This window comes from Ambystoma mexicanum, chromosome 11 (assembly GCF_040938575.1).
Source record: "Ambystoma mexicanum isolate Mex_15411 chromosome 11, UKY_AmexF1_1, whole genome shotgun sequence".
NCBI lineage: Eukaryota > Metazoa > Chordata > Amphibia > Caudata > Ambystomatidae > Ambystoma > Ambystoma mexicanum.
In genome coordinates, this window is record NC_090934.1 from 964406908 (window position 1) to 965560340 (window position 1153433).

At 46.9% G+C, this 1153433-nt stretch overlaps 1 protein-coding gene across 1 annotated transcript; it reads right to left on the reverse strand.

Annotated features, from left to right (window-relative positions):
• Window positions 1-16371: 16371 nt before the first annotated feature.
• On the reverse strand, window positions 16372-624032 carry LOC138505089 (sperm-specific sodium:proton exchanger-like). The gene is made up of 5 exons (XM_069625405.1): window positions 623858-624032; window positions 464872-465012; window positions 222180-222277; window positions 34362-34481; window positions 16372-16594 (listed from the first exon to the last, which is right to left on the reverse strand). The coding sequence occupies exons 1-5, from the start codon at window positions 624008-624010 to the stop codon at window positions 16372-16374; spliced, it is 735 nt and encodes a 244-aa protein (XP_069481506.1). The 5' UTR covers window positions 624011-624032.
• Window positions 624033-1153433: the final 529401 nt, after the last annotated feature.

Below are 1153433 nucleotides of genomic sequence, written 5' to 3' on the forward strand. Positions count from 1 at the left end.
CTTTCTTTAACTTTTCTACTTAGTTTCTCTAGTTCGTGTTCGCATTCTCTTTCATCACTGATGATTCTTTTTAGTCGCAGCATTTGTCCATAGGGTAAATTTTTCAAGGTGTTCTGTGGATGGAAACTCATGCGATGTAATAAATTATTTCTGTCGGTGGGTTTAGTAAACAAAGAAGTAGTAATCTGTTGGTTGTGTACATTGATTTTAATATCCAGATAATGTATACCTGGGTTACCAATTTCTGAGGTGAATTGAATTTGCGGATCAATACTGTTAATGTAAATCATGAAATCGTCAAGTGACTCTCTTGTTTCTTGCCAGATGCCAAATATGTCGTCTATGTAAAGTACTCATTTTTTCAATTTGTTTTGCTATTCAGGTTTTTGCAAGATATGGGTCATCTTAAATTGATACATAAACGCATTCGCGTAAGGTGGTGCCATTGTGGCTCCCATGGCCGTTCCGGAGGTTTAGATGTAGAATTCTTTGTTATATTCAAAGTAAGAGTTCATTGAAATATAGGAGAGCAGTGACAAAATAAATTCCTTCACTGCTCCTATCTCTTCTTCCTGTAGTAGGAGCCACTCTATGGCCTCCTGCCCCAGATCATGTGGGATACTTGTGTAAAGGTTTACCACATCTATAGTGAACAGAATGTCATTTTCTGTCAGTTGCACTTCTTCAATGATATTCAGGAAGTGTGTGCTGTCTTTCACATACGTTGATGTTTTCTATATTAAAGGTTTGAGAAAAAAGTCAATATAGGTGCCTAATGGTTGCAGAATCCCGCCTGTGGCAGCTACTATTGGTCTTCCAAGTGGGTTAATGAGGCTCTTATGAATTTTAGGCAACAAGTAGAAGTGAGGTATGTTGGGTTTCAAGTTGAGTAGAAATGCCTTCGTTTTGCTTGTTATCATATCTCTTTCTTCTGCTTTGACAAGGAGTTCCTCTAAATCTTTTAGTATCTCCATGGTCGGGTCATGATCTATTTTTGAGTAAACGTTGTGGTTATGCAATTGTCTCTCACATTCATTTTCGTAATCTAAGGTGTTTAGTAACACTAATGCGCCCCCTTTGTCGGCTGGTCTTATAGTGATCTTTTCATCAGAGTATACATTTTGGACAATTGACATCTCTCCTCGGCTGAGGTTTCTGTTTTTCGTTGCTCCATATTTGATCTTTTTGAGATCTGCTGTAACCATATTTTCAAAAATGTCTATTGCTGGAACACTAATTGGTGGAGAAAAAGTACTCTTAGGTTTAAATTCAACCAAATCTGATGGTTCTGTTGTATGGTCAGTATTTTCCATTTCTGCAAAGAAAACTTTAAGTTTTAGTTTTCTGGTCAATTTGTGTAACTCTACTTTCGTGTTGAATAGGTTAGTATTATAAGTTGGTACAAATTTGAGACCTTTCTGTAGAACTTCTTCTTGTTTGGTGAGTGTTCTGTTCGAAATGTTCACTACTAGGTTGTTCGTGCTTGAAATCTCATTTGCACTCCGGTGCCCCTTCCTCTCGCCCCTCCTCGTTCGTTTCTTCCTTGTTGGTTGTCTAAAAAACACGTTTGTCGTGATGGTGCACTGGTGCTGGGGGTCGCTGGGGATCGCCCTAACCGTATTGCCATTTAGCCTAGCTGCAGTACCACAGGGTCCCTCCTGTAGCTAGTAAATAAACATTTCATCGACACTGAACTACAATGTCGACCCCGTAGCACTCACGGCTCCTGCTCACTTCACAGGAGAAACCTCTGGGTGGGTGCATGCACACTACCAGCACCGCACCAAATCTACATTCTGCCCGGTTGTCTCGTCTCATGGGACCCTGCGTAGGCCTTCACTACGGCTGCCTGCAAAGCAGTTTTGGTGGGTCGGCATTGCATATTGATTGGATTCCGTGTAGCTGACAGCAGTAAGTGACACGGTAGCAATGGGAAATGAAAATGTGGGAATAGATGAGTGGCCTATGTTGTGGGGGGAGCTGGTCATTGTAGAGATATCGCAAGATTACGTAGTCTCGCGAGATCTCGCCAAACAAGGATGTGGAAGCTCCCGGGAGCGTGAAGCACGAGAAGCCGGAGCAGAGGACACGGAGCAGGTTCAGCTCCTGGTGCTCCTCTTCAGAAATGACATCAAGACATTTATGGACTTTATTTCCCATGTTGTTTCAAGCAGTTTTGAGGGCCTGTTGCCCCACAGTTCATGGACAGTTGTGCTAGCTGTATCACTAAAGCTGATCAGGAGCCACAGTGAAGGATTCCATCAAATCACTCCAAAGCTTCCAGTGTATCAATATACTACATAATTGGCGACGAGGATCAGGACTTGAACCCACGCAGCGCCATGCAAGGAGCAACCCCACCGCCGCCGTTCCTTCAAACGCCAGGTAGGCCTGCCATCCCATGGTCACAATGGCAACCCCTATTCACTACGTACATGGAAGCTTTAGGCGGCGCAGGATACACGACAGCGAGGCACACAGCCATGCTATTGAATACACTCGGCGTTGAGGGCCAACAGGTGTTTGCAGGCCTCACGCCCAAAATAGTGGCCGGTGACGATGACGATTTGTTTAAAGAGGCGGTTAGGAGAATTGTCAAATGATTTGCCAGCAAGGAGAATACCGTCCTGCACAGAGAACAAGTTACTTACGAATTGTAACGTTCTTTCGATTGGATGTTCCTGCAACATATTCCTCATCTTAGATATATATATGTATCCTTACCTTCAGCTTTGCTGCTTCGTAAACCTTTTTCTCTCTCTCCACCAGGGCGCGCCACTCGAGGCCGCTGCGTCGATGTCCCTCAGTGGCATCTGTCGAACACCGACGTCATCCGCTGTATAAATGCCTTCGAGCACACCCGTTGGCCTCAGTTCTGTTTTTTCGTGTCTTATAGCCCATAGATTATAGTTAAAGTACGTGTCTCTTTTGACCCAAGCCTTAAAAGAATTTAGAGTGTAAATCACATAAACTGTACTGTGGGGTTGGCTGGGAGGGTTGATGAGGAATACGTGGGAGGAATATCTAATCGAAAGAACGTTACAGTTGGTAAGTAACTTGTTCTTCGAATGGATTGTGTCCTCCCACGTATTCCTCATCTTAGATATACTCCCAAAGCTGTTTTGTATTGGAGGTGGGAGTACAGAAATGTTCTAGTCCTGTACAGAATGAAGTACAGATTTAGCAAAGAGGCCTCCTTGAGAAGAGGTCGAATCTAGAGAATAATGTTTTATAAACTTATGCATGGATGACCATGTGGCTGCTGCACAAATATCTTGCACAGGGACACCTCTTTTTAGTGTTGACGAAGTTGCCATGCCCCTGATTGAATGAGCCATCAGCCCATCTGGTGGTTCTTTCCCAGCGAATCTATAACATTCTGTTATAGCCAAAATGATCCATCTAGATAATGTTTGTTTAGTTACAGCAAGTCCTAATTTTTGGCCAGTGTATCCCACAAAAAGTTGATCACACTGACGTATTTTTGCCAATCTTGAAATATAGAAGCTAAGAGCTCTTCTGCGATCTAGTCTATGTAGCCGTTCCTCTTCCTTACTTGCATGAGGAGGTGGTAGAAAGTAGGCAGTGTTATTTTTTGTGACAGGTGAAAATCTGAAACAATTTTTGGCAAAAAAGATGGTTTTACTCTAAGGACTACCTTGTCATTATAAAAGATGGTGTGAGGAGGCCCGCTATAAAGCGCCTGTAACTCACTTACCCTGCGGACTGATGTCAATGCTACAAGAAGTATTGTTTTTAAAGTAAGAAGCCTTAGTGGACAAGAATGTAAAGGCTCAAATGGAATGCATGTGAGGAATTTCAGAACTAAGTTTAAATCCCACGCAGGAACTTGAAAAGGTATTGGAGGAAACACATTATTTAGACCTTTTAAGAATTTAATTATTAAAGGTATCTTAAAATAAGATTCTTCCTCTGAAGAGCGGTTAAAAATGGAAAGCGCTGCTAAGTATCTTTTTATCATAGCAACCTGGAGCCCCAGATTAGCCAAGTGAAATAGAAAAGATAATATTGTGGGAATATTACATTGAAACGGGTCCACATTCTTTTCTCGACACTGATGCAGAGATTTGGTTTCTGGCCTTCTGGCCGAAAGCAAAATCTCCATCACGTCATCTGAAAGGTCCCAATCCTCATATCTCAACCTCTCAGAAGCCATGCGTGAAGGTTCAGTGTGTTGACCTCTGGATGGAGAACATGACCTTCCTCTCGCGAGAGAAGATCCTCTATTTTTGGAAGACGTTTTGGAGGGCAGATGGACATGTCCAGAAGGTCCGGGTACCATGTTCTCCTGGCCCAATCCGGGGCAATTAGGATCATGGTTTTCCTGAACTTTCTCAACCTCCTGATTACTTGAGGGATCACAGGGACTGGAGGGAATGCGTACAGAAGTGGAAACTCCCAATACACCACAAACGCATCCCCTGGAGCTTCTCTCGGGGGAAATTCCCTTCAGCAGTACAGTTCGCACTTCCGGTTGGCACCAGTCGTGAACAGATCCACTTGGGGGTTCCCCAAAGGGCGACGATCTCTTGTACGACTTCCTGAGCTAGCTCCCACTCGTGGAAGACTTTGTTATGCCTGCTCAGAGTGTCCGCCGCTGTGTTTTGCTCTCCGGCTAGATGAACTGCTGATAGAGAGATCCATTTTTGTATTGCCCAGAACCAGAGCTGCATTGCCTCTCTGCACAGTGGTAGTGACCCTACTCCTCCTCTCTTGTTGAGGTAGTACATGGCCACTGTGTTGTCCGTCATTATCAGGACATTATTTCCCCGTACCGAGTGCAGGAAGGCCCTCAGCGCTAGTCTGATCGCCCTTAGCTCCAAGAGGTTGATGTGTAGTTTGGACGACGATGGAGACCAACGACCGCTGATTGTCAACTCATTGGTATGAGCTCCCCACCCTGTGAGTGAGGTGTCCCTTACTACTGTTATCTCCGGCCATGGTTGCAAAAAGATTCTCCTCTGAGGATATGTTGTCTGCAAGCCCACCATTGTAGATCCTGTGCTACTTTGGCTGGAACCTGCAATAGATCTGACATTTCCCCTGGGAATTGAGACCATTGAGTCCTGAGAGTCCATTGAAGGGATCTCATTCTCAATCTGGCGTCTGGCACCAGAAAAATTCAGGATGCCATAAGGCCGAGCAACCTGAGAAAATCGAAGGCCGGTAGATACTGGGCATTCAGGAATTTTATTACCATCTGCAGAATGTGGTGAGCTCTCCCTTCAGGAGGCGAGGCTTTGCCCGAGCAAGTATCCAGGACTGCTCTGATAAACTGGAGTTTCTGTGATGGTATCATGTTCAAATTTTGTTAATTCAGAGAAAACCCTAGTTTGTGAAGGAAGTGACAAGTCTTGGACAGATGATCCTGGGCTTGTTCTGGAGAACGTGCCCTGATCATCCAATCGTCCAGATAGGGGTAGACATGAATCCCCCCTCTCCTGAGACTCCCACCACCGCCATCAACTTGGTGAAAACTCTTGGGGCGGAGGTCAGCCTGAAGGATCTGAGAAAGTGTGATCATCTTGAACTTGTCCTTCCTTAGGAACTTGTTTCTCAAGTCCAAGATGGGTCTCAGTCCTCCGTCCTTCTTCGAAATGTGGAAATATGGGGAATACCAACCCTTGTTCCTCTCTGGTACATGTATATGTTCTATTGCACCTTTCTGTAGCAGGGTTAAGACTTCCTTCAACAGGAGCAGATCTGGATGTTTGACAGAGTTGTATCCCGGTGGGTGATTCTGAGGTTTCTTTTGAAAAGAAAGGCAGTAACCTTGGGATACTGTTTCCAGTTCCCAAGCATCTGAAGTAATGCTCTGCCATTCTTCCAGATTCTGTGAGATCCTGCCTCCCAATGGGGTCTTGTGGATCAAAACCTCAGAGTGGTTTTGCGGCAGCTGCAGCAGCGGCTGAAGGGACAGATGCCGCTGTTGGGGCAGGTCTAGCACCCTTTCCTCACCCCAAGGAAATTTTCTTTTACCTTTCTGACTGGCCTGTCCTCTTCCTTTTCTAAATGAGGAATAAAATCGAAAGGGATGACCCCTCCAGGAAGATGAGCCTGTGTAGGGGCGTTGTTGAGGTTGTCTAATTGCGACACTGAGTGATTTTGCCACCGCTTTGGAGGTCTGCAGCTTCTCTAAACTTTCATCCGCCTTGCTGCCAAACAACCTCGAGCCATCAAATGGCATATTAAGAAGCCTGGATTGCACATCCGGTGCAAAACCTGACTTTCTTAGCCAAGCAAATCTACGTAGCACCGTGCTAGATGCCATGGACCTACTGATGCTGTCAGCTGTGTCCAAACCTGATTGAAGGCATTCTCCCGAAGTCTCCTTTCCATCCCTTATTATGGATAGGAACCCATCACGTTCCTCACTTTCTGGGATGTGTTCAGCTGCCGCTGACATGCAGTCCCACAGGGTATATGTAAATCTTGCAAGGGTGCAAATTACATCAGTGGATTTTAAAGCCATGCTCCCTGACGTAAAAATCTTCCTGGCTATGCATCAACCTTTTTATCATCCCTATCCGGGGGAATTGTGGGGTATGCAGCATTTCTAGTAGAGGTAGCTGTTTGAACTACCAGTCTTTCTGGAGATGGGTATTTACTTAAGTATTCTGGATCACAATTACTGGGTCTATATTTTGACACAAACTTTTTATTAACTGCTGGAATGGCTTCAGGATGTTCCCATGCAGTATTAACCCTCCTTTGTAAGGCTACATGAAAGGGAAGTATGGGGACTTGCTGAGGTCCTCCTGAAGGGGTATCAGTCATGTCATCATCTTGATAGACAGGTGAATGTCTACCCCATCCCATTAATTCAGTATCTCTACTCATTAATTTTCTATAGCCCGCATCACCATGTTCTGCTGGGTCAGGTTTTTGAAATTCGTATTCTGGAGAGGTATCCAGACCACTTGCTGATTGCAAGCATTCATGTAGGTCTTGCATTTTAGATTGAGGGTCAACTAACTCCTCAGAGACTGGTCGTATGCCAAATTTAACACCAGCAGGAGGAACCTCTTCATCTGCTGATGACTCTCCTTCATATATGGATGACATGGTCCTAAAGAAATCATGTCTACCCTCAGGATGAAAAACCTTTTCAGATGGTATAGGTTTTAACATTGGTATAGGCATGGGCGCTGATAAAAACGTTGATGGCGTCAAAGTTGTAGCAACAACCTCTGATATTGTCAAGGTAGCTTTCGATGCCCTCAAAGGAATCGTCGAAGGAATTGTCAAGACCATCGACACTGTCGAAGGAGCCTTCGATATTGTCGATTGTATACTCGACGGGCCTTTTAGGTTGAGTCGTTAACGTCTTGTGCTTGACTGTCTTCGATGGCTTTGAGGGCGTTTTCGATACAGACCTTGATGACGCATGAGAGTCTGACACCATTTTCTTTCCTTCTACCTCCGGTTTATGCACCAGTAGGCTTTTTCCATGAGGTGTCTGGGAAGAGTCCCTGGATGACACACTCAACACTTTTTTGTCAGATTTTCTTGTTTTAGATCTTCCCCTGTCACCTTTCTTGTGAGCATGGGCATGGTCTTCGTTAAGACTTTTTTTGAGGGGGTCTGGGCCGCGTTCTCAAAAATATTTCACATAGAAGCTCTAAATGCTTCCCATTTTCTCTGGGAGTCATGTCTTGAAGGAAATATTATAACTTCCTCAGATGACGTCGGGGAAGAAGAAGAAGAAGAGGGAGACCGGTGTCATCTTTTTTTTGCCTTTTTGGAGGACGAAGAAGAGGATTTCCCGGATCTGCTCCTCGACCTATATTCTTTATGGTGTTTTACCGAAGACTCAGCCGAGTCTTTTCTCCCCTTCGAAGAACACTTCGATGAACCCTCCCCCATCGCCAGTTTACCTCTTCGTTCTTTTATGGCCTTATGGGTCATCGACTGACAAGAACCGCAGTCATCAATACGGTGGTCGGAACCGAGGCACCAGAGGCAATTTTTTTCTATTTTTTTTAAAACATTTTAATTTTTGATTTAATTGTATGACAATTTTTACAAAGAGCATATTTAAAGTCTATGCTCAAGACAAAATATCCCTCCATTTCATCAGGTATAGCCCGTTGAATCGAATTAAGAATTGTCCATCACTCTTGATGTATCTTCATTGTTCAAGTCTAAATGTCTGAAAAACTGAGTGACCCCAATCACACAGCTGGCGTTCTCCCCACTTGAAAGCAATGCCCAAAGTTTGTTATCATCTAAGGTAGAATAGTTTGTTAGAGCTCTTGCAAGATGTTTTGACCTGACCTCTTTTAGAGAGCTACATTCCAATAGGAGATGGCGGCTGGTTTCCACAGTGTCTTTTTTTAAGCAGAATCTGCAGGTTGCAGAATCAGATTGATTTCTCAAAGCCTGTATTTCCTTTGTTCTCACCTGGTTGAGTCGGAATCTTAGGAACTGTCTGCTTACTTGTTTATCTGGACATTTCTTTAAGTAGCCTTTTACCTCTTGAATTTTCATTTCTGGAGTCGCAATGGCAGAGGTCAGGCGGTATCTGCTAGCCGTTTCCAACGTGGAAATCCAGTCGTTATCATAGAGCTTCTTTGTGACTTTGTTAGGATTGTGTACCAAGAGGTCTTCCGAACAGTCCAGGTCTTGGAGAAGTCAAAGGTTTTCCTCCTTCCATTTATTTAGCATTTTATAGGAATCTGAATCGAGGTCCTTCTTTATCAGCTCCAGAGCTTTAGGCTTCGAAGTACACAGCAGTTTTCTGAAAAGGAGTAGCGAAGATCTTGCTTTTGTACTTGCAAGCGATGGTAGACAAAGTTCACGCCTGATTAAAGCCATTGGTGTTGACTTTGACAGGCCTAGAATTGATCTCCAGAAATGGCTCTCCAACGACAACCAGATACCGTCCGGCAAACACGGCATTGCCTCTACGCCATAGATTAGGGATGGCACCACCTTCACCTAGTAAAAATTCAAAACTGGAACGTGCGAAAAACGTCCATACTTGCGGTCCATTGATGTTGCTTGTGCTGTTAGGGACCTCAGCTTTTCCCAGAGGAATTGTTGCATCGCTGCTTCTCTTTGATGGTTAGACAGCATTATACCCAGATATTTAAATGCTGTAACCTCCTCCAACACTTGGTCGTCTAGCTTCCAGATTAATTTTTTTGTGTTTTTCCTGACTTTCCCCATCACCATGATTTTAGTCTTTGCTTTGTTTAGTCGCAGATTATTGTTCTCAAGGTAGGCGACCAGGTGCTCCAGTTGGCGTTGCAGCCCTATTGGTGTAAGGTCTAGGAGTATAATATCATCCGCATATAAGAGTCTCGAGGTTTTTCCCCGCCCAATGTTGGTGCGAAACATCTGACTTCTCCTTCAGATTCCTCATAGTCAGCTATGTAAGCGTTGTAGAGGGAGGGGGCCAGCTGTATGTCCTTATTTCATCAGATAACACACCATCACAGCTTAGATGGAGGTCTCTTCATGCAATGCTTGAATTGATTCCAAGACAGATGCAGGACAATGTCTGGTCTGAAGTTTATTCCATAGACGTTCCCTATCGACCTGGTCAAAAGCTTGGACCAGGTCGATGAAGGCCATGTAGACAGTTGTGCCGCTTTGGAACGCCTTTGACTTAAGAGTGTTAATTGTCAGGATGTTCACTGCTGTTCCTGCGTTCTTGGTGAAACCTGTTTGGAATTTGTCTATGTACTTCACTTTTCCTAGCCACTCTCGGAAGCTCTCTAGCACTAGAGAAGCGAAGACCTTGCCGATTACATCGAGGAGAGCGATGGGCCGATAATGATTGGGATCGTCCGGTGCCCCCCGCTTAAAGATCGGCACTACTATGGCTTAGTCCATGAATGCGGTATCGCGCGATTGATGTTGCAGTTTTCAAAGTTCTTTTTTATCATCTTGGCCCATAGTTCAGGGTGTTTTTTTAGCTCTAAATTGTTCAGCCCATCCGGTCCGGGTGCCCGTGAGTTGTTGAGCTTCTTGATCATGTTCAGGATGGTTGCTTCGTCGGAGCAGATGTTCCAGTCGCTCGTATCTTTGTTCATTATTGGTGATTGAATGGGCAATAAGTCTCTTCCTGATGTTGGACGGGAGTATAGGTTGGAAAAGTGCATAGACCATTGATTTTACGCTATGTGATTTTGAATTTTGTTGTCTGAGCTCTTTACAGTTCCTTTGATTAGGTTCCAGAAGTCTTTAGATTTTTTTCCTTGTAGAACGCCTAGCATTTTTTCTGCGTCCTTTTGATACAGGGTGTTGGAGCAGCCAATTTCTGTACTCTTTGTTTGCATATTTTCATTTCTTTACGTTTTCTTCCGAAGGTGCTTTTTTGGAAACTCTTTTCAGTTGTCGGATTATAATACGCCTTTTTACCACTTCTTGATCATGTTGGTGAATAGGATTGAAAGGTTGGCGTCTGACCTTCTTATTAGGTTTTAAGTATCTTGTGAGGAGGGGAGCATAGACCAGCCTTTCCATGGTATGATTCCTGGAGCTTCTCACCTCGGTGCTCCTGTATTTCGTTACTTTTTCCCGGATCGCGCCCTCCGAGAGTTTTAGTCGTGACCCACCGCAACCTACTTCCAGTTCCAAAGGTGCGAATAGTTTCGGGTCCTGCGGCGCCCGCCAGGTGGCAGACAGCATATTATGGTCACTGTGCTCTGTTATCGTTACTACCGAGGTTTTCATGAGCATCAGGAGATCTTTCGATACATAGATATGATCTATGGTCTTCTGCTGTCTGTCTCTTTGCCATGTGGGAACTTCTATGTTGTTTTTCCCTCTCAGCCAGTGAAAATTGTGCATATCTCTGTCTGCCATAAAGGATTCTAGTAGATTACCTCTAGTTATGCTGGGGCCGTCCGCCTGTCCTATGTTGCTACAGATTCCCACTCCTGCGCAGATAGCATTAAAATCACCATTAAGGATGGCATGTTTCCACTGGTGGACTGACGCCGATGTATCCCATATTTCCGCAAATTCATTCAGGAAGTCTTCATTTGTAACCAGGGCTTGATTCCAATATGCGTTGATTACGAGGAGTTTCTCAATGGCGTTCCTCCCCGGATTTCCTTGGAGGCGGGACCAGTTCAAGATGACTGCTTGTTTCAAATGCGATGAATGTATAACCTTGTGGACCTCAAGGCTGTTTCCTGAACGTATAGCCATTAGAAGGCCCGCTGAAGGCCGACCCCTTAGGCCTTTTTTTGCTTCAGTAAAAACCACTTCGTATCCGTCTAGTTCCAGTTTCTCGGTCATCCAGGTTTCCTGCAAGGATAGGAGGTCGAATGATCCCAGGTTCACATCGCTTTGCGCTAGAAGATGGTGGAACCCTCTAGTATTCCAACATCCCATTTTGAGAACTGTTCTGCGTCTTGCGTGCGTAGACGAGAGACCCCGTACTTCATGCTGGTCCAATTTGTCTGTTCTCTCAAATAATGGCTAGTTTCTACAATCTGGGGAACCTTTTTTTGCCCAAGTCCAATTTTTTGGGGATCTTGTAGACCTCGTTTCCGGGTCCCTGGTGTGTCTGGGAACTGTTGGGAGTTTTCTTTCGTTCTCTGGGCGAGGTCCTTTAGGTCTCCGAGTTTCATCTTTTTTTGTATCTTGAAATGAAGTGACGGACTCATGATCTGCCCGTCGTGTGTTCATCTTGTCATGTCGACAGTTGATAAATGTTTTTCCTCCTGGTAGCCTAGGTGTTTTTGATTCACTGTCGCTCGAATCTCTGATCTCATAGAGGCAATTTTTATGGGGATCAGTCAACGACATCTTCTGCCCACATTTCTGGCATTTCTTGAATCCCATCTTCAGTGTGGAAGGGTTCGATGAAGACGACATTATTTTCTCACGAATCTGAAGCGCCGTTTGTAACGATCTGAAGCAAAGCTAATGGAAAAACGGAACTGAGGCCAACGGGCGCGTTCAAGGCATTTATACAGCGGATGACGTCAGTGTTCGATGGATGCCGCCGAGGGACATTGACTCTGCGGCCTCGAGTGGAGCGCCCTCTGGTGGAGAGAGAGAAAAAAGTTCCCGAAGCAGCAAAGCTGAAGGTAAGGATGTATATATATATATCTAAGATGAGGAATACGCAGGAGGACACAATCCATTCGAATAAGATTCTACAGCCGCAAACAGGAAGCGTCTGAACCAGAGGACGACTACGTGACCAAACTTCGTGAATTAGCTGCACTGTGCAATTTTGGTGACAACGCTGAAGGACTGATATGTGATATGCTAGTAGCACATACAAACAGCAGGAAAGTGCAGGACAAATTTATTTCGGAAAAAGAATTGCTGCTGGAAAAGGCTGTCGAGATCGCGAGGGTGGTAGAAGAGACCGCAGGTAGAAGGAAAGAATACGCAGGCGGACCCAGCCCTGCAGAAATACAAGCTGTAGCCTTTCAGCCCAAGAAGGAGAAACCAGTCGCTGACACAAGAGACAGGAAGTGGGGCAGGAAAAAAAACAATGAAATGCCACAGATGCACCACCACCAAACACTTAGACTACGACAAGGAGTGTCCTGCGAGAAACAATGAATGCTCAGTGTGCAAGAGGATCGGACATTTCTCAATTGTGTGCAGATGGCAGAGGAAAAAAGTCAGCAACGTTAATGCCGAATACAACGCAGAAAGGGAATCCTCCTCTGACGAAGAAGGGTTGCCCACTGTACTAATGGTAAACAGCCCGAGAGCCAGGAGAGAAAAGCCCCACTGTGCCATCAAAATAAACGGTTTGGAAACGAGAGTCATGGCGGACTCAGGCTCAGACTTAACCATCCAGCCCCTTCGAACATACAAGCAAAGAGATGATGGGCACAGAAACTGTCCAAGTCCTCAGAACCTGTCACAAGCCCACAGTGTTTGGAGATGCATACATTGACCTACTAGGTTACATCAAAAGGAAAGTAGAGTTTAAACAGAGAGAAACCACTACAAGAATATACTTCAGTCAAGAAGGCCCTGCAGTCTTAGGTTGGGAAGATCAGGCAAAACTCAAAATCAAGCTCGACCCCAGCACAGAGGACCAAGTGTTGACAGTCAGCACAAGAGGAGCACCGGTTGTCAAGGAAGACCATCCAAAGCTGTTCTCGGAAGGTCCTGGACAAATTAAAGGTTTTGTCCATAAAATACAACTTAAGGTAAATGCGGTCCTTATCAAGCACAAAGTAAGGCCAGTACCAGCAACCGCCAGAGACACGCTCAGAAACCAACTCGACAGAATGGTGAAGGAAAGCAACATTGAAGAAATCGAGGCATCAGAGTGGTTGAGCCCTGTCGTCCTCATTAAAAAACAAAATTCACAAGATTTGAGGGTATGCATTGATCTCTGCAGTCTGAAACTGGAATTAATCTCAGACAGCTACCCCCGCCAAGCATTAATGAACTAATTCTCATGATGAAGGAGGCCAGAGTGTTCTCCAAGGTGGACATGAAGGATGCTTACCACCAAATCCAGTTGCACAAAGACTCCAAGCCATTGACCGCATTCATCACCCCGTTTGGCACCTAGCAGTTCACAAAGATGCCCTTCGGCATATCATCTGCATCCTCAACGTTTCAACGCATGATGGACGTACTACTGCGTGATGTAAAGAATGTGTCTTATTTCCAGGATGATATCCTGGTGTACGCCACAGATGAGAAAACACATGATTCCACCCTGAAGAAGCTTCTCACCATGCTGCAAATAGCTGGATTAAAGCTAAGGTATGAGAAATGCGCATTGAAAGCATGTGAAGTTGAATATTTGGGGTACAACATTTAATCACATGGCTTAAGCCCCAAGCAAAACCTGCTGCGAGCGATCATCAAAGCTCCCGAGCCACCAAATAAGGATGAAGTGAGGTCATTCCTACGACTAGCAGAATATTATGCTAAATTCATCCCCATGTTTTCGCAAACTTCGGCGCCGCTGTGAGACTTCTTACTTAAAAAGGGGAATGAATTCATATGGCAAGAAGCCCAGAAGAAAGCGGTTGAAAGTATCAAAAGACACATAGTGGAAGCACTGTGCCTGCAACTGTTCAATCCAGAATGGTGTACAGTCATCACCACTGATGCCAGCGCGTGTTGATTAGGAGCTGTCCTCACCCATGGAAATGTAGACGCTGAACACGTAGTGGCATTCGCCTCTAAAGCCCTATCCACGGCTGAAGAAAATTACTCCACAGTGGAGAAAGAAATGTTGGCGTGTGCATGGGCGGTTGAACATTTCAGAATGTACGTATGGGGCCCAAAATTTAAATTAGTCACCGATCACAAGCCCCTCATTCACATGCTCAGTCCAGGAGGTACAAAAGTGTGGACACCCAGGTTGGCTAAGCTGCAAGAATACACCTTCGAGATACATCACATAGCAGGATGGAAAAATTCTCAGGCAGACTCAGGCCTCCAGATAAGGTGCGTACTAGGCGTTTTTACACATGAAAATCTTGTAAATACGACAGCTTTATTATTTTCCTGTGTACATTTACACACAAGTTGTGAGCAGAAGGCAGTGCAAAGGTCAGGTTACTTGACAGAAGCCAGAACGCTTTCAACACTTAAATATATGCAGGAGAGATCAAATGGCCAAACATTAGAGAAATAAGGAAAGGTGTATTCTGTCACAATGCAGAAGGCTGCCATAGCAATGATTTCCATACGTCGGCTGGATGTCACAAACATTTTACTCTCTTGCAAAGGAAAAAAGTCATTATTACTCTCTTGAAATCACATTTACGCTCAAAGTTTAAAAATAGGGAGTAAAATACTCCCACCTCAAAATCTTATCTGGAGCACTGGGCAGACTGCATGTAAAGATTTGTCAAGACAAAGCTACCACTTTCCTGCAAGAGGAATGCATAGTAGCATCCATCCTAGACCTCAAGGCCCCAGACTACCTGGAGCTGAGTGAAAGACATTGCAAGGAAGAAGATGGGAAGGACCCCATCATGGTGAGGATCAGAGAATGGATCAGAAATGGATGGTCAGAGGAAAGGTTAGTGCCAGAAGGTATGAGGCCGTACTGGAAAGTGGCAGAAGAAGTTTCAGAGGAGGATGGACTGATCATGAAAAACAACCTAGTAATACCACCTAAGGGGATGAGAAAAAACATTCTGTGCAGAGCCCACGCAGGGCATCTAGGGAACACCATGACGTGACGAAGAGCGAGAGAAAGCATACGGGTGGCCCTCCACGGATCAGGAGATTTGCACGATGATTGAGAGATGCCACGAGTGTCTCAACCGTGATAAGCGCTTGAAAATCAGGCAGGCGCCCATGATTCCCACCAAGATCCCCGAAACGGTATGGTCGAAAGTGGGACTGGACTTAATAAGACCACTGGAAGCAATGACGCCTGAGCATTGGTACGGGATAGTATTGGTGGTCTACCTGTCGAAGTGGGTGGAAGCTGAGTTTGTCCCCAATATCACGACTGCCACCATGATAGAAGTCCTCACATCTATCTTTCAGAGGGAGGGCCTCACCAGCAAGTTAGTAACAGACAATGGAGTACAATTAGTATCAAGGGACATGGAGTTGTTCCTATAGAAACACAACATTCGTCAGAGGAAGGCAGCGCTGTACCATCCCCACGCAAATGGCCTTGTGGAGAGAGCCAATAGGGTCATCAAAGGAGCCATCCAACTGGCGACTGCTTCCTGGATGGATCCTCTCAAAACAGTCAAAGAGGCCATTGCGGCTCACAGGCTAATGCCCAACGGGATCACTCAAGTCTCCCCATTTCGCATGCTGAGAGGGAGGAGTGCAGCGTCTACACTAGTGCCAACATGGCTGGCCAGAGTAAGAGAAGACGAGGAAGTGAACATGTCAGAAGTAGTATGGAGATTAGAGAACAGCAAGGCACGCATGAAAAGGTGGAGCGACAGAAGAAGGACAATCCAAGGTTGTGAAGTAAAAGAAGCTGATTGGATAAAAATACGTCTACCAACCAAGGACCAAATGACTGGTTCGAAGTTCAGTCAGCCCATAAGAGTGATTCATAGAGGAACCAACCATGTCCGCACTGAGGATGGCCGCACATGGAACATGGAGAGAGTAGCCATGTTTGAGCAGAATCGTGAAGGAGAAAAGCCACAAGAGGAAACCAATCCCATGAAGGACCCGACAGAGAGACTTTGCGAGAAAAAGGAGTGGAAGCAGGAGGGAAAGAGTTTGCGGAGGAAGAAGCTGAAGTAGAGGCGCCAGATGCCGTCCAGGAAACTGGTCAAGCACTGGACACCAGCGGCGGGAAAGAAGATCGGCCGAGAAGGGAACACAGAAAACCGGTGAGATACAATGACTATGTTATGCAATAAACTGTTCTGCATTATCAAGGGGAGGTGTGTAGAGATACCGCAAGACTACTTAGTTTTGCGAGATCTCGCCAAACAAGGAAATGGAAGCTTGTAAGAGCGCGAAGCGTGAGAAGCCGGAGCAGAGGGCACGGAGCAGGTTCAGCTCCCTGGTGCTCCTCTTCAGAACTGACATCAAGACATTTATGGACTTTATTTCCCATGTTGTCTCAAGCAGTTTTGAGGGCCTGTTGCCCCAGAGTTCATGGACAGTTGTGCTAGCTGTATCAATAAAGCTGATCAGGAGCCACAATAAAAGAGTCCATCAAATCACTCCACAGCTTCCACTGTATCATTATACTACAGTCATGGACATCGCACCGCTCCCCTGTGTGATACTATGGGACACCAGTATCAGGAGGCTCAGTGCCTCGGGGGATTGAGGGGTCGGGGATGGTCATGGACATCGTACCAGCCCCCCCCCCCGAGGGTCTATGGGACACCAGCACCTGTGAGGCACTGTGCCTCTAGGGGTGTCAGGTCTGGACCTGCCAGCTCTTGCGGACCCTGGCTGTCTTCCTGGCAGGTGGGCCTCATGGCAACATGGACTGCAGGCCCTGATTGTCCAGGGTGGGCCTGCAGGCCATAATGAGAGACGGACTCAGTTCATTCCTGTTACAGATTCTGCAGCCGTTCTCTCGCACATGCCTGCAGGGCTCCCTTTTCTTAACTTGGGCCATGATGTAGTCATGGCCCATCTTAAAAGGCCAATGCCTATGGGAGGGACACATCCCCTTAAAGGGGAAACACACATGGGATGGTCCACTACACAACATCCCTCCTTTTTCATAAGGAACAAAACAACTGATAATACAACGTAACTGATTTCCCCCCCTCCCTTTACAGAACAACATTAATTCAGAGTCGTGGGACCAACTTCAAACAGAATTTGACATTCACACACTTATGGTCTCACATTATTATATACATATCACCTACCGACCCCTCACCCTCAGGTGACGGTCACATGGGCACACCCCCGGTGGATGGTTGGCAGTGGGACCGCAAGTTACAAACCCTTTATTAACCTGGGGTATGGAATTGCCACCATTGCATGACGCTCATGGGTAGCCACTGGTACCATATAAAGCACTCCTACCAACTGCGGGAGCCCAGCTTCCCATCACTGTCCTTTAATGAGACCACTTTAAGCATGTAAATATTATGCAGGTTCACAGCATCAAAACACATGTTTACTGAGTACTCTTAAAGCACTAGCAGGACTGCAGGAGACCAGTTTATCCTCCATCAGCGTCTGTTCATGAGTCACTCCCACGTGTCCAGGTCCCTTAATGATACAGTTCACAATCCGGCAGAGACGCGCCTGGCGGGTGCCAGGGGTCAGTTCGGCCTAGTCCCTTGATGTTGAGGGAAGTCTGTGCAGGAGTAACCTCCCAGGATCCAGGTCCATTGATGGTACCGTTCCAAACCGGCAAAGCCACACCTGGGACCCGCCAGGGGCCACATCAGCATAGTCCCTTGACTTTCAGCGCAGTGCTGCGAGACGCAGTTCGCTGGGCGTCCAGACTGCTCCACGGACTGCTTACTGGGTACGGGGTGACGAGGCCTCACTCACCCACTTTTCGGCAATGTTCCTCCAGTCCACAAAGTGCTCCTCTCTAGTGGCACATGAGGGTGCACAAGCACTTCTGAGGAGCTGCAACCCTTACCTTGCCCAGTGTACCGCTTCCTCACGGGGGTGTCAAGGCCACCCTTGTTCGTTGGTCCAACCTCAGGTGGTGGTTGAAATCAGGGGGCCGGTAGGTATCTCTCCCAAAGCCCACGCTGGCCTGGTCCTTCGACCGGATGACCCGCCAGGTGACGTTAGTGGTAGGCAGCCAGGGTGTAATCAGTGGCAGGCTCTAGCTCCCTGGTCCTCAGACAGTACAGTAAGGGACATTAGTGGCAGAGTATCAAGGCCACTTGTAGGGCAGGTAAGGTACCCTCAATGTCAGGGTGTCCTGTTTTCTGATGGCACTGCTCCGGAGTGAAGGGGACAATAGTGGCAGGGTGTCGAGGCCACTTGTAGGGCAGGCACGGTGCCCTCGATGTCAGGGTGTCCTGTTTCCTGATGACACTGCTCTGGGGTGATTTCCTTCATCCTTGTTGTGCCATGCCTTTGTACAGGCCCTAATCCGGCTGGCAGTGGGGGACTGGACTGGCATCCTAGGTCTGTGGTGTGAACCGATCTCTCGGATCACCTGACAGCGTATAGCACCTCTTCCCGGGTGCTGGACAGTATTCACTTTGTCAAGCCCTGCGCAGGCAGCCTCCCCTGCTCTATATTACTAGTGAGAAGTGAGGTGCACAGAGCGCAGGATGCCCCGGTGCTCATGGCTGTGAGCCCTGAGGGGCATGAGGGTGGAAGTCCCACGTCGGCCACAGTGTGGCCACTGTTGGAGCTGGGTCTGTGCCATACTCCATTAGCCCAGGGCTGCCTTTGGTGCACAGAGTCCTCCTTCCTTTCCCTCCATGGCACAGAGACAAGGTGCCCCTCCGTCCCTGTGCCTGCCATTGGGGTCCGGAGTCTGACAGCATCCCTCCGATCCTATGAGCACATGACATGTCTGTGCTCAATGCCATTTGCACATTATAGCCTGTGCTGATTTGCAGTCACATGGAGTCCTTTTCCACTCACTGCCAGGCCAGGGATCACTGTTGGGGCAGTCTTGTGTGTTCTCTTTGCATCCGAGTACTTCAACTGATCACCGCCCGCGGCCTGGGCCTTCCAGAGCGTTTATCACGACTTCAGCTCCAGCAGGGAGCATATCTTTCTCCTTTGGCTTCAACCGGAGAACAGTGGTAGTCACTGCTGATGCATAGGATCTTTCTGGGGTTCACACAGTGCCCAGGATCTTTCTGGGCTCACACGGGTGCTGCTTCAGGCTGGAGCACCCCTTTCTCTTCACTGCCGGGCCCGAGATCATGCTGGGGGCTCGGGCGGGTGTTTGTTCTGCTCCTAACGGAGCACTGTGGCAATGCTCCAGAGCACTTTCTCCATGTCACCACTGCAGGGCCCGGAGTCAGTCTGAGGCTCTCCTCGATGCCGCTCTGGATTGGAGCACTATGTTTTCAGTTCACTGCCTGTTGGCCTGGGATCGTGCCGGGACCTGTACTGTTGCTGCTCCAGGCAGGCTGGAGCTCTTCCATACCGTTGCCACCGGGCCCAGGATCATGCTAAGGGCTCCAGCGGGTACTTCTTCTGCTCCTACAAGAGCACTGTGGCAGTGCTCCAGACCGGAGCACCTCCTCCATTAGACCGCCGGGCCCAGGGTCACAGTGGGGACCCGGTGGTTCTTCATCAGGTGTGGCGGATGCCGCGGAGGGTGTATGCTGGATCCTCCTCTAGCCGCACGAGCATCCTCCTCACAGAGGGCCGTGGCTGGGGAGGACCCAGGGCAAAGGGTGCCTCCTCTCCCTGCCTATTGCCTGGTCGCAGGTTGGCGCCGCTCCCCGCCACCAGCGGGAAGTTCTTTTTACTGCTGCAGCTGCGGCCGCACCATACTGCCCCTTCCTCCAGTGGGAGGCGCTGCCGTGGTGCTGCAGGCTGGCTCCCGCAACTGCAGCATAGTGGGGGCCGCCACCTCACCTCTTCTGCCCTCAGCGGGATGGACAGCAGCGTGGCTCCCACCCCTGGCAGGAGACGATGCTTTTCCTGCGGCCACGGCCGCTTCATAACTTCTTCCCTGTGCGTAGGGAAGCACTGCTCTCTCTCAGCGGGAGACATCCTTTCCTCGCGGCATCGGCCAATCTGTTCCTTTTCCCATTGGGACGGCCACATAGGGGCACATAGTCATTTTATTACGACGGACTGCCGCGGGCGCATCCAATTGCAGGGTGGCCCTGGCCTGCACCGCGGCTAAGGCAGTGAGGCGCAGGTCAATCCTGGTTTGCGGTGGGGTCGGGCGCTCGTCTTCTCGCTCACCCTCCTTTATCTCACAAACACAAGTGAGGGGTGGGGGCTCGTTGTCTTCTTCTCCCTTTTTTTCAGAGATTCCGACTCGTTGCCAATGTTGCGGGGGTGTCAGTCTAGAAAAGCTAATTACCCCTCGAGTGGAGGGCAATGCATGATAATTGGTTAGCCGAAGACCAACCGCCTCATTTAAAAAGGCAAGAATATATGTTCATGAGTCATTAAATAGCTATTAGCTCAACTAGAGTACGGCCATTTTAAGATGACCAGAATCGCCATTTTGTTTTCTCTCTGCTCTCTCTAACGTTGCCACTTTGCCTCATGTAAAACTGCTTTGCTGTAGATATTGTTTCGCTTCACTGGTCCAAGGCTACTAAAAGACATGTTGAAACATTACACTGGAAAGCCAGACAGAAATGCCCGGTTCCCTCCCTCACATATCCTTGAAGGCAGAGAGCGAGGCATTTTAATCAGTACACGAATGCCAGCGAGTCTCCTAAAAGAATAGCAATGTACGAAACTAACATTTAAAGAGTTGAATTATGTTCTTCTTTACGGCCCCCCTTTCTGAGCACAGTGAGGCCCCAGAGAGTAAGCTGACCTCTAGAGCATGAATCGAAGCTAAGGGATAGCAAGATCTGGTATGTGCCAGTCTCCTACGCGCAGCTTGCCCATGAAAACAGAAGCGCTGTGTTCCTGAAAATAAAGAATGGTGTCTGTAAATTCGAGATTGCAAACTGTTACTAGATATGGTGGTCCAAGGTGTCATATTCGTCACGATGGTCAATCATCCCCTCCAAATCAAAAGGAATGAATTAGGGGCGGCATCAAATGTGTCATTACTGATTGCAAGATGCTCATTTTGTATATATATAACTGATGTACGTTTTTCTCTTTCTTGCGTGCCCCAAGGTCTGTTAGACACACGTCGCGGGGCATGGGACCATTTGGCCAACTGGGGCTATTTTTGTTGCAATAAACCCTAGATTTTGGGAATACAACCTCGTGTCTGGCGTATCCATTCGTGTATGGTGATTGTGCCTTGTTTCCATATCCGAGGGTCCCTCAGGGGCCCCTTCAAGATGGTGCCCGAATAGGGACCTTCCCCCACTTGTTCCATCATGTACGTTGCAAAATAAGGAAGGCGTTAAGAACGGCGAGGACAGGAACGTTCGAGGCGGGATCAAGAGGTGTTCAGGGCGCCCTGCGTAAGTGATGAGATTCCTTGCTGCAGATCTGCACACAGCTGATCCCTGATCGGCGTCCCCGGCCAGCGATCAAGGAGGCGAGGGTCCTGAAACGTGGCCGAGCCAAGATACGCAGACACAACGTCATTGGTTGCGTCAGTATACGGACTAATTGTTTCTTGAAAACACAAAGTGACTAATCAGGTGAGTCGTGCCCGATTTGTAAGTAATCCTGATATTGGTTGAGAGTTGATTTTGCAAAATCAAACACCCAGAGTAAGTTTGATTAGCCAAGGGTAAGGTTAAAACATGCCTTGGGTATTGTCCACCTTAGCGGGGTTTTTCCTCTGCGGCGGACAATCTTTGGAAACTGGCCAGGTTGCGCCTGCGGGGGGAACGCCGGCTTATGATATGTATGTAAAATATGGTGTGGGAGAAATAATGTTTTGCGACATTTGGCATAAACAAACCAGAAAGCAGGAAGATCTTCAGTGGCCGAGTAATGGGAGTTTTGGGATTGACCGGATAGATAACCTGGAAAAGGTTTTGATAGGTAAGAAAGCACGCCCTGCGGCACTTGATATCCTTAGGGACTGGAGGAGGGAAGCAATGCTCTGATTTAGAAGCAGAGCGAAACATGCGCGCAGGCATAAGTCAAAAGCGGAGAAAGCTGAGGAAAGGGAGGAGGAGTGGAATAATAGTTTGAGGAAGGCAAATAGACGCGATCAATTGAATATAGAAAAAATATATCCACAAAGAGAGCTACACTCTTCAGACGAATTAATGAATAAAATATTAACTGAAACAAGACAAGGCCAGAGGAGTGAGACTAAAAAGGCTGCGTCAGTAGCTGTCGCTCAACCCCTCCCGTTGCTCAGCCCCTCCCAACCCCAGCACAGCCACAGGCTGCATTAGTAACTGCACTGCCCACTAGTTAGCCAGCCCCGAGTGTTTCACAATCACCACAGCCCCTGCAGACATCTCCCTTTCTCACTACCCCCTCCGCACGTCCTGGTCAAGAGGGTGCCTCTGTCCCGACTGCCCCCTCTATGAGCGAATTTGAACAAAATGAATGTATGAGAGTGACTCGCAGCGCGATCAGCAAGGAGAGAAAGCGTGAGCTGCAAGAACAGACGGAAATGTATATAGACGAGAATGATGGGGCATCTACGCTAGCGTCACTGTATGACTTCAGAAGGAACAATGAAAGACAGGTATTGTTGGAATGCATGGGGGAATATTTGTCGGAACAATGGAAAAAGTTAATTGGGAAGTTACCACCGCAACGATTGTTAGATTTGAATGCATTAGCCCGTTGTAGAGGGAGAGATGAGGAAATAAAAGAATATGTGAGCAGACTGTTTGAATTTAAGAATGAACTTGATGAGGAATATTCCGAGGTACTTACCACACCGGGATACGGAGGGAAGGATATTGAAAGAGGTAGGAAGAAAGCGGCGGGACTTTATATGCAGAAATCCTTGCCGCTACCGGGGCAGATAGGTGATAGTCGAAGACTGCAAGTGTGTATGCGGGAAACAATGAGGTGGATGTCAAGCCCTAGGATTTCTGTGGGGGAAATAAATGAGATATGTAATGAGTACCCTTTGCAAATAAGAATAGAAGCCCTGCGAACGATAGTAGGGGTGTTACTCCAGCAAGTATCGGGACACAACAGGGGAAGGGGAAATGCACAGGGCAGGAATAATTTGAATATGCATGGAGGAGGGCCTTTGGGATTAAATCAATGTGCGTATTGCAGAGAGGAAGGACATTGGCGAGCGCAATGTCCACATCTGCAAAGTAGAGGCGGGTATGGTCAGAGAAGGCAGCACAGAGGGCACCCAGGAACAAATGGCCACAACAGAAACCATATGCAACAACACCAAAATAATCAAGGAAATGGTGCACAGAATCAAGGACAGGCTCCGAATCAAACTACCTTTACCCAGAGTCAAAATCAGCTGGGTGCACAAAATGGAAATAGAGGAAGAGGCGGCAACATTTTTGATACTCAATCGGGTGCATATTACAATAATAGCAGTGACTACACTTCAGATGATGTGTTGTTACCACAATAGGACAGCCCACGGCAGGGGTTGGAACCAGTGTCAATTCCCATGAATCAGAAAGGACCCTACTTAGAGATGAAAGTCGGGAATGAAGAGCATAGATTCCTCGTAGACACGGGGGCACAGAAGTGCTCGATAGATCATCACTTGGTTCCAGATATACCTCTGTCAGGGCGAAAAAATATCTCAGTATGGTTCGCAGGTACCCCAGTAATAAATCCTGAGTCCAAATCAGTAGCAGTGACAATAGGGCCTTTTATTGAACATTGTCCATTTCTTTTAACAGAGCATTGTAGGGAAAATCTTCTAGGATTAAATTTATTGAAAAAATTAAGTGCAGTTATCCACTGTATGCCACATGGGGTATTTTTAACTATTTCTCCTCAGACTATGCCAACATCTGAATTTGTGACTAAATCTTTAACAGGGGAATTGAGTAAAGTGCCAACTTGTATTTGGGCAGTGAATGACAATGATGGGGGATGCTTGAAGATAGAACCAGTGAAAATTGTTTTAAAAGAAGGAGTAACGTTACCACATATTCCGCAGTATAAAATTTCAACAGAAGGAGAGAATGGATTGAAAAGTATTGTTTCTGATTTGGTGAAATTGGGAGTGATTGAAGAGATTACAGGCAGCACATGTAACAGCCCCATTCTTCCAGTGTATAAGAAAGGGGGTAATGAGGTACCGTACCATTTCACAATTGATCTGCGTGCATTAAACAAAGTAGTAGATCCCCAATTCCCGTTAGTTTCAGATGTTACCACAATTTTGACAATGATTCTTGCTTCAGCAGAATACTTTAGTGTTATTGATTTGAAGAATGCTTTCTTCAGCATTCCAGTACACAAGGAAAGCAGATATTTGTTCGCCTTTACGTTAGGAGGACGATCATTCACATTCACACGCATTCCACAAGGCTACACTGAAAGTCTGAGTATATACAGTAGAGCATTGAAAGAACAGCTAGACATGTTAGAACTTCCGGCAGGTTGTGTATTGCTCCAGTATATTGACGATCTATTAATTGCTGTTGACACGGAATAGATTTGTAAAAAAAAGCACGGTCTTGTTATTGACTCATCTAGCTGCGCATGGCCACAAAGCGAGCTTAAAGAAATTCCAGTATTGTCAGAAGGAGGTAGCATATTTGGGTTACCTACTTTCAAAAGAAGGGAGAAGACTAACACCAGAGAGAATAGAGAGCATTTCTGGTATGCCTATTCCAAAAACGAAGAGAGGAGTTAGAGCCATAATTGGCATGGTTTCTTATTGCCGCCAGTGGATTATGAATTTTGCATTAATTGTGAAGCCAATGGTGGAGTTGACAAAAAAGGATGTAGTGATGCCTTTACAGTGGAATGAAGAATGTCAGAAAGCATTTGATTTGCTTAAAACTGGACTGTGCTCTGCTAAAGTTCTGGGCACGCCAAATTATAAAAAGGTTTTTAGGTTGTTTGTGCATGAGAATGAAGGCTGCGCGTTGTCTGTTTTAACGCAGGAACAAGGTGGAAGAAATAGGCTGTGCGGTCGCGCTGGACCCTGCAGCACGCGCACTACCACAATGTTTGCGAGCTATTGCAGCGGCTTCTGCGTCAGTGAAACAAACGGAAGGGATGGTATTGGGGCACACCTTAATTTGGATGGTGCCACATGCCATAGACGTTCTATTAAATAGAACGCAGACGCAACACCTCACCTCTGCTAGATTAACTAGATATGAAATAGTGCTATTCGCACCCCACATTCAAATTATGAGGTGTAGCGCTTTTAATCCAGCAGAATTGATGCCAATGCCAGGGGAAGACATTGGTGGAAATGAATCACCTCCCCATGATTGTTTAATGGTTACTGAGGAAGAGACAAAAGGGAGAATTGATTTAAGTCATACGCCACTAAAAGAACCAGATGGAGAACTGTTTTGTGACAGTTCCTGTTTTAAATTAGCTGCTGGCACATCAATTACTGCATATGCCATCACGACATAAAAAAACATTGTAGAGAGTAAAGGAATTCCTTACAACTCCGCTCAAGCCGCGGAAATACTTGCCTTAACGAGAGCTTGTGAAATTTCTGAAAATGTAAGCGTGAACATTTATACTGATAGCCAGTACGCCTTTGGCGTGGTTCATAATTTTGGCGGACTGTGGGCCGAGAGAGGTTTTCTAACATCACATCGGGCTAGAATTCAACATGGCCCTTTGATTGTACGATTGCTGTCTGCACTTAAGACCAAGATATAGAGAAAACCAACAGATGTCAACAGTTGCCTTCATCGTAGCAGCTTTCACCCAAAACATTTAAAAGAAAACTTGCCTTATAGTCAATTACTAAGACTCAAGAGGATAACATCAGACCAAGGCACACTCCAAAATGAATATGACATCATAAAACAGAGATTCCTAAAAAGAGGGTACCCATCAGAAACATTGGATAAGGCAACTGTAAGAACTAATTTGCAAGAAAGAGAAGAGCTCCTCCAAGGGAACACGAGGAAAGAAACCAAGAGTTTAATACACACGCTAAAATACTCGAGTCAGAGTTTCCAAGTGAAACGAATCATTCACACCTACCTAGAGGATGTGATGTACCAAGACCTTTAGCTCAAAGAGGACTCTACTGGATACAAAAACTAGATGCAATGTTCCCTCTGGGGATGAATGAGGAGTACTACTTGGGTCCATTTCTGTAGACACACCTCAGATCGTGGTCCAGGGATCTCTTGTTTTTATAACGACAATTTAAGTTTTGACAAAAATTAGATTTTCCACTATATCATTTATATACCTAATTACATTTTCCTCTAAATTGATAAAACTGAACTTTACGAGGGTAAATTAAAATTGAACGTAAACATGACAAGGTGATAAGAATGTACACCCCTTGGTGGGTCAGCTGAAAGGTTTTTTGTACATTTGATACACACACAATATTGTTGATTTGTTTTAATGTACTGGTGCCTTATGGTTTAATGACAAACAGCTTTTTATAAGTTTTACCTTTACTTCCTACATTTATTTTATCCATTATACTCGTTCATCTGATTATGTATTTATCTCTTCCACCGTTTGGATACCTTTCTATTTTTATCTACCTCTTTACCTATTTTCCCCTTCCAAGTCCTCTAATTAGTCATCTGTTAGACTCTAAAATAATCCCCGTCGGTCGCGCTAATGCGTGAAAGATAACCAACAAAATGGTCACGAAGTGACGCCATAACACACATCTGCAGATGACGTCACCCGCGAACATTTGTCTCGCCTAGAAACATCCACATAGGCTGTATATATATTTACTTCTCTTCAGTCATCTGATAGACTCTGACGTAACCCCCGTCGTTCTCACGCATGCGCGAAATGACTATAAACATACAAAATGGCCGCGACGTGACGTCACCACGCGCATGCATGGATGACGTCATCCGCGAGCATAAATACTCGATCCGAGTAATTCCCCACTTAAAATGGAAGCGAATGGAGTTGTTCCTATTACAGACACATTCAACATCTTCTGGATAATCCAACTCTCTTTTGTAAGTAGACCTGGCAAGCCGTTTATCCTCTACTTAGCCACATTGAGCCCTCCAGCTCATTTGGCTTCATCTCATCTTTCCCATGGTAATTATTATTTTGTTTTTTCAGCCTCTAGAGAGGGACTACCTAACATCCCCAGTATCTTCACACAGAGATGCAGTAGATGCCTGTCTGTGGAACCATTTATTACGGTTACAAGTAAGTGTATGACCACTAAGCTGTCCATGCTGGCCAAGCTATTTCACAATTTAACTCTATTATCCATTATAGGTTAGGAAGCACTAGGATTCTCCACCTCACTAACAATCAGTTTGAAGTGTAATTGCCACCACTGGGAAACCACTTTTCGTTTTTTAAGTAAGTACCCTAGTATCTACCTTAGAGAAACTGTTAACTATTATTTGATTTCTTTCCTTTACATTTACTTTACATTTACTTATCCTTTACATGTTATATCCATGAAAAGTTAAGTTTGTCATTCACCTATGTAGGCACCTAGCATTAGCCATGAACTGTAATGATGTTTTCCCTTTGCTAAATATTGGCTACTGATATTGAGCTAAACAAATGCAGCAATGACAAATATAGCAAGAACACATGATGTGCTTTTTCTTAGTTAAAAAAGTTTTTGTTTTGCCTTATATGCACTAATGAATTTTAAGTATTGGAATTAACTATTAACACTGTATCATCAATCTATCTTCTCTCTAGAGAATAACTATTGTATAAAGAAAACAGAACATTTTTGCCCCTGATGAAGAGTGAAAGTAATACTCGAAACGCGTTGGGCCAGATCAAATATTTAATGTTCCTTTGTTATAATTGCAATAAATAACTGTTTTTTTGATAAACAGATGAATTGTCAAAGATTAATTTGGGCATCTCAAAAGAAAAAAATCTCCTGCTAATGCAAGGAGAATGTAATCACTACAATTACCTCTTCTATAAATCAAACAAGGGAAATGTGAGTACCTTAAAATTACACACAGGCCTAGGCCCATGTTGATAGTGTGCAGGGGACGTGGGTTTCCTTAATTAGGAAACCATCTGTTCTGCACTTACGTGTCCAAAGCACTTGGCGATAGTAAAGTGTGAAGCACATAAAAAGGTGACATGCAAGGTGGGAGAGGGAAACGCATTTGCAGACAGAATTGCGAAACAAACTGCCACTGATTTAAACACGAGAATGTGAACAGTACAATCGGAGGAAGTACCCTGTATGATAGAAAATGGAATTGCCACTGTCAAAGAGATGCAGGCGGAAGCCACTGTCGATGAAATACAAGGGTGGGCTGAGGGCTCTGCAGAATTGGATTTGGAGGGTTGTTGGGTGGATAAGGAGGGCAGGAATTGGATGTTGCCAAATGCCTATGTGAATGCAATGGTTACAATGGCTCACAGTCCCACCCATATTTGTGCAAAGAAGATGCAACATTTAGCCACAGTTTGGAAAAATCCACTCATAAAAAAGAATGTTGAGAGGTTAGTACAAAATTACATCACATGCCTACAACACAATGTGGGGAAGGGAACGGTGACTCCAACAGGAGGTTTTGGCCCTCCCTCTATGCCATTTGAGGTGATCCATTTTGATTTCATAGAAATGGAGAGATGGCAAAACTTGAAGTACGTTCTGGTGGTCATATGTGTGTTCAGCAAGTGGGTGGAAGCGTATCCATTGAAAGACTGCACTGCCATGAGCACAGCGAAAGTAATGCTGAAGGAGTATTTCTCTCGCTTTGGTCTGTCCCGTGTTATATGGTCGGACAATGGACCGCATTTTGTAGGCGCAGTAATACTGCAAATCTGCGCAGGCCTACAGATTGATAAGCGATTCCATAGTTCGAGACATCCGACGTCGGCCGGTCTTATTGAACGCCACAACTGAATCTTGAAAGCTAAAATTAGCAAGATCTGTGCAGGTAGTAAGCTAAGTTGGGTAGATGCATTGCCCCTAGCGTTACTGTGCATGCGAACATCGGTACAGGCGAGAACTGGGCTCTCCCCATATGAAATAATCATGGGGAGACCGGCGAATTTATGGAATGCGCCTCAGCCGAAGAGGCTGAGAGATGTAGAACACCCTGTACTCAGCATTTATTGTAATCTGTTAATGAAAAAACTGCGTTTGATTCATCAGCAGGTGCAGGAGGCGCTGCCAATAAGATATACTGGCCCAGGACATGCATTGGAGCCAGGAAACTGGGTGCTGCTGAACATTTTTGAAAGAAAAACATTGTTAGCACCCAGGTGGTGTGGGCCCTATCAGATTCTCCTGCCTACGCAGACAGAAATGCGAGTGGATGGACGAAAAGCGTGGATCCATGCCACGCACGCCAAGAAAGTTCCACCACCAATTGACACTTTGATTGATGGGGAAAACGACCAAAAAGAGACAGCAGTACCAGAAACGAAAACTACAACTGCCAGTTCTTTGCCACAGAAACTGCCTGATCCTGAAACAAAGCCTGATGAGATTGCCATAAAAGAGGAAGGGCAAAGAGTGCCCCAACGTTGTCCAGCAGATTCTGCATCATTGCTGGCCGACATCAAGCGCATACCTCTGTGGCGCCCACCATCTTCTGTTGCGCCACAGCCTGTATCGTCGCCTGGGCACCCATCATCATCTGCCATTGTTCCCCAGGCTGACTCCAAGCTTGAGACCGGAGGTGCACCTGCACTATTTGTTGATCACATGATACCAGGAGCAAATCGGTATAACCTGCGGAGCAGAAAAAAGGCGTGATCACATCTTCATCTTTTCTTTGTGATTGTATTGCCTCTGTTTCCTATTCTCGGATGAAGAAGGAACCGGAGGCCTAGAGGAGAGTGGCCAGAGAGTTGTGCAAGCCAGACAGCTCAGCAAACGCAACTCCTCTGTGCTAAATCCATGTGTCCGGAACCTGAGCGAACAAGCGGGGTGCACATGGAACAAAGGCAGCTGCTCTGAAACTCTAGAGCAATGTGCAAATGCACGGAGACCTTGCCAAACAAATAAGCAATCCAGGCTGATAACAAACTCGCATGGAAAGACTGTAGACATTTATCGAACTCTCTAACATCCCAAGAAGCGCATTGACAGGAGATATTCACGACAAGCACGGCACAAGAAGAAGGACGAGAGAAGATGCAGGAACCAGTAAACGTCTCCTCCTGCACCAATGCTGATAATGAGTTAAACACAGTACATAGAAAGGTGAAAAAAGGACATAGTCGGAAGAATTGTATGCTGGGTTTAACAATAATAATGTGTATAATGAGTAGACTGGCCCCAATATTAACAGTATCAGTATTATGGTACCTGGAGGAAATACACCCTCTAAAGATACTTTTGCCTGTTGTAAACATTTCCACGATGGAAAGCCCAGCTCATGTGATTTCCTATACCTTATCCCCGATGGAAGAAAGACATAGGGAAGGGTATGGGAACAACTCATTGCTATTAATTATGAATATGACACACTCAATACTAAGGAAAAACAATTGTTGGGTTTGTGCCCATTTGCCCCAGCATGGTGGTAAGGGAATAGGATGGTATGTACAGCCCCTGCCATTGACTTCTGCATGCTATGCCTCTCCGAGTGCCTTATATTATGGGAAATGGAACGAAAGTAAAACTGGTCAATTAGACAAAACAAATATGAATGAATTTGAAGAAATCATTATGAAACCGGTGGGTTGCTCCATATTCCAAAAAGGACAATTAATTACACCAGCAATAATGCCACAGGATAGATTGCCTGTGCCCTACAAATCATCTGTGATCACGTTTCAAATGAACCCAAAAGGAAACAAAGATGCAGAGCCACCTTCCTATATAGTGAATTATAATCCACGTTCTGTCCCCTTTTGTTTACAGAAAAAGGGCTCTTTTCGGGTGGGGACATTCACTAGATGCAAAAATATAGCATTCCTTGATAAAGAAGTGGAACCAATATATGTGGGAGATCCTGTGTACTTTATATGTGGGGAAAAAGCATATCCTTGGTTACCTAGAAACTGGGGAGGTACTTGTTATTTAGGTTTTCTGTTCCCTGGAGTGTTCCTTTCAAAAACAGCAGATATAGCCAAATTGACCAAGTCATGACCTCGCCGAAATATTGCAGAGGGGTTGATTATAGGAGATATAGCAAAATCATGTATACCATTTTGGGGCCGAGCAATAAACTCTTATAATATAAGACTGTCCAGAATATTAAAAGAAACAATAAATGGAACAGCCGACATATTGTATAACATGACCCTTGAAGAAAGAGGAATTAGATTAATGTCACTACAAAATAGAATGGCCCTTGATATAATCTTAGTTGGTCACGGCGGTGTTTGCAAAATCGTGGGATCAGCGTGCTGCGTATTTGTAAGTGACTCCTCCCCCACGATCTTTGAAGCGATAAGAAAACTGCATGTATTAAGCTCTGATCTCCACCCCCCTGAAGGAAGCTGGGAATTGAACATAAGCTCCTGGTTCTGGGAAGTGTTGTGGTCCTGGGGATGGAAGCTATTTGCAATCTTAGTAGCAATTTTAGGAATATTCATGACATGTTGTTGTTGCATACATTGTCTCCCCATAATATGCACTGAAATTAGCGAAGAATGTGTACAAATGATAGAAAGAAAAAATACTACTAAATCAAACACTCACAATAGTAATGAATCCAAAACCATTAAAGAATTCATGGCAATCGACATTGATAATAATAAAGAGGAGACAACGAGTGTATATTAGTCAGAATTTGAATCAGATTCCGAATCTGATCTAAACACTTGGTCGGAGGAGGATACAATGTATGGATGAGGTGTTTGGCATACGGCCAAGAGGAGGGTTTGTCAGTCCAGAAAAGCTAATCACCCCTCGAGTGGAGGGCAATGCATGATAATTGGTTGGCCGAAGACCAACTGCCTCATTTAAAGTGTCAAGAATATATGCTCTTGAGTCATTAAGTAGCTATTAGCTCAACTAGAGTACGGCCATTTTAAGATGACCAGAATCGCCCTTTTGTTTTCTCTCTGCTCTCTGTAACGTTGCCACTTTGCCTCATGTAAAACTGCTTTGCTGTAGATATTATTTCGCTTCAATGGTCCAAGGCTACTAAAAGACATGTTGAAACATTACACTGGAAAGCCAGACAGAAATGCCCGGTTCCCTCCCTCACACATCCTTGAAGGCAGGGAGCAAGGCATTTTAATCAGTACACGAATGCCAGCAAGTCTCCTAAAAGAATAGCAATGTGCGAAACTAACATTTAAACAGTTGAATTATGTTCTTCTTTACAGCACCCCTTTCTGAGCACAGTGAGGCCCCATAGAGCAAGCTGACCTCTAGAGCATGAATCGAAGCTAAGAGATAGCGAGACCTGGTATGTGCCAGTCTCCTACGCGCAGCTTGCCCATGAAAACAGAAGCGCTGTGTTCCCGCAAATAAAGAATGGTGTCTGTAAATTCGAGATTGCAAACTGTTACTAAATATGGTGGTCCAAGGTGTCATATTCGTCACAATGGTCAATCATCCCCTCCAAATCAAAAGCAATGAATTAGGGGCGGCATCGAATGTGTCATTACTGATTGTAAGATGCTCATTTTGTATATATGCAACTGATGTACGATTTTCTCTCTCTTGCGTCCCCCGAGGTCTGTTAGACACACGTCGCGGGGCGTGGGACCATTTGGCCAACAGGGACTATTTTTGTTGCAATAAACCCTAGATTTTGGGAATACAACCGTGTGTCTGGCGTATCCATTCATGTGTGGTGATTGTGCCTTGTTTCCACATCCGAGGGTCCCTCAGTGGCCCCTTCAGGGGGAGGTGGTCATGGACATTGCACCTGCTCCCCCGTGTGATACTAGGGGACACTAGTATCAGGAGGCTCAGTGCCTCAGAGGAATGAGGGGTGGAGGCTGGTCATGGACATCGCACCAGCCGCCCCCCCCTGAGGTGCTATGGGACACCATCACCTGTGAGGCTCTGTGCCTCTAGGGGTGGCTGGTCTGGACCTGCCGGCTCATGTGGACCCTGGCTGTCTTCCTGGCTGGTGGGCCCCATGGCAACATGGCCTGCAGACCCTGATTGTCCAGGGTGGGCCTGCAGGCCATAATGAGAGACGGACTCACTTCATTCCTGTTACGGAGTCTGCAGCCATTCTCTCGCACGTGCCTGAAGGGCTCCCTTTTAATAACTCATCATGGCCCATCTTAAAAGGGCAATGCCTATGGGAGGGACACATCCCCTTAAAGGGGAAACACACATGGGATGGTCCACTACACAACAGCCTACTAGCAGTACTTTAAGTTGGAGACAGAGTGGACAGGGTGCTCTAGTAAGTGGTCATGGTCTGAGTACGGATGGGTGGGACATCCGGATACCTCACCCATCCGTACTTAGGCCACAGACCCCTAACTACAGCCCCGCCACGCCTATGGGGTAGGGGGCCTGGCAAATGCTTGGCTCCCAGGCAGCGGGAGCCAAGCAAGAGAGGTGGGGTGCACTAGTAATATACCTTTGGTGCACCCAGCTACTCCTTTTTGTTCCTAAATCATAGGCTCTGAGCCCTGCTGCCTTGTGGGGGGCCGGAGTCTGTGATTAAAAAACAAGAGGGGTGTCTGGGTGCACCGAAGGTCTGATACCAGTGCACCCCAGCTCTCCTTTTGTTTCTTAATGAGAGGAACTAACCACAAGCAGGCAGTCCTTTTATCCAACAAGCTTCATGGTTAAAGGGCTGCCTGTGGGGGTTGCCGGCCCCCACAGGCAGTCTTAAACCGTGCTGCTTCTTGAGTGAAAGGGGTGCCTGCTGGGGGTTAGCGTTTCTCACTAAGAAACAGAATGCGATCTGGGATGGCCGGCCTCTTCTACTGTGACTGAGTGAGGCACCAACTCCCAGAATAGAGCCCGTTTAGCCAAAGAGCCGCAGGGTTAGAGGGCTGCCTGCAGGTGTCAGCAGTCCTGATAAAAAAAAAGACACAGGCACGCAGCCTTTTAACCATGCCTCACTTTGGCTAAACAGGATGGGGTGGGGGGGAGTTGGCGTATCTGGGGCTAGCTGAGGGAGCTCTGCAGAGGTCTGGCTCGGGAGCCCCCTCTGGAGACTGACAGAGCTCTGGGCCGGCAGGTTCTGGCCCACTGAAACCCCTGCCTAATAGAGCCAATAGATAAAGCTAGTTGACAGCTTGTGCATAGTAATCCAGTCACTGGGAAGTCAGAAGACACAAGGCACAACATTCATCTGCATGTTTCACAAAGAATCTACATTTTGGTGGGTGCACCATACACCTAATGTATGTCATATTGTAAAGTGACTTACGGTGATGGTCGTACAGCTTCTTCCTTTACCCGGTATACCAAGGCTTCCACTCGCTTTCGAATGAATACAAATAATCCTTTTGTTTCCCAGCACTTTTTTACTTCATGAATATTCATAAACCTGAAATGGAAACAGTTTTTTAATATCAAGACGGGTATTATTTGAGGAATGCTCATATGAAACTGTTATTGTAATAGCTTTGCTAGTGCGACTATGTTAGAACGTGCGCTAGATACAGGACTGTACATAGAAAGTTCATATATATAGCAGATGTATTTTGTAATAAAAAATCAAATCGCACAATTGTACAGCAGTATGTGCAAAATAATGTATTAAACGCCATGAATTAAATGTTTTTGTTTAACTGTACTGGAAACATTTCTCTGTTCCCTTTCATAGTTTAATTTGAAAAACTGGTGAGAGCATGCTGTGCTGGAAATCAATTTGTTGGAATGCTGCAACCTGAAGACATGCCCCTGCACGCTCACACCAGAAAAAACACAGCCCGCTAGGGAAAAAGGCCCAAGAAACACTTGCAATGATAACAAGTATTTATTTCTACAAAATAGAAGTGCATCAGCAAAGTACTCTGCTGCCATCGAACGTTCTGATCTCCATAGGCATGGGAGGCACATTATAAGCACAAGCGACTTCACTGATGACTTTCTTACATATAGTACAATTCTGCAATATGAATTGGAGAAACCCTGTACATGTAAGGCCTGCTCCATATGGGATGCCAAAGCATTGGTCTGTCTTCATCTGTCTGTCTTCGTCCACGTGGGCGTCACTGGGCTCATCATCCACAGTGAAGCTGACCTAACAACTAATTAGCTACTCTGAGAAAACAATGTTATTCTATCATTGTAACAATGAACCTGGCAGATACAGGGATGGGCTAAGGGTGAGAGCCGATTGTTAGGGAGAATTTTCATTTTTGTGATAATTCCCTTCAACCTTAGAGACCCCCAGCTCTTTTGCTGGACTTGGGGCTTGTGACTTTTTCCACCTGAGTGAGTGGGATCTTTTTCTCACTCAGGCGTTTTTCCTGACTAGGATTTTGTTTTTTACTCTTTCATGGAGTCTGACAAACTCCATAGGCATCTACGTTTTGTATAATGACACAAAGCACCTTAGGTGCAGTGCCGCTGGAAAGTCCCTTGGACTTTTCTGAATGTTTAAATACATTTTCTTGGTGAACTACCGTTCCCAAGAAAAGTAAGATGATCCCTGTCTTACCTTTCTCTCTGTGGGACCAGCACACACCACCCTATGTGGAGTGCTGGGGGGTTATTTAGTGATTCCTATCCCACTTCTCATGCAACATTTGTTTGTTACACTAACCTGTTATAAATGGCTGGTGGCAGTGGTTTAATTTTACTACCAGTGTGCATCTTTACCACAGGCTGAACCCTCAGCTGCAGTACAGCACCCATGGGTGTCCATTTTCCCAAAATGGCCACTGTCTTCTTTTTTCACCATTTTCTGTTTATTAGTATCTTCTGGGCTTTTACTGGTTGATGCAGGTTGGAGTTCTTTGGGTGTTTTTCCTTTGGCAGAGTTCAGCCCTGGAGCCTGCCCAGGCTCCAGTGTGTCTGGAAAGGCAGGAAGTGAGGGAGGGTCCCAAAACATCCCTGTCCTTTGTCTCTAGGTATGCCTGAGTGAAACCAGTTTTGAATGGCCAGCTGCCTGTCCTGAAAGGACAGCCACCCTGATGTGTGATTGACAGCATAGGCTGTGAATGAATGGTAAATAGCATAAAAAGCTAGGTTTTTTGGGACTAGAGGCAGAGTCGGTCACTGGCAAGGAACATCTGAAGAAGACTGTGATGAGACTGGTGATGCCCTGCCGCTGTGCTGACCCCCTTTTCGTATCGACTGGGAAGACCCATACGAGACGGCGTCCTCCCATGCGCTGGTGGAACCAACTAGCCTCAAGACAAGCTTCCAATTGGCACAACCCCAAACTTGCTGTGCCTCACAAGAGCTGCAGAAGCCCAATGCCAGGTGTCCTGTGACCATTGCCGAGTGCATTATCTTGCGAAGTCCAAATCCGGCCAAATCTTCGTGTGCTTCCCGAGGACCCTGCAAAGGCAGGACATTTTGATCCAGAGTCCCCTCACCAGAGTCCAGGGCCGAGGAAGCAAGTTTCTTCCAACCAGAGATGATCATTCTTCAATGACGCAGAGGAAAAGGTGCCAGAAACACTGAAGTGCCACTGAAACAAAGGAAATCCATAGCTGAGGAGTCCCTCTGCCGAGAGCTGCTGCAGGAGCCCGCCAGACGTCCTTCCTTTTGTCACCACCACAAGGTCCAGGAGCAAGGGCCTGCCAAACTGCCGCACGGAGCAATCCAGCTAGAACATTTTTCTACCAATCACAGGTACTGTGGGGCTTGGGTGTTCACCTTTTAGCCATGAGTTCTGCTTTCTATCCTGTGAAGTGCTTTTGTTCCACTTTAGAGTTGACACCAACACTCCTGCACTGGCCTGAACAGCTTGTGCTTTCTACAAAGTAGCTCAGTTGAGTTACTGTGATGCTGAACTTACTAACTTTGTCAAGACTGTATCTAAGAACAAGTGCATCAGAACTATTTACTTTTTCCATTAACTTTGGCTGTCCTGGCTCCCTAAAGGCACCCTTCTAACCCTACTGGCTTTGGCAGTACTTGTTCGATCATGGGTTATACTTGTGGACACTATTACTGCTGGGATAAAAGTAATCTTCCTCCCTTTGGGAGGTTGTAATTGTTTTACATTGTGGAAAGTATGATCTAAATCTGATTCTTACCTTTCCTTCCTTTACAAACTCAATGACAGAACTGGTAACTCAAAATAAGTGCAATACTGACTTTAACTGAAGTCACATCCGTGTGCTGGAATAAGTTTTAGCACAAAGTATTAACCAATTGTTATTGCCCTTTACAAACTGAATCCAAACTTTGATTGAATGTTACTAGTGGAAAAAACCTTTGAAAGAATGCTTATTTAAACCTTGTGTATATTATAAATAAATATTTATATATAACTTTAAGTGTGTAAGTGTTACTTGTACTTACTGATTTCAATTGTACAGCTCTACAGCTCACATTACCCCTCTTAAGATAAGCCCGGCTGCTCAGTCACAGTACCAACTTGTGCAGTACAGGCCTATATTAAAAGGTGGGTTACCTAATACCAAGCAGATACATCGTGTGTAGTCCTCACCAGTTGGACTGCACCAATTCTTACCTAAAAATGGTGGCAGGCAGTGGTATTGGTGTAGAGTTGTTACATTGACTATTGGTTCTAATTGTACCCAGATAAACTAACCACAAGGCTAGCTCCACCAAAAAGAAATGCAACTTGTAAAAATGACTAGCATGGATAAGGTTAATGAAACAGCCTTTACTGCACTTACAATTGATCAACTGAAAGATTTGTGTAGAAACAGGGGGCTGAGTTTAAAAGGTAGAAAGAGTGAATTGATTACCACATTGTTAAATCACCAACAATTGGGAAGTAGGCCTGTATCACCTACTCCCCAGGATTATATGGAAGAAAATGATTGGGATGTTAGCTTAGAGCTTAACTCCAATCTACCTGAGTCAGAAACTGAGTAGGATCCTCAAAGGATGAACAAACCTCCTCCCTAAGTGCCTGCTGTACCTCATCCACTTCCTACTGTGATCCCACAAGGTCACAATCTAAGTCCTGAATATGTGTCTCTTGAAAGAACGAGGCTGGAACTAGAATTCAAAAAACTTGCAGTGGTATCTGAAGACAAAGACAATGAGATGAGACTACGAGAAAACGAAATGCAGCATGAATATGAGATGAAAAAGATGTCCCTTGATTCTGCTTCCTTTTCAGGGTCTTCTCAGTCTGCTAGTCCCAAGAGACCTCACTTACCAAAAAAAGGCTGTAAGTATGTATGATCCTAAACTGGATGTGTTGGATTGGTTGAGTAAATCTGAGTTCACATATGGTTTGCAAGAGATAAGAGGGAATGATATAGTTGCATGGCTGATGTCTAGGCTCCCCCAGAATGGAGGTGATGCTATAATGGTGTTAAAAGCCAGAGACAGGAAAGACTATGAGCTAGTCAAGCGGGCAAAAATAGCTAGATTGAAAAGACTAATGGTACCCCTTAGGCTACCTGTGTGTGTGTGCCCGTCCCTCTCCCTTGCCCTTCCTCAAGGATACACTATCCTGAGACACGACCACAAGACATCCAAAGGTGGAGGTGCAGCCCTCATCTTCAAAGATACATGCTCCATTAGCCTCTGCAACCAAAGTTGGAAAACAACCCTGACCTCCTCACTGCCAAACTCTCTCTCTCCCCAACTGCAGCATAAACATCCTAATCACTTACAGGCCACCTGGCTCACCACCACACTACCAAAAGCACCTCCCCCAAATTATAGGGAATAGCCTAAAAAGCTTGACCAAAACCATCCTACTCAGTGACCTCAACCTAGGCCTGCATGACCCCAAGGACAACCGTAATGCAAATATATACTGCCTCTCTAGCCAAAGAACTCAACTACATTGGGTTTGAATATAAAATCAATGCACCAACCCATTGCAAAGGCCGATTCATTGACTGGATCGCAAACCACAACTGCGCCTCATCTATCACTAACATCTCAGCCCTCCCATGGACAGACCACCACCTCATCCAATGTGCTATTCCCACCATTCCAAATCGCAAAATACTCTTGTATGCCCCACCCGCCAAAGTCAGAAGCTCAAAAAAACTAACCAAAATCAACCTTGCACCGCTTCTCGACTTCCCTGAACTTAAACCTCCATTTAACAACGACCCCATCTTTCTGGCCAACACCTATGCAAACGTGCTCACCCAAGCTATTGAATCCATAGCTCCCCTAGAAGACAAAAAAGAGAAAAAATCAATGCAGTCTAATTTATGGTTTACGGAAGAACTATTTGCACTACGCACCAATAAGCATCGAGATCTAGCCAACTGGCAATCCTCGCCCAACCAATCCTCTCTAAATGAATTTAAAGAGATCTCATCCACGTATAAAAAAAGCCATATTTCTAGGCAAATCAAAATCATTCAACCAAAGAATCTCCAAAGCTAACTCAAAATCTAGGGAAATTCTCACTATCTTCAAAGATCTCACCTCCCCTGCCACTTCCCCGGATGAAATCGCCAAAGACAAAGCCTGGTGCTCCAGCATTCAGGACGCTCTCATCAACAAAATGCTCCAAGAAAAAATAATAGCTCAGTGCAAAGCCCTTCCCAGTCAGGAAATTCTACATCCACCCCCCCCCCACCTAAACCTCTCTCTCAAATACCCCTCATCGTCTTCAGAGACGTCACCGAGAAGGAAGTTACCAATCTTCTCAAACTTATCAAACCCTCCACTTGCAAAGAGGACACCTGTCCCCCTACATCATCAAAGAATGAGCAGACTCACTCACCACCATCATCACAGCATTCATTAATGCATCCTTCTCCTCTAGAATCGTACCACAAAGCCTGAAAGAATCCTGGCTTCGCCCTCTCAAAAAAAAACACCCTGGACCCCGCTTGCCCCAACAACTACTGCCCCATCACTACTGTTCCCTTCCTCCTCGAAATCCCGGATAAAGCCGCCCACATCCAAATCCAACAATATCTGGAATCCAATGCCATCCTAGGCAGAAGACAATCAGGCTTCCGCAAAGGCCATAGCACAGGAACAACCCTCCTAGATCTTAAGAACCAAATCACCAAAATAATGGATACTGGCAAACCTGCCCTCCTGCTCCTCCTCGATCTCTCCGCCGCATTTGATCTTGTTGACAATGATATCTTCACCTCCCACCTGTCCAACGCCACCCACTTCTCTGACAAAGCCACCTCCTGAATAACCTCCTTCCTAGAAGGAAGGGCTATGAAGGTCTACTCTGACCAAGCCAACACAGCCCCCACCACAATCAACTGTGGAGTCCCCCAAGGCTCATGTACTGCTCCTACCTTCTACAACCTATTCAACAAATCACTCTTTGACATGTTGGATGTGCTCGGCATAGCATACACAAACTATGCCGAAGACACCCAAGTCTTCCTCCCCCTTACTGGAGCATACGACCATGATGCAGAAGCTCTCCTCCAGATATATGCCACCATCCAAACTTGGATGGCAATCAATGGTCTCTGCTTAAACAGGGATAAAACTGAGATCATCAACCTGGGCCCCAAGGAAATTCTCTCCAAACTCAACACTAAATACACTCACTTCTCCATCGACCACACTAATATACCAATCTCTACATCTGTAAAGACCCTTGGAGTCTACTTAAACTCTACACTCTCGATGACAAGACAGGTCAGCGCCATCTCTTCTGCCTCTTCCCACACCACTAAACTTATAACTGCCATAAAACCCTTTCTAACCGCTCAAAATTGCCTATCCATAGCCAGAGCCAAAATAGGAGCCAGACTCGATTATTGCTATGCCCTTCTGGCAGGCACCTCCGCATAAAACATCAACAGGCTCCAAATAACACAAAACAACGCACTCTGCGCAGCCCTACACATGCCAAAAAGTGACCATATATCCCAGGCTAGACGCAAAGCCTACTGGCTCCCAGTCAAGGAAAGGATCAACTTCAAAATTCTCACACTTATGCACAAATGCATCAATCTCTCCGCCCCATCCAACCTATTAGAAACTATATCCAAAAACATCTCTGCCCGCCCCACAAGAAGCCACCTTGCTAACCAACTCTGTGTACTCTCCATAAAAAGAGCCAACGCCGGCGGCATTGGCTTCCCCCATGTAGCACCAAAACTCTGGAATGCCCTCCCCAACCCGCTCAGAGCAGAACCTTCCTTACTCGCCTTTCGCAAATCCCTCAAAACCACACTATTCAAATAACCTTCACTACACCCTGGCGCACAAGCTCTCCTCGCCCAGCGAACCAACAAGCTGCACTATATATGCTATCTTCCATGTACTTGGTAATCCCAAGATGAACCGTAATGCAAATATATAGTACCTCTATGTACTATGTAACTCTAGATGAACCATAAATGCAAATACCAATGTAAATACTAAGCCTTCCCTTGTAACCAGCAATATATATATAAGTAACAGCGCCACAATGCTCTTGGGCTGATGTGCGTTTAAAAAATACAAATAAATAAATGTTTGAGAAACTTAGATGGCTGGGCTAAGGGTCACAGAGTGAACACCTTTGAAGGAATGAGAAACCTGGTTTTACTTGAGAACATGTTTGATGCCTGCTCTCCTGAGCTGAGACAGCACTTGGCTGACTCTAAGGAACTTGATACTAAGAAACTAGCACAAGCATAAACAAATGGTTCCTATTTTGCCAGCCCTCATCCAGTGCAACAATATGACTGTTAGAATCCCTGTCAGTGTGCAAACTGAAGTGTTAGGTAATAACTGATGCAGTCACACTGTGTGAGACCACACAACACTTATCTGCTTGGTATTAGGTAACCCACCTTTTGGTATAGGTCTGTACTACACAAGTTGGTAGTGTGACTGAGCAGCCAGGCCTAGGTCAAGAGGGGTGAATGTGAGCTGTAGAGCTGTACAAATGAAATCCATAAATACAAGTAGCCAAGGAACTCATACACTCAACGTTTCAGTTATACATAGTTATTTATTGAATTAACATCAATTTTTAAATAAGCATTCTTTAAAAAGGGAATTCATGTAACAATGTTAATATACTTTAAAATTACTTTTCAGAATCAAAACAAGTTAGTGGATAATCTTTGGATATGCTTCTTACACAATTCCTACACCTGAGGTGATTTCAATCACAAGGACAGTAAAGGCATTTATATATCACACTAGTTATGCTTTGCAGATTCTGAGGTTGCAGAAAGGAAAGGTTAGGGAAGGAAAAGGTTAGACAGTGTCTCAGTATATATGAGGAAAACTAAATCTTACAATGAAATCTTGATAAGCCTTTCCCAGCAGTAACAGTTTACAACAAGCTACCACCTATGAGGGACAAACAGTATCAAAGTCAATGGACTAGAAGAGAATTCAGGGAGTCAGGACAGCCAAAGTAATTTGGGACACAGTCGATGGATCTGAGGCACTTCTTAAATCAAAGTCTTGCACAAAGTTAGAGAGTTTGTAGAAAAATCCCTTGTAGGGTCATAGGGCCTCATTACGACTTTGGAAGTAGCCATGGCGCTATTGGCGCCATGGCTGCCTCCAAAATCGGGTCCGGGTTCCCTGAATGGGGAATTACTGGGCCATTCCAAATTCGGAGCGCCCAGTCTTTCCTCCTACAGGGAACCCGGGCCCGGACCTGCCCCATTCGCATTTGAGCCCCTGTAGGGTTCAAATGGGAATGGGTGTGGGAGCTAACAACGGGGCGATTACGACCGGACCGTTGTAAGCTCCCTGGTCCACTCGCGGGACCCGCTCTGGGGACTCGTAATATTGGGGAATGGGTTTAACGACGCTGCCACCATTAGCGGCGTCCGTTAAACCATTCCGCAATAGTCGTAATGAGGCCCATAAGCTGTTAAACCATGATGAGGGGAGTTGGAATCAACTATAAAAGGTGAGCCAATGCAATTCCCAACTGAGAAGAGCATGGTTACAAGGCAACAAGGTAAGTACCCCAAGCCTAAACAATACCTCTGGTTTGAAGAAGAGTGATCCAGCTGGATTCTGCTCTTGCTACAGCGGTGCAGACCCTTGTTCCTGAGCCTCAGTTGTCGTGGGGACAAGAGGGAGGATGTCTGGAGGGCTCCTGTGGAGGTACTTGGGAAATCTTCAGCAGCTACAGGCTCTTTTTAGTTCAGCAGCACGTTGCGGTTTCAGCGCTTAGCAAACAGCACCGTTGCGGATCTTGGATACCGGTTGGACTCTCTTTGCTCCCTTGGTCCTGCACGCTGGTGAGGGGAATCTGGATTGGGAGGTCCTGCTTCTGGATATGTTCTTTGGAGTCTCCTGGAGCTTCTATCCAGATTCGTTCCACAGCAGATATTGCACTCGACTACAGACACTCAACCCCTGAGATTGGGCTTCCAAAGCAACAGAGAGGCATAGCAAGTCGGCGATGGTGGTCCAGTGGAATTCGTCTCTGGGTTAGTTAATCCCACTTACCCAAGGGGAGAAGCAGTTCCTTCTGGAGCTTCTCTGTCAAGGTGAAAAAGGAGTTCAGCAGGGCAGCAGGGCTTCATCGGGCAATTCAAAGGTCCAAGAGGATGCAGCAAGCTTCGTTCATGGTTTCTTCGTCGGGTGTTTCTCCCAGTGGTCGACTCTGCCTGTAGTACCAAAACCCTCACCTTTTAAGCAGGTTTCCTCATTTCATGCACAGCCTAGGATGTCAATCACACAGCAGGATGGCTGTCCTAAAAGGTCAGCCAGCCAGCCAATCAGAACTAGTTGCCTTCAGGCATTCCTAGAGACAATGGACAGGGGAGTTTCGGGACCCTCCCTCACATTCTGTCCTTCCAGACACACTGGAGCCAAAGGCAGGCTTCAGGGCTGAAGCCTGCCAAAGGCAAGACAAACAAACAAAGTGCTCAAATCTGTCAACACACAGAGTAAAACCCAAGAAAGATCTCACAAACAGAAAACAACGAAAAAAAGAAGACAGGGGCCATTTTGATTAAATGGTCGCCCATGGGTGCTGTACTGCAGCTGAAGGTTCAGCCTGTGGTACAAAAGCACAATGGTAGGAACAAATAAACTACTGCCACCAGCTACTTAAAGTAGTGAGGATAACATAAAAATGTTACATGAAAATGTAGTATAAAGGGCTAGTAGGTAACCCCCCAGCACTCCACATAAGATGGTGTATGCTGGACCTACAAAGAGAAAAGGTAAGTAAAGCCAATTTCACTTTACTATTCTTTGGAACTGCGGAACTTTTCACTCAAGAAAAGGTATTTAAACTGTTTGAGAAATCTAAAAGGATTTCTCTGTGACCCTGCACCGAAGGTGCTGTGTGTCACCATACAAAAAGCAGATGCCTATGGATTTTGTCAGACTCCTGAAACAATGAAAACACAAAATCCAAATCACGTAAAAACACATGAGGGAGTGAGAAAAAGGTCTCACCCACTCCGGGGTTAAAATTAAAAAGTCCTAAGTCCAGCAACAGAGCTGGGGGTCTCTAAGGTTGAAGGGAATTAGCACAGAAGAACAAGTTACTTACCAACTGTAACGTTCTTTCGACTGGATGTTCCCCCCACGTATTCCTCATCTTAGGTATATTCACCAGCTTGCTGCTTCTCTTCGGAAAATAGCATGGTCTACCACAACCAATATAAATTTGACACCCTCGAGCAGATCTGCCATACGTGGTTGAAACAGATGCTTCAAACGTAGAAATGGAAGAGGTATTGTCCCAACAGGACCCGGAAACAGGACAGTTACATCCCGTTGCATTCTGGTCCCGCAAGTTCACTGCCCCCGAATTGAACTACACAATCACGGATAAGGATATACTGGCGATTAAAGCAGCAGTCAAGGCATGGAGACATTATCTTCTTGGGGCAAGACACACGGTCACCATCATCACGGACCACTGTAACTTACAATACTTGAAGACCGCCAAAGCACAATCCTCGCGTCAACTTTGTTGGGCTCTCTTTTTCGCCAAATACGACTTTATTATCACCTATATACCTGGAGAACAGAATGGAAAGGCAGATGCACTATCACGCATGAGTGAAGAAAAAGGGGCTTTTACAACATCAGATCCTGTGGCCATCATTCCCGAAGAACGAATCCAAACCAAGATCGCTGCCACCATGTGTGCAGATGACTTAAAAACCAGATTGCAATCCCAGATGAATCAGTCAACACAGCAGGAATCACTTTTAAAGGGAGACATCGAAAACAATCTAACATATTTTTAAGGAGGCTTATATATCCAGGACAAGAAATTGCAAAATCAAATCATCACAAACCATCATGATTCATTAGTGGAAGGACATCCAGGAATAGCCAAAACTGAGGCTAAAATAAAGCAAAACTACTGGTGGCCAACTTGGAGAAAAGACATTGCCCAGTTCATTGCAACCTGTGGTGTCTGCGCACAACACAAGTCTCAGAAACAAAACCCTGCTGGCTTACTACGTCCCTTGATGGTACAACCAGCACCTTGGCATACTCTGTCAATGGACTTCATCACGGATCTTCCTCCCTGCAATGGTTATAACACCAACTTAGTCATTGTGGATTTATCCTCCAAAATGGCCCATTTCATCCCTCTGAAGGGACTCTCAACTTCATCAACTCTCGCTACTGTGTTTTTAGAACAAATTGTCTGATTGCATGGATTTCTGTCAATATTAATATCGGATCGTAGAACTCAATGGCCCTCATTACGACCCTGGTGGAGGTCCATGGTGCAATTTGCACCATGGACCATGGCGCAGAGCTGCCAACACCGCCATGGGGGTTGGCGGACTTACCGCCCCATTCCGAGGTTGGCGGGGCGGTAAGTCCCCAATCCCCATTTACCCTTCCCCATTCCCATTTTTGCCCCATAGGGTATAATGGGAGTGGGGAAGGCGTTAATTACGCCACCGTAAATTACGGTGGCGTAATTAACAACAAGTCCCGTAGCGCCATGGATTTTTCCGCCTGCAAAAAGCAGGCATAAAAATCTCCATGGCGCTACGGAATGTCGTAGTCTGGCGGAGAGGTACGCCATGCATTACGCTGGCGTAAACCCCTCTCCGCCAGGGTCGTAATGAGGGCCAATGTGTTTCCGCCTTTTGGAGAAGGTGTTGTAAAATGGCCAAAATTGACCTCTGGTTGTCCACAAGCCATCACCCCCGCCGTATGGTCAAACGAAATGAACTAATCAGACGTTACAGCAGTATTTAAGGTGTATGTTACAGCACTCCGAGGCCTCCTGGAAAAACATACTCTGGGTAGCCGAGTATGCATACAACAACTCTGTTCACACGAGTACTGGGCAAACTCCATTCTATACTGTGCACGGAAGACATCCACGGGCATCAGTATTTGATCCACTCAATACTTTGGAAATGACAGCAATAGAAACCTTGCATAAAACCATCACTCAGGTTCTTGAGGAAGCAACAGAACATTTGACTAAGGCCAAAGAAAGACAAAAACTGTTTGCTGATCGGCACGGAAAAGAAGCTCCTGATTACCAGATTGGGGATAAAGTCTGGTTAGCATCCAGATACATTCCGTTGAAAGGACCAAGGGCCTTCCGCCCCAGATATTTGGGTCCCTATACTAAACAAGCAATAATCAACCCTGCTGCCATGAAATTAGAGTTACCATCGCACATGAAGATTCACCCAGTATTTCATGTCTCTCTCCTCAAACCAATGAAACCGAATACACGGATTAGCCCTCCACCAGAGCCCGAATTACTCGATGGGGAACCGGAGTATGAAGTTAAATCCATCGTGGACTCCAAGGTGGCTCGGTCCAAATTGTATTACCTTATGGACTGGAAAGGTTACGGACCTCAAGACCGAACATAGGAACCCAGTGAACACGTCTATGCTCCATGTTTAATCAGGCAGTTCCATCACAATAATCCCACCAAACCAGGAGGAGGACCACCCTTGAGAGGGGCATTGAGGGGGAGTGCTGGCATGGTCATCGGGACAAGAACGCAGACATTAAAGGGCCACAGACACAGCGGCCCCGGATGGACACAGTCCTGACGCCTTTGACGCCAGGCTCATGAATAACAATTAGCAAGAACATTTATTTGGGACAAGAATACTTTTATTTTCGACATAACACCGCATTTTGGGTGCAAGGTGCATTTAACATGGGAACTTCCATCAGTAAAGCAGCCCCACGTGTACTCTTGGGTGTGGCTGCTGCTGCTATCGAGCTACCTTTCATGTGCTGACTCTCTAGGGGTGGCAGGGTGTGCCAGGCAAGCCAGGCCTAGTGGGCGTGCCCACGATCGCAGCTATATAAACTGCTCCAATCCCTGAGGCAGACGCTTCGCGTTATTCTGCACTTCCATGCAGCCTAACGCTGACCGCTTCCTGGGATTAAACTTACCTTTAGAAATCCTGTTTCCTACTTTCATACTTACCAACTGGGGAACCTGCTCTCACCTGTGTGCGTCTTCGTTGATCCTGACATTCTTCTCCAAATCTTCCGGAACGCTGACATCTTCTTCTTGATACCACAGTTCATCGTCAAGCCTTCCGGAACGCTGACATCTTCATCCTGGAAACGCAGCTCATCTCCGAATCTTCTGGGACGCTGGAATCTTCATCTTGGCACTGCAAACTGCAACACAACGCGATTCGTCAGCGACAGCAGCACCTGCAAGTAAAAACGAAAGCCAAGGTTAGACACTTAAAAGACATTAAAAAACATTCAGTTTAAGGTCGCGCTACCACCGAACCTCGCGCTTTGCCTTAAACCATCACTCACCTGTTGTCGGACATTGCGGTTTCAACCATCTTCTTCCCGAACGCGTTCCATACCCCCACAGCTGCTTTTGAACAGCATTTCCATCTATTGGGAAGAAAACAGAAGAGAAAACGTTATTCAGGAATTAACAGCAATATTGAGAGCAATAATACCAAGAAAGAAAATGAGAAGAGGCAAGGAGAACATGGAAAGGGAAAGAGACAAGAGGAGAAGCATAGTCGCCGCTGGAATGGACTGTTACTTACCAGGGATCAGTGAAGGAACTAGATCCCGTCGACAAGCGCCCCTGCCACAAGTAGCAGGACGGAGAGCTTACCATCAATAATTAACAGGTGAGCCCTATGGGCCGGTACATGCCCACAGAAATCGCACCTTGGGTAGAAGGGTTTGAGAGGCACAATAGTCACTGATCAGGCCATTCACGTTTTCTCATATCCACGCAGGAGCAGTGTCACCAATTGCCGCCGCTCACAGCTTATCTGCAGGGGGAAAGACCGGACAGGGGATATCAAACTCCTGGGAGGGCTGCAACCGTGCCCCAATGCTTCCGCAGAGACCAGGTGAGCGTAACAGAAGGTTGTCCCCTGAGGAGATCAGGGAGAGACTCACTCTCCTCCTCTTGATCAGAGACTAAAAGCAATGCTCTTAGTTCTGGTCTGGAAACATAAGCCTTCAAATGATTAGTGTTGCCCAAGTCCACTAAATAATGTACCTCTTCAAGTTTGCCTACAACCTTGAAGGGTCCCATCCATTTGTCCTGTAAGGCCCTCTGCCTTATAGGAACCATAACCAATGCTAACTGGTCTGGAGTAAACTCCACCATGTTGGTCTTCTGGCCGGGCCAATGCTTGACCACAGCCTGACCAGCTTTCAGGTTTTCTGTTGCTTTAGTCATCATTAAAGCCATCCTCCTCCTGAGGCCTAGCACATAGTCAGTGACACAGACTGGCTGTAGGGAAAGAGCACTCTCCAACCCTTCTTTGAACAGGGCCAAGGGTCCTCTGACTGGATGACTGTAGAGGAGATCAAATGGGCAGAAACCCACTCCTGCTTGAGGCACCTCTCTATAAGCAAATAAAAGGCATGGCAGTAGAAGGTCTCACTTTCTCCTAAGGAGTTCTTCTAAGAAACCTATCATTTTCTCCGACTCAGCCTGTGCCACCGCCAGTCACATTAAATGTGGAGTCCCTCAGGGGTCCTGCACTGAACCCACTCTCTACAACCTGTTCACCAAGTCCCTGTTCAACATTCCGGACTCCCTGGGCATCTCATATACGAATTATGGAGATGACACACAGGTGCTCATCCCCCTCTCAGGTGACTATGAGTCCGATAGTAACACCCTCAATTCAATTTATTCCAAGATCCAATCCTGGATGGCAGAGAATTGGTTATGCCTCAACAGCGACAAAACTGAACTCCTGCTGATTGGGTCGCCCTCCATCCTGGGCAAATTGGATAATAAATACTGCTTCTTCACCATAGTCATCATCCCCATCGCAGTGTCCCAAACCATCAAAACATTGGGTGTTTATCTCGACTCCAATCTGTTAGGCAGAAACCTGTGCAGTTCCCTCTGGGACCACTGCAAAAGATTTAAGACTACAGGTGGTTGGCAGTAAACCCAATTGGTAGCAGTCTGTACCACCCAGATTTATCTGGCAGCTGTGGCTGAGCAGTCAGACTTCTCTCAAGAAGAGTTAGGCAGTATACAGAGTATTCACAATAGGTCAAAAGAACACAGTAGAACAAGCAAACACTGACCAGAGCTTGGTGTAAAAGAGATATACTTATTTATTTCAAAACACATCTAGTAAAACACACTGGCACTAATATCAAGCAGTTCAAAAACACGGTCACTAAAAGATGTACACTCCCTTCAGCAATTAGTTAGACAAGTCTTAAGTAAAGCAACACTTATTTTCAGACAGCGGTGAGCGCTTAACGAAGATGGCACTCTAATCAATCGGTTTAAAAGAGAGAGAAAGGCAGAGCAAAGATAGAAACAGATCCCAACACTTTCAGAAGAACACAGTAGGAGAAGAAGGCAGGTTAAAACCGTAAAGTCAAAGTTAACAAGGCCGGACCCACTTTAAGAGGCTCCGGTTGAAATGTGTCCAAGGTCACACAGTTCAAAGTGCCCAAAAGTCTCGCAATAGGTTCAGAAGGAGTTGGACCAAAAAGAAAGTGACCAGTTAGATGGTCAAGGCGGCCAGCCCAGTCCAGGAGGTTAAGGGGTTATTGTTACCTTGTAGCAATCTTTAGAAAGGGAGGCCTGGCGGACGCGGTACCTTAAAATGATGAGAACGCTGGAGCGGGGGCAGTTGTTCCTGGCAGCGGGTGCAAGACGGTGCTTCGTCAGGAGGAAGAGAGGATCTCGTCGGGGAGGAAAGCAGGAGTCTGTTGCACTGCCAGGGAAGAAACCAGCCACGGAGTTCTCAATTAAAAGGAGCGGTCCTTTTATTTGGGGTCCAGTGGTAAGTGGCTATCCGGTTCCCGGGGTGTTTGGCATGGGCAATTCGACCACAAGCCGTCCTGGGATGTGAGAAAGAAAGGTAAACTGGTTGTGCCCACCAGTCAGGGGAAGAAGACTCTCCAGCCGGGAGATTGCCTCTGTCGTTGGGAAGTGGTGAGTCGGTTCAGCAGGGCTCCACCAGTGGTGTCGTCGTAGCAGGCCAGCTCAGCTTCTCCCTCGTTGGATTTTCAGGTCCTGTGGCGACTTCTGAAGTTCCAGTCCCAAAAGCCCTGCTTTTATGCAGCACACCCCCATTCACTCAGCCTAGCTGTCAATCAAACATGCTAAGTGGTGAGCCGGCTCACCACTTGGGCCAATCATACAAGAGTGCGACTTGAGTTACCAAGGTAACTCAGTCCAGGGTGCCTAAACCCCCTCCCACACCCCCTGTGGTACCCAGACAGAGTGGCACCACTTTTGGAGGCTTCTGTGGAGAAGCCCGCCAAAAAGTGGAACAAAGGGCTCGACCTTTGGTTTGGAGTTACAGAGGCGAACACAAACACCATTTTAAAACCGAGTTCTGGCAGAAAATACCAACCGGTGAATTAATATTAAATAAATAAACCGGCAGTATGTTAGAGGCTATGTTAAAAAGTATTAGCCTCTAACAATGGGAAAATCCCATAGAGATATATTCGCAGTTGAATATAAAAAGTAGTATCCACTGCCACCAGCCAAAACCCGATGAGGGGGGATGGGACAGTGCCCCCTCGAATAACAGACCCAGGGGTTCTGGTTCTGTTAGTAATGTGGGACTAGTAAAGCCAATGGTGACTTTACATGCCCTGGGAGACAGTAGTCAGTCCCAGGGTATGGAGTCTATGGTGGTCACTATGACACCCTGGTGTTACTGCACGGAGAAAAAAACATATGAGACCCTATGGAGTAAAAGACCCCATAGCCCATGAAACACATTAACATTCAAAGGAACACCACAATCATGTCCAAGAGTGGGAGAAAAAGAGTCTCACTCTTGGCAGGAGAAAAAAACAAACTCCAGAAATCCAGCAAAGCTGCTGGGGGACTCACTAGGTTAGGAAATTCAGCCTAAACAGAGAATTTTCCCTAACACTCGCCCCCCCCCAGACTAAGGGACAGGAGGATTTAATCCACTCCTGGATGAATCTCATACCTCTAGTCGATGACATTCATCCTAGAGAGACCATCAGCATTTTGGTGGTGACACCCTGATCTGTGCTCAATGGTGAAATCAAACCCTTGCAGGCAGATTGACCCTCTCAGTAGTTTTGGGTTTTCCCCTTTCATTTGCATTAACCATCTCAAGGTTTGGTGGTCAGTCTGAATGACAAAAGTAGAACCATACAAGTATGGCCTAAACTTCTTCAGAGCCCACACAATAGCAAAACACTCTCGTTCAATGGTTGCCCACCTTGTTTCAGGATCCTTCAGTTTTCTACTGATGAAGCAAATGGGGTGCTCCCTACCTTTGCCCTCCAGTTGACTGAGGACTGCACCTATTCCTACATTTGAAGAATCTGTCTGCACAATGAAAGTTTGGTGGTAGTCAGGAGCTCTGAGTACTGGGGCTTGGCAAAGAGCCCTTTTCAGGGTTTCAAAGGCCTGATTGCATTCCTCATTCCACCTAACCTTTTTCGAGAATTTAGGAGAGGAGATGACATTCAGTGGAGAAGCTATGGACCCATAGTTCCCTATGAAATTCCTGTAGTACCCAGTGAGGCCTAAGAAGGCTCTCACCTGGGTCTGAGTAGTAGGTGTTGTCTAATTTTGCACAGCTTCAATCTTACTGGGCAAAGGCCTTATTTCTCCACCTCCTACCTCATGTCCAAGGTAGACCACTTTACTCTGTCCAATCTGGCATTTACTCGCCTTTATGGCCAGATTGGCCTTTCCAAGAGCCTGCAAAACATATCTCAAGTGGTCCACATGTTCTTCCCAGGAATTGCTGAACACTGCTATGTCATCCAAGTATGCCATGCAGAAGTCCTCCATCCCATTCAGAACCTGGTTTACAATCCTTTGAAATGTAGCAGGTGCATTTTTCAATCCAAAAGGCATAACCTTAAACTGGTATAAGCCAACTGGGGTAGAAGAACAAGTTACTTCTTACCTTGTAACGTTCTTTCGAAGGGATGTTCCTCCGACGTATTCCTCATCTTAGATATCTCCTTCCAGCTCTGCTGGCCTCGGAAAATGTTTTCTCTCTAGAGGCGCTGCGCGTCGACGTCCTCCGAGTCGATGTCCCTCAACAGCCGCCGTATCGACGTCAACGTCATCCTGCCTATAAAGGCCGCGCGCAGCGTCCGTTGCTCAGTTCCGTTTTGTAGCCCACAATAATACTTTCTGGACTAGACTAATCACCCTGAAGGAGCGTAAGCTGCAACAACACGGGAAGTAGAACTGCGGGGATGGATGGGAGGGCCGATGAGGAATACGTCGGAGGAACATCCCGTCGAAAGAACGTTACAAGGTAAGAAGTAACTTGTTCTTCGAAGGGATTGTGTCCTCCGACGTATTCCTCATCTTAGATAGGCTCCCATAGCAGTATTCTATTATTGGAGGAGGGAGTACTGACTTCACGCTGTCTTCTATTGATGAATAGAATGCAGCACAGCCCTTCCAAACCTAGTCTCTTGACTGGAGGAGGAATCCAAATTGTAAAAACGTGTAAAGGTATGGACAGACGACCATGTAGCGGCCGTACAGATGTCTTTAACCGGCACTCCTCTTTTGAGGGCCGATGAAGCTGCAATACCTCTGGTCGAATGAGCCCTAAGCTTTTGAGGGGGCTCTTTCCCTGCCAGTTTATAACATTCCAGAATGGCTAGAATGATCCATCTGGAAATGGTCTGCTTAGTTATAGGTAACCCCAGCTTGTGACCTGCGTAACCTACAAACAGCTGGTCTGCCTGTCTTATCCTGGCTAGTCTACTGATGTAAAAACTTAAAGCCCTTCTAGGGTCTAGCCTGTGTAACCTCTCTTCCTCTTTCCCCGGGTGAGGAGGAGGATAGAAAGATGGTAGGGTAATCTTCTGAGTGATATGGAATTCAGAAACCACCTTTGGGAGGAAATTAGGCTTCACTTGCAGGACAACTTTGTCTTTGTGAAATATTGTGTGAGGGGGTTTACAAGAAAGAGCTTGCAATTCGCTCACCCTTCTAGCAGATGTAAGTGCTATTAATAAAACAGTTTTAAGGGTAAGGAATCTTAACGAACAAGAATGGAGTGGTTCGAAAGGTGTGCCCATCACGAAAGTTAGTACTAAGTTTAAATCCCATAGGGGAACTTGGAATGGTCTTGGGGGATAAACATTGGTTAACCCCTTTAGAAACTGTATTACCAAGGGTAATTTGAAATAGGATGGTTCTTCCGCAGTGCGCTTAAAGATGGATAGCGCTGCGAGATAGCCCTTAATGGTGCCAACTTGAAGGCCTGAATTCGCCAAATATAGAAGGAAGCACAAAACCATTGGTGTACCACATGAAAAAGGGTCGATATTCTGTTCTCTATACCAGCTGCAAAATCTGTTCCAACGGCAGCGGTATAAAGACTTTGTTGCTGGCCTCCTTGCCGAAAGCAACACGTCCTAACATCATCAGGGAGGTCCCAATCCTTGTACCTCAACCTTTCAGAAGCCAAGCGTGAAGGTTGAGGGTTTTGATGTCTGGATGGAGAACCTGACCTCCCTTCTGTGAGAGTAGGTTCTCTCTGAGTGGAAGTCGAATTGGAGGGCAGATGGACAAGTCTAGAAGGTCCGGGTACCATGTTCTCCTGGCCCAATCCGGGGCAATTAGGATCATGGTTCTCCAGAATCTTCTCAACCTCCTGATCATTTGAGGAATGACAGGGACGGGTGGGAACGCGTACAGAAGCGGAAACTCCCAGTCCACTATGAACGCGTCTCCCAGAGCTCCTCTCGGGGGAAATTCCCTTGAGCAGAACAGATCACATTTCCTGTTGACGCTGGTGGCGAACAGATCCACCTGAGGGGTTCCCCAAAGGGCGAAGATCTCTTGAAGGACTTCCTGAGCTAGTTCCCACTCGTGGGAGACTGTGCTCTGCCTGCTCAGAGCGTCCGCTGTCAAGTTCTTCTCTCCGGCTAGGTGAACTGCCGATAGAGAGATTCCTTCTTGGATTGCCCAAAACCAGAGCTGCATCGCCTCTCTGCACAGGGGTAGTGATCCTACGCCTCCTCTTTTGTTGAGGTAATGCATGGCCACTGTGTTGTCCGTCATTATCAGGACGTTTTTCCCTTGTACAGCTGGCAGGAACGCCTTCAGCGCAAGTCTGATGGCTCTCAGCTCTAACAGGTTGATATGTAGTCTGGACTCCGATGGAGACCAACGACCGCTGATGGTCAAGTCGTTGGCGTGGGCTCCCCACCCCGTGAGTGAGGCATCCGTGACTACTGTTATCTCCGGCCAGGGTTGCCAAAAATGTTCTCCTTTCAGAATGTTCTCCTGACAGGCCCACCACTGAAGGTCTCGAGTTACTCTGTCGGGAACTTGAAGAAGATCTGTCATTCTCCCTGAGAATTGTGACCACTGAGTCCTCAGTGCCCACTGGAGGGATCTCATTCTCAGGCGAGCCTCTGGCACTAGGAAAATGCAGGATGCCATGAGGCCTAGCAACCTCAAAAAGTCGAAGGCTGGGAGACGTTGGGCATGTTGAAACTTGGTAACCATCTGTAGAATATCTTGAGCCCTCACCTCTGGTGGCGAGGCTTTTCCCAGGGAAGTGTCCAGGATCGCTCCTATGAACTGGAGTCTCTGCGATGGTATCATTTGTGACTTCTTTAAATTGAGGGAGAAGCCCAGTCTGTGAAGGGAGTGGCACACGTGATTTAGTTGGATCTGAGCTTGTTCCGAAGAAACAGCCCTGATCAACCAATCGTCCAGGTAGGGGTAGACGTGAATCCCTTCCCTCCTTAGACTTGCTGCCACTACCGACATTAACTTGGTGAAGACCCTCGAGGCGGAGGTCAGCCCAAATGGCAGCACTCGAAATTGATAGTGAGAGTTGCCAATTGCGAACCTCAGGTATTTCCTGTGTTTGAGATGGATAGGCACATGGAAATAAGCGTCCTGAAGGTCCAGAGATACCAACCAGTCCTGGAACTGAAGGGCCTGGAGGATCTGAGAAAGAGTGACCATCTTGAATTTGTCTTTTCTGAGGAATTTGTTCCATTCTCGCAAGTCCAAGATGGGTCTCAGTCCTCCGTCTTTCTTTGGAATGAGAAAGTAAGGGGAGTACCAGCCCTTGTTCCTCTCAACTACAGGTACCGGTTCTATGGCACCTTTCTCTAGCAGGTCCAAAATTTCCTGCAAGAGGAGCGGATCTGGAGCTTTCTGAGAGCTGATCCCCGGTGGATGACTCTGAGGTATACATAGGAAAGGCAGGCAGTAACCTTGGGCAACTGTTTCCAATGCCCAAGCATCTGACGTGATAGCCTGCCATACCGCCAGATGTTGAGTCAACCTGCCTCCTACAGGTGTCCTGTGAGGGAAGTCCTCAGAGTGATGCAGATGCCGATGGTAAAGAGGCACCTGCTGTTGCTGCGGCTTTTGAATATCTACCCCGTCCACCTCGGGTAGTTCTTCTTTGTCCCCTTTGAGCTGGTCGTCCTCTACCTCTTCCGAATGCGGAGTAGAAGCGAAAGGACTTGCCCCTCGCAGAGGTTCCTGTGGCACGAAAAGGAGTCTGACGGATTGCAGCTCCTAGGGATTTTGCTGCTGCTTTTGAAGTTTGCAGTTTCTCTAAACTGTCATCCGCCTTTTTCCCGAACAAAGAAGAGCCATCGAATGGCATGTTCAAGAGCCTGGCTTGCACATCTGGGGCAAAACCAGACTTTCTCAACCAAGCGAATCTCCTGGTTGATGTACTTGCCGCCATTGCTCTGCTGATTCTGTCAGCCGAATCAATGCCCGTCTGGAGGGATTCGCACATAGCGTCTTTACCGTCCTGTATAATATTCAGGAACGCATCCCTTTCTTCTCCCTCCGGGATGCAGTCAGCCGCTGTAGAAGCACACTCCCAAAGTGTATGGCTGAACCTAGCAAGGGTGCAAGTAGCATTAACAGATTTTAACGCCATGCTACATGCTGAAAAGACTTTCTTTGCCATAGCATCATATTTTTTATCGTCCCTGTCCTGTGGGACGGTAGGATAAGCCGTCTTGACATCGGTAGAGGATGCTGCCTGTACCACCAGACTTTCTGGGGATGGGTGTTTAGACAAAAACTCCGGGTCTGTAGAGGATACCCTGTACTTAGTAGACAGTTTTTTATTTACTGCGGGTACGACATCTGGGGTTTCCCAGTTTGTCATAACCTTCCTCTGAAGAGCTTTATGAAAAGGCACCACAGGATCCTCCTGTGGGCCTTTGTCAAGAATATCCGTGAGGTCATCTTGTTGGAAAGATTGTGAAGGTGCAGACCACCCCATGAACTCTGTGATCCTGGCCATTAAGGCTCTATAGGGGGTTTCAGCATGCTCCCCCGGGTCTGGCCTAGCAAACTCCACCTCAGGGGAAGTGTCTAACCCACTTGCCTCATGTAAGGAATCATGAAGATCCTTTAACCTGTGTTCTTCAGAGGAAAATTCCTCTCTAATTGGGGTTACAGGTCCCTGCAACTCAAATGTGTCTTCCTGTTCAGACAATTCACCCTCTTCCAAAATTGAGGACATAGTTCTCAATTGTTCTGAACTCATAAAGGGAGTAAATCCCATTTCCAAGGCAGAGGGTGCCGAGCTTGTCATTATCGGCCTCGAAAACGTCGATGTCGTCGACGCCGACGTCGAAGGCTTCGAGCGTGGCGTCGAAAACAAAGGCGGAGGCCTCGATGACCTCGACAGAATTGGGATTCTACTCGACAATCTCGAAGCCATCGCCATCGAGGACCTGGGGATAGTCACTGGGTGTGTCGTGACCGTGAATTTTCTTGACGTCGACGCCGGTGCCGAAGCTGGCGTCGAGTCGACAGACCCGTGTGTCCTAGGTTCCTTCGACAACGGCGTCGAAGACACAGACCTCGGCGTCGACGGAACCCTCGTCGACGGCGTCGACGGAACCTTCGAGGAAGGTTTGGAGGTCATAGTCCTACTCGAGGGTTCGAGACGCGCTCGAGAGGTTTCCTTCGCCGGGTACTGCGACTCGCGGCGTTTTTTAACTTCGGGTCTTTCGACCAGACCATCGCTCTCGGCAGTCTTCGAGGGGGTCGAGGCCGATTTCTCGAAGACACTCATCATATTTTTGCGGAATTCCTCCCATTCAGCCCGGGAACTATGCTTCGTGGGGCAAGGGATTCTTTTTGGCGAAACAGAGGAAGAGGAAGACGGAGAAGGGGATCTTCGACGTCTCCTCTTCGAGTGCTTCGATCTCGAGGAGTGATGGGACCCACTCCGAGACCTGGAGCGCGAATGGTGACGAGGAGACGAGTGTCTCGACTTCGTCGACGAAGAAGAAGCTTTAAAAGTCTTACCTTTCTCCAGCTTCCCCCTACGCTCCTTCAGGGCTTTAGCTGTCATGGACATACAGTCCTCGCACTCCGAACAATGATGTTCAGCTCCCAAACACCACAGACAAACTCTGTGAGGGTCAGTCAGCGACATCTTTTTCCCACAATCTTGGCATTTTTTGAAGCCGGATCGAGGAGTTGTCGGTTCCGACGAGGAAGCCATCGAGTACGGATCGAATAACTTGAGGTAAATAGGATTAATCTGACAAGAACTGAGCAACGGTATTCCGAGGCACTGAGTAAGCGCGGAAAAACGGAACTGAGCAACGGACGCTGCGCGCGGTCTTTATAGGCAGGATGACGTCGACGTCGACACGGCGACTGTCGAGGGACATCGACTCGGAGGACGTCGACGCGCAGCGCCCTCTAGAGAGAAACATTTTTCCGAGGCCAGCAGAGCTGGAAGGAGATATCTAAGATGAGGAATACTTCGGAGGACACAATCCCTTCGAAAATGCAGTTTTCTCCTTGGCGTGGTCTGTCAGGGCTATTTGCCAATAGCCTGATGTCAAGTCAAATGTGCTGAGGAACTTGGCTGCAACAAGTCTATCTACCAACTCATCTGTCCTTGGCAAAGGGTGGGCATCAGTCTTAGTGACTGCATTAAGAGCTCTGTAATCCACACAAAATCTAAGTTCTTTAGATCCTGCCTTTGGTACTAACACAACTGGGCTAGACCATGGACTAGTAGAGGGCTCTATTACCCCGAGATCAAGCATCTTGTTGACCTCACCTTTGATTTGGGTTCTTATATTCTCTGACATTCGATATCCTCTGCTTTTGACTGGCAGACAGTCACCAGTGAGTATGTCATGCTGTCCCCAAGGGGCCAAGCCTGGTGAAAGTGAGAACAGAGAGGCAAACTGATTTAACGTAGATTTGCACTCTTCCTGTTGCTCAGGTGTCAGATTTGAAGAGAGATTTACTCCTTCAATCTTTTCATCTAAAGGTAAGCCTCTGAGGAGATCAGGAAGAGCTTCACTCTCTTCTTCTTCCTCTGATGATGCTAGAAGCAAAGCTCCTACATCAGGTCTGGAGACATACACTTTTAGTCTGTTGGTGTGGAAGACTGTTGGAGCCTCCTTGGGATTGCCCAAGTCCACCAGATAGTTGACCTCTCCAATTTTACCCACAACCTTGAAGGGTCCCATCCATTTGTCTTGCAAGGCCCTCTGCCTTGTTGGAATCATAACGAGAACTAGCTGGTCTTGAGTAAACTCAACCATGTTAGCCTTTTGATCATGCCAATGCTTGACCAATCCTTGTCCAGCTTTCAAGTTGTCACTTGCTTCTGCCATCATGTGCGACATTCTCCTTCGGCGACCTATCACATAGTCAGTTACTCTGACTGGCTTGGGGGAAGGAGCACTCTCCAACCCCTCCTTGATCAGGGCCAATGGACCTCTGACCGGATGACCATAGAGAAGTTCAAAGGGAGAATAACCTACTCCCTCCTGAGGGACTTCTCTATAAGCAAAGAGAAGGCATGGCAGTAGAAGGTCCCACTTTCTTTTAAGGGGGTCCTCTAAAGCACCTATCATGCTCTTCATGGTTCTGTTGAACCTTTCAACCAACCCATTTGTCTGAGGGTGGTATGCTGTTGAGAACTTGTAAGTAACTCCGCAGGTTTTCCACATGGTTTTCATGTAGTGGGACATAAAATTCAACCCCCTGTCAGAGATTACTTCCTTAGGAAACCCAACCCTGGTAAAAATACCAAGGAGGGCCTTAACCACAGCCGGAGCTGTAACAGTCCTCATAGGAATTGCCTCAGGGTACCTAGTAGCATGGTCTACTACAACAAGTATAAACCTGTTGTCTGAGGAGGTTTGAGGATCAAGGGGACCAGAAATGTCAATCCCTGCTCTCTCAAATGGGACTCCCACTACAGGGAGAGGCACTAAAGGTGCCACATTCTTGGAGCCAACCTTACCAGATGTCTGGCAGGTGTGGCAGGTCCTGCAGTACTTATCTACTTCAGCCCCCATCTTTGGCCAATAAAAGTAGAGTGACAGCCTTTCCTTAGTCTTCTTGAAACTCAAGTGACCAGCCAAAGGAATCTCATGGGCTAACTGCAAGAACTGTGGTCTGTTCTCTTGGGGTACTACAAGTCGTTTGTTGTCCCCAGGTGCAGACTCCGTTGGTTCACTGTAGAAGAGGCCATCTTCCCAGTGTAACCTATATTTCCCAGGCTCTTGCCCTTCAGCCTGAGCATCTGCCTGGTGGTGAAGACCTTCCAGAGATGGACATTCTCTCTGTCCCTTACTGAAGTCTGCCCTGTTGGGTCCACCTTCTGCCAGTAAAGACTGCAGCTCAGGATGGTCAACAGGATCCAGATCTCCAATGAGTTCCTGGCCTTCCACTAGCTCTTCCTCAGAGTCTAGTTCAACCACACAGGGTTGTACCTCTCTCTCAGCCTCAGCTGGAGGGGGAGTTACTGGTGTAACTTTGGACAACCTAGGGGAAGTCCTTGTTGGCTGCACTGCTGGCTGTGGGGTTCTTTTTAGAAGTTTTAGGTTTCCCTTTTTCTTCTAGTTTCTTAGATACAGCAGCTGACATCTCCAGTGGAGCAGGAGTGATCTCTTTATTCATCATCTCCTTGGGAGCACCTCTCATGGTTCTCTCCCTTGCAGGTCTGGTGAGCTCCTGTAACCTTCTACTAGGAGGTCTGGAGGTATGTGACACTACTCTAAGAGTTTTGAAGTCATTACCCAACAGAACCCTTCCTGGCACCTCACTTTGTATGCTGACAGGTATTTTCACAGTCATGTCATTACACTGGATGAGAACTGGTAGTTGGGGAAGCATCTGCACAGGCCCTCCAGCTAACTTGGTGAGGCGTTTGGGTGCCTTAGCAACATCCTCAGCCTGAAAAAACGATTTGTCCACCACAGTTATGCTGGCCCCAGTGTCCCTAATGGCAGGAGTCTCCTGACCATTCCCCTGGACACTGTCCTTATAATACTCTTTAGTATTATCTGGGATAGAATGATAGGCATCTAAGTTCTGTTGTTCCCACAAACCCAGAGACACTAAAGAAACACTGGCTGAGACTCCAATGGGTTCATCAGCCAGTAATAGAAAGTTTCCACTTGCCATTTGTACTTCCTCCTCTGGAGCGAAGGCTAAGGAGACAAGCTGGACCCCTGAAGGTTTACCCTTACATCTGGGATCTCCTTTCACATGGTCAGTAGAGCCACAAACAAAGCATTTACCAAATGCTTTCTGGAATGGTGGCTTGTTCTGACCTCCTTCTGGTTTGGCACCAGAAGGTACACTAGCCTGATTTGGTTTCCCTGGTGGCTTACCCTTTTGGTTTTGTTTGGGGCCCTCTTTGGAATTGAAATTATTAGAATTCTCTTTGGAGTCCTTTTTTGGCTGTTTTCCCTCATCCTTTTTCTGAGTAGCCCCAGAATCCTTGTGAGTGGCCCTGTTGGCAACCCACAAGTCAGCAGCCTTAGCTAACTTCCTGGAATCCAATTCCTTTGAATCAGCCACGTGCTGTCTGAGCTCAGGAGAGCAGGCATCATAAATTGACTCCAACATTACAAGATTCTTCATTCCTTCATTAGTGTTAACCCAGTAACCCTTAATCCATCCCTCTAAGTTTTTCAAACTTTCACTCACCCAGGTAGCCCAAGGGGTACCATCATGCTTTTTGAGGGTCCTAAAGCTCTTAAGGTACTGGGAAGGGGTCTTCCCAAATCTAGCTATTAAAGCTAGTTTCACACATTCATAATCCTTCTTATCCACCTCCCCCAACTCCATTACCACATCAGTTGCAACAGGGGTAAGCCTAGAGAACAACCAGGGAAGTAACTCATTCCCTGTGATGTCCTGGAGCCCATGATTATACTCAAACATTTTTAACCAATCCAACACATCCAACTTAGGTTCATACATACCCACTAATTCCTTAGGCATCCGGGTTCTTTTGGGACTGGAACTCCTAGAGGAACCAGAGGAGAGAGAAGCATTTTCCACAGACAACTTTTTAATTTCTAGTTCATGATTAAGCTCTATTTCTCTGAGTCTCAACTCAGCTTGCTTCTGCTCAGCCTGGGCATTCATTTTTCTGAACTCTAGCTCTTGGTTTCGTTCAGATTGAGGAATAAAATGTTTGTACTCTAATTCAAGCTTCATTTTTTCAAGTTCAGTATAAGCAGGCTTACATGTAGGACCTGGTATAGGCGTAGTAGGTACAGTAGGTAAGGCAGACAGAGGCACAGGGTGGCTAACTTCGTTAGGTTCACTTTCCTCTTCTGACTCATTATCAAGACTTTGATTCAGATCAATACTATCACTGTTTTCTACATTTGCTGGGGGGGGTAGATTCCTCTGTACAACCCAGACTTTGGTTTTCTAACAATCTTTCTACAAGTTCCATTTTCTTGCCCTTCTCAGAGAGATTCTTATGTCTACACAATACTTTTAAGCAATCAGCAGTTTTGGCAGACAATGATTCTAGGGTATAACTCTCCATAGCAGACATAGTTAGAAAATCAGCTTAGTTGTCCTAAAGTATTCAAAAAGCACACCAAAGTGTATACTCAATACAAATCCCACCACTGTATACCAGTGTTAGGCAGAAACCTGTGCAGTTCCCTCTGGGACCACTGCAAAAGATTTAAGACTACAGGTGGTTGGCAGTAAACCCAATTGGTAGCAGTCTGTACCACCCAGATTTACCTGGTAGCTGTGGCTGAGCAGTCAGACTTCTCTCAAGAAGAGTTATGCAGTATACAGAGTATTCACAATAGGTCAAAAGAACACAGTAGAACAAGCAAACACTGACCAGAGCTTGGTGTAAAAGAGATATAATTATTTATTTCAAAACACATCTAGTAAAACACACTGGCACTAATATCAAGCAGTTCAAAAACACGGTCACTAAAAGATATACACTCCCTTCAGCGATTAGTTAGACAAGTCTTAAGTAAAGCAACACTTATTTTTCAGACAGCGGTGAGCGCTTAACGAAGATGGCACTCTAATCAATCGGTTTAAAAGGGAGAGAAAGGCAGAGCAAAGACAGAAACAGACCCCAACACTTTCGGAAGAACACAGTAGGAGAAGAAGGCAGGTTAAAACCGTAAAGTCAAAGTTAACAAGGCCCCACTTTAAGAGGCTCCGGTCGAAATGTGCCAAGGTCACACGGTTCAAAGTGCCCAAAAGTCTTGCAATAGGTTCAGAAGGAGTTGGACCAAAAAGAAAGGGACCAGTTAGATGGTCAAGGCGGCCAGCCCAGTCCAGAAGGTTAAGGGGTTATTGTTACCTTGTAGCAATCTTTAGAAAGGGAGGCCTGGCGGACACAGTACCTTAAAATGGTGAGAACGTTCCAGCGGGGGCAGTTGTTCCTGGCAGCGGGTGCAAGTCGGTGCTTCGTTCGGAGGAAGAGAGGATCTCGGCGGGGAGGAAAGCAGGAGTCAGTTGCACTACCAGAGAAGAAACCAACCGCGGAATTCTCAATTAAAAGGAGCGGTCCTTTTATTTGCGGTCCAGTGGTAAGTGGCTATCTGGTTGCCGGGGTGCTCGGCACGGGCAATTCAACCACAAGCCGTCCTGGGATGCGAGAAAGAAAGGTAAACTGGTTGTGCCCACCAGTCAGGGGAAGAAGACTCTCCAGCCGGGAGATCTCCTCTGTCGTTGGGAAGTGGTGAGTCGGTTCAGCAGGGCTCCACCAGTGGTGTCATCATAGCAGGCCGGCTCAGCTTCTCCCTCATCGGATTTTCAGGTCCTGTGGTGACTTCTGAAGTTCCAGTCCCAAAAGCCCTGCTTTAATGCAGCACACCCCCATTCACTCAGCCTAGCTGTCAATCAAACATGCTAAGTGGTGAGCCGGCCGGCTCACTACTTGGGCCAATCAGACAAGAGTGCGACTTGAGTTACCAAGGTAACTCAGTCCAGGGTGCCTAAACCCCCTCCCACACCCCCTGTGGTACCCAGACAGAGTGGCACCACTTTTGGAGGCTTCTGTGGAGAAGCCCGCCAAAAAGTGGAACAAAGGGCTCGACCTTTGGTTTGGAGTTACAGAGGCGAACACAAACGCCATTTTAAAACCGAGTTCTGGCAGAAAATACCAACCGGTGAATTAATATTAAATAAATAAACCGGCGGTTGTTAGAGGCTATGTTAAAAAGTATTAGCCTCGAACAATGGGAAAATCCCATATAGATATATTCGCGGTTGAATATAAAAAGTAGTATCCACTCCCACCAGCCAAAACTCGACGAGGGGGGACGGGACAGTGCCCCCTCGAATAACAGACCCAGGGGCAATCCAATTGCCCCTACCAGTACGTCCACAATATGATGGTTTGTACTGGTTCTGTTAGTAATTTGGGACTAGTAAAGCCAATGGTGACTTTACATGCCCTGGGAGACAGTAGTCAGTCCCAGGGTATGGAGTCTATGGTGGGGGGTCACTATGACACTCCGGTGTTACTGCACGGAGGGTGCGGTGTAACACACATAGAAAAAAACATATGAGACCCTATGGAGTAAAAGACCCCATAGCCCATGAAACACATTAGCATTCAAAGGAACACCAGAAATCATGTCCAAGAGTGGGAGAAAAAGAGTCTCACTCTTGGCAGGAGAAAAAAACAAACTCCAGAAATCCAGCAAAGCTGCTGGGGGGCTCACTAGGTTAGGAAATTCAGCCTAAACAGAGAATTCTCCCTAACGCAATCTGACTATGAACAGACAAGTCAGTGCCATTGTCACCTCATCTGCCTACTTCTCTAAGTTACTTAATGCAGCAAGACCCTTCCTCTCCCCACCCAACTGCCTCACCATTGCCAGGGCAATCAACGGATCAAGACCCGATTACTGCAATGCACTCCTTGTAGGGATCTCCGTAAAAAACATTGCCAAACTACAGGTGGTCCAGAACAATGCCCTCAGGGCTGCAACTGGGATCTCCAGGAAGGACCACATCTCCAAAATAAGGAGACAGGTGCACTGGCTCCCGGGCAAAGAGAGGATTGTCTTTAAAACCTTCTCATTGGCACAGAAATGCCCCCATGACCTAGCACCTCCTTGCCCCACACCTCGAATTGAGAAGCTTTCTTCCTCTAGGCCCACTGAGAAGGGCTACACCAACCTGATCGCCACTCCCCAAACTAGGAGAGTGAGGGCAGGCGGCGCTAGCTTCCCTACCATGGCTGCTGCATTCTGGAATGCCCTTCCAGCGCACCTCAGGATGATTGACTCCCACATGGCCTTTGGCAAAGCCATCAAAACAAGGCTATTTGTTTGACTCATCAACATGTATTTCATGCAGTCTCTTTTCCGTTTTGCTTGTTTTAAGTCTGACTTTGTCTCTTGCATAATTGCTATACCTGCTGTGTAACCAAGAATGTATTCTCCGTTCCATCAATTAAGCCTTCTTACACCTACTTGTAAAGCGTTGTTTGACCCCCTGTCAGCAATAACCTCCTTAGGAAACCCCACCCTGGTAAAAAATACCAAGGAGGGTCTTAGCTACTGCTTAGGCAGTAACCAAGGGTTTGATTTTACTATAGAACGCAGGTCACGGTGTAAACCCCAAAATGCTCATGGTCTCTCCAGAAAGTATGACCGACTGGAATAGGAGAGATCCAGTGGATTAAATCCTCCTGTGCCTTCGTCTGGGTGGGTAGTGTTAGGGAGAATTCTCATTTCGAATGGATTGTGTCCTCCCAGTAACAGTTCTCATAGGTATTGCCTCAGGGTACCTGGTAGCATGGTCTACCACAACCAATATAAATCAGTTATCTGAGGTGGTTGGAGGGTCTAGGGGACCAATAATGTTGATTCCCATCCTCAGGAAAGGGTCTTCCACCACTGGGAGGGAACTAAAGGTACCACATTCTTGGAACCACTCTTGCCTGAAGTCTGACAATTGTGGCAGCTCCTACAGAATGTATCTACATCAGCCCCCATCTTGGGCCAGGAGAAGTACAGAGGTAGCCTCTCTTTAGTCCTCTTGAAACTCAATTGACCAGCCAAAGGAATCACATGGGCTGACTGTAGGCACTTGTGTCTTACCTCCTGGGGTACTACCAGTCTCCTTAAGTCCCCTGGGGTAGATTCAGTGGGTTCACTTTAGAGGAGGCCATCCTCCCAGTAAAGCCTATGCTTCCCTGGCTCTTGCCTTTCCAGCTGGGAAGCTGTCTGCTGACGCAGACCATCTAGAGAGGACTGCTCTCTTTGTCCTCTGCTGAAGTTTGCCCTAGAGAGTCCACCTTCTGCAAGTAAAGTCTGCAGCTCGGGATTGCACACCTGAAGGACCGTAAGACAAGGTGGGCAACCACAGAACGTGAATGTTTTGCCATTCTGTGGTCTCTGAAGAAGTTTAGGCCATACTTGTATGGTTTTACTTTAATTATTCAGACAGACCACCAACCCTTGAGATGGTTAATGCAGATGAAAGGGAGAACCCAAAATTGTTGAGCGTTGTTTGAACCCCCTGTCTGCAATAACCTCCTTAGGAAACCCCACCCTGGTAAAAAATACCAAGGAGGGCCTTAGCTACTGCTTAGGCAGTAACCAAGGGTTTGATTTTACCATAGAACGCACGTCACGGTGTAATCCCCAAAATGCTGATGGTCTCTCCAGAAAGTATGACCGACTGGAATAGGAGAGATCCAGTGGATTAAATCCTCCTGTGCCTTCGTTTGGGTGGGTAGTGTTAGGGAGAATTCTCATTTCGAATGGATTGTGTCCTCCCACGCATTCCTCATCTTAGATATATTCGCCAGCTTGCTGCTTCTCTTCGGAAAAATGTTTCGCCAGAGGGCGCTGTGCTCGACGGCACATAGCTTGGTCCCTCCAAGGCTGCCTTTGAGTGTCGACGTCATCCGTCGTATAAAGGGCTCGAGCCGCGCCTGTGGATTCAGTTCTGTTAATGGTCGCATCAGTTGTATTAGGTATCGACAGATCTCAGGCTCTTAAGGAAGTACAAGTGCAAAAAGCGTAAAAACTGTACGGAGGGGTAGGTTGGGAGGGTCGATGACGAATACGTGGGAGGAACGTCCAGTCGAAAGAACGTTACAGTTGGTAAGTAACTTGTTCTTCGAATGGATTGTATCCTCCCACGTATTCCTCATCTTAGATAGACTCCAACTGTGAAAAGAGAAAAATAATATGAGGCCGGGAAACCCAAAGGAAACACACCAAACACCGGTTACAAAGGAACATACAAAGTACTTTATTTTAAGGTCAAGCAATGACAAAGTCAATGACAAATCGGATAGCTATCGGCCCTCAGTATTACACAATGAACTTCAACGGGGTTCGATGTATTTAGTGAGAGACTGTACATTGGGACATTCAGGCTTTTATACATTTCTCCAGCCTGTTGTCCAACCCCTTCGCGGGTTAACCATTCCATGAATGTATTACTGGTCTAGGGTCTCTGTCAGGTCAATCTTCTAATATATACATCAGTATGCGCATAGATCAGTTCCGTTGATACAGGTAATCCATTTACACGCAGGTCAACAGAAGGACAAGGTCTCAGTTCACGACCCTAACAAGTGGCCTGTAGGCAAGTTATACATTAGCTGTACGGAGGTCAAGACGACCTAGATTCTATTCGAAATGGCATCGTCCACCATTTTGATGTACAGGGTGACTTTTACACAGCAAGAGAACCTAAAATGGCGGTTTGATTCAAGATGGCGGCCTACATCAATTTCTAAGGTCAAGCCCTTGTCGTAGAGAGTTATTCGCGTACAGTTTTAAGCAACTTGGCGTAGGCCAATATACATACAATCGTTTACAGTAGGAGGCATAATTTAATATCCAGTTTGACAAACCCTCCTTTTGGCCTATGCCAAGTGCTAACACTACTTCTGATCTCCTTGCAAGTAACTCCATACGTCATCGTCCATACACCCTGAATCGTTGTCAGAGATATCTATGGCCATCAGGTCGTTCACTAAGATCTCTTTTAACACATACTCCTTGGAAGTTTTATCCGGGGCATATACTTTATGTCCTATCGTACCTATTGCCTGAGCACAACATCCCCCTAGCATCGAACATATACTAGGCAGACACTGGATACAACAACAAAGGAATAGCAGAACTCCCAAAATGATCAACAAAACTGAAAGTACCTTCCAACCCCAAGATCGCAAGAAATCCCAAAAACAAGCACTAAGATTCCAGTTCCCCTCGGGAACATGCACTTCTGAGCTAAGGACGTGCAGATTCTGAATTGCTTTGAAAATGGTTGGGGAGGAGTCTGGTGCGAAAACACAGCAAGCGGACCCCACTAATTTACATACTCCACCACCTTCAGCCAGAATGACATCTAATGCCATCCGGTTCTGGAGTGCTACTAATCTTATCGCTTTCTGCTCTAATGTCATGTTATAGAGTATATTTGTGGTCCGGTTGATGGTTATCTCCAGTACTCTCGCTAGTCTCCTGATGTCTTCGGAATTTGCTATCTGCCCCCAAAATGGCACAACTGATTTTGGTATATCTCCCATCACTTGTGCGGGGGTATCACCATTCTCGTCCCGCCGTGGACGAGCCTTTGAAACTTCCAAAGTGCTTGCTATGAATACCTCAGGTAACAGGATCCCTAAATAACAGGTTCCCTGCCAATCCCTGGGCAACCATGGAAATGCTACATTACCGCAAACAAAATAGACAGGTTCGCCTACATACAAAGGTCTGTTTTCGGGGCCCAGGCACATTGTTCATTGTCCAAGTTGGTCACCCCCTTATTTACAAGTCCAATACGGGCAGTAGCGGTGGCAGCCATTGTAGTCTTCGGATGGAAACCCCAATGTTCGTTGCTGGCGACCCCCCGGTCGCGCGGCTTCTTAGTCCTTCCCCAACCCTAGCCAACAGAACCCTCTTTCTCAAATTTGGGCAAAAGCAAGCCCTTGACTATCCTTTCCTTCTTTTGAATGCAAAGTCGAACCGTGCCGTAAGTCTATTTTCTCCGCCGAAGATTATATCTGGTGGTTCCCGGTACTGTTTGATCCGGAAATAAGGTAAAGTCACTCCCTGAGGGAAGCAACGTATCAGAGGCAACGGAAGTTGCAGAATTCGGAGCAATGGTTTCCGGAAATGACTTTTCCAAAGAGTGTGGAGACAAAATGGACGGTTCCCCAAGCCCCACGGGCTCAGAGAGATTCCCCGACTCACTCACAGTGCTATTTGCTGCTTCAGGATCATCGATTGCAGCGTTAGAGAGGGGTTCTGGTTCTTTTGTAACGTGCAGCATTGGGTGAGGAAGTTTCTTGACATGCATCGCATGTATCCAGTTCTTCTTTCCAGCCACCCGCACTGCCGTTTGGGTGACCAACAGGACCTGGAATGGTCCCCGCCAGCGAGGCGCGAGGCAAGAGGACCGCTCGTATGCTCTCACCAGGACCCAGCTTCCAGGCCGGATGTTGTGACCTGGACCCTCGTAGCGTACAGGTAAAGCTGATCGTACCTGATGATAAATGAAATACAGATTTTTAGTCAACTGGTTACAGTAGTTTGAAAGCAATACATTCTCAAAACTTCTCAGTGCTTTAGGTTTCGGAAGACCCCAAATATTGGCAGGCCTCCCCATCACCACCTCAAATGGAGAGAGCCCAGTCTTAGTTTGAGGGGTAGTGCGCATGGCTAGTAACACGATCGGTAAGGCGTTGCCCATTTTAGTTTGGTAGCGGCACACGTCTTAGGGAGTTTGTTCTTTAGGATACCGTTATGTCTCTCTACCAACCCGGCACTTTGAGGATGTCTGGCCGAATGAAATCGTTTATCAATATGTAGTGCCGTACATATCTGTAAAATTACAGCAGCAACAAAATGTGGACCATTGTCCGACCAAATGACTCTTGGCAACCCAAACCGCGGGAAGTACTCTTTTATCATAATTTTCGCAGTGGTCATGGCTGTAGCATCTTTGACAGGGAAAGCCTCAACCCATTTACTAAAGGCACAAATGACCACAAGGACATATTTTAAGCTATTGCACCGCTCCATCTCAATAAAATCAAAATGAATCACTTCAAACGGGACAGAAGGAGGCCCAAAGCTACCCCTTGGAGTTACCGTCCCCTTCCCCACATTGTGCTGTAGGCAAATCATGCAATTTTGGACATAATGCTGAGCAATTTTCGAAATCTTATCATTTACCCAGACTTTCTCTAACATTTTTGTAATCTGTTGAGCACACACATGTGTGGGACCGTGTGCCATAGTAACCATCATGACTATGTAGGCATCAGGAAGTAACCATTTCCCTTCAACTGTGTCCACCCAACACCCATCATCATCTAATTTCCCCAAGCCTTCAGCCCATTTCTTAGATTCTTCCATTGTGGCATCAGCTTGGATATCCCGCACAGACCCAATATCCTCGTCCATTACATAGACATCCCTATTTTCTCTTAGAGCATACATTTCTGTGCGAAGATCTGTGGCAGTTTGTCTGGCTATCTGATCAGCGAAAGCATTCCCTTTTCCTACATCGTCTGTGATCTTGCGATGCGCTGCGCATTTCATGATCGCTAACTGACTAGGGAGCGCGAGCGCCGAGAGCAATTGTACTATCAGGGGGCCATGCTGAATCTTGGTCCCATGTGAAGTTAGAAACCCTCTCTCTGACCAAAGTCTCCCAAAGTTGTGAGCTACCCCAAAAGCATACTGACTGTCAGTATTTATATTCACCGTTAGCCCTTCGGAAAGCTCACAAGCTCGGGTTAATGCTATAATCTCTGCGGCCTGCGCGGAGTTATGCGTAATTCTCTTGGTCTCTACAACCGTACTTAATGTAGTGACTGCATAAGCAGCTGTGGATGTACCATCCGGAAGTTTGAAACAGGAGCCATCACAAAATAGCTCGCCTTGCGCATTATCCAAAGGAGTGTCCTTAAGATCAATTCTGCCCTTCGTTTCTTGTTCAGTATACAGGCAGTCATGTGACTCATCATCACCGCAAACAGTATTTCGCGGGAAAGGTAGGAGTTCAGCCGGATTAAGAACACAACACCTCCTAATTTTTATCTGGGGAGCAAACAAAACCAATTCATATCTCGTCAATCGTGCGGAAGTGAGGTGTTGCGTTTGGGTTTTGTTCAATAGAACATCTACAGAGTGAGGCACTTCAGGGTTAGATCATGGCCTAGGACCATTCCCTCACTCTGTTTTACAGACGCGGCAGCAGCAGCGACAGCTCGCAAACATCTTGGCAAAGCGCATGCGACAGGATCAAGGGCGGAAGAGTAGTAACCGCACTGCCTATTCTTCCCTCCATGTTCCTGCGTTAATACAGCCAAAGCACATCCATCACATTCGTGCACAAAAAACATAAAGGCCTTCTTGTAATTTGGTGTACCCAAAACCGGTGCAGAGCATAATGCAATTTTGAGAAGCTCAAATGATTGTTGATGTTCCGATTTCCATGGCAATGGCGAAGAAATGCCCTTCTTTGTCAAAGCCAACATCGGTTTTATCACTAGTGAAAAGTTCGGGATCCATAACCTACAGTAAGAAGCCATACCTATTAAGGCTCTGACTTCCTTCTGTGTACTTGGGACAGACATGCCAGAAATGTGTTTTATTCTTTCAGGTGTCAATCTTATTCCCTCCTTTGACAGGAGGTAGCCTAAATAGGCGACCTCTTGGCAACAATATTGAAGCTTTTTAAGTGAAGCTTTGTGACCATGCTTTGCTAGATGGATGAGCAACAATACAGTGCCTTCTTTACAAGAGCTCTCAGAATCTGCTGCTAAAAGCAAGTCGTCAACGTACTGAAGCAGCTTACAAGTAGGGGGTAATTCAAGAGTATCAAGCTGTTCTTTCAAGGCCCTACTATAAATGCTAGGACTCTCGGTGTAACCTTGAGGTGCACGAGTAAATGTGAACGAGCATCCCCCTAAGGTGAATGCGAACAAATATCTACTGTCCTTGTGTATAGGAATACTGTAGAAAGCATTCTTCAGGTCCACAACACTGAAGTAAGTAGCCGTAGCTGGAATCATAGTTAATATCGTCGTCACATCAGGCACAATTGGAAATTGTGGAGCGACAACTCTATTGATGGCACGCCAATCAATTATAAAACGAAACGGAATAGCATTATCGCCTTTTTTGTACACGGGTAGGATCGGACTATTGCACAAACTTCCTATAATCTCCTCAATCACCCCACGATGCACAAAATCGGAAACAATGCTCTTCAAAGTTCGCTCACATTCAACCGAGATCTTATACTGCGGGATACGTGGCAGCTTAATACCATGTTTCAAGACTATTCTAACAGGCTCAATCTGTAGAACACCAACATCATTGTCGTCAGCCGCCCACAAACACTCCGGGACATTACCGAATTCTGGTGGCAAAGGTCTAGTCAAAAATTGTGAAACAGAAAACTGCTGTGGTGAAATCGTCAAACGCACTCCATCAGGTGAACAATGAATTACCGCATTTAATTCCTTCAACAGATTCAAACCCAACAAATTCTCTCCATAATTCGAAGTCAAAAGAAATGGACAGTGGTCCATAAAGGGACCCAAAGAAATAGGTACCGGCGAAGAAACCGGACAAATGACTGGTGTGCCAGAAAACCCTATGGAGACATTGGTTTGCCCTGACAGTGGAATGTTTGGAACCCGAGAATGATCAATGGAGCACTTCTGTGCTCCAGTGTCTATCAAGAACGGATGTTTCCTATTTCCCACTACCATTTCAACGTAGGGACCTTTCTGACTAACGGGAATAGGTGTAGGTTCCAAACCCTGCTTCGGGCAATCCTAACGAAACAGAATATCATCAGAAGGAAGCTCCTCAGAGAGGTAAGCAGCAGAAGGGTGATCGAATATGTTTCTAGTATCCACACTCGAAGTCTGATTGTCCTGTGAAAAAGGTTGCTGAGGATCCTGTGAAAACTGACCTCTACCAGGGCCCCCCACCCCGGGGCGACCTCTGGGTCATCTACCCATACTCCCAAATGTGTTATTCGACCTCTGTCGAAGGACGGGCCATTGTGCACGCCAATGACCCTCCTGACGACAATAGGCACACTGGTTAATGGTCACAGGACCCAAGGGCACGTTCCCTTGTGGAACATACTGGCCTCTAATCTGCGATCTACCCCCTCTGGGGCCTCTAACAATTTTTTGTAACAATACTTTAGTCTTTAAGTCTCCTTTTCTCTTTTCGACTCTATCTTTTTCATTATTGACACGGTTCTCGTAGTACTGAGCCATGTGCAGTACCTCTGATTGGGATTTTGTCTGCCAAGCGCTCTCGGAAGACATAATCTGTGACTGGATGTCAGGCAGCAATCCACGCACGAATTTGTCCACAAATAACCTTTTCCCAGACTCTGTGCCTAAATCCTGTCCACTGAAGTCCGAGAATACTTGTACGAACCGATTAAAGAACTCGGTGGCACCCTCAGATTTTCCTTGGACACAGGCCGTAAGCTTGTCCCAAATAATTCTTTTTTCGGGAATTATAGTTTTTAATTTCGCGATGATTCTGTCAGGCAAAGTGAGTATCACCTGAGGCGGTCTCTCACCAGCTTGCCTTTCCCCGTCAAGCCTAGTTATATTAGCCCATGTATCTCCTAACCCAGGTGCATCATCTATTGTTCTAACCTGTTTCCACAAATCTACGGGCAGGAGTACAGGGAATAACAAGTCAATATCGCCTAGGGTGAACACTGAGGACTGCAAGACGGACTCTATCTCTTTATAGAATCCTGTCATATTTTTCCTAATGTCGGGAATAGATTGCCTAATAGTGTTCACTTCCTGTCGTGAAAACGGGACGTGAACAAACTGCGATACATAATGTGCAGGAATGTCCACAGCAGCTATACCTGCTGCAGCATTAGCAGCAATCTCAACTTTTGGGACAAATGTCGGAGGTACCTCTCTCATAGGCAACTGAGATATAGGCAACTCCAAATGCTTACTAAGCAACAGAGCTAAGTCGAGCGCTAAAGCAGTCGAAGAAGTGTCAAGTGAAAAAGCTCTCTTATAAATACCCAGTAACTCTGTGGGACAACTAACCTTCTTCCTCACACATTCATCCTGCAGGTACTCCACCATTACCTGAATCACCTTCCTCTGCATTTCTAGCGTATATTGACTGTATGTGTCATATACCTCAAATGGAGTTATCGATAAATTCGGAATCCATCTAATCGCATCTCTTGTACAAATTTGTGCTTCCTTGGATGCCCATTTACGACACGGAAGAAATCGTTTCTGTACATACATACTCTCTTCTTCGTCATCCTCATTCCGTAACTTCTCCAAATCTCTCCTATACTCAAACAACCTCTCGACATGCTCATGTACTTTCTCCACAGTATCTCTTGATAGTGCTAAAGTATTCAGATCCCTCAGCCCTTGTGGGAGATCCACATTATTTAATTTACCCCACATTACGCATAAATTAATCCCTAAACCTTCAATAAAAACATTTTTCTCAGGAAAATAATCAATTTTAGACAGTGTGGCAAAAACATTAGCTCGATCATCTCTCTCCATACAATGCTTAGCCCATGCAAACAAATCCCGCTTTTTATCTGTAGGGACAGTATTATGAGTAACAACCTTTGACCCCGCACCACGATCAACTATAGTCGGTACAGAACCACTCGGGAGTGGAGGTGCAGGCAGATTCAATTGAGGTGTTATTACTGGTGCAATGGGAAGAGGTAGTAGAGCAGACGGAGGAACAACAGCCGGAAGAATAGGAACAACAGGTTGAGCAGGGAGAGCAGGAATAACAGCAGGAAGAGGCAAAGCAACAGGAAGAGGATCATACGGAGGTGGTGCAGAGGCACCAAGCCTGCGCTCGTTTAACAATTTGTCGAGAAACTCGTCAGAAACATGAAGGTCTTTAGAAGGATAGATTTTCTGAATACCGAGTGAGAAAGCCCTATCCATATTCCTAACTGACTCAGACTGTTTGTCCTGATCATATAACAACTCCTTTTCAGCGTTCGTTTTATGACGGCGAGCATGTTTTTCCCTACTCTTAAGCTGCTGCAACGCTTCTTTTTTCCAATTCTGTAGAACATCTAATGCTGTGGGTCGGGCCTTTTTCTTTAACAAGACCGACTCTAAGTATTCAATACGAGGGATCTCAAAACTACCATTGATTGGCCACTGAAGTTTGGAGGCATGTCTGGTTTTTCTGTGCCAAATATCATTAAATACTACACTTCCAATGCCATGTTTACAATACATAGTAAATGCCGGCGACCCCTCCTGTGGTGCCGGGCGGCTAAATTCCAAAGATTGTCGATCGCTGCGGAATAATGCTCTAAAGCAGCTAGACAATTTCCCAGGCATTTCTCAAAAACTTGGTGTTACCTGGTCAATAATTGTGTCTGCAGATACAATGCGCCAAATTCAAATTGTCAGGTTTAAATTAAGAGTCGGGTCACGACTCACCTGACCAAACCTAAGGAGGACCCTATGGTTTATCAAAGAACTTATCTAACAAATTTTACCTTGTGTTTGGTGATTTCGGCAAATCTGCCCGCCTCAAAAGTGGACCCTCGTCAAGATGCCGTCTCAGACCGCACGGCTATCGTCCAAGGATCGGATCATGCAGCGCTGTAGAGGTGTCGCGTCTCGTTCAGTCGGGCCCGTAGTATCACACCGTCCGATCCCGGTCCGATAGCATGCGTCAACCTTCAATGGTCCGGCATCAATCTTGAGGGTCCCTATTCGGGCGCCAACTGTGAAAAGAGAAAAATAATATGAGGCCGGGAAACCCAAAGGAAACACACCAAACACTGGTTACAAAGGAACATACAAAGTACTTTATTTTAAGGTCAAGCAATGACAAAGTCAATGACAAATCGGATAGCTATCGGCCCTCAGTATTACACAACGAACTTCAACGCGGTTCGATGTATTCAGTGAGAGACTGTACATTGGGACATTCAGGCTTTTATACATTTCTCCAGCATGTTGTCCAACCCCTTCGCGGGTTAACCATTCCATGAATGTATTACTGGTCTAGGGTCTCTGCCAGGTCAATCTTCTAATATATACATCAGTATGCGCATAGGTCAGTTCCGTTGATACAGGTAAACCATTTACACGCAGGTCAACAGAAGGACAAGGTCTCAGTTCACGACCCTAACAAGTGGCCTGTAGGCAAGTTATACATTAGCTGTACGGAGGTCAAGACGACCTAGATTCTATTCGGAATGGCATCGTCCACCATTTTGATGTACAGGGTGACTTTTACAGAGCAAGAGAACCTAAAATGGCGGTTTGATTCAAGATGGCGGCCTACATCAATTTCTAAGGTCAAGACCTTGTCGTAGAGAGTTATTCGCGTACAGTTTTAAGCAACTTGGCGTACGCCAATATACATACAATCGTTTACAATAGGAGGCATAATTTAATATCCAGTTTGACACAACAGCAGTAGTAATTTGGAGGAGGGAGTACCAGAGTTTTTAATTATGCACTGAATGAAGGACGGCTTTTGCAAAAAGCCCCCCTTGGTAAGAAGTGGAGTCTAAACAATAATGTTTTACAAAGGTGTGCAAAGCACAAATGTCCTGCACTAGGACACCCCTCTGAAGAGCCGTGGAAGTTGCTATGCCCTTGGTTGAATGAGCCCTTAAACCATCTAGAAGCTCTTTCCCAGCCAATTTGTAACATTCAGATATTGCTAGAATTATCCATCTGGATAAGGTTTGTTTGAACACACCAAGGCTCAATTTGTGTCCAGTGTAACTGACAAATAACTGATCAGCTTGTCTAAATCTTTCCAGTCTAGAGATGCAGAAGCTGAGAGCCCTTTTAGGGTCTAGTTTATGGAATCTTTCCTCCTCTTTACTAGCGTGCGGAGGAGGATAAAAGGAAGGTAAAGTGATCTTCTGTGACAGATGGAAATCTGAAACTATTTTAGGTAGGAAAAAAGGCTTGACTTTTAAAATAACTTTATCCTTGTGGAAAATTGTGTGAGGAGGCTACAAAAGAGCGCCTGCAACTCACTCACCCTGCGGGCTGAAGTTAAAGCCACTTGTAAAACTGTTTTTAAAGTTAGGAGCCTTAAAGGACAAGAATGTAAAGGCTCAAAAGGGGCACACATAAGAAACTTTAAAACTAAATTTAAATCCCAAATGGGAACTTGGACAGGTGTAGGAGGGAACACATTTGTTAACCCTTTAAGAAACTGGATAACTGAAGGCATTTTAAAAAATGAACCTTCTTCTGAGGAGCGCTTGAAGATAGATAGCGCTGCCAAATATCCTTTAATAGTTCCAACTTGGAGCCCCGAGTTGGCTAAATGTAATAGAAAGGAAAGCACCATTGGAGTGGTACATTGAAAAGGATCCACATTCTTATCCCTGTACCAGTTACTCAATTTCTTCCAACAACACTGGTATAAGGATTTTGTTGCTAGTCTTCTGGCCGAAAGCAAAATCTCCATAACGTCATCTGGGAGGTCCCAATCCTTATATCTCAACCTCTCAGAAGCCAAGCGTGCAGGTTGAGTGTATTGACCTCTGGATGGAGAACCAGACCTTCCTCTTGTGAGAGAAGATCCTCTCTTTGTGGAAGACGTATTGGAGGGCAGATAGATATGTCCAGAAGTTCTGCTGAACTTTCTCAACCTCCTGATTGCATGAGGAATCGCGGGGACTGGAGGAAACACGTAAAGGAGTGGAAATACCCAGTCCACTACGAACGCGTCCCCTAGAGCTCCTCTCGGGGGAAATTCCCTTGAGCAATACAGTTCGCACTTCTGGTTTGGCCCGGTCGTGAACAGATCTACTTTAGGGGTTCCCCAAAGGGTGAAGATCTCTTGAAGGACTTCCTGAGCTAGCTCCCACTCGTGGGAAATTGTGCTCTGCCTGCTCAGAGTGTCCCCCACCGTGTTCATCTCTCCAGCAAGATGAACTGCTGAAAGAGAGATTCCTTCCTGCATTGCCCAGAACCAGAGCTGCATTGCCTCTCTGCACAGTGGAAGTGATCCTACGCCTCCTCTTTTGTTGGGGTAGTACATGGCCACCATGTTGTCCGTCATTATCAGGACATTCTTTCCCTGTACAGGGGGGATAAAATGCCTTCAGCGCTAGTCTGATTGCCCTCAGCTCCAAAAGGTTGATGTGTAGTTTGGACTCGGATGGAGACCAATGACCGCTGATTGTCAGATCGTTGGTATGGGCTCCCCACCCAGTGAGTGAGGCGTCCGTCACTACAGTTATCTCCAGCCATGGTTGCCAAAAAGGTTCTCCCTTGAGGATATTCTCCTTGCGAGCCCACCATAGGAGATCTTGAGCCACCTTGGATGGGACTTGTAGAAGATCTGACATCACTCCCGAAAACTGGGTCCATTGAGTCCTGAGGGCCCATTGCAGGGATCTCATCCTCAGTCGAGCCTCTGGCACCAGAAAAATGCAGGATGCCATGAGGCCTAGCAAACTTAGGAAGCCAAACGCTGGTAGATGTTGGGCATTCTGAAACTTTGCTACCATCTGCAGAATGTGGTGAGCTCTCTCCTCGGGAGGCGAGGCTTTCCCTGAGGTGGTGTCCAGGACAGCTCCGATGAATTGGAGTGTTTGGCTTGGAATCATTTGTGACTTCTTGTAATTGAGGGAGAAGCCCAGCTTGTGTAGAAAGTGACAGGTCATTGCTAGATGTTCCTGTGCTTGTTCAGGGGAAGCTGCCCTGATTAGCCAGTCTTCCAGGTAAGGGTATATGTGAATCCCCTCCTTCCTGAGACTCGCTGCCACCCCCAGCATTAGTTTAGAAAGGCCCTCGGGCGGAGGACAGCCCAAATGGCAGAATTCGAAACTGATAGTGAGATCCGCCAATTGCAAACCTCAGGTACTGTCTGTGTTTGAGATGGATTGGCACATGAAAGTAAGCATCCTGAAGGTCTAATGAAACCAGCCAGTCCTGAAGCTGAAGAGCCTGAAGGATCTGAGAAAGGGTCACCATCTTGAACTTGTCCTTCCTGAGGAATTTGTTCAAATTTCTCAGGTCCAAGATGGGTCTCAATCCTCTGTCCTTTTTGGGGATGAGAAAATAGGGGGAGTACCAGCCCTTGTTTCTCTGCGCTACAGGTACATGTTCTATTGCACCTTTCTCTAGCAGGGTCAAAAATCTCCTGCAAAAGGAGCGGGTCTGTAATTTTTACAGAGTTGGCTCCCGGTGGATGATCTTGAGGCCTTTGATGAAAAGGAAGACAGTAACCATGGGTCACTATCTCTAGTGCCCAGGCATCTGACGTAATGCCCCGCCATTCGTCCAGATACTGAGTGATTCTGCCTCCCACTGGGGTTTTGTGGGCTAAGACCTCAAAGTGGCTTTGTAGTGGCTGCTGCAGTGGCTGAACAGGTAGTAGCCGCTATTGTGGCTGATCTAGTGCATCTCCCTTTTCCACCACGAAAGGGTTTTCTCTGTTGACCTCTCTGACTGACCTGCCCTCTCCCTTTTCCAAAAGAGGGATAGAAGCAAAACGGGTGACTCTTCCAGGAAGATGAGCCTGCGTAAGAGTGTTGCTGAGGTTGCATTATAGCGGCGCTGAGTGGTTTTGTTGCCGCTTTTGAGGTATGCAGCTTCTCCAAGCTCTCGTCCACCTTGCTGTCAAACAACCTCAAGCCATCAAAGGACATATTACGTAATCTGGACTGTACACCAGATGCAAAGCTAGATTTTCTTAGCCATGCAAATCTACGCAAGACCGCGATAGATGTCATGGACCTGCTTATACTCTCTGCAGTATCCAGTCCTGACATGAGGCACTCCTGCATAGCCTCCTATCCATCCCTTACTATCGCCAGGAAACCATCCTGGGATGTGATCAGCCGCTGCATTCAAGCAGCTCCACAGGGTCTAAGTAAATCAAGCTAATGTACAAGTCACAGTAGTAGATTTAAGGGCAATACTACCCGAAGTGAAAACTTTCCTCGCCCAGGCGTCAATCTTTTTGTCGTCCCTGTCAGGGGGCATGGAGGGATAAGCTGATTCCCTATTTGCAGTTGCAGCTTAAATCACCAAGCTTTCAGGTGAAGGGTTTTTAGATAGATACTCTGGATCCGAGGGAGAAGGTCTGTACTTTCCCACAAATTTCTTATTTACAGCTGGTAAAGACTCAGGGGTCTCCCAAATTGTCATAACTCTCTTTTGAAGAGCTTTGTGTAAAGGAAGGATTGGGTCTTTTGGAGGTCCTTCATCAATAATATCAGTCATGTCGTCCTGGTCATACCTTGGAGACACCATTACGACCTAGGCGCTAATGGGTTAACGGCGCCGTAAAAGGCTGCGGCGCCGTTAACCTATTAGCGCCTAATTACGAGGTCCCTTTGTGGGACCCGACCTTAACGGCTGGTTTTACCAGCTGGTTTTACCAGCCGTTAAAGTAGGGACCCGCAAAGGGACCTTGGTGCTAAGTACGGTGCCGCAATTTGCGGCACCGTACTTAGTGCCTTCCCCATTCCCATTGAGCCCTATGGGGCAAAAATGGGAATGGGGAAGGGCCATGGCGGCATGGGGAATTACCGCCCCGCCAACCTCGGAATGGGGTGGTAATTCCCCATTCCGCCATGGCGGACACCGGCATGGACCATGGTGCTAATAGCACCATGGTCCTCCGCCTGGGTCGTAATGAGGCCCACTGACTTTCACCCCATAAAATCTATCACTCTTCCCATGAGGTTCCTATACCCCGGTTCAGCGTGGTCAATGGGGTCAGGCCTTTCAAATTCTACCTCAGGTGAGGTATCTAGGTCACTGGCCAATAGTAGGCAGTCATAAAGGTCTGCCATTTTTGAACTAGGATCTACTAGTTCCTCAGGGACTTCTCTTGTCCCAAATATAACACCAGCTGATGTAATTTCCTCAACAGAGTTTTGTTCTTCAAAAATAGCAGACATGGATTTACCCATAATTGTCGTCTTGGGAACTGGTATAAAAGATTTCCCCGACAAAGGCATCGAAGGAGTCGATGGAATCGACAATGGCTTCGATATGTTCAAAGGAATCCCTGAGGTCACTTAGGAAGGCTTCGATGTCATCTAGAAAGGCTTTGACGTTGAGGCCGAAGGTATCAACGCCATCTTTGGCTTTGACGAAGTCATCGAAGGACGTCTCGAGTCGATACCTGACTTTGACGATGAGGATGCCATTTTGTCCTCTGTCAACCTCGATTTGTGCACCGAAGGTTTCTGTATTGTTTCATGAGGCGCTGGAGAATCATCCCCCGAGGACACCCTTGATTTTTTTTCAAATTTAGCATGTGTCATTTTAGATTTCCCTCTGTCACATTTAGAGTGGACAGGGGCATGTTCTTCGCGCAACTTTTTTGAGGGGGTCGGGTTTGCCGTCTCAACATTTTTTAGCATTGAAGCCCTAAGGGCCTGCCATTTTCTTGGGGAATCATACTTAGAAGGACAAGAAATTAACCTTCTGTTGGGCAAGGAGGAAGAAGAGGACGAAGATCTGTGACGTCACTTTTTTGATTTTTTAGATGAAGAGGAAGACTTCCTCGAGCGACTTTTCGACCTCGACCGCCTCGACTCGTGACGAGATTTTCTTCTCGACTCTCCCGAGTCTTTTAGTCTTTTTTGCAGACTTGAAAGACTCATCTCCCACCGCTAGCTAACCTTGGCGTTCCTTAAGAGCCTTGTTCGACATCGTCTGACACGACCCGCACTCGTCGACCCGATGGTCAGGACTAGGGCACCAAAGGCAGTTGCGGTGAGGATCCGTAATGGACATGTTTCTTCCACATTCAAGAAACTTTTTAAAACCCGTCTTGGGTTTTGTCGGAGTTGAGGAAGAAGAAATTTTTAATGAGAAAACTGACGCGCCGTTTCGAAACACGAAAGCAGTTCGTAATTTGTAAATGTCTCTACTGCTTTCTTTAATGTTGCCTCTATCTTCCTCTTTCAGGTCGTTCTGTTGGGGAGGTGTGCAGATTGGAGGAAGCTGTTCTCAGTAGCTGCAAGTGTTTAAAGATAAGGGCCCTCCTTACAACCTTGGCAGTAAGTTTTTAACTTTACCGCCAAGGCGTAATTTACGTTAACGCCATGGTGGATGGCGGATTTACCGCCCCATTCCAAGGTTGGCAGGGCGGTAAATCCCCATTCACCATGGCCCCTTCCCCATTCCCATTTTTGCCCCATAGGGCATAATGGGAGTGGGGAAGGTGCTAATTACGGCACCGTAAATTATGGTGCCGTAATTAGCACCAAGGCGGCTTAGCGCCTTGCATTTTAACGCCTGCTAAAAGCAGGCGTTAAAATGGGAATCAGGCGTTAAGGGTTAACGTCGCCGACGCCGCCGTTAAACCCTTAACGCCTGGGTTGTAATGAGGGCCAAAGACTGCAGGTAAGATGCTGCTGCTAATGATATTCCTTTTGTCTCCTTGCAGGTTCTGCTTCTCCGAGGTTCGAGGGAATAGCTGGACAGGGTGAACGTCACGTTGCAAGCTGCAAAGTAACGCGAAGCATGTTGTCTTGCTCGGTGTGGTTTAAATAGCCCCAACAAAATAGTCCAGGTAAAGTAGTCCCTAGGCTACAACACCCAAAACACTAGACCGCATAGCTTGGTTCTTAGGAACCAAGCTATGTGGATGCCTCCAAGTTGGCTGACAATGCAATAAAGTCATTCCCAAGCACATTGTTTTTCATGGTGTATGACTGGCCCCATGAGGGCTTTTGAAGAGGATGCCAGGCTCTAGAGGCCCGAGTCCTGACTCCACCTGGCCAATGGGTTTGCCAGAGGGGGTTTTGGGTGAGGGTCATGACAACAATCCATTTGAAATGAGAATTTTCCCTAAAACTCACCCCCCCCAGACGAAGGCACAGGAGGATTTAATCCACTGGATCTCTCCTATTCCAGTCGGTCATACTTTCTGGAGAGACCATCAGCATTTTGGGGATTACAGCGTGGCCTGTGTTTTATGGTGAAATCAAACCCTTGGAGGCTGATTGACCATCTCAACAATTTTGGGTTCTCCCCTTCATCTGCATTAACCATCTCAAGGGTTGGTGGTCTGTCTGAATAATTAAAGTAAAACCATACAAGTATGGCCTAAACTTCTTCAGAGACCACAGAATGGCAAAACATTCCCGTTCTGTGGTTGTCTTCAGGTGTGAAATACTGAGCTGTAGACTTTACTTGCAGAAGGTGGACCCTCTAGGGCAGACTTCAGCAGAGGACAAAGAGAGCATTCCTCTCTAGAAGGTCTGCGTCAGCAGACAGCTTCCCAGCTGGAAAGGCAAGAGCCAGGGAAGCATAGGCTTTACTGGGAGGATGCCCCCTCTACAGTGAACCCACTGAATCTACCCCAGGGGACTAAAGGAGACTGGTATTACCCCAGGACACAGGTTCCTACAGTTAGCCCATGAGATCCCTCTGGCTGGTCAATTGAGTTTCAAGAGGACTAAAGAGAGGCTATCTCTGTACTTCTACTGGCCCAAGATGGGGGCTGATGTAGATACATTCTGTAGGAGCTGCCCACTTGTCAGACTTCAGGCAAGAGTGGTTCCAAGAATGTGGCACCTTTAGTGCCCCTCCCAGTGGTGGGAGACCCTTTCCAGAGGATGGGAATCAACATTGTTGGTCCCCTAGACCCTCCAACCACCTCAAACAACCAATTTATATTGGTTGTGGTAGACCATGCTACCAGGTACCCTGAGGCAATACCTATGAGAACTGTTACTGTCCAAGCAGTAGCTAAGGCCCTCCTTGGTATTTTTTTTTACCAGGGTGGGGTTTCCTAAGGAGGTTATTGCTGACGGGGGGGGTCAAATTATATGTCCCACTACATGCAGACCATGTGGAAACATGGTGGAGTGACCTACAAGTTTTCAACAGCCTACCATCCCCAAACCAATAGATTGGTGGAGAGGTTTAACAGAACCATAAAGAGCATTTAAAAGAACAAATGTATTTATTTAAATTTATAACGCGCACTGCACCCCATAAGCATCGAGGTGCTTTACAAGTAGGTGTAAGAAGGCTTCATTGATGGAACGGAGAATGCAATCTTGGTTACACAGCAGGTATAGCAATTATGCAAGGGACAAAGTCAGACTTAAAACAAGCATAACGGAACAGAGACTGCATGAAATACATGTTGATGAGTCAAACAAATAGCCTCATTTTGATGGCTTTGTGGAAGGTTATGTGGGAGTCAATCATCCTGAGGTGAGCTGGAAGGGCATTCCAGAATGCAGCAGCCATGGTAGGGAAGCTAGTGCCGCCTGCCCTCACTCTCCTAGTTTTGGGAGTGGCGATCAGGTTGGTGTAGGCCTTCCCAGTGGGCCTATAGGAAGAAAGCTTCTCAATTTGAGGTGTGAGGTAAGGAGGTGCTAGGTCATGGAGGCATATAAGCGCCAATGAGAAGAATTTAAAGACAATCCTCTCTTTGACCGGGAGCCAGTGCACCTGCCTCCTTATTTTGGAGATGTGGTCCTTCCTGGAGATCCCAGTTGCAGCCCTGAGGGCATTGTTCTGGACCACTTGAAGTTTGGCAATGTTTTTTATGGAGGTCCCTACAAGGAGTGCGTTGCAGTAATCCAGTCTTGATCCGATGATTGCCCTGGCAATGGTGAGGCAGTTGGGTGGGGAGAGGAAGGGTCTCACTGCATTAGGTAAGTAAGTAGGAGAAGTAGGCCGATGAGGAGACAATGGCACTGACTTGTCTGTTCATAGTCAGATCAGAGTCGAGATAAACGCCCAATGTTTTGATGGTTTGGTACACTGTGATGGGGATGTTATCTATGGTGAAGGTGCAGTATTTATTATCCAATTTGCCCAGGATGGAGGGAGACCCAATCAGCAAGAGTTCAGTTTTGTCGCTGTTGAGGCATAACTAATTCCCTGCCATCCAGGATTGGATCTTGGAATAAATTGAGTTGAGGGTGTTACTATCGGCCTCATAGTCACCTGAGAGGGGGATGAGCACCTATGTGTCATCTGCATAATTCGTGTATGAGATGCCCAGGGAGTCCAGAATGTTGAACAGGGGCCTGGTGAACAGGTTGTAGAGAGTGGGTGCAATGCAGGACCCCTGAGGGACTCCACATTTAATGTGACTGGGGGTGGCACAGGCTGAGTCAGAGAAAATGATAGGTTCCTTAGAAGAACCCCTTAGAAAAAAGTGGGACCTTCTACTGCCATGCCTTTTATTTGCTTATAGAGAGGTACCTCAAGCAGGAGTGGGTTTCTGCCCATTTGATCTCCTCTACTGTCATGTAGTCAGAGGCCCCTTGGCCCTGTTCAAAGAAGGGTTGGAGAGTGCTCCTTCCATACAGCCAGTCCGTGTCACTGACTATGTGCTAGACCAAAGGAGAAGGATGGCCTTAATGATGACTAAAGCAACAGAAAACATGAAAGCTGGTCAGGCTCTCGTCAAGCCTTGGCCCAACCAGAAGAACAACATGGTGGAGTTTACTCCAGACCAGTTAGCATTGGTTATGGTTCCTACAAGGCAGAGGGCCTTAAGGGACAAATGGATTTGACCCTTCAAGGTTGTAGGCAAACTTGAAGAGGTACATTATTTAGTGGACTTGGGCAACACTAATCATTTGAAGGCTTATGTTTCCAGACCAGAACAAGGAGAGTTGCTTTTAGACTCTGATCAAGAGGAGGAGGAGAGTGAGTCTCTCCCTGATCTCCTCAGGGGACAACCTTCTGTTACGCTCACCTGGTCTCTGCGGAGGCGTTGGGGCACGGTTGCAGCCCTCCCAGGAGTTAGATCACCCCTGTCCGGTCTTTCCCTCTGCGGATAAGCAGTGAGCGGCGGTAATTGGTGCACTGCTCCTGCGTGGATATGAGAAAACGTGAGTGCCCCGATCAGTGACTATTGTGCCTTTCAAACCCTTCTACCCAATGTGCGATTTCTGTGGGCATGTACCGGCCCATAGGGCTCACCTGTTAATTATTGATGGTAAGCTCTCCGTCCTGCTACTTGTGGCAGGGGTGCTTGTCGATGGGATCTAGTTCCTTCACTGATCCCTGGTAAGTAATAGTCCAGTCCAGCTGCGACTATGCTTCTCCTCTTGTCTCTTTCCCTTTCCGTTTTCTCCTTGCCTCTTCTCGTTTTCTGTCTTGGTATTATTGCTCTGAATATTGCTGTTAATTCCTGAATAACTTTTTCTCTTCTGTTTTCGTCCCAATAGATGGAAATGCGGCTCAAAAGCAGCTGTGGGGGCACGGAACGCGACCGGGAAGAAGATGGTTGAAACCGCAATGTCTGACAACAGGTGAGTGATGATTTAAGGCAAAGCGCGAGGTTCGGTGGTAGCGCACCCTTAAACTGAATGTCTTTTAATGTATTTTAAGTGTCTAACCTTGCCTTTAATTTTTACTTGCAGGTGTTGCTGTTGCTGACAAAGCGTGTCGTGTTGCAGTGCCAAGATGAAGATTTCAGCGTCCCAGAAGATTCGATGATGAGCTGCGGTGCCAGGATGAAGATGTCAGTGTTCCGGAAGATTTGGAGAAGAATGTCAGGATCAACAAAGACGCACACAGGTGAGAGCAGGTTCTCCAGTTGGTAAGTATGAAAGCAGGAAGCAGGATTTCCAAAAGTAAGTTTAATCCCAGGCAGTGGTGAGCGTTAAGCTGCATGGAAGTGCAGAATAATGCAAAGTGTCTGCCTCAGGGATCGGAGCAGCTTATATAGCTGCGATTGTGGGCACGCCCACTAGACCTGGCTTGCCTCCCACAACCTGCCACTCCTAGAGAGTCAGCAGATGCAAGGCAACCCAATAGCAGCAGCAGCCAAACCCAAGAGTACACTTGGGGCTGCTTTACTGATGGAAGTTCCCATGTTAAATGCACCTTGCACCCAAAATGAGGTGTTATGTCCAAAATAAAAGTATTCTTGTCCCAAATAAATGTTCTTGCTTATTGTTATTCATGAGCCTGGCGCCAAAGGTGACAGGACTGTGTCAATTCCGGGCCCCTGTGTATGTGGCCCTTTAATGTCTGCGTTCTTGGCCCGATGACCATGACAGCACTCCCCTTCAAGGCCCCTCTCAAGGGTGGTCCTTCTCCCGGTCCTGGTTTGGTGGGATTATTGCGATGGAACTGCCTGATTAAACGTGGAGCATGGACGTGTTCACTGGGTTCCCATGTTCGGCCTTGAGGCCCGTAACCTTTCCAGTCTATAAGGTAATACAATTTGGACCGAGCCACCTTGGAGTCCAGGATGGATTTAACTTCATACTCCGGTTCCCCATCAAGTAATTCAGGCTCTGGTGGAGGGCTAATCTGTGTTTTTGGTTTCATTGGTTTGAGGAGAGAGACATGAAATACTGGGTGAATCTACATGTGCGATGGTAAATCTAATTTCATGGCGGCAGGGTTGATTATTGCTTGCATAGTATAGGGGCCCAAATATCTGGGGCGGAATGCCCTTGGTCCTTTCAACGGTATGTATCTGGATGTTAACCAGACTTTATCCCCAATCTGGTAATCAGGAGCTTCTTTTCGGCGTCGATCAGCAAACAGTTTTTGTCTTTCTTTGGCCTTAGTCAAATGCTCTGTCGCTTCCTCAAGAACCTGAGTGATGGTTTTATGCAAGGTTTTTATTGCTGGCATTTCCAAAGTATTGAGTGGATCAAATACTGATGTCCGTGGATGTCTTCCGTGCACAGTATAGAATGGAGTTTGCCCAATACTCGTGTGAACAGAGTTGATGTATGCATCCTCGGCTACCCAGAGTATGTTTTTCCAGGAGTCCTCGGAGTATTGTAACATACATCTTAAATACTGCTCTAACGTCTGATTAGTTTGTTCGGTTTGCCCATCCGTTTGGGGGTGATGGCTTGTGGACAACCGGAGGTCAATTTTGGCCATTGTACAACACCTTCTCCAAAAGGCGGAAACACATTTAGTTCCACGATCCGATATTAATATTGACAGAAATCCATGCAATCAGACAATTTGTTCTAAAAACACAGTAGCGAGAGACAATGCAGTTAGGAGTCTCTTCAGAGGGATGAAATTGGCCATTCTGGAGAATAAATCCACAATGACTAAGATGGTGTTGTAACCATTACAGGGAGGAAGATCCGTGATAGCGTCCATTGACAGAGCATGCCAAGGTGCTGGTGGTACCATCAAGGGACGTAGTAAACCAGCAGGGTTTTGTTTCTGAGACTTGTGTTGTGCGCAGACACCACAGGTTGCAATGAACTGGGCAATGTCTTTTCTCCAAGTTGGCCACCAGTAGTTTTGCTTTATCTTAGCCTCAGTTTTGGCTATTCCTGGATGTCCTTCCACTAACGAATCATGATGGTTTCTGATGATTTGATTTTGCAATTTCTTGTCCTGGATATATAAGCGTCCTTGAAAATATGGTAGATTGTTTTCGATGGTGTACTGGTCTCCCTTTAAAAGTGATTCCTGCTGTGTTGACTGATTCATCTGGGATTGCAAACTGGTTTTTAAGTCCTCTACACACGTGGTGGTGGCGATCTTGGTTTGCATTCGTTCTTCAGGACTGATGGCCACAGGATCTGATGTTGTAAAAGCTCCTTTTTCTTCGCTCATGCGTGATAGTGTGTCTGTCTTTCCATTCTGTACTCCAGGTCTATAGGTGATAATAAAGTCGTATTTGGCGAAAAAGAGAGCCCAACGAAGTTGACGCGAGGATTGTGCTTTGGCGGTCTTCAATTATTGTAAGTTACAGTGGTCTGTGATGATGGTGACCGTGTGTCTTGCCCCAAGAAGATAATGGGCCTCATTATGAGTCCCACGGTAACCGTGCCTGAAATTCCGGCAGGTTACCGCCGGACTCGTATTACCATTCCGCCTCCATGATTCCCGGAATTACCGGGGCATTACGACCCCAGTGATCCGGGAATTCTGGAGGCGGAATTCGGTAAATCCCCATTCCCATTGAGTCCAATAGGACTCCAATAGGACTCAATGGGAATGGGGAAGATGGTGCCGGTGTTTCCACGTCCGCCTGCAGGTGGGTGGTGTTAAACCCGCCAGGTCAGACCTGGTGGGAATGATACCTCCCACCTGCAGAACTTGAGATCACCCTGTCTGGAAACAACGGTGGCAGCGGATTTACCGCTACTGTTATTTCCGGACCGGATGACTCGTAATGAGGCCCAATGTCTCCATGCCTTGACTGCTGCTTTAATCGCCAGTAATTCCTTATCCGTGATTGTGTAGTTTAATTCGGGGGTAGAGAACTTGCGGCACTAGAATGCAACGTGATGTAACTGTCCTGTTTCCGGGTCCTGTTGGGAAAATACCGCTCCCATTGCTATGTTTGAAGCATCTGTTTCAACCACGTCTGGCAGACCTGTTCGAGGGTGTCGAAGTAGGTGCTGTGGTAAATGCTAGTTTCAGCTTCCGTAAGGCTTTTTCAGCTTCTGTGGACCAATGGAATTTCTTGTTCTTTCTCAGCAGGGAAGTAATTGGGTGTACGATTTGTGAGAACCCAGGTATAAATCGACGATAGAAATTAGCGAATCTGAGCACACTTTGAACTCCTTTCGTGGATGTTGGTGAAGGCCATTCGAGGATTGTGTCTACCTTTTGCGTGTCCATATGTACGTCCTGTGGTGTGAGCATGAAACTGAGAAATTCGGCCTCGGTCACATGGAAGAAGCATTTTTCCAGCTTGGCATACAACTGGTGTTGTCGAAGCTTCTCTAGAACTGCCCGGACATGACCAACATGTTCTTCCTTGGAATTTGAGTAGATGAGACTGTCATCTATGTAGACAAGTGCGCAAACGTCCAATAGTTCACGGAGCATCTCATTCATAAAGAATTGGAACACCGCGGGGGCGTTACATAACCTAAAGGGCAGGGGAGTTGCTAGGTCTAGAAAAGACCCGGGGCTAAGCTGATGTCGGAAATGTTGGGACTGGGGGCTAGCTAGTCTTTTGGCTGTAGCTCCTGAGATTCTATCCGGGGCTACAGCCAAAAGACCAGGGGCTATAGCCCCCTTAGCCCCCCCTAGCAACGCCCCTGCTAAAGGGCATGACCTGGTATTCGAAGAGGCCATATTTCGTGTGAAAGGCCATCTTCCACTCGTCTCCTTTTTTGACTCTCACAAGATGGTAGGCCCCTCGTAAATCTAGCTTTGTGTAAATCTGAGCGTGTTTCACCTGATCCAGGAGTTCTGGTATAAGTGGTAAGGGGTATCATTTTTTTACTGTGATCTGATTGATGGCTCTGTAGTCAATACAGGTTCTTAAGTTCCCCTCCTTTTTAGGCACAAAGGAGAGGGGTGATGAAGCAGGGGACTTGGATGGACGGATAAAACCGTTTGCCAGGTACTGATCCAAGTAAGTTCTAAGATGTTGGTTTTCCTGCTCTGTTAGAACATAAATCCGACTGCAGGGAATCTGGGTACGATGTCTATTTAGCAATCATAGGGTCTGTGCAAGGGCAAAACGTTGGCTTGCTCTTTTTGGAAGACATCCTGGTAATCCAGGTATTCAAGTGGTAAAGAGCCAGTGAGGCCCAGCACGATTCCTTTCTTTGGTTTCAGGTTGATGACGTCTTTGTGGTAACAGGTGTCAGCACAATCGTGAGGAAAGGTCAGAACTCGTTTTCGCCAGTCGATCCTAGAATTATGGGTCTCCAGCCAGGGCAATCCCAATATCATCTGGAACTGAGGAGCACCAATGAGATCGAAGGTAATGTCCTCTTGATGCCCATCCTGCAACAGAAGCTTGACTTTCTCAGTGTATTGTGTCACCAGGCCGGTTGATAGCTGAGAACCATCCACTGCAGTGATGTTTTCCAATTTCTGCTTTTGTTGCAGAGGAAGGCTTTTTCGGATAGCCAGATCTTGGTCAATGTAGTTACCCACAGCTCCACTGTCAATGTATGCCTCCAAGGTATGTATCTTTGATGATTGCTTGTGATTCACCAAAAGTACCAGAAAGACTAGATGTGAGGTCTGTACGGATTCCTTTTTCTCGCTCGACAAGTGGACCCCTACGCTTGCCGGGCATTGGAGTTTCCTGAGGCCTGTAATTCTTCTTCATCGTTTTTGTCCGTTGGTCCAACTATTTTTTGGCGGTTTTACCTGGCATTCACATAGGAAGTGACCTGCTTTACCACAATATAAGCAGAGCTGTTGCTGTCTTCTTTTCTCTCTTTCCGCCTTGGTCAGAGGACTTCGTACACCACCGATTTGCATTGATTCCGACTGTTTGTGTGGTTTGGTCTGGTTCTCACGGGGTCGCACATAAACTGACCTCCCTCTGTTGTGGCTCAAACCATTTTCCTATTCTGCAACCTATGATCGAGTTGCACTGTCAGGTCTATGTAGTCCGCACACCCCTCAGGTGGGTTCACAACTTGAGCCATCACATCCTTAAGTTCTCCACGTAACCCACGATAAAAGAGCGTAGTTCTCTTTTCTTCTGACCTGTTGGTCTGGACTATGAGACGATTGAAGGTTGCAATGTAAGTTAATAGATCTTAATTCCCCTGTCTGAGTGACAACAATTAGTTGTCCAGAGCTTGTCCCGGAGTATGTTGGGCAAACAATTTCTCCATCTCATGCTGAAAATCCCAAAGTTCTGAAGCAAACGATCATCTCGAGTAACCAATGGTATTGACCAGTCCGCCGCGTTGCCTCCTAGATATGAGAGTACGAATGCAACTTTGGCTTGATCATTAGGAAAGGCTCCTGGTCTGCATAAGAAATGAAGGCGACATTGGTTCATGAATATGGCAAACTTGTTTGGATCGCCAATGAAGCGTTTGGGCGGGGCTAAAGGCACTGCTCCTGGAAGGACCACCTGAACTGGTGTTGATTGCTGTGGCGTGGAAGAATTGGCTATCCCTGGCAACGGAACCTGCCCTGCTTGTGCCTGTAGCATCTGTCTTGCCAAGTCGTCGGTTCTTTCTCGAGTTACAATAAGATCCCTCCTTAATGCACTGGTTTCCTGCCTTGAAGCATGTACTTCAGCCCGTAATTCCCCTAGTAATTGGGCCGATTGGTCTGTCTCTGAAGTTTCCATAATGCCCAGGCAGAGAGTCGTAGAGGCTTTGCGTTCTGTTACGCTCACCTGGTCTCTGCGGAGACATTGGGGCATGGTTGCAGCCCTCCCAGGAGTTAGATCACCACCGTCCGGTCTATCCGTCTGCGGATAAGCTGTGAGCGGCAGCGATTGGTGACACTGCTCCTGCGTGGATATGAGAAAACGTGAGTGCCCTGATCGGTGACTAGTGTGCCTCTCAAACCCTTCTACCCAAGCTGCGATTTCTGTGGGCATCTGCCGGGCCATAGGGCTCACCTGTTAATTATTGATGGTAAGCTCTCCGTCCTGCTACTTCAGGCAGGGGCGCTTGTCGATGGGATCTAGTTCCTTCATTGATCCCTGGTAAATAATAGTCCATTCCAGCTGCAACTCTGCTTCTCCTCTTGTCTCTTTCCCTTTCCGTTTTCTCCTTGCCTCTTCTCGTTTTCTGTCTTGGTATTATTGCTCTCAATAGTGCTGTTAATTCCTGAGTAACGTTTTCTCTTCTGTTTTCTTCCCAATAGATGAAAATGCGCTCAAAAGCAGCTGTGGGGGTGCGGAACGAGGCCAGGAAGAAGATGGCTGAAACCGCAATGTCCGACAACAGGTGAGTGATGGTTCAGTGGTAGCGCAACCTTAAACTGAATGGGCCTCATTACACGGATGGCGGTAAAGGATTACCGGCACTGGTAAGGCACTGGTGCCGGTAATCCCTTACCGCCCTATTACGAGGTCCCTTTGCTGGTCCCTACCTTAACAGCTGGTTTTACCCGCAAAGGGACCTTGGAGGCAATTACGGTACCGCAATTTGCGGTACCGTAATTGCTGCCTTCCCCATTCCAATTGAGCCCTATGGGGGCTCAAATGGGAATGGGGAAGGGCCAATGGTGAATGGGGAATTACTGCCCCGCCAACCTTGGAATGGGGCGGTAATTCCACCATTCACCATGGCGGGATCGGTAAATTACCGGCGGCAACCATGGCGCTAATAGCGCCATGGTTACCGCCTTCCGTGTAATGAGGCCCAATGTCTTTTACTGTCTTTTAAGTTTCTAACCTTGCCTTTCGTTTTTACTTGCAGGTGCTGCTGTCACTGACAAAGCGCGTCCTGTTGCAGTGCCAAGATGAAGATTTCAGCGTCGTAGAAGATTCAAAGATGAGCTGCGGTATCAAGAGGAAGATGTCAGCGTTCTGGAAGATTTGGAGAAGAATGTCAGGATCAACGAAGACTCACACAGGTGAGAGCAGGTTCCCCAGTTGGTAAGTATGAAAGCAGGAAGCAGGATTTCCAAAGGTACGTTTAATCCCAGGCTGCGGTGAGCGTTACGCTGCATGGAAGTGCAGAATAACGCAAAGCGTCTGCCTCAGAGATTGGAGCAACTTATATAGCTGCGATCGTGGGCACGCCCACTAGGCCTGGCTGGCCTGCCACACCCTGCCACTCCTAGAGAGTCAGCACGTGCAAGGCAACCCAATAGCAGCAGCAGCCACACCCATGAGTACACGTGGGGCTGCTTTAGTGATCGAAGTTCCCATGTTAAATGCACCTTGCACCCAAAATGAGGTGTTATGTCCAAAATAAAAGCATTCTTGTCCCAAATAAATGTTCTTGCTTATTGTTATTCATGAGCCTGGATGTGTCCATCTGGGGCCCCTGTGTATGTGGCCCTTTGATGTCTGCGTTATTGGCCCAGTGACCATGACACCTTCAGATGAAACAATGGAGGCAGTTAAACTCTCCTCAGGACTGGGCCACCCCACTACGCAAACCCAGGCAAGAGCCTTTCTAGGAATCACTGGGTACTACAGGAACTTCATAGAGAACTATTGGACCATAAAATATCATCTCCTCCAAATGTCATCTCCTCTCCAAAATTCCACAAAAAGGTCAAATGGAATGAGGAGTGTCCCAAGGCATTTGAAGGGCTGAAACAATCCCTCTGCAAAGCTCCAGTTTTGAGAGCTCCTGATTATAGCCAATCCTTCATTGTACAGACATATGCTTCCAATACAGGGATAGGTGCAGTCTTGAGTCAACTGGGTGAGCTAGGAAGAGAACACCCCATTTGCTTCATCAGCAGAAAGATGAAGGATGGAGAGACAAGGTGTGCAACCATAGAACGTGGGTGTTTTGCCATTCTGTGGTCATTGAAAATGTTTAGGCCATACTTCCATACTTGTATGGTTTTACGTTCCTAATTCAAACTGACCACCAACCCTTGAGATGGTTAATGCAAATGAAGGGGGAAAATGGGAAATTGTTAAGATGGTTTATCAGCCTCAAGGGTATGATTTCACCATAGAGCATAGGTCAGGATGCAATCACCAAAATGCTGATGGTCTCTCCAGAAATTATGACCGATTGGACCAAGAGATTAATCCAGGAGTGAATTAAATCCTCCTGTGCCTTAGTCTGGGGGTACGAGTGGTATGGAGAATTTTAATTCTCTTCAAACGTAGAGCCCTCCAGGTCTTTTGCTGGACTTAGAGCTTTTGACTTTTTTCACCTGAGTGAGTGGGAATTTTTCTCACTCTCTCATGTGTTTCTCCTGGATAGGATTTTGGTGTTTTACTGTGTTATGGAGTCTGACGAACTCCATAGGCATCTGCTTTTTGTTTAGTGACACAAAACACCTTGGGTGCAGTGCCACTGGAAAGTCCCTTGGACTTTTCTGAATGTTTAAATACATTTTCCTGGATGTACTACTGTTCCCAAGAATAGTATGATGATCCCGGTCTTACTTTTCTCTTTGTGGGACAAACACACACCACCCTATGTGGAGTGCTGGGGGGATACTTAGTGATTCCTATCCCACCTCTCATGTAACATTTTTTGCCACACTAACTTACTTTAAATGGTAAGTGGCAGTGGTTTAATTTTACTACCAGTATGCATTTAGTACCAGAGGCTGAACCCTCAGCTGCAGTACAGCACCCATTGTGTATTTTCCCAAAATGGCCCCTGTCTTCTTTTTTCTGCATTTTCTGTTTGTTAGTATCTTCTGGGCTTTTACCCTGTTAGGTAGTGCAGGTTTAAGTCCTTTGTGTGTTTTGCCTTTGGCAGGTTTCAGCCCTGAAGCCCATCCAGGCTCCAGTGTGTTTGGAAAGGCAGGAAGTGAGGGAGGGTCCCAAAACTTCCCTGTCCTTTGCCTCTAGGTGTGCCTGAGTGAAACCAGTCCCAATTGGCCAGCTGGAACAGCCACCCTGCTGTGTTATTGACAGCATAGGCTGTTAATGAATGGGAAATCGCATAAAAAGAAAGGTTTTTGGGACTAGAGGCGACCACTGGAGAGGAACATTCGAAGAAGAAGATGTGATGAGATGCCAGCAGCATCCCCCTGGGCTCTGAAGTGCCTGGTGAAGCCCTGCAGCTGTGCTGACCCTGTTTTCGTATTGACTGGGAAGACTTGTACAGGACAACATCCTCCCTTGGGCTGGTGGGACCAGCTAGCCTCAAGAGAAGCTTCCATTTGGCGCATGTGCCTCACCAGAGCTGCAGAAGCCCAATTCCAGGGGTCCTGTGACCATTGCCGAGTGCATCGTCTTGCGAAGTCGAAATCTGGTTTTTGGGACTAGAGGCGACCACTGGAGAGGAACATTCGAAGAAGAAGATGTGATGAGATGCCAGCAGCATCCCCCTGGGCTCTGAAGTGCCTGGTGAAGCCCTGCAGCTGTGCTGACCCTGTTTTCGTATTGACTGGGAAGACTTGTACAGGACAACATCCTCCCTTGGGCTGGTGGGACCAGCTAGCCTCAAGAGAAGCTTCCATTTGGCTCATGTGCCTCACCAGAGCTGCAGAAGCCCAATTCCAGGGGTCCTGTGACCATTGCCGAGTGCATCGTCTTGCGAAGTCGAAATCTGGCCAAATCTTCGTGGGCTTCCCGAGGACCCTACAAAGACAGAAAATCTTGACCCAGAGTCCTCTTACCAGAGTCCAGGACCGAGGAAGTAAGTTTCTTCCAACCAGATATATTTGGTCTTCATTGACACTGAGGAAAAGGCGCCAAAACACTGAAGTGCCACTGAAACAAAGGAAATCCGAAGCTGAGTAGTCCCTCTCCCTAGTACTATTGCAGGAGCCCACCAGATGTACTTCCTTTTGTCATCACAACCAAGGTCCAGGAACAAGGGTCTGCCAAGCTGTAGCAAGGAGGAATCCAGCTGGAACATTTTTCTTTGAATCAGAGGTACTGTGAGGTGTTCACCTTTTAGCCATAAATTGTGTTTCCTATACTGCAAAGTGCTTTTGTTCCACTTTAGAGTTGACACCAACTCTCTTGCACTGGCCTGAACAGATTGTGCTCTCTACAAAGTAGTTCACTTGAGTAACTGTGATTTCTGCTGAACTTAATAACTTTGTCAAGACTGTATCTAAGAAGAAGTGCATCAGAACTACTGACTTTGTCCATTAACTTTGGCTGTCATGGCTCCCTAAAGGCACCCTTCTAACCCTACCGGCTTTGACAGCACTTGTTCCCTCATAGGGTATAATTGTGTACACTATTATTTCTGCGATAAAAGTTATCTACCTCCCTTTGGGAGATTGTAATTGTTTTACATTGTGGAAAGTATCATCTAAATCTGATTCTAACCTTTCCTTCGTTTACAAACTCAATGACTGAATTGGTAACTGAAAATAAGTTTAATACTGACCTTAACTCAAGTCAAATGCGTGTCCTGGAATATCTGTTAGCATAAAGTATTTACTAACTGTTATTGTCCTTTACAAACAGAATCCAAACTTTTATTGAATGTTACTACTGGATAAAATATTTTAAAGAATGCTTATTTAAACCTTGTGTATGTTATAAATAAATATTTATGTATAACTTTAAGTGTGTACGTGGTACCTGGTTACTTGTACTTACTGATTTCAATTGTACAGCTCTACAGCTCACATTACCCTTCTTAAGATAAGCCTGGCTGCTCAGTCACACTACCAACTTGTGTAGTACAGTCCTATATTAAAAGGTGAAAAAAGAAGGGGCGAGGCGCGCACTCCAGTTCCTGGCCAATATATTACCCGAAAAAAAGTTACTGGGTTAAATCCCAAAGTGTCCAATTCATTCACAGGGATAAATCCCAATTGTTGCCCAATTGTTCACAGCGTTGATTCCCTTCTTGCAGCGCTGTCCCTGCCCCCCCGCTCGCTGTCCTTGTACTTCGAAACCCCCACCTCTATGCCCTTGGAACCCACCTCATCCTCTTCATTGCCCTCCTTGCCATCTGGGTCCTGCGGATTGTTCATTTCCTCCCCACTGTCCTTGCTCATTGTCTGCCCACACCGCTGCCATCTTTGCCTGTGTGGTTCTCGCGTCTGTTCTGAGGGTGGCGCTACTGACACCGCAGCTAGTCTCACTCATTTATTTGGAACTTGTTTCGCTTCTTCTGCCTGTCGTCTTTGAATCGTTTCTTTTTCACGTTCTTTGACCCTGCTACAATAGTGTACTATGATGCTCTGAATCTCAGGCCAGCCCTTTGCTTCCACCCTCGCTATCTTATCCAGGGCCGTCTGCAGTTCCTTCGGGATCCCCTGCTTTACAATGAAGTAAAACAAGGACGTTGATTGGTCCCAAGTGCTACCGTCTCCGCCCTCCACATCTCCTAAACCCAAAGAATGTACTGCACAGCATCTTCCTCATCCTCCATTGTGCATTGCATTAATGACTGTAAATCAGGAGTCTCTGGGAAGGTCCTCCGCCGTTCATCACAGACCTGTGCTCTGATATTTTTGAATGATGCCCCATCATGAGAATCATTACTCAGTGTTACCCCCGGATACCCCGCCTTCACCCGAACAGATTCTGCCTGGTCTCCCACTGCTGAAACCAACAAACCTTTGATATCCACTATTGCGAGGGGCACCCCAGCTGCGGGCCATGCTAGTGATACACGCAGTGGCCAATTAGATGGTAGTGAGAGGGATACCTGTGAACCCACATATGTTCATTTATGGCATTAGAGTGCTTGCCAGAGCAGTGCCCCAGATTACCAGAAAAGAGTGGAGAGTACCTGCTGATTTTGTTTTCCGACCTGTAGCACTCCCTGAGGTGGTTGCTGGTACTATATTGTCCTTAGATTTGGAGGGGTAACAGGTGTCTGCAAAAAGAATTGCAGTACTGGGAACAGATATCCATGGGTGCCAATGGTGCACAGTGTTATGTATTGACCCCAACATACTGTTGAGAGAACTCACAGATGAGGATCTCTTTGAGGACAGAAACAATGATGGAGAAATAATATTGGAGTTTTGTACACTGTGTGAAATTATGGTGCAATATCGGAAGGTACAGAGCTCCCTCATGGCAATTGTTAGTGGTCCTCCCTCTTTCTGTGAAGTTGATCTACAACCAGTTCCCCCACACGTGTGGACCAAGAACCCACATGATGTAGGGATGCTAAAAGAAGTGACCCCAGTAAGAATAACACTCAAACCAGACACAGTGTTGCCAAGGGTAAAACAGTATCCACTGTCCAGAGAAGCAGAAGATAGGATTCAGGGAATGTTACAGGCCCTGCTACAGAAAGGGATTATAGGGCCCTCCATTTCACCATGCAATACTGCGATCTATCTGAACAGGAAAGCCACAGGGGGTAGTTGGAGGATGATCCAGGACCTGCACCCTCATAATGATATTGTACAGAAGGAGTTTCCTCTCGTTCCTAACCCAGCCTCTATCCTGTGTAGCATCCCGAAACAGGCCACCCACCCTACAGTAGTGGACCTGAAAAATGCATTTTTCTCAGTGCCCCTCTCCCCAGAGTCACAGTATCTTACAGCATTTACCCTGTGTGGGAAGCGATACGAACACCGGGGTTTGTCCCAGGGGTACTGTGAAAGCCTCAGCATCTTTAACAGAATTTTACACAAAGACAGTGGCAACATTCAGGTGCCCAGCACAATCATTCAATATGTAGACAAACTACTAGTGTGCAGCGACAGAGAGCATAGTTGTCGCAGGGATTCCATTGCCCTACTCTAGTTGCTAGCCCAGAAAGGATACAAGGTAGATAAAAAGAAACACCAGTACTGTTTATGAAAGGTGCTCTACTTAGGTTAGCTCATCTCAAAAGATGGAAAGAGAATAATACCTGATGGGGCAGCCACAGTTTGTGCAACTCCCAAACCAACAACGGTAAAAATAAAAATGCAAACATTCTTAGGCCTCTGCAATTATTGCCGAGCATGGATTTTATATTATGCAGCATACACAAGGCCACCCCTGCAAGGCCTCAAGGAGGCACAAAAAGAGGGAATGATATGATATGATATGATATTTTATTTGTATCGCGCTCGTACAAATGTGTTTCAGAGCGTGAGAAGGCAAGGGAGGGGAACAGGGGAGAACAAAACAATGATCTTACTAGGCCAAGTGACATTGAGATCGTGCAAGTGCATGGGAAAGGAAAAGGGGAAAAGTGCATGGAAAGGGGAAAGTGGAAAGTGCAGAGCAGAGGATAAACAGATAAATAATAATAAATACAAATAAAATAGATAATGGAGCAATAAACAGGGAGAGTGCAGCCAGCAAGTGGCAAGTGCTGTGTTTACGGCAGCAGAACTGGGTAAGTCTGATAAGTGCAAAAAAGGAAGAAAGTGGGGGGATGTGGGACTGTATGGGTACAGATACAGTCCCCAGTGCAAGGGGTGGCCGGAAGACAGTGCAGAAAGGTGGCAGGGTGAGCAGGTAAATGGGCCAAGGAGACGGAAGGTGGCCAGATGCACAGTGCCAAGAGAGAGCAGATCAGCAAGGGAGAGGTGGCCAGCTTTTCCCAGAGTTTGCCCAGAAAGGGAGTAATGGAGATTGGGCGATAGTTAGCCGGCCAGGAAGCTTTGGGTTTCTTGAGAAGAGGATGCACTAGGGAGTGTTTCAGAGGGGAGGGGAAGGATCCTGAAGCAAAGGAATGGTTGCAAAAATCAGCAAGAACCGGAGCGAGGGTATCAATGTGGTCCTTGATGGTTTTAGAGGAACAGGTATGAACTTGTTTTGACGAGGCTTTCATAGATCGGACTTGTCTAGCGACCTCATCAGGGGAGAAGAGAGGAAATGAAGAGAAGGAGGGGGGTTGTTAAAGGGGGTTTTCAAGCGCAGACTGGGGGGAATTGGAGGGGGAGGGGAGGAGAGGGTGGACAAGATGTCCTGGGTTTTTGAGATAAAGTGAGCGGCAAGGTCACTGCAGAGAGCTTAGGAGGTAAGAGGATCATCCAATGGACAGCAGAAATGGTGACTGCTTTTAGTGACCTAAAAGAGGTATTTTCCAGAGCTCCATTTTTAGCAACCCCAGACTATACACAAGAGTTCTATTTGTTTTCGCACTCCAATGGCACTCTCATGCCCGCAGTATTGACACAAAACAGCTCCATAGGGCACAAACCTTTGGCCAACAGCGGCACACTTGATTCTGTCATGCAGGGGCAGTTTGCTTGCGAACAAGCACTTGCTGCTGCTGCTGCCTTCGCCATTGAAAAAAGTTCCACTATCGTGATGGGATGCTCAATAACATTGTATATTGAGCACTCACTGTTTGCGATACTAGAACGCTCCAAATCCACTTTGACCACACAGAGAGCGTGTGCCTATGAAATAATTTTGTCAATCCCAAACGCAGAACAGTAAACCCAGCCACATTCCTGACAGAACCTTGCACCACTGAAGACATAAGAGATAAGGGGGGGCAAAAAGGGGGGCCCTCTTTTTTGTTTACGGGGGGCCTGACTCGAGAGGGTGTGTCATATAAGAGAGCAAAAGAAAGGAGTCAGAAGATACTCCTGTTTAAAGACAAAGGTCAGGGATTCAGCAAAGAACTAGGTTTAACAAATACTAGTCATAAGCCATGGTCAGAAAAAAGTATATATAATATTTATTTTTAGAACACACATCTAAAAGTTGGTAGGCCACTAAATCACATTGGGCCTTAAAAAAGACATACATGAGCCCATGAGGGCCAAGATATACAATGATATGCAAAACTATGTATTGCAGTGAGGGTTAGTGACCATACTTATTGTGCAAAATTCTGTACTATTTAAAGATAATAGTATGGCATTACTGTCGACACATTATGTAGTAGGTGTTTTCTGGTTCGGTAAAACATGAACCTCAGCAAATGTTGTGTCTTGTCAGTTTGTCTGGAGGGACCGAACTGTCATCAGGATGAGGATGTTTGAGAACTGGGTACCAGACAGTACTTGAATTTGTCTTTTAAACTCAAATAAATGGATGACTGCCGTGCTTGGTACTGGCAAGGGTTTGTTCTTTGTTATCTGGCAGAATGGGTGGAACCAGGCGACACAAAGAGTAGTTTGGCGATGCCGCGACGCACGCTGTACAAGTGATCAGGATCTCCTTGTCTGGTACCCAGTTCTCAAACCTCCTCGTCCTGATGACAGTTCGGTCCCTCCAGACAAACTGACAAGACATAACATTTGCTGAGGTTTATGTTTTACCGAACCAGAAAACACCTACTACATAATGGGCCTCATTACGAGGCGGGCGGTAAGGGATTACCGGCACCGGTAAGGGCACCAGTGCCAGTAATCCCTTACCGCCCTACTACGAGTTCCCTTTGCGGGTCCTCCCTTAACGCCTGGTTTTTCCTCATAGGCTCATGTATGTCTTTTTTAAGGCCCAGTGTGATTTAGTCGCCTACCAACTTTTAGATGTGTGTTCTAAAAATAAATATTATATATACTTTTTTCTGACCATGGATTATGACTAGTATTTGTTAATCCTAGTTCTTTGCTGCAACCCTGACCTTTGTCTTTAAACAAAACTGACATGGGTCACAGCAATTGAGAAACCAGTGAAGGTGCACCAAGAAGAAAGCTATGAACTTTGTTTTTACAGCAAAGGAACTGTCTCAATGGGATAGAACAGACGATGCAATTGAACATTGCTCATTCCAGATCTCGGAAAGGCACTGCCGCACTGATTGACAACTACTGGGTATGTGGCTAGAAAGCGTACTTGTACCTCCCATCATCATGGAGGAGCTATTGTTCGCTTGCAACCCTGCATTCGACCCTGATTGTAGTACCCGAAGGACACCTGAAGGGGGGACCCTTTCCAGCCGAAGATCAAGTGGTGCCTGAAACCACAGTAATAGCACCCACCATGTCGCCCCAGACTTCTGCGTCCTCCCAGAAAAGGAACGCCACGACTGACTGCGAAGAAAGAAGCAATCCTCTAACTACTAGTCTCAAGAATCATCAGACCTACTTGCACAAATACCCAAGGAATATAGACTGTACAATTGCGCAGAGACATTTTTTGCATCCCTTATGCCCACTCGAGCCAACGCTAAATGGCTCCAAATCGTTCGATGGGAGTTGATCCAGTTAGCAAATGATACATAAGAGGGGTTCAATGTCCTAAAAGTGGAACTGAGACCTCTCAGACTAATGACAATGTAGAAACGCTACGTCCTCGACCTCCTGACAGCCATGGAGGGTGGGGTTTGCAATAAGATCGGGAGTTCATGTTGTACGTTTATACCTTCTGCTGACACCGAAAATGGGAAACTTTCGCATGTTATCGCAGCTGTACATGAACTCTGGGTAAAAATTAAGAAGGAAGCAGGGATCCAGGAAGACGACTAGGTGAACATGGCATTTGGCTGGGTATCATCATGGCTTGGAACAACAGTAAAGATGTTGGTCCCTACCCCCGTGTTTATTTTGGTGATTTTCTGCACGTGCCAATTGGGTCTCCGTTGCCAAAGCAGTACCTGCAATGGTGATGGTGACAATTGGAAAAATCGTAATTACACCGCACGTGATACATAGGAAGTAGAAATCCAAACAGAAGAAAACAATGACCCTAAATACCGTATGGTTGCCGCCTATCAAGGGCATGGGGAGGAGGTGGGCACTTTATACCACACAACCATTGCACCTCCACCAGACCCTGAAAATTACAAGGACGTTTGGGTGGATTTAGCAGGGGATGGAGGATGTATCTATATGACCTGCACGCCTGAACAATATGCGCAGAATGGAGAGAGCCTAAGATATGTTTGTAGAGCATGGATGCCCATAAAAGGGACAGCTGCATGGGACAAAGCAGAAAGGCAGGCAAATGAACGGAAATATGGCGGAAGTGAATTTGTAGCTATACAAGTAACAAAAGGGGGGAATGTTGGGATGGAAATGAGCCTATCCCACACCCCTAGACACTTCAACATAAGGTGAAACCCATATGAGGCATCTAACTTACAACGGGGGAACAGTCTACGCCCCCGGGAACCCTATAGACACTGTGGATCATTCCTTGCTTTTAGAATCGCTCTCTTCCTTTGGTTTTAGAGGTTCTGTACTCTCCTGGTTCTCCTCCTATCTTTCTAACAGAACTTTCTCAGTCTCCTGGGCTGGCCAGATCTCCTCACTTTTCCCCCTTGAGCACAGAGTTCCCCAAGGATCAGTCTTGGGTCCTTATCTCTTCTCTCTCTATACTTCTCAACACTCAGCCATAATCTCTTCCTTTGGTCTCTCTCATCACTTCTACACCGATGATACACAACTTTTTCTATCCTTCTCGTCCTTCACTTCTGAAATCCACACACTCTTTCAACCTGTCTTTCTGCTATCAAATCTTGGATGGCCTCCCACTTCGTCACTCTAAAAGCAGGGAAGACTGAGGTGTTATTCTTCCCTGCTAACACTCTTCCCCCTCATCCACCACCTACTTTACTAGCCTTTCCTCCTGATAGTCTTACTATTTCTCCCAGAGTTCGTAATCTTGGCCTCCACTTTGATTCTAATCTTTCTTTTGGTCACCATATCTCTCTTATCTCTCGTTCCTGCCGTTTTCATATTCGTAAAGTTCATCCTTTCCTCACTTTTCAAGCTACTAAACTTCTTATTACTTCCTTAATATTTTCACAACTCTTCTTCTGCTCTAACACTCTTTTTGGTCTCCTGTGTTCTCATCTTGCTCCTTTGAAATCAATCTATAATTCCTCTGTTCGTCTACTCTGTCACTCACCGAGATTCTATCTCCTTATTACTTGCCTCACTTGACTGGTTACCTTTTCACTCTCAACTCAAATTTCACTTTCTTTGTTTAGTCTTCAACTCCCTCTACCAGCTTGCTCCTGACAATCTTGCTTCACTTTTATCTTTCTACACTCTGTCTCGCTCTGTCCGTTCTTCCTGTCTCTTTAGACTGAATGTTCCCTGTCCTCCATGTGCCCAGTCCCGATCCTTTCAGATTCATGCTCCTTTACATTGGAATTCTCCTCCACTCTCCATTCACTCTATCAATGTTTATTCTCTTTCTGTCTCTCTTTGAAAACTCATCTTCTTCATAGCGCATGATTGCCTGCTACCAGCATTTATGTTTTGATGTTTACCTACCATTATTTTTGTACCATACTTTGTTTTTAAATTGTACAGCACTTTGGTTTAAGGCACTATATAAAGCACAATAAAATACAAATACAAAAATATAGAGACCTTGTAGTGCATAAAAGTGAATGCTTAGCACTAGAAATGCCCACACTCTGCAACGCCATTTTTTTGTAACAGGCCCCAAAAGAGACAATCCGCAAACTCATGCTGTTAGCGTTGCCCGTCTACAGAGGCCAATTTCTACATAGTTTACTGGCTCCGTTTGAGCCTTGTTCACACGGAAGTCAATTTCCCGCTTGTCTCTGCAGTGTTGCGAATACATTGTATTCGCTTTAGGAATGTGGCCAACACAGAGCATGAGACAGTACCAGGCCCCAAGATGTCTCTATTCATTGCCACTAAACTGTCATCGAGCTACTGACCCCCACCCAGACAGTCCGGTGATGGTCGCAAATCACTAACTCGACCCCCACTCCCCTGGCTCTCTGATAGCATTTTTACTGCGCCACCCAGGGGCCTGCCATAATGAATGAATAGTCTGTCTTAGTTGTTTAGCTTAGCTAGGAAACATTGTGGTTTATGTCTGCCCTGACCTTCGCCGCAAGGATGAGCCCAGCTGACCCACGTGGAGCCAGATCGACAGAGAAGAACCAGCCAATTACTGCCTGGCATCCCCTATGGAGCAGACCCATGTGTAGGGTGTCTCCAATCAGGAGCACCAAAATGTTCCTTATGCAGATGACGCTTTTTGTGTTTATAACCCCATGTTTGCAAATGTAAGACCAGATTGCTCTCAGACAGCAGAGTCCTTTGCTGGCATTTGTATTTTGTACAAGTAAACCTTGTTATCCTTGCAAAACTATCTCTTGGCCACTTTCCCTAGTGGGTTGTATTTACTCTGCAGTGTGCGTATTGAGGGACTTGCCTTAATTATGCAGAACGTAGCGATTCTGCATCATCATCAGCCTCAAGGTGCAGAGCTCCACTTTTATGACGTTGAACCATTGCTTGGTGTTGTTAGCCAGCTATATCAGTTCCCAGCAGACAATTTGCAGCCATTTAGCGTTGGCCACAGCTTGCTCACCGGGTAGTAAGATGGAGGCGAAGAAGTCTCTGTTTTGCTGAAGAGTCTGTATTAGTCTGGCCCCAACTTTCAGTGCTATAGAGGCGACACTCAACTCATTTTCATGCTCACTTCTGCACCTCATCTCCTTCTCTCATCTCTGATTGGCTGTCCACTATCCAGGAGTGGAGTACCACCAATGATCTCTGCCTTGATGCCAGTAAGACTGAAATTCTTCTCATCGGCACACCTGCTCCCTCCTTGCCTATCGCTCTCCGGCCGGCCTCTCTTGGCCCTCTTCCCTCTCCCACCTGTGAGGCTAAAAACCTTGAGGTTATCTTTGACTCCACACTCTGCTTCTCTCGTCACATCTCGGATGTCTCTAAGATGTCACACTACCAGCAGCACCTCCTCAGGGGTATTCTTACTTTCCTCTCCTTTCCCCAGAAGCTCACTGTCTCCAGAGCTCTGGTTCTCTCTAGGATGGACTACTGCAACACTCTCTTTCTAAATCTGTCTGCTTCTACTCTCCATCCTCTGCAACTCATCCAGAACAGGACTGCAAGGCTTGTCCTTGGCCTCTAGCCCAAGGATCGCATCTCTCCAGGATTGAAATCTCTGCATTGGCTCCCAGTGGCTCTGAGGATTAAGTTCAAAACCCTCTGCATTGTCCACAAGGCCTTCTTGGGCCTGGGGCCTCAATAGCTTCAGCTTTCTCTTCCTAAATATCTTCCGTCTCGAGCTCTTCACTCATCCGCCTCCAACTCCCTCAGGGTTAGTCGCTTCTCCAAGCAACGAGTTGTTGGTAGATCTCTTTCTTCGGCTGGGGTCTCCCTCTGGAACAGCCTACCTGCCTCTCTGAAACTTGAGGAGAACCATCTCTGGTTCTAGAAGCACCTCAAGACCTTCCTCTTTGCTTCTGCTTTCTCTCCTCCTCTCCCCTGCTGAACTCCTGACTGAAACTTCACTGGTCACCTGGCTACCCTCTGATCTCGGGCCCAGACCCCCTCCCCTGCAAGCTGCACACCTGCACTGCCTCCTGGCAACCCCTGCACTTGAGGGCTGTTTCTGTATCCTTACAGACCCCACCAGCTCTTGACACCTAATGTCTGGACTTACCCCTGCACTTGCCACAAGCTGCCTGCACTTTTACCTTTTGTTTTATTTATTCTATGTATCTATTACTGTTGATCCTATGTACAGAACTCCTCCTCTACCCCTCCACCCCACACTTTCCCTTTCTCCCCTTTCCTGCACTTGCGCGATCTCAATGTCACCTGGCCTAGTAAGATTATTGTCTCTGTCTTCCCTCTGTTCCCCTTCCCTTGCCTCGTTGCGCCTTGAAACACTTTTGTATAGGCGCATTATAAATGCCACATCATATCATCATATCATATTTCATTCAGCAGGTTTGACAAGTCTTTGGAGGGGTAGTTAGATATTTTTTTCCTTTGCAGGGTTTCACCTTTCTCTTTCCCAGGGACGGTGTGGAACTCTGGTGCTGGCAACAGGTTCCTTGTTGCTTCTTCAGAGGTTGGAAAGGTGGTAGGGGCAAAAGTTTTGGATGGCCACCCTTGCAAAAGTACTTCTGGGATCGCAAGCAGGTTTGAGTACAGCGTTGATAGATAACAATAACCCCTCCATGATGGTGGGAGGTGCAAGTACGCTTGTTGGCCGCACACCCAATAGTAATCCATCACTGTCACTGTGCCTTTCTTGAGATCAGGAATAAGCAGAGTCTTATTGCAATGTTGGTTGGCCCATACAGATATCGTTCCGGCACTATAAAAACAAAGTTCATATGTTTCTTCTCTGTGCACCGGCTTCTCTATTGATTTCAATCCATGTTAGTTTTGCGATGTATTTAGTCCGGAACGGTACACATGCTGTTTTCACCCAGGACCCCTTCTTCGTATTCCCAGTAGACCCTCTGCCATGCAGGTAACTGTTGTTTCTTGCCATTTGTTGTTTGTGTATTTCAGTCCTTGTATCACTAGGTAGGATCTTTTCAGACATATGCTGCCTTTTGGATTGTTGTTGCATTGCAGGCAATCTGGATCAACAAGTGCGAATTGTGTGCCTGGAAAGTGCCCGTATGCCTGCATAGCGCAAGATGTGCTAGGCATTGAGCCTCTAGAATTGGTACGTCTTGTGGCACTAGGACCTTGGGTGTCCCTGTTGCATGCGGTATCAACAAACACACATAACAACTGTCGTTCAGTTTGGTCCTCCCCACCGAGCTCATGTCCATTAACCAACTATTAGACAGTTATGGATGACGCACATCTTCTATGGCGGTGAGTTCATGCCCATGGTAGGTTCTGTATTTTGCCTTTTGTGTTTGTCTCTTTGTACGTTTGGGTGCACCTATATATGATATGGCATTTACAACACGCCTATACACAAGTGTTTCAAGGAGCAACAAGGCAAGGAAGGGGGAACAAAGGGAAGACAGACAGCGATCCTACTAGGCCAGGTGTCATTCAGATCGCGCAAGTGCATGGGAAGGGGGAAGGAAACATGCAGGGGGGAGGGGGAAGGGACAGTGCAGTACAAGGGAATAAGTAATCACAAGTAAGTAACAGGCAGCAGGTGTTAAGTGCAAAGGTAAGTGCAGAAATCAGGTCTCGAGTGCTGGTGGTGGGACTGTAGGGATATAGGAACAGTCGCAAGTGTGGGGGTTGCCAGGCAGGCAGTGCAGGTGGGTGTGACTGGTGGGGAAGGGACCTGGGCCCAAGATCAGAGGGTGGCCAGGCAACCAGTGCGGTTTCAGTCAGGAGGTCAGCAGGGGAGAGAAGGAGAAAAAGCAGAAGCAAAGACAAAGGTTTTGAGCTGTTTCCTGAACTGGAGATGGTTCTCCTCAAGTTTCAGGGAGACAGGGAGGCTGTTCCAGAGGGAGGCCCCAGCCGAGGAAAGAGATCTACCACCAACTTGTTGCTTGGAGAAGCGACTGACCCTGAGGGAGTTGGAGGCGGATGAGCGCAGGGCTCGAGAAGGAAGATATTTAGCAAGAGAGAATTTAAGGTATTGAGGCCCCAGAAGGCCTTGTGGACAATGCAGAGGGTTTTGAACTTAATACTCGCAGCCACTGGGAGCCAGTGTAAAGATTTCAGTCTTGGAGAGATACGATCCCTGGGCTTGAGGCCAAGGACAAGTCTTGAGGTCCTGCTCTGGATGAGTTGCAAAGGGCGGAGAGTAGAGGCAGGCAGATTGAGAAAGAGGCTGTTGCAGTAATACAATCTAGAGAGAACCAGAGCTCTAGCGACAGTGAGCTTCTGGGGAAAGGAGAGGAAGAATACCTCTGAGGAGGTGCAGCTGGTAGTGTGACTTCTTAAAGACGTCAGAGATGTGAGGAGAGAAGGAGAGTGTGGAGTAGTAGATGACCCTGAGGTTTTTAGCCTCGCAGGTGGGAGCAGGAAGAGGGCCAAGAGAGGCCGGCCAGAGAGAGACATGAAAGGAGGGAGTGGGTGTGCTGATAAGGAGAATCTCAGTCTTACTGGCATTAAGGCAGAGGTCATTGTCTGCACACCACTCCTGGATAGCAGACAGACAGTCAGTAATGAGAGACGGAGGGGAGGTGGCCGAGGGTGGCCTGAAAATGAGCTGAGTATCATCTGCATAGCAGTGAAAGTTGGGGCAGAGAGCAGCAATGCGGTGGCTAAGAAGTGCCAGGTATTGGTTAAACAGACAGGGAGAGAGCTTAGACCCCTGGGGGACAAGACAGGTAGAGAAAACATAGCGGAGAGGAAGGACCCAAGTTGGACCTGGGAGGGTCGGTCAGAGAGGAAATAAGTCAGCCATGCCAGGCCTGGCCAGTGATAACCAGGTTATCATGGAGACATTTGAGCAGGATGTCATGGTTGACAGTCTCAAAGGCGGACGAGAGATCAAGCAGGATGAGGACACGGGGTGTTAGAATCAAGGTTAGAGAGCAGGTCTTCACAGATGTTCAGGAGAGCAGTTTCTGTACTTCTGGCAGCTCTGAAGCCAGACTGATGTTCATGAAGGCAACCAACAGATTCAGTGTGGAGATTAAGCTGGGAGATGGCCAGCTTTTTTTAGCAGTTTGCCCATGAAGGGAGTGATGGAGATTGGCCGATAGTTAGCCGGGCAGGAGAGGTCGGAAGAGGGTTTTTTAAGAAGAGGGTGCACAAGGGAGTGCTTCAGGGGGATGGGAAGACTCCAGTGGCGAAGGAGTGGTTGCAGAAGTCGGCCAGGGCTGGAGCCAGGGAGTCAATGTGGTCCTTGATGGTTTTGGAAGAACAGGGGTGAACCTGTTTGGACGAGACTTTCATAGATCGGACTTGTCTAGAAACCTTGTCAGCGGATAACAGGGGAAAGGAGGGAGGAGAGGTGGCTGCAGAAGGGCCAGAGGAAAAGCAGGGAGTAGAGGGAGGGAGGGGAGAGGTGGAGAGTGAGGACAGGATGTCCTGAGTTTTAGAGATGAAGTGAGAAGCCAGTGATGTGCAGAGGGCCTGGGAAGGGACAGGAGAGGTAGAGACTGCGGCATGATTGGCCAGTTCCTTGCAGATTTTAAACAGTTCAGCCGAGTTGTTAGATGCTGCAGAGACGCAGGCTTGGATATGAGCTCTCTTCTTGGTGCCGGCAGAGAGCCGGTATTGCCTTTGGAGCAGGCAGCAGGCCAGTTTGTCAGAGGGTGTACATGAAGCGCGCCATTTCATCTCAGCCACCCTGCACTTGCGTTTAAGGGTGACGAAGTTTGAGTCGTACCAGGAGTTGCACTTGGCTTTGGGCTTCATGCAGATTCTCATGACAGGGGTAGGAATATCAAGGGTATCAGATATAGCAGGGTGAGAGTCAGCCAAAGGGGGAGGGGAGGGTGAGAAAGTAGCGGCGAAAGCCTCGACTGCAACGCGCTTCATGGGTCAGATCACCGAGAAGGTGGGTGGCAGTGATGGAGGTGGCTTGGCCTGGGGGTAGAGAGTGAGATGGGAGGAAAGGGGAAAGTGATCACTCCAGGAAATAGGAGTGGTGAGAGGGACAGAAAGGGGAAGGTCTGGGGAGATCCAAACATCCAGAGTGTGCCCTGCAGAGTGAGTCGGACCAGAGGGGAGAATAGAGAGGGAGAGAGAGTCGCAGTCTCCAAGGAGGAGGAGTTGTGTGGTCGAGACCAGGAGTGAAGATGAGAGGTCAGCTCACTCAGAGAGGAAGGAGGAGATCTGACCAGGTGGCCGATAGATAGTAGCCACAATAAGGGAATGGCTAGGGGAGAGAGAGAGCCTGCAGACGAGGCATTCGAAAGAGGAGTAGGCCTGCGTAGGAATGACAGAGGCAGGAATCCACTCAGGGAAGATCAGGGCTACACCCCCTCCGGAGCGGTTGCACCTGGATGCAGAGAGGATCTTGTAGCCGTCAGGGAGGAGTGTGTCAAAGCTTGTGACAGAGCTGGCCGTGAACCATGTCTTGGTGAGACCGAGGACATCGAGGTCAAGTTCCTCCAGGAGGCGGCAGATGTCGGAGGAGTGTTTGACAGCTGAGCGAGAGTTAAGAGTGGTAATATGGAGAAGGTTGCCATCCTTGAAGGACTTCTGGGGATGGGTACAAATCAGAGGTACGCCCTGCGGAGGTGTAGAAGGACCCAGGGGGGGGGGGGCAGAGAGGGAAGGATTGGGCAAGGTAGCCAAGGAGGAGGCAGCAGGCGGAGGCGATGAAGCTGTGGGGGGAAGAGAGGGGACAGCAGGAGAAGAAATGAAATTGATGAGGCGCGGGAAGCGTCTATCGAAGAGGAGAAGGTTGGCCTGAGAGCCTTGGACCAGGACAGTGCCATTCACATAAACATTAATGATGACCTTAGGGGACTGGAAGAAGGCCAGGAGGGCATCCCACCGGGTGCCACCATTATTGGGAGAAGAAGAGAAAGGAGAGAGCACTGAGACCATATGTAGGGTCCATAGGTCTGGCGAGGGAACGACAAAGAGGATGTCGGTGAAAGTTTTCCAGGAGGAGGCGCTGGTATAGGTGTCAGCGATAGGGAGGCCTGGGTTGAAGATCAGGATGTCGTTTTTAAACTTCTTCCTTCCAGATTTAGTGAGTAGGGCCAGATAGTCGATAGAGAAGCAGTTGGAAAAATAGGAGAGACAGAGAGCACCATAGAGAAGAAGGACAGAGGAGAGAGGGGCAATTGAGAGGAAAGGGGAGAGCACTAGGGAAGGACACGGAGCAGGGTGCAAGCAGACAGGACGCGACAGCGAGAAGCGAAAATGTTGACCAGTTGGACAAGACAGTGACACTCCTAATTTAAGAACTATCACAATGCAATTTTAGGTAATGAACAATGCACATTTTTAAAAACATGAGCACAAAACACATCTAAGTTTGAGAATCCTGAATAGTGGGAGAAAGTCCTAGGTTTCACATTGCAATTTTAGGTAACGAACAATGCATATTTTTAAAAACATGAGCACAAAACACTCCTAAGTTTGAGAATCCTGAATAGTGGGAGAAATGCCTAGGTTTCACAATGCAATTTTAGGTAATGAACAATGCAAATTTTAAAAACGGGAGGACAAAACACACTTAACTTTGAGAATCCTGAATAGTGGGAGAAAGGCCTAGGTTTCACAATGCAATTTTAGGTAATGAACAATGCACATTTTTAAAAACATGAGCACAAAACACACCTAAGTTTGAGAATCACAAATAGTGGGAGTAACGGCTAGGTTTCACAATGGAATTTTAGGTAATGAACAATGCAAATTTTAAAAACAGGAAGGAAAACACCAAGGTTAGAAGTCTGCTAGGTGGACAGGGGTAAGCAGTGAAGCCTGCGGGAACTAACCAGGATGTTGACTGTCAACTGGCGTCCCCTGCAGACACCTGCAGACACAACCAGGAGCCACCTAAAGGGAGCCGCCCTTTGCCTAGGGGCACTTAGCCGTGGGGCTGCCGGGCAGGGTCTACCCAGGGAAGTCTGGGATAAAAGAAGGGAAACAAAGGGAAAGCCAATCGGGGGGGGGGGTGGGAGGGCGGGGAGGCAGGCGGTAAAGTGGGGGAAGAAGCGGAAGGGGAGCAGGGAACAGGGAACAGGGGACACGGGCAAAAGAGAACACATGCAGCAGTTATTAATGTAAAATGCCCAGAGGGCACTCACCAACAAGGTTTCCAGCACTGCAGTCACCTGCTCAGCCTACATTAATAACACTACTAATACTATTTACATCAGTAAAAATTGTGCTATGAAAAGCATTAGAAACCCTTGGAAGCAGTAGGGACCTAGCAATCTATTCTAGCAATGCAGTGTGAGGGGATGTGTCCTTATTATGTAGAGAATTGTTGACGTGTTGATGCGTAAAGTTGGGCCTTGGGGGGAAAAATGTTCTGTTTCATTTGAGTGAGTGTTTGACCTATTATTTACAGTGACATTATAATTGCTTCATTTACCCTACTCTCTCAAGCCCTCCCCCACTTTTATATCTCCCCATATAAAGGTTACACCCAAATAAATGCCTAGTATAAACATTGAAACTGCAAACAAACCTGCAATATAACATAGGGCACAGAAGTATGACTACGAAAATCTGGATACTACACTAAAATTAACATTCTTTCTTTTGTATAAGGAATTGTTTGAGAGTGCTGGTTTCATTTTCTTCTTCTTCTGAAAAGCAAAAATTGATGCACACAAAAGGCGAGGGGGGAGAGAGAGAGAGAGAGAGAGAGAGAGAGAGAGAAGAGTGGGAAGGCACAAGAGAGCACCTCCTGATCAACTGTAAAGTTTATAGCAGCTGTGCATGTGTACAGGTTGCGGACAATCCACATTTGTATACTGGTAGTGAAAAGGGAAATCAGGTAGATGTGCACTACCAGTTTTTCAGTGTGTTGGGGCAATGTCTGGACGTGCCTTCGGAATGTCAGATAGGTGAATCAAATAACGGAGTCCTTTCACTTTAACCACAAGAGGAGGAGAAAACACTATCTCAAATGGTCCATTGAATCTGGGGATGTTCCACTTGTGGACAAAGGACCGTTGCAGAGTGTTCACAGAAGTGTGAACCATTGAGTGACCAGCTGATCGGAGCCGAACGGCGTCCAAACAACATGGAGCTGGAACAGGACCAAAGAGGACTTCAACGAACACGGAGGCAGGTACGCTTAAAATCCAAGACTCTAATTTCAGAGCCTCCCCTTGCTTGAATGAACACCTCACAACCAGTTGCACACAGTTCTACTATCCATAAAAAGGATCCTCCCAAACCTCATATAGACGCTATTGGCTGTGAAGCTAAAAAGAAAACTTGGGGTCATCTTCGACTCGACACTCTCCTTTTCTCCTCACATCTCTGACATCTCTACGAAGTCAAACTACCAACTGCACCTCCTCAGAGGTATTCTTCCATTCCTCTCCTTCCCCCAGAAGCTCACTGTCTCTAGAGCTCTGGTTCTCTCTAGGCTGGACTACCGCAACAGCCTCCTTCTAAATCTACCTTCTTCTACTCTCCGCCCTCTGCAACTCATCCAGAGCAGCACTGCGAGACTTGTCCTTGGCCTCAAGTCCAGGGAGCCTATCTCTCCAGCACAGAAATCTCTGAATTGGCTCCCATTGGCTGCAAGGATTAAGTTCAAGACCCTCTGCATTGTCCACAAGGCCTTCTGGGGGCTGGGTCCTCAATACCTCTAACTCTCTCTTCGTAAATGCCTTCCTACTCAAGCTCTTCGCTCCTCCACCTCCAACTCCCTCAGGGTCAGTCGTTTCTCCAAGCAACGAGTTGGCGGTAGATCTATTTCTTCGGCTGGGGCCTCCCTCTGGTGCAGCCTCCCTGCCTCTCTGAAACCTGAGGAGAACAATCTCTGGTTCCGGAAGCACCTCAAGATTCCTCTTTGCTTATGTTGTCTCTCTTCCTCTCCCCTGCTGACTTCCTGCCTGATGCTGCACTGGTCACCTGGCTACCCTCTGATCTCGGGCCCAGGTCCGTATCCGCCCAGTCGCACACCCGCCCTGCCTCCCGGCAACCCTTGCACTTGGGTCTGTAGCTGTAACCGTACATTCCCCGTACCTGCACTTCTGGACACCTGCTGTCTGCACTTACCCTTGTACCTGCCACCTGCTGGCCGCACTTCTTGTTATTGTTTTGATCCCATGTACAGCACTGACCCACTCCCCTTTCCCCTGGCACTTTTCCCCTCCCCCACCCGTGCACTTGCCATCTCAATGTTACTTGACCTAGTAAGATTGTTGTCTGTGTCTTCCCACTGTTCCCCCTTGCCTCGTTGCGCCTTGAAACACTTGTGTAAAAACGCGTTACAAATGCCATATCATATCATATCGTGTGTGAGCATGTCAGCAGATTTTCATGGAAATACCAGCGCTAACAAAACAACATTAGAAACACTGCTAGGTAAAAACACAGGATAGAACGGTCGCTCCAAATACACCAGGAGCTGCATTTTCTGGTAAAGGAGACTGGCAGCCCATTATGCAAGGGCACTTTAAGTGTATCCCCTGGAGCTGCTGGTACAAAATAAATAACATCACAAACCCTGCCAGGCTTCCGGAAGCACAGATGGTTGGAGGAAAAACATAAAAAAACATTTTAAACTATTATGACGATGCAGGGGAGAAATATCGGTTCAAGGATTGGACTAAGCGCCAACTCTTAAAAGAAAATTGTAACTCTGCCAAAGATCTGTCTGCCCTAAGCTTAATTTCCAATAAGGGAATTAAAGTGGCCCTGCTATTTAAAAGAAGATGTTACTCAGTCTCTGATCTGGGGAATCTAAAATGGCCCTTCAAACAGCCCGCTCAGCAAGACGCTGTTCTCCCTTTACTAAACACACAAGGAACGGAAAACTTTGAGAGTTCTGGCCCACCTATGGGATTGTTGCCAGATTTGAAAGGACCAATGGACCATGGTCTAAACTAGGATGAACCTTTGGACGAGGCGCTGCTAAATAACAGAATAGTTGCAAATCCATTCAAAATGGTGCCAACTTCCTTAATGGAGATCGAAACGGAAGAGCACCTTGAAAACGCTAAAACAGAACAGAAAGGGGTATCTGCACAAACTTGTGATTCAGAAAGTCCAAGCTATAATCACCCAGAGCAACTAAAGGACCCTATGCTGGATATTGTACCATTGACTAAGGAGCCCTCAACTTAAGAGGAAAAAGTGCTACCCCAGGATAAAATTTGCTAATATTTTACAAAGACACTATCTGAAGCCTATGGGTCTTTGGAACAGCTGCACCCGACGAGACTGATATTGAGTGAAGTAGCCTTTCAACAGGATTGTGAGAATGTGAACTTGGCCTGGGATAACCAAAACGGGCCCCTGGGAGATCTAGGAACGGGAAGAGACCCTTACAAAGAAATAGGGGAAAATATGTCCCAAGCTGCCAATTTACAAAAGATATTGCCCAGGTGGCCCTGCATTTATGCAAAGATTTAAGTCCAAAAAGAGTGAAGCGCCCTATTAGAGATAGTATGAAAGATCCTGAAAGGGTGGACCATATTCAAGCAAAGAAATTAAGAATTCTGGAGAACAGGGCTGTTACGGGAGAAATTGGGTCCCTGCAAAATAACTTGCATCAAAGAGAGACCATGTCAGAAGGTTCTAGTATTGACCACTCTACGGAAACAGAATCTTTCAACGACTCAGAGCCAGAGTTTGGAAGACAAAACAAAAAGAAAGAATTGAGAAAAAAGTAAAAAGACCAGAAACGATTAATAGAGAATCAAGGCACAGAGCCCCATGGGCCATTAATCTGCAGGCTTCTATACTCTCAGCAGTAACTATAACCCTGGCCCCTTATCTAAAACTATATGAACATCTTAACAAAAATTACAAGGATCAAACAACGCTGTTTGCCCTGATGAATTCGAAGTTAATGTACGTCGAATCCTTCATAGAATCCATAGAGGAAAAAAAAGAAGAGAAAAAGAGATGGAGGGGGTCATATTACATTCAATGATCAACCTATTACAAGATGCCAGGACTGACAAGCATATCTTCCTAGAGGGAGTTGGAGAAATCGCCTCCTGGTTTAAAACCCAGAAACACCCACAAGAGGATCCTAATATCCTTGCTGAGGAACCAACAAATGAGGGGGACAAAGGTGATGTGGAAGCGTGCATATGTAAATTCTGATGAATCGTTGGGGGAAGGAACTTTAAATGGCTGTAACGGAAATGAGCATAAATCTGGTCCCGAACCGCCTCCCCCAGCAAATACACAATCAAACATATTGATGACCTTGATAACAGAAAGAACAAAGGATGGATTACAAAATGATGGACGAAAGACTGGTAGGAGGGCTGGATTGAACCCTACTAAACAACCTGAGGTCTGTGACTTGACAATCATGTTAGAAATCCCTTCTCTATCTTTGAGGCAGTCAAACCCAACAGAGCTGAGTCAATCACAAGCAAACCAGAGCGTGAAACTAAAAAATAAAAAAAATGTGAATGAAGAAATCAATGTACCTGAAACCTAGTGGCTCACAAAGCTTCTTGAGAAACCAGAAACCTCTAACAATAACCACCTAAACCAGACTCAAGATGAGAAAAAGCGGGCCATTGAGGCAGAAGGAGGCAAGCCTGCAGCTCCAGGTTACTTCCATATGTCCATGCCCTTTACTTTTCCACATGAGTCTGAAGAATGTAAGGAAGATCTAATGGACCTGTCCGTCTATGAAGATGATAAAGAACCAGAAATGGAGGATAACGTGACGGAAGCTCAGGCCTCAGTATGCCAAAGGACCACGGTGCGGAGCCCAACACTTGAAAAAGATCAAAGTTATCTATCCTCCTTCGTAACGATGGAAGAAAAAAGAAAGAAACTAAGGTCCCGTAAAGACCAAGAAATATGCTCCTCAAACTTGGAACCAATAATGAGCAAACTATTTTCCAAGTCAAATTTGGACAGGCTGTCAGTTCTCCAAAAGAAGATCTGGCAAGAAAGTGCTGGAAAAGGACAAGGGGTTCCCATGAGAGGAAACCCAAGTAAAGTGAATAACTCTGATATTGAGTGGGACCCTAGAAAAACGATTACCCTTGAAAGGATATTAAGAGCCCCTGATGGCCTGATCCTAAACCTATCTAATATTATGACCTTATTACACCTTATTACACCACATTCCTAAGTTAAGAGTTGTAAATACAGAAAACATCAAAATAGTCAACTTTCCAAATTAAAGAGTAAACCTGCTCATGGGCTCATGGGTTCATTGTCTCTGACTTGCAGATGCAAGCAATGAACTTCGAACATTGAGTTTTCATCTGAGAAGAAGCGAAATAAAAGCGGTGACTCACAAGAGGGTATTTGAGAAGAGCTTTGTAAAATCAGAGACAAAGAAAGGAGGGCCTATTGTAGGGTCAGGCAAACTCAGAAACGGACAACCAGCACACTGTATCTGAAAGTAAAGAAAAGGTTTTCCCAAACCAGTTTAAGATCACCAAATGGGGCAAGGATGTTGATGACAAACCAAGACGGACCATCCCTTCACCGAAACACGATTTGCAGTCATGGAATTGGCTTGCAGGGACCTTAGCCAAGAAACATTATGATTAGAGCCAGAAGCCAACAGGCTAGAGAAACCTGGAAATCGGGTCCTGGAACACTCAACACACTCACCTCTTCAATTAAATGGAGCCGGTGATTGCCAAGCTGGCGATAATTTGTGTCCAGGAATCGTGGCTGACTGAAGCTCTGTGTCTTGATGGATATTCAGTACATCTAAACCAGGCCAAAAGGGGATCGATAGGTAGACTGTCACCAGAGCTCTTGGTGTTGATCAAAAATGGTCTCAATATGAGGGTTTTACAGTCCCTAAAAACGAATCCCTATAAACAGATGTTACTCATGGGTTTAGAAGAAAATGAGGGGAAAATAATAAGGTTACTCACCGTAGTGGCCAACTTACTCCTAGTCCATAGTCCCCTTTCCTCCATACTTATGGGACATTCCTCCGTCCTGTGGGACGGGACCGGAGCACTTTGTAAAAAGCATCACATTTTTCAAAAATGTGTCCTTCCTCTCTTTTTATGCGGGGTACCACACGCGGCCGTAACCCCGCCCTCCTTAGCTCTGCCCAGCGCATCGCCCATCAGTCCTTTTCTATCGCCAGATCAGAGACCTTTAAGCAATAATAGAGGAACCTTATTAGAGGGGACGGCGGGCGGGAGTATGGAGGAAAGGGGACTATGGACTAGGAGTAAGGTGGTCACTACGGTGAGTAACCTTATTATACTCCTACGTCCCGTCCCCTTTCCTCCATACTTATGGGAGATTCCCAAGCACTCCTCACAGGAACTATGGGTGGATGGAAACCCCCTACTGAAAAAGGTTTTTTAGCACGGCCTGGCCAAACTGAGCATCAGATCTGGAGCTCAGGTCCAAACAGTAGTGTTTACAAAAAGCTGATGGAAAGGCTCATGTAGCCGCTTTCGCGATGGTCTCCTAGGGGACATACTTTTGAAAGGCAACAGCAGCTGCCTTGCCACGTACCAGGTGTAAGTGAATCCCTTTAGGATGTTGGAGGCCCTGAACAGTGTAAAACTCCATAATACAGGCAGCATCCCATCTCGAGATAGTCGCTTTAGAGGCCTGTTTACCCTGCAGATTACCAAATGTCACCAATAGTTGAGAAGAACTCCTAAATTCAGATGTTCTGTCCAGACAGAATTTAAGAGCTCTTGTAACATCCAGGCAATGCAAAACCCTTTCAGCTTCCGAAGCCAGGTTTGGGAAGAAGACAGGCAAGGAGATTGACTTATTTAGATGAAAATCAGAGACCACTTTTGGCTGGAAAGAAGGTTTCGTCCTCAGGACAACCTTATCCTTGTGGAAGACCAAGAAGGGATGCTCCACCGACAAAGCCTGGAGCTCACTCACACGTCTTGCCGAAGTCACGGCGACCAAGAAGGACACTTTCCATGAAAGGTGCTTAAGATCTACCGTAGCCATTGGTTCGAAGGGCTTATGGCACAATGCCGTAAGGACCACGTTCAGATCCCACGTCGGATGTGGTTTGCGAACAGGAGGGTAAAGACGCATTAGACCGGAAAAATGCCTTTTAACCACTGGATTTGATAGTGAAAAAGAGCACTGGTCCGTGGATAAGTAGGCGGCAACAGCAGAAAGATAAGTCCTGCATGAGAGGACATGAATGCCCGACTCTGCTAGGTGAGAGGCGAAGGACAGCACCTTGTCGATCGCAGCCACCCTGGGATACAATTGTTTGGCTAAGCACCAGTGACAGAACCGAAGCCCTTGGCTCCTATATTGAAATCTCATCGCAGGCTTACTGGCTGCCTGAATAATGCACATGCTATCAGCAGACAGGTTGAGATGTTCTAAAGATCTGAACTCAGGCACCATGCCGCCAAGGTGAACGATTGTGGGGAGGGGTGCCACAGCTGCCGATCTCTCTGGTGAAGCAGGTCGGGAACCAACGGAAGCCTGATCGGTGCACACACCAACAGATGTTGAAGCTCTGAAAACCAGAACCTGGCCGGCCACCACAGAGCTATGAGCAGAAGAGAACAGTTCACTGTGTTCCTCAGTTTGAAAATTGTCCAATGAATCAGAGGCAGAGGCGGAAAAGCATAGGCCCTCATATTGTGCCAGGGAATCTCGAGAGCATCCCCCAGAGAGGAGGCTCCCAGTCCATTTCTGGAGGCATACCGAGGAAGTTTCCTGTTGACCGATGTTGCAAAGAGGTCCACTTCTGGAGTGCCCTAACACTGGAAGATTTGTAAGAGGACCTCCACTTTCAACTCCCACTCGTAGCTGACCATCGTTCGTCGGCTGTGGGCATCTGCAGTAACATTCAGCTGGCCTGGAATGTGTACAGCCACCAGCCAGATGCCATGCAGCACCGCCCATTCCCAAATGTGAATGGCAAGATCCACAAGAGGAGAGGACTTGGTACCCCCCTGCTTGTTGATGTAAAACATGGACACCACATTGTCCTTGCGGACACGGACCACTTGGTTGACAATGACCGGCCTCAACGCCTTAAGCGCAAGAAGGATCGCCAGAAGCTCCAGGTGATTTATATGAAGGAGCTTGTCTTGGGGTGACCAGAGATCGGAAACTTGAAGAAGATCCAACATCACACCCCACCCCAGAAAGGAACAGTCTATCGTGACTGTCACCAGCGGAGCGGGGTCCTGAAAAGCTGCACCCACCGATAGATTGCCGAGAAACGTCCAAAAGGTCCGCTCTCATGAAAGCTGGAATCGATATAATTTTGGAGTCTGGATCCACAGCTTGACACCAAGAACTCTGAGGAGCCATCTGAGTCCACCTCATCTTGAGCCGAGTAAGAGGAAGAGCCAATACACACAAGGCCATGAGGCCCAGAAGCCTCTGGAACCACCAGGTCGACATGCTCCCCGACTCTGCAAAGACCTGACACGTGGCCACCAGATCCGCCATTCTGTCCTTGGTCAGGTATACTCTGCAGTCGATCGTGTTCCAACGAAAACCCAGAAAAATCAGGTCCTGAGAGACTGTCATGGAGGATTTCCGCCAGTTCTCTGACAGCCCAGGGCGGAACAGTAGCTGGAGGAGAGACTGAAGGTTGCTCGAGGCTTTCAAAGGACAAGCACTGCACAGCAGCCAATCGTCCAAATACGGATACACGTGTATACACTGAAGCTGAAGATAACCTGCGATAACCAACATCATCTTTGTAAAGACACGCAGTGCCGAGCTGAGGCCAAAAGGAGGCACTCGGAATTGGAAGTGCTCCTCCCCCACAGAAAACCGTAGGTATCTCCGATGTGGATTCCAGATCAGGATATGCATATACGCATCCTGGAGGTCCAGCACGTTGAGCAGATTGCCCTTCGGCACAGAGGACTTTATCTGACAGGGCATGATCATCTTGAATTTCTCTTGGGGTAGAGAGAGATTGAACTGGGAAAGGTCTAGGATGATGCGCAGACCAGCCTGGTTGGGTTTGGGCACCGTAAACAGCCAGTAATAGAAGCCCTCCCCTCACTCCCCTAGGGGAACGGGTTCCACCGTCCTGAGATCCAGCAACATCTGAATCTCGGCTCTGAGGGAGGGCGACTCCTGCTGGAAGGGAGGATTGATGGGTGGGTAGGGGGAAGGGGGAAGCGGAGGCTCGCCCGAGCGACTGACAAGACCCACCGGTCCTTGGTGATGGTCTGCCACACCTACCAATGAGACGCAATGCGTCCTCCCACCGGGGTCTCTTGCGAGTGAAGAGAAACTTCATTTAGCTGTTTTTTGGTGGCGGCGCCACCTGAACCTGAAGAGGAGGCTGAAGAACGGGAGAAAAACGGACTCTGTTGCTGCCTTCGGCGTGAATTTCCTGATGGGGTATCAACCCTGTGGGACTTTCGGCACAGAAAACCCCTGAAACCAGAGTAAGGCTGAGGCTGCAAGGACGTTCTCTGTGCCCTGAAAGGTGGTTTCACCAGGACCGACAAAGACTTGGCTGTCTGAGTGCAATCCTTAGTTTTGGTCAGTTCAACATCCGTTGTGGAATAAAAAAGCTCCTTGCCATCAAAGGGCAGATCCAAAACTTTATCCTGCACCCCCTTAGAGAACTTGGTGGCGTGCAGCCAAGCCTGACGAGAGGTGTCCACGCCAAGCATGAGGCCCCGGGCTGAGGTGTCGACATGATGCGCAGCGGCCTCCAGCATGTCCTGCGCCAAGACCCTTGCATCTGACAAACCCGCTCTGAAATCCTCTAGCTTTTCGGCGGGAATAAATTCCTTAAATTCCGACAGACCTTTCCACATTTTCATATTCGCCCCTGCTAACACCAGTTCTGCATTTGCTTGACGTAACTGCAGAGCTGAATTAGCGAAAATCCTCCTTCCCAAACACTCAAGAAGCTTGTCTTCTTTAGCCAGAACCTGTGTAGCCGTTGCAGAAGACGATGCAGCAGGTCTGGATTGTAAAGTGGCAGCAGCCACTACTGTGGAGGAGGGGGTGGACACGACGCTAAAGCCACCTCTTCTGAAGAATGGAGCCTATAACGCGCTTCAATCTTCTTGTTGACAAACAGTCCAGAGTGTGGTTTTTCCCAAACTTTACGGACCTCGGCCAAAACGTCCTTCTGCAAGAACAAGCCGGTACGCTCTGAAGGAGACAAGGTGAATGCCCCCAAAAGCACGCCCCCCTGGGGAGCGGGTGTCTCGGGTACTGGAACATCCAACAGACACATCATGTCCAGCACCCGGTCGTGAAAAGCTCTGACAGAGCGGGGCAGGTCATCGCTGTCCTGATCCTCCTGTGCGTCCTCCAACAGATCCCGCTCAGGCTGAGTTGCATTAGGCACCACTATAGACTTGTCCATTGGGGACAACAAAGGCAAGGGAGGAAGAGTTGGGGGAGGTCCAGCCAGTAAAGGTGGTGCTGGCGGAACCACAGGTGCTGCAGCTGGAACCGTCGGCGCAGGCGAGCACATCTCCCTAAACAAGCCTCGAAAATACTCCTTCATGGAGTCGGAATGCATAAGTCTTTGAAATTTGCCGAAAAAGACGTCATCCGCCGATTATTTAGGCGCAACTGGAGGAGGCCTCTCATGAGCGGAGTAATTCCAGGGATGCAAGGGAGAGGGTTGCCAAGAGGGCCCTTCTCCACTGGAGTCCACATAAATCAAGGGCGCCGAAGCCGCAGGAAGCGAGACACTGTGCGCTAGGGGCATCCGAGCGTTCCAGTCATAAACTGGACGAAAAGGATGTGCACAAGGAAATCGATGTTTACCTGAAAACCCACTCCCCACACCTAAGGCCAATGGCGTAGTTGTAAAGGAGGTATCCAAAATCGCCACTGTAGTCTTGGCGTACGCGGCCACCATTTTGTCAGCACCTGAGGAGAACTGCGACACATGTTGAAGTGAGACAGGGGTCTTCACAGGTGGGTCAGGGGTCTTCATCTTAGCCTTGATACAAGGAACCTCGGCCGAACCGGTACTGCAAGGCCTAGAATGTTTTTGAGACATGCTATCAGCCAGAGAAGCCTTCAACGGAAGGACCTTGGCACCGCCGGTAACGGAGGAATTACGGTCCAAGACCTCACTCCGTGCCCCCTCAACATGTCTGGTGTCACCGCTTGAACAGGAGCGATGAGGAACACACCTCACCGGCAAGACTTTAACAGGACTCTCAGAACTGTTGGTGACCCTAGCCACCAAACGAGGGGCCTCGAAACCGAGCCCAGTATCTAAAGCCCCCCCCCACGGGACTCAAACATTTGTTCGGTACTAACAGCCTCAACTGAGGCCTCAGGGCGTACCCCAGTGTTTTTACAGGAAGCTCCAGCCAAGAAGACCTCGAAGCAAGCTCCGGTACCCGCCGCCACAGTAGAGCTGGGCTCACAAATAGCCCCCACAGGAGAGGCCTCGGATAGTAATCCGGTGTCAACGGGCCCCTTAGGGAGGCCCTCAGAGAAAACTCTGGTACACTTTTTAGGCCTAGAAGGCACTTTAGGGCAAGCCCCGGTAATAGAGCTTTTGCTGTTCCTCCCGGACCGGGAAGACCCCGGGAAGGAGTCCCCTGGCCGGGCTGCTCTAAAAAGTAAAGAACTCACTGGGCGTTTCTTGTTTTCTTCGATGAAAGTAAGAAAATGCAATGGGGGAGCGCGCTGGAACACCTCCTCCCACTGCTCCAAACGACGTTGTAAAAGCACAAGTCCCAACGGTGGTCCGGACCCAAGCACTCTAGACAAAGAGGATGGTGATCCGCCCTAGCGAAGCGTCGCTGACAAGAAGAACAAGTAGGAAAATCTAACTGAAACAGCATAGACGGACTTGCAACCGCTTAGCCAGAGCAGGAGAGGACACTGGAAGGAAAAAATCTTCCGAAGATGCAAGTGCGTCCAGTCCTGATCGAGCGGAAAAAAAGGACTGATGGGCGATGCGCTGGGCAGAGATAAGGAGGGCAGGGTTACGGCCACATGCGGTACCTGTCACGACCCTCGCCCAAAACCCCCTCTTGGAAACCCATTGGCCAGGTGGATTCAGGACTCGTGCCTCTAGAGCCTGGCATCCTCTTCAAAAGCCCTCCTGGGGCCAGTCCTGGCGCCTATGGCGCCAGGCTCATACACCATGAAAAACAATGTGCTTGGGAACTGCTTTATTGTATTGTCAGCCAACATGGAGGCATCCACATAGCTTGGTTCGTAAGAACCAAGCTATGCGGTCTAGTGTTTTGGGTGTGGTAGCCTAGGGACTACTTTACATGGACTATTTTGTTGGGGCTATTTAAACCACAACCCAGCAAGACAACATGCTTCGTGTTATTTTGCAGCTTGCAACGTGACGCTCACTGTGTCCAGCTATTCCCCCCAAACCTCGGAGAAGCAGAACCTGCAAGGAGACAAAAAGAACATCATTAGCAGCAGCATCTTACCTGCAGTCTTCATCTTTAGCCACTCGCAGCTCATGAGAACATCTTCCTCGAATCTGCACGCCTCCCGGACAGAACGACCTGAAAGAGAAAGATAGAGGCAACATTACAGAAAGCAGTAGAAACATTTGCAAATTACGAACTGCTCAAAAGGCTCACCTGGCTGGTCGCCTCTCGGCTGGCACCACTCCGGACATTCCACTCGTGCTGAAGAACACTGCGACCTACAAGGAAGGAAAACACAGGTTAGCAAAGGCAAGACTTTGCAGCGCTGCGCATAGCGCTTACTTACCGCATCATAGCGCTCTAAATGCGCCATCATTTACCAGCGGGGCTCAACCAAGCCAGTTCGCCACGCTGAAGCTCTGCATACCTAAGGGAGAAAAAGAGACATTTTAAACAAAGAAAGGCATGCAGGATAGCAACAATACTAAAGAACAGCAATAAGACCTACCTGAACAATATCAAACGGGCCGGCGTCAGTGAAGTAACTGGACCGCATCTGCCCACGAAAGACAACGCGCCCCTGCAAAGAAGGCAGGACGGAGAGCACGCCTAACTCTACCACAAGGCAGAACCTTCCCCGCAGATCACATCTGGGCAAAGCTGAGAAGTATACCAGCGAGTAACCTGGCTGGGTGGCGTCCCTGTGGATACCAGGTGAGCATAACAGAACGCAAAGACTACCATAACAAATCCACCTGGGCGCCATGGAGACATCAGAAATTGACCAATTGGCCCATTTTCTAGACGTGCTTCGTGATGAGGTTCATTCTGCCCGACAAGAGACTAATGCCCTCCGGAGAGACCTAATAGTGACCAAAGAACGCAATGAAGAGATTAGCAGGCAATACTTGCAATCACAGTCAGGACAGACGCCTCTACCTGGAAGCAATCCAACGATGCAAAACCCCACCATGCCATCCACTATCTGGTTCTCGGGCGACCCGCGGAAGTATGCGGCATTCATCAATCAGTGTCGCCTTCATTTTCTTTGTAGGCCTGGAGCATTTCCAAACGACCAAGCTCGGGTAGCTTTTGTCTTATCATACCTGAGTGGTAGTGCAGCAGATTGGTCGGTGCCGTTGGTGACCCATGACGATCCTCTATTACAGGACTTTGGGGGATTCCAGAGAGAAATGGAAAAACTTTTTGCTCGCCATACCCAGGAACAAGTAGTAGACAATGAACTCTTATCCCTCCGACAGGGGAATCAGGACTTGTTAACATACATTGCTACCTTCAACAGACTGGTTGCCGAAGCTAGGTGGCCAGAAAACAAAAGAACCAAGTTTTTCCATCGAGGCTTACGAGGCAAATTAAAGGACGTCTTAGCCGTGGTGGCTGATCTGCCCAGAGACTGTGCCGAATTCATAAATCTAGTTGTGCAGCTAGACCACCGGTTGCAGGACTGAAAAGCAGACCGGTCTAAGACGGACCCTCGGACCGTGTATGTTCGACCAAGGCAAAACACATCCCGTGAACCTGAGAATGCTGTAGAACCCATGCAGATTGGAGGGATACGGCCTCCATTAACAAAACAAGAGCGGGACAAAAGAAGACAACAACAACTTTGTTTGTATTGTGGGAAACCAGGACATTTCCTGAAAGACTGTCCAGTAAAACCCCCAAGAAGAACAGTCGAGGCCACAGAGAAGGATGAAGCTAAGGAATCGGAAAACTACCAAGCTCGACAAACGTAGAGGTCAGTTTGTCGAGTGAGAAGAAAGAGTTGCTGACCTCTCACTTTGCAATACCAGTGATCTTAATCAACCACCAACGGTCATGAAGAATGCATGGCATTGAAGCATACATTGACAGCGGAGCAGTTGGAAATTATATTGATCAAGATCTGGCAGCAGAGATGGGGCTTCCTTTGTGTTCTAAGCCAACTATGGACAAGGTAACCACAGTGGATGGGACAGAAATCGCTTCCGGACCAGTAACCCAGTGCACAGCCAGGGTAACCTTGCTGTGCCAGGACGGACATCGGGAGTCTATTTTCGTTTGATCTCATCAGGGCACCTCAGTTCAGGCTAATACTAGGGATGCCATGGTTGGTTGCTCACAACCCTTTGATAGACTGGCGGGCACGGAAATTAACCTTCCCCCATGACTGCTCCCCTGCCTGCTATTGTAAAGAGGAGAAACCCGACGTCTGTATCCCCATGACTCCCGGAGCGACAGTATCAACCCTGGGAGTAACTAATACCTTGCCAAGTGAATACCATGATTTCCAGGATGTATTCCGAAATAACCAAGCCAATACATTGCCGCCGCACAGGCCCTATGATTGTCAGATCGACCTTTTTCCTGGTGCACAAATCCCTTGCGGCAGGATCTGCGCTCTCACAGACCCAGAAAACCTTCATTTGAAATCCTATTTAGACCAGTATCTTGCAAACGGAATAATCCGTCCTTCGAAGTCCCCCGCAGCCAGTCCTTTGTTCTTCGTACCGAAAAAGGAAGGGGACTTGAGAACCTGTATTGACTACCGCGCATTGAACCAGATCACTGTGAAGAACCGCTACCCCTTGCCACTTATCCCTGAGATGCTAGACCAAGTTAAAGATGCCCAGATTTATACTAAATTGGACCTTCGATGAGCGTACCACCTGGTCCGAGTCAGAAACGGAGATGAATGGAAAACCGCCTTCCGTACTAAGTACGGCTTGTTTGAATATCAAGTCATGCCCTTCGGGTTATGCAACGCTCCTGCGGCATTCCAATATTTCATGAATGACGTCTTAAGGGAGTTAATTGATGTGTGCGCCTTAGTGTACATAGACGACATCTTAGTATACTCAGCCTCGAAACAAGATCATGTCAGGCATGTTCGTTTAGTCCTCACTGTTAGACAGAAACCTGTGCAGTTCCCTCTGGGACCACTGCAAAAAATTTAAGACTACAGGTGTTTGGCAGTAAACCCATTGGCAGCAGTCTGCACCACCCAGATTTACCTGGTAGCTGTGGCTGAGCAGTCAGACTTCTCTCAAGAAGAGTTAGGCAGTATACAGAGCATACACAATAGGTCAAGAGAGCACAGTAGAACAAGCAAACACTGACCAGAGCTTGGTGTAAAAGAGATATAATAATTTATTTAAAAACACATCTAATAAACACACTGGCACTAATATCAAGCAGTTCAAAAACACGGTCACTAAAAGATATACACTCCCTTAAACGGTTATTAGACAAGTCTTAAGTAAAGCAACACTTATTTTCAGACAGCGGTGAGCGCTTAACGAAGATGGCACTCTAATAACTTGGTTAAAAAGGGGGAGAAAGGCAAAGCATAGAAAGCAGAACACAGTAAGAGAAGTAGGCAGGTTAAAACTGTGAAGTTAAAGTTCAGAAAGCCGGACCCACTTTAAGAGGATCCGCGAAAAATGTGTCCACGGTCACACGGTTGAAAGTGCACCGAAGTCTCGACAAAGGTTCAGAAAAGTGTTGGACAACAGAAAGGGACCAGTTAGATGGTCAGGCGGCCAGCCCAGTCCAGAAGGTTAAGGAGTAACTGTCACCTTGTCGCAATCTATAGAAAGGGAGGCCTGGCGGACACGGTACCTTAAAATGGTGAGAACACTCCAGCGGGGGCAGTTGTTCCTGGCAGCGGGTGCACGTCGGTGCTTCGTCCAGGGAAAGAGAGGATCTCGTCGGGGAGGAAAGCAGAAGGTCGTTGCACTGCCAGGGAAGAAACCAGCCGCGGAGTTCTCAATTAAAAGGAGCGGTCCTTTTATTTGCGGTGCAAGGGTAAGTGGCTATCCGGTTGCCGGGGTGCTTGGCACGGGCAATTCGACCACTTGGACGTCTTGGAAGCGAAAAAAGAAGGTAAACTGGTTGTTCCCACCAGTCAAGGGAAGAAGACTCTCCAGCAGGGAGATCTCCTCTGTCGTTGGGAAGTGGTGAGTCGGTTCAGCAGCGCTCCACTGGTGGTGTCGTCGTAGCAGGTCGGCTCAGTTTCTCCCTCGTCGGATTCTTAGGTCCTGTGGTGACTTCTGAAGTTCCAGTCCCAAAAGCCCTGCTTTTATGCAAGAAACCCCCATTCATTCAGCCTCGCTGTCAATCAAACATGCTAAGTGGTGAGCGGGTCGGCTCACCACTTGGGCCAATCACGCAAGAGTGCGACTTGGGTTGGAAAGGCAACTTAGTCCAAGGTGCCTAAACCCCCTCCCACACCCCCTGTGGTACCCAGACAGAGTGGCACCACTTTGGAGGGCTTCTGTGTAGAAGCCCGCCAACAGTGGAACAAAGGGCTTGACCTTTGGTTTGGAGTTACAGAGGCGAACACAAACGCCATTTTAAAACCGAGTTCTGGCACAAAGATCCTACCGGTGAATTAATATTAAATAAATAAACCGGCGGTATCTTTAACATTGACCAAAAAGTGGTGCGAGTAAAATACATGGGAAAATCCCATAGAGAATATTCTTAAGGAATATAACAAGTAGCATCCACTGCCACCAGCCAAAACTCGACGAGGGGGGACGGGACAGTGCCCCCTCGAACAACAGACCCAGGGGCAATCGAATTGCCCCTACCAGTATGTCCACAATATGATGGTTTGTACCGGTTCTGTTAGTAATTTGGGACTAGTAAAGCCGATGGTGACTTTACATGCCCTGGGAGACAGTAGTCAGTCCCAGGGTATGGAGTCTATGGTGGGGGTCACCTAGGACACCCCTGTGTTACTGCACCGAGGGTGCTGTGTAACACACATAGAAAAAACACATGAGACCCTATGGAGTAAACGACCCCATAGCCCATAAAACACATAGATCAACAAAGGAATACCCCAAATCATGTCCAAGAGTGCGAGGAAAAGAGTCTCACTCTTGGCAGGAGAAAAAAACAAACTCCAGAAATCCAGCAAAGCTGCTGGGGGACTCACTAGGTTAGGAAATTCACCCTAAACAGAGAATTCTCCCTAACACTCACCAAGCTCCGTCAACATCGCTTGTTTGCAAAGCTTGAAAAATGCTTTTTTCACATTACCGAAGTAGAGTTTCTTGGTTTTATCCTTACTCCAGGAGGCATCAGAAAGGATCACAACGTAGATGTCATTCTCAACCTTCAACACGTCTCTGAAAGGGGTACAAAGCATGCTGGGCTTTGCGAACTTCTAGCGCCGGTTCATCCCAGATTTCTCTCAGGTTGTGCGCCCAATCACAGTACTGTTACGAAAAAACAATAAAAAGTTTGCTTGGACCGAAGAAGCAGAAGAAGCCTTTCAGGAACTTAAACAAAGGTTTACCTCCATTCCAATCCTGCGACACCCTTGTCCAGACCTCCCTTATGTCATTGAAACTGATGCGTCCAGTCTCGCAATGGGGGCTATCCTTTCACAGAGAGACCGGGAAACCGGCCAACTACATCCTGTGGCCTTCTGGTCAAAAACGTTCTCACCTCCAGAGATTAGTTATGCCATCACGGACAAGGAACTCCTGGCTATTAAATCCGCCTTTAAAGCCTGGAGGCACTACCTTCTGGGGGCCAGGCACACCATTACAGTCATCACAGACCACTGAAACCTGCAATATCTCAAAACAGCCAAAGCCCAGTCCTCACGCCAATTACAGTGGGCCCTTTTCTTCGCTGAATATGATTACGTGATCACGTTTCGACCAGGAGTCAGAAACGGAAAGGCGGATGCCTTATCTCGCATGGGCATAGATGAAATGGTATATACAACTCAAGATCCAGTACCTATAATACCTGAAGACAAACTCTTGGGTATCACGACAGTCTTATGACACAAGCAGAACTACGAAAAGAAATTCAACGGACAATGAATCCTGATGTTTTCCTTGCATGGCAAACTCAAGGAGAACAATATACCATCAAGGACCATCTACCCTTTTTTAGGGATCGCCTATATGTACCCAAGAAGGAATTACAACAGCATATTATTTCAAATGTTCACGATTCACTGATTGAAGGGCATCCTGGAATCGGCAAAACCCTAGCTAAGGTGAAAGAGAACTTTTGGTGGCCTACCTGGCGTAAGGACATCATTCAGTATATTCAGTCCTGTGGTGTCTGCGCACAAAATAAATCAAAGAAACAAAAACCATCTGGTCTCCTACAACCATTGGACATTCCTCCAGGTACATGGCACACTCTTTCCCTTGACTTCATCACTGATCTACCTCCCAGCCAAAAGTTCAACACCATCCTTGTAGTTGTGGACTTATTCTCGAAAAAATGGCACATTCTATTCCTCTCCAAGGCCTCCCAGACATAGCCACTTTAGCAAAAGTATTCCTAGAGGGCGTTGTTAAGCTACATTGCTTCCCTTCGGTTCTGGTCTCTGATCGAGGCAGCCAGTTTGTTTCTAACTTCTGGAAGAAATGTTGTGCTATGGCGCAGATCGACGTTCGGCTATCTACCAGTCACCATCCCCAAACAGACGGCCAAACCGAGAGAACCAATCAGACGCTCGAGCAATATTTACGGTGCATGCTGCACCACGAACAAAGGAATTGGAAAGACTTACTATGGATAGCCGAATATGCATATAACAATTCCTTGCATTCAAGTACGGGACAAACGCCCTTCTATACCCTTTATGGCAGACATCCACGTATCTCTGAATTAGACCTTCCAGCAAGCTTGGAAATGCCAGCGGTAAAGCCTCTACACACAACCATTACTCAGGCTTTCAAGAAGGCCAAGGAACATCTTATTCATGCCAAAGAAAAACTAAAGAGATTCTCCGACCAACACCGGAAAAAGGCCCCTGATTATCAAGTAGGAGACAAAGTTTGGTTAGCCGCTAAATTCGTACCCATCAAGGGAAACCGGACCTTTCATCCCAGATACTTAGGACCCTATACCATTAAGGCAATTATCAACCCAGTAGCCGTGAAACTGGATTTACCACCTAATCTACAAATCTACCCAATATTTCATGTGTTCCTCTTGAAACCAATGCAAGCTGGCACACGGATTGGGACACCACCTAAGCCCATACTTGTTGACGGAGAACCAGAATTCGAAGTCAAAGATATAGTGGACTCTAAATACTCTAGGTCCAAGCTATATTATCTTGTCGATTGTAAAGGATATTGACCACAAGATAGATCCTGGGAGCCCAGCGAGAACATCCACGCACCGCGTCTAATCAGGAAATTCCATCAGAACTTCCCAACTAAACGTGGGCCAGACAGAAGGAAAACCGTGAGAGGGGCCTGTCACGACCCTCGGCCAAAACCCCCTCTGGCAAACCCATTGGCCAGGTGGAGTCAGGACCCGGGCCTCTAGAGCCTGGCATTCTCTTCAAAAGCCCTCATGAGGCCAGTCCTGGCACCTATGGCTATGCGGTCTAGTGTTTTGGGTGTGGTACCCTAGGGACTATTTTGCCTGGACTATTTTGTTGGGGCTATTTAAACCACACCCGAGCAAGACAACATGCTTTGCGTTAATTTGCAGCTTGCAACGTGACGCTCACCGAATCCAGCTATTCCCTCCAAACCTCGGAAAAGCAGAACCTGCAAGGAGACTAAAGGAGCATCATTAGCAGCAGCATCTTACCGGCAGTCTTCATCTTTAGCCACTCGCAGCTCCTGAGAACAGCTTCCTCGAATCTGCACGCCTCCCAGACAGAACGACCTGAAAGAGGAAGATAGAGGCAACATTACAGAAAGCAGTAGAGACATTTGCAAATTTCAAACTGCTCAAAAGCTCACCTGGCTGGTCGCCTCTCGGCTGGCACCACTCCGGACATTCCACTCGCGCTGAAGAACACCGCGACCTACAAGGAAGGAAAACACAGGTTAGAAAAGGCAAGACTTTGCAGCGCTGCGCATGGCGCTTACTTACCGCATCATAGCGCTCTTAATGCGCCATCATTTACCAGCGGGGCTGAACCAAGGGAGAAAAAGAGACATTTTGAACAAAGAAAGGCATGCAGGATAGCAACAATACTAAAGAACAGCAATAAGAGCTACCTGAACAATATCAAACGGGCCGGCGTCAGTGAAGTAACTGGACCGCATCCGCCCAAGAAAGACAGCGCCCCCCTGCAAAGAAGGCAGGACAGAGAGCACGCCTAACTCTACCACAAGGCAGAACCTTCCCCGCAGACCACATCTGGGCAAAGCTGAGAAGTATACCAGCGAGTAACCCGGCTGGGTGGCGTTCCTGTGGATACCAGGTGAGCGTAACAGTACCCCACGTAAAAAGAGAGGAAGGACACATTTTTGAACAATGTGATGCTTTTTTACAAAGTACTCCGGTTCCGTCCCACAGGACGGAGGAATGTCCCATAAGTATGGAGGAAAGGGGACGAGACGTAGGATTAAAACAAGATCTCCTGCTACTTATCAATCTATATTGGAACCCTGATTGCAAGGAGGGTGTGACGTTTGTAGACCTAGTGACTGATTGGATTGATGAGATATATTCAATCCACAATAATATTCGGTTGGTTCTATGTGGCAACCTTAATATAGACTGCCTCCCAAGAGGACCAAAGATGTGTGGAAGGCCTGATGGTGAAAACGGCTCAAAGAGATGGCAAGGACTGGAATGGTTAGAAGCAATGGAACTGAGAGGGCTACATTTGTTAAACGGAAACATCAAAGGAGACATACCAGCAGCAGACACTTGGACGAATGGAACCAGGAAAGCAATTTTGGACTATTTCTTTGTATCTGAAAATATCCTTCCAGACATAAGCTCACTAGTCGTACATGCAGTACAACATAGCGATCATGACCCCAAAATAATGACATGCACAAGAATTGTTCGGGAAAACAAATATATATGGAAGGAAAAGGTGGAATTGGAAGGAGGAAGAAATAGACTCTGCTTATCGCTGAAAGACATACCTGTTATAACACAGTACTTACTCACCTGGCAAAATCAGGAAAAATATGTTGAGTATGAGAATGTCCTGATAGCCTTAAGAGAATATAGACATAGTGACCGAAAGCCATTCTATAAGCCAACCCACGTCTATTATAAGGAGGTAGTGGCCAGCAGAGAGTAGCCGCTAGAGAACAACAGTCTACGGATCTACCCCCTTTACCCCTGGTGTCAGGGAAGTTTGATGGCTCCGAAAGGAAGGTAAAGGAATTTCTAGAAGCCTGCAATATACATTTCACATTCAGACAAAATGCCTTTTCCACAGACCATGCTAAGGTGGGTTTTATGATAACGCATTTAACCAGGAACGCCTTGGCATGGGCAACCCCTTTGGTTTCCCAGTCCGATCCAGTCCTACAAGATTACACTGCTTTTAAAGACCTCCTGAAACAGACCTTTCTTCGGACGGAATGTGCCCACATCACCAGTGAGGACTTACTGGATGTTCGCCAAGGGAACTCCGACCTACTCTCCTACATATCCACCTTCAAGAAATTGGCTACTGAGGCTGGTTGGCAAGAACAAGCCCTATACACGATTTTCTGCAGGGGATTGTGGGAAGAGCTTAAAGACGAACTTGCCAGGATTCCTCGTCCTGACTCCTTCTCGGATCTACTAACGGCGGTTCTACGGATTGATTTCCGTTTAACCGAACGGAAGAACGAAAGGAAGAAGAGTCGTAGCTCTACCTCATTTCCGGACACTTACACTCCTGCTCCTCACCTGCTACCCGGAATGCCCGAGATGAACCCATGCAAATCGGTACCACCAGACCTCCTTTGACCGCAGAAGAGAAGAAAAGGAGACAAGATGAGAATCTCTGTTTGTATCGCGGTTCGGCAAATCATCTATTGAGGGATTGCCCAGATGTGCCTCCCAGAAGGTCGGGAAACAAACGCCCTCGGTAGTTGGTGGGACAGACTACCGAGGGACTCTGGCTTGTTCCTACACCACACTCTCGGTAACCTCTGCAAAAACATCCGAAGACCTGCGACTGATGGTAATAGGAATCAATCTTTGTTTCAGAGATAAGGAGGTCGACACTCAGGCGTTATTGGATTGCGGAGCCGCAGGTAACTTTCTGGACACCCTGTGGGCAGATAAGGTGGGTCTACTCAGAATTGCCAAGAAAGAAGATCTGAAGGTTGAAGGGGTGGACGGTACTCCCTTAAGTTCTGAACTCATAACCCACACCACCGAGATGGTACAAGTCTCTATACAGCAACACAAGGAGCAGATACTGTTTGACATAATCCGTGCTGCTCATTTCCCCATCATCTTGGGAATCGGTTGGCTTCGGAAGCACAACCCCATGGTGGATTGGACTAACAACCTAATGAGCTTTCACTCCAAGTACTGTCAAAGGGAGTGTTTACCGGAACCATTACATGAAACCGTTAAGACGGTAAGCGCTACGGAGAAGAGTTCCATTCATTGTATTCCAGGTTGTTTTTCTGAATACAAGGAAGTATTTCAAGAACAGGTACCCATTGCACTTCCTCCGCACAGACCTGTGGCCTGTAGTATTGACCTGGTTCCTCAGGCCTTGGTTCCTTTCGGACGGATGTATCCGCCATCTAGCTAATGGACTGATCCGCTCTTCTAAATCGCCTGCAGGAGCCTCGTTGTTTTTTTATCCCCAAGCGAGACAGCAAGGAGTTGAGGCCGTGCATCGACTACAGGGGACTTAACAAAGTGACCATCAAGGACCGCTACCCGATGCCCATCATCTCCGAAATTTTGGAAGCTGTCCAAGGATCAGTAGTCTTCACCAAGCTCGATCTACGGAATGCCTACCATCTACTTCGGATCAGAGCGGGGGACGAATGGAAGACAGCTTTTCGCACGCCCTACGGCCTATATGAATATCAGGTGATGCCGTTTGGCCTGGTTAATGCACCCTCAATCTTCCAAAGGTTCATGTACCGTTTGTTTTCGGATCTATTGGGACAAAACACAGTGGTCTACTTGGATGATATCCTAGTGTATTCCCGCAATCAGGAAGACCATATCCCCCAAGTTAAAGAGGTTTTACACAGATTACAACAACACCACCTTTTGGTAAAGCCGGAGAAATGGACCTTTGCCCAGTCCTCCTTGTCCTATATGGGATTTATTCTATCTGAGCAAGGAATCACCATGGATCCCAAAAAGGTCGAAGCCATACGAGACTGGCCGTCATCCACCTCCATCAAAGGAATCCAACGTTTCTTGGGACTTGCAAATTTCTATAGGAAGTTTATTCCAGAATTCTCACAACTTACTCTTCCCATTACTTCCTTGTTAAAGAAATTTTCCAGACCCTTTATTTGGTCAGTAGAAGCTGAGAACAGCTTTCTCAGCTTGAAACAGAGTTTCTGTTCAGCACCCATTCTTAAGCAGCCAAATCAACTAAGATCCTTTATCTTGGAGACCGATGCTTCAGCAGCTGCCGTAGGTACCGTTCTCCTTCAATCTGATCAAGGCCGGGAACATCCAGTGGCTTACTATTCAAAGACTTTGACCCCAAGTCAGCAGAACTATTCTGTCATTGAACGGGAACTCCTTGCCATGAAACTGGCTTGCCTTGAGTGGAGACATCTACTCCAAGGGAGTCTTCATCCCTTCCAAAGACGTACAGACCATAAGAATCTACAAATCCTCAAACAACAAGAATGTTACAACACCAGACAATCCAGATGGGCTCACTTCTTTGCTCAATTCGATTTTTCCATAACCTACATACCTGGTACCCAGAACCAGATTGCGGATGCATTGTCCCGCCGAGGCGACACTAACTCGACCTACAGGAAGGAGAAGATGTTCCCACATACCCGAATTATCACCTTGGTGTCCTCCTTTATGCAGGAAGTGAGAGAAGCCTCTCTGAATGGGTCAACACTAGATACTAGTAGACTGCCAGTCAGCTGTAAAGATGGTCTATGTTTTGCCCAAGGAAGATTCTTCTTGTCCACACAAAGACTCCACCAACAGGTTCTTCGATGGTGTCATGACTCTAAAACCGCCGGACATCGAGGGATACGAGGAACGCTGGAATTGCTTAAACGTTCTTTCCATTGGCCAAACATGAAGACTGATACACAGACCTACGTACAATCGTGTTTAGTGTGTCAGCAGAACAAGCATTCCACCCAAAGACCATTGGGATTATTACACAAAGATCTGATCCCTTTGGGTCCCTGGAAGTCCATCTCTACCGACTTCATCGTTGAACTGCCAGGGTTGTACATGCATTATGGTCACTGTGGACTCTTACTCTAAACTAGCTCATTTCTCTCTGCTGTCCAAGTTACCGGCAGCCTCCGTCATGGCGGAAGTCTTTCTCAAAGATATTTTTCGGCTACACGGCTTGCTCCAGAAGATCGTGTCGGATCGAGGTACCCAATACACCTCCCGATTCTGGGAGGCCTTGTGTAAACTTTTGGGCATGGAGAGAGCCCTTTCATCAGGATTTCATCAGGATTTCATCCCCAAACAAACGGCCAGACCGAAAGGCTCAACGGAACATTGGAACAGTATCTGAGATGCTTTGTCAATTAACAACAAGACAACTGGGTAGCACTACTTCCTACCGCTGAGTTTGCATACAATAATGCGGTACATTCCGCTACGGGTCTCAGCCCCTTTTATTGTACGTATGGTTTCCATCCTCGATCCATCATACCTACCATCTGGAAAGAGACCAACATCCCGTCTTTGGAGACTACACTCACTCAAACAGCTTAAGGAAGCTCATGACACGGCTAAACAAAGCCTACAGGAGGCCAGCAAATGGTATAAGAAGCAATCAGATAAACATCGGAGTCAAGTGCCTACTTGGGGTACAGGCACAAAGGTTATGCTGTCCTCAATGTTCTTGCCCCATTGGGTTCGCCGCTCCAAACTATCTCCCAGGTACATCGGGCCATTTGAAATAGAGTCCAGAGTCAATCCAGTTGCCTACCGATTAAAGTTGCCAAATACCCTCAGACGGATCCATACGGTATTTCCTTCCTCTCTCTTACGCTTTTTGTACCTGATACTAGGAAGCAAATTTCGCCCAAGTTAATGATCCAGCCCACTTCTGCCTTGGATGAATACGAAGTCTCACAAATCCGTGACTCTCGATACCATCGAGGGCGCCTTGAGTATCTCATACACTGGAAATGCTATCCCTCCTCAGAGGATACTTGGGAACCAGAGACTCAGGTCCATGCCTCCTGACTTCTACTCCAGTTTCACAGACTTCATCCAGGTAAGCCGGGAGGAAGGGGTCTTCGAAGGGGGCATACTGTCACGACTGCTGGCAGCTGGTGAGTCTGGTGGAGGTGGAAACTCTGACACCATTAGACTGTACCGCCACGTTTCCTGGAAACGCTATCCCGCGGTCTAGTCTTTTTCCAACATGGCCGCCAGTCGAGTATTTCTCCATTCGTTACTCGGCGGCTCAGCGCGTTGCAACTGTGCTTTCTCGTGTTGCATGCGCTCCTTTCTGTGAATCCTTCTGTGGTCTTAGTCCGCCTTCATTTTCCCTTTCCGCCGCTTCCTAATTTCCTTCCTTGCTACCAGTCTACCCGTTTTACCTTTCCTCTTTCTTCCTGGATCCCCGCCTCTCCACCTTCTTCTACGTTCTGCTCGTTCGTGGCAGTTGTGTGTTGCATCCTTACACCCGTCTTTGGAGTGCTCCTCCGGAGATTTCTGCTTCAGTAACGGCAAGTTACCTCTCATCGGATCAGCCTATCGACAGTCCTCTTCGGTGCATCCTGTTTTTTTTTATGCCCTAGTGGCTTTTTCCCCTGAAACATATCTGGCTGTCGCGGAGAGGAGTCATTGTGAATTTCTCTATATAGAGTCACAGTGGCTTCCTTTCGAGACAGACCGTATCTGCTCACAAAGAAGAAGTCTCCAGCGCGACACCCCCGAAGAAAGAAGCTGAACTATTCTACCTCATCAGGTGAGGAGGAGGATGGGACTCTGGGGGTGCGCAGTAATTCTAGCAGTGAGGAGGACATAACAGATTCCGTGGTCAATCCAGTAAAAAAGTCTGATAGTCTTGACACTTTAGTAGGATAATTGAAAAAGGCAAAATCCCGAACTCTTGGAAAGCACCAATAACAGTCCCCATATTCAAAAAGGGAGATCAAACGCTACCAATGAATTACAGGCCAATTGCCCTCCTAGATGTTGTGGGAAAGATCTTTGCAACAATACTTCTAAGGTGATTAAATGTGTGGGTACTGGCATCAAAGAATTTTGACATCAGACAAGCTGGTTTTATTAAGGAAGTAGGATATAGCCTAAAAATACTGCTAATAACTTCCTTAAACTAAAGAACTAAGGAAAAATCTCTCTGGCCTGTACAGATATAAAACAAGCATTCAATAGTATAAATAGAGAGTTACAATGGCAGAAGTTAAAATCTAAGGGAAGCCCGAATGGCTTGTTACTAACCATCAAATATCTATATTCAGGGACCAATATGCAGATCAAATTGGACCAACAGGGAAATCTGTCCAGAAAAATTGATACCTCGAAAGGTCTAAAGCAAGGACGACCCCTCCACCTATTCTATTTAACTACTTCTTTGAAGAATTGAAAATAGATTTGGCGGATAAAAAAACCTTCCCGCCGAAGATCGAGGGAATAGCATTGGGATGGCTACTGTGCGCAGATGACCTGGTGCTTGTAGACCAGACACAAAATGGTCTACAAAGAAAATTGGACATCCTACAGAATTACGTAAACAAAACCAGTTTGAAGATTAATGCGTCCAAATCTGAAAGAATGGTATTTCCAAAAGGTAGAAAAAAGAAAGGTGAAAGCTGGATACTAAATGTAAAACATCTGACCCCATCAGTTGAGATAAAATATCTTTGGGTAACTCTAAGTTCTGTACTGCTGAGTTAAAAGCCTGGAGTGATTGTTTGAAGAGGAAAGTAAAATATCTAACCTCCCAGGGCCAGACGATAAACCGCAGATTTGGAACATTTTACCTTCAACCAGTGATGACCTTTTATAACCAAAAGGTGGCACCAGTTCTTACCTATGGGGCAGAGGCCTGCCTCGGACTTCACTGGGAAACGTGTGACCAGCTGGAAGACTCCTTCTAGAAATATATATTACATCCCCCAAAGGCCACCCCTGTGGCAATCATCTGGCACAAGCTAGGTCTTTCATCACTACAAGTGAAAGTAACATGGAAGATGCTGCAGCTATTTAGGAAGACAAATATGGCAAAGAGTCCCCCACAGTTTTGCATAATTAAGACCAGGAAATCAAACATGACGGCTGATGTCCTAATTGAGTGGAGGAATCATTGTGTAAATACCTTGCAAATCTTAGGGTCCTCAGCTGAAACCCTATGCAAAAATCCAATGCATGTAAGAAGTATCTTGTGGGCAGATGATTGGCAGGAGATGGAAGAAAAAAGAGCAAAGTCCGCCATACACACCCTCTCTAAAAACAACCATAGACAACTAAATGTCATACCAGGATACTTAAAAAAGATCCCTAATAACAAGCAGCGAGACCTCTTCCTGTGATTCCGGCTCAATGTGCTCCACACCAAAACCACTCATAAGAGATATGGGAGCAAACAAGAAAAGGAAAAGTGCCGTCTCTGTGGTCCACAGAGTGAATCCCTGAAACACTTAATATTGTTCTGCCCCATCCTGAAAGACCTAAGATTGATACATCCATACAATCAATTGTTTGGAAAGGTTGGGTAAGATGCAGAACTATGGTGGGAGACTCTGAACGGGGGCCAAAATTCGAAAATAAAATGTGCCCTGATAAAATGTCTTGAGGCTATGTTTGAAAAACTGAAAGAGGCGGAAAAATACTGAATTCTACTCAATGGGGTTATCCACACCGAATGGAAACTCAAGGAACGAAAGAAAACTCTTTTACGCTTTTTCATTTTTTGTTTTTTCTTCCTTTCTGTCATTGAGAGAGCTCGTTTTTATTAATTGGAATTGGATCAATGTAAAAATTGTGAAAAGTTTGTAATAAACTAAACACTGAGTAATAAAAAAAAAGACTGCACGTTGACCAGTTCTCCTGGCAGCAGCGGTTGAGTGGGTGGGCAATCAGTTGTGTAGTCAGCTGTGGTGCCTGGCATGTCTTCTGATCGGGGTGGTGCATCTGTCGGGAAATACATTAGAGTGCTCTTGATAGAGTTCTTAAATGTTCATTGAACTCGTCACCTAAAACAGCTGCTGCCCTATGTGTGTCTGATGCTCTCCTAAGTGAAGAGATGGGAGTATGTACGCAGTGGCCAGTTACCACCTCGTGGGGTGATAAATGGTGGTCCTTGCTGGGCTGTGTGTGCAAACTAAACAGTGCCAGGGGGAAGTGCACAACGTTTTTCTTCAACGTGGTGCAAAGCTTGGACAGCATACTTTTGCGGAGTCGGTTGTTCCTCTTCACAACTCTGTTGGCCTGGGGGTGATAAATTGTACACATCTGGTCTTTAGTGCCAAGTAGTGCAGTAATCTCCTTAAACAACTCACTGAAAAAGTGTGTGCAATTATCTGACTTTAATACATCACACACACCCATCGGAGGAACATTTAGTGTGTCAGTCTAGAAAAACAGATACCTCTCACGATCAACGCAATGTATCATGTTGGCCGAAAAGCAACCGTCTCATGTACTAAACGTCAGAAATACAGACTCATAAGCTTAACCAGTGTGCAGCCATTTTAATGTAGCGAGAATCGCCATTTTGTTTTCTAACATTTGCACATTGCTTTTTGTTCTAAACTGCTTAGCCGAAAGCTTATTCTGCTTATTCTGCTTCACTGTTACATTGTTGTTCAAACGTGAAAGAGCAAGGCCGCGAGACCGGAAGTTATTCGTTGAAACATAACGTAGGCAGCCACAGAGAGGAATGCCCAATCCCCTCCCACATTTAGCCTTGGAGGAGAGCAACACGGCATTTAATCATTTCACTGATGCCAGCCAGTCTCGTTAATATGGTAGAAATGCTAGAAAGGAACAGTTAAAGGCTTGAATTATGCTTTTCTTACGGCCCCCCTTTCCTAAGCCCAGTAGAGCGTGCTGACTCCCAGGACACGAATAGCAAATAGGAGATTGCAAGGCCTGGAATGCGACTCTTCCCCTGTATGCAGCTTGCTCGCAAGAACAGAAGCACTGTGTTCTGTTCAACAAAGAAATATGTCTCTAGACTCGCAATGTTGCATATTGTTGCTAAAATAGATGTTCGAAGGTGTCATATTCATCGAAATTGTCAATCATCAAACCCAGTTCAAAGAAACTATACAATGGGCGGTGTTAAACATGTCATGACTGATTGTAAGATGTCCATTTTGTATATATGTAACTGATGTACGCTATTTGCTCTCTTGCGTCCCTCGAGGTCTGGAGACACGTCACGGAGCGTGAGACCGAGTTGGCCAACTGAGACTATTTGCTTTGCAATAAACCCTAGCTTTTAGGAATACAACCTTGTGTCTGGCGTATCAGTTCATGTGTGGTGATTTGCCTTGTTTCCACAACGTAAGGGCCCCCTAGGGGCCCCTTCAAGTAGACCAGAAATGTTGCTGCAAATTTGACATCTGGATATGCACACGGACCTGCCTCCAACCACCGTGAGAAGGGGCAGACGACAACAATCAGATACCGGAATCCACTGCATCTCTCCCCATGTCCGCACAGTCAATATGCAACTCACAGGGCCTCATTACACGGAAGGCGGTGAGCCATGGCGCTATTAGCGCCATGGCTCATGCCGGTAAAATACCGGCACCGCCTTGGCGGAAAGGGGATTTACCGCCCCATTCCAAGGTTGGTGGGGCGGTAAATCCCCCTTCCGCCATTGCCCTTCCCCATTCCCATTTCTGCCCCATAGGGCTCTATGGGAATGGGGAAGGCGTAATTACGGCACCGCAATTTTGCGGTGCCGTAATTAGCTCCGAGGTCCCTTAGCGGGTTGGTTTTTAACGCCTGCAAAAAGCAGGCGTTAAAGCACCAACCCGCTAAGGGACCTCGTAGTAAGGCGGTAATGGTTAACGGTCACCGTTACCATTAACGGTGGCCGTTAACCATTACCGCCTTCCGTGTAATGAGGCCCACAGAATGGACCAGTGGGGCGGGCAGAGTGCCTCTCAGTGTTTGTAATGTCATGCCTGTGCTGGAACTTTGACACATGGTACATCTGATAACCATATTTGTCAAGGGTTCCTGGATGTTTGGAATAAACCATTCCTATTGTATATAAGCAGCAATGTGATGTTTGGAGCTGTGGAAAGGGTGATGGAGTTGAGCAAATGCTATTGTCAACAGTTTGTGTGGCATTACTGCTTATCCTATACATTCCTGCCTCCGCAATAAATCAGTTGGGGATTGTTTGCACCCCCTTTTTACCCACAACTGTTTCTCCTCTTTCGGGGCCGTTCCTTGTAATTCAATAATTTGCGCTATGGGCAGGGCAGATATGAGACATGTGGCAGGTCAGTGGTGGGGGGTCGTGATAATATACTCCACTATAGTTGGTACTGGGAGATATGCCTCTATTTTGGCCGATATGTGTCTGCACCAGCATTTATGAATGACACTTCATCAGTGTTGTTAGTGTGGGTGGCGCATTTAACGAGCACCACTACAGAAGGCTGTGAGAGTGTGAAAATTAGCTTGTCTAACAATGCTGCATGCAGTACTGGGGACCCATCCGCCCTCCTAAAGCCCCTCATTTTCCTTAGCAAAAGATCAGCGAGCACTGTTGTGGTGATGTATGCCAAATCAGAATAAATGGTCACATGACATCTTTGTGATGATTGCAGTGCTTCAATGAGTGCAAAGAACTCTGCTGCCTGTGATGAATAATTAATTGGTAATCTTTTTAGAATCAATGTCTCGTATTCACCATCCACTAGGCGCACCACCGCTGCACCTGTTTGTCTGAGACCTGTGTCATGGTCAATTGTTGCTGACCTCTCAATGAAGAGGACCCCCCCTCCCCCTCGAGTGGCCTGTCTTTTGCCTTCGGAATGTCATCCTCCTCCCCCTCGTATGTTGCACAGTCTGGCCAAATCCTCATCAGTGCACATTTCTGTTATGAATGTCACTGGGTTGACTGTTTCACACCGTACAATGTGGATATTTGTGCTGGAGAGAACGGTTTCATATGCAGATGCTCTTTGGGTAGTCAGAGTGGATTTCGATTTTTCTAAAATGGTGGAGACGGCATATTCCACGTAGTGTGCAATAGAACATCCCATCACAATTGTGGAAATGTTCTCAATTGCAAATGCCGGTGCCACAAGTGCCTGCTCGCAAGCGAACTGCCGTTGCATTACTGAGTCCAGCGTGCCACTGTAATAGGCCAATGGCTTATGACCCATTGTGCTTTTCTGTGTCAACACGGCAGTCATGACCTGGCCGTCCGATTGTCAGAATAAGTAGAATTCCTGTGTTTAATATGGGGTCGCTAACACAGGGGCAGTGGAAATCACCTTTTTTAGCTCATTAAAATTCTGTACCATTTCCTCAGTCCATGTTATTTTGTTGCCAGTCTTTTGCACCTTTTTGACGCCCTGTAAAAGCGGCCTTGTGCATGCTGCATAGTCTAGGATCCATGCCCTGCAATAATTGCACATTCCTAGGAACTTGTGCATTTCTTTTACTGTCGTCGGCTGTTGGGTGGCGCGCACAGAGGCAGCGCGGTTGGGTATTATTCTTTTGCCATGTGCTGATATCAACTGCCCCAGATATAAAACCTCTTGTAGAAATATTTGTAGCTTTGCCTTGTCAACCTTGTACCCGTTGCAAGCCAGGAACTGTAAGCGTGTAATCGAGTCTCGTCTGCAGTTTTGCTCAGTGTCGCTGCATACCAGCAGGTCGTCCACGTTCTGGTTGATTGTGCTGGACACTTGGATGTTGCCTAAACCTGCATGGAATATTCTGTTGAAAATGCTGGGGCTCTCACAGTAGCATTGAGGTAATCCTCTGTGTTCTAACCCCCTCCCCCCATGTGTAAAGGCGGTGAGGTACTGTGAGTCTGGGTGCAATGGTATGGAGAAAAATGAATTCTTGATGTTTAGCTACTGTTCTGTAACACCTCCCTGCATCTATTTCCGCAGGGATAATAATAATAATAATTTAGCATTTATATAGCGCTAAAAACCCTGAGGCATCTGAGCACTGCTTATATACCCACAGTGTGTGGAGCTCATTTATCGGAAGGATGAAAGGCTGAGTTTGGCCCTGCTGGGATTCAAACCTGCGTCAGCAGGCTCTGCACAGATGTCAAAGCGAGCACTCTACTCACTGTGCTATCGGACCGGATAGTACTGTAGGTCTGTATTTCTGAATGTAACTGTATTTGGAATCTAGCTACTGTCTTGTGCCACTTCCCTGCATCTTTCCCCACATGGATAGTACTGTAAGTCTGTATTTTTAATTCAGTTGTATTTTGATTCTAGCTACTGTTCTGTGCCACCTCACTGTATCTTTTCTCACAGGGATGGTGCAGTAGGCTTGCTTTTTTCACGACAGGTATTAGGTGATGCTTCTATCAACTCGCATTCCTGCCCTTCTCCTCCTCCACCCCAAGCCAGCCTACACAGTACACCACATAATAGATCCTCCTGCATTCTCACACTGCTAGAGCAAACATCGCACTAGACTAAGGCTGCTTGTGGCTCTTTTACAACCCCTGCCCTCAGGGCTGAGGTTGGCTCATCATCCACCATGCCAAGCAGCTCCAAAGTTAGAGGGGCACACTGGCACACCAGAAACCTGCCCATCCCAGCTGACCTGCACCTACCCGGCCCCCTTCCAAATGCCTCCTCCTCCAGACTTCCTTCTTGCTCAATTTCCCGCTTCTCATCCACTCAGCCATGTCCCACCCTTTGCATCCCTAAATGCTGTTGTGGCTACCCTAGCAATTACCCCTCAGTCTGCCACCATGCTGACTCTCACACACACACCACTGGTACCCCAGAATCCCTGGAAAACATACACTGCACTATCTGGGGCCTTTCATCACTGCACACCTCTCCCATCTCTCCTCCAGACCTGTGACATCGCCCCTCACTTACACCCTTACTGCCGCTCCCAAATCACTCAACCCAGTGAAATCGATCTTCAGCCTATCTTACAACTACCCGGTCACTGACACCAGACACTCCCCGGCCTGCTGTCCTAGACGTCAGCACCCTGATTCCATATCCGACCATAAAAGACATCCACATGACCTCTCGCTTACAACATTACTCCCACATGGCCTCCCCTTCCCAGCCTGCAACCCCCTTTCCACACTTCAGAACAGGGATTCCATCCTGCTACCCTCTCACACACCCCCTCTACCATCTACCTCCACACCCACTGACTCTTTAAGGCTCCTCACATCACAAGCTCTCTTCTCACACACTTAACAAGAATACACCCAGCATCCTTCACCACTCCCCAGTACCGAGCATTAGATCCTCCCATAGTAACCCCTCACCTCCCAACCACTACACTTCGCAACGCCTTCACCCACATGGCCCCCTGTTGGGATCTCAGCTCTAGCCCTCACCCACCCCCTCACACAGAGCACGCAGACGCTGCGCCTGGAGGAGAAGGCAGGAGCCTTCAGTCCTCCCCAACAACCCGACGGAGAATCGATGTCCCGCCCGTGCTCCCGCAACTCTAGGAAGTAAGCTGGGGGCGATATTCCGCCATGCAGTAATCTGCCTCTACAATTACTGCTTATGCACAAGAAATCCACTAAAACCGTGGATGTGCACTACCCGCTCCACAAATCTGCTTGTGCACCCTTTACCCATGCAGACCCCATTATAACCAACGTGGTTAATGGCCCCCTGCCTGACGACGTCGGAACATCCACTTTTCTGCTTGCTGCCTTCCGCAGCCTCTGATCGACTGGCTCTTGCCTCACCCATCCCTCGGCATCATCGTGAGGTGACAGCCGAAGGGCGAGCCTAAGGGCCTGTCTATGCCGGTCTAGAGCCGTTCAGAGCCCAGGGCCCAATACTATGCTCGTATTGCCTCAGGACAAGAAACATCCAGCTGCCCAGGAGTAGTAACTGCCCGTACCGATGCCCATATGATGTGCACATAGGTATGTTATTGCAACCTCCATATATTATGCCTGACCCACCCCAATAACACGCAGAAACACCGGCCCATAAGCCCAGTTTGTTCACACCTGTGTGACCCACTTGAAACCACACCATCTGGACGCCAGTAACAATTCCAATAATTCTGCACTGCACTTCCGTACTGCGGCTATGTATCAAGATCTGATTGTTTGTTGTGCACGCGTATTGACTATACCGTGATACTTTGACAACTGGCTCTAACCGTACTGCATGACATGTGTCCTAGCCCATTGAGTTCTTAATCATACTAAGCCTAGTGTATCCTGCACTACTCGGACGACAGAGCTGCTCCTTCTGAGTCTACTGCTCACTTGCGCCGCCCCACAGCATTTCACTCACCTGTTACCATTTAAAACCAGGTGTTAATTGTTGCATCTCAGTCATTGCTCCTATGTGCTACCCAATGTATTTTAGCATCCTATGCTTTTGAATTAGCGTCATTCTGGCTCCCATTGCTAAATTTGAATCTAGCTGTGCCTTGTTTATGCTTTTGAATTAGCGCCATTCTGGCTCCCATTGCTAAATTTGAATCTAAGTGTGCCTTGTTTATGTTTTTGAATTAGCGCCATTCTGGCTCCCATTGCTAAACTTGAATCTAGGTGTGCCCTGTTTATACTTTTGAATTAGCGCCATTCTGGATCCCATTGCTAAATTTGAATCTAGCTGTGCCTTGTTTATGCTTTTGAATTAGCGCCATTCTGGCTCCCATTGCTAAATTTGAATCTAAGTGTGCCTTGTTTATGTTTTTGAATTAGCGCCATTCTGGCTCCCATTGCTAAACTTGAATCTAGGTGTGCCCTGTTTATACTTTTGAATTAGCGCCATTCTGGATCCCATTGCTAAATTTGAATCTAGCTGTGCCTTGTTTATGCTTTTGAATTAGCGCCATTCTGGCTCCTATTGCTAAATTTGAATCTAGGTGTGCCCTGTTCATGCTTTTGAATTAGCCCAAACTAATGCTCAACAAGCCTCAGCTGATTTTGCACCTACTCCGTGCATTTTAGCCTAGTCTAACCCAGCGGTAGACTTGTGCTTAGCGCCTTACTGCTATCAATGGTAACAGCCGACTGTATGTTGATTATGCCCTATCTGCCAAATTTTGAATCTAGGTTGCAGTATACTTGTGCCCTGCAAATTACCCAGTATCAGTAAGCTCACGCTCAAATTGCCCATTATCATAACAGAATGCAGGCACTGCTAACTTTAACTATGTTCCCATTCTGCATTATACCATTTGCTACCCCCTGCACTAGAGGTCATTACATTAAGTTTGATGAAGGGTTAGGTAGATTGAGATGTCCTCGTCACCACCACATCCCCCTGCCCTACACCATTCCTTCCCACACTACCCCCTTTTCCCACACCAATCACAACCAAAATACATCCAGCCTCCACTATGTGCACGACACATGATAAATTGCCCCTTGTGCCTATAGCCTCAACCGCCTCCCCTCCTGACATCTCTAAGCGTAACGAGAGACTAACCAGCAGACTACCGTCCAGCAGGCACTCAGCAGTAGCATATACCCATAAGCTCATATGCTCAGATCGCCCTGGATGCACTGGTAATAATCGCAGGCGCAATAAGAAAAGGGGTACAGCCCCACTGAACAACCTAGGGGACATTAGCCCAGTCTACCAACGAAGGACCCACAAACACAGCCCACTAAGGCAGCATTACTGAATATCAGGTCATTGGTAGCACACGCAACTGAGATTGCTGACATTATTGTAAACAATAACCTTGACTTCCTTGTAATGACAGAAACTTGGCTGCATGAGGCAGCAGGCCCTATTATTGCCCTAGCCGTCCCAGATAATTACTCCATTCTCCGTGTAGACAGACACACGGATCGCGGAGGAGGAATAGCCGTTATCTTTAAAGCCTCTCTCAATATAAGACTAGCCACCCCTACGTCGCTGACATCATGTGAACTCCTCTCAGTTAAGTTCCAAACCTCACCTAACAGCACTATCACACTACACTTCATTTACAGGCCTCCAGGACCCCCTGGGTCCTTTGAAGAAGATATTACAGCCCTAGCAGCAGCAACCACCAAACCCACGGCGCAAAATATCATCTTAGGAGATTTCAACCTCGGTTATAAGGACACCAGCGACCCACACACCATCGCTCTAGCCTCTGCCAGTGGCGTCGCTAGGGGAATGCCTGGGGGGGGGCAGGGCCCCCCCTGTGAAACCCTGTGCCCCCCCATGTACTCCCCCTACCCAAGACCAGCAGTGACCATGTTCTCCCCTTACTTTTGTCTGTGCCCCCCTACTTTTGTCTTTGGCCCCCTCTGTGCCCCTCCTAAATTAGATTCCTGGTAACGCCACTGGCCTCTGCACTACTAGAACAAGGCTATACTCAAATTAGCACCAAACCCACCCACGAAAAAGGAAGGATACTTGACTGGGTTGTGGTTCTCAATTGTACCATCACCCTACTAGATCCGACTCCACTAGTATGGTCAGACCACCACCTTATCACCTTTGAACTGCATATCAACAACTTGGAAAAGAAAAAGCCCATTATTGCTCCCCCCTGCCTCACAAGGAATAAACGTAACATCACAGCAGATGCTCTGGTTCCTTTGGTAGCCCCCCTACTCAACGCCCTACCGGACACCAATGATCCTAACACACTAATCAACATCTACAATGAAACCATGACTAAAGCCATTGATGCTATTGCACCGCTAAAACTACGAAAAAGCAAACCCAAAGCCCATCTTAACTCGTGGTTCACTCCAGAGCTAAAAACACTCCGTACTAAAAAAAGAAAATGGGAATCACGCTGGAAATCATCCCCTACACCTGAAAACAAAACTAACCTTGCCATTATCACTGCCACCTACAAAAATATGATAATCCAGGCTAAAAAAGAAACTTCTAATGACAGAATAGCCCAAGCCAGCTCCAGCACTAAAGAATTATTCAACATTCTAAGAGAACTAGAGAACCCCAACCCACCGCCTGATACATGCACTAAGGATAAAGGCTGGTGCACCAGCATTCAAAATGCCCTTGCCAATAAAATGAAAGGACTGCATACCAAAATAGCTGACAAAAGATCCCAACTAACAGTCATTACACCAGCACCTATCCCTACCCCTCACATTAACTCAGGTTGCACATTAAAAAAAGTCACCATTCTTGAAGTCCATAAAATCATTGCATCTCTTAAACCATCTAACTGTAAGGGTGATAGCTGCCCAGCCCAGATTATAAAAGATGCAGCTAGAGACCTTGCCCCATTCATTACTAAACTTGTAAACTCCTCCTTCTCCAACAATTCCGTCCCTACTAACCTCAAACAGTCTTGGGTTCTACCACTATTAAAAAAACAGACCCTTGACCCGGCTATACCCACTAACTACAGACCAATTACGACAGTCCCCTTTCTACTGAAAATTTTGAACAGAATAGCCTACTTGCAAAAACAAGATTATCTTGAAGCTCACAAATTACTCGGTACCCGTCAATCTGGCTTCAGACCCCAGCATGGAACAGAAACCGCACTTGTCGACCTCAAAAGCCAGATCGATGAATTGAAAGACAAAGGAAAGATGGCCATCCTACTTCTACTCGACCTCTCGGCGGCTTTTGATCTGGTGGATCACTCCATACTTTGTAACCACCTATCCTTAGCGGCCCATTTCTCCAGTTCTACAGTTGCCTGGATCCAATCTTTCCTCGCTAACAGAACTATGCGCATGTTCTCACCTTCAGCAGCTGCTGACCCCATCCCCATCACCTGCGGAGTCCGTCAAGGATCCTGCGTCTTGCCCACTTTGTACTACATTTTTACAAAGCCACTATTTGAGAAATTGGACCGTCTGGGTGTCACCTACACAAATTATGCGGATGACACCCAGATACTCCTACCCCTTTCAGGAACCTATGATATAGACGTTGCGCGGATTAACAAAGTCTACATCATCATTCAGGCATGGATGGCCACACATGGCCTCTGCCTGAATGATGATAAGACAGAATTACTCCTAGTTGGATCATCTAACAACCTTCTCAAACTAAGTCCTCACTACACAAATATCCTCATCGATGGGAACAGTATACCCATTGCCAAACATGTAAAAACATTAGGTTTCTACCTCGATGCCCAGTCTAACCTAATTAAGCAGATTAACATGACCTCATCGGCCACAGCCTACACAGGCAAGTTGATCAGAGCCTGTAGACCTTTACTATCCCCTACCAGCTGCCTTACACTTGCGAGAGCGCTCATACAATCTAAATTGGATTATTGCAACAGCCTTTATCTTGGAGTGAACAAAACCATCTTAAATAAACTACAGATCATGCAAAACAACGCGCTCAGAGCAGCATTGAATATTCCCAAAAGAAAGCATATATCAGAAACCAGAAAGCACTACATGTGGCTCTCTATACATGACAAAATTGTCCTAAAAACTATCTGCCTCACTCACAAAGCGCTTAACTACCAAGCCCCCCCCCTATCTCACAGACAAGTTCACATGGAAGGTATCCAACAGAATCACTAGATCATCCAACATACCATGTCTGGCAGTGCCGAGATATAATCTAAAAAGAGCCGGAGGTTCTATCTTCCCGGTATTAGCTGCCCACCTATGGAACACTCTCCCTCAGAATATTCAAAATATTCAAACCTTCAACAAATTCAGAAGCCATGTTATCACATGGATACTTAACAAAACATTAAATAACAGCTCTTGATACCACTAACTGCTAGGTAGTCTGCACAACTTGTATATGTGTCATCCATCCTGTACTACTGCTATGACCCAATGTATAATATGTATATTCAATATGTATATATGTACCATTGACATTTTGCCTTGAATGCTCAAACTGTATTATGTACATAACTGTCTATACTATGCCATATAACCATGACTATCCTCTAGCACCCAATTACCTCCGGGTCAGGTGCGCGATACAAATAAAACAAACAAACAAACAAACAAACCCCACCTCTGCACCTCCTACTGGTGGGAAGCCACTACCATCCCCCTAGATACCCCCCTCAACCCTCCTTCTCTCACAACAACATCCATTTTAGCACCTGGCTATCATGCATCCTAATTATTGCCTGATCTGTCACTAAAAACCTCCACAACATATACGACTTAATATCCTCTGAAGGCCCTGACATCCTTTTCATCACAGATACCTGGTTCTCCCAGGACTTCCGACCCACAGCGCACAAGGCCTTTCCCCCAGGCTGCACTTTTATCATGCACAACAGAACCAGCAGGGCAGGCGGAATTGCCATCCTCTAAAATCTCTTCTAGTGAAATTTCTCATCACCTTCACATTTACTCACTGCTTCTTACTCATATACAGAGCCCCCAGGCTAAAACAGAAATGTTGGTGACAACCTCAGCGACTCCTTAGTGGTCAACATGGGTGCTCTACCCTCCCTCACCATTCTAGGGGATTTCAATATTTGGTTCGATGTCAGGCTCTTTTTCATTTCAGTGGCCCTTTGCCTAGAGCCAGGATGCCCTGTTGTGCTTTACAAGTGCCCTTAACATAACATACTATAACAGCATAACCCCATGACATGACCAATCCTGGACAAAATGGAAGATCTACACCTGATAATAATAATATATAATTATAATATATATAATAATAATATAATATAATAATTATAATAATAATTATTATAATAATTATAATAATAACTGGCATCAGGCCCCACTTACTCTGCAGGCCACACCCTAGACACAATCTTCAGCTCTTCCGAACTGATCTCTACGCTCCCTCCCCGACCACTAATCTGGATGAACCACACCACCATCTTCTTCATGCTCTCGACAGCAGACCCTCCAACCCCCTAGATTAACCACGACCATCCACCCGCTTCCCACTATGGAACAATGTCAAGGTAACTCCTAACTTGGCTGATTTCCTGCTTACCTCCCTACCCTCCCTCCCACTCCAGGTGGGCCAGTTCCCCATCAGCCATTTTGACCAATGGCTCTCTAAAGATCTTAGCTCTCTCACCCCATCAGATAATCCGCCAACAGACAAGGCCCTTCCCCCAGATGGTTCACCCCAACCCTCAAATCCCTCAAAACCACATCCTGGAAAGCAGATGGCAGGCTGACCCCTCACCTCAGAATAGAACTTTGTATGCCCAACAGATCAAAGCAGGCTACAGGGCAGAAATTTGGAAGGCCAAACAATCCTTCTACTGGAACAGAATCTCCAATTCCCCTGACACCAGCAGGGAACTCCACAAGATCATCTCAGAATTAAAGGCCCCTCTTTGCACAACCTCCCCCCTTCCCCACACCCAAGCACTCTGTGACGCTATCTCTGACTACTTGCAGAACATAGCAACAGAAAGAAACCACACAATCGGCTCTAAATTACCATTCCTTCTGCCCTGCTGGCTTAAACCAACGTCCGGACCCACAGACTCACCCACCACCTTCCTGATCATCTCTACTTACTCTCCCATGTACCATCCTGAATTCCTTAAGCTATTAGCCAGCAACTGTCCTTCAAGAGCTCCTGGAGATCCCTGCCCTCCAACTCTCCTAAAAGATATCCTTTTTTTATTTATGTATTTAATTTACTTATTTAATTTATTTATTTATATATTTGTAAATCACGTTAAGCCTTAAGGTCAACAGGCACGAGTAGCAAATACAGACAACAGGGCGTACACAGGGAAACCAACATCAGTAAAAACCAATAAACACGTAAAACTAGATGAAAAAAGGGAGGGAGGGCACAGAAATAAAGTCACATAAAATACAGACAAAATAAAAAGAGAACAGTAAAACCACAGAAGTACGGGAAATGGCAGCAGAAGCACCGATCACTGAGACTATGTTAAAAAAAAATGTGCACTGCTTTCTTAAAACCGCCAAGGGTTGTCCCAAGCCTCAGTCCTATATGAAACAGCCATTTCATAGCCAAACAAATTGACCGAACAGCTTAAGTAGGGCTCCAAAGAAATGATAAAACTCTCCACTGATACCATGCTTCCAGTACATAAGGCCCAATTCAAACAGCTAAGTGACCATCAGAACCCATGTCAGTGGACTCAAATTCTTATACCAAATTAATCATTCAATGGCATTCCAATTTATGTCTCGAGAGAAATAGGAAACTTCCTGCCCATAGAGCAAGGACGCCACACTTTTAGTTTATATTAATCTAGCAACGGCCTAATGGTGACTCTGCAGTACCTTGCCTGTAACTATTTTAGCCGCGAAGCACCCGTTATTGCTTTGGCTTTAAGGTGTTCTGCTGCATCAAACTTCTTCAGGTTAGCACTGAAGTTCATGCCTAGATGTCTTAGTTACTTATCTGTAACTGTATTTCTACAGCATAATCTTTCATAGATTCACATGCTTGAATATTCACCGTCGTCAGACTGGGAATCCTGAGTAATTATTAGAATAAATAATAATAATAATTATAATATAAAGACTTTAACCTTTAGGAAAATAGCTACACCCATGGAGCCCTATAGGGTCTGTGTAGCCCTTCACTTGTGGAGTCCCTCCCTCTCCTTTGGTCCTTTTAGGCCCCAACCAATGAGGAGGCAGGGCTTAGGGTCCAACCCAGTCAGCCATCTTCAGATGTTGAACCGTGAAGGCCAGTAACTGATTACTGACTGGAGAAGGAGCAGCCTCTCCCCAGAGGAGGGTGGGCGCATGCGAATCTATGAAAGATACCAATGCTGAAGAAATACATTTACAGGTAAGTAACTAAGACTTCCCCAGCATTGCATCTTTCATAGATTCACATGCTTGAATAGCATACCAAGCAGTTAACTACAATCCAACATGTCTGATAGCCGGAAGCTTGCAGCTGCATGTGCATGCGCTATATATAGCTTGTGTAACATACATATAGCAGAGGTTACCAGAAAAATACATGCAAGAGAACAAACAAGAGTCAAAGTTAAGGAACAAAAGGCTGCTCCTACCTTAAGTGAATATGTGCTGAAGCACTACTTGTCCTACCGCTGGTTCCCTTCTACTGTCTTATTCTCTTATTCCAAGCAGTAATGTTGGGCAAATGTGTGAAGAATGCTCCTGGTGGCTTCACTGGCCGATGTCCTTTAGATACACTGCTGCTTGAAATGCTGTTGAGGCCAATCTCGCTCTGGTGGAGTGCGATGTGGGTGTGGCGTGCAAAGGGTTATTACTGATTTCGTGACATTGAGTAACGCAACTGGTGACCCAATGTTCCAGAATTTGTTTTGATATGCATTAACCCTTGGTTTGTCCTGCAAAGGCTACAAAAAGCCTTATAGAGGTCCTGTAATCCTTTGTTCTTTCTATGTAGAACTTAAGTGTTCTCGCCACATCTAGTGAATGTAGCGTCCGTTCTGCTGCGGTTGTGTGGGTGACAAAGAAAGTGGGCAAAACGATTCTTTCCTCAAAAAATGGATTCAGGCGGGACCTTTGGAATGAATTTAGGGTGACGTTGAAGAGCGAACCTGTCCCTGTGATATTTGGTGAACAGTGGCTCAGTGGACACTGCTTGTAGCTAACTGATGTTCCTGGCTGAGGTGATGGCCACCCAGAAGGCTGTTTTCCACAGTAAAAACGTTGTGGCGCATCTGTGAATAGGTTCATAGGGTGCTCTCATTGCATGCCTGAAAATGTGTTAAGACTCCAGGCAGGTGCAATTTTCCTTTGCCTGGGAAAAGAGTGCATATGCCCTTTAAAGAAGGCTTTGAGTGCTGGATGTGCCACTAGGGAGTGTTGATGAGGCCTGGTGGTATACGTGAGGATGGCCAAAAGATGGACCTTGATGGAAGAAATTGCCAAACTTCCCCTTGCTAGATGTAGAAGGTAAGGTAAGATTTGTTCTGCAGATGCCAAGAGGGGATCTGTACCCACCTCCAAACACCAAAATGTGAACCGTTTCCATTTCTTAGTTTATGTTCTTCTGGTGGATCTAGCAGTGGCAGCTCACAGTATATATCCCAGCATTCAGGATCTAGAACAAGGTTGTGGAATTTTCGCTGCTGAGGAGCCAGTCCCTGAGGGATAAGCTGGCCGAGTTGTGATGAAGCAGTTCACCCCTGCACTGTGACAAAAGGTGCAGGTCAGGTTGGAGATGAATTGGCTTCTCCAGCGCTAGTTCAAGGAGTGTAGGGTACCAAATCTGGCATGCCCAAATCGGGGTTATCAGTATCATGGTGCAAGGTCGCTTGCTCATCCTGCGCAGTACCCGTAGAATCAATGACATGAGCCCGTAAAATAATTTTCCCCCTCCATTGCAAGGAGAATGCGCCTCCCACAGAGTGTTTCTCCAGATACCTGGAAGTGAACTGATCGCATTTCTTGGTTATGTGGGTTGCATAAAGGTGTATGGTGGGTTTTCGCCACCTGAGAAATAGTTTGTCCAGGTCGCGGTTGTTGATCTCCTACTAATGGGATTGGAGGAATTGTCAGCTGAGTTTGTCTCCCAACACGTTGTCCTTGCCGGGAAGATGTTCTGCCCTCATGTGTATTCTGTGGTGTAGTGCCCAGAGTTTTTGAGCCTCCAATGAGAGGATGTTGGACTTGGTGCCACTCTGTTTGTTTGTGTAGTCCATTGACGTCGTGTTGTCCACCTGCACTGTCACCATTTGCCCGGAAAGCACTGGTAGGAAGGATTTTAACGCCCACCGAATGGTCCTGAGTTCCAACACATTTATGTGCAGACAGGATTCTGCCGGGGATTCTGCTGGTGACCATACCCTGCTGCCTTGTAGATTACCCAGATGGGCCCCACAGTCTGAGAGTGAGGCGTCCGTTCTCAAGAGTAGAGTGGACGTGGGTAGCTGGAAAGGTATACCCTGTAGAAGATTGGAGTGCCTGGCCCACCATTTGAGGGCCTTTGTGGAAATTTGGCGTACAATGTCCTCCCACAATCTGCTGTGTTGAGACCATTGGCTGTCCAGCTCCTCCGAAATTGGCTCATCTTCAGTCTGCAATTTGGTACGAGGAAAATCCAGGAGGACATCATGCCCAGGAAGGACTTGTATTGTCTGACAGCGGAGCTTGTTCTCTTTATGAACCATGCAATGAGGTTTTGCATTTTCGGCACTTTGTCTGGGGAGGGTCAAACCCTGGGAACTAGAGTGTCGAGATCTGCTCCTAGAAAGATTGCTGTCTGTGAGGATAGGGGTGAAGACTTTTCCTTGTTGATCGAGAACCCTGGGTCTTGTAGCAGGGTTGTTGTTCTTCCCGCTGCTTCTGATGCTGTTCCCAGGGAGCTTCCTTTCACTAGCCAGTCATCTAGGTATGGAAAAATCTGTAGTGCGGAATGCCCAAGGTAAGCAGCCATTGGGACCAGGCATTTCGTAAACACTCCTGGTGTGGACTTCTGCCAGAAAAGAGGTACCTTGAACTGGAAGTGTTGATCGCCGATAGTTAACCAAAGGTAGTGTCTGTGAAATGGATGGATGGGGAAATGGAAGTAGGCATCCTCCAAGTCTAGTGTAGCAAGGAAATCGCCCTTTTTGAGCCATGGAAGGACAAATTGAAGGGAGGTCATCTTGAATTTTAGACAACAAAAAAACTTGTTGTGGGCCCATAGATCTATTATCAGGTGCCACTGGCTGTTTCTCTTCCTTACTAGAAAAATGTTGGAGTAGAAGCCTTTTCCCTGTTGTACAGGTAGTACACGCTCTATGGCAGCATTTAGTAATAGCTTGACGGCTTCTGCCCTTAGTTGTTGCAACAGGAGAATGTTTTTTCTTGGCAGTGGGCGAGGTGGTTGTCGCTGAAGAAAGTCTATTGTATGTCCCTTTTTTATTACCTGAAGCACATATTTGTCCGATGCTATGGTGTACCAATGATTCAGGTGCAGTGAAACACGTCCTACCGCTGGGGTGGGATGTGGAAGGCGTGCTCAGTATGAGTCTGTTCTTCTTGGCCTGGCTCCTGCCTTGGCTTGAGCCCTTCTTAACACGTTGGTTCTGGAACCTGGTGGAACTTTGCAGATATCTTGCTCCGATTGGAAGGAGGTTGAAGAGGACGCTTGATCTTGGAAAGGCCTGCCGAATGAGCTGTATTTGGAACTGTTCCCTCAAAAGGGGCGAAAAAGATGGCTTGATCTTGGAAAGGTCTGCCGAATGAGCTGTATTTGGAACTGTTCCCTCAAAAGGGGCGAAAAAGATGGCGGTCCTTGTCCTTTAAAGAGCTAATCACCCTAGAGGTGTCAGTGCTGGCTTTGATGCTCTTCAAGTTGTCATCTATTTTCTTCCCAAATAGGTCTTGTCCATCGAAGGGCATGTCTAGGATCTGTGCGTTGTACCTCCGGACTGAAACCTGTGGCCTTCATCCAGACTTGGCGTCTCAAGACTGTGCCGTGTGCCATCTGCCTGAAACTGCAGTGAGCGGTGTCCACAGAGGTGTCGATCATGTGGTCTGAGACCACTTCGCCGTCTGCGATAATGTCTTTAGCGTCCTCTTGAAACTCCTCTCAGAAGTGTTATGTGAGACGGGAAATACAGAGCCAAAATTCTCTATCCAGACTTGCCATCATGGTCCGTACCGTCAACGATGCTGCCATTGAGACCTTACGCACCATCGCCTCTAGTTTACATCCCTCCTTATCGGGTGGAGCTGTGAGGGGAGAGGCCCGGTTTGCAGCATTTTCCTCACTGCCACCGTGATAATGTAGTCGGGTTTAGGATGGCCTCTGAGACACAACGGAGCTAAGTTCCGGGCTTTATACTTTTTCTCCGGTCTAGCCACCAGTGCCGGAGTGGAAAGAGGAGTGGCAAGGATTTTCCCTCCCGCGTCCCAAATTGTCTCTAGTATTGGTATTGTGGTGATAGTGCGCAACCTCTTGTCTTTGTGCTCACAGAGGACTGATGCCAATTCCTCTGTGGTGACTTGTATTTTGAAGATTTCTGCAGACTTCTTCCATGATAGAGTGAACAGAGACGATATCGTCCGGAGGTGAGGATCCCCCCAACCCCGGTGAATCATGTTTCTTCTGATTCTCGATGACAAAAGAATCCCAATCGTCCGGGTCTGTGCCTGGAGCATCCCTAGGCAGTTCAAATTCAGGAGACCTCGTAGAATACCCAGCACATCTAACTTGTGCCACAATACTTTCCGATCAACTGAATCAAGCGCCTTTTCTAAGTCTAAAAAAGCTGCATATAAATGTCCCTCTCTAACTTTAAATTACTTCTCCCTTAAAGTGTGAAGAGCAAAACAATGGCCGATCATACTAAAACCAATTCTAAACCCTGCTTGATTGTCAGTGAACAACTGTTTTTCCCGTACCCAATTCTGTATTCTTGTCTACAATAGTTTTGCAAATAATGTGTAAGAGGCCTTCTATAGTGATATAGGTTTGTAGCATTGGGGATCTCTATTGATACCCTTTTTTTAAATTGGTATTATCACGCTATGTCGCCATGATTTGGGACAGCTGCCTGATATGCAAATAGCTGTAAAACGTCTTTACAGATCGGTACGCACCAGTCAGTCAGATAAATAAACAACTCTGGATGGAGTCCGTCTGGGCCTATGCTTTCCCCAATTTAAAACTCTTAATTACTCCCTTGATTTCCCCGTCTGTATTGACTATCTCACTTCCCTGATAAGAGATCTCACTGCTGGTCAAAGCTGCACAATCCCCCTTAAACAGATGCTTATAATGATCTACCCATTTGTTAAGACCTATCAAATTTTGGTGATTGTCCCCCAGGTTCCTATAACCCATTGCCAATAATGCCCAAAAAAACGTAGAGTTTTTAGTGGTCACTGCTTTGTGCAAGACATCCCTTTGCTTTTCAGTATACTCTGTTTTTTCTGTCTGAGCAGTTTTTTGCACTTAACTTTGGTCTGGTGTTTCAGGCAAACTGTCCTCTGGACAATCATAAGACAAGAGCTCCATGGTTCAATAAGCAATGCAGAAGAAGCAAGACTGATCTAAACTTGCTAGTCAAAAATAGCATGATAAATGCAGGACATGAAACACCTGGTAGTGGGAACGCCCTCAGTGGACTGAAGTCCAGAGTGTTGGTGGCCATGAAGTAAGATTAGGATGCGTGTGTGCAGAGAGCAACCCATGCGGTAAGGCATGTGGATGGGTGCTGAGAGGTGTCTTGAGATAGCGTGAGTGCGAGTGACTCTCTATGTGTTCTGCGTGCCCAAATTTGTCATAGGTCTTTGCTGCATTCTGATGTTAGAGGTGTTGAGGCGTAGTCTGGTGTATGTATGTGGAGAATTATTTGAAAAGCACGGCCGAATTTTGTCATAGTCCTTGCTGTATTCTGATGTATGCAGGTAGCCATGCCTGCAGCCAGTATCCACAGCAAAGGTGCGTTAAACGTCCCTAGCAGAATTTGGTGTTGATTTGGTATCTGTGTGCCCGCTCATGTAATTGGCTTTGTCTGTCAATTCTTACAGCTACTATAAAACAGTTAGCGACAGCGACCATCTATACTCCAATTACTTGCAACAAGAGGAGCACAGGTTGTACTTCCAGGTTCTTATAGGCAGATAGGATAGTGAGTCTACCCAGATATCATGCGCTTACTGAACCTTTTCAGTTGTTACCTTTACCATGGGCGGCCCATCCTATAGTTAATAGATGCGCAATACCTGCCCATCCCTCATGTCTCTGTACATTTTGTATACATGCAGTTGATTCATTGTGAGTATGCATAATGTATATACTCTACATGTCCGTGCACATTTTAGATACAATTTGTACATTTATTCAAACTTTGATGTGCATTTTTAAAACATACAAGAGGCGGATATAACTTTTACATTTCGTACTTGAATGAGAGTGTGTGTCGTAGGAGCATGTGTTGTAGGAATGTGTGGTAAGAGGATGTGTTGCAGGAACGTGCATTGTAGGCTTACATGTCGCAGGAGCCCTTGTAAGAGGAGCATTTGTCATAGGTGGACATTTCGTAGGTGCACATGTCCTGGGTGCATTTGTCATAGTAGCACGGATTGTAAGAGCTTGTGTCCATGTTTTGGCCCTTTGGCTTGTAATGGCTGGTGTGAAAAGGATATTGCTGTATTGAGAGTGTGCATCGCTACATCTGGAGGGCGTGGTGAAGACAAAATGGTTTGCTTAGAACAGGAGATCTAACCAGCCTGTGGGAAACTTGTGGAGCAGGTCTTTAAAAGAGCTGGTAGGGCCTGGTAGACCTGGCCACCTGAGACTCTCAGGGCCTAGCACTCTTGGCCCTCGATGCCACCAAGGCATTTGATAAGGTGGATTGAACCTTTATGAACCTCACCCTAGAAGCTTTTGGGTTTGGGCCAGAATTCTGAGCCACGGTCCTAGCGAACTACAAGTCACCAAAAACTCTTCTGAGGATCAACGGCACCCTCTCCACCCCGATCCCTTTGACCAGCGGGACCAGACAGGGATGCCCGCTATCCCCGCTCCTGTTTGCCCTGATCATGGAAACGTTTCGCCCAAAGGATCAGACTAAACAAGCTCATCAAGGGGCTCCATGTTGGCTCCTCACAACACAAACTTGCCCTATACGCAGACAATGTCTTGCTTACCATTTCAGAGCCCTGTACCTCACTGAAACACGCCCTTGCTGAGATAGATAATTATGGAAGAGTCACTGGCTTCACCATTAATTTCGACAAGTCCACGGCTCTAGGGATAGGCCTGACTCCGACTGAAAGGGAAGGTTTGATCCCACTGTGCCCTATTCAGTGGAAGGCTAAGGCAATCCCATACCTGCGGGTCCAAATCCCAGCAAACCCAAAAGATATATATTGTGTAAACTTTCCCCCTCTTTTCAAAGAACTGGAAGAAGACCTGAAGCGCTGGAAATCCAAGGAAATCTCATTAATGGGCCGCATCCCAGCCTGCAAGATGAATCTTCTCCCCAGGTTTCTATATGCCTGCTCATCACTTCCAGTCTCCACTCCAGCACCGCCCCTTCGGGACCCCCAGAGGAACATGCTGCGGTTTATATGGAGGGGGAAAAAACCCAGGATCCTCCAAACACAATGCTAGGTAATGCAAGATTAGGCAGTCTGGGTTACCCGACTTGCAGGGATACCAGATGGCAGCACAATTAGCATGCACTCAAGCGTGGCAGGTGTCCTCTGGCCGCCCTAGATGGGTGGAGCTTGAACAGACCCGCCTATCCCCCCTCTACGCTTTCTCCCGCACATCCCACCCCCAATGCGGCAGATGAGGGAGAGACTACAACTAGCTACCAGGCATACCATAGACATTTGGGACAGAGCCCTAAAGAAAAAGGGGATTCCCAGAGGACTGAGCCCCTCGTCGTCGATCTTTCTTAATCCAACCTTCTCACCTGGAATGAACCCCCAGAACTTTAAAAATTGGATAGCAGGGGGCCTGGAGTCTCTCAGACAACTGTTTGTGGGGTGGGGGGTTACCTCGCACCTTCGAACAATGCAAGGAACCCTTCCAGCTGCAGGAGAATGACAGGTTCTCTTACATCCAGCTTTGCCATTGGTGCTCCCACCCGCAAACCCGCCAGGCTGCAACCCGCCCCCCCCCCTCCCACAGCACTGGAGCTAACCCTTGTGGATCTCCCGACCCCCAGTAAGATCTCCACTTTATACAGACGCTTCCAGGAAAATTTTCTCACCTCCAAAACATGATGTATGGCACAATGGGAGGCAGATCTAGGCCACCCTCTAGAGGATCAGACCTGGGTGGACATATGGACTCGGGCCCACTCATCATCGGCCTGCGCCACTAAAAGGGGATGCGCCTACAAAATCCTGCTGCATTGGTACTACCCCCTCTTGAGGCTCCACCACATGAACCACACGCTTCACCCGGCATGCTGGAGACAATGCGGACATCCGGGGTCCTTCCTCCATATGTGGTGGACATGCCCAAAAGCCCAACAATTCTGGATGCAATGTCTAGTGGTTACTGCAGAAATCACTCAAACGGCGCTTCCACTAGAGCCTGAACCTATCTTGCTAGGCACCCCGGTTCCCGGAATCTACTCAAGGTCGGGAGCATAAGCTAAGCTGCTGTCCCAATGCCTCCTAGCAGGAAGAATAGCGATTGCCCGCTCCTGGAAATCGAAGGAAGGCCCACCCTTGCCCCTCTGGTGAGTCAAATTATGGGACATTCTTATCGCAGAGAAGGTAACAGCGGCTAAGGCAGGGCTTCTTCACCGCTTCCAGAACATTTGGGGCCCAGTTCTTGACTATGATCTAAAATTCCAGGCCCTCACCTACAAACCCCAGCAGGCCAGGAGGATCCTGAACAATGGGAATACACCTGAGGAGGGGTGAAAGGATAAAGTAGGAGGGAAAACCCCTAAATCCTGAGACCCCACTCCGGACCGGCATTCACATTGGGGAGGAGAGGGTGGGGAGCTCTTGATTGAAATGCTGGACTGATATATAATAGTATTTGTTTTCCTGCCTTGGTTTAAAATGAACAGATTAAAAAAAAAAAAAAAAGAGCTGGTGGGGCTTGGGCAGAAGTGAGACGAGCGATATAACATTGCAGAAGCAGATGGGACTAGGGCTGGGGAAGTGCCAGTCAATTTTCACTATAGAGCCATAGAAAATGTTATAGGATAAAATAGTTCTATCTGTTTTGACCTCTGGTTCTCTATGTATGCAAAGAATGGGAATTTATTATTCGGAATAGTGACTCATGAGGCCGCATTGTCTATTTAAACCATAGCATTGAAAATCTGCATGCATTTGTATTAAGATTTTTTTGCGCATTTTCTGTCCTAAAGTAAGTTTTCAGCACTGCAATTTTAAAGTCATCAAGGGTGTGATTTGGTTGGTAAAAAGTGTCGACTACTGGCTGTGTCCTTACTTCATCGCTTAAAGTTTTGTCTTTGTAAATTCATCCCCTTATGTAGTTGCTGGCTAATTTCCCCAACATAATAGCCTCCCAAGGGACATTTCATACACATAATCAGATACACATTTCTGTTTTATTTTTAATTTTTATTATAAATTATCCAAACAAGTCAGCCTTACATAAAAAAATCAACATAGTTCATTGCATAATTTATTTAATACATAAAAATATTAATAACCAATAATACAACAATGTAAAAATCAAACGCTATAAATTCGAACTCCTAACCAAATAAACCAAATTAAATCAAACTGTAAACCAGATGGATCTGATTAATTTAAACTCCTCAAACCATCTCCAAAACCAAAAAAAAAAAACCTTTCAGATAAACTCCAGATCAAAACGTTGTTAGGACGCCTTACGGTTTTAGCTTTAGAGTTGAATTATATATATCTAAACTAATAAAGACATTTAAAACCAAATAAAGACATACACAACATCACCCAAATTTGTTAAAATATACATAAACACATTAAATAAGGACATTAAATAAGTACATTCCCATGTACCCAATAATACTCACAAATAGTTCCAATTCTAATTTGAAACAGTGCATGCCCCTTAAATAATATATTGAACATTCTCTATAGTTCTTTAATTGGAGCAAGTCCCACTGCACTGAGGAATTACAGCACAGCAATAGTTAGGCCCACCTCTTGGCCACCAACCACTCTATGTATAAATGCCTCTGTTTGAGTCCAACATTTGTCATTGACAAATTTACCATATTGCCTCAAAACTCCTGCAAGGCTTTACATCCTGTAATCTGGTGTTGTCTAGTCTGCTTGCTGCCCAGAACCTGACAGAAGTCGCAGACATCAGAAGTCTTAGTTACTTACCTGTGTATTTCTCCAGCATTGGTGTCGTTCATGAATGCAGATGCTTGAATATTCCCCGTTGTCAGACTGGGAATCCTCAGTGATAAAAATAATTATTACATTTTTTTTTTATATACACACATTGTTACATAGCAATGCATGTACACAGCCCATTATGGCCTATGAGCCATTCTATTGTGTAGTCCCTCCACCTCACTCTGGTCCTTTATGGCCCCAACCAATGAGGTGGCAGGGCTTAAACTCCGCCCCTGGCAGCCATCTTCAGATTTTGAACCGTAGAGACTACAGTATGATGGATGCTGGGCGTAGGAGCCGCCTCTCAGGGGAGGCAGGTGGGCGCATGTGAATCTATGAAAGATACCAATGCTGGAGAAATACAGTTACAGGTAAGTAACTAAGACTTCTCCTGCATTGGATCTTTCATAGGTTCAGATGCTTGAATAGAATGCCAAGCAGTTAAAACATGCCACCATCATATACATATATGCATAAATACAGAAAAAACATATTTCTGATCAAACCTTTACCATGCAGCAACACAACGGTTACATACTCCGGAAACGATGGGAAAAGGAGGCTGTTCCTACCTTATGCAAAGAGATGGCTGAACACTGCCTGTCCAACTGCAGTTTCTTTGTTGTTGTCTTCAGCCAGGCAGTAGTGTTTAGGGAACGCGTGCAGAGTGCTCCACCTTGAGAGACAGGCTCGCTGGATTGTGGTGGAGGACTTTGTGGTCTGCTGCGTCAAAAGATACTGATGCGCCTTGAGGTGAATCGGGGGCCATCGGGACAGTTGCCGTAGGGTCGAGTACCAGATCTGCCGTGCCCAGTCCGGTGCAATTAGGTTCATAGAACATTTCTGCTCTCTCAGTCTACGTAGTATCCTGGAGATGAGGGGAAAGAGGGGAAAGGCATATAGGAATTTCCCCCAGTCCAATCCACTGAGAACACGTCTCCTACTGACTAACTCTCTGGGTACCTGGAGGCGAACCTTTTGCATTTCTTGTTGGCTTTGTTAGCAAAAAGATCGAGATGTGGATGGCGCCATAAGGCGAAGATCCATTGGGCTTCCTTCTCGTCCAGCTCCCATTCGTGAGAAGGTGTGTAGTCCCTGCTCAGCTTGTCCGCTAGGACATTGTCCACTCCCGGAAGATGTTCTGCCTTGATTTGGACTCTGTGGTGCAGGGCCCATGCCCATAGTAGTTGAGCTTCTTGAGACAAGATCTCTGACTTTGTGCCTTCTTGCTTGTTTGTGTAGTGCATGGAGGTTGTGTTGTCTGACTGTACAGTGAGTACCTGCCCCGCTACTACCGGAAGGAAAGCTTTCAGTGCCCACCGAATGGCCCTGAGTTCCAGCACGTTGATGTGGAGTTGTGACTCTTGGGGTGACCAGGAGCCCTTGGTTTGTAGGTCTGCAAGATGAGCGCCCGAACCCAAAAGAGATGCGTCCGTACTCAAGAAAAGGGTCGACGTTGGTGCCTGTAACGGCATTCCCTGGAAAAGGTTCTGCGGAGTGTTACACTATCGAAGAGCCCTATGCAGGGACCTAGGAATCTGGACGATGTCCTGCCATGAATCAAGAGCTTGTTTCCATTGGTGGTCCAGTGCCTCCTGAACGGGCCTCATGTGAAGCCTGCAATTTGGTATGAGGAATATACATGAGGACATCATGTCCAGGAGGGACTTGTAAGAGCGCACCAATGTCGTTTCTCTCTTTAAGAAACAAGAACTCAAGTGGAGAATTGCTGATTCTCTTTCTGCCGACGGTCTCACTCTGGGAATTTTGGTGTCGAAATCGGCTCCCAGGAAAGAAACTGTCTTGCTGGGAACTGGACAGGACTTTGCTTCGTTTATGGCGAAACCTAACTCTCTTAGGAGATTTGTTGTCCTTGAAACCGCCAACCAGTCGTCCAGATATGGAAAGACTTCTGTTCCTGTCCTCCTCGGTTTTGCAGCCACTGGTGCTAGGCATTTTGTAAACACCCTACGTGCTGATCTCAGACCGAACGGGAGCACTCGGAACTGAAATTGAAGATCGCCCACAGTGAACCTGAGGAATTTTCTGTGTGCTGGATGGATCGGTACGTGGAAGTATGCGTCCTCCAAGTCTAGAGTGGCCAAGAAATTGTGCATGTTTAGCCAAGGGAGCACTCCTTGCAGAGTTGTCATCTTGAATTTGATGCGTTTGATATATTTGTTTAGCGCTCGCAGGTCCAAGATGAGTTGCCATTGACTATTCTTCTTTTTGACGAGGAAGAAACCCGAGTAGAAACCCTTCCCCTTTAGAAAGTATTACTGGCTCTATCGCTGCTTTGTGCAGCAGTTTCTGGATTTCGGACATGACTTGCTTTAACATATGTACCCTGCTCGGAGCCGGGGGTAAGGAAAGGGGCTGGTCTAGAAATTCCAAGGCGTGTTCCTCGTGCACCACCTGTAACACCCATTTGTCTGATGTTATTGACTGTCAGCGTTGGTAGAACTGGCTCACCCTTCCCCCCACTGGGGTGTGACATTGAGGGGGAGGAGCTAGATTGTCAGTTTTGCTTCCTCTGCGACTTCCCTTGTGCGGCGCCCCACCTTCCTCAATGGGCATACTTATTGGAAGATTGGCATTTGGAGTCCTGGTATGAACTACCTTGCAACTTCTGGCTGTAGGAAGGGCGGTTGAAACCTCTGTACTTCGAGGATGAACCTCGAAAGGGACAAAATGACCGGTGATCCTTGTCTTTCTCTTTCAAGGAGCTGATGGCACGTGCCTGACAATCAAAGGGCATATCCAAAGTCTGCGCTTGGACCTCAGGTCTGAAATTGGTAGCTTTCATCCTGGCCTGTCTTTTCAGCAGTGTACCCTGTGCCATCTGCCGGAAACCTGACTCTGCCACATCAACTGCAGCGTCAATCATGTGATCTGAAGCTGCTTCCCCATCCGCAATAATCAACCTTGCTTCCTCCTGGAGTTCTACAGGTAGCTGTTTGGCCAGCTTGGACATACAGAACCAAAGCTAGCGGTCAAATCTCGCCGTCATGGCCAGCGTATAGCCCGCCCTGATGGTAAGCGATGCTGATGGGGACACTTTCCTGCCCATAGCCTCTAGTTTGCGACCGTCCTTGTCCGGTGGGGCTAATAGAGGTGATGCTGGATTGACCAACTTTTTCCTAGCTGCTACTGTGATGACTGAATCCGGTTTTGTATGACCTCGAAGCCAAAGAGGAGCACACTCCGGAGCCTTGTACTTTTTCTCTGGCCTGGAAACTAGAGCCGGATGTTACGCTCACCTGGCTCCCACAGGGGCGTCGGTCAGACCCGGACAGCTGCAGTCTCCACCCACATGATGCGTAGTGCAGCAATGACTGACTGGATCTGCCCTCCTAATCTTGTCTGCTTAACCCTTAGAAATATTCTCCTGCAAGTGGAGAGATGGATTTAGCCACTTGTGGATTCAAGTGATGGCACCCCCACAGTCCTCCCCAACTAATCACCTCCGAAATGCCCTCACAGCCATCTCACCTTATATTCTTGAAAGATGAGCTCTCCATCCTGCGTGGATTTGCAGGGCCGCGTCGATTCCAGTTACTTCACTGGTTTGAAGGCTCGGGAGAGTTCCGGAGAGTACTGACTCTGAGGTTCCTGGTGAGGACCAGTAAGTATTAAGTTCATAGAGTTCAATATGTCCGATGTTCACTCTTGTTCACCCCTTCCTTTCCTGTCTTGCAGCTGGCTTGTCAAAAGATGCTCTTGTGGCAGCTGGTGATGCTCAGGTAAGAGTCTGTATTACCCGGCGCTGTCCGGTAATTGTTGCACGAGGAAAACGTGTTGTTTTGTCTCTCTTTACAGATGCGGCATGTGAAAATATGGAGAGTCACAAAAGGATGCCTCCGGTGGTAAATCAGGTAAGTCTATGGTGGTAAGAATTATATTTGTTGGTTCCCTCGGCTCACCTTGTGGTTTTCTTTTGTCTCCTAGGTGCCGAAGTTCGGCGAAGAAATGATGGAGGCAGCGCCGACCCGAAGGATTCTGTGAAGACTGGTGAGTATGGCGCGGCGCTGCAGCTGGAGGTGCGGCGCGTGCAGAAATGATGTTCTTTACAGGTCCGGAGACAAGATGGATCCAGAATCAGGTGTGGAATAGAAATAATTTTGTTTTCTAACCTTGTCCCTTGCTTTCCTCTTTGTTTTAGGAGCTCCAGAATCGAGGCGGGCGTGGCAGAAGACTGGATGCAGGCTGCAAGCACGGTGAGTGTTACACTGCTGGATGCAGAATGACGCGAACTGTGTGTTGCTGGTCAGGCGTGGTTTAAATAGCCTCAAAAGTAGTCCCAGGTATTGTAGTCATTTTCTGCATGGTCTGCCTGAGGTAAGTAATGACTAGGAACCTGGCGCCTTAGGCGCCAGGACTGATTCCTACTATGAGGCTGGCGCCTAAGGCGCCAGGACTGAACCCAGATAGCCCCTAGCCAGGGCTGCTGAGGTTTTACTAAATGTCTAGATGCCTGCTCCCGGGGCGGATGGGCTTGGTCCGGATGCCTGGGGGTAGGTATCATGACACCGGAGTGGATAAGGGTGTGGCCAATATCTTGGAACTGGACTCCCAAATGGTGTCTAGGAGAGGAATGGTAGTAACAGCTCTCCTATGCTTGTCCCTGTGTTCATAGAGCACTGACTTCTTCTGCTCCGATGAGACCTGTAATTGGAACAATTCTGCGGCTTTGCCGATGATAATGTGAAAAGAGACTAGATCATCCAGTGGTGAAGAACCACCCAGATAATCTTTCTTTCTGGGTTTTTCGACAATGTAATCGTCTCATTCACTAGTGTCTGGTTCTTGCGTGATCTTGCCTTCTTCTCTCTCTGAAAGGATCTTCTTGCCAGTCTGAGACCGAGACAGAGGATGGTACAACCGTTGGCTCTCTAGCTGGAGACCTTGTCCTGTGCGACGATGCCGGAGAAGGGACCCTCGTCGGTGAAGCACTGAGTGTTGTTAGGGCGAATTCTCATTTTATGGCTAATTTCCCTTACCTAGTGAGTCCCCCAGCAGCTTTGCTGGATTTCTGGAGTTATTCTTTCCACTTGGTAAGAGTGTGAGCTTTTCCCCCACTCTTACCCATGTTTTGCCATGTGTATTTCATCTGTTTTTGTGATTGGGGACTCTGGAGTACACCACTTCAGTAGCCACCTTCTTTTGTGTGTTACACAGCACCTTCAGTGCAGTGACACAGGGTTGTCTTTTAGACTTCCCACCGACTCCATTTCTGGGGCTGACTACTGTCCCCCAGAAAAGGGTAAAGTTGCCATTAACTTTAACTAGTCATTTAACTACAGATCCAGTACACCCCATCTTACATGGAGTACTTTTATCTGTACCTCCTAGAGCCTTGTTTTGCACTTTTAACATTTAGGGCCTCATTACACGGTAGGCGGTGGACCAAGGTGCTATTAGCACCTTGGTCCATGCCGGTAAAATACCGGCACCGCCTTGGCGGAAAGGGGATTTACCGCCCCATTCCAAGGTTGGAGGGGCGGTAAATCCCCTTTCCGCCATTGCCCTTCCCCATTCCCATTTCTGCCCCATTGGGCTCTATGGGAATGGGGAAGGCGCTAATTACGGCACCGCAATTTTGCGGTGCCGTAATTAGCTCCGAGGTCCCTTAGCGGGTTGGTTTTTAACGCCTGCAAAAAGCAGGCGTTAAAGCACCAACCCGCTAAGGGACCTCGTAGTACGGCGGTAAGGGTTAACGGTCACCGTTGCCATTAACGGTGGCCGTTAACCCTTACCGCCTCCGTGTAATGAGGCCCTTAGACTTGGCTGGTGGCAGTGGTATCTACCCTAACATTTCTACCGCGATTATACTATTTAAACGTGGTATTGTTTTAGGCTATTATATTAGCCTCGAACATAAACCCGCTTGACCAAATACTCTTTCTTTTTGCTCCGGTTGGGTTTACTCGCCATTTCTTTTTGTTAATGTCCTTCTTGTGTTTTACTTTGCGCGGAAAACCAGGTTTGCCTTCTTTGTTCACCGTCTTTTGGCAGGCTTCTGCCAAGAAGCCCTCCTTTGGGCACCTGGGTGTCTAGGTGGGCTGAATGTGAGGGAGGGGTGTAGTCACCCCCTGCACAGGGTATCCTAGGAAACCCAAGTCGCACTTTGCCATGATTGGCTGAGGTGATTGTCCGGTCTGGACAGCCCCCTGCTGCGTGATTGACAGCCAGGCTGTGTGAATGGGGGATTTTCGCATAAAATCAGGACTCTTGGGCTGGAAGTCAGAGTCGCCACTGGAATTACAAGGAACCGAAGAGAAGCAGAGAAGAAGTCGGCTGCTGCAACTACCCCGCCCCGGTGAAGCCCTGCTGCAGCCCTGAGCTATCTACCCTTCGACGACCAGAGAAGATCCAGTCCGTAGTCTTCTTCCCTTGAGCCTGGTGGGGTCAACCAGCTCATCTTCCACAGCCAGAGGATCCTCTTCGTGGTCGAAATCACTGCACACTGCTGTAGTGGTCCGGATAGCCATCTGAAGAGCCTCTCCTGTTTTAAAGGAGCACACCTTTTATTCACTGTCGCTGCTGCTGGCTTCATCCCTGTGTGGTGCAGACCCCTCCAGACGTCCTCCTTCTTGCCGAAGCTCCAGGAACCGTGGGTCTGCAGGAAACTACCAGGAACAACTGCCGTGGCACCAGCTTCTTCATCAAATAAGGTACTGTGTTCTGCTTGAGGAACTAGGGTGAATCCCTTTTCTCCTTCTTCAAGGCTTGCCCTTGTCTTCCCTCCTTCCTATAACTTTTGCTTCCTCTGTTGACAATATGTAAGTACTCCTGGCAATGTTGATTCTTGAACTATCTTACTGTGTGATCCTCGACAACAGGAACACGGTTCCACTTGACACTGGCTCCGGCCTATTGACTTTTGTATTTCTGTCAGCGAGTGTTCTCTGATTCTGTCTGCCTTGACAAAAGTATTGCATATGATTTTTGCCCCCAACTCTCTCTGGTTAGCCCAGGTGCTAAGGGTGTTTTGCCCCGGTAACGTTTCTCACTGCGGATACGCGTTTCTTTAATACGACAGAGCTGTCAAAAAGTGATTGCATGTGTATCACTGGTAACATCCTTTGTTTCACAACACCCGTGGCCAAAACATAAGGTACTTAACTTGAGTTATTCTGTGCCAAGAGAATTGGTTGCTTGTAGTATATTTTTCATGCGATTTTGAATATAAGTGTTGTGTTTTACAGATGGTTTTAAAATAAATGTGCTTACATTTTTTACAGGAAACCTTGAGTCAGTGTTTGCTTGAGTCACAGTTTTTGTGGTCCCTTTGTGTAATCTCTGCTACTGCTCATATACTCTTGAAATAAGCCTGGCTGCTCCGCTACTGCTACCACTTTAACACAGTAGTACAGGTTTGTACCAAAGGTGAACTTGTATTACCACTTATAGTCTTAATTGTGTGTAGTGGTCCCTAAGGGCACTGCACAGGATTCTGCCTAACAAGTGTCCTGCTCCTAGACCTGCGCGGTGGCTCGGGTGAACGCAACCTTTTCTGTGGCCTACTCCTGGAAGGCGAATGTCTTGGCGTGCTTTGTCGAGGTGAAAACTCCCTCTGCAGAAGGTTAGATTGTCTTGGTACAGTTGTCTTGCTTTTTTCATTTTGTCATCTGTTGAACTCTTCAATGATCCAATGATTCTTGACCTTGTCCTGTGTGACGATGCCGGAGAAGGGACCCTTGTCGGTGAAGCTCTGGGTGTCCTGCTCCTAGACCTGCATGGTGGATCGGGTGAACGCACCCTTTTCTGTGGCCTACTCCTGGAAGGCGAATGTCTTGGCGTGCTTTGTTGGGGTGAAAACTCCCTCTGCGGAAGGTTAGACTCTCTCTGTACAGTTGTCTTGCTTTTTTCATTTGGTCATCTGTTGAACTCTTCAATGATCCTTTGCATTGATAACATTAGCACAGGATCATAAGGGTCAGCAGGCATCTCTGTAGTAGGTTGCCAAGGAGGACTGTGCTCCACAGGTGTAAGACAGTGTTGTTCTTCAACAAACTCAGTGTCTGAAAATTCCAGAGCATCCACAAACTGAGGCAGCGCTTCTAAAGACTCAGGGAGACTGTCTTCATTGGTTGGCGTAACAGTGGTGTCAGCGAGGGGCGTTTTGGGCCCTAATTCCTCCGTCGGTAACGGAACTCGCGGTGCCGTCGATGGAGCCATGGTCGAAGTTTTCATCGATGACGGCCTTGTCGACGGCGTTTCCGTGGACGAGGATCTCGTGGACGGTGGCTTGCCCTTATCCGTCGACGAGTGCAAGGAAGAAGATTTCGTGGATGGTAACTTCTCCGTCGACGAGTGCTTCGTGGACGAATGCTTCATGGGAGAGTGATGAGCCTCCTTCGTCGACGATTGTTTAGTGGACGATAAACTCGCTGACGAAGACTTAGTCGTGGACGATGTGGTTTGCGTGGTGGTCGTCGATGAGGATGCCGTAGACGGCTTGGTGGACGACGGGCCTCTACCTTTACTGCCACTCATAGACGGCCTCTCCGTGGACGACTGCCCCCTCCAGTTTTTTGCAAACTCATCCTTACCTTTGGAAGTAGATTTTGCCATAGAATGCTTCATTTTATGGCTTGTACAGTCCAGGGGAGGAAGGAAAGTTATCATTTCCAGCTTCCTCTTGCTCTTGGGAGTGGGAGAGGAGCTCCTTTCCACCAAAGAAGCCCTTCTTTTAGAAGTTTGCTTCTCAGCCAACTTCAACTTGCTGGAATGAACAGGGGGTGTCTTTGCAGATTCCTCATCAGAAGAAAGTTCCTTAGCTTCCAAATGAAGGAGAAGTCTTCTATGCTTGTCTTGTAGGATTTTAGTTGAAAAAGACTTGCAAATGTGACATTTGTGGATGTCATGAGGATAAAGACAGTATATACAATATTTCAAACATATGATCATGGAGATCTATCATGTAAACCACCTTTCTCTTGCGCCTAGTGCAATCCCTGAAGAGGGAAGGCTTCTTGGTAGTCTGATGGCCAGCCATCTGAGGAGAAAGTTCACTAAACGAATTCTGGGTCAAAACAAAGTTTTTTAACACCCCAGAAAGCAGAGGTGATAGCCCCTAGCCAGGGGAATGTGTTAGAATATATAAAAATATACACTACTGTGAAATTTGAAGTAAATTTGAAAAAGCTCAGAGAGCTTGAGGATTCCCTGTGTCAATTAAACTGCTGGGAAAGATCTGAAGATGGCTGCCGGGGGTGGAGCTTAAGCACTTCCACCTCATTGGTTGGGGCCATAAAGGACCAAAGTGAGGTGGAGGGACTACACAATAGAATGGCTCATAGGCCATAATGGGCTATGTACATGCATAGCTATGCAGCAATTTGTGTATATTAAAAAAATGTTTAATAATTATTTTTATCACCAAGGATTCCCAGTCTGACGACGGGGAATATTCAAGCATCTGAATCTATGAAAGATCCAATGCTGGAGAAGTTGAAGCCACTCCCGACCGGATTGCCACTATTTCTCCGGTCAGGAGCATATTCAACCAGAATCACAAAAATGTCGCCAAAAGGGATTGGGAAATTGAGCTACATATTTTGGGAGCATGTTCACTTGCTTATCAATCCAGGTTAAACTCTTATAGAGGGTGTATGTTCTAATTTTTTGGCTCATGTCTATCCAATGCCCTCTATAGTGTAACTTCTTAACCAGGAGTGGAGTGGTGATGAGCAAGTCAACGCTCATTTTAATTTTTTGCAAGATGCTAAATGCATAACAGCATAATCGCCCAAATGGAGGCAACAAATTAATTTCACAAACTTCCCTCAGAAAATCTGCGAATGGTGAGCCCCTACAAGGCTTAAGTAGGGCCCCAAAGCAACGATAAAACTCTCCACTGATACCATTATTCCACGACATAAGGCCCAATTCAAACAGCTAAGCGACCATCAGAACGCATGTCGAAAGACTCAAATTCTTATACCAAATGAATCATTCATTTGCGTTGCAATTTATGTGTTATAAAAAGAAAACTTCCTGCCCATACAGCAAGGAGAGCACACTTTTAGTTTATAATAATCTAACAACGTCCTAATGGTGACTCTGCAGTACCTTGCATGTAACCATTTTAGCCGCGAAGCACCCGTTATTCCCTTGGCTTTAAAGTGTTCTGCGGCATCAAACTTCTTCAGGTTAGAACAGAGGCCATGCCTAGATGTCTTAGTTACTTACCTGTAACTGTATTTTTCCAGCATTATCTTTCATAGATTCACATGCTTGAATATTCCCAGTCGGCAGACTGGGAATCCTTAGTAATTATAATAATAATAATAATAATAATAATAAAAATAATAATAATAATAAAAAGACTTTATCCTTTAGGAAAAGAGCTACACCCATAGAGCCCTATAGGGTCTGTGTAGCCCTTCACTTGTGGATTCCCTCCACCTCCATTGGTCCTTTTAGGCCCCAACCAATGAGGTGGAAGGGCTTAGGCTCCACCGCAGTCAGCCATCTTCAGATTTTGAACCGTGAAGGACAGTAACTGATGACTGACTGGAGAAGGAGCAGCCTCTTCCCAGGGGAGGAGGGCGGGCGCGGTGTGCAGTCATAATGTCGACATCAATAATGTCGACAGTCAAAATGTCGACAAATTAATGTCGAAAAACAATAATGTCGACAAACAAAAATGTCGACATTTTTCGATATTTTTTCGAAATTTAATTTAGTGTATGCATAAATAAATAAATAAATATATATATGATGTGTTGAGTATGAGGGGTGGTTGGGGGGGTGTGGGGGGGTGGCAGGGGGGTGTTGGGTGAGGGGGGGTTGGGGGGGGACCCCCCCATAGTAAATACAATTTTTATTTATTTAATTATTGAATAAATAAATAAATAAATAAATAATTGGTATGTGTTGAGTATGAGGGGTGAAAGGGTGGTTGGGGGAGTGTGGGGGGGTGGCAGGGGGGTGTTGGGTGAGGGGGGGTTGGGGGGGGACCCCCCCCATAGTAAATGATCCTTTTTTAGGTTATTTATTTATTGAATACATAAATAAATAAATAAATAAATAATTGGTATGTGGTGAGTATGAGGGGTGAAAGGGTGGTTGGGGGGTGTGGGGGGGTGGCAGGGGGGTGTTGGGTGAGGTGTTGATAGTTTTAAGGGTTTATAGTCATAATGTCAAAAAAAAAAATGTCGACATTTTTTTTTCGAAAAAATGACTTTTTACATTATAAGTATAGGATGTCGACATTATTATTTTCGACATTTTTTTTTCGACATTTTTGTCTGTCGACATTTTTTTTTCGACATTATGACTATAAACCGGCGGGCGCATGTGAGTCTATGAAAGATACCAATGCTGGAGAAATACATTTACAGGTAAGTAACTAAGACTTCCCCAGCATTGCATCTTTCATAGATTCACATGCTTGAATTGAATACCAAGCAGTTAACTACAATCCAACAAGTCTGATAGTCGGAAGGTTGCACCTGCATGTGCATGCGCTTGTGCATAGCTTGTGTAACATACGTATAGCATACAAAGTAAGGCTATCAGATAAATACATACAATGGGACGGTGGGAACAAACAAGGGTCAAAGTTAAGGAACAAAAGGATGCTCCTACCTTAAGTGCATATGTGCTGAAGTACTGCTTGTCCTACCGCTGGTTCCCTTCTGCTGTCTTATTCCAAGCAGTAATGTTGGGTAAATGTGTGGGGAGTGCTCCAGGTGGCTGCCCTGCAGATGGCCTTTAGAGATACTCCTGCTTGAAACGCTGTTGAGACCAATCTCGCTCTGGTGGAGTGCGCTGTTGGCATGGCACGCAAAGGGTTATTTCTGATTTCGTGACATTGAGTAATGCAACTGGAGACCCAATGTGCCAGACTTTGTTTTGATAATCATTGACCCTTGGTTTGTCCTGCAAAGGCGACATAAATCCTTAGAGGTCCTGAAATCGTTTATATGAAGAACTTGAGTGTTCTTTCCACATCTAGTGAATGGAACAAGTTACTTACCTGTAACTGTTGTTCTCCAGCATGGGTCTGGCATGGATTCACATCCTCATGAATATTCCCCGTCGTCAGGCTGGGAATCCTCGGTAAAGAAAAATCAGTATCAGTTTCGTTTCTGATCTGTCTTTCGTAGTAGTAACCAATCACTGATCTCTGCGTCATACTGACCACAGCCAATGACTGCCCTCTACCTAAGCCCCGCCTCTGGCAGCCATCTTCAGATTTGGTAGCACGTGAAGTGGCAGTATGACCAAGTGAAAAGCCGCAGAGGGGTAGGCGGGAGGGTTCGCATGTGAATCCATGCCAGACCCATGCTGGAGAACAACAGTTACAGGTAAGTAACTTGTTCCTTCTCCAGCATGGGGTCTGGCATGGATTCACATGCTCATGAATATAAGAATAAATAGCAGTACACACATGCACAACCACGGGGGGTGGCAAAAGGCTCAACATTAAGCAATACAAAAAACTCAACATTAAGCATCTCTTACCTCCTCACCAGGCTCACCTTAAGCGAACAGGTTGCGCAGCACTGCTTGGCCGACCCTGGACTCCTCACTGGAATCCTGATCGACGCAGTAGAATCTCGTGAAGGTGTGCGTCGACCTCCACGTAGCAGCCCTGCAGATGTCCAGCAGGGGACACCAGATAAGAACGCCGTAGTAGCAGCGATCGCTCTGGTCGAATGGGCTCTCGGACGGCCTGGCAGTGGTCGGTTAGCCAACCGGTGGCAGTGCATGATGCAGCTGGAGAGCCATCTGGAAAAAGAAGACTTCGAGAGAGCCTTCCCTTGATTCACAGGTCCAAAGTTCACGAACAACTGTGATGTCCTCCGGAAACTCTTTGTGCAGTCCACGTAGAACTTCAGCGCTCTAGCCACATCCAGCGAGTGCAAAGTCCTCTCGGCCGGCGACGAAGGAGACGGGAAGAAAACAGGTAACACCAGGGGCTCGTTAAGATGGAAGTCCGACGGCACCTTGGGCATAAAGGAGGGGTGCGTCCTAAGCACCACCCTCGAGGCATGGAAAGTCAAGTACGGTGCTTTGCAGGATAGGGCCTGGATCTCTCCCACTCGTCGTGCGAAGGTAATGGCCACCAGGAATGCAGTCTTCCACGACACAAACTTCATCGGTGTGGAGTGCATCGGCTCGAATTGGGGCCCCATGAGCCTGGTCAGCACCACGTTAAGTTCCCACGCCGGGGCCGGGGCCTTCACCGGCGGGAACGACCGGAACAGTCCTTTCATAAACTCTTTTACCAGTCGATGGGACCACAGGGACGTCCGTCCTGTGGTTCTGGTATATCTGGAGATCGCCACCAGATGAATATTAATGGAGGCATGGGCTAGCCCAGCCTTTGCCAGCGATAGCAGGTACGGCAGCACTTGAGGGGCCGTAATCCGTAGGGGGTTGATCTTCTGTGCTCGGCACCAGATAGAGAACCTCTTCCACTTATGACCGTAGCATTTGAGAGTCGAGGACGCCCTGGCCTTTGCAAGAATCTCTCTGCAATCGGCCGGTATATCGTAGCCTCCAAACTCTAGTGCTGCAGGACCCAAGCCTGCAGGTTCAGCGACGCCGGGTCGTGGTGGAAGATGGCGCCTCCTTCTCTGGAGAGAAGGTCCGCGTCCGCCGACAGCTTGATGGGAGGGGACGTCGACAAGTCCAGAAGGTCCGGGAACCAGATATGCCTCGGCCACGCCGGTGCGACGAGGATCATCCTGCACCGGGACCTCTTGAGCTGGTTGATGAGTCGAAGCAGCAACGGCAACGGAAGACACGCATACAGGTATAGGCCGTCCCAGGGGAACGAGAACGCATCGCCCATGCTTCTCGGCTGGGGAAACCTGCTGGCGAACCTCTTGCACTTCGAGTTCATCGCTGTTGCGAACAGGTCGATTTGGGGTTTGCCCCATCGTCGGAAGAATTGATCCACCTGATCCTGGCGCAGTTCCCACTCGTGACACGCGCGCAGCTCCCTGCTGAGCGAGTCGGCGATGGTGTTTTTTTCTCCTGCCAGGTGGAAGGGAACCAGGAACATCCCCTGGGCGACCGCCCAGTGCCACAGATCCTGTGCCTCCTTGTATAGGGCTTGGGATCTGGTGCCTCCCTGCTTCCGTATGTAAAACATTGTCGTGGTGTTGTCCGTGAAGATCCGCACCACCTTGCCCTTGAGCGACGGGAGGAACGATTTGAGAGCCCAGAACATGGCTCGGAGTTCCAGGACGTTGATGTGCAGGAGCCTCTCCTCCGGGAGCCAGAGGCCTCTTGCGTGGAGATCTCCGGTGTGGGCGCCCCAACCTTCCAGGGAGGCGTCCGTCGTCACCGTCTCCTGGTATGCCGGCATCTGAAAGTCCTTGCCCGCCATGAGGTGCGCTCGAACGCCCCACCACTGAATCACCCACCAGAACACCTCATTGAAGGGGACCCTGTCTTCGAAGGTGCCCGTCGCCTGCATCCAACGGGCGTCGAGAAATTCTTGAAGAGGGCGCATCCGTAGTCTGCAGAGGCGCACCAGGTAGATGCAAGAGGACATCATCCCCAGGAGGGACTTGATGGACCTCACCCTGGCCACGTCCGTGGCTAGCAGGCGCTGCACTTTGCCTAGAATGGTCTTCGTCCGTTCTTCCGACGGGGCCGCCAGGCGCCTCACTGTATCGAGCTTCGCTCCCAGAAACAGGGCCACCTGCGACGGCACCAGGTGGGACTTTGGGTAGTTTATGGCGAATCCCAGGTCTGTGAGTAGCTGGACGGTCCTCGCAGTGTGTTCGACGGCGAGTTCCCTCGTCCTTGAGCGGATGAGCCAGTCGTTCAGGTATGGGTAGACGTGAATCCCCTGCAGGCGCAGGCGCAGCCGCGCCGCTACAGGTGCTAGGCACTTGGTAAAGACCCTGGGGTCAATCCGAACGGCAGTGCTCTGAATTGGTAGTGGCGTCCCTGGACGACGAACCTGAGGAACTTTCGGTGACTTTTGAGGATGGGAACGTGGAAGTATGCATCCTCCAGGTCCAACGACGATAGAAAGTCGCCTTCCTCCAGCTGTCCCAGTACGTGCTGGAGGGTGACCATCCTGAACTTTTGTGACCTGATGTATTTGTTCAAACGACGAAGGTCCAGGATGGGGCGCCAGCCGCCCGTCTTCTTCCTGACGAGGAAGTACCTTGAGTACACACCGGAGCCCCGGAGCCTCTTCGGGACAAGCTCGATGGCGCCTTTCCTGAGCATCGCCCGTACTTCCAACAGCAGTTGCGGGACGTGATTTTCCTTCCTGGCCACAGGTGGAACGTGAGGGCACTTCTTCAGGAATTTGATAGAGTGTCCTCTTGCCAGGGTATCCAGCACCCAATGGTCGGTGGAGATGGACTTCCACACGCCGATGAAATTCGTCAGCCGGCCTCCCACCAGGGTGCTTCGGTGGGGCCCGAGACCACGGCCGGTTCAGTCCTGCTTGGAGGTGGTGGCCTTGCCGCCCTGGCCACCTTGCCGACGGCGGCGAGGCGCTCCCTGCTTGCCGCGACCCCTGTAGGCCTCCTGAGACGAGGAGCGTGCCGCCTGGCGGTAGGACGACGAGCCACCGCTGGATCCCTTGGAGGCACCCTGTCTGCCTCCGGAGCTCCGAAAGGGCCGTCGTTGCTGAAGGGCTCCTACGGCGCGGGCCGTCTCCGTGTCCGTCTTTATGGCTTGGAGGGATTCGTCCACCGCCTTCCCGAACAAGTTGCTGCCGTCGAACGGCATGTCCAACACCCTGGTCTGGACGTCCTGACGGAAGTCGGTCGCCTGGAGCCAACCCCGTCGTCGTAGGCAAACACGTTATGGCGTGGTCCGACGCCACCTCGCCTTCTTGAAGTATTTCCCGGGCCTCGGACCTCTTGTCGTCCGGTAGGAAGTCCAATATGGGGGCCAGCTTAAACCAGAGCTCCCTGTCGTAACGGGCCACGATCGCCAGGGCGTTGGCCGCTTTGATCGTCATCGCCGCCGACGAAATGACCGCCGCCCCATGGCGTCCAACTTCTTTCCCTCGCCGTCCGGCGGGGAATTCGACGTCGAGGCTCCTGACCCCGCCGCTTTCTTCTTCCCAGCCGCCAAGACGACCGAGTCTGGCGTTGGCTGGGACCTGAGGCACAGGGGAGCAGTTTCGGGGACCCGGTACTTCTTCTCGTACCGGCCCCGTTTGGCTGGTGCCGTGGAGGGGTTCTTGAGAACCGACAGGCCCTCCTCCCAGATGTCATCGATTAGAGGCACCGCAATGACAGTCTTCCTCTTGGCCTCCCGGCGCTGATAGAGGAAACCTTCCTTTTTCTGCTCCTCCGGGCAGAGCTGGAACGATTCGGACGCCCTGGCGATCATGGCGTGGAATGAGCCAATCTCGTCGGGCGGTGAGGCCCGTGCGACGGGAGACGGGAGACCCGTTCCGTCGTCGTTGCCGTCGCCCTCAGAACCCGTCGTCGAGCCCATCGCACCGTCATCTCCCGACTCGTGGGAGGATGAGGAGGGAACTGTAGGCCTTACGGGGGCGAGTGGAGGAGAGGGTTGGGTCCTCCGTCGTTTGTTCTGAGGACTTCCCGATGGGCCAGGTTGCGGGTCCTCCGGCCTGGGCCGTGGGAATCTCGTCCTTATCTCAGAGCATAAGGTCTGGATCGCAGACAAAATGGCCGCCGAGCCATCCTGAGGCCTAGGTTCCGGCTGCGCCGGAAGGGAAGACTGCTCATCCTCGCCATCGTCGTCTTCCTCGGTTATCTCCCCAGGATCTTCCTTACGGGATCGAACCTTCTCGAATTGGACTTCGAGGTTCCTCACGGCCTCGGTCAGTTCCTCCTCCGAGGCTGACTCCGAGCTCGAGGAGGCTACCGTGCCCCCCCTCGCTTCTTCCATCATGGTGGCCATGACGATGGGCTGAAAAGAGGATTCCCTCCTTGGCGGCAGGGAAACTCTAGTCCCGGAGGCAGTCTCCGCTGGCGGAGTCTCTGCCGGCTTGGCCAGAGTCCCCGCGATCGCCTCGATAGAGGCCTTTGCCTGCTGGGTAGGGGCCTTCACCACCTTAGGTGCGTCCCTGGCCTTCTCCTTAGGGGGAGGGGCGACGCCTCGCTCCCCCTCTTCCGAGATCGGACGGGGCTTCTCCCGAAGCTTACCCGGGGTCTCGGACTTCCTCTTCCCTGAACCGGAGCGCTGGCTCGTGGTTGACGGTGCCGGGGAAGGCGCGCCCTGCCAGGCGACCGAAGAGCCCGACCTTTCAGCGCTCCCGGAGCCAGCGGACTCACGGCGCTTGGCCTGGTGTTGGGCCCCCGTCGCCGGGGCGCTCGCACAGGACTTAGAAGCCCGCTCGGACCCTTTCTTCTTCTTCTCACCCGTTGAGCCCTTCTCCAACCAGCTGGTGAGACGGGATCGACGGTCCCTCATGGTCCGCTCCGACAAGTTCTTGCAGAACTGGCAGTCCTTCTCTACATGAGTCTTGTTCCCATGAAGACAGTAGAGGCATCGCGAATGTTCGTCTTCCTTAAACACATTCTGCAGCCCGCATCCAGGGCAGCTGCGAAACAGCTTGGGTCCGGGTGACAAACTCGCGTCCTGGGCCATCTCGAAGTAGGCCGCGAATCTTCTGGAATCCTCCAAGAAGTTGATTCGACGAAATCTTCACCCTTGAGGGGCGTAGGAAAATCCCGTAACGGGTAGCCGTTAACGGGAGTAGAAACGGTGGAGCTTGAGGCTCGATTAACCGAAAAAATGTGAAAATTCACCTGAAAAAGCGCGAAACACGCAGTAAAAGCTCGAGAGCTAAGCACGAGGACTCCCAACACTTGAACGTGCGGTAAAAATCTGAAGATGGCTGCCAGAGGCAGGGCTTAGGTAGAGGGCAGTCATTGGCTGTGGTCAGTATGACGCAGAGATCAGTGATTGGTTACTACTACGAAAGACAGATCAGAAACGAAACTGATACTGATTTTTCTTTACCGAGGATTCCCAGCCTGACGACGGGGAATATTCATGAGCATGTGAATCCATGCCAGACCCCATGCTGGAGAAGTAGTGTCCGTTCCGCTACGGTTGTGTGGGTGTCAAAGAAAGTGGGCAAAATGATTCTTTCCGCTAAAATGGATTCAGACAGGACCTTTGGAATTAATTTAGGGTGAGGTCGAAGAGCGAACCTGTCTTTGTGAAATTTGGTGAACGGTGGCTCAGTGGAAAGTGCGTGTAGCTCCCTGATGCTCCTGGTTAAGGTGATGGCCACCCAGAAGGCTGTTTTCCACTGTAAAAACATTGTGGCGCACGTGTGAATCGGTTCATAGCACGCTCTCATTAGCATGGCTACAACTGTGTTAAGACTCCAGGCAGAAGCAATTTTCCTTTGCCTGGGAAAAGAGTGCATAGGCCCTTTAAAGAAGGCTTTGACCGCTGGATGTGTCACTAGGGAGCGCTGATGAGGCCTGGTGGTATAAGTGGAGATGGCCGAAAGATGGACCTTGATCGAAGAAATTGCCAAACTTCCCCTTGCTAGATGCAGAAGGTAAGGTAAGATTTGTCACGCAGATGCCGAGAGGGGATCTGTACCCACCTCCAAACACCAACATTTGAACCGTTTCCATTTCTTAATTTATGTCCTTCTGGTAGATCTAGCCCTGGCAGCTCGCAATATAACGCAGCATTCGGGATCTAGAACAAGGTTGTGGAATTTTCACTGCTGAGGAGCCAGCCCCTGAGGGATAAGCTGGCCGGTTTGTGATGAAGCAGTTCACCCCTGCGCTGTGACAAACAGGTGCGGGTCAGGCTGGAGAAGAATTGGCTTCTCCAGTCCTAGTTGAAGGATTGCAGGTTACCAAATCTGGCGTGCCCACATCGGGGCTATCATTATCATGGTGCATGGTTGCTCGTTCATCCTACGCAGCACCCGCGGAATCAATGACATCGGAGGGAGCTCATAAAAGAGTTTTCCCCTTCCAATGTATGGAGAATGTGTCTCCGACAGAGTTTTTCTCTAGGTACCTGGAAGTGAACTGATCGCATTTCTTGGTTATGTGGGTTGCAAACAGGTCTGTGGTGGTTTTTCCCCACATGAGAAATAGTTTGTCCAGGTCGTGGTTGTTGATCTCCTACTAATGGGATTGGACGAATTGTCAAGCTGAGTTTGTCTGCCAACACGTTGTCCTTGCCAGGGAGATGTTCTGCCCTCATGTGTATTCTGTGGTGTAGTGCCCAGTTCTAGAGTTTTTGAGCCTCCAAGTAGAGAATGTTGGACTTGGTGCCACCCTGTTTGTTTGTGTAGTGCATTGACGTGGTGTTGTCTGCCTGCACTGTCACCATTTGCCCGGAAAGCACTGATAGGAAGGACTTTGACCCCCACCGAATGGCCCTGAGTTCCAGCACAGTTATGTGCAGACGGGATTCTGCCGGTGACCACACCCTGCTGGCTTGTAAATTACCCAGATGGTCCCGACAACCTGAGAGTGGGGTTTCCGTTCTCAAGAGTAGAGTGGACGTGGGTAGCTGGAAAGCTAAACCCTGTAGAAGATTGGAGTGCCTGGCCCACCATTTGAGGCCCTTGTGGAAATTTGCCGTGAGGCACACAATGTCCTCCTACAATCTGCTGTGTTGAGACCATTGTCTGCCCAGCTCCTCCTGAAGCGGGCTCATCTTCAGTCTGCAATTTCGTACGAGGAAAATACAGGAGAACATCATGTCCAGGAAGGACTTGTATTGAATGACAGTGGAGCTTGTTCTCTTTATGAGCCATGCAATGAGGTTTTGCGTTGTCGCCACTAGGTCCTGGGAGTGTCAAACCCTGGGAACTAGAGTGCCGAGATCTGCTCCTAGAAAGATTGCTGTCTGTGCGGGTAGGGGTGAAGACTTGTCCTTGTTGATCGAGAACCCTAGGTCTTGTAGCAGGGTTGTTGTTCTTCCCGCTGCTTCTGATGCTGTTCCCAGGGAACTTTCTTTCACTAGCCATTCATCTAGGTATGGAAAAACCTGTACCCCAGAATTCCCAGGGTAAGCAGCCACTGGCACCAAGTATTTCATAAACACTCCTGTTGCGGACTTCAGCCCTAAAGGAAGTACCTTGAAGTGGAAGTGTTGATCACCGACAGTTAACCAAAGGTAGTGTCCGTGGAATGGATGGATGGGGACATGGAAGAAGGTGTCCTCCAAGTCTAGTGTAACAAGGAAATTGCCCTTTTTGAGCCATGGAAGGACAAATTGAAGGGACGTCCTCTTGAATTTTAGACGACAAACAAACTTGTTGAGGGCCCATAGATCTAGTATCCAGGGCTACTGGACTTTTTTTCTTCCTTAATAGGAAAATGTGGGAGTAGAAGCCTTTTCCCCATTGCACAGGTAGCACCCACTCTATAGCAGCATTTAGTAATAGTTTGACGGCTTCTGCCCTTAGTTGTTGCAGCAGGAGAATGTTTTTTCTTGGCAGTGGGTGAGGTGGTGGTCGCTGAAGAAAGTCTATGGTATGTCCCTCTTTTATTACCTGAATTACACATTTGTCTGATGCTATGGTATACCAATGATTCAGGTGCAGGGAAACACATCCTCCCGCTGGGGTGGGATGTGGAAGGCGTGCTGAGTACGAGTCCGTTCTTCTTGGCCTGGCTCCTGCCTTGATTTGAGCCCTTCTTGCCACGTTGGTTCTGGAACCTGGTGGAACTTTGCAGATATCTACCTCCTGATTGGGGGAGGTTGAAGAGGACGCTTGATCCTGGTAAGACCTGCCGTATGAGCTGTATTTGGAACTGGCCCCTCAAAAGGGGTGAAAAGGATGGTGGTCCTTGTCCTTTAAAGAGCTAATCACCCTAGCGGTGTCAGTGCTGGCTTTGATGCACTTCAAGTGGTTATCTATTTTCTTCCCAAATAGGTCTTGCCCATCAAAGGGCATGTCTAGGATCTGTGCGCTGTACTTCCGGTCTGAAAGTTGTGGCCTTCATCCAGACTTGGCCTCTCAAGACTGTGCCGTGTGCCATCTGCCTGAAACTGCAGTGAGCGGTGTCCACAGAGGTGTCGATCATGTGGTCTGAGACAGCTACGCCGTCTGTGATAATGCCTTTAGCCTCCTCTTGAAACTCCTCTGTTAGGTGTTTTGTGAGACGGGACATACAGAGCCATAATTTTCTATCCAGACTTGCCATCATGGTCTGTACCGTCAACGATGCTGCCATTGAGACCTTATGCACCATCGCCTCTACCTTACATCCCTCCTTATCGGGTGAAGCTGTGAGAGAAGAGGCCCGTTTTGCAGTCTTTTCCTCACTGCCACTGTGATAACATAGTCGGGTTTAGGATGGCCTCTGAGACACAATGGAGGAAAGTCCGGGGCTTTATACTTTTTCTCTGGTCTAGCCACCAGTGCCGGAGTGGAAAGAGGAGTGACAAGAATGTTCTCTCCTGCGTCCCAAATACTCTCTAGTATTGGTATTATGGTGATAGTGCGCAATCTCTTGTCTCTGTGCTCATAGAGGACTGATGCTTTCTCCTCTGTGGTGACTTGTATTTTGATGATTTCTGCCGACTTCTGCCATGATAGAGTGAAAAGAGACAATATCGTCCGGAGGTGAGGACCCCTTCGATGAGTCATGTTTCTTCTGATTCTCGATGACAATAGAATCCCAATAGTCCGGGTGTGTGCCTGGGGCATCCTGAGGCAGTTCACATTCTTCAGAATCGTTGTTGTGTGTGTCGGGGTCAGAAAACTCCCAGAAAGGGTCATCAGGTATCCCGGCATCATCAGCGAGGTCGGCAGACCATTCAGAAGCTGTGGTAATTGAGGGCTATTGTACGCTCTAGTTCTTTGAGGTGAAGACCTTGGAGGAGATGGAGAGTGCCTCCTTTTTGTAGGTCTGTGACCTGCTGTAGAGTGAATGTTGTCCTCGGCCGCTGCTCACCGATCAGGACCGCTTAGGTGGTGGTGAGTGGCATGGGGTATGATCCCAGGGAGACCTGCTTCCAGTGCGGAGCACCAGTGAAGTGCTTCGCCAGGCCTGGTTACTCAGACTGTCTGGGGGCAAGTAGCCTTGCACGTTGGCTCCTCTGGAACGCGTACATAATTCTGCACATCAAATGCATTAGAGTAGGGTCAAAAGGGTTTGCTATGCCTTCCATTATTGGTTGCCAGTGTGGACTGTTCTCTTTAGGTTGTACTGGTAGTTGCGCCTCCCCTTCTGAAAACTCCTCTGATGTCAGGTAGTTCATTCAGTTCAGTTATAGGGGAAAGAGGGGCTGTTGTGTATGTATGCTTAAAGATTCCTCTGGCTGTGCAAAAGGCTTATCAATGATGTCTGATTGTGTTAAGTCAATTGACAGTGACATTTTGCTCTGTTTTGGGAGCTCGTTGACGGTTTCTCCATCGACGAGGACGGGTCTTTCGTCGACGACTGTTTAGATCACGACAAGTGCTTCGTCGACAAGGAGGTCTTCGTCGGCAAGGTCTTCGTCGATGCGTGCTTTTCGCTAGCATCCTTCGTAGATGAGTCCTTCATCAACGATTCCTTTGTCGACAGTGATGTCTTCGTCAACGAGTTGGTTGGTTTGGTGGTGACGACGGTTCATCCGTCGACGATGGGAAAGGTTTAGTGGATGGCAAGACTAGTTTAGGCATGGACAGTGTCCGTCCCTGTGGATGGCCATTTTGCCGACGAAGGAGAAGAAATGGATAATCCTTTACCTTTGTGTAGTTCTCCTTCCCTTCCTACTGGCTCAGTTGAGGATTTCGCACTCCTCTACTTGCTCTTGGGTGGCGGAGAGTCTGCTCTGTCCACTGAAGAAGCTCTTCCTTTTCCAGTTTGCCTCTCAGGGTGCCTGAAGGAAGTTGAGGGCACAGTTATGCAGAATTCCTCATCAGATGACATCTGTCTGCTCTACAGGTGAAGTAATAGCCTCCTATGTCTGTCTCTAGAGTCTTCTTGGAAAATGTCTGACATATTTTGCATGACTGGATGTCATGTATGTAAAGGCAATCAATGCACAGTTTGTGGGGATCTCTGATGAAGATGACCTTTTTGCCACACTTGGAGCAAGCAGTCCCTGAAAAGGGAGGTCTTCTCCTTGACAGCCTGTAATTGAATCTCAGCCATGATGTGAAAGTAGGCAGCCTAAAAACACAATGTTTTTAGGTGGGAAAAGTGGAAACCTGAACCCAAAATATTCAACCAGGAAGCCCCAGTGGTAAGGAAGCTAAGAAAGCTTAAAGTATGAAAAAATGTTAGGATTTAGAAAGAAGAAATCAGAGTAGCTCAGAGAGCTGAAGAAGATTTCCCTGTTGAGTAAGACACAGTGAAAAACCTGAAGATGGCTGACTGGGGTGGAGCCTAAACCCTGCCACCTAATTGGTTGGGGACTAAAAGGATCAAAGGAGGAGGAGGGACTACACAAGTGAAGGGCTACACAGGCCCTATAAGGCTCTATTGATGTAGCCCCTTTCCTAAAGGAAAAGTTTTTTTATATTATTATTATTATTCATATTTAAATTTCCGAGGATTTCCAGTCTGACAACAGGGAATATTCAAGCATGTGAATCTATGTAAGATCCAATGCAGGAGAAATTTAAGTTCCACAGAAGGGGGTATGGCAATCCCATCTAACATCCACATGAATTTGAAAGGCTTCTTTGGTCTTGTTACTGATCACAAGATAGTTCTCTTGAGCGTACAACACCATAACGCTAATCAACCTTTGCAGATCCACTTGTGTGCGGTCTGCAAGGATGATGTTTTCTGCATAGGACAGCCAGCACACCTTCAACTCTCCCACCTTTGGCAGAATGAAAGCCACAGCTTCCAGGTAAGTTGGAATGTCAGCCAGGTAAAGGTTGAATATGCAAGGGACCAAATCACAACCTTGGCGGAGACCTACGGAATCTTAAAGTCATCGTCAATTTCCCCAGCCTGTTCAGCCTGACCTGGACTGAAGAATTCTTGTGGATGGTCATCAAGATGGCCAGTAGGTCTTCCAGGATATACCACGCAAGCGGTTTGGTCGACAGGCAATCACGATTGATGGTGTCAAATGCTTGAGATAGATCACTGTGCGCCATGAGTGTTAGCCATTTCCTGCAATGAACTATGAAGCCATTTATATATGTGCCCATCCCTCTGCGAAAACTATTTGCATATTACTTAAGATCCCAGCTGAGTACCCCCATTCCTCGAGCTCGACCAGAAAAAGGGATGCAAAGATCTTACTCTCTGGGTTAAGCAGAGTGTTCGAACGATAGTTTGCAGGGACAGATCTGTCCCCTCGTTTGTAAATTCAGATGATTTTTGAATTCTGACAGGGCATTGGTATTAATTGTTCCTGCCTGAAGTGGCAAAGTGGAGGCAAGTGGAGTTAGCAGGAGGATTGACTGCGCTCCAATCTCCGTCTCTGTGTGCATTTGGAACGTTTATTGGCGGTATTCTGCGGTATCCAACGTGATTGTAACGGTATTGGTGATCCGACGCTTTAAGAAAGCTAAGAGCTCTGGGAGCCAGGACAGCCCCTCCCCCACTGCCAGGAAGCTGCTACTCCAATACAATCTCCCTTCCTCCGCAAAGCAGAGTGAAGTGGAGTTAGCAGGAGTTTGCGGGAGGCAGCAGAGTCGCGGCATGAAGGCGGCCATTATCGGAAGTTTGGAGTGGATGGAGAAATCTAGATCCTCTTCGCTGCATTGTGCAAGAACGCGGTAGCAGGTAAGGAGAGGCATGGTGGGGAGGGAGATATTCCCTGATGACTGTGCCCTCCAGTCGGGTATTCCATCGCCCAATCCTTTGGCACAAGGACTGGCCCAGGTGGAATCAGATACTCTGGCCTCCTGCGAAAGATGGGGGTGAGGTGCATTTGGCGGCTAAGGTAACAGGGGCTGGGCTTTCAGGGCTGTCATCCAAATTTAATTTGTCTAAAAGGCCCAGAGGTCAGGAAGACTCATCATCCTTCAATGAAGAATCTGAGGAAAGCAGAGGACCATCGACGGGGGCTGAGACTGCCAACAAATCTGAAACTCTAGCCATTGGCCCTAAGGCTTGCCTTCAACTGGCTATCCTGACTAATAATAAACCGGATTCCAGAGGGGCTAATGAGGAGCTAGCCAGTAAGCTAGCGAATGACCAGTCGGACCTTACACTCAAAATAGCTAAACAGAAACGATTGAGTCTGTCTGGTGTGAATGAATGCCTAAGACGTTTGGATAAATCCCTCCTGAAAGCTGATGAATTGGTGCAGAGAGTGGCAGATGTCACTCTAAAGTTGAAAGGAGTGGGGGAACGGTGGGGTTAATCTTACAATCTAGAGAAGGACGAGGTGAGGCATGAGGAGCCAGACAGGGATGAATTGGTTAAAATTGCACTGGTGGGTGGTGCGGGATCGCCCGCTAATGGAATTGAAACACCTTAAGTTCTAACCAGTCCGTTTTTACAGAAGAAAATTCGGCTTGAGGACTCTGGGAGTGGGGAGGTATTTGATTCTTCATCGTCCGGGAGCTTGTCGCCCCATTATTCCCGGAGGTTGCAAGAACAGAGGGGAAGAAAAAAAAGAAGGTGTGTGGATGGTGGACAGGGGGTGAATTTAATGCATTTGCAGCAACTAGTGATGGCCTGTTTGTCCATATGCCTAGGGCCATCCACAAAACTGTATGAGAGCTTGAGTGAATTCCTCCAAACCCAATCGGTACTGATTGGTGGGCTTTTGGAAAAAAATCAAGGTTTGGAGGCTCTTGCTACAAGAGTTGATAAAAGATTAGACATAGAGGCAGAAATCTTGTCTATGTGGCAAAACAGACTATGTGATTTGGCAAGACGGGAATCAGTAGGTAAGACTCTCGTGATGGAGGCTCTTTTGCAAGATTGTGAGTGGATGAGGGCAAATATAAAAGGTGAGATTAGGATTACTTCTCCTTTGAACAAAACTTTGTGTAAGCCTCCCAAAGCCCCTCTTACTGTGCCGGACTGTCCGTGGTCGATGGTAGACTTGACATTGGAACAAGACGAATCTGTCACTAAGAATGTTTTTTCCTTATTCAACCTTAAGAAAGACTCAAAATCTGTGCCCCTGATTGAAGAAGGAACCAGGAAAGACTGCTTGGAAGGTGTTTGAGCAGTATCACTTGAGAAGTGTAAAGCTAAACCGGCATAAAAATAAAAAAATATGCCAGCAAATACAAGGAGGAAGGTGAAGGAAGGGCTCCCGGGCGTTCTTGAGGAATATGAGATCTCCACCTGTGCCGTTAAACCTCCCGGCATCAAAGAAACCTAGGAGAGACTTACCTCCACTGCAAGATGTGGTGGTTGACCACCTGGATGGTCTGACACCTCTAAAGGGGACCGAGTCTGCTGGTGGAAGAACTCGAGAGAGCGCATGAGGACACCCAATGGAAAGATGTAAGTAACTCAGAGTGGGAAAAGATGGAAGGTCTAATGGAAGTGGTGGAAAGGCGAGCCTCATTGGCAGACTCCTCTAAAAAAGGAAAGCTTCCTAAGGCCCCCGCTCCTGAAAAGAGCTTGGCTCAGATTCAAGGAAAGGGAATGAAAAGAAAGACAGTTGATGCAACAACTTCCCTAAAGAAGGGAGACCACAAATTGGAAAAAAAATTGTTGACTTTCAAAACGCTGGAACAAAGAAGGACCAATGCGCCGAGTGCTCTAATTAAAGAACTAGAGAAATTGGATGAAAACAACGAAAGAAAGAATAAGGAAATCAGGCTAGGTCTAAGGTCCTTGGAGGAAATGCGAAGAGAAGGCTTTGTGACTGGGAATGGGAACAAGGATGAATGTTTTGGCAAAAATCAAGGGCTAGTTAAGGAAAGTAGTTCTGAAACCACCAGGAGGGCGGGGAGGGCTAAGTATCCTTGGCTGAAAAAATTGAAAGAGCTTAGTTCAAAGGTATGTCTGGAAAGGATTGAGAGTGACTCCAAGATGCCGCTGTTGAATAGAGAAAACGTTATGCGATTGTTGAATAGCATAATCCCGGATCACAAATTTGAGACCCAGGATATTAAAATCGTGGAGTTTGTGGAAGAAAAAAAACCTGATTGGGTCATATTGCATCTCTCTTCCCAAGGAAAAAAGGATTCACTTCTGGCTCTCAAAGGGAAATTTCTGTCCTTTGGGTATGAATTGTCAGACTACCATACTTAATTGAAAGTAAACTGGAAAAAGGTGACTTCATCAAAGGCGAACAGCCCAGAAAAATCATCTTTGAAAGCAGAAAAGAGGAAGGAAAGTGGAAGTGAAGGAACGAAGATGCGGACTAAGGTGGTGGAAATGGCCATACATACGAAAGATCTTCACTCCCAGAAGTTTACTGCTGCGAATTATAGAAGGCCGAATGATACAAGCCCCCATGGCGATAATGTATCTTCCTGGGCATGGTTAGCGGGGACACTGAGTCATCCCTCTGGATGCTAGATTCCAAGGAGTAATAACCAGAACCTCCTTGGGTTAGGCTGTTGGAACACTAGAGGTTTTCGAAACCTGTTTTCAGGAGGAGTGATGGCCTTGCATGATTTTGATATTGTCCTGTTTCAGGAGACCTGGCTAAGGAAACCCCCCTAGTGTGATAGGTATGTGGTGTTCTTAAATCTGGCTCCTAAGGGGCTGATGGGTCGTCCTTTTTCTGGCCTGCTGATGATGATGATGAATGATCTGGGATGGTCGGTGGCTGACTCTAAATGTCCAAATCCATATGCTCAGGCCTTATACTTTAAGCACGAGCTGGACTCTGTTGATTTCTCCCTGTGTCACAACCCTCAGCCCTGATCCCCACTGGAAAGCCCATTGGCCAGGTGGGATCAGAACTCGGATCGCTTATAAGGCCTGGCATCCACTTGTCAGGCCCTCTTGGGGCCAGTCCTGGCGCCTTTGGCGCAGGCTCATAAACAAAGATAGACAGACATCTGCTTGTGGAACTACTTTTTAGGCTTTGAGCCAACATGGGGACATCCACATAGCTTGATTCCTAGAACCAAGCTATGCGGTATAGTGTTTTGGGTGTGGTGGTCTAGGGACTACTTTGCCTGGACTACTTTGCAGTGGCTATTTAAACCACACCCGAACAAGACAACACGCTTCGCGTTACTTTGCTACTAGCAACGTGACGCTCACTGTGTCCATCTTTCTCACGAGCCTGTTGAATTCCGGACCTGCAGAAAAAACAAAGAACATCGTTAGCAGCAGAATCTTACCTTTAATCTCCATCCTTCACTGCTCGCAGCTCCTGGGCAGCACCGTTTGAAGAGTTCGCCGCCCGGATCGAAGGACCTGAAAAAGGGAGAAAGACATTATTAAAGGAGGAAGAAGAGACTTTATAACCATGAAGCGCCTAGAGACTTACCTGGCTGGTTGATTTTCGACCGGCATAGCTCCGGAACTCCATCCGCGCTGGGAGCACACCGCGACCTACGAAAAAGAGAAAAGCACAGGTCAGTGAAGACAAGACATTGCTGTGCTGCGCAGAGCACCTCCTTACTGCATCATAGCGCTTTTGTGTGCCATCGTTTACCGGCAAGAACCAGCCTACCCAGTTCTCCAAGCGGACACTCCGCGCACCTAAGGGGGATAAAAAGAAACATTTTAGAACAGTGAAAAGGCATGCAAGAATAACAACTTCATAAACTTGCAATAAGACCTACCTGAAAGACATTACTAGGGCCGCAGTCAGTCAAGTAACTGGACAGCACACGCCCACCATAGACAACGCGCCCCTGCCCAGAGAGCAGGGCGGAGAGCTCACCAATTCCGACAACCAGGTGAGAAGAGAACCCGGAGGGGCTGAAATCACAAGGGAGGTGGGAAAGACTTACTTTGGTCATCCAGTCCTAACGTAGTCTTCATTTCCAGGCGGAATCCCATCGACACCAAGAACCACACCTGGGACTCATTGAGAAGGGCACCGGCGATCAACTGGCTGGGTGGCATCCCCGTGGATACCAGGTGAGCGTAACAACCTGGTCCTGATTAATGTTTACTGGCGAGTCAATATGGGGAAAGATTTTGATTTTATGATGTCCATAACCATAACAAGCTTGCTTGATGAGGCTATCTGTGAGGTGGAAGGGGTTAAGACCGTGCTTTGTGGTGATCTTAACATTAAGCTTTTGGATAAAATAGGGAGAGTGTGTGAAAAGAGTGAATGGAATGAAAGAGAGAAGGAATGGATGTTGAATATGGAAATGAGAGAAATGCACATGGAGCAGTGGAAACCTGAAGTCTTGTATTGATTATTGCTTCATCTCCGAAAATCTTAAAGAGAGGATAGAGAGCTTTGAGGTTAGACTCCAAACTCTTAGTGATCACGACCTGTTGACCATAAGCTTTAGAGAGTGGGGAGTCAATGGCCAGAGGGAAAAAATGGAGGAGGTAAAGTTGGGAAGTTGTGGAATTCGTCTATGACTGAAAGAACAAGAGGTTAGGAAAATAAATGTGGAATATTTGAAGCAGTTGGAGACGGATCCTACGAATATTGAATATAGGGGCCTATTAAAAGAGTATGCTAAGTTGGGAGCCCACAGAAATGACCTGCCGTGGTCTCATAATCATGTATATTACTGTGAACTAGTCAAAAGGTGAAAATAAATTGAGAAAAGCAGTTAAACAGATAAGGGGGGATCATGAACATAGGAAAAAGGAAAGGATAAGGCAAACCCGCCAAACCTATAGGAACTGGTGTAGAAACACACAGTTTATGCGCACACAACAAGATGCTGAGTGTATGCTGCAAGCAGTGTGCAAGAAAGATTCTAAATCCACCTGGGAACTAATCAATAATGTGGTGTCTTTTGCCAGGAGAATACCTTGGCGATGGTGTGAGAAAGGGACTGGATCAGGCACTACCAATCCTTGTTCTCTGACCCAGGTGGTGTGCCTGCTGTTACTAAGGAGCAGTGTAAGGTGGGATGGAACTTTGCTTTTGTTGAACCTGATGCCAGTTTAATGATTGGAAAGTTGAACGCCTCTCGCGCGGCTGGTCCCGATGGGATTTCAAATCAAGAACTAAAAAAGAATGAAGACCATTGGGTAAGTGTCGTGGTAACCATATTTAGGCAAATTATGGTTAATAAAGCAATCCCTTCGTTTTGGAGGGAGGCCCTGATCGTACCTATTTTTAAAAATGGCGATAGGGCGGAACCTAAAAACTACCATCCTATCGCCCTTTTGGATGCGATTGGGAAACTTTTTGCAACTGTCCTCCTACGGGATTTGAGAAAGTGGGCTGAGGTGAGTGGGAAACTGACCCAAGACAAACTGGGTTCGTGAGGGGAGTGGGAATGACCCTAAATCTCTTTCTATTGAACCTCCTAAAGGAAAAGAGTTTGGAGGAGGGATCAACACTGTTCTTGGCCTTTATGGACCTTGAACAGGCGTTCAATAGTGTTACTAGGGTACTTCTGTGGGCAAAACTGCGGAGGAGGGGCTGCCCGGGTGATCTGATAGAGACTATTGAAGCCTTGTATACCGATACTTCAGTTCGAATTAGGTTATCTTCTAGGGGAACCCTATCTTGTAAGATCTTCACTTATCGGGGCCTTAAGTAGGGTTGTGCCCTTGCACCCCTCCTTTTTTGCCTTTATATAGTTGACTTGGGATCCTCTCAGGCCTAGATTTGAGCCTTTACGCGGCAATCAACGGAGTTAAGGTGCTGTGGATTCTTTTCGCGGATGACCTGGTCTTCTTGGATTACACTCCAATTGGGCTCCAACTTCGCCTTCGGACCTTTGAACTTTACTTAAAAACAAATGGAATGGCATGAAAATCAATGCAATAAAATCAAAGGTTCTCCCGATGAAGAATGCGAGAAAGGTCAAAAAGGAGAAATTTACTTGGAGGGTATCCCTCTGGAACCCGTGGAATCAATAGTTTATCTGGGGGTGACAGTCAATAAAAATGCCAATGAGGCTGCTCATCTTGCATATCTGTGGTTGAGAATGATTCCTTTGGTCAATCAGGGTAGGGTGCTCCATCGTAAATTTAGTGCTAAGTTTACCCTAGCTCCCATTGTAACCTTTTACAAGCAAAAGGTGGCGCAGATACTCCCATATGGCGCGGAGGCCGTTCTTCGCCTCTCATGCGACTTTTGGGAGAAATTGGAGGGCCATTTTTGGCGCAAGTTATTAAAACTGCCAAATGACCTTCCAATGTGTGCAATCAGGTTCGAAATAAGGCTCCAGTCTTTGGAGTTGATGGTGGCTTGGAAGACAGGTTCATTATATAGGAAATGTGCCTTGGTGAGTGTGGAGAAGCCTTTGAAGATCTTGGCATTGGCTAGTAGAGTGGTAAAAGGACCGTTGGAGCAGTGGAGGAGGAAGGTAGAAGCTTTCTTATGGGATAAGGAGGTTCATGTAAAAACTTTATTGCTTAACCCAATGAATGCAAGAAAGAAGCTGTTGCTCCGGGATTGGATCTCCACTGTTGATCAATGTGGTGGTCTAAAATCTAGAGAAACATTGGCCATTGAGAGTGGGAGGGTTAATGTGTTGCCTAATTTTATGATCAAGTTACCTTCGCCGAAGTATCAGGATTTACTCCTTAGGTGTCGTTTAAACATCTTGCATACAAGAGAGGCTCAATTTAGGAGAAACATGGCGGGAGTTGACAATGCTATCTGTCGATATTGCATGAACAAGTAGCCTGTGGAAATGTCAGAGCATTTAGTAATGAATTGTGAAGCATTAACAGAGATACAATCTTTCTTTTTGGATGATTTTAAATCAATGGGGGTTACCCTTATAAGGCTGGAATGGTGGAAATGGGTGCTAATTAGAGATCAGACGAGATTGGTTATTGCTGTGATGAAAATGCTAGAGGCTGTTTTGCCAGTTCGGAAAGGAACATCTAAGATGGAGGGCAGGAATTAATTGAACTCTGGACTGTTGATTTTGGTTTTTTTGATATGTGTGAATTCTGGAACTAGGGGGGTGGATTTAATTGAATGTATGAAGGATGTTATTTTAGAAACTTAATGTTAAAGGTTTATTTTAAGTTGATTATTTGTTTTTTTACATCTTTGACTTGTAACCAATAAAACATTTTTTTAATGTTTTTTATTTATTTGTATTTAATCTGTTTAGATTTTTACAAAGACGTTTTGGTCTTGAAGAGGAGTATTTAGTGTTTTTACTATGCGTTCTCAACGTTCTCGACGTAGACCCTGAAAGACAGGATTTTGCAAAAGAAAAGACTTCAGGCAGAGGGATAGTCCTGGTATCGTCATCATCTTTTGGCTGAAATGGGTAATTCTGTAAGCTACTCCTGTTGAATTTGGGAGGCCTTCTCCAAGGCGAGGTTAGAAGTTTGGTCGCTGCTATTCGCCATCTAGTTTGGGCTCCTGTAACAAGGCGATTCCACCAAATGTTTTCGTCAACGACGTAAGAGGTTATAAACAGGGGGCCGAGGAAAGCTTTTCTTTCTTGGTCTACTGTCGGACAGACCATCAAGAGGTGCCTGATTGATTCTGTAGATTGTGGATCTTTACAAAGTCTACATGATTTTTCTTCGGACGCTGTACGAATTGCTAAGATTTCTTGAGTCGGTAGGAGGTTTAAGCGGGTTTTCAATAGGGTTTTCATTAGCCGTTTAAAGGGGTATTTTGTGCAGTATCCCCTTGGTTCTTTAAGTTTGTTGAAGACCGGTGGCAGGTGGGCTAGAAGTTTATTCGAAACTGCTTTCTCGTTGGTTTTTATCCAATCAAGCCATTCAATTTTCGCTTTTATTTTTAATGGATTTTGGATTAGTTCTTCTTCAGAACACAATATCTCTTGCAGTGTGAGCTTTTGTGTATTGACCCAGTCATTTAGAAATGTGTTGGTCCCTTTAGCAATTTCCACCGCAATCATGTGGTATATTTCTAGGCTCTCTGGATTCTGGATTTTTCTGAAGAGTTGGATGGTAGTCTGGGCCACCACTGCCTCTAGGGAGAGTAGACCTAGTTCACGTCTTATTGCTGCAACGGCTGTGGGTTTAGGTAAGCCTAATACTGCTCTCCAAATGAAGCCTTCCAATTTAGACCATAAAGTGGATGGGATTGCAGGGGTTGCGCCCATGCCATACGTTATTGATGGAATTACTTTTGACTTGTAGAACTGAATGGCCGGCAGTAGGCTATATTTGCCGTATTTTCTATCGACTGCACGTAGTTGAGGAGTTAGGTTTTTGGTCTTTGTCCAAAGGGTTTCCTGCATGCTCAAACCTCTCTTCGAGCTGTCAATTTCAACTCCCAAGTATTTGAACGTTGACACGATTTCGATTTTGGACTGGTCAAGGTACCACTTTAGGGTCTCTTTCTTTTTGTTCCCCTGCTTCTGGAGAATCAGTATTTTTGTTTTCGATTTATTAATCTCAAGATTATTCTCCTTGGTGTAGTGGGCTAGGTTGTCGAGTTGGCGTTGAAGGCCCACCTGTGTGTGATCCAAGATGATTAGGTCGTCGGCGTATAAAAGTCTGATGATCCTTGTATTTCCGATTTCCGGTGGAAATGATCTGATCGAGTTTTGCGAGTCTTTGAAATCACCAAGGAAAGAGATGAAGAGTGCTGGAGCCAATGGACACCCTTGTTTAACTCCGCGATGAGATGGTATATGGTTAGAGAGTAACCCTTGGTGGTTCAATCTAACTGAGACACTGGTGCTGGAGTGAAGGGCAATAATCGGATCGAGAATTTCATTGGGACAGTTCCACTTCTTCAGTTTGTTCCACAATTTTGGCCTATCAACTCTGTCAAAGGATTGGGATAGATCCACAAAGGCGAGGAAGATTTGTGGAGCGCCTAGCAAAACGTTTTCTTTAAGAATGTTTAGGATCATTATGTTGGGACCAGTGCTTGCATTCTTCTGGAATCCCGTTTGAAGTGGGTCCATGGCCGGCGAAGATCGTGCCCAGTTCTGGAAGTGGGTCAAAAGGATTGTTGCAAAAACTTTGCAGATGACGTCCAGCAGTGCTATTGGTCGGTAGTTGGAGGGATCTTCTACGATGCCTTTTTTGAAGATTGGGACAATGACTGCTTGAGTCCAAGAGCTGGGGATTATCTTGCGATCTTTGCAGTCTTTGAATATCATGCTCAGGACAGTTGACTAGGCGTCAGGATGTTGCTTTAGGTCAGAATTTGCTAGACCGTCAGGACCAGGTGCTCGTGACAATTTCAATTTTGAGATGACTTTTTTTATATCTTCTTTGTCTGAGAGGTCAACCCAATTTGCATTGGTAAATCATTTTGTTCTCTCAGAGGGGGGCGCAGGGGACTCAAACAGTTGCGAGAAGTGGGTGGTCCAGCTATCTTCAGAGACCGAGTTTATCATTTGGGAATTGGGGTGATGGTTTGTGTTGTTAACAAGTGTCCAAAATTCTCGAGTTTTTTTGTTTGTTAGGACCTTGATCATGTTTTCTGCGTCTGATTGGTACAGGGCAGCTCTGGTGTTTCTCAGCCACTGCTTATAGAGTCTCAGCTCAGTGCGATAGGTTTCCCATAACGTAGTAGTGTTCCAGGTCGCTGCTTCTTTTTTTAGTTTTCTTAAGTAGCGTCGTCTGATCACCAGATTCTGGTTTTATGTGTGATTATGGTTAAGTGCAGGCTTGTGAAGGCCTTTCCGAGGTTTTTTGTAGGCAAGTAGCAGGGGAATGTAGCTGGCCCTGAAGGTTGAATCATTTGCTTCGGTGTCAGAGGTTTTGATGTCATTTGTGGTCATGCGCAAGCAAGTTAGCTGAGAGTTTATCTCGATCGAAGCTTTGTAAAATTGCTGGTCTCGACCTCGGATGTTACAAGTAAGGTTTAGTAACTTGTGATCGCTTTCTTCAGTTCTAATTACTTCGAACGAGTTTATGCTCGAGTAGATTTTTTCAGATACAAAGATGTAATCGAGAGTCGCGGAAGACTGGTTGCGCTCCCATGTGGGTATCGTGATTTGCTTACTACATGTGTTTGCTGCGTTTCAGAGATTTTTGGAGTTCATTAGCGTTACCCACGATTTTCCTCTTTCCTCCGTCAGAGTATGCGCAGACGAGTTCGAGCAGTTTGCGTTTAGGTCTCCACAAATTCGGATGTTCGAGGTCTGATATTTGATCATTATCTCGTCAATGATTTTTGCAGCTTCATCGCAGAAATTTGCTGAGGATGTTTTTTGGGGATTCCAGTAGACATTGATTATGGCAAAGGCTTCCTTGGGAAATGAGGTTTCTGTAGGGATTTCGTCGTTCCTTGTCATAAGCACTGCCAGAAAAGCGTAAGTAGCTGCTATTATCTTGGTAGTGGTTATATTTGATCCTGTCCGAATCGCTGTCAGTAGACCAGAGGAAGGTCTGCCAAGCGGACCTTTGGAGGCCAGTGAAATCTCTAAAGTATTCCCATTCAGAGCGGGTTTATCCATCAGCCAAGTTTCTTGTAGGCAGAGAATGTCGTGAACCCCCAAGTTGTAGCTGCCGGTTTTTGTTAAGTGCATGTGCCTCTGGTGTTCCATGATGCTATGGACAGAGTTGGATTATGAAGGTCTTCGTGGATCGATTGGGGTGACCGTGATGAGTCGTTGACACCCCGCGTTTGCTGCTATTTTTTTAGGCCTGGTGTCAAGGCATCCCGTAACCAAGTCCAAGTGCCCTTTTTTGGCATGGCATCTGGACAGACGGCAGTCGAGTCTGCTATTTGTTTTGTCCTTTCAGAGCGATCATTGTGGCGAGGTCTTGAGGTGTGAGCGGTCGTGTAAGGTCTTCCATACTCTTTGTAGTTTCTGAATTCTCTTTTTGTTTCAGTTCTGCCGTTATTAGATGTTTCGATTGGTCAGATCTGTTCGCTAATTTCCAAGTTGGTCTGGTGAGGTTGGGGTCGTGTTTTCCCAAAGGAGACGGTGTACTTCTCCTTCTTCTCGATCTATACAAATTCTCTGTTTGTGATTTGTATCTATAGTTTTTGACCAATGGTTTCTTGTAATTTTCAGCCTGTTTCTTGGTGGTGTTTGCCACCTGGATCTCCGTCAAGATGAAGCCCACATGTGCTAGTTTTGCATAGACGTCTTGAGGAATCTCACAAAGTGCCAGGTTTTTAATGTGTAGGTAGGCCTTTGCCTGCTTGTTCCTATGGTAGGGCTCTATTAGAATGAAGTCATCTGACTTTAAGGTTTTAAGCGTGTCGACCTGTTTAAGTATCTTGAGGACCGTTCTTCTGTTCAGGATCATGTAGTGGTCGCCAGTCGATTTTTGTTCGATTTTGAACAGACGATCGGGGTTTGTAGGTTGTCCTTTCGCTCTGGGGGCGTCCTCTTGTCGGTGATCTTCTGAAGGTTTTTGTTCTTTGGTGGGAGAGTATCTGGCCGAGGAGTTCGATTGGGCTGTCTTTAGTTTTTGGTACAGTTGTTCGATACTCGTGTCTTTCGTCTGTATTCTGTTGTTTGGCTCTGAGCAAGGGTTTGAAAGTAAAGGTTTATTGTTGATCTTTTTGGGGCTGATCGGTTGGATTACTAATTGTGGTTTGGAGCTGTCTACAGTTTCCATGTCCAACTCCAAAGTTTCTATTGAGTCCTCATGTTGGGTTAGGTCGATCAAGGAGCTTTGGCTCATGAATTCTTCCGTAGTCCTTGGGGAAGGAGTAGAATGGGTCTTGGTGTTGATAATGTTTTCAGAGTCTCTTACGTCGTCCGTGGTCTCTCTTAAGGGTTTTTTTGATTTCTTGTTTGAGATGGGCATTGGTTCAAGTGTGATCGCTTCTCCCATATTGGTAGAATCTTGTTGAGAACAGGTGGTTAGCTTCAATAGAGGTTGTTTTTTCGTTGCGGCTGTACATTTTTGAGAGGCGTCACTTGGTGGCGCTGATTTGGGCGCCTCCGTTGATTGAGGAGGAATTTTGTCTTTTGGTTTTACAAACAGGGGGGCCATTTTCGTGGGTTGGGATTGGAACAGTGTCTGGGTTTCCTTGTCATCAGAACTAGTTTTTTTGTGACTCGTGGTTTGAAGGAGCTTTAGTTTCTCTTCCAATAGGGACAGCTTCAGATCCCAGGATTCTCTGTGCTTCTTATTGTTTTGGTCCAGGGCGGTGATGAATCCTTCCACAAAGATCAGTTTAGTATGCATCATTGCTGTCACTGTGATGCTGTCTTTTAGCGAGTCATTGATGTTTTCGTATAATTTCCCAAACGGGGCTAGGGCTATTGTTATAGCCGACATTATGGTTGCCAGATCAATTTTTTTTGTCGGTGAGTCGTTGGGGTTTGAGGGGGCTATTTCACTTAACTCCTGTTTCGTGGGGGAGAACGTAGTCTGGGTGTGAGTGGCGATAATGGGTCTGTTGTGAGTAAGCTGTCCTCTGTCTGAGTAGGACGATCCACATTTTTTGATTTCGAGGGAAGGTGGCCAAGAGCAAGTTGATTCGTCGGTTGAGTCCTGAGTGAAAATTGCTGTCTCAGGGTTGGGGATAGTAGTGGTTTAGTTCCAGTAAATACATTTCCTTTTAGTGAGATCTCTTTGTTTGATGCATATGGTGTTTCAATTTGACCTTCTTCATGTGGAGGCATAAGTGTATTGGTGTTGTTTGTCAGTCCTGGCTTTCCAAAGGAATTAGGGATTGCTTTGGGTGGCCGAGCAGGCACTGAATTGGGTGCATGATGGATAGATATGTCCGCGTTTGGGATGGTTGCGGTGGTCTCGTTTTGTTTCACCGTTGTAGGCATTTCTCCTTGAGTAGCGTTGCTTATTTCAGGTTCGGGTACTTCAACGCTTGGCAACGTTGGTTGTTTTTTTGCATTTGCCGTTGTTTTTCTTGTTTTAGTAGCTGGAGGGAGATCTTGAATTGCCTCCAGGATTTCTGCATCCGAAAGCTCATTTGCTTCATCCAGCTTTCTTTTGCACTGTTTTTGAAAGAAGTCTTTGAGGGCTGAGGATAGCAGCGGGCGAGGCAGGGTTTTCTTCCCTGTGTCTTTTTTCCTATATTTCCTTTTTAAGTTTGGTGCCTTTTTGGGTTGAATGTCTTGTTTAGTGCCTTTTGCCAAGGCTTGGTGTTCGATAGGTTCCTGGTCGAGTACCTCGAGGTCTATGTCAGTGTCTCGCTGGCGAGGCTTGGTTGAGTTAACATTACTTGTTATGGAAAAGGGGGGGTCTTTGAGGGTTGAGCGAACTACAGTGCTTGTTTCCTCATTTCTTAGCCGGCTCTGCTCAGGCGTTGGTGGATCTTTCTTAGATGGACTGTTAATTGTTGTTTTCTTTTGAAGCAGTTTGTGTCTCAGGTCGATATCGGTTTGCTGCTGTGGTGACGTTGCTGGATCCGTTGAGTCCAAAACGGGCGATGGAGTCGGGACCGTTGGGTGTCGAGAGCCCCCTTGCGGACTCACCAGAGAGCCGGCTGTCTAACTTGCAGGTGGCAGTTGTTGGTCTATGGGAGCTTGCGTGCCCGTGCTGTGGAGGGAGGAGTCGTCATCTCCGGGTGAAGTCTGAGTAGGCAGCTCCACCGTCGACTCTCGTTGCAGTCTCCTGTCCCGTTCCCTTCCTTCAGCGACCAGATGTCTTTGCGCTGCCCAGAGGGGACTCTCCTCCTCGGCCCGTACTTCAAGCACAGGGGCAGACGCTGACCGTCCTCCGATAGTCGAAGGCTCCGCACCTCTCGCCACCGAAAGGGCCTGGCGGGAAGGCTGAGCAGATTGGGCACTGGATGGAGGGGAGCAGAGGAACCCCGGCATGGCCGCTGGGTGCAGCGAAGGTAGGACTAAGGGATTCCGGAGATCCACTGAGTCTTCTGCGTCGATAATCAGCAGTACAGGTGAGATGGAAAATGTAGGGGGCACAGTCCGAACATTAGTTGAGCCATTTGTAGAGGTTAATGATGCCGCAGAGGGGGAGGTTTAAGGGATTGAAGGGGTGTAAAGGGGTGATGCACGGGCACTGAAGCCGTGCGGAGTAAGCTGAATTGTGGCGTTTGTAGCGTTTGTAGCATTTGTAGCTTTGGTGAGAGTCTCCGTAAGTGAATTCGAACGAGAGAGAAACGGCGAACGCCGATTTCCATCAAATGGGTTTTTGAAGTCGAACAGTGTTGTGGATGTTTGGACTGCTTCGGTAGGAACCAAAATTGCAGAGGGGATTGAGGGAATTGATGTAGCAGTCCTTACCACCTTCACTTTTTTGGGTTGTGATTTCAGTGCAACAGGGTCCGAAGTCTTGTAATTGCTCCTTAGTAATCGCCCCTCAGCTGATCGCTCGGGTTGGGGTTGGCGTTCCGGGGGACCAGACACGTCGGTTGCATTTTCAAAAGGCTCCATTCCGTCGGACCGAGAGTCCGGGACTGGCCGCGGACTGCCAGAGACTGTCTCAACCTCGTCTCAAGCTCCGCTCACTGCTCCGCGGTGTTTGCTGTGTATAAGTGGGTCCTCCCACAATAGACACGGTAGAGAGACTTCTGCCGGAGACTGTCTCAATCTCGTCTCAAGCTCCGCTCACCGCTCCGCGGTGTTTGCTGTGTATAAGTGGGTCCTCCCACAATAGACACGGTAGAGAGACTGCTGCCGGAGACTCTCTCAACCTCGTCTCAAGCTCCGCTCACCGCTCCGCGGTGTTTGCTGTGTATAAGTCGGTCCTTCCACAATAGACACGGTAGAGAGACTGCTGCCAGAGACTCTCTCAACCTCATCTCAAGCTCCGCTCACCGCTCCGCAGTGTTTGCTGTGTATAAGTCGGTCCTTCCACAATAGACACGGTAGAGAGACTGCTGCCAGAGACTGTCTCAACCTCGTCTCAAGCTCTGCTCACCGCTCCGCAGTGTTTGCTGTGTATAAGTGGGTCCTCCCACAAAAGACACGGTAGAGAGACTGCTGCCGGAGACTGTCTCAACCTCGTCTCAAGCTACAGTTTTTCCTTCTTGTGTTTTGCAGCTGAACTACAATTTCTCAAGGCTCTCAATGGTTCCCCAAAAGGTTTGGTCTATTTCACAGACGAAAAGATGAGCACCGATGCTGCAGGAAATTGAAAAAGTGAAATAAAAAATTAAAATTGTTCCTGCCTGATGTTTTTAACTCGGGCAGAGTTCAGTCTGCGGCAGTCGCTGGCGCGGTTGGTTGATGTGAGGAGCTGCAGCTACACTCTTTTATCTGGAGGTCCTGTGTTTTGAGCCACTATTCCTTTAAGGAAAAGAAGCCCCACTGACTTTAAAAACTCACTCGAAGCGCGGAGCGCGCGCGGAGTTCGGGCAGAGTTCAGTCTGCGGCAGTCCGCGGCTGAACGCTGCTGAGGCTGAAAATTGAGGCTGATCAACGAGTGATTAATGACTTGCCGGAGAGAAGGTAAGAAAGCTGACATTATGTCAGAACCAGGGCCCTTGACCCGTGCCATGTCCAGGCAAACATTACAAGCCAACGGAAAGTTGGACTTATCGAGAGTGGAATGTTCCCAGTCCTTATGTCTGGACGAGCCTGAGCCAATGGAAGCGGTTGTCTCTTTAGATTCCAATTCATCGACCGATACTTCCTCTCTGAGAGACTGCATGTTTAAAGAAGGGTTATCAGATAGATTCCCTGAGAGTCATAAAAGGAACCAGCAGAGGCTGTGTGAGCCATACACTGAGGGAAAAACACCTCCTAACTCAAGTCCGAGATTCACCTTCTCCACACACCCATCATGCCCATACTTGCCATCTAAACCACCGCTGCCTGGCAGTATTGACAGTGCTTTTTGTAATCCTTGCACCTCGACACGACGGGGTTTGCCTTCAGCTCCCGAACTAACATCTGAGCTAGTGAGCAACCCCACAGAAATATCATTAGACTTGGAAGCAGGTGATATTTCTCCGTCGAATGTACTTCTTACTCAATCGACGATAGAGTTGCCCCTGGCAGTCCTGATTGATCCCGTGACCGGCCAGGAGGACATCTTGCCTGTTGAAGCTAGTGCAACCACTAGTGCAAGCGCCATAATTAGTGAGCACATTGAATTGAAGAGAAACATCTCTGCCCCCCTCATAAATGTCTCTCACCATACAATTGAAGAAAAAAGGGTAAGGCCGATGTACGAGTGCGTCGTGACAGACCTAGAACTCATCGAGCACGAGAGAGAAATGGCGCTGGTCTCCGTTGAGACTTCAATGTGTGAAACTAAGAAACCTGCGAATAATCGCGATATCCAGCAACTTGAGACAGAAACGAGAAGCGAATACATTAACCCTGAGAGAGAGAGATCTGGGCGATCTCCGACCAAAGATATCTCGGCCAACCCGAAAATCAAGTCAAGATCAAGTGCAGAAATTGCGAAAAATCTAAACAAAGCCAAAGCGATCCGGAAAGAGAAATGCGCTATTGCCGAGTTGCAAAACTCCTACATAAACTCCCCTGCACACAACACATTCTCGACTCAGGTATTAGACCTAGCAGGACGTGAAGCTAGACTCGCAGAACGACTGAAAGTCGACTTTGAAACAATGAAAGAACGGTTGTCCATAGGCTCCTTAAGAAATGGAATGGAGCCCTCTGACAATCATAACATGAAGGCCCGCTCCGTCGGCCCTTACAACGCCACAATGGTTTCTTCGCCACAATCGTTTCATCAAGCGCCAGGAGAGGTGCAGAGAAACGAGAATGAAGTTTCAAGCTATCATAAAAACAGTCTTTCACGGCTCGAGACCCAAGGGGCGGACAGTGCCTACAGTAATTTCCAAAACTCGCAGACAAGGTCTGTATCTACCGGTTCGACCCCGAGAACCCCGACAAATCTCAATCCAATGATTAATAAAAAGGTGGGATCTGGAGAATCGATGACAGGGAAGAAAAAGGATTTGCCAATACCAGTTGATGGAAACTCAGATGGCGATGTAGCAGCAGCCTTTAAATCAGCTGCCCTTCAAATACATAATAATGTGCTAGCCGCCTCGTCGGTTGCCTTACTACCGTTCACCAAACTATACGAAAATTTACATGAGGCGCTTCAATCAAATGGAGGGCTGCTTTCCCACATTTCGAACAAATTAACTAAATTAACTAAACAAGAACATCTCATCATACAGCTGCAAAATAATCTTGAAACCGAAAAAACGGCGCTGTTACAGATGCAAAAGCAAGTAAACGAAGGTATGGCAAAGGAAAATCAGGAAAAGAAAGACTTGATAACATCCATTGCTGCCTGCCTAAAGCACTCAACCACGCTAATGAGAATGATGCGCCCACCAGAGACAGATGATCTCGAAATCATTACTGCGGTGTCATCAGAGAAAAAAAAAACAAATAGTTTATGTGCGGATTCATTGACTAATGAATGCACCAAAATAATGCAGGTAATTGCTCCCTTAACACCACTTCCAAAAGAAAAAGACACTATTGGAACAGCTGACTCTGATAGAACTGAATTGAGGTCGAAAGAGTCAGTCGTGTCCAATAACGAGGCAGAAATAATAGGGGCTGCTGAGCCAGCTTCTATGTCATCTAAACTTAAGCCAGGAGTGTTCGAGCCCGAATCTAAGTCTCAAGACACCAAGAAATGTGCTAACCAATCACGACCAAGTGCTTCTTTCGGGATCTTCAATGGAGCTGCAAAAACCTTCAATGGTTTGGGAAAAAACCCAACTACAGGGAAAGAAAATATCGAAAAACCCAAAAAGATGCAAGTCTCAAATAGTAACACTCCGAAGAAACGAAAAGAAAAGAAAAATCACTGTGATCCTCGACAACAAACCAACAAAACAAGAAAATTTATACGTAACCTGACGTCTCCTGCCAAACCGAATCTTTTCACAAGAATCCAAAAAAACAATGCACCAATACCTTCTAAAGGGAGCGAAAGAACAAATAAAGATGTCGTAGAAGTAGCAGATGAAAAGGGAAATCCAAAAAACGTCAGAGGTTAGAATCAGAAGCAGCAGAAAGCCTAAATAGAAACTCATCAATTGATCTTTGTAATTTATCAACGTATTCAATAGAGGATGATTGCGTGACAATTAATCCAAATACTTTGAATAGCTCAACAAGTAGTCTAGAATCAAATGAGTCCATTAATCTTGATCGAAATGAATCCTTGACGTCGAAGGAAAAAAGGGCGAGAAACCCTTGGATTCTAAAAACCAAATCTCGCTCTATGGACTCTGCTTACCGGGCCCAGTCGGTTTGTGGAACCAAACAAATATCCAGGGGAGACATGCATGACACACGGACAAAAGTTAAACTGCCAAATGAAGACCCATCGACTTGTGGCAAATATAGTGGCAGTACTAATACCAGAAACCTGAACCCCAAATGTACAGCCCGACAAAGACTAAATGAGGTGGAGAAGAGTAAATCAAGGGACCACGAGTCACCAACCGATAGAAATCCACGAATCGCAATTACGAACATTCATAAAGATGATCCTGACGTGAATTTGAACAGAAAGAATGTAATGCGCCTCTTACATTTGGTGCCGGCATTGAGAATTGTGACGTCCAATGATATAGCCATCATTGAATACATGTCCGAGAAATACGCAGACAAAGTTTATCTGCATATACCTTCCAAAGCAGTACGCAATGTAATCCTGGCAGCAAAGGACGAAATACTGCAGTTTGGCTTTGAGATAAGGGAAGTTCTGTCCGACTCGGCCAGTCAAAGATCATTGGATAGCAAGAATCCGTCAAACAGGTTTGGACACAAGGAGTCTCCTCAAGAACAACGAAGGAATGAATTAAGAAAACATATGAGAATTGAATTGCCCTTGCATCGCTCTGGAAAAATCAACAAACATGATGAAGGTTCCAAGTAACTAGTCTCTGAAAACGAACAGAACTTGATTTCCCTTGTCTCTTGGAATACGAGAGGCTTTCGACATCTTTATGAAAGCTTTCCGATTGAGTTGAATGATAATCTCATAATTTGCTTACAAGAAACATGGCTAAGATGTCCGCCAGTGAAAGACGGCTATGTTACAATGCTGAATCCTGCAGGGAAAAATCCATACAGACGCCCTTTCGCCGGCTTGATAACCATGTTGAAAATCGGATGTGATTGGAAGGTGCTCAACAGCGAAAATCCAAATTTGTTTGTGCAATGTACGCTGCTACAACAAAAAGATCATGATGGGAAACAGCCTCAACAACTACTAATACTGAATATATATTGGAATCCAGCGATGATCACCACTAAGAAACTAACAGTTACGGTAATAAACCTGTTAGAAAAGTACATGTATAAGAAGTCTAACATCATACTTATAATATGTGGTGATATGAACCTGACCTGGTTCAATGAAAAGGGCGTGCCGTTAACCAAATGCTGTTCCAACAGTCTCTTAAATCAGAAGAGAAGGATCATCTGGGAGAATATCATGGAGGCCTATGATTGTGACATGGTGAATGGTCAAACGGATGGAGATAGGCCACCTAAATATACGTGGCACAACATGGGTACTGCAAAGGTACTAGACTATATATGGGTCTCAAAACACGCATGGAACCTAATTTATGAACTGAACATAATCCCCACTAAAAACAGTGACCATGATCCGTTGGTATTACATCTGAGGATTACATCAGGAACTAAAAAGTCAGCAATGACTCAAGCCTTGGAACTAAATAATGGAAAAAAACAGGTTACGACTATCTACCGCTCAGATATCCTGTATCACGGCGAAACTAGAGGCAGTAGACCCAATGTCCCTTTGCAACGTGGATTATGTGTCACTGTTACCTTTGAAAAGTTCATCGAACTTGTGGAAAAAAAACTCTGCGAAAAAACATACCCATGAATGGAGCACAAGAGTATACGATGAAAAAAAGCGTCTAAAACGTGACATATGTATGCTGAAAGCACAAGGCGGTAGTAATAGTGCCAACCTGATAAAAAAGAGGACTCAAACATATCGCAACTGGGCTAAAGCATTTAAGTTCCAACGATACCAAGAAAGAGGCGAAGTCATGTTGACCATGATGAAATCACACAAATGCAGAGATATTTGGCAAATTCTAAATAATTGCACAACCAACAATGTGATCAAAATGGCAAATGCGGTCACTGAGGCAGAGTGGAATAAACATTTCACTAAGGTCTTTGCAGGGGATGTGGAAACTGACATCAAACAGCGTGATCTAAGGTCTGTAAACTGGGACTGCACTGAAGCCAGGGACGATATCTTATCGGCCATTGGAAAACTGAATAATTCCCGAGCCGCTGGCCCTGAGGGCATTTCTAACGTAACGCTTAAACAAAACAAACTGGAATGGGCGAAACTGATTGAGATCTTATTTGCCAACATTAAAAAGCATAGAGAGATTCCGGCCTCGTGGACCTCGGCAATTATAGTGCCCATATTTAAGAAGGGCGATCGAGCTAATCCGGCAAACTATCGGCCGATCGCCCTACTAGACACCATTGGCAAAGTGTTTGCGAACTTTTTGCAAAAAAAACGAACTAAGTGGGCCGATAAAAGAGGAATCACAGATCCTAGACAAACTGGTTTCACAAAAGGCGTTGGAACGGAAAACAACTTGACCCTGTTAAACTTACTCAAGCTGAATGCTATAGAAAAAAAAACTCATCTGTTTATAGCATTCATTGATCTCCATCAAGCATTCGACTGCATCGATCGGGAAACCCTATGGACAAAATTAAACAATTGGAAGTGCCCAGATGAGATTCTGTTTCCGATCATTGCATTGCATACAGACACGTCCATCCAGATAAGATTGAATGAAGCCGGAACTCTGTCGGAGAAAATGAGGACCAAAAGAGGCGTAAAACAAGGCTGTCCCATAGCAGCATGCCTGTTTAAGCTATTCATCGCCGATATCCCATCAGCACTGAAAGATGTGCGTTGTTTTCCGCCGAAAAGAAATGGATCTCACATAAACTGCTTAGTTTACGCGGACGACATAATCTTAGCAGATACCACGCAGATTGGCTTACAACGTTTATTACATAAATTATATCAGTATATGAATGCAAATCACTTGAGTATAAATGCGACGAAAACAAAAATTATGAAAATTGGAACGCATAAAGGAATAAAGAAAAACTGCTTCAAGTGGCAAATTGGAAACTCGAAACTCGAGGAAGTACTGGAAATCAGATATCTAGGCATAATGATATCCGCGTCTATTTGCGAGATGAGTTGGTCAAAACATGTAGGCTGCCGTATGAATATCTTGGCTATCCAAGGAACCCGAATCCACAACCTGTTTGGTAAATTTTCCCTAACCCCGATTCGGCAATTCTATTTGCAAAAAGTAATCCCATGTGTTACTTATGGAACAGAAGCAGGTTGGAATCTTGACTACAAACTGTGGGCAAAACTGGAAGGCCACTTCTGGCGACGTGTGCTGAAGTTACCAAATTGCTTCCCAATCTCAGTAATAAGGCATGAACTTGCGCTAGATGATCTATATACAACAGTAATTTGGTAGTCACTAGCATTACTGAGAAAGATGACACTCCCGAAGAAAGAACCTGCCTATGAGATCTTGGCGATGGATGATGTGCGACCGTCTGAGCAGATTCTATCCTCCTGGTCCACAAAAATTCACGACATCATGCGAGCTGCCAGTATAAGCAAAGAAACATTGATAAAATGGCCTCAACTCGCAAAGAAAAAACTAAAAGAATGGGCCTGGGTATGTAACATGGAGCGTTTGGAAATCATGGTGTCGGCGCCTAAATTGGGGCCAACTTCTAACAAATTAAATACGATGCCAAGATATCTTGTTCAGTTCCCCTCAAGACATCACCGTGACCGTTTTCTTCGCCTAAGAATGAATGCGTTACGAACAAAAGAAGTCTTACTAAGACGATAACTGGTCTTAGTAAGACTGTGATAACTGGTGCAGATTCTGTTTTAAAGAAATCGAGACCATAAAACATTTGGTAATCGGCTGTCTCAAACTGAACTCGAAAAGATCGATACATCTGAGCAAGTATGCACCGATAAATGGAAATATGGAGGAATGGTGGTTCAGAATCTTGAGTGGGAGTTCCGTCAGTCTAACTTGCTCGGTGATAAACTTTATTGACATGCTTGATATCTAAGTCTGTGGGCCAGGACATTAGAACGGTTGTGTTATTCTTTCTTGTGAATGAGGAAATTGATTAGAGAATTGTGTATTTCAAAAAGTTTATTAATAAACTAAAAGAAAAAAAAAAAAAAAAAACAATAAGTGCAAAATCAAGCAGTGGATTTATCTTCATTATTGAGTTACTAATACCAGTGGGACTGCAAGCACTGGAATTGGCGACAGCCCTAATGCAAGATTCGAAATCCTCAACATGAAGGAGAGAGGCCAAGTGCAATTCAAATCAGCTAGAGGAATAGAGGCAATGAAGGGCCTATATAATTGGGCATTGTTAGATGCCCAATCCTTTTCACTCACTGCATTTGTTTGTAAATCTTCCTGGGAATTCATATTTCACGTCACTACTGCCCAGAAATTCTTTACATTTTTTGAAGTAACAATCTGCAGCATTCTTACACGTTCTTTATTTTTCCTGTCACATTTCAGGGAACAAAGCCACTTTTTGTAATTATATTGGCACTTCTTCACTGCCACGGAAGATTCTGATTTATTTAAAGAAGAGGTGCCCTTTAGCTGTCTTCGTTCGATCCTTAATACTCTTTTTATCCTGAATGAGAGGGTCGTAACAAGATTTCCTCCAAACCCCAAAATGTACACGCCTAGATTGATTTTTACTACAATTCATGAGAAATGCAGGAATTAAAGGTGGGGTTAATATCACCATGTTCTCCTCCATATTCACCTGTCCCAAGAAAAATACAACCTCTTTGGTAAATTTTAATTTGCTACCCACAATTGTTACCAATTTGTGGCCCTTATTATGGACGACCAAGCCAATTTTGTGACCCACAGCTTTTGTTTTTAATGGAATGTGAAATGAAGCTTTAAAGGGGAAACTGCCACTCTGAGCTCTCTCCATCACTATTAGGAATTCACAACATGTAAAGAGTGACTGACTGAGAATAAAATAGTGAAGGTGCACGTTAACATTATTTCTGAACCAAATGGGCTTGGGCAGAACATCCGCTTCAATGCTACCATTTGGCATTCTAAGAGCCCATTTGTGAAACGAATTGCACCATGTTTCCATGTTTTTCCTACTAATTTCATATCTGGCCGTTATACGGTTATTTTGTGAAGCATCCACGCCACAGAGAGAGTTTAACTCTCTGGCCATAATCAGGTGCACCTGAGGTTGAGTGACCCTGATCAGATCACATATCAGAAATGTGCACGACAAAAATGTCCAGGTCCAAACACGAAGGATTCCAATAAAGATTTAGCAAATATGATGGGGTTTTCCCTAAATCTGACCTATGGATGACTTTCACCCCTAGAATACCATAAATTGAATTTGACACCACCTTAACATCTTTGTAGATACTGTTGTTAAGTAGAATGGCCAGGCTGCCTGATCGGCGCCCACCTTTACTAGTTGTTGCCAACTGCTCTATCATAATATGTCCATCAATATGGATAGGCTTAGTCACCCACGTTTCCTGTAAGAAAGTTTAATGGTTGTCACAAGTGGTGTTTGTCATCCCCCCATTTATAAAACTGTTGTAACCCCTGATGTTCCAGACCATGGCCCTTACTCTCTCAATTACCAGATTCATATAATGCAATATTGTATTTTATTTTACTCATTTATATGATTGTGTAAAGACCGAATTTCCGTCTATATCACAATAAAATTATTATTATTATTATTATTATTATTATTATTATTATTATTATTATTATTATTACTATTATTATTATTATTATTTTTATTATTATATTACAGGATTCTGACTAAAGGCCAGTTCCTCTGCCACCAAGTTTTTTAAAGTTTGAGGCGAGAATGGTGGGCCAAGGCCAATTGATCTCACGCACAGGCGCTCTTAGTATGGAAGGGGGCATGAGGCGACCTATGCAATTACACATAGGTTGATTGCTACAAGTAATTTTCAACGGTTTCCGTTTCAAAGGGTCAAAGCAATCAACATTGGCAGCTAGAGTTTGATCATTAAAATGTCCAAGACAAGGTACCAAATCATAACCTACGTGTGTTAATAAATCTGATTCAGCCAATAGCATTTTTTGCAACAATTTTTATGATATTGTCAGCTGTACCAAATCTGTAAGATCTTCATTGAAGAATTACACTCTTTCTATGAGCCTCATCACAAGTCTGGGGCTAATCCGGCGCAATTACCGCTGAGCAGAAATAGCGTTACCGCTGGGTCATGCGTCGGAATTAGCGCTGCATCACAACCTGGCATGAATGCCCCCCCAGACTCTGGCAGTAACTGTGCCGAAATAGGGGCTACCACAGAGAAATCAGTGCTAATAGAACACCTGACGGCAATCCCGGCGCTAATAACGCTGGCGGAAATTGTGTCACTGCCGGGAGAGGAAGCATCGCAGCAGCCATTTTGAAAAACACAGTCCATTAAATATCTCCACTTCCTGCAGCCAGTTAGTCCTGGTAAGTAGCAAAAATGACCCACGAGAGGATACGAGCCAAGGTGGCCAAGCATTGCCTGTGCAACCCCAAATTTAATGAGGGGGAGCCTGTGGTCCTCACAGATGAGGTGATCGCGCACAGTAAGGAACTTTACAGCAGTCACCAATGGAAGACCAGTGGGCAGCACAGGCCAGCCATCTGCAATTCCATCTGCCAGAAGGTTACAGCAGTTTCCAGTGTACCCAGTGATGGAGAGGACTGCTGCAAGCGGAGGAACGACCTGAGGGTCAGGGTGAGGGGACTGCTGTCCCAACACTGCCAGGAGTCCCTGGCGACTGGAGGAGGTACTGTTGAGCCACTGGTCCTCACCGCCTGGGATTAGAAATGCAGAACTGTGCCGCAACTCAAAGGCATAGAGGGAGTCAGCAGTGCAGATGTGGGTGCCAGCAGCCAGGAAGTAACAGGTGAGTGAAATCCACCCCCTTAGCATAAATACATGCACAAATGACAGCCCAGCATAAGATGCCCTAGTGGACAGTGATACAAGTCAGCAGACCCTGAAGCAGGGCATGCCAACAGGGCAGGGTGACAGGGTGGCACATCAGCCACCCTCCACAGCAGCCATGGGGCAGGTCACCAAGGGCACCCCTGAGCATCACAGTAGCGGGAAGGGCATGCAAGTGCACCAAGCATATGCCATGCGCACCACACCCCTACTAGCGCACCCGGTGTCAGCGGGATTGAGGTGCGTGAGCAACCACAACACCGTGCAGCAGTCACACCAGCATGTTGCATGCCCAGTAGGCCTGCCCTATGTCGGCATGGCAGATGAGCCACAGGGAAGTACACGTCCCACACACTGTCATGTGCCCAGCCCACTAATCACTGTGCACCACAGTGCAGCCTGCTGGCTGCACAGCAGTGCCCCATAGAGCAATGACAATGGCATGTACTAAGCCACCCCAAACCCATGTGAGTGCCACCTGGGTAGGGCATGTGGGGCCATGAAGGACCAAAAGCATGCATGTCAGATGTAAGCTGCTCCAGCATGGACACACTGCCCTAATCACACACAGGCCAAAGACCAAGTGGCTATGTGTTCCACACACTTTGCTACAAGCAATCCCATGATGCTGGGCCCACATGCATTCCTCCCATGCCCAACGATGCTCATTTGCCCATATGTGTGGGGTCACACCATACACCATAGCAATTGTGGCTTGCATGCCAACACACGTGGGGGAACCATACCTGACAGCTTTTCTTGTGTCCCCTACAGGCACACACACATCGGCAGAGGCATTAGAGGAGGACGAGCAGGTTGCAGGCCCATCAGTTAGCGGCTCTTGCAGGCCTTCAAGGTCTGCCACCACCCCACAAAGGCCACACAAAGCCCCACACAGGACACACCAAGGCGGATGTCCTGGCATGTTACTCCGGAGCAGAGCAGGGCCAAGACAACACCCACACCACAGGCCACTAGGAGCAGTGCAGGTTAAACTGCACCCACACCTGCAGCCGGAGACACAATGAGGACACACCTGCTGGCGGGGCAACTGAGGAGCCACAGGGGGTCACCAGTCTGTTGTTGGTACCTGCCGAAGGGCCACACTCCCCGGAGAGCCCTCCACACCACCAGCACCAACGCTCCCCGGAGAGCCCCCTTTGCCACCACCAGCACCAAGGCTCCCCCTGAGAGCCCTCCACGCTGCCAGCGCACACTGACACCGGAGCTGAATGTTGATACTCCCTCATATGGCTCCCCTGAATCCATCCCTCGGCCAGTGCATAGCCCCTCGCCCACACAGCACACTCCAACACGCAGCATGCTGTTGCAGAGGCTCGAGGACATGGAGCGAAGACAGCAGGAGATGGAGGAGATTTGCCACATGCACCCCAAACACTTCCAGGCCATTAAGGACAGCATCCATGGCGTGGCATGGAAAAAAGGGTTGAAACAACAGCCAACACATCCGCCCAGACACTGTACGCCCAACGGGTCAAGGAAATGATAGAAGGCGCCTCTGCACTGGCAGAGGCCATCCGGCAGAGCACAGATGTGCAACGCCAGCAAAACATGGGGATAGGCTCCATCCCATCCACCTCGACCACACCCACAGATGGGTCACAGCACGGCACACCACAGCGACAGTCACAGCGCCTACAGCACCCAAGATCACCACGGGCTGGTGGGGAGGGGGAGAGGCCACGATTGTGAAGGACTCTGGGACATGGATTGCCATGAGTGACCATGCTGGGAAGTAGGTGGTGCCAGGGCGAAAGGGATGATGTGATGGTGAGTTGGTGGTGGGAGGGGGGATTGTGTGATGGGGAGTTGGTGGTGGGAGGGGGCAAGGGGTTGCGTGATGGAGAGTTGATGATGGGAGGGGGATTATTTGATGGGGAGTTGGTGGTGGGAGAGAGTGAGGGGGGATTGTGTGATGGGGAGTTGCTGGAGCGAGGAGGGATTGTGTGATGGGGAGTTGGTTGTTTTGGGGATTGTGTGATGGGGAGTTGGAGGGAGGAGGAGGTATATTTGGGGTACTTCATTACATAACAATTCACTCCATCAATGCAAGGACATTCCTCATTGTGTCATTGTCCTCTTTATCGTTTGGTGGGTGTCACACAGTCGTGCATGGCTTGTGCAATGTGAAGATGTCAAAAGAATGTATCCATTAGTCTCTGGCATGCCAATCTCCCATCCCTCACGTCATCTCTGGCAATGCGTGCATTTGCCTCAGCTCTGGGCACTGCTTCCTCATCCTCATCCTCTGGGGGTTGCATGTCCACGTCAGGGGGTGGTGGGTCATTTCTACTCAGGCAGATGTTGTGCAGCATGTCACACATAAGCACAATTTGCCCCACTTTCTCTTGAGCGCTCATCAGGGCTCTACCAGTCTGCTGAGGCAGCGAAAATGTGCCTTTAGGGGGCCAGGGTTACGCGGGATACACACACAGGACCTGCTGGGAGCGTGGTTGTAAGAAATATCCTGCACTGTTTGTGTATCACACACAGGGGTAATTAACCAGGGTAGTTGTGGGGATTTCAGAGTCACCTGCATGGGGGGAAGCACAGGCATTAGGGGTAGGGTATGGGGGGACACACACTGTATCAGCCCTATGTTTTACTTGTGCATTCACGTGGACCTTCAGTTCACGGCATAAGTCTATTTCATGTCTGTGCACGCAGTGTCACTCATGTCATGCATTGTTGGTGCTACACATGTACCCGGTTCCCTTGCAGTAGATGTCACATAAGGTGTCTGTCAGTGACATGTGCAGCGGAAATGCTAGATGTCATGTTGCAGTGTATTTCCACTGTTCATAGCTCATGCTGGGTACTCCATGGGACCTCCTTGGGCATGTGGTGCCAACGGGTGGGCATTGTACGCTGGCCGCACATGAGTATGTGGCTTCGGTACTGGCAGGGTTTTCATTTTTGTGGGGCAATGTGGCCATTTGTCAGCATTGATCTGGTTGGCGCATGTTGCCTTGTGGTACCTGTGGCCATGTTGGTGTATATGGTCGCTACTGTATGTGTACTACTGCTTCTCCATGCAGGTAACTCAGACATGTGCTGTCTCCCTGGCTTGTTCTGTGATGATAGTGCAGTAGGGCGTGAGGTACAGATTTTCCATTCACTTGTCATGCCATCCTTTGTGTAGTCATTTGCATCCCCACCCCCATTTGGCCATGTGCTTCACGACGCATGTGTGCTGATTTTCTACTTGATTTTCTACTCACCCTGTCCGTTGTCCTCTGTGCCTCTCCATGTACCCTGGCAGTGTGCTGTTCCATATGACCATGGCATCGTGGGTGGAACCAGGGTAGCAGGCACAGCAGTGGGTGATGTACAGGTTGGGGTCGCAGGTCGACTGCACATTTAGTGAGTGGTTGTGCTTGCGGTTTTGTTACACTGCTTTGTGGGCTTGGGGACCAACCAGCGCAACATCGGTACAATCCAGGGCAGCAATCACATTTTGCATTTGGGCAAAGGCATGGTACTGTGCCTTCATGGCATTGGCCTGCCTTGGTATGGTAGGCAATGGGATGTGGCATTGCACTTGCCGTAGGGCTTCAAGCACATGGCCCAGCACTGCATAGGATGTGGGCTGTGCCAATGACGTGCATCATGGCCACAGAGTGCTGGGAGGTGCCAGTCCCATGGAATTGTAGGGCGGACAATAGCTTAAGCAGTGGGGCACAGCTGTCCGTATGTTGATCTGCACTGTGGTAGGCATCTCTGTTCTGGTCTCCCGGCTGAGGCGGAAAGGGTGACCAACTGGCTGTCGTGAGGGTCCAGGGTGAGGGGCTATCCCTGGGGATCAGTGCACAACTTGATTGGGCTCTCCTCCTCCTCCTCCTTCCCACACCTGTGTACTCCTTAGCCATGGCCTGGTTGTCCTGCCTCTCTACTTACAGGTGCAACATGAGCGGCTGCCTGTCCCAGCTCACAGTGGCTAGTGTCAGCATGGTGTTGGAAACAGTGTTTGTGGTAGGGGTGTGCCTTATGTAGCCCTCTGGGCTGGATTGGGATCCCCTGTGGCTTCATTTCAGGCACCTGTGTTCATTTAACTCCAGTTAGAAGCGGGAGGTAACCGTGCAGTGTTTTTGGCAGTATTAGCGCTGTTTTTGGGTGCTAATATGCCAAACATTGACTTGTGATGCGGCTGTGTTTGCATCTTGTGGCCGGATGTACTAGCGCTGGCTGTAATAGCGCCGGCTGATTTTACAGTGAGCAGTATTAGCGCCAGCTCATGATTCGGCAGACTGGTATTGGCAGCGCTAATTCCCTTACCACCACTTTAAGGGTTAACGCCAGGATTGTGATGAGGCCCTTTTATCTTTTGAACTTATCAAACAGAGAAAAGAAATCTTGTGCAATAACTGAAGAACTACACAACATTGCTGGATGCACATGTGAAACTTCCCGTAATTTTGTAATCCTGCCCCGTGTGCGGAATCTTAATTGTTTCTAAATTGTGGATATGTGGACAGATCAGGCCTCTTTTGTCATTGCATGTTTTTATTCCATTTTGTGTGGAATGTGGATGTAGCTTGCCTCTCATAATTTCTTTCAGATTGGCTGGCTGTCTTAAAGCAAGGAGCGGCATTTCATGGAAAACCTCACACAGCCGTTTATCTTTTTCCAGGATGGTTTGCAGTTCTTGGGCAATCTTGCGGAGGCATTCCATGCCTAGATGGTATGTGACAACCAATGGCGCTCGTTTTTTTTTGCCTCTTTCGCTCTGTATTCCAGGAGGTTGCTGCGGGGGATCCTTGCTGCCCAGTGGATCTGTCTGTCTACAATCTTGCAGTTGTTTCCATGGTGTAGGAAGTCAGATCTCAGAGCTTGTATGTTTTTATCCCAGACACTTGTGTCTGAGCATATTCGTTTATTTATTGTTTAAAGCACAGACCCAGCTCAAGAGCAGCAGAGCGCTGTACATAGTGTAGGTAGCCAGCATTTGGGCTGGCATAGGGTCAGGAGTACAACATGAAATGAAAAATGCACCAAAATATGAAAAATATACTGCACAATTTACAAAACAATTGGCTGCACACACCATCCAGTAAGGCCAGATGTGCAATACACTTAAAATAGTAGGTAGCTTTGAATTTGTAGTGCCATGGACTATGTATGTATGGTCTATGTATTTGTAATAGCAAACTACTTTCTTTGTACTGAGATTTGTAGATTAACAGTGGCATTCCTAGCATTTGTAGACGTTACCTTTTATAGGGTGTAACTATTTTTACAAATTATATATTTATGTATGTACAGGGTCACCAATAGCGACCCTGTAGTTATGATTAATTTGCAATCTCCATACCTGGCCAACCCCTTCAAAAGATACCATCAAGAACTTTAAGATCATTGACTGCCAGAAAGCTGTCCCCAATTTCCTTCAGAGAAAATCACCTGCAGGAAAGCTCAGTCAGAGCTGGAGGTGCCTGCACTTGGAACTCTCTCCCAGCTGACTTACAGCACACACACAAATTCTTGACTTAAAGAAAAAATTCAAGACATCTTTTTAAAGAAGCTTTCCTACCATACAGACTTTTTTCCCCTCTGGGCTGCAGGATCTCCTCTTTCGCAGCGTTGGATACACATGGCTTCTTGAATGATTGATTTGCCATATTTGTGGTTTTTTGCAGTTTTCTGGCTTCTTATCTCACCACAGCCTATACATTAACTGTGGACATGTGTTACTGCTCTCATCTTGTTAAGCCCTTTCTACTTGAACGCTCTACATCACTTGTATGCACTTGCACTTCCCCCTACTCCGCTTATTATGCACTTACTCTGATCTGAATACCAAGATCTGTGAAAGTTCAGATCAATGCTGTCCCCTCCTTATCATGTTTCACCTTCACCCATCCTCCCTTACCCCCCTCTTCCTTGTGTAACTTGCTTTGCAGTAGCCTTATGAATAAGTAAATTAAATTAATTTCAAAGATCAGGTTATTGGTCACATTTACAGTTATTTCTTCTAAAAGGCCCATCAGGCTGGAACAGAGCAAGGCACATGACATTCCGATCCGAGATCAGTGGTGGCACAGTCATTTTGTGTTCTAGAATGCCGGCAGGCCGGGAGGAGAAACAATCAGTTATGTGGAATGCCTTTGACTTGTGAAGGCTGGTGTGACAAGGCTGGGATCAAATAGCATATCAATCTTATGTTTCTCTATGCCCTTAGAGGAAAGGGAGGATTCTGACATGGAACAGGGGCACTCACAGGCATCTGAGAATTTTACAGGAGAGTGCTTTTAAAGAGCTCATAGGGCTTAGAGGAAAGGGAGGATTCTGACATGGAACAGGGGCACTCACAGGCATCTGAGAATTTTACAGGAGAGTGCTTTTAAAGAGCTCATAGGGCTTGTTTGGAGAGACTCTGGAACAAACCATTGCCACAGGGAGGCTTGTGGGGCTGGTCTGTGTCAATCAGGTGCCAGTGAAAAATCTTTGGGAAATTAGTAAAACATATCACCCCTACCAATTTTTCTAAGGCTCTCAACTTGCAACTGCACACAGCACACGTCCAACCAGCCTCTCTGAGGCAATGATTTGTTGGCAATCCGTGTGACGTTTTCAAATGTTGTTTGCATTATGTAAATGCCTCATTTAGAAAGAGTGCGTGTTCCTTAACAATAGAATACCCAATGTGTGTAAACTTCACCTTTTTGTAAGTAGCAACCTAACTCGTTTTAAAAACGTGCTTTTTTCGGATTGTTATAGATATTTTTGTGATTTTTTTAATTTTTCGGTCTACTAATGATGTGTTCTGAGACGCCACTCACAGGGCTGATAATTAAGGTTTATGAATAAATAATAATGAAGATCTCATGGTGGAGAATGTTGCTATACCATGCAGTTTCATTGTGGTTCCATAAACATAGGTCAGGGAGTACACGGTTGGGCCTTCTCTTAATCCCTGAATGGTATGGCCGGTGAAGTTCAGAGTGATCATTGGCTTTTGAGAGTGTAGTCCTTTTCCGTTTCTACACAGCACACATACGGTTGTAGACTTAAACGTGCTTCAATATAAAAATGATATGATAAACACAAACAGCAAAACAGAAAGCTAAGTGGTCATCTAATGTAATGGCCTTTCATTACAGCAACATGTTATTAGTAAGAAATACAGTATAAATAAAGCTTGTCTGTCTAAATGCATTTAACAAGTAGCACCCCAAATGCAAATGACAGTGGTATGGCCAAAACACACTATTGCTCCTGCACAGAGAAATCAATAGGCTATGTTTTCAGTTACCACCATTTTCTTTGTACTGTAAAAATGTTTCTCCTTATGCATGCTTTGTTTTTCATTTAGCACATATCTTGAATGGGGGTGCTGGGGGTAAACTGTTGAATACCTGAAGACTTCAGAAAGGGCAGTAAAGTTAAGCATCTACAGAAGAGCAACACACATTTGAGTTAGTACTTCTCATTGATGCCAATGACCCAGCAAAAAAAAAAATAATAATACTTGCCATACTTCTGCAGCGCATTAAAGTAGTTTACCAGAATTCAACGTGACAAATGAAGGAACGGGGATAAGTGAATTTAAAACTGAGTCACTACTTCGGCTTATTGCTTGTACTTCCAAAATCTGAATAGCTGCATCAAAGCCTCATTGGAAAATGTTAACAGTCCTGGTGTGATATTAACAACCAGTGCCTGCACGGCATGAGTTAGACGAGGGTGGGAACGTGGTCGCAGCACTGGTCAGTATGAGTCCATCGGAAAAAGCCATCCACCTCACGTCACACTCTTAGCATTTGTTTCTGGTGATAATAGGTGGTTCTAATGTAACACCTAGGAGCCAAAATCTAAGAAGTTGTGATTTCTTATGAAGAAGGTAAAACTGTATTTGAAAAAAACAATGCCTTTCCAAAACGTTATACATAATCATGCTGAGTGTTAAAAAACAAGCAACATTGTAAATAACTATACCATAGATTTAGGGGTGGAATACTGAATCTCCTTTTACACTACAGGTTGCCCCATCAGCACTAAGTCTCCTTATGTATTCACAGGCCTGATTTCTCTACAGGAGTTGTAGTTTCTCTTCTTAGATTTGGACCTGAATTCGTGATTTGAAGTTTCTAAGTGACCTTTTCCAGGCATCAAATGTATGTAAAATGATTTACTGAGACATCACAAACACACTAGCCTGAATGAAAACGGTTTCAAATTGAAAAGGGAAAAATAAGCACTTACTTTCCTTTGCGATCAACATAGGATTCGGATACATTAACCAATATCCTGGTTGTTTCTCGATTTAACATTCCAGAATTGTATTGTCTCCAGAAACTAATCTTTAAAAAATGAATCATAAAATCTTAAATAAACATTTTGCATGTTTAGCTATGAAAAATTAACAATGAAAATGTTTGTGAGAACTACATTTTGCTTCTAGATTTTAAGAAAATAAATTAATTACAGCTGTTGTCTCTTTTCAGAGCCCAAGTTGGCCTTTCTGTAGTCAAGCGCTGTTAAAAAGATGCTCGCTGCGCGCATGCGCACTCACACTTTTTCCAGTATTCACAAGGATCTGCACTGGAGGAAATGGTCAGATGCCCTTTGTCTTTTCAAGATACCTAAAGAAAATCCCAGAGGGCTTAATTTGTGCATGAGTTTTATGTCAGGCACTACAGTCATATCTAAATGTTATAAAATGCCCATCTCTCTGAATATGGTAAAAAGTGCTTAGTGTAAATTTGAGGTGCACCCATCATCTTCTAAATGACTTCAGCGCAAATGTTTGTAAATCTGGCCACTTGTGTCTCACTTTAATTTATATTCCATGGATCACTCTTACACCAGGCCAATAGAAATATTGCATTGTATGCTCATGAAGTCTTTGTTACTTACCTGTAACTGTATTTCTCCAACATTGGTATCTTTAATAGATTCACATGCATGAATATTCCCTGTCATCACGCTGGGAATCCTCAGTAATTTAAACAAGTGATATATCTACAAAAACATTATTTCATAGAAAATGCATTGCCTATGGTTTATAATGCCAGAGACATTCACTTCTGTAGTCCCTCCACCACATTTTGGAACCTAACCAATGAGATGGCAAGGATTAAGCCCCAACCCAGGCAACCATCTTCAGATTTTGAACCATTAAGAGACCAACCAGTTACTGCCTGGCCTTAAAGCATACTCCCAGGAGTGTTGGGAGGGTGTATGCGGTTCTATGAAAGATACCAATGCTGGAGAAGGGAGAGGGACAGTAGAACATAGGGTGCTTACGACAACAGGTGGCAGAGGACTGCCTGTCCAACCATCTGACATCCTCTGCTAAGCAGTAATGCTTGGCAAACATATGGGGTGTGCTTCAGGTGGGCGCTCTACAATTTTCTTTTATCTCCACTCCCACTTAAAATGCTACCGTCGCTGCCCTCCCTCTGGTGGAGTGTGCAGTAGGTGGGCCAGGGAGGGGACTGCCTCTGGATTAGTGGCAGTGCCTGCTGCACTTTGCTACCCAACGTGAAAGACCTTGCTTTGATATGCACTGCATTAGGGAGAATTCTCATTTCATGGCTAATTTCCCTTACCTATAGAGTCCCCCAGCAGCTTTGCTGCATTGAAGGGCTTGTTTCTTTTTACCTGCTAAGAGTGAGACTCTTTTTCCCACTCAATAGGCATTTTTGCTACGTGTGTTCTAGGCTATTTTTGTGTTTAATGCCTATGGGATCTTTTCTCTCACCCATAGGAACCATCTTTATGCATATGTGTCACACAGCACCCTCCGTGCAGTGGCACAGGGGTGTCGTAGCGACCCCCAAACATAGACTCCATACCCTGGTACTCACTACTGTCTCCCAGGGCATGTAAAGTCCCCATTGACTTTACCAGTTGATTAATATGAACTTAACCAGTACACCCCATCTTAATATGGAAGTACTGGAAAGGGTTAATAGTTTTTCCCCTATGTTCATTTTCGAGAGGGTACCTGAAAGTCCCCCTCTACAAAGTTTCTGGCTGGTGGCAGTGGCTACTACCTTTTATATTCGACTGCAATTTCTCTATGGGATTTTCCCATTGTTCGAGGCTACCACTTTTACTGAGAGCCTCTAACATACCGCCGGTTTATTTTATTATTAACTTTACTCCTATAGGCTTTATTTGCCAGAACTTTGATAAAACCTCTTTCTCGAGTCTTACTCCATTTTCCTAACCCAGGTCGGGGATCCTTTGTTCGTCCTTTTGGCAGGCTTCTGCTAAGAAGCCCTCCTTTCGGCGGCACTGAGTCTGGGGTGGGTCTGTTGTTTGGGAGGGTGAGTAGAACCCCCGGACAGAGTTGCCACAGCAACTCAGGTCGCACTCTAACCTGATAGGCTGGAGGGTCTCCCGCCAAGAAGACCACTCCACTGTGTGAGTGACAGCTATGCTGTATGAATGGGTCTCTTTCTGCATAAAAGCAGGGTCCTGAGGACTGGAAGAGCAAGACGTTGCCACTGGAACTAAGGAACCGAAGGGAAGAGAAGCCAGCGACATCTTCAGCATCTACACCACTGGTGAAGCCCTGCCGGATCGTCTCACCACTTTTCTTCCACACGACAAGAGGAGATCTTCAGCGGAGGAGCCTCCTTCCCTTGAGCTGGTGAGGTCAACCAGTTCACCCATTGCATCCTCGGACCTGCCTTGGTCGACTCGACAGTGCCCCGCACTTGAAGACCGGATAGCCAGGCAGCTATCGACTCGGACCGCGATTAAAAGGAGCGTACCTTTTAAACTTCATTTGGCAGCACCGCAGCTGGTTTCATCCCTGGGTAGAAATACAAACAATAGGTGTGCCCCAGTGTGCAAGCGTGGGCAGGGGCAGTATAAACATTCAAAACAAAGAAAATAAGAAAGGAACCCACGCCGATGACAGTCCTAAATTCTGTCAATAATTTCGGTTAAATCTCCATATTATTATAAGGTGTGTGCTTTCAAAGAAAGGCACAGGAACAACAAAACCAAAGGAAAATCCTAGGAGTACATGAAAATAAATTTATTATACAAAAAACATATTTTTTAAGAATTTCTGAATACTTTTTACACAGGTTTAAAAGACATAGCAAAAAAAATGAAACAGAAACATAAAGCATAACATTCATCATGTGTACATTATAATTTCATCAGAGAAATGAAATAGGATATTATGCAGAAAAACAATTAATGAAAGAACAGAAGCCCAACAGGAAAGAAATCGTACCTGTGGGCTGAATATCACCAGGGTGTGTAAATAATGACCCTGGTTTAGACAGAGTGAAATTATTCACAATCAACTTATGTCATATGGTTATTTTGCCAAATAATTAACTGCCAATGTGTATGAAATATCAAAGATTTGTTCCCAAAGTGCTTCCAGTAGGGAGGGGAACAAAGCGCAAGGAGAAACACGTTTCGGCGGGCCTATACAGGCTAGTGTGGTCGAAGCCTTCCTCAGGGCAGAATAGATGTAATATGGTGATTAATCCCTAAAGGGGGCAGAAAAAAATTGAACATGATTGGTACAACTAGTACTCTATAGGGAAAATTACAAAGGAGTGTCGAGGTTTTTTGATACTGTTGACAAACAAACGCGGAACACTCACCCTATGAATATATGGAGGGCAGGGGAATGCCGCGTGGTTGCTATCCCGGTGTGCCAGGAATCTTATACTGCTCGTGAAAATGGCCAGCTCAGCAGGGCCAGGGCTGAGACTTCTGCTTGCTGTGCTGGAAATCCAACAACTATAGAGGCAAGCACATGAAGAAAAGTAGATCTCAGAAAAGAGAGAAGAGGTCATTATGTTTAGTATTGTGCAAAAATGCATGCAGGCATCAAAGGATGGTGTGATGGATTATACTACTGTACATGCACCATGTGGCAGAGACTGCCTGAAGAGAGGATACGGGCACGGAGGTGACCATATGCTACTTAAGAAGAAGAAGGAAATAGATGTGTCAGAGAGACTAGAGAACGGCAGACACACTAATAGGTTCCATGTGCAGGGTGGCAGAAGAGGGAAAGGGGCGCGACCCGTGAAAAAATGGTGGCCGGTGTGAGACACACTAACAAAGTATACAGGGGTACGGACAAGATCATGAGAAGATTACCTTGGAGCATGGTATCAATCAGTGCTGGGTGGAGAGAAGCTGTGAACGCCGCAGGTCAGTCCAGGAGAAACTGATGCGGCGCGGTCGACATGCTACAGTACAGAGATTACTGTGAAAAAGAAGAGAACAAAAAACACCTGGGTCGAGCAATTACAAACGGGACATTAGATGCACGTTTGTATGGGTGGCAAAGCCACTGGAACAGACAATATAGTTGCAGCGCCTATAAAATGGAGGGTTGGATCGCCTGTAAGAGTAGAATTGAAGGCGGCTTCATGTTTGCATAACAAGAAGAACTGGTTTGTGGGGAACGCGATGTCTTCCACGGAGCACACAGTAAATGTCCCTCTACAAAAAAACTTGCTTGGTATGCTTACCGTTCGTGCTTAGAGCAGGAGTGTAGAAGACTAAGGCACACGGCGAAAGGCGGAAATGCCGTCTCATGCAGGAAAGTCACAACGAGGGAGCCTGCACCTGGCGAGCAGCTGCAGCCGAGTAACACTGACTAGCATACTCGCGTGGTGGTTGTCATGACAACCTGCCTGCAAGTAGCTTGGAAGGGGATGTGACTGGCGCCAAACCGTGCCTACGTCTCCTGGTAGGAGCATATCTAGTTGCATCGCGGCCAATGGCGCGGGGGGTGGGGCACGTATTGTGTCACAGTGCCTCAAGACCAATGGTGCAAGGGGCGGGGCAGCTGCCTCGTCGAGAGTGAGCACGGAGAAATCGTGGATACGTAGTTTAGTAAGGTAAAAGGGCTACGTAGGCATTTGTATGAAAACGGCAAGCAGAACCCATATGTGAAATGGTGTGTAAACAATGGGAGGAAAGATGGAGCCTGGTAGAATGTTAGGCTCAAGTTGCACACGGACCCCGCACAGGAGGGGAACAGCCGTAGTCACATCCAGGGTTGTTGGAGCACCCTGAGAAGGGGGATCCCTGTCCCTGGTGGCAAGGGCTGTTACCGACGACAGGATCGTCTACCAGGGTTGTACGTGAGGTCAATCACGGAGGCGGGGGCTGCACAGTTGGAGAAACCAGACATGGGTAGAAAACAAATCCCCAGAGTCAGTGGAAAAACCGGGGTAACCGGCAGATCAAAGGGCAGGAAAAGGATGTCCCAAAAGTAAGGAGGGCCATGAAAGGCCAACTTACATGGGGGAGGGTATATGCATAAATGTCGGCCAGCTGGTAGGCCGGTCAAGAGGATCATATTGGAGGTATGAATTCCTCATTGAGTCCATTGTGAAAAGAGTCCAAGCAATGGATCCAGCAGGCTTCTTTAGATAGAAGACTTGCAAGGGCATTGGTTGAGTTGACAACTATGTCAATAATCCACCACGCAATGTCATCAACAGAGTGATGTGATTCTTTAAAGTGGCATACTAATGGGGCACTCATGATCTTGCATCGGATTCTGGAACGATGTTCACAAATCCTGATATGGGCTTGGTGCATTGTCTGGCCCACATATCTGAGGCCGCAGGGACACTCAATCACATACACCACTTGTTTGCTTTTGCAATTTGTGAGGTTATGGAGGGTCCAGGGTCTGCCGTTGACCAAAAAGTCTTTGGTTTTCCTAGTGAATTTATAGGCTGTACAATTGCCACATGGAAAGTGTCCCGCAGCACTCCTTAAATTCCATAGACCCACCGTCGGTGCTGGTTTTATGAACCTCGAATGAATGAGGTGATCCCGTAGGTTCTTGGCATGTTTAAACGTAAATCTAGGGATTGGCTCATCCTGTAGACAAAGTTGAGTCAGTGGCCAGTATTTGGAAATTAGTTTGCGTATTTTCTGTGAGTGGGTTCCATGTGTAATCACACAGGTCGTCCTAGTGTTGAGGTCCGGGGTTTGAGTATCAGGTGTCAGTAGCGCCTCCCTATTATAGAATCTGGCACGCTTTTTAGATTTAGAGATTATATGCCGTGGGTATCCTCGCTGTGTCAGTCTGTTGTCGAGGTCCTGCGCATGGTGGTAAAAATCTTCAATCTCAGAACAATTGTGTCTAATTCTAAGAAACTGGCCAAATGGAAGATTCTCTCTGAGGTGTCTCGGATGGTCACTAGAAAAGTGAAGTAGGGTGTTTCTGTCACTTGGTTTTCGGAAAACATTACATTTTATAAGCCCTTCCTTGTGTTGTATTTCTAGATCCAAGAAATTCACCATGTTGTTGCTGGATTCCATAGTGAATTGGATATCAGTGTTTACGTTGTTGAGCCACACTAAGAAATTATCAAGGGTGTCTTTTGAGCCCTCCCAGATGAAGAGAATGTCATCTATATATCTCTTCCAGTGATGGATCTGTCTTTTGAATGGGTTGTTGTCAGCAAGAACGTTGTTCTCCTCAAATTCTGACATAAAGATAACAGCTAGGCTTGGTGCAAAGGTTGCGCCCATTGCTGTCCCTTTTATCTGAAGACAGAATTGGCCATCAAAGTTGAAGTAGTTCTTACTCAGGGCCAATGTTAGTAGCTCAGTGATTAATGGGACCGGGACTCTATTCTGAAGATCGTATTTAATGAGTTGTCTCCTCATGCATTCAATAGCCTCTCCCAGTGGTATGCTCGTATATAGAGATTTAATGTCCATAGTTACTAGCAAGTGCGATGTTGGATCAAAGGGTAGGTCTTCAAAGGTTTGAATGGCATGGGTCGTGGTACCTATGTATGTGGGGGTCAAAATGCTGATGGGTTTTAGAAAGAAGTCAATAAATTTGCACACTGGTTCGAGGATCGAACCACACCCAGATACGATCGGCCTGCCTGGTGGATGGGCACTATTTTTGTGAATCTTGGGGAGGGCATAGATGGTAGGTACCCTCCCTTAGTTATTGGTCAGGAATTCAAACTCTTTTTTGCTGATCCAGTCTCTTTCCCATGCGTATTTAGAGATTTCAGTAATCTCTTTAAAAATACTTTTCGTTGGATCTTGTCTAATTTTAATGCAGCTAAGGTTGTCAGCTAAAAGATCATTAACCATAAGTAGATATTGGGAGGATGTAATCAGGACGATGCCACCGCCTTTATCTGCTGGTTTTATGACCAGTGATCTATTCTTAGATAGTTCAACAATTGCCAAGTTTTCTTCTTTAGATAAATTATGGTGGTAATTACCTTTTTCTCTTTTGAGGGAATTTAGGTCCTTTAAAACACATTTCTCAAAGGTGATAATTTCAGGTGGTACCTGATGGTCCTAAGGGTAGAAAGTGGAGGGTACATGTAACCTGGAATTGGAGTCCATGTCTTCCTGATCCACAAAAAAGGCTTTTAGTCGTACCGTGCGAAAGAATTTCCGCACCTCCATTTCAGTGTTAAACCAATCGGTTTGATGTGTAGGGACATAAGAGAGTCCTTTTGAAATGGCTGATATTTGTATTCTCGAGAGGGCAAAGTTGGCAAGATTAAAGATCGGTATAGGTTGTTCTTCTACCTGGTGCGTCTCCTGCGACCTGGAGGATTGCGCATCATTGGTGGGAATTGATTGTACCACGGGTCTCTTTCTGCATAAAAGCAGGGTCCTGAGGACTGGAAGAGCAAGACGTTGCCACTGGAACTAAGGAACCGAAGGGAAGAGAACCAGAGACATCTTCAGCATCTACACCACCGGTGAAGCCCTGCCGAATCGTCTCACCACTTTTCTTCCACACGATGAGAGGAGATCTTCAGCGGAGGAGCCTCCTTCCCTTGAGCTGGTGGGGTCAACCAGTTCATACATCGCATCCTCGGACCTGCCTTGGTCAACTCGACAGTGCCCCGCACTTGAAGACCGGATAGCCAGGCAGCTATCGATCCGGACCGCGATTAAAAGGAGAGTACCTTTTAAACTTCGTTTGGCAGCACCGCTGCTGGTTTCATCCTTGGGTAGTGCAGTGACTCGAACCTTCCTCCATGACGAGAGCCGCCAGGCCGCCCTTTCTCCGTGGTAGCCCTAAAGGTAGCCCTAAAGGTGTTTTAAATCCTTTAACTACTTGTGGGGTCGGCTGCCCTCTCTCTTAACATTGTCTTTCGCCTTGCATCTACTTCTTCAAACGTTTTCTACTAAAGACTTGACTGCAGCTACAAGAACATTTTTGCTCCTAATCTCTTGGTCCTGTACCACTGACTCTGGCCCAGGTCTATTGACTCTGGCTGATTTGTTAGATCGGCTCTCACTAGATTAGTTTTCAATGAGAAATGTGTTGATGCGCCTAAATCTTCTAAACCCCTCTTCCTTCCTACTGTTTTAACTTGTGGAGTGCCATTTTGCTCAGTTTTCATTCACTTGTCTTTTGGTTAAAGTGTTACTGTGCATTACTTGTTCACAAAACTTCAGGAAAGTGTGTCTAGGGGGTGCATGAGGATATTTCGGTTTAACTTGTACTTTCCCTCCCTTTCGTTGAATTGTTAGAGTGCCATTTGTAGTTGGTTTTCACTGTGCAGTTTTGCTCAGCTTTCACTCTACCGCAAACTTGTCTACAATTGAATAGGGAGTTGTATATGCTTTTGTTTTGACTATACTTAACTTACTTTATTAACTGTGATCTATGTGTTGACTTAGAAGTGTATAAATATATATTCGTTTTTTAATACAAAACTTTGGTCAGTGTTTCCTTGCTCCATAGTACTGTACTCCCTAATGTGTCAACCCTGAATACTGCTCATCTCCCTCTTGAGATAAGTCTGACTGCTCAGCCACATCCACCAACTAAATCTTTGTGGTACACACTGATACCAAAGGGGATTTATTGCTCTCACCTGTAGTCCTAATCTGGTGTAGTGCTCCCTAAGGTAACTGCACTGGATTCTGCCTAACACTGGTGTACAGCAGTGAGGATTAAAGTATTGGATTGACATTTTAGTGTGTTACTAGTGCCTTGGTGCAACTAACCACAAGGTTAACAATCACAAAAAGATATTTTAACAAAAGTCAAAATTATGGAAAGTTATAGCCAGGAGACCCCCCTTACTAATACTGCTGATTATTTAAGGGGTCTGTGTAGACAGAAAGGTCTTCCTGTCAAAGGCAAGAAACAAGAAATGATTGATAGACTGTTAGAGAAACAAAGTCTGGATAGTGGTGCTGTAGTGCCCACTACTCCAACAAATGTGGCAAGCAGTAATGAGGATAATATTGAAGATGTTATTGTTGAGACAGATGAGGAAGAGGAGGATAACTATGTCACCCCCTCTGGTCCTCTGCCTGCTCAAGGGCCTCAGCCTGTAGCTACTGGACCCTTACCAGGTCCCACATTAAGTCCTGAATTTATCTCCCTAGAAAAAATGAGACTTGAACTTGAATTCAAAAGAATTAGTGCCCAAACTGAAAAGAGACACCAAGAATTAAGACTCAAAGAAATGGAGCTCAACCATGAGCTTGAGATGAAGAAATTGTCTTTGGAAAATGCTTCTCTCCCCGAAATCCTCTAGATCTTCCAGTCCAAAAAGACCCCGGATGCCTAAAGAGATTGTGGGTATGTATGAACCTAAATTGGACGTATTAGATTGGCTTGCTATTTTTGAATATACATTCAGTACAAAACAGAAGGTGGGTGAGGCGCGCACTCCCGGTCCTGGTCAATTAAACCTGTTGCAAAAAATAGGTAGCTGGGTCACATCCCAAAATGGACAAATATTCACAGGGTTAGATCCCTTCTGCTGAAAATCAGGTACTCAGTATTAACAGGGTTAGATCCCTTGCTGCAAATCCGGTAGTCAGTATTAACAGGGTTAGATCCCTTGCTGCAAATCAGGTAGTCAGTAATAACAGGGTTAGATCCCTCAGCTGCAGTTCTGTGGTCTGTGGTTGTTCTCCTCCTAGCGCTTTCTTATCTCAAATAATCATCAGGGAGGCTGTTAAGCAGGTGTGTCTAATTAGACTCAAAGGATTCTGGTAGCTATAGTGAAAAAAGTTTTTTTCTGTTCAGGTTGCCAGCAACCGACACCCCTCCAAAGCACAAGTCCTTCCCAAATTTGGGGGAGGGGAGAGAACTAGCTAGTGAGGGTCACAGGAAAGAGGAAATTGTTTATGAAAATTTATTCATGGAAATTGACACATATGTGTAAAAGCTGGTTTACAAAGAAACAAGGAAAAAGTAATTTAAAACTGTCGCATAGAAGCCATGGTTGGCTTATAATGGTGAAACAGGTAAAAAGCTTCTGTTAACATCACAGTTAGATTTGGTGAAGGTTAGTAGCATACGTGTATTGTGTTTGTTCCGAATACCACTATGGAATTTAGTAGTATGATATTACAGTCATGTGACCCTCACTAGCTAGTCTTCAACTACTAGCTCGCTGTTGTTCTGGACCCACCTACCTTACCACGGTTGGCCTGGGGTAGCTATTGACTCTTACTCTCTTTCCGTAGTGTCAAGTACTCCCAGACCTCCTAGTAAGAGATTACAGGAGCTTACCAGACCTGCAAGGGAGAGGACTTTGAGGGGCTCTCCTGAGGAGATGATAGAAAAAGAAATCACTCCTACTCCACTGGAGTTACTTACTGCTATCTCTAAGCAACCAGAAGCAAAGGGGAAACCCAAGACTTCCAAAAAGAAACCAGCAGAAAGCACTCCAGTGCTGCCAACCAGGAAATCTCCTAGGTTAGCAAAAATCACACCTGTGATTCCTCCTCCAGCTGAGGCTGAGGTACAACCCTGTGTGGTTGAACTAGAGCCTAAGGACTCAGATCTAGTAGGAGGCCAGGAACTCATTGGAGATCTTGACCCTGTGGACCATCCTGAGCTGCAGTCGTTACTGGCAGAAGGTGGACCCCAAAGGGCAGACTTCAGTAAGGGACAAAGAGAATGTCCAACTCTGGAAGGTCTTCGCCACCAGGCAGCTTCTCAGCTTGAAGGGCAAGAGCCTGGGAAGTATAGGTTACACTGGGAACATGGCCTCTTCTATAGTGAACCAACAGAGTCAACTCCTGGGGACTACAAAAGACTGTAGTGCCCCAAGCCAACAGACACCAATTCTTGCAACTAGCCCATGAGATACCTTTGGCTGGTCACTTGAGCTTTAAGAAGACCCAAAATTCTGGTAAAAGTGGATCCAAGAACGTGGCACCTCTAGTGCCTCTCTGTCGCGCTCCGTATGTTCCACGATCTGTCTGGGGGATCACTTGGGCTAGATGCCGCTAAAGTAATTCAGACTTCCTTCCTGAGAGCACAGCGTGCAGGGAAAAGAACACCTGTCAGGCCAAGGGCTCAGGCAAAAAGGCGGAACGCACAGCGGAGCTAGAGGGAAGAAAACAAACAAAGTAAATATTACATACCGTTTGTTGACAATTCCAGTCCCTCTACCCCCTCCGAGACCCACAAGCTTACCTGTGTATTCCTTTTTTCCAGCGGAATACCTACTTGTGATAAGACACAAGACTGGGAGTGAGTGAAGGTCAGAGGAAGTGTTCTTTCTTGAAAGAAGGGGGATCAAAGACTTTCCCCCAATAATGGATAAGTAACGTCAACAGCAAAGCGTCCACAATCCAATGAGTGAAAGCAAAATCCAATGTTCCGAAATCAAATGAGCGGGAAAAAACAGCAGAGCGTCCCACAATCCAAGGAGTGAAGCCAGGAGCCAAGTGTCCCAAGGTCCAAAGAGACAGAGCGATGCAGCGAAGCGTCCCAAAAATACCAACAAATGATGAGCACAGCAAAGCGTCCAACAAAAAAAACCAACAAACAAAAAAGGTCAAGCAAAAATTCACTGGTGTAAATAAACAGCACCGTTCTTGCTAGCGCGGTAAACAACACTTCAGGGAGAAATTAGAAGTGGTGTAAAATTTCTCGAACGCCTGGATGTAGGGTGTTTCTTTCTTCGCTCGGGGAGCGGATGGCCAAGAGCGATTGAGGAATACGGGGTTGGAGGGAGCCGGGAGCCAGACATGAGGAGCAGAACCCAACGCAAGTCCGGTGTGTATTCCGTGGTCGAGCAGGGGAGGAGATCAAACGGAGGTCTAAGACAGAATCAGGAAAACGGATAACAAGGTCCAAGGCAAAGGTAGGATTCGGCAACCAGGTAAGCAAGGAATAGGGAAAAGAACAACTTATCCCAGGAGCGTAGCTCGCGTAACGCAACGGTTTAGGAGCACCGGCTTACTGGGGGCGTGGCCAGATATAGGAAGTGAATACAAAGGAGGCGTGAAACGCACGCAAAAGAAAGTGAAAACGTTCCAAAGGATCCTTGCAGGCACGGTCCTCTTGGGAGATGTAGTTGTTTACCGGCGGTGGCGTCGGCGTTGCTGTAAACGCCAGGCCAAATGCCACGGGCTTCTCCCCTGGACATAAGAATGCCCTAGGAAACCGGGGGGCGTGACAGTACCCCTCCTCAAAGATGGGCGTCCCCCGGGTCTCGAACCACGAGACCGGAGAAACGCCTGCAAAAGATGCGGAGCGTGGAGATTCGAGGCGGGCTCCCAGGTACGATCTTCTGGGCCATAGCCTTTCCAATCCACTAGATAATGCCGGGTACCCCGGACCACTCGGTTATCCAATATAGCCTGTACCTCATATTCCTCTTCCCCCTGAATCGTAATGGGAGCGGGACGACTGCACAAGCGCGTACCGGCAACATAAGGCCGCAATAGGGAGACATGGAACACGGGGTGGATCTTCCAAGGTGAAGGTATGTCCAAGCGATAGGCTACTGCGTTAATGCATCGCGTGATGGTATAGGGACCTACGTAGCGAGGGTTCAGCTTACGTTTGCCCGGTATGCGAAGTTGCACAGTGGATAGCCAGACCTTATCCCCCAGGTGATACTGCGGGGCTGACCTGCGATGCCTATCAGCATTTCGTTTTGTGCGATCCTGTGCTTGGTGTAGATGCTGAAGCACATTGGCACGGATAGACCGTAACGACTGGGCTGTTGCCGGAGCTGCGGGTACTCGTGCCACTGAAGGAAGGATGTACGGTAGAACTCGAGGATGTAAACCGTACATGTCATAGAAGGGTGAACAACCAGCCGATGCATGGCAGGCATTGTTGTAAGCGAATTCCGCAGCCCCCAATACGGACAGCCAGTCCGATTGATATTGCAGACATAAACATCGAAGATACTGCTCCATGGTGGCATTAAGACGTTCTGTCTGCCCGTCCGTCTGAGGATGGTATGCTGAGGACAGGCGAACGTCAATGCCAAGAAACCGGGTGAGAGCCAACCAAAAACGCAAGGTGAATTGGGATCCACGGTCTGAGATAAGGACCAGAGGAAGGCCGAATAGGCGGACCACCTCTTCGAAAAACAACTTGGCCAATGCAGGAGCAGAAGGGACACCTTTGCAGGGGATAAACCGGGCCATCTTGGTGAAGGTATCTACTACCACCAGGATAGTGGTTAACCCTTGGACCGGTGGTAGCTCCACCACGAAATCAAGTGACACAGTGTGCCATGGACGTGACGGGATGGGCATTTTCTGGAGAAGCCCCACCGGTTTTCCAGGTACCGTTTTACATTGTGTACATACGGCACATTTGGATACATACTCTGCCACATCCCGTTTCATATTGGGCCACCAACACCACCGGAGGAGTAGGTCAGTTGTCTTAGTTTGTCCTGGATGGGCCGCTAGGCGAGTATCATGGGACCAGCTTAGGGCCTGTAACCAAGTCCGGGCATCAGGGATATATAGGCGTTCCTGTACATAAGGTAATCCCGATATCAGCCGTGCTTTTAGCCCTTGAAGAACCTCCCCATGGTCTGCAGCCCAATGGCGGATCCGTTCTAGTAACGAACCGGTTGCAGCACAGACACACATAACAGTGTTGTTTGGCAAAACAGGAAGGACTGCCTCTTCGGAGGGTGTATCAACTCCGATGCGAGAGAGTGTATCGGCCTTGCCATGCAAGGGGCCCGGTCGATAAGAAACCGTGAAATTGAATTGTGCAAAAAACAAATGCCACCTGATTTGTCTAGAGTTGGTACATTTCACCGTAGATAGAGCTTGTAGGTTACGGTGGTCCGTATAAACCGTGACAGGGTGTCGTCCCCCCAGTAGATGGTGTCTCCACTCCTTAAAAGCAGCTCGAATAGCCAGTAGCTCTCGTTCCATTATGGTATAATGTCTTTCCGGGGGAGTCAATTTCCTGGAAAAAAAAGCTACAGGGTGTAGCTGCCGAGTCGTGGGGCATTTTTGAGACAAGATAGCCCCAAGGGCAAGGGCAGAGGCACCAGCTTCGATGATAAAAGGCAGTAGGGGGTCTGGATGTAGCAAGACCGGAGCCGTAGTAAACGCCTCTTTCAAGGTCTGAAAGGCGGCCTGAGCCTGAGTGTCCCAACAAAAGGGAACTGAAGGACTGGTAAGGCGTGTCAATGGGGCTACGATGGCTGAAAAGGATGCAATGAAACGTCTATAAAAATTAGCAAATCCTAGGAAAGATTGCAAACTCTTAAGCGAAGTGGGAGCAGGCCACTCAAGGACTGCTCGTATCTTTGCATCGTGCATATGAACACCCTGAGAGGATATCACGAACCCTAGAAACTCCACAGAGGAAACGTGAAAGGCACATTTTTCAGCTTTTGCATATAACCCATGTTCCCGAAGACGGAGCAACACCGTCCGAACATGTTCCTCATGTTGTGATAACGTTTCAGAGAATATTAATATATCATCCAGATATATTACAACAAAAACATCCAACAGATCTCGGTAGATGTCATTAACAAAGTGTTGGAACGTTGCGGGGGCGTTACATAGGCCAAACGGCATTACTAGATATTCAAAAAGGCCGTATTTGCACTTAATGGCAGTCTTCCATTCGTCGCCCGCACGCACTCTCAGCAGATTGTAGGCCCCTCTTAAATCTAGTTTTGTAAAGAGTTTGGCGGTGGAGAGGCGATCCAACAATTCCGAAATGAGGGGTAATGGATACTGATTTTTTATTGTCACAGCGTTAAGTGCACGATAATCTACACAAGGCCGGAGATCCCCCTCCTATTTAGGGACAAAAAAAATCGGGGAAGCAGCTGGAGAACGGGAAGGTCTTATATGGCCCAGTCTCAGAGACTTCTCAATGTACTCCTTTAGGTACTCTTCCTCGGGCCGTGCCAAGGAATATATCCGTCCATGGGGGAGAATGGCATTGGGTACCAAATCAATCGGGCAGTCGTATTCCTGATGCGGCGGCAGTTGTTCAGACAAACCCTTGTCAAACACCTCAATCAGGTCCTGATATGCCGAAGGTATGTCCATCGTTGCCCTAGTAGTAGCGTTACAAGTGAGTGTACTCGAAACCAGAGCCCTGCATGGAGAGGGGAGAGATGTCCCCTGAACTGGAAAGCAATCCTCCAAACACAAGGTAGAAGAAAAAAGCACTGTTTGTTCCACCCAATCAATGATAGGGTTATGTTTACGCAACCACGGGAGGCCCAAAATGACCCCAAATTGCGGTGCAGAAATGAGATCGAAAGACAGGTATTCTGTATGCCCTTCCGTTGTGCTCATTCGCAAGGGTTGTGTTTGTTTTACGACATGACCCGAAACCAAACAGGAGCCATCTACTGCATAGACAAGTTCTGGTGACTCCTTAGGATCTACCGGGATACCATAGGTTGCTGCCAGATGTTCATCCATATAATTACCTGTTGCCCCGGAATCTATCATGACTGGACTAGAAAAAACTTGAGAGTTGGGCAACACAAAAGACATATCTAAGTATATGTGCGCGGCAGCTGCATGGAGGAATGAGCCATTGGAAGGCTGACCCGTCACATCGGCTCGATTTAGGGACGGGCTGTGGCGTTTCCCGCCCGTTTAGCAGGGCGTTTAGGGCAGACACGAATGAAGTGTCCCGTCTGTCCACAATACAGACATAGATTGTTTTGCATTCTTCTCTCCCTCTCTGCCTTTGAGAGGGGACCTTTTACTGCCCCAATTTGCATGGGTTCTACATCCCCGGAGGCTGGAGAGGATCCCAATTCGGGTTTGCCAGGACGTAGATCAGGGTAACGGCGTTCTCCACGCCTTTGTTGCAGCCGAGCATCGACCTGCAACACCAAATCAAGCAATTCAGGAAATACTGAAGGGACAGAAGGGACGACAGATAACGCGTCCTTAAGTTCGTCTGATAATCCCCTATAAAAGACTGCCGCCTTTTTTGATTCAGGCCAAGAGGTTTCTGCGGCCAGCTGATTGAATCGGGCTAAATACGCCAAAAGGGGTTGTTTACCCTGGGATATTGCCAGAAACTCTAGGTCCGAAGCCTGAGCCTTATATCTGGTATCAAAGACCAGATTCATGGCGACTAGTAGGGCATCGAAATCGTACAAAACCGGGTCATCGGACTCCAGCAACGGATTCACCCAGGCCGCAGCCATACCCCCTAGATGAGAGAGCACAAAAGCTGCTTTTGTTTCAGAATTAGGGAATGCCAAAGGACGGCTTAGAAAATGTAAACGACATTGATTGACAAATGTCCTATACATTTTGGGATCTCCCGTGAAGCGTTCCGGTGGTGCCAATGGAAAAGAACCCGGCAACACCACAGGGGCTAGGGGTGTCGGAGGAACCGGTGGCGGTACAGGAGCGGGAACATCCCCAAACTCCTCATCCACCGGCAAGGGTTGCACAAAGCTTTGCATGACATCCATGCGTTGGTGCAAAGCGGCATGTGCTGCTGCCATGTCTGTGCGTAACGTGGTAAAGGCTTGCATCATAGCAGCCATAGGATCTGCATTAGGATCCATCTCGGACAGACAGGCACCAGTATTAAGCTACTAAATCTGTCGCGCTCCGTATGTTCCACGATCTGTCTGGGGGATCACTTGGGCTAGATGCCGCTAAAGTAATTCAGACTTCCTTCCTGAGAGCACAGCGTGCAGGGAAAAGAACACCTGTCAGGCCAAGGGCTCAGGCAAAAAGGCGGAACGCACAGCGGAGCTAGAGGGAAGAAAACAAACAAAGCAAATATTACATACCGTTTGTTGACAATTCCAGTCCCTCTACCCCTCCGAGACCCACAAGCTTACCTGTGTATTCCTTTTTTCCAGCAGAATACCTACTTGTGATAAGACACAAGACTGGGAGTGAGTGAAGGTCAGAGGAAGTGTTCTTTCTTGAAAGAAGGGGGATCAAAGACTTTCCCCCAATAATGGATAAGTAACGTCAACAGCAAAGCGTCCACAATCCAATGAGTGAAAGCAAAATCCAATGTTCCGAAATCAAATGAGCGGGAAAAAACAGCAGAGCGTCCCACAATCCAAGGAGTGAAGCCAGGAGCCAAGTGTCCCAAGGTCCAAAGAGACAGAGCGATGCAGCGAAGCATCCCAAAAACACCAACAAATGATGAGCACAGCAAAGCGTCCAACAAAAAAAAACAACAAACAAAAAAGGTCAAGCAAAAATTCACCGGGTGTAAATAAACAGCGCCGTTCTTGCTAGCGCGGTAAACAACACTTCAGGGAGAAATTAGAAGTGGTGTAAAATTTCTCGAACGCCTGGATGTAGGGTGTTTCTTTCTTTGCTCGGGGAGCGGATGGCCGGGAGCGATTGAGGAATACGGGGTTGGAGGGAGCCGGGAGCCAGACATGAGGAGCAGAACCCAAAGCAAGTCCGGTGTGTATTCCGTGGTCGAGCAGGGGAGGAGATCAAACGGAGGTCTAAGACAGAATCAGGAAAACGGATAACAAGGTCCAAGGCAAAGGTAGGATTCGGCAAGGAATAGGGAAAAGAACAACTTATCCCAGGAGCGTAGCTCGCCTAACGCAACGGTTTAGGAGCACCGGCTTACTGGGGGCGTGGCCAGATATAGGAAGTGAATACAAAGGAGGCGTGAAACGCACGCAAAAGAAAGTGAAACGTTCCAAAGGATCCTTGCAGGCACGGTCCTCTTGGGAGATGTAGTTGTTTACCGGCGGTGGCGTCGGCGTTGCTGTAAACGCCAAGCCAAACGCCACGGGCTTCTCCCCTGGACATAAGAATGCCCTAGGAAACCGGGGGCGTGACACTCTCCCTGTGGTGGGAGTACCATTTGAGAGGGTAGGAATCAACATTGTTGGTCCCCTTGATCCTCCAACTTCTTCAGGCAACAGGTTTATACTTGTTGTAGTAGACCATGCTACTAGGTTCCCTGAAGCAATTCCTATGAGGACTGTTACAGCTCCGTCTGTAGCTAAGGCCCTCCTTGGTATTTTTACCAGGGTTGGGTTTCCTAAGGAGGTAGTATCCGACAGGGGGTCAAATTGTATGTCCCACTACATGAAGGCCATGTGGAAAACCTGTGGAGTTACCTACAAGTTCTCAACCGCATACCACCCCCAGACAAATGGGTTGGTAGAAAGGTTTAATAGAACCATGAAGAGCATGATAGGAGCTTTAGAAGACCCCCTTAAGAAAAAGTGGGATCTTCTACTGCCATGCCTTCTCTTTGCATATTTTTTAAATTTGTTTATTTGTTTTGGTTTTTAATAAACCTTTACAAAAAGATACAAGAAAAATCAACGACAAATGTACAGGGATATACAGAATGAAAAGCACGAAGCAACATAAAACAAGGAAAAAAACAATAAACTCAAGTAGATTAAAAACACAATTGAATCGATTTCGGAATAAAAAAATGTACAAAGTAAAAATCAAATAGTGAAACAGATTCATTGTTTTGCGTAAAATACATATTCATAATGAACTTAATAGGTAAGGAATCAATAAAATGGCTAACTGGACAAGAAAATAACAAATAAGGTATTGGTACACTTCATACAAAAGATCACAGTAGCTTTTAGACCCTAACATGAAACCACTTTCCTTAGCTTAGAAACGGCCCTAGAAAAGTTTCAAACCAATATCGTAAAATAGGAGCACTCTTTCACCACACTAACATAAATCGCAAACATTTCTTAGAAAAGAAGTGACCCGAATGGTCAATATTGCTGAATTCTCATGTAACAGTCTGTGCCATATACATTCTCTGTTTACCTCATAGGTACAAGGAACAAATTGGGCAAAATAGCTTATCCTGTAAGGTAAAAGCCCGGGGCACACCAGCAAAATATGTTGTAGAGTTTCTACGACTCCTTCCTTTTTACAGAAACCATTTCCAATCCCCTAAAATGCAGTTTCTTATGCATTTAATTTGATTGGTTTGAATTACATTGAATCGAAAACGCATGTAATCGTTCCGCATTTGTTTACTAGGGTATTTCTTAAGGTAGCTTTCCATAGCCGGAAGCCATTTCCAAACGGAACTTGCATGTTTATATAGTTTCGTTTCAGAGATTTTTCTTTCAGTTCTTGCCAGTCAAAGCCCAGGAGGCTGGTTTTGACTTTCTTGGGTTTATTGCAAAGTGAAACTACAGACATACCAATCCTAACTAGACATTGCATCGTCTCTTCATGTAACAAATTGAAGAAAGGGTTGACAAGATCCCTAGCCACACATACATACAAAGAGTCCTCAGCCGCCTTGTGGCATTTGCGCCACAAGTACATACGTTTCCATGTAACAGTAGTGGCAAGAGAAGTTAGTCCAAATTCTTATTTAATTAGTTCTAATGGCAAACATTTAGGTAGGAAAAAGAGTAAGGGCCTCCAAATGTTACCTTCTATGTGAGTCAAGTATGCATGGAGATCATCAGAAAACAATTCCAGGCCATAGGTAAGATGGGGTATGGCTTTACTGATAAAAAACTCTTTTAGCAGAGTCGCAGAGAACTTCCCAAATTTTGTTTCAATCGCATGCATTTGCCTAGTCACAATCTCAGCTTTTAGTTTCAGCTGGTTTTTAATTAGAGTATTGGACCCTGTCCCAGAGAAGTGGAAGCCCACATACTTGAAAGCGGATTGGGCTTTGATGGTTTTATTACCACAAAGCCATGTGAAAGCGTTTTCCTTCTTATTAGGTCTACCAAAGCGTACAATGACCGTCTTGGAAGGATTGATTTTTAATCGTAGGTCAAGAATGAACCTCTCAAAGGCCTTGAGCAGTCGCTGAAGGCCGACCTTAGTATTGTCCATAAGAAGGAAGTCATCGGCATATGCCATCCAGGATAAACAAATACCATACAATTTGGGACTGATCAAACCCTTATTATTCAAAGCATCATTGGCACCACTCACATAAAGATTAAAAAAAGTGGGGGCTAACATGTAGCCTTGTCTAAGGCCATTAGGAATAACAAGTTCTTTAGAGAGGAGACCTTCTATATTTAATCGCACTCTTATCCTAGTATCTGAATAAAGAGCCATAATAATTTGGAGCAAGAGAATAGGGATATCAAGATCTTTAAGTAGTAGCCATAGAATTTTCCTGTCAACAAGATCAAAGGCAGAGCTAAGATCCATTGGTGCCACAAAAGTGGATGGGTTTCCCCCCTTTATAGATCTGGAAGTTAGAGATTTTAATATTAGGCCTCCGCAGTTGGTACCAACCTTTTTTTTAAGCCTATCTGTTTAAGGTCAAGAATATGCTTGTCAGTAACCCATTTTTCCAAATCACGTAAAACCAGAGAGACAAAGAGTTTGGATTCTGGATCTGCAATTTCGATCGGTCTGTAACTTGACAGATCCAACCGAGAACCCTTTTTAAATGCAGGAATTACAATAGAAATCCTCCATGATAAAGGAATGTATTTACATGAAAGAACATTTTCAAACAGCAAGAACAAAATGTGGGCCCAATTGACTGGATCAAGCTTAAGCAGTTTGTTGGAAAGGTTGTTGGGATCAGGAGCACCCGAGTTTTTGGATTTAACAATAAGGTTCACAATGTCCTCTTTAGAGTATTTTAGGTCCCAATTCGGGCTCCGTTCTACCTTGAAAGGAGCAGTACTATTGTTGAGAGTGAACAAATTAGCAAAATGGCCTAGCCATATTTCTTCATCAATAGTATTCATGTTGGACCACTTTTGAGGTCTCTCCACTTCATTAATTAAAGACCAGAAGTTGGAGCAGTTGGAACCTTTCAAAGCACATAGCATCTCTTCACCGTCCATTTGTGAGCGTTGACCTTTGTGGTGGATCAGCCAGTTTTTGTAGCTTTGTTTGATTTTCTTTTTCTTTAACGTGATATCTAGTTGGGAAAGACTTGATTTATAAAGATGTCTTAATTCTTTCCTATCGGCACATCTACGTTCATGGACTATACTATCAGTACTATGATTCTGACGTTTTTTTAATTCAAGTTTTTTAACTATTTGTTTCTCTATTTTGTTAGTAGTGAAATGAATGTATGCAGTAAATTTCATAGCAGAATAACAGTTTGCCCATTGACAGGGAATAATGGTATCATAGTCAGTCACCATAGTAGAGGTGAACTTGACATTCTTACCATGAGTCCATTTTATTCTATTTCCTTGTACACTGGAATTCAGATCATATTTGTACATATATACCTTTGTACTTTGTACATTAACATTTGTTTCGAACATCAAAAAGCAGTGGTCGCTACAGCTAGTTTCTTTGATCTCAAATTTTCTCATACAGGTAGACAAGTCAAAGGACAGAAAAATATAAACGATAGAGGAAGTGAGACCTCGGGCTTTCCATGTAAAATGGTCACTATGCAATAAATCAAGAGCCCACAGTTCCACAAAATGAGTCCACATTCTACCCCTCGTCTTGGGGTTGCCCCCTGTTTTACCCAAATCGCTAGAATTGGCTAAGATGATATCACCAATCAAAAGTTCACTATAGCAGTCAGCGTTGAGGTCTCCCGCAATCACAATCTGGCCACCTTTGTTGTTATCCAACCACAATTCGATGATAGATCCCAACTTAATTAACCCATTAGCAAGTTCCAGATCCGAGAGTTCGTTTGTGTTCCAATACACATTGACAATAAGAATGGCTATACAATCTTGATGAACCCCAAGCTGGAAGGAAACCACGAGAAAATGATGTAAACATTGCCATTCCCCTGTTTTTACCAAATCATTTGTTATTTTGGTGCCTATAATAAGGCCCCCTTTGGGGCGACCCTTATTGCCACCATATGCACAGTTAGAGATCGTCATATAGCCATCCCAACACAGATCGGTTCTACACCATGTTTCTTGTAGTAAAATAAAATCAAACTGTACCAGAAAACACATAAGATCTTCATTATGTAGGAGGTTAAAACTACCCCTCGAGTTCCAACGTACAAAATTTAGAACACGCTCAGAGCTAGAGTGGTTTGCCCAGCTGTTTGAGCGAGTCAATCGACTCGCGCAAAGACAGGGCTAGCCACCTCCACTCTTGCTTATCAAGTTCAGAGTTGGCTTTAGAGTTGACCCTTTCTACGTTGTGCATTGAGTAGCCTGTATCACCTTTCGCTTGCCTAGAAGGCATGTATGGGACCTGAGGTAAATAGGCCTTGTGTCCTCGAGATTGGAGTTGCTCGGCTTCTTTCAAGAGTAGCGTTCTCACCAATGGAGAGGGAATGATCAATCTAACATAATCATACCTGAATTTATGTAGGAAATCAACCAAAAAGATGTCACTAGATGTAATGAGACTAAGTTCAGGGATAGCCGCAAACAGAGATAAAATGTATGGTCTGTTTAGAACGGGATTGCCATTATCGTTAAATAGCGTTGTGAGAATTAGTCCAGGTAGATCTGTCCTTGCTGGTTGTCTGAGATCAATGTCAGGTTGAGCAATAGTTGGTATTCTCTGTTCGTAACATTCGTTAGATTCGTTAGGGCATAGTTGCTCACCAGAGCCCTTAGTCACTCGGGGATCAATTCCTTTCTTACTGTCATATTCAGTTGTATTGTTTTTGGCTAGTGAAGCGGGCAGGTTACTCTCAGGTTGTAGTAACATATTATCTTTAAGCACTTTCCGAATAAGTTGGTGCATTTCTTCCTCCCTGTTATCACAAACCAACCCCCCCGGCCCTTTACCCACAGTACTAGGTAACTTTAGTAAACTCATGGATGTTAGTTGCCATATTGACAGGATTACCTTGACTGGTTACTGTTGTCTGAGTAAGGGTTTTAGGTACGTTTGAACAGGTGGTAATCAAGCTCGTACTAACAGTGGTGCCACAGTTCATTCCAAAATTGACCACGGGTCCGGTTTTAGGGACCTGTTGGTCAAATTTCTTCTCAGTCATGCCATTGTTTACAGTCATATCAGCTTGGACCTTCCTCCCCCAGACCTGATTAGAATTTAGCGGCACTATATAGTTTTCTAGCGAAGGAGTTGCTGTAAAGATCTCATACATGGCTCCCCTTTTCTTTTTCAGAACATCACATAAAGCCTGTTCCGCCTCAGAGAAAAAGCCTTGTGTATCAGGAACATTCACTACATCTAAGTCAGCAGGGTTGCATTGTATGTTCATGTTTTTTTTGTGATTTACGACTTTGTCTTCCGGGACAAAAATTGCGTCCACATCTTCCAGCATTGCGTGTTTGATTTCAGGTGCCCTCATGAATTACGAGATGATTTTTTAAGAGCATCATTACTATTTTTTTCCTAATTTTGGCCAGTTTTTTGCTCTGTCTTTTTGATACTTTTACTTCAAAGTCATCATTAGAATTAGAGAGCTCTTTCTCAACTATGGACAATTTAGCTTGCACCCCTTCACCATGGGGCTGAACGCCACAAACATCCTCCTGGGTAGGAGGTAGAATTGATATTTCATCAAAAGGTGGTGGGTTAGTTGTCACATTCAGATCTTTAGCACCCTTTTTATCCCTCAATTCTTTCACCAGAATAGAGGGGAATACCATAGCGATTGTCTCACACATCTTCTCAGGTAAGTTCCCTATTACAGAAGCCAGATTGGTTAACGCATCTGTCTGTTTTCTTAATTCTGATAGCATTAGCCGATTAAAAATCCCCATCATTGCCATCAGGTCAGTATTATCAGCAGAACGTCTGTGGTCAGCCAACTTCCCTGTACCAAAAACAGCTGATTGCCCCGTGCCCTGGGCAGCTAAATTAACTTCATCTAATCGAAAAGAGGATGGAAGCTCATCAAAGTTTTCATAGTCAAAACCACTAGATATGCATGGTTCTTGGGTAGTGGTATCGCAAGCTTTAGATACAGATGTTTTGGATTGGCTATCCTCAGGGAACTTAAGCTCTAAAAAGAGTGGTTGTGATGGGTCTATTTGGTCATCAATGGTTTTACCAGCAGTAGAAAAATCTTGTGCACATTGCAATAGTGCTTCTTCATCGTCATTGATGTCAGGTAAGGGGAGGGCAGCAGCACGGGCTAGGCTAGCACGTCTAGTGCTAACGGCTGTAAAATAATCAGCTCTGACATCATTTTTCATACCTAGCATTTTGTTTTTCCTCATGTTGAAATTAAAAACAAAGTGGGGTGGCAAAATAAAAAAGAAAGACTAAATGCAGATATAGCCACTGATTGTAATAGCAGTTTCAATAAACAGTAATTTACCCAAAACTTCAACCCCCAACCGCCGCCAGCCGAACAGCCCAACAGCCACACTTACGGAGCACTTCGGACGCGCGCGCGGAATGCGCGTGCACCGGTGCTGATAAGGAAGAGGCTGTGGGAGGAGAGCGGGCTGGAGGCAGTAGGCGGAGCCAGATAAGCGGAGCTGCCAGAATAGAGATAGAGAGTAAGTTACACTCTCAAGCCGGTAACAAGACTCGCGGCAAAACCCGCGGCAAAACCCACGGGATAACGTAAACAGAAACAAGCAATCACTTAGGTGACGAGTCCAAATGAGTCAGGAAGTTTTAGTCCTTGGCAGCGCGTTACGCGCAAAGCAACATATCAAACTTCTTCTTGCCGACGGCGGCGAGTGGAAGAATAATCCTGTAGAGGAGGCAGAGAGTTCAGTGCTACCAGCCCAACAGCCACACTTCCGGACTACTTCGGACGCGCGCCTCTTTGCATATAGAGAAGTCCCTCAGGAGGCAGTGGGCTACAGTCCCTTTGAACTTCTCTATGGCCATCGGGTTAGAGACCATTGGCCCTGATCAAGGAGGGGTTGGAGAGTGCTCCTTCCCCCACACCAGTCAGAGTCACTGACTATGTGATAGGACTCGGGAGGAGAATGTCACACATGATGGCTGAAACAAGTGATAGCTTGAAAGCAGGTCAGGCTCTGGTCAAGCATTGGCATGACCAGAAGGCCAACATGGTTGAGTTCGCTCAAGACCAGCTAGTTCTTGTTATGGTACCAACAAGGCAGAGGGCCTTGCAGGAAAAATGGATGGGACCCTTCAAGGTTGTGGGAAAACTTGGAGAGGTAAACTATCTGGTGGACTTAGGCAATCCTAAGGAGGCTCCTAGAGTCTTTCACATCAACTGTCTAAAAGCTTATGTCTCGAGACCAGAACTGGGAGCTCTGCTTCTAGCTTCAGCTCAAGAGGAGGAGGAGAGTGAACCTCTGCCTGTCCTCCTCAGAGGCAAACCTTTAGATGAGAAAATAAGAGTCAATGGGCCTCATTACGAGTCCGGCGTTAACCGAGGCGGTAAAACCGCCTGGTTAACGCCGGACTCGTATTACCATTCCGCCTCCGTGACTCCCGGAATTACCGGGGCATCACAACCCCGGTTTTCCGGGAATCACGGAGGCGGAATGGTGTAAATCCCCATTCCCATTGAGTCCTATGGGACTCAATGGGAATCGGGATCATGGAAACACCGGCAGCATCTTGTAATGCTGCCGGTGTTTCCTCGTCCGCCTGCAGGCGGGCGGTGTTAAACCCGCCAGGTCAGACCTGGCGGGAACATCACCTCCCGCCTGCAGGGGTCGGGATCAGGCGGTCCGGAAACAACGGTGGCGGCGGGTTTACCGCCACCGTTATTTCCGGACCGCCACGATCGTAATGAGGCCCAATATCTCTTCTAATCTGACACCCGAGTAACAGGAGGAGTGCAAACTTTTGTTAAATCAATTTGCCCCGCTGTTCTCACTGCAACTTGGGGCCAACATGATATCCAAACTGGTGACTGTCTACCTGTCAAAAGCAGGGGCTACAGGATGTCAGAAAATGTAAGAACCCACATCAAAGGAGAGGTCAACAAGATGCTTGATCGCGGGGTAATAGAGCCCTCTACTAGTCCATGGCCTAGCCCAGTTGTGTTAGTACCAAAAGCAGGATCCAAGGAGTTGAGATTCTGTGTGGACTATAGAGCTCTAAATGCAGTCACTAAGACTGATGCCCATCCTTTGCCAAGGACAGATGAGCTGGTGGGTGGACTTGGTTCAGCCAAGTTCCTCAGCACATTTGATCTCACGTCAGGCTATTGGCAAATAGCCCTGACTGACCAGCCAAGGAGAAAACTGCATTCTCCACCCCAGTTGGCTTATACCAGTTTAAGGTTATGCCTTTTGGATTAAGGAATGCACCTGCTACATTCCAAAGGATGGTTAATCAGGTTCTGAATGGGATGGAGGACTTCTGCATGGCATACTTGGATGACATTGCAGTGTTCAGCCCTACTTGGAAAGAACATGTTGACCACCTAGGATATGTTTTGCATGCTCTGCAACAGGCCCATCTGACCATAAAGGCAAGCAAATGTCAAATTGGTCAGAGTAAAGTGGTATACCTTGGGCATGAGGTACGAGGTGGTGAAATAAGGCTTTTGCTTAGCAAGATTGAAGCTGTGCAAAATTGGACAACCCCTTCTACTCAAACCCAGATGACAGCCTTCCTAGGCCTCACTGGGTATTACAGGAATTTAATTGAGAACTATGGATCCATAGCTTCTCCACTGAATGTAATCTCTTCTCCTAGGTTTCCTAAAAAGGTCAAATGGAATGAGGAGTGCAATCAGGCTCTTGAAAGCCTAAAGAAAGCCCTTTGTCAAGCTCCAGTTCTCAGAGCTCCTGACTACCACAAACCCTTCATTGTACAGACAGATGCTTCCAATATAGGTATAGGTGCAGTACTCAGTCAACTGGATGAGAAAGGTAGGGAACACCGCATTTGCTTCATCAGTAGGAAACTGAAGGGACCTGAAACAAGGTGGGCAACTATTGAGAGAGAATGTTTTGCCATTGTGTGGGCTTTGAAGAAGTTTAGACCATACATCTATGGATCTACTTTCACCATTCAAACAGACCACCAACCCTTGAGAGCGTTGATGCAAATGAAAGGGGAAATCCCAAAACTGCTAAAATGGTCAATCTGCCTTCAAGGGTTTGATTTTACCATTGAGCACAGGTCAGGATGTCACCACCAAAATGCTGATGGTCTCTCTAGGATGTTTTTAACCGACTAGAGGTATGAGACTCATCCAGGAGTGGATTAGATCCTCCTGTCCCTTAGTCTGGGGGGGGGGCAAGTGTTAGGGAGAATTCTCATTTTATAGCTAATTTCCCTTACCTATAGAGTTTGCTGGATTTTAAGGGTTTGTTTCTTTTTACCTGCTAACAGTGAGACTCTTTTTCCCCACTCTTAGGCATTTTTGCTATGTGTGTTCTAGGCTATTTTTGTGTTTAGTGCCTATGGGATCTTTTCTCTCACCCAGAGGAACCATCTTTATGCACATGTGTCACACAGCACCCTCTGTGCAGTAACACAGGAGTGTCATAGCGACCCCCAAACATAGACTCCATACCCTGGGACTGACTACTGTCTCCCAGGGCATGTAAAGTCCCCATTGACTTTATTAGTCGATTAATATGAACTTAACCAGTACACCCCATCTTAATATGGAAGTACTGGAAGGGGTTAATAGTTTTTCCCCTATGTTCATTTTCGAGAGGGTACCTTAAAGTCCCCTCTACAAAGTTTCTGGCTGGTGGCAGGGGTTACTACCTTTTATATTCGACCGTGAATATTTCTCTGTGGGATTTTCCCATTGTTTGCGGCTACCACTTTTACTGACAGCCTCTAACATACCGCTGGTTTATTTTATTATTAACTTTACTCCAGTAGGCTTTATTTGCCAGAACTTTGATAAAATGTCTTTCTCGAGTCTTACTCCATTTTCCTAACCCAGGTCGGGGATCCTTTGTTCGTCCTTTTGGCGGGCTTCTGCCAAGAAGCCCTCCTTTCGGCGCCACTGAGTCTGGGGTGGGTCTGGTGTTTGGGAGGGGGAGTAGAACCAGTTCACCCATCGCATCCTCGAACCTGCCTTGGTCAACTCGACAGTGCCCCGCACTTGAAGACCAGATAGCCAGGCAGCTATCGACCCAGACCGCGATTAAAAGGAGCATACATTTTAAACTTCGTTTGGCAGCACCGCGGCTGGTTTCATCCCTGGGTAGTGCAGTGAATCGAACCTTCCTCCACGACGAGAGCCTCTCTTCCTCTGTTGGACCCCTCGACCTGCAGGAACTACCAGGAACAACCGCCACCGCAGGAGCCACTTCTCCACGTTTAAGGTACATTGTTCCACCAGGCCGCCCTTTCTCTGTGGTAGCCCTAAAGGTGTTTTAAATCCTTTAACTACTTGTGGGTTCGGCCACCCTCTCTCTTAACATTGTCTTTCGCCTTGCATCTACCTCTTCAAAAGATTTCTACTAAAGACTTGACTGCAGCTACAAGAACATTTTTGCTCCTAAACTCTTGGTCCTGTGCCACTGACTCTGGCTCAGGCCTATTGACTATGGCTGATTTGTTAGATCTGCTCTCACTAGATTAGTTTTCAATGAGAAATGTGTTGATGTGCCTAAATCTTCTAAACCCCTCTTCCTTCCTACTGTTTTACCTTGTGGAGTGCGATTTTGCTCAGTTTTCATTCACTTGTCTTTTGGTTAAAGTGTTAATGTGCATTACTTGTTCACAAAACTTCAGGGAAGTGTTGCTAGGGGGTGTCTGAAGATATTTCGGTTTAACTTGTTCTTTGCCTCCCTTTCGTTGAATTGTTAGAGTGCCGTTTGTAGTTGGTTTTCACTGTGCCGTTTTGCTCAGTTTTCACTTTACCGCAAACTTGTCTACAATTGAATAGGGAGTTGTATATGCTTTTCTTTTGACTAAACTTAACTTACTTCATTAACTGTGATCTATGTGTTGACTTAGAAGTGTATAAAATAAATGTATATTCCTTATTTAATACAAAACTTTGGTCAGTGTTTCCTTGCTCCATAGTACTGTACTGCCTAGGTATCAACCCTGAATACTGCTCATCTCGCTCTTGAGATAAGTCTGACTGCTCAGCCACAGCTACCAACTAAATCTATGTGGTACAGACTGATACCAAAGGGGATTTTTTGCTCTCACCTGTAGTCCTAATCTGGTGTAGGGAACTGCACTGGATTCTGCCTAACACACTGGGCCTCATTACGACCCAGGTGCTAATGGGTTAACGGCGCAGTAAAAGGCTGCGGCGCCGTTAACCTATTAGCACCTAATTACGAGGTCCCTTTGCAGCCGTTAAAGTAGGGTGCCGCAAAGGGACCTTGGCGATAATTACAGTACCGCTAATAGCGGTACCGTAATTATCGCCTTCCCCATTCTCATTGAGCCCTATGGGGCAAAAATGGGAATGGGGAAGGGCCATGGCGGAATGGGGAATTACCGCTCCGCCAACCTCGGAATGGGGTGGTAATTCCCCATTCCGCCATGGCGGACACCGGCATGGACCATGGTGCTAATAGCACCATGGTCCTCCGCCTGGGTCGTAATGAGGCCCACTGTCCTTTATAGTGACCTGAGAAAGCCACAAAAAGTCTGGAAGAAGTACGAAAATCATTTGTTTGTTGAATGTAGAACTTCAGCACCCGTGAGAGATCCAAGGAGCGAAGGGGGCACTCTGCTGCTGATGAGTGGTTGTTGAAAAACATAGGGTGTACTATTCCCTCTGACAAAGTCATCTCAGAGACCACTTTTGGGGTACATTTGGGATGCAGTCTGAGAATCACGCTGTCCTTTTGAAAAATTGTGAAGGGTGGCTCTGTTGAGAGTACCTGAAGCTCATTAATTCGTCTCACTGGCCTAATGGATATTAAAAAAGTGACTTTCCAGGATAAGAATCTTAAGTCTTATCTATGGATGAGTTCATAAGGTGCCCCCATAAGTGATGACAAGACGGTATTCAAACTCCAAGAGGGCACCGGGTTGGGTGATGGAGAAAAAGTGCATATGAATCCTTTGAGAAAAACCTTGACCGCTGGGTCAGTAATTAGTGAAGCCTGATGCAGGCCTGGGGTATAGGCTGTGATGGCTGAGAGATGCATTATGATGGATGACTGAGATAATTCGCTCCTAGCCAGATGTAATAGGTAGGGCAAAACATTGGCCCTCATTATGAGTGTGCCGGTCCAGAAAAAATACTGAAAAAATGCTGGTAACACTGAATTTTGCATTTTTCCGAGACTGGCACAATACGACTTTGCCATTAGGGACAGTGAACTACTGGCAGGCCCCATCCAAGTCAGGGAGAAAAGCGTCCCTCAGGGTATGTTTTTCCAGATACCTGGAGGCGAAGCGAGGACACTTCATGTTGCTGTTTGTTGCAAATAAATTGATCTGTGGTTGCCCCATCTGCGGAAGATTTTATTAAATTCTGTTGTCCAACTCCCATTTGTGGGACGATGAGTAATCTCTGCTTAGCTTGTCCGCTAAGAAAGTGGGCCTCATTACACGGATGGCGGTGGACCAAGGTGCTATTAGCACCTTGGTCCATGCCGGTAAAATACCAGCACCGCCTTGGTGGAAAGGGGAATTACCGCCCTATTCCAAGGTTGGTGGGGCGGTAATTCCCCCTTCACCCATTGCCCTTCCCCATTCCCATTTTTGCCCCATAGGGCTCTATGGGAATGGGGAAGGCGCTAATTACGGTATCGCAAATTGCGGTACCGTAATTAGCTCCCTGGTCCCTTTGCGGGTTGGTTTTTAACGCCTGCAAAAAGCAGGCGTTAAATTCCCCAACCCGCAAAGGGACCTCGTAGTAAGGCGGTAAGGGTTTACTGGTACCGGTAAAATACTGGTACCGGTAAACCCTTACCTCCTACCGTGTAATGAGGCCCATTGTCCTTTCCTGTCAGATGTTCTGCCCTTACTTGAACCTTGTGTTTGATGGCCCAACTCCATCACTTCTGCGCTTTTGCAGAGAGAATTGCTGACTTCTTCCCTCCCTGCTTGTTGGTGTAATTCTCATGCACCAGAGCCTGCTAAAGTACCCGCTGTGTATCACAGGTGTCTGGAGATTGTATCCCTGCTGGCGCTGGCACAGAGGCAGTGATCCCAAAAAGGGTAGCTGCTCTCACCTGTGGGGGACTGGCCCTGCTCCCTCCTCAAAGGCGTAGCCGGGTACCACCAACTCCATGATTGCGGGACAGACTTCCTGTGTCGCTGGCTCTCTATGTGGCAGGGCACCACCATCTTTTTCACCATCCTCCTCTAAGGGCGTTACGCTGCTGCAAAAAGCCCTAGACACTGGATTGAATCACTAGGGCTACGTTGCATAACAATGACCACAACAATGCTTGTGGTGCCTAAGTTCAGTGTTTCTCACCGCCCTTGTACCACGTTAATCGGGGGTACCTTCTCATGCTACAGGGAGAACTGCCCTGTATACTTTCCCTGAAGGATTACATTTTTGGGGAACAAAGGTAGGGTGGTTTTCTTGTGTCGCACTTACATCATATCAAGTGATGAGAGGACTTCAGGACTACACCGTGGCATTCCCTACCAAGCAGCTTCCAACATCAGGTATGCGACCATCATGATACTCTGTTCTTGACAGTAATGCATGGAGATTTTATGTCTGTTTGGACTGTGACTATCTGTCCCGCCAATACCGTCTGGAATGATTTCAGCACACAACGGTGAGTTATAAAACATTGATGTAGAGACGAGAGTCCTGTAGCGACCATGTGCCCTTTACCTGAAGCTCCCCCAAATGTGCTCCCCAGTCTGAGAGGGATGCATCCGTTTTGAGGAGCAGTGTCGAGGTGGGTGCCTGAAACAGTATGCCCCAATTTAGATGTTGCTCCTTGTTCCACCATTGCAGCGCCCTGTGGAAGGACGGTGTAAATAGAACAACATATTCCCACAAGCCGTAGGCTTGTGTCCATTGGTGATCCAGCGTCTCCTGAATCTGCCTCATTTGTAACCTGCAGTTGGGAATCGGGTATATACCTGATTCCCAACTGCAGGTTACAAATGAGGTAGGAGGACATCATGCCGAGGAGGGATTTGAACTGAAGTACTGTGGTTGTGGCATTGCCGAGAAACCATGAGACCAGCCAAAGCATCATCATTATCCGTTCAGCTGGGATGTACGCTATAAGAGCGATGTTGATAATACACACAATAACAAGGGAGGTGGTGGTCAACGGGACTCCCCTGGATCCTGATATGTTAATTTATGGTATTACTGCGCTCGTGGAGGCGGTGCCTCAGATTGCCAAACGTGTTCCTAATCCTGTAACAATTTTATGTAGCATTCCAAAAGAAGCCACATATTTCACTGTAGTGGACTTGAAAAATGCATTCTTCTCGATTTCCACTACATCCTGAGTCGAGGTACCTCACGGCATTTACACAGGGCCAGATGTGCTTCGAACATACTAGGTTACCTCAGGGGTACTGCGAGAGCCTGAGTATAGTCAAAAGAATACTGCATGCTGGTTTAGGGAATATTCAGGTGCCTAGCACGATTATCCAGTACATGGACGACCTACTAGTGTGTAGTGACTGTGAACAGCACTGCCGAAGGGATGCCATTGCACTCCTGCAATATTGTCAACAGGAGGTGCTTTATCATATCAGTGAATGGTAAACTAATACTACCAGATAGGGCAGCGTCAGTACGCGCCACCCCCAGACCCACCTAAGTTAAGGAAATGCAGATATTTCTGGGCCCGTGCAACTTCTATAGGGCATGGATCTTAGATTACGCGACATAAACAAGGCCACTTTTGCAGGTCCTTAGGGAAGCACAAAAACAAACGACCATAAATTACAGTGGACGGCAGACATGATGAAACAGTTTGACGATTTAAAAGAAGTCATTAGGTTGGCACCTGTATTGACCACCCCAGGTTACATGCAGGAATTTTACTCCTCTATATTTGTTTATTGGTTTATATAAACCTTTACAAACTCATAAGATTCATAAAACAATAATACATGAAGGAAAAAAACACATTCCGATACACGTCGCAGTTACAATTTTCCAAGAAAAAAGTAAAGAAGTTTTTCTTTCTCCAAGAGCCGTTAAAACAGAACACAAAACAGTCATACATAAATTGTTTGAAAAAATAAAAAGTCAACAAAGACACTTGTAACAATATTTCGACGAAAATACTTAACATAAGAAAGCATAACGAATTCCTAAATACAAAACAGACAGTCAATAAAATAGCCACAGAGGGTAGGTCACTCCATTCCTGACCACCATGTTAAAATACAATCTTCTTCCTTTCGAAACGGCCAACCGCCCATGTCGGCAGCCCCCTACATCACGTTACATACATCCTTCAAAAAAGCGTTCACCCTGATATTTAAGAACATTGATAGGCCATGTAGGATTTCGTACCAAATCATGTCCCTTTGAACATTGGATGTGTCGCGCACAAATATCGAAAAGTCCTTTATCCTTTCCTTACTCAATTTGGGACAAATTAATAGCAGGTGCATCAAAGTTTCAGTTCCCTCGATGGCTGAGCAAAATCTGCACACTTTTAATTCCTCAGGGAGTAAGTTATGCATAAAACAAATTTCATTAGTATGCACAACATTACATCTAAAGCGCATTGTGTTAGCCCTCATATGACGCGAATGGTATTTAACAAGATATTTCTCTGGCTCTGGGTACGATTTACAGGCTGATACAATTTGGAAGTATAACTTGGAATTCAGTATAGCAGCGTTGTTGCCAACCCAATCAAATACTTTAATTTAACCAGGTTACTCACTGTGATGACCACCTTACTCCAAGTCCATAGTCCCCTTTCCTCCATACTTATGGGACATTCCTCTGTCCTGTGGGACGGGACCGGAGCACTTTGTAAAAGCATCAAAATTTTGCAAACATTTTAGTCCTTCCTCTCTTTCTACACGGGGTACTGCACGCGGCCGTAACCCCGCCCATTTTAGCTCCGCCCCGCGCATCGCCCATCAGTCCTTTTCTATCGCCAGGTCAGAGAACTTTAAGCAATAACAGAGGAACCTTATTAGAGGGGACGGCGGGCAGGCGTATGGAGGAAAGGGGACTATGGACTAGGAGCAAGGTGGTCACTACGGTGAGTAACCTGGTTATACTCCTACGTCCCGTCCCCTTTCATCCATACTTATGGGAGATTCCCAAGCACTCCTTACAGGAATTACGGGTGGATGAAAAAATCCCTTACTGAAACAGGTTCTTCAGAACAGCCTGGCCAAACTGACCATCAGATCTTGAGCTCAGGTCAAGGCAATAATGTTTACAAAAAGCCGATGGGGTGGCCCATGTAGCCGCTTTTGCGATGGTCTCCCAGGGGAGATACTTCTGAAAGGCAACAGCAGCTGCCTTGCCCCGCACTAGGTGTGCATGAATACCTTTAGGAGGCTGCAACCCTTGGACAGTGTAAGACTCCGTAATGCAAGCAGCGATCCATCTGGAGATAGTCGCTTTAGAGGCCTGTCTACCTTGTGGATTACCAAACGTCACCAATATTTGAGAAGAGCTCCTAATTCTCGATGTTCTGTCTAGATAGAACTTAAGGACCCTTCTAACATCCAAACAATGCAGGACCCTTTCCGCTTCTGAAGCAGGGTTTGGGAAGAAGGCCGGCAGGGAGATTGACAGATTCAGATGGAAATCAGAGACCACGTTTGGCAGGAAAGAAGGATTAGTCTGTAGGACCACCTTATCCTTGTGGAAAACCAAGAAGGGATGCTCCACCGACAAAGCTTGGGGCTCACTCACACGCCCTGCTGAAGTAACGGCAACCAAAAAAGACACCTTCCATGAAAGGTGCTTAAGGTCCACCATGGCCATTGGTTCGAACGGTTTATGGCACAACACCATAAGGACCACATTCAGATCCCACGTCGGGTGCGGTTTGCGAACCAGGGGATAAAGGCGCGTCAAACCCGCGAAATGTCTCCTAATCACTGGATTAGACAGAGAATAAGAGCATTGGTCCGTGGATAGGTAGGCGGCTACCGCCGAAAGATAAGTTCTGCATGACAGAACGTGAATTCTCGACTCTGCTAGGTGGGATACGAAAGACAGCACAGTGTCAATCGTAGCCTCCCTTGGGTCCAGCTGCTTGTCTAAGCACCAAGGACAGAACCTAAGCCACTTGCTTCTATACTGAGACCTTGTCGAGGGCTTCCTGGCTGCCTGGATAATGTGCATGTTATCAGCAGACAGGTTAAGATGTTCTAAGGACTTGAACTCAGGCACCATGCCGCCAAGCTGAACGATTGTGGGGAGGGGTGCCACAGCTGTTGATCCCCCTGGTGAAGCAGATTGGGACTCACGGGTAGCCTGATCGGTTCACACACCGACAGGTGTTGAAGTTCTGAGAATCAGAACCTGGCCGGCCATCACAGGGCTATGAGCAGAAGCGAACAGTTCACCGTCTTCTTCAGCTTACAAATCGTCCGATGAATCAGAAGCAGAGGCGGGAACGCATAGGCCATCATGTTGTGCCAAGGAATCTCAAAAGCATCCCCCAGAGAAGAGGCTCCCAGACCATTTCTGGAGGCATACAGAGGAAGTTTCATGTTTGCCGACGTTGCAAAGAGGTCCACCTCTGGAGTGCCCCAACGCAGGAAAATCCATGAGAGGATCTCCGCCTTCAGTTCCCATTCATAGCTGACCATTGTCCGCCGACTGAGGGCATCTGCCGTAACGTTCAGCTGGCCCGGGATGTGTACTGCTACCAGCCAGACACCATGACGAACTGCCCACTCCCAAATCTGGATGGACAGGTCCACAAGAGGGGGCGACTTGGTGCCCCCATGCTTGTTATTGTAATACATTGACACCACATTGTCCGTGCAGATACGGACCACTTTGTTGGCAATGACCGGTCTGAACGCCTCGAACGCTAGGAAAATCGCCAGATGCTCCAGATGATTTAGGTGAAGGAACTTGTCCTTAGGTGACCAAAGGTCAGAGACTTGAAGAAGATCCAACGTCGCACCCCACCCCAGAAGGGAGGAGTCTGCTGTGACCGTTACCATCGGGGCTGGGTCCTGAAAACCCACACCCACCGACAGGTTGCTGAGAGATGACCACCACTCCAGGTCCGCTCTCATGGAAGCTGGAATCAATATCAACTTGGAGTCCGGATCCACAGCCTGGTGCCAAGAACTCCGAAGAGCAATCTGAGTCCGCCTCATCTTGAGACGAGCGAGAGGTAGAGCCAAAACACACAAGGCCATGAGGCCCAGAAGCCTCTGAAACCACAAGGCCGACATGCTCTCCGACTGCACAAACATCTGACACGTGGCCAACAGATCCGCCATTCTGTCCCCAGTCAGGAAAACTCTGCAGTCGACCGTGTTCCAGAAAAAACCCAGGAAAATCAAGTCCTGAGAGACCGTCATGGAAGATTTCCACCAGTTCACCGACAGCCCGAGATGGAACAGGAGCTGGAGGAGAGACTGGAGATTGCACGCGGCTTTCAGCGGGCAAGGGCTGCGTAAGAGCCAATCGTCTAAATACAGATACACATGGATACCCTGCAGACGAAGATAAGCTGCAACCACCGACATCATCTTCGTAAAGACCTGTGGTGTCGAGATGAGGCCAAAAGGAAGCACTCAGAACTGGAAATGCTCCTCTCCCACAGAGAAACAGAGGTATCTCCTGTGTGGATTCCAAATCAGTATATGCATGTACGCATCCTGAAGGTCCACCACGCTGAGCCAATCGCCAATCTGCAAAGAGGACTTTATCTGGCCAGGCGTGATCATCTTGAATTTCTCTTGAGGTAGGAAAAGATTGAACTAGGAAAGGTCTAGGATGATGCGCAGGCCAGCCTGGTTGGGTTTGGGCACCGTAAACAGCCGGGAGTAGAAGCCCTCCCCTCGCTCCCCAAGGGGAACAGGTTCCACTGCTCTGAGGTCCAGCAACCTCTGGATCTCGGCTCTGGGGGAGGGCGACGCCGAATGCTGGAAAGGAGGGTAGATGGGTGGGGTATGGGGTAAGAGTAAGCGGAAGCCCGCCCAAGCGACTGACAAGACGCACCGGTCACGCCTCCCAATGAGACGCAATGCGTCCTCCCACAAGGGTCTCGTGCGAGCGCAGAGAATCCTCGTTTGGCAGGTTTTTCGGTGGTGTTACCACCTGAAACTGAGGAGGAGGCTGAGGAGCGGGAGAGAAACCGAGTCCGTTGCTGCCACTGGATGAATTTCCCAAAGGGGTGTCCACTCTGCGGGATTTTCGATCTAGAAACCCCCTGAAACCAGAGGAGGGCCAGGCTTGTGACAACGGTCTCTGCGTCCTAAAAGGTGGTTTCACCAGAACGAACAAGGACTTGGCAGTCTGGGTGCTATCCTTAGTTTTGGTCAGCTCCACATCTGTTGAGGAATGAAAAAGCTCCTTGCCGTCAAACGGCAGGTCCAAAATCTTGTCCTGCATCTCCTTGGAGAACTTGGTGGCGTGTAGCCAAGCCTGTCGAGAGGTATCAACTCCAAGCATAAGACCCCGGGCCAAAGTGTCAACGTGATGAGCCGCGGCCTCCAGCAGATCCTGGGCCAGGACCCTAGCATCCGACAGTCCCGCCTTAAAGTCTTCCAGTTTCTCGACAGGAATGAACTCCTCAAACTCTGACAGACCTTTCCACATCTTCATATTCACCCGCTAACACCAGTTCTGAGTTAGCCTGCCGTAGCTGCAGGACCGAGTTAGCAAAAATCTTTCTCCCAAGGGAGTCGTGGAGCTTGTCCTCTTTCCCCAAGACCCGAGTAGCCATCGTAGAAGAGGATACTGCAGGCCTGGACTGCAAGGTGACCGCAGCCACCACCGTGGAAGAGGGGGCGGACAAAATGCTAAGGCCACTGTTAGGCAGAATCCTGTGCAGTGCCCTTAGGGACCACAACAAAGAATTAAGACTACAGGTGGCAATACAAGTTTTACCTTTGGTACAAGCCTGTACTACTAGGTTAAAGTGGTAGCAGTAGCGGAGCAGCCAGGCTTATCGCAAGAGCATATGAGCAGTAGCAGAGATTACACAAAGGGACCACAAGTACTGTGCCTCAAGCAAACACTGACTCAAGGTTTCAGGTAAATAAATATAAGTACATTTATTTTTAAGCCATTCGTTATAAGTACAACACTTCTATTAATTCAAAATCACACGAAAAATACATTACAACCAACCAATTTACTTTGGTACACACTAACTCAAGGTAAGTACCCTATGTTTTAACGGACCGGTGTTGGGAAACAAAAGACGTTACCGGGAATACACTTGCGATCACTTTTTGACAGTAATGACAGTTCGGTCTTACTAAAGAAATGCGTATCCGCGGCATGAATTGTTACCGGGGCAAAAACACACTTAGCACCTGAGTTAACCAGAGAGAGTTGGGGGCAAAAATCATAGGCAATACTTTTGTCAAGGCAGACAGAATCAGAGAACACTCATAGACGGAAATTCAAGAGTCAATAGGTACCATTGTCAAGTGGAACCGGGTTCCTGTTTTCGAGGATCACACAGTCGGACAGTTCAAGATACAACGTTGACAGGACTACTTAGATATTGTCAACAGAGGAAGCAAAAGTTATAAGAAGGAGGGAAAACAAGGGCAAGCCTTGGAGGCGAAGAAAAGGGATTCACCCTAATTCCTCAAGCAGAACACAGTACCTCATTCAATGTAGAAGCTGGTGCCACAGCAGTTGTTCCTGTGGGCTTCCTGCAGGCCCACAGTTCCTAGAGGTTCGGTGCAAAGGAGGACGTTTAGAGGGGTATGCACCACACAGGGTTGAAGCTGGCAGCAGCGATTGCGAATAAAAGGTGCGCTCCTTAAAAACAGGAGAGGCTCTTCAGATGGCTATCCGCACCACTACAGCAGTGTGCAGCGATTTTCAACCAAGAAGAGGATCCTATGGCTGTGGAAGATGAGCTGGTTGACCCCACCAGGCTCAAGGGAAGAAGACTCCAGACCGGATCTTCTCTGGTCGTCGAAGGGTAGATAACTCAGGACTGCAGCAGGGCTTTACCGGGACGGGGTAGTTGCAGCAGTCGTCTTCTTCTCCGCTTCTCTTCGGTTCCTTGTAGTTCCAGTGGCGACTCTCTGACTTCTAGCCCAAGAGACCTGGCTTTTATACAAAAATCCCCCATTCACACAGCATGGCTGTCAATCACGCAGCAGGGGGGTTGTCCAGCCTGGACAACCACCTCAGCCAATCATGGCAAAGTGCGACTTGGGTTTCCTAGGATACCCTGTGCAGGGGGTGACTACACCCCTCCCCCACATTCAGCCCACCTAAACACCCAGGCGCCTAGAGGAGGGCTTCTTGGCAGAAGCCCGCCAAAAGACAGTGAACAAAGGAGGCAAACCTGGTTTGCTGCGCAATGTAAAATACAAGAAGGACTTTAACAAAAAGAAATGGCGATTAAACCTGACCAGAGCCAAAAGAAAAGGTATTTGGTCAACGGGTCTAAGTTCGAGGCTAATATAATAGCCTACACAATAACACGTTTATGTAGTATAATCGCGGTAGAAAAGTTAGGGTAGATACCACTACCACCAGCCAAGTCTAAATATTAAAAGAGAGAAACAATGCTCTAGGAGGTACAGATAAAAAGGAATACGGAGTAACCCTTTCCAGTACTCCATGTAAAATGGGGTGTACTGGATCTGTGGTTAAATGACAAATTAAAGTTAATGGCAACTTTACCCTTTTCTAGGGGACTGTAGTCAGCCTCAGAAATGGAGACAGTGGAAAGTCTAAAAGACAGCCCTGTGTCACTGCTGTGCTGTGTAACACACAAAAGAAGGGGGCTATTGAAGTGGTGTACTCCAGAGTCCACTATCACAAAAACAGATGAAATACACATGGCAAAACATGGGTAAGAGTGGGGGAAAAGCTCACACTCTTACCAAGTGAAAAAAATGAACTCCAGAAGTCCAGCAAAGCCGCCTGGGGACTCACTAGGTGAGGGAAATTAGCCATAAATTGAGAATTTTCCCTAACAGCCACCTCTTCCGAGGAATGCAGCCTGTAATGCGCATCAATTTTCTTATTAACGAACAGTCCAGAGTGCGACTTTTCCCAGACTCTACGGACCTCGGCCTAAACGTCCATCTGCAAGAACAGACCGGTACACTCTAAAGGAGACAAGGTGAATGCCACCGAAAGCACACCCTCCTGCGGAGCGGGTGCCTCGGGTACTGGGACATCCGACAGACACATCATGTCCAGTACCCGGTCATGAAAGGCTATAATAGAGCGGGGCTGGTCTTCGCTGTCCTGATCGCCCTGCACGTCATCCGACAGGTCAGGGTCTTGCTGACTCACATCGGGCACAACAACCTTGTCCACTGGGAACAACAGCGCCAAGGGGGGAAGGGTAGGGGGAGGCCCCACAGGCAAAGGGGACGCTGGTGGAACCACTGGAGGCGCAGGTGGAACAGCCGGCGTAGGTGGGCATATCTCCCTAAACAGACCCTTGAAATACTCTCTCATGGGGTCGGAACGCATAAGTACTTGAAACTTGCCGAAAAATGCATCCTCTGGCGACGGCTTTGGAGCGACCGGAGGAGGCCTCTCATGAGGAGGATAATTCCAGAGACGCAGGGGAGAGGGTTGCCAAGAAGGCCCATCCCCAGAAGTGTCCACAAAAATCAAGGGTACCGAACCCGCAGGCAGCGAGACATTGGGCCTCATTAGGACCCTGGCGCTAAGTGTTTAACGGGCCGTAAAAGGCTGCGGCGCTGTTAAACACTTAGCGCCTTACTGCGAGGTCCCTTTTGCGGGACCCGACATGAACAGCTGGTCTAGACCAGCTGTTAAAGTAGGGACCCGCAAAGGGACCTTGGTGCTAAGTACGGTACCGCAATTTGCTGACCCAGACCAAGTCCAGCAACCCCGGAAGCAGGCATCAAGTTACCCAGAGCAAGCCCAATAACCCCCGCTATGGGGCTATTTGAGTGCAGTCCTGGCGCCTATGGCGCCAGGCTCATATGGAGAGTCAGTCCTGGCTTCATAGGCGCCAGGCTCATAGATTAAAACTTACCTGATGCAGACCATGCTGCAAACTTAACTGATGCAGACCATGCTGCAAGAGCTCCAAGCCAAACGAGGCTTGGAAGGGACTATTTTACCTAGGGACTATATTTTTACTCGGGTGGGGCTGAGGAGGAATACTTACCTGGGACTATTTTGGTGGCTATTTAAACCACGCCCGAAGAGCAGCACACGCTTTGCGTTATTCTGCATCCAGCAGCGTAACGCTCATCGTGCCTGCAAGTCTGCATCCAGTCTTCTGCCACGCCCGCCTCGTGTTTGGAGCTCCTAGAAAAAGTAGAAAGAAGGAGAAAAGGTTAGAACAAGAGCAATACCTTTGATCCTTACCTGAATTCCCGATCCATCGTGCCTTCGAGCTGGAAGAAAGAAGTTATTTTATGCGCGTCGCCTCGCCTGCTGCAGCGCCGCGCTGAACTCACCGGCCTTCGCAGCATCTTCACATTTCACTGCATCCTCCTGCATGTTACCGCTGCACTCCAGCACCTAAGGAGAAGACAAGAACAGCAAGGTGAGCCAAGGGAATACACAGAGGAATACCCCCCATAGACTTACCTGATTTTACTACCGGGGGTACTATTCTTCTTCACGGGTCGGTGCAGCTCCCACTGCATCCTAGCCGAACCCCGGCCCCTAAGGGGAAACAAAAGGACAGCAAGGTGAAACAAGGGACTAACAAGGGGAACCCTCCTCACCACAAAAGTCTTACCTGATTTTACCGCCAGAGGCATTATTCCCCGAGACTTCATCCTTTCTCTCAGTGCCTGAATAAGGGAGAAAGCAACAGGTTACATATGGACATTATTTTATCGAACTGTGTTGGATAATACAAATCCTTACCAGAACATTACAGTAGGGTCAAGCTGCAACCTGCAAGGAATCGGACAAGAGTGAAAGGCAGGCATTTGAACTCTTACAAACTACATACTTACGGTGTCTTGCCGGGAATATCGGAGTCAATATTGTCCTGGAACTCACCAATTCCTTCGAGCCAGTGAAGCAACTGGTTATCTACGCGCCCCTGCGCTTGATGCAGGATGGAGAGCTCATCTTTTCAAATCATCAGGTGAGACTATAAGAAGGAACATCCAAGGTGATCAGTGGGGAGAACAGCGGGGTGGGGGGATTTACGCTCAACTCCACGGGTGGTTAATTCCCTTTCTCCACTTGCAGAAGAATATTCCTATGGGCCAAGCAAACGAAGCTAGGTGGGCCAGTCCAGTCCGTCATCTCGGCCCTATGCGTCACATAGGTGGAGACCGCAGCAGTCCAGTCCAGATCGACGCCTCTGTGGGAGCCAGGTGAGCGTAACACCTCAGCATTGCCGGTAAAGCAGGAATTACGGTTCAAAACCTCACTCTTTGCCTCCTCAACATTTCTGGAGTCACCGCAAGAGCGGGAATGGTGAGGAACTCCTTTCACCGACAAGGCCTTAACAGGCCTCTCAGAACTGTTGGTCACATTAGCCTCTAAACCTCGGCCTGTGGACCTCGGACCGAAGCCCGGTTGAAGCATCTTCACGGTGGGCCTCGAACTTCCGTTCGGTATCAACCAACCCAGCCGAGGCCTCGGGGAGCGCCCCGGTACTTTTGAGGGAAGCTCCAATTAAGGAGGCCTCGGAGCAAGCTCCGGTAACCCACGACTCGGTAGAACTAGGTCTACAAGCAGCCCCCACAGGAGGGGCCTCGGATTGTGATCCCGTGTCCCCAGGCCCCTTACGGAGACCCTCAGAGAAAACTCTGGTACACTTTTTAGGCCCAGAGGGCACCTCAGGGCAAGCCCGGTAATAGAGCTGTCGACGCTCCTCCCAGACCGGGAAGACCCCGGGAAGGAGTCCCCTGGCCGGGGTGCCCTAAAAAGTAAGGAATTGACCATGCGTTTCTTCTTTTCGTCGATGAAGGATTAAAAATGCGTAGGTGGAGTGCGCTGAAACACCTCCTCCCACCGCTCTAACTGACGTTGAAGTGCCCGGACTGAAAGGGAATCGCAATAAAAACACAAGTCCCAACGGTGATCGGGACCCAGACACTCTAAACACAGAGGATGGGGTTCCGCCCTAGTGAAGAGTCGCTGACAGGAAGAACAATTCAGGAAGTCTAGCTGAAAAGGCATAGACGGACTATCACGCAAACGCTAGCGAGAGCCAGAGAGGAGGAAAAAAAGGGAAGAAAACTTCCGCAGATGCTAAGTGCGTCCAGTCTCGAACAAGCGGAGAAAAGGACTGATGGGCTATGCGCGGGGTGGAGCTAAAATGGGCGGGGTTACGGCCACGTGCAGTACCCCATGTAGAAAGAGAGGAAGGACTAACATTTTTGCAAAATGTTGATGCTTTTACAAAGTGCTCCGGTCCCGTCCCACAGGATGGAGGAATGTCCCATAAGTATGGAGGAAAGGGGACGGGACGTAGGAGTAAGCATTTTTACCTTTGTGGGTTTCTCAATTAAGCATTTCATTGTGACACCAACATTTAACAGTATAGTTTCCACATCCATTTTAAGGTTCTGCAAGAATTCCTCTGTCACATTTTCACTAAATACCTTGTACATTGAATTACTTTTGCTAAGTACACATTTTCTATATAAGGCAGCCTTTTTACATTCCATAAGACTTTTCAAGGAGCCCAGTCCAAACTCATAACGAATTACTTCTATTGGTACACATTTTGGCAAAAAAAACAGGACCTTTCTCCACATTAAAGATTGAATAGTTCTTAAGTATGGTGTCAGGTTGTCTGGGAAAAATTCAAGCCCATATGAAAGCCTTGGCACTACCTTCGTAATGTATAAATTCCTACATGCGGACATAGTACATTTTCCATATCTCCTTTCCATTACCCTCATTTACCTCCCAGCCTCAATTGCCTTCATCTTTAAACAGTTGTTAAGAAAACATTTAGTCATGGAACTGGAGAATTAAAAAACCACAGGTAACGAAAAACCTTCTGTAGATGAATCTTTGCCCCCTCAACGAACCATATTGACTTCACACATTTCTTGTTTGTGTGTCCCAGGTTGATAATTATAGTATTTTGCAGATTTAATTTCAGCTTCAAATCTCTTACAAACTTCACGAAATAATTTTAGGCGATTTTAGTTCTATCAAAAAGCAAAAAGTCATCTGCATATGCAACCCATTTTATTACTGTTACTCCCAACTTAGATGCCACTAGTCCACTTTCCTCAAAAACTTCTCTCGCACCAGATACATATAGATTGAATAAAATGGTTGCCATGGCACACCCCTGCTTAAGCCCATTCATTGACTTAATTTCTTTCGACATCAGACCATCCTTACCAAGTCTCACTTTCATCACTTTCTTGGAATATAGATATATCAGTATATCCAATAAACCTCTGTCAATTATCAATGCAATAAGCCTCTGCCAAAGTGTGGGTCTATCTACCATATCAAATGCTGCAGATAGGTCCATCGATGCTGCATACAGAGGAAGTAGCCCTGAGTTTTGTGCTTTATATTGCAGAGTGGAAACAAGGAGACCCCCAATATCAGTCCCTATCCCCTTCCTAAACCCGAAATGTCTTATGTCCAAGACTCTTTGTTCGTCTATCCAACTTATTAACTGTTCCAGTACCAGGGAAGCAAAACTCTTTGCCTCCACATTCATCAGTGATATAGGCCGGTAATCTGCAGGGCTTGGACGATTGCTTTTTTTAAAGATCAAAAGGACGTTAAGACATTTTCCAAGATTCTGGCATTGACTTTGTTTCAATCACATTTCTGAATAATAAACTGAGGATCTGTGCCCATAAGAACACATTCTGTTTGAAAGTTACGTAGGATAGATTATTCAGGCCAGGAGTGAAAGATGATTTTACTTTCCTAATACACCTACTTTTTTTTTAAACATCTTTTTATTGACCTTTTAAGCCAAAATAACAGAAGAATGCAAAGGTACACACAGTTGTGTACAGAATTATAGAATCAAAATCATAATGACGTTCGTAGGCTGGGCATGGAAGTGTCCATCGTACGTTGCATATAGTCCTCTTCTGATCCCCGCCAGCTAACTGTCCGCACACTCCCTACATAGGGTCAATCGTGGACCTTTTCATTTCGCCTTATAAAGTGTTAATACCCCAACCACTTATCCCCCCTCTCCCCTAACTGAGTTGAATAACATGCACTATAACTTTGTCAGCCATTATTCATGTAGACAATTCCTCAGCATCGAGTAGGACAGCAAACTTGTACACAGCATTCAAATTTACATTAAGGGTTATTCATTCAGGCGCAACAGTCAGGCTATTGGAGTATTCAGGAGTTGGTCTCATCCTCACTGTCTCGAGTGGTTGATAGATATGCACGCAACGGGGCCCATATGTCCTTAGGTCTGCACACCGCTGACACGGATCGAACATATTGTTCTTCATTCTCTTGGATGTACAATAAGTTCTTCAGCCAGGTATTATGATTTTGGGCTGTTTTAGCTTTCCAGGCCTGCAGAATGTTCCTCTTAGCGACCGCACCTGCAATAGCTACAAATCGACGGATCTTGACTGGTGCCTTGCCAATGTCTCCCAGCAGGTACTTCAGCAGTGTTGCTGGGACAGAAAGCCCAACGATGGCGCTGACCGTCTCAGCAACTTCTTCCCAGAATGCCCTGACCGGGGGGCAGTTCCAATACATATGAATAGAGTTCGCCATGCTGGAGTTACATTTGGGGCAGTATGTTTCCAGTGCTAGGTTAAATTTGGAAGCTTTGTGTGGTGTAATGTGTAGATGATTCAGGATCTTAAATTGTATTAATCGAAAGTTGGCATTGAGCGAGGTGGATTTAGTGTTTTGGAAATATTTGGGCCATTTAGTGTCATCTATGGCGACTCCCAGGTCTCTCTCCCATTTTAGTTTCATACGGTTTTTGGAAGGGGTATGTGCCTGTGCTGCCCTGTAAAGGCTAGATATTGTACCTGTAAACCCGTCTTGCGTCATGGTAGCCGTAATGAATTGGTGAGGTTCTGGAGCGTCTGGAAATGTGGGCTATTTTGTCTTGCATGCCGCTTTGAGCCGGTAATATTGTAGGGTAATGACAAGTCCGGCGCCCAGCTTTTCGTGCACTAACTGTAGTGTGGCAAACTTGCCCCCGGGGTACAGATCTCCTAGTCTCATCTCCTTATTGGGGTCCCATCTTTTTTGAAGTGCGGTGTCGAACGTGGGTTCTAAACCTGGTACGTGCCACAAGGAGAGAAACCGCTAATATGGGGTTTTGCATCCCACTCTAGTGAATAGGGCCGACCAGGCTTGCACCGTAGTGGCCACAAGATCTGTGATGTTTCCCTTGATAGTAGTGAACGGCATCGCCTGAATATTGGAGGGGGCTGCTGCAAACCTTTCGGCTTGTACATGGGCATGTGGTTCGGCTGTGGTAGCCCAGTATCGAGCATAATGGGCCTGTGCTGCGTGATAATATAGTAAATAATCAGGGGCTGTCAAACCGCCAGTTTCGTATCTCATCCTTGGCCAATTAAGCCTGACGGCTCTCCCTCCCCAAACAAAAGCGGTGGAAAGTTTTTGCAATTTTTGGAAGAATTCCCTTCCCGGCCAGACAGGGACACCACAAAACAAGTAGAGGAGTTTAGGGACCACAACCATTTTAAGTAGGGCGACTCGGCCGTATATAGTTATCGCTAAAACCCTCCAGATTTTGAGTTCTTGTTCTAGGGTATGTAAATATGCTTCATGATTATTTGTGAGTAGTGTTTGTCTATCTGTAGACATTATTATCCCCAGGTAGCGCGCGGTAGTGGGGGACCATTTAAACCCAGTTAAAGCAGAGACTGTGCAGTGGCTGGAGTCAGCGTGATAAACTCGGACTTTGCTTGGTTAATTCTATAGCCCGAGTAGGCAGATAAAGTGGAAATCTCATTTATGATAGGGGGTAGGTGTGTCTCAGGGTACCTAACATGTATCATAGTATTGTCGGCGTATAATGAAAGGAGCTGCGGGGAACCTCTAATACGGATGCCCCTCCATGTGTGTTTGTCTCTGATCTTGGCCGCCATATCTTCAATTGTGAGGGCAAATATAAAAGGGGAGAGTGGGCAGCCTTGACGGGTGCCTCTCTCTAGTGTGAAAGGGGATGATATAGTATTGTTCGTTCTTACCCTTGCAGTCAGCTGCTTATATAGCACTCGGATATACCCTATAAATGCTGGACCAAACCCCAATTTTTCAAGGATCAAAAATGTATAGTTCCATAAGACAGAGTCAAACGCTTTTTCGGCGTCGAGGGTGATTGCAGCAGCTTTGGCTTTGGGGTCAAGTTGTGATGCGATAGCAAAGAACCTCTGCAGATTCAATGCGGTTGAGCGTGTTGGGATAAAACCTGATTGGTCTGTGTGAATCAATTTGTTCATGTATGGGGTCAGGCGATTGGCTATAGCTTTGGCGTAGATTTTGGTGTCCGTATTAATGAGGGATAAAGGGCGATAGCATGAGGGGTCCTGGAGTGATTTATGAGGCTTAAGCAGAACTGAAATTACTGCTTCCTTCATGGTGGTTGGCAGCATATCTCTCTCAAGAGTATCTTCCCAAACCGCGAGCAGCCTAGGGGCCATTTCACCTTTATATGTTTTGTAAATGTCGACTGGAATCCCGTCCAATCCCAGAGCCCTCCCAGCTTGTAAATCGGCGATGGCCTGTTCGATTTCTTCAATTGTCAGTGGAAGGTCTAGAGTTAGCCTTTCATCTTCGTCCAGACCAGGCAACGGGATAGAATCAATATAGCTCTTGAGATTTTCTAGATCTACTGCATTGGCGTATAGTGAGGTATAAAACTGTTTGAACTGTTTGAACACTTAGTTGATTGCTTACGGGGATGTTTGAACTGATCCAGTCCAGTGGAGTCGAAGATGCTAGTGCTTTGTCTGGCTCCCATCTCGGTTTTAATTAGAGTCGCCATGGATTTGCTGGCCTTGTTTCCTTCCACATATCTTCGTGCCGGTATGGGTTGTGAGAATCCCTATCGGCTAGGGCTTTATATAGGCCCATTTGAACTTGAATTTTCAGTAGGAGTTCCCTCCCCTCATTGGCGGGCTGCTGGACCTCGAGATTGCAGAGCTCTCTCTCAGCTTGGGTAAGTTCCTTTCTAATGCCCCTTAAGATGCCATAGGATGTTCCCATCAGCTGTCCTCTCAGCCACACCTTGAACACCTCCCAAATCGATTGCAAGGTTTGTACTGATCCATCGTTACGCAGAAAGAATTCTTCTATTTCAATTCGGAGGGGTTCTACAACTGATTAATCTCTCAGCATATTAGGGGGCATGCGCCAGGTTCTGGTGGTATGAGTCACATTCCTTGATGTCAGCCATAGGAGGACCGGGGAATGGTCCGACAATGTCCTCGGAAGGATTTTACAGTGCTCCACTGCAGCGATCAACCCCGGTGAGCATAACCCGTAGTCAATTCTTGAACTAGAGCCATGAGCTCGGGAATAAAATGTATACTCTCTCTATAGTGGATGCACTTCACGCCAAGTATCTACCAGCGGTAGAGTGGCCATCGCCTGCTTCAGAGTTGCTTACAGTGTCCCGTGCAGCCTGTACACTGTTGGAAAAGTCAGGATATATGTGTATCTTATTGGAATCGTACAGCACCATGCCCCTCTCCCTGAAGAGGCGGAGGATCATGTCCCTGTCCCTGTTACGCTCACCTGGTTCCCACAGGGGCGTTGATCGGACCCGGACAGCTGCGGTCTCCACCAACGTGATGTGTAGTGCCGAGATGACTGTCTGGTCTGGCCCGCCTAATCTCGTCTGCTTGATCCGTAGAAGTATTCTCCTGCAAGTGGAGAAAGGGATTTAGCCACCCGTGGATTTGAGTGATAGCCCCCTCCCACTGTTCTCGTTCTCCCTTCTTGTCACCTCCAATATCCCCTTTTAGGAACCTCACCTTATGTTTTTAAATGATGAGCTCTCCATCCTACATGGATTGCAGCGGCGCGTTGATGCCAGTTACTTCACTGGTTTGAAGGCGTGGGAGAGTTCCAGGGAGTATTGACTCTGAGGTTCATGGCAAGGTCCAGTAAGTATCAAGTTCATAGAGTTCAATATGTCCGATGATTCACTCTTGTCCCCCCTTCCTTCCTTGTCTTGCAGCTAAGATCATGAGAAGATACCCTCGTGGCAGCTGGTGGGGCTCAGGTAAGAGCCTTTATTACCCGACGCTGACCGGTAAATGTTTCATGTGTTTAATGTGTTGTTTTCTCTCCCTTTGCAGGTGCGGCATATGAAGATCTGGAGAGTTATAGAATAATGCCTCCGGTGGTAATCAGGTAAGTCTATGGTAATAAGTGTTGTATTTGTTGGTTTTCTCGGCTCACCTTGTTGTTTTCTTTTGTCCCTCAGTTGCCGGAGTTCGGCGAAGAATCGAAAGATGCTTCGAGGACTGGTGAGTATGGCGCGGCGCTGCAGCTGGAGATGCGACGCGTACAGAAATTATATTCTTTCCAGGTCCGGAGGCGAGATGGATCCGGAATCAGGTGAGGAATTCGAAATAGTTTGTTTTCTAATCTTGTCCTTTTCTTTCCTCTTTGTTTTAGGAGCTCCAGATTCGAGACGGGCGTGGTAGAAGAATTGATGCAGACTTCAGGCACGGTGAGCGTTACGCTGCTGGATGCAGAATAACACGAAGCGTGTGCTGTTGTTCGGGCGTGGTTTAAATAGCCTCCAAAGTAGTTCCAGGTAAGAAGTTCCCTAGAACCACGCCCGAGTAAAAAATAGTCCCTGTAGCAAAATAGTCCCATCCAGGCCTCACGTTGGCTTGGACTCACTAGCAGCATGGTCTGCATCAGGTAAGTAAAGTCTATGAGCCTGGCGGCTATGGCGCCAGGACTGATTTCCATGATGAGCCTGGTGCCTAAGGCGCCAGGACTGAACCCAAACAGCCCACAGCCGGGGCTGTTGGGGTTTTAATAAGTATCTGGATGCCTGCTCCCGGAGCTGATGGGCTTGGTCCTGATGCCCGGGGGTAGGCATCATGACAGTCGCAGTAATTAAGGAACCGGCCTATGAGTGTACGCGACGGGGCCCCAGTTTTAGGAGGAGCAATCAGAGATCGACGGGCCCTTTCTATTAAGAATTGCTGCGAAAAGTGGCCATCTGGGAATATAATGCGAATCACCTCCTCGAGGTACACTTCCATTGGGGAGTTGATTTGTTTTTTAGCCAGCCTGACTATTTTTATATTATTGCGGCGTGACCTCGATTCAAGGTCATCGCATTTCATTTGTACTTGGGAAAGGCTCTTTTTGATGGAATTGATATCTTTGCCATGGGTTGTAGTCACATCCTTTAATGTACCAATTCGAGTTTCTGCTTCAGCCATGCGCGAGCTCACTTTGTGTAAGTCTGTCTTGATTGATGCCATCGTGGACCCCATTTCGTCTAACTTGGAATTTACTGTCGCAAAACCAGCCTGGAGGGCTGCCATATATGGGTCAGGTGTGCCTTCAGCCGGACCCTGGGGCACCGGTTGACTGTCATGTAGGATTTCATCACTCCTGCCCTCCTGTGTTGTATTCATAAATGCATCCATTGGGCCTTTTCTGTTGGTTTATTGCCTCTGGTCATGCCTTCTGCAGAGATGTTGCGCTGGTCAGATTGCAGGAATCAGGAAACGCCTCGGTGAAGGGAGTATCAGGTTGTCAGCGACCCACAGTCGAGCCCGTGGCAATTTAGATATAAGAAAGCCCTCCTGATGTTGTCAGGCAATAATTACAAGATGTAGACCTTAGCAGAGTTTCCCGACAACCTCGACTCACCTCAATGAGCACCGCCCTCCTCAGAGGTGAATGGTGGTGGGCGAACACCCCACCCGACTGGTGACCAGTGCAATTTACGACGTGCGCAGGTGGAACTCGCTTCCAGCACTTTACATATGGAATTCCACCTACCGGGCCATTCGCTTGTGGAAGGTGTCGGGGGAGGGCGCACCCTGGACCCAGCAGGCCTGCCACTCGCACACAGCGCACACGGCGGCCGCTGGGGAGGGGATATCCAATTCAACCGCAATCACATGGTAAGCGGGGGGTTTATCCCTCAGGCACTAGCCACTCAACCCTCAGCACAAATGGCAGCCCTAAGGGATGGGTGGGTGTCTTTGCTGGCAGCGTGTCCTCGTATGCCCGGTCTCCTTAATGCAACCTGGTGAGCCTGGGTTGCTGGGGATTTCGGATTTATGCGTGCAGTTATCGTGGGTCTCAGGGGTGGAGCTGGCAGCCAGGAGAGGATCTCCTCGCACAACAGCAGGTCTGCGCCGAGGGCCGAGGGCCCGCTCCGAGGACCCGGAACCCCCGCGTCTGCCCCGGGCCCAGGAGAGGGGGGCGGCTCAATACGGCGCCGGCCCGCCGGACGGAAGCCGCCGGCACTCCAGGATACGGCTCCCGCAGTATTTCCAGATGGCACCGGGAGGACTCCACAGCCCGGTGCAGGCAACCACTATGGAGCCCCGGCTCCGATTCACTCCAGGGTGCTCAGGTGTTGGGAAGGCGGATGATAGTCCCTCGCTCCCGCCAGACAGCCACTCACTCAGGGATGGGAGGCTCAGCACGTCCCCAAGCGCTCCTGGGGGAATCAAGCTCCCCGCCGCTCTTGCCAATTCCGGTTCCCCAACGACCGCCCCGGCTACAGCAGTCGATGTCGGAGACCGCCAGTGGGCATCCAGCAAGGCGGTCTCCCGCTCCCTAGCAGACATGCAGTCAGGCCTCGGAGGAGGAGGGGCGGGAAGCTCAGCGCGGCTGTGGCTCTAACACAGGGACCCCGCGGATTCCTTCCGCTGTTATATCTCCGCAGATACCCAGGCCTGGGCCGCTCAAGATGGATCTAAAGGTGCACCAGGAGGTAGGTCACACAGCCCAACCTGAATGCAATGTTCGGTCAGCCAGAATTTGCAGGATTTCAGTACGGATTTTCTGCTTATGGCGCAGCTACTCACTCAGGCGGCCATTTCCGTCGGCGTCCAACAGCACCCCCCAATACTCCTACTTATGTTTTCTACAGACACATCCAAAACCCAATTTAATTTTTCAGTGAATGGAACCTTCCAAGATGTGAAAGAAGGACCGTACAGATTCTCAAAATAGTCACACCATACCACTTCACTTATAGGATTTAAAATCAGTTGGGCTTGTGACACCTCAGTGCAGTTGTTCAAGGCCCAATAATTCCTTGAGTTCGATTCTTTCATAGCTGTTAACATAGCCTCACCATCATTCTGGTGCTTGGCAGTATGATTTTGAATCATCCAGTTCTTGTACCGCTGCCGACACAATCTAATGTGTTCCTTAGCGTTTAGTGGAGACAGATTTAATTCCTCCATATCTCGTAATTCTTTATTCAGCTGTGATCTATGCTGTTTTATGGCCAAATCAAAAGCGTGACTATGGCTTTATCTTTGTGTTGTTCCTAGTATTGCTGATTCATGGAACTTAGATATTGTACACTCCAATAGTACACCAAATGATTCAAATGAATATGTTTCTAATTTGGATTCCAATGTTCTTTGTGTGAAATCATGCATCAACAATTATTCAGTTTGGAAGTCTTTATCAGATTCCATTTTACTCTGTTGCCCCTTACGTTAACAATGATAACCACACAATATAAATGTCCATCACCAGACAGACAATTTCTCCAACTTTAAGTCAATTGACAGCATAGCGTGATCACTATGCGGGTTAGGTTGTACTTTCATATTTTCAGTCGTTACATTAATTTGTTCACTTACAAACATAAAATCAATGATAGACGACTCCCCTTGTGCATTCCATGTTGGTTTATCATTAAACTGCTTTACCAAACCGCATGATCTAGCAAATAGTAACCATAGGGCTCTTATATATGTTTTGTTACCAGTTTTGGCTCCATGGTCACCAGGTGAGGTTATTGTCCATTCCGTCTCACAATTTGTTTGATTACAATCAGCATTTAAATCTCCAGATAAGATAATCAAACCACCCGGCATTTGGTCCAGCCAGTCCTCAATCATAATATTGAGTTCTCCGATCAATTTTTCCAGCATATTCAGCACTGTTCCAATAAATGTTTACCGTCATTAAGGCTACTATGCCTTTGCTAGTTTTGATGTGGAAGGTGGCTATTAAAGCGGAAGTCTTCAATTGATTTTCAGTTAACATTACAATATCTTGATTATTTCGGAATGCTAAGGCAATTCTTCCCTTATAGGCCGACCTCTACATCCACTACCAGCAGGTATACATAATATAACATACCCATCCCACATCAACTGTCGAGAAGCCCAGGATTCCTGAATAAGAACAAAATCAAAGTTCTCCAGTCTATTGCAAACTTTGTTATTCAGTACTAAGTGTGAGTGCCCTCTGGAGTTCCATGACACTAATTTAAAGTTCCCAATATCGCTAAAGGGATTTACCCATATTTTTTAGTTGTGAAATTGATTCTCATAATGACACTGCAAGAGAACGCCATTCTTGCAACTCTTTCAAGATGGTTCCATCATATTGTACCTGAGTTTTCCCCATCACTCTTAATGATTTAGTTTCATTATTCTTTAAGGAATCTGTGTACAGTGGCACTTCCGTCTTACTTGAGTCCTGATAACTACATATCTCAAATCCTCACTTCTGTAAGGATCCAGCTTCTTTTAGGATCAATACACGCACTAGCAGTGAAGGAATCACCAGTCTTACATAATCAAACCTATAGGGATGTATGTAGTCCACTAAATCAATATCTGATGATGTTATCAGTGTCAGATCTGGCATGTCACCAAATAAGCTTAATATGTAGGGTCTATTCAACGCATGTGGTCCATCTGTGTCGAAAACATAATACATCATCAAGGCTGGATCATTGGGAAACACAGGCGGATATAAGTTCTCATTAATGCTACCTTTGAAGTATGTATTAGTCACCTTCCCATTAGTCAAATTAGCATTACTATATTCATCTCTTGAGATGGGTTGCGGAATGTGCCTTCTTTTCTCATTTTCATCAAAATAGTTTGCTCTCACTCCACCACCCACATTCTCATTTCTCGTACCGTCCCCTGTTGCTGTTTCAGGGGCTTGGTTTGTTGCAACCAATTTATTTGTGTGCACACTCAGAGCAGACGTCTTATCGACAGCTTTCTGATTCAAAATGTCCTTTATCATAGTTCGACAAAGTCCTCTGAGAGGAATTGGTTCTCAACCGTCATGTCGGAACCTTTTTTTCCATCATCACTACATCCATTGCCAGCACCTCCAATAGAGGTAGCATTCAGACTCGCTGATATTGAAGGCTGATCATCTGCAATTCTCCCAGTACCTGTGTTTAACTGGGCATTACCAGAACTTGCTATATCTGGGTTTATTAGACTCTCCTCGGATTTTCCCTGGTCGTCCTTTTTAGGATTACCTCGAATTACATCAACATGGTGGGCTGCTCCACAAAACGTAGGTGTTATGGGAGGGCAAGGAGCCTCAGATGTCGTAGTATATGTGTGGGAGGGGGCTGCAGGATACTTAAAGATATCAAAAATATCCCCTAAAGCCCATTTCTATGGATTTCAGGTCCATATCTATTCTATAAGTCACTATTTTGTACTTTAGCACATCTGATAGATTCTTTTCCCCCTCAGAATATCCATTATTAACAAGTACTCACACTATTCGCTAATATTATCTTTCTAGGCCCCTGGTAACAAATCCTGCTTTCTCTCAGGAGAATCCGGAACCATTATGGCATCGTCAACAATTAGATTTCGCTGTAGTTCCGGGCGCCAACTACTATCCCTCAAAAACTTTAGAGAGGATAAGTTCAATGCCCTTTGCACCTGTGCTTGTTTACGTTTATTTTTCTTTATTGTTTTGGGGGTTAATTTTGTATTATACTGGGGAACCAAGTCATTTGCAATCGTGGGAATCCTTAGATCAAGTGAACTGGACACAGAATCTCCAAGATCAATAATTTCAGGCTTTTTTGGCCCCTTTTCAGTTTCCCCAGTTTTTACAGACTTTGATGGGGTATCAGAATCAAATGAGGTACCAGGTTCAGGTCCATTCCCTGTGGGCATATCACCATATCACCTCCTGATGCCACAGGGTACATTTTTGCCATGTTTTAAAACACACCTCAGGCATAGCTGTTAATACCATCATTATTTCATTCAGAATACGTGTCTGTTTTTTTCAATTCCATCAGAATCATTGCTTACCCAGCTCTATCATATGCTGGCTTGCTATTAGTATTAACTGTTGTTACAGTATTAAGCGTCTGTGAAACTGGGTAATTGGAGAGCTGAGTTGAAGCATCTAGATGTTGGGTTAAGCTAAGCATATTTATTTCTCCAGGTTCAAAAATAGGTTACGTGTCCATAAAGGAAAAGGAAGATTCGTCACCCTCACTTGATCTAAACTGACCGTACCAGCTGTTAAACCATTCAAAGGTTCAATCTTGTCTTCGCTACATAGTGATTGTGAATCCTCCAAAACAGCAGGAAATTCAAACACAGAAATTACCCTAATCAAGCACTGTTGCGCGCACTCGATGAGGCCCTCATCAGCGTCAGAGGATCCTAGAAGTGTCAGTGCAGCAGCATGAGATAAACACATACGGTGCGGCTTAACTGAAGCCGACATCATTGCTGTATCGTGCTTTGCTTGTGTAAACCTTTGTTTCATTTTTCAGTCCTAGCACGTGGAACTACCACTCTTATTACTGCACCTGGGCAGGATTTTGACAATGTTCAAACAGCAAAAGTTCGCAATATAACCTCTCACACTATTCTTTTCTTTCACAGTAACAAAACGTGTAACTCCTCATTCGCAACAAAGCCCCAAAAGGCCCTCAGATCGATCGCTCGCTTCCAGAACTGTTCTACTCACACATTTCTGCGACACCCAGTGCAGGTAGGTCAATAGCGGGGCATGCTTTTTAATTGGTTAACACGGATCCACCCAGCCGCATACTCAGTGTTTTGTAATGCAAAACTATAGACGCATAAATCGGGTTTGCAGCTGCTCCAGCTGCGCTGCGAGCAGCGGACAGCAGACAGCCCACTTCCAGCCCACTTCCTCGGAGTGCGAGCTCTGGGCTTTTTAACAGATTTTTCACAAAGGGGGCGTGGCCTAATAAAAAATACAGAAATGTACAATTTTAGGAGCCTATAATTCATGAAATGCCACGTAAAATATATTCGACACGACTTAGAGTCTGTATAAAAGTTTGTGCTGCAGATAGATATCAAGTGAAGATCCAATGCTAAACGCAGTGATGATCAGTCAGAGTCCCTAGACAGCAGACAGCCCACTCCCAGCCCACTTCCTCGGAGTGTGCACAGGAATTTTACTTGTTTTTACATTCAGATGGCCATTTTATGACAGCTGTACTGACTCAGAAGAGCACTATGGGCCATAAGCCATTGGCCCATTATAGCGGCATTTTGGATGCAGTGATGCAAGGGCAGTTCGCGTGTTAACAAGCTTTAGCAGCTGCTAGTTTTGCAATAGAGAAAAGTTCTACAATTGTAATGGGGTGCTCAGTTACGTTGTATGCGGAACATCCAACTGTACAGCTAAGCGAAATGACGAATGACGAGTTGTTTCAGAATAACGACAAAGATGGGGAGATAATATTAGAGATTTGTATCCCCTGTGACAAAATGATTCAGTACCGAAGAGTGCAGTGCCCCCTGATGGCAGTATTAACTCCTGTTTTTTGATGAAGACTTACAACACATGCTTTTACAGCTGTGGACTACAAATCCACATGATGTAGGATTACTGAAAGATGTGACCCCTTTGCGTATAACACTGAAGTCAGGTGCGGTGCTGGTCAGGGTAAGACAATATCCATTATCGAGGGAGGCAGAGGAGGGTATTAGAAAGACAATACAGGCCCTAGTGGACCAGGGGATCATTGTGCCATCAACGTCTCTGTGTAACACTGTGATATACATGTCAAAAAATCCACACGGGGCAATTGGAGAAATATCCAGGATTTGCACCCCCTCAATGATGTGGTGCAGAAAGAATTTCCAGTCATTCCTAATCCTGCAACAATTTATGCAGCATTCCAAAAGAAGCCACATTTTTCACTGTATGTCACATTTTCACTAAAGAAATTCTGTCTAAACTCGACCAACAATACTGCAACTTCACTGTTGACAAGTCTATCATCCCTGTCTCCTCCTTTGTGAAGACTCCTGGGGGGTTCTTAGATTCCACCCTGTCCATGACACAACAGGTTAATGCCATTGCCTCCGCCGCTGCTCACTCCACAAAGCTAATACACATGGTAAAAACTTACCTCTGCAAAGAGAACTGCCTCGCCATTGCCAGAGCCACCATAAGGGCAAAGAACAAGTTACTTCTTACCTTGTAACGTTCTTTCGACGGGATGTTCCTCCGACGTATTCCTCATCTTAGATATATCCTTCCAGCTCTGCTGGCCTCGGAAAAATTTTTCTCTAGAGGGCGCTGCGCGTCGACGTCCCTCGAGTTGATGTCCCTCGAAAGCCGCCGTATCGACGCTCGACGTCATCCTGCCTATAAAGGCCGCACGCAGCGTCCGTTGCTCAGTTCCGTTTTGTAGCCCACAGTATTACTGTCTGGACTAGACTAATCACCCTGAAGGAGCGTAAGCTGCAACAACAAGGGAAGTAGAACTGCGGGGATGGATGGGAGGGTCGATGAGGAATACGTCGGAGGAACATCCCGTCGAAAGAACGTTACAAGGTAAGAAGTAACTTGTTCTTCGAAGGGATTGTGTCCTCTGACGTATTCCTCATCTTAGATAGGCTCCCATAGCAGTATTCTATATTCGGAGGAGGGAGTACTGACTTCACGCTGTCTTCTATTGATGAATAGAATGCAGTACAGCCCTTCCAAACCTAGTCTCTTGACTGGAGGAGGAATCCAGATTGTAAAAACGTGTAAAGGTATGGACAGACGACCATGCAGCGGCCGCACATATGTCTTTAACCGGCACGCTTCTTTTGAGGGCCGATGAAGCTGCAATACCTCTGGTCGAATGAGCCCTAAGGTTTTGAGGGGGCTCTTTCCCTGCCAGTTTATAACATTCCAGAATGGCTAGAATGATCCATCTGGAAATGGTCTGCTTAGTTATAGGTAACCCCAGCTTGTGACCTGCGTAACCTACAAACAGCTGGTCTGCCTGTCTTATCCTGGCTAGTCTACTAATGTAAAAACTTAAAGCCCTCCTAGGGTCTAGTCTGTGTAACCTCTCTTCCTCTTTCCCTGGGTGAGGAGGAGGATAGAAAGATGGTAGGGTAATCTTCTGAGTGATATGGAATTCAGAAACCACCTTTGGGAGGAAATTAGGCTTCACCTGCAGGACAACTTTGTCTTTGTGAAAGATTGTATGAGGGGGTTTACAAGAAAGAGCTTGTAATTCGCTCACCCTTCTAGCAGATGTAAGTGCTATTAATAAAACAGTTTTAAGGGTAAGGAATCTTAACGAACAAGAATGGAGAGGTTCGAAAGGTGTACCCATCAGGAAAGTTAGTACTAAGTTTAAATCCCATAGGGGAACTTGGAATGGTCTTGGGGGATAAACATTGGTTAATCCCTTTAGAAACTATATTACCAAGGGTAATTTGAAATAGGATGGTTCTTCCGCAGTACGCTTAAAGATGGATAGCGCTGCGAGATAGCCCTTAATGGTGCCAACTTGAAGGCTTGAATTTGCTAAATATAGAAGGAAGGACAAAACCATTGGTGTACCACATGAAAATGGGTCGATATTCTGTTCTCTACACCAGCTGCAAAATCTGTTCCAACGGCAGCGGTATAAAGACTTTGTTGCTGGTCTCCTTGCCGAAAGCAACACCTCCATAACATCATCAGGGAGGTCCCAATCCTTGTACCTCAGCCGTTCAGAAGCCAAGCGTGAAGGTTGAGGATTTTGATGTCTGAATGGAGAACCTGACCTCCCTTCTGTGAGAGTAGGTTCTCTCTGAGAGGAAGTCGAATTGGAGGGCAGATGGACAAGTCTAGAAGGTCCGGGTACCACGTTCTCCTGGCCCAATCCGGGGCAATTAGGATCATGGTTCACCGGAATCTTCTCAACCTCCTGATCATTTGAGGAATGACAGGGACCGGTGGGAACGCGTACAGAAGCGGAAACTCCCAGTCCACTATGAACGCGTCTCCCAGAGCTCCTCTCGGGGGAAATTCCCTTGAGCAGAACAGGTCGCATTTCCTGTTTAGGCTGGTGGCGAACAGATCTACCTGAGGGGTTCCCCAAAGGGCGAAGATCTCTTGAAGGACTTCCTGAGCTAGCTCCCACTCGTGGGAGACTGTGTTCTGCCTGCTCAGAGCGTCCGCTGTCAAGTTCTTCTCTCCGGCTAGGTGAACTGCCGATAGAGAGATTCCTTCTTGGATTGCCCAAAACCAGAGCTGCATCGCCTCTCTGCACAGGGGTAGTGATCCTACGCCTCCTCTTTTGTTGAGGTAATGCATGGCCACCGTGTTGTCCGTCATTATCAGGACGTTCTTCCCTTGTACAGCTGGCAGGAAAGCCTTCAACGCGTCTGATGGCTCTCAGCTCTAACAGGTTGATGTGTAGTCTGGACTCCGATGGAGACCAACGACCGCTGATGGTCAAGTCGTTGGCGTGGGCTCCCCACCCCGTGAGTGAGGCATCCGTGACTACTGTTATCTCCAGCCAGGGTTGCCAAAACTGTTCTCCTTTCAGAATATTCTCCTGACAGGCCCACCACTGAAGGTCTCGAGCCACCCTGCCGGGAACCTGAAGAAGATCTGTCATTCTCCCTGAGAATTGTGACCACTGAGTACTCAGTGCCCACTGGAGGGATCTCATTCTCAGGCGAGCCTCTGGCACAAGGAAAATGCAGGATGCCATGAGGCCTAGCAACCTCAAAAAGTCGAAGGCTGGGAGACGTTGGGCATGCTGGAACTTGGTAACCATCTGTAGAATATCTTGAGCCCTCACCTCTGGTGGCGAGGCTTTTCCCAGGGAAGTATCCAGGATCGCTCCTATGAACTGGAGTCTCTGCGATGGTATAATTTGTGACTTCTTTAAATTGAGGGAGAAGCCCAGTCTGTGAAGGAAATGGCACACGTGATTTAGCTGGATCTGAGCTTGCTCCGGAGAAACAGCCCTGATCAGCCAATCGTCCAGGTAGGGGTAGACATGAATCCCTTCCCTCCTTAGACTTGCAGCCACTACCGACATTAACTTGGTGAAGACCCTCGGGGCGGAGGTCAGCCCAAATGGCAGTACTCGAAATTGATAGTGAGAGTTGCCAATTGCGAACCTCAGGTATTTCCTGTGTTTGAGATGGATAGGCACATGGAAATAAGCGTCCTGAAGGTCCAGAGATACCAACCAGTCCTGAAACTGAAGGGCCTGGAGGATCTGAGAAAGAGTGACCATCTTGAATTTGTCTTTTCTGAGGAATTTGTTCAATTCTCGCAAGTCCAAGATGGGTCTCAGTCCTCCGTCTTTCTTCGGAATGAGAAAGTAAGGGGAGTACCAGCCCTTGTCCCTCTCCGCTACAGGTACCGGTTCTATGGCACCTTTCTCTAGCAGGTCCAAAATTTCCTGCAAGAGGAGCGGATCTGGAGCTTTCTGAGAGCTGATCCCTGGTGGATGACTCTGAGGTATACGTAGGAAAGGCAGGCAGTAACCTTGGGCGACTGTTTCCAATGCCCAAGCATCTGACGTGATAGCCTGCCATACCGTCAGATGTTGAGTCAACCTGCCTCCTACAGGTGTCCTGTGAGGGGAGTCCTCAGAGTGGTTTTGGGGCGGCTGATGCAGATGCCGATGGTAAAGAGGCACCTGCTGTTGCTGCGACTTTAGAATATCTACCCCGTCCACCTCGGGTAGTTCTTCTTTGACCCCTTTGAGCCGGTCGTCCTCTACCTCTTCCGAATGCGGAGTAGAAGCGAAAGGACTTGCCCCTCGCAGAGGTTCCTGTGGGACGAAAAGGAGTCTGACGGATTGCAGCTCCTAGGGATTTTGCTGCAGCTTTTGAAGTTTGCAGTTTCTCTAAACTGTCATCCGCTTTTTTCCCGAACAAAGAAGAGCCATCGAATGGCATGTTCAAGAGCCTGGCTTGCACATCTGGGGCAAAACCCGACTTTCTCAACCAAGCGAATCTCCTGGTTGATGTACTTGCCGCCATTGCTCTGCTGAGACTGTCAGCCGAATCAATGCCCGTCTGGAGGGATTCGCACATAGCGTCTTTACCGTCCTGTATAATATTCAGGAACGCATCCCTTTCTTCTCCCTCCGGGATGCAGTCAGCCGCTGTAGAAGCACACTCCCAAAGTGTATGGCTGAACCTAGCAAGGGTGCAAGTAGCATTAACAGACTTTAACGCCATGCTACATGCTGAAAAGACTTTCTTTGCCATAGCATCATATTTTTTATCGTCCCTGTCCTGTGGGACTGTAGGATAAGCCGTCTTGACATCGGTAGAGGATGCTGCTTGTACCACCACACTTTCTAGGGATGGGTGTTTAGACAAAAACTCTGGGTCTGTGGAAGATACCCTGTACTTTGCAGACAGTTTTTTATTTACTGCTGGTATTACATCTGGGGTTTCCCAGTTTGTCATGATCTTTCTCTGAAGAGCTTTATGAAAGGGCACCACAGGATCCTCTTGTGGGCCTTTGTCAAGAATATCCGTGAGGTCATCTTGCTGGAAAGATTGTGAAGGTGCAGACCACCCCATGAACTCTGTAATCCTGGCCATTAAGGCTCTGTAGGGGGTTTCAGCGTGCTCCCCCGGGTCTGGCTTAGCAAAATCCACCTCAGGGGAAGTGTCTAACCCACTTGCCTCATGTAAAGAATCATGAAGATCCTTTAATCTGCGCTCTTCAGAGGAAAATTCCTCTCTAACTGGGGTTACAGGTCCCTGTAACTCAAATGTGTCTTGTTCAGACAAATCACCCTCTTCTAAAATTGAGGATATAGTTCTCAATTGTTCTGAACTCATAAAGGGAGTAAATCCCATTTCCAAGGCAGAGGGTGCCGAACTTGTCATTATTGGCCTCGAAAACAGAGGTGGAGGCCTCGAGGACCTCGACAGAATTGGAATTCTACTCGACAATATCGACGCCATCGACGTCGAGGGCCTGGGGATAGTCACTGGATGTGTGGTCACCGTGACTTTTCTTGGCGTCGACGCCGGTGTCGAGGCCGGCGTCGAGTCGACAGACCCGTGTGTCGAAGGTCCCCTCGACAACGGCGTCGAAGACATCGACCTCGACGTCGACGGGACCTGCGTCGACGGAACCTTCGAGGAAGGTTTGGAGGTCATAGTCCTGCTCGAGGGTTCGAAACGCGCTCGAGAGGTTTCTTTTGCCGGGTACTGCGACTCGCGGCGTTTTTGACCTTCGGGTCTTTCGACCAGAGCATCGCTCTCGGCAGTCTTCGAGGGGGTCGAGGCCGCTTTCTCGAAGACGCTCATCATATTCTTTCGGAATTCCTCCCATTCAGCCCGAGAACTATGTTTCGTGGGGCAAGGGATTCTTTTTGGCGAAACAGAGGAAGAGGAAGACGGAGAAGGGGATCTTCGATGCCTCCTCTTCGAGTGCTTCGATCTCGAGGAGTGATGAGACCCACTCCGAGACCTGGAGCGCGAATGGTGACGAGGAGACGAATGTCTCGACTTCGTCGACGAAGAAGAAGCTTTAAAAGTCTTACCTTTCTCCAGCTTCCCCCTACGCTCCTTCAGGGCCTTAGCTGTCATGGACATACAGTCCTCGCATTCCGAACAATGGTGTTCAGCTCCCAAGCACCACAGACAATTTCTGTGAGGATCGGTCAACGACATCTTTTTCCCACAATCTCGACATTTTTTGAAGCCGGATCGAGGAGTTGTCGGTTCCGACGAGGAAGCCATCGAGTATGGATCGAATAACTCGAGGTAAATAGGATTAATCTGACTAAGAACTGAGCAACGGTATTCCGAGGCACTGAGTAAGCGCGGAAAAACGGAACTGAGCAACGGACGCTGCGCGCGTCCTTTATAGGCAGGATGACGTGGAGCGTCGATACGGCGGCTGTCGAGGGACATCGACTCGAGGGACGTCGACGCGCAGCGCCCTCTAGAGAAAACATTTTCCGAGGCCAGCAGAGCTGGAAGGATATATCTAAGATGAGGAATACGTCGGAGGACACAATCCCTTCGAAATTAGATTTTGGCATCCCTTGTTACCAAGTATGTTATTTGATCTGTCACTTACTCAAGTCTTCTATTATGTATTGCTCATGTAACCAAGTATGCTTTATGCATTAATAACATTGTCTGTAACAAGCGCCACGATGCCCAAGGGCTGTTGTGTGCACTATAAATGTTAATAAATAAATAAATAAATACATTCTTTATTTGCCATTCTAGAAAGGTCAAAATCTACTCTGACTACACAAAGATCTTCAGCGCATGAGATTATTATTTATAAACCCCATATTCATGTGGTTAGATGCAAAACTGTGAACCCTGCCACCTTTTTAACATGCGTGTCTACTACATAGGATGTAACGATGCATGACTGTGCCACATACGATGGGGAGGAGGACAACATTCCCAAAGCAAGGGACTGTGCATTGTCAGAGGGTGAAATACTTTTTTTTACGGGTCTTCCACAATTGATCAGGAGGGTGGGCAAAGACAGACTGGGGCAGCAGTGGTAGGATTTGAGGAAGGAGAGTACAAGACGGTGATCATGAAAAGGTTGTCCATGCATAATTCTGCAAAGGCAGTGAAACGCATAGCACTCATCAAAGCATTGAGATCATGTACATGTAAATGCTATGCCACAATATATTCACATTCGGTGTACGTCACAACAATGGTGCACACTGGTCTGTCCCACTGGATGAGGAGGGGGATTCAGAAGGCTAGAAATACTGATAGAAGCATTATCCCAGCCACCTGTTGTGGCAGTCGTCAAGTGTGCCGCCCACACTAACGTGACAGACAAAATATTAATGGGGAACGCAGCCGCCATTGCAGCAGCCAAAATGGTGGTGTATCTGCCAAATGAAATACCTCCCGAATGCGTTGCGACTGCCCCACCAGCAAGCGAACATCCAGCACCTTTCACAGCATTACACATCTCCCAGATGATTGAGCTATAAGGAAGTGCATCTGAAAGGGAGAACGAGTTGTGGTTATGGAGAGGCTGCAAGCAATCCCCCGACTGATCTGTTATGGAGGCAAGAGAACTCTGGGAAGACAGTAATGCCCCAGGAGCTGCTAGCAGTAGCCTTTGAACAGTTACATTACCCATCCCACAGTTAGAAACAGCACACAGGAGCAGACATACAGGAAGATTGGCTTATACCAAGAATTCAGGAGAGTATCATAGAAATTGTCATACATTGCACCACATTTCAAAGTTTCTGTACAGGGATGACACTACGGACATTACGGGGCACCTTGCCCCACCCTACTGTGCCGTTCTGTGAATTGCACATAGATTACGCTGATATGAGTGAGCGTTGTAATGAATCTAGGTATTTCATTGTAATTCATTGTAATAGTTTACCCATTTTCAAGGTGGTGGAAGAAGGACCACGTGCACACCTGGATGCCAAGTATGCTGCTAGATTTTTAGTACGTGAGGTTTTCCCTCAATGTGCAAGGTTTCAAGGTCAAATAATGGTGGGGGAGGTTTTCATGATTCCTGCCCCTCATGTCCCCAGCCCTCCAAGATGTCAGGCTGGAGACAGGCCACGATCACCTACATGGCCCTCAAGGGCCTCTCCATCCCTCCAAAGACCCACTTGGAGTCAGACTTGGCGCTTGTGGCACCTACTCACTCACTCCCATAGGATAACATTGGGGTTTGGACTTGTAGTGCATTGATGGGGACAAGATGGATGCCCCCACATATTTCGGTTCGCAGAACTGCATGTGCAGTCTAGTCTTTTGGGTGTGGTTCAGCCCAGAGACACCTGGGATACTCCGAGACTATTTAAGCCATGCCCAGGCTCAGAAACATGCTTTGTGTTTTCTGCACCTGCAGCGTGACACTCACCATGTTCGGATCGGTCTCCAGTAGGCCTGCATCTTTCTTCTGCGCTCAGCTCCTGCAAGAACAAGAACACTGTTAGGAACAGCCTTGCCTTGCAGCGCTTCTGCCCCTCATTCATCGCTTCTTCTGTTCTGCAGGCATCTTCGGCGGTGCCATTCCCATCCCGGCACGCCGCTTCCTAAGGAAAAGGGAAAAGAACAGAAAAAAGGCATTAGTAAGCATTCAGCTTATTTTTAAAGACTGTACGAGCTTCAAATGCTTGCCTGAATCCCAGCCGCTCTGGGGAACTCTGTCTCCGGAACTTCTCATCCATCTGCAAGAGGGAAAAGACACTCCAGGTTAGCGTGGAAACATCTAGTGGCGCCGTATAACGCGCTTACTCACCGCATTTCTTCTTCATAACTGGCATCCACGCTGAAAATGTCGCGGCACCTAAAAGACACAGAAAAAGAACTCAGTTCAATACAAATACGCTCTCACTCACCTTCAGCGCTACTCATCTCAGCAGCACGTCGCCATCCCCGGACGCGGCCATCATCTAAGGAAGGAAAGGAACGAAGTTAGAGAACTGTTCAAAAGACTCATTATACTTACCTGTCGGACTCTTGCCAGTGAAGTAACTAGACAGCAATGAGCCCGCATCAATCAACGCGCCCCTGCGCTGCAAGCAGGACGGAGAGCACACTTTCCAAGAAAACAAGGTGAGCTGTAGATCAAAGGGAAGGGTTGGACCCCGGGGAAGAAGGGGTTCAAGCACACAGAGACAATATGGAGTTAAACTCTACCAATCCTGTGTTTCAGGCCCAGTGTCCAGTCGAGTAGACTCCAGGGAAGGGTTTGAGGTCGTAAGAGGTCAGAACAGGCTGAGTGACATCCCCGTGCATACCAGGTGAGCGTTACAGAACACAAAGCCTCACATCAAAATCCACCTGGGCGTCATGGAAACGTCGGAAACTGACTAGTTAGCCCACATGTTGGGGCAGCTACGTTCCGAAGTACATGCAGCCAGGCAGGAGACCAACGCCCTGAGAAGAGAGCTGATAGTAGCCAAAGAACGCACTGATGATTTAAGCCGGCAACTTCTCCAGTCACAAGCAGGGCATGCACCATTGCCGGGAAGCGTGCCTTCGATGCCAGCACCATCAGAAAATCTCGTTCAGATAACCCTTCCTGGGGCAGTTCCCTTGCCCCCGCCCGAACGATTTACGGGGGATCCCAAGAGGTTTGCAACGTTCATGAACCAGTGCCGCCTGCACTTCCTTTGTAGACCAGGGGCCTTTCCGAATGACCAATCACGGATCGCTTTTGTGCTATCCTACCTGAGTGGTAGCGCCGCAGACTGGTCTGTCCCCTTTGTGGCCCAAGACGATCCTTTGCTGCATGACTTCAGGGGCTTTCAGTAGGAGATGGAAAAGCTGTTCGCCCGTCGGACTCATGGGCAGGCATTAGACAACAAACTTCTGTCCCTAGGCCAAGGGAATCAAGACCTACATAGCCACGTTCAATAGACTCGTAGTTGAAGCAGAATGGCCAGTGGAGAAGAGAACCACGTTATTTCATCAGGGGTTGCGGGGGGAGCTCAAGGATGTTCTCGCACAAGTAGTGAATCCCCCGAAAGACTGCTCAGAATTCTTTGACCTTGTTGTTCAACTGGATCATAGGTTGCAGGACCGAAGAGCGGATCGAATCAGACCAGACCCTCGCCCTTTGTATGTGCGTTCAAAAGATAATATTGCCCGCACAACGGAAGGTTCAGGAGAACCAATGCAAATCGGGACGGTCAGATCCCCCTTGACTAAAGCGGAAAGGGATAAAAGGAGACAGCAGCAGTTATGTCTGTACTGTGGAAGGTCAGGTCATTTCCTTAAAGAGTGCCCTGTGAAGCCACCGAGGAGGACGGTAGGGGCCACGGACAAGGAAGATACCATCAAGGAATCAGAAAACTCCCCAGCCCGGCAATTGTAGGGGTCCACTTGTCGAGCGAAGAAAGTGAACTACAGACCTCCCTTTTTGCACTATCTGTGGTCTTGATCAATCACCAACAACCATCTCGGATGCATGCAGTAAGAGCGTATATTGACAGTGGAGCCGTTGGGAATTACATCGACCAGGATCTTGTGGCAAAGATAGGGCTTCCGTTACGCCCTAAATCAACCACCGACACTGTTACGACTGTCGACGGCACTGAAATAGCTTCTGGTCCAGTATCCCAATGCACTGCAGCTTTAACCCTTCTGTGACAGGATGGACACCAAGAATCTATTGTTTTCGACCTCATTAAGGCACCACAGTTCCGGTTGATTTTGGGAATGCCTTGGTTGGTAGCTCACAATCCTCGAATCGATAGGCGAGCAAAAGAATTGGCCTTTCCCGAGACTTGCGCCCACACATGTTATCGCCAAGTGAAACAACCAATATACACCACAACCTCCACGCTTGCGACTGTGGCAATCGGCACCCTACCAAGTGAATACCAGGACTTTCAAGATGTCTTTCAGAAAGAACAGGCTAATACCCTGCTACCGCATAGACCATACGATTGCCAAATCGACCTGATACCCGGGGTACAAATCCCTTGTGGTCGAATTTACGCACTCACAGAACCAGAAAACCAGCACCTGAAGGCCTATCTTGACCAATACTTGGCCAACGGGTTCATCCGTCCCTCGAAGTCTCCAGCAGCCAGGCCTCTATTCTTCGTACCGGAAAAGGAGGGGGACTTGAGAACGTGCATCGACTATCGCGCACTGAACCACATTACCGTAAAAAACCGCTACCCCCTGCCACTGATACCTGAATTGCTTGATCAAGTCAAAGATGCCCAAATCTACACAAAACTAGACCTGAGGGGGGCATATCACCTTGTTCGCGTAAAACAGGGGGACAAATGGAAAACCGCTTTTCGCACCAAATACGGCTTGTACGAATATCAAGTAATGCCCTTTGGCCTTTGCAACGCGCCTGCAGCATTTCAATACCTCATGAACGATGTCCTACGGGAATTGATTGATGTCTGTGCTCTAGTGTACATTGATGATATTCTAGTATATTCTGCATCAAAGCAGGACCATGTTAAACACGTTCGATCTGTATTGGAAAAACTCCGTCAACACCAGCTCTACGCCAAGCTCGAAAAGTGCTCATTCCACGTCACCGAGGTGGAATTCCTGGGCTTTATTCTCAGCCCGAATGGAATCCGAATGGATGTACACAAGGTAGATGCTATCCTGAACTGGCCATCCCCAAATTCATTCAAGGGGGTTCAAAGTATGCTGGGTTTTGCAAACTTCGACCGCCGGTTCATCCCAGGATTTTCGCAAGTCGTGCATCCCATCACGTTATTGCTAAGGAAAAGCAACAAAAAGTTCCAGTGGACAACAGAAGCCGAGGAATCTTTCCAGGAACTCAAAGCAAGATTCACATCTGCCCCAATCTTACGCCACCCTCGCCCTGATCTCCCATACCTGGTGGAAACGGACGCCTCAAGCATGGCTATGGGAGCCGTCCTCTCACAAAAGGACCCAGAAACGGGCCAGTTACACCCTGTTGCCTTCTGGTCATGTAAATTCACACCCCCTGAACTCAATTACGCTATCACAGACAAAGAACTCCTGGCCATTAAGTCAGCCTTTAAGGCATGGCGGCACTACCTCTTGGGCGCCAGACCCACAATCACTGTAATAACTGACCACCGAACCTCCAGTACCTAAAAATAGCAAAGGCCCAATCCTCACGACAACTACGTTGGGCTCTTTTTTTTGCTGAATATGACTACGTGATTACATTTCGACCAGGGGTGAAAAACAGGAAGGCTGATGCCCTTTCCCGTATAGGGGGTGGAAGAGCAAGGGTATCAGACTCCTGACCCAATAGCAATCATCCCGAGTGACAAGCTCCTAGGAATCACAGCAACCATAACTCAGAAAGAATTACATGAAGAAATCCAAAACCTGATGAGTCCGGAGCAATTACAAGCGTGGAGTGCACAAGGAGAACATTACATGATAAAAGATCAGTTGCCCTACTTCAGGAATCGTTTATTCTTACCAAACCAAGAACTACGAGAACAAGTCATGTCCGGTTATCATGATTCCTTGATCGAGGGCCACCCCGGAATCGCTAAAACCCTAGCCAAGGTAAAACAAAATTATTGGTGGCCCATGTGGCATAAAGACATTATCCAATTCATCCTATCTTGTGGAGTGTGTGCTCAAAACAAGTCATCCAAGCAGAAACCGGCTGGGCTATTACAACCATTGGAAATCCCACCAGCACCCTGGCACACGTTGTCCCTCGATTTTATTACTGATTTACCACCCAGTCAAGGGTTTAACACTATTCTTGTGGTCGTGGACCTATTTTCAGAAATGGCACATTTCATTCCTCTTAAGGGGCTCCCAAATGCTTCCACTCTGGCAAAGGTATTTCTTGATGGCATAGTACGGCTCCATGGGTTTCCTTCAGTTTTAGTCTCAGACCGAGGTACTCAATAAGTATCTAACTTCTGGAGAAAATGCTGCTCTATGGCCCAGATCGACATCCACATATCCACCAGTCACCATCTCCAAACGGATGGTTAAACTGAGAGGACAAATCAGACTCTCAAGCAGTATCTGCGTTGCATGTTACACCAAGCTGAAGGATGCTGGTTCGACCTATTATGGATATCTGAATATGCTTATAATAATTCCCTACACACCAGCACTGGGCAGACACCCTTTTATACCATGTATGGCAGGCACCCACGTACTTCTGAGTTGGACGTTCCTACAACCCTGGAAATGCCAGCAGTCAAAACCTTGCACATGACCATTTCTCAAACCTTTCAAAGGGCAGCTGAACACCTACTTCAAGCTAAGAATCGCCAAAAGAAGTTTGCTGATCAACACTGAGCAAAGGCCCCCAACAACCAAGTGGGAGACAAAGTCTGGCTGGCGTCTAAACACGTGTCCATTAAAGGAACCCAAACTTTCCGTCCAAAATACCTGGGTCCATTCACCGTCACCTCTGTGATAAATCCTGTGGCAGTCAGACTAGCTTTGCCGTCAAACATGCAGATTCATCCTGTGTTCCACGTGTCTCTCCTTAAACCTGTTCAACCTGGGACCTGGGTCTCAACGCCACCGCAGCCAGTAGTAGTCGCCAGGGAGCCAGAATTCGAAGTCAAGGACATCCTGGATTCAAAGTACGTCAGATCCAAATTATACTACTTAGTAGACTGGAAGGGGTATGGTCCACAAGACAGGACATGGGAGCCTTGTGAGTACATCCATGCACCTTGCTTGCTTAGACGATTTCATCAAAACCATCCAAACAAACCAGGACCAAACAGAAGAACCACCTTGAGAGGTGCCTTGGGGGGGAGTGCTGTCATGATTCCTGCCCCTCATGTCCCCAGCCCTCCAAGATGTCAGGCTGGAGCCAGGCCACGATCACCTACATGGCCCTCAAGGGCCTCTCCATCCCTCCAAAGACCCACTTGGAGTCAGACTTGGCGCTTGTGGCACCAGACTCACTCACTCCCATAGGATAATATTGGGGATAGGACTTGTAGTGCATTGATGGGGACAAGATGGATGCCACCACATATTTCGGTTCCCAGAACTGCATGTGCAGTCTAGTCTTTTGGGTGTGGTTCAGCCCAGAGACACTTGGGATACCCAGAGGCTGTTTTAGCCATGCCCAGGCTGAGAAACATGCTTTGTGTTTGCTGCACCTGCAGGGTGACACTCACCGTGTTCACATCGGTCTCCAGTAGGCCTGCATCTTTCTTCTGCGCTCAGCTCCTGCAAGAACAAGAACACCGTTAGGAACATCCTTACCTTGCAGCACTTCTGCCCATCATTCATCGCTTCTTCTGTTCTGCAGGCATCTTCGGCGGTGCCATTCCCATCCCGGCACGCCGCTTCCTAAGGAAAATGGAAAAGAACAGAAAAAAGGCATTAGTAAGCATTCAGCTTATTTTTAAAGACTGTACGAGCTTCAAACGCTTTCCTGAATCCCAGCCGCTCTCGGGAACTCTGTCTCTGGAACTTCTCATCCATCTGCAAGAGGGAAAAGACACTCCAGGTTAGCGTGGAAACATCTAGAGGCGCCGCATAACTCGCTTACTCACTGCATTTCTTCTTAATAACCGGCATCCACGCTGAAAACGTCGCGGCACCTAAAAGACACAGAAAAAGAACTCAGTTCAATACAAATACGAAAAGTTCGCATCGCGCATCGCGCTCTCACTCACCTTCAGCGCTACTCATCTCAGCAGCACGTTGCGATCCCCGGACGCCGGCCATCATCTAAGGAAGGAAAGGAACAAAGTTAGAGAACTGTTCAAAAGACTCATTATACTTAACTGTCAGACTCTTGCCAGTGAAGTAACTAGGCAGCAACGAGCCTGCATCAATCAACGCGCCCCTGCGCTGAAAGCAGGACAGAGAGCACACTTTCCAAGAAAACAAGGTGAGCTGTGGATCAAAGGGAAGGGTTGGACCCCGGGGAAGAAGGGGTTCAAGCACACAGAGACAATAGGGAGTTAAACTCTACCAATCCTGTGTTTCAGGCCCAGTCTCCAGTCAAGTAGACTCCAGGGAAGGGTTTGAGGTCGTAAGAGGTCAGAACAGGCTGAGTGACGTCCCCGTGGATACCAGGTGAGCGTTACAGAGGTCCTAAAAAGGGGGGGAATGGGATTGTATATTTTTCCAAACGGGACAATGCATATAAATGTTCATAATATTAGCAGAGTTACATATATTAGTAATAATGTGAACACTAATAATAATATTGGAATATTATATATTAATGAATATGAATTCTATGACAGTGGGGGAAACAGTGAATAGGTTGTTTTCAGCAATAGGAAATTGTCTACCAATACGAAACCATATAATATTATTTCCGATAGCACTATAAAAGCTGCTATCCCTGAAAGTAAGTACAGGCTAATGAAAAGAGAAGTACGAAGAAAGTATGACACGTATCAAGGGCTATCAAGGGCTGGGTTTGGATGTGATTGAGGATATTCCCGAGTTTACCAACTCATGGCATTCCGACATGAGTGGTGTGGGAAGAAACACTGTGAATGGAAGCTGTTATGTGTGTTCACTCATTCCGCATGCATCAGAGGCTCCCAAGGTGTTAGTACCGCAAGCAGTCCCAATTATAGAGGCACAATTCCTAGTTCATCTTGCGCTATGCAGAATAAAAGGAACGTTACAGGCACATAGTGTACAACTGCAAATGGTTGGTCCAGATCTTGTACAGTGCAGCACTGATTCAAAAGACATCAAGTGGGTGGAGCTGATGTTGAAAGGGTATAAACACCACACTACCTTTCTTGCCAGAATGACTGGTAACATAAAGCAAGGAAAGGACAATTTTTGTGCACAAATCTGGACAGAGTTTATCACAAAGCTGACATGGATTGCAACAATGGAAAAGCTGGTGCGAGTACACAGGGAAGAAGAATATAGACCCTGTTTCCACAGCAAGGGTATAGTCTTTGTCGGCACAAACGAACGTTGCAATAAGACTCTCCTGATCACAGACATGAAGAAAGGAACAGCAGCAATGATGGATTACTACTGGTTCTGTGGCCAACAAGCTTACTTGCACCTCGCACCATCATGGAGGGGCTGTGGTTCGCTGGCCAGATTGCACTCAGTGCTATTAGTAATCCCAGAAGAACACCTGAAGGGGGAGCACTGCCTGCCAAGGGGGCCAACTAGTCCCCCCACATTCGAAAATGAAGATAAGGGCCCATTGCCTACACAAGAGCTACACGTCCTGCCAGGAAAAGGACAGTTCCACAACCAAAGAGGACAAAAATATTGAATTACATATCCAAAGACTCTTCTACATTGCTTGCTGAAATACCAGAAGAATAGTGGCTCTTCAGCTCAGCAGAATCCTATTTTGCATCTTTATTTTTGCTGGTAGTGGAGGCCGCAGAAAATGACAAATAGTTGCAGATCGTGAGATGGGAGCTGGTCCAGTTCGCAAACGATACAGAGAATGGGTTCATTGTAATCAAGGTTGAGTTGCGTGCATTAAAGGGATGGTCTAGTAAAATATTTTATTTAAAAAATAGATAGGCCACATAAAAAAAAATACTAACATCCTCCGTTTTAAAACTTCCTATGTAAAATTTTGAGCTATTCAAGCTCAAAATTCGAAAAAGCAAGCACAGGGGCGCAGCCATTTTGTGAAATGGAGGCCCTCCTGTGCTGGCTTTTGCTTTTGCGGCACTAATGAAGGAAAAGCCAGCCAGCTGTAGTAAACAAAGGCTACCGCTGGGTGGCTTTCCCTTCATTAGTGCTGTAGGCGGAGGACGGGGACCGGAGACCAGAGCAGGAAAGCTGCAGCTGAATCTCGGTAAGTGCTATTTATTTTTTTTACAAAAAATAAGCACTAGCTGCGGTTTTTTTCTAAGTTTTCCGGGCTGGAGGAGCCTGGAAAACTTAGAAATAATATTTTATTATGGCCTAAAATGACCTTCCTAGTTTTTATGGAGGATGGGCATACGGAGGAAAGGGGACATTAGACTAGGAGTAAAGTAGTCACTACAGTAACTTTTCCTTACTCCTACTTCCCATCCCCTTTCCTCCATACCTATGAGAGAATATAAAGCACTACTCTAACCTAAGCAGGGTGGCATTTACACTGCTGCAAAGATATCCCTTAGGACTGCTACTCCGAATTGGGCCTCAGCCTTGGAATCTGGAATCCAGGAGCCCCATATCACTGCTTTGCTGCATGTTTAGTTTTGTTGACCGCCTGCGCAGCTGTTTTCCCTTGCCCGCTCCTTTCCGGCCTGCTTCCATTCCTCCTCCCAGCCTGCAGCATCCCCTCCCATTCACTGGCTTCTGGTTGGCCCATGAAGCCTTGCTAAACACAAGCGAGGTCCAAGGCCTGCTGGATCAGACCCTCAGTCAGTTGTCGCCTTGCGATTTGGGGTTAGTTATTTCCCCAGGCCCAGCGACCTCATTTTCATTTTATTTGCTGCATTTTTCATTTTTTTCACCACCTGTGCAGCTGTTTTCCCTTGCCCATCTCCCTCCCGGCCTGCTTCCATTCCTCTTCCCAGCCTTCCGCCTCCCCTCCTGCCCACCGACCTATGATTGGCCTGTGAGGTCTTCCTCTGTGACCCGGAGCAGTTTGTCTGTAACACCCTGAGGGCAGTCTTGACCTGGGCATTCAGCAGAGGGCCTAAAGCAGAGGGCAGATCCCTGAGGCAGGCCCCAATCCCTGTATGCCCGGGATGTCAGACGCAGACATCCTACAGTGACAGACAAGGTAAGGGTGATGTGGGCAGGGAGTACAGCAATTACCATACTCTAGTAAAGCCCCTTCATTCTTATTACAAGATAGCATACATTTAGTCACATTTAGCTCGATTGTGTAAATTAGCCTAATATTGCTTTTAGAAGATTGTGTTAGCTAGCCTAAAATTGCTTTTAGCCTTATTGTGTAAGTTAGCCTAATATTGCTTTTAGCCAGATTGTTTAAACTAGCCTTTTATTGCTTTGAGCCTGATTGTGTAAATTAGCCTAATACTGCTTTTAGCCAAATTGTGTGAGTTATACTAACATTGCTTTTAGCCAGATTGTGTAAATTAGCCTAATATTCCCTTTAGCCTGAATCTAGGCGCACTTCACCCACAGCATCTGTTCAAATCTAGATGCTTTCAACCGCAATCTCAAATGGAATCTCTGTGTTTTCGCCCACAGTATGTGGTCTAAATCTAGGTGCAGTTCGCCCGAATTATTTTGTTTCCATTTTGGTCCATTCTACCAGCAGAACTTCTTTGTAACTAGATGCTTTTCGCTCACCGTATATGGTTTGATTCGAGGTACATTTTCAAACACTGCAAATCTAGGTGCTTCACCATGCCCCACCCTGCCCAGATCGGAGTGGCGCCTTGGCACTCCAAAAACCTAGCCAATGATAATCCCCTTCACTTAACCTCCCTCTCCACAATCCAATGCCCATACTCACCCTCTCCTTCTCCCACAGCCCCTTCTTTTTCTTCACTTACCAGCTATCCGGGCCTCCTCTCCTGTCTTACGTTCCCCACCCGTCCCCAACCCGTCCACCTCACATCCTCTAAAACCCTCTCCACCGGACGCTGATCTGTCTCTTTTACCCACTCCCACCACCCATACCAACCGCTGCCCCTCCTAAAACCTTTGCCTGTGCACTGATTAACGCATGCTCCAGCTTTGCTCACGCTCCCAACATCCACAACCTCTTACTAGCTAACCATTTAGACCTACTAGCCTTATTGTAAACCTGGCTACATGAAGAAGCCGGTCGCCTCCTTTCTCTTGCCATTCCCATCGGTTACTCCATCTTACGAATTGACTGTCAAGCCGCTTTAGGAGGGGGAGGTGCTATCATCCAGACATCCACCCTCACCATCAGAGCCTCCTCTCTGCAGTAGCTACCAGGTTATTAAATACTACTGGCCAAACTGGAATATTCCCCCCAAACCACCATCAATTTTCTTCTCCTCTACCCCCAACCTTCCCACACTAGCAACCCAGAAATCAACATCCCCCTCCTCATCATTCCACTCCACAAGCCCAATACTAAATTCATTCTCTTAGGAGATTTCAATCTAGGCTACAATGAACCCTCTGACCACAAGGCCTCCGGCCCTCGCAGCCACCCTTGAAGAGATGACCTTCAGGCGACTGGTGCTCTCCTCTTCATATGAAAAAGGCAGAACATTTGACTGGATACTCCCTGCAACACTCCCCTCCAAGTATCCTCCATTCATCCACTCCCTTGGTCAGATAATTCCTTGATCTTATTCTCCTTTACCCCCATCACCAAAAACACTCCTACTATCAACGAACAGCGCCTTTGCATCACTATCAGACACACCCACACAGTCGAGCTTCTGACTCCCATGTTCCTAGCCTCACTCAAGTCATCCCAGACAATTCCACCCCAAAGTCTTACTAGCCTCCTACAACTCTGCACTACTAAGTGCTCTTGACAAACATGCCCCCTTCAAAACCAACTCTTGAAAATAAAGGATCCCCCAAAACTGGTACACTGATGATCTAGCTTCTCTCCGGAAAAAGAAATGTGCTCTTAAACATATGTGGAGGAAGAACCCTACCTCCACTAACAAAACAGCCTTCAGTGCTCAGCTGGCACTTATAAAACAGCTATTACTGCTACCAAAGCCAATATCTTCAACACCAGAATCTCTGACGCAAGCTCAAATACCAAAGAGCGCTTCAAAATTCTTAGAGAGCTCGAAACCACGGCCCGCCATCCTACAATTTCTCTAAAAACAAAACATGGTGAACAATAAAGATTACCCCTGCTATCTGCGCAGGGAGTATTAATTCTATTAAAGACTAGGGGGCAAGCATTATGCTTCAACTTCTTTATTTACTACCCTTCAGCATTTTCAACAAAACTATCTCAATCAATACCAAGAAATGTTCATATGTCCATATAACTTTCACTTTGAAAACTACAAATCCCTGTCGCAAATCAATACCTGCTGCTAGCATTACTTCCTTAACCTATCTCGCTATGGTAGCGGTCTTCACCGCCTGAAAAGGCTTCCTGTCCGCTATTAGCAACTGATTTGCACTTGTCGCTCTCACTTCCGCCGTCCTGGCTTCATATTCTTTTATGCAACTAGCTACACACCATTTGTTATTATTTGGAAAATAGGGATAGTGCACTGTGGTTGTGCCTGATTTAGTCCTTTGTACTACCATAAAGGTCACTCCTTCCGGTCCAAATGTCCTTCTATTAATCTCTAATGCCCTAACATCCGATACCCTCTTACAGGATATGAGACATAACAGCATCGCTAGTTTGCCAGATAGCTGCCTGAGAGGCAAATATCTATTGCTCGGCCAGCTTTCCAATAGCTTCAATACACTCGCCACGTCCCATAAAACTGTATATTTGGAAGCCGGTGGCGCTTTAAACTTAGCTCCTCTAATAAGCCTGCATACTGCTGGGTGTTCGCCTGCTGGCACTCCTTCAATCGGAATGTGACCTGCGGAGATCGCTGATCTGTACACTCCAATAGTGCGAAAAGCTTTTCCATCTTGCAGCAGTTGTGCTAGGAAGTTTAGTATGGCTACTACAGGTGCAGAAATGGGATGAAAACCTCTCCCTCTACACCAATTCGTCCACCTGGCCCAAGCCGCGTCGTAGCTCCTCCTAGTCGATGGAGCCCAGGATTTGGCAATAAGTTCCTCCGCCTGCATCGAAATGCCTGGCAGTTCCCATCGTCTCCGGATACCCTGCACGCGATGAGCGGGAGTGTCCCTCTCACTCTCAGAGGATGACACTGCCCAGCTGGGTCCGTGAGCAAACGCTCTCCTACCGGAAGGACCCTCGGCAGATCTATCAGGTGCTCTATCATCGTCGGGAACCACACCTGCGCTTTCCACAACGGTGCTACTAGTACCAGCTCCGCTCTCTCCCTCTGACACTTCACCAGCACTCTGCTCAGTATCATAAACGGAGGGAATGCATAATGCGTGCCGCATGCCCATTCTTGTAGGAACGCGTCCGTAACTTTTGCGTCTGGATCTAACTTCCAGCTGAAATAACTGGGTATCTGGGTGTTGAGGCGCGACGCAAACAGATCTGTGCATAATGGGCCCCATCTCTGGTCCAACATCTGAAACACCGCTGGATCCAGCCTCCAATCGCTGGAGTCCGTGAGGTATCGAGAGTTCCAATCTGCTACTACATTCAGCTCTCCGGGCAAATACTCCGCTGTCACTAATGTCCCTGTCCTTAGACAGTAATGCCAGAAGTCCTTCGCTAATCGGCTAGCATCCTGGACTTCGTCCCTCCTAAGTGGTTTATGTAACAAACTGCTGAAATGTTGTCCATCTTCAGCAGGACGCAGGACTTCACTTTGTCTCTTGTTAACGTCTTTATCGCGAAAGAGCCTGCTAGGAGCTCTAGGCAGTTTATGTGCAGGCTGAGCTCCTCTGCACGCCACTTGCCTCCGGTCTGCAACTCTCCGCACCGGGCTCCCCATCCTAGACGACTGGCGGCCGACGCTATCACGAGGTCTGGCCGGTCTCCGAATATGGCATGCCCATTCCAGGCATCCATATTCTGCAACCAACATTCCAACTCTGTTATAGATTCCTGATCTAGCGGTACCGATTGATGATACCTCAACCCTTGTTGTAGGTATCTTATCTTTAACCTCTGTAAGGCGCGATAGTGTAAGGGACCTGGAAAAATGGCTTGAATGGAGGCTGCTAGAACGCCCACTATTCTCGCCAGAACTCTTAGAGAAATCACTTGCTTCGCTAGACATGCTCGATCTCTCTCTTGTTGTCTCGTATCTTCCTTGCCGGCAGCTCCAGGGTGGCTTTCCTTGTATCCAGGATGAAGCCGAGGAAATCTAACCTCTGCGCCGGCTTTGTATCCGACTTCTCCGTGTTTACCAGAAACCCCAGAGATTGCAACAGGTCTAGTACCCACTTCGTCTGATATTCCAGCGCCTGACGATCCTCTGCGAGAAGCAACAGGTCGTCCAAGTATATAATCAGCCGAATTCCTTTCTCTCGTATGGCCGCGGCAACTGGTTTCATCAGTTTCGTGAATGCCCACGGCGCTGACGCAAGCCCGAATGGCATTGTCCAGAATTGCCAGAACTGCTCCTTCCAGCGAAAAGCCAGAAATCTCCTGAACTGTTCCTGCACTGGAATCATGAGGTAGGCGTCCTTCAGGTCTAACCTGGTCAGCCAGTCTCCCTCCCTCAGGGAGTCTCTGAGCTGATGGATCCCTTCCATCTTGAAATGATGGTAGACTATCCATCGTTCAATTCCTTCAAATTTATCACCGGGCGTACTTTCTCCTTCCTGTGAACGAGAAACATATTGCTGATAAAGCTTGGGGCCCCGGGGCATTTTTCTATGGCCCTGTTCTTCTCTAAATGCTCTAGTTCGGTATTGAGAGCCTCTTGCTCCACTTTCGCTAGGTGCGGGCGCCGGGGTATAGTGGTCTGTACTGGGTCCTGAATAAACTCTAGCTGCAGACCTCTGACGGTTTGCAAAATCCAGGCATTGCTGAAAAGCGCGTGCCAGTTTCCCCAGAACATACATGTCCTCCCTCCCACTGGAGGATAGGCTCTCGCTCTTACCTGGTGTAAACCCTTGGCCTCGTCCAAAACCTCTTCCTCGCCGCCCTCTGGTGTTACGACCTCTGGCTGGGAAGAACGTGTCTTGCTGCCTGTTCTCCCAATACTGGGCTCTGTGATTTGAGGGTCTTCTACCTCCTTGTTGACGACCGGTCGAGCGACCCCTGTGGCGACCGGTCCCGGCAAAAACTCTCTGTGGGAAGATCTTACGTATGGATGCTTGAGCTTTCTCCAGTGAGGCGTAAGTGCCTACCAAATGTCCCATTTCCTTTCCGAATGTCTCCCCAAACAAGAGACCTTGGGCTGCCTCACCGGCCTCGTAGGATACTAGATCACTAAGCTTCGAGTCTATCTTCAGAAGCAGCCCTCTTTTTCTCTCGGAGGCTATGGCGCAGTTTGCGTTACCTAGGAGGCAAACTGCTCTTTGCGCCCAACCTGCTAGGGCCTCCGGGTCCACCTCTTCGCCTGTGTCCCTTGCCCTCTCTGCTAAGTCCATGATCTTAGCGAGAGGACCGGCTAAGTCCAGGACTTTCTATTGGCAGCTCTTCCAGGATCTGTCTATCCCCTTACGGGGGTCCTTATTGGTCTTTGAGACAAAGGTGAGCATCTTGGGGTCCAATTCGGGGGCTTCCGGCCCCTTCCCCGGCAAGTCTGGTCGAGGGCATTCTGCCCGGAGACGCTGTCTCACTTCCTTATCCAAGGCTTTCCTCAGCCTTGCTGTCATATATTGAGCCACTCTCGGAGAAGGCTGCCAGTCGGAAGATCTCTAATGGCATCCGGGTGGAACATATCGTCCTGCTCCTCCTCGAGGTGCTTCTCTTTGCAGGCCTTTTTCCCCCTGCTGGGCTTTGCCCAATCTTCCTCGACTGGATCCTCCGGCTCTTGAGGGGTTAGGTCTCCCTCCTCTGGCTCTTCTTCCGAGCCTAGGTCATCATCTCCTTCATTTTCTTCCCCAGGTGAGGGGGTCATGAGGTCCGGCACGGCCTGACACTGAAAATATGCTTTCTTAAGCTTTGCGAAGGCGTCGGCGACCTCCGGGGCCTTATCTTCCGCCCCATCCATAGGGCCCTGGGGGTCTGCAGAGGTTTTTCTCTTGCGGGCCTGAATACTCCCTGTAGACCCTGCTCCTGAGGGTTCAATGGGCAAGCTGCAAGTCCTCGTGGTACTTTCCTTAGGATGATGAAGCATTGCTTCCAGTGTCTCCAGCCTCTCCTGTAAGGGCTTCACCCCTTGAGCCACTGCATCTACTGGGGAATTCCCCAGCACCTCCTTGAAACTGGCAGCTAAGTCTAAGTACTGCTCCTCCTCACTCCATTCGAATTCCGACATGACAAGGGGTGCACTGTGCCTTAATACCTGTGAGAATGTGTCTTCGCTGCCCACTTCCTAGTAGATGCTTATCAGAGTTCAGAACTCTCTTGTATTAATATTGTCTTTTATCAATTATTTATTTTCTCTTTTCTTTTTTTTTTTTTACTTTTGGCTGCACCGGACTACTTAGATATTTCTTATGCCTGCGGTGGCTTAGGTTCACTGACTGTCTCTCATGATGCCTCCGCCTCGTGTGCGAGTGCTTGTAGCTAGCACAATTCACACGGGAGCTGATGCTGCCCGCTCCCTCTCTCAGCTCTCTCCTGAAGCTGCTTACATAAATAGAAGCCCAAACGCTTTGGCGCGCGGCTGGAGTCGAGCTCTTACCGCTGTTCCAACGCGTTATATCACTGTGAAGACGGTGTCTCGGTCCGCGTCGCAGAATAAATGCGACGCGACCCGGCACTCGGCAAGCCCCGCCCCCGCGAAGGAGGGGGTCGGAGCACTCTGCGTCAGCCTTTCTTATCGCTGCATGCGCTCGGCGCCTGGCTCCGCCTCCGCGAGGGAGGGGGCCAGCGCCTGAGCGAAGATGCTCTACCTTCCCGGGGAAGGCTAGAGCAGGTTCCGAGAGCTCTGCGGCCCGCCGGCGCACCCCTGAAGTGCCGGGAATATGGCACGGGGCCAAGGCGGCCGCCGGAGCTCCTACTACTTTCCCTAAAATAGTACACAGTCTCTCGAGAAAAACTCGAACAAACACGTTCGTCCGCCGCCGTGCTCTCTATGTCTCATAACGAGCTAACTGAGTCTAAGCTTGCGCTCCTTCATTAAAACTCCCTGAAACTATGTCAAGCAAGAGTCATCATGCTATATAAAGTCGAACTATATCTAGACATATGTTACTGCAATGAATATACACATTAACTGGGAGGCAAAGAGAATGGGCCTCATTACGACTCAGGCGGTAAGGGTTTTACGGCGGCGTAAACAGCGCCGACCCTTACCGCCTGATTCCGAGGTCCCTTAGCGCCATGGAGGTTTTAACACCTGCTTTTAGCAGGTGTTAAAATCCATGGCGCTAAGGGACCTTGATGTTAATTACGCCACCGTAATTTACGGTGGCGTAATTAACGCCTTCCCCACTCCCATTATGCCCTATGGGGCAAAATGGGAATGGGGAAGGGAAAATGGGAAAATGGGGATTTACCGCCCCGCCAAGGTTGGAATGGGGTGGTAAATCCGCCAACCACCATGGCGTAAACGTAGTTTACGCCATGGTGGTAAAGTCACGGCCCAGGCGGTAACTTACCGCCTGGGTCGTAATGAGGCCCAATGTGACTTATCTGCATGAAGAGCAGTAAAAGAAGAGGAGGAGCTCAGGGACAGGATGTGGTCATAGCTGAGCTAGAAGGAGAAGGACTACAGAGACTTTGGGATTTGTAGTTTTGAAAGTGAAAGTTATATGGACATATGAGCATTTCTTGGTATTGATTGAGATAGTTTTGTTGAAACTGCTGAAGAGTAGTAAATAAAGAAGTTGAAGCATAATGCCCGCCTCCAGTCTTGTCATAGAATCATCCAATCCTTCATGGATACCAAAACATGGAAATTAAGGGAGAAAGTGTAAAGACTGGAGGGGGTATCTGTACTCCTGCCCTCTATATGGCAGAGTAGAAGCACAGAGCACCCCAGCCAAGGTTCTCTATAGGGCAGCAATGGACGAGCAACCAAGGCTTAAGCTCTCAGGAGGTGATGCACGCTGGTTCTTAAGTACAGTGTAGTCCCCAAGCCCCCCACAAAGGAATGACTGCATACTATGCTATGTGCTAACACAGGTCTTTATATAAAAATGAGGTTCAACATATATATACACAATTAATAACAAAATGTGTACTCTGATAATTCTAATATGGCAAATATATACAATGTGCTGACAGGTGTCTAGTCAAAGGATCGAATATAAAGGGTCGACAGGTCAAAGGATCGACACCAAAGGGTCGACAGGTCAAAGGATCTAATTTTTTTTTTGTTGTGAAAAAAGTGGTTTTTAGCAAAAAAAGGGGAGTTGGGGGGGTAAAGAAATTCTTGACCTAGAACCGTGCTGACAGTTATGGTGGCATACAAATCATATAACAATGTGCATCAGCATAGATCATAGGAAGGAAGACAAGTTGGGTTAAACAATGGCAGAATGCTGACCCCCCTTTACCTAGAGGCAGTTCTGAGTGAGGATCCCCCCACCTGGGCAACCTGTAATAAAGAATATTGACAAGCCCAGTCCATATATGTTTCAATAGTTTTGCTCCCATGTCAAAATGTTCAACTACCCCAATGTAGCTGAGTTGGTGTCATGATGCCTACCCCCGGAGCACCAGGACAGGCCCAGCACCCCCGGGAGCAGGCATCATGCCCTCGGGTAAAAGCCCAGCGGCCCCTAATAGGGGCTCTTTGGACTTTGTTCTGGCGCCTTTGGCGCCAGGCTCATGTTGGACATCAGTCCTGGCGCCATAGGCGCCAGGCTCATATAAGAGGGTTTTTGGTGCACTTACCTGACGCAGACCATGCTGCATGAAGCCTCAAGCCAAATGAGGCTTAGGAGGGACTATTTTATCAAAGGAACTATTTTACTTGGGTGGGGACCGTGGAAGAATACTTACCTGGAACTTCTTAAACCAGCGCCCGGACTGCCACACGTGCTTCGCGTTGCTCTGCATCTAGCAGCTGAACGCTCACCGTGCCTGCTCATGCATCTTGCCTCCAGCCACGCCCGCCTCGATCTTGGGATACCTGAAAGGAAGGAAGGGAAGAGAAAAGATGAAAACCAAGAACTTAATCTAATTTCCTACCTGTCTCCTACCTGTCTCCGGAATCATCACGCCAGCGATCCTGAAGATAGACATTCTTAAAAGCATCGCGCTACTTGTAGCAGCGCCGCGCATCACTCACCTGCCTCGTGGGCTCTTCACTATCCACCGCGACCCTCTAGGCATTCCGCCACATCTCTGTACCTGCAGGGGAGAAGAAGAGACAAAAGGTGAGCAGGAGGAACAAATGAGGAAAGCCTGATTTTCCGTCACAAGGCTTACCTGGCCATATTTGACGGAACCACTCCTCATTTCGGGTCGGCGCCACTCCTTGGCTTGGTACCGCACCCCGGCCCCTAAGGGGAAAAAATAAAGACATTACTAGAGGGATTCAAAGACATTTAAAGGGATTATTTTATCACGAACTCACCTGAGTTTATCTCCGGCAATATCCCTTGAAGCATCACTTCCACTCTGCACCTGAAAATAAGGACAGATCGCAGGTTAAGAAAAGCAAACAAAGAGAAGACTCTACTCTGGAACTTTTTAAACTGCATACTTACGGCATTTTGCCTTCCGAAACCAGTGAAGTAACTGGTCAAATACGCGCCACTGCACCAGAAGCAGGATGGAGAGCTCATCTATTCAAACATTATGGTGAGCCTTGATTGGGGATTTCGGAGGTGGTCAGAGAAGAGCAAAGGGGAGGTGGGAAGCAATCACAATACTCTGCAGTCAGTAAATCCCCTTTCTCCACCTACAGAAAGATTTTTCTACGGGCCAGACAAGCCAGATTTGGGGGTCCAGTTCAGTCGGTGTTTCGAATCCTGCGCATCACGCTTGAAGAGGTCACAGCAATCCAGAACAGGTCAGCACCTCCGTAGGAGCCAGGTGAGCGTTACAGAATGCAAAGCCTTCCTACAAATTCCCACCCAGGTGCTATGGAAACTTCTGAGACTGATATGTTGGCCCAATTACTGGGGGAATTACGGGCCGAAGTACATGCCGCTCGTCAAGAGACTAATGCCCTCTGGAGGGAACTAATCGTATCTAAGGAACAAACTGATGACCTGGCTAGGCAGGTATTGCAAGGTTAAGCTGGGCAAACCCCTCTACCTGGTTCCGGGGGGGAATTCTGTTCCTGTGGCTCCAAGTAACCCTGTGCAAATCAATCTACCTGGAAATATGCCGCTGGCCCCACCTGAACGCTTTGCTGGGGACCCCAAACGGTTCGCCGTATTCATGAATCAATGTCGTTTGCATTTCCTATGCAGACCTGGGGCCTTCCCTAATGACCAGACCAAGGTAGCTTTTGTGTTGTCATACCTTAGCGGCTGTGCTGCCGATTGGTCAGTACCACTGGTTACTCAAGATGACCCAATCCTCCGGGATTTCCAAGGATTTCAAGCAGGAAGCATGGAGAGATTATTTGCTCGACATTCTCAGGGACAAGCTCTGGATGATGAACCTCTATCCCTGCGACAGGGCAACCAAGACCTCCTCTCCTACATAGCAACCTTTAACAGACTAATCCTGGAAACTGGGTGGCCAGAGGATAAAAGAATCACATTATTTTATCGGGGTCTACGCGGAGAACTTAAAGATGTCTTGGCCCAAGTTGTAAATCCACCCCAAGAATGCACAGAATATATAGACTTAGTGGTCCAATTAGATCACAGGCTCCAAAACCGAAAAGCGGATCGGTCCAAGTTTGAAACCCGGGTGTTGGTCAAGACCCACGTCGCTCCCAAGGGTGCCGATGTCTCCGAGCCTATGCAAATTGGAGGGGTTAGAGGACCTTTAACCCAAAAGGAACGTGAAAGGAGGCGGCAGTTAAAATTATGTCTTTATTGTGGGAACTCTGGACACTTTCTACGAGATTGCCCGGCAAAACCGCCCAAGAAGCTGGTAGGAGCCGCTGATAAAAACCATGAAGACTCTGTTTCGGGAAACGACTCCGCCCGACAAGCGTAGGGGTCCGCTTGCCGAGCTTGAAAACTAACTCTCAGACCTCGCATTTCATTGTGCCAATGGTTCTCGTAGATCCGGAATAGCCTAAGCGGTTGCATGCAATAAAGGCATACATCGATAATGGGGCTATAGGAAACTATGTGGATCGTGAATTGGTCTCTAGGATTAACCTCCCTCTGCGTCCAAAAACCAGCAAAGATGTCATCACCACAGTCGATGGAACTGAAATTGCCTCAGGACCGGTAACACGTTCCACTACGGAGGTGACTCTTATTGGTCGGACGGCCATCGGGAGGCAGTTGTGTTTGACGTAATCAAGGCCCCACAGTTTCAGGTTATTCTTGGAATTCCTTGGTTAGAGACACATAATCCTAGAATTGATTGGCGAGCAAAGAGAATAACCTTCCCGGATTGTGCACAAACCTGTTACCCAGAAAATCTGAAGATTAGTCTAGCATCTGTAACCTCTGTCTCCATGCAACTACCTCCGGAATACCAAGACTTTCAGGACGTCTTCCAAAAGGAACAGGCCAACACGTTACCCCCCCACAGATCGTACGATTGCCAAATCGATCTGGTGCCCGGTGCACAACCCCCTTGTAGCAGGATTTATGCCCTTACTGAACCTGAGAACCGGCATTTGAGACAATATTTAGATCAATACCTAGCCAATGGTTTCATTCGCCCGTCAAAGTCCCCGGCATCCTCGGCTTTGTTCTTTGTGCCCAAAGAAGAAGGCAACCTTAGAACTTGTATCAACTACCGCGCATTGAACCAGATAACGGTTAAAAACCGTTACCCTCTCCCTTTGATCCCTGAACTCCTTGACCAGGTGAAGGACGCTTGCGTATACACCAAGTTAGACCTCCGGGGGGCTTATCATCTGGTGCGAGTAAAAGAAGGCGACAAATGGAAAACGGCCTTCCGTACAAAATATGGTTTATTCGAATACCAGGTGATGCCTTTTGGGTTGTGCAACGCGCCTGCTGCCTTCCAATTCTTCATGAACGATGTCCTTCGGGAACTTATCGATGTTTGTGTTGTCGTATATATCGATGACATTCTTGTGTACTCCTCTTCGGAATCTGATCACAGAAAGCATGTCCGGGCCGTCCTTGAGAAATTGCGCCAGCACAAACTGTTTGCTAAGCTGGAAAAGTGTGTTTTCCATACCACCGAGGTGGAGTTTCTTGGATTCATCCTGACACCTAATGGGGTCCGAATGGACTCACGGAAAGTGGAGGCCATCCTCAAATGGCCGTCTCCTAGCTCGGTAAAAGGGATCCATAGCATGCTTGGTTTTGCCACTTTTTATCGCAGATTTATTCCGGAATTTTCACGTGTAGTACAACCCATCACTGCACTTTTGCGGAAAAATAAACGTTTCGAATGGACCAAGGAAGCCGAACAGGCCTTTCAGGAATTGAAAGCTAAATTCACGTCTGCACCTATTTTGAAGCACCCGCGTCCCGATCTCCTATACATAGTCGAAACTGACGCGTCCAGTTTAGCCATGGGAGCTGTCCTGTCTCAGAGAGACCCTGAAACCAACCAACTGCATCCTGTAGCATTTTGGTCCAGAAAGTTCTCACCGCCTGAGGTAAATTATGCAATTACCGATAAGGAATTATTAGCCATTAAGTCCGCCTTTAAGGCTTGGCGGCATTATCTTCTTGGCGCCAGGCACACCATCACCGTGATCACTGATCACCGAAATTTACAATATTTAAAGACTGCCAAGGCTCAATCATCACGTCAGCTCCGATGGGCTTTGTTCTTTGCTAAGTTTGATTTCGTAATCACTTACTGTCCCGGCTGTAAGAATGGCAAAGCAGACGCACTATCTAGAGCAGGAATGGGAGAAATAGACACTAAATCAGAACCTGTGCCGATCATTCCCGAACAAAGAATTTTGGGATTAACCTCCTTACAAACCTTTGAAGACATTCAAGCACGAGTAAAACAACTCCTAGACTCTACCGCCTTGCAGGATTGGATCCAAAGGGGGTCTTACTTTTCGGTCAACGATGGCCTACCTTACTTCCAAGGACGCTTATTTCTGCCAGAAAAGGAATTACAAGAACTGGTTATTTCCCGTCATCATGATACCCTGATGGAAGGACATCCTGGCATTGCCAGAACAGAGGAAAAAATGAAACGACAATTCTGGTGGCCTTCCTGGCGAAAGGATATTAAATCTTTCGTGATGTCCTGTGGAGTTTGCGCCCAAAACAAAGACCAAAAGACAAAACCCGCCGGTCTTCTTCAGCCTTTAGACATTCCACCAGCGCCTTGGCACACCTTGTCACTAGATTTTATCACGGACCTGCCCCCTTGTAATGAATACAATACTTTTCTGGTTGTGTTGGATCTATTTTCTAAAATGGCTCATTTTATTCAGTTGAAAGGATTACCTTCAGCTTCAGTCCTTGCTAAGGAATTCCTCGAAAATATCATCCGCTTGCATGGATTCCCGTCCATATTAGTCTCCGACCGGGGAAGCCAGTTTATTTCACATTTTTGGAAAAGGTGTTGTCAACTGGCACAAATCGACGTAAGACTCTCAACCAGCCATCACCCACAGACCGATGGTCAGACGGAGAGAACGAACCAGACCCTTGAACAATACCTACGGTGTATGTTGCACCAATCGGAGGGTAATTGGAAGGATTTGTTATGGGTGGCCGAATATGCATACAATAACTCGGTGCACTCTGGAACTGGACAAAGCCCCTTTTACACCATATATGGACATCACCCTTGTACTTCAGACCTGGACTCTCCTCTGAGCCTTGAAATGCCCGCAGTAGATCATTTGCATTCCACTATAACTCAAGCATTCAAGGATGCAACTGCCCATTTGCAACAAGCGAAAGAAAAATACAAGAAAAATGCAGATCTGCATCGGAAGGAGGCGCCTTCATACCAAATAGGAGACCAAGTATGGTTGGCTACCAAACATTTATTACTCATGGGACCTCAAACTTTTAATCCAAGGTATTTGGGCCCTTATTCGATCAAAGCTATCATTAATCCAGTGGCAGTCAAGCTGGATCTGCCAGCTAACATGCGGATTCATCCCGTTTTTCATGTGTCACTTTTGAAACCAGTGCAACCAGGAACCAGATTAATAAAGCCACCAGAACCAATTCAGATAGATGGGGAGCCTGAATTGGAGGTGAAGAACATTTTGGATTCTAACATTTCAAAATCAAAACTTTTCTATCTAATTGATTGGAAAGGGTACGGACCTCAGGAAAGGTCTTGGGAACCCAGCGACCACGTACATGCACCTCGGCTGGTAAAAAAGTTCCATCGGGATTTCCCAAACAAACCGAAACCTCCAAAGGGAAGGACCTTGGGAGGGGCCTTGGGGGGGAGTGCTGTCATGATGCCTACCCCCGGAGCACCAGGACAGGCCCAGCACCCCCGGGAGCAGGCATCATGCCCTCGGGTAAAAGCCCAGTGGCCCCTAATAGGGGCTCTTTGGACTTTGTCCTGGCGCCTTTGGCGCCAGGCTCATGTTGGACATCAGTCCTGGCGCCATAGGCGCCAGACTCATAAAAGAGGGTGTTTGGTGCACTTACCTGACGCAGACCATGCTGCATGAAGCCTCAAGCCAAATGAGGCTTAGGAGGGACTATTTTATCAAAGGAACTATTTTACTTTGGTGGGGACCGTGGAAGAATACTTACCTGGAACTTCTTCCAAGGCTATTTAAACCACGCCCGGAATGCCACACGTGCTTCGCGTTGCTCTGCATCTAGCAGCTGAACGCTCACTGTGCCTGCTCCTGCATCTTGCCTCCAGCCACTCCCGCTTCGATCTTGGGATACCTGAAAGGAAGGAAGGGAAGAGAAAAGGTGAAAACCAAGAACTTAATCTAATTTCCTACCTGTCTCCGGAATCATCACGCCAGCGATCCTGAAGATAGACATTCTTAAAAGCATCGCGCTACTTGTAGCAGCGCCGCGCATCACTCACCTGCCTCGTGGGCTCTTCACTATCCACCGCGACCCTCTGGGCATTCCGCCACATCTCTGCACCTGCAGGGGAGAAGAAGAGACAAAAGGTGAGCAGGAGGAACAAATGAGGAAAGCCTGATTTTCCGTCACAAGACTTACCTGGCCATATTTGACGGAACCACTCCTCATTTTGGGTCGGCGCCACTCCTTGGCCTGGTACCGCACCCCGGCCCCTAAGGGGAAAAAAGAAAGACATTACTAGAGGGATTCAAAGACATTTAAAGGGATTATTTTATCATGAACTCACCTGAGTTTATCTCCAGCAATATCCCTTGAAGCATCACTTCCACTCTGCACCTGAAAATAAGGACAGATCGCAGGTTAAGAAAAGCAAACAAAGAGAAGACTCTACTCTGGAACTTTTTAAACTGCATACTTACGGTATTTCGCCTTCCGAAACCAGTGAAGTAACTGGTCAAATACGCGCCCCTGCACCAGAAGCAGGATGGAGAGCTCATCTATTCAAACATTAAGGTGAGCCTTGATTGGGGATTTCGGAGGTGGTCAGAGAAGAGCAAAGGGGAGGTGGGAAGCAATCACAATACTCTGCAGTCAGTAAATCCCCTTTCTCCACCTACAGAAAGATGTTTCTACGGGCCAGACAAGCCAGATTTGGGGGTCCAGTTCAGTCGGTGTTTCGAATCCTGCGCATCACGCTTGAAGAGGTCACAGCAATCCAGACCAGGTCAGCGCCTCCGTGGGAGCCAGGTGAGCGTTACAGTTGGAAGAGTTTCTTCGACGGTTCGTCGACGGATCCGTCGAGAGTGGACTCCCATTAAAGCAGGAGCCACGGGGCGTCGAGATTCCATAGAAGAAATGTGAACATGGTCGTCGAGACAGCAGCTTCGACCTTTGCGGTGCTTGTCAACAATTGATCATGGATGTCCTGCGAAGACGCAGTGTGCGGTGCACCTCAATGTAAAGTGTTTGGTGCCGCAAAGAAGACTCAGTGAAGAATGCATGCCCAGCAGTGGGAAGTAGCGAGTGGGACTCAACCACGGCTGGATTTCGGATCTTCACTTGTCGGCGTCTTTGTGGACTTGGGGTCACGGGAAACCCACGTGCAGATTCTCCTCGGTCGCCGACGACCACAACTTTCTCTGGCGGGACAAAGCGGTCGGTAGTGATGGCAAGAGAGCCCTTTGTTCAAAATGTTCTTATACACCTGACGCTCGCTACACGGTACTCAAAGGGCCTATACTTTTGAATCGTCAGTGCATGACATGCATTCTAGGATAGATCTCTGGTTAACCTCTGAGAAGGTGCTGGGTTGGGTGACAGAGACCAAAATGCTGCCCAGGACATTGTCAGATCACTCCCCCGTATCTCTCCTGATAGATATCCCAGAGGGTACCCCCCCCAGAGGGTACCATGGCGGTTTAAAGCAGATGCCCCGCTTGATCCTGCATTTAAGGCGAGTCTGTCACAACATGTCACTGATTACTTTTAGAATAATGAGGGATATATGGCCCAACAGGCTGTCTTATGGTAGGCATTTAAAGTTTACATACAGGGTATTGCTATGTCCACAGAACTGGGGGTACTCCGCGATATTAGGCGGGAACTTAAGAGGAGGGAAGAGGCATTGGCGAAACTACAAAAGGAATACGCTAGCGACCTGACCGCGCAGACTAGCGCAGATATTAAAACACATCTAGGTGATAGAGCCACTGGCAGATCTACTCAGCGCAAGACACGCGCGTGCCAGGATAACTATGGCTGGCAGAGTGGAACTGATAACTATTTATGCATACAACATTATGCTGTATGTGAGAAGCCTGATAAATACCTGCAAAGGGTGCTCTCAACACTCAAAGAGTTTAGGGAGTATTCAGGCTTCAGACTGAACACTAATAAATCAGATATTTTTCCACTGATAGACAAGACTGGTGAACCCAGCGATCTGTACGGGTTGAGGTGGACACCCCAGTGGGTGAAATACTACAACACTCTGGCTGATGCACTCTGCACCAAGACTGACCGCTGGAATGAACTCCCTGTCTCACTCATGGGCAGGGTGGCACTGGTGAAAATAATCATACTTCCTAAACTCTTCTATCTCTTCAGCATGATACGACTGTGGCTGGGAAGGTGCTTCTTCTCGAGAATACAAGGGGCGTGCTCGACGTTTGTGTGGAAGGGCCAGATTTGGGCTAGCTGGAAGCATCTCACAATGCCATATGAACATGGGGAGTTGGCGGCGCCCGACTTCGAACTTTGCTTCCTGGCAGCCCAAGCTTATTATGAGGTATACTGAGGGATAGTGGGCCGTGCGCGTCTCACGTCGCATTAGAAAAACAGGGGAAAGACGCGGCCCTCCTGCTACACAGGCTAGCTGCTGGGAGGTCAAGGAGTGATAACCAAATGGACGCAGTCCTGGTTATGCAACGAGCATGGGCCAGGCTGGTCATCCACCCCCAGGACACTATAATGTATGACCCGAACATGCCGGTGTGGGATGCACCATACCTGGCCCTGTCCCGAGATGCAGACCTGGCTACACACTGGCATGACAGAGGCATACTTCATTTTAGAGATGTGTTTCATAATGGTCAATTCATAACCTGGGAAAACATTAAGACAAGCATCGGCAACACCCAGCTACAGAGGTTGCAATAGCTTAGGCTGCGCTCCGCATTGGCATTATTGTGGGATGAATTCCCTCGAGAACCGCCCTCACTCCTGGCACTACAAAAAACATGGCGATGTTATTATATAAATTGACACTGTCGGTCAAGAGGGTACAAGCACCAGATATCAAAGTGGAGTGGGAAAGGGACCTGGGGTTCATTATTTCGGAAACACACTGGATGCAGTTATGTAGGTTGACAAAACAGATTTCATGTAATTCCAGGTACAGGCTGATCAACTTTAAAATCCTGAACAGGGTGCACCTTATGCCAGCCAGCCTTAAGAAGATCTATGTGACGGATGAGGGAAAATGTCCAAGATGTGGGAAAGCGGAGGCGGTACTGGTACATATGCTCTGGTCATGTGGGGCACCGGCAGGGTGTTGGGAGAACATGTGTGATGCTTTGAAGGTAATGATGGACCAACCTGTGAGATGGATCAGGGGTCCTGTTTGCTGGTCTTTGTATGCAAAATGAACCCAATACAGCGCAAACTCCTCAATCTAGGTCTGTTGCTGGCTAAGCGCACTATATTGTTGCGATGGAAAAGCAGGACGCCCCCCTCTCTGGATGACTGGGTGAATGATGTTTCCTGGGCAAATGACAATGAGGAACTGTATTCGAGCCTAATGCCCTTATCAAATAGCCCAAAAGACTTATGGGGTGGATTCAGGCCATACCTACTTAATAAATGTGAAGGAAGTGACAGCCAATATGAAGTACCATGATACCTATATAAATGTATGCCTTAACATGAATTCCACAGTAAATCCAGAGTATGATATAATCTGACTGTATAAACAGTGATGTTGTAACTCTGTGCAAATGTTAAATACATTTTTTAAAAAAATGTTCTTAGACAAAAGGTGGATCATTGCAGCTCTGGTCGTCGAACAGCACGGCGTCAAGCTGTCCCCGCTTCTGGGCAACACGACTCGACTGGCTTCCAGCGGTTACGGAAATCCTCCGAACCCCGGTCAACGACGATGGACTTCGATGGCCTCGATGTCCTGGTGCTTTACTTCAAGATTTATCGGTGGAACCCGTGTCCGGTCAACTGCCTTTTGGGACTGGCTTCCAGGGTGCCTCGATGAAGATCAGCTTCTGCATGATGTTCCCTCGTAGCTCGCGTAGAGGTCTCCTAGCCAGGTCTTCTCTTGGCTCAGTCCTCAACAGACTCGACAGCTTTCAGATTGGGTCAAAGGTGTCAGGGTGCAAGCTTTAAGAAGCAACAAAGAAAGCATGTACACTTTTGCAGACCGCCATCGGTGGAACAGTGCCGGGTATAGAATTGGGGACAAAGTCTGGTTATCAACTAGGAATTTGAAACACAAGGCTAGAAACAAGTTCAGTCCTTGGTTCATAGGTCCATTTGAGATTGAGAAAGTGCTAAGCCAAGTTTCAGTAAAACTGAAACTACCTGGAGGTCTTAAGATACATAACAATCTTGGGTGCTCCCCCTCCTCAAAAAGCAGACGCTTGATCCTCTCATCCCTACCAACTACCGCCCCATCACCACGATAGCCTTCCTACTGAAAATCTTGGACAAAGTGGCCTATGTCCAGATTCAAAAATACCTAGAACTACACAAATTACTAGGCTCCAGACAATCAGGTTTCCGCCCATTACACGGCACGGAAACAGCCCTCATTGATTTGAAGACCCAAATAGATGATCTGAGGGACAAGGGTAAGACAGCACTCCTCCTCCTACTCGACCTCTCCGCGGCATTCGATCTTGTCGACCACAAGGTCCTCTGCAGACACCTGGATTCAGCTGCTCATTTCTCCCCAGAAGCCATCAGATGGATTGAATCCTTTCAGAGAGAGAACAATGAGAGTCTTCTCCCCATCAGCAGCAGAAGACCCCTCTCCTATTACTTGCGGAGTCCCGCAGGGCTCATGCGTCTCCCCCACACTATACAACATCTTCACCAAACCTCTGTTCGACGATCTGGACCATCTGGGTGTCACCTACACTAACTACGCAGATGACACTCAGATTCTCCTCCCACTTTCAGGGGATCACAGTCAGGACAGAGAGTTGGTGAATAGGGTATATCTCATCATTCAGGCATGGATGGCATCTCATGGCCTATGCCTGAATGATGACAAGACAGAGCTCATCATCCTGGGTACCCCCGCTAATACGCTAATATCAACAAACTAGGCCTTGAATATGCCGAATTTAACATAGATGGCAACATCATCAAAGTATCCAGAGATGTAAAAACCCTCGGCTTTTATCTGGATGCCACTATGTCATTTACTAAACAGGTCAACTCACTAGCATCTACCACTGCGTATACCTGCAAATTAATAAGAGCAGGCAGACCATTCCTATCCAATGACAGCTGTATGATCTTGGCAAGAGCACTCATACTCTCCAGGCTCGATTATTGTAATGCCCTTTATAGCGGTGCTAACAAAGCCATTACCCATAGGCTACAAATCTGTAACGCTCACCTGACTCCCACGGAGGCGCTGGCCTGGTTTGGATTGCTGTGGCCTCTTCTAGGGTGATGCGCAGGATTCGGAAGATGGATTGGACCAGACCCCCAAATCTGGCTTGTCTGGCTCGTAGAGATATCCTTCTGTGTGTGAAAAGGGAGCATTAACAATCTGCGGGATATTGCGTAGGCCTCCCACTCCCCTTCTCACCATCCACGAAACCCTTCTGCGATTCCCCGTGAAGTCTCACCTTATGGTCTGAAAGGACGAGCTCTCCATCCTGCTTCTGATGCAGGGGCGCGTTGTTATCCAGTTACTTCACTGGATCTCGGATTGGTGAGAGTTCAAGTTCGCTTGACTTTTCCGGTAAGGTATCGTAAGAATTCTGTTGCAAGTTCAACCTTTAAATAACCATTGTCTGTTTTCTCTATTTCAGGTGCTGAATGAAGATTCCGAGTTAGGGAATGGAACCGTCGAAGGAAACTTCTGGGGAGTTTTTGATGAGTGGTTCCTCTAGTGTTCTTGCATTAATGCACTAATGCTTGTGTCTTTTTCCCCTTAGGGGCCGGGGTTCGGAAATGCCAAAGATACGGCGCCGACCCGAAGTGAGAAGAGATGTCCCAGTAAATATGAGGTAAGTCTTTGATGAGCGTTCCGCTAATGTCCTTGCATTCGCTCACTAATGCTAATGTCTTTTTCCCCTTAGGGGCCGGGGTTCGGAAATGCCGAAGAAACGGCACCGACCCGAAGTGAAGTGGGATTGACCCAACAGGTAAGTTTTATGGTGGAAATTAAGCCTTTCTTATTCTCTTCCCTAGCTCACCTTTGTTCTTGTCTTTTTCTCCTTTAGGCGCTGAAATGCGGCGGAAGATCCAGATGGTCGCTGATGGGCAAGAAGGCGCCTAGTAAAGGTGAGTGGAATGCTGCGCTGCAGCGAGCTATGCGATGTGCTTTTAAAAATGAATGTCTTCCCTTTAGGATCGTCGGCGAAATGACTCTGGAATGCGGATTAAGCAGGTAATGTCTCTTCTTTCTCCTGTTCTCCTCTCTTCTCCCTTTACAGGTGTTCCAGGATGCTGTCGGGCGTGGCTGGAGTCCGGATGCAGGAGCAGACACGATGAGCGTCCAGCTGCTAGGTGCAGAACAACGCGAAGCGTGAGTTGCTGCTTGGGCGTGGCTTAAATAGCCTTCAAAGTAGTTCCAGGTATGTATTCTTCCTCTAAGGTATGTATTCTTCCCCCGGCCACACCCGTGTGGTAAAGTAGTCCCATAGGTAAAATAGTCCCATTCAGGCCTCTAGGTGGCCTGGATGTTGCAGCACGGTCTGCATCAGGTAAGTTCACACCAAGCACTTCTTAACACAAAGTCATCCTTTATGAGCCTGGCGCCTATGCCAAAGGCGCCAGGACTGAGTCCAAAGGGCCCCTACCTGGGGCTGCTGGGACTTCCCTCGGGAACATGATGTCTGCCTCTGGGGTTGCTGGGCCCGGTCTGGCTCCTTGGGGGTAGGCATCATGACAGTACCCAATCCCAAGGCCCCTCCCAAGGTTGTTCTCTCCGGAGGTTTCGGCTTGTTTGGGAATTTCCGGTGGAATTTCTGTATTAACTGAGGTGCATGTACCTGGTCGCTTGTTTCCCAAGACCTTTCCTAAGGCCCATATCCTTTCCAATCAATTAAATAGAAGAGTTTTGACTTTGACACCTTGGAATCTAATATGTCTTTAACTTCTAATTCCAGCTCCCCATCTACTTGAATTGGTTCTGGTGGTTTAATTAGTCTGGTTCAGGTTGAACTGGTTTCAACAGTGATACGTGAAAAACGGGATGGATTCGCAAGTTAGCTGGTAGATCGAGTTTGAAGGCCACCGGGTTGATTATAGCTTTGATTGGGTAGGGCCCTACATATCTTGGATTGAAAGTTCGCGGTCCTTTGAGTGGTAAATGTCTAGTCGCTAGCCACACTTGGTCCCCTATTTGGTACGGAGGTGCTTCACTACGATGAAAATCAGCATTTTCTTTGTACTTTTTCTTGGCTTGCTGTAAATGAGTTGTTGCTTCTTTGAAGGCTCGAGTTATCGTGGAATGCAAATGATCTACAGCGAGCATTTCAAGGCTTTGAGGGGAGTTAAGGTCAGAGGTTCTGGGGTGATGGCCATATAAGGTATAAAAAGGTGTTTGTCCCGTTCCAGAATGTACAGAATTGTTATATGCATATTCTGCGATCCAAAGAATGTCTTTCCAATTACATTCAGATTGGTGCAACATACACCGAAGATACTGTTCAAGGGTCTGGTTTGTTCTCTCGGTTTGACCATCAGTCTGGGGGTGGTGACTAGTGGATAGTCGTACATCGATTTGTGCCAGTTGACAACACTTTCTCCAAAAATGGTAAATAAATTGGCTTCCTCGATCAGAGACCACTATGGATGGAAAACCATGTAAACGAACGACATTCTCAAGAAATTCCTTGGCCAGGATGGAGGCTGAAGGTAACCCCTTTAATGGGATAAAATGGGCCATTTTGGAGAAGAGGTCCACAATCACCAGGAAAGTGTTGTATCCATAGCAAGGAGGCAGGTCTGTAATAAAGTCCAGCGACAAGGTGTGCCAAGGTGCCGGTGGGATGTCCAAGGGTTGTAAAAGGCCAGCTGGTCTTTTCTTTTGGCCTTTATTTTGGGCGCAAACTCCGCAGGACATCACAAAGGATTTTATATCCTTTCGCCAGGAGGGCCACCAGAATTGCCTTTTGATCTTTTCTTCAGTTTTAGCAATACCAGGATGTCCTTCCATTAATGTATCATGATAATGGGCAATAACGAGTTCTTGCAATTCCTTATGAGGCAAAAATAATCGCCCCTCGAAGTAGGGTAGATCATTATTGACGGAAAAGTGTGAACCCTTTTGACTCCATTCTTGCAAGGCTGTAGGGTCTAAAAGTTGTTTAACTCTAGTTTGAATGTCCTCAATAGTTTGTAAAGAGGTCAACCCCAAAATTCTCTATTCAGGTATAATCGGTACTGGTTCTAAGCTTGAATTTGTTTCTCCCATCCCAATCCGGGATAAAGCATCCGCTTTGCCATTCTTGCAGCCAGGGCGGTATGTGATTACAAAATCAAACTCCGCAAAGAATAAAGCCCATCGGAGTTCACGTGATGATTGAGCTTTGGCCATTTTTAAATATTGCAAATTTCTGTGATCTGTAATCACTGTGATGGTGTTTCTTGCGCCGAGAAGGTAATGACGCCAAGCCTTGAAGGCGGACTTAATAGCTAATAAATCCTTGTCGGTGATTGCATAATTAACTTCAGGAGCCGAGAATTTTCTGGACCAAAAGGCTACAGGGTGCACTTGGTTAGTTACAGGATCCCTTTGAGACAGGACAGCTCACATGGCTAAGCTGGATGCGTCGGTTTCAACAATGTAAGGGAGAACTGGGCGCTGATGTTTCAGTACAGGTGCGGAGGTGAATTTAGTTTTTAGTTCTTGAAAGGCCTGTTCTGCCTCATTAGTCCATTCGAAGCGTTTATTTTTCCGTAAGAGTGCAGTGATGGGTTGAACCACCCGAGAAAATTCCGGTATAAATCTTCGATAAAAATTGGCAAAACCAAGCATACTCTGAACAACCTTCACAGAGCTAGGAGATGGCCATTTGAGGATGGTGTCCACTTTTCGTGAGTCCATTCGGACTCCCTTTGGTGTCAGGATGAATCCAAGAAACTCGACTTCTGTGGCATGAAAAACAAATTTTTCGAGTTTTGCAAACAGTTTGTGCTGGCGCAATTTCTCAAGAACTGCCTTGACATGTTTTCTGTGATCGGATTCCGAAGAGGAGTACACCAGAATGTCGTCGATATATACGATGACACAAACATCGATAAGTTCCCGAAGAACATCATTCATAAAGTATTGAAAGGCAGCAGGTGCGTTGCACAATCCGAAAGGCATAACCTGGTATTCAAAGAGTCCATATTTGGTGCGGAAAGCAGTCTTCCATTCGTCGCCTTCTTTTACACGCACCAGGTGATAAGCTCCCCGAAGATCTAACTTGGTGTATATACAAGCATCTTTTACCTGGTCGAGAAGTTCAGGGAACAGGGGCAGAGGATAACGATTCTTAATCGTTATTTGATTTAGGGCGCGGTAGTCAATACAAGTTCTAAGGTCGCCTTCTTTTTTCGGCACGAAGAACAGAGCTGAGGAAACAGGAGACTTTGACGGGCGAATAAAACCATTGGCAAGATACTGATCTAAATACTGTCGCAAATGAAGATTCTCAGGTTCAGTAAGGGCATAGATCCTACTACAAGGCAGTTGAGCATTGGGTACCAGATCGATTTGACAATCGTACGACCGGTGGGGAGGTAACGTGTTGGCCTGTTCTTTTTGGAAAACGTCTTGGAATTTTTGGTACTCAGGCGGTAGTTGTATTGTGGCGGAGGTTACTGTGGCCAGGCCCATGTTTGGATTTCTTGTATAGCAAGTTTGTGTACAATCAGGAAAGGTTATTCTCTTTGCTCGCCAGTCAATTCGAGGATTATGTGTTTCTAACCAAGGAATTCCTAGAAGTACTTGAAACTGTGGGGCCTTGATTACGTCAAACACAATAGCTTCCCGATGTCCATTCTGACCCACTAGTGTCATTTCCGTAGTAGAATGTGTTACCAGCCCTGAGGCAATTTCGGTTCCATCAACTGTGGTAATGACATCCATGTTGGTTTTCGGACGGAGAGGGAGATTAATCCTGGGGGCCAATTCATGATCAACATAGTTTCCGATAGCTCCACTGTCGATGTATGCCTTTATAGCATGCAACCGCCGAGGCTGTCTCGGATCCACGAGGACCATTGGCATGATGAAATGCGAGGTCAAAGAGTTTGTTTTCAAGCTCGGCAAGCAGACCTCTACGCTTGTCGGACTTGGTCGTTTCCCGAATCAGGTTCCGTTAGATTGTTGTCAGTGGCTCCAACCACCTTCTTGGGTGGTTTTACCGGACAATCTCGTAAAAAGTGGCCAGAAGCCCCGCAATAAAGACATAATTGCTTCTGCCGCCTTCTTTCTCGTTCCTTCTGAGTTAACGGTCCTTTAACTCCACCGATTTGCATAGGTTCTGAAACGTCGGTACCCTTGGGGTTAGCGTGAGTTTTGATAAACACTCGGGTTTCAAACTTAGACCGATCTGCTTTTCTATTCTGAAGTCTGTGATCAAGTTGGACCACTAAGTCTATGTATTCCGCGCAGGCTTGGGGCGGATTTACAATTTGAGCTAGAACGTCTTTTAAGTTCTCCGCGCAGACCTCGATGAAATAATGTGATCCTTTTATTTTCTGGCCACCCTGTTTCCGCAATCAACCTATTAAAGATGGCGATGTAGGATAAGAGATCCTGGTTACCTTGTCGTAAGGATAGCAGTTTGTTGTCCAGGGCCTGTCCCTGGGAGTGTCGAGCGAATAATCTTTCCATGCTTGCCTGGAAGCCTTGAAAATCCTGGAGAATTGGGTCATCTTGACTTACCAAAGGAACTGACCAATCGGCAGCACAGCCGCTGAGATAAGATAATACAAAAGCTACCTTGGTTTGATCATTAGGGAAGGCCCCAAATCTGCATAGAAAGTGTAAGCGACATTGGTTCATGAAAACGGCATATTTCTTGGGGTCCCCAGCAAAACGTTCAGGCGGGGCCAGTGGCATATTTCCAGGTAGATTGATTTGACTGGGTTATTCGAAACCACAGGAGTGGGATTACCCCTGGAACCAGGTAACAGAGTTTGTCCTGCCTGACCTTGCAACAGCTGTTTGGCCAGGTCATCAGTTCGTTCCTTGGATAGGATCAGTTCTCTCCTGAGAGCGTTAGTCTCCTGGCGGGCGGAATGTATTTCTGCCCGTAATTCCCCCAAAAGTTGGGCCAGCTGGTCCGTCTCGGAAGTATCCATAGCGCCCGGGTAGGAAATTGTAGGTAGGCTTCGCGTTCTGTAACGCTCACCTGACTCCCACGGAGGCGCTGGCCTGGTTTGGATTGCTGTGGCCTCTTCTAGGGTGATGCGCAGGACTCGGAAGATGGATTGGACCGGACCCCCAAATCTGGCTTGTCTGGCTCGTAGAAGAACTAGTTACTCTTACCTTGTAACGTTCTTTCGATGGGATGTTCCTCCGACGTATTCCTTATCTTAGATAGAAATCCTTCAGCTTTGCTGGCCTCGGAAAATTTTTTCGCCAGAGGGCGCTGCGCGTCGATGATCGCCGAGTCGATGACCCTCGACGGCCTCCGTGCCGACGTCGACGTCATCCTGCCTATAAAGGCCGCGCGCAGCGTCCGTTGCTCAGTTCCGTTTTGTAGTCCCCAGTAATGTTTTTGGATTAGACTAATCACCTTGAAGGAGCATAGGCTGCAAACCCACAGGAAGTCATACTGCGGGGATGGATGGGAGGGTCGATAAGGAATACGTCGGAGGAACATCCCATCGAAAGAACGTTACAAGGTAAGAGTAACTAGTTCTTCGAAGGGATTGTGTCCTCCGACGTATTCCTTATCTTAGATAGACTCCCATAGCAGTGGTATTGTGACTGGAGGCGGGAGTAATAAAAGTTATGTTACCCTTCCAGAATGGACAGAGTGTAACACAGCCTTGCCGAATCTAGTTTCTTGACTAGAGGAGGAATCCAGGCTATAGAATTTGGTAAATGTATGTGCGGACGACCATGTGGCAGCCGCACATATATCTCGAATTGGCACCCCTCTTTGAAGGGCTGAGGATGTTGCGATACCCCTGGTAGAATGAGCCCTTAGATTTTGAGGAGGCTCCTTTCCTGCCAATTTGTAGCACTCCAGAATGGCTAAAATAATCCATCTGGAGATGGTTTGTTTTGTTATTGGAAGGCCCAACTTATGTCCTGCATAACCTACAAAGAGTTGGTCTGCTTGTCTGATCTTAGCCAATCTGCTGATATAGAAGCTCAAGGCTCGCTTAGGGTCCAGCCTGTGCAGTCTCTCTTCCTCCTTCCCCGGATGAGGAGGAGGGTAGAAAGAAGGTAATATAATCTTCTGAGTGATGTGAAACTCCGAGACTACCTTCGGGAGGAAGTTAGGCTTCACCTGAAGAACAACTTTGTCCTTGTAAAAGATTGTATGTGGAGGTTTACACGATAAGGCTTGCAACTCGCTAACCCTTCTAGCAGATGTCAATGCTATTAGCAAAACAGTTTTGAGGGTGAGAAGCTTCAATGAACAAGAGTGTAGTGGTTCAAAAGGGGCACCCTTTAGGAAGTTTAAAATTAGGTTTAAATCCCATAAGGGAACTTGAAAAGGTTTCGGGGGATAAACATTAGTTAATCCTTTTAGGTATTGTATTACCAATGGAATTTTGAAGTATGAAGGCTCCTCTGCAGTGCGCTTAAAGATTGATAGCGCTGCGAGATAGCCCTTAATTGTGCCAACCTGTAGGCCTGAATTAGCCAGGTAAAGTAAGAATGACAACACCATAGGTGTACCACAAGAAAAGGGTTCAATATTCTTTTCTCTGCACCAGCTGCAAAATTTGTTCCAACGGCAGCGGTATAGAGTTTTAGTTGCCGGCCTTCTGGCCGAAAGCAACACCTCCATAACATCATCCGGAAGGTCCCAATCCTTGTACCTCAACCTTTCAGACACCAAGCGTGAAGGTTGAGGGTCTTGATGGCTGGATGGAGAACCTGACCTTCCTTCTGCGAGAGAAGATCCTCTCTGTATGGCAGTCGAATTGGAGGGCAGATGGACATGTCTAGAAGGTCCGGGTACCACGTTCTCCTGGCCCAATCCGGGGCAATTAGGATCATGGTCTTCCGAAACCTTCTCAACCTCCTGATCATTTGAGGAATGACAGGGACCGGAGGGAACGCGTACAGAAGTGGGAACTCCCAGTCCACTACGAACGCATCTCCTAGAGCTCCTCTCGGGGGAAATTCCCTTGAGCAAAATCTGTCGCACTTCCTGTTGATACTGGTGGCGAACAGATCCACTTGAGGGGTTCCCCAAAGGGCGAAGATCTCTTGAAGGACTTCCTGAGCTATCTCCCACTCGTGAGAGACTGTGCTCTGCCTGCTCAGAGCGTCCGCTGTCAAGTTCTTCTCTCCGGCTAGGTGAATTGCCGATAGAGAGATTCCTTCCTGAATTGCCCAAAACCAGAGCTGCATCGCCTCTCTGCACAGTGGTAGTGAGCCTACGCCTCCTCTTTTGTTGAGGTAGTGCATGGCCACTGTATTGTCCGTCATTATTAGGACGTTTCTTCCCCGTACAGACGGCAGAAAAGCCTTCAGCGCTAGTCTGATGGCTCTCAGCTCCAACAGGTTGATATGTAGTTTGGACTCCGATGGAGACCAACGACCGCTGATGGTCAAGTCGTTGGCGTGAGCTCCCCACCCCGTGAGTGAGGCATCCGTGACTACTGTTATCTCCGGCCATGGTTGCCAAAACATTTCTCCTTTCAGGATGTTCTCCCGACAGGCCCACCACTGAAGGTCTCGGGCTACTTTGACCGGGATCCGAAGGAGATCTGTCATCCTTCCTGAGAACTGTGACCACTGAGTTCTCAGTGCCCACTGGAGGGATCTCATTCTCAGGCGAGCCTCCGGCACGAGGAATATGCAGGATGCCATGAGGCCTAGCAACCTCAGAAAGTCGTAGGCTGGGAGATATTGGGCATTCTGAAATCTGATGACCATCTGCAGAATATCTCGAGCCCTCACCTCTGGTGGCAAGGCTTTTCCCAGGGAAGTGTCCAGGACTGCTCCAATGAATTGGAGTCTCTGTGATGGTATCATCTGTGACTTCTTTAAATTGAGGGAGAAGCCCAGCTTGTGAAGGAAGTGGCAAACATAATCTAGTTGTCTCTGAGCCTGTTCCGAAGATACAGCTCTGATCAACCAATCGTCTAGGTAAGGGTAGACATGAATCCCTTCCCTCCTTAGACTTGCAGCCACAACCGACATTAGCTTGGTAAAGACCCTCGGGGCGGAGGTTAGCCCAAATGGCAGAACTCGAAATTGATAATGAGAGCTGCCAATTGCGAACCTCAGGTATCTCCTGTGCCTGGGATGGATCGGCACATGGAAATAAGCGTCCTGGAGGTCTAGAGATACCAACCAGTCCTGAAGCTGGAGGGCCTGAAGGATCTGAGAGAGAGTCACCATCTTGAACTTGTCCTTTCGGAGGAATTTGTTCAATTCCCGTAAGTCTAAGATGGGTCTCAGTCCTCCGTCCTTCTTCGGTATTATGAAGTAGGGGGAGTACCAACCCTTGTTCCTTTCCGCTACAGGTACCAGTTCTATGGCACCTTTCTCTAGCAGGTCTAAAACCTCCTGCAAGAGGAGCGGATCTGGAAGCTTCAAAGGGTTGTTCCCCGGTGGATGACTCTGAGGGATATGTAGGAAGGGCAGGCAGTAACCTTGGGCCACTGTCTCCAGAGCCCAAGCATCTGACGTAATAGCCTGCCATTCCGTCAGATGGTGAGTTAACCTGCCCCCTACTGGTGTTCTGTGAGGGGAGACCTCAGAGTGGTTTTGAAGCGGCTGATGCAGTTGCCGAAGGTAAAGTGGCTCCTGCTCCTGCGGGTGCGGCTTTCTTTCCCCTACCCCGTCCACCACGGGTAAATCTTCCTTGGCCTCTTTGAGCCGGTCGTCCCCTGCCCCTTCCATATGAGGAATAGTAACGAAAGGACCGTCCTCTCCACGATGATCCCGAAGGACGAAAGGTATTCTGACGGATAGCAGCTCCCAATGACTTGGCTGCTGCCTTGGACGTTTGCAGTTTCTCCAAACTGTCATCCGCCTTCTTTCCAAAGAGGGTAGAACCGTCAAAGGGCATATTCAAAAGCCTGGTCTGCACGTCAGAGGCAAAACCAGACTTCCTCAACCACGCATGCCTGCGGATTGTGGTACTTGCCGCCATGGCCCTGCTGATACTGTCAGCAGAATCTAGGCCAGTTTGTAGGGTCTCGCACATCGCATCTTTACCATCCCTGATGATGTTTAAAAATGCGTCCCTTTCCTCTCCTTCTTGGAGGCAGTCAGCCGCTGATGAAGCGCACTCCCAAAGGGTGTGGCTGAACCTAGCGAGCGTACAGGTCGCGTTAATAGACTTTAACGCCATGCTACAGGCAGAAAAAACCTTCTTAGCCATGGCATCATACTTTTTGTCATCCCTATCCTGCGGAGCAGTGGGGTATGCAGATGTGCTGCCTGATGAGGTTGCAGCCTGTACAACCAAGCTCTCAGGAGTAGGGTGTTTTGACAAATATTCAGGGTCAGAACTAGCCACCCTGTATTTTGTTGACAGTTTTTTATTTACTGCCGGGATAATTTCTGGCGTTTCCCAGTTTGTCAAAATCCTTCTCTGTAGAGCAGAGTGAAATGGAACCACAGGATCCTCCTGTGGGCCCTTGTCCAGTATGTCAGTGAGGTCATCCTGCTGAAAGGCAGGAGAAGGTGCAGACCAACCCATAAATTCTATGATTCTAGACATCAGAGCTCTATATGGAGTCTCCGCATGTTCTCCTGGGTCTGGTTTGATAAATTCTGCTTCAGGAGAAGTGTCCAAGCCACTAGCTTCCTGAAGTGCATCCTGAAGATTTTTTAATCTTCCTTCCTCAGAGGCGAAAGTCTCTGGCTCTGGTGATGTGGTCCTCTGTAAATCAATATCTTGGTCTGAATCCTCCCTTTCCTCAAAAATCGAGGTTAAAGGGGGATACATTGGTTTTTGGAATGGTATAAACCCCATTTCCAATGCAGAAGGAGCCATCATCACAGGCCTTGAAAACGTCGATGTCGTCGACACCGACGTGAAAGTACTCGAAGGCGCCGTGAAAAGCGTCGAGAAATGTGTACTAGGCCTCGAAGAACTCGAAAGGATCGGAGTCCTGCTCGAGAACGACGTCGACGTTCTCGGCGTCGAGTCGGAGGTCTTTTGTCTAACCGTTGGCTGTGGAGTAGCCGTGGTTATTTCCTTCACCGGCGTCGATATCGGCGTCGACGTCGGCGTCGACTCGATCGACTGATGCGCCGATGAATCCTTCGACAACGGCGTCGATGGCGCCGACCTCTGTTTCGAAGGAGTTTTCGACGATGGCGTCGATGATGCTTTATCTCCCGATGGCTCGAGGCGCTTTCGGGTTGACTTTTCCGCCGGGTACTGCGACTCGCGGCGTTTAGATTTTTTGGGTTTTTTACCCGGGGTATCACCCTCAGCTGTCTTCGAGGGGGACGAGGCCGCTTTCTCGAAGACGCTTAGCATCTTTTTCCTGAATTCCTCCCACTCAGCTTGCGAGCTGCGTTTTGTGGGGCAATGAACTCTCTCAGGAGAACTCGACGAAGATGACGAAGGGGATCTCCTACGTCTCTTCTTCGAGTGTCTCGATGTCGACGAGTGGTGGGAGCCACTTCGTGATCTAGATCGAGAGTGTTTTTTATGGTGAGGAGACGAACGTCTCGACTCTACCGAAGAAGCTTTCGAGGAAGTTAAAGTTGACCTACCTCTCTCGAGCTTCCCCCTACGCTCCTTCAAGGCTTTCGCCGTCATGGAAAGGCATTCCTCACACTCCGAACTCTGGTGCGTGATTCCCAGACACCACAAACAGACCCTGTGAGGGTCCGTCAACGACATTTTCTTCCCGCAGTCTCGGCACTTTTTGAAACCGGACCGAGGGGTCGTCGGGTCGGAGGAGGATGCCATCGATATCGAGGTAAATAGTAGTTATTATATACGTTATCTTGACGAGAACTGAGCAACGGTGTTCCGAGGCACAACGAAGCGCGGAAAAACGGAACTGAGCAACGGACGCTGCGCGCGGCCTTTATAGGCAGGATGACGTCGACGTCGGCACGGAGGCCGTCGAGGGTCATCGACTCGGCGATCATCGACGCGCAGCGCCCTCTGGCGAAAAAATTTTCCGAGGCCAGCAAAGCTGAAGGATTTCTATCTAAGATAAGGAATACGTCGGAGGACACAATCCCTTCGAAATATCCTTCTGTGTGTGAAAAAGGAGTATTAACAATCTGCGGGATATTGCGTAGGCCTCCCACTCCCCTTCTCACCCTCCACGAAACCCTTCTGTGATTCCCCGTGAAGTCTCACCTTAGGGTCTGAAAGGACGAGCTCTCCATCCTGCTTCTGATGCAGGGGCGCGTTGTTATCCAGTTACTTCACTGGATCTCGGATTGGTGAGAGTTCAAGTTCGCTTGACTTTTCCGGTAAGGTATCGTAAGAATTCTGTTGCAAGTTCAAGCTTTAAATAACCATTGTCTGTTTTCTCTATTTCAGGTGCTGAATGAAGATTCCGGGTTAGGGAATGGAACCGTTGAAGGAAACTTCTGGGGAGTTTTTGATGTGTGGTTTCTCTAGTGTTCTTGCATTAATGCACTAATGCTTGTGTCTTTTTCCCGTTAGGGGCCGGGGTTCGGAAATGCCGAAGATACGGCGCCGACCCGAAGTGAGAAGAGATGTCCCAGTAAATATCAGGTAAGTCTTTGATGAGCGTTCCGCTAATATCCTTGCATTCGCTCACTAATGCTAATGTCTTTTTCCCCTTAGGGGCCGGGGTTCAGAAATGCTGAAGAAACGGCGCCGACCCGAAGTGAAGTGGGATTGACCCAACAGGTAAGTCTTATGGTGGAAATTAAGCCTTTCTTATTCTCTTCCCTAGCTCACCTTTGTTCTTGTCTTTTTCTCCTTTAGGCGCTGAAATGAGGCGGAAGATCCAGATGGTCGCTGATGGGCAAGAAGGCGCCTAGTAAAGGTGAGTGGAATGCTGCGCTGCAGCGAGCTATGCGATGTACTTTTAAAAATGAATGTCTTCACTTTAGGATCGTCGGCGAAATGACTCTGGAATGCGGATTAAGCAGGTAATGTCTCTTCTTTCTCCTGTTCTCCTCTCTTCTCCCTTTACAGGTGTTCCAGGATGCTGTCGGGCGTGGCTGGAGTCCGGATGCAGGAGCAGACACGGTGAGCGTCCAGCTGCTATGTGCAGAACAACACGAAGCGTGAGTTGCTGCTTGGGCATGGCTTAAATAGCCTTCAAAGTAGTTCCAGGTATGTATTCTTCCTCTAAGGTATGTATTCTTCCTCCGGTCACACCCGCGTGGTAAAGTAGTCCCATAGGTAAAATAGTCCCATTCAGACCTCTAGGTGGCCTGGATGTTGCAGCACGGTCTGCATCAGGTAAGTTCACACCAAGCACTTCTTAACACAAAGTCATCCTTTATGAGCCTGGCGCCTATGGCGCCTGGACTGTGTCCAACATGAGCCTGGCGCCAAAGGCGCCAGGACTGAGTCCAAAGGGCCCCTACCTGGGGCTGCTGGGACTTCCCTCAGGAAAATGATGTCTGCCTCTGGGGTTGCTGGGCCCGGTCTGGCTCCTTGGGGGTAGGCATCATGACAAAATCCTACAAAATAATGCCTTGAGAGCTGCTCTCGGCATTAATAAAAGAGATCACATCTCCACTACCAGATGCCAACACAAATGGCTCTCCACAGACAATAAAATCAAACTAAAGTTGGCCTCCCTAACCAATAAAGCCCTCAACAATGCTGCCCCTAGTTATCTGATGGATAAAGTAAAGAGAAAGTCATCCATCAGACAAACAAGAACTATCAATTCCAACTGTCTGATAATTCCCAGATTCAAACTCTCCACCATTGGAGGTAACAGCTTCCCGGTGAAAGCTGCCTCATTTTGGAACTCTTTGCCACACAACCTGAGAGCCGATCAACCATATTTGCACTTTAGAAGGAATCTCATCAGTCATTGGAACTCCAACAACCCCTGTATTTAATTGTACATTTTATACTTCTGTATAGATACTGATACTCTTTGTTTGCGGCCTTTGCTCTCGCCTCAAAAAGCCCCTGTACATATCTGTATATTTCACTCCTTTGTATAGATATTGATATTTTTTATGTGTGAAGATTTGTATATTTCTCATTCCTGTAACCTGTGAATGTCTATAATCTTACTTCAACTGTATATTTCTGTAACATTGTAAGCCTCGAATAATCTTTCTACCTGCGCCCTGCTGCCCCTGGGTATGGTGCGATATACAAATAAATAAACAAACAAACAAACAAACAAACAAACATAACATTTTTCATGTAAGTCTAATTAAACCAGTTGTGAAGGATGCTCGTTTGACTAAACAACCAGCCCCATGTGATAATTGATTCGGAAGGGGAGGAATATGAGGTTCAAAACATTCTTGATTCTCGTCACATTAGGGGTAAGTTGCAGTATTCGATTGAATGGAAGGGATTTGGTCCTGAAGAGAGATCCTCTGAATCAGCTGTGGATGTTCATGACCTGCTTCTTGTGACTAGATTTCTTAAGAGGTTTCGTACAGACATTTGCAGGGGATTGGGAAGAAAAGAAAATACACACAATTTTCCTTAACCACCTTTTACAGAGATCTGTAGCTGGCAGCTCACAAGATGGAGGATTGGGCTGTAACCCAGGGCACAATGGTGCTTTCTCTCAGCAACATTCTACTATGGAATGTTGAGGTCAGGTTGGAGGTGAACAACTTTGTTCAACTGCCTTTCATTTGAATTGTCCTGTGAGGAAGTCAGGTTTTCGTTCCAGCTCCGTTAAGGCCTACATCTGAGAAGAATTTGGATCAGACTTCTGAAGATTTTGGAACTGCAGCAACTCTATAATTTACTGGTGGGAGCACAGCGATTTGAATGCTGTTCATTTTGACTCTGTATTTAATTATTATCAAGGGACAGCATAGGATGCAGCACTGACATTAGTATGTTATTTGAAATCTACTGAGTACTTTATGTGGCCGGGAATGTGTGGTGTGAATTGTTTCATCAAAGCCTGTGAACTTCATAATTTCTAAGGAATTAAAAAGAATAATCTGCTGCAATATTTTCACTCGCCACTAGATGGCGGAGAGCAGTTGCATCTCGCGCTGCAAATTCAATTGTAAATGAAACCACAACAAAGTTACTGCTTGGCTTCAAAGATAAAGCCTGTGTATTTTTAGATTATATAGGTAATTTAAATAATATTTAGTGAACGTGCATACCTAGTAAAGCGCTATATAAACTAAATACATACAAATACCTCTTCTAAGGGCCTTTGTAAGTCGCCCCTTGCGCAATTTACTTCTGTGAAGGAAGCTGACTTTTAGTACAACATTAAAGTACTGATCTGTTTAGGAAGCTAGGCGGGATCCCGCAGAGTTATAACTCCTCTTTTATTTTTAGAGATCTTTGAAATTTTTGAGCATTTAGCTTTCAGTTAGATCCCGACGGTAGGTTGTAGTTCAATCCTCCTAAGTGTAGTTTTCAAAGGATTATTTAAAGACATTAAGAGAAAAGGAATACCAAAATAAGGAACTAAACAACAACAAACAATTTAGAAAACACAGAACATTATTAGAATGACTGATGAACAAAGCTTTCAAACATAAGTAAAAAGTCAGTGAGTGGCAAGGTGAGGAAAATACTTTATTTCAAAATAAAGACTTGCTACAGAAATATTCTGCTTTGAATTGAAGAATAAGAAGAAAAGGATTTAAAGCATTTTCAGCGCACCTTGAATTACAATATGAATATAATCCTCTAAGCATTTACAGAGAATACACAGGTAATTGGGAAGGGAAGGAAGGGAGGAAGGATTGGTGTTGGAATATTATTTTGGGTATGTAATAACACTTTTACTTGTTGTACATGGAGGCAAATCGTGAAGCAAGAACAGCACCTGTGTCTTTGTTATTTTATCCATTCCCCTTTCCCCCCAGGCTGACCTGAGTCTTGCTGGAAATTAATATATCAGTAGGACACAGAGCAGTCGGTGAGGAACTGTGGGGTTCAGCAGCTTCCATGGAAGAAATACAAAGAGGAGACATGACAGAAGGAAAGCAGCAGCAATGCTTCTTCTTCCAGCTGAGCTTCAAGGATAAACAGCTTCATGTATCAACTTCAGCTTCTGAACAAATTGGGAAGTAAAAGGTCTCCAGATATACACAACTTTCCCTCATTCACTCTCCTGAGCCAAGCTCAGTCAGCCAATCAGACAGAAGGGCATTCATGCAGGCAGGCAGCCTATCAGGCTCACAGTGCATTCAGGCCATTCACCTCCACCTAGACACACATAACAATGAATGTGGATTAGGGCAAGCACCCAGCCTTTCAGCACACCACACTGCATTCATGTCAATTTTGGACAGGGCTATCTCATTCATTGTGTCACACACACAGAAACCAGACTCCCATAACATGGAATGTATATTGGTCACACACTCCATTCACGCAGGTCCCACTCCAAGGGTGTACCCACAACATACAGTCACTGGGAAGGCTCCAGCCAGTCTGGCCTGGACTTCGCCACAATACCATATATGGTCCTTCCACCCAACAGCCAGTCAGGGGAAGGGACAGAGTTAGGGCTTCCTAGGACTTTGGGAAAAACAAGGTAACAGGTAATAGAAACCAAGAGACCACAGGGGCAATCTTGCCTTCTATAAGGAATCCACTGATTTCTATGGCAGGGCTTGGGATTCCTAAATTGGAGGCTACTCAGAGCACCTGTCAAATTCAGGATGGAGCTGCCACCAGCCCATATCCTGCTCTGAGGGCCACACAGAGGAACCCAAAAACATACATTAGGAGTACAGGGTTTTACCCCCACCCATGGGTACCATAAGGGTATCCAAGGGTCACTGTTCAACGCAACCAAAAAAGGAAGAGTTGCACTGCCAGCAGTCCCAAATGGACTCCTGTGCAGAAAACATCACAGAACACACATAAGGGAGTACAGGACAAGAATATGGAGGCCCTGTCCCTCCAATGCATTTCTAGCATCACAGTTACCCCCAGACTGTGGTTGAGATTGTCTAATCTCCCACGAGACTGACACCCTCATCCAGGCGGTCAACATAACTTGTGGAAAGGCCATCCGCATTATCATGACTCTTCCCTGTTCTATGCTCAATAGTGAAATCTAGCCCTTGCAGGCTAATGGACCACCTGAGCAGTTTAGGGTTTTCACCCTTCATCTGCGGAAGCCATTTTATGGGCTTATGGTCTGTTTGGACCTTGAAAGTAGACCCCGTAAGGTAAGGCCTAAAATGCCTGAGGCTCCAAACTATACCGAAACATTCCTTTTCAACAGTAGCCCACCTAGGTTCTCTACATTTGAGTTGCCTACTGATGAATATGATAGGAAGTTTCCTCACTTTGTCATCTAACTGGGACAAGACAGCTCCAAATCCTTTGTCACAGGCGTCAGTTTGAACAATAAAGAGTTTGCTGTAATCAGGCGCACACAACACAGGTGCCCTGCACAGACTTTCCTTCAAGCCAACAAAGCCCCTCTGACAGTCTTCAGCCCAGTTAACCTTCCTCTGTTGCTTGGGCGATGTCTGCGCTGTCACAGTAGCAGCTATAGTTTCATAGTCCACCATGAAGTTTCGGTAATACCCAGTGAGGCCCAAAAACGCTCTCACCTGGGTTTAAGTAGTGGTAGTCTCCCAGTCATGTACATCCTGTACCTTACTGGGGGGGAAGTTGGATTTGAACCCCTCCTACCTCATGACCAAGATATATGACTTTTCCCTGAGCTATCTTGCACTTGGTAGCCTTGATAGTGAGGTTGGTCCTTCACAAGGCCTGCAATACCCTGAGTCAAATGCACTTCCCAGGTGGAAGTGTAGACGGCAATGTCGTCTAGATACACCACACAAAAGGCCTCCAGTCGACTGAGTTCATGATTGACCAATCTCTGGAAGGTGGCAGGTGCATTCTTCAACCCCAAAGGCATGACTCTAGACTGGTAGAACACCTCATATGTTGAGAAAGCAGTGTTTTCCTTGGCCTGCTCTGTCAGAGCTATTTGCCAATAGCCTGAGGAAAGGTCAAAGGTGCTTACAAATTTGGCAACACAAGCTCATCAGCCCTAGGCAATGGGTGTGCGTCAGTTTTGGTGACGGCACTGACTCCTCTGTAGTCCACACAGAATCTCCAATCCTTGGTACCTGCCTTGGAACTTGCTTTGGGGACAAGGACCCTAGGACAGGACCAGGGACGGATAAGGGTTCAATTACAATTGACCAGTTCATTCACTATACACTCCTATGTTTAGACAAACCAGATTTTCATTTATAGATTCTTGGTGTTGTGTAACAAATATCATTAGAATGAACTTCAGGTGCAGGGGAGATAACTATCAACCCTGCCATATGAGTTGTGAATCACAAGAACAGAAGAAAAGTTCCTTGTAAAGGAACTCCCGTCCCCTGCCCACTTTCAATGGCTCAATCAATAAGCCCAATAATTAAGAGAAATACTTAATGTATGTTTATGTAACACTTTCTGCATCTCATTAGGTTATTCTTGATCAAGGTAATTGTCATACAAGATATACGATAGTTTTCATTTTCCAACAAAAGATTTTTTATTATTAGTTTTATTTTTCATGTGGCCCAACGCGTTTCGAGAGAATTTCTCTTCTTCAGTATGTACATTCACAATATTTCTCGATTTTATTTAATCATTATTAGTTTTGAAATGAACAACTATTAAATCATAGTTTTTTTACACAACAATGTAACGTTGTAAACATAGTGATTCATTGAGGCTTCTAATCCTTATATACAGTATTGACCTAAATATACAGAACATATTTACAACATAATCCATGTTTCAAAACCTTATCTATTGCTCTGAAGCCGATTTAAGTCCTTATTCCCATAATCCTTATTTGATCAAACAAATCTGTTAACACATATCGGTAAAGCCTACCTATAAACATAAGACACTTCAAGTTTCAATTGCCTATTGTTCTGATCTTGACTGCTTTCTGTCTTATCTAGATTATCATATTAGGGATCTCAGGCTAAGTTGGATAATTCTTTGGGATCAATGTAGTTGACTCCACTATTGAGATAATAGACTTTTACTAACCTTAATGGTTTCTTAATTTAAAATAAACTGAGGTACTTCTATTGTCGCAAAATGGCTTCTATTTCTTGGCTTCCATATCCTAATCCTTAGGGATCCTAGCAAATCCACCTAGCGACTCCACCTAAGGGAGAGAATGCTTTATGGAGGAGGCGATGCCTCTGGTGGAATGAGCCCTTAACCCTTCCGGAGGGTCTTTTTGAGCTAGTCTGTAGCATTCTGAAATGCAAAGCACAATCCAGCGTGAAATTGTCTGTTTTGTCACCAATTGACCCAGTTTCCTTCCTGTATAACCTATAAACAGCTGGTTGTCCACTCTAAGTCTGGAAAGTCTAGAGATGTAAAAGCTTAAAGCTCTTTTCGGATCCAACCTGTGTAATCTTTCCTCCACCTTCGAAGGATGGGGTGGAGGATAGAATGCGGGTAAGACAATTTTCTGACTTAAATGAAAATCAGATATTACTTTCGGTAAAAATGATGGTTTTACCCTCAACACAACTCTGTCCTTATGGAACACAGTATAGGGTGGCCCAGAGGACAGTGCCTGCAATTCGCTCACTCTTCTTGCTGATGTTAGAGCAACCAAGAAGGCTGTTTTCCATGTTAGTAATCTTAATGGACATGTGTGCATAGGCTCAAAAGGAGCACACATTAAGAATTTTAGGACTAAATTTAGATCCCAGATCGGTACTTGAAATGGGTGAGGAGGAAACACATTAGTAAGTCCTTTTAAGAATTGTATTATCAAAGGAATTTTGAAGTAGGAGCATTCTTCCGATGAGCGCTTGAAAATGGAAAGCGCCGCAAGGTAACCTTTTATTGTTCCGATATTCAGACCTCTATGTGCTAGGGTCAGAAGGAAAGATAATACTTCCGGAATAGAACATAGGAAAGGATCGACATTCTTTTCTCTGCACCAGTTGCAAAACTTTTTCCAACGGCAATGGTATAGAGACTTTGTTACTGGTCTTCTTGCCGAAAGCAACACCTCCATAACGTCATCTGGAAGGTTCCAATCCCTGTATCTCAGCCTTTCAGATACCAAGCATGAAGGTTGAGCGTTTTGACCTCTGGATGGAGAACCTGACCCTCCATTTGAGAGAGGAGGTTCTCTCTCTGAGGAAGACGTACTGGGGGACAGATGGACATGTCTAGAAGGTCCGGGTACCACGTTCTCCTGGCCCAATCCGGGGCAATTAGGATAATGCGGCTCCAAAACCTTCTCAGCCTCCTGATGACCTGAGGAATGACGGGTATCGGGGGGAACGCGTAGAATAGTGGGAAATTCCACTCCACCACGAACGCGTCCCCCAGGGCTCCTCTCGGGGGAAATTCCCTTGAACAATACCTTTGTCATTTTCGGTTGGTTCCGGTTGCAAACAGGTCTACTTGAGGGGTTCCCCAAAGGGCGAAGATCTCTTGAATGACTTCCTGAGCCAGTTCCCATTCATGGGATACCGTGCTCTGCCTGCTCAGAGCATCTGCCATCATATTCTCTTCCCCGGCTAGATGAATTGCCGTTAAAGAGATTCCTTCCTGAATCGCCCAATACCAGAGCTGCATTGCCTCTCTGCACAGGGGTAGTGACCCCACACCTCCTCTTTTGTTTAGGTAGTGCATAGCCACTGTGTTGTCCGTCATTTTCAGGACATTCTTTCCCCTGACAGATGGCAGGAAGGCCTTCAGCGCTAGTCTGATTGCCCTCAGCTCTAAAAGGTTGATATGTACTTTGGACTCCGATGGAGACCAACGACCATTGATTGTCAAATCGTTGGCATGAGCTCCCCACCCCAGGAGTGAGGCGTCCGTCACTACTGTGATCTCCGGCCATGGTTGCCAAAAAGGTTCTCCTTTTAGGATGTTCTCTGTACAGGTCCACCATAGAAGGTCTTGTCTGACCGTGTTCGGAATCTGAAGAAGATCCGTCATTTGACCCGAGAACTGGGACAACTGAGTCATTGAAGAGATCTCATCCTCAAGCGTGCGTCTGGCACCAGAAAGACGCAGGAGGCCATGAGGCCGAGCAACCTTAAAAAGTCGTAAGCCTGGAGATTTTGGCCATTTTGGAATTTGGAAAACCATCTGAAGAATGTCTTGAGCCCTCGACTTGGGAGGCAAGCTCTTTCCCAAGGACGTGTCTAATACAGCTCCTTTATACTGAAGCTGTTGGGAAGGTGTCATCTGTGACTTCTTGAAATTGAGGGAGAAGCCCAGTTTGTGGAGGAAGTGGCAGGTGTCTTTCAGATGATCCAGTGCTTGCTCGGCAGAACACGCTCTGATCAACCAATCGTCCAGGTAGGGGTAGACATGAATCCCCCCTCTCCTGAGGTGCGCTGCCACCACTACCATTAACTTGGTGAAGACCCTCGGGGCGGAGGTCAACCCGAAAGGCAGGACTCGAAACTGATAATGTGAGTCGCCAACTACGAACCTCAGGTATTTTCTGTGTTTGAGATGAATCGGCACATGAAAATAAGCATCCTGGAGGTCCAATGACACCAACCAGTCCTGAAGTTGAAGGGCCTGAAGGATCTGAGAAAGGGTAACCATCTTGAACTTGTTCTTTCTGAGGAACTTGCTCAAGTTTCTTAAGTCCAGGATGGGTCTCAGTCCTCCGTACCATCCCTTGTTCCTCTCCGCTGCAGGTACTGGTTCTATAGCACCTTTCTCCAGCAGGGTTAAAACTTCCTGCTGTAGTAGCGGGTTTGAAGACTTCAACGGGTGTCTCCCTGGTGGATTGCTTTGAGGTTGCATTAGAAAAGGAAGGCAGTAACCTTGGGCTATTAATTCTAGAGCCCAAACATCTGAAGTAATGGCTCGCCATTCTTGCAGATGCTGTGACAGCCTGCCCCCTACAGGTGTTTTGTGATGCAAGTCCTCAAAGCGGTTTTGTGGCGGATGTTGCAGCCGCTGATGGTAGAGAGGCTGCAGCTGGAGCTGGTTTAGCATGTTTTCCTCATCCACCACGAGTGGCCTTTTTCTGGCCCCTTTGACTGGCCATTCCTCTCGCCTTTCCATATGAGGTGTAGTAACGATAGACTCGACCCCTCCATGACTGTCCTTGCGCACGAAAAGGCTGAGGTTGCCTAATAGCAGCTCCTAAAGATTTGGCAGCTGCTTTTGAGGTCTGCAACCTCTCAAGGCTCTCGTCAGCCTTGTTGCCAAAAAGGTGAGACCCGTCAAAAGGCATGTTCAGAAGGCGGTTCTGTACGTACGGTGAAAAACCCAACTTCCATAACCACGCAAATCTGCGCATTACTGTGCTAGTGCCCATGGACCTGCTTACACTATCTGCAGTGTCCAATCCAGATTGAAGGGATTCTTGCATGGCTTCCTTTCCATCTCTAACGATGGCTAGGAACCCTTCCCTTTCTTCCCCTTCTGGTATGTGCTCTGCCGCCATTGCAATGCACTCCCAAAGAGTGCACGAAAATTTTGCCAAGGCACATGTGGAGTTGGCAGATTTTAATGCCATGCTCCCGGCTGAAAATACCTTTCGTGCCCAACCATCCACACGCTTATCGTCCCTGTCTGGAGGGATAGACGGGTATGCAAGTTTGTTAGAAGCTGTGGTTGCCTGTATGACCAGACTCTCGGGAGTTGGGTGTTTGGACAGATAGCCGGGGTCGCTACTGGCCGGGCGGTATTTTGAGGTGAGGGATTTATTTACCGGAGGAATAGAATCCGGAGTTTCCCAATTCTTGGCCACCCTATTTTGCAGGGCTACATGAAAACGTAGTACTGAGTCTTCGGTGGGACCATGGTCCAATATATCTGTTAGATGAATTGGGCTGATGGTTTAGCCCATCCTAAGTAATCTACTACCTTTGTCATTAATTGACGGTCTGATGGACTGGCATGCTCTCCTGGTTCTGGTCTGCCAAAGTCGTTTTCAGGAGATGTGTCAATGCCACTTGCATTGTGTAATGATTCCACCAAGTGCCTCATTCTGCTTTCATCTGAAATCAAGCATTCTGGGACATTTGGGGTGCCATATTCCAGCCCAAAAGGTACATTCTCCTCATCAGATCTCTCCTGTTCCTCAAAAATTGAGGTCAGGGATTTGAAAAACTCCTTTCTGGGGAGAGGCTTGAAAACCTTCTCTGGGAGAGGAGGAGGAAGAGGTCTAGTACCAGGCTCTGTGGACAATACGGGTTTTGTAACCTTATCCTTCTCTTTTTCTGGCTTCCCTGGCTTGGCTGGAGCCTTTGGCGGCGAGGGTTTCGGCGTCGACGTCGATAACGGCGTCGACGACATCGTGGTCGTCGACAGGGTCTGCTTTGCTTCGAGGGCGTCGAGGCGACCTTCGAAGATTTTCCCTTCGAGGTATGATGGGTCTCGGATGGCGTCGATGACCTCGAGCGGTCGACTCGACTCAAGCGTTTTTCACTCAGCGTCCTGGAAGGTTCCCTATCCTTCCTTTTTCGATCACCCGGGCTCGAGGGCACGTGAGTGTCGGAGCGATGACGCTTCCAGCCGGCTTCCAAAGAAGGCGCGGACCGAGGCTTTGCTTTTTCAAACACCTCCATCATTTTGACCCTGAATGCTTCCCACTCTTCGGTAAACAAATGTTTTGTGGGGCATTTTACCTTTTTTGGAGACTCGTCTGACGACAAGGTGGAGGGAGACCTGTGGCGTTGTTTCTTCGATCTTTTTGACAAAGACGACGGGCGATGGAAATCGCTATGGGACCTCGATCGATGCCTTTCGCGTCAAGGAGAATTCTCCTCACGGGCTCTTGACTCGACACTAGAGGTTTTTCAATCTGTTTTTCAACCTACCTGTATCTTTCCTCTGCTCTCTCGCAAGGCCTTCCCCGTCATCGCCTGACACTTCGTACAGGCCTCCAAGTTGTGGCCTTCTCCGAGGCACCACAAACACTCTCGATGCGGGTCCGTGATCGACATTTTTGACCCGCACGATTTGCACTTTTTCAATCCCGATTTCGGGGTCGTGTTGGCATCGATGACGAGGACATATTTCGTTATTATATATTCTCACAGAACTCGAGGCGTGCCGAATGTCCGAAGCAACGTATACTGCGGAAAAACGGAACTGAGGCCAACGGGCGCCGTGCGTGCTACTTATACACGCGATGACGTCACCTTCGACTGAGGCCTTCAAGGGACCATCGACTCGACGACATCGACGCACAGCGCCCTCTGCCGAAAGAATTTCTGAAGAGCAGCAAAGCTGGATGGAATACATCTAAGATGAGGAATACGTTGGAGGACACAATCCACTCGACATGTACATACTTGCCCCTGAAGAAGAAGAGAAATTCTCTCGATACGCGTTGAGCCACATGAAAAATAATAATAATATTAAAAAATCTTTTGTTGGAAAATGAAAACTATCATATATCTTGTATGACAATTACTTTGATCAAGAATGACCTAATGAGATGTATAAAGTGTTACATGAACATACATTAAGCATTTCTCTTAATTACTGGGTTATTGATTGAAAGTGTGCAGGGGACAGGAGTTACTTTACAAGGAACTTTTCTTCTGTTCTAAGGGTTCAATTACACCCAGATCCAATATCTTGGCGACTTCAGTCTGGATGTGGTTCTTTACGGTATCTGACATCCCATAGCATCTACTTTTGACAAGTACACTGTCACCAGTGTCAATTTCGTGCCTGCACCACAGGTTGAGTCCTGGTGTTAGTGAGAACAGAGGCAGATTCTGTCAGATCAAAGCTTGCAAGTCTTCTGCTACTCTGGTGTCAGATCTGGGGAGAGATGTACTCCCTCCACTAAGCCATCCTGAGGGTTGCTATGCAGCAAACCAGGAAGGGGCTCACTCTCATCCTCCTCTTGCTCTGAAGCTAGCAGAAGACATGAGACTTCCTCTCGCCCATGGAAGGCTTAACGCGAAATACCTGAGGGGCTACCACAGGGACTCCCATGTCAACCAGATAGTTGACTTTGCCCATCTTGGAGATTATCCTGAAGGGTCCAGTCCACTTATTGGCCAAAGCTCGAGGCTTTGTAGGCTCCATCACAAGCATCTCCTGTGTGTGTGAGTCCAATCAACTTTTGAGGCTTTAAGATCATGACAGTACTTGTTTAATTCTTGGCTTGCCCTAAGCTTCGCTGATGCCTGGCCCATCATCTGTGTCATCCTCCTTCTGAGGCCCAACACATAGTCCCCCACTTGCTTGGCAGGACCTGGAGGGGTGATTTCCACACCTTTTCTGATTAAGGCAAGGGGCCCACTCACGGGATGTCCAAAGAGAAGCTCAAAGGAGCTGAAACGAACACCCTCTTGAAGCACTTCTCTGCAGGCGAACAGCAGGCATGGTAGGAGGAGATCCCATTTCCTCCTTAGGGGCTCTTCCAGAGCACCCATCATGCCCTTGAGAGTCTTATTGAACCTCTCAACCAGACCATTGGTCTGGGGATGGTAGGAGGTGGAGAACGTATATGGTTCTCCGCATTCCTTCCACATCGCTTGCATGTAACTAGACATGAAGTTGGATCCTCTGTCAGAGATCACCTCTTTAGGGAATGCAACTCTAGTGAAAATACCCAGGAGAGCCCTGGCAACCACCCTGGTAGCAATGATCCGAAGGAGTATAGCCTTAGGGTACCTGGCAGCATGATCAACCAGGACCAGGATGAACCAGTGTCCACCTGATGTGGGAGGGTCCAAGGGACTGACAATGTCGATGCTGACCCTCTCAAAAGGTGTGCCAACCACTGGCAAAGGCTGCAGTGGGACAATGGCACTGCCTCCAGTTTTGTCAGACAACTGACAAGTGGGACAGGTCCGGCAGTGGGACTCCACTTCAACTCCCATCCAGGGCCAGTAGAAATGGGCAGAGAGCCTTTGCTTAGTCTTCTTGGTCCCAATATGACCAGCTAAGGCTACCTCATGCGCCAACTGCAGTAGGAAGGGCCTCTAAACCTGGGGTACTACCAACCTCTTGAGGGCACCAGGTTCAGGCATAGTGGGCTCACAACAAAGGAGCTCACCCTCCCAATACATTTCAAAAGACCTAGGCACTTTACCCTGTGCCTGTTTTCTTAGACCCTCGAGAGAGTGGCACTCTCTCTGACCCTCACAAAAGTCCCGCCAGCAGGTATTGAAGGTCAGAGTGATCCTCTGGGTGGAGTACCTCTCCCAGAAGAGGGTTTCTGGCTCTTCTTCCTCACGAGTTGAGCCTTGGGTTGCTACTGGATCCAGCCCATCCGGAGCTGAATCCCAGTGGGTGCTGCTGAAACAGCAGGAAGTGAAGGAGCCCCCTTCCGAGAGGTGGACTTCTTGCCTTTCCGTCTTGCCTTGGGTTTCCCCTTTGGCTTGGGTAACTGACTATCAGTCAGATCCACTGTGACCTGAGATCTAAAATGCAGTAGCAGTGAGGGGTAGTCCATCAGAGATCAACCCCAACTCTACTAGATCATTCCCCAACAAGATATGGGCAGGTACATTGTCCTGAACCAGGACGGGAAGCTTTGCTGTCTTGTCTGCAATTGTGATGGTGACTAGGGCTACAGGAGATAATTTGGGAGGCCCACTAGCTAACCTGGTAGCTCTCTACATAGTCCTCTGGCATGAGCAGGGTCCTGTCCACCACTGTCATACTTGCCCCTGTGTCTCTCGAACCAATAGAAGGCTGGCCATTCAGGAGGACACTTCTCAGAAATCTGCAGGTGTTTTGGGGGATAGTAGCCAGTACTTCTGCATACTGACCCCAGGCCCCAAGGGACACTAGGGAAATCTTTGCAGGAGCACCAAATGTGATTCCTGTAGAGGAGGGGAGGACAGAGGCCTCCACCTCAGGCATGAAGCAAGGGTAGGTCAGGCTGACAGCCTGGACTCAAAATGCCTTACCTTTACACTTGGGGTTACTCTTCCTGTGGTCCAGAGCCCCACAGTCCCAACAAGTGCCAGGAATGCAAGGTACGGTACTGGGTCCACTGGGAACCTGCTTTGCAGCAGGAGAACCGCTACTCTTACTCCCACCACAATAAGACTTATCGCCACTAAATGTTTGGTTCATAGGAGAGGAAGGTTTAGGTTTACTCGACTGTGGATAGTTGGGGGACTACAGACTTCTGAGAGGCCCCTTACCCTTTGCCCTTGTCCTTCTCACTGGGTTCCTTAGGGCACACCCAGTGGGAGACTCACTTGTCAGGCACCCTGGCCAGCTTAAAGGGATTCAAAATGTTCTGGTCAGCAACATACTGACACAGCTCTGGTGAACAGGCTTCAGAAAAATGCTTAAAAAACAAAAGGTGGGACAATTCAACAAAAGTTTTCACCTTGTATCCATCAATCCACCCCATCATGTTCATATGCACAGCACTCACCCAGTCAACCCAAGACGCATTGTCTCGCTTTTTATAATCCCTGAACCTTTTAAAGGTATTGGGTAGGTATCTTGCCAAACTTGGCAACCAAAGCAGATTTCATGCACTCATACTGACCCCTTTCTTCCACACTCAGTTTCAGAATACAGTTATAACCAGTCTGAGGCGCTCTACTTAACAAACACTTTGCCCAATCTCTTTTATCATCATCATGGATTCCACCAGCCATTTTAAATGCTTCAATCCATTGGAGCATATCAGAACTTTCCACATACACACCAACCAAATCTTTGATAAACTTGGTGGCAGGGGACCTGACATTCTCACAGGTTTTGGCTGAAGTCTCCACTATAGCTTTCTCTAGCTGGATTATTTGACATTCAGTGTCCTTGTTCTTAAGTTCAAGATCCCTATCTTTGAGTATGGCGTCGACGATTGGGACTCGACCACAGCTGAATGTCGGCTATTCACTTGTTGGCGTCTTTGTGGATTTGGGTGGCGGGAAACCCAACGGCGGATTTACCTCGGTCATCGACGACCTCGACTTTCTTTAGTGGGACAAAGCGGTCGGCTGTGATGGCAAGGAAGCCCTTTGTTAAAAATGTTCTTACACGGGGCGTGGCCAGGAGCGCCATTGATGTGGCTGCTCCTCTAATGGCCCGTGTGAAGCCCGCACTACGACTCGATAAACTGCTGTTCCTGCCTTCACATTTGCCAAAGAAACAAATATTATGGGAGCGGAATATTCAGCCCGCATATTGTGACAGTCTGAGCCCATAACGCGTTCTCTTTCTCCTGATCAAGGCCGTTCTTCGGAGAACCCGTCGTGAACCATCCCAAAATGGCAGGCAGCTGCCACAAACCGAAGGGGAGAAGACATTGCAGGCCGAAACCTGGCTGCGTTGACTGATGGAGTGCCCGAAGCAAACCTGTCCTTAACTAGCACTCTATGATCTCCCTGGTCACCCAGCCTAGCGACATGTCCACGGAAACCTCACCTGACTCTACGCACTTGATGAGGGCGCATTGTTGCCCAGCACTACTCCAGAGCTTGCATTACGGCTCCTGTAAAGAAGCGTTCCAGCTCCTCGCCCCCACGGTAAACAGGGAGGCTGTGCACCACTCCGCTTTGCTCTATGAAGCTCTACGTCCCTCGCATCAGCCCTCCCTCTGCAGCTGTGTTGCTCAAGAGGTCCTGTCTCCAAAGGGGACGCAGACAGTGATTCTCCGGCCCCCCGCTCTGTGAGGAAGTCGGATCATGAGGCCCCAACAGAATAGCTGCTACTCTGAGCTGAAACGCTGGATACGAGCAGAAACTTCGGCTTGGGAGGACAGTGTAACCAGATCCACAGATGACTCTAGTATGGCCCTGGAAGCTTGGAAGGAACTCACAGACTCCCTGTTATACCCCTCAGATGACAAGCCCCCATGAACTGGTATGTGTCCACCGTAAAACAGACCTGTGACTAGAGCTCGCAAGCCCTCATGCTGCTTCCCCCCTTTTTTTCTTCCCCCCTCTCCAAACCACCTAGAACCCCTCCCCCCTGGCCCACTGGGCGGCATCAGCTCAACACGCAAATCATTGGGAGAAAGTTAATGTTGTATCGTTCATTTGTTATTGTTTTTCTCAGTAATGCTCATTATCCTTGAACCTTGGACATATATGCTGTCCTGCAAATGTGTTAAATAATAAATACCAATAAACAACAAAAAAAAAATAACAACAAGGCAACCTACATTATCAGAGACCCGGGGCCCTATGATAAGATGTTCTGCACCTAAGTGAATTGCGCCTTACTGGGAATACGAGTCCTTGGCTGCTCCTCTCAACTTCGAAGTCCCAGCAACCACCCCTAACCCAACCCTGAACCTCTGCTAACAGGATCAAGCACCCCTCCCCAGTCAGGCCCCCCTAGGCTACCATCATAACAGCGCACCGAAGGCCTACTTTGGACTAGGGGTTGGAATGTACATATTCCCCGAACGGGCCTGACCCCCGCCTCCACTTCCCCGTTTCACAAGTGTTGGGAAAGTCAACTGTCCCCCCACCCCGAAGAAGACAGTCTCGAACAGTCCTTATCTGCCAGATCTCAACAAGCTCAGGCGTGCCCCGTCAGGATATGGCAGAAATGTCCACACACCTCAAACCCCCCCAAAAACTCTGATATCACCACCATGCTACTCCCAGGCTGACAAGGGGAGAAAGACTGAAACACCAAAATCCCCGCCCCAATCGCTCTCTCAGGGTTCAAGTCAGCTAGCGACTAAAGGGGACATTCAAGCTTTTATGATGGACATCAAAGCTGAATTTAGATCCTGCATGTCGGAGCTCACGACCAAAATAGAACAGATGGAGCAGAGAGTCACAGAGGTGGAGCGGAGACTAGGGGAGGTAGAGGACCTTGCCCAAGAACATTAAGCTATTCTCTTAGAACTGCAACGTTCTAAGAGATGTTGGAATTCAAGCAGGAGAACCTCGAAAATAGAGCCCGACGGAACAACCTACGGATTAGGGGGTCCCCTCCTCGATCCAAGATCAAAATCTTGTAGAATACATGAGCAACCTTTTTCAGTCCCTATTGCTGCACCTGGACAAAGCACAACTAATGCTGGATCGTACTCATTGGCTCCGACCCCACCGAGGAACGGACTTGGACACCCCCCCGGATGTAATTACCTGGGTGCACTTCTACCCAACCAAGGAGGCCATCATGGCAATCGGACATTCGCGTGATGAGCCAACGTTCCAAGGTTCCCCCTTCAGATCTACCAAGACCTGTCCATGGTGACGCTACAAAAACGGAGGGCTCTGAGGCCTCTAACATTATTCGTGCGGGACCAACAGATCAGATACCGATGGCTATTCCCAACTGCACTTCCATTTCCCTACAAGGGAGTGTCCTGAACGATAGCGCATCTGGAGATGCAGCATCAATTATGCACCCTAAATCACCTGGGGGAAGTGAAAATGCCTCGCCTGACCTTGTGGGAAAAAATCCAGAGAATGGCTCCCCCAAACAGGAACGCAAAATGACCCGAAGAACCAAAGGGCGATGAACTTCCTCGGACTCCTGGGCCCTCTGCCTGTGCAGCCTCTGAGCTCAAACAAGCAAACTAACTGACCTCAGATTTTCAAGGAACGCAAAGCAACCAGATGTCGGTGCGGGCTTCACACGGCACATGCCCAATTCCAAGGTGGATGACACCTCTATGTCCTTGGAGTGTATTTTTAAGACTATGGGCCTCATTCCGAGATTGGAGGTAGCCTGGTCCGGGTCTGGTAAGTCCCCATTCAACCAGCCATTCCCCATTCCCATTTGAGCCCTACTTGTGGAGGGTGCTTCACCCGGATGAAAAAGACTTCACCTTCTTCTCATATGTCCATAGAACGTCCTCCCGAATAGACTTAATTCTGTCCTCCCAACAAACAATATGTGGACGATTTAGCTTTGGAACTGAAGGTGCTATCTGATCACACCCCGGTCAAACTAACACTCCGAGCCCATGATCCCGATACACCTCCAAGACGCCGCTAGAACTTGTATGATCCCATCTTGAATGAGATGCCACTGAGGGACTCCATAGCCAAGACGGTCCGAAACTTCTTCTGGGAAAACCCAGTGGAAGACATGGGATGCCATGAAGGAAGTGGTGAGGGGGGAGCTGATCGCACAGGGGGCAGCATATTGTAAACGCAAACAACTGGCCCGCATGGCACTAGAGGAGGAGGTCCAGAGGGCTGAGGCCGAGCATGCGCAAAGAGGATGGTCCCATACCTGGGGGTCCAGATTCCGTCCCGTCCCAAAGATGTATATGCCGTAAACTTTCTCACACTCTTTAAGGACCTAGATGGGGACCTCAAATGCTGGACCTCACAAGAAATCTCTCTTATTGGGCTGATATCCACTTGCAGGATGAAAATTCTCCCTTGATTCGTTTACACATGCTCTTCCCTCCCGACTTCTTTCCCGCTCCCTTCTCTTCGGCGCATGCCGAAGAAAATGTTTGGGCTAATATGGATGGGGCAGAAGGCGAGAATCTCCCAAAAGGACATGACGAGCAGTGCCCGATTGGGGGGCTTGGGTGTCCCCAACTTGCAAAGACACTATGTAGCGTCTCAACTGGCGCAAGTCCAAGCCTGGAATGGAACTACAGAAGCACCAAAGTGGATAGAACTGGAGCAATCCCGCCTTGTGCTGCCTCTCCGTTTCCTCCCACACATTCCACCCCCACTGCAGAGATCCTGGACGGGGTCCCTGGCCTCCACAAAGCATACCTTCAGCGCATGGTATTTATTGGGCATTGTAACACAACGGGGTCCCACAGGGCATGAGCCCCTTCTCCCCGATTGTCCACAATCCAGCCTTTTCACCGGGGTCGGTCCCTGGACACTTCAAAAACTGGACGGCAGGGGGTCTTGAATCCCTGGGACAACTGTTTGAGAATGGTCAACCCTGATCCTTTGAACAATGCAAAACAACTTTTCAGCTAACAGAGGCGGATAGGTTCTACTACACCCAACTGCGGCACTGGTGCTCCCAGCCCCGGACCCGACAAGCAGCCACGCGAGCCTCCAACCCCCTGGAACTTACTGTGTAGGGATTACCGCACATAGGTAGGATCTCCACGTTTTACAAGCTACTACAGGATTATGTTCTTAGCACTAAACTCTCCTACATGGCACAGTGGGAGGCAGACCTGGGACATCCCCTGGAGGATCAATCCTGGGTCGACATATGGACCAGAACCCACTCCTCCCCTTTCTGTATCACCAACCGGGAATGTGTACATAAACTACTCCTGCGATGGGACTACTCCCCGACCTGTTTGCATAGGTTCAATCAATCCCCTGACCCTCAATGCTGGCGTAAATGTTGCCAGCCCAGTTCCTATTTACATATGTGGTGGACCTGCCCCATTGTGCAAACTTTCTGGAACCACTGCCTATCAGCCATAAAAGACATTATTCATGTGACCATTCCTAGAGAGCCGGAAATCGTCCTGTTGGGTGCACCAGCCCCAGAGTTCTATTCAAGATCGGGAAGGACAGCTAAACTCCTTTGCCCGCACATGGAGGACTATGGGCCCCTCCATGATTCTGTGGTGGATTAGAATATGGGATATCTGAGTGGCAGAAAAGGTAACGGCGGCCAAGGCGGGCCTCCTCCCCCGATTTGAAAACATTTGGGCCCCACTGATGGACTTCGACATGAATTTCCCAGCCCTGGCCTTTAAACCGCGTCTAGCCCAACTGGCCCTGCGGTCAGGCCCTACATTGCCCACAGACGAGCTTCCCTCACTATGCCAGGAGGGGTCCTGATCGGAGGACCAGGCGGGATGAAGGGGAGAGGGGAGATTCCGGGGCTACTAGATTATGGACACACAGTCTTTAATAGCAATGACTCTTAGTCGCATTAGATGTCTAGATTGCTTGCATTGTCTCCTACTGTGCTGCTGGTTTAAAATAAACTTGTTTTAAAAAAATGTTCTTAGGCAAAAGGTGGAGCATTTTGGCACTGGTCGTCGAACAGCACGGCATCTAGCTGTCCTCGCTTCAGGGCAACATGCCGCGACTGGTTTCCAGCGGTTACGGAAATTCTCCAACCCCCGCTCGATGACGATGGACTTCGACGGCTTCAACGTCCTGGTGCTTTACTTCAAGATTTCTCAGCGGGCCTCATCTCTGGTCAATTGCCTTTCGGGACTGGCTCCCATGGTGCCTCGGTGAAGATCAGCTTCTGCACGATGTTCCCTCGTAGCTCGGGGAGAGGGCCCCTAGCCAGGCCCTCTTTTAGATCAGTCCTCAACAGACTCAACAGCCTTCAGATTGGGTCGAAGGAAAGCAGCAGCAATTCTTCTTCTTCCAGCTGGGCTTCAAGGACAAGCACTTTCATGTTTCAAATTCAGCTTCTGAACAAATTGGGAAGTGCGAGGTCCCCAGATATACACATCTGTCCCTCATTCACACTGCTGAGCCAAGCTCTGTCAGCCAATCAGACAGAAGGGCATTCATGCAGGCAGGCAGCCAATCAGGCTCACAGTGCATTCAGGCCATTCACGTCCACCCAGACACCCATAACAACGAATGTGGATTGGGGCAAGCACCCAGCCTTTCAGTACATCACACTGCATTCATGTCAGTTTTGGGCAGGGCTGTCTCATTCATTGTGTCCCACACACAGAAACCAGACACCCATAACATGGAATGCATATTGGTCACACACTCCATTCACCCAGGTCCCACCCTAATGGTGTACCACAACATACAGTCACAGGGAAGGCTCCAGCTAGTCTGGCCTGGACTTCCCCACAATACCATATATGGTTCTTCCACCCAACAGCCAGTCATGGGAAGGGACAGAGTCAGGGCTTCCCAGGACTTTGCGAAAAACAAGGTAACAGGTAATTGAAACCAAGAAGCCACAGGGGCCATCTTGCCTTCTATCAGGAATCCACTGATTCATATGGCAGGGCTTGGGTATCATAAAATGGAGGATACTCAGAGAAACTGTCAAATTCAGGATGGAGCTGTCACCAGCCCATTCCCTGCTCTGTTGGCCACACACAGGTACCCAAAAACATTCACTAGGAGTAGTGGGTTGTACCCCCATACATGGATACCATAATGGTATCCCAAGGGTCTCTGTTCAACACAACCAAAAAGAGGAAGAGTTGCAGTGCCAGAAGTCCAAAATGGCCTCCTGTGAAGAAAACAACACAGAATACACATGATAAGGGGGTACAGGACAATGATACAGAGGCCCTCTTCCTCCAATGCATTTCCAGCATCACAGAAAGCTATTGTCAAAAAATCCCTAATTAACCCCTTGCCACCTCCCTCCCTGGTAACCACCTCCACAACCGCAACCCATCCTCCTTAGTTCCAATTCTCTGCCGTCTCGCACCCTGAAGCCCTCACAATCATCCAGCACCTGAAAGCATTCAACTGTGCTGGCGACACATACCCAGCTCATGTTGTCAAAATGTGTGCAGAACCCTTGGCTCCTACCATAGCCGACATCATTAATGCATCATTTAAATCCAACTCAATTCCTTCTGCCATCAAAGAAGATTGGGTCACGCCTCTCCTAAAGAAACCCACCTTAGATCCCACCATCCCCACTAACAACCCCCCTATCACCACAGTACCTTATCTCCTCAAAATCCTGGGCCGAACTGCCTACACACAACTTCAATCACACCTTTAAAACCACAACCCGCTAGGTACCCGCCATTCAGGCTTCAGATCCAAACACAGTATGGAATCTGCCCTCTTTGACCTCAAGATCCAGCTTGACCACGTCAGGGATAATGGCGAGCTTGCAATCCTCCTCCTACTAGACCTCTCCGTAGCCTTCCACCTGGTAGATCATGAAATTCTTTGCAAACACCTCACCACAACTTTCCACTTCACCTCAGAAGCCACCTTATGAAGCCAATCCTTCCTGTCTGGCTGATCCATCAGGGTCTTAGCAAGGCCCGAATCAGCTGACCCCATACCTGTCTCCCACAGTGTCCCACAAGGCTCCTGCCTTTCACCTACCATTTATACCATGTATACCAAACCCCTCTTCGACCACCTAAACAACCTCAACGTGCCCTACACCAATTTCGCCAATGACACACAAGTCCTCCTCAAAATCACCGGAAATCACAAAAAAGACTCCACCAACATTAACCGCATCTTCAGCATCATACAGGCATGGATGGCCACTCATCATCTCTGCCTGAATGACGAAAACACTGAGTTCCTTATTGTGGGATCCCCACACCGCCTCAAACACCTCAGTCCTGCCTTCTCCTCCTTCTGCATCAACGGCAACACCATGTCAAAACACTAGGCGTTTTCCTGGACGCTGAACTCAACATGCACAAATATGTCAAAGCAATCACTTCTTCTGCAGCCTATTCCACCAAACTCATAAACCTCTCCAGAAGATTCCTTACTCCTAACAACTGCCCATGTTAGCCAGAGCTATCATAGGCAGCAAACTGGACTATTGCAATGCCATCTTAGCAGGACCCTCAACCAAAAACATCAACAAACTCCAATAACTCTAAAATAACGCTCTCAGAGTGGTTTGGGGCATGAAACACTCTGATCACATCTCACAAATCAGACAGGAGGCTCATTGGCTCCCCATCAAAGCTGGTTTCGACTTTAAACTCCTTACTTTCACCTACCGCTGCTTAGACAACACTGCCCCCTCTACCTCATAAACCGTATCACCAAGAAACACAACACACGCAAACTCCATTCCTCCACCACATCTGCCTTGCACATACCTAGATTTGATAGCAAGAGGGCTGGGGGTTCCACCCTTGCTCCCACACTTTGGAACGCCTTTCTTCAGCATATTCAAAACAAAGCTGAGGGTGCGGAACCTGATCACACACCGCCAACGCAACAGTGGGACAGGTGGAGGGCCCCCTTCATCACTGAGGCTGCAAACATGGGAGGAGCGCTGCAGCAGTGTCCTCCACCTTGAGGGCATCCATGGTATCGGGGATGCTGAGGCAGGAGTGCGCCCACCTGCAGTTGCTGGTAAGTGCGCAAATATGAATGCCATATAAGTACATGTTGAGGCCAGGAGTGGGCCAAAGGACCCATTAACAACCCCGCCCCAGCCAGTGCATGAGTGGCCCAAAGGACCCAATAACAAACCCGCCCCCAGCCAGTGCATGAGTGGCCCAAAGGACCCAATAACAACCCCCCTGCAGTCAGTGCATGAGTGGCCCAAAGGACCCAATAACAACCCCTCCGCCAGTGCACGAGTGGCCCAAAGGACACAATCATGATCCAGATGATGAACCATATCACTAAAATACATGTCCAACGACAGGCATATGTATGTAAATGCTACTTTTAACTGATCAACCTGTATGATGCATGTGATGCAACACCATCAGGCACCACCACACAACTAATTGCATGCCCACTGTGTCCCCACAGCCGTATCAAGTGACAGTCATACTGCACAACAGCCCAGGCAATCAGCTCCTTTCATGAATATATCATCATTTGAAAATAAAAAACATACATGAGTGGACATCCATCATTTCATTGGCAGTACAACAATTCATTTACTGGCATCACCATATCCATGCAATGCTGTGAATGTGCAGTCTCTCAAAAGTAAATGCGAATCAGTGCATTACATGCTCGTTGTCCATCTAGTGGACCCCCAGGAGGAGGTTGAGCCATCCCATCCCCATCCCCATCCCCGTCTCCGTCTCCATCCCCATCTTCATCATCTGCGTCTGGGGGCATCGGAATGTTCCTGCGCAGGCACAGATTGTGCAGCATGGCACAAACGAGCGTCATTTTACCCGTCTTCACTGGGCTGTACAGCAGTGATCTGCCAGATCTGCTCAAACAGCGGAACCAGGCCTTCAGTAGTCCAAATATCCTCTTAATCATGCCACGTGTGCGGACATGTGCCCTGTTCCTTGGCCTCCGTACAGGCGTCATCAGCCATGGTGTGAGTGCGTATCCAGCATCACCTACATGGGATGTAGATGTGGGGGACATGTCAGTGTTTGTAGTATCATGTCTTCATCAGATGCAGTGCAATCTTGTGTCATTGTTCATTCATGCATATGTGGCATGCAGTGGTTGGACCGGTGGGTGGTTCTGTTCTTTGGTCATCGTAGAGGACGTTGGCAACTGGACATTGACCCAACGCATTGGTGAGCATGTGTACTCCGCCCTGCGGGTGACATTGGCTTGTAAGTATGGCATTGTTCAGTGATGTGCACACATGGCAGAGTCAGTCCTCTGTGATGATGTAGTCGATGCAGGACGTCTCATGTACAGGCATCCTGTGCTTTGGGAGGGCAGTGTTGCATATTGTGGGTGGGGGTTTGCAGTGGCTCCAGGTGTATGTGCCAGCGGCAGTTCAGGCTGTGTGTGTCATGTGGCAGGGTGTGTACGGGGACACTGTGGCAACATGTCATGTGTTGCTTTGTGATGTTTGGGTTCTGCTGTCTATTCTGTTGATGGGCGGGGGGTGATGCATGTGCAGTCGCAGCGGCACACTTACATTGCTCATTGCCCTGGACACACACCACTTCCACAGGGCCGGTGCATTGGCAGCCGTACTCACCCAATAGCCATGTGCTTTGTCCAGCATAGCGTTCCATGTACCGTGGCAATGTTGAATTCCGCAGCACTATTGAGTCATGTGTTGAGCCCGGGAAACGTGCGCAGCAATGTGTTATCACTTGTGTGGCATCACATACCATCTGTACATTCAGTGAGTGGTACTGTTTCCTATTGCGGAACACCATCTCGATTGCACGTGGTACTGTCAGCTCAATGTGGGTGCAGTCGACTGCACCTATGCAATTTGGCATGCCTGTAATGGCATGGAAGGCCAACTTGGTGGCAATTACCTGGGAGAAGGTACGGGGTAGGGCAATCTGTTCAGACACATGGCACAATAGGGCATCCAGTACCTGTACCAGGATTTTTGGAGAAACAGGGTTGTGATAGGCCGTGCAGCGCACCAACTGTATGTTGATAGGTACCGGTGCCAAGAAAATGCAGTACAGACACAATCTTCAGGGGGGGGAGGTAGCGGTGGGGGTGTTTATGTGGCTGCTGATGTCGTCCTCTATCATGGCGGTGATGTACAGGATTGTTGGACGGTCCAGCCGGTATAATGTGTGGATCTGTCCTGGGGTAAGGTTTCAGGTGAGGCCCTGATGCGTGGTATTGCAGGCTGCCTGCAGGGTGGTGTTGGCTGGACAATGGGGTTTGCCATGGGTACAGGGTTAGCTGGTTGCCGCCTGCACCTCCTGCGCCTCCACCTCCTCCTCTGCAACATTACTGCCATCATGTGCAGTGCTGCCTGTTGGTTGAGTAGGCCCTGTCCCAATGATACTAGAGCTGCTGCCTGCATGGTTCTGTTTTGAGTTGGCCTGGATGTGGCCCTTTTGTAGGCTCCCAGTGGCCTGCTGGGTCCAGCTGGGCTGATTTGGTGCACCTGTGCCCTGATTCAGGTCACCAGGCACTGTTTAACGTCATGTTCACAGTGGCGGCGGTACGCCACCGTGATCACGGTTTTAATGCCATTTTTCTGGCGGTGTTTCCATGTCCGCGCTACTTGTGATGCTTGCGGTGTTTAGTATTGCCGGTAACGGAGGGGTTTCCGTGCAGGCGGAGTTTATGGGTGCTTGAACTCCGCTGTGGCGGTTTATGGTGGTGCTATTTCCGGGTCCGCAGGTCATGATTAGGCGGACGCGGAAACGGTGCCGGTATGGTTATACCAGAAGCGTTAAGTCCAGACCGGAGTAGTTGTAATGAGGCCAATTGTGTATAGGCGCATTAGAAATAGCCAATAAAATAAAATAAATAAAAAAACTCCAACCCTCTTCCACTTACACCAACTTCCATTACCCCATTTCGCGCTTCACCTCCCTTAGTGCAGTATGGGCCACTCTGGCTAGCGCACCTTGCTCAACCTCTCTTCCCACTCCCACACACACCCCAATGCCCCCTAAACAACCTTGTAAAAACACAAACATCATCCACCAAAGGACTTGACACACCCAGTTCTCTCCTCAGCTCCACCAAGGATTCCACCCCTCTCCACCTATTTACTCCTAGCAACTCTCTCCTCCCACTCCCAACCCCATCCTGGCACTCTTCACCTCCCCAGTAAAACCCCCTTCATCTACCACCAGCCCACATATCCTTCCCCACCTACATACCTCCAACCACTTCCACACCTCCCTACCTTAAGCACCACAACTGATCACCACTCTGATCCCCCTCATGCCTTGCTCCCTGCCTGGCACCTTTATCCGCCACCCCCCGCACAAACCTCCCCTGCCATTCCCTATAAAGGCCACTTCAGCAGCCATGCCATCTCTCCTGCATACTCATTAATGCCAGATATGTCTCAAAAAACAAATACAACATTTTCGACCTCATCTCCAATGAAAATCCTGATATTCTATTCATCACAGAAACATGGTTCATTGACGACTTTGGACCCATCTCAGATGAGGCTTTCCCCCTGGGCTACTCCCTGATCAGAGAAGGGGAATCAGCCATCCTCCACAACAACACCTCTTAGTCATATCCACTAAGAGTCTATCTACCCTGTAACTCTGATTGCGAATCATTACTAGTAAAGATCTGCCTCCTCCCCAACCTCACCGAAAGCTTCCTCCAGGCTATAACAATAACTTAAAATCCCCAAAACACCTACTTCCTCCCAACCCAGCCTCTCCTCTTGCCTCTGTGCAATCGATCACTGGATGACAGCTAACCACCTTCTCCTCAACCCCAGGAAAATTGAAATACTACTATGCAGCAATACTGCCCTCATCTCCCAAACAATACCCCAGCCACATGCCCTAGGAATCCCACCGGCAGTTTCCACCTCTGTAAAAAAAATGTGGGATGCACAGTGGAGCCAGAGCTATCCCTCTCCCAACACATGAACTGTGTCCAGAACATGCAATTTCGACTTACACACCCTAAAACAAACTTTCCCTTACCTTTCATACCCTCATAGACTCTCTGCCATACTTGCCATTATTCTCTCCTGCTTAAATTGTGCCAACTCCCTCTATCCAGGCGTCCCAGCATATCAGCTAAGGAAACTCCACAAATCCAAAACTCTGTGGCCAGACTCACTTTGCTCTTAGAGAACATATTACCCCTGCCCTCAGAACACTACACAGGCTCCGTATCAGCCGACGGGCCACCTTTAAAGCCATGTGCATCACTCAGTGTGCCCTCCACTACACTGGACCAGAGTTCCTGAAGGACAAGATCCCTCGATACCATCCAACCAGATCTCTATGATCAGGCTCGGCACTCCTTCTCGTAATCCCCCCCACAACTCTGCCAGATCGGGAGGATCCGCTTTCTCTATCCAAACCCCCTCCATCTGGAACTCCGTTCCACTACAAACCCGCTGCAACAAACACTACCTCTCCTTCAGAAAGGACCCAAAACATGGCTATTTCCAGGGACATCCTGATGCGTGTAGTGGAAGAGAGTCCCTCACCCATCTCTACCACAACATCACCATTCTTCCAGCCGCAGCAGCGTCCTTATCCAAACTATTAACCTCGGCAGGGTATGGTCGCAGCGGCCCATCTTGCAAAATTGGCAATCCTAGACAGCATTGGCCGTTACCGCGGCGGCCCGGCTACCAAATTGACAACCACCAACCACACTATTCAATCTTCCGCTGACTACTGACACACTAGGCTGTTGCCATTGCTGCTAACACTTAACTGCTATAGGTATGAAATGTGTCAGTTGGATTGCTGCGGGTAGGAAATGTATTGCACTTAGATGGGCTGTGAGTGATAGGAAACGTGTTAGACTTTGCTGGACTGCTGAGGATAGAAAATGTGTCACACCTAAATGTTTTGCGAGGGATAGGAGAGGTCTTACACTCAGATGGATTACTGGGGTCAGGACGTACATCACACTCAGATGAATTGCTGGGGTCAGGAAATGTGCACTTAGATGGTTTATGAGGGAGAGGAAATGTGTTACATTTAGGCGGACTGTTGGGGGTAGGATACGTGTTGCACTCGGATGGTTTGTGAGGGATAGGAAATGTATCAGTCTTAGATAGCTTACTCAAGGGTAATAATGAACTACACTTAGAAGGTTTTTCTGATGGACATGAAATGTGTATTGGCAATTACTTTGGTCCAGGCTTATGTGGGGGGAAAATGTCTCTTTGATGCTCTCCTTATGTCAATTTTTAACTGATGTCCTATAGCATCTGGGCTGTGGCCCTACTGTGTGAATTACTATGAATTCAGTTTAAATTTTGCTTAATTTTCTTTCTTTTTCCTTCTTTTGATCCATTCTTTTTGTGTGATATTATTTGTGTACTGAATTCATTTTTATTGGATTTCTATTGGATTTTCTTTTTCTTTTCTTCTCATGTATTTGTTTTATTTGTTTTGTGTAACGTTTAATTTAAACCAAGTCACAATAACAAAACCAAAAAACTAAAAAAAGGTGTTACACCTGTATTGATCGTTAGGGGATGGGAATTATATTGCACATGGACGGATCTTGCGGTGGGTCATTGCATTGAAAAGACTGCACCTGTAGACCAACACATGTGTTGCACCTGGACCTAAAGGGGTAAGCTACAAAATGCACAGCACTTGAATATCTAAGACTAGCACATGCTTGACACTTAAAAGAGACTGGTAAAACAGCATGTAATGTTAGCCCGCCCTTGTGCGCAAATCTATGCTGGTAACTTTCACCGCACCAACAGATCCTAAATCAGCATTGGCATCTGGATCCTGCAGTTAGTAGATGGCTGCTACTAGTGCTAATAAGAACTGGGAAGATAGTTCAGTAAGACTTTCAAGGAAGCTGGTCTGACACTTTCTGAATCCTATACCCTTGATTCCATGGTAGCCTGCTTGCACTTAGTCTACTTGAGGGCAGCCTACCAATAGTGCCTAGCAGATTCTACGAATGTTAGCTGGCTTTTTGTCACCATGATCGAATGACACAGTGAGTGACATAAAAGATAAATTCCATTGGAGCTCCAGGTACGTATAAACGCACCACTTTGGTGGCCATCTGCCACAGGCACAGCTATCCATACACGCAAACTAAAATGCAACTACAACCTCCGCCAAAATTCGGTCTAGCTGGACAGAATGTTTTTAAACCTACTCACCCCAGACTTGCCTCAACACCTCTGCCATTGTAATACAGTGACAACTCAAAACATAATTGCACTCGTGCACAATCATGACCTCCCTCAGCACCCACCCATATGCCTGACCTCTTGGATTGCTTACCGGAGCCTAGCCAGCCAAACCAATTCATAATCTTGGCCATATGCACAAACACCTTCTAAACCTCTATCAGAATTTCCCATTCTCTGGACTGCGGTCTGCAAGGGCATTCACACCACAAGCGCATTGAGACTATAATAATGGTAAAAGGCGCTATATAAATTACAATTAAAATTACATATAACCTCCCAGGGCACATGATACTGGACGGTAATGCTATTCTTTTTTCTCTCGTTAAGTGAGCATGAGGGCCTTGAGGAGGAATCTTGCTGTGCACTTGGTATGCATGAGAAATACATGAGACTATCCATCTTGTTACAGTGGCATATGCTGCTTGCTTGCCTGGCTGCACCCCACCGAAGGTGACAAGCAGCCTGTCTCAGGACCCTTGAGGCTTAGTGCTCTCAAGATAAAACCGGAAGGGTATTCGAATGTCATAGCAATGGATTATGCGATCAGCTTATGTCTGTGGTTCTGGAATAAATATCGGCAGAGTGATTTCCTGGTGTATATGGAAGTTTGAGACCATGTTTGGCAAGAACGAAGAGTGGGTCTGTTAAGGCCTGAAGTTCGCTGATACGATGAACTGATGTAATTGGCACAAGAAAGGCTGTTTTCGATGTTACCAGGTGTAAGTCTATGGACACCATTGGCTCGAAGGACTTACAGGCCAGAGCAGTTAAGACTATATGAAGCTCCCAGTTTGTGATTGGACACCATCTCAGAGGAAACAGATGGAAAATTCCTCTGAAGTATCACTTGATTATTGATTTGGTCCAATAACTTTAAGTGGATGGTGAACTCAGAAAAACTTGAAAAAGTTGAATGTTATCGTTATTTAGGAGTCATAATTGACTCTAAGCTGCTATGGGAGGCAACTAAACTTTTATGCTTAAATAACACTGGTGCAATTAGTAAATTCATAGGGAAGCAAGGAGGCATCTCTGTAAATACAATCTTATTACTATACGCAAGTAAGATAATCTCCTGTTTACTATATGGTGCTGAGATTTGGGGAGGTAAATTTGCTAATGAAATGTGTAAATTAGAAGGAAAAATGTTAAAATCATTGTTTAGGTTACCTAGTGCAACATCATGTGAATACATTTTATTAGAAGGTAATTTTAGATATGCGAAAGACATTTCGGAATACAAATCAGCAATGTCATATGCAAAATTAAGTATTTTATCTACCAGTACTTTTGTGGTTAAACTGATGAATACATTTAATCAAGGAGGGTCACAAAAAACTGTTTTCATCTTTAAGTAGATTACATGCTGTATATGTGAAATGGGCGACTGTTAATGCAAAGAGTTGGCTACTCCTAAAGCAAGTTAAGATTAAAAAGTTATTACAAGGAGTAATATATAGCTATGCAAAGGAGCGTGACATGATCACCCTGTCCACAAAATCTACAAGCGGTTTATTTTTAGGACATTGGTCACTAACATCTGTGAAACCCAAATACCAATATGCCTTTCCTACTGCGGCAACTGTGAGACAGTACTTTATGTTCAAATTTAACCGTTGTGATACGATGGAAATCCTAGGCGCTAAATTGGGACGTGAGAGAAATACAAGGTTTTGTACACTATGTGGTGTGTTAGAAATTGAAACTGCCAAACACTTAATATGCTACTGTGAGAGTCTTACATTTATTCGTGAAAAGTACCTCTTACGCTATAAGAATTCCAGTCTAACTGAAGATGTTGAAATTATTTGGAAAAGCCTGATGGAAAAAAATTATATTAACCATGTATATCACATGATGAAATTTTATGAACTATTTTAACAATTTTAAAAGATCTATCAGAGGGAATTTTTGTATGACAATTTTTTATAAATATGGATTGTGTGATTCTGTGTTTTAAACTGTTTGTATATGTAAAGCCATTTTTGGCTATGAGAATATTATAAATAAGATTATTGGATTGGCAAAGGACAGTAGCCTGCCATTATTTGAAAGGTTGCTCCGATAGCCACCTGATATGTCCTATACAACGAGACTTAAGTCCCTGAATGAATAAGACGGGTCATGAATGAAAGGATGTCATCTATGGATGCCTGTAGGGGATCTTTTTACTTTCCCAACATCCAATGGCAAAATCAAAGGCATTTTCCCTGTACACTATTTGAGTAGAAGGTTTCTGAACTGCCCCTATTACCATTAGGCTTTCGCATCATAATCCCAAGTGACGATAGATTATTTTTCCAGGTTCCAGATTGCCATGGTAAATGATTGTGAGCAAGAATGTATAAGCCCCCCACTCCACCTGCTGGCAAAGTAGTTCCAGAAGGAGGGGGAGAAGGAGAGATGGTCTGCGACCAATGTGGGGCTATTAGGAGATCTTTGCAGTGATTGTTCTGAACTTCTGCAAGACTCTCGAAATCAGAGGTAGAGAGAGGAAATGTGTAGGCGAGCAGGTTGTTCCAGGAGATCGATAATACAGCTTCCAGTGAAGCTTACCCCTCTATCCTTCCATGAGGCATCGCAATGATATGTGCTGTTCACTTCAGTCGCTAACAGATCAACCTGGGGAGAATCCTGGAAGTAAAGATCTCCATGAGGATCTGCACGGTCATCTCCCATTCGTGTTTGGCAAAAGATCTCTTGCTTAGCTCGTCTGCTCGAACATTGTCCCTTCCTGCTAAAGGAACTGTTTGTGACAGTATGTTGTTGCTTTGTGCCCACTTCCATAGGCGCAATGCTAGAGCACATCATTTTACTGATCAGGTGCCTCCCTGCTTGTACAAGTAGTACATAGCTACTACATTGTCTGTCAGGATGAGGACATTGGAGTTTCTTATCACCTGTAAAAACACCTGCAAGGCCAGGAAGGATGCCTTCAATTCCAGAAAGTTTATGTGTTTCCGAGTATCCTCCTTGTCCCACTTGTCATGGACTTGGACGTCCCCCAAGGATGCTGCCCACTCCAAAAGGAGGGAGTCTGTGGTGATGGTGAACTGATGAGAAGGGTCCTGGAAGGATGCGCCTTTCTGAAGGTTCCTTTGGTCTGCCACCAAAGAACATCTTGCTGGAGCCAGGTCAGGATTGTGACTACCTTGGTCAGAGGTTCGGAGACCTAAGCCCAACTCGCTGCCAGGTGTAGTTGGGTGCAGCTTATATGCAATCTGCCCATGGGTACTGGCAGAACACAGGCCTACATCCTGACCAACAGATGCAGAAACCACCATGCGGTCATTTGAGAATGAAACCGGAACAGGGCTACTGTTTTGTTTCCAGAACATTCTTTACTCGTGCTTCTGTCAGAAAGATTTTGCATAGTGCTGAATCCCATAGGAAGCCTGTGAACTCCAACCTCTGAGTTGGAATGAGTGTGGACTTCTTTACAGTGATCGAAATACCTAGCAAATCATTAGATTGAGAAGCAATTGGGGGTGTCATGAGGCATAAAGTGGAGACTCTGTTCTGATTAGTCAGTTGTGCATTAAGGGATGAAGGAGAATCTGAAGCCGAAGGGTAAGACTTTGTACCGGTAACGGTTGTGGCCTATGGAAACAGGAGGTAGCGGCTGTGGGGGCGTGGAGCAGATGGAAATGTGCAAAAGAGCAATTGCAGGTCTACAGCTACCAGCCAGTCACCTGGCTGACGGGATGATTGGATAAGAGCATGCGTAATTAACTTGAATTTGTCTTGGGGCAAGTACCCTCTGAAGACCAGCCTTGCTTTTCTTCAGAACTGTAAAAAACCTTCTGTAAAAAACATGCCCCTTCTCTGAAGGAGGAGCTTTCTCTTTTGCTTCCATAAGCAACAGCTTGTGTATCTCTTGCAACAGAGAGTCTGAGCCTCTTTGCAGCAGGGGGGAGAGGGAGGAATGGGGGAAAGGAAGGCAATACCCTTTGTGTACCAATGATAAGGCCCAGTTGACCACATGTTATGTCCCTCCGCTGTGCAAGATGATAACAAACTCTTCCCCCAACCGGTTACCTGTGGATCTGCACCCTAAAGTCACTTAGACTACTTGGCTTTCTGAGTGGGGTAGGGTTGGGAAAAGCATTTGCGGAAACGCGGAAGAGTCTTGGTTTTTGCAAGGAGCACTCAAGGATTTGTCTTCCCTGCTCCGACGATCGTAAAAGCCTCTAAATCCTCTTACATTTTTGGAGGAAAGGTCTTTGTAGGCCCAAGGACCCTGGTATGGTGGAAGGTGTATCCAGCGATGCTAGAGCCTTTGCCGTTTGGGTGCTGTTTTTCTTTTTATTCAGCTCCTCATCTGTTTCAGGGATGAACAGCTCCAGCCCATCAAATGGCAGATCCATGATTTACTTGTGCACGTCTGTCTGTAATTTGGTGGCTTTAAGCAGAGCCTGCCACCTAAATGCTGCTCCCATGGCCAGACCCTAGCTGCAGTGTCTGAGTGGTGATGGGAGGCTTCCATCCAGTCCTGGGCTATTTGATGAGCCTCTGCCAAGCCTGAGGAGAATCCTGCAGGAAATTCAAAGGGCCGGAGGGAATCTTTCAAGAACTTAAGGTTGAAAGCCTTCATGACCACTTCTGCATTTGCTTGCCTGAAGCTCAAGGCAGAGGTCTGATATACCTCTTTAACTGCCCTATCCATAAAGCGATCTCATGCAACAGTAGACCTTGGGAAGTAGACACAGTAGACGGCACATGGTTTCACCAACAATATTTGAAGCATCCATTATAATAGAGCGAGCAAAAGTGTGGCCCATGTGGTGAGGCGGAGTAAGGAGTCTGACAAAGGGGTGTGCCTTCCTAAACCAATAACAACTGGGATGCTCATCGTCAGGATGTTTATTCAAATGAAAATTATCCGTCCTGTGTCGAAAACCTACTCTTAGGCTACCATTAATCTACAAAACGGGTCCAGCATCTAAGTGAAAATAATACCAGGAGAATGACTCTGTTGTCCTGGTGAACTGGCTCAGTCAACTATGCGTTGGGAAGACAGTTGGAGGATTACTGCTAGGGTAATTGCGCTGAAAATGTCCCATTGAGTCCCATGCACTAAAAAAAAGGGGACTTAAACTGCCAGCACCACTTGTGATACAGCTGTAATACCGCTGGACCAACTCGTGGTAACAGTATTGATATTTATTTATATTGCGCCCGTACACAAGTGTTTCAGAGCGCGACAAGGAAAGGGAAGGGAACAAGGAGAACAAAAACAACAATCTTACTAGACCCAGTGACATTGAGATTGCGCAAGTGCATGGGAGGCGAAGAAGGGGACAGTGCATGGGAGGGGGGGTTCTGAGCAAGAAGCAAATAAATAAATAAATAAATAAATAAAAGAAACAAACAGTGGTAGTGCAGCCAGCAAGTGGCAAGTGCTAGGTATAAAACAGCAGATAGGGTGTGCAAGGGGGGCTCTAGGCAGAGGCGCTGCTAGGGGGGGTTGAGGGAGCTATAGCCCTGGATCATTTGGTTGTAGCCCCAGATAGAAGCTTAGCAGCTACAGCCAAAAACGCTAGCTAGCCCTGAGTCCCAAAAGACCCGACATTAGCGTAGCCCCGGATATTTTCCAGACCTAGCAACACCCCTGACTGTAGGGTTACAGATACAAACCCCAGTTCAAGGGATTGCCAGTAGGTAGTGCGGGTGGGTGGCAGGGTGAGCAGGTACCTGGGTCCAAGAGTCAGAGGGAGACCAGGTGCACGATGTCTAGACAGAACAGATCAGCGGGGAAGAGGAGGAGAGAAGGCAGAAGCAAATAGGAAGGCCTTGAGGTGCTTCCGAAACCGGATATGATTCTCCTCAAGTTTTAGAGTGGCAGGGAGGCTGTTCCAGAGGGAGACCCCAGTCGAAGAAAGAGATCTACCACCAGCTCGTTTCTTAGAAAAACGACTGACCCTGAGGGAGTTAGAGGTGGAGGAGCGAAGAGCATGGGAGGGAAGGTATTTACAGAGCGAGAGCCGAAGGTATATTGGGCCCAGGCACCAGAAAACCTTGTGGACAATGCAAAGAGTCTTGCATTGGACGGTATTCCGGTGGATTTATCACTGGGATATCGCCCAATTTATGATGAGGCCCAACTCTATTTTCGAGCAATTCTTTGCTTTAGCTTCTGATTCAACAAAGAAAGTGTAGTCAGGAGAATGACTCCCTTCTCGTGACCCACCTTTCACAGCCTTGAGGGTTGTCTTGGGATATTCTTTATCAATAGTCCTCAAAAGTATCTTCACTTCTTCCCAAGGGTTTCTGAAATCTTTCTTTATAGTCCCAGCAATTCTTCCCAGTCCTACGACGGTCTGAAGATTACCGTCACACAGCTATTCATGTCTAATCTCCTCTTTGATTCTATTTGGATTATCACTGTGACGAGGGAGGTTCCTCATGATGCACTCCTGATTCTGATATCACTACTCTGATGAGGGAGATTACTCTCACACTTCCCTTGGCTCTTGGTTCTCTGGGTATCACTAATGTGATGAGGGAGATTATTCCTGAGCTTCTATTGACTCTTGGTTCTCAGAACATCACCACTGTGACAAGGGAGATTACTCCTGAGTTTCTCTTGACTCTTTATTCTCTGGTTATCATTTATGTGATGAGGGAAATTACTCCCGAGCTTCTGTGGACTCTGGATTTTCTGGGTGTCACTACTGTGACAAGGGAGATCCCATATCATGTTCACTGGACACTGAAGCTGCCCCAAACCCCTACCAGGTCTCCTGCTTTTGCCGTTACCTGCAGTGTGTCAGGACTGTGTCACAGTTCTTCCTGGACTGCTGGCCTGACTCGAGTAGCTTCAGCGTCTCCTGCTTTCTTTACTCTGTTCCTGGCTTTGTCCTGGTGGCTCTGTAGATACTTGGATCACACGCCTCTGGCACAGTTGCAGGACCACACAATCCACCTTCTGGAGGTCACGTCACTGCTGGATTCTCTCTCTTTCTTCAGTTGGTCAAGAGCTTGGTTTCCAACATCGTGCTCTGCTGACCATTCCTCAATGTCCCCACTACTGGGGATCTGCGTCCTTCAGCTTTGCGTTCCCAGGTTCGAACTTCCCTTGCAGGTCTGGATTCACAAAGCCTGCTCTCTTCTTCCTAGTCCTTTCTCACTCTTTATTTCCTGGGACAGGATCTTCCCCAGCGTTAAGTGCAAGTCCTTTGTTGTTATTGAGGTGTTCTTTAGGCCTTCTTCAAGCCAACTCCTCTCAGTACCTTGGTCAGTTGTTGAGATGATCTGTATGCCTCCTTGGGGCCAACTCTTTTCGGTACTACATCTAGGCAATCTGTTATTACTTTGCAGCTCTCTTTGGTTCTTCTTTGTCTGGGTGATATTGATTCATGGATCAAAGATGGAAGAAGCATTACCATAACTGTACTTTGTAATTTAACCCTGTAAGCAACTGTCTTTAAGCTTTATTCCTGGGCCGCTTAATGTAACTCTCAAGCAAGCCTTCTTAAGTATTCTATATAGCGCCTCGATGCCTGTGGGCTGCGGTGCGCTCTACAAATACAAAAATAAATAAATAAATAACAGACAGCAGTGTTTGCAGGGATTTCTGACTGTGATTTGCTCCTGAGGGAAAAGGGGTCAGGGAGTTCCTTCCTTGAACGGGAGTCCTTATCCCCATGAGGGGAGTCGCTCCCTGTGAGGTCCTGCTTGCCAGAACCCCCAGGGGGACTATTGGGTAGCTGCCACACCTCCACTGGGGTGAAGTGATGTGATCCCACAAATTGTCACAAACCCTTCCACTAATGGGATTGGTTCCTCCATCTTCCGATGGCAGAAATCTAGAAAGAAAATCTACATTTCCTTGCTCCTTTCCCTTCCTATTTTCAACAGAAAAACAAAAGGGTTGGCGATCTAAAAATCAACACATTGGGCCTCATTACACGGTAGGCGGTAAGGGCACCAGTGCTGTTAATCCCTTACCTCCCTACTATGAGGTCCCTTAGCGGGTCCCTTCCTTAACGCCTGGTTTTACCAGGGACTTCAGAGCTAATAGCGGGCCCGTTATTAGCTACTTCCCCATTCCCATTGAGCCCTATGGGGGCTCAAATGGGAATGGGGAATGGTTCCCGGAATGTGGTAAGGGGGTAGCCATGGCGCTAATAGCGCCATGGCTACCGCCTACCGTGTAATGAGGCCCATTATGCAGGTATTGGTATCTTTCCGCAAGCTTAGCCAAGTTAGAGGGGAATGGTCAGTAACTAGTCTAAATTTACAAGTGTTAAATAGTATTTTAAATATACTATGGCCCACTTGATGCAAGAGCACCAACTCAATAGTGGCATCGTTTTTCTCACGAGGAAAGAGCTTTCAGCTAGCATATGACACAGAATGTTCCATGGCCATCATATTCTTGGGAAAGGACCGCTCCAAGACCCACTTTAGATGCATATTTCTGTAGTATGAATTCCTTGTTGAAGTTAGGAACCTTTAATACTGGCTCACTACAGAGTACATGCTTTAGTTTGCCAAGGCTGGCCTGATCTTGTTTTACTCACCAGAACTTTTTGTGGTTCTGCATTCTTTAATTTAGCCATTAGACAAGATGTTATCGAGGAATATCTAGAGATAAATCTGTGATAATATCCTGTAAGGCCCAAACATGAATGAAGGTCTATCTTCGTTTTACGGGAAGGGGTATCTTGTACAGCTCTTACTTTTTCTAACTATTGATGCACCAACCCATTTCCAACAAAACAAACAAGATATTTCATGTCTGACTGAGCCAGATGGCATTTATTGGGATTAGCTGTCAGCCCTGCCTCACTTACGGCCCTCACAACTTCATATAAATGGAAAAGGTGTTCCTCCTCTGTTTGGCTGTGGATTAGAATGTTGTCTAGGTATGCACCTCAAAAATGAGAAAAGGGTTGCAATACCTCATCCATCAACCTTTGAAATGTTGCTGGGGTCCCATGTAATCCAAAAGAGAGAACCTTCAATTGAAACAAATCCGTAAGAGTGTAGAACGCCTTCTTTTCCTTGTTGGAGGGGTTAACAGGACCTGCCAATGGCCCTTCGTCAGATCAATTGTGGAGATATAAGCTGGTCCCAGTTTGTCAATTAAATCATCAATCCTAGGCATAGGATAATTTAAAAGAGTAACCCTCACCTTTTACAGTATCACAATGACTTATAGGGGTAATAAGAGTTTGTCCGGCCTCAGGATCTATTGCCAGGGATGGACAAACTACAATATTTGCTTTTTTAAGGAGATAATTCCCAGAAAAGACCGGTTCCCTGATCATTCCCAGAAATGATTCCCAGAAAAGACCGGTATCGGAAAGATAGTGTCAGTATTAGCCGACTTAAGAATATAAGTTGTTTCGCCAATGTCAGTGAGTGTAGTTTGTAGCACTAATGTACTCATAAGCAGATTCTTAGCCATGATAGATATAATAGCTATCTAAGCTACGTTGGTAAATTTAGAAACAATAAAATGTCTCACCAATTGCATTAGAAGAGTGCAGCAGTCCAGCAGATACAGACCAGCCAGCAACACCCAGACTGATGGTACCCCTTGGGCTACCTGGGTGTGTCAATGTTTGAAAACCTTAGATGGTTGGGTAAAGGGTTACAGGGTTAACACCTTTGAAGGAATGAGAAATCTATTTTTGTTGGAATCTAGTTTTGATGCCTGCACTCCTGAGCTGAGACAGCATTTGGCTGACTCTAAGGAACTTGATCCAAAGATGTTAGCAAAGGCTGCTGACTTGTGGGTTGCCAACAGAGTTACTCACAAGGATTCTGGGGCAAGTCAGAAGAAGGATGAGGGGAAGCAGCACAAGAAAGATACAAAAGAGAATTCAAATACCTCCAATACAAAGAGGGCCCCAAACATAAGAAGGGTAAGCCACAAGGGAAACCGAATCAGGCTAGTGAAACCTCTGGTGCCAAACCAGAGGGAGGTCAGCAGAAACCCTCATTTGTCAAAACATTTAGAAAATGTTATGCTTGTGGGTCTACTGAGCATGTGAAAGGGGATCCCAGATGCAAGGGTAAACCTTCAGGGATCCACACTGTCTCCTTACCCTTCTCCCCAGAGGAAGAAAGAATAAATAAAGAGCCAAAGGGAAAACCCAAGGTCTCTAAGAAGAAACCAGAAAGCACTCCTGTGCTACCAACAAGGACATCCCTGACACTGTCCAAAGTCAAACCTGTGACTACTACACCAGCTGAGGCTGAGTGTGAGGACCAACCAGGAAAGGTTGAATCAGCTGCTGCGGAATCAGAGCTGGAAGAAGACCTTTCCCTTCTTGGAGCTATGGATCCTAAAGACCATCCTGAGCTGCAGTCTTTCCTGGCAGAAGGTGGCCCCTGTAGGGCAGGTTTCAGCAGAGGTCAAAGAGAGTGTCCTACTCTTGAAGGTCTTCGCCAACAGGCAGCTTCCCAACTGGACGGGCAAGAGTCAGGGAAGCATAGATTATACTGGGAAGATGGCCTCTTCTACAGTGACCCAACTGATTCTATCCCAGGGGACTACAGAGGACTTGTAGTGCCTCTAGAGAGCAGATTGCAGTTCCTACAGTTAGCCCATGAGATCCCTTTGGCTGGTCACTTGAGTTTCAAGAAGACCGAAGAAATGCTTTCCCTATATTTCTACTGGCCTAAGTTTGTGTCTGATCTAGAAATGTTCTGTAGGAGCTATCACACTTGTCAGACATCTGGGAAGAGTGGAGCCAAGAATGTGGCACCCTTGGTGCCTCTACCAGTGGTGGGAGTACCTTGGAGAGGGTACGAATCGACATTGTTGGTCCCTTAGACCCTCCAACCTCTTCAGGCAACTGATTCATATTGGTTGTAGTAGAGCATGCTACTAGGTATCCTGAAGCCATACCTATGAGGACTGTTACAGCTCAGGCTGTTGCTAAGGCCCGGTAGAAAAAAGGGGAGGCCTGATTATTGTCTATGGCCCTTCAGGCAGTTCTGCAATATAATAAAGAGATAAGGCCAACTAGACCAGAGATGACAAATAACTATTGTTTAAATCAAAATAGTTTTTTGTTTATTATCCAAATACACATATCATGAAAACATCGGCTCTACAAACCAAATGCAATACATCCCTCCAAAAACCATTCATTCATAACTCATCCATACATTAATCATATTTGCAAAAATTGAATAAAACAAGGTGATACTTTGTATATACCACAAATAATAAATCAGACAATTATAAGTTCAACACTCGATTATTTTACAATGTGCCCCTCTGTTGGTATTCAGGGGTTTTTTTTAAAACTGTTGTCAACATGTTTCGGTTAAGTTTTCACACGAGGATGAGACAGTCCCCTCGTGTATTGACTTAATGTTTAACCTTCTTCAGGACAGGAGAGCAATCGCCAACTTGGCGTTGCCTCTTGGTAAAAAACCAAAGGTGAGCGGTGTGTGGCAGGAGAGCCTTAAATCTAAAAGTAAAAAAGAATAAAAAATTGTCATCTCTGTGTTTACTCAACAAACTATTTACTTAGTATCTACATATAGTTTGCTTAATTAACTATATATCACCTGTTAACCTCCTCTGAAACTTTCAGGGGCTGGCGAACCGGTGTGATGGAGTCGATCCCGTAGTGAATGCTTCCAACAATGGCTCTTCACGTAATGGATGCCCTATAGTGAAAAGGACATGTGTGTTTTAAAATTCGGAAATGAGAACCTACTCAGGTCATTCACAAATAATGGGTTGGTACTCACTGTTATTCTCAAAAGGAAAATATTTTCTATTTTCTAGTTTCCAGTTCGAAAATAGTGCCAATTAATTCATTAAAGCAACTGCGTCTTTAAAACGCCTGCGAAGGAGAAAACAAAGCATATGAAACATGCATTAACTGCTATGTTTCAAAGAGGCAGCAATCTGTCATTGTTGGATAAACTCCAGCACAATCACGCTTTAAAACCGGGAACACTTACTTGAGACAGCCGTATGTTTAATCGCTGTTACGGCTCACTGGCAAGAAGTGTAGCAAAATTTACGGCCGTGAACCGAAGGGCTGCCTATGTAAACAACAGACACAGAGCGACATGATTAGTGTCTGCTCATTAAACTTGGTGCACTTCGGCGCTGCTGTTTATGAAAATCATTCTTCTCTTACCTTGTTAAAGGCGAGAGACGGAATCCAAGACTCTGCTGCGCAGTCAATAGTATGCGCTCCTATCGTCTGCCAGAGTTTTGTAAACGCTGTGCAGGCATGCGCTTAGGCCTCACAAAGCGGTCGCTTGGAATTATGGGCTTCGTAGTCTATATTGACATGTACAGGCTGATTCACATGTCACTGCCTAAGAATCTCGTACATCCATCGCGAAATATTCTGTTTGTCAGTCTTTGAGTTATATGATTCCTGGCTCGACATCTGCCAGAAATGTAGCTCACCGTCTGACAGACTCATGTAAACGCTGTATAAACATGCGCTATGGCCAGAGAGAACAACCGCTTGGAATTGTGGGCTTCGTAGTGCGTAGTATCACTATGGATGATATAATATCATCCGTGTTCGAATATAATAAGATGTTGTACTGTAGAGACTGATACACATGTCTCTGCCATATCGTGCCTCCATTGCAGGGCTTATTCAGTGGATGAGGTTTCAAAGAGACTCCTCACTGATTGAAAAAAACTACGCACCAATGAGGCGCTCACGTGTGCAATGTATTGTGGATAGGGTAGTTTGGGCTACAGGGAGTTAACTACTATTTAGTACATTCCACTCTACAGAAATGTTTAACCCATGATGTACTGTATCTAGGGAATAAATCCATTTCTGTTCAAGGCGATGTAGAGCCATTGCCATATCTCCACCTCTTGATTTTGGATTTAGAGTTTGTAACACAAACCACTTCATTTCTGTGTCTTTATGATAAAGCCTCTTGAAATGCTCCACCGGGGGTTTGTCAGGGGTGTGATTTCTTATGCAAGAGCGATGTTCTCCAATGCGGACCTTAACTGCTCTGACCGTTTTCCCTACATATAGTAGATCGCATGGACAGGATATCACATGTATTGCATTCTTTGTGCAGCAGTTGGTGTGATTTTTCATCACCCATGTCTTATTCCCGTATTGAAAACTGTGTTTAGTCTCGGTAAGTGGACAGACACTGCAATTCCCACATTTATAATGGCCAATAATGGGAGGCAGACCCCATTGGTTCATAATGGTGGTATCTCTGGGTTTCTCTCGATAAGTGTAACCAATTTTTGTCTTAGATTGCAGTTACGTTTAAAAGCGAACATTGGTTTCTGTGATAATGTACCGGGATTTTTTACCAAATCCCAATTCTGATTGATTATTTTTCTAATAGCGTTACTAATGGGATTGAATGTGGTAACGCAAACCAATCTATCGTTCGATTTTTTGTCCTGTACTTGTAAAGAAACTTCTCTGTTTGTGTTCGCAGCTCTTTTTAGATTGTTCTTCACCAGACGTTTGGGGTACCCCCGAATGTACAACCTTTCTTTGAGTTGTGTGGCATGTATATTATAATCATCCTTATTGGTACAATTCCGTCGGATTCTCAAAAATTGACCGTAAGGAAGATTGAATTTAAGACTCTCTGGATGAAAACTTGAATAGTGCAGTAAGGTATTCTTATCCGTAGCTTTTCTATAAAGTGAGGTGACTAAGTTGTTCCCTTGTTTTCTGATCATCAAATCCAGGAAGCTTACTTGTTCTTTACTCCATGCAATGGTAAATTTAATATTCAAATCACACGTATTCAACCATTTGTGAAACGCGAGGAGAGATGTAATGTCCCCTCGCCAAATCAGGAAAACATTGTCAATATAACGACGCCACATCTTCAATTGTCCATTTGTATGGTTTTTTAGAATATCAGCAATATATTTTGATTCAAATTTAGCCATGTATAGGTTAGCTACATGCGGGGCAAATGTAGCCCCCATGCTGACCCCTTTCTGTTGTTTGTAGATCTGCTGTTTAAAGAGGAAGAAATTTTCTGTCATGGCCAATCTTGAACATTCTAATATAAATCCTGTGGGTGGTTTATGTGGTCTACTTCGTGTGTCCAATACTTCAGCTATAGCCTCCAAACAAGCCATTTGGAGGATGGATGTATATAACGCCTCCACATCCATGGTCACTAAAAGATCACCTGTTTCTATCGTGACATCTTGGAGGATTTTCAGCATGTCCGTTGTGTCTTTGATATAAGACGGCATCGCCAGGACAAAAGGTTTAAGAAAAAACTCGCTATAGATGGAAAGAGGTTCCAATAAGGACTCTATTGCTGACACAATAGGTCTGCCGGGCGGGTTTTCCAGGCTCTTATGTACTTTTGGTAATATGTAAAATGCTGCCTTTTTTGGATGTTTTTTGTTAAGAAATTTTTCTTCATCCAGACAAATCCATTCTTCTTGTCGCGCATATGCTGTTAGACTTTTAATCTCATCCTGTAATCTTTCTGTGGGGTCATGATCCAGTTTTTTGTCTGATATAGTGTAATTTAGCAATCTCATACATTCTTTGTCGTAATTTACAGTATCCATCAGTACTATCCCTCCGCCCTTATCGGCCGATTTTATAGTTACATTTTCTTGGTTACTGAGATTTTGAAGACTCAATCTTTCATTTTTAGTCAAATTATCAGTACAGTGATTTTTCTTTTTTAGACTGGTTAAAACTTGTTTAGTCACCCGATTCTCAAAGGTGATAATCTCTGGTGGGCAGGTGTGTGGTGGTGGAAAGAAATTGGATTTCATTTTGAGACCTGTGATGTTTATATCTGCTGAATCCACTATTTTGTCCCCTATTTGTTTTTGGTTCTGATTAGGTAAAAATACTTCAAAGAAATGTTTTAACCTAATGTTCCGAAAAAATGTTTGTAGTTCTAGTTCTACATTGAAAGGGTCTGCTTTTGTGACTGGTACGAAAGAAAGGCCTCTAGCTAAGAGACTCTTTTCTGTAGAGCTCAGAATATGTGTAGATAAATTAAAGATCGGGAGGATGTCTTGATTCATTGGTTCGAGTACCATTGCCTGGTTCGTACCCCCTGTTGGTGCGGGGTTCGTTGTCGTGGTCGTCCTCTGGGGCCTCCTCTGGGAAAACCCCCTTGTTGGCGGAGTATGCCACGTCCTCTCTGTGGTAATCCTGAGGGTCCAGCTAAAGCCGGATCGGATCCACTAGACGACCCAGATGAATTAGAAAATGTCACTACCCGATTGCGTTTCGGGTTCTGGTTCGAGTGTTGTGGAGGGTTAGTAAAAAAATATTCTTTTAAATAAGGGTAGGTTTTCTCTTCTTGGTAACTAGCTATGTCTTTCTTCAATTTAAGTATTTTCCGATCTAGATTGAGCTGTTTGAATTTCTTAATTTCTATTTCTAGATTTTCCAGAGTTTTTTTCGCGTCTTGTATATTTTTATTGTCAAGAAATTCTTTTTCCAGAGTTGCTAGCTCCTCACCCTGTTTCTTTGTTTCCTCCTCTGCGGTCTCAATTATCAATAGAATCCAGTCTTGAGAGCAGCGGTTACCAACCCCACTAAAGTTTTTCTTAAATTTTGGATTGTCAGTAAAAATACACGGTATGTTTCTGACTTGGAGACCGTCCGGAATAATTCCGGCTCTAAGGTACTCAAGCATCAGTTTGCCATGTAATTCCATGCGGGTGATCTTTTTCTTTTTTTGCAAAATTGTTTCACTTTTATCTTGTTCACCCCCTATAGTAGTTTCGGCTATCTGGTCTTTCGTTAGCCATGCTGGTGTCTCTAAGATTTTTTTGCAATGTTCATCGGAAAAGGAGAAAAGGTTCACATTATCCATTTCTTTTAGGAACCTAGTAGAAAGACTATTAAGCCCTTCCAGCCGTGGGCTGTACTAAAGTAAAGATAGAAAAAAGGGGAGGCCTGATTATTGTCTATGGCCCTTCAGGCAGTTCTGCAATATAATAAAGAGATAAGGCCCACTAGACCAGAGATGACAAATAACTATTGTTTAAATCAAAATAGTTTTTTGTTTATTATCCAAATACACATATCATGAAAAAATCGGCTCTACAAACCAAATGCAATACATCCCTCCAAAAACCATTCATTCATAACTCATCCATACATTAATCATATTTGCAAAAATTGAATAAAACAAGGTGATACTTTGTATATACCACAAATAATAAATCAGACAATTATAAGTTCAACACTCGATTATTTTACAATGTGCCCCTCTGTTGGTATTCAGGTTTTTTTTTGAAAACTGTTGTCAACATGTTTCGGTTAAGTTTTCACACGAGGATGAGACAGTCCCCTCGTGTATTGATTTAATGTTTAACCTTCTTCAGGACAGGAGAGCAATCGCCAACTTGGCGTTGCCTCTTGGTAAAAAACCAAAGGTGAGCGGTGTGTGGCAGGAGAGCCTTAAATCTAAAAGTAAAAAAGAATAAAAAATTGTCATCTCTGTGTTTACTCAACAAACTATTTACTTAGTATCTACATATAGTTTGCTTAATTAACTATATATCACCTGTTAACCTCCTCTGAAACTTTCAGGGGCTGGCGAACCGGTGTGATGGAGTCGATCCCGTAGTGAATGCTTCCAACAATGGCGCTTCACGTAATGGATGCCCTATAGTGAAAAGGACATGTGTGTTTTAAAATTCGGAAATGAGAACCTACTCAGGTCATTCACAAATAATGGGTTGGTACTCACTGTTATTCTCAAAAGGAAAATATTTTCTTTTTTCTAATTTCCAGTTTGAAAATAGTGCCAATTAATTCATTAAAGCAACTGCGTCTTTAAAACGCCTGCGAAGGAGAAAACAAAGCATATGAAACATGCATTAACTGCTATGTTTCAAAGAGGCAGCAATCTGTCATTGTTGGATAAACTCCAGCACAATCACGCTTTAAAACCGGGAACACTTACTTGAGACAGCCGTATGTGAGCAGGGTGAGGAGCTAGCAACTCTGGAAAAAGAATTTCTTGACAATAAAAATATACAAGACGCGAAAAAAACTCTGGAAAATCTAGAAATAGAAATTAAGAAATTCAAACAGCTCAATCTAGATTGGAAAATACTTAAATTGAAGAAAGACATAGCTAGTTACCAAGAAGAGAAAACCTACCCTTATTTAAAAGAAGATTTTTTTACTAACCCTCCACAACACTCGAACCAGAACCCGAAACGCAATCGGGTAGTGACATTTTCTAATTCATCTGGGTCGTCTAGTGGATCCGATCCGGCTTTAGCTGGACCCTCAGGATTACCACAGAGAGGACGTGGCATACTCCGCCAACAAGGGGGTTTTCCGAGAGGAGGCCCCAGAGGACGACCACGACAACGAACCCCGCACCAACAGGGGGTACGAACCAGGCAATGGTACTCGAACCAATGAATCAAGACATCCTCCCGATCTTTAATTTATCTACACATATTCTGAGCTCTACAGAAAAGAGTCTCTTAGCTAGAGGCCTTTCTTTCGTACCAGTCACAAAAGCAGACCCTTTCAATGTAGAACTAGAACTACAAACATTTTTTCGGAACACTAGGTTAAAACATTTCTTTGAAGTATTTTTACCTAATCAGAACCAAAAACAAATAGGGGACAAAATAGTGGATTCAGCAGATATAAACATCACAGGTCTCAAAATGAAATCCAATTTCTTTCCACCACCACACACCTGCCAACCAGAGATTATCACCTTTGAGAATCGGGTGACTAAACAAGTTTTAAACAGTCTAAAAAAGAAAAATCACTGTACTGATAATTTGACTAAAAATGAAAGATTGAGTCTTCAAAATCTCAGTAACCAAGAAAATTTAACTATAAAATCGGCCGATAAGGGCGGAGGGATAGTACTGATGGATACTGTAAATTACGACAAAGAATGTATGAGATTGCTAAACGACACTATATCATATAAAAAACTGGACCATGACCCCACAGAAAGATTACAGGATGAGATTAAAAGTCTAACAGCATATGCGCGACAAGAAGAATGGATTTGTCTGGATGAAGAAAAATTTCTTAACAAAAAACATCCAAAAAAGGCAGCATTTTACATATTACCAAAAGTACATAAGAGCCTGGAAAACCCGCCCGGCAGACCTATTGTGTCAGCAGTAGAGTCCTTATTGGAACCTCTTTCCATCTATAGCAAGTTTTTTCTTAAACCTTTTGTCCTGGCGATGCCGTCTTATATCAAAGACACAACGGACATGCTGAAAATCCTCCAAGATGTCACGATAGAAACAGGTGATCTTTTTGTGACCATGGATGTGGAGGCGTTATATACGTCCATCCCCCAAATGGCTTGTTTGGAGGCTATAGCTGAAGTATTGGACACACGAAGTAGACCACATAAACCACCCACAGGATTTATATTAGAATGTTCAAGATTGGCCATGACAGAACATTTCTTCCTCTTTAAACAGCAGATCTACAAACAACAGAAAGGGGTCAGCATGGGGGCTACATTTGCCCCGCATGTAGCTAACCTATACATGGCTGAATTTGAATCAAAATATATTGCTGATATTCTAAAAAACCAGACAAATGGACAATTGAAGATGTGGCGTCGTTATATTGACGATGTTTTCCTGATTTGGCGAGGGGACATTACATCTCTCCTCGCGTTTCACAAATGGTTGAATACGTGTGATTTGAATATTAAATTTACCATTGAATGGAGTAAAGAACAAGTAAGCTTCCTGGATTTGATGATCAGAAAACAAGGGAACAACTTAGTCACCTCACTTTATAGAAAAGCTACGGATAAGAATACCTTACTGCACTATTCAAGTTTTCATCCAGAGAGTCTTAAATTCAATCTTCCTTACGGTCAATTTTTGAGAATCCGACGGAATTGTACCAATAAGGATGATTATAATATACATGCCACACAACTCAAAGAAAGGTTGTACATTCGGGGGTACCCCAAACGTCTGGTGAAGAACAATCTAAAAAGAGCTGCAAACACAAACAGAGAAGTTTCTTTACAAGTACAGGACAAAAAATCGAACGATAGATTGGTTTGCGTTACCACATTCAATCCCATTAGTAACGCTATTAGAAAAATAATCAATCAGAATTGGGATTTGGTAAAAAATCCCGGTACATTATCACAGAAACCAATGTTCGCTTTTAAACGTAACTGCAATCTAAGACAAAAATTGGTTCACACTTATCGAGAGAAACCCAGAGATACCACCATTATGAACCAATGGGGTCTGCCTCCCATTATTGGCCATTATAAATGTGGGAATTGCAGTGTCTGTCCACTTACCGAGACTAAACACAGTTTTCAATACGGGAATAAGACATGGGTGATGAAAAATCACACCAACTGCTGCACAAAGAATGCAATATATGTGATATCCTGTCCATGCGATCTACTATATGTAGGGAAAACGGTCAGAGCAGTTAAGGTCCGCATTGGAGAACATCGCTCTTGCATAAGAAATCACACCCCTGACAAACCCCTGGTGGAGCATTTCAAGAGGCTTAATCATAAAGACACAGAAATGAAGTGGTTTGTGTTACAAACTCTAAATCCAAAATCAAGAGGTGGAGATATGGCAATGGCTCTGCATCGCCTTGAACAGAAATGGATTTATTCCCTAGATACAGTACATCATGGGTTAAACATTTCTGTAGAGTGGAATGTACTAAATAGTAGTTAACTCCCTGTAGCCCAAACTACCCTATCCACAATACATTGCACACGTGTGTGCCTCATTGGTGCGTAGTTTTTTTTCAATCAGTGAGGAGTCTCTTTGAAACCTCATCCACTGAATAAGCCCTGCGATGGAGGCACGATATGGCAGAGACATGTGTATCAGTCTCTACAGTACAACATCTTATTATATTCGAACACGGATGATATTATATCATCCATAGTGATACTACGCACTACGAAGCCCACAATTCCAAGCGGTTGTTCTCTCTGGCCATAGCGCATGTTTATACAGCGTTTACATGAGTCTGTCAGACGGTGAGCTACATTTCTGGCAGATGTCGAGCCAGGAATCATATAACTCAAAGACTGACAAACAGAATATTTTGCGATGGATGTACGAGATTCTTAGGCAGTGACATGTGAATCAGCCTGTACATGTCAATATAGACTACGAAGCCCATAATTCCAAGCGACCGCTTTGTGAGGCCTAAGCGCATGCCTGCACAGCGTTTACAAAACTCTGGCAGACGATAGGAGCGCAGACTATTGACTGCGCAGCAGAGTCTTGGATTCCGTCTCTCGCCTTTAACAAGGTAAGAGAAGAATGATTTTCATAAACAGCAGCGCCGAAGTGCACCAAGTTTAATGAGCAGACACTAATCATGTCGCTCTGTGTCTGTTGTTTACATAGGCAGCCCGTCGGTTCACGGCCGTAAATTTTGCTACACTTCTTGCCAGTGAGCCGTAACAGCGATTAAACATACGGCTGTCTCAAGTAAGTGTTCCCGGTTTTAAAGCGTGATTGTGCTGGAGTTTATCCAACAATGACAGATTGCTGCCTCTTTGAAACATAGCAGTTAATGCATGTTTCATATGCTTTGTTTTCTCCTTCGCAGGCGTTTTAAAGACGCAGTTGCTTTAATGAATTAATTGGCACTATTTTCGAACTGGAAATTAGAAAAAAGAAAATATTTTCCTTTTGAGAATAACAGTGAGTACCAACCCATTATTTGTGAATGACCTGAGTAGGTTCTCATTTCCGAATTTTAAAACACACATGTCCTTTTCACTATAGGGCATCCATTACGTGAAGCGCCATTGTTGGAAGCATTCACTACGGGATCGACTCCATCACACCGGTTCGCCAGCCCCTGAAAGTTTCAGAGGAGGTTAACAAGTGATATATAGTTAATTAAGCAAACTATATGTAGATACTAAGTAAATAGTTTGTTGAGTAAACACAGAGATGACAATTTTTTATTCTTTTTTACTTTTAGATTTAAGGCTCTCCTGCCACACACCGCTCACCTTTGGTTTTTTACCAAGAGGCAACGCCAAGTTGGCGATTGCTCTCCTGTCCTGAAGAAGGTTAAACATTAAGTCAATACACGAGGGGACTGTCTCATCCTCGTGTGAACACTTAACCGAAACATGTTGACAACAGTTTTCAAAAAAAACCCTGAATACCAACAGAGGGGCACATTGTAAAATAATCGAGTGTTGAACTTATAATTGTCTGATTTATTATTTGTGGTATATACAAAGTATCACCTTGTTTTATTCAATTTTTGCAAATATGATTAATGTATGGATGAGTTATGAATGAATGGTTTTTGGAGGGATGTATTGCATTTGGTTTGTAGAGCCAATTTTTTCATGATATGTGTATTTGGATAATAAACAAAAAACTATTTTGATTTAAACAATAGTTATTTGTCATCTCTGGTCTAGTTGGCCTTATCTCTTTATTATATTGCAGAACTGCCTGAAGGGCCATAGACAATAATCAGGCCTCCCCTTTTTTCTATCTTTACTTTAGTACAGCCCACGGCTGGAAGGGCTTAATAGTCTTTCTACTAGGTTCCTAAAAGAAATGGATAATGTGAACCTTTTCTCCTTTTCCGATGAACATTGCAAACAAATCTTAGAGACACGAGCATGGCTAACGAAAGACCAGATAGCCGAAACTACTATAGGGGGTGAACAAGATAAAAGTGAAACAATTTTGCAAAAAAAGAAAAAGATCACCCGCACGGAATTACATGGCAAACTGATGCTTGAGTACCTTAGAGCCGGAATTATTCCGGACGGTCTCCAAGTCAGAAACATACCGTGTATTTTTACTGACAATCCAAAATTTAAGAAAAACTTTAGTGGGGTTGTTAACCGCTGCTCTTGAGACTGGATTCTATTGATAATTGAGACCGCAGAGGAGTAAACAAAGAAACAGGGTGAGGAGCTAGCAACTCTGGAAAAAGAATTTCTTGACAATAAAAATATACAAGACGCGAAAAAAACTCTGGAAAATCTAGAAATAGAAATTAAGAAATTCAAACAGCTCAATCTAGATCGGAAAATACTTAAATTGAAGAAAGACATAGCTAGTTACCAAGAAGAGAAAACCTACCCTTATTTAAAAGAAGATTTTTTTACTAACCCTCCACAACACTCGAACCAGAACCCGAAACGCAATCGGGTAGTGACATTTTCTAATTCATCTGGGTCGTCTAGTGGATCCGATCCGGCTTTAGCTGGACCCTCAGGATTACCACAGAGAGGACGTGGCATACTCCGCCAACAAGGGGGTTTTCCCAGAGGAGGCCCCAGAGGACGACCACGACAACGAACCCCGCACCAACAGGGGGTACGAACCAGGCAATGGTACTCGAACCAATGAATCAAGACATCCTCCCGATCTTTAATTTATCTACACATATTCTGAGCTCTACAGAAAAGAGTCTCTTAGCTAGAGGCCTTTCTTTCGTACCAGTCACAAAAGCAGACCCTTTCAATGTAGAACTAGAACTACAAAAAAAATTTCGGAACATTAGGTTAAAACATTTCTTTGAAGTATTTTTACCTAATCAGAACCAAAAACAAATAGGGGACAAAATAGTGGATTCAGCAGATATAAACATCACAGGTCTCAAAATGAAATCCAATTTCTTTCCACCACCACACACCTGCCCACCAGAGATTATCACCTTTGAGAATCGGGTGACTAAACAAGTTTTAACCAGTCTAAAAAAGAAAAATCACTGTACTGATAATTTGACTAAAAATGAAAGATTGAGTCTTCAAAATCTCAGTAACCAAGAAAATGTAACTATAAAATCGGACGATAAGGGCGGAGGGATAGTACTGATGGATACTGTAAATTACGACAAAGAATGTATGAGATTGCTTAACGACACTATATCATACAAAAAACTGGACCATGACCCCACAGAAAGATTACAGGATGAGATTAAAAGTCTAACAGCATATGCGCGACAAGAAGAATGGATTTGTCTGGATGAAGAAAAATTTCTTAACAAAAAACATCCAAAAAAGGCAGCATTTTACATATTACCAAAAGTACATAAGAGCCTGGAAAACCCGCCCGGCAGACCTATTGTGTCAGCAATAGAGTCCTTATTGGAACCTCTTTCCATCTATAGCAAGTTTTTTCTTAAACCTTTTGTCCTGGTGATGCCGTCTTATATCAAAGACACAACGGACATGCTGAAAATCCTCCAAGATGTCACGATAGAAACAGGTGATCTTTTAGTGACCATGGATGTGGAGGCGTTATATACGTCCATCCCCCAAATGGCTTGTTTGGAGGCTATAGCTGAAGTATTGGACACACGAAGTAGACCACATAAACCACCCACAGGATTTATATTAGAATGTTCAAGATTGGCCATGACAGAAAATGTCTTCCTCTTTAAACAGCAGATCTACAAACAACAGAAAGGGGTCAGCATGGGGGCTACATTTGCCCCGCATGTAGCTAACCTATACATGGCTAAATTTGAATCAAAATATATTGCTGATATTCTAAAAAACCATACAAATGGACAATTGAAGATGTGGCGTCGTTATATTGACAATGTTTTCCTGATTTGGCGAGGGGACATTACATCTCTCCTCGCGTTTCACAAATGGTTGAATACGTGTGATTTGAATATTAAATTTACCATTGCATGGAGTAAAGAACAAGTAAGCTTCCTGGATTTGATGATCAGAAAACAAGGGAACAACTTAGTCACCTCACTTTATAGAAAAGCTACGGATAAGAATACCTTACTGCACTATTCAAGTTTTCATCCAGAGAGTCTTAAATTCAATCTTCCTTACGGTCAATTTTTAAGAATCCGACGGAATTGTACCAATAAGGATGATTATAATATACATGCCACACAACTCAAAGAAAGGTTGTACATTCGGGGGTACCCCAAACGTCTGGTGAAGAACAATCTAAAAAGAGCTGCGAACACAAACAGAGAAGTTTCTTTACAAGTACAGGACAAAAAATCGAACGATAGATTGGTTTGCGTTACCACATTCAATCCCATTAGTAACGCTATTAGAAAAATAATCAATCAGAATTGGGATTTGGTAAAAAATCCCGGTACATTATCACAGAAACCAATGTTCGCTTTTAAACGTAACTGCAATCTAAGACAAAAATTGGTTCACACTTATCGAGAGAAACCCAGAGATACCACCATTATGAACCAATGGGGTCTGCCTCCCATTATTGGCCATTATAAATGTGGGAATTGCAGTGTCTGTCCACTTACCGAGACTAAACACAGTTTTCAATACGGGAATAAGACATGGGTGATGAAAAATCACACCAAATGCTGCACAAAGAATGCAATATATGTGATATCCTGTCCATGCGATCTACTATATGTAGGGAAAACGGTCAGAGCAGTTAAGGTCCGCATTGGAGAACATCGCTCTTGCATAAGAAATCACACCCCTGACAAACCCCTGGTGGAGCATTTCAAGAGGCTTAATCATAAAGACACAGAAATGAAGTGGTTTGTGTTACAAACTCTAAATCCAAAATCAAGAGGTGGAGATATGGCAATGGCTCTACATCGCCTTGAACAGAAATGGATTTATTCCCTAGATACAGTACATCATGGGTTAAACATTTCTGTAGAGTGGAATGTACTAAATAGTAGTTAACTCCCTGTAGCCCAAACTACCCTATCCACAATACATTGCACACGTGAGCGCCTCATTGGTGCGTAGTTTTTTTCAATCAGTGAGGAGTCTCTTTGAAACCTCATCCACTGAATAAGCCCTGCGATGGAGGCACGATATGGCAGAGACATGTGTATCAGTCTCTACAGTACAACATCTTATTATATTCGAACACGGATGATATTATATCATCCATAGTGATACTACGCACTACGAAGCCCACAATTCCAAGCGGTTGTTCTCTCTGGCCATAGCGCATGTTTATACAGCGTTTACATGAGTCTGTCAGACGGTGAGCTACATTTCTGGCAGATGTCGAGCCAGGATTCATATAACTCAAAGACTGACAAACAGAATATTTCGCGATGGATGTACGAGATTCTTAGGCAGTGACATGTGAATCAGCCTGTACATGTCAATATAGACTACGAAGCCCATAATTCCAAGCGACCGCTTTGTGAGGCCTAAGCGCATGCCTGCACAGCGTTTACAAAACTCTGGCAGATGATAGGAGCGCAGACTATTGACTGCGCAGCAGAGTCTTGGATTCCGTCTCTCGCCTTTAACAAGGTAAGAGAAGAATGATTTTCATAAACAGCAGCGCCGAAGTGCACCAAGTTTAATGAGCAGACACTAATCATGTCGCTCTATGTCTGTTGTTTACATAGGCAGCCCTTCGGTTCACGGCCGTAAATTTTGCTACACTTCTTGCCAGTGAGCCGTAACAGCGATTAAACATACGGCTGTCTCAAGTAAGTGTTCCCGGTTTTAAAGCGTGATTGTGCTGGAGTTTAACCAACAATGACAGATTGCTGCCTCTTTGAAACATAGCAGTTAATGCATGTTTCATATGCTTTGTTTTCTCCTTCGCAGGCGTTTTAATGACGCAGTTGCTTTAATGAATTAATTGGCACTATTTTCGAACTGGAAATTAGAAAAAAGAAAATATTTTCCTTTTGAGAATAACAGTGAGTACCAACCCATTATTTGTGAATGACCTGAGTAGGTTCTCATTTCCGAATTTTAAAACACACATGTCCTTTTCACGATAGGGCATCCATTACGTGAAGCGCCATTGTTGGAAGCATTCACTACGGGATCGACTCCATCACACCGGTTCGCCAGCCCCTGAAAGTTTCAGAGGAGGTTAACAGGTGATATATAGTTAATTAAGCAAACTATATGTAGATACTAAGTAAATAGTTTGTTGAGTAAACACAGAGATGACAATTTTTTATTCTTTTTTACTTTTAGATTTAAGGCTCTCCTGCCACACACCGCTCACCCTTGGTTTTTTACCAAGAGGCAACGCCAAGTTGGCGATTGCTCTCCTGTCCTGAAGAAGGTTAAACATTAAGTCAATACACGAGGGGACTGTCTCATCCTCGTGTGAAAACTTAACCGAAACATGTTGACAAGAGTTTTAAAAAAAAACCCTGAATACCAACAGAGGGGCACATTGTAAAATAATAGAGTGTTGAACTTATAATTGTCTGATTTATTATTTGTGGTATATACAAAGTATCACCTTGTTTTATTCAATTTTTGCAAATATGATTAATGTATGGATGAGTTATGAATGAATGGTTTTTGGAGGGATGTATTGCATTTGGTTTGTAGAGCCGATTTTTTCATGATATGTGTATTTGGATAATAAACAAAAAACTATTTTGATTTAAACAATAGTTATTTGTCATCTCTGGTCTAGTTGGCCTTATCTCTTTATTATGTTGCTAAGGCCCTACTTGGTATTTTTACCAGGGTAGGTTTTCTTAAGTAAGTCATCTCTGACAGGGGATCCAATGTTATGTCCCACTAAATGCAGGCTATGTGGAAGAACTGTGGCATGGCTTACAAGTTCTCAACTGCCTACCATCCTCAGATGAATGGATTGGTAGAGAGGTGTAACCGTGCTATGAAGAGCATGATAGGTGCTTTAGAGAAAACTCTTAGAAGAAAGTGGGACCTTCTACTGCCATGCCTTCTCTTTGCTTATAGAGAAGTCCCTCAGGAGGAAGTTGGATTTAGTCCCTTTAAGCTTCTATATGGTCATCCAGTTAGAGGTTCATTGGCCTAATTAAGGAGGTGTTGGAGGTTGCTCCTTCACCCAAGCTAGTGAGAGTCACTGATTATGTGTTAGGTCTCCAAAGGAGAATGACACACATGATGACAGAAGCATCAGATAACTTAAAAGAAGGTCAGGCTCTGGTAAAGCACTGGCATGACCAGAAGGCCAACATGGTTGAATTTATTCAAGACCAGCTAGTTTTAGAGGTATCCAGTTATTTTTTCAAATGCAATATTTTAAAAAGTCAAAGTTTTGAAAATATTATTTTGAAAATCCATTTTTTCGAATACATTTTTTTCTATAATAATATTTAATTTCAAAATACAAAATATAATTCACAGGCATTCTTCTTTAGAATATTAAATAATTTATTGAACAGTAAAATGGATTGAATAGAACTGTTAACTATTTACACCGCTAGATGGTGAATTTGCTGCGGAAGGTGCAAGGGTTGTGTGGGTAGTAGGTGGGCTGGGGGTGGGAACCGCCCCCATGACAACGTCATTTTTTTAGATAAGTTAACCCTGACATTTAGGCATTGGGTTAACAAATTCTTTTTTCGAAAATTTTGTTTCGATAAAATGCCCATCTCCATTATATTTATCTAATGTCGACACCTTTACATTCAACATTTTTTTTCTCGAAAATGTTGTTTGTCGGTTAAATATTTTCAGTAATATCACAATAAACCAGTTTTAGTTAAGGTTCCTACAAGGCAGAGGGCCTTACAGGACAAATGGATAGGACCCTTCAAGGTTGTGGGAAAACTTGGAGAGGTCAACTATCTGGTGGACTTCGGCAATCCTAAGGAGGCCACCAGGGTCTTTCACACCAACTGCCTAAAGGCTTATGTCACCAGACCAGAAGTGGGAGCTTTGCTTCTAGCTTCAGCTCAAGAGGAGGAAGATAGTGAACCTCTGCCTGATCTACTCACGGGACAACCTTTAGATGAGAAAATAGAATTTTCGATCTTCTAATCTGACACTGGAACAACAGGAGGAGGGCAAGTTTCTGTTAAATCAGTATGCCTCCCTGTTTTCACTATCACCAGGCTTGACCCCTTGGGGCCAGCATGATATTCTCACTGGTGACTGATTACCTGTTAAAAGCAGAGGTTACAGGATGTCAGATAATGTTAGAGCCCACATAAAGGCAGAGGTCAACAAGATGCTTGATCTCGGGGTAATAGAGCCCTCTACAAGTCCATGGTCTAGTCCAGTTGTACTAGTATCAAAGGCAGGATCGAGGAAGTTGAGATTCTGTGTGGACTATAGAGCTCTTAATGCAGTCACAAGGACTGATGCCCATCCTTTACCTAGGACAGATGATCAGGTGGATTAACTTGGTTCAGCCAAGTACCTAATATATCTGACCTAATGTCAGGCTATTGGCAAATAGCCCTTACAGACCATGCCAAGGAGAAAACTGCATTTTCGACCCCAGCAGGGGTCGACCAGTTTAAGGTAATGCCTTTTGGACTAAAGAATGCACCTGCAACATTCCAAATGATGGTTAATCAAGTTCTGAACGGGATGGAGGACTTCTGCATGGCATACTTGGATGACATTTCACTGTTCAGCCCTACTTGGAATGTTGTTTGTCGATTAAATATGTTCAGTAATATCACTATAAACCAGTTTTAGTTATGGTTCCTACAAGGCAGAGGGCTTTACATGACAAATGGATAGGACCCTTCAAGGTTGTGGGAAAACTTGGAGAGGTCAACTATCTGGTGGACTTCGGCAATCCTAAGGAGGCCACCAGGGTCTTTCACACCAACTGCCTAAAGGCTTATGTCACCAGACCAGAAGTGGGAGCTTTGCTTCTAGCTTCAGCTCAAGAAGAGGAAGATAGTGAACCTCTGCCTGATCTACTCACGGGACAACCTTTAGATGAGAAAATAGAATTTTCGATCTTCTAATCTGACACTGGAACAACAGGAGGAGGGCAAGTTTCTGTTAAATCAGTATGCCTCCCTGTTTTCACTATCACCAGGCTTGACCCCTTGGGGCCAGCATGATATTCTCACTGGTGACTGATTACCTGTTAAAAGCAGAGGTTACAGGATGTCAGATAATGTTAGAGCCCACATAAAGGCAGAGGTCAACAAGATGCTTGATCTCGGGGTAATAGAGCCCTCTACAAGTCCATGGTCTAGTCCAGTTGTACTAGTATCAAAGGCAGGATCGAGGAAGTTGAGATTCTGTGTGGACTATAGAGCTCTTAATGCAGTCACAAGGACTGATGCCCATCCTTTACCTAGGACAGATGATCAGGTGGATTAACTTGGTTCAGCCAAGTACCTAATATATCTGACCTAATGTCAGGCTATTGGCAAATAGCCCTTACAGACCATGCCAAGGAGAAAACTGCATTTTCGACCCAGGCAGGGGTCGACCAGTTTAAGGTAATGCCTTTTGGACTAAAGAATGCACCTGCAACATTCCAAATGATGGTTAATCAAGTTCTGAACGGGATGGAGGACTTCTGCATGGCATACTTGGATGACATTTCACTGTTCAGCCCTACTTGGAATGTTGTTTGTCGATTAAATATGTTCAGTAATATCACTATAAACCAGTTTTAGTTATGGTTCCTACAAGGCAGAGGGCCTTACATGACAAATGGATAGGACCTTCAAGGTTGTGGGAAAACTTGGAGAGGTCAACTATCTGGTGGATTTAGGCAATCCTATGTAGGCCACCAGGGTCTTTCACACCAACTGCCTAAAGGCTTATGTCACCAGACCAGAAGTGGGAGCTTTGCTTCTAGCTTCAGCTCAAGAGGAGGAAGATAGTGAAACTCTGCCTGATCTACTCACGGGACAACCTTTAGATGAGAAAATAGAATTTTCGATCGTCTAATCTGACACTGGAACAAGAGGAGGGCAGGTTTCTGTTAAATCAGTTTGCCTCCCTGTTTTCACTATCACCAGGCTTGACCCCTTGGGGCCAGCATGATATTCTCACTGGTGACTGTTTACCTGTTAAGAGCAGAGGTTACAGGATGTCAGATAATGTTAGAGCCCACATAAAGGCAGAGGTCAACAAGATGCTTGATATCGGGGTAATAGAGCCCTCTACAAGTCCATGGTCTAGTCCAGTTGTACTAGTGTCAAAGGCAGGATCGAGGAAGTTGAGATTCTGTGTGGACTATAGAGCTCTTAATGTAGTCACAAGGACTGATGCCCATCCTTTACCTAGGACAGATGATCAGGTGGATAAACTTGGTTCAGCCAAGTACCTAATACATTTGACCTAATGTCAGGCTATTGGCAAATAGCCCTTACAGACCATGCCAAGGAGAAAACTGCATTTATGACCCCAGCAGACCTCGACCAGTTTAAGGTAATGCCTTTTGGACTAAACAATGCACCTGCAACATTCCAAAGGATGGTTAATCAAGTTCTGAATGGGATCGAGGACTTCTGCATGGCATACTTGGATGACATTTCAGTGTTCAGTCCTACTTGGAAAGAACATGTTGACCACTTAGGATAGGTTTTGCAGGCTCTTGAGCAAGCCCATCTGACCATAAAGGCAAGTAAATGTCAAATTGGTCAGAGCAAAGTGGTGTACCTTGGACATGAGGTAGGAGGAGGTGAAATACGGCCATTGCCTAGCAAAGTACAAGCTGTACAAGACTGGGCCACCCCTACTACTCAAACCCAAGTGAAAGCCTTCTTAGGTCTCACTGGTTATTATAGGAACTTCATTGGGAACTATGGGTCCATAGCTTCTCCCTTGAATGTAGTCTCCTCAGCCAAATTTCCTAAAAAGGTCAGATGGGATGAGGAGTGCAGTAAGACATTTGAGGGACTTAAGAAAGCCCTTTGTCAAGCTCCAGTCCTAAGAGCTCCTGACTATAGCCAACCCTTCATTGTGCAGACAGATGCCTCCAATTCAGGTATAGGTGCAGTTCTGAGTCAGCTGGATGGGAAAGGTAGGGAGCACCCCATCTGCTTCATCAGCCGGAAGCTGAAGGAACCAGAGACAAGGTGGGCAACCATTAAAAGAGAATGTTGTGCTATTGTGTGGTCACTGAAGAAGTTTAGACCATACTTGTATGGATCTACTTTTGTGATTCAGACTGACCACCAACCATTGAGATGAAAGGGGAGAACCCAAAACTATTGAGATGGTCAATCAGCCTCCAAGGGTTTGATTTTATCATTGAACACAGGTCAGGGTGTAATCACCAAAAAGCCGATGGTCTCTCCAGAATGTTTGACCAACTGGAGTAAGGAGAATCATCCAGGGGTGGATTAAATCCTCCTGTCCCTTAGTCTCGGGGGGAAGAGTGTTAGGGAAAATTCTCAGAAATGTGCTTATTCCCATCGCCTTAGAGACCCCCAGAAACTTTGCTGGATTTTGAGGACATGTTTTTTCCCCTGGAGATAGTTTGAGCCTTTTTTCCCCACTCTCTCAGGTATTTTGATGTGTGTTTTACTCTTGTGTTCTTTGGTTATGGAGTTTTAGATAACTCCATAGGCATCATATTTGTATTGTTGTGTCACACAGCACCTTTAGTGCAGTGGCACAGGGGTGTCCTTTGGACTTCCCAAGGTTTAAATACCTTCTCTGGGATGAACTAATGTTCCCCAGAGAATGTAAAGTTAAATTGACTTCTCTAGTCTTTTTAAATTCATAGACCCAGCACAAACTACTTCCTATAGAGTGCTGGAGGGGTTACTTACTATCCCTTATGTATAAACACTCTTGTAGCTGTCAAAAGCTACCCTTTCCTGTTGAAATGGCTGGTGGCAGTGGTTTTATAATGAACTACCATGATGTTTCGCGACCGCGAACACCGGTAGCTAAAAATCGGGGCCGCCATGTTTTTCAATATGGCGCCCAAGCCCCCTCTGTAAAAACAGACTCTGGTCATCTTTTTTTACCATTTCTGTGTCGAAAGGTCCTTCTGGTGTTTAACTCTACGCGCCAAACCAGGTTTGGTCCCTTTGTTCATGAACATGTATCCACGGGGGTACCACACGGGGGCACCACACGATACTGGATGGAGGTCTAAGCGCTATCCCGGACCCCTCTCTGTTTGGTTATGTGCCAGACATTGGGTAGCGCCTAAAACAGGAGAATGAAGGGTTAAGATATTGCTTCTGTGATGGGTGGACTCCCACCTCCCTCTGGTCCAAATCCCCTCACTTGGGGTCATTGCTCACCTTAGGTTTTTGTGCAGTGAACTCTCTGTCCTGCGTCTCTGTGCAGGGGCGTGTGGTTGGTGCGTGCGTTCCGTGGACCTAGTTGCTTCACTGGTCCATGTGACCTTATGTCGGGTCCAGTCCGGCTGTGACTCCGACTCCGCTTGCTGTCTTTCAGGTGAGTTATAATGTCTTTTCCGTCTTTATTCTGTCTCTTTCTTTCCCTCTGTTTTCTCTGTCTTCTCTGCGTCTTGCTCCACTACGCTGTTCCCTAACAATGTCTCTTTTGTTTTCACAGGGATGGTTGAGATCTCGGAGTTGCCGCGCAGATAGCGAAGACCACAGTGAGTTATTGATGCACGGAGCGCTGCGGTGTTTATTGGTGTTAATTGCTCACCTGTGTTCTCTTCTCTTCTTTGTACCAGTGGCAGTGATGTTCCCGAGTGATGAGCATGAAGCACTGCTTGCCCAGGTAAGTGCTTTGTTAATGCTGACCTTGTTCCTTCTCCCTTGCAGGTTGCAGTGAAACCCAAAGATGGGCGAAGTAAGAGAAGCGCAGGGTGCTGACAGGACTCGCTGCTTGCCCAGGTAAGAATTGTTGTTAATGCTGTCCTTGTTTCTTTACCTTCGCAGGTTGCGGCAAACTCCAGAGATGGGTAAGGTAAGCGAAGCGCCGGATGGATTGAAGGCCTCTTACTTCACAGGTAAGTGTTCTTGATCGCTAATGCTGTTCTTGTTCTTCCAGGTTATTAATGGAATCCGGATCTAGGGCTTCAAGATCGGTCAGCCGGAGAAGCAGATGAGCAGGAGCTGGACACAGTGAGCGTTACGCTGCAGGAGTGCAGAATAACGCAAAGTGTGTTCTGCTGTTTGGGTGTGGTTTAAATAGCCTAGGTAAAGTAGTTCCAGGCCAAGTAGTTCCAGGCCCAGCCACACCCAAAACTCTAGACCGCATGGCTTGGTTCTAAAGAGCTGAGGTGTGGAATAGGCCTCCACGTTGGATTAAGGTCCAAAACTGGTATTACTTTATTCCTGATAATGAGCCTGGCGCCAAAGGCGCCAGGAGTGACTCCATGTATGTTTCTGATGGAGTTTTAGGGCCCTTGGGGGCAGTGTGAAGTGCTTTATCCCCACTGCTGCGAGGGGGCTGTTATACCTGAGGAGGTCAGGGGCATGGATTGTGACATGAATCTTTGGTGGTTTTTAGGACTGAAGTCCGCCCCTGGCGTCTGAGTGTCTGGGGTGGGCAGGAAGTGAGGGAGGAAAAACTGTTGAAAAGGCGAGTCTCCAGGACTGGCAGGCAGAGTCGACCACTGCAACGAAAGAACCGAAGACGAGCTGGAAGAGGACGGCTGCTGCAAGTACTGGACCGTTGGTTTAACCCATAAAGCCCTGCTGCAACCCCAAATTGTCAGATCTCCAATCGATAGAGAAGCTCCTTCAAGGAAGGCTTCGTCATTTGAGTTGGTGGGACCAATCAACTCAGCAAATGCCTGGATACCATTCTTGGAGCAAGTTAAGGTTAACCAGGGAGAAGGACACCAGTTTGTGTTTGGAAACCCCAGCTACTTGAGCTGAAGTGACGCCATTTTGTTTGCTCAGACGACGATCCCATGCACTGCAGGAGTCCCCCGACGTCCTCCTTCTTGTCCCCACGACTGAGGCTCAGGAACAGCGAGACCTGCAGGACCTGCCAGGATCCGTCTTCAGCTGCATCTTTTTTGCTCCACTTAAAGGTACTGTGCCATCCGGTTGAGAGATCCTAACTTTCGCGGTGAAAGTTTGTGAAACTTTCCCAACTCGCAGGCCTAATCAGCTTGTGACCCAGCATATCTTTCTTTATCATCTGAACTACTTCTAAAAACTTTTACAAAGACTTCTCTGTTTGTACCAGAACTGTGCTGCCCTATCCAAGAACACTAGACTATTGACTTTGGCCTGGCCTATTAAATTGAACAGACCCTCCTGGTACACTGAACCTTTGCATTATCTAAAAGAAGTGTTTTCTAACCCTTTGTATAAACCTATGCTTTTTATTCCTATTTAAAAGCACTGAAGTGCCATTTTGCTCCTTTTTCAGGGGAGCTCAAACTGTATTTATAACTTAGAGTTTGATACTGTAGTATGTTGGTGTTTAATATTGAGTTGATTTCTACTAGTGAAGGTTTTCTAAATGACTGTGTAAATAAATATTTAAGTATTTTTTACCAAGAAACCTTGAGTGTAAGGGCCTCATTACGACCCAGGTGGTAAGGGGTTAACGGCAGCGTTAACAGCGCCGACCCTTACCGCCTGAGTACGAGGTCCCTTAGCGCCATGGCGCTTTTAACACCTGCTTTTAGCAGGTGTTAAAATCCATGGCGCTAAGGGACCATGGAGTTAATTACGCCACCGTAATTTACGGTGGCGTAATTAACGCCTTCCCCACTCCCATTATGCCCTATGGGGCAAAAATGGGAATGGGGAAGGGTAAATGGGGATTGGGGACTTACCGCCCCGCCAAGGTCGGAATGGGGCGGTAAGTCCGCCAACCACCATGGCATAAACGTAGTTTACGCCATGGTGGTAAAGTCACGGCCCAGGCGGTAACTTACCGCCTGGGTCGTAATGAGGCCCTAAGTGTCTACTTGAACCACTGTGATTGTGATACTTCTGTGTAACTTCTTCTACTGCTCACATTTCCTCTTGAGATAAGCCTGGCTGCTCAGGTCGCTACCAAAAGTGTGTGGTGCAGACTTATAGCAAAGGTTGGTTTTTGCTTACACCTGTAGTCCTAATTGTGTGTGGTGTTCCCAGAGGGTACTGCGTGCAATTCTGTCCAACAGTGCTGCCAAATATCTGGTCCATGAAGTGTTCCCCCGATGGGGCATGTGTGATGTGTTAAGGTCAGATAAAGGCATACACTTTTTCAATTAATTGTTTAAGGAGATTACTGCACTGCTTGGCATTAAACACTGGATGTGTACGATTTATCACCCCAGGCCAACAGGGTTATGGGGAGGAGGATCAACAGACTCCTCAAAAGTAAACTGTCTAAGCTTTGCACCACTGTGAAGAAAAACTGGGTGCATTGCTTGCCCTTGGCCCTGTTTAGTGTGCAAGTACAGCCCGGCAAGGACCACCAGTTGTCACCCGATGAGGTGGTAACTGGTCGCCGCATTCACCCACCAATATCACCTATCAGGAGAGCGAGCAGCTGTTTTAGGAGATGAATTCAGAGACTATTTAACAACACTAACACATGCACTCAAATCTATTTTCCAACAGATTGCACCACCCCGACCAGAAGACGTGCCAGGCACTACAACTGACTCCAACATTGATTCCTCACTATGTGTGGTCCTTTGTCCGTAGGTGGAATAGCGCCAGATTCAGTGGACCTTTCGGAGTGATTTTCTCCACTCCCCTTGCCGTTAAAGTTAAGGGTCACCAATATTGGATCCAATTATCCAACCCAGCACTATATCCCCCAAACCCACAAACAGTGCACGAGTTACGTTTACAAAGGAAGGTTTTCTCTCTCTCTCTCTCTCTCTCTCTCTCTCTCTCTCTCTCAGCAGTGTGTGGACCGTTCTGGACTGAACATATTACAAAGCTAAAACAAAGACTGCCCATTTCAAATAGAGCGCAAGACTCTCTTCAGCTCACCTGTACCCTGCACAACACAAGTCTCAGGGCCCTGGAAAATAATGAGCTCCTCTAAAGCGGCCGGGATGTTGCAGTGTTCCAGCAACACTGTGAGTGTGGGGCAAATTAAAATATGGTGACCATGTGTGTGTGGGGCGAAATAAAAATAACTACTTTGTGAGTAACTACGTGTCCGCGTGGTTGTAAAGCACCCAAGGACATTGACAGGCCTAATTACACAAAAATTCGGACTTGCGCAATTGACTTGTCCAGAGATAGCACTGTAGAGCGTCATTCCACATGCCACTGTGCAAGCTCCGCACCGCAGGGTGACTTGCCAATCAATCGAAAGACAAAAAAAGTGATCAGCGATGGAAAGCAAAACAAGCACTGGCAATATAATCAGTTTGGGCTTTTGTGCAAGCATGAAAAAGCATATGCCAGGCACTGCTGTAGAGGTATTAACTGGCTATCAGGTGCAAAATGGTACTGGTACATTGGTATCTAATAGCACGACTGTATGCCTCCTATTGACCCTAAGCTAAGCTGGTGACCACTGTGCGCTGTCATGATTCCTGCGCCTCATGTCCCCAGCCCTCCAAGATGTCAGGCTGGAGCCAGGCCACAATCACCTACATGGCCCTCAAGGGCCTCACCATCCCTCCAAAGACCCACTTGGAGTCAGACTTGGCGCTTGTGGCACCAGACTCACTCACTCCCATAGGATAACATTGGAGATTGGACTTGTAGTGCATTGATGGGGACAAGATGGATGCCCCCACATATTTCGGTTACCTGAACTGCATGTGCAGTCTAATCTTTTGGGTGTGGTTCAGCCCAGAGACACCTGGGATACCCAGATACTATTTAAGCCACGCCCAGGCTGAAAAACATGCTTTGTGTTTTCTGCACCTGCAGTGTGACACTCACCGTGTTCGGATCGGTCTCCAGTAGGCCTGCATCTTTCTTCTGCACTCAGCTCCTGCAAGAACAAGAACACCGTTAGGAACAGCCTTACCTTGCGGCGCTTAAGCCCATCATTCATCGCTCCTTCTGTTCTGCGGGCATCTTCGGCGGTGTCATTCCCATCCCGGCAATGCCGCTTCCTAAGGAAAAGGGAAAAGAACAGAAAAAAGGCATTAGTAAGCATTCAGCAAATCTTCGCTTATTTTTAAAGACTGTACAACCTTCAAATGCTTACCTGAATCCCAGCCGCTCTGGGGGAACTCTGTCTCCGGAACTTCTCATCCATCTGCAAAAGGGAAAAGACACTCCAGGTTAGCGTGGAAACATCTAGAGGCGCTGCATACCGCGCTTACTCACCGCATTTCTTCTTCATAACTGGCATCCACGCTGAAAACGTTGCGGCACCTAAAAGACACAGAAAAATAACTCAGTTCAATACAAATACGAAAGGGTCGCATCGCGCACCGTGCTCTCACTCACCTTCAGTGCTACTCATCTCAGCAGCACATCGCCATCCCCGGACGCCAGCCATCATCTAAGGAAGGAAAGGAATGAAGTTAGAGAACTGTTCAAAAGACTCATTATACTTACCTGTCGGACTCTTGCCAGTGAAGTAACTAGGCAAAAACGAGCCCGCATCAATCAATGCGCCTCTGCACCGAAAGCAGGACGGAGAGCATACTTTCCAAGAAAACAAGGTGAGCTGTGGATCAAAGGGAAGGGTTGGACCCCAGGGAAGAAGGGGTTCAAGCACAAAGAGAAAATAGGGAGTTAAACTCTACCAATCCTGTGTTTCAGGCCCAGTCTCCAGTCGAGTAGACTCCAGGGAAGGGTTCGAGGTCGTAAGAGGTCAGAACAGGCTGAGTGACGTCCCCGTGGATACCAGGTGAGCGTTACAGAACACAAAGCCTCACATCAAAATCCACCTGGGCGTCATGGAAACGTCAGAAACCGACCAGTTAGCACACATGTTGGGACAGCTACGTTCCGAAGTACATGCAGCCAGGCAGGAGACCAACACCCTGAGGAGAGAGCTGATAGTAGACAAAGAACGCACTGATGATTTAAGCCGGCAACTTCTCCAGTCACAAGCAGGGCATGCACCATTGCCGGGAAGCGTGCCCTCGATGCCAGCACCATCAGCCAATCCCGTTCAGATAACCCTTCCTGGGGCAATTCCCTTAGCCCCGCCCGAACGATTTACGGGGGATCCCAAGAGGTTTGCAACATTCATGAACCAGTACCGCCTGCACTTCCTTTGTAGACCAGGGGCCTTTCCGAATGACCAATCACTGGTCGCTTTTGTGCTATCCTACCTGAGTGGTAGCGCCGCGGACTGGTCTGTACCCTTTGTGGCCCAAGATGATCCTTTGCTGCATGACTTCAGGGGCTTTCAGCAGGAGACAGAAAAGCTGTTCGCCCTTCGTACTCATGGGCAGGCATTAGACAACGAACTTCTGTCCCTATGCCAAGGGAATCAAGACCTATTAACATACATAGCCACGTTCAATAGACCCGTAGTTGAAGCAGAATGGCCAGTGGAGAACAGAACCATGTTATTTCATCAGGGGTTGCGGGGGGAGCTCAAAGATGTTCTCGCACAAGTAGTGAACCCCCCGAAAGACTGCTCAGAATTCATTGACCTTGTTGTTCAACTGGATCATAGGTTGCAGGACCGAAGAGCAGATCGAACCAGATGTTCAAAGGATGTGCGTTCAAAGGACAATATTGCCCGCACAACGGAAGGTTCAGGAGAACCAATGCAAATCGGGGGGTCAGATCGCCCTTGACTAAAGCTGAAAGGGATAAAAGGAGACAGCAGCAGTTATGGCTGTACTGTGGAAGGTCAGGTCATTTCCTTAAAGAGTGCCCTGTGAAGCCACCGAGGAGGACGGTAGGGGCCACGGACAAGGAAGATACCATCAAGGAATCGGAAAACTCCCCAGCCGGCAAGTGTAGGGGTCCACTTGTTGAGCGAAGAAAGTGAACTACAGACCTCCCATTTTGCACTATCTGTGGTCTTGAACAATCACCAACAACCATCTCAGATACACGCAGTAAGAGCATACATTGACAGTAGAGCCATTAGGAATTACATCGACCAGGATCTTGCGGCAAAGATGGGGCTTCCTTTATGCCCTAAATCAACCACTGACATATTACCACTGTCGACGGCACAGAAATAGCTTCTGGTCCAGTATCCCAATGCACTGCAGCTTCAACCCCTCTGTGCCAGGATGGACATCAAGAATCTATCGTTTTCAAACTCATTAAGGCACCACAGTTCCGGTTGATTTTGGGAATGCCATGGTTGGTAGCTCACAATCCTCGAATCGATTGGCGAACAAAAGAATTGGCCTTTCCCGAGACTTGCGCCCACACATGTTATCGCCAAGAGAAACAACCAATAGACACCAGAACCTCCACGCTTGCGAATGTGGCAATCGGCACCCTACCAAGTGAATACTAGGACTTTCAAGATGTCTTTCAGAAAGAACAGGCTAATACCCTGCCACCGCATAGACCATACGATTGCCAAATCGACCTGATACCCGGTGCACAAATCCCTTGTGGGTGAATTTACAAACTCACAGAACCAGAAAACCAGCACCTGAAGGCCTATCTTGACCAATACCTGGCCAACGGGTTAATCCGTCCCTCAATGTCTCCAGCAGCCAGTCCTCTATTCTTCGTACCGAAAAAGGAGGGGGACTTGAGAACGTGCATCGACTATCACGCACTGAACCATATTACCGTAAAAACCGCTACCCCCTGCCACTGATCCCTGAATTGCTTGATCAAGTCAAAGATGTCCAAATCTACACAAAACTAGACCTGTGGGGGGCATATCACCTTCTTCGCGTAAAACAGGGGGACGAATGGAAAACCGCTTTTCGCACCAAATACGGCTTGTACGAATATCAAGTAATGCCCTTTGGCCTTTGCAACGCGCCTGCAGCATTTCAATACTTCATGAACGATGTTCTACGGGAATTGATTGATGTCTGTGCTCTAGTGTACATCGACGATATTCTAGTATATTCTGCATCGAAGCAGGACCACGTTCAACATGTCCGATCCATATTGGAGAAACCCTGTCAACACCAGCTCTACGCCAAGCTCGAAAAGTGTTCATTCCACGTCTCCGAGGTGGAATTCCTGGGCTTTATTCTCAGCCCGAATGGAATCCGAATGGATGTACACAAGGTAGATGCTATCCTGAACTGGCCATCCCCAAATTCATTCAAGGGGGTTCAAAGTATGCTGGGTTTTGAAAAGTTCTACAGAGGGTTCATCCCAGGATTTTCGCAAATCGTGCATCCCATCACGTCATTGCTAAGGAAAAGCAACAAAAAGTTCCAGTGGACAACAGAAGCCGAGGAAGCTTTCCAGGAACTCAAAGCAAGATTCACATCTGCCCCAATCTTACGCCACCTTCGCCCTGATCTCCCATACCTGGTGGAAGTGGACGCCTCAAGGATGGCTATGGGAGCCGCCCTCTCATGAAAGGACCCCGAAACGGGCCAGTTACACCCTGTTGTCTCCTGGTCGTGTAAATTCACACCCCCTGAACTCAATTACGCTATCAAAATCAAAGAATTCCTGGCCATTAAGTCAGCCTTTAAGGCATGGCGGCACTACCTCTTGGGCGCCAGACACACAATCACCGTAATAACTGACCACCGGAACCTCCAGTACCTAAAAACGGCAAAGGCCCAATCCTCACGACAACTACGTTGGGCTCTTTTTTTTGCTGAATATGACTACGTGATTACATTTCGACCAGGGGTGAAAAACGGGAAGGCCGATGCCCTTTCCCGTATGGGGGTGGAAGAGCAAGGGTATCAGACTCCTGACCCAATAGCAATCATCCCGAGTGACAAGCTCCTAGGAATCACAGCAAGCATAACTCAGAAAGAATTACATGAAGAAATCCAAAACCTTATGATTCCGGAGCAATTACAAGCGTGGAGTGCACAAGGAGAACATTACATGATAAAAGCTCAGTTGCCCTACTTCAGGAATCGTTTATTCTTACCAAACCAAGAACTACGAGAACAAGTCATGTCCGGTTATCATGATTCCTTGATCGAGGGCCACCCCGGAATCGCAAAAACCCTAGCCAAGGTAAAACAAAATTATTGGTGGCCCACGTGGCGTAAAGACATTATCCAATTCATCCTATCTTGTGGAGTGTGTTCTCAAAACAAGTAATTCAAGCAGAAACCGGCTGGGCTATTACAACCATTGGAAATCCCACCAGCACCCTGGCACACGTTGTCCCTCGATTTTATTACTGACTTACCACCCAGTCAAGGGTATAACACTATTCTTGTGGTCGTGGACCTATTTTCAAAAATGGCACATTTCATTCCTCTTAAGGGGCTCCCAAATGCTTCCACTCAGGCAAAGGTATTTCTTGAAGGCATCGTACGGCTCCATGGGTTTCCTTCACTTTTAGTCTCAGACTGAGGTACTCAATTTGTATCTAACTTCTGTAGAAAATGCTGCTCTATGGCCCAGATCGACATCCGGCTATCCACCAGTCACCCAAACGGATGGTCAAATTGAGAGGACAAATCAGACGCTCGAGAAGTATCTGTGTTGTATGTTACACCAAGCTGAAGGAAGTTGGTTCGACCTATTATGGAGAGCTGAATATGCTTATAATAATTCCCTCACCAGCACTGGGCAGACACCCTTTTATACCATGTATGGCAGTCACCCACGTACTTCTGAGTTAGACGTTCCTACAACCCTGGAAATGCCAGCAGTCAAAACCTTGCACATGACCATTTCTCAAACCTTTAAAAGGGCATCTGAACACCTACTTCAAGCTAAGAATCACCAAAAGAAGTTTGCTAATCAACACCGAGCAAAGGCCCCCAACTACCAAGTGGGAGACAAAGTCTGGCTGGCGTCTAAACACGTGTCCATTAAAGGAACCCGAACTTTCCGTCCAAGATACCTGGGTCTATTCACCGTCACCTCCGTGATAAATCCTGTGGCGGTCAGACTAGCTTTGCCGTCAAACATGCAGATTCATCCTGTGTTCCACGTGTCTCTCCTTAAACCTGTTCAACCTGGGACCCGGGTAGCAATGCCACCGCAGCCAGTAGTAGTCGCCAGGGAGCTACAATTCGAAGTCAAGGACATCCTGGATTCAAAGTACGTCAGATCCAAATTATACTACTTAGTAGACTGGAAGGGCCATGTTCCAAAAGACAGGACATGGGAGCCTTGTGAGTACATCCAGGCACCTCACTTGCTTAGACGATTTCATCAAATCCATCCAAACAAACCAGGACCAGACCGAAGAGCCACCTTGAGTGGGGCCTTGGGGGGGGGTGCTATCATGATTCCTGCCCCTCATGTCCCCAGCCCTCCAAGATGTCATGCTGGAGCCAGGCCACAATCACCTACATGGCCCTCAAGGGCCTCTCCATCCCTCCAAAGACCCACTTGGAGTCAGACTTGGTGCTTGTGACACCAGACTCACTCACTCCCATAGGATAACATTGGGGATTGGACTTGTAGAGCATTGATGGGGACAAGTTGGATGCCCCCACATATTTCGGTTCCCTGAACTGCATGTGCAGTCTAGTCTTTTGGGTGTGATTCAGCCCAGAGACACCTGGGATACCGAGAGACTATTTAAGCCACGCCCAGGCTGAGAAACATGCTTTGTGTTTTCTGCACCTGCAGCATGAAACTCACCGTGTTCGGATAGGTCTCCAGTAGGCCTGCATCTTTCTTCTGCGCTCAACTCCTGCAAGAACACCGTTAGGAGCAGCCTTACCTTGCAGTGCTTCTGCCCATCATTCATCTCTCCTTCTGTTCTGCATCTTCGGCAGTGTCATTCCCTTCCCGGCACGCCGCTTCCTAAGGAAAAGGGAAAAGAACAGAAAAAAGGCATTAGTAAGCATTCAGCAAATCTTTGCTTATTTTTAAAGACTGTACAAGCTTCAAACGCTTACCTGAATCCCAGCTGCTATGGGGGAACTCTGTCTCCGGAACTTCTCATCCATCTGCAAGAGGGAAAAGACACTCAAGGTTAGCGTGGAAACATCTAAAGGCGCCGCATACCCGCTTACTCACCGCATTTCTTCTTCATAACTGGCATCCACGCTGAAAACATCGCGGCACCTAAAAACACAGAAAAAGAACTCAGTTCAATACAAATATGAAAGGGTCGCATCGCGCTCTCACTCACCTTCAGCGCTACTCATCTCAGCAGCACGTCGCCATCCCCGGACGCCGGCCATCATCTAAGGAAGGAAAGGAACGAAGTTAGAGAACTGTTCAAAAGACTCATTACACTTACCTGTCGGACTCTTGCCAGTGAAGTAACTAGGAAACAACAAGCCTGCATCAATCAACGAGCCCCTGCGCTGAAAGCAGGATGGAGAGCACACTTTCCAAGAAAACAAGGTGAGCTGTGGATCAAAGGGAAGGGTTGGACCCCAGGGAAGAAGGGGTTCAAGCACACAGAGACAATAGGGAGTTAAACTCTACCAATCTTGTGTTTCAGGCCCAGTCTCCAGTCGAGTAGACTCCAGGGAAGGGTTCAAGGTCGTAAGAGGTCAGAACAGGCTGAGTGACGTCCCCTTGGATACCAGGTGAGCGTTACATGTGCGTTGTCTGCAGTATGTGTACTGTTTTTTTCCCGTTCATAAACGGAACAAAAAGAAAACTACACAAGCAACTCTTGGGCAGAGGCCTGCTTTCTAGGGGGCCAGAGCAGTTTCTTGGATGGGCCTGGCTCTCCTGGCCCCCCTGCTAGAGCCGGGCCTGTACTTGCATGCATTTGGGGTCAGTACCTACCCTAAAACTTCGAAATGCCTTTCACGATTTCTGCCTTGGTGGGCTTGTGCACACACTGCCCTAATCAACTTAACAGAATTTGGACTGGGAGATTTTGGGGTAATTGGACCCAAGTGAACCCAATTATTGTCATTTTTCTGATTTTTGAAGGCCGCACATAAATAGAACGATTTATTTCTGTCGATTTTGTGCGGCCTTCAAAAAGCCTAAAAAACACATGGGTGAGTTTAGTTTTCATTTGTTTTTATTTTCACCCCCGGGCCGTCCTTTCCTGCTTGCTCCCTGCACCCCATCACATACACACACAAACTCAGAACCAGTTCCTTTCCCCCCTGCCTCTCCCCTTCTCAAACATTCCTTTTCACACACACACACACACACACCCCTCCCCCTCACCTGACACTCTTGCGACTCATCCTCAGGGTCTCGCCGTGCCTGTCAGCCTCTGCGCACTTTTGTGCATCACAGGGGCTGACAGTTTGATTTTGAAAGGCCGCTCTGTGCGGACACAAATCGGTCTTTCTAAATCGATCTTTTTTTTCGGCAAAAATAAAACTATTATTTCACTTAATACCGTGAAACCTAGTGTGCCATAACAATTGCTGCAGAGGAGCACTTGGGATAATTGTCCCGCACAATGTGTAATTTGCGGGAATCCTCTGAGTAGTGGTGTCTCACATACGATGCCCTAATAATTATTTCTCTTTAATGAAGGATGTTGTTAGTACCTGCGGATGCCTCGGGCCACCTCGCGCATACACCCACGCACTCACACTGAGGAACACTCTGTGACACGTCTGATGCTGGTGAGGACCCGGCGGCAACTGCCATAGGGGACGCGTTTATTCAGCTAACGCGCATGCGTGAGCCCAAACGAGGCTCGCGCATGCGTACATACAAATCACACTGTAACATCCCTCCTTTTCTTTAAAACAGAAACAAAAAACAAAGTGTAACATAACCACAGACTCAGCGTGAGTCTCTCAGATCAGCGTGCTACCGACTCAGTCTCCTGAGTCCATGATGTAGTCCTTGAATCGCACCGGGGGTTGTCTCCCCTGTCTCGTCGGGTACCGACTGCTGCGCCCGTGGGTTGGCAGTGGTGCACCCTCATTCGGCGCAGGATCCTCTGGCCTGTCGGCTTTAGGGACGCCTCCTCTTTCTTCTGGCTCTAAAGTCTCTTCCAGCAATCTCTCCCTGGGACTCACGTCCACTTTCTTGAAGAAAGATTTGTTTTGTGTTACAGTTCCCCTTTCATTGGCCACTGTGATCATCGCCCCTTCCATGTGAGTAACTGTCCAGGGTTGTGGCTCGTACGTGAGCGACAGTTTCCCTTCTGGGTGGCGGTTTTGACCAGCACAGTGTCGCCTACAGTTACCTCTTTTTCCTGTAGGCTTCTCCTCTCACTCTCCTTCTCATTCCTGGTCATTCTTTCCTGTCGGACCCGGGCATCGTCAATCACGCCTGGTGCTCGTCCTTCCAGTTCGGGGAGGAGTCCTCTTGGGCAACGGCCGAACAGGGCTTCAGCCGGGGAAACTCCCGTGAATTGATGGGGAGTGGTTCTATATTCTTGCAAGAATTTGAACAGGTTTCTCCTCAGTTCACCCCCTCCATTCGCCAAGATCCGAAATATTTTGTTCAATGTTCTCTTAAATCTCTCTGCTTCCCCATTTGCCCTGGGTCACAGGGGTGTTACCTTCCTGTGTTGTATCCCCCTCTCCTTCATGTACTTTGCAAACTAATTCCCCATGAACGGGGGCCCATTGTCTGAGCACAGGATGGTCGGGAACCCGTGGGGGTCGCAAGCATTTTTTCGAGTGCCAAAATGGTGTGATCGTATGCGGTGGAATCTATCAGCTCTACTTTGGGGTACCTCGACCACTGGTCCACGATGGCCAAGAAATACATCCCTCTGCCTGTTGAGCCAAAGTCCACGTGTACTGTCCCCCAGGGGAGTTCGCTCCTGTCCATAGATTTGATGGGAGGTGCCCTTTCTGCCGGGCTTGCGGCCTGATACGGTAGGCATCTCCGCACATGCCCATCCACCCAGTCTTCCAGGTCAGGAAACCACACCTTTGGCCTCAACCTCGCCTTTGTTTTCGCAGACCCCTGATGTCCTGTGTGTGCAAGTTCAGTACTCTCGATACCAGTGCACAGGGAATCACAATCTGTCTGCCTCGTAGAAGTAGGCCTTCCTCTGAGATCGAGATTTCGTCTCTCACCTTCCACAGCGACTGCAGATCCCGTTGCGCTCTCGCCTCTCGCCTTGCGTTGTTGTTCAGGACTCCGGATGGCAGACTGGATTACTCTTAAGATTTCATCTTCATTAGATGCCCTGGCAACAACCTCTCTTGACAAAGCTACGGGCATGGGCACTTCCACGCTATTATTTATGATTTCCTGACACGCCACGATCTCCAATTGGCCTGGCTCCCGACTGCTGTTTGGGTAGCGGGACAGATAATCAGCGGGATTGTTTGTCCCGGGCCGGTACAGGAGCTTCACCCTGTACTTTACGAGTGATAGCATCCAGTGTTCAATGCGTGGTGGAGGTTTAGACAACGCCCCGGCCATAATGGGGTTAAGTGGTTTGTGGCCAGTGACTACAACCAATGGCTTCCCAAGGATGTAGAGGCGGAAGTGCCGGCAGCCCCACAAGATCGCAAGCGCCTCTCTCTCGATTTGGGAATATCTTCTTTCCATCTCTGACAGTGCCTTGCTTGCATACGCAATTGGACGCATACCTCCTTGTGCGTCCGCCTGCATCAGTACAGCTCCCAACCCCACAGGGCTGACATCTACTACAATCTCGTATTCCACCGTGTGATCGAAGTAGGCCATCGTGTCTTGATGAGATACGCCATCTTAATGTCTTGGAACGCGTCTTGCACTTTTTGTCCCACGTCCATGGCACATCATTCTTTGTTAGAGCTCGGAGGGGTTCAGAGATTGATGCCAGTCCTTTTATGAAACGCTCGCAGTAGTTCACCATTCCAAGGAAGCTGCGCACTTCTGCTGGTTACTCGGGTACAGCGGCCTCGCGAATGTCGCAAACTTTATCGGGGTCGGGCGAGATCCCTCCTACGTGAAAGATGAATCCAAAAAATTCTATGCGATCTCTGAAGAACTTGCACTTTCTGCGGTGCAGTGTGAGACCTAGTTCGTTCAGTCTATGCAGCGTTAGTTCCAGCCTTTTCATATGTTCCATTTCCGACGACGCGAACACCAAAATGTTGTCCCTCATGTTGAAAACTACACGTAAGCCAGCTAGTGCACCCCTGATTGTGTTCTGAAACACTTCAGCAGCAGAGGACATGCCAAAGCTCAGGCGCTTGAATTGATATAGCCCCTCGTGGGTGGGAAGGTCGTTATATACCTAGATTCCGGGTGGAGCTTAAGCTGATGGTATCAGGAACGTAGGTTTAACTTTGAAAAAACATGGCCCCCTGCAGTTCACTAACTATATCGTCCAGCGTTGGGGTAATGTGGTACTCCCATTTTATTGCTGCATTGGGTAACCTCATGTCCACACAGATGCGGACAGCACCTGGTTGCTTGGGTTTAGGCGCTACTACAATTGGAGATACCCAGGGCGTGGGTCCCTCAACTTTCTCGATGATGTCCATCTCAATTAAAGTCTGCAGTTCTTTCTCCACCTGTGGTCTGAGGTGGAAGGGTATCCTCCTATGCTTGAGTGCAGTAGGGTGTATCGTCTCGTCGATGTGTAGGCGCACTTGTGCCCCTTTAAGCTTGCCCACCCCTTGGAATATGTTCTCAAACTTGCTCAGGAGCTGTTCAATGTCTGCCTGATACACTGCTAGCGTGAAGTGGACGATGTTGAGGGCCTCTGATGCTGTGCAGCTCAGGAGTGAGTGGGGACTGACGTTGGTTACATAGAAACAAGCCTTAATTGCATTGGGGCCGTAGGTAACCGGTGCGACAAACACACCTTGGATTGGCAGGGCAGTGTCTCCTCCGAACATGTAGAGTCTAGCTTTTGACTGGTCCAGCTGCGGAGGGCCCGAGATGGCCTTGTAGGGCTCTTTGGCCAGAACACACACAGATGCTCCTGTATCAATGAGGACTGGTGTGGGGGTGCATTTAATATCTATCACACAGGTGGGTTGCCTCCTTTTCTTGGCTCCCGTGTCAATGTTGGATATGAAGAAAATGTCTTTGTCATCTTCTTCCTCCTCGGCAATTTTTAGTCTTTGAGTGTCTTGTTCTAATGCTGCGATGCTCTGCGGCCTCATGAAGCTACCCCACTCACCCTCGCAGGACCCCTGTGCGTCGTCACTGGAGCTGCCGCTCGGCACATTCTTGCATAGTGGCCTGGTGTGTTGCACCTCCCAGATACCCTTGATTTCGCGGGGCAGTCTTCGGCATGCAGCAGATCGTACCCGCAATATTGGCACATAGCGGGTGATCCCTGGGCGGGAGATATATCTTGGCTTTTCCCCACCCATCACAAACCTGTCAAAGTCCACATTCGAGGACGGAATAAAGTCATTTTGAAGAGCAGTCTTGACGGCGGCATATGTTACCACCTGATTGTTTAGTGACTCATAGATGCGTAGCACCTCAGTTCCTGCTGAGTACAGAAGCGTAGCAACCTTTGCATCGTCGTCATCTTCCCCAGTCGCTCTGAAGAACATGTCCAGCTTTTTGATCCATACAAGCCACTTGGGACCCAACTTGGAGGGTGGGCCTGAAGTGTCAAATTCTGGCATGGGTACCATAGTGCCAAGATGCCGACGTGCCACTGTGCAGGCGCCGCAGTCTCCTCATCGGGTTCACTAATTTTCGCAGGTCGCATGCACCTCACCCTCGTGGCTGAGGCCGCAAACCTGGTTCTCTGGAGTGCCCCTTCACTGTTGAACAGTTCCTTGTACACTGACCTGGATAACCTGTCTGAGTGATGTGCAGGCACCTCCTTCAGTGGCCCTCTTGAGTTGGGCCTTCAAGCTTGGACTTCTGGTTCTTCATTTTTTTTAAGAAGTTGGGCCCCACAGGCCAAAATCTTTGGTTGAAACGAAGATCAGCAATACACCTAGTTGAACACAATTTATTAATCTAATTACATTGGGCCTTATTACGAGATTCACGGTAATGGAAAAATGATGCCGGTAAGCAAATACCGGCACCGCTTACCGCTCCGGGCTATTACAAGTAGAAATCCCGGTATTAGCGCCACGGCTGAGACCGTGCCCCTCCGTACCAGCATGTGGTCGGCAATACCGGGATGCTGCTAACAGGAGGATATTACAAGTCACGCAGACATGCACCTACCGGCATCTCGAAGGCGGTAATTAGGGATACCGTGATGCTGGCATCACCGGCATCGTGGAGCACACGTTAAAAGCAAACGGCTGTGTATCCAAATGCCACAGGTGCACACAATCAGCACAGGTGGAGGCAATGGAGCCTGGCCAAGCACAAAAGGAGCACACCCACACACCACACCCCTTCCTACACCAAAATGATCACACTTGCTGGTGCAAATTCGTGGTTCGAGGACATGCCTGCATTGCCACTCCATGACCAACAACTACAACCAGCACATCAGAGGAGACGCAGGAGGAGAAGGAAGGTGAGACAGGCCCAGCAAGTACCACCAGTGCAGCCACTGGTTCCATGTAGGCATCCACCAATTCCTTGCATCAGGACCAGTCCTTACAACCAAACCCCTGTGCAGATCCACACCCAATACCACCAGGACCATGACACCATCACCTCCATTGTGGACATGAAACACAACGGCATGGTCAGCCTGATTGAAATCTGCACCACCAGCCCCCCTCCACTGAAGGTAGTAAATGTGCTCCAATTCCTGGCCACAGGCACCTACCTACCAGCACACAGTGGGTCAGCTGCATGGCATATCACAACCCTGCATAACACGCATGCTGAATCAAGTGCTGGATGCCTTCCCGAAGCATGCAAGGGACTACATATCCCTAGCACGCACTGGCCCGGAGGTGAATGACACAAAAATGGCCTTGCAAGCACTTTCAGGCATGTCACATCGAATCAGTGCCCTCGACTGTACCCATGTGGAATTGGTGACCCCACATGCCATGGAGGTGGTGTACCGCATTCGTAAGCCATACCACCCCATGTAAGTGCAGATGGCATGTGACTCCAGCAATTTCATCGCACTTTGCTGTGCACGATTTCCGGGGAGAACACACGATGTCAAGGTGCTGTGGAACTACTCGCCACCCCGCCACATGGAGCAACAGGCTGCACGACGTGCCTGGCTGCTGGGTGAGTCTGAACACAAGCCCATGGTATTGTGTAGGTGGGGTGAGATGCATACTCCGCCTGGGTGAGAATGGGATGGTGACTGGACACTGCCCATACTGCAAAACACTCTACCCTAAACATCCCAATCTAAACATGACACTGAAAATGTCAACCCACTCACCCTTGCGGCACAACATTGACAATATTTCAGACTTGCAAGCAGTCCACACCCCTCACATGTGTCCACGTCATGGTCCCTCTCACTCCAGCTGGTTGCGTGGTGAGTCCGATATGAAGGCCCCTCAGTCCTGTAAGTCACACTTGCCCTACACCATGTTGTCGCCAAGTAGTGAACAGGCCAGATAGTTGCGCATATGTGTAGCCAGTGACTGACAACTGTGATATCCTGCATACCAACAGCTAACAGAGAACCCAAGATTAGGTCCAGTTCGTAGAACCAAGCCCAAAACGTTTTTTTACTGTGGGGTGGACTCAAGTCTATTCATAAAAAGGGAATAGAACAAGGTTGTGGCTGAAGACAGAAGGATAGAGCGAAACAAAGGTACTATCCCTTCCTACTGTGCACTCTCAACTAGGTTGCGCTGTTACAACGCCTGTCGGATAGTGACAGAATAAGAATGAAATTACCACTTCTATGGTGTGTAATGCATTCAACCTTGAGAGTCCCAACCCATTCTCTTCCGAATAAACTTGAATCGGAAGAGACGACCAGTAAAACATGGGAAAGGAAAAAGAGAGTTAACCCAGGACGATAAAGAGAATCAGTTTTTCTCTTTGAAGCAACTCATGTGACATCTAATGGGATAGACAATTTTTAATAGCCCATTGATTGGCACACTAATCCTAGGTTGCTCAAGTTTAAAAATGACACAAAAGAAGGAGATGGGATAAATTCCCAATCCAAAACAACAGACAGAGACAATACAATCACCACTTCCCATGTAGGGTCAACTTTATGCTCATGGAAAGTGGGACAATGTAAAAAAGTTTGCTTAAACTAAAATGAGGGCAAATTGGAGCCCTTTTAGATGTAACAAACACTGTCGACCGGTTTGAGCGGCCTATCTTTAGTAACGCCACATTCATCAGGACAGTCTAAGCTTCCTCACAAGCTGGTGTGTTTCATTGCTAGATATAGCCGTAACTGCTCTACTACGCAGGAATATAACCTACAGGCACAGGGACTCACAGATCGTCTCTTAGAACGTGGCTACCCTAAATAAAACTGTGAGAATGGCAAGGAAACGAGCCAAAAACATCCTGCGGGATATAACCTTGCAACGAAAAGAACGACCTGTGGGAGATAACACGATTACAGCAGTCTTTAGTTATTCTAACAAAATCAACCTGATCAAAAGGGAAATCATTAAGTCATGGCCCATACTAAATGTAGGGCAGGTCAATCTGCCATTACCACGATTTGCCATGAAAAAAAGAAAAAATCTGAGGGACACTCTGATACACTCATATACACCAGCTCAGGAGGCGACAGGGCAAACTACCTTGTGGAATAACACCACCCCACAAGGACACACACCATGTGGTCAGTGTAACGTATGTAGCCTAACAAAACGTACCAAAACATTAGATCTTGGTTTAAAAACACTGTGGAAGCAACTTGCCCTTACGAATTGCAATACATCAAATGTTATTTACATGATACGGTGCCCCTGTGACAAAAGATATATTGGCATGACCAAGGCCGATTAAGAAACGTATCCAGGAGCACCTATCGTGTATTAGAACCCATCGGGGAAAACGCCCCCATGGTTGACCACTTCAATAGGCTCAAACATCGGGCCTCGGAAATTGAGTGGACTATCATAGAAAAAGTAAAATGTCCCAGAAGAGGAGGAGACATGAGTCCCATGTTTTACTGGTCGTCTCTTCTGATTCAAGTTTATTCGGAAGAGAATGGGTTGGGACTCTCAAGGTTGAATGCATTATACACCATAGAAGTGGTAATTTCATTCTTATTCTGTCACTATCAGACAGGCGTTGTAACACCGCAACCTAGTTGAGAGTGCACAGTAGGCAGGGATAGTACCTTTGTTTCGCTCTATCCTTCTGTCTTCAGCCACAACCTTGTTCTATTCCCTTTTTATGAATAGACTTGAGTCCACCCCACAGTAAAAAAACGTTTTGGGCTTGGTTCTACGAACTGGAACTAGTCTTGGGTTCTCTGTTAGCTGCTAGTAACTTTTACACGGTTGTGTGTTTTTTAATCTTTTGTGTGAACATTAATTACTAAGGGCAATACCCTGTCAATTTGTAGAAATTGCCCTATTGTTTGTTTATATCCTGCATACCAACATAAACAATGTACAGCCTTAGTAGAGACGTCATGGAGGACGCCATGCAGGTGATGCTGGCTATCCCCTGATTCCGTGGCTCCTCACCCCTGTGAGGAATCCGCAGGACAGGCACGAAGAGGACTACAATCGGGCTCATTCCCGTACCCATGTTGTGATCGAGCAGACCAATGGCCTGTTGAGGGCACGGCTCTGCTGCCTCAGCAGGCTTGTTGGCGCACTCCTCTACGGGCATGAGAGGCTGAATGAGATCATCATGGTCTGTGCCATGCTGCACAATATGTGTATCCGGCAGAAATGTACCTCTGTCACCTGACATTGACCAGCAAGCACTGGGTGTGGATGAGGATGAGGAGGGAGTAGATGTCGCACGACGGCCAGGGCGCCATGCACCAGATGGACGTGCAGTGCACCGATCAGTGCTTGAAAATTTCAAATGAGAGACAGGGATGCAGAGGGTGGAATGGTGGCTGTACGCTGGGCACTGGGATCGTGTCCATATGGACACAGGGTGTGGTGGTAGATGGACACTGTACACTCTAATGCATTGAATGGACACACGCCAAATAACCAATGTCCACTTGTGATTTCTATTTTTAAACACCACGGTTGTATTGAACAGTACATTTCGGCATATTGAATTGGCCCTCCACCACCCCTCCGCCCATGACTCCCCCACAAACCCCCTCCCCCTCCCCCCACAACTCCCTCACACACCCCCTCCCCCACAACTCACCCACAAACCCCCTTCCCCCTCCCGCTCTCCACACAACTCCCCCACATACCCCCTCCCCAACAACTCCCCCAAACACCCCCTCCCCGCATTCCCTCCCCCCACAACACCCCACACATGATGTGCAATGCAAGTCATTCTATGCAATATGAGTCCCCACATGCAGGCTGCCCCTGCTACTGGCAGCCTCTGTCGGCTGCATATCAGAGCGCCGCATGGTGCGTGTAGATCTACGCACAGGGCTTGTTTGGGTTGAGCTGGTAGATAGCGCTGTGCCTGCATGTTCCACTGTTGGGGCAGGACGCTGCTCCTCCAAGGCCTGTGCAGTCCTGGCCAGGACCCGTGTCATCGCTGATAGCCCCTCGCATATCAGCCTGGTAGTTGTCTCCATGGCCCCTGTCAAGGCCGCAGTGTTGTCACGTGCCTCCTGCCTTGTCAAGGCACCATCGGCAACATATTGCTTGACAAGCTCCGTGAGCTCCTGCTGTCACCCCTCCATTCGGGCAATGCGCCCCTCTCCATCCCGGATGGCTGTGGAGGTGAACGAGACAACTGCAGAGGGGCCCAATGCAGGTCTGTTCTCTGGGGGGCTCCAGGCCTCTTGGATCGCCTCTCCTCCTGACTGGTGCAGAGGGGTGCTATCTGGGGTGCTCAGTGGGGTGTGCTGGGGAGTTTGCTGAAGGCTCAGTGTGCATGCACCATCCCTGGACAGGTTGTCGTCCTCAGGTAAGCATTCCTTAACTTGGCACTGTCCTTCGTCTCCACTTTGGGGCGCTGAGGCAGCTGCCTCCCCTATGGAGCTGTTTGCAGCTGACAGGGTCCCGTCTGCCACTGCCTCAGGATCAGTGGATACCTCCTGTGTTCCTTCTAGTGCTTTTGCAGCAGTGTTTGCCGCCCCTGTGCCTTGGCATGTTGTATTGGTTTTGGTTTGGGTGGCAGTTGTTGCTAGTGGCCTTTGATGTGGATGACCTGGTGCTGTCATCCCTTGGCCCTGGCCTTTTTTGCTGGTGCCCTGGCCTGTGCCACAGTATCCTCACCATCACTATCGGAATCTGTGCCTGTGGGGGACTGAGAGAGGCATGGCATCAGTGATGGTTGTACATGCATCATGCATACATTGGTATTGGTGCAGTTGTACGCATGTGATGAATTGCTATCTTGGAGTTGTGGCATACAGGTTGCTTGCTATATGGGGGGGTTATTCAGGCATACGTCAGGTTCTGACATGTGTAATGTGGTGTATGCTGTGTGACATGCCTTTGTGTTGTGGACTGCATGCAGTGTGACGCATGCTGTTTAGCTGTTTGTGGGGTGTGTTTCAGGTATGGCATTGGCATACTGCATATATGTTGATGTGGCAGTGCTGGGTACAGCATCTGGACAGGGATGTGTCCATGTGTGTGTGTGATGGCCCGTGCATTGCCTTATGTAACTATCACATTTGTAGGCCATCAACATGCTTTGGTTTCCTATGGTTTGTGTGGCCACTCACCTCCATCTGCCGATTACGGTCTCCATGCTCCATATCTCCGACTCCCTCAATGCCCTCCATGCCAATGGTACTGGCGCATGTCTCCTCCCATCTGGTGAGCTTAATGGGGGAGTTGGCCCCGCCACCTGTTGCTAGACCCTGGCTCCGATTGGCGGATAGTATGTTCCTCACATGGAGTAGTAGGTCATCCCACCACTTTTTCACGTCTTTAACATTGCAGGCGGTGGTGCCGACCGCACTGACCTTTCTGGCCACTTCCTCCCATATCTCCTTTTTCTTGATTTGTGCAGGTCTGCTGCAAAAACCACATCAGCATTCTGGGTCAAAGTGTCGGCCAACATATTCAATTCATCTTCAGAAAAGCGCACCTTGCGCTGACGGGAGGCACCTTTCTTGATAGCCTTTGGCATTCTGGTGGAGATGTATGCAGTGGTTTGGGGATCCAGGTCCTGTGTGTGGAGGATTGCAATGGATTGTGTTTTTCAAGATGGCCATCGTTGCATTTCCCGTTCCGGCACAATGACGTTACTTCCGGTTCCAGTATTGCTGGGCCCAGTATTGCCGGACCCGTCACTGCCGGACCCGTTATTTAGGGGTGGACGGAGGCGGAGGTGTCAGCACATTACATGAGGCCGGTAACGGGGGTTTGAGGGTCGTTAACGGCATGCCGGTACAGATGTTACTGGCATGCCGGTACGCGCGTGCCCGCATTCTCATAATCGCCCACTGTTAGTGGCATCAGTGCTACTCGGACGCGGTATTGCCTCCATGCCGGTAAGGATTGGTTATTAACGCAAATCTCGTAATGAGGCCCATTGAGTCCATAGGCCAGAGAATACACACGAATCGCATGAGGCCCAACAAAAAGCATGCAATGCAAGGACCTATTACGACACAACCAGCAGAAGCTATTCGAATGATCGATAGGGTAAGATCCATGGAGGAATCAGTAGCAGAAAAAATAGGCATCCATAATCCAAGGCAAATCCAGAATAACAGGCAAACGGTCCAAACACAACAGGTAACAGTAGTATCAAAACATAATCCAATTAGCAAAGTCCAATGAAAGTGCAAGGGTCACAGATAGAAACCATGAGGCAAATAATATTCAGAACACTGGCTGACATACAGCAATTCAGAGGTATTGGAATCAAGAGAAGGAAAAAACAAGAGGAACTAGGAAAAGACGAAGAGAGGGAAGGTACAGAGAAAAAGTCATCTATAATAGTCTGGAATCAAAGGCAATACGAAGAAGCGTGAGCATGGTACTTAGTCATTGAGGAGCACTGTGGTTCATTAAGCCTTGTTGAAAGGGGCGCACAGCATTTTTCTTGACTTGCACCCATGTCAGCTGACCGGCTGCGCGATGCTGGCATGCCACCACATCAGCTGATTTAGTGGTGTTGTGCTGCGAATTGGTGCTTGCGCAATACGCGACCGGACATGCAGTCATACTGTGCTCAGAGTCTTCGAGATGGACTACGTTACTGCCTCAGTACGGGAGCCCTGACACTAACACCACACACCCAAATGAGTCATGGGGTGACATTATTTTCTTTTTAGGCATATTAGCAACCAAAAAAAAAATAGATCAAGCAGAGGGTATATATTAAAAATAATGGGTCTCGTCAACAAGGAAAAGAGCCTTTGTGTATCAGTAAATTAAGAAACGACTTACCACCGATAATATTCTTTCTGATGGATGTTCCAAATACAGATTCCTCATCTGCAATATATTCCTGCAGCTTCAGTTGGTTCGCGGAAAACTTTCCACTAGCAGGGAGCACTGTGTGACATCAGCATTGGAATCCCTAGATTGCGACCATTCCCCGACACTAGACAAGTAATCGGCATCCACATGTAGCTTACACAGCACTAGGACCTTGTTTTCCTTCTTTTTTCCATGTGCTCAGCTGTGCTAGGAAACCATCAAGAAATCGAGGAAGCTCTCCTTGAGCATGGTAGGATGGGAGGGCAATGAGAAATATGTAGGAGGAAGCTTCAGAAAGAATATTTCTGAAGGTAAGTAATTTGTTCTTCTAATGGATAGTGCCTTCGACTGAAACCCATAGCAGTAATATGATGCATTCAGAGGTGGGGAGACGTGACCAGAGAGAAAGACTAAATGAAGACATTTTGGGGGACTAGTCTGCCGAAACGGTTGTCCTAACTAGAAAGAGAGTCCATACAGTAATGATTGGAAAAGGTGTGCAACAGTGACCAGGTTGGAGCCTGACAAATATCCAGAACTAGTACCCTTTTCTGGAGCACAGAGGATATTCCCATTCCTGGCCCCCAGGTGCTTCCTTCCCTGCCATAGAATATCTTTCTGCGAGACAAGGCACTTTCCACCTGGAAAGTGTCTGCTGTGTCACAGCTCTGCCTATTTTTAGAACCGCTGTAGCCCACAAAAGTTGATCTTCCAATCTGAATGCTCTAGTGCTGGACAAATAAAAGCTCAAATCTCTTTTGGGATTCAATCTGTGGAATCTGTCATTCTCCTTAGAAGTGTAAAACACTGGAGGCTGGATTTTCTGAGACAAGTAAAATCCAGATACTACTTTGGAAAGAAAGGATGGTCTCCCCTGAGGGTGACTTTAAAACTACAGAAGACTGCGTATGGAGATTCGCAGGAGAGGGCATGTAGCTCTCTCACCCTCCTTGCAGATCTTATGGTCACTATAAGAATGCCTTCCAAATTGGTAGTGTAAGGGGACATGAAGGCATTTGTAAAAATATGTAGATATGCACTGCATTCTGTGACTTTCAAGTTGTGCGCTTCTCACATATGTTACAAAGTGCATATATTTTAAAACACGAAAAAATGGGTCAGTCATGAGTAATAAACTGAGCACCACTGTCTTTTCAGTTTTCCACTGTATTTTCTGTACACAGCAAGGCATTGCTTGCCAACTAATGATATGCTGGCAGACAGCCCTATCAGAAATAATAACTGCATTAGAATAAAAGTGCAGAAGATTAGAAACCACATAGGCAGGACCCCTTTTCTTGTTTATAGATATGAAGACATGAGCAAAAAGGGGCATCCTCAGGAATGTTAACACCAAGTTCAGATCTTATGCAGGTACAATAAATTAGACCAGTGGGAACTTATGTGACAGACCTCTTAAAATTGCATCAATGTAGGTATAGTAAAGTATGAGCTTTGCTCCAACGTGCATCTAAAGACAGACATTGATGCAAGGTAACCTTTAAAAGTAGAGACTTGTAGGTCCTGGTGGGCTAGGTCCAGCAAGAAAGTTAACATATATCCTTTGTTATGTAAAACTGGGTTTAGCTTTCTGGCTCAGTACTTGCTCAACTCACTGCAGCCATTTTGTTTTATCGAGATTTTTTCACAACATGTTTTAGGGGGGCCTAAGAGTATATTTTAACTTATGCTTTAGGGTAGTAGGGGTTTGGAGGGGTGGGGTGTGTAGAAGAGGGCATGGAGTGCCTGCCCCCCATTCAAAATGCTGCAAAGAAATGGGTTGAAACAGCCACCGCAGTGAGCTGATCTGAGCTGACCTGATCTGTATGGCTCTGTACCAGCTGCAAAACTTCTTCAAGCAGAAGCCGTATATCACTTTTGTCAGAGAGCTCCTTGCACAAAGTAGAATCTCTAGGACCTCTTCAGGAAGCTCCTGGTCCCTGTACCTCAGCCTTTCAGTAGCCACGCATTTAGGTTGAGCATGCTAAAGCTCAAATGAAGGACCAGGCTTTTGGTCTGAGAGAGCAAGTCCTCTCTCAGGGGAATATGATGAGGAGGGCAGATGACCCTATCCAGATGGTCTGGGTATCCTATTCTCCTGGCCCAATCAGGGGATCATGGTGGTCCCTAACTCCTCAACTTACTGAGCACAAGAGGGATGATGGGAATTGGTGGGAATGCATACAGAAGCAGACATTTCAAGGCCACAAAGAATGCATCCCATAGTGTTCCTTTTACAGTGTTCTGGAGTTCTGAGTTAGAACTCACACTCACTGTTGGAACTGTATGTGAATGGATTCACCTAAGAGGTTCCCCAGAGCTTGAAGACCTCTGTAAGGATGTCCTGGCACAACTCCTACCCAAAGGAGACCGAACCCTGCCTTCTCAGGGCATCCCTCAATATTTTCTTCATCCTTGCCAGATGGGCTGCCAAGTTGGAGACGTTGTTCTGTAATCCCCAAAACCAGAGCCACATAACCTCTCTTACTGAGTTAATGTTTGGCAACCTTGCTGTATGTCAGAAAAAGGACACTCTCCCCCTAGAAAGAAATAAGGCCATAATCGGTAGTCTGATTGCCTGCAACTCCAACATGTTTATACATCACTTCTCTACTCAAGGGCAGCAACCCCACACCCCCTCTCACCCAGGTAATGGAAAACGTGATTTTTCCCCCTCCCCCCGCTTCCACCATGTACAACATTCTGGTGAAGACCCTTGGGGCAGCGGTTAACCCGAAAGACAAGACACAAAACTGGTAATGAATACTACCCATCACAAACTTCAGGTACCTCCTGTGCTTGGCATGTATTGGCATGTGGAACTAAGCATCCTGAAGATCCGGTCCAATGACACCAATCAATCCTGGAACTCCAGGGCTTGGAGGATCTGCTTTAAGGTCACCATATTGAAAGTGTCCTTCCTGAGGAACTTGTTCACGTGGCTAAGGTCCAAGATTGGATGCAATCCTATGTCCTTCTTCAGCACCAGGAAGTAGTGGGAGTACCACTCCAGGCCCTTTTCTGTAGTAGATAGCAGCTCTATAGCAGCAATCACCAAAGGGAGCGAGTCTCCTACTGGAGTCATGTAACTGGTGGCTGAGAAAGTTGAGGAGGACTGTAATACAGTGGGAGTTTTAAGAAGGGAAGGCAATAATCCTGGGCCACCACCTGATCAACCCAAGCATCCGAAGTAACAGATAGCAAATCTTCAGAGCATTGGGCCAGCTAAGAAATCTCTTTTTATGCAGATGTGAACAACAAAAGGGCGGGAGGGTTCTTTGTTAAGACGGATTTCTGAACTCTGACCTGGTGGGCAGAGGTTCAGAAGGCCAGCCTAGTTTCTTGGAATAGGGTAACCTCTGGACAAGCCAGACCAATCGAGGTAGCTATGGTCTGCGGTCAAGATTAGGTCTCAGGAGGGGTGAGGGTGACTGAAGGACCACAATGAGCACACAGAGCAAGGACACTTACAAATTACTCCCAGACAGGTGTATATATAAAAAATATAAACACATTTATTACAAGGGCTTTGTAACTCAACACACAGTAAAATAATCACAGCAATACTATCAAATCAACACAACACTATCAATTCAAGACATATGCAAGACAATTGGGGTCTAAAGGGTTAAAGGTACAAAATATATTCACAACCTAGAAGGGAAGGAAAATAGGCAGTGCAGGTAGTCTTTAGTCCCCTTCGACATCAAACTCACACTTAACTAAGAGGCAGTCCAAGCCCTAAGAAGAGAGGAGCCTTATGCTCAATAGTACATGCAATGCAGGCGCACGCGGTTGTTCCAATGGAAAAAACGTGTTCTCTTCGGCGGTCTCTGGCAGCTCAGGTAGGTGGGTGAAGCGATGAAGAATAGATTCCCACTATTTGATGAGGACCACCACTTGAAGACAGAGGTGATTCCAAGGTTCGGGAATAGTTTGCTAGTTCGCACTAGCAGTGGAGAGGAGAGGGACCCCCAGGGGCCACTCATGTGTAAAAATGGATGGAGACGTTAGGGGCCACTGGTTAGGGATGCTATTACTCACCGACCCCCGGCACACTCTGGACCAAACTTCGCCAGTCGAGTCCACTTCGGTTGCAGGTTCAAATGCAGCAATATGATGGCTCTGCGTCTTTCAGTTCCAAAGATACAGTGATGATTCCCAAATGGGACAGTGGCGATTTCTCCGTTCCTGGTGGATGGATCAGGCCAGTTTCACTGCAGCAGGTTTCAGGGGCAAGAGGGGCACAAATGCAGTGCACCTGCAAAGATCGTTGCTGTGGCTGGGCAACACGGTAACTGTGTTTGCTCCGGTTCTGGCGCACTCGTCTCACTTCATACCTGGGTACGCCAAGTGTATGAAATTCAGTGTGCGGGTGCCGTGGACACAGATATAGCAGTATACCGAGTTTCGAGGGACTCAAAACGGAGGCGGAGACAGAGCAAAGGTCCTACATAAGCTGGTCATCCCACTGGTTGGCACAGGGACACTTCCGAGAAGGCTTACTTGCAGGTTTTGTTGAAGGTGCAGAGAATAGTTGGTCCCGCTCTTCTAATGGGTCGAAGTGTCTTCGCAGACCTTCAAGGACGACCAGATGCGGAGGGGTCCCACGGGACGACAGCGGGCTCAGGGTGTCAAACGTTCCCGCGGTTCAACAGTGGTTCCTTGACTTGGATTCCTATTTTCAGATACTTGGATCCTATCCTTTGTTCAGTGAGAACTCCAGAGATCAACATGGTATGGTTGTTTGGGGCCTCCTCTTATCCAGAGTCTCCTTCGCGCCAAAACAAAGAGGACTCAATGAGAGATCAGCTCTTAAACACACACTCCATACGTGGACCAATCATGAACCATGGTGGTTCCAGGCATTTGACAGTACTCCAGACTCTCTGGCACCCAGGATGTGTATTGGGGACAGACACCCCTGCCCACATCCTGGAGGCACATACACAAGGCATGCAGAAGCCTGCGAAAGCTTTGCGTTTCACAGGAAACTGCATGACCAAATAAGGACTGACCCGGGTCAGCTCGACATGGGGAAGGCAAAGGGGCAAGATGGCCGGTAATCACAGTTTAAATGGCAGGAAAGGGTTAAAATCACATGAAAAGATAAGCGGCCACCATTCCATGACCCATCTGCACATCTCCTAAAAAGTCCTACGAGGGTATCTATGGTCTCTGGAAATGACTAGGAGACCGAAGTGCAATGGTTACATGTTGCAGAAAAGTTGCAACATTGTAAAAGGGCTAAGGGAAACCAAGTCTCCCAATACTGACTGTCTTAAGGGAATGTCAGTTTCCCCATAAAAAGTGAGGGAAAGCCCAGAGGAGTGCAGCTGAAGGCTGTGCTTCTCTGGCAAAGTCAGACCATAGTGTTTTAAACAGCAGCAAAAAGTTTGGGGGTGTACAACTGGAGGGAAAATTACGTCTAAAATTAAATCTTTCCTAACCTGAACCCAAGCATCCGAAGTAACAGAGAGCAAATCTTCAGGGCATTGGGCCATCTAAGAAATCTCTTTTTATGAAGATGTCCACAACAAAAGGCAGAGAGGGTTCTTTACAATATTTTAGAATTAATCAAAAGAAAAACATAGGGATCTAGATTAAATTGTTTAAAACACTGAAGATGTAATACTGTATCGTCAAAAGTACATAAAATTCAAGGGGGAAAATGCACAATTGGATAAAAGTAAATTCATAAATGAAATTCAAGAGTATAGAATAACTAAGACAATTGTATAACGTAATACAGAGGGAAATGACTGAAACCATTCCAAAAAGGAGTGGTACTGGGTTACACACTTAAGTTAATGGGCGGGACAAAAACATCAGTGTAAAATTAACGCTGGCCCTGCGACCCGAACACCTAGGACTGCATTGTCATGTCAGTCCTGAACATTGGAATGTGCATCAATGAGGTTTGCTAGCAGTTTAAACATGGAAGAAATGGCAACTCAATTTGCCTCCATCTCTGAAGATTAATGAACAAGCAAAATTGCTGAAAGGTCTAAGAGACCAAATCTTTGTTCTGCCTACTCAAGTTTTCGACTATTGTCGTCCACATTTATGTGCAGGCCAAGCCTTCATCAGGGCGAAGAAGAATCTTTAAACGGGTGGAAATAGTTGAATGCATGGTCCGAGAGGACGTATAGGATTAATCGCCAAAATTAGTTGCAGGTAATGCTGTCATCGGTCCCCTGGCAGCCTGACTTATCTCACAATGCCTTTTCTTGAAACCCAGCGAATGCAGGATTATTTTCATTTGAATATTTCCCTCTTGCTGCACTTGTAACTTGCCTCAGTGTTGTAGTTGCTGCCATTCTTTTTATTTTCAATCCACTTTATGCAGATAGATGGAGGGGACAATGGTCTTGGCTACTTGTGCTTCCTTACCACCTCCTCAACAACCTCATTTAGCATGACTTCTTTGCCCTTGCCTCGGGTAAGATGACCTCTTCCTCTTTGTTTGAATGAACTGAAATAGCAAAAAGGCCCACATCTCCAAGTTGCAGCTGTCTTAATGCTGCTAATGCTGCTACCAGAGACTTATCAGCCACTTTAGATGCCTGAATTTCTCTAGGGTGTTAATGCTTTATTTTTTTTATTTTTTTATTTTTTATTGAAACTTCAGCGCAGCAAACCTGTTAGCAAGCCAACAAGTCGCCAAGCTTTTGTTACAACACATCGTCATATATGTCTTGTTATCCATTACAATAAAAAAAAACAATCAGCAATCCAGCATATAAAATTGTATCATGTCGTGTTAATAACAATTTAAGAGTTCCATACAACATCATTTTTCAGTTAAATTACGAGAGTTCAAGAAGTTCACGATTGCGCAGGTCAATTTAATGTTATGTCCGGCAACCGCATAAGACCACCAATTTTGATTGTCTGATTCAACAGGGGTAACGTCTCCTAAGTGACTCAGTCGACATGGAGTTAGCGCAGGGCATCCGGTAATTAGATGTTCGATAGATTTGATTCGAAGGTTGCAGAATCTGCAAAGATTGCCGTTTGCTTCATTAATATGTCGTAGAAATTGCATTTCCCTGGTGTTTAGTGCATTCAAACGCAGCCTCAAAAATTGGTCACGATGATGTCGCGAGGGGCAAGTTACCAAGTAGCGACAATAAGCATTGAGTTTGTGTTCGCCTATTCCTGATCTCAAGAATGTAGGCTTCGTTTTCAGCAGATCGTAATTTTGGATCCAACACCATCAGTCAAATTTCTTTTTTACGCACTGAGGTTGGCTGAGCAAGTCAGCTATGTTCAAATCAGCATTGTTTAGAGTGGCTTCCAGTAATTGCTGCCAGTTTCCAAGAAGGCCCAGTCGTCCACAGCCTGGACGATTTTCAAAAAGTTGGTATGACGGAGGCAGTGGGTGCAGCTTCATCTTTCGTAGCACCATTATTGATTTCCACATGATGCAGCTATGTATTGAATTTATTGATAATTCATATTGAAGAGACACCATTGAAATGTACGAGGTTAGATGCAATAGCCGACGGTAAAATATGTCAATGCTTTTGGCAAACATAAATGATTCCCATCAAAGGGCATGCAAAGCAATTTTGCCTAGCCATCTGAGGTGAACCTTGATGTCTTCGGCCAAGAAAATTTTCTGGACACTGAGCCTGGTGCCCATTGATCTGGCCACACAGCATCCAGTCCCGCTTGGATACTCTGGCATGTTACCTACTTTCCATCTGCAACCACATCATTAAATCTGTCTTTACTCTCCATTTTGGGTAGATTGGAAGCCACCTCAGATACTACTGCCCATAAAATAAGCAAATATTTTGCTAGGGCAAAGGATGCATTAATGGCCTTAGCCAGAGGTGAAAACATTCTTGGCCATGGCATCACATTTCTTCGTGTCTCAATCCTGAGGAAGAGTTTGGATGGTTGTTGACTTCACACCAGCTATGGCTGCCTGAACAATACTTTCGGTAGTCGGGTGCTTGCATAGAAATTCTGTTTCTGAGTTTGCTGGTTTATATTTCTTTACCAGGTCTTTATTCCCTGCTGGCAAAGTGCACAGCCTATGTCAGACCTCTAGAACATGGTCTTTCAAGATGCATTCAATGCAAGAACTGGCTCTTTCAGGTAGCCCTTGTCCATTATGTCCATAAATCATATTCGTTAACATGTCTTGATATGTACGCGGACCAGTGGAGGAGGCAAGATTTGGTATCAGATGTGGGGGCAGAGTTGGTGGCAGGCTCCTTGTGGGATATGGGTCAATGCAATTTCACTACTTTGTGAAAATGTGGATCTGTACCCATAACCGTGCATCCTCAGCAGTGGTCATGATATCTGTACATTATGTCAGATTGCTATAGTAGAACAAGTTACTTATCCCTGGTAACGTTCTTTCGACTGGATGTTCCTCCCACATATTCTTATCTTATGATATTGCCAATATCCAGTTTTACTGCTTTGGCGAAAATAAAATTCATCAGGGGGAGCTGTTCGTCGATGCCTGTCGACTCGATGTCCATCAGAGGCCTCCGTCTCGATGTTGACGTCACCAAAGGTACATGTAGGACATGCAGCACCTGTTGGCTTCAGTTCTGTTTTACGAGTGAAGGATTTATCTTATACCTGCCGGTTACTCCCCCTGATAGAGCGCAGACTACAATAGCAAGGGAAAGTCTATTGCGGGGTAGGTAGGGAGGGGCTATAAGGAATAAGTGGAAGGAACATCCAGTCGAAAAAACGTTAGCATGGGTAAGTAACTTGTTCTTCGAATGGATTGTGTCCCCACATATTCCTAATCGTTTGATACACTCCCAAAGCAGTTTGTAGTTTTACTGGAGGAGGGAGTCAGAATTTGATATGACAATTTAATAGTTTTCATGGGTGTGTGTGCACGGAATGCAACACTGCTTTACCAAACACAGTTTCCTGACCTGTGGAAGAGTCTAAACTATAATGTTTGGTGAAGGTGTGTACAGACGACCATGTGGCACCCGCACAGATTTCCTTTATTGGCACTCCCCTCAGTAAAGCAGAGGAAGTTGCCATGCCTCTGCTTGAATGAGCCGGTAGTCCTTCTGGAGGATCTTTTCCCACCAGTCTGTAGCATTCTGATATTGCCAATATAATCCATCTGGATAATATCTGTGTGGTGATGGCCATACCCAATTTGTGGCCCGAATAGCCCACAAATAATTGGTCATGTTGTCTTAATTTGCCATTCTAGTGATATAAAGGCTGAGTGCATGCTTAGGGTCAAGCCTGTGAAGTCTCTCCTTTTCTTTCCCAAGGTGAGGAGGAGGGTAAAATGATTGTAAAGTTATCTTTTGTGTGCGATGAAACTCAGAGACAATTTTGGGTAGAAAGGTGGGTTTTACATTAAGCACCACCTTATCCTTATAAAAACAGTGTAAGGAGGCTTGTAGGAAAAAGCGTGAAGTTCACTCACCCTTTGGGCAGATGTAATAGCTACTAAAAAGATTGTTCTTAGGGTTAGTAGCCTCAAAGGACAGGAGTGTAAAGGCTCGAAAGGAGCACACATCATAAACTTCAACAGCAATTTGAGATCCCAAACTGGGACTTGTAAATGGTATTGGAAGGAAAACATTTGTCAGTCCCTTTAACAATTGGAATATTAGAAGTATCTTAAAGTAAGAAACATCTTCTGAAGTGCGCTTAAATATAGAAAGAGCTGCCAGATATCCTTTAATGGTACCAATCTGGAGCCCCAGATTAGCTAGGTGTAACAAAAAGGATAACACCATTGGTGTATTACATGTAAATGGATCAAAATTCTTATCTCTACGCCAGCTGCAGAATTTATTCCAACGGAAGCAGTATAAAGATTTAGTTGCTGGCCTTCTGGCCGAAAGCAAAATCTTCATTACCTCGTCTGGGAGATCCCAATCCTTGTATCTCAGCCTCTCAGAAGCCATGCGTGAAGGTTGAGTATCTTGACCTCTGGATGGAGAATGTGACCTTCCTCTTGCGAGAGACGGTCCTCTCTTTGTGAAAGACATATCGGAGGGCAAATGGACATGTCCAGAATGTCTGGGTACCACGTCCTCCTGGCCCAATCCGAAGCAACTAGGATCATGGATTTCCTAAACTTTCTCAATCTCCTGATTACGTTAGCAATGACGGGGACTTTAGGAAATGCGTACAGGAGTGGAAATTCCCAGTCTACCATGAACGCGTCTCCTAGAGCTCCTCTTAGGGGAAATTCCCTGGAGCATAAAAGTCCGCACTTTCGGTTGTCATTGGTTGTGAACAGATCCACTTGAGGGGTTCCCTAAAGGGTGAAGATCTCTAGAAGGACTTCATGAGCTAGTTCCCACTCGGGGGAGACTGTCCTCTGCCTGCTCAGAGCGTCCGCCGCTGGATTCTCCAACCCTGCTAGGTGAACTGCCAATAGGGAGATTCCTTCTTGTATCGCCCAGAACCAGAGCTGCATTGCTTCTCTGCACAGTGGTACTGACCCTACACCTCCTCTTTTGTCGAGGTAGTACATGGCCACTGTGTTGTCCGTCATTATTAGGGCATTCTTTCCCATACAGATGGCAGAAAGGCCTTCAGCGGTATTCTGATTGCCCTCAGCTCCAAAAGGTTGATATGTAGTTTGGACTCCAATGGAGACCAATGACCGCTGATTGTCAGATCGTTGGCATGGGTTCCCCACCCCATGAGTGAGGTGTCCATCACTACTGTTATCTCTGGCCAAGATGTTTTCCCGACATGCCCACCAGTGAGACTCTGCTCAGAAATTGTAGGAGGTCTGACATCCTTCCTGAGAATTGGGACCCCTGCGTCCTGAGAGCCCATTAGAGAGATCTCTTTCTCAAGCTAGCCTCTGGCACCAGAAAAATGCATGATGTCATGAGGCCGAGCAACCTTAGAAAATCGAAGGCTGGTGGATGCCAGGCATTTTGGAATTTGGTCACCATCTGCAGAATGTCTTGAGCCCTAACCACTGGTGGCGAGGCTTTTCCCAGGGAGGCATCCAGGACTGCCATCATGAATTGGAGTCTTTGTGACTGTATCATGTGGGACTTCTTGAAGTTGAGGGAGAAGCCCAGCCTGTGAAGGGAGAGACAGGTATACCTAAGATGTTCCAGGGCCTGTTGCAGGGAACTGCCCCTGATCAGCCGTCGTCCAGGTAGGGGTAAACATGAATTTACCCTTTCCTGAGACTTGCTGCCACAACCGCCATCAATTTGGTGAAAACCCTCGGGGTGGAGGTCACCCGAATGGCGGAACCCGAAACTGACAATGATAACCGCCAACGGCAAACCTTAGGTACTGCCTGTGCTTGTGATGGATCGGCACATGAAAGTAAGCATCCTGAAGTTCCAATGATACCATCCAAACCTGAATCTGGAGAGCCTAAAGGATATGAGAAAGGGTTACCATCTTGAACTTGTCCTTCCTGAAGAACTTGCTCAAGTCTCTTAAGTCCAAGATGGGTCTCAATCCTCCATCTTTCTTGGGGATTAGAAAGTAAACCCTTATTTCTCTCCGCTACAGATACTGGTTCTATAGCACCTTTCTCTAGCAGGGGTAGCATCTCCTCCATAAGGAGCGGGTCTGGAACTTTGTAAGAGTTGTTCCCCGGTGGATGACTTTGAGGCTTATTTAGAAAGGGATGGCAGTAATCTTGGGCAACTGTTTCCAATGCCCATGCATCTGAAGTAATAGACTGCCATTCTGTCGAATGCGGTGACAGTCTGCCTCCAATTGCAGTCTTGTGAACTAAGTCCTCGGAGAAGTTTTGGTGCAGCTGATGCAGTGGCTGATGGTAAGGTAGCCTCTGCTGCTGTGGTCTTAGTACTTCTTCCCCGTCTGCCACAGGTGAATCTTCTTTGGCCGCTTTGAGCTGGCTGTCCTCTGCATCTTTCAAATGCGCAGTAGTGATGAAAGGACCTACCCCTGTAGGGTGTACCCGTGGGGCGTTTTGGAGGTTGTCTGATTGCAGCACCGAGTGATATGGCTGCTGCCTAAGAAGTTTGCAAACTGAGATGAAAGGCTCCAAACTCTCATCAGCCTTGCTTCCGAATAAATGAGTGCCGTCAAAGGGTGTTAGGCAGAATCATATGCAGTACCCTTTGGGAACACTACACGCAATTAAGACTACAAGTGTCAGTACGATTTCACCTTTGGTACAAGCCCGTACTACACAGTAATGTGGTAGCAGTGGCTGAGCAGCCTGACTTATCTCAAGAGTAAAGTGAGCAGTACAAAAGTTTACACAAAGGACTAGCAATCACAGTGATTTAAACAAACACTTAGTCGAGGCTTCTTGGTAAAAGAATATACATTTATTTACACAGTCGGTTGAAAAACATTCCACTAGCAAGAGCAGCTCAATATCACAATCCAATATATTACAATACACAACCAATCAGTTTCTGAACAAGTTCAGCTCCGCCGAAGTGGGAGCAAAATGGCACTTCAGTTACTTTAAAAAGGGGTAAAAAGACAAGGTTAAGAAGAATCAAAGCACAAATACATTCAGAGGTAGGGCAAATAGTTTCAGTTCACTACAACCAGCAATTCAATTCAATAGGCCTGGGCCAAAGTCAATGGTTCAGAGTCTTGTATAGGATATGATATGATATGGCATTTGTAACGCGCCTATACACAAGTGTTTCAAGCATAGCACAGTTCTGGTAGTAAACGGTTAAATCTTTGCCACAGTTTTTAGAAGTAGTTGGTCAGACGAAAAGTTAGATGTTGGTTTAGGGAAAGACAAGCCTTCCAAGTCAGGAAAGTTTCACAAACTTTCACTGCGGCCGAACAGAGTTCTGCACCGCACTTGCACAGTACCTTTTAAATGAAGAAGAGTTGTAGCTGAGGCAGTTGTTCCTGGCAGTTCCAACAGATCTCGCTGTTCCTGAGCTTCAGTTGTGGGGACAAGAAGGAGGACGTTGGGAGGTTCCTGCACTGTCCAGGGAAGAGGCCACAAGCTTGGTAACACATAGGTTTAAGGTGTGAGTGCCTTAAAGTCCACAAACTGGTATCCTTCCCACTGGCTATCCGGTTTTCAACAGAACTCTGAGGAAAATTCAACCAGTATAGGGACGGTGTCCAGGTGACTTGCGAGTTGGTTGCTCCCACCAAACACAAAGGAAGAAGTTAACCTTGAAGGGCTTCTCTGGCGATAGAGTTACAGGCGATTCGGACCTGCAGCAGGGCTTCACCGGTGGACCAGGAGTTGCAGCAGTCATCTTCCTTCAGCTCAGCTCGTCTTCGGTTCTTTCGTTCCAGTGGTCGACTCTGCTTTCCAAGTCCCAGAGACCTGCTTTTAAACAGTTTTTCCCCATTCATTCCAGCCCGGCTGTCACTCACACAGCAGGGTGGCTGTCCTTGCCGGACAGCCAACCGGCCAATCACGCCAGAACAGGGGTGTTGCTAGGTCTGGAAAAGACCCGGGACTACTCTGATGTCGGAACTGTTGAGACTGGGGGCTAGCTAGCCTTTTGGCTGTAGCTCCTGAGATTCTATCCGGGGCTACAACCAAAAGACCAGGGGCTATAGCCCCCTTAGCCCCCCCTAGCAACGCCTCGGCGCCAGAATGCTTTCAGGTCTCCTAGGAGACTAAGCACAGGGAGTTTCGGGCACCTCCCTCACATCCTGTCCACCCAAGAAATTCAGGCGCCAGAGGCGGGCTTCAACACTGAAGCCCACCAAAGGCCAACGAACAAAGGGACCAAACCTGGTTTGGCATGCAGAGTTAAACACAAGAAGGACCTTTCCTAAAAGAAACAGTGAAAAAAGTCAACTGCGGTGGGGAAAAATCATGGTAGTTTGTTAAAAACCACTGTCAGTAGCCATTTCAAGTAGAAAAGGGTATACTTTGACTGTTACATGAGTGTTTAGACTCAGCGGATGCTAGGCAACCCCTGCAGCATTACAACTTTACATGCTCTGTGAGACAGTAGTCAGTCCCAGCGAAGGTATTTAAACCTTGGGAAGTCTGAAAGAAATCCCTGTGCCACTGCACTGAAGGTGCTGTGTGACACACAAGAAAAAGATGATGCCTATGGAGTTGTTTTAAAACTCCATATCCAAAGAAGACAAAAGTAAAACACACATCAAAATACATGAAAGAGTGGGAAAAAGGCCCACACTATTTCCAGGTAAAAATGAAAATCCTAGAAATCCAGCAAAGTTGCTGGTGCTCTCAAAAGGTAAGGGAAATTAGCACATTCTTGAGAATTCTTTTTCAGGCGCCTCCCAGTTGTTAGCCACGCGCTTTTGCAAGGCTGCATGGAATGGCACAATTGGGTCTTCTTGGAGTCCCCTGTCCAAAATGTTGGTTAAGTCGTCCTGCTCAAAGACTGGAGTCGGTCTAGAGAAACCCATATATTCCATTACTCTTGATATCAATTGTCTATAAGTAACCTCTGTATGATCACCAGGGTCTGCTCTGCCGAACTCTACCTCTGCTGAGATATCTAAACCACTTGGATCTTGCAGGTATTGTTGTCAATTCTTTATTCTGGAAAGGCCTGGATTCATCTGAAGATTCCACTGCATCCTCATAAATAGAGGAGAGTGATTTGAAATATTCAGCCCTTGGCAAAGAGTTATATGTTTTCTCCATTTTAGTCGATGTAGTCATAATATTTGTGGTCAAAGGAGCCGAAATCGTTGAGACTGTCGATTTCAACGGCTTCAGTGGCTGCGTTGACGGCTTCGACACCTGTGGCGTCGAGGAGCTCAACGCTCGAAGCGTAGATGGCTTCTCATAATTTTGCGGTGCCGGCATCGATGACCCGCTTTTCGACCCTGATGGTGTCGATATCGTGTCTTTTGGCATCAATGACGTCGACTATTCAGTCCTCGAAGGGACATTTCCTCGAGCCAAGGGATCCTCCGATCGCTCTCGAGGAGCTTTGCCCACCAGGTCTGAAGACGCACTGCTTTTATGCTTATGAGGTCTTTCGACTAGAGCATGGCATTTGGATGTAGTCGAGGGGGACAAGCCTGCATTCTCGAACACCTTCAACATCTTAAGTTTAAACTCTTCCCACTGGGCTGGTGAGGCAGATTTAGTGGGGCATACGACCTGTTCCATGGAGGAACTGGAAGACAAGGAAGATGGAGTTCTATGGTGCCATTTCTTTCCATGTCTAGACGATGCAGAGTGGTGGGAACCACTATGCGATCAGAATCGTTTATTCTTCTTACGGCGAGGAGAAACAGCTCTTGACTCGTGCAAAGTTTTTTTTTGTTGACAGAGTCGGAGGGGATTTATGGATCCTACCTGATGGATCCTACCTGACACAAGCTTCCCACTGCGCCCTCTCAGGGCTTTGACGTCATGGACAGGCAGTCCTTACACTCCGATGACAGAAGAGCGGATCCCAGACACCATAAGCATATTCTATGAGGGTCCGTAATGGACATCTTCGAACCGCAGTCACAGCATTTCTTGAAACCCGACTTGGGAGTGGAAGACGCCGATGACGAAGCCATTCTCTTGAATTTTACTCGAAAATGTTCAACCGATTTTCTTCACAAGGACCAAAGCATACCGTATCCAAAGCGTAACCGCGAAAAATTGAACTGAAGCCAATGGGTGCTGCGCGTGATAAATATACCTTTGGTAACGCGACATCAAGACATAGGCCTCCGAGGGACATTGAATCGACAGGCATCGATGCACAGCGACCCCCTGCTGAAATTTCTTTTTTCCGGAAGCAGCCAAGCTGGATATTGGAAATATCAAAAGTTAAGGAATACATGGGAGGACACAATCCATTAGAATGATATTTATTGTGGAATGAAAAAGTAAAACAATATGTTTCTTTTATTTTGCTTTTCTTCTGCACTGCAAACTGGTACGCGATATATTGAATAGCATATTGAGTTTTGTCTGATACATCTACGTCCTTCGTAAAAATTCAACTGCACTCCAAGGAAAATGTCTTCAAATATTTTTGTCTATGTTACAAATTAAAATGTTGTTATGAAAAAAGAAAAGGATGAAAAGGATCACTCTGACAGACACTTATCCATTTACAATGTCCAACTCATGCACAATTACTTTTCATTCGCTTTCTCTTGGGGAGAATTTTGCACACTTTCATGGTATGGGCTGTGGAACCATCTAACCTAATGGTGGAACAGTAGGTCACTCTCTGAGGCAGCTTTAGCAAAGCAAGTGTGTGAAGACAGTTCAGCAGGATTTTCTGAATTTACCTATTCTCCTTCTTTACACAGAGTGTTTTAACTTCATTTCTGGACCCGGAACCTGGACAGGGTTATCCATAATCCTTTAGAACCCTAACCAACACGTGCAGCGCGCAGTGTGTGTGCCATTGTGTGAAGACTGTTCAGCAGTTGGGAGGATGCGGGAAAGCAGAGTGGCGGAGTGGCAAACATAGAGCTCGCTGAGCTCTGTAAGTTACTTTGGGTGTCCTAATGTGAATTGGGCTCTGACAATCAGATAGAATTGTACTGGCCAGCTGTATTTGATTTATTAGGTCATATAACAGTTGCCTTTGCAGTGTGTGCTTGTGAGGTCCAGTGCATATTTTCCCAGTACATTACTTGCCACTGTGATTATGACAAGTAAATCAAGCTACTCCCTTAGAAGTCATTCAGCTCACAGCAAATAAAGAAGTGCAGGGAGATTTGGATTTGCCAACAGGATAAACATGTGAAGAGTTGGCCCCTGTGCATAATATGGTACCTGGGGGAGCTTGCACTGGCCGGAGAGTCAGTGGGAGATCTGTCATTGGGTTGCATACAGGACAATGGTCATACAGAAAACGAGATGATGAGCGATGTACATGCTAATTTGGGAGCTCCATGGGCTAATTCAAACTTAATTGCATTTAGTGGGTAGTGGTGCCCGACATTTTTCATAGGGGTGGCCTGATGAGGTCACTGGAAATATTGGGGTGGCACACCAAAAAAACACATAACTGAATGAAAGGATGGGGGAGCCATAATTTTTATAAGGGTGCCCGTGGCCCCCCTTGGCCACATTTGGTGGCGCCTCTGTTAGTGGGGAAGAAAGTAACGGAAAAATATAAACATCTGGACCCGCCCCAAATGACTCACATTGATGGGCAAAAGATCACAGATTTCTTTCCAAGGTCAGGAGCCAGCACTGAAGCGAGGCCTTTGGCACTGAGGCGGGCCTCCATGCTGAATGTGAATGGAATGCATATTAATGATCAATGTCTGTTGGAGATGGCGGAGGAGATGCATGGGATGGCTCCTTCTGTAGATAACGATGGTCAGCAGCATATGGATGGACTCCTCGAAAGCTCCTTCTCATTTATTCCAGCGGTTTCGCGCTCCGGCACCCCCACTGTGCTGACTGAATTGTTATCAACTAGTAATATGCCAGTGGGCTCATCTGTTAATGAAAGAGCAAGTGTCTCCTTGCATCATAACTTGAGGACCGCTGACGAGAGAATCAAACTGACTTCCCCTTCCATCTCAGTGTTAAACTCAGTCCTGAGTGGCTTTGTTTAATTATACGATAGTATTAGAGACGAGGTGCGCACACACACTTTGATGCTGAGGGAAATATAATAACTTGAAGGACTGTGTGAGCGAGACACACTTACGTGGAGAGGCCCTTCAACGGGGCCCCAAACCTACGGAAAGATGTGAAAGAAGGGGTTTGAATCTCATGCCTCGTGTAACTGGAGGAGATGGAATATTACATAAGGAGTCTCAATGTGATTTATTAGTAAACTGTGAGCTCAGTAGTGAGTCTACCAATTCTACCCAATTTGATGGTCGGGCAGGCCCAATTAGTGAAAGTAGGCATCTAAATATTCATTCTTGTGTACCATCTTTGGGACATTTTTGAATGTTCAGGTCCGAACCGAAAGTGCAGAAAGATCGGGAAGGGTTAATAATGTTTCAGACGTGATAAGGGATAACTGTCAAAATTGCATCTGTGGAACTGTAAAAGTTACATCTAATGTCATTTCTGCTGCTGCAAATTGTTGTAACTTACCAGCATGTGTTACTTGTGGAATGGAGAGTGGGGGTTATGAAAAGAAACATCTGAGGAATGTGCAATCTAATCAGCGGTTATGCGGGAGAGGGCTGAAAGGTGGATTGGGAATTGAAAGGGTTTTACAGGAAGCCTCTGTAATTGGGTTGGTGGTGTAGATTGAACATAAACGATCATTATTTCCCTTGCCTTATCTTAGAATATATTTTGCATCCTAGAAACAATGTTGGGCTGACATTGAATCGCTCAAATATTTTGCCACTCTTCAATAAAAATTCCAAGATTGAGGTTAATTACCGCTAAAGTTATAGACTTGGTGGATTTTTTTGATGATAAAAGGAATTACATTATTGTGATTAAGGTGCCATCTAGAGTGGTATAGACTATGCTGTTGGAGGAAGTTGAGTCACTCCTTGTTTTGAGTTTTGATCTTCGGCTCAGCTCTATGAAACCAGGGATGATGGGTCATATTGAAAGCCCTCCAAGAGTGAATTTATCAGATAAGAAGGGGGATTCAATTATGATCAACAATCTGAAAATTACTCAACCAATTGGGAAAGAAACAAGAAAGTTATGTTTAAATAATACGCAATTAGAAGTCCCTAGAGTGCACAAGGATTGGTCTTTCCTCCCTGTCCTATTATCTAAGACCAACGAGAGAACATGCACTAGTAGATGCAGATTTTGACCAGTAACCTTTCCCCATGAGTTTTGATTTGTCTATGCTTTCCTGAAATATTAGAGGATTTGGTAAACTTATGATAGACGCTAATATTCTGCAGTTACTTATAACGCACCCTAAGGTTATTTTACAGGAAACATGTGCCTTGGATTCTCTGGCTTGGAATGGTAACCATGCTTTTGTGCAGCCTGCGATTTGTTTGGAGGGTTGTCGCTCATCGGACTGGGCTACTTACAGCAATTGAAGCAGGATGGGAATAACAAGGGAATACGTTTTCAGGGAATTTAGAGCTATTTTGCCATTGGAAATCCAAATTCGTGAGCCAACCAACTATAAACATATTCTTATCATCAATGTATACTTGTATCCTACCCATTCTCTATTAAGGGATTTTATGGAGATCATTAGTGGAATATTGGAGGACTATAAGAGTTGGATACCTGATGAGGAAATTGCTATTGTTGGTGACTGGAATTCACTTTGTTTAGACTTTGAATTATGTTTCCCCAATGTTATCAAGTGGGATTCCCAGTGCAATATAAAACAAAGAGATCATGACCGCCCGTGGCATCAGTTATGTGCAGAGTGGGGGCTCCATATTGTAAACAGGCAGGTGGAGGGTGACATCCCGAGTAGGCCTATGTGGTATAGGGATGACTTTCTTTCTTGGATCGATTACATTGCATTATCAGATAATTGTTTCTGTTTATGTAATAGATTTGAAATTAAGCAGGATGAACTTAGCGATCATTCAATGCTAATAACGAATTTTACACTTGCTCTGAAGTCAGCCTTGCAAACTGTCTGTACACAAACATTTCACGATGTGAGTAGAGAAGGAGAGAGAGTAGTCAAAGATGAGACCAAGGTTTTTTGCCTCCCAAGAGGGTAAGGGGAAGGGACGAATAGAGGCCAGCCAGAGGGTATGAGGGAAGGAGGGAGCTGGGTTCCCAATGAAAAGGATCTCAATCTTACTGGCATTAAACCAGAGATCATTGGCTGCACACAATGCCTGAATCGATAGCAGTCAGAGAGTCAGGGATGAGAGAGGAGGCAGTAGAGGGAAGCTTGAAGGAGAGCTGCGTGTTGTCTGCATAACACTGGAAGTGAGGAGAGAAGTAGGAGATCAGGTGGGCCAGAGGGGCAAGTTAGAGATTGAAGAGTTACGGCATGAGGATAGAGCCTTGAGGAATGCTGCAGGAGGAGAGTGTGATAGGGGAGCGAAAAGGGCATTTTGAACTTGGGAAGATCGGTTGGAAAGCAATGAGGTCAACCAGCCCAGTACCAGGCCCATGATGCCAAGGATGTCACGGAGGCGATTTGTCATGGTGGCACGTTTGACCGTGTCAAAGGCAGAGGAAAGATCCAGAAGGATAAGAACGAATGGAGAGTTGGAATCGAGATTTGAGAGCAAGTCTTCACAGGTGTTCAGTGGAGCAGTTTCTGTGCCTCTAGCTGCACTGAAGCCAGACTGGTGGTTGTGGAGACAACCAACAGATTCAGTGTGTTGGATCAGTTGTGAGATGACCGGCTTCTCCAGGAGTTTGCCCAGGAAAGGGGTAATGGAGATAGGGTGGTAGTTAGCCAGGCAGGAGGGGTCGACATAGAGATTTTTGAGGAGATGATACAAAAGGGAGTGCTTGAGCGGTAGCGGGAAAGAGCCAGTGGCAAAGGCGTGAGGGAGGCAATGTTGTCCTTGATAGTTCTGGAGGAGCAGGGGAGCACCTGCTTGGAGGAGACTTTCATGGAGAGGACTTTTCTAGAGACCTCATCCGGTGCTATGGGCGAGAAAGAGGAGAGTATAGTATGAGGGATGGGAAGAAGGCGGCCAAGGGGGGCCTGTTAGCTGAGGAGGGAGGGGAAGTAGAGGAGAGTGAGGGCACAATGTCCTGAGTTTTGGTTAAGAAGTGGGAGGCCAGTGAAGTATAGAGGGTCAGGGATGGCAGAAGTGGAGACTGCAGTAGGATTGGCGAGTTCCTTGCAGATTTTAAACAGTTTGCCTGTGTTGTTAGTGGCCACAGAGATGTGGGCTTGGACATGAGCCATCTTCTTCGAGTCGATGTAGAGTCTGTATTGCCTTTGGAGCAAGCAGCAGGCCAGTCTGTCAGAGGATGTGCCTGATGCCCGCCCCTTCCGCTGCGCAACTCTGCACTTGCATTTCAGAGACACTAGATCAGAGTCATACCAGGGGATGCGCTTAGAGGCATGCTTCATGCGATCCTCATGACAGGGGTAAGGATGTCCAGGGTTTTGGTGATAGAGATGTGAAGATTAGCAAGGGCAGAGTCAGTGTGGGAGTCCATGGCAGGAGTGGGAGGGGGAATGAAAGTGGCGGCAAAAGCAGCAACTGACGCTCGCTTCATCGGTCACATGACGGATAAGTAGACTGGCAGCGCAGGCAGAGGCTTAGCTGGTGGACCTAAGAGATCCAGGTGAGAGGACAGGAGAGCATGGTCAAACCAGGAGAAGGGTGTAGAGAGAGGGTTGGAGTTGGGATGTCTGCTGAGATGAGAGCATCCAAGGTTTTTCCGTCTGAGTGCATCAGACCGGAGGGATGAATGGAGAGGGAAAGAAAGTCACAGAGGCTGCAGAAGAGTCCAGTGGCTGAATCCAGAGAGTCAAGGTGAATATTGAAGTCTCTGAGGAGGAGAAGCTTAGAGGTGGAGGCAAGAAGAGAAGAGGTGAGGTCAGACCACTCAGAGAGGAAGAGGGAGACCAGACCCGTGGTCCAGTAGATGGTGGCGAGAGTCAACAAGAGGGTTGGAGGGACACCAAGCATGCAGAAGAGGCTTTTGAAGGAAGAGTAGATCTGAGTGGGAATAATAGCAGTGACCAATTCAGGGACGATCAAGGCCACTCTACCTCCATACTGGTTAGGCCTGGGTTTAGAGAGGATCTTGTAGCCCTCAGGTAGGAGTGTGTCAAAGGCAGTGACAGAGCTGGCAGAGAACCACATTTCAGTAAGAGCCAAAACATCAAAGTCAAAGGGCCTCATTACATGGTAGGCAGTAGCCATGGTGCTATGAGCGCCAGGGCTACCCCCTTACCGCCTTCCAGGTCCGGGTTCCCGGAATAGGGATTTACCGGTCTATTCTGACCTTTGCGGAACCGGTAAGTCCCCATTCCGGGAACCATTCCCCATTCCCATTTGAACCCCCATAGGGCTCAATGGGAATGGGGATGGAGCTAATAACGGTACCGCAAATTGCGGTACCGTTATTAGCTCTGGGGTTCCTTAGCGGGTCCCGTCCTTAACGCCTGGAAAAACCAGGCGTTAAGGAAGGGACCCGCTAAGGGACCTCGTAGTAGGACGCTAAGGGATTACCGGCACCGGTGACCTTACTGGTGCCGGTAATCCCTTAGCGCCTACCGTGTAATGAGGCCCAAAGTCTTGAAGAAGGTGAACAATATCATAGGAGTGTTTAACAGCAGAGCGAGAGGTGAGGGTAGCTAGGTGCATCTGGTTGCCACCTTTGAAGGTCTTCCGATGTACACTCATGTGTACATACAAAGTACATACAAAGTATGTGGTACACCCGTAAGTGGTGGGGAGGGGGCAAGAGGGGTGGTAGACGAAGGAGTGGTAGGATAAGGGAGGAAGTTGATGAGAGATGGAAGACGCCTATCAAGAAGGAGAAGGTTGGGCTGAGAGCCATCGGCCATGACATTGCAGACATTAATGATGCACCTAGAGGAAGAGAAGCATGCCAAGAGTACTTCCAATCTGGTGCCACTATTAATGGGCAACAAAGAGAAAGGGGAGAGGAGAGAGACCATGTGGGGAGTCCAAAGTTCTGGAGAGGGAGCGACAAAGAGGATGTCAGTGACAGTCTGCCTGTAAGAAGTGTTGACGTAGGTGTCACCGATGGGTTGGTGACCAGGAGATATTTCTTGAATTCTTTTCTTCCAGGCTTCGAAAGAGAGGTAGGATAGGTGATAGAGTAGCCATTAGAGTAAATAGGGGAAATGGAGAGCACCATAGAGGGAGAGGGCAGAGAGATGGAAGGGGGAGAGAGGGAGAAGGAGAACTGCACAAAGCACAATGAACTCATCAGGCGGCTTAGCAGCAAGACTGGTGCAGACGAATCAGGTGCATGTTGTCATACAGGTCGCCGAGTGGGTTATTGCACTGCTCCAGCAGCAGAGGAGCAAAGCGACAGCTGAAAGAACAGGTGGCTAAGCAGCACGACAGGAGCAGACAAGTCAGGAGCATGAGAGGGAAGTCCAACCCAGTATAGAGAGTCCAGCGGGAGAGGGCGAGCTCGGCGGGGAGACTTGACCATTTCCAGATGATACGGATGGCCAGTCGGGCCATGGAGTGAAAAGTCCCACATGCAAAACAGGCATATTTAGCAGCAAGACAGAAGCACAGAGATAGAGGATGCACAGATGCCAGGTGAGCACAGTGCAGTACAGGGGTCACCCGGTTTGTAGCTTCAGGCTGGATGTCTCGTGTAGGTGGGTCTTATCAGTGGTCAGAGATTACCTGCGTTCCGCAGGGGGTGGTGGGGCTAGCTAGATGAATCCTTGAATCTTTGAGTGCATCCTCCACATGGATATTTTAGACTTTAGGAAGGTTCCAACTGTATTACTTCCAATATAGAATCTCAAGGGTTGGATGTCCCGGGGGTCTCAATCACAGTTGCAATTGAACTTGATGTTGTTGAGGAGCTAAAAGAACAGGTCCCAGGCCCGTATGAGACATCTTCCGATAACGCAAGGCCGCCACAAGATCAGCTTCCATCATCCTTAGCATAATTCAGTTTCAACAGGTCAGTGCTGGGTGCTTATGTAGCCAGTTGTGTACCAGTACTCTGGACGAGATTGCGAATGCTCTCCAGCCAGAGAGAGAATGAAGGGGGGCAACGTAGAGACTCCTGATTTCCAACAGACCAAAATAAAGGACGCCTCCCATTAGGGAATAAGACTATGGGGTGAATTGTAAGGAGAAACAAAACCTTATCTAAAGTAAAAATTGCAAGCAAAGAACTCTGCTGCCCGAGGGCGCTCTGCCAAACAATACACGGGCAGCACATTAAAAGGACACAGCATCAGTGATGACGTTTCATATAAGGTACAAATTCTAGCATCAGATTGGGGGGAGGCCTATGACACAGTTAATACTATAAGGGAGGCAGGATGCTAATTGGTCATTGATTCCAGTCACTCCTGGGAACACGTGGGTCTGCTAGGCTCATCTCCGCAGTGTGAAGGTTAGGTCAGGCACGCAATATAACTATCTATCTAAAAAACAAGAACTAATAAAACGAAAATAATGTCCCGCATAAAATCTTGCATGAATAGAGGTGGTTAGATCGAATGAGCTAACATATTGGCATTCCAATACTTTTATCCCAGCACCCAGGTGCCCACCCCGGAGGATTGATTTGCCATCTGCCTCCTTTGAATTCTTCTTATATAGGTAGACAAGTGCTGCTATTGGGAGAATATACTACGCTTTTTGGATTAGGCCAGTGGTGGGTGTTCTCGAATAGCCAACGTGAGGTGGTCTGTTGGGTCTCAACATCAAAGAAGGTGAGGGACTGGGGACTAGTGGGACTTGGCCTGGCTAGGTGGGGGTTAGAAAGGGCATGGGCAGTTTAGTGGAGATGGATGGGCACTTGTGTTAGAGGCTGGATATGGTCTCACACTCTGCAGAGAGCATAATTTGGGGAAGTGATGCAGGACAATTACAACAATAAATGATTGGACTTCCATGAGAACAAGGCTCGCATGGAGCTGGCGAGGCAGGGAGGTGGTGGGGGTTTGGGCTCTCTGTGCTCTGTGAGGCACTGGGGATGGGGAGAGCTGGGTTTTGCAGAGGGGTGATTTCAGGGCCTAGTAAAAAGATGGCGCCTACTCTGATACAAAATGGCGTTCATTAGTAGATTGTGGGTCAGGTGTTACAAGTTAATTTCTATGTTACATCATGTGATGATGTACCGTGGTGGTGGAGGCCTCTCCCCCCCCTTGGTTTACAGGTGGTTTGGATCCAGTGGGAATGGTGAGGGGGGTGGAATCGGACAACCTCCTTCCCAACGAGAGCATGGAGCTCTGCCACTCGCTTTACAATGAACCACAGTCCAGTTATCACTTACTGTGGAACTGACCGGAAGCAACATGAATACGACCACATGACCAAAGCCTTGGGCAGTGATTAGAACACTCATTAGACATTCATCAGGCTCTGGATGGACATCGTTAGGCGACCAAGCAGGAGATGAAATTCTGTACGACTTCCACAGATCTACCTTGCCTCGGAATGCCATAAAGCCACACCTCAATGCTCACACTATATTCACTATAATCACTTCACATACCAGATAAGGTGGTCATTGCTTGATTGCACTTGATCATTCCAATACATTACACAGATCAGCCGCCGTTTTCTCACAATGTTCGCTCAACACATGTGGTTCTGAAACTTGAAAAACACTGACTAGCACTATTAATTGGGAACTTTTTTCAGTGCAGCTTGCTGTGCTCACTCCCCCGCCAGTTCTGACGTATGAAAACATTTTTATATTGCAAATTATCTGGTAATTATGTTTGAATATATCTCATTCAATGCTGGATGGAGCAGAGCCAAACGCTCAAGCAGCAATTTTCCTCAGCGCCAAACCATGTGGCCCAACAGGACACTGTCAGGGTACGACACTGGCGGATGTAATTGTTTAATGTATGTTCTTTTATGTATGATACTTTTTCTCCTGAATTTTAAGGGTTTCCTCTTTAGGAAAATGTATTGTCCTATTTGTATGACTAAGGTTTGTAATAAACCATGTAAAAAAAAAAAAGAAAGCTTAACTTCATGAAGGAGGTAGGATTGCAGGGAGGTACGGTTATTCTCAATAGTCACCACAAAAGAACACACCACACTGGTATACTGAAAAAAATACACTTATTATAATGGTCACCCATATGATATTTATGAGGTGAAATTAGAGATCCGGGTGAAACATAACTCACAATAATGCATATTGCAGTTATAAAAACAGGAAATAGGCAGTTAAGACCTATCTCACTCTTGACCCTAAAATGCAAGCCCCATACCCGGTGGCAGACACTGTTTATATTTACTTTTATAGGTGAGTTCAGATAAGACTCCTAGATAGCAAAAGAACAAGTTACTTTCCCATGGTAACGTTCTTTCGATTGGATGTTCCTCCCACATATTCCTCGTTTTATGATATCTCCATATCCAGCTTTAGCTGCTTCTGAAAATCTTTCCAGCAGGGGGTGCTGCATGCTGATGCACATATATGCCTGTTGACTCAATGTCCCTCGAGGGCCTCCGTCTCGACGTCAACGTCATCACTGTTATATAGCGCGTGCAGCGACCGTTGGTTTCAGTTCCATTTTTATGCATATTGATTTACCTTACGCCGACAGTTACTTACCCTGAAAGAGCGTAAACTGCAATAAAAAGGATATTCTACTGCAGAGTAGGTTGGGAGGGGCGATGAGGAATATGTGGGAGGAACACCCAATAGAAAATGTTTACCGCAGGTAAGTAACTTGTTCTTCAAATGGATTGGGTCCTCCCACATATTCCTCATTTTATGATAGACTCCCAAAGCAGTGCTTGCATTTTTGGGGGAGGGAGTCAGAATTTTCAGTTTCTAATAGGAATTTAGGAGTTCCTTATTGGTTTGTGTGTACAGATTATAACATTGCCTTCCCAAGACCATCTTCCCAGCCTGAGGAAGAGTCCAGACTATAATGCTTGGTGAATGTGTGGACGGAGGACCATGTGGTCGAGTGAGCTCTGAGACTCTCAGGAGGATCTTTTCCCATTTATCTGTAGCATTCAGAAATTCCTAAAATGATCCACCTGGATAAGGTTAGTTAAGTGATGGCCATACCCAATGTATGGCCTGTGTAACTAACGAAAAGTTGATCATCCTGTCTTAACTTAGACATTCTGGATATGTAGAAGCTAAGCGCACTTCTTAGGTCAAGCCTGTGTAATCTCTCCTCTTCCATTCCAGGATGAGATGGAGGATAAAAAGATGAAAGTATGATTTTTTAAATTAAATGAAACTCAGACACAATTTTGAGTAAAAATTTGGTTTAACCATAAGGACCACTCTATTCTTAAAGAAGACTGTGTAAATAGGCTTGCAGTACAAGGCTTGAAGTTCACTTACTCTACGGGCTGATGTAAGAGCTACCAAAAGGATGGTCTTCAGAGGTAGTAATCTTAGAGGGCAGGAATGAATAGGCTTGAATGTAGCACACAAGAGAAATCTCAAAACCAAATTGAAATCCCAAACCGTGATTTGAAATGGGATTGTAGGGAATACATTTGTCAATCCCTTCAGAAATGGTATCACTAGTGGTATTTTGAAGAAAGGTCCCTCTTAAGAGCATTTAAAAATAGATAGCGCTGCCAGATACCCTTTATTTGTGCCGACCTGGAGCCCCAGATTAGCCAGGTGAAACAAGAACGATAACACCATAGGTGTGCTGCATGTAAAAGGGTCCACATTCTTATCACTGCACCACTTGTAGAACTTGTTCCAACGACAGCGGTATAAGGATTTCATTGCTGGCCTTCTGGCTGAAAGCAACATCTCCATTACATCGTCCATGAGGTCCCAATCCTTATATAACAACCTTTCAGAAACCATGCATGAAGGTTGAGTGTATTGACCTCTGAATGGCGAACCCAACCCTCCTCTTGCGTGAGAAGGTACTCCCTTTGTGGCAGACATATTTTTTTTTTTTTTTTTTTATTTGTATTTAATCAAAAGATTTTTACAAAATTTGAGGTTTCTGTCTTTTGTCAGTGGTCGTGACGGAAGGAGAAAAAAAAAGAAAAATGAGAACAGCTCTCTAAAAATGTGCCTTTGTCGGCCAGTTTATGGCTTCCAAGATTTTATAGGAAGCTATTTGCCATGATGTTTTGTCGCCTCCAATCAAACGAGACCAACATATGTCTTCGTCCTCTATGATGAAATCTGTGAAGGTTGATTTTAAGTATCGACTTCTTATATGTTGGTTTGAGGCACATTTTAGGAGCAAGTGGCGGATTGTTTCCTTTTCTTGTATCTCACAAAATCGACAACTGTTATTTCCCGACTGGCCTCTGATTGACAAGATCTCATTTGTCTGCAAGACATTTAAACGGGCTCTCATCAGCATGTCTCTCCCTTTCCTGGATGGAAACTTCTTTATATATTCCTGGAGCTCATTGAGTTTTTTCGTGTTTGGAGGCAGGTGTAAGGTTAATTTATTTTTTCCTGCTGTCTCCAGGGTGTTTATCCAGTCGAGTTCTTTGATTTTGGTGAAGGTTCTCTTTGGGTACTTTATTAGTTGTTCTTCGTCTGCATTGACCTGTTCTAGCAAGCTGATGTTTTCTTCTTTCCATTTTTTAAGGGATTTGCTTGTATTCCTTTCTATTTCGAGATTGATGAGAAAGTATATTGATGGTGACTCTGCCATCCGGCATTTCCTGAACAGTCTTAGAGACGATTGTGAGACTGAACTTCTGAGAGAAGGTAAGCTAACTCTCGTCGGATTGAGGCTATTGGGGTCGAGTTTGGGAGTCTGAGGACTTTTCGCCAAAACTTTGCCTCAATTTTTGTCCAAATGGGTTGTGGTAAGTTCATCATAGCATCTCCCCCATATGTTAATGTCGGCATCACCTTTTTCTTATAGTTTTCTAGCACAGGGATCAGTGAGAATCTTCCAAACTTTTTATCTATGGCCCTTGCTTGGGCTGCCAATTTGTTGGCTTTGGACATCAGGACCGATTGCATGGCTTTGTCTTGCGAAGAGGAGTCCAGGGTTACTCCTAAGTATTTGAAGTCGAACACTCGCTCGATCAGTGATCCTTCCAAAGTTAGTTTCAGTTTTTCTGTTTTCCTGGTCGCTTTTTCCAGTACTAGGAATTTTGTTTTTTTAACGTTTATTTCCAGTTTGTTTTCTTGCATATACCCTTGAAGCTTTGTCAGTTGGCGCTGCAGACCAATTGGTGTGTGATCCATTAGGACCAAGTCGTCTGCGTAAAGCAATCGTGTTATCGGGATTTTGCAGATTTTTGGGGGAAATGCTCGAATTTTTGGATCCTCGTTTTGGATGTCACCAATGAATGCCAGAAACAGGGCCGGGGCCAACGGGCACCCCTGCTTCACTCCTCTCGCTGTTGGGATGGGTGATGATAAAAGGCCGTTTTGATCAAGTCGGATGCGTATTGAAGTGTCGGTGTATAGTGCCTTAATCGGGTTTAATATAGACGGTGGACAATTCCAGGTTTCAAGTTTGGACCATAGGCGGGCTCTGTCTATCCGGTCGAATGCTTGTGTCAGATCGATAAACGCCACAAAGATTCTCGTTCCTCCTTCCAGTACTCTGTTTTTCAGCACGTTTAGCATTAGAATATTGGCTGTCGGGCCCAGATTTCTTTTGAATCCCGTTTGGAGTGGATCGTTACAGGGTGATTCCTCCGCCCAGATCTTGAAGCGGTCGAGAAGCATTGAGCCAAACACTTTACCTATGATATCCAGGAGCGCAATTGGTCTGTAATTTATCGGGTCCTTTTTGTCTCCTTTCTTGAATATTGGAACGATTGTTGCTTGTTTCCATGAGGGTGGTATCGTTTTTAAGTTGCAGCATCTGCCAAAGATTTTACTTAGCAGACTTGCCCACTCATTTTCAAGTGTTTTTAGATCAGTGTTCGTGATCCCATCGGGTCCTGGGGCGTGGGAGTTTTTTAAGCCTCTGATTTTCAATCGGATTTCCTGTGGATCATCTATAATTATCCATGACTCAGGAGACATTTCGCCCTGTGGTTTTAAGTTGGTACTTGGTGCCTGGTACATAGTAGTGTAATGTTTTGTCCAAGTAGTTTCCCCAATCTCGGTTATGATTGTGTTTTCTTGGGTTTCGTTAACCGCTCTCAAAATTTTCCAAAATTCTTTTATGTTTTTGCCACTTATCGCTTTTAGAATGTTTTCAGCATCTTGTTGATAGAGAGACAGTCTGTGGCCTTTTACCCATGCTTTGTAGAGTTTGGTTTCCGCTTCTGCCGCTCTCACAGCCCTTGGAGATCCTGAAGATTTTGCTTTGCGTTGTATTTTCCGCAGTGCCCGACGTTTCTCCACCAGTGTTAGGTCATACACGTGTCTTGGGGGATTTCCACTGTTTGTTTTTATTTTACGAGTCTTCTTAAACTTCGTCAGGAATGGCGTGTAGTCTGTATTATTTTTGCCCAAGTGATTTGGCATTGAGCTGAATCCTTTTTCTATTTCCTCAATGGCATCAGTTGTAAGGTGTAGACGGTTTCCCTTCGTGTTGGCTATGACTTGGTGCTCAACGTACTCATTCTGGGGCCTTATTGACATCCAGGTTGTTGACAGGGGGTTATGGTCACTGGCTGTAACTCTTGTAATTACAAAATCTTTCGTTATTGCCAGTAATGGTTCAGTGACGTAGATGTAGTCTATGGTACCTGTCAATTCGTTCCTTTCCCATGAAGGCGGGCGATTTAGGTCTGGGAATGCTTCGTGCAAATTGTGAAGGTTTCTTGAATTCATCAATTTGACCCATAGGTTGCCGCGTTGTTTGCCTGTTGAGTTGTGGCCTAGGTCCGCCTCTCTTTCTTCCGAGCTCATGCACGTGGCGTTCAGGTCTCCGCAAATGAGGAAGTATTTTACCAGGTGTTCCGATAGTGCCTCATCTATCGCGTCCTCCATTTTTTCTATGTAGGCGGTAGGCTCTATACTTGCGGGATTCCAGTAGGTGTTTGCTACGATTAAGGTGACTTTCTCGTAGGCGTTTTTAACGGTACTCCAACGGCTCCATGCCGCCTTAACCATCAGAATCATTTGATTACTAATCAATGTTTCTTCTAGTTTGATCCCTGAGTCTTTTTTAGACGCAATCAATAAGCCCGACGAAGGTCTTCCTCGACATCCTTGTTTGGCTGGTGCAAGAATGACTTCGAACCCCCCTATTGCAGGGGGTTCAGTCAGCCAGGTCTCTTGGAGGCATAAAAGGTCATATGACCCCAGGTCCATGTCTTTTGGAGACAGTAAATGGGTGTGTCCTCTCGTGTTCCATGAGCACATTTTTAGTTCGCACTTTAAGGTGGTCGCGCGATGTCTGTCATGTAGAATGTGCTCGTCTCTCGCGAGTTGCTATGTTTGCTTTTTTTCCCTCAGAATTTTGGGCAGCCAGGACCATATGCCTTTCGTGGGTTCACATCTTTTTTGGGGAAATTTTTCTGTTGAAAGTTTGACTGTTATTTCTGGAATTTCCTTGGCTTTGTTGAGTTTTTTTGTATCTTTGGTTTTTGTGAAACTTTCATAATTTTTGTTTTCTTTCGAGGCTTGTCGATTTTCCCTCAGTTTCTCTTCAACTTCCCGGGCTCTTGCTCTGTCCTTGTTTTTTTCAGGCGATTTATTGCGACCGGTTCTTCCTAAGGCACTTTTTGGGTGTCTGTCTACTTGCTTTCTGCTGGGCGTAATACACCTTTTGTTTTCAGCCTCCCTTTTATTGTCTTCTTCGCTTTTGGTTGATTGCACTTTGACTTCGTAGCCCATTTCGTCCAGCTCTTCACTACAGTCGAGGATCAGGTTTTTCAACGTTGTTGATGTTACGTAGAGTACCGTTTTTGCTTTTGCATTTACGTGGCTTGGCTCTACTACAAGCAGATCTTCTGATTTTATTTGATTCAGTTTTCGAATGTATTTAAACAGTGTTAGCAATGAGTTTCGTTTTAAGATTATTTCGTCTCTGTTTTATTTAACTTGTGTTAGCTTTATACGCCATTTAGCTTTGTCCACTTTTTTCGGTTTTAGGTTATATTTCTGTGTTCTGGATCGGTACCGAAAGATCATTTCTCCTTTGTCTCGCGGCGGGCTAAGTCGTTTTTCAGTGTTGGTTTTGTTGTGGGCATTCGTGGATTGAGAACGCGATCTGCCTGGTGTTATGTTTCTAGACGGCTTTCTTTTGTGTTTTTGTTCGTTCCGTCTACCTTCTGATCTCCTTCTTGATTTACCACGTTCACCCTCTTTCTGTCTGGAGGGGTTGTATCTTTGTTCTTTTTTCCAATTTCCTGAGGTCTGATTGTCTCTGGGTCTCGATTTCGACCTTTCGTTTTCTTTTTTTGTTTCTTTCTGCATCCTTTTTGGTTTTGTCTGTCTATCTGTATCAATTGGACTGGCGCCCTTGTTCTTTATGTTCTTCGCGTTTTCCCTAGAATTTTTTGCTGCTTTTTCTCCAGTCACTTCTTCGTTTCTTCTTGTGAATTCTGTATTTTCCTTTTCTTTGTGAGATTGTGAAGTTGATGCTTCACTGGAGCAATGTGCAGCTAGACTCGTAGGCGAGTTTTCTGCCAGGTGTTGGCTCAGATTCATCAATTCTTCGCCTTCGATGCGATCAATTGTTAATGGGGATAGGGTAAAGGTTCTTGTTTCTGGCGTTTCAATTGTTGACGGCGATAGGCTGATGGTTCTTTTTTCTGATGTTTCAGGGTTTTTTGTTTGCCTCGACTCTATTTCTTTGCCTTTCATTTGTGATTTTTCCTTGTGTTTTACTGGTCGTGTGAAAAGTTGAAAAATACCTTCTGCAGTTTGGTTTCCAGTTGAGGGTTGTCTAGGTGGTGGTCTCTTTGTTAATTGGTTCTCAGTTTGTTTTAAATTCGCCTCTTTATTTGCACCCTCTGTTGGTGGATTATTTGTTGTGTGGCCTGTAGTAGCCATGGTTTGAGTCCCCCTGGTTTTACTCACCGGTCTTTGTTCTTTGTCTTCATACTGCTCTTTTTGTCGTGAAGACGAACCCTCATCGTTTATTATAACTGTGCTTGATTTTCTGGCTTCCAAAGCCATGACGTATGCTTCTAAGAAAATAACTTTGCTGTGGATCATCGCTTGGATGCTTGTGTGGTCTTTCAAGGAGTCAGCGATAGTTTCATAAAGTTTCATGAATGGTGCCAATGCAATGTTCACTGATGACATAATTGACAGTAAGTCCATTTTTTTTTTATTTGAGGAATCCGTCGGGCTGGTCGAATGATGTGGCGGGGTTCTTCTTAAGGGGGATTCAGTTGACATTGTTGTCTGATTTGTCCAGCTGCCTCGAATTGGCCTTGTTGTTTCTAATGAGGCTCTTCCTTTTCGATTTTTGTCGATGTGGTAACTTCGATTGTCATTTCCCCCCGTGTTCAAGTTTTGGTTGATTAGGGGACTCGTAAGGTTTTCTTGGTTTAGTTCGTCTAGGTCTGCTGTGGGTGGCCTTCCTATTGTCATGTTTTCATTTTGGGCTTTGGAGAGCCCTGCTTGGTTGAGTTTTTCTGGCACCAGCGTTTTGTTTGGGGTTTTGTGCACTTTGTCTCTATCTGTTCCTGTGAAGTTGTCAACATTCAAGGCTGTACCCTCTGGGAGTGAGGGCGTTGCCGGATTTAGCTTGCCGGAGCCTTCCTTTATTTCTGTTGTTAAATCCATTGGGCCTTTCGGGTCATCTATAATGAGGCTCTCCTCTTGGATGGTGTGGGGGTTTTCTTTGTGCTCGGACATGACAGTCCCCATTTCTGACTCTTTGCCCGGATTTCTCTTCAATTCCCCCTTCTCTATGACTTTTGTCGGCTTCAGATTTTGCTGGCCTCTTGGTGAGTTCGTGGGAATCTTTTGGGGTAACATCGGGCACGGTGATTCCCCCTCAGGACCCACTTTGTCACACAGCTGTCCTTGTGCCTTATTACTTTCTTCTGAGGATCGTCTTTTACTATGTAGCCGGTTATCACTGACATAGTGCTCAACTCTGTGTAGTTTTGCTACCGGCAAGCAGTCGTTTAAAGCTTCCAGTATTTCGAGATCTGTGAGTTCCCTCTGTGGGTACTCTTTTGTTGCTTTTTGTCTAATGTTTGCGTAAAAGTAATCCTTTATTGAGTTTTTAAGTGCCCCTCCTTCTCCTCTCTGTGGGTCGTTTTCATTTGTTTTGACCATCAATTGGTCAGGTGTTTTTTGTTGCTGTTCGAGCTTCTGGGGCATTTTTGTCGTTCTGCTGCTGATCTTGTTTTTCGTTGTTTTACGGTTCTTGAGTTTCTTGAGAGGCAAGGAACTTGTTCTCTGTCTTTTCTTTTTGTTGGGGTTTGATGGCCCTTGTACATTGATTTTTTCTGAGACCCAACTGGTCTCTGCACTTTCCTCCGCCTCTTTATGAATGAGAGCCACCACTTTCACTTTCCTTTCCGCTAGTGAACACGTCGGTGATACTCCTGTGGTGTGCAACTCTCTATCGGGCTCCCCCTGCCCGTTCTCCTCAGGTGGGGTGCCCGCCACCTCCTCCGGTTCTGCCTCTCCTGAGGCAGTCGTACCATCCATCTCTTTTCCCCTCCCTCCCTCAGCAACTTCCACGCCCGGCAGCCCTCCTCCGAGAGCTCCCGCCGTGGGGCTGGGTGCACCCTGCGGTGCTCCGCGGGGGGAGGGAGGTAAGGGGGGCTGCGCCGGACCGGCGAGCCTAGCTCCCACTCCGAGGCTCGCTCTCCCAGCGACTCCGACCTCCTTAGCCGTGTCTTCCCTCTCCGTCGGCCCTTCCTCGCGGTCCCACGCGGACCGCGGTCCCCCTTCGAGGGCCGCCTCCGCGGGGTCCCGCTCAACCGCGGCAGCTCAGAGTGGCGACAGGGTGTCTCTCCGGCTAGCCGAGGCCTCGACTGTCTTGATTTCCCGGCTCTTTGCCCATAAATCATCAGTTGCTCCTCCAGTTAAGGATGGTCGTTCCTGGGGGTCGTGTTGGTCTGATTTGGGGTCTTCTACGACTGGAGGCCGGAAGACTTTGCTTTTGGTTGATTGTACCTTTGTGGTGTTCGCTGGCTCTTGCTGGAACATCGGTTTTGGGGAGCCCATTTGAGGCAATGTCGCTAGGTAATCCTTGGATATTGATGTTTGTTGTTGTTTTTGACTCTGCTGTTTCTGGCATAGTTTGGCGCTCCTCAGGCGTCTACCCTCTTCTTCCATTTCTTCCTCTCTCGGAGGGTCATTCTGCTCTGGGTTCATGACAATTTCCCGCATTTCTCTGTTTGCCCTTGCAGCCTTGACAGTCATGACTGCAGGACTGCCACTCTCCGTCCACTCCGCGTCCGCTCCGCGGATAGAAGGGGTTTATGTAAGGGTCCTTCCCCACACTGAAAACAGTAGAAACGGGCAACAGACTCTCCTGCAGGACTGCCACTCTCCGTCCACTCCGCGTCCGCTCCGCGGATAGAAGGGGTTTATGTAAGGGTCCTCCCCCACACTGAAAACAGTAGAAACGGGCAACAGACTCTCCTGCAGGACTGCCACTCTCCGTCCACTCCGCGTCCGCTCCGCGGATAGAAGGGGTTTATGTAAGGGTCCTCCCCCACACTGAAAACAGTAGAAACGGGCAACAGACTCTCCTGCAGGACTGCCACTCTCCGTCCACTCCGCGTCCGCTCCGCGGATAGAAGGGGTTTATGTAAGGGTCCTCCCCCACACTGAAAACAGTAGAAACGGGCAACAGACTCTCCTGCAGGACTGCCACTCTCCGTCCACTGGCAGTCCGTGGCAGACATATTGGAGGGCAGATGGAGGGCAGATGGACATGTCCAGAATGTCCGGGTACCATGTCCTCCTGGCTCAATCCGGAGCAATTAGGATAATGGCTTTCCCAAACTTTCTCAACCTCCTGATCACATGAGGAATGACACGGAATGAAGGAAATGCATACAGTTTAGTTTAGTTTAGTTTGTTTATTTATAAAGCGCGTCCGAACCCTCAGGTAGCTGGGCGCATAATCATGTGCACAGCAGAGTTACATATCGTTACAACAGAGTTACATATCGAACATCTTAATACAGCAGACAGAGCATACATTAGTCAAGGCTCTGAGAGTTACATACAAGAATAGAATATACCGCAATTATAGTGTACAGAGAATATCACAGTTAAATCTTAATACAGCAGAGCATACATTAGTCAAGGCTCTGAGAGTTACATACAAGCATAGAATATACCGAGAGTATAGTGTACAGAGAATAGCACAGTTACAGTGGCAAATGAGGACCAGTTACAGATTGGTCCTGCATAGGCTGTAGAAGAGTAAATATTACTGCAGGTGGAGAGCGGCGGCTAACCGGTCATGTCGGGGAGAGTCTAGATGTTCAGGCTAGTAGCCATGATTTTACCATGGCTCTGAATGGCCAGAACGCGGTTTCTGCTCTAATTGTGGGAGGGAGGGTGTTCCAAAGTTGTGCTGCGAGCACTGGGAAACTGGAGCCCCCTGCTGTTTTTAGGTTATAGTTCAGAATCTTTAGTTGGTGGAGGTAAGGAGTTCTGGTGGGTCTAGTGGGGCAGTGTCTAGAGAATTTGTCTGAAAGGTAACGTGGGGCAGTACGAGACAGACACTTGTGGGTGATGACCAGGGTTCTTAGGAGTGGAAACTCCCAGTCCACTGCAAACACGTCCCCTAGAGATCCTCTTGGGGGAAATTCCCTTGAGCAGAATGGTTCGCACTTCCGGTTGACACTGCTCACGAGCAAATCTACTTCAGGGGTTCCCCAAAGGGTGAAGATTTCTTCAAGTACTTCCTGAGCTAGTTCCCACTCTTTGGAGACTGTGCTCTGCCTGCTCAGAGCATCTGCTGCTGTGTCCTCCTCTACAGCTAGGTGAACTGCCGATAAGGAGATTCCCTCCCAGAATGCCATCTGTCATGGCCATTGGACAAGGATCCAGGCCTTCCTCACCCCCAGGGTCCAAATGGACCCAGTCCTAGCACCTCTGGTGCCAGGCTCATGGAAAGGTGTGCTTTGCACACTCTGTGCCTAGGGCACGTGCATCAGGGCTAGGCTTGGCCATAGACTATCATTGGAAGGCACGTGCAAGAGTCCCTGGCAGGGGCAAGGTGGAGCCACAAGGCGGGGCCAAAGGGAGGGGCCAGGGCCAGCCTATTTAAGGCCAACCCACCCACATGCCTCTGCTTCGTGTTATTCTGCTTTCAGCAGCGTCACGCTTACCGCTGTCCTTACCTGTTCTTCATCTTGTCGTGCATCCACTTGATTCCAGCTGCTCCATCGCTGAAGACCATCTTACCTGGAACCCGCTACTTCATCGTGGAAGACGCATCATATCAGATTCCGGCAACTCCATCGTTGAAGGCACACCTTACCTGATTCCAGCTACTCCATCGCTGAAAGCGTATCTTACCTGATTCCAGCTACTCCATCGCTGAAGGTGCCTCTTACCAGAATCCAGCTACTCCATTGCTGAAGGCGCTCCTTACCTGAATCCAGCCACTGCATTGCTCGGCGCGCATCTTACCTGCATCCCATCGCTATCAGAGTCTGAGCCATTCCTCACTTGATCTGGGCATCCAGCAACGCGGAGCTCCACTTCCTTTCTTCATCTTTGCGGTACCTTCATCCTGCAGCCGCGGAGCTGCTCCCGAGCATCCAAACTCCGCTCTATGACACCAGTCTTCTCCTGCAAGGGAAAAAGAACACAACAGGTTAGAAACCATATAAATAACAAACGCTTGGATGCGCCATACCTAGTCGAGTCTAGAGTTCCATTATAAAGGCCAACTTACCAGCTAATTCGGGAGCTCAACATCCTCAAGGGAATCCCCGGACTCGCTCCACGACTTCGATTGGCCATCTTCACACCTTTTGGGAAAGAGACAAGACATTGCAAGAATTACTATTAATAATCAAGGCAAAATACATTATAAGAAAATGAACATTAATCATTACCAAAAGACTTACCTTCTAAGTGGATTGGACGCTGCCAGTCTGGATCACCACTTCCACAGACTAGTGAAGCAACTAGGTCCACTCTACACGCCCCTGCTACAAGAAGCAGGACGGAGAGCTCAGCGTTAACAAACCACAGGTGAGCTTGCATGGGAAAATGCTTGCGCACTTCATTTTGGCACGAGAGGGTCAAGGGAATTCACAACACCACTACGCCATTCTCATTGCCTCTCATCTTCTCTCAGGGGCAATACCAGCGTCCAGAACAGCAGGCCCAGCAGCAGCTGGGGGAGAGAGTCTATCCAAGGGAGCCAAGTCGAGGGAGGGCTCCAACCGTGCCCCAACGTCCCCGCAGAGACCAGGTGAGCGTAACACCATGAGACCGATCAACCTCAAAAAGTAGAAAGCCGGATGATGTTGGGCACTCTGGAATTTGGTAACTACCTGCAGAATGTCTTGAGCCCTCACCTCGGGTGGCAAGGCTTTTCCCAAGGATGCATATAGGACTGCTCCGATGAATTGGAGCCTTTGAGAGGGTATCATGTGGGACTTCTTGAAGTTGAGGGAGAAGCCCAGTCTGTGGAGGGGGTGAGAGGTGGAGCTGAGACGTTCCAGTGCCTGTTCAGGAGAAAATGCCCTGATCAGCCAATCGTCCAGGTAAGGGTAGACGTGAATGCTCGACCCCTCCTGAAACTCGCTTCCACCACTGCCATCAACTTGGTCAGAACCCTTGGGCAGGGGTCAGCCCAAATGGCAGAACTCGAAACTGATTGTCATGATCCCTGCTTCCAAGGGGTCAGGACTTGCCCCACGACCTTGGAAGCAGGCCCATGACTCTGATCCCAGGAACCAGCCAGTCCCTATAGGGACCCTCTGGACCTTGTCCTGGCGCCAGTGGCGCCAGGCTCATGATGGTGACTGGTCCCGGCACAGGAAGCGCCGGGCTCATATTAGATAAGAGTGCTTGGTGGACCTACCTGTAGCAGACCATGCAGCTTACTTACCAGCAAACTGGTCTCCTGATCCTTCTCTGCCTGGAACTACTTTTACTGTCTGGGTGGAGCAGGAGCCACTCCCTGGAAGCAGAACACAGGAACTCTTCTAGAAATCTGGAACTCTTTTCTTACCTGGGTGGGGCCGTGGAAGGAGACGCCTGAGCACTACAGAAGGCTATTTAAACCACACCCGATTGGTTTCACGTGCTTCGCGTTATTCTGCATCTGCAGCAGGACGCTCACCGTGTCAGCTCCAGGAAACCTCCAGCTCCAGATCCTGTGAACACGAAATAACCTGCTGGAATCCAATCTTCAGTCTTCTTCAGTCTTCTGCAGCTTCTGCAAAACAAAGGCACAGGTTAGGCAAAAGTAAAGACAGCAAATCTACTTACCTAATCCAACGGCAGCATCCAAGGCGCCTTTTTCTGCCTTTCTCTTCCGGCATCCGACATCTGCAAAGAGAAAGAACATCGGTCAGTAATATTCAACGACAAGTTCTGCTTACCTGTGTTGCGCCTGTTCCAACTCAGCTCGCGCTGCATTCCGGCACCTGCAAGGCAAGATACATCGGTTAGTAACGCTTAGTTACAAGACTGCTTACCCGTCGCTTTCAATCTGTTCGCGCTGCACATCAGCACCTGCAAAGACAAAAGAGACATTACGGAGCATTCTCCAGCGCTAGTGCAGTCTTTCTACTTACGTGTGCCATTAGAAGGATAATCTTCATCGTCGTCCCAGCATCTGAAAAAGGAAAGGCATAGACTTTACAGACTTAAGACTTTTAAAGGAGAAGAGAACAATGCGAAAGGAACTTTAATACTTACAAGGCACGCTCGTGCATTAACGGCGTCTTCGCTCTCAGCAAATCCTCTGCTATCAAGAGGCAGAGCTCGCATCCAGTGAAGCAACTGGATCCAGCGCCCCTGCACAAGACGCAGGATGGAGAGCCCGGCATTTACCTATATAAGGTAAGCGCAATATCAACCCAGTTCCACGGGGAAAGAAAGGGCGAGAGGGGCTAGGAACTTTCCGAATCTTCCAAACACTAATACCTTGGTTTACCCTTGCAGACATCTCACTCTTCAACTTAAACTGTCGGTGGGAAGGGGGCCCAGTCCGGGAGCAAAGCGAACCCTGCGCCTAACACTGAAGACAGTATCCTCGCCAGATCAAGACCGGCGCCTCCGGGGGAACCAGGTGAGCGTTACAGAACGCGAAGCCTTACCACAAAATTCCCGCCCAGGCGCAATGGAAACCTCAGACACAGACCAGTTGGCCCAATTACTCGGGGAGTTGAGGGCGGAAGTACACGCTGCACGTCAGGAAACAAATGCCCTCAGGAGGGAGTTAGTGGTCTCCAAAGAGCGAACAGACGATGTGGCTAGACAATTGCTGCAAGCCCAAGCTGGACAAATTCCTCTACCAACCCCAAGTGGGGGCCACGCTCCTCCAGCTTCCTCGAATCCAGTACAAATCAATCTACCAGGAAATATACCTTTGGCTCCGCCCGAACGCTTTTCAGGTGATTCAAAAAGGTTTGCTGTGTTCTTCAATCAATGTCGCTTGCACTTTTTGTGCAGACCCGCCGCTTTTCCAACGGACCAGGCTAAAGTGGCCTTCGTGCTCTCTTATCTCAGTGGCAGTGCCGCAGATTGGTCCGTTCCTTTAGTGTCTCAAGATGACCCCATTCTCCATAACTTCCAGGACTTCCAAGCCAGTATGGAGAAACTGTTTGCAAGGCACTATCAGGGACAGGCCTTGGACAATGAACTTCTTTCGCTACGACAGGGCAATCAAGATCTTCTGACTTATATTGCATCATTTAACAGACTAGTGGTGGAAACCAGATGGCCGGAGGATAAGAGGATCACACTGTTTTACAGAGGTCTGCGTGGGGAATTAAAAGACGTTCTGGCTCAAGTGGTAAACCCTCCACAAGACTGTTCCGAATATATCGATCTGGTAGTGCAATTGGATCATCGACTTCAGAATCGGAAAGCCGATCGATCCAGATTTGAAACCCGACTTTTTTCAAGGCCACAAAGTTCTACGAAAGGAACTGATTCCGTGGAACCCATGCAAATAGGGGGTGTAAAAGGACCTTTAACCCAAAAGGAGAGGGAAAGGAGGAGACAACTGCAATTATGCCTCTATTGCGGAAACTCAGGGCACTTTCTTCGAGATTGTCCAGTGAAGCCCAAGAAGAAGATAGTAGGGGCGTCTGATAAAGGTACCGAGAATTCTGAGCCGGGAAACGACCTCGCCCGGCAAGTGTAGAGGTCCGCTTGCCGAGCGTTAAAACCAGTTCTTTGACCTCGCATTTCATCATGCCCATGGTCCTCGTGAGTCCTGAACAACCTAATCGTATGCATGCCATTAAAGCATACATTGACAGTGGCGCAATCGGGAATTACTTGGACTGTGAGCTGGCCGCCAGGATGAATCTGTCTCTTTGTCCAAAGACGGTGAAAGACGTCATTACCACCGTGGATGGGACGGAAATAGCTTCCGGACCCGTAACTCACACCACCATGGAAGTAACGTTAGTAAGCCAAGATGGGCATCAAGAGAAGATCGTGTTTGATGTGATCAAGGCCCCTCAGTTTCAAGTCATCTTGGGAGTTCCTTGGTTGGAGAAACACAATCCTCAAATTGATTGGCGAGCAAAGACAATACGGTTTCCAGAATGCGCTTCTACCTGCTACCCTCAGCTCTCCACCAAACTAGCTGCAACTGTTTCTGAGAGTCCGCAACTGCCTCCTGAATACCAGGAATTCCAAGATGTCTTTCGGAAAGACCAAGCTAATTCTTTGCCTCCTCACAGATCATACGACTGTCAGATAGACCTGATTCCCGGATCCACTCCTCCGTGCAGTCGGATTTATGCCCTTACTGAACCTGAAAATCTCCACCTAAGGCAATATTTGGACCAGTACCTGGCTAACGGATTCATCCGTCCTTCGAAGTCCCCGGCCTCCTCAGCTCTGTTCTTCGTGCCAAAAAAGGAGGGAGACCTAAGAACGTGTATAGACTACCGTGCCCTGAACCAGATTACAATTAAGAACAGGTATCCGTTGCCATTGATTCCAGAACTACTTGACCAAGTCAAAAACGCCTGCATATATACTAAGTTAGACCTCAGAGGAGCCTACCATTTGGTGCGAATAAAGGAGGGCGATGAATGGAAGACGGCCTTTCGTACCAAGTATGGACTGTTCGAGTATCAAGTGATGCCCTTCGGGTTGTGTAACGCACCGGCCGCATTCCAGTTCTTTATGAATGACGTGCTCCGTGAACTCATTGATGTGTGTGTAGTTGTATACATTGACGACATTCTGGTTTATTCGTCCTCTGAGGCAGAACACCGAAAACATGTAACCGCAGTACTGGAGAGGCTCCGCAAACACAAACTTTTTGCAAAATTAGAGAAGTGCGTCTTTCATGTTACGGAGGTCGAATTTCTGGGATTTATTTTGTCACCTAACGGAGTTCACATGGACTCGAGGAAAGTAGATGCAATAATCAAGTGGCCCTCACCATCATCTGTAAAAGGGGTTCAAAGTATGTTGGGCTTCGCCAACTTTTATCGCAGGTTTATTCCAGACTTTTCTCGGATAGTCCAACCCATTACAGCTCTCCTCAGAAAAAACAAACGTTTTGAATGGTCTACCGAGGCAGAACAAGCCTTTCAGGAGCTAAAGACTAAATTTACCTCAGCCCCGATTTTAAAACATCCCCGCCCTGAACTACCTTACATCGTCGAGACCGATGCCTCCAGCCTTGCTATGGGAGCAGTGCTTTCACAAAGAGATCCAGAAACCAACCAGTTGCACCCCGTTGCGTTTTGGTCTCGTAAATTATCAGCCCCAGAAATCAATTACACCATTACCGACAAGGAACTGTTGGCTATTAAGTCCGCCTTTAAGGCCTGGCGGCATTATCTCTTAGGAGCCCGACACACAGTCACTGTCATTACTGACCATCGTAATCTACAGTATCTTAAATCAGCCAAAGCTCAATCCTCCAGACAACTTCGCTGGGCATTATTTTTTGCCGAATTTGATTTTATAATCACCTACCGACCAGGCAATAAGAATGGTAAAGCGGATGCCCTCTCTCGAATCGGAGTAGAGGAACACATGGTTAACCCTGAGCTCGTACCTATTATTCCTGAACAAAGAATCCTGGGTTTGATCAGCATGCAATCCATTGAAGAAATTGAAACCCAGGTTAAACAACTTGTAACTCCAACGGACATACAAAAATGGCAGCTTCGGGGGGAAGACTTCACAGTAAAGAACGACTTATTATACTTCAAGGAACGACTTTATCTACCCTGTACCAGCTTACAAAATCATGTCATCTCTTGTTATCACGACTCCTTAATGGAAGGACACCCGGGTATGGCCAAGACCTCGGAAAAGGTCAAGCGTCATTTTTGGTGGCCATCTTGGAGAAAAGACATCAGAAACTTTGTCATGTCCTGTGGAGTGTGCGCCCAGAACAAGAGTCCTAAGGAAAAACCAGCAGGCCTCTTACAACCACTTGAAATCCCACCTCATCCCCGGCATACCCTTTCCATGGACTTTATCACCGACTTACCTCCCTGTTCCGGATACAATACAATCCTGGTAATCGTGGACTTATTTTCAAAAATGGCACATTTCATCCCACTAAAGGGGTTACCGTCGGCAGCAATCCTGGCTCGAGAATTTCTTGAAAACATCGTTCGGTTGCACGGCCTTCCTTCAGTTTTAATCTCAGACAGAGGAAGTCAATTCATCTCCCACTTCTGGCGGAGTTGCTGTCGGTTAGCTCAAATTGATGTGAGGCTTTCCACCAGTCACCACCCACAAACCGATGGTCAGACCGAAAGGACCAATCAGACTTTGGAACAGTACCTACGCTGCATGCTGCAACAGACAGGAGGAACTTGGAAGGACATCCTTTGGATAGCCGAGTACGCTTACAATAACTCAGTCCACTCTGGAACCGGAAAGACCCCGTTTTTTCTTTTGTATGGTAATCATCCTCGAACCTCTAACCTGGATCCACCTCAGGATCTTGGAACACCAGCAGTTGACCACCTACATTCAACCATCACCCAAGCCTTCAAGGAAGCTACTAGCCACCTTCAAAGGGCCAAGGAACAATACAAGAAAGGAGCAGATCAACATCGAAAGGAAGCCCCTCAATACCAAATTGGAGATCAAGTCTGGTTATCTACCAAATATTTACCCCTAAAGGGACCACGCACCTTTAACCCAAGATACCTGGGACCCTACTCTGTTACTGCCATAATAAATCCAGTAGTGGTCAAGTTGGATTTACCCCCTCGCATGAAAATGCACCCAGTCTTCCATGTTTCACTACTAAAACCTGTTCAACCGGAAACCCGATTGACTAAATCTCCTGAACCTATCCTAGTTGACGGAGAACTTGAGTTTGAAATCAAAAATATCCTGGATTCCAAGATCTCCAAATCAAAACTACACTACCTGATTGACTGGAAAGGCTACGGCCCCCAAGAAAGATCTTGGGAACCTGCAGAACATGTACACGCACCCCGTCTAATCAAGAAATTTCATCGGACATTTCCTAACAAACCAAGACCTCCGGAGAAGTCAACCTTGGGAGGGGCCTTGAGGGGGGGTGCTGTCATGATCCCTGCTTCCAAGGGGTCAGGACTTGCCCCACGACCTTGGAAGCAGGCCCATGACACTGATCCCAGGAACCAGCCAGTCCCTATAGGGACCCTCTGGACCTTGTCCTGGCGCCAGTGGCGCCAGGCTCATGATGGTGACTGGTCCCGGCACAGGAAGCGCCGGGCTCATATTAGATAAGAGTGCTTGGTGGACCTACCTGTAGCAGACCATGCAGCTTACTTACCAGCAAACTGGTCTCCTGATCCTTCTCTGCCTGGAACTACTTTTACTGTCTGGGTGGAGCAGGAGCCACTCCCTGGAAGCAGAACACAGGAACTCTTCTAGAAATCTGGAACTCTTTTCTTACCTGGGTGGGGCCGTGGAAGGAGACGCCTAAGCACTACAGAAGGCTATTTAAACCACACCCGATTGGTTTCACGTGCTTCGCGTTATTCTGCATCTGCAGCAGGACGCTCACCGTGTCAGCTCCAGGAAACCTCCAGCTCCAGATCCTGTGAACACGAAATAACCTGCTGGAATCCAATCTTCAGTCTTCTTCAGTCTTCTGCAGCTTCTGCAAAACAAAGGCACAGGTTAGGCAAAAGTAAAGACAGCAAATCTACTTACCTAATCCAACGGCAGCATCCAAGGCGCCTTTTTCTGCCTTTCTCTTCCGGCATCCGACATCTGCAAAGAGAAAGAACATCGGTCAGTAATATTCAACGACAAGTTCTGCTTACCTGTGTTGCGCCTGTTCCAACTCAGCTCGCGCTGCATTCCGGCACCTGCAAGGCAAGATACATCGGTTAGTAACGCTTAGTTACAAGACTGCTTACCCGTCGCTTTCAATCTGTTCGCGCTGCACATCAGCACCTGCAAAGACAAAAGAGACATTACGGAGCATTCTCCAGCGCTAGTGCAGTCTTTCTACTTACGTGTGCCATTAGAAGGATAATCTTCATCGTCGTCCCAGCATCTGAAAAAGGAAAGGCATAGACTTTACAGACTTAAGACTTTTAAAGGAGAAGAGAACAATGCAAAAGGAACTTTAATACTTACAAGGCACGCTCGTGCATTAACGGCGTCTTCGCTCTCAGCAAATCCTCTGCTATCAAGAGGCAGAGCTCGCATCCAGTGAAGCAACTGGATCCAGCGCCCCTGCACAAGACGCAGGATGGAGAGCCCGGCATTTACCTATATAAGGTAAGCGCAATATCAACCCAGTTCCACGGGGAAAGAAAGGGCGAGAGGGGCTAGGAACTTTCCGAATCTTCCAAACACTAATACCTTGGTTTACCCTTGCAGACATCTCACTCTTCAACTTAAACTGTCGGTGGGAAGGGGGCCCAGTCCGGGAGCAAAGCGAACCCTGCGCCTAACACTGAAGACAGTATCCTCGCCAGATCAAGACCGGCGCCTCCGGGGGAACCAGGTGAGCGTTACACTGATGAGAACCGCCAATGGCGAACCTCAGGTACCCTCTGTGCTTGTGATGGATTGGCACATGAAAGTAAGCATCCAATGATACCATCCAGTCCTGAAGTTGGAGGGCATGAAGGATCTGAGAAAGGGCAACTATCTTGAACTTGTCCTTCCTGAGGAACTTGTTCAAGTCTCTTAAATCTAAGATGGGTCTCAATCATCTGTCCTTTTTGGGGATTAGAAAGTAAGGGGAGTACCAACCTTTGTTCCTCTCCGCTACAGGCACTGGTCCTATAGCACCTTTCTCCAGCAGGGTCAACATTTCCTGCACAAGGAGCAGATCTGGAACTTTGAAAGAGTTGTTCCCCGGTGGATGATCCTGAGGCCTTTTTACAAAGGGAAGGCAGTAACCCTGGGCTACTGTTTCGAATGCCCATGCATCTGAAGTAATACCCTGCCATTCTCTTAAATGCTGTGAGAGTCTGCCTCCCATTGTGGTTTTGTGGATTAAGACCTCACAGAGGTTTTGAGGCGGCAGATGCAGCGGCTGAGGGCAAAGTAGCCATTGCCTGGGCAGTCTTGGCACCTCTTCTCCGTCCACCACGAGGGAATCTTCTCTGACCTCCTCTTTGATTTGACATTCCTCTCCCCCTTCCAACTGAGAAGTAATAGCGAAAGGACCTGCCCCTCCAAGCTGCTTCACTGGGGTGAGTTTGTGGCTGTCTGATTGCAGCACCAAGGGATTTGGCTGCTGCTTTGGAGGTCTGCAGCTTCTCCAAGCTCTCGTCAGCCTTACTGCCAAATAAATTTGTGTTGTCAAAGGGCATGTTAAGGAGTCTGGATTGCACATCCTGAGCAAAACCAGACTTTCTGAACCAGGCAAATATGCACATTACAGTGCTAGCCGCCAGCAGAGTTGAGGCTGTCTGAAGGGATTTGCACTTTGCATCCTTCCCACCCTTAACAATACTTAGGAAACCGTCTCTTTCTTCCCCTTCAGGGATATGATCAGCCGTCATTGATATATATTCCATAGGGTGAAAGTGAATTTAGCCAGTGCACGTGTGGTATTTGCCGAATTCAGTGCCATACTTCCGGTAGAGAAGACATTTTTTGGCATAGCATTATAGGATTTGTCGTCTCAAGTAGGATGTTTAGTTACGTAACAGGGGTCACTGCATGAAGCTCTGTATTTGCTTGTTAATTTTTTATTTACTGCTGGAATCAATTCCGGCGTCTTCCAGTTGGCATTGACTCACCTTTGTAAGGCTACATGAAAGGGAAGAAAATGGTCCTCTTTGGGTCCCTTATCTAAAATATCTGTAAGATCATGCTGCTTCAAAAAGTGGCTAAGGGGGAGGTGTCTATCAAACTTTAAGTTTTAAGAGTCTCGTGTTGATTCTTTATCCTTGAGTCCTCTGATATTAGAGCCTCTGGAACACCTTGTGTTCCATATTGTAATCCAAATGGACGTGATTTCTCAGATGATGGCTCATTTTCCTCATAAAATTAAGTAAGTGACTTAAAAAAGTATTTCCTTGGTAATGTGGTAAAAGAGTCTTCAGTTTTCTCAAACTCCTTTGAGGATTTCGTCATGTGCGTCAACAATGGCGTTGAAGTCTTCTACGCCGTCAACATCGATTTTTTGGACAATGATGTCGAATCTTTCGGTGTCGATGACGTAAAAAGATTTCCATTTTGAAGGAATATTTTCTCGACTCGATTTAACCTCTGAAAGGCTCCTGAGGAGTTTTCTCCTGGACACCTAGGCCTGAGGGCGCGCAGGTTTTGTCTTTTGCCTTCTCTGTCGGGTTTGTCAACATGGGCATGGCTCTTGCTTTTCTTCGAGACGGTCAAGGTCGCATTCTCCAATACCTTAAGCATTTTGTGTCTGAAACTCTCCCATTCAGCTGGTGAGTCCAATTTGGTCAGGCAGGCCACTCATTCAGGAGAGGAACGCGATGACGAAGACGGCAATCTGTGATGCCTTTTCTTCGAACGCCATGAGGACGATGACGAATGGTGAGACCCACTCATGGATCGAGATCTTTTAGCTTTCTTCCGAGGAGGAGAGCCACTGCTCGACTCGTCGGAGGATCGCTTTTTCGAAGGAGTCGTCGAAGGGGAGTTATGTAACCCACCGGCAGCTAACTTCTCTCTATGCTCTTTCAGGGCTTTCCCTGTCATCGATAGGCAGGATCCGCACTGCAATGTCATATGAGTGGATCCTAAGCACCACAGACACACCTAATGGGGGTCCGTAAGGGACATTATCGCCCCGCACTCATGGCATTTTTTAAACCCCGATCTTGGAGACGATGATGCCGATTACATTTTCACAAAAGGAATCGAAGCGCACCAATCTTCCGAAGTAATAGCTCTCGTGGAAAAAACTGAACTGAAGCCAATGGTCGTTGCACACGCTATATACCAGTGATGATGTCGACATCGAGACAGAGGCCCTCGAGAGACATCGAATTGACAGGATTCGTCACGCAGCGCCCCTTTCTGGAAAACATTTCCTCAGCAGCTAAAGCTGGATATGGAGAGATCATAGGATGAGGAATACGTGGGAGGACACAATCCATTCGAAGCCTACATTATTTTCATGTTTAGGACCCATGATGCCACACAAAACATAATCACAGGATTCCTACTACACTCTAGGTAAAAGTATGACACTAAACACAGAGGAACACAGCACAGTGGTAAAACTCACAGAGGTAGACAACAGGGCTTTGCAATGTTGTATGCAGTCAGGAGGGCTGCAAACATACATAATATCCTTTAGACTTAAGCCAAGAGGGGCATATTACACTCCAAGGAAAGAAACAATAGTAACAAACAGTAATACAATGTAGTTAAAGAGGCAGGAGTATAACACATAGACCAAAAAGTTCTAGTTAATCAGAGGTAGTTGCTAAAAGTCCAAGGCTTGGTAAAGAACTTCAGGGACCGCAGGGGGGCCCCAGAAGAATATCACTGTTCAGGTAAGTACCCTAGAATGCGATTGGTATGAGTTATTTAGTTATAAAAAGTTCCCCATAAAAAAGCAGTTATACTGACAAGGCAGATATGTCTAAGTTCCATGCCACAGGTGCAGAGAATAAAGAAATCAACCCCAGAAAGAGCCAAAAGAAGCAATCCAGTGCTGATATGGAGGCCCAGCAGCCCCAGGAGAAAAGAAGCAGAGCAGGATTTAGCCCCCAATGCAAGACATTAGAGAAATGTGGTTGAAGGGGACCTGCAGAACCCTGCGACCATGGACTACTGGGGCCCCTGATGGTGTTTATCTGAAATAACCCACCAATCGAGCCCCCAGAGGTAGGTACCTATGATGTTCATCCCCCCAGAAATTGTTCCAGTAAGTGGGAACAACCCTGTTAGTCTGAATCTCCTTTTATAGTGCAAGATGAAGAATCTGGTCAGCCAGGCACTTGAACCACAAGTCAACAACATTGCATAATGGCCCAAAAGAAGAATATTTGACCTTCTCAGGGTGGGACCCACCATCCAGAAATGAAAGCTGCGATGGAGACAGCTCCATGGGGACAAAGGAACTTGAGTAAGGCAGGTGATGGCTGCTCAGTGGGAAAAATGGGGCAGCACTACAGAAAAATACAATTCTTGCAGCAGGACGATGATGGATGTGACCCAAAATAGCCCACATGACCAGATGAGGCATGACATTAGAGTTTCAACACTCTTGCAGTCGGCAGTAACTTCGTGCACCAAAGTGGGAGACTCTGGCAGTCAACGGCAGGAAATGGTGGCAAAGTGACTCAGGCAACAGCTTTAGGAAGGAAGGCCTGGCCCAAACGGATGAGGATGACCAGTGGGAGGGGTGAGGAAGACCCAGGCAGGACATCCTGCAGCCGAAAACCCAGGAAGAAGATTAGCGTAGGAACCAGGGCCCAGCCAGTGGAGCCAAATCTGGTCTTAAAATTGCAGCAGCGGCCCAAACTGAGAAATCCTCCAGAACTCAGTGAATGAACAGGGCTTCCCCTACATGTTACCTACACTAACAGGGTGGAATAATCTAACCAACCAATTACAATAGGGGAATAAAAACAAAGGTTTTGGCAGCCAGCCAATCAGGTTGGCCCCAAAACTGCCAGACACTGAAGACTTCCCCAATTTAATGGCCATCCCAGGGCCAGGAACTTATCAAGACCAGTTCCAACCACTACGTGGGTACTATGATGAGGTCACAAGAAGGCCCACATGTGCACAACAGCCGCGTTAAGCCTGTCTCATGGTTTCCCTGAGCAATGAGACACCCCTAAAACAAAATGGCTGAGAGTAGGACTTTAAAATCTCTTCAGTATCACAATGGCTACCATAATGTATATTGGGTTACTAATGCAGTAAATCGACTTGCAACCCTGGTGAAGCCAAACCAAATAGTTGTGCTTTCAGCCTATCCTGTAAAACCAGTAAAGGGTGATACCACAGGGCTAAAATGGGGTACTTACTGCAGTCACTTTTTTGTTATTGCCCAAACGCACATACTGACTGTCCCTCAAGCTGCCTTACTTCAGACTTAAACAGCACTGAGACATAAAAAGATTGCAGCACATGACTGTGATCTTGAAAGTCTTACACATGCCTTATGTCTTTCATTTATGTTACGACCAATTCAAAATGAGCTCTCTGGCCAGCCCTTTACCAGTCAGTGTTTGGTGTGATTCACCTTATTTCTAACTACATGGGCATTGTTGTTAATCCAGTTTGACATCATTTTTGTACTGTAAGAGCAGTGATTTAGATCTTATTGGCCAATGCATTGAAGAAAATTGTGTTGAAATGGAGAGTTTGGGGCTATTTAAAAAATTGATAGTGGATAACTTCCTTAAACTGCATTAAAATCGGTGTGCTCACTTTGTGAAATATGTGTCTAAAATTGGGAAACAGTTCATGGAAATGTCTTTGTTTGCCTGAACCTTTTGCAGTGTTGCATATCATTCATTATATATGTGAGATAGTGAAATGGTACAGGCGGGTGCTAAACGCTTGACTGTTAGCACATCAACACTAATTCTATTTGGATAACATACTCCCAAGACTCTCCCCCAAACTCATACAAGCAGATTGGCACACAGGAAAAGGGTAATTTAGCACCCATCAACACCACATGTTTTTCTCCTGCCTCTTCCACTGTCCCACTTATGACACCCTACTTTTCCACACAAAGCCCCTGCACTGAGGCCACCAAAAGTGATAGAAGGGTCTCTATACAAGACCCCTTACATGACAATACATAAATAGGTAACACTTTTGAAAAAACATGTTTACAAATTTGCAAGAACTATTGAAACGAACCACTTGTACTTTGAGCATGCGTAACCTAGCTTCATCAATCATGTCTGCAATCTCATGAGGCGTTGGTTCACGTGGTGTCTCCTTCTCACAGTCAGGGCAGTCATTTATGAGCAGTTCCGGAAATAACTCTTCAAGTGTAGCCTAGAATAATGAAAAATGAATAAAAATGGATAAGCTCAATGTATAAACTAATCATTGATTAGAACTAGAACATGTTTCTCACTGTAGTGAATACCATTTTCCTAGTAAATATACCCTTTTCTGCCATACTGTAGAGGAGATAGTCCTATACAGAGACAGGACTGGAGCATGATGGGCAGCCGTTAAAATCATTAAAGCATTGCACCAGTCTCGTATATCTCTGAGATAGCGTGCTGGATTTTAGTGAGCAGTTCAACTATATGTATGCTATCGTCCTTAAACATGTCACAATGTTTAAACAAGTTGCCTGTCGAGTCTACAACGTGCTGTCAGCATTTGAACACATTCCTCGTCTCCTGTCAATAGCGGTGCTTAACAAATGTTTTCCAATTCTATGACAAGACAGGAGGCTTCATACTATGCATAACTTATTTACTTCTGACAACCACAGTAGCAAAGAAAAAACTTTTGCAAGGAAAAAAGTTTAAATAACAAGCTTAAAACAGTTTAAAGACATATGGGGAGTACCCCAGTCCAACATGGAAGGCAGGTCATGCCCTGTAGATGACCAATGAGCTGAGACCCACCCCCATAAAAGTCCTTTACACTAACACCAACTGCTCTTTCTTTGCTGCTGACACCACAAGCTAAGTCACTCCTTCTCGTTGTGCCTTTGTTGTTAGTCAGTACGGGGCCTGTCATACTGTGTGATATTTTATATCTGTTAAACAATAGTGGAGTCAACTGCGTAGTCAGTCAGTTTTTCACTTAGTTTATTACGTTACTTGGTTACCTCATAAAGTATTTTGTTTCGCTTTGTGAGACCACCGCGGCTCATTAGCGCATTCGGTTTCACTTGTAGCGAATTCCTACTGTCATTGTTTCTGGAAACCCAACGTGAGCGGGCCTATCAGAAGCTTTCGCTTCAGGCCCATCGCGCGTGGGTTTATTGATTCTGTTTTTCTTTTGTACGTTCCTTTCAGGAACTTTCAGCAAAGGGCCAGGCTCGTCGTGCGCAGGGTGGAAGAAGTCCTTTTACTTCACACCCGACACGTGTAGGCCTTTGTTCTACCCATCAGTTGTAATAACGGCCTGTTGCACGCAAGCCTGTCAGAAGCTTTGCTTCAGTCATTGCATGCGCGGCAGCCTATTTTCCATTTAAGAATAATTTAAGAATAATTTAATTGCATTAAAAATCATTTTGGGCACATGCGCTTTACTCAAGCTACACATGTGCCTTGGCCTGCTTGGCTTCAGGTTTTGCGAGTTCACTCCCTCGCGTGCTGCTGTGTGTCACACCCTGCTAAGGTGAGCAGCTTGGTATACACCTGCTCTGTGTGTTCCATTTTGTCACAGCAGGGCTGTAAGCAATATATTAACCCTTGCTGGACACACACACACACACACACACACACACACACACACACACACACACACCTCTATATATATATATATATATATATATATATACATATATATATATATATATACATATATATATATATATGTATATATATATATATATATATTTATTAAAATGTTACACAATTTGAGGCTGTCATGGTGGCAAAAGGGTCGGAAGTTCCCTCTTCCGGAGATGCCAGCATTCAAGTGAGGCCCTCAAAGAAAAGTGAGAGGGAAGAGGTTAACAGACCTGTGGGGGAATCTTCTATTCCTATCCAGTCTTCAGTGGCTAATGCATCTAGACACTGCTTTATCGGACCTCAATTCTACCCTGGCCTCAGCCTTTCGTAGGCTTATTTTCATCCTTCCCTTCCTGAACAAGCTTGCCGTAAATGCACTAAAAAGTCCAAACATATCGAAGGACAACTCAGTTCGCCCTCTATCCCATGTCATGTCTCCTCCCCGGGAAGTGGTCAGAAGCGCAGTCTGGAAGAATCCCAACAGTCCCAGTCTGTTCCTCCCTGGTTGAGCAGCTCACAGCTTCCTGCTTCTGCTCCTGCAGTCCCTATTTCCTCTTCTGATATTTCGGAAGACTCGGATTCGCCTCCGAAGAGGCGCAAGAAGTTAGACCCTGTCCCTCCATAAAGAAGGCCAGTTTTTGATGTTAATGGGGTTCCTTTGTTCGATCTTGCCCTCATCCAACACCCCAGGTCTGCCGAATGGCATCCCTCTGAGGAAGTGTCATCTTTCTTAAGTCTTTGGGTCAGACATCCTTTGCCCAAAGAGGACAGAAACGAGTTGCGTTCGGAGTGCCCTAGGCCGGTGGTTCACGGTAAGGTGGCCCTTACTCCAGAAATTGACCAGTCCATGGTAGCGTTTCTGTCCCAAAAAGGGAAAGACCCCAAGGAAGGGGTAGATAAAGCTTGGCGCAGTTGTCAAGACAAATTGTTGGACGTGTTGTGTCCAGTAATGCAAATTTTTGATATGGCGGAGGAAGCAGCAGGTTCTAACCTCCCTATCAATGTGCAAGTGCTGCGAGGCTGGATTCAAAGAACAGTTTACCTGCTCGGCAATGCTAAGGCTTCCATCTCTAAAGAGAGGCGCAAGTCCCTCCTCATGAGGCTTGATCCAAAACTGATAGATATGTCAGAGAGAAGGGGGTCCTTCGGCCCAAGGAAATCTGTTCGGGGAGAAGTTCCTAAAAGATCTCTCTGCCTATGTGCACACGTTCACGCCATTGGACAAAGCTCAAACAAACATTACAACATTTTTTGCCCCTAAGGTTTTCGACAAGGCTGGAAGAGGTAGAGCCCGCTCCTCTGGCCGTTTCTCCCACGGCTCTACCCATCCTTGCCAATACGCGTCAAGAGGCACGCACAATTCCTCCTCTGCTCTGGGAGCGCAAGCTCAGTTTTACCCTCAAAGAAGCTTCCATTGGAGAGGACGTGCCGGCAGGGGTGCTGGTAGAGCGAGAACAGCATCATGTAATGCCTCTTGTGTTAAATGTTTCTTCGCACAGAAATTTAGGGGGCAAACTGGCCAGGTTTCCTCCTCAGTGGGAGGCCCTCACCTTGGACCCTTGGGTGTTACAGTGAAGGGGTTTCAAATAGAGTTTTATTCCCCCCCCTTGCCAGCTCTCCTTACCCCTTCCCCTGGTGTTCGACAAGGTCAAACAAGTCCTGATAGATGTGGAGGTCAGGGACCTCATTTTCAAGGGAGCGGTGGTCCCGTCATCCTTCACAGCCTCTCAATTTCTGAGCATGATTTTCCCCCCAGGAGGGTTTCTGCCCGGTCATAAACCTAAGAGCCCTAAACAAATTTTTGGAATGTCATCACTTCAAAATGGAGGGGATCCATCTGCTCAGGGACACCCTTCTCCCGGCGGACTGGATGGTCAAATTAGACCTCAAGGATGCATATCTGGTAGTCCCAGTATTCCCCCCTCACCAAGAATTTCTTCAGTTCCAGTGGGGAGCTTGCACCTGGCAGTTTGCCTCCCTTCCATTTGGCCTGTCGTCAGCTCCCTGGTGTTTCACCAAGTTGAAGCCGGTGATGGCTCACCTCAGGTCCAAAGGGATTTGAATAATAATTTACCTAGACGATATGATTATTTTAGCTCAGAGCTCTCTGACGCTACAGACTCATCTGGACCTAACAGTATCCCTTCTACAGGCATTGGGGTTTGTCATAAATGCAAAGAAGTCCATATTGAAGCCTACCCAATGTATCTAATTTCTGAGCTTCAATATAGATCCCAGGCTCTGCATCCTTCTCCTTCCGGACTGCAGACTATCTAAGATAAAGAAGGAAATCCGTCATCTTCTCAGAAAAGGGAGGGTCTCCCTCAGGCAGCTGGCCAGGGTTGTGGGGATGTTGTCAGCATCCATCCAAGCTATCTTTCCAGCCCCCCTCCATTACAGGGCGTTGCAACACCTCAAGGCCAAACATATGCACAAGAGTCTGTCTTACTCTCAGCTAGAGGTGCTGTCACCCGAAGCCAGGTTAGAACTCCTTTGGTGGCTCAGACACATGGATCCCTGGAATGGCAGAGCAATTTTTGGTCCCTCTCCGGATGTCATCCTGGAGTCAGATGCCAGCAGGGCAGGCTGGGGAGCCAGGTTAGGGCAGGTCTCCACAGGGGGGAAGTGATCTGATTCAGAGAAGACACTGCATATCAATTGTCTGGAGCTGCTAGTGGGTTCTTCTGCAGTCAAGAGCTTTCTCAGAGATCGGGGAATTGTGGTGTCCTCCTTCGGATGGACAATGTTTCAGGGGTGCGATACATCAATCACCTGGGGGTACCAGGTCCAAGGCCCTAGCAGATCTAGGAAGGGAGTTTTGGCATTTCTGCCTGGATCGAGATATTGTGTTGAAAGCGGAATACCTTCCGGGAGTCGGCAACACGGTTGCGGACTGGAACTCCAGGCATCTCCAAGACAGAAGCAACAGGATGCTAGACAGGACACTCTTTGCAAATTGTCTCTTTGGGGTCCAATTCAAGTGGATCTGCTTGCCTCAAGACTCAACTGCCAGCCCCCTGGTTCTACAGTTGGAGACCGGATCCCATTGCACTGGCTACCAACGCTTTCCTCAAGGATGGGTCGGCCCCTCTTTCGTAGGTCTTTCCTCCCTTTGCCATGATAGCCAGAGTCCTAGCTCAAGTACGCAGACAGGCGGCAACCCTGGTGTTGGTGGCCCCTTTTGTCCCTCCCAGGTGTGGTTCCCAGCCCTTCTCGACTTGGAGGTGGCTATTCCTCGTCTTCTTCCTCTCCACCCGCGGCTGCTGTCCGATCCAGCGGGTCTCCCTCACGTGCTGGTCCTTCAGGGGCACCTCTTCCATATGGCTTGGAAGATTTCAGCTCTTCCTGGTGGTTCCAGGGACTTTCGCAGGACTATATCGGTGTCATGAAAGACTCCTAGGCGGCCTCTACTAAGTCATGTTCCTCTTCAGCATGGAACCGCTGGGTTGACTGGTGTGCGGCTAAACACTTTGATCCTGTCTCTGCCCCTCCAGTTAAGGTAGTTAACTTTCTGGTGGAGTTATTTAGGGAGGGCAAGGCTTACAGGACTATAAATGGCTTCAGATCCGCTATTTCAGCGGGTCATGTTTTGGTTAAGGGGGAACCTGTTGGTAGGCATTTTTTGGTGCATGGGGCCCTAAAATCCATTCGTATTAAGGTCCCACCGAAAGCAAGGTATTCTGTTCTCTGGGATGTTAACATGATGTTAGATCTTTTCCTGCTTGGCCTACTAATGAAAATTTGTTTATGCAGAAACTGTTTTCTAAATTGGCAATGTTGTTATGTCTTGTTTCTATTAAAAGGGTTTCTGATATTAGAGCTTTGGATGTGGATAATAAAATGTTTACCCCTCAGGGGGTCACTTTCTTTATTTCCAGGAGGACTAAATGTTTAATTTCCTCAATTTCTTATCCAGCTTTTCCAGAAGATGCTAAGCTATGTGTCATTCAGTGTTTAAAGTGTTTTGAATTGAAGACAGGGGGTCTTAGACCACCTAATACCTCTCAGTTGATTATTTCCTATACGAAGCCACATAAGCCGGTATCCCCTTCCACGTAGGCTAGATGGATCAGGTGGGTCATGCGCGAAACGGGGGTTGACGCGTCCTCCTTCGGTCCTCATTCAGTTAGGTGTGCTATGGCATCTAAAGCTGCTTTCCTAGGGGGTAGTTTGGAACAAATCTTGAAAGCAGCTGATTGGTCAAGAGAATCAACATTCAAAACATTTTATCAGAAAATGATTGATCATGTTGCAATTAATGTGAAGCAAGGGCTTTGAACTTGCATAATATGAAGCCTCCTGTCTTGTCATAGAAGGGTTAATCCCCCTCACTAGCGTGAAAGGGGGTTTAGATTCTATTAAAGACAAGGAGGCAAGTATTATCCCACCCATGCCTTTTTTGTTTGTTGTTCTTACAGCTTCGGGGTGAGGCGATCTGGTCGGAAGGATTTCGTAGCAGTTTCAAGTTGAGGAGAGGTTGTGATCCCTCCAGTTTCGTTTGGATCCTTTTCTCTGCACTACGCTGTTGGATCTTTGCAGTGGGCATCTGATGCAAGACAGCTGCAGAAAGAGGAGTTGGTGTTAGAATAAAGGACTTTTATGGGGATGGGTCTCAGCTCACTGGTCATCTACAGGGCATGACCTGCCTTCCATGTTGGACTGGGGTACTCCCCATACACTGGGCCTCATTACGAATGTGGCGGTACAGTGACGACGGCGCCGGTAGTGCTACCGGCACCGTTGTTACCGAACCGCCACATTACAAGTTCTGCTCGCGGGTGCTGCTCTGCACGTCTGGTCAGACCAGACCAATTTTTGAGATGGCAGAGGAAGCAGCAGTTTCTAACCTCCCTATCAATGTGCAAGTGCTGCGAGGCTGGATTCAAAGAACAGTTTACCTGCTTGGCAATTCTAACGCTTCCATCTTTAAAGAGAGGCGCAAGTCCCTCCTCATGAGGCTTGATCCAAAACTGATAGATATGTCAGAGAGAAGGGGGTCCTTGGGCCCAAGGCAATCTGTTCGGGGAGAGGTTCCTAAAAGATCTCTCTGCCTATGTGCACACGTTCACGCCATTGGACAAAGCTCAAACAAACATTAGAAAAGTTTTTGCCCCTAAGGTTTCGACAAGGCTGGAAGAGATACAGCCTGCTCCTCTGGCCGTTTCTCCCTCGGCTCTACCCATCCCCGCCAATACCCATCACGAGGCGCGCACAATTCCTCCTGGCATGGTCAGACCAGGCATGCAGAGCGGCACCAGCGAACAGAACTCGTGATTGCACCGGAACCATTATTAACGGTGCCGGTGAAACCATGCTCTCACCCCCATTCTGCCCTGTAGGACAGAATGGGGATCAGGAGCCCGCCCACACTGGCACCCGCGAATGGGCAATTACTGGCCCATTCAACTCGTAATGGGCCCGTTATGACCCATTTGCCGGTGCTGACAGCGAGTTCGGCGGTAGCCTTGCCCGTAATACGGGCACGGCTACCGCCAAACTCGTAATGAGGCCCACTGTGTTAAACTAAGTTTTAAGTTTGTTATTTACACTTTTTTCCTTGTAAAAGTGTTTTCTTTGCTGCTGTGGTTATCAGAAGTAAAGAAGTATAATACTCCCCTCCTTGTCTTTAATAGAATCTAAACTCCCTCTCACGTTAGTGAGGGGGATTAACGATTGTTTATAAGTTTACTGCACCGTGTAATCTTGGATTGCTACTAAAACAATAGAACCCGAGGAGTGGGAGGTCATCACCAGTCCGGTAAGGCCCCTGGGGTGACAGACACAACTTTTTTTCGAACATACCTCGGCACATTTGAGAAATAAAAAGCCAAAAAAAAGGCCGCCAGGGATCGGGGAGAAGGGTCTACATGTAGTCCCTTCTCCTTTTCCATGGCGGCCATTGAATAGTGATACAAAGAAAAATGGCCAACATGGAACCGGAGAAGGGGCTACACGTAGTCCCTTCTCCCTTTCCTTTGCGGCCATTACAAATATAAGAAAGGATCGGTGTGGAGGGACTGCACATAGTGGAATCATTGTAAGCATTCACGTTTCTATGGTTATTTTATTTAACTTGATTTCCTGCGCTGCGCACATCTATTAACATTATGATATGAAACCATAAGTGATTTTATAAAGTTTACCAGTTTTAAAATTATTATATGAAACCACAGGGAATTGAATAATGTTTAACCGTTTCAGACACCGTTTTTTTCAATATATTTTAATTTTAATTGAATTGTTAAATTGCTAATTCACAAAATGGCCGAACAAATTGTCTAGCTGACACATTTACTGATTGTCTTGTAAATGCATCCAGATCTTTCAGAAATGTAAACTAAAAGGATAAGGGGACATCTTGTACTCTCAGTGAGCCTGTGGTCATAGAATTGTAAGGGCTTTGACTGAATAAAAACCTGGGGGTCACCTGGAAACAGCCATCAGATCTCAAACGCATAGCACATTCCTCACTGCCCCTTGCCATAGCAATGCCTTAAATGTCTAAAGAGTTGACAAAAGCTTTATTTATAACAAACACTTGAACGCTGTAAGTCAAGTGTCTGAGAGCTGATAACACCCATGAGAGCCTGCATGCAAAAGGGTAAAATAAGCCATGCAACGCACGGGAAGCTCAACAGTCACTATATAAGAAGCCATGTTTTTATGAGTTTTTTATATGTATCCCCACCAAAAAGTAGACAGAAATGTACTGGGACAAGGATTGGCAGGCTGGCAAGATGGACCAGAGAAGCTGGACCTTGAACAGAAGCAGAAGATTCAATTTTTAAATCTATTTTTACTGTTTAGAACATTACGTTTTCCAAGAACCCTTAACTATTTTTGAGACGTTTCTGGTTTTGCCAGCAGCCTATTTTTGGAGCATTTTGTATTTTGACAAAGTACTTTTTTGCTTTTCACCAGTGAATGATTTGTAGGCATTTGTTAATTTTGAAAGCACCAGCTTACTTTTCCATGTGGATTTTTCCATTTGATTGTTTCTGGCCATGAATACAGAGCAGTCTTTAAAAATAGCTCTATTGTCAGTAACATTTTACAGCGTCATGTCTCAAAAGACTTCACACATTGAAATTTGGATTTAGAAGCTACTATTATTATAATACATATATGTATATTTATAAATGATACACACCAGGGTACGTTCTCCTGAGTTCTAATGGTATTCCACAACAGTATTTTTGACTTGTAGTAAACCTGTCAGAGGCCCAAGAGCAGAGGGCAAACTTGCTGTAGTTTACAGAACCATGCCCAAACTTTCAGAAGCCCTGTGTCAGATACAAGCACTGTTTTCTCTGAAGTAAACTCAAAATTAGCTGTCCAGAATTGTGACACACTATGCCCCAGCACTTCCATAAACAGAACAATCAGACAAAGCTTTTTAGACATATTCTGTATGCAAAATGAAAGATACAATTTACATACAATTTTCAATCAGATACAAAATTCCTGATAAATAGAAAATGTTATACGTCTCATTACATATACTAGTAAAAACATTCTGGACATACTTTTCAACACAAATGTAAATAACAATAATAAGATCAATGTGTTTTGGCAAAGATCCCTTCATAAGAAGCAGTATAAATCTGAAAGCAAAAATAAGAACATTTTGTTGTATGAATTGCTAATTGAACCACTTTAGAATATTCTCTCACAAGTATAAACCTGTGATACGTTCCAAAAAACATTACAAAGGGGAAATAACATTGACAAGGTTTCTTAGACTAGACATTGAAACAGATTGCTAGAAATGTCATAAGCTGTATTGAATTAAAGTGATATTTTATCATGTTAATATGTCCGTTCACAAAATCATCCAAAGAATGACAAACTTAAATCACTGGTAAAATAAACAGATTGTGTATAAAGGGTAACCCATAAAGCTAATAGCATGTAGCTTAGTCAACTTACATTATCCAAGAAGAAATGTTTGACTTCTTCTAAAAGTGCGGTAAACTCAATTTGTAAAACATCACCTAGGTAACTGGACCCATTGAAAGCAGAAAAAGGCACAAACACCTTAATTACATATATAAATATGCATGTTTAAAATAAAACGTAGGAAAATGAAAATATTCTTAGTAAATGCTAGCTGATTGCACTCTAACCAAATCCTTAACGATCGGTCCCGTATCAAAACAGCATCACGAGCAGGAGCTGATTGCACGCTAACCAAATCATTAACAAATGAAAATGACATTGTGAAACAACATATCCTTAAGCCTTTTATGCCGTGTCCACTGTAGTTAGTACATAGATAGAACCAACCACACCCAAATCAGGACTACCTTGGAAATGAAGAAAGACTCCCATAGTCAAATGGTCAACACGAATAAAGGAATAACTAAAATCTCCTACCACAAAAAGAGAAACAAGCTGATCTTAGAAAAAAACATCTCGGACAAACAGTAAAAAGCGGAAAAGGCCTACATGCGCATAAACTAAAACAGCGAAAGAAAGGTAATTAACCAGAATCTTCAAAAAGAGATGTTAATGGTCTTTATACAGCTATGCCCCATGAAGGAGGTTTAACAGCTTTCGACTGATTTATTTTAAAACAACTAGAAAACAAATATTCCAAATTGCACACCAATTGTTGAAAAAGTTATATATTCCAAGGTGGCAAGTCGATTTGTGAGAAAGTAAAGATGCAGGGGAGCAAGTGCAAATCCTGGCACAAAGATAGTATCTAACTAACAAAAAAATAGTATACAAAGGTAGTCCCCTGCGCACACTATCAAAGGCTGGTATTGCCTAATATATTCTAGTAAATCTGATTATTAACAGTTAGTGCCAAGAAAGAGTCAAATTCAATAGCCGGTCCGATAGCACAGCTAGCAGAGCTTGCTGATGCAGGTTCGAGTCCTGGCAGGGCCAAACTCAGCCTTTTATCCTTCCGAGGTCGATAAATGAGCACCACACACCATGGGTAATAATAAGCAGTGCTCAGATACCTGAGGGATACCTGAGGGATACCTGAGGGTTCATAGCGCTATGTAAACGCTAAAGTATTATGATTAAATGAATGTCAATAATCTTAAATGAGAGACAATGGGCCTCATTACAAGTATGGTGGTAAGGCAACATCGGTGCCGGTAGTGCTACTGGCACCGTTGCTACCGTACCGCCATGCTACGAGTTCTGCTCACAGGTGCCCTTTAAGCCACCAGGTCTGACCTGGTACCGGCACCTGCAAGCAGAACAGGACTGTAGCACCAGTACCGTTCTTAACGGTACTGGAGCTACCACCATCCTCGTAATGTGGCCCAATATGCTTAATATAGAAATTCCGCCAAGTAATGGTAAATTCATTTTTGGACATCTAATGGACAGCAATAGGCGATCTTCAAGGAAATATTTTTATTTAGCTTAATCAGCTCAACCTGTTTCTGGATGTAATCTCTTCACCTGGGAAATAAGTATCCACTCTTTCCAGTATCCAATCTATTACATAAAAGAGTAAATAGATCTATGTTTTAGAGTATATGTGTCATAATAATACAATTTGATGAAAAGAAAAACAAACTTGTATAGACCAGTAAATCAATGTACCACTCAGAGAAAGAATTAGATTTTGTTCAATTGGATGGCGACATCTACTGATAGCGTAGACATTCCTTTTGGATTATTATGTTATCTTCCTCAAATAAAGTTAATTCTGCAATTTACAGTTACGTAAGTGTCATATTTAACGATTTACGAATCTCATTACAGCAATATTTTCTAATAATGTTCAGTGAAGAAGAATTGGCACGTTACAGACCAACCCAGTCTCAACAATTGAAACAAGTGAGTACCCTTGCTTAATAATGAGTGAGGTTAGGAACAACTTAAGTAGTAGGAGTTTGCAGTGGGACATAGCGCATCTTTTTGCGACTGATTCCACACAAACCCCATTTTTTTAGAGGCTAACAGAAACATTACTATTGTAACCAGAATATGTTTTGCTATAGATTCCTCAAATAAAAATGAGGAAGGGCAGAATCAGTGGCCAAACTCAGTCCCAGGTTAGTGCAGATTTGTTGTTTACTTATCTACAGTATCTTTAAGAATGTGGTTTAGACTAGAAACTTAGAACTTATACCTAATATTGTTCTGTTTAAACTTACAGAATCTCAATATTCGGATAATTCTTACCTGAAGAAGGGCGAAATGGCATCAGAAACGTGTAGTAAACGCGTAGTAAATTATAGGAATATAATACCCAACAACCTATCAGACCTATCAGAATATCAGGATAATCATTTTTGTTGAAAAATGGAAATACTGTGAACAGTAGTTACACTGTGAAAACAAACAAAAGCTATTTTCTAACTGCTAATTTTCAATGATTTTTTTGATGACAAGATTTGTATATTATGAAATTTGATAGCCAATGAATACATATATGTCTGTGAATTGATATATTGTTTGGTATGAGTATTTGGAATCTGAAACAAAAAAATCATATAAAGAAATACATATGATACGTGTGTTTAAAAGAACCTTGCCAATTGACATTCTTAACTTGTGAGTTATTGTGGGTGCCCCTAGTTGTATCCCGTATAGTATGAGGTGCCTATTTTTCATATAGCATTCTGCAATTTAAAACATGACAGAATGGAGATCATTAATGTATTCACCTTTCTCTTGTGACAATACCATACACTATTCTGAGTAGTTCTCTTTATGCTCTATTTATAATGAGAAGATTCCATCCAAGTAATGGTATACATTTTGTCATCAAAACAGTTCTGGATTTATGTACTATTTCATGATATAAAGCAATATCTTATAACATGTATGTTAAAATGTGTGTTACTATGTGAAGATTGCTATTCCTACGCCTAGATTGTGCGTATGTGATCCTTAAATCAATCTTTCTATTTTTTAGGTGAACCATTCCATATTTAGATACTTGAACCTACCTTATCTTATTATGTAGTTGTCTTGCTTTATGCCCAATATGCTAACCTGTGAGTTACTGTAATAATAAGGTCTTTATAAACATTGCTCTCATGTTTGTTTTTCTGTGAGCTTACTCATTTGCACGTATTCCTTTAATTATCTCTACCCAGTTCACCCCTGAAACCTTACATTTTTTGTTATTTTCTGCCATTCCTTTGGTTTACGTTATTGGGTCCTTCACAGAAAAATGTATCAATGCACTGCACTATGATGCTGTACCGGGCACTGTGATAATGACATCATTGCATTAGACTTATGTAATGTTATTAGATTAATAGCGCCCATTATGTTGGCCACGTTACAGTGTTGTACACGGCAGAGTTAAGAACACTGGGTTCTTGATAGTATCTTTCGAAATAGTACAGTTAAACCTACCTATCAAGTTAACCAATGGGCATTCATAGCATTAATGACTATTAACAAATTTGGACACCATATTCATTATCTCCCCAACCTATTTCAGATTGCCCGTTAACCCATGCTTAAATTTGTAAATTCCTATGAATCTCACCAATGTCCTTGGGAGAGGTAAGCTGGTTCTTGACTTACTGACCTTTATGCTAGTGGTTGCCTATCACTCATTCACTGATCTCCAATCCATCAAGTTTCAAATTGCAGAATGAGCTGAATTTCTTTTGAGGAAGATAATCTAAAAATCGACAAGGAATTTCTACACTGTCAGCAGATATTGACATCCAAATTGAGAAAATTGTATTCTTTCTCTGAGAGGTAAATTGGTTTACCGGTCCATACCATTTTGTTTTACTCATTATCAAATTGTGCAATAATGACACATATACTCTAAAACATACATCTATTTACTCTTTTAATTAATAGATTGGATACTGGAAAGAGTGAATATGTATGCTCCTGATGTAGGGATTATATTCTAAAACCTGTTGAGCTGATTAAGCTGAATACACTTTTGTTCTTGAAGACCGCCTTGACAAGGGCTCTGCGATGTCGAGGCAGCACAAACCACTCGCCCCCACTAAGGTTTTGGGGCCTGCATATGTATGTAGAGAGAGGTCCTTGAGGCAAGGCAGCAAGGACCTGGTGACTTACAACACCTAGTTGAATCGACTAGTAGCAGAAGCCGACTCTCCCAGGGAAAAAAGGTTGGCTTTTATTAATGAAGGACTTTGCGACAAATTGAATGACCTAATAGCCCATGTGGATCCTCAACAAACAGACTGTTCAGCAATGATCAATCTAGCCTTACGACTAGACCATTGCCAGGCGGAGCACTGGAGTGACAAAAAAAGGTGGGAAACAAAAACCTATCTGGCTAGGTTAGACCAGCAGCAGCCCATACGGGTGGCAGAAAAGACCAGAGATGCCAAGCTGATGCAAATTGGAACTGTAAGAGGACCATCAAAAAGGAAGAGAAAGAGAAAAGACAAAAAGAGAACTCATGTTTGTATTGCGGTAAGTCAGGCCACATTGTGTGGGAGCATCCCGCAAAACCAAAGACCAAGGGAAACGCCAGCGATCTCTGTTTCACTGCTTTTGGATTAGGGAGCAACTGGCAACATCATATATGTGTGTGGCCTATGCCACTAAAATAGGAACACCTATCCGATACCAGGCAAAAGTGGAGTCTGTCAGAGTTGTGGATAGTTCACCACCAACATAGTGGCCCAATTCCCAATATACCCAGGAAGTCATCGTCCTACATACTTTGCTCTACAGCTCATCGGTAGCACATTACTTACCTAATCACTGCACCCCAGTTTGGCCTCATTTTGGGATTACTGTGGTTAAAGAAACATAACCCAGCTGTTGATTGGCCTGGGGCGTTATCTGCTTTACTTTCAAATGGTGCAATACTAAATGTAGACGGCATCTAGGGGAGGATAGCGACCTGGAAACAACAGCAGATGCTACTAAGGGGATCCATATGGTTGGGAGTGTGGAAGAATTGGGGGCTTTACCATCCGAACACCAAGGGTTCCGCAATGTATTTAGTAAACAGGCCGCTGAAACTCTACAACCCCACCAGCCGTTTGATTGCCGTATCGACCTGGAAAGGGGGGCAGCCCTACCTTGCAGCCATATCTATGCCCTAAGAGAAGTTGAACATTCACACTTAAGACAATACATTGATACCAACCTCTAGAATGGCTTCATACAGCATTCCAATTCCCCCTCATCCTCCGGTGTTATTCTTCATCCCAAAGAAGACTATCAGTTTGAGGACTTGTATTGATTATTGCACGACAATCGCATTACAGTCAAAAACCGCTATCCAAAACTAGACCTTCGGGGTGCTTACCATCTGGTGTGGGTGCATGAAGGAGACGAGTGGGAAACGGCCTTCCAGACCATGTTTGAATATCAGGTCATGCCATTTGGTCTCTGCAACGCACCCGCTGCCTTTCAGGACCTCCTAGATGATGTCCTGTGTGAATTCTTGGACGTCTTCATTGCTGTCTATATAGACGCCATTAATATCTACTCATAGAATAAGTGCAAGCATCAACAACATGTGAAGGCAGTCCTTTAGTGGCTGCGTGAGCATAGGATGTATGAATAATTAGACAAATGCAAATTTCATCCTACCACATTTGAATTCTTGGGGTTCATCCTATCCCCTACATGGGTGCAAATGGAACACCAAAATAATGACAAGCAATTCTGAACTTGCTGCCACCTACCACTGTGAAGAAAGTACAATCCTTTTTAGGGTTCACCAATTTCTATCAGCACTTTATACAGGGATTTTCCGAGCTAAAAGTACCCATAACACAGACACTTAAAAGGGGGAAGACTATTCTATGGATGCAGCTGCCAATGCCAGCTTGTGCCGGCTGAAGGCAGCTTTTACCTCAGCTCCTGTTTTGCAGCACCCAGATCCCACTCAGCCATTTCTGGTAGAGACAGACGCCTCTAGTTATGTGCTGGGAGCAGTGTTGTCTCAGATGGACCTTCAGACAAGCTTCTTACATCCAATCACTTATTACTCGTGGGAACTGTTCCCAGCTGAGGTAAACTATACTATTGCGGATCGTGAGCTATTAGCCATTAAGGCATCTTTCGAAGAGTGGCAACATTATCTTCTCAGGGCTCTCCACACTGAAATTCATCAAGACAGCAAAAATCATGCCAGCTGTGTATGGCTCTTTATTTTGCAGAGTTCGATTTTGCAGTCACTTAATGGGCTGGAACAGATAACAGAAAAGCAAAATCCCTGTATCCTGAACCGGAAAAACTGCCACGTCAGAATTATTCAAAGCCAATCAAGTACACAAGGCCATGCCCATTCAAAAACTAAAGCAGTCAAGTAATTTGGCCTTGCAACGTACAGTCTAAGACGGTCTTCCATTCCAAGGTTAAGCTTTATATCTGCCGACCCATACACTTCCACAGCAGGTTCTGCATTAGTGTCATGATTCACTTGTAGCAGGCCATCTAGGAATTGCTAAAACCCAAGAACTTGTCAAACTTCCCTTCTGGTAGCCTCAAGTAGATCTCAACACAAGGCAGTATGTCCTCGACTGTGAGGGTTGTGCCCGCAGCAAGGCTGGTCATCAGAAACCATCCAGACATGTACAGTCTGATAGTCAACTTATTCGCGGTTCAGGGATAGGATATGGCATTTATAACGCCCCTATACACAAATGTTTCAAGGCGCGACGAGGCAAGGGAGGGGGAACAGATGGAAGACAAAGACAACAAGACACTGCGATCGCGCAAGTGCAGTGGAGGGGGGAGAGGGAAAGTGCGGGGGAAATGGGGAAGGAGCCGTGCAATACAGAGGATAACAGTAAAGAATAAATAAAATAAATAAAAAAGGTAAAAGTGCAGCCAGCTTGTGGCAAGTGCAGGGGTAAGTGCAGACATCAAGTGTCAAGAGCTGGAGGGACTTTAGGGATACAGAAACAGCCCCCATGAGGCAGTGCAGGTGTGCAGCTGGTGGGGAAGGGGAAGGGGACCTGGGCCCGAGATCAGAGGGTAGGCAGGTGACCAGTGCAGTTTCAGTCAGGAGTTCAGCAGGGGAGGGGAGGAGAGAAAGCAGAAGCGAAAAGGAAGGTCTTGAGGTGCTTCCAAATTGGAGATGATGATTTTATACCCTGCAGGTGCGTACCATAAGCGGGAGTGTTGGCGGACCTCTTCCTCCAGAACATGATGCAGTTGTATGGTATACCCAATTGTTTGATTACAGATCAGGGACCTCAATTTACCACACGCTTTTGGTGTGCATTCTGTAAGTTAGTAGGCATGGACATTCATTTTTCTACCAGTAACCGAGGGTTAATCAGGGTGTGCAACAGTACCTATGCTGTTTTACGTTAAGTGCAGAAACATCCTGAAATAGCATACAATGACGCTTCCCATACATCCATTAACCACACCCCTTTCTACAGCACTGTTAGGGAGAATTCTCTTATAAGGCTAATTTCCCAAACCCAGTGAGTCCCCCAGCAGCTTTGCTGGATTTTGGGGGTTTGTTTGTTTGTCCTGCTAATAGTGAGACTCTTTTGCTCCCACTCTTAGACATGATTTGAGGTATGTCTTTGACTTGTTATGTGCTTATGGGCTATGGGGTTTTTCTTTTTACTCCATAGGGTATCATCTATTTTTTTGTGTATGTGTTACACAGCACCCTCAGTGCAGTACCACAGGGTTGTCATAGTGACCCCCAAACATAGACTCCATACCCTGGGACTGACTACTGTCTCCCAGGGCATGTAAAGTCACCATTGTCTTTACTAGTCCTAAATTGCGAACAGAACCAGTACACACCATCATATTGTGGAGATACTGGAAGGGGTTAATTATATTGCTCCTGGGTCTGTTTTCAAGGGGCACTGTCCAGTCCCCCCTTGTCGAGTTTCTGGCTAGTGGAAGTGGTTACCACGCAAAATATTCCACCGGAATATTCCACCACTTTTTGGTGCAATGTTAAAGATACCGCTGGTTTATTTATTTAATATTAAATCAACGGTTGGGTCTTTTTGCCAGACTCTTTTCTAAAATGGCGCTCGTGTCCGTCTCTGTAACTCTGACCAAGGTCGAGCCCTTTGTTCCACTTTTTGGCAGGCTTCTCCACAGAAGGAGCTGTTTTTTTTTGTGCTCTGCCTTTTTCTCCCCCTTTAACCTAATTATTGGAGTGCCATCTAAGTTACGCGCTCACCTCTGTTTTGACAAAAAGTGGTGTTTTAACTTAGACTTGACTAGTAATTGCTAGTGGAGGTGTAAATACTTTTCTGATTGTGTTTTGAACTTGCTTTGACTATAGTGCTAGTGTATTTTCTAAAGTGTGTGTTAAATAAATAATTATATACTTTTGATACAAAGCTCTGGTCAGTGTTTGCTTGTTCCACTGTGTTTTTAGCCCTATTGTGTATACTCTATATACTCTATATACTGCCTTACTCTTCTTGAGAGAAGTCTGACTGCTCAGCCACAGCTACCTTGTAAATCTGGGTGGTACAGACTGCTACCAATTGGGTTTACTGCTTACTCCTGTAGTCTTCATCTTTTTGCAGTGGTCCCCAAGGGAACTGCACAGGATTCTGCCTAACAAGCACTTACAGGCTTTATTTATGCATGCTTCCCATTTCATTTCCCTTGCCTACTCCAATACCCACCATGCAGTACGAACATATACAGCAGGTGTTACATGACTTCCAGACCAACCTCACTCAGGCAAAACAAACATACAAACAGTATGCAGACACACACCAGCGAGCAGTCCACAGTACAAGATAGGGGACCGGGTCTGACTCTCCACCCGGAATCTACACCTACAGGGCCCTCGCAAGTTGCAGCCCCGTTACTTAGACCCCTTTACCATAACAACTATTGTGACTACAGTGGCAGTCCGATTGCAATTGTCACCACAGGTGAAGGGCCACCCAGTTTTTCATGTGGCCCTCCTAAATCGAGCCAATCCTACCATACGCACAAAACAATCTCCACCCATTCTAGTCCAGGGCCACTCGAGGTATGAGGTACAGCCAATACTGAATTATTGATGCCGCCCTAAGGGGCAACTAATGTATTCGCTGGATTGGGTGGGATACGGGCCAGAGAACAGGTCCTGGGAACCAGCATAAAATTAACACTCTGCAACTACCCTGAGAAACCCAGGCCTCTGCCCTTCTGTGAGAGGGGGAGAGCTGTCAGGAACCAACCACATATGAGGGTGGGCCTTGAAGGTCACACTGCATCCGCCCCGTGGTGTTACAGAATAAATGCTAGGGCACCTTGCCCAAGAGAGCTCTGAACCCTCTTAGGCTGTTGCCTGCCCTGCACTGTCTGCAGGAAGGACCAAAACAGGGGCACAGGACTACATTGCCCAGGCATGCACGACTTCAGGACTACACAAATGGCAGCCATCTTGTGGATGACGTCATCAGGTTTTCATTACTGTCCATGTGTGGGGCTTTGTCATGGTCATGAAGTCAGGGGCACAGGCATGCAGGGGGTCGCATGCACAGGAGACCTGGGTGGATACTGTCCTGGCACCTTTGTGAACAAAAGTAAACAAGGACATCCATTTAACACCAAAAAGCTTTTGTTACGGACATAGAACTTCAGATGCATTAACCTTGAACGTTCCATCCATTAAGCAGGATGCATTAACCTTGAACATTCCATCCATTAAGGAGCCCCAAGTGTATTCTTGGGTGTGGCTGCTAATGGATTGCCTTCGCACATGCTCACTCTCTAGGAGTGGCAGGGTGTGGCTGGTAAGCCGGCCCTAATGGGCGTGCCCACAATGTCATCTATATAAGCTGCCCCGATCCTCAAGACAGACGCTTTGCGTTATTCTGCACTTGCAAGCAGCGTAACGCTCACCGTCGCCTGAGGTCAGACTTACCTTTGAAGATCCTGCTTCATGGACATCCTGCTTCCTGCCAGCATACTTACTAAATGGGGGAAACTGTTCTTACCTGCACATCTCTTTGGCGGACCAAGTATTCATCTTTACACTTTCCTGAGCGTCAAAATCTTCATCTTGGCACCGCTGCACGACACGCTCCATCGTTGACAGCAGCACCTGCAAGGAAAAACAGAAGACAAGGTTAGACATTGAAAAAACAGTCAGTTTAAGGTTGCGCTTTGCCATACTTCACGCTTTTCCTTAAACCATCACTTACATGCTGTCGAACATTGCGGTAGCATCCATCTTCCATCCGGCCGCGTCTCGCGTCTCACAGCTGCATTGAGGCCGCATTTCCATCTAAGGGAAGAAAACAGAAGAGAGAAATGATTGCGTGCATAAATAGGCGCAACATATGAAGACATTAAACAGAACGAACAGCATCACAAGAGCACAAGAAAGACTTACCAAGCTGGACTGGACTAATCCTTATCAGGGATCAGTGAAGGAACTAGATCCCATTCGACGCGCCGCTGCCAGAAGTAGCAGGACGGAGAGCTTATCTTCCATAATTCACAGGTGAGCTTTATGGGCCGGCGTATGCTCACAGAAACCGTACTTTGGGGTGAAGGGTTCGAGGGGTACAACAATCACAGATTGGCGCACTCACACACTCTTATCTCCACGCAGGAGCAGTATCACCATGTACCACTGCTCACAGATTTTCTACTGAGGGAGAGGCCTGAAGGGGGTGATTCAAGTTCAGGGAGGGCTGCAACCGTGCCCCAACGCCTCCATAGAGACCAGGTGAGCGTAACAGGCTTGCGCTTGAGACTCTAACAAGAGAGGACACATCTTAAAGAGCTCTGTAATCCACGGTACCCGCGAGGGGTAACGCCCCACTGGATTGCGTTACTGGGCCCCCGCCACCTAGCAGCTAAATACTGAGGGCTTGGGAGGGTCCAAAATCCATGGGCAGCAAGTTGAATGTATCGAGTGAATATCGCCGGTGCCTTCACAGTACATAGGGGCCTGACCCGTTCACAGTCACTGCGTATTACATGTGTCAAGGCTGTCCTCGGATCTCTGTACTCTAAAATAGCTCTCCTCTCAAGAAGTGAATGCACGTTGACATTAAACCAAATTTATTTCACAATGGCCACTGGGAGAGAGGCTAGACAACTCCTTAGAGATTTTACTAATCGGAGTCTCTCTGAACCACAGAACAGATACAGTATATATACATTTCCTGAACAGTTAACACACTCCCACATTTCCCTCATGTTCCCTTACAAGTCATTACCCTAAATACAAATGGATTGGCCCTATACAAGGAAATCTAATCCTCACAATCTCATTGGCCACCTTTACTATGGCACCATCTTCTTAGACATTCAATTTTCATGGCATTGCAAATACAAGCCCAACCATCTTCTTTAGTTTCTTCCTGCAAGACACACACCCCTAACATGGCATACGATACATTTTTAGTACAGCTTCCGCTTGGTCACAGACCTGAAATGCTAAATATGACACACATTATTTATGTATGGACACTTTATGAGGTGATAGAGAGCTAACGAAAGGCTCCTTTGATCGGGCACTAAATCGTTTCTCCAAGCACTCTGACACTGGATATTTATTCTAGGTGTCATCTCGCCTTTCATTGTGTGTGACTACTAGTGCAATCTCACTTGGCCTCTGTTCCCATTTATTTATTATAATCTTTTTCCTGGTAATCTATTTGAACTTCTCATAGGCCTGCGTTCAGCTCCGTTCCCAATCAATCTTTTACAGTTTTAGCCACTAACCCTAGATCGACAGTGCCAGGTGGCCGATGCTTCTTCGGCCACTCGCTCAACAATTTCCAAGCCAAACCCTAGGCCCATGCTCTTCATTCTATTTCATATGATACAGCATTTATAATGCGCGTGTACACAAGTGTTTCTAGGCGTGACAAGGAGGAGGAAACATAGGGAGGACAAAAACAATGGTCTTACTAGGCCCTGTGTCATTCAGATTTCGCAAGAGCAGGGAAGGGGAAATGGAGAAGTGCCAAGGTGGGGTGGGGTGGAGAAGTGCATATAACTCAAAAGTTCAGTCAGCGTGTGTCTCAGTGCAGGTAAATAAGAAGTGCAGCCATCGGATGACTCATAAGTGCAGCGATAAAGGACTGTAGGGTTGCAGATACAGACTGCAAGGGCAAGGGTAGCTGAGAGGCTGAGAGGCAGCGCAAGGTGCAACTGGACATGCAGGAGCCTCGCCCAAAGTTCAGATGGTAGCCTGGTGGCCAGTGCCTGGAGCAGTCGGGAATCAGCAGGGGAGAGGAAGAGATTTGCTTCCAGAACCGGAGATCGTTGTGCTGAAGTTTGAGAGAGGCAGGGAGGCTGTTTCAGAGGCAGGCCCCAGTCGAGGATAGAGATCTGCCCTCTACTTTCTGCTTGGAAAAGTGACTGACCCTCAGAGAGTTGGAAGTGGATGAGCGGAGAGCTCGAGAGGGGAGATGTTTAGGAAGAGAGACTTTGAGGTATTTTTGTATTTGTATTTGTTTATTACTTGTATCGCGCGCCAAACCCAGGGGTAACTGGGCGCTTGAGAATATAGGTTACAGGTTACGGCAGGTATGCAGGTTATACAAATAAATACCAGAAGGAGTGACCCTGGTTACAGTTGGGTCGATTACAAGATACACAGGTGATAATGCAGTGGTGGACGCTGGTTACAATGGGATCTGTAAGTGAGGTGGCTGGTCTCTACTGAGAGGGGTTGTTGTTTAGCCATGTTTTTATGCCAGCTTTGAAGGTAAGGAAAGATGGTTCCTGTTTGAGGATGGTGGGGATGGCATTCCAGCGTTTGACAGGAAGTGCAGTCGCAGGCCCCAGAATGGCTTGTGGACAATGCAGAAGGTCTTGAACTAGATCCTTGCTGCAACTGGGAGCCAATGAAGAGATTTCAGAGCTGGAGAGATACGATCCCTGGGCTTGAGGCCAAGGACAAGTCTTGCAGTCCTGTTCTGGATAAGTTGAAGAGGTTGGAGAGTAGAGGCAGACAGATTTAGAAAAAGACTTTGCAATAATACAGCCTAGAGAGGACCATAGCTCTAGAGACAGTGAGCTTCTGGGGGAAAGTGAGAAAAGGAAGAATTCCTCTGAGGAGGTGTAGTTGATAGTTTGACTTTTTAGAGATGACAGCGATGTGAGGAGAGAATGAGAGGGTGGAGTCGAAGATGACCCCAAGGTTCTTAGCCGCATCAGTAGGAGCAGGAAGAAGGCCCAGAGTGAGTGGCCAGAGAGAGAGAAGAAAGGAGGGAGCTGGTGTTCCAATGAGCAGGATCTCAGTCTAACTGGCATTGCGGCAGAGATCATTAGCACACCATTCCTGAATTGAGGTCAGGCAGTCTGGAATGAGAGAAGGAGAAGAGGTGGCTGAGGGGAGCCTGAAGGAAAGGTGGGTGTCATCCACATTACACTGAAAGTTGTAACAGAAGGAGGCGATAAGGTGGGCAAGAGGTGCTAGGTATTGGTTGAACAGCCAGGGAGAGAGGTTAGACCCCTGGCTAACACCACAAGTGGAAAGAGAGATAGAAGAGAGGAAAGACCCCAGTTGGACCTTGGAGTGTCGGTCAGCCATGCCAGGGCCTGATCAGTGATACCCAGGTTATCACAGAGGCGATTGAGCAGGATGGCATGGTTGACCGTTTCAAAGGCAGAAGAAAGATCAAGGAGAATGGGGACAGGTTAGAATCAAGGTTTGAGAGCAGATCTTCATGGGTGTTCAAGAGAGCAGTTTCCATGCTTCTGGCAGCTCTGAAACCAGACTGGCGGTCGTGGAGACAACCAACAGAGTCAGTGTGCAGATTATGCCAGGAGATGGCCAGCTTTTCCAAGAGTTTACCCAGGAAAGGGATGATGCAGATCGGGCGATAGCCAAAGAGGAAGGATCGACAGAGGAATTCTTAAGAGGGGGATGCACACGGGAGTGCTTAAGGCGGGAAGTGAAGGTTCCAGTGGCATAGGAGTGATTACAGATATCGGGCAAGGTTGGAGTAAGGGTGTCGATGTGGTCCTTGATGGCTCTGGATGAACAGGAGATAACCTGTTTTGACAAGACGTTCATAGATCGGGCTTGTCTTGAAACATCGTCAAGGGGTGAACAAGGGATAGGAAGAGAAGGGAGGATGAGAGACAGCCACAGGGGGGCCAGGAGTGGAGGAGGAGGAGGAGGAGGAAAAGGAAGAGAGGGTGGACAGGATGAGTTTTAGTGATGAAGTGAGAAGCCAAGGCCGTACAGAGGGCCTGGGAGCAAACAGGAGAGGTAGAGACTGCAGCAGGATTGGCCAGCTCCTTGCAGATTTTGAAGAGTTTGGCCGAGTTGTTAGATGCTACAGAGACGCGAGCTTAGATGTGGGCTCTCTTCTTGGCTAGGATAGAGAATCTGTGTTGCTGTTGGAGCAGGCAGCAGGCCAGTTTGTCAGAGGGTGCACCTGATGCCCTCCACCTTCTCTCAACCACACTGCACTTGTGTTGGATGGTGACGAGGTCGCAGTCATACCAATCATTGCACTTAGATTTGGGCTTCAAGCGGATCCTCATGACAGGGGCAAGTACCTCAAAAGTGTTAGACATAGAAAGATGAAGGTTAGAAAGGGCTGTGTCAGGGTGTAAGTCAGCCAAAGGTGCAGAAGGAAGAGAAAAGGTAGCGGCGAAAGCCTCCGCTGACACACGAGAGAGAGTCGCAGAGGTTGCAAAAGTGTCCTGAAGAAGGGCAGGTAGCATCCAGGTGGATGATAAGGTCTCCAAGGAGAAGTTGAGAGGTAGCAGCTAGGGGAGAGGAGGAGAGGTCCGCCCACTCAAAGAGGAAGGGGGCGACATGGTCCTCCAGATCCAAATAGCTGTTCCCATGTGGGTTCAGATGTCTTTCTGCCAACCAATACTTTCTCCCTTCGGCTAGCCAGTTTTCCTGAACAAGAATGTGTGGATGTTTATTTTTATGTACATGTGTTCAAAACAACTGCATCCCCTCATAATGGATGCCCTATTGAAGTGTCTTTATCCACTTTAGAGGAAACTTCTGTGCTTTTAATCTCATCGTGCTAAGTTGCACAATGTGCTCCCATATTATATGTACGCAATGGATGTTGCTACATGTATGCATATCTAAAATGTATCACGCTTTGCACATTATCCGGGCCTCCTCAGGTTCTGCAAGCACCTCAAGACTTTCCCCTTTTCCTCCTCCTTCCCTCTCTCCCTCCCTTGTTAAACCCCCAGAGTCGCTGTGATTGGTGGCCTGGGCCCTAACATGTACTTTCTGTCCAATCAATCGCAGCATCCGCCCTCCTGCTGTACTTGCGTTTGGGCACCAACTGGCCTGTCATGTCTTACAGGCCTGCACTTATTGTTTTGGCTGGTGACCCCTCTTCCACCAAGTGGCACTTACCTGTTGCCTTTGCAACTGGCTCTCTGGCACTTCCCCCTCTGTGGAACCTCTAGTACTTACCCCTCCACTGTTCCCTTCTCTCACTCTCTCTCTCTCTCTGCACTTGCACGCTCCTGTTCACAAGGCCTAGTAGGAATGCTTTTGTATTTTGCTCATCATTGTTATCATATTCCAATCTCTTGCTGTTCCCTTGCTGCCTTCCCTCTGCCCTGTTGGCACTTTGAGACACAATTTCTTGACGGATAAGCATCTTACGAAAGCTCAATAAAATAAATAAAAATAAATGATTGGCGTCAGGGTCTTCATTGCAAGGCTCATCCATTTTATTTAATTTTTATTAAAAATGTTTATTATTTTCCAACATGACAACCATACAGCTCAATAAACCACTGTACATATCAACTCTCACGTACAGTTACATGTTGGATTTTCTCCCCAACTCCCTCCTGCCCCAGGCCTACAGCACCCTTCGATCTTCCCTCCACCCCCCTTGCACCGCCGTTCCCGCCGCTACTCCGCCCCATGAAGGGCTATCTTCTCCCAGGCTTCCCCGGTCTGACATGGATAGTGTCGCTATTAGTTTTTTCCAGGCGACCAATGTGTCTGCTTCTACCTCCCCACCTCTGCCTCCTGCTTCGTGCCATACCGTTGTTTCGGCATTTACCCATTTCTTAAGATCTTGCTACGAGATCTGTGTCTGCGGTTTCCTATATGCTTTCCAGCTCATTGCTATTCTACCTTTAGCTAGTATATACGCCAGGTCTTTGAGTTTGCTCACATGTTTATCTCTACGAGACCTGAGGAACCCCCCCAACAGGCACGCCTACGGGGAGCTCACGTCCAAGTTTCTCTCTTTTTATGCCATGAAGTGGGCCACCTCCCTCTGAAAATCTCCTATTTCGGCGCATGACCAAAGCATATGTACCATTTCAGCATCCACTTCCCCACATTTCGGACATTTATGTGCACCTGCGTGTTTAAACTTAGCTATTTTCTTAGGGGTCATGTATGCTATGTGGGTGACGTACAACTGAATCTGTTGCAACCGCGCGTTCCTCAATACCTTTTTATGGCACCCTTTCACTCTGACCCACAGCCCTTCTTCCATTTATTCCCCCACATCCTCCTCCCAGTTCAGTCTCGTCTGGACCACCTCTTTCCCAACCTTAGACATCAGCCAATCATATATATGAGAGACCTTGTGGCCCCCTTCAGAAACGTCATAAAATGTTTCTATGACTGCCTCGGGCTGTTTGGCCAGCGCCGCTTCGGGCCACGTACCTCTGATAATGCTCACCAGCCTAGAATTTGTGATGTGCTGCCCCTGATGTAACCCTGTGTTCTCCACCAGTGTATCAAACTCCTTAACCTTCCCGTCTTGCCACACATCTCGCATTGTCACTATGCCTGTCGGTTCTCACTTCCTTCTGTTGTTCAGCCTCATTTGCTCATCTTCTCCTTCTAGCGCCACTAGCGGAATCTGTGGGGAACACAGGAAGGATTCTCCATTAACTGGCAAGCTCTACGCCACGACTTCCCTCGCAGGACTAACATTCTGCCCTCTACCACCCTCTGTTGTTTTGGCAACCACATCCTCTTGTTCAAGAAATAGGGGCTGCATTCAGCACTCAACAGTTTAGACTCAAGTGTTTGATCTTCTGATAGCCACCTTGCTACATATTTGAGATGGCTAGCCAGATAGTATACTTCAAAGTTTGGCAATCTCAGTTTCCCACTTTATCTGTAGTTCCAGCAGTTTCTGTTGTGGCATTCCTACGTATCTCCGTAGGGTGAATATGCTTGACTTTTTTGGGTTAACTGTTATGCCAGACAACCTTGCATACCGCTCCATAACCTCCAGAATGCATTGTTAATTCTCTTCTGGGTACCTCTGGAACAACAGCATGTCATCCGCATACATTGATATCAAGTGTTGCCCTCCTTTAGTGCTGATTCCAACTTCCCCATATTGCTGCCTTAAATATGCTGCTAAGGGTTCTAATGCTAGGATAAAAAGCTTTGGGGACCACAGGCATTCCTGTCTGGTGCCTTTGCTCAGTTGCCACTGTTCTGAAATTTGCGCGCCCGTTCTGACTCACGCCAATGGCTCACTGTATAATAATCGGACCCATCTTAGATATACGGGCCCAATTCCGTATTCTTCCAAAACCGCCAATAGCCAGGGCCATTTAACCGTGTCGAAGGCTTTCACTGCATACAGTGAGATTATTGCTGCCTCTTGGGAGCTCCCCTGTGGAGTCTCCATATAGTCTCTTACAGTATTCAAAAAAGCATTTGTTTACTCCTTCCTGGGTTTCTCGTAACTGACCATCCATCCCTTGCATTGCTGTAATTGTTTGTCTAGGGGTCTCACTTTTGTATAACCTGGCCAGTAATCTGCTTGGCTTGTCACCTTCAGCATGTTGCCTCTCAACATATTTCCTATAACATAGGTAGTGTAGCCTCTCCCAATGATTCCTGCACTCTTGTTGTAATTGGTTTATGGTCTTGGCCTCCTCTGGGGATCCCGTGCCCTCGCAAATCCTCGTTTCTAACTAGCGTTTTGCGTTTTGTAATTCCTGTGTTATACCGCCTTGCAACACCCTTGACTTAGACATTGCCGCTTCCCTAACCACTACCTTAAATGCCTCCAACGGTGTCCCAGCTGAATCTACACTACCCGTGTTATGTTCGAAATACTCTACTATCTCTTTTCTCAGCTCCTCTCTGAACACTGTATCTTTTAATGATTCGGCCCTGAGTCTCCATGTCGGTGTTCTAGCTCTGGGTGGTAGAATCTGCCACGCTACCACCAGCGGAGCATGGTCTGAGAGGACCACGGCTTTGTATTCTGCTTGTGTCACTTCTTTTGTTAACTCTTTTCTAATAAATATATAATCTAGCCTTGTTTGCAGGTTCTGTGGGGCAGAATAGTGTGAGTATCCTCTATCCTCTGGGTGTCGTAGCCTCCATACATCTACTAGCCGAAAAGCTTTTAACGGGGTGCTTAGGGCCTTCGCTGCCGGGGTCGGTTGTGTGACCTTTTCATCTGACCTATCCATCACCGGATCCAGGGTACAATTAAAGTCCCCCCCATACCACCGCTCCATCCATATACGGACTTATCTTGGTATATAGGGTTCTAAAGTAAGCTGCAGTATCTTGATTCGGGGCATGAACATTAATGATACACACTTCCTAATTTTCCACCAGCCCCCTTATTAATACCATCCTACCCTCTTTATCTATGGTTGACTGTAGTAGCTTGAACGGGACATGTGGCGCTATGACCCCTTTAGCGTACGCTGAGTATGTTGCTCCTAGGGCTATCCCTTTCCATTTCCTTGTTATCACATCTAGCTTTTCCTTGGTCAGATGATTTTCCTGCAGCAATGCTATATCTATTTTCTGTCTCTTCAAGTACATCAAAACCCTATTACGTTTAATGTAGTTATTGAGCCCCCTCACATTCCAGGTTGCTATCTTCATTTCACCCATCTTATCCGTTTTCCACTCCTCCCATCTCCGCCCCCACCCTCCTCATCGCACTTTTTGGCTTGTGTCTGTAGGCTCGCCCCCCCTTTAACTTCCCCAACACCCCCCTCCTCTAATTACCCCAACTCACGCCCATCCCTCGACCCTATCTATCCCCAACTGTTGCCCAGCTCCATCACTGGATCTCAGGCTACCCTGCATCTAGTCCCTTTCTCAGTCACCTGCCGATACTCAGAGCTCAGCATGAGGCTATCTCACTGTCAGCATCCTAACTACACTAACTAATGGGGGTGATAGCTTGTTTCCTAGTGCTGCATACCCCGAAGCAGCACCTGTGTCTCCTGCATTAGGCCAACAGTATATTGCACAGTTTTGTATATTTAAACCCTTATGTCGACATTTCACACTATTCTCGACATATTCTGCATTATACTCTAGTCCCAAAGTCGCTGTCATTGCTTTGATCATTACCCCACCGCATCTTCTCTGTCCAAAAGTAAGTCTCAGGGAAAATGCAGGTTCACTTATTCATTCTGCTCTCCGTCTGGTCGTCCGCTCCCGCCTGGCAGTCCGAGTCCATCCATTTTGTCGCGTCCACTGGAGTCTCGAAGAAAATCGTTCTGTCTATATGCAGGACCTTCAGTTTCGCTGGGTACAGCAACATATATTTGAAACCAGACTCACACCATCTTCTTTTAACCTACACATAGCTCAGACGTTGCTTCTGTACCAGGAAAGTGTAATCCGGGTACGCTGTGATAGTTGCCGACGCTCTGCTTATTGTACCTCCTTTGCGAAAATGCTCCAGGATCTTCTCTCTATCCTTATAGTTTAATATACTGGCGATGATCGGCCGTGTAGGGGCCCCTGGCGTGGCTTCCTTGTCAGGGCTCTGTGCGCTCTCTCCACTGTGAACCCCTCGGTGAGCGAAAACACCGCCTATTTCTTGCAGCAGCATGTTTTCGATATAGTTAGTCGGGTCTGGATTCTCCACTCCTTTTGGAAGTCACACAATGCGTATATTGTTCCTGCTCGCCCGTCCTTCAGCTTCTGCTCTGCACAGGTTGCACACTTGTTGTTGTAATGTGGAGACGTCTTTGGTGTTAGTGGTGCAAATGCTCGTGTTTGACTTAACCTCCTTTTCTAGTCCTCCTGTGCGTTCGGCTAACACCCTGAAATCTTGTCTTAGAAGGTTAACGTCCACACTAACGGCGCTGATCTTGCACTTCAGGGATGTTTTCAACTCTGCCATGGCCGAGTCAATCTTGGACTCCCATGACGACTTCAACTCTGGAATGGCTTCCAGGATCTGATGGCCATCCCGTAGTGGGACTACTTCTCCTTGTGTGCTCTGCTCCACAGTTTTTGCAACCTCTCCTGCATGGGTTGGTTCAGTAAATATGTCCATTGATGACTGCTTCCCTTTGGATTTGCTTGGTTTTGATGCCATGTGTTCCCTCACGATTCGATGGGAGCCAACTCCCCAGCAGCAACCAATATTATTCTCCTTCCGCACAACTCCCAAATGTGGGGTTACACTCTTGCTTCTGTTGGCACTAGTCATGCGTCGGATTCACCATTGTTCACTTATAGGTCAGGGCCGGCAACCTTACAAAGGGGCAGTACAGTTCCAACTTCAATACTGCAATTGTCTTGCACCTCTGTGCCACCACCCACTTATTGTATTGGTGGAACTTTCGTGCGCACCTTGCTCGCTGCAATAATCTGCGATATTATTCTTCATTTCAGTGCTACCATTGTGATCACCGTTTCCAGCAGCGGTGTCCCCACCTCTCCTCCCTTCTGGTGTCTGGCTCTGGCGTGCAACTGTTCAATTTCCAATTCGGGGAGCATTACTGTTTGACCATATTATTGCCAGCCCTCACACGGCTCTTGCTTCCAGGCCCAAAGTCCACCTGAGACCGCAGTGTATGACCCCTGCCTTGAACTTGTATCCAGTTGCAATGCTAGGATTATTGTTGTGGCCGGTTAGCCCGTATAGAGTCCCGCTCCTTGGGACTCTACTGTGATTCCTTCCTACATGGATTAAGCACCTCTGTTGTTTTCAGTGAGATCCCCGTCGTGGAGCTCCTCCTCACCTAAGTCGCCATTCACAGGTTCAATGGTTTTACTTTCGTGCGCCGCCTCGCGTTACATATCTCTCAGGTTTCTTTACATTTTGGGTGCCTCCGGACTCAGACTTCATTCATTACGTCCCTGCAGACAGCTCAGCTATCATTTACGTGTTCGTTACTGTTACAACCTGGCTGATTCCATTTATCACCTTCGAACACTGGGCGAATGATGTCTCAACAGTTTCATTACATTAGGGCATGAGCAGCACAATCATGCTTAGGTTACTGTAGCAGCTTGGAACGTCTTGTACTGCCGCTCAAAGCGCGTTGTGTACTGAGTCGGGTTTTCCCGCACTATGATCTTCACAAGCACCGTGCGGCACCCTGACTCGCTTTGTTAGCTATTTCTGTCCACCTTAGCGCTGACTAGTAGCTATTGCTGTTTCGTTCGTCAGTACGCCCCGCTCCATCCCACCATATCAGGATATGTTGTTTGTATCCGCGTGTCCGTCTGTACTTCCATATATCAAGACGAGCCTTTGTATTGCACTTAGGAACACATAGCAGATGTCCGCAGGTCCACAAACATTTCCACTGTACAATGAGGAGGAATATCCGGTCTGATGTCCTGCGTGCCACTTTGCAGGGGCACTGTATGCAGTGTCCCTCTCACTCCACCGGCGGCTCTCTTAAGCATCGGTTCTGTGAGGGCTCATGTATCTGCTGCTTCTAGAGTCTGTGCAGCGTTTACAGACGGGTATTGTAACCGTATGTTACCATCACGTTGCGGTCCGCTCCGTCATCCGTTCAGCTCCTACTCTTGTCCTTTGTTATGAAGTGGGACCCATTTTCTTTATTACGCCACAGCATTAGGTTTGTTTATGTCGCGAGTGAACTAGTCTTAACGTCTGTACACGACAGGATCTGGAAAGATCAGCAGGAGACTCTAGGAGACACGTCCTATGTCATGGCTGCTTAGCCACGCGCCCTCAAGGCTCATCCATGAATGATGGAATCCACAAGAGTCAATCCATGAATCGGATTTAATGACAGCCTCACTCTCCGTGGCCAGTTTCAGTTATCACAATCCGGTAATAGTCTGTGCAAGTGTCTCATTCTCCCCATCGTGCGCAGGTACGAAAGTGCAAAATGAACTACCAATTTTGCTACAAACCCCGCCCTGAACAGTTGTGAGGAGGTCGAGGACGTAGCCATTCTGTAATGCCATAAGCCTAAAAGCATGCATTTTTTCCTTGATGCCATTAAATGCAAACTCTGAAGAATTTACCAACAAAAGCAGGTTGAATCAGGTAATCTGGAGCCATTTTGCATTCGCTCTGGATTGAACACCCGGGGCCAGGAATGAGGCGAATGCCATCTCAGCCTTGTTAAAAAATCTATACTGCTCAGGAATCCTGTTAAGTGCTTCTGTAGGTGCTTCTGTAGAGGCCGCTGAAACATAATTTGAGCGTTTGACCCTACTAAGAAGTTCCATCTTCATAGGTTCAGAAAAGTTTAATATACTGTTCTCATCTGGAAACTCAAAGAATGCTAGGGGCAAAGGTGTCAAGGTAGGCACAGATACAGTTTTTGATACCATACTTCCAAATGTCAAGTGTTTTTCCAGAACTACATAAATGGGCACATTCAGTGTAGTCAAACTTCACACACCCCGCCAGGCTGGAGGCAATTGTCAATAGGAGTTTTTTCTACAAGTCTACTGTGCCCTCGCACTTAAAACACAGAGAAAAAAAATAAGTAGCTGATTATTAACAGGGTTCTATGGCTCCTTGAGCCATGTCAGACATCGTATATGACGGTTCCAGAAGTGTCCACAATCTTCATTAATTTGTGCTACCATTTCATCATTAAAGTCCCTCATTCCACCAGCTTTACAATTTTTCATCCCTTGCACCCATCGATTATCTACGACAATAACGCCTTCGGGATTCAGTTGTACTCTTCTGCTACAATGTACATTATTTTCAAGTTCCTTAAATCTTTTTTGATACATTCCACTTCATCAATAGGAATACTCAAGCTGTAAGAGACTTCCCTTGAAACTGCCCTCTAACCTGACACAAGACTTGGTGCACCAAACACAGTGCAACTCTAGATTCTCTTTCATCTGGAATAAATTACCTAGGTATGCCAGAACCAGAGGTAATAAGTAAGCAGATATTACAATATCCTGCAGATTTCTCTCCTTACCTCCTTCAAATTCCCATACAATGCATTCTCTGCAGTGAAACCATGCGTGTTTACAATTTTATCAAAATTAGGATCATCATACAATGTCATGAATTCTGTTTCCAGGTCTCTTAGCGACCGTAACAATACTTCATTAAAATCTATACCCCTAGACAACTCACAAATATTTACATTTGTTCTTCCTTATCTATTATAACAGAACACTAAAGAAAAATCTACACAACAAAACAATCTAGTATTCATTTTACTTTTGATATTTCATCCATCTTGTACTAGTCGACTGAAGTGAAAGGACATTTCCTGGGCCATACCTAACTTATATTTTTATCCTTCTCCTGTGTCAGGGGAGGTATTCCGGTGTCCCGCACCATATCGTCTAGGTGAAGCCAACCCTGATATCCCTCTACCTTAACTGCTGTTGGAGTGGAGAAAAACACCTTGCAGGGGCCAGGAAATCTCCTCTCACTCCACCTCCGCACAGGCTTGGATGAAGATACGATCCCGGGGAGCAATGCTTCAACTCTTCAGATCTGTTGGCACTATGTTTCATTGCAGTCAACTGTTGATGAACAAACTCAATCAGTGAAGATATCATTCTGTCAGCTTTGGTTAAACCCTAAGGTACTCCTTAAACTCATCACCCAAAATCTCTGCAGATTTTTGGGCATCTGCCGGAGTACACACAGGGGTAAGTGGTATACACATCCTATGCTCTGTGACCATTTCATGAGGGTAAAGGCAATTATCCATTCCCGGGTGGTTCCTCAAATGAAAAAAATGAAACTGATCACTGGTAATCAGTACAGCCAATGTGTCCCCAACTCACTATACACTTTCCACAATCCCAGTTGGCTTGGGGGTGGTACGCTGAGCACAACATGTGCTTGATCCCCAAAAGTGAAGTAATCTCCGATAGAAATTGCATTAAAGAAATGAGTTCCAATGTCGGACTTCAAAACGTCAGACTCCCCACCTTGGAAACACCTCTCTCGACTTAGCATAAGGACAAACAATGACAATAAGGCATCAAAAATGACTGCACCTCTGTATCATGTCCACAGAATCGATATTCTACTCCGGGAACAGTCCTTAAGGTCGGGGTATGATTCCTGTCATTACGTTCATAGTGTTTCCAGGATTCAATTCTCTACACAGAATGGAATTCCCTACAAATGTACTTACCTGCTCTTGTGAATTTAGTACAAACGGACTTTCCTAGAGCTCTGCTGCTCCTCACCACCTGTGGCATTCTCCACGGCTCCAACCACTGTCCCTGGCTCTTTAACATCTATCTTGCTCCCCTTGCACACCTAATTTCCACTTTCTCCCCTTACTTCCAGTGTTATGCAGATGAAACACAATTTTTTTTCAAACTTCCCTCTGATCCTCTCCTTACTTCCTCTATCATTCCAAACTGCCTTTCTGCCATCCAGTACAGTTGTGCCCCCAATGATCTCTGCCTCAATGCCAGCAAGACTCAGATACTACATTTTGGGACACCTGCTTACTCTTTGTTCCCTTCACTCTGGCCTCCCTCTATGGGCTCTCCCCCTTCTCCTTCATCCAAAGCCAGAAACCTTGGAGTCATCTTCGACTACTTTCTTTCCTTCCTTTCTCACATCCAGAACCTTGCCAAGAAGGCCCACTTTCAACTCACTTTCCCCCCAGAAGCTCAATGTGTCTAGAGCTCTGGTACTCTCTAGGCTGGACTACTGCAACAGCCTCTTCCTTAACCTACTCTCTTACTCTCTACGCCCCCTCCAGCTTATGCAGAATAGGGCTGCAAGATTTACCCTTGGCCTCAAGCCCAGCGATTACAACTCTCCAGCCCTAAAATCTCTCTACTGGCTCCCGGTTGCTGCAAGGATCAAATTCAAATCTGTCTGAATCATCTATAAGGCTGTCTGGGGCCAGAGGCCACGCTGTCTACAACCTCACCAAATACTCTCCCTCTAGACCTTTACGCTCTGGCACCAACTCTCTGCAGGTCAAGCGCATCTCAAAACAGTGAGCTGGTGGCCAATTTCTTTCCTTGGCTGGCTCCCTCTTCTGGAGCAGTCTCTCCCTTCCTCTCCATCTTGTTCCAGATCTCCTCAAATTCCGGAAGCTCCTCAAGACTTTCCTTTTCATCTCCTCCTTCCCCCTCTCCCTCCTCTGCTAAACACTACAATTGCTGAGATTGTTACCAGGGCCCTCATGTATCCTTCTGGGTTCTGTTCCTGCTCCCCAATTGCCTCCAGCCTCCGCCCACTCCCAGCACTTGCCTTTGGGCCCCCACTGGCCTGTGCTGTCTCACAGGCATGCACTCACTATTGTTGACCACTCTCACCAAGTGATCTCTGCAGGGCACTTAACAACCTCTTGCAACTTAACTGCTAGCACTTCCTCAGTGGAACACCTAGCACTTACCCCCTTCCCTCATCCCTTCTCTCTCTCTGCACTTGCACGTTCTGAATGCTCACAAGGCCTAGTAGGTACGCCTCTTTCTTTCTATTTATTGTAAGTATATTTGCCTTTTGTTTCCATGTTCCCTCACTACAGCCCTGTGGGCGCTTTGAAACACAATTTACTTGATGTATAAGCGCCTTACAAATGCACAGGAACATTTTTTTTAATTAAAATGTGTTGTACAGCAGTTTGCGCTGGGTAATGTGGTTGCTCCAGGGCCACAAGAAGTAACTCTACAGGCATCACTACCTTCCCTGTTAGCTCTTGCCTCCACGACAAGTCTGTGTGCGGGAAAGAACATCCCCTCTGTACCCAGAACTCTTTCTCCTCCTTCAGGCCTTTCCCCTGTAACTCAACAATTTGAAGCAAAGTGACTGCAGTATACACGACTGGCAACTGTACCTTCTGGGACACCAATTCTTTGTTCTGGAATCTGGAAAATATAAATACGCTGACTCTTTGGCTGCCTTATCGGCAGCACTATTTCCAAGCACTATTTTGTCAATTTTATTAGTATGGGCAGCTCATTTAACCACTCCTACTTCTGTTGGTAAGGTTAACGCATCAATTAGTTGGGTTAGTAATGCAGCATGCTGGACAGGGTTCCTATCAGATCTCTTGAAGCCCCTTCTATGCCATCTTGATAACCCTGAGTGTACAGTGCAGGTTACGAACGCTGAGTAAGAATAAATGAATTTATTAATTCATTAATTTTGTCATTTGTACAGTGCCTTTCATCATAACCATGGTCCCAAGGCACTGCTGGTGGAACGTCATCGGATGTACCGGAGTCCAAAGTCACGAGAAGTTGGGAGGTGCTATTATGTGTGTGTGTACATTCCAGCCATTAAGGTTACGATGGTGGACAAGACCCTGCTAGCTGGCCATGTCTGAATGGTGTGTAGATGGCCGCAGCACAGGTGAACTATGAACTAGACAGGGATGAGTTGTGTTTAAGGAGAAAGAGAATGATGTGAGAAGCTACAGTTCAAATTTCTGCCATTAAAGGTAGCTTCATTTGAATGGCAGAGGTGTTGTGCAGTAGTGTTTCTGTTAAACGTGAGTGCGGGGTGCGTGGAATGAGCCTGTGCCTTCCTCTAAGTCACGAAGGTGCGGTGTGCAATGGGAGAAAATGGGTTAGCTGTACAAGAACATGGCTACCTTACACAATTAGACTAAATGCAAAATACCGCTGACTACCACATTTGGGCTAAAAGCAAGCTAAGGTTACCTTTTACAATTAGGCAAAATGCAAAGTATGGCTACCTTACACAATTAGGATAAATGCAATATATTGCTGACTAACGCAGTTGGGCTAAAAGCAAGGTAAGTTTACCTTACACAATTAGGCAAAATGCAAAATATGACTAACACAGTTGGGCTAAATGCAAGGTAAGTCTTAGATTACACAATAAGGCTAAATTCAAAGTGTGGCTACCTTACACAATTAGGCAAATGCAAAATATGGCTGCCTTACCCTTGCTCATCTTCAATGCCTCTATGAGTGCTATTAATTCCGTCCTTGTACAGATTCATGCAAAGGCGACCGTTTCTTCATCCTGACCTAGTACTCCCCATCCACAAGACCCACAACTCTCGCACCTTGCCTCCTTCTAAGGCATTGTAACGCTCACCTGATTCCCGTAGAGGCGCCGGTCTTGACTGGGCGTATACCGTATCTTCAAAGGTGATGTGTAACACACGGCTGGCTCTTTGGGCTGGACCTCTGTGCACTGTATGTCTGACTCGAAGGGTAAGATGTCTTAGGTAAGTGAACGCTGTGCTCTCCATCTGCCTCGGGGCAGGGTGCTGTAACCAGTTTCTTCACTGGATAAGGGGAGCAGGCCTCTTGACTTCAGAGGACTGCTGTCCGTCGTTTACTGCACGAACGGTAAGTTTCGAGTAATTCTAATGTCTTTAAAGTCTTTAGTAATGATGTCTCTTGTTTTGCAGGGTTCCGGCGATGGCGGATGACGGGCTGAAGTGAGTTGAAGATGGAGCCCGTGTGATGAATAGAAGCGCATGGAAGCACGTAAGTAAGCGCTTGTTGCCTGCTTCACGATGCGCTCTAACTGTCTTTTTATTTTGCAGGTACAAGTTCGGAGCGGCTGCAGGGTGCCGGAATACCCACTGGGTTAGATGTGGAAAGGAGTAATGGCACGTGAGTATTAAAGTTCCCCAATGTCTTTAAACGCACCTTGTTTTGTCTTTCAGATGCGGGATGCAGCGCCGAAGGCCTCCGGAGCGTGCGAAGAGTTGGTAAGCTTTTGTCTTTCAGATGCCGGAATGCAGTGTGAAGACCTCCGGAGCGCACGAAGAGTAGGTAAGCCTTTGTCTTTCAGATGCCGGAATGCAGCGCGAGGCGTTGGTGACAGCCGATGGACCAGGTAAGTGAAGAGCTGTCACTGAGCTGAGCTGTCACTGAAGACCGTAATGCTAACCTGTTCTTTCTTGTCTTTATAGGTGTTGCTGAAGACTGGATTCAGGATGGTAAGCCTTTTTCCTTAGGCCCAGGATCAGATGCAGAAGACACGATGAGCGTTCTGCTGCAGAGGATGCAGAATAACACAAAGCAAGATTCATCCATCGGGTGTGGTTTAAATAGCCTCCTGTAGTGCTTAGGTGTCTCCTTCCACAGCCACGCCTAGGTAAGAAAAGAGTTCCTGCTTTCCAGAAGAGTTCCAGTGTTCTGAATCTAGGGAGTGGCTCCTGCCCCACCCAACAGGAAAAGTAGTTCCAAACAGAAGAGGATCAGAGGCTCAACTGGCAGGCAAGTAAGCAGCATGGTCTGCTGCAGGTAAGTCCACCCAAGCATTATGAGCCCGGCGCTTCCAGCGCTGGGACTGGGCATATTTATGAGCCTGGTGCCACTGGCGCCAGGACTGGGTCCAAAAGGTCCCAATTGGGACTGGTTGGCACTCGGAACCTGGGTTATGGATCTGCTTCCAAGGGAGTTGGGAAAACCCTGACCTTTTGGAAGCAGAGATCATGACAGTACCCCCCCTCAAGGCCCCTCCCAAACCGGGCTTCTCCGGGGGTTTTGGCTTGTCAGGAAATGTTCGGTGAAATCTTTTGATTAGGCGAGGAGCGTGGACATATTCAGCAGGTTCCCAGGATCTCTCTTGGGGGCCGTAGCCTTTCCAGTCAATTAGGTAAAATAGTTTAGATTTGGAGATCTTGGAGTCCAGAATGCTTTTGACTTCAAACTCGAGTTCTCCATCAACTAGGATAGGTTTTGGAGATTTAGTTAGTCGGGTTTGAGGTTGCACGGGTTTTAATAGAGAGACGTGGAAGACCGGATGTATCTTCATGTGCGGGGGCAAGTCCAACTTGACCGCTACTGGGTTTACTATGGTAGTGATGGAATAGGGACCAAGGTATCTTGGGTTGAATGTGCGTGGCCCTTTTAGAGGTAGATATTTGGTGGATAACCAGACTTGATCCCCTACTTGATATTGAGGGGCTTCCTTCCGATGTTGATCTGCTCCTTTCTTGTATTGTTCTTTAGCCCTTTGAAGGTGAGAAACAGCTTCCTTAAAGGCTTGGGTGATTGTAGAATGCAGGTAGTCTACTGCTGGTGTTTCAAGATCTTGGAGGGGATCCAACTCCGAGGTTCGAGGGTGACTGCCGTACAAAAGAAAAAACGGGGTTTTCCCAGTTCCCGAATGGACAAAGTTATTGTAGGCATGTTCGGCTATCCAAAGGATGTCTTTCCAAGTTTTTTCAGTTTGTTGCAGCATGCAGCGTAAATACTGTTCCAGAGTTTGATTGGTCCTCTCGGTTTGTCCGTCGGTCTGAGGGTGGTGACTGGTCGATAGTCTCACATCAATTTGAGCCGACCGACAGCAACTTCGCCAAAAATGAGAAATAAATTGACTACCTCGATCCGAAATTAGAACCGAAGGAAAACCGTGCAGTCGGACGATGTTTTCGAGAAATTCTCGGGCCAGAGTTGCTGCTGTTGGCAAGCCTTTGAGCGGAATGAAATGCGCCATCTTGGAGAATAAGTCCACGATTACTAGAATCGTATTGTATCCGGAGCATGGAGGTAGATCGGTGATGAAGTCCATAGAAAGCATATGCCAAGGGCGAGGTGGGATGTCAATAGGGCGTAAGAGGCCTGCTGGTCTTTCCTTTTGACTCTTGTTTTGGGCGCATACTCCACAGGACATTATAAAGTCTCTGATATCTTTTTTCCAAGACGGCCACCAGAAGTAGCGCTTGATCTTTTCTGAGGTCTTGGCCATACCGGGATGTCCTTCCATTAAAGAATCGTGATAACAAGAGATTACTTTTTTCTGTAAATCTGTGCTGGGTAGGTATAATCGTTCTTGGAAATACAATAAGTTGTCCTTTACTGCAAAGTCCTTTCCCTGCAGATGCCAATTGTGTATGTCTGCTGGAGTTACAAGTTGCCTGGCTTTATCCTTAACTTCCTCTATGGATTCTGTGGCGATTACACCCAGAATTCTTTGTTCGGGAATGATTGGTACAGGTTTAGGGTTGATCAAGTGTTCTTCCACTCCCATCCGAGAAAGGGCATCAGCTTTACCGTTCTTTGTACCAGGTCGATAGGTAATTATGAAGTCAAACTCGGCAAAGAATAATGCCCAACGGAGTTGTCTAGAGGATTGGGCTTTTGCGGTTTTCAAATATTGCAGGTTTCGGTGATCCGTAATCACAGTAACGGTGTGTCGGGCCCCCAGCAGATAATGCCGCCAAGCCTTAAAGGCAGACTTGATAGCCAGAAGTTCCTTGTCAGTAATCGTGTAATTGATTTTAGGAGGCGAGAATTTGCGGGACCAAAATGCCACGGGATGCAACTGATTGGTTAGCGGGTCCTTTTGTGATAGAACTGCCCCCATGGCAAGGCTTGAAGCATCAGTTTCCACGATGTAGGGGAGTTCGGGGCGAGGGTGTTTTAAGATTGGTGCAGAGATAAATTTAGTCTTCAAATCCTGGAAAGCTTGTTCCGCCTCGGTAGACCATTCAAAACGTTTGTTTTTCTTTAACAAGGCAGTGATGGGCTGGACTATTCGAGAGAATTCGGGGATAAACCTGCGGTAAAAGTTAGCGAAGCCTAACATGCTTTGCACATCTTTTACGGAGGATGGTGATGGCCATTTGAGAACTGCATCGACCTTTTTTGAATCCATATGCACTCCGCCAGGTGATAATATGAATCCCAAGAATTCAACTTCAGTCACGTTGAAAACACATTTTTCCAACTTAGCGAAAAGTTTGTGTTGACGCAATCTTTCGAGGACCATTTTCACGTGTTTCCGATGTTCAGATTCCGATGAAGAATAAACGAGGATGTCGTCAATGTAAACAACAACACACACATCTATGAGCTCTCTGAGGACATCGTTCATAAAATATTGAAAGGCGGCCGGGGCATTGCAAAGTCCGAAGGGCATGACCTGATATTCAAATAGCCCATACTTGGTGCGGAAGGCCGTCTTCCATTCATCGCCCTCTTTTACTCGTACCAAGTGGTAAGCTCCTCTAAGATCCAGCTTTGTATATATGCATGCTTTTCTGACTTGGTCCAGGAGTTCAGGGATCAAAGGTAACGGATATCTATTCTTAACGGTGATCTGGTTCAGGGAGCGATAATCTATACAAGTTCTAAGGTCTCCTTCCTTTTTTGGAACGAAGAACAAAGCTGAAGAAGCAGGGGACTTGGAAGGACGAATAAACCCATTTGCCAGGTATTGATCCAGGTATTGTCGAAGGTGAAGGTTCTCAGGCTCGGTGAGGGCATAAATTCTACTACAAGGAGGAGTAGATCCAGGTATCAGGTCTATCTGGCAGTCATAAGACCTATGAGGAGGTAGAGAGTTAGCCTGATCCTTCCGGAAAACATCTTGGTATTCTAGGTATTCGGGAGGTAACTGGGGAGTCTCTGAAGAAATTGCTGCCAGTGCAACACCAGGTGGAGGGTGACAAGTAGAGACACATTCTGGAAACTGGACCGTTCTTGCTCGCCAATCGATCAGAGGATTGTGTTTCTCTAACCAAGGTATTCCTAGAATAATCTGAAACTGAGGGGCCTTGATCACATCGAACACGATCTTCTCATGGTGTCCATCTTGACTTACTAGCGTCACCTCTTGAGTGGTATGCGTTACTGGCCCGGAGGCTATCTCCGTACCATCCACCGTAGTAATGACGTCCTTTACAGCCTTGGGACAAAGAGTTAGATTCATCCTCAAAACCATTTCATGATCCACATAATTGCCGATGGCACCGCTGTCGACGTAAGCTTCAATTGCATGTAATCGATCCGGATTATCAGGGCTAATGAGGACCATAGGTATCACGAAATGCGAGGTCACGGAACTGGTTTTCACGCTCGGCAAGAGGACCTCTATTCTTGTCGGGCGAGGTCGTTTCCCTGCTCAGAGTTTGTAACTTTGGTAACTGCAGCTCCTACTGCCTTCTTGGCAGGTTTCACCGGACAGTCTCGAAGAAAGTGCCCTGAGTTTCCGCAATAGAGGCATAATTGCAACTGTTTTCTCCTTTCCCGCTCCTTTTGTGTTAGAGGACCTTTCAGACCCCCTATTTGCATGGGTTCCCCGGAGTCTACACCTTTGGAAGGAGTTGGCGGTTTGGAAAATACTCGAGCATCAAACTTGGAACGATCGGCCTTCCTGTTCTGCAGTCTGTGATCTATTTGAACGACTAAGTCTATATAGTCCGAACAATCTTGTGGGGGATTCACTACTTGGGCTAACACATCCTTGAGCTCTCCACGTAGACCTCTATAAAACAGCGTAATCCTTTTGTCCTCAGGCCATTGAGTTTCCACTATCAGTCTGTTGAAAGACGCAATATAAGCCAAAAGGTCTTGATTACCTTGTCGCAACGAAAGAAGCTCATTGTCCAAGGCCTGCCCCTGTGAATGTCTTGCGAACAGTTTTTCCATACTGAGCTGAAAAGCTTGAAAATCATGGAGGACCGGATCATCTTGATTTACTAGAGGGATCGACCAGTCTGCCGCATTGCCACTAAGGTACGAAAGCACGAAAGCTACTTTAGCTTGATCAGTTGGAAAGGCTGCTGGCCGGCATAAGAAATGCAACCGGCACTGATTGATAAATACTGCAAACCTCTTTGGGTCACCAGAAAATCGTTCGGGCGGAGCCAGAGGTACATTCCCAGGTAGGTTGATCTGCACTGGATTCATAGAGGATGTAGCAGGAAGATTTCCCCCAGATGCGGGTAACGGGGTCTGTCCGGCTTGTGACTGCACTTGTCTAACGAGATCATCTGTTCGCTCCTTGGAAATAATCAGTTCCCTTCTTAGAGCGTTCGTTTCCTGACAGGCTGCATGCACTTCTGCCCTTAGTTCCCCAAGTAACTGGGCTAGCTGGGCGGTATCCGAGGTTTCCATAGCGCCTGGATGGGAGTTTTGTGGTAGGCTTTGTGTTCTGTAACGCTCACCTGATTCCCGTAGAGGCGCCGGTCTTGACTGGGCGTATACCGTATCTTCAAAGGTGATGTGTAACACACGGCTGGCTCTTTGGGCTGGACCTCTGTGCACTGTATGTCTGACTCGAAGGGTAAGATGTCTTAGGTAAGTGAACGCTGTGCTCTCCATCTGCCTCGGGGCAGGGTGCTGTAACCAGTTTCTTCACTGGATAAGGGGAGCAAGCCTCTTGACTTCAGAGGACTGCTGTCCGTCGTTTACTGCACGAACGGTAAGTTTCGAGTAATTCTAATGTCTTTAAAGTCTTTAGTAATGATGTCTCTTGTTTTGCAGGGTTCCGGCGATGGCGGATGACGGGCTGAAGTGAGTTGAAGATGGAGCCCGTGTGATGAATAGAAGCGCCTGGAAGCACGTAAGTAAGCACTTGTTGCCTGCTTCACGATGCGCTCTAACTGTCTTTTTATTTTGCAGGTACAAGTTCGGAGCGGCTGCAGGGTGCCGGAATACCCACTGGGTTAGATGTGGAAAGGAGTAATGGCACGTGAGTATTAAAGTTCCCCAATGTCTTTAAACGCACCTTGTTTTGTCTTTCAGATGCGGGATGCAGCGCCGAAGGCCTCCGGAGCGTGCGAAGAGTTGGTAAGCTTTTGTCTTTCAGATGCCGGAATGCAGTGTGAAGACCTCCGGAGCGCACGAAGAGTAGGTAAGCCTTTGTCTTTCAGATGCCGGAATGCAGCGCGAGGCGTTGGTGACAGCCGATGGACCAGGTAAGTGAAGAGCTGTCACTGAGCTGAGCTGTCACTGAAGACCGTAATGCTAACGTGTTCTTTCTTGTCTTTATAGGTTTTGCTGAAGACTGGATTCAGGATGGTAAGCCTTTTTCCTTAGGCCCAGGATCAGATGCAGAAGACACGATGAGCGTTCTGCTGCAGAGGATGCAGAATAACACAAAGCAAGATTCATCCATCGGGTGTGGTTTAAATAGCCTCCTGTAGTGCTTAGGTGTCTCCTTCCACAGCCACGCCTAGGTAAGAAAAGAGTTCCTGCTTTCCAGAAGAGTTCCAGTGTTCTGAATCTAGGGAGTGGCTCCTGCCCCACCCAACAGGAAAAGTAGTTCCAAACAGAAGAGGATCAGAGGCTCAACTGGCAGGCAAGTAAGCAGCATGGTCTGCTGCAGGTAAGTCCACCCAAGCATTATGAGCCCGGCGCTTCCAGCGCTGGGACTGGGCATATTTATGAGCCTGGTGCCACTGGCGCCAGGACTGGGTCCAAAAGGTTCCAATTGGGACTGGTTGGCACTCGGAACCTGGGTTATGGATCTGCTTCCAAGGGAGTTGGGAAAACCCTGACCTTTTGGAAGCAGAGATCATGACAGGCATCCTCCTTAATATTTGTATTCTCTTCTTTTTCTCCCTCATACTTTGCACAGTCATGGACAATATCGTCAGGTTTTACCGGTTCAGCTACAAATGTTGCGGGATTGACTATGTGACACCGTATAGGATGTATGGATGTATTTGACAAAATAATCTCATAGTCTGAAGCCCTCTGTGTTGGAAGTGTTGATTTAGACTTTTTCAGAATTGCAAAGACTGTATGCTCCACATCCAGTGTCACGGTACAGCCCATATTAATGGTCGAGGACTTTTGTATTGTAGAGCCTGTTTGCAAGGGAAATGCCCCTGCATGACTGGATCTAGAATCCCGCTGTAGTAAGCCAAGGGCTTATGCCCCAATGATGTTCTCTGTGTGAGGACCACTGTCATTACTTCCCCCATCTGAATGTGAAAACAAAAAGAATGGCTTCTTGTAATCCGGGGTCACCAAGACCAGAGCATTGCTGATCATGGTCTTGAGTACCTGAAAACAAGCCACCATCCTGTATGACCATTCGATCAAACCCTTCGTCTTCTGTGCTTCCTTGAGTACTAGTAGCAGGAGCCTGGTGTAACTGGAGTAATTAAACATCCATGATCTACAATAGTTTCAGAGGTTTAGAAACTGTTGCATTTTTTTCACTGCAACCGGTTGAGGGGTATTCTGAACTGGCACTGCTCTCTCTCTGGCCATATTTTCCTTCCTGCTGGTGATATTACTTGCCCCAAATATACTACCTATTGCAGTACTGCAATTGCTCCTTGTCTACTTCATACCCTTTTTCTACAAGAAGGGTAAGGAGCGTTATTGAATCTCTTCTACACTGTTCACTGAAGTGCTGCAAACCAACAGATCATCCATGAACTGAATTACTGTGTTGGACACTGTGAAGGCATCATGAAGTAAGACACAGACAACAAATTCAAATGTGTACTCAAAATTTTTAATTCACTTAAAAGTCATGATGGATTAACGTCTGACTTACCCTATGCTAAGGTAGGATTTCCCTACCTAAGGAAAACTAAGGATAATATGTGTCAGGAAGACCGACTGAAAGAAAATCTGTCTGTGTCCAAAATCTATACTTGCCCTAACAGCTCACTGAATATAATGTGTAGGGAGGTCATCAAAATAATTAATAGAGGTCAAAATAAAGTTCAGAGCTTCTCCCAGCACTTGGCTTGTACTCAGCTTGCTCTTCCCCAAGTTCAACACAGTTCACAAAGTCTCGGGGTTCTCTTCCCCACATTGAACACAGTTCACAAACTTCCAGCTTTAAAAAAAAAAACAAGACCAGTTCAAATCTTCCAGCTTTTCCAGAAAAGCACAGTTCTTTGGGTCACTTTCCATATCCTTTGTCATCAATGATTTTCACTGGTTCACACAGATTTTTCTGTTTCTTCAGTAAAAAATCACTCAAGCAACTGTTCCAAAACATAAGCTTCGTTATATTAACTTTCTTTTGCTCTTTCCAAGAAGAACACAGTTGTCGGCCCTCATAGTCTACCCATTACAGGTCACACAATCGATACCCCTTCTTACTGTTTTCATCAACAATTATGCACTTTGTTATCCTTTTCTGTATTCCTCTGTTTTTAGCCAACACAGGTTTCTTCTTAGCCTGCAATTCCTGGGCCCCTCTTGGCTTTGTGCCAATACCTAGTTTCTCAATGTCATACCCTACTTGGTATTCTCTTGACTTTGTATACTGGTTTCATGGGCCCCTCTTAACTTTGGGCCAATACTTTTTATCACATTTTGATACCATTCTTGGTATTCTCTTAACTTTGACAATACTTCTTCCATACAATGGATTCATTCATGCCGGTCAAATGTAACACTTTGCTTTCATTCCATTTATGAGTATTCAATTTGTTTTGTACCCTGAGTGGCATTCAAAAGGCTTTCAATCAGTTCACTTGTTATATTAAGAGTACTTGTTCCGGCATGCAAAAGTACTTTTAGTTACCTTCAGCTTGTTTGATATTCGCAAAACACTCTGTTACTTTACCTGAGCACTCCTGTATGAGGGTGCAACTCACTGGTCGTACACAGCAGCATCCTTCTCCTCGGCGTCCTTTGCAATGGGCTTCTCCAGGCTTCTTCGGCTTCCCAGCTTCCCCAGAGACCGCCTCTCCTTTGCGGCCTCCACAAAGAGCATCACTTGCTCCCCTGGCTTCCCACGATGGCAGCTGGGGTCAATGGAAGTACCACAGCTTCCACGAAGCATACTTTCTGCGGAGGGTAACAGAACCTCCGGACCCTCGCACAGCCGACCACACCTCTGGCGTCTCTTTCTCCTGTACAATGCCCGTCCCGGCACCTGGGTTTCCAGCTTCCTTTCCTCCAGCCCGTTCTGCTTCTCCCAAAGTGGCAGGCATTTTTATATCCATGAGGTATGCTAACTGACCCCAGGTGTGGCTCATTCAGTTCCATTGCCTGACTATGGAGAACTCACTGGTTGTTCCATTGGTATGCCTATATAGCCATCTTCTTCGTCTTAGTACCAGAGTGATGTTTAGAACTGTCTGATTTAATAAAAGAAGCATTCATAATTCTGTTTTGTGTCTGATATGTGTGTGTGTATCAGTAAAATGAGGATATGTCCTCATAGTTGGTCTCTTCATTGTCCCAGTACTAAGGTGTTGTTTCTGGGGACAGTTTGGAAGGAGGAAAAGGGAAAGGGTTTACAATACTGAATAAAGGCTTTAGGGATAGAGGGCTCATTGTGAAAAGGGAAAGGGGGCTAGCATGTCTCACCTAAGGATGGCCTCTCCCCGCTCCCCAAGTTCCCTCCACCCAGGTGATCTTCCCTCGCATATCCACCCCCAGGGTCGGGATCCAAAAGCAATGGCCTTTCCCTAGCCACCCGGAGGAGGATCCTGAGGAAGAAGAAGTGAAGACGCCTTCAGGTTCCTCACAACATGTGTACATTTCCCAAATCCATTGGAACCACCCACTTAAAAATATTTGGAGATTCACAGTACCCCTGAGGTAATCTTGCGTGCTCACACATCTGGCCACGATACATGAACGCAGTAAGGTACTGAGAATCGGGGTGTAAGGTAACAGAGGAAAATGCATTTTTCAAATCAATCGCCGTAAAGTGGGTCGATCCAGTAGGGATGTTACATAGGATGGTCACGGGATTTGGAACCACTGGAAACTCTGCCTCAAAAATATTATTCAAAGGACGCAAATCCTGCACCATTCTCCAACTGGATCCTTTTTCAGTAGATAGATGGCCGTGTTGCATGGTGACATGGAAGGTTGGATTATGCCTAGCTTCTATAACGGCATAACTGTTCATAAATCCCCTCGTCTGCCCCCTTAGACTGAGGGTATTATCGCACACATGGCAGAATTGTGCAAGGTTTTAATTGTATTCGCACTGCTCCTATACTTTTAAATAACCCCACATCATGAGGATTGCTAGTCCACAAATGACTCTGCACCTTTTCTAAATCATCCTTTCAATGTGGGGAAGCTGCTCTTATGACATACATAGTTTGAGGTACCTCCCTATTTTCTACCATTAACTGGCAAGGCACTCCAATCTCAGAAACCATCTCCCTTATGTCTTGGGTGTCCATGAACAACTGCTTGATGGACACCAACCTGCGCGATAAGGTTAGGTCAGTGCACAAAACTGTGCATCATTCTTCACCTGTTTCATCAAAGCCTGAGATCTCACTGCTTCTTAAATTATAGTAACAATGGTACCTGGGGTTATATCTTGTGAATTTGCAGGCCCAAACAAAAATTCAAGTGGTATTCACCAAGTCCTGTCTTGAATCCCAGGGACCCATCCTAGCACAACCATGACCTTATAAAAGAATAGAGCTGCATCTACAGGCAGCTCCCTTATCACGCTATCACTGTAACATGCATGCAGAAGCACTGCTGTTATTGCGGGGTGCATCCCTGGTGTTGAGCATACACTACCTTTCTCCGTGAATGCGATGGTCATATTTATTTTGCTGAAAATGTCTCTACCCAAAAGATTCACTGGTGTATCCGTACAATATAACAAGGGAGCAGATACATTTTGATTACCCACCATGATATGCAGATCCTCCGTGTATGACACTGACAGGACTGCCCCAGAAAATCCCTCTGTGTCCATCACTTTACCTTATAAGGGAAACCTCACCTTTCCTTGATGCAAGATTTTGTAGTCTTGTGTCTATCACAAACGAAAAACTTTGATTTCCTATTGTTACAACTACTTGGGTTTCCTCTTCCGGATCAGCAGTAACAGACAGGATTGGACATGCTAGAGATTGATGTGGTAGTCCCTAATTTGGATAAACATTGGCACCCAGGAGTGGGAAAGGATTCCCTCCCAACACACTTGCTCCAGAGTAATGTGCCATTGTTCCATAAGGTAAATTATGCTTATTACATGTCTGCATTGATGCCTGTGTTGGCATGACCGACTGCGGCATATTATTCAGTGCAACTTCAGACAGCAAGTTCTGACCAACCCAACCCTGCTGTTGTTGCACAAATCCTGAGGCATGTGGCAGGGTTGGGGGCTGCATATGTTGCGTAGGACTGCATGGAAACCTACCAACAAAACCTCCTGGATTAGCATGTGGGTCGAAAAAATAAAGAGTTCTATTCTGACAATCACTTGACGCATGTCCCATTTTCCCGCAAGACCAGCATTGCACTTGATACAGCTCACCATACTGACCTTCCATTGGCCAAATAATCTGGGGCCTCATCCTGCCATTTCTGCCAAATGCACCACCTCCTCTTGACAATGCTCCTCTTCTCCTCATGAATCCTCCCACCTGCCTTAAATCAGGAGCATGCCCATCTATCCATCCTGATTCAAACTGTCCTGGTTGTTGCGATCATCCCTGCTGTCCCTCCGTGGAGCCAGTAAACAAAGCTCCTTCCAGATTAATTTTAGCAAATTCTTTCTGGATAAGCTTAGTTTCTGCTTTTTGTGCCTGTACAGCATTCTCATTTTCTTTTTACAATCTACTTTTACAAAAATAAATAGCGCCTGTATCTCTGGCCACCCCTTGGCCTCTATCCCTACAACGTTGTCCAAATCATGCTGAAGACCTTTTTCAAAATATGATAAGAAATTGCTTTGTTCTTATCCCATGCTTCTCCTGTTTCTGCTCTCCACATTTCCTGAATTGTCTGAATATGTATAGTAGGATTATCCTCCAATTTAATTGTTTTAGCTAAAATTGAATGAATATCTGTCAGATCGGGGTACATTACCTGTAGTGCCTTCCACACATCCGTCCTACAATTATTAAAAAGTAATCCATCATATTTGTTTGATTCTAATCTAACTTTGAGGTACCCGTCTTTCCTCCACAGGTCTTCTAATTGTTCCCCAATTAAAGCTTTAAAAAATATGTTCATGTCCCCAAGAGCTAACATGACTCCAGCGGTATGTTTTCTTAAAGCATAAATCCACTTTACTGCTCCTGCAATGAGCGAGGGCAGCAACTACATTAAATTATTCCAGTCCATGTGCGACCAGGGAACATAAACTGTTCCTTGTCCTTTCTGAAGCAACGGAAATTGAGTTTCTCTTATTTTTCCTGTTCTTCCGCTTTTACTTACATCCGCCATGGGGTGACCATAACATTTCCTAAGACCCCATGGTGTGGATTCTGTGACCTCTGCTATGAGGAATGCCAGGGCTGTTGCACCCTAAGATCCCTCTCCAGTCATATCTTCCCAATCCTCATCTTGCTCCTATATTGCTTCATCCATCTCTCTTCCTTCTTGGTCAAATACTAGACCTAAAGCAGCACTATTCTCATCAATGTCTACCAGAACATCCTTGATGGAAGATTTATCAAGTCTTAAAAGTACTTGTCGTACTTCAATTTCACCAATCAGACCTCTCCTTTCTGTCGATTCCCTTCTTCCCAGCCTTGCTCTTGTAGTCCTACTTGCTCCTCCTCTCTTTGTGACTCTGTTTCATCCCCATCCCTTTGCCTCTGGTTTTCAAGTTCCCTTATCAACATATCTTCTATTCGGGCTGTTGAAGAGCCCTCCAGCTCTCTTTCATCTGTATTAACCATTGAGAACGTTGACCTTCTCTCATCTTCCACTTTTAGTATTTCGACTAACCTTTCGTTCGGCAGCATATCCCCTTGCCATTCTCTTCAATCAGACTTATCGGGAAGCCTCCCCCTTTGAGGTATAGCACTTTCCCTTTTCTCTAGTTGTAACCTCTCTGCTAACCGGGCTAATGAAGATGTAATTTCTCCTTTAGCCCCCATTGTCAATCTTCCATAGCCCCTCTCTGAAGGAGTTGGTTCTTGCCTTCATCTATCCAGAGCCACTGGCGTAGTTGCTGGGGGCGACAAGTTATAGCACCCACATGGTACTATCCCTTGGCGCCCGGCCAGGGATAGCACCCTTGGTGGGCGCTATCATAGTTGACCCCCTTTCTGTATCCCTGTGGGTCCCCTTTTTCTCATATATGTTCCATAACTGAAAAATCGCTTTTCTAATTTAGAACCCTTATACTGCGTAACTAAAACAATATGCATATTTTGTAACATCCCTTTACCAAATGCTCCTTCCTCTGGCCAGTTCACTTTAGTTCCATTTACCCATTCCCTGTAGTACTTTAAAATTTTGATTTCATGCCCTGGAAGCACCTGGCCCAAATGATGGAGCAGAGTCTACATACCGTTCAGCACATAAATCTAATCAAAACCGCATCACAAAGCCAATTCATCCCTCCCAATTTCTTAAGATGTTTCTGTTAGGGAGAATTCTCTGTTTAGGCTGAATTTCCTAACCTAGTGAGTCCCCCAGCAGCTTTGCTGGATTTTTGGGGTTTATTTTTTTCTCCTGCCAAGAGTGAGACACTTTTACCCTCACTCTTGGGCATGATTTGAGTGTGTTTCTTTGAATCTAGATGTGGTTAATGGGCTATGGGGTCTTTTACTCCATAGGGCTTCAAGTGTTTTTGTGATGTGTGTCACACAGCACCCTCCGTGCAGTAACACAGGGGTGTCATAGTGACCCCCCAGTATAGACTCCATACCCTGGGGCTGACTACTGTCTCCCAGGGCATGTAAAGTCACCATTGACTTTACTAGTCTTAAATTCTGAACAGAACCAATACAAACCATCACATTGTGGACGTACTGGCTGGGGCAATTCAATTGCCCTGGGGTCTGTTAGTCGAGGGGGCACGTCTCCGTCCCCCTATCCGCCCCCCTGATCGAGTTTTGGCTGGTGGCAGTGGATAATACTTTTTATATTTAACCGCAAATATTTTCCTATGGGATTTCCCATTGTTTTAGGCTACTATCTTTATTTAATTATTTACGGTAGCCTCGAACATACCGCAGGTTTATTTAATTAATATTAATTCTCCGGTTGGTATTTTTTGCCAAAACTTGATTCTAAAATGGCGCTTGTGTTCTCTTCTGTGACTCCAACCCAAGTCGAGCCCCTTGTTCCACTTTTTGGCGGGCTTCTCCACAGAAGCTCTCCAAAGTGGTGCCACTATGTCTGGGGTACTTAGGAGGGGTGGAGGGGAATTTAGGCACCCTGGACGGAGTTGCCTAGGCAACTCAAGTCGCACTCCGTCCTGATTGGCCCAAGTGGTGAGCCGGCCGGCTCACCACTTAGCATGTTTGAGTGACAGCTAGGCTGAGTGAAGGGGGGTTTGCTGTATAAAAGCAGGGCTTTGGGGACTGGAACTTCAGAAGTCGCCACAGGACCTAATAATCCGACGAGGGAGAAGCTGAGCCGACCTGCCATGACACCACTACCGGTGGAGCCCTGCTGGACCGTCTCACCACTTTTTCCCAATGACAGAGGAGATCTCCCGCCGGAGAGTCTTCTTCCTTTAACTGGTGGGGATAACCAGTTTCACCGTCTTTTCGCTTTCCCGACGTATCTCGTGGCCGCCTTGCCCGTGCCAGGCACCCCGGCAACCGGGATACCACGTTTTACCACGACCGCGAGACAAAGGTACCACCTTTAACCGGAAAACTCTGCGGCTGGTTTCTGCCCTGGTAGTGCAACGACCTTCATCTTTCCTCCAAGTCGAGATCTTCTCTTCCCCTGGACGACGACGCAACTTGCACCCACTACCAGGAACAACTGCCACCGCTGGAGGATCCTTCCCACTTAAGGTACCGTGTCCCGCCTGGCTTCCCTTGCTACCGACTGTACGGGGTAGATTTAGCCCCTGGCTTTCGAACCTGGGTTAGCCTGGGACACCTTGGCTAAACTTTTCTAAGCCTCTCTAAACGCTTTTCTGAACCCTCTGCAAGACTTTCTAAGCCTAGTGTAACTATGTGATCTTGGGCGCATTTGTGCTCTGCTCTTTCTAAGAGTGGGCCCAGCCTTTGGACTTTGGCTCACCAGTGACTTTTTGCTCTCTGCCTTGCTAACAGTGTTCTGGAATCGTAGAGTGGTGTACCTTTTCATATTCTGTCTTCCCCCCCCCCTTTTTCACAAACTTATTAGAGTTAAATCTAGTTAAGCGCTCACCTCTGTATGAAAATAAGTGGTGTTTGACTGTGATTTTCTAATAGGGAAAAAGGGGTGTATATATCATAATAGTAACTGTGTTTATAATATTTTACAATACGAGTGCTGGAGTGTTTCAACTGTGTGTTCTTAAATTATTATGTGGACAGTGTTCTTGTCAATGGTCAGGATACTCCTGCCAGGAGAGACACTGGGGCCAGCAGAACAGTAGTGGATGAAAGCTTCTTTCACCCTGAGGATGTGGCAAAAGCCCCCAGAGGTCCCACTAAAACGTCTGGAGGCCGTGTCCAAATGGTTCCTATTCTATCAGTGTAACATCATGACAGTAAGAATCCCTGTCAGTGTTCAGACTGAGGTGCCTGGGAAGGTCCTGTTGGGGAATGACCTGAGAACTCTAGGAGTAGTGTCACATACCCCCAGGCCTCCCAGTATAGAGAACCAGAACCTAAACAAATTGGCTAGAGAGGCCACCTTAAGGGACCACTCTAAGCCTGTGGGAACCTCTACTGAGACCCCCACTACAAGCCCTGGTGTTAGTAAATTGACCTCTAACCCAGGCACATTTCAGGCTAGTACATTAGGGAAATGGGAGCCCCAACCAAGCTCCATCATTGTTCCCCCAGTTTCGGAGTCTGTGACTCCCCCTGCTTCTGAGGAAGAGGTGGATAGACCTACTGGGCCCTTACCTAGGCCTAAGAGAACTGGTAATTCTCAATGCTGGTGTAAAACCAGGAAAGAAAAGTCTAAGGCCAAAAACCTTCAGACTGTTGGACCTTCTACTGAAGACCCCAATTCAAAACCTAGTATTAGGGGGGAAACTCCTAAAGTAGGTAAGGTTAGATCTAAGAGGAAGGGGAAGCAGGTACATTGCCTAACCCCAACCCCTCCAACCAAGAGGCCTAAGACCCAACCTGCTCCCCCAAGAGAGGTGGTGAGGAACCTTGGAGACCCCTCTAGATCTAAGGGAATCCTTTATAAGGACCCCTTGAAAAAGCCTAACACAGGTTCAGAAGTTGTACCAACTTCTGAGGGACTGGTCAACCAGATCCCCTATAACTTTAAAAAGATTGATGTTCCTCAAAGGGTTTGTAGGTCATATAGCTTACAAAGGAAAACCTTTGATTGGGCCATAGAACATAGGTGAAGGTGTCACCATCAAAATGCTGATGGACTCTCTAGGATGTATGTCATCGACTAGAGGTATGAGGTTCATCCAGGAGTGGATTAAATCCTCCTGTCCCTTAGTCTGGGGGGGGGGGTGTGAGTGTTAGGGAGAATTCTCTGTTTAGGCTGACTTTCCTAACCTAGTGTGTCCCCCAGCAGCTTTGCTGGATTTTTGGGGTTTATTTCTTTCTCCTGCCAAGAGTGAGACTCTTTTACCCTCACTCTTGGGCATGATTTGAGTGTGTTTCTTTGAATCTAGATGTGGTTAATGGGCTATGGGGTCTTTTACTCCATAGGGCTTCATGTGTTTTTGTGATGTGTGTTACACAGCACCCTCCGTGCAGTAACACAGGGGTGTCATAGTGACCCCCCAGTATAGACTCCATACCCTGGGACTGACTACTGTCTCCCAAGGCATGTAAAGTCACCATTGACTTTACTAGTCTTAAATTCTGAACAGAACCAGTACAAAGCATCATATTGTGGATGTACTGGCTGTGGCAATTCAATTGCCCCGGGGTCTGTTAGTCGAGGGGGCACGTCTCCGGCCCCCGTGATCGAGTTTTGGCTGGTGGCAGTGGATACTACTTTTTATATTCAACCGCGAATATTTTCCTATGGGATTTCCCATTGTTTTAGGCTACTATCTTTATTTAATTATTTACGGTAGCCTCGAACATACCGCCGGTTTATTTAATTAATATTAATTCTCCGGTTGGTATTTTTTGCCAAAACTGATTCTAAAATGGCGTTTGTGTTCTCTTCTGTGACTCCAACCCAAGTCGAGCCCTTTGTTCCACTTTTTGGCGGGCTTCTCCACAGAAGCCCTCCAAAATGGTGCCACTATGTCTGGGGTACTTAGGAGGGGTGGAGGGGAATTTAGGCACCCTGGACTGAGTTGCCTAGGCAACTCAAGTCGCACTCCGTCCTGATTGGCCCAAGTGGTGAGCCGGCCGGCTCACCACTTAGCATGTTTGAGTGACAGCTAGGCTGAGTGAATGGGGGTTTGCTGCATAAAAGCAGGGCTTTGGGGACTGGAACTTCAGAAGTCGCCACAGGACCTAAGAATCCGACGAGGGAGAAGCTGAGCCGACCTGCCACGACACCACTACCGGTGGAGCCCTGCTGGACTGTCTCACCACTTTTTCCCAACGACAGAGGAGATCTCCCGCCGGAGAGTCTTCTTACTTTAACTGGTGGGGATAACCAGTTTCACCATCTTTTCGCTTTCCCGACGTATCTCGTGGCCGCCTTGCCCGTGCCAAGCACCCCGGAAACCGGGATACCACGTTTGACCACGACCGCGAGACAAAGGTACCACCTTTAACCGGAAAACTCTGCGGCTGGTTTCTGCCCTGGTAGTGCAATGACCTTCATCTTTCCTCCAAGTCGAGATCTTCTCTTCCCCTGGACGACGACGCAACTTGCGCCCACTACCAGGAACAACTGCCACCGCTGGAGGATCCTTCCCACTTAAGGTACCGTGTCCCGCCTGGCTTCCCTTGCTACCGACTGTACGGGGTAGATTTAGCCCCCGGCTTTCGAGCCTGGGTTAGCCTGGGACACCTTGGCTAAACTTTTCTAAGCCTCTCTAAACGCTTTTCTGAACCCTCTGCAAGACTTTCTAAGCCTAGTGTAACTGTGTGTTCTTGGGTGCATTTGTGGTCTGCTCTCTCTAAGAGTGGGCCCAGCCTTTGGACTTTGGCTCACGAGTGACTTTTTGCTCTCTGCCTTGCTAACAGTGTTCTGGAATCGTAGAGTGGTGTACCTTTTCATATTCTGTCTCCCCCCCCCTTTTTCACAAAGTTATTAGAGTGCAATCTAGTTAAGCGCTCACCTCTGTATGAAAATAAGTGGTGTTTGACTGTGATTTTCTAATAGGGAAAAAGGGGTGTATATATCATAATAGTAACTGTGTTTATAATATTTTACAATACGAGTGCTGGAGTGTTTCAACTGTGTGTTCTTAAATAAATAATTATATACTTTGATACCAAAGCTCTGGTCAGTGTTTGCTTGTATTATTGTATCTGAGTGCCTATTGAGTATACTTTGCATACTGCCTAACTCTTCTTGAGGGAAGTCTGACTGCTCAGCCACAGCTACCAGGTAAATCTGGGTGGTACAGACTGCTACCAAGTGGGTTTACTGCCAACACCTGTAGTCTTAAATCTTTTGCAGTGGTCCCTAAGGGAACTGCACAGGTTTCTGCCTAACAGTTTCCCCCATCCATTCATACACATTTAGTCACATCACAATTGTCTCACTAACTTTTTTTCCTATTCCTTCCCAAGACCCTCATACACAAAAGACGGCATGTAATTACAATGCCATGGCCAAAAAACCCTCTTTATCGCTTCATCTCTTTTACAGTGCCCTCAACTACAACATTGTCTTTTTCTGACTACAGAAAGATTCCCAACACAACTTTTTTTTCAAAATTTTACTTTATTGATATTTTCGACAAGTCAATAGAAAGCATATCATAAAGCACCATTGATAGTCAATATAACTTGACAACCTTGTAACGCCCCCACCAAGCCTCCCTGCCCAGCCACCCCCATGCAGTGTATCACAACGGAATTCGGTTAAGTTATATCGAGGATGATGCCCCAACTCCCGTAAACCCAACCTTTAGGTCTAGGGCTTAATGTTAGCCATATTTCTCAAAGAAGGGTAGCCAGAGACTTTCAATGTTAGACCTTGACTCCTTCAGGTGGTGTGAGAGGAACTCCATGCTGTATATGGCATGAACTTTAGCCACCCATTCCATTTCTGTGGGCGAGCATTTCTTCTTCCAGAGTTGAGGCAAACAGCTTCTGGCAGCCACCAACAAAACCTGCGCCATCTGTCCCCCCTCCTCCATCACCTTCTCCTCTGTCCTCACCCCAAACAAGAGGATCCATGGAGAGAACGCTCTGGGGTCCCCGTCAATCCCTTTGATCCATGAAAGGACTTCCTTCCAGTATTGCTGTACTTGTGGGTACCCCCACCACATATGACAGTAGTCACCTACAGCCCAATGACATTTCCCGTGTACATTTCGGACAATGTGGCAGGCGGGTACTGTCATCTGTGGAGTAATTGTATTGCCTGCATCCTGTAAAGCAGAGAGACAGTGGATTGAGAGACCCTTCTACACATCTACGCCCATAGGGCTTTGTCGATTTCCCTACCCAGGTCTTTTCCCCACTTTACTGTAGCAGGCATTGTGTCCAGAGGCTCCGCTGTGCTATGAGCCCCTTTGATCCCAAGTTTCCAATGAGCAACTTTTCAAATTCTGTCAATTCTCTACGCAAGTTGTCAACTCATTTGCGGTCTGTCAAGACACCCTTTAGTTGGAGGTACCGAAACACAGACAGCTTACCAATGCGCAGGCACTCTTCAAAACTGTCCATAGCAACAACATTCCCATCTATCCACATTTGGCCACCCCTGCTCAGGCCTGCCTCATACCAAAATTGAAACTGTCGTGGCTCCGCCAATTCTATCCCTCAGAGGGAGACCGATATGCTACTCAGAGGAGACAGCCATGTTAAACGCAATTGGGTGTCACTACCCTCCTCCCAGAAGGATCATAAAACTGCCAGGACAGGGTGTTAAACCACTCTCATTGGAATCTGGGACAGAGGAACCCACTGATTTCAGGATTGAGGGTCTAAATGGTCAACCATTATTGAGAATTGGGCTGTTCTATAGTAGTTTTTCAAGTCGGGGAATCCAAACCCCCGAGCCCGTGTAAGATCAGGACCCTATATGAAATCCTGAAATAAGCCCCGGCCTAGAGAAATTTCAGCAAGGCAAACTTGGGCAAGGCCACCATCTTAATACAATTCAGGAACGCCATCCAAGAAAGAGGCAAGTAATTAGCTGCAAAAAGATTGCCATATCCCTGCAAGACCTCTATCCCCAAATATATGAATACCTCCTTCTGTTCCTGCAATGGCAACATCCCTATGTAGTCCCTGTCAGCATTTGATACCCCCCCGGCCATAAAGGCAACCCATTTCTCTAAGCTGATTTTAAAACCGGATAGTTAACTGTATGGAGCCAGACTCTCCCGCAGGCGTGGAACTGGTTTTCTGGGATTAGTGATTTACAGTAGGGCATTGTTGGCAAAAAGGCTCTGTTTGTCCGCCACTCCCCCTATCGTGACACCCGAGATGCCCACATCAGCTCTCACCCCTATGGCCCAAGGTTCCATGACCAGCGCATATAGAAGCAACGAAAGCGGGAAGCCCTGCTGTGTGCCTCTTTCTAATGGAAAGCCCTGAGAATTGCCCCAGTTAACATCCACCATTGCCTTTGGCTTCGAACCGAGAGCCGAGATCCACCCCATCCATTTTGGACCCATCCCAATAGCTGAAAGAACTGCCCCTAAAAAGGTCCCGCTAACTGGATCAAAAGCCTTTTTGGCATCAAGGGTGAGGAGTAAGGCTCCCTCTCCTTTCACCATCGGCACATTGAGAAAATGCAATGTCTTGCGTAAGTTATCCGATCCTTGCCTCTGCAAGGTTAACACAGTCTGATGAAGTGAAGCTTGTGTCAGGACACGGGTATCCTAGCAAAGATTTTCGCATTGACATTTAACAAGGAAATGGGCCTTTATGACGCACAGTATGTATGGTCTCTCCCCGGCTTTGGGATGACTGCTATTAATGCCTGCAAGAACGAGGATGGTATGGTGTCCACCCCCGTGATTGAATTGAATAGATTGGCCAGGGGCTTCACCAGAAGAGCCTGGTATTGCTTGTAAAAGTCAGCAGTGAAACAGTCCTTTAATTGCCTTATGACCAGTGCTACCTCCTCCCTCATGACCTTCGCCTCCATCAAGATTCCCTCCATCTCAGTAAGTCAGGGGATCGCCAAGTAAATCAGACATTAACGTCAACCCAGAAGTGGTCAGCTAAAAGATTCCCAAAATCGCTGTTGTCTTTGCTAACTTTCTTCGGTCCACCCCCCTTTGCGGACCACCAGTCCCGGACCAGGTCAGCTATGATATTGATTGAAGTCGCCCCCCAGGAGAGTGGCACTCTCAGTTCAGTCAACTAACAGTCTGAAAATCTGCTGCAGAAATTGGATTTGGGCTGCGTTAGGCGCGTGCAACGTGGTTAGCTTGACCCTTGCCCCCTCGTAGATCCCCTTGACCACCAGGAACTGTCCCCCAAACTGCATCCGGGCCTGAATGTCCATCATCTCGAAGAATGTCCCCAACAGAATGCATATCCCCTCCTTCTCGTGCTCCCGATGTGTGAAGTCCAAACGTCAATTCCAATGTCCTTTCCCTTTATGATGGATTCCTTTCACTGCCTATAATGGGTCTCCTGCACGAAGAGGACTGCCATGTGCTGCTTGCAAAACATATTGCCTCTTCACAATTCGCTTCATGCCCCTCCTGCCCCCCAATGATTTACCCCTGCCTTCCTTCCAATGTACACAGCTGCATGAGAAAATTCCTGCCCTGTTTACACCCCACCCCCTCTACCTGAGGCGTTCAACCGTGTGGTTCAGAGTACATGGTCCCACCAGTCAAACCACCAGAAATGCGTACCCTGGACCAACAACAATAAAAACTTCTTGCATCTTTTTTCAAACAGCCATAAGTACCTGTAACTCCTCCCGCCGCCCTACTGGACGGCGCCATCTTCACGGTTGTCCCTCCCTGTTTTCTCCCCTCCCCTCCCCTTTTCCATGGACAGAAAACACCATTCTTCCCTCCTCTCAGAAGTCCACCATCCCCCACCCCCCGATTTCCAGCCGTTAACCCCCTCAGATCCATAACCATACGTAGAGTAGGGATTCACTCCATCATACCTCTTTGCCCCTCTCCATACGCCCCCCCAGACTCAACAACATACGTGGAAGCCCCAAAAAGTGGGCCCTAAAGTGGGCCGAGGAAATTAAGACATACTAGTAGCTCCCCCTCACATGTCATCCTTTCTCAGCTAGGGGGTATTAAGCCACTGGAAGTTCCTCACTCCCTGGACTTTGCATCTCCCAAAGTCTCCTTGATGCCCTGGGATTCTCTTTGGGGTCAATTCCTCTACCCACCCTCAGGCTGGAGATCTTTATGTCAGCAGTCCATTTCATCCGTCGCTCGCACAATTTCTCCCTCCGTCACCAAGTGAAACCGCTCTCCCCCCTTTTCAAACACAAGTGGAACGGAGTAGCCCGTGTGTATTTCACTCCCTTCTCCTGGAGCCATCGAGTGAGTGAGACACACTTCTTTCTCCTCAAAAGCGTGTGGGGCGAGAGATCTTGGAAGATCGCATAGTCTAGGTTGCCCAGTTGCCCCACTTTCTCCAGAAACCTTACCTTGTCTCCATAGTAGTGCAGGCACCTCAACACCGAGTGTGGTCCTTTTCCCTTCTCCTCCAGCTCAATGCACCCTGTTCAGGACCACCCGTGTACCTTCCTTGTTGCCCAGAACCATACTGATTATCTCTTGGATCTTTTGCTCTAGGCTTGTGGATACTCACCCTCCTGTTATAGTTGGCCTGCATCAAAGGAAATTAAAAGATAAAAATAGTGCTTACAAATAAATTCTGTTCGCCCACTGGGGCTTTATAGTTTCTAGAACGTACAATTGATGTTCATGTAACGTGATAAATAATGGCTGTTGCTGTTTTCTTGGCCTCAACAAGTTGCAGGGATTTGCCCGCGGCCGTGCAGGATGGACTGCATTGGTATTACAATTGATTATAGATATTTTATCGATTAGGCACAATTCATTACGCATTAAGTTTAACAAACAGAAACAAAGTATAATATGAATGGCGAAATATTATGAATGTTTAAGTAAATCTGTAAATATGAACGTACCTATGAAAAGCCGTGATTGACTAGTACAAGATGCCAGCTCTGTTTAACCCAGACTAATGAGTATTTTAAATGTGTCACATGATCAGAGCAATTGTGTTTCCTGTTTGTAAAAATAAAAGTAGCCGGTAAGCCTTAGGCTGTAAGAGAAGCCAGACGAAGTTCCCGAGCAGGGACGGAACACGTGCCAGTAAAATAGCAGTTGTGGAACCCTGCAACTGGTTTGTAAATCCATGCTTACTTTAAATGTTTTAATGGATGACATTTTAACATAAGTAAAAGTTATGTTTTAGCACTTTCATTCTGGGATCGAGTGCTTGTGTTCCTTAGGTTGTGTAGAGTGGTCTGTGTCTACATTGCAGTCACCAACCTCTTAAACACAGCATTGTGTGTATCTAATTACGGTTTTTCCTTAACCCAACACGAGCACCCGCTTGTGTAGACTAGAGCGCCACTTGAGGAAAATTTGGAGAGATATTTTGGATTAGTACAGAATGCAAATTGCAAGCTCACCGGCCCCCTTCTTTCCAGACCGGCAAACTATGGGCCTCATTACACGGAAGGCGGTAATGGTTAACGGCCACCGTTAATGGTAACGGTGACCGTTAACCATTACCGCCTTACTACGAGGTCCCTTAGCGGGTTGGTGCTTTAACGGCTGCTTTTTGCAGGCGTTAAAAACCAACCCGCTAAGGGACCTCGGAGCTAATTACGGCACCGCAAAATTGCGGTGCCGTAATTAGCGCCTTCCCCATTCGCATAGAGCCCTATGGGGCAGAAATGGGAATGGGGAAGGGCAATGGCGGAAGGGGGATTTACCGCCCCACCAACCTTGGAATGGGGCGGTAAATCCCCTTTCCGCCAAGGCGGTGCCGGTAATTTACCGGCATGGTCCAGGGTGCTAATAGCACCCTGGATCACCGCCTTCCGTGTAATGAGGCCCTATGTGTCTGCTGCTGTGGCTGCTGTGCCGACAGTTCTGACCCTGCCGGACGCAGTGGTCACAGTAGGCAGACCGTTCACGAAAGCACCGGCACTGTTAACAGTGCCGGCGCTTCCAAGTCCCCACTCCCATAGAGTCCTTTAGGACTCTATGGGAATGAGGACTTACATTTTACCGGTGCCTGACTTCCCCGGCCGACGGACTTGCTCAGCACTGCACTAAGGCCATCCTGGTTCTTTTTCGCTACAGTGAAGAGGCAAGAATAAAATCCTAAACTGCTTTCCAGAGGAGGAACTTCTTCTATCGCCCTGATTTGAAGAAGGTTTAAAAGTTATAGATTGAGAAATGCAGATCTGAACTGGAGAAGAAGAGAAGAAGGGGGGCATGGAAGGACAGAGAATTGATACCCTCAGGACACAACAGAGAGAATCCAAGAATCCCCTGAAATGATATGCCAGCCCAGATGCAACTGGAAAATCCTGCCCCCTATGGGGGACTGGTGGATCTGAAGACCACCTCTGGATTCTTGGATTCTGAAGTGCTGGATGTGGAAGAGGAGAAAAACCCATTATGGGAGGATCTTTGTTGTTTTTGCCTCTGATAGCTTGGGGGCCTGTCAGGTTGCTTGATCTTTGTGTCGTGGTAATTGCGAAACCCGCCACAAATGCTTAAACCTGAAGTCTAATCTGCTCTGTCTTGACGGCTGAAAAGACATTTGAGGAGCCCTTGATACAATTGTAGCCCTATTCCAGGCAGTACATCACATGTCTATGCCTACGCCCATTGCCCTGGATGGTTTGTCAATTTAATGCATGGGCGACTCTCTCAGATCCTTGCCTATTAGCATTGCCCCGGTCAAGACTGATTTAAAGGATTTCACTCTCTACGGTGGGAGATACTATTGAAAATCTGAAATGTCAAGCAGTACATTCTGAGTAGCTGCAGTCAGCAGGGCATCAGCATTGGCTTTTCGTAAATGTAAAAATCCATTTGAGCATATTTGTTTTGCCAGAGATATCCAGTATTTTAACAGGAGATTGTGACTGACCCACAAAGAAGTGGAAGCTGAGGATCTGCCCATTAGAGTGACAGCCACCAACACTACAGAGGACTGTAGTTTTGTATTGCAAGCCAGAATGGATGTTCCAGATTGTAATTGGCAAATCTAGCTTCAGTTTTTTTGATAGTCGCCAGCTAGTCGCCACCGTAGAATGAGGAGTCTTCCAAAGCATTTCTTGGTTTCCCAAGTACATCCTTCTGAATTTGAACCCCTGATCTATCTTCCTTAATTAATGGCAAAACGCCACAGAGCACTCTGGGCTCCTTTGCGATCTTCTCTGGTACTGGTAGACAAAGTGAGTCCTGAACTCCCCACAGCTGGCTGTGAAATACTTTTGCTGATAAAAGGGGTATATCTTCCTTCATGTCATCATCGTCTGTATCTTGTCTTGGAGCATCTGATGCTGGTATCATTGTAGGCTTGACAGGTGTTGCACCAGAAGAAACAACTCGATGACCGGCCAGGTGGGAGAAGCCACAGTTGTAACAGGAAAAATCGTGTCTACAATCAGTGCCAACAAAGGAAAAACCTTTGGAGCCATAAGGGGCTAATCCGGCAGAGGCATCACTGTAAGGGGAGTATGAACTGGCTGATTAGGCAGTCCAGGTATTGCATGGGGAATCACCTCCTTAAAAAGGTTTTTAAAGTAACCCACAGTGGGTTCTGAATGCATAATCTGCTGTAACCTTTCAAAAAATCTGTCCTCCGATGCAGATGAAGCAGCCAGAGCCTATGGTGCTGACGATGGCAGAGTCCAAGCTGATGTGTGAACCAGGTACCAAGTAGGGTGACTGGCAGGAGGTGGCGTCCCAAACCTCTGGGATGATGTGGCCCATGTTGTAACTGGGGACCAATCTACCCTCAAAAAAGAGGAGTGCTGCAGCCTGAAGTGTCCGGAGACTCAGGTGAAGATATCTCTGATATGGCTTCTGCAGAGTGAGATACTGACAGCTCTCTTGACTTTTCTTGGCATCTGGCTGGTATTTTGTGGAGGATATGACGTTGTTCTTTATTATTCTCTGAGGTAATAATCGAGGCCTTGGTTTGAGGTTTCTCCTTACGTTTTTCTGAGGAAACCATTGATGTTTGTACCAACTTTGGCACCTTATGTTTAGTTGTGCTGGCCTTATCTCTTCTTGGGCCAAATTCTGCACTTTAAGCAGTTTCCATGTCCCTTTGCTGACACCCTTTTTTAAAAAGTAATTTTCTATGAATAAATTACTTTGAAAAAACAAATTGATGTTTGTATTTTTTTTATTTTGGGGCTCCCTCTCAAGCCACCCCTTTCCCTATACTATTACCCCCACCCTAAACCCCTCCCACCCACTTTATCCTGTTACCTGCCCTCTATATTCCAATGAGTATTTTAAAGTAATTTTTTTCATTGAAAATTACTTCAAAAAAATGGGTGTCGTTAAAACAATGCAATACCTTTTAAGCAAGGTGCGTGGAGGCTTGCTCAGCACGGAGCTCGATTTCACAGACCTGACGGGCCCTCAGTGTGAGGCTTGGTATTGTTTTGAAGATCTCTGAGCGATCTCCATAAGTTGGTAAACCCTCAGGCTCACCAAGCCCAGTAGACTTTGATCACTGACGTGTTACCTCGGGCATAGTAGACCCAGATGCAGGCCCTGCATAACCCTCTGTGCAAGCACCAGTAATTGTAATTGGTTATTTAATACCCAAAGTTTTCTAAGCGCGGACCCGGGGATCGAACCTGTGTTGCCCCGCGTTGTCTTGCTTCCATGGCGAGCGTGTTGCCCCTGAGCTATCCTCCCGGCACTCGGTACCAGCCTGTGAGGTCTCAGAGCAAGCTCCAGTAACAGATACCAAATAAGCCTTGGTGCGACAACTGATAAAAGCCTGCAAGGCCTCAGGGCGAACCACTGAAGGTCTTGCATCCCTCCTGCTTGAGAAGGGTGGTGGAGGACTTAACTGAGTTCTTGACCCCTTCAATCCGACGAACTCCATGATGTGCTTTGAAGGGGATCTGTGAAAGACTTCTCCCAACAGCCCAACTGATGAGGAAGAGCGCACAGCAAAGATGTGTGACAGGACTCACACCTGTGCTCTGGCACGTGACGCTCTAAACAGAGCTTGTGAAAGCCAGCCACTGCGTAGTAACTACTGCATGAGGAGCAGGATGTGAAACATGTTATGCCCTTCATAAATGGACCACCTATGTTGCTGGAAGGGGAAGTGTGAAGAGAAATCAAGGGAAAGAAGCAAATTGTGAGCGTCCAACCCCGTCAATGCAGAGAAAAGGACTAACAGGTTTTGCTAGATGGTGGGGTCAGTGGAATTAGCCACACCTATGCTTTCATGCCTAGCGTGCAACATAAAAATTCCTCAAGGGGAAAGTACATGCTTTTCTGCTGTGCTAAAAGAGCTGTGCTTCCATCCCTGATATCAGATACCCAAAAGTATTGAGGAAAGGGGACGGGACATAAGAGTAAATTAAGTACACATCTCATGGTAGAGGGGTTACAATCAATGTTTGAATTAATATATTTTTATAGACATCCTTGCTAAAATAAAGAGCTCCCATCTTGCCATTACATTAAGGGGACAAAGTGGCCATGCTTTTTAGTTTAAGACTTACATATTTGTTGCCCCCAGGAGCAAATCATTTAGCTCTGGTATTTCCGGGAAAATCAAGGGAAAAGCATCCAATGGCATTTAGATGCTTAAATGAAATGTGCTGAATATCTAAAGAAAACTTTTTTAAAGGGAAACTATTGATTGCTGAAGATTTTTTGACAGCCAATAATTATAGCATAATTATAGTATATTGTATAAACCAAATATCTTCAAAGAGAAGCTGTAATGAAGGGACAAAAAGTGGCATCCCTATGACGCACATGTTGTGGAGGCAAAAAGAACAAAAAAGGCAAGGCTTAAATACATACATAGATGGGTTGGAATCCTATTAAGGAGAAACATTATATACTACAGAAACCTATAAGAATTGGAGTAAGGGATATAATTATGTGTGAATCACTAGAAAAAGTCAGAATATTCTTGGCTATTTATTTGGGGAAAGTGCCTCAAAATATTGGGAGATGCTAAATGATTGTACCAACAATTATAACTCTAATTCCATGTGTGTTATAGAAGAAACTGTTTGGGTCGCCCACTTTAGTGAGATTTATGTCCATGATCTCATTAAAGCTCAAACGAATTTGGTTGATGCTCCATCATTCGAAACTTGGAATGGTGAATTTACTTTCGATTATATACTGAAGCAAAATATACGTTTTAATACTTTTTATTGGACTAACAAAGTATTATGCTAAGATGGTGGTTGCATAAGCTTTCGAAGCCCCAGAGACCTCTTAATCATATGGTGTTCACACAATGAATGAGCAAACAAAAGAAAACAGGCACAGAGCTGGATATCACTTTTAAATGTAAAAAATGCAAGGGATTCCCCCACTTTAAACACCATTGACCGCAAGAAAAAGTATGCCAGGAATTCAGTCCTGCCTAGCCCCTTTATCTAAAGGGCAATACATTGGAAACAAAACAGACACATGTTCAAATGCTGGGAGGCAGTTCTCTTTGCTGAGAAACTACATTTCAAACACTTCCCTGTTGTTCAACCTTAGTTTACAATGGGTGGAATTCATCATAAAAACACGGGGCCTCATTATGTATTTGGAGGCAGCCATGCTGCTATTAGCACCATGGCTGACTCCAAACCGGGCTCCATTAGCGGGTTCCTGCAATGGGGATTTACCGGGTCATTCCGACATAGGAGGACCCGGTAATTCCTCCTTGCAGGAACCATTCCCCATTCCCATTTGAGCCCCCATAGGGCTCAATGGGAAAGGGGAGGGAGGTAATAACGAGCACATTTCAAGTTGCCCGTTATTACCTCCCTCTTCCCCTCGTGGGACCCAGAAAAAACGTCTGGTTTTACCAGACGTCTGATCCGGGTCCCGCAAAGGGAACCTCGTAATCGGCGCTCCCGTAATGAAGGGGGCCGGTCCCGTACCGGCACCTTTCATTACGGGAGCGCCAAGGTTATAATGAGGCCCATAGTAATGCTCTAATGCTGTTGTACAGAAATTCTAAAATGTTAGATTCAATGGCAAACTTCTTGAGAATGAAAGGATATGCCTTTTCACACCTTCCCTGCGCAGTAAGGTTGTTCACATGTACAGTGGTCTTTGTTTTCCAATGTTAAAAGCAGACTATTACAATCAAATTTGATGCTGCCATCAGTCCAACCTTTTTAGAATCATTTTTAAGGATGTTAAAACTGCCATCGTAGGTGCATACGATAGAGTGAAAAGGAAACTTTATTGGTCAAACATAAACAGTGGAAGCTACCAGAGGGCATTTTAAAGCTCATAATGGTATTGCACAGTAATGCGTAAATCAAAATTAGACTGAATAAGGAAGGTAACCTTTTGCCGCCAATCAACACATACATTGGCTTGCAACAGGGCTATGGTTTGGCCCCAACTCTATTTAATATTTATCTAGCATATATCATAGAGTTTTGAGAAAAGGTTACTTCTTGTACAATAAAATTGGTTCACCAAATCATTAATTGGTTGGCTTTCGCTGTTGATTTGCTGTTCTTTGACCAAATCTCCATTGGACTCCAATGCAAATTAACAGCGTTTAGTGTTGGCCAAATGAGGACCTAGAGAAATTATGAACTGAATGGTGTCAGGGACCAAATTGGAGAGAGTGAAGCATCTCCTATAGTTGGGATTTAGTCTATCAAATGCCCTGTCTAAAAAATAAACAGAAGTTAATCGTACAAATAAATCAACACCTCGTATTTCTCAACTAAAAAGGATATATTACAGATTAGACACATATTCCCATATACCAGTAATTAAGTTTTACTCTAGTAAGATTGTGCCTGGTGTTATTTATGGACTAGAAACTATGGATACTATAGGGGAAATCTTGAATGGGCTTGAAGGTTTTATCTGGAAAGCAGCTCTTTCACCTGCCCCTACCCTCCCTATTTGTGTGATACGTCACACGTTTGGATTCATTTCTCTTGAAACCATAGTTTGGTGGAAAAAATGTAGCTTGTATGAGAAAATCATCAAATCCTCCAATACATTCTCTTTTTGGTAGATTTCAAAATTATGGTAAAAGCAAAAAATGCTCCATTGTTAAGCACCTTTGCACAATCAAATGATGATATGCTATCCAACTAAAGAACTAATTAATTAACAATTGCTTTATTCGACATATGTCTTCTAGCAAAGCATACAAATAAAAAACACAAAAACACACAATTCATATACCAATGAAGATAGAGTACATAATATAGTAGTAACATGCAGATGTTCAAAAATATAAGTTTGCGAAAACAAATTGTTAGCAGTAAAGGTAAAGTGTACTTAAAACTAATGCTATAGCAACAATAGTCTAAAATCAAGTCCATCAAAATATCTGATAAGAGCAGCGACATAAATACAAAAAATGTTAGTACAATACAAACTATTTGCAAATCCCAGCTTGAATGTTCACTCTGGATTTCCTTTTAGCCCATGCTCTGGCAATATACATATTAATTTTAACAATCACAGCTTCCAAAGAAGTGGACTTACACAGTATTATTCATCTCTGGTTAGTTGTACCTCCATTTACATGGTTAATATATAATCTCATCACAAGTTGCGCGTTTTCTGGGCGTAATTACCGTCGAGGGGTATTAACGTTAACGTCAGGAGTAGTCGTGCCGAAACCGCTGTATCATGAATCGGCAGACATGCGCACATGACCCCAGCGTTAAACGCTAATACTGTTCGACCCAAATAATGCCCGGAACCGTGCTCCCGCCCGAAATCCCAGCCTAAATAGCGCTAGCGTCGTCGGCATCCAACATCGTGCGTTAAAAGCGGGCAGTATTAGCACGCAGAAAATTAGTTGCTGCTGGAACGGTAAACACAGTGGTGGCCTGTTTGGAAATCACATTCCATTAAAAATCGGAGCCCCTGGTAGCCATCCAGAGCATCTGAACACCAACAATGTCACAGGAGCATGCAAGTGGCAAGTCAGCCCAGAACCGGCTCCGTAAACTGAAATGTATGGCATCTGAGCTTAACATCCTTATGGAGAAATTGTTAGGGCACTACGAGGATCTGGACAGGGCACACCATTAAAAAAAAAACACTCAAAGCACTGCAATCATATCTGGGGCACCATCAGCCAGAAGTTGTCTGCAATTGGTCGTGTCCCCATATAACTACATACATCACTCAATTGAAAATAATGAAGCATATTATTAATAAACATTGGACTATTTTTGAAGCAGATTTACGGATGAATATCGTATTTCCCAATATACCAATTCATTGCCACAGATGCTTTGATAATATTTAAGATCTTCTGATCAAGGCAGAATATCCTACTGTTGATTGAAAGACTTTTCTATTGACTCTAAAGAAAGGCACATATTCTTGTCTTAACTGTGCTCATTGTTACCCAACTGTTTGTTTTAACTTCTTAGACTTTGCCATTCTGATGACAGGAGTTAAAACTTTGTGGGATGGGCTCCCTGATAGACCTCAGGTACACATGATTAATGCAGCATTGATATGTTTGTCGAATGTTGGTAGGCATTTTTCTGAGATCTATGCAACTGATAGAATGGAGAGGAATGTGGTGGCGGCGAACTTGAAACAAAAGTGGGAGGGCTGACATTGGTGAGCCAATGTCTGACGGGAGGTGGACTAGAGTGATACTGCATGCAAAACAAGTGTCCATGAATGTGACATTCCAATGGATTCAGTATAAGCTGGTGATGCATGCTCAAGTTACACTGGTGATAGTGGCCAAAATGGTGCCGGGCTCTGATCCGTCTTGTTGGAGGTGTAAGAAGGAGATTAACAAAGTTACTCACAGTAGTGACTACCTTACTCCTAGTCCATAGTCCCCTTTCCTCCATACTTTTGGGACATTCTGTCCTGTGGGACGGGACAGGAGCATGTTAGGGAGAATTCTCTGTAAAGGCTAATTTCCCAAACCTAGTGAGTCCCCCAGCAGCTTTGCTGGATTTTTGGGGTTTAATTTTTTCTCCTGCTAAGAGTGACTCTTTTTCTCCCACTCTTAGGCATGATTTGAGAATGTCCTTTGACTATGTAATGTGTTTTATGGGCTATGGGGTCTTTTACTCCATAGGGCTTCATGTGTTTTTGGTATGTGTTACACAGCACCCTCAGTGCAGTAACAGATGGGTGTCATAGTGACCCCCAAACATAGACTCCATACACTGGGTCTGACTACTGTCTCCCAGGGCATGTAAAGTCACCATTGACTTTACTAGTCTCAAATTGTGAACAGAACCAGTACAAACCATCATATTGTGGAAGTACTGGTAGGGGTAATTCGATTGCCCTTGGGTCTGTTTTCCAAGGGGGCACTGCTCAGTCCCCCCTTGTCGAGTTTCTGGCTGGTGGCAGTGGATACCATGCGATTCCTATGGGATTTTCCCATTCATTTTAAACGTACCACTTTTTGGTGCAATGTTAAAGATACCGCTGGGTTATTTATTTAATATTTATTCCCCGGTTGGGTCTTTTTGCCAGGACTCGGTTTTAAAATGGCGTTTGTGTTCGCCTCTGAAACCCTAACCCAAGTCGAACCCTTTGTTCCACTTTTGGAGGCTTCTGCACAGAAGCCTCCAAAAGTGGTGCCACTCTGTCTGGGTCTACAGGATGTGTGGGAGGGGGGAATAGGCACCCTGGACTGAGTTGCCTTGGCAACTCAAGTCGCACTCTTGTGTGATTGGCCAGTGGTGAGCCGCCCGGCTCACCACTTAGCATGTTTGATTGACAGCTAGGCTGATGAATGGGGGTTTTCTGCATAAAAGCAGGCCTTTGGGGACTGGAACTTCAGAAGTCGCCACAGGACCTAAAGAATCCCAAGAGGGAAGAAGCTGAGCCATCTACAATGACGACACCACCGGTGGAGCCCTGCTGTACGAAATTCACCACTTTCCCGACGTCAGAGGAGATATTCTTCCAGGAGAGTCTTCTTCCCCTTGAGCTGGTGGGACCAACCAGTTCACCTTTTTCGCCTTCCTGGATTGTCTCGTGGTCGAATCGTCCGTGCCAAGCACCCCGGCGGCCGGATAGCCACTACCGCAAATAAAAGGGTAGTACCTTTTAACCGAGAAACTCTGTGGCTGGTTTCTTCCCTGGCAGTGCAACGACCTCCAGTTTTCCTCCACAGGTCGAGATCTCCTCTTCCCCTGGACGAAGCCCCGACTTGCACCCGCTGCCAGGACAACTGCCCCCGCTGGTGCCTTCTCACCATTTCAGGTACTGTGTCCCGCCTGGTCTCCCTTGCAACAAACTGTCCAAGGTGTCCCGTAAATCCTTGACTCTCTATCCTGGGGTGACCTCGGACCTGTTAACATTACCTTTCTAACTTGATCCAATCTCTTTTGACTTTTCTGCAAAGACTTTGAGGGCATTTCCACTTTGTGATCTTGGGCACATTCCGCCTTGCTCTCTCCAAGAGTCGGCCTGGCCTACAAACTTTTTGCTCTACATTAGACCCTGCCTTTCTTGACTTGCTGTGGTTTCTTAAAAGTGTTGGTACTGTGTGTTTTTCCTATTCTGCCTTTTCTCTCCCATTTTAAACAAATTATTGGAGTGCCATCTATGGTTACGCGCCCACGTCTGATTTGCTAAATAAGTGGTGTATTAATCTAGACTTGTCAAATAATTAATTAGGGAGATGTATATATTTCTAGTGACTGTGTTTGAACTTGCTTGACATATTAGTGCCAGTGTATTTTACAAGGGTGTTTTTAAATAAATAATTATATACTTTTATACCCAAGCTCTGGTCAGTGTTTGCTTGTACTACTGTATTTTTAGCCCTATTGTGTATACTCTATATACTGCCTAACTCTTCTTGAGAGAAGTCTGACTGCTCAGCCACAGCTGCCAGGTAAATCTGGGTGGGGCAGACTGCTACCAATTGGGTTTACTGCTAACTCCTGTAGACTTAAACTTTTTGCAGTGGTCCCTAAGGGAACTGCACAGGTTTCTGCCTTACAGAGCACTTTTGTAAAAAAGCATCAAATTGAAAAATGTGTCCTTCTCTTTTTATGCAGGTGCCGCACGCGGCCAAAACCCTGCCCTCCTTAGCTCCAACCCGCGCATCGCCCTTCAGTACTTTTCTATCGCCAGATCTGAGACCATTAAAGCAATAATAGAGGATACTTATTAGAGGGGACGGCTGGCTGGCGTATGGAGGAAAGGGGACAATGGACTAGGAGTAAGATAGTCAATACGGTGAGTAACTTTGTTATACTCCTACGTCCCGTCCCCTTTCCTCCATACTTTTGGGAGATTACCAAGCACTCCTCACAGGAAAACGGATGGATGGAACTCCTTTACTGAAAGAGGTTTTTAAGGGGGCATGGCTAGGCGGCACGCCATGCGGACGTGTCTCCCTTGAGCTCCGACCCGAAGCACCCAAGTTAATCAAGTTAACTCGATTTTACGCGGAATTCCTGCCCCACACAAAAACGGATTAGAAAATATATGTCGCCGAGACCACTGGCGAGGTTGGAATGCTGGAGACACTGATTTAGGGCATACCTGGAGCCGCAGACTCTAACGCTGAGGAAGCCAGAATGGCGGCGCGCGCCATTCTGAGCAACCCCAGAGGAAGGACCCCTCATACGAGCTGAGCAGAGCAGATTTCGGGATCCGGATGGCTGCCCCCCACCTCTGTGGCGGCCGCGAAGCGCTTCTGGGAAGTGTACACGCAGATATCCAAAAAGCCTGAAGGAGCGGCGCATGGTGAGCCCGCTCTGCCCTCGGCCCACCCGACTCTGTGGCATCAGCCTGCCCGCCCCTGTGAGCTCGGCTCGGGGTGGCTCCGGTGGGGCGTCCTGACACCCAGGGAGGCCTCCCTCCCGCGGCGGAACAACATCCTACCCTCTGGCTGCCTCTGAGGGACCGTCGGGGGGAGCGGGGACTCTCCGCCGGGTCTTCGTGATCCTGTGACATCGCGGGGTGGGACCCACCGACCCCTGGGAGCTCCGCTCCGGGTGCCGACGGACGTCCCTGGCTGTGTCCTGCGATCCAGAGAGGAGCGCCGGCAGGCGGGTCCCCACGGTCTCCAGCCCCATCAACATCGAGAAGTTGGCCCTGACTGCCGTGGGGGACCTCACTGGCGCTCCGGTGCGGGAGCCGCGCCTGCCGAGTCTGCATCAGGGAGGGCTGCCTGGAGATCCCCGCGGAGAGGAGCCGCCCTACCTCATCGGCCCGCTGTCATGGGCGCTACTCCCGAGGGGCCAGGACTGGCCCAGCGCCCTCGGAAGCAGACCCGTCTTCCACTACTCCGGACCCAGCAGACCCCTACAGGGGCCCTTTGGACCGTGTCCTGGCACCTTGGGCGCCAGGCTCATGAAGGGTTTCAGTCCCAGCGCCATAGGCGCCGGGCTCATATTGATAAACAGTGTAATAATGCTTGGGTGGACTTACCTGAGGCAGACCATGCTGCATATTTACCCAGAACAATCCAGTCTGGTTGAAGTCCCCAGCCATCAGGGCTGGGAGGAACTATTCCCTCCATTCAGGAACTCTTTTCTTACCTGGGTGGAACCGGTGGAAGAACACACACTGGAAGCACTTCTCTGCTATTTAAACCACGCCCGATGGAAAACACATGCTTCGCGTTATTCTGCAGCAGCAGCAGGACGCTCACCGAGTCGTCTCCTGCATTCCAGGTCCAGAGTCATCTTCAGCTTCCACGCAGCAACCTGTGGATGAAGAAAGACGCAGAACAATACTTACCAGATCCCGGAATCCAGTCACCGGCAAAACCTGCAAAGAATAAACATAAGGTTAGAAAAGTGCAACTCGCTCGCAGCCTCGCCCGCTTACCTGATCCACCCGTGATTGCAACGGAGCTAACCGCGGCCTTCTCTTCGGCAGCTTCTCTGCACCTGAAAGGCAAAGGACATAATTAAAAAGGGGTTCGGGTGAAGGCAGTCGCATTCATCTTAACTTACCAGTTTTTGCACGCGCAGAAGCGGCCGCATCAACCGCAGCATCCCGGCACCTGAAAACTAGAAAAAGGACATTATTAGAGGTGCCATTAAAAGCGGCCAACGATCATTATACTTACGTGCATCGGCACGTGCAGTGGCAACGGATATAAAGCCTGCAGCATCCCGGCACCTGAAAACTAGAAAAAGGACATTATTAGAGGTGCCATTAAAAGCGGCCAACGAACATTATACTTACGTGCATCGGCACGTGCAGTGGCAACGGAAAACTACGCCCACAGCATCCCGAGGCCTGAAACAAAGGAAAAGGGACATTATTGAGGTGCCCATCTTTTAAAGCCTAAAGACTACAGTATACTTACAGGCATCCGCTCGTGCAGTAACGGCGGCATCGCTCTTCGGCATCCCAGCACCAGTGCCACAACTAAGGCCGCAAAAGACTTGAGCCTCAACACTGAACTCATCCAGTGACGTAACTGGAATCCACGCACCCCTGCACCAGACGCAGGATGGAGAGCTCAGCATTTATACGCCTAAGGTGAGAGCTCGCCGAGACAAGTAGAAAGCTAGGCTGAGGGAGAAACTGGCGATTGGTGGGAGAAGGAATCCCATCAAACAGTGATTAACCCTTTTTCTTCCACCTGCAGAAAACTTACCCTGCAAGTCAGATATTCGATAAGAGGAAGCCCAGTCCTGAGAGTCGTCCGAGCTCTACGCTTCTCAATTGAAGAAACGATAGCAGCCCAGCCGGGATCAGCGCCTCCATGGGAATCAGGTGAGCGTTACAGAACGTGAAGCCCACCAATAACCTCCTACCCAGGCGCTATGGAAACTTCCGACACAGACCAACTGGCCCAATTATTAGGGGAATTAAGAGCTGAAGTTCATGCTGCCCGCCAGGAAACGAATGCCCTTAGGAGGGAATTGATAATATCAAAAGAACAAACTGATGACCTCGCCAGACAGTTATTACAGACACAAGCGGGGCAAACCCCGCTACCTAATTCAGGAGGGAGCTATATCCCAGCGGCTTCAGCCAATCCTGTTCAAATCAACCTACCCGGAAATGTGCCATTGGCACCGCCTGAACGCTTCTCTGGTGACCCTAAAAGGTTTGCGGTGTTTATAAATCAATGCCGATTGCACTTTCTTTGTAGACCTGCAGCCTTTCCAACTGACCAGACTAAGGTAGCCTTTGTGCTTTCGTATCTTAGCGGCAGTGCCGCTGATTGGTCGATCCCTCTGGTTACACAGGATGACCCGATCCTTCGTGATTTCCCGACCTTCCAGGCAAATATGGAAAGATTTTTTGCAAGGCATTCCCAGGGGCAGGCCCTGGACAACGAACTCCTTTCCCTACGACAGGGCAATCAAGATCTTTTGGCCTACATTGCATCATTCAATAGGCTAATCGTGGAAACCAGATGGCCTGAGGACAAAAGAATCATGCTTTTTCACAGGGGTTTGCGTGGCGAACTCAAAGACGTCCTTGCCCAGGTAGTGAATCCTCCTCAGGATTGTTCAGAGTACATTGATTTGGTGGTCCAATTGGATCACAGACTACAAAACAGAAAGGCGGATCGATCCAGGTTTGAAACACGAGTGTTCCCTAAGCCTCAAAGTCACACCAAAGGAGTTGAAGCCGTCGAACCTATGCAAATTGGGGTTGTAAAAGGTCCCCTAACCCAGAAAGAACGCGACAGGAGACGACAAATGCAACTATGTCTCTATTGTGGAAATTCAGGACATTTTCTTCCAGATTGCCCGGTGAAACCACCTAAGAAGACAGTGGGAGCTTCTGATAAGAGTTCTGAAAAGCCTGAGCCGGGAAACGACCTCGCCCGACAAGTGTAGAGGTTCGCTTGCCGAGCGTAAAAACCAGTTCTTTGACCTCGCACTTCATAATGCCAATGGTCCTCGTAAACCCAGAGCAACCGGATCGTTTGCATGCAATTAAGGCATACATTGATAGCGGAGCAGTTGGAAATTATGTGGACCGCGAATTGGCTTCCAGGATGAACTTACCTCTTTGTCCAAAGGTGGTTAAAGACGTCATTACCACGGTGGATGGGACGGAAAGCGCCTCCAGACCAGTGACCCATACCACTACTGAAGTGACGATACTAGGCCAAGACGGGCATCAGGAGGTAATTGTGTTCGACGTGATCAAGGCTCCTCAATTCCAAGTAATTCTAGGGATTCCTTGGTTGGAGAAACACAATCCTCAGATTGATTGGCGAGCAAAGACGATAAAGTTCCCAGAGTGCACACCAACTTGTTATCCACGACCCTACATTGGCCTAGCGTCAGTAACGGCTGACGGTCCACAATTACCTCTAGAGTATCGAGAGTTCCAAGATGTTTTTCAAAAGGAACAGGCTAACACCTTGCCACCCCACAGATCATACGATTGTCAGATAGATTTGCTACCCGGTGCAACTCCCCCTTGCAGTAGGATTTACGCCCTTACCGAGCCTGAGAACCTTCATCTGCGACAGTATTTAGACCAGTACCTTGCCAATGGCTTTATCCGTCCGTCGAAGTCCCCTGCATCCTCGGCTCTGTTCTTCGTACCAAAAAAAGAAGGTGACCTCAGAACCTGTATAGATTATCGTGCTCTGAACCAGATAACCGGTACCCCTTACCTCTGATCCCGGAACTCCTTGACCAGGTAAAAAACGCCTGTATTTATACTAAGCTTGATCTCTGGGGAGCTTATCACTTGGTACGGGTCAAGGAAGGAGATGAATGGAAGACGGCCTTTCGCACTAAGTATGGGCTATTTGAATACCAAGTTGTGCCCTTTGGACTATGCAATGCACCGGCCGCCTTCCAATATTTTATGAATGATGTCCTCAGAGAGCTCATTGATGTCTGCGTTGTCGTCTACATAGATGACATTCTTGTGTACTCATCTTCAGAAGCTGACCATCGAAAATCATGTTAGGGCGGTCCTTGAAAAACTTCGCCAACATAAACTTTTTGCCAAGCTCGAAAAATGTGTTTTTCATGTCACTGAGGTCGAATTTTTGGGATTTATTCTAACACCCAAAGGAGTCCACATGGACTCGAGAAAAGTAGACGCTATCCTCAAATGGCCGTCTCCTACTTCCGTGAAAGGCGTTCAAAGCATGCTAGGCTTTGCCAATTTTTACCGTAGATTTATTCCAGAGTTTTCACGAGTGGTACAACCCATCACCGCCCTCTTAAGAAAAAATAAATGCTTTGAATGGTCCGCAGAAGCAGAACAAGCCTTCCAAGAGCTAAAGGCTAAATTCACCTCGGCGCCAATACTGAAACACCCACGCCCGGACCTCCCTTACATCGTTGAAACCGACGCCTCCAGCTTAGCAATGGGAGCAGTCCTATCACAAAGAGATCCAGAGACTAACCAACTGCATCCTGTGGCATTCTGGTCTCGGAAGTTCTCGGCGCCTGAGATCAACTACACCATCACAGACAAAGAGCTTCTAGCGATTAAATCAGCCTTTAAGGCATGGCGGCATTATCTCCTCGGGGCCAGACACACCGTCACAGTGATCACCGATCATCGAAATCTGCAGTATCTGAAAACCGCCAAGGCTCAATCCTCCAGACAGCTTCGCTGGGCTCTATTCTTTGCTGAATTTGACTTCATGATCACTTATCGCCCCGGAAACAAGAACGGCAAAGCGGATGCTCTTTCCCGAATTGGAATGGGAGATAACGTTGCCAATCCAGAACCTGTACCAATAATTCCAGAACAAAGGATGGTGGGTCTGATTTCTTCACAATCCATTGAGGATATTGAAGAAAAAACTAAACAACTTGTAACCTCACCAGACTTACTGAACTGGTTACAAAAAGGAAAAGATTTCACTGTAAGCAATGACTTGCCTTATTTCCAAGGACGATTGTTCCTACCACACGCCGATTTACAAAGACAGGTAATCTCCTGCTATCATGATTCATTAATTGAGGGTCACCCTGGCATTGCCAAAACCACAGAAAAGGTGAAGAGACACTTCTGGTGGCCTTCGTGGAGAAAAGACATAAAGGAATTTGTGATGTCCTGCGGTGTGTGCGCTCAAAACAAGGGTCAGACGAAGAGGCCGGCTGGTCTTCTGCAACCATTAGACATCCCACCGTGTCCCTGGCATATCCTTTCCATGGACTTCATCACAGACTTAACCTCCTGTTCCGGGTACAACACCATTCTTGTTATTGTGGACATGTTTTCTAAAATGGCCCACTTCATTCCGCTAAAAGGCTTACCTTCAGCATCAGTCCTAGCCAAAGTATTTCTTGAAAACATCGTCCGGCTACACGGCTTCCCGTCAGTACTAATCTCAGATAGGGGGAGCCAGTTTATTTCCCACTTTTGGCGTAGCTGTTGTCGATTAGCTCAAATCGATGTAAGACTTTCGACCAGCCATCATCCCCAGACCAACGGGCAAACCGAGAGAACAAACCAGACTCTCGAGCAATATTTATGATGCATGCTACAACAGTCGGAGAGTAACTGGAAGAACATCCTTTGGATAGCTGAATATGCTTACAACAATTCAGTTAATTCGGGTACCGGGAAGAGTCCCTTCTACATCTTGTATGGGATTCATCCTCGAACCTCCAACCTTGATCCACCTCAAGATCTTGGAACACCCGCCGTGGATCAATTGCACACCGTTATTACCCAAGCTTTTAAGGAAGCGACTGCACATCTACAACAAGCTAAAGAGAGGTACAAAAAAGGAGCAGATCAACACCGAAGCAATGCCCCTCAATACCAGGTTGGGGATCAAGTCTGGCTGTCCACCAAACATTTATCGCTTAAAGGGCCTCGCACCTTCAACCCCAAATACCTGGGACCATATCCAATTACGGCCATAATTAATCCAGTGGCCGTTAAATTAGAATTGCCAACCCATATGAGAATACATCCTGTATTTCACGTATCTCTTTTGAAACCCATGCAACCTGGAACCAGATTGACCAATCCTCCAGAGCCCATTCAAGTGAATGGGTAGCCCGAATTTGAAGTAAAAGACATTTTGGACTCTAAAATCATCAGATTGAAGCTATTCTACCTAATCGACTGGAAAGGCTACGGACCTCAGGAAAGTTCATGGGAACCCTATGACCACGTCCATGCTACTCGTCTAGTCCAGAAATTTCACCGAACCTTTCCCGATAAACCAAAACCCCCGGGGAGGACAAGTTTGGGAGGGGCCTTGAGGGGGGTGCTGTCATGGGTGCTACTCCCGAGGGGCCAGGACTGGCCCATCGCCCTCGGAAGCAGACCCGTCTTCCACTACTCCGGACCCAGCAGACCCCTACAGGGGCCCTTTGGACCGTGTCCTGGCACCTTGGGCGCCAGGCTCATGAAGGGTTTCAGTCCCGGCGCCATAGGCGCCGGGCTCATATTGATAAACAGTGTAATAATGCTTGGGTGGACTTACCTGAGGCAGACCATGCTGCATATTTACCCAGAACAATCCAGTCTGGTTGAAGTCCCCAGCCATCAGGGCTGGGAGGAACTATTCCCTCCATTCAGGAACTCTTTTCTTACCTGGGTGGAACCGGTGGAAGAACACACACTGGAAGCACTTCTCTGCTATTTAAACCACGCCCGATGGAAAACACGTGCTTTGCGTTATTCTGCAGCAGTAGCAGGACGCTCACCGAGTCGGCTCCTGCATTCCAGGTCCAGGGTCATCTTCAGCTTCTGCGCAGCAACCTGTGGATGAAGGAAGACACAGAACAATACTTACCAGATCCCGGAGTCCAGTCACCGGCAAAACCTGCAAAGAATAAACATAAGGTTAGAAAAGTGCAACTCGCTCGCAGCCGCGCCCGCTTACCTGATCTATCCGTGATTGCAACGGAGCTAACCGCGGCCTTCTCTTCGGCAGCTTCTCTGCACCTGAAAGGCAAAGGACATAATTAAAAAGGGGTTCGGGTGAAGGCAGTCGCATTCATCTTAACTTACCAGTTTTTGCACGCGCAGAAGCGGCCGCATCAACCGCAGCATCCCGGCACCTGAAAACTAGAAAAAGGACATTATTAGAGGTGCCATTAAAAGCGGCCAACGATCATTATACTTACGTGCATCGGCACGTGCAGTGGCAACGGATATAAAGCCCGCAGCATCCCGGCACCTGAAAACTAGAAAAAGGACATTATTAGAGGTGCCATTAAAAGCGGTTAACGAACATTGTACTTACGTGCATCGGCACGTGCAGCGGCAACAGAAAACTACGCCCACAGCATCCCGAGGCCTGAAACAAAGGAAAAGGGATATTATTGAGGTGCCCATCTTTTAAAGCCTAAAGACTACAGTATACTTACAGGCATCAGCTCGTGCAGTAACGGCGGCATCGCTCTTCGGCATCCCAGCACCAGAGCCACAACTAAGGCCGCAAAAGACTTGAGCCTCAACACTGAACTCATCCAGTGACGTAACTGGAATCCACGCACCCCTGCACCAGACGCAGGATGGAGAGCTCAGCATTTATACGCCTAAGGTGAGAGCTCGCCGAGACAAGTAGAAAGCTAGGCTATGGGAGAAACTGGCGATTGGTGGGAGAAGGAATCCCATCAAACGGTGATTAACCCTTTTTCTTCCACCTGCAGAAAACTTACCCTGCAAGTCAGACATTCGATAAGAGGAAGCCCAGTCCTGAGAGTCGTCGGAGCTCTACGCTTCTCAATTGAAGAAACGATAGCAGCCCAGCCGGGATCAGCGCCTCCGTGGGAATCAGGTGAGCGTTACACCCGGCTGCACTTGCAGCACCCCCTAAGCCTGGGGGTTAAAGAATTGGATTGGCCCAGCAGGCGGACGCCGAGTGCCGAGCCCTCTGTCTCCTTGACCCGGCCCGCCCCTGGGAGCTCGGCTCGGGGTGGCTCGGCTGCGGAGCGGTGACACCTGAGGGAGGCCTCCCTCCCGAAGTGAAGCAGAACGAGTCTCCGGCTGCCTCTGAAGAATCTTCCGGGGGGACGCGGGCTCTTCACCGGGCCCCCGGCATCTTGAAGTGCTGCGCCGTGGGACTCGTCGACCCCTGGGAGCTCTGCTCGGGGTTTCAGCGCGCTCATCTGGCTAGGCCCCTGCGATCCCCCCCCCCAACCGGCTGGCGGTCCGGGGAAAATACCAGTAAGTGGGCCCCCACGGCCTCCGGTCCCGCCAACAATGCTGCGCTCGCTCTGATTGCCCCGGAGAGCGTCGCGCGGAGTGGCACAGTGTGGGGTGGACAGCGCTCCGGGAGAACTCCACTAACCCCTGCTCGTGCGGGTCGTTACAGAGCACAGGTCGCCCTCGCCCAGCCGGGACAAGGAGAGGACACTTCGTGGGGGTTCCTCACTAGCCCTCCGGCTCCGGTGCGGGAGCTGCGCCTCCTGCCTCTGCGCTGGGGAGACTCAGTTGGGGGACCCCACGGAGAAAAGCCCTTACCTCTACAAAACTGACATACTAGCGGCGCCCCCTCAAGGGATCAAACTAAGAACATCGGGGGCCCCAGCCTGCTTCCCGAAACTGCTTAGGCGGATCCTCGTGGCTCCCGTGGACACGAGATAACAGTCACCGAAAGATATCTGAGCAGGTACTTTGGAATACCACGCGGAGCTGAATAAGGAACATCTGCAGCACTGCTGGGGGATGCCCGAATCAGGGAACAGAAAGAAAACACACAGTATACAAGCCTACTTAACACTGCAGCCTAGAGAACTTCCCACTGCGAACGCTTCCACAGCCGAGATTACCCCAACTTCATCCCCGGAGTTGAGTACCAACATGCCGGTGTCTAGGGAAGATCTGGAAAACTTGTTTAAATCCTTCAAGCAAGACATCACCCAGGAAATTAAGAAGGAGATCAAGACTTCCAAGGACTCTCTAGCCCAGTCACTTGCAGAACTCTCATCTCAATTGGGAGGGCTAGAATCCAGAGTCAATGACCTGGAGAATGTTACCTGCGTGCAATCCCACGACACTGAGGCCCTGGCAGGAAGAGTAAAGGTCCTGGAGGAGCATTTGGAGGACATTTGGGCAAAACAAGCAGACCTGAAAAACAGGTCGAGACGAAATAATATACATCTCTGTGTGGTGCCCCGGAAAATTCCTGACAGAGATCTAGCAGATTATGTTGAGACATTCTTTAGGGCCCTCTTGGAGCTGCCACCAAGCGAAGACTTAAAATTGGACCGAACCCACCGGGTGTACTCCTCAGCTCAAATGAAGAACAATTTACCTCCGGATGTGCTCACCTGGGTGCATTTATACCGCCAGAAGGAGGACATCATGGCGGCAGCCAGGCACTCTGACTCAATTCGATTTCAGGGCTCTGAGATACATCTATTTCAGGATCTAGCCCCATACACCCTGGCACGCAGACGGCGTCTGCACAGAGTGACAGCCTGGCTGAGGGAGCGGAAGATTCGTTATCGTTGGGGGTTCCGGTGTAAGCTGATGTTTGAACACCGCAATCAACACCACATAGTATCCTCGGAGGAAGAAGCGAAAAGCCTGATGGAGGAGTCATCGGTTGAAAACGGCTCGGTCTCACGTCCGGCGCCGAAACCTAGGAGAGGTAGATCCCGTCGCAAGCCCCGTTCGGATATGGTCTTGAGCGGCGATTCCGAATTAAAGAACACTTCTAATGGCTCCAATGAGGCTCCGTCACCAGCATCCTCGGAAGAGAAAAGTTGGGCCGAGATCTGCACTGGTTGAAGGCAAGAGGACCAATTATCGTCCCTTTTTGACTCATTCGGGAGATGACACCCCGCGAGGACACCGCTGGATCCCGGACATGGGGTGGGGAAGCAGAAGCGATGATGAGTTGGAGATCATAGTTTGTTCTGAACCTTTCCCTTTCTTTTCCTGGAGGTCTTTGTAGAAGACCTCATCTGAGGCCTAAAATAAGTCCCCTGGCAGGGTCCAACTCTATATGCCAAGCCTTTGTATACTTACGGTACTGACCTCCTATCTTGGAATTCTGAGTTAAGTGTGTTTTGGGTATTGGAAATTCACTGTTTGAAGCTAACTTGGGCGCCAGTTCGGATGGCGCCCGGCAAAAACAATTTGGTTAAATTGCCTTGGGAATTGCGCATGTGGAAAACATGGATGAAAATATCTAGTTTCTTGGCGACTGTATGTCTTTCTTTTATGTGCCTTTATGAGTTTTTTATATGTTGCTCTTCTCTGAAGTTAACAGAGAGAGATTATGTTTTGTTTCACCACAGCCCTCGCCCCGGTTGCTTCACGGCAGTCCACCTAGGGAAATGGACCGCTCCGGCACTGGGCGGGAGACCCAAATGGCTTCAGAAACTTGAGCGACCTAACCATGGCAGCCCCTAGCTATAAATTCATTTCACTTAATGTGCAGGGCCTGAACTCCCCCTTAAAACGTAAAGCACTCTTCCACATACTGAAGTCCTTGGATGCTTCCTTTTTGTTTCTTCAAGAGACCCACCTATGCCCGGCAGATGAATTTATCCCATTAGATACTTTGCATCAAGTGGTTTGAAGAAGCGAGGGGTTGCCATCTTGGTGCGCAAAGGGATCTCTTTTAAGTCCTTTGGAGAGTTCCGAGATGAGGAAGGGAGGTTTTTATTAGTTAACGCTACATTAGATAGCCGCAAAGTCACCCTGGTCTCCATCTATGGCCCAAACTCTAATCAAAGCCAGTTCTTTACGAAGTTGTCCAAGGCTCTATTTGACCACGCCGAGGGGGAGGTGATTCTAGGAGGGGATTTTAATGCTGTAATCAACCCCTTAGTGGATAAGACACTATCGCCAACAGTAAACGATGGAAATAACTTCAAGGCCCTCACCTCCATGCTGAAAGATCATTCCCTGATTGAGGTGTGGAGATATTGTCATCAGGACGAAAGGAATTACACGTATTTCTCAGCAGTACATGGGGGTTTCTCAAGATTAGATATGTTTTTCATAGCCGACTCTTTGATTCCAAATGTGCTGGAGGTTGAAATTCACCCGGAGGCACTAGCGGATCACTCCCCGGTCCTGCTGTCAATCACTCCCCCCCAAGTAACCCCCCCATGAAACCCCCCTGGAGACTAAACAACTTTTTATTAGATGACCCAATGATCCGGGCCAATATCAGAGAAACTATGGAGTTATATTATAGCGAAAATGATACGGAAGGGATGGAGTGGGGGACTATCTGGGACGCAGATAAAGCTGTACTTAGGGCCACCTAATTGAACAGGCGGCATAACGCCGGAAAGCCAGGATAATGCTGCGAGAACAATTAGAGAGGGAAGTACTCAGACTGGAAGGGATGCATAAGACGAAACCCACTCGGCGCATATTAAGAGATCTGAGAGTAGCCAAAAGAGCATTGGAAGCTCATCATATGGGGAAGGTGGCCTACGGGATGATGCGCACCAAACAATTTTATTACACGAAAGGGAATAAAGTGAACAGATTACTAGCGGCCAAAATAGGGAAGCGGACCAAGCAAAATAGAATAGACTTTCTGAGAGACAAATCAGGCAAGGGCACATACTCGGAGGAGGGCAAATGTCACATCATAGAAGAATTTTTTAAGGAACATGCGACCCCTCATGTAGGAAACCCCCACATCACTAAAGAGTTCATAGAAAAAGCAGAGCTCCCACAGTTACCCCAATCCCTAAAGGAAATGTTAGAAACTACGATATCGGGGGAGGAGAGGCGGTCATCAAATCTCTCCCCATTGGGAAGGCCCCGGGCCCAGACGGGTTCACAAACAAATTCTATAAAACCTTTGCAAAAGAACTCACACCACATTTAACTAAATTATTCAATACCCTGTGGGATTCAGGCTCAGTCACTCGATCCATAGCCGAATCATATAGCACCCTAATTCTAAAACCCGGAAAAGACCCGACAGATTGTGCATCCTATCGGCCCATAGCTTTGCTGAATACTGACGGCAAGCTTTTTAGCAAAATTATAGCGCGCCGTATGGGGGAGGTGTTACCTAGGTTAATAAATCGAGATCAGACGGGCTTCATTCAGGGACGATCGACCCATGATAATACTTGCAGAGCAATTGATCTGATAGCCCTGTCCCCCTCCATAGCAGGCCCCCTCTCCCTGTTATCACTGGACGCCCATCAAGCGTTTGACAGCATGTAATGGGACCATCTGCACGCAGTGTTGAAGGGCTTTGGTTTTGGTTCGCACTTCTCCAAGCTAATCTTAACCAACTTCCAGATCCCTACCACCCAAGTTCGAGTCAACGCCCATTGGACCCCACAGATACCCCTTGGCAGAGGGACCAGGCAGGGCTGCCCGCTTTCGCCCCTCGCATTTGCCCTAGCAATGGAACCGTTGGCCCAACATATCCGCTTACATCCTGAAATCCAAGGTTTCAAAATAAAAGATCAGACCCATAAAGTTGCTTTATATGCTGATGACATACTTTGCTTTCTGCGAGAGGCTCAGACCTCAGTCCCCCCGCTTGTCGAGTTGCTAGATGGGTTTGCGCAGATCTCGGGGTTCTCGATAAACGCGGCCAAATCACAGGGGCTGAATCTATCCGAAACACCTGAAGTACTAAAGGCTTTACAGAACACATATTCCTTCAGATGGGTAGCCTCCAAAATTTCATATCTGGGGACGTAGCTAACTCCAAACTACTCTGGGCTGGTAAGGGCCAACATTCCCCCGCTATTAAAAGAAGCTAAGGAATCTCTACAAAAATGGGGCCTCCAGGAGATTTCATGGCTGGGGCGAATGACAGCTGTTAAAATGACCTTGTTACCCCGTCTTCTCTATGCGTTCCAGGCGCTCCCGGTCCATGTTCCGGAGCGAGATCTACAAAATTTGCAGAAAGAGATATCCCAATTTATCTGGCAGCGTAAAACACCCAGAATCCAGCGCAAGATCCTGATCAGAAGTAGGCAGCTTGGAGGCCTAGGGCTTCCCTCTATTGTGAGGTATTATCGAGCATCTCAAATTGCCCCTATTCTGGGCTGGGCTATCCGAGAGGACCCCCCAAATGGCAGGACATAGAACAGACATTCGCCGGGGCCCCCCTCTCCCACCTCCCTTTTCTCCCACGGGAAACGCGGGCCTCACAACTTCCACTCCTACCTTCTACGAGCTCCTCGCTTAGATGCTGGGACAGGCAGATCTCCTTAAGAGGGTTGACCCCGGGTTTGGGCCCCATGACCCCGATTACTCAGAACCCTGCTTCTCACCGGGGCTCCACCCTACATCTTTCCATAACTGGTCAGGCACAAAGAGGTTGAGGCTGCAGGAGTTATACGCCGACGGAGTGCCCTTGACCTTTTCCCAATGTAAAGAGAAATTTAATCTCTCAGAAACTGAAAGGTATAAGTATGTACAACTTAGACATTGGATCACCAATCCGTCTATTAAAAAAGCTGCTAATAGGCCTCCCATAGGTTTGGAACTAACTGCTGCAGAAGGACAACAAGCCCATAAAGTAGCTACTTGCTACCGTCTCATAGAGATAGCACCAGAGGAGGAAGAATTGCCTTATATGGAAGCTTGGGGGAGAGAGCTGGGGAGGGAGATCGCTCCTGAATCATGGCAGAGAATCTGGGCCAGAGCACATAGGTCATCTAGAAGCACGACGGTGAGGGAATGTGCAATTAAAATATGTTACCAATGGTATTTCACCCCCGCAGAGGTTACACGCTATGAATACAGACTACCCTGATATCTGTTGGCATGGGTGTGGGGCTAAAGGAGACCTGGGACACATGTGGTGGCACTGCCCGATTATTCAATCCTTCTGGCTGGAGATTCGCTCCAAAATTAAGGACATATGTGGATTCCTCCTTCCCATGGACCCGGTAGTGATGGTGCTGGGTGATTCCCCTGAGGACGGTTCATACCCACAATCTGGCCCCAGAGCGCAGCTAATCACTGAACTACTGATGGCGGCCCGCTTGGTACGCACGCGTTTCTGGAAAGAACCTGAGGGTCCTCACATTGCACAATGGTGGGTCAAGGTCTGGGAACTCCTGTGAATGGAGAAACTAACAGCTGCATTAATGAACCGAACAGATACATTCTGACAAATCTGGGGCCCATTTTTAGACTATGTGGAAGAAAAGGAGCACATGTTCTTTCAACCAAGACTGGTCAAATACCTTCTCCAGCCCTGAAGGATTGTAAGTGAAGAGGGGACACTGCCGACCTGATAACAGAAGGGGGGAGAACGCCGGGAGGCAAGGTTGATGTCCGGACTGTGGGAGGTACTGGTGAAATGTTTTTTTTTTTCTCTCGTTCTCCTCTTAGTTTTCCTCACATACAATTGCTATAATACATTCCCAAGAGTAATTACGATGTCACAAATGGAGTTATACCTGTTAAAATGAAATGTCAACCATTTTTATATTAATGGGTCACAGCGAAATTGCTGAGGTTTTAAGTTGGCGCATTTGTTGTAATTGTTGAACTGCATGCAAATAACAGTGCCACTGTTTATGCTGTAAAGACTTTAAGAAGCATTGATATTTCAACAATAAAAAGATTTTGACAAAAAAAAAAGAAAGAGGTTTTTAAGAACTGCCTGCCCGAACCGATCATCGGCTCTGGAGCTGAGATCTAAGCAGTAATGCTTACAAAAAGCTGATGGGGACGCCCATATGCTGTCCTGGCAATGGTTTCCCAGGGAACATATTTCTGGAAGCAACGGCAGCTGCCTTGCCCCGCACCAGATGGGCATGAATTCTCTTTGGAGGCTGAAGGCCCTGAACAGTAAACATCGCTGAAATACAGGAAGCAATCCATTGGGAGATAGTCGCTCTCGAGCCCGGCTTTTCTTTCGGATCTCCAAAGGTCACACAAAGCTGGGAAGAGGATCTAAGTTTAGATGTTCTGTCCAAATAAATCTTCAAAGCTCGTCTGACATCCATATTATGCAGTACCCTCTCGGCATCTGAGACTGGGTCTGGAAAGAAAACGGGTAAGGAAATAGACTGGTTCAGATGAAAATCGGATATTACCTTTGGAAGGAAAGAAGGATTAGTCCGGAGGACAACCTTATCCTTGTGAAAGGTGAGGAAGGGATGTTCTACAGACAAGGCCTGAAGCTCGCTTACATCCCTTGCCGAAGTCACCGCAATCATAAAAGCCATTTTCCACGAAAGGAACTTTAAGTCCACTGTAGCCATGGGCTCAAAAGGTTCATGGCATGAGGCAGTGAGGACCACATTCAATTCCCACTTTGGATGCGGGTTGCGCACCGGTGGGCACCGGTGGGTAAAGATGCACTAGACCTGCAAAGTGTCTTTTAATGACAGGGTTTGTCAATGAAAAAGAGCAAGAGCCTGTGGACAGGTAAGCAGCAATAGCTGTCATGGTTATACTTGCAGGGCCCTCTTTCTGTGTTGTTCATAGGGATAGGTGCAAGAGACAATCAGGAATGGCATGGGTTAAGGCTCTGAGAACCCAGAGTATGTCACCAGGGAAACGCCATCATCCAATCACTGCCAAGGGAACTTCCTGCTTCCCCCAACATGGACAAGTGTTCCCAGCACAAAGCAAGCAGCCCGGTCTAGTCTCTGGGCGTGCTTGCCTATATAAACCACGCCCAGGGATCAACACACGCTTCGTGTGAATTCTGTTTCACACGCTTACCCGGACTTCTCCGCTTACCTGCAGTCCTGTGTGGACTTCTCTGCTTACCTGCAGTCCTGTGTGAACTTCTCCGCTTACCAGAATCCCTGTGAGGACTTTGCGACCATCGGCTTGAGATGGAACGAGAACCGAAAACGAGTTAATCTCCGGAGTTGTTCGCCTTCGTCCCACGGCTTACACAGCATACCAGCACCTAAAAAGGAACAGCAAGAACAGGTGATTAAGACCGGCCAGTGTCGGAACTTTGCTTCGCTTTCTGCAGCGCGTCAAGATACCGTTCTGAGACCGATTACAGACACTCACCTTCAGAGTGCGGTCTTCGTCTGGAACAGCTGTTGGTCCTGCCTCTTGCTCCTTTTCTTCCATCCAGTACTTCAGCACCTCCCGGAGCAAACTAAGAAGAGAAAGAGAAGACGAGGTTATTCCCAGCAAACATTTGCTCAGTACTCTCACCGCATTCAGGCTGCAAATCACGCAGTGCAGGGAACTCTGTGTAACCCAGTGAAGCAACTGGGGAATTGAACTTACCTGGTACCAGAACCTACCTGTTAAACCAAACCCAGTGAGTTAACTCGCTTTCAGAACTTACCATTGGCACAAGGAAACCTACCAGTGAGGCAACTGGTCCAGAACTTTAACTGAACTAACACATACCCGAACAACAGCCGTTATAAACGGCCATCTCCAGCAACTCCCTCCGGACCCCAGACATTGCGCCCCTGCAAGAGCAGGATGGAGAGCTTGCCTAGTTAAAGAGAAAGGTGAGTCATCCCCTGGTTGGGAGGGAGCTACATTTCTGGTTAGTGGGGACTGGGTAGAAGGATGGGGGTTTTGGACTACTCATCTCCTCTTGTTACGCTCACCTGGCTCCCACAGAGGCATCGATCTGAACTTGTCAGCTGCGGTCTCCACCAATGTGACGTGTAGGGCCGAGATGACAGACTGGACTGGCCCACCTAGCTTCGTTTGCTTGGCCCGTAGGAATATTCTTCTGCAAATGGAGAAAGGGAATTAACCACCCGTGGAGTTGAGCGTAAATTCCCCCCACCCCCACTGTTCTCCCCACAGATCACCTTTGATGTCCCCTCTATAGTCTCACCAGATGGTTTGAAAAGATGAGCTCTCCATCCTGCATTGAGCGCAGGGGCGCGTTGATAACCAGTTGCTTCACTGGCTCGAAGGAATTGGTGAGTTCTAGAACAATATTGACTCCAAAAAAATATGTAGTTCGTAAGAGTTCACATGTCTGACTTTCACTCTTGTCCGATTCCTTGCAGTTTGCAGCTTGGCCCCAGCGAAGAGTTCCTCGTGGTAGCTGACGAGGTTCAGGTAAGGATTTGGCTTATCCTACACAGTTTAATAAAATAAGGCCAGAATGTAAGCTGCTTGTTCCCTTATTCAGGTGTGGCGAAAAAATATGAAGTTCGGGGAATTATGCCTCCGGCGGTAAAATTAGGTAAGTCTATTGCAGTGAGCAGAGTTCCCCTTATTTGTCCCGTTGTCTCAACTTGTCGTCCTTCTGTTCCCCTTAGGGGCCGGGGTGCGGCGAGGATGCAATGGAGACTGCGTCGACCCGTGAAGAGGAATAGTACCCCAGGCGTTAATCAGGTAAGTCTATGGGGGTAGTTACTATTGCCTCTGTTTATTTCCTTGGCTCACCTTTGCTGTTCTTGTGTTCTCCTTAGGTGCCAGAATGCGGCGGGAACGTGCTGAAGGATGCAGTGGATCGTGAGGATGCTGTGAAGGCCAGTGACTTCAGCGCGGCGCTGCAGCAGGCGAGACGGCGCGCGTAAATGCTTCCTTCTTCCAGCTCGAAGGTGCGGTGGATCCGGAATTCAGGTAAGGATCGAAAGTTTGCTCTTATTCTAACCTTTCTCCTTCTGTTCCTCCCTTTTTCTAGGAGCTGCAGACTCGAGGCAGGCGTGGCAGGAGACTGGATGCAGGCTTGCAGACACGGTGAGCGTTACGCTGCTGGATGCAGAATAACACAAAGCGTGTGCTGCACATCGGGCGTGGTTTAAATAGCCTCCAAAGTAGTCCCAGGTAAGTATTCTTCCCCAGCCCCACCCGAGTAAAAAATAGTCCCTAGGTAAAATAGTCCCTTCCAAGCCTCATTTGGGTTGGAGCTCTGCAGCATGGTCTGCACCAGGTAAGCTTGCAGCATGGTCTGCATCAGGTTCTACTCTATGGTGCCAGGACTGACTCTCCATATGAGCCTGGCGCCATAGGCACCAAGACCGCACCCAAACAGCCCCTAGCAGGGGCTTTTGGGCTTGCTCAAAATAACTTGATGCCTGCTTCCGGGGTTGCTGGACCTGGTCTGGTTTCCCGGGGGTAGGCATCATGACACCTCTCCTCTAAAACGTTACCTTTCTTCTCAGATACCCCTTCCAGCAGTAGTGGGCAAGTAGGAATCAAGGAAAGAGCTGGTGAACTCCATCGCTCCTGCGGAGGCTCAGGTAAGCGTAACAGAACACAAAGCCGTCCTAAAACAACCCCTCTTGAGCAATGGAGACCTTAGAGGTTGATTAGTTGTCACAGCTACTGGGAGAATTAAGGGCTGACGTGCACGCAGCTCGTTCAGAAACCAACGCATTGAGGCGCAAACTGGTAGTGAATAGAGATAAGACTGATGAGATAGCCCGGCAGCTTTTACAAACCCAGGCGGGCCTCGCCCCGTTGCCAGGTGGAACTACCACTGCCCCAACCCCATCGTTACAGACCCAACCTGTGACACCAGTGCAGGTAGTCCTTCCCGGAAACATCCCACTAGCGCCTCCTGAAAGGTTACTGGGAGACCCAAAAAAGTTTGTAACATTCATGAACCAGTGTCGCTTACACTTCCTGTGCAAACCAGGAGTATTTCTAACGAATCAGTCTAGAGTGGCCTTTGTGCTTTCTTACCTGGGGGGTCATGCCGCAGACTGGTCGATCCAGTTGGTAAATAGGGATGACCCCTTTCTCCGGGACTATGCCGGTTTCCAACGGGAATTAGAAAAACTCTTTGCCCGCCGTACACAAGGGCAGGCTGTGGACGAAGAGCTGCTGTCTCTTAGACAGGGCAATCAAGACCTTCTGGCCTATGTGGCTACGTTCAATCGGCTAGTGGCTGACGCAAACTGGCCAGAGGAGAAACAAACTTCCTTGTTTTATAGAGGCCTGCGGGGGGGACCTCAAGGAATGTTGGCACAGGTAGTGAACCCGCCTGATGACGGTGCGGACGTCATTGATTTGACCATCCAACTCGATCGCCCCCTGCAGACCAGAAAGACTGACTGCATCCGCTCAGAGAGCAGAATCTTTTACATGCGCCCCAAGGAAAATCCAAGTCGTCCACCTGCAGAACCTCATCCGGAACCCATGCAGTTAGGCAGTATATGTGGGCCACTCACCAAGGCAGAACTGGCCCGAAGACGACAAGAACAATTATTTCTGTATTGTGGTCAGGCTGGACATTTTCTCGCAATTGTACCGCCAAGCCTCCGCGAAAGGCGGTAGGAGCCACAGATGGGGGAAAAGCCTCCACGGAGGCGGAAAACTCTGGCGCCTGGCAAACTTAGAGGTCGGTTTGTCGAGCGAGGAAAGACCTAATCGGACCTCGCACTTTGCTATACCGGTGGTGGTTATAGACCAACAGCAACCAACCAAACTACACGCCCTGGAAGCGTATATTGACAGCAGCGCCATCGGAAACTAAATGGATTTGGTCACGGCTGGTAGAATGGGGCTTCCTATTTGTACCAAGGCAACCGCAGAGAACGTAACCGCTGTGGATGGTTCGCAACTACTCTCCGGCCCATTAAAGCATTGTACTGCAGAGATCGTCCTGCTTTGTCATGATGGACATAAAGAGCTAATCTTGTTTGATCTCATTTCAGCCCCACAGTTTCAGATGATACTTGGCATTCCATGGCTCGAAAAGCACAATCCCCAGATAGACTGGCGCGCCAGAATGTTAACCTTTCCTAAGGAATGCAGCCATTGTTATGAAACTACAAACCAGACGTCTCAACTCCAACTACTAGCATCTCCCAAAGCCACACCCGTGTTAGGGTTGATAGGGGCCTTACCCCTGTAGTACCAGGAGTACCAAGATGTATTTGCCAAAGAATAAGCCAATACATTGCCACCACATGGTGCCTACGATTGTGAAATCGATTTAATACCAGGAGCACAAGTCCCATGCAGCCGAATATACGCCTTAACCGAAGACGAAAACGCTCATCTAAAGAAATACTTGGACCAATACCTTGCAAACGGTTTCATACGTCCTTCAAAGTCACCTGCGGCCTCTCCCCTCTTTTTTGTCCTCAAGAAAGAGGGAGATTTACGAACTTGCATCGACTATAGGGCATTGAACCAGGTCACTGTAAAGAACAGGTATCGTTACCCCTAATCCCTGTACTCTTAGACCAAGTAAGCAGGGCTCGGATATTTACAAAATTGGATCTCTGAGGGGCCTATCACCTGGTACGCGTTAGAGAAGGTGACGAGTGGAAGACCGCATTTCGTACCCGGTACGGTCTCTACAAATAACAGGTGATGCCCTTCGAGCTATATAATGCCCCGGCCGCAATTCAACACTTTATGAACGGCGTCCTACAAGAACTACTGGACGTCTGTGCAGTAGTATATATCGACAACATCTTCATCTACTCGGCAACTCCTCAAGAACACGTGTCGCATGTGCAAGCAGTTCTCTGCAAGTTACGTGACAACAACCTATATGCCAAGTTAGAAAAATGCTCCTTCCACGTCACCGAAGTAGAGTTTCTTGGTTTTATACTATCACCACGAGGCATCAAGATGGACAACAGGAAGGTGGAAGCTATACTCACCTGGCCTCCACCCACGTCCCTGAAAGGAGTGCACAGCTTTCTCGGCTTCGCAAACTTTTACCAGTGATTCATACCTGGTTTTTCACACATGGTACATCAAATTACCTCTCTACTACGCAAGAATAGGAAATTTGAGTGGACCTCTGCGGCTGACGAGGCCTTCTGGCTTTAAAGAACAAATTTACATTTGCACCCATTTTACAACACCCGCAGCCTGAACTCCCTTAAGTTGTGGAGACGGACGCTTCCAGTGTCACCATGGGTGTCGTCCTGTCCCAAAGGAGTACAACCACTGGCCATCTTCACCCAGTAGCATTCTGGTCGAAGAAATTTTCTCCCGCGGAGCTGAACTATGCGGTCACGGACAAGGAACTGCTGGCAATTAAGGAAGCCCTTAAAGAATGGAGGCATTATCTACTCGGAGCCAAACATACCATCACCATCTTAAGCGATCATCGGAATCTCCAATACCTTCGCTCAGCTAAAGCCCAATCATCCCGTCAACTCCGCTGGGCCTTGTTTCTATCAGAATATGATTTTGTAATTACTTACAGACCTGGAAACAAGAACGGCAAAGCAGACGCTTTATCACGGATAGGCAAAGGGGAAGAAGCTTTCTGCATCCCAGATCCAGTGAACATCATACCTGGAACTAAGATCCTAGGCCTTTGTGGAAACAGTTCTTGGGAAGAAATCAAGAAGGAAATAGGAAACAACTTGCCAAGGGAGAACCGCCTGACGTGGGCCAAGAAAGGAACCGACTATTCAGGTAAGGATGGTGTAACGCTCACCTGATTCTCGCAGAGGCGCCGGTCTTGACTGGGCAACTACCGTATCTTCAAAGGTGATGTGCAGCACCCGGTTGGCTCTTTGGGCTGGACCTCTGTGCCCTGTATGCCTGACGTGCAGAGTAAGATGTCTGCAGATAGAAAATACGGGGTTAATGAACTGGGGTTATTGGGGTGTCCCTATCTCTTTCCTCTTCTCCTCTCCTGTAGACCCCCACAGGTTAACGCTCTCACCTTAGGTAAGTGAATGCCGAGCTCTCCATCTGCCTCGGGGCAGGGTGCTGTAACCAGTTTCTTCACTGGATAGGTAGCGCAGGCCTCTTGACTCCAGAGGACTGCTGTCCGTCGTTTACTGCACGAACGGTAAGTTTCGAGTAACTCAAATGTCTTTAAAGTCTTTAATAATGATGTCTCTTGTTTTGCAGGGTTCCGGCGATGGCGGATGACGGGCTGAAGTGAGTTGAAGATGGAGCCCGTGTGATGAATAGAAGCGCCTGGAATCACGTAAGTAAGCGCTTGTTGCCAGCTTCACGATGCGCTCTAACTGTCTTTTTATTTTGCAGGTACAAGTTCGGAGCGGCTGCAGGGTGCCGGGATACCCACTGGGTTAGATGTGGAAAGGAGTAATGGCACGTGAGTATTAAAGTTCCCCAATGTCTTTAAACGCACCTTGTTTTGTCTTTCAGATGCGGGATGCAGCGCTGACGGCCTCCGGAGTGTGCGAAGAGTTGGTAAGCTTTTGTCTTTCAGATGCCGGAATGCAGTGTGAAGACCTCCGGAGCGCACGAAGAGTAGGTAAGCCTTTGCCTTTCAGATGCCGGAATGCTAACCTGTTCTTTCTTGTCTTTATAGGTGTTGCTGAAGACTGGATTCAGGATGGTAAGCCTTTTTCCTTAGGCCCAGGACCGGATGCAGAAGACACGATGAGCGTTCTGCTGCAGAGGGTGCAGAATAACGCAAAGCAAGATTCATCCACCGGGTGTGGTTTAAATAGCCTCCTGTAGTGCTTAGGTGTCTCCTTCCACAGCCACGCCTAAGTAAGAAAAGAGTTCCTAGTAAGAAAAGAGTTCCTGCCTTCCAGAAGAGTTCCAGTGTTCTGAATCTAGGGAGTGGCTCCAGCCCCACCCAACAGGAAAAGTAGTTCCAAACAGAAGAGGATCAGAGGCTCAACTGGCAGGCAAGTAAGCAGCATGGTCTGCTGCAGGTAAGTCCACCCAAGCATTATGAGCCCGGCGCTTCCAGCGCTGGGACTGGGCATATTTATGAGCCTGGTGCCACTGGCGCCAGGACTGGGTCCAAAAGGTCCCAATTGGGACTGGTTGGCACTCGGAACCTGGGTTATGGATCTGCTTCCAAGGGAGTTGGGAAAAAACCCTGACCTTTTGGAAGCAGAGATCATGACAGTACCCCCCCACAAGGCCCCTCCCAAACCGGGCTTCTCCGGGGGTTTTGGCTTGTCAGGAAATGTTCGGTGAAATCTTTTGATTAGGCGAGGAGCGTGGACATATTCAGCAGGTTCCCAGGATCTCTCTTGGGGGCCGTAGCCTTTCCAGTCAATTAGGTAGAATAGTTTAGATTTGGAGATCTTGGAGTCCAGAATGCTTTTGACTTCAAACTCGAGTTCTCCATCAACTAGGATAGGTTTTGGAGATTTGGTTAGTCGGGTTTGAGGTTGCACAGGTTTTAATAGAGAGACGTGGAAGATCGGATGTATCTTCATGTGCGGGGGCAAGTCCAACTTGACCGCTACTGGGTTTACTATGGTAGTGATGGAATAGGGACCAAGGTATCTTGGGTTGAATGTGCGTGGCCCTTTTAGAGATAGATATTTGGTGGATAACCAGACTTGATCCCCTACTTGATAGTGAGGGGCTTCCTTCCGATGTTGATCTGCTCCTTTCTTGTATTGTTCTTTAGCCCTTTGAAGGTGAGAAACAGCTTCCTTAAAGGCTTGGGTGATTGTAGAATGCAGGTAGTCTACTGCTGGTGTTTCAAGATCTTGGAGGGGATCCAACTCCGAGGTTCGAGGGTGACTGCCGTACAAAAGAAAAAACGGGGTTTTCCCAGTTCCCGAATGGACAGAGTTATTGTAGGCATACTCGGCTATCCAAAGGATATCTTTCCAAGTTTTTTCAGTTTGTTGCAGCATGCAGCGTAAATACTGTTCCAGAGTTTGATTGGTCCTCTCGGTTTGTCCGTCGGTCTGAGGGTGGTGACTGGTCGATAGCCTCACATCAATTTGAGCCGACCGACAGCAACTTCGCCAAAAATGAGAAATAAATTGACTACCTCGATCCGAAATTAGAACCGAAGGAAAACCGTGCAGTCGGACGATGTTTTCGAGAAATTCTCGGGCCAGAGTTGCTGCTGTTGGCAAGCCTTTGAGCGGAATGAAATGCGCCATCTTGGAGAATAAGTCCACGATTACTAGAATCGTATTGTATCCGGAGCATGGAGGTAGATCGGTGATGAAGTCCATAGAAAGCGTATGCCAAGGGCGAGGTGGGATGTCAATAGGGCGTAAGAGGCCTGCTGGTCTTTCCTTTTGACTCTTGTTTTGGGCGCATACTCCACAGGACATTATAAAGTCTCTGATATCTTTTTTCCAAGACGGCCACCAGAAGTAGCGCTTGATCTTTTCTGAGGTCTTGGCTATACCGGGATGACCTTCCATTAAAGAGTCGTGATAACAAGAGATTACTTTTTTCTGTAAATCTGTGCTGGGTAGGTATAATCGTTCTTGGAAATACAATAAGTTGTCCTTTACTGCAAAGTCCTTTCCCTGCAGATGCCAATTCTGCATGTCTGCTGGAGTTACAAGTTGCCTGGCTTTATCCTTAACTTCCTCTATGGATTCTGTGGCGATTACACCCAGAATTCTTTGTTCGGGAATGATTGGTACAGGTTTAGGGTTGATCAAGTGTTCTTCCACTCCCATCCGAGAAAGGGCATCGGCTTTACCGTTCTTTGTACCAGGTCGATAGGTAATTATGAAGTCAAACTCGGCAAAGAATAATGCCCAACGGAGTTGTCTAGAGGATTGGGCTTTTGCGGTTTTCAAATATTGCAGGTTTCGGTGATCCGTAATCACAGTAACGGTGTGTCGGGCCCCCAGCAGATAATGCCGCCAAGCCTTAAAGGCAGACTTGATAGCCAGAAGTTCCTTGTCAGTAATCGTGTAATTGACTTCAGGAGGCGAGAATTTGCGGGACCAAAATGCCACGGGATGCAACTGATTGGTTACCGGGTCCATTTGTGATAGAACTGCCCCCATGGCAAGGCTTGAAGCATCAGTTTCCACGATGTAGGGGAGTTCGGGGCGAGGGTGTTTTAAGATTGGTGCAGAGATAAATTTAGTCTTCAAATCCTGGAAAGCTTGTTCCGCCTCGGTAGACCATTCAAAACGTTTGTTTTTCTTTAACAAGGCAGTGATGGGCTGGACTATTCGAGAGAACTCGGGGATAAACCTGCGGTAAAAGTTAGCGAAGCCTAACATGCTTTGCACACCTTTTACGGAGGATGGTGATGGCCATTTGAGAACTGCATCAACCTTCTTTGAATCCATACGCACTCCACCAGGTGATAATATGAATCCCAAGAATTCAACTTCAGTCACGTTGAAAACACATTTTTCCAACTTAGCGAAAAGTTTGTGTTGACGCAATCTTTCGAGGACCATTTTCACGTGTTTCCGATGTTCAGATTCCGATGAAGAATAAACGAGAATGTCGTCGATGTAAACAACAACACACACATCTATGAGCTCTCTGAGGACATCGTTCATAAAATATTGAAAGGCGGCCGGGGCATTGCAAAGTCCGAAGGGCATGACCTGATATTCAAATAGCCCATACTTGGTGCGGAAGGCCGTCTTCCATTCATCACCCTCTTTTACTCGTACCAAGTGGTAAGCTCCTCTAAGATCCAGCTTTGTGTATATGCATGCTTTTCTGACTTGGTCCAGGAGTTCAGGGATCAAAGGTAACGGATATCTATTCTTAACGGTGATCTGGTTCAGGGAGCGATAATCGATACAAGTCCTAAGGTCTCCTTCCTTTTTTGGAACGAAGAACAAAGCTGAAGAGGCAGGGGACTTGGAAGGACGAATAAACCCATTTGCCAGGTATTGATCCAGGTATTGTCGAAGGTGAAGGTTCTCAGGCTCGGTGAGGGCATAAATTCTACTACAAGGAGGAGTAGATCCAGGTATCAGGTCTATCTGGCAGTCATAAGACCTATGAGGAGGTAGAGAGTTAGCCTGCTCCTTCCGGAAAACATCTTGGTATTCTAGGTATTCGGGAGGTAACTGGGGAGTCTCTGAAGAAATTGCTGCCAGTGCAACACCAGGTGGAGGGTGACAAGTAGAGACACATTCTGGAAACTGGACCGTTCTTGCTCGCCAATCGATCAGAGGATTGTGTTTCTCTAACCAAGGTATTCCTAGAATAATCTGAAACTGAGGGGCCTTGATCACATCGAACACGATCTTCTCATGGTGTCAATCTTGACTTACTAGCGCCACCTCTTGAGTGGCATGCGTTACTGGCCCGGAGGCTATCTCCGTACCATCCACCGTAGTAATGACGTCCTTTACAGCCTTGGGACAGAGAGTTAGATTCATTCTCAAAACCATTTCATGATCCACATAATTGCCGATGGCACCGCTGTCGACGTAAGCTTCAATTGCATGTAATCGATCCGGATTATCAGGGCTAAGGAGGACCATAGGTATCACGAAATGCGAAGTCACGGAACTGGTTTTCACGCTCGGCAAGAGGACCTCTATTCTTGTCGGGCGAGGTTGTTTCCCTGCTCAGAGTTTGTAACTGTGGTAACTTCAGCTCCTACTGCCTTCTTGGCAGGTTTCACCGGACAGTCTCGAAGAAAGTGCCCTGAGTTTCCGCAATATAGGCATAATTGCAACTGTTTTCTCCTTTCCCGCTCCCTTTGTGTTAGAGGACCTTTCAGACCCCCTATTTGCATGGGTTCCCCGGAGTCTACTCCTTTGGAAGGAGTTGGCGGTTTGGAAAATACTCGGGCATCAAACTTGGAACGATCGGCCTTCCTGTTCTGCAGTCTGTGATCTATTTGAACGACCAAGTCTATATAATCCGAACAGTCTTGTGGGGGATTCACTACTTGGGCTAAAACATCTTTGAGCTCTCCACGTAGACCTCTATAAAACAGCGTAATCCTTTTGTCCTCAGGCCATTGAGTTTCCACTATTAGTCTATTGAAAGATGCAATATAAGCCAAAAGGTCTTGATTACCCTGTCGCAACGAAAGAAGCTCATTGTCCAAGGCCTGCCCCTGTGCATGTCTTGCGAACAGTTTTTCCATACTAAGCTGAAAGGCTTGAAAATCATGGAGAACCGGATCATCTGGATTAACTAGAGGGATCGACCAGTCTGCCGCATTGCCACTAAGGTACGAAAGTACAAAAGCTACTTTAGCTTGATCAGTTGGAAAGGCTGCTGGCCGGCATAAGAAGTGCAACCGGCACTGATTGATAAATACCGCAAACCTCTTTGGGTCACCAGAAAATCGTTCGGGCGGAGCCAGAGGTACATTCCCAGGTAGGTTGATCTGCACTGGATTCATAGAGGATGTTGAAGGAAGATTCGCCCCTGATGCGGGTAGCGGGGTCTGTCCGGCTTGTGACTGTAGCAATTGTCTAGCAAGATCATCTGTTCTCTCCTTGGAAATAATTAGTTCCCTTCTTAGAGCGTTCGTTTCCTGACGAGCTGCATGCACTTCTGCCCTTAGTTCCCCAAGTAACCGGGCTAGGTGGTGAGTATCCGAGGTTTCCATAGCGACTGGGCGAGAGTTTTGCGGTAGGCTTTGCGTTCTGTAACGCTCACCTGATTCTCGCAGAGGCGCCGGTCTTGACTGGGCAACTACCGTATCTTCAAAGGTGATGTGCAGCACCCGGTTGGCTCTTTGGGCTGGACCTCTGTGCCCTGTATGCCTGACGTGCAGAGTAAGATGTCTGCAGATAGAAAATACGGGGTTAATGAACTGGGGTTATTGGGATGTCCCTATCTCTTTCCTCTTCTCCTCTCCTGTAGACCCCCACAGGTTAACGCTCTCACCTTAGGTAAGTGAATGCCGAGCTCTCCATCTGCCTCGGGGCAGGGTGCTGTAACCAGTTTCTTCACTGGATAGGTAGCGCAGGCCTCTTGACTCCAGAGGACTGCTGTCCGTCGTTTACTGCACGAACGGTAAGTTTCGAGTAACTCAAATGTCTTTAAAGTCTTTAATAATGATGTCTCTTGTTTTGCAGGGTTCCGGCGATGGCGGATGACGGGCTGAAGTGAGTTGAAGATGGAGCCCGTGTGATGAATAGAAGCGGCTGGAAGCACGTAAGTAAGCGCTTGTTGCCAGCTTCACGATGCGCTCTAACTGTCTTTTTATTTTGCAGGTACAAGTTCGGAGCGGCTGCAGGGTGCCGGGATACCCACTGGGTTAGATGTGGAAAGGAGTAATGGCACGTGAGTATTAAAGTTCCCCAATGTCTTTAAACGCACCTTGTTTTGTCTTTCAGATGCGGGATGCAGCGCTGACGGCCTCCGGAGCGTGCGAAGAGTTGGTAAGCTTTTGTCTTTCAGATGCCGGAATGCAGTGTGAAGACCTCCGGAGCGCACGAAGAGTAGGTAAGCCTTTGCCTTTCAGATGCCGGAATGCTAACCTGTTCTTTCTTGTCTTTATAGGTGTTGCTGAAGAATGGATTCAGGATGGTAAGCCTTTTTCCTTAGGCCCAGGACCGGATGCAGAAAACACGATGAGCGTTCTGCTGCAGAGGGTGCAGAATAACGCAAAGCAAGATTCATCCACCGGGTGTGGTTTAAATAGCCTCCTGTAGTGCTTAGGTATCTCCTCCCACAGCCACGCCTAAGTAAGAAAAGAGTTCCTGGTAAGAAAAGAGTTCCTGCCTTCCAGAAGAGTTCCAGTGTTCTGAATCTAGGGAGTGGCTCCAGCCCCACCCAAAAGGAAAAGTAGTTCCAAACAGAAGAGGATCAGAGGCTCAACTGGCAGGCAAGTAAGCAGCATGGTCTGCTGCAGGTAAGTCCACCCAAGCATTATGAGCCCGGCGCTTCCAGCGCTGGGACTGGGCATATTTATGAGCCTGGTGCCACTGGCGCCAGGACTGGGTCCAAAAGGTCCCAATTGGGACTGGTTGGCACTCGGAACCTGGGTTATGGATCTGCTTCCAAGGGAGTTGGGAAAACCCTGACCTTTTGGAAGCAGAGATCATGACAGATGGCCTGCCATATTACCGAAAACGCTTATATCTCCCAACACGAACCTTACAGGAAGAAATTCTTGCAACTTACCACAACTCACCCATTGAGGGACACCTTGGAATAACAAAGACCATGGAGAAAATCAAAAGAGGCTATTGGTGGCCTACGTGGCAGCAAGATTTAGCCAATGTTTTCAACTCGTACAGAACGTGTGCTCAAAACAAGGCCTCAAGACAAAAAGCAGCTGGCTTATTACAACCATTGGCAATTCCACCCAAACCCTGGCATACCATCTCTATGGATTTTATCACAGATTTACGACCCAGTTCTGGTCACAACACTATCTTGGTAGTCGTTGATCTTTTTACTAAGATGGCTCATTTTATTTCATTGAAGGGCATTCCATCAGCCCAAGTTTTGGCCCAAGTCTTTCTCAACAACTTTCTCCGAGCCGGAGGAGCCTGAGAAACTTGGAAAGAAAAACCGCAGCGTTTTCCTACACAATAACGTTGTATTTATGTTTGCGGTCGCTTCAAAAGTGACCGCAAACATAAATACAACGTTTTTAAAGCTGCGGTTTTATTTCTAAGTTTTCCGGGCTCCTCCAGCCCAGAAAACTTAGAAAAAAAACCGCAGCTAGTGCTTATTTTTTGTAAAAAAAATAAATAGCACTTACCGAGATTCAGCTGCAGCTTTCCTGCTCTGGTCTCCGGTCCCTGTCCTCCGCCTACAGCACTAATGAAGGGAAAGCTACCCAGCGGTAGCCTTTGTTTACTACAGCTGGCTGGCTTTTCCTTCATTAGTGCCGCAAAAGCAAAAGCCAGCACAGGAGGGCCTCCATTTCACAAAATGGCTGCGCCCCTGTGCTTGCTTTTTCGAATTTTGAGCTTGAATAGCTCAAAATTTTACATAGGAAGTTTTAAAACGGAGGATGCTAGTATTTTTTTTTTATGTGGCCTATCTATTTTTTAAATAACATTTTTTACTAGACCATCCCTTTAAGACCAGCCAGTGTCGGAAATGTACTGCGCTTTCTGCAGCGTGTTAATAGACTGCTCAGAGGCTGCTTAAAGACACTCACCTTCAGAGTGCAGTCTTCGTCTGGAACAGCTGTTGGTCCTGCCTCTTGCTCCTTTTCTTCCATCCAGTACTTCAGCACCTCCCGGAGCGAACCTAAGAAGAGAAAGAGAAGACAAGGTTAGTCCCAGCAAACAATTGCTCAGTACTCTCACCGGATTCAGGATGCAAATCACGCAACGCAAGGAACTCTGTGTAACCCAGTGAGGCAACTGGGGAATTGAACTTACCTGTTAAACCAAATCCAGTGAGTTAACTGGGTTTCAGAACTTACCATTGGCTCAAGGAAACTTACCAGTGAGGCAACTGGTCCCGAACTTTAACTAAACTAACACATACCTGAACAACAGCCTTTCTAAGGGGCCATCTCCAGCAACTCCCTCCGGACACCAGACATTGCGCCCCTACAAGAGCAGGATGGATAGCTCGCCTAGTTAAAGAGAAAGGTGAGTCATCCCCTGGTTGGGAGGGAGCTACATTCCTGGTTAGTGGGGACTGGGTAGAAGGGTGGGGGTTTTGGACTACTCATCTCCTCTCCTCTAAAACGTTAACCTTCTTGGCAGATACCCCTTTCAGCAGTAGTGGGCAAGAAGGAATCAAGGGAAGAGCTGGGGGCCTCCATCGTTCCTGCGGAGGCTCAGGTAAGAGTGACAATAGCCAACAAATAAGTCCTACAAGGCAAGACATGTATGCCTGAAGCTGCCAGATGAGAAACGAATGACAGGACTGTGTTGATGGTAGCTTCTCTGGGGTCTAGCTGCTTAGCTAAACACCAGTGACAGAAAATGAGTCCTTTGCTCCTATGCTGAGACCTTGTCGAAGGTTTTCTACCTGCCTGGATAATACGCATATTATCCGCAGACAAGTTGAAACTTTCTAAAGATTTGAACTCAGGCACCAGGCTGCCAAGCTGAATGATTGCGGGGAGGGATGCCAAATCTGCTGATCGCTCTGGTGAAGCAGGTCGGGAATGAGCCGAAGCCTGATCGGCGAGCAGACTGACAGATGCTGAAGCTCCGAAAACCAGAATCTGGCTGGCCACCAAGGAGCTATGAACAGGAGAGTGCAATTTGTCGTGTTCCTGAGCTTGCATAGCGCCCGGTGAATCAGAGGGAGAGGCAGGAAGGCGTAGGCCTTCATGTTGTGCCACGGAACCTCGAGAGCATCCACAGGGAAGAAGCTCTGAGCCCGTTCCTGAAAGCATAAAGAGGAAGTTTCCTGTTTGATGGCATCGCAAAGAGGTCCACTTTTGGAGTGCCACAATGGCGAAAAAGGTTGGAGAGGATCTCTGTGTTTAATTCTCACTCATAGCTGACCACAGCTCATCGGCTGAGAGTCTGCAGTCACATTCAGTTGGCCTGGAATGTGCACCGCCAGCAGCCAAACACTGTGCTGAATGGCTCCTTCCCAAATCTGAATGGCTAGATCTATAAGGGGAGGTGACTTGGTACCCCCATGCTTGTTGATGTAAAACATGGATACTGCATTGTCTGTGTGGATGCAGACCACCTTATTCACAATCACTGGCTTGAAAGCTTTGAGCGCCAGGAAAATCCCCAGAAACTCCAGATAATTTATGTGAAATTGCCTGTCCTGTAGCGACCACAGGTCGAAAGCCTGAAGATGATCCGTTGCGCCCCACCCTATATGGGAGGAGTCTGTCGTAATGGTCGTTTGAGGGGAGGACTCCTGAAAAGGAGCACCTAGCGACAGATTGCTGGAAGATGACCACCATAGGAGATCTGTCAACATGCAGGGTGGAACCGAAATCATTTTGGTGTCCGGGTCCACCGCATGAAGCCAGGAGCTCCGAAGAGCCATCTGCGTGAGTCGCATCTTGAGACGAGCAAGGGGAAGAGCAAGCATGCACGAAGCCATGAGGCCTAGAAGCCTCTGGAACCACCAGGGGGACATGCTCTCTGACTGAATGAAAACCTGGCACGTGGTCAACAGATCTGCCATTCTGTCCACAGTCAGGTACACTCTGCAGTCGATCGTGTTCCAACGGAAACCCAGGAATATCAGGTCCTGAGAGATCATCATGGAGGATTTCTGCCAGTTCACCGACAGCCCAAGGCAGAACAAGAGCTGGAGGAGAGACTGAAGGTTGCTCGAGGCTTTCAATGGACAAGGACTGCGCAGAAGCCAGTCGTCCAAATATGGATCCACATGAATACCCTGTAGCCGAAGGAAAGCCGCAATGACCAACATCATCTTCGTGAAGACACGCAGTACTGAGCTGAGACCAAAAGGGAGCACTCGGAATTGGAAGTGCTCCTCTCCCAGGGAAAACCGCAGATATTTCCGATGCAGGCTCCAAATCAGGATATACATATACGCGTCCTGAAGGTCCACACGCTGAGCCCTTCTGAAGAGAGGACATTATTTGGCAGGGCGTGATCATCTTGAATTTCTGTTGGGGAAGAGAAAGGTTGAACTGGGAAAGGTCTAGGATTGTGCGCAGGCCAGCTTGGTTGGGTTTGGGCACCGTTAACAGACGAGAATAAAACCCCTTCCCTCATTCCACTAGGGGAACGGGTTCCACCACCTTGAGATCTAGAAGCTTCTGGACCTCGGCTCTGAGGGCGTGCCTGACTGCTGAAAGGGAGGATTGAAGAGTGGGGTGGGGGGAGGGGCAAGCGGAAGCCCGCCCGAGTGATGGACAAAACCCACCGGTCTTCGGTGATGGTTTGCCACGCCTCCAGATGAGACGAGATTCGTCCGCCCACCGGAGTCTCGTGCGAGCGCCAAAAAGTATAATTTAGCTGATTTTTCGGCGGAGAGATTATCTGTCCCTGATGAGGAGGCAGAAGACCGAGAGAAAAATCGACCCCATTGCTGTCTATGACAGGAGCTACGTGTCGGGGGATCAGCTCTGTGTGACCTGTGGTGCTGGAACCCTCTGCAGCCTGAGGAGGACCGAGACTGGGATGCAGATCTCTGAGCTTTGACTGGGGGCTTCACTAGCACCGACAGAGACTTGGAAGTTTGCGTACTCGCCTTAGTCTTTGTAAGCTCGTCATCTGTTGAAGAATGAAACAACTCTTTGCCATCAAAAGGCAGTTCCAGAACTTTATCTTGGACCTCCTTCGAAAACTTTGTTGCATGAAGCCAAGCTTGATGCGAGGTGCCCACCCCCAACATGAGGCCTCAAGCTGAGGTGTCGACATGGTGCGTAGCAGCCTCCAGCATATCCTGCGCCAATACCTTGGCATCTGACAAACTGCCCTTAAAGTCTTCCAGCCTGTCCCCAGGAATGAACTCCTGGAACTCATGGAAGTCTGCCAAATCCCTCCACAGTTTCATATTCGCCGCCGCCAAAATGAGCTCTGCGTTAGCCTGACGCAATTGCAGCACCGAGTTGGCAAAAAAAGTATTTGCCAAGGAGTCGAGCAACTTGTCTTCCTTGGCCAGAACCTGAGCTGCGGCAGTAGAGGTTGCAGAGGCCGGCTTGGATTGCAGAGTGGCGGCTGCAACCACCATTGAGGAAGGGAGCGGACATGACGCCAAGGCTACTTCCTCGGAGGTGTGAAGCCTGTAACGGGCATCAATTCTCTTATTTATTTGTAGCCCAGTGTGGGGTTTATCCCAGACTTTGCGGGCCTCGGCCAGAACGTCCTTCTGAAGGAACAGTCTGGTGCGCTCCTGTGGAGACAAGGTGAGCGCCCCCGAAAGCACACCTTCCTGCGGAGCGGGTGCCTCAGTTACTGGTATGTCAGGGAGTGAGATCATGTCCAGAACCCTGTCATGGAATGCTTTTACAGAGCAGGGCTGGTTCTCACTATCCTGGTCTGCCTGAGGGTCATCAAAAACTTCAGGATCCACCGGTTGCGATGTGACTGGCGTCAAATTGACGTCTTGCTCTGCTGGAGTCTTGTCAACCCGAGACAACGGAGGTATTTTAAGGCATTGGGAAGATGACAGGCGAGCCAGTAAAACTTCACATTGATGGGTATGTCCTCCTAGTGGCTTTGAAACATAGATGGATACCTTCCCATTTGTAAGAGCAGATGGACAAAGAACTAGACCAGCTAGAGAAATTGGACATAGTTGAAAAGGTTGAGGGCCTCACTCTGTGGGTGTCCGCAATAGTGGTGGCACAAAAACCGAAACAGCAGGGATCAGTACGCATATGCGTGGACATGAGGCTCCCAAATCGGGCGAACTTCAAGGGGCCTCAGTGTTTTTCAAGTTAGATTTGAGGGCTGGGGACCACCATGGGGCCCTCCATCCTGACTCTAGATGCATTACCGCCTTCACGTGGCATCAAGGCCTGTACCAATACAAAAGGCACAGCTCCAGGGTGTCGTCTGCATCCAAAGTGCTCCAGAATGTCTAACAGGGGAGCACTAGTGGGCCTGGAAGGAGTAATTAACATAACAAATGATATTCTGGTTTTCTCAGGGTCGGAGGTGGAGCACATGAGGAGATTGGAAAAGATGCTGGAGAGGATCAAGCAGCTGGGACTCACTGCATCTGGAAAAATGTGAGGTCCTGTTCAACAGAATCAATTTCCTTGGTTTCGTGTTTCACAAAGGAAGGATGTTCCCGGATCTCTGGAAGATACAGGATATACAGGAGCCCAATCCCCCAGGGAACGTGCTAGAAATACGTAGTTTCCTCAGGATGGTTACTTACTGCAGGCATTTCATCCCCAATCTAGTCACGATGTCTCAACCCCTGAGAAACCTTACCAGAGTGTGGAGATGGACCCTGCTGCATCAGGAGGCCTTCAAGAACATCAAGTAGGCGCTGTCATGATGCCTGCCCCCGGGAAACCAGACCAGGCCCAGCACCCCCGGAAGCAGGCATCACGCCATTTGGAGCATGCCCAAAAGCCCCAGTTAGGGGCTGTTTGGATGCAGTCCTGGCGCCTTTGGCGCCAGGCTCATAAGGACAAAGTCAGTCCTGGCGCCATAGGCGCCAGGCTCATTAATGATAACTTACCTAAAGCAGACCATGCTGCTTACTCACCTGATGCAGACCATGCTGCATGAAGACCTAAGCCAAATGAGGCTTAGGAGGGACTTTTTTAATGCAGGGACTATTTTCTTACCTGGGTGGGGCAGTGGAAGAATACTTACCTGGGACTTCTTCCAAAGCTAGTTAAGCCACGCCCGGACAGCCACATGTGCTTCGCGTTATTCTGCAGTAGCAGCGTAACGCTCACCGTGCCTGCAGCAGCTTCCAGTCTTCAGCCACGCCCGTCTACACTCCGGAGCTCCTGAACCCTGCAACGAAAGCAGAAGGAAAGGTTAGAGCAAGAGTTGTATTCATACTCACCTGAATCCTGCATCTTCCCGACTTGGACCTGGAAGAAAGAATCCATTAGACGCTCTTGCCGCGCCTCCTGCAACGCCGCGCTGAACTCACCTGTTGCCATTTTCAGCATTCCCTCACGCGCATCTTCAGTTCGTGGCCGCTCTTCATCACCTATGGACATAACAACAATAAGGTGAGCAACAGAGAGTTATCTAAGACAACAAAGGCAAATATTAAGACTTACTTGAGATCACCGGGGATACTCACCTAATCTTGGGTCGGCGCGACCTCTTTCGCATCTCCGCCGCACCCCGGCCCCTATGGGGAAACATTCCGCTACAAACTTACCTGGTTGCGGTAAACGCTTCAATCCACGGATCTTCCTCCGAATGGGTGCCTGAAAAGGAAAAGACCACAGGTTAGAGCAAGCTTCCCTCTTTATTCCGAAACAGCTTTTATAAACACTTACCTGCGCATCTCTGGTTGCCACGTGAACTCTTTCCAGATCCATAAAGGCAACCTAGGGGAATTGGACAGAGTGAATTCCAGACATTTTGAACTCTTTATAACTATTACCTCTACAGAGTCAACACCGTCTGCAACTCGCCAACTTCCCACACCAGTGAGGCAACTGGTCATCTACGCGCCCCTACACTTGAAGCAGGATGGAGAGTTCATCTTTCCAGATTATCAGGTGAGAATCTAAACGAGTCCCAAAGTAATTCATGGGGAGAAGGTGGGGTTAAGCTTAAACCTCACAGGTGGTTAATTCCCCCTTTCTGCATTACAGAAGAGTATTCATACGAGCCACACAGACCAAGCTGGGTGGCCCGGTCCACTCCGTCATCTCGGCGCTCCGTGTATCACTGGAAGAAGTAACATCAGGCCGGTCCAGATCAACGCCCCCGTGGACACCAGGTGAGCGTAACAGAACGCAAAGCCTACCCACAACAAGCCACCTGGGCGTTATGAAGACCTCAGAGACGGATCAATTAGCCCAATTATTAGGGGAGCTAAGGGCTGAAGTGCATGCCGCCCGCAAGGAAACTAATGCCCTTAGGAGGGAGCTGATAGTTTCGAAAGAACGAACGGATGATCTAGCCAGACAGTTATTGCAAAACCAAGCTGGGCAAACGCCACTGCCTGGCCTCGGGGCAGGTCCAGCTCCTGTGTCATCGAGCAACCCTGTTCAAATACACTTACCAGGGGCTGTTCCATTGGCTCCACCCGAACGTTTTACCGGAGACCCAAAAAGGTTTGCCGTATTCATGAATCAGTGCCGCTTACACTTCTTATGCAGACCTGCAGCCTTTCCGAATGATCAAGCCAAGGTAGCCTTTGTGCTGTCATACCTCAGCGGCAGCGCAGCAGACTGGTCCATTCCTCTAGTTAATCGAGATGACCCCATTTTTCGGGATTTCCAGGGATTTCAAACAAGCATGGAAAGACTATTTGCTCGACACTCCCAAGGTCAGGACCTGGATAACGAACTCTTATCCCTACGACAGGGGAATCAGGATCTTCTTTCCTACATTGCAACCTTTAACAGATTAATAGTGGAAACTGAATGGCCAGAAGTAAAAAGAATCACATTGTTCCATCGAGGGCTTCGAGGAGAACTCAAAGATGTCTTGGCCCAGATCGTGAACCCGCCTCAAGATTGTACCGAATATATAAATTTGGTGGTCCAACTTGATCATAGACTTCAAAATAGGAAGGCCGATAAAGCCAGGTTTGAAAACAGAGTCTTGGTCAGAACTCATACCAGCCCCAAGGGGGCAGAGACTTCAGAACCCATGCAAATTGGAGGGGTGAGAGGACCCTTAACTCAGAAAGAAAGAGATAGAAGGCGACAAATGCAGCTATGCCTATATTGCGGGAATTCCGGTCATTTTTTGCTGAACTGCCCCATAAAACCGCCCAAAAAGGTTGTGGGGGCTGCGGATAAAAACTCTGACTCGGGAAACAATCCCGCCCGACAAGCGTAGAGGTCCGCTTGCCGAGCTCGAAGAAGGACACTCAGACCTCGCATTTCACCATTCCAATGATCCTCGTAGATACGGAACAGCCATCTCGGATGCACGTGGTAAAAGCGTACGTAGATAGCGGAGCCCTAGGAAACTACGTTGACAGTGAACTGGCTTCCAGGATGAACCTGCCTCTCGCCCAGAAACCCACTCTAGATGTCATTACCACAGTTGATGGAACGGAAATTGCCTCAGGCCCCGTAACTCACTCCACCACAGAAATGACATTGCTGGTGCAGGATGGGCACCGAGAGACTTTGGTGTTTGATTTAATCAAGGCTCCGCAGTTTCAAGTAATACTGGGGATAACTTGGTTAGAAAAACATAATCCTAGTATCGCTTGGCGAGAGAAGAGAATTACCTTCCCAGAATGTGCGCACACCTGTTACCCAAGAAAATCTCAGAACACGGTCCTGGGTTCAGTAACTCCAGCTACCATACAACTGCCTACAGAGTATCTAGAGTTTCAAGACGTCTTCCAAAAAGAACAGGCAAATACCTTGCCCCCACACAGATCATATGACTGTCAAATAGACCTCATACCAGGCGCACAACCTCCCTGCAGCAGGATCTATGCCCTTACGGAGCCCGAAAATCTTCATTTACGTCAATACCTGGACCAATACCTTGCTAACGGTTTTATTCGCCCATCTAAATCCCCAGCATCTTCTGCTTTGTTCTTCATGCCAAAAAAGGAAGGCGACCTCAGAACGTGCATAGACTATCGCGCACTGAACCAAATAACCATTAAGAATCGGTATCCGTTGCCTTTAATTCCGGAATTACTTGACCAAGTAAAAGAAGCCCGCATATATACTAAACTAGACCTCCGGGGGGCCTATCATTTGGTACGTGTCAAAGAAGGCGACGAGTGGAAAACTGCTTTTCGCACGAAGTATGGATTATTTGAGTACCAAGTGATGCCTTTTGGATTATGCAACGCGCCGGCAGCCTTCCAGTTCTTCATGAACGATGTCCTCAGAGAACTTATCGATGTTTGTGTCGTCGTTTATATTGATGACATCTTAGTATACTCCTCATCAGAATCTGATCATATCAAGCACGTCCGAGCAGTGTTAGAAAAGCTATGCCAGTACAAACTATATGCCAAATTGGAGAAATGCGTTTTCCACACCACTGAAGTGGAATTTCTAGGATTCATTTTAACCCCGGGAGGAATCAGGATGGATACACGAAAAGTGGACGCAATTCTCAAATGGCCTTCGCCAAGCTCTGTCAAAGGGGTACAGAGCATGCTTGGTTTTGCCAACTTCTACCGCAGGTTTATTCCAGACTTTTCGCAGATTGTTCATCCCATCACAGCACTCTTGAGAAAAAACAAACGCTTCATATGGACAGACGAAGCTGAAAGCGCCTTTCAAGAATTAAAGGCCAAATTCACATCTGCACCGATCCTAAGACACCCACGTCCTGAACTCCCGTACATAGTGGAGACTGATGCATCCAGTTTAGCAATGGGAGCCGTCCTTTCTCAAAAAGATCCCAAAACAAACCAGATTCACCCAGTGGCCTTTTGGTCAAAAAAGTTCTCGGCTCCTGAATTAAACTATGCCATTACTGATAAGGAGCTGTTAGCTATCAAGTCCGCCTTCAAAGCTTGGCGACACTATCTACTCGGAGCCAGGCACACCATCACGGTTATCACCGATCATCGAAATTTACAATATCTAAAAACAGCCAAAGCCCAGTCTTCACGTCAACTCCGTTGGGCATTGTTTTTTGCCGAATTTGATTTTGTAATAACTTATCGGCCCGGTTGTAAAAATGGGAAAGCGGACGCCTTATCCCGAATAGGAATGGGAGAGACTGAAGTGACCCTGGAACCTGTACCCATTATCCCTGACCAGAGAATTCTTGGTATAACTTCAGTACAGACACTGGAAGACATTCAAGGATTGTCCGGCAGCTCTTTGATCCTCAAGCCTTACAAGATTGGGCCAAGAAAGGCCCAGATTTCTGCATCACCAATGAACTACCATATTACCGAGGACGTCTATTTCTGCCACAAAAAGAACTACAAGAACTAGTCATCTCTCAGTATCACGATACGTTACTAGAGGGACACCCCGGTATTACAAAGACCGAAGCTAAAATCAAGAAACAATTCTGGTGGCCCACCTGGCGAAAAGATATTAAGTCATTTGTCCTATCTTGTGGCATCTGCGCCCAAAACAAAAGTCAAAAAAGAAAACCAGCTGGGCTATTACAGCCTATGGACATCCCACCGATTCCTTGGCACACCTTGTCATTAGACTTTATCACGGATCTACCCCCGTGTAACGGTTTCAATACTATCCTAGTAATAGTGGACCTTTTTTCTAAAATGGCCCACTTTATTCCCTTAAAAGGGATACCCTCAGCCTCAACCCTAGCCAAGGAATTCCTTGAAAACATTGTTCGTCTACACAGTTTTCCATCTGTGTTAATTTCAGACCGAGGAAGTCAATTCATCTCGCATTTCTGGAAAAAATGCTGCCAACTGGCACAAATAGATGTCAGGCTTTCCACTAGCCACCACCCCCAGACCGACGGCCAAACAGAGAGAACTAATCAGACTCTCGAGCAATATTTACGCTGTATGCTACATCAGTCTGAAGGCAATTGGAAGGACACCCTATGGATCGCTGAATATGCGTACAATAATTCAGTACACTCAGGAATTGGGCACAGTCCCTTTTTTACCATATACGGACATCATCCTCGAACCTCGGATTTGGATTCACCCCAGCATTTAGAGATGCCCGCAGTAGATCATCTTCACACAGCCATTACTCAAACCTTTAAGGAAGCAACAGAACATTTACGAAAAGCCAAGGAAAAGTACAAGAAAAACGCTGATCAGCTTAGAAGAGAAGCACCACACTACCAGATAGGGGACCAAGTGTGGTTATCTACTAAGCACATTCCTCTCAAAGGAAAACGGACCTTTAATCCCAGGTATTTGGGGCCTTACTCCATCAAGGCCATTATTAACCCGGTGGCTGTCGAGTTGGAACTACCTGCTCATATGCGAATCCATCCTGTCTTCCACTTGTCTCTTTTAAAACCAGTGCAACCGGGAACAAGGCTAACCGACCCACCTGAACCTATCCTCATAGGCGGAGAACCCGAATACGAAATCAAGAATATTTTGGACTCAAAAAGAGTGAGATCTAAACTCTTTTACCTAATTGACTGGAAAGGTTATGATCCGCAGGAAAGGTCTGGGGAACCTAGTGACCACGTGCATGCACCTCGTTTGGTGAAGAGGTTCCACCGGGAATTTCCAGACAAACCACGGCCAAGGAGAGGAACGACTTTGGGAGGGGCCTTGAGGGGGAGTGCTGTCATGATGCCTGCCCCCGGGAAACCAGACCAGGCCCAGCACCCCCAGAAGCAGGCATCACGCCATTTGGAGCATGCCAAAAAGCCCCAGTTAGGGGCTGTTTGGGTGCAGTCCTGGCGCCTTTGGCGCCAGGCTCATAAGGACAAAGTCAGTCCTGGCGCCATAGGCACCAGGCTCATTAATGATAACTTACCTAAAGCAGACCATGCTGCTTACTCACCTGATGCAGACCATGCTGCATGAAGACCTAAGCCAAATGAGGTTTAGGAGGGACTATTTTAATGCAGGGACTACTTTCTTACCTGGGTGGGGCAGTGGAAGAATACTTACCTGGGACTTCTTCCAAAGCTATTTAAGCCACGCCCGGACAGCCACACGTGCTTCGGGTTATTCTGCAGTAGCAGCGTAACGCTCACCGTGCCTGCAGCAGCTTCCAGTCTTCAGCCACGCCCGTCTACACTCCGGAGCTCCTGAACCCTGCAAGGAAAGCAGAAGGAAAGGTTAGAGCAAGAGTTTTATTCATACTCACCTGAATCCTGCATCTTCCCGACTTGGACCTGGAAGAAAGAATCCATTAGACGCTCTTGCCGGGGCTCCTGCAATGCCGCGCTGAACTCACCTGTTGCCATTTTCAGCATTCCTTCACGCGCATCTTCAGTTTGCGGCCGCTCTTCATCACCTATGGACATAACAACAATAAGGTGAGCAACAGAGAGTTATCTAAGACAACAAAGGCAAATATTAAGACTTACTTGAGATCACCAGGGATACTCACCTAATCTCGGGTCGGCGCGACCTCTTTCGCATCCCCGCCGCACCCCGGCCCCTATGGGGAAACATTCCGCTACAGACTTACCCGGTTGCGGTAAACGCTTCAATCCACAGATCTTCCTCCGAATGGATGCCTGAAAAGGAAAAGACCACAGGTTAGAGCAAGCTTCCCTCTTTATTCCGAAACAGCTTTTATAAACACTTACCTGCGCATCTCTGGTTGCCACGTGAACTCTTTCCAGATCCATAAGGGCAACCTAGGGGAATTGGACAGAGTGAATTCCAGAAGTTTTGAACTCTTTATAACTATTACCTCTACGGAGTCAACACCGTCTGCAACTCGCCAACTTCCCACACCAGTGAGGCAACTGGTCATCTACGCGCCCCTGCACTTGAAGCAGGATGGAGAGTTCATCTTTCCAGATTATCAGGTGAGAATCTAAAGGAGTCCCAAAGTAATTCATGGGGAGAAGGTGGGGTTAAGCTTAAACCTCACAGGTGGTTAATTCTCCCTTTCTGAATTACAGAAGAGTATTCATACGAGCCACACAGACCAAGCTAGGTGGCCCGGTCCACTCCGTCATCTCGGCGCTCCGTGTATCACTGGAAGAAGTAACATCAGGCCGGTCCAGATCAACGCCCCCGTGGACACCAGGTGAGCGTAACAGGCACTCACACAGGAGAGGACCATGGCATTTTTCGACCCGGGTCAGGAGTCAGAAATAATTGTCGATGCCAGCCCTTTTGGCCTGGGAGCAGTGCTGACACAGCGTGACTCTGCCGGGAATGTGAAGCCGGTGGCATGCGCGAGCAAGGTCCTCTCCAACACCAAACAGCGATACCGGCACTGTTGTTTCTGAACCGGCAAACTTAGAATGAGGCCCAATGACTTTCAATTCATTCACATACACATCTCGAAAATCATATTACTAAACATGCTTACATCTTTTTTTCCTTCTTGCTTCCACCCAAGCAATAGTATATTGCTCATTTTGTCGATACAAATCCCAGAACCTGGAGTAACCAAATCATCTGAACTGTTAAACTGACTGCCTCGCCTGCTATCAACCTGTCCCAGAACATCTCTGATTGCAGTCTATCTTCTCTTTCTTCAAAATGCAGGAAGAACTACAGCCTGATATATCGTGACCCGTCCGTTGAGAGACAAGCTTCCATAACTGGCCTGATCTTATTATGATAAGATAATACCTCCCCAGTGGAGACAAGGTTGAGGCATACTCTTAAAGGCATACTCTTAAAAAGGCTTGCCTCACTTTTGAACTTGGGAACCATCCGATGTATTTAGGATACACCTTATTTTTTTGTCAATTGGGAGAAATGATTTTGCCAACACCAGCTTACGCATATTGTCCTAATCCAATCCATTTGCCCCAGGGACAGTGCAAATCCAATCCATTTGCCCCAGGGACCTGTTTACACTCAATGTATTTGTGATTAAGATCTCTACTCGCAATCGCATTCTAACAAGACCCTGATGACAAAGTGTGTTAGTTTCAGCACGAAAGAGGAAGTTTTTTGCTGTTCTAGAATGTTAATCTTGTCATATAGGGAATTCGAATGGGGAACTAATATCAACCTATATAATGAAATAAGACGCCATTCCACGCGCATCTTCATTGAGCTTAATCCCAGTTTGAATCCTAGGCTAGACATGGGAAGGCTCAAAGGGAGACCCAGGACCTTTTTCCACAGACGTCCCTCGACTCTATCCCAATTTGTCTGCCATATTAGTGGTTTTCTGTCTATCCTGTATAACCTGGCCAGAAGAACCTTTGCCATATAGAATCTCACCAGCGGCTCCAATGAGAACGTACAGTATGTTGTGAGCACTTTTTTCATTTAGCAGGCCAACTGAAGGGCCTTTCCAGACATATCTAACTCCAGCTGGCATGAAGTGGGGAATGAGTATAATTTAATACCAAATATGTCACTGTCTTATCAATTGGTATCTCATCCTCATGCTGGTAAGATAGCTCAGCGGGTTGAGTGCTCACTGCTGCAATCTGAGCATGATCTGCAGGTCGCAGGTTCAAATCCCGGCAAGGCCAACTCAGCCTTTCATCCTTCCGAGGTCGATAAATGAGTACCAATTTCGGTTGGGTGATATTGTATGTAAATGTGTGCTCTGTAAAGCGCTTTGGTTTAAGGCGCTATATAAATAACAAATCATTATCATTATCCTCTCCCAAAATCCACCTTCAATTACAAATCTGCTTGCCTGGCTTTTAAAGATCATTATCTTGGATGTGTTTGTGTTGATCATTAGATCATTTCCCACTGCATTATTGACCAAAACATTTAAGAGACGCCGCAAGTCGACTGGAGAGTGATCCAGCAGGACTGTATTGTTGTCATACTCCAGCCCCCTGATTTGAAAACCACCAATTGTGGGACTGGCCAATGCTGAGGAACCCAACGCCCTGTCCAGATCTGCCAAGTACAGGTTGAACAGAAGGAGGGCTAATAGACAGCCCTGCCTTACCCCTCTCTCTACACCCATTGGAGCTGACAACTGTCCCAATGCATTTAATCCAATCCTTAAAAGGATATCTTCATAGAAACACACAAGTATTGCGAAGAGCTGCCTCGGGATCCCCCAGGCATCTAACTTTAACCAAAGGCATTCTCTGCTGACCGTGTCGAATGCTTTTGATAAGTCAACCCAGGCTCCATATAGCAACGGCCCTCGCTCATCACAAGATTTTTCAATGATTAGATTTAACACCAGACCATTCAGGGAGGTGGATTGACCTCTCCTGAACCCGATTTGTAGTTTTAACAAGATCTTATTCTGCATAGCCAAGCCCTCCAACTCTTTAAGAAGCAGCCCTGCAAAGATTTTACTTTCCGCGTCAAGGAGGGCGAACGGGCAAAAGTTCCCTGGGTCAGTCCGGTCGCCCCCCCTTGAAAATGGGAATGATTATAGACGACTTCCAAGGAAAAACACCTCTCCCTTAGAATCTGCCCCAAGAGCACTGTTAATACTCCGGACCATGTGGTCACATTGCTCTTCAGGATCTGATTCGTCAGGCCATTAGGGCCCGAAGCTCTAGAGGAGGAAGACTTGGCAAATAGCTCTGATATCAGGCCCTCAGAGGTTTACACAGACCATGGTATGCCCGGTTCTTTCTCATAGAGGTCAGCCGTGAATTTTCTATATACATTTCTGCCACCACATTACTTTGTGCCACTAATTAGGGAAGTCTCGGATCGATTATTTAGGCCCCAGAAATTACGGGAATTTCCCTTCCCCAATGCTGTTAACATTAACTCACCATCCTTCTGATGTCGAAGATATTTCTGTCTTGGGGCCAATTTCTATATTCATTCTGCAAGGTCTTTTTCCTAATTTTTTATGCAGCTACTTCCATGGGCATTAATCTTATGTCTCTAAGTGCTTTACGAAGTAATTTCTTTTTTCTTTTTTGACCATGCTAAAAAATGAATGGGGTTGCATCTGGTACCTATGCAGGGCAGGTTCCCCAGGCAATTCCACAGACCATAGGAAGACCAGGAAGTTTAAAGGTGTACACTCGTTAGCTAGGTCCTCATCGGTCATGCCTGCTCATTGCCTGGATAGGCTCCTATTCAAACCCACACCTTTGTCTTTGTTTCACTCAATGGTTGGCCTTCTTTAATTGATGTTGTTGAGGAACCTGTATTAGCAATAGTTGTTATTGAACCGGGAGGTGTATCTTCTACCCTGCACTGTCTCTTCTGACTGCTCTTTGGATCTTTCACCAGAAGTCTAGCTGAAACTTCATTCACTGCCAGGATTGCATTAAAGGCCAATTTAGTTTTGAATCCCATTTCAGCTATAGAGAGAGTATCTCCATTTGGAAAGCAGAAGATTTCAAAGTCATCACTTGAAAGCAGGAAAAAATAGACAATATAGTGCTACGATTAAGAGCCCTGTGCTCTGCCCCTTTTCTCATGTATTTCAGCCATAATCATGGGATGGCAAACGGATGTAAGTCCAGTTCAGATGGCTCCCGGACTTGTTCAGCCAGGGAGTTAGCACTGGGTCTTTCAGAAGTCAATATTTGGCAATTGGAACGGCTTGTCTAAACTGATCTGCCCTCGTCCCAACTCTACCATCAGTTAACAAACTATGCTGTACCATTACTGGAACATTAGCTTTTACAGGTACAGGGTTGGGAGGGGAATTAACGCTGGTGCCAACCCCCGTAAGAAGATTGGAGACAGTTTGATTGTACTTACTGGCTGCGTGCCTGTTTGAGTTTGAATTACGAGCCCTGTCCCCTCACCGGGGGTTACTTCTGTCTGGACTCCAATGCTTGATTTTGCCCTTGGACCAGGGAGCTCATTTGCACGATCTTCTTTCTGGATTTGAGAACCTCCGCCAGTGGATCAGGCACAATTCCAGAAGCCAGGCATATGTTTACCGGAGCGCTCTTCATATCATGCTTAGTATGTCTGGACAGTTTGGATAGTTTGTTCCTTAGTTTAGGACCTCTTGGCCTGGCTCTGATAAGGCGTGTATGAAACTTGTTGAGGTTGTATTTTTGATTTTTCAGGCTTTTTGTTTATTTGGAAGAACATCCAGTCGAAAGAGCGTTATCAAGTAACTTGTTCTTCGAATGGATTGTGTCATCCCACGTATTCCTCATCTTTGATAGACTCCCAAAGCAGCGTTTGTTTTGGTGGAGGGAGTAAGAATTTAGCTATGAATGGTTTCCATGAACCAAATGGAGCACAGCCTTTCCAAAGCTTCCATCCTGGCCGAGGGAATACTGGAGGCAGTGATGCTTTGTGAAGAACGTGTGTATAGTAGACCACGTAGCCGCCTCACAAATATTTTTGATTGGTACGCTGCTTTGCAGAGCCATAGATGTAGCCATGCCCCTGGTGGAATGGGCCCTCAAGCTTTCTGGAGGATCCTTGCATGCCAGCCTGTAACATTCTGAGATTGCCAGATTGATCCATCTGGATAAGGTCTGCTTTGTCACAACCTGACCCAGTTTGCGACCTGTATGGTCTATAAAAAGCTGATCATTTGTACGAAGTTTGGATAATCTAGAGATATAGAAGCTTAAAGATCTACGTGGATCCAATCTGTGTATCTCTCCTCCTCTTTGCCAGGATAAGGTGGACGATAGAAAGTGGGCAATAGAATTTTCTGTCCTACATGAAAATATGAAAGGATTCTTTTGGGTAAAAATGAAGGCTTAACCCTCAGAACAACCTTATCCTTGTGGAAAATAGTAAAGGGTGGCTTGGATGATAGTGCCTGAAATTCACTCACTCTACCGTCTGACGTAAATGCTACCAATAGAATGGTTTTAAATGTTAGAAACCTTAATGGGTATGAATGTAGAGGTTCAAAAGGTGCACACATAAGACATTTTAATACCAGATGAAGGTCCCAAATTGGAACCTGGAAAGTAGATTGAGGGAACGCATTGATGAGTCCCTTTAGAAATTGAATTACCAGTGGGATCTTAAAATATGAAGATTCAGCTGACGAGCGCTTAAAGATGGATAGTGCCGCCAAATAGCCTTTAATTGTTCCAACCTGGAGCTCATGATTGGCTAGGTATAGTAGGAAAGATAATACCTCTGGTGTCTTGCATAGTAAAGGGTCTACATTCTTTTTCTTGCACCAGCTGCCAAATGTGTTCCAATGACAACGGTACAAGGACTATGTTGCTAGCCTTCTAGCTGAAAGCAAAACCTCCATTACGTCATCCGGGAGGTTCCAATGCTTGTTTCTCACCCTCTCAGAAACCATGCCTGAAGGCTCAGAGTCTTGACATCTGGATGGAGAACCCGAACCTCCTCTCGCGAGAGAAGGTCCTCTCTTTGTGGAAGACATATTGGAGGGCAGATGGACATGTCCAGAAGGTCTGCGTACCATGTCCTCCTGGGCCAATGCAGGGCAATTAGGATCATGAGTTTCCCGAACTTTCTTAACCTCTTGATCATGTGAGGAATGACAGGGACTGGAGTAAATGTGTACAGGAGTGGAAACTCCCAGTCCACCACCAACGCGTCTCCTAGAGCTCCTCTTGTAGAAAAATTCCCTGGAGCACTACAGTTTGCACTTCCGGTTGACACTGGGTGTGAACAGATCCTCTTGAGGGGTTCTCAAGAGATCTCTTCAAGGACTTCCTGAGCTAGTTCCCACTCATGGGAGACTGTGCTCTGCCTGCTCCGAGCATCTGCCTCCATGCTCTCCTCTCCGGCTAGGTGAACTGCTGATAGGGAGATTCCTTCTTGAATTGCCCAGTACCAGAGCTGCATTGCCTCTCTGCACAGTGGTAGTGACCCTACACCTCCTGTCCTGTTGAGGTAGTACATAACCACTGTATTGTCCGTCATTATCAGGACAGTCTTTCCCCATGCAGAGGGCAGAAAAGCCTTCAGCGCAAGTCTGATCGCCCTCAGCTCTAAAAGATAGATGTGTAGTTTGGACTCCGATGGAGACCAACGACCGCTGATTGTCAGATCGTTGGCGTGGGCTCCCCACCCCATGAGTGAGGTGTCCGCCACTACTGTTATCTCCGGCCATGGTTGCCAAAAAGGTTCTCCCTTCAGAATGTTGTCCTCGCAGGCCCACCACAGGAGAGCCTGTGTGACCCTGCTTGGAACCTGATGTAGGTCTGACATGTTTCTTGAGAATTGAAACCATTGTATCCTGAGAGCCTGTTAGGCAGAATCCTATGCAGTTCCCTTAGGGAGCACTACAGAAGATTAAGACTACAGGTATATGCAATAAATCCCCTTTGGTATCAGTCTGTATCACAAAGATTTAGTTGGTAGCTGTGGCTAAGCAGTCAGACTAATCTCAAGAGGGAGATGAGCAGTAGTCAGGGTTTACACAATAGGACTACAATACTATGGAACAAGGAAACACTGACCAAAGCTTTGTATCAAAAAGAATATATATATTTATTTTACACACTCTTAAGTCCACACACAAATCACTATCATTAAAGCAAGTTAAAACAATCAAGAGAAGTATACACAACTCCCTATTTAAATTGTAGACAAGTTTGAGCAAGAGTGAAAACGGAGCAAAACGGCACAGTGCAAACCAAGCAGAAATGGCACTCTAACAATTTCTTCAGAGGGAGGGAAAGGACAAGTCATACAGGGTTAGACTCCTAAAAGACACCAGCAACACTTTCCGATTGGATTGTGAACAAGTTAGGCAAGGTAGTACTTTGGCATAAGCAATACTTAGGTGAAAACCGAGCAAAATGGCACTTCAACAATATAGAATGGGGAAGGAAAGGTGGTTATAAGACTTTAGGTGCACCAACACATTTCTTAGTGAAAAAGCAATCTAGAGAAGGCAGTTATAACAGATTTAGCCAGAGTTAATAGGCCTGTGCCAGAGTCAGTGGTACAAGGCAAAGTGCCCAGGATCAAACGGTTCTAGTAGCTGCAGTCAAGTCTTTGTTTAACGATTTGAAAAGGCGGTTGCAGAAGGTAAAAGATAATGTTAGACGAAAGGGACGGCCAGCCCAGAAGGTAAGTAAAGGATTTAAAACACCTTTAGCAATACCCAACGAAATGGGAGGCCTGGCAGAACAATGTACCTTGAAAGTGGAAGAGGCTCCTGCGGTGACGCTAGTTCCTGGCAGTTCCTGCAGTTCGGGAGATCCAGCAGAGGAAGAGTGGCTCTCGTCGTGGAGGAAGGTTCGAGTGACTGAACTGCCCAGGGATGAAGCCAGCCGCGGTGATGCCAAAATGGAATAAAAGTTACGCTCCTTTAAATGGGAGGCCTGGCGGAACAATGTACCTTGAAAGTGGAAGAGGCTCCTGTGGTGGCGCTAGTTCCTGGCAGTTCCTGCAGTTCGGGAGATCCAGCAGAGGAAGAGAGGCTCTCGTCGTGGAGGAAGGTTCGAGTTACTGAACTGCCCAGGGATGAAGCCAGCCACGGTGATGCCAAAATGGAATAAAAGTTACGCTCCTTTAAATCGCGGTCGTGGTGGACGGATGCCTGGCTATCCAGTCTCCTAGTGCTGGGCACTGGTGATTCGACCAAGGCAGGTCCTGGAAGGCGATTGGCGAACTGCTTGGCCCCACCAGGTCAAGGGAAGAAGACTCTTGCAGGTGAAGAACTTCTCGAGTCGTTGGAGAAAAGTGGTGAGGATCTGCAGCAGGGCTTCACCGGTGATTCAGTCGTTGCAGATGTATTCAGCTTCTCTCCTCTTCGGGTTTCTTAGTTCCAGTGGCGATGTCTTGTCCTCCGGTCCTCAGAGCCCTGCTTTTATGCAGAAAAACCCCCTTTCATACAGCCTAGCTGTCACTCAGACAGTGGGGTGGCTATCCTGGTGGGATAACCCCCCAGCCTATCATGGCAGAGTGCGACTTGGGTTGCCTAGGTAACCCTGTCAAGGGTGCCTATTCCCCCTCCCACACATCCCGTCTACCCCAGACTCAGTGGCGCCAAAAGGAGGGCTTCTGTGCAGAAGCCCGCCAAAAGGACGAACAAAGGATCCCCGACCTGGGTTAGGATTTCAGAGAAAGACACGAGAAAGAAATATTTAAAAGATCTGGCAATAAAAACCTACCGGAGTAAAGTTAATATTAAAATAAACCAGCGGTATGTTAGAGGCTGTCAGTAAAAGTGGTAGCCTCGAACAATGGGAAAATCCCATAGGAAAATATTTGCAGCCGAATATTTACGGTAGTAACCACTGCCACCAGCCAGAAACTTTGGAGAGAAGGACTGGACGGTACCCTTTCGAAAATGAACACCAGAGAAAAACTATTAACCCTTTCCAGTACTTCCACAGTAAGATGGGTTGTACTGGTTTTGTTCATAACTATTGACTAGTAAAGTCAATGGAGACTTTACATGCCCTGGGAGACAGTAGTCAGTCCCAGGGTATGGAGATTATGTTTGGGGGTCACTATGACACCCTGTGTTACGGCACTGAGCGTGCTGTGTAACACACATGGAAAAAGATGATACCTATGAGGGTGAGAAAAACCCCATAGACCATAAGCACAAAAGATATTCTAAAACACACATCAGCAATATGTCTAAGAGTGGGAAAAAAGAGTCACACTCTTAGCAGAAGAAAAAAATAAACCCTTCAAATCCAGCAAAGCTGCTGGGGGACTCTATAGGTAAGGGAAACTGGCCTTAGAAGAGAATTCTCCCTAACAGAGCCCACTGAAGGGAACTCATTCTCAGGCGAGCCTCTGGCACCGGGAAAATGCAGGATGCCATGAGGCCGAGCAATCACAAAAAGTCAAAGGCCAGGAGACACTGGGCACTCTGAAATTTGGAGGCCATCTGCAAAATGTCTTGAGTTTTACCTCGGGTGGCGAGCTCTTTCCACAAGGATGTATCCAGTACAGCCCCGATGAACTGGAGCTTTTGAGAAGGTGTCATATGGGACTTATTGTAATTGAGGGAGAAGCCCAGTCCTGATCAGCCAATCGTCCAGGTAGGGGTAGACGTGAATCCCCTCCTCTCCTGAGACTCGCTGTCACCACCACAATCAGCTTGGTTAAAACACTCGGGCGGAGGTCAGCCCGAAAGGCAGAACTCAAAACTGATAATGAGAACCATCAACAGCGAACCTCATGTATTTTCTATGCTTGAGATGAATTGGCACATAAAAATAAGCATCCTGAAGGTCCGATGACACCACCCAATCCTGGGGTTGGAGGGCCTGAAGGATCTGAGAAAGTGTGACCATCTTGAATTTGTCTTTCCTGAGGAACCTGTTCAAGTATCTCAAGTCCAAGATGGGTCTCAGTCCTCCGTCCTTCTTGAGTATTAGGAAATATGGTGAGTACCATCCCTTGTTCCTCTCTGCTACAGGCACTGGTTCTGTAGCTCCTTTCTCTAGCAGGGTAAACATTTCCTGAACAAGGAGTGTATCTGGAACACTCAAAGAGTGGCTCCGGGTGGATGGTTCTGAGGTGTCTGAATGATAGGGGAGGCAGTAACCTTGGGCTATGGTTTCCAATGCCCAAGCATCCAAAGTAATGTCTCGCCATTCATTCAGATGCTGAGACAGCCTGCCTCCCACTGGTGTTTCGTGACTCAAGACCTCAGAGAGGTTATGAGGTGGCTGATGCAGTGGCTGTTGGTAAGGATGCCCTTGCTTGAACTGGCTATGTACCTCTCCCTCGTCCATCAAAAGGGAATCTTCTTTGGCCTCTTTGACCAGCCATTCCTCTCACTCTTCCAACTGAGGAGTAGTAGCAAAACGATCTACCCCTCCAAGGCTGTCCACTGGGGTGCCTAATAGTGGCCCCCAAGGATTTGGCTGCCGCCTTCAAGGTCTGCAACTTCTCAAGGCTTTCATCAGCCTTGTTGCCAAAAACGTAGGACCCGTCAAAAGGCATGTTAAGGAGCCTTGCCTGCACATCTGGCGCAAATCCTGACTTCCTCAACTACATAAAATCTCTGTATTACGGTGCTTGTTGCCTTGGCTCTGCTGATGCTGTCAGCAGAATCCAGACCCGACTGAAGAGACTCGCACATGGCTTCTTTGCCATCTCTAACAATAGCCAAGAACCTGTCTCTTTCCTCCCCTTCAGGAATGTGCTCTGCCACCATGGAAATACAGTCCCATAGAGTGAATGAGCATTTTGCTAGGGCACATGTAGAGTTGGCTGATTTAAGAGCCATGCTCCCTGCAGAAAATACTTTCCTTGCCCATGCATACTCTCTTTTCATCCCTATCTGGAGGGGTAGTTGGATAAGCTACCTGCTTTGAAGTTGCAGTAGCAGCCTGTACCACCAGACTCTCTGGTGTGGAGTGTTTTGATAAGCAGTAGTTGGGGTCACTACTAGATGGCAGTAGTTTGCTTGAGCCCTTTCCTTACCGGCTTCCTTGGAAGGCACGGTAGGAGCATGGATATTAGAGGGTTTCTGCCTCTCATATTTTTAGCATTTCTGTTGTAAATGCTTCCCATTTGGCCGGTGTAGAGGCCTTAGTGGAACAAGATACCCTCTCTGGGGAGGTGTCTGACACCAAAGTCGAATAAGGCGACCTGTGGTGCCTCTTTTTCAATTTACTCGACGACAATTAGGAGGGGTGGGAGCCACTCCTCGGCCTGGATCTTTTACCCTTCTTCCTTCGAAGAATGTCACCTCTCGGCTCATTGAAGAAAGTTTTTTTGACAGGGTAGTCGATGGGGAAATGTAGGGTTTTTTACCTACCATCAATTTCCCCTTTCACTCCTTCTCAGCTGTTCCGGTCATTGACTAGCATTTGGAGCAGGTCTTGTGCTCCACACTGATACACCACAGAGAAACGCAATGTAGGTCAGTTATCGATATCTTGGAGTCACAGGGCCTCATTACACGGTAGGCGGTGAGCCATGGCGCTATTAGCGCCATGGCTCATGCCGGTAAAATACCGGCACCGCCTTGGTGGAAAGGGGATTTACCGCCCCATTCCAAGGTTGGAGGGGCAGTAAATCCCCCTTCCACCATTGCCCTTCCCCATTCCCATTTCTGCCCCATAGGGCTCTATGGGAATGGGGATGGCGCTAATTACGGCACCGCAATTTTGCGGTGCCGTAATTAGCTCCGAGGTCCTTTGCTGGTTGGATTTTAACGCCTGCAAAAATCAGGCGTTAAATCCCCCAACCCGCAAAGGGACCTCGTAGTAAGGCGGTAAGGATTTACCGGTACCGGTATTTTACCGGTACCGGTAAATCCTTACCGCCATCCGTGTAATGAGGCCCACAGTCCCGACACTTCTTGAACCCGGTCTTCAGGGCAGTAGGTGTCGAGGAAGAAGACATTTTAGCAAATAGAACAAAAGAAGCACGCTGTAGTTTCTCGAAGCGTGAGCTTACTCAGAGAAAGGGAACTGAAGCCAACGGGCGCTTCGCGTACTATACATGCCTTCGATGAAATCATCCTCAAGACTGGGACCCTCAAGGGACATCAAGTTGACTGCATCGACGCACAGCACCCTCTGCTGAAAAGAAATTCTGAAAGAGCTGAAGCCGGGTATCATATATCAAAGATGAGGAATATGTGGGAGGAGACAATCTATTTGATTGGACTTGTACTTCACCTTTCAACTGTTCAAATACATTCACTAGAGTTGAGGACAAAGTGAAAGGCCTGGAGAGTAACCTGTGTGACTCCGGGACCACTGTGCCCATCAAAAGTTCTTTGTAACTGTTTGTTTTCCTGATCTGGGCATCGCCGCTGCGAGCACATAGCCTTGAGAGGGTATCACTTCATAATATCCCCAACAAAAATATTGCCGTAGATGAACAAGTTACTTCTTACCTTGTAACGTTCTTTCGATGGGATGTTCCTCCGACGTATTCCTTATCTTAGATATCTCTTTCCAGCTTTGCTGGCGTCGGAAATTTTTTCTCTAGAGGGCGCTGCGCGTCGAAGTCCGCTGAGTCGATGTCCCTCGACAGCCGCCGTATCGACGTCGACGTCATCCTGCCTATAAAGGCCGCGCGCAGCGTCCGTTGCTCAGTTCCGTTTTGTAGCCCACAATATTCTTTCTGGACTAGACTAATCAACCTGAAGGAGCGTAAGCTGCAACAACAAGGGAAGTAGTACTGCGGGGATGGATGGGAGGGTCGATAAGGAATACGTCGGAGGAACATCCCATCGAAAGAACGTTACAAGGTAAGAAGTAACTTGTTCTTCGAAGGGATTGTGTCCTCCGACGTATTCCTTATCTTAGATAGGCTCCCATAGCAGTGTTCTGTTATTGGAGGTGGGAGTTCTGACTTCATGCTTCCTTTTATTGATGAATAGAGTGCAATACTGCCCTTCCAAACCTAGTCTCTTGACTGGAGGAGGAATCCAAGTTGTAAAACCGTGTAAAGGTATGGACGGACGACCATGTGGCAGCCGCACATATGTCTTTAACCGGCACTCCTCTTTTGAGGGCCGATGAAGCTGCGATACCTCTGGTCGAATGAGCCCTAAGATTTTGAGGGGGCTCTTTTCCTGCCAGTTTATAACATTCCAAAATGGCTAGAATGATCCATCTGGAAATGGTCTGCTTAGTTATCGGTAACCCCAGCTTGTGACCTGCGTAGCCTACAAACAGCTGGTCTGCCTGTCTTATCCTAGCCAGTCTACTGATGTAAAAACTTAAAGCCCTTCTTGGGTCCAGCCTGTGTAACCTCTCTTCCTCTTTCCCCGGATGAGGAGGAGGATAGAAAGATGGAAGGGTAATCTTCTGAGTGATATGGAATTCAGAAACCACCTTTGGGAGGAAATTAGGCTTCACTTGCAGGACAACTTTGTCTTTGTGAAAGATTGTATGAGGGGGTTTACAAGAAAGAGCTTGTAACTCGCTCACCCTTCTAGCAGATGTAAGTGCTAATAATAAAACAGTTTTAAGGGTAAGAAATCTTAACGAACAAGAATGGAGTGGTTCGAAAGGTGTACCCATCAGGAAAGTTAGGACTAAGTTTAAATCCCATAGGGGAACCTGGAATGGTCTTGTGGGATAAACGTTAGTTAACCCCTTTAGAAACTGTATTACCAAGGGTAACTTGAAATAGGATGGTTCTTCCGCAGTGCGCTTAAAGATCGATAGCGCTGCGAGATAGCCCTTAATGGTGCCAACTTGAAGGCCTGAATTCGCCAAATAGAGTAGGAAGGACAAAACCATTGGTGTACTACATGAAAAGGGGTCGATATTCTTTTCTCTACACCAGCTGAAAAATCTGTTCCAACGGCAGCGGTATAAAGACTTTGTTGCTGGCCTTCTTGCCGAAAGCAACACCTCCATAACATCATCAGGAAGGTCCCAATCCTTGTACCTCAGCCGTTCAGAAGCCAAGCGTGAAGGTTGAGGGTTTTGATGTCTGGATGGAGAACCTGACCTCCCTTCTGTGAGAGTAGATTCTCTCTGAGTGGAAGTCGAATTGGAGGGCAGATGGACAAGTCTAGAAGGTCCGGGTATCACGTTCTCCTGGCCCAATCCGGGGAAATTAGGATCATGATTTTCCGGAATCTTCTCAACCTCCTGATCATTTGAGGAATGACAGGGACCGGTGGGAACGCGTACAGAAGCGGAAACTCCCAGTCCACTATGAACGCGTTTCCCAGAGCTCCTCTCGGGGGAAATTCCCTTGAACAGAACAGATCGCACTTCCTGTTGACACTGGTGGCGAACAGATCCCCCTGAGGGGTTCCCCAAAGGGCGAAGATCTCTTGAAGGACTTCCTGAGCTAGTTCCCACTAGTGGGAGACTGTGCTCTGTCTGCTCAGAGCGTCCGCTGTCAAGTTCTTCTCTCCGGCTAGGTGAACTGCCGATAGAGAGATTCCTTCTTGGATTGCCCAAAACCAGAGCTGCATCGCCTCTCTGCACAGAGGTAGTGATCCTACGCCTCCTCTTTTGTTGAGGTAATGCATGGCCACTGTGTTGTCCGTCATTATCAGGACATTCTTCCATTGTACAGATGGCAGGAACGCCTTCAGCGCAAGTCTGATGGCCCTCAGCTCTAACAAGTTGATATGTAGTCTGGACTCCGATGGAGACCAATGACCGCTGATGGTCAAGTCGTTGGCGTGGGCTCCCCACCCCGTGAGTGAGCCATTCGTGACTACTGTTATCTTTGGCCAGGGTTGCCAAAACTGTTCTCCTTTCAGAATGTTCTCCTGACAGGCCCACCACTGAAGGTCTCGAGCTACCCTGTCGGGAACCTGAAGAAGATCTGTCATTCTTCCTGAGAATTGTGACCACTGAGTTCTCAGTGCCCACTGGAGGGATCTCATTCTCAGGCGAGCCTCTGGCACTAGGAAAATGCAGGATGCCATGAGGCCTAGCAACCTCAAAAAGTCGAAGGCTGGGAGACGTTGGGCATTTTGGAACTTGGTAACCATCTGTAGAATATCTTGAGCCCTCACCTCTGGTGGCGAGGCTTTTCCCAGGGAAGTGTCCAGGATCGCTCCGATGAACTGGAGCCTCTGCAATGGTATAATTTGTGACTTCTTTAAATTGAGGGAGAAGCTCAGTCTGTGAAGGGAGTGGCAAACGTGATTTAGCTGGATCTGAGCTTGTTCCGAAGATACAGCCCTGATCAACCAATCGTCCAGGTAGGGGTAGACGTGAATCCCTTCCCTCCTTAGACTTGCAGCCACTACCGACATTAACTTGGTGAAGACCCTCGGGGCGGAGGTCAGCCCAAATGGCAGCACTCGAAATTGATAATGAGAGTTGCCAATTGCGAACCTCAGGTATTTCCTGTGTTTGAGATGGATAGGCACATGGAAATAAGCGTCCTGAAGGTCCAGAGATACCAACCATTCCTGGAACTGAAGGGCCTGAAGGATCTGAGAAAGAGTTACCATCTTGAATTTGTCTTTCCTGAGGAATTTGTTCAATTCTCGCAAGTCCAAGATGGGTCTCAGTCCTCCGTCTTTCTTTGGAATGAGAAAGTAAGGGGAGTACCAGCCCTTGTTCCTCTCCGCTACAGGTACCGGTTCTATGGCACCTTTCTCTAGCAGGTCTAAAATTTCCTGCAAGAGGAGCGGATCTGGAGCTTTTTGAGAGCTGATCCCCGGTGGATGACTCTGAGGTATGCGTAGGAGAGGCAGCCAGTAACCTTGTGCAACTGTCTCCAATGCCCAAGCATCTGACGTGATAGCCTGCCATTCCTCCAGATGTTCAGTTAACCTGCCTCCTACAGGTGTCTTGTGAGGGAAGTCCTCAGAGTGGTTTTGGGGCGGCTGATGCAGATGCCGATGGTAAAGAGGCACCTGCTGTTGCTGCGGCTTTTGAATATCTACCCCGTCAACCTCGGGTAGTTCTTCTTTGTCCCCTTTGAGCCGGTCGTCCTCTACCTCTTTCGAATGCGGAGTAGAAGCGAAAGGACTTGCCTCTCGCAGTGGTTCCTGTGGGACGAAAAGGTGTCTGACGGATTGCAGCACCTAGGGATTTTGCTGCTGCCTTTGATGTTTGCAGTTTTTCTAAACTGTCATCCGCCTTTTTCCCAAACAAAGAAGAGCCATCGAATGGCATGTTCAAGAGCCTGGCTTGCACATCTGGGGCAAAACCAGACTTTCTCAAACAAGCGAATCTCCTGGTTGTTGTACTTGCCGCCATTGCTCTGCTGATACTGTCAGCTGAATCAATGCCCGTCTGGAGGGATTCGCACATAGCGTCTTTACCGTCCTGTATGATATTTAGGAACGCCTCCCTTTCTTCTCCCTCCAGGATGCAGTCTGCCGCTGTAGAAGCACACTCCCAAAGTGTATGGCTGAATCTAGCAAGGGTGCAAGTAGCATTAATAGATTTTAACGCCATGCTACATGCCGAAAAAACTTTCTTTGCCATGGCATCATATTTCTTATCGTCCCTGTCCTGTGGGACGGTAGGGTAAGCAGTCTTGATGTCAGTAGAAGATGCTGCCTGTACCACCAGACTTTCTGGGGATGGGTGTTTTGACAAAAACTCTGGGTCTGCAGAAGATACCCTGTATTTAGTAGAGAGTTTTTTATTTACTGCCGGGACGACATCTGGGGTTTCCCAGTTCGTCATGATTTTCCTTTGAAGAGCTTTATGAAAAGGCACTACAGGATCCTCCTGTGGACCTTTATCAAGAATATCCATGAGGTCATCTTGTTGGAAAGCCTGTGAAGGTGTTGACCACCCCATAAATTCTGTGATCCTGGCCATTAAGGCTCTATAGGGGGTTTCAGCATACTCCCCCGGGTCTGGCCTAGCGAACTCCACCTCAGGAGAAGTGTCTAACCCACTTGCCTCATGTAAGGAATCATGGAGATCCTTTAACCTGCGCTCTTCTGAGGATAACTCCTCTTGAACTGGGGTTGCAGGTCCCTGCAACTCAAATATCTCTTCTTGGTCAGATAGTTCTCCCTCTTCCATAATTGAGGACATAGTTCTCAATTGGTCTGAACTCACAAAGGGTGTGAAACCCATCTCCAAGGCAGAGGGTGCCATACTTGTTGTTATCAGCCTCGAAAACGTCGATGTCGTCGACGCCGACGTTGAAGGCTTCGAGCGTGGCGTCGAAAACAAAGGCGGAGGCCTCGAGGTCCTCGATAGAATTGGGATTCTGCACGAGGAAGTCGACAATCTCGACGCCATCGTCATCGAGGACCTGGGGATAGCCACTGGGTGCGCCGCAACCGTGACTTTCCTTGGCGTTGACGCCGGTGTCGAAGATGGCGTTGAGTCGAGAGACCCGTGTGTCGAAGGTCCCTTCGACAACGGCGTCGAAGACACCGACCTCGGCGTCGACGGAACCTTCGAAGAAGGTTTCGAGGTCATAGCTTTACTCGAGGGTTCGTGACGCGCTCGAGAAGCTTCCCTCGCCGGGTACTGCGACTCGCAGCGTTTTTGACCTTCGGGTCTTTCGACCAGAGCATCGCTCTCGAGGGGGTCGAGGCCGCTTTCTCGAAGACATTCATCATATTTTTGCGGAATTCCTCCCATTCAGCCCGGGAACTATGTTTCGTGGGGCAAGGGATTCTCTTAGGAGAAACAGAGGAAGAGGAGGACGGAGAAGGGGATCTTCGACGTCTCCTCTTCGAGTGCTTCGATCTCGAGGAGTGATGGGACCCACTCCGAGACCTGGAGCGCGAATGGTGACGAGGAGACGAATGTCTCGACTTCGTCGAGGAAGAAGAAGCTCTTGAAGTCTTACCTTTTTCCAGCTTCCCCCTACGCTCCTTCAGGGCCTTAGCTGTCATGGACATACAGTCCTCGCACTCCGAACAATGGTGTTCAGCTCCCAAACACCACAGACAAACTCTGTGAGGGTCAGTCAGCGACATCTTTTTCCCACAGTCTCTGCATTTTTTGAAGCCGGACCGAGGGGTCGTCGGTTCCGACGAGGAAGCCATCGAGTATGGATCGAATATCTCGAGGAAATAGGATAAATTCTCTACGAAACTGAGCAACGATATTCCGAGGCACTGAGTAAGCGCGGAAAAACGGAACTGAGCAACGGACGCTGCGTGCGACCTTTATAGGCAGGATGACGTCGACGTCGATATGGCGGCTGTCGAGGGACATCGACTCGGCGGACGTCGACGTGCAGCGCCCTCTAGAGAAAAATTTTCCGAGGCCAGCAAAGCTGGAAAGAGATATCTAAGATAAGGAATACGTCGGAGGAAACAATCCCTTCGAAATGGCCGTTTGGGTGTCCAGCCAAAGGATTGAAAACAAAAGGATCAAATGCCTTTTGTTCGACACCAAAAGGACCGAAAAAAAAGGGGCGAATGTTTATTTATTTATTTATATATTTTTTTAGTTTGGTATGCATAAACAAAATGTTAAAAAGAAAACGGGAGTTGGGGGAAGGGAACCCCCCCATAAAAAAAAATGTCAACCTTTTTTTTCGGTCCTTTTGGTTTAAAAAAAAAGGGCATTCGATCCTTTTTTTCGATCCTTTCACCTACAACAGGCCGTTTGGTTCGCCGTAGGCGATATTTTTGATGGGGATATTGTGGGAGCAGAGGTTGCAGGGGTGTCCCCCGCAGTGTCCATGTGTGAATTTTGCTGCAAAAATATGGCGATATTTTTGCATCGCAATATTTTCGCGGCAGAATTAACACATGGATCCCTTGAGAGGGGCTGATGCCAAGATCAGGCTCAAGAGTAGTGCTTGGTTGGTCGGACTGGGTACACAGGGGAGAGATCTTCCCTCCTGCCTCTTGGTCACCCGGGCCGGAGTCAGATCTTCTAACCCTGATCTTCGTATACTGAGAGACTTTCCTCATCAGTTGTTATTAGAGGGACCATATCACCCAGACTTCAGCTCCTTCTCTTGGGAAAGTAATCCTGTATTTTTTTATTCATCGTTGTTGCTCTAATAGTCAGTTCTAAGATAGACAATAGGATGGACATAGGGCACTGTCTTGGCGGGAGTGTATCCCCCACTTCGCACAAAGTAACATTATCATCAACTTTATTGTCATTATTATTCCCGTCCTTCGCGATGGCACTATACTTATTTACTTGATTCACTTTAGACACTGACTCTGTGCCAATTGAATTGCCTGTGCTGCCATGGACTCGTGCCCCAACCAGTTGGAAACATGAATTGGATGATTGTTTTACCATAGATGGCTCCAAGTTCTTGTCCAGGGGCTGACCATCGGGTTCCGGGGCCCTCAAGTCATCCACTAGTGCGCCACTTCTAAAGAAGTAAGTAGACGCCATGATCCAGCTACAGACAAGAAACGCCAGTTTCACTGTTTGGGCCTTTCTTAGTGTCTGTCTAATTTGCACTATACAGCAGTTGTAGGCAAGGACTTAGGGGCTATATTAACAGTCTCAGCACAGTTTGTAAATTCTGTACACATTAAAGGCTGCGGGGGGGGGGCTCAGAGTGCAAAACGCCGGCGCTGACTCACTGACGGTGGATGCCTTGAGCTCCAACGCTCTGGGCCGTCTCGAAGAGCTGCGGATCTGCCTTTTCTGCTTCCTCTCGGTGGCTAGACTCCAATCCACTGGAAGGAGCACTTACCCTGCAGCCACGCCAAACACTCCTACAACAGTCTGCAGTGCTCCGCTTCGGAGTCTTGATTTTGATGCAGGAATTTTCTCAGCCTACTGTAAGAATTGCAACAGACCAACGAGTCTGCAAAGCACTGACACCAACATGCCAAACAATCCTACAGCACTCTGCAGTGCTCAGTTTAGGAGCTGTGATTTTGATGCAGGCATTTTCTCTGCCCACTGTAGGAAGTGACAACAGACCAAAAAGTCTGCAGAGCACTGACACCAACACACCAAACACTCCTACAGCACTTTGCAGTGCTCTGCTTGGAGCTGTGATTTTGACGCAGGAAATGTCGCTGCCCACTGTAGGAAGTGACAACAGACCAACCGGTCTGCCATTTAGGGTAAGGAACATTTTCTAGAGAAAATAAATGGTGGCTTTGAGCTAACTTGCTTGACCACATTGGTCAGAGGAGCTGAACTGGAGGTAAACTTCGAAGGATGGCTACTGGCTGGTGCTGTGGCAAGTGTTTATTCATGCTTTTTTAAACCCATCATAACATTGATGTTGCTTGCTAAACAAACCAGAGTACCACAACCACAAGGATGTCAGATTGTATTGCACTGATGATCACTAACTAGGTTGAAATGTGTATGTTATTTTCTGCATCCATTGAAGCGTTCTGTCTTGGGTTGACAAAGCATAGTACTGCCCTTAAAAGAAACCCATCTTCTAGATCTAAAAGCGTGCTTTTGAACTAAATTGCCTACTAACAATGGTGCTAATTTTCTCAAAATTAGTCATTTGAATGCAGGAAGCCGTTACGTTTACACTTGAACCTAAGTGGGTCCCTGCCACAAATTTTTAACCAGGTTACTCACTGTAGTGACCACCTTACTCCTAGTCCATAGTCCCCTCTCCTCTATACTTATGGGACATTCCTCTATCCTGTGGGACGGGACAGGAGCGCTTTGCAAAAGCATCCACATTTTTTTTCAAACATTTTAGTCCTTCCTCTCTTTGTACGCGGGGCCCGGCACACGGTCGTAACCCCGCCCATATCGGGTCCACCCAGCGCATCGCCCGTCAGTCCTTTTCTATCTCCAGGTCAGAGACCTTTTAGCAATAACAGAGGAACCTTATTAGAGGGGACGGCGCGTGGGCATATGGATGAAAGGGGACTATGAACTAGGAGTAAGGTGGTCACTACGGTGATTAACCTGGTTATACTCCTACGTCCCATCCCGTTTCCTCCATACTTATGAGAGATTCCCAAGCACTCCTTAGAGGAACTATGGGTGGATGGAAAAAAACCCTTACTGAAACAGCTTCTTCAACACAGCCTGACCAAACTGAGCATCGGATCTTGAGCTCAGGTCTAGACAATAATGCTTACAAAAAGCTGATGGGGAGGCCCAAGTAGCCGCCTTTGCGATGGTCTCCCAGGGAACATATTTTTGAAAGGCAACAGCGGCTACCTTGCCCCGCACCAGATGTGCATGAATACCTTTAGGAGGCTTCAGCCCGTGGACGGTGTAAGACTCCGTAATGCAGGCAGCGATCCATCGGGACATAGTCGCCTTAGAGGCCTGCTTACCTTGTGGATTACCAAAGGTCACGAATAGTTGAGAAGAGCTCCTAAATTCGAATGTACTGTCCAGATAAGCTTAAGAGCCCTTCTAACATCCAGGCAATGCAGAACGCTTTCCGCCTGTGAAGCGGGGTTCGGGAAAAAAGACCGGCAGGGAGATCGACTGGTTCAGATGGAAATCAGAGACCACCTTCGGCAGGAAAGCAGGATTTGTCCGTAGGACCACCTTATCCTTGTGAAAAACCAAGAAGGGATGCTCCACCGACAAAGCCTGGAGCTCACTCACGCACCTTGCTGAAGTGACAGCAACCAAAAAGGACACCTTCCATGACAGGTGCTTGAGGTCCGCCATGGCCATTGGTTCGAAAGGTTTATGGCACAACGCTGTCAGGACCACATTTAGATCCCACGCCGGGTGCGGACTACAAATCGGAGCATAAAGGCGCGTCAGGCCTGCAAATGTCTCTTAACCACTGGATTAGACAGAGAGTAAGAGCATTGGTCCATAGATAGGTAGGCGGAAACCGTAAAAATATAAGTTCTACATGACAGAATGTGAACACCCGACTCTGCTAAGTGGGACACAAAGGACAGTACAGTGTCAATTGTAGACCCTCTTGGGTCCAGCTGCTTGTTTAAACATCAATGACAGAACATGAGCCATTTGCTTCTGTACTGAGATCTAGTCGAGGGTTTTCTGGCTGCTTGAATAATGCTCACGTTATCCGCAGACAGGCTAAGATGTTCGAAAGACCTGAACTCAGGCACCATGCCGCCAAGCTGAGTGATTGTGGGGAGGGGTGCCACAGTTGTTGTACCCCCTGGTGAAGGAGATCGGGGGTCACCGGTAACCTGATCGGCGGATTCACCGACAGGGGCTATGAGTAGAAGAGAACAGTTCACTGAGTTCTTCAATTTGCAAATTGTCCAATGAACTAGAGGCAGAGGCGGGAAGGCATAAGCCCTCATGTTGTGTCATGGTATCTCGAGAGCATCCCCCAGAGAGGAGGTTCACAGTCCATATCTGGAGGCATACAGATGAAGCTTCCTGTTTGCCACCAAAGCAAAGAGGTCCACTTCCAGAGTGCCCCAGTGCAGGAAGATCCATGAGAGGACCTCCGCCTTCAGTTCCCACTCGTAGCGGACAATCGTCAGCCGACTGAGGGCATCTGCCGTGACATTCAGCTGGCCTGGGATGTGTACTGCAAGTAGCCAGACCCCATGACGAACCGCCCATTCCCAAATTTGGATGGACAGGTCCACAAGAGGGGGAGACTTGGTGCCCCCTTGCTTGTAGATGTAATACATCGACACCAAATTGTCTGTGCGAATAGGGACCACCTTGTTGGCAATGATCGGTCTGAACGCCTTGAGCGCTAAAAAGATCGCCAGAAGCTCCAGATGATTTATTTGGAGGAGCTTATCCTGAGGCGACCAAAGATCCGAGACCTGAAGAAGATCCCACGTCGCACCCCACCCCGCAAGGGAGGAGTCCGTTGTGATTGTTACCATCGGGGCTGGGTCCTGAAAACCTGCCCCCACCAACAGGTTGCTGAGAGACGACCACCAGTCCAGGTCCGATCTCATGGAAGCCGGAATCGTTATCAACTTGGAGTCCGGATCCACAGACTGAAGCCAAGAACTCCGAAGAGCCATCTGAGTCTGCCTCATCTTGAGACGAGCAAGAGGAAGTGCCAAAACGCACAAGCCATGAGGCCCAGCAGCCTTTGGAACCACCAGGCCGACATGCTCTCCGACTGCGCAAACATCTGTCATGTGGCCAACAGATCTGCCATTCTGTCCCCGGTCAGGTACACTCTGCAGTCGATCGTGTTCCAACGAAAACCCAGGAAAATCAAGTCCTGAGAGACCGTCATGGAAGATTTCCGCCAGTTCACTGACAGCCCAAAGTGGAACAGGAGCTGGAGGAGAGACTGAAGATTGCAGGCGGCTTTCAACGGGCAAGGGCTGCGTAAAAGCCAGTCGTCCAAATACGGATACATATGGATACCCTGCAGACGAAGATAGGCCGCGATCACCAACATCATCTTCGTGAAGACATACAGCGCCGAGCTGAGGCCAAAAGGAAGCACTCGAAACTGGAAGTACTCCTCTCCCAAAGGGAAGCAGAGATATCTCCTGTGTGGATTCCAAATCAGAATATGCATGTATGCATCCTGAAGGTCCACCACGCTGAGCCAATCGCCCATCTGCAAGGAGTATCTGGCCGGGCATGATTATCTTGAATTTCTCTTGGGGTAGGAAAGATTGAACTGGGAAAGGTCTAGGATGGTGCGCAGGCCAGTCTGGTTGGGTTTGGGCACCGTAAACAGCCGGGAGCAGAAGCCCTCCTCTCGCTCCCCAAGGGTAACAGATCTGAGGTCCAGCAGTTTCTTCACGTCGGCTTTTAGGGAGGGCGATCCCGACTGCTGGAAAGGAGGGTTGAAAGGTGGGGTAGGGGGTAAGGGTAAGCGGAAGCCCGCCCGAGCGCCTGACAAGACCCACCTTTCCTTGGTGATGGTCTGCCACCCCTCCCAATGAGACGCAATGCGTCCTCCCACCGGGATCTCGTGCGAGCGCGGAGAACCCTCATTTGGCAGGCTTTTCAGTGGCGTTACCACCTGAACCTGAGGAGGAGGCTGAGGAACGTGAGAAAAACCGAGTCCGTTGCTGCCTCTGGCGGTTATTACCTGAGGGAGTATCCACTCTGCTGGATTTCCGGTCTAGAAACCCCCTGAAACCAGAGGAGGGCCGGCTTTGCGACAACGGTGTCTGGGTTCTAAAAGGAGTTTTAACCAGGACGGACAAGGATTTAGCTGTCTGGGTGCTGTCCTTCGTTTTGGTGAGCTCCACATCCATTGTGGAATGGAAAAGCTCCTAACCTTCAAACGGCAGGTCCAACACCTTGTCCTGCACCTCCTTTGAGAACTTGGCGGCATGCAACCACGCCTGTCGAGAGGTGTCAACTCCCAGCATAAGGCCCCGAGCCGACGTGTCGACGTGATGAGCCGCGGCCTCAAGCAGATCCTGGGCCAAGACCCTGGCATCAGACAATCCCGCCTTAAAGTCTTCCAGCTTCTTGACTGGAATGAACTCCTCGAACTCCTACAGACCTTTCCACATCATCATATTCGCCCCCGCTAACACCAGTTCCGCATTAGCCTGCCGGAGCTGCAAGGCTGAGTTAGTGAAAATCTTCCTCCCAAGGGAGTCGAGGAGCTTGTCCTCCTTCCCCAGAACCTGAATACCCATCGTAGAAGAGGATGCTGCAGGCCTGGACTGCAAAGTGGCCGCAGCCATCACTGTGGAGGAGAGGGGCGGACAAGATGACAGGGCCACCTTTTCCGAAGAATGCAGCCTGTATCGCGTGTCAATTTTCTTATTGACAAAAAGCCCAGAGTGTGGCTTTTCCCAGACCCTACGGACCTCGGCCAAAACGTCCGTCTGCAAGAACAGGCCGGTACGCTCCAAAGGAGACAGGGTGAACGCCGCCGAAAGCACACCCTCCTGCGGAGCGGTTGCCTCAGGCACCGGAACATCCAATAGGCACATCATGTCCAGTACCCGGTCATTAAAAGCTCTAATAGAGTGGGGCTGGTCTTCGCTGTCCTGATCGCCCTGCGCATCATCCTACAGGTCAGGATCCTGCTGAACCGTGTCAGCACTGCCTTGTCCACAGGGGACAATGGAGGCAAGGGCGTAAGGGTTGGGGAGGCACCGTAGGCAAGGCCACCAGAGGAACGGGTGGAGCCGGAGGCACATGCGGGCACATCTCCCTAAAAAGACCCTTGACTTTCCTATCAAACTTAAATGTCAAAATCACTCTAAAACTCTGTATCGAAATCTAAAGAATATTACGATGAATAAGGTTGAATCAATTCTTAACACCATAACTGATCCTATATCTGACACTCCAGAAAATTCAATAAAAAGGATCTCATTCAATCTAGAAAATGTTGCTAATATTCTAGCACCTCTAAAGATGAAATTGGCTAAAACTGAAACCAAACATAATGCATGGTTTACTCCAGAGCTTCAGTCGTTGAAATCACTTACCACTAAATCATATTATATGTGGAAGAAGCATAGTACTCTCCCACTCCTTAACAAATATAAAGCTTCTGTTTCCACTTACAAAAAGGCTATTCTTAAAGCGAAATCTTGCTTTTTTAATGATAGAATACAAAATGCTCAGCATAACACGAAAGAGCTTTTTTGTATTTTAAAGGAACAGGAAAGAACTAACCATACCATTCCAGATAGATCTATCTCGGATGATGCCACTTGGTGCAACGTTATGCAACAAGCTATGCATAAACAACTCGATATTATTAAGGAAAATATACTAGAGAAAAGTATTAAACTTAAAGGCACTGAGCAACGGACGCAGCGCGTGGCTATTTATGGGCATGGTGACGTCGGCGCCGATACGGTGGCCGTCGAGGGACATCAACTCGGCGGAGGTCGACACGCAGCGCCCTCTACAGAAAAAAATTTACGAGGCCAGCAAGCTGGAAACGTATTATCAAAGATAAGGAATACGTCGGAGGACACAATCCCTTCGAATGGTCCTTTCATAGAGCACTAACAGTTCCATCTTTTAATCTATCTCCCATAACAGACAAGGATTTAGAAACTATTATCACCCAACTAAAGCCAACAAGATGTAAAAATGATATATATACTACTATGATCATTAAGACTTGTGCCCCCTCACTAATTACTTCCATACGCCAATTTGTTAATACTTCAATATCCACCGGCACGATTCCGCAGGAACTTAAGAAATCCTGGGTTATGCCAATCTTGAAAAAACCTGGGCTATCTGTTGATATGCCAAATAATTATCGCCCCATTACCAACACTGCATTTCTACTTAAGATCTTGGACTGTGTGGCGTACATTCAAATTGCAGATCATTTAAAGTCATATCCCATCCTTAACAACCATCAGTCTGGTTTTCGAGTTGGATATGGTACTGAAACAGCGCTTCTCAAACTGAAGTCTACACTGATGGCTCGTATGGATAAGAAGGAGGCATCTCTACTCATGTTGTTGGATCTTTCTGCGGCCTTCGACCTGGTGGACCATGATTTCATGGCCACCAGGTTGTCTGAAGTGGCCAACTTCTCCCCTTTAGCCTGCAAATGGGTTTTGTCCTTTCTTAGTAATCGAGACAGTAGAGTCTTTCACAGAAGTGCTGAATCGGAGCCTATTATCACATCTTGTGGTGTCCCTCAGGGTGCTTGTACTTCTCCCTGCATCTACAATATTTTTACGGCCCCTTTGTTTGCAATGCTCGACCAGGAGAATATTATATTTACCAACTACGCGGATGACACTCAATGTGTCATCCCGCTCTCTGGCTCTCACACTCTGGATGAATTGGCCATCTATAGAGTCTTCTCTCTAATTGAGACCTGGATGGTTCATAATAAGTTACCATTGAATAAATCAAAAACCGAACTGTTGGTCATTGGCTCCCCACGTACTATCACTAAACTTGGCCCACTGTATGATAACTTCCAACAGGGAAAAGAATCCATCAAACCACTAAAAAAAGTGAAAACATTGGGAGTGACCTTCGATCAGCACATGACCATGAAACAACATGTTAGTAGCCTTGTTTCGTCATGTGCATATTATATTAAACTTTTAGCACACCTAAGGCCTCTTATTTCCCAGGACAACGCAGAGACTATTGCAAGAGCTATTATAGGCTCAAAAATAGACTATTGCTCTAGCCTTCTTATGGGCATTAATAAGGCTGACTGTAATAGGCTACAAATCTATAAAAACTGGGCTTATGAAACTTAAATATAGAGACCATGTCACACCAGCGAGACGTGAGCTCCATTGGCTATCTGTGGTCACTAGATTCCTATTCCGCACTCTGACCATTGTACATAAGTGCAGATCTGGGAATATGCCTGGATACCTACAACAGCTATTATCCACAAGAACTAATTCAAGATCATTGAGGTCAAATAATGTATACCTCCTGTCTGAACCAAAATGCCACACTGTTAGAGTAGCCAATTCAGCTTTCTTTGCCAATGGACCCAGAGCTTGGAATGCTCTTCCGCTGGAGCTGAGATCCATGGACTCCTTAGAATTGTTTAAGAAACGATTAAAGACCTACTTGTTCCATTAGACAATCCTGATGCCCTTGATATATTATCTGGTTGCCTTGCTGTATGAACATGCTTTGTTTTTTGTTTGTTCTGTCTTGTAGCGCCCTCATGCCCTCGGGTTCATGGACGCGCTATACAAATGTATTAAAGTAAAGTAAAGTAAAGTAAAGTAAAGTAAAGTAAATACTCTCTCATGGGGTCGGTACACATGAGCATCTGAAATTTGGCGAAAAAGGTGTCCTCCGGAGACGGTTTTGGAGCTACCGGAGGAGGCCTCTCATGAGGAGGATAATTCCAGGGATGCAAAGGGGAGGGTTGCCACACAGGCCCATCCCCCGATGTAGCCACAAAAATCAAGGGTGCCGAACCCACAGGCAACGAGACATTGTGCAGAAGGGGCATCCGGGCGTTCCAGTCGTAAACCGGACGAAACAGATGCGCAAAAGGAATTTTATGTTCACCCACAAAACCAACTCCTACACCTGAGGCCGATGGCGTAGTTGTAGGGGAAGCGTCCAAAATGGCTGCCGTGGTCGTGGCGGGAACGGCTGCCATTTTGCCATCACCTGAGGGGAACTGCAGCACGTGTGGAAGTGAGGCAGGGGTTCCCGTCGGTGGGTCAGGGGTCTTTATTTTAGCCTATACCTAAGGAACCTCGGCCGAGGTGGTACTATGAGGCCTGGAATGTTTCTGCGACATATCAATAACCAAACTAGCCTTCACAGGAAGGACCTTGGCACTGCCGGTAAAGGAGGAACTTTCACTCCTTGCCCCCTCAACAGTTCTGGCGTCGACACAAGAGCGGGAACGGTGAGAAACAACTTTCACGGATAAGGCCTTGCCAGGCCTCTCAGAAATGTTGGTTTCTTTAGCCTCTGTACGAGGGACCTCGGACCCAGGTCTGGTAACAGCCTTACTAGCGTGGGCCTCGAACATCCGTTCGGTAACACCAAGCCCAACCAAGGCCTCGGGCGCACCCCGGTACTTTTGAGGGAATCCGATAACGAGGCCTCAGAGCGAGCTCCGGTACCCCACGACTCAGTAGAACTGGGTCTACAAGCAGCCCCCACAGGAGGGGCCTCGGAGTGCACTCCGGTATCCACAGGCCCCTTAAGGAGACCCTCAGAGAAAACTCTGGTACAATTATTAGGCCCAGAAGGCACCTCGTGGCAATCCCCGGTGACAGAGCGGCTCACGGTACTCCCGGCTCGGGAAGAATCCGGGAAGGTGTCTCCTGGCCGGGGTGCTCTGAAAAGTAAAGAACTTGCCAGGCGTTTCTTCTTTTCGCCAATGAAAGATTGAAAATGCAAAGTAGGAGTATGCTGGAACACCTCCTCCCACCGCTCCAACCGACGTTGAAGTGCCCGGACCAAAAGGGAGTCGCAATAAAAACAGGAGTCCCAACGGTGGTCCGGACCAAAACACTCTAGACAAAGAGGATGGGGATCTGCCCTCGCAAAGCATCGGTGACACGATGAACAATCTGTAAAGTCTAGTTTGAACGACATAGACAGACTAGTACACGATCGCGAGCGAGAGCCAGAGAGGAAAAAAGGGAAGAAGATCTTCTGTGGATGCAAGCGCGCCCAGTCCCGAACGAGCAGAGAAAAGGACTGGTGGACGATGCGCGGGGCAGAGCCGATATGGGTGGGGTTACGGCCGCGTGCTGGGCCACACGTAGAAAGAGAGGAAGGACTAAAATGTTTGAACATTTTTTTGGATGTTTTTGCAAAGTGCTCCGGTCCCGTCCCACAGGACGGAGGAATGTCCCATAAGTATGGAGAAATGGGGACGGGACGTAGGAGTATTCATTTGCACTGCAGGGAGTGTAAATGCGTCCGTACAAGCGTGTAGGCTTCATTTTTGTCCTTTACATATGCACTCTGCCGTACAAAGTGAGTAAACGCTGTCTGTAATGCCAGGCAGCGTTTACTTTTCATAGTGACCGCCACTTGGCATGTTCGCATGACAAGCGGTGCTCACAATTACAATTAAAGCATGTCGGGGAGGGTTTAATTTCAATTGTGACCACTCCTTACCAAGCTCATGGTGAGCAGTGTTCATAAATACAATTAAACCCTGCCAGGCATTAATTGAAATTCTTCAGGCTTACTGCCATGCTTGCATGGCAGGGACTGTGTACAGTGGACCCCACGGGGATCTCCAGCATTTGGGATGGTATGAAAATCTTTGTCGGCGCAGATGCTGGAGCATTTGTATGGTGGAGAGGTAGAGCGAGGTGGAAACGCAGGTTGCATTCTGCCCCTCCTCTCTGCCATACAAATGCTTGAAAATGTGCTATGCTGTGAACGGAAGGCGTTAAAGCCTTACTTAAGGCGTTTACGTTTTCCATTCACGTTTCGACTCTCATGAGCATGTGCTCCAATGTGTTGCTCAGTGGCTCTGAAATGGAGGTGAACTTTCAGGGATGGTTACTAGGTGGTACAGTGGCATGTTTGGTTTAACTGAAATGGCTATTCTATTTTCTCATTTGGGGGCGAAAGGTTTTTTATGCTTTTTTAAATCCACCATAACATTAATAATATATAATATATATATATATATATATATATATATATATATATATATATATATATATATATATATATATATCTATATCTATATATATATATATATATATATATATATATATATATGAACAAGTTACTTACCAACTGTAACGTTCTTTCAATTGGATGTTCCTCCCACGTATTCCTCATCTTAGATATATCCTTACATTCAGCTTTGCTGCTTCGGAAATGTTTTCTCTCTCTCCACCAGAGGACGCTCCACTCGAGGCGGCGGCGTCGATGTCCCTCGGTGGCATCCGTCGAGCACCAACGTCATCCGTTGTATAAATGCCTCGAGCGTGCCCGTTGGCTTCAGTTCTGTTTTTTCGTGTATCAGAGCCCATGAATTGTAGTTAAAGGTGTGCCTCTTTTGACCCAAGCCTTAAAAGAATTTAGAGTGTAAAGCACATAAACGGTACTGCGGGGTAGGCTGGGAGGGTCGATGAGGAATACGTGGGAGGAACATCCAATCGAAAGAACGTTACAGTTGATAAGTAACTTGTTCTTCGAATGGATTGTGTCCTCCCACGTATTCCTCATCTTAGATAGACTCCCAAAGCAGTTTTGTATAGGAGGTGGGAGTACAGACATTCTTTTAGTCATGTACCAAATGAAGTACTGATTTAGCAAATAGACCTGCTTGAGAGGTAGTTGAGTCCAGAGCATAATGTTTTATGAAAGTATGCATGGATGACCATGTGGCTGCTGCACAAATATCTTGAACAGGGACATCCCTTTGAAGTGCTGTTGAAGTTGCCATGCCCCTAGTTGAATGAGCTCTCAATCCATCAGGGGGATCTTTCCCAGCCAGCCTATAGCACTCAGTTATGGCTAAGATTATCCATCTTGATAATGTTTGTTTGGTTACAGCTAGTCCTAATTTACGGCCAGTGTATCCTACAAACAGTTGGTCACACTGACATATTTTTGTCAGTCTTAAAATATAAAAGTTAAGAGCCCTTTTAGGATCTAATCTATGTAGTCGTTCCTCTTCCTTACTTGTGTGAGGAGGAGGGTAGAAAGGTAGTATTATTTTTTGTGACAGGTGAAAGTCTGAGACGATCTTTGGCAAGAAAGAAGGTTTAACCCTAAGGACAACTTTATCTTTATAAAAGGTGGTGTGAGGAGGACCACTAGAAAGTGCCTGTAACTCACTTACCCTGCGGGCTGATGTCAATGCAATTAGAAGTATTGTTTTCAGAGTAAGAAGCCTTAATGGACAAGAATGTAAAGGAATCAAAAGGAGCACATGTAAGGAACTTTAATACCAAGTTTAAATCCCACACAGGAACTTGAAAAGGTATTGGAGGAAATACATTATTTAAACCTTTTAAAAATTGGGTTATTAAAGGTATCTTAAAGTAAGATTCTTGCTCTGACGAGTGCTTAAAAATAGATAGCGCTGCTAAGTATCCTTTTATCGTACTAACCTGGAGCCCCAGATTAGCCAAATGTAACAGAAAAGATAATATTGTAGGAATATTACATTGAAAAGGGCCCACATTCTTATCCCTGCACCAGTTACTGAACTTGTTCCAACGACATCGGTACCGAGATTTAGTTGCTGGCCTTCTGGCCAAAAGCAAAATCTCCATAACATCATCCAGAAGGTCCCAATCCTTGTATCTCAACCTTTCAGAAGCCATGCATGAAGGTTGAGTATGGACCTCTGGATGGAGAACGTGACCTCCCTCTTGCGAGAGAATATCTTCTCTTTTTGGAAGACGCATTGAAGGGCAGATGGACATGTTGAGAAGGTCTGGGTACCACGTTCTCCTGGCCCAATCCGGGGCAATTAGGATCATGGTTTTCCTGAACTTTCTCAACCTCCTGATTACTTGAGGGATCAGAGGGACTGGAGGAAACACATACAGAAGAGGAAACGCCCATTCCACTACGAATGCGTCTCCTAGAACTCCTCTCGGGGGAGATTCCCTTGAGCAGTACAGCTCGCACTTCCTGTTGACAATGGTCGTGAACAGATTCACTTTCGGGGTTCCTCAAAGGGCGAAGATCTCTTGAAGGACTTCCTGAGCTAGTTCCCACTCGTGGGAGACTGTGCTCTGCCTGCTCAGAGTGTCTGCTGCTGTGTTTTGCTCTCCTGCTAGGTGATTGGCAGACAGAGAGATCCCTTCTTGTATTACCCAGAACCAGAGCTGCATTGCTTCTCTGCACAGTGGTAGTGACCCTACTCCTCCTCTCTTGTTGAGGTAGTACATGGTAGTACATGGCCACTGTGTTGTCCGTCGATATCAGGACATTCGTTCCCCGTACTGAGGGCAGGAAGGCCTTCAGTGCCAGTCTGATTGCCCTCAGCTCTAATAGGTTGATGTGTAGTTTGGACTCCGATGGAGACCAACGACCGCTGATTGTCAACTCGTTGGTGTGAGCTCCCCACCCTGTAAGTGAGCCATCTGTTACTACTGTTATCTCCGGCCATGGTTGCCAAAAAGACTCTCCCTTGATGATATGTTCCTTGCAAGCCCACCATTGTAGATCCTGTACTACCCTGGTTGGAACTTGTAAAAGATCTGTCTTATCCCCTGAAAATTGGGACCATTCAGTCCTGAGGGCCCATTGAAGAGATCTCATACTCAGCCTGGCTTTTGGCACCAGAAAAATGCAGGATGCCATGAGGCCGAGCAACTTGAGAAAATCGAAGGCCAGTAGACACTGGGCATTCTGGAATCTTATTACCATCTGCAGAATGTGGTAAGCTCTCTCTTCGGGAGGCGAGGCTTTGCCTGAACAAGTATCCAAGACTGCTCCGATAAACTGGAGCTTCTGTGATGGTATCATGTTTGACTTTTTTAAATTCAGAGAAAACCCTAGCTTGTGAAGGAAGTGGCAAGTCTTGGATAGATGATCCTGGGCTTGTTCTGGAGAACGTGCCCTGATCATCCAATCGTCCAAAAAGGGGTAGACGTGAATCCCCCCTCTTCTGAGACTCGCTGCCACTACCGCCATCAACTTGGTGAAAACTCTTGGGGCGGAGGTCAACCCGAATGGCAGAACTCGAAACTGATAGTGAGAATTGCCAATCGCAAACCTCGTGGTAAGCTCTCTCTTCGGGAGGCGAGGCTTTGCCCGAACAAGTATCCAAGACTGCTCCGATAAACTAGAGCTTCTGTGATGGTATCATCTTTGACTTTTTTAAATTCAGAGAAAACCCTAGTTTGTGAAGGAAGTGGCAAGTCTTGGATAGATGATCCTGGGCTTCTTCTGGAGAACGTGCCCTGATCATCCAATCGTCCAAAAAGGGGTAGACGTGAATCCCCCCTCTTCTGAGACTCGCTGCCACTACCGCCATCAACTTGGTGAAAACTCTTGGGGCGGAGGTCAACCCGAATGGCAGAACTCAAAACTGATAGTGAGAATTGCCAATCGCAAACCTTCTGTGCTTGAGATGGATTGGCACATGAAAGTAAGCATCCTGAAGGTTCAATGATACAAACCAGTCTTGAAGTTGGAGAGTCTGAAGGATCTGAGAAAGAGTAACCATCTTGAACTTGTCCTTCCTGAGGAACTTGTTGAAGTCTCTCAAGTCCAAGATGGGTCTCAATCCTCTGTCTTTCTTTGGTATGAGGAAGTATGGGGAATACCAACCCTTGTTCCTCTCCGCTACAGGTACATGTTCTATTGCACCTTTCTGTAGCATGGTTAAAACTTCTTGCAACAGGAGCGGGTCTGGATTTTTGGCAGAGTTGTATCCCGCTGGGTGATTCTGAGGCTTCTTTTGAAAAGGAAGGCAGTAACCTTGGGATACTGTTTCCAGAGCCCAAGCATCTGAGGTAATGCCCCACCATTCCTGCAGATGCTGTGAGATTCTGCCTCCCACTGGGGTCTTGTGGATCAAAACCTCAGAGTGATTTTGCGGCTGCTGCAGCAGCGGCTGAAGGGACAGATGCCGCTGCTGGGACAGATCTAGCACTTCTTCCTCACCCCAAGGAAATCTCTTTTGTCCTCTTTGACTGGCCTGTCCCCTTCCTCTCCCAAATGAGTAGTAAAAACGAAAGCGACGACCCCTCCAGGAAGATGAGCCTGTGTATGGGGCGTTGTTGAGGTTGTCTTATAGCGGTACTGAGTGATTTTGCCACTGCCTTGGAGGTCTGCAGCTTTTCTAAACTTTCATCTGCTTTGCTGCCAAACAACCTAGAGCCGTCAAATGGTATATTAAGAAGTCTAGATTGTACATCCGGTGCAAAACCTGACTTTCTTAGCCATGCAAATCTGCGTAGCACTGCGCTAGATGCCATGGACCTACTGATACTGTCAGCTGTGTCCAAACCTGCTTGAAAGCATTCCCCCAAAGCCTCCTTGCCATCCTTTACTATGGATAGGAACCCGTCACGTTCCTCACCTTCTGGGATGTGTTGAGCTGCCGCTTACATGCAGTCCCATAGGGTATATGTAAATCTCGCCAGAGTGCAAGATACATTTGTGGACTCTAGAGCCATGCTCCCTGATGTAAAAATCTTTTTAGACCATGCATAAATCTTTTTATCATCCCTATCAGGGGGAATTGTAGGGTATGCAGCATTTCTAGTTGATGTAGCTGCCTGAACTACCAGACTTTCTAGAGATGGGTGTTTACTTAAGTATTCTGGGTCAGAATTACAGGGTCTAACATATTTCTTATTTACTGCTGGAAAAGTTTCAGGTCTTTCCGAAGCAGTAATAACCCTCCTTTGTAAGGCAATATGAAGAAGAAGTATGGGGTCTGGCTGAGGTCCTTCTGACGGGATATCAGTCATGTCATCATCCTGATATACAGGTGAGTTTCCACAACATCCCATAAATTCTGTAACTCTATACATTAATTTTCTATAAGCTAAATCAGTATGTTCTGCTGGGTCAGGTTTCTCAAATTCGTATTCTGGAGAAGTATCCAGTCGACTTGCTGATTGCAAACATTCATAGAGATCTTGCATCTTAGAACAACATTTGTCAATTGAATTGCATAGATTTTTACTAGTGCAACTTAACCATAACGTCCCTTCAACAACATTTTTTGTCAGTGAATTTAATTGGTTTTTAGCAGGATACCCTTGGTTTGTAAACAAGAACTGTGCAACATAGTGCAACTGCTGGCACCATGTTAATGAGGACAGCAGTCGCCGACTATGCGTCTGTTTGCGGAGATCGTGTGGCATCCAACCTGTTTAGGAAGGCAGGGGCTCTCTTACATAGTGGTACCAATTACCAAAAGCAAAGAACATAGTGCAAGAATTGCAAGGGAAAATAGAGTAGGTTTGCAAATTGTGTACTTATGAAGCAAACAGGAAAAAGGCAGAGGGAATGCGCCATAACGGAATGCATCAACAACAGAAGTGACGTCTGCCTTCACCAATCTTACCGCACTGCTACTCTGAAGGGGAACAAAAAACGAACTGCCATAGTAACGACTGGAAAGTGCCAAGACCTGAACGTCACTACAATGTAGTAAGGACCCTAAACTTTGTCTAATAATTGCACAGGTGCTGCAGTATGCAAAAGTACAAAAGCATAACGTGTCTTTTTGTAATGCAGCAATGGCAAGCACCTTAGAGTGGCAGGATGAACATTTCCTTCATGATGCAGTGACTTTCTATAGTAACCCCATTGGTACGCACAGTGCTGTGAACCGTAAATGATGTAATATATATTGCTTCATGTACACCAAACACATTCTTTTTTTTTCGGTAAGAGAACATAATGGAAAGGAAGGCAAGGCCGTACAAGGAGCAACCCTTCCACGGCAGTATATGTGCATAGGAAAGGAAAGAAACTCTGTGCATAGGAAAATTGACTGCATGGAAGTCAAAGTGGAGGAATTGGTGAAAAATTGTGCCGCTTTAAAGGTTGCGTACAAGGATATATTTTGGACAAAATGAAACAGCACTGGCACACCTGCACGTGCACTCCTTCCCCATATCGGAGCCCGCCATTCCCTCAAACGTTTCATGGGAGACATTACGGTAATACATCAATATCTTCCTCCCCTCACAACCAAGTTGTGCAAATCCCCATTTCTCCATAATAAGTATCCACTTCTGCTACCCCTTCCCTTTCCAAATGGGGTGTATGCATGTGTACAAGTAAACTGTAATAATGAGAATGTTGCTGAGTATTTGTGTGGTATTCTTTTTTACCTGAAACGAAGTTCTGACTCAGCGGCACACAGTCCTCGTTGCAATGACCGCAAGTACGAAAAAAGGTAAGTGTCCCATGGAAACCGCAGCTGTACGGCCTATCCACAATGACAATGGAGGCATCCGTACGCCGCCAGCAGGCTCTGCATGTCCGCATGTTGTCCACCACCTATCAATGCGTGTGGGAGTACACGTTTGTGCGTAGTGCAAGTACACGCATGTGTATCTGTTCCTCTGTGTCCTGGAAACATCGCCACTGTGCAACATATGCAAAGGAACGTTAATTAGGTCGGGGCGTCTACCAAACACCCTACAGATGTTTATACACATAAACATCCCACCTGCTGTACCCTATAAATAGCCAGTGTCACCCAAAATTGTCGGCGCACGTGTGGAAGGGGAAATGGGCCGGAAAGTACACGCTTACAAACAAACCACAATATGCAGTTGCACATGTATGTATGTTTTGGAACAATATAAGCCTGCTTTCTGGGTGGAAGTTGTCCACTGCAACCCTACAAAAGGGCACACAGCAGAGGTGCTGTACAATCTGTTTGCAGCTTATCAGAACCGAGTAGCAGGCTACATAGGTTTGCCTTGTAAGTAATGGTGCACCAAATCTGTAGTTCTCCAGTGCCTCTGCAACTAATAGCAACCATGTCAGTCCGTCTGAGTACGCACAGTAATGGAAAAAATTATGAACGGGCCTTGCTGTGACCCACACCCATAGTTGCAATAGTCCCCACTGTCCCAATCTCATGGGTAGCTAGCAGCAAAGGGGAGTATGCGCACATGCATTTCCCCAAGCACGGCGAGGGCCGTGTCCCAATGAAGCAGAAACATTCCTTCTTCCCTTCCCAGTGTCTTGTTTACAGCACGCCGTCATTGCGTACTGTTAAAAAGTTCCACACGCTTCCACCAATGACATTGAAGGGCTCTCCATGAAAATATATCAGTTCTGTACAACAGTTCACTGCATAAACACCACGCCCAGAAACGCTGTTGCGCAATCCCTGTGGCTCCATAGTCCCATTTCCCTGGGCGCCATCCTTAAAATCCCTGGATGTGGCTTTCGTGCTGTGTGCGAGCTTGGGGAAATAACTTGCAACCAGGGTAGGGGGAGTTTGTTGTAAGGGGTTGCTCTCAAAAGAGCTTTTTTATGCTTCTAGAGAAACACCTTTTTTCACTTTTTATTTGCTTTTTTTGTGTTTTCTTGTGCGGACGTTGTTACAGTAAACTCTTCACCGCATCTTGTATACGGGCAAACAAAACAGCATTACCAATGGGTGACAAAGAAATGCCATTTGCTTGGAAAAATTTGGCATTTCCACAACCAATGAGGTCATTGTTGCAGAAGAACATCCCAGCAGCGGACAAAAAAGTATACATCCTTCTGTTGATCAGATACCTTCCTACCTCTGGCTCAGAAACAACTTCCATGAGCAATGTCCCATACTCTTCGTGGTGTTATGGATGAGAAAAGAACAGTGGCAGTGAGAAAAAGCCTCTTCACAAGTTTTAGCAACCTCTTCAGTAGACGGAGCAAGCCTAAACAAGACATGTAACCCATATGCATGCCGCCGTAGTGGATGACGATAACATCGGCTCTAGCAAAAGTGGCCAGGTCTTTGCAAAGTGCATCCATGTCGGCGAAACTGCGCTCGTAGAGACTGTTCCACAATGCGACCACTCCTTCCAATCCGAAATTGTTAGCAAAGTTTCTTTCCAGGGCACACTTGTGTAGATCTAGTAGAAAGGCATCACCTATAGGCAACACAATGCGTTTCACCATGCCAGCCAGCCTCACTACGCAGAATGCAATGTACATCAGTTTGACCGCCCCTTCCTGTGAACCACACCCAAAGTACCTGATTGGATAATCCCGAAAGTCCCATGTCCATTGGCCAGCAAGGTAAGAAGCGCAGATTGTGGCACGTGCGGTGCCCAAAGTACTGCGAGGGCCGCACCCCAGTAAAGCAGGAGCAGTCCTTCATCCCTTTCCACTATCTTTTGTCCAGCATGACCTCACTGGGTACAGGTAAATGGGCACACACAATTCCACCAATGCCATCCAAGATGTTACCCTCTAACACTGTCAGTTCTGCATAACACTTCATAGGTATCGTTACAAATTCAGCCTGCTAGTGTGCTGTCACTGGACAGCACGTCCAGTAGAAAGTTCAGTAAAAGATTGCAAGTTTTGTGCATCAACATTCATCCACTTCAGCACCCATCACCACAAAAAGGAGGTAAGGAAACGTTTTCTGCACTATGTGTATGACTGGGTTATAAGTGCCTCTGCGCACGGTATCTGCCACTGAGCGGCCATAACGTTCTTTAAAAGCATACTCGTTTTTTCCCCATCCCCTACCATCAAGTGGCACTTCAGTGATATGTGCTTGCAACGTTCTCATTTAGCCATATATTTAACACGGTAATATCGAAACAGGAACTCTCTGCTTTCCTTCCGAAATGCTACGAAATGTTTTCCCCACTAACCCATCTCCCATGTAAATCATAAAAAAATGCCACCAATAGCAGCATTCAATGTATGGTACCAAGCGAAAGCAACTTTCCAAAAGATCACTGTCTGCACAGCTGTACTTATGGCTACGCTGCACTATTGCAACAGGATCTTTTAAAATCTGCCCCCTTCTACTCTCCGCCCTCTGGAACACATCCAGAAGTGGAGTACGTGACTTTGGTTGGTATCTCTCCTGCACTGAAATGTTGCCAATAGCTCCCAATGGCTGCGAGGGATAAAGTGAGAAGACTCTGCTTTATATGGAAGGCCTTCTTGCCCCTGGGAGCGCAATATCTTCAACTGTAACTTCCTATATATTTGCGTGCGCAAGCTCTTCCCTCATCCCCCTCCAACTCCCTCAGGGTCAGGCGCCTCAGCAAAAAACCAGTTGGTGGTAGTTGTGCTTTTTCACCTGTGGCCTTCCTCTGCAGGAGCCTCCCTGGCTCCCTGACAATTGCGGGGAACCATTGCCGGTTCCAGAAGCACCTCAAAGCCTTTATCTTAGCGTCTGCTGTTTCTGCTCCTCTCCCCGGCTAACTGCCTGACGTAAACTGATTCTGCACTACTTACCTGGCGATTCTGATGTCGGGCCCATGTCACTTCCCCCGCCAGGCAAACCCCTGCACTGGCTTTCTAGCAAACTCTGCACTTTAGGACTGTTTTCTGAATGCCTAACAGTGCATCCACCACCTGTTGTGTGCACTTATCCGTGCACTTGGCACAATACTTATTGTCTTTTGTTCTTCTTCCCATGTACTGTACCTTCCCCTCCCTCATCCCATGCACTTGGGCGATGTAAGTCACACCTGGTCTAGTAGGGTTGTTGTCTCTGTTCCCCCTCCCTTGCCTTGTTGCGCTTTGGTAGACGTGTTTGTAGTCGCATTACGAATGCCATAGCATACAATTGCACATCATATGATATCATATGCACAATGCATGCACCACAGTAGGATGCCTACCATTTACTGTGTACACTGAAAAGTTGTTTTTGGTTTTCGGCAGTACCACACTTATTGCACACTTTTCAAAAAATATTGCGCACATGCAGCACAGCTTGCATTTTACTAACTGCAAATAAATACATACAGTTAATGCATACACCCAGGATGCCTGCCCCTTACCTTGCACACTTCCACCATACCCTTCTACACTTATTTGTGCAAAGAGACCTTCTTGCACAGTGTTTGCGTACACACCAGACCCACCAACCTTATAGAGCAGTGTCTTTTGCTAAACAATTTCCTTTCCATGGCTCCCATCCAGAAAATGGCTGGATGTGGCACGTGGAAGCGTGAAAGTACAGCGTAATCTGCTGAGTTTTCATGCAAGGGAGGGAGGTATGTGTGGGGGGTTTGGGGGGTAAATGTAAAACTGGGTAGGGCTTTGTGTCTGTAGTACTGTCTCAGAAAACAAAAGTTTAATTTTATTTTGTTTATCCTGTTTTTGTTGACTTTGTTTGCTTCTCCTCCTCACATTTGTACGGACTGAACGTCAACGCTTCTCTTACAGTTCTACAGGATTGTCTGCAACACTGTGTGCAGAGTGGCAAACAAAACAGCATTGCCACTGGAGGTCAAACAAATGCCATTTTCTTGGAACCACTGCAAATCTTGATCGTTAATGCTGCCATAGTCGGTGTAGAATATCCCAGCACTGCACATAAATTCACACATGCTTCTGTGTATGAAACACCTCCCGACCTCTGGCAGTTGGCAAATTACACCGGCATGGTCCCATGCACCTCTTGGTGTTATGGAGAGAAAATCACCTTGGCAGTGGGAAACATCACTGCTGTCATCAACTTCTTGAGGTGACGGAGCAAACGTGAGTACGACATGTACCCCAAATGTAGCTCTCCGTAATGCACGAACACAACATCCACACTGCCGACAGAGGCCACACATGTACAAAGGAGAACCATGGCACCGAAACCCCACTCATACACTGTGCCCCAAAAAGCCTCCACTCCTTCCAACTGAAAGTTAGTAACAAAGCCTGTTTCCACGGCATACCTGTGCAGATCTTCCACAAAGGTATCACCCACGATGAGCACTCTGCGTCTGTCCATCTCTATCAACCTCACTGCATCGAGGTTTTGGGGAAATATATCACTGCCCCTTCGTGAGACTCACACCCTTGAAAACTGATTGGATAATCCCTGCAGTTCCATTTGCAAAGCACCATGCTCAAAAGGGCAGATTGTAGCATGTGCGCCTTCCCATTTACAGCGAGGGCCACACCCCAGTAAAGCACAGGCACTCCTTATTCCGTTTCCACTACTGTATATGCAACACTCCCGCATTAGGTAGTATGCAATAGTCACACACGCATGTAGCATTCACATCCAAGACCTCCGCATCGAACACTATCATTTCTGCACTGCACTGCAGACATACCTTTACACACTCACAGTACAGGTCTTGTGCCATGTGAAAGCGCCTCCAGGTAACAGCTCCCCAAACCGATGTATGCTTTCAGCATCCACATTCACCCAGAGCAGCACCCAGCACCACAAACTGCAGATAGCCATAGTTTTTTTCCTTCCAGCACTCTAATGATAACATACTTCAAAGTGAAGTACAGTAGTTACTAATCTGCGCAATGCACACTACTCAAGCACATACACTATGTAGTTGAACCCTATGCACTGTTACACACACACTTTCTCACCACAGCACTCAGTGGACACACTGCAGAACTGGCCACTCCATAAGCTCCTGCCATGCACTGGCAAATGCACTATGTGCGAACAATGAGCACACCAATGCAATCAACAATGCATGCACAACTCACAAACGAAACACAACAATCTGAGGAGTAGCTGCAAGCAACCCACGTAGCTGTTCGTGTAAGGCTTCCAGCCATGCATCCAAGATGCTAGGCCCTCACCACACACAGCACTTCCTAGTGCACCCCACGTTGTACTCCTCATGTCATGTGTAATGTATTCCCCATCTGCAATTGCGCCTGCCACCTTTCACCCTGGCCACATCATTGCATGCATGGCCCCATGACGGTGGTTGTCTGTGCTGAATGGTATGTGCGTGCCTCTGTACATTGTCCATATTGCAACTTTCTAATGCCGCTGACTTCCTTTCATGGGGCAATGTGGTCAAACACTGTGGCAAGCAAGGGTCTTATAGGAGCCTAACCATTGTAAACGCAAATGGTGACATGTGGTTCCCTATTGTGCAATAGGGGCAATGGTGAACACCATATGCTAATGTACGCATAGCAGCTCACTTATGCTGTTCTACCAAGTGTACAATGTCCTCCGCAACCATTTTGTGCTACTCACCAACTTGAAATGGATGCAGAGTGACAACTGCATCGCTGCATTATGTTGTGGTAGCTGTGATGAAGGCCTAGGCTGGTGGGTGCATGGCCTTTGGCCTACGTCCTTGCACCCAACAGTCTCAGCCTTGGGCACACTCACCACAACATAACAGTGCCATGCAGGCAACCATGTAGGCATGTGTCAGAAATCACAAAGACAACATACGCACCAGCACTTCCACCCAACCGCCGCACCATATAGCACAAGGGCAAGGACATGTGTTCCACTTACTGTAACGCAGAAACATATCGCTGCGTTTGGCACTGCTATCCACTTCCAATCAGAAAGCAGCTTAAGCATGCCAACCAAACAAGATAATCTTCACAACATTGGGCCTGCTCCCAAAACTCTAGTATGTGCATAGGACCAATGGTGCGTAGTGCACTGCAACACTTACTAATCTGTGCAATGCACACTACGCAAGCACATATAACAACCAGTTGCACTGTGACCTCTTCCATATGTACACTATTCCATTAGTGCACCCAGTGGACACACTGCACGACTGGTCACGGCAGCATCTCCACCCATACACCGACAACTGCAGGTTGTTCTACCAATCACCACACCCATGCAACCAACATTGTGTGCACTGCAGCCGAACCACACACAAAAAGCAACAATGTGGCACCTACTTTCAACCAGTGGACATTCTTTTCTGTACTAGGGCTGCAGCCATGCATCACTGGGGCTATGGACTTACATCAAACAGCACATCATAGTACACACTATGTTTTAATCCTCATGTTTCGTGGAATGCACCCCCCCTTCTGCAAATGTGCCTTCCAACACTCATCACAGAAAGACATTGCCGCTGCAGATGCCATGTCATAACGAAGGCTGCCTGGAATGACCACAGAAGATTGTTGCCTGTGAAAGTATCCGCGCATTGGCGGAGCATGCATGGATAGCGCTGGCACACCACTGTCTTCTTCTAATGAGATATATCACATGAAGCACTTCTCACTCCCGCACCCTTTCCATCCCTTCTTCCCACCTCCAGATGCCGTACACTGTTTTTCAGCCCCTTTCGCCACCGCATTGTCTTCCGATACAACATGCCGCCGTCATGGAACACTTTTGACACTCATACCGTCACTGCACACTGCGTTGCAATCAACATTTTGACCGTGCTGCGAACAGGGAAATGGGATGCCGGAGCGGAGCCAGATATGACAAATTTTACTGCTCACACTGCTACGTACAAAAGGCCCACCCATGCACACAATAGCTTAGAGCCTTGCCACACACACCACAACACTATCCTTCGATACACCATGGCAGCGTTTCCCAAAACCTTTGATGCACAGCACGCTTCCCTCCAGTCAACCACCGGCCATGTCTTATGTTCGCCGACAGGCCAATGAGACTTCGGTCTGCAGAGCAAACAGGGAAATGGGTCTGTGAAGCGGACCCAGATATCACACATTTTTTGGGACGTACATTTCAGTTCTTTGCCCCAGCTCCTGCTGCACATTTGGTGAAAATCCGCCCAGCCGTTCGGCCTGTAGACGTGCGCAATGTTTTTGCCCATTCAGTCTATGGGGAAAAAAATATTTTGGGTCCTCCCCCTATCACTTTGCCCCCCCCCCCCCCCCTGCAAGAAACCTCACCCAACTTGGCGAAAAAATTCAGAACCGGCCATATACTTTTTTTGCGAAGTTTGGTGACGATTCCTCCAGGGGGAGCGAAGTCATAAGCTGCCGAAAAAGTGCTCTTCCTATGGGTTTAGCAACTTAACCATAACTACACGCCCGCTACTGCGGGCCATGTTATATACATATATATAATATATTAATTGAAAAAACTTTAGTTAAGAGAGAGTTAACATGATCAAATTTAACGCAACATAACACTTGAAACTCAGCAGATGTGGGAAGTGATGACCATTTTAACTCTGCTACCCACCGTAGATGTAACTCAGGATGTAATTTAGTATGTCATTGTGAATCCCATCGTTATATGGTCATCACTTCCCACATCCGCTGAATTTCAAGGGTTTCGGTGCGTTAAAGCTGATAACCCTTAACTCTCTCTTAACTAAGGTCTTTTCACTGAAATTCAAGGGTTTTATTATACTATAGTTTCTTCAGGGCCCACTAGCCATGACCTTTGTCCTTGGCCACTGTACAAGTTGCACAATACATTTCTTCAAGCACAACAGCCATGGCCCTTGGACATTGCCACTTTACATGGTGCACTAATACATGTCTTGGGGCCCGCTAGCCATTCCCTTTCGGCCTTGGGCAGTGTACATGCTGCATCAATATGTTTATTCCGGGCCATTAAAAAGGGTCTTCAGCCATGGCCACTGTACATGTTGCACCAATACGTTTCTTTGGGACCGACTATCCATGGCCTTTGGCCATGGTACATGTTACACCAATTTGTGTGTTCTCGGGTCCGCTAGCCAAGGCTTTCACTGTACATGTTGCACAATATTTTTCTACAAATATCCATTGCCCCCTGCATAATATATGTGATTGCTGTAGGTGTAAAATATTTTCCCACTCCCTATACCTGCAATATTTTCCCAGAAATCATTTTGGACTATGCCAGAAAAACTGAAAAAACACTTGAAAATTAAAAGTCTTCCCTGTCCTCACAAGAACTCAAGATGTGTCCCCCTCCTCTTTTCTTGGACCCCACTCTCGTTAACTGCTTCCCCCACCCGCCCCTCTCCAATACTCCCTATCACTCTTCGATTCATGTGACGCAATTTCTTTTCCAGGTGTTTCTTGCAGCGTTGCCTCAATAATCTTGAGAGATACTTCAATATTACTCTGATAAGCCAATCATTCTCCACCCATAATGGTTCTCCAACTTCACATGGTGTTATCTTTCCCCCTGCCACCTCTAGCCTGATGTGACTGCATATTTTTCCCTCGCCCCAATAGCATTTTGAGCAATGTTCATCTTTGGCTTGCGCCAGTATTATCGTGGGAATCATTCTCATCGAGAGAATAAAATTGCAGGTTTTTATCTTTAAAGCCCCTCAACCACTCTGCTGCAAAGCACTATGGGAGATACAGAAAGGGTTTTGGGGAGCAGGGAGCACCCCCTTCTGCGTCTAATAGTTTAAAACCTACTGTATGGGTTTACCCCAAACAAGCAAATGAAATATCAATAGTGCTAAATTCACTGTTTTACACAGTCACATATGTACAACCAGGGCTTAATCTTCTGATCTATAATATCTGGCCTGTAACCTAACTCCAAGCAAACTCATGCTTTCCCACAGTCCTTGCCGCTCTTCCCTTTAGTCCTCATCATCTCTCATGTTTCCCTCGGCACCCTACTTTAAATGGCTCCTTGCTGACCTACTTTTTATCGCTTATAGAAAAGTCAAAAATGTTGGCTTTGGCAATTCTTGTTCTTTCTCTCTTTAATAATTTCGCCTTCTCACCCATTTTTCTGTTTCCCGTGTCAACATTTTGGGGTTTTGGCGAGTCAGTGGATTAACTGTGTGTTATGGCGTGATGCTATGTCATGTATACAACAGTGCCAGAAAGAGAGGAGAGGCTGATGTAGGACAATATTTTTGATTGTAGGAAGGGGAAAGGGGGAACATGTCTATTACAGTTGACTGTCTGATGGGTTGTTTGTACTTGGGTTGGGTGATTGTGCACAATGTGTGTGCTGACGGTTGTTTTATGCACTATTTATTCGGCCATTCTATTTGATGGGTTGACTGTGACTGATGGTCACTCTTCTTAATCGGTTCATTATTTCACATGGGAGAATTATTCCACTGTTGATACATAAAGTAGGGTTGCATTTGAGCACTAAACACTAAGAGTGGCGTGGATTCAAGGTCAACGCTATAACACGTGGAGAATACGGCATTGGGGCAAAATTTGCTTTAACGCAAAATGTTGAGTCAGCCCTACTGGAAAGTGAGTAAACACGCTTAGTTTTCCTATCCAATCAAGCATTGGGTATAGCATGCTCTGATGGCAATGTGTTGAAAAATATAATGCTTACATTGCTTTCAGATGTATGATATGGGTCTTCAATGAAGGTTGCAATTTCCACCATATTCCAATTTGCATCTGCCAAAAATCTGTCCATTTTTAAAATCCAAAGAGTGGTCGAAGCACACTGCTGCAGACGCAGGATTATACTGTACATTGCCATACGCTTTGCTGGTGAAACTTCATAGAACCCTACAAAGAGAGAAAAACGTCAAACTGTAGTGATGTATATACTGACCTGCACATTGAAATCATCTATTTTTATTTAATCAGTGTCAGACAAGTTAGCTATTAAGACCTGGATGTGATACAATTGGGAAGGCTCATGGAACCCAGTCCCGTCTTCAAAAGGTTTGGGTTAAGGAATGGAAAATTTGCAAACGTGCAACTCTTTCTCTAGTGTTGGTATTTTTCACTGATTCATGTGCACCGAATGTCTCCCCATCGTCAGTCTTGGAATCCTCACTATTCAATAACATAGATATAAACCAAGAAGTACATTTTTTCTTTAGGCTGACAACGTATGGTATGCCCATACAGACCCATTCAATATGATGGTCAGCCTAAACTCGTCCCTCTGGAGACTCCCTCAATCTTTTGATATAATGTCAAAGTAACCACACCCACACCTGCCTCACAGGAGATGCAGGCACATATGAATCTATGAAATGTACCAACACTGAAGAACCAGAATAAGATGTAAGAAACTGTTTCCCTACATTGGAACTTTCATCAATTCACATTCTTAGGGCCGCATCACGAGTTGGGCGGTAGCCCTTAAATGCGGCGGTAACGCGATTACCCCTGGTAACGTTCTTTCGACTGGATGTTCCTCCAACGTATTCCTTCCACGGGGATAGTCAATATCCAGCTTCAGCTGCTTCAGAAAAATAAATTTGGCTAAGGGCGTTGTGCGTCGATGCAATCGACTTGATGTCCCGCGAGGGCCTCCGTCTCGAGGATAACGTCATCGAAGGTATATATAGCATGCGCAGCGCTTGTTGGCTTCAGGTCTGTTTTTTCTTTCAGTAGAACTACCTGCATAAACACGGGTTTGACCGTACTAAGCTTTGAAGGAGCGAAAGCTGTAATAGTATGGGAAATTCTACTGTGGGGTATGCTAGCAGGGCGATGAGGAATAATTGGGAGGAACATCCAGTCGAAAGAACATTACCAGGGGTAAGTAACTTGTTCTTCAAATGGGTTGTGTCCTCCCACGTATTCCTCACCTTTGATAGACTCCAAAAGCAGTGCTTGTTTTGGTGGAGGGACTAAGAATTCTATCAATGGTTTCCATGAACCGAATGGAGGACAGCTTTTCCAAAGCTTCCATCCTGAATGAGGTAAGAATCAAGGCACTAATGCTTCGTGAACGTGTGTATTGAAGATCACATAGCTGCCTCACAAATGTTTTTAATAGGAACACCTCTTTGCAGGGCCGAAGAGGTAGCCATGCCACTGGTGGAATGGGCCCTCAAGCCTTCTGGAGGATTTTTGCCCGCAACCCTGTAGCATTCTGAAATTGCTAGAATGATCCGTCTTCATAAGGTCTGATTTGTTACCGCCTGACCCAGTTCGGGACCTGCGTAACCTATTAAAAGTTGATCATGCAGATGAAGTTTGGAAAATCTAGAAATGTAGAAGCTTAGAGCTTTACGTGGATCTAATCTGTGCAACCTCTCTTCCTCCTTAGCACAATGAGGTGGCGGGTACAAAGTGGGTAGCACAATGTTTTGTCCTACATGAAAATCTGAAATGATTTTAGGCAAAAATTATGGTTTAACTCTCAGGACGACCTTGTCCTTGTGGAATACCGTAAAGTATGGTTTAGATGATAGTGCCTGCAACTCACTCACTCACTCTACGGGCTGAAGTTAGCGCTATCAACAAAATATCTTGAACGTTAATAGCCTTAATGGACATGGATGTAGAGGTTCAAATGGTTCACACATCAGAAATCTTAACACCAAATTAAGGTCCCAAACGGGAACCTGAAAAGGAGATGGAGGAAACACATTGGTGAGTCCCTTTAGAAATTGTATCACCAGTGGAATCTTAAAATATGAAGTTTCTTCGGACGAGTGCTTAAAGATGGAAAACGCCTCCAAATAGCCTTTAGATGTTCCAACCTGGAGCCCCAGATTGGCTAGGTACAGTAGAAAGAATAATACCTCTGGTGTCTTGCATAGTAAAGGGTCTACATTCTTGTCCCTGCACCAGCTGCAGAATGTGTTCCAACAGCAGCTGTACAAGGACTTTTTTGCTGGCCTTCTGGTCGAGAGCAACATTTTCATTATGTCATCCATGAGGTCCAAATACTTGTATCTCAGTGTCTCAGAAACTATGCGTGAGGGCTGAGTGTCTTGACCTCTGGGTGGAGAACCCGACCCTCCTCTCACGAGAGAAGGTCCTCTCTTTGTGGAAGACGTATTTGAGGGCAGATGGACATGTCCAGAAGGTCCGGGTACCACGTCCTCCTGGCCCAATCTGGGGCCATTAGGATCATGAGGTTCACAAACTTTCTCAACCTCCTGATCATGTGAGGAATGACAGGGACTGGAGGAAACGAGTACATGAGTGGAAACGCCCAGTCCACCACAAATGCATCTTCTACAGCTCATCCTGGAAGAAATTCTCTGGAGCAGAACAGTTTGCACGTCCAGTTGACACTGGTCGCGAACATATCCACTTGCGGGGTTCCCCAAAGGGTGAAGATCTCTTGAAGGACTTCCTGAGCTAGTTCCCACTCATGGGAGACTGTGCTCTGCCTGCTCAGAGCATCTGCCGCCGTGTTCTCCTCTCCGGCTAAGTGAACTGCTGATAGGGAGATTCCTTCTTGAATTTCCCATTACCAGAGCTGCACTGCCTCTCTGCATAATGTTAGTGACCCTACATCTCCTCTCTTGTTGAGGTAGTACATGGCCACTGTGTTGTCTATCATTATTATGACATTCTTTCCTCGCACAGAGGGCAGAAAGGCCTTCAGCTCAGGTCTGATTGTCCCCAGATCCAAAAGATTGATGTGTAGTTTGGACTCCTATGGAGACAAACGACCGCTGATTGTCAGATCGTCGGCATGGGCTCCCCACTCCTTGAGTGATGCGTCCATCACTACTGTTATCTCTGGACATGATTGCCAAAACGTTTCTCAGAATATTGTCATTGCAGGCCCGCCACAGAAGATCCCTTGCGACCATGCTTGGAACCTGAAGTACTTCTGACATATTGCCTGAGAACTGAGACCATTGTGTCCTGAAAGCCCATTGAATGGATCTTATTCTCAGGCGAGCCTCTGCCACCAGAAAAATGCAGGAAGCCATGAGGCCAAGCAACCTCAAAAACTCGAAGGACAGGAGACGCTGGGCACTCTGAAACTTGGAGACCATCTGCAGAATGTCTTGAGCCCTCACCTCGGGTGAGAGCTCTTTCCCAAGGATGTATCCAGTACGGCCCGATGAACTGGAGCTTTTGAGATGGTGTCATTTGTGACTTCTTGCAATTGTGGGAGAAGCACTGTCTGTGAAGAGAGTGGCAGGTGACGTTGAGATGATCCAGGATTTGTTTGGGAGAATGCGCCCTGATCGGCCAATCGTCCAGGTAGGCATAGATGTGAATCACCCCTCTCCTGAGACTCGCAGCCACCACCACCATCAGCTTGGTGAAAACCCTCGGGCGGAGTTCAGCGCGAACGGCAGAACTCGAAACTGACAATGAGAACCGCCAACAACGAACCTCAGGTACTTCCTATGCTTTACATGGATTGGCACATGAAAATAAGCATCCTGAAGTTCCAATGACACCATCCAATCCTGGAGTTGGAGGGCCTGAAGGATCTGAGAAAGTGTGACCATCTTGAACTTGTCCTTCCTGAGGAACATGTCCAAGTATCTCAAGTCCAAGTTGGGTCTCAGTCCTCTGTCCTTTTTGGGGATTAGGAAATATGGAGAGTACCATCCTTTGTTCCTCTCCACTACAGGTACCGGCTCCATAGCACCTTTCTCTAGCAGGGTCAACATTTCCTGCACAATGAGCGGATCTGCAACCCTCAAAGAATGGTTGCCCGGTGGATGGTTCTGAGGTCTCTGAATGAAGAGATGGCAGTAACCTTGGGCTATTGTTACGTTCACCTGGCTCCCACAGAGGCGTCGATCTGGACTGGACTGCTGCGGTCTCCACCAATGTGACGTGTAGGGCCCAGATGACAGACTGGACTGGCCCACCTAGCTTTGTTTGCTTTGCCCGTAGTAATATTCTTCTGCAAGTGGAGAAAGGGAATTAACCACCCGTGGAGTTGAGCGTAAATCCCCCCCCCCACCCTGCTGTTCTCCCCACTGATCACCTTGGATGTTCCCTCTTATAGTCTCAGCTGATGATTTGAAATGATGAGCTCTCCATCCTGCATTGAGCGCATGGGCACGTAGATAACCAGTTGCTTCACTGGCTCGATGGAATTGGTGAGTTCCAGGACAATATTGACTCCGATATTCCCGGCAAGACGCTGTAAGTATGTAGTTCATAAGAGTTCAAATGCCTGACTTTCACTCTTGTCCGATTACTTGCAGGTTGCAGCTTGACCCTACTGAAGAGTTCCTCGTGGCAACCGGTAATGTTCTGGTAAGGATTTGTATTATCCAACACAGTTCGATAAAATAATGTCCATATGTAACCTGTTGCTTTCTCCCTTATTCAGGCGCTGAGAGAAAGTATGAAGTCTCCGGGAATAATGCCTCCGTCTGTAAAATCAGGTAAGTCTTTTGTGGTGAGGAGGGTTGCCCTTGTTAGTCCCTTGTTTCACCTTGCTGTCCTTTTGTTTCCCCTTAGGGGTCGGGGTTCGGCTAGGATGCAGTGGAAGCTGTGCCTACCCGTGAAGAAGAATAGTACCCCCGGTGGTAAAATCAGGTCAGTCTATGGGGGTATTCCTATGTGTATTCCCTTGGCTCACCTTGCTGTTCTTGTCTTCTCCTTAGGTGCCGGAGTGCGGCGGTAACATGCAGGAGGATGCGGTGAAATGTGAAGATGCTGCGAAGGCCGGTGAGTTCAGCGCGGCGCTGCAGCAGGCGAGGCGACGCTCATAAAATAACTTCTTTCTTCCAGCTAGAAGGCGCGATGGATCCGGAATTCAGGTAAGGATCACAGGTATTGCTCTTGTTCTAACCTTTTCTCCTTCTTTATCCCTTTTTCTAGGAGCTCCAAACTCGAGGGGGGTGTGGCAGATGACTGGATGCAGACTTGCAGGCACGGTGAGCGTTACGCTGCTGGATGCAGAATAACGCGAAGCGTGTGCTGCTCTTTGGGTGTGGTTTATATAGCCTCCAAAGTAGTCCCAGGTAAGTATTCCTCCCCAGCCCCACCCGAGTAAAAAAATAGTCCCTAGGTAAAATAGTCCCTTCCAAGCCTCGTTTGGCTTGGAGCTCTTGCAGCATGGTCTGCATCAGGTAAGTTTGCAGCATGGTCTGCATTAGGTAAGTTTTAATCTATGAGCCTGGTGCCTAAGGTGCCAGGACTGACCCTCCATATGAGCCTGGCGCCATAGGCGCCAGGACTGCACCCAAATAGCCCCTAGCGGGGGTTGTTGGGCTTGCTTGGGGTAACTTGATGCCTGCTTCCGGGGTTGCTGGACTTGGTCTGGGTCCCCGGGGGTAGGCATCATGACAGCACTCCCCCCCAAGGCCCCTCCTAAAGTGATTCTTCCCTGTGGTTTCGGTTTGTCTGGGAAATTTCGGTGGAATTTTTTCACCAATCGGGGTGCATGAACATGGTCACTAGGTTCCCCTGACCTTTCCTGTGGTCCGTAACCTTTCCAGTCGATTAAATAAAAAAGTTTTGACTTTATCAGCTTAGAGTCCAGGATGTTCTTAACTTCAAATTCGGGTTCTCCGTCTACAAGGATGGGGTGTGGTGGCTTGGTTAGTCTTGTCCCTGGTTGTACTGGCTTCAAAAGTGACACATAAAAGAAGGGATGAATTAAGTCCAACTTGACAGCCACCGGGTTAATAATGGCCTTAATAGAGTAAGGTCCCAAATATCTGGGGTTAAAGGTCTGTGTTCCCTTTAGAGGTATATGTTTTGTGGCTAACCATACTTGGTCCCCTATTTGGTATTGTGGAGAATCACTTCTATGCCGATCAGCATCTTTCTTGTATTTTTCTTTCGCCTGTTTTAAATGTGTAGTTGCTTCCTTAAAGGCTTGTGTAATCGTAGCGTGCCGATGGCCCACTGCGGACATTTCTAAGTCTTGGGGTGAGTCAAGGTCTGAGGTTCGAGGATGGTGCCCATATAAGGTATAAAAGGGGCTTTGTCAAGTTCCAGAGTGTACTGAATTATTGTATGCATATTCGGTGATCCAAAGAATGTCTTTCCAATTACTCTCCGTCTGATGTAACATACAACGCAGGTATTGTTCGAGAGTCTGGTTGGTCCTCTCCGTTTGACCATCGGTCTGGGGGCGGTGACTGGTCGATAACCTCACATCGATTTGCGCCAATTGACAGCATTTTTTCCAAAAATGTGAAATGCATTGACTGCCCCGGTCACAGACCAACACAGACGGAAATCCATGTATGCAAACAATGTTTTCGAGGAATTCTTTGGCCAGGATTGAGGCTGAAGGTAGTCCTTTTCAAGGAAGAAAGTGGGCCATCTTGGAAAAAAGATCCACAATAACTAGAATGGTGTTAAACCCATTACAAGGAGGTAGATCGGTAATAAAGTCTAACGATAAAGTGTGCCATGGTGTAGGCGGAATGTCTAAAGGTTGTAAGAGTCCAGCTGGTTTTTTCTTTTGACTTTTGTTTTGGGTGCAAATGCCACAAGACATCACAAATAATTTAATATCCTTTCGCCAGGTGGGCCACCAGAATTGTCTTTTAATTTTAGCTTCAGTTTTTGCAATACCTGGGTGCCCCTCCATTAGGGTATCATGATAACGGGAAATTACTAGCTCTTGTAGTTCCTTGTGTGGCAGAAATAGCCGCCCTTGGTATTAAGGCAGATCATTGGTGACAGAGTAGTCCGGGCCTTTCTTTACCCAGTCCTGCAGGGCTGTAGGATCAAAGAGATGCTGGATCTTTACCTGAATGTCCTCTAGTGTCTGTAGAGTAGTCATCCCAATAATCCTTTGTTCGGAAATTATAGGTACTGGTTCTGGGTTCACTTCTGCCTCTCCCATCGCTATTCGGGATAAGGCGTCTGCTTTACCATTCTTACAACCTGGTCGATAGGTTATCACGAAATCGAACTCGGCAAAGAACAATGCCCATCGGAGTTGACGTGACGATTGGGCCTTGGCTGTTTTTAAATACTGTAAGTTCCGGTGATCGGTGATCACAGTAATGGTATGCCTGGCACCGAGAAGATAGTGCCGCCAAGCCTTGAAGGCGGATTTAATGGCCAATAACTCCTTGTCGGTAACCGCATAGTTTAACTCGGGTGCCGAGAACTTTCTGGACCAAAATGCTACTGGGTAAAGCTGGCCAGTTTCAGGGTTCTTTTGAGACAGGACAGCTCCCATGGCTAGACTGGATGCATCAGTTTCCACTGTGTATGGAAGTTCAGGGCGCGGGTGCTTTAACACAGGTGCAGACGTGAATTTCGCTTTCAGCTCTTGGAAGGCATTTTCAGCTTCTTCAGTCCACATAAAGCGTTTATTTTTTCGCAAGAGTGCTGTGATGGGATGTACGACATGTGAAAAATCTAGGATGAATCTGCAGTAGAAATTGGCAAAGCCGAGCATGCTTTGTACTCCTTTAACTGACCTTGGTGATTGCCACTTAAGGATTGCGTCCACCTTTCGTGAGTCCATTCGGACTCCCTTTGGGGTCAGGATAAACCCAAGGAATTCGACTTCTGTGGCATGAAAAAAGCATTTTTCTAGTTTTGCATATAGTTTGTGCTGGCGCAATTTCTCAAGGACTGCTCGGACGTGCTTCACATGGTCAGATACTGAAGAGGAGTATACTAGAATATCATCAATATACACGACAACACAAACGTCATGAGTTCAGAAAGGACATCGTTCATGAAGTATTGGAAGGCTGCTGGTGCATTGCACAACCCGAAAGGCATCACCTGGTATTCGAAAAACCCATACTTAGTGCGGAAAGCAGTCTTCCATTCGTCGCCCTCTTTAACACATACTAGATGGTATGCCCCCCAGAGATCTAATTTAGTGTATATACAAGCGTCCTTCACTTGGTCTAGTAGTTCAGGGATCAGAGGCAACAGGTATCGGTTCTTAACAGTTATCTGGTTCAATGCGCGGTAGTCTATGCACGTTCTGAGGTCACCTTCCTTTTTGGGTACGAAGAACAAAGCTGAAGATGCAGGGGACTTGGATGGGCGAATAAAGCCATTGGCAAGGTACTGGTCTAAGTATTGTCGTAGGTGAAGGTTCTCAGGTTCCGTAAGGGCATATATCCTGCTACAAGGGGGTTGTGCACCGGGTATGAGATCAATTTGACAATCGTACGATCTGTGAGGAGGTAAGGTGTTTGCCTGTTCTTTTTGGAAGACATCCTGGAATTTTTGGTATTCTGGAGGTAGTTGCATGACTGCTGTGGTTACTGTGGCCAGGCCTGCGTTCTGATTTTTCTTTGGGTAACAGGTTTATGCACAATCCGGGAAGGTTATTCTCTTCTCTCACCATTCAATACAAGGATTATGTGTTTCCAACCAAGGTATCCCCAGTATTATTTGGAACTGTGGGGCTTTGATTAGATCAAACACAATAGTCTCTCGATGCCCATCCTGACCCAATAGTGTCATCTCTGCGGTGGAGTGAGTTACAGGCCCAGAGGCAGCTTCAGTTCCATCGACTGTGGTGATGACATCTGAGGTGTTTTTTCGGCAGAGAGGTAGATTCATCCTGGAAGCCAATTCATAGTCCACATAGTTTCCTATGGCCCCGCTATCAATGTATGCCCTTACTGCGTGCATACACGATGGCTGCCCTGGATCTACGAGGACCATTGGAATGATGAAATGCGAGGTCTGAGTATCATTCTTCAAGCTCAGCAAGCCGACCTCTACGCTTGTCGGGCGTGATCGTTTCCCGAGTCTGACTCCATATGGCTTTTATCAGCAGCTCCTACTACCTTCTTGGGTGGTTTTACAGGGCAATCCCGTAGAAAATGTCCAGAAGTTCCACAATATAGACACAATTGCATTTGCCGTCTCCTTTCTCTTTCCTTCTGGGTTAGGGGTCCTTTAACCCCTCTGATTTGCATGGGTTCTGAAGCATCTGCTCCTTTGGGGTTAGCGTGGGTTTTGACCAACACCCGATTCTCAAACTTGGCTCGATCAGCCTTTCTGTTCTGAAGTCTGTGATCTAACTGGACCACTAAGTCTATATATTCAGCGCAGTCTTGAGGTGGGTTTACGACTTGAGCCAAGACATCCTTGAGTTCTCCTCGAAGCCCTCGATGAAATAACGTGATTCGTTTTACCTCAGGCCATCCAGTTTCCACTATTAACCTATTAAAGGTTGTGATGTAGGATAGAAGGTCCTGGTTACCCTGTCGTAGGGACAAAAGTTCGTTATCCAGGGCCTGTCCTTGGGAGTGCTGGGCAAATAGTCTTTCCATGCTAGTTTGAAAGCCCTGAAAATCCTGAAGAATTGGGTCATCCTAAGTAACTAGTGGAATTGACCAATCAGCTGCACTGCCGCTGAGATATGACGATACAAAGGCTACCTCAGCTTGATCGTTTCGGAAGGCTCCAGGTCTGCATAGAAAGTGCAAGCAGCATTGGTTCATAAACACGGCAAACCTTTTGGGATCTCTGGCAAAGCGTTCGGGTGGGGCTAATGGAATATGTCCTGGTAGGATTATTTGCACAGGGTTACTCGATAACTCAGGAGCTGGATTTCCCCCAGAACCAGGTAGGGGTGCTTGTCCAGCCTGGCTTTGCAAAAGTTGCCTAGCAAGATCATCAGTTCGCTCCTTTGACAAAGTCAGTTCTCTCCTAAGAGCATTGGTTTCTTGACGGGCACAATGCACTTCAGCCCTCAGTTCCCCTAGTAATTGGGCCAATTGGTCAGTCTCTGAGGTATCCATAACGCCCGGGTGGGAATTTGTGGGTAGGCTTCGCGTTCTGTTACGCTCACCTGGCTCCCACCGAGGCGTCGATCTGGACTGGACTGCTGCGGTCTCCACCAATGTGACGTGTAGGGCCGAGATGACGGACTGGACTGGCCCACCTAGCTTCGTTTGCTTGGCCCATAGTAATATTCTTCTGCAAGTGGAGAAAGGGAATTAAGCACCTGTGGAGTTGAGCGTAAATCCCCCCACCCCGCTGTTCTCCCCACTGATCACCTTGGATGTTCCCTCTTATAGTCTCACCTGATGATTTGAAAAGATGAGCTCTCCATCCTGCATTGAGCGCAGGGGCGCGTAGATAACCAGTTGCTTCACTGGCTCGAAGGAATTGGTGAGTTCCAGGACAATATTGACTCCGATATTCCCGGCAAGGTGCCGTAAGTATGTAGTTCGTAACAGTTCAAATGCCTTTCTTTCACTCTTGTCCGATTCCTTGCAGGTTGCAGCTTGACCCTACTGAAGAGTTCCTCGTGGCAACCGGTAATGTTCTGGTAAGGATTTGTATCATCCAACACAGTTCGATAAAATAATGTCCATATGTAACCTGTTGCTTTCTCCCTTATTCAGGCGCTGAGAGAAAGTATGAAGTCTCGGGGAATAATGCCTCCGGCGGTAAAATCAGGTAAGTCTTTTGTGGTGAGGAGGGTTCCCCTTGTTAGTCCCTTGTTTCACCTTGCTGTCCTTTTGTTTCCCCTTAGGGGCCGGGGTTCGGCTAGGATGCAGTGGAAGCTGCGCCGACCCGTGAAGAAGAATAGTACCCCTGGTGGTAAAATCAGGTAAGTCTATGGGGGGTATTCCTCTGTGTATTCCCTTGGCTCACCTTGCTGTTCTTGTCTTCTCCTTAGGTGCCGGAGTGCGGCGTTAACATGCAGGAGGATGCGGTGAAATGTGAAGATGCTGCGAAGGCCGGTGAGTTCAGCGCGGCGCTGCAGCAGGCAAGGCGACGTGCATAAAATAACTTCTTTCTTCCAGCTCGAAGCCGCGATGGATCAGGAATTCAGGTAAGGATCAAAGGTATTGCTCTTGTTCTAACCTTTTCTCCTTCTTTCTCCCTTTTTCTAGGAGCTCCAAACTCGAGGCGGGCGTGGCAGATGACTGGATGCAGACTTGCAGGCACAGTGAGCATTACGCTGCTGGATGCAGAATAACGCGAAGCGTGTGCTGCTCTTCGGGCGTGGTTTAAATAGCACCCAAAGTAGTCCCAGGTAAGTATTCCTCCCCAGCCCCACCCGAGTAAAAAAATAGTCCCTTCCAAGCCTCGTTTGGCTTGGAGCTCTTGCAGCATGGTCTGCATCAGGTAAGTTTGCAGCATAGTCTGCATCAGGTACATTTTAATCTATGAGCCTGGCGCCTACTGCGCCAGGACTGACCCTCCATATGAGCCTGGCGCCTACTGCGCCAGGACTGTACCCAAATAGCCCCTAGCCGGGGTTGTTGGGCTTGCTTGAGGTAACTTGATGCCTGCTTCCGGGGTTGCTGGACTTGGTCTGGGTCCCCGGGGGTAGGCATCATGACAGCTATGGTTTCTAATGCCCAAGCATCCAATTTATTTTTAAATGTTTTTATTGGCATTTAGACATTTACTGTTATATACAGAACCATTACGGTTATGATATGGGTCATGTCTTGCGTTACATACATCTTATGCCATGTAAGTTATGTTTAACATTAAACAGGAAACAAGTAAACAAGTAACAGTGGTAAGATTGACTGTCCTTTTACCCTCTGGCTGTTATAGTCTCTAGATCTTGATCGAACCCTGGCATTCACTTTGTTGGGCCCCGTCTGGGCTTCGTGGAATGAGGTGGGGGGGCTCGTGTGGCATTGATGTTACAGTTCACGTGTTGAGCTGTCGTACAGAGTGAGAGAAGCGGGTTCAGGGAGGTTTGTAGCTTGTTGAGGAGATAATTTCTCTCAGGATGGATTTCCAGGCCTCTAGTGTGGCACACAAGTCTTCTCCGCCCCGGTTGATCCCCTCCTCCCAGGCTCTGGTTTCAGCCGCCGTCCACCTTTCCAATTCCTTGATCCAGGGTTCGTACCTGGCGCCTGCTGGCGATTTCCAGGCCTTGGCAATCGCTCTTTTCACGAGGATACATGCCATGTCCATGAGCTTCACTAGATGTTTGATTTTGCTCAGTCTCGGGTGGGTGCCCAAGAGGCATTCTATAGGTGTCCATTCGTATATCTTTAGGCCAGCTTTTCTGCAAGTCTGTTCGGCGGCGTACCAGAGTTTCTGGGATTTGGGGCATGTCCAGAACATATGAATCATGTCCGCACGGTCGGAGGGGCACCATGGGCATGTTGAGCTGGCTTTGTCACTGAATGTGGATATTCTGTGTGGGGTCATGTAAGTCCTGTAGAGGATATTGAGCTGAATTAGCCTGAATCTGGCGTTCCTGGATGCCTCTTTCGGGTACGATAGCGCTCTAGCCCATTCTGCCTCTGTGATTTCGGACCCCAGGTCGGACTCCCATTTCTCCTTCAGGCGTGCGCTCCTTGGGTTGGGTCTGTCATTTATTTGGGTGTATAGTCTTGATGTCGGTTTCCAGCCATCGCTAACAGCGTAGATCTCCTGTACAAGGGGGTGTGTCCCAGGTTCTTCGGGCCACATGTTCCATTTCTCCTTGGCAATAAGCTTCACCCTTTGGTACCACAAAAATTGCCCCGGGGCGAGTCCGTCTTTCGCCTGGAGAGATTCAAAGTCTTTGATTAGCCCGTCTTCGAACATGTCTCCCCATGTGTATAGGCCAAGATTCTCCCACCTCCTTATTACCGGTAGGTCAAGGGGGGTTTTGCATGCGTCTGCTAGGATGGGAATCTCGGATGAGTACGGGTTTTGTAGCCCAGTCGGGGAGGTGACCTTCTTCCATATTTGCCGCCCCAGTTGTACTATCATAGGTGGGTCAGGGGGGCCTATTCTAGTGTTCCAGACCTGCTCCTTAGGATGCATGGGTGGGGTTAGTCGGCGGAGGAGATTCGTCTCAGCTGTGGGTTCGTCGGATAGCCAGTTGGCGACATGAGACAGTTGGGCCGCCAAGTAGTATCTTTGAAAGTCGGGTAGCTGAATTCCACCTGAGGCATAGGGAAGTGTCAGGATGTTCAGTGTAAATCTGTGCCTGGTTCGCCCCCATAGAAAGTCTCTGATTAAGGATTCTAGCTTCCTGAAGAAGGCTGGGGGAATGTAGTATGTGATGTTGGTGAAGTAGTAGAGGAATCTGGGTAATATTATCATTTTAGATATTGCAGCTCTGCCCATCACCGAGAGCGGGAGTTTCGACCAAAATTTGATGGATCTTCTTACTCTAGACATCGCGGCCTCCGTGTTGCACTCGTGGGTGGAGATTGATGCGTGTTTGATGGTGAGGCCCAGGTATCGAAAGGCCTCCGTTTGCCACTGTATCCCGATTTCGGGGAGATCTTCTGCGCTCTTTCCTCTGAGTCCAGCAAGAGGGAAGGCGTATGATTTCTGGCGACTGAATTTTATCCCTGAGTATTTCGCGAAATTATCCAGGATTTCTAGGGCTATGGGGGCATTGATCTGGGGGTCTCGCAGGTATAAGAGAACGTCGTCTGCGTAGAGGGAGATTATGTTGTCCGTCCCACCAATGGTAATGCCCGCGTCGAAATGTTGTTTCCTGAAATAAATCGCAAGTGGTTCTAAGCCCAGAATGTATAGCATCGGGGAAAGCGGGCATCCCTGCCTAGTTCCTCTCTGGAGAGGCCAGGCCCCTGATATCCAGCCCCCGGTCTTCACTCTTGCCACTGGGTTGGAGTAGAGTACCTTGACCCATCGGATGAATTGTTCACCGAGTCCAAATTCCCTCAGGGTCTCGATCAGCCATTCCCAAAAGATCGAATCGAATGCCTTAATGGCGTCCAGCGAGAGTACCGCCAAATCTTCTTTGCATCCTTCTGTTTGTGCCATTACGTGCTGAAGCCTTCTCAGGTTGGCTGTGGTGTTGCGTCCTGGGATAAAGCCACTTTGGTCCTCGTGTACCAGGGAGCCTATCACCCTTGAAAGTCTTTTGGCCAATATGGTTGTTAGTATTTTGCTATCGTAGTTCAGGAGTGCAATTGGGCGATATGAGTCACATTTTTCGGGTGGTTTGCCGGGCTTGAGCATTGGGACTATTAGGGTTTCTCTCATGGTGCCAGGTAATGTTCCAGTCTCGAATGACTCTTCGAAGACTTCGTGCAGTATAGGGGATAAAATCTCCTCATAGGCCTTGAAAAACTCTGGGGTGAGGCCGTCAGTTCCGGGGGTTTTACTTGTGGAGAGGGATCTAATCGCCTCGGTGATGTCTTCGATCGTGATGGGCGCTCCCAGCGTGTTTCTCTGTTCCAAGTCCAGTTTGGGTAGGCCTACTTCTGACAAGGTATCTCAGATGTCCGCCTCGGGGATTTGGACTTTGTGGGCATATAGTTCTGCATAGAAGTCTGAGAAAACATCGTTTATTGCCTGTTGTGTTCTGTGGACTATGCCATTGTCATCTTCAATCGTGGTGAGGGTCGGTCTGGGATGTTCTTTCTTACATAGCCAGGCTAGTATCCTGCCTGGTTTATCTGCCTCTTTATGAGCCTTTGTTGTGCGGGTAGAGAAGTCAAACTTTGAGAGCCTCTCCCATGAGGTTTTGCAGGCGTCTCTGATCTCCCTCAATTTGATTTCCGTCTCGATTGTGGGGGAAGGGTCGTTGTCAAGTTGCCTGATCTTTTCCTCCTCGGCTTCCAGTTCCCTTTGCAGTTGTCTCCTGATCCCGCCTGCCTCGGCAATCACCTCTCCCCTTGTCGTCACCTTCATTGCTTCCCAGACGGTGCTCCATTTATCGACTGACCCCTTATTGATCTCTATGAACTCTATTAATTTCTCGGCCAAGGTCTCCTTGAATGTGGGGTCGGTTAATGCCTCGATTGGCATGCGCCACATCGGGATAGGGGGTCGGGGAGGTCGCAGGCAGAGTTGTATTAATAGTGGGGAGTGGTCCGATATTGATCTGCCCAGGTAATTCGCAGATTCGACTTGGGGGATCAAGTCGTCGTTTACAAAGAGGTAGTCTATTCTGGTGTGCAGGTTGTGGGGGGCTGAGTAAAATGAGTAGGATCTGTCGGTGGGGTGGAGGTCTCGCCAAGTGTCGACCATGTGCAAGTCTTCGACCGCTCTGTGTAAAGCCTGAGCGGGGGGATCGTTGTGTGATCGTGGGGCGATAGATCTGTCCATTTCGACATTTAAGACACAATTGAAGTCGCCTCCCCATAGCAGGGTGCAGTCTCGGTGTAGCATAACTTTGGCACATAGTTTCTTGAGGTAAGAGGGTATGCCGTGTTGAGGGAAGTATGAATTTATTATGCATATTCGAGTGTTCTCCAGCATGCCCCACATCAGCAGGTATCTGCCTTCGTTATCTGATTCTACTCCCATCTGTTGGAATGGAGTGTTCGGGCTCACCCATGTGTACACTCCTCTTGCATACTTTGAGTAGGATGACCCGTTGCCTTGGCCTCCCCAGTAGTTTGATAACTTATTCGCGGAGTCGGCAGAGAGGTGTGTTTCCTGTAGGAGGGCAAATGATACCTTTTTCCTCTTCAAATAGGAGTGTATACGATTTCTCCGGAGGTAGGATCCCATCCCCCTGACGTTCCACGTGATCACCCTGAGTTTTGAGGCCATTGCGTGGTAATGGTAATTGTCAAGAGGAAGTTGCTGTTTTTTCTGCAGCTTGAACGCCTCTTGTTGTATGCCATGTCCAGTTCTGTTTGTACGAGGTGGTCATGTCTGGTGTTCAGTTTTGGGTTCTTTCCAGTTTGATTGCAGGTCTTCAGGGTTAGGGCAGTCGAAACAGTAACAACTTGTATAAAAGGTTTATAACTGGTGCACCCAGCTGCAGACACAAGGGTGGAGTGCTCGGGTGCTCTCGCGATGTCTGTCCCAGTCCGGGTGTCTGTCGCGAGTAGGTGCGTGCTGGCAACTGGCCTGCACTGATTTTTCGCGGGAGCGTGGTCTGTGTCCATGTGCGGGAGGTCGGGTGGGCCCCGCAGCCTTTTAGCGTTCTTATGTTGTAGTTTTGCTTCGTTAATGATGGTGGTTTCTTGTGTTCTTAGGTATGTTGTGTGGGTGCAGGTGGTTGGGTAAAAGCATTCGGTCTTTATCCTTGGCTGTCTAGGTTAGGTTTCCCTTGAGAGGGTTCCATGGGCACCTCGGCCAGGTTATTGTGTTCCATCCACATGGTGGCTGCGGCTGGTGTCTCGAGGAATATAGCTCTTCCTTTGTAGATTACTTTCAGTCTGGAGGGATATAGTAGCATGTATTTTAGGTTTAGCTTCCTTAGCCTGGCCTTGACTGGGACAAAGGAGTTCCTTGCTCTTTGAACCGCTTGGGTGTAATCGGGGTATATGGTGATTTTTGAATTGCCTCGCTCTATTACTCCTCCCTCTCTTGAGAATTTCAGGATCACTTCACGATCTCGGAAGTTGAGGACCTTCGCGAGGATAGGAGCCTGGGGGGGGTTTCTTCTGGAGGGACCTATGGGCTCTCTCTATGGCGAAGCCTTGTGATAGGTTTGTGGCCCCGATCTCTTGTTGTATTAGGGATTCGATAAAGGCCGTTGGGTCTGCCGTCTCTGTCCCTTCCAGAATACCCAGTATTCTGATGTTACTGCGCCTGGAGCGGCCCTCTGCCTCCTCGGACCTTGCTTCAAGGAAGGACACCTTGTTTTTGAGCTCTGCTACTTCATTCTTCAGGGCCGTTGTATCGCTTACTATGTCGGTCTGGGACGCCTCAATGGTGGTGACACGTTCCGTTAGGTTACGAGCATCTTGCCTTATCAATTGGATGTCGGCCTTAACTTCACCAATCTTCGTATCTATGAATGATCTCAGGGCCTCGATTGCCCCTATCACCTGATTGTGTCTGGTGTCTGCCTCCGGGCTGGCTCGCGTTGTTGAATCATCTGGCGTAGATTGGGGGGTGGAGCTGGGTTTTGGTGTGACAAAGGGATCCAGGGTGGCATTTTTGGTTTTATTCCTTGAAGTGGCCATAGTAGAGCGTTTCTGACCTGGATGGAGGCCAGGGGGGTGTAGGTTTCCTGACCAGGCAAGTGATTGTGCGAGCTTTTTTGACTCAGTTGTGGTACCCTGTTGAAGTGAGGGGTTCACATCGGTTATGTGGTACAGGGACCGGGCGTTCGGTGGATGAGGTCTCCCTCTTTTGTGGTGTTGAGGAGGCTTTTGCCCCTGCTGTTTCGACTAGGTTTGTTGGCTGCTCTATGAGTCCGGTTCTTTTGTATCCTGAGAGGAGCCGGGAAGATGCAGGGTAGTATGAGACCGAAAGGGCACCAGGAGCGATGGAGTGCAGGATTTGTTGGTAGTGGGTAGGGACCCTCCGGAGGACAGCGAGTGGTTGGTTGGGCTCAGTCCGGGGGTTATGATGGAGTTGTTTGTGGTGTGCTGCTTCTGTCAATGTGTGCGCCAGACAGGCGTTTCTGGTGGGCGCACGGTTTCGGAGGATCTGGAAGGGCCCAGTGCGCTATCCCTGCACATGGGACGTGGGGTGTTGAGCCGTGCCTAGGTGAACGGTGGGGCGAGGAGTCAGGAATTAGTTCCAGGCGCTCTGGGTGTTTAGTGTCCGGGGCTGTAGTCTCCGCTTCGGTGCTGCGCAGTGGCGCCCGACTCTCAGCTGGTGAGTCGGTGTGGATGTCGGTGCGCAGCGTTGGGTGCACTGTTGTTTCGGGGAGAGGAGAGCAGCGGGGGGGGGTGTGTGGGCACCGTGGGTCTGGACTCGTTGGGTTGCGACTTCATCGGTGACAACCCGAGATGGTCGCCATTTTAAGTGCCTTCCGCCAGGAGTGAGGGGCGCCCGGGGCAGGATGTCAGAGCGGGTCCCTGGGCTTCGTGATACGGCGGTATGTATCGCCGAGTGCAGCAAATCGCCTGGCGCGTTCAAACGCCTCGGTACCTTCGGGTTGCTGGGTCCGCAGTGCCCAGGGCGGAGTATGGGCGGTCCGCTCCGTCGGATTTTGGCGGCCCTCCTCGGGGGGCAGGGGGATCCACGTCGGGGTGCCTGGGCGGGTCCGCCGCCTCCGATTTTCGCCAGGAGCAGTTGCCGAGTGCCGCCAATCGCCTGATGTACGGCGGCACTCAGGGGTGGGTGGTGTAGGTGGGCCCCCGGCTCCCGCAGCGGGGTCCGACTGTGTGGTTCAACTCAGGTGCAGGCGTTTCACGCATGGGGTAGGGGGAGTCGGGTCGGAGCGTCTCGGCGGGTCCCTGATCAGCGTTTTTCGTCGGGTAAAGCGCTGGATATAGCTAATCGCCTGATTTACAGCTACAGCCAAGGAGGGGTGGAATAGTTGGGTTTATTGCACCCAAAAAAGGATCTGGCTGCGTGGCTCGGCCGGAGCTCAGGGGGTCGACGTCTTCACTCCATGAACCTTAGGCCACGCCCCATGCCCAAGCATCCAAAGTAATGTCTCACCATTCTTTCAGATGCTGAGGCAGTCCGCTCATATAAAGCTATCAGGGACATTTAGTGCACCCTACTGTAACCCAAATGGCACATCGTTATCCGATGGCTCATTGTCCTCATAAATAGAGGCATTGAGGGCACAGCTGGTATCGAGGGCGCAGCTGGCATTGAGGGCGCAGCTGGCATCGATGACCTCAACTCGACTTATTCTTTGACTTTCTGCTTGGAGGATCCTTGATGATTCCTCATCAAGTTAAGGCCTCAATGCCTCTCAATGTGGATCTGACTTAGTCCCAGGCTCTTGGGCGCAAGGAATTTGGCTCAGACCCTTTCCTTACCGGCTTTAGAAGGTACTGTAGGAGCATGGCTTGTCGAGGGTTTTTGTTTTTCAAAAATGTTCAGCATTTCTAATCTGAATGCTTGCCATTTTGTCAGGAGTGGAGGCTTTTGTGGGACAGGATATAGCTCTCTCAGGAGAGGAGTCAGACGAAGAAGTCGAAGTGGGTGATTTATGGTGCTTTTCTACAACTTCCTCGATGACAACGAGGAGTGGTGGGTGCCACTCCTCAACCTGGACCTTTTCACTTTCTTTCTTCGAGGAGAGTCGACAGTTGCATTGTCTGAAGAAGGTTTTGTTGATGGGGTAGTCAATGGGGATTTCGTGGGGTTTTGACCTACTGCCAATTTCCCATTTCGCTCCTTCAGAGCTTTTCCGGTCATCGATTAGCATTTCGAACAGACCGAGGTCTTGTGCCCAACACCGAGACACCACAAGCACACTCAATGTGAATAGGTTATCAACATCTTGGACCCACAGTCCTGACACTTTTTAAACCCGGTCATCGGGGTAGTGGGTGTGGAATGTGAAGACATTTCCGTGTTTCGTCTATGGAACTATTGAAGCGGAACTGAAGCCAACAGGCGCTGCGCATGCTATACATACCTTTGATGACATCATCCTCGAGACAGAGGCCCTCGAGGGACACCGAGTCAACTGCATCGACGCACAGCGCCATCTGCCAAAAAAAAAGAATCTGACGCAGATGAAGCTGGATATTGAATATCAACAAAAAAAGATCAGGAATACGTGAGAGGACACAATCCATTCAGAAGGATGATCTCTCACTCCTTCCAACGGAATTCTCTATCACCAACAAATGTACCCTTTGGAAGACTGAATCAAATCTGCTCTCAGTAAATTTTTTTTTTTTATTTTTTTTTATTTCCAATAACAGTACAAACTTAATATCGTTTTCAAAGCAATTACATAATCGCAATTAACTCCCCCCATCCCTCCCTCCCAACTATTCCAAGACCATATAGTTTATACTGCAGTCTGTGTGCCACGGGCTAGCATGGGTCCTCCAAGTCCTCATTGGGGGAACTGTCCTCCTTCGTGCACAGGGTCACTGAGGGCCACTCATTGCAATAGATCATCAGGGGTGTCTAGCTTTTGTTGTCGTTGTGCCAGCTCCCAAGCCCCCTTTTCGGCTGTTGACCATCTCCGGAGGTCCTCCCACCACGTTGCGACGCTAGGGGCCCTGGGGCTCTTCCAGGCCATGTTGATTCGTCTTTTTGCCAGGATGTACATAAGGTCCTTGAGTCTATTTAGAGGCTTGTTCGTTTTGCCTTTAGGGTATGAGCCCAGGATGCAAACTTTAGGTGACTGCACATCCAATGTGATGTCTGCCTCGGCCACCCTGGTTTTAATTTGTGTCCAGAAGGCTTGTATTGTCGGGCATCCTCAAAACATATGGGTCATTCCAGCGCAGGATTCTTGGCATTTAGGGCATAATGCAGCCCCCGTTCTGCTGAATTTGGAGATGATGTCTTAAGAGAGGTATGCCCTGTTGATGATGTAAAATTGTATGAGCTGCAATCGGGCATTTCTAGATACTTTTTTATGGTACTGTGTCATAACCTCCCACTCTTTGTCTTCGAACTGCGTGTCGAGTGCTAGCTCCCATTTTTCTTTGCTCTTGAGGCTCTGCTGTGTGGCGCAGTTGAGCAGTGTCTCATAGAGCCTCGAGGTTTTATGTCCTCCCTCAGCAGCGTTTAACAAGTTCTCAATGACCTCATGTCCGGTGTCAAGGGTCTCCGTTTCCGGCCATCGTTTCGTGAGTCTTTTTACAACAGCGCCATGTAGGAGGAAATGACCATTTGGTATGCCCGTAGTCTCCTGCAGCTCACTGAACGTAAGGATGCCCTGGTCGTCAACTAGATCGTCCAGGGTGGCCACTCCAAGAGGATCCCATATGTTTCTAATCACCTTCTGGCCCTCTGGCCTGGCTGTCATGATTGCAGCTATCGGGATCTGCGGGGAGTAAGGGTCGACTAGTTTGGCGGTTTTGGAGGCACGCTTCCATATCCGAGATCCTAGGCGGATGTAAGGCTCACCTGGTATCCACAGGGATGTCACTCAGCCTGTTCTGACCTCTTACGACCTTGAGCCCTTCCCTGGAGGTTACTTGACTGGAGACTGGGCCTGAAACACAGGATTGGCAGAGTTTAACTCCCTATTGTCTCTGTGTGCTTGAACCCCTTCTTCCTCGGGGTCCAACCCTTCCCTTTGATCTACAGCTCACCTTGTTTTCTTGGATAGTGTGCTCTCCATCCTGCCTTCAGCACAGGGGCGTGTTCATTGATGCAGGCTCGTTGCTGCCTAGTTACTTCACTGGCAAGAGTCCGACAGGTAAGTATAATGAGTCTATCGAACAGTTCTCTAACTTTGTTCCTTTCCTTCCTTAGATGATGGCCGGCGTCCGGGGATGGCGGCATGCTGTGGGGATGAGTAGCGCTGAAGGTGAGTGAGAGCGAGATGCGCGATGCACCCCTTTCGTATTTGTATTGAACTGAGTTCTTATTCTGTGTCTTTTAGGTGCCGCAACATTTTCAGCGTGGATGCCGGTTATGAAGAACAAATGTGGTGAGTAAGCCCGCTATGCTGCGCCTCTAGATGTTTCCACGCTAACCTGGAGTGTCTTTCCCCTCTTGCAGATGGATGAGAAGTTCCGGAGACAGAGTTCCCCCAGAACGGCTGGGATTCAGGTAAGCGTTTGAAGCTCATACAGTCTTTAAAAATAAGCGAAGATCTGCAGAATGCTTACTAATGCCTTTTGTCTGTTCTTTTCCCTTTTCCTTAGGAAGTGGCGTGCCGGGATGGGAATGACACCGCCGAAGATGCCCGCAGAACAGAAGGAGCGATGAAAGATGGGCAGAAGCGCCGCAAGGTAAGGCTGTTCCTAACGGTGTTCTTGTTCTTGCAGGAGCTGAGCGCAGAAGAAAGATGCAGGCCTACTGGAGACCGATCCGAACACGGTGAGTGTCACGCTGCAGGTGCAGAAAACGCAAAGCATGTTTCTCAGCCTGGGCGTGCCTTAAATAGTCTCTGGGTATCCCAGGTGTCTCTGCGCTGAACCACACCCAAAAGACTAGACTGCACATGCAGTTCTGGGAACCGAAATATGTGGGGGCATCCATCGTGTCCCCATCAATGCACTACAAGTCCAATCCCCAATGTTATCCTATGGGAGTGAGTGTGTCTGGTGCCACAAGCGCCAAGTCTGACTCCAAGTGGGTCTTTGGAGGGATGGAGAGGCCCATGAGGGCCATGTAGGTGATCGTGGCCTGGCTCCAGCCTGACATCTTGGAGGGCTAGGGACATGAGGGGCAGGAATCATGACACCGGATTAAGTATGGGTCTAGTTGTTTTGTGTCTGGTTCAGTCCAGAGTAGGTCCCTAAGAAGCTTCCGGGGGTCTGCGGGTTGCAGAAGGCGAGAGTCCGTGGAGATGTCGTCGGTCATCCATTGGATCACGTGCTTCAACTGGGCTGCTAAAAAATAAAGTTCGAAATTAGGGATTTTGAGGCCTCCTTTGTCGTACGGTTTCTGCGTTGTTTCTAGGGCAACGCTGTGTCTTCCTTCGTGCCATAGAAATTTCCTGCAGAGTTTGTTTAGATCTTTAAAAAATTGCTGCGGGATGTTGTACGGGACATTGGTAAAGAAATACAGGAGTCGAGGTAATGCTACCATTTTAAGAAGCCCTGCTCTACCAGCCACCAAGAGTGGCAGCTTGCTCCAAAAATCTATTGGTTTGGCCAGGCCCTCCTTTGCTTTCACTGTGTTCGGCGCGTGTTCAGTTTTGGGGTCCCGATGAATCCTAATGCCCAGGTATTTAAAGGAGGTGGGTTCCCATTTGAGAGCTAGAGTGGGGAGGTATTCCTCTTTGGTCGTACTTAGGGCCGCTAGGGGGTACAGGCAGGACTTATCGTGGTTGATTTGAATCCCGCTGCATCTATGAAACCCCTCCAATGTCTCCAGTATGTAGGGCAGTATGTGTTTGGGGTCTTTTAGGTAAAGGAGCATGTCATCCGCGTACATAGAGACTAGGTGGGTCACCCCATCTATTACTATGCCCCCATCTCCATATTGCTGCCTAAGGTATGCCGCCACTGGTTCAATAGATAAAATGTATAGTAGGGGGGATAAGGGGCATCCCTTGTTCCGCGGGAGAGGCTCCATTTGTCTGAGAAGGTGTTATTAGTACGCACTCTGGCAGTGGGGTTTGTGTAAGTGAGTTTGACCCATCTCAAGAAGGCTGGCCCTATCCCCATCTTAGCCAGAGTGGCATGGAGCCAGTTCCATCGGACCGAATCAAAAGCTTTGGAGGCATCCAAGGACACCACCACACATTTTCACGGCTCGCTGTCAGTGCTGTATATGACATGGTGCAGTTTACATAAGTTTTCTGTGATGGAACGGCCCTGCACATACCCCGTCTGGTCATGGTGAATCAGGAGCGGGATGGCGTCCTGTAGCCTCCTTACCAGTAGTGCCGTCAGTATCTTGTTGTCCACGTTAAGCATGGACAAGGCCCTGTATGAGCCGCATTCTGAACTATCTTTGTTGGGCTTTAACAAGGGGATGATGACAGCTTCCCTCATGGTGTCGGGAAGGCGGCCTTCCTCGTATGCCTCATTTTATACTTGGGATAATAGCAGGGCTACTATATCTTCGTAGGTCTTGTAAAACTCGCCTGGGAGTCCGTCTGGCCCTGGCGTTTTTCCAGAAGGTAACCTTCTAATAGTGGCCTTGACCTCCTCTGGGGTGATGGGGTCATCCAGGGTCTCGGGCATGTGTTCATCTAGGTGTGGTAGCTTGATGATGTCGAGAACATCTTCAATTTCAGTGTCCGTGGGTGGAGAGGGATCAGAGTAGAGGGCCTGGTAGTACTCTTTGAACGCTATGTTTATCCCGGTTTGTGTGTGGGTGTTCTGGCCATCTGTGCCCCGGATTAGACAGATGGGTTTTCTGGGGATTTCGCGCTTGTACAGCCATACTAGCAATCTCCTGGTTTATCGCCCAACGCGTGGTTCCTTTCAGTGTCTTTCACGTAGCTTAGTTTCCCCAGTGTCTCCCAATGGGTTAAGCAAGCTTGTTTGAGTTCTATAGTTTTGTTTATATGGGCCGGGTCTGGGGACTCCATCGATTCTAACTCTTTCAGCTCTTCTTCGGTACGCGCTAGCAGGGACGTGGTGAATCTATGGGCCCCTTCGACAGCGGCAATCATTTCTCCCCTTATCACTACCTTGTATGCTTCCCATGCCGTGCTTATGTGTTGGACACTGTCCATATTAGTCTGCCAGTAGTCTAACGTGCCTTGTCTAATTTGTTCACTGAAGGCTTTGTCCAACAACGCCTCACTCCTGAGTCTCCATGTCGGGACAGGGGGCCTGGGCGCGTTTAATGTCCACGTGGTTATCAGGGGGGAGTGGTCGGACAGCACCCTAGCCAGGTACTGTGTATCTTTGAAATAGGACCAGGTGCTCCTCACTTACGAATAAACAATCAATTCTAGTGTGAACAGCATGCAGAGGTGAGTAGAAGGAATACACTCTGTTTTCAGGATGCTGTTCTCTCCATAGGTCTTTCAGGGCAAATTGTTGCGTGAGGGCATTTAGTATTTTGGCAGGTGGGGAAGGGCGGACATGTTTACTGTCCGATCTATCCACGCGAGGGTCCAGGGTGCAGTTGTGGTGGACCCCCCATATTATTATGCCATCTCTGCTAGGGCTCAGACGGGCGAACAGGAAGCGAAAGAAGACTGTGGCGTCGTGGTTAGGAGTGTAGGTGCTGATCAGGCAAAGGTCCCTTCCCTCAATGATGCCCTGTATCAAGGCCATTCTGCCTTCATTGTCTGTTTTGGTGTGAGTCAGATTAAGCAGGATCCAAATTAAGACTCCCCTTGCGTACATGGAGTACGTGGAGCCTATTAAGGTTCCCCTCCAGACTTTGGCTAGCGCTGCTAGTTTGGGTGCGTTTAGGTGAGTCTCTTGCAGCAGGGCGACTCCGACTTTGTGGCGTTTCATGAAGGAGTGGATACGGTGCTGTTTGACATAGCTGTTTAAGCCCGTGACGTTCCAGGACATTATTCGAATTTTATTAGCCATGATCTAAGTGTGGTTGCAGGCTTGTGGGTGATCTGCGAGGTGGCCTAGTCATTTGGTCAAGGCCCTGGGCGGGCCCCGCAACAATTCTGCAGTGGATGGTCTTGGTCCGTTTCGTATATGCAACTTTAACTGGTTTCCCGTCTTGGGGTTCCCTTCCCGACGAACTTTAAACTTTAACATACCCCTGAACAAAACAGGTCTAGCAAGGTTACCCCCGTTCCGACTTCCCCGTTTCTGCTCCATTAGACCCAGGTCACCTGGTGCCCTACGGGCGGGAATACTACCCAAACTATTCCTGGGGCAGGAGTAGCCCTGCTTCGGGTGGTACTAATTATGAAGTCTTTCGTGTCTCGTGTGGCTCCAGATTACATCGAGGTTGCCACGTTTCGTGGTGCAGTGTGGCTTATCTGATGAGCGCTGCCTGGGGATTATGAGGATAGGCACTCATGGTGCTGATTGCTGTGGATTACGCTGTTTCGGTTTGAGGTCAGGGATCCGCTCTCTGTCCATCCATTCGCCCACTTCGGCAGGAGTGTCGAAGAAGTGAGCTTTATTGTTATGCAGGACTTTCAGTCTAGCTGGGTATAGAAGCATGTAGCGCAGGCCCGCATTTTTCAATCTGGCTTTAGTGTGGGTGAATTGGGCCCTGCTTCTTTGGACTTGAAGGGTTTAGTCTGGATAAATGGCGACCTTCGCAGAGTCTCTTTGTATGCTGCCGCCCGATCATAAGAAGGCTAAAATAGATTCTCTGTCTTTATGATTGAGCACTTTGGCTATGATCGGTCTGGGCGGGTTTCCCGGGGGTGGCCGCTTGGCAAGGGAACGTTGGGCTCTCTCTATAGTGAAGCCTTGCGATAGTTCTTCAACATTGTTTGTGGGGTCGTTGCCTTCAATACCCTTGGGCAGGCCTATGATTCTGATGTTATTTCTGCGGGCACGCCCTTCTGCCTCGTCAGCTCTATCTTCTAGGTTCTTCACCTTCTGTGCTAGGGCGTCCACTTCTTTCAGAAGTTGGGTATTAGATTCAGTGTTGTCCCGCACTTGGGTTTCCAAAGCTTCCGTTCTACTGGCAATGGAGCGCACATCTTGCCGCAGTAGGTTTAAGTCGATAGCGACAGCGTCTATTTTGTTTTCCATTGTTTTCTGGAGCGTCATTATGGCCTCCAAGAGCTGCGAGTTTGCTGGTTCAGGCGTCTCGGTGTTTGATGACTCTCCATTAGCAGTGCCGGCGTCTGGTCTGAGCGAACCGGTGGCAGCAAAGGACTCCATGGTGGTTTGTTTGTGTTTGCTTCGAGCACCTTTTGTAGTCATCGCTCTGCGAGCAGGCGAGTCCGCCGGGTCTTTCGCAGGCTTCCCTGTGGCAGCCAAAGCGGCTTGCCTTGTGGTGGTGCTGTTTAGGGCTGCTTGGGGCCTATCTGGCTCAGTTGTGTCGCATGCTTCTCCTTGTGGCGAGCGTGGGGAGAGTTAGAAGGGTCAATGAGGTGTTGTGAGGTTGATGAGCCCCTGTGGTAATTGGGCTCGCAGAACAAGCTCCTCTTGACTCGATGACTTGGAAGCTCTGGTATTGGTCTCTCCAGTGCACGGGGATGGAGGGGGTAGCACACTGTTTCGAGGCCCTAGCTTGCTGTAATCAGGCAAGATGTTGACTATGCCTCCAGGATGTGCGGTATCGTTGTGCGCTGTCTTACACAAAGTGTGGTCTATGGCTGCAGTTAGGGTGTGTCTGCAAGCAGGGGCTTCCGCTGGGATGGCGCCCCTAATGCGCTACGTAGGGGCCGCGGCTGCCGTCAGGCCCTTCACCACCAGCTACTCCCTCCTGGTTCCGGGTCGCTCTGCGAAGTTCGCTCGGCTGTAGGCTGGGGTCTATGGCCCGCTGGTTCTATTTAGTGGGGGTGCCAATGACTTTCGGGGTCCTCCCAGGTGGCCACAATGAGTCACCTGGGTCTCGCGGTGCTGCCGTATGCTGCCCGGCGCTGGGTGCAGCGCGCAGCCACCGGGCGTGCGCCTATCAGGGTTGGGAGTTTCGAGGGATCAGTGCCCTTTATAGTATACACTGGGACTCCTTACCGCTTGTCTTCAGGCAGTCCCGTGGAGCTACTCAAGTTGCCTACTTGAGGTCTTGGCCTCTCTGGTACAAACACGCAGGTTGGTGGGATCACTTCAGGGCCGGCCCCGGTGGCCGTGGTAATTCTCTGTGAGTCTCGTGAGGCCGCCCTGAGCAGCCCACCGCTGATGCAGGCCGCAGTCACAGGGCGATGCGTCTGTCTATAGTAGGTTTCCCCACGGGCGGCACCATTCATATGTCCTACAGGGTGGTGACGGCCGCCGGGCCTCTGCATCTCTGCTCCCCCCCCGACTCTCTTAGTCGCGCTGCGGGGCTTCCAGCACGCCTACCCGGGGCTGCGGTCTCCGTCGCTGGTGTCACGCCGAGCGACCACAGTGGGCTGGGCTCACCTCGAGCTCCTCTCCTTTTGCGGTTCAAGGCACCCAGCGTGGGCTCCACTCTGCTCCCGCCGCACACGACCCACGGCCGCCCCCACAGGCTCCCGCCTCAGTCCCTTTCACCATCAACAGCGCGGGGCACAGGGGAGCGGGTCCGAGCCCTCGCCTGCCAAGGTCGCTTCCTCACAGCTTGAATTACGGGGCACTCAATCTTCGCAGCCGGTGTGGGGTATTCTCGGGTCCCGGAGGGCTCGCGCCGGCACAATTCAGAACACAGGTCCCAACGGGGAGATGGGTCTTCTGGCGGTCGCCATTTTCCAGGTCACAGAGTTTTTCTCTACACGATGCAGTGTCTCCGCGGCGGGTCACAGCCGCTCCAAATTTCGGCTACGGGTGCCCCAGGCATTCATTGACAAGCATAGCGACTTTCAGTAGTTTTTGTAGTTTAAGGCTAAAGTTAGCGGCGGATCAGTTGGCATATCACACGGAGCAGTCCGAGACACGGCTTTCCTACATGGCGGTTGGCTACGCCCCCTGCTCTGCTCTCAGTAAAGTTAGCAAATATGGAAACAGGGCAAGGGATGAAATTGTTGTTACAATCATGCTGTTTCTGCAACAATGGAAAATCTGTGTGCATTTTAAACTGTAAGTGCACCTTGTAGATGGGAATGTTGCCTCACCAAGGACCTGCAGACAATGTTTTGTCAGGCCTAATCAATGGTATCTCCACCACGATGGTAACCTAGAGATCACAGGTTGTGATGAAGAATCTGCAATCTCTCCCTCATAAAAAGGTTAAAGAGGGCCAGAGATGAAAATGTGTCCTTTTTGAAGGCTTGATGAGATCTGTAAACCAATGTTGAAGAGCCGAGGCAGGGGCTAGCAGGGTTCTGTTGCACTTTGTTCTAAACAGTCAGGCCCTCGGTCCTGATTGTAACACAAACGGTGCAACCACCTTGAAGTGATAGGGGCCTGCACCTATTACAAATCACAGAAATTTCCTGGGTGCGACATGGATCAGCACAAGGAAGCATGTGCTTTCTAAGCCAATGAACACTAGGTAGTAATCCTTCATTAGGTACGGGAGCACTCTTAGCGCAGTGATCGTTTTTAACAACTGCCTCTTGATGTACTTATTTAGACCTCCGTGGTCTAGAATCTATCTCGAATTTAGATTCCTTTTCATATTAGGAAGTACCTGACATAACCCCTGCTCATAATGGGTAGAGGCACTTTTCCCATGGTTCCCTTGCCTGGCAGATGCTTTGTGCAGTTGAGTTGTGGTAACCTGTATCTTGTTTGTAGGAGAAGGCATTATCCCTGTAGGTTCGAATATGTGCCAAGAATGAATGACCAGCACCCTGGTCTCCGATGTTATCCTTTTAAAAATCTTCCTGAACTGGGACAATCTTCATTTGACCGAGATGGTAAAGATGATTTGGGGTGAAGCTGGAGAGTCAAGCTGTTCTTGCTGAACCAGATCTCTTTTGACAGGATTTTCTTTTTCTGTCGATTTATTCAACATGTAATGTGGCTGCCTTTGCTGGTTGTTAGGACAGTTTTTCTGAAGTCCAACTAAGAGCTTAGTAAAACCATTCACCTGAGACTGTGCAATACTTCACTCTTAGTATAAGGCTGTACCACTTCAGTTCATGGAAGCGTAGCCAGAGCAGCCAGGCTTCCAGGCTTATCTTAGGAGGGAGAGAGGATGTAGAATCAGTACAAATAAATTGTATTATACATATTGTCCAAAGAAACACTGACACACTATGGTCCTCATTACGAGGTTGGTGCTAGTCTTGGCGCTATTAGCGCCATGACTAGCACCAATAACGGGACCATGTCCGCCCTCGTCCAATGGGGACTTACCGGTCCAGTCCGACCTTGGCGGGACCGGTAAATCCCCATTGTAAAAGCCATTCCCCATTCCCATTTGAGTCCCCATAGGGCTCAATGGGAAGGCGACAATAACGGTACGGCAAATTGCGGTACCGTTATTGACCCCAGTATCCCTTAACGGGTCCCGTCCATAACGCCTGGTAAAACCAGGAGTTAAGGGAGGGACCGCTAAGGGACCTCGGAATAGGGCCCAAAGGGATTGTCATTACCGATGCCCCACCTCAGAATGAGGCCCTATATATTGTAAAAATAAAGGGTTTATTTTATATAGAAGCAGGCAAAGAGATTCTTGGTTAAGTAAGTACTATCATCAAGCATATAATCACATTATAGAAAAACAGAACGCTAAGCTTGAAGGTACACAGACCAAAGCTTATAACCTTATTTGGAACACCTAACAGGTGTTCTAGGGAAGTCAAACCAACAGTTACTTTTTAGATTACTTTCAGTAATATAAGGGGAGCAGACCCTATCAGTTGTACCGTGACACTCAGCAAGAAATCACATAGTGATATCAATGCGACAATATACTTTTCTGATCTAGTGGAACACAGATTCTAGGAACCGGATAAACCTATAACTCTGATTCAGGAAAACAGTTATTCTAGGGGAGTTGGATCTTGGGGTGTAATATTCAATTACAGTTGCTTTTCAGTTCACAGACTAAGGGAAGCAATAACTAACTTATTATAGGATAACAGAGTTTATTTAATTTATTTATGTATTTATTTATGTGTACCACCCCGTAAACCCACAGGCATCTGGGCGCCACATAAACACAATAGAACATAACAAAAAAACAGGATGTATTGATGTCAGTATATATCAAGAGGCTCCGTCATCCCTTGCTAAAGAACCAGCAACTTATTTAAAGAGAATAGTTTTTAGCGAGGCCCTAAAGGTTTCCACATTCCTGTCCAACCTGAAAGTGCTAGGGAGAGGGTTCCATATCAGTGCAGCTTGGTTGGGGAAGGCCTTCCCTAGACCCTTTTGAATCTGTCTTTGTTAATTGTTCCCCAATTTGCAGAACAGAGTGCACGAGTGGTAGGTATTGAGTGATGTGGCTCACCAGGTACGCTGGTGCCTTTCTGTATAAACACTTGTGCACCAACTTTGCAACTTTAAAGTGGATACAGGCTGAAATAGGGAGCCATTGTACTGATTTCCTCCCAGATGAAATGTGATCCCGTTTGGGGCTATCCTTGATGATACGAACTATATCATTTTGGACAATTTTGAGCCGGTGCAGACACTTTTTACTGGCCCCTTTCAGCAGTGAGTTACAGCAGTCGAGGCAGGAGAGAAAGATGGCCCGCCCAACTGAGGCACAGTTGTCTTCTGAAATAAAGTGCTTAATATTTCTGAGAAGTCTTAGGTAGTAGTTGCAATTATACTCAGGGTAAGTAAAACCTATATACTTTTGTAAGGTGCTACCAGCAACCTAAAAGCTAAGTATGACCTAGACAGACTTATTCTTACAGGCTAACTGTAACGCTCACCTGATTCTCGCAGAGGCGCCGGTCTTGACTGGGCGACTACCGTATCTTCAAAGGTGATGTGTAGCACCCGGTTGGCTCTTTGGGCTGGACCTCTGTGCACTGTATGCCTGACGTGTAGAGTAAGATGTCTGCAGATAGAAAATATGGGGTTAATGAACTGGGGTTATTGGGGTGTCCCTATCTCTTTCCTCTTCTCCTCTCCTGTAGACCCCCAAAGGTTAACGCTCTCACCTTAGGTAAGTGAATGCCGAGCTCTCCATCTGCCTCGGGGCAGGGTGCTGTAACCAGTTTCTTCACTGGATAGGTAGCGCAGGCCTCTTGACTTCAGAGGACTGCTGTCCGTCGTTTACTGCACGAACGGTAAGTTTCGAGTCATTCAAATGTCTTTAAAGTCTTTAGTAATGATGTCTCTTGTTTTGCAGGGTTCCGGCGATGGCGGATGACGGGCTGAAGTGAGTTGAAGATGGAGCCCGTGTGATGAATAGAAGCGCCTGGAAGCACGTAAGTAAGCGCTTGTTGCCTGCTTCACTATGCGCTCTAACTGTCTTTTTATTTTGCAGGTACGAGTTCGGAGCGGCTGCAGGGTGCCGGAATACCCACTGGATTAGATGTGGAAAGGAGTAATGGCACGTGAGTATTAAAGTTCCCCAATGTCTTTAAACGCACCTTGTTTTGTCTTTCAGATGCGGGATGCAGCGCCGAAGGCCTCCGGAGCGTGCGAAGAGTTGGTAAACTTTTGTCTTTCAGATGCCGGAATGCAGTGTGAAGACCTCCGGAGCGCACGAAGAGTAGGTAAGCCTTTGCCTTTCAGATGCCGGAATGCTAACCTGTTCTTTCTTGTCTTTATAGGTGTTGCTGAAGACTGGATTCAGGATGGTAAGCCTTTGCCTTTCAGATGCCGGAATGCTAACCTGTTCTTTCTTGTCTTTATAGGTGTTGCTGAAGACTGGATTCAGGATGGTAAGCCTTTTTCCTTAGGCCCAGGACCGGATGCAGAAGACACGATGAGCGTTCTGCTGCAGAGGTTGCAGAATAACGCAAAGCAAGATTCATCCACCGGGTGTGGTTTAAATAGCCTCCTGTAGTGCTTAGGTGTCTCCTTCCACAGCCACGCCTAAGTAAGAAAAGAGTTCCTGGTAAGAAAAGAGTTCCTGCCTTCCAGAAGAGTTCCAGTGTTCTGAATCTAGGGAGTGGCTCCAGCCCCACCCAACAGGAAAAGTAGTTCCAAACAGAAGAGGATCAGAGGCTCAACTGGCAGGCAAGTAAGCAGCATGGTCTGCTGAAGGTAAGTCCACCCAAGCATTATGAGCCCGGCGCTTCCAGCGCTGGGACTGGGCATATTTATGAGCCTGGTGCCACTGGCGCCAGGACTGGGTCCAAAAGGTCCCAATTGGGACTGGTTGGCACTCGGAACCTGGGTTATGGATCTGCTTCCAAGGGAGTTGGGAAAACCCTGACCTTTTGGAAGCAGAGATCATGACAGTACCCCCCCTCAAGGCCCCTCCCAAACCAGGCTTCTCCGGGGGTTTTGGCTTGTCAGGAAATGTTCGGTGAAATCTTTTGATTAGGCGAGGAGCGTGGACATATTCAGCAGTTTCCCAGGATCTCTCTTGGGGGCCGTAGCCTTTCCAGTCAATTAGGTAGAATAGTTTAGATTTGGAGATCTTGGAGTCCAGAATGCTTTTGACTTCAAACTCGAGTTCTCCATCCACTAGGATAGGTTTTGGAGATTTGGTTAGTCGGGTTTGAGGTTGCACGGGTTTTAATAGAGAGACGTGGAAGACCGGATGTATCTTCATGTGCGGGGGCAAGTCCAACTTGACCGCTACTGGGTTTACTATGGTAGTGATGGAATAGGGACCAAGGTATCTTGGGTTGAATGTGCGTGGCCCTTTTAGAGATAGATATTTGGTGGATAACCATACTTGATCCCCTACTTGATAGTGAGGGGCTTCCTTCCGATGTTGATCTGCTCCTTTCTTGTATTGTTCTTTAGCCCTTTGAAGGTGAGAAACAGCTTCCTTAAAGGCTTGGGTGATTGTAGAATGCAGGTAGTCTACTGCTGGTGTTTCAAGATCTTGGAGGGGATCCAACTCCGAGGTTCGAGGGTGACTGCCGTACAAAAGAAAAAACGGGGTTTTCCCAGTTCCCGAATGGACAGAGTTATTGTAGGCATACTCGGCTATCCAAAGGATATCTTTCCAAGTTTTTTCAGTTTGTTGCAGCATGCAGCGTAAATACTGTTCCAGAGTTTGATTGGTCCTCTCGGTTTGTCCGTCGGTCTGAGGGTGGTGACTGGTCGATAGTCTCACATCAATTTGAGCCGACCGACAGCAACTTCGCCAAAAATGAGAAATAAATTGACTACCTCGATCCGAAATTAGAACCGAAGGAAAACCGTGCAGTCGGACGATGTTTTCGAGAAATTCTCGGGCCAGAGTTGCTGCTGTTGGCAAGCCTTTGAGCGGAATGAAATGCGCCATCTTGGAGAATAAGTCCACGATTACTAGAATCGTATTGTATCCGGAGCATGGAGGTAGATCGGTGATGAAGTCCATAGAAAGCGTATGCCAAGGGCGAGGTGGGATGTCAATAGGGCGTAAGAGGCCTGCTGGTCTTTCCTTTTGACTCTTGTTTTGGGCGCATACTCCACAGGACATTATAAAGTCTCTGATATCTTTTTTCCAAGACGGCCACCAGAAGTAGCGCTTGATCTTTTCTGAGGTCTTGGCTATACCGGGATGACCTTCCATTAAAGAGTCGTGATAACAAGAGATGACTTTTTTCTGTAAATCTGTGCTGGGTAGGTATAATCGTTCTTGGAAATACAATAAGTTGTCCTTTACTGCAACGTCCTTTCCCTGCAGATGCCAATTCTGTATGTCTGCTGGAGTTACAAGTTGCCTGGCTTTATCCTTAACTTCCTCTATGGATTCTGTGGCGATTACACCCAGAATTCTTTGTTCGGGAATGATTGGTACAGGTTTAGGGTTGACCAAGTGTTCTTCCACTCCCATCCGAGAAAGGGCATCGGCTTTACCGTTCTTTGTACCAGGTCGATAGGTAATTATGAAGTCAAACTCGGCAAAGAATAATGCCCAACGGAGTTGTCTAGAGGATTGGGCTTTTGCGGTCTTCAAATATTGCAGGTTTCGGTGATCCGTAATCACAGTAACGGTGTGTCGGGCCCCCAGCAGATAATGCCGCCAAGCCTTAAAGGCAGACTTGATAGCCAGAAGTTCCTTGTCAGTAATCGTGTAATTGATTTCAGGAGGCGAGAATTTGCGGGACCAAAATGCCACGGGATGCAACTGATTGGTTACCGGGTCCTTTTGTGATAGAACTGCCCCCATGGCAAGGCTTGAAGCATCAGTTTCCACGATGTAGGGGAGTTCGGGGCGAGGGTGTTTTAAGATTGGTGCAGAGATAAATTTAGTCTTCAAATCCTGGAAAGCTTGTTCCGCCTCGGTAGACCATTCAAAACGTTTGTTTTTCTTTAACAAGGCAGTGATGGGCTGGACTATTCGAGAGAATTCGGGGATAAACCTGCGGTAAAAGTTAGCGAAGCCTAACATGCTTTGCACACCTTTTACGGAGGATGGTGATGGCCATTTGAGAACTGCATCGACCTTCTTTGAATCCATACGCACTCCGCCACGTGATAATATGAATCCCAAGAATTCAACTTCAGTCACGTTGAAAACACATTTTTCCAACTTAGCGAAAAGTTTGTGTTGACGCAATCTTTCGAGGACCATTTTCACGTGTTTCCGATGTTCAGATTCCGATGAAGAATAAACGAGGATGTCGTCAATGTAAACAACAACACATACATCTATGAGCTCTCTGAGGACATCGTTCATAAAATATTGAAAGGCGGCCGGGGCATTGCAAAGTCCGAAGGGCATGACCTGATATTCAAATAGCCCATACTTGGTGCGGAAGGCCGTCTTCCATTCATCGCCCTCTTTTACTCGTACCAAGTGGTAAGCTCCTCTAAGATCCAGCTTTGTATATATGCATGCTTTTCTGACTTGGTCCAGGAGTTCAGGCATCAAAGGTAACGGATATCTATTCTTAACGGTGATCTGGTTCAGGGAGCGATAATCGATACAAGTTCTAAGGTCTCCTTCCTTTTTTGGAACGAAGAACAAAGCTGAAGAAGCAGGGGACTTGGAAGGACGAATAAACCCATTTGCCAGGTATTGATCCAGGTATTGTCGAAGGTGAAGGTTCTCAGGCTCGGTGAGGGCATAAATTCTACTACAAGGAGGAGTAGATCCAGGTATCAGGTCTATCTGGCAGTCATAAGACCTATGAGGAGGTAGAGAGTTAGCCTGATCCTTCCGGAAAACATCTTGGTATTCTAGGTATTCGGGAGGTAACTGGGGAGTCTCTGAAGAAATTGCGGCCAGTGCAACACCAGGTGGAGGGTGACAAGTAGAGACACATTCTGGAAACTGGACCGTTCTTGCTCGGCAATCGATCAGAGGATTGTGTTTCTCTAACCAAGGTATTCCTAGAATAATCTGAAACTGAGGGGCCTTGATCACATCGAACACGATCTTCTCATGGTGTCCATCTTGACTTACTAGCGTCACCTCTTGAGTGGTACGCGTTACTGGCCCGGAGGCTATCTCCGTACCATCCACCGTAGTAATGACGTCCTTTACAGCCTTGGGACAAAGAGTTAGATTCATCCTCAAAACCATTTCATGATCCACATAATTGCGGATGGCACCGCTGTCGACGTAAGCTTCAATTGCATGTAATCGATCCGGATTATCAGGGCTAATGAGGACCATAGGTATTACGAAATGCGAGGTCACGGAACTGGTTTTCACGCTCGGCAAGAGGACGTCTATTCTTGTCGGGCGAGGTCGTTTCCCTGCTCAGAGTTTGTAACTTTGGTAACTGCAGCTCCCACTGCCTTCTTGGCAGGTTTCACCGGACAGTCTCGAAGAAAGTGCCCTGAGTTTCCGCAATATAGGCATAATTGCAACTGTTTCCTCCTTTCCCGCTCCCTTTGTGTTAGAGGACCTTTCAGACCCCCTATTTGCATGGGTTCCCCGGAGTCTACTCCTTTGGAAGGAGTTGGCGGCTTGGAAAATACTCGAGCATCAAACTTGGAACGATCGGCCTTCCTGTTCTGCAGCCTGTGATCTATTTGAACGACCAAGTCTATATAATCCGAACAGTCTTGTGGGGGATTCACTACTTGGGCTAAAACGGCTTTGAGCTCTCCACGTAGACCTCTATAAAACAGCGTAATCCTTTTGTCCTCAGGCCATTGAGTTTCCACTATTAGTCTATTGAAAGATGCAATATAAGCCAAAAGGTCTTGATTACCCTGTCGCAACGAAAGAAGCTCATTGTCCAAGGCCTGCCCCTGTGAATGTCTTGCGAACAGTTTTCCCATACTAAGCTGAAAGGCTTGAAAATCATGGAGAACCGGATCATCTTGATTAACTAGAGGGATCGACCAGTCTGCCGCATTGCCACTAAGGTACGAAAGTACAAAAGCTACTTTTGCTTGATCAGTTGGAAAGGCTGCTGGCCGGCATAAGAAGTGCAACCGGCACTGATTGATAAATACTGCAAACCTCTTTGGGTCACCAGAAAATCGTTCGGGCGGAGCCAGAGGTACATTCCCAGGTAGGTTGATCTGCACTGGATTCATAGAGGATGTTGAAGGAAGATTTGCCCCTGATGCGGGTAACGGGGTCTGTCCGGCTTGTGACTGTAGCACTTGTCTAGCAAGATTGTCTGTTCTCTCCTTGGAAATAATTAGTTCCCTTCTTAGAGCATTCGTTTCCTGACGAGCTGCATGCACTTCTGCCCTTAGTTCCCCAAGTAACCGGGCTAGGGGGTCAGTATCCGAGGTTTCCATAGCGCCTGGGCGAGAGTTTTGCGGTAGGCTTTGCGTTCTGTAACGCTCACCTGATTCTCGCAGAGGCGCCGGTCTTGACTGGGCGACTACCGTATCTTCAAAGGTGATGTGTAGCATCCGGTTGGCTCTTTGGGCTGGACCTCTGTGCACTGTATGCCTGACGTGTAGAGTAAGATGTCTGCAGATAGAAAATATGGGGTTAATGAACTGGGGTTATTGGGGTGTCCCTATCTCTTTCCTCTTCTCCTCTCCTGTAGACCCCCAAAGGTTAACGCTCTCACCTTAGGTAAGTGAATGCCGAGCTCTCCATCTGCCTCGGGGCAGGGTGCTGTAACCAGTTTCTTCACTGGATAGGTAGCGCAGGCCTCTTGACTTCAGAGGACTGCTGTCCGTCGTTTACTGCACGAACGGTAAGTTTCGAGTCATTCAAATGTCTTTAAAGTCTTTAGTAATGATGTCTCTTGTTTTGCAGGGTTCCGGCGATGGCGGATGACGGGCTGAAGTGAGTTGAAGATGGAGCCCGTGTGATGAATAGAAGCGCCTGGAAGCACGTAAGTAAGCGCTTGTTGCCTGCTTCACTATGCGCTCTAACTGTCTTTTTATTTTGCAGGTACGAGTTCGGAGCGGCTGCAGGGTGCCGGAATACCCACTGGATTAGATGTGGAAAGGAGTAATGGCACGTGAGTATTAAAGTTCCCCAATGTCTTTAAACGCACCTTGTTTTGTCTTTCAGATGCGGGATGCAGCGCCGAAGGCCTCCGGAGCGTACGAAGAGTAGGTAAGCCTTTGCCTTTCAGATGCCGGAATGCTAACCTGTTCTTTCTTGTCTTTATAGGTGTTGCTGAAGACTGGATTCAGGATGGTAAGCCTTTGCCTTTCAGATGCCGGAATGCTAACCTGTTCTTTCTTGTCTTTATAGGTGTTGCTGAAGACTGGATTCAGGATGGTAAGCCTTTTTCCTTAGGCCCAGGACCGGATGCAGAAGACACGATGAGCGTTCTGCTGCAGAGGTTGCAGAATAACGCAAAGCAAGATTCATCCACCGGGTGTGGTTTAAATAGCCTCCTGTAGTGCTTAGGTGTCTCCTTCCACAGCCATGCCTAAGTAAGAAAAGAGTTCCTGGTAAGAAAAGAGTTCCTGCCTTCCAGAAGAGTTCCAGTGTTCTGAATCTAGGGAGTGGCTCCAGCCCCACCCAACAGGAAAAGTAGTTCCAAACAGAAGAGGATCAGAGGCTCAACTGGCAGGCAAGTAAGCAGCATGGTCTGCTGAAGGTAAGTCCACCCAAGCATTATGAGCCCGGCGCTTCCAGCGCTGGGACTGGGCATATTTATGAGCCTGGTGCCACTGGCGCCAGGACTGGGTCCAAAAGGTCCCAATTGGGACTGGTTGGCACTCGGAACCTGGGTTATGGATCTGCTTCCAAGGGAGTTGGGAAAACCCTGACCTTTTGGAAGCAGAGATCATGACACTAACAGCAGGTCAGGGGAAGCAAGACCCAATTGGGGACACTAATACAATTATCCTAACAGGAATAAAAAAGTGAAACCAACAACATTACTTTTGGGGAGGATGCACAACCAATTCACAGGTGAGTAACTTAACCTTATATATACTTTTCAGAATAGCGCAACACACATTCAAGGTAATTAAGAATTTTTGTAACTGTGCACTCTCAGAGTTAGAGTTACCAACCAACTTTATTTACAAGTAACATTTGCACACTTGTTATTCTTTTCAAGGCAGAAGCATTTTCTTATCCAGTCCTTCCCTTATTTATTTTTTTAACTCTTTTTATTGGCATTTCCAAGTCATACATTGCATTATGATTTGTAGTAATCAGCATTACAGCACCATTGCTTACGGTTGTAATTAACACTTTAACTTAAAACAAACAACAAACAAACTGTCTTCATTCACTTTAGTAGGCTACACAGCCTCACAATGTGTTCCGGGGATATGGTGTTGTGACTCTAGTGCACAGCTATAGGGTAGCGGCAGGAGCGGATCTGTCTCACGTTCCTGTTTACAACATGTAAGTAAGATTTCCAATTGCCTCTGTGTGCTTAAGGGGGCTTATCGTCCGATGGGAGGAACATACCCCTTATTAAGGTCTTCCACGCCTCACGCGTGGCGCTAGCCTCCTCAGTGTTCCCCGCAATCCCTGCACCCTATGCCTCTGTTTCTGCAGCAGCCCATCGTTCCAGTTCTCCTTTCCATCTTGCATATTGCGGGCCATCTTTTGATTTCCATGCAATTGCTATTGCTCTTTTGGCCAATATGCACGCTATGTCCATGAGTTTTGCGGTGTGTTTGATCTTGCTCCATCTGAGGTACATGCCTAAGTGGCATTCCTTCCGGGACCAGGCGTGCCTATTGAGTCCAGCTCTCTTGCATGCATGCTCAAATTTCGCCCAGAAACCTCGCACTTTCCCCAGAACATGTGTAGCATATCAGCTTCTATGGGGCCGCACCACGGACATGTTGCACTCGACTGCTTGTTGAAGCTTGCCACTTTTTTCGGAGTCATGTATGTCCAGTCATTCCCTTATTCTATAGGATGAGTTCAACCAGAGGCAATAGAGGAACCTTAGTGGTCTAGGTGCCAGCTGTAGGCAGGGTGAGATAGGGTTCAGTTGCAGGCAAAGTCATAGTTCCAGAGGAAGACTGTTCGAACAAGTAAGTATTTAACTTTAAAATTAGTTGAGTGTCCAGGGACTTCAGAGAAGACACCCTAGGAGGATTCTGCAGGGGCGTGGGTGAACCAGATGAGTGGCCTTCCAATCACAGAAAACACCCCAAAGCTATACAGAAATCACAAAGGCTTAAAAAAAAACACAAAAAAAGGCTTAAGGTAGGTAAAATACCACAGCCAACACAGTAACTCAGCACAGAAGAAGAGTTGCAGCAGGAAGACTTCAGGGTCTGCAAAAACCTGGTTGATGGATTCCTTTATCAAGAAGACGAAAGACAGGACTTTGGAAGGACTTTTGCAGCAGGAGTCATGGAAGAAGGCTCCATGCATGAGTTTCTTTGTAGCTGGATGCAGCTCTTTGTATTTGGTGCCTTTCCAAGGGCCCACAAAGTTTCAGCGAGATTCAGAATACGGAAGACCATGCACCACAGAGTGGCTTGAGGTCGCATGGTATTGAGGTATTGCATCCCCGCAAGGCCGCAGCATGGTGTGGGATGGCTCTTGAGTCTAGTGGGTCTCACTAGGTTCCGGGTCATCATTTTCGGAGTCCCCAGGTTGATTGGAAGGAAGGGCTACAGCAGGACCTGGTTACACAGCAGACTCTTTGATTGCTGGACATCGTTAAAGCCACACATTTTATATCTTCATCTTCGGTTTTAGTACCAGTGGTCGCTTACCTCTTCAGCTTCCAGGTTCAGACTTTTATGCCGGAACCCAGCCAATCAAACAGCCATGCAACAATCAAACTTGGGCGGTTGGCAATCCATTCAGGACAGCCAGCGTCCCAGTTTGAACAGGAGTCTCTCAGTCAGGCTGGAAGACAAAGGACTGTAGAGTTTTGGACTCCTCCCTCGCTTTCTGCCTTCGCAGACACTCTGGAGCATAGGCGGGGAGTCCACATGACTCCAGCCATAGATAAAAAATCACACAAAGGAATTTCCCACCCTAGATGTCAGGAGAAGGAACAAGATAGGACAAGGAACTCTAAAATGGTCAAAAAACAAAACAGGGGCCATTTTGGTAAAATAAGCACCCATGGGCAAACAGCCCTGGTAAAGGTGCACCAAATTAATAAAAGGTATGACTGCCACCAGCCATTAAAAGTAAGCGTGTCCCTGTAACAGAATTGTTAGTTTTAGTGTGAAAGGGGATACATTGTATGTCCCCAGCATTCCACATAAGGTGGGGTGCGGTGGTTTCACCAAATAACATGTAAAAGGGATCCAAAGATCCTTTCAACCCTTCGGAATTGTAGTTCTCACAAGGTTGGCCAGAGAAAGTTAAAAGGGGAGCCCTTATGGCAACCCAGCAACAATAGGCACTTATTGCCAAAAAGTTGTCAAAGAGGATAACTTTTAAAAAACACTTTGGAGAGTCTAAAAAATGACACCCATAAAAAGAGTAAAAGACTCTGTGACTGTGGAAAAAGATTTCCACTCACTGAAGTATAGGGGGAAATAATCTACAAGCCCAGCAAAACGTTCTGGGTTTGACATGGGTGAGGAAGATTTATCATTGCTATGACAATCTTACTTAACACTGGTTCATTCTATATATTAGAGATGTAGATTACTGAAAGTAATAATGTTGGTCTGATGATCTGGACGTTCCTGGAATCTCAAAACTAGCATAAAAAGGCCAACTGGCACAGAAGAAGAGCATAGCTCTTGTCATGTCTACCTTCATGACCTTGAGGGCATTGGCAATTTATTTGCCAAACACCTTCTGACCGTCCAACTCCATATCAAGTATCCTTGCATGGACCTCAGGCGTCACATTTCATCCAACCTTGTTGCTGATGGAATTCAGAATCTGTGGGTTTCCGCATCACATCTATAATGTGGCTTGATGATGTCTTCTCTCTCTGATGGTTCAGGCGCTTCCTCTAGCTAATCCTTCAGTAGCTATTGTAACAGATCGACCATCTAGTACCACATTTTGCAATTGTACTGGACAGTGATCATGCAAGCATTGACAACTCTGACCAAATCTACCGTGTCACATGTCTCCAGCCAAAAGTCACAGGCTCAGTCAATTTCGCAATATTTGATCCAATGTGGTACAAGCACAGTCACAGCCCTAACACCTGTTGGAATCCATCATCCCCATGGCCTGCATTCTGGCAGGTGTACAGCACAACCCCTGAACTATCTCCTGCTGCAACCGTCTCAATGAAAGATCTATCCAAGCACTTGGAGACTCTGTGTTCTGTTCATCTGATAATTCCATTCCTAATTCATCAATCTAGGACTAGTTGATCTTCGCTAACTTATTCTTCAATTTGTAAGCTGTGTTTTTTTCTTTTATGAGCAGTATATTTCAGGGTTTATGTAAGTTTTGAGTAGGCGGGTGTGGGCTGGACTAGTGAGTGGGTCTGCAGTTTTTCTGTTTTGGTGGTGGGCTCTTTGCCTGACAGTTACAGAGATTGCTACAGCCCACACAGTAACATTTTGATCTATTCCTGGGATGGGAAATACTGATTTGCAGCTTACAAATATTTCTCTGTCTCGGGCATTTGAACACCTTGCACTATCATGCAGAGGTTGTAACCTGCATTCATTTATTTGGATTTCATTTCATTTGAATAATTGAATATTTTTATTTTAGTCTTAGTTCTACTGATTAATTAAATGTAACAAGCCCTTTGAACAGATTTTGCCCCCTTTCATGTCAGCTAGAAATACTCAACAACATCTGTTCTGCATATATCTTTTAAATATTTGAAAGCTACCATGGCTTCCTGCAGACACTTAGTCCCGGCCCTCGTGGCTCGCTAGAGCCTATCCCTGAATTATCCCACTTATGGTACTAAAAACACTTTGTGGCTGGATTTCATTTTTTTGGATGCATTTGAAGACATCCCTTGCTGACTTGGATCTTCGTTTTCTTTCCTTTTTGTAGTGGGACGGGTAGTCAGACAGATATAATGGGCATTATTTCCAATGGTATTCGTGCATCATACATGAACGGTTACTCACCATAGTGTGACTACTGTACTCCTAATCTGAAGTCACCTTTCCTCCATACTTTTAGGTATTTGGGGGCAGGAATGAGACCTGTGCTTACGCACAGCAACCACATACTCAGCGCTACCTACATGCTCCAAACCCTCAGTGCCTTTATCCTTTGAGAGGACCGGAAGGACTAACTACATTTTTAGTTTGGGCTATTAGCTGTCCCTTGTGACACCTATAAGACAAAACTATTGCATTAGAGTACGGATAGGTAGAAATGGCCTATGATCAGGGACACACTGCTTGTAGGTGTTGTGTGTTTATTTGCCCACCCATTGACTGCCCATGGCCATGCTAATCCTTATGGCCATCCCAACCCAGTTCCTGCCCCTCAGCGACCAAAACACCTCTTTGAGCTGGCTTCAAACAAGCCTTACCATCAAATTTTGCACCTGACGTGCCTGCCAGTGTTTTTTCAAAGCAGTCTTGTGGAATATAAACATGTCTTAACTATGTCTGTATTCAGCCACTCGCTTTATTATCACTATGTGTGTCCTTTACTGAAGTCCTGTTAAAAACAAGCATTGGCAAAGGCAACAGTTTTGGCTTGTGTATATGTAATAGGCATTTGCTGGCACGCACCGAGATTAGATGCCGGAATACTCGCACCATGTTCTCACCTGCTACCATCTATGGCCAGCTAATACCACTACGGCTGTGCCTGGCAAGTGTATTTTCCATGCCTACACACACGCCCAAACTGTTGGCATTGCCAATGCTTGTTTGGGGGATGGAGGGTGGTCATATGGAAGAAAGGGCGCTTTGTACTAGGAGTACAGTAATCATACGTTGAGTAGATTTTCCTTACTCCTATAGTCTGTCCCCTTTCCTCCATATCTATGAGAGAATACCAAGAACTATTTGACTCTCTAGCATCTAGCATCTTAACTTGATGCAAAGATGTTGCGCAGGCCCACTGCCCAAATTTTGTATCTGCTCTACAGCTTCTGTCCAGAGAACAATGTCTGAAGAATTCCAATGGAAATGGCCAGGTGATCACTTTACAGATTGCCTCACAGGGAACATGTCTTTGAAAAGTACTGTCATGCTTTTCACCTTGGTCACGTCTGCATTCAATCTGACTGGGTGGTTTCTGCTTTGTAGGTCATAGCAACAGGTAATGCAGGACACAATCCATCTTGCAACTGTAGTTTTTGCTGCTTGTCTACCCCGGTTGGGACCCATAAATGTGTCAAACAGTCTGTCTAACGCTCACTAAAGTCTTATCTTGTCGAGATTCAACCTCAGGGTTCTAAGAAAATTCTGACTGTGCAGAATTCTGTCCACCTACTTCTATGGTCTGGAAAGAATCCCAGAAGTGAGAATTCTTGATTCTTTTAGAATTTGGTGAACCCTTTCGGCAGAAAAGAAGGGTGAGTACGAAGCATCACCTTGTCTCTGTGTAAGGTAATCTAAGGCACTGCTGAAGACGGGCCTGGTGGAACATTTCCTGGAAGCTGCCAGGTTAAACAACTTGTTTTTCGAAAAGCCTAAATGGCCAAAAGTCAACTTTGCAGGTGACAAAGCGCCAAGGAAATTGACTGAGGGGAATGGGTGGTATACTTTCCCCCTTGCTGGTGAAGAAGATTTAGGACTGCCGGGAGAAGGAGTGGTGGTACAGATGCCATATGCAGGAGGTCTGACAACCAGTGCCTCATCAGCCAATTGGGAGCGGTCAGGAGAATCTAACAATTCCTGTCCCTGCGGAACCTATATAGAACCTTGGGGATCAAAGGTAGCAGGGTAAATGTGTACGCCGACATCTTGTCCCAGAGGAACGGCAGCGATTCCCTTTGGATCCTCGGCCTTGCCACTCGACTTTTTAGCCCCTATAAGGAGATCCTCGGGCGGACACTGGTAGCTTAAGCCCCTAATTGGGGAACCTTGGAGGAGCCTCCGTTGTCCAGCTTAGTCCCTCAGAATAAGTCCCCGTAAGCTTAGGGTCTGTGTGATCCTCCCTGTACCAGAAGAACCCGGAAAGGAGTCTCGTGGGTGCAGTGCCCTGAAAAGAAGAGTACTTATTGGTCGAGGGAACTTCTCTTTGATGAACTCCTTCAGGTGGGCAGGGGGGATGCTATGGAAAACTGCTTCCCACTGCTGTAGTCTTCTTTCGAGGGCCTGCACGGATAACGAGCCATGAAAAAAACACAAGCTTCTCTTTCCCTTTGTAGTTGGTGAGCAGGTGCAAATGGATCTAGGTTATGTGACCTAAGCCCCACCCCCTGTCAATCACTGCTGATCTGTTGGGGCCTTCTTGTTTTGCTGCCCTTTTTCCTCTGTTCTTAAGCAGCCTTACAGCCTCTTTTCCTTTGCAGTTGGTGAGCCAGTGTAAGTGGATCTAGGTCACCTGACCTAAGACCCACCCACTTTCTTCACCCTGCCTCTTCCTTTCTGATCTTAACTCTTAGATCAAGTGCGTCTCTTGCCCGGGCATCCAAAGCGAAGGGCAGAGGAAGAAAAGGGCAATTCCTGTTTGCACCTGTTCAAACCAGAACGACCCAAGGCCAGAACCCCTGCCCCTCTTAACATCAGGTAAGCATTGTTGAATATGTGTTTCACCCCTCTCTCACAACAGCCCAGCCCTACCATCACTACTCATTGCCAACCATGCCACTCACCAGCAACATCATGGACACCGCATTGCAGCAACCTTCCCCAAGTCACCATACACCCCGTCACCTCACCAGCACCCACCACTACAAGAGGACAGATGCTTGCCAATGTCCGCTCAGCAAACAACCATAAAGCTGACATCAACGACCTCATCACCAGACATCCAGGTCTGTGTAATGAAGATGGCCTCCAAGTAATGTGTTACAACTCACTATGGGCGCTGGTCCTTGTTAGGCAGAATTATATGCAGTACCCTTTGGGAACACTACACACAATTAGGACTACAAGTGACAGTACAATTTCACCTTTGGCACAAGACTGTACTACACAGTTATAGTGGTAGCAGTAGCGGAGCAGCCAGACTTATCTCAAGAGTAGGTGAGCAGTACAAGATAGTTACACAACGGACAGCAATTACTATGATTCAGGCAAACACTGACTCAAGGTTTCCAAGTAAAAGAATATATATTTATTTAATTATCAGTTGTATAACAGTTCACCTTTCTAAGCAAGTTAAAAAATCACAATTATAAATACACCACACCATTTCCCTTAAATTCTAGACAGGTTAGGCTCACAAAATGAAGTGGAAGCAAAATGGCACTCCAGCAATTTAAAAGGGAGGGAAAGACAAAGTTATCAGCAAACCAACAGGTAAGTATTCTGAGCAGTTGAACAAGAGAGACTACAGCGAGGAGATCAGCTATAAAAGTCTTAGCTCAAATGTCTTTTGTTTGTACATACTCACGCCTCTTGTTATCTCTGGCAGACTTCATGAGGATATCTCTACCTGAGGATCTCCAGTCCTGAATATAGTATTCCGGTCCAGCTTTCAGAGATCCGAAGATCAACCTCAAACCTACGCTCACAATTCCCATACAGGGTTTTATTCCCCAGAGGGTTTCCCTGGGGATTTTGCATCTCTCTGTTCCGGCAGAGGGTTGTAAGATTCTCAGGGGGGGTTTTCCTGTCCTCGAACTGCCTTCTGATCCAGGTTAGTGGCTTTCTGCATGCTTATATGTTTACATGAAAGGATGACGTCCACCAACAACCTAGATGTCCTCATACCCATCGGCTACAGAATTCTACAACGAGACCCAAACAAGATCGGCAGTGACATAGCTATCATTCACAAGTCATTATGGCCATGCACCCAACTGGACATTGCCACCATTGGCTCTTTTGAAAACCTATCCTGCCACTTCCTGCTCTCCTGTCAGAAATAGAAGTTGGGGCAAGGGACAGCGCGCAATGCACTTGAAACGGTGCTGAATTGGATAAAAACTACACTTCCCAACATGCTGTGGGACTGGGTGTAGTTCTCTGTTTTCGCGCGGAGCCTCAGCTGGGCAATTATGGGCTTTCTTAAGCCGTTAACCGCCAGTGCTCTGGTGCAGATAATTAAAGGTTATCAGCATGGGCGGCGACGGCATTGTGTGTTGGAGGAGTCAGGATTTGAAGCTATGGAATGCCGAAGGGCTGTTTGCAAGTATCCCGGGCCAAGGTGGTGAGCAGGAGCGGCTGATGTACATGCTATAGGAGAGCCTGGGCCACAGCAGTGATCATTCTTCAGGGTGCAGGTGTCCTCGAGAGGCGCCCGGACCAGCAGATAAGTGAATTAACTTTCTGGTGTACTGAAGGCATTTGATTGTAAATTACACTGCTCTCTCTTGTGTTCTAAAGACATTCTTTGCAAGCGCGTGTTAAATATGCGTGTTAAATACGCATATGGGTAATTGCTGACAAACTCTTCCTGAGGCAACTCTTGTCCTGTGTTACAAATCACACTTGTTCGGTTAGGAGAATGAGGACTATGTGACCAGGAACGCAATTGCTAATCTTTGTTATACAATTACTGGTCGGGTCAGGGTTGTGGCAAACATCAGAAAAAGTTGCATTTCTAGGTGTAATAAGTTGCCATGTTTGTTTGTTGGTTTAATGTGCCCAACGGGCCATGAGTCTCGTGTTTCATGCAAGGGTCATTCCCTTTATTTGTGCCATAATATTTGCATTGAAAGTCATGCTTTTCAGGGAAACATCTCTCATGTTGTTTCCGTGCTATGTACGTTTTGGAGTTCCTAACACATGTTTAAGTGTGCCTTAATGTTGAGGCTGGGTGTAACGCTTACCTCTGGGGCCCTGCAGGAGTGCCTGGTCTGGTCTGTCGGCGAACACTGGTCCGGTCTGTCGGCAATCACTAGTCCTTGCAGCTGCCCAAAACACTCCCTCCACTCTGCTCACTGCAGGTTTAGTCACCCAGTGGACAGAGAGTTGGGAGTGGTCTGGATTGATGGGTAAGGTTCCGGGGCACTCTGTGTTGCTAGGTCTCTTAGGAACCTCTGGGTATGTGGTAGGAAAGTCAATCCCAGTTCCTTCACTGGGAAACGGCGGCTCTGCAGTCTTAACCCAGCTTCTTCACTGGGTCACAGCGGCCCAGGCCAGCTGCAGCGCACCAGTCCGCCTTGAGAATGTCTCTTAATTTGTGGGCACAAATCCGCACTGGTAATGTCTCCTTGGCACCAGTAGTGGTGTGAGGGCGGAATGCCCGCGTGCCGTCTTATGGGCAGAGGCACGCTTCTGCTGTTGTCCAAAGGAATGTCTAACTCCTGTTTCTTATTCTCCTTTCAGGTCTGCTCTGCTAAAACGCCTGTGGACTGGAGGCCTGCAGCTGCAGTTCACGCAGGATAGCCGCGGGGCCCCAATTGATAGGAGGAGCGGACCGAAGTAAGTACTATGTTGGGGGTTATGGGAGGGAGGCATGGATGGTCCTCAGCTTACCCCCTTGTTCTTTGTCTTGCAGGTGCTGCAGGTGTACAAGGAGTCAGCCGAATAGAATCGAGTGCAGGATCACGTGGTGTAGGCGGAGCCCCACCCAGCACCACTAGACCACCAAGGATTCTTGTATTGCAGACCCATTAGGGGCCATGTTGGATTCTGCTGGATGTCCCAACCCGGGGGGCATTTTAAAAGGGGCAGCTGCCAGGAAACACTGGCAGCAGTCTGTTCCTGTGCCATTCAGCCATCCTCCTAGACCAGGTGCCACCAACACTGCCAACTGGGGGAATCATGATAGCACTCCCCCGCAAAGCCTCCCCAAGGAGAGCCATACCCGGGTCCGGGTGTTCTGGGTGCTCACAATGGTATCGAGCCAGGAGACGTGGTGCATGTATGTGACTCACTGGTTCCCAGGTCCGATCTACGACTCCATACCCTTTCCAATCTACTAAATAGTAGAGTTTTTTCCGAACTATCTTGGAATCCAGGATACTTTTGACTTCATATTCAGCTTCTCCCTGCACTGTTTTAGGAGGAGGACATCTTAAGGTGTCTCGGGTGCCAGGGTGCACAGATTTTAGCAATGAGACATGAAATACCGGGTGTATACGAAGCATAGGTGGTCGTACCAGTTCTATGGCCACAGGATTGATAATGTTCTTTATTGGATACGGTCCAATGTACTTGGGGTGGAATTTTTTAGGTCCTTTCAGCTGGATATGCTTTGTGGATAACCAACTTTGTCTCCTATCTGGTACTTGGGTTCGGGAGTTCTTTTCTTGTCTGCGAAACGCTTGTGGGTGATTTTTGCTTCCAGGAGGGTTTGGGTGGCCCTTCCTAGAGTCTCCTTAATGCTGGCATGTAGGGTGCTAACAGCTGGCATGTCCAAGAGTGCCGGTGAGTCGAAGGTCAAAGTCTGTGGATCTCATCCATATAAGAAGAAGAAAGGCGAGACACCAGTGGAACTATATGCGTATTCAGTTGCCCATAGCAGTTCTACCCAATTCAGATCCATCTGGGCAAGCATACACCGAAGGTACTGCTCGAGTGTTAGGTTCATCCTCTCGGTCTGACCGTCAGTCTGTGGGTGGTGGCTGGTGGACAGACTGACCTCGATTTGAGCCTTGGCGCAGCAGGCCCTCCAGAATTTGGACACAAACTGACTTCCTTGATCCGATATCACCACTGAAGGAAAACTGTGTAATCTGACGATGTTGGTTAGGAAGGTTTGTGCTAATACTCCTGCATTGGGTATGCCTTTCAAAGCAGTAAAGTGTGCCATTTTGGTCAGGAGGTCGACTTCTACCAATATGGTTTTATAACCACCGCAGGAGGGTAGCTCTGTGATGAAATCTAATGAGATAGTGTGCCACGGGGCCGGCGGAACTGACAAGGAATGAAGCAATCCCTGTGGTTTGGTTCTTGGCGTTTTGTTCCTTGCACAGATGTCACAGGATTTCACATGTTGTACTATATCTTTCTGCCATGTGGGCCACCAGAAATGCTGCTGAATTTGCTATTCCGTGATGTCCTGCTGTAAGTGCATCGTGGTAAGTGTTCATAACCTGCTCTTGCATTGCAAGGTGTGGTAGGTAAAGGCGATTCTGGTAATATGGAAGGACGTTGGTTACAGTTTGTTGCGGTCCTTTCGAAACCCATGTATGCACTTGCGCTGGGGTCATGGTTCCTTTAATCTCCTCATGTAGGTTCTCCAGTGCAGTTGGATGGTTGCCGGTAATTCCTAATAGCTTCCCTTCCGATATAATGGGCAGCAAAGTGGGACTTGCATACGCATCTTCTTTTTCTGTACTCCAGCCAATTTGTGACAGTGCATCCGCTTTTCCGTTCTTTACCCGGGGGTGATAGCTGACGGTGAAGTCATATTCTGAAAAGAACTGGGCCCATCCAAGGTGTTGCGGTGTTTGTGCCCTGGCTGTCCGTAGATACTGCAAATTGCGATGGTCGGTAAGCACTGTAACTGGGTGTCGTGTCCCTAAGAGATGGTGACGCCATTCCTTGAATGCGGCTTTTATGGCGAGGAGTTCCTTGTCGGTCACTGCTTAATTAAGTTCTGCTGGATTAAACTTTCGAGACCAAAAGGCCACTGGGTGTAACTGGTTGGTATTGGGGTCTCTTTGAGATAGTACCGCCCCCAAAGCCACGTTGGAAGCGTCTGTTTCCACCAAAAATTGGAGTTCTGGGTTTGGGTGCCTGAGTACTGGTGCTGTGGTAAATTGTTGTTTCAGTTGCTGGGAAGCCTTCTCGGCTTCGGTGGTCCATTTAAAGGTGTGGTTCTTACGGAGTAATGATGTTATGGGATGGACAATCTCTGGGAAGTCAGCGATGAACCTTATGTAAAAGTTAGCAAAAAGCCTACGAAGCTCTGGACCGTCTTGATTGAAGTGGGCGAAGGCCTTTGTAGTATTGCTTCCACCATGCAATTATCCATTTGGATACCCTGAGGGCTGAGTATGTATCCGAGGAACTCCACTGTGGTAACATGAAAAGCACACTTTTCAAGTTTTGCGAACATACGGTACTGGTGCAGTTTTTCCAAGACTGCTCTTACGTGGTGCACATGCTTTTCGACAGATTTGGAGTAGATCAAGATGTCATCTTTGAACACCATTGCGCAGATGTCCAATAGCTCCCTTCACACTGTCATAAAGTATTGAAATGTGGCTGGCGCATTGCACAGTCCAAAGGGCATGACAGTGTACTCATACAGCCCGAACTTGGTGCGGAAGGCCGTCTTCCATTCGTCCCCGGCCTTCACGTGAACCAGATGGTAGGCTCCTCTGAGGTCCAGTTTTGTGTAAATCTTCACCCCTTTTACTTGGTCTAGTAGTACAGGAATCAAGGGCAAGGGATACCAATTTTTTTTATGGTGATTTTGTTGAGCCCTCTGTAGTCTATACAGGTTCTGAGATCCCCCTCTTTCTTGGGGATGAAGAAGAGGGCTCAGGAGACAGGAGACTTGGAGGGCCGAATGAACCCGTTGGCCAGATACTGATCTAGGTATTCACTTAGGTGTTGGTTCTCCTTTTCAGTAAGGGCATAAATACGGCTACATGGAAGTTGTGCTCCTGGAACCAGGTCGATTTGGCAATCGTAGGGCCTATGGGGTGGCAAGGTGTTAGCCTGCTCCTTGTGAAAAACATCTTGGAAGTCGTCATACTCCAGAGGCAGGTGACCTGTGATTCCAAGTACAGTTCCTGGTGACTTTGTTACTGGTCCAGGGATCTCATGGGCTTTGGTTGAAGCAGGATAGCAGGTTTGGACGCATTCGGCTGGAAATGTCACAGAATGAGTTTGCCAATCTATGGCTGGATTATGGCACACCAACCAGGGCATTCCCAAGATTAGTTGGAATTGGGGAGTGTTGATGAGGTCAAAGATAATCTGTTCCCGATGACCGTCATGGCATAGCAATACAACGTTTCCAGTAGATTGGGTCACTGGCCCGGACGACAACTGAGTCCCATCCGCGGATATGATGTTGTCAACTCTTTCCCGTTTCTGAATGGGCACACCTATCCGTAGGGCCACTGTGATGTCCATGTTTTTACCTACAGTCCCACAGTGGATGTACGCTTCCAGAGCATGCATTCGTTATGGCTGCTCGGGGCATAGTAGAATAACTAGTGTTGTAAGATGCAAGCCCGCTGACGTCTCTCCTTTTCCCGACAAGCCGGTCTGTACTCTTGTCGAGCCATGCAGATCCCCGTGGCTCTTGCAGCTCTGTCTCGGTTTCCATGACTCCCAGTAATTTCTGGGGTATCTTATTTGGGCAGTCTTTTAGGAAATGTCCGTCTTTACCGCAGTACAAACATAGCTGTTGTTTCCTGCGTCGTTCTCTCTCTTCCTTGATTAATGGGCCTCTTATACTTCTAAATTGCATTGGTTCGGGCGTATTATCGGTGGTTCGAGGTGTATCCCGGGGACGTATATACAAGGGTCGGCTTTCAAAACGGGATCAATCAGACTTCCTCTCTTGTAAACGATGGTCTAGCTGTACTACCAGAGCTATGTAGTCTGTACAGCAGTCCGGTGGGTTCACAACCTGTTCTAAAAAATCTTTCAACTCGCTTCGTAGATCCCGATAAAACAGGGTGGTTTGTTTGTCTTCGGGCCAATTGGTCTCAGCCACCAGCCGACTGAATGTGGTGATGTATGCTAGTAGGTCCTGAGACCCCTGTCGAAGGGCCAACAACTCCCCATCCAAGGCATGTCCCCGGGTGCGGCGAGAGAAAAGCTTGTCCATTTCCTGCTGGAAATGAACGAAGTTATGTAGGACAGGGTCATCCCGGTCGACTAGTGGTAGTGACCAGCTAGCGGCATGCCCCCCTAGGTAGGACAGGACGAAGGCCACCTTGGTTTGATCTGTCGGGAATGCCCCTGGTGACATAGGAAATGGAGCCGACACTGGGTCATAAATACTCCGTACTTCTGGGGGTCCCCCATGAACCTTTCTGGTGGGGCCAAAGGGACAGTGACTGGAGTGGTTACCTGTATCTGGGACACTGCTGCTGTTGCTCCTTCTGCTGAACTAGGCAATGGGGTTTGTCCTGCTTGAGTTCTGGTAAGGCGCTTTGCCAGTTCCTCCGTTCTCTCCCTGTTCACAACCAGCTCCTTTCTCATTGCATTAGTCTCTGAGCGTGCAGCATGCACCTCGGCCCGTAACTCGCCCAGCAAGGTAGCTAATTGGTGCTCTGATGCCATGGCACTCGGGCAAAGCAGTAACGTGGGCTTAGTGTTCTGCAGCACTTACCTCTGGGGCCCTGCAGGAGTGCCTGGTCTGGTCTGTCGGCGAACACAAGTCCGGTCTGTCGGCGATCACTAGTGCTTGCAGCTGCCCAAAACACTCCCTCCACTCTGCTCACTGCAGGTTTAGTCACCCAGTGGACAGAGAGTTGGGAGTGGTCTGGATTGATGGGTAAGGTTCCGGGGCACTCTGTCTTGCTAGGTCTCTTGGGAACCTCTGGGTATGTTTTAGGAAAGTCAATCCCAGTTCCTTCACTGGGTAACGGCGGCTCTGCAGTCTTAACCCAGTTTCTTCACTGGGTCATGGCAGCCCAGGCCAGCTGAAGCGCACCAGTCAGAATGTCTCTTAATTTGTGAGCACAAATCCGCACTGGTAATGTCTCATTGGCACCAGTAGTGGTGTGAGTGCGGAATGCCTGCGTGCCGTCTTATGGGCAGAGGCACGCTTCTGCGGTTGTCCAAAGGAATGTCTAACTCCTGTTTCTTATTCTCCTTTCAGGTCTGCTCTGCTAAAACGCCTGTGGACTGGAGGCCTGCAGCTGCAGTTCACGCAGGATAGCCGCGGGCCCCGCTTGATGGGAGGAGCGGACTGAAGTAAGTATTATGTTGGGGGTTATGCGAGGGAGGCGAGGATTGTCTTTAGCTTACCCCCTTGTTCTTTGTCTTGCAGGTGCTGCAGGTGTACAGGGATGCAACCAAACAGAATCGAGTGCAGGATCCTGTGGTGCAGGCAGAGCCGACGAGTGATCTCAGTCACTGATCCATTGATGGTGGACCTGTTCCGGAAGAGTGCGGTGAGTATCAGGTAAGTCTGCTAGGAAAGCGCTGGACTCTTGAAGCTTGGATGAGCGCTGGATTCTGATGAAACGCTGGAACTTGCAGGAAGCGCCAGGTCCGTGACAGGCAAGCGTCATGCTGATCCCCAGCCGGAGAAAACGCTAAGCGCTGGGTGTGGCCCAGGGCGGGGTTTATATACCCTGGGCCCCACCGAGCACCACTAGACCACCAAGGATTCTTGTATTGCAGGCCCATTAGGGGCCATGTTGGATTCTGCTGGATGTCCCAACCCCGGGAAAATTTTGAAAGGGGCAGCTGCCAGGAAACACTGGCAGCAGTTTGTTCCTGCGTCATTAAGCCATCCTCCTAGACCAGATGCCACCAACACTGCCAACTGGGGGAATCATGACACTGGGGGCAACTCCAGTGTATGCTATGTTCATTGGAAATACTTCTCTCAGTAGGTGTTAAGGGGTAAATCCTGCTTTGGTTGTGGCGGTCAGGGTAGGTTTACAGGAGTATGGTACAGGTCTAGGCATACTAGGTAGTCATTGTAACTATGGTTATGTATATGCATGTTATGTTTTCCACATCTTTCCTTTGTCATTCCACCCCCTTTCCCTAGCCCCACCTTCCCCCCCATTGGCTGCCACGTGGTTCCCTGTGTTATTCTATTCAGGCGCCGTGCCAACCACGTTGGGAGGGTCGATTTATTCAGCTTCTGTGGTTAGGGAGAGGGGGTTGAAACCCCTGTTAACCCATTACTAGTTTTGACATCTCCCCAATGGACATAGTCACTTTTCACCTCCTCTACAGACCACCAAAGAGCAAAACCTCCTTCATTGAAGACATCACAGACTTGGTCACCCTCGATGTCTCTCACACATGCCAACATCTTCCTCAGCAACTTCAACATCCTTGGCAACCCAGCAACCAAGTCAATGAAGGAAGAGCTCCACTGCCTACTCGACACATGGAACCTCACACAGCACACGAAAGACCCAACTCACAGGAAAAGTAATATCTTCAACCTCATCATCACCGCACTAGACCCAACTCACAGGAAAAGTAATATCTTCAACCTCATCATCACCGCACTAAGTACCATCCATTAAAGCTATACTATTCGGCTCAACTGGTTGGATCACCTGGCAATCCTGTTTGGGATTATTCACTTCACCCATTTCAAGCAAACTCATTTGAAACCAAGTAAACAAGCCTCCAGATCCTTCAAGAACTTCCCAATGGAGGCTGTTAGGCAGAAACCTGTGCAGTTCCCTTAGGGACCACTGCAAAAGATTTAAGACTACAGGTGTTGGCATTAAACCCACTTGGTAGCAGTCTGCACCACCCAGATTTACCTGGTAGCTGTGGCTGAGTAGTCAGACTTCCCTCAAGAAGAGTTAGGCAGTATGCAAAGTATACACAATAGGCCCTCAGATACAATAATACAAGCAAACACTGACCAGAGCTTTGGTATCAAAGTATATAATTATTTATTTAAAAACACACATTTGAAACACTCCAGCACTCTTATTGTAAAATATTCTAAACACGGTTACTATTGTAATATATACACCCCTTTTTCCTTATCAGATAAGTCACAGTAAAACACCACTTATTTTCATACAGAGGCGAGCGCTTAACTAGATTGCACTCCAATAAGTTTGTGAGAAAGGGAGGGAAAAAGACAGAATATGGAAAGGTGCACCACTCTAAGTTTCAGGAACACTGTTAGCAAGGCAGAAGAGTAAAAGTCACTGGTGAGCCAAGGTCCAAAGGCTGGGCCCACTCTTAGAGAGAGCAGAGCACAAATGCGCCCAAGATCACACAGTTACACTAGGCTTAGAAAGTCTTGCAGAGGGTTCAAAAAGAGTTTAGAGAGGCTTTTAGGAAAGTTTAGCCAGGGTGTCCCAGACTAACCCACGGTCGTGGTAAAACGTGGTATCCCGGTTGCCGGGGTGCTTGGCACGGGCAAGGCGGCCACGAGGTACGTCGGGAAAGCGAAAAGACGGTGAAACTGGTTATCCCCACCAGTCAAAGGAAGAAGACTCTCCAGCGGGAGATCTCCTCTGTCGTTAGGAAAAGTGGTGAGGCAGTCCAGCAGGGCTCCACCGATGGTGGTGTCGTGGCAGGTCGGCTCAGCTTCTCCCTCGTCGGATTCTTAGGTCCTGTGGCGACTTCTGAAGTTCCAGTCCCCAAAGCCCTGCTTTTATGCAGCAAACCCCCATTCACTCAGCCTAGCTGCCACTCAAACATGCTAAGTGGTGAGCCGGCCGGCTCACCACTTGGGCCAATCAGGATGGAGTGCGACTTAAGTTGCCTAGGCAACTCAGTCCAGGGTGCCTAAATTTCCCTCCACCCCTCCTAAGTACCCCAGACAGAGTGGCACCACTTTGGAGGGCTTCTGTGGAGAAGCCCGCCAAAAAGTGGAACAAAGGGCTCGACTTGGGTTGGAGTCACAGAAGAGAACACAAACGCCATTTTAGAATCAAGTTTTGGCAAAAAATACCAACCGGAGAATTAATATTAATTCAATAAACCGCCGGTATGTTCGAGGCTACCGTAAATAATTAAATAAAGGTAGTAGCCTAAAAAAATGGGAAATCCCATAGGAAAATATTTGCGGTAGAATATAAAAAGTAGTATCCACTGCCACCAGCCAAAACTCGATCAGGGGGGACGGAGACATGCCCCCTCGACTAACAGACCCTGGGGCAATTGAATTGCCCCAGCCAGTACGTCCACAATATGATGGTTTGTACTGGTTCTGTTCAGAATTTAAGACTAGTAAAGTCAATGGTGACTTTACATGCCCTTGGAGACAGTAGTCAGTCCCAGGGTATGGAGTCTATACTGGGGGGTCACTATGACACCCCTGTGTCACTGCACTGAGGGTGCTGTGTAACACACATCACAAAAACACATGAAGCCCTATGGAGTAAAAGACCCCATAGCCCATTAAACACATCTAGATTCAAAGAAACACACTCAAATCATGCCCAAGAGTGAGGGTAAAAGAGTCTCACTCTTGGCAGGAGAAAAAAATAAACCCCAAAAATCCAGAAAAGCTGCTGGGGGACTCACTAGGTTAGGAAATTCAGCCTAAACAGAGAATTCTCCCTAACAGAGGCTCTCAAGTACAGCTTCACCAAACTCCACCTCACAAATGGCTGATCTACCTCTGACGAGCCAGGACTGCAACTTGCTTCTCCAAATACCCAACACCCTCACAAACAACATCAAATGTCAAACCCCAGTGAAAGGTCACACCCTCAAGCCTAAACCTTTCACACCCTGGTATACTCAAGAATTCAACCTCAACAAACGAACCATCAGAAAACAAGAAAAGAATTGGAGAAAATCCTGCAGCGCATCCAAACTTGCCCTCCTCAAGGAACTCTGTGCTACACGCAGATGATTGATCAACACTGCCAAGGCCAACTACTAGCAAACCACCATAGCCAAGGCCAGCAATGAAAGCAGTGCCTCTTCAAAGCCATCAAGCACTGTATCAACCCTCTGCCTGACCCCCCCCAAGCACATTCCATCAAACAAGTCCACCACCATAAACTCTTTGGCAACAAGATCAAGAAGATCTGCCAACACACAGACACCTATACCACAACTGACAGCACACTATACATCCTATCTCGCAAATCCACAACTACCTGGACAACTTTCAAGACACTATCTATGGAAGACCTCACTGCCCCCTTAACCACATCGGACAACATCATCCCTGCCTCCGTATTCAAGACCCTGCCGAATGATGCACTCCTCCCTTATCTGACAATTGCCAACAGCTCCCTAATTTAAGGCACCTTCCCCTCGACCCTCAAGACCAGACAAATCCTCCCACGTCTTAAGAAATCAACACTGGACCCAGATGATCTCAGCAACTACCGCCCCATCACCCATCTGCCCTTCCTAGATAAGATCCCTTAAAAGGTAGTAGCCATGCAACGCCTCCAACACATCCATGCCAATAACCTCCTTCAGTCCTAGCAACCTGGCTTCAGACCCAGATACAGCACAAAACAGCTACCATCAAGGTGATCGAAAATGCCCTTAAAATTGTTGATGGCCATCATTGCCTCTTAGTTCTCCTTAATCTCTCAGCAGTATTTGGCACAGTAGACCACCAGACAGTCACTGATATCTACATTACCGCTTGGGGATCAGCAAGATCGTCCTCATCTGATTCAGATCCTACTTTGCTAATTGCAAACAGTTTGAACAAACGGATTCTTCCAGATCATCATCTCTACCCATCACCTCTGGAGTCCCACAAGGATCCATCCTGTGCCCTGTGATCTTCAGTCTTTACATGGACCCGCTCGGAACCATCCTCGCTCCACACAACATCCACAAATACACAGATGACATGCAGATTTACCTCAAGATATCCTCAATGGAAGACATCCACTGGCTCAAGGCCTGCCTCACATTGATCTAGTCCTGGATGTCCAGTGCTTACCGGAAAGCGTTGCTTATTATGTGCAGTTTAAGGATAGCATGATTCCCATCCTGCTACGACATTACCCACTGCTGGGTCTTTTCCAAATACTATTTCTGACTTTTTGGACTAGTGCCTCATTGCTCCTCAGCCCTTTCAAGATGGCCGCACCACCTGACCTTGTCTGTGTTGCTGGGAGCCGGCCCTGATCATGTGATACACGCGACGAGGGCTAAAATCATGCTTCCTCTTCATTCCTCCACCCTGCCTTTCACCTGAGCCTGATGTCTGCTCCTGAAGCCCTTTTGCCTGCCTTATCACCCAGATTGCCTGATAATCCTGGGGTAAACTCTTGCATAATTGTGGTGCGTAAAGTGCCTATTGAGTGGTTTTTCCGCATTTGACCATGGAAAGCATGGCTTATTATGTGCATTTTAAGGATTGCAGGATTCCCATCCTGCTACGACATTACCCACTGCTGGGTCTTTTCCAGATGCTATTTCCAACTTTTTAGATTGGTGCCTCGTTGCACCTCAGCCCTTTCAAGATGGCTGCACCGCCTGGCCTTGTCTGTGTTGCTTGCCTGGCTCCCACCTCCCATTGGTTGCCCTGGTTGTTATTAGCCAATGAGAACAACTGGGAGGGGCTGGAGCCAGCCCTGATCACCTAAGGCCCACAACGCTACCAGAACGCTACTTTGTGGTATTTTCTTGCCACCCCTAGTCTTGATCCTCCGGAAGGTGCACCGCCACTCTACCTTGAAATCTTGACTTCCATATCACTCCTCCGTAACTAGGGGTACATTCCCTACTCTGGTCAAGCCTCTACCCTCTTTTGCCTCAGCCTCCTTCTTTGCCTGTCCCTCATGATTGCACTTTTGATTACACTGCTTGTCCACATCAACCTCTACATTCTGTAACTGGCCTTTTTCTAACTTGGATGTGTTTTCTTCTCATGCTTGAGCCACTTGAATGTAGCTGTGTTTTTCATGCATTGAGCTACTTTGAATATAGCTGTGATTTTTCATGCATTGAGCTACTTTGAATTTAGCTGTGTTTTATGCATTGACCTTAGTACAATCATCTTTATTTGCCCATCCTTACCCTTCTCTCTCTTTCCTCTCTCTAATCCCGCCCCCTGGTTGCCTGTTTGCCTGCCCCTCCTTATCATTGGCAATAGCTCTTACTCTATCACAAATGTCTCCTGTCCTGTTTGACTGCAGCTTTTTTGTCTCTCCTCCTCCTTCATTTGTTTTCTCCCCCCTATCACACTCCAGCACTATCTGAAATGTCGTCAGGCCTAGTACGATAGTCTCTTGTTTTGTTCTTCTCCTTCTCCCTTACTCCAACTCCCTCCCCCCGGCCCACCCACCTCTTGTTAAATTCTGGCACTACTTCAATTGCCAACAGGCATAGTAATGTAGCCGCTTGTCTGTCTGCCATGAGGAGAGGTTCCTGGAAGGTATGGTCCCGTTGGAGACTCATCAAAGGCCCTGCAAATTTGACCTCATCACCCGACCCTCATCGAACTGCACTGGCTCCCGCTGCAAGCCTGTATCATCCTCAAATCCTGTTGCATCATCTACACGGCTGTCACACTGAAGTTCCCAAGCTACCTCACTGAGAAACGTAGCATCTCCGGAGTCCTGCAATCCACCAGAAGTAGGGAAATGTGCAGACTTGAACTCTGACAGTGCAGGAAGGAAGGAACCAGAAGACAAGTCTCCACTCTCTATGCTACAGGACTCTGGACCCTCCTCCCCGTCAACATCAGACTTTCCCAATGGCTTTGACAGTTCAGGAAAGAGCTGAAGATCCTCTACAAGAAATGGCTCCTCCCTAACACCTAGGTTCATACACCCTGCACTCCTCCCCCTACCTGAGACTGAGAGATTTGCTCCCTACTGTCTCCTTCCCTGGTTGCTTGTAGACACCTTGCTGCCAACTGCCCACACTTTCACGCCCCTGTTAGCTCACCGCTCCCTTTTTCTGTGCTTCCCTCGCTGTGTTCTTCCCCTTATGATTGTAAAGGGCTCCGTTGCTTCCCGAAGCTAGGTTTGCGGTCAATAAATACCATAATAATAATAATAATAATAATAATAATAATAATAATAATAATAATAATAACAAGCTCTTCCACTGATCAGGACCGATGCACTGAAGGCATAAGTTATGGGGATGCGTTGACATGTAGTGGTGCCCGTTAGGAAAGATTTTCTTTTTGCTAACTTTCTCTCCATAGTTTCCTATTGAACCCCATTCTTCATGCTCTGTTTTGACCCCATCCTGACCTTTGAAGGTAAGTAAAGCCTTCCGCTTCACTTCCCTTGCCTTTTGCTCATTGGTATGGGTAAGCTGATCAGTCCTTCAGACTAGCAGTACTGAGAAACTATGTTTCCCCTTTTCATTCTCATACATTTTAACATTGGAGACAGCATCATACAGTGCAGTGCAATGGGGATACTTTTGAATCACCCTAGTTTTTTACACATGTCATTTTTGGTTACTTTTATATGTGCCTAAGGCAAGTTGGTGCCAGCAGTTACATTTATTACTGTTTTTGTATTATTTTTGGTGTGCACATTCGTGTTTACTGTGTATGGCCATTAAACGTGTATAGTGCCCTCAAATGGCCATGCCCCGAGATTGTCCCTTGTCCTTTGGCCATATTGTAGTTTGGCCTTGCCTTCTTTCTGCCTTTCCATGTCAGGAAATCCTTTTTAAGGTAGTGCTATTGCCCAGAAAAGCAATGGCTTTCGCAGGCTAGTAAGCTTTTGTGTGTGTCTGGCCCAGGAAGGGGGTTGGAACTGTGTAGTTCCAATCCACATCCTTGGTGCCTGAAGGTCTGTGGGTGGGACACTTGTGAAACCAGTAGTTTATTTATTTATTTTATTTTTTATTTTTATTTATTTATTTTGCATTTTTAAAGCGGTCCCTGGTTGGACAACTACTGGCTGTCTGAATGGTGCAGATCCTTGTCATTGGTGGGCTTGGACTTGCGTCCAGCTTGGATTTTGGATAAGAGGAGGACATCTCCAGCCATTTCTCAGCTCATAGTAGGAGCCAAGAATCCCTTGAAGAAGAGCAGCCTGCTGAAGATCTGTTGACGACTCCTGAAGTGGCCTAGCATCCCTTCTAGTAGCCAGCCTGGTGAAGCCCTGATCCTCTGCCTGATCTCCAAAGACCCTGAGTGGTGCTTCAGCCCATGGACTAGTGGGATCAACTAGTCCCAACGCCTTCTTGTGGATCCAGCCCCTCAGAGCCTTCGGAAGTGTCCCTGGACTGCCCAGTTGACTGACCAGCTCTCTCATGGGCTACATCACCAGATGCGTCGCCGTTCCCCATTCGAGTCCGGAACCTCAGCCACTAGTAGCCTCCTCCCTGAATTTCAGCATTCCACCTTCAAAGGAACCTTTCCTAGAGCAGCTGCTGTGACCACGATTGGAAGGATGCCTGTCACAGCCTGTCTGCGAAGACCGTTGATGCAACTCACCTTCCCCCAACCTGTGAAGTGTCCTGAAGGGGTCTGCATCGGTGGATTCTGCACTTCTCTGAAAAGGTTTGCATTTTGCGTTTCCATTCTACCGGAAGAATCCTGGAACGTGCAATTCCTGAGCACCTCTAACTGGAACAAATATCACAAAATTAAGCCCCCAGATGATCCACAAAGTCATCTGGGAAAATCAGAGTCAGTGGGGTTAAATAAACTTCAGTGTGACAGTCCCCTGCGCTTCACCATAGGATAACATTGTAACAAGTCCCTTTGTCTCCTCATTCCATTACCCTTTGGTCATCGAACCTGGGTTGGGTATCCTTTCCCTGGGTTAGCCTTGGGTCTGGAAGAAAGGGAAACTCTTTCTTACCTCTGGTAAAATAGTTCTAGAACTTTAAAACTATCACCAACACAAGACTATAGAATCCTTCTTAGAGACATCATTCTGGTGAGAAACATTGTGGCTCCTCTGACTTTTAGGCACCAGGCCCCATTCATCTTAGGGTTTGGGTTTCTTAAGTTAGCACATTGGGCCTCATTACAAGTTTGTAGGTAGCCATTCCGTTTTTAGCAGCATGGTTACCCCCAAACTCATGTCTGCGTCCTGCAAAAGGGGAGTTACTGGGTCATTCCGACCTTGGAGGGCCCTGTAATTCCCTTTCGCGGGACCCAGACCCGGTACGTCCCCATTCCCATTGAGCCCCCATAGGGCTCAATGGGAATGGGGAGGATGCTACCAACGAGCCCATTAATGACGGGCCCGTTGTTAGCATCTTGTACTGCTAGCGGGTCCCGCTCTGCAAGTCTGGTCTGGCCAGGCGTACAGAGCGGGACCTGCTGCAGAACTCGTAATGTGGCGGCCCGGAAAGCACGGTGCCGGTCCCTTGCCGGCACCCTTCATTCCATGGCCGCCAAACTTGGTTCTATCACTTACTGCATATGAAATACCTGTTTTGCTGTTTAAGTTATTTGATGTATATTTGGACCTATTCTGACTGTATATATTTGTATCATAGAGTGTGCTGTGATAATACTACCTGTTAGTTTCATTTTCCAGTGTGTTCGAAGGACTATAATAAATAACTATTTTTATACTTGATAGTCTAAATGAATTATGTGTGCCATACATTGGGTTTTGACTAACTTTTCAAAGTTCCCAGTCCACTATAACTAGGTGACCTCCTAAAATCTGTCCACCAGGCCAGATTCTAGAAATCCATCGTAACAATGCTTGCAGTATACACAAGAAGCGAACCCTTTATACTCCGGCATAGGCTGAGGGGAAATGCCGACTGCAGGAACAGAGCATGAAGAAAAGTAGATCTGAAATGACAAAAAAAAAAGTGGGGAAAATCCTGCAGTGCTACCGCATATTAAATCCCGACCATGCAGTGAAAAGGACTAAGGGGGAATCTTGCTCAAGACACAGGGCCTCATTAGGACCCAGGCGGACTTCGCGGTGCTAAATGCACCGCGAAGCATGGCGGAAAGCCGCCGATAGCGCCATGGGGGTTGGCGGATTTACCGCCCCATTCCGACCTCGGCGGAGCGGTAAATCCCCAATCCCCATTCTGCCCTTCCCCATTCCCATTTTTGCCCCATAGGGTATAATGGGAGTGGGGAAGGAGTTAATTACGCCACCGTAAAATACGGTGGCGTAATTAACAACGAGGTCCCGTAGCGCCATGGTTTTCTCCGCCTGGTAAAACCAGGCGGAAAAGGCCGCCATGGCGCTACGGGAACTCGTAGTATGGCGGAGAGGTACGCCATGCACTACGCTGGCGTAACACCCTCTCCGCCAGGGTCCTAATGAGGCCCACAGACACCTAATGGGGAGGAACCACAATGAAGATTACAGCAGAGGTAAAAGATGTGATGTCGACAGGGAAAGGATATGAACACCAGTACAATCCGGTAACTCCATAAAGACAACAGTTGTTTAACATTAGCTTTAGGAATAAGGATGGGAAATCTTACTTTTAGGCATAATGATTCAGTCTCCCATTACATATTTTATGGATTTGTGAAAAGTAAGAGGGGTGATGTATTAATCAGATTGAGACTGATAACAGATTGTAGCATGATCAATCCATGTTAGACTGTGAGATATTTTGCTCCCCTGCACTCCAAAATCCAAAAAAAACATGAAAAAAGGCACTTAAAGCAAGTTGTTTTTATTTGCCACTTCACCAGAGCCCATGTGCCAACAGTATCCCCTGGCAAAGCCTCATACATCAATGATCGTAACTAATGACTACATCAATTATTCATCCCTCCATAACCTCAACAATTCCACATCCCCTGCCGTTAAGGGAAATCCTATCCCCTACCATAATGTAATAGTGTATCAGAGCTATAAGGAACTAGTAAGCTGCTGGTGTGTTGTGGAGAGTGGGGGCAGGGGGGTGTTAGGGTTGAGAAGTGAGCAGTTCTGTTGCTCTGTCAATTTGATGTGTTAGTAGTAAGCCGGCTGACGAATGTGAGGATTGATTATGTGAATAGTATAAAATGGAGGGAGATCAATTAGAGGGGGAATGGTTAAGTGATAAATAACTATTGGGTTCAGGATTGTTGGCCCTATGCTGTTGGGGCATTTGGTTGTCGTCTCTGTAAACGAGGGAATTATCTTTTCTGGTGTAATTTAAAGGGTATTGGGAGATCAACCTAATTGTGTCTGTACTTGCTTGTCCGTTGATTAAGGCTTTGCAAAGTACTGGCTCATTGCATGTTTGCAATGGTATCCATCTGATTCCATTTGAAAGTTGGGGGAGACAGATCCAAGTGAGTCTGAACTCCCGTAGTCCTTGACTGACGCCCTGTGTGTCGGTTTGTGGCATGTTTGTGTAACTAAATAGAGGAAGTTCCATATGTTTGGTGTAACAGAGAGTGACTGTTAGTTAAGTTATTTTGTACTAGGCGTGTACTGGTGTCAATTGAATAACAAGGGGTGCAACTTATTTCAAAATGTCCCTGTGTGAGAACCATTGTGTAAAATGTTCTTTAGATCATTTTTAAGTTATGACCCAGGGAATGGTCTAACATTATCAGGGTCCCCCATAAACTAATGGCAAGAAAGAGGGCAACACACCCCTTGCGTCTCACCCCAGCCTTAAGCACCCTTAGCTGGGGTGAGACGCAAGGGGTGTGTTGCTCATTGAGTCTGCTGTTGAGGAATAGGTATAATTTTGCAAGTACAAATCCGTAATATTCCTTGTAGAGACTAGAGTGATCCCAGTGAAAGATGGAGTTAGCGACACTCAGCGTTGATTGGCGGGTTGGTTCTTGTGATGTAGTTTGGAATCTTGTTAAGGATTTTAAACTGCCTTTCACTCAAATTGTACCCAGAGCAGGTCACAGCAGTTTAAGCTCCTGAAAATGTAACCACAGAAAGCAACCCAAGGCCATTTCCAGTGTGAGCAGTTTACGAAAGAAATCCTAAGCAGGAAGAATAAGATAAGTTTTGGAAACAATTAAAAGTTTGGTAAAAGTTTAGAACTTTATTTAGACTACAAAACTGATGTTAATATTTTGCCATGTTCTGAGCTGTTGGCAATCTTGTGACAGGATCCTAGTTAAACTGCTAAAAGAAAAAGGATTTAATCCAAAGTACATGCTGTCTTTAACAAGAGCGTTGTGCACGTGTAACCTTACTAATGGGCATGTGAATGCGAATCGGTAATCCTAACAAGTGCGCGCATGTACTCAGCTAGAGACTTTCTGCATGTTTGAATTGAGAGAGGAAGCATTGCGGCAAAGGCTTAGAGTAAAGGACCATGCTACAAGCTTGAGCGCAACATATGTCTCTCTTGCAAGCCTCATCCTGAAGTGAAAAAGATGTTGTTTTTTTTAGCTCAGCGTTTCAGAGCTGTGCAAGTGTAAGGCTCATTCAATCGTTTGGAGAACTATTTCTCATGCGACCCCGACATGAGAAGTCATCAGAAGCCAGGCACAGGGTCACGTTCAGCGAGAGAATGAAGGTGAACGTTTTCTAATGTAAAGAAGTTATTTAATTTTTGAGAGAAAAGACTTTCCAGTTTGTTATTTCTAAAAGAAAAGACTTTCCGCACTCACGTTCAGGAGTTGATTAAAACAAGAGACAAGGGTTCATACTTTGAATAACGAAGTGGACAAGTCCAAATAGAAAGGAGGTTGTGAGAAGAGTTTAGAAGCACCACTATAAGGAGTGTTTCAGTAGAAGTAAAAAAGAACTTCAGCAACACAGTTTTCTTTTAAAAGAGACATTCAGCAGAAAGACTAAGGCTATAGGTACTGGGAAATTACAGAATAAATTGATATTGTTAGTCAATAGTGAAACTGCGGAAGAGAACATTGATAAGAATGTTCTGCGTTTTATCCTTGGGTCAGATGAACTAAAGCCCTTCACAGAAGGTTCCAGAAGGCAAGGGCCATTAGCAGAGGCCTCCGTTTGTTATTTTATCCACTTCCCCTTCCCCTCTGGTTTGCCTGCCCAGCAATTGTTTAAAAGAAATTGTTTGGTGAGCAGGCTTAGGGGGTCTGGTGGGCTATCATCATCCACTCCTGCATGAATGAAGCGCTGGGACCTGATAAAATGAAAGGCCCACATTATCAGTCCTGCCAGAGTGGTGATTCTTAGTAGAATGGTGAGCTTTGGAGTTGTACTATAGGAACTTGTTTTAGGCAGAGTTTGGCAAAATGTTTGACAGACATATTTCCTCTAAATGTGTGGGTGGGAAACTGCTGGAGTTGCGATATGTTAGCAGGGAGGTAGTGACTTATGTAACTCAATTCAAGCTTTGGTTCTTGTGAGTGGTTTGCCCGAGGAAAAGAGGGCCTCTCTCTTTTACAGAGGGTTATGCGAGGAGCTAAAGGATGCTCTGGCAGCTATTGTGGAGAGACCAACCTCACGCAAGGATTTACTTTCTATGGTAATGCAGGTAGACACTAGATTAGCTGAAAGAAGATCTGAGCAAAGAAGGAATATTCGTTAGAGTAAGGCTTGGGGTAGGAGTGAATGACCTAAGGAGCCCTGTGAGGGAAAGTCAGGCGAGACCGCCACTAACTAAAGAAGAGAAGGAGAGGAGGCATACAGAGAACCTTTTGCTTATATTGTGGCGATAGTACTCATTTCATTGGCAGATGTCCACGCACTCCAAGATGATTTCCTGCATTTTCTGGAAGAGGCCAGCTGATGGCGAACACAATTCAGTGCTGCATATTGCACTAAACATATCCTTATTCGGGGAAGGAAAGCGTAGGTGTGGTGGTCCATATGTCATAGACTCAGGAGCAACAAGGAACTTCATGGACAAACCTTTGGCCAGCAGACTAGGGGTTCCAGTATTTAACAAAAAAAATCCTAAGCATGTGAGTGCTGTGGATACAACTTGTCAGCTGGGAATTTAGATTCATGAAGGGCATAGCGAGAAGATAGTCTTTGAACTTATGAAATCCTTCTAGGGATGCTGTGGTTAACCCTATATAGTCCATTGATTGGGGCAAAAGAACAGTAGAATTTAAATTAGAATTTTGCAGAGAACAATGCTGTGTGGAGGGGTTTGAATGGTCACAACCAGATGCTGTGCAGGCTTTGGGATTGCATTTGGCTGAAGGCGCTGTGGTGGAACATGTAGTGGGAACAGTAGCAGGAGTTTTTCCCGAATGTTACAAGGGATTTGAGGACATATTTAGTGAACAGGAGGCAAGTGAACTTTCTCTGCACATCCGTATGATTGTAAAATAGATTTGGAGGATGGGGCACTGATTCCTTGCGTCTGAATTTATGGCTTAACTGAGAGAGAAAATGAGCACCTGAAAGAATATTTAGAAGAGAACTTGGCCAAGGGTTTTGTTCGTCATTCACAATCACCAGCAGCATCCCCGCTAGTTTGTGTGCAAAGGAAGGATAAAATCTTGAGGACGTGCACCGATTATCAAACCCTAAATAAGATCACAATCAAAAATCTCTATTCTCTTCCATTGATTTCAGTGATGTTAGATAGAATTCAGGGGGCCAATGTATTCACTAAATTGGATCTTAGGGGTGCATATAATTAGGTAAGGATTAGAGACAGGGTTGAGTGGAAAACCACGTTCAGAAATTGCTTCGGATTATTTGAGTAACAAGCAATGCCATTTAGCTTCTGTAACGCGCCGGCAGCATTTCAGTTTTTTTATCAATGAAGTGCTCTGTGAATACCTTGACGTTTTTGTAGTTGTCTACATTGATGACATCTTGATTTTTTCCAAAGAGATAAACCAACACGAAGAACATGTCTGGAATGTGTTAATCAAGATGAGGGAAAATAAGCTGTTTGCTAAGCTTGAAAAAAGTCAATTCCACATGTCCAAAGTCGGATTCTTGGGATTTGTCATGTCTCTAGAGGGTCTGAAGATGGATTTGACGACGTCAACAAACGTGAACGACATACAAAGTTTCATTGCATTTGTCAATTTTTATCAACGTTTCATTCGAGATTTTTCACAGGTTGTGGTCCCCATTACCAGGCTGCTAAAGAAGAACAAGTTACTTACCAACTGTAACGTTCTTTCAATTGGATGTTCCTCCCATGTATTCCTCATTTTATGATATTTGTATCCCAGCTCTGCTGCTTCGGAACATTTTTTCACCAGGGGCCGCTGTGCTCGAAGCTGCAGAGTCATAGTCCCTCGAGGGCCGCCGTCGAGCGTCGACGTCATCCGCTGGATAAAGGGCTCGAGCAACGCCCGTTACCTCAGTTCTGTTTTTACAGAGTTTATGGTCGCATCAGTTGATCAGGTCTTAAATCCATAGGCTCTTAAGGAAACTAGAGTGCAACAGACGTAAACTGTACGGAGGGGTAGGTTGGGAGAGTCGATGAGGAATACGTGGAAGGAACATCCAATCAAAAGAACGTTACAGTTGGTAAGTAACTTGTTCTTCGAATGGATTGTGTCCTCCCACGTAATTTGGAGGTGGGAGTACCAGCAGTTTTAGTTATGTATTGAATGAAAGACAGCTTTTGCAAATAGTCCTCCTTGATATAAGGTGGAATCCAAGCAATAGTGCTTCACAAAGGTGTGCATTGACGACCAGGTGGCCGCAGCACACATATCCTGCACCGGGACAACCCTCTGAAGAGCTGTGTAAGTTGCCATACCTCTAGTAAAATAAGCCCTTAATCCATCTGGAGGCTCTTTGCCAGCCAATTTATAGCGTTCAGAGATTGCTAGAATTATTCATCTGGATAGAGGCTGGTTAGACACTCCAAGGACCAATTTGTGTCCAGTGTACCCAACAAATAGTTGGTCACATTGTCAAAGATTTGCTAATCTGAAAATATAGAAACTGAGAGCCCTTTTTGGGTCCAGTCTGTGCAATCTTTCCTCTTCCTTACTAGCGTGAGGAGGAGAATAAAAAAAGGTAAGACAATCTTTTGTGAAAGATGAAAATCAGAAACTATTTTAGGCAAGAAGGATGGTTTGACCTTTAGAATAACTTTGTTCTTATGGAAGATGGCGTTAGGAGGCTTACAAGATAGTGCCTGCAACTTATTTACCCTGCGGGCTGATGTTATAGCCACTAATAGAATTGTTTTAAGAGTGAGAAGTCTTAATGGACAAGAATGTAAAGGTTTGAAAGGGGCACACATGAGAAATTTTAATACTCGATTTAAATCCCAGATGGGCACCTTAAAGGGTGTCGCAGGGTATACATTTTTTAACCCTTTCAAGAATTGAATGACTAAAGGCATTTTGAAATAGGACACCTCTTTCGAGGAGCGCTTAAAGATAGATAGCGCGGCCAAATATCCTTTAATAGTGCCAACTTGGAGCCCCAAATTGGCTAAGTGTACAAGGAAAGAAAGTACTGTTGGAGTATTACAAAGGAATGGATCCACATTCTTATCTCTGCGCCAGTTACTGAACTTATTCCAACAACACCGGTAAAGGGATTTTGTTGCTGGCCTTCTGGCCGGAAGCAAAATCTCCATGATGTCGTCCGGGAGGTCCCAATCCTTATATCTTAGCCTCTCAGAAACCATGCGTGAAGGATGAGTGTCTTGACCTCTGGATGGAAAACCCGACCTTCCTCTTGCGAGAGAAGATCCTCTCTTTGTGGAAGACGTATTGGAGGGCAGATGGACATGTCTAGAAGGGCCGGGTACCACGTTCTCCTGGCCCAATCTGGGGCAATTAGGATCATGGTTCTCCTGAACTTTCTCAACCCCCTGATTACTTGAGGAATCATGGGGACAGGAGGAAACTTGTAAAGGAGTGGAAATACCCAGTCCACTACGAACGCGTCCCCTAGAGATTCTCTTGGGAGAAATTCCCTCGAGCAGTATAGTTGGCACTTCATGTTAGGCACCGGTCGCAAACAGATCTACTTGAGGGGTTGCCCAAAGGGTGAAGATCTCTTGAAGGACATCCTGAGCTAGTTCCCATTCGTGGGAGACTGTGCTCTGCCTGCTCAGAGCGTCCGCCGCCGTGTTCAGCTCTCCGGCTAGGTGAACTGCCGACAGAGAAATTCCTTCTTGCATTGCCCAGAACCAGAGCTGCATTGCCTCTCTGCACAGTGGGAGTGATCCTACTCCTCTTTTGTTGAGGTAGTACATGTCCACTGTTTTGTCCGTCATTATCAGGACATTCTTTCCCTGTACAGAGGGCAGAAAAGCCTTCAGCGCCAGTCTAATTGCTCTCAGCTCCAAAAAGTTGATGTGTAGTTTGGACTCCGATGGAGACCAACGACCGCTGATTGTCAGATCGTTGGTGTGGGCTCCCCACCTCGTGAGTGAGGCGTCCGTCACTAGCGTTATCTCCGGCCATGGTTGCCAAAAAGGTTCCCCCTTTAGGATATTCTCCCTGCAAACCCACCATAGGAGATCTTGAGTCACTTTGGTTGAGACTTGCAGAAGATTGGACATCTCCCCCGAAAACTGGGACCATTGAGTCCTGAGGGCCCATTGAAGGGATCTCATCCTCAATCTGGCCTCTGGCACCAGAAAAATGCAGGATGCCATGAGGCCTAGCAACCTTACAAAGTCGAATGCCGGTAGATGTTCGGCATTTTGAAACTTCGTTACTATCTGCAGAATGTGGTGAGCTCTCTCCTCAGAAGGCGAGGCTTTCCCTGAGGAAGTGTCCAGGATTGCTCTGAATAATTGGAGTTTTTGGCTTGGAATCATTTGTGACTTCTTGTAATTGAGGGAGAAGCCCAGACTGTGCAAGAAGTGGCAGGTCAAAGCCAGATGTTCCTGGGCGTGTTTGGGTGAACTCGCCCTGATTAGCCAATCGTCCAGATAAGGGTAGACATGAATCCCCCTTCTTCTGATACTCGCTGCCACCACCGCCATCAGTTTGGTGAAAACCCTCGGGGCAGAGGTCAGCCCAAATGGTAGAACCCAAAACTGATAATAAGAACCACCAATTGCGAACCTCAGGTACTTCCTGTGATTGAGATGGATTGCCACATGAAAGTAAGCATCCTGAAGATCCAATGAGACAGGCCAATCCTGAAGCTGAAGAGCCTGAAGGATCTGAGAAAGGGTCACCATCTTGAACTTGTCCTCCCTGAGGAATTTGTTCAAATTTCTTAAGTCCAAGATGGGTCTCAATCCTCCGTCCTTTTTGGGGATGAGAAAATAAGGGGAGTACCAACCCTTGTTCCTTTCTGCTACAGTGTAACGCTCACCTGATTCTCGCAGAGGCGCCGGTCTTGACTGGGCGACTACCGTATCTTCAAAGGTGATGTGTAGCACCCGGTTGGCTCTTTGGGCTGGACCTCTGTGCACTGTATGCCTGACGTGTAGAGTAAGATGTCTGCAGATAGAAAATATGGGGTTAATGAACTGGGGTTATTGGGGTGTCCCTATCTCTTTCCTCTTCTGCTCTCCTGTAGACCCCCAAAGGTTAACGCTCTCACCTTAGGTAAGTGAATGCCGAGCTCTCCATCTGCCTCGGGGCAGGGTGCTGTAACCAGTTTCTTCACTGGATAGGTAGCGCAGGCCTCTTCACTTCAGAGGACTGCTGTCCGTCGTTTACTGCACGAACGGTAAGTTTCGAGTCATTCAAATGTCTTTAAAGTCTTTAGTAATGATGTCTCTTGTTTTGCAGGGTTCCGGCGATGGCGGATGACGGGCTGAAGTGAGTTGAAGATGGAGCCCGTGTGATGAATAGAAGCGCCTGGAAGCACGTAAGTAAGCGCTTGTTGCCTGCTTCACTATGCGCTCTAACTGTCTTTTATTTTGCAGGTACGAGTTCGGAGCGGCTGCAGGGTGCCGGAATACCCACTGGATTAGATGTGGAAAGGAGTAATGGCACGTGAGTATTAAAGTTCCCCAATGTCTTTAAACGCACCTTGTTTTGTCTTTCAGATGCGGGATGCAGCGCCGAAGGCCTCCGGAGCGTGCGAAGAGTTGGTAAACTTTTGTCTTTCAGATGCCGGAATGCTAACCTGTTCTTTCTTGTCTTTATAGGTGTTGCTGAAGACTGGATTCAGGATGGTAAGCCTTTGCCTTTCAGATGCCAGAATGCTAACCTGTTCTTTCTTGTCTTTATAGGTGTTGCTGAAGACTGGATTCAGGATGGTAAGCCTTTTTCCTTAGGCCCAGGACCGGATGCAGAAGACACGATGAGCGTTCTGCTGCAGAGGTTGCAGAATAACGCAAAGCAAGATTCATCCACCGGGTGTGGTTTAAATAGCCTCCTGTAGTGCTTAGGTGTCTCCTTCCACAGCCACGCCTAAGTAAGAAAAGAGTTCCTGGTAAGAAAAGAGTTCCTGCCTTCCAGAAGAGTTCCAGTGTTCTGAATCTAGGGAGTGGCTCCAGCCCCACCCAACAGGAAAAGTAGTTCCAAACAGAAGAGGATCAGAGGCTCAACTGGCAGGCAAGTAAGCAGCATGGTCTGCTGAAGGTAAGTCCACCCAAGCATTATGAGCCCGGCGCTTCCAGCGCTGGGACTGGGCATATTTATGAGCCTGGTGCCACTGGCGCCAGGCCTGGGTCCAAAAGGTCCCAATTGGGACTGGTTGGCACTCGGAACCTGGGTTATGGATCTGCTTCCAAGGGAGTTGGGAAAACCCTGACCTTTTGGAAGCAGAGATCATGACAGTACCCCCCCTCAAGGCCCCTCCCAAACCGGGCTTCTCCGGGGGTTTTGGCTTGTCAGGAAATGTTCGGTGAAATCTTTTGATTAGGCGAGGAGCGTGGACATATTCAGCAGGTTCCCAGGATCTCTCTTGGGGGCCGTAGCCTTTCCAGTCAATTAGGTACAATAGTTTAGATTTGGAGATCTTGGAGTCCAGAATGCTTTTGACTTCAAACTCGAGTTCTCCATCCACTAGGATAGGTTTTGGAGATTTGGTTAGTCGGGTTTGAGGCTGCACGGGTTTTAATAGAGAGACGTGGAAGACCGGATGTATCTTCATGTGCGGGGGCAAGTCCAACTTGACCGCTACTGGGTTTACTATGGTAGTGATGGAATAGGGACCAAGGTATCTTGGGTTGAATGTGCGTGGCCCTTTTAGAGATAGATATTTGGTGGATAACCAGACTTGATCCCCTACTTGATAGTGAGGGGCTTCCTTCCGATGTTGATCTGCTCCTTTCTTGTATTGTTCTTTAGCCCTTTGAAGGTGAGAAACAGCTTCCTTAAAGGCTTGGGTGATTGTAGAATGCAGGTAGTCTACTGCTGGTGTTTCAAGATCTTGGAGGGGATCCAACTCCGAGGTTCGAGGGTGACTGCCGTACAAAAGAAAAAACGGGGTTTTCCCAGTTCCCGAATGGACAGAGTTATTGTAGGCATACTCGGCTATCCAAAGGATATCTTTCCAAGTTTTTTCAGTTTGTTGCAGCATGCAGCGTAAATACTGTTCCAGAGTTTGATTGGTCCTCTCGGTTTGTCCGTCGGTCTGAGGGTGGTGACTGGTCGATAGTCTCACATCAATTTGAGCCGACCGACAGCAACTTCGCCAAAAATGAGAAATAAATTGACTACCTCGATCCGAAATTAGAACCGAAGGAAAACCGTGCAGTCGGACGATGTTTTCGAGAAATTCTCGGGCCAGAGTTGCTGCTGTTGGCAAGCCTTTGAGCGGAATGAAATGCGCCATCTTGGAGAATAAGTCCACGATTACTAGAATCGTATTGTATCCGGAGCATGGAGGTAGATCGGTGATGAAGTCCATAGAAAGCGTATGCCAAGGGCGAGGTGGGATGTCAATAGGGCGTAAGAGGCCTGCTGGTCTTTCCTTTTGACTCTTGTTTTGGGCGCATACTCCACAGGACATTATAAAGTCTCTGATATCTTTTTTCCAAGACGGCCACCAGAAGTAGCGCTTGATCTTTTCTGAGGTCTTGGCTATACCGGGATGACCTTCCATTAAAGAGTCGTGATAACAAGAGATTACTTTTTTCTGTAAATCTGTGCTGGGTAGGTATAATCGTTCTTGGAAATACAATAAGTTGTCCTTTACTGCAAAGTCCTTTCCCTGCAGATGCCAATTCTGTATGTCTGCTGGAGTTACAAGTTGCCTGGCTTTATCCTTAACTTCCTCTATGGATTCTGTGGCGATTACACCCAGAATTCTTTGTTCGGGAATGATTGGTACAGGTTTAGGGTTGACCAAGTGTTCTTCCACTCCCATCCGAGAAAGGGCATCGGCTTTACCGTTCTTTGTACCAGGTCGATTGTCAGATACCAGATTTGCCCTCGTAGTGTAGCCGATGAATTCTTCTTCCCAATGTACCCCTCTGGTTTTGACTAGAAAGAACCAGAGCGATCTATTGGAGAAAAGAATGGATGCCGATGGAAATCCTGGAGTCTCCGTGGAACAACTCGGGTCGAAATGCGGGATGTCAAGGAGACTTGGATAAGGGTATCATGCAGCAATTCGGAACCAAACCTGCATAGGTGAGATAACAACACACCACAACCACAAGTTTGTAAAATGTGATACCGAAGATATACCATGCAATGCAAAAAGGAAGGTTTTGTAATAACAACTGCCAATAACAATAAGACAAAGACCACCCCCCTCCTTCTATCCAGTCTTATCAGTAAAAGGTTAACCGCTTACCGGTGTTTGTGTCCCAGGAGAAGGATAGTATTCGCAGGCGGAATCCAAGCAATCCACAAGAAGCAGTCCAAGACTATCCCGACGGCACGAGGACGCCTAATAACACCCTGACCCGACGGCACGAGGACGCTAGTACACACAGGAAGTCTCTAGTCCGTGTACCACTACTACAGTTCAAAGTTCCAGAAATCCCAAGGACAGAATACTGAAGAGGAATGAGGTCTGACCTGAAGAAAACGAGGTATCCAAGGAGCAGGCAAAAGAGGTCCAATAGCAATCCGAGATCAAGAAACCAGACGAGGCAATTCCAGGCAAGGCGACAAGAAAAAGGCAATCCAATAAACAGTCCGCGTCGAGGAGCCAAGGTGATCAATCACTGTGGAGGAAAGAACAGGGTAACAAGGACAGGAACGGGGAGAACAAGAACCAGATATGGGTAAACAGAATTCCAAACGCCACTAATCTGTGATCAGAAGCACCGAACCAGTAGGAGGAGGCGCTAATAAGGAAGCAATTCACGTGACAAACCGGCGCACTACTCGACGTGGTCCGAGGGAGGAGTAGAGTGGACGCCAGCGTTGCCATGCCAATTTCCAGGTACCAGGTTTAGCCTTCCTTAAAGGGAAACGAGCCCGTGGTTTAGCGAGGAACGAGTGCCCATACATAACAGTATCCTCCCGCAAAGGGGACCTCACCCCCCGAGAGGACCAGAAACGGGCCATAAGGGCAGGGGCATGAATGTTTTCAGTTGGTTCCCATGTGCGGTCCTCTGGACCATAGCCCTTCCAATCGACCAAGTACAAACGCCGTCCCCTGCACACTTTGGTATCCAGGATAGCAGCCACCTCGTATTCGTCGAACCCCTGTACTCTGACAGGAGACGGGCGTAAAGGCAGTTTGGTCAATGGGTGACAAGGTTTCACCAAGGATACATGAAACACCGGATGTATCCTCCAGGTAGGAGGTAGAGCTAGACGGAGCACTGCAGGATTTATGACTTGCAGAACCTTATAGGGACCCACAAAGCGTGGTAACAAGGTCCGTCGACCTGACAATCGTAGGTTCTTCGTAGACAACCAGACCTTCATGCCAGGAGTATACAAAGGAGCCGAGGAGCGTCGTGCATCCGCATATTTCTTTGAACGCTTCTGGGCCAGAACCAGTTGATTCTTCACTAAGGCATGAGTGTCTGAGAGTCTCTTGAAACAATTTAAGGCAGCGGGATTGTGCAAGGGTGGCTCAGCATCAAGAGGCAAGGACCGTGGATGTCGACCATACATAGCGTAAAATGGGGACATGTGGGTCGCGGAGTGGAGGGAATTATTGTAGGCAAATTCCGCCAACGGCAATACGGAGACCCAGGTACCTTGACGCTGAAGAGTGAGGCAACGGAGGTACTGCTCCATGGTGGCATTAAGCCTCTCCGTTTGGCCATCTGTTTGAGGGTGATAGGCGCTGGAGTATCTGCCATCGATACCTAAGGTTGTGGTCAAAGACCTCCAAAAGCGAGAAGTAAACTGCGGTCCCCGATCCGTAATGATCATAGTGGGTAGGCCGAACCTTTTAAACACATTTTTCAGGAATAGATCCGCCAGTACCGGAGCAGTAGGGACACCATGGCACGGTACAAACATAGCCATCTTGGTAAAGTAGTCAATCACTACCCAGATAGTGTTGTAACCTTCCACCAAAGGAAGCTCCACGACAAAATCCATGGAAAGCATTTTCCACGGGGCTTCAGGTATAGGCATGGGTTGTAGTAGACCCACAGGTTTACCACGTTGATGTTTGCACTGGGCGCAAACGGCACAAACAGCTATGTATTCCCTCACATCCTTGTTCATAGAAGGCCACCAGCACCACCTTCCTAAGAGGTCCAAGGTCTTACCAACCCCCGGATGGGCCGCTATAGCAGCATCATGACACCATTGCATGGCGGTACGCCGAGTATCAACATCTGGCAGAAATATCTTGCCCTGTTTATAGGGTAGTGAATGAACCAGCTCCAGACCAAGGCTTGCCAACTCGGAGGGATGGTTATTCACCCAGTCTTTGATTGCCAAGTTTAATGGAGGACGTAACGTGCAACCACACACTACTTGAGTAGGCAGTAACATAGAGCCGTGAAGGTTAGAGGGAGTCGGAGGTCCATGAAGCCGCGAAAGGGCATCTGCTTTAGAATTCAAGGAACCGGGACGGTAGGTGATGGTGAAATTGAACATTGAAAAGAATTCATGCCACCTAGCATGGCGAGCCGTGGTGCATTTCACCGACTGCAGGGCTAAGAGATTCCTGTGATCCGTAAAGACTTGTACCGGTTCGGGAGAACCCAACAGATGGTGTCTCCATACCAAGAATGCGTCTCTGACAGCCAATAACTCACGCTCCGTGATAGTGTAATTTCTTTCATAGGGCGTAAGTTTCCTGGAGTGATAAGCCACTGGATGGAGAGTCTTTGTATCTGGACAATGTTGGGATAAAACAGCGCCCAAGGCTATATCCGAGGCATCGGCTTCAACAACAAATGGTGTGTTCATATCTGGATGCTGAAGAACAGGAGCGGAAGTGAAAGCGGATTTCAGGGCTTCAAATGCGGTTTGTGCCTGTGCATTCCACTTAAACGGATGTTTCGTGCTGGTGAGAGCCGTTAGTGGAGAAGCTAGGGCAGAATAATCTTGAATAAACCGCCGATAAAAATTTGCGAAACCAAGGAAAGACTGCAAGGCTTTCAATGTGTTGGGACGCGGCCAGTCCAAAATAGCAGCGACCTTGGAACGGCTCATTTGTACACCCTGATTAGTAATGCTATAGCCCAGAAACTCCACCTCAGTGACATGAAACATGCACTTCTCCAGTTTGGCGTATAGACGGTTTTCCCTCAATCGTTGCAATACGTTGGAAACATGAATGACATGAGAGGCAATCGAAGGAGAATAGATCAAGATGTCATCCAAGTATATGACAACGTAATGGTCTAACATGTCATGGAATACCTCATTGATGAAAAACTGAAAGGTAGCTGGAGCGTTACACAGGCCAAAAGGCATAACACAATACTCGAAGAGACCATACTTGGTTTTGAAAGCAGTTTTCCATTCGTCGCCTTCGCGGATCCGTACAAGATTGTATGCACCCCTTAAGTCCAGTTTAGTAAACACCTTGGCCGACCCCAATTGATCCAGTAAAACCGAAATCAGAGGGATCGGATATTGGTTCTTGATTGTGACTGCGTTCAATGCCCGATAGTCGATGCAAGGACGAAGGTCTCCCTCCTTCTTCGGAACGAAAAATAATGGGGAGGCAGCGGGTGAACGTGAAGGGCGTATAAATCCGGAGTCCAAGGAACTCTGAATATAGTCCTTCAAAATCAGGTCTTCCCTTGGGGTCAAGGAGTAGATGCGTCCTGAAGGTACCTTGGCCCCAGGGACCAAGTCAATAGGACAGTCGTAAGGTCTATGGGGTGGAAGTACCTCCGCCCCCTGAGCATCGAAAACATCCTTGTACTTTTGGTAAGCCACAGGAAGCGTAGTATTGATAACTGCCCCTACGGTACCAGCTAGTTCAGAGAGAACGCGGCCTGGATTAACCATGGCAGGGGTTTTTAGACAATGAGTATCACAGTAATCAGAGAGAAAACACACGTCCCCTGAATACCAGTCCACTGATGGGTTATGCAGTCTGAACCAGGGCAGACCTAATATAAATCTGAACTGTGGGGCGGCAATAAGATCAAAGGATATACTTTCCTGATGCCCACAATCCGTGGTCATTACCAAGTCAATAGTGCGTTCTGTCACTAGCCCAGACACCAGAGAAGAACCGTCCACAGCATTCACCATTTCCGGACATGGTTTAAGGACAATCGGGAGACCCAATGCCCTCGCATGGGAGGCATCCACGTAATTCCCTGTGGCTCCAGAGTCCAATACCATGCTAACCTGCTTTCTCTCAATACCGGAGGCCATGAGTGACACGTTCAGACAATAAGGGCTACACAAAGAAGGATCTGTAGATGAAATACCCGGCGTCTGGATCCCTTCAGTCACCGGGTTTTGGCGTTTCCCTGTTTTTTGGTAGGTCTTTTGGAGCAATCCCTGAGCAAGTGATCGGAAGCTCCACAATAAAAACATAGACCGTTCTTTTTACGGTGTTCCCTGATTTCTGCTGTTAAAGGACTTCTCAGAGCCCCTATTTGCATAGGTTCAGAGGATCCCGAAGCAGGAACAGGAACAGCAAGAGAAACCGGGGGAGCTGTTCTTTTCTCTCCCTTCCTCGCTGCCTGTCTGGAATCGATCTGAAGAACCAAATCCAAAAGTTCGGGGAATGTCTTGGGTATCACTGGGACAGTTGCTAGTGTGTCCTTCAAGGAATCAGACAAGCCCTTATAGAAGAGGGAGGCCTTCTTTTCTTCAGGCCAACCGGTCTCTGCCACCAACTGGTTAAATTTGGCCACGTAGGCTAGCAGAGAGAGACCTCCTTGTTGCAGATTGAGCAGTTCTAAGTCAGTAGCTTGTGTCGCATAACGTGTGTCAAAGACGCGACTCATGGCATCTATTAATGCGTCACAATTATATAGAAGATGACTCCCTTCTTCCAACAGTGGATTCGCCCAGGCGGCAGCAGTGCCCCCTAAATGGGACAACAGAAACGCTGCCTTGGTAGTTGCATCAGGAAAAGAGGCAGGACGACAAAGAAAGTGCAGTCTACACTGATTCAGGAAGGTCCTGAATGTTTTGGGGTCTCCATGGAACCGTTCAGGAGGAGCCAAGGGGATCAATCACTGTGGAGGAAAGAACAGGGTAACAAGGACAGGAACGGGGAGAACAAGAACCAGATATGGGTAAACAGAATTCCAAACGCCACTAATCTGTGATCAGAAGCACCGAACCAGTAGGAGGAGGCGCTAATAAGGAAGCAATTCACGTGACAAACCGGCGCACTACTCGACGTGGTCCGAGGGAGGAGTAGAGTGGACGCCAGCGTTGCCATGCCAATTTCCAGGTACCAGGTTTAGCCTTCCTTAAAGGGAAACGAGCCCGTGGTTTAGCGAGGAACGAGTGCCCATACATAACATCGATAGGTAATTATGAAGTCAAACTCGGCAAAGAATAATGCCCAACGGAGTTGTCTAGAGGATTGGGCTTTTGCGGTCTTCAAATATTGCAGGTTTCGGTGATCCGTAATCACAGTAACGGTGTGTCGGGCCCCCAGCAGATAATGCCGCCAAGCCTTAAAGGCAGACTTGATAGCCAGAAGTTCCTTGTCAGTAATCGTGTAATTGATTTCAGGAGGCGAGAATTTGCGGGACCAAAATGCCACGGGATGCAACTGATTGGTTACCGGGTCCTTTTGTGATAGAACTGCCCCCATGGCAAGGCTTGAAGCATCAGTTTCCACGATGTAGGGGAGTTCGGGGCGAGGGTGTTTTAAGATTGGTGCAGAGATAAATTTAGTCTTCAAATCCTGGAAAGCTTGTTCCGCCTCGGTAGACCATTCAAAACGTTTGTTTTTCTTTAACAAGGCAGTGATGGGCTGGACTATTCGAGAGAATTCGGGGATAAACCTGCGGTAAAAGTTAGCGAAGCCTAACATGCTTTGCACACCTTTTACGGAGGATGGTGATGGCCATTTGAGAACTGCATCGACCTTCTTTGAATCCATACGCACTCCGCCAGGTGATAATATGAATCCCAAGAATTCAACTGCAGTCACGTTGAAAACACATTTTTCCAACTTAGCGAAAAGTTTGTGTTGACGCAATCTTTCGAGGACCATTTTCACGTGTTTCCTATGTTCAGATTCCGATGAAGAATAAACGAGGATGTCGTCAATGTAAACAACAACACATACATCTATGAGCTCTCTGAGGACATCGTTCATAAAATATTGAAAGGCGGCCGGGGCATTGCAAAGTCCGAAGGGCATGACCTGATATTCAAATAGCCCATACTTGGTGCGGAAGGCCGTCTTCCATTCATCGCCCTCTTTTACTCGTACCAAGTGGTAAGCTCCTCTAAGATCCAGCTTTGTATATATGCATGCTTTTCTGACTTGGTCCAGGAGTTCAGGGATCAAAGGTAATGGATATCTATTCTTAACGGTGATCTGGTTCAGGGAGCGATAATTGATACAAGTTCTAAGGTCTCCTTCCTTTTTTGGAACGAAGAACAAAGCTGAAGAAGCAGGGGACTTGGAAGGACAAATAAACCCATTTGCCAGGTATTGATCCAGGTATTGTCGAAGGTGAAGGTTCTCAGGCTATTGAGTTTCCACTATTAGTCTATTGAAAGATGCAATATAAGCCAAAAGGTCTTGATTACCCTGTCGCAACGAAAGAAGCTCATTGTCCAAGGCCTGCCCCTGTGAATGTCTTGCGAACAGTTTTTCCATACTAAGCTGAAAGGCTTGAAAATCATGGAGAACCGGATCATCTTGATTAACTAGAGGGATCGACCAGTCTGCCGCATTGCCACTAAGGTACGAAAGTACAAAAGCTACTTTTGCTTGATCAGTTGGAAAGGCTGCTGGCCGGCATAAGAAGTGCAACCGGCACTGATTGATAAATACTGCAAACCTCTTTGGGTCACCAGAAAATCGTTCGGGCGGAGCCAGAGGTACATTCCCAGGTAGGTTGATCTGCACTGGATTCATATAGGATGTTGAAGGAAGATTTGCCCCTGATGCGGGTAACAGGGTCTGTCCGGCTTGTGACTGTAGCACTTGTCTAGCAAGATTGTCTGTTCTCTCCTTGGAAATAATTAGTTCCCTTCTTAGAGCATTCGTTTCCTGACGAGCTGCATGCACTTCTGCCCTTAGTTCCCCAAGTAACCGGGCTAGGGGGTCAGTATCCGAGGTTTCCATAGCGCCTGGGCGAGAGTTTTGCGGTAGTCTTTGCGTTCTGTAACGCTCACCTGATTCTCGCAGAGGCGCCGGTCTTGACTGGGCGACTACCATATCTTCAAAGGTGATGTGTAGCACCCGGTTGGCTCTTTGGGCTGGACCTCTGTGCACTGTATGCCTGACGTGTAGAGTAAGATGTCTGCAGATAGAAAATATGGGGTTAATGAACTGGGGTTATTGGGGTGTCCCTATCTCTTTCCTCTTCTCCTCTACTGTAGACCCCCAAAGGTTAACGCTCTCACCTTAGGTAAGTGAATGCCGAGCTCTCCATCTGCCTCGGGGCAGGGTGCTGTAACCAGTTTCTTCACTGGATAGGTAGCGCAGGCCTCTTCACTTCAGAGGACTGCTGTCCGTCGTTTACTGCACGAACGGTAAGTTTCGAGTCATTCAAATGTCTTTAAAGTCTTTAGTAATGATGTCTCTTGTTTTGCAGGGTTCCGGCGATGGCGGATGACGGGCTGAAGTGAGTTGAAGATGGAGCCCGTGTGATGAATAGAAGCGCCTGGAAGCACGTAAGTAAGCGCTTGTTGCCTGCTTCACTATGCGCTCTAACTGTCTTTTATTTTGCAGGTACGAGTTCAGAGCGGCTGCAGGGTGCCGGAATACCCACTGGATTAGATGTGGAAAGGAGTAATGGCACGTGAGTATTAAAGTTCCCCAATGTCTTTAAACGCACCTTGTTTTGTCTTTCAGATGCGGGATGCAGCGCCGAAGGCCTCCGGAGCGTGCGAAGAGTTGGTAAACTTTTGTCTTTCAGATGCCGGAATGCTAACCTGTTCTTTCTTGTCTTTATAGGTGTTGCTGAAGACTGGATTCAGGATGGTAAGCCTTTGCCTTTCAGATGCCAGAATGCTAACCTGTTCTTTCTTGTCTTTATAGGTGTTGCTGAAGACTGGATTCAGGATGGTAAGCCTTTTTCCTTAGGCCCAGGACCGGATGCAGAAGACACGATGAGCGTTCTGCTGCAGAGGTTGCAGAATAACGCAAAGCAAGATTCATCCACCGGGTGTGGTTTAAATAGCCTCCTGTAGTGCTTAGGTGTCTCCTTCCACAGCCACGCCTAAGTAAGAAAAGAGTTCCTGGTAAGAAAAGAGTTCCTGCCTTCCAGAAGAGTTCCAGTGTTCTGAATCTAGGGAGTGGCTCCAGCCCCACCCAACAGGAAAAGTAGTTCCAAACAGAAGAGGATCAGAGGCTCAACTGGCAGGCAAGTAAGCAGCATGGTCTGCTGAAGGTAAGTCCACCCAAGCATTATGAGCCCGGCGCTTCCAGCGCTGGGACTGGGCATATTTATGAGCCTGGTGCCACTGGCGCCAGGACTGGGTCCAAAAGGTCCCAATTGGGACTGGTTGGCACTCGGAACCTGGGTTATGGATCTGCTTCCAAGGGAGTTGGGAAAACCCTGACCTTTTGGAAGCAGAGATCATGACAGTACCCCCCCTCAAGGCCCCTCCCAAACCGGGCTTCTCCGGGGGTTTTGGCTTGTCAGGAAATGTTCGGTGAAATCTTTTGATTAGGCGAGGAGCGTGGACATATTCAGCAGGTTCCCAGGATCTCTCTTGGGGGCCGTAGCCTTTCCAGTCAATTAGGTACAATAGTTTAGATTTGGAGATCTTGGAGTCCAGAATGCTTTTGACTTCAAACTCGAGTTCTCCATCCACTAGGATAGGTTTTGGAGATTTGGTTAGTCGGGTTTGAGGCTGCACAGGTTTTAATAGAGAGACGTGGAAGACCGGATGTATCTTCATGTGCGGGGGCAAGTCCAACTTGACCGCTACTGGGTTTACTATGGTAGTGATGGAATAGGGACCAAGGTATCTTGGGTTGAATGTGCGTGGCCCTTTTAGAGATAGATATTTGGTGGATAACCAGACTTGATCCCCTACTTGATAGTGAGGGGCTTCCTTCCGATGTTGATCTGCTCCTTTCTTGTATTGTTCTTTAGCCCTTTGAAGGTGAGAAACAGCTTCCTTAAAGGCTTGGGTGATTGTAGAATGCAGGTAGTCTACTGCTGGTGTTTCAAGATCTTGGAGGGGATCCAACTCCGAGGTTCGAGGGTGACTGCCGTACAAAAGAAAAAACGGGGTTTTCCCAGTTCCCGAATGGACAGAGTTATTGTAGGCATACTCGGCTATCCAAAGGATATCTTTCCAAGTTTTTTCAGTTTGTTGCAGCATGCAGCGTAAATACTGTTCCAGAGTTTGATTGGTCCTCTCGGTTTGTCCGTCGGTCTGAGGGCGGTGACTGGTCGATAGTCTCACATCAATTTGAGCCGACCGACAGCAACTTCGCCAAAAATGAGAAATAAATTGACTACCTCGATCCGAAATTAGAACCGAAGGAAAACCGTGCAGTCGGACGATGTTTTCGAGAAATTCTCGGGCCAGAGTTGCTGCTGTTGGCAAGCCTTTGAGCGGAATGAAATGCGCCATCTTGGAGAATAAGTCCACGATTACTAGAATCGTATTGTATCCGGAGCATGGAGGTAGATCGGTGATGAAGTCCATAGAAAGCGTATGCCAAGGGCGAGGTGGGATGTCAATAGGGCGTAAGAGGCCTGCTGGTCTTTCCTTTTGACTCTTGTTTTGGGCGCATACTCCACAGGACATTATAAAGTCTCTGATATCTTTTTTCCAAGACGGCCACCAGAAGTAGCGCTTGATCTTTTCTGAGGTCTTGGCTATACCGGGATGACCTTCCATTAAAGAGTCGTGATAACAAGAGATTACTTTTTTCTGTAAATCCGTGCTGGGTAGGTATAATCGTTCTTGGAAATACAATAAGTTGTCCTTTACTGCAAAGTCCTTTCCCTGCAGATGCCAATTCTGTATGTCTGCTGGAGTTACAAGTTGCCTGGCTTTATCCTTAACTTCCTCTATGGATTCTGTGGCGATTACACCCAGAATTCTTTGTTCGGGAATGATTGGTACAGGTTTAGGGTTGACCAAGTGTTCTTCCACTCCCATCCGAGAAAGGGCATCGGCTTTACCGTTCTTTGTACCAGGTCGATAGGTAATTATGAAGTCAAACTCGGCAAAGAATAATGCCCAACGGAGTTGTCTAGAGGATTGGGCTTTTGCGGTCTTCAAATATTGCAGGTTTCGGTGATCCGTAATCACAGTAACGGTGTGTCGGGCCCCCAGCAGATAATGCCGCCAAGCCTTAAAGGCAGACTTGATAGCCAGAAGTTCCTTGTCAGTAATCGTGTAATTGATTTCAGGAGGCGAGAATTTGCGGGACCAAAATGCCACGGGATGCAACTGATTGGTTACCGGGTCCTTTTGTGATAGAACTGCCCCCATGGCAAGGCTTGAAGCATCAGTTTCCACGATGTAGGGGAGTTCGGGGCGAGGGTGTTTTAAGATTGGTGCAGAGATAAATTTAGTCTTCAAATCCTGGAAAGCTTGTTCCGCCTCGGTAGACCATTCAAAACGTTTGTTTTTCTTTAACAAGGCAGTGATGGGCTGGACTATTCGAGAGAATTCGGGGATAAACCTGCGGTAAAAGTTAGCGAAGCCTAACATGCTTTGCACACCTTTTACGGAGGATGGTGATGGCCATTTGAGAACTGCATCGACCTTCTTTGAATCCATACGCACTCCGCCAGGTGATAATATGAATCCCAAGAATTCAACTGCAGTCACGTTGAAAACACATTTTTCCAACTTAGCGAAAAGTTTGTGTTGACGCAATCTTTCGAGGACCATTTTCACGTGTTTCCTATGTTCAGATTCCGATGAAGAATAAACGAGGATGTCGTCAATGTAAACAACAACACATACATCTATGAGCTCTCTGAGGACATCGTTCATAAAATATTGAAAGGCGGCCGGGGCATTGCAAAGTCCGAAGGGCATGACCTGATATTCAAATAGCCCATACTTGTTGCGGAAGGCCGTCTTCCATTCATCGCCCTCTTTTACTCGTACCAAGTGGTAAGCTCCTCTAAGATCCAGCTTTGTATATATGCATGCTTTTCTGACTTGGTCCAGGAGTTCAGGGATCAAAGGTAACGGATATCTATTCTTAACGGTGATCTGGTTCAGGGAGCGATAATTGATACAAGTTCTAAGGTCTCTTTCCTTTTTTGGAACGAAGAACAAAGCTGAAGAAGCAGGGGACTTGGAAGGACGAATAAACCCATTTGCCAGGTATTGATCCAGGTATTGTCGAAGGTGAAGGTTCTCAGGCTATTGAGTTTCCACTATTAGTCTATTGAAAGATGCAATATAAGCCAAAAGGTCTTGATTACCCTGTCGCAACGAAAGAAGCTCATTGTCCAAGGCCTGCCCCTGTGAATGTCTTGCGAACAGTTTTTCCATACTAAGCTGAAAGGCTTGAAAATCATGGAGAACCGGATCATCTTGATTAACTAGAGGGATCGACCAGTCTGCCGCATTGCCACTAAGGTACGAAAGTACAAAAGCTACTTTTGCTTGATCAGTTGGAAAGGCTGCTGGCCGGCATAAGAAGTGCAACCGGCACTGATTGATAAATACTGCAAACCTCTTTGGGTCACCAGAAAATCGTTCGGGCGGAGCCAGAGGTACATTCCCAGGTAGGTTGATCTGCACTGGATTCATAGAGGATGTTGAAGGAAGATTTGCCCCTGATGCGGGTAACAGGGTCTGTCCGGCTTGTGACTGTAGCACTTGTCTAGCAAGATTGTCTGTTCTCTCCTTGGAAATAATTAGTTCCCTTCTTAGAGCATTCGTTTCCTGACGAGCTGCATGCACTTCTGCCCTTAGTTCCCCAAGTAACCGGGCTAGGGGGTCAGTATCCGAGGTTTCCATAGCGCCTGGGCGAGAGTTTTGCGGTAGTCTTTGCGTTCTGTAACGCTCACCTGATTCTCGCAGAGGCGCCGGTCTTGACTGGGCGACTACCGTATCTTCAAAGGTGATGTGTAGCACCCGGTTGGCTCTTTGGGCTGGACCTCTGTGCACTGTATGCCTGACGTGTAGAGTAAGATGTCTGCAGATAGAAAATATGGGGTTAATGAACTGGGGTTATTGGGGTGTCCCTATCTCTTTCCTCTTCTCCTCTCCTGTAGACCCCCAAAGGTTAACGCTCTCACCTTAGGTAAGTGAATGCCGAGCTCTCCATCTGCCTCGGGGCAGGGTGCTGTAACCAGTTTCTTCACTGGATAGGTAGCGCAGGCCTCTTCACTTCAGAGGACTGCTGTCCGTCGTTTACTGCACGAACGGTAAGTTTCGAGTCATTCAAATGTCTTTAAAGTCTTTAGTAATGATGTCTCTTGTTTTGCAGGGTTCCGGCGATGGCGGATGACGGGCTGAAGTGAGTTGAAGATGGAGCCCGTGTGATGAATAGAAGCGCCTGGAAGCACGTAAGTAAGCGCTTGTTGCCTGCTTCACTATGCGCTCTAACTGTCTTTTATTTTGCAGGTACGAGTTCGGAGCGGCTGCAGGGTGCCGGAATACCCACTGGATTAGATGTGGAAAGGAGTAATGGCACGTGAGTATTAAAGTTCCCCAATGTCTTTAAACGCACCTTGTTTTGTCTTTCAGATGCGGGATGCAGCGCCGAAGGCCTCCGGAGCGTGCGAAGAGTTGGTAAACTTTTGTCTTTCAGATGCCGGAATGCTAACCTGTTCTTTCTTGTCTTTATAGGTGTTGCTGAAGACTGGATTCAGGATGGTAAGCCTTTGCCTTTCAGATGCCAGAATGCTAACCTGTTCTTTCTTGTCTTTATAGGTGTTGCTGAAGACTGGATTCAGGATGGTAAGCCTTTTTCCTTAGGCCCAGGACCGGATGCAGAAGACACGATGAGCGTTCTGCTGCAGAGGTTGCAGAATAACGCAAAGCAAGATTCATCCACCGGGTGTGGTTTAAATAGCCTCCTGTAGTGCTTAGGTGTCTCCTTCCACAGCGACGCCTAAGTAAGAAAAGAGTTCCTGGTAAGAAAAGAGTTCCTGCCTTCCAGAAGAGTTCCAGTGTTCTGAATCTAGGGAGTGGCTCCAGCCCCACCCAACAGGAAAAGTAGTTCCAAACAGAAGAGGATCAGAGGCTCAACTGGCAGGCAAGTAAGCAGCATGGTCTGCTGAAGGTAAGTCCACCCAAGCATTATGAGCCCGGCGCTTCCAGCGCTGGGACTGGGCATATTTATGAGCCTGGTGCCACTGGCGCCAGGACTGGGTCCAAAAGGTCCCAATTGGGACTGGTTGGCACTCGGAACCTGGGTTATGGATCTGCTTCCAAGGGAGTTGGGAAAACCCTGACCTTTTGGAAGCAGAGATCATGACATACAGGTACATGTTCTATTGCATCTTTCTCTAGCAAGGTTAAAATCTCCTGCACAAGGAGCGGATCTGGAATTTTTACAGAGTTGGCTCCCGGTGGATGATCTTGAGGTCTTTGATGAAAAGGAAGGCAATAACCATGGGTCACTATCTCTAGTGCCCAGTCATCTGATGTAATGCCCCGCCATTTGTCCAGATACCAAGTGATTCTGCCTCCCGCCGGGGTCTTGTGGGTGGAGACCTCAAAGTGGCTTTGCAGCGGCTAGAGCAGTGGCTGAGGAGGTAGTGGTCGCTCCTTGGGCTGATCTAGCATCTCTCCCTTTTCCGCTACGAAAGGGTTTTCTCTGTTGGCCTCTCTGACTGGCCTGCCCCCTCCCTCTTCCAAAGTTGGAATACAAACGAAAGGGGTGACTGTTCCAGGAAGATGAGCCTGCATAAGAGTGTTGTTGAGGCTGTCTTGTAGCGGCACTAAGTGATTTTGCTGCCGCTTTTGAGGTCTGCAGCTTCTCCAAGCTCTCATCTGCCTTGCTGCCAAACAACCTCAAGCCATCAAAGGGCATATTAAGTAATCTAGATTGCACATTAGGTGCAAAACCAGATTTCCTTAGACATGCAAACCTGCGTAGGGCCATGCTAGATGCCCTGGACCTGCTTACACTAACAGCAGTGTCCAATCCTGACTGAAGGCATTCCTCCATAGCCTCTTTACCGTCTTTAACTATAGCCAGGAAACCATCACGTTCCTCACCTTGCGGGATGCATTCAGCCGCTGATGACATGCAGTCCCACGGGGTAAAAGTAAATCTTGCTAATCTGCAAGTGACATTGGTCGATTTAAGGGCCATGCTACCCGAGGAAAACACTTTTCTGGCCCAAGCATCAACTTTTTTATCATCCCTGTCTGGTGGTGTAGATGGGTAAGCTGATTGCCTAGTGGAGGTTGCAGCTAGATGTTTAGATGTTTGGATAAATATTCAGGATCCGATAAGGATGGCCTATATTTTGGTACAAGTTTTTATTTACTGCTGAAATGGTATCAGGAGTATTCCAATTTGACATCACCCTTTTTTGTAGTGCCTTATGAAATGGCAGAACAGGATCTTTTAAAGGACCTTCACTCAAGATGTCCGTCATGTCATACTGATCAAACTATGGGGAAGCTGCCTTCGACCCCATAAAGTCAATGACTCTTCCCATAAGGTTCCTATAACTAGGATCAGCATGATCTGTAGGGTCTGCCTTTCAAAATCCACTTCAGGTGAAGTATCTACGCCACTGGCGTTTTGGAGACAGTCATAAAGATCTGTCATTTTAGAGTTTGGGTCCACTAGTTCTTCAGGGACCTCTCTAGCTCCAAACCTAACCCCAGCTGAAGTTACATCCTTTTCAGAGGAGTGTTCCTCAAAAATAGATGACATTGATCTAAAAAATTCCTGTCTAGGTTGAGGATAGAAGGCCTCTTCTGGTAAAGAAGTTGTAATTGGCCTAGGTTTGGGTAATGGCGTCGACTTAGGTCTTGGAATTAAAGAAGGCCTCGATAAAGGCGTTGAAGGCGTCGATAAAGAAGACGCTGGCTTTGATGATGTCGAAGGAGGCTTCGATGCTGTCGAAGACAGCTTCGATACAGCCAAAGGTGTCGACATCATTTTCATCTATTGTGTCGAGACGAGTTTTGCCTTCGACTTCGATGTTGAGATTTTATTTAGTGCGAGGCGTCGGGGAACTTTCCGCGCAAAGACACTCTCGACTCCTTTTCAACCCTTGCGTGTTTGGATTTTGATTTTTCTCTGTCACTTTTAGAGTGGGTAGAGGTATGATCACCATGCGGTAACTTCAAGGGGGTCTGGCCCGCATTCTCGAAAATGTTAGCATCGAAGCCTTGAAGGCCTCCCATTTTCTTGGGGAATCGTGCTTTGATGGGTAAGATACTTTCCTCTCAGAGGAGGAAGAAGATCTGTGACATCACTTCTTTGACTTTTTAGTCAAAGACTAGGACTATTTTCCCGAGCGACTCTTCGATCTCGACCTTCTTGACTCATGACAAGATTTTCGACTGGATTCATCCTTATCCTTTTGTCTTTTAGAAGACTTGTATGATGCCTCCCCCACCGCCAGCTTACCTCTACGTTCCCTAAGAGCCTTATTGGACATGGCCTGACAGGAACCGCACTCGTCAACCCGATGGTCTGGGCTGATGCAATTCCGATGGGGGCAAATCCGATGGGGGTCGGTTATCGACATTTTCCTACCACACTTTAGAAATGTTTTTAACCCTGTCTTGGGTGTGGTGGGAGTAGATGAAGAAGATAAATCTGATGCGCCGTTCGTAACACGAAGCAGTTGTGTCGGAAAAACAGAACTGAGGTAACAGGAGCTACTCGAGCCCTTTATACAGCTGATGACGTCAACGCTCGACGGTGGTCCTCGAGGAACTACGACTCCGCGGCTTCGAGCACAGCGCCCTCTGGTGAAAAAATGTTCCAAAGCAGCAGAGCTGGGATACAAATATCATAAACTGATTAATACATGGGAGGACACAATCCATTCAAAAGGAGTGAAATTCCAGTGGAGTAATGAGGCGGAGAAGGCTTTTTGTCTCCTGAAAGAGAAGTTCATCACTGCACCAAATTTTGCTTCATCTGGATATACAGCAACCTTTTTTTTGCAGATGCCGCAGACGTGGCCTGTCTCAACGACATTGGAAGATGGAGAAACTTCATTCAGTAGCATTCTTTTCTAAAACAATTTCTAACGCAGAGAACAATTGCACCATTTTGGACAGAGAACTTTTGGCTATCAAAATGGCGTTTGAAGTGTGGAGACAGTTCTTTTGAGAGCCAGACATCGGGTGACTGTTCTGACATACCACATAAATGTAACCTTTTTACACTCTGCGAAGAAGATCATGCCGCCTCGACAACTGCCTTGGTCTCTGTTTTTTGCAGAATATGATTTTGCAATCATGTTTAAACCAGGACAACAGAATGGGAAGGCAGATGCATTTTCTAGGTATTTTCCTGGAAGTTTCAGGAATAATTCTGGTAGGCCTATGCCATTGTTAGCTGAAAAGAATTTTGTTATAGGGGAGGTGCTGAAGATTAAAGATTTTTGCAAGTGAATTCGACAACAGATGTCGGCAGAGCAGCTTCAAGAATGGGAGAAGCGTGACCCGGTACAACAGATCAAGGAGTGACTGCCTTACGTAGATGCAAGATTGTATGTGCCGTTCGAGGATTTGCGCGAAGAGGCCTAGAGATTTTGTCATGAGTCTCCACTAATTGGACATCCAGAATATAGGAAGACAATAGAGTTGCTAAGGAGCGAATTTTGGTGGAATGGTATGCGGGAAGACACCAAGAATTACGTCAGAACATGTGAATTTTTGTGCCAGAGCAAAGTCAGAACATCAGAAACCAGCCAGTTTGCTTGTCCCCTTGCCCCTTCCTCCTCGTCCTTGACATACTGTTTCCTTGGATTATATCATGGAGATTCCTCCGGATAAGGGTTGTTCTACCATATTGGTAGTTGTGGACATTTTTTCGAAGGCCGGTCATTTTATTCCAATCAAGGGGGCCCCAACCACTACTTTTTTGGCACAAGCTCTTTTGCAGAATGCAGTAAAACTTCACGGGTTGCTAAATCAGGTGATTTTGAACTGAGGAACTCAATTTGTCTCTAGGTTTTGGCAGGCTTTCTGCAAGGGAAGGAGTTAAACATTGAGATAAATGTAACTACTAGCTACCACCCAGAGGCTAATGGTCAGACGGAGAGGATGAATCAAGAACTTGAGATATACTTACAGTGTTACCTGGGGTCAGGTCAGGTTGGCAGGGATTGCTGTGATTAGCGGAATTCTGTTATAACAACACAGCTAAGGAATCCACTTCCATGTCTCCATTTGTTGTGAATCAGGGGTTTCATCCGAGATTTTTGAGAAGGTTGGTTTTGGAAGAGGTTGAAGTTCTTGGCGTAGAAAGTAGTATCTAGGCTGTGGGTCAGAACTTACAAAGTGTGGTACTGCGTTTAAAAAGGATTATGTTAATTTATAAAAGGTTTGCTGACCAGAGGCGCAGATTAGCACCTGAATATCGGATGGGAGAGTTGGAATGGTTATCAAATAAGAGCATCACTTTAAAAGGGAAGAACAAGTTTAGTCCTCATCACAACAGGCCATTTGAAATTGAACAAGTCCTCTCACCTGTTTCAGTTAGGTTGAAATTGCTGGAAGGTTTAAAGGTGCATCCCACTTTCCATGTAAGTCTTTTAAAAGCATGTAGGAAAGAAACAAGGTGGCAGGGGATGCCTGGTCCGGTGTTTTCAGGTGATGAGAATGAATATGAAGCGCATGCAATTTTGTATTCTAGAGTGATGTGCAGAAAACTACAGTATTTAGTAGATTGGAAGGGGGTATGGTCCCGAAGAGAGGTCATGGGAAGGTGTCGAGGATGTACAATCCCCTAAATTGGCTAGGTGATTTAATTGCCTCAAGCCTGAAAAAACAGTCCTGGTACAGGGCATTAGGGGGAGAGGGATTACTATCAGGGTCTCCCATGACCTATTGGAAAGAAAGAGGGTCAGGGTGCTTAAGGCTGGGGTGACACTCAAGGGGTGTGTTTCTCATTGAGTCTGCTGTTGAGGAATAGGTATAATTTTGCAAGTACAAATCCTTAACATTCTGTGTAGGAGACTAGAGGGATCCCAGTGCAAGATGGAGATAATGACACTCAGTGTTGATTGGGTGGTTGGTTCCTTTGAAGTAGTTTGGAATATGCTAAGGATTCTAAACTGCCTTTCTTTCAACTTGTGCCCAGAACAGGTCACAGCAGTTTGAGCTCCTGAAAATGTAACCACAGAAAGCAACCCAAGGCCAGTTCCAGTGTGACCAGTTTACAAAAGAAATCCTGGGACTTGAGCAGGAAGACTAAGATACGTTTTGGAAACAATTAAAAGATTGGTAAAATGTTAAAACTTTATTTAGACCACAAATCTGATGTTAATATTTGTCGTGTTCTGAGCTGTTGGCAATCTTGTGACAGGTTCCTAGTTAAACTGTTAAAAGAAGAAGGATTGAATCCAAAGTACATGCTGTCTTTAACAAGAGCGTTGTGCGCGTGTAACTTTACTAATAGGCGTGTGGATGCAAATCGGTAATCCTACCAATTGTGCGCGTGCACTCAGCTAGAGACTTTCTGCGCATTTGAATTGAGAGAGGAAGCATTGCAGCGAAGGCCTCAGAGTAAAAGACCTTGCTATGAGCTTGTGCGTAACACGCATCTCTCCTGAAGAAGTTTGTTTTCCAAGCTAAGCGTTTCAGAGCTTCATAAGAGTCCCAAGGCTCATTCAATCGTTTGCAGAGCTATTTCTCACACAGTCCCGGCGTGCAAAGTCATCAGAAGCCAGGCCCGGGATAATGTTTAGCCCGAGAGTGAAGGTGAACATTTTTTAATGTAAAATAGTGTTAGGGAGAATTTTCCAGAATAGCTAATTTCCCTTAAATAGTGTTAGGGAGAATTTTCCAGAATAGCTAATTTCCCTTACCTACTGAGTCCCTCAGCAGCTTTGCTGGATTTATAGGATTTATTTTTTTCACCTGGTAAGACTATGAGCCACTCTTACATGTGTTTTGCTGTGTGTATTTTTCCTATTTGTGTGATCTTGGGCTAAGGAGCCTCACCTACTCCATAGGCATCATCTTTATAAAATGTGTTCCACAGCACCTTCATTGCAGTGACACAGGGTTGTCTTTTAAACTTCCACTGACTCAATTTTTCTGGGACTGACTACTGACTCCCAGAAACATGTAAAGTTACCATTAACTTTGTTTAGTCACTTTAAACCACAGACCCAGTACACCCCATCTTACATGGAGTATTGGAAAGGGTTCATTCTTATCCTTTTTTGTCTTTCTCTTGGAGCATTGTTTCACTCCCTTTTCATCAAGACTTGGCTGGTGGCAGTGGTAACTACCCTATTTTCTATACCGCGGTTATCTTAAATAACCATGGTCTTGTTTTAGGCTATCTTGGTAGCCTCAAACAACTTAAATTCGCTTGACCATATACGTTTTTATACGGCTGGGTTTATTCGCCATTTCTTTTTGTAAAAGTCTTTCTCGTGTTTTACTCTGCGCGCCAAACCAGGTTTGGTCCCTTTGTCTACTGTCTTTTCGCAGGCTTCTGCACAGAAGCCCTCCTTAAGGCGCCTGAAAGTCTGGGTAGACAGTATGTGAGGGAGGGGTCTTAGGGCCCCTGCTATGGGTTCCCTGGTGCCCAAGTCGCACTCCTGTTTGATTGGCTAGGTGACTATCCGGCCAGGACAGCCACCCTGCTGTGTGACTGACAGCCAGGCTGTGTGAATGGGGGAAAACTGCATAAAAAACAGGTCTCTGGGATTGGAAAGGCAGAGTCGCCACTGGAATGAAAGAACCGAAGAGGAGCTGACAGAAGAGGACCCCTACAACGACTGAACCGCCCGGTGAAGCCCTGCTGCAGGTCTGAATCCAACGACAGAGAAGATCCTCCAGGAATCTTCTTCCTCTGAGCTGGTGGGACCAACCAGTTTGCCCAAACTGCAAGCCAGGACTCCCTCCTCTGGCCGGATAGCTAGGAAGGTCGGACCCTGCTGGGGTTTTAAGGAGCGCACCTTTTATTTGTTGTTTTGCTCTGTTGCTGGTTTCTTCCCTGTGTAGTGCAGGACCCTCCAGTCTTCCTACTTCGTGTCAGTCCGACAGTCGCTTCAGGAACCGTGAACCTGCAGGAACTACCAGGAACGTCCGCCTCAGCTACAGCTTCATCTCCATTTAAAGGTTCTGTGCAAATCCAGTTGTTCGTTTCTTCCGGCCGCTGTCAAGGGGCTTGAAATCTTTCGCCAATCCGAGGGCTTGTCCTTCTCTTCTCTTTAAACTAACTTTTCTGCTGACCAACTTCGTTCTTGGCAAAGACTTAACCGCAAACTCCCCTGAACCGTGTGATCTGGAGCAAAAGACTTTTGTCCTATTGACTTTAGCCCTAAGCCTCTTTTGTTTGGTCTTATCATTGGAGTTCCTCTTTTTAGATTGCCCTGCTTACTTACCTGTTGGTGCTGCTCAATTTCTGCCTAACTTTGTCTTTCCCTACCTTTTAAATTTCTGGAGTGCCATTTTGCTACCACTTCATTTTGTGAGCTCAACTTGTCTGGAACATATTGGGAGTTGTGTGGTGTATTAAGAGTGTGATTTTTAGACCGCTTTACTTTAGTGAAATGTTATACAACTGATGTGTAAAGAAATGTATATTCTTTAACTCAGAAACCTTGAGTCAATGTTTGTTTTAATCATAGTAATTGCTGTCCTTTGTGTAACTACTTGATACTGCTCACTTACTCCTGAGATAACTCTGGCTGCTCAGCCATCACTACCACTTTACTGTGTAGTAGAGGCTTGTACCAAAGGTGAATTTGTACTGTCACTTGTAGTCTTAATTGTGTGTGGTGTTCCCAAAGGGTACTGCATATAATTTTGCCTAACACTGGTGTACAGCGGTGAAGATCAAGTATAGTAATTACACTTTGAATGTTGCTATTACCTTGGATCAACTAACCACAAGGCTAACATCACTAAAAAGCAATATTAATCATGTCTGATATGGAAAGCTACAGTCAGGAGACCCTCCTTACCCTCCTCCACTGCGGATTATTTAAAAAAATCTGTGTAGAAAAAGGAACCTCTCTGCCAAAGGCAAAAAGTCTGAATTGATTGAAAAGTTGTTAAAGAACCAATGTCTGGGGAGTGGGTCTGAAATACCTGACTCTCCAACAAATGTGGAAAGTATTGAGTATGATAATGTGTCTGTTATTGATGAGTTAGAGGAAGAAGATGTGTCTCCTAATGTAGGCCTCACTGCTCCCTTGCCTGCTCAGTGTATGGGAGGACAGGTCCAGAACACCCCCCTCCCCGACATGCCCACGTACGTGCGGTTCGTGGCTCGTCAGGGGCCCCCCCTGTCACCAGGGTCCAGGTGACGGGGTGAGTACTGATCGACACACAGGACTGATCGTGTTGTACTGTAACATACCATGGACACCATTTTGTAAGCCTCAGGAGTCCATTTTAGATGCTAGCAACCCGAACCCCAACGAGACAGCCTGCCTGCGAATGCTGCAGCTCGGCCCCCACTCGCAGAGGGCCATGCCCTTCCCCGGTGCCTCCACACCATGGCAGATCTGCTGAAGGCCCGTTCTCACGAGCAACCAGACACGAACAAGTATCAGAACAAACACTGTATCATTTACCTTCCGCAGTACATCACTGTCCCCGAAGTGACCTGACTCGCGGTTCAAGTCAGGAAAATAACAGAAAACCATCCTAATAGAACAGGCCTCGACCCCGCATCTAACCCCTAACATATAAACCATATGGTGCCAACACCCTCCTCACATGAACCCCTATCGATGTTTAGCAACCCCCCAAAGCCTAACGATTCATAAGGGTTATTATGTTAATCGCACACAGCTATGTTTTGGGGATGGGATGAAAGTTCATAAGTCTCAGCAAAGTAAGCATGGCCTCAGCTCATACACGATACCATGTGCCTAGACGACTTAATGAAAAGAAATTGGTACAGACCACCTAGTGCTAACTAACGAATGCTACAAAGTACAAAGGAAGGCAGAAAAAGTATTACTGCAAGCCTGTGTGTGTTTCACAGAGGGACACGTTAAATGTACAAGCCAGAATGAAAATGTATTGTCGCCTCTGAATGTATTGCTTCTATGCTCCTGAGTATACCACCAAACCTAATGCTACCTCATGTGTTATTCAGCTACTACCGTGTGAAATTGCTAAAATATAGTTGTCCGATGTTTAGTGATGTATGAGACTCTACCAAATTATTGTAGACAAATATAAAATAATACACACATGTATAGATAGTAGAAATGTGTGATCGCTTTAATATCACTAACTTTATTAATCATTTCCTTGTTTTACATAGTGTGCAGCCCAAGCATCGAGAATTGCTCACACACATACACCCAAGGCCATCTCCCCTCCCCTGCCACCAAGGCACGCCAGGACAAGCTGGTGTGCGAGCAACACAGTCTCACCTCCCCCCATTCAGCTGGACCTGCTTCAAGTATTCGCCTCCCTCCATGTCCGAGACTGCCATGGTCGGCCAAATGAATTATTTACAACCCGGTCCTAAAACCCCACCGCCCCAAAAGGGCCAGAGGTATACCCTCGCTGATCTAGTGGTACTCCGGTTCACCCCAAGTTAATGGGCCTTGGAGAGCAGATATTCAACCCTGTACTAACACATCATAAAGTAATTCTTCACTACATCTAACGAGACCAGAATGACAGTGCAGCTCACCTCATGCCCTCAGACCAGACACCCAGGTTTATGACACCCGGTCAACAGGTCAGAAGTAACAGTGTTTTGATGTATTGGTAAAGCTTCCCATCATATGTATTCCTCCTGTGATCTATTAACCCTTAGAGTAACATATTGCAGGATTTAGAGGACAGGCGGAATTATCTAAACGGATGAATGTGTGTGTGGCCACAAGGGCAGAATGTCAGGGCAAATCGTCCATCAACGAACACTGACCGCGCCTGGCCTGGCAGCCCCACCCCGATGAGCCCAGCTGACCTACCCGCCCCACGTTGGCGCCACGGTGATGTCCACCAATCATGGAGCTGCTCGTCACTACTGCACCTATAGTTAGTCGACGCCACCCAATCCCCAAGACTATGTGCCCCCTATAGTGTGTAGGTTTTTTTATGACAAAATTTTGACTTTACTATTGTCAGACAGAGTGCTCTCGGAGCTTGCAGAGTCCTTTGCATGCCCTATTTGTTTAGATAAAGAACCTTTCACATTTACCCACACTTGGTCTTGGCCTCATTCCCTTTTGGGGTGTGTCCGTTACTGCCTCTCATTGCGGGGAGGGTAATGCCTTTTGGGATGCTTGCCTTCAGTGGTGACCCGAAAGCGTGATTACATTTTTTAATTTCTTTATCGTCCCCTCTGACGCGAGAAATTCCGGGCGGCAGTGGAGACGCACGGTGCGCCCGCTCAAGAGAGCTGCCCGCCTACGGCAACTGGTACGCTTAGACGTGCGCACAGAATAAAATAAAGGGTACAGGATCCCGCTCCAAAAAAACCCTTTGAGTACCGCTCGCCGGAGCCGGGTGGTGGCCATTGAGTGTGTGGCAGCGCCAACTGGACGAACCCAGTCCGGAGAATCACGATTCAAGACGGGCACGTGAGTATTAAGTGCAAGTGATTGTAAAGGGTAAAGAGGAAGGAAGTCAGGGTACACAAGGTCATTTAGAGGGATACTTTTAACCATCAATGCTATTTTTATTGACTTTACTTTCTCTGCATATGGCCATTAGAACAACAAAGGTGAAATAAGAGAAGATAAGAGACGGGAACCTAGCTCTGCAAGGGGGTAGAAGGCGGCGCCGCGTAGTGCTATCTCAACTAGTACTGGGAATAAGTCAAAAAGTGGAGAATAAAATAAAAGTGTCTGATAATAGGGAGACACAGTGTATACGCTAGAAACTGCTACTTTCTTTTTCTTTCTCTTTCCACTCTAGTCAGGGTATCTTAGTGTTGAGCAAAAGATAAAAGGTTTAAAAGGTGTAGGGACAATTGATGATCTAGGGAAAGAGGACCTTACCAGGGAGAGAAGCACAGTGCAAGGAGAAAAGGGAGGGGTAAATGTTAAGTGGTGTATGTCAAAAGCCTGTTAAGTGTCTGTCCCATGTTGCATATGTTAAGTTAACAATGTTTTAATGAATTGCAAAGAAATGATGTTGAATTGATGACATTGTATAGCTCTATGGTATGGTCATCGTAAGTGTGACCCGGTAAGATCTAAAGGTAATAATATTGTAAGCAAATGTTTTTGATCTGAAGGTAGTAATTGTGTGAGCAAGTGTTCCTTTTGCATATGCCCAAGAATTGTCTAAGATAGAAGCCACGCACACACTTATACTACACAGCGTTAGTTACAACTAGTACAAGAAGATAAAAAAAAAGAGCTGAAAATACAATATGGGGCGGAAACACCCCTGGCCCACATCTGAAAAAATCTACCTAGTTATGCTGATTGTATAAAAAAAATACCACAATCAGTGGGTCACAGAACTGAAGGGAGAAGGACAATCCCAAGTATGGCCAGAAGGGGGATCGTTTGATAAGAGTGTCCTAGATATGGTAGCCACATGCATATTCATGAAGTACAAAGGAAAACAATTTCATAATAGAAGAGAAATACTAGACTTGTGGGGGTTATTTGAGGAAGTGCCTCCCCTCAGAAGGAAGGAGTCGGTGTCTAACCTGCCCTCCACAGTTGATAGTCCGTTACTCATACCTGAAGTTGGAAAGGAAGAGGTAGGAACAGAGGGATCGATTGAGGTAACACAATTGTACCCCCTCCTAAACAAACCAGTGCCAGCAGATGTTTATAGTGACCCCACATATGTACCCACTGCAACAGCTACAGCCACCCCACGACCAACTGCACCATCACCATATGAGTGCCGCAGACAGTGCGGACAGGTAAGCACACCTGCAGTAGATATAGAAAAATTTACAGAAGACCTAGATTCCAGGCTCTCTATGGCAAGAGATGAGTTATCTAGAATAAGAAATATATGTGAGCAGAATGGAACCAGTGTAGTTAGAAGTGAGCAAACACCTAGGGCACAGGCACTTGACAAGTCATCTGAAGAGGGATGGAAGAAAGGGGAAATACTGTTCAGAATTCAGGAAGAGCCAACTCGAATAATAGAACTGGGGCCACAGGAGATGGATGAAAATACAGGTGATGAGGGAATGGCTACCGGGGGCATGGAAGAATTGAGGTGCGATATTGAGGATGATGAACAGGAAAGTGGGAGATTGAGTGTGGCAATGGGAGGAGGGTCCGGTAGAGGAGAAGGAACATCTCTGAGAAGAACAATGGAAGAGGAATGGACAGGAAGGTTAAGGAATAGAATGGGAAGAATGGCACGGTTAGGAAGGAAAGGATTGAAGGTGAGTACTGGCAAAACGACAAAGGGCAGACTACAACTCCCATTGATACAGAGGGGAGGTGGGACCAAATTATATACCTTAGGCTCAGATGGACAAAGCCAATTTGTTAAAATCATTGCCCCCGCTATCGGGAGGGGCAAGTAAGTGGGGCAAGTAAGTGGATATATGCACTCGAAAAGCACACTGCAGGAGTGCCATTAGCAGTAGGAGATGTCAAAAGTCTACTAGTATCGGCAGTGGGTGACCAAGCAGATAGAGTGCGGGCAACGGCTGGCTTCCTGGGAGTGACACTGGATTGTGATCACCATGATGGAGCATCTTTTAACACAGTGCGCGCGAGCGTATGGGATGCATTAAGAGAAACATTTCCAGACACACCAGATTTACAATCAGTAATGTAGTGCACAATGAATGATGGGGAGGATGCTATGGATTAAATTTTCCGGGTGCGTGAGATGTGGAGAGCCGAAACGGGCACACCCTGGTATCAGTCAACATCCTTATTTTACTTCATAGTAAAGAGAGGGCTTCCAAAAGAGGTGCAAAAAGCACTCGACAAAATAGCAGGGATCGAAGCAAAAGGGTGGCCAGAAATAAAAAGCATAATAGTACACCACTGCAAAAGAATAAAGGAAAGGGAGAAAGAGATTGTTCAAAAAAGGTTAGCAGATGAGGCCAAGTTAGTACAAACGAAACTCGTAAAGATCGCTGCAGCTGTGGCGGCGCTCCCCCACGACAGGGAGGGGGATGAGGAGGAGGGGTTGGTAGCAATACAAGGGAGGATGGCAGCAAATTGGGCAGGCAACGGGCAGCCACAGTGGAATGGACAGGAGCAATACAGAGGTCCGCAGTGGTAAGAGTGGGCCCCCCGCAGAGGACGAGGTGGGTACAGGGGCCGCAGAGGGGGTGGTCAAGGGTACGGGGGAAATGGAGGGTATGGAGGACAAGGTCCAAGGGGGGGACAGGGGAACTGTTCGAATTGTGGGAGGTGGGGACATTTCTTATTAGAATGCAGAAGTAGACCAAACAATGTGTATCAAGATATCGAACAATGTGGTCATCCTCACCCGGGGAGCCCCTATGGATTACCCATGGGAGGACAACAAGGGCAGCCAGAGCGGGGGTATGTAGAACAGCGAAGAGAACACCCTCACAATGTACAGCAGCATCCACAAAACCGTGACCACATGCAATACACACAAGGTAACCCCTTCGCCACGACTGCTAACGGTGCACCTGCCCCATATGGCGGAGTGGCGGTGGTATCAGGGAATGTCTTCAGTAAAGGGGGGAACATGAGACATTCAGCATTGGACAGCCCACAGGGAGCACTTGCATGTCCTGTTCTATCTACGACCTACAATGCAGCAGAGGAACCATTGATAGGGGCGCAGATAGGGAATAAACAGTTCATATTTATGGTGGACTCAGGAGCTGAAAATTCATGTTTACATGAAGGATGGTTTCCGTTATCTAATCGTAAATTGGAGACGCACGGGTTCTCTGGGGTTGTTGTCAAAGTTCCTTATACAGAAGATTTAGACGTCACTGTGGGGGGTAAGACAGTGAGAGCACCCCTATTATACTATGAACAGTCCCTGATTAACTTGCTCGGAAGGGACCTTCTCAGCAAGCTTAATATGACTATCTTCTTCACGGAGAGAGGGATAGTTTGCTCCACCCCAGGGATCTGTCCTTTGCGCGTTATGCTGGTAGTGCATGCACGAGCAACAGCACCAGAAGTGTGTGGCATACCGGTGGATCCCGATATGTTCATTCAAGGATTGAAAACATTGGCACGAGTAGTACCTGAGCTGAAAAGCTAGAATGACGAGTGCCAGCAGAATTCATTTTCCGACCCATAGCACGCCCAGAGATTGTGCCAGGCACAGTGATGTCCCTAGATTTACATGCAGTTCAAATCTCAGCCAAGAGAATAGCCGTAATTGCAATGGATATACACGGCTGCGAATGGCGCACAATGTTGTGCATCAATGCCGACATTGCATTGCGGGATCTGTCAGACAAAGATCTTTTCTCAGACTCTGAAAGTGACAGTGAGATAATAATGGAAATAGCAATACCCTGTGACATCATGATACAAGAGAGACAGGTGCCAGTACAGCTGATGGCAGTGGTGGGGCACCGCACCGCCTTCCTTCTTTGATGATGATATGAAATTAGTGCCCAGTAATCTGTGGACTGCAGGCCCCCATGATGTGGGATTATTGCATGGAGTCACCCCAGTCAAAATAAAACTTAAATCTGGGGCCATTTTGCCCAGGGTAAAACAGTACCCCCTGTCCCGAGAAGCAGAAGAAGGGATAAAAGAAATAATCAGTGCATTACTGGCCCAAGGAATAACAGTGCCCTCAAATTCGCCATGTAATACTTGTATCTATCCAATTAAAAAAGCAAAAGGTGGGGCATGGAGGACGATCCAAAACCTACGCCCACTCAATGACGTCATTCAAAAAGAGTTCCCTTTGGTCCCTAATCCTGCATCGATATTGTGCAGCATCCCCAAGAATGCCTCACATTTTACAGTGGTTGATTTGAAAAATGCTGCCTTCTCCATCCCATTGGCAGAAGAGTGTAGGTATTTAACAGCCTTTACACTGGGGGGAAAGAGGTATGAACATTGTAGGTTACCCCAGGGGTACTGTGAGAGCCCCAGTATATTCAACCGCATCCTCCATGAAGAGTTAGGAAACATGAAAGCTGAGAGCATGATAATTCAATACGTAGATGATTTGCTCATCTGCGCACAGAATGAGGAAGAATGCAGAAAAGAGTCTGTCACTCTTTTGACACTATTGGCCCACAAGGGATACCACGTCGACAGAGGGAAAATACAGTACTGCCAACCAGAAGTGTTGTACTTGGGGCAGCTAAAATCAAAAGATGGCAAAAAGATAATACCAGACAGAGTAGATGCCATTACAGCAGTGAAGAGACCAAGCACAGTGAAGGACATGCAAACATTTCTAGGTATGTGTAACTACTGTCGAGCATGGATATTAGATTATGCAGACTACACAAGACCACTACTGCAGGCACTCAAAGAGGCTCAGCGGGAGAACGGAGAAATCCAAAGGTCAGCAGAAATGAGTGACTCATTTACCTCACTCAAGGAATTGATTTCAAGCGCACCAGTACTCGCAAACCCAGATTATGAACGCAAGTTTTACCTGTTCTCCCACTGCAAGGGGATCCTCAGGACAGCAGTGCTGACACAAAAAACATCCCTGGGACACAAGCCACTTGCTTACTACAGTGGCACATTAGACGCAGTGATCCAAGGACACTTCGCTTGCAAGCAATCTCTCGCAGCCGCAGCGTTCGCCATTGAAAAAAGTGCAACAATAGTGATGGGATGCTCTGTGACACTATTTGTGAAACGCTCCCTATTTGCTATATTAGAAAGATCAAAAAGCACACTGACGACACAAAGAGCAACTGCTTATGAAATAATACTGTCCAGTGTAAACATACACATAGTTAGATGCAAAACAGTAAACCCAGCAACATTCATTACAGAGCCATGCACATTGGAAGACATGCAGGAACACGACTGTGCCACTTACAAAGGAGAGGAGGGGGAAGGCCCGGTGGTAAGTGAAAATGCCCTAAATGAAGGAGAGGTTTACTTCATAGATGGGTCAGCATCAATCGACACTGACACAGGGGAAAAGCATGTGGGTGTGGCAGTTGTGAGATTGGAAGAAGGTGAGTACGAAGTGATAGTACAGCATCGCCTGCCCTCCCATTATTCAGCCCAAGCAGCTGAGCTTATAGCCCTCATTGGAGCATTACGTGCAACGAAAGGATGTACAGTGACTATTTACACAGATTCAGCATACATGACTACTACCGTACAAGGTGGGTTGGCTAGATGGGGACGGAGAGGGTTCCACAGAGCAGATGGGTCACCAGTCCAACATGCTGAGCTCCTGAAAGAACTCATTGAGGCGTTGAAAGAACCCACTATGGTAGCAATAGTGAAGTGCCAAGCCCATACGTCCAACACGGACGTTATCTCTTTGGGAAACGCTGCAGCAGACGCTGCAGCCAAGGAAGCGTCCTATTTAGTAAAAGAAATAACAGGTGAGTACTTAGTGCACCAACAGATAGTGGAGTAGCTTCCAGATGGATACAACACCATGCCCGTGTCATAAATACTAGAGTTACAGGAAGGAGCAAGTGAGGAGGAAAAAGGGCTGTGGGAAAAGAGAGGTTGTAGTCAATCAGCAACAGATCTTTTGTGACGCCAGAATAATACAGGAAAGGTGGTAATGCCCCTCAAACTCCTAGAAATAGCATTCCAGCAACTACACTTCCTAGCCCACAATGCTAAGCAACATATAGCAGCAGAGATACAAGAGGATTGGTTTGTACACGGCCTCCAGGAACATATATCAAAACTAGCAATGGAATGCACGATATGTCAAATATACAATTCAGGGATGACACTGAGGACACTACGAGGAACAATACCCAAACCAGTAGGGCCCTTCAGAGAGCTGCGTATTGATTATGCAGATATGGGGGAAAGGTGTAATGGGGCACGGTATATGATAGTGGTTGTCTGTCCATTCTCCAGATGGGTTGAAGAAGGGCAGTGTGCGCGACCTGATGCCAAATGCACTGCAAGGTTCTTAGTGCGGGAAGTATTCACGCGCTGTGGAATTTGCGACGTGATTCGCTCAGATAATGGCACTCATTTTGTTAACAAGCTGTTTAAGGAAGTAACAGCCTTGTTAGGAATCAAACATAAGCTATGCTCGATTTATCATCCGCAAAGCAATGGCATGGTTGAGAAGATCAACGGCCTCCTAAAAGGCAGGCTGTCAAAATTGTGTTTTTCCATAAAAAAGAACTGGGTCCATTGCCTGCCTCTGGCCTTGTTCCAGCTGAGAAATCAGCCAAGCAAGGACCACCATTTGTCACCGCACGAGATTGTGATGGGAAGGCGCATGCATACAGCACACTCTCCACTCCGCAGACATTCAGATGCACACAAAAGTGCCACGATACTAGGAGAAGAGTTTACTGATTATCTGACAAAACTCACAAGAGCCGCCGGCATGATATCAAGGTGGCTCGCACCACCATTTACTCGAGAAGAAGGGAGTGAGGTAGTAACATTTGTCGAGCAAAGCCCACAAGGGCAGTTAATGCCAGGGGACATGATTTATGTCAGAAGTTTTGTACGGAGGTGGAATGCTCCTAGATTTCATGGCCCTTATGAAGTGATATTTGTACACCGACTGCGGTGAAAGTAAAGGGCTTGAGATATTGGATACATTTAACCGACGCACGTAAAGCATATGATAGTGTCCAAGAGGAACGAGAAGAGGAAGCACAGACAACAGCAGAGAAACAACAATAAAGAGGAAAGCTAAACGATGCACATTAAACATGGATACAGAGTAAAAGATTGAAAATAAGAAAAAAATGTACAATGCCAAAAAGTGTTCTTGTGATAAATGAAAGCTAACAATGAAAATACAAATAAGGTTGGATTGTAAATATAAAGCTCTCTCTCTCTCTCTCTCTCTCTCTCTCTGTCTCTCTCTCTCTGTCTCTCTCTCCGTCTCTCTCTCTCTCTCTCTCCGAAATGAAGATCTCAACTGTTTAAGTATGCTTAATGCACTTTTATGTTTTAACATATAGGAGTGACCATGGCAACGAATGGGCAGCCCGCAACGAATAGCATTAGGGCAGTTAGAAATGCAAATAATGTATTTAATTGGTGTAGATATTCATATGAATGTGGCCTGTTTGTGTGTGCTGTTTTATTCTTCACAATGCTGTTTGGTCTCGTTACGTACTGGTTCTGAGATGAATGAGCAGGGGGAATGAAACTAACATGAAAAATGCAACCAAAGTTGCCAAAGAGGATGATTACTTAATATAGGATGGATTTCAGCTTGTATGGGGCTATGGTACAATCCCACCCAATGCACAGCCCTCAAATAATATCCACAGCAGCTTGAGTATAAACCCAACCTCACTCCCAAATGTCTCGGAATATAATGTGTACAGTTTAAATGACCGCAACCCTTCTGTCATATCATGGCTATACGATACTACTGACACACCGCCCTCATTAGAAGCTACTCCCACAACAGACACTAGAGTACCTATAGGAGAAAAGGAAGATAATGAAGAAATGTCAGAGACTTTTCTGTCTCTATATGATGAATGGGAAAAGGGGGGTGCAGGGAAAGGGGGCCAATATCACACATAGCCCGAGAAGCAAGTAGCTACCTTAGAAGCAATAGGAGGAAGAGGGAGGTGGGAAGGAGAAAATATGATGAGTACTCTGGCCTGCGTCTAGACACAATAGAAGACCCGAGACATCCACACCAGTCAAACAAATGGTATGCAGACATGAGTTCCACCGCAAAACAGACAACCAACAAGAGTTGTTATGTCTGTTCCCTGATCCCCCACGCCTCAGGCACACCTAAAGTTCTGTTGCCAAAAGATTTGCCTCTTGCAGATGCCCAATGTCTCCTTCATCTCACCTTGTGCAGAATTAAGAACACCTTTCAAGCAGACAAAGTATCCTTTGAAATGCTGCAGAATGAGAAAACCTGCTACTCAAGAGTGAAAGGAGTGATATGCTTGAAAAAACCTTTTTTTGTGATCAAAGGGACATTGTTTTTGGACAATAAATGGAAAGACGAAGAAATATTGTGCAAAGCTGAGGCACTGCGAGGGCTGACAGCAGAAAAATTACAGTGGGTCGAAAAAACATGCACGCCAGTCTGGAAAGAGCACATCACGAAACTGACCTTGGTGACCGCCATAGAAAAGCCGTTCAAATTACAAAAAGAAATATCCTATGATCTATGCTTCCATGGGGAAGGAAAGAACCCCATGGGTGTGAACAAGAACTGTAATCGGACACTCACTATCCCAGACATGAAAAAAGGAACAGCAGCACTCATGGACACTTACTGGGTCTGCGGCAAACAGGCATACTTGCACCTCCCACAGTCCTGGAGGGGCACGTGTTTGTTGGCAACAGTACACTCAGCGTTGATGGTGATTCTGGAGAGTCATATTGTTGGGGGAAAAGGAGTGCCAGATGCCCCCCGTGAACAAAACACCCCGCCAACAGAAGAGCCACAGATGTATGTCCTGTTTTCCGGCAATGTGCAAGAGGTGTTATCGAGGAGGAGAAGGTCATCCAATTACATATCCAAAGCATCCCCAGAATTATTGGCGCAGATTCCCGACAGGTATCGACTGTTCAGCTCTGCAGAAACATTCTTTGCCTCACTCGTTCCAAGCATCCAGGCGCGGGCAAATGCAAAATGGCTCACGATCACACGTTGGGAGCTGATCCAGTTAGCTAACGACACTGAAGAAGGGTTTAACGTGATCAAGGTGGAGCTAAGGGCCCTGCGGTTAATGACGATGCAGAACAGGTATGTCCTAGACCTGTTAACAGCAATGGACCGCGGTGTTTGACGAAAAATATGGAGCGCATGTTGCACATTCGTACCTTCTGAAGATGCAGATAATGGTACGTTGTCACATGTCATCGCAGCAGTACACAACCTCGGGGAACGAATGAAAAACGAAGGAGGAGCAGACGCCAGCACCTGGTTCGACAACCCCTTCTCTTGGGTACCATCATGGCTTGGATTGACGATCAAAATGCTGATGCCTATCGTGGTATTTTTACTTTTGATTTTTTGCGTGTGCCAGCTGGGTCTTCGATGTTGCACAAATGCAGTGCTTAATGGCGCAACGATGATGGTGACAATGGGCAACACTAGAGGAGTGGCACAGGTCTTGCACGAGGCTCAAGTACAAACAGGTGAGGATCCCGGGCGAAAGTACGGATTGGTACCTCTACCTTACGATGGGGACATAGTAGATAGATTGTATCACACCACAATAAAGGAACCTCAAGAAAGGGAATGGTATACAGAGGTGTGGGTGGACCTGGACGGGGATGGGGGATGTATATACATGACTGGCACACCAGATGAATATGCCAGGAGAGAGGAAAGCCTGAGAGGGGTGTGTAGAGCCTGGATGCCAATAAAAGGTACACCAGCATGGGACGAGGCTGTTGCAAATGAAAAAGAGCGCCAAAGGCTGGGTGAGTTACAGTATTCGTTACTTAAGTAACGAAAGGGGGGAAATGTATGGGATAACAGGTGCAGAAGACCCTCCTCCTCGACATGCCCCGCGTACGTGAGGTTTGTGGCTCGTCAGGGGCCCCCCCTGTCACCATGGCCCAGGTGACGGGGTGACTACTGATCGACACACAGGACTGATCGTGTTGTACTGTAACATACCATGGACACCATTTTGGAAGCCTCAGGACTCCATTTTAGATGCTAGCGACCCGAACCCCAACGAGACAGCCTGCCTGCGAATGACGCAGCTCGGCCCCCACTCGCAGAGGGCCATGCCCTTCCCCGGCGCCTCCACACCATGGCAGATCTGCTGAAGGCCCGTTCTCACGAGCAACCAGACACGAACAAGTATCAGAACAAACACTGTATCATTTACCTTCCGCAGTACATCACTGTCCCCGAAGTGACCTGATTTGCGGTTCAAGTCAGGAAAATAACAGAAAACCATCCTAATAGAACAGGCCTCGACCCCACATCTAACCCCTAACATATAAACCATATGGTGCCAACACCCTCCTCACATGAACCCCTATCGATGTTTAACAACCCCCCAAAGCCTAACGATTCATAAGGGTTATTATGTTAATCGTACACAGCTATGTTTTGGGGATAGGGTGAAAGTTCATAAGTCTCAGCAAAGTAAGCATGGCCTCAGCTCATACACGATACCATGTGCCTAGACGACTTTATGAAAAGAATTGGTACAGACCACTTAGTGCTAACTAACAAATGCTGCTAAGTACAAAGGAAGGCAGAAAAAGTATTACTGCAAGCATGTGTGTGTTGCACAGATGGACACGTTAAATGTACAAGCCAGAATGAAAATGTATTATCGCCTCTGAATGTATTGCTTCTATGCTCCTGAGTACACCACCAAACCTAATGCTACCTCATGTGTTATTCAGCTACTACCGTGTGAAATTGCTAAAATATAGTTGTCCGATGTTTAGTGATGTATGAGACACTACCAAATTATTGTAGACAAATATAAAATAATACACGAATGTATAGAAAGTAGAAATGTGTGATCGTTTTAATGTCACTAACTTTATAAATCATTTCCTTGGTTTACATAGTGTGCAGCCCAATCACAGAGAATTGCTCACACACATACACCCAAGGCCATCTCCCCTCCCCTCCCACCAAGGCACGCCAGGACAAGCTGGTGTGCGAGCAGCACAGCCTCACCTCCCCCCATTCTGCTGGACCTACTTCAAGTATTCGACTCCCCCCATGTCTGAGACCGCCATGGTCGGCCAAATGAATTGTTTACAACCCGGTCCTAAAACCCCACCGCGCCAAGGGGCCAGAGGTATACCCTCGCTGATCTAGTGGTACTCCGGTTCACCCCAAGTGAATGGGCCTTGGAGAGCAGATATTCAACCCTGTACTAACACATCATAAAGTAATTCTTCACTACATCTAACAAGACCAGAATGACAGTGCAGCTCACCTCATGCCCTCAGACCAGACACCCAGGTTTATGACACCCGGTCAACAGGTCAGTGTCTTGATGTATTGGTAAAGCTTCACATAATATGTATTCCTCCTGTGTCGTATTAACCCTTAGAGTAACATATTGCAGGATTTACAGGACAACCGGAATTATCTAAACGGATGAATGTTTGTGTGTGTGGTCACAAGGGCAGAATGTCAGGGCAATTCGTCCATCAATGACACTGACCGCGCCTGGCCTGGCAGCCCCACCCCGATGAGCCCAGTTGACCTATCCGCCCCACGTTGGCACCACACTGATATCCACCAATCATGGAGCTGCTCGTCACTACTGCACCTATAGTTAGTCGACGCCACCCGATCCCCAAGACTATGTGCCCCCTATAGTGTGAAGGCTTTTTATGACGAAATTTTGTAATAAATAAGACTGTCTTTGCTATTGACAGACAGAGCGCTCTCGGAGCTTGCAGAGTCCTTTGCATGCCCTATTTGATTAGATAAAGAACCTTTTACATTTACCCGCACCTGGTCTTGGCCTCATTCCCTTTTGGGGTATGTCCGTTACTGCCTCTCATTGCGGGGAGGGTAATGCCTTTTGGTGACGCTTGCCTTCATCAGCCACCTCAACCCTTGTCCACTGGGACACCATCAGGTCCTACACTCAGTCCTGAATTCATTGCTCTAGAGAAAATGAGGCTTGAATTGGAATTCAAACATTTAAATGCTCAAACTGAACACAAAACCAAGAACTTAAGCTCAGAGAAATGGAGTTGAATCATGAACTAGAAATGAAAAGGTTATCTATTGAAAATGCTTCTCTCCCAGAGTTTTCTAGGTCTTCCAGTCCTACGAGACCCTGTATGCCTAAAGAAATTGTCGGTATGTATGAGGTTAAGCTTGATATTTTGGATTGGTTGGCAATGTTTGAATATAACCATGGTATTCAAGGTTTTACAGGGAATCAGTTGCTTCCCTGGTTCTTCTCTAGGCTACTCAATGTTGCATCTGATGTTGTGATGGAGTTGGGGAGGTGGATAGGATGGATTATGAGTGTAAAACTTTAATTGCTAGATTTGGGAAGACCCCTTCCCAATACCTTAAGAGGTTTAGGACCCTCAAAAAGCATGATGGTACCCCTTGGGCTACCTGGGTATGTGACTGTTTGAAAAACTTAGATGGTTGGGTTAAGGGTTACAGAGTAAACACTTATGAAGAAATGAGGAATATTGTTATGTTGGAGTCTATTTATGATGCCTGCTCTCCTGAGCTCAGACAGCACTTGGCTGATTCTAAGGAGATAGATTCAAAGAAGTTAGCTAAGGCTGCTGACTTGTAAGGTTGCCAACAGAGCTACTCACAAGGATTCTGGGGCTATTCAGAAGAAGGATGAGGGAAAGCAGCCAAAGAAAGATAACAAGGAGAATTCTAATACCTCCCATCCAAAAGAGGGCCACAAACAGCAACATAAGGGTAAACCACAGGGAAAACCGAATTAGGCTAGTGCACCATCTGGACCCAAACCAGATGGAGGTCAGAACAAACCATTCATCAAGACATTTGGAAAATGTTATGTTTGTGGGTCAACTGACCATGTGAAAGGGGATCCCAGATGCAAGGGTAAACCTTCAGGGGCCCACACGGTCTCCTTAGCCTTCTCCCCAGAGGAAGAAGTACCTATGGCAAGTGGAAGCTTTCACCTACTAGCTGATGAACCCATGAGAGTCTCAGCTAGTCTTTCTTTAGTGTCCCTGGGGATGTCGGAACAAAATAATTTAGATGTCTATAGTTCCATCCCAGATAATACTAAAGAGTATTATAAAGATAGTGTTATTGTGACTGGCCAGGAGGCCCCTGCCATCAGAGACACTGGAGCCAGCATAACTGTGGTGGATTAATCATTTTTCAAGGTGGAGATGTTGCTAAGGCACTCAATCGCCTCACCAAGTTAGCTGGAGGCCCTGTGCAAATGCTTCCCCAGTTACCAGCTCTCATCCAGTGTAATGATATGACTGTCAATATACCTGTTAGTGTGCAGAGTGAAGTACCTGGGAGAGTCCTGTTGGGTAATGACCTGGCAACTCTTGGAGTTGTGTCAAGCACCCCCAGGCCTCCCAGTAAGAGGAGACCGGAGCTCACTAGGCCTACAAGGGAGAGGACCTTGAGAGGCTCTGCAGAGGAGTTGATAGAGGAAACTATCACTCCCACTCCACAGGAGTTGCTCACTGCTATTTCTAGGAAAACAGAGGCAAAGGGGAAACCCAAGACCTCCAGGAAAAAGCCAGATGGCACCCCTGTGCTACCAACAAGGCCAACCCCAAGATTGTCCAAGATCACACCTGTGATCACTCCACCTGCTGAGGCAGAGTGTTAGGTGCAACCTTGTGTGGTTGAGCCAGTTTCTGAAGAGTCAGATCTGGAAGAGGACACTGTTTTGGTTGGAGATCTTGACCCCGTTGATCATCCTGAGCTGCAGCCTTTACTGGCAGAAGGTGGACCCAACAGGGCAGACTTCAGCAGAGGAGAAAGAGAGTGTCCTACTCTCGAGGGTTTTCGACAATAGGCTGCTAACCAACTTGATGGGCAAGAAGTTGGAAAGCACAGGTTAAGCTGGGAAGATGGCCTCTTCTACAGTAAACCAACTAAGTCTATCCCTATGGACTGCAAAAGAATTGTTGTGCCCCTTGCTAACGGACTCCAGTTCCTACAGTTTGCCCATGAGATACCTTTGGCGGGTCATTTGAGTTTCAAAAAGACCAAGGAAAGGCCCTCCTTATACTTCTACTGGCCTAAGATGGGTTCAGAAGTTGACAAATTCTGTAGGAGCTGTCACAATTGCCAAACATCTGGCAAGTGTGGAGCCAAGAATGTGGCACCCCTGGTACCTCTCCCAGTGGTGGGAGTTCCTTTTGAGAGGGTGGGCATTGACATTGTCGGTCTCCTTGACCATCCCACATCTTCAGGGAACAGGTTTATCCTGGTTGTAGTAGACCATGCTACAAAATACCCAGAAGCTATACCTATGAGAACTGTTAAGGCTCAGGCTGTGGCTAAGGCTCTACTTGTGTTTTATTTTTTACCAAAGTAGGGTTTCCTAAGGAAGTGATATCTGTCAGGGGATCCAATTTTATGTCCCACTACTTGCAAGCCATGTGGAAAAACTGTGGTGTCACTTACAAGTTCTCTACAGCCTACCATCCACAGACAAATGGACTGGTAGAGAGGTTTAATCATACTATGAAGAGCATGATAGGTGCTTTAGAGGAACACCTTAAACGAAAGTGGGACCTTCTACTGCCATGCCTTCTCTTTACATATAGGGAAGTCCCTCAGGAGGGAGTTGGTTACAGTCCCTTTGAACTTCAATATGGCCACCCAGTCAGAGGTCCATTGGCCCTGATTAAGGAGGGGTTGGAGAGTGCTCCTTCCCCCAAGCCAGTCAGAGTGACTGACTATGTGATAGGTCTCCAGAGGAGAATGTGACACATGATGGCAGAAGCAGGTGATAACTTGAAAGCAGGTAAGGCTCTGGTCAAACAATGGCATGACCAGAAGGCGAGCATGGTTGAGTTTACTCAGGACCAGCTTGTATTAGTTCTGGTGCCAACAAGGCAGAGGGCCTTGCAGCACAAATGAATAGGACCCTTCAAGGTTGTGGGCAAACTTGGAGAAGTTAACTATTTGGTGGATTTAGGCAGACCTAAGGAGGCTCCCAGAGTCTTTTACACCAACCGTTTGAAGGCATATGTCTCGAGACCAGAAGTAGGAGCTTTGCTTCTAGCTTCAGCTCAAGAGGAAGAGGCGAGTGAACCTCTACCTGACCTCCTCAGAGGCCAACCTTTGGATGAGAAAGTAGAAGGAGTTAATCTCTCTTCTCAACTGACTTCTGAACAACAGGAGGAGTGCGAAGTTCTGCTAAACCAGTTTGCCTCCCTGTTTTCACTATCACCAGGCTTGACCCCTTGGGGCCAGCATGATATTCTCACTGGTGACTGTTTACCTGTGAAAATCAGAGGTTACAGAATGTCAGAACATGTTAGATCCCACATCAAACAAGAGGTCAACAAGATGCTTGATCTCGGGGTTATAGAGCCATCTACAAGTCCATGGTCTAGTCCAGTTGTTCTAGTACCAAAGACAGGATCCTAGGAGTTGCAATTCTGTGTGGACTATAGAGCTCTAAATTGAGTCACTAAGACTGATGCCCTTCCCTTGCCAAGGACAGATGAACTGGTGGATAGACTTGGTTCAGCCAAGCACCTCAGTATATTTGACCTGACCCCAGGCTATTGGCAAATAGCCCTGACAGACCATGCCAAGGAGAGAACTGCATTCTCAACACCAGCAGGCCTCTACCAATTCAAGGTTATGCCTTTTGGACTAAAGAATGCACCTGCTACATTCCAAAGGATGGTTAATCAAGTTCTGAATGGGATGGAAGACTTCTGTATGGTATACTTGGATGACATTGCAGTATTCAACCCTACATGGAAAGAACATATTGACCACTTAAGATATGTTTTGTAGGCTCTTGAGCAGGCCCATCTGCCCATAAAGGCAAGCAAATTTCAAATTGGTCAGAGCAAAGTGGTCTACCTTGGTCATGAGGTAGGAGGAGATGAAATAAGGCCATTGCCTAGAAAAGTACTAGCTGTACAAAACTGGGCCACCCCTACTACTCAAACCCAAGTGAGAGCTTTCCCAGGTCTCACTGGGTACTACAGAAATTTCATAGAGAACTATGGGTCCATAGCTTCTCCCTTGAATGTGATCTCCTCTCCAAAATTCACTAAAAAGGTTAGATGGAATGAAGAGTGCACTCAAGCCTTTGAAAACCTGAAGAAAGCCCTTTGTCAAGCTCCAGTCATAAGAGCTCCTGATTCAACTGGATGAGAAAGGTCGGGAGCACCCCATTCATCCGTAGGAAACTGAAGGAACCAGAGACAAGGTGGGCAACCATAGATCGTGAATGTTTTGCCATTGTGTGGTCTTTGAAGAAGTTTAGACCATACTTGTATGGATCTACTTTTGTGATTCAAACTGACCACAAACCCTTGAGATGGTTAATGCAAATGAAAGGGGAGAACCCAAAACTTCTAAAATGGGCAACCTGCCTGCAAGGGTTTGATTTCACCATTGAGAACAGAGCAGGAGGTCACCACCAAAATGCTGATGGTCTCTCTAGGATGTTTTTAACCGACTAGAGAGGAGTGGATTAAATCCTCCTATCCCTTAGTCTGGAGGTGTTTGGGGGCATTGGGGGGGTGATTGTTGAGTGTTAGGGAGACATATCCAGAATGGCTAATTTCCCTTACCTACTGAGTCCCTCAGCAGCTTTGCTGGATTTCTAGGATTTATTTTTTTCACCTGGTAAGAGTATGAGCCTTTTTCCTACTCTTACATGTCTTTTGCTGTTTGTGTTTTTCCTATTTGTGTGATCTTGGGCTAAGGAGCGTCATCTACTCCATAGGCATCATCTTTTTAAAATGTGTTACACAGTGCCTTCAGTGCAGTGACACAGGCTTGTCTTTTAGACTTCCCACTGACTCAATTTTTCTGGGATTGACTAATGTCTCCCAGAAACATGTAAAGTTACCATTAACTTTATTTAGTCACTTTAAACCACAGACCCAGTACACCCCATTTTACATGGAGTATTGGAAAGGGTTAATTCTTATCTCTTTTTGTCTTTCTCTTGGAGCATTGTTTCGCTCCCTTTTCATCAAGACTTGGCTGGTGACAGTGGTAACTACCCTATTTTTTATACAGCGGTTATCTTAAATAACCATGGTATTGTTTTAGGCTATCCTGGTAGCTCCAAACTTAAATCCGCTTGACCATATATGTTTGTATACGGCTCGACTGGGTTTATTCACCATTTCTTTTTGTAAAAGTCTTTCTCGTGTTTTACTCTGTGCGCCAAACCAGGTTTGGTCCCTTTGTTCGCCGTCTTTTCACAGGCTTCTGCACAGAAGCCCTCCTTAAGGCACCTGAAAGTCTGAGTAGGCAGGATGTGAGGGAGGGGTCTTAGGACCCCTGCCATGGGTTCCCTTAGTAACCCAAATCGCACTCCTGTTTGATTGGCTAGGTGACTGTCCGGCCATCCTGCTGTGTGATTGACAGCCAGGCTGTGTGAATGGGGGAAAACTGCATAAAAAGCAAGTCTCTGGGATTGGAAAGGCAGAGACGCCACTGGAACGAAAGAACCGAAGAGGAGCTGACAGAAGAGGACCCCTACAATGACTAAACCAACCGGTGAAGCCCTGCTGCAGGTCTGAATCTTCAGAATCCAATGACATAGAAGATCTTCCAGGACTCTTCTTCCCCTGAGCTAGTGGACCAACCAGTTTGCCCAAACTGAAAGCCAGGACTCCCTCCTCTGGTCGAATTCGCTGTACAGAGCTACAGTGGGCCAGATAGCCAGGAAGGTCGGACCCTGCTTGGGTTTTAAGGAGTGCACATTTTATTCGTTGTTCTGCTCTGCTACTGGTTTCTTCCCTGGGTAGTGCAGGACCCTCCAGTCTTCCTACTTCGTGTCAGTCCGACAGTCGCTTCAGGAACCGTGAGCCTGCAGGAACTACCAGGAACGTCTGCCTCAGCTACAGCTTCTTCTCCATTTAAAAGGTACAGTGCAAATCCAGTTGTTCGTTTTGTTCAGCTGTGGTGAAGGTGCTTGAAACCTTTTGCCAATCTGAGGGCTTGTCCTTCTCTTCTCTTTAAACTAACTTTTCAGCTGACCAACTTCGTCCGGAACTCTTTGCAAAGACTTAACCGCAAACTCCCCTGAACCGTGTGATCTTGAGCAAAAGACTTTTGTCCTATTGACTTTGGTCCTAAGCATATTTTGTTTGATCTTATCATTGGAGTTCCTCTTTCTAGATTGCCCTGCTTACTTACCTGTTGGTGCTGCACTATTTCTGCCTAACTTTGTCTTTCCCTCCCTTTTACATTTCTGGAGTGCCATTTCGCTCCCACTTCATTTTGTGAGCTAAACTTGTCTGAAACCTATTGGGAGTTGTGTGGTGTATTAAGAGTGTGATTTTAAGACTGCTTTACTTTAGTGAAATGTTATACAACTGATGTGTAAATAAATGTATATTCTTTAACTCAGAAACCTTGAGTCAGTGTTTGTTTGAATCATAGTAATTGCTGTCCTTTGTGTAACTGTTTGATACTGCTCACTTACACTTTAGATACGTCTGGCTGCTCAGCCATCGCTACCACTTTACTGTGTAGTACAGGCTTGTATCAAAGGTAAATTTGTACTGTCACTTGTAGTCTTAATTGTGTGTGGTTTTCCCAAAGGGTACTGCATATAATTCTGCCTAACACATATTTATTTCATTTTTGAAAGAAAACACTTTCCAGTTTGTTATTTCTAAAAGAAAAGACTTTCAGCACTGACGTTCAGGACTAGATTAAAACAAGAGACATGGGAACATCGTTTGAATAAAGAAGAGGACAACTGCAAATAGCAAGGAGGTTGTGAGAAGAGTTTAGAAGCACCACTTCACGGAGTGTTTCAGTAGAAGTGAAAAAGAACTGCAGCAATAGTTTTCCTTTAAAAGAGACTTTCAGCAGAAAGACTAAGGCTATAGGTACTAGGAAATTACAGAATACATTAATATTGTTAGCCAATAGTGAAACTGCGGAAGAGAAAAGTGATAATGATGATCTGTGTTTTATCCATCGGTCAGATGAACTAAAGCCCTTCAGAGAAGGTTCAAGAAGGCAAGGGTGATTAGCAGAGGCCTCTGTTTGTTATTTTATCCACTACCCCTTTCCCCTCAGGTTTGCCTGCCCAGCAATTATTTTTAAAGAATTGTTTGGGGAGCGAGCTTAGGGGGTCGGGAGGGTTATCATCACCCACTTATACAGGAATGAAGAGCTGGGACCTGATAAATATGACTTAAACTGCACTGAATTCCACCGTCCTACCCAAAACTCTCTTTTGACAGAAACCTCAAATCCCAGTGTAAAGTGATATTTAAATGTTACAAAAGGTCAAATGTGCTTTAAAATACACTACTTACTTCCCACAGTGCCAAGACACCAAACAGCACCCAAAGTGTACTTCAAATCCTATCAACTTCTTGCCAATGGTACTGGCACAATCTGCAAATATCTAGAGAATTAGATTTCGTCTAGGATCTACTGCAAGTGAAAAGAAGGAGCATGCAAATGCTACTCTCACTTTGGTCTTGAAAGGTTGGCACTTAGATGATGATTGCAAGATCTGGAGTATCACCTCCATAGGGGACGCAGCAAACAGGTTGCCCCTCTAAATATGTAGTGGCCCAAAATAAATAAGGGGTCTTTTGAGGGTTACCAAACTGAACCATGGACAAGGAGTGGAATTCTGGAGGCCACCCATACCCTCAAAGTGCATAGTGGTTTGTAGCACCCTACACCAACCCTCAAGTAACCCCTGAGCACATCAGCACCCACACCCAATGGCAGCACTCATCCCATGCACACTGAATACATTTTCTATTTTACTTGGCCAGCAATCAGCACTGCAGGATTTTATTTAGTTATGTCTTTCTAATAGTGTTCATGTTAAGAATCGATTAAAAAGTGTTTATTCTAATTTTTGAGCATGGCCTTTCACTTGTCTATGTTCGATGCGAGCCTGTCCACTTCGGGAACATTTGTTTCACAATTTCTAGCCAGAGTCCCACCTTATGCTAGATAATAATATATTTCTATTACTATATAGAAGTACAGAGAATCAGGTTTTAGGGCCGTGTGCGGCCTGGAAACCCACCACCAGAGCAGGATTTTCTTGCTTGAACCTTTCAACCTTTCCCAAAAAATGTTTCGTAAAAACTTCAAATCACCCATATCGTGTTATTCAAGTTTGCTGAAACTTGTTAGAACATTAGTGATAATATGTATTCTTGCCAGATGCTGTGGTCCTCAGAGGAGGGAGGTGGGAAATTGTGGTTTGAAGCATTACATTACTGGCTGAAAATGATTGTACATGTAGCATTCTATTGTTAGGTAAAATAAAACCACATTTTCAAAGCACTGTAAGTAGCTTTTGGATCTGCTTTTTTCTACTATTACTTGTTTGGTTATTCATTTATAACCAAGGTTTGTACCATACCTAAAAGCCGAACGACCTTTCCCATGCTTGCAGCATTAATTAATATATTTAATAGGGTTGCTCCTGTAACAAGTAGCAGTAACTAGAAAGAAAAGAAACAAATGGTTAGTAAAATAATGAACATCATTTTCGTACATGTTTTCAGAAACAGAATGTATATTTATCATGAACTAGACATATTACAAATAAAAATACTTTACAACATGTTGTTCCTGACTGGATCTTCTGTCTACTGACCTCCCTCCCATTTCTTATACCTCACTGTGTTCACCATGGATCAGCTAGAAATAAAGAAAAAAGAAAGTGGCAATACAACAACATAGCACCAAATACTTTGATGAATAAATATTATCCTCTTTGTCTGTTTAATAATATGTAAACCTAGTTAGTACATTATTGCCATTTTGCATTCTGCTTGATTACCACATTATTGCTGTTCCCATCAAAACTACTTAGCACCTCATTGCCAGTTTACTGTGTTCCCTGTTATCAAATTACCTTATGCTCGCTATGAGAAACCTAAAAGTATTCTCCCATTAAGACCCAGGGAATGCTCTATTCAGGTGGCCAGTGGAGGGCCATCGCTCCTGGATCCCAACCCTGGAGGTGGATGAGTGAAGGAGGATCACTCTGGCACGGTATTCTGATGGGGCGACAGAAGAGGAGGAGGAAGTCCCGGACGCCTTCATGGGATACGTTGAATTCCGTCACCCTAGCCCAGGTCTCACTTTCCCTAAACCCAGTCCTATCATGAATGACCTGAGGGGGAGGAAGGAAAGAGTCAATTGCTCAAGGTTGGGAAAGAAGAAAAACCAACTAAAATCAAGCCAAGAATCTGATGTTAATATCCATTCATCCACTACCAATTTAAACCACAGGGAAACCCATCAGAACCCATGCTTGTATAATCATCCCTCAGGAATATGGAAGGAGGCAACCATTCCATTCAGGGAAAACCTCATTGTCGATTTCCTGATAGAATAGTGGGAAATAGATCTAGCCACCAAAACCCTTGCATCACCCCCTCCTCATTTCTAACCAATACTGAGACGAGGAAGAGGCAACTGGGAGCAGTAAAGATTTCACATAGAAACAACATGGGGAACGTAAGGGAACCTACCATAGAAAGAACTGTAATAGAGTCAGGCAGGGTCAGGCATTTAATAATGACCACTCACACCTGACTCCACTTGACTATTTTCAATAAAAAAGGTGCGGTTTCACACAAGGAAGTGAGCAAGCTGGGGATGCCGTGAAGACCAGAGAAACCAGGAGGCAGAGAGCATCAGGAGAAACAGCCTGACGGAGAACATTGTGCCAAGACGCTGGCTCAGTTTTGACGGGGGCTGCAGTGCGGCTAGGGAGACGGGCCTCCAAGGAGCCGGAGGAAGGCAGTCTGCTTCCTGCTGGTGGCACTTTGCTTCGGAAAATGCTTGTTCCCTGGGGACGTGTGCCAGTCCCATGGGGGTCTGAGGGGCAGGTGGTGAGATCCTGACCATAACCCTGTGTATCCAGTGGAACTGCTTGTTAACGTGGTGCTGCCCAGTGAGTGAGAGAGAGAAATTTGGGATTGTGCGTTTGACTGAAGCAGAGAAGGAGAAAGACACAATTTTAAAGCGGCACAGAGTGGAAAGGTTTGAAAGTGTGCAAAGTATAGAAAGTATAAGAAATAAGCAGAAGAAAAGAAATAGAAGAAAGGAAGTTGGGCTAGTGGCGTGAAAGAAGAGAAAAGCGAAAGGAAAGGCATGGTCGGGAACATCTCTTTTCTAAGGACACCATCATCAGTTCTTTTGAAATCACCAGTGGGCACTCGTCACTTTAGCTATGCGACTCTGTGTTGGGCTAATAAGGTGTTTTTGGTGGCGACTCGTCAAATTTTACGCCTCTGGAAGACGAGAAAGAAACCAAGTATTGATGAATGGTTATCGCAGGTGCAGTTGCTCTCAAGATGGTTTTTGTTTCAGAGTGGTTAATTTACTATTGTGTTCTTTTTATTGTGTTTGTGTTGTGTGGTTGTGTGTTTGTGTTTTTTTTTTTCTTTGTTTTTTTTTCTCTTGTTTTCCTCTGATTTTTGGCTAGTTATCATTTCAAATTAGGTTTGTTGCGATTAGTTAGTAGAGATAATTGATAGGTTTTTCTTATTTATTCTGTACTATTTGTATCAACTTGTATAATGCTTTTTTCGTTTTATTTGTCGTTTTCTTGTTATCATAATTGTTATTTTGGAATGATATGTATTTCTTTTGATAAATCTTTAAATAAAGTTGTCAAAAAGAATTTAAAGAGTGTAAAGCGAGTAGAATGAAGAGAAATACAAAACGTACACCGTAAAGAAAGGACAGTGTGTTTGGCGTGCAGGAGAAGCATGAGTAAGAAACGGATAAGTTCAAGAGTGCACAGGAAAGCAAAAGGATGTGAGGTACGCAAGAGGCACGATATGAAAGTAAAGGAAAGTGCAAGAGGGCACAGAGAAACAAGTGCAAGAGTGCACAGTGAAACGAAAGGAACAGAAAAGGAAAGTTGCAAGTGTGCATGCGCAAGAAGCCATTACAAGAAGGGGTGCAGGAAGCACCTCAAGGTGAAAGTTCTAAAGAAGAGTAAGAAATAAAGAGAGGTTGCAGATCAGAGTGGGCACGCCTAGGAGGAGCAAAGAAGCAGGCGGTCTCAGAAGTTGCTGATTGTACCCCACAAGTGAACCGTGTGTGAAAGAACTGTGTTCAAAAGGGAAGACACATCGTGACAAGTTGAACTGGTGTTTGAAACTGAAACAGGCCTGAGCTTGGGAAAGGGAACCCTGAGAAGCCTAATAAAGAAGGCAAAGTGCATTTTGACAAAACTGAATTTGTGTTGGAAGCTGAAAGGGGCCTGAGCTTGTGAAGGGAACCCTGAGAGGCCCAATGAAGTTGGAGATTTACAGTTTTTGTGGTGTTGAAAGGATTGAAGCTTGAGGAAGGGAACCCTGAGAAGCTTCAAAAGAAACTCTGTTATATTTCATTTGTGGTGTTTGGAACTTGAACAAGGTGAAACTTGGGGAATGTAACCCCACGGAACCCAAAGATACTGAAGGTGTTTGAAATCACTGCAAGGGCTCTTTGGAGAAGGTATTACGAACAGCCCCTTTTGATTGAACTCATTTTTGTGACATTGACCAAACTACAACTGGTGGGAAGACCACGTGAAACCAACTTTGGTTTCCAATTTTATGTTCAGCCGCTATTTTCCTTTTTAAAGACTTCCTATCACATTATTGTAAAGATTGAAGGCAACCATAGGTTTAGACACAGACAGACTTTTATTTTGGACTATTAGACATCGACGGCCTTTAGAAACATCAGTTAAGGGAACCATCCCATTAAAGTTAGGGCCTGTCAGGCATCACATCAGCCCAGGAACCTTAGTAAATAAAGGTTTTAAAACAAACACCTTTGAGTCTGTGTCTCTCTTGATACCATGCCTGTCTCACACCGCTTATCAGATAAAAGCCAGTTTCCATTAGACAATGCTGTCATATCATGGCCAGTTTCTACTATATACACTTTACACATCATTACTAGTTTACACTATGCACACGTCTGACATCATATCTAGTATCTGTTAGGCTCCACATCATGTCCTCTTTCCAGCGCCTTGAGATCATACAAATGATACATAAGGCGCTATACAAATGCAAAATAACATAACATAACATAATACAGCCACTTTAATCATTTCTGCTCAACCTTCACTGCACTCTCATAGCAGGCTGTACTATTTAATGTTGGGCCACAAACAAGATAGAAAAATGCTCCCTGTGATAATCAACAGCCTTGACAGTACAGCAAGGTTGCAGCCAGCAATGTGCACTGCAGTATATACTCTGACCCACATGCATTGCCTGTTATTTCCATAAAAATTGACAGCTACTTGCTTACATGCTAGCTGTGGTGGTTGAAACTCTTAGGTTCAGCCTGCCCCTGCTGGCTGCAAGGGTCCTTGTGCCTCAGAGGGGAGTCTATCCCTGTGCTACCACGCCCAGGGGAATTATTGTGCAGGATGCTCACCTCCCTAGCCTCACAAGGAAAGGCTCCCCTCTGGGGAGAAGTGACTGAATCCTGCAATTCGTCAAATACCAGACTCTTTGTTTGACAAATGCACATGTACCTACTCTATGTATCACTGTCAGTGTACCTATAACTACTTGCATGTATGCATGTACCGCTATTTATGTAACCAAACTACCTGTACTAAGTTACTTTTGCTGGGCCGCATTCCTGTAACCCTGAATTAAGCCTTCTTACGCTCTGATTATAGCGCCTCGATGCCTGTGGGCTGTAGTGCACTCTACAAATCCTAAATAAATAAATTATACAAGCATTAGAATATTTCTTGAGGCTTAACCACGTAAGTGGAGAGTGATCAGTTATTAATCGAAACGTTTGACCTGTCAGGAAGTATCTCAGGTAGGTTATTGCCCACTTAATGGCTACGGCCTCCAACTCGATCATTGCCTAGTTAGAATAGTAAGAATAAGTTGCTGCTAATATAAAGGACGGGATGTTCTATTTCGTCATATTCCTGAGAGAATAAATTCCTTGTTAAAATCAGGAAATTTAAGGATGGGCTCGCAACACAAGATGTTTTTTAATGTTGCAAAGCTGACCTGGTCTTGTTTGTTCCACTTCATTTTTTGAGTCTCTGCATTCTTAAGTTTGTCTGTCAAACAGGAAGTGATGGGAGAGTAACTAGGAATAAACCTACGGTAATAACCTGTAAGTCCTAAAAAAGCACAGACCACTCTTTCAGTTTTTGGCGGGGGTGAGTTTCACAGCTTTGATTTCTTTTATCTGTGGTGACACTAAGCCGGTACCTACAAAGAATCCTAGGTATTTAATGGCGGACTGCGCCAGGTGAGTGTTCGCAGTTAGCCAGCTTTCCTTAAGGGCCTCACTATTTCATACAGATGAAAGAGATGTTCCTCCCAAGTTTTACTGTGAATGACAATGTGATCAAGGTATGTGCAACAGCAATGGGAAACGGGTCGCAATACTCTATCCATCAGGCGATGGAAAGTGGCAGGTGCACTGTGCAACCCAAGGGATAGCAGTTTAAATTAAAACAACCCTGCGGAGTGGAAAAACTGTTATCTCCCTATCTGGAAGGTTTAAAGGGCTTGCCAATAACCTTTGGTGAGACCAATTGTGGAGATATATATCGGGTTTGACCTAGCTTGTCTATTAAGTCATCGATTCAAGACATCGAGTAATATCAAACAGTGAGATGGAATTCAGATTTCTAAAATCAATGCAAAACCTACATGATTGATCAAGACTACTGGTGAAGACCAAGGACTCTCCGATGGTTTAATGATATCAGCCTCTATCATAGTTTCCATTGCCAGAGGATCATTTCCTTTCGGGATTCAGGAATCCAGTAGGGTTTTAAGTTCACCACCTTCACTTGGGGTGTCCGGATGTTATGTACAAAACCTTTAACCAAGTTGATCGTGAAAAACAGCAGGAGATTCCTATTGTCTACTTGTTGGTTTAGGGTTAATTTGGGGGAAATGAGACTATTCTCTTGACCGATTGTCAGTAAGTAAGGTGGCCATAGTTAATGAAGCTTTTTCAGGGGGATCTATCCTCCACTCTTTTAACAAGCTGATGTGATAGGGGGCGCTGTTGCGCACATCTAAAATGGCCACCTGATTCCGGTGGTCCGACCCGTAGTAATCCTGAATCAAGATTATTCTGCATGGAGGTCCCTGCGAGGCACGGAAATATCTTTGTCTGCAGCTAAGATCCTTGTGTACAACTGGTGAAAATATGGTGCTGCTGTGGGGCACCGTCTTTGTGTAACATTGAGTTGAAGAGTCAGTGTGCCTGTGCACTGGCACGGGCTGTCTGCGAGTTCCAGAGTGACTGTCCGGCTACGCCGCTGGGACGAGCGTGGGAGGGGTTTGGGGACTGATGTGGGCCCCGCGTGCATGGTGCGCCCCGTGGCGTGGTTCGGACGCTGGTTATCCTTGACTGGGCTGTGGACATGCCCGTGAGAGTTCCGGCAGCCGGCATCCGTGACCTCCTGTGCTGTTTTGCGCTGTGGTTGGTGAACTGCCTGGCCCGGCCTGATCGAGGCGGGTGCAGTGGTTTCTGGGTATCTGATTGACCCGTACCGTACCAGTGCACCGATATAAGGACCCGCACACGTGCCCTGCGTGAAACATCCTTGCTGAAGGTCCATGGCCCCTTTTTTCTGGACTGCATGATTGCTGGGATCGATGGTAGACAGCGGACACTGCCTGCAACGTGACAGGGTAGCCACGATCCTAAGATCCCTACTACAACCTCCTGGTGAGTGCACTGCTCTGGACCAGCGTTATTCCTTCAAGGACAGACTGAGTGCCGAGACAGCTGGCGGCTATATACCCGTTGAAGCGGAGGACTGGTGCGGCCGGCGGCAGTACATGGCCGTGAGGGTGCTAGCCACCATCGCCCTGCTATGAGAGAACAGGTCGGCAGTTATATTGACTTCCAACTCTGTTTAATTGAAATCGGCCATCACAGACTTGTCCCTAGAGCAGAGACAACATCTACGATGGTAGCAACTACAATCCAGACACAGGCCACAAGTAAGTCTGTGGGGGAATCCCTGAAACGGGCCACGACATAACTATTGTATGCTGAAATAGAATTGACGCACGTGCGACCAGACCGGTTGCTATAACCCCCAATTCTGTACTGGAAGAGAGAGAGTGGAGGGCCGCTCTCCGTTGTGAGTTAATTTTGCTGTTATTACCGAGAAATTGGCTAGAGTAGACAGAGCCCATACTGCCTGTTTATATGTGGGGCCCGGGACTCTAATTATTGGACCTCCAGTACCATTTCATATAAACATGTATGGCGATGTTGCCGTGCGCACAAGCTGGTAGCCCATAGTAAGCAAGGCAGTGAAGCGTGCGAACAAGTGCTGTAACCCCAGCCACTGGAACATGGGAAAGATGACTACACTTGATGTAACCCGCGTTGAGGCCCTGAGAGACTTGTGGACACCTAACCACAGCTGTGACATGATTCTGTGTGGGAGAACCCCACGTTTTCATGGAACTATGGCGCAAGTTATATTGCAGTTCGGGCATGCTGGATGACTACGTGAGAGCACACAGTCCACTCGTGTGCCTTAATAAATTGAAGTGAAATATCGGTGGGGCTGAACAAAGCAAGGCCCGCCACTACTGCCTACTCGATTGCCACCTTGACCTCTTCATGTGTGCGCAAAGTGATCCCCACGCACCGGTTACAGAGCACAGGTGGTGGCCTGGACAGTCCGGGCTCGGTCTGTTGTGACACTGTGAAAGCTACAACAACGCTGTGGGCTGAATATTGATTTCATACTACTGCCTACTCAGTGGCTCGGAGGAACACGCAACGAATATTCAATCTCGAACTCCTGGCTCAGTCACAACTCATTATATATAGAGCTGGGGACTAGCGACAGATTCAACCCCATCTTCAAGACCCTAGGGATTGAACACCCTCAACCTTTGCAAACATCCTGGTTAGACATTACTGGCTGGACCTGCCCCTTCTGATAAATCTTGGTGGATGGCAGAGTTGAGGAAGGAAATCTGCTAATAATTGACAAGATGACGAAGGGGTCAGGTGAGAGGAAGAGAGGCCCCATGAATTCCTACACGAACAGCCAGGCAACTGGCCTTTCAGCTGAGTCACCGGTGACACCCAACACACAAGCCGAAGCTGAGAACGGCGATAGAGAAGACTGGCTAACGACGATAGTTCAAAATGGCTTCATGCTTGATGACATTGTTGCTACCATTGGATCCCTGAAGGCGAGGGTGGACAAGGAAAGTTCACGGAAAACAGAGGCGGAGGGAAGAATCAGCACCAACTAAGACACCATTGCCGACCACGGACGACACATCGCTCAGCTAAAAGACAACCTATCCAGGATGCAATACAAATGTGAGGATCTTGAATCGAGATCCAGAAGAAACAACATATGGATTGTGGTTGTCTCTGAGAAATTTGAAAAAGGCGCAATGGAACCACAGGTGGAATCACTCCTTAAATCTCTCTTTGGCTCGGATGCCTTCTCTGGCAATTTTTTGGTTGAGAGAGCGCATCGCACACTTGATCCTGTGCCTAAATCTGGGGCACCCCCACGCACAATAATTGCCTGCCTTCTCAATAACAGAGACAGGGACCTGATTCTTAAAATGGCGAGAGAGCAGGGTACCTTGCAATTCGAAGAAAACCGTATCCATATATACCCGGACTTTGCAGCAGTGGTACAGGCGAGTCGGCGGTCATATGAACCACTTAAAAGGCTGTTGAGAGCATGCCAAGTACAGCATGTGTTGATATTCCCGGCTAAAATGAAAATTCAACATGGAGAAGAGCTCATTTTTTTGAAACTCTGGCAGTGGCCATGACTTACATTGGGGCATCTATACCGCTACCACCCAGAGGACGTGGACCAGACCAGAATGGCAGACTGCTTCCCGAAGAAGAGAGACGTGATCCAGCAGACTGAATGAGAAATGAACTGATATCCTTTTGACTAATTGTATTGTTTGCTATGCTTCTGGGGGACCTCACACGCTAGCCTTGTATTTGGGTCGTGAGCCTGGGTCAGGTGACCATGTGACAGCAACATGGCAACCTCAGGAGAGTTCCAAAAGTTTATAGGGGAACAAGTTATGGGAAATGGGATACTTCATTGGGTTGGGGTTGATGGTGCGGGTGGGGGTGGGGCCGGGGCACAAAGTTTGATTATACCTGGCAAATGTTTAAAATCAGAGATTTTTGTTGCATCGGACACAGCTGTAACAGCAGATTCTCCTCACTGCCCAGGACACAGATCTATGATTAAGGAAGTCGATGGCGCAGGTTGATAAGGGTATAACTATCAAACTCCTTTCATGGAACATCCGTGGCCTCAACAATCTGGTTAAGGCCCCGAAAACTTCAGCATATATTACTAGACATAACCCCCAGATCATACTACTTCAAGAGACACACGCACTTGGTTAAATTTGTACTGGCTTTCTCCCAAGATGGGGTCCGCTAAGACATTACACTGAGTACTCGACCCATGCCAAGGGGGTTCTCACATTGATTCATCTGAAACTGGGATTCTGGCTCCGGGACACAAAAATAGACACCCAAGGTAGATATGTGCTGGTTTGGGGGAGGTGGCAGAATGACAGGTTGTTATATTTAATAGATATAGGGCCTCATTGCACGTTGTGCGGTAAAAATCGACATTTACCGGCATGGAGCTATTAACGTGTCCGCCTTGGCAAGAGGCCGCTAATAGCGTATCATTAAGAGTACGCGGACACGAGCATAGCGCCATGCCAGTAATGACCCTACCACCATGCCGCTAAAGACCCCAAAAAGACCCTTAGCGGCACCGATGAAAGCGCTGATAGCACTTCCGACTCACCGCAACATGCAAACAGCGGTCACTGCTAATAGCGGCCATCGCAATTAGCGGTCACCGCAATTAGTGGTCACCGTTAAATAGCGGAACCGGAAATAGCGTCATCGCACAGGAACGGGAAAGAGCACATCCATTGCCATCCTCTGCCCCATGGACCTGTTTCGAGAACTGTGCCATTCCAAAGCCACAAGGATTCCCTCGCCATGCCTAAGGCCATAAAAAAAACAACCGACCACCAGCGCAAGGAGAAGTTCACCAACGAGGAGCTAACTATGCTCACTGAGACCCTTGCAGTGAATGCCGACGTGGTATTTGCCAACGACATGCGGCGGGAGACCCTGATCCGGAAGAAGGCTATCTGGGCAGAGGTTGCCCTGAAAGTGAGTGTGGTGGGCACCACCACCCGCACTGTCCGGGAGTGCAGAAAGCGGTGGGACGATCTCCGCCTCCGGGTCCGCAGCATACTGTCTGCGAACCGCAAAATGGCCATGGCCACAGGAGGTGGTGCTGAATCGCCAATAAAATTGAAGGAGTGGGAGGAGACCTGCGCCAACACGATTGGTATTGAATCAATCGAGGGATTCGGGAGCATGGAGCATGGTGTGCCCACTAAATCAGATGGAGGTGAGTGTACACATGAAACTATGCACTGTGAATGTTGAGGTACCCCCCAAATGTGAGCCCAGATTCACCTCATGGATGCGCCAACATTCATACATGCATACAACCCTGGCCATGTCAGTGTCAAACCCAAACACACACACATACAGACAGTGAAGAACCTGGCACTGCGACTCAGGCACCCCCTGCCAAGAAAAAACCCAGGCCACAGGAGGCAGGGGACACCCCCACTACATCAAGGGGCAAAGGGAGAAGTGTTCCCATGCAGAGTGCCAAACATCGTCGGAGTGCCACTGCTACCATACCGCAGTCCACACCAGCAACAACTGCCACACCTTCAGATGTGAACCCCCCGGCACAGGTTCCAGCCACGGAGGGCCCACCCTCCGCTGCCACAAGTTCCACAGGTGAGGCTATGTGCACGATTGTAGTCCTCTTCGTGCCGGTTCTGTGGGTTCCGTACAGGGGTAAGGAGCCACCTCTTCAGGGGATAGCCGGCATCACCTGTATGGGGGGAAGAATGGGGACCTGTTACTGGTCACCTCTGGAGTGGCCTGTACATATCACACAAATCGACTTTGCATTGTGATTAATATCCACGACTAGCAGCATGCATGCCGAAGATCTGTGTGACTGCAATGTGCAAAGGTGTGCTTGACCCTGCAAGTGGACATGCCCAAATCATGGCTCCAACACCAATTGACATGTCTTGGGTGAGGCCAGGTCTTAGGTGTCCCTGGGCCCAGGCAAATTTGATACCATACTGCTAGTGTGGTGACATTCCGACATCGATGTTGCAATACTGTGTAGAATCACTTCACCAGTGCTATAGGTGTGTGGTTGAATGCTATGGCTAGGGGTGATCCCTTTTCATGCATTCAAGGGCACATTTCTGTATTGATGTTGTGCTGCACTAATTCTGTATTACCATCTTGCTGCCATGTTGCTGATTTGTGTACTATGTGGTGTGGTATGGTGTGCAATGTGGATGTGGATGGATTTGTAGCATTCGTTGACCTGGATTGTTCTCTATGTTGTGCAGCTTATCATTGCATGTGGGTTATTGTCAGGTACATTGAGGCCTTCACTGATGGACATTGGGGTACATCTGTATGTCCATTTCTCCTACGGACGACAGTCAACACCCATTTGGAGTACGTATCTCTCCCCCCCTAAACAAACCCAGTTGGAGTATGTATCTCTCACCCCCCCAATCACACTGCCATGTGCTTGGCCGGCTACTCACTGAGTAGCCACGAACGTTGTCCAGCTTGTCACTCCATGTAGCGTAGTATGGTTGAGTTCCGCAGGACCATGGAAACATGGGTTGATCCGGGAAATCGGGCACAACAATGTGTGATTATCTTGTTAGCGTCACATACCATTTGGACATTGATGGAGTGGAATTGCTTCCTATTTCGGTAGACTATTTCATTGTGATGTGGGACTACCAATTCCACATGGGTGCAGTCGATGGCCCCGATGCAACTTGGGATCCCTGCCAGTGAATAGAAGTCAACTTTGGTGTTTGCAATCTCCTGGGCAGTCCGGGGCAGGAATATGTGTTCACGTGCATGCTTCAGGAGGGCATCCAGCACCTGGTTCAGCGTGCGTGAGAATACTGGTTGTGAGATGCCATGCATCTGCCCCACTGTATGCTGGTAGGTGCCTGTGGCCAGGAAGTGGAGCACAGTCACCACCTTCAGTAGCGGCGGGATGGCAGTTCTGATGTCTATGAGGCTCACAATGTCGTCATGTATCATGTCCACGATGCTGGTGATGGTATCCCAGTCCAGACGGTACAGGGTGTGTATCTGCTCAGGGGTTAGGTTAAATGGACTAGCTCTGATCCTGGGGATTGGTGGCTGCCTCTGTGGTATGACTAAGTGCCCTGGTGGTGCTTGCTGTGCCTGTCTTGCCCTCCTCCTCCTCCTCCTGCGTCTCCTCTGTGCTGCCTGTTGTTGTTGCTGCTGCACTGCAATCATGTCCTCCAGCCCATGTAATGCTGCTAATATTGGAACCATCTTGGTGTGGGAAGGGGTGTGGTGTGCTCCTTTTGTGCTGCCACAGTCTCCATTGCCTCCACCTGTGCTGATTGTGTCCACCTGTGGCAGGTGGGAACACTGCTCTGTTCTTTTAACGGGTGGTTCGCGATGCCGGTATTAGCGCCATGCCGGTAAGGGTTTTTTGGGGCTTTACCATGACGCTATTAGCATGTCCGCATGGCTTGTGATGGTGTGCTATTAGCGGCATGGCGCTAATTACGGGATGAAGGGTCGCGCGCACGCGAACTGACAACTATTAGTGGCACCGTAGTTAGCGGTGGCCGCTAATAGCGGTAATCCGGGTCGTAATGGGCATGGGGATTTAACGTTACTGGTATTCCCTTACCGGTAACATTAATCCCTTACCGCACAATGTGTAATGAGGCCCATAGTCCCAACATCGACGACTCCGAATTCTACAGCACTATACATAGCGTGCTAACCACAACTGACGACTCAGCAGTAATATGGGGGGGACTTCAACGCGATACTCGATACAGCTCTGGACCGGTCCTCAACTTCCTCTCGATCCCCGACTAAGGCTGCATTGACCATACGCCAGATAATGCAACAAATGTCCATAGTGGATATATGGCGAGAACTGCATCTCCAGAAAAAGCGGTTTACATATTATTCATCAGTACACAAATCTGAGTCATGCATTGACTATTGGCTTATTAGCTCGACCCTCTCAGACACAGTATCGAACTACGAGATGTATCCACGTACGCTCTCAGACCACTCCCCAATATCAATCAGCCTAACTATTCAAAACACTACACAGCAGGCTAAATGTTGGAGGATGCCCCCCGCCATGCTAAGGGACCCCCACGTGAGCGAATCACTACACATCGAAATAAAGGAATTCTTTCAATAAAACGAGGGATCGGTAGACAGAAATGCCACGATATGGGAAACATTCAAAGTATGGGTGCGAGGTGCCATTATGGCCAAGTCCACTGGACTGTAGAGATCTGTCGGGAGAGAATTAGACATATCGGAAACGAAGCTTGAACTACTAGAGTTTAAATACTCCACCACACATAGTAAAGACTCCCTCTCCGATAAACATACAATATTGGGCGAATTCAACAAACTTGCCTAACGGGAGATCCAGTACATGGCCACCCCAGCCCGGGCCCGAAGATATGGGGAAAGCAACAAGGCTGCGAAATTCCTGGCTCAGATGCTCAAACCCGAGAGCCAGCATAGCCTTATCACTAACATACCGGCACCCAATGGGAATATGGCGAATTGAGATCAAGATATTAACGATACATTTGCTGAATTCTATAAGACATTATATTCCAATCGAGACACTAAATCAAAGGAGGAGATAAATTATCTAGACGCACTGGATCTCCCGACACTCACTCCGGAAACACAAATGTTACTAGACACTCCCATCTCATTGGAGGAAATTTTAGAGGCAATTAAAGCTTTAACCTCAGGCAGAGCCCCGGGAAAAGATGGTCTGGGAGCCGAACTGTATAAAGAATTCCAAGACATATTATTCCTGGTCTTGTTGAAAGTCTGGGAAGAAGCAATGGAGCGGGGAATGCTACCAGACACCATGCGCGAGGCAGTGATAACGGTTCTCCTTAAGCCCCGTCGGCCTGCACAAGATATGGGCTCATATAGGCCCCTTTCGCTTATTAATACAGATGCATACATTTTTGCACAGATTCTGGCGACCAGATTACTGCCCTATATGCCCATATTAGTGCACCCTGACCAAGCCAGCTTCATACCAACTAGGTCCACAGCCCTAAATTTGAGACGACTCTTTGGAGTAATGGCACAGATAAACCCGAAGGGGAATGCGGCTATAGCGGCGCTGGACGCCGAAAAGGCCTTTGATTCCATCTCCTGGTCTTACCTGTTCTTGGTTCTCGAGAGATTCAGATTAGGCCAGTATTTTGTAAGGTGTGTCCGGTTGCTCTACACGAACCCAGGTGCGAGAGTACTAACTAATCACACTATGTCACCTTCTTTTTTATTAAACAGAGGTACCAGGCAGGGGTGCCCTTTCACCCCCATTCTGTTTGCACTCACAATAGAACCCATGGCCGAATATGTGCGGCAAAACCGCTTGCACAGGGGTCTCAGAATGACCGGAACCCCGCAAATAATTTCCCTCTATGCAGACGATACCCTACTATACATCCAAAACCCGAAAGAAAACCTGGGCCCCATCATGGCGGATATTGAGATGTTCTCCAAGTATTCAGGATACAAAATGAATGTCTCTAAGTCCGAACTGTTCCCACTAAACTCCAACATTGGAGATATGTCCGGCATACAAGGGCTTAAATGGTCCCCCGTGCATGTCTGCTATTTGGGAATTATGATATCCAGGGATAAAAACACACTATACGCCGAGAATCATGGGGAATTACTACAATCTCTCTCCATCAAACTACAACTCTGGGCCAAACTCCCCATCTCGTTGTATGGACGGATAGCGCTCCTCAAGATAGTGGTGCTCCCCAAACTACTGTATTATTTCTGCAACATCCCGATTTGGCCGGGTAGAGCATTTTTCACAAAACTTAAGACATTAACTTCCTCATTTGTGTGGGGTGGCAAAACTGCCAGGCTGAAATGGTCCAAAATGGCGGAACCTTTTTCAAAGGGTGGGATCTCAGCACCTGATTTTGAATTATATTATTTAGTATGACAGGCACACTTTGCGAGACATTGGTTCGACCCAGATGATACAGCCACACACATCCCCCTGGAAAAATATGCGGCATCCCCGACTGATTTGCGATCCGTAATGTTTGACCCCAAACCTAAGGACTCCTGCGAATATGATCCTGTGAGCACTAACACGTGTGCGTGGTTTAAGATATATAAGAGAATCGGTTTCACGACCCCATATGACCCAGAGATACCACTATGGAATTTTCCTAGCATAGCACCCACATTTGACAAGGCATTATGAAGGGATGGGATCCAAATAAACAGTTTAAGATGCGCGATATGTTTCCAGACGGCAAGTTCTGTGAACTGGGTGACTTTGTCATGGCAGTGGGTGGGGGACACCTTAAACAATTCCAATTCTATAGAATGAAAACCGCCTTTACCGCCAAATGGCCCACATTACCGACGGAACCACCTATTCACGAATGTATCAGTGCAATGACAGGGACGGGCGGACACAGGAAAAGAGTCTCCGTACTATATAACTTGGTCCAAACACACTCCAAAACATGTAATAACATCAAAGACGCGTGGGAGCGGGATTTGGGAGTACAACTGGGCGAAACTAGCTGGTTGAGATACTGTCAACTCACTAAGAACATCTCCATGAACTCAGGTCTGAGACTGATCTAATTCCAGGTACTCAACCAGCTTCACGACACCCCCGCCAAACTGGACAAGTTTGTGGACGGCCTCACAGGTAAATGTCCCAAATGCGATGCCCCCGAGGCAGATGCATATTATATGTACTGGGCTTGCCCATCCGTGGCGAAATTCTGGGGGGAGGTGGCAGAAATCCTAGAGGACATCACCGCGATCCCGGCAACACCCTCCCCATTGAAATATCTGTTCGGGGATATCGGCAAGTCGACCGAGAACACCAGAAGAATGTTTAACGTTGCATGTGTTGTTGCAAAACGAAGAATTCTGAAATGCTGGAAATCTGCAGAGGCCCCCAAAAGGGATGATTTTTTTAAAGACTTATCAATGATAAACGAATGTGAGGAACAATTTATTATAACTGTGCCGTCGGCGTGCCGACCTAAGGACATATGGCCACTCTTCCGATTTTATCTAGGTAATATGCTCCTTGAAGATGATAGTAATACACTGTCGCCATCCTAATTGACTGTGAACAGAATTAAATGTACAAATAGATATATGTGCATTATCTATTACTGTAATTTACCAACTGCTTGAAGCTCTGTCTTGATGTAACGATCTTTGGAAAAATAAAAGTTTAACAAGCTGATGTGATACAACTGAGTCTTCTGCCATCGATCTGGTTTGGAGACCACATAATTACAAGGACCTTTTTTTATATAATCTCATTTGGTCCAAACTATTTCGATTGCATTTTATTGTCTGAAGTAGGCAAAAAGACCAACACCTTTTGACCGACTGAAAAGGAACGGTAGATGGCTTTTCTGTTGTATCGGGCCTTTTGGGTTGTTTGGGCTTTTTCTAGATGTTTATTTACTACCTCACATACAATTGGTCATATGTTGCTTATTAAGGTGTTGGGCTGTTCCTCTCTTCCCAAGTTTTTCTCAGCATATCGAGCACATCTTTTGGTTCCCTGCCATATAGAAGTTCAAAGGGGAAATTACCAAAAGGGGACTTAGGCGATTTCATTACTGCAAAAAGTGCCCATGGGATCATTGTGTCACAATTCTTGCTGTCCGCTTATAATAGTTTTTGTAGTCTTTTTTTTCAGGGTCTGATTGAAGCGTTCAACAAGACAGTTGGTTTGTGGATGATAAACAGATTTTCTGAGTGTCTTGATTTGCGGTATTTATTTCACCTCTGACGGTATGCGTAACGTGAAGGTGGTCCCTTGATCTGTTAAGATCTCTTTAGGGAATCCTACTTGACACAGGAAGGGAATAAGGCATTTCAGAATCTGTTGGCTCCTATTGTTCCAGAGGGCAAAAGCTTCAGGGTATCTCGTGGCTTAGTTCACTATAACCAGAATGAACTTGTTCCCAAGTTCTGTGTGTTCAAGAGGCCCAATGCTGTCCATACCAATGCGAGAAAAGGGGAAATCTATAAAATGGAGGGGCTGAAGGGGAACTGGCACTAGTGATTGGGTGGCAGTTTTCAGACACAGTGAACAGGTTATCACAAAATTCTTGACATTGCCATAAATTCCAGGCCATTAAAATTATTCTGTAACCTGACTTTGTGTTTTGGTTACCCCCTGGTGTCTGGGCATCAAGTGAGAGTGTGCGAGTTCTAATACTACCTTCCAGTGACTCTGCGGGATCATCAGCTGTGTTCTTGGTGTGCCTTTGGGTGATACATTGCCTCTGTAGAGGAGGCCTCGTTTTAAAACAAGCATTGGTAATGGCATAGTTTTGGTGTTTACTGAAGTTATATGCATTTTGCATTTATAGGTACCAGGGTGCAAGAAGAAGGGTGCAACATTTTAAATGAGGATGCAATAAGTTACACAGGTGTGCAAGAGAATGATAAGGAGAATAGTTTACTGTTGTTCTTTGCATTTTCTATTTATAGGAACATAGATGCAAAGAGGAGAGTGCAAAGTTTGAAAGGATGATGTGATAAGGGGTGCAGGTGTGCAATAGAATGAGAAGGGGACTCCATTGTACTGGTGAAATGTTAGCCCCAGTGCAAATGCCACTTACAATTGAGCTGTGTTCGTCAGTACTGGCTCCTCGGGTAGCAGGTAACATTGGAGAAACAGCCAACAAAGAAACACCCACACAGCGGAGTGAAAGTCTGCCCCTTTTTTCACATTAAACCATGCAGCGATAACTGCTGAACCCATATGCATGCAAATTGTATGCGTCGAACCCTTACCCTCACCAGTAATAAGCAAGAGCACACATTTGCCAAGTGTTGGCAATAAAGGGCCGTGGGATTTTATTGTGCAGATATGGTTATGGAATAACAATAATCACATATCATAATAACATCATCATTTTGGGCACCAGGTCCAGAGGTTACCCCCTCTGGCCGTGCCGCCGTATTGTCCCACCACTTGTAGTGGTCACCGTACAGTGTCCTTTGTTTTTTCTTTGTTCTTCTCCCTTCTTTTGTAGGGTGGGTGGGTTTTGTGGTAAAGAAACAAAGATTGGAGGACGCTGAGTGCACAGTGAACCTCCTGTTTGTTTGGGTCCCCGTTCAGGGTCACAAACAAGTAGTGTCTTCTTAGAGCATGCTGCTCTTATTTATAAGAACCAGGGGAGCCCTGGGTCTTTGATGTGCATAGTGGGGGAGCTGTAGTCCAGCCCCCAGGCCGGTGTAGCGACTCTCTATGCCCACCCTTCCCTTGCTTTTGTATGCTGGACTGCGTGTCTCCATGTCTGTGGGGGGGAGAGGAGCAGGCTTGGGGGTGGGGGCTGCCCCTCTCCCAGGCCTGCCACATGGTAACATCAGTTACCCTGCCTCGCCTTGGGCGGCCCTGCAGCATTGCCCATAGCTGCTGAACCCATTTGCATGCAAACTGTATGGGCCGAACCCTTACCCCCACCAGTAATAAGCAAGAGCACACATTTGTCAAGTGTTGGCAATAAAAGGCCGTAGGATTTTATTGTGCAGATATGGTTATGGAATAACAATAATCACATATCATAATAACATCATACTTTTGGGCACTGGTCTAGAGGTTACCCCCTCTGGCCCGTGCCGCCACACACAGGCAGGTTGCCGGCTGACCGTGTGTTCCCCCGAAAATATCTCTACTGACAACCCCTGGAGGCTAGGGTAGCTGTGATTTCTCGAAATAAATGTTCCATGCCCTGGTTTGATAGGTGGGTGCCATCTTTAAGAAACAGATCTGGGTCCCCTAACGTGATGGCCGGGTGTTTTTTTTAAACCCAGGCCACGTGGTATACAAACTTTTTCCAGCCCCCTGTTCAGTTTTCATCTAGAAATGTCTATTGATTTGTAACAATTGTCCCCCCCGCCATTTATTTATGGGCAGGATGGCCGAGAAGTAGATTTCTGTGTCCCTCCAGTTATGCAAAATGCCAGCTAAGGAGGAGCTAATTTCTTCCAGTAGTTTTCTTCTCCCTGCAGACACTAGGTTGTTGCCCCCTAGATGTACTATCAGGAATTCTGGCGGGTCTCTGTATGCGACCAGCTCTGCTAGTGTGTCGTGGATGTCGGCCCAGAGAAGACCTCTGTATCCCCACCAGGAAGCTATGGTGTTCCTAAAATGTGGACCCTCTTTAGTTTCTTCTGCCCATCTGCCTATCCTGGAGACGAATGAGTGACCGACTATCCATGCTGATCGGAGTGATGTCCTCTCCCCGGCAGTTGTTTCTGGAGGGGTGGAGAGAAAGAGAAAGGGGGGTAGAGGGCTATATTAGCTGTGGTCTGATGTATCTTTTGTAGCAATCTAACTTACATCCCCCTAAGTTTTTTAGTTCTTCTGGTGCCAGGTCTCCTTGCCATGCTGAGATGGCGGCCCCAATTCTAAAGGCATGGGTGCAAAAATCTTTAGGGTCCCATCCTGCTTTGCTGATTGCTTTCATCAGCACCCCTTTAAATTGGTAGCGGCTTAGTGCCGAGGCATCCCTGTGGATTAAGAACCCCCCCCACTCTTGGCCTTTCAGCGTAGTGAAGGTTGGTGATACACACCGGGCAGTTTTCTGCATCGTCGATGCAGCAGATATTGATGGCTCTTTTGGCCCCTGTTTTGGACCTTTGGATGTCTATGCTGACGCTGTCTTGTCTGACCCTGGCCTCCATGATACCTAACCCATTGTTGGCTTTTGTGCTGGAGGCGATGGGTTCCCCTACCCGGAAGGCCCCAAAGTACGCTAGAAAAAATGCTGTTTTAAATAGCATGGTCTCATAGTGGTGCCAGCACATGGCCTCCAGTTGCTCTGCTATTTTTACTAGTTTGTTGAAATTTAAGGGGCGGCGGGTGTCTACCTGGGGTCCCTCTGTTCTGCCCCAGCCTTTCATGGTGTAGGAGATCAGAGCGTTCTGAGTGGAGTCTGAGTCTCCCCGTATTTTGGAAAAATATGAAATTGCTACCAGGTGTCTTTTTGCCCAGCCCCTCTTGAAACCCTGGTTGTGAGCCCATTTTTAGAATATTTCTATGTCTTTAATCGTTATTAATTCTACATGGTTTAAACCTGTAGCTTTGAATACTGTTTGTAGGCCCTTACTGTATTGAGCTGCAGTAGTGCCTGCCAGTGCCTTCTCAGCCATCTCTGTTAGGAACCCTGTGTCAGGGTTCGTTTTCTCTGTGGATAGCGTGATGTTGGCACCAGTTTTTGAGGTGCCTGGTTCTTGTTGGGCATCCCGGCCTGGGCTCTCTGGCGCTGGCGTTGATGCCGTTTTTCTTAGTTTCCCCTTATTGACCAGCATTCCGCTGGTATTGCCGTCATCTGTTTTTGGGCATGTGGTGCTAGCTCCCGGAACCTTGGCCACTGAAAGCGAGATAAAGCATCTGCAATATTATTGTCTGCTCCAGCGATGTGTTTTGCTTTGACCACAATGTTTTCCTGCAGTGTGACTGCTGTAATGGCTCGTAGTACTTTCAGCACTAAATGGCATTTGGTAGATCTTCTGTTTATAGAGCCTACCACCGCCATGTTGTCACACCAGACCAAGAGTTCCGTGTTAGCTAGCTGCCTGCCCCAGATGTGTATGGTTAGCCAAATGGGAAATATTTCTAGGAGGGTGATGTTTTTTGTCCACCCTGCCGTTTGCCATGAATTGGGCCAGTGTCCTGCCACCCAGTCTGCGTCAAGTATGGCTCCAAACCCCCTGCTCCCGGCTGCATCAGTAAAAAGGACCCTTTTTGTCCATGTATTCAATGGCGTGTGCCAAAGTGAGGTCCCGTTGAAGTTTGAGGAAATCCCCCAAAGTTCCAGATCTTGTTTTACTGCTTTGCCTAGCCGGATGTGTAAATGGGGTTTGGTGTATGATTTGAATTTTAGTTCCAGACTTCTGGAGAATATCTTCCCCTGGGGGATTATTCTGGCTGCAAAGTGGAGGCTTCCAGCCCGTGACTGGATTTCTTTTACTGTGGCTTTATCTTTTGTTGTCAGGCCTTGTATTTTTCCCAGTAGTTCTGCTATCTTAGTTTTTCGAATTCTGCATAGGCCCCGTGCATAATCTATTTCGATACCCAGAAAGATTATGTTGGTGGCTGGTTTGGTCGTCTTCTCTGTTGCCAGGGGGATGCCCCACTGTGCAGCCATTTCCTCTAACTTGGCCAGAGCTCTACTGCATTCTTCAGAATTTGCTGGTCCCATTACCATGAAGTCGTCAAGGTAGTGAACTATTTTGGCTCCTGGTCTGTGTTTTTGGAATGCCCATTGGAAAAAAGAGCTGAACTGTTCAAATAGGGCGCAGGATACTGTGCATCCCATGGGGAGGCATCTGTCTATATAGAATTTGTTTTTGAAAGTGAACCCTAGCCATTGCTGAGAGTCTGGGTGGACTGGCAGTAATCTGAAAGCAGATTCTATGTCCAATTTGGCCATAAGGGCGTTCGTACCACACTCATTTATGAGTCTCACTGCTTCTTGGAAGTGTGCGTAGGATTCCGCAGATTCTGTGTGCGGGATGCCTTCGTTCAGTGATTGGCCTTTTCGGTAGGACAGGTGGTGGATTCGGCTCATTTTTCCGGGTTCTTTTTTGGGGGCCAAGCCTAGTGCGATGACTATGAACTCCACGAAGGGCATGTTTTTTTGGGATTTTTTGTGTCCCTGTCCCTTTGAAAGGGATGATGAAACCATTGGTGAAACCTTGCAGGCCTGCTGGTTTCTTTATCTGGGTAGTTCCTCAGCGCATCTCTAAAGTCGTTAGGATTGATGGGCGTTCTCCCTGGTTCTAAGAATGGGATTGGTGGGGGGTGTTGCTGCTAGGCTTTTGCATTTTTGGCTGGGAGTATGGTGCAATTGCTTGCTGCATGGTCACCGTTGCAGTTGGTGCACGTGTGTTTGTACCAGCATTCCTTCCCCCAGTTGCACTGATTTTTCCCAAAGTTCATGCATGGGATATTGGCTTCGGCGGGTGGTTTTTGTTCTGTTTGTGGGCATTAGACTTAGCCGCCCATAGCTGGTTCTTCCGAAAGGGCTGCTCTCCATTCTTGTATTTTTCATTTTCAGAATTTCTGGGGCCCTGTGAATTTCTGTTGTTTTTGGGTATTGGTTGGTTGGCCTCTTCCTCTGATGGAGGCTCTGCGTTTAGCATGTGTAGATAATTCTGTAACTCGTCCCATATATGGCTGGCCTCTCTGACATACTCCGCCTGAATCTAATATCATATGCTAGCCAGGTTTTTCCCCCTTTTTTTTTTTTTTTTTTTAATATATTTTTATTTTATCTCAACCAAACAACATTACAACGAAACATAAATAAAACACTTCAAACAACAAAACCAAACGAACAAAAAGTAAGGCACTGCAATCCCCATCCCTCCCCCCTATGAGCCTGTAGAGTGTTCGCCATCAGTGTCCGTTCCGTGCGGTGGGGCCTCATCGCTCTCAAGTCCAGCCGAGGCCGATCCCGCACAAAACAGCTCAGCTAACAACAACTTCCATGCCATGAGAGAGCCTATTTCTTCCCCATCGCCTGCCATACTGCCATCTTGCCACACTGTCGTTTCAGCATCCGCCCATTTTTGGAGATCCCGCCACCAGACCTCCACTCGCGGCTTGTGACATTTGTTCCACTCCATGGCTATCCTACGTTTGGCAAGCACATAGGCCAGATCTTTAAGTTTATCCACATGTCGAAGCTTACGCGCCCTGGGATACCCTCCCAGCAGACAAGCCCACGCCGAATCCACCTTAAGTGTGATACCCCTTCCTGCCAGCCTCTGCGCCACTTCACCCCAGTAAGTTGCAATCACTGGGCACGCCCAGAACATATGTATCATGTCCGCATTCTCTTCGTTACACTTGGGGCACGCCTGGCGCCCACTACCTAGGAATTTGGAAATTCTAAGGGGGGTCATATATGCCCTGTGCGTAATATAGAGCTGTATCTGCTTGAACCTGGCGTTCCTCGATACCTTTTTATGGTACCCCAGGGCGCGCTCCCACATCCCATCCGACATCGGGGCCCCCGCTTCTGCATCCCACTCCAGTCTCAGGTGCCCCAAATCCTTCCCAACCTTTGTCATCAACATCCCGTACAACCTAGAGACCTCGTGTCCGCCCTCTGATGCGTCATACATCGTCTCCAGCGTGGCATCCGGTTCATCGGCCAAAGTAGTTTCGGGCCACGTGCTCCGGACCTCCCGGACCACCCTGTGATATGTTACATATTGACCCCTGTGTAGTCCCGACCCTACCTCCAATTCATCAAACTCCATCAGGGTCCCCTCCTGCCAGATGTCGCCCATTGTAATCAATCCCACTGACTCCCAATACGTCCGGATAATAGTTCTCAGCTGCCCGTCCTCCTTTGCCAGGGCGATCAGAGGGAACTGCGACATACACGGCGCGGGGTCACCCATCATCCGACAGGCACGCCGCCATATGTTCCTGCCAAGGGCCAGCATCTTAGGACGCTCTCTCATCCATGAGCCAGTCACCCAAATCACCTCCCGCAGATAGAAGGGGGAACAGTCTTCCCCTAGCAGCCTATGTTCGGGGGTCTCTTCATCTGAAAGCCACCTGGCCACATATTGCAGTTGCGCCGCGATATAATAGGCCTCAAAGTTCGGCAGCTTCACGCCACCTTTCTCGTAAGAGTTCTGCAATTTCCATAATGCGACCCTGTTGCGCGTGCCGTGCCACAGGAAATTCCTACATGCGCTATGCAACCTGGCGAAAAACTTCCTAGGTATCATATACGGGATGTTATTAAAGTAATGCAGGAGCCTGGGCAACACCACCATTTTAAGCATGGCTCCGCGACCCATCATTGCTAAAGGCAATCTTTCCCAGAACCTCATGCACCTCTCAATCTTTCCCACGGCTAGTTCAGTATTATACTTGTGTTCTTCCTCAGTCGTGTGATACACGTCAATGCCCAAGTACCGGAAGGAGCTTGTTGCCCACGGAATCCGCAGCACCGGCAACCTCTCCGCCGGTATCCCCACATAACTGCCCAGCGGGAATAATACGGATTTCTGAGGGTTAACCGCTATGCCGGACAACCAGGCATACCTCTCCAATACCTCCAAGATATACTGCAAGTTCTCTTCCGGGTGTTTCAGGTATAACAGCATATCGTCTGCATACAGGGATATAAGATGGCACTCTCCTCCCACCTCTATGCCCACCGGATCATACTGCTGCCGGAGGTAAACTGCTAAGGGTTCGAGGGCCAGTATGTACAACATTGGGGACCAAGGACATCCCTGCCTGGTACCTCTGCCTAACTGCCATCTGTCTGACACTACTGCACCCGTACGGTCCCTAGCCAGAGGCGCACTATATAATAGCTCGGCCCACCTCATGTAGCATGGTCCCAGTCCGAACTGCCCCAAAGCCGCCAGGAGCCATGGCCATCGGACGGAGTCGAACGCTTTAACCGCGTCCAGCGCCACTATTGCCATTTCGCTGTCATCACTGCCCCCCTTTTCCACCACCCTGTGAAGGCACCTGTGATTGTGGGTAATATTCCTGTTCGGGACATAGCCCGTCTGGTCAGGATGGATCAGCTTGCCTATTACCCTCTGCATTCTGGCCGCCAGGACCGCTGTCAGGATCTTGCTGTCCTGGTTCAACATCGACAGGGGCCGGTAGGAGCCACAGTCGTGCCCCGGTTTGTTGGGTTTGGGGAGCGGTACTATAATCGCCTCCCTGAGCGATTCTGGTAGCCGCCCCACCTCGAACGCTTCGTTAAACATCTCCAGCATGGGTGGGAGCACCTCCTCCTCATACGCTTTATAAAATTCACTGGGGAACCCGTCTGCACCTGGGGCCTTACAAGTGGGCAGCTGCCGCACAATCTCCTGCAGCTCATCCAGAGTGATCTTAGCATCCATTTCCTCTCGCTCTTCGTCACTTATCTTGGGCAGGCCTATGTCTTCAAGTACTACCTCTATATCCTCCCGGCTTCCACCCTCTCGATCCTCATATAATGCTTGATAATATTCTGCGAATGCTCCATTCACCCCTTCCTGGGTGTTCTGCTCCACTCCCTTTTCAGTGATAACTGATCGGATCGGGGATCTTGGGGTCTCGCTCTTATACAGCCAAGCAAGAAGTCTGCCCGTCTTGTCTCCCCCGGCATGCAACCTCTCAATATACTTCCTGTAATTTAGGTTACAAAGCCTGTCCCAATGTTCTGCGCACCTCTGTTGCAGTTTAATGACCTCCTCCATGTCCGTCTCCCCCTCCCCCAGCTCTCTCTCCAACTCAGTCTCGGCTCTACGCAGATCTGCCAGGACTCCTCCCATTAATCCTTTGGATTTAGCAATGGCAACCCCCCTCATTACAACCTTAAAGGCCTCCCACAAAGTACTAGCCGACTTGACGCTGCCTGTGTTCGTTTCAAAATAAGCAACAATCTCCTCCCTCACTTCTTCTCTGAAGACTGGGTCCCTGAGCGCTTCCGCCCTGAGGCGCCATGTTGGAATACGCGCACGTGGGGGACAAAGCTGCCAACGCATGACCAGGGGCGAGTGGTCCGAAAGGACTCTCGCCCTGTAGTCTATCTGGTCACACTCCGCGACAATGTCCGGAGTGGCGAAAAAGTAATCCAGCCTTGTGCGTAACTGGTGCGGGGCCGAGTAATGTGAATATTGCCTCACGCCAGGGTGTCTCGTCCTCCACACGTCTGCCAGGCCAAGGTCTACCAGCAGCGCCTGCAGTACCCTAGCCGCCGGGCTGGGCCTGTCCAGCCTGTCGTCTGACCTGTCCTCCTTGGGGTCTAGTACACAATTAAAGTCCCCTCCCCAAATCACAGGACCCCCCATCCCCTCACCCAGTCTAGTGGTCAGTGTCCTGAAGTATGTCGCCGTGTCACGGTTGGGGGCATAGGTATTTATAACGCACACTACTTTATTTTCCACAAGCCCCCTTACCATGACCAGCCTCCCATCAGACTCCACAACCTCCCCAAGTAGCTTAAACGGGACATGTGGTGCAACCCAAATCAGCACACCTCTAGCATAGGCAGAATATGTGGATCCAACTACAGTCCCTCTCCACTTTCTCCCCACCAGTTCCAGCTTATCCCGTGTCAGATGTGTCTCCTGTAACAGGGCGATGTCTATCCTTTGTCTTTTTAGGTACAACATGACCTTGTTACGCTTAAGGTAACTGCTAAGGCCTCTAACGTTCCACGTTAGTATCCTAAGGTCCCCCATGACGCAACAGTAGCTCCCATCCCTCTCCCAGGACCCCTCGCCTCCCTCTTACCGCAAGGGCCCCCATCCCCAGTTTCTCCCCCAGGCTCATATAAAAACTGACCCGCCCCACCCCCCTAACCCCCTTAACCCAACCAACTGCCCAGCTCCATCCCTGGATCTCAGGCATCCCTGTGTTCGGTTCTCTCTGGAACCCAAGTAGAGAACCCGACAGGGTGTCACCCCACACACAGTGACTAAACTAAACTCAAACTGGGGTACAAAGACCAGCCCCCGGAGGCTCCCCTCCCGCACTTCCGTATCCGCGCACACGGACCATGTTTCAAAGTCCTAACGCATACACTACCAAACAGAGTCATACCGACTATATTCCAGTCCCAATGTTCATAGCCCAACCGGGCCCGCAGCATCACTTATCTCTTCCCGTTCCATCCGCCGTCCGCTCATCTGGCTCCTGAGGACAGTTTTGTGCATCGAGCCATTCCATGGCCTCCTCCGGAGTGTCAAAGAACAGCATCTTAGTCTTGAAGAGAACCTTCAATCTGGCCGGGTAAAGCAACATATACTTGTACCCTGCTGCCCGCAATCGCCTCTTGACCGCCCCAAAGTTCATGCGACTGCGCTGCACTTGCAAGGTGTAATCGGGGTAAGCAGTAATGGTCGCCTCTCCTCGCCGTATGGTGCCCCCCTTACGAAAGTGCTCAAGGATCCTTTCCCGATCCCGATAATTGAGGATCTTGGCGATCACAGGCCTAGGTGGGTTCCCCGGCGGTGGTCTTCTACTCAAGGCCCTGTGCGCCCTCTCCACCGCAAACCCCTGCGACAGGGCTCCCCCAGTGATCTCCTGCAGCAGCAAGTTCTCGATAAACTCCGTGGGATTCTGGCCCTCAGCCCCCTCCGGCAGGCCCACGATGCGAACGTTGTTTCTCCGGGCACGTCCTTCCGCCTCTTCAGCCCTACTTTCCAAGTTGCCCACCCGCTGCACCAGGGCATGGATATCGCGCTTATGTGCAGTGCAGTCTGCCACAGTAGGGCCCATCTCCTTTTCCAAAGTTTCCGCGCGCTCAGCCAGGGCCCGCACATCCTGCCTCAGGAGGTTCACATCCTCCTGCACCGCCCCAACCTGTAGTTCCAACGCGGTTTTCAATTCGGCCACAGCAAGTTGGAGCCTGGTCTCCCACGTCGCCTTCAGATCCGCGATCGCAGCGAGAACCTCCTGGTTCGCACCACCGGCGGCCATCTCCTTGGTCTGAGCCTTATCCTTGCTCCTGGCACCCTCCAGGCCGGGCGACGTCTTGGCGTATTCGTCGAGCGTGGGCTGTTTATTCTTCGCCCTCAGAGGCTTGTTCGACATGTCTCCAGTCAGGAGCGTCCCTCCGGTCGCGCTCCGGTCCAAGCCAGGGAGGCACTGTGCCCATACACCACGACTCTGTTGAGAGTCTCAGCTCGCCCCACAGTCTCAGGCATCGCTGTTGTCCGGCGCTCCCCCCAGATGGGCAGGGTCGCGCTGCCCCCTTCGTACTGCTGAGAGGGCGCACGTATGTTGTGGTCCCAATCTACCGCTCCTTTGTCCCCTCGTCAAGCGGCGGCGGCCATTTTGTCATCCGTCGAGGTCTGGCCGCCAGTGCTTCATTCGGCTCTTAAGTATCCGTGCGCACTACGAACCCATATAAAAATGTGTCCTCGCGTGCAGCCGGACTTCATGTACACAGTCTTCCAATTTTCGCCAAATCACAGCGGTCCTTGCGCGGTATCAGTCGGATTATGTACGGATCAGCGGGAGCTCCCGTTCAGGCACGTCCTTTCACATGGCTACCAAGCCACGCCCCCCGGTTTTTCCCCCTTTGTGCTATTTTTACTTCTCTGATCTTGTCCATGTATGCCCATAGTTTTCTACCATCCCTTGGGAATTTCGACTCATAGATGGTTGCTAGGATGGCGAAAGATTGTAACCAGTTGTCCCAGTTCTGTTCTACCTGGGCGTTCCTAGCTATGGCTTTTTCCTGTATCTTGTTGGGTTCCCTGAAAGCATCTATTCCTTTGCGTTGGGATTCTATAAGTGAAAAGATTTCGATTAACTCTTTTGCCCATATGGCTTCTTTGATTGTAATGTCAATGTTCCATGCCAGGCCTCTTTTGTATCTGTTCAGGATTTCTGTTTGGAAGGCTTTCAGCTTTAGGTCTAGTTGGGCACTGCTGATCATTAACATGTCTGCTGGGTTGTTGCTGTTTCCCCCCCATCTGCCCCGGTGTGTTTGCACTGGGGTTTGCCCATGCTTTCAGTGCACCTGTCAGATCTGGTGATGCCGCTGTTGGTGCAAGTGGACCTGTAGCGGCTGCCGTTGGTGTTGTCGTGAGCGGTAGGGGCGCTGTTAAAGGTGGTGAAATAGGTGTTGTTAATATTGCTGTGGGCGGTGGAGGGTCTATAATGATGTTGGGTTCAAGTGGAGTGGCGGGACTTGGGGAAACAGTTCCACCTGGGGGAGGTGGCTGTTGACCCCTGATTTCAAGCAATAAGTGTTGCATTTCACTCATGTTTACACTTAATTGAGACAGTTTTTTGTTTTTGTTACCTTTTCCCATGCCTTCTGTCGGCTTTCTTTTCTTTGTTGGGGGTCGGTCGTTCTCCAGGCCTGGTGGCAAGCTTACCCCTTCTTTAGGTAGGCCGTATATGTTTTCCCTGACCCAGTCCAGCCATATTGCTTGGCCGTTTCTATTGCCGCCAACAAGTGGGGTGATTTGGGCTTCTGTGGTGGTGTTGTGGGTTCTTGTGGTTTTCGCTTGGGGAGCCATTATTCTTTGCCTGTTTAAGTAAAAGAATTGCAAATACTTTATTCCCTTTTGAACTTTGTGCGGTTACCTGTCTTTGTGAACACGTGACTAATCATTCACCATTCAATTTGTTTGCTTGTGTCACAAAATTCTGTATTCATGACATTTGTCTATGCTGTTGCATGCTTTGGGTAGCTGGCTGTTGTTGGGCCTGTATCGTCCAACTTTGTGCACTTTATCTGCTATCCAGTTTCAGTATTATGGAAAACCCCCTATCAAAATGGCTTCTGTAACGTTCATTGGAATGTGAATAATATTGCCCAGGGGGTGTGGTGCTTATTTATTGACCTTGGAGGGATAAAAGGCTGAGTTAGGCCCTGCCAAGATTCGCACCTGCATCAACAGGCTCTGCACGGCTGTCGACGCTGGTGCTCTACTCGTTGCGCCACTTGACCGGGTGTGGACAACGTGGCTCTGCAGATGGTTTTTGCAACTTTGCAGCTTTACCCACACACCCCTTTAGAGTATAAGCATCCCCGTGCCCCTTTACACAAACAAATGTTGGCCTGTTGTTTCTATTTCGGCCGCCCCCCCGTGCTCCTGTTAAATTTTATGATTTGTTCTAATTTTGTACCAAAAATTAGCAATATTGAGTGACGTCCGTGAAATTATACTTTGCCACCGACCGCGAGGCTTGAAACCCCATTGTCAGGTTTGTAGGCGGGACACTTCACCTCTGTACTATAAAAAATGGTGGCTACAAATGCTATTTTCTGGCATTTACTAATCAGTCAAAGTTATTGCGGACCATGTTGCTATGTGTTGCCTTGCCACAAACTGGAAGTAAAATTAATGGATCTCCTTATTGTGGCCTACGGGCCCCCCCTGTCTAGATAGGCGGCCACGTACTAGCGGGCCTGTTTGTTTTGTTGCCTTGCCTCCAAACAGAGGCTTAGTCTATTTCATTTAGCCGCTCTTCATGGGCCACGGCGCCGGGTTCCTTCCTTCGCGCTTCCTCAGACCGCTCCTGCTGAAGCTTCACGACTCCCTGGATCACTCAGCTGGGCCTCTCACGTTTGTTTTATTTATCCACGCTAACAGCGAAGCGGGGGAGCCGCAAAGGATTTACTGAAACAGTACAATGTTTCAAGAGAGAAAGTGAAGCCACGTGTACGGCGAACACCAGAAGTCAAGAAATACACGATGCTGAGTGCACGGCAAACGTGTTAAAGTAAAGAAACAAAGATTGGAGGACGCTGAGTGCACAGCGAACCTCCTGTTTGTTTGGGTCCCCATTCAGGGTCCACAAACAAGTAGTGTTTTCTTAGAGCTTGCTGCTCGTATTTATAAGACCGAGGGGAGCCCTGGGTCTTTGATGTGCATAGTGGGGGAGCTGTAGTCCAGCTCCCAGGCCGGTGTAGCCGACTGTCTATGCCCCCAGGAGGGGGGGCAGGTCCTTGACCCTGCACCCTGCCTGATAGCTACCTTCCTGGGGCTTAGCACCTTGTTGCTTGGTGGAAGGGTGAGGTGATTGTTCACACCTCACCCTTCCCTTGCTTTTGTATGCTGGAGACTGCGTGTCTCTGTGTCCGTGGGGTGCGTTAGGTGTATGAGCTTGTTTTACGATAATGTTTGCGAACGAGACAACAAATGTGAGGGTTTGGGAAACTCAGGCAGGTATGGACCCCTTTTTCAAATCTGTCACGAGTGTTACTGTTATTGTAAACACTTGGGAAGCACTTGGGAAGCAAACACCTGAAATGCAGGTGTTCATGAGTGTGTGTTTCCAGCAATTCTCGCTACCCGATTAAATAAAGAAATGTGCTAATTAGACAAACCCTCTGTAAACAGGGACGTTTTAAAGATTTCTCAACGACAGGCTGTTTTTTTTTTCTTCCCGAATAATGCCAGTCCCTTCAAATGTTTATTTTGTCAGGTGAATGTATCCCTCCTCCTTCCACAATACTAATAATTGTAATATATATAACAGTTACATAATGTAATAATGGTGCAGCACACTGAGATTACCCTTTTTAAATAATGTTTTTATATGAAATGCTTTTTAAAATATTTGTATTGAGTGTATCAGGAATAACTTTGTCGACCTTTTACACTGCTACAATTAATACAATACATTTTATACAATACATTCTGCACTTTCAAAAAACAATAGATTCATTACAATATATAACAATACATTCTAACATCAATACCAAAATTAATTTAATCATTCTATAAACATCAATACATACCCTAAAACTAATATTATTCAAACTTTAAAACTGCGCTTGTGTACCAAAATTAAGATTGAGCTTTTCTACGTGCGGGAATGCTTCCCCCTTCACAATCATGAAGGAAGAGGTATCATAACAAGGAGCCCCAATAAATGGGGTCGCTCTTTATTACCTCATTACACAGTCCATCAGAGCCTTCATTTTGGTTATCAAGCCCTCCATGCGTAGTCTCTGATGTGCTCAAAGACTAATGTATGCTGCAGCTAGGGATTACCTCCCTTCCCTCTAACTTCAGAGTCCAGCCAGTACGTGTTTTTAATTAATACACCCCATTGCTCCTCTGTTATACTACACACTTCCAAGGCATAACTATGTATCCCATTACAACGAATCAAATCCCAGAATTTCTGGGAATTATTTGCCCTAATTAGCTGATTAATATACTTTCAGGCTGCCGAATCTGCCCCATAGATGTAATTTTGGAACCATGATTTATATCTGTTCCTTGCAGTAACCGTAATTGTTTCCTTGTTTTCTCCTGAGATAGATGTGCATTGTTTTGTTTTACGAGTCAAGGTATTGAGTTCCCTCTTTTTCATATTAATACCCTAGTCAAACCTTTATCCCGTTCTACCCTGTCCCTTAACCATGATTCTATATCTAGGGTTTGTAGGACAGAACAAAAGCACCAGCTTCTCCAGCTCCCAGCCACACTGCCTCAGTATTTCTGCTTTGCCCACCCCCTGCTCCTTTACAGCTGACCCAAAGCGTTCAATCCTATGGGTCCTTGCCTATTAACTTGTAGGTTAACCAATGGATTACCCAGCTCAATTATATCCGGTTTAGTGGATTTTAACTCACATTTCATACTAAGCATAACATTGTCACTATTGAGGCCCGTAATTATTCCAAATTTTGGGCGGTACTTCGAGATCATAGAGTTCACGAAGATAAAATCAATACAACTATTGTAGATTCCATTCAACCATGTGGTTTGTGCCTCCCCCTCCTTAACCATCAATGGGGAAAGTTTGAATTCATCCAAGGCCTCACACCAGGCCCTAGTCCTGGGGCCAATCCCACCTTTCTTCCCATTTAGTACGGTGCCCTGTTTACCATAGACACAATCCACATTAAAGTCTCTGCTCAGTATAATACCACTGAGTGAAAGCACTGGTGATATTTCAAACGGAGCAGCAGGATCGTGTTTTTTATCATTGGAACTGCTTTTAATACCAGCTAGCTTCCCCTCCAAGCAGCACTGTGAGCACCTGGCTCTTGCTGCATTCTGGGAGGCGGAGCTGCTGAGGATCACGTGACGCTGTCACGTGACAACGCCGGGAACTTCAAATCCCCCGCACTGCCGCCCAAATGCAGCGCTGAGTGAAAGCACTGGTGAGGATTGTTTTTATCATTGGAACTGCTTTTAATACCAGCTAGCTTCCCCCTCCAAGCAGCACTGTGAGCACCTGGCTCTTGCTCAGGGCCAATCTTAAGCAATTTTGGGGCCCTGGGCACGGACATCTTTGAGGCTCCCCTCCACCAAACCAAACAAATCAAGTGATCAAGAATATCTGCCACCCCCTCCCCGCAACGCAATCCCAACCCATAGGTTGATATGCTGCCTCACAGCATTAAAATAAGGATGTTTACTCCCTTTAAATCCCCTTACCCTCTACATTATTGCTCTATCAGAATGATAAAGAAGTATCATTTGAAGGCCAACATTATCAGTCTATGAAGAGGTTACTTCTGTTCTAGCATAGATACAGGAGACCTTTTATCAATAGAATCCAGGAAGGTATGAATCCAGGAAGGTATGCAGCATGTAGTATTAATGCAGGTCTGTATGCAAAAGGTACATGTAACCCAGAATAGACAGAACTCACATTTGCTGCCTCACAGAACGCAAACGTGCTCAAGCATGGATAGAGGAGACCAATTGGAAGGAAGGAGAAAGCTACACATACCCTAGCATGGATAGTGGATGCAGATTAGAAACTACCAGGAAAGTGTCTATATCCAGACAGATTATAAATGGGGCATGGTTTTCAAACAGTGTTGCCATTAGAGATCAAAAGAATAAAGTACCTGTGGTGTGCGGTATATCAATGCTCACCATTATAGTGGAAGCAACACTACAGCCAGTGAAACCATGAGTGAGGCTGTTTGAAGATCATACCCTGAGAAGGAAATCTCTCTGAGGGCTGACAATTTTGAAAGATTCAGGGACTGGCAATTTCAAGAGGCTAGGCAATACAAGATTAAATAAGATGCCCAGCATTACACACACTGGTTAAGGGGTGAATCTGGGATGTGTGCCAACTCTGCAATTTCTGCATTTGAACACTTTGGTTACCAGTTCTTACCATGAACTAAAATAATCTCATTTTATAAAACTGACTTGCAAAGTACACCAATCACATTACCAAACATGACAATTCTTAAAAACAAAATATTATAGAAGGGTATAACAGAGAATGATTCTAACTTCATTCTCTCCATCATCAAGAGAAGTATCCAAGTACTAGCATACCAATCGGTGTGATTTAATCCGGGTTGGTCTTTTGTATTTTAAAGCTTTACATAGTTCCAAAAAAATGGCTTGTGAAATTGTCATTTATAAACATGCAGAAAAACCTTTGACTTTTACCAAAAATGCAAAGTGTTCTTTTGTATCAAACAAGCAGACTTTAAAATATGCTTGCCCGAGTCCAGCACCATCTGGTCCGCTCCCTTCTTTCTACCACCCCTTCCACTCAAATGGCCTAAATAAGAAGAAAGATCAAGTAATGGGCTAAACGATGCCAACAGCATGCGAGGAGGCAAACTTCACAGAAGACAGTACAGTAATGTATGAGATATTAGAGGATTTGACCAGGATCACTGTATTGTCTGCTGGCAAAGCCAGGATACAAGCAGGAATGCTTTGGTTCCAAATTTGGATACTTATTCATCTCTTGAACTAACAGTTTATGCTCATCGTTGAAGAATGCCTGTGTTTTACAACACCCCCATCTGAACAAACCAATTTCTAGACCTTCACCATAAGGATGACATGTTTGTTTTTATAGCAACCTCTATCTGGTGCAGGTACATTGCTGATAATAGCACCTGTTGTGCTGCAAGACCAATGTTCTATTCTAATCTTGCATAGGAACAAATCTCTGCAATGAGTGCTAACACGCTGAGCTAACTTCTGAACCATTGTGGCACTCAATTTACCAATATGCATTTCAAATGTGGCTATTGAACATGATCAACATAATTCCCACAGGAAGGAAAGAATGCTACAGGAGTTGTGCGCAAGGAACAAACACACAAACATATATATATATATATATATATATATATATATATATATATATATATATACATATATATATATATATATCTCACAATGAACACAGAACACATTACATGATGAATTGATCGAGGCAAAATGCACTTGCCAAAGCAGCCAGGCAATAGGTTTAGAGCCTCAGCACCATGCAATACAATATCCTGATGTGTGCTATTTATGTCTGGTGAACCAAGGAATCTTACTTCTTTAGATCAGGCAGCCTTGTGGGGCCCCCTCCAAGTTAGTGGCCCTGGGCAAGTGCCCCTTTTGCCCTCCCATAAAAACGTCTCTGCTCTTGCTGCATTCAGGAAGGCAGAGCCGCTGAGGATCACGTGACGCTGTCACGTGACACCGCCGGGAACTTCAAATCCCCCGCACTGCCGCCCAAGCGGCACAAGCCCTGGTGGAAGAAGGGCTGGTGCTGTTTGGCTGTTCTGTGTGGACGGCTGCTGGATGCTGGAATACAGTAAGCATTTTATCCATTGAGTTATCTGGATATTATCGACTATATTTGTGAAGAATACTATCCGGCTACTATATCAGGCTTGCCTATCCTGCAATTCAATTGACTCTGCTCCTTTACACGCCATATGTTCCTGCCACTGAGAAGCATCTTTGTCCGTCCATACTCTATCATACCAGAGACTGCAGGGTTTGCAGAGTTATCATTATATTTGCGAACTCTTTGATCTGGTAACATTTACTTACATTTTAAGGATTCCTGCGTCCAGCATAATAACCTTGGGCTTGTATACATTCATATTTTAATCTACTCCAGAAACTGCGGGGCTCAGACCTTATTTACTGCCCTATTACAAGCCCTTTGATCTGGTGGTTTTTGCTTCACGCTTGTTTTTATTGACTGCTCCAAGGCTTACTTAATACTTTCTACAACCATGAGGTCTGGCTTACGCAGCCAAAAAGGATCTTCTATGCTTCCGGATGCCATTCTGTCGGATCCAGCAGGTAGTAGCCAGCAACTTCCAACATTGGTTAAGTGTTGGTTACCTTCCATTGGACAATTAACCTCCTCAACTTCCCTCTGTGTTCTGCCTTTGTCTGTGAAAATCTCCTCAAATCTAAAAGAGGGTTTGTCATCTAGCTTTTCCACAGCCAAGCATATAATGCCAAACTACAATGAGACTTGTCCCATGGCTCCTACTCACAAAGCACTGATTCATAGCTCTGAGACTGTATGTGCATTTGTCATCCCGGCTACACCCAATGGGAAATTACATCACAAAACACCCAGACAATTAAAACCAATTCAGCCTGTTTCGTTTATGGATAACTATATTTTGAAAGCAACCTCTACTAGCACTGAAATCAAACTAACTAAAGCTTTTCGAGGTAATGCTATGCTGGACCACTCAGCTATGACTACCCAGGCTTTTTTTGGCGGCAACAATAATATTACCGATATTAGTATTATTGAATGCGCAGATAAAGTCATGGATTTGCCAATTGCTGATGAAATTCCTGTAAACTCGATCCTACAGTCTCAAGGGGGCGTGTCCCAAAATACTCTGACTGCCCTAACAAATATTATTGAAGGCATCGACCCAAATATAGTAGACTCTGTGGGGGAAGCAAGATTATGGGATGCAAACCAGAGGAATATACATATACATTCTCCAAGACTACATCACACTCTGAAAGATCTGGATGAACCTATTTGTCTCACTCATTCGACAGTTTCCGCCTTAAACATGGTGTTCAGCTCATTTGTTGACTTGTACGACAACGTCTGGGCAGAACTTAAGAATTTTCAAAGATCAATGACGGAACTTAACTCGAAAATGTATTGTATTGGCACTGAAATACTTGTAGATCTACCTAACAAAGAGGACTCGATTGGAACTTAATTGTCCCAGAAACTTACTGTGCAGGGTCAGCTATCAGTACAAGAGGGCGATGTAATCCCCCCTGTAGCTGCGCAAGTACCCCCAGCAACACCGGAGATAATAGACATATCGGACAATATGTCCATCCTGGAAGCTCCTATTAATGCCCTATTACAAGGACAATCTAAGCTTGCACCCTTTTTTGGTCCGTGCATTAGTGCTATCCCCTCTCCCTGCACAGTTAATCCTATACAGAATATTTCCAATCCACACTCAACTCCTAGCCAATTTTCACTTGTGGAGACTGCGGTTACTCAGTAAAGTACTCTTAAGAATAGTGTCCTTAGCACCACGCAAATCGCGATCAATTAATCGGAAAATGGTTACAAAACACTCTAACCTACTGTTTGCTAAAACTTCTGCACTCACTCTACCTAAATCAAATTCAGGGCTTATCTCCGAGGCGCAGAGAATTCCCTCAGTTGGCTTAATTGAACCAAAACTGGTTGATTCCACTGCTCAAACTGACAGTTGTAATACAGTTAACATTCAAATACCTGGCTCGCTGCAAAGAGGCTCAGTACAGAATCCTTTGGACTCCTCAAAGAAAGTTGGCCCAGATGCTCTAGTAGCCCCACCCCCTCCTGAGTGCAGTCCTGTGTTCCACCTCGGCCCTACATCAGGGGTGTGGTACTGGTAAATTTAGGCAAATTGACAAGGAGGGACTAATGTCTGGCAGAGAGACTCCCAGGACCCCCCTTGTCAATTTGCATATTAAAGTAACTTTGGGTCTCACCCTAAATTACTAGGGGAATCCAGACGTGGACCCCCTGCTCACTATTCTTAGAGAGGCACAGCTCCTCCCTACTGATGAGGTCCAACCAGACCGAAACACGTGTCTGGGGATGCTGTTGGTACTCTTGTTCAGAGGAGAATTGCCTACCATTTCGGTGCTGGACTGCCCCAGGGCAGGACAAAGATTGATATGTTTGGGATATTTCTTCTCTGTGAAAGATAGTGAGCTAAAGACTCTGGGTAAGTCTCTCGCAACCAGGACTAATGTCTGGCAGAGAGACTCCCAGGACCCCCCTTGTCAATTTGCATATTTAAGTAACTTTGGGTCTCACCCTAAGTTACTAGGGGAATCCAGACGTGGACCCCCTGCTCACTATTCTTAGAGAGGCACAGCTCCTCCCTACTGATGAGGTCCAACCAGACCGAAACACGTGTCTGGGGATGCTGTTGGTACTCTTGTTCAGAGGAGAATTGCCTACCATTTCGGTGCTGGACTGCCCCAGGGCAGGACAAAGATTGATATGTTTGGGATATTTCTTCTCTGTGAAAGATAGTGAGCTAAAGACTCTGGGTAAGTCTCTCGCAACCAGGACTGATGTCTGGCAGAGAGACTCCCAGGACCCCCCTTGTCAATTTGCATATTTAAGTAACTTTGGGTCTCACCCTAAGTTACTAGGGGAATCCAGACGTGGACCCCTTGCTCACTATTCTTAGAGAGGCACAGCTCCTCCCTACTGATGAGGTCCAACCAGACCGAAACACGTGTCTGGGGATGCTGTTGGTACTCTTGTTCAGAGGAGAGTTGCCTACCATTTCGGTGCTGGACTGCCCCAGGGCAGGACAAAGATTGATATGTTTGGGATATTTCTTCTCTGTGAAAGATAGTGAGCTAAAGACCCTGAGTAAGTCTCTCGCAACCAGGACTAATGTCTGGCAGAGAGACTCCCAGGACCCCCCTTGTCAATTTGCTGGTAAATTTAGGACCTTTGAAGAAGTTCCAGTTCCACCTCCTGTGGTCCAGGTTAAAAATCCTATAAATGGCCAACGATTTGGTGATGCAAAGGCTGACCAACTATCTTTTATCTGGGGACATTTCTAGACCTGATGCTTGACCTTGTCCTTCACCAATGGGTGACTAAACCTCCCCACTTACGGGGAAATATTCTTGATCTAGTTTTTGCTTTGGAGCAATCTATTACTCTGTCCCCTCCATCCCTTATTATCTGGTCTGACCACTGTCTGGTCCCTTTCTCGATTCCTTAGCCTGTCCCTATTGCCGCGCAACCTAAGCCAGCTATTTTGAAACATAGCTGGCATAGGGTTTCAAGCTCTTCCGTGACGTCCACCCTGGCTACTCACTGTGGCCAGCCCATGTCGTGCTCCCTGTCTGCTCTGGAATCTGTTTTCTCCACTACTCTTGACCAACTGGCTCCTCTTAGGATGTGCAAGCAAAATGCACGTCCATCAGAGCCATGGTATACTGATCAGCTGAGAGCTGAAAGGCTTCTGTGCAGACAGGCTGAATGAAAATGGTAGGCTGACTATTCAGCGGAAACTAAATCTGTATTCCGCCAACGACTCACTGCCTACCATAAGTCAGTGGTAGATGCCAAGAAGACGTATTTTGCCCTTAAGGTTGAAGGAGCCCTTAATAAACCTAGGGCCCTTTTCCAGCTTGTTCAGTCCCTCTCCTCCCCTGCGATGACTAGCACGCAGACAACTTCTTCCTAAGCTCCCTGTGATTCCTTGTCATCCTTTTTTGTGTCTAAGATTTCCGCTATTCGTGATAATATCAAGAGCGATGTTGTGCACCCACCAGTTGCTAAAACATCGACTGAGCCCTCTCTGGAATAAAGGACGTGGTCTTCATTTCGCACCTTCCTTGAATCGGATATTTTAGCTGCCATTCTAGGGCTGAAATCAGCATCTCCCACTGACCCCATTCCGCTTGCGGTACTGAAAGAAAATTCAAGGGCTATTATCTCTCAGATTACTACAGCCGTAAATGCCTCCTTTATGGAGGGTGTAATCCCATCCACATATAAACATGCTCTTGTGATCCCATTATTTTAAAAAACCCTCACTAGATCCAGAGGTGTTAGCGAACAATCATCCTATTTCTTTACTCCCGTTCCTTATGAAATTGTTGGAAGCACTGGTTTCCCCCTTTCTCTCCACTTTTCTGGAATCTATGTCTTATTTTGACTTATTTCAGTCTGGCTTTCGGCTTGGTAGGGGTACTGATTCAGTCTTGAACTTGGTGTTCGACGACCTGGCTCGCTTGGTGGACCAGGGGGGTGTTGGCGCAGTTGTTCATTTAGATCTGTCGGCTGCGTTTAACACCGTTGACCATCCTACCTTAATATCCCGGCTTTCTACTGCCGGGCAGAGTTCTGCACTGGTTCATCTCCTTTCTGGCCCACCATTCACAATCAGTTTCACTCCGTCCCTTTCTTTCTAGCCCAGTTTTACTATCCTGTGGTGTCCCGCAGGGATCTGCCCTCTCCCTGATTCTGTTCAACCAGTATATTAGGCATTTTCTGGCTCTTATCCACTACAATGGTTTCCGCTACTATTCCTACACCGACGACACCCAAATTCTGGTCCCCCTTGACCTTAATCACACCAATACGGCTAGTAGGTCTATGCCGTGTCTCCACTAGGTCGGGGAATGGATGTCATCTAATTGGCTTAAATTGAATGGTAGCAAGACAGTGGTGTTGGTGGTTGGGAATACCTTGCCGCTTCTTTATTGGACCAATGACTGCTGGACGGCCTCTCTTGGCCCTCTCCCGGTCGCTGTGGCATCCGTAAAGAACCTGGGGGTTGTTATTTCCTCCTCCCTTGTGATGGATGCCCACGTAGCAGCAGTATGTAAGAGCGGGCATTTGAAACTGCGCATGCTTAGGAAAGTCCTCCCTTTTGTGCCGGAAAAATGTCATGCTCCGGTTGTAGCCACACTCGTCCTGAGTGATCTAGACTACTGCAACTCACTCTATCTTGCCCAGCCCTGTTATGTGATTCATTGGTTACAGTTATTGCAGAATGCTGCTGTCAGAGTGATCCTGCGGCCTCCAACTGGGGCCCACATTACCCCTCTATTAAGACAGCTTCACTGGCTTCCGGTGGGCAAGAGTATATTATTCAAATCATTGTGTATGGTACATCGGGCGTTTAACGGCCTTGGGCTGGAATGCATCCAAGATAAATTTCCCCATTCCGTACCAATGCAGTGTCTCCGCTCACACTCCGCTTTTCTGGTTAAGGTTCCCCGTTTTAGACTGATCCGTACTGGTCGCAGTGTCTCCTCGGTGGCTGCCGCCAAGGCTTGGAATGCCATTCCCCTAGCATTGCGGATGATAGATGACCACTTAACCTTTCGGCGTATGCTCAAAATTTTTGTGTTCCGATTTGGTTGTTAGGCAGCTCCGTACTCACTTTAGCACCAGGGTGCCTCTGGGTGTTTGTGCGCTTTATAAATGTTTTTAACAGAACATAACATAACAATGTAAGTTCCCTTAGGTGGGGACAAAACTAAAACTGTGGGAATTGACTGTCTCTCCCCTGCTTCTATGGTTATCTCTGCACTACTATGTATATTAAAACTGACAGATTCATCAGTTGCCACTGTGGGTGTATAGGCTTTTGAACTTAGTTTAGTGAACTTTAGGGTCCCCCAACTTTTGTCAGCTGGTCAGACTCCACTGCTGACACCATATGTGGTAGATCAGAAGAAGGAGACAGGCGAGGTTTTGGTATTCTTCACTTTGTTTTTATTAAGTAATACATAAAAAGGCCTCACTATCCCTAATGTATGGATTTCCCTGCCTAACCACACTAACTAAGGTGCTCCTCGTTTGTGGTGAAGCCCAAAGTAAAGAGTCTGTCCTCTGTCCAAAGGTAAGCTGCTTTGTCCCTACCACTAATACAAAATAAGAAAACCAGGAGAATGGCTCCCTTATCCTGGATAGGCTTCTTCACCCTTAGTAGAAAACGTTGAGATACCTTTTTTGCTATCTCTTGGATTAATTTATTTAGTTCTTCCAGGGGACTTGTTCAAGTCTTTGGCTCCCCTATTCATTCTTGTTGTGGGCTTCTCCTCCTCAATGTTACAGGCCTTGGATATTCATGTACAATGGGCCTCATTACAAGTTTGCCGGTAAACATTAAAGGTGCTGATAACTCTGTGAACCAGCCCTTTTAACATAACAGCTACAAAGTAGGCTGAAACACACTTGCTTTTAATACCGGCGCAGAGATGCGAGGCACCAGAATCACTGTTGCCGGTAATACCACCAATGGAATACCAGAAGGCTCAAACTCCTGCGCCATAATTACCAGCTCAACGGTTTCACCGGCCAATTACGAGTTCGGATTTCCTGGTATTACCGCCACAAATATAATGGTAAAACTAACAAAATCCTGGCAGAGTTGCCAACACCTCAGAGCAGCAAGTAAATGGTCAAAGGTGAGGGCAAACAGGCCACAGGGGCACCCAATACACACAGTGAGAGCAGAAAAGGGCCACACCTTTCCCAAACACACTTACCAACACAACCATGCTGCCACTTCTTGCTGTGACAATGTAACTGACCTGCTTCATGCAGACATTACTGCTGCTGGGACTGCAGTACCTGCAATGGTGACAGGATGCCAGGGACAGAAGGAGGAGGCAGAGGATGCAGCAGATGGACATGCAGGTGGTGAGGACGAGGGGTGCTGTGATCCCGCGCACAAGGTCCACACCATGGACCTACACAGATGCCCAAATCATCACCTTGGCAGGGTTACCATCAGGGAACTCCTAACCCACATCAAGGAGGACATAGCAGGATTGGCATCAGGACAGTCACACCACAATTGGTAAAGCTGGTGTTGGTCCTGTACTTTCTGGCCTTTGGCACATTCCAGCACTCTGTGAGCCAGCTGCAGGGCATATTGCAGCCTGCATTATCCAGAGTGCTGGTACAGGTGCCGGAGGCACTCCTGCGTCATGTGGCCCAACACATTGCCCTCCCCACCACCCTGGCACAGATCAACACCACCAATGCCCGTTTCCATGCCATTGTGAGCATGCCCAATGTGTGTACTGCACTGGATTGTACGCATGTGGAGCTTCCCCTCCCCCATGCCTCAGAGGAAGTCTACAGGAACCAAAAGCAGTTCCATTCCCTCAACGTCCAGGTGACCTGTGACGCTCACCTGACCATTACTCACTGCTGTGCACGGTTCCCGGGATCAATACACAACTGTATGGTTCTGCGGAACAGCACCCTGCCTCTGTACATGACACATCATAGAGGTGAATGAACCTGGATGTTGGGTGAGTATATTTACAATCACTACTACCTTGCAGCCTGAGTGATAGGCAATGGGGTGGGAGGGTGTTAAACATGCCATTAATGCAAGTACAGAAGGGACCCTGCACATGCAGGACACACCAGCACACCCCTCAAATTGACAGCCCACAACACATAGGGGTGGTACATGACTAGAGATGCAGCAGTCACTGACCAGGCCATTGCAACCCCAACCGGACATTAACACACAATGCACTACAGGTACCAGAATGCAACCAACACTCCCCTGATGCAAAGGCAGTGAGTAGGTATACATGGCCACCTATGCACATCAAATGTATCTTCTGGGGCACTCCCAAGAGTCCATGGGCAAGCCTGCAGATGACATGTAGCAACAGCAACAGAGGGCGAGGCAGAGGAACACACACATGCAGAGACACAGTCCAGTAATGCACAAGTAGCCGTGCACATGCAATGACACGTACATGGCCGGAACTGGTTGCCCTAGTCCACACACAGTTAGCGTGAACTCTGGGGCTGGGGCGAAGACCAGGTGCAGTGCCCAGAAACCCCAATGTCACAAATGAAGCAAATTCAAATGAAAAAAGCTAAGTTGACTTATGTAAAATGGCTGTGGAAAAACCGTGCCCTTAGGAGCCAGCGGGATGCCGAGTCTCTGCTGGTAGCCCTGTGTAACAAAGAATGGAGGTGTTTTTGGAAGCTGAATAATGATCTTGGGAAATCACAGTCACACTCACTTATGAATCCAATCCCTGAACAGACCTGGGTGTCTAATTATACATCTTTGTTTGCTTTGTCGGCCAGTTGCTCATCTACTGTAGCTAACGAGTTGCACTTGGCCGATAATAGTTGGAAACTATCGGTTGATTATTCCTAGACATTGGAAGTAATTAAGAGCATCAGTGTTTCAAGAGCACCAGGTCCTAATAAATTGAAAACCTGTTATTTAAGGGGGATCACGAAGTTTGGGCCCATATTCTTTCTACTCTGTTTGAATATATTGCTCAGACCAATCGATTTCCCAACTCTTGGTCAACAGCCTATGTCTTGCCTAAACACCTCCATTTTAGGTAAAAAAGAGTATGTACATCCAAGTCTTGTTGTGTCTCACTAGTAGATACATCTTTCTCTGAAGATAAAGACAAGAGCATATGAATATTCTCCATATCTTTAATTGAGTGACCACTAGGTGGGTCCAAAATTTCACATGGTTTATATTATTTAATCTGGGTTGCAAAGTATTTCTTCAGTTTCAATTTGAGTGATTTTAAAAAGATGTATTTGAAAATCCACAAAATCGGTTTCAATACTCGGTGCAAAAGATAGGCCTTTATTCAACACTTTTTCCTATAATGGTGTGAGAGTTTTGTCAGATAAGTTAACAACCAAACTTATCGATTCCGTGACCCCAATTGCTTCCTCGACCCTGCTCTCGTTAATATGCCTGTTAATAGTATGTTTGGGCTTCGGTTTCCTCCTGTTTCCCCTCCCCCTGCTGCCCCTGGGTCGTCCCATGTTGGCATATTTTCCGCTGGGAGTCCTTGAAATCTGACCTGTTTGCCTCCAAGTAGTGTGCCTTTTTTGTACCTCTTTATTTGGTCTAAAAAACATCTTCCTGAATTTTCAGTGGTTGAACCTTCCCCAGTCTTATCAGAATTACTGAGGCACTCCCATCCAAATCCATATCAGAACTATCTGCTGAAGTATTGGGAGATTTCCTCGTATAGTCATCAAATTTAGTTTGGAATGTTTATACTCAGTCCTCCCTGTAATCTCTATCATCTCTGAAGTATTTACGAAATTTACGTAATTTCACTTCATCTTGATAGGCACCTAAAATTGAGTACATCTTACTGTAGTTCTTATCTTTTGTCTACTGAGAATTAGTCATTGTCTTGATTTCCTTGTTAAGCATATCAATTGCAGTGAGAGTATGTGAGTGCTCCCTCTTAGCATGTTCGATAAGCTGTTTCAACACGTTGATAGAGCTCTGTTCTTAGTTTTTCTCCCACTCATTGGCCAAGTCAAGATCTTCCTGTTTATCGAAATTGGGAAATATTAGGATTTTAAGTCCCCTTTGTATTCTTTTGGTTTCTAAATAATTAGTGAGGGATGCTTGCTCGCAGAATTTATTCATCTCTTTTTTGATAATCTTTCCAGCCTCACAAATTTCTGGCTTACGTTCTCAGTGGTATTTGAAATGTTTTTAAAAGGGTTCAGAGTGCTCCCTCGTGGGACAAACAGAGCAGATATGTCCTCTTCTCTATTCTTAAGATATTCAGCCATAATGGATCCTCAATAAGTAACAAGACAGCAGCACCCACTGTTACTAGAAAATTGTGAGTACTGAATTTCAAGGAGTAACTGTGTGGTATGCGCTAGTCCTAATAATTACAATTGCGTGATCTACTTGCTGCAGGTTTTCAGCACATGGGGTTCCCTTGAACCAACACCCTCAAAGTAAACAAAAATTATAGTGCTTTCCTGCGCCAAGACCAAATTTAAGGATTGGAATAATGTTTATATGTCTAAAGAATTAATGTCCACAAATAATGTCCACAAATCAATGTCCACACATTTACGCTGGTGTTCAATAAAACAGTTTAGTTGGTGCAGCCGACGTATGTGGCCAGTGCAAAATATGAAAGCCGGGGCAAGCGGCAGCCGAGAAGAGACAGGAGAAGGTACTCCCCAGGGTGGCACCGTGGAGCCTACCCCAACGTCAAAACAGGACCTCTTGGGCGAGCTACACGCCCTGAAAATAAATCTTGCAAAGACTTTCCAGGAGCAGTTTCAACTTATGTGCTCCGATTTAAATGAAGCCCTAGGGGGGATAAGACAAGAAATGCATCAACTAGGTGAAAGAGCAGACCTTTTGGAGAAAGGCCTCCAAGAAGTGGACAAGGAAACTACGGCCAACAGCGAAGCTATTGACCGACTGGATGTAGCAACTCGTAATCTTGAAATTCAGATGGAGGATATTGAAAATAGATCCCAAAGGATCAATATTAGGGTTAAAATGTTACCGGAGTCTGTGCCGGATAAGGACCTAAAGGCGGTACTTCAGGGAGTTTTTGCTGGTATTCTGGCAGAAGAGCACCCGCATAAGGTTGAACTAGACTGCGTCCACGGGGTTGGGAGACTGCCAAAGGGTCAAACACCTAGGCCTAGATATGTCCTGACGGCCTTCACCAGATATGCCCAGAAAGAATCGGTCCTCCGACCGGCAAGAAAGAGTGAGCCAATTATGTTCAAGGGCCAGCAGATTGAGTTGTACTAAGACTTGGCAAGCAGCACGCTCATAAAGAGGCGACAAATGGGCCCAGTGCTAACAGCACTTAAGAAGAAAGACATTCAATATAAATGGACCTTCCCGTTTGGTCTGATCTTTGAGTGGGAAGGAAGCCAGAAGCTGAAATACTTCAAATAGAACTGGAAGAGGCCCCCACGGCCTCGAACACGCAGCAATGTCCAATCGACCTAGGCCAAGACCCTGGGAGTGGATAACAGTTGGAGAGAAAAGGAGAAGAGGAGCTAAGGAGAGCGGATCTGTTTGACAAGGGACAGCCAGAGAAGAAACGACGGGGACTGTGGGCGGCCTCTGATGTCCAACGGTGGTAAATGGGGTGGTGGGCCTTTAAAAAGGGGAACTGAAGCTTTGAGGTCAGTGGAGAGCAACCATTTTGGGAGCAGTAAGGGCGGAGAAGCCCGAGTTAGAAATGGAGGAGTGGTGGGTAGTTTTGTTTTTTCCATGGGGAGGTTGGGGGGAGTGGGGAGAGGGGGACGAAGATCCAGGGGCGACAAGGCAAGATGTAAAATAAAGGGCGGAAGGGCAGGGGCATCAGATGAGGATCACTCCATGAGCCTGGTTTGTTCAAGTGGCTAACTCATAATGTGAGGGGGGTGAATACCCCCTTAAGAGGAAAAAACTGGAGCAATTTGCAAGAAAAGAAGGCCCAGATATTATGGGGCTATGGGGCTACAGGAAACGCATCTTCTCCGTAGGGACCAGGGATGGCTAAAATTGCGTGGGTTTAACCTAATTATCCATGCCTCCAGCCATACCAAATCTAGGGGGGTAGCCCTGGCTATTAAGAACACGGTTAATTTTAGTGTCTATGAGGTCCTACGGGATAAAGAGGGGAGGTACATTGTGGCAAAGGGGAAGCTTCAGGAAATTCCCTACAGTATTGCGGTGGTCTATGCTCCAAACTCGGGGCAGGAGCAGTTCTTACAACGAGTGCTGAGGCTATTGGAGGACCATACTTGGGGCAAATAGTCTTGATGGGAGACCTTAATTTGGCCTGGGACAGAGAACGAGATAGGATGGGGGCCCTGACACGGGGAGGGGGGGGCGGTAATGTCAGCGGGATTGAAGGATAGGATTGGGAATATGGGATTGAAGGATGCGTGGCGGGAGCTCAAGGGGGGAGAGGACGGTTACACCTTTTTCTCAGAAGTCCATGGTTCACAATCTAGAATTGATTATTTTTGGGTCTCTGCCGGGCTGGTGGGTCAGATCCGGTCCGATGGGGATAGCGGATCATAAAACTGTTTCCGTTACTCTCGAATTGGGTAGAAGGGAAAGGAGGGTATGGGGATGGAAGTACCCTAGCTCTCGACTGAGGGATCCGGTGATCAGGAGTCAATTGGAGGAGAAGATCCAGATATTTTTTGCTATAAACAGGAAAGGGGACACAGGGGAAGAGCTAAGATGGGATGCATTTAAGGCCACCCTCAGGGGCGAACTCCATAGCAGCGGCAGCTCAACGAACTAAGCAAATGAGGGCACTAGAAACGCAGCTTGAATCGGAAGTAGAGGTAGCTTTGGAGAAAGCAGGTTTGACCCCATCCAGGTTGAATGTGAGGGAATATAGAAGAGCAGTGGGGCAGCTGGAACTTCTCCGAACTAAGAAAGCGTAGGGAGCCTTACTTGCAGTGCGCCAGAAATATTATGCAAAGGCAAACAAGGCGGGGGAACTATTGGCCCGGCTACTCAGGGGGATAAGGTCAAGGAACGCGATCACAGCATTGAAAACGAGTTCAGGGGGAAGGGTGACTCGGGCAGGGGAGCTACAGGAAGTAATGGCAGGATATTTTGATTCCCTTTACTCCAGGAGCAGTTTTTAAATAAGGTGCAGATGCAGACCGTGGAGAGGGAGACATGTGAGGCCCTTAATCAAGGAATCACGGAAGAAGAGGTGCGAAGGGTGATCAGAGCTCTCCCAACTAATAAAGCTCTGGGTCTGGATGGCTATTCGGCCACCTTTTATAAAATGTTTGTTACACAACTGGCCCCACATTTGACTTCACTCTATAACACATTTTGGCAGACGGGCAGAATCGCCCCCTCTATGGAGGAAACAAAGGTAAATCATATACTCAAGCCTAACAAAGCCCTGGAGGAAATAACATCTTATAGGCCTATTGCGCTAATAAATATTGACACCAAGATATTTACAAAAATCTTAGCCAATAGATTGGAAATCCTTCTCCCGTCCCTGATACACCCAGACCAGGCAGGCTTTGTGAGGGGCAGGCAAGCAGCAGACAATATTAGGTGAGTTGAGCACCTAGTAAAAAAGGTGCAGAGAGTGGACACTCCCGCGGTCCTTTTGGCATTAGATGCTGAAAAAGCCTTTGACCGCGTGGAGTGGCCATTTCTGTTCCGAGTCATGGGGAAAATGGGTTTTGGAGAAGAATTCTTAACTATGGTCAGAGCTAATTACCAAAACCCATCCATTAGATTAGTAGTGAACGGCACAGTATCACGGCCGGTTAGACTGCAGAGGGGCACAAAACAGGGCTGCCCTCTTTCGCCTCTGCTGTACGCGATATATTTGGAGCCTCTCTTGCAAGCAAAAAGGGAGGACAAGGGTATACAGGGCATATCCTTTGGTGGTTAGCAGCATAAAGTAGCAGCTTTTGCGGATGATATGTTGCTCACCCTGACGAAACCGAGTAACTCAATTCAGGCTAGTGTAGCGTTGTTGGAACGATTTGGGGAGGTCTCAGGACTAAAGATCAACGTGAATAAATTCGGAAATCATGAACTTAACACTTCAGGGGGGGATCATGATAGTCTGAAGTTAGATACTCCCTTTAAGTGGAGCCCGGGGCGGTTTGTTATTTGGGTGTCAGAATCACAGCGAATCTGGCAGGTTGGTACATGGCCAATTTCCCTCCACTTCTAAAGGAAATTAAAAAAGATTTTCAGAGATGGAGATGTCTCAGGGTGTCCTGGTTTGGGTCGGATTGCAGCGATCAAGATGGTTACACTTCCGCGAATGTTATATTTATTCCAAGCAATCCCGCAGCCGATACCAACAAGCTTTTTCAGACAATTGGGTACGCTGACTAGAGATTTTTTATGGGAAGGTAAAAGGGCCAGGGTAGGCTCTCGATTGCTGACAGCACCGAGACGTGGGGGGGGCTGGCAATACCGAACTTTAAGCGGTACTAGGAAGCAGCGCAGCTGAGGGTTATCAGGGAATGGTTAAGGGGTGAGGAAGGGGCCCAGGATAAGCTGTTGGTAAGAATGGATAGGGCGGTCGCGCACCGCAACCTGGCTGAAGTTTTATGGCTACCTAAATCCCACAGACCTAGGCACCTGTATGAGAGCTCTATAACCAGGCTTATGGCGGATATTTGGGATAAGATGGCGGGATCAATGAGAATCACGACATTTCCTTCTCCGTTTACACCTATTTTTGATAACCAGGATTTCACACCGGAATTGGAGAAAGGGGCTTTTCAGCACTGGCAGGATATGGTTGTACAAAGCTCTGTGACATGTTCCTTGGGGAGCAACTGATGTCCTTTGAGGAGTGTAAACGGGAATTTGCCATAAAGGAAGGGGAACGATTAAGATATGCCCAAATAAGGCATTGGGTCTTACACCCGGTGAACAGGAAAGCGGCTACTAGAGAGCCAACGAAATATGAAAGCTTTCTTTTATCTAATGATGGGGCTAAGGGTTTGATTTCTAATATTTATAAGATTTTAGGCTGTGAGAGACCCGAAGGCCAGTGGGGGTACATGCAGAAATGGGAGCGAGTTCTGGGGAGGCAAATTAGCGAAGAAGATTGGGAAAGGTTGTGGAGGAAAATACCCAAACTAGCTAGGGCTACCCAACTGCAAGAAGCCTGGTTTAAGATATTGGTAGGTTGGCACTACACGCCGGCCCGTCTCCATCGGATGTTTCCAGGGTCCCCGGAGGAGTGCTGGGGGGGCTGTGGGCACGTGGGTACAGCCAAACATATTTGGTGGGATTGCCCAAAGATTAAACCGTTCTGGAGGGAGATCCAGGAGGCTCAGCAACAGGCCTTTGGCCCCGGAGATGAAAGATCGCCATTACAAATCCTGTAAGGCTTAAGAGGGGCGATGATACAGGGAGAGTGTAGGGCGAGGAAAAAAGCGAGACTGATACTAACTCTGGTGGCTATGATGTTAATAGCCCAGAGGTGGAAGTCCCAGGAAACCCCCAAGATTAAGGACTGGTTCAGGAAGATCTGGGACTTTGTGGCTTTGGTATAGGCAACGTATGCCATGGACAATAAGGCACAGAACTTCGCCGCTGATTGGGGGGAACTAATGTCTTTTCTCAAAGATGATGTTAGAGTGATGTGGTGCCCACAACGCCTGAGACTTTTCGAACTGCAATGAGATTGTAGTCTTAACCCGGAAAGAAACTGAACCTAGATTGAAGAAGTTGTCGCCTCTGGGGGTGTGTGGGAGAGGGTAAAGGGGGGAGCAAGGGGGATTCATGTTTGGAGAATGTTCTTAACCTGTTTTAAAATTTAATAAAGAGAGTTTGCAACAACAAAAAAAGCAATGTGGCTTGCCCACGCTGATAATTTTTTATTTTTTTACAGTTCTTGGTTGGGGTTGCAAAAGCTGATCTCAGCCTTTTCTGAATTTGCTTCAATCCACCATTTGAAGGTTAACCCTACCAAGATACATGTTATGTCAAGTGAAACATCGTTCCTGGAGGGTGGATCCCGAAGTGATTGGTCAGGTTTCTAGTTTTAACTATTTGGGCTTTCCTATTTTTGCCAAACCAAAATTGTCTCAGTTAAAAGACTGGCTTAGGTCTTGCACCACTGCACTTTTGAATCAGCTTTTCACAGTTGACTCAAAATATGGAAAGTATACCTTGATACCTGTTTTAAAGTTTTACCAAGCTAAGGTTATTCCCAAATTGTTGTACAGGATTGAAATTCTTCTGTTTGAGATCTTGGACTATTTAAAGGCGTTGGAGGGTCTGATTTGGCATTAGATTCTTTGTTTACCAAGTTGTGTCTCATTGTCGGTGATCAGATTTGAACTGGGGCAACAGTCCTTATTAGTTAGGGCACATTGGAAGTTTGCAATGTTGTTTCACAGAATCTTATGTCCAAAAAAGGACTCATTATATGCTGATATTCAGTGCATTATGGACAGAAAAGGTGACCAATTTATTGTTACTTTTTCTAGCTTTTGTATTTTATTGCTTAACAGAATTGATATTTCAGTAGAGGATCTTGCTCTTAATCCTGTGAAAGTTAAAATTAATTTGTTTAGGCAAGAGTGGTCTGCAACAATTTACAAAATGAACACCTATAAATCATTAAGTCATCTGAGTGGCGATCCTAAATGTGCGGGAGATCTTGCTTCTTATTTATCAATGTATCCTGATTGAGGTATGAGATTTTTTTTGCATTTTAAATTGAATTTGCTTTACACATGAGAAATATTCTTGAAATAAGGTTATCTTCAACCTGAGTCTGTCAAGTGTCGCTTTTGTAACAAAGATGGTATTACTGAAACCCTAAAGCACTTGTTTATTTCCTGATCAGCACTTCAACCCCTTTGACGGGCGATGCCGAATTAGTTTGGCAATGCTGGCTGGCAGGATCGATCACCTCCTCCGTTTTAGCAGTGGATGGGTTTCTGAAATACCTAAAATGTTTCGCTTATTGCTTCAATATCAGATGGTCATATCCCTTCTTTAAATGTTATTTCTCTATTTTTAATGAATGATTATATGCTCTTTTTCCCAATTTTGTATCGATTGAAAGATTGTATTATTGTTATTTAATGTATTGCTTTTTTTATTTGCTTAATTTGGATTGTATACATTGTAAAACTCGATGTATATAATTGTTTTTGTTTGAACTATTAAAGGCTATGTTTTCATAGTCACATAACAATAAACACAAAATAAAAAAATGATGCACATGGTGAGGACGTGGGATGAGGCACCCTTTGACTCCCGCATGCAAGGAATTGCACACTTCCTAACAGCCGTTGAGGGATACTGCCCTACTATCTGAGCTGGCATGCATTCTGGACACCAGAAGTGACACAATCCATCATGACCAGCCAACCAACAGACCACCTGCACGTGTGAGGCTGACTGCCATCAGGAACCATGCATGTCAGCACTTCACAGGACCACACCATCACACCATGGCATGCCTCCTTCTCAGTCAGATGCCTTAAACAAAATGAGTGTTGGCCAAGAGCAGCATGCAAGTATCGCCATGTCGGACTGGACTACCTCCACAGCAGTGCAATACGCATGCAAGGAGCGGAATGTGAAACAGAGCAGCACAGTGTGAAAATTGAGATGCATGCACATATTGTCCACTTACATGCCGCTGTCAAAGGCAGTCCCACTGCCCATCAACTGACCCGATACCTGTGCCTTTCCCCCCTTTAGGTGACTCTGGATACCCACTGCTTCTGTGGCTCTTGACCCCTCTGAGGAATCCAAGGATGCCACAGGAGTATGCATACAACCAGGCCAACATCAGGACCAGGGTAACAGTTGAGTGGGCCTTTGGCCTCCTAAAGGCCCGATTCTGTTGCCTACACCAGTCTGGGGGTACACTCATGCACAGGCCAGAAAAGGTGGGGAACATTGCACTGGCCTGTACAATGTTTCACAACATTTGCATACAGCGCAACATTCCCCTGCCCCCAGATCTGGGCACTCCTCCCCCAGAGGATGACGATGATGATGCCATGCCATTTGTTCCCATGCACCCGGGCACTGTGCACAGTGAGGCCAGGGATGGACGCATAACCCTGCAAGAACGTATGGAGAACCTTTTCTGAGTACCCCTTTCACTCTGCACTTCCCTTGCACCTTACTGCATATAATCCATATACACAGTAAATATGTGTTGCAAAGAAGGAATGTCCACTCATTGCTGCTAGTGAAAATTATGCATTGAATACAAATGTTCATGCTTCCACACCAAGTGCCGCATGCCCGCTCCCCACAGCCACCCTCCCCTTGCCCACACACCCCTCACACTCCCCACATACCCCTCAAACCCCCACGCACCAACTCCCCACCCACCTTTCCTCTCCCCCACTCCCATGCCCCCTACCCAAACACTCCATAGGCACCAAGCGTATCTAAATGTCAGGTCAAGCGTCACTTGCACCGCCTCTTTGGCGTGGGCCTCACGGGTGGCTCAGGTGTGGATAACCTCTGGGAGCTGCACTGTGGGCTGCCCTGCTGCAAGCTCCCGGTAGTAATGATGTATGTGGGAGGTCAGACCCCTGGCCCCACAAATGCTTGAGTGTCAGTTGCATTGAGTGTGTGAGGGACTCCGACATTGCTGAAATCACCTCATTGCCCTTGCGGACCCTTTGTGCCAGGATGAGAAGGGCAGAGGTGGTACGGCCACATACTCTCGTACTCCTGCGGCTGCTGGCGTGGATGCTTATATGCAGCAGCCCCAACTCATCATGCTGCTGCTGGGCGATTGCATTTCCCCATGGCCTCCATCAGACGTAGTCGTGCATCCATGGCCTAGATGGTGAGCATGGGTAGTGGAGGAGACCATTGTCATCCTCCTCATCAGACATTACCCTGCCACGTTGGCCTGGTGGCTGCTGTGTTCGTGGTGGTGTGCTTCAACAAATATCAACAAATAATGACCCGACAGGGTGTAAAATACAGGTGATGTGGTATACCAATTACCGATACTCACCTCACTCTTTCTAACCTCAAAAAGCAAACAACTAATGTACAACACTGTAGCATACAAGAAAATGCCACAAACTAGTAGGCAGGTCTAGCACAAGGTTCCCTTAAAGGGTCACTCTTAATTGGGCATACTACTTTCTAGTTCCAAAGAGTGTCCTAATTAACTCTGGCTCTATGTATTTTACCTCTGGTTAGCATGTGGTCATATCATAGCTGTTTTCAGAGGATCATTGCTATAAATTTAACACTTGAATATTGACCAAAGTCTTGGCTATAATTCTCATTATTTTAATATAAAACATAAAACAACTTTTGGTGCAAGAGCCTCAGTGACATTTTACATAAAAATTTTTGTTTTTCAAAAGATACATTAATTCGAATATAATCTTTCGATCAAAGTGTCAACATTTGAAATAATCATGCACCACAGAAAGCAATAAAAGTTAAGCACAAGTAAAACAAAGAGAACGTACAAACATTTTTTACAAAAAAACCAATAAGAAAAAGTTTTCATTTGGACAAGAACTATAAATAACACAGAGAATAAATTCTAATCCTATATGCAGAGGGATATTATGACATTACTTGGTTTTCACCCTATTTTGGTTTGACATTGCTTAGTTTTCACCCTATTTTGGTTCTGGAAATCCACATATATGTTCGCCAAGAAACCCCAAACAAAGGAAAACAAGAGCCAATTATTGTTCCTTATGGGGTTTAGGAATAGATGACTAGTGTCAACTTGACTTATGCATTCACACTAGACTACTGCTTCTTACAGTACTGCTCAGGTCACTGCTCGTGGTGGTGTGCTTGGCATGAAGGGACAGTGGGGCGAGTGGACACAGCTGAGGCAATGTCGGGTGATGAATACGCAGCTGCTGTGTCACTTGCAGCAGTTGATGCTGGCGACTGTGCTGAGGCAGGGGGTGACAGCGATGCTGATGGGCGGCGGGGTGGTGATGATGGCGGTGAGGTTGGTGGGGCTGTAGCAGCTATCTGTGGTGGGGATGTAGCACTTGGTGGTTGCGGGGCTGCTGGTTTGCTGTGCAGTAACTCTGCCCTGCTGCCTGGTCCTGCTGGCGGATCTTGTACCCTTGGCTGGTGTGCCTGCTGCAGCTCGCCCACTTGATGGTCCCACTGCATCACTGTCAGAAGACTGTGTTCCTGTTCTGGAGACACGAGCATGGTGTCAGTGATATGGGAATCATGTCTGCAGCCTTGCATCTCACTCATTCAACATTGTGTGTGTTCTGATCTTGCCATGCAGCTTCTACGGTGTGTTGGCTACAATGTGTGCATGTTCATATGGGTAGTGGGTGTGCACATTGACTGTTGGTCTAGCAAGGTGGCCTGTGCGGTAGGCCTACGATCCGTATCATGTCCTCCCTTGGCACACATGGCTGCTCATCGTGTGTCCATGTGTGGGGATGTACACATTGGCTATGGTGCTTGTGCATGGCTACTTCTACCCGAAAGCCCGTACATGTGTCTCTGATCAGGGCATTTGCTGTGTCAGACATGTGTTGGCCACTCTGCTCGGGGATGCATGTTAATGGACGCAGTGTTGGCATTCACATGGGGGTTTTGTACTTATCACCATCCTCTTGGATCCCCGCTCCTGCCTCAGCTGTCCCAACACCCTCTATGTCCTGCTTGTGCAAGATGGAGCTGTGCCTTTCCGCCCAGGGCATGAGGGTGAGGGGTGCCACCGTCCCTCCTCCCATGGCTGAGGAATCCCTCCTGTTGGCAGCGATCATCTTGCTGACTATCATCCGCAGGTCATCCCAACGCTTGTGGCACTCCCACAATGTGCGGGGCCAGTACCGGCTGCTTTAATGCTGAACGCAGCCTCCCGCCATATGGATGACTTCCATTGGGTGCTGGTCTTGCGGTGTACAGCCCCAAATAGCTTGTCAGCATGACAGACTTCATGTTCTACTAATGCAGTGGGTTCTGCCTGAGAGAACTTAGGCGTCCTCACCCTCACTTCAGGTACACGTCCCTTCTGGCCTTGAGACATGTTGTGTTGGTCCTCTGACATTGGACGGCAACAGGAAGTGGGAGATTGAGAGTGGATTGAGTTTTTTAAGATGGCCACTGGCGAGCTTCCTGTTCGGGTGGTGGCAGTAATTCTTGCACCGGTAATTCCAGTGCAGGTAACTCCAGCAGTTTGGGCGTTACCGGCACATTTCTGCCAGTAATACTGGCAATTTACTGTGTTCACCAGTAATATTGTGGTGCCGGTATTAGCGTTTCCAGAAGGGGGTGTGCGCGCGACCGGGGAACTTGTGATTCACCAATATTTCTGTAAACTTGTAATGAGGCCCAATGTCTTTCTTAAGTGTCTCTGAAAGTGCCTCTTTTTCGGAGATTACTAGGGATACTGAATCCCTCTTTCTCTGGTTATTATCCTCTGTGTTTCTGTAGTTTTTTAAATGAGTAAGACATTTAACATCTTGTTCCTCCTCCTCTGTTCCTAGGTCTTTCTCCTTGGGAGATTTATTGTAGACCCAACAGTTATTCTTGCTTTCCTGTTCAATTTGTATATTACTGAGATGAGTAAGAGAAGTTTCATATTGTTTCTCACTCTTCTTGGTTCCATGGCATTCACTGGGACAAGTAGACTGAATACCAGAGAAGTTCTCACTCTTCTTGGTTTCAGGCCACTCACTGGGATGAGTTGGATGAATCACAGAGCGTTTCTCACTCTTCTTAGTTTTGGGCCATTCACTGGGACGTGGAGGTTGAGTCAACTCTTTAAAGCCGTCTTCCATTCCATCCTGGGTCCCCTGACGTTTCCTTGTTTTCTACGGGTTGGCTCCACGGGGCCTATTTTCAGGATAGGGACTTCCTTCTTGGTCAGGATAGCTTTGGTTCTCGCTCCATCTCCTTCTGTTTCTTCTATGTGGCACCTGCGTTCCAGTGCTCTCAGCTTTGTCACCAGACATTGCTTTTCTGGTGGCTTTCGCACCTGCCAGTGGTTTGAGGGTACTTTGTGCCCTTTTGTGTGGTCCACCCTTTTTGGTGATTCAGGGGGAGGCTCTTTTTCTCTGGTGTGATCTCTTTTCTGTCTCTTTTCTTCCTCCACTGTTGTCTAGGTTTCTTTGGTCTCTGGAGGTGGTTTTTCCTGCCTGTTATCGTGATCTAGGCTCCTCTGCCACATGGGGGTGGAGTCATTTGGTTGTCCATTGGGCGGTGTTGGTTCCTTGGAATGTTCCGGGGCTCTGAGGAGGGTGGACGATCTCTTCATCACTTTTGGGCGCCCTAGGCTGGGGCTGAATGCGTCAGTTCTGACCATATGTTGTGGGTTCGGGTTAACTGTCATCTCCGTCCATGGGTGGTCCCTCTTCCGCCAGTGTGCAGGGCGGGTCCACTAGGGACGTGGCTACCTCCTGGGCGGCAGCTCATGGGTCGTGCTTGTGGGGCTTTGAAGGGCTGCCACGAGGGCCTCTCCTAGTGTCTTTATCCAGCCCTGTCAGTTGTGTTTGCATAGAGTAGGTTCTAGGGACTTTGGTTCAAGTGTTCTTGGGGTCAGGAACTTCTGAGTCGCTTGTTGTTTTGTTCTGCATAGAATGGTGCTGGACTAATCCATACCTTTTTGCTAGTGTGTTTGGTTCTTGTCCATTCAGCTTGCTGCTTTGGTATACTTCACACTTAAGTACTGAAACAAGGAAGAGGGATGTGGAGGTAATGCAGGCATTACTTACTTGTAATCTTCAATACTCCTAGTCCTACTCTTCCTGCTTACAGTACTGTAGTCCAGCAACTCACTCTCGACTTTGCTGAATGGGGCTGTTCTTGGGTATGGTTAACTGATGCTTGGGGTGGGTGAGGCCTAATACCCCATAGGGAGGGGCGGGACTCATAAGAGTTTAGAAAGAAAGGATTTCTGGGAGAGGTGGAACACCTCCAACATAAGTACTTTAACGAGGAAGAGGTACGTGGTGGTGATGGATGTCAGCAATCATGCAGGTTTCGTTTCTGATATTGAAAAAATAGCACAGATTCCAGATCTGACCCCACCAGTGCCACGAATCCTGAAAACAATGATGATGCAAAAGGACTCCAGGTGACAGTATCTGATAATACATTTCATCACTTCCAGATTCAACATCTTAAGGGGGATGAAGTAACTGATGAGGCAGTTGATCACAAGAACAGTACAACTAGTAGTAATGCCTTTAAAAAGCAAACTGTTCACCACAAGAACAGGGCAAATAGTAGCAGTGCCTTAAAAAGGTAAGCATTACTCACTGTAGTGAATTGTGTACTCCAAATCTACAATCCTATTTACTCCATACTTGTGGTTGATTATCCCTTTGGTATCGGACTGGCACACTTTTGGACAACACACATTATTTTCCTCCCAAAATTCCAATTTGGTCGCAGAGCGAGCACACACGCTGAGCCTTGGCACACTTTAGTCCATCCACCGGCAGCGCCCATAAGTCCCCTTTTTCGTCCACATTGGACGAGCAAACTTCACTACATCTGGGGTGGGCATATGGAGGAAAGGGGTTCATGGACTAGGAGAATAGAAGTAATTTTGCTGAGTAACTATTGCTTACCCCAATGTCACGTCCCTTTTCCTCCAAATTTATGGGAGAATACCAAGCAAAATCGCAAAATAGGCTGACCAAACCTAGTGCCTGACCTTGAGCTAGTTTCCATTCATTAGCGTCTGCAGAAAGTGGACATAGAAGAACATGTGGCTGCTTTTGCAATCAATTCTTATGGAAGCTGTCTCTGGAAGACCACCAGAACAGCCTTAGTTTTAACCATGTGAGCATGTATGCCTTCCAGGGAAGATTCGCTGATAAGAGAAAAGATCTCATAAATGCAAGCTATTATCCAGGAAACAATGGACGCCTTGCATACTGATCCCACAAATGTCAAAAACAAGTTGTCCTCTTTTCTGAAGTCTTTGGTCCTGCCTAAATAAATTGTTAGTGCCCTCTGAACATCTAGATTATGTAATGTTTTTTCAGCCCCCAACTAAGTGTTCAGAATGAAGACTGGCAGTGAAATGTATTAATTGATGTAGTATGATGATACCACCTACTGTAAGAACTTTGGGTGTGTTCATAAATACACTTTGTCCTGGTGGAATACTTTATGGGATTCTGAAGGAAGTAAAGCCTGCATCGCACTGATTCTTCCATGCAGAGTAGCTATCACAATAAAAGCAAAGCAATATGCTAAAAAGGCTTATTGCAGACAGAACCAGTATAAGGTCCCACGCAAGGTGCAGTGTCTTCACAGGTGGAAATAGCTATAGCAGGTCCTAATAGTGTCACCGGATGACCATATCAGAAGTAGAAAAATCTAGGTCAGGATTGGTTCTGCATACCCCTATCACTGGAAGTAAGTGCAAACGGTTCCACTGCAATTCCTGTCTCAGCTAAATAACAGACAAAACAGAGTACTCGATGCAAGTTGCATTTGAGTGAGGTAAAATGTCTTCGTAAAGACCAGTGGCAACACCGGAGTCACTTGTTTCCATACTTAGAGTGCATGGAAGCCTTCCTTGGCACCAGGATAATGTTTAAATGATTTTCCAAAAGGCCTAAATTACTCAGGGCCAGTTTTCAGGAGCAAACTGGCTGATTGGGAGGATGGATTAAAAACACTCTCTCTCTGCTGAAATAGAATTTCCAGAAATGCTGGGAGAAAAAACGTGCCTTCTGAGGTCAGTTCCATCAACACGGAGAGCCATGAACTGGCTGGCTAGTGTGGGGTAATCAGAATCTTCTAGGAGTACAATGTCATGCACTACTTGGCTACCACCTTGCGAATCAGTGGAAAGGACAGAAACACATAAATTAACCGGTTGTTCCAAGATATTGTGTTAGTCCTCTGCTTCTTCCTGAGGATATTTAGAGAGCGATCAGATTGCCTCTGCCTCCTTTAAAGGAACTGCATTGGAACCTTATGAGATTCTTGACCTAAAGTTCTGTCTTGCCGCTGGTGACTGGAATTATTTCAGAGGTCCCTTAGTAAAGTGCCATAAGCATGGATGTCTTCTTCATAAGCTCTTTATCCTTTGAGCAATGGAAGAACTGTGAGCTCTTGAATGGGAGGCCCAAGAACTTATCTTCCATGCCTTATGAGAAGTTGGAGGATCAGAAATGTGTCATCATATTTATGTTAGCGCCAATACATATGCCCTACCCATATGGTAAAATGGTGAGTAGAACACTCGAGAAGATCCTGAGCAATGGTTTTGACATCCACTACACTAGATATCAAGGTCCCTGCTTGTCCGGAGGAAGATTCCCTTGGAAATTATTGAACTTCATCCAAAGCCGTAAATTGGCTGCAGTCAGCAAGGTGCTACTATTAGTCTGAGAAAGCTGTAAGCCTAGGTTGGCATAAACCTTTTTACCCAGAGCTTTAACAACCTTGTCCTCTTTTTCCAGTGTGTTGGAGGAGGAAGCTGAAGAAGAAACCAAAGATGTGCCACCTTTGTTATGTTATGTTATGTTATTGGACTTTGTACAGCACACCTCTGCCATTTTCATGGTCTCCAGGTGCCCACTTGAATTTGTAATGGAAAGAGGGGGGTGGTTAGAGAGTAGAGGGAAAAGACAAGATGCTGTTCTTTACTGTTGGCCTGTGTAGAACCAGGAGCAATGGGCATCTTTGTGGGTGTGATTTTCTTGGTGGATTGTGATGTGTACTCTGGAGGTGTTTTTCCAGATGGGAGACCTGGGGAGTCTTGGGAAGGACTGGGTGTTATGGACGTGGGACAGGTTTCATGAAAAGCAAATCTGTGGCCAGCACCAACGATGATGGCACCAACGATGATGGCATGGGGTGTGGCCAGCTTCACTGCATCAGAGGGAGACTGCCTATAATGCACCTCCAACTTCTTGTTTGTAGGTGCAACAGTATGATGCTTTCTCCAGATTGTGCAGGCTTGAACACGTATATCCTTTTGAAACAGGAAACCAAATTTTGTCCAGACATCTATGCACTAATTGCCAGCCAAAACCCCTATTTCAGGTGGAGGGTCCACTGGAGTTGTGAGCCCTAATAATTCAGCAACAACCCCAAGCCTTTCATGGAAGGCCGGAGTCGAGGAAGGGATATCACCTTCCCCCTCTGCCATTCTCAAATTCGGTGCCAGGCCATTGGGACCCCCACTATCACCGCCATCCGAAGTGGATTGACTGGTTGGAGTTCATCCAGTTTGTCCACTAGCCCTGTTAGCACCTGTTCAGACACTGTGGCCGAAGGCGGTGTATTTGTATGTGGCAGCAGAGGCTACGAAGTGGTATGTGCAAGAGAAGACACTAGTTCAAGCTGCAGAAGCAGATCTTGCATCAGCCCCTTAAGTATGAAGTTATTGCTGAAGACTTCACAGGGGTTTGAAACCGCTCAAATAAGGGCTCCTCACATGCTACCTGGAGGATACTGGTTGATGCTGGGGTCCAAGAAGCTGATGAGGCTGGAGTCCAGGAAGCTTGGTGGGAATGGTACCGATAAGGTTCCCTACATTGGGCCGACCAGGGGTTAAAATAAATCAACAACCCAAAAGTTGGGGGATACTGAATGTACAAGTCAAGGTTGGCACTGGTGACATACACCCTCATGGTAAAGGACCCTCTAGGCACCATCGAGAGCAGTTGCACTGGCCTTGACTGGGAGTTCGAAAAAGATTGGCATACTTCCTGAGGCGTGTCCTCAGAATCCTGTGGAAACAGTGTGGGCGAAGTTGAATCATTCGTAGTCAAAATGGAGCCACATGCTTCATGACGAGCAGACATTTGTTTATCTACGGTGCGTGACTCAGTAGAGGCCTTTGGCATTTTCTCTGAACTCCTGGTAATGGGAAGAAACAGTCTTGGAAGAAGAACTTTGAGGTACAAGGCCTTCTGGAAGTGTCCCAGTTACAGTCTTAGAGTGAGACTCTCTAGATTCCTTTGCCTTGGGGCAGGTGAAAGGCTCTGATGTGCCCTTGGTGAAGCACTGGTATGAGACCCGCTCAGGTCCTTAGTGCAAGCACGTCGAGGTTTCCCTCAGTGGAGCGACAATTTGAACCCGAATGTTTTGACCGATCGTAGATACCCCTGGAATGGAGTCACCATTCCAGGCTGGCTAAAATGGCCCGAATTACTTACTTTGCCCTGGGAGTCCACAAAGACCCTCTAGTATTGCAGAGGATAAGAATGAAAAATCTCCTCCAGTGGAAATGTCGCTTCTTTAATGCCTTGTGTGACAAGGAATCACAGGATGCGTGTGTGTCCCAGGGTGGTCAGGACACAATTACTCCAAGCACAGAGCATGAGGGACTGGTGCTGACTAGTGCTGCATGGATGACCCACATTCCAATAAAAATGCCTTTTTTCCCAACATAAACAGGGGCAACGGAAGACAGATACCCGAGGAGTAATTATTAAAGGAATCTAAAAAGAGGCAGAGTGCCACTGTGCTGCCAGCCAAGTCTGTGTGAATAACAGGACTGGTGGATGGTGCTGTTGAGCAGTGATGAAGTTTGCTGAGGCCATGTCCCAGGCGCTTTCCTTCTCCAAACCCAAGTTTGATTTTTGGGAGTAAAATCCTTTTACTGTGCAGAAATGTGCTGGTCCTGTCCCAATGAGATGAATACCGATGAATATGGGAGGAAATACTAGCTAGATGGTCCAAGTTACCCATCTGTCAAATGGGGACAATAGCACTCTTTAAGATGGTGGTGCTGCCTAAATTACTCTACCTATTTTTAAATATCCCAACTATATTAAATAATACGTTTATCAAAGAGTTACATAAAGGACTTGCACAATTTCTATGGGAGCCGGGCACAGTAAGAATGAAATACACTGAAATCGCTAAACCATACAGGCTGGTGGCCTTGCAGGGACCGGATTTTGAGCTGCACTATTTAGTTACTTCTACAAGCTTAATTACTTACTGGAAGAACAGGCTTATTGAATAACCACGTGTTAAGCAAGAGCAAAAAGTGCCAGGGATATGAATTTGGACTCTGAAATTCTAAGGACAGGTTATGTAGATGATTGACCGTTCCACCCAGTAGAGAGAACCTCAAGGCCTGGAACAGGATTACAAAATAATTAGGGCTGAAAGATGTGTATCATGGAAATGTTCTGATATGGTGTATATAAGATGTGCTGTACACATTGAACAAAGCAATAGAAAACTGCTGGAAAGTAACAAGTTTTGAAGTACTAAGCAATTCTTTTGTAAACAATGTAATTGTCATGCTGACAGATGTACAATAAAAATTGGGAAGTAGTCTATTAGTTACCGTACAATACCTCTGCCTACGGTTGGCCTTCCGTGCCAAATGCGTGAATTGTCCCTTGGAGACCAAAACGCACGTATGTACTCAATCCCTGGCCAATTCACATTTATGTCTGTATTTTGTTTCAACATTCCATTCCACAGTTCCGGCTAATGAAGTAATATTTCTGCCTAAAGCTCATGAGAAATGGTCTAAGATACTGGGAGTAGAACTGGAAGAAGAAATGTGGAATAAAGAAAATGTTACTCACTGTAGTGACTAACTTACTCCTAGTCCATAGTCCCCTTTCCTCCTTACTTGTGGGGTATTCCATCCTTAGGGACCAGACTGCAGCACTTTTTGGTAGCATCCCAAAACATGATCCTTCTTTTATTATTATGTAGGGCAGCACGCGTATGACTCTAGCCCAAGAAGCTCATCGCCCTTCAGTCCTTTTCGATCGCCAAGGTCAGTAGACATATTAGCAACTAAAGGGTACTTTTTTAGAGGGGACAGGTGGCAGATATATGGAGCAGAGGAAACTATGGACTAGGTGCACGTTAGTCACTATGTTGAGAAAGATTTTCTTTCTCACCTACATCCTGTCCCCTTTACTGCATACTTGCAGGAGATTCCCAAGAACTGATGAATAGATAATAGGTAGATGGATTAATATCCTCTAGTTAAAGAGGTGTCGTAGGACCACCTGACCAAACTGAGTGTCAGCCCTAGAACTCAGGTCAAGACAGTAATGTTTACAAAACGCAGAGGGAGAGGCCCAAGTGGCCGCGTTGGTGATGGTTTCCCAGGGGATACATTTCTGGAAAGTCACAGAAGCTGCTTTACCCTGCACAAGATGTGCATGGGTGCCCTTGGGAGCCTGCATGCCTTGCACAGTGTGGGCTTCCGTTACACAGGAAACTATCCAGCTGGAAATTGTAGCCTTAGAGGTCTGTGCTCCTTTTTTGGCATTCCAGAATGTTACAAAAAGATAGGAAGACATCCTGAGGCCCTTTGTTCTATCGAGATAGAAATCAAGAGATCTCCTAATGTCTAGATTGTTTAGGACCCGTTCCGTGTCTGAAGAACGGTCTGGAAAAAACACCAGCAATGTAACAGATTCATTAATGTGGAACTCTGAAATTATCTTAGGACGGAAAGAGGGATGTGTGCGAAGCCTCATTTTATCCCTATGGAAGGACAAAGGATTCTTGAATGCACAGAGCTTGTAGTTTGCCAATTCTTTTAGCTGAAGTGAGGGCGACCAAGAAGACTTCCTTCGAGGTGAGGAATTTGAGATCCACAGCCACCATGGGTTCAAACGACTTATGACAAAGCGTGTTGAGCACGACATTGAGGTCCCATTTTGCCTGAGGATGCTTGACAGGAGAAAAAGATTAAGCAAGCACTCAAAATGTCATTTCATCACTGGGTTTGTGAGGGTGAACTGTAAAGACTGGAGGGGGGTTATCTGTACTACTACCCTCTATATGGCAGATTAGAAGCACAGAGCACCCCAGCCAAGGTTCTCTATTGTGGTAGCAATGGACGAGCAACCAAGGCTTAAGCTCTTAGGAGGTGATGCAGGCTGGTTCATAAGTACAGTGTAGTCCCATATCCCCCCACAAAGGAATGTCCACACACTATGCTATGTGTTAACACAGTTTTTTTTATATATAAATAAGGTTCAAGATATATACATCAATTAATATCACACTTTGTACTCTGGCAATTCTAATATTGCAAATATATCCAATGTCTATGTGGTACCCCACTTAGCTATTGACTCCTTTAAAATGCATCCACTGCTGACAGTTATGATGGAATACAAATCATATAACAATGTGTATCAGCATAGATCATAGAAAGGAAGACAAGTTGGGTTAAACGATGGCAGAATGCTGACCCCCTCTAACTAGAGGCAGTTCTGAGTGAGGATCCCCCTACCTGGGCAACCTGTAATAAAGAGTATTGACAAGTTCAGTCCATATATGTTTAAATAGTCTTGTTTCCTGGTCAAAATGTTCAACTAAACCAATGTACCTAAAGCAGGAGCCACGGGGCGTTGAGATTCCTTCGAAGAAATGTGAACACTGTCATCGAGACAGCAGCTTCGACCTTTGTGGTGCTTGTCGGCGATCGATCATGGATGTTCATTGAAGACGAGGTGTGCGGTGCACCTCGATGTAAAGGGTTTGGTGCTGCAAAGAAGACTCTGAAGAATGTAGGCCCAGCAGCGGGTGTCGGTGTTCGGGACTCGACCACGGCTGGGTTTCGGATCTTCACTTGTCAGTTCCTTTGTGGACGTCGGGTGGCAGGAAACCCACCGGCGGATTCTCCTGTCGTCAGCGACCTCAACTTTCTCTGTGGGGACAAAGCGGTCAACGGTGATGGCAACGGAGCCCTTCATTCAAAATGTTCGTAGACAAAAGATGGAGCATTGCGGCTCCGGTTGTCGAGCAGCACAGTGTCAAGCTGTCCCCGCTTCTGGGCAACACGAATAGACTGACTTCCATCGGTCACAGAAATCCCCTGAACGCCGGTCGACGATGATGGACTTCAATGGCCTCGATGTCCCAGTGCGTTACTTCATGATTTCTCTGCGTACCCCGTCACCGGTTCACAGCCTTTAGGGACTGGCTTCCAGGGTGCCTCGATGAAGATCAGCTTCTACACGATGTTCCCTCATAGCTCGGGGAGAGGTTTCCTAGCCAGGTCTGCTTTGGATCAGTCCTCGACAGACTCGACAGCTTTTAGATTCAGTTGAAGTGTGAAAATGTGAGAGAGATCGAAGTCACATTTGAGTTGAGAGCATATTAGTAGTTTTGAAGAGCAGTCGGGTTGATTTGGTGATCCGAGAAGCGCCTATCTTTGCTAAGTGCGAAGGTTTTTCCTCATTGCTGTTTTCAGGATGTGGATGGTAGGTGTAAACCAAGGCCGTAGAGGGGAGCATTTAGGAGTAAATGTAGTAAGAGGGAAGTTAAAGGAGGAGAGAGTGTTGAGAGCAGTGTTAAAGTTAGTGAAGACATTATCAGTTGATGGAACAGTGAATTTTGCATTGGAAGAGAGAGAGTAGTGTAGGTCAGAGAGGTAGATTTGGGAATTTGGAGGAGGGAAGCTTGCGCTTGGTAATGGAGGTGGTAGATGGAGGGACAGGGGTGGAAGTAGGAGTGAAGATTGAGGCAAAGATGATGGAATGATCAGAGGGAGATGGAGCGGTGAAGATATTAGAGGCAGAGAGTTGAGCGGAGATGACAATAAGGTCAAGGGAGTTACCATTTGAATAGGTGGGCAAAGAGTGGACAGAAGAGAGAGAGGGTTGTTAAGGAGAGAACGCTAAAGTCAGTGGTTTAAGGAGTGGAAAGAAGGTTAAAGTCAACAGTGACAAAGAGGTGATGATGGGGGGGAGTAAATTAGTTGGGAGAAGAGGTCAATACATTGACCAACGGGACCAGGTGGCCAATAAGAGAAATATAATATGACTGCCATAGGGAGCAGTGATTGTGGAGACAGTGTATTCCAAAGAGGGAGAAATAGCACGAGATAAGGGAGTAGGTGAGATATGAGGTTTGGAATATGCGAACAGTCCTCCACCACCACACCTACCAATTATGTGGGGAGAGTGGGTGAAAGTGTAGGCGGGATCGTGAAGGTCAGCAAAGGTTGTAGAGTCAGAGGAAGAAATCCAGGTTTCTGTAAGGGTAATAGGCTCAAGATGGGCAGAATGGGAAAGAAGAAAGTCAAGGGAAAAGGGTCTTGTTATAGACAGATTGTGCATGCAAAAAAGCAATATAAAGAGAGTGAGATGTAGAAGCATACTGATGTTGAGTCTGAATTAGGGAGATGCTGGGGATAGACGCAAGAAGAGGAAGTGTGATCAAAGTTAGGGTTGGAGGTTTTGTGAATAGAGAGTGCAAGAAGACAGGTGGCATGGAGGAAAAGGGATGATAGGGATAAGAAGAGAGTTGAAATGGTTTTGAGGAGAGGAGAATGAAGAAAAAAGTAGAAGAAAGAGGAAGTGAAAGTAAGAGCAGTGAATGTCTAGGTTGGGGCTGAGCAAAGACGTAATTGGTACTCACAAGCAATTAGCAGGACACAGCAAAGCAATAGCTCAAAGACAAAGAGGTAAAGATGCTGGAGAAAAAGGCTGGAGGTTGGCCCTTAGCTGTTTGCCCTTTGCTGGGTCACCCAGGGATGAGTCACCCCAAAGCAAGGAGCCAAGTAATGGAAGTGGTGAGGAGCATCCAATGACAGCAAGGATAGGCGGGACCACCAACCTGCAGCTACAGAGCAGGACAGGGAACTAATTGACCAAGAGACAAGCGTGCTTATCTAGAAGTGAACTCTACCCCAACCGCTGGCCTAACCTGACATGCTGTAAGCTGTGGCTCTTATGCACAAGATTTCTCTTAATTTTCTTTGTCCTTTAGTGTACAGGACTTAGAGTATGTGCTCACTTGCAACAATGTTTATAATGGTAATGTAGCATGAAAGCAGCTGTAAATGGAATATTACATGACGTTTACTACCAAGTATTCAAAACAAAGGTTAAAAAAAAGATGGTGGAAAGGGGACGAGATGTACAAGTACTGAAAATGATATGATTGAGGAGATCAAATAGGAAAATGTTGCAAAGTGAAGTCATACAATTGCCAGTTTATTTGGGCCAAGTTGGAAACTCTTGCCACTTAAATTTCCCCAATTGAAGACAACATGTAAGTACAGAGAAAACCCAAATCGGAATATTTTCTTATCAGTTGTTCGTTACTCATTGGAAGATCATGCATTGTTGTATTTATGAGGTAGAAGAAGTAGTTTGTGAGAAAAAGGGAGGAAGTAGTCAAGGGGGAAAGAGGTAGAGTAGATATGTAGGTTAATTCCCTGAAATGTACAGGTAAAAAAGAAAGTATTGTGAAATGAGATTTAAAAGCAATATATTCACAAAATAAATGACACATCAATGCATTGTTAAGTTCAAAGGGACGCACATCTGATTGTTCGCGTTATCAGTGCGCTCTAGGTTTTGAATGAGACACGTTTTCTTTCCTGTGTTTCCTCTATTGCACGGCGCCATTTATGTCTATACTTCGATAGGCAACACTGCACCACTTTTCAGTTGTATGGGCCTGCATTTAATTATCAAATATGTAGGTATGACCTTCTATTTAATGCATGTTTTACTTCAAGTTTGATTTTGGGTCATAGATACTTAAATGCATGTGCTTTTAGTGCACTTCCAGTTTATAATAAGACACGATTTTTTAATGTCTTCCGCACTGCAGGGCTGCTTTTGCGTGTACCTTGGCATACTTAAAGCTTGACTGTTTTCCGGTTCCATGAGTTGGTACTAAATGACCACCTACACACGAATGACCACCTACACAGGTATGGCTTTGGAGTCAAGTCACTCTTAGTTAATTCATTCTTGACTCTGCCTTCGAAAATATCCATTCTGATTAGGTGTTTAGGGTGAATTGATTCCCCCCATTGTTTTTGCTTGCAGAAGGGTATTTAATACCTGAATAATCAACATACGAGCAGCTCCAGCTCAATTAATATTGTGTGCAGGTAACGCACGGATTAAATAATTCATGAGTTTCCTTTAGAGATTGCGTTCCTGTTTCTTTCTGTATGATGATAAAAACAATCTGCAGTTGTTTTTCTCTTACGGCTCTGAGGAAGATATTGCCAGAGTTAGGTGTACTCGAAACTAGGACCTCCCACTAGACTCATATTGTATTGTGTAATATCTGTTTCTGGGCAGTGGAGATGTCATGTTAACGTCATTCAGGGATCAGGGAGGCGGGAGGCTGGGACGGGAAGTGACGTGGGAGGGCAGGGTTTAAGACAGGATACAGTTTGGTGAAATAAAGATCAGTGTTGCCATGTCCGCTTATAACAAGCGACTTTGGGCTTTTTTTTTAACCAAGTCGCGTGTTTTTTTTATAGGTCGCTTGTCGCGGGTTTAGTCCGCTTATCGTGTGTTTCAGTTGCTTATTGTTGTGCTTATTTCTTCATAAGCACAACAATAAGAACACTTCAGTTCTCCCTGCACCTAAGGTCAGCCCCTCCCATTACAATGCCAGCACCAAACTGCTAATGATGGGCCATTAGTCACTGAATGGTTTCGTGCTGTTATTGTAATGGTAGGGGAGGTGCGCTGGTGCATGGGGAGTGGGCCTGCATTCTAGGCAGCTTTACTGCTCTGCAGGTGTGCAACTGCCATCAGTTAACACTCTCTGACTGACTGACTCATTCATACCAGCACCAGTTTGCCCGCGTAAAAAGCGCTTGAAAAACACCCCAGTGCCACTAAGAGCAGAGAGCACTGACAGCAGCCACTCGTCTGCCGTCTCCAGTGAGCCAGAGCCAGCTTCTTCTATGTTTTGCTCCTGCCCGGCATCACTGTCAGTCCCCAGAGGATCCAGCCTGCAGCCTGACCGGGAGTCGCGACCCACCCCCCCCTCATTTAGTATCTTCAGTAAGGTGAGTCATGTGTGTTCCGCTTTTTACGACTTTATCTCCCAGTTCTCTTGCTCTCTCCCCCTCCCCCTTTTCTTCACACACCCTTTGCAACGTTATGTTATCCCCTCTTTCCAAAGCTTTTTACGTGGGCATACTGGTTTCTAAACAGCACAGCAGCACCATGATTTCATTCGATCTGAAGTGCGATCGTACAAAGTGTGTTTGTGTACGTTAGTGTAATGGTTGTGTCACGCTGTTGGCAGTGAATCCAGCATATTCTCAGCATTGCGCACGCTGCCTGCATTGTTCAGTGATGTTTTCGTACTGAATTGTGTTCTTGAAACAGTAATTCATCTTCCACTCTGACTTTCGGTGAAGAGTTTATTTGCAAACGGGCGGTAGGGAGATTTCAATGTTTTAGGTGGGGAGGGATGTCGAGGGCCGGCTCTCAGTTGGGTGCGTGGCTTGGGTGATGAGTTGATGGGCATGGCCATCCTCAAACATGGGAATGGCAGAGTCGCCCTGCCCGAACTTGGTGCAGTGATCCGGCATAGCTAGGATCTCTGCCACACGTGTTTAATACACTGAGCTATTGCCTGAGCCATAGCAGCACTCGCATGTATGGATATGAATGCAGACTTTGGTGTTTCACGTGGCAATAGATATATTAGAGTGAATGTACGACCCCTGAAGCATTATAATTAACTGATCCGAATTAAATGTACTTTCCAACAGCAGCCCGGCAGCAGGTACATAGCCCCACCAGCACACCATAAAATGTCCTGGCGTGTTGTATTTATGGTTTAAACTTTAGACTTCCACTTTTCTGCACCCCGTACATTTCAAACTTCCAACCTTGTGCTTGTGGGCTTTCAGTTTCGCAATTAGCAGGTGGGAGACAGCGCATGCCATGACCCTAGGCCTCCGGGAAGCTTGGCCTCCGCAAGCAGAGATGCCTTGCCCGCCCATTGCTGTGTGTGTTTCCCCTCTCTTGGTCTCTTGGTGGGCCACCTATGCAAATGGCAATTCATTCCTTGTGTGACGGACTGTTTTAATAGTGTCAAGGAAGCAAGGGGGGGGGCTGATAAAATGTGAAGCAAATTCTGTATTTTAAAGAATATTCTGTAAGATTGATCAAAGCTACTATCCACATGCTGAAGGAACTGATCAAATGACCCACACATGTTCTTCTATTAGAATGGCTGGACTGTCTCGCTGGGGCAAATACGGAAAGAGATACCGCAAAGACTGGGAGAGGAGCTCAGATTTAAAGGACTGGATCCGGCCCGTCCAGGGTGACCAAACAAAAGCAGCGTGCCGATTCTGCAAGACAGAAGTCCGTGCACACCATGCTGACCTGATGCAGCACAAAAATACAGAGAAGCACAGGAAAAATTGCTTGCCTTTTTCTACAGCCCGACTCACGGACATGGGCATTTCTGCTACCCCCAAACTAGGTGACACGACCCTGCTGAAGACCGAGCTTCAAATGGCCTGTTTTGTTTCATGTCACACCGCAATCCGCTCAGTAGATCATTTGGGGGAGCTGGTTGCAAGCGCATGCAAAAAGGAAATCAAACTGCACCGTACAAAGTGTACAGCCTTAATAAACAGAGTCATTTCACCATGCATGTTTAAAGAACTCAAAAAGGACATTGGTAACACTTCATACTCTCTGGTGATTGATGAGAGCACTGACATAACGACATTGAAGCAGCTGTGTGTTGTGGTACGGTACTTCAGTCAGTCTCTCAACAAGATCATTTCAACCTTTCTGGGGCTGGTCACCCTGGAAGGGGAAACCGCAGAAGCCATTGCCAACTCGCTTCTGCAGTTTCTTGGAAACATTGGCCTGAAGTTCAGCAACTGCCTGGGGATTGGAACAGATGGTTGCAGTGTCATGGTTGGGAGGCACAACTCAGTCTACACAAGACTTCGGCAACAGAACGAGCACCTCATCCTCATAAAGTGTGTGTGCCATTCTATTCAGCTGTGCGCAAGCAAAGCAGTTGAACTGCTACCACGCAACTTGGAGTCTCTTGTGGGTAGTACCTACAACTGGTTTTCACGCAGTGCACAGCGGCAAAGGGAGTATGCAAAGATCTATGCTCTCATTAACAATGGGGAGGAGCCGTTGAAGCTTGTGCAGCTGTCAGCCACCCGCTGGCTTTCTATCTATGACTGCTGTGTGCGTGTTTTACAGCAGTGGGATGCACTAAAACTTCATTTCCAGTTGTGCAAGGACAAAGAACGATGCTATGATGCAGAACTGCTGTATCAAATGTACTGTGACCCGGTGAACAAATTATATGTCACCTTTCTGACCCCAATACTGCAAGAGTTTGTACGGTTAAACAAACTCTTCCAACTGGATTGTGGCAATGCATTTAAAATGTTGGACTCTCTGCAAAGCTTCTACAGGGGAATAATTGTGAGAATTATTATCCCCAAATGTATCCCTCCATCTGATGCAAGCCTGATTGAAATTGATTTGGGAGACAACCGTAATCACTTGCCGACACCTGCAATTTCATTTGGAACAATGTTCAACATTGCACTTGCAGACAATGTCATTTCTAAGGAGCAGGAGCTGACTGTGAAAGGAAGATGCAGAGACTTTATTTTTGAGGCTGCCAGACAGGTGCAGCAAAGACTCCCCGAAAATGTTGCTGTGTGGAAATCCATGGCAGCATTCTCACCATCTTTGATACTGTCGCAGGTAAAACCCACCCTGTCAGATATATCCATGCTGAAGCTGTTCAGAGGAGATGTGGGGTTGTTGGACAGCCAGTATCGTGCGGTTTCTTTCCAGGACTGGAAAGTAAAAGATGACAGGCAGGCAACTGAATTCTGGGTGGAAGTTTTCGATTTTACAGATGCCAGTGGGGAGCGGTGCTTCAAAGAACTGGCCTTGTTTGCCCTGTCATTACTTGCAATGCCGCTAAGTAATGCAGACGTTGAGAGAGTGTTCTCACAGATGAACATTGTCAAGTCTAAAACACGGAACCGAATGAGGCAGCAAACACTGAGCAGCATTTTGAACATTCGTTTTGGGCTGCGAAGACTAGCAATTTGCTGTTCGAACTTTGAGCCAAGCACAGAAATGCTGAAACGTTTTAATCAGCATATCTACACAATCGGGGAAGAAAACAACGTGGAGGAGGAAGCAGATGATGGTCTCTTTCACTTCCCCTGACATAGTTATTGGACTGTGCCAAAAACATGAAGCTTTAATAAAGCCTTTTTTGTTGTTGTAACACACTATGTCTATGTCCTTTCTGTAGGTTTATAATTTAGTGTGGTGAATCTGACTTTTGTGACTTATCCGGAGCGTTTTAGGTGTGTGCTTGTTTTTTCAGCTTATCCATATTGGAGTCAGCTTGTTTTGGGCTTGTTTTGAAGGGGCATTCAGCTTATTTTCTCATTCTGACCTGGCAACACTGATAAAGATACGTGTTAAGCAGCAGCTCTGTGTCCCGTGTCTTTCTGCTGCGTAGTGCAGTGCCTGCAAAGCCCCGGCGAAGACCTTCACACTGGCGACGAGGAGGAGTTGTAGTGGCTAAAATCCACATCAGGATTTGCAAAACGTTGCGCTGATACCTGGAGGCATTAAACACACAGAATGGAGACAGAGCGTGACCTTATCACACGAAGCGGACACGCCAGAGGCAGAGCCCCTCCCATATGCGCTTGTGCCAGCCAGTGTTGCCAACTCCTCAGTAAAAAAAGTAGCTATTGGCTGAAGGGTGATTGAAAATCAGAGAGGCAAACATCTGTGAATTTCACTTTAAAAAATCACCCTTCTAGGAACGCACCACAGTATGTCTGAAAACATGTAGAATGTACTAGATGTGACTCCAGGTGGCTTAAGGTTGCCTGTCCTGGTGCATAGAGCCCCAGGGAATTCATTACTTTTCCGGATTGAGCCGTATACTGAATTATATATTGATATTTTATCATAGTGCAGTTTACTTCTGGAATACAAAGTTTGACTTTTATTTATGTTTTGCTATTTTCATTTTTGCAACACAGTTGTCCAAACATGTTTGACTGCAGACTTGTGGGTTTATTCTGACAAAATGCACCAATGGAGCTTTCTAAAATACACAACTGACGGCACACGATGGAAAGATGTTCAAATCTGTTAAATATTCTTAATGCAAGTGAACATTGAATTCACTTTCTAAATTCACAGGGGAAAAACCACAGAGCCGAAAGGCAACGTTTGCCAGTACCCTGCAGCAGCAGCCTGATCAGTACAGCACTGCACGAAATGGAGGCTGAGCCTGACCGGCTGCGGGATGGCGTCACGCTCTGCTGTTGCATACACTGGTGACCCGACAGCTGTCGAGTCAAGAGTTACGTCCGCATCAGGTCAGTTGCTAGTGAGAAATCTAGCTACTTTTTTTTCATTGGTTTGGAAACCAATAGAAAAAAGTGTAATTCCCAAACCAATGGAAAAAAGTAGCTAGATTTCTCGCTAGCCGCTTTTTTAGCAGAATGTCGCTAGGGGTGCGCACTTTCTCGCTAAATATAGCGAGAAAGTCGCCAGGTTGGCAACACTGGTGCCAGCTGCTGTTCACTCGGGCGGTTGATCGGAACGCTCGCGGAGCGTTCCAAAAGGTGATTCTGAATCCCAGGCAGCGGCGGTGATAGAACGCTGACAGGAAAGCGTTTCGACCAGAGGTCCAGAACAACAGAAGCCTGCCACGAGGTGACAGGGGACAAACACTCATTGATGGTGCTCGTGCCTGAGGAGGCGGCCATCACCATTGCACACAGAGAGGGGGGTGAAGGCAGACCCAGCCTGACACGGTGCTCGTGCCACATTGGCGACTGTGGGACCATTGGCACATTGAAAGAACAAATCCCACGGAATTAAATAAAGATTTCTGCGCAAGATGGGGGACAGGGCGCACAGGCCCAGATCCATGGACCACCAGCACAAGACCAAGCTCCAAATAGACTACCTGACGCCCTGGCAGCCCAGATGCCGGGTGCTTTCGACGTGACTGACACCAGTAACATGGGCCCAGTGGATAAGGGACTTTGAGTTGTACATCGGAGCCTCGGGTCCCATTGCAGACGAAAGACAAAAATGCCTCCTCAAGCTGGCTGTGGGACCAGCCACACATGATATCATTGAGATGCTGGCCGATAGCATTGACTCATATAAGACCTAAAGGATGCCTTATCTTCATATTTCACCCCGCACGCGAATGTGGATTATGAGCGTCACCTGTTCCGCAGCACAAAGCAGGCCAAAGGTGAGACGATGGATGCATATGTCATGAGACTGAGAATGAAAATGAAACACTGTGATTTTGCCAACAACTCAAAAACAGAGGCCCTGAGATCCCAAATAATTGCAGGGTGCAAATTGCAGACTTTTAGGAGAAAACTGCTACAAAAATCACATACCCTCAATGAGATCCTAATGCTAGCTCGAGCTGAGAGGGCCGTCGACTTGCAGGTGGAAAACTTCAATACCTCCACGCCCACTGACGTGGTACATCACCTCCACCAGGGACGTTTTATGGGAGGGCAAAAGAGGCACTTGCCCAGGGCCCCCACCTTGGAGGGGGCCCCGCAGGGCTGCCTGATCTAAAGAAGTAAGATTCCTTTGTTCACCAGGCTTAAATAGCACACACAAGGATATTGTATTGCATGGTGCTGAGGCTCTAAAGCTATTGCCTGTCTGTTTTGGAAAGTACATTTTACCTCAATCAATTCATCATGTAATGCTTTCTGTGTTCACTGTGGTATATATAGTTTGTGTGTTCCTTGCGGCACAACTCCTGTAGCATTCTTTCCTTTCTGTGGGAATTATGTTGATCATGTGCAATAGCCACATTTGAAATGCATACTGGTACATTGAGTGCCACAATGGTTCAGAAGTTAGCTCAGTGTGTTAAGCACTCATTGCAGTGATATGTGTTACTTTGCAAGATTAGAATAGCACATTCCTGTAAGGCTGGCTGAGCCTTTCCTATGTCTGAAGTTTATAAACCTGCCTGCATATGTACTTGGTCTTGCAGCACAACAGGTGCTGCAATCGGCAATATACCTGCACCAGGTAGGGGTTGATATAAAAACGAACATGTCATCCTTTTGGTGAAGGTCTAGAAATTGGTGTGAATTTGGAACCAAAGCATTCATGCTTGTATCCTGGCTTTGCCAGCAGACAATGCAGTGATCCTATCAATCATCTTATATCTCGTACATTAGTGTACTGTCTTCTGTGAAGTTTTCCTCCCTGCATGCTGGTGGCATCGTTTAGCCCATTACTTGATCTTTCTTCTTATGTAGGCATTTGAGGGGAAGTGGTGGTAGACAGAAGGGATTTCCTTCTCAGGGTATGATCTTCAAAACAGCCTCACTCATGGTTTCACGGCTATAGTGTTGCTTCCACTATAATACTGAGCATTGATATATTGCACACCACAGGAACTTGTTCCTTTGATCTCTAATGGCAACACTATTTGAAAACTATGTCCCATTTATAATCTCAGTCTGTCTGGATACAGACACCTTCCTGGTAGCTTCTAATCTACATCCACTATCCATGCTATGGTACGTGTAGCTTTCTCTTTCCTACCAATTGGTCTGCTCTATCCTTGCTTGAGCACGTTTGTATTCTGTGAGTCAGCAAATGTGAGATCTCGGTTTATTCTGGATTACTGTAACGCTCACCTGATTCTCGCAGAGGCGCCGGTCTTGACTGGGCGACTACCGTATCTTCAAAGGTGATGTGTAGCACCCGGTTGGCTCTTTGGGCTGGACCTCTGTGCACTGTATGCCTGACGTGTAGAGTAAGATGTCTGCAGATAGAAAATATGGGGTTAATGAACAGGGGTTATTGGGGTGTCCCTATCTCTTTCCTCTTCTCCTCTCCTGTAGACCCCCAAAGGTTAACGCTCTCACCTTAGGTAAGTGAATGCCGAGCTCTCCATCTGCCTCGTGGCAGGGTGCTGTAACCAGTTTCTTCACTGGATAGGTAGCGCAGGCCTCTTGACTTCAGAGGACTGCTGTCCGTCGTTTACTGCACGAACGGTAAGTTTCGAGTCATTCAAATGTCTTTAAAGTCTTTAGTAATGATGTCTCTTGTTTTGCAGGGTTCCGGCGATGGCGGATGACGGGCTGAAGTGAGTTAAAGATGGAGCCCGTGTGATGAATAGAAGCGCCTGGAAGCACGTAAGTAAGCGCTTGTTGCCTGCTTCACTATGCGCTCTAACTGTCTTTTTATTTTGCAGGTACGAGTTCGGAGCGGCTGCAGGGTGCCGGAATACCCACTGGATTAGATGTGGAAAGGAGTAATGGCACGTGAGTATTAAAGTTCCCCAATGTCTTTAAACGCACCTTGTTTTGTCTTTCAGATGCGGGATGCAGCGCCGAAGGCCTCCGGAGCGTACGAAGAGTAGGTAAGCCTTTGCCTTTCAGATGCCGGAATGCTAACCTGTTCTTTCTTGTCTTTATAGGTGTTGCTGAAGACTGGATTCAGGATGGTAAGCCTTTGCCTTTCAGATGCCGGAATGCTAACCTGTTCTTTCTTGTCTTTATAGGTGTTGCTGAAGACTGGATTCAGGATGGTAAGCCTTTTTCCTTAGGCCCAGGACCGGATGCAGAAGACACGATGAGCGTTCTGCTGCAGAGGTTGCAGAATAACGCAAAGCAAGATTCATCCACCGGGTGTGGTTTAAATAGCCTCCTGTAGTGCTTAGGTGTCTCCTTCCACAGCCACGCCTAAGTAAGAAAAGAGTTCCTGGTAAGAAAAGAGTTCCTGCCTTCCAGAAGAGTTCCAGTGTTCTGAATCTAGGGAGTGGCTCCAGCCCCACCCAACAGGAAAAGTAGTTCCAAACAGAAGAGGATCAGAGGCTCAACTGGCAGGCAAGTAAGCAGCATGGTCTGCTGAAGGTAAGTCCACCCAAGCATTATGAGCCCGGCGCTTCCAGCGCTGGGACTGGGCATATTTATGAGCCTGGTGCCACTGGCGCCAGGACTGGGTCCAAAAGGTCCCAATTGGGACTGGTTGGCACTCGGAACCTGGGTTATGGATCTGCTTCCAAGGGAGTTGGGAAAACCCTGACCTTTTGGAAGCAGAGATCATGACAGTACCCCCCCTCAAGGCCCCTCCCAAACCGGGCTTCTCCGGGGGTTTTGGCTTGTTAGGAAATGTTCGGTGAAATCTTTTGATTAGGCGAGGAGCGTGGACATATTCAGCAGGTTCCCAGGATCTCTCTTGGGGGCCGTAGCCTTTCCAGTCAATTAGGTAGAATAGTTTAGATTTGGAGATCTTGGAGTCCAGAATGCTTTTGACTTCAAACTCGAGTTCTCCATCCACTAGGATAGGTTTTGGAGATTTGGTTAGTCGGGTTTGAGGTTGCACGGGTTTTAATAGAGAGACGTGGAAGACCGGATGTATCTTCATGTGCGGGGGCAAGTCCAACTTGATCGCTACTGGGTTTACTATGGTAGTGATGGAATAGGGACCAAGGTATCTTGGGTTGAATGTGCGTGGCCCTTTTAGAGATAGATATTTGGTGGATAACCAGACTTGATCCCCTACTTGATAGTGAGGGGCTTCCTTCCGATGTTGATCTGCTCCTTTCTTGTATTGTTCTTTAGCCCTTTGAAGGTGAGAAACAGCTTCCTTAAAGGCTTGGGTGATTGTAGAATGCAGGTAGTCTACTGCTGGTGTTTCAAGATCTTGGAGGGGATCCAACTCCGAGGTTCGAGGGTGACTGCCGTACAAAAGAAAAAACGGGGTTTTCCCAGTTCCCGAATGGACAGAGTTATTGTAGGCATACTCGGCTATCCAAAGGATATCTTTCCAAGTTTTTTCAGTTTGTTGCAGCATGCAGCGTAAATACTGTTCCAGAGTTTGATTGGTCCTCTCGGTTTGTCCGTCGGTCTGAGGGTGGTGACTGGTCGATAGTCTCACATCAATTTGAGCCGACCGACAGCAACTTCACCAAAAATGAGAAATAAATTGACTACCTCGATCCGAAATTAGAACCGAAGGAAAACCGTGCAGTTGGACGATGTTTTCGAGAAATTCTCGGGCCAGAGTTGCTGCTGTTGGCAAGCCTTTGAGCGGAATGAAATGCGCCATCTTGGAGAATAAGTCCACGATTACTAGAATCGTATTGTATCCGGAGCATGGAGGTAGATCGGTGATGAAGTCCATAGAAAGCGTATGCCAAGGGCGAGGTGGGATGTCAATAGGGCGTAAGAGGCCTGCTGGTCTTTCCTTTTGACTCTTGTTTTGGGCGCATACTCCACAGGACATTATAAAGTCTCTGATATCTTTTTTCCAAGACGGCCACCAGAAGTAGCGCTTGATCTTTTCTGAGGTCTTGGCTATACCGGGATGACCTTCCATTAAAGAGTCGTGATAACAAGAGATTACTTTTTTCTGTAAATCTGTGCTGGGTAGGTATAATCGTTCTTGGAAATACAATAAGTTGTCCTTTACTGCAAAGTCCTTTCCCTGCAGATGCCAATTCTGTATGTCTGCTGGAGTTACAAGTTGCCTGGCTTTATCCTTAACTTCCTCTATGGATTCTGTGGCGATTACACCCAGAATTCTTTGTTCGGGAATGATTGGTACAGGTTTAGGGTTGACCAAGTGTTCTTCCACTCCCATCCGAGAAAGGGCATCGGCTTTACCGTTCTTTGTACCAGGTCGATAGGTAATTATGAAGTCAAACTCGGCAAAGAATAATGCCCAACGGAGTTGTCTAGAGGATTGGGCTTTTGCGGTCTTCAAATATTGCAGGTTTCGGTGATCCGTAATCACAGTAACGGTGTGTCGGGCCCCCAGCAGATAATGCCGCCAAGCCTTAAAGGCAGACTTGATAGCCAGAAGTTCCTTGTCAGTAATCATGTAATTGATTTCAGGAGGCGAGAATTTGCGGGACCAAAATGCCACGGGATGCAACTGATTGGTTACCGGGTCCTTTTGTGATAGAACTGCCCCCATGGCAAGGCTTGAAGCATCAGTTTCCACAATGTAGGGGAGTTCGGGGCGAGGGTGTTTTAAGATTGGTGCAGAGATAAATTTAGTCTTCAAATCCTGGAAAGCTTGTTCCGCCTCGGTAGACCATTCAAAACGTTTGTTTTTCTTTAACAAGGCAGTGATGGGCTGGACTATTCGAGAGAATTCGGGGATAAACCTGCGGTAAAAGTTAGCGAAGCCTAACATGCTTTGCACACCTTTTACGGAGGATGGTGATGGCCATTTGAGAACTGCATCGACCTTCTTTGAATCCATACGCACTCCGCCAGGTGATAATATGAATCCCAAGAATTCAACTTCAGTCACGTTGAAAACACATTTTTCCAACTTAGCGAAAAGTTTGTGTTGACGCAATCTTTCGAGGACCATTTTCACGTGTTTCCGATGTTCAGATTCCGATGAAGAATAAACGAGGATGTCGTCAATGTAAACAACAACACATACATCTATGAGCTCTCTGAGGACATCGTTCATAAAATATTGAAAGGCGGCCGGGGCATTGCAAAGTCCGAAGGGCATGACCTGATATTCAAATAGCCCATACTTGGTGCGGAAGGCCGTCTTCCATTCATCGCCCTCTTTTACTCGTACCAAGTGGTAAGCTCCTCTAAGATCCAGCTTTGTATATATGCATGCTTTTCTGACTTGGTCCAGGAGTTCAGGGATCAAAGGTAACGGATATCTATTCTTAACGGTGATCTGGTTCAGGGAGCGATAATCGATACAAGTTCTAAGGTCTCCTTCCTTTTTTGGAACGAAGAACAAAGCTGAAGAAGCAGGGGACTTGGAAGGACGAATAAACCCATTTGCCAGGTATTGATCCAGGTATTGTCGAAGGTGAAGGTTCTCAGGCTCGGTGAGGGCATAAATTCGACTACAAGGAGGAGTAGATCCAGGTATCAGGTCTATCTGGCAGTCATAAGACCTATGAGGAGGTAGAGAGTTAGCCTGATCCTTCCGGAAAACATCTTGGTATTCTAGGTATTCGGGAGGTAACTGGGGAGTCTCTGAAGAAATTGCGGCCAGTGCAACACCAGGTGGAGGGTGACAAGTAGAGACACATTCTGGAAACTGGACCGTTCTTGCTCGCCAATCGATCAGAGGATTGTGTTTCTCTAACCAAGGTATTCCTAGAATAATCTGAAACTGAGGGGCCTTGATCACATCGAACACGATCTTCTCATGGTGTCCATCTTGACTTACTAGCGTCACCTCTTGAGTGGTATGCGTTACTGGCCCGGAGGCTATCTCCGTACCATCCACCGTAGTAATGACGTCCTTTACAGCCTTGGGACAAAGAGTTAGATTCATCCTCAAAACCATTTCATGATCCACATAATTGCCGATGGCACCGCTGTCGACGTAAGCTTCAATTGCATGTAATCGATCCGGATTATCAGGGCTAATGAGGACCATAGGTATCACGAAATGCGAGGTCACGGAACTGGTTTTCACGCTCGGCAAGAGGACCTCTATTCTTGTCGGGCGAGGTCGTTTCCCTGCTCAGAGTTTGTAACTTTGGTAACTGCAGCTCCTACTGCCTTCTTGGCAGGTTTCACCGGACAGTCTCGAAGAAAGTGCCCTGAGTTTCCGCAATATAGGCATAATTGCAACTGTTTCCTCCTTTCCCGCTCCCTTTGTGTTAGAGGACCTTTCAGACCCCCTATTTGCATGGGTTCCCCGGAGTCTACTCCTTTGGAAGGAGTTGGCGGTTTGGAAAATACTCGAGCATCAAACTTGGAACGATCGGCCTTCCTGTTCTGCAGCCTGTGATCAATTTGAACGACCAAGTCTATATAATCCGAACAGTCTTGTGGGGGATTCACTACTTGGGCTAAAACGTCTTTGAGCTCTCCACTTAGACCTCTATAAAACAGCGTAATCCTTTTGTCCTCAGGCCATTGAGTTTCCACTATTAGTCTATTGAAAGATGCAATATAAGCCAAAAGGTCTTGATTACCCTGTCGCAACGAAAGAAGCTCATTGTCCAAGGCCTGCCCCTGTGAATGTCTTGCGAACAGTTTTTCCATACTAAGCTGGAAGGCTTGAAAATCATGGAGAACCGGATCATCTTGATTAACTAGAGGGATCGACCAGTCTGCCGCATTGCCACTAAGGTACGAAAGTACAAAAGCTACTTTTGCTTGATCAGTTGGAAAGGCTGCTGGCCGGCATAAGAAGTGCAACCGGCACTGATTGATAAATACTGCAAACCTCTTTGGGTCACCAGAAAATCGTTCGGGCGGAGCCAGAGGTACATTCCCAGGTAGGTTGATCTGCACTGGATTCATAGAGGATGTTGATGGAAGATTTGCCCCTGATGCGGGTAACGGGGTCTGTCCAGCTTGTGACTGTAGCACTTGTCTAGCAAGATTGTCTGTTCTCTCCTTGGAAATAATTAGTTCCCTTCTTAGAGCATTCGTTTCCTGACGAGCTGCATGCACTTCTGCCCTTAGTTCCCCAAGTAACCGGGCTAGGGGGTCAGTATCCGAGGTTTCCATAGCGCCTGGGCGAGAGTTTTGCGGTAGGCTTTGCGTTCTGTAACGCTCACCTGATTCTCGCAGAGGCGCCGGTCTTGACTGGGCGACTACCGTATCTTCAAAGGTGATGTGTAGCACCCGGTTGGCTCTTTGGGCTGGACCTCTGTGCACTGTATGCCTGACGTGTAGAGTAAGATGTCTGCAGATAGAAAATATGGGGTTAATGAACTGGGGTTATTGGGGTGTCCCTATCTCTTTCCTCTTCTCCTCTCCTGTAGACCCCCAAAGGTTAACGCTCTCACCTTAGGTAAGTGAATGCCGAGCTCTCCATCTGCCTCGTGGCAGGGTGCTGTAACCAGTTTCTTCACTGGATAGGTAGCGCAGGCCTCTTGACTTCAGAGGACTGCTGTCCGTCGTTTACTGCACGAACGGTAAGTTTCGAGTCATTCAAATGTCTTTAAAATCTTTAGTAATGATGTCTCTTGTTTTGCAGGGTTCCGGCGATGGCGGATGACGGGCTGAAGTGAGTTAAAGATGGAGCCCGTGTGATGAATAGAAGCGCCTGGAAGCACGTAAGTAAGCGCTTGTTGCCTGCTTCACTATGCGCTCTAACTGTCTTTTTATTTTGCAGGTACGAGTTCGGAGCGGCTGCAGGGTGCCGGAATACCCACTGGATTAGATGTGGAAAGGAGTAATGGCACGTGAGTATTAAAGTTCCCCAATGTCTTTAAACGCACCTTGTTTTGTCTTTCAGATGCGGGATGCAGCGCCGAAGGCCTCCGGAGCGTACGAAGAGTAGGTAAGCCTTTGCCTTTCAGATGCCGGAATGCTAACCTGTTCTTTCTTGTCTTTATAGGTGTTGCTGAAGACTGGATTCAGGATGGTAAGCCTTTGCCTTTCAGATGCCGGAATGCTAACCTGTTCTTTCTTGTCTTTATAGGTGTTGCTGAAGACTGGATTCAGGATGGTAAGCCTTTTTCCTTAGGCCCAGGACCGGATGCAGAAGACACGATGAGCGTTCTGCTGCAGAGGTTGCAGAATAACGCAAAGCAAGATTCATCCACCGGGTGTGGTTTAAATAGCCTCCTGTAGTGCTTAGGTGTCTCCTTCCACAGCCACGCCTAAGTAAGAAAAGAGTTCCTGGTAAGAAAAGAGTTCCTGCCTTCCAGAAGAGTTCCAGTGTTCTGAATCTAGGGAGTGGCTCCAGTCCCACCCAACAGGAAAAGTAGTTCCAAACAGAAGAGGATCAGAGGCTCAACTGGCAGGCAAGTAAGCAGCATGGTCTGCTGAAGGTAAGTCCACCCAAGCATTATGAGCCCGGCGCTTCCAGCGCTGGGACTGGGCATATTTATGAGCCTGGTGCCACTGGCGCCAGGACTGGGTCCAAAAGGTCCCAATTGGGACTGGTTGGCACTCGGAACCTGGGTTATGGATCTGCTTCCAAGGGAGTTGGGAAAACCCTGACCTTTTGGAAGCAGAGATCATGACAATTACATGTACCTTTTACATAAGTCATTCATTAATACTACAGGCTGCTTACCTTCCTGAATTTTATTGATATAAAGTCTCCTGTATCAATGCAAGAACAGAAGTAACCTCTTCCTAGACTGATAAACAAGTAGCATTTGAAGGCCAACATTATCAGTCTGATTATAGCAAGAATGGAGAGGGTAAGCGGACTTAAAGGGAGTAAACATCCTTATTTTTAATGCTATGAGGCAGCATATCAACTTATGGGTTGTGATTGCGGCGGGGTCGGGCATCTCAGATATTCTTGATCACTTAATTCCTTTGGTTTGGTAGAGGGGGGCCCCAAAGAACACTGTTCCCAGGGCCTCAAAAGTGCTTCAAATGGCCCTGGCCTCCACCAAGAAAAAAGAACAGAGGAACCATTTTGTTACAAATGTGGGTTTGAATACCCACATGAAGGCACGTGCCCAGCCGTTGGCCAGAAATGCGTCACATGCAGAGAAGAAGGCCATTTCAAATGGTGTGAACGTTCTTCAGAGAAAAAGGGAGGGAGAGAACTAGGGAAACACCTCAGAGGTTCAAGACCAAGGCCGCACCGCCAGCACCACAATCCTCTGGCATGACGTCACAGCACCCCCAAAAACACACTGATCTTGAACCCAAAGACCGGGATTCCGGCGAGGAAAGGCAGAGAAGAGGCAGAAGGGAACAGAGAAGGTATGTTACACGAATGAGGCCCGAATGCAGGTCGAGGCGCCACGTGTGCTACCTAGTAGAACAATCCCCATCGGAGTTAGAGGTTAACTCGTCAGGGAGTGACCAAAGGAGAAAAGCATATGTGTATGCGTTGGGCAATCCCGCGGCGACAGAGCACAGCCCGACGCTGATCATCAAACTAAACAAACAATCGACCGAATTTTTCATCGACACAGGAGCCACGGTGAACGTGGTCAGCGAGAACATTTTTAAAGAACTACCCCAAAGTCCGAAACTCGGCCCGGCCACCGTGGACATCTATGCATATGGAGCCAAGACACTGCTCAAATGCATAGGACAATTTAAGAGCTTGTGCCACTACAAGGGACAAGAAAAAAGGGTGCCCATACACGTTTTAGCGACAGAGAATTAAAGTGGCTGCATACTTAGTTTCAAGGTGGCCATCGGCATGGGACTCACACATGTCCTATATTTATTTATTTATTTTATTTTATTTATTTTTTGTATTTTTAAAGCGCTCACACAGCCCGCAGGCATCAAGGCGCTGTTACAGGAATTGTTTGTTTTTTGGTTGCGTAATTGTCTTTTTTTTCTTTTCTTAGTTTATTTATAACGTGCTAAAATACCCAGAGGTTTCTAAGCGCGGACCCGGGAATCGACCCTGTGTGGCTTGGTGTTGTTTTGCTTCCAAGGCGAACACGTTGCCACTGAGCTATCCTCCCGGGATATGACATCATGGTCCACAAGTACATTGACCCTGTTGAGATGGTCACAAACCTATACCCTATTCAATTCAATTCAAGGTTATTGGAAGATTGCGAAACAGGCAAGTGAAAGTACACATAGACAACTCAGTGCGCCCAATAACGCAACACTGCAGAAGCATCCCGATCAACATTAAAAAGAAGGTGGAGGATGAACTACAAAAACTGCTGGAGCAAGACATAAAAGAGCCGGCCACGGGCCCCACCATATGGGTGTCGCCCATCGTTCTGGTACCAAAGAAAGGATCCAAAGCCATCCGGATGGGCGTTGACATGAGGCGACCCAATCAAGCCATACGAAGGGAGAGACACATGGCCCTGCGCATCACCGACATGATCCACCTTTTCAACGGAGTCAGGGTCTTCTCCAAGTTGGAACTGAAGAAAGGGTACCATCAGCTGGTACTGAGCCCGGATAGCAGAAACATCACTGGGTTCATCACCCACTTGGGGTTATTCCGGTACAAGAGGCTGAGTTTCAGAGTCTTCTCCGCGGCGGAAATCTTTCAGGCCAAGGTGCCTAATGTTACAAAGCACATCTCAAACTGCATCAATTAGAGCGACGACATCCTGGTCTTTGGAACGGATGTCAACAAGCACGATGAAACCCTCACAAAGGTATGCAAAGCACTGGAAGAGTCAAACCTCACCCTCAACCGAGACAAGTGTGAATTCCGCAAAGGCACCCTGTGGTTCTTTGCACCATCTTCTCGGAGAATGGCATGACGCCAGATCCAGAAAAGGTTGCTGCACTGAACGAAACGGCGCCAGAAAGTCTGGTTTCCACATCTGGACACCATGGTAGAAGAGCTAATAAAACATGCCACACCTGCTGCCTCATCACCCCAAATAGGACACCTGCAGCCACTGAGGATGCTTGAACTTCCCGACGGGGTGTGGGATGCTGTGGCCGCTGACCTCTTCGGCCCTATCAAAGGGGGGGGGAAGTACATCATAGCCATCATGGACGAATACTCCAGATACCCCGAAGCTCAACTTATATCGTTGGCGGCGGCCCACCATGTAGTACCAGTGCTAGACCTCATCTTCACCGCGTATGGCATCCCTAAGGTACTGAAGACCGACAACGGGCCCCTGTTTAGTGGGCACATTTTTGCAAAGTTTACGGAATACATGGGGTTTCGCCATCAAAAGATCACGCCTTTGTGGCCCCATGCAAATGGCATGATCAAGAGATTCATGGCAAACCTAAAGCGGGCATTACAGGTCGCCAAACTCACTGGACAGCCCTACAAGCAGGTACTGCATAAGTTATTACGGGACTACTGGAGCACACCACATAGTACCACAGAAAAAACACCAGCACAAATAATGTTCGGAAGGGACATCCAGACGAGATTACCACAAGCCAAGGTGTCTGATGATTGTCCAAGTCTGTACCGTGAAGTAAGGGAGCGAGACAGAGCTGCGAAAGAGCGCATGAAAGCATATGCTGATGAGTGCCAGAAAGCAAGAGAACACCAGCTGGGAGTAGGAAACATTGTTGCTGTGAGGCAACCATAGACCCACAAACACACCGCTTTCTTTCACGAGGAGCCCCTGCTCATTACGGAAATGAAAGGGTCCATGGTCACGGCACAAGGGACTGGCAGGTCCACCACCCGCAGATCATCACATCAAGAAAATCCCTCTGTCAGGTTCCCGATGACTAAGTGGAAGGGTGGGAATCCCTATTGACTATGCGTCTGATGAACCCTATCAAGGTGATCAGGAGGACACAGGAGCCTTAGACCAAGATGATCCGTTCGAAGCTGGGGGCAGCCGTGGATCTCCTGAACGGTTCAGCTCTCGGCCACAGGGAGCCAGGAACAAGCCTTGCAGCCTCATTGAAGAGATGGAGTAATGAAGGAAGTTCCCACCAGAGCCTGTTGCTCAAAGAGAGTGACTGTTTAAAATGGGGGGAGATATCATGTTAACATCATTCAGGGATCAGGGAGGCGGGAGGATGGGAGGGGAAGGGACACGGGAGGGCGGGGTTTAAGTCAGGATACAGTTTGGTAAAATAAAGATACTACGTATTAAGCAGCAGCTCTGTGTCCCGTGTCTTTCTGCTGCGTAGTGCGGCGCCGGCCAGGCCCTTACGAAGACCTTCACAGGAGTGTGTCTCAGTCACGCTGGAGCTGTGTTTGGTAATGCAGTTTAGTCTTTGCCATAGTGTTGGGTCACTGCTCCTGATTAGGTCGACTTGTAGGGTATATTTGTTTACAACTAGTACGCCAGTTATTATGACTACACAGTTATGCCATCCTTGTGATAGCAAACTGTCAGCAGTCACCTGTTCTTTTCGGTCAGCAGTGTATACCGAATTCTGTAATACAAAATTATCATTCATATTTGCGTGTAACGTTTTCCTTAATTAGGTTTATTTTTTTAATTGTATATATGTGCGTTCCTTATTATTTTTCTGTTTTCTATTGTCCCAGAAATCCGCTGGGTAGTGTCATTAAGTGTTTTAATGTTTTCTTGTCACCAATAAACAATGAAAGTTGGACACCTAACTTGATGAAATTGTGTATGTATTACTGTAGGCTTTTTGCCACCAATTGAAATAACGAATATGAATGAAAAAGTAATTCAAGCAATTAAAAATGAACTTCCAACTGTCTGTAAGGAAGTCTTTGTGGTGTTAAGTTTGTTTTCCTGGAAAGATTTGGATAATTATGAGCTTTAGAAGAAGAAATTACCATCACATCACAAGAGTCATCATGCTTTTAAATGAGGCTTCATGATGCGTGATGACTCTTTGGATGGAAAAATAAGGAGAGACTGGGCCCTCCAGCTCTCCTCCTGTTTCGGAGTACAGAGTCATCACGCAGGAAGCAGCCCTTTCATTCAAAGAGCCTCTGGTTTTTAACCTCACCGTGGCTTGAGTGAAAGGGCTTCCTGCTCCGTGTGAGAGCTGGGGCACACTGGTGTCACACCTTCGGTGCGCCAATCCCAGAATGGCTGGGTGCACCAAAGGTTATAATGCCAGTGTGCCCCAGCTCCACTGCGTTCAGCATTACCCCTGGTCCCCATTGGCGATGGGTGGAGGGCTCTCATGGGGCGCGCCCTAAGTACACACATCTTTAGGCCATACACCCTAATGAGAGCCCGAACCCTCGATTTTGCATTCCATTTAATCCACTGGATATTAGATTATCAATGTTATCACATATCAGTGACTTAACAGTCTATACTTTTACTATTGTCTTCCAGCAAAGTAATGATGCAGGTTGTAATGGGATGTGTTTGTGGTTGCATAAGTAATTTCCTAATTTTGGATGTGTCTGCAGCCGAGTAGTGTAGTGATTGGATGAGAGGCTATATAGTGCTGTGTGTTGCATGATTCTGGTGGGCTCACATGCCCTTTGCTTGGGTTCACTGCTCGGTGGTTCTCCACTTTTACTGGTCTTTGTTAAGAAGGATTTCTTAACTCTGAACAGGAGGGGCAGAGGTTCAGAAGGCCAACCTAGTTTCTTGGAACAGGGTAACCTCTGGACAAGCCAGACCAATCAGGGTAGCTAGGGCAGGCGGTCAAGACTAAGTCTCAGGAGGGGTGAGGTTGACTGAAAGACTTCAATGAGCACACAAAGCAAGGACACTTTACAATTACTCCAGACAGGTGTTATATTAAAAATATAGACACATTTATTACAAGACCTTTGTAACATAGACCATAGCAAAGAATCACAGTAACACTAAAGTAAACCAATACATCACAACCAATTCAATATATATACAAGACCATAGGGGTCTAAGGGATTACAAGCACAAAATATGTAGACCACCTAGATGGGGAGGAAAACAGGCAGTGCAGGTAATCTTTAGACCCAGTTCGACATCAGAAATACACCTAACTAAGAGCCAGTCCAAGCCCTACAAAGAGAGGAGCCTTATGCTCAATAATACTCGCACACTTTTTCCAATGGGCAAAATAGGGTCTTTTCAAGGGTCGCTAGCAGCTCAGGAAGGTGGATGAGGCGATGAAGAACAAGTTCCCACTATTCAAATAGGACCTCCGCTTGAGGGCAGAGGCAGTTTAAGAGTGCGGGATGGAGTCGCTATTTCGCAATAGCTGTGAAAGGAAAGGGGCCCTCGGGGGCCACTTTGTGTGTGTAAAAATGGGCTCCTGTGCTAGGGGCCACCGGTTGGGGTAAGGATTACTCACCGGTCCCCGACGCACGCAGACCCAAACTTCGCCAGTACAGTCCACTTCGCTGGCAGGTTCGAATGTGACAATCAGGACGTCTCGACACCATGTAGACTTTGAGATACAGCGAGGATTCTTAATGGGACAGTGGCGATTTTCCCGCTCCGGGAGGAGGAATCGGCCCAATTCCATTGCAGCAAGCTTCGGGGCAAAGGGGTCACAAAAGCAGCGAACTTGCACAGGTCGTTGCCACAGCAGGGCAACACGGTAACCACGTTTACACCGGTCCGTGCGCACTCGTCTCATTTCGGACCTGGGAATACAAAGTGTACGAAATTCGGTGTGAGGGTGCCGTGGACACAGAGCAAGCAGTATACCAAGTTTTGAGGGCCTCCTCGAAACGGCGGCGGTATCAGAGCAAATGTCCCGTGTAAGCTGGTCAGCCCACTGGTTGGCCCAGGGACACTTCCGAAGAGGCTTACTTGCAGGGTTTGTTGAAGGTGCCGAGAATAGTTGATCCCGCTATTCCAATGGGTCGAAGCGTCTTCGCAGACGGCCTAGGACGATCAGATGCAGAGGGGTCCCACGGGATGACAGTGGGCTCAGGGTGCCAAACCTTCCAGCGGGTCACCAGCGGTTCATCGACTCGGCTTCTTGTTGCAGGATACTTGGCTCCTTATCCTTTGTTCGTGTGAACTCAGGAGATCGACATGGTAGTGGTGTTTCCAGCCTCCTCTTATCCTAAGTTCCCTTTGCGCCAAAACGGAGAGGACCCAATGGGAGATCTGCTCACAAACACGCACACCATACGTGGACCAATCACGGACCACGGTGGGCCCAGGCATTCAGGACATTCCAGACTCTCTGGCACCCAGGATGTGTATTGGGACCAGACATCCCAGCCCACAGCCTGGAGGCGCACACAAGGCATGCAGAAACCCGCGAAAGCTTTGGGTTTCGCGGGAAAGTGCATGACCAAATAAGGACTTACCCGGGTCAGCTCGACCTGGGGAAGGTGAAGGGGCAAGATGGCCAAAGGACAGGACAAAGAACCTCGTGGCATGGCCATTTTCGAGCCAGGCCACCTATTCGTGCCAATCGCGGTAAGCGCGGTTAACATGGCAAGAAAGGGTTAAAAATACATGAAAACGATAGCTGCCACCAGTCCTGCCTATGACACATCTGCACAGTTCATAAAAAGTCCAGCGAGAGTTTCTAGGGCCTTAGGAAAGACTAGAGACCCAAGGGTGCTGTAAAGTAAGTTACATAGCACTCTTGCTACATGTTGCACAAAAGTTGCAACATGAGAAAAGGACTAAGGGAAACAAAGTCTCCCAGTACTGACTGTCTTAAGGGCATGTCAGTTTCCCCATAAAAGTGAGCGAAAGCCCAGAGGAGTGCAGCTGAGGGTTTTGCTTCTCTGGCAAAGTCTAGATCAGGGTCTAAAACAGCAGCAAAAAGTTTGGGGGTTGACACATGGAGGGAAAATTACATATAATTATGAAATCTTTCCTAACACTCGCCCTTCCCAGTATAAGGACAGGGGGAACAAATCCACCCCTGGATGAGTTTCTTGTTCAGGTCGGTTAAACATTCTGGACAACCCATCAGCATTGTTATGTTGGACACCTGGCCTATGCTCAATAGTAAAGTCAAAGCCTTGCAGACTTATGGACCACCTAAGCAACTTTGGATTCTCTCCCTTCATGTTCATTAACCACTTTAAGGGCTTATGGTCAGTTTGCACAGTGAAGTGGGTCCCATAGAGGTAGGGCCTCAGCTTCCGTAGGGCCCACACAACAGAGAACCATTCTTTCTCTACTGTGGACCATCTGAGCTCTCTGTCCTTAAGCTGGCGACTAATGAAGCCAATAGGGTGTTCCTTTCCCTTCTCATCTACTTGCGATAGTACAGCTCCTATCCCAGTGTCAGAGGCATCTATCTGCACAATAAAAGGTCTTTGGTAATCAGGGGCCCTGAGAACAGGGGCCTGGCACAAGGAGTCTTTTAAGCCATTGAAGGCCTTCTCACACTCTTCAGTCCAAGTTACCTTCGTGGGTTTCTTTGGAGTAGTGAGAGCAGTCAGAGGGGCAGCTATGGTACCATAGTCTGCCATGAAATTTCTGTAGTACCCAGTGAGTCCTAAGAAGGCTCTCACTTGGGTCTGTGTAGTGGGGGTAGGCCAGTCTTGTACTTCTTGTACTTTACTGGGTAGAGGCTGTATCCTCCCTCCACCTACTTCATGTCCAAGGTAAACCACTGAGCCTTGTCCAATCTGGCACTTACTGGCCTTTATGGTCAAGTGGGCCTTCTGAAGAGCCAGTAACACAATCCCAAGGTGTTTCACATGGTCTTCCCAGGTGGCACTGAAAACTGCTATATCATCCAGATATGCAAGACAGAATTCATCCAACACATGATTCACAAGCCTCTGGAAAGTGGCAGGTGCATTCTTCAACCCAAAAGGCATTACCCTGAACTGGTAAAGGCCCTCTGGAGTTGAGAAAGCTGTCTTCTCCTTGGCATGTTCTGTAAGGGCTATTTGCCAATAATGAGGTCAAACGTGCTGAGGTACTTGGAGGCACACAAGGTATGCACCAGCTCATCTGTTCTTGGCAAGAGGTGAGCATCTGTCCTGGTGACAGCATTCAGAGCCCTGTAATCCACAAGGAACCTCAATTCAGAAGTACCTGCTTTTGGTACCAAAACCACAGGGCTGGACCAAGGACTACTAGAGGGTTCAATCACCCCAAGATCCAACATTTTGTTGACCTCTGTCTTAATGCAAGACAGTACTTTGTCTGACATTCTGTATCCCCCTACTTTTGGTAGGTACACTGTCTCCTGTGTCTATGTTATGTTTGCACCAAGGTGTCAAACCAGGGGACTGTGAAAACAGGGGGGAAAGTTGCCTAGGCAAACTTCTCACCTCAGCCTGTTGATCAGAAGTCAGGTGAGGGGCCACTTGGACACCCTCAATGGAGCTATCCGAAGGACTGCCCTGGAACAGGTCAGGAAGAGGTTTAGACTCCTCTTCCTCAACATCTGAAGCCAATAGTAGTGCTGTGATTTCAACTGTTGGGATGAAAGCCTTCAGCCTATTTACATGGAACACTTTTGGAGCCTGTCCAGGCCTTCCAAGGTCCACTAAACAGTTGACCTCACCCAGTGACTCCACCACTGTGTAAGGGCCTGACCATTTATCCTGTAAAGCTCTAGTACCATCCTTTTTCTGAGCCTTAGCACATAATCTACACGTTAGTAGTGATGGAGGGGGTGGGCATCTCCCATCCCTCCTTGACTATGGCTAAGGGTCCCCTTACAGGGTGACCAAACAGAAGTTCAAAGGGGCTGAAGCCAACACCCTCTTGTGGTACCTCTCTGTAGGCAAACAGTAAGAATGGTAAGAGAAGATCCCATTTTCTTCTCTGAGGTTCTTCCAGAGCCCCAATCATACTTTTCAAGGTTCTGGTAAACCTTTCCACCAGACCATTGGTCTGGGGGTGGTAGGTGGAAGAAAACTTGTAGGTGATTCCACATTCTTTCCACATAGCCTGCATATACTTGGACATAAAGTTTCTGCCTCTGTCAGACACAACTTCTTTAGGGAAGCCAACCCTAGTAAAGATGCCAAGTAAAGCTTTTGCAACTGACTTGGCAGTCACAGTTTTCAATGGGATGGCCTCAGGATACCTGCTGGCATGGTCGACCAGCACCAGGATAAACCTATTGCCTGAGGATGTCTGAGGGTCAAGAGGACCAACTATATCGATCCCTACCCTCTCAAATGGTACCCCCACTACTGGGAGTGGTACCAATGGAGCTTGGATTGTTGAGCCACTCTTACCAGATAACTGGCAGGAGGCACAACTCCTGCAGTGACCTTCTACTTGCACCCCCATCTTGGGCTTGTAGAAGTGCATGGATAACCTTTGCTTGGTCCTCTTAATTCCAAGGTGACCAGCAAGGGGCACTTCATGCGCCAGCTGCAGGAGGAAGGGTCTTACAGCAAGGGGAACCACCAACCTCCTATGGTCTCCTTCTGTAGACTCCGTGGGCTCACTATACAGGAGTCCACCTTCCCAATAAATCCAATGCTTCCCAGGAGGTTCACCCTCAAGCTGGGAGCAGGCCTGTCTCCTTAGGCCTTCCAGAGATGAGCACTCACGTTGGCCTTTACTGAATTCTTCCCTGTCAGGACCACCTTCTACTAATAAATCACTTAGTTCAGGGTGGTCATTGGGGTCCAATACTTCAGGCATCACCACCTCCTCGTCAGGTTCTGGTGATTGACCAACTACCTCCACCTCAGTGGTAGGTGAGTTAGGGGGAATATTTTCTTTCCCTCTTTTTGATTTTCTGACTCCTTTAGCCTTGGGTTTCCCCTTTGGCTGGGCAGTGGTCTTGGCCAGGGCTGCCCTTGTCTGAGACCTTGTGCAGGGTCTGTCAGCAGTATCTCCCACAAGCCCTAAAGCTCTGAGATCATTGCCCAACAAGACCTTTCCTGGGACACTTCTCTGAATGCTCACTGGAATCCTGACTGCTGTACCATTGATAGTAAGATTTACAGGCATTACTACGAACATGAGAGGTGGGCCATCAGCCAACTTAGTGGGCATCATAGTAGCTCTGGCAACTTCCTCTGGGTCTACCAAGGTAGAATCCACTACAGTTCCACTGGAGCTGGAGTATCTACTCCATTGATCAGCACACTGTCTTTAAAGTATTGCTTGGTGTTATCTGGAATCCTAGCATAAGCCTCTGAGACTTTAGGCTTCCAGGAACCCAGGGAAACTAAAACGACCTCAGCTTCTATCCAACTGGGGAAGGAGTCTGAGGAGAAGGATGCCCCTGTAATCTCTTCTTCCTCATAGGAGGAGAAGGCCAGATTAGCAGAGTTGACCCCCAAAGGTGTAACCTTACATCTGGGATCCCCCTTCGCGTGGTCAGTTGCTCCACAAGCAAAACAAGAGCCATTGGGTCTGTTTACATAGGGAGGCGTATTATAACCAGAGTTCTGTTTTAGAGGCTGACCTCCACTACCCTGTGAGTTCTCTTGTGTCTTACCCTTAATTTCCTTTTTGTGGCCCTTATGGGAGGAAGTTTTTTCAGTTTCCCCACCCTCTTTATCTTTGGACCTTTTCCCTTCCTCCTGCTTACCAGGATGAGTCTTGTCCTTATGGGACACTCTATGTGACACCCACAAATGTGCTGCAATGGCTAGTTTCTTAGGATCTATCTCCTTTGAATCTGCCAAGTGCTGCTTAAGCTCAGGGGAAGAAGATGCAAAAATATGTTCCAGCATGACAAGACTCATCATACCTTCAAAGGTAGAAACTTTATAACCTTCAACCCAGCCAGTCAAGTTTTTTAAGGATTCAGTTAAATAAGATACCCAAGTACCCCCTTCTTTCTTTTTATACTCTCTGAACTCTGAACCTCTTTAAGTATTGGGCAGGAGTCTTTCCAAACTTTAAGATGAGAGTCTGCTTCAACATTGCAAAATCTGTTCTCTCAGCTTTTGACATTTCCATAATGACACTGCAGCCAGAATGGGGTAGTCTGCTAAGTAACGAGGCAATTTTATCAGCAATGTCAACTTGTTGAACTTCACATGCATACTCAAATGTATTCAGCCAGTCCATAATGTAATTATTTTCCTCATACACACTGAGCAGATCTTTTGGAAACCTTGGATGAGAGGAGGCCCCAGACGCATGTCCAGGACCCCTGGATCCATTGGCAACTTGAAGCTTGGCCAGTTCCAATTGATGGTCCCTTTCTTTTTGTTTTTCTGCCTGCTCTATTTTCAGTTTGGTCATATTGAACTCAAGCTCCTTCTGTCTAAACAGCAGTTCTTGCTTCTTGAATTCAAGCATGGCCTCCCCCTCAGCACTGGCAGAGGAAACATTAGACATTTCATCCTCCATGTCCTCATGGTTACTGTGGATCAGTCCAGCGGTAGAACCATCAGTTCTACCAGTGAGAGCAGCCCCACCTCCTTCTGCATTGTCCTCAGAAGCTACAGCTCTAAGCTGAGCTTCTTGCCAATCTATGATTCTCTGGATCATTTCCACTTTTGTGCCTTGAGAGGGGACACCTCTCTTAGCACACATCTTTCTCAATGTTTCGGATTTAGAAGCATTTAAAGTTAACAAGGTACTTGTTTCCATACTGTTAGATAGGGCTATGGCTTTTTAAAGTTATACCACAACAATTCACTATGTGTCCTGGTTGAAATACCTTGAAATGCCTTCACTGATGTGCAACACTGGATACCTTCAGTCCTATCCCACCGCTGTACACCAATTTGTTAAGAAGGATTTCTGAACTCTGACCAGGAGGGGCAGAGGTTCAGAAGGCCAACCTAGTTTCTTGGAACAGGGTAACCTCTGGACAAGCCAGTCCAATCAGGGTAGCTATGGCAGGCGGTCAAAACTAAGTCTCAGGAGGGGTGAGGGTGACTGAAAGACCTCAATGAGCACACAAAGCAAGGACACTTACAAATTACTCCAGACAGGTGTTATATTAAATATATAGACACATTTATTACAAGGCCTTTGTAACATAGAGCATAGCAAAGAATCACAGTAACACTAAAGTAAACCAATACATCGCAACCAATACAATATATATACAAGACCATAGGGGTCTAAGGGATTACAAGCACAAAATATGTAGACCACCTTGATGGGGCGGAAAACAGGCAGTGCAGGTAATCTTTAGACCCAGTTTGACATCAGAAATACACCTAACTAAGAGGAAGTCCAAGCCCTACGAAGAGAGGAGCCTTATGCTCAATAGTACATGCACGTGCTTGTGCCAATGGGCAAAATAGGGTCTCTTCAAGGGTCGCTAGAGGCTCAGGAAGGTGGATGAGGCGATGAAGAACAAGTTCTTACTGGATTACTCACCGGTCCCCGACGCAGGAAGACCCAAATTTTGGCAGTACAGTCCTACAGTCCACTTCACTGGCAGGTTCGAATGCGAAAATCAAGACGTCTCGACACCGTGTAGACTCTGAGATACAGCGACGATTCCCAAATGGGACAGTGGCGATTTCTCCGCTCTGGGAGGAGGAATCGGCCCAATTCCACTGCAGCAGGCTTCAGGGGCAAGGGGGTCACAAATGCAGCGAACTTGCACAGGTCGTTGCCACAGCAGGCCAACACGGTAACCGCGTTTACTCTGGTCCAGGCGCACTCGTCTCACTTCAGACCTGGGAATGCCAAGTGTACGAAATTCGGTGCGAGAGTGCAGTGGACAAAGAGCAAGCAGTATACCAAGTTTCGAGGGCCTCCTTGAAACGGCGGTGGTATCAGAGCAAACGTCCCGTGTAAGATGGTCAGACCACTGGTTGGCCCAGGGACACTTCCGAAGAGGCTTACTTGCAGGGTTTGTTGAAGGTGCCGAGAATAGTTGATCCCACTATTCCAATGGGTCAAAGCGTCTTCGCAGACCTTCTAGGACGATCAGATGCAGAGGGGTCCCACGGGATGACAGCGGGCTCAGGGTGCCAAACCGTCCAGCGGGTCACCAGCGATTCCTCAACTCGGCTTCTTGTTGCAGGATACTTGGCTCCTTATCCTTTGTTCATGTGAACTCAGGAGATCAACATGGTAGTAGTGTTTCCAGCCTCCTCTTATCCAAAGTTCCCTTTGCGCCAAAACGGAGAGGACCCAATGGGAGATCTGCTCACAAACACACACACCATAAGTGGACCAATCACAGACCACGGTGGTCCCAGGCATTCAGGACACTCCAGACTCTCTGGCACCCAGCATGTGTATTGGGACCAGACATCCCAGCCCACATCCTGGAGGCGCACACAAGGCATGCAGAAGCCCGCGAAAGCTTTGGGTTTCGCGGGAAAGTGCATGACCAAATAAGGACTTACCCGGGTCGGCTCGACCTGGGGAAGGTGAAGGGGCAAGATGGCCAAAGGACAGGACAAAGAACCTCGTGGCATGGCCATTTTCGAGCCAGGCCACCTATTTGTGCCAATCGCGGTAAGCGCGGTTAACATGGCAAGAAAGGGTTAAAAATACATGAAAACGATAGCTGTCACCAGTCCTGCCTATGACACATCTGCACAGTTCATAAAAAGTCCAGCGAGAGTTTCTAGGGCCTTAGGAAATACTAGAGACCCAAGGGTGCTGTAAAGTAAGTTACATAGCACTCTTGTTACATGTTGCACAAAAGTTGCAACATGAGAAAAGGACTAAGGGAAACAAAAGTCTCCCAGTACTGACCGTCTTAAGGGCATGTCAGTTTCCCCATAAAAGTGAGCGAAAGCTCAGAGGAGTGCAGCTGAGGGCTGTGCTTCTCTGGCAAAGTCTAGATCAGGGTGTAAAACAGCAGCAAAAAGTTTGGGGGTTGACACATGGAGGGAAAATTACATATAATTATGAAATCTTTCCTAACAGTCTTGCATAGGGGAAAGGAAAGATATGTTCTAAGAAACCAAGAACGGAATAGCTCTTGTGTAAGAGGCTGGTCCGTTTAAGAATGTTGTTTATGATTTTTTTATGTCTGCATGTGAGGGATTCCTTAAGGAGATTGGCTAGAACCAAACTATCTTGTTAGAAACAATGGGATATAATTGAAAATGGGGTGCAATTATTTTGGTATATTCGCCTGACAGAACTGAACCAACCAATGGCAATGAATCAAAAATATGCATATATATATAATTAGTAATTACATACCCAATGTCAATCCACGTATGGTGAAATATGCAGCGGCGGAAAGCACAAAACAGAAAGCACACGGCCTTAGTTTCCCACCAATAATTATCAATCAAAAGCAATAATTTATAATTAACAATACAATGTGAGAGCCCCACTAAACACATGGCCACTGATCATTCCTTTGATGGTATTAAAAATATCACCAGATGCCGTAGATTGGTTAGATTCCTTTCACCTCAAGGTAGGTTTATGGGGAAGATGTTAACTGCAAAAGAGACACCCATTAGCAATATCTATAAGGGTGCCCTCCCCAAAGTGCACATTCTGCACTGTCCGTATTCGCTAATAATATTTTTTTTTGTTGCAATCTTTGCAGTTATCTTATTCATCAATCATTTTGCTTCAATTATACAGAACTAGCAGAGCGCAACACACCAAATCTGTAAATATTTTCTAGTATACTTTGCAGGTATTTGTTGGTGGACCTACACCCAGATTAGGCTACGCTGCTAGCCACGCTTTATTGAGCTAGTGACCATAGCGCACTCTAACGGGGTTTTCACCCACAACTACCTATACTTTCTATACCTCATACCCACTAGAGTGCCGGCTGTAGATCACGCACTGCATATCATGGCAGATTATCTACTCAATCGTGTGGAAGACAGAGCTGCCCTTTTTGCTCCAAGAGGGAGCTGCAGTAATGATTTCAGGACCAGTTACAACACGGTCGAGTCTTTAAGACAGACGTTCATCAGATTGGAGAGACTCTCCAAGAAAGAGATAAACAAATATTGAGAACAAGCTTCCCTCACTAATTTCTTGGAGAACAATATAATTCCGAGGGGCTTAAGAGTCCGCATTTTCCCGAATTTTGACAATCAGGATGACAAAGACCTAGCAGATAAATGGGAGGAAAACCTCAACCAGAGCTCAAAGATGTTAAGGTGAGAATCACGGGAATGCTGCGTACCTGTACTTCTGGATGGTCTCGACGGGGCAGCCAGACTGACAAGAAGACTTGGTGACACAAGCAACCAGCCTCTCCTCCACCCTGAGTGGGAACTGGGTGAAAGATGGACCGATTCCCAATGCCACAACCAGGTTCTAGAGATGGCAGTTCTGCACCGCGTTGACAGAAGAAGTGGTTGGAGGGAATCCTTGAAGAGGAGTTGAGAGTCCAAAGGTGTGGGAGGCCACACTTGTAGCAGGCAATGGGTGCTGAGAAGTAGAGTCCAAAGGTGTGGGAGGCCACACCAGTAGCTGGCGATGGGTGCAGAAGAGTAAGAGTCCGAAGGTGTGGGAGGCCACACCCGTAGCTGGCAATGGGTGCTGAGAAGTAGAGTCCAAAGGTGTGGGAGGCCACACCCGTAGCTGGCGATGGGTGCAGAAGAGTAAGAGTCCAAAGGTGTGGAGGCCACACCCGTAGCTGGCAATGGGTGCTGAGAAGTAGTGTCCAAAGGTGTGGGAGGCCACACCCGTAGCTGGCAATGGGAGCTGGGAGGTTGGGAATCCAAAATGGCACAGGAGAAAACTTAGGGAATTGGCCAGGCCAAAGAAGGGAGGAAGGATGCAGGCAGAGGACCAGGGCTGACAAGGAGGGGAACCAGGAGGGAATGAAGCAGGACCAGAGAATAATCCCAGGAAGGAACCTGGCCAAAGGAGGCAAGTCCGGCAGTAGGCGAGAGGTAGGGTCAGGAGGAGCAGGGAACAAGGTAAGCACTAACTAGTTGAGCGGGAGAAGGCGAGGACACGATCCGGAACAGAACGCGTTGAGACGCGATCTGCTCCCGACCGCGTCTCTCCCTTTATGGGCCGCCGGCGCCTGCGAGGCCTGGAGCGCAAGCCTGATGGTTGCCAGGCGCCGGCGGCCCCAGAATGAGGCTTGAGCAGCAAGCTGCTCCAAGCCTCGGCGGCCGCCCCCACGGCGCATGCGCGGGACCGTAATCGCGGTCCCCGATGCAAGCGCCGCGGAGCTGCCGCCCCTGTCCCTGGAGCTCTCCCCCCGGCGCCTCCCCAAACGCGGAAGCGCGGGTAGAGGCGCCAGGGAGGGGGAGCGCGAACAGTGAACCCCGGTCTCCTGGTAAGCGTGACAAAAGATCATGTTGGAACTTGTGATAACCCATGCTAAGAGGGAGCATAAAAGGGTAACTGAGCAAATAGAGCTTTGAGACAAGAAATTACAGAAATTACTAATGCAGATGCAACTAAGCAGAAGAATTACGATAAAATGCACAAGATATTGAGAGAGTATCAAGATGACATCAAGCTAAGGAAGTGTAGAAAACACTTAAGGGATGATAGGGACTATTGCAAAGATAGTCTACACTTTCCAGGCCAAATACGATGACACCAACATTACATCTCAAGGTAATACACCTAATACTACCCCTGGCAGCCTTGACCCCAGATCTGAGGAAAAAGGCATCAATGCCTCAGAAGCTAACTGTGGAAAATGAAAGGGTTTTTTAGATCAGATCACAAGGTACAGAGAGGTACCCAGAGAATGTCAAAACAGGTCAGGTTTCAAAACCCTCTAACACAAAGTACCAAAACACCTCCTGCCATACCAGGGGCAGGAGGGTGGGGCGGAAGCTCAGACGAAGACGCAGGTTGAACAGATATTTTGACAAGATCCAACACCATGAAACAGCTGGTGAAGTGGCCACCTGCAACCTGGTTGTGAATCTATCGAATAAAATACTGACTGAGTCTGAACAGAAAGTTTTGAATAAAGGACTCTCATATGCACCGAGTTCTGGTACCAACTTTGTCAATTTCCAGATTGACTTACTGACATTTGTCAAGAAATTGAAATTACATTTTTCTTTCACAACGCAAGTTCAGTCATTTATTTCTAAGCCTTCTCTTAACCCCTTAAGTACTCTTACCATGGGGGAAATTGAAGATACAAGAGTCCTCTTGTCTCTGCAGGAGAACATTTCTTAGGATCAATCTACTATCTGTAGGGACTTAGGTGTACAAGATAGACCTCTCAAAATAGAAGAATTGAAACCAAAACTAGGTTCACGCCTTATTTGGGTAATGACAACGTCATTGAGACAGTCCATCAAGCAATAACACAGGTCATTCATGTGCACATGGACAGAAATATTACTAAGCAAAAAAGGCTCAACTCTAATTTGAATGGGGAGGAACTTCGATCATTACAACAACTGGCAAAGGACAAGACTATTGTTATAAAGGAAGCAGACAAAGGAGGCACCATTGTCATTCTTAATACAAGACTATATATTGACATGGGTCTACAAAATTTAGCTACTCCAAACTGCTATAGAATTTTAGACAACAATCCGACCAAGCACATCATCAGAGACGTACTGGCTATGATCAGTGAATGGCACAATTTGGGCTATCTCACGGATGAAGAAAAAAGGTTTTTGAGCAACAACAAACCAACTATGCCCACAATATACTTCTTACCTAAGATTCACAAGTCCTTCAGTACTCTTCCGGAAGTACAGCCAATAAAGAGCGGGATTGTTGGGTAACAGAGGGAATTTCACAATACTTGTACAATGCTTTCAAGGAACATGTACTTAAGATGGGATCATACCTTAGGGACAGCACGCATGTCTTACAGCTTAAACTGGCAGGAAGGCTACTTGTTGGCATCTCTAGATGTAACAGCACTCTACACTAGCATTAACCACGATCTAGCAATTTGAACAGTAGATTATATATATCGTAATGTGCCAGCATCACATTGTATGCACATCCAAATGCTAAAAATGTTCCTTAGATTCACCCTCAACAACAATGTTTTCCTATTTAATTATGAATACTGCACGCAGACCAAGTGGGTGGCCATGGGTGCGAAATATGCACCGTCCCTGGCTAACTTGTTCCTGGCACAACTTGAAAAGACGCACATTCTCAAAAACAACCTATTGTCAAAGCATGTTGTTTTATGGAAACACTACAAAGACGTTGTATTGATGATCTGGTCGGGTACAAAGGAAGAATTTGAGGGATTTGTGTTTCAAACTAATAGAACGCTTTTGGTATCACGTTTACAGGTCATTGTGACCCTGTTCAAATAGATTTTCTAGATTTGAATGTCAGTGTACAAGATGACAACTTTGTTACCAAAACTTACCGTAAACCTACTGAAGTCAATTCAACTTTACATGCTACCAGCTGCCATCGGAAGGCTACTATTCAAAATATACCAGGTGGGGAATTTTATTGGGCTCCCCGAAATTGCACTAGTGATCAAGATTTAGCTCTGGAATGTGACTTTTTGGCCAAAAGATTTATGGAAAGGGGATACACATCAGACAACATCAGCAAAACTATGTCTAAGTACAAATCATTGAATAGAACTAACACGTTGCTTCCCTCTGCCAAAATGAATAGAGCCTGCATATTTTGCCATACGTGGATTGACATTGGGTATGTAAGCACTAATTTATTTTATATATGCATATTTTTGATTGAATATGTATCACAGATTTTGATTTTTTGATATGTATCTGTATGGTTCATGTTTACTTAAACATATGCTTTTGTTGGCAATGTATATGTTTTGTCAGCCTTGAAGATGAGACTTCGGTTGAAACACATGTCGGCTGACCTTGTGGTGGATCAAATATATATATATATATATATATATATATATATATATATATATATATATATATATATATATATATATATATATATATATGTTTTCTTGCAGTATTTGCAGTTATTTTATTGATTAATCATTTTGCTTCAATTAAATAGAACCAGCAAAGCGTGACACACCAAATCTGTAAATATTTTCTAGTTTACTTTGCAGGTCTTTGTGGGTGGACCGACACCCAGATTAGGCGATGCTGCTAGCCACCCTTTATTGAGCTAGTGACCATAGAACACTCCAACAGGGTTTTCACCCACACCTACCCATACTTTGTACATTAGCTTCAGTCCCCACTTGTTAGACAATCCTGGCTACATCGCTGGGCATAGCTGAGGACGTTTTGTGTAATATTAATAGGAATTGTTATTTAAGATTCAGGCTAAACATCTTGAACATGCTGGAATATGTTGGTCCTATTAGAAATAGCGAAACATCTCAGAGGACGTGTATGGTTAGGCATTGAAACACTTAGTGATAGAATGTCATGCATTAGACGAGGAAAGGCATAAGCACTTTTTAATGTATTTTGTACATTCGAGAGAATCTCTGTAGAAGTGCTGATTGTAATTTTAATGTAGTGGCTTTGATGGTGAACGTGCTGGCAGGGACTGGAGAGTGGCTCTTGTGATTGTTAATATGGGCATGGTGATTGCAGTGTGAGCATGGTGGTGATCAATGTATTATACATAATATGTGGAACATCTGTGCAAACTTCCTGGTGTGTTTGTGTGACTGTGCATTTATGGACACGTTCTATTGCGTTGGTAGGAGCATCTTATGCGTGTGTGTGGTTTGTGCATGCATGTATCTGTGTATGTTTGCATGGATATTTATGCACAATTGTGCATGTGGGTGTGGATGGTATGTGCTTGTGTTAATAGCGCTTTTGCAAAGGACAAAATTAGAATCCGCCTAAAGTAAAGAACATACAAAAATACAATCCAAGGTTTTGAAGTCGTTTCTTTCAGAATTCAATCACATTTCATTTCTTACCTTGGATTTCATTGCTGCCTCCATCACTTCTGAATCAAATGTCGTAAGGGCAATAGTCAATGTAAAAGATCCTCTCATTTCACCCCAAACAACTACAAGTGCCGTACGCCAATTAAATCCGTACCCAATGCGATGCAGACAAATACTTAACATGGAAACCATTATAAACCTGAAAAATCAAAAATGTTATACATTTACAATTTTAAAAGTACATTGGTTTTTTATTTCAATTATGTTTCCTGAAAATAGACCAACACTTCATTTTTCTAAATAATTTCACAGTACTTCATTCACAAGTAGCTCGTGGTCTTTTCAGAACAGCATTTTGTTGAAGACAACTTAATTCCCCCATGGCAAAATTCCAGGGCATACTAAGTTTGGTCTTTGAGTGCATCCTTGTAATAATACTACTTTAAAAAACCTTAATAAATATACATCTATACAAGGCAGTGTAGTATTGATCACTGGCTGCCTGGATTAGCACAAACGTCAATGTGTTGAATTACTTACATTATTTGATGGTTTGACATAAAATGCTGGTTAAAGTTTCAGAATGGTCGAGAGTTAAGAACACAATAGGCCAAAGCAATTCTAGCCTTTGATATTCACAAGAAAAGCATTCCAGATTTAGAGGATGTAAAAGAAGTTTAACTGCAAGCTTTTGGGCTGTTTAAATCGAGATTTGTGTGTGATCTGGAAGTTACAGGTTAATCTTGGACGTATACATTCTCATTTTCTGTAATATCAGTATTATGCACAAACTGATGGTACTCATTTTAAAGACTTATGAAGGAAGAAGAATTGGGTTGTTGTGCATGTCTGGATTAGAATCCTTGCCCAGCACATTTCCATATATATCAGTAGTATGGCCACTCACCCAATGAGCTATCCTATTTCAAATTTCTGTAATTAAAAGAATAGTCAATAAGACTTTTTATATCATATAGAAATATACAGATCGACAATCATTTACACCATATTACTCATAAAATAGCAGTAATGATATCTAAAATCAATTTCATAGCCTCGCGAACCCATCATCTGAGTTAAAAACTTCCATTAGTGAACTCATTCAGTGTGTTTTCAATAGTCATCCAGAATTTCGTAAAATGATATATCAATTTATAATCCCTTCCAACCATATAAAATTCCCAAATATCACTTACCATAGGCAAGTGCTTCTTCGTAACTGCTCTAGGCTTTCACATATATATTAGATGCTTAATGTTTTCTGAGGTAGCATCACCACATAGTCTACATGTTCGTTAATTTCTCCGTATGTTAAATCTGTCCCCAATAACCTCATAAGTGTTTACCTGTTTAAATTTGACTTTCAGGTGTCTGCAGAGTATGTGATTGCTGTGATACGAAATAAGATAGGTAGGTGCATCTGGAGTATCAAGCGTGTGTTGTATGTCTTAGTTACTTACCTGTAACTGTATTTCTTCAGCATTGGTATCAGCATTGGTATCTTTCATAGATACATGCAGACTAGGATTCCTCAGTGATAAATAATTATTAAAAAAGAACATTTTAATATGCATACACTGCAAATTAGCAGTGCATGTACATAGCCCATTGTAGTCTATGAGTCATTCTATTGTGTAGTCCCTCCACCTCACTTTGGTCCTTTATGGCCCCAACCAATGAGGTGGCAGGGTTTAAGCTCCGCCCCCGGCAGCCATCTTCATATTTTGAACCGTAGATGTTACATTATGATGGATGCCAAGCCTAGGAGCAGCTTCTCAGTGGAGGCGGGCGGGCGCGTGTGAATCTATGAAAGATACCATTGCTGGAGAAATACAGTTACAGGTAAGTAACTAAGACTTCTCCATCATTGGATCTTTCATAGATTCAGATGCTTAAATAGAATACCAGGCAGTTAAAACATGCCACCATCATTACACATATGCATAAATACAGAAAAACATATTTCTGATCACACCTTTACCATGCAGCAACACAACGGTTACATACCTCAGGAAAGGTGGGAAAGGAGGCCTGTCCTACCTTATGCAAAGAGATGGCGGAGCACTGCCTGTCCAACTGCAGCTTCTTTGTTGGTGTCTTCAGCCAGGCAGTAGTGTTTCGCGAAGGTGTGCAGAGTGCTTCACGAGGCGGCTCTGCAAATGTCCTTCAAGGCTACCCCTGCGTGGAATGCTGTTGACACCACCCTTCCTCTGGTGGAGTGTGCCGATGGCGGTCTAATTAGAGGGTCGCCTTTCATCTGATGGCAGTGGATGATGCAAGATGATACCCAGCGTGCCAGACTTTGTTTAGAGATATGTTGGCCTTTGGTATGGCCGGAGAAGTAAATGAACAGTCGGTTTGAGGAGCGGAACTCCTTGGTTCTCTGTAAATAAAACTTCAATACTCTAGAAACGTCTAGAGAATGTAATGTTCTTTCCGCTTCAAAAGCGTGATTCTGGAAAAAGGTTGGTAAAACAATGCGCTCAGTGAGTGTCATCTCCGAAAGAACCTTGGGAGGGAACTTAGGATGTGGCCTTAAGATGACGCGGTCCTTCTGGAATAAAGTAAACAGAGGCTCAGAAGACAAAGCTTGTAACTCAATGATCCTTCTGGCTGATGTGATGGCTATCAGAAAAGCTGTTTTCCAGGACAAGAATTTCACTCCGCATCTGTGTATGGGTTCGAAGGGAGGTTGCATGAGGACTGTCAACACAGTGTTGAGGCTCCAGTTCGGAACTGGCGTAGGATGATAAGTACGCATCAGCTCTTTCAGGAAGACTTTAACCGCCGGTAAAGAAAGCAAGGATTGCATCTCTGGGGTTGTCGTGTACGCCGCTATGGCTGACAGATGGTCCTTGATGGAGGGCAATGAGAGCCCTGACTTAGCTAGGTACAACAAGTAGGGCAGAACCTGATCAACCAAGACCATGACAGGATCGATTGCAGAGTTCTCGCACCATTTGGAAAAACGGGTCAATTGCATGGTGTAAGTAACTTGTGTCGAAGGGCCTCTCACGGTCCTGATGATATCCCAGCATTTTGATGGTAGCTTCAGGTTCATCAGTTTGCGCTGCTCAGGAACCACGCCTTGAGAGATAGGCTCCTCGGGTCGTGGTGGAGGACCTTGCGGTTCTGTTGTGTCAACAGATATTGATGCATCTTGAGGCGAATCAGGGCCCGACGAGATAGATGCTTCAGCGTCGAGTACCAGACTTGCCGCGCCCAATCCGGTGCGATTAGGATCATTGAACAATCCTGTTCTTTCACCCTGCGAAGTACCCTCGCCATGAGGGGAATGGGAGGAAAGGCATAGAGGAACTTCCCAGTCCAATTCACTGAGACGCGTCTCCCAGTGATTGGTACTCCAGGTATCTCGAGGCAAACCTCTTGCACTTTTTGTTGTCCCTGTTGGCGAAAAGGTTGATATGCGGTTGGCCCCATAAGGCAAAAATCAGTTGGGTTTCCTTTTCGTCCAGTTCCCACTCGTGGGACGACGTGTATTCCCTGCTTAGTCTGTCCGCTAGGACATTGTCCACTCCCGGAAGATGCTCTGCCTTGATTTGCACTCCTTGGTGTAATGCCCATGCCCATAGCTGTTGGGCTTCTTGTGATAGGACTACTGACCTCGTGTCTCCTTGCTTGTTTGTGTAGTGCATGGAGGTTGTGTTGTCTGTCTGGACTGTAAGTACCTGGCCAGCTATCACTGGTAGGAAGGAAATCAACGCCAACCTTATGGCTCTGAGCTCTAGCACATTGATGTGAAGTTGGGACTCTTGTGTCGACCAATTGCCCTTGGTTTGGAGGTTCGCAAGAAGAGCGCCCCAGCCTGATAAGGAAGCGTCCGTCCTCAGCAGAAGGGTCAATGTCGGTGCTTGGAATGGCATCCACTGCAGAAGATTTCTCGGAACATTCCACCATCGAAGAGCTTTGTGCAACGTCGATGGAATCTGGAGGATGTCCTCCCAGCATCTGAGAGCTTGTTTCCATTGGTGGTCCAGGGCCTCCTAAACCAGTCTCATATGTAGCCTGCAGTTTGGTATCAGGAATATGCATGATGACATCATGCCCAGAAGGGATTTGTAAGAGCGTACAGATGTTGTCTCTTTCTCCAGGAAGCTCAATGTTGAGCGTAGAATCGCAGCTACCGTTTCTGTTGATGGCCTCACCCTGGGAATGCTGGTATCGAGCTTGGCTCCCAAGAAGAGAGCTGTTTTGCTGGGAACGGGGCAGGACTTCATGTCTTTTTTAGGAGGTGGATAGTCCTCGACACTGCTGAGCGAGCCTTTGCGGCGGAACTTGCTTTTATCGGCCAACCGTCCAGGTAAGGAAAGACTTCCGTTCCTGCCCTCCTGAGACTTACAGCTACAGGCGGCAATCATTTTGTGAAAACTCTCGGTGCTGATTTTAGCCGAACGGGAGCACTCGAAACTGAAAATGAAGCTCTCCCACCATGAACCTGAGGAACTGTCTGTGTGCTGGATGGATCGGCACATGGAAGTAGGCGTCCTCCAAGTCTAAAGTGGCCAAGAAGTCGTGCTTGGTTAACCAAGGTAGCACCCCTTGTAAAGCCACCATCTTGAATGTTATGCGTTTGATAAATTTGATGAGTGCCCTCAGGTCCAAGATGGGCCTCCATTGACCGTTTTACTTTCTGATGAAGAAGAAGCGGGAGTAGAAACCCTTTCCCCTCTGAGAGTATGGCACTGGTTCTACCGCTGCCTTCTAGAGTCGGTTTTGCACCTCAGACATGACTTGCCTTAACATATGCACCCTGTGTGAAGTTGGAGGCAGGGAAGGAGGTTGGTCTAGAAATTCTAAGGTCTGACCCTTTCGGATCGCCTGCAACACCCATTTGTCCGATGTAATTGACTGCCAGTGCTGGAAGAACTGGTTTACCCTTCCCCCCACCGGGGTGTGGCGTTGGGGTGAAAGTGTTTGATAGTCAGTTTTGCTTGCCTTGTGGCTTTCCTTGGGCAGAGCCACACCTGCCTCTATGAGCGTATCTGTTGGATGACTGATATTTATTGTCTTGATACGTGCGGCCTTGTGCTTTCTGCCCATTCGAGGAACGACCGTATCCTCTGAATTTGGAAGATGAGCCTCTAAAGGGAGGAAAAGATTGATGGTCCTATTTTTTGTCCTTCAAAGAACTGATTGCTCGGGCTGTGTCTGTATCTACTTTGATTCCCTTCAGATGGTCGTCTATCGTCTTTCCAAAGAGATTTTGTCCATCAAAGAGCATGTCTAATATCTGCGCTTGGACTTCAGGCCTAAAATTAGTAGCCTTCATCCAGGCCTGCCTTTTGAGTACTGTGCCGTGCGCCATCTGTCTGAAGCCTGATTCGGACACATCAACCGCTGCGTCAATCATATGATCCGATGTTGCTTCACCGTCAGCGATTATTGACCTAGCCTCTTCCTGGAGCTCTGGTGGTAGCTGCTTTGCCAATTTGGACATGCAGAGCCAAAGCCTGCGATCAAACCTTGCGGTCATGGCCAGCTCATTGCCCGCGCTGATGGTGAGCGATGCAGAAGATGATACCCTCCTGCCCATGGCTTTCAGCTTACGTCCGTCTTTGTCCGGTGGTGCTGACAAAGGTGAGGGAGGATTGGCGAGTTTCTTTCTTGCTGCTACTGTGATAACCAAGTCCGGTTTTGTAGGACCTCTCAAACAAAGCGGTGCAGACTCTGGAGCTTTATATTTTTTCTCTGGTCTGGACAAATCTGGATAATGCGTAGACAGGATCTTGGATCCGGATTCCCAGATGGTGTCGAGGAGAGGGATGGTGGTCACCGTTCTCCTGCGTTTGTCCCTGTGCTCATAAAGCACCGATTTCCTTTCCTCTGATGCAACCTGAATTTTGAACAATTCTGCAGCTTTGCCTATTATGGTGTGGAAAGAAACCAGATCATCCGGCGGTGAGGCCTTGCCTGGTGAATCTCTCCTCCTGGGCTTCTCGACTACGTAGTCATCCCACTCACTGGTTGCGTCAGGCTCCTGTGTTATTTCTCCTTCTTCTGGGTCAGAGAATTCTCTAAAAGGATCCTCCTGCCATTCTGAAACCAAAATGGTGGACAGCACCATTGTTGGATCTCTATCCGGAGATCGAGGTCTATGAGATGAGTGTGGTGATGGGACTCTTGTCGGTGAAGCACTGTGAGTGCTGCTCCTAGGGCTTCGAGCAGGTTCCAGTGATCGCGTCCGCTTTTGAGGTCTACCCCTGTGAGGTGAGCTTCCTGACGTGCCGGGAATTGGAGATGAGTCTCTCCGATAGGTTTCCGATTGTATGGGATCAGTCGGAATATCCTTGTCCCTTTGACGTCTGTAGAATTCCTCTACAATCCTCTGTACAGATAACATAAGTATCGGGTCATGAGGATATTGGGCCTCTTCCGTGGACGACTGCCAAGGAGGACTGCGTTGTTTCGGAAGGGGCCAGGTCTCTCTTCCACCACTCCTGCATCTGAAAAGTCTTCCTGGAGAATTACATCAGGGAGTTCTGCCATGTCCCCTAGAGGTGAAACTTGCTGTACCAGTGGTTCAGCTTCCGTACCCTCAAGGAGATTGTCTTCAATGACAGGTGTATCGTGCACAGAAGGCGCCTAGGACTCCAATTCCCCCGTAGCTGCAGGAACTTGCTGTGTAGTCGACGGTGTTGTGGGCGATGCTATCTTCGCTGACGAGCGTCCCGTGGATGGGGATTCCGTTGACGAATGTGCTTTGGATCCCATCGACGAGTGTTGCATCAACGAATGTGGTTTGGCTGTTGATGAGTGCTCCATGGACGAGTGCGTCGTGGAAGGATGCCTCGTGGACGAATGGTGTGTTTTCTTCATCGACGAGTGCGTCGTGGACGATAAATCTGATGACGATGCTCTTGCCGTCGACGATGTTTTATGCGTGATCATCGTTGATGATGGTTTTGTCGATGGTATGGCCGATGACGGAGCTTTACCTTTCCCTTCGCTCGTGGACGACTTCCACGTCACAGACTGCTCCCCCTCCCCCCCCGGTTGTTTGCAAACTCCTCCTTACCTCTGGATGTAGATTTTGCTGATGAGTGTGACTTTTTCTGGCTTGATGAGTCCAGTGGAGGCAGAAAGGGTATCAACTCCAGCTTCCTCTTGCTTTTAGCTATGGGAGAGGAACTCCTTTCCACTGAAGAGGACCTTCCCTTTGAAGTTTGCCTCTCAGATGGAATGCTGGATTGGACAGAAGCTGTCCTGACAGACTCTTCGCCCTAAGATTGATCCCTGGCTTCCAGGTGTAAAAGGAGTCTTCTATGCCTGTCCTCAAGGGTCTTGGTGGAAAATGTTTTACAAATATCGCATTTCTGGATGTCATGTGGGTACAGACAATAAATGCAATGCTCGTGTGGGTCTTTCATGTATACTAGTTTCTTCTTGCACCTCGTACAGTTCCTGAACAGGGAAGGCTTCTTGACAGCCTGAGGTGCAGCCATTTCTGAAAAGAAAGTTCACACAATAATTTTGTAGTGAAAACAACACTTTTTTGTCTCAAGGTTTGACTGAGACTAAAGCCCCTAAGTAGGGGAACAAAGCAGAATATATTTGAAAGAAATATATTCCACACAAAAGTAGAAAAGATTTGAAAAGCTCAGAGAGCTTGAGGATTCCCTGTGTCTGTCAGACTGCGGTGAAAATCTGAAGATGGCTGCCGGGGGCGGAGCTTAAGCCCTGGTTGAGGCCATAAAGGACCAAAGTGAGGTGAATGGCTCATAGACTACAATGGGCTATGTACATGCACTACCAGTTGGCAGTGTGTGTATATTCAAATTTACTTTTGTAATAGTTATTTATCACCGAGGATGCCCAGTCTGATGAAAGGGAATATTAAAGCATCTGCATCTATGAAAGATCCAATGCTGGAGAAGAACAAGTTACTTCTTACCTTGTAACGTTCTTTCGACGGGATATTCCTCTGACGTATTCCTTATCTTTGATAATACGTTTCCAGCTTTCTGGCCTCGGAAATTTTTTCTGTAGAGGGCGCTGTGCGTCGACGTCCGCCGAGTCGATGTCCCTCGACAGCCACCGTATCGGCGCAGACGTCACCATGCCCATAAATAGCCATGCGCTGCGTCCGTTGCTCAGTTCCGTTTTCTAGTATAAGAAAAGTCATGCCTGAATTGGTTATTGACCTTGAAGGAGCGTAAGCTGCAACCACAAGGGAAGTATCACTGCGGGGATGGATGGGAGGGGCGATAAGGAATACGTCGGAGGAACATCCCGTCGAAAGAACGTTACAAGGTAAGAAGTAACTTGTTCTTCGAAGGGATTGTGTCCTCCGACGTATTCCTTATCTTTGATAGACTCCCATAGCAGTGGCATGTAATTGGAGGTGGGAGTAAGAATGTTATGTATCCCTTTAGGGATGGTCCGAATGTAATACGGCCTTGCCAAATCTGGTCTCTTGACTAGTGGAGGAATCCAGATTGTCAAATTTTGTGAATGTATGTGCGGACAACCATGTGGCAGCCGCACATATGTGTCGGACCGGTACCCCCCTTTGAGAGCCAAAGAGGCTGCGATACCCCTGGTTAAATGAGCCCTGAGATTTTGGGGTGGCTCGTTCCCTGCCAGTTTGTAACATTCCAGAATGGCCAAAATAATCCACCTGGAGATGGTTTGTTTTGTTATGGGTAGTCCCAACTTGTGACCTGAGTATCCTACAAACAGTTGGTCTGCTAGCCTGATCCTAGCCATTCTGCTGATGTAAAAGCTGAGAGCTCGCCTTGGGTCCAGCCTATGTAGTCTTTCTTCCTCTTTCCCCAGATGGGGAGGAGGATAGAACGAAGGTAAGGTAATTTTCTGAGTAATATGAAATTCAGAAACCACCTTTGGGAGGAAATTAGGCTTCACCTGTAGGACAACTTTGTCCTTGTGGAAAATTGTATGTGGGGGTTTACAGGAGAGAGCTTGTAGTTCGCTCACCCTCCTAGCAGATGTTAGTGCTACCAATAGGACAGTTTTAAGCGTGAGAAATCTCAGCGAACAAGAGTGAAGTGGTTCGAATGGAGTGCCCATTAGGAAGTTTAAGACTAAATTTAAGTCCCATAAGGAAACCTGGAATGGTTTTGGAGGATAAACATGAGTTAATCCCTTGAGAAATTGTATCACTAGAGGAAGTTTGAAATACAATGGTTCCTCCACAGTGCGCTGCGAGATAGCCTTTTACAGTGCCAACTTGAAGGCCTGAGTTTGCCAAGTATAGTAGAAACGATAACACCGTTGGTGTACCACATGAAAAAGGGTCGATATTCTCTTCCCTACACCAGCTGCAAAATTTGTTCCAATGGCAGCGGTATAAAGACTTTGTTGCTGGCCTTCTGGCCGAAAGCAACACCTCCATGACGTCAACAGGGAGATCCCAATCCATGTACCTCACCCTTTCAGAAGCCAAGCGTGAAGGTTGAGGGTTCTGGTGCCTGGATGGAGAACCTGACCTCCCTTCTGCGAGAGAAGATTCTCTTTGAGTGGAAGACGGATTGGAGGACAGATGGACATATCTAGAAGGTCCGGGTACCACGTTCTCCTGGCCCAATCCGGGGCAATTAGGATCATGGTTTTCCGGAATCTTCTCAACCTCCTGATCATTTGAGGAATAACAGGGACTGGTGGGAACGCGTAAAGGAGTGGAAACTCCCAGTCCACTACGAACGCGTCTCCTAGAGCTCCTCTCAGGGGAAATTCCCTTGAACAGAACAGATCGCACTTCCTGTTGGTGCTTGTGGCGAACAGATCCACCTGAGGGGTTCCCCAAAGGGCGAAGATCTCTTAAAGGACTTCCTGAGCTAGCTCCCACTCGTGGGAGACTGTGCTCTGCCTGCTCAGAGCGTCCGCTGTCAAGTTCTTCTCTCCGGCTAGGTGGACTGCCGATAGAGAGATTCCTTCTTGGATTGCCCAAAACCAGAGCTGCATCACCTCTCTGCACAGTGGCAGTGATCCTACGCCTCCTCTTTTGTTGAGGTAGTGCATGGCCACCGTGTTGTCCGTCATTATCAGGACATTTCTCCCCTGTACTGATGGCAGGAAAGCTTTCAGCGCTAGTCTGATCGCTCTCAGCTCCAATAGGTTGATGTGTAGTCTGGACTCCGATGGAGACCAACGACCGCTGATGGTCAAGTCGTTGGCATGGGCTCCCCACCCCGTGAGTGAGGCGTCTGTGACTACTGTTATCTCCGGCCATGGTTGCCAAAACAGTTCTCCTTTCAAGATGTTCTCTGGATAGGCCCACCATTGAAGGTCGCGGGCTACCTTGTCCGGAATCCGGAGGAGATCTGTCATTCTCCCTGAGAATTGCGACCACTGACTTCTCAGTGCCCACTGACGAGATCTCATTCTCAGGCGAGCCTCTGGCACAAGGAAGATGCAGGATGCCATGAGGCCTAGCAACCTCAAAAAGTCGAAGGCTGGGAGACGTTGGGCATTTTGAAACTTGGTGACCATCTGTAGAATATCTTGAGCCCTCACCTCTGGTGGCGAGGCTTTTCCCAGGGAAGTGTCCAGGACCGTTCCAATGAACTGGAGTCTCTGCAATAGTATCATCTGTGACTTCTTTAAATTGAGGGAGAAGCCCAGTTTGTGAAGGAAGTGGCAGAAATAATCTAGCTGGGCCTGGGCTTGTTTAGAAGATACAGCCCTGATCAGCCAATCGTCCAGGTAGGGGTAGACGTGGATCCCTTCCCTCCTTAGACTCGCCGCCACTACCGACATCAGCTTGGTGAAGACCCTCGGGGCAGAGGTCAGCCCAAATGGCAGAACTCGAAATTGATAATGAGAGTCGCCAATTGCGAACCTCAGGTATTTCCTGTGTTTGAGATGGATTGGCACATGGAAATAAGCATCCTGAAGGTCCAGAGATACCAGCCAGTCCTGGAGCTGGAGGGCCTGAAGGATCTGAGAGAGAGTTACCATCTTGAACTTGTCCTTCCTGAGGAACTTGTTCAATTCTCGTAAGTCGAGGATGGGTCTCAGTCCTCCGTCCTTCTTTGGTATGAGAAAGTAGGGGGAGTACCAGCCCTTGTTCCTGTCCGCTACAGGTACTGGTTCTATGGCACCTTTCTCTAGCAGGTCTATAATTTCCTGCAAGAGGAGTGGATCTGGAACTTTTAGAGAGCAGTTCCCCGGTGGATGACTCTGAGGGATGTGTAGAAGGGGTAGGCAGTAATCCTGGGCAACTGTCTCCAATGCCCAAGCATCTGACGTTATAGCCTGCCATTCCGTCAGATGGTGAGTTAACCTGCCCCCTACAGGTGTATTGTGTGGAAAGGCCTCAGACTGGTTTGGGGGCGGCTGATGCAGATGCCGAGGGTAAAGAGGAACCTGCTGCTGCTGCGGCCTTAGTACCTTTGACCCTTCCACCCCGGGTGGATCTCCTTTGGCCTCTTTGAGCCGGCTGTCCTCTGCCTTTCCCGAATGCGGAATAATAGGGAAAGGACTTTCCTCTCCCAGAGGTTCCTGAGGGGCGAAAAGGAGTTTGGCGGATAGCAGCTCCTAAAGATTTTGCTGCTGCTTTAGAAGTCTGCAACTTTTCCAGGCTGTCATCAGCCTTTTTTCCGAATAGTGAAGAGCTGTCAAAGGGCATGTTCAAAAGTCTGGCCTGTACATCTGGAGCAAAGCCAGACTTTCGCAACCATGCATGCCTGCGGATTGTTGTACTTGCCGCCATGGCCCTGCTGATACTGTCAGCGGAATTGATGCCAGTTTGAAGTGATTCGCACATGGCATATTTGCCATCTTTAATAATGTTAAGGAAGGCTTCCTTTTCCTCTCCTTCGAGTATGCAGTCAGCCGCTGATGAAGCACACTCCCACAGTGTGTGACTGAACCTGGCAAGCGTACAGGTGGCGTTGATGGACTTCAACACCATACTACAAGCAGAGAAGACTTTCTTCGCCATAGAATCATACTTCTTGTCATCTCTATCCTGTGGGACAGTAGGGTAAGCAGTCCTACTGCTAGATGAAGTTGCCGCTTGAACCACCAGGCTCTCTGGAGTCGGGTGTTTTGCTAAGTATTCAGGGTCAGCAGCCGCTACCCTATACTTGGCTGACAATCTTTTATTGACCGCAGGGATAACATCAGGAGTTTCCCAATTAGATGTAATTTTCCTTTGTAAGGCTGCATGGAAGGGGACCACAAGGTCCTCCTGTGGACCTTTGTCTAATATGTCTGTTAGGTCATCCTGTTGAAAAACAGGCGAAGGCGCAGACCAACCCATAAATTCAATAATTCTTGCCATAAGGGTTCTATAGGGTGTTTCGGCATGTTCCCCTGGGTCTGGCTTAACAAATTCCACTTCTGGGGAAGTGTCCAGCCACTTGCCTCATGTAGTGACTCCTGTAGGTCCTTCAACCTTCTTTCCTTAGAGGTGAAATCCTCTGAAATAGGCAGTGTGGTCCTCTGTAACCCAAATGTTTCCTGGTCAGAATCTTCCCCCTCTTCATAAATTGAAGATAGTCTAGGGTACTCTGACCTCTGAAATGGTGTAAAACCCATCTCTAAGGCAGAAGGAGCCAAACTCGTCATTATTGGACGAGAAAACGTCGATGTCGTCGACGCCGATGTGACAGGCTTCGAAGGCGCTGAGAACGGCGTCGAGAAAACTGGAAGAGGTCTCGAAGAACTCGAGAGGATCGGGATCCTACTCGAGGACATCGACGGCGGTCTCGGCGTTGTGCCGGAGGCCCTTGGAATCACCGTTGGCTGTGGAGTAGCCTTGGTCTTCTCTTTCATCGGCGTCGATGTCGGCGTCGACGTTGGCGTCGAGTCGATCGACTGATGCGTCGAGGAATCCTTCGACAACGGCGTCGATGGCGCCGATCCATGCGTCGAAGGAATCATCGACGACGGCGTCGAAGATGGTGCCTTCTTACCCGATGGCTCATGGCGCTCTCGGGTGGAATGTTTTGCCGGGTGCTGCGACTCGCAGCGTTTTGATTTTTTGGGTTTTTCACCCAGGGTATCACCCTCAGCTGTCTTCGAGGGGGTCGAGGCCGCTTTCTCGAAGACGCTTAACATTTTCTTTCTGAATTCCTCCCACTCAGCCTGAGAGCTGTGTTTTGTGGGACAGGAGACCCTTTCAGGGGAACAGAAGACGACGAGGAAGGGGATCTTCGACGTCTCTTTTTTGAGTGTCTTGATCTCGACGAATGGTGGGAGCTACTTCGAGATCTAGAATGGGAATGTTTTCGACGGCGAGGAGACGAATGCCTCGACTAAGCGGAAGAAACCTTTGAGGAGGTTTTGACTGATTTACCTCTCTCGAGCTTCCCCTTGCGCTCCTTCAAGGCTTTCGCCATCATGGACATGCAGTCCTCACACTCCGAACAATGGTGCTCGTCTCCCAAGCACCACAAGCAGATCCTGTGTGGATCCGTTATCAACATTTTTTTTACCGCAGTCTCGACATTTCTTGAAGCCGGATCGGGGCGTCGTCGGTTCCGATGAAGATGCCATCGAGAACGAGTAGGTATTTATTCGAGTATATATAGGGTTATTCCTGACTGAACTGAGCAATGATGTTCCGAGGCCCCACGAAGCGATGAAAAACGGAACTGAGCAACGGACGCAGCGCGTGGCTATTTATGGGCATGGTGACGTCGGCGCTGATACGGTGGCTGTCGAGGGACATCGACTCGGCGGACGTCGACGCGCAGTGCCCTCTACAGAAAAAATTTCCGAGGCCAGCAAGCTGGAAACGTATTATCAAAGATAAGGAATACGTCGGAGGACACAATCCCTTCGAAATATACATCTGATAGTCCTATTCCCTAAAATGAAAGGGAGACAGATCTTTACAGGCATTATTACAGTGGCAATCTGCACTGCTCCACTAACCGCATTTAATCATGTTACAGGTAGGAGAGGGCCCAACTGGTGTCAGGCAATTTGGCCAAACGGGGTAAGGTTGTGAAAAATTGTGAAATAGCAGCTCTGCTTATTGCACAACACACGCCTAAATAAAGTACAGTACTACTGCGCTGATACCCTGTTACGCTCACCTGGTTCCCACAGGGGTGTCGGGCGGAATTGGACAGCCACGGTCTCCACCAACGTGATGCGTAGTGCAGAGATGACTGACTGGACTGGCCCACCTAGCTTAGTCTGCTTGACCTGTAGAAGTAGTCTCCTTATAGTTTTGAATAATGAGCTCTCCATCCTGCGAGGAACGCAGGGGCACGTTGATGGCCAGTTACTTCACTGGCTTGAGGATATTGGAAGAGTTCTAGACAAATCTTGGCTCCAAAACTCCTGGCAAAGGGCCGTAAGTATACAGTTCTAAAGAGTTAGAAAATGTCTGAATAATCACTCTTGTCCAATTCCTTTGTTTATCTTGCAGCTTAGACCCAAAAGAAGATAGTTCTGTGGCAGCTGAAAGCGTTCAGGTAAGAGTCTGTGCTATCCCACACTGTCCGTTAAGTGATGCCAAAGTTTAACTCGCTGCTGTCTCTTTTCTTACGGGTGCGGCGTAAGAAGATTTGGCGTGCTGGTGAATAATACCTCCGGCGGTAAAATCAGGTAAGTATATGGTGGCAAGAGATTGTCCTTATTTGTTTCCCCTCGGCTCACCTTGTTGTTTTCTTGTCCCCCTTAGGTGCTGGAATGCGGCAACTTAATGATGGAGACAGTGCCGGATCGTAGAGATGCTGCGAGGAACGGTGAGTATGCCGCGGCGCTGCTGCTGGTGATGCGCCGTGTTTAAAATAAAGTCTTTTTCTCGTTCAAAGGTGCGATGAATCCGGAATCAGGTAAGAAACCCAATAATGTTCTTGTTCTAACCTTTATTCTTCTTTCCCTTCTTTCTAGGTGCTCTGGACTCGAGGCGGGCGTGGCACGAGGCTGGATGCTGACTGCAGGCACGGTGAGCCTTACGCGGCAGGATGCAGAATAACGCGAAGCGTGTGCTGCCCTTCAGGCGTGGTTTAAATAGCCTCCAAAGTAGTCCCAGGTACGTATTCCTCAGGCAAGCATTGTGAAATTAACACAAAAAGTGGCTTGTGGCGAAAGCTAATCTAAGCATCAAGGGGGTTGACAATTCGGTGTGTGAACTACACCCGGTTGTGGCACTCTCAGTTTAAAGTTGTACCCATCCTCATCCCCATTTTTTTAAAACACCCCCTTTCCTTGTTTTCAACATTCATTTGAAACAATTAAAAGAAAAACCACATTGAATCATACCAAAAAACACCCACGGATCAATCTGGAGGGAAAGCAAGGTATGACCCAGCAATAACACCTGACCCACCTCGTAAACACAGGAAGCAATAGACCACCAATAGTAAATAGATAGGAAGGAGTGGGGTTTGATAACATAATGCCACTACTTAAGCAGGGGTAATGCTCACCCTCCTGGGTGTACTAAGCTCAATAACTTAGCTGGAGGCCAGCCTCACAACTACACCTAATACTAGACAGTCAGGAAAGAGAAGAGGAGAATATACATACCCATTGGACTACTCACAGTAAATATATATAAAGGAGCTGGTGAACGATAATATAACACCACTATCGAACTAGGGGATAATGCTCACACAAAGCCCACTAAATCTACTAGAAACCGCCCCGGTATCGCCCCAGAAACTAGACAGTCAGTAAACCAAGAGAAAGAATATACCTACCCAGTATGACAACCTGATACTTTAAAAATAACTACAAGGATTATGAGATATACAACCCACTAACCAAAACAACACATTTCTGCATACTTAATTCACACAAAACCCATACAACCACCCCCACCTCTCTCACAACACCTGTACGAACTTCACCACACCGTAACAAACAATCCACACATAGATCGCAACAACAGCACGCGAGGACTCGCTTTGATCCTATATGCACACCCAAGCTCAGCGCACAGTGAAAACCGAACTGAAGCTGCCAACAGTACACCACCTCTGACTTTCCTATGCCCTCTTCACCCACTAACCCACCCCCCACCTTTTTTTTAACAGATCCACATGAGCGCCCAGAGACCAACTCCGTTGGTGACAGTGCGCTATACAAATACCTTTAACATTTAACATTTAAGAACCCTTATTTCCGAAATCAAGGAGTGAGTAAACAATTACAACACCCTGATGCTTGAAAATGTCTTACCTTGTTACGGATTTAAAGACATGGCACACTCCAGATCAGGACTCTTTACACTGGTCAGGGATGTGGCGCACAATAAATTACGTTTATAACTTTATTAATTTTTGATTCTAGTTTGAGAAGACAGCCAACCCGTCTCACACCCCCCTTGACGAAAACCCTGTGTCGCAATGGACCATGAACCAGGCCGGTGTGTAATAATGAAATATTTACTTATTTTTTAATTCAAATGAAATCAAACAGATTCCATATAGGGCAGAAATTACCAGTGTGGTGATAATTACACAGCAAAATGATATCTTGCACTTAATTTAACTTTCTGACATCAGATACAGCAATGCAAATATGAATGGTAGCAAGATCACTTTTTGGTCATATTTTTAAATAGCACCACTGTTATGCATTCCCCCTGCAGCACTCCCCAAACCCCTGTGTGGGTGGAGAGGAGTAGCAAGGAGTCAGATATAAGAGGCAAAAATCAGATTGGAAATCTTACCTACCACCCCTGAATTGGAGGCCAAAACAAATTGAAAACCAGTTAGAGGTCAGTTTACATGTGTGGTAGAATGGATAAGACAGGAATGTGTGTGGATGTACTAAAGGAGCAAGAAATATTACAGGCTAAAGGGCAAGGTACTGAACAACATGCATACAGGTGAGAAAATCGACTTTGGGACGGAAAGCAGTGCAGTAAAAATCACGCATGGCAGAATTGCAATTTCTTAGTTTTCACAGATTTAAAACAAGCAAACAGCTTAGAAAGTGAGCTAAACAATCAAAAGCGGAAATCGTTTCTTCTGGTGAGGTGCTAAGGCACATAACAGCTATGAGACTGAAGTGAAAGGGTGTCTTTTGATGGGTGACAGTATGGGATTCTTTATGGGAAAGGAAAATCGAATTTTAGAATGGAAAGAAAATCACACGGGCAAAAATGTTTTTGTTAGCAAAATGATTTGTTCTACTGCAACTGTATTTTAGTGGCTAAATTATTAAAGAAAGACACTGCATGCAAGGAGGTTAATTTGCAATGTTAACCTATTTGCGCTGCGTTCATCCTTATGGGAAATTAATTAATTTATTCAAAAATGGTACTAAAGACTTACACAAAGGACTGAAATGATTTGAAAAGAATTACGTTAACACATGGCGACTAACACAGATTCTTCTAAGCACATGATACACAAAGGATTCTGACAATTTGGGATGTTACTATTGTTGTTATAGGATTTCTTATAGGATTGGACAGAATGCAAGGTAACAGAGTGGGGTATGCAGTTTTTGTACTCGGAGGATGATACTTACAAAATGCACTTGAGTTGGGAAGTTTGGACAGCTAACCGGGTCTCTGGACAGCGGGACAAGGATCTGCTCACCTGGGCAGCGGCTGGGCTCTCCTTTAAAGGAACAGCGGAGCAACCGGGGTCTGGTCACTGTGGGCAGCAGGATGCATCAGCTGGGCGAAGACAGGTCTGGTCACTGGATTCTCCCAAAGGGATTAGCAACCTTTCCTCCTTTCTCCCTGAATTATTGGGATTTTTGTAGGGTTTAGTTCTGGATAGGTGTTTCAGCCTGGATAGAAGGTTCTGGATAGGTGGCCCAGCTACCTCTGGGCCCGGCTCTGGAGTCTGGAGTCTTGCAGGGTTAATTTTGAATGTTGAATGTCTCATGGTCTGGATTTTGAATGTCTGGATTTTGAATGTCCTGACTCTCCCTATGCCTCCTCCTTTTATAAGCAGGATGACATCAGAGTATTTTTACTACGTTGGCAGAAGTAACCTGGACATACCTGTAAAATGGGATAGGTCAGGCTGTGGATGTCGCCACCTCCCTGCAGGCGGATTGGTTCCAAGGAAGTGACATCAGTTTTAGTGTGTGTGTTGTATGATGTGCTTTGTTTCACCAGTTTTTTTGCCAAAATAAGTTATGAAACAAAACACTCATATTCATAATTGTTATCCTCATGAAAATCAGATAGGCAGACCCCATATTTTACAAGGAATATTCCATTTCAAACGCCAAGTTTGTGCGATGCTGCTTTGCCCTTCGGGCACCATTTCACAGCTTTTCACAGGAAACATTTAACCTAAAATTCTACAAATGGCTACACATAAGCCTAACAGTGTCAGCATATTTCCATCAAGTTTCATATCTGTGTCATGTTCGCTTTCCCCAGAAATGCCGTTAAACTGCCGTTCACATCCACCACATATCAAGAAAATCCACATGGTCTCATTTTACTTGCGTAAAAATCACATTCAAACTGTCATGATTTCAAATTACTGCTTCTTTAGATCACTGAAATAAATGTCTTAATGTAAAAAAGTCTTAAATCAAATGGATGACATCTGTCACTGTAGGGCGGTCCTTCAAATCTTCACAGCCAGCCTTCCCCCTCTGTGTCAGTTCTGAACAACAGGGTTACCATAGCGCCCTTTGATCCTGGGCAGTTGAAGCTGAGGAGAAGTGTCAAAGGAATTCACACTTCTGTGACAGGGCTATTTCCCTCTTTTGAAGTCCTCCAGTTTGAATGCAGGGGAACTCACACTTCTGCAGCAAACACATGGGTTTGAATCTTCCTTTTTCCTTGGGAGCATCTCTGCCCTGCAGTCTGAGGCAACCTGTAATTATCATACTTGTCAGTCCATAGAACAGGGCCCCTTCCCCTACAGTATCAACTCACAGGGAGGTGCGAGATTTGGCCTTTAAACCAAACTGGTCTAACAGGCATGCCTGCATCAGCCAGGCTGTTGAAGTTCTTTTTTGTGGGGAGAAATAAAATACACAGAGTATAATATACCTATGTTTTTGCAGCCCCTCTTCCCCAAATGTACAGTTGTGTTTCTGGGCATTTTACAGTATTATTTCCCATTTAGCTTTCACAATGTCATATCATTGATTTTCAAAGCAAGGTAACACAGGTTAATTTTTTCCTCATGTTCATTTAACAAAGGCCGGTTTTCCTCGCATTTTGCTATCTGAACGCTTTCATAGGTGCCCACCAGGTGCCTTCGTGCCTGCCACTCTTTTTCACCACTTAGCAAACCTCGCCCATCTGGTGCCTTCCTGCTTGCAGCTCTTTTTCACCACTTAGCAAGCTCCGCCCACCTGGTACCTTCCTGCTTGCTGCTCTTTTTCACCACTTAGCAAGCCCTGCCGATCTGGTGCCTTCCTGCTTGCCGCTCTGTTTCCATACTTAAGGAGCCCTCCAGCCTCTTTTCCTTTGCAGATGGGGAGCAGGTGCAAATGGATCTAGGTCACCTGGCCTATGCCCTGCCCACCTGGTGCCTTCCTGCCTGCCGCTCTTTTTCACCACTTAGCAAGCTCTGCCCACCTGGTGCCTTCCTGCTTGCTGCTCTTTTTCACCACTTAGCAAGCCCCGCTCACCTGGTGCCTTCCTGCTTGCCGCTCTGTTTCCCTACTTAAGGAGCCCTCGAGCCTCTTTTCCTTCGCAGATGGGGAGCAGGTGCAAGTGGGTCTAGGTCACCTGGTCTAAGCACCACCCACCTTCTTAGCTCTGCCGTGCCGCTTCCTTCCTGCTCTTATCTATTAGATCAAGGGTGTCTCTCGCCCGGGCGTCTAGAGTGAAGGGTAAACAAAGAAAAGGGCTATTCCTGTTTGGACCAGGAGGACCCAGGGCCCGACCCCCTGCTCAGACAGCAGGTAAGCATGCACCAACATGTGTTACCCCTCTGTCCCCACAGGTCATCCCCACCCCCTCTGGTCCCCCTGTGATGTTCCCTTGTGACCCCCCTTTTCGCACACAGGTGTTGCCTGTTTTGCTTGATTCTTCTATCCTGCTCCCCCTCAACCTCCTCCAGCCTACTTCTGCAGGAGTCTGTCCTGATACATTCTGGTTTCACCATCACCACTTTGTGGCCAATGCTGGATTTGACTTTTATGGACTTCATTCAATTACGGTTCATTACTCTTTCTCAACTCTCATCCTGAACCTTTTTTGCATCTTGTACTCATGGTGGCCCTGAATCATGCTGTTCCCATCTTCATCTTGTATCCTGGCTTGCAACATTTTGTGTTACTACTAACTTTTGTAATTGTATTCACTCTCCACTCTTGCTTCTCCACTCTTTTTGACTGCTTACTCTCTGTTCTCTCCTCCTTTCCCTTCTCCCTTTTCCTATCTCCTCCCCTTACTTTCTTCTATGCACTTACTCTATCAGAATTGTCCCTGGACCTCATATGATAGCAACCTCGTCTATTTCCTCCACCCTCCCATTACTGTTTATTTCCTCCCCACCCCCTCCAGCACTATCCGAAATGTCATCAGGCCTAGTATGATAGTTGCTTGTTTTGTTCCTCCCCTCCCTTTCTGCACTCTTCTCCCTCACTATTTGTTTTTCTCCAGCTCTACCAGAAATGTCTGTTTCCATTTCCTTCCCACTCTCCCACTCTACCCCTCCCTTCCTTATCTATGTCTTAGCTCTTGCACTATCTGAAATGTCGTCAGGCTGAGTACGATAGTTAATTTCACATCCTTACTGTTCATGGCCAATAAGAATGTCATTGTATTTTCCCTTGTTTGCTCCCTTGCCTTGAAGTGCTTTGAAACACATTGTGTATAGGTGCTATATAAATAAACTATCATATCATATCATGGCTCTGGTCAATTTCTACACACAGGGATATGCTTGGGAAATGGGTTCTTTGAAACTGACACCAGGCAAAGGAGAGAGAGAGCTTCTCTTAAAGTGCTTTGCGTGTGTTAATTTGTTTCCAAAGTGAATGCTAGCCATGCGGACTGAAATGGAATTCTCTGCTTTTGACAGAAATTGCTTTATTTGACAAAACAAAGCCATTCATGGTGGGAGTTCTCATTTGATGGTGTTCAACCTGAATATAGATGGACATGACTGTATTTTATTAGAAGAAATCTGTGTGATGTTTAAAGATGAAAGTAGCACCAGTGCAAGGTCATTTTAAACACAAAACATTTTCTTGTGCAGTTTTAAGTTTTTGAGATGACAGCACAGCAGCACTGAGCCATTCTGCCTTTGAATTCTTCTCTTTGAATTCACATGAAGAAATTAAATTGCAGCCATTCTTGGAGTGTCTATGTTCCATCTCGCCCCATATGTGCTCAGCAGACACAGCGCAGCCATTATTTCTGTAACTGCTAAAATGCCGTTTTGTGATGCAGGGGAATATGGGCGCAGCAGACACAGCACAGCCATTATTTTTGTAACTGCTAAAATGCAGTTTAATGATGCATGGGATTTCTGTTGGGCTGGTAAATGTACCCCCCACAGAATACCCCCTGCTTTCCTGGGACTTCTTGTTGAGGGAGCGTAGGGCAAAGTGGGGTTCATCTAGTGGAGTTCTTCTTTCATCAGGGAGAGGTACGCCAAGATTTCCTTCCATCTTTCGGTTAGAGAGTGTGGTGTGGCACCCCCTTTGCTTCCTTCCCTTTACAGTTCCCCGGGGAGGTCCTCATCAGTCTAGCAGGGAATTGAGTTAGTAATCTACTAGGAGATAGATAAAAACAGGTTTTAGAATCTGTCACTGACAGTGTTCCCAGAAGGTTGACACCAGTGGAACAAGGCATACATTTACAATTATCAGGGGTATTTGAACAATATCAGCAAACAATTTACTTAACAAGAAAAAGACATGATTGAACTTTTATACCATGGTTTCGTTATACATTTTACAATAACAATGAAGAAAAGTACTCCCTGTTAGATATACCTATGGACCTACCTATTCCCCTCTGCTTTTTCTTTTTCTTTCTTCTCATTCTCCAGATGTCTCTTCTATTTGATTTTCCTTTGGCTCATCAATCAGCTGCAAAGTGTGTCAGAGGTGACAACTTTTTAACTGATTGATGTGGACCCATTTTTCTTCTGACAGCTCGCCTTTGGGGATGCAGATCTTTTAGGGCCAGGCCTAGGATGGTGACCTGCTCGCCACTTTTGAACTTCAACTGCCTACAGTAGCAATGGGGCTCACCGGAAGGCTTTCTTTATGATTGCCAGGGCCCTGGGGGTTACCCTCCAGTTGGGACCGGGCTTGGCAATTACTGGGATCCAAATTAATTTCGAGTCGGTTGAGGATGTTACTGCCTAACTAAAAGGCAGGGGGAACAGCTTGCACGACCCAATAATTATGCTCGATGGTTTTGCCAGGATAAACATTTTGTACCATACAACTGCTAAGTAGAAGATGTTTGGAACGGGGAATTTCCAGGTCCCATACCCACTGATAAATTGACTCAACAGAGGGAAGGGTCTGGTCTTTTGGGAGTTTCCTGAATAAAGCTTTGCTGATGAAGCTTTCTTCACTATTCAGGCCAACTCTAGCGAAAACAGACTACCTCCCCTCATTTTACTGAACGGGGAGGAACAACTGTTTGCCCTTCTTCTGAATCGCAGCCAGGTTTGGAGCTGGTTTTTCTTCATTTTTGATTACAGGCTTTGGATTTTCAGATTGGGGATTGCTATAATATTTCAAGGTATTTCCTTCCAGTGTGGAATGCCACTTGAAACTGTAAGGAAGTTTGATTTTCAGGAATGGAGGGGAGTTCCCATCACCTGTTTGTTGTCCTACAGCAATTACTGTAATGTCAGGTGTTTGAATATTTTGGAAATGAAACTCAATTTGATCAGATTTTTGTTCAACCATGTGGCAAGTGCCATTTAAACTGACGTAGTTGTTGCTTTGTTTTAACTTTATTGGCCGGTTAGCCTGAGTCCAGAGGACCTTGATCACACAGTCTATTAGGGGATACAACCTCGGCAGGATGTCATTCCCTAATAGACAGGGGGTTCCCTCTGGAGTCGCAACTATGACCGGGTGCTTCACCTTGTGTCGCCCAATTTTAATTTCCAGATCTGCAGTCCCCTCGACAGGAATTTCCTTCCCGTCGAAGCTCTGGAGTTGTCCAGGAAGAGGGGTGAGAGGGATTTGGTATCTCTCCCGCCTTCCTGAATTTAACTGCTCAAACACACTTTTGGACAGAAGAGTGGCTTAGGATCCAGTCTCCACCAGTGCTAAAAATGCACATTGCCCTTGCTCCCAGACGGGGCATAGAACCTACCTTCTTGCTCCTCCAATGGGCAAAGGTAATGGGCATTTTGGGCATGCTGGGCGAATAATGTATTTATTTTGGATTCCAAGACGGTGGGGTTTTGGACAGTATTGTGTGTCGAAGTTTGGGAATCAGAAAAAAAAATTGGCATTCTGATATTTGGGGAGTTTCAGGCTTCCCTTTCTCTCTTGATTATGGGCTGCCCCCCCTTCTTGGAGACAGTCACCAGAATTAATTTGGGGAATTTTAGAATCCCCTTTTACCTCTGGTTCTTGCTGTCCCCCCCATCTTGGGGACAGTCACCAGAATTGGTTTGGGAGGTTTGGGAATCTTCTTTTTCCTCTGATCCTGGGCTGCCCCCCTTCTTGGAGGCAGTCACCAGAGTTGGTTTGTGAGGAGGTTCCCTCTTTTTCTGATTCTGGGATGCCCCCCATTTTTGTAGGCAGTCACAAGAGTTGGTTTGGGAAACTTGGGAATCCCCTTCTTCCTCTGATCCTGGGCTGCCCCCACCACCCTTCTTGGAAGCAGTCACCAGAATTGTTTTTTGAGCAGGATCCCTCATTTTCTGTTACATTCACCGGATGACATTTCTGGGGTTCAGGTATGGGTGATTCTGAATCAGTCCCCATACCTACCCCGTCCGTTTTTCTTGTCTCTTGGGACCCATTTTTCTTTGGGAGGAATTCCCCCGTCCTTCAAGGAGAAGACTTTCTTCTCAGAATCCTCTGAGTATTTTTCCCCTTCAAACTAGAGGATTCTAATTTCTTCCACAAAATGTTTTTTTTTGGTTTCTTTGTTTTTCCTACCCACCCTCTGTTCCCTCAGTTGCAGATTTTCGGGGGCAAGGGATTTTAGTTTCGGTTCCGGGTTGTCCAGGGGCTTTTCACGGGTGAGGAAGGAAGCTTCCTCTATTGCTTTGCACTCCTCTTCCTCCTCTGGAACCGGTGGGTTGTGGGGGTTCTCACCCCGTCATTGTTCTGGGGTGCCAAACCCTTGCTTTGAGGGGTTCGGAGCTTCCATGTTCATCTGAGGGTTCTGCTGAGCTCTCAATACGCGGCTCAGATCCTGAGTTAGGTTCTGGACCTGGAGCTCCAGTTGGGAGACCCGCTCCGGCTTGTACGGGGGTCTTTGATCAAATCTAGGTTATTTCGGAAGGGTAACTATCCCTTCTCCCGAGGTACCCTGGGTACTGGGGATTCCCCTGGTAACCTTCCACCCTGGGCCTCCCCTCTAACGGATTGGGTGGTCTGTACTCCTGAAAGCGGGGGGAAAGGAAGGTTGTCCTGCAGGTTGGGGTTTGGAAGGTACCTGGGCGAAGAAACTTAACCCAGGATTTGGAGGATTACTGCCCTCCTAAGGGAAGTTAGGAGGGAAGTTTCCCGGGGTAGTACTCACCTGATTGGATCCCCCCCTTGGGCCAGGGGGAGTCCACACGTACCCCAAGATAGGTCTATTGCCCTTATACCTGGGATTGATATAATTAGCAGAGTTGGAGATTATATTACAGGGGTTTCCTACCCGACTACCACCTGCTGCTGATTGATCAGAAGGTCTTCTTTGCCTCCGATTTGGCTGCTTTTGGGAAGGTGTGTTTTTAGGCCCCCCTATTTCTAGGTCCAAAATGGGGGCAACCTTCCCCTCCGCCACCTTAACAGCAGCGGGGGTGTTGGTTGGTTTGGGGTTTTTTGTTTAGTTCTTGTTTTCTGCTAGTTTTTTGACCTCATAGATTCAGGTAGCCTGCTCTATTACCTAGTACAGGGTCCTGTTATCATGACAAGCTCTTACCAGCTGTGTCATAATATATTTTGGAAGAGCATGAAAGTAGGTGTTTATGAATTCCCTACTATTTGTGCGCACCTGCCTGGTAGTTTGCGCAAATGTCCATTTTAACTCCTGCACAAATTCTCTCGGGGCCTGATCCTCTCCACACTACAAATTGTAGCCTACTTTGCGTGCCTCCTGGGGGTTTCTGTGTGTGGAAAAGGGCTTGAAGATGGCTGCCTTATAGGTGGACCACCTTGAATGATTTTGGTCTTCCAGCCCAGCAAAGAAGCTGAAGTACTCTGGAGAGATCGGCCATTTGGCAAATTCTATGCAATTCTGGCTATTTTTAATGTGAAAAGAGGTCATGATCTGTTCATATAGCTCTAGATGCTCCCAGACAGAATATTTGGTATTTTTGTGATATGAGGTCATGAAATTTCTAATGGCTTTAATCTGTTTAATGGGGTCTTTCACCAGAGCTCTCTTTTGTTTATTAGCCTTCTTTTGCTGCTTCACCAGGGTCCATTCACCCTCAGACTCAGAGCTGCTGCTATTTGAGGTCCCCTCATTATCTTCTAGGCGCTCCCTGATTCTTTGAGCTTGTGAGTTGCTTTCAGAATGGTGGAGCCTAGTTTCTTCTCCCCTGTTGTACTTTGGGCTCTCTGGGTCACTTCCTTTGGACTCCCTCTTTTGCACAGGAGAGTGGTCTTCTAACTCCTCGCTACATCCAGGGTTGGGTGAGAATCCCCTCCAGTGCCCTGATTGGTTGGAGGTTTTCAGAATACTCTTTTGGGTCCTCAATTCCTGCTCTTTATTTTCTGAAAAGCGAACTAAATGGTCCCTTTGTAGGTGATGTTTCTGCAGGTTTAGCTCCCTGAGTTTCTCATAGGAGTCTTCCTGATCAGATATATGTCATGATCTCTGCTTCCAAAAGATCAGGACTTGCCCGACTCCCTTGGAAGCAGACCCATAGCCCCGGTTCCGAGTGCCAGCCAGTCCCAATTGGGACCTTTTGGACCCTGTCCTGGCGCCAGTGGCACCAGGCTCATAAAGATGCCCAGTCCCAGCGCTGGAAGCGCCGGGCTCATAATGCTTGGGTGGACTTACCTGCAGCAGACCATGCTGCTTACTTACCTGCCAGTTGAACCCCTGATCCTCTTCTGTTTGGGACTACTTTTCCTGTTGGGTGGGGCCGGAGCCACTCCCTAGGTTCAGAACACTGGAACTCTTCTGGAAAGCAGGAACTCCTTTCTTACCTAGGCGTGGCTGTGGAAGGAGACACCTAAGCACTACAGGAGGCTATTTAAACCACACCCGATGGATGAATCTTGCTTTGTGTTATTCTGCATTCTCTGCAGCAGAACGCTCATCGTGTCTTCTGCTTCTGATCCTGGGCCTAAGGGAACAAAGGCTTACCATCCTGGAATCCAGTCTTCAGCAGCACCTGTAAAGACAAAGAAAGAACAGGTTAGCACTACGGTCTTCAGTGGCAGCGCATCTCTTACCTGGTCCATCAGCTGTCACCAACGCCTCGCGCTGCATTCCGGCATCTGAAAGACAAAGGCTTACCTACTCTTCGCACGCTCCGGAGGCCTTCGGCGCTGCATCCCGCATCTGAAAGACAAAAGAAGGTGCGTTTAAAGACATTGGGCAACTTTATTACTCACGTGCCATTACTCCTTCCCACGCCGAATCCAGTGGATATTCCAGCACCCTTCAGCTTCTCTAAAGCTCCGAACTTGTACCTGCAAGATAAAAGGGACAGTTAGTGCGCATCATGAAGCAGGCTACAAGCGCTTACTTACGTGCTTCCAGGCGCTTCTATTCCTCACGCGGGTTCGATCCTCAACTCTCATCAGCCCGCCATCCGCCATCGCCGGAACCCTGCAAAACAAGAGATATCATTACAAAAGACTTTTAAGACATTTGAAGTGCCCAGAACTTACCGTTCGTGCAGTTAACGACGGACAGCAGTCCTCTGAGGTCAAGAGGCCTGCACCCTTATCCAGTGAAGAAACTGGTTACGGCACCCTGCCCCGAGGCAGATGGAGAGCTCGGCGTTCACTTACCTAAGGTGAGGGCGTTAACCTTTGGGGTTCTACAGGAGAAGAGAAAGGGAAGAGGAGAGAGGCACCCAATAACCCCAGTTCATTAATCCCATATTTTCTATCTGCAGACATCTTACTCTCCAAGTCAGACATACAGTGCACAGAGGTCCAGCCCAAAGAGCCAACCGTGTGTTACACATCACCTTTGAAGATACGGCATTCACCCAGTCAAGACCGGCGCCTCTGCGGGAATCAGGTGAGCGTTACAGAACACAAAGCCTACCGCAAAACTCCCACCCAGGCGCTATGGAAACCTCGGATACCGACCAGCTAGCCCAGTTACTTGGGGAACTAAGAGCAGAAGTGCATGCAGCCCGTCAGGAAACGAATGCTCTAAGAAGGGAACTGATTATTTCCAAGGAGCGAACAGACGATCTCGCTAGACAATTGCTACAGTCACAAGCCGGACAAACTCTGTTACCCGCATCAGGGGCAAATCTTCCTTCGACATCCTATACGAACCCAGTGCAGATCAACCTACCTGGGAATGTACCTCTGGCTCCGCCCGAACGATTTTCTGGTGACCCAAAGAGGTTTGCAGTATTTATTAATCAGTGCCGGTTGCACTTCTTATGCTGGCCAGCAGCCTTTCCAACTGATCAAGCTAAGGTAGCTTTCGTGCTTTCGTACCTTAGTGGCAATGCGGCAGACTGGTCGATCCCTCTAGTTAATCAAGATGATCCGGTTCTCCATGATTTTCAAGCTTTTCAGCTCAGTATGGAAAAACTGTTTGCAAGACATTCACAGGGGCAGGCCTTGGACAATGAGCTCCTTTCATTGCGACAGGGTAATCAAGATCTTTTGGCTTATATTGCGTCTTTCAACAGACTGATAGTGGAAACTCGATGGCCTGAGGACAAAAGGATTACGCTGTTTTATAGAGGTCTACGTGGAGAGCTCAAAGATGTGTTAGCCCAAGTAGTGAATCCCCCGCAAGACTGTTCGGACTATATTGACTTAGTCGTTCAAATTGACCACAGACTGTAGAACAGGAAGGCCGCTCGTTCCAAGTTTGATGCTCGAGTATTTTCCAAACCACCAACTCCTACCAAAGGAGTAGACTCCGGGGAACCCAGGCAAATAGGGGGCCTGAAAGGACCACTAACACAAAAGGAGCGGGAAAGGAGAAAACAGCTGCAATTATGCCTCTATTGCGGAAACTCGGGGCACTTTCTTCGAGACTGTCCGGTGAAACCAGCCAAGAAGGCAATAGGAGCTGCAGTTACCAGGGTCACAAACTCTGAGCAGGGAAACGACCTCGCCCGACAAGAATAGAGGTCCTCTTGCCGAGCGTTAAAACCAGTTCAGTGACCTTGCATTTCGTGATACCTATGGTCCTCATTAGCCCTGAACATCCGGATCGATTACATGCGATTGAAGCTTACGTCGACAGCGGTGCCATCGGCAATTATGTGGATCATGAAATGGTTTTGAGGATGAATCTGACTCTTTGTCCAAAGGCTGTAAAGGACGTCATTACTACGGTGGATGGTACGGAGATAGCCTCCGGACCAGTAACGCATACCACCCAAGAAGTGACGCTAGTAAGTCAAGATGGACACCATGAGAAGATCGTGTTCGATGTGATCAAGGCCCCTCAGTTCCAGATTATTCTAGGAATTCCTTGGTTAGAGAAGCACAATCCTCAGATCGATTGGCGAGCAAGAACGGTTCAGTTTCCAGAATGTGTCTCTACTTGTCACCCTCGACCTGGTGTTGCACTGGCAGCAATTTCCTCGGAGGCTCCCCAGTTACCTCCTGAATACCTAGAATTCCAAGATGTTTTCCGGAAGGATCAGGCTAACTCTCTACCTCCTCATAGGTCTTATGACTGCCAGATAGACCTGATACCTGGATCTACTCCTCCTTGTAGTAGAATTTATGCCCTCACCGAGCCTGAGAATCTTCACCTCCGACAATACCTGGATCAATACCTAGCGAATGGGTTTATTCGTCCTTCCAAGTCCCCTGCTTCCTCAGCTTTGTTCTTCGTTCCAAAAAAAGAAGGGGACCTTAGAACTTGTATAGATTATCGCGCCCTGAACCAGATCACCGTTAAGAATAGATATCCGTTACCTTTGATCCCTGAACTCCTGGACCAAGTCAGAAAAGCATGCATATATACAAAGCTGGATCTTAGAGGAGCCTACCACTTGGTACGAGTAAAAGAGGGCGATGAATGGAAGACGGCCTTCCGCACCAAGTATGGGCTATTTGAATATCAGGTCATGCCCTTCGGACTTTGCAATGCCCCGGCCGCCTTTCAATATTTTATGAATGATGTCCTCAGAGAGCTCATAAATGTGTATGTTGTTGTTTACATTGACGACATCCTCGTTTATTCTTCATCGGAAACTGAACATCGGAAACACGTGAAAATGGTCCTCGAGAAATTGCGTCAACACAAACTTTTCGCTAAGTTGGAAAAATGTGTTTTCAACGTGACTGAAGTTGAATTCTTGGGATTCATATTATCACCTAGCGGAGTGCGTATGGATTCAAAGAAGGTCGATGCAATTCTCAAATGGCCATCGCCATCCTCCGTAAAAGGTGTTCAAAGCATGTTAGGCTTCGCTAACTTTTACCGCAGGCTTATCCCCGAATTCTCTCGAATAGTCCAGCCCATCACCGCCTTGTTAAAGAAAAACAAACGTTTTGAATGGTCTACCGAGGCGGAACAAGCTTTCCAGAATTTGAAGACTAGATTTATCTCTGCACCGATCTTAAAACATCCTCGCCCAGAACTCCCCTACATCGTTGAAACTGATGCTTCGAGCCTTGCCATGGGGGCAGTTCTCTCACAAAAGGACCCAGTAACCAATCAGTTGCATCCCGTGGCATTTTGGTCCCGCAAATTCTCGCCTCCTGAAATCAATTACACTATTACTGATAAGGAACTTCTAGCTATCAAGTCCGCCTTTAAGGCTTGGCGGCATTATCTTCTGGGGGCCCGACACACCATTACTGGGATTACAGATCACCGAAACCTGCAATATTTGAAAACCGCAAAAGCTCAATCCTCTAGGCAACTCCGTTGGGCACTATTCTTTGCCGAGTTTGACTTCATAATTACCTATCGACCTGGTACAAAAAATGGTAAAGCTGATGCCCTTTCTCGGATGGGAGTGGAAGAATATTTGATCAATCCTAAACCTGTACCTATCATTCCCGAACAAAGAATTCTAGGTGTAATCACCACACAATCCATAGAGGAAGTTAAGGATAAAGCCAGGCTACTGGTAACTCCAGCAGACATACAGAATTGGCATCTGCAGGGAAAGGACTTTACGGTGAAGGACAACCTATTATATTTCCAAGAACGGTTATACCTGCCCAGCACAGATTTACAGAAAAAGGTAATCTCTTGTTATCACGATTCTTTAATGGAAGGACATCCCGGTATGACCAAGACCTCGGAAAAGATCAAGCGCTACTTCTGGTGGCCGTCTTGGAAAAAAGATATCAGAGACTTTATAATGTCCTGTGGAGTATGCGCCCAAAACAAGAGTCAAAAGGAAAAACCAGCCGGCCTCTTACGCCCTATTGACATCCCGCCTCGCCCTTGGCATACGCTTTCTATGGACTTCATCACCGATCTACCTCCATGCTCCGGATACAATACGATCCTAGTAATCGTGGACCTATTCTCCAAGATGGCGCATTTCATTCCACTCAAAGGCTTACCAACAGCAGCAACTCTGGCCCGAGAATTTCTCGAAAACATCGTCCGACTGCACGGTTTTCCTTCAGTTCTAATTTCGGATCGAGGTAGTCAATTTATTTCTCATTTTTGGCGAAGTTGCTGTCGGTCGGCTCAAATTGATGTGAGACTTTCGACCAGCCACCACCCTCAAACCGACGGACAAACCGAGAGGACCAATCAAACTCTGGAACAGTATTTGCGCTGCATGCTACAACAAACTGAAAAAACTTGGAAAGATATCCTTTGGATAGCCGAATATGCCTACAATAACTCTGTCCACTCGGGAACTGGGAAGACCCCGTTTTTTCTTTTATACGGTAGTCACCCTCGTACCTCGGAGTTGGATCCACTCCAAGATCTTGGAACACCAGCAGTAGACCACCTGCATTCTACAATCACCCAAGCCTTTAAGGAAGCTGTTTCTCACCTTCAAAGGGCTAAAGAACAATACAAGAAAGGAGCAGACCAACATCAGAAGGAAGCCCCCCTATATCAAGTAGGAGATCAAGTCTGGTTATCCACCAAATATCTACCTCTAAAAGGACCACGCACATTCAACCCAAGATACCTTGGTCCCTATTCCATCACTACCATAGTAAATCCAGTAGCGGTCAAGTTGGACTTGCCCCCTCACATGAAGATACATCCGGTCTTCCACGTCTCTCTATTAAAACCGGTGCAATCTCAAACCCGACTAACTACATCTCCAAAACCTATTCTAGTTGATGGAGAACTCGAGTTTGAAGTCAAAAGCATCCTGGATTCCAAGATCTCCAAATCTAAACTATTTTACCTGATTGACTGGAAAGGCTACGGTCTCCAAGAAAGATCCTGGGAACCTGCAGAATATGTCCACGCGCCTCGTCTAATCAAAAGATTTCATCGAACATTTCCTAACAAGCCCAAACCCCCAAAGAAGCCCGGTTTGGGAGGGGCCTTGAGGGGGGGTGCTGTCATGATCTCTGCTTCCAAAAGATCAGGACTTGCCCGACTCCCTTGGAAGCAGACCCATAACCCCGGTTCCGAGTGCCAGCCAGTCCCAATTGTGACCTTTTGGACCCTGTCCTGGCGCCAGTGGCACCAGGCTCATAAAGATGCCCAGTCCCAGCGCTGGAAGCGCCGGGCTCATAATGCTTGGGTGGACTTACCTGCAGCAGACCATGCTGCTTACTTACCTGCCAGTTGAACCCCTGATCCTCTTCTGTTTGGGACTACTTTTCCTGTTGGGTGGGGCAGGAGCCACTCACTAGGTTCAGAACACTGGAACTCTTCTGGAAAGCAGGAACTCCTTTCTTACCTAGGCGTGGCTGTGGAAGGAGACACCTAAGCACTACAGGAGGCTATTTAAACCACACCCGATGGATGAATCTTGCTTTGTGTTATTCTGCATTCTCTGCAGCAGAACGCTCATCGTGTCTTCTGCTTCTGATCCTGGGCCTAAGGGAACAAAGGCTTACCATCCTGGAATCCAGTCTTCAGCAGCACCTGTAAAGACAAAGAAAGAACAGGTTAGCACTACGGTCTTCAGTGGCAGCGCATCTCTTACCTGGTCCATCGGCTGTCACCAACGCCTCGCGCTGCATTCCGGCATCTGAAAGACAAAGGCTTACCTACTCTTCGCACGCTCCGGAGGCCTTCGGCGCTGCATCCCGCATCTGAAAGACAAAAGAAGGTGCGTTTAAAGACATTGGGCAACTTTATTACTCACGTGCCATTACTCCTTCCCACGCCGAATCCAGTGGATATTCCAGCACCCTTCAGCTTCTCTAAAGCTCCGAACTTGTACCTGCAAGATAAAAGGGACAGTTAGTGCGCATCGTGAAGCAGGCTACAAGCGCTTACTTACGTGCTTCCAGGCGCTTCTATTCCTCACGCGGGTTCGATCCTCAACTCTCATCAGCCCGCCATCCGCCATCGCCGGAACCCTGCAAAACAAGAGATATCATTACAAAAGACTTTTAAGACATTTGAAGTGCCCAGAACTTACCGTTCGTGCAGTTAATGACGGACAGCAGTCCTCTGAGGTCAAGAGGCCTGCACCCTTATCCAGTGAAGAAACTGGTTACGGCACCCTGCCCCGAGGCAGATGGAGAGCTCGGCGTTCACTTACCTAAGGTGAGGGCGTTAACTTTTGGGGTTCTACAGGAGAAGAGAAAGGGAAGAGGAGAGAGGCACCCAATAACCCCAGTTCATTAATCCCATATTTTCTATCTGCAGACATCTTACTCTCCAAGTCAGACATACAGTGCACAGAGGTCCAGCCCAAAGAGCCAACCGTGTGTTACACATCACCTTTGAAGATACGGCATTCACCCAGTCAAGACCGGCGCCTCTGCGGGAATCAGGTGAGCGTTACAATATATCGGCCATAATATTTTGGAATCTGTACAGGAACGCCCATCCATCAATCTCTGTTAGGTGGTGGCCTGCCTGTTCAATCAGGCTGGGCCTACTAGAGTCTGGCTGCCTCATGATTCCCGGTTCTTGTGTACCGGTGGACATGAAGTTAGCAGTACCGTGTGCATACAAGTAGGTAAGTGGTTTTGAGGCCCTTGGTACAGAGGGCATCACACTGTGATCAGGGGTGACCCTGTCGCTCTCTACTTGTTCGGAGTCCCTCAAGTTTGGATTCAGTCTAGCATACTCTTTACCTAACAACTCAAGTCTCTCCTATTCAGCCCCTATTTCCTGACGGTAGGCTAAGACCTGAGTCTTTTGCTCAGCTATCAGGGCTTGAATTACCTCCTCTACCTTCTCTTGAGCTGCCACCTGGCTCCGGAGTCCCCTATTTTCAGAACAGAGGGCCTCATTGTCTTTTCTTTTTGTGCTGCCTGTATGGCCTGGGAACACTGAGACCATTTTTGTTGCAGGAGATGCAGCCCGTGGCTTTGCCCATTTTTCACCTGGGCTGTCTCTTCTAGATCACCTTCTACTTGTCTTATGTGCCCCATTAAGTTTTCATATTTAGTTTTTAAGTCAGCCAGTTCCAGAAGGTCGGACTCTCTTTTCTGTAGATCTGTTTTTAATTTGCACATTTCTTGGTATAGGGCATCTTTTTCCTGATACAGTGTGGCAACCTGTTCAGTCAGGTCATCCCTTTGCTGCTTTGTGGCACCTAATTTCTGACGTTCCTGATCAAATTCTGTTTGGAAATTGAGTTCCTTAATAATTAATGTATTACCCTCCTCTTCCAATTTCTCAATCTGTTTTAGTAAAGTGGTTATCTGCTCTGAGCAGACTCTGTTATATTTTAGTTGTTGATTCAGGAGTCAACCTTGCATCTCATTGGGCTTCTTGCTCTGAGTTGGTTTGTTGCTGTTCTACCAACTCCTCTTTTAAACGTTTGATGTGATTTTCAAATTCTACATCAGAATTTTGGCTCTTTTGCAATTTATCTTCTACTAGTTTTAATTCACTCTGGATTTGGTCTAAGAGTTCAGACTGGTTTTGCGCAAGGGTTCTATCTTCTTTATATTTCTCCTGTACTCTTTTGCTTTTTGTCTAATTCAGGGTTAGTTTTACTATATTTTTACACACAGGCCTGATACTTAGGGTCTAAGTTTTGGGATGGCGCTTATACAGTGTAACACAGTTTTCCAACCACAAAAAGTATCACTACCTCTTCTGGGTTAGCTGATATGTTAAGCTGTCACGGGTGGGAACACTTATCCCAAACCCAGCAACGAGCCCCCACTGTGTTACGGATTTAAAGACACGGCACACTCCAGACCAGGACTCTTTCCAATGGAAAGGGATGTGGCGCACAATAAATACGTTAATAACTTTATTAATTTCAGATTCTACTTTGAGAAGGCAGCCAACCCGTCTCACAACCCTTGACGAACGCTCCGTGTCGCAATGGACCATGAACCAGGCCGGTGTGTATTAATGAAATATTTATTTATTTTTTAAATTCAAATGAAATCAAACAGAGTCAATATAGGGCAGCAATCACCAGTGTGCTGATAATTACACAGCAAAATGATATGATACACTTAATTTAACTTTCTGACATCAGATACGCCAATGCAAATATGAATGGAAGCAAGATCAATTTTTGGTAATACTTTTAAATAGCACCACTGTTATGTATTCCCCATGCCGCACTCCCCGAAGCCCCTGTTAACCAAGTTTTGTGTGGGTGGAGAGGAGTAGCAAGGAATCAGATATAAGAGGCAAAAAGTCAGTCAGGTGAAGCCCGCGTGGAGGAAAGGGCGCGCTGTTAACTGCTGTGCGGCTGTTAAGATTGGCAAACACTTTTTTGAAAATGTTTCTCTTTACCTGTGATAAGACCCCTGGAAGACTGCTCCCGCTCCGACTCGCCTGAGACTGTCAGCATCAGCTGATAGCAGTTGAAGGGAGCGGGCCTCGAGTTCCTGCATCATCACGTGACTCACGTCACGTGACACTTCGAGACCACGCCCCCATCTGAAGGTCTCTTTCAAAAGGAGAACAGCGCGGCCCTTGCGGCGTGAAGCCCGTGTGGAGGAAAAGCCGCGCTGTTAACTGCTGTTGACGGCTGGAGTCGGCGCGATCGGCTGGTAAGTGTTTACCAAATACCTAAATCTGTTTCTCAAGTTGCTAGAAGTTTCACTTGCCTGATCTGCTACCATCATTAATAGCTAAAGATGGACACTGCCAAACCCCGTACTAGACTACAAGAGAAATTAGAAGAATCCATAGCCTTGAACAATAGACTAACATCACACGCAAATATTAAACCCCTGACAACCACTTCACCCATACAGGAGTGGCCTAGATCAGTCAAAAACAGAGTGAATAACGTTCAGAAAATCAGTGATCTAACATTAAAGACACCCATGCCTATGGTTGACAACACAGATGAACAGATCCATCCTACAGTTGGAAGTACTACACTACAGAACTGACTTGCATATTACCAACTGAAACTACATCCAAGGAGAAGTTACCAGAAGCACATCTTACAGCAACTACAGTGTCACAAACTCAAAGAAAAGTTCAAAGCAATAAATTCCAAAAAACAAGATCCGAAGATTCTTGCTTTACACCATCATTGCAAGAGAGAGCAAAGATAGCAAAACTACATTGGCAGTCAACATATTGTCCAACCAATTCCATCTGTGACAAGAATATGCAGTCTTTACCCATCAGGATAGCACGGCTGTCGCTTGATATCACCGAGATATATGCAATAATGGACTCCCAAGAGAAAAGAAACAAAGTTTTTAAAGGAACCCCCCCAACTGCACAAATCAATCAAATAAATACGTCAACGCCGATAGCACTCAAAGAAAGTCATATAACACCAAAAACACCCCTGCAGAAATCAGACAACCATGTAAAAAACCAAAGAACAGAGAATCTTTATCCATAAGCACGCACTCTGAGCCAATGAGGGACTCGTTTAAATCTCCACAGAGATTACCTACCACGATGTTAGACTTGCAAAACACCTTGGTTGCGGTACTATCAAATGCAATGATTCCATTTTTGAAAATTCAGGAATCTATGGTTGACGCAACAAAAGATCAAGCGACACTTTTAGCAATGATTATGACGAAACAGACTCAGTTCGAATCATTCACAAATGCCATACAAGAGCAAATGAAATATGAAGCAGAAACGTCCAGGACATGGCAATCACGTCTAGCAGACATGGCAAGAGTAGATCGCGTAGACAAACAGAATCTAATGGAAACAGTGTCAACTATAACAAACAAATTAATAGACGAAAAAGGGAAAAAACAACTTCATATGACATCGCAAATGCAAACGACAACGAAAGAAACACAAACTGAGGAAAAAAGCCACACCAATGGCAATAACATTAACCAGACAACACAATATGAAATGCAACATTTCACGGTTGAAACAAATAATTTCTTACATTCAGTAATCCCAGGCACTAATGAACCACCGATGTGCACACCATTTGATATATTTGACCTATCCAAACGAGGAATGGCAGGACAAGACGCCCTGAACAAACCAATTCACAAGAAAGCGATTAAGAAATCTCAAACGGGATCACGTGCGTTTCTGAGAAAAATGCAAACTATCCAAAAATCTTTAGGCGATAAAATACAGCCAATTAACCAACGAATTGCAACCAAGACCATAGTGCAAAAAGATCTATACTCCAAACCGGTTACATCAAATATACCGAAACCAACACCGCAAATTGCTAATCAAGTATTGCCAGAACCATTGGATGAGTTGTTTGCAGAAATCAACCTTGATGTAACAAACTCGCCAACAACTAAGGTAAGGTCCTAGTACTAGAGATTCTGACTAGTGAGGAATCGTCGGAGGACAATTCAATCTCCATAAACTCACAAGATGAGGCACTGATAGTGATTGATGAATGCAATGATACATCCTTGGCTACTTCAATAATTACACAAAGGTCGGATGAACAACTGCCCAACATCAGCCTTACATATTCATCGGTATCAAACGATGAAACATGGTTATCTGCAGAAAGGCAGAAGAGTGCAAAAAAAACGTCAGACCAATTCCGTCTGGAAGTCCTCCTATTACGAGACCTAAGTTTCAGAATCCACTGAGCACTATGCACACCTATAAAATAGCATTGTTTCAATTGACGCTAACTACAGAAGTGCCGGTGATGCTGAATAGATCCAACATTCTACGCTTATTTAAAGCCATACCACATCTTAAAACAATTGGATCGGACGATATTGAAGTGATCATCTTCCCGAACAAGAATTATATAGAAGAAGCCCACATAGACTTCTACACAGAAGAGACCATGCAGAGGGTTCTAGCGGCAAACCATCAACTTGAAAAACTCGGATTCAAAACAGAAGACATTTTTGTAACCAGAATGACGGCCGAAAAGAAATCTAAGAACATTGCGATACTTGACCAAAATATAAACAACAAAAAAACGAACGAAACAAATGGAAGTCAAAATTGCAGAGAGTCCACACGCACCCCGAAACAAAGACATGAAGTTAAAAGAGACAACCGAACCCAAGTGCCTAGGAAAACATACCTATAACAACTAAAGGATAAAGAAGCTGATACAAATAAAATATCCCTAACATCATGGAATACAAGGGGTCACAAACATCTTCTGGAAAACCCATCTACAACTCTTGCAGAATCCGAAATAATCTGTCTACAAGAAACTTGGCTGACTGAAGAGGTACTTTGTGAGGGATACATAACTTGGCTGAATCCCGCAGTATCTTCGAATATAGGCAGACCGGCATCAGGAATGTTAATCCTAATGAAAACCAACCCTACGTGGTCAATAATAGCAAGAAAGAACATCAATCCATGGGCACAATACATCACCATTCGTATGCCAGCCTACAATCCAGCATATAATGACAACAGTGCGACACAGTGTTTGGACAATTGTTGTATCTCAATCTTTAACATGTATTGGAACCCTACTGCGATTAGTGACAATATATTAATAGACACTATTTGTGAGGAAATTGATTCCATCGCACTCTCTAACAGCGACAATGACTTTATCATAGTAGGTGATTTTAACATCCATGTATTCAATAAAGAAGGCCATAAACGCACTCCCCAAGAAATTTCGCCTCGTGCATGTAAATGGATGAAGGAAATGAGAATTCGTAACATCACTCTAACAGATCAACCTACGAACGCGAAAGGATTACCATACTCGACCTGGAATGGCGAAACTTCTACCTCAATCATCGATTATATATTTGCCTCTCAAACCTTACAGAAACTAATAATTGCAACCAACAATATACCACATTGTGCAAGTGACCACCACCAAATTTCAATCTCATGGATTGCTCAAAAAACGATCGTGGAGCAAATAAATTTACCATAACTTGAAGTATCGAATGGGCTGAATAAGCTAAGAATCCGAAACCATCAAGTATCTGTATTGCTTTCTACATTCCAAGAAGCCCCACTGAAAGACCATGTAAAGTTGAACTATGGATGGATACTAGAAAAATACAAGCACGTTCAAGTAAGATCTACGACCAATGCTAAGACCTCTCACGGCCATCAATATAATTTAGAAATCAAGAAAAAGAAACAAGACCATCAAAAGAGACTACGGCTATTGGAAAAAAAACGACCTGATTTTGAAAACCAAATTAAAAAAGAAAAACAAAAATATTCGAACTGCCTAAAGGCAAACATGGCGATGATGAAACAATTCGATGCTGAAGCAATTTTGAGGGCCTTACAAAAGACAAACACGAGAAACTTATGGTCAATAATTAATGACAGCTCAAAACAACTAACTTTAATACAAGAAGTGGAGTCTCACATATGGGTTAAGCATTTCTTAGAAGTGTACAACATCAAAACATCGAACTTGCCAAAAAACAGAGAAAATGATAAGTGTACTTGGAATTTCAATTGGGATGTAGACGACATAACTAACCAAATCAAGGACCTTAATCCATCCAGAGCGCCAGGCCCGGATGGACTGTCAAATGCAATCCTCAAAGCGACACCAGAAGAATGGGCAAAATTCTTTGTTCATCTGCTACATCTCATAGAAAAAAGAAAGGAGATCCCTTATACCTGGACAGTTGCTATTCTGATCCCAATCTACAAGACAGGAGACCGAAAGAATCTGGGTAATTACAGACCAATAGCCCTTTTAGATCCGCTCGGAAAACTTTTTGCAAGCCATTTGCAAAAACAATTTAACAACTGGGCAGCAAACAATGGAAGACAAGCGAAAAGACAAACAGGTTTTGTGACCAAGATTGGAACCAACGTAAACCTATTGCTACTGAATATGGTAAAAGCAGAAGCAATCATAAGAAAACAACAAGTCTATGCCCTTTTCATAGACCTGAAAATGGCGTTTGACTCCGTAAACAGGCATAAACTCTGGGCGAAATTAACATCATGGGGTTGCCCTTCTTGCATCCTAAATCCAATAATTCAATTATACTCAAATACTTCCGTCAGAGTTCGCCTAACAAATGATGGTAGGGTCACAGAATCCATTCCAACTTGGAATGGGCTGAAACAAGGATGTCCTCTAGCCGCTTGTTTATATAACCTGTACACCAACGACTTTGAGGAACAAATACACAATCCGAAAGCAAATCCACCAAAGATTAACAGTGAATCAATTCAAACACTAATCTATGCTGACGATATCATCATACTCGATAAAACTACAAGAGGCTTACAAGAAACCCTGGACAGAACACAAGTGTACATGCGTGCAAACGATCTGCAAATTAACACGTGCAAAACAAAGGTAATGAAACTTTTTACGCAGAACCAGAAAATCTAACAGCCCATAAAAATTCTGCTAGAAAGCCAAGAAATAACCACAACAAAGACAATAAAATACTTGGGTGCTTTGATTAATCCCTCAAAAAACGAAAAAGAATGGTGTGATCACATAGAGAGCAAGGCCAGATCCCTGGCAAGACAAGGGAGGTTTTTTCACCTGAAATACGGAACATATTTAGCAAAGGCTACCACTCTGTTATACAAGCAAAAGGTAGTTCCCATAATAACCTATGCCAGCGAAACCTTAATAGATCAGAACGTTTTTAATTGGCCTTATCTTGAAGGGCTATACTGGCGGAAGATACTAGCCCTCCCAAAATCATTCCCAATAGCAAGGATCCGATTTGAACTAGGATTACAGTCTATCCAATTTATAGTTTCATGGAAGCAGATGGATCTGTATAGAAAAATAATCTCGATGACAAGATCCCAGCATTGGAAATACTAAAAGGAAAGGAACAAGCTCTGCAAACTTCAGCTCTTTCGACATGGACCACAAACATAAAAAGAAAAATGCAACTAGAAGAAATATCGGAGGATATGTTGATCAAGAGACCTCAGCAGGCGAAACGAAAATTAAAAAACAATGATTGGATAAAAACTGTAGAGATCCAAACAACCTATAAACGTTATCTTAAATGTGAGAACGAGGTAAGAGCTCTTAATGAACTACCCCATTATCTAATTCAATTTCCAGACAGAATGATTTGTGATTTGTTTCTACGATACCGGTTGAATATATTACCAACCCGAGACTATCTAGCGATGATAGATAAAACAGACATTGTATCCTCGGATTGTTGATTTTGTAAAGAAGAGCAAACAATAGAAACCTTATTTCACTTGATTATGGTGTGTCCTGCGTTAAAAGAAAAAAGATAACTGTTCAGAGATTTTTTTCAAAACCTCGAAAAAAGCGATGACGTCCGAAGTAAGATGGGCAAATTTACTACAAGGAAACGACCAGTGGCTTATTATTACAATAATTACATTCTGGATCGAGATTACAAAAGAGATTTAATGGACTGAAACAAATGAAATGTATAAATATGTGAAATTGTGAGAGCATCATAAATAAAAAGTTTGTAAAATCAAACAAAACATTTTAATTAAAAAAAAAAGAGGTCAGTTTACGTGTGCGGTAGAATGGATAAGACAGGAATTTGTGTGGCTGTACTAAAGGAGCAGGAAATCTTCCATGCTACATGGCAAGGTACTAAACAACATGCATACAGGTGAGAAAAAACGACTTTGGGAAGAAAAGCAGTGCAGTAAAAATCACATGTGGCAGAATAGCAATTTCTTACTTTTCACAGGTTTAAAACAAGCAAACACCTTAGAAAGCGAGCTAAACAGTCCAAATCGGAAATCGTTTTTTCTGGTGAGGTACAAAGGCACATAACAGCTATGAGACTGAAGTGAAAGGGTGACTTTTGATGGGTGACAGTATGGGATTCTTTATGAGAAAAGAAAATTGGATTTTAGAATAGAAACAATCACACGGGCAAAAACGGTTTTGTTAGCAAAATGATTTGTTCTACTGCAATCGTATTTTAGTGGCTAAATTATTAAAGATAGACACTGCACGCAAGGAGGTTAATTTGCAATGTTAACCTATTCGCGCGGCATTCATTCTTATGGGAAACTACTTAATTTATTCAAAATTGGTACTAAGAACTTACACAAAGGACTGAAATTATTTGAAAAGAATTACGCTAACACATGGAGACTAACACGGATTCTTCTAAGGACAGGATACACAAAGGATTCTGACAATTTGGGATGTTACTAGTGTTCTTATAGGATTTCTTATAGGACTGGACAGAATGTAAGGTAACAGAGGGGGTATGCAGTTTTTGTACTGGGGAGGGTGATACTTACAAAATTCACTTGAGTTGGGTAGTTTGGACAGCTAACCGGGTCTCCGGACAGCGGGACAAGGATCTGGTCACCTGGGCAGCGGTTGGGCTCTCCTTTAAGAGAACAGCGGGGCAACCAGGGTCTGCTCCCTGTGGGCAGCGGGATGCATCAGCTGGGCAAAGACAGGCCTGGTCACTGGATTCTCCCAAAGGGATTAGCAGCCTTTCCTCCTTTCTCCCTGAATTATTGGGATTTGTGTAGGGTTTAGTTCTAGATAGGTGGTTCTGCCTGGATAGGAGGTTCTGGATAGGTGCTTCAGCTACCTCTGAGCCTGGCTCTGGAGTCTCGGGTCTTTCAGGGTGAATTTTGAACGTTGAATGTCTCAAGGTCTGAATTTTGAATGTCTGGATTTTGAATGTCCTGACTCTCCCTATGCCTCCTCCTTTTATAAGCAGGATCACATCAGAGGAATTTTACTATGTGGTTAGAAGTAACCTGGACATACCTCTAGGATGGCATAGGTCAGGCTGCGGATGTTGCCACCTCCCTGCAGACGGATTGGTTCCAAGGAAGTGACATCAGTTTAAGTGTGTGTGTTTTATGATGTGCTTTGTTTCACAAAACCCTTATATTTACAATTGTTATCCTCATGAAAATCAGATAGGCAGACTCCATATTTTACAAGCAATATGCCATTTCAGACACCAAGTCTGTGCGATGCTGCTTTGCCCTTCTGGCACCAATTCGCAGTTTTTCATGGGAAACATTTTACCTAAAATTCTACAAATGGGTACATATAAGCCAAACAGTGTCGGGCATATTACAATAAAGTTTCATATCTGTGTCATGTACGCTTTCCCCAGAAATGCCTTTTAACTGCTTTTGCCGTCCACCACATTTCAAGAAGACCCAAATGGTCTCACTTTACTTGTGCAAAAATTGCATTAAAACTGTCATGATTTCAAATTACTGCTTCTTTAGATTACTGAAATAAATGTCTTAATGTGAAAAGTCTTTTAAATCAAATGGATGGCATCTGTCACTGAAGGGTGGTCCTTCAAATCTTCACAGCCAGCCTGCCCCCTCTGTGTCAGTTCTGAACAACAGAGTTACCGTAGCACCCTTTGATCCTGGGAAGTTGAAGCTGAGGAGAAGTGTCAAAGAATTCACACTTCTGTGACAGGGCTATTTCCCCCTTTTGAATTCCTCCAGTTTGAATGCAAGGGAACTCACACTTATGTGGCAAACACATGGGTTTGAATCTTCCTTTGTCCTTGGGAGCATCTCTGCCCTGCAATCTGGGGCAACCTGTAATTATCACACTTGTCAGTCCATAGAACAGGACCCCTGCCCTGACAGTATCAACTCACAGGGTGGTGCGACATTTAGCCTTTAAACCGGACTGGTCTAACAGGAATGCCTGCCTCAGCCAGGCTGTTGAAGTTCTTTTTATGGGGAAAAATAAAATACACAAAGTATAATATACCTATGTTTTTGCAGCCTTTCTTCCCCAAATGTACAGTTGTGTTTCTGGGCATTTTACAGTATTATTTCCCATTTAGCTTCACACAATGTCGTATCATTGCTTTGCAAAGCAAGGTAACACAGGTTCATTTTTTCTCATGTTCATTTAACAAAATGCGGTTTTCCTCGCATTTTGCTTTCTGAAAGCTTTCATAGTGCTGGTGAATTTCTACACACAGGGATATGCTGTCATGATCTCTGCTTCCAAAAGGTCAGGGTTTTCCCAACTCCCTTGGAAGCAGATCCATAACCCAGGTTCCGAGTGCCAACCAGTCCCAATTGGGACCTTTTGGACCCAGTCCTGGCGCCAGTGGCACCAGGCTCATAAATATGCCCAGTCCCAACGCTGGAAGCGCCGGGCTCATAATGCTTGGGTGGACTTACCTGCAGCAGACCATGCTGCTTACTTGCCTGCCAGTTGAGCCTCTGATCCTCTTCTGTTTGGAACTACTTTTCCTGTTGGGTGGGGCAGGAGCCACTCCCTAGATTCAGAACACTGGAACTCTTCTGGAAAGCAGGAACTCTTTTCTTACCTAGGCGTGGCTGTGGAAGGAGACACCTAAGCACTACAGGAGGCTATTTAAACCACACCCGATGGATGAATCTTGCTTTGCGTTATTCTGCATCCTCTGCAGCAGAACGTTCATCGTGTCTTCTGCATCTGATCCTGGGCCTAAGGAAAAAGGCTTACCATCCTGAATCCAGTCTTCAGCAACACCTATAAAGACAAGAAAGAACAGGTTAGCATTACGGTCTTCAGTGACAGCTCTTCACTTACCTGGTCCATCGGCTGTCACCAACGCCTCGCGCTGCATTCCGGCATCTGAAAGACAAAGGCTTACCTACTCTTCGTGCGCTCCGGAGGTCTTCACACTGCATTCCGGCATCTGAAAGACAAAAGCTTACCAACTCTTCGCACGCTCCGGAGGCCTTCGGCGCTGCATCCCGCATCTGAAAGACAAAACAAGGTGCGTTAAAAGACATTGGGGAACTTTAATACTCACGTGCCATTACTCCTTTCCACATCTAACCCAGTGGGTATTCCGGCACCCTGCAGCCGCTCCGAACTTATACCTGCAAAATAAAAAGACAGTTAGAGCGCATCGTGAAGCAGGCAACAAGCGCTTACTTACGTGCTTCCAGGCGCTTCTATTCATCATACGGGCTCCATCTTCAACTCACTTCAGCCCGTCATCCGCCATCGCCGGAACCCTGCAAAACAAGAAACATCATTACTAAAGACTTTAAAGACATTAGAATTACTCAAAACTTACCGTTCTTGCAGTAAACGACGGACAGCAGTCCTCTGAAGTCAAGAGGCCTGCTCCCCTTATCCAGTGAAGAAACTGGTTACAGCACCCTGCCCCGAGGCAGATGGAGAGCACGGCGTTCACTTACCTAAGGTGAGAGCGTTAACCTTTGGGGTTCTACAGGAGAAGAGAAAGGGAAGAAGAGAGAGACATTCAATAACCCAGTTCCTTAATCCCATATTTTCTATCTGCAGACATCTTACCCTTCAAGTCAGACATACAGTGCACAGAGGTCCAGCCCAAAGAGCCAGCCGTGTGTTACACATCACCTTTGCAGATACGGTATACGCCCAGTCAAGACCGGCGCCTCTACGGGAATCAGGTGAGCGTTACAGAACGCAAAGCCTACCACAAAACTCCCGTCCAGGCGCTATGGAAACCTCGGATACCGACCAGCTAGCCCAGTTACTTGGGGAACTAAGGGCAGAAGTGCATGCAGCCCGTCAGGAAACGAACGCTCTTAGAAGGGAACTGATTATTTCCAAGGAGCGAACAGATGATCTCGCTAGACAATTGCTACAGTCACAAGCCGGACAGACCCCGTTACCCGCATCTGGGGGAAATCTTCCTTCTACATCCTCTATGAATCCAGTGCAGATCAACCTACCTGGGAATGTACCTCTGGCTCCGCCCGAACGATTTTCTGGTGACCCAAAGAGGTTTGCAGTATTTATCAATCAGTGCCGGTTGCATTTCTTATGCCGGCCAGCAGCCTTTCCAACTGATCAAGCTAAAGTAGCTTTCGTGCTTTCGTACCTTAGTGGCAATGCGGCAGACTGGTCGATCCCTCTAGTAAATCAAGATGATCCGGTCCTCCATGATTTTCAAGCTTTTCAGCTCAGTATGGAAAAACTGTTCGCAAGACATTCACAGGGGCAGGCCTTGGACAATGAGCTTCTTTCGTTGCGACAAGGTAATCAAGACCTTTTGGCTTATATTGCGTCTTTCAACAGACTGATAGTGGAAACTCAATGGCCTGAGGACAAAAGGATTACGCTGTTTTATAGAGGTCTACGTGGAGAGCTCAAAGATGTGTTAGCCCAAGTAGTGAATCCCCCACAAGATTGTTCGGACTATATAGACTTAGTCGTTCAAATAGATCACAGACTGCAGAACAGGAAGGCAGATCGTTCCAAGTTTGATGCTCGAGTATTTTCCAAACCGCCAACTCCTTCCAAAGGAGTAGACCCCGGGGAACCCATGCAAATAGGGGGTCTGAAAGGTCCTCTAACACAAAAGGAGCGGGAAAGGAGAAAACAGTTGCAATTATGCCTCTATTGCGGAAACTCAGGGCACTTTCTTCGAGACTGTCCGGTGAAACCTGCCAAGAAGGCAGTAGGAGCTGCAGTTACCAAAGTTACAAACTCTGAGCAGGGAAACGACCTCGCCCGACAAGAATAGAGGTCCTCTTGCCGAGCGTGAAAACCAGTTCCGTGACCTCGCATTTCGTGATACCTATGGTCCTCATTAGCCCTGATAATCCGGATCGATTACATGCAATTGAAGCTTACGTCGACAGCGGTGCCATCGGCAATTATGTGGATCATGAAATAGTTTTGAGGATGAATCTAACTCTTTGTCCCAAGGCTGTAAAGGACGTCATTACTACGGTGGATGGTACGGAGATAGCCTCCGGGCCAGTAACGCATACCATTAAAGAGGTGACGCTAGTAAGTCAAGATGGACACCATGAGAAGATCGTGTTCGATGTGATCAAGGCCCCTCAGTTTCAGATTATTCTAGGAATACCTTGGTTAGAGAAACACAATCCTCTGATCGATTGGCGAGCAAGAACGGTCCAGTTTCCAGAATGTGTCTCTACTTGTCACCCTCCACCTGGTGTTGCACTGGCAGCAATTTCTTCAGAGACTCCCCAGTTACCTCCCGAATACCTAGAATACCAAGATGTTTTCCGGAAGGATCAGGCTAACTCTCTACCTCCTCATAGGTCTTATGACTGCCAGATAGACCTGATACCTGGATCTACTCCTCCTTGTAGTAGAATGTATGCCCTCACCGAGCCTGAGAACCTTCACCTTCGACAATACCTGGATCAATACCTGGCAAATGGGTTTATTCGTCCTTCCAAGTCCCCTGCTTCTTCAGCTTTGTTCTTTGTTCCAAAAAAGGAAGGAGACCTTAGAACTTGTATAGATTATCGCTCCCTGAACCAGATCACCGTTAAGAATAGATATCCGTTACCTTTCATCCCTGAACTCCTGGACCAAGTCAGAAAAGCATGCATATATACAAAGCTGGATCTTAGAGGAGCTTACCACTTGGTACGAGTAAAAGAGGGCGATGAATGGAAGACGGCCTTCCGCACCAAGTATGGACTATTTGAATATCAGGTCATGCCCTTCGGACTTTGCAATGCCCCGGCCGCCTTTCAATATTTTATGAACGATGTCCTCAGAGAGCTCATAGATGTGTGTGTTGTTGTTTACATTGACGACATCCTCGTTTATTCTTCATCGGAATCTGAACATCGGAAACACGTGAAAATGGTCCTCGAAAGATTGCGTCAACACAAACTTTTCGCTAAGTTGGAAAAATGTGTTTTCAACGTGACTGAAGTTGAATTCTTGGGATTCATATTATCACCTGGCGGAGTGCGTATGGATTCAAAGAAGGTCGATGCAGTTCTCAAATGGCCATCACCATCCTCCGTAAAAGGTGTGCAAAGCATGTTAGGCTTCGCTAACTTTTACCGCAGGTTTATCCCCGAATTCTCTCGAATAGTCCAACCCATCACTGCCTTGTTAAAGAAAAACAAACGTTTTGAATGGTCTATCGAGGCGGAACAAGCTTTCCAGGATTTGAAGACTAAATTTATCTCTGCACCAATCTTAAAACACCCTCGCCCCGAACTCCCCTACATCGTGGAAACTGATGCTTCAAGCCTTGCCATGGGGGCAGTTCTATCACAAAAGGACTCGGTAACCAATCAGTTGCATCCCGTGGCATTTTGGTGCCGCAAATTCTCGCCTCCTGAAATCAATTACACGATTACTGACAAGGAACTTCTGGCTATCAAGTCTGCCTTTAAGGCTTGGCGGCATTATCTGCTGGGGGGCCGACACACCGTTACTGTGATTACGGATCACCGAAACCTGCAATATTTGAAAACCGCAAAAGCCCAATCCTCTAGACAACTCCGTTGGGCATTATTCTTTGCCGAGTTTGACTTCATAATTACCTATCGACCTGGTACAAAGAACGGTAAAGCTGATGCCCATTCTCGGATGGGAGTGGAAGAACACTTGATCAACCCTAAACCTGTACCAATCATTCCCGAACAAAGAATTCTGGGTGTAATCGCCACAGAATCCATAGAGGAAGTTAAGGATAAGGCCAGGCAACTTGTAACTCCAGCAGACATACAGAATTGGCATCTGCAGGGAAAGGACTTTGCAGTAAAGGACAACTTATTGTATTTCCAAGAACGATTATACCTACCCAGCACAGATTTACAGAAAAAAGTAATCTCTTGTTATCACGATTCTTTAATGGAAGGACATCCCAGTATGGCCAAGACCTCAGAAAAGATCAAGCGCTACTTCTGGTGGCCGTCTTGGAAAAAAGATATCAGAGACTTTGTAATGTCCTGTGGAGTATGCGCCCAAAACAAGAGTCAAAAGGAAAGACCAGCAGGCCTCTTACGCCCTATTGACATCCCACCTCGCCCTTGGCATACGCTTTCTATGGACTTCATCACCGATCTACCTCCATGCTTCAGATACAATACGATTCTAGTAATCGTGGACTTATTCTCCAAGATGGCGCATTTTATTCCGCTCAAAGGCTTGCCAACAGCAGCAACTCTGGCCCGAGAATTTCTCGAAAACATCGTCCGACTGCACGGTTTTCCTTCGGTTCTAATTTCGGATCGAGGTAGTCAATTTATTTCTCATTTTTGGCAAAGTTGCTGTCGGTCGGCTCAAATTGATGTGAGACTATCGACCAGTCACCACCCTCAGACCGACGGACAAACCGAGAGGACCAATCAAACTCTGGAACAGTATTTACGCTGCATGCTGCAACAAACGGAAAAAACTTGGAAAGACATCCTTTGGATAGCCGAATATGCCTACAATAACTCTGTCCATTCGGGAACTGGGAAAACCCTGTTTTTTCTTTTGTACGGCAGTCACCCTCGAACCTCGGAGTTGGATCCCCTCCAAGATCTTGAAACACCAGCAGTAGACTACCTGCATTCTACAATCACCCAAGCCTTTAAGGAAGCTGTTTCTCACCTTCAAAGGGCTAAAGAACAATACAAGAAAGGAGCAGATCAACATCGGAAGGAAGCCCCTCAATATCAAGTAGGGGATCAAGTCTGGTTATCCACCAAATATCTACCTCTAAAAGGGCCACGCACATTCAACCCAAGATACCTTGGTCCCTATTCCATCACTACCATAGTAAACCCAATAGCGGTCAAGTTGAACTTGCCCCCGCACATGAAGATACATCCGGTCTTCCACGTCTCTCTATTAAAACCCGTGCAACCTCAAACCCGACTAACTAAATCTCCAAAACCTATCCTAGTTGATGGAGAACTCGAGTTTGAAGTCAAAAGCATTCTGGACTCCAAGATCTCCAAATCTAAACTATTTTACCTAATTGACTGGAAAGGCTACGGCCCCCAAGAGAGATCCTGGGAACCTGCTGAATATGTCCACGCTCCTCGCCTAATCAAAAGATTTCACCGAACATTTCCTGACAAGCCAAAACCCCCGGAGAAGCCCGGTTTGGGAGGGGCCTTGAGGGGGGTACTGTCATGATCTCTGCTTCCAAAAGGTCAGGGTTTTCCCAACCCCCTTGGAAGCAGATCCATAACCCAGGTTCCGAGTGCCAACCAGTCCCAATTGGGACCTTTTGGACCCAGTCCTGGCGCCAGTGGCACCAGGCTCATAAATATGCCCAGTCCCAGCGCTGGAAGCGCCGGGCTCATAATGCTTGGGTGGACTTACCTGCAGCAGACCATGCTGCTTACTTGCCTGCCAGTTGAGCCTCTGATCCTCTTCTGTTTGGAACTACTTTTCCTGTTGGGTGGGGCAGGAGCCACTCCCTAGATTCAGAACACTGGAACTCTTCTGGAAAGCAGGAACTCTTTTCTTACCTAGGCGTAGCTGTGGAAGGAGACACCTAAGCACTACAGGAGGCTATTTAAACCACACCCGATGGATGAATCTTGCTTTGCGTTATTCTGCATCCTCTGCAGCAGAACGTTCATCGTGTCTTCTGCATCTGATACTGGGCCTAAGGAAAAAGGCTTACCATCCTGAATCCAGTCTTCAGCAACACCTATAAAGACAAGAAAGAACAGGTTAGCATTACGGTCTTCAGTGACAGCTCTTCACTTACCTGGTCCATCGGCTGTCACCAACGCCTCGCGCTGCATTCCGGCATCTGAAAGACAAAGGCTTACCTACTCTTCGTGCGCTCCGGAGGTCTTCACACTGCATTCCGGCATCTGAAAGACAAAAGCTTACCAACTCTTCGCACGCTCCGGAGGCCTTCGGCGCTGCATCCCGCATCTGAAAGACAAAACAAGGTGCGTTAAAAGACATTGGGGAACTTTAATACTCACGTGCCATTACTCCTTTCCACATCTAACCCAGTGGGTATTCCGGCACCCTGCAGCCGCTCCGAACTTATACCTGCAAAATAAAAAGACAGTTAGAGCGCATCGTGAAGCAGGCAACAAGCGCTTACTTACGTGCTTCCAGGCGCTTCTATTCATCATACGGGCTCCATCTTCAACTCACTTCAGCCCGTCATCCGCCATCGCCGGAACCCTGCAAAACAAGAAACATCATAACTAAAGACTTTAAAGACATTAGAATTACTCAAAACTTACCGTTCGTGCAGTAAACGACGGACAGCAGTCCTCTGAAGTCAAGAGGCCTGCTCCCCTTATCCAGTGAAGAAACTGGTTACAGCACCCTGCCCCGAGGCAGATGGAGAGCACGGCGTTCACTTACCTAAGGTGAGAGCGTTAACCTTTGGGGTTCTACAGGAGAAGAGAAAGGGAAGAAGAGAGAGACATTCAATAACCCAGTTCCTTAATCCCATATTTTCTATCTGCAGACATCTTACCCTTCAAGTCAGACATACAGTGCACAGAGGTCCAGCCCAAAGAGCCAGCCGTGTGTTACACATCACCTTTGCAGATACGGTATACGCCCAGTCAAGACCGGCGCCTCTACGGGAATCAGGTGAGCGTTACATATGCATGGGAAATGAGTTCTTTGAAACTGACACCAGGCAGAGTAGAGAAAGAGCTTCTTTTAAAGTGCTTTGCATGTGTTGATTTGTTTCCAAAGTGAATGCTAGCCCTGTGGACTGAAATGGAATTCCCTGCTTTTCACAGAAATGTCTTTATGTGACAAAACAATGCCATTCAGGGAAGGAGTTTTCATTTGATGGTGTTCAACCTGAATATAGATGGACATGGCTGTGTTTTATCCGAACAAAACTGTGTGATGTTTAAAGATGAAAGTAGCACCAGTGCAAGGTCGTTTTAAACACAGAACATTTCCTTGTGCAGTTTTAAGTTTTTGAGATGACAGCACAGAAGCGCTGAGTCATTCTGCCTTTGAATTCTTCTCTTTGGATTCACATGAAGAAATTAAAATACAGCCATTCTCGGGGTGTCTATGTTCCATCTCACCCCATATGTGCTCAGCAGAAACAGCACAGCCGTTATTTCTGTAACTGCTAAAATGCAGTTTTGTGATGCAGGGAATTTCTGTTGGGCTGGTAAATGTACCCCACAACCTGCACATGACAACCCGACATCTCTGCGTATTGCCCTACTTGTCTTCACATCACAGAATTGTTACACACAAGCAACTTCTGAATAAAATCTGCAAGTGTGCATGCATTACAGTTTCAGGTATATGTGATGCAGGCATTTACTGTGGCAAATACACAGAATGTGGGGCTTTGGAAGGCTAATGGCCCTTTCCCAGTGAGCTGTGACTTGTCAAGAAAAGCGACCAGTAGCACTCTGCATTTCACGTTGTGTCTGCAACAGCAAAAAAATAAAAGATAAGGCATCAAAGAAACAGACTTGGAGATTGACCTGTTGCCTGTGAAGCTCAGCTATGGCTTTTACCATAAAGGTACTCCAAAGCCCTGGTTAGTGGCAACCTGCAGTAGGCAATAACACAACAACCCTTTTGTTAGGTTTTCAAGGAGGCAGACCTCTGTGTTTACACTTCAAAAAAAGTACTCTTTTCCATTTTTGGGGGGGGGGAGGAAGCGTACCACAAAGTTTCAGTGCCACCACCAGGGAGCTACGATTTGAAACCACGGAAGATGGACACTGATCTGAAAATATTGAGGATCAGTGCATCCTGCTTAATACCAATCAGGAATACGTGGACTACTGCTCCACAAACGTGAATTATGCAGACCGAACAGGGTTTGTGCAGGACTTTTTCAGATTCTTACTTATTCATCCTGACACAGCTGATATTGAACATCTGATCAGCTCAGCGATACAGCAACAAAAAGAGTTTGTTCCCGATGTCCGTACCCGGATACATTTCTCCCCAGTGAAGGAAATGGGGCCCGTGGCTACCCAAGATCAGCTTCAGAGACGCCAACTTTATTTTCAGGTTCTTGCACCATCAACTTTAGACCGGCGCCTCTACGGGAATCAGGTGAGCGTTACATATGCATGGGAAATGAGTTCTTTAAAACTGACACCAGGCAGAGTAGAGAAAGAGCTTCTTTTAAAGTGCTTTGCATGTGTTGATTTGTTTCCAAAGTGAATGCTAGCCCTGTGGACGGAAATGGAATTCCCTGCTTTTCACAGAAATGTCTGTATGTGACAAAACAATGCCATTCAGGGAAGGAGTTTTCATTTGATGGTGTTCAACCTGAATATAGATGGACATGGCTGTGTTTTATCCGAACAAAACTGTGTGATGTTTAAAGATGAAAGTAGCACCAGTGCAAGGTCGTTTTAAACACAGAACATTTCCTTGTGCAGTTTTAAGTTTTTGAGATGACAGCACAGAAGCGCTGAGTCATTCTGCCTTTGAATTCTTCTCTTTGGATTCACATGAAGAAATTAAAATACAGCCATTCTCGGGGTGTCTATGTTCCATCTCACCCCATATGTGCTCAGCAGAAACAGCACAGCCGTTATTTCTGTAACTGCTAAAATGCAGTTTTGTGATGCAGGGAATTTCTGTTGGGCTGGTAAATGTACCCCACAACCTGCACATGACAACCCGACATCTCTGCGTATTGCCCTACTTGTCTTCACATCACAGAATTGTTACACACAAGCATCTTCTGAATAAAATCTGCAAGTGTGCATGCATTACAGTTTCAGGTATATGTGATGCAGGCATTTACTGTGGCAAATACACAGAATGTGGGGCTTTGGAAGGCTAATGGCCCTTTCCCAGTGAGCTGTGACTTGTCAAGAAAAGCGACCAGTAGCACTCTGCATTTCACGTTGTGTCTGCAACAGCAAAAAAATAAAAGATAAGGCATCAAAGAAACAGACTTGGAGATTGACCTGTTGCCTGTGAAGCTCAGCTATGGCTTTTACCATAAAGGTACTCCAAAGCCCTGGTTAGTGGCAACCTGCAGTAGGCAATAACACAACAACCCTTTTGTTAGGTTTTCAAGGAGGCAGACCTCTGTGTTTACACTTCAAAAAAAGTACTCTTTTCCATTTTTGGGGGGGGAGGAGGAAGCGTACCACAAAGTTTCAGTGCCACCACCAGGGAGCTACGATTTGAAACCACGGAAGATGGACACTGATCTGAAAATATTGAGGATCAGTGCATCCTGCTTAATACCAATCAGGAATACGTGGACTACTGCTCCACAAACGTGAATTATGCAGACCGAACAGGGTTTGTGCAGGACTTTTTCAGATTCTTACTTATTCATCCTGACACAGCTGATATTGAACATCTGATCAGCTCAGCGATACAGCAACAAAAAGAGTTTGTTCCCGATGTCCGTACCCGGATACATTTCTCCCCAGTGAAGGAAATGGGGCCCGTGGCTACCCAAGATCAGCTTCAGAGACGCCAACTTTATTTTCAGGTTCTTGCACCATCAACTTTGGCAAAAAGAACACCCCCAGCACGAAGACCACTGCCTTAGAGACAAGAAGTAATACATGTAGTGCTTTCAGTGGGTTGAGAAACTAAGGGGAGGTGCTGCAAAGTTCACGAAATCTGCATTTCGGGGCGTGCCCTCAATAGTTCTGGGCGTGGCCTGAGTGTATTGTATCAGTACGGTTTTGTCTTTTTTTAAGTTGTTTGCTGTTAAAATAAGAATTCCAGTGACACTTTTAAAGTTTGTTTGCTATTAAAATAAGAATTCCAGTGACACTTTTAAAAGCCAAGCAGGACATTGATACGACAGGACATGTAATAGGATCTTTGATTCCCTTAACCTCAAAATCACGAGAAAAACGGCTTCACTCCAGAAGGCATTGAATGCTTGATTTCATTAAGATGACCGGTAGAAGTAGCCATAAAGACAATGGAAACAATGTTTACTCAGCAGTGACTTTTGATTCTTAATGGTAGCATCACAGCGCAACAGCTTTCACAGCAATCATCCCGTCTCCACATAACAGGCACTTTAATTCCAATTTGAAACAAGCATTGTCAATGTCAATAGTTTAAGCTTTAACTGATGTTATTTGCATTTTGCTTTTATAGGTACCAGGGTGCAAGAAGGGTGTACATTTTTAAAAGAGAATGAGAAGGAAGGAAAACAGAGCAATAGCCCAATATGAAATAACTGTAGCTGGGAAATGAAAAGGCAGGCGCCTGCCTTGCTTCTTACAAAGCTGCTGATTGGAACAAATGTTCGCTTTCAGTGCAGGGACGTCATTTGGGGGTCGCATTTGCGATCCCTGAGATCTTCCTTGCTACCCCTGGGGTCTTCCTTGCTACCCCTAAAAACAGTTTTATCTTTATTTCTAAATGTAAGCTATGGCCAGCGCCATGTGGCTCTTTGTTTCTGGAGGTGCTGGCTTTTTGTTGAAGCCTCTTAAAATAAACAGGGGTTCCACAAGTGCAACACTTTGATCAGTGGCCCTAAATAAGCAAGAATAGGCATAACAAATAATTTGAATTTCTAGAATTCTATACAATAATTGCTAGACTTATTAAAGGTTTTTTTTTCAAGCACACTTCAAGGGGCGAGTCACTGATTTAGTCTGTCTTTTAAACACTTCAAATCCGCCTTTCATCCTTCTGAGGTCGATTAATGAATACCAACACAGGCTGGGTGTATATTTGTTCTATATAAAGTGCATAACCGTGGTTGCTATATAACACATCATTATAATTTGGCCTTGGACGTCTGCTTGCATTCACAGTAATTTGTTAAAATTACCTATACACACTAATATTAACAATACATAGGTGATCCGTTCTTGTATGAAATGTATATCACATCATAGTGAGATCATAACCATATTTTTAGTTGTGTACTTAGGAACAATGTGATGTGATGCCACTTCCTGTTTTGTCTAGAGGTGAAAGGTCGTTTCCCATCGCTTCCTGTGATGCCACTTTGGGGTGGGAGTCTTTCTGTGATGTCATCAGAGTTCAAGGGTTGCTTGATGTCACTTCCAATACAGCAAGCATTTTGGTGAAATGAGGTCCCTTTTTCAGTGCTGTCTTCTTTCATGGCATTGATTCTGTTTTATGTGACTGGTGGACGCAATTGTACTGTTTTAATTTACTGGGAATAGCTTTCACAGCAGTGTTTAGCAGGCCCTGGGAGATACGGTGCAGATATGTGGGTCTGTGCTTGCTGACTGGCAACCCAATCATCCCCCTATGGACTTTAGCTGCAGCTGGAGAGGGCATGAATAACAAACATCAAGAGGCACGCTTCCAGGGCCCCGTTTCCCGGTGATCGAGTGTATTTTTTGTGCTGTGCTGACATTTTGTTGTGTTCATCTTCGGCGGGGTTCTGAATTATAAAAGGTTGCAATTGTTGGCTTGGTGCTTGATGGCTAAATTGACAGACTTGTAGATGCACTTTCTGTTTTTGAGGCACGTGAGGCCAGGTCTCCTTGTGGATACCCGTGTAGACGATATCCCAGTGATGACATCCCACGTACGGTTATGTGGCCTGCCATTTTAAACATCGGAATGAAAAGCGCTGCCCGATTCTACACGAACTCGAAGGGTGATGGACAGAGCATCATAGGATTAACAGCCCCCCCTTGAGTCAAATGCAACACGTGTTTCCCGCGTGCGGATCATGAGGGGGATGGTGGAGAGAAAAAGTGCGCACTACAGAAAGAGTAATGCATTAATATGCGTATTTGGAGCTGTACATCTCGGCAGCAAAGTGCAAGATGAGCTACACAACCAACGCACGAAAAGACAACCTCAAATACCTCCAGGAGTCCTGCTTGAAACGGTTTAATGCATAACACAAACAGATGTGCCTGCATAAATAGTTGCAATAGGGACCACAATCAATGGTTGTAACGACTTCGAAAGGTAGTATTTTAAACAAGTCCTATTAAAAAACTCCTGTCTACAGATTGGGAAATCCATGGACATTGAAGGCATTGGGTACATTGAAAATACTGCAACGGGTAAATAACCCATATTCGACTATAAGACAACATAGAAAATATTGCATGTGATAAATAGCCTGATATAATAAATACCTGTAATTAGGTGGTGTTTGTATTTTAAAAACGTACTCTTTTTCATTACCACGCCTGTAATGAGACCCTGATTTGCAAAGAGTTTATAACGGATTTCCCACTGAGAACACTTTTGTAAATCATACCCATACTCCGCTTTGGTGGGATCTGAATTTACCGCCAGGCGCTTAACCTCACAGAGCTATCCTGCAGTTCCTGTACTCCTGCTAAATCCAAAATCCGTACCAAGGGCCCAATTCATGACATTTTTTGCACGCTTTAAATTTACTTTGCTCTGCTGAAAAGTGGCTTTGCACTGACACAAACCCTGATTCATGGAACTGTGCACAGTGTATTACTGCAGTGCAAAGTCAGTGCGTAGTATTTTTGCAGTACAAAATGCATGTGCAGGGACCCCCGTTACGCCAGTGCCAACAGCAACACAAAATCAAGCTGTTCTTCTAATATATTTAAACGTTTCTGTGGTCGTAATACTGCATCCAACGGCCAATCGGTTGGCATTAAAAAGACGAAACAACAAGAGTGAAATAAAATATATTTTACTTACAATAAATGCAATGCAACAACAGTAGCATTCCTGTTTTTAAAAAACTTAAAATCGCAATAGAAAAAAAGACGCAAAATATAAATAATTTGTACAAATAGCTTGCAGAGCCCGTTCACAGTTAATTCATTGAAGGGTCTTTTTTGTAATGTATTTTACATATATAAGAAACAGGGCACAAAAATTTCGACTTTGGATGTCCGCACATTAAATATTTATGTGTATTTAAAATAAATCACAAGGTTGGTGAACAGGCCTTTTTTCAAATTCGACTGTGTTGTTGACCGCCAGCCGCCCCCTTAATCAGTTCCCAATTTAACCAAAATAAACTTTGCTGCGTGTGTATTCACATGTTGTTCTGCCAGTACCCAGTACCTGGAGGTGCAGGCTGCCCTGTCCATGGGGGTTGGGGTTCACCAGGTGATCGGGGAGCTAAGAGCAGCAGCAGTGACCTTGGCTGCTCCTCTCGCCCCCACCCAGGATCTACAGTGCGAAGAGCACTGTGCTCTGAACCCCATTGCTGCAAGCACAGACCTACAGGCGATGCGTGTGCTCACCTTCATTGTTCTGCAGTGAGCCGCAGGCAGGGTCGAGGGAGAGGAAAGGAGAGGAGGAGAGGAGCGAACACTCTTCGGACCTTCATCTTGCTTCTCCAGCCTCCCCTTGGCTCTGCCGTCTCCGTCCCTGCTTCTCAACGCTCCTCCAGCGGTGCCAGCCCTTCTGACTTCCTCTTGTGCCTCACAGTGAAAACATGCTGCTGGCTTGCAGTGGTCCACAATGCTGCATCTGTTGCCGGCGAAACCACACAAGCCTGAGAAGGGAAGCCTGCCTAAACTCCTCTAAAGGTGATTACTTTAGTTGAAAGTCACACAGACATGTGACGGTACTCCTGATTGGTCAAACATACGTTAAACAAGCCATTTGTTGTATAATCCTTACAATGACAGATCTGAGGCGGGGTGGTTGCAGATGATGCCTTTTTATTCAGAAGGAACATCAACATGAATCTGCATCATTAATCATATGCCAACAAAAGGGCAACAGGCCTCTGAACTGTTGAGCAGCAGATGTGAGTCTGTACATTCTTTCTGCAGAGGAGCTGATGTTGCTCCGTGCCTCTCTGCTCCCGTCTGCTGTGCGCGAAGCGCGGGGGCTGCACTTCCGCGTTCGGCGAAGATCTCGCGAGACCAGGAGGTCTTGTGATATCTCAGCACAACATATACAAGTGAATAGGTCCAAAGACGCTATGCTCAAAACAGCCACCTCCAAACAGTCAAAAACTGCATATACGGAGAAGGAATCACTCTTCAGTGTATGTATTGTAGAGATAAATCTCACTTCTTTATATATACCACTGTATGAATCAGAGTGAACATGAGTGATTCAAAAAGGCATCACAAAAAAACGGTTTGTTAAACCGGATATACAGATGAACATAATACATATACCACACACCGAACCAAAATATATTCGGAACAGACTCCTAAAAGTGTGTGTGTAACAAAGAACAAAAACAAATTAGGATTTGTCAAAACATTCACATAATAGTGTGTATAAATTCAAGAAAGACATTATAAAAGCCTATAGAACAAAAGTAAAAACACAGAAAGTTGTTTTGCTTGTGTAGGCAGCATAAATATGCTGTGGATTGAGGGAGTAGTGCGTCAACACCAGGTGTTTCAGCCGTTTTCGGTGGGCTAGATGTGCCTCATCTTTAACACAGCCTTCATCAGGACGGAGATCTGTATAGGGTGACGTCTTAAGCTGTGAAATAATGAATATCACAGGCGAGTGTTAGGGATGCATAAGCCAAATTGGCTAAATTCTGTGTACTCCTCACATTGGTGGTATCTATGTCAGAACAGCCAGGTACAGCGTGGTGGTGTCTAGTAGTCAATGTATAGAGACACAAAGCTATCAGGCAGGTACCAGAGGTGTCAAACATTAACACTCTAAGTAAATCAAAAGGTGGGACCAGTCAAGAATAAAAAATCAGTATCAATTTTTAATAACGACAAAATCGTAAAATTTAAAACATCCAATTAAATAAATTGGTCCACAATACAAAAATTGTCACATCCAATGTATACAACAACAACAAGGAATACGTAGCAGGCTCGGATGGCCAGTTTAAAAAGGTGTTACAAAGAAAACACACAGACACTGAGGGTACTTATCAAACAAATAGTATAGTACCCAACCAGGTTTGGATAGATGTGTCATAGATTTTAATCTCTGTTTAGAGTCCAGAGATTTGTCTTGACATGTTTCTGTTCCTCTAGAAAAAGGTGTGGAACATTCATCAGGAGGGACATTTTACAACGTAGCCTATTTAAGAATTGGAGTGGTAAACATTACAACTACAGTATCATAGCACCTGCAAAAGATAAAAACAACAGACATCAAAGGGTCAGCTCATAAATAACTAGATACTTTGGTAAATTCAATCAATGAAACAGGCACCATATCAAGGAGGATAATTACCTATCAGGGTGCCAGTGGGGGGTCTCTACTATGAACAGTAGGTGTAGATTGACGACCTTTGCAGCTCTACAAGAGATAAAGAATTATCTACAGCATAAAGTGCTGCTGCGAGAAAAGCCTCAAAGTACACACAGCACAACAGCAAATACAAGGAATGAGACAACCTGTCTGTCTCCATAAGACAAAGCATCGATAAGTGGGAGAGGGGAACCGTTAACTAAGAGTCCCGCCTATAGAAAGGAACCAGCTGAGGGTGAAAGGGACATGCATCACGTGGAGGTCGTGAATATGCCGGGTCCATGCAAATCCATCGGATGCTCGGGCAGTGACAATAAAGCAACGCCATAACGTGTGTATAGTAGGATGGTGAAGGATCGAGCCGGACAAGTTTAACCCCCAGATATAGACAAAGTATACACTGCTAATTCTGATTAGACAGTTGTATACCGGGTTCCTCTCCTTGTAAGTAGGTGTCTAGTAGTACAACCACAGCTTCCGCGGCTCTGTATGGTGCACAGAGCACAGCCTTTCTGCATGGGTCTGACAGCAAAGAGTCAGTGGGTTGCTGTCAGACCCACGCAGATCTGTCTGATCCCGCCACTGAGGAGGATCAGCACTGACATCATTGCAGAAAGGCTGTGCTCTGTGCACCATACAGAGCCGCGGAAGCTGTGGTTGTACTACTAGACACCACCACGCTGTACCTGGCTGTTCTGACCTAGATACCTCCACTGTGAGGAGTACACATAATTGAGTCCATGCGGCTTATGCACCCCTAACACTTGCCTGTGATATTCATTATTCCACAGCTTTAGACGTCACCCTATACAGATCTCCGTCCTGATGAAGGCCGTGTTAAAGATGAGGCACATCTAGCCCACCGAAAACGGCTGAAACACCTGGTGTTGACGCACTACTCCCTCAATCCACAGCATATTTATGCTGCCTACACAAGCAAAACGAATTTTCTGCGTTTTTACAATTGTTCTATAGGCTTTTATAATGTCTTTCTTGAATTTATACACAGTATTATGTGAATGTTTTGACGAATCCTAATTTGTTTTTGTTCTTTGTTACACACAGACTTTTAGGAGTCTGTTCCGAATATATTTTGGTTCGGTGTGTGGTATATGTATTATGTTCATCTGTATATCCGGTTTAACAAACCGTTTTTTTGTGATGTCTTTTTGAATCACTCATGTTCACTCTGATTCATACAGTGGTATATATAAAGAAGTGAGATTTATCTCTACAATACATACACTGAAGAGTGATTCCTTCTCTGTATATGCAGTTTATGACTGTTTGTTTGGGAGTGGCTGTTTTGAGCATAGCATCTTTGGACCTATTCACTTGTATATGTTGTGCTCAGTTCACCCTCCTGGATAGAATAGGTTCCATACCAGGAGCCCTATTTTTTGTTTCTTGTGATATCCCTACACACCTCCCTCTGATAATGCAAAAACAGTTTATTGCAGGACATAGTCATTGTATCTCACCGGTCTTCTCTGTTCTCTTCGCGGCTGGTCACCTCTTTCGCTATGAACATCCTGCTTCTGGTCATCTTCTCGCTCTACTGTGGGTGCATCCGCTTCAAACTCATTTTCTTCAACTTCTCTTCTATCTGTCTCTGGCTCTCATTCTTTCGCTCTTTCATTGTCCATTACCCCTTCAGTTTCGGGTCTTTCATGTGTCTTTTCTCTCTCTTGCCTCTTTTCAAACATGGCCACTCTTTCCATATTCCATGTGCGCCCGTCTTCGGTGCGGATGTGGTTGGTTCCTCTGTGAATCACCTTTACAAGTCTGCTGAACCTTGAGCCCGTCATTTGATCCTTGGTCGGTAGCCGTATTTTGATCCAATCTCCTTCTTTTACGTCTGACCCTTGTTTTGTCCTTCTTCTTCTGTCGCTCCATCATTTCATGTGTGCTTTTCTGTTCTCTATTCTCCACACCACTTCCAACATGTCTACTTCTTCGTCTTCTCTCACTCTGGCCAACCATGGTGGCACTAGCGTAGAGGCTGCTCTCCTCCCTCTCAACATGCGAAAAGGGGAGATTTGGGTGATACCATTGGGAGTTAGACTGTGGGCTGCGATGGCCTCTTTGTCGTTTTGAGGGGATCCATTCCTGAGGTGGTTGCTAATTGGATGGCTCCCTTGATAAACCTGTTGGCCCTCTCTATGAGCCCATTGGCTTGGGGATGATACAGTGCTGCTTTGTTCTGGTGTATGTTGTGCTTCTTCAGGAACAGTTCCATGTCTCTGGATATTAGTTGTACCCCGTTGTCTGTTACTAACTCATTGGGGATCCCTTCCCTCTGGAAGATGGCAGTGAGGACTACTATTACGGTGGCAGTCGTGATGTTGGGGACAAACTCGGCCTCGACCCACTTTGATAAGTAGTCCACAAGCACTATGGCGTAACGATGTTCGGGCGCCATCACTTCCAATGGTCCTATAAAGTCCAGGCCCACTTTTGACCACACCGCTTTGGGGGTTTCTGTGGGAATCATGGGCGCCTGTCTGATCTTCAGGCGCTTATCACTGTTGAGACACTCATGGCATCTCTCAATCATGGTGCGGATCTCCTGCTCCATGGACGGCCACCAGTAGGCTTCCCTCAAACTGTAACGTGTCATGGTGTTCCCCAAATGTCCTGCATAGGCTCTGCACAGGATGGTTTTCCTCATGCCTGTGGGCGGAAGTACCTGGTCAGTTTTCATAATTATGCCGTCGGCTTCCGAGATCTCATCTGCCACTTCCCAATAAGGTCTCATTCCGTCTGGCACTGCCCTTTTATCTGGCCATCCGTTCTTGATCCATTCTCTGATTCTCACCATGGTGGGGTCTTTTCTGTCTTCTTCCATCCAGTGTTTCTCACTGAGTTCCAGGTAGTCTGATGCCTTGAGATCTGTAATGGATGCTACAATGCATTCTTCTTGCAAGAAGGTGGTGGCATTGTCCTTGCCTTCTGGCAATCTTGACATGCAGTCCGCCTGAGAATTCTTCCACCCCGAGATGTGTTGCACCTCGAAGGTGTATTCCTGCAGTTTTGCTGCTATATGTGCTAATCTGGGTGTTGACATTTTGGTGCCACCTGGGCTGAGCATATGGATGAGGGGTTTGTGTTCGGTGACTAACTTGAACCTTGTGCCCCACACATATGTCCTGAAATGTTCCACAGCCCATGTACATGCCAGCATCTCCTTCTCGATGGTGGAGTAGTTTTGTTCAGCTGACGATAGGGCTTTTGGGGCAAATACTACCACGTGTTCCGTGTCACCCTTTTTCTGGGTGAGCACAGTGCCTAATCCATATGCGCTGGCGTCTGTAGTGATGACTGTTCTCCAATCTGGGTTGAACGGTTGCAAGCACGGCGCTTCTACTATGTGTCATTTGATGATTTCCACCGCTTTCTTCTGGGCTTCCTGCCACGTGTACTCTGACCCTTTTTTGAGAAGCTCGCGCTTCTTGAAGTTTGGTGAGGACTGTTTTCAATGTGACATCATGCGTCTGCTCATCCCCTGCGGATGTCATTATGGAAGTAGGACACGTTCCTGACGTTCCGCAGTAGAGCATCCATCATGCGTTGAAATGCTGAGGCTGCGGGTGATAAGCCAAACGGCATTTTTGTGAATTGATAAGTGCCAAATGGGGTGATGAAAGCAGTGAGTGGCTTGGACTCCTTGTTTAGTTGTATTTGATGGTAGGCATTCCTCATGTCCAACTTCGAGAACACTTTGGCTTCTTTCATCATGAGGATTAACTCATTGAGGCTTGGCAGTGGGTAGCTGTCTGTGATTACTTCCAGGTTTAGACTGCGGAGATCAATGCATACCCTTAGCTCTTGTGAATTATGTTTCTTTATGAATACCGCTGGGCTCAGCCACTCTGATGCTTCAATTTCTTCGATGGTGCCATCTTTCCTCATTCTGTCCAATTGGCTTCTGAGTGTGTCTCTTGCAGTTGCCGGTACTGGTCTTACTCTGTGTTTGACCGGGACGTGTTGGTTTTAAGTAATATTTTGTGGACAAAGCCCTTGATGCGTCCTGGTTCTTCCGAAAACAGTTTTGGATAATCTCCTTTCACTACTGGCGCTCCTCTCAAACTGACTGACAGTACCTGATCCTCCATGCTGGGGTCCAGCTTAATTTTCAGTTTTGCCTGGTCGTCCCACCCTAGTACTGCTGGGCCTTCTTGACTAAAGTAAACTTTTGTGGTAGTCTCTCTTCCTTTGGACTGTACTTTCCCTTTGATGTAGCCCAGCAGGTCTACTAACGCACCGCTGAAAACTGTAGGCCTGCGCCGCGTGCTGAGCACTTGGACCGTCTCTGTTCCCATTCTCTTTGTACGTGCGCAGGGGTATTATGGTGAGATCAGAGCCCGAGTCGGCCATGACTCTTGTTTCCAACCCATTGATTTTGATTGCACAATGGGGCTTTTCTCTTCTGTCATCCGCCACGATTGGCGGATTCTTCCGCGTTACAGGTGGCGGCATAGGGGCGGTGTGTTTTAGTCCTCTTTCTATGGTCATCATTCTCGGCCATTTCTGTGGGCGGTGCCTGCCGGAAGTTTAAAACTTCCTTTTTCCCAGCAGACTCCGCGTTGCAACCCGCATCGGAAGTCTCCCTTCTGGGTTTATGCGCTCCCCGAGGCTTGGCATTCCTTGCTTTGCTGCGGCCTTTCCTCACTCTACTGTCCTCCACTTCGCTGTTCCCGCAGAGTGCTTTTGCTGACACCTGCCTTTCTTCCTTTGGGCGCACTCCAGTGTTTTTTGTTAGGTCCTGTTCCTTATTTTCTCCGGACCTGCCTTTCTCCATCTTACCTGTTTCTGTGTCCCTTCTCTTCCGCCTTTCTGGCTGGACTCCCCGGATTCCTTTCTGTCTTCTCTTCCTTTCCTTACCAGACCTGGCTCCCTCTTTCGGAGGTACTGGGCGGACTCACCCGTCCCCGGCTTACCTTCAGGAGGTCTCTTCTGCCAGTGTTGTTTCTCTCATCGCTTCCTTCAAAGGCGCTGCCCGATCTTCACGCCATACTGCTTGTTCGCTTCCTGCTCAGCCTTCACCGACACCTACGGAGAGGAAAAAGAAGAGAACTCAAGTGCTACGAAGGGTTTTTTCTTCCCGATTGGGTTTTTCCCTTCCTCTGACTTGATTCCGGAAAAGGGGCCACGGAACTGCTGTTTCCAAGCGGTAACTGTGGCTTCCTTCCGTGACAAGCACATTCATCCAAGAAGGGAGAAGGATTACCTGGCCAGGCGAAACGTACAGTCTATGGTCAACAATTCCGGCAGCTCAGGTGAGGAGAGTGCAGAAGGAGGAAAGGAGGAGGGAACGAAGGGAACTAAGGGAATCAAACAATCACATCTTCTCGCCCATGAGCTGTTCACCGTTATGACGGTAGGTCTCCCTTTATCTTCCGAGGACGATTCCCTCTCCATATTGTGTTCAGCATTGACACTCCTGACTTTTTTGTTGCGCCATCGGTACACAATTGAGAGGTGTCCAATCTTTTTGCACACCGAGCACTCCTTGTCCCTTGCTGGGCACTCTTTATCAAAGGCTAAGTGCTTTGTGGTGGTGCACCTATGGCATTTTAACGGTTCTTTCCTCACCCATTTCCCTTCTCTCTCGTCAGGGACTTGCCTCTCCTTCTTTGGGCGCAAAGCCACTGCTTGTACTTCTGCTGGGCTGGGGCCGCTAGCAAATTCTTTCCTTCTACCTGCCGTCTCTTCCACTGTTCTCGCAATTTCAATTACTTTTTCCAGCTGTAGTTCCTTCTCTAGGATGAACTTGTCTTGCACCTTCCTGCTGTTGGTGTGGACCACCAGCATGGCGCAGTTCAGACTCTCCGCGTTGTTACCAAAGTTGCATAGCGCCGCCAATTCGCACAGTTTGGTAACATAGTCATCTACTGGTTCAGATGCCTCTTGTTTGCGGCTATAAAACCGTATCCTGTGTAGGACAGTATTCTCCTTGCTGGCGAACCTCTTGACAATTCTTCTTACGGCTTCCTTGAATACGTCATTGTTGTCGCGGGGCCACTGGCTCCGGGGTGAGACTCTCGAACACCCTTTGTCCTTCGACGTCCAGGGCATTTAGTAACATCGCCCTACGTCTCGCTGCTGAGGAGCCCGCACGCCCAAGGCCTCCGCGTACGTTGTAAATAAGGGTTGCCATTGTAGCCACGGAATAGCAGGCCTACCTGGAGTTTGCAGGAAGGGCGGTGGTTGTGTCGCTCCTTGCATGGCACCGCAAGGGTTTTAGTGGTGATCGTCGTCGCCAATTATGTTGTATAATCCTTACAATGACAGATCTGAGGCGGGGTGGTTGCAGATGATGCCTTTTTATTCAGAAGTAACATCAACATGAATCTGCATAATTAATCATATGCTAACAAAAGGGCAACAGGCCTCTGAACTGTTGAGCAGCAGATGTGAGTGTGTAAAGTCTTTCCTGTGGATTGGAGGCCACTCCTATGGAGGAGCGCACAGGAGCTGATGTTGCTCCGTGCCTCTCTGCTCCCGTCTGCTGCGTTCGGCCGAGATCTATTGAATTACATCGGCGTAGTACAACAGGAATTAACACTTTGTGCATTGGCAGTTGTATGCCAGAGCATTTCCAGTAGTTATGCCAACCACAAAGACTGCTTCTTGGCACCACTTTCTTCTTCTAACAATTGTTTTAGCTATATTTGGTGGCTTATGCCACTAAAAAGCACCAAAACCAAAAAAAGGCCCGACCTGCAGTCTAGCAGTAAACTATAACAATGTAAACCGACTGAGAGCAGTTTACATTTGATCTGCAGAGAGCCACCGGAAGAAAATGCCATGTCGACCATGCAAATAATTTCTAATCTTCGCCTTTTGTTTCCTAATGGCAGCACCAACCAGCAGGTGGCCCTTCCCCACCACCAAAATGGTGTTATCATTGGAAGTGCACAGAAAGGCCCAGCAACCACTTCATGCAGGCTCACAATAAACGGGATGCGAGGAATGGACGCTCCGAGTAAAAGGTAAACTGCTCTCAGTTTACATTTTACATTCAGACAGCAAACAGAAGAAAAGAGATTGACTGAGGGCTGACTAGGCTGGTGGAGGACTGTGGAGGGTTGGCAGGGCCCGGGAAAAAAATTGTTTTTGGAGATGCTGTGGACCTGCGCTGGCTAGCCCTGCCCACTTAAAGCCCTGAATATATAGATGGGGGTTCCTTGTGCTTTTTGTTTATTTCTGAGAGCAAGAAAAGGTCCATGTCTACAATGAAGAAAGCCAAACAGCTCCTGGTTCTTGGGCCCCGCAAACCCCTTTCTTCGGTGAGCAGACGTCCCGATTTTGCTTGGAATTGGGCTCTCGGACCCGAGAATTTTTTTTTATTTCAAAAACCCCATCCAGTTTTGGGGAAAGGGAGAGTGACAGTCCCTTTTTTTTTTAAAGCCAACAATTATAAACCAAAGAAACATTAATAGATGTTCATAATTTTATAATCAGAGGATGGGCTGGAACCCCCAACCTTTATTTAATGTACCATCTGAATGCATTATCTGCTTGCGCCACAGAAACAGGCTGAGACTAAAATAAATAGCAAGGCATGCAATGTCAAACAGAGCAACAGCTCATTTGTTATTTATGTGCTTTTAAAAAAAATGTAAAGTGTGATATGGTTGGGATGCATAACATTTCACACAAAATAGCAGTAACAAATCAAGTTCATTGCATACATATAACATTAAAATACATAACTCAATCAGTATTACTTAAAATATATATTTCTTGTTATTTACATGCTTTTATCAACAGGACAAAATAGTATCATTTTAATGTAGGTACTGTCAGATTTGGAGGGGGCTGGAAGGATGGGTTAAGAGGACCGGGCAGATATACTTGTGTTCACTAATGATATTGGCAACCATGGAATTTTCAGCATACATTTTATTCATTAATACAAATTTAAAAAAGGGCTTCTACACCCTTGCCAGATGGCAATTCCAAACAATGATTTTTCCGTTATCTCCCTGTCTCGGCTTGTAGCAGCCTGGTCGGATAGGACTACTTCGGAGTCCAGCAGCCCTCTGTTCAGAAGCACTTTCCAAAGCCTTATCTTTCCTTTGATGCTTTTGCATCATTATGTATTTGCATTGATGCATTAGCACTTTGCATCATTTTTAAAAACAGGACTAAGCCCCCCCCATATTAAGGCCTACAGCCTTCACTGAACCCTTGCATTCCCCGATCACATACCCTCACTACCTCCTTCCAAACCACAACTTCCCATCTACTCTGCACTTTACTAGCCTTTACATAGGAAGTCATGAAATAGTAGTACGTTCAAGTATTATGCTTGTTGACAATGATTAAATACTGCACAATCAGCATTGCAATTAGAAAAATATTAGCTACATCTCAAAAAAGAATAATACATTTCAAAAAATGAACATGAATGGTTAAACCGTAGTCTCCAACATGCTAAGCCTCAGGAAATAAATCAGAAATGATGTCTTCATAGAAGAAAGGGCTAAAATAAATTGCACAGAACATAGAAGTAGCTGAACAGAGGAAATGGTGAAGTTAAAAGCATGGCATAGGACAAATATAAAGTAAGAACCGAACTGCCATTAAAATAAAGGACACACATCTAAAAAAGCTGCTACAAGTACATCTAAGCTCTGAGAGGACCTACAGAAATTTAATAACTGATTGTGGCTTGCGACACTATAACATAAGAGTAACTTGGACTTTTACAGGCAATTAGCACTTTTTGACAAATGGCAGGGATCTGTGTTTCAATTGTTTGATTAAGTATTTTAAAAACCTAAATATCTCTTTATATAGTGTTTCTTTGGTCTTGAAGGAATTGAAGATTTTCTGACAGTTGTGAAAATGGGGAAACACTAAAAATAGGGAATTGTATGGTATGATATGAAACCAAAGCGCTGCACCCTAAGTTATTAGTGACTTCACAATCTCTATCAACAATGGCTTAACAACTTATGGTGAAAGTTTGTATTTAATCGGTAGCCAACACGTGTTTCGAACCGAAAACCTTAGGTCTTCATCAGGGTTTTCTGAAATACTTATTGCGTGGCCAATTTCAGTTCCACTTTCCATTTTTATACTTGTAATGATCGAAGGCACAACTTGAATTCTAGTTCTTCACACTATCCTATGACTATGTGCCTATGGTGCCTGCATTAAAAGATGGTGTACTTTTGATTAATCCATTTCTTCTATTCATCCAATCCAATCTGATACGTTAGGTAATCTCTTAAAACAGTGTTCCTTCTCATACAGGCCACGTTTGTTTGTGTTATTTTAAATTAAAGATTTCATATGCAGGGCCTGATTCTGTCGGTGGGTGCGTCAGATCACAATCACCATATATTTATGGAGCCACGGCGTTCCGCGTATATGCAAGCACCGCCATATGAAAACTTCAATTTGGGTGACCTTGGGCTGGTGTCACCGACTCTAACCACTGCAGGCTGAAACACCCGCTATCGGAACAGGATAGGGTTTTCTAAAATACAGTCCTAGCCCCAATTTCTATATACTGTCTAAAGTAACCTACGGGAGCAGCAAGGGTGTTTGTGGATATGCAACTGTCTCTCTTCACTAAACCTTTCATGCTAATATGACTGTTCTAGGATGGTCATTAATGAAATAAAGTATTGGATGGCGAAATATTATTTTGTGATGCTGAAGATATGACACAGTAAGCTGAGGTAAAGGGCTGAGCATTAGGCTCAATTACTCTTTATTAAATATACAGATGGTTACTGGAAATTTCAATTTGAACTAATGTCATTGCAAATTTTAAAACATGCATCCTACCTTATGGTATACAATCCAATGTATAGGACCAAAATATAAAATACGTCCATGGATTCAGCAATTGGTATAGCGTTCTCGGCTACTTTAAAGCCAACAAAAGAAAATATCAAATTTCTACTCAAAAATGTAATCAATTCCCAAAATCTGTGTAAGGAAAAACAAATGGGATTACTTTGTTGAGCATTCAAAGAAAATCAAACTCAATATTGCAAGTGTTGACATACATGTATTGAAACGTATCCCGTGCTGAGAATAAGTCACTACTATAACCTGACAGTTCCACCACAAGGGTACAGCTAACATATTTATAGGAGGATCTTAACCAAGAATGACGCTTGCACACCACAACAATTAATTATTTAATAAAAAATTCATATTCTTTGGGTGATTGTTATGGAGATCAAAATGGCAAGGCACAAGTCCGCAAGTCAGCTGTGGGATGACGGGGCTCCCAAGTTTGTATCACCCAAACCAACTTTTCATCTGCCTTTTATTGCTTTTTCAGTAGAAAATTATATCCATCAATATTAACTTTTAAGGGTCTCAACAGCAGAGAGAGAGACAAACGAAGAAAGGAAATTATGGCACCAAGAAGGATACGTAGATTTACAAAGGTAAGTACAGATGTGGCACCAAGGGGGGGCCTGGGAACCATAAGTAGACCTGTACATTTTTGTCCAAGTGGCCCCATGTTCACTATATATAGATGCATTAAAAAGTACTACGTCATAACCAAAATCCTAACACAAAAGACCTATTTATTAACAGTGTGGAAAAATATACTGGAAGCTTCATAACTTCATTTATGAGCATGATTTGGTTTGAAATAAAACATCAACACTTTTAAATACAATACACCAAAAAGTAAACTACAATATAAATACAATATAAGAGAATATATCACATATTACAATATAAGAGACATTAAATATCCCCTTCCCCTCATTGTATAATCACAAGCGTTCTTTTTTGTCTCTGCTTCTTTTTTTCTCTGACTTTTATTCTAAAACTCCAGAGCAGCAAGGGGCAATGAAATCTCCTGTTCCTCTAAACATCCAACCCACAGTAATTCTCGTCCGCTGTCTCAGCTCCCCATACCTGCTTAGAAGTTCCCCTTCATTATTGAATGTGGGGCATGCCACCAATAGATGCCTCACTATTACAATCATATGTATTAGGGAGAATTCTCCTTTATGGCTAAATTCCCTTACCTAGTTAGTCTCTCAGCAGCTTTGCTGGATTTCTGGGGTTTATTTTTTTCACCTGAGAAGAGTGTGAGCCTTTTTTTCCCACTCTTACAGTGTATTTTTTGTGTGTGTTGTACTTTTTGTGCTCATGGGCTATGGAGTGTCACCAACTCCCTAGGCATCATATTTCTACTTGTGTGTCACACAGCACCTTTAGTGCAGTGACACAGGGATGTGTTTTAGGCTTCCCTTGTGAACTCCATTTCTGGGGATGACTACTGTCCCCCAGAAACATGTAAAGTCACCATTGGCTTTACTAGTCCTTTTAAATACAGATCCAGTACCAACCATCTTACAATGGAGTACTGGAGGGGAATATCTTTCCCCTGTCCTTCTGTACCTCAAGGGGCACTTTGTGTCCCTCTTCCCGACTCGACATGGCTGGTGGCAGTGGTAACTATCATTTTTATACGGATTCCTGTGTTAGTGTTCTGGCTGTGGTGACAGACGTGAACATAAAACCTGCTACCCCATATCATTTTTATTTTGGGTCCTAGCGTGGTTTCTCGCCATTTCGTGTTGGAAAGGTCTTTCTTATTTGCTTTTTGCGCCAAACCAGGTTTGGTTTCCTTGTTCTCCGTCCTTCGGGGGGCTTCTGCGAAGAAGCCCTCTTTTGGCATCTGGGTGTCTTGGTCGGCTCAATGTGAGGGAGGGGTTTAGTCACCCCCTGCACAGGGTCTCCTTGGAGACCCAAGTCGCACTTTATGTTGATTGGCTGAGGTGGTTGTCCGGGCTGGACAACCCCCCTGCTGTGTGATTGACAGCCAGGCTGTGTGAATGGGGGAGTTTGGCATAAAAGGCAGGACTCTTAGGCTGGAAGTCAGAGTCGCCACTGGAACTACAAGAACTGAATAGAAGTGGAGAAGAAGACGGCTGCTGCAACTCCTGGATCCCAGTGAAGCCCTGCTGCAGTCCTGAGATATATACCCTTCAATGACAGAGAAGATGCAGTCCGGAGTCTTCTTCCCTTGAGCCTGGTGGGATCAACCAGCTCACCTTCAACAGCCAGAGAATCCTCTTCTGGGTCGAAATCACTGCACTGAGCTGTAGAGGTCCGGATAGCCATCCGAAGAGCCCTCTCCTGATTTTAAGGAGTGCACCTTTTATTCATTGTTGCTTTGCTGCTGCTGGCCTCATCCCTGGGTAGTGCAGATCGCTCCAGATGTCCTCCTTCTTGTCCCCACGACTGAATCTTCAGGAACCGTGACTCTGCAGGAACTATCAGGAACAACTGTCGTAGCACCAGCTTTCTTCATCCGAATAAGGTAGTGTCCATTTGGTCGTCCTCTCCGTCCGTCCGACCTTGAGGAATCGGGTGAACCCTTTTCCTTTCCGAAGGCTTGTCCTTTCTTCCTTCCCTCTTATAACTTTTGCTTCCCTTTGACAATATCCAGTACTCCTGGCAACGTTAATCTCGAACTGTTCTCACCGTTTGATCCTCGACAACAGAGCCCCTGTTCCATTTGACACTGGCGCAGGTCTATTGACTTTTATCTACTTCTTAGAACACATCCTCTGATTCCATTGCCTTGACAAAAGTATTGCCTATGATTTTTAGCCACTATTCCCTTGTTTTCATTCTATGTGCCAAGTGTGTTTGACTACGGTTACATTTCTTCCCGCGTAAGACCGAACTGTCATTACTGTCAAAAAGTGATCGCGTATTAACCCATGGTAACGTCTTTGTTTTGCAACACCGGTCTGTCAAATCCTAATGTACTTACCTTGAATTGACCTGAACAAAAGGAATTGGTTTTGTGTAGTATATTTAGAGAGTGGTTTTATCTAATAGAAGTGAAGTGTTTTGTGAACAGATGGTTTAAAAATAAATTTACTTATATTTTTTAACCAGAAACCTTGAATCCGTGTTTGCTTGAGTCACAGTAATTGTAGTCCTTTGTGTAATCCCTACTACTTGTCATTTGCTCTTGAGATAAATCAGGCTGCTCAGCCATCGCTACCACTTTACGGTGTACTACAGGTTTGTACCAAAGGTGAAATTGTACTATTACTTTTAGTCTTAATTTTCTGTAGTGTTCCCTAAGGGTACTGCAGATGGTTCTGCCTAACAATATGTTTATGTAAACAGAACATTCCTCGTACTTTCTAAGAAAGGAATGCGCCTCATACCCTCCATTATTCCAAGGTATATAATACATTCAGTCTAAGTTGTATTCATTCTCTAGGCGATCCCCTGCAAGGAATTTGTTTCACATAGGGTTGAGCTTCATCTCCTTGGGAAAAACTAGAGATATTCTTGAACCAAAAATGTAGTCCCCAGATAGGCACCATTCAGTTGCCAATCCCACTCATGTACTTTACTTTTTATTCAGTTATCTAACTTTTCATTCTTATGTACTGCATAGGTGTGCCTTTAGGTAGCACCATGGCCGAGAGCCACAAATGGCCCTTCAGCTGATGTAACCAAGGATCCTTAGGATTCCAAATCTACACCACATACAGAACTGCAGGACATGTGTTTCGCTTATATACCTGAATGAGAGGGTCCAGTGAGTATCCGCCTCATCTTTTATCAAAACCTCATAATGCCACTGTGGCTTGGATTTCGTCTTAACTACAGTGTTACAGAGACTTTTCCATTTAAGTTTGTTATCCTACTGGAGACTGAGAGAGGGAGTATGTTGCTTACCTGTAACTCCTGTTCTCTAGTATTGCTGTCTTTCATGGATTCACATGCTTTGAATATTCTCGGCTAACAGACACGGAATCCTCAGTAACATTATTATTATAGCTTATAATAGAGCTATAAAGGCTCACTGTAGTAGCCTCTCTATGTCCTTTTGGGTGCATTCTGCCTCAGCCGATGTCGAGTGTCTACCCCCACCCAGGAGGCCATCTTCAGATTCTATCCCCAGAGAGATGAGCGCTGGCGTAATATAGCCTTACTCCCTTACGGGTGGAAGGTGACCGCTTGTGAATTCATGAAAGCTACCAATGCTGGAGAACAGGAGTTAAAGGTAAGCAACATACTCCTTCTCCAGCATTGGATCTTTCATGGATTAACATGCTTTGAATAGAGTGCCACAGCAGTTAACATTCTTTCATAGGAGGTGTAAAGGGAGAAAGGCATACCTTATTGAAACAACCAGTTTAGGACGGCTCTTACGACCCTTGCTTCTGCCTCTCCTTGTCCCTCCATGCAGTAATGTTTGACGAAGGAGTGCGGCACTGCCCAGGTTGCTGTGCCGCAAGTGTCCAGCAGGGGAATCTGTGTCAATAGTGCCACTGACAGCCCCACTGCTCTAGTGGAATGAAGCACGGATGGGTCCTTGCAAGGGCCCATTGGCTTCAGTGTGTGCCGCTGAAATCGTAGCGGAAACCCATCTAGCAATACCTTGCTTTGAAATATAAGTGTTGGGTTGGGTACCTGAATGTGGCGCTAGTCCCTTTAGACCAATGTATAACTAGTCTCAGAATATACAACAGTGAGGCATAAAGGATGTGTATGAAAATATATGCCTTTATTCTATAGTATGCCCTTGAGTTGACATGTGTTTCGACCAACACTGGTCTTTTTCAAAGTTGGGCAATTCTCCTGCTAAATCACAAGAGTCAAAGGTGCAATGTAAAAAAACAATCAAAAACCAGATGCACCAAAAGTTAAATTTTTGAGTGATAAATGTCATACAACAATATGTCAACAGTAACAATAACAGTGCATGCAAATGTTAAGTATGAGCAAGACCAACCATGGATTACAAAAAATATATATTATTAAATGAAATAAAAGGATAGTAAAGGGTTGACGAAGGGGAGGAGTGTGAGGAAAACGAAACAGACAAAAGAAACTCCATCAGTATATGCAATAACAAAAAAAAAACAAGAAAAGCATTGTTTTTAAAGGAATAACGTTGTAGACCTATTGAAATATTTATTTATTGTAATTGGTTGATATTGATCTTTCTATAAGTAGCTCTGCCCTGACTATGCATTCAGCATGCTCATTATCATAAATTAACCAAGGTATCAGTGCTTGCAATTGTGCATTAAATATCTAAGATGGGTGCAGGGTGATATTGAGGCAGAGTGCCTTATATACACTCACTTTATATAGTCCTGTCATTCAGGAAGGTTGTAAATTCCCTGTGTGTGTTAATATACTGGGGTAAGTTCCCTAAATCATGTAAAGCAAATGCATAATGTTTTGGCATTTGTTCATACAAGCGCAAGCCACTTGTCACATGGGTAAAAGATTTCAGTAAAATTGAATTAAGCAAACCGTGCTAGCTTCGCTCGTATTTGAATGAACAAAAAATGCCATAAATCTGAAGGCATCCCTTGATAACAAAGAAATGCTATATTTGTTCATAAACGTGCACGCTCCTTATCATGTAAGTGAAGAATTGCAGTACAATTGAATTTAGCAATCAGTGCTCGCTCGACCAGTATTTAGAGTAACTTAATATGTCATAAATCTGTACGCATCCCTTAATGTCAAAGAAGTGCCGTGATTTGGGGAGGGGGTGCCGCTGTTGGGCAGCTGATCAGGATGGCTGTGTGGTCCTAGAGCTCCGTGTAGCGAAGCTTCTTTTTCCTGAAACAGTGACTTCAATTATCATTATTTGTGCTGGAAATGTGATCCTGAGTTTCCTGGTGTCAGCCTGCCACTTGGGTGCTGGTTCGTTGGAGCCCCTGCGGTGTGCTGGTGTTGGTGCGCTCCGGGCTGAGTGCAGGCGGTCTGCTGGGGTGAACGTTGCCGACGTCCAGGCTTGGCCACCTAACGATAAGCAGGGTGCCCTGCGGCTGAGGGAGATCAGCTGCGGAAGGGAGCGGCTGGAGGTGATGAGGGAGTCATTGTGGACCGGGAGCCATCGGCGGTCCGGGTCGCGGCGGTGAAGTGCAGGAGGGACAGGATCCTGTCGGAAGTTTGTCAGAGGCCGATTTTAACATTGGGAAGCGGGGACGTGGCGGTGTTAACACTGCATGATCACACTGTCATTTTTTGAACTGGGAGGAATTATCGAACAAACACTGGGCCCCTCTCACAGCCTGCTGTTTCATTGGTGCCATTGTGTCCTCTTCAACTAATCCATGCCATATGAAGGTTGCAATCTGATATCCTGTGCGCCAATTAAGTGTGAAAGCAAAAAAGAAGGGGCTATCACCTGATTCTGCCACTGCAGGGTAAACAAGATACTTGCACCTCTGAGGGTCACATGAGACCTCATTTCTTGTGGCTGTGACTCCTCTGAAGACATCCTCAGGTTGGCCCACTGGTGTGAAATTACCAGATGATACTGCCCCCCCCATATAGGCCAACATGCGACATAATCCGTCTGGTGCCTGCTGCTCTGGCTGTGAGACTTGTGGGCCTGGGGCGTGTGGTGATTGCTCCGTTCTGATCTGTTTCCTTCCCCCCATTGGTGTGCTGTTGGCGGTTTCTTGGTTCTTTCTGGGAATTGTGGGATGGGGTGTGGAGGTCACTTGACCTGTACCGGAGTGCCACCTGCTACAACGCCATCTGCTGGCCCGTTGGGGGGCCTGTCAGGAGTTGTGGAGGAGGTGTTGGTGGCTTGCCCCCCCTTCCGCTGGGAAGCCTCAGCCTTTGAGGACATAACTATAATGCACACAGCTCTCAAAACCCCAACCCAGGAAACGTGTACAAATTGCTCCTCTGCAGCAGGATAACGCCTCCTGACTTGAACTGTCCCCACTATGACAAAGGGAGCAAGCGCAGCCAAGAAAGCACGGGCTATGGATAAATTCACCAGGGCTGCCTATCGGTGGGAACCGGGGGTGTCGCCACAGCCTCCACTGGTGATCCAACCCAGTGGACCTACTGAGCCCACTGACCTACAGCAAATGATGGAAACAACTAACAGGGGCTTTGCAACGATCCATGAGAAACTTGATGATATCACTGCAAATGTTACGTCCATACGTGCACAGATAGCAAAGGAGGTACTTTGCATTAATGAAGCGGAAGAGCGAATTGGGGCCGCTGAGGACAATATGCAAGATCTGCAGGCAGCAATGAACACGCCAACGAAGTATATGAAGGTTGTCAAGAGCAAATGCAAGCATCTAGAATCCCGGTCCCGAAGGCATAAAATTAGCATTGTCGGAAGCATGGAGCAGGCGGTACAGCAGTTATTGAAAGACCTTCTTGATGATCCGCAGCTGTTCCCTTTCTTTGCAGTAGAAAGAGCGCACCATGCATTGGCTCCCAGACCTAGACCAGGAGATTTACCACGTCCAAATTATTGCAAAGATCCTAAATTATCGAGACAGGGATCAACTTCCTAAATTGGCCAGGGACAAAAAAGAACTGCGACTGGGGTCCCAAACTATCCGGATCTTCCCGGACTTTTCAGTAACAGTTCAACACGAGTGACGTCAATTCATCAGAGTCAAAAAACTGTTACGGGAACGTAATATCCTGAATACTATGCTGTTTCCGGCACACCTCTGTTTGCAGTTCAGGAGGGAAGTTCTACTTCTTCACGGTCCCTGAGGAGGCTGTGAAATTCATCGAGCCCAGATCCCTGTGCCGGACGTGAGGGGTGCGGAGGCAGAGGACCAATTACCGGGTTGACAGCTTAATTCCACATGTTTATAAGTAGCCCTGCCATAATTATTAAGATATTGTACGTATTGTTCAATTTAAGTCACTATAACATATACGGCTTAGTAACAGCTCAAGCTCAGCCACAACGGCAACGGTAAGCCCCATTGCAATTGTTTGGTTTTTGTTGGGGTGGTTATGGTTTTGTCTGGTTGAAAGGGTTGGGGAGGGGAGGAGACATGAGGGGAGGAGGGGTACTACACTGCTGGTTGGGGGTTGCAATGAGGGTGGGCGGGAGGATATTGTATATTTAGGGGATTACCCAATGTTGCGCAAGTTGCAGAATGGAGCGGGTGTACCCTGTTGGGTTGGTTGAAAATGTTAAAAAGTTCTTTGCAGGCGAGCACTCACAGACAACTATATGGGAGCTGGGCAGTTTTGGGGTCCGGAACGATCATGACAAATTCCTGTAGGATGGAATGGTATTAATGCAATGCAGGCCAATATTATGAGTTGAAATATTAGGGGGCCGGGGAACTTGACCAAGTCACGTAAGATTGTGGCATTTTTAAATAGGCACAAAGTTAAGATACTGCTAATGCAGGAAACACACGCTCAGTCAGGTACATGTAGGGGGGTAGCAGGCCAATGGCGACCCAACAGATACGTCACATCTTACTCCACACAGCCCCTGGGAGTCATGATGCCTATCCATAAATCATTGTGCTTTACTGAAAAGAAGGTATACATAGATACTGAGGGACACTATGTGATTGTCCTATGCGTTATAGAGGGGTGGAGCTAATATTAGTGAACACATATGGCCCGAACATTAATACTCCAGAATATTGTGATGCTGTGGCAGGGATAATGACTGCGCATTTAGGTGTTCCTATTGTCTGGGGAAGGGATATGAATGTAATTCTGGACCATACTCTTGATTGCACAGGTATGACTCCCAGCCCTCGTTCCAGGGCGGCAAGTGCCCTGACAGCCCATAGGACCTCCATATCCTTGAAAGACATTTGGCAGCTGTTACATCCCAATGATCGGGAGTATACCTTCTTCTCGTCGGTGCATGATATGTCCTTGTGCATTGATATGTTCTTAACCTCTTCCTCCTTGGTTGGCAACGCCACGAGTGCAGATATTTTCCCACAAACTCTCTCAGACCACTCCCTGGTAGTGTTGACTTTGAATCTGAATACCCTGTATGTAGCGGGGCAGGTCATGGAGATTTAAACTGAAAGCTCTGGGAGATATTGGGGGTCATTACAAGGTTAGAGGTAATGGAAAAACGATGCCGGTAAAGGATTACCGGCATCGCATACCACCACAGGCTATTCCAACCTAAGAACCCGGTATTAGAGGCACCGCTAATAACGGTTCCTCTAATAGCGGCAAGGGCACAGGCATGCAGGCCTTCAGACCGGCAATACCGGGATGCCGCTAACAGGAGGACATCACAAGTCGGGCGGACATGCAAATACCGGCATCATGAAGGCGCTAATAGGGGATACTGGCATGCCGGCAATACCGGCATTGCAAAGCACCCGTAAACTGCTATGTGCAGTGTTCCCAACTGCCACAGGTGCACACAATCAGCACAGGTGGAGGCAATGGAGTCTGGGCCAGCAAAAAAGGAGCACACCCACGCACCGCACCCCTTCCCACACCAAAATGATTCCACTAGTAGTAGCAATACTGGGGATGGAGGACATGCTTGCATTGCTACACCAGCAACAACAACAACAACAGCAGGCACCACAGAGGAGATGCAGGAGGAGAAGGAGGGTGAGACAGGCCCAGCATGCCCTACCAGTGCAGCCAGTGATACCACGCAGGCAGCCCCCAATCCCTCGCATCAGAGCCAGTCCATTCAACCTAACCCCTGAGCAGATCCACACCCTGTACCGTCTGGACCGGGACACCATCACCACCATCGTGGACATGATACACAACGACATTGTCAGCCTCATAGAAATACGTACCGCCATCCCCCCTCTAGTGAAGGTAGTGTCGGTGCTCCACTTCCTTGCCACAGGCACCAACCAGCACACAGTGTGGCACATTCATGGCATATCACAACCCTTATCTTCTCGCATGCTGAACCAAGTGCTGGATGCCCTCCTGAAGCACACAAGGGCCCACATATCCCTACCACAGACTCCCCAGGAGATTTTTGACACAAAAGTTGGCTTCCATGCACTGGCAGGCATGCCAAATTGTATAGGTGCCCTCGAATGCACCCAAGTGGAGTTGGTGGTCCCGCATGCCATGGAGGTGGTGTACCGCAACCGCAAGCAATACCACTCCATCAATGTGCAGATGGTATGTGACGCCAGCAAGATCATCACAAATTGTTGTGCCCGATATCCAGGATCAAACATGACCCAATGGTCCTGCGGAACTCTATGCTACCAGGCTACATGGAGCGACATGCAGGATGACGTGCCTGGCTGCTTGGTAAGTTGCATGACAGGCACATGGCAGTGAAATGCGGGGATAGATGCACACACCACCATGGGGTCATTGTTGATGTGACAGCACGATGTGCACATCACAAAACACTGTGCCCCAAAGCATCCCTAACTGAACATGACGACAAAATCCCATAGCAATGAAGTAAGCTGGACACCTATCACAACATGCCAAACTTGAAAAAACCCCACATCCCACAACACGTCCACCAACCATCATCGTACCTCATCCTCTGTAACACAATCCTGGAACATGCTGTGAATATTCACTATGTAAATGACTGCAGCAAATCACTACACAGGACAAGCATCCATAGGAGTGCACTGAACAAAATCACCAAGGGAATCCACTGCTGGTCACAGGGCCGCCACCACCACAGAAGTGCAGCATGTCACCATCGTAATAATTAGCACTGAATGCCTAATATTGCAGAGCCTTCTGCCAACGCTGCCAGTTAGAAAATAAGACAGAACACTACACATCACAAATTTGACACAAACACAGTGGTATGCGTCCACAATGCATGAGCAACATCAAGGCAGTGTACACCATGTATCAACTTGGAGATGCAACCCACACCAGAAGTCCATGGCACAGGACACTTTTGAGGGCATGAAAATTGTGTGCATACAACCAGGGACATGTGCATGTGACCAACGATAATCTTCAGGCATGTGCGACTAGTACAGCTGTCCACCATGAATCAACTGACATATACCTCTTATTGCCTCTCATGCTGGTGATCGTGGCTATCCCTTGAAGCCATGGCTCCTCACCCCTGTCCGAAACCCACAGAACAGACACGAGGAGGGCTACAATCGTTCCCATACCCGTACCCGTGAGGTCATCGAGCAGACCTTTGGCCTGTTGAAGGCACGGTTTTGCTGCCTTAGCCAGTCGGGTGGGGCACTCCTCAACAGGCATGAGAAAGTGGCCAAGATCATCATGATATGTGTCATGCTGCACAACATGTGTATCCGATGGAACGTGTCCCTGCCCCCTGACGTTGAACTGCAACCACCTGGTGATGATGAAGGGGATGAAGAAGATGTGGCTGCACATCATCGTGGTGCCGATGCACAGGAGGGACGTGCTGTGCGTCAGTCAGTGATTGAACAATATTTCTAACACACATGAGTGCAGAGGCTGACATGAAAGCTGGACAGAGGGCACTGGGTGTGGGAGTACACTATGCACTGTATATGAATAAATGACACATATGCAATAAGGAATGTCCACTCAAGATTTTCTTTCACACAACGGGTGTATTTAACTGTCCAATAAAGATTAAAGTGTTCAAACCCTCCACCACACACATCCTCTCCCCGTTTCCCCTCCCCCACAACTCCCCCACACACCCTCACCCCCTCCCCCACAACTCCCCCACATGCCCTCACCCCCTCTGCCCCCGTACAACTCCCCCACACACCCTCACCCCTCTCCCGCTCCCCCACAACTCGCCCACACACCCTCACCCGCACTCCCCCTCCCCAACAACTCCCCCACACATGGTGTCCAAGCAATTGTCTATTGCCTTCACCAGGCTGCCCCGTCTACATCCTGCCACTCCCTGCACCTGGTGGCGGCATGTTGAGCGGCGCAGGGTGCGCACCGACCTGCGTAGGGGGCTGGTTTGTGTGGAGCTTGAGGAAGATGGGTGGCTGCTTGCTCCATTCTGGGGGCTTGACGCTCAGCCTCCACTGAATCTGCAATGCGGGTGAGGACCTGCCTCAGGGCAGACACCTCCTCACACAATCTATTGGTGCTTTCCACGATGATCTGCCTCAGGGAGGCGGTGTTGTCGCGCCCCTCCTGCCTTGCTTGGGCACTGTCTGTGACGAACTGTCTCACCAGGGCAGTGACTTCCTCCTACCGTTGCGCAGCGTGTCCTGCCTGCTGCACCCCCGCCGGTACACCAGTGGAGGTGGAGGGTGGATGTGTGAGATGGGCAAATGCATTTGGGTCCTCAATGGGACTCATGCTCCCTTGAATGGACTCCCCCCCAGACTGCTCCGGGGTGGTGTTGTGGTATGAGTTGACAGGTGTGAGCTGGGGGGATGGGGCCAGACTTGGTGTAGCAGGTAGGTCGGAGGAGTCGTCCTCGACAGGCACACACACCTGTCCCTGCAGGTCCTCATCTGTGAGGGGTGCTGTAGCAGCCGCCTCCCCAACAGAGCTGTTCTCTGCAGATTGTGGCCATTCGACTGTCTCCTGTGCAGGTGTCACAGGTGTTGTGGGTACTGTGGTGATGGGCCTTGGTGGCAACAGTGCCGTGGCATCCAGGGCTGGTTTGGTCTTCGGTGCCTGTCGTGGCTGGTGTGGGGCTTTGGAAGGAATTCCATTGCCTTGACAAAAGTATTGCCTATGATTTTTATCCACTATTCCCTTGTTTTCATTCTATGTGCCAAGTGTGTTTGACTACGGTTACAGGAAGGCCTGTTGACTTCATCCTTGGCCCTCTTCCGGGATGTATTCACCTGTGGCGGTGAGACCCGGGCCTCGCTGTCAGGATCGGAGCCTGTGGGGGACGAAGAGAGGGACGGCATGAGTGATGATTTGACAAGCATCATGCATACATTTGTATTATTGCTCATCTACACATTAGAGGGGAATAGGCAGTGGAGTTTTTATGATCACGTTGCTTGCTATATGGGTGGATCATGCAGGCATCCGTCGGGGTCACTCATGGTGGGCCGGGCGTATGCTATGTGACATGCATTTTTGTTGTGGCCTGCGTGCAGTGTGACTTATGCCATTTTCATATTTGTGTGGTGTGTGTCAGGTATGACATTGCCATGCTGCAGGCATGTGCATGTGTATGTGCTGCGGATGACAACTAGGCTGGGAATGTGTATGTATTGAGCCATGTCTTGCCTCTTTAGACAGACAAATTGGTGGACTATCATCAGACTTTGCATTACAGTGTTTTCTTAGGACAATCACCTCCTTCCGCCGATGAGGTGGTGCCACGCTCCATATCGCACATTCCTTCGATGGCCTCTATGCCAGTCGTGCTGGCCCAGATCTCCTCCCACCGGCTCAGCTTTATTGGTGAGCTTGCTCCTCCACCAGTAGCCATGACCTGGCTCCTTTTTGCGGACAGGATGTTCCTGACTCGCAGGCGCAGGTCATCCCATCTCTTCCGGACATCCTTTGTGGTGCGGGGGGTGTTGCCTACCGCGCTGACTCTTTGTGCGACAAGTTCCCAGATTTCCTTTTTCTTGATAACTGCCTCCCTCTTGAGGCTGTTTGCGAATACAACCTCAGCATTGTCATCCAGGGTCTCAGCCAGCATGGTGAGTTCATGCTCATTAATGCGCTCCTTGCGCTGGCAGGAAGTGCCTGTTTTAACTGCCTTGGGCATGATATAGTTGTTGGAGGTTGATCTATGTACTCAGCAATATGCTCCGGTCGGCAATGGATTGTGTTTTTAAAGATGGCCACCGTGCTCTTTCCTGTTCCTGTGCGATGACGCTACTTCCCGTTCCACTTATTTACGGTGACCGGTGATAGCGGTCACCGCTAATGCCGTTTCAATTGATGCCGGTAGTGCTGTCTGCACTTTCCAGGATACCGCTAAGGGCCATTTTTTGGACTTTAACGGCATGGCGGTAATGTCGTTACCGGCATGGCGCAAAGCTTGTGCATGTGTACTCGTAATGGCCCTCTATTAGCGGGCTCTTTACTGCATGGACACAGTATTTGCTCCATGCCGGTAAGGACAGTTACTTGCCTCCAAACTCGTAATGAGGCCCATTGTCTTTAAAGTGGACATTAGATGCAACATCAAGACTTTTTTGGCCTGCAATACAGCTGAGGCTACGTCGAAGGATACACTGTGGCAGGCATTCAAGGTCTACCTGAGGGGTGTGGCCATTTCCAGAGAAGTAGGAGTTCTTTAGGTGATTTGACGACAGTGATCAGGGAGCTGTCCAAATCGAAGGCTCCTGGTCCTGACGGACTGTTTTCAGAATTTTATCAGGAATATAGCACCCTAATGGTTCTGCATCTCCTCGAAGTGTGGGAAGAATCTCTTAAAAACTCGATACTCCCTGAATCTCTACGGGAAGCTATTATAACCATCCTTCTCAAGCCAAACAAACCAGCTAATGAATGCGGCTCCTATCGACCCCTCTCATTGATGAACGTGGATCTGAAAATCTATGCTAAGGCATTGTCAAACCGCCTAATTCCCCTACTGCCACACATGATCCACCGGGACCAGGTGGGTTTTGTCCCGGGCAGACCCACTTCACTTAACATCCGGCGTTTGTTTAATGTGTTGGCCAGGATTAATTCAACCGCAGTGGCAGTGACTATTGATGGCCAGAAGGCATTTGACATGGTCTCATGGGAATACTTGTTTTTAGCACTCGAGAAAATGGGTCTGGGAACTGTGATGATCCGATATGCTAAACTCTTGTACACCCTCCCACCATCAGGGTTGCCCTTTATCTCCCAAATTGTTTGCCTTGACGACTGAGACTATGGCAGACTTTATCTGGAACCGCCATATACATCGCGGTATACGACTTAGACGCCCACCTGAAATAATCTCTCTATACGCTGGTGATGTCCTTTTATATATTAGAGACCCCCAGACGAACCTTGACCTTGTTATTCAGGATATCACACATGTAGGTGAATTCTCTGGCTTTGTAATTAACTACACAACATTGGAGATCTTCCCCCTAACTGACGGTACGAGAGAACCTAAAGGTAGATACCCACTATGCTGGGCCCCAGATAAAATAACATATCTGGGAGTGATACTGACCAGGGATAAAGCCACCCTGCTACAGGAAAACTATTTGACACAAGCAAAACAGGTAGATATTAAACTAGTGAGGTAGAGGTTGTTCCCCATTATTCTGGCGGTCAGACTGGCATTGGTCAAGATGATCCTCTTGACAAAGCTACTATACACATTTGTTAATGCACCTATATGGCCTAGTAAATGCTTCTTTGTTCAACTGCATGCCTCGCAGGCGCAGTTTCCTTTGCACTCTGGATAGAAATGGCTCTTCCATATGATAAAGGACGTTTTATAGCACTGCATTTCGAGATCTATTGGCTGGCAGCCCAGGTCCAGTTTGCCACCTACTGGTGCAGGGGCGACTTTCAACCTCCACATGTTAGACTTGGGGAGTTGGCAGCAGGAGAGGCAGATCTTAGAACCTTGATTATAGATCCTAAATATCCGGATGACTGCCTGTATGATCCGGTGTTGGCTACAGTCAGCTCCTGGTGTATGATCTTTGTCAGGATGGGCCTCACCCACCCATGCTATTAATGGTTGCCACTGAGGAAGTTCCCGGGTCTGGGTCTTAAATGGTGCAGATTGCTTGCTGCATGTTGGGCGGAACTGGGGTTTCGAGCGCTAGCTGACATATTCCCTGAAGGTATATAATAAACAAGGGATACCTGGTATAAGTCTACGGTCCTCCAGGTGAGTATGCACAACAAAAGAATTTGGACCGGCAGAACAAGGGTGACAGGATTCTGTATCGTTATAGTCAAATATTAACAATACATAGTATTTATTTTAAATTATTAACACAATTTTGTACATGTAAAAAAGGCTCAACAGAAGACTTATCTCATCATTCATCACTCATTCATATCTCATATATACCATCATCATACTAGCACACATTCATCATCTGGGTATTTTATTGATCCCATAGCAAAAAAATGAAACCTAATTCAAAATCAAAACTCATATATTCTAAGATGTATCTCTCTCTCTGTCTGTGTTGCAGGAGTTGTGTATCTGTCGACACGTGTTTCGGTTGTAGTTTACTGAGGGGGGGGAGGCCCCAACTCCTCCCGTATATCCCAGATGAGATAGAGTATGAGACACACGCAAGAAGCAAGGTGACTCTGCTGTTTATTAGACACAAACGGCAGGGATGGGTCAAGGAGCGTACGCGTCCGTCCTGACACACACACAATCGTGGGGCTCGCAGGCCCTTTTTACTGTATTATGACGCGCTACTCGCGTCACTTTAGAAAGTTAACAAAAAACCTATCGCCACTCTTAATTGGTTGCTCGAGTGGTAGGGTTAGTATAGCACACGTATAGAGAATAATATGAGTGGATGAAGGTTAGTCAGGTGATATATCTGGGTTGTCCCTACAATTAGATACATGAGAATTGTTACATGAAGACTCCTAATGATTGGTTAATATTACTGGCGTCAGTGATAAGAGCCCCATGTTCTGATTGCTGCGCCCGTGAGCTTCCCAGCCTGGGACCACCGCTGTTCCCAGCTCTCGGTGTACCTGCAATTTGCAACAATATTTCACTATGGGTACGTGCAGACAATGTGAGGATTTATTCATAGCTGGAAGGCTGACCGCTCCCACTGTCGCAAATGTCCATTGATCCTTTCAAGTGTATCTGCCTGTGTCTCGTAACGAGGGATCCAGACGCCTCTTTTCCTCCTGGGCTTGGCATCTCGTCAGGTTCGGCTTGGTCACGTGAGGTGGGACCGTGTTTGAGGCAGAATTCTGCACAATTAATATTGTTTTTCCACTGTGTGTTTGGTTTAATTTGCAGGTGTGACTTTAACGTTGGTGCGCGGCGTGCGAGGTTGCAACATCGTGCCCTTGATGATTTGCTCTTGGAATGTGGGTTTGCAACATTGCGACCTTGGCTGGTTGCTTCGCCGGGCTCATTCTGCAGGATCAGCAACCTGACTCTTGTTTTGTTAATGTCCACGGGAGCTCTTGCTTGCGGCCTACTTAGGCCTGGTGTATAAGTGGGTCCGTCTGGTGCACAGGTGCTTTAGGTTACAGTACCATATAGTTTCATGACCAGTATCGTGTCTTCATTATATTTCTCATGGTGGCAACTGGTTGTAAGAGAAGCGTGAGCAAGCTTTTTAGATGAGTTCATGACGCGTCTTGCGTTTCTGCATTTTGAAAGCCTATGTAGAAAATAATAAAGATGCACGTCCGTGAGTATGCCTGTCACCTACGTCATAGCACTGGGTATATTCTTCGTGTAGATTGGTGCGGGAGTGTCCAGTGTGTATATTTGCACAGGTGTGCTTACCGTTGGCTAGGTCGTCATGGCATCTCTAACGACGTGTAGATTTTAGTCTAGTTGGTCCGTGCCGCAGGTGTCGGCATGGCCATTGCGGGCTGCTGGGCAGGCAGATGGACACATCCGTATGTTCCTGTACCAGGGTATCTGGTCGTCTGGTAGATGGACAAACTCTTCTCGTGGCGGGTGTCTGGGTCGTGACCCTTTAGGCCAAGCGCGAGAGGTGAAGGACGGGAGCCTGGTCTTCCATTCTCCCACTTCAGTCCCCCCTCTGGTCGACTTGTCGACCACAAACATATCCTTTTTGTTATCTCCTCTTACTCGCCATATCTTAGTTATTCCTCCTAGATGTCCATAGTGGTTCACATGATCTTCAAATGACCAATACATATATTCACAGGTTCCTCCAGGAGTACAGTATACCCATTTCCCTATGTAGCTCCTGGGGTTTCTTGGGTTCTCGATCTTCACCGATGGTGGGTCTAGATGGTTGGTGATGATTTGGTTGCGCAACTTCTCCCTCTCCTGTATTATCACGCCTGTGTGTTGGCCGTCATCTGCTGGCATCAAGGGGTGCATTCCCACCATTTCAAGCAACTCGTCAGTGGTACGTGCCTTCCGGGCCTTCCAAAATCTTATTATGATCAGTGTAGCTCCAGCCAAAATAGTACAACCCACTATAATTTTCAGTCCATCTGACAGCCAGGATGGCATCCATGACCATAATAGTGAAAACCAGCTCTTATCCTTGTTTACACCGTTACTTTCATCCATCATTTTGGAGTGCATCTGGGCCAATTGTGAAACTGCTTCTGTCAGTGTACCATTGTCAGCATCGTTGGCAGGAATGAACGTGCAGCATGATTGTCCTATCTTTGCACAAACTCCTCCTTCCATGGCTGTGAGAAGGTCCAATACATATCTGTTCTGGAGTGCTACCATCCTTATAGCTCGCAGCTCCTCTTTTATTGCGTTGAATCCATTTACTGTAGAATTGATGGTCATCATTAGTTCCCATCTAGTTATCTGGAGCCATTTTGCGTTTGCGTAAGCCTGCAGTCCCGGATGTATTATTGAGGAGAAGAACATTGCTGCTCTGCTGAATAGTCTGTGTTCTGGCGGTATTGAAGTGAGTGCCGTTTCCGACCTTCCCCACAGGTAATTTCCTGTCAGAGGTTCTCCTTGTCTTTTCCTTCTATTTAGGACAGTATCATTGCTGTTGGTCCTGTTCCTTTGCTCCTCCTGAAGTGGTGCAGATCTCTTTTTTCTCTTGTCCCCTTCATCCATTTTGGGAAAGTTCGCCACATTGACATGCTTCTTGGGTACCACTAGTGATGGTACATTGACGTGCACCATTGTGCACACACCATTCCACAGGGGAGGCAGTGTATGGTATGCCTTTTCTCCACAGGCCCAATAATGGTCCATTATTACTGCTGTTCCTGCTCCCCCCTCAGGTAACTCCATCATACTTGTACAGTTGGTGTTATATCCTACGTCCACCTCTCCTTTATGCTGGTAGCATACCTTGGGCGCAGTCAGCGGCAGTATTGTTATTGGGTCTTCATCCGTTTCTACCCACGTGAGCATTGGTACGTACTTGATCCACGTCGTCCAACATCGGTGGTTGTGTGCCTCGATAGTTGAGATAGTTTCTTTTGTTACCATGTTGCTGCCAATCACTCCTATCTCCCAGCTGTTGTCCAGGTACACCTTCCCGGTTATCGTCACCAGCGGCCTCTCCTAACATCCTTGTTTACCCGGAACTTCAGTGGCGTACCAATCACATGGTAGATACTGCAGTGTTACTTTCTTTGTTTCTCCTTTTGCAGGACCACTTGTTATGTATTTGAATGCTTCAGCATGTAAACTGCTCTTGTGGTAACTCAAATAGGTCTTGAGGAAGTTGTTTTCATATGGGTATGAGTCTCGTGTTTTCCATGTCATATGCACCACTGTCCCTTGAAATCTTCCTTTCGTTTGGAACAGTGCCAAGTATATTATGCACTGTGCTGTCTTTTCATCTATTTCTGTGGCAACAAATGTTCGAGAAGCACTCATGGCGTATGGTATTAATGAGCAAACGTAGCAGCTGTCCTCTGTTGTCTGCTTACCAATGCGGGTCATGTGTTGGTACCATATGTTGTTTGAGACGTGTGCTGAATCTTGTATATAATTATCAATACCTTTATTGTCTGAGTATGTGCTGCGTTTAACTCTATTTTGCTTGGGTGCAATGTTACTACTATCACCTGACGTAACACCTGTTGCAGCAGGGGACGGGGGTGTATTAGGTTTGGGTGCAGCAATAAAATTAATAGCATAGCTCTACTGCCATACAGAGGCAGCCAAGAACCCGGTGATCATCAAAATCCCTATTATTTTTATTACATATGCTAATCTCACCGGCATTTTGCTCTTACCTTGCTGCAGTCCTGGCAGCGTATTCTTGCGACGTTAAAGTTGCCCGCCTGAAAATTCTCAAAATGCTTGTTATTAAATGTTAGTTGTTGGTTTTCTTTAAGCTCTCCCTATCAAATAGTCATTCAGTGCCCAGGCGAAGAGCTGTTCCCACGCTACTCTAAGTGATCTATCTCTTAGGACCGGCAAGTATGGGCGGAGGTGGGGCATTGAATATTCTATGGCCAAGAGGAATGCTGTGTAGTAGACACGTACCCTTCTCCTTTTCAGGTACGTTGGCCTTTTTATTTCGTATACAAATTGGTGTGACAATTCTTCCGGGTAGTTATCGTCTGGGAGTACCATCTACGCCTGGGCAGTGAACTTGTTAGTTATCTATTTTCTTAACAATACAATAATACGCAGTTCCTGTATGTGCGAGAGAAGAGAAAAGAGAACATTCACGTGTTTACATGTGTACTTGTGCAGGCAATGTCCTTCAGTTCAGGTATTACTATATTTGGGGGTCAATGGGCAGGGGGTTTGGGCTCAGTTGGCGGAAGTATTTTTACTCTTTGAGCGTGTGACCATGGGGTGGGCAGTATGGTTATCACCCCTTTCTTCGTCAGTTATTGTCTCCGGGGAAGCTGGGGAGTGACAGGGTATGGGAACAATTGGGTCGTTGGCTGTGGTAGAACTCTCTTCCGCCGTTGGTGATGTTGTTGCTGTTCTCCCAATGGACCTGTCGGTGGCGCTGGGGCGGGTCTGCAGTTTGTAGATCTTTACATCATGTAGGTGGTTCCAGGCACGCTTGTCCTTTAGCTTTACTGCTCTTGTTGATACTTCCTCTACCAGATGGGGGCCAGTAAATCGTTTATCATTCCATTTCCTGTTGAAATTGCGAAGTAGCACGTGGTCACCTTTAGCAAGTTTACACAGGTTTTCCTTTTCCAATTCTGTATTGGCGCCTTCTTGTTGATTGCTGGTAGACCCGCCCCGTGTGCGCTCGAGCTGTTGAGACACAAACACAACACTAGTAATCAAAGAAGACACATATTGGTACATTTCATCACCTAACACACTCGCTGTGCTTTCGTGATCAGTGAATGCCCTTGACGTTGGCGTTAGGGGAAGGCGCATTTGACGTCCGGTAACCACCTCGTGTGGGGTGAGGTGGTGGTCGGACCCTGGCCTATTCCTCAGTTCAAATAGGGCTAATGGAAGGGAATACAACCAGCTTTTCTTTGTTGTTTGTTGTATCTTTGCAATTGCCTCCTTTAATAGGCCATTCAGGCGTTCACATACACCGTTGGCCTGTGGGTGGTATGCACATGCGAATTTGTGTTTTATGCTCAGCAAGGATGTGATATGCTGGAACATTTCGTTTGCGAAATGCGGGCCATTGTCTGACCTTAACACCTTGCACACTCCCCACCTGGGGAAGACCTCCCTTACTAGGAATTTGGCTGCTCTAAATGCATCTGGGTGTGAACAGGGCCCTGCTTCAATCCACCTAGAGAATGGGCATACTACTACAATCATATACCTATTACCTTGACATATGTTGATCATATCAACATAGTCAATGTGAAGATGCCGAAAAGGTCCCTCTGGCCGGGGTATAGTACCTCTTATTACTTTTAGGGTATGACCGGCCGTAAACTGTTGACATGTGAGACAATTGCTGATAAAATTCGACACATGAGAATTTAACTCGGGGCAGAACCAATCTTCTCTAATTCGTGCTGCAATTACTTCCTTGCCTGTGTGGGCTGGGTGATGTAATTGGCTCAGGGCGGTGTTCAAAAGTGCCAATGGTATTACAACTTTTCCAGTGCCACCCTGGCGCCATAGTGCGTCGGTTGGTGACATTGTACATCCTCTTTTTACCCATATTTCTTTTTCGGCCATTGGTGCAGCCGCTTGTAGCTCCATAATCTGTGTGGCTGGGAGATGGGTGTACCCTTCTCTTATCAACATCTCCTTAGCCATTCCCCTCCCTCTCCCTCTCTGTGATTCTGGGGGGTTCCATATCTCACCAAAGTATGCAGCATATTTCGCATGTGCGTCTGCTGCTGCATTCCCTTTTGAGACGTGGTCTTCACCATTGGTGTGTGCGGTGCATTTTACTAGGGCTAATTCTTGGGGGTCATTTATTACTTCAATTAGTTCAGCCAATAAGAGGGCATGTTGCACTGGAGTGCCATCAGCTCTCCTAAACCCTCTTCTTCTCCATTTTGATAGCCCTGAGTGGACAGTGGATGTAACATATGCACTGTCGGAGTGTATGGTTACTCGTTTGTCAAAACTTTCCTTCAATGCCAATATTAGTGCAAACAGTTCCGCGGCTTGAGCGGAGTAATGCTGTGGTAATTGTACACATTTCATAGCCACACACACCGGCGCCTCCATCATTTTTACCACTGCTGCCCCAGTCCTCCGTATCCCATCTCCTTGATCAATAGTTGATGACCCATCAGTAAACAAAAGCTCACCTCCCTCTAGTGCGTTTTCTTCAACTTTTCTAGTACATGAGTACATTTCAGTTATTTGGGTACAGTCATGGGCATAATCTCCCTCCTCAATTACTTCTGCTAGGAACCTTGCAGGGTTAACCGTGCTACATCTAACAATTGCTAGTTCAGCTCTAGACAAAATGATCTCATAACCTGATGCCCTCTGCGTGGTTAGGGTGGACTTAGGTTTATTCAATATTGCAAATAGTGCATGTTCCACAAACAGTGTAGTTGGACACCCCATGGTTATTGCTGATGCTTTTTCCACTGCAAAAGCAGCTGTAGCGAGACCTTGTTCGCAAGGGAAGTGACCTAACATCACAGGGTCCAAGTGACCGCTGTAAAATGCTACTGGTTTATAGCCCATGCTTGTTTTTTGGGCCAATACTGCTTTCATTACTGCTGAGTCGCAATGTGAAAATATAATAAATCGTCGCTCATAGTCTGGGGATGCCAGTACTGGAGCAGTTGATATCGCATCTTTCAATTCGTCAAAGGCCTCTCTCATTTCCATAGTCCACCCTAACTTTTTCTCCCCTTTATTAGCTTCCCTTAAAGCCTCAAGCAGGGGTCCTATGTATGAACTGTAATCAAATACCCATGCTCTACAGTAGTTGCACAGCCCCAGGAATTGCTGCAGTTCCCTCACAGTCTGTGGCATTGGAGTGCTTGAAATGGCCTGTGCTCTTTGTGGTGCAATCTTTCTTCCATGTTGGGATATGAGTTGGCCAATGTAAAGTACCTGTTCTTGACAGTATTGTATCTTTTCCATGTCTACCTTGTACCCTTTTTCAGCCAATATTGTCAACATCTTTAAGGAGTCCTCTCTGCATTTACTTTTGTTTGTACTGCAAATTATTATGTCATCCACATACTGTAACACTGTGCTTTCCACTTCAATGTTACCCAAATCCATCTGTATTACTCTATTGAAAATTGAGGGTGATTCGCAATACCCCTGTGGCAATCTGGTATGTTTCCACTTTGTATTTCGGTAAGTGAAGCTTGCCAAATCTTGTGAGTCTGGGTGTAATGGTATTGAGAAAAAAGCCTTTTTAAGGTCGATCACTGTAAATCGTGCTGCTTCCGCTGGAATGCCACACAATATTGTGGCCGGGTTTGCTGTTACTGGATATTCTGCTTCTACTATGTTGTTTAAGGGCCTGAGGTCCTGTATGAAGCGCCGAGACCCCCCTTTTGCCCTGCGCACTGGGTACACAGCCGTGTTGCATGGTGATTCTGAGGGGACCAATATGCCATTGTTTATAAGGGCCGTTATGGTTTCATATATGCCCTCATCCGCCTCTTTTGACAGTGGGTACTGTTTCACTCTGGGTAGTATGGCACCTTTTTTCAATTTTATCCTTACTCCCCCTATGCTTTTTATGCACCCCACGTCATAAGGGCTAATAGTCCACAATGATTTGGGTACCTTTGACATATCCTCCTTAAAGAAGGGGACTGGGGTGCATGCGGGTGCCTCAAGTGCCATCGCAATTTTCTGTGCTACTTGCTTGTGAGCCACTCTTAGCCATATTTCTACACTCATCATGAACACCATTTCACCTTCCTCCTTTTCTTCTGAGAACAGCTCCTCATCTAACACCTGGGTCAGCCTACATCCTTCTGCTAGTGCTATCACTGCCCTCCATGCTCTCCCTTCTTTATCTTGGGCGTGCACAGCAATATAATCAGCTGTTGCAATAATGCTCTCAATGTCCATTAGAACCACCTTTCCTTCTGGTTCATTAACAGGTGTTTCTGGTCGGAACAGATAGGCTGCTGGCCTCCTCCATATTTTCCCTTCTATCCCTGGCATCCATGCAAATGCCATATCTGTTCCATACTGGAATAGTTCGCCATCTACTGGCTCCGCCCTAATCGCTGTCTGTCCACAGTATGCTTGCATAATCTGTCGTGCTGCGAGCATGTTAATCCCTGGAGTAGAGCAAATTATGCCGTCCTCTGTAAAGGAGATTGTCATATTCAACCTATTCATTATGTCCCTCCCCAATATATTTACTGGGGAGGCACTATAATATAAAAGTGGAACTGACAGATCATAATCTCCAATAGATAAGGAAATGTTATCAGTAAAGGGAACCAACCCTTTAGCCCCAGAGAATCCTTGGGTGTTCATGGCTTCGCCTGACATCTTAAATTTACCTTCCCTTATGCAAGACCGGGTTGCCCCGGTGTCAACAAGGAATGATAATTTTTTGTCACCTATCGTTACCTCTATGCATGGCTCCTCCGCGCTATTAGGTGTTACTGACAGGATGGGACACACCAAGGCCGTCTGTGGGCTGTCCTATTGAGGGTACAATGATTGGCCATTTCCTGTGTAAGGGTTGTGTCCCAAGACCGTCACCCTACCCAATTGTGTTTGTTGCGTTTGGGGTTGTTGTGTTATCGCTACTTGTTGTTGTGGCAGTGAATATGTCTGTGGCTGTTGTTGTGTTATCGCTACCTGTTGTTGTGGCAGTGAATATGTCTGTGGCTGTTGTTGTGTTATTTGTTGTTGTTGTTCACTTCCTTGTTGCAACGTCTGCTGTTTTTGTATGCCCTGCTGTTCTTGTGATGTCCTAGGTTGTACCTGTTCATTCCATGCTGGTGTTCCTGGCCTGACCCTACACGTGCGTGACATGTGTCCTAATAATCCACAACTCCAACACACGGGTGGTTCCCTGCTTTGCCATGGGAAGCTCCCTGTGTTGTCCTGGTATACTGGTTGCCCTGTGGGGTAGGAATTTCTAAGTCCTCCCACCTGCTGTTGGGTGTTATATCCGTATCCTCTCCCTCTCATAAATCCTCCTCTCCCCCTGTTATAATTATAATACCCAGCTCCTTGCATTGGGTACCCTCCTCCCATGTTTGGTGTGTGTAATTGCAGTGGCGGCACTTGTTGTGTTATAGTCTGTGAAGGTGCTATTTGGGCGGGATCTTGTGCAGCCACTACTTGTGTGGGGCTTTGGGCCATTGTTGTGGGCGTAGTTATTAGTGCCCCTTCCATTGTATATTTAGTAAGTTTTTTCTGTACTAGTTTAGCCTCTTCTGTTTTCCTGTCCTCTTCCTTTTGTTTCATTTTTCCTTGCCATGTCCTGCAGTGATGTACTATAGTCAGTTGTATTTCTGGCCATGGTTTTGCTTCCATTCCCACTACTTTCTTTAGTTGTTTCTGAACTCCTTCTGGGAGCCCTTGTACTAGTATATGATAGAATATTGCTGGTGTTTGCTGGTGTTTTATCCCATTGCTCTCTAGTTTCCATGCACCACTTCTCTTGGCTACACTAGCACCAGACTCTGCTACACTAACCAACTCACTGTACCACGCATCCACAAGATTACAGCCGGGGGGCTGGGTTTCCCCTACATAGCACCAAAACTTTGGAATAATCTCCCCCACGCTCTAAGAGCAGAAGGCTCCCTCACAGCGTTTAGAAAAAAACTCAAAACCTCTCTCTTTAACTAAAATTCCTCTACCTACTGCCATTCAGGCACACACTGCTAACTATTGCTACTGCCCAAACTGTATGCATGTATGCCTCTGTATGCTGTAACTAAGACGCGCTTTCCCTGTAACCAGCGCTATTCTGTAACCAGCGCCACGATGCCTCAGGGCTGATTCTGTGCGCTTAACAAATGCGAATAAATAAATAAATAAATAAATTGGATATCCTGGATATAATCAACAGGATCTTCATTCTCACGCATCTTACGGGAGGTAATTGCTCCTATGTCTGATGTGTCTGGGTACTGTACTCTCAGTGCCTGCCATAGTGCATGTCTGCAGTTTGCAAATGGTGCCCCATCATGCGATGTGTTTGTTATTGTTACCCCATGGAATCCCACTCTCTTCCAAATGTCATCCGCTCTATCCCCTAATATTGATATTAACAGGCCCTTTACATCTCCTACTGCTAGTTTCTGTCCTGCGGTGTGTTTTTCCATTTCATATATCCACTTACCCGCACCTCCACTTAATGATGGAAGCCTACATTTTATATTTTCTTTATCTGTATGCTTCCAAGGGACATACTGTGGTCTAACCCCTCCTCTCTCCAACAGTGGCATTAAGTTGTGTCTTGTGTCACCCTTTACGTTCCATAATATTGAGTCCTCACACCCCTCCTGCTCTTCCGTTTCTTTTACATCTTCAATTTCGTCCTTATTACCCCTGCCCTTAACTCCTTCTTCTCCATCCTTTCCCCTCCTTTCGTCATTTCCTGTATTTAATGTGGGCATGTTTATTCGTCTGTCCTGCCTGCGACTAGGGAGGTCTCTAAGCCGACATGTATAGGGTGTCAGTTCGTCTATGAAGGGCGCGAGCTTTATTCTGCGCAGCGAGCGTGAGGTGGTTGAGCACGTAGGGTGCGATGGGGGAGGGCGTGATGGGGATGGGGATGGTGTGGTTTCATGGGTTTGCTTTCCACTAGTCCTCGCTCTCCCTCCTCACTTCTCTCCAGCTCCTCCTTTCTCCTACTGATCCATGGCGAGTCTATGTTGGTTCGAGTGAGGTATAGCTTATCTAAGCTTTCCCTTTCACTTTTTCTTCCTTCCCTCTCCACTCCTTCTTCCTCCTCACTACAAAAATCATTCATAAATGGCATCCCCCACTCTGTCTTTTTCCCTTTTATTGTTACTGTTTGTAAGTCTATTAGGTCTATTTCTCCTTTTTCTCCGTTACCAACTGCTCCCCCTAGTGCTGATGTTGTCGCTACTTCTCTGCTTCTATATACATCCCCCCATCTTTCACTCTCCCTACTCCTCTCTTCTCTTCCTCCTTCACTTCTCTCCTCCATCCCCCTACTATTTTCCTCCCTTTTTCTTTTCAATTCCTCCATCACTTCATTGCTCATCTGTTCCAATATTCTTTCATCCTCTTTCTTCCTTTCCCATTTCACCCTTTCTCTTTCTACTATACTCTCTATTACCTTCCCTTCTTCATATTTCTTAGCTGTCTCTGATAGTAACCTCCTCTTCCATATTGCCATTTCCTTTTCTTTTTCTTCTTCTTCCCTCTTCTTCTCTCTCAGCACTAATCTTGATACCCTGTCTGCTGCTGCTTTTACCCTTTCAGCTTCTCTCCTTTGCTCCTCATTTCGTTCCCTTAATTTTTCCAATTCGTTCTTACCTTCTTTCCTTTTCCTCGCTCTCTCTCTTTCCTCCCTCTCGAGCTGTTTGATCAATTCATTCTGCTCATCCCTTAGCTTTGCTAATCGTTCCTCCAAAATCTCTTCCTTTTGCCGTAATAGCTCCTCCCCCCTCATTTCACTCTCTCTGGCACTATCCTCGTCTGTTCTCTTTACTACCTCCCTCTCTTCTCCAGTTAGTGAACCTCGTAATTTTAATAATATCTGTGCAGCTACCCACTCATCATTTCCTATCTCAACAGTCTGTTCTTCTCCAATCCTCCCCTCCCCCACTGGCATCTTCCTATGAGCCACATATGGTGGAGGGCTGTATGCCGGGTTCGAGTATCCTTCAGCCGCCCTTAACTGTCCTCCTTCTATTTCTCCTAATTCTCTTAAAGGGTACAACCCCCCTCCCTCTGTTTTCACTCCCGGTGTTATGGGTATCTCGTTGCTTGGTTCCTTTTTTATGTCATCTGATTTATCAATCTTTTCTCCTCCCTCTCCTCCGTTCCCCGTGTTCTTTGTGCTTTCACTCCCCTTTTTCCCATCCTCTCCTTCCTTCTTAATCTCTTTTTCTTCCGGTGTTTCCCCCATAGTGAACATTCCATTTGGTCCTGGTCGGGACCCCTGGAACATCCTCCATAAGTTAAACACCTCCACATGGTTTGCCAACTTCTTCCCCTTGTACGTATTGTGCAGATGGTTTAGCAGTGAATGTTGGGCATATGGATCGAAGCTACCATTAGGCGGCCATGGTGTTACATTTTGTTATCCGTCCCCTGGGTCCATTCTATGCTGTACTTAATTAGTTTCTCCCTATGGGGTGGCAGTGTGGTGCATATGTGTTGTAGTGGGGTAGTGAGGGTGTTCCCCCACCCTCCCGACCCTGTCCCATATGACATAGTAGCGCTCCACTTGTTACCCTTCTCCTATCTGGTAGCAGTTTATCTCACTAGCAGTTTACAATATACAACCTTATATTGTTTACCTGGCCCCGTGAGTTTGGGGACTTACGACAATCCTTTGACAAAATTATAAAATAAAAAAAAAATATATATGGGGTTTTACATTTGTATGTTCCCTTCTATCTTTCTTTCTTCATACAACAACCTTACGGCCCCCTGCGGCCGAAGCGCACGCAGCCCCCTGCGGCTGCGTACCCCTTATGACGCTCTTATACAGTCGTCCTGTTTCCACATTCTCCTCCCCCTTTTACACTCGCCGTGGCCGGCGTTCTCCGTGCGCAGCCACGCCCCTCCCCCTTTCTCCTTTCCCCGATTAACTCGTTTACCGTTTATCTCCGTGTCCGCTCCCTTACCATATTTCTCTTCCCCACCACTCTCAAAACCAATGTGCCTTGTGCTCGTGATATCCTATTAAAGCCCTACTGGTGACGTCACCGATCTCTTAGAGCTACTGGTAAGTTCTTCATATGTTCTTTAAGTTCAAAATACACTTGCAATCTACCCCCGCTAACCCTACAGCTGTCTTCGTGTCACACCTGGAACAAGGTAATCAAATCAATAATATAATCGGACTGCGCACGCTGCGTCGCCTCGCGTGTGATACGCCCCTCAACAGGAGGGCTTAATTAGCCAATTATCTTCCGTATTGGGCAACTAGCTTAGCTACCGCCTACAGGGAAACGTCATCTACCTATCGAGTTTCTTGCTCGAACAATAGGGATCCTCATCTACTCATTGATCAATAAATGCCAAATCGTAGGAAACCACACACACCCACCCTTACACGTGGTCGCGACCTAGGCCAATCAGTGTCTACGAGCGGCCGCACGTGATGTTTTCGTGCTCCGCCCCCCTCTTTCGCGTGACGTAGCCGACTGCTCTCGCACTCGTTTCACTACCATTCATTCCATTGCCAACACTAAGTTGTTAAACCTTCGCCGCGCACCTGTACAACACCTCCCTCCTCCCTTATTTACTTCCTCCCCCCTCCCTCACAATTTCGCATTGCTTGTTGTGCGTGTCATGCTCACCAAGTTCTCTCGATGCAGGGCCACTCGACTGCGTGCACCCCTCCAAGCGGCTCGCCACCTCCCCTCGTCTGGACCACGTCTGGACACTCGCCGACCGCGGGCGGGATACTTCTCAACCGGCTCCCGAGGGCCAATATCCGGATTGCGCTGTCCGGTCTTCTCGCAGCTCCGCGATGGTCCTGTAGTCCTCAGAAGGGGGCAACGGCAGAGGGGGCCGCGCCGCCGGGCCTCCTCGCAACGGGAGTGCCTGGAAAAAGTAAAAATAAAACGGTGGATCTTAAACAGATCTCAGCAGTGCCTCCAACTTGTCGGTGGGAAATTCTGCCGGGGTCGGCCGGGCCGTCCGCAGACCTCCGGGCAGGGAGGCCCCAACTCCTCCCGTATATCCCAGATGAGATAGAGTATGAGACACACGCAAGAAGCAAGGTGACTCTGCTGTTTATTAGACACAAACGGCAGGGATGGGTCAAGGAGCGTACGCGTCCGTCCTGACACACACACAATCGTGGGGCTCGCAGGCCCTTTTTACTGTATTATGACGCGCTACTCGCGTCACTTTAGAAAGTTAACAAAAAACCTATTGCCACTCTTAATTGGTTGCTCGAGTGGTAGGGTTAGTATAGCACACGTATAGAGAATAATATGAGTGGATGAAGGTTAGTCAGGTGATATATCTGGGTTGTCCCTACAATTAGATACTTGAGAATTGTTACATGAAGACTCCTAATGATTGGTTAATATTACTGGCGTCAGTGATAAGAGCCCCATGTTCTGATTGGTGCGCCCGTGAGCTTCCCAGCCTGGGACCACCCCTGTTCCCAGCTCTCGGTGTACCTGCAATTTGCAACAATATTTCACTATGGGTACGTGCAGACAATGTGAGGATTTATTCATAGCTGGAAGGCTGACCGCTCCCACTGTCGCAAATGTCCATTGATCCTTTCAAGTGTATCTGCCTGTGTCTCGTAACAAGGGATCCAGACGCCTCTTTTCCTCCTGGGCTTGGCATCTCGTCAGGTTCGGCTTGGTCACGTGAGGTGGGACCGTGTTTGAGGCAGAATTGTGCACAATTAATATTGTTTTTCCACTGTGTGTTTGGTTTAATTTGCAGGTGTGACTTTAACGTTGGTGCGCGGCGTGCGAGGTTGCAACATCGTGCCCTTGATGATTTGCTCTTGGAATGTGGGTTTGCAACATTGCGACCTTGGCTGGTTGCTTCGCCGGGCTCATTCTGCAGGATCAGCAACCTGACTCTTGTTTTGTTAATGTCCACGGGAGCTCTTGCTTGCGGCCTACTTAGGCCTGGTGTATAAGTGGGTCCGTCTGGTGCACAGATGCTTTAGGTTACAGTACCATATAGTTTCATGACCAGTATTGTGTCTTCATTATATTTCTCATGGTGGCAACTGGTTGTAAGAGAAGCGTGAGCAAGCTTTTTAGATGAGTTCATGACGCGTCTTGCGTTTCTGCATTTTGAAAGCCTATGTAGAAAATAATAAAGATGCACGTCCGTGAGTATGCCTGTCGCCTACGTCATAGCACTGGGTATATTCTTCGTGTAGATTGGTGCGGGAGTGTCCAGTGTGTATATTTGCACAGGTGTGCTTACCGTTGGCTAGGTCGTCATGGCATCTCTAACGACGTGTAGATTTTAGTCTAGTTGGTCCGTGCCGCAGGTGTCGGCATGGCCAGTGCGGGCTGCTGGGCAGGTAGATGGACACATCCGTATGTTCCTGTACCAGGGTATCTGGTCGTCTGGTAGATGGACAAACTCTTCTCGTGGCGGGTGTCTGGGTCGTTACCCTTTAGGCCAAGCGCGAGAGGTGAAGGACGGGAGCCTGGTCTTCCATTCTGCCACTTCAGTGGAATAAATCCTTCAAATGTATTCAGCGATGTAGTGAGAGACCGTATCTCTTCTTCTTAATGCTCGGCTGATGATGTAACTAGCCAGTTGGTTATTGGTAGGAGCACTTTGAGCACACAATATAAGACTCACAATAGTTGAACTCAAGCATGAATAGACTGGGGCTATTTGCTATTGTTTGTGGCTGCTTGCTTGCTTATTTGTTTTGGTGAGAAACCTACGTTTTATATAGTCTACATGTACCTTCTGCTAAATGGCACGGCAGAAGGGTGATATGAGTATTTTCTTTGCTCATTGAGCTCAGATATCACACTGTGTTCAAAAGTTATGTTTGCTGTGTTCAAAAGTTATGTTATCCATCTTGCTGCTACACATTATGTTTGGCCATAAATAACGTTCTACGTGCTTATGTTTGTGGCTATAGCAGGGGAATCTAGGAATACAAGCGACAGGGTGAACTCTAATTAAGAAGGGTTCACAATTAAGGTTGTGCCAAGTATATGTGTTACAAGATATACATTCATGTATGTTTCTTTCCTTTTTTCTCCCATTCCCTATCCATATTCAAGTTCCTAACCCTCTATCCAGTGACCCTAACACCTCCTACCTATCCACAACCATTCCCTAACCTTCTTCCCCCCTTCGGCTGTCTCGTGGTACCTATATTTATCAGGACCATGACCCGTGCCAACCAAGGTGGGAGGGGCCTACTTCCTTTGGCTTCCGTGGCTAGGAAGGAGTTGTGTGATACTCCAGGGGTGTGACACCTTCTCCCCATCCCTTCTTGGTTTTCACTCGTCCATAGACTAGCATCTGAGACCGTTCCCAACATCCAGGTGCCCAAGGTGTCTCTATTTTGATCAGGACAGTCCATCTTCCTCATCTCTTTTACGACCTCTGCATCTTGTCCTGCCATAGGATACGTGGATACGTGAGCATCTTGCTTTTGCACGCAGGCTCCCTTTCCATCTGTGTAGTCTTAATATAATCATCTTGAAACAGAAATGACCATTTCGATCTCCATCGCAAAGTGGCACAATTTTCTTGGAACTGTCCTCGGGTCATAAATGCAGCAAGGGGAACAAGGCATCTGGCATCATACTCTGGAATTTCTCTGGCAATGAAAGTTCGGGCAGCACTCATGGCATAAGGTATGAGAGCACAAACATAACAACCCTCCTTGGATGTTCTCCCTCCTGCTTGTTTCATGTGCTGGTACCACATGTTATGACCCAAATGTGCTGTGCTGTCCAAATCATTATTAATCCCCTCATTATCTTCCTCTGCACTCCTTTTGCCCCTTCCTAACATGGTTGCTGCCCATGGAAACAATTCTAAATCAACCTTGCTCTGCGGGGATAACACAAAAGGTCTGGCCTCTTTTAAATTGGCACATCAACAATAGTTCCTGGAGTAGTGAGAATCAAAGTCATTTCTGCCTTCTTTGGATCAATAAAATAATAAATCAGAAGAAACAGGAAGGCACAAAGCATGATTGTAAACACATATATGAAAAACCAGCATATGAAACCCCACCACTTGTGCCACTCTGGAATCTCTTGGCCTTGCCAATTTTCTAAAATCATACCACCTTCAAGATTCCTCATGATGCCTGTATACTACCTTAATTAAGGAAACACCATTTTAATCAGGCACTTCAGGTAAATCAGGTAGCTGCCGAATCTGCTCATTTATCGCCGTGAGCAGTCTCCTTATTGCTGGGTCATTTTTAGGATCATGCAAAAAAGTAGATATGTTGACATTACAGCCAACATTAGTGGGATAAGCTCTAAGAATGAATGTGAACACAGCAAGTAAGAGCCTATGGGCATCATCATTTGTCAAAACCATGGGGTCAAGCAAATAACTGTGTTGTGTAAAAACAGCGTATTGCTCACGCTTCTAGTTTCATATTAGATGAACAAGTTACTTACCCCTGGTAACGTTCTTTCGGCTGGATGTTCATCCCACATATTCCTCATCTTTGACATCTAATGTCCAGCTTCAGCTGCTTCGGAATTATTTTTTTCGTCAGAGGGTGCTGTACGTCGATGGCATCGAGTCGATGTCCCTCGAAGGCCTCCGTCGAGGGTGATGTCATTAAAGGCTATATATAGCTCACGCAGCGCCAGTTGGCCTCAGTTCTGTTTTTCCCCTCCTCTTGTAGCAGAGCTGCCCATAAATACGGGCATGACAGTACTCAGCCTAGGTGGAACGGAAGCTGTAATAGCACAAGAAAATCTACTGAGGGGTAGGTTGGGAGTGCGATGAGGAATACTTTGGAGGAATATCCAGTCGAAAGAATGTTACCAAGGATAAGTAACTTGTTCTTTGAATGGATTGTGTCTACCCACCTATTCGTCAACTTTGACAGACTCTCAAAGCAGTATTATGTTTGGAGGAGGGTGTAGAATTACAATTCAAACATTTTCAAGGGTAGAGCAAAGTACTGCTTTGCCAAACGTACCATCCTGAGCTTGGGAAGCATCCAGACAGTAATGTTTTGTAAACGTGTGGATGGAAGACCACGTTTCAGCTTCACAGATATTTCTACTTGGAACACCCCTTTGAAGGGCTGTAGATGTAGCCAGCCCCTGGTGGAATGAGCTTGCAAATCTTCAGGAGGGTCTTTAACTGCCAGGCTGTAGCATTCTGATATTGTGAGAGGTGGTCGGTCAAAAAACCTAAAACAAAATATCGAATCACAAAAATATCGAATCCAAAATCTCGAAAAAAAAAATCTCGAATTATTTATTTATTTATATGTATTTGTGGGTTCAGGTAAGTATAAAAAAAGGGTAAAATAAAAAAAAAAGAAAAAAGGGGGGTTTCGAAATAAAAACGTATTAAAAAAAAAATTCGAGATTTTTGTTTTCGATATTTTGGATTCGAGATTTTTGTTTTCGAGATTTTGTAATTCGGTTTTTTCACTATAAACCATTGTGAGAATTATCCATCTAGCCAAGGTCTGTTTGGAAACAGCCTGACCTAGCTTGTACCCTGTGTATCCAATAGAAAGTTGGTCATCAACTCTCAATTTAGACATTCTGAAGATGTAAAAGCATATCACTCTCCTAAGGTCCAACCTGTGGAGTCTTTCCTCTCCCTTTCCAGGATGAGGTGGAGGATAGAAGCTTGCACATTTTCTAAAAAAGTGATGGACTTTTCCAACGATGGCAGGACTTGGAAATTACGTACATTCACTACTTGCAAAAGCAAAAATGTAGTGTATGTCATTCAATGTCCATGTTAATTGTTTTATGTGGGTAAAACTTCAAGAGAGCTTCACCTATGGATCAATGAACATTGTTCTAAAATTAGAACGTGTACACTCTCTGCACCACTATTATCTCACTTTGTAGAGATGGGTCATGATACAGAATCATTAACATGGTTTTGTATCAAAAAAGGTTTTGCCAATGGGTCAGTTCAAATTGCCAATAAATTGGTTTACAAGGAACAAATGTGGATTTTCAATCTAAAAACACTCCACAAAGGGCTTAACACGCTTGAATCGTGGGATTTCAACACCAGCTAGGTTTCTGGACCATTGAGGTGTCTTTTGTAATTTACTGCTATTCCATCTTTTGTTCCTCCTATTTAGGGCCAGTGTCAGGACTTATGCCGATTTAGTTCAGTCATTCTCTTTCCAGCAGCCCCCGGTTCTTTCATCTTGTCCCGTTTTTCCCAATTATGTATTTATTTAATGAGCCCCATTCCTCACAGCAGTCATGCCTCTGGCTTGGAGGGGTCAGGCACCGGTTAATTGCTGGTGCCCATTTATGCATTTAGGCCTTCCAGTAGTTTTGGGGCTCTTTATTAGGTTTTATTTTGATTCATGCATTTTTTCAATTAGTTTTTCCCATGAGGGTCATTACTTTCATGGGTCACAGGGGCCAGGCATTAGGCTGCTGTTAATGCGGTTTCATGCATTTTGTTGTTAAGGTCATTTCTATCTATACTTTTTTCACATGGGTTGACAGCAGTAGTCACGGCAAAAAAGAAAAATGCTTTCCTTTACCAAGATTCCTTGGCTCCCCACCTGACTAGCGGTCATGTGAGCGCCACTTACGCCACTTGCAGCGCAGCGCTGCTCTTCGAGTCAGCTGTGCGTGCTCCCTGACCATTTAAGGTTCCTTTTTCAAGTCACCCTGCTGGAACACTCCTTTCTTTTGCCTTATGCGCATGTGTGGCGTTCGCGGTCGTTCTAATTGCAGCTAGGAGACAAATTTACTTCGGATTCCTGAGCTACACACCGTTTCCAGCCGAGGTGAGTTGTTCTCATTTTGACGACCTCTTGGGCCTCAGTGCGAGCTTACTCGCTGGCTTTGGCACTTCTTCAAATTTTATTTTATGAAGCTGGGGCTTTGTGTAGCTTAGCTTACAATGTATGCCAAGCAGCCTTGTTGTTTTTAGAGGCAGCCCAAACTCTCAGGCAGTGTTTTTCCATCTCACGCACTTTGTGTGTGATATTTTGTTTGGTTTAAACTATATACAAACATTCTTGCATTGCGGTTGCATTGGGGGATGCACACAATCTTTTCATGTGCATTTGGCACTACCAGGCTTGCATTACAGCCGTGTGTCTGGATTGTTTATCTACCATCAGCAACTTATGGCTAACTGGCATGCTTTTGTCGCTTTTTTCATTTACAGTTAGGTTATCCGGCTAGTCCTGTAGACTGTGTTTATCCTGCTCCTATCAAGCTTTTACTGCTTTGGACATTGGCAGTCTAAGTATAGACCCCTTAAGGTGAGCCCTCGTCAAGTCCACTGCCAGCTCTCACATGGTTCGGGCTTGGTCTCTAACCTGATGCTTTGGTTTATTTAGATTTTGTTACAAGTTGGGGTACAGACTGAAATTTTGTTGGGTGGTTGCTCCACTCAGTCTACCTGTTGAACACGGCAGTGTATGCATACCAGGTCAGTTAGTTAGCTTCTTTTGGCAGCCTCTTCCTTGCTCCCCCTTGCTCTCAGTAACTGTTTTACTTCAGCAGCTTCACTTTGGTGTGTCTGTTTCCTCATCATTCAGCACGGCTTTCGTCTTGGGTCTCACTAACCCTGCTCTGGTGTTCATCCCTGTTGATTTGGGACAACACTATACTAATTTATTCTTTGTATATTAGGTGTCTTTATACACATTTTTTGTAAAAAGATTTTATTAATTTTTTTGTGCAGGTAGCATGCATTTGAATAGGATTTGTATGCAATATGATATAGTTATGTCCTTGTGTGTTTTTTGCAGTATGGTTATATCTTCCTCCTGATGAAGACGTTGATTAAACCAACACTCAACGTCGAAACTGGTTGAGAAAAATCATAAAGGGATGTGATCCTTGCATTCTTCTTTTGTGATCCACCTTTACTATAGATTGTGTTTTAATGATTTCTATTGATTTCTCTACAAATACTAAAATAATGAATGTAGTGTTGGGGAGAAGTCATACATTTTTCTCCTCATATGTTTAAAGTTTTTTTCTTTTGTCTTTTAGCAATGTGGATGAATGTCACTGTTTGTTGAGCTGTGTTTGTATGTTGCACAATGAATGGCAAGTGTGTTTGAGTTTTTTAGCCTACTTAGGGCAAATAATGTTGCTGCTCTGCTGTGTTTTGTAATTATTAAGTGTTTAATAGTTGGTGATTCATTCACCCTTCTAATTTTTGTATCACTTAAAAATAAAACATTTTGATACGCCATTATAAATATTTTCTCTGGACAATTCTTCCGGTTTTGGAGGATAGAAGGAAGGCAGAACATTTTTCTTACTCAAATGATAGTCTGAAACGACTTTTGGCAAAAAGGAGGGTTTGACCCTTAAAACAACCCTGTCCTTGTGGAAGACGGTAAAGGGTGGCTTGGATGAAAGTGCCTGCAACTCGCTCACTCTATGGGCTGATGTCAGAGTTATCAATAGGATTGTCTTAAAGGTTAACAACCTTAGCGGACATGTGTGCAGAGGTTCATATGGAGCAGCACACATCAGGAATTTCAAAACCAGATTAAGGTCCCGAACCTGGAAAGGAGATGGAGGGAACACATTAGTGAGCTGTTTAGAAATGAAGTCACCAGTGGTATCTTGAAATAAAAGCATTCCTCTGAAGAGCGCTTAAAAATCGAGAGCACTGCCAAGTAGCCTTTGATGGTACCTATCTGAAGGCCCAAATTAGCTAACGATAGAAGAAAAGATAGGACATCCAGTGTTTTACACAGAAAAGGATCAACATTCTTTTCCTTGCACCAGTCACAAAACTTATTCCAACGGCAAGGGTACAAGCATTTTGTTACTGGTCTTCTGGCCCAAAGCAACACCGCCATCACGTCATCCGGGAGGTCCCAATCCTTGTATCTCAGCCTTTCAGAAACCAAGCGTGAAGGTTGAGAGTTTTGACCTCTGGATGGAGAACCTGACCCTCCTCTCATTGTGGAAGATGCATCAGAGGACAGATGGACACGTCCAGAAGGTCTGGCTATCTCGTCCTCCTGGCCCAATCCGGAGCAATTAGGATCATATGTTTGCAAAACCTTCTCAACTTCCTGATTACATGAGGAAAGACGGGGACTGGAGGAAATGTGTACAGGAGTGGAAACTCCCAGTCACCACGAATGTGTCTCCTAGAGCTCCTCTTGGAGGAAATTCCCTGGAGCAGTACAGTTCGCACTTCCAGTTGACACCGGTTGCGAACAGATCTACTTGAGGGGTTCCCCAAAGGGTGAAGATCTCTTGAAGGACTTCCTGAGCTTGTTCCCACTCGTGAGAGACTATGCTCTGCCTACTCAGAGCGTCCGCCGCTGCATTCTCCTCCCCGGCTAGGTGAACTGCTGATAGGGAGATTCCTTCTTGAATTGCCCAGTACCAGAGCTGTATTGCCTCTCTGCACAGTGGTAGTGACCCTACACCTTTTCTTTTGTTGATGTAGTACATGGCCACTGTGTTGCCCATCATTACCAGGGCAATCTTTCCCAGGACAGAGGGCATGAAGGCCTTCAGTGCTAGTCTGATTGCCCTCAGCTCCAAAAGATTGATATGTAGTTTGGACTCCGATGGAGACCAACAACCGCTGACTGTCAGATCGTTGGCATAGGCTCCCCACCCCGTGAGTGAGGTGTCCATCACTACTGTAATCTCCGGCCATGGTTGCCAAAAGGGTTCTCTCTTCAGAATATTGTCCTCGGAGGCCCATCACAGAAGATCCTGTGAGACTCTGGATGCAATCGAAGTTGGTCCGACAATTGTCCTGAGAACTGGGACCACTGTGTCCTTAGAGCTCATTGAAGAGATATCATTCTCAAACAGACCTCGGACACCAAAAAAATGCAGGATGCCATGAGGCCGAGCAACCTCAAAAAAATCAAAGGCCGGCAGATTCTGGGAACACTGAAACTTGGTAACCATCTGAAGAATGTCTTGAGGCCTCACCTCAGGTGGCGAGCTCTTTCCCAAGGATGTGTCTAGTACAACTCTGATGTACTGGAGCTTTTGGGAAGGTGTCAAATGGGACTCCTTGTAATTGAGGGAGAAGTAGAATCTGTGAAGAGAGTGGCAGGTGACTTTGAGATGATCCAGGGCTTGTTCGGGAGAACGCGCCCTGATCAGCCAATCGTCCACATAGGGGTAGACGTGAATCCCCCTCTCCTGAGCCTCGCTGCCACTACCGCCATCAGTTTAGTGAAAACCCTTGGGGCAGAGGTCAGCCCGAATGGCAGTACTCAAAACTGAAAATGAGAACCGCCACCAGCGAACCTTACGTATGGTCTGTGCTTGAGATGGATTGGCACATGAAAATAAGCATCCTGAAGGTCCAATGACACCAATCAATCCTTTAATTGGAGGGCCTGAAGGATCTGAGAAAGTGTGACCATCTTGAACTTGTCCTTCCTGAGGAACTTGTTCAGTATCTCAAGTTTAAGATGGGTCTCAGTCCTCTGTCCTTTTTGGGAATCAAAAAATATGGGGAATGCCATCCCTTGTTCCTCTCCGCTACAGGTACTGGTTCTATAGAACCTTTCTCTAGCAGGGTTAACATTTCCTGCACAAGGAGCGGATCCAGAATCCTCAAAGAGTGGTTTCCCAGTGGATTGTTCTGAGGTCTTCTTATAGAAAAAAAGGCAATAACCGTGGCCTGTGGTTTCCAAAGCCCAAGCATCCGAAAGTAATGTCTGGCCATTCTTGCAGATGCTGAGACAGTCTGCCCCCCACTGTTGAACTGTGGGTCAAGACCTCACAGTGGTTTTGTGACAACTGCTGCAGAGGCCGATGGTAAGGAGGTTGCTGCTTGAACTGGCTTTGCACCTCTACCTCGTCCACCATGAGGAAATCTTCTTTGGCCTCTTTGACTGGCCATTCCTCTCGCCCTTCCAACCGAGAAGTAGTAGTGAAAAGATCTACTCCTCCAAGGTTGCCCACTAGGACAAAAAGGCTGAGTTTGCCTAATAGCAGCGGTTAAAGATTTGGCTGCCGCCTTTGAGATCTGCAACTTCTCAAGGTTGTCGTCAGCCTTGTTGCCAAAAAGATGAGACCCGTCAAAAATGTTGAGAAGCCTAGATTGCACATCCGGTGCAAAACTCGACCTTCTCAACCACGCAAATCTGTGCATGACAGTGCTGGTAGCCATGGATCTGCTGATGCTATCTGCAGAATCAAATCCTAATTGAAGGGACTCACACATGGCCTCTTTGCCGTCCTTACCAATAGCTAAGAAGTTGTCCCTTTCATCCCCTTCGGGAATGTGCTCTGCCGCTGTTAGGGAGAATTCTCTGTAAGGCTAATTTCCCAAACCTAGTGAGTCCCCCAGCAGCTTTGCTGGATTTTTGGGGTTTATTTTTTTTCTCTCCTGCTGAGAGTGAGATTCATTTGCTCCCACTCTTAGACATGATTTGAGGTGTTCCTTTGACTTTCCATGTGTTTTATGAGCTATGGGGTCTTTTACTCCATAGGGTCTCATGTGTTTTTTTGATGTGGGTTCCACAGCACCCTCCGTGCTGTAACCCAGGGTTGTCGTAGCGACCCCCCAACATAGACTCCATACCATGGGACTGACTACTGTCTCCCAGGGCATGTAAAGTCACCATTGGCTTTACTAGTCCCAAATTATGAACAGATACCAGTACAAACCATCATAGTGTGGATTGCCCCAGGGTCTGTTGTTCGAGGGGGCACGGCTCCGTCCCCCCTGATTGAGTTCTGGCTGGTGGCAGTGGATACTACTTTTTATATTCGACCGCAAATATATCTCTATGGGATTTTCACATGGTTCGAGGCTACCAACTTTAATTATTTAATTTGTATAGCCTCGAACATACCACCGGTTTATTTATTTAATATTAATTCACCGGTTGGTATTTTTTGCCAGAACTCGATTCTAAAATGGCGTTTGTGTTCTCTTCTGTGACTCCAACCCAAGTCGAGCCCTTTGTTCCACTTTTTGGCAGGCTTCTCCAGAGAAGCCTCCAAAAGTGGTGCCACTCTGTCTGGGTACCACAGGGGGTGCGGGAGGGGGTTTAGGCACCCTGGACTGAGTTACCTTGGTAGCTCAAGTCGCACTCTTGTGTGATTGGCCGGCTCACCACTTAGCATGTTTGATTGACAGCTAGGCTGAGTGAATGGGGGTGTGCTGCATAAAAGCAGGGCTTTGGGGACAGGACCTTCAGAAGTCACCACAATACCTAAGAATCCGAGGAAGGAGAAGCTGAGCCGACCTGCAACAACAACACCACCGGTGGAGCCCTGCTGAACCGTCTCACCACTTTTCCCGACGACAGAGGAGATCTCCAGTCCGGAAAGTCTTCTTCCTTTGACTGGTGGGGATAACCAGTTTCGCCTTCTTTTCACCTTCCTGGAGCATCTCGTGGCTGCCTTGCCCGTGCCAAGCACCCCGGCAACCAGAATACCACGGATTACCACTACCGCAAAGGGAAGGGTAGTGCCTTTTAACCGGAGAACTCCACGGCTGGTTTCTTCCCTGGCAGTGCAACAACCTTCATCTTTCCTCCACGGCGAGACCTCTTCTTCCTCTGGACGAAACACCGACTTGCACCTGCTGCCAGGAACAACTGCCCCCGCTGGAGCTTCCTTCACACTTAAGGTACTGTGTCCCGCCTGGCTTCCCTTGCGACAGATCGTTCGGGGTGACAGTAAAGCCTCGACTTTCTAACCTGGGCTGGCCTGGGGCAACCTAGCTAACGTTTCCTGACTTAAATTTCATCTTTTTTGTGCGAACTATCTACAAAGACTCTTTGGGCATAACCCCCTGCTGAACCTGGACCCCTTCTGCTCACTCTCTCCAAGAGTGGGCCTTGCAATTGACTTCCTTGCTCTCCAGTAGAACTCTGCCTATCCTGCCTTACTGTGGTTCTTTGAAAATGTATTGAAACTTGTGTGCTTCTTTAACTCAGCCTTTTTCCCTCCCTTTCTTTACAACTTATTAGAGTGTCATCTTATGTTAAGCGCTCACCTCTGTCTGAAAATAAGTGGTGTTTCTCACTAAGACTTGTCTAATAAGTGAATAGGGTTGTATATATATGATAGTGACTGTGTGTTGAATTTACTTACCTCGTTTTTGCTAGTGTAAATCACAAGTGTGTTTTTAAAATAAATAATTATATACTTTTACACTAAAGCTCTGGTCAGTGTTTGTTTGTGCTACTGTGTCTCTGTACCTATTGTGTATACTCTGCATACTGCCTAACTCTTCTTGAGGGAAGTCTGACTGCTCAGCCACAGCTACCAAGTGAATCTGTGTGGTACAGAATGCTACCAAGTGGGTTTACTGCCAAACACCTGTAGTCTTAAATCTCTTGCAATCTCTTCCCTAAGGGAACTGCACAGGTTTCTGCCTAACAGCCGCCATAGAGATACAGTCCCACAGAGTGTTTACGAAGAATTTGTGAGGTTACAAGTGGAGTTGGCAGATTTCAGTGCCATGCTCCCTGCAGAAAATCCCTTCCTGTTCTGGGCTTGATGGTCGTGTAGATTAATGATACCTCCGTCTCCAAGTACCGCACGGGCAGGAATAAATCCACTACCCTTGCAATCTTTGAGGCCACAGTTGTAGAGTGCCGTCAGCCAGGAACCAGGAACACCGGAAGGACCCCTTGACCACTGAAATACAATGGATTGTTATGGATACAGCAGCAATGAACAGTGATGTAATTAACAGTGATATCAAAAATGGGCTTACCTATGTGTGGTGATAATAATGCCTTGACAGGTAAAGGTAACAAGATGGGGTCAAATGGCAACAGGAGACTGGCAGGGATTTGGCAGCACTCTGATGGAATCACCACACCTGAGCCAAGAATCCAGTGCACAGGGCGATCCTAAGGCAGTCCAGAGAAACAGTTCTGAGGTCGAAAACCAGTGAAGCTAAAGTCAATATTGTTGTTCTCTGAGTTCGTAGCAGCAAGAGAAGTTGAACACCAAAAGGCAAAGCAATCCGTAATAGCGTTCCGAGGTCGTACCAAATCCAGAGTACTTCTTGTTCCAAGGGAAAAAGCAAAAGAAGTCTGTGATAACGTTCCAAGGTCGTAGTAACAATAAGATCCAAATGATAACCAGGCGCCGACAGTACTTGAGAAACAAGCAGCTAAGAAGCGTCACTTCCGTGTTACCCCGTTCCATTTATCGGTTTCAGGTAGTCACATGACATGACGTGGATCACGGGGAACGTAAGAACCGTGTCACGTGACTCGTGTTGTTGATGGTACCAGCACTGAGTGTTTGGTCACGTGGGACGTGGCGGCACCTGGTGTGCTCGCACGGAAGAGTCGTCCATACGATAAACACCATGGCAACTGCCAATGCAAAAAGGGGCGCAAGGATCTTCCAGCCGGAATTCTACCCAAACCAGTACGTTGTTGCCATGCCCTATGTGGGTGAGTGTGAGGATCGCAGCGGACTCTGCAGGGAATGTGTGTAGAACCAGATGGATGGGGATTGTATGGTGTTCTGGTTGAACGTGGACATGAAAGTGGGCGTGTCGCAGGAGACATGACAGAGCCCCCCCTAAAGGCCCACGACCCCGTGGGCTGGACGGGTGATCCCGGTGAAACAAGCCACCAATCGAGGAGCCTGTACGTCACTGTAGGGAACCCAAGAACGATCCTCGGGACCGTAACCCGACCAATCCACAAGGTACTGCAATTGCCCTCTATGAAGGCGGGAGCCCAATATGGCACTGACCTCATAAACATCGGGTGAGGACCCAGAGACAGGAGTAGGAGGAGTAGAGAGCCGTGTAGGTCTTGGGCATGGTTTGAGCAATGAGGTGTGGAACACTGGGTGTATACGCCAGGTAGTTGGGATCGAAAGCCGCAAGGCCACGGGGTTCAAGATCTTAACAACCCGATAGGGGCCAACAAAGCGTGGGAGCAGCTTACGACAGCCTGGGATGTGTAAGTGGCGGGTCGAGAGCCATACTCGATCTCCCACCTTGTAACCAGGGGCGTCCAGACGCTTCCTGTCACCAGCCGTCTTCATGGCAGCCTGAGCTTCGCGCAAGTGAACAAGGGTCTGGGCATGGACTGAGACAAGGTCGCGGGCACAGGCGTCAGCAGCAGACGTACCGGAAGGAGGGAAATCCGGAAAGGGAAGAGTGCGGGGATGTTGGCCGTACAGGGAGTAAAATGGAGAAAACCCAGTGGAGGAATGTAGTGTGTTGTTATAAGCGAATTCTGCAAGGTGCAGTAAGTTAAGCCATGAATCTTGATACTGAAGGATCAGACATCGCAAGAATTGTTCTAGGGCCTGATTCACTCTCTCCGTCTGCCCATCGGTTTCGGGGTGATAAGCAGAGGAGAAACATGCATCAATGCCCAGCAAACTAGTAAGAGCCTGCCAAAAATGGGACGTGAATTGTGTTCCACGATCAGATATGAGAACCTGGGGTAGTCCGAAAAGACAGAATACTGACTTAAAGAATAACCGGGCCAACGTAGGAGTGGAGGGGAGGCCCTTACAAGGTACAAAACGGGCCATTTTGGTGTAGGAATCGACCACCACCCATATGGTGTTATAACTCTGTCTGCGTGGTAAATCCGTGATAAGGTCCATGGAGACCGTATGCCAGGGTCGAGGGGGGACAGGAAGAGGTTGTAACAATCCAAGGGGGCGACCTCTGCGTGCCTTGCCCTGAGCGCACACCGCACAGGTGTCAACGTAGTTCACAACGTCGCGCCTCATCGATGGCCACCAACACCACCGTTTAAGTAATTCGAAGGTCCGATGTTGCCCAGGGTGGCCATTGATGGCGGCATCGTGCAACCAATCTAAGGCCTAGTTGCGTGTGTCACTCATGGGTAGGTATAGTTTCCCTTGTATGAATGGTAACCCGTCCTGAAGGGTATGATCCCATTCTGCCAATGTGTGAGGATGTTGTAACACCCATTGACGTATGGTGTTTAGCATGGTCATATCTGGTGTACAAACACAAACAACATGGTTTTTCCCTAGTAATGTGGCCGGAAAAGACGGGAGGGATTCTCCCCCAGGGGAACGAGACAGAGCATCTGCTTTCCCGTGGGCCGTTCCTGGTCTATGTTTCACAACAAAGTCGTACGCTGCAAAGAATAAATGCCAGCGTACCTGCCGACTGTTTACGCATTTCAGGGTAGCCAAGTCCTGTAGATTCTTGTGGTCAGAATATACAATAGTTTGGTGTTTAGCCCCCAGGAGATGATGCAGCTAGGTCTGTAATGCATCTTTTATGGCCAGAAGTTCTTTTTCTGTAACAGTATAGTGCAACTCAGCAGGTGTGAATTTTCGTGAATGGTATGCCACTGGGTGTAAGCGACCCGTGGAGGGACAGATTTGGGAAAGAAACGCACCTAACGCAAAAGAGGAAGCATCGGCTTCCAAAACGAAAGGAAGTTCGGGGTCAGGGTGTTGCAAGACCGGGGCCGTGGTGAATATGGACTTGAGGGCATCGAAAGCCGTCTGCTGGTCCTGAGTCCAATGGAAAGGGACGAGTGGACTGGTTAGGGCGGTGAATGGTGAAACTAGGGAGGAGAAACCAGCGATAAAAAGCCGGTAAAAATTAGCAAAACCAAGGAAGGATTGTAATTGTTTGAGGTTGACTGGGATAGGCCACTCCGTGATAGCTCAGACTTTTGACTGATTCATAGATAGACCCCCAGGTGTTATGTGGTAGCCTAAAAATTCGACTTCCTTAGTGTGAAAAATACACTTTTCTGGTTTTGCAAACAAAGCGTTCTTCTGGAGGCGGGATAAGACCTCCTGAACGTGAATGACATGTTCTTCCAGATTAGAGGAAAAAAACAGAATGTCGTCCAGGTATTTTACCACAAAAACGTCAATGATGTCGTTGAACACATCGATCATAAAACGTTGAAAAGTAGCTGGGGCATTACAGAGGCCAAACGGCATCACAGTATATTCAAAAAGGCCTTGCCGGGTGCAGAATGGGGTTTTCCACTCATCCCCACTACGGATGCGGATCAGATTGTATGCCCCCCGGAGATCAACTTTGGTATAAATGGATGCATGTGTAAGTCTGTCTAGTAGTGTGGAGATGAAGGGAATAGGGTACCGATTCTTTATGGTTATAGAATTCAATCGCCTGTAATCTATGCAAGGACGTAAATCCCCCTCTTTTTTGGGCACAAAGAATATCGGGCTTGCGGCAAGAGAGGTGGAGGGCTGAATGTGGCCCTGTTGTAAGGCATGTTGTATGTATTCCCTTAAGGCCATTTCCTCGGATGGCGATAGCGAATAAATCCGGCCTTTCGGAATCGGGGCATCGGGTACCAAATCAATAGGGCAATCGTAAGACCGATGTGGGGGTAACCCTGCTGCTGAGGCTTTGTCAAAAACCGAGTGGTAGTCAATATATTCTGCAGGAATACCGGCCAATGTAGCCCCAACCATGTGTGACGTTGTTGGACCGCCGTCTTCTAGGCGTAACGAAGCAACAGCCCCCAGGACACTAGCAGGATTAGGAAGTGAATCGGGTTCCACTAGACAGAAATGTTGGCAGACCTCTGACTCAAAGAAAACCTGTCCAGAACCCCAATTGGTTAGCGGATTATGTTGTCTCAACCAAGGGATGCCCAAAATAATTCCAAACTGTGGAGTAGCGATAAGGTCAAAGGACAGAATTTCTCTATGGGTGTCCTGAATTACTACCTCCAGAGGAGCGGTTTGTTGCATGATTGGGCCAGACGCCAGAGAGGTGCCATCTACAGCTTGCACTGGTTCGGGGTGTGGTTTTGTTATCAAAGGAAGGTTTAGAGACATGGCCAACGTGATATCAATGAAACAACCCGTGGCTCCCGAGTCAATTACAATCTGTACAGGATAGGTACAATCTCTAGTTGGTTTTAGTTGGGCCTGGACTACAATAGGTCTGATAGGACCAAACATGGCGTCAGTGGGAGCCAGTGAAGAGCTCGCCCGAGCCCCCGGTCTTAAGGGCGAACCTTCTGAAAATCCAGAGTCTTGTTCTTTGGCCGACGGGGACACTCTTTGACATGGTGACCATTGATACCGCAGTAAAAACAGGCATTGTCTGTTCTTCTGCGTTCTCGTTCGGCCGGACTTATTGGACTTCGTATTCCGCCCACCTGCATGGGTTCTGGGGTGGTGTTTGCTAAGGAAGGAGACTGATGACCAGAAAGACCGGCTTCTGCCCTACGTTCAGTTCTCCGTGTGTCCACCTGTAAGGCTAGATCCACCAGATCCGAGTACACAGCGGGAAGGGAAGGCACGACCGAAAGCACATCTTTCATGGTGTTACACAGACCCCTAAAGAACGCGACGGCTTTCTTATTCCTTGGGCCATGAGGTCTCGGCAGACAGTTGATTGAACTTTGTGATGTATTCTATGAGAGTCTGTCTGCCCTGAGTGAGGTCTAGCAGTTCTAGGTCCCGGGATTGAGCCTTGTATCTTGTGTCAAACACTTTGGCCATCTCGCCCACTAGAAGATCGAAGTCATAAAGTGCAGGATGTTCACTTTCGAGCAGTGGGTTCGCCCAGGTAGCCGCCACACCAGATAAATGGGAAAGCAGGAAGGCAGCCTTGGTGACTGAATCGGGAAAAGCTTGGGGTCGACAAAGAAAGTGGAGCTTACATTGGTTCAAAAATGTGCGATATTTTCTAGGATCACCCTGAAACCTTTCGGGTGCTGCAAGAGGAAAGGGAGCTGGGAGTGCCAGGGCAGTAGGAAGTGTGGCAGGTGTAGGTAGACTTGGATTCGGAGATAAAGTATCCCCAAACTCGGCATCTTCAGGTAGGGGGTGCCGAGCACTTTGTAGGGCGTCCAGGCGATGATGGATAGTGGTCGTGGCCGCAGCCATGTCAGTCCTAAGGGCTGCCACTGCTTGCATTAAAGCGGCCACAGGGTCCCTGTTGGAGGGATCCATAATCTAGACGACCAGAAAGGCTTCTCAGTCTGTTCTGGGCTTGATGGCCGTGTATATTAATGATACCTCCGTCCCCAAGTACCGCACGGGCAGGAATAAATCCACTACCCTTGCAATCTTTGAGGCCACAGGTGTAGAGTGCCATCAGCCAGGAACACCGGAAGGACCCCTTGACCACTGCAATACAATGGATTGTTATGGATATAGCAGCAATGAACAGTGATGTAATGAACAGTGATGTCAAAAATGGGCTTACCTATGTGTGGTGACAATAATGCCTTGACAGGTAAAGGGAACAAGATGGGGTCAAATGGCAACAGGAGACTGGCAGGGATTTGGCAGCACTCTGATGGAATCACCACACCTGAGCCAAGAATCCAGTGCACAGGGCGATCCTAAGGCAGTCCAGAGAAACAGTTCTGAGGTCGAAAATCAGTGAAGCTAAAGTCAATATTGTTGTTCTCTGAGTTCGTAGCAGCAAGAGAAGTTGAACACCAAAAGGCAAAGCAATCCGTAATAGCGTTCTGAGGTCGTACCAAATCCAGATAAATTCTTGTTCTAAGGGAAAAAGCAAAAGAAGTCAGTGAGAACGTTCCGAGGTCGTAGTAGCAATAAGATCCAAATGATAACCAGGCGCCGACAGTACTTGAGAAACAAGCAGCTGAGAAGCGTTGCTTCCGTGTTACCCCGTTCCATTTATCTGTATCAGGTAGTCACATAACGTGACGTGGATGACGGGGAACGTAAGAGCCATGTCACGTGACTCGTGTTGTCGATGGTACCAGCACTGAGTGTTTGGTCATGTGGGACGCGGCGGCATCTGGTGTGCTCGCACGGAAGCGTCGTCCATACGATAAATTCCATGGCAACTGCCAATGCAAAAAGGGGCGCAAGGATCCTCAAGCCGGAATTCTACCCAAACCAGTACGTTGTTGCCATGCCCTATGTGGGTGAGTGCGAGGATCGCAGCGGACTCTGCAGGGAATGTGTGTAGAACCAGATGGATGGGGATTGTATGGTGTTCTGGTTGAACGTTGACCTGAAAGTGGACGTGACGCAGGAGACGTGACACTTCCTTACCCATCCATCTATGCGCTTGTCGTCCCTATCAGGAGGGATGGTAGGGTACGATGCCAGTTTTGAAGTAGCCGTAGTTGCCTGCACCACCAGACTCTCCGAAGTGGGGTGTTTCGACAGGTAGTTGGGGTCGCTACTGGAGGTGCGGTATTTTTTAGTCCGGTTCTTGTCGACTGCTGGATTAGACTCCCAGTTCCTAGCCACCCTATTTTTGAAGTGCCACATGAAAGGGCAAAATGGGGTCAGTCTGAGGACCTTTGTCCAGAATGTCTGTTAGGTTGTCTTGGTCATAGGGTAGTGAGGGCCTACTGTTAGGGAGAATTCTCTCTTTAGGCTGAATTTCCTAACCTAGTGAGTCCCCGAGCAGCTTTGCTGGATTTCTGGAGTTTGTTTTTTTCTCCTGCCAAGAGTGAGACTCTTTTTCTCTCACTCTTGGACATGATTTATGGTGTTCCTTTGACTGCTGATGTGTTTTATGGGCTATGCGGTCCTTTACTCCATAGGGTCTCATGTGTTTTTTTCTATGTGTGTTACACAGCACCCTCCGTACAGTAACACAGGGGTGTCATAGTGACACCCCACCAGACTCCATACCATGGGACTGACTACTGTCTCCAGGGCATGTAAAGTCACCATTGGCTTTACTAGTCCCAAATTATTAACAGAAACCAGTACAAACCATCATATTGTGGACGTACTGGTCGGGGCAATTCGATTGCCCCGGGGTCTGTTAGTCGAGGGGGCACGTCTCCGCCCCCCCTGATCGAGTTTTGGCTTGTGGCAGTGGATACTACTTTTTATATTCGACCGCAAATATATTCCTATGGGATTTTCCCATTGTTCGAGGCTACCAACTTTAATTATTTAATTCTCATAGCCTCGAACATACCGCCGGTTTATTTATTTAATATTAATTTGCCGGTTGGTATTTTTTGCCAGGACTCGATTCTAAAATGGCGTTTGTGTTCTCTTCTGTGACTCCAACCCAAGTCGAGCCCTTTGTTCCACTTTTTGGTGGGCTTCTCCACAGAAGCCTCCAAAAGTAGTGCCACTCTGTCTGGGCACCACAGGGGGTGTGGGAGGGGGTTTAGGCACCCTGGACTGAGTTACCTTGGTAACTCAAGTCGCACTCTTGTGTGATTGGCCCAAGTGGTGAGCCGGCCGGCTCACCACTTAGCATGTTTGATTGACAGCTAGGCTGAGTGAATGGGGGTGTGCTGCATAAAAGCAGGGCTTTGGGGACTGGAACTTCAGAAGTCGCCACAGGGCCTGAGAAACCGACGAGGGAGAAGCTGAGCCGACCTACCACGACGACACCACCGGTGGAGCCCTGCGGAACCGACTCACCACTTCCCGACGACAGAGAAGATATCCTGGCTGGAGAGGCTTCTTCCCCTGACTGGTGAGCACAACCAGTTTACCTTCTTCTCTTCGCACCCCAGACCGGCTTGTGGTCGAATTGCCCGTGCCAAGCACCCCGGCAACCGGATAGCCACTTACTACTGGAACGCAAACTAAAGGACCGTTCCTTTTAACTGAGAACTCTGCGGCTGGTTTCTTCCCTGGCAGTGCAACGGACTCCTGTCTTCCTCCCCGACGAGATCCTTGCCTAACACCTACTCCAACCTAAATACTTGTCCACCTTTGACATAATCTGACGACAAGAAGAGTCAGCATGTTCCCCTGGTTCAGGCTTTCCGTACTCCAATTTTGGGGAGGTATCAACTCCACTTGCTGTTTGCAAGTTTTGATATAAATCTTGCATTCTGCTTTCCTCTGAGATAAAGCTCTCTGGTACATTGGGTGTACTGTATTGTAACCCAAATGGTGCTTCTTCATTGCCAGAATGTTCTTCCTCCTCAAAAATAGAAGTAAGGGACTTGACAAAATCCTTCTTCAGGAGAAGAGCACAAACCTTGTCAGGTTTTGTAAGCACAGACTTCGACTTTGTCAAAGTCGTCAACATTTTCTTTGTCGATGTCCTTGTATGAGGAGTGCTAGGCGCTGACGGCTTGGCTGGTAAATGTGGCACAGCCGGCGTCGAAGTCTTCGTGCCGATGTCGACATCGAGGACTTAACAGGCTTCGAGAGCCTGGCAGGTGTCAACGGCACGGCTGCCGTTAAACTGAATTGATTGTTTATTTGTATAGCGCTTATACACAGTGTTTCAAAGCGCTTCAAGGAGGGAGGAAACATGGGTGAAAAACAATTACATTCTTACAAGTCCTTGAAGCAATTAGAATGTGAAAAATAACTTTCATGCTAAGTCTGGCAACATTTCAGATAGTGCAAATGTAAGGAACAAATAGGGAGAAATGGGGGAGGGAGGAAAGGAGACAAACCAGCAGTAACATTTCTATGCCTGATGACAATTGTTGTAGTGCATGAATAACAAGAGGGGGATTGGGAGGGTGGGCGGAGAGAGGGAGGAGGAGAGGGACATACAAGCGTCTATCAAAATAAGTCAGAGACAATAAAGAATAGTCAAATGAGGGGAGTGGAAGGATAAGACAAAGAGGGAAGGGGGAACAGACAAGCTGCTTTCAGAACTCAAGAGATAATGATAACCTTGACCTCGACTTATCACCATGTTTCTTGTGATCCTTTGTTTTTTCAGATCTGGGCCTTGAGGGCTCCCGATGAGGATCAGGTCTTTTACCCGGGCTTGAGGGCGCGCAGGTTTTCAACGAGACCTCTCCTTTATGGCTTCATCCGAAGGCATGGTCGGAGCATGGCTTTGTTTGTCAAATAGTTACAACATTTTCACACTTAAGGCTTCCCATTCAGCCGATGTTGAGTTTTTAGAAGGGCATGCAACCCTTTCAGTGGAATCGCCCGATGAAGAAGTTGATGAAGGCGACTGTCGGTGCCTCCTCTTTGACTTTTTAGAAGATGAGGAAGAGTGGTGGGGACAACTCGACCTAGAATGCTTTGCCTTCTTCCTCCGAGGAGAGTCTTCCCTCGACTAGTCGGTCGAAGGCCTAGCAATTCGGGTAGGTGACATTTTGGGGATTTTTCGTACCTTGAGTTTCCCCTTCCTTTGCCTCAAGGCTTTTCCTGTCATGGACTTACACTTGGAACACTTGGTGGTATCATGGCTCTCCCTGAGTCACCACAAGCAGATGCAATGCGGATCAGCAAGTGACATTTTTTAAACAGAACCTCTGCATTTCTTAAAGCCGGACTTCGGCGTCGACGGAGTCGAAGAAGAAGACATATTTTCAATGATTTTTGTAACGTACGTCACAGAAGAGGCACGCCGAATTTCACTCAAAGCAAATGCTAACGTGGAAAAACTGAACTGAGGCCAATGGGCGCTGGCGACCTGTATATACCCTTCGATGAGATCACCCTCAACGGAGGCCTCGAGGGACATCGACTCGACGCCATCTGAAGCAGCTGAAGTTGGACATTACATGTCAAAGATGAGGAATACGTGGGAGGACACAATCCATTCGAAGTTGTCATTTAAACATACTTCACAATGTGTCAACAACTTTGTAAAGTTCATTTTCAAAAAACTCTGTGGCTCAAGAACTGAGTTTGCACTCCAGCTATAATATCTATAAAGAGTGTCCGTGCGAGCCACAGTCCAAGTGCAAACCTCCACTTTTTAATCAATCTTCTGGTTTATCATCCTCCTTCCTCGTCATCGATTAAGTCTGCAGAGGCTGAAATTCTTCTTCTTTTCTTGCTTCCGAATAGATCGTTTGGGGTGCGTCGGCCTCTCCACTGCAAACCGTTACATCAGCAAGATGGATCCACGCTCTTCTGCCCTGAATTTTCATTGCAGAGGTAGTTATGTTTTCTACAACAAATGGGCCTAGGATTTTGGGCTCACACCACTTCCTGGTGAATTCCGAATTAATACTAAACCGCCAGTGAATAGCTCTGATGCCAATAGTAGTTCAGTAATTCTGGTTGCTGAATGGTCTTCATCTGTGTGCAGAGACCGACCCCCCCTTTCGCTTGAGTTTATCTGAAATGACAGATACTAGCGGTCATACATGTTAAATACTCATTTAACTAATTTCCTAACAGTTTTGCAGAACTCTGGGCATCACTTCTGCTCCTCGATGGAGGAGTCAAAGGCATTCTCATTCGTCTCCCTGTTGCTAGTTCATGGGGGGTGAGGTGAGGGTCCGAACCAGGCTGATTCCTTAGGGCATATAGTGCTAAGGGCAGGCAATACAGCCATTTCAGTGTAAATTTTAACTTAACAACTCTCTCCTTAAGGAGGCTGTTGAGTCATTCACATATCCTGTTCGCTTGTGGATGATAAGCAGAAGAAAATGTGTGCTTTATGTTCAAAAGAAGTGCTTGTTCAAATACTTCATTAACAAAATGTGGCCCATTATTGGATCTCAGCACTTCACACACTTCCCATCTTGGAAAGACTTCACGTACTAAAAACCTTGCTGCGCAAGTGGCATCAGGGTGTATACAAGAACCTGCTTTGATCCACCTGGAGAAGAGACACACCACCATCAAATACTTGTATCCACTACATACCTGAAGCATATCAACATAGTCAATATGTAAATGTTGAAAAGGACCATTCGGTCGAGGAATCACTCCTCGGATTGTTCGCAGTGTATGCCCAGCGGTAAACATTTGACATATGATGCAATTTACTACATAAAATGCAACATGTTCTAACATGTTCGGTACAAACCAGTCTTCTGCAATAGCTGCAGCAAGACTCTCCCTAATTACATGCACAGGGCAGTGCAGCTGTTCAAGCGCTACCCTTAATAATGCTACTGGCATCACTGGCTTTCTGGTACTGCCCTGTCCTCACAATGCTTCTGTGGGGGATAAAGAACACCCCCTCCGTTTCCATAGTTCTTTCTCTTCCTGTGGTGTACTGCCTTGAATTTCCATGAACTGAGCTCTTGATAAATGTTAAACCCTTCCTGTACCACCATCCTTTTAGCCACTTTTTCCTTAACTTCTGGAACATCAAAACTTGAAATGTCTGGTGAATATGCAACCCTTTTGGCTTCTGCGTCTGCAGCTTCATTCCCGCAAGAAACAAAATGAATCCGCTTAGCATCTGCTGCACATTTAACTATCGCTATGGCTACTGGGAGTTGTAGTGCTTTAATAAGCCTATTTAATAATGATGCATGCTGCACTGGAGTGCCGTCCGCTCCGCTCGGAGGTAGCCCATCCTTTTCCAACATGCTAGCCCTGTGTGTACAGTCCACGTCAAATAGGCAGTGTCACTGTATATCATCACTTCCAGTCCTTTGTGTTTTTCAAGCGCCGTAATAAGCGCTACTAATTCTGCTGCTTGTGCTGAAAAGTGAAACGGTAGTCTTGCAGTTGCTACAACCTCATATTCACAGTTCACTCTATGCCTCACTACAGCAGCCCCTGAATGCCCTTTCCCATGTGTTTGATCAATTTTTGAAGAACCATCAATAAAGAGAATCTCCCCTCCTGGCAGCGTGTTTTCTTTAACGTGCAGGATGTTGTCATAGAATTCCTCATAATTTGCGCAGTCATGCACATGCTTGCCCTCTGCCACTGGCTCAGCTACAAATGTGGCAGGGTTCACTATTTTACATCCGACCATTTTAATCGATGGATTATATATAATAACTTCATACACGGAAGCCCTCTGATATGTCAATGTACCCTTAGGTTTCTGCAAAATGGCAAATAAAGCATGTTCTACAAAGAGTCTCATAGAACAGCCCATTGCGATGCTTGCAGACTTCTCAATTGCAAACGCTGTGGCTGTCAATGACTGTTCACACAGGAAATGCCAGTTCATTACTGGTTCTAATATCCCACTGTAATATGCCAAAGGTTTGTACCCCAATGTAGTTCTCTGTGCCAGCACTACTGTCATAACTGTCCCATCACTGTTTGAAAATAAAAAGAATGCGTCAACATAGCTGGGAATCCCTAAAGCTGGAGCTGTGCAAATTGCCTTTTTAGCTTTTCAAATCCTTCGTCTACTTCCTCAGACCATTCTATTTTTTCTTTATTCATCTGTGCTTTCTTTAAAGCCTGCAGAAGGGGTCTTGTATATGAGCTGTAGTCAAACACCCATGCTCTCACATAATTACACAGTCCCAAGAATCGCTGCATCTGCTTTACCGTGTGCGGTTTTGCAGTTTTCATAATTGCTTCAGCCCTTTCTGGTGTTACCTTCTTTCCCTCATGTGAGATCAACTGGCCTATGTACAACAATTCTTATTGGCAATACTGTAACTTCTCCTTGTCTACCTTGTATCCCTTGTCTGCAAGTATATTCATTAACTGAATTGAATCTTGTCTACACTCATCTTCTGTCATGCTACAAATCATAATGTCATCTACATACTGTATTACAGTACTTTTCAAATCAATATTGCCAAGGTCCATCTGCAGGACTCTATTAAAGATCGATGGAGACTCACGGTGCCCTTGAGGCAGCCTTGTGTGCTTTAGTCGAATCTGACGAAATTAAAACAAAGTCAGGTCTTGCGAATCTTTGTGCAACGGGATTGAGAAAAACACATTTTTCCAAGTCAATCACCGTGAAATATTGCGCTTTCACCGGGATTCTACATAGTATTATTGCCGGATTTGGAATGAAAGAAAACTCAGCCTCTACAATCTGGTTAATTGGTTTCATATCTTTTATAAATCTCCACAACCCTCCCTTTGATTTCTTAAAATGATCCACTGCGGTATTACACAATGACTCTGATAGCACCAGACTACATTGATCCATCAATGCTGAAATAGTCTTGAAAATCCCCTCATCTGCCTCTCAAGACATTGAGTATTGTCTTACTTGAGGTAAAATTGCTCCTGGTTTCAACTTTATCTTAACCTCTCCCACTCCCTTTAATAGGCCTACATCATATGGGCCTGTGGTCCATAAAACGCTTGGCTCTTTTTCCAAGTCTTCATCAAAATATTCTGCACGCTGTCTCATTATATTCATGCGCTGTGGGATCTCCCTTTCCTCTATCCTGATCCAATACGTAATGCTTATTTCAAATATTACTTCATCATCTGTTGGATCATCATTAAACATGTTATCATCAGTGACATCAGTTAACCTGCACTCTTCCCCAATGGCAATTATTGTTCTCCATGGCCTACCCTTATCATCTGTGCCTTCGAGCATCGTAATGTCCCCTCATAATATGGCACATCTAATTCTATGGGGATTGTCTGCTCCCTGTCTTCACCCGTAGGTATCTGTGGTCTGAACAAAAACTCATTAGGTATTCTCATAGTCCTTCCCACTAAACCAGGTAGCCATGGTAACAGAATGCTCACCCCATAAAGAAAAACTTCTGGTTCCATCGGCACACCTCGCAGAGCCATTTGCCCTATAAATATCAATATAAACTCGCCCGCATTCATATAATATTGTCATGATGCCTACCCCCAGGCATCCAGACCAAGCCCATCAGCCCCGGGAGCAGGCATCTAGACATTTAGTAAAACCTCAGCAGCCCCGGCTAGGGGCTATCTGGGTTCAGTCCTGGCGCCTTAGGCGCCAGGCTCATAGTAGAAATCAGTCCTGGCGCCTAAGGCGCCAAGCTCATAGTCATTCCTTACCTCAGGCAGACCATGCTGCAAATGACTCCAATCCAACATGAAGCCTGAAAGGGACTATTTTTCTACAGGGACTATTTTTTACTCGGGTGTGGTTCTAGGGACTTCTTACCTGGGACTACTTTTGAGGCTATTTAAACCACGCCCGACCAGCAGCACACGCTTCGAGTTATTCTGCACCCAGCAGCGTAATGCTCACCGTGCCTGCAAGTCTGCATCCAGCCTTCTGCCACGCCCGCCTCGAGTTTGGAGCTCCTAGAAAAAGGGAGAAAGAAGGAGAAAAGGTTAGAACAAGAGCAATACCTTTGATCCTTATCTGAATTCCCGATCCATCGCGCCTTCGAGCTGGAAGAAAGAAGTTATTTTATGCGCGTCACCTCGCCTGCTGCAGCGCCGCGCTGAACTCACCGGCCTTCGCAGCATCTTCACATTCCACCGCATCCTCCTGCATGTTCCCGCCTCACTCCGGCACCTAAGGAGAAGACAAGAACAGCAAGGTGAGCCAAGGGAATACACAGAGGAATATTAGTTACCCCCCCACAGACTTACCTGATTTTACCACCGGGGGTACTATTCCTCTTCACGGGTCGGCACAGCTTCCACTGCATCTTCGCCGAACCCCGGCCCCTAAGGGGAAACGAAAGGACAGCAAGGTGAAACAAAGGGACTAACAAGGGGAACCCTCCTCTCCACAATAGACTTAACTGATTTTACCGCCAGAGGTATTATTCCCAGAGACTTCATACTTTCTCTCAGCGCCTGAATAAGGGAGAAAGCAACAGGTTACATATTGACATTATTTTATCGAACTGTGTTGGAAAATACAAATCCTTACCAGAATACTACCGGTTGCCACGAGGAACTCTTCATTAGGGTCAAGCTGCCACCTGAAAGGAATCGGACAAGAGTGAAAGTCAGGCATTGGAACTCATACGAACTTTATATTTACAGCGTCTTGCCGGGAATCTCGGAGTCAATATTGTTCTGGAACTCACCAATTCCTTCGAGCCAGTGAAACAACTGGTTATCAATGCGCCCCTGCGCTCAATGCAGGATGGAGAGCTCATCTTTTCAAACCATCAGGTGAGACTATAAGAGGGGACATCAAAGGTGATCTGTGGGGAGAACAGCGGGTGTGGGGGCATTTACGCTCAACTCCGCGGGTGGTTAATTCCCTTTCTCCATTTGCAGAAGAATATTCCTACGGGCCAAGCAAACGAAGCTAGGTGGGCCAGTCCAGTCCGTCATCTCGGCCCTACGCGTCACATTGGTGGAGACCGCAGCTGTCCAGTTCCGATCGATGCCTCTGTGGCAGCCAGATGAGCGTAACAGAACGCAAAGCCTACCCATAAATTCCCACCCGGGCGTTATGGATGGATACCTCAGAGACTGACCAATTGGCCCAATTACTAGGGGAACTGAGGGCTGAAGTGCATTCCGCCCGTCAAGAAACCAATGCTCTTAGGAGAGAACTGATTTTGTCAAAGGAGCGAACTGATGACCTTGCTAGGAAACTATTGCAAAGCCAGGCTGGACAAGCACCCCTACCTGGTTCCGAGGGGAATCCAGCTCCTGTGTTATCGAGTAACCCTGTGCAAATAAACCTACCAGGAAATATTCCATTAGCTCCACCCGAACGCTTTGCCGGAGATCCTAAAAGGTTTGCCGTGTTTATGAACCAATGCCGCTTGCACTTTTTATGCAGACCTAGAGCCTTCCCAAACGATCAAGCCAAGGTAGCCTTTGTATTGTCATATCTCAGTGGCAGTGCAGCTGATTGGTCAATTCCACTAGTTACTCAGGATGACCCAATTCTTCGGGATTTTCAGGGCTTTCAAACGAGCATGGAAAGACCATTTGCCCGGCACTCCCAAGGACAGGCCCTGGATAACGAACTTTTGTCCCTACGACAGGGTAACCAGGACCTTCTATCCTACATCGCAACCTTTAATAGGTTGATAGTGGAAACTGGATGGCCTGAGGTAAAACGAATCACGTTATTTCATCGAGGGCTTTGAGGAGAACTCAAGGATGTCTTGGCTCAAGTTGTGAACCCACCTCAACACTGCGCTGAATATATAGACTTAGTGGTCCAATTAGATCACAGACTTCAGAACAGAAAGGCTGATCGAGCCAAGTTTGAGAATCAGGTGTTGGTCAAAACCCACGCTAACCCCAAAGGAGCATATGCTTCAGAATCCATGCAAATCGGAGGGGTTAAAGGATCCTTAACCCAGAAGGAAAGAGAAAGGAGACGGCAAATGCAATTGTGTCTATATTGTGGAACTTCTGGGCATTTTCTACGGGATTGCCCTTTAAAACCACCCAAGAAGGTGGTAGGAGCTGCTGATAAAAGCCATATGGAGTCAGACTTGGGAAACGACCACGCCCGACAAGCGTAGAGGTCCGCTTGCCGAACTTGAAGAAGGATACTCAGACCTCGCATTTCATCATACCAATGGTCCTCGTAGATCCAGGGCAGCCATTGCGTATGTACGCAGTAAGGGCATACATTGATAGCGGGGCCGTAGGAAACTATGTGGACTATGAATTGGCTTCCAGGATTAATCTACGTATCTTCCGAAAAACCATTTCAGATGTCATCACCACAGTCGATGGAACTGAAATTGCCTCTGGGCCTGTAACTCATTCCACCGCAGAGATGACACTATTGGGTCAGGATGGGCATCGAGAGACTATTGTGTTTGATCTAATCAAAGCCCCACAGTTCCAAATAATACTGGGGATACCTTGGTTGGAAACACATAATCCTTGGATTGATTGGCGAGAGAAGAGAATAACCTTCCCGGATTGTGCACAAACCTGTTACCCAAAGAAAAGTCAGAACGCAGGCCTAGCCACAGTAACCACAGCAGTCATGCAACTACCTCCAGAATACCAAGAATTCCAGGATGTCTTCCAAAAAGAACAGGCAAACACCTTACCTCCTCACAGATCGTACGATTGTCAAATCGATCTCATACCCGGTGCACAACCCTCTTGTAGCAGGATCTATGCCCTTACGGAACCTGAGAACCTTCACCTACGACAATACTTAGACCAGTACCTTGCCAATGGCTTTATTCGCACATCCAAGTCCCCTGCATCTTCAGCTTTGTTCTTCGTGCCCAAAAAGGAAGGTGACCTCAGAACGTGCATAGAGTACCGCGCATTGAACCAGATAACTGTTAAGAACCGATACCCATTGCCTCTGATCCCTGAACTACTAGACCAAGTGAAGGACGCTTGTATATACACTAAATTGGATCTCCGGGGGGCATACCATCTGGTACGTGTAAAAGAAGGCGACAAATGGAAGACTGCCTTCCACACTAAGTATGGGTTATTCGAGTACCAGGTGATGCCTTTCGGGTTGTGCAATGCACCAGCAGCCTTCCAATACTTCATGAACCATGTCCTTCGTGAACTCATTGACGTTTGTGTTGTCGTATATATATCGATGATATTCTAGTATACTCCTCTTCAGAATCTGACCATGTGAAGCACATCCGAGCAGTCCTTGAGAAATTGCGCCAGCACAAACTATATGCAAAACTGGAAAAATGCGTTTTTCATGCCACAGAAGTTGAATTCCTTGGGTTTATCCAGACCCCAAAAGGAGTCCGAATGGACTCACGAAATGTGGATGCAACCCTTAAGTGGCCATCACCAAGTTCAGTTAAAGGAGTACAAAGCATGCTCGGCTTTGCCAATTTCTACCGCAGATTCATCCCGGATTTTTCACATGTTGTACATCCCATCACAGCACTCTTGCGAAAAAATAAATGCTTTATGTGGACTGAAGAAGCTGAAAATGCCTTCCAAGAGCTGAAAGCGAAATTCACGTCTGCACCCTCCCAGGTCCAACTGGGTTCCTTCCTCTCTGACATCTTTTTCTCTACCTGTGGTGTCCCCCAGGGATCTAATCTCTCCCCCTGGCTGTTCAACCAGTACCTGGCACTTCTTGCTCCCCGCATCGCCGCTCTCTGTCCCAACTTCCAGTGCTATGTGGATGATACCCAGCTCATTTTCAGGCTACCCTCGGCCTCCTCTTCCCCTTCCCTCATCTCCGACTGTCTTTCTGCTATCCAGGAATGGTGTGCCGCCAACGACCTCTGCCTTAATGCCAGTAAGACAGAGATTCTACTTATCGGCACACCCACTCCCTCCAACCCAACTGGGTTCCTTCCTCTCTGACATCTTTTTCTCTACCTGTGGTGTCCCCCAGGGATCTAATTCTCTCCCCCTGGCTGTTCAACCAGTACCTGGCACTTCTTGCTCCCCGCATCGCCGCTCTCTGTCCCAACTTCCAGTGCTATGTGGATGATACCCAGCTCATTTTCAGGCTACCCTCCGCCTCCTCTTCCCCTTCCCTCATCTCCGACTGTCTTTCTGCTATCCAGGAATGGTGTGCCGCCAACGACCTCTGCCTTAATGCCAGTAAGACAGAGATTCTACTTATCGGCACACCCACTCCCTCCTTCCCTGCAGCTCTCTGGCCGGCCTCCCTTGGCCCTCTTCCTGCTCCTACCTGCAAGGCAAAAAACCTCGGGGTCATCTTCGACTCCACACTCTCTTTCTCTCCTCACATATCTGAGGTCTCTAAGAAGTCACAATACCAGCTACACCTCCTCAGAGGTATCCTTCCTTTCCTCTCCTTCCCCCAGAAGCTCACTGTCTCCAGAGCCCTGGTTCTCTCGAAGCTGGACTACTGTAACAGCCTCTATCTAAATCTTCCTGCCTCTACTCTCCGCCCTTTGCAACTCATCCAGTACAGGACTGCGAGACTTGTCCTTGGCCTCAAGCCCAGGGACAGTATCTCTCCAGGACTGAAATCGCTACACTGGCTCCCAGTGGCCGCGAGGATTAAGTTCAAAACCCTCTGCATTGTCCACAAGGCCTTCTGGGGCTTTGGGCCAAAATACCTTCAACTCTCTCTTCCGAAATATCTTCCTTCTCGAGCTCTTCGCTTATCCACCTCCAACTACCTCAGGGTCATCCGCTTCTCCAAGCAACGAGTTGGGGGTAGATCTCTCTCCGCAGCAGGGGCCTCCCTCTGGAACAGCCAGCCTGCCTCCCTGAAACTTGAGGAGAACCATCTCCGGTTCCGGAAGCACCTCAAAACCTTCCTCTTTGCCTCCGCTTTCTCTCCCTCTCTCCCCTGCTAAAATCACTGAACCTGCACTGAATCTGCAACTGGCCACTCACCGATCTCGGTCCTTGGCCCTGCCACTCTTCCCTGCACTGCCTACCTGCACTACGGAACTGTCTCTGTATCCTACAGGCCCTTCTCCCGGCACTTACCTTGCACTTGCCACCAGCGGGCCCTATTATTTATCTTGTATTCTACTAACCATGTACTGCACTTCCCCTCTCCCCGTCCCCTTGCAGTTTTCCCAGTCCCTCTACCCTTGCGCGATCTGAATGACACCTGGCCTAGTAGGATCGTTGTCTGTTCTCCCCTTGTCCCCCCCCCTGCCTCGTCGTGCCTTGAAACACTTGTGTATAGGCACATTACAAATGCCATATCATAGCATATCACCTGTATTAAAGCACCCACGCCCTGAACTTCCATACATAGTGGAAACTGATGCATCCAGTCTAGCCATGGGAGCTGTCCTGTCTCAAAAGGACCCTGAAACTGGCCAGCTTCATCCAGTAGCATTTTGGTCCAGAAAGTTCTCGGCACCCGAGTTAAACTATCCGGTTACCGACAAGGAGTTATTAGCCATTAAATCCGCCTTCAAGGCTTGGCTGCACTATCTTCTCGGTGCCAGGCATACCATTACTGTGATCACCGATCACCGGAACTTACAGTATTTTAAAAACAGCCAAGGCCCAATCGTCACGTCAACTCCGATGGGCATTGTTCTTTGCCGAGTTCGATTTCGTAATAACCTATCGACCAGGTTGTAAGAATGGTAAAGCAGATGCCTTATCCCGAATAGGGATGGGAGAGGCAGAAGTGAACCCAGAACCAGTACCTATAATTTCCGAACAAAGAATTCTTGGCATGACTACTCTACAGGCACTAGAGGACATTCAGGTAAAGATCCAGCAACTCTTTGATCCTAAAGCCCTGCAGGACTGGGTAAAAAAAGACCTGGACTACTCTGTCACCAAAGATCTGCCTTATTACCAAGGGCAGCTATTTCTGCCACACAAGGAACTACAAGAGCTAGTCATTTCCCGTTATCATGATACCCTAATGGAGGGGCACCCAGGTATTGCAAAAACTGAAGCTAAAATTAAAAGACAATTCTGGTGGCCCACCTGGCGAAAGGATATTAAATCATTTGTAATGTCTTGTGGCATTTGCGCCCAAAACAAAAGTCAAAAGAAAAAACCAGCTGGACTCTTACAACCTTTAGACATTTCGCGTACACCATGGCACACCTTATCGTTAGACTTTATTACTGATCTACCCCCATGCAATGGATTTAACACCATTCTAGTTATTGTGGATCTTTTTTCTAAGATGGCCCACTTTATTCCTTTAAAAGGAATACCTTCAGCTTCAATCCTGGCCAAGGAGTTCCTCGAAAACATTGTTCGCATACACAGATTTCCGTCCATATTGGTCTCTGACCGGGGCAGTCAATTCATTTCACATTTTTGGAAGAAATGCTGTCAATTGGGGCAAATTGATGTGAGGTTATCGACCAGTCACCACCCCTAGACCGATGGTCAAACGGAGAGGACCAACCAGACTCTCGAACAATACCTGCGTTGTATGTTACATCAGACTGAGAGTAATTGGAAAGACATACTTTGGCTCGCCGAATATGCATACAATAATTCAGTACACTCTGGAACTGGACAAAGCCCCTTTTATACCTTATATGGGCACCATCCTTGAACCTCAGACCTTGACTCACCCCAACACTTACAAATGCCTGCAGTGGACCATCTGCACGCTACGATTACACAAGCCTTTAAGGAAGCAACTACACATTTAAAACAGGCGAAAGAAAAATACAAGAAACATGCTGATCGGCATAGAAGTGATACTCCACAAAACCAGATAGGGGACCAAGTATGGTTAGCCACAAAACATATACCTCTAAAAGGAACACTGACCTTTAACCCCAGATATTTGGGACCTTACTCTATTAAGGCCATTATCAACCCGGTGGCTGTCAAGTTGGATTTACCTACTAATATGCAAATTCACCCCGTCTTTCATGTGTCACTTTTGAAGCCAGTGCAACCAGGGACAAGACTAACCAAGCCACCAGACCCTATCCTTGTAGACGGAGAACCCGAATTTGAAGTTAAGGACATCCTGGACTCCAAGCTGATAAAGTCAAAACTCTTTTATTTAATCAACTGGAAAGGTTACGGGCCACAGGAAAGGTCATGGGGACCTAGTGACCATGTTCATGCACCCCGATTGGTGAAAAAATTCCACCGAAATTTCCCAGACAAACCGAAACCACAGGGAAGAACGACTTTAGGTGGGGCCTTGGGGGGGGGGAGTGCTGTCATGATGCCTACCCCCGGGGACCCAGACCAAGTCCAGCAACCCCGGAAGCAGGCATCAAGTTATCCTAAGCAAGCCCAACAACTCCTGCTAGGGGCTATTTGGGTCCAGTTCTGGCGCCATAGGCGCCAGGCTCATAGATTAAAACTTACCTGATGCAGACCATGCTGCAAACTTACCTGATGTAGATCATGCTGCAAGAGCTCCAAGCCAAAAGAGGCTTGGAAGGGACTACTTTACTTAGGGACTATTTATTTTACTCGGCCGGGGCTGGGGTGGAATAGTTACCTGGGACTACTTTGGAGGCTATTTAAACCACGCCCAAAGAGCAGCACACGCTTCGCGTTATTCTGCATCCAGCAGCGTAATCCTCACCGTGCCTGCAAGTCGGCATCCAGCCTTCTGCCACGCCCGCCTCGAGTTTGGAGCTCCGAGAAAAAGGGAGAAAGAAGGAGAAAAGGTTAGAACAAGAGCAATACCTTTGATCCTTACCTGAATTCCCGATCCATCGCGCCTTCGAGCTGGAAGAAAGAAGTTATTTTATGCGTGTCGCCTTGCCTGCTGCAGCGCCGTGCTGAACTCACCGGCCTTCGCAGCATCTTCACATTCCACCGCATCCTCCTGCATGTTCCCGCGCACTCCGGCACCTAAGCAGAAGACAAGAACAGCAAGGTGAGCCAAGGGAATACACAGAGGAATATTAGTTACCCCCCCATAGACTTACCTGATTTTACCACCGGGGGTACTAGTCCTCTTCACGGGTCAGCGCAGCTTCCACTGCATCTTCGCCGAACCCCGGCCCCTAAGGGGAAACAAAAGGACAGCAAGGTGAAACAAAGGGACTAACAAGGGGAACCCTCCTCACCACAATAGACTTACCTGATTTTACCGCCGGAGGTATTATTCCCCAAGACTTCATACTTTCTCTCAGCGCCTGAATAAGGGAGAAAGCAACAGGTTACATATTGACATTATTTTATCGAACTGTGTTGGAAAATACAAATCCTTACCAGAATACTACCGGTTGCCACGAGGAACTCTTCATTATGGTCAAGCTGCCACCTGCAAGGAATCGGACAAGAGTGAAAGTCAGGTATGTGAACTCTTACGAACTTTATACTTACGGCGTCTTGCCGGGAATCTCGGAGTCAATATTGTTCTGGAACTCACCAATTCCTTCGAGCCAGTGAAGCAACTGGTTATCAACGCGCCCTTGCGCTCAATGAAGGATGGAGAGCTCATCTTTTCAAACCATCACGTGAGACTATAAGAGGGGACATCAAAGGTGATCTGTGGGGAGAACAGCAGGGGTGGGGGGATTTACGCTCAACTCCACGGGTGGTTCATTCCCTTTCTCCATTTGCAGAAGAATATTCCTACGGGCCAAGCAAACGAAGCTAGGTGGGCCAGTCCAGTCCGTCATCTCGGCCCTACGCGTCACATTGGTGGAGACCGCAGCTGTCCAGTTCCGATCGACGCCTCTGTGGGAGCTAGGTGAGCGTAACAAATAATCCATCCATCAATCCATGTCTGGCCAACCTCCCCTCCCTCAGCCCAATCCTTTGTGCATGTGCAACACATTCTGGCACTTCATCGCCCTCACTACCATCCTCAGGTGGATGCACATGAGCATCAGGGGGCAGTGGCACAATTCTGCGACAGCAGATGTTGTGCAGCATGGCACATGTCAGTACAATTTAGCCTACTTATTCTGGTGCATACATCATTGCCCCTCTCGTGCGGTCAAGGCACCGGAAGCGTGCCTTCGCTAGTCCAAATGCTCTCTCCACGCAGATCCGTGTACGGGCATGGGCAAGGTTGTATGCCCGCTCCACCGCCGTGTGTGGGTGACGCACAGGGGTCATGTGCCACGTGTCTTGGGCATATGCAGATTCACCTGCACGGGAGAGGAAGACGGTGTGGGGACAAGGTAAGTCCAGTGGGTGTACAGGGATCTGTCATCAGTGTCATTTTGCCTTTTATATCATTTGGCCTATAACATTGTGGAGTGTGCTGTCCTACGGGCACGATTGAATCAATGGGGTACTCTCCACTTGGTACGCCTATGTATCTGTATGTAACAGTACTCATTAAGTTGTCGCAGGATAAGGGGGCACTTCCATCTACTTCTGCATGACAGAAGTGGCTGCCTCATGTGTCATTGCAAATCCCTTTGGCTACAGTTGCATTTGCTGGTTGCCACTGCTTTGTACTGTTCTCCATGCATTTCCCTGGCCATTTTAGGGACAGTGTTCGTGGGATGAACATTGTCATTACTCGGCCTACTTATGTGTGGTGCGTTTGTGGTTGTGCCAGCTTATGGTTTGAAAATTAATTATTGGCGGGTGGGCAGGGTTGGAATTCTGTACTGTGTCAGTGTTGGGAGCCATGGTGCTACGCACACAGGAGGCTTTATTGTGGTGGGGCTTCTATATGTCACTGTGCCGCCACATGTCGTACATCCTGCATGGGTGTGTTCTGCTGTGTTGCACATGTCCGAGGTTTATCATGCAAGGTGCTTGAATGTGTATGCTACAGTAATGCTGCTGCCTATTGTGAATGATGGATCCTGTGACAGGCATCATCTGTTGTGGATTGACATGCTTTATGGTATACATTTGTACTCACCCAGTAGCCACGTGTTTTGCCCTCAATGCCTTTTCATGTACGCCGGCAGGGTACTGTTGCGCAGGACCATGGAGTCGTGGGTGGATCCTGGGTAGCGGGCAGAGAAGTGGATGAAGGTGTGGTCGGGACCACATTTCATCTGCACGTTGAGGGAATGGTACTGTTTCCGGTTTCTGTAGGCGGCCTCATGTGCCTGGGGTGGTACGAGTGCCACATGTGTGCAGTCCAGGGCTGCTATTACATTCGTGACTTGGGCAATGGCATAGTATTGACACTTCAGCTGGTGCAGCTGTGCCTGTGTGGCTGGCAATGCAATGTGTTTGTTCACATGATTCAAAAGTGCATCAAGCACCTGTCCCAGCATGGCACTGAATGTGGACTGGCACATTCCATGCATCATGGCAACGGTATGTTGGTAGCTGCCAGTCCCAAGAAATTGAAGCACAGACACAAGCTTCACTAGGGGAGGTACTGCCGTGCTGGTGGCTATGCGGCTGCCAATGTCACCCTGGATTGTGTCCAGCTACTGGCTGATGGTCGCCCTGTCCAGCAGATAATCTGTCACCAACTGACCATCAGTCAGGGCCCAGGATGTTGGCCTGACCCTGGGGATTGCTGGCTGCCTTGCTGGTGCTGCTCTCCGACTCCTTTTCCTCATCCGCACTGACCCCTGCACTCACAGGGCCCTGGCCTGGTTGGCTGGCCTCTGTAGCTCCAGACGCAGCAGCTAGAAGTCAACATCAAGGCTCCCAGCTCCAAATGGCAGCATGGTGTTGGGGAGGGTGTGTTGTGCATGGGTGGGGCCTTTGTAGGCCTCTGATTTGCAGTGGTTCCACCTGTGTCCTTATTGCTGTCTCCTCCCTGCTCCTGCTGGTGTAATGGTGTTGGGGAGGGTGTGTTGTGCATGGGTGGGTCCTTTGTAGGCCTCTGATTTGCAGTGGTTCCACCTGGGTCCTTATTGCTGTGGCCTGTGTTCTGTTACCTCCAGCTTTTTGCTGGAGGTATTTTCGGCGGATTGTCCGCTGCTTTTATGGCGCTAATAGCGCCAACGCCGGACTCGTGATTCCTGATGTTTTAGCGCAAATGGGTCCTGGCGCTGTTATGGCCGGCGCTTGTACAGCCGGCTGTACTTGCGCCGGCTGTAATGGCGCCGGCGGTATTTGGGTTTGTGATCCGACGGGCCCTTAAAATCGGCGCTAATAGCATATCCGCCGATTTTAAGGGTTACCGCCAAAGTCGTGATGAGGCCCATAGTTTAGGACCGTGGCCCAAGTGTCAGAGAATCGGTGGAGTCTGCCCACCTTGGCTGCCGTGACCTTTCCGGCTATTAGAATGTCCCAGAGTTTAATCCACCATAGGGGCATTAGGGGGCCTTCCACAGTTTTCCAGGTGCGGTCTACCGTGATTTTGGCAGCCAACAAGAGTTGAGTTATCAGCGTGGCTCCCTGTTCTCGGGTAAGCGTCTGGGTGCGGGATCCCCAGGAGGACCTGCTCGGGTGTCAGCGGGATAATCACTTGGGTAATGTCTTTTATAGTAGCGAGGCATTGGGTCCAAAACTCCCTTACTTTAGGGAAGGTCCACCACATGTGGTAAAATACTGTCAATGTTTTACTCCATGGCTCACGCATTTCAAGAGACCAGCGTTCTTGAATGTCTTGAATATAAGCAAGCTGATCTTCATCTTCTTTCATCTTTTGTGCCATAATCGCACCCTTATCTGACATGTCAGGATATTGTACTGTAAGGGCTCTCCAAACATCTGCCCTACAGTTATTAAATGGCGCTCCATCGTGCGCCGTGTTTTGTGCCGTGACACTCGAATAGCCTGCTCTCATCCAAATGTCATCGGCTCTCTCCCCAAGAATAGCTGCTAGGAGACCCTTAATTTCCCCTATTGCCAGAGTATTTCCTCTGGTCATTTTCTCTAACTCATGAATCCATTTTCCCACACCTGTCGTTAAACTGGGGAGTTTGCACCTTAAATTATCCTTGTCCATTTGTGGCCAAGGAATGTACTGTGGTCTTGCCCCTCCCTTCTTCAATACGAGAAACTGCGTAAACCCTATACCACAATCATCTCCCATTGTCTGCCTATCCATAGTAGGGACAATGGTTCCCGATCACCTTCTTCCTGGCAGGGACCTTAACAGACCTACATATGGTGGTGATTCCCCCCTTTCGCTATAAGATCGTCCCTTAGTGTTCTCTGGACAAACTATAGGATCTGGCGTCCTATCCTTAGGTTGTTCTCTCCAGAATATTTCATTAAAATTTTATTTTTAACATTTATAAAGCACATATAAAGGCATTGTGGCGCTGTTACAATAAGGCTTACTTAGATACCGCAGAAAACAACAAGAATATGATACAAGAAAGTACAAGGGCACATTGACATTTACATGATGTGTAGCTTTCATTCAACCGGTTCCAAGGTTACAGAGAAGCCAGCTGAATTTCGCGCTTTCCTCGGATGGATGAGCATGTGAGCTGGGAGAAGCGGGATCACCTAGTTGAAGAGCTTTGTTTTGAGTGATTTGCGCAATGCTGCGTGAGAGGTCTCATTCCTTGTCGGCAGAGCATTCCAGTTTTTTTGGCACTACAAATAGGAAGCTTGATCCTCCAGCTTTGGCTCTGGACGATGAGCTGATTAGAGTGGTGGGATCGCTTAGGTCTGGCGTAGGTGGCATGGGTTATCTTTTCCGATACGTGTGGGGACTGTGGGTGAATGGCACCTGTGGGTAATGGCTTGGGTCTTAAAGACTGTGAGCCAGTGGGCATATCTTCTTGCTTGGGAGATGTGCTCCCTTTTGGGAATGCTTATGTGATGGTTTCGTCAGCTTTGGAACACAACAGGGGCACTGGCTCTAGATTGTCCTCTTCCAACATGGCTTCCCAAGTAGGTTAACAGCAGCCACCCCCACTGTTGAGGAAGCAAACAGTATATACAGATGGCCGACTGACAACACAGCGCGTAGCTACTGTCCTAGAGAGATCCTAGGGCATTTACAGTACTTAGTTCTAAATCTCTGTCTATCTACTCTTATTAGTTAACTCTTTCTGGATCCTCAGAGAATATCTACCCAACGGCAACCCGATTAATCCTTTACCACTAGCTTCACTGTATCATCTTAGTCTCCCAGGTTTGCGAGTTTCTCTCTTTGTCGTTTGTTCACATCTGGTCTTGTCGAATTTCCTTCTTATTCAGGACTCCATTCATTCTTTGATATTAGAATTACAAGAGAGGCGGGTTCTAGCCGACACGTCTTTCACCGCAGCAATATAATCATGTCTTCTACCTCTTCAATCTAGGGTAAGGCCATTTAGGTTTTCCGGGTCTATATTCTATCTTTCCTAAACTCCAGCTCCGAGGTAATACTTTTTACTTTTGTATCCAGCTGAGCGGAAAGGTGGCATCAACATCATCCATCTCGGGGACTTCAAATCAAGGCCATTTCATCTCAACAAGCGGCTTTGGGGAATGCAGGACCCGTGCCCCCTACCAGCCCAGCGCAGGGTTTTTTCCCCCATGAGGTTTCCCTGGGATTGCCTTCATGATTGAGCCTTATAGTGCTGGGTCGCGCCGGTGATCTCAGGGGGATTCTTGACACCTTCTTTACCATATTACCACTTCGATAGAGTCTTCCCTTAAGATCAGGTAGGAGAGAGTGTTGGCTTATACAGTATATTATTTCTGCTGAGACTTTGAACATTGAAACCAGATTGGAACTTAGGTAGGTTTGATCACAGCTTAATGCTGCTTTGAGGGCATTATTCTGAATTATTTTGTAGCCTATTGAGGTTTTTGGCTGAGGTGCCCAAAATTAGGACGTTAAAATAGTCCAGTCTAGCCCGAATGGTAGCTCTGGCTATGGAGAGGCGTTTTTTTGTAGTTAGGTAGGGTTTGAAAGCATTGATGATTTTGGTAGTGAGTGCTGCCGAGGAAGCGATGGTGCTAACGTGGCGCTTCATGGATAGAGATGAGTCAATGTAAACCCTCAAGGTGTTGACTGCTGGTGAGACAGTGATTTGGGTGTTCTCTATGTTGAAGGAGCTGTATTGAGTGTCAAGCTTGTTGAGAATGTCCTTGGGGCTTACCAGGAGGATTTCTGTTTTGCCCCTGTTGAGACACAGTCCATTAGCTGCCGTCCAGGCTTGGATGGTGGCATAAGTTTTGGACAGTGTTTCCGTGTCTGTTTCATAGGAACCAGCAAGGGGGAGGAGGACTTGTGTGTCATCAGCCTAGTTTGTGTATGCTATGCCGCTATTGTCCAAGTCATTGTAGAGTGAAAATATTGTATAATGTGGGCAAGGTGCAATGGATGGTGGTTGGTGCAGCGCAAGCCTGATCTGAAAACACTTTCATGACTCTCCAAGGAAGGAGGTGATCCAGGATGTTGCTTCAGGGGAGAATTGGGCTGCCTTCCTGAGTTGTCTGCAGAGGGTCTTGAGGTCGATAAGATCAAACGCTGCCGACAAGTCGAGGAGCTCGAGTAGCGCAGGCTTGCCTTCATCCATTATTTTTCCTAGTTGGTTCTTCAGATCCAGTAGGGAAGATTTGGTTCTGTGACCTTGGCAGATACCTAATTGCCTTTTTCCGAGGATGCTGTTCTCTGCGAGGAAATGTTGTATTTGAATATAAGGTGTGAGGGAACGATTCTAGATGCACAAAAGGCGTTAATGAAGGCTTTCAGAATTGGAGCTAGTGTGTCTGTGCAATCTTTAAAAAGATTGGCAGGGCAGACATCACCCTTGCAATTGGAGGGTTTAATTTGTTTAAGGAGGGCTAATACTTCTTGTTAGGGAGAATTCTCATTTCATGGCTAATTTCCCTCACCTAGTGAGTCCCCCAGCAACTTTGCTGGACTTCTGGAGTTTATCTTTTCACTTGGTAAGAGTGTGAGCTTTCCCCCCACTCTTACCTGTGTTTTGCTATGTGTTTCTACCTGTTTCTTTGTGATTGTGGGCTCTGGAGTACACCACTTCAGTAGCCCCCTTCTTTGTGTGTGTCACCCAGCACCTTCTGTGCAGTGGCACAGGGTTGTCGTTCAGACTCACCCGACTCCATTTCTGAGGCGACTACCGTCCCCCAGAAAAAGGTAAAGTTACCATTGACTTTACTTAGTCAATCTACCACATATCCAGTACACCCCATCTTCCATGGAGTACTGGAAAGGGTTAATTCGTATCCCTTTTTATCTGTACCTCCTAGAGCATTGTTTCACTCTTAACATTTAGACTTGGCTGGTGGCAGTGGTATCTACCCTAACTTTTCTACCACGATTATATTAGATAAACTTGTACTGTTCTTGGCTATTATATTACCCTCGAACATAAACCTGCTTGACCAAATCGTCTTTCTTTTGGCTCCGGTTGGGTTTATTCGCCATTTCTTTTTGTTAAAGTCCTTCTTGTGTTTTACTTTGTGCGGCAAACTAGGATTGCCTTCTTTGTTCACTGTCTTTTGGTGGGCTTCTGCTCAGAAGCCCTCCTCAAGGCGCCTGGGTGTCTAGGTGGGCTGAATGTGAGGGAGGGGTGTAGTCACCCCCTGCACAGGGTATCCTAGGAAACCCAAGTTGCACTTTGTCATGATTGTCCAGGGTAGTTGTCCGGGCTGGACAACCCCCCTGCTGGGTGATTGACAGCCAGGCTTTGTGAATGGGGGTTTTTCGCATAAAAGGTAGGTCTCTTGGGCTAGAAGTCAGCGAGTCGCCACTGGAACTACAAGGACCCAAAGAGAAGTGGATAGAACGACGGCTGCTGCAACTACCCTGTCCCGGTGAAGCCCTGCTGCAGTGTTGAGCTATCTTCCCTTCAACGACTTAGAGAAGATCCAGTCCGGAGTCTTCTTCCCTTGAGCTTGGTGGGGATAACCAGCTCATCTTCCACAGCCAGAGGATCCTCTTCCTTGGTCGAAATCGCGCACGCTGCTGTAGTGGTCCGGATAGCCATCTGAATAGCCTCTCCTGTTTTTAAGGAGCACACCTTTTATTCCTCGTCGCTGCTGCAGGCTTCATCCCTGTGTGGTGCAAACCCTCTTCAGGCGTCCTCCTTCACAACGAAGCTCCAGGAATCGTGGGTCTGTGGGAAACCAACAGGAACAACTGCCAGGGCACCAGCAGCACCATTGGAACAAGGTACTGTGTTCTGCTTGAGGAAACTGGGTGAACCCCTTTTCTTCATCTACCACATATCCAGTACACCCCATCTTCCATGGAGTACTGGAAAGGGTTAATTCGTATCCCTTTTTATCTGTACCTCCTAGAGCATTGTTTCACTCTTAACATTTAGACTTGGCTGGTGGCAGTGGTATCTACCCTAACTTTTCTACCACGATTATATTAGATAAACTTGTACTGTTCTTGGCTATTATATTACCCTCGAACATAAACCCGCTTGACCAAATCGTCTTTCTTTTGGCTCCGGTTGGGTTTATTCGCCATTTCTTTTTGTTAAAGTCCTTCTTGTGTTTTACTTTGTGTGGCAAACTAGGATTGCCTTCTTTGTTCACTGTCTTTTGGCGGGCTTCTGCTCAGAAGCCCTCCTCAAGGCGCCTGGGTGTCTAGGTGGGCTGAATGTGAGGGAGGGGTGTAGTCACCCCCTGCACAGGGTATCCTAGGAAACCCAAGTTGCACTTTGTCATGATTGTCCAGGGTAGTTGTCCGGGCTGGACAACCCCCCTGCTGGGTGATTGACAGCCAGGCTTTGTGAATGGGGGTTTTTCGCATAAAAGGTAGGTCTCTTGGGCTAGAAGTCAGCGAGTCGCCACTGGAACTACAAGGAACCAAAGAGAAGTGGATAGAACGACGGCTGCTGCAACTACCCTGTCCCGGTGAAGCCCTGCTGCAGTGTTGAGCTATCTTCCCTTCAACGACTTAGAGAAGATCCAGTCCGGAGTCTTCTTCCCTTGAGCTTGGTGGGGATAACCAGCTCATCTTCCACAGCCAGAGGATCCTCTTCCTTGGTCGAAATCGCGCACGCTGCTGTAGTGGTCTGGATAGCCATCTGAAGAGCCTCTCCTGTTTGTAAGGAGCACACCTTTTATTCCTCGTCGCTGCTGCCGGCCTCATCCCTGTGTGGTGCAAACCCTCTTCAGGCGTCCTCCTTCACAACAAAGCTCCAGGAATCGTGGGTCTGTGGGAAACCAACAGGAACAACTGCCAGGGCACCAGCAGCACCATTGGAACAAGGTACTGTGTTCTGCTTGAGGAAACTGTGTGAACCCCTTGTCTTCCCTCCTTCTTATAACTTTTGCTTCCGAACATTGACAATATCAAAGTACTTTTGGTAACGTGTTTTGTTCGTAACAACGGTTCATTCAAACACAGGGTACTTACCTTGAGACTTACTGTACAAAGTGAATTGGTTAGTTGTAGTATATTTAACGTGTGGTTTTTGTTTAAGTTTAATAGAAGTGTTGTGTTTATAACAAATGGTTTAAAAATAAATGTACTTATATTTTTCTACCTGAAACCTTGAGTCATAGTAATTGTGGTCCCTTTGTGTAATCTCTGCTACTGCTCATATACTCTTGAGATAAGCCTGGCTGCTCCGCCACTGCTACCACTCTGACATAGTAGTACAGGCTTGTACCAAAGGTAAAACTTGTATTGCCACCTGTAGTCGTAATTGTGTGTAGTGGTCCCTAAGGGCATTGCACAGGATTCTGCCTAACACTTCTGTCTCAGTTACTTCTCTGAAGGAGAAGCACTTTTTATCCTTGGTGTCCAGGTGTTTTATTGGAGAGCTGGGCAAGTGGGCTTCAGGCAGGGCATTGTAGTGGGAGTTGATTTTTTTCCTGCAAGAGATCTATTTTTTGAACATGGCTGTTCGGACGCTCAAGCACCAAGTTTCGTCTTTCACTAGTTCTTGCGTTCTAGTGGCTGGGTCGAAAGTTCCTTGAAATGTCAAACAGTTCTTTAGATTCTGATTTTGCATTTGCAATTCTGACGTTAAAGGCTGTGGATTTGGCTGGAGTGATGACCGAGTCCAGCAATAAGGCAGCAGCCCGCTGCTGACACAGTGAGTCCCCCCGTCCAGCTGTAAGGAACCATGGAGGCAGGGGGGGGGGGAGAAAAAACAAGAGAGGAAGAGTTCCCAAGGGACCTCAAGAGAGACAGCAGTGAAGGGCCAAGGCACAGTGTAGTGGAAGAAGGCAGGGGGGAGAGGAACAGCTTCCCACCCCCAAAGTCCAGTAGCGTGCATGGGCCAAGAAGGGGAGATGTCCCCCCCCAGGCATAATAAGGAGGACTGATTAGAACAACATAAAGGCACAAGGGCAGAGAGGACAAGGACAACACAGGCAGCGCACTGGTCCCCCTGAAGCTGAAGCGGGATACAGGAGGCATCCCCAACAGCCCCCCGGGGTACACTGGCTTTGCTATAGAGCGGGGAGCACCAGTGAAAGACCAGAAAAGGTGCACCACGGAAGGGGAGAGAAGGAGGAGGGTATGGAAACCCCGGGGACACAGAGCCCGCCCCAGAACAGTTGATGACGAGGAGCGAAGAGGGACACAAAGGCCCAGCGGTGAAGGTGCCAGGAGAGAGGAGAAAGAAGGGTCCCCCCCCACAGGAGACGCGAGACATCCTGGCTGTGAGAGAATTAAACAAAGGAATGTGAAGCAAAAGGAGAACACCAGGGAGAGCGCCCAGGAGCGGCAGACTCACACCAAGTGAATGAGTTGGAAGGTGGTTTGAATACACAGACGAGGGAGCAATGGCAGCAGAAGAAATGGACGGGGAATCTCACCCATGTGCCACAGAAATAAGGGCCATACAGAGCAACATCCAAATAATATTGGAGGAAATACGTGGAATGCGCACAGACATTGGGGCCAAGGTGGCGGACCTATCCGCAAAGGTGGTCACCTTGGAAGAAAGACTGGAGGGTGTGGAAGCTAATCAAGTATCAGCATGTGTATTGGAGTCCCAAAGAGAGGTTTGCCTCCGTGACAACGAAAGGAACGTGTATGCTTTAGGGCTGAAAGTGGATGATATTGAGAACCATGAGAGGCGCAATAACCTCAGCTTCTTTCTATTATAAGAAAAAGAGGGGGAATCCCCGGCTGGACTCGAAAGAAAAATAAAAGAAATAATGTGAATGGTCTGTGGGGTGAAAGACAGTGAGCATGTGGGCATAGACCGGGTCCACAGGGCAGGAGGGGGCGCAAGGGGACACCGATCTGTGCTCCCGAAGTTGCACTCCTATCGAGACAAGGTTGAAATCCTAGAGAAAGCAAGAAGAATGGGGACGATCGACTACGAGGACTCCAAGGTGACCATATTTCAGGAACTATTCGCACAAACCCTCCTGAGACGCAAAAAATCTGGCCCTCTAACAAGGTGGCTCAAAAAGGTGGCTCCAGGACAAAGGGATACGATATAGATGTGGATTTCCCTTCTGCGCTCATATTCGAAATAGAAGGGGGGAAGACACCACCTGATACACAAAGAGGATATCATGAAGACCATTGAGGACTTAACAGGACAGACCCGAGACCAGCCGATGGAAGGGGGAGGGTTAGAGCTACCCAAAAGACGTGAACCTAGAGGCCCAAGGATGCACCCTAGGCAAGGGGCGACTTGAAGGGAAAGGTCGCTCCTGGCTGCCAAAGGACTAAACAAAAGGGCGTATCGAGCTCAAGTTGTGGGCCTCACTTAACAAGGTTACAGTCATGCCTATGAAGCAAACGGGGGATAAAACGTTGGTGGGGGGTATTAAACACAGTTAAGTTTACAAAGTTAAGGGCACTTGCCTTGTTACTGTTGATCAGCATAATGAAGGGAAGATGACGGAATACCACAGACCTGGTAGAGGGGGAAGGAGGGAAATGCCCAAGTAGAGTTACACCAGGAGCGGAGGGGGGAGGGAAAGGGGAAAGAGTGGTAACTGAGGCTGTAAAGGGCGCACCACGGGGGAAGCTACAAAGTGTGGAGCAAGAAAGAATAGGACAGGGACCATTACCATGGTGGTTCAGCCAGAATGCCCGTAGATAGGACAACAGGAGGCCGAACGCCAAATAGGGTAGTGGGAGGGGAGGGAATGGAGGGGAAGGGAAGAGGAAACGGGGCTGGAAAGGGGTCACAGAAAGGAAGGAACAACGTAAGTGGAACGGAGGAAGACAGAGGGGAAGGGAAAGGGATACACATGCCGAGAGAGGGGAAGGGGAATGAAGCAAAATCTCACATTCATATCGGGGGAAAGGGCTCACTGAAGGTCGACACACGGAGATGAAATGAGAAAGGGAAGATGGCTAACCGAAAAGTAGCAACACTAAACATAAAGGGGCTAAATTCACTGAATAAAAGGTCACTCAAATCAAACATGCTCCACAAAGCCAATATAGAGGTGCTTTTCCTACAAGAGACACACTATAGGCAGGGGCAGGACTGTCCCCTTGCAGGGCCAACAGTGGGGCAGACCTTTGGGCTTCACACAAGACAAGCAAAAAAGAGGGTGTAGGGATAGTCCTGTCGAAATCCATGCAACTGAGGGAGGTACAAGTTAAGAGGGGTTTTGGTGGCAGGCCGGTGGCACTCAAAGGTCGGAACGAGGGACACCTAATCACCATGGCATTCATATATGCGCCGAACACGCACCCGTTGGCATTCCTGAGAAGTGTTTTCTTGGAACTGGAGGAGTGCGGGGAGGGCATGCTAATGGTGGGAGGGGACTTCAACCTAATAGCAGTTGGCACCTAACGAGCAAGAGGTCATAGTATGGTCGCCAAGGGTGGAGACAGTGACCTGGTCAGACCACAAAATGGTCACAGCAGACTGGTGACTGGAGGAGCGTAGGAAGGGACACCCTTGATGCAGGTGCAACAATGGCCTCCTTTGGGACCCTGTTTTTAGGGATTTCCTCCAGGTGGAAATTACCCAATACAACACAACAACTGTCAAGGAGGTCCCCCCTTCTCACCCGAGTTCGATCTTTGCTGGATTTCTTGGTTGATGCCTTCTTGCAAACTGATCGAGTCTTGAATAAAGCTACACGAGTCTCTTCCGACTCCAGCGTGCGTTCAAGGTTCCGGGATGCAGGGATCCAGGAGTTCTGGAAAGTAACAGGGTGCGCAACAAGCACACAAGTCCAGGAACCAAGAAAGGAAGGCAAGGAACTAGGAAGGGGTAAGTTGGAAGAAGCAAAGGATACAATACCACGAGCTACGGAGCACACGCCTGGTCGCTACTTCGCAATAGCATTGAGACGCGTGGGGCCGCGGGGGTGTGGCACATTTATGGGACGTACAACGTCCGCCGTGAAGGCTGGTGCGAGGCGTGTTATGTGATACAGCCATGTTGGAAGAAACAATGAATACAAGCCCCGTCGCGATAAGGACCAGGAAGTCCAGAAGGGGCGCGTTCTGTGGGTCATGACAGCATGCCTGCTCCGAAAACCTGTTCCACCAGGTTTGCCCGGGTGTATAAGGTGAAATCTTCTGAGTAGTCGAGGGGCCTTGAGATTAGAAAGTGGCTCCCAGGTTCTTTCACTAGGAGGATATCCTTTCCATTCAACCAGGTATTGAAGCTGACCCCGTTTATACCTGGAATCACATATTCGGGATACTCCAATTGGTTGTCGACCAGTAGAGGAGGAGGTCGGCAGGATTTCCGAGAGGATTGGTTGTAGGGTTTTAATAAGGATGTGTGGAATACTGGGTGAATTCTCTTCCAAGAGTCTGGTAGTCTAATCCGGTATGAAACTGGATTGATAATTTCCTTGATGGGAAATGGATCATAGTACCGAGGGGCCAACTTGTTTGGCCATAGATGCCAGGGTAGTAATTTCGAAGACAATCAGACTTCATCACCAATAGCATAAGAAGGACCTTGTCTCCTTTTTAAGTCTGCATACCTCTTAGTCTGTGTTCTGGCCCTGTCTGTTTTCTTTGGCCTCCTGGTGAACATTGATGAGGGTTGATATCCAGGAGTCGACAGTAGGTACTGGTGTAGGATGAGGGAGAACAGAAGGTAGAACCGATGGATGGAAACCTTGGCTACAAAAAAAAGGGCTGGTCTTAAGTGCTGAATGGTCAGAATTGTTCTAGGTGAATTCAGCCACGGGTATCAGGAGTAACCAGTCATCTTGAACCTTGGTGGGGAAACATCGAAGATACTGTCTGTTCCAGGGTCTGATTAGCACGTTCTGTGGCCCCATTGGTTTGGGGATGATAACCAGATGAAAGGGCGCGTTGGATTCCCAAAATGCGACAGAGATGTTTCCAGAATTGAGAGAAGTATTGAGGTCCTCGATCTTGGAAGGAAGTCCATGCAAACGAAATATGTGTTCCAGGAAGATTCCAGCAAGCTCGGACGAGGATGCCAGCTTACACAGGGGTGTAAAATGAGCCATATGAGTAAACAAGTCTATGGTTACCATGATGGTCGTGTATCCTCGGGAAGGTGGTAATTCCACAATGAAGTCTGTAGCAATGAATTCCCATGGTCTTGTTGGAAGCGATGGTAGCAGAAGAAGACCCGGCGGCCTCTTGTTATCATGTTTGTTTTGACTGCAGACAGCACAAGCTTTGATGTACTGTTGTACGTCGGTCTTCATGCCAGGCCACCAAAACTGTCTTTGTATAAGACAGAGGCCCTCATTACGACCCTGGCGGAAAGTGACTGACCTGACCGCCATAGCGTAAATAGCGTTTCCGCCATTGCACGACGGAGCAAAGTGCGGCTAATTCCGACCCATCGGGCACGAGCACTACGCCATGGCGGAAGTGCAAAGTCCGCGATGGCGGAAATGTCCCCAAAACGCCCCTCACCGCCGTCGTACGGCGCCCTAGGTGCAATTCCGCCACCCATCTTAGCGGTCACCGTAATGAGCGGCAATCGGAAAGTACTGTGACCGTAAATATACGGAAACGGAAGTAAAAACATGGTCCCGGAACGGGAAACAGCACGCCGTACACCTATAAAATCAGAATTCCCACACAACCATAAAAAATACTACCCTGAGACACATCCCAACCCGTCATCCACCCTAGTGAAAGCAATGAAATGGGAAAAGTAGCGAAAAAAGCGTGCGACCGCAAGCGGCAGGTCCACTTCTCCCGTGAGGAACTCACCGTGCTCACAGAGACCCTCCAGGAGAATGCTGCCGTCGTCTTCTCGACGCAAATGACCAGGACGGCACTTGCGAACAAGAAGGCCATATGGGCCCTGGTGGCACAGCGGGTAAGTGCGGTGGGGACCGCACCCCGCAACCCACAGCAATGCAGAAAGCGATGGGACGACTTGCGGATACGCGTACGGAGCATACTATCCGCCAACCGTAACATTGCCACAGCTACCGGGGGAGGATCGGAATCACCCATCAAGTTGACCCCCTGGGAAGAAATCTGTGCCTCCACCATTGGAATGGAGAGTATAGAGGGAGTCGGAGGGATGGAGAAAGGAGTGCAGACATCCGAAGAATCAGGTAGGTGGGCCAAATAAAACAATGCTAAATCCACAATGTCCAATCATGTGAAGTACCATGTGTCCACATAGTGCAACAGTAACACATGTCCAGGAGAACGTCCACATACATTGGCCTGATAGCGCACTTTAAAACTCACATTAAATACATAAATAATTAAAAATCCTAAAAACACCCTCTACACGTGCAGCAGGCACACCCTAACTGCAGGCTGCAAAACAACTGCATCCTCAATCCACACAAAAATGAAACCACCTCCAAGGCCCTGACCCAAATCACCCTCAGGTACCACCCCAATGCATGTGATACATTGCCATTCCAATTTCCACAGACCCATTAATAACGCTCGCCCTCCTTTACTCCACCACAGGGTCCGATTCAAACGACGAGCTCCAGGACACCCCTACCAGCACACCTGCAAAGAGGGCCAAGACCAACGGCCAAAGACCCTCCACCTCAGCTGCACGGATCAAGACACGGCAGCAGCACAAATCAAGTGGCAGCACACAGGAGGGAACATCAACAGGCACCCCAGCAGCCAGCATGCCCACAACAGCACCACCACAGGTCCCCCCAATGGATGCCACAGAAGGCACTGCTTCTGGTGGCAGCAGCACCATAGGTGACACTGCATTAATGGCAGCATGCACCGACACAGAAAACGGGGATGTCGATGTAGGATCCATCCATGACCTGTCTCAATCCCCCTGTTTGTTTCATCCCGTACACCATGAGGATACCACGCAGGGGCACCCACAAGACGACGACTGGCCATCCCCCACAAGCCCTGTGGCAAGGCAACATGAGGTGACCAGCCCCTCTGTGACACCACCGCAAATGGCCATGGCACAGCAGAGGCAACAGTCCCTCGACCAGGTGATCATGCAACAGCAGCAACTGGCCACGCTCCTCAAGGACCATGCTGATGAATGTGAGGGTACTAAGGCAGCCATAGAAACATCAACTGAGACACTTAGGGCAGAAATGGAGAGAAGTACACAGACACTAAGGGCACAAATGGAGAGAAGCACCGAGAGCCTGAGAGTACAAATGGAGAGAAGCACCGAGAGCCTGAGGGGGGAACTGCATGTGACGTCCAAAGACGTATGTGCTGAACTTGCCGCTGTGCGCCGTGTGCTCACTGAGCTCTCACAAACCCTTAGGGACATGCATGGACGTGAGCAGGCAGAGACATCATCTGTTGCAAGTTCCGTCCAGGGCAGCCCCCAACGTAGATCTGGGAGGAACCTGCGCTCCACAGGCAGGGGTGCCCCTGATACCCGGAGAGGGGGCTTGCAATAGCGTCTGCCCACTGACAATGAGCATCTTTGGACACTGGTGTTCGGGGGGGAGGTAGGAGGGTGGAGGGGGTGTGTTGGGCTCACTTGGGTGGCGGGTCGATGGGGTGTGTAACATAATTTCACATATGCTATAAACAATGCACGATCATCCAATGAGATGTGTGGACATTGATCTTTGTGTACGAGGCCTTTATAGGCGTACAGTCCATATTGTGCATGTTCCAGACACACACAGTGCCACAAGTCCCGTGTCCATATATCAGCCACCAGGCGTGAGTGCTAGAAGCATGAATCTATGAGAATCTGATGAATGTCACGGCCCTCCTGTGCCTCGCGGACTCCTTGAGGTGCTGCCACATCCCCACCCTCATCATGACCATCTTCAGGTGCTTGCAGTTCTGCGTCAGGGGGCATGGGCACATTTCTACGTACGCACATGTTGTGTAGCATGACACATGCCATGACCATCTTTGCAACCTTCTCATGGCGGTACAGGAGTGCCCCGCCAGACCTGCTGAGGCAGCGGAAACGAGTCTTCAGTAGGCCGAATGCCTGTTCTATGACTACACGGGTACGTGAGTGGGCATGGTTGTAGTCCTCCTCATGCTGGTTCTGTGGGTTCCGGAGTGGTGTGAGGAGCCATCTCTTCAGTGGATACCCGGCATCACCTGTATGTGGACAATAAAGGATGTTTGTGGAATGACATTGCTATGTACGCACCCCCCCCCCCTTCCTGCCAGGTCATTGCCGCATCACATACCCCACATTATCATGCATGAAATGAGACTCACCGAGTAGCCAGGATCTGTTCCCTGCGTGTCGCTCCATGTAGCGTGGTATTGTAGAGTTCCTCAAGACCATAGAATCATGGGTTGATCCAGGAAATCGGGCACAACAATGTGTAATGATCCTGTTGGAGTCACACACCATTTGTACATTAAGAGAATGAAATTGTTTTCGGTTGCGGTACTGGGCCTCCATGGCATGTGGGACGACCAATTCCACATGGGAGCAGTCGATGGCACCAATGCAACCCGGTATGCCGCCAAGTGCATGGAATCCCACTTTTGTGTTCGTAATTTCCTGCTCCGAGCGTGGTAGAGAGATGTATTCGTCTGCGTGCTTCAGGAGGGCATGGAGCACTTGCAATAGTGTCCGTGAGAACAGTGGCTGTGAAATGCCATGCAACTGTCCGACTGTGTGCTGGTAGGTGCCTGTGGCCAGGAAGTGGAGTACAGACACCACCTTCAGTAGGGGTGGGATGGCGGTTGGGCTATCTATCATGCTGACAAGGTCAGCCTGTGTCATGTCCACAATGGCGGTTATGGTGTCCCGGTCCAAACGGTAGAGGGTGTGGATCTGCTCATCCGTGAGGTTGAACGGATGTGCTCGGAGGCGTGGGATTGCGGGCTGCCTGCGTGGTGGTAGTGGCTGTGCTGGCGGGCCTTGCTGGCCCTGCCTTGCCCTCCTCCTCCTCCTGCGTCTCCTCTGTGCGGCCGGTTGTTGTAGTAGTTGGTGTTCGTCTTCTTCTTGAAGTTGTAGTACTTGCAGTGCTATCAGGTCCCCCAGGGCCAACATCGCTAGTCCTGCCGGTAGCATTTTGGAGTGGGTGTGGTTGTGGGAGGGGGTTGGGTGTGCAATTTATGTGTTTTCAGGCTGTATAGCCTCCACCTGTGGTGATTCATTCCACCTGTGCAAGCTGCAATCCCCTTTGGGCGAGCACGTCCCGCACACAACGCTGCAATTCGACGCATGGCATCTTGCTATTACAATCATGTATTTGATCCCGATGGCAGTGAAATATTGGTTCATATGTTCATTCTGCTATGGTCCCATTGTTTCACATACTATCTTTGCAGTCGCGAACAAACTTGTGTAGGGTCAGTGGAATGTAGTACTCGATTAACGGTGGACCCTCATGCAGCACTGTACCGAGGTTCACCGACGGGCGGGGCGTCCCATTTGTGAGTGAAGCCAGTTGCCATTTTCACACACTGCCGCACTACATGGATGAATTTGTGATTTCGAGCGGTCACAGATGCCTTTTCGACGTGATGTTGCAAATGAGGAATTCGAAGGACAGCGCTTTCGGTTTTCAGCTAGCGGCGAGGAGACGCCCACAGGTCTGACTGCAAATATAACGTTCTATTGTTTAATGTCCTTGGGACAGGGGCCATGGCGAGAATGCAATGATTGATATGAATAGTATGGGATGCGCAATAGCGTAGTGGACGATAAGGCAGGACGTTCCCAAATACATGTTACTTCATAACACTAGAATTCCGGGCTGGAGCACAGTGGATTTTGCAGACTGCATTACGCACAGACTCAATGGAAATTTCACATGTTATGTGAGTAAATAATCAGGCGTTTTCATTCCGGGATGAGGGAATGATGTATGGATGCATGGACAGATGATTTAATGGAGAGTTTGCCATGTACAGGGCTTTTTGGAATCTATCCACCTCCCCTGTGCTATGTGATGCAGAGCTGCCATAGTGGGACCATCGTCTATCTGCCCTTGTTGAACCCTCCCTGTCTCGACGCGCCTTCAAACACTTGTGTCTATGCACGTTACTAATCCCATCTAATGGATTCTGTTTTGACAGACGCATGCACACAAACACTCGTTTGTAATAGTGTTTTCACCTCGATTTTTATAGTTATGATTCACAAGTGATTTTTGGGTGGGAATAATCCTTTTGAGTGGGCTAGCATGCATATGGTTGTGGATTTAGTGTGATCATTGAAGTGAGTAATTCAAATGAAGTTCTGATGCCCATACTATTCTTTTTCATTTCATTTGGGTGACAGGTATCTCCTCCCCTTTTGCCGCTGCCATCTGTATGCCACTCCTGCAGATGGCTTTTACTCCCGACACCTGCTGCTTCGTGTTAATCAGTGGAGCACCATTACGATCTTATGGGACGATCGCCAATGGGCCACATGCCCTTACGCAGTACTAGTGGCTAGGAGCAACATATCGACCTTTCAGCTGGACTAGTGCCTACCTAATGGGACGGCCCTGCGGTTCTAGGCGCTTCCATGTTGCCTTTTTGAACGTGAATGTAGCCCCTGTGTACCATGAAAGAACAGGGCTTCACACAAGAAGAAGCTGGTCATTTATTGCGGATGCAGCCCACAATAATGGAATATATTTTGGAGTTCATGACCTAATGGCTGTATGGGCTTGGTGATTTTGTTGTGCATTAAATTTCTATTCTGATATTAACCGTGTAGCGTTCTTCTTTGCAAGTAATGTAGCATATTCCTATTTGTGGAGCGATGTATTGTGAGAAGATCTGCATTGGGTTCCGGCTTCTGAGTATAGTTGCGTGGTACTGTACTGGCCGCGTTTGCCTACGAAGCCCAGTGTGGTCAGGGATAGGGGCTACCATTATGACTGTTTTAATGATGTCATGCTCAGGGGCAGGGGATTAGCTTTTGTGTAACAGATGCCGGTCAGCCAGGTGGATTGGTGGAATGATGTGATTATCAGAATATGGCTGGTCACAGGTGCCTGTGTTTGCGTGCGTTTCTTGGAGGGAGACTGAGGTCATGTCCATTGGAATAGCTTCTGTATTCGTGCCATCTGTGCCCTGCAGCTCCCATTGGCCCCTCTTGAGATGAGCCTGGCTGCTCAGTCACTCTGCCAACTTGTGTGGTACATGCTTATGCTGATGGTTGGTTTGTTTACTGGCAGGAGTACAGGGCTGGTGCAGTCTCACTCAGGATACTGCTTTGAATGTTGCCTTACACTGGTGTCAAGCGATGGGGGCCTGTTGTTGTTTTGTCTCATATTTCAGTTCATATTGCTGTACTTGGACCTTCACATGCCTGTGCTGCATCAGTACGGCAATGGTGACATGGCAAATATGGATGGCCACTCACAAGGCATTTGGAGCCCCTTGATTCATTTGTTCGTTGGCATGCATGGGTGACTTGTACATTTCACTGGTTGCATTGTGTGACTTCATTGCACCTACGAGGAGTTGTGCAATGTGGCCAGGGAGTGATGTACAGGCACTCAGTAGGGCCGTTTACGGTTGGTTCGCGATGCCGTACTTCTCACCATGGCGGAATGGTACTTTCCGCCATGCTTGATGGCGTTAGGTACATGTCCGCTAGGGTCAGAATTCGCGTACCGTTGCGCCATGGTGGTAATTACGGTTTGGCATGGCGCGCGTGCGCGTACTTGGTGCAGTTAGCGTTGGCGTTCACTACGGTGTCGCTAATGGCATCGTACTTTACGGTGACGGGTCATAATCGCACCGAGCGCTATTCGATGGCGGTATTGCATTTCCGCCATCGTTTTTCGATTTCCGCCAGGGTCGTAATGAGGGCCAGAGGGTGTTAGTTATGTCACGATGTCCGGAGTGAAGGGTATCATGGCAGAGGTTTATCATTCTTTGTTGTAATTTCTGAGTAGGAATGACCAGTGCATTGTCCTTGAATAAATATCCTTCCTTAACTCTTAGGTTCCATGGATTCTTCCTTGAAATATCCTTCCAGAGGTCAGAGGACTGGGTTTGCACTCAGATTTCTTCCAGGAGGTTGACTGCTTGAACTACAAAGATCGTGTGGGGAAACATCTTAGGATAGGCCTTGTCTTCAGTGGTTACATAGTCAGGACGTCGAGATAAGGCGTCAGCAATCATGTTTTGTGATCCGGGAACATGAGCGATTTGGAATTGGTACTGGGCAAAGAAGTAGGCCCAACGGCCTGATAACTTTTCCTGCACTCCAACGACTGCAGAATTTGAAGATTCTGATGGTCCGTGCGGACCTGAACTGGATATCTGGCACCCAGAAGTAGATGTCGCTATTCAGTGAAGTCTTGGCGGATGGCTAACAGTTACTTTTCCAGGACGGAATAGTCTGTCCCACTGGGAGTCAGGGTTCGTGAGAGGTAAGCAATGGGGTGTTCCAGTTTATCCTCAAGTACCTGTTTCAAGACCGCTCCTATGGCGTAGTTAGAGGCATCCGTTTCCACTAGGAATGGGCGATTTATGGCGGTTGGGCCAGGATGGTGGCTTGCGTGCACTCTGTCTTGAATCGTTGGAATGCTTTATCTTGCGGTGTAGACCAGATAAAGGGGGTGTCTTTCTTCAAGAGAGCAACGATCGGCTGAACGATCTCGCAAAAGGTAGAAATGAACTTCCGGCAGAAATTGGCAAGCCCCAGGAAGGATTGAACTTGTTTCACAGATGTGGGAGCGGGCCAAGCCAGTATGGCTTTTACCTTTGAAGGGTCCATTTCAATTCCTTCTGGGCTAAGAATGAATCCTAGGTAGTGAACAGAAGTAACGTGAAACAAGCATTTTTCGGGTTTGGCTAAAAGTTTGTGTTCACAGAGTCGTTGTAATACTGCCTTTACATGTTCTTCATGCTTTAGAGGATCCTTGGAAAAGATCAATATGTCATCCAGATAGACAATGACGAAGAGGAATAACATGTCAGAAAACACCCTATCCATAAAACGTTGAAAAACTGCGGGGGCATTAGCTGGTCCAAAGGGCATGACTAGATATTCATAGTGACCAAAGGGTGTCCTAAAGGCTGTTTTCCATTCGTCTCCTTCTCAGACACGGATTAAATGGTAGGCACCCCGGATATCCAACTTCGTGAATATTACGGCGCCTCTCACAGCTTCCAGGATATCCGAGATCAGGGGCAGTGGGTACCGATCTTTGAGGGTGCATTGATTTAAGCCACGATAGTTGAGGCAAGGTCGGAGTTCCTTGGTGTCCTTCTTGGGAACGAACAACAACGAAGCACCCGCTGGAGATTTTGAGAGTCTTATGGTGCCATTTTCAAGATTGGTGTCCAGGTATTCTCGGAGGGCCTTTTTCCTCAGGTTCAGAAAGAATGAACATTCTGCCGAAGGGAATCACTGCTGAGGGATCTGTATCTATGGCACGGTCTTCAGGTCTGTGAGGTGGTAAGGCCTGGACTATGGCAGTTCAAAATACATCAGCATATCCCCGATAGGCCTCTGGGACTTGTATGATATTGGAAACCATGAGTGGTGTTTTCTGGTCTCTTAGTGGTTCTTTAGGAGGTGTTGAGGAGGGATCCAGGGATAGACAGTGGGACATACAAAACTCTGAGCCCAGGAATAGTGATCCTGCTGTCCAATTGATATACGGATTGTGCTTCTGTAGCCAGGGCATACCCAATACCATGGGGTAATGGGCTGACTTAATGATGTCGAATGTAATCCGCTCTTGGTGATGGTTTATGGAAAGTTGGATCTCTTTTGTCTGCAGGCTTATGGGTCCTGAAGAGAGGGGTCTTCCGTCGATTGCTTCCACCGGCTGCATGGTGCTTCGTGTCTGATACGGAATATGATGACTAACAACCAAGTCTTGATCAATGAAGATTCCCATAGCTCCGCAGTCCACCAAGGCCAGAATGGGATAGGTCTTATTCTTGGAGGGCGACAGGAAGGCCTGAAGTATCACCAAATTGTTTTGTCCAGGAGAGTTCAAGGATGGAATTGATGTGGAGCAAACATCTCTCTCCCGAAGCTCTGCTCCATCTAGGATCGGGAGCTGGCGTTTCCCGAACACCGAGGAGGGGCTAGAGGACCCTCCCTAACCAAGTATTTGTCTGAGGCACAATACACGCACAACCCCGTATGAATCCTTCTCATTCTTTCTTGGGGGATATAGGTCCACGGAAGGCTCCTATCTGCATGGGTTCAGGTTCAGAGACTGGGCCTGGGTTTGTGTCCGTCTTGGTGGTATTCTCGAAAGACAGCTTCGGAGGATTAGCACTGGATTTCTTCTTCTCTGCATTCCTTTCCTGGATACGGAAATCTATTTGCAAGGCTAGGTCCATTAGTGCCTGAAATGAGTTTGGGCGAGTCACTCTGGCCAACTCATCCTTAATCTCCTCATTCAGTCCTCTCCTGAAAAGGGTAAAACTAGCCTCCGGGGACCAATCAGCTTCCTTGATTAATTGCTTGAATCGGGTAACATAAGTGAGCATATCCTGGGATCCTTGCTGGAAGTCTAACAGGCGTTCCTGGGCACTATAGACCTGCTCTGGACGGTCAAACATGGTCTTAAGGGCTTGTATGAAGCCATCATAGTCATCCAGAAGAGTATGGCCGGAATTAACGAGGGGCGTAGCCCAGGTAAAGGCATTTCCTGAAAGGTGGGAAATTATGAACCCCACCTTAGCCCTGGGAGTTGAAAAGTAATAGGGCTTAAAAGTAAAGTGGACCAAACATGAATCCAGGAATCCACGAAGGGTTTTTGCTGAGCCATCATATTTGTCCACTATGCCGCCCAGCAATACACTTTCTTTTGTGGCAGAATCACGGGATAGAACTAATTGTTTGAGAGCAGCGTTTTCCGCCTTTAGATTCTGCACCTCGGTTGATAGCTCTTGCATGCCACGCATTAAATCCTGGACAGCCGCTTCCATGTCCATATCGAGTTTGGTCGGGTGGCGTCTCAAACTGTCAAGGAGTTCCCCCCTTCTCACCTGAGTTCGATCTTTACTGGATTTCTTGGTCGATGCCTTCTTGCGAACTGATCGAGTCTTGAATAAAGCTGCACGAGTCTCTTCCGACTCCAGCGTGCGTTCAAGGTTCCGGGATGCAGGTATCCAGGAGTTCGGCAAAGCAACAGGGTGCGCAACAAGCACACGAGTCCAGGAACCAAGAAAGGAAGGAAAGGAACTAGGAAGGGGTAAGCTGGAAGAAGCAAAGGATACAATACTGCGAGCTACGGAGCACACGTCTGGTAGCTACATCGCAATAGCATTGAGATGCGCGGGGCCGCGGGGGCGTGGCACATTTATGGGACGTACAACGTCCGCCGTGAAGGCTGGTGCGAGGCGTGTCCTGTGATACGGTCATGTTGGAAGAAACAATGAATACAAGCCCCGTCGCGATAAGGACCAGGAAGTCCAGAAGGGGCGCGTTCTGTGGGTCATGACAACAATGAGACCGGGGAAAGTAGTCCAAAAGGGGTGTGGGAAGCGGCCAAGGCGACAATAAGGGGTCTTCCTATAGCAGAGGGGGCACGCAAAAAAAAGGGGAGAAGACCCTGCTGGAGGGGAACATACGGGAACAGTTGAGAGACATGAGGGCTAGACTTGCACGACAAGCAGAGAACCGGAGTGGTCTACTGGCCACAATGCGGGACAAGAGGCAGGAAGATAGGGGAGGTGGTCAAAAAGGTGGTCAAAAAGCTAAGGTATGCCAAACAGAAGTTCTATGAAGGGGGCAATAAGGTGGGTACACTATTGGCAAACAGAGCCAGGGAATGTAGGGGAGACAGAAGAGTCCACCATTTAAGGGACAAGAATGGGTAGACACTTAGATCTGAGGACCACATCCCAGACCGCTTTGCAGACTTCCATGAAGCTCTGTATGCTCAACCGGCCAGGGCTCAAGGAAAGGTGATTAAGGAATACTTGGGCAGGCTCCCCATTCCCCGCCTCACGACAGAGGGGAAATCCATGTTGGAAGCGGAAATAAAATGGGAAGAGGTCAAAAAAGGCAACAGGCCGGTTTAAAATGGGAAAGGCACCAGGGGAAGATGGCTACACGGCAGGCTTTTTTAAGCAGTTTCAGGACACCATAGCTGGGCTGCTGATGAAGGTATTTAACTCCATAAGGGGGGCAGATGACATGCCTCAGACCTATTTCGTTACTTAACGTAGACGCAAAGATCTTTAGAAGGATCCTGGCATCCCGGCTGGAAATACACCTCCAGACTCTGACCAGTTAGGGTTTATCCAAAATAGGCAAGGATCTGACAACCTCGGAAAGACCCCACACATCCTATAGGACCCAAAAATGCAAAGAGAGGGGGCCTTGGTCCTCTCCTTTGATGCTGAAAAAAGGTGTTCGATAGGGTGAATTGGGCATTCATGGAAGGGGTACTGGTAGAGATAGGAATGGGAGAGCGATGGTTGAGATGGATCAGAGCCCTGTATAACACTCCAAGAGCTAAAGTAGCGGTCAATAGGGACATGTCCAGATCTATAGGGCTCCACAGGGGGACAAGATGGGTGCCCCCTGTCCCCAGTACTATACATCCTGCTGATGGAGCCTTGGGTGATAGATCTCCGGCAATCAAGGGATATCGCAGGACGAAAGGAATGTAAAGCGAATCTCTTTGCAGACGATGCGCTGCTCTACCTATCCAACCCGCGGTCATCAGTGCCCGCCCTCCTAAAGAGACTAGAGGAATATGGGCAATTGTCAGGGTTCAGGGTCAAACTCTCCAAATCAGTGGCATTTCTGGTGGGGAAGTGGGAGCAAGCAGACATAGACCTTGTAGGGGAATGGGGATTCCTGACACAGCAGAAAGGCTTCTGTTACCTAGGGATAGAAATCACTAGGAAACCAGAGGACCTATTTGCAGTGAATGACCCCCGCGTGGAAGGGGATAAAGAGAAACTTGCAACGTTGGTGTGGATAGGCCTATTATGGATAGCATGGCTGAACTGCATTAAAATGAAAGTCCTCCCTAAGCTGCTGTTCCTTTTCCAAATGCTCCTCACCGTAGTACCATCCCACTTCCTGACTGCAATCCAGAAAGTCCTCTTGCGATTTTTATGGGTGGAAGCAAAACCCAGGGTGGTGCATAAGGTGCTCATGTTGGCAAAAGAAGACGGCGCGGTAGGATTCCCAGACCTGGGAGCATACTATAGGGCAGCCCAGCTGCGAGTTATGGTGGATCACCTGGACCCCGATACAAAGAAGCAGTGGGTGCATATGGATAATGCGGTCCTCAGCCCAGTAACACTGGGGGAATGGAAGTAGGTTCGACAGAGGGAGATCCCTAGACGCGTATTGATACACCCAGTCCTGGAGGTGTTTTAGTCTATCTGGCACAAGGGAAGCGCCACACGCTGGCTATCGACCTGGCCATCCCCACTTAGCTGTATCTGGGCGCCACCGATACGAAACCACATCTCGGACCCCCTACGATTCCAGCAGTGGTATGAAGCAGGCCTCTGCAGGGCAGGGCAACTGTGAGGAGAGGGAGAATTAATTTCTTTAACCAGACCTGAAGGCTTGTTAGGAATGGGGCAACTCTCTCCCTTCAAGTACTTGCAGTTAAAGGGAGTGTTATTGAAGCCCAAATGGGGAGACAACCTAGCCCGAGATCTGACCCCCTTTGAAAAAGCACTTCTGCAAGAAACTAATACCAGAGGCAGGATATCCAGGCTAAACATGGAATTGAGGATGGGCGAGCCCTTAGACACAATACCAGTGCAGGGGAAATGGGAGGAAAACCTTGGGAGGACAATAAACGACCAGTTATAGGGTAAAATGTGCAGAGGAGTGACAAAGTCCACACTATCCCTGCAATACAGAATGCAGGCATTTAAGCTGCTTCACAAATGGCACTACCAGCCAGCAACAATAGAAAACATTTACCCAGGTACAAAGGCCCACTGCTGGCGCTGTGGAGTGGCGAAGACAGACTACTACCACATGTTAGAAATGCTCACTAATCCAGACATTTTGGAAAGAGGTGCTGGGCTGGTTGAAGGGGGTGGACGTAATAACCCGACAGAGGGACCCCGGCTTGCTGTTGTTTGGGGTGGAGGAAGGGGAGGAAGAGGGCGTCAAGGAGGGCCACATGATTCACACTCTGCTGGTGGCGGTGAGATGTTGTATAGCCCAACAATGGAAGAGGGAATCGGAGCCCACGGAGAGGGATTGGGTGCAAAAGGCAAGGTCCATCTATGACATGGAGTACCTGACCCACCTCCTAGACGAGACAAGGGCAGATATAGAGGGGATTTGGCTGCTCTTTTTCAACAAATACAGTCGATAGCTCATTTACGGAAATTGATAAAAACCAGTGAAACCATAGGAGACTCCCAGAGAGGGGGAAGATGTGGAGGATACCAGTTGAACTGCATTCTAGGGGATAGGGGGCAATTCTCAGGTGTTGATGCAGTTGGTGTTATTGTTGAAATGTTGAAATTGATAAAAATATCAATAAAGAATTTTGTTTTATTTTTTTTAACTGCCTGTCCTGACACTAATATATGCAAAGGGGCTAGATAGCTCATCTTTGCACCAATCTGCAGCCCTTCCCGAAATGCGGCAGTAACCTTTGAGAATTAGGTGATGCGCGCATTTCTAAAAAAAAGCACGTATGAATCTGGCATATTTTCTGCACATTTAATTTGTGCTATTTTTTTGAGAATCTGCCCCGTGCCTCTTAATGACCCATCTCATTTGGTTGCTGGAAGCCTGTCATACAGAGCTCCCGACACTAATGTATGCAAAGGAGCTGGACAGCGCATCTTTGCGCCACTGTCCAACCTTCCTGAAATGCGCAGGTCACCTTTGAGAATAAGGTGACATGTGCATTCCAAAAAATAGAACAAATGAAAGGAACATTTTCTCTGTGCTCCTTTCATTTGCTTTATTTTTTGTCATCTGACCCGAAGGCCCTTATTTTGAGTTTGGCCGTTTTTGAGAACAAAAAAATGGGCATACAGTAATCACTACTGTCATATGTGGAGAGTCCCTGCATGTTAAAATACGGTTCTCACTTATACCGAAAAAAGATAGAGTCCAGTTTGAAAAATACAATCCATTCAAGAATTGGACCATTGCAGTCAGCCTGAGTGGTTGTCAGAGATTTGTATCCATGTATTATAAAAATGAAATGGATACCGAAGAGCAAGAAAGCACATGCATTTCCCAAAGTCTACTGTAAAATAGGTAACAGTGACCATTACAGTTTTGGCTGTGAGTTTCACTCGCAGGTGGAGGACAATAACATCCATTCATCTTTTCATTCTGGGAGACATCATAAAACACTTGGTGTTACAGACAGGCTAAGACATATTGGGGTTGCAAATGTATGAGCGCTGCCGGTGTTACATACCTGGTTTCAGCATACTGGTGAAACACGATGGAGCCTAGTCACTTTATTATGAAAGACTGATGTGCTCTTGAGTTATACCAAGCCTACACATTTTCTCAGAAACAGCTTAAAGATGAAAGAAGATTGTGCAAAAGAACAATTTACTTACCATTGGTAACGTTCTTTCGACTGGAAGTTCCTCCTATGTACTCTTCTTTGATATATCGAAGTCTGCTGGCTTTGGATTTTTTTTTTCACAGGGTTGAGCTTCGTGCAGCATCGAGTCATGGCCTTCGGTGGCCTCCGTAGCGTGCCTCGCCGCGACGTTGATGCTGGTATATGAAGCACGCGTGCTGACCATTTTACTCCTTTTATTTGCATGCTGTGCCATAGAAGAAGACAACCTTGACATTGCGAGAAAGGAAGGTGTAAGACCTGGAAATTCTAGGCAAGCAAGAGGGTATGATGGGAGGGTGATAAGGAATACGTGGGAGGAACATCCAGTCAAAAGAACGTTATCACAGGTAAGTAATTTGTTCTTCGAATGGATTGTGTCCTCACACGTATTCCTCATATTTGATAGACTGTCAAAGCAGTTTGTCTTAGGAGGTGAGTGCCCAGAATGTTCTTATTTGTTGATATTATGGAGGACAGCTTTCCCAAATTTGGCCTCCTCTCCTGATAAAGATTCTATAGAGTAACATTTACTGAAAGTATGGAGGGGCAACCAGGGTGCCGCTCTCCAGATGTCCTGCACTGGCATACCGCTTTCTAGAGCTGAGGAAGCAGCCACCCCTCTAGTGGAATGTGCCCTCAAACCTTCGGGCACATCTTTGCCAGCCAGAGAGTAACATTCTGTTATACACATGAAAATCCACCTAGAAATTGTTTTGTGACCAGTAAACCTAATCTTTGGCCAGCATATCCAATGAAAAGCTGGTCATCCTGGTGAACATTTGCTGTCTGTGTAATGTAGTAACTTAATACCCTTTTAGGGTCCAGACAATGGGGTCTCTCCTCCTCCTTTGATGGGTGAGGAGGAGGATAAAAAGTTGGTAATACTATATACATTGTGCAAGGTGAAACTTTGACACATCTTTTGGAAGAAAGGAGGACCAAACTCTCAAAACTACCTTTTCCTTGAAAAAGGTCATGAAAGGATTCTTAGAAGATAGGGCTTGTAGCTCTCTTACTCCGCGGGCAGACATGATAGCTGCTAAAAAGGCAGTTTTTATAGTAAGCATTCTCAATGGGCACGAATGTAAGGGTTCGAAAGGAGCTCCCTTAAGACATTGCAATACTAGATTCAAGTCCCATGTTGGCACGATTTGTTAGGCCCTTAGAAATGAAATTGTACTACAATCAGCACTTCATCCAGAGTTATTTTACAAATGTACAGTGCCGTCAAATAACCCTTCACGGTGGTCACTTGTAGCCCAGAATGGGTCAAGTGGAGCAAGAAAGATAGAACCTGGGAAAAGGATTACGTTTATTTTCCCTGTACCAGCTGCCAAACGTAGTCCAACGGCAGAGGTATAGGGATTTCATTGCTGGTCTTCTAGCCGAAAGCAACTCCTCCATCACGTCTTCCGGAAGCTCCCAATCCTTATATCTCACACTTTTAGACACCAGGCGTGAAGATTGAGAGTCCTGATCTCTGGGTGACGAATGTGACCTCCCTCTTGCGAGAGTAGGTCCTCATTTTGGGGAAGACGAATTGGAGAGCAGATGGCCATCTCTGGAAACTCTGGATAACACGTTCTCTTGGCCTAGTCTGGAGCAATCAGGATCATGGTTTTCCCAAACTTCCTCAACCTCCTGGTGATGTGAGGAATGACAGGGACTGGTGTAAATGGGTACAGCAGTGGGAACTCCCAGTCCACTACAAACTCGTCCCCTAGAACTCCTCTTTGGCAAATTCCCTGGAGCAGAACAGCTCTCACTACCCGGCAATTGCGCTCGTAGGTGAGCTGTGCATTCTCCCAAGACGTTCTGTCTCTGCTGCAACCAACAGGACAGGAGCTCGTGAAAGGTACCTCTGCATGTTCTCGAAGGCGGCCTCTGTTGCTCTGTTGTTTCTGTCGTAGACGACCTGAGAGGTGCGGCTTGAGTTCTGCGTGAGCTCTGCATGCGTTCACATTCACTGTGAATGCTTTCAGGTCCCTTCCTCATAAACTGCCGAGTCCCGAGTTCCGTGTTCCATGCATTTCAATCTCATCGTCCCGCTCCCTGGAACTCAGCACCACGATCACGGCTGTGACCCCCACCCAGCCCTCCCGGTAACTGAGCTCTGGAAGAGAGCCGCACCGGATCTGCGAGGAGAGCTGCATTGAGCAGGTGGGTGGGCGGCTGTGGAGACAAACAAAACCAGGACCAAGGTACGGAGGGGAAGCCCTAGATGCTGTATTAGCGCTGATTCTAGTACAGCTCTACAAAGCTCCTCGCACCAAGATTAATATTAATACTAATACTGCACTATTGTTAAGGACAGAGCACAGACACACGTCTGAGGAGGAGTGATTGTAGATTATACGCCCTTGAGCTCCCCTTCCACACAGTGTTGTTCGAGGAGGAGTGACTGCGGACTATATGTCTTTGAGCTCCTCTAGGTGTGCTTCCTCCACCTACTTGTTCACTCATATAGCGGCTACCCCATTATGCCCTAAAAATAAAGTTGCCCTTGTTCTTGTTCCTGCCTTTGACTGTCTATTGCCAAAAAAAGAACAGGATAAAGAAGCTAGTAAAGATCCCAGCACTTTTTACAGCGTTTCTCCATAGCCTATAGCCTATAACTGCAGTTGGCATAGCTGCAGCTGGCAACTGACACTATAGCCATCCCCCAGCCTAGCACGAGTGGCTTTGAATCTTGTTTGATTAAATCATTGGTGCAATGACAGCTGTAAGCCCACTCAGTTTGGACAAAACCACGGGCGGAGGGATAGTCTTAGCCTCGACCTAGAGCCTACCACAAATCACCCGGAAGAGGCTCTAGTTGAAGTGGGGCAGAAAACGGAGTCTGCCAAAAATACCATGGATCTTGAAAACACCCTCAGCGAAGGGCCAAGTTCGGAAACACTACAAAACCAGTTAAATGATTCCTGCGTTTATGTGGAACCTGACCTAGAGGCGACTACAACAGAGTCGCAGGAGACTAAGGAAAATCGTCCGTCGACCGATAAGGACATTGCTACAGGTTCAACTCAACCTCTTAAGGGGACCGCAGACAGCATAGATGAGGACAACCTACCTATGGCCGCTTTATCCTACGATACGGCTACGACCACCGGTTCCCCAAAACCCTTGGAGCCCAAACCCTACAAGACCTTCAATAGAGGGGATCCTAGGCGACAGGAATGGCAACCTAGTGGCCTAAGCATTTGGCTCCAATTTTTAGGAACCTATGTTACTCACAGAGTGAATCCTCCTCAAGACCCCTATCCACCTCGCTGCCTACTGCCGAGACTCACTGCCTATGTAAAAAGGTGGGGATGCCTCCCCCACGGAAAAACCAAGAGGGCTGTCCCAGAAAAACTAGGCAAACTTCAATTATTCATCATATAACCAAAATCGGCCCAGAGAAAAATCATGGCTGCATTGGCTTGAAAATCGCTTGTGAGAAGGAAGTAGCTCCTTCAAGGGAAAACTCCAGGGCGCTTAACTCTCCTTCTCGAACAGGTAAGAGAGCGAATAACAGTGAAGAAGATGAAAGTGAGCACTGTGGGAGAACGAAGAACACAACTATAGCTAAGTCCTCAAGGCCCCTAGATCCTTCGCCTTCACTGGGGGCAAGTTGCCCTAGGAAATGGCACAGGCTTTCTACATCAGTGGAGATCGACCCTAGGAACAACGACTCAATATGTGATGAAGATCTATTATTGGACATGATTGCGGCTCAGGTGGAGGAAAAATCTTCATCGAGTGCACTCTTAGATGCCAATATGATTGCGGCATTTTCTGTCACCATGAGTTCTTTTATGAAATTGTATGAGAGCATTGCAGACCAACTAAAAGACCAATCCACCCTGATGGCAATGCTACACACCAAAATGATATTTGTGGAAGGATTCATATCGGCTTTATCTGAAAATAAACACAAGCAAGAGGAGCACAATACAAGCTTTTTGAAAACTATCCTGGAACCTCTAATTAGAGACAAGGAAAACAGAAGGCAATCCTTGTCAAGCACTAACCAAAATGGTCCCGTCTTCGATGCTGATTTAAACACTACACTGACAAACTCTAGGGAAAATGCTATGAATTTGGATGTTACACCAACTTTACCAACTAGCAGCATGGTCAACACTGGCGGCCCTGTTGCATCCCTTCTGGATGGAACCAAGAAGCCTTTAAAACAACCCATCAATGGATCACGCAAGGAATCGTACCCAGACGATCCAATCGAAAAGCAAACAATCACGTCCACCTGCTGTAATAAAAAACTTCAAGGACTTGGCGCTTAAACAGGCCATTAACCAAGATCCAAAACAAATACTAGATTTTGATCCAGAGTCTGCAAGAATAGATCCTTCAACGAGGATTCACTGCTTCTGTTGGGCAGGAGATTTATGATGCAGGACCAAAACAGTAAGGCCAGAGTTAAGCAATCAAAGGGGCTGCTTAAGAACTATAATGTGGACAACAGACAATGGGAGAACATCCCTGGAAAGGAGATTATTTCAGATTCCTATTGCATGGAACTACGCAGAATCCTTTGTATTAAAGACAATCTAGTCCTAAATAGAGCTAACATCTTGAGGCTCTTCCGTACCATCGATGCACTCTCTGAGCTCAACACAAAGAACTTATCACTGTTACGCTCACTTGGTATCCACAGGGGCGCCACCCAGCCGGGTTACTCGCTGGTATGCTTCTCAGCTTTGCCCCGATGGTCTGCGGGGAAGGTTCTGCCTGAAAATACAGGAGGACTGTGTTCAAGACTGACCGACTGGGGTAAGTATCCTCCCTCCACCCCTGTATGATTTCAGTCCCTCTGGCACCCTCTCCTCACCTTGTGGTAGAATTAGACGTGCTCTCCGTCCTGCCTTCTTTGCAGGGGCGCGTTGTCTTTCATGGGCGAGTGCGGTCCAGTTACTTCACTGACGCCGGCCCGTTTGATATTGTTCAAGTAGGTCTTATTGCTGTTCTTTAGTTTTGTTGCTATCCTGCATGCCTTTCCTTGTTTAAAATGTCTATTTTTTCTCCCTTAGGTATGTGGAGCTTCAGCGTGGCAAACTGGCTTGGTTGAGCCCCGATGGTAAATGATGGCGCATTAAGAGAGCTATGATGCGGTAAGTAAGCGCTATGCGCAGCGCTGCAAAGTCTTGCCTTTGCTAACCTGCGTTTTCCTTCCTTGTAGGTCGCAGTGTTCTTCAGCACAAGTGGAATGTCCGGAGTGGTGCCAGCCAGGTAAGCCTTTTGAGCAGTTCGTAATTAGTAAATGTCTCTACTGCTTTCTTTAATGTTGCCTCTATCTTCCTCTTTCAGGTTGTTCTGTCCGCGAGGTGTGCAGATTTGATGAAGCTGTTCTCATAGCTGCGAGTGTTTAAAGATGAAGGCTGCAGGTAAGATGCTGCTGCTAATGATGTTCCTTTTGTCTCCTTGCAGGTTCTGCTTCTCCGAGATTCGAGGGAATAGCTGGACACAGTGAGCGTCACGTTGCAAGCTGCAAAGTAACGCAAAGCATGTTGTCTTGCTCTGGTGTGGTTTAAATAGCCCCGCGCGCCTCAGCAAGTGGCCTCTCAAGTGGCCTGTTTCGCCTGTGGACCCTACGTCTGTCCCCAGCATCTTACAGCTCGGCAATCTCTATTTGCTTCGTGCTGTGGACAAGCAACGCTCTGCATTGCAAGGATCACGTGACACAGAGACTTGGTGACTATATATATATGCAGAGGATATTGGATGTGTATACACTTGATATAGATGTAATAGTAACATAATATTATCTTATTACTATAGGTCATGCCCACTGAGGTGGAGTATCCATAAAAAAACGAGGCCGCGCGCCATCAGCGCGCGCGCGCCTCAGCAAGTGGCCTCTCAAGTGGCCTGTTTCGCCTGTGGACCCTGCGTCTGTTCCCAGCGTCTTACAGCTCGGCAATCTCAATTCGCTTTGTGCTGTGGACAAGCAATGCTCTGCATTGCAAGGATCACGTGACACAGAGACTTGGTGACTATATATATTTGCAGAGGATATTGGATGTATATACACTTGCAGGCCGATTCATGGAATCAACGTGCGCTGAAAAAACGGCGCACGCGTGCGAAAACGTGCGATTCGCAGTGAAATAGCGAAAATCGCAGTGCAAGTGCGATTATCGCACAGAAAACATCGCACATCTATTCATGGAAGTCCGTGCACGCGCAAAATGTGGGATGTGCGCTGAAAAAGTGCGCGGCGCACGCTGGCGCACGCTGGCGCACAGGTCATCGAACGCCGTGCGATAAGGCCACAGCGAATTCGCACATAGCGCGGCGCACATAACAAAAGTAGGCGTAACACGGGGCGTCACACGCATAATGGGGAACAACTCGTGAAAATGTGGGCGTCACGGGGGAAGTACAGGAGGCAAGTGCGCAGAACGCCCACACGCTCGCCTACAACACGTATTCATGGAATCGAATAGGGAAAAACAGTGCATGGCCAAAGACGCGCACAGGCCCATACATGTCCGCCACATGAAAGCAGGCGGTAGCGTCCCTGCGCAGGAAAAAAATGTGCGCCAAAGTCCTACACGCGCGAGAAGGCCCACACGCGATCGGGCCTGGGGGAGCGTGTGCGTGTATTTCAGAGGTGCGCGAGAAGTTTCACACTCGATCGGGCCTGTGGGAGCGTGTGCGTGTATTCCAGAGGTGCGCGAGAAGTTCCACACGCGATTGGCCTGGGCGCGTGTATTTCAGAGGTGCGCGAGAAGTTCCACACGCGATTGGCCTGTGCGCGTGTATTTCAGGGGTGCGCGAGAAGTCCCACACGCGATCGGGCCTGGGGGAGCGTGTGCGTGTATTTCAGAGGTGCGCGAGAAGTTCCACATGCGATTGGCCTGGGCGCGTGTATTTCAGAGGTGCGCAAGAAGTTCCACATGCGATTGACCTGGGCGCGTGTATTTCAGAGGTGCGCGAGAAGTTCCACACGCGATTGGCCTGTGCGCGTGTATTTCAGGGGTGCGCGAGAAGTCCCACATGCGATCGGGCCTGGGGGAGCGTGTGCGTGTATTTCAGAGGTGCGCGAGAAGTTCCACACGCGATTGGCCTGGGCGCGTGTATTTCAGAGGTGCGCAAGAAGTTCCACACGCGATTGCCCTGGGCGCGTGTATTTCAGAGGTGCGAGAAGTTCCACACGCGATTGGCCTGGGCGCGTGTATTTCAGAGGTGCGCGAGAAGTTCCACACGCGATTGGCCTGGGCGCGTGTATTTCAGAGGTGCGTGAGAAGTTCCACATGCGATTGGCCTGTGCGCGTGTATTTCAGGGGTGCGCGAGAAGTCCCACACGCGATCGGGCCTGGGGGAGCGTGTGCGTGTATTTCAGAGGTGCGCGAGAAGTTCCACACGCGATTGGCCTGGGCGCGTGTATTTCAGAGGTGCACAAGAAGTTCCACACGCGATTGGCCTGTGCGCGTGTATTTCAGAGGTGCGCGAGAAGTTCCACACGCGATTGGCCTGGGTGCGTGTATTTCAGAGGTGTGCGAGAGAAGTTTCACACGCGATTGGCCTGTGCGCGTGTATTTCAGGGGTGCGCGAGAAGTCCCACACGCGATCGGGCCTGGGGGAGCGGGGTACGTGTATTTCAGGGGCTCGCGGGTGTTTTTACACGCGATCGGGCCTGGGGGAGCGGGGTACGTGTATTTCAGGGGCTCGCGGGTGTTTTTACACGCGATCGGGCCTGGGGGAGCGGGGTACGTGTATTTCAGGGGCTCGGGGGTGGTTTTACACGCGATCTGGCCTGGGGGAGCAGGGTACCACTCACCGTCTGCCTTGCGTGTAGAAGAACGCGTAGCCAACACCCACCCGCTGTGAAGTAATAGCGTGTGAACCCCAACGCCTGCAAGACACACGCACCGCACCCCACGAAAAGCAACACCCGTGCGCGATACGTCACAGACACGCATACGCGCTAAGGGCCTTTGGTCCAATGGAATCGCGTATGCGTGCTGACGCGCTTACGCGCTAAGGGCCTTTCCTCGATTCACACGCTGACGTGCAGAATTTTCACGTGCCAAATCACTCCGTATCAAGCTGGCCACGCGTAAGCACACGGAAGACCACGCTCCTGCCCAGAAGGCCGAGCTACTGCCCCCCAGAGCCCCGAGCACGCTCCCACCTGCCATCTGCTGCTGCCTGACTGCCTGCTGCCCACGTGCCCTGCCATTTGCTGCCTGCACATCAGCCAGGGGTGCTGTTGCTGTGACCACCCATGCTGGAACCGAAGACTCCCGACTGGGAGTCCATCGCTCCACAGCCCAGCCCCAGGACCCAGTTGCCCACCCACTCCTGCCTCTGGGGTTGTCATGTCGGGGCAAACACCATCTGAGACCACTGACAACCCCCGGCCAGAGAGGCAGAGGGGCACCAGCTTCAGTGCCACCGAAGTTGGTGTCCTGGGGCAGTATGATGCCCTCTTCGGAAGTTCCCGCGCCGACAAGGAAGGACAGACTCGGATCTGGACTGACATAGTGACTGCCATCAACGCAGAGGGGGTGGCAGTCCGTGACTTACAACATGTCAAGAAGCGCTGGGAGGACTTCAGGTCCAGGACCCTGAACAAGGCCCGGCGCCTCTTGAAGGCAGCGGATGCCAAGGGGCGCCGGGGCCACTTGTCGGAAGAACAGATGAGGGTCCTGGAACGCATATCCCCAGCGCTCCACGTCCAGGTCCTTGAGAGGCAGACCCGTCTGGAGTCGAGCGGTAAGTGTACATGCATCCTGATTGTGAGCTGTGCGTGTGGTGATTTTTCAGTAGTGTGCAGGTTGCACATCTGTTTGTATGGGGTCAAGTATGGGTGGGGGTGTACAGGGCCGTGGGGCTAACACATGCAAGGGCTGGAATGTGTGAGACATGGATGGTGCTTGTGTGTGTAGGTTTGCATGCCAAATGCAGTTGTGTGGGCACACATGTTTGGATGAATGTGTATGTAAGTAGACATGTCTGTGATGTCACGCATGTATGTTGTTTTCAGCTGTATGTATCAGCACTGTGTACATGTGCATCTGTGTGTATTTGACAAGGGTGCAACAGTGATGCAACATGGATGCATGTGACAGCGGTATGTGGAAGCCTGATCGGCAGATGTGACATGGATTCCCATCTGAACACTGCGACACTTGGCAGAGGTGTACACATGCATGCAAGTGTGGTGGTGTGTGTACATGTGTGGTGCACTTCCAATGTTGCATGTGATGTCTGGCTCACCTTTGCCTGCTCATGCTGTTGTATGTGTATGGATGGTGCTGGCAGTTGCGATATGGCTGTGGTATGGCTCATGTGTGCGAGTTGAAATGACATGTGTGTTGGGGATTGTGATGACATGTCTGAGGTTTGCCAATGCCACTCATGTACAACTGTGTCCATTGTACAGTGCCCTGATGCCTGTGTTTTATTTCTCCCTGTCTGCAGCGTCAACTGATGAAGAGGGCGGAGAAGGTGCTGTGGAGCACAGCGGCAGGCCCGGCTCCCCTCCCATGGTGTCATCTCGTCGGGGAGTGAGGAGTCCGGTGCCGTGTCCCAGGCCGCAGCTGCCGGGGGGAGTTCCAAGAGGCGGAGGTTGGAGTTGGACTCCTCGGCAGCAGAAGGGGCAGCTGGGACCCCACAGGGTCCAACGGGGGAAGATGGCACAGAGTCATCCAGGTTGGTGGGGGGTTTGGTGGAGGAGGAGGCCATGCAAGCAACAGAGACGGGGTCTGGAGGTGGGGATCCCACTGGTGCTAGTGGTGCAGTGCAGGACCAGTGACAGGAGGCAGCACAGGCCGCCGCGGAGGTGCCTGTGTGCAATCCTGTCCCTGATCCTGTCCCTGCATCATCTTGCACCAGCAGGGATGCCTACGTCCAGACCGGTTTTCAGGCAGGGGATGAGCTCACGACAACTGGCCTTCCTCTGCCTGCGGACGTGGCTATCCGGGTCCGGGTTGAGCCTGTCCTGACTGGTGTGGCGTTGCGTCAACGGGCCATGCGAGGTGACCTGCAGTCTTTTCATGAGGAGACTGCACGTCATCTCGAATGGCTCGTTGACCACGTCAGCCTGCTGGGACAGGTCACCCAGGCCGGATTCCTCCGTATGATGGGGTTTGCTACGACCCCCTCCTCAACAGAACCCCCTACGCGCCAGTCATCCTCCGTGCCATCTTCCCACCCATCAGTCACCTGGGTGCCCTGTGGAGCTGCCTCTGACGGTGCGGCCAGGCTGGTGGAGGAGGCATCCCTGCCACAGTCGGGAGTCGGACGTCCAGCAGGGGTGGCCACATCAACGACTGTACCCCAGCCGGCGGAGGATGTGCAGGCAGCAGGAGGCAGTGCACGGGCAGAGGCACAGCAGCAACGTGGTGGGAGCCATGAAGGCTCGGGGCCTTCAACATCGGAGGGGCAGGCATCGGCCGGAGGGCAGGAGGACCCAGGACAGAGAGTGTCTTCCGTGTGGCAGCGGTTGGGCCACGCCATAGATGCGGAGCGGCAGCGGGCGGAAGAGGCACGGCTCACAATGGTCAGGGCGGAGAACTCCATGCGGAGGGCCCTGAGGCGGGCCGAATGCCTCGAGGCAATCCGCAGGGGTTTGGAGGTGGACACGTCGACGGCCCTGCGGACCCTCGGGGCCATGGAGGAGGACCGCCTCCGGGACATTGAGCAAGAGTTCGATGATGCCCTGGCCCGGGACATCCAAAAGTGAGCCGTCAAACTAGCCCGCTGCCCTTGTACATAGTTATGTAGGTAGTGTTAGGTTTCCTTTTTTTTAATTTATTTTGGACCTTTTGGACATTGGCCAAATTTTTGTATATAGTTTATTTTATTAGTTAGTGTAGTTAGATAGGTTTCATTTCTTTGGTTGGGATTATGGACCCTGGCTTGTTCGTATGTACATAGTTCACTGTTGGATTGTATTTTTCTTTCACATTTTAACCATGGAGCAATGGCTTTCAATTTTATTTCCCATTGGATTTTGTTTTCTGGACAGTGACTTTGGACACCATTAGTTTGGATTATGATTTTTGCTTTTGCTTTTTTTTCACGGACATGCTTCTTTTCATTTTTGTACATTCCCATTTCTGTTTCTTTATTTTTGATTCTATTTATGTTTCCTTTAATACATATTTTTTTAGTGAACTTCAATGTGTAGTTTCTCATTGGTTTCATGCATATCATGATATGGGTTTTGAGATTCACTGACACCCATTGGGTGTATGTGAGGGAAATGTGTTTGTTTCGGAACTTGCAATTGGTGTTCTGTCATGTAATTGCCAATTATGAGTGGGTGGATGCAATACTCGGGTGGGTGTTTTGCATTTGGAGGCTGACCATAGGGACCAGGGATCTAGATTGTGATGACATGTTGGCTGGGGAACATGAGTTGGACATGGGTGGGGGCCTGCTGGCAGGTGCCCCACAGTGCTGGGGGGTGGGGGTGGTGGGAGACATGAGTGGGGGCCTGGTGGAGGGTGACCCTGCACTGCTGGGGGGTGGTGGGAGACAGGAGTGGGAGCCTGGTGGAGGGTGACCCTGCACTGCTGGGGGGTGGGGGTGGTGGGAGACATGGTTGGGGGCCTGGTGGAGGGTGACCCTGCACTGCTTGGGGGTGGGGGTGGTGGGAGACATGAGTGGGGGCCTGGTGGAGGGTGCCCCTGGTGGCTGGGGGTGCAGGGGGACATGCGTTGGTGGGCAGTAGTGCAAGTTGACATGTGGGTTGGCTGGGGGGCATGACCATGGTGGATGGGGTGCCTGCAGGACATGTGCAGGGTAGGCCCCTGTGGTGTGAGCCACCTGCAGGGGCCGTGGAGGGTGTAGAGGGAACACCTGGGAGGACCCACACATGCAATTCACGTGTGGTGCTCCCCGCGCACCCCTGTAATACACGTACCCTGATGGAATCGCGTGTGGAACTTCCCGCGCACCCCTGTAATACACGTACCCTGATGGAATTGCGTGTGGAACTTCCCGCGCACCCCTGGAATACACGCGCCCAGGGCAATCGCGTGTGAAACTTCCCGCGCACCCCTGAAATACCCGCACGCAGCCCAATCTTGTGTGAAACTTCCTGCGCACCCCTGAAATACCCGCACGCAGCCCAATCGCGTGTGAAGCTTCCCACGCACCCCTGAAAAGCCCGCACGCAGCCCAATCGCGTGTGAAACTTCCCGCGCACCCCTGAAATATCCGCACGCAGCCCAATCGCGTGCAAAACTTCCCGCGCACCCCTGAAATACACGCGCCCAGGCCAATCGCATGCAGAACTTCCCGCGCACTTCTGAAATACACGCGCCCAGGCCAATCGCGTGCGGAACTTCCCGCGCACCCCTGAAATACACGCGCCCAGGCCAATCGCGTGTGGAACTTCCCGCGCACCCCTGAAATACACGCACCCAGGGCAATCGCGTGTGGAACTTCCCGCGCACCCCTGAAATACACGCGCCCAGGCCAATCGCGTGTGGAACTTCCCGCGCACCCCTGAAATACACGCGCCCAGGCCAATCGCGTGTGGAACTTCCCGAGCACCCCTGAAATACACGCGCCCAGGCCAATCGCGTGTGAAACTTCTCGTGCACCCCTGAGATACACGCGCCCAGGCCAATCGCGTGTGGAATTTCTCGCGCACCCCTGAGATACACGCGCCCAGGCAAATCGCGTGTGGAACTTCTCGCGCACCCCTGAGATACACGCGCCCAGGCCAATCGCGTGTGAAACTTCTCGCTCACCTCTGATATACACGCACACGGTCCCCCAGGCAAATCGCGTGTGGAACTTCTCGCGCACCCCTGAAATACACGCACCCAGGCCATTCGCGTGTAATACTTCCCGCGCACCCCTGAAATACACGCGCCCAGGCCATTCGCGTGTGGAACTTCCCGCGCACCCCTGAAATACACGCACCCAGGACAATCGCGTGTGGAACTTCCCGCGCACCCCTGAAATACACGCGCCCAGGCCAATCGCGTGTGGAACTTCCCGCGCACCCCTGAAATACACGCGTCCAGGCCAATCGCGTGTGGAACTTCCCGCGCACCCCTGAAATACACGCGCCCAGGCCAATCGCGTGTGGAACTTCCCGAGCACCCCTGAAATACACGCGCCCAGGCCAATCGCGTGTGGAACTTCTCGTGCACCCCTGAGATACACGCGCCCAGGCCAATCGCATGTGGAATTTCTCGCGCACCCCTGAGATACACGCGCCCAGGCAAATCGCGTGTGGAACTTCTCGCGCACCCCTGAGATACACGCGCCCAGGCCAATCGCGTGTGAAACTTCTCGCTCACCTCTGATATACACGCACACGCTCCCCCAGGCAAATCGCGTGTGGAACTTCTCGCGCACCTCTGAAATACACGCACCCAGGCCATTCGCGTGTAATACTTCTCACGCACCCCTGAAATACACGCACACGCTCCCCCAGGCCAGATCGCGTGTGAAACTTCTCGCGCACGCGTGTTCCCGACACCCGTAATACGCGTTCCCTGCTTTGCGTTTGCTGTTTGCCAGTCCGGTAAACTGGTACAGGGTTGGCGCAGCCCTTTGTGATGGTTTTGCGATCTTGATGGCTTTTCCTTGCGCGAGGGCGTTCTTGGGGCCGTAACTGGTGCTGCTGCAGGGTCGCTGCGCCACTCTGCGCCACGTATGCTTTTGGAGGTGAGAATCCATGAATACCCTGTGCACGGAAATTGATTTTATCGCACGCGTCTGGCGCAGACATTCGCACGGGCACGCTGTGCGCCAGCCGCGTGCAACACTTTTGAGAGGAATTACATGAATCGGCCTGTGTGGGTCTTGTGGGCTAGGAAAAAAAAAGTTTGCACTTTGTACGTTTGATTCTCTGCTGTTTGTAAGCACCGTCATAGGTGTTCGCGAACGTACATAGTCATGGTTTTCTTGAAGTTAAGAAGTATATAGAGGTAAAAAAAATGAGTGTAAAGAAATCTGTTATAAGTAAGCAGCAATTGGCTTCAGTGCCGCTTACAAATGGCCACTAGGATGAGCGTAGCTCGTGCTGCTGCAACGTGCCATCTAGGCTCATCATATTTAACTGAGGACCTTATTGAATGTGCTAATCAGTGCTCATTGGAACAGAGAAAGGAAGAGATAGCCCAAGAGGCCGGGTCCAATGTGGAACTGATTGAAAGCTCACAATCATTGTTTGCAGAAGACGGGGAGTTAAACGGGTTAAACCAGATTGTTGACCCAGAAAATAACATGGAAAAAGCAGATAGTGTAAGCAGCGAGCATGCAGACACTCCCGAAGTTTTTCACACTATGGATAGTGCCCTGTTGGCGATGACACAACACTCGGATAAGGATATGTTGGACGAATTGGAGAGTCAGCATTTTGTTGATACCGTACATACATCAGAGAACCCAAGAAATGAGATACAATTATTAATACTATCCGAACTGAAATCTCACTCGAATCTATTAAAAGAAATGGTGATGGCATTTATAGCATCACCAGAATTTATTAATGATCTGATGAACAGGTCACGGAACGAGACAATAGAAAATATGCAAGGTTCCGTGCCTGCTCATAAAGGAGCACATACCAGGATTAATGTTATCGATAGAGAGTCGAAATACGACAATGAATTGAATAACGAGGCTGTAAAAACGAATGTGTTGCCTGCCAAGATACCTTTGGTAAATGTACAAAATTGCAATATGACAGAGACACAATCTAATCCAATTCTGGTAGAAACTGAGGTAAATGCAGAAGCGGATAGTAACAAACCTGCCACTGTGACTGCAATAAGTAATGATGATAATTCTATGTTTGTTGAAAAAGTCTCTAAAAGGAGAGAGAAAAAACAAAGGAAAAAAGAAGCTAAGATTGCAAAAGCGAGCAAAGTATCCTCAAGAACATTTTTGAGAAATGTAGACATACATAAGGCGTGGCCTGACTGCCAGGTAGCTGACAAAGGCAAGAAAGATCAAGAGCAAAATAAAGCTAGAGATAATACAAACAATGAGATAATCAACGAAATAGAGATTGACAGTAATGCTAGTAATGGCGGCATAGACGGACCTGGTTATAGTGAAGGCTCTTTCATGCTTTCAGAGGTTCTGAAAACTAAAGCAACCTCTGAAATGATTGATAGCAATCTCTGAGCCTTAGAAAGAGGTGTCCATGACATCTTTGACATTTTTAAAAATCCAGATGCTCCATCTAGGCCAAATACTCCCGTATCCATGGCAAACTCTGAGCCTTTAGTCAGTAAGTCACTGCCAAGTCCTACTATTACTACTGTAAAGAATACACTGCAAGGAACTAAAGCGGAAATAGCACCAATAGATTACCCCAAGGAGTCACAGGAATCCAAACAATCAAAAGAACCCAAAGATGAGTCCATAGGCACGTACTAAAAACACACAACTGAGTAGCGAAGCAATAAGTCTGCTAATTGAAAACCTACTGAAAGAAAAGTATAAAGATCCAAATAGCTTGCTGCATGTCTTAAATACATTGACAAAGGGAAATGTTCAAAGTATTAATAGTGGAAGTATTCCACAATCTGAAGGTAGAGTTATAGATGAGCATAACATAATTGCCCGAGAACAATTGAGAACGATAGAAACACAGGAAAAAACAACTATTGATCTAGAGGTGGCCAACTATGAAGCAAACAAGGCCCATCAGATAAACAGAGCAGACTTAAGCACGCTCATAGAAGAATTAATATATCAAAAATTCAATGAAAAAAAACGCCAATTACCAAAAGCTGAAGGTGTAACGCATGATTCATACAACCCATCAGTACTTAGATCAAAAAAAGGATGGGTGCTTATCAGGTGCTTCGTATGATTCGAACCAATGGAATAAAGAGGCTAAGAGATCAGTTATGCACAACATAAGAAGGCCAGCATATCCAAATGATCCAAGCCTCATAATTTACTACGTGTTTGTTGAGGGTGGTCCGCGTTCTCTCAACAGACATTATCTTCTATCCCTATTTGGGGAAATACCCAAATTAAGCTTAATAACAACAACAGATATTCAACTTGTGGATTTCATACACAATGAGAGGTATGACTATGTTAGATTAATCATAACATCTCCACTGGTAAGGGCTCTAATATTAAAGGAGGCGGGTGCCCTACAGAAGAGAGGCTTCGATGTACAAAAATTTCAAGAACTTGCGCCAAGGGACGATGGCTTAAAAGACCAAGAACATAACACTCAAGAATTAATGGGACATAGCACCGATAGATTTGGATCCCAGGTAGCAGCTAGTAGGACGCAAGATAGGTCAGTAATAGACGATGCTAGGTCCCACCTGATTGACATGCAGGAATAGAGGTCACTTGCTATGTCATTGCGAGACTCCATAGAGAACCTGAAATCCACGAAAATATAACTTTGACAAAGTTATCCCATTTAGTCTAGTTTCCTGGAACACAAGGGGTTACTCACATATTGTGTCGAACAAAAGAATAGTGAGCTTACTTGAAGAATATGACTTTGTGTTACCACAGGAAACATGGGCAACTAGCAACCTGCTGTGGGATGGTTATGGAATCATAAACTTGAAAGCGATCAAAGGACCAATTGGTCGACCCAGTGGAGGGATGCTTATGGCGTACAGATCGGATATAAATATGACCATGTTATGTAATCAGCAATTATTGGAATGTGTGATAATTGGCACGTTTAAAATACGAACAACACTAATGGAAATAGACATCATGATAATAAATATATACTGGAATTTATCCCTTCACTCAAACGATCAGCTGATTGATATACTGGAGTTGTTGAATAACAGAATTACGGCCTGGTTAGAGCAATACCCTATGGGCGCACTCTTATTAGCAGGAGACTTGAATGCAGACTGCGATTTAGGGCACTCAGATATTTCTTGGACATTAACATCCATACATCCTAATTCTGCAGCAGCATTTAGTAAACGATATAGAGGTAGTCTATGGATGGAATTTGCATCGAGTTCGGGTTTGCAACCTATGTACAACACAAGTCCTACATGGAAAGCCAGAGGACTAAGCTCAATCTTAGATTACATAATAGTCAGTAACCATTTTTTCTTAGATAGCTGCAATATGAAAGTGCAAAGCTGTAAGGAAAGCGATCATGCAATGATATCAATACAGTTTCCTTGGAATAAACAGAAAGTGATGGAAGAGATATGTGATATACGTGTAGAAATAAATGTAGCAGGTAACAAAGTGAAATGGACACCACATAACCTTGAAAAGGTAAACTCTATGTTATTACAGGACTACATGTCATATCCAATTGAATAGAAAATGCTCACATACACTGGTGGGGCCTTTAAGGATTACATACAAGAAACGCTAGACAAATGTAATGTAAAGAAAACATATGATCAAGTACCTGTAACTAAAAACATTAATGTATTTGACATTGAAGTCAAAAAAAGAAAGGCGCAATTGCGTAAAGAGGTGCGTAGTCTGAATAAGTCGAAGTGTAATTCATTTGAAATCACACCAAAAATTAAGCACTGTAAACAAATATATAAAAATTGGATCATATCACATTGCGTACACATGGCACGGTGAAGCAATGATTGCAGCTATGAAAGATAGTAATACACGTAAAACATGGTCTTTGATCAATGGTACTGAAACTACGCAGTTGCAGCTTTCTTTGAATCCTATAGCAGGATATATGGGTGAACTACTTTGAAGATTTATATAAGAGCTCAGAGGTGCAAATGTTGAAGAACTATAATTGTGATCAGGTTTGGCTGTTGGATATTTCTACAAAGAAGATTTTGACGTATATTAAAAAGGTCAAATCCACAACTACACCAGGTCCAAATAACCTTTCCAATATCACATTAAGGCATAACATCGACTTATGGGCCAACATTTTACACTGCTTATTTAAAGAGATTATAAAAACTAAACAAATCCCGACTGCTTGGAAGATGGCATACGTAATTTTTGTATTTAAAAAAGGTAATCGCTTAAGCCCTCTAAACTATCGACATATAATGATATCTGATGTGGAATCAAAAATATTTACAGCAATAGTACGAGAAAAATTAAATATATGGATTGAGAGTAACAATATATTGGACCCGAGACAAATAGGATTTAGGCAAGCTATGGGAACAGAAGTAGGAGGCTTGATAGTTGCAAGTCTACAGGCGAAGGCCAAAGTGAAAGGTAATCACGCACTCTATATAGCTTCAATGGGCCTCTCCATGGCTTTTGATAAAGTTGATAGAGGTACTTTATGGAGAACCCTAGACAACCTGGGAATGGATAAATGGCTATTAGAACTTATAATAATGCTATACTCAGACACTGTAATGAGAGTACGTTTAAGTAACAGGGGCTCACTTTCAGAACAAATCAAAGCAAATAATGGTTTGATCCAGGGACGCAGGCTAGCAGCCACTCTTTTTAATCTATACGTATCTCAGATAGGAAAAACTTTGGATATAAGCGGCCTGGTTTCACCAAAGATAGGTAAGTCCATTATAAAGTGGATAGCATATGCAGACGACTTTCTTCTGTTTGACGGGACGAAAGTAGGTCTGCAGAGAATGATTAACTCATTTGTAAATTTTATAAATGAGAGAAAACTGGTAGTAAATCCAAATAAAACTGTGATTTTTCACACCGGTGTTAAACCATTAAAACAAGATTCGTTGATAATGTTTTGTGGTGATGTAAAAATAAAAAATCATTCTGTACTCAAATATTTAGGATATATATAATACCAATGCACACACACTTAGCTACATGATAAAGAAACTTAAAAGAAAGGCCTTGTGTATCGCTAATCAAATGATGATAATTGAAAGAAAATACACTAAGCGCATGTATCCTCTTTTATCGCACTAAAGCCATACCAAGATTGACCTATGGCCTCGAACTCTGTCCAAACGATCCGCTACCGTACTTGAAAAAGATTGAAGCTTGCATATGGCGTAAAGTACTAAGACATCTACCAAAATGTTTACCTATAGAAACAAGATATGAGTTAGGCTTAACATCGCTGGAAAGTATTATATACCGGAAAAAGCTTCTATTAATGCGTAAATGTCTCATTGATAAAATTAACACAATGTACCAATGTCTAGGAAATGATTTGGAGGGAATTTTCATGAAAGAACTAAAAAAAATATGTGATAAGAAACTACTTGACTTAGGTCTTACAAACAAGACATTGCTAACAAATCCTCGGAAGGTAAAAGAATTAATAAAAGCCTATGATTGGCTCGAGAACAACGTGGTGATATTTAATTCTGCCCTGTACTATCAAGTGATTTCCTTCTGGAAATGGTACGCAATGCCGGAGAAATATATAATGAAATATCCCTCTAGATCTTTCCGTAACTCAACAATGAGATTTCGATTTAATGTTCTGAACACCCGTGAAATACAGAGTATTAGAGCGAAAAATGATGCGACACTGAAAACAGGTAGACACTGTAACATATCAGGAACAAAAGAAGCTTTAATACATTTGTTATTGATCTGTCCTAGATTATTGAAACAACGAATAGAATACTTCTCGAAGTTTGTTAATGATATCTCAAATGTTAACAGGGAATATTTATGGTACGAGATGATGCATGGAAATTCTACGATATTCAAAATACGCATTAATGAATTCTTGAGGATCATATGTGATGTATCCTGAGGTTTGAAATTACTACAGCTTATTATAATAATGTCATAAATTGCTGATTATCGCTGTATATCATTGTAAATGATGTTTATTTTAATATGTTTTAAAATTATAAGAAAGAAATTATGAATTGTACAAACATTTAGAGTTTTAATCTTGGAATAGATTTTAAGATGTTTTAGGATTCGAATGTACATATAACGTTTGCTCCGTATTGACTTAAAAATTGTGTTTTAGAAGTTTGTAAATGATTGATTCTTATGAAAAAATTTGTAAAGGTTTGTAAAAAAAAACAAAAACAATAAAGATAATAATAATAATAGCCCCAACAAAATAGTCCAGGCAAAGTAGTCCCTAGGCTACCACACCCAAAACACTAGACCGCTTAGCTTGGTTCTTAGGAACCAAGATATGTGGATGCCTCCATGTTGGCTGACAATACAATAAAGTAGTTCCCAAGCACACTGTTTTTCATGGTGTATGAGCCTGGCGCCATGACTGGCCCCATGAGGGCTTTTGAAGAGGATGCCAGGCACTAGAGGCCCGAGTCCTGACTCCACCTGGCCAATGGGTTTTCCAGAGGGGGTTTTGAGTGAGGGTAGTGACAATCACTAGTAGAGTTTCCGGATAAATCGAATTATGATAAAGCCATAATAAACCTTGCCTACATGGATGTGAAAACTCTACTACAGCAAAACTCTGAACCACTGAAGAATATGGAGTTTTCCCTAAGAGCTAGATCAACCTCAAACCCAGGAAGAAGAGATGAGGCCAAACTCTATGACCAGATGCCCACTAAATCTCATCATCCTAACAGCTACAATTTTGATGCGGGGAGCGGGAAGACAGACAATATGGACAGCGACTGTTCCTTGAACACAAACCTAATTAGATGTGATGAAGGACCGAGTAAAAAAAATAAGGGCAAATTTAGAATCACGATCAACAACCATACTGCCTCAAAGAACACTCCGGTGTGCCACGAGGGACCAGGGGTGACAGGGCTGGGGACAACTGGGACTGGCTGGCCAGCTCATTGGCCAGAAGATCATAACACCAGAGCCCAGGTAATAACTACCCTCCGCCCTACATCCACTTGGGTTGTTGGAATACGCGTGGATTTAAACATCTACTGGGAGATGGTAGTATTCGACTGGAAGACTTTGAGGTCCTTTGTCTTCAGGAGACGTGGCTGTGTGCTCAACCTATCATCAAGGACTTTGTTGTCCTCATCAACCCAGCAATAAAAGGCACAAAGGGTAGACCAATGGCAGGCCTATTGACCGCCATCAACGAAAGCTGTGGCCTGCAGGTAGTCTGGTCAAAGAACATTTCACCATTTATTCAGATCAACCTACTGGTATATCAAATTTGTGAAGAGGAGGCTATGAGGCGGATCCTTCTGTGTAACCTGTATTGGAACTGCAACAACCCTGCAGCCAAGAACTTCATGGACTAGTTACTGGAGGAGGTCGATGCTGCTATGATTGACTACTCCAACTTGAATGTGATCTTATGTGGGGACTTAAATATTCACTGTTTCAATAATTGTGGGGCTCTTATAAATCACTATGCGAGTAATTTACAAGAAACTGAAAAGCGAGGCCTGTTATTTAGGAAGGAGTTCCAGCTGAGAAATATCTCATTACTAAATGGCATTACATCGGGGGACATTCCACCAAATCCATCCTGGATGAGAGGGCCCGATTCTCACATTCTAGACTACTTATTTGCCCTACGACAGCTTTCATTGTAGAGTAGTGGCCTTGACGATCATGGAAACTCCAAAGAGTCACCTCAATATGTTGAAAATAACACTTGAACTGGGCAGGATATCAAAGTCTCCGCCAGATGGGGATGCCCTGGAAGTACAGCTTGGAAGGAACAGAGTAAGACTATTGAGGAGTAATGTATGAACATTATCTAAAAATCTAAGAGACAATGGTAGGCCGGAAGACATAGATTATATGCTGTCCTTGGCCATCTTCAGTGAAAAATCTGGCCTAGGAAGATCAAAGGGCTTCTGCCATAAATATACTTTCAACAATGAGGCTGCCACAAGAAAAAGGAATCTAAAAAAGATGCAAAGAGCGTTGAAGAAAAATCCTTCCCCGGCATTGCTTGTGGCTGTTAAGAAAACAAGGACTGCGTACAATAACTGGTTAAAACAGCATAGGCAATCTCTATTGCAATTGAATGTGGAACATATGCTGGAATTAGTTGCATCTAAAAACTCTAGTGAAATGTGGCAAATCTTTAACATGCTAGACGGACCTCAACAGAGTCATTTCCAAACCTATTCCGGCAAAGGATTGGATGGACCATTTCTCGAAGCTCTTCTCAAAGCCCTCCTTGCAAGCCTCGAAGGCTGCAGAAAACTCATGCTCAAACTGGGAGTTTGAAACTGAAAGGGAAGATATCCTCGCCCTAATTAAATCGTCCAGCAATTCCAGAGCGGCGGGTCCTGATAGTCTCACAAATCTGACACTAAAACAATATCTAGAGGAATGGGCAACTTTCTTACACCAACTCTTTCTACTGGTGAAAATAAAACACTATATCCCAGCTACCTGGACGAAATCTATTATTGTACCGATCTTCAAGAAGGGTGACAGGTCTGTGGCCGCAAATTACAGACCTATTCCCTCTTGGATGTTATTGTTAAACTTTTTGCGGCCTTGATTCTGAATCATTTTACGGCCTGGAGCAGGGATTCCAAACATCGGGACGGCTGGCAAGCAGGGTTTGAAAAGGGAATCGGAAAATCGTTAAAACTCTTTCTGATAAACTGCCTGAAACTGAGAACAGCAAAAAAGAACAGTAAAAACGTATATCTTGTATCAGTGGACTTGTCTCAAGCCTTTGATTCAGTAAATCGAGAGAAACTTTGGCAGAAGCTAAAAGTCTGGGGGTGCCCTACTGATATACACGAGGCTATGGAGGCCCTTCATAACAACACAAGCATTCAAATGAAGCTGAACCAAAAGGGTGACTTGTCAAACTCCATCAAAACAGGAGTGGGCCTCAAGCAAGGGTGTCGACTAGCCCCAGCTATCTTTAAATTATACATCTCAGACATGGGTGACGCCTTTACGGAAATTAGATGCTTCCCCCCTTGTATCGCGGGCTCCCCAATGAATCGACTGTTGTACGCAGATGATGTCATTCTTCTGGATGAAACTCCAATCGGGCTTCAGCGCCAATTGAATGCCCTAGCTCTTTTTTTATCTTCGAATGACCTAAGAATAAACGCCACCAAATCAATGGTGCTTACCTTGGGGAAGACAAGATGCAACTCTATGAAATTCAAGGGTTGGCACATAAATGGTGACCAGATACGAGAGACATCAGAATTGCTTTATTTAGGCATCCCAATCAATGCAAGCTAAAGTGAAGCCTCAAGAAAAATAGCGCTAAGGCGCAAACTGAAGATGCTGACAGCCCAGGCAAGATTGATCAAACGCAGATATTGCAAATTTACATTGACACCTTTGCTCCATTTTTACACCATGAAGGTAGTCCCTATTGTGACCTATGGGGTTGAGTGCTCTCTCCAAATGAGCTGGAAGATATGGCAAACCTTAGAGGGCCTATTTTGGAGAGCTGTACTTGACCTCCCTAACTGTTTACCTGTGGCTGTGATAAGAAAAGAGTTTGGACTGACTTCTCTCATTACTTATGTCAGCTGGAAAACTCTATCCTTCTATCGTAAATGCTTACTGCCTCCACCAGATAGCGGCTTTGGGCTGTTGGGTTAAGCACTGAAATCAGAAAGAGAGCCTTTACTTGTTGAATGGAGCACCAAATGCTTGAGCCTGCTGGACTCAATAGACTACTGCGAAATTATTTATTGAAAATCCAGATCTTGTGAAAAAACGGCTGTATGAGCATGATTGGATCGAGTCCTCAGTGCTGGCGCAGTCATCCAAACTCTATGGCAAATACTGCGTTGCTCTGAACAAGCTAGGCTTAACTCCGCTGTATTTGAGTACGTTTCCCTTGGCGGAGTTGCGACAGCAATTTCTCAGACTTCGCTTCAACATCTTTCCGACCAAAGAAATTCTTGAAGCGAGAAAACAGAAAAGCACGAGAGACTATAAATGTCGGCTCTGTGGTCACCCAATGGAAACACTTCGCCATTTTATTATAAGCTGTTAGGGCATCATGGACACTTGACGCAATCTACTGGGGAGATTTTTTGTAAATAATCGAACTTTAACAAAGAAAGACGTTTGGTTACAGTTGCTACAGGGCTCAAGGTTATCTATAACTTTTGCCCTGCTAGAGATGGTATCAATCATTTTTAAAAAACCTGATGGAGAGATGTGAGAAAGTAAGTTTATTTCTGCATAATACGACTGAAAGAAGATGTTAACTCTGGCTGAACTGGTCCTTCCGTCTCCTTTCTTACCTGTATTTTTCTCCATCCTTTTTACTTCTCTCCCCTTTTTCTCTTTTTCTTTTTACAGCAATTGACTGAAAGGATTGTATCATATGTTTTGAGAGTTATGGAATTTTCGTTTACTTATTTCTTTTTTTTCATTTTCTTTTTCCTTTTTTTTCTTTATTTTCACGCTGAATTTGAAATGTAACTGGTAAAAAGCTTCTTTTGAAGCTAACACTAATAAAAAAAACAGCTCTCACTTCGGGTTGACACTGGTCGTGAAGAGATCCACTTGAGTGGCTCCCCAAAGGGCGAAGATCTCCAGAAGGACATCCTGAGCTAGTTCCCACCTGTGGGAGATCGTGCTCTGCCTGCTCAGAGTGTCCGCCGCCGTGTTTTCCTTTCCGGCTGGATGAACTGCCAGAAGAGGGATTCCTTCTCTCAGTGCCAAGAAGCAGAGTTGCATTGCCTTTCTGCAGAGGGGCAGTGACCATACACCCCCTCTCATGTTGAGGTAGAGCATGGCCACTGTGTTGTCTGTCATTATCAGGACACTTTTCCCCCGTATCGAGGGCAGGAAGTCCATCAACGCTAGTCTGATTGCCCTCAGCTCCAAAAGGTTGATATGGAGTCTGGACTTCGAGTGAGACCAGTGTCCACTTATTGAAAGATCTCTCGTGGTGCTGCCCATCCTGTGAGGGAGGCATCTGTTACAATTGTCATCTCCCGCCATGGTTGCCAAAAGAGTTCTCCTCTCATCATATTCTCTCGGCAAGCCCACCACAGGAGATCCTATGCGGCCTTCGTCCGGACTTGGCGAAGGTCCGTCATACTGCAGGAGAATCGAGACCACTGGGATCTCATACCAGCTTCTGGCACCAGAAAAATGCAGGATGCCATGAGGCCAAGCAACCTTAGGGAGTCATATGTCGGGAGATGTTGGGCACTCTAGAATTTGTGGACCATCTGCAAGAGATGTTGAGCCCTTAACTTGAGTGGTGAAGCTTTTCCCGGGGCTGAATCTAGGACTGCTCCAAAAAATGAAAGCTTCTGTGAAGGTGTCAAGTGGGACTTCTTGAACTTCAGGGAGAAGCCCAGCTCATGGAGGAAGTTTCAGGAGCGACTGAGATGACTCTGAGCCTGTTCCTGAGAACAATCGCTGATCAACCAGTCGTCCAGATGGGGGTAGATGTGAATCCCCTCCCTCCTTGGACTTGCTGCCACCACTGCCATAAGCTTGGTGAAGAACCTCGCGGCTGAGCTGAGCCCAAATGGCAGAACCCAAAACTGATAATGAGAACTAACAACCACAAATCACAGGTACTTTCTGTGTTTCTGATGAATGGGCTCATGAAAGTACGCATCCTGAAGGTCCAATGACACCAACCGATCCTGGAGCCGAAGGGCCTGAAGGATCTACGAAAGAGTCGCCACCTTGAACTTGCCCTTCCTGAGGAACTTGTTCAAGCATCTCAAGTCCAAGATGGGTCGTAGTCCTCTATCCTTCTTGGGAATTAGGAAGTAGGGGGAGTACCAATCTTGGTTTCTCTCTGTTACAGCTACCAATTCTATTGCACCTTTCTCCAACAGGATGAGAATCTCCTGCTGAAGAAGTGGATCTGTAACTAGGGTAGATATGGTGTTTGGCGGGTTATCTGGGGATTTCTTTATAAATGGAAGGCAGTAACCGTTGGTTACGGTGTGTAGCACCCATGAATCCGAAGTTATGCTTTGCCAACTCCAGAGATGTTGTGACAGTCTGTCTCCTACCACAGACGTGTGGGTGAGGAAGTCATTTTGCTGCTCCACCTACAGCTGAGGCTAATTCTGCGGGTGTGGCACAGGGAGTTCTACCTCCTCTGCCTCTACCTCCACAAGGAGCTCTCCTCTAACCTCTTTGTGAGAATTGTCCTGTTCTTCTAGAGATGGAAGAATAGAAACAAAAAGGACGTCCTCTCCGCTGAGGGTTGTGGTTGTCTGATTGACGCCCCTAAAGATTTAGCTGCTACTCTTGAAGCCTGCAGCTTCTCCAAGCTGTTGTCAGCCTTTTCGCCAAAAAGAAATGTTCCATCGAAAGGTATGTCTAGCAAACGTGACTGGACATCATCCGAAAAACCTGACTTTCTGAGCAGTGACATGCACCTGAGCACAGCACTGGCAGCCATGGATCAACTTACGGAATACACAGTATCCATGGTAGACTTCAAAGATTGCCGCATAGCATCTTTCCCGTCTTGGATTAGGCTTAAAAAGCTTCCCTTTCTTCACCCTCCAGTATATGGTCTGCTGCAAGGGCAGCTACACCCCAAAAGGCGTGTGTATTTTGCTAAAGCACTTGTAGCATTGGCCGATTTCAGTGCCATGCTTCCTGCACTAAATATTCTCTTACCGAAAGAGTCAACCTTCCTGTCATCCTTGTCGGCAGGAGTTAAAGGGTAAGCTGTGGACTTAGATGAGACTGATGCCGCCTGAACAACCAGGCTCTCTGGTGTTGAATCCCTGTTCAGGAAAAGAGGGTCTATAGAAGCTGGTCTGTACTTCTTTGTTAAAAGTTTATTTACAGGGGGTATGGAATCTGGCTTCAGCCAATTTTCCACAACTCTCACCCTTATGGCAGCATGAAAAGGTAATACAGCCTTCTTCACTGGACCACTATCTACAATATCTGTAAGGTCATCAGTTTCCAAAGTAGCTGCAGGTCTTAACTACCCCAGATATTCTGCAACTTTACATATCGCCAACCTGTAGGAAGGAGCAACTGATGGTGTTTTTAAGTGTCTCCACTATATTTTGCATCCTAGATTCTGCAGTAATACGTTCCTCTGGAACATTGGGTTTTCCAAACTCATATCCAAAAGGAGCTTGATCCTCCTCTTCAGCTTCCTCGAATATGGAACCCATAGACCTGAAGTAATCAGACTGAGGCAGGAGTTTGTACGGCTTGGACGGGTCGACCACTGATTTTACAGTCTTCTGAGGCACAGAATGCTCTGATGGCGTCAAAGGCCTCAAGGGTTTCAACAACTTTCTTGAAGCGGTCGGCGAATGAACTGACAGTTTTAAATGCTTTGATTTTTTCAAATGGATTTAATGCCTTGAAGGTTAAAGCGACATACTCGACAGCTTCAATATCTTTAATGAAGACTTTTTCTTACGCGTCGAGGAAGACTCCTTTGACTTGTGTCGAGGAGCCTCTCTTCCCAGGATCTTAGGAGCGCGAGAAGGAGACACATGAGACTCCCTTCTCGTCTTCTCAGACCCAGAGGGGTGGCTTGGTTTCCCTGACTCCCTGACTGGGGCACTCGGAGGAGCTTGCCTCTGAAAAACGTCAAGCATTTGTATACAGAAATGTTCCCATTCCGCAGGAGTCAAAGTTTTCTTAGGGAAAGACTTTTTCGGGAGAGGAGGAAGAAGACAACGACGGCAATGATGATCTGTGACGTTGTTTCTTACTCTTCTTGTGAGAAGAGGACGACGGGTGTTGTGATCTCGGTATCAAGCATCTCCGATGTTTCAGATGCTTTCCCACGGGGGATATATGTTAAGATGGATTTCTGAACTCTTTCCTGGAGGGGCAGAGGTTCAGAAGGCCAGCCTAGTTTCTTGGAACAGGGTAACCTCTGGACAAGCCAGACCAATCAGGGTAGCGATGGCAGCGGTCAAGACTAGGTCTCAAGAGGGGTAAGGGTGACTGAAAGCCCACAATGAGCACACAAAGCAAGGACGCTTACAAATTACTTCAGGCAGGTGTTATATTAAAAATATAGACACATTTATTACAAGGCCTTTGTAACATCGACCATAGTAAAGAATCACGATAAAACTCAAGTAAACCAACACATCACAATCAATAGAATATATATACAAGACCAAGGGGTCTAAAGAGTTAGAAGCACGAAATATGCAGACCACCTAGATGGGGAGGAAAACAGGCAGTGCAAGTAATCGTTAGACCCAGTTCGACATCAGAGGCCACCTATCTAGAAGGAAGTCCGAGCCCTACGAAGAGTGGAGCCTTGTGCTCAAAAGTACCTGCACACGTGGGTGCCAACGGGCCAAGGAGTGTCTCTTTGGGGAAATCAGGCAGTTCAGAGCGGTGAACAAACGATGGCGAACAGACCTCCGCGCTCAAGCACAGCCTCCACTTGTGGGCAGAAGCAGGGCACGAGTACGGAGAAAGGGGTGCTGCTTTTCAACAGCGGGGGAAAGCCACAGGCTTCTGCAGGAGGGAGACCGGTTCAGGGTATTGAGACCGTTCAGGGTATTGACTACTCACCGGTCCCCGATGCAGGCAGACCCAGGCTTCTCCGAGTTAGTTTCTTCGCTGGCAGTTTCAGATGCGATCAGAGGGACGTCTCGGTGCCGTGTAGATTCTGCGGTAGCAGAAGTCAGGGTCGAGGGTGTCCCAAACGCAGCGAACACGCACAGATGGTTACCTCAGCAGGGCAACTCGGCAACCGCTTGTATTCCAGGCCCAATGTACACTTCTCACTTCAGACCTGGGAACGCCAAGTGTACGAAGCGTGTGAGTGTCAAGGGCTCGGATTTCAGCAGCAGCCAGACGGCGGTAACAGAGCAAGGTTCCTGTGTAGGCTGGTCAGTCCGCTGGATGGTCCAGGGACGCTTCCGAAGGCTTACGTACAGGAGTTGGTGAAGATGCCGAGAATAGTTGTTCCCACTATTCTAAAGGGTCGAAGCGCCAGTACAGGCCTTCTCGTTCGATCAGTGGCAGAGGGGTCTCACAGGACGACAGCAGTGCAGGGTGCCAAACCTTTGGCAGGTCACCAGCGATTCCTCGACTTAGTTTCTTAGTTGCAGGATACTTGGCTCCTCTATCCTTTGTTCGTGAGAACTCAGGAGATAGACATGATAGTGGTGTTTCCAGCCTCCTCTTATCCAGAGTTCCCTTCGCGCCAAAACGGAGAGGACCCAATGGGAGATCTGCTCACAAAACACTCACACCATTCGTGGACCTATCACGGACCACGGTGGTCCCAGGCATTCAAGACACACTAGACTCTCTGGCACCCAGGATGTGTTTTGGGAACAGACATCCCAGCGCACATCCTGGAGGCTCACAACAGGCCTGTAGAAGCCCGCCAAAGCATCTGTGTTTCGCGGGAAAGTACATGCCCAAATAAGGATGGCCCCGGGTCGGCTCGACCTGGGGAAGGTGAAGGGGCAAGACGGTCAGCGGACAGGACAAAGAACCTCGTGGCATGGCCATTTTGGAAGCCAGGCCACCCATTTTGGCCAAACGCGGGAAGCGCGGTTAACAGAGCAAAAGGAAGTTCAAAACACAAAGAAACGATTGCTGCCACCAGTCCCGTCCGTGACATACTTGCACAGTTCGTTATAAATCCATCGAAAGTTTCTAGGGCCTGTAGAATGACTAGAGACCCAAGAGCGCGGTAATGTAAGTTACGGTGCACTCTTATGCCATGTTGCGCGAAAGCTGCAACATGAGAAAAGAACTACGGAAAACAACGTTTCCCGGTACTGACTGTCTTAAGGGCATGTCAGTTTCCCCGTAAGAATGGAGCGAAAGCCCAGAGGAGTGCGGCGGAAGGCTGCACTTCTCTGGCAAAGTCTAGATCAGGGTGTAAAACAACAGCAAAAAGTTTGGGGGTTGCCACATGGAAGGAAAATTACCTACAATATGAAATCTTTCCTAACAATATATCCCTCGATTTCGGAGGACGGCTTTCTTTTGGACAGGGTAACGGATGGGGATTTGGGAGAGGGATTACCTGCGTCAAGTTTCCCCATCCTTTCCAGCAAGGCCTTAGCTGTCATGGATTGACATGAGCCACAGTCCTCCACCTTGTGGCCTGTCCCCAAACACCACAGATAGACACGTTGAGGGCTTCTTATGGACATCTTCGGTGTCAAGGACATAACAAATGGAATCAAACTTGAATGAAGCGAAAACGCAATCGCAATCTTGCTGAGGCGATAGTTCCAAAGAGCGCAGCAATGCAGAAAAAACTAAACTGAGGTAACGGTCAGCATGCGTGCTATATATGAACCCAAAACTCCCCCTCCCTCCCCCTCCTGCATCCCCCCTGGCCCCCCCACCCGTTTCCGTCCCTCTCTTAACGCTTTAATTCCAACAATGACAACAAATTTCTACTCCTGTCCCTCCCTCTATCCTCCCCCTTCCAATGTCCAGAATCGCCTACCCGGCTTCCGTTCAGTCTGTTGGTCACAGCATGCAGCCCTACTCCAGCCATGATTCCTTTGTAGGTTAGGCCGGCCTACCGCCAATCCCCAAGTTCATATCTTCCCCATTCATCTCTATCTCCCTGTCCCTTCCCCTTTACCCGCACCCCTTCACGGCAGCCGTAGATCCTTGTCCTTTGACAGGTCATTTAACAATTGGGACCAGTGGATCGTCACATCCTCTCTTTCCGTCTCAGGCTCCATATTTTGCAGAACCGTTAGCTCCGCCAAACCCCACCTCGGCACATCCTTCCGCCATAGATGAATCGCCGGACCTTGTGGGCTTTCCATTCTATCGCCATTCTGCGTTTAGCCAGTATAAGCAAGAACCGGCCCATCCTATTCCGTACTTTGTACCTTTTCCCTCTTGAAGCTTGCCCCACAAACAAGTTTCTGGACACCGTTCCAGTCTAGTCCCCAATAGCTCGTTCACTCCTTTGAGAACCTCATCCCAGTACTCCACCATCACCCCACACTCCCATACCATATGCCAAAACCATGCGTGTGCTGCACCACATCTGGGACACTCATCGGATAGGTCCCTGTTCATTGCCGGAGTACAACCGGGGTCAAATATTACCTATGTAAAATATTAAATTGGACCAGCTGAAAACGGGCATTCCTTGATGTCTTCCAGACCAGTTCCCAGACCTGCGCCCATTCTTCCTCCAGTATTTGGCGCCCCATGTCCCTCTCCCATTTCTCCTTAACCTTCAACTCCCCCCCTGAATTTCCCACCCGCAAGGCCTTATAAATCTGTGAAATACGCGCCCTACCCCCCTCCCGGTCTAACAATACTCGAAGCACTGGACACGAGTCCGGCTCCTCTGGAATTCCCACCCATATTTCCGCTAGCCTGCGAACCACCGCCCCATATGCTAGGAAAAGCCCCTGTGGTAGTCTGAACTTCTGGTACCATGCCTTACAGGCAAGCAACTTCCCATCTTCAAAAAGGTCCCCCACCTTTTCACATCCCTTCCTTCGAAGCCTCTGTATTCCAACCCTCAAAATGGCCCGACAAAGCTTCTGATCCACACCCCATGGGAGACCAGCTTCATACCGCCCTCCAATCCCCTTTCCACCCACATATTTCTTCCACGTCTCCCTCACCGCCTCAAACACTACTGTTCTATCCTTATCACCCAGTGGGTGCCAAAGTAGTTCAACAGGCCTGCAGGTCAGTGGCAGATCTCCTATCAATCCTATGGGGTTCTCCCCCCCTGCTGGTCCCATATCAGCACCGATTGCAATTGTGCCACCACAAAGTATTTCTCACAGTTCGGGAGGCCCAACCCACCTTCCTCTCTAGGTCTCCGCAGTATGTCTAGGGACATCCTCTGTCTCCCCGTATCCCACAGTAGCTCCCAGATCTTGACGCCCAGCATCTTAAAGAAAACTCTTTTGGCCACATATGGTATATTGGCAAAAACATATAGAAACTGTGGTAGAATCACCATTTTGCATAGTGCCACCCTGCCCATCAGAGAGAGGGATAGAACCTTCCAAAACTGAACAGAGTCTTCTATCCTAGACAGAGCCCTCCCTGTATTATGTACAAATGTATCCTCCATCTCAGGGAATACCCGTATCCACAGATAATGAAATGACTCAATTTCCCACCGTATGCCCAGCTCCGGTAACTCCCCCAGCGGGCAGTAAATAAATCGCAATATCTCTAACAACTCTGGAAGGTACACCCTGGGATATCCACCACATATAACAACAAGTCATCCGCATAAAGGGACACTATGTGTTTTTGACCCCCATTTCAATACCAGCCTCTGACATTTCCTGCCGTAGAAACGCAGCCAGGGGCTCTAGGGCCAGGGCAAATAATATTGGGGAAGCCGAACACCCTTGCCCGTCCCTCTCCCCAGCTCCCATGTTGCCGACACCCAATCGTTCGTCCTCACCATCGCCAGCGGTTTCTTATAGAGGAACGCCAGCCACCTACAGATGTTCTCCCCAAAACCCGAACTCCCGCAACACCCAGAGAAGCCACCTCCACTCCAGAGAGTAGAAAGCCTTCATAGCGTCAAACGAGGCTATTGCCATGTCGCGCCTCTGTGATTTCCCTAGGTCCATAATGTGGTGTAGATGAATATTGCCTGATGTATTCCTTCCCCAAACAAACCCGCACGGTCTGGATGGATCAGGCTCGGTGCCACCTCAGCCAATCTAGCAGCTAGGATCTTTCCCAAGATTTTCCCATCAACATTCAGCAGGGAGATGGGGCGGTACGCCGCGCAATCCCTCGGGTCCTTCCCCTCTTTGAGGATCACCGTGATGACTGCCTCCTCATTGACTCCGGGAGAAAGCTATTCCGGAATGCCTCCTCATACACCCTCTGGAGTTGCGGCACCAGTAGATCAGCAAACGTTGAATAAAACTCTACCGGGAGCCCGTCATTGCCCGGCGCAGTGCCTCTAGTTCTGCATGTTCTTAACTCTGGACAAAACAGAATCAGATGTTGCAGGGATTCAACTTGTGCATTGCATAACCAGCATTTGAGCTCCTCTGTACTTAGACCATATCTACATAGGGTGGTCTTTGTGTGTAGTATATTTAACCTGAATGTGGGGAATAAGTCTCAGTGTCTAGCACTTGGTAACTTTTTTAGGTATGATAGTGTAATGTTAAAAGAGGCTACCAATTTTTTTGAAAGGGAGAGCATCTTAGAATTAGCTCTTCGCATTTCCGTGTCTTTGCAATCATCAGCCCACAGTATTCTTTTCACATGTGTTGGGTTACGGCATATGATCTCAACAGTTAACACCAGATTTAACAGGATTGCATAAACTGAGTAGGACAGTTAGTTGATTGTCATTTGCTAAAAAAGAGTAGCGACTTCCATATCACTCTGACATGTAAAGAGAACAATCCAATCTCATACCTAATCACTGTCATAGGAACAGTGTTTGGGAGATGCAAAATGTGTCTCCAGACCGTTCCTTCAAGTTGGTCCCAAATGTCCAAGACAGGATTCAGTAGCATAGGTCATAGCTGTAATCATTTTCTGATTATAGAAGTGGACTATCGGAAGAAGTCAAAATGTTCTGAATTTCCGTCCAATTATCATATCATACCGTGAGCAGTTATTTGCTTTATTTTGGACTCCAGATGATCTTTCCATGGGCTTTCACTTGCGCTCGCACTTATCATGGCGCCTAAATATTTAATTGATGGAACTTGTCTGAGGCGATGATTATTTAAGAGCCAACTCGTGTTCTTCGTTTTTCTGGTGCTTCTATTCTCCAAGATCAGTATTTCTGATTTGTCGGCATCAATACTCAAACCGTTTGAATTAACATAACATTGCAGAAAATCAAATTTCTTCTGCAGGCCTTTAGGGTTCAATCTTTTTAAAAAAAATGTTATTAAACACAACAGCAGACATGTTACATTCTTGACCAGTTACGTACATAGAGCTAGAGCTGATTGGTTAATTATTAGCACTGAGGTGTGTTAGGCAGAATCCTGTGCAGTGCCCTTAGGGACCACTACACACAATTAAGACTACAGGTGGTGATACAAGTTTTACCTTTGGTACAAGCCTGTACTACTATGTCAGAGTGGTAGCAGTGGCAGAGCAGCCAGGCTTATCTCAAGAGTATATGAGCAGTAGCCGAGATTACACAAAGGGACCACAATTACTGTGACTCAAGCAAACACTGACTCAAGGTTTCAGGTAAAAAATATAAGTACATTTATTTTAAACCATTCATGATAAACACAACACTTCTATTAAACTCAAATAAAAACCACACGTTAAATATACTACAACTAACCAATTCACTTTGTACACTAAGTCTCAAGGTAAGTACCCTGTGTTTGAATGAGCCGGTGTTACGAACAAAACACGGTCCTGCGAATACGATTGCGATCACTTTTTGACAGTTCGGTCTACTAAATAAACGCGTATCCGTGACATGAAATGCTACCGGGGCAAAAGCACACTGAGCACCTGAGATACCCAGAGGGAGTTGGAGGCAAAAATCACAGGAAATATTTTGGTTAGGCAGGCAGAATCAAGAGACACTCAGAGACAAGAGTTCAAAAGTCAAAGGGCCGGAGCCAGGGTCGAAAGACACCGGGGCCTGTTGCCGAAGATCACACAGTCAGACAGTTCAAGATTCAACACAGCCAAAAGTACTTCGATATTCTCAATGTTCGGAAGCAAAAGTTATAAGAAGGAGGGAAGACAAGGGCAAGTCTTGGAAAATGAAGAAAAGGAATTCACCCAGTTTCCTCAAGTAGAACACAGTACCTTGTTCCAATGGTGCAGCTGGTGCCCAGGCAGTTGTTCCTGTTGGTTTCCCGCAGACCCACGATTCCTGGAGCTTCGTTGTGAAGGAGGATCTGCACCACACAGGGATGAAGCCAGCAGCAGCGACGAGGAATAAAAGGTGCGCTCCTTAAAAACAGGAGAGGCTCTTCAGGTGGCTATCCGGACCACTACAGCAGCGTGCAGCGATTTCGACCAAGGAAGAGGATCGTCTGGCTGTAGAAGATGAGCTGGTTATCCCCACCAAGCTCCAGGCAAGAAGACTCCGGACTGGATCTTCTCTGAGTCGTTGAAGGGTAGGTAGCTCAGGACTGCAGCAGGGCTTCACCGGGACGGGGTAGTTGCAGCAGCCCTCGTTCTCTCTGCTTCTCTTCAGTTCCTTGTAGTTCCAGTGGCGACTCTCTGACTTCTAGCCCAACAGACCTGACTTATATGCGAAAAACCCACATTCACACAGCCTGGCTGTCAATCACCCAGCAGGGGGGTTGTCCAGCCCGGACAACTACCCTGGCCAGTCATGACAAAGTGCGACTTGGGTTTCCTAGGATACCCTGTGCAAGGGGTGACTACACCCTTCCCTCACATTCAGCCCACCTAGACACCCAGGCGCCTTGAGGAGGGCTTCTGAGGAGAAGCCTGCCAAAAGACAGTGAACAAAGAAGGCGAACCTAGTTTGCTGCGCAAAGTAAAACACAAGAAGGACTTTAACAAAAAGAAATGGTGAATAAACCCAACCGGAGCCAAAAGAAAGACGATTTGGTCAAGCGGGTTTATGTTTGAGGCTAATATAATAGCCAAGAACAGTACCACGTTTATCTAATATAATCGCGGTAGAAAAGTTAGGGTAGATACCACTGCCACCAGCCAAATCTAAATGTTAAAAGAGCGAAACAATGCTCTAGGAGGTACAGATACAAAGGGATACAAATTAATCCTTTCCAGTACTCCATGGAAGATGGGGTGTACTGGAACTTTGGTAGATTGACTAAGTAAAGTTAATGGTCACTTTACCCTTTTCTGGGGGATGGTAGTCGCCTCAGAAATGGAGTCGAGGGAAGTCTCAAAGACAACCCTGAAGGTGCTGTGTGACACACAAAAAGGAGAGGGCTACTGAAGTGGTGTACTTCAGAGTCCATAATTACAAAAACAGGTAGAAACACATAGCAAAACATAGGTAATAGTGGGGGAAAAGCTCTCACTCTTACCAAGTGGCAAAAAAATTAACTCCAGAAGTCCAGCAAAGCTGCTGAGGGACTCACTAGGTGAGGGAAATTAGCCATAGATGAGGATTCTCTATAACACTCGCCCCCCCCCAGACTAAGGGACAGGAGGATTTAATCCACTCCTGGATGGACCTCATACCTCTAGTCGGTTACAAACATCCTAGAGAGACCATCAGCATTTTGGTGGTGACTTCCTGCTCTGTGCTCAATGGAAAAATCAAGTCCTTGTAGGCAGATTGACCATCTGAGTAATTTTGGGTTTTCTCCTTTCATTTACATCATCCATCTCAAGGGTTGGTGGTCAGTGTTAGGAAAGATTTCGTAATTGTAGGTAATTTTCCTTCCATGTGGCAACCCCTAAACTTTTTGCTGTTGTTTTGCACCTTGTTCTTGACTTTGCCAGAGAAGTGCAGCCTTCTGCCGCACTCCTCTGAGCTTTCGCTCCTTCTTACGGGGAAACTGACATGCCCTTAAGACAGTCAGTACCGGGGAACGCTGTTTCCCGTAGTTTCTTTTATCGTGTTGCGGCTTTCGCGCAACATGACACAAGAGGGCACTGTAAGCTAAGTTACAGCTCTCTTGGGTCTCTAGCCTTCTACAGGCCCTAGATACTCTTTTAGGATGGTATTTGATCGGTGCAAGTCATTCAGGGACTCGAATGGTGGCAGCGATCGTTTTGTTTATTTTGAGCTCCTTTTGGCGTTCTGAGCACGTTTTTCGCACTGAACCCAAAATGGTGGCCTGGCTCCCAAAATGGCCAGACCACGAGGCTCCTTTGTCTTGTCCACTGACCGTCTTGCGCCCTTCACCTTCCCCAGGTCGAGCGACCCGGGGCCTTCCTTATTTGGGCATGTACTTTCCCGCGAAACGTGGTTGCTTTCGCGGGCTTCTACATGTCGTTTGCGTGCCTCCAGGGTGTGGGCTGGGATGTCTGGTCCCAATACACATCCTGGGTGCCAGAGAGTCTAGGGTGGTGTGAATGCCTGGGACCACTGTGGTCCGTGATTGGTCCACGTATGGTATGTGTGTTGATGAGCGGATCTCCCATTGGCTCCCCTCCGTTTTGGCGCGAAGGGAACCGTGGATAAGAGGGAGCTGGAAACACCACTACCATGTCGATCTCCTGAGTTCTCACGAACGAAGGAATACAGGAGCCAAGTATCCTGCAACCACGAGGCTGGACGAGGAATCGCTGGTGACCCGCTGAAGGAATCCTCCTTTGCACTGCTGTCGTCCTGTGAAACCCTTTCCTCCTTTGATCGAACCAGAAGGCCTGTACTGGTGCTTCGACCTTTGGAATAGCAGGAACAGCTATTCCCGGCGACTTCATCAACTCCTGCCAAGTAAGCCTTCGGAAGTGTCTCTGGGCCATCCAGTTGACTGGCCAGCTTACAAGGGAGTCCTGCTCTGTAACCGCCGCCAGGTTGTGTTGTATTTCGAGTCCTGGTCACTCTCCCACGCTTCGTACACTTGGCGTTCCCAAGTCTGAAGGGAGGAGTGTACATTTGGCTCGAATACACACGGCCGCTCCGTTGTCCTGCTGCGGCAACAAACTGTGCTGGTTTCGTCGATTGGGACGTCTTTTTGCTCTACACGACTACGAGGCGTTCCCTGCTCTTCTGAACCTGCCAGCTGCTGAAACTAACGTGGAGAAGCCTGGGTCTGCTTGCTTCGGGGACCGGTGAGTAGTTTAGCTAGGATCTGGTCGCCCTCCTGCAGTATCCCATTGCTTTTCCCTGCTGTGTAAAAACAGCACCCTTTTGGCCGTACTCGCGCTCTGCTTCTGCCCGCTGTGGAGGCTGCGCTTGAGTTGCAGAACCTGTTCTCCTTCTGCTGTGCACTAACCCGAACTGCCTGACTTCCTCCGAAGAGCTTCCCCTTTTGCCCGTTGGCACCGGCGTGGCAGGTACTTTGAGCACAAGGCTCCACTCTTCGCAGGGCTCGGACTTCCATCTAGTTAGGTGCCTCTGAAGGCGAACTGAGTCTAAAGCGTTATCGCACTGCCTGTTTTCCTTTCCTTTCAGGTGGACTACATATTTCGTGCTTTAAACGCTTGCGACTGTGTATTTGTATATATATTGTGTTGATATGGTATGTGTTGGTTTAATATTGTGATATTGTGATTTTCTCGCTACGGTCATTGTTTTAAAGGCCTTAAAATAAATGTGTATCTATTTTTGATATAACAACTGTTTGGAGTAGTTTGTAAGCGCTCTTGCTTTGTGTGCTCATTGCGGGCTTTCAGTCACCCTCACCCCTCTTGAGACCTAGTCTTGACCGCCGCAATCGCTACCTTGATTGGTCTGGCTCGTCCAGAGGTTACCCTGTTCCAAGTAATTAGGTTGGCCTTCTGAACTTCTGCGCCACCAGGACAGAGTTCAGAAATCCGTCTTAACAGTCAGTCTGAATGGTGAACGTAGATCCATACAAGTATGGTCTAAACCCCTTCAGTGCCCACACCATAGCAAAGCATTCTCTTTCTATTTTTGCCCACCTTGTCTCAGGATCCTTTAACTTCCTGCTGATGAAACAAATGGGGTGTTCCCTACCTTTCTCATCCAGTTGAGAAAGGACTGCACCTATACCTACATTAGAAGTATCAGTTTGTACAATGAAGGGTTGGTGATAGTCAGGAGCTCCCAGGACTGGAGCTTGACAAAGAGCTGTCTTTAGAACTTCAAAGACTTGATTGCACTCCTCATTCCACCTGACCTTTTTTTGATATTTACATCGTGCTTAACAGGAAAACGATATTGTACTTATTAAGTAAGGTACACTGCTTACAACATCTGAAGTCCGAAGACTTTCTACTAATAGAACCCTACCATCGTGATCAAAAGGCGAAGTCCTATCTACACATTCAATCCAAGGCACTAAAAGGAGTGCCGGAGGAAGCCTATAAAGACTTAGAAGAAGCCGGATTTATCTTGACGGAAATAGGTATGTCAAAAACAGACCTAAAAGCGCAGTCCTCAAAGGAGAGAGAGAGGCTTAAATGGCACTATACATCTAGAACAAAACAAACCTACAATAGAAAAAGACATGCCCCCTCGGACCATATGGAACAAGAAAACCGTCGGCAGGATGAGTGGGAAAAAAGGGGGAGGAGAAACGAAAGATATAGACGAACAGAGCCCAAATATAGGGAAGATTGAAAAGAAGAACGATCCAGGTATGGGGGTCGATCCCAAGAAAGAAGGGAACGACATAGAGCTGAAATTGTGGCTCAGTTGCAAATGACCAAGACCAGGAGTGAAAGGTCGGAAGAGGAGTGTAGAACGATAAAAGATCGAGAAATGAAAATGGGAGAGAGCCAAGAACTTAGACAACCAAAGGGACCATGGAATTAGCTGAAAAAAACGTTAAACCCTCAACAGGACAAATAGCAACCACCAGGAGGTGGGTCTAGAAGCACACCACCTCCAACCTACTACCAAGCAACGATTCCTCCGAAATTGATCTTGATGGCCTCATGGAATACGAGAGGCCACAGACATTTGACGAACCCTGAAAATCAAGATCTGGGGGTTTTCGACATCCTATGTCTCCAAGAGCACTGGCTAACAGAAAAAACATCCTTAGACGGCTTTGAGATAGCCTTCTCTCCTGCCATAAAAGGCTCGCTGGGCCGTCCGTCTGCCGGACTCCTGCTAACAATAAAGGCAGGTTCAGGAATTTCCATCATAAAAACGATATACGAGTCGTATGGCATACTGGCAGTTTCTACAACATGGACCCAAGTCGACGAAAGGGAAAAGGAATGTGAAAAAGAGAAATTAGCTTTGATAACAATATACTGGAACCCGGAAAAATCTACAACATCAGATTTTTGTAACCAAATAGCAGGAACAATTGACAACATCATTTTGAAGATCCACAAACGCACATAATAATCTGTGGAGATTTAAATGCTAACTGCAGCAATGAAAATGAAAATAGGGCGAAAAAGATAAAATCTTCAGGGCAACACAGAGGACAAGTATGCATGAGGCTAATGAAATCGAGAAATCTCCACAATGTGGCCTCTCTGAAATCCTGGAATATAAATACTCCCACATGGGAAAGGGGCAATTCTAGCGCAAACATTGATTACTTTTTCATTTCCAACAGTCTAGTGGCATGCATAGAAGACTACTCAGTGATAAAAACCCAAGAGAGTGACCACAATCTGTTGGCTATAAAGTGGAAAGCACTACGACCTGTAAACAGCCACTACAACAACCAGATTGAGTCGAATAATCAACAAAACCGAGTATGTCTGACTGCGGCTAACATCGAGTCCATTATTAAAAAATACAAAACCAGCATCCACGAGCAAGGGGAAAAGACCCAAAGGCCGGACTATCTTCCATTTCTACTCCAATACAGATCGAAGAAGTCAGCGAAAAGGCAAAAGGCAAAACAAAACAAACATATATTTGACAACCTGATCGCGGAAAGAAAAAGATCCCTGAGAAAATTGAAAATAAAAATAAAAAGTGATAATTCACCTACAGCATGGAACAAATGGAAAGAAGAAAATTTAAAATACAAAGCCTGGATCCGAGGTCACAGACACGCAATGTATCAAAAAGATGCAGAGGACATGCTTCGCACGTTAAGCACCAAAAAAACTGGTGACTTCTGGGCACTTATCAAGAAACCAGATAAGAACGTGGACAATCAGATCGTAAACGCAGTGAGTGAAAATGCGTGGGTCCATTTTTTTGAAAACTTGTTTATGGCACCGGAACATCTCCCACTGGCGGTCGAAGGACCAGTTATAAAACCTTGGATCGATATTTCATCGATAGACGACATAAAAAGTGCAATCCTCAACTTAATGAATTCTAGAGCCCCTGGTCCAGATGGGCTATGTAACATCGAGCTAAAACAAAATCCGGAAAAATGGGCTATTTTCATCAGCTCTATTTTCACTCAATGCAGACAGACAAAATCTATTCCGGCGTCCTGGTTCACTGCGGTGGTTGTGCCGATTTTCAAGCGAGGGAATAGAGAAGAGCCGGGTAATTATAGACCCATTGCCCTACTAGATATAATAGGTAAAATCTTCGCAACTCTTCTCCTGCACCATTTCCAAATTTGGGCTAGAACCTCTCTGGCCTATGATTCTTTCCAAATGGGATTCCTAAAGAAAGGGAGCACGTCAGTCAACATACTAATACTCAATCTCATAAAAGCCAAGGTAAAGCAAGGGTCTCCTACGGTGTTCCTTGCGTTTGTAGACTTATCACAGGCCTTTGATAAAGTTGACAGGCGGATGCTGTGGAGCAAACTTAAAAAATGGAACTGCTCAATGGAAATATTAGACCCTGTGATGGCCCTGCACACCAACACGACACTAAGAGTATGTTTAAACAACCAAGGCCTTCTGTCTAAAGAGATAACAGCGGAGAGAGGAGTTAAACAGGGCTGCCCTCTGGCCCCGGCACTATTTATTGCCTTTTTGGGAGATATAAAAGACTCAGAAACACCTGCTAAAGCGTTCCCTCCCAAATTGGGTAAGGTAAATATATTGCGTCTTCTCTACGCAGACGATTTGATATTACTACATCAAACACAAATTGGCTTACAACGCCAACTTACAAATCTGGCGCAATACATGGAGCGAAACAATCTGAAAATAAACAAAACAAAAACGAAAATAGTGATCTCGGGGAAAAGTGCGAAGATGACCCGTCCAGGGTACAAATGGGTGTTGGACAAATCTGAAATCGAAGTGGTCCATAGTTTCAAATACCTAGGAGTTCAGATAGACCACTCAGCAAAAGAAGCATCTATGCAGACCATCCTTTGGGGAAAAGCAAAAAATCTTGCTGTTCAAATGAAAGTCATCGACAGAAAATATGGCAAATTTTCATTAAGTCCGGTGATAGCATTCTACAAAGGGAAAATTGTCCCAACACTGACTTATGGCATGGGGGCAACACTGAGCATGCCTAACGACATCTAGCGGAAGCTAGAGAGTTATGTCTGGAAGACGGTCCTAGGACTCCCAAACTCAGTGTCAATGGATCTCATCAGAAGAGAGCTTGGACTACTCTCTCTGGAAGCGACAGTGACCCAAAGCGCAATGCAACTCTTCAGGAACACTCTAATGACAGATAGTCCACCCATATACAAGATCATAGCAGCAGAAATAACAAATCGCCACTTAAGTATTCTCAACAAATGGACAGACAGGCTCAAAGAAAAGCTTTCTGAGATTGCATGCACAGAAGAAGATTTGAAAATAAATCCAGTAAGAGTGAAATCTAAACTCCAGGCTCAAGACTGGATAATGACCCTGGAGAACGCGCATGCAAACATACTGACTAGAGATCTTCCACCTAACTTTAACAGACTGAAGGAGCCGGTGGCATACTGCACGAAATTCCCAAACAAACATCTAAGGAAAATTTAGATGAGAGCGCGATTTAATCTTCTGCCGACACGTGAAATCATGGCGATCCGGATGCAATCCAATGACAAAACTTGTCGGCTCTGTAAGGAATTATCCAAATCAGAAACAATAAAGCATCTCTTACTGCAATGTTCAGAGTTGACAAATGTAAGAGCCACATACCTACACAACCTTCGTACAAACCATTTCGAACTGCTTGAAGATGAAGACTCAACTTGGTGGAATAGGTTGATGTCAGGGGAGAAAACAAAGTGGACTATAGCGTCTGTAAAAATCTTGGAAAGCGCTTTTGAAATGATCACCCTACGATCCACCTTGGTGACCAATTCTGAAGACCAAAGTGTGAGGGAGTTACCCTAACAAGAGACTGGCAGTGATACAGCTCCCCTTGCGTTCTCTCGCCGATTACTGTGTGAAAACAGCACCTGTTGCTTCGGTATTTTCTATTATGTGGCTCTTTAGAGACGAGCAACAAGAGTTTGGTAAAAATTGCTAATGTAATTAAATACAAAGTCAAATAAAAAAAATATATATATATTTTGGAGAGGAGATGACATTCAAGGGAGAAGCTATGGTCCCATAGTTCTCTATGAAGTTCCTATAATACCCAGTGAGACCTAGGAAGGCTTCCACTTGGGTATGAGTAGTAGGGGTGGCCCAGTTTTGTACAGCTTGTACTTTGCTAGGCAATGGCCTTATTTCACCTCCTCCTACCTCATGTCCAAGGTAGACCACTGAACTCTGACCAATTTGACATGTGCTTGCCTTGATGGTCAGATGGGCCTGTTCAAAAGCCTGCAATACTTAACCTAGGTGTTCAACATGTTCTTTCCATGTAGGGCTGAACAATGCAATGTCATCCAAGTATGCCATGCAGAAGTCCTCCATCCCATTCAGAACTTGATTGACCATTCTCTGAAATGTAGCAGGTGCATTCTTTAATCTAAAAGGCATTACCTTGAATTGGTAGAGGCCAGCTGGGGTGGAGAAAGCACTTTTCTCCGTGGCATGATCTGTCAGGGCTATTTGCCAATAGCCTGAGGTCAGCTCAAATGTGCTGAGGTACTTGGCTGCACCAAGTTTGTCCACCAGCTCATCTGTCCTAGGCAAAGGATGGGCATCAGTCGTGGTGACTGCATTTAGAGCTCTATAGTCCACGCAGAATCTCAACTCCTTGGATCCTGCCTTTAGTACAAGCACAACTGGGCTAGACCATGGGCTAGTAACCCTGAGTTCAAGCATCTTGTTGACCTCATTGCTTATGTGGGATTTGACATTGTCTGATATTCTGTACCCCCTGCCTTTGACAGGCAAAAAGTCACCAGTGTGTATGTCATGCTGGCCCCAAGGGGTCAGGCCTGGTGAAAGTGAGAACAGGGAGGCAAACTGATTTAACAGTAACTTGCACTCATCCTGTTGGTCAGATGTGAGACTAGAAGAGAGGTTAACTCCTTCCACTCGCTCATCTAAAGGTAAGCCTCTGAGGAGGTCAGGCAGAGGTTCACTCTCCTCCTCCTCCTGAGCTGAAGCTAGAAGCAAAGCTCCTATGGCAGGTCTAGAGACATAAGCCTTTAAATGGTTGGTGTGAAAGACTCTGGGAGCCTCCTTAGGATTGCCTAAGTCCACCAGATAGTTCACCTCTCCAAGTTTACCCACAACCTTGAAGGGTCCTACCCATTTGTCCTGCAAGGCCCTCTGGCTTGTGGGGACCATAACAAGAACAAGCTGGTCTGTGTAGAGACCCGGGCCACCGACAGCCACACCTGAAAGGGGAGTCAGGGCAAGTGACCAGTGGCACTGCAACAGGGACATAAATAAGGCAGCCCTGGTAGCATGTATGGCTACCAACTGGACACTCTGACCTGCAGGCCCACATACTATAGCCAGTGGGGCCCTGTGCAATGTGCTTCTATGCGCAACAATCCTACACATAGGATCTTCTCAGAAGCGCAAAGGGTATAACAGAGAGTCGGAAGAACAATCACAGTGGAGGTCAGGATGACGAAGGGCACGGAGAGAAAAAGAGGCACCATGGACTCGTTCACCAGTACGCCAGCGAGACCCCCAGGCCCAAATGACTTGGAGCAAGATGGGGACCCGAATACCCACCGAAAAGATGCCCAGGAAGACCAATTTCTGGCAGCAATGCATATGCAGGCTTCCTATCTGTTAATAGCAAGCTAGATGAAGTGGTGGCAACCATCAGTTCGTTGACATCTAAGCTGGAAAAGGAGAGCGGTCGCATCAAGGAAACAGAAAACAGAATTGGAGAAGTGGATGATAAGGTCGGCCAACATGATCGTGCCATAGCTACTCTACAGTTGGAAATTAAGAAGGTCCATGGCAAGTGCGATAATTTGGAGACCCACTTGCGGCGTAATAATGTACACATAGTGGGGGTCCCTGAGGCGGAATGCAAGGGGCCAATGGAACCATTTGTGGAACATTTGCTCACAACAATGCTTGGGACCGAGACATTCTCCTCGCATTTTTTGGTGGAATGGGCTCATTGTACACTTGTCCCTGGTCCGAAAACAGGCCCCTCAACCCTGTGCACTATCATCGCGAAACTGCTCAATTATAGAGACAAAGATTGCATACTACAATTATCCAGGGAACAAGGCACTCTCCGTATTAAAAGACGCTACAGTCCATATATATCCTGACTTTTCGGCAGGGATCCAGATACAGAGTAGATCCTTTGAAACTGCTGAGAATGCGCCAAGTTCCTTATGCTCTCATATTCCCGGCCGAATTACGGATACACCACGGGGGTTGCGCCCACTTTTTCGATAACCCATCTGACGCAGTTGCATATGTGGAAGCATCAATCCCACTGCCACCACGAGAATGCAGGAACAACCGTAGCCCAGATCCCAGGCGAGAAGCGGCACAGGGAAGGAATGGCGATTGAAGGGAAACACTAATGCCAGAGTGCAACCGAAACAAACTGTACTATAAGCACCCAGAACAGTTATTGGAGGGACAGCCGGGCCTCGGTGGCACCGCCATATTCGGAGCGCCATGGTTGTTCACAACGCACCCTGGGAAGTTACCACAGTTCAGAAGGTGTTACATCATCAAGTTGCTGGAGATGGTGAGGGTGGGGTGTTGCAGGGGTGAGAAAAATTTCTCATGTATCATTTTGCCCTAATTCTATAACTAAGCTTAAAGTATCAATGTATTCTGTTCTCTGTTGAGCCCAGTTACCTTTGGGTTTGGTGTGCCATACAAATTAATAAACAAACAAACAAACAAACATATGGGAGACCTTTAAGGTGTGGTTGAGGGGCAAATTAATTTCTATGACCTCTGGAACTCTGAAGGGGATTAGAAGGGATTTCCGGGAGGTTGAGATAGACTTAAGGAGACTTGAAAATGACTATGGCACCTCACATGATGGGGCGCTCCTGGGACTGATTAAAGGCAATCCATTCAAGTTTAGGGAACTGGCAGACAGTGAAGTCCGTTTTACGGCCCGACCTGCTCAGCCACGACGGTACAGAGAATCAGATAGACCAGGTTTCTTCTTGGCTAGGGTAGTCTGGGGCCAGAGGGGAGCGCACAATGTATTACTGGGATTAGAGCAAAGTCAGGCAAAATGCTAACCACACAGGAGGAGATTAACCAGGAATTTCAGCGTTACTATGTGGCCCACTACGCCAATATAGATACATGCACAGACAATGGCCTAACCCAGTACTTGGAGACTATCCCTCTCCTGAGCCTCTCAGACGAGGCACAGGCGATTCTTGATCAGCCAGCTACGCTAGAAGAAATCACGGACGTGATCACAGCCTTGGCATCTGGGAAAACCCCTGGCCCTGACGGCATAGGCATAGAGCTGTACAAGGAAATGCGACAATTGCTGGCACCTAAATTATTACTGGTCTGAGAAGAATCCCTTCAAAACAGCCAAATGCACCCACACTATCTGAGGCAGTCATCACGGTTGTACTAAAACCGAATAGACCTGCCTCTGAAATGGCCTCGTACAGGCCGTTGTCCCTCATTAATGCCCACACCAAGGTCTTTGCTAAAATGTTATCCACACGCTTACTTCCATACATGTCGACTTTGGTTCACCCAGACAAATCTATTTTATGACCAATTTATGCAGACTCTTCTGCGTTATCTCCCAGATAAATCCAGAGGTTATGGCGGTGGTGGCCTTGTGGATGCAGAGAAGGCCTTCGATTCTGTCTCCTGGAGGTTCCATTTTGCTGTCCTGCGACAAATGAAAATTGGCAACTCTTTCATTGAATTTTTCCAACTGCTATACGTGGAACCGTCCGCCAAATTACGCATTAATGGAATACTGTCACCCACCTTCCGTCTAAAATGGAGAACTAGACACGGGTGTCCATTTTCTCCATTACTTTTCACCTTGACAATAGAACCCTTGGCTCGAATAATGCATGCTAGACAAGGCCGTAGGGGAATCCGCATTGCGGGCCTCCCCGGGTTATATCCCTGCATGCGGATGACACACTGTTTTATAGTTGCGATCGGGAACAAAATATGGCATCAATGATGGAGGAAATCTGTAAATTTACGTTCTTCTCCACGTACCATATACATGAGGCAAAATCGGAACGGTTTCCACTGACCGATGCCACTCCCATGCCAACATGTTTATCAGGATTCAGGTGGGTTCGGCTTGGTTCAAGTATTTAGGCATAGTAATTTCACATTTGCATTGGACAATGTTTGCCGACAGTCACGAGGTCTATCTAGAGGCCCTAGCAGTTAAGCTATAACTATGGACAAAGATTCCATTGTCCCTGTATTTTAGGCTCTCACTACAAAAAATGGTGGTGGTCCATAAATTGCTGTATTATTTTAGTAATATCCCTATTTAGCCCGGGCGAAGGTTTTTTAATAGATTACGGTCCCTGATAACTGACTATGTGTCAGCGGCATGTACACCTCGACTGAAATGGGATGGGTTGCCAGAGCCATATGATCGTGGGGACCTTGTGGCGCCTGACTTCAAATTATATTATATTGTAGCATAGGTGCAATATGCTGGTCATTGGTATACTGCGGACCTAGGTCCAATACAGTAGGACCTGGTGTCCCATATTGCTGCTCCTTCAAACCTGAAATCTATCATCCTTGGGCGCCTACACGAAGACTTGTGCTCATTCGACCCGGTGCATACGATAGTGGATGCATGGTCCAGACTGCTTAGAATATTATATGAGCCATCACCGTACTGCAGCGCTTCTCCCTTATTTAACTGCCCAGGACTCCCCCCCGACTTATGACAACGACATTAAGAACATTGAGGACCCGGAGGAGGAGATGATTCTGGGCGACTTGTCCCCGAATTGGTTATTTATCTCATTTCAGGACTTTGAAGCCAAACTGGGGAACAGCCTGATTAGATCTTTGCAATATTCCAGGATGCGGGCAGCAGCACGTTGCAGATAGCATTTGGTCCCACAGGAGCTCAAGGGGTGTGAACCAGTTAAAATGATAATGAGAGGCGGAAATCCCAAAAGGCTTGTCTCTATACTCTATAGAGTGTGCCAGTCTGGCCAAAAGTCAGCCATCAGGGTAAAGGAGAAATGAGAGAAAGTTCTGAACACTGAAATGCACAATGATCAATGGACACAGTGGTGCTGCCTGACGAAAGGTTTCTCTTAATGTAAAGTTTTGGTTAATCCAATTTAGGATATTGAATCGATTGCATTACACCCCAGCCCGCGTTTCGAAGTTTACACCGAATGTGAGTGGCAAATGCATGAAGTGTGACAGAGCTGATGCTAACTCATTCCATATGTACTCGGACTTCCCCATGATTGCCCCGTTTTGGCAGTAGGTGGCAGGTGTATTACTTGAGATTACTCAAGTATCCCCGGTGCTCTCTCCCCCTAAGTACTTTCTGGGAGACATTGGGAATGTCAATGTGAAGTTAAGCAGGATCTTTAACTTGGGTTACATGATTGCTAAAAAATGTATTTTGAAATATTGGAAATCAAGAACAGCCCCTGGTACCCTGGAGTGGCTCCAGGAGCTGACCTACACCAAAGAAAGGGAGGAGGGTTACACTGCAACGGTCATAACAGCTGTCGACCGAAAGATATTTTGGGAGCCTTTCCAAGACTACCTTTCCCGAACTCATGGGGGAATGAGGACAACTGAATAGATTTTTATAAATAAAAAATGGCAGAACAGCTAGTAATAACCGGTGTTAACATTCGCCATTTTGTATTCTTACTGCACCTTGTTAGGCAGAATTCTCATCTATGGCTAATTTCCCTCACCTAGTGAGTCCCCCAGCAGCTTTGCTGGACTTCTGGAGTTTATTTTTTTCCACTTGGTAAGAGTGAGAGCTTTTCCCCCACTCTTACCTATGTCTTGCTATGTGTTTCTACCTGTTTTTGTGATTATGGACTCTGAAGTACACCACTTCAATAGCCCTCTCCTTTTTGTGTGTCACACAGCATCTTCAGTGCCGTGGCACAGGGTTGTCTTTGAGACTTCCCTCGACTCCATTTCTGAGGCGACTACCATCCCCCAGAAAAGGGTAAAGTTACCATTAACTTTACTTAGTCAATCTACCACAGATCCAGTACACCACATCTTCCATGGAGTACCGGAAAGGGTTAATTCGTATCCCTTTGTATCTGTACCTCCTAGAGCATTGTTTTGCTCTTTTAACATTTAGACTTGGCTGGTGGCAGTGGTATCTACCCTAACCTTTCTACCGCGATTATATTAGATAAACGTGGTACTGTTCTTGGTTATTATATTAGCCTCAAACATAAACCCGCTTGACCAAATCGTCTTTCTTTTGGCTTCGGTTGGGTTTATTCGCCATTTCTTTTTGTTAAAGTCCTTCTTGTGTTTTAATTTGCACGGCAAACTAGGTTCGCCTTCCTTGTTCACTGTATTTTGGTGGGCTTCTGCTCAGAAGCCCTCCTCAAGGCACCTGGGTGTCTAGGTGGGCTGAATGTGAGGGAGCGGTGTAGTCACCCCCTGCACAGGGTATCCTAGGAAACCCAAGTCACACTTTGTCATGATTGGCCAGGGTAGTTGTCTGGGCTGGACAACCCCCCTGCTGGGGGATTGACAGCCAGGCTGTGTGAATGGGGTTTTTTCGCATAAAAGGCAGGTCTCTTGGGCTAGAAGTCAGAGAGTCGCCACTGGAACTACAAGGAACCAAAGAGAAGCAGAGAGAACGAGGGCTGCGGCAACTACCCCGTCCCGGTGAAGCACGGCTGCAGTCCTGAGCTATCTTCCCTTCAACGACTTAGAGAAGATCCAGTCCGGAGTCTTCTTCCGTTGAGCTTGAAGGGGATAACAGCTCATCTTCTACAGCCAGAGGATCCTCTTACTTGGTCGAAATCGCTGCACGCTGCTGTAGTGGTCCGGATAGCCACCTGAAGAGCCTCTCCTGTTTTTAAGGAGCGCACCTTTTATTCCTCGTCGCTGCTGCCGGCTTCATCCCTGTGTGGTGCAGACCCCCCTTCAGACGTCCTCCTTCACAACGAAGCTCCAGGAATCGTGGGTCTGCGGGAAACCAACAGGAACAACTGCCAGGGCACCAGCTGCACCATTGGAACAAGGTACTGTGTTCTACTTGAGGAAACTGGGTGAATCCCTTTTCTTCATTTTCCAAGGCTTGCCCTTGTCTTCCCTCCTTCTTATAACTTTTGCTTCCAAACATTGACAATATCGAAGTACTTTTGACTACGTTGAATCGTGAACTGTCTGACTGTGTGATCTTTGGCAACAGGCCCCAGTGTCTTTCGAACCTGGCTCCGGCCCTTTGACTTTTGAACTCCTGTCTCTGTGAGTGTTTCTTGATTCTGCCTGCCTAACCAAAATATTGCGTGTGATTTTTGCCTCCAACTCCCTCTGGGTATCTCATGTGCTAAGTGTGCTTTTGCCCCGGTAGCATTTCATGTCACGGATACGTGTTTATTTAGTAGACCGAGCTGTCAAAAAGTGATCATAGTCGCGGTAACGTGTTTTGTTCGTAACACCGGTTCATTCAAACACAGGGTACTTACCTTGAGACTTACTATACAAAGTGAATTGGTTAGTTGTAGTATATTTAATGTGTGTTTTTTATTTGAGTTTAATAGAAGTGTTATGTTTATAACGAATGGTTTAAAAATAAATTTACTTATATTTTTTACCTGAAACCTTGAGTCAGTGTTTGCGTGAGTCACAGTAATTGTGGTCCCTTTGTGTAATCTCGGCTACTGCTCATATACTCCTGAGATAAGCCTGGCTGCTCCGCCACTGCTACCACTCTGACATAGTAGTACAGGCTTGTACCAAAGGTAAAACTTGTATTGCCACCTGTGGTCTTAATTGTGTGTCGTGCTCCCTAAGAACACTGCCAGGATTCTGCCTAACACTGGTGTACAGTGGTGAGGATTTGGAGGTAGAGTGATTGCACTTAAGAGTGCTGCTATTGCTTGGGTTCAACTAACCACAAGGCTAACACCACTAATTCTATTTAACTAAGAAATCATGTCAAATATGGAAAACTACACTGAAGAGAGTCTTTTACTCTATACTGCTGAGGTTCTGAGAACCATGTGTAGGGATAAGTATATCTCTGGTAAAGGAAAGAAATCTGAGCTGGTTGCAAAGTTAATGGGAAAAAGTCTGGATAGTGGGTCAGAAGGACCTACCACTGCAGCAAATGTGGATTTTGATATTTCTGATTCTGAGAGTGTTCATTGTGAAGAAGTAGATGAGTCCTTGCTAGGAAACCCTGCAACTCCCTTGCCTGCTCAGAATGCACAACCTCTGTCCACAGGGACCCCCACAGGTCCTACACTTACTCCTGAATTTATTGCACTTGAGAAAATGAGACTTGAATTGGAAGTGAAACGTATTGATGCACAAACGGTTATGAAACATCAAGAGTTAAGGCTCAGAGAAATGGAGCTGAACCATGAACTAGAAATTAAGAAATTGTCTCTAGAAAATGCTTCTCTCCCAGAGGCTTCTAGGTCTTCCAGCCCTAAGAGACCCCGTATGCCAAAGGAAATGATTGGTATGAGACTAAACTTGATATTTTGGATTGGTTAGCAATGTTTCAGTACAATCATGGGATTCAAGGTATCTCAGGGAATCAGTTGATTCCTTGGCTTTTCTCTAGGCTCCCCCCTGTTGCAAGTGATGCTGTAATGGAGTTGGGGGAGGAGGATAAACAGGATTATGAGTGTGTGAAACTAGCATTTATAGCTAGGTTTGGGAAGACCCCTTCCCAGTATCTTAAGCGGTTTATAACCCTCAAAAAACATGATGGTACCCCTTGGGCTACCTGGGTGTTTGAATGTTTGAAACACTTAGATGGTTGGGTTAAGGGTTACAAAGTGAACACTTATGAAGGTTTGAGGAATCTTGTAATGTTGGAGTCTATTTTTGATGTCTGCTCTCCTGAGCTTAGACAGCACTTGGCTGATTCAAAGGAGATAGATCCTAAAAGGCTAGCTAAGGCTGCTGATTTACGGGTTGCCAACAGGGCCACTCACAAGGATTCTGGGGCTACTCAGAAGGATGAGGGGAAGCAGCCAAAGAAAGACAACAAAGAGAATTCCAATAATTCCAATCCAAAAGAGGGCCCCAAACATAAGCAGGGTAAGCCACAAGGTAAACCGAATCAGGCTAGTGTACCACCTGGTTCCACACCAGATGGAGGCCAGGGCAAACCCCCATTCCAGAGAGCATTTGGGAAATGCTTTGTTTGTGGGTTGCCTGCCCATGTGAAAGGAGATCCCAAGTGTAAGGGTAAACCTTCAGGGATCAACACTGTCTCCTTAGCCTTCTCCCAGGTAGATGAAGTACCTATGACCAGTGGAAACTTTCAGCTACTAGCTGATGAGCCCATGAGAGTCTCAGCTAGTGTTTCTTTAGTGTCCTTGGGTCTTTGGGAACAACAGAACATAGATGTCTATAACTCAATCCCAGATAATACTAAAGCGTATTATAAAGATAGTGTTCTTGTGAATGGTCCGGAGACCCTTGCCATCAGAAACACTGGAGCCAGCATAACTGTGGTTGATTAATGTTTTATCAAAGTGGAGGATGTTGCTAAGGCACCCAAACACTTAACCAAGTTAGCTGGAGGCCCTGTGCAAATGGTTCCCCAGTTACCAGCTCTCATCCATTGTAATGACATGACTGTCAGAATACCTGTAAGTGTACAGAACAACGTACCTGGGAGGGTCCTGTTGGGTAATGACCTTAAAACTCTTGGAGTTGTGTCCAGCACCCCCAGGAGGTGAAATAAGGCCACTGCCTAGCAGAGTACAAGCAGTACAAAACTGGACCACCCCTACTACTCAAAAACAACTGGGAGCCTTCCTATGTCTCACTGGGTATTATAGGAACTTCAAAGAGAACTATGGGACCGTAGCTTCTCCCTTGAATGTCATCTCCTCTCCAAAATTTTCTTAAAAGGTCAGGTGGAATGAGGAGTGCAATCAAGCCTTTGAGGGCCTAAAGAACGCCCTTTGTCAAGCTCCAGTCCTAAGAGCTCCTGACTATCACCAACCCTTCATTGTACAAACTGATGCTTCTAATGTAGGTAAAGGTGCAGTCCTTAGTCAACTGGATGAGAAAGGTAGGGAACACCCCATTTGTTTCATCAGCAGGAAGTTAAAGGATCCTGAGACAAGGTGAGCAACAATAGAAAGAGAATGCTTTGCTATTGTGTGGGCACTGAAGAGGTTTAGACCATACTTGTATGGATCTACCTTCACCATTCAGACTGACCACCAACCCTTGAGATGGCTGATGCAAATGAAAGGGGAAAACCCAAAGTTACTCAGATAGTCAATCTGACTGCAAATATTTGATTTTTCCATTGAGCGCAGAACAGGAAGTCACCACCAACATGCTGATAGTCTCTCTAGGATGTTTGTAACTGACTCGAGGTATGAGGTCCATCCAGGAGTGTATTAAATCCTCCTGTCCCTTAGTCTGGGGGGTGCGAGTGTTAGCGAGAATTCTCATTTATGGCTAATTTCCCTCACCTAGTGAGTCCCCCAGCAGCTTTGCTGGACTTCTGCAGTTTATTTTTTCCACCTGGTAAGAGTGAGAGCTTTTCCCCCACTCTCACCTGGGTCTGCTATGTGTTTTTACCTGTTTTTGTGGATTCTGAAGGACACCACTTCAGTAGCTCCCATCTTTTTGTGTGGCACACAGCACCTTCAGTGCCGTGGCACAGGGTTGTCTTGGAGACTTCCCTCAACTTCATTTCTGAGGCGACTACTGTCCCACAGAAAAGGGTAAAGATACCATTAACTTTACTTAGTCAATCTACCACAGATCCATCAATCTACCACAGATCCAGTACACCCCATCTTCCATAGAGTACTGGAAAGGGTTAATGCGTATCCCTTTTTATCTGTACCTCCTAGAGCATTGTTTCGCTCTTTTAACATTTAGACTTGGCTGGTGGCAGTGGTATCTACCCTAACTTTTCTACTGCGATTATATTAGATAAAGGTGATACTGTTCTTGGCTATTATATTAGCCTCAAACATAAACCCACTTGAGCAAATCATCTTTCTCTTGGCTCCGGTTGGGTTTATTCGCCATTTCTTTTTGTTAAAGTCCTTCTTGTGTTTTACTTTGCGCTGAAAACTAGGTCTGCCTTCTTTGTTCACTGTCTTTTGGCAGGCTTCTGCCCAGAAGCCCTCCTCAAGGCGCCTGGGTGTCTAGGTGGGCTGAATGTGAGGGAAGGGTGTAGTCACCCCCTGCACAGGGTATCCTAGGAAACCCAAGTCGCACTTTGTCATGACTTGCCAGGGTAGTTGTCCGGGCTGGACAACCCCCCTGCTGGGTGATTGACAGCCAGGCTGCGTGAATGGGGGTTTTTCGCATAAAAGGCAGGTCTCTTGGGCTAGAAGTCAGAGAGTCGCCACTGGAACTACAAGGAACCGAAGAGAAGCGGAGAGAACGACGGCTGCTACAACTACCCTGTCCTGGTGAAGCCCTGCTGCAGTCCTGAGCTATCTGCTCTTCAACGACACAGAGAAGATCCAGTCCGGAGTCTTCTTCCCTTGAGCTTGGTGGGGATAACCAGCTCATCTTTTACAGCCAGAGGATCCTCTTCCGTGGTCGAAATCGCTGCACACTGCTGTAGTGGTCCGGATAGCCACCTGAAGAGCCTCTCCTGTTTTTAAGGAGCGCACCTTTTATTCTGTGTCGCTACTGCCGGCCTCATCCCTGTGTGGTGCAGACCCCCTTCAGACGTCCTCCTTCTCGACGAAGCTCCAGGAATCGTGGGTCTGCGGGAAACCAACAGGAACAACTGCCAGGGCACCAGCTGCACCATTGGAACAAGGTACTGTTTTCTGTTCAGGAAACTGGGTGAATCCCTTTCTTCTTCATTTCCAAGGCTTGCCCTTGTCTTCCCTCCTTCTTATAACTTTTGCTTCCGAACATTGACAATATCGAAGTACTTTTGGCTACGTTGAATCGTGAACTTTTGGCCCGTGTGATCTTCGGCAACTGGCCCTGGTGTCTTTCGACCCTGGCTCCGGCCCTTTGACTTTTGAACTCCTGTCTCTGAGTGTTTCTTGATTCTGCCTGCCTAACCAAAATATTGCCTGTGATTTTTGCCTCCAACTCCCTCTGGGTATCTCAGGTGCTAAGTGTGTTTTTGCCCCGGTAGCATTCCATGTCACGGATACGCGTTTGTTTAGTAGACCGAACTGTCAAAAAGTGATCGCCATCGTATTCGCTGTAACGTGTTTTCGTGCCTAACACCGGTTCATTCCAACACAGGGTACTTACCTTGAGACTTACTGTAGAAAGTGAATTGGTTAGTTGTAGTATATTTAACGTATGGTTTTTATTGAAGTTTGATAGAAGTGTTGTGTTTATAACGAATGGTTTAAAAATAAATGTACTTATATTTTTCTACCTGAAGCCTTGAGTCAGTGTTTGCTTGAGTCACAGTAATTGTGGTCCCTTTGTGTAATCTTTGCTACTGCTCATATACTCTTGAGATAAGCCTGGCTGCTCCGCCACTGCTACCACTCTGACATAGTAGTACAGGCTTGTACCAAAGGTAAAACTTGCATCACCACCTGTAGTCTTAATTGTGTGTAGTGGTCCCTAAGGGCACTGCACAGGGTTCTGCCTAACAGAGAGGAGCTGCAGCGACTGTTCTGAACATTGTGTGGAGTCTCCAAATCAGGCACTGTGCCTTTAATTTTGAAGGACCACCTTCAAAAACTCTTGCCGGGTGAAGACCACGCGCAGAGTTCGACAGTGAGTTCAGTCTGCCCCAGTGTGTGTCTGTGAGAGGAGCTGCAGCGACTGTTCTGAACATTGTGTGGAGTCTCCAATTCAGGCGCTGTGCCTTTAATTTTGAAGGACCACCTTTAAAAACTTTTGCCGGGCGTGGAGCGTGGTGTGGAGTTCGGCAGTGAGTTCAGTCTGCCCCAGTCTCTGTCTGTGAGAGGAGCTGCAGCGACTGTTCTGAACATTGTGTGGAGTGTCCAATTCAGGCGCTGTGCCTTTAATTTTGAAGGACCACCTTTAAAAGCTCTTGCAGGGCGCGGAGCGCGGCGCAGGATTCGGCAGTGAGTTCAGTCTGCCCCAGTCCGCCCCGTCTTTCGCACCGGCATCAGGAGAATGACACGCGGCACGGCGTTGTTCCTGACACGCAAAATGATCCTGTGCCGCCTGGTCCACAGACGCGGCACAAATTTATGCAGTATCGTAGGAAACTAAAACAAGGCAAAGAATCAGAGGTAAGCAATTCCTCAATGCTTGAAATATCTCCTCCCTCTGACAAAACCCAATGCGTAATCCCTTCGCTATCATGTTTATCATCAACGGTATTAAACAAGACTGATAACTTTGAACTACATACTGCACATGATGCATTTGATCTTGAGACACAGGAAGTTCGAGTTCCAGTGGACTCAAGCGCACCCCACGTCACCATGTTATGCGACTTGCTTGAGACAAGGAGCACGTCATCCGTGTCAAACTTACCTTCGCTATCGGTGTATGTCGATGCCAGTGAAAAACAGGAGTGACAGGGAATACCAGGCTTATCTCTATTCTATGATCTGACCTGTACTAAATCAATATATTTACTTTAACATAGAAGATCATAGAATTGGTGATTCTGTGTTGGTGAGCTCACGTGTGCATACGCCTATAAAACCTTCATTTCATACCTACACATCATGGAGGACCAAGTGTCCAGACATAACAAGGGCGTGAGGTGAAAAAATTAAATTCAACTCACTCGACACAATGAAATATTTGACGTTTTATTAATATGTAGAAAAAACATAAAAAGCATTTAATCTGTGCTAAAATTCATCAGTAGTGCCAATCACAATACGTTTCCAAATTCAATAGGTTGATTAATCTGTCTGAATAGGCACAGCATAATCATCACATCCCAAAACACATACACCAGGCATACTACATTCATACTCAATCAAACAATCTTGCATCACAAGTTAATGCATTTAAATTTCAACATTTGTATCAAAAAAATAAAACAAATGTATAAAATACAATCACTAATCTTTATCAATAAGACTAGCGAAAAGTTAACAAATCAACAACCGCCAGATGTAAAATACAATACTGCTGTTGTGATATACTCTAATCAACAATGGTGTCAAAAACAGCATTGGATTCCCCAACCCAACATGTATCTTTCTGTATTAAAATCACTGTGCAGAAATTCTTCAGGGGCAAGAAGATCCAGCATATTTCAAAGGGATGTATGTAGCCAATATACCTGTAGACAACAACAGGAGCTCACCTGTAGATATAAACAAAAAAACACACTCAATCAGGCTAAGTGCACTAATATACTGATTGAGAATTGCTACTACCACCCTTTTAATGGGCGGAGTGCAAGACAACTGGGGCAATCAACCCCACTGTCGCCTTCACTACCAAAGGGGTCACCGGTACCGCATCGGTACAATGACCAGGAGACCAGCTAAGTTGGTCCAATCCTCACTTACCACCACTGTATGCACCGTGTGACAAATTCAGACTCCCACGATCATGAAAGTAATGAAAACCAGTCGTGACACAACTGTTTCTAAATGTCTTGTTTTTCTTTAAAGGAAAAACAGCCTGCAGCAAGGAAAACCCGAGTGCAACCATGCAAAAAAGCCCAAGTGGATATAACACCCAAGACCACTATCCAGGTTAGGGGTGCACTCGTGCTGTACAGGTCTCTTGGTGTAGTATTACTGCTCACAAAAGAGAGTGGCTAGTAAACGGGCCATGGAAATAAACCGCCCGTGTACACACCGTCCCCATCCGGACAAACCACAATGAGTACCCAAGCAGTAAAACCACTCCCAACTCGTGAACGGTTCCAGTTCACAGCAGCATGTCTGCCTATTGTGTAGAACAATCGCACGCATCCTGATGGACTTCAAATTCACACGGTCGCTGTACGGCCCAACGTGGTAAACGGCCAAGTCTCTCAGCCGAATAGTGCCACACCAACCAGAGTAAGGGAGGAGAAGATGACATATGAAGAATAGAACCCGTGAGTCAGTACCGCACACCATGTGGTCCATATAACGAAGCCCGGTGTGCCAGTAGCACCCCAGGAATATCAACCCTAGGTGTGGGCCATAGGGTAACTAACCTGATTACTGTCAGCTCGTCGTCTCAATGGCGGACAACATCATGAGCATGGGTCAAGTACTTCTGTGTCTCAAGTGCGAAAGATGACTATCGTGCCCACTGTCAAACAATGGTCCTCTTGAGATAACTGGTCTCTGTATAAAACATGAAAAGAGACAGACACCTAATCATTTGTCAACCTTGTGGAGCATTCAACGTGCTCGCGTCTTCGGTCGTGCCTGTGACCCACTGAGTAACCAACAGCAGTCTCAAACAAATCATAAGCAGCAAGCTGCTCTTAATCTGACTCGAAATAGTCAGTGCGACAAACAAAGCCCACAGACAACCGTAGCCGTCAAACTCACTTACCACTGAGTGTAGTACGCAGTGTTCCTCATCGGGGGCAATATTCATATCAGCTGCCGCGGGAACTCTGCTGCTACGGATAAACTCAGCGCTTGACCTCACGCACAGTCACGTGACGACCGCGTCCAGACTGATTCAACATAGACGGGCCCGGTAACTGCCGCCTGGTACCTCTACGTGTCCAATTACATCAAAGAGGACACTAGTCGGTACGCTGATGGCCAGCTCGGGCTATCACCCGACGCCAACACAAATCACGTGCGGTCATTATCAGGTATGGAAAAAAGTCATCAAACCGATGCAATGTTCGGTTTACTGCCCCCCAACAACACACACCACCTGAAAACATTATCTAGTGTGGTATCATTTCGCATATGGATGGAACCTGCGTGTGTGAATCACATACCCGTCTTGTTACCCACAACAGTTAGGATCAATGCAATACACCGGGTACTGTCCGCTATATATTCCAATTGATTAATTCATTCAGGCCACACACATGACTATTACTCATAAAAATGAGTTTAATCTCCTCCCTGGAGAGGATCTGTTTAGCAGAAGAGCTATTATTGGTGACCAGAATTTTCTTCAGCACGGTCCAGTTGAGGTTGTTACAGCCATGGTCACGCATCATGAAGTGACCAACCATGGGTGCCGAGAGGTTCTTGGTCCTAATGCAACTTCTGTGCTCATTAATACCGATGCCAGTGACCTGCTACATGACTCTCCGTTTGACATCACAGATTCGGAGCTGCTGTCGGCGCAGTTGGTGGGCGAGGCCTCCGAGGTATGCGCTGCTGCGACACATGCCTGCACGCCGTGGAGAACGATGGCAGCTCACTATAGCACTGAAATGCAGGCTTTGTCTGTGGGACTGAAAGAGGCGAATACAACGGCCAGCCTGTTAGCACTGGGTCCCACGGCTGAGCCGTAGTCATCGTAATCTTCACCCGACAAAGTTCAGGTGGGCGGTCCTTAACGCCACAGATAAACACAGAAAGAAATGGCAATACTACCTCGATTCCAACTAATTGGAAAAATAACAAAGAACCATTGACCAATGCAAGACCAACAAAACGGCCTCATGCCGATCAACCAAGGATTAAGGACACCCCTGCATAAAAGATTGCAAAGTACGATACAATCACTGATGCGCCAAACCAAAATAGAACTTGCCTCGCCAAAGCAATTGACGAGAACCCGCATACTCCGACAAGTGCAAAGTCAAATGGTTTGTCTGCAGAAGAACTCGTTGCAAGAGAAGCACGACTCACCTAAAGATTAAAAGCCGACTATCTGACGATGAGAGAACGCTTAGAAGAGAGTTTCAACCATAAACATGCAAAAATCGATGTTAGCTCCAAGCCTGAAAATCGAGCAGAAAAAGACATCGGGCCATCAAAGAAAAGCATGCCCCAAGAGAAGACACCTGCCCGAAACACAATCTTTACTGGCGAGAAAAGGACAACAAACTCTAACATTAAACGAAATGATATCCCGAAAGTGAGTGTGCAAGTCGCTAATGTCTCCCGATCACAAGATAGTGACTCGGATACGGAATCCAAGAACAAGGCTCATCTGTCCACAGCCGCTGGATTACAAATCCATAATAATGTCCTAGCGGCAACATCAATAGCAATGCTCCCATTCATGAAGCTATATGAGTCAATACATGACTCACTAAAAGATCATACTTCGATGCTGACAACCCTAAATAATAAGTTGAGTGCGATGGAAACGTTATTGCAAAATATTACGCAGAGACTAGACCATGAGGCCAACACCTCAAGGTGTTGGCAAGTTCAATTGAGTGACACAGCCAGGCAAGAAACACAGGATAAATTTGACCTTATGGAGGCTGTAATAGAATTCACAAAATGGATGCGCCACAATATGACAATCAAGTCTGATCAAATGGTCTACGCGACAAACAGACCCGAAGGAAAGAGACCAACGATGAGGCAGATAACCACCAAACAGGGGGAAAATGCCAGCTGCAATGAGCCCCTTATCCCTGAGAAACAGGGCATGCAAACAGAGAAAAATTCCACTGAATCCACCATCGGGACAATGAAGGAAGTAGAATTAAAAACTGTCGCCAACACACCAGAGAGAATAGAGCGACAATGTGCCATTACGGAAACTACAGAAAAATTACCAACTATAGACAATGAGAGTGGTCAACTGAGTGATGACTTAGATCAAGTCACTCCAAGTGACATAGCAAATTCAAACAAGAAAACTGCTGAAACATCTCCAATCTTGGGTTTGCAAGATCTGACCACCAAACTATCATTTGGAATATTCAGAGGAATGGCAAAAACGATAAAAGGACTCTATCACAACAGATGAAGCTAATTTACCTTGTGCAAAGATTGTAACACAGTCAATACAAGCTGACTCCGAAAAGACGACACAAAAAACAAGTCGAAAAAGAGAGACACCAAAAAATGGAAAGAGCAGAGAACCCGTATCAGTGAAAACAAACACACCGAATGCGAATGTCAGTTGCCCAAAAGGCAATGCAACGACCAAAGAGCAAACTTGGTCTCTAAATTTTAATCCGAAACTGACAATGGCACAAAAGTCTAAATGTACACAGCAAAATAAAGATATTTCGCAGTACTCTGCCAAGGTCCTTAACACCAACATCTGGAAATTACAAGTCGAGAATATTTTAAATGAAAAAACAAACTGAATTTAAATCGCGGTAACATCATCAAGCTATTACATAGCATGCCGATGTTACACACTATTGAATCGGATGACATCGCAGTTGTTGAATACATGCCTGAAGAGCGATTAGACTGGGTCACTCTGCACCTCAAGTCGAAACTTATTGCAAAACAATTATTTGACGCTAAAGAGGATTTTATGCTATTCGGCTTTGACGTACAGCATCTAGAAGAAAGCTCAAACTACCGAAGCTCACAGCACTCGAGCCCGCAGGGCCCAATGAGCGAGGAACAAAAACGAGTTGAACTACGGGAACAGCCGAGAGTTAATCCAGTGTCCGCATCGATAGGTACAAACAGATGACGATGGACATCTCAAGTCCCCAAAATGAAGACTCATTAGGATACAAACAGCGACAAGATTTCCACTTATTGTCTTGCGTCATGGAACACAAGAGGCTCTAAAACAATTGACGAATGCCTAATCGCCTTTGATGATCCTGCAATCATTGTATGTGGAGACCTGAACTATTCTGGGTTTATTGAACTGGCAAACACCCACACAATGAGCATGCCGAAGGCTAAGGAAGCGATAAACAGAGGCGAACAATGGTCATGGGAGATGATGATAAGAGATTGCTCGAAGTTGAACGGATGGACCCTTGGAGATATTCCAGCCTCAACAACATGGCATCGGGGCACAAGCTCAAAGAACCTTGATTACATTTGGGCATCAAGAAATTTAAAAAGTAAAATCATAAGCTTGAATATAGCAAAAACGTAAGAAGTGACCATGACGCACTTTGATGACTTGGCATGAAAAGGCAAAGCCGAGCTCCGACGATAAATACATGGGAGCTATAACAACAAACTACTCTGGTTTGAGATTGAGAATTAATGCGAAGCATTGAACCACTTCACAGAAAAATATGTATCATCTTCTGTCGCAGAAGGCAACATAAACTATAGTCCTAGTCCATTAATGATACAGTTCAGAGCAGGAAGCATCAGCTATAAGAACCAACAAACACATAATAGACATTATTTCAGTGCAATTTTATACCAAGAAAAGACATTCTTGCAAACGGACTTGATGAAATTAAAAAGATCCAAACAGAAGAACTGTGTAATTCAAATGAAAAAACAGCACCAACAATATCGTAACTGACTCAAAGCTTTTAACATTTATAAACACATGGGGAGCCTGATTTCGGTACCTGGTCCTCCAGGCTTCATATACTTATAATCAAAAAAATGGACCAGCAGGACAGGGAATAGCCAACTCAATACATTTATCTTTTTATATCTTTTTATAAATACCAATAAATGCTAAATATTGAATTCAAAAATCTTTTATTCTTATATCAAATATATATATATATTACTGTTTAAAAAACATTTATACAAACATATCTTCATATTCAACTCAAACTGAATCACTCCTACCATTCATTCCAATTTCATTTCTCCAAATCAATAACACATGTTTTTTGGCCTATAAATAATTGGCCTCAAATTTTTGTTTTCACAATGAAAACGGTCCTCCACCCAATGATCAGATGGTTCAGTCTGTGTAGCCCTGGTCACACAGACATACGTCTACACGTGTTTCGGTTGTCTTTACAGGGCGTGTCCAGTCTCCACCCCTTTACTCTTGCAACCTTCGTCAGGACAAAATGGGGAGTTTCCTTATTCCCATTACCAACCAGTAGGGTGAGTTACACCACCTAATATATAATGTACATTGTCAGAATCTAAAAACAATTCATAACCCAATTTTACACCCATTTAACGGCTATTCCCTTCTATTTTTAAACACTCTAAATGTGTGTAAATGATTCTCAACAGTAATCATTGCGTCAATGTATCAGAGTGATATTCCATGGCACTCAGTCTTCATTGATAAATGGATCAATCCTATACCCATCTCTACGTGCAGGCCAATATCATCTGACCCCACCTAGGATGCAAATAAACATATGATGTACTCATTTAGTACTATAATTACTCGAAAATGTGGCTGAAACAACTCCAATCTTAATTACTTCAAAAGAGGTTCTTTAATCTATCAATGGCAATCAATGGCGCATCAGGGCTTCGAACGGTTCAATTTCCTTCCTATGGGATAAAATTACCCAATAGTATTCCATGACACCCAATCTTCATTAATAAATTAATCAATCCTGTTCCCATCTCTATGTCAAGGCCCATACCATCTGACCCCAACTAGGATGCAAATAAACACATAATGTACTCACAAGAACAGACCTTCATGGATAATTCATGCTTGAATATCTAAAAGAAGGAATTATTCCGGAGGGATTACAAGTGAAGAACATCCCGCGAATATTTGTTGACAACCCTAAATTTCAGAAAAACTTTAGTGGGGTTGGCAACAGGTTTTCGCGGGACTGGATCATCCTGATAGTAGAAACCGCGGATGAGGAGATCAAAAAACAGGGAGAAGAGTTGGCAGAGCTGGAGAAGTTGTTTCTAGAAAAACAAAAACATCAAGGATGCAAAAAAGCAGTTAGAGGATCTAGAAGCTGAAATCAAAAAAATTAAACAACTTAATTTGGACCAAAAAATCATAAAACTACAAAAAGATGTGTCTAATTATAAAGAGGAGAGAACCTATCCATATCTCAGAGAGGGGTTCTTTGTCGATCTGGCTAATGCACAAGCAAATAGTAGAAACAATATATATGTATCCTTCTCTAACACCTCGGGATCATCGAGCGGTTCAGACCCCTCTTTAAACAACCAAATGGGGCCAAATACGGAGGGAAGAGGTGGCCCGTCTAATCAACAGGGTTTTCTCAGAGGCAACCAAAGAGGACGGCCGAGACAGGGCCCAGAAATGCGTACCAAGCAGTGGTACATGAACCAGTAAGAAATGAACAAATCCCGGTTTTTAATCTATCAAAGGATAGTTTGAGTGTAGTGGAATTGAGTCTGTTGTCTAAGGGCCTGTCTTTTGTGTCAGTAGCAAGGACAGACTGTTTTAATACAGAAGTGGAACTACACAGATTCTTCCGCAATATAAGCCTAAAACATTACTTTGAATTTGTTTTGCCAAAAGAGAAGAAAGCTTATCAGTCAATGAACGCAAGGGACGGTACGCCAAACATTACAGGATTGAAAACCAAGTCAGTGTTTAATCCTTCGCCTGAGATTGAAGCTTTTGAAAATAGAGTCACTAACGATGTACTGAGGGCTATTAAGAAAAATAATTATGCCCCAGACAATTTGACCAAGAGTGAAAGGTAAGGGTTGAAACTTCTATGTACTAGAAAAGATATCATGATAAAACCCGCCGACAAGGTGGGTGGAATAGTTATCTTACCCATAGAGGATTATGAAAAAGAATGTATGCGCCTATTGGGTGACAATGATTCCTATTTTGTCATGATCTCTGCTTCCAAAAGGTCAGGGTTTTCCCAACTCCCTTGGAAGCAGATCCATAACCCAGGTTCCGAGTGCCAACCAGTCCCAATTGGGACCTTTTGGACCCAGTCCTGGCGCCAGTGGCACCAGGCTCATAAATATGCCCAGTCCCAGCGATGGAAGCGCCGGGCTCATAATGCTTGGGTGGACTTACCTGCAGCAGACCATGCTGCTTACTTGCCTGCCAGTTGAGCCTCTGATCCTCTTCTGTTTGGAACTACTTTTCCTGTTGGGTGGGGCAGGAGCCACTCACTAGATTCAGAACACTGGAACTCTTCTGGAAAGCAGGAACTCTTTTCTTACTTAGGCGTGGCTGTGGAAGGAGACACCTAAGCACTACAGGAGGCTATTTAAACCACACCCGATGGATGAATCTTGCTTTGCGTTATTCTGCATCCTCTGCAGCAGAACGTTCATCGTGTCTTCTGCATCTGATCCTGGGCCTAAGGAAAAAGGCTTACCATCCTGAATCCAGTCTTCAGCAACACCTATAAAGACAAGAAAGAACAGGTTAGCATTACGGTCTTCAGTGACAGCTCTTCACTTACCTGGTCCATCAGCTGTCACCAACGCCTCACGCTGCATTCCGGCATCTGAAAGACAAAGGCTTACCTACTCTTCGTGCGCTCCGGAGGTCTTCACACTGCATTCCGGCATCTGAAAGATAAAAGCTTACCAACTCTTTGCACGCTCCGGAGGCCTTCGGCGCTGCATCCCGCATCTGAAAGACAAAACAAGGTGCGTTTAAAGACATTGGGGAACTTTAATACTCACGTGCCATTACTCCTTTCCACATCTAATCCAGTGGGTATTCCGGCACCCTGCAGCCGCTCCGAACTTGTACCTGCAAAATAAAAAGACAGTTAGAGCGCATCGTGAAGCAGGCAACAAGCGCTTACTTACGTGCTTCCAGGCGCTTCTATTCATCACACGGGCTCCATCTTCAACTCACTTCAGCCCGTCATCCGCCATCGCCGGAACCCTGCAAAACAAGAAACATCATTACTAAAGACTTTAAAGACATTAGAATTACTCGAAACTTACCGTTCGTGCAGTAAACGACGGACAGCAGTCCTCTGAAGTCAAGAGGCCTGCTCCCCTTATCCAGTGAAGAAACTGGTTACAGCACCCTGCCCCGAGGCAGATGGAGAGCACGGCGTTCACTTACCTAAGACATCTTACCCTTCAAGTCAGCCATACAGTGCACAGAGGTCCAGCCCAAAGAGCCAGCCGTGTGTTACACATCACCTTTGCAGATACGGTATACGCCCAGTCAAGACCGGCGCCTCTACGGGAATCAGGTGAGCGTTACATATTTAGTGTTACATCAGGACGTACATTTAGACATGAAGAAGAAATTAAAGGTCTGACTAACCATGCGGAATGAGAACCGTGGGTATGCAAGGAAGAAGGTTGATTGCTAAGAAAAGCTCACCCGATAAAAGCAGCCTTTTACATACTACCAAACATCCACAAAAGTGTGACCAATCCACCGGGAAGACCAATAGTGGCAGCTATAGACTCCCTTTTGGAACCACTGTCAGTATATGTGGAATGCTTTCTTAAACCATTTGTGGCAATGATGCCATTTTATGTGAAAGACTCAGGGGATATGATCAGAATCACCCAAAATCTAGACGTACAGGTCAATGATTTTTTAGTCGCCATGGATGTAGAGTCGCTCTATACCTCCATTCCTCAAATGGAATGTCTTGAGGTATTAGGGACCTTTTTGGATAGAAGACCAGAACCACAAGTTCCGCCCACAGAATTTATAAAAGAGTGCGCTCGAATTGCGATGACAGAAAACTTCTATTTAAACAATCACTCTATAAACAGAAGAAGGGGGTAAGTATGGGTGCAACATTCGCTCCGGATGTTGCGAACCTATTTACGGCTAACTATGAAGACAAATATCTCTTGGGAGAACATAGTCTATTAAAACAACAAGATGATCTGTGGCAAGGGTTGAGAGCCTGGCACAGATACATTGATGACGTGTTTTTAATATGGAGAGGGACGACTGAAACTTTAACTCAATTTCACCAGTGGTTGAATACCTGTGATAGACACATCAAATTTACGATGGAATGCCATCAGATCCAGGTAAGTTTTCTAGACCTAATGATCAAAAAATCCAATGGATACTTGACTATCACTCTTTTTCGGAAAGCAACAGATAAGAATACACTATTACATTTTTCTAGTTTCCACCCGGCTGGGTTACGACAGAATTTACCATATGGTCAATTTCTGCAAATTCAGAGAAATTGTACTGAGAAGGAAGAATATAAAAAACATGCAGATGTCTTGAAAAATAGACTTGTGGATCGTGGATATCCTGGAAAATTAGTCAAGGACAATCTGAATAGAGCATTGAACACTAATAGAGAAGATTGCCTGTTACCACGCGAGAAGCGGAAACAAGACAGGCTGGTATGTGTGACGACTTTTAATACGGTGAGCAACAACATTAAAACCGGAATTGGGATTTAATCAAACAACCAGGGAGTCTCTCAAAAAAAACAATCTTTGCCTTTAAGAAAAATCAGAATTTGAGGCAACGTTTGGTACATACTTATAGAAACATGACCCAAGAGCAGACTTTACCGAACCAGTGGGGTTTAGCGCCCATAACAGGACACCATAGATGTGGGAACTGTTTTTCATGCCCTCTGGCAGAAACACGACATGAGTTTAACCATGGCGTTATAAAATGGAAACTGAACACACATACAAATTGCCGCACAAAAAATGTTGTGTACATTATTAGATGTCCGTGCAATTTGCTATACATGGGTAAGACCACAAGAGAAGTGTGGCAGCGTATTGGTGAAAATCGCAGCTGTATTCGAAACAAGATAGCTGACAAACCACTGGTCGATCACTTTGTGAGTAATCAACATAAGGATACTGACCTTAGATGGTTTGTTTTACAAACTGTAAAGACATCGAAGAGAGGCGGAGACATGGCAACGATACTCCACAAAATAGAACAGTGGTGGATATATCGTTTAGATACTGTAAAAAATGGACTCAATATTTTGGTGGAATGGGGGGCACTAATCACACATTAAATAGTGGCATCCTTGGCCCAAATAATCTGAAGATAGTTTAATTAAGAACGAGCATTTACTTGGAGTGGTCCATCCATGTTGTGCCCATTCCGGCATATAAATCATAGGGGGCCTCTGGCACCTGAAATGGCAGTAATGCCACATTATTTGGAAAACGAAATTACAACTTTGGAATATGAAATGACAATGTTGGGCTACACGCTTTATTTAAGTGTGGAGATAGTCTAATTAAGAATGAATGGTTCACTTAGAACAGAACAATCGAGGATGATGGGCAGTATATCCTTTTTTCCTGCCCATTTGGGCTATGTAATTTTATAGGGGGTCACTGGCTCTTGAAACAGCATAAAATGTATTCTTTGAAATAGGAATGGATCGAATTAGGAAATACGGAACTGCTTCCCCTAAACAATGTTGAAAGAAAGGAGAAAAAGAAAATTAATTTCAATTGGTGTATTACTAAATGAAACAGAATTGGCAATACTTAGAAGGTCTTATTTAATCGTGATACCCCATCTTGAGAATAATTTGCTTCTGTAGAAACCAACGCGAGATCTTAGGAACATAATCGAGCTAGCAGTCCTTTTTTAGTGTTTGTGCCCTGAAGGAAAGAGGGACAGTCCTCTCTCAATCGCTATGAAAGAGAAGTTAAAAAGGAGCTTATGCAACGGCTATATTTGCAAATGCTCCGGAAGCTGGTAAACGAGAGCACTGCAGTCTTGGCGGAGGACAATGATTAAAAGGTAAGCGCCAGTAGATAAAAGACGGCGCGGAATGCTCAATGATGTAGGAGCTCCGCCCGCCTATATTTAGAAGCACAAGTAAAGGATGGGGACCCGCCTTAAAAAGCGAGCGTGATGTAGTTACGTGCTGTTGATTACTTGGGTGGGGGTAAAGCAAAGTAAGGCTCACTTTGCAGTTAAAGAAGGGCCCAGTGGGGACCTATGGAGGGTTTTAGGTACATGGATTACAATATCTGTGATCATACAAGTGTGCTAACCGGTGGAAATAGAATAGAGTAAGAACTATGGTATGCAATATAGAACGGAATACAATATGCTACGTACTGTGTATCTTACCCTCAAAGCAAGATCATTAGGAGAGAACGGTTAAAAATAGTCTGTTGAAAACAAGGAGTGGGAAATAATTACTGCAAGCGGAAATGCATCTTGTTGAGATGTAAGTATATAACAATGGGAACAAATTTCCACCATAAAACCTCGATTATAATTTATGTACTAATGGGTAATTTCATCCCATAGGAAGGATAGTGAACCGTCTGAAGCCTTGATGTGCTATTGATTGCCACTGATAGACTAAAGAACCTCCCTTGAAGGAATTAAGATTGGAGTGGTTTCAGCCAAATTTCGAGTAAGTACAGTACTAAATGAGTACATTATGTGTTTATTTGCATCCTAGGTGGGAGCAGATGGTATGGGCCTTGTTATGGAGAATTCTCTTATAAGGCTAATTTCCCAAACCTAGTGAGACCCCAGCAGCTTTGCTGGATTTTTGGGGTTTGTTTTTTTCTCCTGCTAAGAGTGAGACTCTTTTACTCCCACTCTTAGGCATGATTTGAGGTATGTCTTTGACTTTTTGTGTGCTTATGGGCTATGGGGTCTTTTACTCCATAGGGTATCATCTGTTTTTAGTATGTGTTACACAGCACCCTCAGTACAGGGGTGTCATAGTGACCCCCAAACATAGACTCCATACCCTGGGACTGACTACTGTCTCCCAGGGCATGTAAAGTCACCATTGGCTTTACTAGTCCAAAATTGTGAACAGAACCAGTACAAACCATCATAATGTGGAAGTACTGGAAGGGGTTAATTAGATTGCCCCTGGGTCTGTTTCCAAGGGGGCACTGTCCAGTCCCCCCTTGTGCAGTTTCTGGCTGGTGGCAGTGGTTACCACGCAAAATATTCCACCCACCGGAATATTTCCTATGGGATTTTCCCATTGATTATAAACGCACCACTTTTTGGTGCAATGTTAAAGATATCGCCGGTTTATTTATTTAATATTAAATCACTGGTTGGGTCTTTTTGCAGAACTCTTTTCTAAAATGGCGTTCGTGTCCGTCTCTGTAACTCCAACCAAGGTCGTGCCCTTTGTTCCACTTTTTGGCGTGCTTCTCCACAGAAGCCCTCCAACTGGTAAACAAAGCATACAAATGAATAGGTCCAAAGACACTATGCTCATAACAAGACACTCCCAAGGTTTTTTTTGGCCTCTGCAATTTTTTTAAAGAAGGAATCACTCTTCAGTATTTTATCGTAGAGAAAAATCTCTCAATTTTTTATATTAGAGTTGTGTGAATCAGAACATAAATGCACAATTCCAAAAAACTCAGACATCAGAATGGTATGCTAAACCAAAACAGAACAAACAGAAAAATATATGTTTATAACACACAGTTCCAAAACATTTTTGGGACAATATCCAAATAGTGTTCATATAACAAACCCAACCTCTATGAGGGTTTGTCAACATTCACAACAAGATAGTGTACAAATTCAGAACAGGATTTTTAAAACAACGTAAACAATTAGGAAGACACAAAACAATTTTTTGCTTGTGTGGACAGCAATTCATGTGCTGTGGTTTCAGGGGAGAAGTGCGTCTACACCAGGTGTTTCAGCCGTTTTGAGGTGGGCTAGGTGCGCCTCATCTTTAACACGGCCTTCATCAGGACGAAGTTCTGTGCAAAATGATGTCTGTGCTGCAGGGGAGGGAGACTACAGTCAGGGAGGTGTATGAGCAAAATAATTATTTAGACTGAATGAATCAAGATGCTGTGTGGTCCGTAATATCAAAATACACAGCTTACCTATGGGATAATCAATTTCACAGGCACTGTAATAGAGATCCGCTAGCCGCTTTGGCTGGTCTCTGGGTAATCCTGTTGTAAAAAACAGAAAGAAATAGGGGAAGTTAAGGCTAATAATGTCTCCTCGCAGTCGTGTACACAAAACATGAAAATACACACATGTGGAGTATCTTACCTCTCACTGGAGGTATCTGGGTCGAAAGGTCCAGTGTGGTGTCAAAGAAAACAACCACGAAATGCACGGCTAAAAAATAAATCAAAACTCAGTGAGCATTCGAATCCAGCGAATACTCATGGAAATCTATTTAAAACACTGTTAACCCTCCTGGGTAGAATAGGTTCCATACCAGGAGCCCTAATTTTTGATTCTGCCCCTCCAACTTGTGCCACTCTGTCTGGGTTCCACAGGATGTGTGGGTGGGGGAATGGGCACCCTGGACTGCGTTGCCACAGGACCTAAGAAATCCGAAGAGGGGAGAAGCTGAGCCATCTGCAACGACGACACCACCGTTGGAGCCCTGCTGCAACGACCTCACCACTTTTCCGACGACAAGAGAAGATCTTCTGCAGAAAGAGTCTTCGTCCTCTGAGCTGGTGGAATCAACCGGTTCGCCATTTCGTCTTCCGGGACGTCTCTTGGTCGAATCACCCGTGCCAAGCACCCCGGCGGCCGGATAGCCAAGCTTCACCACTGTGACCGCGAATACCAGAAACGCACCTTTTAACCGACGAACTCCGTGGCTAGTTTCTTCCCTGGGCAGTGCAACGACTCCAAGTTTCCTCCTCGACGAGATCATCTCTTCCCCTGGTCGAAACCACGAACTGCACCCGATGCCAGGAACAACTGCCACCGCTGGAGCTTCATCAACTTTAAAGGTACTGTGTTCCACCTGGCCTCCCTTTCTACGGTTTGCTAAAGGTGACCCTTAAATCCTTTGCTTTCCAACTGGGTTGGCCCCAGACCTTCTAACTTTACCTTCAGAATCAACCCAACCTCTTTTGAACATTTTTACAAAGACTGGAATGCATTTCTCAACTGTGTGGTCTCGGGCACATTTCACCTTGCTCCATTTAAAGTGGGCCTGGCCTATGAATTTTGGCTCTACAGTAGACTCTGCCTTCTTTAACTTGTTTTGGTCTTTTAAAAGTGTTGGGAACTGTTTTATTTTCATTACCTGCCTTTTTCTCTCCCTTTTACGTAATTATTGGAGTGCCATCTAAGTTACATGCTCACCTCTGTTTTGACAAAAAGTGGTGTTTTGACTTAGAATTGTCTAATAATCCTTAAGGGAGGTGTGTATACTTTTCTGATTGTGTTTGGAACTTGCTTTGATTAATAGTGCTAGTGTATTTTCTAAAGTGTGTGTTAAATAAATAATTATATACTTTTGATACAAAGCTCTGGTCAGTGTTTGCTTGCTTTACTGTGTTTTTGGCCCTATTGTGTATCCTCTGTATACTGCCTTACTCTTCTTGAGGGAAGTCTGACTCCTCAGCCACAGCTACCAGGTAAATCTGAGTGGTGCAGACTGCTACTAATTGGGTTTACTGCTTACTCCTGTAGTCTTAATCTTTTTGCAGTGTTCCCCAAGGGAACTGCACAGGATTCTGCCTAACAGGCCTTGACATAGAAATGGGGACAGGATTGATTCATTTAATAATGACGATTGGGTGTCATGGAATACTATTGGGTAATTTTATCCCATAGGAAGGAAATTGAACCGTTCGAAGCCCTGATGCGCCATTGATAGATTAAGGAACCTCTTTTGAAGTAATTAACATTGGAGTTGTTTCAGCCAAATTTTCGAGTAAGTATAGTACTAAATGAGTACATCATATGTTTATTTGCATCCTATGTGGGGTCAGATGATATTGGCCTGCACGTAGAGATGGGAATAGGATTGATCCATTTATCAATGAAGACTGGGTGCCATGGAATATCACTCTGATACATTGACGCAATGATTACAGTTGAGAATCATTTACACACATTTAGAGTGTTTATAAATAGAAGGGAATAACCGTAAAATGGGTGTAAAATTGGGTTATGAATTGTTTTTAGATTCTGACATTGTACATTATATTTTAGGTGGTGTAACTCACCCTACTGGTTGGTAATGGGAATAAGGAAACTCCCCATTTTGTCCTAACAAAGGTTGCGAGAGTAAAGGGGTGGGGACTGGGCACGCCCTGTAAAGACAACCGAAACACGTTTGGACGTATGTCTGTGTGACCAGGGGTACACAGACTGAACCATCTGATCATTGGGTGGAGGACCTTTTTCATTGTGAAAACAAACATTTGAGGCCACTTATTTATAGGCCAAAAAACATGTGCTATTGATTTGGAGAAATGAAATTGGAATGAATGGTAGGAGTGATTCAGTTTGAGTTGAATATGAAGATATCTGTTTGTATAAATGTTTTTTAAGCAGTAATATATATATTTTTGATATAAGAATAAAAGATTTTTGAATTCAATATTTAGCATTTATTGGTATTTATAAAAAGATAAATGTATTGAGTTGGCTATTCCCTGTCCTGCTGGTCCATTTTTCTGATTCAAAGCTTTTAACAGCATGCAAGAGACCAGGAACAAGCAGAAAGGATGCTTCAGCTAATCATACGCAAAGACACCAGAGCGATTTGGGAAACTATTACCACAGGCACACTAAAGGCTACCTACGACATGGCAAACAGTGTCAATGACGTGAGATGGGTCTCTTACTACACAGCTGTATTCGATATAGCGAATGGAATGTCATAGAAACTGAGGAGGATATAGAACAGGCGATCCAAAAATTAAATAGCTCCAGAGCGGCAGGCCCTGACGGCATCACCAAGACAATGTTAAAAACAATAGCGTGATATGGGCAAAGTTGATCGCAGCATCTAAGACCCTACCTGAATCTTGGAGAACGGCAATAGTCGTACCAATATTCAAGAGTGGCGATTGGAAAGACCCCACAAATTATCGCCCAATAACGCTCTCGATGCCATAGGAAAAGTGTTTGCAGCCTTCCTGCAAAAGAAATTGACAGTTTGGGCCGCGCATGCAAAGGTGATGGATAAGCGCCAAACAGGTTTTACCAAAGGAGTCGGTTTAGAGCTAAATCTCATAATCCTAAATACCATCAAACCTGAAGCTATGAAGAACAAGTAAAATCTGTTTCTTGCCTTTATAGACCTGAAACAGGCTTTTGACACTATCAATCGTCAGAAATTATGGGGAAAACTACTTTCATGGATGTGTCCTCCAGATGTAATGCATCCGATAATGGTCTTATAATCTAAAACATCTTTTCGCGTTAGATTGAACGCAAAAAGTAACCTTACGGATGTGATCTATACAAAGAAGAGAGTCAAAACAGGCTGCCCATTAGCAGCATTGCTATTTAAACTTTTTATATCAGATCTACCGATCGCACTATCTCAAGCGAGGACTTTTCCACCGAAGATAAACAACAACCACGTCTCGTGGGTCATATATGCGGATGACATTGTCCTGCTGGACAAAACACAAATCGGGCTGCAACAATCTCTAGATGCACTACAAAGGTATTGTGACAAGAACGATCTAATAATCAACACAAAGAAATCAAAGATCGTGGCAATTGAGAGTGGAGGGAAGCCGAAGAAAAAAGGTTTCAACTGGTATCAAAACCATGAAAAACTAGAAGTAATAAACTCCATCCGATATCTAGGTGTCCATTTCAACGTTTCTATGCGTGAATGGAACTGGATACAAGATCTAGAGACCAGAATGACAATGTTTGCCTCACAAGGTCTTAAACTTCACACTGCTTACGGCAAATTCACATTAAAACCACTACTTACCTTCTACTTATAAAAAGTAGTACCAGCTGTAAATTTCGGCAGCGAAATTCAACATCGTACCTTTCCGACCCTCCTCACTCCTGTTATCCCAACTTTTCCCATCCCCGCACTTGCGCTTGCTTTAGACATTTCTTCCCGACCCCGCCCTTTGATCCTTGTTGCCTTACCGGACGGCTGCAGCTCCACGCTGGAAGAGATGGCGGCTGAATCCCCTCGCCGAGTCCTTCGATCATCTAGGGAGGCCCCTATACGCGGACATCCCGCGGGGAGGCGGGTGAGCAGGGCCGCAGCCTCGGGCCGAGCCACGAAGCGGGCTGCCTCCTCAGGATCATCGGATTCCATGGCTTGGCCGGCGGACCCAGCGCAGAAGGTGGCGAAGAAAACACCTGCCTTGGCGACGTGTGAAGAAGCGCTGCTCGCCGACTCCTCTCCCAGTCCCCCTCGGCGCACTCACGACAGCATTGAACAGCCGTTGGGCGAAGCTGTGCTGCTGGCCCACGCGGCTGCAGAGGTGCAGCCGGCTTCGACCATCGTGCGAAGGGAGGTGGGGCTTCCGGCTTCCCTGCCTGGACTCGGGAGCCCGTTATCGAGCGCCCCTGGTGTTGGTCGCGGCCGCGAGAAGATCTCTTCTCCCCAAGACTGCATCAAGCTTAATGCTCGTATACCCATAACACAGCAAGTCACAAGTGCAACTGACATCTTGCCACCTGAGCAAACAATCCATTTGAACAAACCTCTGTGCAGAATCGAAGTTCACTCCATTCCAACTCTGCACGATTTGATTAGCCCACAGGAAATCTCTCATCATGATCACTTAGATATTACAACTAGTGATCCTACGGCAACCTCGATAAGTCCTACAATCTTAAAACTTCAACCATCAGACACTGATACTTCCAAGAAAAGAGGGGCCACACAAATAAATCTCGGAATCGTAGAAGTACTCCCTGTCAGTACGCCACGAGAAAAGCTCACTCAATCACAGAGACGGCCACTGGGCACGATCTACCCGTGCAATTGAAAGAATCCAACAAAAAAAAAAAAAAGGCGACCGCCGAGGACTATCAGACCCTAACTACCATGACATACACCAAAAACTGCCGTCACATGAATAACAAGCTTAGAAGAAGACAAACTATGAAACCTGCGGCCTCGTTAAGTAAAAAAATGGGCCCCAGAAAATGCCCTCTTAAGCCTCTGACAGTGGCAGCTGTAAGCAAGTTTTTTAGGAAAAAAACAGACAGTCGGTTGGATTCACCACACAAATTCTCTGACATTGAAATCCTGGATAGCTTAATGCTACACGAGTCAGACACAAACCTTCAAACAGCGCTGACAGGGAGACCAAACCTAACAGCACGGGCAGTTGAACTTCAACGACCACCGCGATCAACTTCAATCACCCCCTCAAAACCATTGGTAGGGACTACAATACCAAGGGTCACGCAACCCCAACTCTTCTTCCCATTGACGGAAGGTGTTCCTCTTGCAAGATGGCATTGCACAAATAAACTATCATCAATAACTGAAACGGACAAGCAGCTGCATAAAGAGACACCAGGCGTGGAGGTAGCCCCGCCTCTAACGGAAATCGGAGGTCTCATTGCCATTGCTTTGACACAAACCCTAGCGCAATGTCATGACTCTCCAGACATCAGTGCCAACTGGAGCGGTCGTGGTAGTAACCCACGGAGTACTTCCATGGCCGAGACCCAGAGATCAAGCCTGCCCGGACCCTCTAGCTTACCTTTACAGATACAAACGACTGTAAACTCCCCGTCGGACTGGCAAGAAAGCTTAGGCGCAGTAAAAAATAACAGCCTAAACAAGTCTACGAATCATCCCTATACTCCAACTCACTCACAGAGACTGAGCGAAATTCATCAGCCGTCATCGCTACCTACACCTTCGTACAAAAAGGCGGACTTGATGTCTATTATGTCCACTGTGACGATCGCTCTAGCTCCATTCAGCAAGCTATATGAGAGTATTAATGACACCCTACGTGATCAGACGTCAATGATAGCGCTGATGCAATCAAAGCTGAACTACTTGGAAGGTCACATCTCTGGTACTGGGGGTAACTTGTCATCCAGAATAGACCAATCACTAAGGTTGGCTCTCTCCAAAATTCTGCAGTCCTCCTATGATAGAGGAGAAGAAAACGGCAATTGGGCCACTAAACAGACTCAAACCATCACAGATATAACACCGCATGTATCGTCGGATCAACGTAATGCAGCAGATAGCCATCTTCAAAACATCGACACTTTGGCACCGGACTCCTCGTTGGAGCCACTTGATGCCATAATTGCAATTATAGAAGATGACGAAGGGAACAAACCCAGAGCCTGCTCAAGTGCACCTACCGTAAGAACAGAAACATCGGTGCCCAATCCCTTCTCATATCCAAAGTTGGAAAGCAAGCGGAAAGAAAAGGTCAACAAACAGGGCACAAACCCCAAGGTCTTCTCCTACGGTATTTTTAACCAACACAAATTGCTGGACCACTTTGGCGCGAAACAAAACAAAAAAAAGAAAAGACACTAACACTCCAATGTACGTCAAGTATAAAAAGCCAAACTAAACAGGCTGAAAGAACACGAGATATAACATCTAAGTCCGAGGCAAACCACCCCGTTCTGCTGAACCATCAACCTATTATTATAAATTCGCCGGAACAGGAAAGAATCGCTAATTCGGAACAGATGGAAGAAGATCAATTTGATTGGAGCTCTATTACCATTGATGAGACAGGTTCCGATATTACCACAAGAAAAACCTCAAAGCGAAAAATCGATGATGTTTTTACACCATCATCCAAACGACAACCCCCTATCAAAGTACGATTACACAACCAATCTTCACGACAGCCAGAGTTTTCGAAAAAACAACCTAAAGCCCACCTTGGACTCACAGATAACCCAAGATCCCGGATAGTAACCAAAGAAAGTGGTCAGTTAACGAATAAAATACAGGATAACCTTAGGAGAAGACACAGATCTTGACCTGTCGATCGACACCCTCCCTATACTGACCAAAAAAGCGATCGGGAAATCTCCAAGCACGTAGAGCAAAGAGGAGTTAGAGAAAGACCGTCACACCGCTCACAGAACCATCGCGCAGCGACAAGCATTAAAAGAACAATAAGGCAAGAGAGAGAAACGGACCAAAAAACCCATTCAAAACACATTTTTAGTGAAAACATCATAAGACTGAAAAGAATGGGCTCTAAGGATGGAGGTGAGCCACTGAACAGAACTAACATTATGTGAATTCTAGCCCAAATACCCACGCTTCGATGCTTACGGAACAGCGACTTATGGATGGTGGAACCGAGTACATCCGGTAGAAGTGATTACTCATACATCCACCTCAATTCTAAGATCATCAAATTCCAATTATTGAAGGAAATAGACATTTTGTCGCTGTTGGGCTATGAAGTAACAGAAATCTATCGTCCAAAAGCTCAAACCAACTCACAGAAGCAACTGGACGTAGAATCCGGAGACTCCCCAAACGTACTGACAAAGCCTGATACTTCCCGTACTCATTACATCAGCAGGGCGGCTTACCTGCGTAGCCATCACTACGACCAGCCTAAAGAGAGACGGAATGCACCAACTAATTTAGAATTGGACTCCGCTCCCCTGACAAAACGATCGCACAAGCTGTCTTCATGGATGTCTCCTCCAGATGTAATGCATCCGATAATGGTCTTATAATCTAAAACATCTTTTCGCGTTAGATTGAACGCAAAAAGTAACCTTATGGATGTGATCTATACAAAGAAGAGAGTCAAAACAGGCTGCCCATTAGCAGCATTGCTATTTAAACTTTTTATATCAGATCTCCCGATCGCACTATCTCAAGCGAGGACTTTTCCACCGAAGATAAACAACAACCACGCCTCGTGGGTCATATATGCGGATGACATTGTCCTGCTGGACAAAACACAAATCGGGCTGCAACAATCTCTAGATGCACTGCAAAGGTATTGTGACAAGAACGATCTTATAACCAACACAAAGAAATCAAAGATCGTGGCAACTGAGAGTGGAGGGAAGCCGAAGAAAAAAAGTTTCAACTGGTATCAAAACCATGAAAAACTAGAAGTAATAAACTCCATCCGATATCTAGGTGTCCATTTCAACGTTTCTATGCGTGAATGGAACTGGATACAAGATCTAGAGACCAGAATGACAATGTTTGCCTCACAAGGTCTTAAACTTCACACTGCTTACGGCAAATTCACATTAAAACCACTACTTACCTTCTACTTATAAAAAGTAGTACCAGCTGTAACTTTCGGCAGCAAAGCAGGCTGGATCATATCAGTAGATAGATCTTTTGCCTCCATCTACCATATAACACCATATTTTCGATCCCGCCATCGTAGCCCTACGAGGCCCACGAGCAATCTGTTTTGTTCAGGCTAAAATGGAGGCTCGACTACAGACTAGAGACCCTGTGGACTTGGAACCATGGCTGGAAGCAAGTACTCAAAACTGTATGACAAACAGTCCTGATATGCCCCTTCCGCCTCCACAGCAGCAGGCTGCAGCCGAAATCTATTCTTCTGTCTCTCGCTCTGTTCAACATCCTACCTTTCCGACCCCCCTCACTCCTGTTATCCCAACTTTTCCCATCCCAGCACTTGCGCTTGCTTTAGACATTTCTTCCCGACCCCGCCCTTTGAACCTTGTTGCCTTACCGGATGGCTGCAGCTCCACGCTGGAAGAGATGGCGGCTGAATCCCCTCGCCGCGTCCTTCGATCATCTAGCGAGGCCCCTATACGCGGACATCCCGCGGGGAGGCGGGTGAGCAGGGCCGCAGCCTTGGGCCGAGCCACGAAGCGGGCAGCCTCCTCAGGATCATCGGATTCCATGGCTTGGCCGGCGGACCCAGCGCAGAAGGTGGCGAAGAAAACACCTGCCTTGGCGACGTGTGAAGAAGCGCCGCTCGTCGACTCCTCTCCCAGTCCCCCTCGGCGCACTCACAACAGCATTGAACAGCCGTTGGGCGAAGCTGTGCTGCTGGCCCACGCGGCTGCAGAGGTGCAGCCGGCTTTGACCATCGTGCGAAGGGAGGTGGGGCTTCCGGCTTCCCTGCCTGGACTCGGGAGCCCGTTATCGAGCGCCCCTGGTGTTGGTCGCGGCCGCGAGAAGATCTCTTCTCCCCAAGACTGCATCAAGCTTAATGCTCGTATACCCATAACACAGCAAGTCACAAGTGCAACTGACATCTTGCCACCTGAGCAAACAATCCATTTGAACAAACCTCTGTGCAGAATCGAAGTTCACTCCATTCCAACTCTGCATGATTTGATTAGCCCACAGGAAATCTCTCATCATGATCACTTAGATATTACAACTAGTGATCCTACGGCAACCTCGATAAGTCCTACAATCTTAAAACTTCAACCATCAGACACTGATACTTCCAAGAAAAGAGGGGCCACACAAATAAATCTCGGAATCGTAGAAGTACTCCCTGTCAGTACCCCACGAGAAAAGCTCACTCAATCACAGAGACGGCCCCTGGGCACGATCTACCCGTGCAATTGAAAGAATCCAACAAAAAAAAAAAAAAGGCGACCGCCGAGGACTATCAGACCCTAACTACCATGACATACACCAAAAACTGCCGTCACATGAATAACAAGCTTAGAAGAAGACAAACTATGAAACCTGCGGCCTCGTTAAGTAAAAAAATGGGCCCCAGAAAATGCCCTCTTAAGCCTCTGACAGTGGCAGCTGTAAGCGAGTTTTTTGGGGAAAAAAATAGACAGTCGGTTGGATTCACCACACAAATTCTCTGACATTGAAATCCTGGATAGCTTAATGCTACACGAGTCAGACACAAACCTTCAAACAGCGCTGACAGGGAGACCAAACCTAACTGCACGGGCAGTTGAACTTCAACGACCACCGCGATCAACTTCAATCACCCCCTCAAAACCATTGGTAGGGACTACAATACCAAGGGTCACGCAACCCCAACTCTTCTTCCCATTGACGGAAGGTGTTCCTCTTGCAAGATGGCATTGCACAAATAAACTATCATCAATAACTGAAACGGACAAGCAGCTGCATAAAGAGACACCAGGCGTGGAGGTAGCCCCGCCTCTAACGGAAATCGGAGGTCTCATTGCCACTGCTTTGACACAAACCCTAGCGCAATGTCATGACTCTCCTGACATCAGTGCCAACTGGAGCGGTCGTGGTAGTAACCCACGAAGTACTTCCATGGCCGAGACCCAGAGATCAAGCCTGCCCGGACCCTGTAGCTTACCTTTACAGATACGAACGACTGTAAACTCCCCGTCGGACTGGCAAGAAAGCTTAGGCGCAGTAAAAAATAACAGCCTAAACCATTCTACGAATCATCCCTATACTCCAACTCACTCACAGAGACTGAGCGAAATTCATCAGCCGTCATCGCTACCTACACCTTCGTACAAAAAGGCGGACTTGATGTCTATTATGTCCATTGTGACGATCGCTCTAGCTCCATTCAGCAAGCTATATGAGAGTATTAATGACACCCTACGTGATCAGACGTCAATGATAGCGCTGATGCAATCAAAGCTGAACTACTTGGAAGGTCACATCGCTGGTACTGAGGGTAACTTGTCATCCAGAATAGACCAATCACTAAGGTTGGCTCTCTCCAAAATTCTGCAGTCCTCCTATGATAGAGGAGAAGAAAACGGCAATCGGGCCACTAAACAGACTCAAACCATCACAGATATAACACCGCATGTATCGTCGGATCAACGTAATGCAGCAGATAGCCATCTTCAAAACATCGACACTTTGGCACCGGACTCCTCGTTGGAGCCACTTGATGCCATAATTGCAATTATAGAAGATGACGAAGGGAACAAACCCAGAGCCTGCTCAAGTGCACCTACCGTAAGAACAGAAACATCGGTGCCCAATCCCTGCTCATATCCAAAGTTGGAAAGCAAGCGGAAAGAAAAGGTCAACAAACGGGGCACAAACCCCAAGGTCTTCTCCTACGGTATTTTTAACCAACACAAATTGCTGGACCACTTTGGCGCGAAACAAAACAAAAAAAAGAAAAGACAGTAACACTCCAATGTACGTCAAGTATAAAAAGCCAAACTAAACAGGCTGAAAGAACACGAGATATAACATCTAAGTCCGAGGCAAACCACCCCGTTCTGCTGAACCATCAACCTATTATTATAAATTCGCCGGAACAGGAAAGAATCGCTAATTCGGAACAGACGGAAGAAGATCAATTTGATTGGAGCTCTATTACCATTGATGAGACGGGTTCCGATATTACCACAAGAAAAACCTCAAAGCGAAAAATCGATGATGTTTTTACACCATCATCCAAAGGAGAACCCCCTATCAAAGTACGATTACACGACCAATCTTCACGACAGCCAGAGTCTTCGAAAAAACAACCTAAAGCCCACCTTGGACTCACAGATAACCCAAGATCCCGGATAGTAATCAAAGAAAGTGGTCAGTCAACGAATAAAATACAGGATAACCTTAGGAGAAGACACAGATCTTGGTCTGTCGATCGACACCCTCCCCATACTGACCAAAAAAGCGATCGGGAAATCTCCAAGCACATAGAGCAAAGAGGAGTTAGAGAAAGACCGTCACACCGCTCACAGAACCATCGCGCAGCGACAAGCATTAAAAGAACAATAAGGAAAGAGAGAGAAACGGACCAAAAAACCCATTCAAAACACATTTTTAGTGAAAACACCATAAGACTGAAAAGAACGGGCTCTAAGGATGGAGGTGAGCCACTGAACAGAACTAACATTATGTGAATTCTAGCCCAAATACCCCCGCTTCGATGCTTACGGAACAGCGATTTATGGATGGTGGAACCGAGTACATCCGGTAGAAGTGATTACTCAGACATCCACCTCAATTCTAAGATCATCAAATTCCAATTATTGAAGAAAATAGACAGTCTGTCGCTGTTGGGCTATGAAGTAACAGAAATCTATCGTCCAAAAGCTCAAACCAACTCACAGAAGCAACTGGACGTAGAATCCGGAGACTCCCCAAACGTACTGACAAAGCCTGATACTTCCCGTACTCATTACATCAGCAGGACGGCTTACCTGCGTAGCCATCACTACGACCAGCCTAAAGAGAGACGGAATGCACCAACTAATTTAGAATTGGACTCCGCTCCCCTGACAAAACGATCGCGCAAGCTGTCTATGCCCGCTCGGCACGAAGCCCGGCCCTACCGATCTCCTCTTCCACCTCAAAAATTGTCAACCTGGAAAAATCCGAAAGGACAAGAGGGGGAGCAGGGACGGCCTTGGACATGGCACAAGTCCGACGCAAACCAGAATCGGAAGGTTTAGCAACCACCCAATGAAGAAGGAATCAGCTCCCCAGACGGACGGAACGACGAAAACGGACTCAAAATCACCTTAAATAATTGCCTAAAATTAGGATGCTGGAATACGCGAGGTTTCGAACATGTAACCAAAGTGTGCGACGTCAATTTAGGCCACTATGTTATCCTGTGTTTGCAGGAAACATGGTTGACCTCAAAACCCCAACTAGACAGATATGAAATTATCTTTACTGCAGCAAATAAAGGGCCCACAGGACGTCCGTCGGCTGGGCTTATAACTGCGCTTCGATCGGGATTTGGAGTAGAAGTAACTGAGGTCTTGACGTCACCCAACTGGATCTAGGCGATAATCTTAAAACGCACAAACTTGCCGAATGTACCACTCAACCAAAAAGAGGGGAAGATCTTGCTATTGAACATCTACTGGAACCCAGAAATTACTTCCCAAGTAGAGTTCGAAACCGTCCTTCTAACCTTGCTAGACGAGGCCGACGAGAGAACTCAACATCATACCACCATCATAAATGGTGACTTTAATGCAACTTGGGAAGGCACTGGACACGAACTTGAACAACAAGATCAAGCCCGCCCGGCAAGGCAAAGAGGGAAACTGTTAGACCAACTAATGACCTCCAGGGACATGCATAACCTTCACTGGCTTCGACCCATTGCAATCCTCCTGATCCCTACTTGGGAAAGAGGTCCCCAACACGCTGTGATTGACCATGTATTTGTCTCTAAGGATCTTCTCCCATTGATTTACAGTTTCAGGGTCGAGCGAACTATGTTCAGCGACCATAATCTCCTTGTTACAGAAGGCTTGAAGACCAGGCCAAAATTTCTCCATAACCCAATTCCCTTGGAGGCATCGACCATGGGGAATCGAGTAAAGATATCGGACAAAGGTCTGCGAGAAATAGACTCGCAATACTCCTGTGTCCATCATAATACATCGACCTGTGGACAAACAACCGGAAGTGACCTGGACTACACCCCATTACTGGCAAGGTTCACGATTCCAGTTACAAAGTTTTCCAAATCAGCAGCTGGTCATTCGCACTCATACAATACCGATCTTGTGGAAAAAACAAAGCTCCACCGACGCCTAAAGAAAATCTACCTCAAATCACCCTCAGTAAACAACCTCAACTAATGGACATCTGCCATCCAAGATTACAAGAGCTGGCTGAGACATTACAGGTACAAGTTATACCAGAATGACACAGAGCAAATGCTGTCTGCTATCTGCGGAAACAAACCTAAAGAATTCTGGAACTTGATCAGGGGGACCCTTAATAAAACGTTTGGGGACGTGTTGGAGAGTCCAAATGGATAGCACATTTCTCAAATTTGTTCGCGCCAATAGCAGACAAGAACTCTCCGCCATTCCTAGTTTACAAAACATCAGGGCACGACCACGAACCATGGACTATCCCTGCCGATGATGCATCGATCTTACTTAAGATTAAAAAATTGAACAACTCGAGGGAATTTAAGAAACATCCTAAACTGTGGGCATCGATAATGAGTAAGATTTTTGACAACTGCAACTATTTCCAGGAAATTCCCCCTTCTTGGAAAAAAGGCCTCATCGTGCCCATTTTCAAGAGAGGCTCGACTGATGATCTGAGCCATTATCGGCCTATTGCCCTCTTGGACGTTTTGGGCAAGGTGTTTGCCTCTATGGCACTGAATGCTTTCCAAACCTGGATCCAAGAAACAGGCCAAGCAGACCCTTTTCAGAATGGTTTTGTGAAGAATTCAGGGACAACAACTAACATTCTTCTTCTGAATTCCCTGAAAGCTAAAGTAGTGCAGGAGGGCTCTACCATCTATATGGCTTTTATAGACCTGGTCCAGGCCTTTGACCAGGTCAATCGGCAGCGGCTTTGGGGAAAACTCGAAGAAACGGACTGCCCACGAGCGATCCTGGAACCCATAAAAGCCCTGCACTGTGGCACCTCTATACGCGTGCGCCTTAGCGCCGAGGGGAGACTGTCTAACGAAATACAGACCTCAAGAGGCGTAAAGCAGTGTTGCCCCCTTGCACCCGCTCTATATAACGCCTACATTGCAGATTACGGGAGATCAACAGACCTCGTCAGATGTTTTTCACCCTCGCTCGGAGGCTCTAAGATAGAGCGCTTACTTTATGCTGACGACATCTTCTGATGGATCTAACACCCATAGGCCTGCAACGCCAACTAGACCACTTAGTTTGCTACCTGGCTGAAAACAACTTGAAATTGAACAACGCCAAAACTAAAATATTAATACTAGGAACTGCAGCTAAAAGAAAATCAAAATTCCTGTGGAGATGTGAAGAGATGAATTTAGAAACAGTAAACGCCTTCAAATACCTGGGCATCATGTTCAGTAATGACAAAGGAGAACTGACCATGCAAGACTTCCTCTGGTCAAAATTGAAGAACCTTACGGCTCAAGTCAAAGCAGTGGACAGAAAATACGGAAGGTTTTACATCATCCCTATCATTAGATTTTACAAATCTAAAGTTGTTCCTGCTTTGATCTATGGCACTGATGCAATGCCTTTGATGCCGAATTCCATCTGGGCAAAATACGAGGGTTTTTTTGGAGAGGAGTATTTGGCTTGGCTAACTCTACACCGACAGCCCTGATAAGACGAGAACTCTGCCTAACATCACTCCTGGCCTTAAAGATGAGAGCTAGTCTCATGCTGTACCGCAAAGTTACCAATGCTCCGAAAAATAAAGTCCTGGACCTTATTCGGAAAGAAACTGAACACGGCAATAACAGAATGCTAAGCAGATGGGAGCAATCCAATCTCTCCATTCTGCAAGACATGGACACTACTAGGGAAACATTGCTCCAGAACCCAAATCAGGTGACAAAGAAACTCTTTGAAGCCGATTGGATAAATACCCTAGAAGTCGCTAACAACTATTCATTAACAGCAAACTTACCAAGTACACCTATGAAGCTCAACGAGGTGCGGGGTTATCTTCACAAATGCCCTGACAAGCGCCTAAGCTGGACCTTTTTAAGGTTCAGATTGAATCAACTAAAAACCAACAAAATCTTAGCCATACGGAAGCAACCCATCTCAAATAACTGTCGATATTGCAAAATACCAGATGTGATAGAAACTACCAAACACCTGATTTTAGAATGCAAAGGACTTGTCGAGATCAGGCAACGTTTCCTGGCCCAACCACTGATGAACTATCGCACTCTAGACCTGGAAAACTTATGGGCCATGTTGGCCAGCGGCAATAATAAGCAATGTGTAATCGCACTGTCCTCATTTTTGAAGGCTTTGAAATTATAAATTCAAGCAACTGGTCTCTTTGATGAGACTACCTCTACTTCTACCAGGGAAAGACTTAAGAACCACATCAGAGAATGGATTCTTTTTTTCTTTGTTTCTTTTGTAAAAATTGTAACACAATTAAATCAAAATAATAAAATAAAAAATTTAAAAAAATTAGGTATAGATTCATTATATGGCACTGTCCTGTGGAAATCAATTGCAGTCTGGCAAAAAATGAGAATGGTCCAAACAGCAGGACCATATGAAATCCTACAAAAAAGACTTAACGCTCACACGTCCGACCTCATAAGCAAATGGGAACAAAAACTCCATGAGGTAATGAGAAACGCAGATCTAACGGACAAGCTCGTATTAAAAATGCTGCAAAGGGCCAAAATAAAACAGACGTTGGAATTGGATTCAAAATAATGAAAAATGAAAGAATCTAAAATCTACACATGACCTCGGAACCTTGGCGCATGGGTTGGATGAGACCCCTAAATATTTGTGCAAATTTCTATCACAATACCATCGAAAACCAATTCATGGTATTGCGTTTCAATCTCCATAAGACCAAAGCAGTTTTGATGCTGACACATGACCCGGAAACCACAGATAATTGATGTAGACATTGTAAAAGCGTGTACTTTCATTAGTATTGAAAGGTCGGTACACCTGCCGTGTTTCCAGCCAAAAAACAACTACTTGGAAGATTGGTGGAGCTACCTAATTACGGGAACAAACACGAGTCTGACTTGTGCAGTAATTAATTTCATGGGGCCTCATTCCGAGTTTGGAGGTAAGTACCGGTCATTACCGGCATGGTGCAAATAGCGTGTCTGAGCTGGCAATAGACCGCTAAAAGCGGCCTATTACGACTTTGTGGTCACGAGCTTTGCGCCATGCCGGTAATGTACCTAGCGCCATGCCGCAAAAGGGCCCCAAAAAGCCCTTACCGGCATGAAGCGCACCGTACATAACACTACTGCCATAGAGTAAAGCGGCAATAGCGATGACCGTAAATAGCGGTGACCGTAATCAGTGGTCACCGCTATTTACGGTCACCGTTAAATAGCGGAACCGGAAACAGCATCATCGCACAGGAACTGGAAGGAGCACAGCGGCCATCTTTAAAAACACAATCCATTGCCATCCTCACCACACAGGACCCGGAGCCATTTTCTGATTACAGACATCGACCATCAACGCCAGCATCATGCCAAAAGCACCAAAAAAAGGGAGCTGCCCGCCTCAGGAAGGAGTGCTTCAGCCCGGATGAGCTCCAGATGATGGTGGATACTCCCCACGAGCATTCAGACACTGTTTTCAGCGGTGACATGCAGAGGGTGGCAGTAATTAAAAAGAAAGAGATCTGGGCCATGGTAGCACAGAAGGTGAGCGCCGTCGGCAACACCCCCCGGACCACCAAGGACTGCCGAAAACAGTGGGACGACCTGGGGCAGAGGGTGCGGAGCATCCTCTCGGCCAACAGAAGCCAGGCCCTGGAGACAGGAGGAGGGCGAGGTTCCCCCATGAAATTGATGCCGTGGGAGGAGATGTGTGTAGCCATGATAGGCCCAGAAGCCATTGAAGGGGTTGGTGACATGGAGTGCAGGGCAACGTCATCCGTCGATGGAGATGAGTGTCCAAAGTCAATACTGCCAACGCATTTGTTATGAAAGTCACTGCTAAGGGCTGGGCAAGGTGTCACATCATGGTTGGCTAAACCCCCCACCCCCGCTTTAAATCATGCCGAAACAAGTGAGACCCAGGCTAATGCCAGGTGCAAGGCTGTAACCTATATGGCACATACCACACGAAGAGGCCCATTCTGTGAGGCACACAGGGCAGTTGATGTAAACAGTGTGCATGTGAGCCAGCACAGTACCCGGCCAACATGAGTGACCCAGACATATGCATGCATTTACCATCCACGCGTAGATCAATGTGCCGCTCACCACCCAAATGGCGACAACCCACTAGAATCCCATTGTGCTATTGTAGGCATGTCCAAATGCTGACTCTCAAATCATCGCTCATGCCGTCTCTCTCTTCCACCCCCACAGGCAGCATGCATGACAGCGGGGACCAGGCAAGCAACCGGCCCAGTACCTCCAGTGGCCAAGTCAGGGCCCGCCATCTACCTGCAAGCAGGAAAACACTGCAAGCCACACCACCATCTCCAGCAAGGCCCATGGAGGGTGCACACCCCCACCCCCAACCCTACCCCACCCTGCACTGGCGCAGGACACATGCCCCACGCCGCACCCTGAGGAGTCCAGTGTGGCTGGGGAGATTGCAGCCACGGGCCCCCTCGATGTTCCCGACAGCCCCTCATCTATATGCGGAGCAACTGAGGAGGACACTGATGAGATTATCCACACCCCTGACGCCCAAACCAACCCCCAGGTCTCATACAGTGACTCTGGTGAGAGGGATACACCAGGGCTTACAGGGCAAGGAGCTACACTGGAACATGCCAGTCCTGTATCCACTTCCCTTAGCGAAGCACCGGAAAGACATGCAAGCCCAATTCCCAGCGGGCCAACCACATCTGCCACATCAGCCATTGATGCAGAGCACTCTCAACTGCTCACAGGCCTCATAAATGACTTCATCTGAGACAATCGGGAGGCCAGGGAGGAGCGGCGGAATGAACTTAGGGCACTGGGCGAGGTCATCACAGTCAGCACAAGCCAGCTCTGCGAGGTCCTTAGCCGAATTGCCGATGCCCTGGAGGCAGCACCTCCTGCACGACAGCCCCAGCAGGAGGACACCCCGTCTCAATGCTCCTCCACCCAGACCAGCCCGCTCCGTCGCTCACAACATACATTGCACCGCCAGGACATGCCTCCCCCTGGCTCTGGGAGCGCACAGTGACAATGCTGACATACACATGTGGCCTATGTGGTCCTTATTGGACTGGTGTGGGGTTGTTGTGGTGGGAGGGGGAGGGGGGGAGGGTGTGTTTGGGAGTTTTGAGGGGGGGAGAGGGGGGTGAGGGTGTGTTTGGGAGTTGTGGGGGAAGGGGGAGCGGGAGGGTGGTGGAGGGTTTGTTTTTCACGTTTGAACCTTCTAATTCAATACACCGGTTGTTCATCAAAAAAACAACAGAGTGGACATTCATCATTGCGCATGTGTCATTTAATGTTTCACAGTGCATAGTGTACATGTATCCCCACACCCAGTGCCCGATGTCCTGACATCCTCACATCCTCTGCTGACTTGTGTGTCAGGAATATTGTCCAATCAATGATTTCCGCACGGCACGTCCCTCCTGTGCATTGGCACCGTGATGCTGTCCTGCCACTTCTTCCTCCTCCCCTTCATCATCATCAGGTGGTAGCAGCTTCATGTCAGGGGGCAGGGGTACGTTCCGACGGATGCACATATTGTGCAGCATTACACATGCCATGGTGATCTTGGCCACCTTCTCATGGCTGTAGATAAGTGTCCCACCCGACCGGCTGAGGCAACGAAATCGTGCCTTCAACAGGCCAAAGGTCTGCTCAATCACCACACATGTACGGGTATGGGAATGATTGTAGTCCTCCTCGTGCCTGTTCTGTGGGTTTCGGACAGGGGTCATGAGCCACGGCTTCAAGGGATAGCCACCATCACCTGCATGAGAGGGGAATGAAAGTAAGTGTTTGTACATTCATGACGGACAACTGTACTAGTCTTACATGGCAGCAGGTAATTTCTGCCCATACACACATGTCCCTGGATGCATTGGCCCCATTTCTGACCCCGCTATGTGTCCTGTGCAATGGGATGATGGAGTGGGTAGCATCCTCAGTATGGGTTATGGTATGCACTCACATCTTGTTGCACGTGCATCGTATATGCATGCAGCAGTGTTGGAGTGAAATCATTGATGTGTTGTGTTCTGTGAGATTTGGTAGTAGGGAGTGTTGGCTGTTGTCAGTAGCATATTCGTACCACGCTGTGGTATCCCTGTTAGGCTCAGTTCAATGCACTCCCAGGGATGACTCTATGGTGTGGTGATATGCTGGAGGCAGCGACATAACCCCCGATGCACTGCCATGGCCCAGTCAGGCAACTCACCAAGCAGCCAGGCACGTCGTCCAGCATGTCGCTTCATATAGCGTGGTAGTGTGGAGTTCCGCAGGACCAAAGAGTCATGAGTTGATCCTGGATATCGGGCACAGAAATGTGTGATGATCTTGCTCGCATTGCATACCATCTGCATGTTGATGGAGTGGTATTGCTTGCGGTTGCGATACACCACCTCCATGGCATGCGGGACCACCAACTCCACGTGGGTGCAGTCAAGGGTACCTATACAATTTGGCATGCCTGCCAGTGCATGGAAGGCAACTTTTGTATCGAATATCTCCTGGGGAGTCCGTGGTAGGGATATGTAGTCCCTTGTGTGCTTGAGGAGGGCATCCAGCACTTGGTTCAGTATCCGGGAAAATAAGGGAAATAAGGGTTGTGATATGCCATGCATGTGCCCCACTGTGTGCTGGTAGGTGCCTGTGGCAAGGAAGTGGAGCACAGACACTACCTTCAGTAGAGGGGGGATGGCGGTGCGTATTTCTATGAGGCTCACTATGTCGTCGTGTATCAGGTCCACTATGGTGGTGATGGTGTCCCGGTCCAGACGGTACAGGGTGTGGATCTGCTCTGGTGTTAGGTTGAAGGGGGTGGCTCTGATGCGAGGGATTGGGAGCTGCCGGCGTGGTAACAGTGGCTGCACTGGTGGGGCATGCTGGGCCTGTCTCACCCTCCTTCTCCTCCTGTGTATCCTCTGTGGTGGGGCTGTGGTTGTTGTTGTTGCTGTTGTTGTTGTTGCTGCCTTGCAAGCAGGGCCTCCAGCTCCAGTAATGCTACTACTATTGGTATCATCTTGGTGTGGGAGGGGATGTGGTGTGTGGGTGTGCTCCTTTTGTGCTGTGCCAGACTCCATTGCCTCCACCTCTGCTGATTGTGTGCACCTGTGGCTCTTGGATACACTACTCAGGGTTCTTAACACCTTCTCGGAGATGCCGGTTATTACTCCATGCCGGTATGGTACTTTTCGGGCTTCAGGAAGCCGTTATTTGGATGTCTGCATTACTTGGGATCAGCTCCGGTTTACGGCATGCCGCTAATATCGGCATGGGTTGTTGCGCGCGCGACCCTAGACCACTATTTACGGCATCATACTTTACGGTGCCGTAAATAGCGGTCTGGTTGGTCAGAATAGCGCATAGCGGTAAGCGATGCCGGTAATGCTTTACCGGCATCGTTTTTCCCTTACCTCCAACCTCGGAATGACCCCCATGGACTTGGTGATACCAGTAGAGTGATCTATCACACATCAATATCATTTTTTAAACATTTATTTTATTAAGAGAGCAGGTTAGCATTCAGACCGTCCACAAAAGAAAGAATTTGACATGGTATTGAGGCATGTACAGTATTGGCACATATATACAGAGTAGCAAGAAAAACACAACAAACATCCCGCATCATGGTGAAGAGAGAGGTGTAGCATCCTCGTCCGGTATCTGGGTTCACAAATAAATACGCAACAGCGACCAAATGTCTTTGGGCCGACACTGTGTCAGGACCGATAAAACAAAAAGTTCTTCATCGTCATTTATCAAACATAAGTCTTTTAAGAAATTGGCTCTGGATGGTGCAGTTGTAGACTTCCATGATTTAAGGATACAGCGTTTGGCGACAACACATGAAATATTAAATAAGCGCCTCGTAGTTTCTTTCATCTTACCAATGTCACCAAGCAAGTACTTAAAGGGGGACAGAGTCGCCGGAATCGACGTTATGTCTTCGAGGAGTTCTGCCACCTCCCGCCAGAATTCCATAATCATAGGGCATTACCAGTACATGTGGTTTGGTGCATTGCACTTGGGGTAGGCTCCCGTGCAACTCTCAACAAATTTGGCTAGCCTGGCAGGGGCATAATGGAGCTGATTCAGAACTTTAAACTGGATCAGCCGTAGCCCCGCGTTCATAGAGACGGATCTGGTGAGTTGACAGAAGCGTGACCACCGTATTTCATCAATCCGAGTGCCCGTATCCCGCTCCCAGGTTTCTCTCATCGTATTATGTGACAGGGAGTGGGTTTGTACTAATGAGTATACCAACGAGACCCCTTTATTGTGACTATTAGGGGATACTATTGCCCTAATACATTCATGTACCTGGGGTTCCAACGGGAAAGATGGCCATCTAGCTGCAAAAGCAGTTTTCATACGATGATATTGAAAGCGCTTAAGTGGGCCTCCTCCCACCATCCCGATGAAGTCAGTGAGTTCACAGAATGTGCCATTTGGGAACATGTCCCTTAGTGTGAATAGCTTGTTAGGATCCCAGGATTGTTGAATGGCTTTATCAAATGTTGGGGATATACTTGAGAAGTTCCACAGGGGGACCTTCGGGTCATAGGGGGTCTCAAGGCCTAATCTGTTATATATCTTGGCCCAGGCACGTATGGTTGTATATACCGGGTCAAACGGGCATGTGTCTCCATAGACAGGGTTAAGAAGAAGTGATCTGATGTCATTGGGGCGATCAGCATGTTTCTCCATGGGGATGTGGGGAGATGTGTCCTCAGGGTCAAACCAGTGTTTAACAAAGTGAGCCTGTGCAGCCAGATAATATAGTTCAAAATCTGGCGCAGCAATGCCACCCCGTGAGAATGGTTCCACCATTTTATCCCACCCCAATCTGGCCGTCTTCCCATTCCAAATGAAATTAGAGGCGAGCGACTTGAGTTTCATGAAAAAGGACTTGCCGGGCCATATCGGAATGTTGTTAAAATAATATAAGAGTTTGGGCAAGACTACCATTTTGAGAATAGCCACTCTACCATACAAGGACAAGGGAAGGCTAGCCCACGTTTGGAACTTGGTCGTCAAACTCAGTAACAGTTCACCATGGTTCTGTGTATATAACAATTGTTTGTCCCTGGCCACCATAATACCCAAGTAACGTACTTGAGTCGGGGTGGGCCTAAGCCCAGCAATTGCAGCAATGTTACCCGTACAATCTGTAAGGGGAAATATTTCGGACTTGGGAACATTGATTCTGTACACTGAATATTCCGAGAACTCATGTATGTCCGACATTATGTGCTGTACATTCTCTTCTGGGTCGCGGACATATAACAGGGTGTCGTCTGCATATAGTGAAATGATCTGGGGGTGGCGGACATCCTAAGCCCTCTATGTGAGTGGTTCTGGCGTATATATTCCGCCATCGGCTCGATAGTATGTGCAAAAATTATAGGTGAAAAGGGACAGCCCTGCCTGGTACCTCTATAGAGCCTAAACGAGGGGGACAAAGTGGCGTTGGTCAGAACCTTAGCAGTCGGGTGAGTATATAGTAGCTGTACGCATTTGATGAAGTATCGGCCAAAGCCAAACCGTTCAAGCACCAGGAAGAGATGAGACCAGGACACAGAATCGAAGGCCTTCTCGGCATCAAGGGCCACCACGGCAGCCTTTGTTGCGGGATCAATGTGTGCCATAACGTTAAACAAGCGCCTCAGGTTGAGAGCTGTAGATCTAGTTGGTATAAAGCCCGCCTGGTCTGGGTGAACAAGGATCGACATGTACGGCAGGAGCCTGGTGGCTAACACCTTGGCGAAAATTTGTGCATCGGTATTAATCAAGGAGAGAGGTCTATACGAACCTGTGTCATGTGCAGGTCTACGGGGTTTCAGGAGGACAGTAATAATAGCTTCGCGCATCGATTCTGGAAGGTTCCCTTGATCCATCGCCTCCTCCCACACTTTTAACAGTAGTGGGGTTAGTTCAGTCCTAAATTCCTTATATAGTTCCGTGCTAAGTCCCTCCGAGCCGGGGGCGCGGCTCCCTGACAGAGATGTAATGGCCTCTACAATTTCTTCAATAGTGATGGGCTGATCCAGTATGTTACGGGTCTCAGTGGTCAGTGTAGGGAGGTCTAGGCTATCCAAATACCGGAACGTGTCTTCTTTACTTTTGATGTCATGATTGGAATAAAGGGAGGAATAAAACTCAGGGAAGGTGGAATTAATGTCTTGCTCCTTATTAACCAAAGCCCCAGTGGGTGTCAGAATACCAGGGATTGGACTCCGATGTCCATCTGTTTTAAGCATGGTGGCTAAGAATTTCCCGGCCTTATTACTCTCCCCATATCTACGGGCCTTAGCAGGCGCAGCCATGTATAAGACTTCCCTGCTGGCTAACGCGTTGAATTCCTTCAACGCGACATGCATTTGCGATAGTGTTGCCTTGTCCTGTGTGGCGCCATTTTCAGTTTGTAACAGGCCTATTTTAGTTTCGACTACGCCCAGCTCCCGTTTTACAGCTTTAAGCATACCCGTGGACTTGCCCAGGTTAATACCCCGGATCCGACCTTGAATGCCTCCCAGAGGGTAGCATAAGTGGTTACCGATCCCTCATTTATTTCAATAAATTCCGTGATCTCAGTATGGAGGGCTTCGCAAATATTAGTGTCCCTGAGTATGGCGGGGGCATTCTCCACCATCTAACTGGAGGAGGGGCATCACCCAGCTGAATGCCAAGTGTTACTGGTGAGTGGTCAGAGAGGGTGCGGGGGTGTATTTCACAACTGGTGACCATGCCGGCAAGGGGTGAGCTAATGAACCAGTAATCGATACGTGAATGGGAATCATGGACAGAAGAGTAAAAGGTGAATATCCTCTCAGTAGGGTGCAGTGTGCGCCAAGCGTCTACCACATCCATCTGTTCCATCAACTGCCGCACAACCAATGCGGCTCTGGAGGGGGCCCTGGGGGCAGTAGAGGACCGATCAAGGGACTGGTCCAAAATAGTATTGAGATCGCCGCCCCAAATTATCAGTGCCTCCCCTGACGTAGTCAGCATATCAAGTATCGTACAATAGAACTGTGGATCGTCCACATTTGGCCCATATGTATTAACAAGTATTAATTGGTATCCCGCCAACTCCCCCCAGACTAGTGCATATCTGCCAAGCGAATCTATTTTACTGGAGTGGTATTTAAAGCACAGCTTGGGGTGTATGAGGGTTAACACTCCCCTAGACTGTGTTGAGTATTCCGTGTAGTATCTCTGGGGGCCCCATCTTGGCAGGAATGCAGAATTGACATTACCCAGTTCGTGCTTCTCTTGAATGAAAAGAATATGAGGACCGTGACGTGTAACATATGCTGCCACCTTCCTCACCTTCACCGGGTTGTTAAGCCCGCGAATATTCCAAGAGAGTAGCTTCACTTCTAAGCCCCTATCAGCCTGTGCCATACCCGCATGTTGTAAAGATCATCTGTCCGTAGCCTCGCCCCTGTCGCAAGTGATACGGCCATTCTGCCATGTAACCGCTCTCTGATTTTAACAATCGAACTCCTTTAAACAGAAACTCCCCAAAACCATCCCGATCTGACACCAGGAGCCCACAACATCTGCCCCAACTTTGTCCCACCCACCGCCCACATCAACTGCGGAATATTGACCCACTCAATGACCGTGGTCGAGCTTGTTTTGGCATTGACCAAACTTCCGGCCGAAGCCAACCTTGTATTCGAATGAAACCCCTTCAGGTGGTCCAAATTTCCACACCAAGAACACCCATTTCCAACCCCTCTTACCTCCCCCTCACCCTCATCATCCCCCCCAACTTGACGATGTACCCAAAAACAATCGTGGAACATTCCCGGGGTAGTCATGTTGCCTCACATGGCCGCCTGATTGACTCCAATCTCCAATAGTCACATGGAATGGAGCCACCCTGCTTGTAGGATCAATAGGGCTGCAGTGGATACTACATAAGGATACAGACCAATCCGGCCGCTGGAGCTCCCTAGTCCTCGGGTCTTGGTCTATTGTTCTGTGCCGGCCTGCCCCCCCTCGGGGGGAGGGGTATGGAAGTTTCTATATACTGTGTGGCCTCAGTCGGGGATTCGAAAAAATGCGCCCTACCCGCATGTTGGATCCTCATCTTTGCAGGGAACATCAGAGCATATGTAATCTGGCGGTCTCTAAGGGGTCTCTTGACTGGTTCATATGATCGCCTGCTCGCCTGGACCCCGGCAGAAAAGTCTGGGTATATATGCATTCGGCACTCCTCGTGTTGAAGCGTTCCAGCCTCCCTGGCCAGCCGCAGGATTGTGTCCCTGTCTCTATAGTTAAGCAGCCGTGCAATTATTGTGCGAGAGGGAGCACCTGGTTTGGGGGCCGGGGCAAGAGTACGGTGGGCTCTCTCCACCAAGAAATGTTCAGAGAATGACTCAGGACCAAATAGTGTTTTAAACAGTTGTTCAAGTTGTTTCTTCATTTGGCCTTTCCCAAATGACTCTGCCACGCCGACCACACGGATGTTATTGCGTCTTGATCTAGATTCAAGATCCTCGCATTTATGTTGCATTTTAGTCATGGCTTCCTTAAGCTGAGCGATGTCACGACCATGTTGTGAGATAGCGTCTTCGTTACTGCTAATTCTATTTTCTGCATCAGTGACACGTATGCTCTCTTTTTCAACTCTAGCCTTCAGGGAGCCAATGGTAGACACTATGTCGTCCAGTTTCATGTTCACTGCTCGGAATCCATTTTCCACAAGCATGGTCAGCTTGTCCTCCCATCCTTCAATGTCTGCAGGTGGGGTTTCATTAGCGTCAGCGTGCACCTCAGTTATGGCGTTCGGCGCCTGGCTGCCAGTAAATGCATCCATAGGACCCTTCCTCTTGTTACTGGGCGTCTTGCCTCCCTTCCCAGCCTTGTGTGGCTCGCCCATGGTGCCTGCCCCCCAGTACCTGGTTCAGTTACCCTTACTGCCGGGTGACCGAGCCCCCGCCCGTTGTTTATGGATATTCGGCGAAGCCACCTGGATCAGGACGACAGAGTTTGCCGCTGGGGCAACAAGGGTCCTCCGCCTCACCCCCCCTGCTCCCAAGACGTCTGTAGATTTTCCAGCAGAGCCCCCAGCACCAGGGCACCAAGGCCCAATGTTAGGCACCAGCGATGGATATTTTCTCCCACGTAGTTAGGTGTCAAAACTCAGGGCGCGCCACCGTTTACGCCAAAGAGGGCTTATATAGATGTCTGGGTGTCCACCATTGCATGGGGTCAGCCAGGCCACCGGCACAGGGCTTCATGCGCCAGGGCGACCGTGCCTGAAGTCGCCAAAGGTAGTGCAATCTCCTGCGTATGTGCGCCCACGACAAAAAGATAGTTCTGGATGGGAACCGGGAGGCAAGGACTTCACGGATGTAGGGCGTGCAATGTAATATCAGGAGCAATGTTGCCCGCTAGTAGGGCGTTTCCATCAATCCCCCCTCACTGGCACAGGGGCCCCTCACCTCCCGCTGCTTCATGACGCCGTGGGCTTTGGCCTCCGTAAATGTATGTAATGTCTTAGCGGGCATGGGCCCGCGTGTAACACAGAGACCGGCTTCCTGTCCACCGGGAGTGTCGGATCACTTGGGGCCAATTCCTCCGCGCCCCACGTGCCGGCTCCCTGCCGAGCACAGCTCGGAGAGTGTCTCCGGCTGCAACGGTCAGCCGCGTAGCAGGATGTCACCGCCGTGTCTAGTGGCGTCTCTGCCGCAAATTCCAGGGTGTGGGGGCCACAGAGGAGTAGCGGGTATCGTACCTGAGGGGGGCTCAACGTCTCCTCGTCTTCACGCCCGAACAGCTCTCAGTCCACAGTTGCTCAGCGTGGGCGCGAGTCAGGCGCGGGCCGTTGACAATGGCCCCGCCCCCACTCGGCCTCCTCCTCGCCAGAGTCCACGGCTCCGCGTTGCCTCTGCCTGGAACTCCGAGCCGGATCGCGCTCCCAACACCAGTCGGGCCGAATTCAGAGCGGCGTAACTTTGGCGCCAGAGACCGATTTTCACCAGGATTTGGAGACGTTGGGGACCAGACCTCGGCTCGTCTACACAGCCATTTGTGGGTGCTTAGGTGGCTCCAAAACGGATGTTTTATGGACGGATCTTGCACTGGAGCAGGAGCTCAGGATTCAGGCAGCCATCTTCGTCGTGCGCAACAGCGCCCCCGATATGATGAATTGTTAAGTGGTGGACATAAGTAATGAAAAGTTTAGTTTTTATACTTCAAAGTAAAAATTACAATATAAAAAAAAAAAGTTGTAACCGGCAGTGAAATGGGGAAGCATTTGGGTGTTTGGTTTATTAAGGATGGTTGGATTTCATGTGATGTAGTAGGTGGTAAAGTAGTCTCACAATAGGTATCTGGAGGTAAGGCACCATTATTCGTGGTCATGAGTAGAGGTGGAAGAGGCGCAGGCACTAGCCGGTCGGGATTGTTTAGCTCACGTTGTTGTAGGAGACAAGCTTTGCTCTGTGTTGTCAGGATACAGTTTGTTGACAGCTAGAGCGCCAATTTGCTATGCTTTTGATGAACAAGTTACTTACCATCTGCTAACGTTCTTTCAACTGGATGTTCCTCCCACATATTCCTCATCTTTGATATTCGTATCATCAGCTTTGCTGCTTCGGAGAAAAATAATTCCACACCAGAGGACGCTGTTCTCGACGTTGTAACGTTGATGTCCCTCGAGGGCTGCCATAGAGCATCAATGTCATCCGTAGTACAAATAGCTCAAGCCGCGCCCGTTGGATTCAGTTCTGTTTTTTTGATATCCTCAACTGAGGAGTTGATCAGGCGTACCTTTAGACTGTAAGCTCTCAAGGAACAAAGTGTAATTCACGTAAATTGTACAGCAAAGTAGGCTGGGAGGGTCGATGAGGAATACGTGGGAGGAACATCCACTCGAAAGAACATTACCAGTTGGTAAGTAACTTGTTCTTCGAATGGATTGTGCCCTTCCACGTATTCCTCATATTTGATAGACTGCCAAAGCAGTGAAAATTTGGAGGAGGGAGTATCAATTTACCCTAATCATGGACTGTATGAAGAACCGCCTTTGCAAAAATACCTCCTTGGGATGTGGTTGTATCTAAACAATGTTTTACAAATGTGTGCATAGACGACCAGGTGGCCGCTGCACAAATACCTTGCACAGGGACATCACTTTGAAGAGCCGTGGAGTTGCCATGCCCCTAGTAGAGAATGAGCTTTTAGCCCATTTGGAGGTTCTTTACCCGCCATTCTATAACACTTTACAATTGGCAAAATTATCCATCTGGATAAGGTCTGTTTTGTTACTGCCAGGCCCAATTTGTGGCCGGTATATCCAATGAAAGGTTGGTCATTTTGTCAAAACTTTGCCAGTCTAGATATATAAAAGCTGAGAGCCCTTTTTGGGTCTGAGACTACCTTGGGTAGGAATGAAGGATTGATTTTAAGAATTACTTTATCTTTATGGAAAATGGTGTGAGGAGGCTTGCAATAGAGAGCCTGAAACTCACTCGCCCTGCGGACTGATGTAATAGCCACTAGTAGGATTGTTTTCAATGTGAGAAGCCTTAGCGGGAAAGAATGCAAAGACTTGAAAGGAATGCATGTAAGACATGTTAATACTAGATTTAAATCCCAAACAGGGACATGGAATGGAATTGGAGGGTACACGTTAGTGAGACCCTTCAGAAATTGAACAATCAATGGTATCTTGAAATAAGATACTTCTTCAGAGGCACGCTTAAGATAGAGAGCACTGCTAGGTGGACCAGTCTGCAGCCCCAGGTTGGCTAAGTGTAACAAAAAAGAAAGCACCATAGGTGTGCCACACAGGAATGGGTCCACATTCTTATCCCTGTACCAGTTACTGAACTTATTCCAACAACACCAGTACAAGGATTTTGAAGTAAAATCTCCATTTCGTCGTCCGGGATGTCCCAATCCTTGTATCTCAGCCTCTCAGAAACCATGCGTGAAGGCTGAGGTTCTTGACCTCTGTATGGAGAACCCAACCTTCCTCTTGAGAAAGAAGATCCTCTCTTTGTGGAAGACGTATTGGAGGGCAGATGGACATGTCCTCGTGGCCCAATCCGGAGCAATTAGGATCATGGTTTTCCTCAACTTTCTCAACCTCCTGATTATGTGAGGAATCACGGGGACCGGAGGAAACGCGCACAGGAGTGGAAATTCCCAGTCCACTACGAATACGTCCTCTAGAGCTCCTCTTGGAGGAGATTCCCTTGAGCAGTACTGATCCCGCTTCCGATTGACCTTGGTCATGAACAGATCCACTTGAGGGGTTCCCCAAAGGGTGAAGATCTCTTGAAGGACTTTCTGAGCTAGTTCCCACTCGTGGGAGACTGTGCTCTGCCTGCTCAGAGCGTCCGGCGCCGTGTCTTCTCTCCCGCTAGGTGAACAGCCGATAGAGAGATTCCTTCTTGTATTGCCCAGAACCAGAGCTGCATTACCTCTCTGCACAGTGGTAGTGACCCTACGACTTCTCTCTTGTTGAGGTAGTACATGGCCACTGAGTTGTCTGTCATTATCAGGACATTCTTTCCCCGTACAGCGGGCAGGAAGGCCTTCAGCGCTAGTCTGATTGCCCTCAGCTCCAAAAGGTTGATGTGTAGTTTGGACTCCAATGGAGACCAACGAGGTCTGATTGTCAGATCATTGGTGTGAGCTCCCCACCCCGTGAGTGAGGCGTCCGTCACTACTACTGCCCTCTAGCTTCAACATTTTGCCACCAAACCAATACCTAATCAACCTTGTTCTACCTCCATTAGAAATCTTAGCTGAGATCTAGAGTTATCCCAACAAAATGGTGCTCATATCTGTGGGTTAATAGCAGAATACCCTCATATCATGATATCGCTAAAAGCGACACTATCCAGGCTAAACCATCACCTAACCACCTCAGTACCACCCAGAAACCTAAGATCAGGATCTAGACTGTGCACAAAAACTCCTCTCCCACACCTACTTAAGAGTAGCAAATACTCGTTGCCTCACGTTAATCCCACAAACATTGCCAACGACGCAGGTACCACCCCTGTTACCAATTTTATGACTGCTACTCACCCATCTATGCATAAAACGAGCACTAAAGACACCATGATCAAAGCAGCCCTTGTCAATGCTAGATCCCTGCCAGCCCATGCATTTGACATTGCAGACTTTATAATTACTGAAAACCTCGACCTCCTTGCTGTCATGGAAACGTGGCTACATGCAGCATCGGGCCCGTCTTTGTCCCTGGCCATTGCAGACAACTATGCTATCATCAGATGCGATAGAAACATCAACCAAGTGAAAGAAGGCGGGATTGCATTCATCTTTAAGAACTCTATCGATATTAGAGCTATTCACAACCTTCAGACCCCATCTGCTGATTCTATATCTATTAAATTGCCTCTATCACCAAATCATACGGCCACAGTACATCTTATCTACCGGCCACCTGGACCTATCTCTACATTCTCTAAGGACATTGCGACGCTCCTTACCACCAATGCTAAACCCAACTCGCAAAGCATAATACTCGGAGATTTTAATCTCGGTTTCAAAGACCCCATGAACACCAATGCCCTTGACTTAGCTAGTACATTATCAGATCTCGGCTACACCCACCACATTCACGAGCCTACACATATCAGAGGAAGAACCCTTGACTGGCTCGCGGATCTCAATTGCATAACCAATCTGCTATCCATCACACCATGCATTTGGTCAGACCACCGCAAAATAACCTTCTCTGTCAAAGCCACCCCACACATTCCTAATCTGAACATTGCACCGGCTACCCATACCCGTAATAAGAAGGACATTACAACAAATAAACTTCTCCCGCTAATTCTTCCCCTTCTCAATAACACATCACCCTCCCACTCAGACCCTACAGTCCTAGTGGATATGTATAATCACGCCATCCTGAAAGCATTAAACACCATAGCCCCAAACCACGATCTCACCTTAACTCCTGGGTTACACCGCACCTACGAGAGCTGCGCAAAGCCAAGAGAAATGCTGAAGCACACTGGAAAAACTTAACTTAAAGAATTGGAATCTCCTATACCCCCCACTGACAAATGTATTACGGATGCCTTATGGTGTACCAGCATCCAAAAGGCTCTCTTTGATAAAATATTTATGTTAAAAACTAAAATTAACGCCAACAAATTAACCCTACTTACAGATCCAGCATCCAAACCAGCTATGTACAATATCACCCTTCCTGAGCCCTCACTTAAACCATTTAGTTTCTCGCCTCTGTCCATGTGGGAAGTGGAAAACATCATCAGGAAGCTCAAACCGTCCAACTGTCAAGGTGACTTTTGCCCTTCACCTGTCATTAAAGCAGCCGCACATGACTTTGCTCCTTTCATTACCAATCTCATTAATGCCTCCTTTAAAACAGGAATCGTGCCTGATAACCTAAAAGACGCTTGGGTCATCCCATTAATCATAAAACCTACACTCGACCCTAGTAATCCTTCCAACTCTAGACCCATCACAACGGTGCCCTTTTTACTAAAAATACTGGACTGGGCAGCCTACCTGCAAATACAGGTTTATCTAGAAACTAACAATCTCTTGGGCCTCAGGCAATCAGGCTTCCGCCCCAGACACGGTACAGCAACAGCCTTGATTGACCTCATAACACAAATCCAAAGCATAAAAGATAAGGGTAAATTAGCCCTTCTACTATTGCTTGACCTATCGGCGGCTTTTGACTTGGTCAACCACCAAACTCTCTGCCACCACCTGAAAACAGCTGCACACTTCTCTGTTTCAGCTGCATCCTGGATTATATCTTTCCTTTCAAAGAGAACTATGAGGGTCTTCTCACCATCTGCCTCTGCTGAACCTTCTCCAGTACTCTATGGGGTCCCACAAGGGTCATGTGTCTCCCCTACGCTATATAATGTCTTCATGAAGCCTCTTTTCGACATTCTCGATCATCTGGGTGTCACATATACCAATTACGCTGACGACACCCAGATACTCATTCCTATCACTGGAGACCACGCAACAGACACAAAAGCCCTCAACGAAATCTAGTCAGTAATCCAAGCCTGGATGGCGCACCACGGACTCTGCCTAAACGATGAGAAAACTGAGCAACTAATCCTCGGTTCTCACGCTAGACTTGACAAGTTAGACCCTGCCTTCAAATCCTTCACTATTGATTATCAAGGTCTCTAATAATACTAATACCCTAGGTATTTACCTAGATGCCACACTATCTTTCACCAGATAAACTAATGCTGTGGTAGCAGTGTCAGCATACACTTGCAAACTAATCACTTAGTCTAGGCCCTTCTCACGACACCTAAATGTATTACTCAGGCCAGAACACTAGTTATGGCCAACATTGATTATTGCAATGCCCTCTATTAGGGATCAGCCTCAGAAATATCAATAGGCTCCAAGTAACACAAAACAATGCCATCAGGACTGCCCTCAACATTCCGAAGAAGCTCCACATATTGGACACAAGGCGTAACCTTCATTGGCTGTCTGTCTAGCACAGAATCTCCCTTAAAACACTTGATTTAACACACAAAGTAAGGGTGAATCTTGCCCCAGCATACCTCACCAACAGACTCTCTCCACACACTTCCACAAGGCCACTAAGAGCTGCTCAAGTTCACACCATATCCATCCCGAGATTTAAGCTCCAAAAATCCGGAGGCTCCAGTTTCCCTGTTCTGGCGGCCAAGCTCTGGAGCACGCTTCCCTCCTCCCTCAGATCCGAACCTTCCTTCCAACTATTTAAGAGCAACACTAAACGTTGGCTCCAGGAACTCGATCTTGCGGGGCAGCACTCATAATCTTAGCTATTCCTGACGGGGATTACTAGAGGGCTCTCCTTTCCACACTTCCCCCTACTAGTTCCCTCCTTGTATTGCAAACTTACTGTGCTCCTTTTGTGGCACTGCCACTTGCTGCTACCTGTTTTATTGTACCTGCCTTTATTCAATACTGTGTATTGGCCTAACTTCATGTTGTAAACTATGTAAAATGATTATATATTTTTGTGTAACACCATTTGCTGTAAAACATGCGCCCAGATGCCCCAGGGTCAGGAGCGCTTTACAAATAAATAAAATACAAATACAAATCTCCGGCCATTTATTTATTTAATTTATTTTATTTGTTACACGCCCAGACCCTCGGGTGTCACGGCGTGGTTGCCAAAAAGACTCTCCCCTGAGAATATGGGCCTCATTCCGAGCATGGAGGTAAGGTACAAACCATGCCGGTAATGAATTAACGGCATGGTTTTCCGCTCCATGCCATTCCGACCCCTCAGACTGCAGATGGACAAAAAGTGCATCCCTACGTGAGCGGCTATCACCCCTGACATGGTACTGCTACAACCACAGGACGATGCGGTGAAGGCAAAGGGTGAAGTGTCAACAAAGGGTCATTGAGGCTGTGCACTTGAGGAACATGCAATGCTCTGTACTTACAGTGGACAAGGTCTCCAGGACACAAGTCAGTAGAGGGTGTCATGACATGGGCACACAGGGCAACTGACTCGTGCATACTGGTACACCATGCACTGGCAGTAGTCAATGAACAACTGTGCAATGAAGAATGTCCACAACGGTTTAAGTTTGCGACACCAATTGTGTATTGTGATTAAAAAAAAAAAAATAGTGCTTACATCATCAAGGGCATTTGCTATGCGATTAAGGACATGACATAGCCGGGTCGTGTTGTCAGTCAAGGAGTCACACAATCTGGTGGTGCAGTCGGTGAGGGACTGCCGCATTTGAGTTCTACATGCAATTCTGCCCTGGCCTGACGATTGTCCTCAATGTAGTTCTGTATAAGATCAGTCAACTGGTGCACTCGCTGCTGGTCAAAAGAAGGGAGGCCATCTGAAGATCCACTTGCACCAGCATGCTCTGCAGGGGGCGGTATGGGTGGACTGGGGGGATCGGCGTCATACCCCTGCAGGTTGAGTTCCAGACTGTGCACAGGTGATGGTGCATCCCCGGAGTCACTGCATGACGCCAGGGTTCTGGAGCATGGCTCCGGGCTGTGCATTGTGTCTTGGCCGTCCTCCGGTATGGGCCCCCGGATGGGTGACGTGCTGGGCTCCCACTCATCCGGCGCGGTAGCAGCAGCCTCCCCTGAGACGCTCGACTGCGCCGAGCTGGGGGTTGGCACACTAGCTTCCGCCGATGCTGTATGGCATGCTGGTCTGCCTGCTTCAAGTGGCCTTTCCGTGGGTTGGGGGGTGTTTTTTTTTGTTGCCGGCTACGGCCTGACCCTGCCAGTACCCGTGGAAGTGCTTGGCCGGATTGCTTGGGGCTCTGTGCTGTCATGGTCAGTGCCTGTGGGGGTAGAAGAGAGGGACAACATTAGTGTATGTGCAATGTCCTATTTGCATACATGGCTGCATGGACATTTCGGTCATTTACGTTTTGTTCTGTTTGGGGGGTAGCTATGGCAGTGTGCATGGTGATGACATATACACATGTTTGGGAGTGACTCATTGTGCCCTGGTCATGTACATTTAGGCTAGTACAATGCCTACCACGCTGGACAGTGTGCATGATGGGCTGTGCAAGTCAATGCACTATGGTTGATGTGCGTTATGTACTCACACTTGGGCCATCGTTAGGCGGCACTTGTCTCAGCATTTGTTGGATGGGGGGTGTGTTGGATGGTGGGAGGGCAACACGAGAGGGTGCCTTCGATGGCCCCTGGGTCAGTTTACATCATGCAATGGACATTGCCAGTGTACACTGTCGACACTCACCTCCTTCTGCAGAAGTCGTTCCCCCGCACTCCATGGTCCCCACGCCCTCAATGGATTCAGTGCCAATGAGCTCCGCACAGGTCTCCTCCCACGCCTCAAGTTGGACTGCGGTACTTGGGCCACCTCCCGTCTGCAGGGCCTGGCTGCGGTTGTTGGAGAGGAGGCCCCGAACCCGCACCCGCAGGTCGTCCCACCGCTTGCGGCAGTCCCTGGGGGTGTGGGGGGTGTTGCCAACAGCGCTCACCCTCTGTGCCAGTTCCGCCCAAATGTTCTTCTTGCGGAGGGTCGACTCCCTCCGCATGTCGCTGCTGAAGACGACATCGGCATGCTCTGCCAGGAAGTCGACCATGGCCTGGAGTTCATCTGGGCAGAATCTCTGCTTGCGAAAGCGATCCGCCGCCCTTTTTGGTGCTTTTGGCATGTTGAGCGGTGCCTGGTCCGGTTTCCAACTTTAGTTTCCTCACAAGGGTGCTGGCGGCTGCGGATGGCAATGGATTGTGTTTTTAAAGATGGCCGCCGCTCTCCTTCCCGTTCCTGCGCGATGTCGTAATTTCCGGTTCCTGCTTACAGGGCGGTGTTGTACTTTACGTGTCGCTGCATGCCGGTTTGGGTTTTTCGGGGGGTTATGCGGCAGGCCGCTCTGTCCTTTTCCGGCATGGCGGAAAGCGCGTGTCCGAGAACTCAGAATGGGCCGAAATTTTCGCTCTTAAACCAGCACGTTGTCGTACTTTCCGCCATGCCAGAAAGTACCAGTACTTACCGGCATGACTCGGAATGAGGCCCATTGTCTTTGCAAGCACACCAAACTAGATCTTGAGCCACTCTGCTCAGCACATGCAGGTGATCCGACATAATCCCATAAAATTGGGAACATTGAGATCTGAGAGCCCATGAAAGATATCTCATTCTCAATCGGGCTTGTGGCACCAGGAAAATGCAGGATGCCATGAAGCCGAGCAACCTCAAAATATCCAAGGCCGGAAGATGTTGGGCATTCTGGAATTTTGATACTATTTCCTGAATGTGTTGAGCTCTCACCTCGGGAGGTGAGGCTTTCCCCGAGGAAGTATCCAAGACCGCTCTGATGAACTGGAGTTCCAGGAATGGTATCATATGGGACTTCTTGTAATTGAAGAGAAGCCCAGTCTGTGTAGGAAGTGGCAGGTGACACTGAGATGTTCCCGGGCTTGCTCGGGTGAATAAGCCCTGATCAGCTAATCGTCCAGGTAGGGGAAGCCATGAATCCCCCCCCTCTCCTGAGACTCGCTGCCACTACCGCCATCAGCTTGGTGAAAACCCTTGGGCGGAGGTCAGCCCGAATGGCAGAACTTGAAACTGATAGTGAGAACCGCGAACCTCAGGTACTTCCTGTGCTTGAGATGGATTGGCGCATGAAAGTAAGCATCCTGAGGGTCCAATGATACCAACCAGTTTTGGAATTGGAGAGCGTGAAGGATCTGAGAAAGGGTAACCATCTTGAACTTGTCCTTCCTGAGGAATTTGTTTACATTTCTTAAGTCCAAGATTGGTCTCAATAGTCTGTCCTTCTTGGGGATGAGAAAATTAGGGGAATACCAACCCTTGTTCCTCTCCGCTACAGGTTGTCAGGCTTCCTGGTGTCCTCTGTAGGAAAGAAAGAATGAATATCAATTCAGGTACCTCTGTCAATCACAATAAAACCCCTTTCTCAAGATTGAAACACTTTTCTCATATTACAAGATCCGTATGGCCCACTTACAGCCGCCAACAACAACGCACAAATTGCAGTTATTCATGGAAAGGCATAGGTTTAAAAAGGTATGATAAATATGGAAGGTTGCCATGGAAATTGTGGCATCTGTATCATAAGACACGTTGAGTTGCATTCACTGTTTCATGTCACGTCTATCATGTGACTGATAGTATTTAGGCTCCCCCCCACACTTCGGTGCTTCTGATTGAAGTACGTTTGGTTCAAGCATGGCCTCATATATATTTTCAGATTTCCTTGTTATTGACCATAGGATTGTTTTGCTAACCTTGCTTCATTGTCTCGACCCTTGCCTGCACTACGCTTCTTTGGCATACTGCTGTCCTGTTATCGACCCGGAACGCTACACGGATCGATTTGTCTCCTGTCTGCATCATTGGTACTGTCAGCCCATTGTCGACTCGGATTTCTTCGGACTGCCTTGGATTACGATTTGTATCTGGTTACCTGCAAGTTGCTCATCTGTATCTGTATGGACGTCCTGCAATATTATTGAGTCTTGCAATATCCCCTAAATATCCTGTGCCTGAACTAGAGACTGCCACAGCGCTGGGAAGTCATTAGGCGTCGCTTGACATCGGGTATAGGGAACTGGACTTGAGACGCTGCTTTCTGTTAGAAAACGTCCTTGTGCCGTCGAGTAGGGTTCTGGGGATATTGCATACTCCTTCAGCATTGCCACGCTGCTTAACATCAAGGACAACTTCTGCTGAATTGAATTACCTTTCACCTCGTCTCCTATCTACACATGGTAAGCCTTGGTTAGTTAGGAGTTGGCTCACTATATTCATTGTTAATGCAATTTTGTACACTAGATATCTGAATATATCTACTATATTGCAGGTATTTCAGTGGTTACCAATTTCACCAATTATAGCCATTCTTCCTTTAATTCCCACTGGATTCAGGTCCGATTACACCTTATTTTGCGTTTCTTTCACAAACTATGTTCCCTTGGTAGTGTTTAATTACGGATTCTTGTTATTCTTCCTAGCAGCCTTGTGTTGCATCGCGTCCATATCTTCCAGGGAATAAAACCCTCTGGTTTGTTCTGTTGTTCAGAGGATTACATTGTTTGGAAAAATTCTTCCACTACACTACAGGGTCAAGTGTACAGCGAATTCTGACACAGGTACATGTTCTATTGCACCTTTCTCTAGCAGGGTTAAAATTTTCTGCAACAGGAACGAGTCCGGAATTTTGACAAGACTTGTATCCCGGTGGATGGTCCTGAGGTCTTCTCTGAAAAGGATGGCTGTGCCCAATAATCTGAATAATATCCTGCCATTTAGTCAGATGCTGAGAGATTCTGCCTTCCACCTGGGTCTTGCGGGTCTTAGAGGCGGCTGCAGTAGTAACGGCTGACAGTTTCATTGGCATACAAATCAAATAGTAAAGCGAATCAACAATAGACATATGGAGGAAGACAAGTTGGGTTAAACAAATGGCAGAATACTTCGTCCCTACCTAAGACACAGTTCTGTATGAGGATCCCCCCACCTGGGCAACCAGTAAATAAGGTCTATAAACAAGCCCAGTCCATATGTTGTTTAATATAGTCTTGGTTCCTTCTAAAAAGGTTCTACTACCCCAATGTACCTTGTTTAGCAGAGTTCTTCGATGGGTTATCAACGGATCCCTCTTGAGTGAACTCTCTTTAAGGCATGAGCAACGTTTTGTCGAGATTCCTTGAAGAAAGGGTGAAATACAGCATCGAGGCAGAATCTTCGGCCTTGGCGGTGCTCGTCGACGATCAGTCATGGACGTCCTGTGAAGACGAGGCGTGCGGTGCACCTCGATGCCGAGAGTGTGTTGCTGGAGAGCAGAGTCAATGAAGAACATAGGCCCAGCAAGGGAATTGGGGCGTCAGCGTTGACGTCAACAATCGGGACTCAACTACAGCTGGTGTTCGTATCTTCGTGGACTTGGGGTGGCAGGAAACCAACTGGCGGATTCTCCTCGGTTCGTCGGCGACCTTGACTTTCTCCGGCAGGACAAAGCGGTCGACGGTGATGAGCAAGGGAGTCCTGGATTTCAAAGTGTCTTAGGCAATGTAGTGTTGCAGTTCCGGTCGACGAAATAACGGCGATCCTCTGAACCTCGGTTAACGGTAATGTCGTCAACAGCCTCGGCATCCTGGTGCTTTACTTCAGGATTCCTTGGCTGTCCCCGTCTCCTGTCAGCAGCCTTTTCGAGGACTGACTTCCAGGGAGCCTTGGTGAAGATACGTCGGCGCATGATGGTCCCTCGTAGCTTGGGAAGAGGTCTCCTAGCGAGGTCCTTTCTTTGATCAGTTCTTGGAGACACGACGGCTTTCGAGCGGCAAAGGAACGCAGCAGTAAAACCTTCTTCTTCTAGCTGGGCTTCAAGGTAAGTATCGTTTCGACTTCAGCTTCGGAACGATTTCCATCAGTGAGAGGACATTCAGGCCATTAGATCTTCTGGACTGGAAGAAGCCTCCTCTCCGGCCCCTCCGCACTGCTCCTCTTCTGCGGATCAAACCGGACTTCCACTTCCAGAGTGGTTCTTTAACGCTGCATCTATTCCGGACTGGGAGAGGCCTCCTCTGCAGGCCGTCCGCACTGCTCTTCCTCTGCAGCCCTCCTCTCTGCCCTGGGAACCGAGGCCACTGCGAGCCCCACTGCCGCAACAGCGCCCACCATCCAGGAGCACCTGCTGTGCCATCTTCACCACCGAACCAGCTTCTGGAGCTGCACCCCCCTCCAGAGTGGTTCTTCAGCGCTGCATCTACTCCTGACTGGGAGAGGCCTCCACTGCGGCACCTCCGCTGTGCTCCTCCTCCGTGGCCCCTCCCCTCTGCCCTGGGATCCGAGGCTACTGTGAGCCCTCCAGCAGCTACTGTGCCTACCATCCTAGAGCTCCTGCTGCGCCTACCTTCACCGCCTAACGACATCTAGGCACTGCACCTCCCCACAACATCTTGCTGCCCGGCCTGCCGCCCGCCTTCAGAGGATTCTGTGGCGCTACACGGACGCCGAACTGACATTGACACTGTGCCCTTGACAAAGCCTCCGTTGCGACCCCTCCTCTCTGCTCTTGTCTTTCCTCTCTGCCCAGGACTGCCCTGGTAACTGCCCTGGCAACTCTCTCCTCAGGACTGCCCTAATAACTGCCCCTCCTCTCTGCTCCAGACTTTCCTCTCTGATCAGGACTGCCCTGGTAACGGAGTCTACCGTGTGCCCCACTGCCAAGGCCGCACCTACCACAGTGCCCTCAGCGCCCGCCTTCACCTCCTAACCTCCATCAGGTGCTGTGCCTCCCTCCGACATCTTACTGACCGGCCTGCTGCCCTAGATCAGAATCAACCAATTGACCCTTTACCACATCCGTGCCTACCAACGCACCTACTGCGCCTGACATCACCTCCACTGCAACTTCCTTCAAGACCTGTCCCTCCCTCTCACCTCTGGCTGCCCTGGCCCACCACCCAGCCCAGCAATGTAGCAGTCCTCTGAGTGATCTGCTGCCACACTGAGGTAGGAGCCATTTTCACTGCCACTACCTTTACACTGCAAGTGGCTGTCGCCACAACTATACAGCCTAGCGAGCCTCCACCACTGTAGCAACACCGCGGGTATGTCATTCTACCCCCCATACTACGGACCACCAATGAACTGTCGCTCTCTCTGGCCCTCTGCATGCAGCTACATCTGTCACTTCCTCCACTGTGACCATCGGAACTGGCCTCTCTCCTCCACCTGCTATCCCTGTCCCCTGCACTACCAAGCTCTATCGCTGCCTACCAAGTGACCCAGCTTACCTGTGCTCTACTGCAACGGACTGTAGCCCCCCGCTCAATCCAGCACTGTCACCGTCGTCCGAGTGACCCAGCCTGCCTGCACTCCGCTGCAACGGACTGTAACAGCACTGCGAGCGTGCCACTTCGCCCTCCATACTACAGACCACCTGTGACTGTCACTCTGTCTGGCTCTCCGCTTGCAGCCGATCTCCAAAGGATCCTTCCACCCTCTCCATCTCGCCCTCGGACATTCTGCTGCTCCAACCTTCACTCCACTGCCTTGACCCCTATTCAACTGCCATAAGTCCCCATTCTTCTTCTCTAAAACCTCACCCTCCCCAGTCCTCTCCCCCTCTCTCTTCCCTCCACTAACCATCAACAGTTCCTGACACCTACTCCACTTGTGTGCACTCTGCTGTGTGACCGCCAACACTTACTCTCATCCCTATCCTGTCATGCACTCTACCTGCCTTTCCCTCCTTCGGCCTCCCTCCATCTTCCCCCCTCTCCCTCCTCCTCTTCATCGTCATGTCCTCCCCACTCTCTCACCTCCCCCCTGCCCATCCCTTCCCCTCGCACAATCCCTTCTCGCTCTAATCTTATCCACCTCCCCACTGCCAATCTCTCCAATTTCATCAAAATTGCCCTCTGGAATGCCCAATCCATCTGCAACAAAGCCACTGCGGCCCTTGATCTGTTCTTCTGACTCAACCTTCACTTCCTTTGCATCACCGAGACTTGGACCTCCCCCTTCAACTCCACTGTTCCTGCATCCCTCTCCACTCCCTCTTCCTCCTGCTTTCATGTCCCACGCCCCTCAGGTCGCGGAGGCGGCATCGGACTAATTTTTCACCCTAAATGTCTTTCCTCATCCCCTTCCTTATCTCTTTCTACCTTCTCCTCCTTTGAATTTCTCTTCAAATCCTTCACCTTTCCTCATGTGATATCCTTCTTAATCATTTACAGACATCCTCGATCTCTCTTTTCCTTCTATGAAGACCTGGACCACCTTCTCTCTCTCTCTCTCATTTCCCCCTCCCCATCTCCTCTCTCTGTCTTCTGCGATTTTAACCTCCCCCTCTCTACCTCATCTCATTCTTCCCCTCTTCTCTCCTAACTTGACTCCTACCTCCTCTCTCCCCTGCCTCCCCCACCCACCCACTCCTCTGACTCCACTCTCAAACTCATCTTTTTCTCATCTCACTCTTCCTCCCCCGTATCATCTCTTCCTAACTATCTCTCCGACCACGCCTTACTCTCCTTCTCCCTTACTCCTCCCCGTCTTCATTGTCCTTCCCCTCTCCCTCCTTCTCTCGTCATGATCTCTGCAACTTCAACCCTTCTCTCTTCCTCGACTCCTGTTCCTCCTTCCTTCCCCCTAACCCTGACTTCGCATCTCTCTCGGCCGAACGCCCTCTCCTCACTGTCCTCCTCTATATCCTCCAGTCTTGATCAACTCTATCCTCTTACTTCATTCTCACCATCTCACAAACCTCCCCAGCCCTGGCTCTCCTGTCACCTTCTATCCATGCGTCGCTTCCTCCGTCGCCTCGAACAACGCTGGCTCAAATACCCTTCTTTGACCAACCAATCCTCTTCTCTTATCACTCTCTCTATGACTCTTGCCTCACATCTGCCAAGCCCTCCTACTTTTCTAACCTCCTCCACTCACATGCTTCTCACCCTGCTTATTTTCCACTCTCTCTCACCTTCTTTCCCCTCCTACATCTGACCCTTCCACTAACTCTCCCCTCTCTCCCTCTGACTTTGCCAACTTCTTCTCATCCAAAATTCTCTCTCTCCACCAAAACATCCTCTCCTTCCTTCTCCCCTCCTTCCCCCTCCTCCTCTTACACCCTTGCTAACATGTCCACCTTCTCTCCTATCACCGCAGACTGTGTCTCCCGTCTCCTGTCCAAAACTCACCCTACTGCTGCCCCCTCTGATCCCATCCCCACCTCCCTCATCCCCAAAGTGTACCCTCTCTTCATCCCCTACCTTACCACCTTCTTTCTTCAACATCTGTCTACCTTCCCTTCAGCCTTCAAACACCCTACCATCATCCCTATCCTGAAGAAACCCTCTGCTAGCCCTCTTCTTGCCTCCAACTTCAGACCAATCTCCCTTCTCCCCTTCATCTCAAAGCTCCTCGGGCAACTAGCCTACTCTCAACCCTCAGCTTTCATCTCCTCTCACTCCCACCTTTCCCACCTCTCAGTCTGGTTTCCGCCCCAAACACTACACTGAGACTGCTCCCACATAGGTACTCGGGGGGGGGGGGGGGGAGTGGGGCGCAGTTGCGCTTGATGGGAATGGCAGCCTGAGTGCCGAGCTACGGTCAGGGGAAAATCCTTTTTGAAAAAATAGTGCTTTGATGCAGTAAATCCTTTCCATATTGCAGTGACCTGGGAACGGATCACTGCTGCTCATTTCAGCCGACTTTGAGAAGCTGACGACTGAAGACCGCAGAGATTCAGCTGCTGGCAGACCAGCGCGGAGCCCTTCAGACTCTCCCCGAGCCGTGGCTCAGTGTAGCACGGCCTGACCGGGTGCTGTGTGGCGGGGTGCAGCGGGCCTGCGGGGGGAGGGGTGACGCCGCCCTGAACACGCGCCCTGTCAGACATCTTGATACTGTGAGCGCTTTTGGAAACTGTGGAGCAACATCTACCTGCGAGCTCTGTGGTGCGGCGGGATCATTAATGTGCCTTCGGAGGCGGAGGTGGGGGACAGCCTGAGGTTTGCTGGTTCCCCGTCTGACTGAAGCGCGGTGCCTATTTCAGTGGCGGCCCGACTTGCCGGCGTGGCGGGGGCTAGCGGGACACTGGGGGACCGCTGCGCCGCCGCGGAACCTGTACCGGTGCACGGGTTTCCCCAGCCCCCCGCCGCCCGCCACCCTCTGCTGTGTCCCAGCGCGACTGGAGTGAAGGTAGGACTTTTGAAGGGGTCGAGAGAGCCAAGCGGCGCGCGCCTTCACTGCGGCGGCAATTACACCTTCTGCCCCATGGGCCCCTCGATCCTTCTCCTCTCTAAACTGTGAGGCAGGCAGCAGACTGTGAAAATAAGCGGCACATGACGCCCTGTGCAGCTAGTTACACCATTTGGCTGCATATGTACTGAAGGCATCTTTCGCTGACAGCTGATCAACCCCTTAGCCGGAGCTGGGGAGACCCGTCCACCCTGACATCCTCGGATACCGGTGATTAGCTGCCCTCGCCGGCGGAACGCAGGGGAGCACCACCTGCAAGTCTCCCACTGCATCATACACACTCCTGCCCTGATACTAGGCGAGTGTCAGTCCTGCCGTTTGGTGCCCGTCTGTGGGTGCTATCCTGGACTACCCCCGCACCCTGCTGTACACTGCTGGCCCCTGGAGCGACATATCTGGCACGCTGAATCCTTATGGTGATCCCTCTGAGTAACACAGACATACCACTGACACAGGACTGGATCAACCAAACTTTTATCGCCAACAGCCAAATTGAGACTATAGATATATTGGGCAGGGGCACAATCTCTTCTGTGGCATACTCAAAATCTCGAATCTACATGGGAGACATAGCCCGTTTGGAGGAGTCCACAACGGTACTGCGGCATACCCGGACTACTTTCTCTCAGCTGTCCTACTGCACCCTACGGCCCATCAGGACTCTTGCACGCTCTACCCACCCTCATCTCCCATATTTCCAGCATCCTCTTTGTCTGACACCATGACTAAAGGAGCTGGTGGGGGGAAAAAGCAGAGCTCTATTAATATGTTTGCAAAAACTCTGTTTAAGTCAACGGGGGAAACACTGGAGGACGCACCCACCACATCGGCCCTCCTGGCCTCCAATGAATTACTGAAGATGCTTGAGTATATTCGTGAAGGGTTCACCACTTTGCACACCAAACTAGATTATATGAACGGCACCATTTCATCCATCAAAGCCCACATCGAGAAAATCGATGGCCGGGTGGCCGAGATCGAGACGAGGGTGGGCGCCGCCAAGGACGATTTTGGCTCCCTTTGGGCTGCAGTCTCCTTGCTTTCCAATTGGGTACTAGCAGTGAAGAAAAAGAATGATGATCTCGAATCTCGGTCAAGACGTAATAACCTGCGAATAGATGGGGTGCCCGAGGACGGTATCAAGGAGCCCATGGAAGACTACATGGAGTGCATACTTCTAACACTTCTGGAATCACCAAAGCTCTCCCCGCAGTTTGCAGTAGAAAGAGCCCATCGGTCCTTAACAGCGAAGCCCAGACCTGGCGCACCTCCACGTCCCATCATAGCCAGAATCTTAAATTTACGGGATCGCAATGCCCTCCTAAGGGAGGCAAGAGTCAAAGGGGAGCTACATCTTGGGGCTGCCAGGATCCATCTGTACCGGACTTCTCTGTGGCGGTGCAGTAGGAGCGCAAAACCTTTCTGGCAGTCAAAAAGAGACTCCGAGATTTGGGGGTCAAATACACCATGCTATACCCTGCCAAGCTGAGAATTGAGTACTCCAATCAGACGTTCTTCTTTACAATTCCAGAAGACGCCTATAAATTCATTGATGATAATTTCCCTGGTTGATTCTCCCCCCTGTGACGCCTCTCTGATTAATGCTTTGGTTTTGCCAATTAAGCTCTTAACTGGTGAGAGGCCTATCCTCGTCTATGCGCATAAGGAGATTTATGTTTGTCAGGAGTGCATTAATAGTTCAACTTGTTTTTATTGTTATGCTGGTCTTAAATCCACGAGTTCCTACTTTGTCACACATATTCCCTTTGCTTAGGACTGCAAATATCCTTATACATCGCTCATTCCGGAGCATTACCGCCAGGCCAGCTCTCAGGCCCCCATGCGTTTATGCCGTTGATCTGGTTGTTGTTATGGTTGTATTGGGTTCTCATTCCTCTGTTTGGGGGAGGGATGCGGGTGGGGGGATTAGGAGTTATGTTAAAAAAGGCTTGACGTCCGTGAAGGAAGCAGCGCATGAAGCAGTATCAGGTTATAGTCATACTGGTGGGGAGCGATGGCTGTTTCATTTAAGTTGGCATTGGCCACCACCCTGCCTGGAGTAAGTGTTTAACCAGTCTCTCCATACAGATGGGTGATAATAGCCTAACGCTCAAGATCTGGAATGTGCAGGATCTAGGTAATCATAAAAAGATGAGGCAGATACAACTTCATGCCGAACGCCATGGCATTAAAATCCTATGTCTACAGGAGAAGGACGCCCGCTCTGAACAATGTGAGAAATTTGCTAAACAGTGGGGTCCTCAGAGGTTCTATACCAATTACTCCACACAGAGTCGTGGAGTGATGACTCCGATCCATAGAAGCCTTCAATTTACTTGCAGTCACTCACGGGTAGACCCACAGGGAAGATATGTCTTGGTCCAAGGCACCCTGCAAAATAAAGAGGTGGCCTTATCAAACATTTATGGCCCTAATATTGATGACCCCGACTTTTACCTACACCTAGCCTCTCTTTTGGAGAGCTTCCCCTTGGTGCCGATCCTATGGGGCGGTGACTTCAATACAATATTGGACATCAACCTAGATAGATCAGGCTCTAGACCCGGTCAGCTCTCCAGGGCAGACCACTCTATCCTGAAAACGCTCCCTCGTCTGTCGATTGTGGACTTGTGGAGGCTCATGTACCCCGACTCCCGAACATATTCCTATTATTCCTCAGTGCACGACTCACATTCTAGGATTGAGAGGTGGCTCATATCAGACATATTAATAAGAAACCTATCTCACCTGTCGATTCTCCATAGAACCCCCTCTGACCACTCACCAGTGGTCATCTCCCTAAGCTGGGGTCAGGACCACAATGGATTTAAACAATGGAAAATGAGGACTCACTCCCTACTCAATCCGGTCTTTAGCTCTGAATTTGACTCCCCCATCGAGGAATTTTTTGAACTTAACGCTAACTATGTCTCATCACAAGTTACCCTCTGGGAATCGTTTAAAGCATACATCAGGGGTAACGCCATCTCCAAGGGAAATGGTATCCTGAAAGGGATTTGTGTGGATATCACAAGAAGTGAGTCAATGCTAGCCACCCTCGAGGCCTAACACGCTTTATATCAGTCCCCCGAGACCCTGGCATCGTTGGGTTCAGAGCTGGACACATTTCGCTGTCTGGCCGAATGGGAGGTGACATTTTTAGACAGCCCGTACCTGGTAAGGAAATATGGGAAGGGAGAACAACCAGGTCGAATGTTAGCTAGACTAATGCGCCGAGAGTTCGGAGCCCCCAACATACCGGCGATAGAGAGACCCCATGGAACGCTAGCCACATCACCACAGGACATTAACTCTGAGTTCTTAACGTTCTATGTGTCCCTCTATTCGAAAGCTGATAGTGTCCCGACATCTGAGATTGACTCCTACTTGGGGAGCCTCCCTCGTTCGGTCCTATACACTGAAACCAGCATCTGCTTTGAGAGGCCGTGTACTCCTGAAGAGCTCTCGGATGCCATTGAGTCTCTGTCATCTGGTAAAGCCCGGATTCAGATGGCCTCCCCATCGAATTTTACAAACAGTTTAAATCCCTTTAGGTCCCTCATTTTATGGCCCTGTAGGAGCAGGCGAGTGAGGAAGGCAAACTCCCTAACGGTCCTACTTAAACCTGGCAAACCTCCTACCCAATGCAGCTCGGCCCGGCCCCTTTCTCTAATTAACGGTGACGTCAAAATCAACGCCAAATTATTAGCTCTACGTCTAGCCTCATTTATGGCTTACATCATCCACCCGTATCAGGCGGGATTTGTCCCAGGCCGATCCACCTCTCTCAACCTGAAACGTCTATTTAATGTGATCAGTAGAATCAACCCAAATGTACAGGCAGTGGCCGCCACCCTTGATATGCAGAAAGCATTTGACTCTGTCATGGGAATACCTATGGCGAGTCCTGGAGAAATGCAAATTCGGACCCAATTTTCTCTCCTGGGTTAAGCTACTCTACTCAAGCCCAGTGGCTAGGGTCCGCACGGAGGACAGATGCTCTTCTCCTTTCCAAATACCCAGAGGGACGCGACAGGGCTGCCCCTTTTCCCCGCTAATATTTGCTATAGCCATGGAACCCTTTTCCGACAAGATGCGTCAGTTGCACGCTCACAGAGGCTTGCGAACAGCGGGCCAAACCGACATTATCTCCTTACATGTGGACTATGCCCTGCCCCACATCGGCTCCCCAGCTACCAACCTCGCCCCGATTCTGCAGGAGGTGGTCCGCTTTGGGTGCATATCCGGGTTGAAGGTGAACTGCTCTAAATCTATCCTTTTCCCACTTACTGACTGCACGTGCCCCCCTTCGGACCTTATGGGGTTCACATGGTCCCAATCCAAATTTACTTACCTCAGGGTGGTGGTGGCCCGATGATCTGAGATGCTACGTGAGTGGAACTCCAGAACTACCTCACAAGCCTGGCCGTTAAGACCGCGAGCTGGGCTAGGCTCCCAATCTCACTAGCAGGCCGAATAGGGATACTTAAGATGGTTGTGCTGCCCCAACTCCTCTATAGATTCATCAACCTCCCCCCTATGGCCAGGTTATGACTTCTTTCGGACGTTACTCCACACAATCAACACCTTTTTGTGGCACTCTGGCGCAGTCCGGTTTAAACTAGCGACACTGACCACCCCTATGGAGTACGGCGGATTTGGCGCACCGGATTTCCTTAGGTACTGGTTGGTAGCACAATCCCAATTTGTATCCCACTGGTTTAATACCCCAGACCCTCCCCCTCATGTTAGGTTAGAAAGGCTGGCAGTTAGTGATCGGGATACTCGCTCTATCGTTCTCAAACCCACGCCAGCCGACCCTGGGTCAGCCGATCCGGTTGCTAGTACATCTCTTGCCCTTTCCAAAATCTGGAAATTACTAGATACACCCCACCCCTTCCACGAGGACCTGGCACTTTGGAACTTCCTCCCAGAGGTCCCACGTGTCCCACAGTCTATTGTGTCTCGGTGGGCTGATGCGGGATTCGTGGCGCTCCGAGATATTTACATACAGGGTAACTTTCTCTAATGGTCGGATCTCCCACTTTCCCTGAGGCAGAGACAGACAGCATGGCTTCAATATTCTTCTCTCCGAAAAAGTCTCAAAACTAAACACCCCAACTTCCCTACAGTACCACCTGACGACCCCATAATTGCGGAGCTGTGTTCCTTCGACTCCTCAAGTGGTAAAGTGTCTAGGCTTTATGCCCTGCTACAAACCAGAGCTGCCCCCTCATTCACTGTGCTGAAACGTAAGTGGGAAGAAGACCTAGGGGTGGAAATAACGGATGAGCGCTGGTCCTGTATGTGTGCATGCACTCATAACGTCTCCTTCAACTCTTGATTCAAGCTTATACAATTCAAAGTATTGCACAGATATCACCACACCCCGAGCAGGCTGCACCATATGTTCAATGAGCTCTCCCCCAGTTGCCCTAGATGTGGCTCCAAACAGGCCGCATATATCCATATGATCTGGTCCTGCCCACGGCTGACACAATTTTGGACTTAAATATGCTCCACGTTGTCCACTATGCTGAAACACACTATCGACCCATCCCCTTCACGTTGTCTTTTCCATGACTTTCCTAAATTGGGGCGCAATTCTAGGAAGCTAGCTGGCCTCTGCATGCTGTTAGCTGTACGCTGCATCTTAATGAACTGGCTCCAACCCGGAGCACCCACACATACACAGTGGCTCAGGGCAGTCACATGGGCGTCGGATACTGAAGAAGGCTGGGGTACTCTGCAGCCATCACACTCGAGGCCCAGGGACATCTGGCGGAGGTTCCGCAACTATATGTCTTCTATAAACACTGACTCGGATGCTGAATCCCCCATCCCCGCACTCTCCTCTCCTGTGGCCACTCCGTGAGCAGTGACTCTTCAACCCTCTATCTGTAATATCACCTGTATCCTGGTCTATTAATGTGTAGGATATACCAGCTATGTACCTGTATTGTATTCACTGTATGTGATTGTTACTCGCTTTTATGCCTCGCGCTTTTTTTGTGTGTTGTCAAGATGAATAAATAAAGGTTTTAAAAAAAAATAAACATATGTAATCAATTCTCTCCTCACCGTTCGCTACACTAAGCAATCCTCAATTCTCATCCTCCTTGACCTCTCGGCAGCCTTTGACACCGTAGATCACCCCTTACTTCTTAGCACTCTGTCCTCTCTTGGCTCTCCTCTTACCTCTCCAACCAATCCTTTACTGTCTCCCGGGGCGGCCGGACCTCCTCCAACTTCCCCCTGAACTAGAACGTTCCCCAGGGCCTCGTACTCGGACCTTTCCTTTTCCCTCTCTATACCTCCCTTCTCGCCCCATCATCTCTTCTTTCGGCATCTCCCACCACTTCTACCTGGATGATACCCAACTCTTCCTCTCCTTCTCTTCCTTCACCTCTGACCTCCACTAACCTCTCTCTTCATGCCATAAAAAAAATGGATGTCATCCCATTTTCTTTCCCTCAATGCTGACAAGACTAATGTGCTTTTCTTCCCTAGTAGCACTCTCTCACCTTCCCCTCCTCTCTTCATCCACTTTCCTCCTTCCAATCTCCCCATCTCGACTCACGCCCGCAACTTTGGCCTTCACATTGACTCCTCTCTCTCCTTCTCCAACCACATCTCTCTAACCTCTCATGCCTGCCGGCACCACCTCTTCAACATCCGCAAGATCCGCTCCTCCCTCACCTTTCACGCTTCTAAACTCCTAATCTCCTCTCTTATTTTCTCCCGTCTCTTCTACTGCTCCTCTCTTCTCTTTGGACTCCCTGTCTCCCACCTGACTCCTCTAAAATCCATCTACCGCTCCTCTATCTGCACTCTATGTCTTCTTGGCCCTCGGAATTCTATCTCCACCTCACCCACTCAACTCGGCTGGCTCCCCTTCCTCTCACAATTGAAATTTCAATTCCTCTGCCATGTCTACGAATCCCTCCATGACATCACCCCCCAATCTTTCCTCCCTCCTCTCCTTTTACTCTCCCTCACGCTCTCTCCGCTCAGCTGATCTCTACCTTCTCACTGTGCCCCCTGCCCCTTGGGCCTCCTCACGCTTCTGCTCCTTTCAACTCTTGGCCCCCCCTCCACTGGAACTCCCTACCTCTCTCTATCCGCTCCTCCCCCACCTACTTATCTTTCCACTCCTCCCTGAAGGCCCTTCTTCTTCACTCCCCCCTTAACTCTCCTTCCCTACCTCTCTCCCCCATACCCCTGCCCCCATTCCCTTCCCCTCCCCTCCTCCCAATGACCTCAAATTGGCTACTTCAACCACCATAGTGGTTCACTTCAATCCAGACACTCACAACACGGAAGGTGGATTCGGACAAGCACTCGGCCTTTCAGCACACCACACTGCATTCATACCAGTTTCAGGCAGGGCTGTCTCAGTCATTGTGTCACACACCAGAAACCACACACCCATAACATGAAATGTATATTGGTCACACACTCCATTCACCCAGCTCCCACCCCACGGGGTGTACCCACAACATACTGGGCCTCATTACGACCCTGGCGGTAATCTGCCGACATTACCGCCATGGCGTAATGAGCGTTTACGCCGTGGGACGATGGCGTAAAGAGCGCCACATTACGACCCATCGCGCACGAGCATTACGCCATGGCGGTAATGTAAATAACGCCATGGCGGAAAGGGCCCCTACCGGCATCGTAGGGCGAGCAAGATGCACTTCCGCCACCGTAAATAGCGGCCACCGTAATTAGCGGTGGCCGCAATTAGCGGTCACTGTAAAAAGCAGAACCGGAAATAGCGTCATCGCGGCGGAACGGGAAACAGCACGCCGGCCATCTTTAAAAACACAATCCATTGCCATCCTTCCGAACAACACAAGATCCAACCCTGGCACCTGTCCCAACCCATCACCCACCCATTCAACCACCCAAAAATGCCTAAAGTTGTAAGAAGGCATGTGACCGCCAGCGCCAGGAAAGATTTACCTGGGAGGAACTCTGCATGCTTGCGGAGACCCTGCAAGACAATGCAGCTGTTGTTTTCTCGCCGGAAATGACCAGGCTGGCGATAGCAAAAAAGGCCATATGGGCCCTGGTGGCCGAGCGCGTCAGCGCGGTGGGGACCGTACCCCGCACCCCACAGCAGTGCAGGAAGCGTTGGGATGACCTTCGCATACGGGTCAGAGCCGTCATCTCTGCGAACCGCAACCTTGCCCTGGGTACCGGTGGAGGTTCGGTATCCCCACTGAAACTCCAACCGTGGGAGGAAATATGTGCCACCATGATTGGCATGGAAGGCATTGAAGGCGTCGGAGGGATGGAAAGGGGAGTTCAGACATCAGTAGATGAAGGTAGGTGCCTCAAACAAGACATGCCACAGTCACTGCAGTCCATTCATGTGTAGCACAATGTTGCCCTAGAGTGTAAATGCAACTCATTAGCTGGACACTGCCCACAGCCACATGCAAGCTCCACCCTGTATACACTGCTGGCACCCACATACCTCCATCCACATTCCACACAAAAAGGAGACAACCTGCATGGCCCTGTCTGAAATCTGCCTCATCTACTGACCAGAATCATGTCAATCATTGTCATTCCAAAGTCCGCAGACCCATCAATAACGCCCTCCCTCCTTTGCTCCACCACAGGCACAGAATCACACCCCAAGGACCTGGACACCCCTGCGACGAAAAGAGCCAAGAAGGCCAAGAATACCATCCCCGCACCCTCAACCTCAGCTGCAGTGAGGCAGACCCCACAACAAGCAGAATCCACTGCAAGCAAACCGGACGGCCCACCGGCAAGCACCCCAGTAGGCAGCAGGCCACCAGCAGCAGCAGCACCACCTGTACCAACATTGCCTGCCACAGAAGGCACCGGGTCTGCGGCCAGCAGCAACATGGGTGAAACAGCTGCAATTGCTGCATGTTCAGACTCTGACATTGAGGAGCACAACGTCAAAAGCCCCACTGACCTTCTACATTCCCCCTGTTTGTCAAATGCCAGTCCCCATGAGGATCACACACAGGGGCACACAGAGGAAGAGGAGTGGCCTTCTACCCCATGCCCAGTTCTTAGTCCACAGGAGGGGAGCAGCCCCTCTATCACACCACCAGCACTGGGCATGGCCCAGCAGGGGCAGCAGTCCCTCGAGGACATCATACAATGGCAGCAACATCTGTCCACGCTGCTGACTGAGCATACTGCGGAATGTGTGGGGGCTAGGGCAACCATTGAACAGGCCACGGAGACCCTAAGGGCCGAAATTGCGCAGAGCACTGCCACCCTGAGGGATGCTATGCAGGCCATGTCAAGGGACATTTGTGGCGAACTTGCCGGGTTGCGTCGTGTGCTCACTGAGCTCTCCCACACCCTACAGGACGTGCATGCACGGGAGCAGGCAGGGACATCCTCCGCTGCCAGTTCTGCACAGAGCAGCCCCGTCCGACGTTCAGGACGGAACCTGCGCTCCACAGGCAGGGGTGCCCCGGGGGCCGGGAGAGGGGGCTCGTAACAGCCTGTGGCCACTGTCACAGGCATCTGTAGACACTTACATAGGATGTGTTGGGGTGTGCAGGGGGGAGGGGGGAGTTGGGAGGGGGTGTGTTGGGGTGTGCAGGGGGAGGGGGGGTGGGAGGGGATGTGTCACGACAAATTATGATTGAAATACACTTTTCCCTTTTCCGAAATGAAATGTGTGGACATTTTCATTGCATATGTGTGCTTTATTGGTGTACAGTCCACAGTGTGCATGTCCGAGACACACAGTGCCCCAAGTGCAGTCTCCATGTGATACACACCAGCCGTGTGTGCTAGAAGCAGTGGTCGATGATATTTTGACGCATTTCACGCCCCTCCTATGCATCGCCTCCTCCATGAGGTGCGGCCCCATCTGCACCCTCCTCATCCTCATCGTCGGGTGGTTGCAGTTCTGCGTCAGGGGGCAGGGACACATTCCGTCTGACGCACATATTGTGTAGCATGACACATGCCATGACCATCTTTGCCACCTTCTCATGGCGGTACAGGAGTGCCCCACCAGACCTGCTGAGGCATCGGAACCGTGCCTTCAATAGGCCGAATGTCTGCTCTATGACCACACGGGTACGTGTATGTGCACGGTTGAAGTCCTCCTCGTGCTGGTTCTGCGGGTTCCGGACTGGTGTAAGGAGCCACCTCTTCAGGGGATAGCCTGCATCACCTGTATGTAGGCGAGAATGTATGCGTCAGTCATGACGTCTGATCAAGAACATGATGTGCCACCATGGCTTGCATCCAACTGTTACTTTGGCTCACTTCTACATGCACTAATTGATTCACACAATGCAACCAGTATATGCTTATGGCTCTCATGGCCTGTTTTGCATGGCATCACCCAATGTATGCAGAGGGGTGGAGTGCATTGTGAGTGCCCATCCAATGTGTCTGTTCATGCCGTTTGTTTAGTTGGCCTGGCACATGTCCTGTGATGGCAATGCGCACATCATTGCAACATTGCTGTGGGCCTCATCATGACCCCAGTGAGCAATGCTGATGTAGATAGGGACATTTTGGGGGCCCTGCTGTCTGTGTAATGGTGTGTTGATGTTTCTGTCCGTCATGTGCCTCCTTCGTGGGCAGTTATGGGGGACAGGCCTATCGGTTGATGGTGTTTGGTGACGTGCATGTAGGTGCATTTCATTGTTGACAATGTGGTCACAACCTCATTCACATGGTAGGGCTGCATACATTGGGTATTGGCTTTACTGGTGTTGGGTGGAGTTTGGGTTGCTTTAGGGTATCATCTGTCTCCGTTCTCTCTGCTACTCACAGCCAATTGGAGTATGCATCATCCCCCCCCCCCTTTCAGCCAGGTGGAGTATGCATTCCCCCCCCCCTTTCAGCCAGGTGGAGTATGCATCATTCCCCCCCCCCCTTTCAGCCAGGTGAGGTATGCATTGGTACGTCATTCACCTACCCACTTCACATTTCCATGGTCATTACATTGGACTCACCGAGTAGCCAGGATCTTGGGCCTGCATGTCGCTCCATGTAGCGTGGTATTGTGGAGTTCCTCAGGACCATAGAATCATGGGTTGATCCGGGGAATCGGGCACAACAATGTGTGATGATCTTATTGGACTCACAGACCATTTGCACGTTGATTGAGTGGAACTGTTTCCGGTTGCGGTACGGTACCTCCATGGCACGTGGAACCACCAATTCCACATGGGTGCAGTCGATGGCACCAATGCAACCAGGTATGCCGGCTAGTGCATGGAAACCCACTTTGGTGTTTAAAATCTCCTGGGCAGTCCGTGGTAATGAGATGTGGTCGTCTGTGTGCTTGAGGAGGGCATCGAGTACTTGGATGAGTGTTCGTGAGAATAATGGTTGTGAAATGCCATGCAAGTGCCCCACTGTGTGCTGGTAGGTGCCTGTGGCCAGGAAGTGGAGTACAGACACTACCTTCAGTAGGGGTGGGATGGCGGTTGGAGTTTCTATCATGCTGACGATGTCGTTGTGTGTCATGTCTACGATGGCGGTGATGGTGTCCCGGTCCAAACGGTACAGGGTGTGGATCTGCTGAGCAGTGAGGTTGAATGGATTGGCTCTGATGCGTGGGATTGGGGGCTGCCTGCCTGGTGGCACTGGCTGTGCTGGTGGGGCTTGCTGGGCCTGCCTTGCCCTCCTTCTCCTCCTGCGTCTCCTCTGTGCTGCCTGTTGTTGTTGTTGCTGTTGTAGCACTTGCATTGCTATCAGGTCCTCCAGCCCCAACATTGCTAGTCGTATTGGTATCATTGTGGAGTGTGACTGGGTGTGGGAAGGGGTGGGGTGTGCTCTTTTTGTACTTCCTGAGTCTGTATTGCCTTCACCTGTGCTGTTTCTGTGCACCTGTGGCAGCTGCATTCACTTTACATGGCCATTTACGGTTGGTTCGCGATGGTGTAATAAGCACCATGGCGGTAAGGTACTTAACGTGCTGGGTGATGGCATTAGGTGCATGTCCGCTTGGGTCGGTATTCGCGTACCTTTCCGCCATGGCGCTAAGTACGGTGTGGGAGGTCGCGTGCGTGCGCGCGCCCTTGGCACAGTTAGCGGCAGCGTTAACTACGATGCCGCTAATGGCATCGTAGTTAACGGTCACGGGTCATAATCGGACCTAGCGGAAAACGATGGCGGTAACCATTTACCGCCATCGTTTTTCACTTAGCGCCAGGGTCGTAATGAGGCCCACAGTCATAGGGAAGGCTCCAGCCAGTCTAGCCGGGACTTCCCCACAATACCATATAAGGGACTTCCACCCAACAGCCAGTCAGGGGAAGGGACAGAGGCTTGGCTTTCCAGGACTTTGGGAAAACAAGGTAACAGGTAATAGAAACCAAGAGGCCACAGGGGCCATCTAGTCTCCTATCAGGAATCAACTGATTCAATTGTAGGCCCCGGGTCTCCCAAAATGGAGGACACTCAGAGCACCTGTCAAATTCAGCATGGAGCTGTCACCAGCCCATACCCTTCTCTGTGGGCCACACACAGGTGCTCAAAAACATACACTAGCGGTACAGGGTTGTACCCCCACCCCTGGGTGCTGTAAAGGTATCCCAAGGGTGTGTTCACCACAACCAAAAAGAGGAAGAGCTCACTGCCAGGAGTCCCACATGGACTCTTGTGCAGAAAACAACACAGAACACACATGAAAAAGGAGTACAGGACAGGGAGGCCCTGTCCCTCCAATGCATTTCCAGCATCACAACCACCCGCTCCGTTGTCAAACATCCTTCCTACCCAAAGCACCCCCCTTTGCTCCACCAGCAACTTGGCCCTGCAATAACACAATAATGATCTCCCATCCTAGAGGAGCAATAGGTCCCAAACACCTGGCCAGCCCTCTTGGGAACACCCCAGCCACCAGCCCCGTAAGCCTACCAGGGTCTACCGCCTCATGCCTAGGAACAATTTGTCGCAAGCGTCTCAGTTCAAGAATGCCAGCAACCTTACTCTCCACCCGCCCGATTTTAGGGACCACAAGGCTATCGAGACTATCCACACGAACCTGCCTACACCACCCCACCGGTATACCTCAGGACTACCACCCCCCCTACTGGCCCTGGCCATCCCTCCCGACTGCACCATCCTTAGGGCTGACCTCACAACAGTTCAGATCTTGCACTCTAGACCTAGTGGTTGGATACAAACTCCTCCTACTCAAACTTACAACCGACCCCAAAACCACAATCAATTTTCTCATCATCTATAGATCACCGAATAATGCCAACCACCCTGTATCAGACATCCCTTTACTCATCACCCCCCTCCTCAAGTATAATACTAAATGTATTATCCTAGGTGACATTAACCTTGGATTTAATGATAAACTGGACCACAAATCTACTGTACTCCATACAGCCCTTCAAGAAATGGATTTTACCCAAATTGTTAACTCCCCTACCCATTCCAAAGGAAGAATCCTGGATTGGATCCTAACATTAAATGTTAATTTATCGATATAATCCATTGCCGAAATCACTTGTTCGGATCACTATATAATAGGTTTTAACATACAGACTCCAAACACTCAGGGCGTCCCTCAACCCACACCCTGCCCTATCACGGTGAAAAACACACAAACTTACAGCAGAAAATCTAGTCCCTATTCTGTCTGAAACCCTCAAGACCTACCTGACACCAAATACTAAACCCCATAGTATTTCCTCTATCTACCATAACTGCCTGAAATAAACCATTGATGTAGTAGCCCCGCTCACGTCTAAAATACCCCGTATTGCTAAACGAACCTATTTTTGGTTCAATGAAGAACTTATTGTTCTTCGACGTAACAAAAGAGCATTGAAGCACTTCCATAAAAAGACTCTGACCACTGCCACTACAAACACACTTTTGGAGGTAAAAAAAACCCTACAAATCAGCTATCATAGCCCACAAACTGAACTCCTTGAATACGCGCATAAACAATGCCTCATCCAGTGGTCGAATTGTACGAAAAGAATGTTCCATGCTGGCCTGCACCCACTTCCCACGAACCCCATCATCACATCCCCTCCCACACACAATACACACCACCAAACATTTGCACCTGCTGTTTAAGGGAACGTTCAGTGCAGCACACTGAAAGGGCAAGTTTCAACTTCTTCCTACACTTTATTTTAAAACGAAACCATTCCGGAACAGTTGCTTTTTAAAATAAAAGTATATGAGTCATAAAAGAACATTTAAAAATGTAGAGCAGCACTGCTGGCGACCACTCCCGCTCACTTCGACCACTGGCCTCATCCAACACCAAAGAACTATTCGCTATACTTAGAGAACTGGAAGCCCCGATCCCCTCCACCATCCCCATCAACTCAAGCAAAGCCTGGTGCACCACCATCCAGAATGCACTAGCCTCTAAAATCCTTACACTACAAGAGAACATTTTATTAAAAAGGAAACTACTGGCCAGAAAAAGTACACCTTCCCTTGTGCCTGACGCCGGCGCCGGCGCCGAAAAAACAGTCCTCAAATTCAAATTAACTACTGTTTCCCAAGACCAGGTCCTGAACATCATCTCTACGCTGAAACCTTCTAATTATAAAGGCAATAGCCTCCCTGTTTGCCTAGTCAAAATGTGTGCCCCTACCTTAGCCCCCATCATTACCAACTTTATTAATGCGTCCTTCACTACCAACTCCATCCCTGCCAGAATCAAAGAAGTCTGGGTAACCCCACTTCTTAAGAAACCCTCTCTGAACCCTGCTATACCCACCAAGTCCAAGAGTACCTAGAAAGCAACCACTTGGTAGGAGCCAGACAATTAAGCTTCCGGCCTAAGCCCAGCACAGCACAGAAACAGCCTTATTAGACCTCAAAGTCCAGACGGACATCATACGAGACTCTGGGAAATTGTGCATCCTCCTCTTACTCGATCTGTCTGCTGCTTTTGATTTGGTGGACCATGACAAGCTATACAATGCACTCTCGGAAAATGTCAACTTCTTTACAGAAGGCACCTTATGGGTCAAGTCATCCCTATCATAACGTACCTCGAGAGTATCCATTGGCAATGAGGCTGCCAAACCTATCCCAGTACCCCTAGGGGTCCCTCAAGGTTCTTGCCTATCCCACACATTATATAACACATATACCAAACTCCTACACCATTTTCTCAGACGATACTCAGATCCTTATCCCCATCACGGGAGACCATGAACAAGACTCTGCTTCCATTAACAAGACCTATGCCATCATACAAAACTGGATGGCCACTAACAGTTTGTGCCTTAACAACGAAAAAACTCAGATCCTCCTAGTGGGCCCCCCACCCGACTAAAAACTCTTCACTCAGCCATTACTATTGACAGAACACCTATCCCAGTTCTCAAACAAGTCAAAACACTGGGCGTTTACCGGGACACCAACCTTACCATCACTAAACACATCAGTGCCCTCTCATCCACTACGGCCTACACAGCCAAACTCATCGCACTCAGCCGCCAATGTCTTACCCCACAAAACTGCATTACCATAGCTCGAGCCCTCATACTATCGAAACTGGATTATTGTAATTAAGTACTAATCTGGCTAAACTAAACTGATACAAAACAAAGCCTTACGGGCAGCCTTTGGATTAAAAAGAAATGATAATTGTGCTCACATTATGAGGGAAGTACATTGGCTACCCATTCAAGCTAGAATCCTATTTAAGACTCTTATCACTCACAAATGCATCACCAATGATGCCCCCTCCTACCTCAATAACTATGTCACCCAAAAAAGGTCAACTAGATCCCTCAGATCGGGCTCCAGCACACACCTATTTGGCCAAAGGTTCAAGAGCTCTAGGGCGGGGGGGCAGCTTCCCAGTTGCTGCACCCAAGATCTGGAACTCCCTTCCTATACACATTAGAAATGAGCAATGAGCCCTCCCGCCAGCGCGTTAAGAGCCTTATTAAAACATGGCGCTTCAACACATTTTAACCAGTATGGCCCCACTATGCCACTCTGAGCACACTGTGATCACTGTATATTGAAATGCCCTGCCTGTATTTTAACTATCTTGTATCCCGAACTGTGGTTCATGTATTGTAACTAATTCTGCATCTAATTCTGTCTGTATTGCAACTACCTCTGTAACCAGGAAAGCACTTCTATGTAACCTACGCCGTGATACCTCCGGGTTAGGTGGTGTAACAAATCCAATAAATAAATAAATAACCAAGAAGAACAAGTTACTTCTTACCTGGTAACATTCTTTCGACGGGATGTTCCTCCGACGTATTCCTTATCTTTGATAATACGTTTCCAGCTTGCTGGCCTCGGAAATTCTTTCTGCAGAGGGCGCTGCGTGTCGACATCCGCTGAGTCGATGTCCTTCGACGGCCACCGTATCGGCGCCGACGTCACCATGCCCATAAATAGCCGCGCGCTGCGTCCGTTGCTCAGTTCTGTTTTGTAGCATAAGAAAAGTCATGCCTGAATTGGTTAGTGACCTTGAAGGAGCGTAAGCTGCAACCACAAGGGAAGTTATCACTGCAGGGATGGTTGGGAGGGGCGATAAGGAATACGTCAGAGGAACATCCCGTCGAAAGAACGTTAGCAGGTAAGAAGTAACTTGTTCTTCGAAGGGATTGTGTCCTCCGACGTATTCCTTATCTTTGATAGACTCCCATAGCAGTGGCATGTAATTGGAGGTGGGAGTGATAGTGTTATGTATCCCTTTAGGGATGGACCGAATGTAATACGGCCTTGCCACATCTGGTCTCTTGAGCAGTGGAGGAATCCAGATTGTAAAATTGTGTGAATGTATGTGCGGACGACCATGTGGCAGCCGCACATATGTCCCGGACCGGTACCCCTCTTTGGAGAGCCGAAGAGGCTGCGATACCCCTAGTTGAATGAGCCCTGAGATTTTGGGATGGCTCTTTCCCTGCTAGTCTATAACATTCCAGGATGGCCAAAATAATCCACCTGGAGATGGTTTGTTTTGTTATGGGTAGTCCCAACTTGTGACCTGAGTATCCTACAAACAGTTGGTCTGCTTGCCTGATCCTAGCCATTCTGCTGATGTAAAAGCTGAGAGCTCGCCTAGGGTCCAGCCTATGTAGCCTTTCCTCCTCTTTCCCCGGATGGGGAGGAGGGTAGAACGAAGGCAAGGTCATTTTCTGAGTAATATGAAATTCAGAAACCACCTTTGGGAGGAAATTAGTGTTCACCTGTAGGACAACTTTGTCCTTGTGGAAGATTGTATGTGGGGGTTTACAGGAGAGAGCTTGTAGCTCACTCACCCTCCTAGCAGATGTTAAATTTTTTCCAACGGCAGCGGTATAAAGACTTTGTTGCTGGTCTTCTGGCCGAAAGCACCACCTCCATGACGTCATCAGGGAGATCCCAATCCTTGTACCTCAACCTTTCAGAAGCCAAGCGTGAAGGTTGAGGGTTCTGGTGTCTGGATGGAGAACCTGACCTCCCTTCTGCAAGAGAAGATTCTCTTTGAGTGGAAGACGGATTGGAGGACAGATGGACATATCTAGAAGGTCCAGGTACCACGTTCTCCTGGCCCAATCCGGGGCAATTAGGATCATGGTTTTCCGGAATCTTCTCAACTTCCTGATCATTTGAGGAATAACAGGGACTGGTGGGAACGCGTTAAGGAGTGGAAACTCCCAGTCCACTACGAACGCATCTCCTAGAGCTCCTCTCGGGGGAAATTCCCTTGAACAGAACAGATTGCACTTCCTGTTGGTGCTTGTGGCGAACAGATCCACCTGAGGGGTTCCCCAAAGGGCGAAGATCTCCTGAAGGACTTCCTGAGCTAGCTCCCACTCGTGGGAGACTGTGCTCTGCCTGCTCAGAGCGTCCACTGTCAAGTTCTTCTCTCCGGCTAGGTGGACTGCCGATAGAGAGATTCCTTCTTGGATTGCCCAAAACCAGAGCTGCATCACCTCTCTGCACAGTGGCAGTGATCCTACGCCTCCTCTTTTGTTGAGGTAGTGCATGGCCACCGTGTTGTCCGTCATTATCAGGACATTTCTCCCCTGTACTGATGGCAGGAAAGCTTTCAGCGCTAGTCTGATCGCTCCCAGCTCTAATAGGGTGATGTGTAGTCTGGAGTCCGATGGAGACCAACGACCGCTGATGGTCAAGTCGTTGGCATGGGCTCCCCATCCCGTGAGTGAGGCGTCTGTGACTACTGTTATCTCCGGCCATGGTTGCCAAAACAGTTCTCCTTTCAAGATGTTCTCTGGATAGGCCCACCATTACAGGTCGCGGGCTACCTTGTCCGGAATCTGGAGGAGATCTGTCATTCTCCCTCAGAATTGCGACCACTGACTTCTCAGTGCCCACTGAAGAGATCTCATTCTCAGGCGAGCCTCTGGCACAAGGAAGATGCAGGATGCCATGAGGCCTAGCAACCTCAAAAAGTCGAAGGCTGGGAGACGTTGGGCATTTTGAAACTTGGTGACCATCTGTAGAATATCTTGAGCCCTCACCTCTGGTGGCGAGGCTTTTCCCAGGGAAGTGTCCAGGACTGCTCCAATGAACTGGAGTCTCTGTGATGGTATCATCTGTGAATTCTTTAAATTGAGGGAGAAGCCCAGTCTGTGAAGGAAGTGGCAGACATAATCTAGCTGGGCCTGGGCCTGTTCCGAAGATACGGCCCTGATCAGCCAATCGTCCAGGTAGGGGTAGACGTGGATCCCTTCCCTCCTTAGACTTGCCGCCACTACCAACATCAGCTTGGTGAAGACCCTCGGGGTGGAGGTCAGCCCAAATGGCAGAACTCTAAATTGATAATGAGAGTCGCCAATTGCGAACCTCAGGTATTTCCTTTGTTTGAGATGGATTGGCACATGGAAATAAGCATCCTGAAGGTCCAGAGATACCAGCCAATCCTGGAGCTGGAGGGCCTGAAGGATCTGAGAGAGAGTTACCATCTTGAACTTGTCCTTCCTGAGGAACTTGTTCAATTCTCGTAAGTCCAGGATGGGTCTCAGTCCTCCGTCCTTCTTTGGTATGAGAAAGTAGGGGGAGTACCAGCCCTTGTTCCTGTCCGCTACAGGTACCGGTTCTATGGCACCTTTCTCTAGCAGGTCTATAATTGCCTGCAAGAGGAGCTGATCTGGAACTTTTAGAGAGCTGTTCCCTGGTGGATGGCTCTGAGGAATGTGTAGAAAGGGTAGGCAGTAACCTTGGGCAACTGTCTCCAATGCCCAAGCATCTGACGTTATAGCCTGCCATTCCGTCAGATGGTGAGTTAACCTGCCCCCTACAGGTGTATTGTGTGGGAAGGCCTCAGAGTGGTTTGGGGGTGGCTGATGCAGATGCCGAGGGTAAAGAGGCACCTGCTGCTGCTGCGGTCTTAGTACTTTTGACCCGTCCACCTCGGGTGGATCTCCTTTGGCCTCTTTGAGCCGGCTGTCCTCTGCCTTTCCCGAATGCGGAATAATAGCGAAAGGACTTTCCTCTCCCAGAGGTTCCTGAGGGGCGAAAAGGAGTTTGGCGGATAGCAGCTCCTAAAGATTTTGCTGCTGCTTTAGAAGTCTGTAACTTTTCCAGACTGTCATCAGCCGTTTTCTCGAATAATGAAGAGCCGTCAAAGGGCATATTCAAAAGTCTGGCCTGTACATCAGGGGCAAAGCCCGACTTTCGCAACCACGCATGCCTGCGGATTGTTGTACTTGCCGCCATGGCCCTGCTGATACTGTCATCGGAATAAATGCCAGTTTGAAGTGATTCGCACATGGCATCTTTGCCTTCTTTAATAATGTTAAGGAAGGCTTCCTTTTCCTCTCCTTCGGGTATGCAGTCAGCCGCTGATGAAGCACACTCCCATAGTGTGTGACTGAACCTGGCGAGCGTACAGGTGGCGTTGATGGACTTCAACGCCATACTACAAGCAGAGAAGACTTTCTTTGCCATAGAGTCGTACCTCTTGTCATTTCTATCCTGTGGGACAGTAGGGTAAGCGGTCCTACTGCTAGATGAAGTTGCCGCTTGAACCACCAGGCTCTCTGGGGTCGGGTGTTTTGACAGGTATTCAGGGTCAGCAGCCGCTACCCTATACTTGGTTGACAATCTTTTATTGACTGCAGGGATAACTTCGGGAGTATCCCAATTAGATGCAATTTTCCTTTGTAAGGCTGCATGGAAGGGGACCACCGGGTCCTCCTGTGGGCCTTTGTCCAATATATCTGTTAGGTCATCCTGTTGGAAAACAGGTGAAGGCGCAGACCAACCCATAAACTCAATTATTCTTGCCATCAGGGTTCTATATGGTGTTTCGGCATGTTCCCCTGGGTCTGGCTTAACAAATTCCACTTCTGGGGAAGTGTCCAGCCCACTTGCCTCATGTAGTGACTCCTGTAGTTCCTTCAGCCTTCTTTCCTCAGAGGTGAAATCCTCTGCAGTAGGCAGTGTGGTCCTCTGTAACCCGAATGTTTCCTGGTCAGAATCTTCCCCTTCTTCATAAATTGAAGAAAGTCCAGGGTATTCTGACCTCTGAAATGGAGTAAAACCCATTTCTAAGGCAGAAGGAGCCAAACTCGTCGTTATTGGACGAGAAAACGTCGATATCGTCGACACCGATGTAACAGGCTTCAAAGGCGCCAAAAACGGCGTCGAAAAAACTGGAAGGGGTCTCGAAGAACTCGAGAGGATCGGGATCCTACTCGAGGGCATCGACGACGGTCTCAGCGTTGTGCCGGAGGCCCTTGAAATCACCGTTGGCTGTGGGGTGGCCTTGGTCCTCTCTTTCATCGGCGTCGACGATGGCGTCGAGTCGATCGACCGATGCGTCGAGGAACCCTTCGACAACGGCGTCGATGGTGCCGATCCGTGCGTCGAAGGAATCTTCGATGATGGTGTCGAAGACGGTGCCATCCTACCCGATGGCTCATGGCGCTCTCGGGTGGAATGTTTCGCCGGGTGCTGCGACTCACGGCGTTTTGATTTTTTGGGTTTTTCATCCGGGGTATCACCCTCAGCTGTCTTCGAGGGGGTCGAGGCCACGTTCTCGAGGACGCTTAAAAATTTTTTTCTGAATTCCTCCCACTCAGCATGAGAACTGTGTTTGGTGGGACAGGAGACTCTTTCTGGGGACACAGAAGACGACGAGGAATGGGACCTTCGACGTCTCTTTTTTGAGTGTCTTGATCTCAACGAATGGTGGGAGCTTCTTCGAGATCTAGAATGGGAATGTTTTCGACGACAAAACTTTCGAGGAGGTTTTGGCTGACTTACCTCTCTCGAGCTTCCCCTTGCGCTCCTTCAAGGCTTTCGCCGTCATGGATATGGAGTCCTCACACTCCGAACAATGGTGCTCGGATCCCAAGCACCATAAGCAGATCCTGTGTGGATCCATTATTGACACTTTTTTACCGCAGTCTCGACATTTCTTGAAGCCGGATTGCAGCGTCGTCGGTTCTGATGAAGAAGCCATCGAGAACTATAAGGTATATTCGAGTAGAAATAGATAATTATCCTGACTGAACTGAGCAACGACGTTCCGAAGCACACCGAAGCACGGAAAAACGGAACTGAGCAACGGACGCAGCGCGTGGCTATTTATGGGCATGGTGACGTCGGCGCCGATACGGTGGCCGTCGAAGGACATCGACTCGGCGGACGTCGACGCGCAGCGCCCTCTACAGAAAACATTTCCGAGGCCAGCAAGCTGGAAACGTATTATCAAAGATAAGGAATACGTCGGAGGACACAATCCCTTCGAAGTACATTTCCTGTATGCTATGCACATCATTATATCCATATTGACCCTAACCAATGAGGTGGCCAGCCTAAGCTCCTCCTGCTGGCGTTTTTTTCTGGCTTATTCCTTTTTGGGAAAAAAATGTGTGATCAAGAATATATTTATTTATTTGAGAAGCGGATCGGGTAAGACAATTGTTATATTGGGAAAAAATAGAGCATCTATTATATAGGGAAAAACAGAACATCTTTTAGTATTCGAGATTCCTAAAGGCAACCACAGGTGTTATGTGCTTTGAGGAGGTTGAAGAAATGCAATCATAAGAAATCATAAGAGCAATGTAGCATGGGTCATTTCTCTTTACTACATTATGTGTGATTTTTTTTGTAAGCAAATTAAAGTAAAAACTCACCGACGAAGGAAAATCTCGGTTCCTGGGTTAAAGCTTGCAACATCTAAACAAATTCCCAAAATAGTGACAGCAATAACTCCAGACATGCCAGCCCATTCAGCTGCAGAGAGAAATGAAAACGTTAACCTGAAAGATAATAAAGTATTGACAAATGTAAAATATGGGGTAACTCTCCTGAGTTACATTTTTTAGATATAAAATTTGTTGCATTTCCAGAAGTACAATTAATTCTGGAAAATATATCCAGAACACCTAAACCTTAGTAAGGTATTGTTAACAAAATGAACATGCATTTACAAAACCAGTATTTTTAGCCGATGTATGAGCATTGTATAATGTGACAAAGTCACATGCCCTTGAGCAAGGGACAGTCACAGTCAGGGCTCTGTGGCCCCCCTCCAGGCAGCCCAAGGACATCCAGAGTCAGAGGAAACCATGGGTAGGGACATCCATAGGGTGGAGGTAGCCTGAGGCTCTCTCCAGCCAGACCAAAACTTTCAGCAAAGGGAAGGAAGAGGTTGGTACTGGTGAAGTGGGGAAAGCGTAAATTAGCAAAAAGGGGAGAATTCTCCTGGAGAAATAACACGTACTTTGAGAGGAGGAGAGTAACTGGTGTAAATCAGAAGGGAGGTTCTGGCTGATTTGAAAATAGAGGGAGGGATTGTGTGGGAAATGAAACAGAGGATTATAACCTTGAAGAGGAGAGTTAGAGGGGCACCATCTGAGAAGCAGAGGAAAGGAATATTGTTCATGAGATTAATTATCTGGGAAGAGAAGGAGAGGCACCACTTGACTCGCTAGACGCTGCCCGCCCCTCTCCTCCCGGCCACCCAGTACCACTGTACCCTTCCTTTGTGACCTTCTGTTTCCTACCCCTGTTTTATCGGTTCTGTTGTTACCTCTGAAAATGCTCTGTTATTCATCTGTCCTGTTGCATACCTCTGTAAAGCTCTCCGTTTTCTATCTGCTGCATTCTGACATGTAATCTCAATTTTGGAGCAGCCTGCAGGCCGTGGGGTGGTGGATGAGCTCCAACTGGCTTAAATTGAATGGGTACAAGACAGAGGTTCCTGTGGCTGGACTTCTGTCTATGGCTGCCCTGTCGACCCCTTCTTTTTGGCCTCTCTCACTGGGACCCTTTCCCTCACCTGTTACAGTTATCAGGGAACGCTGCTACCTGGAAATCCTTTCATTTTACGAAACGAGTGCTTTTTGTCCGTGTACATCTCCAGCATTGCGAGCCGACAAGAGGCTCTTGCTGGTGGCCGTGTGCTTCCTGGAGGAGGCGTGGCCTGACCATCACAAGTGATCCATCACGTGATTTCTGCAACTACAAAGGCCTGAGTGAATCACCCTTGCGGCGTTAAGCCCGACAGGGGAAAAGGCCGGTGACTGTTGTGCGACTGTTTGGCGCCGAGGGGCGCCTGCACTCTGGTGTGCACAGTAAAAAGAGATATCTGACGATAATGATTAGTTCTATAAAAGCTGCTAACATCTGCATATTATTTTGCCTCCTCGTGGGAGTTTTTAGTGAACAGGGCCAGCAAACGGCGGGAGACTGTGGGTCGAGACCCTTTGATCCTAGTCGGTTCCTGGCTATATTTAATGACGTTTTTATAGCATTTCCTCAGTTTTGAATTTAAGAAATGTGTTGCACTGTGGGTGCATTAGCTTAGTCAGAAAGCCTTGCTAAAGTACTACGGGATCAAGGCGAGATATTTTATACGTATTAATTGTTGTAAGTGACTTTTGACATTTAGTTGAGGAGTCAAAGCTGCATTTGTAATTTTTTTTAAAAAGTTGATGCTATACTGATTTTAGATAATTGTTGAATGTCATACAAATTTTTACTGAACTCTTTCCCAGCCACTTTATATATAATTGTTCTTTTCTTTCTCTCTTTTTCCCTTCTTATTTTTAAGAGGTTGCGAGTCGAACTCTCCTCTTTTCTTCTGTTCTATCCTAACGAAGTATTTCTTTACAATCAATTCACCTAATTATGCCTGCATTGAGAAGTGGGTTTGAAACTGTTGAGAGTCAAGAGACTAAGATAGTAGAAGTCCAATTGGGTTCTCCGATACATTGTGTGGCGCCCATTAATACAGATCATATGGAAAATATGGCTGCCCCAAATGTATCTGTTGAAAACAATGAAAATGTTAATGAGAGATCTGAAAGGAGCTTGAAGGGATATCCTACTACGGATCCCGCAACCTTGGAGGTTGAAGCTCCTATTGAGGGAATTTTAGATATATTAGATACAGAGGCTACTGCGGCTCATAGGGATAAATTGGATTCTAGGCAGGAACTTACAGACTAAGAATGTCTTCAGCAAAGTTTAATGGGTATTAAAAGGGTGGTCCGTTATCATGCCTCCACTCCTCTTCAGAAGATGATTATAAATGGAAGAATGCAAGCTGGGGAAATTCAAGGCCCAGATTCATTAACATTAAATATGGTGGGAAATAATAAGGGAAAACACCCGTTTGGAACTAAGCAGTCCACTCATATCTCGCCAGCAATATTTATTTTTGGAAAGGATAATCAGGATAAGATGCAGTGTACTTTCGATTCTAACCAGTTTGGGAACACTAAGCCTGCTGGTTGGGGAGAACATTTTAAAGGGACCCCTATTTGTTCCAAGCATAATCTTAATCAACCCATTGGGGAGAGTGATTTGGATCACTCTTTTTTTCTTATGGCAGATGCTACGGGTGATTTGCCAAAAGAAATTATTGATTTAGAGATACCAGTAGGTAGATTATCATCTAAAGATAAGGGGGCGAGGAGCTTATCAGAGGGTGCGCCGAGTGGTACACTCTCACAATTTAGAAATACTTCTATGAGGGGGAAACAACAAGAGGGTAGGCAACAAACGCCTATTAGACCAGTTTTAGAGACACCCAAAACACTCACACATAGGAAGATAGCTTATACTCAAACAGATAAGGAAGGGTACGTTCGACCTAAAAAAGTGGATAGAGCAACTGATCCCCATCAAATTATATCAGAAAGTCGCATTGCAGCTAAGGATAAACAGGAAATGCCTGATTTAGGTAGGGAGGATAGAGGAGACCATCTCCTACTGTGATGCTGGAAATGCATCGGAGGGACAGGGCCTCCATATCCTTGTCCTTTACTTCTTTTTATCGTTTGTTCTGTCGTGTTTTCCGCGCAGGAGTTCATGTGGGACTCCTGGCGGTGCAGCTCTCTTTCTTTTGGTTTGGTGAACGGACCCGTGGGATACCCTTATGGCACCCATGGGTGGGGGTACAACCCTGTGCCCCTAGTGTATGTTGTTGGGCACCTATGGGTGGCCCGCAGAGCAGGGTATGGGCTGGTGGCAGCTCCATGCTGAAGTTGACAGGTGCGCGGAGTATCCTCCATTTTGGGATACCCCGGCCCTGCCATTGGGATCAGTTGATTCCTGATGGAAAACAAGATGGCCCCTGTGGCCTCTTGCTTTCTATTACCCATTACCTTGTTTTCCCAAAGTCCTGGGAAGCCCTGACTCTGTCCCTTCCTCCTGACTGGCTGTTGGGTGGAAATGCCATATATGGTGTTGTTGTGAAGGCCGGACCAGACTAGCTGGAGCCTTCCCAGTGATTTATGTTGTGGGTACCTCCTGTGGGTGGGACCTGGGTGAATAGAGTGTGTGACGAATATGCATTCTGTGTTGTGGGTGTCTAGTATCTGGTGGTTGACACAATGACTGAGACAACCCTGCCCGAAACCGGTATGAATGCAGCTTGGAGTGTTGAATGGCTCGGTACTTGTCCCAATACACATAACCTGTTGTGAGTGTCTGGAGAGAAGTGAATGGCCTGAATACCTCGTGTGCCTGATTGGCTGCCTGCCTGCATGAATGCCCGTAGTCGTGATTGGATGCTCGAGTGTGACCCAGCGGAATGAATGGGAGAGCAACACTATATCTGGGGACCTCTCACTGCTAGGAATCGTGTTCAGAAGCTGAAGTCCACTACGACGAGTAACTGGAGTAACTGACACTTGACCTTGAAGCCCTGCTGGATGAGAAGAAGTGCTGTGGCTCTTCTCCACAATCTGAAAGCTGCTGTGCCTCCAAGGACTGACCCATAGAGGACCTGGTAAGGTGACCTCTTCCCGAGCTACGAGGTACCATCGTGCACAGCTGATCTTTGCCAACGCTCCCTGGTAGACAGACCTTCGACAGGCTGCTGACCTGATACGGGGACTGCTGCGGAACTCCAAGGAGAAGCACTCGGACTGTTGTCTGCCACTATCGACGACCACCGTCGCCTACCGGAGCCACGGTGCTCCCGTTTGCCTAAGAACTTCCATTGATCATCGGACGCTCTCGTCTGCATCGTCATCCGCTTGTCTCCCGCTGGAGAAGGCCCGACCGTCGACGCGCTGAGGAGTATCCACCGGTGGGTTTCCCGCCACCTAAAGACCACAGAGATGCCGAAGACTCGACGCCCTTGCTGGGCCACAGTTCTTCATCATCTCTTTGCGGTCCAGAACTATCATCACCGAGGTGCACCGCACACCTCTTCCTTGCAGGACGCCAACGCTCCGTCGTCGACGAGCACCGCTAGGAACGAAGCTGCCACTTCCCTGCCGTAGTTCAACCTGTTCACCGTCGAACGTTCAACGACCCGTGACTCCCGCCTTAAAGGGAGGGCACTCAAGAAGGGCCGTCGATTCCCCGACACCGAACGCCGAGGTCCTCGACACCTCTCGACGATCCGTGGCTCCTGCCTGAAAGGGAGTCACTCAAAAAGGATCGGTCGACGTATCGTCGGAGAACTCTACTCCACCAGGTACACTGGGGGGGTAAAACCTAAATAGGAGGAAGTAAGACTATTGAACATTATATGGACTGGGCTTGTGCTATATATCTTTATTTACAGGTTGCCCAGGTGGGGGGATCTCCACACAGAACTGTGTCTAGGTAACGGGGCCAGCATTCTGCCTATTGTTTGAACCATCCTACGTTCCTGCCTATCTCTATTGCTGGTTTCTTCATTATTGATCTGTGTGACATTTTAACCGTACAGTTGATGCACTTTAATGAGATTCGATAACATTAGTGGTACCACTTTAGAAGTGTATATATTTATCATTATTGACTTCCGAGTACAAAGTGCGTTATTGTGATTGTGTACATACCTTTGAATATTAATTATATAAAGACTGTACTTTCAGTAATACAGTGTGTGGACATTCCTTTGTGGGGGTGTTAGGGAGAATTCTCTCTTTAGGCTGCATTTCCTAACCTAGTGAGTCCCCCAGCAGCTTTGCTGGATTTCTGGGGTTTGTTTTTTTCCTCCTGCCAAGAGTGAGACTCTTTTTCTCCCACTCTTGGACATGATTTATAGTATTCCTTTGATTGGTAATGTGTTTTATGGGATATGGGGTCCTTTACTCCATAGGGTCTCATTGGTTTTTCCTATGTGTGTTACACAGCACCCTCCGTGCAGTAACACAGGGGTGTCATAGTGACACCCCACCATAGACTCAATACCCTGGGACTGACTACTGTCTCCCAGGGCATGTAAAGTCACCATTGGCTTTACTAGTCCCAGATTATTAACAGAAACCAGTACAAACCATCATATTGTGGACGTACTGGTCGGGGCAATTCGATTGCCCCAGGGTCTGTTAGTTGAGGGGGCACATCTCCGTCCCCCCTGATCGAGTTTTGGCTGGTGGCAGTGGAAACTACTTTTTATATTCGACCGCGAATATTTTCTTATGGGATTTTCTCATTGTTCGAGGCTACCAACTTTAATTATTTAATTCTCATAGCCTCGAACATACCGCCGGTTTATTTAATTAATATTAATTCTCCGGTTGGTATTTTTTGCCAAGACTCGATTCTAAAATGCCGTTTGTGTTCTCTTCTGTGACTCCAACCCAAGTCGAGCCCTTTGTTCCACTTTTTGGCGTGCTTCTCCACAGAAGCCTCCAAAAGTGGTGCCACTCTGTCTGGGTACCACAGGGGGTGTGGGAGGGGGTTTAGGCACCCTGGACCGAGTTACCTTGGTAACTCAGGTCGCACTCTTGTGTGATTGACCCAAGTGGTGAGCCGGCCGCTCACCACTTAGCATGTTTGAGTGACAGCTAGGCTGAGTGAATGGGGGTTTTCTGCATAAAAGCAGGGCTTTGGGGACTGGAACTTCAGAAGTCGCCACAGGACCTAAGAATCCGAAGAGGGAGAAGCTGAGCCGACCTACCATGATGACACCACCGGTGGAGCCCTGCAGAACCGACACACCACTTCCCGACTACAGAGAAGATCTCCCGGCTGGAGAGGCTTCTTCCCCTGACTGGTGGGCACAACCAGTTTTACCTTTCTTCCTTCACACCCCAGCCCGGTTTGTGGTCGAACTGCCCGTTCCAAGCACTCCGGCAGCCGTATAGCCACTCACCACTGAACCGCGAATCACCGGACCGCTCCTTGTACCTGAGAAACTCCGCGGCTGGTTTCTTCCCTGGCAGTGCAACGGACTCCTGTCTTCCTCCACGAAGAGATCCTCTCTTCCCCCGGATGAAGCACCGACTTGCATCTGCTGCCAGGAACAACTGCCCCCGCTGGAGCATTCTCACCACTTTAAGGTACCGTGTCCGCCAGGCCTCCCTTTCTAAAGATTGCAACAAGGTAATAATAACTCCTTAACCTTCTGGACTGGGCTGGCCGCCTTGACCCTCTAACTGGTCCCTTTTCTTGGTCCAACTCCTTTTTGAACCGTTACAAGACTTTTGTGCACTGCAACCGTGTGACCTTGGACACATTTCGTTTTGATCCTCTTAAAGCGGATCCAGCCTATTGACTCAGAATTCACTGTGCTACTTTGCCTTTCTCTCTTGTGTGTTTGTGAAAAAGTGTTGGGATCTGTTTCAATTTATTCTCTGCTTTTCTCTCCCTTTTTAAAACGAATTATTAGAGTGCCATCTATGTTAAGCGCTCACCGCTGTCTGAAAATAAGTGGGGCTTTACTTAAGACTTGTCTAATATTCTTTTAAGGGAGTGTATATCTTTTAGTGACCGTGTTTTTGAATTGCTTACTATTAGTGCCTGTGTGTTTTTCTAGATGTGGTTTTAAATAAATAATTATATCTCTTTTACACCAAGCCCTGGTCAGTGTTTACTTGTTCTACTGTGTTCTCTTGACCTATTGTGAATACTCTGTATACTGCCTAACTCTTCTTGAGGGAAGTCGGACTGCTCAGCCACAGCTACCAAGTGAATCTGTGTGGTACAGACTGCTACCAAGTGGGTTTACTGCCAAACACCTGTAGTCCTAAATCTTTTGCAGTGGTCCCAGAGGGAACTGCACAGGTTTCTGCTTAACAGGGGGTTCGGGGACTACACTGTACTTAAGAACCAGCCTGCATCACCTCCTGAGAAGCTAGGCCTTGATTGCTCGTCCATTGCTACCGTAATAGAGAATTTTGGCTGGGGTCTTCTGTGACTCTCCTCTACCATATAGAGAGCAGAAGTACAGACACCCCCTACCAGTCTTTACACCTACCACTCCTATCTAATTTACATATTAGCTTGAATTTGGCTTTGAAAACCATGAGTGAGTCACAAGAGATTCTCTGTGGCTCCATGGTAGGGCAACAAGCTGCTTTTAACCAACTGGTGACTCGTTTGGCATTTTTGGAGGGCATAGTGGAGGTAAAACCATTAATGAACAGAATATTAAAGAACAGAGTTTATTGGATAAATATAGAAAGGAACAAGATACTAGGTTAACAACCATGGATGCGAAGATCACCACTTTGTTGGAAGTTATGCTTACAGGGGATCGCCCTACCTCTTCAAATAAAGGGATAGGGGATCTAGATTTCCCTGGCCAAGGAGATAATAAATCTAGTAATAGAAATTATAGAAAGGAACTGAGCTGTCCAGATAGTCCCTCGGTCCTTTTGGACGTTATTACTAAGGCAACAGAAGGGCTTACTCAAGAACAGGATTTGTGAAATCTTAGTGCTCAGGAGCATGGGAGAGAAATAGCAACGGAGGGGGAATGTCTGAATATTAGTAGTGAGGACATTATAATTATTTAACATACTCCTCCTAAAAAGGGGCAAAAATGTAAACAAAAGACAAAACATAGAGAGGAAAAATTAGTAGGACAAGCCTTGGAAGCAGGTGCCATGACCAATACCGATGAAATAAGCCCCGTCAATAGTTCTGACTATGATATAAATGAGGTGCCTCAATCTCCAGTGTGTAGACGTAAGAAAGCAAAAAAGCAGGCTAGGATGCTTAAAAAAACTAAAAATATGCCCAATACTAAAATTAAGGGTAGAAATTCGAATCTCAAAGCAATCAGAAGCATCCCGGTTCAGGAAGAGCGGGAGGATAGTGGGGTACCTAAGGGCCCTAACAGGGAAGAGAGTCAGGTCCAGGGCGAGCCCATAAAAAAAAACTCTTTAGTCAGGGGAGAAAAAAATACCGACCCTAACATGGATGAGAGTCATTTATTGAAATTTGGGCAAGAGCGCCCGCAAACCAAACAAAGATGACAGCGTTTGGTAAAATAACTAGTACCAAACATACTAGAACATCTATAGGCACACAACAAACTAAGCTACCTACTATTGCTCAAGTAATAACACCGGTAGTATGTTCTAGCATCTCCTCCCTCAATGGGCCGATTGCTATGGTTGAGAGTGGGAGTGGTTTAACCCTTAATAACATGGGGGAAAACCCCCTAGATACACAATCTTTTATAATCCAGGATTCTCAAGGAAATGCATCGGGTAAACTTTCTGTTGATAACATTAAGAAGCAATCTACTCTGTCCCAGCCCCTTTCTAAGATCTATACAGGGAAAATGTTGGGTTGGATTAACAATAACAAAACAGATTCTCAGGCTAGTTTAAACAGAACACACCTTTTAAATCTGTTCAAAAAAATTCCATTATTACGTGCAATAACAACAGACGATATAGACGCTATTTCTCTACCCAACCATAATAACCATAGAATGGTAAGCTGTTTTCATTCAGTGATGGTAGCAGATATGGTGCGTGCTCAAGAAAAAAACCTTAACTCTCTTGGCTATGATCTATTTACATTAGCAGATGACAAAGAGGCCGACAATTTCCTTCAATATAAGGAACCGAATAATACTCAAATACAACAAACCACACAATTGGGTAAGAATAAAGTAGAAAATTCTGGTCCAGGGTTGGCTCTAATTTCTAGCCTCCTTAACAGTGGCCAGGATTGGTCATGGTTGCAACCAACGCTTAAAACTTTAGAGGCACTTAGACAGGGTAATGGGTGCTCCTAACAGCTCTAATATTGAGGTGATTTCCTGGAATTCTTGTGGGGGATTACACTTGAACACGTTTTTGAACAAAAGGGAAAACTACACCTGCCCCCGTATTTACTTTTTCCAAGAAACTATGATGTTGTCTGAAATGTATATAGAAGGTTTCTACACTTTTTCTTCATTAGCATCTAGGGGGTGGGCGGGTAGGCCTAGAGGCGGCATGATTACTGCCATTGATCGTAATTTAGGGTTCCACGGTGAGGTGATTTTTAAGAGTGATAGGCTTTTGGGCATTGTTCTTTCCTCAGAGAATAATGTAGAGCCGATCCTCCTGTTGAATTTATACTGGAACCCACTAAAGGTGACCATTGAAGTAGTGGAAGACTCTCTGGATGCTATTTTGGGAGGTTGGTTTGAGGAAGGGGTTAGGAAATCGTAATATTTTAAGAGGTGACTTTAATTCGGCATGTGCTGAGGGCTCCATGTTAAACGAAAGAGGGGTGATTCCTAGATCTCTTCACCCCAATCTTAAAAGAGGTATATGGTGGGATAACTACCTTGACCATTGGGATTTGGGTCTTCTAGATCATGCCTTGGATTGGAATTTACCTAAATATACCTGGAAAAGAGGAAGTAATAGCTCCAGAATTGACTTTTTCTATGTATCGAATAGCTGGAAGCAAGACTGTGGAAAACTGACACTTATGGAGGTAGAGTTGGGTGAGTGACGATATTCCCTTATGTTTTTCTCTTACAATTCCCAATGCTGGTAATCATATTAATCCTATGCTTTTGGGCCTAAAGGCTGAAAATAATGGGAGAAGAATTGCATGGAATAAGAAAATGATTGTGAAATGTAATACTTTGGTTTTGGAGAACTTGTCCCTAGTGTTGCAACAAATTAATAGTGAGGA

Bases quoted from the DNA above. Each gene is read 5' to 3' on its own strand.
- LOC138505089 (XM_069625405.1), bottom strand. From the start codon at position 624,010: ATGGCAATGTACAGTATAATCCTGCGTCTGCAGCAGTGTGCTTCGACC. The intron at 465,013-623,857 runs GTAAGCATTATA...TCATTATTCTAG, and splicing joins ATCATACATCTGAAAGCAAT to GCTACACTTGAAGAGTTATT. The intron at 16,595-34,361 runs GTAAGTCACTTT...GCTCCTGATCAG, and splicing joins GAAGCTGTACGACCATCACC to CTTTATTGATACAGCTAGCA.